The 1,153,433-nt window shown below is 33.3% G+C and overlaps 4 protein-coding genes, 1 long non-coding RNA gene and 1 other non-coding gene across 16 annotated transcripts; 3 read left to right on the top strand and 3 right to left on the bottom strand.

Annotated features, from left to right (window-relative positions):
• Positions 1-40,807: 40,807 nt before the first annotated feature.
• LOC118202737 (zinc finger and BTB domain-containing protein 8B-like) lies at positions 40,808-58,312 on the top strand. Its single transcript, XM_085810721.1, has 2 exons — positions 40,808-42,587; positions 51,940-58,312. Exons 1-2 carry the CDS (start codon positions 42,572-42,574, stop codon positions 52,224-52,226), a joined length of 303 nt encoding a protein of 100 aa, XP_085666847.1. The 5' UTR covers positions 40,808-42,571; the 3' UTR covers positions 52,227-58,312.
• A 5,018-nt stretch (positions 58,313-63,330) lies between these two features.
• On the bottom strand, positions 63,331-98,771 carry Tctp (translationally controlled tumor protein). The gene is made up of 6 exons (XM_085810720.1): positions 98,619-98,771; positions 98,466-98,536; positions 74,904-75,085; positions 68,650-68,771; positions 64,008-64,123; positions 63,331-63,893 (listed from the first exon to the last, which is right to left on the bottom strand). The coding sequence occupies exons 1-6, from the start codon at positions 98,644-98,646 to the stop codon at positions 63,891-63,893; spliced, it is 522 nt and encodes a 173-aa protein (XP_085666846.1). The 5' UTR covers positions 98,647-98,771; the 3' UTR covers positions 63,331-63,890.
• Positions 98,772-151,267: 52,496 nt separating this feature from the next.
• Positions 151,268-313,193, top strand: LOC118206113 (putative inorganic phosphate cotransporter). Of its 11 annotated transcripts, none has more exons than XM_085810711.1 (13): positions 151,282-151,417; positions 222,841-222,950; positions 238,384-238,412; positions 247,059-247,192; positions 253,310-253,509; positions 262,435-262,680; positions 267,757-267,940; positions 269,599-269,729; positions 283,996-284,145; positions 293,751-293,883; positions 299,275-299,430; positions 301,695-301,780; positions 312,708-312,977. In XM_085810711.1, the coding sequence occupies exons 4-13, from the start codon at positions 247,129-247,131 to the stop codon at positions 312,891-312,893; spliced, it is 1,536 nt and encodes a 511-aa protein (XP_085666837.1). In that variant the 5' UTR covers positions 151,282-151,417; positions 222,841-222,950; positions 238,384-238,412; positions 247,059-247,128; the 3' UTR covers positions 312,894-312,977. The 11 variants fall into 11 exon arrangements, with proteins under 11 accessions (XP_085666838.1, XP_085666845.1, XP_085666837.1 ...); XM_085810713.1 differs by lacking the exon at positions 151,282-151,417 and adding an exon at positions 203,042-203,171; XM_085810710.1 differs by lacking the exon at positions 238,384-238,412.
• A 30,136-nt stretch (positions 313,194-343,329) lies between these two features.
• Positions 343,330-353,016, top strand: LOC118188866 (uncharacterized). The gene is made up of 2 exons (XR_004758186.2): positions 343,330-343,389; positions 352,755-353,016. It is a non-coding gene; the product is annotated as an uncharacterized LOC118188866 (long non-coding RNA).
• Positions 353,017-502,476: 149,460 nt separating this feature from the next.
• LOC146998458 (Kv channel-interacting protein 4-like) lies at positions 502,477-1,092,245 on the bottom strand. Its single transcript, XM_085810305.1, has 6 exons — positions 1,091,887-1,092,245; positions 915,045-915,114; positions 810,734-810,804; positions 696,728-696,940; positions 608,895-608,957; positions 502,477-505,666 (listed from the first exon to the last, which is right to left on the bottom strand). Exons 1-6 carry the CDS (start codon positions 1,092,004-1,092,006, stop codon positions 505,619-505,621), a joined length of 585 nt encoding a protein of 194 aa, XP_085666431.1. The 5' UTR covers positions 1,092,007-1,092,245; the 3' UTR covers positions 502,477-505,618.
• TRNAR-CCU (transfer RNA arginine (anticodon CCU)) lies at positions 652,805-652,877 on the bottom strand. Its single transcript has one exon. It is a non-coding gene; the product is annotated as a tRNA-Arg (tRNA).
• Positions 1,092,246-1,153,433: the final 61,188 nt, after the last annotated feature.

Raw genomic sequence — 1,153,433 nt, 5'->3', positions numbered from 1 at the left:
GATCAAGACTGGATTTTTTTTTTGAAAAGAAAACATAATGTTATATATAGATAGCTAAATCTTTATCATAATATTCTTTAGGAATTTCTTAGCCATTTGTCAAAGAAGGGGACTATAATTGAAGAATTTATGAATTTGGGAACATGTCACCCATGACAAATCTAAAATCTTGGAAGTGGATACTGGAAAGCCCCGCTCTGATTATAATTCTGAGTTCTAGCATGGGACATTTTTTAGATCAATAAGCTAAACTATTTCTCTAGTCTCATATTCTCTCGTGACTAGGGTTTCAGATTTGGGTAGAGAAAGACACTGTTCTGAACAGAAACGTGGAATGCTTTTATAGAAAAGTGAAGAGTTGAAAGTGAAAAGGGAAAAACGAAAGGAGATCGGCTAGGAAAAATTTCTCAGAGCTCAGAAAAAAATTCTGAGATGTAAAAAAAAAAAAAAAAAAAAAAAAAAAAAAAAAAAAAAAAAAACTTTTTGTTAATTTTTATCATGTTTTCTAGACATGATAAAAATTAACTCACCCCCCTTTTGTCTGGGAATGTTGTCTCCCACTTTCTAAAAATAGACCATGACTCATCCTTTTAAAGAATAGAATTCCAAGAAAAGACTGGGTTCTGGTCTATTTTTAGAAACGGTGAGACAACATACCCAGACAAAAGGGGGATGAGTTAATTTTTATCATGTCTAGAAGACATGATAAAAATTAACAAAAAGTTTTTTTTTTTTTACATCTCAGAATTTTTTTCTGAGCTCTGAAAATATTTTGCCAGCCGATCTCATTTCGTTATCATTTTTTTTTATTTTAGAATTCATCCACCTTGTTCCTCCTCCTCCCCTCTCCCTCTCTCTCTCTCTCTCTCTCTCTCTGAGGAGTCTATATAAACGGATCGCCAGCGAGTTCTTGTTCATATCAGACGAGTATTTCGCCTTGAGAACGGAAAAAAAATACAAAAGCCATGCTGCTCAAACTGGAATATAACGATGACTATTACGTGCACGCGTATGTGGATCTAGGATTCCTGTACTGGAATGCAAAAGATATCTTGACTCTCTTGCCTACGAACGTCTCGCATACGACGAGTGTTCTCCAAGTCTTTTTTCCTAATCGACACCATTTTCTTCGACTAGGCGATTTGGACAACTACTCCAAAGAATGGGGTCAACCGAACCAGATTGTCCTCACTTCGAATGAAGCGGCCTTCGTCGCTTCGAAATTCCTGCATAACAAGTCGCTCTTCCCTTGGATGTGTAAAATATTCATGAGACCTCTGACGAAAATTGAGGAGGACGGGGAAACGTATATCACCCTCCGAGAGACTGTGCAAGACGAACAAGAAAGGAAAAAGAGTCCTCTTTTTTCATCACTCAATTCGGGATCCATCATCTCCCCAAAATCATCCAAAGACATCAAGCTTTCGTTGAAAAGTATCAGAAAGAGGATGATGGTGATGATGATGATGATGATGCGATATGGTCTCCAGTCGCTTAAGGAAGGTGAAACGTTCTCCGCTTTCCCTATTCCATAGACTGGAGAGTTGAATCAGGAGACCAAAAAAATGGGTCTTGGAAGGAATGAGTGCATTTCAAGATGCATTCGATTCCTTCCAAGACCTATTTTTTGGGCCACTCTCTCTCTCCTCCAAACTTGGGAGAGAGAGAAAAGAAATTTATCATCTCCTGTCCACCCAAAAAGAAATTATGTATTTTTGTTTTTCTGGATGCGGCCGAATTTGTAGATGAATCGTCCAGAAACCGGCCCTCAAGCCCATTTTCAGACTATTTCTATACATATTCGGTCATCAAGATGGTCCGGGGACGACTTTGTTTGGACATCATCTCTATATAGATGGTGAAATTTGTATAGCCATTTCTAAAGAATCTCAGAGAAAACTAAAAGCGAGATTGCAAAAAAAGAAATAGCTTCCAGTGAACACAATTCCAACGACAGTGGATAGGAAAAGTGAAGAGTTGAAAGTGAAAGTCGAAAAACGAAATGGGATCTGCTAGGAAAAATTTTTCAGAGCTTAGAAAAAAATTCTGAGATGTAAAAAAAAAAAAAAAAAAGTTTTGTTAATTTTTATCTTGTCTTCTAGACATGATAAAAATTAACTCACCCCCCTTTTGTCTGGGAATGTTGTCTCCCACTTTCTAAAAATAGACCATGACTCATCCTTTTAAAGAATAGAATTCCAAGAAAAGACTGGGTTCTGGTCTATTTTTAGAAACGGTGAGACAACATACCCAGACAAAAGGGGGATGAGTTAATTTTTATCATGTCTAGAAGACATGATAAAAATTAACAAAAAGTTTTTTGTTCATCAAAAAGACATTCTTTTTGTTTCTGAATGCAACCGAATGTATATAGGAATATACTAGAAAGCGCCCTCCCCTCCAAGCCCATTTTAAGTATATCTCTATACAAATTCGGTATAAAATTGTCCGGGGACGACTTTGTCCGGAGACGACTCTGTCCGGGGACGACTCTGTTTGGACTCAACCATGACGTCATTTTAATATAGTGGAATGTGTGTAGAAATAGTCGGAAAAAGGACTCGAACGCCCGTTTTCAGTATATTCCAATACAAAATTGATTGTCCACAACATAAAAAAGACATCATTATTTTCTTGGATCGAGCTCCACTTGTATTGTAATATACTGAAAACCGACGTGAACGCCCGTTTTCAGTATATTCCAATACAAAATTGGCTGTCCACAAAATAAAAAAAGAGATCATTTTTTTCTTGGATGGAGCTCCATTTGTATTGGAATATACTGAAAACCGACTCGAACGCCCGTTTTCAGTATATTCCAATACAAAATAGGGCAGTCCACAACATAAAAAAAGACATCATTTTTTTCTTGGATGGAGCTCCATTTGTATTGAAATATACTGAAAACCGACGTGAACGCCCGTTTTCAGTATATTCCAATACAAAATTGGCTGTCCACAAAATAAAAAAAAGACATCATTTTTTTCTTGGATGGAGCTCCACTTGTATTGTAATATACTGAAAACCGACGTGAACGCCCGTTTTCAGTATATTCCAATACAAAATTGGCTGTCCACAAAATAAAAAAAAGACATCATTTTTTTCTTGGATCGAGTTCCACTTGTATTGTAATATACTGAAAACCGACGTGAACGCCCGTTTTCAGTATATTCCAATACAAAATAGGGCAGTCCACAACATAAAAAAAGACATCATTTTTTTCTTGGATCCAGCTCCATTTGTATTGGAATATACTGAAAACCAACGTGAACGCCCGTTTTCAGTATATTCCAATACAAAATTGGCTGTCCACAAAATAAAAAAAAGACATCATTTTTTTCTTGGATCCAGCTCCACTTGTATTGTAATATACTGAAAACCAACGTGAGCGCCCGTTTTCAGTATATTCCAATACAAAATTGGCTGTCCACAACATAAAAAAAAGACATCATTTTTTTCTTGGATCCAGCTCCATTTGTATTGAAATATACTGAAAACCGACGTGAATGCCCGTTTTCAGTATATTCCAATACAAAATTGGCTGTCCACAACATAAAAAAAAGACATCATTTTTTTCTTGGATCCAGCTCCATTTGTATTGAAATATACTGAAAACCGACGTGAATGCCCGTTTTCAGTATATTCCAATACAAAATTGGTTGTCCACAAAATAAAAAAAGACATCATTTCATTCTTGGATCGAGCTCCATTTGTATTGTAATATACTGAAAACCAACGTGAGCGCCCGTTTTCAGTATATTCCAATACAAATTTGGCTGTCCACAACATAAAAAAAAGACATCATTTTTTTCTTGGATCCAGCTCCATTTGTACTGAAATATACTGAAAACCGACGTGAATGCCCGTTTTCAGTATATTCCAATACAAAATTGGCAGTCCACAAAATAAAAAAAAGACATCATTTTTTTCTTGGATCGAGCTTCACTTGTATTGAAATATACTGAAAACCGACTCAGACACCCGTTTTCAGTATATTCCAATACAAATTGGCAGTCCACAAGATAAAAAAAAGACATCATTTCTTTCTTGGATCGAGCTCTATTTGTATTGAAATATACTGAAAACCGACTCAAACACCCGTTTTCAGTATATTCCAATACAAATTGGCAGTCCACAAAATAAAAAAAAAAAGACATCATTTCTTTCTTGGATCGAGCTCTATTTGTTTTGAAATATACTGAAAACCGACTCAAACACCCGTTTTCAGTATATTCCAATACAAATTGGCAGTTCACAAAATAAAAAAAAAGACATCATTTCTTTCTTGGACCGAGCTCTATTTGTATTGAAATATACTGAAAACCGACTCAAATACCCGTTTTCAGTATATTCCAATACAAATTGGCAGTCCACAAAATAAAAAAAAAAGACATCATTTCTTTCTTGGATCGAGCTCCATTTGTATAGAAATAGCCTAGAAATCAGTTCGAACGCCCCTTTTCAGTATATTGTAATACAAATGAAATGACATGAAAAATGCAAAAAGAGGAAAAGTAGCCTACCTTGACGGAAATTCTATTCCAAAAGGGGAAAACTTGTATCCAGGTTTGCCCACAGCACGGCCGGAACTCAAGCGAAACTCGATAGGTTGAAATCGATACATTAAATAACATTCTTAACAAACAGTAAAGTTTTATTCACATCGAGTCGGCTGGGAAAAGTTTCTGAAAAATAAATTACCCCCCTTTTTAGTCTGAATATTTGAAAATTGATGTCTTCAATTTTTGAAAAATTGAAGACATCAATTTTCAGACTAAAAGGGTTTTTTTTTTTTTTTTTTTTTTTTTTCAGCCAGAGAAATTTTTCTCCGGCTCTCAGAAATTTTTCCGCACTCGACTGGATGAATAAAACATCCCCGTTTCTTTAAGAATGGGCTCACTGTTAACTATTTCAGCATTCGACGTTTCGCGTCCAATAATAACTGCCGGGTGTTCAAGAATGCAGATGCACCTACTAGATTTTCTACAGAGAAGCTTGACTGGATGGAGAGAGTGGATAACGTTTTCCAAGATTCTCGACTTTGGACCGTCAAGAGGTAATGGATCTTTTTGTTTTTCTTTCTTTTAGAAAATTTATGGATAGATTCATTTCTTTTTGAATGGACCTAGAAAAATAGGACAAAGTTCTTTTCCAAGATTGGATGAGAGAGGGACCCAAAAAAAATGGGTCTCGGAAGGAATCGAATGCATTTGCACTCATTCCTTCCAAGACCCATTTTTTTTGGTCTCCTGATTCGTCTCTCTCTCTCTCTCTTCTCAGTCCATTTCCATAAATATAGGGAAAGCGGAGAACCTTTCCCTACTTATTTCTAAAAATCTTTTCTTTATTTTTTTTCTCCTGAGTTTATGTATATATCAATTCAAATACTTTTGAGAACGGTCATCCCATTTCTCTGTCGTCTTTTCGGTTTCATCGTCCCAACACTCAGTGGACATAGTCTCAGTCGATTTTGGAGCATGGGTCGTCCGTTCATTGTCCCAACATTCAGTGGACATAGTCTCAATAGATTTTGGAGCATGAATCGTCTGTTCATTGTCCCAACACTCAGTGGACATAGTCTTAGTGGATTTTGGATCATGAGTCGTCCGTTCATTGTCCCAACACTCAGTGGATTTGTCTTTGGATCCTCTGAAGATATTTTGGGGGTCTCATGAGATTCTTTGGAAGGTTCGTCCCAACAGGCTGCTGGATAGTAATGGGTAATATTTTCAGGTATGTCTCCCCAACCCTCTGTCTTCCTCGAGTTATTGGAGGAAGTTGACGAAGTAGAAGAGCCCATCAAGTTTAAAGGCGTATGCTCATCCGGATGTTCCATCACTTGGAAACAGGACAGATTATCCCATTTCTGGATGAGGTTATCGTACGCTTTTGGGGACGGATCCTTCTCTAACTGATCGTAGGCCTTATCAAAAGCTTGCAGAGGATTGTCTGCTTCCTCCTGAATCCTCTCCTCTTTCTCCGTTCCGTCTGGATAGACGTGATTGATATGAAAATCTCCTTCCGTAATATGCCATCGATAGTTGCGCACTTTGTTTTCGGCACAATGAAATATTTCATCTTTTGATGATGTCGGGCACATTTTTCCCGATACTTCCAAATGATTCCATCTGGCACATAAATTTCCGTCACGGGTTTTTGATAATCCAAGGCTTTAGCAAAGAATTTAGCTTTCTGGCATCCCACCACATAAATCGTGGAGAAGCTGTGAGTGAGCGATTGGAGAATGCGTCCTAAATGGTTGTAGGGAATATGACCCTCGTTCCAACGAAGTCCGTGCCGGTTTCTCGTCAACCAGGCATTTGTCTTTTGGTTTTTTTCACTCAGTTGGTGGAAGGGGTGAGGAGGAGCAAACGACAACGATCCCACGGTCAAAAAATCTTTTGTCTCATAGCCCAATTCTTTTAAAACGTAGGTTGTAGGACTGGAAACCCTCTAGATCGAGCACGATAAAGTTTTCTGAACACGCCATGGCGATGAATACGGTGATGTCTTCCACAAACAGGAGCAAAAAAGAGAATCGAAAAGGTATATATGTATAACAGGGAAGATCTAGAAAGGGAAAAAAAATAATAAAACGTTTTAGAGTCGTCGTCTTGAAAGAGACATTTTTCTTTTCAAAGGGTTAAGAAGTTTCAAAGTTTCAATGGTCTTTTTAAATGAAGTTATGATTAAACCATATTCATAGGACCAAAGGGACTTACCAGCTCAGTTCACGTCTTCTTCTGTTCTCTGAAGAAACCTCGCGGAGGATACACACTTTTAAACTCGCGCGACATCTGTCGGGATCGCGAGCCCATCTAAATGTCAGGGTCATTCCAACCTCTTAAAAGGATCGGAATGAAAGAAACACTTTGATAAAAAATATATTTATGAAAAGATATCTGAGGGTCGTGAGAACATTTTCTCTCCCCACCCCCCGCCTATTTCAAAAAAAAATAATGAAAAGTCTTTCTTGGATTGCGTCAAGATTACAAAACAACTCACAAGACTTGTTTATCTCGATCTTGTCATTGTCACCGTTTCACATAAGAAGATGAATGGACCCTGAACTTTAGACATGATAAAAATTAACTCTACCCGCCTTTTGTCTGGGAATAGGGTCTCACCGTTTCTAAAAATAGACTAGATCCCATTCTTGGAATTCTATTCTTTAGGAAAGGAGGAGTGATGGTCTATTTTTAGAAAGTGTGAGACAACATTCCCAGACAAAAGGGGGGGTTAGAGTTAATTTTTATCATGTCTAAGACATGATAAAAATTGACAAAAAGTTTTTTTTTTTTCTTTTTTTTATTATTATTATTAAAAGGCTGAAAAATTTTTCTGCGAGAGCTGAGAAAGATTTTTCCTCCCAATCTTTTTCGACGATGAAAAGGAAAAAACTACTGATCCGATCTCCCTACGCTTTAGGGAAAAAAATACTTATGAAATATTCATGCGTTGAAATTGACTTTTCAAATAAGTGACATTTTGTTTCTCATTGGAACTGTTCAACGGCGAGTCCACTCGTCTCATTCTTTGGGGTAGGGGATGAAAGTACAGCGATTTGTTGAAATCGATGATAGTTTCCTCTTTAGTCGGCGGAACTGTAAATCTATCCCGTCTTAACTCTTCTAATCTCTTTGAAAGTCTTTCCACTTGCTCTGCTAAGGTTTCCTCGGTACTCATGATCTCTCTTAGTTTAGAGAAGTCTTGACGTATTGGCTAGAGAACAGAGGGTCTTTTTCTCTCTATACATATATCATGTGGGAGCGTGTGATTTATAAATCCTTGTGAAATCTTTCTACGTCTTGTGTAACTTGGAAGATTCGTCTTGTGTAACTTGGAAAATTCTTCTTCTTCTCGTCGATTGGGGTGGAGTTATGGAAAAGAAATGGGATTGGAAAGAAATCAACATATTACAAAAAAAAAGGAAATTTTTTTTTCTATTTTTTTTTCTCTGGGGATTTACATACCATTTCATTCATGAACATTCAAGGGTTCTCTCCAAGACCAAATTTTAGAAGATGACCACAAAGAGTACACTTGAGGATCCTCTTTCAGGTCTAGGTGAGATAAGGTTTGAGACCAATATTCTTGGGTCTCTAAAGCATCCCAACTTAGACATTTATTATTATTATTAGAAAGTTCATCCTCCTCCTCCTCCTCCTCCTCCTCATCGTCGCACGAGTTCTCCTGGGGAGATTCTTCCGCCTCCTCTTCGACAGCTTTTCTTTCGGAGGGGTAACAATGTAATTTCCGGAAAACGTAACTACCCTCCATCAAATGGTATCGAAAATTTCTCACCTTGTTCTCGGCACAATGAATCATCTTTTGGAAATATTGGTGTCGCGTGCATTTCGACTTGTTCCGCCACTCGGTTTTCGCTGGGATGTAAAACTCGTAAACGGATCGCTGGCAGAGCTTGCTGAAAAATTCGGCTTTATTGTATCCATTGACGTAGATCACCTACACATTTTCGGTCAGTATTTTCAGGATCGTAGGAAGATGCTCGTAGGAAAGACGACCCTCGGTCCATTGAAGGCCGTGTCGGTTATTTGTAGTCTGGTTGACCACAGCTTGATTGCGGGACGATAAGTCATCGTAATGGACAGGAGGGAGAAAAATCATGGATCCGCATAAGGTTAAATCGCAAGTGATGTAGCCCAGTTCTTTCAAGATGAAACATATATCTCCCGTCTTTGGATCATAACAGTGAAAGTATTCCATGTCCAGAACAATGTAGGAATTTTTGAGAGGTTTGGCACTCAAAATGTCCATCTTCTTCAATTGAGGAAAAAAAGAAAACAAAATTCTCTCTCTCTCTCGCTGTGTGTCCTGAAGGAAAAAATGGATAGCGTTCTCTCGCCGTCTCCTCTTTTATATATATATAGAGAGAGAAGGTTGCACGTGACAGGTCGTATGAATTCTGGGAAAGGTCACATTCGTATATATATTTGTTTTTTGAATAATATCGTGCGTATCTCAATACACATCCATCATCATAATAATAAAGGTCACCTTGGAAAGAAAAAGAAATAAAAAACATGGAACTCGTGCTCGACTTTGAAGGTTTCTACGATTCTCAAGGAGCCTTTATTGTGAAAGAATTGGCTTACGTCACATTGGACGGTACTTCTCGAGGGGTATTTGTCTTTAAAGCCCCGTTTCCATGGCAAATGCTCACCGAGAAAGAAAAACGAACCGCTGTGTGGGCGAGTGATTATTATCACAGCTTGTCGTGGTACGAAGGAGAAATTCCGTACAGTTCTTTTCCATGGGTGTTAACGATGTTGACGGAACCTTTTTCCATGATTTCGGTGCGAGGAGAAATGAAACGGCGGTTTTTAGAGAAATGGTTGCAAAGATCCATTTATTGCATTTCGGGATCGACGCAGGAGATTCTCAAATACAATGGGATCGAACACATGAATTGTCCTAACCATACAAAAGGTTTTTTCCATTGCGCTCTACAAAAAGCAGTTCGGTATCATTATTATTTAAAGACACAGAGAAGAAATTCGCAAGGTCGATCCTGCACAATTCAATCTTGACAGAACTCATTAAAAAAAAAATACATATATCACGTTACTTCTTCAACAGCACAGATGGTTCTGAAGCGAAACTTGGAATTTTGAAATAATAGATCAGGGAGAAATCATTCTTAAAAACAAATGGTAAAGTCTTTGGTTAATTTTTATCATGTCTTTAGACATGATAAAAATTAATGACCCTCCCTTTTTGTCTGGGAAGGATGTCTCACTCTTTCTAAAAATAGATCATGACTCATCCTTTCTCTAATGGCAATCATTCCATGAATGAATCACGATTTGTTTTTCAAAAGAGTGAGACAACATTCCCAGACGAAAAGGGAAGGGGGGTCGTTAATTTTTATCATGTCTAAGACATGATAAAAATTAACAAAAAGTTTTTTTTTTTTTTTTTGAGTTGTAGAATTTTTTTCAGCTCTGAAAATTTTTTTCCAGCCGACTCAAGACTCTACCATTTATATTTACGAATAGTCTTTGGATTATTTATTTATTTTCTTTTAAAAAGAAAAATTCTGAGCTAGACCTATCTATTGGCTTAACATTCTGGTCATAGAAACAGTCTAGAATCTCATTTTATTTTTCGAGGCTAATGCACGGGTTCTCCAATCAAAAGGGTTACTATAAAGGGATTGGTTTGAATGCATTTATCTGCAAATGTTGTAGGATTCTGTTGTTGAGAAGGGGGTATTTTATTATTATTATTATTATTATGATGATGATTGTGGCAGATTCGTTTTCTACATGGAAGTCTAATCTCCTCCGAAGACCTTTTCTGGGGATCGTCGATAGATGGTTTTTCAATAGGAATCGTTTCCCTCGGATCCTCAAGAGATAGAGGGGGGTCCTGTCTTGAGACATGAAGCGGTCTCTCCTCCTCCTCCTCCTCGAGAAGTCTTGAGAAAGGGAGAGGATTTTCGGTTCCCTTATTCTCGAGGGGTCTTGACAAATTGAGAGGTCCCTCCTCTTCGAAAGAGAGAGAAGTTTTGGTTCCCTTATCCTCGAGGGGTTTTGACAAATCGAGAGGTCCCTCATTTTCGAGGGGTCTTGATAAATGGAGAGGTTTTTCATCTTCGAGGGGTCTTGAGAAAGGGAGAGGTTTTTCATCTTCGAGGAGGTGTGACAATGGGAGAGATCTCTCCTTCTCGAGGGGTCTCTCTTCCTCAAGGGGTTTTGAGGAAGGGAGAGGTTTTTCATCCTCGACGGGTTTTGACAAACGGAGAGTAATCTGAACACACTTCTCCTCATCCCCATCATTATCGAGGAGGATGAGGATAGGCTTTTGGAAAGGTTTTTCTTTTTCTTCTGAACAGGCTCCTCTTGATGCTCGGGGAGAGGGATCGGGTACTTGTTCCACCATTCTATTTTTTCTTGCTGGAGGATTTTTTCAAAAGTCGTGGCCTCTCTATGATGAGACGAAGGAGGAGAGTCCTCGAGAAGAATATAATAGGTATTCTTCCCAGTCTTCTCGATCGAGAGAGGTTCGTGCAAACATTTGTGCAACCATTCACTAAAATGAACGAGAATCCTTTTTGTCTTCTCAAGACGATCCATAATCCTATTCATTTGCGAGACGGTTAGAAAGTGGGACGTGTAAAAATATTTGGTTCGTTTTATTAACAAATTTTGTGCATCCAAAGGTGGAATGTCACGAGCCATCAACACGTTTTCGTCGGACAAAAATTCGTCCCGCATCTTTTGATAACTCCCCACGGTATAATAACCCGCACATTTTGAAAAATCGGAGGCTTTCAGGTAAACGACTCCTTGGATGATATAAAAGGAAAGATCAACATATTTATATTTGAAAGGAATACACGTAGTGAGCTGGGGATGCCTCCTCATGATCCACTTGGACAAAAATACGACTTTGGGGCTCTCCCCTTTTATTTATAGAGAGAAAGAGAGTGTGACCTTCCCTTCCCTCCTCCTCCTCTCTCTCTGCTTCCTCTATCTCTGGACGTCCTTGGATTGGAAAGGGTGACTTTGAAAAAAAAAAGAAGGTCATGGTTGGATAATTTTTTGTTTATTAAATTATTACTTTCACTTCCTCATTCCCACACACATTCATCTTTTTAAGAAAAGAAAAAGAGGTCATGGAGATAAGATTTCTTGGAAAGAAGAGAGAGAGAAACAAAAAAAAAACAAATAAAACGGACGTCATAGAGCCTCTATGTGTGTCTGTGTGTGTCTATATAGATATATAAAAAGACGAGAGTACTGGGCGAGATCATTTCTTTTCCATTGGGAGCCATTTCGCTATTAGACGTTTTTCCAACTCAACGGATTTCGAACGGGGAGGATTTGAACACGCTAAAGCAAATCTCCAACTTGAAAATTTTTTGGCGTGTCATTGTGCGACATTTATTCCGCATTTACCACCTCATCAAGCGATCGTTTCTTTCAACCAAGATGTCGAATCCTCCAACCTGCTCGTTCAGAATATATACAGAAATTTATTCGAATCGCAACAAACGAAAGAGGAATCTCCCTTGTCTTGGAATCGGATGGATCGAGCTTTGAGACGGCCCATTCTAACAGACCGGCGATATACAGATCCGCGCACGAGTTTTCGGTGGAAGAATATTTTTCTCACGAAACGATATTTTACGTTTGGAGTGAGAACGACGGCTGAGGACGAAGTTCATATTGTTCAAACCACAGCCGCTCCTCTCGCCTATTACGAATCATCGTCCCCCAATCTGAAGGAAAGAAGTTTTAAAGTCAGCGACAGGATGAAATATAAGAAATATATTCTAAGACCTTTTCAAAACTATGTCGTTCCCCCGAAAACGCAATATCTCATCGTTACAACCCAGAAGAGTCTCTTTCTCGTCGATCGGTGCTCGTACTCGCTTTGGAAACAATTGAAAGAGGAGATTTCTTTCCAATCGCCGATGATGTTTCAAGAAAAAGAAGAAGAAAACCCTCCGCCACCTTTACCCATCCCTTCCTTAGATGATAAGAGGAGCTGGACCAAACCGTTATTTCCCGAAACAAAATCGACCCGGCAACGGAATGAAATTGAAGTCATCACAATTGAAGATGAGGAGGAAGAAAAAAAATTACCTCTTAAAAAACGGTCGACTTACCGGAACCTACCTGGCGTGCAAGATCCGCTTCAGAATCCAGAAGCTTCTTCTTCTTCTTCTTCTTCCCCGACTTGTTCAAACAGGCAACCTCTTTCGGACTCCTCACAGACAGAACCTCTTCCAGTATCCTCTTCTTCTTCTTCTTCTCTAACCTGTCCCGACATCGTAGAGGTAGAATGTCAGCCGGGTCCACAAGTTCCAACAGGTCCAGAAATCATGGAGGCAGAATCACAGCCCGGTCCACATGTTCCAACGGGTCCAGAAATCGTAGAGGTAGAATTTCAGCCGGGTAAACAAGTTCCAACGGGTCCAGAAATCATGGAGGTAGAATCGCAGCCGGGTCCAGACATCCTAGATCCCTTCACTCATCCCAAAGAGACTCCAAGTGTTTCAAGACAGCCTTGTGAGGATACAGCCCTTCCCGTATGGAATGATTATATGGACTTACAAAATTTGGTGCAACAGGAAGGAGAAGAAAATAATCATACGGATGGGTGGGTCAAAGACTGTTTAGATCATTTAACCTCGAATGAAATTGAACTGTTATGGAATTGCATTTCTGAAATCACATCGGAAATGGGATAAAAACCAAAACAAAAAAAAACATTTTTTTTAATAACAAATGGGAGGAGGGTCATGATGTCAATTAAAAAAAATATTATATAGAGTCCAATCTTGGTGGTTCACTTCAGTTTTCCAGCATGAGGTGATCCACGTTTCCCGAAATATGGATCCCATTCCAAGAGAGATTGTGTAGAGCCTTCACTTCAGTTCTTTTTTTTATATACCAAGAGGAGAGGGTCCCCAAAGGGTTACCCATGTCCAAAGAGAGAAAGTGTAGAGCATTCATTTCAGTTTTTTTTCAAGTTTAGGGGAGGGAGGTCTCAAAATGACACCCCCCCATTTTCAAAGAGAGATGGTGTAGAGCGTTCATTTCTGTTTTTTTTCCAAAGTTAGGGAGTTTTCAAATGGCTACCCATTTCAGAGAAAGAGAGAGAGAGAGAAAGAGAAGGTGTAGAGCGTTCATTTCAGTTTTCCAACATTAGAAGGTCCCAAAATACCTTCTGAATTCAAAGAGAGATCGTGTAGAGCGTTCATTTCCAGTTCTCCAAGATTAGAAGAAGAGGGTCCGCTTTTCCCAAAAGGGCTTTCCGCATTCAGAGACAGCGAAATGCAGACTTCAGTTTTCTCCCTCCCCAAGAATAGAGGGTCCCAAAATGGCTTCCCATTTCAAAGAGAGAGGGAGAGGCGTTCATTTCCATTCTCCAAGATAGGGTCGTCTGCTTTTTCCCAAAATGGCTTCCCAATTCAAAAAGAGAGAGAGAGAGAGTAAAAGGGTGTGTAGAGCAGTCATGTTCATTCTCCAAGATAGGGTCGTCAGCTTTTTCTCAAAATGGCATCTCCCCATTCAAAAAGAGATCGTAACCAATTTTTTCCAGTTTTTTCCAAGATGGGGGGGAGAAGAAAACCTAGGATGGAATAACACGACACACAGAGAGAAAGAGAAAAAAAAACGCCATCTTGTCATTTTCTGATAGGGTACCGGTGTTCGAAAACTTTTGTGACCGACTGTACTCAGTTTTACGCCTTCTGCGTCCTGCGAATTTACGCCGGAGTCAAAAAAGTTACGTCAACTACGTCGGGAGCGTCCTCGTGTGGACGGGCCTTAAGAGTTATCAACATTATCATTGAAGGCTACAACTGCGATATCAAGGAATATGACCGGGTCATATTCCTCGATATCGCGAAAGCTTTTGACAGGGTATGGCATCGCGGCCTTATTTACAAATTAATCACTCTCAATTTTCCAGATCATTTTATTCGCTTAATAGCCTCTTTTCTCAGCAACAGAACATTCAGAATCAAAATTGGTACTGCTTACTATACCACCAGAGTAATCAAAGCTGGTGTACCACAGGGGTCGACATTTTCACCGTATCTTTTTAATATCAAGACATCCCTAAAGACCCTTCTGTTCTTTTTGCACTCTTTACCCATGACACCGCCATACTTACTAAAGCCTGCCCAGCAATCGTCGTAAGAAACCAACTCCAAAACTATCTCATAAAATTGGAAAAATGGCTCACCCTTTGGAGGATTAAAATTAACAGTGATAAAACCAAGGCAATAATTTTCCGTAAGGGAAACATAAACTGCTATCTTCCATCCCTTGAAATATTGGACGAAGAAACAGACTGGATTAAGGAAACCAAGTACCTTGGAGTCACCCTGGATCAAAAACTTACCTTCAGAACGCACTTCCGCTCCGTAGCACAAAAATTTAAAATCACCTCAGCTACTATGCGACCTCTTCTTGGTAGAAGAAGCAACTTATCTGCTATAAACAAATTCATTTTATATCGCTCTATACTTCGTCCAGCCCTCCTTTATGCAGCTCCGGTCTGGGGACATGCAGCTAAAACCAATATTAAACAATTACAAGTACTGCAAAATAAAATTTTATGAGAAGTTATCAAAGTGCTCGTTGGTATATTCCAAACACCTACATTCACAGAGACCTTCAAATCGAACCTATTCAAGAGTATTGTTGAAACTCTCACCGACAACCACGTGATTTGAGCATGCGCGCAGCAAAAACTAAGTCAGAACTTTTTTGTTGAACTTTGAGAACTCGTGATGGACGTTTGATTGAAACATGTAATCCTTATCTTTCTGTATATATATATTTTAGTTTAGTACTGTGATGTAAATTAAATATCTTATTATCTTAGAAGCCTCCCTTTTTCTGTGAGTAGTGTGTAGATGTACTTAGGAAAAATACTCCCGGATATGCTTTGGAGAAGAAAGAAGATCGAATAAAAGGTAAGTCCTTTTTACCTTTTATATTCTAAGAAATTATTAGAATTATACATTTTTTGGCATCCCGTGCCGCGAATGAAGGCGAATTGCTGATACTTGTTGAATTATTGAATATATATTAAATAATGACGGAATTCATCGATACCTTGAAAAGAAAACGCGGCCACATAAGAGCTGCCGTTACAAAATTAATTGGCCGAATCGAAACTGAATTATCAAAAACAGAAGTGAATGCAGAGGAACTAGAAATTTCCTTAGAACTCTTAAATGAAAAATCGAACGTGTTAAAACAAATAGATGCCGATATAGAAAAATTAATAGACTTAAAGGATACAGAAAAGGAATTAAACGGTGTTGACGAATATCGTGAAAGAATAACTGCATTTAAATACAAAGCTTACAAAAAATTGAAATAAATTAATATAGAACAACAAAAATTTAGTGTGTTAAGAAGCACTGAACAGTTAAGTGAAAGTATAGAAAACGTTAAAATCGAAAATCATAATGTGAAGCTTCCTAAACTTGCGATTCCGAAGTTTTATGGCGAGAGCTGCGAATGGCTGACATTTTGAACACTTTTTCATCAGCCATACACCAAAATAAAACGCTTGACGCTATAAGCAAATTTAATTATTTGAAATCCTTTTTGGGAGGTACTGCTTATAACACCATTGACGGTTTCGATTTAACCGAAGAAAATTATGAAACTTCAGTTAAACTACTCGCAGAAAGATTTATAAATAAATAAAGATGGAAATAAAGATGTACTGATAAAAGCCCATATAGATAAATTACTGAAAATAAGACCTCTAAAGGATTCTAATGACATTCAAAATTTCCGTAAGTTATTCAATTACATACAAAAACATATTCGATGTCTTGAATCATTAAATATGACCTCAGAAACATATGGAGCTTTATTAACACCTATTTTGCTTAAAACATTGCCCGCAGATTTATTTTTGGAATATAATAAAACATTTCGAAAATCAAATTACGATTTAAATCACCTAGTGGAATTTCTTTCTCAGCAATTAATTGTACGGGAAAAAACAGCTTTGCAGTCGAAAGAAGCGGCGTCAATTTCTCCCCCCCCGACAAACAAAACGCGAAAGCAAACTGTCAAATTGGCATGATAAACGGGTACCAGATGTATCGTCTGCGTCGCAGTTGCTGTCTACAAATGAGAATCAAAATTATAAACATTCGAACTGCATATTTTGCGATTCACATCATGAAAGTTCTGAACGTTGGAATGCGAGTCGTTTAACCTTAGATGAAAACAAGCAAAAATTGCTGAATCACGGATTCTGTTTTAAATGTTTGAAACGGAGCAACCATATTTGCCGCTTTTGCAAGACCATAGTTAAATGTTCCGTATGCGTTAAAGCTCATTTATCAATAATGTGTAACTCTCACGGAAATAATTCGACAGACATTATTGGGGATGAAAATAATAAAAAAGACTGTGTTCTGACAAATAAATCTTGCATGCAGTTAGTAAATTTGCAAACTTTAGTAGTAAAACTTCGTGGGGATGGGATCGAAAGATATGTGAGAATTTTTTAATAGATAGTGGTTCCCAGCGATTCTACATTTCGAAGTATACAGTTAGTATAATGAATTATAAAACAAGTTGTAAAGAAGAATTAATCCATCGTTTGTTCGGAGGAATTGAAAAGAAACTCATAGTAAATATTTAATTAGATTGAGTAGTCTTAAAGGTGATTATCACTGTACTTTTAGGTTTCGGATCAGGATAAAATATGTACTGACATTCCTCAAATTCGCAGAGATACATATCTTACTGAACTGCGAAAACATGGAATTTATTTAACTGACATGTAGAATAAATCTGTGGATTTGATGTATGAAAAATCACCTTTAGAAATTCATGTTCTTTTAGGTGCAGATGTGGCAGGAAAGCTTCTAACAGGGAAGGTTAGACAACTAAAATGTGGGTTATCATGCCTATACACTAGATTAAGATGGACAATGATGGGGAAAACTGAAAAGCGTGAGTTCTCTAACAGTACGACAACTGTATTGTCACTTCATGTTAATGATGCTAAAATTTCGGATTTATGGTGTCTTGACTCGTTAGGAATAACGGATCCTGCTACAACCCACACAAGAAAGGAAATTAATGAAATCGCTAAAACATATTTTCGTCAGTCATTAAAGAGAGATACTGAGGGTAGATATCAGGTCTCACTTCCTTGGTTAGAAGGGCATGAGGTTTTACCTGACAACAGATTATTAGCAGAGAAAAGGTTAAAATCCTGAGTCAAAAATCCTCAGTCAAAAATCTGTCTGAAAGAGTATGAAAATATTTTTAACGAATGGGCTGAAGAAGGTATTATAGAATCTGTTGAAGATAAGAAAACCGAAAATTGTCATTACCTACCACATAGGGCTGTAATTAAGGAAAGTTCAACCACAAAGATTAGACCTGTGTTCGATGCCTCAGCGAAAGAAAGGAATGGTGTGTCCTTAAATGACTGTTTAGAAAAGGGCCCGAATTATTTGGAATTAATACCGAGTATTTTAAACAGATTTCGCCTAGGTAAATACGGGGTTATCTCAGATATACGTAAGGCCTTTTTGCAAATAGGTGTCTGTCCTCGAGACTTTATTAGATTTCTCTGTTGGGAAGAAGGAGATTCCGAAAAATTGAAAATATATCGACATAAGCGCGTTGTGTTTGGCGTTAATGCCAGTCCTTTTTTTCTCGACGCCACACTGAATTATCATCTCGAGAATGTTCCTGAACATCAACAAGAGGTAGCTAAGAAATTAAGTGAATCAATGTACGTTGACAATTGTGTGGCGAGCTTTGATACTATTGAAGAGCTAAACACTTTCATTAATGTGTCGAAGGAAATTAAGTCGACTGCTAAATTTGATTTAAGGGGATGGTGTTACAATGAACCTAGCGGTGAAACTTTAAAAGGAAATTCTTGCAATGAAGACTCCGATAAAACCGTATCAGTTCTGGGGTTGAAATGGAATTTATCAAATGACACTTTGTCCTGTGACTTTAACCCTTAGCCTGTCGAGTTATTTTCTACAAATACCTTTAAAACTGTCACTAATTTTGGACCGAGCTTCCCTTAAAATGTCGGGAAAATAACCCTAAACCTCTGAAAAATGCCAGCTACTGCTATTGTTATTTCTTTTCCCTCCCTGAATACTAGATCAAGGGTTTCGACTGTAAGTAAGATGGATTACTACCATAAATATTAGTACCTGTACATGTGAGTTGTTAAGAAAGTTGCAAATGACTATAATAGCTTCTCCGGGATGACCGTCCGAATGCCGCTGGGTACGGGTGCGAATACTATCTTAAAGGTTTTTCTTTCCAAAAAGACTCTTATTTTGAAATAACTTGATTTTAAAATTTACCCGCTTTTCTTTTATTATTATTTTTCATGTTTAATCTAAGTTACCTAAATCTCTGGGTCATTGATTATCATCAGAATTTCAATGCAGATTGGTTAAACTGCTATTAATAAAATCCATATTAAAAAGTATCTGGTGCAATATTCATTCCTTGTGTGAGATTGCTGAAATATTTGAAAAGCAATGTTTATAGTTCGATTGCATTTGATATTATTTCTGATTTTCCATGCTTTTGTCATAAATTAGAAATGCATTTACATGCAGATAATAATTATTTTAAATTTCTTTAATTTTCTTAATTTAAGGTATTCTCTTAAAACAGAAAGTGCAGGACTATTTTAACAACTGTAAAAAATAATCTATGGATATTTTTTGTTATACGACAGCACGAGCAAAATGATTTTCTCTGCAAAAACATATGCACCAGCACTGATTATCGGCCGCCGTTAAGTTAACTATATCTCTTATTCTTTGCAGTACTTTTATTTTTTTTTTCAAAGAAAGTTTTGTCAGTAAAATGCACTATTTATAATCTGTATTTTGTTCTTCTGTTATGTAAATAACCAACTTAAAATACATATTTCGTAAGCTGAGAAAGCCCAATAGCGCGCGAGCGGTTTCTTTCTATTCAAAACTGTTTAGCGCATGTTACCTTATTATAAAAATCTGATGTGTACACCACATGACTTCCTTGTACGGAATATTAAATTATACGCATTTTTTCTTGCATTTCGTTTAAACTTATTGGATTGAATTAAATCTACTTCGCCGACAGCGCATAAACCACAATAGAATAAATGCATTCTTTAAAATTCACTCTATTTGTTTACCATAGCGACACTCTGGCGCTAGATTCACTTAACAGTATTATATTTCGTTCACATTATAACACAGAATGCACAAAATTTATATCATTTAAAGAATTATCTAATTGTTGCCTCGTGTTCTATTCAAATCCTATAATGAAGCTAGAACGATGCATAAAAGCAATTAAGCAAACAAAACAAAAAAGAAACAGTTTTTCACAGACGATTGATTATTTCTCATTCAATTAATTCAGTTCTCACTTCGCGACAATGCAAAAATACATAAAAACTCAAAATATCTGTATTTTCTTCTTGATTACTTATTTCTTCGAAAAATTCCAGAAAGGAAAGCATGATTTAATTCGCAATAATAAATGAAGGCGTTATCTTTGTTGTTGAGAAGCTACGTTTCTCTAGATTGGTAACAAATCCACTACTCTGCTGTTTCAAACGTAAACAAGCAATGGTCGCCATCAAAAAATTATTAGGCTTAGCGGCACTTAAAAGAACTTTAAATTTGTTGATAATTCTAAAAACATTGCATGGAGATTGACTAAAGGCATAAAAACCTTAACCGGAAGATAAGAACAACATAAGTCAATCATTTTTAAAGCAAAAAATGTACAATTTACAAACATATAAGTGTAAAGAAACTGATTACTGGGGCCGGGTAACAGAGTGGATATATATATAAATATATAAAATATGTTACGGTGAAACACCGAAATCTGGAGAATGTCGACTTTCACCGGTGAATGTCAGCATTCACATAGTCTCTTGGTGTATGTCCGAAATATTTTCCAAATCCTCTTTTTTCTGACTTACACCGGTCAATGTCGACATTCACCATGTACTAATGGTGAATGTTGAACATATAACAATATTATATTTCCTTCTCCGTAATTCAGTCGCGAGTAAACGCACTTGAAACTTGAAATAATAATTTAAGAACATGAGAACCTAAAACACATAATACATTCAAAATGAGAAAGGAAAATAATAGAAGTTAAAAACTTACTTAATTATACAGTACGTTCTAAATGAGAAAATAAAATAATAGTAATAAAAATCTTACTAAATTATGTGATTCAAATCTTATTTATTGCAACAACTTAAACTATTATGGCACTTTATGATCTCTCTTTTCGACTTTCACCAGAGCATATCTGTGATTTTCGACATACACCGGTGAGGGTCCGAATATACAAGAATGTAGTGCAATATTCGATCTTTCACCGACGTATTTGGTGAATGTTAATATTCTCCGGTGAAAGTCGACATTCTCCAATTTCGGTCTTTCACGGTAACATATATACGTTTGGTGCGGCCGATTGCAGCCAAAATACGAGGTGCACATCTACATGTTATAGTAGTCCTATATACAAATTTCAACGTTCTGAGGTTACTCGTTTTTTGTTATGGATTTACATACGTACATACGTTCGTACAGATGCCACGAAAAATTCTCTTCAGAATTCATTTTAAAGCAGTTTTATAATTTTTTTCGGAGGAAAAGAGTCTTTTATTCTGTCCTTACGTACAGATATCACGCAAAAACATTGTTAAGTTGCATTCGAAAGCGGTCAAAATGGATATTTTCGTTGAAATATGTTGCCTGAAACTTTTCGCGATTACAATACTTCCTTTTTACTTCGCACAAGGAAGTAAAAAAGTGTTCAAATTGGTTTTTAGCTTTAACATTATTTTCAGTAGTAAACATAACATCAATTATGTCAGTAGTATTCAATATTAATCCTAGGTTTGTATTCATAAATATAATGTACACAAAAGTGGCAGTAGAATAAATTTATATGAAATTTTATATCATAAAAATTTAGTTTAGAATTGTTCACAGCACTTGAAGATCCTAAAAGGAGTTGCGTCTCGTAAAGGACGTTTAAAGGGAAAGAATTCGTATTCGTTCACATGAGGAAAAACGAAGAAACCTCCCCTGCAATAAACCCATTTGCTGAGATTTGAATTCCTTCAAATTACCAGTCTTTAACGAGCTTACGATCTTAGCGCTCAGGGGTCACGCATATTTAAAAAATTGCTTATGTATTATAAGAAAAGGGGAACAGAAAAATTTAGAAAATTGTAATAAGAGCACAATAAGAATTTAATTCACTTAAAAGAACATCCTTTTTGTTGGGGGGGGGGGAGAATTACAGAAAATAGTAGCGTGTTTTCTGCTGAGTTCATTCATCAGAGAAAAACTGTTTTTTTGCAGCTGTAAAGCTGTTTTTCGAAATGTTTCACTATACAAGTAATACAAAATGAAGCATAGAATTTTTTTTTCTCACATGCACCCAAATGCACGCATTACCCTTTCCTGGATTTGAAGAACTCACAGAGAGAGAGAGAGTAGAAATACGGACAACAGATTTTTATTGGTGTCTGACTAATAGCTTTGGGAATAAGTAGTCTTTCAGTCACTCAAGCTCGGACGCATTCAAATGCGAACGGTTCTCAGAAGCTATTCGAACAAACAGGGCCATACTACATTACAAAGAAGATAAAAGTGGCGTCCACTATGTTAGAGGAAAGGCCTTTTGGTGGTGAAATCTGTCAATGCGTACATCAAGGGTTGGCCTCTTATCTGTTGATCTACGTCTGTAAAGAAATACCGCAGAAACATGTGTTCAAAAAGACCACTTTTATACTTCTAAATACTTTCGTTCTGACAGCAAGATTTTTTTAAAAAATCAAGTTGTTTTCAATATAGAAAAAAAAAGTAATAAGCTAATTTAAATTGTTTTTCACAGAATCAAGTAGGAAGATAAAATATTATTATATTTTCGTAGAGATTATTTTGCAAGTAATGTTTTTCAAGTTACGAAAATCTCACCTAAATGCATGTATTTTCAAATTAGATTTATTTAATGCCTAATTTACTAAGTTGTCTTAATTTACCAAACAATCGCACTTTCGAACATATAAAATATACAGTAATCCATACATAAAAATGAAATAAAATTTGAAAATAATGCAATTTAGGAATTAGTGTATTAAAATAATTAAAAATTTGTTGTGATATCACTTTTTACGTTATATGCATTTATTTTATTTTTGTAATATGCGTTTAAATTTATTTTATTTCGGTATATGCATTTATTAGCCTTTGTTGTCAAATGTTGTCCGATTATTTGAATATGGCAAAGCAAACGGGATATGTCTGTCTAAGGATAGACAAGTCGCCGTGGTAGGCTTTCTAAGTAAAACTCACTCATATCCATGTGACTCATATCCATGGGAAAAACTATGAAACCCAACCATGCAGCCAATTTGTTCGTTTTGGTTTCAGTGCGAGTGGAATTAGTAGTAATCAGCGGTCTTAGCTAGGTGGGCCATTATTGGGCTCTGATAGAATTTGAAAACCTGATAAATCGTATTTAATAAACATAATATCAGTAAACGAACCAGATTTATAAAACAAAAATAAAATGCTTGTATCGGACATAACTAAATCTCGATATAACACATAATTACACTGATAAAGTGAGGTGTCATATCACTGAATTCTAATATTAAGCGGAATATGCATTAATTCTACATATAGAAAATTTTAGCAAATTTCGCGGGGAATGTCTGTCGGCAAAATCCTTATTATATACATCGTTATTTTAAATTCATTGCATATCTCCTATTTTTACTCTTGCCTCAAAACACATTTAATTTACAAATAACTTTATTTTTTATTTAAAATTAATAACTTTATTTCCCTATAGAAATTTCTCTTTATCTTTTCAGTTATAGGATAACATGCGCGAAACAATTTTCTCTTTTGAAAATGTTCGGAGTGACTTGGCCAGTGAACTTATCTGTTTTCGTGAAGTCCAGACTGCTGTTCTCTGCTTTTGTTCGCTTTATTTATGCATGTAATTTTTTTAATGTTTATTTATACATGTAACCTTTAATGTTCTAGTTAATAGCCCCGTGTTGTACATATGTGGTGCACGGGGAGTCTGTGTGTTCTCAAAGGAGAAAAAAAAATATATATATATATATGCGCTAGTAAGAAAATGCACTTCGACAGTAACTCATTTCGATAATGGTAAAATTTTTCTAAACATAAGAAATTTGTTACTTAAATTAATTTTTTCATTAAACAAAAAACAAAACAGAATGATACATTATTAAAAATGTTTCATTGACATTTCATATTCTGAAAACAAGAACATTGCTATAAAAGCAAAGAAAAAAAAAAAAAAAAAAAAAAAAAAAAAAAAACAGCATATTTCATTTAACGGGGACCAACTTTGTTGCATAAAATTTTCAATACAAAATATTTTAAGCATGTTATGCTGTAATCGTTTGGTTTATTTAATTATGGCAAAGCACTCGAGAGTTATTTACATAAGGGAAAGGATGCCTTCGTGGAGGACTTTCTAAGGGGAGCCGGCTTGTGTACACGTTACACATGAGAAAGACACGAAAGCATCCATGTAGCTAGCCTTTCGCCGGGATTCGAACCCCGGATAGAACTACCAGTATTCCATTGTGGGCTAGCTTGGATAACGGAAAAGATCAAAATCTCATAACAAAGGCAAAATGATAGCCTGTATAATACAAAGTTATTGCCATTTCAATAGCATAAAGTGACTTTTCTTATTTTATTTTATTTAGCTCATGACAAAATATACGAGGACTATTTGGTAGTTTGACCTGGATTGAAAGCTCTGTGAACTGGCTCACCACATCTGCGTTTTCGTGAAATTTACCTATATGTAACACCGGTACGAGATAGTTTCCCTTAGAAGGTCTTTCACGAAAGAATACCCTCTTTAAACAGATCGAACTTTGCGAGCTTTGTCATTAATCTAACAGTCCAAACGTAATCCCAAGCGAGGACTCACAGTCAGAGCACGTCTTCGTGAAGGACTTTTTAAATGAGATTGGCTTATATTTGCGTTAAATATAGGCAGCAAAAATCCACGAAAACTGCCATGTAGCTAGCATCGCGAACACATAGTTATTGGATTTTAATTTGGTTTGGTTTTATGTGATTACGGCAAAGCCTCGAGGGCTATCTGCCTAAGAGGAGGGATGCCTTCGTTGAGGACTTTCTAAGGGATACTGGCTCGTATACACGTTACACGTGGGGAAAATCGCGAAAACGCCCTAGCAGCCAGCCCGTTCGCGGAATTCGAACCTCGGACCGAACTACCAGTGTTCAGCGACGTTTACTGATCGGCCGCTGGTAGGTCACAATTATTGAGTACCAACGGATTAATTAAGTTAGGAATTTAATAATTTTCATTCGTAGTGCTGCTATCAGCACTGACATTTGGAGAGGTTATTTTCTAACAAAATTCTTTTAATGTAATTAATTTAATTCGTTAGCTAATTGTTCCTCTGACTAATTTTTGTGCTCAGTATATGTAACTCTTCTATAAACTAACTGTTTTACTTAACTTACACTCCATTAATTTTAAGCGATTTTATACCGGTAGATTTCTTTCCAAAAAAGTTCCAAGAATTGCATATTTTTTCCCTAGATTTTAAAACTAATTTGTATTTTAAATCTTAATAATAAAATTTTTAAAAACAAATATTTCTAGAAATTCCTGCGGCATATGAATTTATTCGATTTAATTGAAGTTTTCGAGTAGAATATCTTCCTTTCGACATCCAAGAAATTTTTATATGTCAGTTCGCGTTTACAAGGAACACACAGCCACATATTCGAATACAAAAATCAGGCACACTGAAAGCACATTTTTAACATTTCAAAATGTAAAAAGGAAAAATATACCATTAGAAACACCCGCACTTGAAATACGAGGGCAAACAAGATAGTTTGCAGAATTTTATATTTTATCCTGTTCTTGATGTTGTAGTCAACTTTTAATACATTGTATAATATATGGTTTATTAAAAAGTACGTCTTACGTTACAATTGTTACTTTTTCCTGTTTCTTCTAAATTTAGGTAATGTATTATAACAACGAGCGATTCTGTTTAACTTTCATTTGTATAAATAACCACAAGGCAAACTGTTGTAAAACGATTTATCTTCATTCAAAAGCTTGCAGTCGTTGGAAAGATAATGCACACCTGCTCTCTGACAATGATTCTTCATTCTCAGGACTTATCCGTAAAGTGTTCTTTTCAAACAGACTTCACACCCTATTAAGACTTTTGTGTCAACTGACAGCCGCCTGCAGAAAGGTAGGGGAAGGAAGACCAGATCGCGTCGTCTAAACACGTCTTAAGCAATCTTCGCGAAATTCGGGTTTCGTGTATACACGTCTTAAGCATTTTTCGTGCGATTTGAAATTCGTGTAAAGACGTCTTAAGCATTTTTAAAGAAACTCCAAAAACGTTTAAACACGTCTTAAGCAGTTAAAGGGTTAAAGATAGTTCTGTGAAACAGCCTGTCAGCAAAAGGAATATATTGTCAATAGTACACAGGATTTTTGACCCGATTGGGTTTACAGCTCCTGTTACTCTGATTCCTAAGCTAATGCTTCAAGAATGTTGGAAACAGAAGATTTCATGGGATAACAATTTACCTAAAAGCATTTCTGATAAATTCGAAAGCTGGAAAAATAAATTGCACAATGTGGAAAAAATAGCTATACCCAGAAGAATTTTTGCTGACTTCGAAAGAATTTCCGATGTATCTTTACACGTATTTTGTGACGCGAGTAAATCTGCTTATGCCACATGCATATTTATGCGAAACTGTAATGAAAATTCCATTACATGTCAGCTCATCTCAGCTCGATCCAGAGTGGCACTTATCAAGCCGATTTCCATACCACGACTAGAGCTCTTACCTTGTACGATTGGTGCTAGACTGGCACATCGTGTTAAGGAAGATTTGAGACTAAAAAGCTTGCCTATTTATTATTGGAGTGATTCTATGAATGCATTATTTTGGATAAAAAAGAATAAAAACTGGGCCGTTTTCGTTCACAATAGAGTGAAAGAAATCCGTACTCTAAGTAGTTCCAACGACTGGGATTATATTCCTGGAACGCTAAATCCAGCGGACCTCCCTTCCTGAGGATGCAGTCCGGAAACCTTAGTGAAATCGAAATGGTGGGAGGATCCCGATTGGTTGAGAAATGATCCAGAAAAATGGTCTACCTCTGAAATTGTTCCGAATTTTGACATTATAAATGCTGAAAGAAAGAAGACAATAATTTCTGCAGTTAATTCGAATGCTATGACTGAAGTTAATTTTGATAAGATTTCTTCGTACAATACCATTCTAAAGATAACATCTTGGATCTTCCGTTTTGTTAAAAATGTCAGACTAAGTCCTAATGAAAGAACTTTTGGAACAATTACAGCGGAAGAAATTAAAGGAGCCGAATTAACTCTTTTGAGATTAGTGCAGAGTGAATCATTTTCTGGATTAGATAACAAAAGATTACGTGTACTTCAACCAATGATTGATTCTAACGGAATCCTTAGGGTTAAAACCAGAATTCTGAGAAGAGATGATACAGAACATTTTCGATTTCCTATTATTCTTCCTTCAGATCATCCTATTGTAGTAAAATTAATTAGAGCTAAACATGAAATGAACAATCATGCAGGAGTACAATTTTTAATATCCGCTTTACCAGAACAATATTGGATTTTGAAAACACGAAAGACTGTCAAGAAAGTCATAAGAAGCTATGTTGTATGTCAGAGGTTCGATACTAGTTCTTCGAAAACACCCATTGCTCCTCTCCTTGAAGACCGAGTAAGAGAAGCAGCAGTCTTTGAGATTGTAGGTGTTGACTTGACTGGACCGTTGATATTGAAGGGAAATCAAAAATCATGGATAGTGATTTTTACCTGTGCTGCTTTTCGCGCAGTACATTTGGAATTGATTTTCTCGCTATCAACTGAAAGTTTTCTGCAAGCGCTGAGACGTTTCATTGCTCGACGTGGAAGACCCCACACCATCTATTCCAACAATGGAACGAATTTCAAAGGAAGTGATAGATTATTCAAAAGCTTAAATTGGGATAAAATCTTAGAACAAGCTAGTATCCACAGGATAACACGGAAATTTCTTCCGCCATCAGCTCCCTGGTGGGGAGGATGGTGGGAGCGATTAATAGGAGTCCTGAAAAGAATCCTTCGCAAAGTTTTAGGACTATCATCTCTGAATCATAGAGAAATTATAACAATTTTGTGTGACTGTGAAGCAATAATGAATAATCGTCCATTGACGTTACTCTCGGAAGATGTTGAAGATTTATCTCCGATCACACCTTCCATGTTTCTCCATGAGATTCGACAAATTGGAGTTCCTGATCTGGATAATATAGACGCGAAATCTTTAAACAAAAGGCTTATTTATCGACAAAAACTTTTACAAGATATACGTAAAAGATTTCGAATCGAATATCTCGGACAGTTACGGCAAAATTATGAACATGTAAAAGCTTCACAACCTTTGAAAATAGGAGATCTTGTTTTAGTGTCCGATGATAATAAGAAGCGAACAGACTGGTTATTGGCGAAAGTAACCGAGATTTTCAAATCTCGGGATAGACATGTGCGTTTAGTTAAGGTCAAGACTAAGCTTGAAGAAGTTTTGCGACCAACCAAGCGTTTGTATCCTTTGGAGATAACATCATCAGATGAACAGTCTAGATTTAGAAATGTGGCAAGCAGTTCTTCTGATTAAACAGAGACTTACTGCGATCCTGATATTCGTAACGACTTGCCTCAAGATCTTAATAGCGAAAAGATTCCATCGATGACTACAAGAAGTGGTCGAATGGTAAAGCCTGTTCAAAGGTTACAGTTTTAAATTTGATTTTTCAGCAAATTTAAAGGTGGGAGTATATTGAAACTCTCACCGACAACCACGTGATTTGCGCATGCGCACAGCAAAAACTAAATCAGAACTTTTTAGTTGAACTTTGAGAACTCGTGATGGACGTTTGAGTGAAACATGTAATCCTTATCTTTCTGTATATATATATATTTTAGTTTAGTGCTGTGATGTAAATTAAACATCTTATTATCTTAGAAGCCTCCCTTTCTCTGTGAGTAGTGTGTAGATGTACTTAGGAAAAATACTCCCGGATATCCTTTGGAGAAGAAAGATGATCGAATAAAAGGTAAGTCCTTTTTACCTTTTATATTCTAAGAAATTATTAGAATTATACAAGTATATTCAACTTCTTTCATTCAGTACAAACCCACAGTAATAGCCTTATTAGCACTTTCAGACATTCCCCGCATCCCCGTGGAAAACATCGGTACCTATGTGACATTCTACTCACATAAGAATTACAACCTAAATTAACTTATTCACGCCAAATTGACTCTGGGATCGTTCACTCGTTGCTATATCTTGTAATTACCCCCTGCTAGTGCGGACCTGACTCTCTTTCCTCTCCCCCTCCCACACCTCCTACTACATTCTTCTTCTTTCTTTTTCTTCCAGATTGCTATCAGAAGCCGAGTAAAAACATCTTGACACTTGGGAATAAAATACGATCTTATTGCCTCCTTGATTTCTAACCTTTGAATTTCATCCAACTATATTGAAAGTATGATGGCAACATGACTTTCGCGTGCCTAAAATTAATCTCGCGCGTTTGTGTATAAATGTTTTGTTTTTGTTTTGTAGAGAATTTTTGATATTATATTACGTTGAAGTAAAGTACTATGGGTGGTCGAAAATTTTGCAGACTGCTATTTTAATTAATAATTCTTGTCTTTTAATTTTAACGACATTTTTATGATTATTCTGTTTAAATTTAATACTTTTTGATATGTTTTTAAGTTTTGTTTTGTCAGTCCGAGGCCGGCTTCAGTTTACATTATGATTGTTTGATTTCGTGTATCGTGTGTGGTATATACTGTTTTGTAGCTATTATAAACAGATGTTATACTCTTCAGATAGTCATTTTTTAAAAAAAATATTTTTTGGATTTCTCTTATTAAGTGTTGGAACTTCGTTGTATTAAATAAGTATTAGAAATGTTTAGTATTATTTAGAAATAATGGTTAATTTTTATTATGGTTTATTTTCATAACTCTTTTCTTTAGATACAGTAGGTGTTTTCAGGGTGAATTAAGATTTTTAAAATAAAAGTTTTACATAATTTCATTTAAATTCAATGAAAAACTAAGTTAAACTAAGTTTCACATTTTTATGTAATATCATTTTTCCTGTGAAATTAATGTTGTTTTCTTACTGTTTATATAAATATTTCTGCAGTAAGTTGCAAATACCATTTCAAAGTTGAAATGCTGAGTAAACTTAAAAAACTTGTATGTTGATGTTTTACAAAATCTAGAATTTCTTTTCTTATGCTTGTATTTATATGTGGAGCAATTACAGTAAAATTAACTACAGTACATATACAATACAATTTAATAAAATTAAGTTACAGTTTTGTGTTAGGTAAGTTTATTTAATTGTATTTTAAATAAACTGCAAATATGAAAAGATTTGTTTTCCTTAATTGCAGTCTGCCATATTTTATATGCTGTGTATGTAAATATTGAATGCATTAAAGCACTATATTGTCTATTTTTTATATAAAAACATAGAAATATTTATGTTGATAATCAAATCATCAAATGATAAATGGTTTATAGGACTATTTTATGTAATTTTCTATCTGCTGAAGGTATCTGAACATTTTTAGTGTTGCACTGTGGCGTAGCTAGGGATGGGGCAAGAGGGGACATCTGTCACTGGGAGCAGCATTCAGGGGGGGGGGCAAAAGTGATGTTACAAAATTTTAAAATGAAATGTTTTCCATTCTTGGCACACAAAAAGGGGCGGAAATTCTTCAGCTGTCCCAGCACGCTACACCTCTGGTATTGCATGTGATCTAGGTAATATGACCATAATATTTTTCTGTTAAATTTAAGGTAAATTACAGATGTTAAAATGTATTAAAAAAGGTACTTTTCCATTATGCACCTGCCATGCATTTGAGGAGGTTTACTTATAAACTATTTTTAGCTATACGAATAATTTATACATACATACACAACAATAGCTCAGATGGCACTATCATTGGGTCTCAGCATGTGTTTGACTTCTCTTTCACATGCACAAAAAAAAAAAAAAGGCGTGGCTACTGCAAAACAGAAAAGTAGCTTAAATATATAGAATTCTTGAAAATAAATTTCATGCACAAAGAGCATATCGATATGATAAGATAACTATTTTAGAGTTATTGCGCATTTATTTGTTATTCTTCATATCTGAAATTTATTTAACTGGTATGATATATGTAAGTGATTTTTATCTGTGTTTTCTCATTCTGAAATTAAAGTATGGTGTAGATGATAGAAAGTTTAGTCAAAAATTCTGTGTCTAGTTATGCAGCATGTAATTAATGAATTGTGTGCAACTATTTTGTTCATTTTAAGTATATTTCAGTCAAGTATCTGATGTAGGTATTTATTAATTCAGTATGTGTAGACTTTTAAATGACCAGCATATTTTTGCAGTTGAACTTACAAAAGATAAATGTCATTAAAAAAAGAGTATTTACTTTTTAATTCTTTTCTTTTATAAATTGAACCTTTATATTTGGTGTATAGCCCACACTTTTGACTCATTTTATCATGTTTTGTGTAAATTTTTTACTCGTGTTACAGTATGTTTGTATAATACAGCATGTTCGTTAACTTAAGTATGTATTTGCAATTGGTGTGATGGCATCTATATTTTTCAAGAGCCATGTAGCATTTGTAAGTTAAGAAGCTAAACTATGTATGTGAAAAAATGATTGAGTCATATTTGATGTATGCAATATATAGAAATGGCTTATATTAATTACTGTATATTTTGATGGATAAGATCCATCGTATCGTAAGAGGCATTTTGAGTTTCTTAGGAAAATTTTAAGGAAAAGAAACTTTTGTTTTACAGAAATACCTGAAAATTTATTATGAATGACTTATGTACCTTTGGACCTAAGATACATTTTCAGTTTTAGTCTTTCTCAAAAGTCCCATGGTATCTCATTTAGTCCACAAAATAGAATAAATATAATTTTGTGTATATTAATAATATTGCACTAGTAAAATTTTATTAGAAGATTACTTGCATGATTTATTACAATGCAAGAAAAATACATACATTTATGCAGATTCTTTATTATTTAATTTCTTCAAATATAATACAAGGCAATAATATTTAGTGGCAGTAGTTTTAAAAGTGATACAGTCTTTTAAAGATTTCGGTTGATCTTTACATTATGGTAACTTGGCGATTTTGTGGCGAAAATTTGGCAACCAACTCTCCTACAGCAACCCTCTATTTTTTTTCCCCGCCGCCATTTTGTCTTCACGAAGTAAAGACATGTTTCTTTTCTTTTTATCTACTGAACACTTCTTCCAACAATCTACTAGCCGAATTACACTTATGCTAGAAATTTTATCAAACAAAACTGCTTAATCATGACAAATATTCACTGCAAAATTGGGAAAAAGTGCACAATACCATACTCCTTACGTGTTTTTCAAAATAACACATACACATAAACCATGTACACGCCGACTTATTTTTACTTAAAAAAACATCCCAGAATTGCACAAAAATGGCATTGCGCACACTCTTCACTATATCCATGTACACTGCTTTTTTCTCATAAATTAGAAAAATTTCACGAAAATACATGACAATTTTCTCAATCTTTAAACCCGGTAAAACGAACATATATGAAATTACATGATCGCGAAAAATATTTACCCTTTACAAATATCAACATTTCCACATATAAAATAAATAGAATATCCAAAAACTTTTACCTCTAAATCATCTATTACATTATACACATCACCAACGAATTCATACCTCAAGCATTACAAATACTTAATATCAAATATTTAAATTATTTCCATGCACGTTTATTTCAACTTAAACATATACCAAATTCCTACAAGCATAAAATTCACAAAATAACTATCATTTCATTAAAATATCACTAAACCATGTACACGTCGACTTATTTTTACTTAAAAAAACATCCCAGAATTGCACAAAAATGGCATTGCGCACACTCTTCACTATATCCATGTACACTGCTTTTTTCTCATAAATTAAAAAAATTTCACGAAAATACATGACAATTTTCTCAATCTTTAAACCCGGTAAAAAGAACATATATGAAATTACATGATCGCGAAAAAGTATTTACCCTTTACAAATATCAACATTTCCACATATAAAATAAATAGAATATCCAAAAACTTTTACCCCTAAATCATCTATTACATTATACACGTCACCAACGAATTCATACCTCAAGCATTACAAATACTTAATATCAAATATTTAAATTATTTCCATGCACTTCAACTAAAACGTATACCAAATTCCTACAAACATAAAATTCACAAAATAACTATCATTTCATTAAAATATAATTAAATTCAAAAACACTACTTAAAATATAAATGAGCACATACATTAAATTAATAAAAATTACCTTACAATCCTAATTACTTTAAACTAAATCATTGCTAATAACAATTTTCCCAATAATACCAAATTCCTTTCCACCTTACATTTAGAACAATGCAAAAAAATAATATCCTCAAATAATTAAAAATACTAACTTATCTAATCTTCTTCAGAATCTTGATTACGCGTCCGATAAACTTTCCTTCTTTCTGTTTCAGGATCTTTAAAATCATACTTATATTTCACAGCAAGGTACCAGGTAAAATAAATAACTTAATAAAACATCTTTATTTCTATCTCGCACAACCTTAAAGAAACATTTATTACTACCCTTTTCAATACCACTAAATACCCATTTCGAATTCACTTTAGTTACGGCCATGGGATCCAAAAATTCACAAACACTATTTCACACAACACAGAATAAAGCCAAATACAAAATTGCCAGATTTTTTCCCGATTAAAGAACAATAATTCGTCCATTAATATCACATAACATATCCCATGATCTCTCATTTCCCTCACACAAAATAATGCGTAATCAGAACTGAATACTACTCACATTCTTAACAAAGTCTAACTAACCGAATCTTCCTTACATGGTGGATACACTTTTATTATGGATTCAATGAAATTAATGAACGATTTTTTTTTCCGAATTTGATAAAAAAAAAATTCTCTTTATCACATCTACAATTCACTTTAGACAGCGCCATACAATCCCAAAATTATTCAACCCTACTTCACACAACACACAATGAAGCTTAATACAAAATAATATACATCCACAGATACTTGTCCAAATTCCCCCCTTTTCCGATTAAAGAACCGTAATTCGTCCATTAATATCACATGACATATCCCATGATCTCTCATTTCCCCCACACAAAATAATGCGTAATCGGAAGTAAGTACTGTTCACATTATTACCAAAGTCCCAGGTAGTAACCTTTATCGCCTCCAAAATGTCGCCAAACTACCAGTTACCATATTGTAAAGATCAACCAAGATTTCAATGCAAAATGCCAAAACGAAAACAGTAGTTCCTCAGGGACTAGGCATATTTGTTCTAATTAGCTGATATTTTTCTAGGTTAGTGAATTAGTTATATCATTGAGTTATGTATTGCTGTGATATGGAAGATTGATTAAAAGATTTTATATCTAGGAAATGCAACATTTTTCCGAACTTGTACTTTGCATATATATACCTGTTGCTGTATTATATTATTATAGTAACATAATGTAATGTGGTTTGATTAAACATGGAAAGATAAAATTATGTTACAGTATTTGAAAGATTAACTGAAAGATCGTATGAAAATAGCAATTGCTTTCCAAATTGGTAACTTGCATGTATATGATTACTGTTGTATTATATTATCATAATAGCATAATGTAATATAATCGAATGAAAAATGGAAAGGTAAAATTGTGCTATACAGTCAAAAGTCGTTAATTTGGACACCCATAATCCAGAATGATCTATAATCTGGACCTCAAAGCTACAAACGTTCTGCGCATAGGCCTTTACGGCTGAGAATATGCATGTGCGCATGTGCATAATACGTTTACGCATGCGCGTTTAATGTATAACGGACGGTATAAGCTAAGCTAAAATTATCTAATTCAGTTAATGTTGCAGGTTGCGTTGTTCCTTAATCTTCGAATTGGATCCGGCTTATTATTTTTTGCAGACTGTTAGAGCAATTTTATAAAAGTAAGCTTGAACTTTCGATTATGTCAAATAGAATTTCCGATATATATTTACTAATATGTAAAGGATCTACAAAGCGAAAGTATGTTTCGAAGTCCATTAAACAAAAAGTGGAATTGCTGCAAAAAATGGATAAAGGCATATCCTTTGTTTCTCTAAACATTCCGAAATCTGTTTATCAATTACACGCTGCTCTGCCATGGGGGGGGGGACAGCTGCGGCTCGCTTTGAATTGGAAGTTGATCTAGCACTATCCTTATCTTCAGGGCTGATGTTTTTATTTTATTTGGCTTATAATTCCTTACTAAATGTAGTATTTCATGTCGATGTACTCCGTCTTTGATATGATTTAAATCAAATTCCTCGTCATTATAAACTAAACTATTGATATTTAGTGCAAGTTGTCAAACATTATCAACATATCAAAAGAAACAAACTTTAGGAATTAAAAATTAATCATTAAATAGAGATTAAATGATGACTTAAAAAATAAAACTTAATATTTTCTCAGAAATCCATCTCTTAAAAATCAGCAAATTGGACAAACTTGGTTTTGAGCATCTGTTTTCTATCAAATGCATCTCATCATCATTCTCGTCAGCAATTTTGTGGCAAAATAATGTATTCCTGCAGAAATTTTAATGTAGTTTCTTCTATTGCTGGCAAATTTAACAAGCGATATTTTAACTTAGTTGAAGGCATAAAATATATGATTTGTCTACGAAAACCATTGGATCTTGGAATACAACAAAAAGAACGCATACAAAAATGACATCGTTGCTTGACTGAAGGATTGTTATGAACATGATTGTCTTAAGCATATTCATGTGCATTGCTGCCAGAGTTTGGTGCATTCTGTAATTTTTTTAATTTCTATCAAGGTGGTTGTGATAATACGGAAGTACCGAAAATTCTACTAATGACATGTTCTATTTTTTTTAGCAGTTTGAAATATTCAAAAGCCTCTGCTCTTTTATCAGTTAATTTGTGTGTAGAATTATTACCAAGAAATACTTATCTGGTATTTTTTTGTCAGTTTATGAACAGAATTAATTCATAGCTATACTATTGGCTTTTGTTCTAAGAACTGATGAGTGGACTTGTTTTTACTTTCGGATAACAATGATCAGATTTGGTCATATATAATTTCTAAAATGGGAGTGTTCCACTTTTTTGATTAAAAGCAAGGGTGTTTTAAATTTGCTTATTCATATGTTTATGTTCCTACCTCATCACTAATCCCCCCCCAAGGGCAAACTGTATTCTTCAAGATGACTCTCTTCTTAAAACTGCTATTATCAGAATTTGTGATCTTGTTCTTCACTAAAAGGTTAATGTTTTCTTAACTCTTTCATGCTGACTGTCACGTACGTATATGTGTCAGCAAGAAACGCACTCATTTCCCAGCTGACACGCTGGTGTGCCAGTGTTTTTTTGTTCACCCGCAACCATCACACATTTGTGCCAGTGTCTTGGAAAGCTTAAAAAACTATAACTTTTGGCTCAAGATTGCATTGCATGTCCGTATGGTTTCAGATACATGTAGATTTGACCTTCTACTCAAAATGAGAGTAGCATGATTTAGGTACACGTGGTTTTTGATCATATAAACATAAAGGGAAAAGGAATGTTTCGGAATGGCGGGCTTTGTGACAGCTATATAAGCTATCATATATATTAAAATTAGCATTTAAATATCTTTTTCCTTTACTTTACATGAAAATATATATATATAAAAAAAATTGCTCTCTTTGAGAAATAATTTTCAGAAGCACTATTCAAATTATTACAGTCAAAAGTCGTTAATCTGAACTCGTCGGGACTTCGGCCATTCCGGATTATCGATTTTTCCGGTTTATAGATCATCAGTTTAAATCTGTTAAGATGGCATGCAGAAATTATAAAATTAAAAATATGAAACCGTAATTTATGAAATAAAGAATAATTATGATCTAAAGGGTATCAAAATTTACACAAAAAAAAAGCTTAATATTTATTTGTTTACTTTATTAAACATTTCTTTCAATGTAAGTTGTTTTAAGTTGCTTCATTTTTTATGTGATAATACATTCTCTTTAATTCTATAAACAGACATAATTTCTTGTTCAGTTACAAAGTTCCGCTGTTCAAGTCCTAAAATTGCTGTGTCGAGAATACCGACTAATTTGTCAATTGAAATTTTTTCGTTTTCAATAACCTCTGTCACTCTTCGCTCTCGGAAGCAAATTATAATGACGAGGAATTTGATTTAATCATATCAAAGACGGAGTACATCGAGATGAAATACTACATTTAATAAGGATTTATAACCCAAATAAAATAAAAACATCTGCCCTGAAGATAAGGATAGTGCTGACAGATCAACTTCCAATTCATTGCGCACCCGCTGCGTTAAAGATAAACAAAGTTTAGATAAACAAACGTTAAAGTTTAGATAAACAAAGGATATGCCTTTATCCATTTTTTGCAGCAATTCCACTTTTTGTTTAAAGGACTTCGAAACATACTTTCGCTTTGTAGATCCTTTACATATTTTTAAATATATATCAGAAATTCTATTTGACATAATCGAAAGTTCAAGCTTACTTTTATAAAATTGCTCTAACAGTCTGCAGAAAATAATAAGCCAAATCCAATTTGAAGATTAAGGAACAATGCAATCTGCAACATAACTGAATTAGATAATTTTAGCTTAGCGACACATGCGCAGAAAGTTTGTAGCTTTGAGGTCCGGATTATGGGTGTCCGAATTAACGACTTTTGACTGTACAAAGTTTTGCGAATATGAAAATAAAATGTGTAAAATGTATATTTGAACAAGAAATAACTTAAGTAAATAAAGTATCTATAAAAATATAATATGAAGCATATGGCATTTAAATACTCTACAGAACATTATTAAACAATGCATTGATATTTTAGTAATTTAATGGATTTAGGCTTAATAGCAAAAAACCCTCCGGTCCTGGACAGACACTTATGAAAGAGACTACCGGCCACTGCGATAAGTGCGCATATGCGCTTCCCATCACGAAGGGGTTAAAGTCATTATATTCATAAGAGGAACCTCATATTTTGTAATTAAAGTTTAATTCCCTTTTTTAAGAATGGTTTTTTAAAAATAAATTCTAAAATCCATAATTGTAATGTGTGGCTAGATATGTAAATAAATTTAACTTATTCTGTCAAGTAGGAATGTAAGTTACTAGTTTTATAAAACTATTATTATTTGTTTTTTAATGTTTGAGCATCAGTAATTATAATATTTAATTTGCCTTATGACTGTTTATTTTCCAAGTGCATCCCAACAAAACAAAAAACAAAGCATAATTTTTAGTTTATATTGCTGCTTAAAATATATTAATTATGCATTACCACTGCTGTCAACATCTGTTTTATATTCATTAAATATGAAAGAACTGACCAATAACAATGTTCTAGAAGTTATATTTTTTATACAGCATATTTTATAGCAATGAGAAGGAAGTTGCATCATTAGGAATAAATACACTTTAGTGTTTTTCAAACTTTTGGAATACTTCACTTGTTTAAACTGATTTTTGTTAATATCCCTTACTCTTTTGTGTGTGCATAGCTACATTTATAATTTAATTAACATTATGTATCAGTGATGGCCATCTTGTGACCTACAGTAAAGTAACAAAATTTAGTATTATTGACTAAATTCTGTACTTTGTGTATGTTTTCATACTTCCAATGTCTTAAAACTACCTTTTTACAAATGTTATTTAAAATTAATATCAGAAGAACCTTGTAATAACTGATGTTTATTATTCCTAAATGTAATATATTGTACTGCTCATTTGAATTGGCTGTTAAGGATATAGAAGTTGTCTGCTACTGTTGTGTGCAGTAATTTAATGAATAAATTAATTATGCATTAAAATTAGTTTATTTCATGTTTATTATTTCTTAAGGTACTTTCTGATTACCCTATGGATTTCAGCATGGCAGTTTAATTGCTGTGTTTTTGGTATATTTTTTAATGTGTATGCGACAACAGACAACTTTTGCATGTACATATCCCACATGTGTTCGTACACGTGTATTTACATGCTTTGTATTTAATCATCGTTTCTCTGAATAGTAGCCACTGGCTGTAAAAATGTAAATATCAGTCATAAGGACTTAATTCGTACTAATTTTTTTTTACTTATAAATTGCTTTTTTTATTATTATTTACAAAGAGAACATTTATTTATAAGCCTTAAAGATAGCTAAGTTACTGTTTCCATGGATTCATAGTCGGCAATGAGTTGGCAATTTTGTGGAGATGTGTATAATCAGAAAGTATCTTTCTTCGTAATAAAAATGTGTGTACATGGGGTCATAAATAATAATACAGTACTATAGTAGTGGTGATATTTTGTGGAAATAGTATTTTTTTTAGCAAAATTAAGATGCTTCTTTTCTAAAAGGAAGCAATTTGGTGCTGTTGTTAACAGTTGTATAAAATAACCAAAATTAACATTTTTCTGTAAAACGTTTCAACGTATAAAAACATTTTCTAATATATGAATATTTTTATACTTATTGCATTTAAACTTGGTGATTGCACTTGTAGATATCAATTGGATGGTATTTATGGTTTTTCATTAAAAAAAAAAAACTTTTTTATGTATTTCTACTGCTTAGAAAGAGTTTTTGTTGATGGACAAGTTTTGATATTTTAAAAAATTAGATTTTTAAGTATGAGGATGCCACATCTGATATTTTGGTAGTATTTGCAGTATAGCTGTTCATTTGAAACTGAAATGTCCTGTTTACCCCTTAATATCTGTTTACCCCTTAATGCCCATATGGAGGCTCACTTTGAAAAACACATACGTCATATTCAACCAGTAAACGTTACTGTTTGTATCATTAACTTGTCAGATTTCACTTGATGTAAATGGATCATCTGCCTAATAGTTTTAACTTGATATGTTGTTATGTTTATTACTTTTCATTTTTGTTATGAATATATTTTAGTAAATCTGCCATTTCTTAATAAATAAACTGAATTTTATATTTATTCAAAAAGTGTGCTTAAAATGCTTTTGCATTTTAATGAGAATATTTTTAAAAAAGGTTTCAAAATATAATATAATGTACTGTCAGTTTTCATTATTTTCATAAATCTCTCATTTTTTAATAAATAACTGAACTTTAAATTATATTTATTCAAAAGGTGTGTTTTTTGCATTTTTGTTGAGATTTAAAAAAAAAAAAAATATGTATAGAGTACCAGATAAAACTTTTTAGCTCATTTATGAATTACATATAAAATATGTTTTTAAACTTTTATTTATGAATTAAAAATTTGTTATCTATTTATATTTTAAATAATATCAAAAGGTTTTTATTAATATATATATATTTTAAATATATAACTATTTTATTAATATAACTTTATACTGTTTAAGTAACCGCAAAATGTGCGTAGCATTGTTTGATTTAAAACTAAAAATAGGTAACAAAAACTTATTTAATTGCATTTAAAGTTTTATTCGCTCTGTTCATTACACATATGATATATACCCAAAGAGATGAATCGTATGAGTGTGATTTTTCTTTCTGCATAATTCTGAAGTGTGTTTTATTTCTTTAAAAAAGTATCTAATAATTTAATAAAAGTAATTTATGTCGATTAATTTTAATCATAAATGTTAGTTAAATTAAAAATTAAATATTATATTAATATATAATATTATTAATAATATATTATTGTCGAATTTAGGTCCAGGTTTAGAGTATTTTATTTCTGTAGAGGTAACATTTTATACCAGTATTTAAATTTTTAGTTGTTTATGGATATTTTAATTTTTTTAATACTTAATGTTTATACATACATATATGCTATTGGATGTTTAATCTTTAAATTTCATGTTTTAAAACTAGTAAGTAGTTTTGTCTTGCATAATTTTTTACATATTTTTAGCTAATAAAATTACATTGTTTACATAATAATTTATTTTATGTGTGCTTTTGAATTTGTTTCTTAAAGTTTTTACATGTTATATAGTTTACCTTCTCATGTTTCAGTTCAAAAGAGGTTTTTTCATCGATTCAGTGATATTGATGCAGAAGATCCTAAAAGACCATATAAGTGTCATTTATGCCCATATGCAGCTCATACAAGGAGTAATCTAAAGAACCATATAAATGCACACACAGGAGAACGTCCATATAAATGTCCTGTATGTGGTAGGGGCTTCACACAGAAAGGAAATATGCAAAAACATCAGCAGCAACACATTGAAAAGTATCCTTTGGATTGTAACATCTGTGGAAAATCATGTGAAAATAAAATAACAATGCAGCAGCATTTAGCCTTACATTTTCATTCAGACTAAAAATGTTTTGACCGTTAATTGTTACACGAGAAGGAAAATGCATGGGCTTGTGTGAAATATCAATGTCTCGTGCATATTTTGTAGTGTAGGATATTATGAATTTATAATTATATTACAGGCCTTATTTTTAATTGTATTGCCCAATGCATTTCTTTTTAATTTGATGAATATGTAGTGTATTCAGTCCATTACTAGTCTTGGCTTTGGAATGTTCACCCCTTCCCTTCTAAATTTAATTTTTAGCATTTACATATTTCTTGATATGTTATTCATTTATATATTTCTTGAGTATAAAATATTTTTAGTTTCTAAGATAAATATATATTTTTACTGATTTTAATATGCCTTATGTGTGTTCAGACAAAATTTGTTACATCAAAAAAATTATTTCAAATGAAGTTCAGCCAAGCAATTTTTTTTTTAAAGGTTAGACACATTTTTAAAACCGCAACAAATATATTAGCAAAATTATCTTATGTGCATAATTTATTTTAAAGTAAATTAAAACATTCTTGCTTGGTAATAAATGCAATTTTGCAATCGTAATCCTATTGCATTTGATTCTTTCAGAACTTTAAAGAAGTAAGTTAGAGAATTAGAGCATATTTAGAAAGAACATTTTTTTTTTTTTTTTCAGTTAGAGGGCTATCATTATTTATTAGGGCAAAATAATTTCTGATTTAGAAGTGTTAACAATGTGTGTAATGTAATAATTTTTACATTAAAATATATATATAAATATATTTGCCATTTTATTTAAATCTGTAAAATATTAATCTTCATTTTAGAAGATATGCAGTGATAATATGTTGAAAATAAGACATGCTGTGTCTTTTTGTGCGTAATTATAAAATGCAACAAGAAACAGTCATGCTATGCATTTAATTGTCATATTAATTTATAACGTATTGGCATGTGTATCTGTGTGTGTAAAATATATGTATTTTAATGCAAATTCTTTTATATTCCATTATTTTATTTAAATACAGTCTTGCAAAAGTTTTTTGTGCAATTGGAAATTCCTTTGAAAATTGTATAAACATACTAATTATCTTATGTAATGATGAATTATTTTATACAGTTAATTTAATAGGGTTTCAAACTTGATTCTTAAGACATCTCATCTGTGTTAATAGTTCTTTTTTTTTTTTTTTTTTTTAAATTTTAGGGCAAAATAAATACCCAGGACATTTACAAAGTTTTAAGACTGAATTCACAAAAATTTCAGATCTGATGAAAACAATTTAATTTTAATTCATATATATTCCTTCTTAAGTAGTACAGTTTTTCCACCTTCATGGAGCTTATGGATTTCTTCATAAAAGTCAGCTGTATGAAAATTATCCTGCCATTGCAGTTTTCTGAATTTTTTAAATTGCTTAAAAGGGGTGCTTTTTAAGGTGGCATTTCAGTTTGGGGAACAGAAGGCATTTCACAGATGTCAAATCTGGCAGGTAAGGTATTAAAAGTTACTCTTTTAATTTATTGTAAATTTCTTAACAATAGATGCATTTTGTGAAAAAAGACTTCCTTGCGTTGTGCTGTCACAGTCTGGTAATATGTGCATAAAATGAATAAGAAAACTCCATTCAGATTTTTTTCCAAGAGCAGATAATATTTTAATGAAGGCAAATTGAGATTTATTAGTAATTATTTAAAGCTTGGCATTTCATTGATAATTCATTGTAAAAATTCATTTCTAAAACTTTGTAGATGCATTGTGTATATCTTTTACCCAGTAAGTTTATATTTTGATGTTTTTCCTGAGAAAAGAGTGTTTCTTTTTATACAGTATAAAGTCTGAAATCCGGATGTCCATTATCCGGAATGATCTAAAATCCGGACCTCGAAGCCACAAATATTTCTTTTTTTTTTTTTTTTTCGGGGGGGGGGGGGAAGGTATGCTTAACGCATGCACATTTGATTTTTTCTTCTATAATAAAACGTGGAGATTTTCACTTAAAAATTCCGATTCTTAATTTCACTTAGGCACTAAATAAAATACCTTGTTATGAAAAAACAATCATGTAAGCATCAATTTGTGAGATTAATAATTTGGCTCCGTAGCTGAGTGTCTGCTTAGCATACATTTCAAACCTAAACATTTACTTATTTTATATACCTGGCGAGTCATTATTTATTATATTTTGCTTTCGTCACCGCGTGTTTATCAATACATGACAGCTTCAGTAATAACTCATGCAGTGATGTCTAAACTGTTTTTTATGTATTAGTAATTGAATAACAAGAGTATGGCAACTTTTATGCTAACATTACACTTGGCGATGATTATAGATTTTTAAATGCTCTAAGAAATTTTGACGAGGAAAAACTGAACAAAAAATTTTTTTCATATGCTAAAAAAAGATTTTGTTAATGAAACTCATAGGCTAAAAGATTACATTTAGTGCTATTTTAATGACGGATAACTGATATGTTATTCACCATAAACCCAGAAGCATCGGCAGAATTTGGGGAAGCACCAAGCGGCAAAATTAAGGATGAGAAGTTTTTTATAATGCAAACTTTTCGTAATCGAAAAACATGCACGACCTCGAGCATTTAAAGGAGTAACAAGCGTTAATGAATGATTAGTTTGAAAATCATTTTAGACCTGAAAGATGGCTCAAAAATAGTCTTGATTGTATAGAAAACTGTTCAGCTCATACTTCACTTAAAGTTTTAGTGAAAGATAATGTATCCGTATTATTCTTCCCTCCAAAATTGTGCATCTGTCTTTCAGTCTATGGATATTGGAATAGCGTGCTTGCTGAAATGCAAATGTAAATTAGCAGTTTTAAAAGCCTTCTTAAATTTCTTGAACATTGGCAAGACAAGAATTTTTGAAATATTTTAGCATAAAATCTGCTGTGTGGAGCATTGCAAGATTGTCGAAGAATGTGTCTCCAGATACGTTAAAAAGCGTTTGGCATAATATATGGCCAGCTACCATATTTCATGGTGAGGACGATGAAGATGATAGCCGTGAATTTGAAGGTTTTCAGATATCGCAAATAAAAGTGAAATTTTTCAGTTAATGGATTTTGTAAAGAAATGTGGAGAAGCGGTAATAAATGAAGATGATATAACAGAAGTTTTTCATTGCGATGACAATGCCCCAATCGTCAATCAATTAACGGACGGTGAAATCTGTAGTATGGTTCTAGATCCAGAAAATACTGCTACTGATAGTGCAGAAAGTGACAGAGAGGTTATTGAAAACGAAAAATTTTCGATTGACAAGTTAGTTGGTATTCTCAACACAGCAATTACAGGACTTGAACAGTGGAACTTTGTAACTGAACAAGAAATTATGTCTGTTTGTAGTATTAAAGAGAAAGCATTAGCACAAAAAATGAAGCAACTTAAACAACTTACATTGAAAGAAATGTTTAATAAAATAAACAAATAAATATTAAGCTTTTTTTTTTTAAATTTTGATATCCTTTAGATCATAATTGCTCTTTATTTCATAAATTATGATTTCATCTTTTTAAAGGTATAATTTCTGCATGCCATCTTACCAGATATAAATTGATGATCTAATATCCGGAAAAATCCCAAATCCAGAATCGCCGAAGTCCCGACAAGTCCGGATTTTGGACTTTGTACTGTATAAATTGCCATACCAAATGTATGTGACTCAGAATTTAACTGTTGATGGAAGTACTAGGATAATTACAGGTACTTTTCCATTAATCTATATCATGCATTTTTGGGGCCATATTGGCACATTTTGGCTTCTTTCTTTTCCATGCTTTTAGCTTGATATTAAACAAAAGGGGCTAGTGGGAAGAGCAATAAAGAGCATTATCTAATTTCATGACAAAATCCTTTAGAAACCCATTGTGGACCGAGAATTTGGCCTACATTTATTTATTATTTTTCTTCTGTGAACAAGTTTTCACATATTTATTGTATTCATTGATTTTAACATTGAGATGATTTTAACATAACTAAAAATTGGCACATACCTTCCTCATAGAATTATTTCCAGTCAATCATGTTGTCATTCATTTGAAGCAAGCTCTGGTTTTCAAAACTTAATAAATGTTTATTCTTAATAAGATACCATAAGTAAATAAATCATATGGTAGTAATGAAAGAAATGCATGATCCAATAAAATGTGTTTGTGTTCAGATATCTTTTCCTTCCTGGCATGAATAAAGGCTACATAGCCATCATTCATGCCATGCTTTAGTTACATTTTAATTTTATGATGTGGTTATTCAAGCACAATATTTTTCTAGTGAAGGTTTAGTTTACTTGATTATGGCAAAGCATTTGAATAAAAAGAGAGTTGTCTTCATGGAGAACTTTTTAAGGGAAACTGGCTGATATCCATCACAAAATTAAAGCCATGAAAAACACCCATGCAGCCAACCCGTTCACCTGGAGTCAAACCCAGGTTGAACTATCAGTTTCAGCAGTTTTACAGTTTGGCTGCTAATAGGCCTTTTTAAGTTAACAATAGCTCTTTCTTGGAGAAAGAGGATATTCTTTTGTCCTCTTATTAAGTACCAAGTCACAAAATCCATTGGAGTGGGAAAATGATTATTTAAACAGATAATATGGTTGTGTGAGTATTGCATATGAAGAGAATTATTGCAAGGAAAAGATTTCTGACACCAGGAAAATATGTCCAAACAAAAAAATAGTGCCAAACAATATGGTTTTAATGCAAAAGCACCCAACTGTAATTAAAGAAATGTTTCTAGATCTTTATTATAAAAATTGTGAACCAATGCATTGTAGCTATTTTCTGGCTGCTGTTTTGTGGCCTTTTTTAATATAATCACTGTTCATTTCTAATAATATTGTATTTTTGTCCCAGATTAACTTTTTATCAAATTTGAATAATATTTTTTTAATGTTATATTTGTAATATGCTTTTAGTCAGCCTATAGTTGATAAGCATTTTAAAGCATTAGTTAATTTTATTATAGGAACACAAAGGTGCATTTCTAATTTTGATAATTTTTTAGTCATTTATAACTAACCCTAGTCAAAATATGAAGAATAAATGAATCATTTTCCCACTTTACAACTGCAGTTAGGGAAGCTAATATCGAATGGTTACTTGAAATCCAATAATTTATTGAAAATTTTCTGTTTGTTAGGATGATTTATCAGAAAACCACATAATTCATTCAATTCATTATTAGTTTAATTTAATTTAAAGAAATTTGCTTTCATTCAGTTTGATTTTTAATGTTTATTTTTGTTATGACAAGGTTTCTCTCGTAAAAACTGAAACTTGAGATATTGAAAAATACTGATATGGTAAAAATAATATGTGCACTGTAAAATCAGCATTTTTGGGAGGGGGGGGGCTGAAGGTCTGACTAAAAGAAATTTTAATGCATTTTTTCAAGCCTTGCAGAACTTGAATTTCAGGTTTAATGGTAACTTTCTACTTTTTTCTAATAAAGCTGGAAAATGGTTTATTGTGCTTTAAAGTTTAGTTTTCACTCTGTTCAGTATGTTTTTAAAAAAACCTCAATCAGCAGTTAGTGTCCAGCTGCAATGCAGTGACATTTGATGAAATTATCCTGAACATCTCAACTGATGTACATGTATATGTATGCAGTAAAATGCCAGTTATCTGAGCACTCCAATATAAAGGTAAAAATGTTGATTCATAGTACTTTAGGAAGATGCACCTTTTTTTCCCCCCAGATGATTGTGGGGAAAGTGTCTATCACTGTAATTAGTGCTTGAATAATTAAGACACAATAACACGCTGAATAAATACGCAAATGAACCAGATAGGAAATAATTCATTGGCGGTTTTGCAGCTGAAGATGGTGGTTCGGTAAAACCATCGAAACTAGTTCTGTGAAAATTTTGTAAATATAACGCTGATTTTTGTTGTTTGACTTCTGAATTAGTGCTTGAATGTTGTTTTAAATGATCCTGGATATCACATTTTAAATGATTATTAGATAGTATAGTCTGTTTATAGGGTAACAGCAAAGTAGAAAGAACTGGTCCACTTTGACCTGCATGTCAAAAAAGATTGAGCAATATGGCCTTATGTAATAAAACCTTTTTTGAAAGAAAAGCTAGGATCTTTCATTAATAATTAAAAAGTATAATTATTTATGCTGCGGTTATTGTTAAAAATGTGTTGTGTAATTTAAAGGAGCTGAACTTGGCAAAAGTCATTATTTTTCTTGAGTGGTTAAAGAGATTGCCTAGTGTTGTTTTACACTAAATTTTACATTATCTGTCCAATTATGCATACATTTGCTTTTCAAAACTGGTTTGGATAACTGGTATTTTACTGTTATATCTGAAGGATTGAAGCGTTTCATATAAGCTGATTCATTAAAATTATTTCATAATTCCTGAGGATATCATCATTTAACCAGTAATAGGGTTTATATGTTATGCATTTTTCTTCATTGCTTGTATAAAAGTATTATTAATGGAAACTTTACTATTTCCATTTGTCAGATTAACTAAAATTAGTCGCAGAATTGAATCTCAGTTTTCAAAGCATTCCAACTATTTTCAGCTGGTTGCCAAAAAGTATACTGCTTTTCAGAATGGTGTTATTTCACTATGAAAACCTGTTTAATGATTTGGTTTGTCATAATTTCATACATCATTTGTGAATTACCAGTGGACATAATTTTTTGTGACAGGTTTAGTATTAAGTGCCACGTTGCATGTAAAATTAAGACTTTTGCTTTGTGTTTGATCTGATCCATTATTAATTTATTTTGTGTTATTTTATTTTGTTTTGTTTTAGAACTTAATATCATGTTATTTATTTTGTTCATTTTAACATTTTTTTATGTGCCATATTATACATTGACTTCTTTACTATTTTATTAGTTCCTTCTGTATATCACAAAAAACTTTCCTTTTAGAGATGATCTAGCATCCAGTTCCATACGCTTAATGTTTCATAGTGCCTCATCCAAAGCACGAAACAGTACAAATTTACTTTGCATACTACCATAAAATATATACTATTGTTGTTAACTCAAAAGTCAAGAGTGCCATATGCAGTAGCTTTTTATGTAAGAAAAAAGGAGTATAGTAGTACTACATAGTAGTATTTAGGTTTAGTATGAACCTCTGTCATGTAGTAGCGGTGAAAATTTTATACATTTGATTCATAAAGAAATATAATCACTGTTTGATTATAGTGCTGATGATTTGTGTATTGAAAAAGTTGTGGAAAAGTCATTTGTAAATACTTTCAGTATGTGATGATAACTTTTCTTCTCATTTTTGGAAAAAAGTTTAACAGACCATGTGGTTTAAATAAACCTTATGTGGTAGGTATGAAATAATATTTCATGTACCATATGACTTCTGTCAAGTTTCTTGTTCTTTTCAAAAATTATTTAATTAATTTGTATTAATAATTAATAGTCTTTCACCCTAAAAGGTCAAATTATGAAAACAGTTAAGAATAAATAAGTAAAATAATTTTAAAAAATAAAAATTCAGATGTAGAGTGTAAATTTAGACAGTTTTTTTAGATTTATATCTTATGGATTAAAAACTTTTAGTGCTATAGAAAAATTCATGTAATTTTTTAAATAATTTTAAGTACAAATGAATTTTTGTATTTGTACCTCCAAAGTTTTTTATTTGTTAGGTTTGTGAGTATCTTGCTTAATGCAAGATAATCTTAAGGTCTTGCTGAATGTAATATATATATTTTAGTGTATCCACTAAAATATTTGCAAGATCTTGCTTAATGTAATATATATATTTTAGTGTACCCAGAAAAGAAGGGGACAAACTAAGTTTTTTTCCCTTTATATTTTTAAAAAAGTAAAAATAACTTTTACCTTTGTTTCAAGAATTCTTGCAAAAATGTGCAATATTTGTTTTTAACAACACTGTGCTGAATATGTTGTTTTAGAAATACTTTGAGGGTCTCTTCAGCTCTCAGAAATGTCATATTATTTAGTTCTGTCAGCTATGTTATTTTGTAAATATTTTTTTTGAATAATTTATTTAATAGTAGGCTTATTGATATTTTATTATTAATAACATAAGTATTGCATTAGGCAGGAAATATTTTTCAAGATGAGTTATCTGTTAATTGTTGATATTTTCAGTCTAGTACAAAATATTTGTCTTAACTTTGCTGTTCCGTCCAGTATTGTGGATCAGAAATTATTCAATTAATTTTTATTGCATCTGAATTTCTGAGAGCATTTATTTTAATTTTGAACACCTCTTTGGCAGCTGGTAAAGAAATTGTGTGAAGAATAAAATATGAATTTTCTTAACTTGGTTAAATTTCTTCATTGAATACTAGTTTAATACTGTGGAATTTATATATTTTGTAGTCTTACTATGCAACAATTTCATCATTGTATCTTGTTATATTGAACTTTTAATCTCGCTAAGCTGATTTTATTTGTAAATTCTACATTTTATAGAACAAATGTGCTCTTCGTTACATATGAAGGTATAAAGGAATAGTGTAGAGAAATAACATAATTATCTTGGGATCTGATGTAAATATTAAAAAAAAAAAAAAAAAAAAAAAAAAGAGTTTGCTCCTCATTTGTTATGGCTGGGTCTTGTGCCGGAATAAAATTCCTTTTGTACTGAAAGCTTCTTCAGTGATGAAATGAAAACTTGCATAAGATGAAGAAATTATTTATGTCTTCAACCAGTGATCTTTGAAGACCAGTTTATTTAATTCAATCAATAGAAAGTAACAAACAAATTAGAAAAATGCAAGATGCAGCATAAAGTTAATAAATAAGTAAATATATGCTATCAGTTTTCAAATTAAATAAGATTATTTTAGCTTACGTGTTTATGTTATACAATATGTATTTTTTTAATAATGAAAACAAAATTCTTTAAATATGTATAAATGATTTTTTTTGGGGGGGTCACTGATTCAGTCGTAGTTCATTTCACTGTTTTGATTAAATTGCATTTTATTGTTTTTGAAATTCAGGACTAAATGATTATTAATTAGTTATGCTTAAATTGAACACATATATTACTAATGGAAAATTCTAAAATAGTGGAAGTTTTCTCTACATTGTTCTCACATTTTCGAATTATAATTTATTGCTCTTTATAGAAAGAGCACTACAAGTTTCTTCTTTCATGATTCCAAAGTACAAAACAGAGCATTTAATTATTATAAGGAATGTTGACTAGAAATTAGATAATAATTGAAAATATGCACACTCATAAAATAATTTCTATTGATGGTTGGTTTATACCATCATACTTTTTGTTTTTTCTTTTAAAGAAGTATGAAGATTATTACCACTGCCCATTTCAGAGTGCAAATATTGCCATGTTTTTCACAAATATTTTAAAATCTGTTGCAGCAGTGCCTCTTATAAAATGAAATGTGATTTAACAATTTTTGCTCTTTGATGTATTGTTTTAAGAATGTTAGGCATATCTCTTCCATTAAAATAGTACAAAACACATGAGCTTGTGCTTTTCTAGCAGAATACTTCTGTCGTAGGTTATGCAACCTTGTATATTTTTACCTACACAGATGAAATAATTTGCTGAATACTAGAAATTTTAATGTAGTTTTATCAATAATATTATGCAAAATTTTGCTACTTCAGAAAATTGTTTCTACTATTAGTTTTTTTTTTTTTTTTTTTTTTTTTTTTTGTGTGTGTGTGTGTGTGAAAGTTGTATGATGCATGATGCATTTCTTTTTTTATTGTGTAGTTTTTATTAAATACTTTGTCTGAATAAGCATGCATGTGTATGCATGAGTGGTGTATTGTATAATCAGTATCTTGTTTTGTATATATATTTTTATAGCTTATGTATTTATGTAAATACAGAAACGGGATTTCTTACTTAATGAGTTTATTGTTAATAAATTATACTCTAAAATTTGATTACTCAAGAAGAACTGAAATTAAAGACTTCAGCACTTAACCCTTTCCGGCACACTACCTTTTAAAGTCAGAGTTTTGATTTAAAAAAAAAAAAAAAAAAGAAGAAGAAGAAGGCAGTCTAATTAGGCCTAGAGGAGTACACAAGTAAAATTTTGTGAAGATAGATAGCACTTATCGTTTTCATTCTCTGGGTGTGCCCAGAGTGGCACACTGATTGAATAGAGCTTTGAAAAGAGTGCTGAAACGAGCATTGTTGTCAATGAACTGACCGATGAGATGCAGAGGAACAAAGAATACAGACTCTCAGTTGTCCTCAATGAGCCCGGTCTGGGCACACCTAGGGTTCGCCATTTGATTTTAGGCAAAATTTCTAGGTAAAAATTTAAAACTAAGGAGATTAGCATAGAGCCAAACAAATAACATAGAAATTTCTTTTCAAACAATTCCTTTTATACCCTAAAAAAATCTGAAGGATTTCTTTGAAAAATGAGGGTCTTAAAAAACTAAACATGGCTAAAATATATGGACTGGTTTGTGTTGAGCTGCCATCTACTATAAGTAAAGAAGGTTCAGAGTAACCTATAAATCCTTTTTCATTCAATTTTTCTGTGTGTATAGAAGGAAATTTTTAGGTGTGTCCAGACCGGACACACTGTGTCGCAAAGGGTTAATGAATACTTCTGGCATAATCAGGTATTTTTTTAGAGGATCAGTTATTCAAACAGTTAAACTAAAGAAAATATTCTTAAATCTTGCATAATTGTTTTTACAAGTCTGTGGAAATTTTGAATATGCTAAGTTCTAAATAAATAAACTATAATAAAATAAATAAGTTTTTAATAAATAAACTGAAAATAATTATAGCAGGAGATTTATGGATAAGAAAAATTTACTTATGGATAAGAAAAATTGAATTTGTCTTTGTTTCTTTTGCAGGATTTCAAATTTCAACACAATATTTTGTTCAAAATAATTTGCCCACTTGCTATTCAGGATTTAATATTAAGAAACACCAGTGTCCAAGTTGTAAATATGTTGCTGTCTCACGTAGCATTTTAAAGATTCATATGCGCATTCACACAGGAGAACGACCTTACATATGCCCATTTTGTGGTAAAAGGTTTAGGCAGAGTGGTACAATGTACAGGCATCAACAACATAACTGTTCTAGAGGACCAGCCAAGATTCAGGAATCGAACAGAAATTTTGCATTCAAGAATTAATATTAAAATTTATGGTGGCAGTTTCATTTTTTTTAAATAAGTTGGATATAATTAAAAAACATGTTGTAGAACATAAATGATTTATTTTTAGTGCTTAAATTTTAAATATTATTTAGATTCATTTGATCTGTTGCATGTCATAGTTTGTACACTTCTTGAAAAAAGGAATAATTTTCAGTGTACTTGAAAGTATCAGCAATCTATAAAAGTTCATCAGTGATTTTACTTTATTTTCAGACAGTTAAAGTAAAATCTTGATATCAGCATCACTTTTTCTTTTGAGGCCATTCAAATTTAAGCTTTCTGTTAATATGTTTTTAAATTTATTGCTTTAAATAATAGAGAAGGATGAAATAAATATATATATTTATTCACTTTAATATAATAACGTGTTACTCCTATCATTTGGGAATTACACAACTTGCAAACATCTATAGAAAAGTGGCTAAGTACCATATTACATGCCTACCATTCTTTAAGTCATTGCTTATTGTAACAAATGTCATTTTATCAGAAGGAAACGAAACTAGTATGGCCTTCATTCATCTTAATTTCATTTTGCTGAGTAGGTTAATGTATTTTATTTAATGCAAATAAAAAATTAATTTTTGTGTAGTAAAAATATCAAAACTATGCATTTTGTAGAATAAAATTAATATTTTTTGCTTGAATTAAAAATGGATTATTTGTTTAGACAGCTGAAAAATATTTACTATGGAAAAATTGTATTAATTTTAAACTGTAGTGTTTTTTGAAGTATGTTAAATGAGCAAATAAAATACAAAATTTTCTTGCATTATATGAGGGGTATTTTTTTAAGTAAGGGCTGTTTAAAAATAAAAAACAAATAAAAGAAAATTTTCAAACGCCAAATTTGTTTTCAGATTTTACATATGTTTCTCTATTTTTCAAAATAGTTGACAAGTTTGTTTAAATACTTATCATATATTAGAACTAGATTTTGAATACCCTCATCATAGAAACTTGTTGCCTGCTGCGATAACAAAGAGGTCACGGCCGTTTTCACGTTTTCGTCATCGTTGTAGTGGTTGCCATAGTGGAAAAGATGAAAGTCACTCAGTGTAAAGTCTGATTTGTAGGAGGGGTCCAAAACTTCCGAAAAAGTGTAATAAAGCTCGGGTCTGAGCTGTGGTGTGAAGCCTTGCATTGTCATGAAGAGCAAAATTCCCTCTGTCAGCATGCCGCATCTTTTGTTTTAAATCGCTCAGCATAGCTTTCATAGGGTTTGGCATTCGTAGGGTTTTGCATTTATGGTAATTCCACATTGCATGAAGTCGACCAACAAAACACCATGCCTATCCCAAAACATGGATGCCATGATCTTATGCTGGGACAGAGTCTGTTTGGCCTTGACCCTTACAGGAGAGTGTATATGTCTCCACTCCATGCTCTGTTGCTTCCATTCGGGCGTGACATGTGAAACCTGTGTTTTGTCTCCCACTATTATCCAACTCAATATGGCATCACCTGCTTCATTATAACAAGTAAAAAAATTCAGTGAACACTCAAATCTTTTGTTTTTGTGGTCCTCTGTTAGGAGTTTCGGGACCCAACAGGAGCACAGTTTCTTAAACCTTAACTATTCAGAAACAATTTTGTACAGCACTGACCTAGACACTTCAGAAAATTCATTTGAAAGAGTACTTATGGCGAAGCATATGTTCTCAAGAATTTTGACTTCAGTTGAAGCTACCATATCGTCCGTGATCACAGATGGGCGATCAAGCTCTCTTTGTAAAACTGCTCTGTAAGCTTTACAAATCTGCCAGTGAATTCCTGCAGCAGACAGGTTTCTTGCCGACAAAAAAATGTATCACTGACCAAACCTTGCATGGGGCGGGCCATTCGATAATCTTGAACATTTTACAGAAAATTGACCGCACAGGTTACCTACACACTGCAAACTGAGTACAGTCGTTTCCAAGGAATGGTGGGACATGATGCAAGCACATGTTGTGGTGTGCGCTACCTATTAGTGTATACAACAAAACGGCCCTTACTTAAAAAACGCTCAATGTAGTAAATATGTATTTAGCTAATTTATTTCAATTGGTTATAGTCCCAATTAATCCGGATGATTAGAGTTCTACTTAATAAGGGAAGGGAAAAGTCAACCCTGAAAAACAATTAAATTTTAATTGCATTCATAAATTGATGAAAATAATATTGGGAAAAGTTTGTTTTGGAGAAAGAGCAACAGCAGCATTTAATCTTTTATTTTGGACATACAGCATTTTTATGAGATATTCTTGTGTTAAAAATCTTGTACAAGGCAATTAAGAGCCAGATGAGGCTTTTTACTTCCTTGTATGAAGTATTGTAATCACAAAAAATTCCTGGTACCACATTTTAACAAAAATATCCATTTTGACCGCTATTGAATGCAATTTAACGATATTTTTGCATGATATTTGTCCATAAGGATAGAGTAAGACTCTTTTTCCCAAATTAAATTACAAAACTCATTTAAAATGAATTGAGAAGAGACTCTTTTTCATGGCATCTGTCGTTACGTATGTAACTCGCATAACTCAAAAACGAGTAGCCTCAGAACGTTGAAATTTTGTATGTAGGACAGCTGTAATATGTAGTGCACCTTGCATTTTGGTTGCAAATGGCTACACCAAAAGTATATAAATATATATACCCCCTCTGTTACTTGGCTCTGTGAGCTCAATTTTTTATTCTTATAATGTTGGTAAATTGTGCATTTTTTTCTTTAAAAATGATTTAATCATGTTCATATCTTCCGGTTAATCCACATGCAATATTTGTAGAATTATCAACAATTTAAAAGTGGCTAGCCTAATTTTTTTTAACCATATCAACCATATAGATTTACATTTGAAATTTAACAGAATAGTGAATTAATTCTTTCTGCACCTTTAGTGTCTTTTTGATGAGTGGGACCAAAAGGAAACTTTTTAGTTTTGTGCACCGAAAAATCTGCCTTCTTGGCTGCTGGCCGAATTGTTTGTTTTTGCTTGGAAACTGTAATTTTAATTGTAAAAATTGTTTTAACTGTATTTGGTGTTTTATGTTTATCTATATCTTTCAATTTTTAATGAAAATATATTGAGTTTTTACATATTTTTGTTTTGCCGTGAAGTGAGAACTGAATTAATTGAATGAGAAATCTATCTCTAATAAAATTCAAGGAAATAAGTTTTAATGAAATGCAGAAAAAGGCACATAATTTAATATTCTGTGCAAGGAAGTCATGTGGTGTACACATCAGCTTTTTTTACTCCTTGTCATGTACAAGTTTAGTTTACTTATTAATCCTGCTATCTAGATCACTTTGCCCCCTCCCCCCAAGTCCAATAACTAAAGCATTTTGCTTATTTATGAGTAATCATTTCATTAATTAATATGGTACAGATATGTATTTTAAAGAAGCTGTTAATTTAGGTGAATGTGTACAATATGTAGATTAGCCTAAATTTTCAATTCTATAAACAGTAATAGAAAAGCAATTATGTGCTGTATATGTATTGAAATTTATTAAACCCTGCAAGAGGAACAGAATGCTAATAGCAGGAATATTAATAACAATAAATATTAACCTTTTACTGGTAGTGTATATCTTGGTTATAAATGCTTAAAATAACAAACATTGGCACTAATACATTATCTGAAGTGCTGTAGATTAAATCAATAAAAGTGGATGTAGTTTCAATAAGATGGGAAGCTCGGTTGGTTCATGTCATTCAGTACATGTCTGTGGCATACTCACTGAAAGTTCCATCCATTGTTCTCTTGTAGTTCCATCAACCTTTTTTTTTTTTTTTTTTTTTTTTTTTCAGGTTATACAAAGTTCCTTCCTTCTCAGACTTTGTAGCTGAGAATTAAATTTTATTTATTATTTTTATCATTTCTTAGGAATGCATGAACTTACTTATTTGTTATTGTCAGAAATAAAAGGATAAGTACAGGGCAAGGCTTGTATATTGAATTAACTTTTTGATGAAAGAGTTAAAACACTTATGCCATTAGGCAATTATTTTAGGATAAAAATGCCTCAGGAAATCATGAAATCCCAGGGCTCTTACGTTTAAATCTAATCACATTCACAGATTAAAAGTAATGTTCACAAATTACTGGGGCAGGCAAATATGCTTTCTTTAAGTAAAGGGAGTGTTGTAATTGTTGAAAACTTCAGGTATTATATTTCAGTGAAAATATCCATTTTGACTGCTTTCTATTCCACTCGAACTATGTTTTTGTGTTACATGTATACTTACGGACAAAATAAAGGACAACAAACAGATTTCCAAAACAGATTGTGAAATAGATTTAAAATAAATTTAGAAGAGATTTCTTTCGTGATGTCCGTACATACGTATATATTATCTTGCATAGCTCAAATCAAGTAGCCTCAGAATGCTGAAATTTTGTATATGGTAGTGCTATAACATGTAGTTTTGCACTTCCCTTTTTGATTGCAATCGACCATTAAAAGTTGTGAAGTTCAACTAAGCATAACGCTTCTGCCATTTGTTTATATTTGAAACTTAGTAGTAGTATAATGAATTAAGTCAGTTTCAACACCCTTTTGCCAAGTGAGGCCAAAAGTTTTGTGTGCCAAAAAATCTGTCGCTTTGCCTAATTTTAGTTGTGAAAATATCCATGCATTATTTTATTTACAATATCCATGCAGGCAGCCCATTCAATAGCCAGGAATAAAATATGTAGCCTATAGTTTGCCCACACATTCTGTACATGCTATGATAAAATTTGTTCTGGCAATCCACTTAGATACAAAAACATTTATCATTTATTTTAACACTTTTATTTCAGATTCATTTGTGCATAATTTAGTTTTCCATTGCTTGTTTTTAAATTTTTTATACAACTTTAAAAAATGAGCAATTGATAAATGTATAATTTTGTTTATGAGTAACAATATTTATTTGAAAATAAAATTATGTACTAAAAATGGGGTGATTTCCTCAAATGTATACATTTTGTATTTGTAATAACAGTCTTTCAAAAAGTATGGAAGTTATTCAAGAGCTAATATATGGCCACTGACAGTAAAATATTCTATGCAAATGCCAACTTACTTAATACACTGCATTGAAAAGATGAATACTCAGATAATTTAATTGCATTAAAAGAGGGACACTCACTATGCCAATTAATATCGAAAAGCTTACTAAATCTAATTGGTTTCTTTTAAAACATGCCATTTATTAATTAGAATGCTCCAAGATTATACCAGCAGTAACAAATTAGCTACTTTACATAAAGATGCTTTTTTGAAGTACAAATTCCCTACTACTATGAACAAAACTGTCTCGAATTAACATTTGGTAAATAATAAACTGAAAGATTTCTTTATTAAATAAAATTTGTTTATATTCTGCTTATTTTATAAATTTTTTTTCCAAGTTTAACAAGCATCAGATTTGCATTTATTAACAGTTTTAAAAATTAATAATTGTCATTCCTGAATATTTCAAATTAGTGGTAAATTGGTGCACACTTACACGCAATTAAAAAGTTTAGTATTTGGGTAATTATTTTGTCCACAGTTCTATGATATATAAATATGCTTCGTTTTGTGTTATTAAAAGCAGATGCATAAAATGCGTTAATTTATTAGTACTATATGCCTTGTACTCCCAAGTACTGAAGTTTCAAAATATTCAATGAAAAAAAGTATGTTACTGTAAAACGATTCAACTGTTAGCATAAAAATGTATTAATTTTTTTGTTTCACAGCTTATGTAATTATATGCATAATATATATATATATATGAATATTTTAAATAACATTAATTATGATAGATTTTGAGTTGTATGTTAAGTTGAGTGCTAAATCTCTCATCATGGCATTTTATAGAAAATATATTTTAATTCTAGAAAATTTTCATATTTTGCTGTCTTAGCTGAAGTACTATGTCACAGTAAATGTATCTTATTTGCATGTGTATGATGGATGATCTGGAAAACAGTTTGTGAAGTACACTTTTTGTGTGTTGTGATTTATTTAAAATAGATATCACTGTACTGCATTTTTTAAAAGATATGCAAATTTATTAAACAATTTTATAAATTTTCTTGAAACTCATTTTCTTCTAATCTGGCATTAAATCATTTGTCTTTAATATAATTACATCTGCTTCTGCAGTTTTTTTTTAGTTACTACTTTTCATATTACACAATTCATTATTCTGTGTTATTATTACAAGTCTTAAAAATGTTTTTTTCAGACACTATAATCTCTTGCCCTCCATAAAATCAGATCAATCTTCAATACACATCTTTCCAAAGGAATGCAAATAGAAAAGGACAAAACTCTCTAACCAACCAAATACCCGGTATTAAAAGTTCTAAAATGGCCCTTTCACTTTGATTCTCCTCTTAAGCCCCTTTCACAAGAGCAGATTCGAGCAGTAGCGAAAACCGGTTCTTCCAATGTGTCTCATTCACATGGCAAACAAGCATTAACATTTATAATTAATGTAAATAATATTAATTTGCCATTTTATTAATTTTTTAAAAAAGCAAAGTTTGAAGTTTTAACTGCCAGAAAACATTTTATTTAAAATCGTTCAGCAATACACGTGATTTCTTTTCTTCTTTTAACCATTTGGTCTCGTATATAAATTGCAATTAAAATTAATTTAGGTGCATTTTAGTTAAATTCCGATACCAATAGTAAACAATGCCAAAAAAGGATGTGAGCAAACGTTAGAAATCCGCGAATCTGATATCATTCATTGCTCACAGTGGCTTACAGGTTACGGGATGGAAGACGATGTGTTTCTGAACCAGCCGTTAAGGCAGAACTGCTTCATGTCCCCATAATACAAACGGTGGCTGCACGAAAGAGTGTTGCATGTGAATGGGGCTTCAGCTGGCGAGATGTGTGTATATATATATATATGAAATAATAGTTTAAATTAGGAATAACCCCTTAATGCTTAATTTGGTATTTCCCCCCACTATATTCTAAAAATGCACTGCATCATTTCCTGATCATGCCATATGACTCTTACACAATACTGATGATGTAAATGGAACAAAAACGTTTAACAGCCAAAAAATTTTACAGCAGTATTATTAATTATTCAATTAAATGCATCAAGAACAAGAAAACTAATCTGAAGATTTCATCCTCAACACAACTGCACTTTGGCCTAGTTGGACTACTGTTTGTGTGTCACTTTTTGCTGCAAAGCTATTAGAAATGGGGCACAAGTAGCGTGGCAGGTTGTTTTTAGGCATATGTTTAAAATAAAGATGAATATTTTATCTGCCTCAGCTGCCAAGTTGTTGTTCATTATGGATTAACATTCAACACAATTGTTGAATTTTCTTGTGGGATGAGGTTACGATTAAAATAGAGGAAGGCAGTGGCATTTTAAAGGTATTTAATGATGAAAGAATACACATGATTATGATATGTACAGAGTGAAAGGAAGTAAGATAAAAAGTTCTATTCATCATGAAACGGAATTACATCATCAAGCAACATCGTCGAGCGGCATAGTTCAGTTACATCCATCACCACGTCATAACCTCATCGGAATGGAAGTCTCTTTTCATTTTCTCACGCAGCTTGAAGAAGTATCTTGCTGCTGTAGCCGTTGCCAGATTTAGGAAAAGGCGGATGAGTTGTAAAAGCAAATGGCCACATATATATGAAATAATAGTTTAAATTAGGAATAACCCCTTAATGCTTAATTTGGTATTCCCCCACTATATTCTAAAAATGCACTGCATCATTTCCTGATCATGCCATATGACTCTTACACAATACTGATGATGTAAATGGAACAAAAACGTTTAACAGCCAAATAATTTTACAGCAGTATTATTAATTATTCAATTAAATGCATCAAGAACAAGAAAACTAAGATTTCATCCTCAACACAACTGCACTTTGGCCTACTGTTTGTGTGTCACTTCTTGCAGCAAAGCTATTAGAAATGGGGCACAAGTAGCATGCCAGGTTGTTCTTAGGCATATGTTTTTTAAAATAAAGATGAATATTTTATCTGCCTCAGCTGCCAAGTTGTTGTTCATTATGGATTAACATTTAACACAATCGTTCATTACATGCATACAGGATTTTTCTGCCATCTGACAGAACTCTTGTTTTGAGAGAAAAAACGCAGACGAAGCAACCATGACAGAGGAAGAGATAATAGATGCATGTGTGTTAAAAAAATACTCATTACATCCAAGTATGCCCTATTGTAATGCTAGATTGTTTCATTACACATATACACCTGTCAGCAAAATTAACAGAATTTACTAATTATGTCAATTTTTATAAAAAAGTACTGACCCAAAGGTATTAACTATGCCCCCCCCCCAAAATTATGCAACACTACATGTGCATGTCTGCAGAGCTTTGATTGTGATAAGAACACAAGGGGTTTAATGAAATTTGTGCGCTCCTTCACAATATTCGATGCATTTCTAGTAAGACTTGGGTAAATTTTATAAGGTATTGGGTAAAATGAGTAGCTGCAAATGTATAGACAAAATGAGATATCAGCAGGTTGGAGACAGGCCAGTAATAAGGGCAGGTGGCTAGTGCTCAATGTAACACTCAGTGTCATCTGCAGTTCATAGAAATTTTTTCATGAACTGGATTCTTACTGAGTAGACCTGGACAAGATTAATAAAATTGTAAACAAATCAGGATTATTTGGCACCAAATATACTGCTATAGCTTCAAACGCAAGATGTATGTATACTGGCATTAGAACCAGAGTTTTATGTTCTAAAGTGGCTTGAGATAGGGCTGTATGCCTGAAGACCAGTTATTTGCTTCCCAGCAGAAAAGAAGACAGCATGTTTAGCATGGTGCAGAGAACATGCACAACTTGGACCAGACTTCAATGAAATACCATGCTTTTTACATACGAGTCGAGATTCAGCCTGGAATGATACTGATTCTTGGTGTAAGTGTATCTTAGAGAGAGCTTGGAATATTGATACCATCACTCCCTCATCAGGGAAAAGGATCATTACAGTGATGTAGGTTTAATGGGTTAGCATGCATTATGTTGGGTGACCAACCCTGTTTGTGTTTGACAACGGCTCCTTGAAAACAGAGACAGCAAAGCAAGGATATTTGCCAGCAAGATCTGATCCTAAGTATATCTGGGATGCTCTTGGGAAGGAAACTTCATCTCTCCATCCACCTCTGAGAAACAACCAGGACTCTTCAACTGCCTCCTCTCCAGTATGCCATTACATTGCACGACCCATCTGGCTGTGAAAGGGGTACCCCATATTAAGACTGATTTTCAGTTTGATATCAAAATGTGGATTTAGGACATCCCTGCATTATGAGCTTCACTGATGTTTGAATAGTACATCTCTTTCTCTGTACCAAATGTGTATTCATACCAAATTTTATTAAAAATCTATGCATTATTTTTTTTTGGAAATTCAACATAATGTGCAAATTCACCTATCTCATGCACTTGAGTGTAGTTCAGTTGACGGGAGGCATAAATAGGCATTTCGGTATTTGAAAATTTAATAATAGTGTTATGATTTATCAAGATAAATTATCAAATTTTTTACTTAAAGTATATACACTCATGTTCATTAATTAAGGATAATGCAAAATCAGGCAAAGGAAGAGTTAGAAGCAAAACAAATTTGACTTATTTGTAAAGCTTTTTTTATTAAACAAAAGGTAAGGAGCGAAAAAAAGATGCTATATGTTACATGGTTGGTATGATTGTTAATACATTGTACGTCTTCCAGACGATGCAATAGAGTCCGTACAACGCCTAAGCATGCTGAGTATCAAATTATCGATCTGATCTTGGGGGATATTACACCACTCAAAAAGCAATGCTCTCCGAAGTTCCGGTAGACATGTAGGAGGAGGTTGATGGGCTGCAACTCATCGGCCAAGCATGTCCCCACACACACTCTACTGGATTCAAGAGCGATGAGAATGCTGACTAGTCCATACGGGTGATATCCTCCGATTGAAGGCATTCACTTACGATGTTTGCACGGTGAGGACGGGCATTGTCATCCATAAACACAAATTGTGCGCCCCGAAACAAAAGTACATGTTGTTCCAGAATTACGTCCCGATAGATTTGGCTTGTCATGGTTCCAATTTGAACATGCAGGTCAGTTCTGGAAACCAGAATAATTCCACCCCAAACGAGCACTCCTGCACCACCGTAACAGTGTCGTTTAATGATGTTTTATTGGTGATAACGGGTACCTGGAGCTCTCCATATGAAAGTCCGGCGAGAATCAGACTGCAAGCTAAACCTGGATTCGTTGGAAAACATCACACATGCCCACTGTTGCGGTGTCCACAATGCATGCTCTCTACTCCAGGCTAACCGCAGGCGACAGTGAGTTGCAGTAAGTGGAATGCATCTGACAGGTCAGTGAGCATATAGACAATCTTCCCTAAGCGTCTGTACACGGTCTGCCTTGAAATTGTTGTATCAGTGGCTGAAGAGAGCTGACGAGACGGGTCTGAGGCTGTGCTTTGCCTGTTTCTTTTGGCAGTAACTGCCAAATACCAGTCCTCATTTGGCGTTGTAACTCTGGTGCGACCTGTGCTGTAATGTTTACTCACATTACCATCATCTTGGAATCGTTGCCAAAGCCTGGAGATGACACTCTGGGCAATTCCAAGTTCGTCTGATACTTCCAATTGGGTACGCCCACATTCCAGACGGTTGATAATTCTACCATGTAAAAAATCATCCAAATGCGTCCTTTGTCTCATAACTATTCGGTTATTGCACTGAAATGCTTATAAAGCGCCTGCGAAGAATTTTACTTCTTCGCCTGTATTCTTTATATATCACTCTCTTATACTCTCGTCATTGTGACGTACCATCGGTGTCATCTGGTTACTTCCTGAAATTTGCATATGATTCTTGAAGATGTGCATAGTGATTTTACAGGTGATATATTTATTTTAGAGTTCGATTTCCGCGTGACTCTGAATTATCCTTAATTTATGGACATGAGTGTATTCTACTAGTTTACATCTAAGTTTTGATAAAGTAGAACATTGATTCATGGTACGCCAATTTACTCAATCTGCAATGAAATAAAATTTACAGCATTTTGGTATGTTGAAATATTTTTATTTGGCTTGTAATTTAAAAATTATATTAATATATATAAAAAGTATAAAGTATCCATAGAAATAACACATAGTTTGTAATTTTTAATTTATTACATAAAGATGAACAATCTTTGCTATTTATAGATATTAATATGCAAGTGTTATTACACAGAATTTATAAATTTGAAATTTTGTGTATTACTTTTTCAGCTTCAAATCCAACTGTAAGTATTCTCCAGCAAAGCAGATAATTTAATTCCAAGAGAAAAAAATTGATTATACATGTTCTTTCCAGCAATTTTCTGATTTTACTTCTTTTTGGCAATTTAATGAGAATTACGCACAGTATGTATTTTTTAATTTATTCGAAACAGTTTCAAACTTTAGTCCTTTAGATTTAGCGTGCAATTCATACATCTTGTATAATTTTCACGTGTTAATCAAAAACAACATTAAGTTGTAATTTTAAAGAATATATTAAAGGCACAGCGCAGGTTTTTCCAACATCTTTATGTACAGCCAAAAATTAGAACTGATGAAATCTCTTCTAAAAAGATTTACTGTAAAGAAAGAAAAATGGAATTAGCAAATGAATGACATTTAAGGAACATAATATGAAAGAATTAAGAAAAATCCATCATAGCATTTTATTAAACATAAAAAATTCAACTTACAACTTTTTCTTCTTCCAAACCATGTTTGAAAAACATCATTATAGGGGTTTCCTGGCCTTCAGAATTTTCACGATAGTCTAAGAGGGCAACCAGGCCATCAGGATTTGAACTTTCACCTAAATGTATTTAAAATGAGCATGTAAGATAAATTTAGATTCATGGATGTTGGTGATATTTTAAGAGTTTTAGAATAGTACACATTTAACATTTCAATCACATTTTTAAAGTTGCATCACAATTAATAACATTGTATTAATGAGACAAAATTTTAATGTTTAAAGCAGTACCTTCATTTTTAGTTGTTAAAAAACTTAAATATCTCATTCTGTTTGCTTCTAGCAAAATTAATTATTTTGGATAAGTAATTTTGTTTTCCTTTAAGAATGTCTCCTTTTCCACTTTAATTTTTTTGAACTGCAACATCTACAATTCAGCTAGTTGTCTGATTTAAATTTTGAAGATCTCATTTTCGATTTGAGGACCTGGCACAAAATGCTTAGTTTTTATACTTCTCACCTACTGATGTCTTTCAAAGACAATTCTTTTTAATTTCGGTAGAAAGATGTGTAACTTCTGTTTACATGGAAAAACAAAAATTTTTTTGTTAATTAACTGATTATTAAAATGTATGGAAAGTTAAAGCCTAGGTAAAGGGGGGGGATTTAGCAGAGAGCTTTTAAGAGAAACTGAATATATTGTGAAGAGCTTAGTGGTAATAAAAGTAGTTTTAATTTACAAGCAGTACAATTACATGGTTTGCAGGAAATAAATTGATGAAAAAGATCCATAAATCTGAAATATATTTACTGCATTGTCGTTTATATGGCTGAAAAAGAGAACTGAAAGATTTTGTTCATTACAAAGACTGCTGCAGAGCAGGCTTGACTACTTTCTACTTGCATACCAAAATGAAGAAGATAGGACTAAGTCACAGTGATGTGTCACTGAGCTAAAAATCCGAGTGTTACATAGACAGAGCCAAAGCTGTAAATCATGCTTATATAGAGGTGTAAAAACCTTTTATATAGCTATGAAAACCTCAATTACACATGCTGATTTCAGATATACCTGTTGTTCTTTTCAATCAGTTCTTTACTGGACACCCTGAACATTATGCAAATGTTGCCAGAAATTTTTAAGCTAAAATAGCAAGAGAAGAATAGAAAAGTAGCACATCAGACAGTGTGCAATTTTTGTAACAATTTTTGTGGTATGCGAGGTCTTCATGACTTTTGATATCCCAAATTCAAATACTGATTCAGAAGTCAAACAACAAAAATCAGCGTTAATTCACAAAATTTTCACAGGACTAACACTGATTTTTGTTGTTTGACTTCTGAATCAGTATTTATTCGGCGTGTTATTGTGTCTTAATCCCAAATTCAGTTCCAAGGGGTTCTAATAAGTTAGAAAGAGTGTAATTCAATTCTTGTTAGTTTTATTACATATATTACAGTTTTGATGGAAATATTAAAACCAGGTTGCTAATTTCCATTGTCTGAATCACTTTCTTTTTAAATTAGTTCTAAGTTAATTTAGGTTTCTATTTTTCAGTTAGATTGTTTATATCTGTTCGGATCTTTCTTACGTTTGTATTGTTAACACTGTTGTATACTAACAGGGGGGAAAGGGGGGACTGTTTTATATCTCCCGTTCTACTGACGAAATTCAAATTGAGTTTTTCGTGTCTCGGAAGCGTGACTTAAGATATATATTAGATTTACATCCAGCAGCATTCTAAGATAGGCATTTCGACACAAAATCTTACGTTTTTCTGAAATGACATTTTGTAAAATTTGGTGCAAAATTTATGAAGAAATTAAAATATTTATCTTGCCACGTTTTTTTCAGTTTGCATCAAGAATTCACCAGATGAACTTAATTTATAGCAACCTATTTTCCTTTCCTTTTTTTCATTGTAAACGAGCAGAAAAAAGTCATCGTTCATTATTTCAAATAATTTTAACAAGGTGCGTAAACCACATTTGGTGTTACGCTTATAACAAATATACCAAATTTCAAAACGTGCTAATATGTAAATTCATTTATATCCTAGGACATTTTCAATAAAAACTAATATTTTGTAGGTATACTTAGAAATACATCTAATTTAGGATGATGCTAAAAATTTATAAAAATTATTTAAAAATAAATTGTAAAAAATGGATGAATTTTATTTTGAATGAACCTAAATTTTGAATTCTGGAAGAAGGAATTAAGTTTTAATAAAAAAGAGATATTAATAAATATATATCAAATTAAATTAACAATTAAGGAGCCTAAAATTTCAAGACTACTATATCAAATTAAATTAACAATTAAGGAGCCTAAAATTTCAAGACTACTCGTGCAATTTTTACGAAACTTGGCAGAATTTGAGCTGTAGAATTGAAATATGGAAAAAAATTGGCATGTCGTTTCAGAAAATGTCCGATTTTTTTGTCAAAATATGCATATTAGAACAATGCTGTATATAAATCTACTATAAGTCACGATTTCGAGATATGAAAAACGTCATGAAAATTGAATTTCGTCAATTGGCCCAGTAGAACTGGAGATATAAAACTGTTTGACTTTTTTTAATTCAATAAGGTTTTATATTTTTTTTTTTACAAAGATAGTTATTTCAATTATGAACAGACATTTCTGTTTTCTCGTCTACAATCTTAACTTTGTTTTATTTAGACTGCATATATAAGTATTCTAAAATTTTTTCATTTAAAAATAAATCAGGTAATGTTTGAAATAACACATAGAACAAACACACTGAACATTCTGTTTTCAAATGCAATATTTTCTTAATGCTAAAAAAAGTATCCCACTTAATTAAATCTATGCCTCCTTAGTTCACATCTACATAACTTGCAATAATATTTTGTCTTGTCTGTTTTCATTTATTTTAGAATTTGCAAAAATGGGTATTTTAAGCCAAGCATTTTGTAAGCTGACACTAAGTTTGTTTTTTTTTTTTTACATTTACACTTAACACAGCAGCTACAATTTGAATTAAAACTTTCACAAGCCTTCTCACAGATCCCCAAAATATTAAACATGGAGGACACTAGCAACTAGTGTTGAAAACTGAATGCACATATGATCACAGGCTACAACTGCAGGATTGCCAGGTTTTATTTAAGCTTAAATAAAAGGTTATATTTCATTATAAATTATTTTTAACTGATATGTTATATTAACATATTCACATTTTACAATACATTAAAATAATTTATAAGTAGTGGAAATTTGGAAAGGTTTTAAGACAAATTTTGGCAGTACAGGTTTATCAAAAGTAGCAAATTTATGAAAAACCATACAATCTAATAACACACTGACTGGCAAGGGTGCATACAACCTTTTTTGTTATGTCCTTATACATGCATCTTGAATTAAACCCAAGAACTATATTAAAAGTACATAATAAACACAGGTATAAAGTACCAGGGCCATTTTGGCAATAAAATCAAGAAAATACTTTTTTTTTTCCTCGTAAGTTTTAGGAAATTTCGACTGTTTTATAAAACCCTGTGTTGGTCATTCGTTCACCAAGATCCTACCTGCTTTTAATGTTTTTAAAATTTCTGTTCTTCTATTATTTAAAATAGATATAACAGATTATTTTTCACAGTAACTAAATTTGCACACATACTTGTAGGTGGCATATGAAATATTTTTGTGCTCCCTATGGCAACAGAGATAACTTAGAAATAGATAAACAATACTCATTCTTTCTGCACATTCATGCAAAATTCCTCAGGCACAATATGTTATTTTCTATTAGTCCTGCACGAGTCTCTGAATTTACTCAGTTTGCTCATAAGATTTCCCAGGTAAATTAAAAAGTGTGCCCTAAAACATTTATTTATAGTGTTGAGCAATAAATGATCTACACACTGAGAAATAAACAATTCATTTTAGTATGCCAACAGTATTTAGTCCTTTCCTGCAGGCTAAATGAATAAATACTGCATGCATTTACTATGGCAATAATTGTATTCGGTGATTTAGGCAAGGGGACCAACAATAGTTTTCTCATAGCTGGCAAGTAAATCTAGTTTGCAAACTATGAGTATTTTCGTACATGGCAGCAAACATATTAAGCTAATTTTAGTGAACTGAATAAACATAATAAAAAATTGGCACTGATTGACTGGCCTGATGTGTAACTGCTTCAAATCTTTGATATGTATGTGTAGTAAAATGAAGTACACCTGGAGTTGGGTTGATTTCAGCTTTCCTGTTTTAAATTATATGAAAATCAAATACACTGAAAATTATTTTAGTAGTTTTTAAGGAAGAGAAAAATGGCAATGCCGTTTGGCAAATGATGTGAAAAGTTATAACTGAAGGCTTTCATGCTGACTTAATATTTTTATTTTAATAGATACTGCCACTTCCCTTTTTGTACAAGATTTATTTTATAAATAAAATATTACTGCTTTTAATTTGTAAAATGAAGCTATTGGCATTGATTAAACTTAATTGTTAATTTTTTCTTAAAAATAACACCATTTATAAATAGATTCTATTTCACAGAAAATATTCTATTCTTAAATTAAAAAAAAATTATGAAACATCACTTTAAAACTTTACACATTATACAAAAAAATTTCACTCTAAAGTACCTACAGTAGATAAAACATACCCATGAAAAACTGTAGATCCCCAACCTTTGGAAGGACTTTTTTAACAGCTTCGGTGAATTTACTTTTGGCATCAGCAATTTCACTCTCACTTTTGCCCATTTCTTTCCATTTATCCTGCAACCTACAATAATTGTATTTTGTTACACATAAATATCTCAACAGAGTGTTCGTTATAAATACATCAGCTACTCAGCATGCAGTTGCTAGTCCAGCTACATTAAAAAAAAGATGCAAATTATATATTAATGTAACCACCCTTAGTAAGAGTCACTAAATTTTCATAATGTGCATAATAGTTAAATTTTAGCAAGACACACTGCCATTTTCATGTGATCTTTTAGTTCTATTCAAATGGTTTTTACAGAAAAATACTGGTAACTATTACCTTAAACTGAATTTTAAAATATACACCTGGATGATCTGTTTGACACAGAAGAAATTTGGGTACTTGCATATCAGCACAACCATCTCAATAGTCATGAAATTTCCAGAATGTGCTAAACTCTGTCAACCATGTGCATAATGGTTCTTCAGGCAACTGTGCTCATAACAATCTTCAGACAAGTAATATCACCATTTTCATGTGTCCTTTTTGTTGTATTCCTAGTTTTAGCATATATTAACAACAGTGATATTCTATGCCTTAAATTTTAAAACACGGGCTTTTAGAATTTAGCAACGGAAGAAACTGCAGTAATTGTCTTCAGGAACACAATAAATTTCTTGTTAGATTTTCATACTTAATAACCTATGACATTAAAAAATCAGGAGAATTTTCTCAATGACAATTTTTTTTAAATAAAAAATGTAGAGAGAAAAAATATTTTTTAATAATTAACTTAATAGTAACTGATTAATACCCAAACATTCATTTATTATTTCTTAAATGCAAATATACTTACATGTTAAAAAAAAGTTTCATTACTTGAGTCTTCTGATAATAGAAAAATAATCAGTTCCCCAATCATTAAATAACACTTTAACCAGATCACTAATAACTGACTACAAAACATGAATTAATGCAATTCTGCACAGTGGAATTGTGTTAGGTATATTGAATGATGGCAAAATGGAGCTTTTTAAAAAAAGCAAAAAGCTTTGTTAGGTTCGATGACAAAAACATAAAAATATTTGTTCTTCATAAGACAAACTTACAATAATCAGAAAATGCATTGCTTCCATGCACACAAGCTGAATACAACTGTTTTAATGCAATCAATAACTGAAAATGTATCTTTCATAGTAATTTCTTGAACCCATTTCTTCTACAATTGCAGCCGTATTTGTCCTTAGACTAGAGTATTTCTTAGCAATTTTATTGCAGGGAAACATTTTTCTAAAAAAGCTGCAGCATGATCCGATGCATTCAATGGCAGGTTGTGCTCAGGCAGAGAACAGACATTCTACATTAATAACTGTTGGAAATAAGAATTTGCACTTCTTTCTGTTCGTGATTGCGCTGGGCAGAAAAGGTGAACTATGTAACTGTGCAGAGGGTTCCTCCTGACGAAGAGAGAAAGGGTAGTGTGCCTTTCGATTCTGATGGTGTTTGCCGACGAGGCCAGCAGCTGCGATTCTCTCAAGCATGGTGCAGAAATGTGATGCATGGAGGTCCTAACAATGAACAGCACAGTGAAAATAGGAATCTACTCACGCATTTTGGATTATTTTTCTACATCGCCAAGTACCTGTCTATATGAATGAAATTAAGCAGGATCAAATCATGTTGTACCAATCATGTACATTCATACCTTATCTATTGTATAATTTCATTAATGTGTCATAGTCGGATAATAACTCGTGTGTGAAATAATAAATGATTCCAGTTAGAAAACGGCACAATGTCAGAAGATTAGTTTCCCACGGTTCTTTAAAGAACACAAATTTTCAAAAACAATAACCTTTTAGTCCTTTGCTTCTACAGAGAAATTTAATTTTTTTCTCAGTACAACCGACGTTGTTCTTAGCATCTTCCCCTCTGCGAAATAAAAAAAATGCAATGACAAACGATACACATTGCAATATTACATTTCCTTGACAAACTAATAGGAGGAAATCTGTGTATTTTTGAAAAGTACATGAGTATTTTATATTTCTTGTAGACATAATGAAGACTAAAAATTGCAGTTTCTTAAACTGTTTCTGTGAAGCACATGAAACTTATGCAGCCTCACTGGCAAGACGAATGAAATAAAAAAACTCAATCTTGCGTTGTGCTTAGCAGCGAATATATGCCAGATGATCCGCAGCAGCACTTCATTCTAAATGGAGAACTGTAATACTATGTTTTCGAATGCTCATACACAAAACAGAAACAGACACATGCCCTAGCTCAGTTATGAAATGACTATGGTCTTTTTTATATGCATCTAGAGAAGAAGCGGCGCTTTCGGATGGAGCAAATAATGAAGTATTAAGCTAAGCTACATAAAAATCATGAGAAATTTTAATAAAAGAAAGTCAGGAGACTCGCGCAGAATTTGGAAGACTTGGCAACTCTGGATTTTTGGTGATGTTGAGTGTATTTGCATAGTTTAAAACATGGTCGCTTACCAGAGAAGCATAGTTGGTGCTTTCTTTGAGTTTTACAAAATAGATGGACAGGGTATATCAACCTACGACTTGTGAAGGTAAACATGATGAATAACAGGTAATTATTGACTGGTACCTCGGCAGATACTTGGCTGTTATATATAAGATCTTCAGAAACTATACCTATTCTGTAAAATTCTCCATTCAATCTAGATAACAAAACAAGTCACAGGATTGAAGAAATTGTTTGCATTATTATTAATTTTTTTGGTTACATTAAAAAACATACATTTCTTTACTCTTACAGATTTAAAAAAAAAAAAGAAAAGAAACCTTTGAATGATTCTGATACAGCAAGATTTACTTATGTCCTCCCTCTGTCAGTATATGCCTTTTTTTAAACTACTGAGTAACATTTTAAGGCAAGAGACAATTTGTTTATCATGGGATTTTTCCCCTTCCATTATTCTACTTTATGTAATCTGTCAACTGTCTTTGACTCGCATCTATTTTTTTTAAAAAAAACTTTATAACAGTCAAAGCACAAGTGCCACAACAGATTTTTCTAGGATATTTAGATTATGAAAGCGCAACATGATTCACGGCTTTGTCCAAATGAAATTTATTTTTCTTTTAGTAAGGATTTATTTTGTAAATATGGAAATCAAAATACTTTCATATTTGCTTACTTTTAGTTTTCTACTGTATGGAAAACCAACTACAATCAAACTGGTTACTAAAATTTTCTTTAGATTTAATTCTTTTCTTTAAATCTTTCTTATGTTACAAGTAGAACATGAACATTATTTTTACTTTCTTGTACAAAGCAAAGGAAGTATTGCAATTATGAAAAAATTCATGTATAGTTCAACAGAAATATCCCAAATCTGTTCGGAAAATTTTTTCTTTTGCAGGTTGTCTGTACATCTAGACAGAATTATGAACTCTTCTTTTGAAAGGGATATCAAAATGGATTTAAAAAGAACATTTTTTGTGACATCTGTACATATCTTGCATAACTAAAAAACAGTAGAAGGTTGAAATTTCATATATGGGACTGCTATAACATCTAGTCGTGCCCCTTCTTTTTATCAATATTGGCAATATCAAACACCTGCCACCCAATCAGTATAGCATCGCTGATTGTCGCACCAAAGGGCCTGGACTTGAATATGGATAGTGTAGGTGCGGCATGGTGGCATTTTAAATATGCGACAAGTTGAAAGTATTTTTGTGTGGTTTGGTGGAGAGGGGGAGAAATCCTCGGACCCACCACCTTCGGATGTACTCCATCAAAACTTGGGGAGAGGGGGGGTGACTGATCAAGGCTGTTGCCAACGGCAGGTGTATACTAGTGCTTCTTGCCACGAGGAATTTTGCGGGCTTGGGCTGGCTATGCCAGACAAGTGAGCATAAGCAACAACATATCAAACACCTACATATATAATATTTCAGTTGTGTAAAAAGAGAGCTGACTACAGAAGGTATCAGTTATTTCAGTTATGCCTGGGATAGCAATAGAGATAGCTTAAAACTGCTGCCTAGATGACTGGTACTTAAGAAAAGCATAACCATCTTGAGAGTTAAACATTTTATTTTTGGATGACTTAATTTCATAACATATAATATCTTCTTGACCAGCACAGCACTATGGGTACAATCTCCACCCCACGGCATTATATAAAACAAATTACACTTTTAGACAACAGATTAAAGACTGCCAAGCAATTAATTACATGCTTGTGTAGCAAGAACAAGAAGTAAAATAAGTGCGTATGAAGCAGCTGAAGGTTTGATGAAGATTGAAATGATAGGTTTGGTTCCTTTATTAAGGTTTAAAATGGTAATTGGGTAAAAGCTCACAGCATTCCTTATAAAACTGATGACACAAATGGTGCAGTTTGGACTTTTAAAGGGTGATTTATTTAAATGAAAAAAATCAGAAATTAGAAGGTCTATTGTTAATTTAAAATAGTCATTTCCTTTCGTACAGGATGCGGCAGGGAAGCTACTATTTTAAAAATGAATAAAACAAATCGTATAATCGATAACAGTTCAATTTTTTCCCCAAGTTATAGAGAGACACTTGGTTTAAAAATATTGTTAAAGTGGCCTCCGTTCTGGTCAATGCATTGATAGAGTCGAATTTTGAACTTTCTTTCCACTTTTACCAGCATATCAATGGGTATGTTGATAGCAGCTTGAATATTGTTCTTCAGTTGAGTCAGGGTCTTTGGATATTAGAGATTTTAGATAGCTCGAGAAAAAGAAATCACACAGGGTTAAATCAGGTGAGTGCTCTGGCCACTATTCGTAAGGAGATAAGGCATCCAGGGAAATGTTCTCCAAAAAACAATGGTCCAATGATGTCTATTCTGGACATTCACATATTCTGTATGGAGGGGCTTCTCATGAAGTTCTCGGGGATTCACGCCACTCCAGTAGCACATGTTCTGCACTTATTCATGCAACTGGAAACATGAAAATAAGCCTCATCGCTAAAGAACACGAGGCATATTGTCAAGATAAGTATCGGATTTTTTTGTGAAAGAAAATCATGTAGATTAAGTTTTTGCACCACTATCAATTTATATGGATGAAAATGCAGTACTTTGAAAAGTACGACTCCATGTTTAACAAGCGCTTGTTTCTCCTTCACTGCATGATCGGTACTACACCTATACGACATAAAATGTTAAGACATAGCTCTTTTCAATGAGCACCACCTCACTCTTCTCGGAATAAATGTGACTAGATGGTGCACATTTCAAATAAGGAAGTTCCCTGCCATACCCTGTATTTTAAATCTTACATTATTTTTCCTTCAAAGAGGAAAAATAAAATAAAATAAATTGTATAAGTTGGGAGGCTGGATTAATTACAAGCAGCGTAGATTCAGCTGTTGATGATGAGATGCATATCTGCCTCATAGTTACTCGGAGAAACCTCAATGAGCAGACTTACAAAAAAGGAATTTAACACCACTGACAAAAAGATTACATTTATTTCTTTGCACTAACTGAAAAATTCTTGGGCATGTGATGCACCCAATGTTTATTGTATATCGCAATTTACATCTTAACATTGAAAAGCATGTTTGCTAGCAACAAGTTAAGCAGAGAGAAAAGGAATGCACAGTTAATTGCCATAGTATTTATAGTTAAACTTTATTTAATCTGATTGGCTGAGATTTCATCACATTGCAGGCATGACTACATAATTGGATTAATTTTGAAAGATGTACTTTGGGAAAAGTTATTACTACTTTAGTATAGAGGAGAAATACCCAAATAAAAAGAGAGGAAACTATTGCTTAATGTAAAGCAAAATTTATAGTTACATATTTTTTATCTTACACACACATCTCTCTTTCTGTATATATATCCATGAGTGTGTGCTCACCAACTTATTATTTTCACAATCAATGGTCATAGTCATATACTTCCAACTATGGAAATGTTTTAATAGATAAAAATATTAATGTTCACGAGGTTTCTTAATTCTTATATTTTATATTTGTATTGAAAAAAGTATCACTCAGTTCAAAACACAATTGTCTTGCGTGCAGTTTCTTTTATTTTTGACTTGAATGTATCATAACCATATATTATAATTGTTAGTTTAATTAAAATGAATGTTAGGTACCACTTAAATGTCTAAATTATGAAATAAAGAAAATGCTGCAAATTTCATAAGAACTGCAATTTGTATAAATACTTACGTTTTAGTATATGACTTGAGGTATGTTTTGTAATCATTTTTACTAAAACCAGTTTCTACAAGACGTTGGTTTAACACCAAATCTAATCCAGATTCTACAATTTCTTCTGTGCCTTCATCACCTTCTTCCTGAGATGGATTGGCACCTTCTAACTGAATATCTCCTTGTCGTCTTTGAACATACTAAAAAGTTGAAAGAATTTATGTTACTTACATTCTGATTTATGTTTAAAATATAAACCAATTAGCAGATACTGGAATTAAGTATGTATGTGTAAAATATATATAACACACACATATATATATATGCACATAATACAACATGGTTAATTTTTATGTATGTATAATGAAGTACGCCAGAAGCTTGCTTAATGCATATTTATGTAGCAAGCATAAAATAGCTATGTACTTTGTCTCACGTCATTCCCTTACCGAATTCACATTCATTGAATCGCTGAATTCATATTCTATTGGTGGCAGTGTCGTTTGACACTGCCACCAATAGAATTCTGAAATTAGCAATGGCCAATCGGAGAAAACTATTACGACACTGAAAATGGCCCAAAAATTACAATTCAGTTGGATGAAACAACTGGTACTTAAAAAAAAAAAAAAAAAACTCATTTGTCAGTGTAAATCAGATACATTTATAAACAAAACATTGACGAAGAAATGTTATTTTCTCATCCTTTGGAAGAACACACAAAAGGGGAAGACAATCATAGTAAAGTTGACAAAATATTAAAACTCAAAACTTAGCAAGGAAAAATTGCATTGGAATATGCACAGATGGAGTGAAAATGATAACGGTCGAGAATATTGGTTTTAAATCACTTGTGAAAGCTGTTGATAATGATCATGCAACTTTTATATACTGCCTGATCCACGAAGACCTTACAACTCATTAGTAATGTAACTGAACAATGTGCTTCAGGATGCTATCAAAATTATAAACTACTAAAAGCTTTAGACTTAATTGTTATAAACTCCTAATACAAGAATTGAATATTACACACTGAAATATGGTGGCTGTCAAATAAAGGCAAGTTTATTAAAAGAAATTATATTTTTAACTGAACAAAAATCTGATCTTACTTCAAAATGACTTATGGTTATCAAAGCTGGTTATTTGTCAGATATTTTTAAGAAATTAAATTATCTCCACTTGTGTATTTCAAGGAAAAATAGTAACATATTTAAATTACTACAGATACTCTAGAAACACAGGTCTACATATCTTTTGTACCAAATTATGATTCTAAAAAGTTATATTGGATTCAGAAACTATTTTTGATTGATAATAATGAGATTAATCATCTGTCATAAAATCATTTTGAGGAATTTGTTGAGCTATTAAGAAACAGAAACTTAAAACTTGAGTTTACACAAAATTATTGAATTAATTTTGGATCAGAGCTAGAACTGAACTTTCAACAATTTCAGAAATGTCATTAAATACTGTTCTGCCATGGAGCACCACATATGTAAAACAACATTTCCAGCTTCAACCGTTATTAAATCCAAGTATTGTTTAATGCTAAGATTTAAATTATTATGCAGAAAACAAACAACCCCATCTGTCTCATTAAAATAATTTTCTCTTATTAGTTCTTCTACAGTTGAAACAAATCCTATAACTAATGCTTTTTGGTAAAAGTATAGTTTAGGGTATCACTTGGCAAAACTTGGCGGTACATGGATACCGATTTTGTGCAATTCCTTGACTCGTTATTTTGGCTTCGAAGTGGCGATTTATGTGCCAAACATCGCCGCTACACAAAGCAAAACAATTGCACAAACTCGGTATCCATGTGGACATCGACTTATTTTAATTTTTAAAAAAAATCCCCGAAATGCACACTCCTTTGACTTTATCAATGTACACGTCGACCTAGTTTCACTTAAAACAAAAATCCCGAATTGCACAAAAATGGCATTGCGCACTCTTATCTTTATACATGTACACGTGGACCTATTTTCACTTAAAAAAAAAAAATCCTAGAATTGCACAAACTTGTATTGCGCACTTCCTTTACTTTCCCCCAGGGGGAATGCGATTTATACCAGTAGTCTTTTGTTTTTTGCATGCACGAGAGCCTTGTGAAATTCAGAGCGAGTTAGTTGATCCATCTCAGAAAGAACATCGGGTGCCATCCAGAATTATCTGAGTTTAAACGTGGTCAACTAGCGGTCATTTGCTGGTCGCATCCCGTGTGGAGTTGGACCTTGTCGTGGTCTGGGGGCTCCCTCGCAAGAGGGTCTAAAGCAACTCCACCCGCTAAGTAGCAGTTCCGGTGAGAACCCCAGGGTACCGGTTCTGTGAACAGCAGCCACCGTGTAAGTTGGGCCCATAACGGTTCATACGGTGGTCCCTGTGCTAGAACATATCCCCTACACGTCGTCTTGCGCCTAATTACAAGACAAGGCAAGATGGCACGACGAAAAGACACCGGGCTGGAAAGTCGGGCTGAAACCTCCAAAGAGCAAACGGAGGGTCCGGCGACGAAGGCTAGACAAACAGTGAGTGACAGTACCACAGATAGTGATAAACAGTTAGATCATACAGAAGTTAAAGAAGCTAATGATTTAACAGAAGAATTCATGGAGCAATCCGCAGAATGTTTAGAAGACCTAGAAGGTCTATTAAGCAAAGAGGACTTAAATAAAAGATTCTGTAAAAGTGTAAAGAAGTGCTTTAAAAAACTTTTAGATATAATAACAGCACAAAATCTAAAGATAGCTAACATGCAAGGACAGATAGAGCAAACCCAGAACGTTGAAGATTATCTTCAAGGGTTAGTCGAGACCAGAGAAACATACGCGGCAAAAGCTGCTAAAAATCTCAGACAAAGATCGAGAAGTAGGTCAAAATCAAAAAGACCACAAGGCACAGAGCATATTCTCTTGGTGTACCCTAAAGACAGTGAGTTAACCTCAGAACAAGTTAAAGAGGGCTTAACTAAGAATATCAATCCTAATCAATTAAAGATAGGAATAAAAAAACTTAGGAAAATCCGTAGAGGAGGAGTTCTAATAGAAACAAACAAACAAGAGGAATTAAAAATCCTAGAGGACGCTATAAAAGACAATACAAAACTTAGAAAAGTAATGGAGCCTAAAAGACCCGTTAAGCTCAACCCCAGGATAATTATATATAATGTCGATAAAGACATAACGCGAGAAGGACTAAGAGACCACCTAGTCAAACAAAACGTAGAATTAGAAGCAGCAGAAATAGATGTTAAATTTAACATGAAAGGAAAGTACGGACTTAATTGGGTTATAAGCATAGACCCCATAGCATTTCAAAAATTAATGAAAACGAAAAAAGTCAATATACAATGGTCACGAAAGAGTGTTAAGGAATACCTCAAAGTAACACAGTGCATAAATTGTCTAAAGCTCGGACACACAAAAAGAACATGTAATGCAGAAAAGTGTTGCACAAAATGCGGAAAGCAGGGACATATTAAAACAGAATGCAAGTCCGAAAGGACCAGATGTGTCAACTGTCATAACGCCAATGAAGAGTTTAACTTAAACCTCGATACAAAACATAATAGCTTAGCAAATGAATGCGCATGCAAAACAAGAGAACTAGAAATCCTCAGAAAAAGAATCAATTATGGGATCAATTAAGATCACGCAACTCAACGTACAGCACTCAAGGAGTGCAACACTTCAACTAAGACAGGACTTAGATACTGACAATAGATTCAAATTCGCATGCATACAAGAACCGTATGTATTAAAAAACAAAGTTAGTGGTTTCCCACTAAAACACAGAGCGTATTATGCAGATAAAAACGCAAAATCAGCAATCATAGCTACGGATAAGAATATTCCAATCCTAGAATAAAAGACAACTCCAGAAATAGTAATGATTAAAGTCGAGGGTACAGTATCATTCATACTAATATCGGTATATCGTCCCCCACATGACGACATGGAAGAAATAATGTCGGAATTAGATTACATAATGGAAGAAAGGGAACACGACAATATAATAATATGTGGCGATTTCAACGCCAAAAGTAGAGTTTGGGGCTCTCTGAATTCAGACCCCAGAGGTACCAGAGTAAACGATTTCATTGCGACACATAACATGTGCATCATAAACGAGGCAGACAGTCCCCCAACATTTATGGGGTCAAGAGGAAACTCGTGGATCGACCTGACAATAGTTAAATATAAAACGGGACTTAACATAGAGAACTGGAAAGTTGCAAAAAGAAATACGCTAAGTGACCACAATGCGATAAACTTCGAGGTTAACATTCACTTCAATAAAACGCCGATAGGCATGAGAATGAAGAGAGGACACACAGACTGGCTACTACTAAAAGAGAGGATAAATAAAGTAATGACAGCAGAGTATAAGTTAGAGTCAGAAGAGGATATAAATGACACAATAAAAACAATCTCGGAAAAATTAAAGGAAGAGTACGAAAGGGCTCTACTCCCAAATACACAAAAGAACAAGAACAGATACGAAGAGATCAAATCCATGGTGGACACACCACCTCACACAAGAGCGTAAAAATGTAAAAAAGCTCAGGTGGGACTACCAACATACTTACAATGAAGAAAGGCAAGACAAGAGGGCGCGCTATAAAAGAGCAGAGGTGCAGTACAAAAGGAACATTAATAAGGCGAAACAAAAGTCATGGGAAAACTACTGGAATAGATTGAAGATTAACTCACCCTTTGGAACATACCTTGATATTATCAAAGGGAGTCACTACCAACCGTTAAAAATAAGTAAATTTAAAAAGTCGAATGACGAATGGACAGATACCATAGAAGAAACACTACGACACATAATTCAGTATCACTTTCCCCAAGATGAGGATAGCCTAGATACAACAGAACATGGGATAATAAGACAAGGGGCCAGGATAAGCCTGAACACAGAAAATGATATCCCGTTCACAAAAGAAGAAATAAGAAATCTAATTAAAACAACGAAAAAGGGTAAAGCCCCAGGGTTAGATGAACTCTCAATAGAAATAGTAGAGGAAGCAATCATAGCTAATGAGGATCTCTTTTAAACCATACTAAACAAGTGTCTAGAAAAGGGGTATTTCCGAAACACATGGAAGGAAGGAAACCTAGTACTATTCCAAAAGGAGGGAAAGAACAAAACAACACCAGGAGCCTATCGCCCCATATGCTTATTATCAGCATGGGCGAAAGTACTGGATAAGCTGCTGGCCAAAAGGCTAACATATTTCCTAGTAAACACAAAAGCGCTGAATACAAAACAATATGGCTTCCTGCCCGATAGAAGTACAATAGATGCCCTAGAGGGGCTAATGCAGCAAATAGAAGAAAACAGAAGGGAAGGCATGCACACTTGTGTAATCTCATTAGATGTGGCCTCTGCCTTCAACAACCTATGGTGGCCAGGAGTGCTTAACAGGCTCAAAACACTTAAATGTCCTAAAAACATATATGAGCTAATAAGTAGCTACTTAAATGAAAGATCAATAACCTACAATAGAGACGGAACACAAATAAGACACGATTACCAGAAGGGTGCCCCTCAAGGCTCAAACCTGGGACCCACACTCTGGAATGTAATGGCAGATACAGCCCTGTCACTGGACTTAGGGGAAAATGTCAAAATTCAAGCATACACGGACGATTTCATCCTAATAATAAAAGGAGGGAACAGGCTGAGACTAGAGGAACATGCCCACCGGGCGCTACAACAAATAGAAGAATGGAGTCTAAAATATAAACTCCAATTCAGCATAGAGAAAACAAAACTAATATTATTTCCGAAAGGAACAAAACTTCATAGATCGCCACCCAGAATTAAATGGAAGGGTATTCTAATCCCGTGTAAAGATGTCCTAAATACTTAGGCTTTATGCTGGATTCCAAGACAACATGGATTCCACACCTAAGTACGATAAAAGATAGGACACAGATCATGATAAATAAACTCAACAACATAGTCTCAAGAACATGGAATATGAAAGGGCAGTTAATAAAGATCATATACAACAGAGCAATTGAAAGGATGATCCTTTATGGATGTCCGATGTGGCACACAGGGACGGCACGACAAAAGCAAAAACTACTCCAAATACAAAGAGGAGCACTCCTAAGTATTACGAAAGCTTATGCAACAACACCAACGTCAGCACTACAAGTCCTCTCAGGTATATTACCCTTGGACCTACGTGCAGAAATGGAAAAACAAGTTTACAGGCTCTTTCACTTTAAGGAAGACATCAGACTAGGGGACCTCACGATCCGGGCACATGAAGTAGAAGAAAGACTTCCCGCCCTTCACACACACCCGGCAAAAATCTCAACAATAAAATGGGAAAAAGATCCACCTTAGGGAAAAGACCTAGAGACGTACACAAACGGCTCCAAAATGGAAAACAAGGTCGGAGCGGCATTTGTAGCATATTTAAATAATGAGGAAATTATAAAGAACAATACAGGTTAAACGACGAAGCCACAGTGTTCCAGGCGGAAGTCTTAGCACTCAAAAGGACACTCCTTTGGATCGACCAAAGAACAGAGAACACATACAGGATCTTCACAGACAGCTTAAGCACACTTCAGAGCTTAAATAAAGGAGAACAAAGATCAAGAAGTATAATGAGCTTAAAAGAAATCATACACACAATAAAGGACAATAAAGATCTCAGAATAAACTGGATTAAAGCCCACGTTGGGAACAAAGGGAATGAGAGGGCGGATGAAGAAGCCAAAAGGGCCACACAAAGACCCAAAATAGATATCACAGTTCCCCTGTCGGAACAATCGGTAAAATCAAAGATCTTACTGGAAACCCTAAAGAGGTGGCAGGAAAGATGGGAGGAAGAGGAAACAGGCAGAGAAACACACAAGTACTATCCAAGAATCTCTCTTAAAAGGCTCAGGACTGACCATCTACTGGTCCAGCTCCTGACAAATCACGAAGATTCCCAAGCTACATGTCAAGATTCCATAAGAAACAAGTCAGGTGCGCATGCGGCACGAGTGGGTCTTTAGCGAATGCAGCCCACTACCTGTACAGATGTCCAAAACTCAGCAGCTTCAGAGCGAAGATACTTCCAAAAATCCCAAGACAGGAAATCCTGGCGACAAGTGAGCGACACCTAGCGGCGATGAGGGAACTCATGAGAGCTATTACAAATCCCTCGAATAACCTAATAGTGGCAATGTGAGACCACACAACCATAAAAGACCTTCAAAGGTCCCTGACGACTCTGTAAATATGTAAATAGCTAATTACTAACATTGTAACAATCTAAATGTACTAATGTAATTGTCAAACCGTGTATTGTAACATCGTCCAAAATATAATTGTCTAGTAACTCTTAATATGTATTAAGTAAATGTCAACATGTATTGTATAATCGTCTAAGTATTTTTGTCTTCTAACTTTTAACATTTGTAATGTAACATCTATTTAATAATATTTATAATAATAAAATAATTAAAGAAAAGATGGCCGAAGGGCCCAGATAAAACGATTTGTTGGGGACAAAACCTCGGCAGATCCTCCAGTCAGAGAGAGCGCAGTATGGTGCTTGCAAATCTATGAAACAAGCAGGAGAGATTTCGCCGAAAAGGCCCTCTCACATTCGCAGATTAGCCGAAAGGCTTCATAGGGACAAAGTCATGACACCAAAACAGACCAGGCTCCTCCCGCCTAATACGGAGTGAGCAAACCTAAAGCATGATGGATTGCCAAGGTACACAATGGTATCAAGCGGTGTCAGGTAGCTTAACCACCTTTCTCACTCCTGCCTGATATGGAGTGAAGAAACGCCAAGTGCCGACGTGGATTCAAACACCACATCTGGCAAAGCGAACGGTCATCAATATAAACAAAGCCACCCGCCTAATACAGTGAGCTTCCCACAGTTGTGTCACCTGACGCAGGAGTGGTGTAGAAAGGTTGATTGATTCCTTTACTTTGTCCATGTATACATCGATATATTTTCACTTAAAAAGTCAAAGGAGCACCACATTCTAAAATATAGGCAAACAAAAAATACATAATCTCAAAATAAATTTTAAACCAAACAATAAAATAATATAAAAAAGGAAAAACATGTTATACATTTAAGCACTACCAAATGCAAATATTCACTTGCCATGATTTTTCAATTCGCTTCGTACACCCAGAGCCATGTAAAAATCAAAATATCAATCATACTCAAATGACGTTTTTTCAAACCAGTACTCTTTCTGATCGAACGCTTTACATAGTGACCATCTAAACCTTTCTTCCGACAAACCCACTCAAATCCATCTAAACGGTTTTTACGTTTGACTAGACACATACCCTTCCTACATACAGGACACTTATAACGGCTACTAAGTAAACTTTCATTTACACAGCAGTCAATTAAAGCTCTTTTCCCCTTTCACTCCAAATCGTACAGAAAATTCAAATTAATCTTACTACATTCAGCCATTCTACAGTCTAAAGAATCAAACCGACACACACCACAAAAACGCTTACAAAACATCCCATGATTCAAAATTTCCCAGCACCCGATTACGTCACAATAGGGTTTCCATAACATTCAACTACTCAGGCTACCACAAATGAAACAACTTGGTGATAAATCAAAGAACAACTTCGCCTAACACAAGGGGTGCCTTAAAGTCTACTCTACCCTGCTTTTCATATGCATATTTTATATTAAAGAAATAAATTCTTTATGGAAAATATTCAATTTACACTTTTATTTTATAAACACCTGGAATCATGAATAAGGAAAGTTAAAGTGCCGACCTAGATTAACCAAATTACACTTATGTTACTAAAAAAGAAACAAGTACAACTTCTTAAGTTCTTTAAGCAGTTTAGTTTTGTTGTATTTAACCAAAACACGACATGGCATAGCTGCTAACTTTCAAATCCAAAAAATAAAAATTACGTTTTCATATTGTACAACAGTGCCATTCCAAAGCAGCTTTAAAATTATTTAAATTCACTTCATAATGTATTGTTCAGGTTACTGAACTATATGTGATAAAATTTGTATGTTAAATATATTAGTATTTAAATGTTATGCATTTAAGCTGATTTTATTGGTTAAAGTAGATTTAAGGGTGCCCCTTGGATTATCGCCAAGTTTTTATTTCATTTATGATAACCTGAGTAGAGGGAACTCTACTATGATGCAATTGGAATTGTGGGGAAAAGATTCGGAAAGTGTGCGCCAAAGTGGGTAATTTACATGGTAAAATGGGCGAATGTGGTAAGATTAATTTGAAGTTTCTGTACGATGCAGAACGAAAATGAAGGTTTACTTTGTAGCTATTATCAAATGTCCTGCTTGTAAGAAGGAAATGCATGTGGTCAAACGTCAGGATACCTGCAACTACGGAGGTTGACTCTTATTTTTGTGAATTTATGTGGCAACGTCAGTATACAGTTTCTAGTTCAGATAATTTTAGGAAGTTTTTGGATGCTGTTAGGGAATTTTGTTTGTCATTGTTTTATTTAAAATGTAGTTCGTTGAGACTATATATGTTTTTGTTGGCTGCTCCTTTGATTTTTTCAGCATACATTGACAAAGTCATGATAGTTCATGCAACTCTCTTTCTTCTTTAGGTGAAAATAGGTTGATGCATACCGAGTTTGTGCAATTCTCCGACTTGTTATTTTGGATTTGTGTAGCGGCACTACACAAAGCCAAAATAACAAGTCGAAGAATCGCCAAGGGGCACATTTTTACCATTTTATTTTGTAATTTTCTTGAACTAGTTTCTGCAATTCTCTGATTTTTTTTTTTTTTTTAATGTGAAAATGGGTCGATGTTTACATGGATAATGTTGTGCAATTTTCTGACTTACAAGAATTGCACAAACTCAGCATCCACGTACTGCCAAAAAATCACCCAGGGGCACCCATATATATATTTTTACCATTTTATTTTGTAATTTTCTTGGACTTATACTGAGAAAATACCACAAAAAGAAGAAATATTTTGAAATACATGAAAATGTAAATAATTAGCACAGATAATATTTATTTGCAATGTAACTTGGTAATGTACCATACAACGAAGTAAAATCAATATACTGTAATTTCCAGAAGAAACGCCGCGGCGTTTACGTGTTTAAAACTTAAATTTTCAGCGGGTGCGGCGTTTCTACCCATGCGGCGTTTAGGTGCACTAAAAATAAAATATTTCCTATGATGGTCATTGTACATAGACTGGTGCTGTTCCCACACAAATGACCACTTAGTTGCTTTTTGCGAACATTATTTTGTTTACATTCTTTCCCTTGAACGGACCTACATGCCTTATTCACCCTAAACGAGATCTCAGAACATTAACATTCTTCCCCCTTTCAAATCAACGTTCTCATCAGTTTGAATAGTCTCCCTCCTCTGCCATTCGATGAATCTTCCAGGACCCATCCTCTCCCCACCCCTGCCTTTTCTGCAAGTTTTTTCAAAGGCAGACACGTCTCCATCTGCCCCGAAATAACGAACTTTGACGTATTTCCCCTTCAGCATGAATGGATTTTTCTTGGCATTCTGCCAAATACAGATCCCATCAGTTTGGGTACAAGTACTTGTTGGATAGTTTTTAATTAGGGAGCGGAAAATTTTTGAAAATGTCTCTAAACGGCACATAATCTATACATTTTTTACCTTTAATTTATTTTTGAGTTATGGTTTCATTTCATGCATTTTTCTTAACTGGTATGTCATATATCAGGACTTAGGTTGAGTTTTTGCATCTATACGCCCACGACGATGTCACGCGCAATTTAATCTATTGCGGCGTTTACGCTGATGCAGCGTTTCTGTGCAATTTTAATTTTTTTCCCGCATTTTTCTCGAGTGCGGCGTTTACGCCGATGCGGCCTTTCTTCTGGAAATTACGGTACATGCTAACCGATTAAACACTGGATAAATCTTCAGTATATTAAGATAACTCAGATAAAATGAAAATTAAAAACAAAAAGGTTAATAAAATGTAGTAAGAAAAAAATAAAGTTCAGATAAAATGAATTTTAACAAGAAAAATTGGCTAATCTTTGGAATATGGTAATGGGCAGTTTGGTGACATTTTGGTAAGGCGATAAAGGTTACTATTATTACTTAGTAGTGTACATGGATAAAGTCAAGAGTGTGCGCAATGCCATTTTTGTGCAATTCTGGGATTTTTTTAAAGTGAAAATAGATCGACATGTACATGGATACCGTGTATGTGCAATTCTTAAAAACGCGGGAAGCAGTTTGCGATTCTGCACTTTCTCCCAATTTCGCACCTAATCTTTGTCATGATTAAGCATTTTTGTTCCATAAAAGTTCTAGTATAAGCGTAATTTGGCTAGCAGATTGTTGGAAAAAATTTTGAGAGGAAAAAAAAAACCTTTACTTTATGAAAACAAAATGGCGTCCAAAACAAAACTAGCAGGTTGCTGTAGCAGGGTTGGTCGCAAAGTTACCATAATCCAAAGATTAACCGAAAAATTATGTTCATCATTAGGGATGGAGGATTAGAATTTGCACAATTTGTTTCATTTATTCAATAAATTTCACCTATTGCTAGAAAACACCTTGTTTAATAAAGGCTAAAAATTAAAAACTGGGAGAACAGGAGATGTGATGAAAAACTGGGCCAGCTGACAGCTATACAACATCTTATTTGACCTCTTGCCATCGTGCATGTAGAGTCACAGCTGTAATGCTCACAAGCATTCATAACTTTGTACTATTTTCAGAAATAATCTGAAAAACAATGCTACATAGTGTCTCAGATATTGATTAAGTTATATTTCCTAAACAGATCACATTATCAAATGGACTGGCCTAGAACTGTGAACTGCTTTATACCTCTCAATTGTGGTTTCAAAATCCACAACGTCCGCAGCTACGTTGTTATAACCCAGAGGTCTTCAAACTACAGCACAAGGGCAGAAATCTGGCCTGCCAGGAATTTATTTAAAATAATTTTATAAAAATTAAAGTAACCAATAACATACATGTTAACTATTTTACAAAGCAACCAATCTTAAAATACTTTGCCTATAATGCAGATTCTTATAAAAAATATAAACATTATACAACCATTTCTAAATTCACAATGAGTGAAATACAGTAACACTGTATAGAAAATCCCATGTAGGCACACGACTTCCTTATAAGTCCTATTAAAATACATACATTTTTTGCCACGCTTCATTTAAATTTATTTCCTTAAATTTCATTAGGGATATATTACTTATTCAACAGTCGAGAGCAGTTTGAACAGTCTCATTTTGCAGCAAAGCAAAAATACATAAAAACTCAAATTTCAAACAAAACAAGAGTTTAAAATGTAAACAAATGGTGGCCTCATTAGGGGTGAATCTTCGGATTATGTTCGCGAGTTTATTGCGACCAACCCTGCTACAGCAACCTGCTAGTTTTTTTTTTTTTTGGACGCCATTTTGTTTTCACAAAGTAAAGGCAATTTTTTTCTTCTTTTTTTCTAACATTTTTTTTCAACAATCTGCTAGCCGAATTACGTTTATGCTAGAACTTTTATGGAACAAAAGTGCTTAGTGCAAAATCGCCCACTGCTTCTCGCGTTTTTTTAAGAATTGCACATACACGGTATCCATGTGCACGTCGACCTATTTTCACTTAAAAAAAATATCCCAGAATTGGAAAAAAAAAAAAAAAAAAAAGCACTTCGCACACTCTTGACTTTATCCATGTACACATCGACCTATTTTCACTTAAAAAGTCAAAGAAAATTGACAAAAATCCAATTCTTCTTACTCTTATAAAAAGCGCCAAACAAATAAGTGGCCGATTCTGCACTTTAGCAGCGAAATTGTTTATAAGTGCTTATTAGCTAAAATCACAATCGGAATTTTCCGGAAAATGTCACATGATCTCTCATTTCTCCGAGACAAAATAATCTGTGATTCGAACTGCATACTTCTCAGATTATTGCTAAAGACCTACCTAGTAACCTTTATCGCCTTACCAAAATGTCGCCAAACTACCTGTTACCATATTTCAAAGATTAGCCTCGTTAGGCTTAGTAGCACTTAAATTGTTGATAATTCTATAACTATTGCACGCAGATTAAAGTCATAAAAACCTTAACCAGCCTATAAAAACAACATGATTCAGTCACTTTTAAAGCAAAAAATGCACAATTTACCAACATATAAAAAATGAGCTCACTGAACCAGATAACAGATGGGTGTGTATATATACACTTTTGGTGTGGCTGACTGCAACCAAAAAGGGAAGTGCACAACTAAATGTTACAGCACAACTAAACGTTGTACAAAATTTCAATGGTTTGAAGCTAGTCTTTTTAAGTTACACGAGATACATATACACATACGTACAGACGTCCTGAAAAAATCTCTCCTAAATCCATTTTGGGAAAGAGTCCTGTATTCTTGCAGAAGATAAAATTCAATAGGAAAATCGCAAGATTGTCTGTAAGTACAGATGCCATGCAAGAAAAAAATCATTCAATGTTCATCATATTTGCTGTTGGTGCATTTTATGCCAACGAATCTCGCCAAATTATCGCCTCCTACGATTGAGGCAACAGACTTGAAGAAGAAATCTAACCGGTCTGACGTAATTACTTGTAACCGAAGCTCACAATTAAATTGTATTTTGCTTCACTGTAAATATTTGTATATGATGTTTTTCTAAATAAAATAATTAAAAACGAAGCAGTGAAGCTGGTCCGTCGATAAAAAATAACCTTTAAGAAAAATAAGTTTAATCATCTGGCTCCGTCGACCCTGGAGCCTACTTCAGCGGTATGGATATATTAATGAAAAGCAAAGCATCCCTAAAGGGGAAAATAACTAGATTCGAAACTTTTGTGCAAACTGCAAATAATGATGTGGACTTAGTTGAACTTAGAGTTAAACTAAAAAACATTCAAGTTCTTCAAAAGAAAGTTGATGAACTACGAAGTGCGTGCTACGCACAAAGTGAAATGAAAGATGATGATCTGACCAAAATTGATGACGACTTAAACCAATGTGATGATCCTCTGGAAAAATTGGAGGTAAGAATTGAAATTCTCATTAATTCTTACAATAAGTTAAATTCTGCAAAAGCAGTAAATGTTACTGAAAGTAATGTAGATGAAAATTTTCAAATCAAAACTAAAATCCCAGCGTTAGTTTTGCCTGAATTTTCAGGAAAATATGAAGAATTTAGTTCATTTAAAACTCAATTTGATGATTTAATTACAAATAATGTTCAGCTGAGTCATTCACAGAAATTGTATTATCTAAGATCTTGTCTTACTAATGATGCTAAGCATTTAGGTAGTAACTTTGATAATTTTGAATCTTTGTACAATGCTTTAGAATCTCGCTATGATAATGAACGTCTGATTGTTGACATTCATGTGCAGAATATTTTAAATTTTGAAAAGATTCAATCCGAAAGATATCAGAAGTATGATTGATTGTATACAAAATTTACGCGCTTTGAAAGTATTAAAATATGAACAGAACAAGTTATGTGATGTTTTTCTAATAAATATTCTTCTTCAAAAACTAGATAAAGAATCTAGAGAAAATTTTGAATTATCTCACAAATCGAAAGTAGTTCCAACATTTGACGAGTTTATTAGATTTTTGGAACAGGGTGAATCAGTTTTGTTATCTATAAATAGAAATATTACATCCAGAAGTAAGGTTAATATAAACAAGAATTCCACTCCTTCTCATAAATCAAAGGTTCTTTTGACAAATGAAAATAAAAATAAAAACTGTGTTGTGTGTAGGAGCTATCATCCTATTTTCCTTTGCGATACATTCTTAAAGTTAAGTGTTCATGAAAGATTAAAATTAATTCGTTCACATAAACTCTGCGAATTATGTCTAAAGCAAAATCATAAGAAAAGTCAGTGTCTCTCGAAATTTAAATGCGCTTGCGGGGAAAAACACAATAAATTATTATGCATTTATAATGAGGGTCATTCGAAGACTCCTTGTCGCTCGGTGACGCCACTTAGACAAAACAAAAGTGAGCTCGATGCGGCCGCTGGAAAAGGTGACTCAGAATTGAAAGCGTTGAGTGTTTTAAGTAACAAGAATAAACAAAAAAGAAAAAGTGTACTTTTTTCTACTGCAGAGATTTATGTCCGTGACGCCAATAATCGAAGAATAAAAATCCGTGCGATTTTAGGCAGCGCATCTAATATATGTGTTCTTACAGATAAAATAAGTGAATGCTTAGGAATGAAAAGGGAGAAAATTAAAATGCCTGTTACAGGTCTTAATGGATCAATTCAAAATATTAAATGGAAAGTGAATACATTTATTTCAAATGAAGAATGTACTTTTAACGAACCAGTTGAATTCTTGATTGTAAATAAGATAACAGGACTAACTCTGTGTACTACGTTAGATATTTCGAAAGTAGAAATTCCACAATTTTTAAATTTAGCTGATAAATCATTTTATGAAGCTTCAGAGGTACATGCCCTTATAAGTGCTGATTTATTGTTTAAAGAGTCTGAATTCGGATGGATCGCATGCGGGAAGCTTAACGAAATACAACCTTCTTATCAGGGACATTGTTTTCTTGTGCAAAATGACTCTCTTCAAAGTACTTAAAAATTTTTCTTTGATTTAGAGGGACTTGGTATTCGTGGTGATCCAGTTTTGCATGAGAAGGATCAGGCAATGGAAATTTTTAATGACACCGTTGAATTTAAAAATGGACGTTATGTAGTACAACTACCTTTTAGGAAACATTATGAAGAATTATCTGATAATTATTCCTTGGCGCGGCAGAGTTTTCAGAATTTGTGGAGAAGATTTAGTCATGATCCTGAGTTACATCAACAATACCGTGAAATTATTTGTGATTATTTAAAAGAAGGCATAATCAGCATTGTAAATCCTGATACAAAAGAAAATGCTTTAAATAGGCCTATATATTATTTGCCTCATCGGGCTGAAAGAAAGTAGTTTAACGCAGTAAACTAGGATCGTCTTTGATGCGGGTAGTCATCAAAATAATGAACTTTCTTTAAATAACTGCTTGTGGCCAGGGGTTAACTTAAATCCAAATCTTTTGGATTTACCAATAAATTTCAGATTGAACAATTTTGTTCAGATGTTAAACAAGCTTTTCTGCAGATATGCCTCTCTGATGAACATAAGGATGCAGTTCGTTTTCTTTGGAGTAGTGATGATCCAAGTGTTGATAAAAGGCCCAATTTACAGATTTACCGTTTCAATCGAGTAAATTTCGGGGTCAGTTCGAGCCCATTCCTGTTAGCAGCTACTATTAGACATCATATTAAAAAATACAAGGAAGATTTTCCCGAAACAGTTGAAATTTTAGACCAGTGTTTTTATGTAGATGATCTCATTTCTGGAAGCGAGGATTTTGAAGCACTTGAAGTATCTAAAAATGCCAAGAAAATTATGGAAGAGGCTGGAATGGTCCTCAGGAAGTGGATTAGCAATAATGCTGAATTAATGGAGCAATGGAAGAATGAAGAATTCGATACCTATCCTGCAGACGCTACTCTCAGCTTGGGCGCACACCAAACTAAAATTTTGGGACTTTCTTGGAAGACGCACGAAGATTATTTAACTATGGATACTAAAAATCTTTTGGAATTTCTTTCTATGGACAAAAATACGAAACGCTTCTTACTTCAAGCAATTGGGAAGATATTTGATCCTTTAGGATTAATTTCGCCTTTCACCATTCGAGTTAAATGCCTCATCCAAGATCTCTGGAATGAAAAAATTCAGTGGGATGAACCTTTACCAAAGGAAATTGAAAAGAAATGGAAGAAGTGGTGTGCTGAACTTCATCACTTAGAAAATTTGAAAATACCTAGGTTGGTTAATGATTCTGCATCAAAGGAAGATACTGTTGAAATACACAGTTTTTGCGACGCAAGTAAAAAGGCATATGGCACTGCCATATATTTGAAGGTGAAGACACTCAATGGAATATCGGTGAAACTCCTAACTTCAAAAAGTCGTGTGGCTCCATTAAACGGTGTAACCTTACCAAGATTAGAACTATTGGGTGCTCTAGTTGCACCTCGTCTTAGTTCTAAGGTAAAGAGAATCATGAATCTGAAAAGATCTTCTGTTGAATACCATTGGACAGATTCCAAGATTGCACTTTTTTGGATAAAGGGTGCAAAAACCTGATGGAAGCAATTTGTGGCAAACCGAGTGAACGAAATCACCAGCTTGACAGATCCCAACTCTTGGCATCATTGTGCAGGTAAAGAAAATCCTGCCGATCTTCTCTCACGTGGAATGAATGCTGATTCCTTGGTGACAGATTCTAGATGGTGGACAGGTCCAGAATTCTTGATGCAGCCTGACAGTTTCAAGAACTTGCAACCATTTATTCCTGAGATTGAAACCATCGAACAAGTCGAAAAAGAAACTTTGCGGCGAGAAAGGAAAATTCCTTTTGAAGATGAGACTTGTAAAGAGACAGCCCTGCTAAATGACAGCTCTCAACATTTTATTGTGGACGACCTCTTAGAACTTTCAAACAATTATTATAAAATTAACCATGTTTTGTCTTATATTTTCAGGTTTATTTCCAATTGCAGGAATAAGGTAAAAAACACAGGACCACTGTCAGTGGAGGAGGTAAGAGAAGCCGAAGAAGTGTTGATTAAGCATGAACAACGAGTTCTCCTTGAAGGAAAGAAACTGCCAAGTAATATTTCGAATTTATTTCCGTTTTTTGATGACAAAGGAATAGTACATGTAGGAGGAAGGCCGAAGAATGCTTCAGTGCCATATTCTCAAAGACATCCTCCTATTTTACCTAAGGGTTCAAGATTAAGTAAAATTTATTTTGAAAGTTTACACAGGAAATTATTTCATGTTGGACCACAAGGTCTGCTAAATGCAGTGCGCTTGAAATTTTGGCCTTTAGGTGGCCATAGTCTCGCACGTAAAACAGTACATCAATGTGTAACGTGCTTTAAATGTAAGTCCACTCTTTCTTCACAAATTATGGGTAATTTGCCTAGTGAAAGAGTTAATGTTTCAGCTCCATTTTCTATTACAGGTATTTATTTATGTGGCCCTTATTTAGTGAAATTTAAAAATCAACGTAAAGGTATTCTGAATAAATTGTATATTTGTATTTTTATATGTTTTGCAACAAAAGCCATCCATCTTGAAACATTAACATATTTGACTTCCGATGCTTTAATTGCAACACTTAAACGTTTTACAAGTAGATGTGGCAAATGTTTCAAAATTTATACCGACAATGCTACTAACTTTGTTGGAGCAAATTCAAAATTGAAAAAATTTTATAAGCTCATTAATTTCCCAGACAAAAAATTAGCTAATCATTTTTCGCAAGAAAATATAGATTGGAATTTTATTCCACCCAATCGCCTCACTTCGGTGGACTTTGGGAAGCTGGGATAAAACCGGTGAAGTACCATCTTAAACGTACGATTGGCAATTTTCATTTCACTTACGAAGAATTCGAAACGATTGTCATTCAGATAGAAGGAATATTAAATTCGCGACCGCTTTCTCCTCTTTCTAGTGATTCAGAAAGTTTTGAAGTTCTGACGCCAGGTCATTTCTTGATAGGGCGACCTATAGCAGCAATTTCTGAGCCGTTTTTAACGGATTTAAAGGAAAACTGCTTAAGTCGGCAAAAAACTACAAAAACTATACAACTTATTTGGAAAAGATGGAAGTCTGATTACTTGAATACTTTACAATCTAGATCAAAATGGATGGTTGAAAAAAATGATCTGATGATCGGCCAAATGGTTTTGATGAAAGAAGATTTTCTGCCAATTAAAAATTGGCTTTTAGGGCGAGTAACATCATTATACCACGGTTCTGATGGAAAAGTCCGTACCAAAACAGGGGACTTTCACTTATTTTATATTTTTCTATACATATTTTATACTTGTTTACATGAATAACTGAAACTTTAATACTGGTATTTCATAATTAAATTTATGTTAAGTTCTTGCATGTGAACATAGCAAGGCCGGACGGGATGTTGGCGCATTTTACGCCAACGAATCTCGCCAAATTATCGCCTCCTACGATTGAGGCAACAGACTTGAAGAAGAAATCTAACCGGTCTGACGTGAGTAATTACTTGTAACCGAAGCTCACAATTAAATTGTATTTTGCTTCACTGTAAATATTCGTATATGATGTTTTTCTAAATAAAATAATTAAAAACGAAGCAGTGAAGCTGGTCCGTCGATAAAAAATAACCTTTAAGAAAAATAAGTTTATTCATTTGCATTGCCATGGTATGATGAATTAACTCAATCTTAGCCCTCAAAGCTTCGTAAAAGACCCAATATGGCTCATGGGCTGAACAATTTGAAGATCCCTGTTCTAACCTAAACCTGCCACTATTTCAGGATGTTTTCACCAGCTATGAGAATGTTTTCAGAACCCACATGAATCTGATGCTATCATTACATGCCTGGTATTACATCTCTGACATAGAAAATAATAGAGATTTATTCAAAGTTGAAATGATACTAAGCGTGAAACATTTTTGGCTTTCATTATTTACCCAGAAACATTACATAAATGCAATCAGCCTTTCTCTGCTGTAACCATTCCCTGGAAAACAATATTGATTTCACCCTTAAGAGCCCATCCAACATCTTACTTTGACTAGAAGACATAACCCCATTGGCTTGAATACCATTTCGCTGTAATCAAACTCATCCAAGAAATTTTTGGCAACAAAATAGTTCCAAATTTTTAGCTAATCAATCGGCAACCAGTTTAAATGAAAAGTTCATTATGATACACAACCTGTTTGAACATGCCTGTAATTAATTATACACTAACTTTATACCATTCATCAGTATGGCTCTGAAAAGACTTCTCTTTTTTTTTAACTTGCATGTTTAACTTTTAATCAACACCTCTCCTGTAGCATTGCTTCCTCCTCCTCTCAACAAATTAAGAGTTCCAGTCGGAAGGCACAGTTTCTGCTCCAAACTATGAGTAGCTATCCAACAACGAGAAATGAAATCCACGTTTAATGGACTTTCATTGCTCTCGCACCATAAGATACTGTTCTTCAGAACTGCTTACCCTTGTACTTGCCCAGAATTGTTATTATTTCTCAGGGGAAAATTACCTAGATTGAATGATATGAATTTCATACCTGCTACAAAAAGGCAAATGTACTGACTATGTTACTATACATAGGACGAGACGGCAATCTTAAGAGGCTGCAACTAATGATCCAGTTTACCAATGAACCATAAGGCTTCAAGAACATTTTTCAGCTTTTAATTTCATTAGCCTACTTGGCTCAACATGTAGGTTAGTTTAGGTTAACTGGTTAAGAAAAAGTGACTCAAGTGCTACCTGCCTCAGCTCAGCATGAAATTCTCTATTTTTTTAGATTTCCGTACAGCATAATTCAAAACATACACCTTTCCTTGCTGTTTCCTAATGACTTTTCGTTCTTCTATGAACACGGTAAGATTCACATAGTTGTTAGATGTAGTTCTACGCACTTGTTACATAGCTGAATCTAATTTTTTTTGGAAGCACTTCTGCAGAGAACCCGGTAAATGTAAACATCACCAACTTTGGCGATAATAGTGCAAACCTGGTAACCTAGCTAATACATCATATTCGCTTGTGCGAAGGTTGTCGTAGTTCGCATTTGGAGATTTATATTATTCTTCTCTTATTATTATTTTTTCTGAATTTTTTAACAACGAATAGATAGAAATATTTTTGCATAATTAAAGAAGTTTTCGTCGAACGGTTCTCGGCTCGTCAGTTCGGGATCAAAGGAAGAAAATATGCCTGGAGGGATGAATGCTAATTTGTAACGTAGCTGTTCATGTTATGTTCTTAATTATTAACAGCTGTAAGCACGCAGAACCACGAGTTTTCCAAGCCCTATAATAATTTTAAAATGTATAAAGTTCTAGTTTTATCAACAATGCTAATGAAGAAAATTTGATTACTGTTGAAGGTTATTTGTATTGTGAAATATATTATGAAAAAGGACAGGTATTTGTTTCAACATAAAATGCCTTAAGCTGTATGCAAGTAACTTGAAAAAAAAAAAAAAATACTGAAAAGTATGTAAAATGGATGCATTAAAGGTCATGCATTCATTAATTTATTACATGGGCTCTTACCGAAATACATCAATCAACAGGCAAAGTACTTAATAATGAAAAAAGACAATTGTAATATAAATATTAGTATTCTATATGAATTAGAGAAAATACATATAAGAATACTAATATTTATTTTTTAAATGAATTTTTACTTCCCGTTATGTTTAATACATTGTTTTCTGTGCTAACTTGAATTTAATACAAATTTATTTTCGTATATCACGTTTAACCTGTTAATTTTACATCTACATACTTATTATCTGTGAATTTTTACTACCATTGTCTGCTAACTTGAATTTACATACACTAAAAACCATGTTTACGGCTCGGCTCATCAGCTTGGCGAGTAAAAATGCAACGGCGCCAATGGGTTCTTTCCCAAAGCGCCAACCGGTTCTCTGCGGATGAAAACCCTTTTTCTCCTTCAACTAACTTCCATGTAAAATTAGATAATTCAAATACACAAAGTTTATGTGGTTTGCAGTCAGGCAGAGTTTGAATTAACAGCATTCAGTGGTCCTAGCCACTCATGGTGCAATGGTTATAAAGAAATTGCTGTATACAGTCAAAAGTCGTTAATTCGGACACCCATAATCCGGACCTCAAAGCTAAAATCTTTCTGCGCATGCGCCGCGTTGACGCATGCGCATAGGCGTTTTACGCGTGCACGCAAGACATTTACGACTGTGCATATGTGTCTGCGCAAGCACAGAATACGTTTTCGCCTGCGCGTTTAATGTAAAACGGACGGTATTAGCTAAAATTATATAATTATCTATTTCAGTTAATGTTGATGATTGCGTTGTTCCTTAATCTTTGAATTGGATCCGGCTTATTATTTTTTGCAGACTGTAAGAGCAATTTTATAAAAGTAAGCTTGAACTTTCGATTATGTCAAATAGAATTTCCGATGCTGGAGCTCCCAAAGGATCTAAAAAACGAAAGTATGCTTCGATGTCCATCAAACAAAAAACGAATTGCTATAAAAAATGGATAAAGGCATATCCTTTGCTTATCTAACCGTTCCGACATCTGTTTATCAATTTCACGCTGCTCTGCGTGGGGGGGGGGGGAAGACGTCGCGGCGCGCTATGAACTGGAAGTTGATCTGTCAGCACTATCGTTATCTTTAGGGCAGATGTTTTTATTTTATTCGGCTTATAATTCCTTATTAAATGTAGTATTTAATCTCGATGTACTCTCGATTTAATCTCGATGTACTTATTAAATGTAGTATTTGATCCCGTCTTTGATATGATTTAAATCAAATTTCTGGTCATTATAAATATCACGAATACAAATCAAATAGTTTTCTGGTTGCAATTTTGTAATTCCGGCTATGCGCAGGGTATGCTTTACGCATACGCGCGTTTAAAGAAATGTTTAATAAAGTAAACAAATAAATATTAAGCTTCTTTTTTTGTAAATTTTGATACCCTTTAGATCATAATTGCTCATTATTTTATAAATTACGCTTTCATATTTTTAATTTTATAATTTCTGCATGCCATCTTACCAGATTTAAACTTATGATCTATAATCCGGAAAAATCGATAATTCGGAATCGTCGAAGTCCCGACGAGTCCGGATTAAAGACTTTTGACTGTATTCTCATTCCCTACAATTGTGCATTTCAGAAGATACAAACATTAAATACACTGTTCTCTCAAATTTAGACATTACAGAAAAAACTTATTCTACAAAGTTTCCATTATGGTGTATATGATCTTCAGAAACGCACATATTCTGTCTTATAAGACTGATGAATGCTTCTTTAAACACCAGCAATTAAATATTAAAAAATGTTCACCTCATATTCAAACTCTTTAACAGAATAAGGGGGAAAAATACTACCATGTACTTCACTAATAGATAATCACTCATTACAGTATAGAACATATGCGATAATATTCACAGTATTTTATTTTCCATCTGAAAGGTGTTACAGATATTATATTGTGTTTAATCAGTTGATAGCTTTGACTAAGCTACGCAAGAGACGATTAAACAAAAATTTAATATACCTTTACTGTGTATACTTTATTCTGCTGAGGAATATCAAATATTATAAAATTCAGACAGTGTGATCAAATTCTTTAGCTTTTCGAACGGTTTCTTAATTCTTTGAACTTAAAATTAGGTGAACAAAATCGGTCTTCATATACAACTGACTCTTACGTAATGAAAAACCTCATTAATAATTTTATAATTAAACCGCACTCGGATATCACAATTTAAGAAAAACGTAATGTTATGATTTTAAAAGGTCCAAAACGAGCCTCTTATAGCCTTTGTAGCATTACCATGTGTTTTAGCCCTACTTTCATGGGTCCCATAATCAAGTCAATATGCCACGTACGTCATGTCAGACATCTTACTATTTTTGAAGCACAATGAATTTAAGGACATTAATCAGCTTCACTTACTCTACATTCTACTTCATACAAGCAATCGTCCACAACCTTATATTTCGATGAATCTGTGAACATTTCATCACCTAAAATAAAATAAAGTTTTAAAAAATACACAATTTACTGTATCTACATGAAACATCTTTCTATTAAATAAGTGAAAATTACCAGTAATGAGATCTTTAAAGATAATCATGATGAATTTTAAATAAAATTAATCCGAGACTGCGGAATTAGACCTTAACACGCTGCACGCCTTATTGAAAGAGAAAGTAGAAGTAAAAGTTATTGCGCTTAAAGCAAACTATTTGACTAAAGGCTAGTGAGGCTAGTCAGCAGGCTGGTTACAGATAAAGTAATAAAACATAGGAGAATCTGCCAATCGTCATATCCAGCATAAATTGATCAGCTTTAAAAAGTGAGAAAGAAAAACATGCGACCATCAAAGTGAAACGTTACTCAAAAGCATTCATGTCTATGTGATTATGCACTGAACCACTGCTTACCCGCAGTTGCCTTACCAACCGCAGTCACATTCAGACGCAATGAACTCAAGCATTCGGCAAGGAGGTTAGAATAGAAGGAGGGAAGGTTCAACTCAAACGGTGAAGCTTGGCGGCCATCTTCCTGTTATCACCGTGACTTGTGCAAGGAAGTCTGTCATTGCAACATTTTTTTCTTTTCTTTTTGAAGCATGTCTGCTTGTATTGCATATGGATGCATAAATAGATTCTCGAAAAAAATTCCGGGCATTATTTTTCACACGTAAGTATTAATTTTCATTTTTTTATGTAATATGACAACTATGTCAAAAAATATCACAATGTCATGTGGTTTTCTTTCCAGATGTGAAAAAAAGGACTTAAAATAGGTTATTTAATATAACTATAATCAAAATATATTAAATACATTTTAATGTTTCTGTTTATAGCTGGTATCTTCGTTCCTTAAGATACAATGCTATATGGTAGGATTTAAATTGTATAATTTGAACGTTTTAGTTAATTCGTTTTATAACTTTCATGAAAAGTAAGAAATCAATTGTTACTATTTTTATTAATTGTAAAGGTGTTAAATAAAGCAATGTTTTTTTTTATATATTAATTATTATTCATTTTTTAAAGTTAAGATAAACTGTTCTGTTGTTAAAAATTTTTTGTATAAACTTACAAATTTCTGAGCAGTATAGTGATAAAATTAAGTAAAATATTTACGCAATTGAACATGTGGAAAGATGTATCCAAAAACTTATATAGGTGTATTTCTGTAATTCAACTTAATTAAAGGCAGTTTCTTTGAGATTAATAAATATGAAATCAATGAATTCTGTTTTATTTTATTAAGATTTATTTTCTAACCTAAGCGAATCCGTGAAATATGCAGAAACATCATTTTTTAAAGGCCTTAATGTTATGCGCATGCATTTAGATTTCGAACTATTTCTTAACAATTTGCTGTACATAGTAAATTATGGGTATCATCTTTATTACTTCAAAACAAAAATTCAACAATAGCGGGGGGATTTCATTATAAATTTAACATAATTTTACTGGAAAATAAATGCACGGAACAGCTTAGAAACACGTACATGTCACTGCCGTAATGCAATGTTTTGAAGTCACAAACATGGACGCCGCTTGTTCGGCGGAGTTTCATTCCCCGATAGTGGAGGAAACTGCGAACCCTCCCTCCTTTTATTCTAACCTCCTTGGCATTCGGGTCGTTGGCTGATTGCTTATGACGTTCTTCTGAATGTAGTGTGCTTTGATAGCTCACCACATATTATTTCATTTCTAATTTCGTATGTTTTGAAGTACCAAGCACTATTCAAAAATACACGTATTTATTTACTTATTTTTATAATATCTATAGATTTACTGAAAGTGACAGGCAGCCAAAGTAGGTCGGCTCTAAATCTCCAAATGCGCAGAGAGGTCACGTGACATTAAATCTGCATGTAAGATTATGTCACATCTAAGCTCTGTAAGTTTCTGGGCATAAACAGCCGAATCCTAGTGCGATTTGGGTTTCTGTAGTAGAGAAATTATTCATAGAAATGCTATCGCTTTTTTAAATATTAATATTTTAATATATATAGCTTTTCAATACACTCTTGTGTTTATTTTAAATCACTTAGAAATACATGAGATTTTTAAGTCTTAAATTAATTTTGTTACTATTTGCAGTACACTTCACCTAATAATTAACATTTTGAGCTTAGGGCCCTAGTCTCAACCACGCCGAGATGGAAAAACGGGTCGTTTTTTGCGATCTACTCGACAGAGAACGAGTCTGGTGCAACGACTTCATATTCCAGTATTTATCTCGTTGGTCTGGTGTCATAGTCCCGATCATTACAGAGATCGACGCGTCATAAATTTTTCCGTCAGCTGGATAGCTGCCGTTTAAGTTTCTACTAAGAACATACAGTGAATTTGAGTTTCAGAAAGCAGTGCCTCCTTTTACTCTGTATCACGTGAAGAACATCAGTAAAACAAAAAGACGAAAGTAAATGTCAGGTGGCCGCCATCAGTCCACGAAAAAGGTGACTTTCTGGTCGAAGGTCCAAATCAGTGAACTGAAGAATCTAGTATAAGTAAAAAATGTTAACGATGAAGAATGTCAGATGGATATTTGTGCTTTTCTCTGGGAAATGGAGAACATCTAAGAGAGTTGACGCAGTTGTTAGGATGAGTGAGAACTGAATAGAAGAAATTTCTTTTATGTTTTTGAATATAATTTTGAATTGTGTCTACTTTGATATCACGGTGGATATACGAATTTCGAATGTACCATGACGCATTGATAATCTCTCTAAGTCATTTATTTTGAAGAACTTGGGTGTGTTGAAGTTGAGTTTTGGCAGCGTGGCCCCAGGCAGGACTAGCACAGAGTAATGCTGGTAGAAATATAGATTTCTATAAGAGGAGTTTATTTGAAGCAGCCATATGACTTCTTCTGCCAACAAATGGGAGCTATTTTAGAAAGTTGACTGAGAAGGCTAATTGGGCGGTAGTTTTGTGTAAACATGTAATTTTGATGCGGTTTTGTGAACCATACCATTCGACGATGATGGTATGTTTCCATATATTAGGAAAGTAAGAGAACTTGATGATAGAGTTGCTTATCTTAGTAAGACACGTGATAGCATTGCTAAGAAGATGTTTGAGCGCTTTGATAGAAATACCACCCACACCTATAGCTTTTCCGGTTTTGAGGAGCTAATATAATCGGCAACCAGCTTAGGCGTGGCGAGGAATGTTAAGTTCAAAGGACATAGGATTTTTAAGAAGGTATTAACAGTATCATTAACTTAGTTGTAAGCGTGATATTAATTTTTTCACAGTTTCCCTGAGCTGTTTCTGAAAAGTTAATTTTTTTAAATCTAGAATGACTCCTATATGACTTCGTCAATCTAGTCAATTTGTTCACCAAACAGAAGAGGTCTTGGTGTTGTGAAATTTGTTTCCCCTTTCCGAAAAATTATTGCTTTTGATTTTTCAGTATTAACTGCAATCCTCCAAAGAGTGAGCCAATTTTCTAGATGATTGAGGTAATGTTGAAGAAGGAGCTGGACAACTGTAATTGTAGAAGCATGGGTCATAATTGCAGTATCATCTTCGAAAAGAGCAATGGTAATTTGTGGGTTTTTAGGAATATCGTAAGTGTAAATGTTATATAAATATGGTGAAAGTATTGATTCTCGGGGCACTACAGCGAAAATGTTTCTCGTGGTAGAAACAGTATTGCCAGTTTTCAATGCAAAGATTCTATCTTGGAGATAGGAAGCAATAAGTTAAACACAATGATAGGGGAAGTGGAAATTGATAAGTTTGTATATAAGTCCCCGGTGCCATACCATATCAAAAGCTTTCGCAATGTCAAGGAAAATGGTTCCAGTAAGGAACTCATAATTTTGAAACCGTAAATAATATAGTTGATGACACGAATCAGCTGGTGATTAGTACTGTGAAGGTCACGGAAGCCAAACTGTTCTTCTGGAATGTAGGAGCTCTGTGGAATAATTTGATTAAGATGATATAGAATAATATTTTCAGCTATTTTAGAAAGTTGACTGAGAAGGCTAATTGGGCGGTAGTTTTGTGTAAACATGTAATTTTGATGCGGTTTTGTGAACCATACCATTCGACGATGATGGTATGTTTCCATATATTAGGAAAGTAAGAGAACTTGATGATAGAGTTGCTTATCTTAGTAAGACACGTGATAGCATTGCTAAGAAGATGTTTGAGCGCTTTGATAGAAATACCACCCACACCTATAGCTTTTCCGGTTTTGAGGAGCTAATATAATCGGCAACCAGCTTAGGCGTGGCGAGGAATGTAAAGTTCAAAGGACATGGGATTTTTAAGAAGGTATTAACAGTATCATTAACTTTGGAGATATAATTGTTGTAAGGGGTAATATTGGGAGTAAACGTTTCTTCTAGTATATCTGCAAAGTTGTTAGCTTTATCTTCGTCTGAATCATTCCTTTGGTACCATGAAGTGGTGGAATTTGCTTGAAATGTTTCTTAAATTTCTTTGCAATGTCAAAAAGAGAATTATCTTCAGTTGCGAGAGAGTTGAGGAAGTTTCGCCAGCGTTGCGTGTTGAAGGTACTAATGTCCTTTCTGATGTCAATTTAAATAGTGTTTAGGTACGTTTTGAGCCTTGAGTCTAGTATTTTGCCAGTTTTTCCTAATACGATTTTAGCATTTGATTTTTTGTCTTATGCTGGCTGGAAGAGGAAGAAAAGGATGGGAACTGATGAACTTATTGGTAGAGAAATTGATAGCGTATTGAATATAGGTCGTAAACGTCTTGATTTCAGACTCAGTATCGTCTTCATTGATGATGTTGGGATTTCCAGCAATGGTATCTGAAATTATTTTTTCGAATTTTTTCCAGTCTGTGACGCAAAAGGTAAGTAACTATTCATGCTGATTTCAAGAAAGATGGGATTATGATCAGATGAGAGAGCTGGAATAACTGGAATTTAGCAATTACAGTCGAGGTTGTTGGATAGAAAAAGTCAACAATACAAGAGCTGTTATAGCCGTTATGCGTAAGTTGATCAGTGGCATGAATGGTATAATTTTTATTTTGAATCATGCTAAAAATTTCTCGTGCTCTTTTATTGCTAGCTCATTGATTCCAACATTGATGCCTAGCATTGAAATCTCTTCGAATTAAAGCAGATGAGTTAAAATCCAGTAGTTGTTCAGTTTCAGAAATGATGGGACTCTTATTAGGAGGTATATAGATATTAGAGATAATGGATTTTTTGTGCTCAATTTGAGTTTCGATAGTATTGCTTTCAAAAGAGGTAGAAAAATTTTGTTTTAGTTGATGTTGGACGCTCATTTTAGCAAAAATGATGATTCGACATTCGCATCCGGATCCTCACGGTAAGCAGAATACTCAGAATAGTTTGCGTAAAGCAGAAACTCAGAATAGTTTGCGTAAAGCACTTTCAGTGCATGTTTCAAATGCGTTTCCTGTATAAGAATTACGTCAGGTTCGAGTTCCAGAAGAAGACGGCCAAATTCGTCTTTTTTCTTAAATAGGCCATTAGCATTCCATGAAAACATTTTGATGTTTCTCAGATTAATACTGCCTGGCACGTTAAAGGCAATTACTAAATTTGTCAAGAATCTCCACAATTGCACCTATTTTGTCTATAGGTTAGGTTTGCTTCTTCATTGTTTTGAGGCCTTCTATAATAACAGTACATATTGTTTTTAATGAACCCAAATTAAATAATTACGAAAAAGTGGATCTTATGGTTGGAGTTTCAGATACGTTGGAGTTCTTAGTATTTTCAGGCTCCAGAGAATCCTTTCTTTGTTGAGAAGTGGAAAGTTGTTGTCTTGTAAATTCCAAGAGTTTTGGCTGGTGGATTGCTGGGTGTGAACTTTTGCCTGGTTTGTTGCGGTTTAGCTGAATACTAGGAGAAGTTAGCTGGATATGGCCCACTACAATGGCAGAAAGTAGCAGGCTTACTTTCGTCAATTGTGCAGTCAAATGGGAAGCAGCATTTTGGCAACTGGGCAGTCAACTGAGTAGCATTTTTGGTCACCGCTTTTTCGGATGGCCCAAACTTTCCTTTCTCCATCGATGGCGAATAGCTGATGCACTTTGTAATCGATTACGAAGTCTCGATACTTTGTTTACGTTTTATGCGGAATTGAGGAAGGTTGTATATGGAAAATCTTGCGGAATTAATAAGGGCCGCTCTTCATATTTATTTTTTTTTGCTGTATACGAGAGTGGACGCAACACGAATAAATCTCTATGCTACAGTAAATTATTTCCATTATTTGAATTAATTCATCGTGAGAACTTTAAAACAGAAACTTAATAAACAGAAACTTACTCATATTGCTGATACAAAAGTATTGGTATACTTTGTTTAGTTCTCTTGTTAATAGAAAACAGCAATTGTGCATGTAATGACAGTAAAAAATAGTGAAAATTTGTATATGTCTGTATTCTTGCCTAAGTAGTAATAATGCATGATTCTAAAATAAATATTAGAATCTACTGAAGTAATAATTACATATGTTAGAAAACAAGAAAAGAATCTGAATTTTTATTCATTTTAGTGACCCGTATTTTTTTTAAATATGTTCACAGATAATAAGACACAATAACACGCCGAATAAATACTAATTCAGAAGTCAAACAACTAAAATCAGCGTTATATTTACAAAATTTTCACAGGACTAGTTTCGATGGTTTTACCGAACCACCATCCTCAGCTGCAAAACCGCAAATGAAGAAGATAGGAAATAATGATTAGATAAGATAAGAAAGCCTGGACAAGAATAAGCAAGTGGCGCCATCTGCTGGTGAAATCAGAACTAAAACATAATTTCTTTAAAGGACGAAGGCAAATTTCGATTAGAATTAGGATCGTTAACTAGAGCAGAAAGATTTTTATGAATGTGAAATGCCTCTAGAAAATCCAGTTCTCCAATGGAAGATGTTTTTTGAATAATTTTGGCAACAGAAAAATTTAAAGTGTGATTTTCGGACCAACAATGTTGAGCAACAGAAGACTTCTGTGTTTCCTTTTTTCTAACATATGCCTCATGTTCCTTGACGCGAAATTTTAAGGCTCTCTTAGTTTGGCCAATGTAAATTAAACCACACTGGCAAGGAATCCTATAAATACCCCAGGAATTCATATCCGGAATGGGGTCCTTGAGTATGGAACTCGAAATTATATTGATGGGAGAATAAACAACCCGAAAGTTAAATTTCTCCAAAATATGTGCAACTTTATAGCTAATTGACGCAAAGAAGGGAATGACAACAGAATTTTTATAATCTCCTAAAACAAGAGTGTGCTTTTTAGTGTGTTGAGATCAGAATTTTTTAATTGCTTGATTAATGATGTTGGGTGAAAAGCCCCTGTCAATAGCTATTGCCTTTAAATAATTCAGTTCTTCCTCAAGGGCTAGTTTGGAGGAGCAAACTTGAAGAGCACGGAAAACATAGGAATAAAATGAAGCTAACTTTTGTTTAGTCGGATGACATGATTTAAAGTGTGGTGGAAGGCAAACCGATGAAGGTTTACGTAAACTGTAGTACTGAAGTTGAATGTGTTACGTGTGCCCAGAATGTCGAGAAATGGAAGAGAATTGCAAGTCTCAAGTTCAAAAGTGAACTGAATAGCAGGATCAATAAAATTCATTGTTGAAAGAACTTTATTTAAATCATCTTTATTACCTTCAAACAGGGTAAAAGTATCGTCTACGTAGCGGAACCATGCCGGGAAGTTTAAAGTTTCAAACAATTTTGATTCATAATAATGCATGCAGATATCAGCCAGGATAGGACTGAGGGGGCTTCCCATGGCTAATCCCTCAGTTTGTTTGTAATATTTATTTTGGAAAACAAAATGTGTTTGTTTCAAACAGAGTTGAGTGAGAGAAATTAGCTCATCAATTTCGATGCAAGAGAAATGAAATTCGCGAAGTCTGGTTTCTAGACATCTTAATGCACCCTCCACTGGGACATTGGTGAATAATGATTTTACATCAAAAGAAACCATGAGTAAATTACGAGGAGAAATGTTTTTAACCTTTTTTACAAACTCTATTGAATTTTTTATGGTGTAAATGTTATTGTCTAATAGAGTGGAAAATCTAGAAACTAAATATTTAGCTAATGGATACGAGGCAGTACCTAAATTTGATACAATAGGGCGGAAAGGAATACCAATTTTATGAATTTTGGGAAGAGCATATAATCTGGCACAATTCGCAACAGATGGGATAAGCGAATGTTTTAAGTTACTTGAAATGATTTGCGAAGATTTGATCGCAGTTTTTATTTTTGACAAGTCCGAAGGTGAAGGATCTTTAGGGATCGGATTATATGGTCCTTCGTTTAAGAGTTTAGTGACACCATCGATGTAAGTGTTCTTATCCACGACGACTATCTGGCCACCTTTGTCGGCCTTTGAAATGATAATATCCGGGTTAGAATGAATTTCGCGCATTGTAGCTCTTTCTCTCACAGTTAGATTTGGTTTCAAAGGTTTATTATTAAATTTCACATTATGAGCGATAAGATGATTAATCATTTCTTTCTGTGTATCTGAAACTTTACTGAACATGAAAGCTTTCTCGATAGAAGCCAAAATCTTTGGAATCGAGGGTTTATAGGTTTGTGAGAAGTTAAAATTATATTTTAGAATTCTCTCTTGTTCTTCTGAAAGACTAACATTAGAAATATTAACTATTGGCTTGATGTTTACAATGGGAAGATTTTTTGAACTACTTGAACCGGAAGACTGTAAAAGAAGTTTTTCGAATTTAACGGCAAGGGTGATTTTATGACGGTTAACTGCATTCTCCGTTCTAGACCAAGCCTTTTGTTCAAGGGCAGTGAATTTTGTATATGATTTAGCGAGTTCCAGATGAAGCTTATAGAGTTCACGGTCAACTTTGGACAATTGTTGACGTGTATCCCTTATGACGGACCGAAGTAAAGCAAACTTGCAATTTAACAAAATTCTTGAAACGCGACTCGAAGGTTTTTGATTAGATTTGATTTGAATAAGAGTGGGGATCAATTTTTTACATTTACATTTAAGTAAAAAGTCAAGATGATTCAATTTTTGCCGTTTCACGCTTAATTTAGTGAAACGATAAACGGATGAAGGCATGATAAACAATGCAGAAAATCAAACTAAATTAACTAAGCAATAATAAAGCACACACAAAACAGCAGAAAAATCCTCACTGAAATGAATAGAAAACAAAACATTTGTAAGCAAAATGCATGAAATCGGACAAGCAAAGCACAATATCCAAATATACAGAACATAAACAGAACTTGCAAATTGCAAAAAAGTACTTACCGAAACAAATGCAATTACAAAATGGCGGCCACACCAAGTGCAAAAAAGAAAGTAAAAAGTAAGCCTGTTTGGGGCTTCTATATTTAGGACACATTAACACGCCGAATAAATACTAATTCAGAAGTCAAACAACAAAAATCAGCGTTATATTTACAAAATTTTCACAGGACTAGTTTCGATGGTTTTACCGAACCACCATCCTCAGCTGCAAAACCGCAAATGAAGAAGATAGGAAATAATGATTAGATAAGATAAGAAATCCTGGACAAGAATAAGCAAGTGGTGCCATCTGCTGGTGAAACCAGAACTAAAACATAATTTCTTTAAAGGCCGAAGGCAAATTTCGATTGGAATTAGGATCGTTAACTAGAGCAGAAAGATTTTTATGAATGTGAAATGCCTCTAGAAAATCCAGTTCTCCAATGGAAGATGTTTTTTGAATAATTTTGGCAGCAGAAAAATTTAAAGTGTGATTTTCGGACCAACAATGTTGAGCAACAGAAGACTTCTGTGTTTCCTTTTTTCTAACATATGCCTCATGTTCCTTGACGCGAAATTTTAAGGCTCTCTTAGTTTGGCCACATTTTGTTTTCTAAAATAAATATTACAAACAAACTGAGGGATTAGCCATGGGAAGCCCCCTCAGTCCTATCCTGGCTGATATCTACATGCATTATTATGAATCAAAATTGTTTGAAACTTTAAACTTCCCGGCATGGTTTCACTACGTAGACGATACTTTTACCCTGTTTGAAGGTAATAAAGATGATTTAAATAAAGTTCTTTCAACAATGAATTCTATTGATCCTGCTATTCAGTTCACTTTTGAACTTGAGACTTGCAATTCTCTTCCATTTCTCGACATTCTGGGCACATGTAACTCATTCAACTTCAGTACTACGGTTTACCGTAAACCTTCATCGGTTTGCCTTCCACCACACTTTAAATCATGTCATCCGACTAAACAAAAGTTAGCTTCATTTTATTCCTATGTTTTCCGCGCTCTTCAAGTTTGCTCCTCCAAACTAGCCCTTGAGGAAGAACTAAATTATTTAAAAGCAATAGCTATTGACAGGGGCTTTTCACCCAACATCATTAATCAAGCAGTTAAAAAATTCTGATCTCATCACACTAAAAAGCACACTCTTGTTTTAGGAGATTATAAAAATTCTGTTGTCATTCCCTTCTTTGCGTCAATTAGCTATAGAGTTGCACATATTTTGGAGAAATTTAACTTTCGTGTTGTTTATTCTTCCATCAATAAAATTCCGAGTTCCATACTCAAGGACCCCATTCCGGATATGAATTCCTGGGGTATTTATAGGATTCCTTGCCAGTGTGGTTTAATTTACATTGGCCAAACTAAGAGAGCCTTAAAATTTCGCGTCAAGGAACATGAGGCATATGTTAGAAAAAAGGAAACACAGAATTCTTCTGTTACTCAACATTGTTGGTCCGAAAATCACACTTTCAATTTTTTTGCTGCCAAAATTATTCAAAAAACATCTTCCATTGGAGAACTGGATTTTCTAGAGGCATTTCACATTCATATAAATCTTTCTGTTCTAGTTAAAGATCCTAATTCCAATCCAAATTTTTCTTCGGCCTTTAAAGAAATTATCTTTTAGTTCTGGTTTCGCCAATAGATGGCGCCACTTGCTTATTCTTGTCCAGGCTTTCTTATCTTATCTAATCATTATTTTCTATCTTGTTCATTTGCTGTTTTGCAGCTGAGGATGGTGGTTCGGTAAAACCATCGAAGCTAGTCCTGTGAAAATTTTGTAAATATAACGCTGATTTTTGTTGTTTGACTTCTGAATTAGTATGTTCACAGAGTTCTATTTTAAGTTTCCTCCAAACAGCAGGAGATGCGTGTCCTACATTTTGTACTGAACAACACAAAATTATGCTCAATGAAAAGAAATTCATAAATTCTGCATTGCCTACGATTGCTAGTCAAAAAAATCATGTTTTCCCTTTCTCCGCATCGAAAAATTATACTGGGGGGGGGGAGATACTACTTTATTTGACATTTGATGTTTTTTATCAATAAAAATCCCATGGTTTTAACCATTGATTCTTATGTTAATCCCTCTTCATTGTTAGCTTTTAAGGAAATTTTCTTCTTATTTACATTTTGGTCCTTTCTGTCAATAGTGGTATTAAGGATTTGGTTTTTATCATTTAACCATACTCTCCAGTTTCTTTCTGTTGTTTCTCTTTCCTTACATCCAGTGTCCATGCCGTTTTGAATGCATTATTTCAGATTCAAAATGTATAGACAGAGAACAGTACCAGGACGACAAAATTGGTAATTTAACAACATAAATAACATTGGCATGAATTATCCCCTCACTAAGAGAAACACTTCCATAGAAAAATTTTTATAGCAGCTGTGTCTGACTGTCTTACAGAGGGTTCACTGTATTTTGCGATTTAAAATTTATTAGATCGTTATAATATTGATGCAATTTAAAGTTTTTTCTTAGTTAGTTCAAACAACCCATGTTACTGATCAAAAAGTAGAATCTTATAATTATTAGTCATATTATTAAAAATTTCAAAATGGCTTTTGGAAATTTTCCTCCTTACACAATGATTTGCAGTTTGGCAAAAAATCTTTCACAAGTTGGTCTTCTATGGGCAAGTATTGAATTTTGTTTCCGAAATGATAACCAATAATATTGTTTAGAGTTAAAAATCATTTCTATGGTATATGTACATCTTTTTAGTTTTTAATATACTTCAGATGTTCCTTTTCTTATGCCATAAGGCATGTGTAAAATAGCTTATTTCCTTGTATTATTATTAAGCCATCCAGAAGAAGCCTTTCTGACAAGTGATCACTGAAATTTACGCCGTACCTTTCTGTTAATTAGAAAATAATTTTGGATAATAAAATAAATATATCAGATAAGTATTATGTTTAAAATATTTTAAAAAATATATTAAATTAATGTATTAGAAATCTCTGTAATTTAAAGCAAGCTTTCATTCTTCAACTACATGTCCATTTCCGATACCCAAAGGCTAATTCCATCATAATAACTTATCTTTTATCCGGTCATTATTCAACGAAACCTTTCTATTTGAAAATTCTGTGATCATCCTTTGTAATAAAGGCCCAAGATACAACCTCTACCACCTGCAAAATGAATAGCTCTCTTTGCACAGGATCTCTGTGGCTGTTACTGGAAGGCACTAAATAGTATGTTCAAGCACTAAATAGGCTTCCTTATTCTCTGTTAGTTATTTAGTGTGTGATACATTTTTGTGTATGTGTATTTGATAGTGTGTACATATATATATATACTTTTGTCTATCATTGGAAATAAAAATATATGCATTAAAAATCTGAGTTATTAAGCATATTAAGGCTGTTTACACCTTTCGTTCCAAAACAGATATTCAAATTAAATATATTAGGCAATTTGTGTTTATCTACATTTATTTCTATAATAATCCTTTGTTGGCATTAATTTCTCTAAGTAATTTAAACATGAGGTTGTTTAAGGCCATTTTTTATCCATTCATTTATTGAAATATTTACATTTATTACTTCTTATATATTAATATTTACATTTATTACTTTTTTCCATTAGATAATCTAAGAATTTTATACATGTTACAATTTATGGTATAGGCTTGTATATATGCAATATGATTTTTTTTTTAAAATTTTCTAGAAGAAAAAAATTCTTATGTTCTATTTGTGATCTTATTATCGGATTGTGTTATAAGGTATTTCTCCTGCCTTCGTAGCATGCCTCGGCACATATTCGAGAGGTCCATGGTTCGAGTCGAGGGGAGGGCATTGCTCGTTTTTCACGTCTCTCAGCTTCCAAAAAAAATCCTAATGTCTCTACAGTTTCTTCTTCAAAATAAACAAATAATCTGATGGAATGAAAATATTTTGGTCATTAAAACTTTTTAATCACTGCTGTTTACATCTACATTTATTTTTTTCACATAATTTGAAGTTTTCAAGTAGTTTGAAGGTTTTCAAACTATGTTTCAGAGAAATTTTAGATCTCGTGCAACTCCTCTGTGGCATCTGCAAATCAAAATCAAAATTTAAAACTATTTTTAATATCACTAGACATACTTAAAATAAAGAAATATTTTTCATTCTATTGTTATTGTCACAAAAAATAATATTAAGCAGATCTGTTTTTATGATTAAAATTATAATGAAATAATGATTTTCTTTTCACTTTCTGCATAAAATGCACAAATTTTGTATTTCAATTCTTTTTTAACATTTATTTTTCTGAGGATAGAAATGCTTCTCTCTAAAAAATTACAATTTTAGAGTTGCTAATTTGAAAACAAGTTAACCTGTAAAACTACCCTTCATACTGGTTTGCTTTAGATTCATTTCGTAACAAATATGCCATTAAAGTATGTACCAATCAATCAATAAACCTTGTTACAAGCAAGTTTTTGTTTGCAGGATGCTGTTCATAATTGGTTTTCTTTTGGTGGTATAGCAACAACGAAGGGAAAAAGATTCCGAGTAATTTAAATTCAACTAACATAGCAAATTCCATTCTTCTGTAACTTTATAATTTGATACAGCTTTAAGTTTTCAGAATTTTATTCATACTACTATTTCATCCATTGCAGACAAATTCCACAAGTGCATATTTTAAAATTAATTCCAGATTAAAAAAGTATGATTTGTTTATAAATGATTTGTTATAAAAATAAAAATGAGTTATAAAAATCATTGTAACTTGGACAAATACACACAAAAAAGGGGAAAAAATATACAAAAATGGTGCTGCTGCTTATTAAAAACTGAAGAATTGTTATATGCACATACACATGGTTGACACAGTTTGGTGCATCCTGCGAAATTTGTGGTAATATGGTAGCAAAGAAATTTTTTTTTGTCATTTTGTATTAAAATTATTAAAGTGTTGATGGCTATGCTAAGTTACACAAAACAAGGTAACGTACAGTAAGAGCTATGTAAAGGTATTTCTATGAGAAATTGACTTGTATTCACATAATACATGAGGAGAAACAGGAAAATTCCCATGCAGCTATCCCATTCACCAGTATTTGTATCTGGATCAAACATCCAGTGTTCAGCTATCTTATCTGCTAGGCTACTGGTGCCAGTCAAAATATACAGTAATGTAATATTATACAAGTAATACTAAGTAGCATTGACTTATACATCACTAAAGAAATAAATACACTTCTGAAAACTTTCCTGTTTTCCGAAAGTGTCAATATCTTCATTATTATAACTTCCTGATATTTCAATGCATGTAATTTTATGGTGAACTATTAACTTAAAATAAAACACAATATTTTTTTGAATTGGTTGTGTTTATAAGATTATTTTAAAAAACGTTGTTCATGATAAAACTAAAGAATGAATTTTCTTTACACACTGACTGTTAAATTATTATATTTCAAATCAACAGATTGCATTTATACAATAAGACAGGATGAAAAATACAGTAGTTATTGAGGCAATTGTTGAGTTTCTGAAGAAAGAATAAAAATTTTCAAATCTAACACAGTATACCCTGTTTAATGTACACTCATGTCCATAAATTAAGGACAATGCAGAGTCAGGCAAATTAAGAGTTAGAAGCAAAACAAATTCGACTTATTTGAAAAGCTTATTTATTAAACAAAAGGTAAAGAGCAAAAAAAGATGCTATATGTTTGATATTATTAAAAATATTTGCGATTTTTTCTCCCTGGAGCAAATTACAAAAAAAAAAAAAAATTACAAAAACCAATATTACATAGTTGGTATGATTGTTAATACATTATATGTCTCCCAGACGATGCAATACAGTCCGTACAACGCCTAGGCATGCTGAGTATCAAATTATCGATCTGATCTTGGGGGGATATCACACCACTCAAAAAGCAATGCTCTCCGAAGTTCCGGTAGACATGTAGGAGGAGGTTGACGGGCTGCAACTCGTCGGCCAAGCATATCCCACACGTGCTCTACTGGATTCAAGTCCGGTGAGAATGCTGGCCAGTCCATACGGGTGATATCCTCCGATTGAAGGCATTCGCTTACGATGTTTGCATGGTGAGGACGGGCGTTGTCATTCATAAACACAAATTGTGCACCCATGGCGCCCCGAAACAAACGTACATGTTGTTCCAGAATGACGTCCCGATAGATTTAGCTTGTCATGGTTCCAATTTGGACATGCAGGTCAGTTCTGGAACCCAGAATAATTCCACCCCAAACGAGCACTCCTGCACCACCGTAACGGTGTCTTTCAATGATGTTTTCTTGGTGGTAACGGGTACCTGAAGCTCTCCATATGAAAGTCCGGTGAGAATCAGATTGCAAGTTAAACCTGGACTCGTCGGAAAACATCACACATGCCCACTGTTGCGGTGTCCACAATGCATGCTCTCTACTCCAGGCTAACCGCAGGCGACAGTGAGTTGCAGTAAGTGGAACGCATCTGACAGGTCAGCGAACATATAGACAATCTGCCCTAAGCGTCTGTACACGGTCTGCCTTGAAATTGTCGTACCAGTGGCTAAAGAGAGCTGACGAGACAGGTCTGAGGCTGTGCTCCGCCTGTTTCTTTTGGCAGTAACTGCCAAATACCGGTCCTCATTCGGCGTTGTAACTGTGGGGCGACCTGTGCTGTAGCGTCTACTCACATTACCATCATCTTGGAATCGTTGCCAAAGCCTGGAGATGACACTCTGGGCAATTCCAAGTTCGTCTGATACTTCCAATTGGGTACGCCCACATTCCAGACGGTCGATAATTCTACCACGTAAAAAATCATCCAAATGCGTCCTTTGTCTCATAACTATTCGGTTATTGCACTGAAATGCTTATAAAGCGCCTGCGAAGAGTTTTACTTCTTTGCCTGTATTCTTTATATATCACTCTCTTATACTCTCGTCATTGTGACGTACCATCGGTGTTATCTGATTACTTCCTGAAATTTGTACATGATTATTGAAGATGTGTGTAGTGATTTTACAGATGATATACTTATTTTAGAGTTCGATTTCCGCGTGACTGCGAATTATCCTTAATTTATGGACATGAGTGTAGTGTGGAAGATTTTGTAAAGCATCAGCTATTTTTTTTTAAAAAAAAAGCATGCAATAGCTGACAATGAAACCAAATAAAAATCAACAGAACTCTTATTACACGTTATGCAACAAAATTAATGAATACGAACGTCTATAAACATTTTTTTTTTAACTTGGACCAGATCTCGAAACATCAACTAGATCTTAGGTAATAAAATTAATTAAAATTTATGTTAATAAGTACTTAAGAACAAAATGGCCAAACTTTCAACTAGATAACCAAATAAAGTGTTTGCGTTCTAGAGGATTTTATTTACTTCACATACATTACATTTACTTTCATAACATTAAATTACAATACTTATCATACATAACATACTTCATAACATACTCTTATCATCGAATGATTATGATTTTCTATAGTAGTAAGTCCATTTTTTTAAGAGTTTCTACTTCGTGTCTGCAAAGTATTCCTTTAAATTGCAAGGTGTTGTGATATTAACTTTCCTTCTGACAAAGTTCATACACGAATCCAAAACATTAAAACCTTCGTAATCGATAAACAATGGCCATTTCATTATCGATAACAAAAGTCTGCCTATCGATAGTAAAAGTCTTTGTCATCTGAAAATGCGTCGACCAGCATTTTTATCTCCTGCGCGGAAGAGTGTTGCCACTCGAAAAAATTAGTACAAAAATTAGTAGTTTCAGGGTTTTTAATTAATATCTAAGCTGATTCAAGTCGTTTGAAGATGATAATGGTTGAAATGGCTGCCCACGAATTTTAGGACTTGGGAATAATATAGGTAATGCTTAGCAATGTTATTTTTATTACATATTTTGTAAATTTTTTTATTAAAAAAACCCTATAATCTGAAAGTGAGCAGCGACGACACTTTTTGAAATAAAGCATATTTTCATCTCCAGCGTGCGAAACAGTTGCGTCTCGGGAAAATGAGGGCAAAAATAAGCTTTTTTCAAAGTTTTTATTAATATCTCAGCTAATTAAAGTCGTACGAAGAGGAGAATAGTCGAATCGGCTTCCCACGAATTTTTGGAATCCCGGGGCAACTCCATCGAAGCTCAACTCCCTGCCGTTCAGGAGAAGATAATACCGAAAGCAAACAAACAGACAGACGGGCACAGATTTTAATAGTATAGATATTTTGAGGCTTTTATGTATTTTTGCCTTGCCGGGAAGTAAGAAGAGTTAATTCAATGAGAAATCTATCTCTAATGAAATTCGAGGAAATAAGTTTAAATGAAATGCAGCAAAAAGTGCGTATAAATTAATATTCCGTATAAGAAAGTCATGTGGTGTCCGCATGAGTTTTTTTCTTCTTCCTTGTACGAAATAAAGGAAGTATTGTAATCGCAAAAAATTTTGGGTATCATAATTGAACGAAAATATCCATTTTGACCACTCTCAAATCCATCTGAACGATGTTTTTACCTGACATCTGCATGTATGGAGAGAATAAAGGTCTCTTTTCCCAGAAACGAATTCAAAAATGGCTTGGGTGGATTAACAATCCAAATTTTGCATGTTCTGCTGAGCTCTTACGAAATTTCTTTTACAATGTGATGTTGGAACAGGCACAGGTAACTGTTTAATAATTTTAATTTTAATTTAATAATGACTGATGTTAGCAGATTTTGACCTGATTATGGATAGTCTTTGCATGGACCTTGGTTTACAAATATTCGTTCCTGAACACCGTTCGACATTCGAAATATTCGTAAACCAAAACTATATTTCTCATAGGCATTAATGTACAATAAAATACATAAATCTATTCTAAAACCACGGATTATTATTTATTTAAGCTATTATAAGAATATTTTGTTTATTACATTTACAATATAAAATCGAAGCAAATCATTCAGTCCAAGACAAAAAAATGCTAAAAAGATAAAAAAAAAAGTGAAAAATTTAATTTAATGTTATCATATCCGTACGGCATAAGTGGAAAAGTATAAAGAAGGCGCGGTAAGGTAGCTTCCCCGCAAAGCAGTTTTAGAGTTGCCATAAAATGGCAAGGGACAGCAGGGTTGCCACAGTTGGCAAAAAACCGCCCATTTGGCGACATTTGAAGACAAAATAGGCGATATGCCACGGACGGACGGAGAACCTTCTGGAACAAATCCTTACCGGTTTAGCCCAGAATGTTCTCGAACACAAACCAAAAGTTATATAAACCCTACTGGTACGCGGAGAGTCAGAGTGCGAGATAATTCGTCTCGAGTTAGTCAGTCCGTGCGGGCAGCGAGTCGTCGAGTGCATCGAAGAGTCTCTTAGTGTATCGCGGTTAGTGCATCGTCGAGAGAGTGTGTTAAGCTCCGGGAACGATTGAACCGAAGAGTCAGGAGCTGTGCTCTGTGTGTCGTCGAGTGCATCACGAGTTGTAGCGTGGAGAGTCTCGAGAGTACGCGGAGTTCCGAGAACGACCGAGCAGAGTCAGGAGCTGTACTCTGGTGTTTTGCAGTGAAGCTGTCTCCACCGTTATTGCCTGACAGTGTGAAGGCTGTGTCGCTGATTGTTCCAGCGTGTTTATAGTAGATCTTCGACGACTATAAAAGTGTTTTGGAGCTGTCCTGATTAATATTGGTAAATAAAGTGTGTTTCGATATTCCATCAAGTGCTGTCGTCGTTATTCACTCATCCACAGAAACCCCGTACGAACGTGAAGGAAGAAAATAACGTAACAACTGGTGTCAGAAAAAAAAGTAACAATATTATTGCATGGAATGAGGAGCCACTTTTCATAAAAGCATTAACAACTAGCCTTCCACGGCTTCTACTTTTACCTTTTCTTTACCTTTCTGCGTCACTCGATTCTGCTTGAGATTCACAGGGCCTATTTCACTCAAAAATTTTTTCCAGCGTGAGTTGTTATTGTCCGCGTTTTGAAACGCTTCTAAAATGAGACGAGACATCCTCGTTGAAAATGCATTGCTTTATCCGAATGAAATCATTACAGGAGACTTTGCACCTTATCCCATATTTTACAAATTTCGGAGGTGAAGAATTAGACTCTTTTTTCCCTTTCCTTTCCTCAGAAGACACTTCCTCCACAGTCGCCTTGTGATGCTACTTCTAAAGTTGTTCGATTTCTTTCTTGATGAGCTAATTTTTATGGTCCTCTAGTCACTCTTTCACATCTTCTTTTGTAACTTTCAAGCTTATGGTTTCACCTAGAGACACTATATCATAGATAAGAAAAAAGAATTGTCAAAATTCTCAAAATGTCTGCCTGCAACGTGATTTAATAATGATTTGACATTTCTTTCAAATAGAATGGTGCTGCCGGTCACTTGTTGCTAAGTTTTTGTTGATGAGAATTAAGCAATGGAAAACATTACAATGATGTCAAGATAAAATAGTTAAGATAATTAAGGTATCTGATTGACTTCTAAATTAATTACAATTAAGTCCCTGAATTTTGGACCAGAGTTATTCCAAAACATATTTGAAAATCATCTGTTAACAATCTCACCCAAGACATATTCAGTTCAGATAATTTATTCACAAGCCCATCGGTTCGTGATTAGAAGTGAACATAATCCGAGATTCTACTTTATAGGAAACTATAAAATCACTTACAGAATAAAGGATAAAATTCACTGAGCAGTAAGCTGCACAATGCATCAATTTAAAACAGATTTGGTCTCAACTAACTACTAAGTAACGGTCTTTCATAGATTTATACTTATACCACAGCCAAGAAGGAAAGCAGAACTAGAATTTTGTTGAAAAGTCTCCCATAGAATCATAAAATTGCATTTTGGAAAACTTTCAGAATATTGCCAAACTGGGGACAAAACTTGTTGCCATGACTGGGTATAAGCCAAAGCCTATACCTTCGGTTTATCTAAACTATATTTACACTTGCAACGTTAGTTCTTTTAAAATATATAAATATACATACAAATACAAATAAATATACACGAAGTTGCAATACGTTGATGCACAAAATCAATAATAAATAAATAAAAAATATATAAAAGTCAAATATATAAAAATAGTAGAATAGAATGGAAAATATGTACTACAAATATCTGTACAAATTTCAAAAATATTTATGCTAGTACTTTCAATTACGATCTTCTTTTGAGTTTGGAAATACGGTAGCCAAGTATGCAGAAGATAATAATAATTAAGCCAACGACTGTAAATAAGTTGCCGATCAAATTAGAAACTAACATAGAAACTTAGATCAATGGTGGGAATCTTAGGTAACGAAAAAGTCCAGTAAAGGGAATACGAAAAGAAAGAGAAGATAAAGAAAAATAAAGAAGAAATAGATTAAGAAATAAATCATCCGGTCTACATAAGCGAATCTAAAAATACAAATTCACATCTGAATTATTCAGGGGTTATTCTTGATTTCCTAGATTTTGTATACTAAGATGTAAGCACCATGGTTTGTAAAAAAACATACAAATTTCTCAAACGTAGGTTGCTGCATTTTTTTTTTTTGTAATCAAAAATTAAGAAGCTCGTTACAATATACTAATCCTGAACATTCAAAATATTGAGATTTGCGCAGTAGGAATCAAAGGCTTTAAAAAGATGGCCTAATATCGCACGGAACTTTTTTGTGTTAGATCTTGCCGGCGTCTAATCAAATATAAAGAGTACATAAACCGTCCTCTCGAGAGTACCCCATTCTGATAAGAGCGTTCTCTATCACATGTGATACTATTTTCCAGCATGAACTTTTTCCAGTGATTATGAAGATCAGATGATGAGATTCTAACCCATGTCAACAAACACAGACATGTTGAAACTCGTATGCGGCCTTGAACTGTGACATTACGTGACTTCAAAACCAAATTGCCTGATTGCTCCTTCAAATAATTGCTGAAAAAAAGATTGCAGGCGTGCATGAAAAAAATTATCAAGATTTCCTAAGCCATAGAAACCTCTCAGTTAGGTACTGGAGATATTTACAAGAAATATATTGTAACATCACGGCAAAAATAAAATTTCATATCCCATGATCGCATACTTACTGTCACATTTAAAACTATCCAGTAGAATTCATTTATAATAGTCAGAATTTCTTAGAAAATGCAATGTGGAGCCAAATAAAATATAATTTCATGGAAATTTAAATTTTCGAGAAATATTCTACCATATTCTATCTATAATCAGATAACCAAACCAAACCTCAGGCGGCCTTTGTATTTACAACCATTTCTTTAAACACATATTTTCAACTACAAAACTGTTTTAAATGACCCAAATAGTCATGTTTTGGAATTTTTTAATTTGAAAAAATTGGTTTTACAAAAATTATGAAATTTAACTTTTCATATGGTCTTTCATTGCATCCTCAGAATGAGAAATAAGAAACAAAAAATTTGACTCATAAACGACAAAAGCTGAACGAGGTATTGTATTTCAGAATTTGGGATATTTAGTCCAAAGGGGCTTTGTCCCTGAAGGACTATTGTTTTCGTTTTGCGATTTTGCGTCGGACTCCTATAAACGTCGGTTCACTTTTCAAACTGTTGCCACAAAATGTTAGAGTCCTGCATTATATTTGAAGAAATTAAATAATGAAAAATCTGCATAAATGATTGTCTATTTCTCGCATTGTGATAAAACAATGGTACATAGAGCCATCGAATTTTGAATGACGAAATCCTACTGCGAATATGGGCATCTGAAATCCCAAATTTGGAATTTGTTTTATTATAGATTTTATATTTTGTAAAACTTTAACGAATTTTTGATTTACAAACTCAATGCTTTAAAAGCGAGAAATGGCAACGTTATATAGAAAAAAAAAATACTTTTATCTCCAGCTCGCGAGACTGTGTATATCGGAAATTCTAAAGATATGCTTAATTTAACATTATTTTGCGATATTGATCTTGAACTGAATTTTATGGTTTAAGTGCAAAGAACATGATATTTAATAAATAAAGGTAACACTCAAAACGTTAAAAAAACGCCCCTTTGGACGTAATTTAAAATCTGAAAAATTTCATATTTTTTTTTTTTAACTTTTTTTAATATTTTTTTCCGCTTTTATTATGGCGTCAGTTAAAACTTAAATATAATAATTCGAGGTTGATTTTCCCTCTTTAATGTCACTGACATTTTATTTTAGTTACAAGAATATGACATTTTTCAGTTTATAGTTTTGTTACATGTAGTATGCCGAAAGAATTTTCTAAGTTTTCAAATGCTAAAAGTACTTTATTAATACTCTCATGCAATTTACTACTTTAAATTCATAGTCTAAAAAGCATAAAAAAAAATTCAAACTACATATATTTTTCATTCTTAATTTATGCAAACGGAAGTCTTATGAAAATTTTACGAGTTGCCGATGCGCCAATACTCTGCAGCTGCTTTCCAGAATACGAATTCTGTTTGATTCTCTGAAAAAGATATCCTTTTTGAAAAATTTATATCGATCTATACTTTTCACATTTTTCAAAAAAGTGATCGTATGTATCACTTTTGATACTTACGATCACTTTTTCTGTACAGCAGTGCTCGTCATTTAACTTATTAAAATCAGAATAAGTTTTCTAAACTGATATTTTATTCCGACTTACGTACAAACGCAAATTTTTCGCTGTGTAATTAAAAATCTAACTGCATATGCGACACCTGAACATGATTTCAAACTTTAAAGTTAAACTAGCAGGGAAGCCCGCTAGATAAGCGGGCTCAAGCGAAAGTAAAATTTATCAGTTCTATTTAAAACTGAAAAGAAAACGTATAAAACGTATCAGTATATATGAAATCAGTTTATTATTTCCAAGCAATAATCTATCCGTAAATAAATTTTTGTTGTCAAAACAGGGAACAAAAATTTTTGACACCTCAGCTATGTGTGTTTTTTATGACGTCATGATTTAAACTTAATATTATATAACAATTTTTCCTCAATATCAGTTAAAGAATTAACGTGGCAGTTATCCTAACCTGAAACAAAAAATCTGATGTGTACTCCACATGACTTCCTTGTATGGATACTTTCCATAGTAATACTTTCCATAGTTTCTAAAATTGAATTATTTTTATGATTTTTTTCCTTTGGCTAAAATCGGCTGAACTTTTCAAACTTCACTTTCATGTAACTAAGTCAACTTTTTATACAATTTTATATACATGAGGGAAGAAGTTTTCAAAACATTTGCAAGTTAAGGAACAAATTACGTCAGATTTTTCTGCTGTAGAGAACCCGCATAAAAATTTTCATTCATATATGTTTATTTAGGAAATCACGTGAAACAAATGTAATCTGAAAGTATACCTTATTTAATTAACTTCTTAAACTAGAAACACGTGTTTAACTCAATAGATAGATCTACATATCCATTATACTACTGAAAGAGAGACCTTGAGCAAAAAGTCCTGATTCTCTAAACGAAGATTTATAACACCATTTCTCGCGAAAGATGATTTATTAGAAGCTAAGAAACTGGTTTCCCCGAATACGATGATACTGATTATTTTGTAGTTCTCGATTTTACAAGAATAGATTTTATAACTATTTCATTCTTGTAACACAAATTTTACCGTCAGTAAATATGAACTTTGAGATTTTCTTTATTTCATGGTAATTTAATGAAATAAAGAATATTTCCATGTGGCATTAAAAGCAAAAGAGAGGGACAGAAGTATGCTTAATTTCTACGGGTTTGCTTTCGGATGACTAACTATCTATCCTTTCTAACTATCCTTCTAACTTCGTCTACCTGGGAAATGTTTTTTAATTCCTGTATCATACGTAATTGAATGAGCAAAAATTTCTCCTTATAAAGAAATTCAGTATGTATTTTTTATGCCACACTCAGATAATTAACGTAACCTGAAGAATCGGACTGCAATTTCTTTTAATAAAAGAAATAGAGGATGTCAGGAAAGGAAGTTGAAAGTACGCTTGGATAATCTTCGCATTGTGGTCCACCCCAAGAAATCGTAACTGGCAGAAGATAAAATTCTGAACGCTATTGGCTAATGAAAATGAATTTTCGTTTATGATTCTAATTAACTGCTTTATCTGAATTATGAGTTCTGATTCTGCTATTAATTTTAATTTTAATTTTATTTCCCTTGCATTCTAGGACCTATCGGTTTATTCGAACTTACAGCTTTCTTTTCATTCTATTTTATTCATGCAAGGTTAGTAGCATTGCTTTAATTTTTGTTCTGTTAATGAGTTAACACTGTTTCATCACTCTAAATTGAAATTCATATTCTTGTCACCAACTTTAAATATTATTGTTGTTTAGTTTTTGCCAATTAGCAGAATTCCCTACTATTGTCCTCTTTGAGAGATTCGCACTATTGACTCTAGACCCCTCAACGTTGTCATTCAGTGAGTCGGATAAAAAAGATTAGTATCATTAACTGCAAAACTCTAATTAATTGATTTGTGTTAATAAAATGGCTGCATCAACATAGTAAATAAATAAGAACAGACTCTCTGTAAAACCCTTAACTGTATTTATTTCTTAACTTGCAATACCTGAGATGTAAAATACATTGGTTAAACCAAAAGCTATCTAAATTTGAGAGTAAATAATCATAGGGCCTTAATAAAAAATAATTATAAAAGAACTTGCAATGTTAACTTCATTGCTGATCTAGAGCACTTTAAGAAATCTTTAGCGATATTAAAATTAAAATTTTGGAAATCATTCTCAATCTAAAACAGACGCTGTATAAAGAAATGCTTTTTATATTTAAACCATAACATTTTATCTCTTTTATACCCATCAATACCGATTTTCATGAGCAATAAAACATTCAAAACAGCTCCAGCATGTATAAAAATCTGTAATTTTTAAAAATAAATAAAAGAAAAGTAGTTAAAAATAAATAGCAATATCTACTGAAATCTCTGATTCAATTGTCAGTAAATTTAATAACAATAAAATTGCAGATAAAATTACAGAAATCATCTTGATCAGAAGAACAAGGAGCTAAAACACTAAACAGATTTTTAGAAAAAAGAGTTATCGATTTTGGTGGTGTGACCATGAACATTACGAGTAAATATAACATTAAAAGATGTAAAAAGCCTTTTTATGTAGTTGCTCGTCTTTAACGTTTAACATTCACATTCAGCTTTCGTCCGTCTTTCTCTTCCGATAGCTTCCTTCGTTTCTCCTTCCAGCTTAGTCTGTTTAACACGTTGAGCGCGGCGCGGGTCCCTGTAGACCGGCAGTGAACTTTCCGTGTGGCCGGCGTTGGTCTCTGGGGACCGGCAGTGAACTTTCCGTGTGGCCGGCGTCGGTCCCTGCGGACCGGCACTAGAATTTTCGTTTGGCTGGCGTCGGTCCGCGGGACCGACAGTATTAAAGTTAAAAAATAAATATAGTCTCAATGAAATATGATCAAATTTAGTTTTAATGAAATGTATTGAAACATTCTAAACAAAAATACGGCTTAGCTCGCTGCCGCCTGAACGGAAAGCAATTCAGCGCATTCCTGAACAGCAAATTCGGCGCCGCGCTCAACGTGTTAAGAATAGTCTCTTGTAGCAGGTGCCCGGACAAAGTCCAGTCCTGTGTATAGCAAAGCTGATGGTAAAGACAGCTTTCTCTTTGGTTATTAAGTCGATTCTGGTGTAGGAATGAAAAGCAATACTCGTTCAAAAGAGAAAACCTTAAACCAAGGTCTCTCAACTGGAGGATTTCATACTTTCAAAGGAGGGATGAGGTCAGACTTTTATTTATCTGTCAAGTATTTAGTTTTAATTTAAAAATATAAAAACTACTTTTATTCAAGTTTCGGTATTGATCAACATTTTCTAAACTTTTCTTGTTTTAATTTATAAAGCACATTGAATTATTTAAACAAATGTAGCCTGTTTTTTCGAATTTTTAAAGGAGGGAGGCATAATCGTTTAGCAGTGGTGAAAGATGTGCATATGGTAAAACGGTTGCGAACCGCTATCCTAGACTAAGTTGGTAATATCAAAATCAAAACTTACGGGAATTGGTATTTAGCTCACTAGGGGGAGGAGGTTAGGATGGGCGACAACACAACACTTTGGTGGCTCCATCTGCTGGTCGAAAGAATCAATATTCCTGAAAGCGGACGAGAATTTCAGTGACTCGATAACAAGATTTTTCTTTAACGTTTTACTGCACAGGCACGAGCTAGATTTTTCGACTGTTTTTTCTTCGAGTGTCTTACCAATAATAGATGGATTCTTCGCAGAATTGCAGCCGGAGGCAACTGAAAGTTTCGCGCCCCCTCCTATTTGCCAAGTATGAAAAACATTTAATTCTGAAATTTCGTCTTAATATGTCTTAATATGATTAGTCTCAATATGACGCGATGCAGGAAAAGGTTATTACTATTTTTGGATTAGAGAGGTGAAATACCCAAATTAAAATTAAGCATTAGGAAGGTACTGATAATTTAAATTATAATTTATATTTACTTATTTTTTATTTTAACGTATAGCGTATATTGAGGGAATACTGGTTTAGAAACTGAGGTCTACTATTACATCTGTACAATTGTTCCTTTTGCCCTCTTCATATAAGATAATGTTGAATGTTCTCATTTTATGATTAAGTGTAATTTTTTTTATAAATTATTATAATTGTATATATTTTTGTTATGGAATGTATTAATGCTGTTCACAAAAGGTCAGTTTCCTTATCCAAGGAATGGAGACCTTTTTAAGCAACTGCCATTACTCCTTGGCTACTGGTGCAGAACAAATACACCAATTAACTCAAGTGGCTATGTCATAGTGATGGAAATTTTTATTTATACTGCGGGGGTCTTCCATTATGGTAGAATAAGGAATTAAAAATGAAAGATTACAACAGTGAAACCATAATTTCTACAATATTATTCCTATTTTTTATGATGTTAAAATATAATTTATCAGCATGAAAGTTAGTGGCATCAATTTGTTTACGTATTACAATTAATTAGAATACACAATGGTTAAATTTTTATTTGTGATATTCGTGAGAATAAAATCCTTCCCTGAAGAATTATCATTACACGGTTTCTAAAACAGAAAGACATTTGGGCATAAATACTGAAAATATTAATGAGACTCTAAAATTACATTTATTTTTTAAAATCTTACATTAAAATATTATACTTTACAATTATTTAATTAATTATATTGATCAAAGTTTTTATGATTAACATTTCTCTTCATTTACTACTGCTTTAACGCCTTTTCTTAAAAAATATTTGGAAATTCTGACACTAAGCCTTTTTCTCCTTGAAGGGGTGGAATATGTAAATATAAATTATAACTTAAATTAGCAATAGCCTCTTAATGCTTATTTTTTTTTTTAATTTGGATATTTCACCTCTCTATACTAAAAACTGTAATAGCCTTTTTATTCACTGCGTCATTTCGAGACTAATACATGTCATACGATTTTCACATAAGGTTGGTGACGTAAATGGAATTAATACTCTAGGATCCGAAATAACAATTTTACAGGATTATTAATTATCCAATAAAATGCACTGAGGACCGAAACTAACTCATTCTGAATTAAAAATTCATCTTGTACACAAGTTACTTGCTTTCTGCACTTCAGCCTAGGTAGACTGCTGCTTGCTGCTGCTATTTTCGCTTCAAAGCTATACAGAATGTAAAGTTTGAAGTAGGCACGAATTAGAGTGACAATTTTTTGTGGCCGCAAGATGTTTACTGAAATAAAGAGGAATATCTAATCTGCCATGGCTGCTAAGTTGCTCTTCATTATAGACCAACATTCTACGCTGTTAGTGCTTTTTCCTGAATCATTACTTCTAAGTTTGTTTCGTTATACATGCACACCACACACACATATATATTAAACTTTCAATATTTTCTTTCATTAAATATAACTTTTAATTAACTTTTTTAGGAAATTTTTGGGAGATTTCTGGGAAATTTCTAGGACATTTCTGGGAATTTTTTTAGAGGTTTTTTAAGGAATTCATTAAAAAAAAAATTTTTACTTAAAAAATTTTGGGAATTTTTTTTAAGAATTTTTTAAGACATTTTAAGACTTTTTAAATTTTAAATTATACTTTAATTTACTTTAAAACTTATTTAAAAATTCTAAATTTTACTTTAAAACTTATTTAAAAATTTTTAAACATTTCAGTTTTACTTAATTACTTTTTAATTATTTGTAATTTTCACAAATTTTTTTTTTCACTTAACGTTATAATTTCCAATATTTACACAATTTTGCAACAGAACACACATTTCACATTACAAACAGTTTACATTTATTAATTCACAATAACCACTTAACTCTACTTTACTTCAATTAGTACTCTTTTTATGATATTTGCTAAGCAAACTTACATCTCTTGATTGGCTCAGCTACTTAACTCCCTACCATAAATAGATGATCAGTTAAAATTAAAACTTGAATTACATACTTTAAGGATATTTAATTTTTTCTAGATTTATATTTAAATATTTTAATATTAAAGTTTGCAAAAAATTTTTAATAAAACAAAGATAGCAGCTTGGCACTCTACTTTACTTACATAAGCGCCATCTATATAATTTGAAGAACACACTTACATCACTTTCGAAAAAGTTTTGCAGACCCCAACGCTAATATAGTAGGTAAGTTAGAATTAAAACTTACTATTTACTTGCTTTAAGTATTTTTTAAATATTTTTTATGTAGTATTTAAGTATTTTCTAGATATGAAATTATATTTTTAAGTATATATTTGTTTTTTTAAAAATTATAATTAGTTCTTTTTGTTTCTTATTGGTTTATATAAATTGTGTCTAGTTCCTTTTAAGTTTCTTTTTATTGATATGCATATTCGTGTCGGGGAGGTTTCTGTAGACAAGGGTTTCTAAAATGCATTGGTTTCTGAATTAATTTTTCTGAAAAATTAATTTTTAATTTTTTTAAAAGTTTAATTTAATACTTAACTTTACATTGCTTATTTCTCAAAAGGCTTCATTGATATTTTCCTTTTAGAACTTTAATTTTTAATTACTAATTTCTAAAGGTACCACTTTATTGCTATTTCTTTTTGAACATTCTTCACTCTTTACTTTTGGTTTGGACTTTTACCCTTGCCTGCATGATTGACGAAACACGAATTGAATGATTGGAGAGTTAGGTTTGGAGGCAACTTCCCCTTGATAAGTCTGTCTTCTGCCTGCTCAACAGTCATTCACTTATGCATTTAAAAAAATTTTTTTTGATTAATTTTAATTTGCTAAATTGGTGAATTTATTTTCATGGTTTGGTTTTGCACTTGATTTACTTATGCTATCTGAATTTAAATGATATTGTAGATTAGTTCGAAAATTAAATCTTTTATTGTTTGCACATTTTTAATTTTAACTTTAAATTGCTTTTTTACATATATACATGTTTGTTAAAATTTAAATTTATTTTAAATTTGTTTAAATTTAAATATATATATATACATATGTAAGATACTACACACTTTATGTTAGCCGCAAAGGATGAGAAGCGATATATATAAGATATAACAAAATACAATAGCTGCTTTAAAAACAATTGGCGACCTCAAAATTAACATTCTAGATTTGGTGATCTCCCCCTAAATTCATCCGTTCTCCCAAATTCGAGATTTTTCTACGTTATGTAACATTACTGGAAAAGGGCATCTAAAACTAATATTAACCAATCATAGCTTGTTTCTAGAATCGCACCTACTCTGGTATAAATATCTCTGACGAGCTAATTACGTCATTATCCTGCTAGCTTCCACGTTGCTAATATTTCTTCTCTTCGCTTCTGTAAAATGCCTGCATCATTCTTTTTAAAAAGGCCAATGTGTATAAGAAATTATTGTAATTGTTATAATTAAAGAGTATATTGTCTACGAGTTGTCTACGATTAAAAAGTATACTGTTTATATTATTCTAATGTTCCTGGAAATAAACATGATAATTGTCTGAACTTAGTTTGGTATCAGCTTCTTTCTCTCGCCCTATCACTCAGCAAGCGCGAATGTGCTTCGAAATCATGACATATATATATTTATATAATTTTGGTGCTGCCGATTGCCACCAAAAAGGAAGGTGTACAACTATATTCTACAGCAGTCCTGTATACAAAACTTCAACGTTCTAAACGAGATACATACATGCATACGTACGTATGTACAGACGCTACGGAAAAGAATCTCTCCTAAATCCATTCTAAATCAGTTTTATAATTCGTTTGGGGAAAAAGAATCCTTTATTCTGTCCTTACGTACACATGTCAAGCAAAAACATAGTTAAATTTCATTCGATAGCGGCAAAAATGGATATTTTTCGTTGAAATATGGTACCCGGAATTTTTCGTGATTACGATACTTCATTTACTTCCTACAAGGAAGTAAAAAGAGGTAATAAAACATTATTACTCTAACGCTACAGACACTCTCTGGTTTATTCCAGATTTCAGTTCACTTCAGTCCGTAAGGGACGAAAACTGCCGAGAGGCTGGCTCAGCAGCGAAAATTAATATTATAGTTTGCCAATTTTAATATTATTTGGCTTAAGTATTAGGCGAATATCTGCGTCATTAGTATTATATAAGAATCCTGTTGCAAGGATTAATTATGAAATGATACAGTTTAGAGAGATTTATTATAAGTATGATACTAATTTTAGAATAGAAAGTAACCACATTAAATAAGAGACTTAAGGGTTGTAAGGTTTTACTTTATTCTAACCAGTTATTTTTAGTTTGATTTTCCTGTTCCTCCTGGTTTCAGTTTCCTGCCGGAATGTAAATTTTGTAGCTGCGAGATTAAAATTAGCTCTCTAGTTTGGTGATCGGACACCTTTCACAGTTAATACTGATATTTCTCGACTCGGCTTTGCTGTGTGCAGTCGATTTAGCATTATTTAAGCTAAAGAGCTAGTCATTAGATTATCTTAATTTACTAGTGAATTGTTACATTCTTATTTTCTGTTAAGTAGCCACAAGTAGTCGTGATTTATCAGCACGAAATGCGTGCAGCTGTTTTAATTTAGATTTAAATAAGAAGGTTATTTAAACCTTTTGTCTGCAGTTATTTATTCTTAGAGACATAGCGATAATTCGCTACTTAGTCTTCGACATAAGTTTTAAAAGCGTATGCTCCCAAAGAATACACGAAGACTCTATAGGGTCTACTATCAAGTTAGAATTTTCTTTTGCATAATATTTTACCTTGCATGTATGTATATAAGATCATATGTAAAGCAGTCTTCTGATTTTAATTGAGATCAGCGACTTTTATCCTTCATTTGAATTTGGGCATTTCCCCTTTCTGTTCTAAAAATAGTAACTATTTACAATATATCAGTCTAGAACTGCGTCATTTCAAATTAAATCACATCCTGCCTTCACACATAACGTTGCAGTGACTAGCTGATACCGTTTAGCCAATCACTAAATAAGATTTCAGTTGAAACAAAATCTATTTAAACTCTCCCGCGCTTCTTCTGAATGCGTCGGCACTTTCCTCACTTGCTTGCCTAGTGCTAACGTTGCTTTTACAGGGGTTGGACAAAAATATGGAAACACCTTTAAAAAAACATGTTTCTTTGCTTAATATGGTGTAGGAAACCCGTTGGCATCCAAAACAGCTTGCAGTCTTCTCGGAATGGATAAATACAGTTCCTTAGGTCTTAGTCTTAGGTCCTCGCTTATTCAATAGGTATACGACCCTGAAGTCTGTGCGTTTGCCAAAGGAATATTATACCATTCTTCTTGCAAAACGGTGGCAAGTTCAGATAACGATGTTGGCGGTGGATAACGAGAACGCACTTTCCGTTCCAATGTAGACCACAAATTTTCGATAATATTCAGGTCTGGTGACTGTGGTGGCCAGGGGAGATGGGACAACTCATCCTCGTGCTCAGAAAACCAGTCCTGGACAATGTGAGCTGTGTGAACAGGGGCTTTGTCGTCTTGGAAGACACCATCACCATCGGGGAACAAAGTTTGTACCATGGGATGAACTTGATCGGCCAAAATGTTCACATAAGTCTTGGCAGTCATGTGCCCTGACACAGTTATCATGGGGCTAGCAGAGAACCACGATATAGCTGCCCAAACCATAACAGAACCCCCGCCATGTTTCACTCTTGGCAACAAGCAGTCTGTATTATAGGCTTGAAATGGCGTTCTCCAGACGTAAACTCGGCCAGAAGTGGGAAACAATGTGAAAAAAGACTCGTCAGACCATATTACTTGCTTCCACTGCTCTATAGTCCAGGCTTTATGACTTAAACACCACCTTTTCCTGTTAACCCTTTGAAGGGCACCGGTATATAATTATACCGGTTGTTTGTCAATTTTTTAACCTCCGAAAAAATGCTAATTTTTCTACACCTAAAGCTATAATCGTAAGTTTCTAGTGTTTCCTTTGAATTCTAAATGGTAGCATCACCCTATGAATGCTCAATATTTTGCAGTTATGAAATTAATATACCTCTTTGCAAGGTATCATGTTGGAAGATTGATAAATTCTATTGGAGGGAAAGAAAAGATTCAAAACCTGCAAATATATGACGTACACATGCTGAATCTTATATATTTACTTCATTTTTGTCAGAAATGATAATTAACAGAAGATTATTTATACGATTTTAAAACCGGTATATAATATATACCGGCGCCCACACTGAGGGTACCACGCCAATAGATGGCAGCACCATTCTTCTTTTATAATCTGTGACATGACAGAATTTCTTTATTATTATAACAGTTTATGATGTAATAATTTTTAATGATTAATTTATAAGTCGTTTAGGATTCAGTATTATGTTCATGGAGGAATGGGGAGTTTATTGACTCTGCGCTAGGACTGACTACAAGTATATTAGTTTCATTTATTCTTTGTGTACTCAGCTCGAGTTTCATTCGTCTCATCACTGATGAGTGGCTTCTCAATTGCAGCACGGCCAGCAATTCCCTATTTATGAAGCTCCCTTCTAATTGTTTTGGTACTCACAGGGTTCGGTAACACAACATTCATTTCAGCAATAACTTTTGCAGCTGTGGTCTTTTTATTTTTCGTCACAATTGCCCTTAATGATCGTCTGTCACGATCACTCAGGACACGCTTTCGTCCGCGCTGTGATTTAGCAGATGATGTTTTTCCGCTTTTCAAATATGCGGAATAAATCTTCGGTACAGTACCTCTTGAAACACTAAACACCTCGGCTACCTTGCTTACGGAAGCACCTACCATACGTGCTCCAACAATTTGCCCACGTTCGAAGTCTGTTAACTCTGACATAATGCAATGACAACCTCACATAACAGTACTCCGACAACAACTGAACTGTTTAGCACATTTACGAAGTTGTATAGGTGGCGTCAGTAGTCAAAAACGCCAGCGCCACCTACATATTTCATTAAAATCAATCTTTCTTTTCAAACATGCATTTCACAAGGTGTTTCCATATTTTTGTCCATCCACTGTAATTTCTCCCTGTGATCTATTGTATACCTTAAGATGAAAACTTCCGAAAATGTGAAGTGTAAATTGCACCCGTGATGATGTGTGAATTAAAATATGCGTCCCAAGAATTATTGTATCCAGTAATAAATTATATGGAATCTACGGCTATGTTTGTCTGCAAATTTCCTCCTTCTACTACGTAGTTACGACAGCACCATCTTATAACCATCGGCCATGATTAAAAAGTATTTGTGTCTTCTCTCTCCCGCGTCCCTAAATTATTACATGTGTATATTTCCTGAAAGAGTACACAGCTATTGTAAACACAGGATTCTAGTGTGGAAGAGAAGACATGTATGTATAAATGCGTTTTGATATTTACGAAAGACGAATAAAATATAAAGAAATCGATATCCACTTTATGGATTATTTGATGCTAGAAAATGAGTTCATTAAGCATAGTTGTTAGTATTCAATTCACGTAAACAATTCTTTTGATAACTATTGTAGTTCAGGAAACCGGCGTAGCAAACTGAATATGGTTTTAGTTCTCAATTATTTTCTAGCTGCAAGGTAAGGAGTAGCCAAATCAGTTACAAAATGTAAATTAAAATTTTATTTGTCATATGTAATAAGTTGCAAAATATCGGAACTTCACTGGACAGCAGACGAGTCGCATTTCGCACAACTATAGTTATGAAACATCGTGGCACAACTTTGGTGATATTTAAAGACAACGTAAACAAAAATGTTTTGATTCTGAGCACCTTATTTTCAAATGCAGTAGTAAAAGAGACTGACAAGCAACTTCCAGAGACTATAGAATTAGAAAATGGGATTTGGATGATTTAGACCAAGTGGGAAAAATATTGAGTAAAAGCTGTTTCTCAATTATTGCAGGTCCAGGTATTTTACAATACTTTCGATTTTACCGCAATAAATACATGGATTGTTTACAAGAAATTTATGCAAAGTAGAATCTGAAGCGGAAACTTCATGCAAAGAAGGGAGTAGTCGGCCTGAATTTGTTTTGGGGTGCGTCCATTTGTTGCAATAGAATTTTTCCAAAACAAGCTAAATTTTTGCGTAATAGACTACCTGATTCAAATTCAAAAGTTCGCAAAAAAAAAAAAAAAAAAAAAAAAAAAAAAAAAAAAAAAAATCAGCCTTTCTTTTTCATTTTTAAATTAAGATCAATTCATTAAATAATATTAAACTGGATTTGATTACTGAAAATTTTTTAATTTTATATTTTAACGCTTTGTAATATATAGAATTAATCTGTTCTTATATAAGTGTTTCCAATATGTAAATGTCCCTTCGAACTAATATCCTGGTGTTCGTATTCTGAGGGCAGATTATAAGCATTGCACATGTAAACATATTTTATGAATCTGAAGAGTTATTTGGACTTTTATTGAAGAAGGGAGAAAAACATATGCAATGCCTTTGCTGTGATTCGAACTCCGGACATTCTGTTTGCTAGCTGGAAGTGCAGATATACCAAAAAGGTCGCGGACAGGAGGAAGAAAAATCTTGCATTCTCCCCAACTTAAAGGACAAATGTAGAAGAGGGGACCAAATTGCCAAATTCTGGTAGCGACGAAGCATGGTCCACCATTTTTTAGTACGGGCGTCACACACAGGATCAAAACTATGTAATACAGCAAGATTTAGTGGTATTATTGGAAGCACGTCCAACTGGCAATCAGGAGATTCTTAGTTCGAATCTCAATGAAGTCATAGCTAAATGTTTCATGCTTCCTGCCTCCAAAAACATGATATATTCTAAAAATTTGATAGCAAGAATGGTGATATTTAGAACTAGTTCAGATACAAATTTTAAGTGACTTTTTCCCAACTTTTCAACTACATTAAAATTTCTCTTTAATAATATATTAAATTCAATTGTTGCTCTTGAATTACAGTAGCATGTACAAGAATTAAGGCATTCACAGCTCTCCTTGATTTCAAGCCTATTTTTGAATAAAAATCTATGCTTTTTTAAGAACTGCGCATAATACAGCCAATTATTCATTACTTAAATATTATGCATTTAAAGGCTGCGCGTCAGAATATACAAACAAATATTTTTTTGTTTTAGTATAATTAAGTTATGAACTGAAATTTGTCTTTATTGCAAATCAATGTTCAGTATGAAATGCTGAGAAGGAAACTGAGACGAACATAAGCGAAGTCTCAGCTTTATGGCGCTTTCCTATAGGATATTTTATCTTAACGCAGCGCTTCTCAAACGTTTTTCCATCTGAAGAGTACTAAATTAGAATGTCCTGCGTTTCACTTTATTCTTGCTTTCGAAACATCGCTTTTGAAGGCGACACTTACTCCCTCCGAAAGCATTTTTTGAACATACGTAACCCCCAGTATACATAAATTTTTTAAATACAATTAATGAAAATTCGGTACTTTCTGATCATCCGCACTACTTGCCACACTGAAAAGTTACAGTTCCGTTGGCGACTTTGGATAGCATTCGCGAACTTGTTGGTGACTTTGGAGAGAAACATTGTTGGCTATCTTTACGTTTATTTGGAACATGCATTCATTGCAGCCTTTCGGTTTTTGTTACAATCTTCGTTTTCCATAGAAGAATGTTCTCCATGTGGACACAGCGGTATATTTTCGCTAAAATATTCAGAGAAAGCACAAATTCTGCATCCCACCTAGACTCGGCTTTGAGCCCTTTTCATCGCCTAAAAACAGTTGAAACTTCAAGATACACCCCAATGTAATAAAAATTAAACAGGGTAATTTTAAATTTAAATAAAGGGATTCCTTTATGATTCGTTAGATCAAAATTAAATGTATTTGATACAAAAAGAGATACTAAAAAAAATGGTAGTTGAATTTCAAAAGTGCAAATCCACGAGTACTCAAACACACATGTGCTACGCATATGCATAGTTTACTACTTAAACACTTTTTAGCGATATCGGGGCTTGCCACATAAATGTTTTTAGTTACATCAAGGTAAGTTGCCTTATCAATACATTTTCGCAACTTTTCTATGGAGGCGCGGATAATGAGAATGTCCTTAAAATTCATTATATTTTATAATGATATTAAGAATTAAGTTAATAGAAAATATTTATACTTGCTTTTAATCATTGAAGGCTATTAGAATTTGGATATGTATTAGTAACTAAAAATCTAAAAATTAAATAAATGTTGGTGCTCACCTTAACAGAAATGATAAAACTACTGATTTTTGCATACCCAAACACACGTTTTTTTTTTTGTTTGGATGTATGCTCGTAAGAAGAACCACAGATATAGTGCTTTAAAAAATTCTTTCATTTACTCCTATGATTAGAGGAGGAAGACCGTAAGAAGGATAACAAGTAATAAATTTCATAAAATGTCAATCTTGGTAGAAAAAGTGTTAGACGATTGTCGTGTATAGTTTCCAAATTCTGATATTTTCAAGTATAGTTGTTAAATAGCTACTGCACCAATGTTCTGTTTCTTTACTTTGCCGAAAAATCATGGTCACCAATGGTGTGTTACAACTTCCTCTTAGGGAGGAAACTAATGCAGAAACAGACAGGTGAAACCGCAACTAACTAAATATCAACTGAGAAACTAAACTCTTAAGAGTTTGCTAATTACCAAACTTTTAGTGATCGTATAAGTGAATTTTTAATGCATTGCGTTGTAAAAATGCATCCGGGACCGCGCCGTGAGAGGATCGAATAAACAACATGTAAAATCAATAAATATATAAGAAAAACACATAAAAGATATAAAGAAAACATAAGTAATAGGTTTCCAGATTAATTACCAGTTTATTCAAATTCCTCACAATTAAAAATTAAATCTTATCCTCATCAGAGAGTCTAATTTCTTATTTGTGTTACCTTTCAATTTACTTAATTTAGACACAGGGGAATTCTTCAATTTGTCATTTACTTTTTGTTACATTTAAATTCATGATTTGCAAATCTATTTCATGACTATTTTAATTTAACGGGTAACCGTTCTACAATTTCTAAGAGGTTAAGGAAAACATATTAGTTGCAATTCACATCTGTTCTAAGGAAGATTACACAAACAACTTAAATTATTACATCCTAATTCATATAAAAACCTTAAGGTTTGTTTTGGTAATTTAGAAGGGGAAAGGGAAACAATTGAAAGCCTGAGAATTAATTTAAGATTCGAAGTTGTTATTTTACATCCCAAGGAAGTCGTTGAAACCTTACTTAAAGTTCAAACACAAAAAAATAGACTTATCTTGTAAGGACGTCTTGAAGTGGAGGACTCGTATCCTAATAAGAGTTGACGTCGGCGGGGTTCATTTTTACGGTCACAAATGGAAGTTTCAGAAGACATCGTCCTGTCCTGGCACTATTGGCGAAACACACACGCAGGTAACTGGTTTTCATAACGACGAAGCTATTTTCACTCTGGAAAACAGAAACAGGAGCACAGCTGTCCGCCTGGTCTTGAAAGTCTTAAGTAACTCGTTTGGTTCAATTTCGCCTTTTAACCAGAACGCGGCAGGGAACCATGTTTGCAGCTCCCGGCCAGAAACGTCTCTCTAGGCAATTACGGCTCGCCTGTTCTTGCTCATCCCAAGAGCAAGCTCGAAGTTACAGTCTTAGGCTAAAAGTAAGTAAGTCCACCCAGTAAGTGATTCCAAGAGTAAGAAGAGTAAGTGAGTAAAGTCTCTCCCCTCTTAGTCAAAACGTGGCCGGGGAGCATCTCTCTTCGTAAATTACATCGTTTAGAACGCTCAATCCCAGAGCAAGTTTCAAGAGTAACGTCCAAAGTAAGTTCCGCAAGCAAGTCTCGCCAACTCTCGCACGAAAAGAGATTCAAACTCGAATTTTCTTCGTCTCCTTCACAAACGCGGGCTCCCACTATGGCTTCAATTATCGCCCCCTTAATTTTGGCAAAATTTGCGTTTTCAACCCCTGAATGCGGAAATAAGGGTGATCGCGCATGCGCGCCCTTCTTCACTTAGCCAACAACCGGACCCTCACTCGCCAAAACCTGAATGACTTACATCGAAAGTCAAGTGCCAACCTCTGGCCCTTCTGTCACGTACTTTCTGTCCTAAGGTCAACTGCACAATGAAATTCCTTCTAGAACATTCTAAAGGACAAAGCGCGCGAAATCATGACTTAGCAAAATTGCCTCCCTTTCCCTGCTTCTTTTTACAATAAATCAAAGCTTGTACAAAAATTGCAAATAAAAGAAAAATAAATAATATTCTTTTAAACTAAATAATATTCCCAGAAGCATCTGTTTTTCCCCAAAATTAAAGCATTAAAATAAATAATTCAGAATCAAATAAAATTAAGATTTCCATAAATCAGAAAATCATTCACCTAGTTTTTATAACGCTATCAGACAAATTCTCTACACAACATTCCTTTTCTCTAAGGAATTAAATTTTGGTGTACCAAAATTTAGAAGACAGACACTTCTTGAAATACCATGACTCATAGTGTGCAATAAGGCTAAAAGATAACATAATGTTCCAATATTTCACACGACTCCTTGGTAACAGTGACGTTACTGACACATTAAATTTTAAGTCCAAAATGTGCAAGGAAAACAACAAGATTAATCAAAGTAATTACTAATTAAAATACTCAAGGAAGATCATCAAAAACAATTAATCAAAAACATCAATTAAATCACTTAATTAATTAAACCTAGAAATATTCAGAACACATACAAAAATAAAAATAAAAAAATAAGGTGTTAATCAGAAACAAAATATGTCTAAGATCAAGAATTCAAGAATTTTATGACAAAAAAAAATTCTTTTTTTTTTTTTTTTTTTTTTTTTCAGTTCATTACATCACACTAGTGTTGCAGTCTCTGTGTGGCCACATTTCTGAAAGTTTATTTATCCATTCATTTTTTTTTCAGTTCATTAATGTAAACAATTTCACCTGAGGTCGAGCACATTCTACTATTGTGACAATTTCTGAATTTCTGTAAATCAGAATTTAGCGGAATATAAATATATATATATATATATATATTTATATTCCGCTAAATTCTGATTTACTGAGCCCCCCCCAAAAAAAAGTGTTTGCAAAGCCCTACATTAGTAAGCAACAAAACCCTGCGAATCCCTACGTCTCAGGTTATAAGGAATATCAGCACATTGATTATGAATTCTCTCTGGAGCATCAGAGTTGCACGCCTGCAATGAAGGAAAGTTTATACGTTCAGGTACCTTTGTCAATCTATCCACATGTACTACCTGCGACTGCTGTGGGCTCGTAACTGAATTTTAAAATTCACTTTGGTGACCTGTTCGACCACTCTAAATGGACTCTTATTAAACTTCGCAAATTTCTTAGTCAATCCAGGCCGCAACACAGGAGTATAAAGATACACCATATCCCCTATTTTAATATTTTTTGAAAAAACAACCTTGTCTCTAATCTTTTCCTGTCTTTCAGCCGCCACCGTTAAGTTTTTATTTACTAAAGAGAAAACCCTGCGGAGTCTTAAAATTAAATCCCTTGAATAAGTGTCTGTGTCACGAGAAGTCTTAAAGTCTGTTTTTGTCAACAAATCAATAGGTAAATTTAAATCTCTTCCATAAAAAAAAAAAAATGCTGGGCAGTCCAGTAATGCGCTATGCCGTCCAGTTCTGTGCGCTAAAAGTGCGAAAGGCAAGTGTCTGTCCCAATCTTCCTGCGTCTCACTCACAAGGTGGCTGAGAGAATTTATTAGAGTAGCATTTAAGCGTTCAACGACTCCGTCAGACTGCGGGTGGTAACTGGTGGTGGTGTGCTTAGTGATGCCTAATTTCTGATATAATTCTTTTATTGCATGTGAAATAAAATTCGAGCCCCTGTCAGTAACTACGTGTAAAAGCACACCATGAGCCGAAATAAAAAGTTGTTCCAGTTTTTCTATGATAGATTCAGAAGTAAAGTCTTTCAAAGGATAAGCCTCGGGCCACCTCGTAAAATAATCAGTGATAACTAAGATGTATTTATTTCCCTGTAAAGTAATGGGTAAGGGACCAACAATGTCCATGGCTATTTTTTCTATCGGACGAGAAGCCACAGGCAATCTCAGAAGAGGAGCCTTGTGAAAAGGCCGGTGACCCCTCCTTCCGATACAGGAATGACAAGATTTTACATAATTATGAATGCATGCCTTTCCAATAAGCATATATTCCTATGCGCCTTTCCAACATTCCTATGCATGCCTTTCCAATAAAAGGATTTTTGAATACGTTGCAATGTGCGATGGAACCCGGAATGCCCCGCCACCGGCGAATCGTGGTGCTCTTGCAGAATATGTGAAACTAAAGATCGTGGAACAACCAACCTGTGCAGTTTTTGCCAACGGGTACGTTGCTTAGCATATTCACAATATAAAATGCCATTACGCATAAAAAATTTCAAAAAAACGAGGACTAGAAGTCAAATTTTTTTTTATATCTGAAATAATCTGCTTACACTGCATATCTGAACCCTGCTCTTCTTTGAACGTCTGTAATAAGTCTGGACTGACAGAATTTTGAACAAGATGCGTTACATTTACTGCTCTAGACAAGAAATCAGCTGTTACGTTCAATTTCCCTGGTTTATGTTTTATTGTATAGTCGAATTGGGACAAGCCCATAATCCACCTAGCTATCCGGGAAGTGGGATCCTTCAATTTTAGTACGTGGAACAGCGACGCTTCATCTGAATAAATTGTGAACCGTTTCCCTAAAAGGTACTGGCGAAAAAAGGCAGTTGCCCAAACTACTGCTAAAACTTCCCTTTCAACTGTACTGTATCTGGTCTCCGGATCTTTTAACTTCCCGCTTGCGTAACAAATTGGATGCAAGAACCCAGTATCATCCTCCTGACAAAGAACAGCTCCTAAGGCTAAATTGGAAGCGTCCGTACAAAGCGAAAACGGTTTGGAAAAATTGGGTAGAGTTAAAATAGGTTCCTTTAAAAGTTCATTTTTAAGAGTGTCAAAGGAATTTTGAGCTTTATTGGTCCATTTAAATACAACTTTTTCTTTTGTTAGCTGTGTAAGAGGAAGAGCCTTCTGTGCGAAATTAGGTATAAATCTTCCCTGTTAATTCCCTGTTAATCTTCTATAAAAACCTACAAGCCCGAGAAACCTTCTAACTTCTTTTCTATTCCGAGGAAGAACAAATGCTTGTATAACTTTTAAATTTCTGTCATCAGGTTGTAAGATACCTTTTGATACTTTAAATCCTAGATAAGTTATTTGGCTTTTGAGAAAATGACACTTGGACGGTTTTAACTTAAGATTATGATTTCTGAGTCTGTCAAAAACTATTTTAAGCTTTTCAAGGTGTTCGTCAAAAGTACTCGAAGCTATCACAATGTCATCTATGTATATGCCTATTTTTTAACGGGGACAGATTGGCTAAGACAACAGACATGAGCCTTTGGAAGGAACTGGGTGCATTGCGCATACCAAAATGTGTCCGAAGCCATTCGTAATGCCCGGAAGGGGTTGAAAAACCACTTTTAAATGTGTCATCCGGGTGGATCTTCATTTGGAAAACCCCGAAGTTAAGTACAACGTAGAAAACAAATTCGCATCACCCAATTGTTCCACAAGCTCGAGCATATTAGGAAGAGGAAATGAATCTTCAACAGTTTTTTCATTAAGTTTCCGAAAATCCGTCATTAGTCTATAAGTATTATCAGCTTTCTTTACAAAAAGAACCGGCGCACTATACGGACTATCGCTTTCTTGAATAATATTGGAATCCAATAATTCTGTTATTTGTCTATCTAATTCCTCGCGAAGATGAAAAGGCACTTTGTATGGCTTTTGTCGAACCGGAATACTATCCTTAAGGTTAATATTGTGTAGAATTGTATCGCACCCCGTTAGCTGAGTTAGAGAAGAAGCGAAAATGTCATTGTAATGGCCTAAAAGCTTAGTCAGGTGCTGCTGCTGATCCGGTGACAAGTGAGAAAGGTCAAATTCTCCCCTCCTCACGACTCAAAATCCTCTCCTTTCTCCATGGTCGTCGTGTTATTCACGCAAGCAGTTTCTATTGAAGACACAGTAACAGGAAGAATAGATGCTAACTTAGTTCTTTTGTTAATATGAATAGTCTGTGGAGTAAAATTTGCTATCTTAACGTTAAAAGTCTTAGAAGTCAATAATTCTTAGTCATTATTTAAATTAACTGATCTTGCCACAGAGAATTTACTATGAGAGTTTTTATCAATCGGCTCTAATAGGACTGTGTCATGCGAATCATTAAACGTAGGAGCAATTACCTTTACTATATTCTCAGAAAACGGCAAAAGTTTATGTTTACGAACTGCATAGCAATAATCCAAGGAATCTATCGGTTTTGGAAAGAGACAATTTGAACTGTCACACCAACGTAAAGCAAAATTTTGCCCAAGTAATTGTTTAGTGTTAAAATCCAGAATGAGTGCATTATCAAGTAAAAACTGTGTTCCTAAAATGGCACCATAGTGCAAAGAAAAATCCTTGTCCTTAATGAGAAATTCAACAGGAAACATCCTGCCTTGCAATACTACGGGAAGTGCAACTTTTCGTGTGATTAGAACATTCTGATTAGAAATTCCTTTTAAATAAAGTTTACAAGGAGAAAATGAAACTTTATCCCCTAACCCTGCAATAATTGTTTCCTCTATAATATTAACCGTTGCCCCCGAATCTATCAAAAATTTAATTTCTGTCTGTAACATAGAACCCTCTACTATTGGTAATGAAGATTCTCCTGTAGTGACTACAAAGACGGATGGCACCTCCAAAAGGGCATTCGAGGATGAAATGGAAGTGTGTTTCTCCCCACCCTTTTCTAGTTTAAATTAAATGTCTGAGCTTGGTGATTCAATTTGCTACCAGTTGCACCTCGATCCTGAGATGCTACCGCCAAATGTTCGGGTGCCATATGAGAATTAAGTCTATTCGCCGTTCCTGCCTCTTTTTGTCGAAATCTGTGATCTTATCTGCCCTGCTCGTTATTAGACCTGCCATTTACATAACAATTTCTGCTTATGTGTCCTACCCGGTTACAACGGAAACATCTAGGCTGTAAGGATCTTGACCGAGGATTATGCACCATCAAAGATTGCATTTGGCTCTGCAAAGTATTCATCATCTGTGTCAACTGGGTTAAGTTCTGTTGTTGCAATCTAATAGCCTCTACAAGCTCTACATTTTCACCTGAAACGCAAAGAGTGTTCTTGGAATTTACCGTACCCGTAGTATGGACCGCCTTAACTTCAGCTGACTGAAAATCTGCCTCAGCATGGTTTTTTATCCACATCTCTTCCTCCAAAACTGCGTGGTTTTTCGCTGATACAAATGATTTATGATTATGGGGCAAGAGCAGACGTCTAAGGTGCAAATGCAATCCTTCTAGAAAAACAGATAATAGCAATTCCTGTCTCTGAGTCTCTGCTGCTGGATCGCCCATCCTTTCTACTGGCACTGTTTTATAAGATAAAGCCTCGATACGCGCAGCGAATTGTCTGACTGACTCCCGAGGCTTTTGAAATGCCTGTATAAGGGAGCGAATATGAGAATGTAGACTTTGAACTGTTGTAAACCTGTCCTTCAAAGCACCTACCAGGTAGTAAAAACCAGCTTCGCTCCTCAAACGCGGATTATTCCTAACAAATTCCGCGGCTTCCCCCCCCCCCCAAGTTTAACCCGAATTACCGTAACTTTATCTGACTCCGTCCATCCTACATGTGATGCTATCAGTTCGAGTCTATCTAAAAAATCAGCTAGGCTAATGCTATTTTCTCCTCCCGTAAAAATAGGAACTGACTCCAGTGGGTCCAAGCCAAAAACTGAAGTACCCTTTACGCCCGGGGCTGTCTCTTCCAACATCTCTACTGATGGGTCAGGCTGTCTAGCAGAACGGCGCGTTTTCTTCGACATATCGCCCTCTAATAGTTTTGAATCATTCAAACAAGTTTCCAAATTGTCAAGCTAATTTAATCAGCTGCCAGTTACGCGCAAAACTTAAAAAAACCTCCACTCATTGACAACACCGGTACTTTTACAGAAAACATAAGTATCGATCCTTACATCTAAGAAACATACTGAGTATTTCGAAAGCCTCAAAATTTGAAATTCACAAACCTTCTTAAAACATAATACTTTTGTACTAGTAACCACCTAACATGCACAGTATGAAATCATCGAATCACACCTACTAAAACACTATGTTTTTAGTTAATTTTATACGAAAACAATTTATCTAACCTTAAATTCAATTCTTAAATTAAATTAGAGAATTAATATCCTGCAATAACCAGTAAGCAAACATAATTCAAATCAAAACCTTAATTAGTCCTCACACATAAAATTTAACACCTTCTTAAAACAGTAAGTTATACGAAATAAATAAATTAAAAAAATCAGGTTCTCATTCGATCCTTCACTAAGCAGAGGTCACGGCACCAATGTTAAACAGCTACTGCACCAATGTTCTGTTTCTTTACTTTGCCAAAAAATCATGGGCACCAATTTCCTCTTAGGGAGGAAACTAATGCAGAAACAGACAGGTGAAACCGCAACTAACTAAATATCAACTGAGAAACTAAACTCTTAAGAGTTTGCTAATTACCAAACTTTTAGTGATCGTATAAGTGAATTTTTAATGCATTGCGTTGTGAAAATGCATCCAGGACCGCGCCGTGAGAGGATCGAATAAACAACATGTAAAATCAATAAATATATAAGAAAAACACATAAAAGATATAAAGAAAACATAAGTAATAGGTTTCCAGATTAATTACCAGTTTATTCAAATTCCTCACAATTAAAAATTAAATCTTATCCTCATCAGAGAGTCTAATTTCTTATTTGTGTTACCTTTTAATTTACTTATTTTAGACACAGGGGAATTCTTCAATTTGTCATTTACTTTTTGTTACATTTAAATTCATGATTTGCAAATCTATTACATGACTATTTTAATTTAACGGGTAACCGTTCTACAATTTCTAAGAGGTTAAGGAAAACGTATTAGTTACAATTCACATCTGTTCTAAGGAAGATTACACAAACAACTTAAATTATTACATCCTAATTCATATAAAAAACCTTAAGGTTTGTCTCGGTAATTTAGAAGGGGAAAGGGAAACAATTGAAAGCCTGAGAATTAATTTAAGATTCGACGTTGTTATTTTACATTCCAAGGAAGTCGTTGAAACCTTTCTTAAAGTTCAAACACAAAAAAATAGACTTATCTTGTAAGGACGTCTTGAAGTGGAGGACTCGTATCCTAATAAGCGTTGACGTCCGCGGGGCTCATTTTTACGGTATCAAATGGAAGTTTCAGAAGACATCGTCCTGTCCTGGCACTATTGGCGAAACACACACGCAGTAACTGGTTTTCATAACGACGAAGCTATTTTCACTCTGGAAAACAGAAACAGGAGCACAGCTGTCCGCGTGGTCTTGAAAGTCTTAAGTCACTCGCCCGGTTCAATTTCGCCTTTTAACCACAACGCGGCAGGGAACCATGTTTGCAGCTCCCGGCCAGAAACGTCTCTCTAGGCAATTACGGCTCGCCTGTTCTTGCTCATCCCAAGAGTAAGCTCGAAGTTACAGTCTTAGGCTAAAAGTAAGTAAGTCCACCCAGTAAGTGATTCCAAGAGTAAGAAGAGTAAGTGAGTAAAGTCTCTCCCCTCTTAGTCAAAACGCGGCCGGGGAGCATCTCTCTTCGTAAATTACATCGTTTAGAACGTTCAATCCCAGAGCAAGTTTCAAGAGTAACGTCCAAAGTAAGTTCCGCAAGCAAGTCTTGCCAAGTCTCGCACGAAAAGAGATTCAAACTCGAATTTTCTTCGTCTCCTTCACAAACGCGGGCTCCCAGTATGGCTTCAATTATCGCCCCCTTAATTTTGGCAAAATTTGCGTTTTCAACCCCTGAATGCGGAAATAAGGGTGATCGCGCATGCGCGCCCTTCTTCACTTAGCCAACAACCGGACCCTCACTCGGCAAAACCTGAATGACTTACATCGAAAGTCAAGTGCCAACCTCTGGCCCTTCTGTCACGTACTTTCTGTCCTAAGGTCAACTGCACAATGAAATTCCTTCTAGAACATTCTAAAGGACAAAGCGCGCGAAATCATGACTTAGCAAAATTGCTTCCCTTTCCCTGCTTCTTTTCACAATGAATCAAAGCTTGTACAAAAATTGCAAATAAAAGAAAAATAAATAATATTCTTTTAAACTAAATAATATTCCCAGAAGCATCTGTTTTTCCCCAAAATTAAAGCATTAAAATAAATAATTCAGAATCAAATAAAATTAAGATTTCCATAAATCAGAAAATCATTCACCTAGTTTTTATAACGCTATCAGACAAATTCTCTACACAACATAGTGTGGTAAACACAATTAATTTAAATTTGATTTTAGAATTTTAAAGAAATTTCGGCATATTTCGGATTATTCTATAGGCGCGGTTTTGGTGCGGAATCATTAGCCCTTGACATATTTTTTAACACAGCGTTATTATACCGCAACGGAGAGAAAAACTTTGGCTATACTTTTAGCGGCGCAGAAATTTAGAGTCTATTTTGGTAATGCACTGATAGTCGTGTATTCAGATCACTGGGACGACTATAGTCAGGCAAAAATTTATTGTCACGATTGATGAGATGAACATTAAAATTACAAGAATTTAACTTAATAATTAAAAACACGCCATGTAAGGAGAATATCGTAGCAGACGCTTTATCCCGAATAAAATTAGACGAAGAAGGTAAAGAAATAAAATGCTCTATGTTAACCTCAAACATATTAGATACCCGTGAAACAATTATTGCAGAATTACAAACTGATCCAGAGTACACGCATATTTATGAATACTTGCAAGACCCGGAAAATTTTGAACATCCGGGTATAATGACCATTAGGAATAGAGCAGAAAATTACGAAATAATAGATAAATTCTTATTTTATATTAAAACTTCAAACAAGAATACTGAAGTAAGACCAATCATTCCAGCCGGGTTGCGATTCAGTTATTACAGGAATTATATGGGTGTCCGCCGATGACATCGCGGCAAAATCATCGCGGGCGAAAACGTCGCAGAGAAAACAACGCAAGGCGAAAACGTCGTGCTACAAAACATCGTGGGAGAAAACATCGCAAAGAGAAAACATCGCAGTTCTAAAACATCGTGGTACAAAATATCGTCGTCGAAAATAAAGCGGTTCAAAAACTTCACAGTTTAAAAACATCGTCGTCGAAAATATCGCGGCAAAAAATAATGTATCAACAAATCATCGCAGGACGATAACATCGCAGATCTGCTTTTTTCAGGCTTTAATAATTGTAAATGGATATTCCCATAATGATTTGTGAGCGCGAGATGGAAAGAAAGATAATTTTTACTTTCATATTTTTTATTAACTAATCAATTCTTGCTAAAAAAGTAAGAAGGAAACTTAATACTTAAGAATAAACTAAAGCAGAAGAAGAAATAATTTTCATTAAGAGTATTAGATTGACAAAAGTGAAGAAAATAATCTCATAATTAGCAATTTTTTATAGATAAGTTCATGCAGTTACGTAGCTTCCTTTTTCTAAACATTTTTAGATTATACTTTTAATGAAAAAATTACCAGTACAAACTTTATAAAAAATGATTTATTAATGACCTTTGTTAGTTAACTATGTCAGTTTAAAATTATATTAAGTGCTATAAGTTGCCTTAATTTTCTATGCTTAAATTTCCTTCTTACTTTTTCAGCAAAAAATATGAAAGTAAAGAATATCCTTCTTTCCATCTTGCGCTCACAAATCATTATGGAAATATCCATTTACAATTATTAAAGCCTGAAAAAAGCATGTCTGCGATGTTATCGTCATGCGATGATTTGTAGATACTTTATTTTTTACCGCGATATTTTCGACGACGATGTTTTTAAACTGCGAAATTTTTTAACGGCTTTATTTTGGACGACGATATTTTGTATCACGATGTTTTAGAACTGCGATGTTTTCTCTTTGCGATGTTTTCTCCCACGATGTTTTGTATCACGACGTTTTCGCCTTGCGTTGTTTTCTCCGCGACGTTTTTGTCCGCGATGTTTTTGCCGCGATATTTTCGGCTGTAACCAATTATATGATGTACCTACTGTTGGTAACCTAGGCATTCAGAAAACGTGCAAAGAGTGCGCGAAGCGGTTTTTTCCGCAACTTCAAAGAGTGGTAACGGATTATGTCAGACCCTGACATACATGCCAGTTAGTTAACGATGTAAATTACAGCCCGGCCGGGTATCTAAATAGTATAAGAGCTACTTTTTCAAATGAAATAATTGGGATAGATGTATTAGGTCCGTTTCCAAAAAGTGAAAGTAATAAAAATATACATTTACTAGTTATTGTCGATCATTTCTCGAGGTGGGTAAAAATAGTCCAAATAAAAGAGCCTCAGCGAAATTTGTATTTGTTTCATTTCTAAATAAATATATTCTAAAATATGGAGTACCACATAGGGTAATATTAGATAATGGCCCCCCATTTTTTAGAGAAATTTTTGAAGAGTTATATGGAGGGCTTGGCATCCGCCACTTAACATGGTCCCTTACAGACCACAGTCAAATATTGCCGACCGCATAAATATGTAAAAACGTATCACCGACGCTGGGATGACTGCGTAAGTGCCCTGAAAACGGCCAAACAGCATACCACGGGAAAAATTCCTTGTAAATTATTTTTGGGGAGAAAAATAATTACCCCCTTAGACAAACTGTTCTTTGTCCAGAAAAGGGAGGCAGAATTAAAACTAAATGATATTCAGAACATAATTAACGAGGCAATAAGAAACTTAGACATGCCCGAGAAAAACAAAAGTTATATTATGATAAAAAAGAAGAAATTTTGATCTAAAACTAGAAGATAAAGTCCTTACATTTATTTAAGCGTGTCTTGCTGCTTTAAGCGTGTCTTCCTAGACCGGTGTCTTGCGCCCCACTAGAAGAAGTGTCCAAATTTTACCCTTGATTTGAGGGCCCGTAACATAATTGAACGTATTTGTATGTCGGTCTTATATTTAAAAGGAGACAGAGCAGGCAGTATCACAGCCAATGTGGATCAAGTCAAGAAATACTATGATTGTAAACATAATGCCTATTTTTAAAGATATTTTAAAGGAAGCCCCAAACACAGGTGAACGGCCTTCAACTTCGAAAAGGGTTTTGCTAGGAACAAAAAGGAAAGAATGCATAGTGGTGAAGCCGGAAGCAAAGAAACGTCAACATGATGAGTCAAGACGTATTAACAAACGAAAACTGAATCAGCGCAGGAGAAGAGCAAGTCACTGAGAAAGGAAGGCGAAACAAGACCGTGTACAAGGTCTACCAACCGGCGAACGGGGAGAGAAAAGCAATTAAGACATCAGAATTCAGGAATCTAGCCATTAAGGAAAGAGGGCAAAGACAAGACGCCAATGCAAGTTCCACAACGGAAACATCGAAAAAAAGAGGAATATTTCAAGAGTAAGAAACTACTGAGAATCTAAAGAGCTCCGACGACTGACCAGCCAAGAGTTTACCGGCCAGACCAAGGAACTTCTTTGGCCACAGCTCGCAAGCGTTCAGCGCCAAAAGAAGGTGGTAAGTGAAAGTTTTGGTTTGTTTTATTTAATTATGGCAAAGCACACTAGGGCTATCTGCGAAAGGGGAGGGATGTCTTCGTGGAGGACTTTCTAAAGGAAACTGACTCGTATACGCGTTACACATGGGGAAAACCACGAAAACGCCTATGCAGTCAGCCCGTTCGCGGGATTCGAACCTCGGACCCAACTACCAGTGTTCAGCGACTTTACCGCTCGGCCGCTGCTGGGCCTGGTGTAAGTGAAAGGAGAACAGGTGTGAAACGCAAGCAGCCGGCGACGGGGAGCAATGGAAACGGCCAGCCATGGCAGAGAATCATGGTCCAACAAATGAGCCAAGTCCCGTCTTGGGAAGAAATTCTAAAGGAAAGGATATCTGAATTCGCCAAACAAAAGATAAGCCAAAATTATTCTATTTAAGTTTATTTTAAAGCTAGTACGAAGTTGTTGGTTGAAAATATTTATTTCAGTTTTGCTTCGTTAGAGGACAATGTTTATTTAATGAAGCAAGAAATTTTTTTTTTTTTTTTTTTTTTTTTTTTTTATTAAGCAAATTGCTTAAAAGTTTATATTAAGGAAACAGCTTTATGTTGTATCAATCAAGAAACTTTAGCAAATAATCATCGCTAATTTAGAACGAAATGTCAACTTTAGTCGTAGAAACTATTTTATGAAATATTTGTATGTTTTCAAGAAACAACTTCTATACTCAAAAACTTTAGAATATTGTTGCATATAATTAAATTGAGTTTGTTTTCAGCTAAGAAAGAAATTATTTATGTAAAAATGTTTGAATTGTTAAACACTTAAAGTATTCTTCTTTGCTTGAAAAATGTGCTTTGAATGAAAGAGTAGCATAAATTAGTTGTGAATTTTACTAAGATAAAGTCAAATAAATTTAGAATGAATGTGAAGTAAATATTGGGCTTTCCAGCAACACTAAGCTAATTTTCACTAGCGTTAGCACCTCAGGCCGAGAACTGGTTGTAGGGTGTTTCTCTCAGGTCTGGGTGGACTTATTTTAACTAGTAGATGTGACATAGTTGGTAGTGTTGTACGCATTCTACATAAAGCACCATGCTGGAGAGCGAGGAGGGTGTCTTAATTTGGGTAGAAAGAATGAAATGAGTAAATGCAACCCCATTAAAAAGAACTTGAAGGAATTTTTAAAGTTTCAAGAAATTACACTTATTTAAAAAAAACTGACGAAAAGATAGATAAATAATTAAAAACTTTTGTTATAAAATTAGATTAAAGGTGTTAAAATAATTGAAACTTACATTATTTGCATTACTGAAATGCAAACTTTCCGCTAAGTTTGTAATGCTTATTAGTATGATTGAAATCGAAAGATGATTTAATGCAACAAAAGGTAATTAACCAAGAGCTTATGCTAAATAACCTATTACTTCTAAAATATTCATTTAATTGCCAAATAATCAGACTAAATATCCAACGGCTAACCTTTCAAGATAACGAGGAGAGATGAGTGTCATTCTGCTTCCTTTTCTCAAGTTCAAATTTTTCTGACAAATTTTATAACTAAGAAAAAGGCTATTGAACATTAAATCCCTACTAATCAGTGGACATTTCGCTGAAACTAATATTTTCTTTGATTTATGCGAAAGTTTAAAAACTTCTGATAAAAGGATTTATAATTGTTATGTATAAAATTTTTTCTCTAGGTTATGCGCCTGCAGATGCTTCAGAAACAATGCTTTTTTTAAAACAAAGGGAAGTATGCAGTGTTTATGAAACAAAAATATGAAAAGAAAAGCCAAAAACAGGGCTGGAGGCAACCAAAGACATCATCAGAGTTATAAACAAAATTTCGAAACATCGAATATCTGTAAACAGCTTGACACTTGTGAACTGAGATAGCGTGTCAGATTATTAGACATTTTACTTGTGCAGATAACTGGAATTGTTTCTGTCATTATAAAGCACTTTTCAATATAGAATTGTTTATTAGATATCAAATGCTTCACTTTTTACAAATCTTTAGTTAAAACTTTTAACATATTAAAAAAAAAAAAAATATTGATAAAAATATCCGCTTCATATAGTAATATTAATAATTTTCATAAAATTCGATAAAAATTAAGTACCGGTCATTCCATATACAGTTCATTCATTTCTTGACGACTTGAATATGGAAAAACATAGAAAAAAGCGAATAAAATCAGTTTTGTTGAAACTAATTATATTGTACAGCTTTGAACTTTTTCACAGTGATAGCTAAGATCACGTGTCAGATTTTGAAAAATTTGTCACTTCATTGTTTTATTATATTTGCCGTCATTTTCAACAGCGATCAAGCAAGAGGGAAAACAACAGTCGGATGGGATGAAAATTCTTTTCTTCTCAAGGACGAAATCAGATACATGTCAGCAAACCTCCCCACCTCTCCCGCAATGGATAAAGGTCTTCAGAAGCGAGGCAATCTGCCCCGCGCGCCGCTTCATTTATGTTTTGACTACCGCCAGTGTAGAACTAAGTACTGTATTCTCAGTTGAAATATATGCAAAGTAAGTCATATTTGAAAATTTGCTCATTCTTTCCTAATACATTAAAAAAAAAAAACTTGCTAAAATAAGATGCTTTAGTAGTGTGGGTTTGAGTTGCGCATTTGGGAGTTCTACTAGTGTTATCAGTTTTGTATACTTAGAAATTTTATGAAAAATGTGATAGTTCAAACAATGGCAAAAGAACCGCTTTGCGTAGAAATGTCAAAGAAAATGGGAAAAAAAGTTTGGATGTGTCAACACGAATTCATGAAGTATATGTAGTCAATAGGTTGTTTTGTTATTTATTGCCGTAAAAAATATTTTCTGTTTCTATATCTAGTATGACTATAATATTTATCGCAATAAGAAATCAGAGATGCAGATGTAGACTGACGGACATTTTGTTTTAGAAACAGAAAACATAAACTTGGGTATTTATAAACACTGTCCAGTGCTGTTAAGTATGTTTTCACTTCCTTAAGTTTCTAAAATTGTTATTGTAAAGTTTAAGGTATCTAGTAAATACACGGACTATGCGTAATAAACTTAAATTGGCAAATTTCATATTTAATGATTATTTACTTTTTGAGTTAAAATTTTTTTCAGTTAATATTAAAATAAATAATTTATTATAATGAAATTTTACATAATTTAATTCCTGCAATTCACAGGATTATATTTCCTAAAATTCAATTCTTTCGACAGATTTTGTCATGTTTTGTAAATTTAAAGAAAAATTTGTAAATCGAAAACATCATTTTAATACACATGCAATTTTATCAGCTTTTAATAACTTTCTACTGGCAAATCTTTTTTTATTGTGTTTGTGTCATTGTGTTATTCTGATATGAAAACTTTTTTGACAATCGGAGTTTGTGGTTCTCCAGCATCATGCTAACAATCTGTGCAATGCGTAATCGGGAGGTCTGGAGTTCGAATCCCAGCCAGAGCATTGCGGATTTCTTCGATTTTCTTCCTTGGAAAATTTTTAAAAAGACTACAAGTGGTACCCCAACTAGAAGGTAGTGGACGATAATTCGTCACCATCAGGGTTTGGCGACTGGGTCTCTTCATCTTAAGTCGCTCTAGGGGGCAGTGGATAAGGTATTCTTTCTTTCTTTTTCGTGTTGCCTTCTTGGTATAAATGGAAGTACTTCCAGCGCGTATACAGTAAGTCCGGAGTTCGAATCAAAAGTGAGAAAAGCGCACTGCACATTTCTCACTTTTGCTGCATCGATAAAGATAATAACTTTACAACTTTTCTCCATCAAAATTCGGAGCTTCCCCTTTCTCACGGATGTAATTCAGTGTCATCCCCTGTGATGCACTCTGGGCAATGCTGTATATAACGAAACTCTAAGTGAACGATGTGTTCAGCACAGTAGGGAACACGAATGCACTGCAAGCACAGGGCTCGGATGTTGAGCCAAAAAATTTTGTAAGTTCCTTAAGTATTTCAAAATTTTCATTATAGTTGTACTCAGATTAGATGAAATAATACAATGGCTGTGGATTCATGCAATGGCTGCGATGTGTTCATTGATAATAACGCATTGATTATAATTTCACTCATCATAATTTATAAGTCTTCGAAACTCTTTCATGTGGCTGACTTATTCAGACCACGAATTTCGCACTTTAAGAAATTGTACAATATTAGAAAAACTCCTAACGTTCGGCGCATGGTATGTTAATTCTTGCAATATTTCAAACTTTTTTTACAATGTAGAATAATCTTAAAATTGCGCAATAAATAAAATGAAAATAGTATTGTAAAATTGCCCAGTGAAATGAAATACCGCGTTTTCTCATTTTAAATCGGAAATCTAGAAATTTCTAGTCATAGAGAAAGACATATCCTCAATCCTGCATGGTGGTTTGTCTTCTTGCCTTAAATACTTGGCCTAGTTGTGAATACAAATTATTTTGAAGGAAAGTTGTTTTTTCCAGAAATGACGCTAGTGATAAAGCAGAATACTTACTTTGCTTGATACATATTCTAAGTTCTAAAGGAATGTATTTGGCTCCAGTGACATCCGAACCGAGCTTTGGGTGAAAGTAGATGATTTGACATCTTCTGATTACGTTGTTTTACTAGCCGAAATATAATTTAAGATATATAGTTTATATTTCCGTTCCAAAAATATTCTAGAAATAAATTTCTAACAAAGAGTTTGCGTGTTCTTTTAATATCTGGATTTGTGGATGGAATGTAGATTTCTAATCTGCATAAATTTGTGAAAGTAATATATTATAAGTCACAAATTACGATTTAGAAGCGAAAAAAAGGCAGATTATTCATTGTTGTTTGGATGTTTAATTTCCTTTCTTGAACTTACTGTTATAACATTCATTGTAATGTAAACATGCAGTCACAAAGCATTCTTTATTACATCACTTACCTGTACTGTATATCTGGGTGTAATTAATTTTTAAATGGCCCTGATTTTTATGAGCAAATCATGATTTGTAAAATTGATGAAGAAAAAGAATAAATTAAGAAAAATAATATTAAAATATTAAAATAATATACTGTATAATAAAACTTTGTGCATTCATAATGTATGAGTATTAAATCTAAAATAACTACACGAGGAAAAATGGAGATATTTAGAATAAAACGTACACTGATGCATTAAATATAGCTGAGTATTTAAGGACAAATGTAGTAATAGCAATATAAGAAAATACAAAATTATAAAATTATTGAAAAATACTGCGTACTGACAGCTGTTTAATCGCAAGCACTTGAATGGAAAGAAGAAAAACACCAGTAATAAGGATTTGTGAGTATTAGTCTAGTAATACAAAATTGAGCAATTTGCTTTCAAATGAGTTATATACACAAGAGTCAATGTTTAGTAATTGCTCATGAACTCACTAAAATTTCATGCCCACTATACTTGTTAAAAAAGCATGAAATTAAATTTAAAGAGGTATTCAAAAGTTCATACTAAGGAAGTTATGTAACATACTAGGGATATAAGAGCTTAGATCCATGGACCTTATAAGAAATAGCCTAACCCAAATGGCTTTTCTCCCTCTTCTGACGCATTCCCGGCTGTCACCTTGATCACATCCGGAGGAGTAGGGACGACTTGCAGAAACTTACAATGGTTGGCTATTGCACAAGGTATAATTGTCAAGAAAAAGTTAATTGTAGCGCCTCATTTCACAAATTAGAATTTTTAGATATTTTTATTTTTGAAACTGAGATAAATTTTTAAAAATTTAGCATATTTATCAAGCATAATTAACGTTCCAAATAATTATAAAGCTGTTGCATGCTTTCAGGCCTAGCTATTTTTTTAGCTTTTCCTATGCTGTAAGGAAATTTGTAACTACTTCTTTTAGAAAATAATATTTTAAATCTGAACTAATAGAAAATTTCAAACAAGCAGTTTTCTCTTGCAATTTTTATGCTTTTTATTGGTGTAAATAAGTAAAAAATACTAAAATACCTAAAAATGAATTTTTTAGGTATTTTAGTTTTTTTTTTTTTTTTTTTTTTTTTTTGAAGTATTATTGAAGTTTTTGCTTAAAATTTTAAGTTGTGCTGCTTTTTTAAGATTATAGGCGAATATTATAGCATATTTTATATAAAGGAGTTTTATTTCAATTATATTTCACAATACATCATAGTGATAAACACTTTTAACACCTTAATAATTTTTATATTCTAATATCAAAATTGTAAACTGTAATAATTGATTGTGCTTCAAAATACATCATAGTGATAAACACTTTTAACACCTTGGTAATTTTTATACATTTATTCTAATGTCAAAATTGTAAACTGTAATAATTGATTGTGCTAACATTTTATAGTGATTATTTTTTTAATTTAATTCTAATTCTGCATAAGATTTTTTTTTATTTACTGTGAATTTAATTTATTAGCCCAAAGGGGTGTTAGTCGAGAAAGGCTATTAGTTTCGAAACGGCATTTTGCTCTGTTTCATTATAAATGTCCGTTTCATTTTGCAATTTGTTGCCACCAAATATTATCGCCTTGTGTTATATTTAAAGAAATTTAATAATAAATAATCTGCATGAATACATGTATGTTTCTCGTATTGTGAAAAAACGACGGTATTTAGAGCCATCAAATTTTGAACAACGTAATCCTCCATCCGAACAGCCGAATTTCGAATTTGTTTTAATCCATTTCATATTTTGTAAAACTTTAATGAATTGCTGATTAGGAAACTCAACGAGTTCAAAGCGAGCAATGGCAACACTGTGCGGAAAATAACATTTTTATCTCCAGCGCGGAAATTCTAAAGATATGCTGTTTTCAAATATTTTATGATACTGCTGTTGAATTTAATTTTGTGTTGTTTACGTGCAAAGAACATGATATTCAATAAATAGAGGTAACACACAAAGCGTTAAAAAACGACCCTTTGGGCCTGGCATAAAATCTGAGTGCTTCCAGATTTTATTTATTTATTTATTTTCATTACAATGAAAAAAGTTTATGCTCCGAATTTTATGAATTATTAAAATAAATAATCATCATATGATGTTAATAATTAATAATCATATGATCAAATAAATGATCGTCTTGTAATGTTATAATAATTTTATAAACCATTGCCTGAAAATGCTCATAAAATTTAAAAATATATATATCAGACCTTGTTTAATTTTACTTTATTTGTTTCAAAGCTTCATGTACTATCAATCTTATTTAATTTTACGTTATTTGCAGGCAAAATTAAGTTCATAAATTTTGTGCGTAGAGTTTTAACCGTTTTACCAAAGTAAAGATGTTTGTACACGAATTACGCGTGAAAAAGATGCGCGAAATACACTAAAAAGTGCTTTAATGATATATATTAAATCCTATTTGGAAAAAAACTGTAGCTTTTATAATCTCATCACTATACAACGTATCACATTTAATAATTAAAAAGAGTTATGTGATACAAACGCCATAGGTTTCAGTGTTAAAGTAAACTAGATCGTCCCTACTCTTTCTTGCCGACATGTCGGTGACGCACGCCCCGCCCACTGGGTTAGTCTATCTCTGATAAGGTCCATGCTTAGATCAGGTTTCGACTGGATAAATATAGCTCTTGAAAAGCTAGACTTTAGATCAGGTGCCGACTGAATAAATAAAGCCATTGAAACGCTAAACCTTATTTCAGGTGCGACTGAATAAATAAAGCCATTGAAAAAAAAAAAAAAAAAAAAAAAACTAAAATTTGAACAATTTTTATAAATAACAAATATTATACTTGCTAAATATCCTAGACTAACTTGCCTTTTCATTTTCTATGCAAATCATAAATTCAAACTCAGTACTAGATAAATAATGATGAAAATTGGTAATCTTGTATAAATAGTATAAAAATCTATTTTAAAAGATGTTTTCAAAATTCACCATCTGTCAATATGGATTAAATTACACTACTTGACATTGAAATTGTAACACCAAGAAGGAGTGGCCCGAAAATTATGCATATTTCAGGCACATCACCGAGTTATGTGAATGATGTGAAAAGCGCACGTTGAAAAAGATATAAGGGAAGGAACCTGCAGAATATACAGTTTTTGTGCCGTTATTTCTGCTAGGCAAATGATCATAGAAAATTTGTTCTTGTTCCAGAGGATGCGTGTAATAGCAGAGAATGGCAGACCGTCATCAACGGAGGTAGTTCCAACAGATAGACGATTTTACGAGAGGTATGATAATCGGACTGAAAAAAAGGTATGTTGGCCCTTACGGTAAATTTCAGCTGACACACACCTGGACCTGTCCATAGTGCACCGGCTGTGGCGATGATGGTTAAAACAAAGAAATGTGGCAAGCTGGAGAGGTGTCGGTGCAGCCAGAGTAATGTCAGCACGCATGGATTGACCATTGACTATCATAAACGTCATCGTCTGCAGTGGTGCCGGGCTCTAGCGATGTGGAAGACGGAATGGCACAAGGTCGTCATCTTAGATGAGTCAACCTTCTGTTTTCTCCAATAACAGTCGCCGTACGAGTGTGGCGTCGTTCAGAGAATAGGCCAGTGCCCTTTATCAGAAGTATAATGCCCGACCAGCCAATGCTCGCATAAGCCAAAGTGGTGTCCGAGATGTACAGATGCTTCCCTGTGTACTGTTCTTTCCTGATCTCTCACCAATCCAACACATTTGGGATGTAATTGGATGCCATTTGCAGACGTTGCCATTGGTGTCTGTGGCAAATGGTTTACAGCGAATGGAGAGCCATTCCTCAGGACGCCATCCCTAGTCCTATTGACTCTGTACCTAGAAGTGCTACTTCGTGCATCGCCGTTTAGTGTATCCTAATACCTTAGATCGGAAGCCTGAACAGTGGTGCCAAACCTACTGAGCGACACTGTTCTCGATCTTATTTCGAAATAAAAATTACTTATTGTTCGTTGCTGCCTCTCTGTGGCTGCCGAATTTCATCAATTTCTGGCCACCCCTTCTTGGTCTCGCATTTTCAAAGTCGGGTAGTGTATGTAAGCTGTATGCGAGAAATAGAACTGCAGTACATTAAAGAATGTAAATGCGATCTCTACACATACCTAATAAAGGAGAAAACTAGAATTTCTGTTTATCACATTATACCAATAAATAATGGGCATTATAAAACATTTACAATCATTAAAAAGAAATAAATGTATAATCAAGACACAATAACACGCCGAATAAATACTAATTCAGAAGTCAAACAGCAAAAATCAGCGTTATATTTACAAAATTTTCACAGGACTAGTTTCGATGGTTTTACCGAACCACCATCCTCAGCTGCAAAACCGAAATTGAACAAGATAGGAAATAATAATTAGATAAGATAAGAAAGCCTGGACAAGAATAAGCAAGTGGCGCCATCTGCTGGTGAAATCAGAACTAAAACATAATTTCTTTAAAGGCCGAAGGCAAATTTGGATTGGAATTAGGATCGTTAACTAGAGCAGAAAGATTTTTATGAATGTGAAATGCCTCTAGAAAATCCAGTTCTCCAATGGAAGATGTTTTTTGAATAATTTTGGCAACAGAAAAATTTAAAGTGTGATTTTCGGACCAACAATGTTGAGCAACAGAAGACTTCTGTGTTTCCTTTTTTCTAACATATGCTTCATGTTCCTTGACGCGAAATTTTAAGGCTCTCTTAGTTTGGCCAATGTAAATTAAACCACACTGGCAAGGAATCCTATAAATACCCCAGGAATTCATATCCGGAATGGGGTCCTTGAGTATGGAACTCGGAATTATATTGATGGGAGAATAAACAACCCGAAAGTTAAATTTCTCCAAAATATGTGCAACTTTATAGCTAATTGACGGAAAGAAGGGAATGACAACAGAATTTTTATAATCTCCTAAAACAAGAGTGTGCTTTTTAGTGTGTTGAGATGAGAATTTTTTAACTGATTGATTAATGATGTTGGGTGAAAAGTCCCTGTCAATAGCTATTGCTTTTAAATAATTTAGTTCTTTCTCGAGGGCTAGTTTGGAAGAGCAAACTTGAAGAGCGCGAAAACATAGGAATGAAATGAAGCTAACTTTTGTTTAGTCGGATGACATGATTTAAAGTGTGGTGGAAGGCAAACCAATGAAGGTTTACGGTAAACCGTAGTACTGAAGTTGGATGTATTACGTGTGACCAGAATGTCGAGAAACGGAAGAGAATTGCAAGTCTCAAGTTCAAAAGTGAACTGAATAGCAGGATCAATAGAATTCATTGTTGAAAGAACTTTATTTAAATCATATTTATTACCTTCAAACAGGGTAAAAGTATCGTCTACGTAGCGGAACCATGCCGGGAAGTTTAAAGTTTCAAACAATTTTGATTCATAATAATGCATGTAGATATCAGCCAGGATGGGACTGAGGGGGCTTCCCATGGCTAATCCCTCAGTTTGCTTGTAATATTTATTTTGGAAAACAAAATGTGTTTGTTTCAAACAGAGTTGAGTGAGAGAAATTAGCTCATCAATTTCGCTGCAAGGGAAATGAAATTCGCGAAGTCTGGTTTCTGGACATCTTAATGCACCCTCCATTGGGACATTGGTGAATAATGATTTTACATCAAAAGAAACCATGAGTAAATTACTAAGAGAAATGTTTTTAAAATTTTTTACAAACTCTATTGAATTTTTTATGGTATAAATGTTATTGTCTAATAGAGTTGAAAATCTAGAAACTAAATATTTAGCTAATGGGTACGAGGCAGTACCTAAATTTGATACAATAGGGCGGAAAGGAATACCACTTTTATGAATTTTGGGAAGAGCATAAAATCTGGCACAATTCGTAACAGATGGGATAAGCGAATGTTTAAAGTTGCTTGAAATGATTTGCGAAGATTTGATCGCAGTTTTTATTTTTGACAAGTCCGAAGGTGAAGGATCTTTAGGGATCGGATTATATGGTCCTTCGTTTAAGAATTTAGTGACACCATCGATGCAAGTGTTCTTATCCATGACGACCATCTGCACCCTTTTGTCGGCCTTTGAAATGATAATATACGGGTTAGAATGAATTTCGCGCATTGTAGCTCTTTCTCTCGCAGTTAGATTTGGTTTCAAAGGTTTATTATTGAATTTCACATTATGAGCGATAAGACTTTTTCAGTTTTGCAACTGAGGATGGTGGTTCGGTAAAACCATCGAAACTAGTCCTGTGAAAAGTTTGTAAATGTAACGCTGATTTTTGTTGTTTGACTTCTGAATTAGTAAAGAAATGTATATGTTAAATCAAATGACACTTAATTCGGAAAGGATTATTTTCATGAGTTAATTCATACCTCAGGCCCTATTTATGAGTATAAAAATGACGCGTCTTCTTTCTGACCGGTCTTCGAACGCAGTTTTTCAGCATCTTCACAAGAGTCAGAATCTTCATTCGTTTTCACAGGGTTTAAAATTGCATTCTTAAAGTAATGAAAAGCATAATGTTTAAATGGGTCAAATTCTCTCTCGAATAAATTAAGCGTGTAGGCTGTTTAGCGCAATACACTCTGGGAAATTAAGAATTCGTGTAAGTCTGTTTGTCATATTGCCTTCAACGAGAAACCTAAACAGCAGAATATTTCGGTCTACGTGTATATATTAGAATATGCTATTTTAACTTTTACAAATAAATACCACGGTTTATGGGCACTGTCTACAGTGCCCATAAACATCTTGAAGCGGCCTTTACTTTTGATATAGACTTTGGTAGACCTATAGTTTGAATTATAAAAATGTTTTAAATAAAGAAATACTCATGACATTTTAAAATTTAAACAAGTAAGATGTGGACACCAGATGACTTCTTTGTACCGCCTATTAATTTATACACATTTGCTGCTGCATTTCATTTAAACTTATGAACATCCAATTCTACTTATCTAAATGAATCGATCTCTCGATGCAAATTGAAAATGACATCAAAAATTGCAAATTTTGAAATTAAATATAACGGTCAATTTTTGTTTTACCATTGTTAAACTTCTAATAGTTTTATTTTTTATAACGACTATAAAGCTTTCCCGAATATAAGTACAGAAACAGGGAGACAGCATAAAAAGTTAGATTTCGTTATTTGTCGAAAATTAATTTTTTAAAATTTTGTTATTTGTCGAAAATTAATTTTTTTTAAGTTTCGTTATTTGTCGAAAATTACTTTTTTAAAAAATTTCACTTTCCGAAAACATAATAATTTCGTCATTTAAAACACTTATGTAATTGAAAGTATATGATTACGGCCAGCGAGTAGGGGTGGTACGTAGCAAGGTCAAGGTTAGTGGGCACCAAAAATGTTATGGTGTTTTTGAATTTTTACCTTCTAATTTTCCTACGTTACCAAAAGGTACCCTACTAATTGACCATAACACCAGAAGACTCTTACCACAGAAAAATACTAGTAACAGTAAAGTTGAGAATTTTGCGTTGTGTTTATTCCGGATTAACCCCAAAATCCATTTGAGTAAAGACTGGTAAAAATCATGAGCACACTAAATAAATTAACCATTGATTGATCTAGAAAAAAAATTTATTTATTTAACTCTTATTGCAATTTTTATATATATATATATTATCCATTACTTGGAAAATCAAAATATATTCAACAAATTTTGTACTATTGTTTTACAAATCAAACTGTTACTGAGTAATTATTTGCTTAACATTAGTCTTTAGAATCTCTATTATAGTTACTTTTGCAATCATGTAAACATACCAAAAATAAACTATAAATTATTGAACAGTACCCTCCCCGGGGAGAAAAAAAAATATAAATTTTAACAAGGTACACCTTCCACTTCACACAGAATAATCAATACAGAAGAAATATTATTGCACTCAATACCATCCAACAAAAATAAAATAGTTATTGCACATAATAATTTTCATTTTTTTTTCATTTGTTTATTAAAGTAGTGTTTAACCGGATAAATGTTAAGTAATTACGCTATTACGATCCTACCAAAAAAGTTAATCCCTGAGAGTAGCAGAGAGGCTCAAACAAAGATATTACAAATCAATCCTCACCAAGCAGGCACTCCAAAGTTGAATTACATAATTACAAGAACTTATTTTTCCTTTACAATTAAGTTAAGTTACTATAATAAAAAAAAATTAAATCCTTAGTCAATTTAATACTTTACATAATCGACACACAAAAAATGATTTCTATAGAGTTAGGTTAACTTGGTCTACTACAAAAAAAAATTTAATGCTCAACTCAACAATTAATTCAATCATTTAACTGCCGAACTCATTATCCTTTATCTAACCGGGAAAGAAAACATAAAAAATAAACTTATCTGAGGTAAGCAGTTGCTGAGTAGCAGGCAAAATCTAACTATACGAAACAAAATTGTCCCTTGAAGTTCAGGAGTAAAGCCGGCAGCAAGTTGCAGGAAATGAGTTCGTCGATTATATGGAGGTTATCACGGGAGCCGAGGAGGTTTTCTATTTGATACAGGATGAACAAGGAAGATCCCATCTTTAATGAAGTTTGAAATACAGTCCAGGACTTGGAGACGACAGCTGTCAGCAAGGAAAAAAAATTCAGCTCAGGAATCAGTCGGTAGAAAAGGCGATTCCGACTTCTAAGTTCAAAGAAGAAGCGGGTGTTGGAAGAAGCCAGAAGCAAATGAAGTATTTCTATGGTAGAGAACTAGGTAGAGACATCTTTCTAGACGACGATTTTCAGCATTAAATTTCTTGAGAACTTAAATGTAAACGCATACACCCAAAAAAAAATGATGAAGCAACGAAGGATTAGGTGGGGATAAAGATACCCGTAAACCAGGGACCGCGCTCAAGGCCCGTAACATTATCGGCTATGAAAATCATTTTCTCGGCAGAATCTGCTGCCGTTGCGCGCAGCACAGAAAGGAATTCAAAAGAAAGCAGAAGACGTGTCAAAAGTGTGCTCGTCCCCCAAAACAACCCGTTAAAAGGGAGGACGCCGGACTGCCAAGTTGGCACAACCCACTCTTCGCCAAAAGTTAAAATAGTTGCAACAACAGTATTCCCTCATGTTATCAAACTCGCCAAATCCACTACTTTGAAACCTGAACGGAAATTCTATGTCGCCAAACCCTCGCCAAATACACACCACCTGTGGCAGGGGGAAATTAGGAATTTCAACAACCCTGCAAGGGGTCCCAACGAAAGAACGCTGAAATTCGCAAAAAGTGACTTTTCAACCGGAAAGAGTGCATTTCATCCCCCTTTAACTAAGTCACAAGCAAACGAAGAAAAATCTAATTAAAGCTCATAACTGAAATGCAATTAAAGTTTGAAAAACGAAAGTTATGTCAAATTAAAGAGCTAATTTTTCTGCAACTAATGATATTAAATACTAAGAAATCAAATTAATTTTTGACATGAAAAACTGAGTTTATTACGTGAAAAAATTCACCTATCCATTGTTTGCGTGTACAAGATTAACGACGCAGTTCGCGTAAACTCGGAAAGAGAAAATATTTTACACTAGAATTAATAAGCCAAAAAAGAATATAACCAAACTTGTGTAGCTCAAATTTTGAATAATTACAAATTAAAATTTTGATTTTTATGAATCACTTAATTAAATTAAATTCGCTACACAACATCCCTCCTATGATCGGGAACAGACAATGGAAAAGGTTTACATAAGTTACTAAATACGAAGAGAAACAAAATCAGAGTACATAATGGTACCACATGTTAATCACAAAGAAGGATACATATACCTATTTACAATTAATCCTACCATGAGTCATGGTTAGCAAATATAAATCCTACCAAAATTGGTTAGCAAATCAAATCCTACCATCATTGTATGGTTAGCAAAAATCGATTAGTGAACCGAGTAAGAGGGTCAAGAAGTGTCCCTGGCACACAACAAGCATACATCAAAACAAAATAAAAGTGTCAAACAACACGTGACACGCCCTAAAATAAAATGTGAAAAGTAAAATGTAAAATCACGAAACCCCCCAAAGGCAAATCAAGTGAATAGTGTGTAAAACAAAATATATGTAAATAAACAAACACCACTGAGTATACGAGTGTTCAAAGCAAAACAATTCAAGAGCTACTGGCGCTTGACACAAAATGTAAACAAACTAGTTCTTGCAATCACCCAATGAAGTGACAATACCAACTCAAAAGTACGCTTAAGGAAAAATGTACCGTATAAATCCTAATTTTCCCTAACACACAGAATTTCATTTCCCTAAGAACTGACACCCCACCAATACGAGAGGGCAAACGAGTAAACACCGCGACTGTACAGCGCAGACTAAACTACTAATAAATCCTTGGCATGAGAAAACTAAAACGAGTTGCACTAAGAAGAACAGAAGACAAGCACCACGAAGTGTTGGCTGGAAAACTATGTAGTCAAAAACTCTAACCGAAACAAATCCCGACTACCATGGCTAAGGGATTTCAAGAGAGAGAGAAAAAAATTTTTGAATTTAAGAAGAGGAGAAAAGCGGGGACGAGCCCAGCAAAACCTCAAAAAAAAAAAAAAAACCGGGCTATTGAGACTAGAAAGTTCCAAGCCAAGACAACTTGATCACAACCTCTGCCAAAACATGTAAAATCCGAATGCAACACTCGACCAATGATAAGCCAAGAAGACTACACAACTATACTAATTTATTATAAAATTTAGCTACAAGAATACAATTACCAGAAACAAATAATAATTTAACCAAAATTGTATACAAAACACACTATTTCTCAAAATATTTCATTTCACTTTTTTGACACAAAACCATGTGTATCTCTAGGCCTTAGATGGTAAGGTGAATCGTGTGATGAGTTCTTTACATTATCTGTCAAAATTGAGTCATCCTTTTGAAGTGTGGGAAAAATAATTCTCTCTGATACCTTCGTGAGTCTGTCCACGTGTATCGTCTGAATCCGATCAGGATTTGTAATTGAAGAGATTTTATAGTTGACTTTAGTCACTTTCTCAATAACCCTGAAAGGTCCCTGATTCAATTTAGAGAGTTTTCTAGCCATACCTGGCTGAACTACTGGAGTGTATAAATACACCAAATCTTCCACTTTTATGTCCTTATCATGAGAATTCTTTCCACGTAAATTTTCTTGCTTATCAGCAGCCTCTGTTAAATTCTGATTGACTAATTTAAAAGCCTTTTGTAATCTCAAAACCAAATCTTTAGAATAGTTGTTTGTTTCATCATAAGTTCTAAAATTGGTTTGCAATAATAAATCAATTGGTAAGCACAAATCCCTGCCATATAAAATAAAAGCTAGACATTCCTGAAGTGCACTATGACGATCAGTTCTGTGTGCCAATAAGGCAAAAGGCAGATGTCTATCCCAATCCTCCTGAGTTTGAGAAACTAAGTGGCTAAGTGAATTAATTAAAGTGGCATTTAATCTTTCTACTACACCATCAGACTGTGGATGATAACTCGTAGTAGTATGTTTAGTAATCCCCAATTTCTTATAAACTTCCATTATAGCTTGAGAAATAAAATTAGTACCTTTATCTGTAACAATGTGTTGAGGTATACCATGAGTTGAAATAAGTTGTTCTAATTTCTCAATTATGGATATGGATGTAGTGTCCTGCAAAGGATAAGCTTCAGGCCATCGTGAAAAATAGTCAGTTACGACCAAAATATATCTGTTGCCTGCCAAAGTAACTGGAAGGGGACCCACTATATCCATCGCAATTCGCTCAATGGGACGGGTAGCCATAGGCATTCTCATAAGGGGAGCCTTATGAGCAGGTCTATGAGCCCTCCTCTGGATACAGGAGTGACAGGACTTAATGTAATTGTGTACCTGTTTATGCATACCCTTCCAGAAAAAAGACTTTTGAACCCTATGAAGTGTTCTGTGATAGCCTGAGTGTGCAGCAGTAGGAGACTCATGATGTTCCTGCAAAGTTCTTAATACTAGTGTTTTAGGAGCAACTAGCCTAATTTGTTTCTGCCAACGTGACTTGGGTTTCTTGTATTTGCAATACAAAACATCTTCCTTTACAAAAAATATCTGAGAATTAGGTGTAGGAGACTTATTATTCTTAAGATCATTTACAACCTGTTGGCAAGAAGGATAAGAAGCTTGTTCTTTTTTGAATAATTCCAACAATTCAGGAGTAATGGAAGTTTGAATTAATTGTGTAAGATTTACTGCTCTAGATAAATAGTCTGCTGTTAAATTTAATCTACCTGGTTTGTGAACAATCTTATAATCAAACTGGGATAAACCCATAATCCGACGTGCAATTCTAGAAGTGGGATCTTTAAGTTTTAAAACATGAGATAATGAAGCTTGATCAGAATATACTGTAAATGGTTTACCAAGAAGATATTGTCTAAAATGTGTTGTGGCCCAAACAACTGCCAAAATTTCCCTCTCTACAGTACTATAACGTGTTTCAGGACCTTTTAATTTTCTACTAGCATAACAAATTGGATGTTGGAAACCGTTAGAATCTTCTTGACACAAGACAGCACCCAGTGCATAATTAGAAGCATCTGTACACAAGGGAAAAGGTTTAAGAAAATTAGGTAAAGCCAAAATGGGTTCATTCAGAAGTTCAGCTTTTAGAATATCAAAGGCATGCTGAGCTTCATGTGACCAATAAAATGGAACTTTATCTTTAGTGAGCTGAGTTAAAGGAAGTGCCTTTTGGGCAAAATTTGGAATGAACCTTCTGTAAAAGCCAATAAGGCCTAAAAATCGTCTAACTTCTTTCCTATTTTTAGGTGCAATAAAACTCTGAATGGTCTTTAAATTTTTATCATCAGGCTGTATACCCTTGGTAACTTTATATCCTAAATACGTAATTTGTTCTTTCAGAAAATGACATTTAGAAGGTTTAAGTTTTAAATTATGCTGGTTTAGTCTATCAAAAACTAACTTCAATTTTTCCAAATGTTCATCAAAAGTTTTAGAAGCAATGACAATATCATCAATGTAAATCTCTATTTTTAATGGTGAAAGATTGGTCCAAACTATAGACATCAACCTTTGAAAGGAACTAGGAGCATTTCGCATGCCAAAAGGTGTTCGTAACCACTCATGGTGCCCAGAAGGAGTCGAGAAACCACTTTTGAAGGTGTCATCAAGATGAAATTTCATCTGGAAAAACCCTGAAGTTAAATCAAGCGTGGAAAAATAATTCGAATCTCCTAACTGTTCTATCAATTCAATCATGGAAGGCAGAGGAAAACTGTCTTCTATCGTTTTCTCATTCAACTTGCGGAAGTCAGTGACTAAACGGTAGATGTTATCCGCTTTCTTAACAAATAAAACAGGAGCACTGTAAGGGTTGTCACTTTCTTGAATGATGTTGGCTTCAAGCAGCTCTGCCACCTGTCTATCTAATTCATCCCTGAGATGGTAAGGTACTTTGTAAGGCTTTTGCCTAACAGGAATATTGTCACGCAAGTTGATATTGTGTAAGATGGTGTCACACCTGTTAACTCAGTGACTGAGGCAGCAAAGATGTTACTATACTGATTGAGAAGGTGTGATAAATGTTGTTGTTGCTGCTCAGGTAAATGTGTAAGATCAAATTCACCACCCCAAGACTCGAAATCCTCACCTGTTTCTATGGTGGTATTGTTTACAAGTTCAGAGTTATGTGTGATGACATTCACAGGTTGAGCACTGGCCAATTTCATTCCTTTATTGAAATGTAGTGTATTCGGTGAAAAATTTGCAATTTTGACATAAAATTCGTTAGATGAAGAAGTCTGATTAACTGACCTGGCTATGGAAAATTGACTTTGAGCATGTTCTATTAAAGGTTCAATTAAGACAGTATCAGTAGTAAAATTTTCAGAACGAGCAGTGAGCTTAATGATATTTTCAGAAAAAGGTGGTAATTTATGTTTGGTTACAGAGTAACAAAATGACTGAGAAACTGAAGTTGAGAAAACATTACTATTCATAGCACTAGGCTGACTTAGATTCCATTTGAGAATTACATTTGATCCTAAGAGTTGAGAAGTGGAGAAATCCAAATGCATATTGTTGTCTGCAAGAAATTTAGTTCCTAATAAAGCACCATACTGAGATGAAAGAGGTGTGTCAGTAATTAAAAATTCCGTTTCAAAATATTGTTGTTGAAATTCTATTGTTAAATTCATTTTCTTATTTATTTTTACTTTTTCTGCAGCAATACCCTTTAAATATATGTTACATGAATCCAATGAGATTTTATTTCCAAAACATTTAATGTATTTAGCTTCTATGATGTTTACAGTTGCCCCTGAGTCCAATAAAAACTTTACTTTATTCCCCAAAATAGATCCCTCAACAATAGGCAAAGACGCCTCACTTGTGGATACTGTAAAAACCGATGGAACCTCCGAAAGGGTTTTAGGAGACGAAACGGAGACTGGTTTCTCCCCACCCTGAATTAGTTTAAATTAAAACTTGGTGCTTGGGGATTCAAAGCATTTGTAGCCACACTTGTGGTATTTGGAGTATCCGAAACAGCTGGTGTGGTGTTATTAGGATGTCTCCTGGCTGTTTGGTTATTTCTAAATCTCTGGTGACCCTGTCTAGAGTGCTGATTAGGTACAATATTCGCATAGCAGTCCCTGCTAACATGCCCTATTCTGTTGCATCTGTAACAACGAGGCTGTATGGGTCTTGAACGAGTACCTTGTGATATCAAACTCTGGACCTGTGTTTGGAGAGAGCCCATCATTTTTGTAAGCTGAGCTATATTTTCCTGCTGCATCTTAATAGCTATAGTGAGCTCTGAGTTGGTTACTGATGGTGCTGTAACTGACTTATCGACTGCTGGCTTAGCAGCATTCACTGCTCTAACCTCAGCTGTTGCAAAATCACTACTAGCATAGCTCTTAGCCCACATGTCTTCCTCAATAATTGCATGCTGTTTAGCAGATGCAAAAGTTTTGTGATTCTGTGGCAGCAACAAGCGTCGCAAATGCAACTGCAATCCTTCGATGAACACTGACAGAAGTAAATCCTGCCTCTGTGCTTCTGCTGCAGGATCACTGCTTCTTTCCACTGGTAGTGTTTTGTACGAAAGAGCCTCTATACGTGCTGCAAATTGTCGCACTGACTCGTGTGGTTTCTGAAAAGCCTGAATAAGAGCACGGATGTTAGAGTGCAAATTGTGCACTGAACTGAACCTCTCTTTCAACGCTTTCACGACATAGTCAAGACTGGCTTCTTTCTTTAACCTAGGATTATTCCTAATTAATTCTGCAGCCTCACCTGCCACCTTGACTCTGATCACTGTTAACTTGTCTTCATCTGACCAACTCACATGAGTGGCAATGAGATCAATCCTATCTAAGAAGTCATTCAGACTAATTCCCTTGTCTGCTCCTGAGAACAGAGGAACAGAATCCAGAGGATCAGAACCAAAACCTGATAGAGCCATTACTTCTTGACTCTCCTCCCAGTCTATTGCACTATTACTAGCCGCTCTGGCTGCTCGTTTTGACACTTTCTTTGGCATTTTAAACTGCGATCAGCAATTGCCAGTACATAAAGTAGGGATGTATCCCAATGTGTGATTAACACGCGTGCCTTTTAACCTTATGTTGCAAACATACAGTTGCAAAAAGTGTGAAACAGTAATCCTCAAAATCAATATGTAAAAATGCAATACAAAATTTTGCACAAAAAGAAAATACTTAACTAAACAGGTACTGCGTGAAAATGTTTGTGTTTGGATACAATAGTTTTAAAGTCCAGATGTGTATCAGTAGTACATATCTGGTATGCAACCTCAAACAATAAGTATAAAATAAGCACAGTAATACGACCACTGTATAGGCCTGTCACTGTAACTAACTAACGAGTAGGGTTTCAGTAAAAAGCCTAGACATGTGGAAGAAAACTTTCACATAAATATGCAATAGTACACATGACAATCACCAGTCTCAAGTCAAAATTAAGTTCCACTATAAGCGCAAGCCAAAAGTGATGCAAAAATAAACAGCACAACAAAAATTGTTAAGTGCTAAAATTTGGTTCGAAGGGTCACGGCACCAATAATGTTATGGTGTAGGCTCACGGCACCAAAAATGTTATGGTGTTTTTGAATTTTTACCTTCTAATTTTCCTACGTTACCAAAAGGTACCCTACTAATTGACCATAACACCAGAAGACTCTTACCACAGAAAAATACTAGTAACAGTAAAGTTGAGAATTTTGCGTTGTGTTTATTCCGGATTAACCCCAAAATCCATTTGAGTAAAGACTGGTAAAAATCATGAGCACACTAAATAAATTAACCATTGATTGATCTAGAAAAAAAAATTTATTTATTTAACTCTTATTGCAATTTTTATATATATATATATTATCCATTACTTGGAAAATCAAAATATATTCAACAAATTTTGTACTATTGTTTTACAAATCAAACTGTTACTGAGTAATTATTTGCTTAACATTAGTCTTTAGAATCTCTATTATAGTTACTTTTGCAATCATGTAAACATACACAAAATAAACTATAAATTATTGAACAGTACCCTCCCCGGGGAGAAAAAAAAATATAAATTTTAACAAGGTACACCTTCCACTTCACACAGAATAATCAATACAGAAGAAATATTATTGCACTCAATACCATCCAACAAAAATAAAATAGTTATTGCACATAATAATTTTCATTTTTTTTTCATTTGTTTATTAAAGTAGTGTTTAACCGGATAAATGTTAAGTAATTACGCTATTACGATCCTACCAAAAAAGTTAATCCCTGAGAGTAGCAGAGAGGCTCAAACAAAGATATTACAAATCAATCCTCACCAAGCAGGCACTACAAAGTTGAATTACATAATTACAAGAAGAACTTATTTTTCCTTTACAATTAAGTTAAGTTACTATAATAAAAAGATTAAATCCTTAGTCAATTTAATACTTTACATAATCGACACACAAAAAATGATTTCTATTATAATAATCTGAGTTAATAATAATATATCTGAGTTATATCATAATTAATATATCATAATGATCTGAGTTAGGTTAACTTGGTCTACTACAAAAAAAATTTAATGCTCAACTCATCAATTAATTCAATCATTTAACTGCCGAACTCATTATCCTTTATCTAACCGGGAAAGAAAACATAAAAAAAATAAACTTATCTGAGGTAAGCACTTGCTGAGTAGCAGGCAAAATCTAACTATACGAAACAAAATTGTCCCTTGAAGTTCAGGAGTAAAGCCGGCAGCAAGTTGCAGGAAATGAGTTCGTCGATTATATGGAGGTTATCACGGGAGCCGAGGAGGTTTTCTATTTGATACAGGATGAACAAGGAAGATCCCATCTTTTAGGAAGTTTGAAATACAGTCCAGAACTTGGGGACGACAGCTGTCAGCAAGGAAAAAAATTCAGCTCAGGAATCAGTCGGTGGAAAAGGCGAGTCCGACTTCTAAGTTCAAAGAAGAAGCGGGTGTTGGAAGACGCCAGAAGCAAATGAAGCATTTCTATGGGAGAGAACTAGGTAGAGACATCTTTCTAGACGACGATTTTCAGCATTAAATTTCTTGAGAACTTAAATGTAAACGCATACACCAAAAAAATGATGAAGCAACGAAGAATTAGGTGGGGACAAAGATACCCGTAAACCAGGTCCCGCGCTCAAGGCGCGGAGGCACGAGGCCCGTAACATTATCGGTTATGAAAATCATTTTCTCGGCAGAATCTGCTGCCGTTGCGCGCAGCACAGAAAGGAATTCAAAAGAAAGCAGAAGACGTGTCAAAAGTGTGCTCGTCCCCGAAAACAACCCGTTAAAAGGGAGGACGCCGGACTGCCAAGTTGGCACAACCCACTCTTCGCCAAAAGTTAAAATAGTTGCAACAAGAGCATTCCCTCATGTTATCAAACTCGCCAAATCCACTACTTTGAAGCCTCAACGAAAATTCTATGTCGCCAAACCCTCGCCAAATACACACCACCTGTGGCAGGGGGAAATTAGGAATTTCAACAACCCTGCAAGGGGTCCCAACGAAAGAACGCTGAAACTCGCAAAAAGTGACTTTTCAACCGGAAAGAGGGCATTTCATCCCCCTTTAACTAAATCACAAGCAAACGAAGAAAAATCTAATTAAAGCTCATAACTGAAATGCAATTAAAGTTTGAAAAACGAAAGTTATGTCAAATTAAAGAGCTAATTTTTCTGCAACTAATGATATTAAATACTAAGAAATCAAATTAATTTTTGACATGAAAAACTGAGTTTATTACGTGAAAAAATTCACCTATCCATTGTTTGCGTGTACAAGATTAACGACGCAGTTCGCGTAAACTCGGAAACAGAAAATATTTTACACTAGAATTAATAAGCCAAAAAAGAATATAACCAAACTTGTGTAGCTCAAATTTTGAATAATTACAAATTAAAATTTTGATTTTTATTAATCACTTAATTAAATTAAATTCGCTACACAACATCACTGAAAATATCGGAGAGTTTACCTCGCCTGGCAATAAAGCTTTTAAGTGCTGCTATAAATGCTGCACTTGTTAAATCATTTACAATCTCAAAGTGCAAGGCTTTCGTAGTGAAACATACAAATACTTTTATTATCTGTTTACTTCTACCTACAAAATTTTTTACCACAAGTGGACCGCAGAAATCGAGTTCTGTTTTAGCAAAAAGTCTTGATAATGTCACTCTCGCAGCTGGTAAATCAGCCATCTGTTGCTGCGCAGACCTAGAATTTACCTTTTTACAAATCATACAATTAAATATAATTTTTCTAATTACATTTCTTGCAGAAACAATCCGAAATTTACTTCTTATAAGTGATATTATTGTTTCAGCACCTGCATGAAAATAAAGAACATGGAAATAATTAATCACAATTATAGTAAAATTATGTTTAGTTGGCAGATTCATAGGATGTTTTCTCATTTCACTTCAGTCACTGTTTTTCAGTCTGCCATCCACTCTGAGTACTCCATCATGATCTAAAAATGGACACAAATTCAATAGTTTACTACTATTAGGAATAGGAGCACTCTTTTCTAAGCACTGGATTTCTGTCACAAATGAAGTCCCTTGAACGTTTTTCACAATGCACAATAACGTACTAGAAAGTTCACTGGTTGTCAACGTTCCGCGTGTAGCATACAATGGATGCCTGGTGTTATGCAAGAATCTCTTGCACCAAGCCACTACTCTTAACAATTTGTTGTAATATAAACAATTATTGATGACATCTAATGGCTCAGAAGTGTTAATAAGTGCACATATTTCACTTACTACTGGTGGCTTTAATTCGCGAAGATACAGTTATTCGGACTTCTCAGGGATATCATCTTGGCACTTAGTCATCACAAGTTGAAGAAGAAATGGTGGACCACACCACCACAGTTCACACAGTTGAAGTTTGACCAGATCAGCACCTCTTGATATGAGATCGCAAGGTTCTGTTTAGATGGGACGTGATGCTACGGTCGCACCTCCGTCATTTCTTGAACCATTGCAACTCGATTAGCAACAAACGTTTTCATGCAACAGGGCTCATTTTGCAGCCAAGCCTTTTGCCTTTTGTAGACTATCATAGAGTCACTCCAGAAAAATACATTATTCACATTAACCATCTGGCTGCTCATCCGGAGAGCATGTGTTTTTTTTTCCTTTATTGAGGAGCGCATTCCGTTTTTTCTCCGTTTAACCACTGAAATAAATTATATACAGTGTTAGACGTTTAGTTTACGTTTTGGCCATAGTTGTCCACTAAATTGCGGCGTTTGAAGGCACGTGGTATTACCACTCAAACTCTACATTTTGCCGCTTTTTCTTACAGAAATGGCCGCTAGAAAACATTTAGCGATTATCTTGATTATTTAACTAAATTATTGAATTATTAATTAGTTTTTAGATTAAATTAATAATTAGATTGATTATTAATTAGATTTATTAAATCTGGTGCAAAGACTGTGAAGCTGGACTTTGCCTTAAACCCTGTTTTGAACTCTATGATACTAAACTGCATTTAAGGTATTTTTTCCTCAGTGCTTTATATTTTCTTAAATTTTATAATTTTACTTTTTTATATTATGCAATAAATAGAAATTATATGTAATTCGACTGAAATTTATTTAAAAAAATTTTTTTTGGGTGATAACATCGGAAATTTGTTTTTCTAGCAACTTAGCTTCTCATAAAAATCTATATAAAAATATTTTCTAGAAAGAAAAAAATGCATTTCTCAATTCTCCAATATATATAGATTTAAAATATGAAAAAAAATTACACAATTTTTGAAGCGATTTCGGTCCACACATTGAGCATAGTCAGAGGGTTAAGTTTCAGAGCAGATAATACTCGAGTCATTAACTTCGCAATCAATGCAGCTGCACATAACTCAAATCTTGGTATGGTAACTTGCTTTAAAGGAGAAACTTTTGATTTACTTGTTACCAGCCTTATCATCACTTCACCATATTGGGAGACGGATTTACAATAAACTACATCTCTATAAGCTAGTTCAGAAACGTCACAAAATCCGTGTAACTCAATAACAATTGCTTCTGCGACAAGAATGCATCTGTTAATTTATAATTTACATATATGTGGCAGTTCAGAGAAAAACCGTTGCCATTCTTTGGCTTCTTTTCAGGTAGAAGATCTTCCCAATTTAGCTTCAAAACCCATAGTCTCTGAAGAAATATTTTAGCTGTAGCTATCACGGGACCCAATAAACCACGTGGGTCAAAGATTCTCGCTATTGTTGACAAAACTTGCCTTTTAGTAATTTCACACTCATTTTCTAGTTTCACTTTAAAATTAAAACAATCTTTATCTGCTTTCGAGGAAACACCAGGGGCTGACACTTCATTCGCGCACTGAAATGTGTATTCAACATCAACATTAACTGCAAGCTCTGGATTGTTGCTACACCATTTGTGCAGAGTCATAGTTGCACGTTTTAAAATCTCAATTAATTCATGCTGTAGTTCTTTTGCCGAACTCAATGAACTGGACACTGTTAGCACATCATGCATGTAAAAATCACTCTGTAGAACTGCTGCTGCTAATGGAAAATTTGTGAACTCATCTATAGCATGCTGACGTAATGGCTAAAAAAGGTGCACTTACTGTGCCATAGGTGACCGTGTTCAACTCAAAAGTTTTAACTGAACCATTAATTGACTCTTTCCACAAAATTCTCTGTAGCTGCTGTTGAGTAGGATGAATCGATATCATTCGGTACATCTTTCTGATATCCGCTGTAAAAGCATAAATATGTTTTCGGAAACGTACCATAATTGAAAAAAAAGTCTTCTTGAATTACACCACCATTATACTGAACTGAATTCAGCGAATTACCTTTTGACGTTGCAGTCGAAGCATTGAACACTACTCTCAAAGGTGTCGAACTTTTCTCAGAGCGATAAATACCAAGGTGTGGAATATAATATATTCCCTTTTGCTCATCTTCATCTTTCACTTCAGTCATGTGACCTAGTTCACTATATTCATGTAGAAACTCAGAGTACAATAATAAGTAATTTCCATCCTTACTTAAACGAGTCCACAACGAGTTCAACCTGTTGTCTCTCTTTCTCGTTCGCGTACATCAGTCGCACGTGAAGGTTGTCTTAGCACGGCTCTCGGTTTTACCAAGTCGATTTGATTTTTCTTCTGCGATCAGTTATTAGCACATAAAAGGTTGCTCACCGGTCTTAAGTGACCAAAGAGTAGTAAAAAGGCCTTAGTGCGATTTTACTGATTCTTTGCATCTATTTTTCCCTGATGACTGAACTGGTTTAAGGACTTGATCAACATGTCACTGGTCAAACTAATTTTCGCTCGATATGCGGAATTAACTTCCAAAGAGAAGGATTTACCTTTGACTGAGGATGAAAGAATTGATCTGGATTTTCTATTAAAGCTTCTCCCTAATCTATCGGATAAAGTACGTGCAAGTCTGAACTCTGCACGTGGCTCTGAACTAGGCTTAGCGCAAGTCGGTTCTAACCGGTTAGCGTCTAATGAAATTGATTCCCATCATGCTGATGTCTCCCAACACGATATGCATTGGACTGCTGTTACCAAAAGTACGAAACGTACTCTGAGCGATACTGAATCGGACCCTCCTGAGGTGCAAAACAAATTTGATGTTCTTGCGAACATAGCTGATGATGACTCCGCACTTACTGTCGAACAGTACACGCACAGTACCAGACATGAAGGTGATGTTAGCTTGAAACGAAATCCCAAACCGAAGGCTCCCAAAAGTTTAAAAATCTCGCCTAGTCAGGACCAAGGAGGTTAGAATAGAAGGAGGGAGGGTTCGCAGTTTCCTCCACTATCGGGGAATGAAACTCCGCCGAACAAGCGGCGTCCATGTTTGTGACTTCAAAACATTGCATTACGGCAGTGACATGTACGTGTTTCTAAGCTGTTCCGTGCATTTATTTTCCAGTAAAAATATGTTAAATTTATAATGAAATCCCTCGCTATTGTTGAATTTTTGTTTTAAAGTAATATAGATGATATCCATAATTTACTATGTACAGCAAATTATTATAAATAGTTCGAAATCTAAATGCATGCGCATAACATTAAAGCCTTTAAAAATGATGTTTCGGCATATTTCACGAATTTGCTTAGGTTAGAAAATAAATCTTAATAAAATAAAACAGATTTATGTGAATTCATTGATTTCAGTTTATGCGCATTTCATATTTATTAATCTCAAAGAAACTGCCTTTCATTAAGTTGAATTACAGAAATACACCGATGTAAGTTTTTGGATACATCTTTTCACATGTTCAATTGTGTAAATATTTTACTTAATTTTATCACTATACTGCCCAGAAATTTGTAAGTTTATGCAAAAAATTTTTAACAGAACAGTTTATCTTAACTAAAAAAAATGAATAATAATTAATATATAAAGAAAAGCATTGCTTTATTTAACACCTTTAAAATTAATAAAAATAGTAACAATTGATTTCTTACTTTTCATGAAAGTTATAAAACGAATTAACTAAAACGTTCAAATTATACAATTTAAATCCTACCATATAGCATTGTATCTTAAGGAACGAAGGTACCAGCTATAAACAGAAACATTAAATTGTATTTAATATATTTTGATTATAGTTATATTAAATAACCTATTTTAAGTCCTTTTTTTTCATATCTGGAAAGAAAACCACATGACATTGTGATATTTTTGACATAGTTGTCATATTACATAAAAAAAGAAAATTAATACTTACGTGTGAAAAATAATGCCCGGAATTTTTTTCGAGAATCTATTTGTGCATTAATATGCAATACAAGCTGACATGCTTCAAAAAGAAGAGAAAAAAATGTTGCAATGACAGACTTCCTTGCACAAGTCACGGTGATAACAGGAAGATGGCCGCCAAGCTTCACCGTTTGAGTTGAACCTTCCCTCCTTCTATTCTAACCTCCTTGGTCAGGACATAGGTAGTAAAATTACACAAACACTGAGTTCTGAGTTTGCGGTCAGCAGCCACAATAATGTGGCGCCATCTCGTGAAGGAACTGAGAAACAGGCTGCAGCGAGTAGGTCTGGAACCGAAAACGCAGCGCGACCACTCAGTTATCCAGATGAGGTCACGTGCCCGACTGGGCGAACTGACGCTCATATTCCCCAGGCTGGCGCAACTCAAATGAACACCATGGAGGAGAGACTTAGTGAAAATGCCACTAATGGTGAGGATAACAATAGTATGGACACGGACGCTAGTACGTCTAAACAAAATACAAGTTCAGATGAAAACATAGAAACGGAATTTGTGAAAAAGTCACGGATACCACCCATAACTATTAAAGTAGATTACCCTACTTGGAAAAACATAGCTAGGGCACTTAAACAGAGAAACATTGAGTTTAACTCTAATAAGAATAATAAAGGGATTAAAATTTTCATCAGAAACCCTGAACATTACAGGCAGACTGTTACTTATTTAAAAGACACGAAAGTGGAACATCACTCTTTCACGCTTCCTGAGGATAAAGACATAAAAGTTGTGATAAGAGGTCTTTTAAGAGATACAGATACGGTAGAAATACAAGAGGAGTTAGAGGATTTAGGATACAAAGTTGAATCAGTTAAACAGCTTACGCGCAGAAGCAAAGGGGAGGTTATTAAACTTCCGCTATTTTTAGTTACTCTGCCTAAGAAACCCAAATCCAAAGATATACACAACGAAACTCACTTATGTGACCTAGGAATTAAAGTCGAAAATTATAAAGGTAGATCGGGCACGCTACAATGCTATAGGTGCCAAGGATTTCATCATACGCAAACTGGCTGTAACTATGCACCCAAGTGCGCGAGATGCGGAGAGGGACATTTGTCCTTTGAATGCCCTAATAAAAACTCTGACTTGCCACTATGTTGTGCGAACTGTAAACAATCTCACACCTCGAACTTTAGGGGTTGTGAGATGTTTCCTAAAAAGAAACAAGATAAGCCAAAAGTCTATACTAGTAGGGTTATAGAAAATAAATCATTTGCACAAGCCCTATCTACTGGTTTGTATGCAGACACGATCAAGGAAGCAAAAACTGTTTTTGCACACCTGGCCGAGCTTGTATCGGTCATTAAGAGCTCCGGCTTTCTTTTAACACAGCAAATAGGACAAAATGCACCTACTCATAAGGACAAAACTACCATAAATCAAGATCTTAATGGATAGGTACACCACACAAGGAGATCCCATAAAATTAGCATTCTGGAATGCTCATGCCATTCAGAACAAGTTGACGGAATTTTTAAACTTCCTTAACAATCACAATATTGATATTGCCCTTGTAACAGAGACTTTTGCCACGCCATGCGTGCGTATAAATTTGCCTAATTACCGCACATATAGGTGCGATCGTTTGAGTCACCGTGGTGGTGGGGGCCGCAATTTATGTGCGAAACTCGCTACAGTCCTGTTTGATTAGCCAAGATAGAAACGACGGACATGAGATGGTCGCAGTCTCAGTGTACTTACCGCAATATGGTAATTTGAATTTCATTTCATTTTATAATCCGCCCAGGAAACTACTGACGGAAAGTGTTCTTTCCAAACTTCTCTCTGACACTAATAAGTATATCCTAACGGGTGATCTCAACGCAAAGCACTCCGAGTGGGGGTGCCGTAAAACTAACCAAAATGGTAAGGTCCTCTATGAATTTATAAATAATCACCCAGTTGCCTTGCATGTTACTGAGGAGTATACGTATAGACCACAGAACCCAAGAAATGCAGACCTTCTTGATATTCTTCTGACAAATACTTCAATCCCTATTTATACTGAAGTAAAGCACGAATTAAGCTCTGACCATATACCGGTCATTGCTTACCTAGGCACTACTAAAGAGGCAGAAAATGAAATGATCCGCACGACTGACTGGAATAAGTTCCAGAAGTTTCTCAGTCAGAATCCGCCCATCTTTGATACTCTGAACTCGCGGAAAGATATAGATGATGCAGTTGATACCCTCACTGATTCAATCAATAATGCTATTGAAAATGCCTCTAGACACGTGAGAAGAAATAATAACGCTGGCATTCTGCCACAGGAAATTAGAGAGATGATTAAGGACCGGAATAGGATGAGGAAAGCGTGGCACCTTACATGGAGCCTTCACGTTAAAAGAGATATGAACAAACTAAATAAATTAATTAAAAAGAAAATAGATGAGCATAAGAGAGATGTATGGGAAGAAAAAATTCAGAATCTTAGTCCAAATGTTGGCAGTCTCTGGACGTTCATGCGCAACTTGAAAAGGCAGCGTACATGCAATAAGCCGATTTATACTGAAAACTCTGTTGCTCTCAACAATAAAGACAAATCGACGGTCCTTGCGGACCATTTAGAAGAGCAGTTCAGACCTAACATGACGCCCATGGACATTAATTTTGTCAATGAGGCATGCTACTTTGTTAGGGATTGGCTTAATGCCCACACTGCTAAGAGGTACATGGCCACTGCTACCCCCAGTGAGGTCAAAGAAATCACAAAGAAGCTTAAAGTAAAAAAGGCCCCTGGTATAGACGGTATTAATAATCACGCACTTAGAAATCTGCCCTGTAATGTTGTGACAAAATTCACGAGTATTATCAATGCGTGTCTTAGTCAATGCTATTTTCCCACAAAATGGAAAATCGCAAAAGTTATTTTATTGCCTAAGCCCGGCAAGGATAACACTAAGCCAGATGGGTACAGGCCCATTAGCTTGCTTCCGGGACGCGTATTTCCAAACCCTACCCCACTTTTCGAATTTTTGACGTCATGGACAAATCGACTAGTTTCTGGATGGTAATTCTTGAGCATGCGCTGAAGGGCGAGAAGTAACATAAACAGAACTTTGGCTTGCACTCGTAAACAGTATTAATTATATTGTCTGAAAGTGCATTCGTTTATGTAATTGCATAATTTGATTGTTTCTGTATAAGAAAATTTCATTCAGATAAAATTTATTTTAATGTTATTATTATCTGGTAATAGGATTATACGAAATGCTGAATACTCTTGGTACTATCATAATCTTCGCATAACCTTTCACATTGTATTTTGCGTTATCATTGTAAAATATATTGTATTATAAAGATTAAATTACTTTGTTAGAAATGTGAATGTTTTAATTTAATTTTCTTTTTATCACTTATTATTTATTTTCGCTTTGAAAACACATTCATATTTGACAAATAATTATCTCCTCTGAACATTTTTTGATTGTTTAAAAACCATATTTGTCAATAATGTAATAAAAACTCACTAATCTAGTGCTTCATAGATCAATATGACAACGAATTCGAAATGTTTTAAAAACAGTTCTTTAATCTTTAGTTTGTAGTAGATGCAACTAATGTCACAGAGAAAAAATATTTCAATAAAAAAGTTCTCCATGTTAATTCAATAGCACAATTATTTCTATTTCAGTGAGAAATCCACTTTCAGTGCTTATATAACAGAAAAATGTAACATAAGCATTTTAGAAGTTTTAAATATAAGCTAAAGGTTTGTTGTACAATTTTATGTAAGAAACGTAATAATTTACTTTCATTCCTTTTAAATCGGCATATTTGTTTCCAATAGATAACTGAAATTTTTGGCAAGTTAGAGACTTAACTTGAACACACAGTATGTCGTCACTTAAAATATCAATTAATTGTTCTTTTTCATTTAGAGATACATTGGAATTGAAAATACCAAAGGCAAAATGGGTCACCGATCCAACCTAATTCCTTATTTGGAAATTTTTCAAAAAAATTTCTGTCAGTATAATCATATGTTGTTTTAAACAAGAAATCTGTATTATTTTCTTTGGTAAATTCTGAAAAACATGTTTCTGTTGTTTTTGTTCAATTCTCCTTGCCAAAGTATTAGCTTAGTTTTAAAAGCTTCAATATTGGTGCTCATTATTAAAATGCTTAGGTTTTTAGAAAATGTCTACTATGTAACTGAGTTTTCCTAATTAATCATTATTAATGAATGAACTTGCTGACGTATGTTTCTTTTCTTCCGAAAATATGTAAACTGTATTTCTCAAATCGAAAATATGTCTCGCTATTTTTCTGTGTGAAAGCCAACTGACTTTGGTAATAATGTCTCATATACAGAACTTATCTAATTACATTGCATTAAAAAGAGACAGCTGTTTAGGATTTGTCCTTTTAATGTAATTAATTGCAGTAATAACCTTGCAATATCATGTGCAATTCTTCATCAGTTTGCAACAAGAGCTTTTCTATGTGTCATACAGTGATGGAATATTATATGGGGAGCAATTTTCATTATTAACCCTCTTAGTCCTTTATAATTACCTGTTAATGCTGCAGCATCATTGGTACAAACTGCGACACAGAGTGTCTAGGTTAGATTATTTGTTTCAAAATGTCTGTCAATAATTTCAAATATTTTCTCTCCAGTTGCTTTTCCTTTCCAAATATTACAACATAAAAAATATTCTACTGTGTCGTGTTCAAAAACGTATCTCAGATAAACGATGAATTGAGACATTTTTGTAATGTCGGTAGCTTCATCAAGTTTTTATAGTAAAGACTGGATTTTGTATTCTATAGTGTCTGATATTACAGAAATTTGGTGAGAAACGGTATCTTTTTTTAATGCTATTGTTTTTAAATCATTACTATATTTTTCTGCATGCATAAATGATGTTATTTTAATTGCTGAAGGAAGAATGAGCAATTCTCCAATTGTATGAGGTTTTAAATTTTTTGCAATTAAATATGAAACTTTTAAGATGCCTGTAAATCTTCTCAGGAACTGTTGTATATTTTCTCAAAAATACATTTTAATTTTTCATGCTCTTAGCTCATTCCTTAAAAAAATTCTTCAGATTTATTTACTTATAATCTTTATGTTTAGTTTCTGAGGTACTTTCCGTTTCACTGCCGCAAATCTCGCCAAGCAGACTTTGTTGTCCACAACATACAATATACACATAAAAAATTTTAACAAACGTTAGTTATAAGAATTTTTTATTTTGAAGGCATAAACATTTTAATACCTTTTAAATTTTGTAAAAAAGCCAATAAATGAAGACAATAAATTTGTGAAAAGACATAAAGAATTTACTATGTTTTCATGTTTCAACATCCTGATTTGTCGGTTCGCATCACGTGATTTCATCTCACGTAAACTACGCTACAAAAATCTAATTCTCTCAGTAATTATCTACATTAATGACAAGTTAAATCTTAATTTGGAGTGCAAGTTTAAATGCAAGACTTATTTCAATTTGTACAAATAGTTTATTCAGAAATTATGTAAAACTACAGTGCTTTACTTCGCTAGTCCATTCTCATTAGAATTGATGAATTTGTCTTTTCTATATTTTCGCCTTCGGATGAGCGGTGTGATTGCATTCTAATTGACTTAATTACCATGAATGGTCTTAGAGCATAAAATTTAACTATCTTGTACAAATTCTATGTAATTGTATGCCAGTACAGTCAATCTGATAAGAAATGGCTGCGACTTGTTTTGAAAATGAGGCATAAAAGGTTGCCAGTGAAGGTATTCTATTTGGCATCAGTTGTACCATTGTTGGCAACTTTATCGTTTGCACCGGCAAAACGGAAAAGTACCGTTTCTAAATGTGTTTTTAATTTCGCAGGTTCCATACTTTCCACGTGCCAAGTTTTCACTGCATTTAACACACAATGGATATTCATTTTCCATTAATAATGCAACATGTAAAATGGTATAAAATAAACTCTTCTTGATATTTACTCAATTTTTTTAGAAGTAGAAAGAGAGCCATTGGATTCATTATTGTTTGCATTTTCATTAATAGTTTTTCTCTAAGTTTATTTGATGTTGGTCCATCCATCCCATTTCTCATGTGAACATTGGGTATCTATTTTGGGCCATTTAACCATCATGAACAAAATTGCAGCTAAAACAAAATTGTTTTTATTATCCTTTGAGACACTACTGAATTTTCCAATACTTAGGAAATGTTATATGCTTACTTGACAACAAATTTGATTAGAATTAAGAAACATAGTTTATAAATGATGCATATTACAATTACATGCAAGACACTACTAACATAGTCGAAAAAACTACATCTTAGCTACGCGTATGCAATTGCATTGAAATGCAATTCAACCTGTTTGGAAATCATCAAGCATAACACACAAATCAAGTGGAAAGCAATAAATTCAAAATTAAAATATGGAAATGTTAAAAAAACATCCAAGGTTCTCTTCAAATTCCGTATACCTTTTATTGTCAAATAAATATCTTTGGATTTGGTGACCCCCCCACAAATTTGTCCATGACTCCCAGGTTTAAATTTTGTAAAATAACAATACAAGTTATCAATTGCATTTTGAAAAAAAAAAAAAAAAATTGATTTCGGGCTTGTCTTCAACTGAACAGCATGCAATAGAGTATTTTCAAAATTACGGGAAAGTACGACTTATGTGAATATTGATAAACATTGGCTGTCCAATGTGAAAAGTGAATTACGGTTTAATATGTTATGTTCATAGCTTGTGTATTTGTTTATCTAACTGAATACAGAATGATCCGTTTCTTCAAATTTCTGCTGGAATAACTGCTAGAGAAAATCTATCCCATTTCAGATGAACAGAAAGCGTTTTATTCTTATTCAAAAATTACAGTAATTTTATTCCGTATTTACATGAATTAGGTTAGTGCAATCAATTTTATTCCGTATTTACATGAATCGCGTATCGCACAATGCTGTGTAGGCTGGTGACCTAGCGATGATGACTCAAAATGCATCTCTGCATTCAGGCATACACTCCTTACAAGAATATAACCATGCACTGGAGTCCTAGCTTCAGCAGGTACATTTTTTTTGTGCTATGCCATCTCTGTGGGTCGTAAATTCTAAAAACTTTTCGACTCCTAAATTCCAAAAATTTTGCTACTTGATATTTCTGTAAATTCCAAAATTTTGCACACCTGCCATAACCGCACTGGCTGTGGCCTCAGTTAAAGTTCTAGCAAAATCAAATATTGTAACGTTATTTCAGACAACTTTCTTAAACTGTAGATCGCAACCCCCATCTACAGCAGGGAGTCGCAAAAAATTTTATTAGTTTTGATATTTCTTAAACTTAATATAATAATTTTACAATTAGCCAATATTTTTACACACTGTATCTGAAAATAGATGAAGATAAGACAATACAGACAAAGAGAAAAACAAAAATGTTTCAACGCATTCTTTTTATAATATAAATGTTCATTTTACTTGCTTTGCACATGACGCTGTCATTTCATCTGTTACTTAATTAAAATTTTCACATTGTTTTACGTCTTAAAATGAGAAATTAAAGATAATGACCTAAAGCTGCCATATTATCTTACAGTACAAGTGAAAAAATTGACAGTTTCACTCACGTGCGTGTCGGATTTTCACAATGCTTATGGGGTCCACACAAAATTTTCGTAAATATTTTGGGGTCGTGAAAAAAATCTATGATAAAAAAAGGTCACGACTGAAAAAAAGTTTAAGAAGCTCTGTTTTAAACCAATCAGTTTCCTTACACGAACCCATTTTTTTTTGCCTGTTTTGTTTCTCAGCCGAATTATGTTTTTGTGGGAATTTTTCTATATTTTTACTGTTTCAGCTGAATGGAAAAACACGCTAAAATGTTTCAAATGACTATTAGGGGAAGAGGATCAAATACCCCACATTATTATCTCCATTTATCTGTTTATCTGTATATCCATTTATCTGTTTCAATTCTGAGTAGAATTATGTTTTTTGATAGAATTTTTCCATATTACATATTTCAGTTCAACAAAAAATCAACTTTTAAATTATTGAGGAAAAGCATGTACTAAAATGTTTCAAAATGAAAGTGTGGGATAAATAAATACAGTACAAAGTCTTTAATCCGGGCGTCCATAATCTGGAATGATCTATAATCCGGACCTCAAAGCTACAAACTTTCTGCACATGCGTAGCGTTTACGCATGTGTGTGTTTAATGTATAACAGACGGTATAAGCTAGGCTAAAATTATCTAATTATCTATTTCAGTTAAAGTTGCAGATTGCGTTGTTCCTTAATCTTCTAATTGAATCAGGCATATTATTTTTTGCAGGCTGTTAGAGCAATTTTATAAAAAGTAAGCTTGAACTTTCGATTATGTCAAAAAGACTTTCCGATTCTGGAGGGATCTACAAAGCGAAAGCATGTTTCGATGTCCATCAAACAAACAGTGGAATTGCTGCAAAAAATGGATAAAGGCATGAAGAAAGTTAGAGAGGTTAGTGAAAACAAAAAAATTTCGATTGACAAGTTAGTCGGTATTCTCGGCACAGCAATTACGGGACTCGAACAGCGGAACTTTGTAACTGAACAAGATATTATGTCTGTTTATAGAATTAAAGAGAAAGTATTAGCACATAAAACGAAGCAACTTAAACAACTTACATTGAAAGAAATGTTTAATGAAGTAAATAAATAAATATTAAGCTTTTTTTTTGTTGTAAATTTTGATAACCTTTAGATCATAATTGCTCTTTATTTCATAAATTACTGTTTCATATTTTTAATTTTATAATTTCTGCATGCCATCTTACCAGATTTAAATTGACGATCTATAATCCGGAATCGCCGAAGTCCCGACGAGTCCGAATTAAAGACTTTGTACTGTATATAAATTACTTTTTTCTAGGAGTATAGGAGTTCTTATATATATATAAAGAAATTTACAACCAACTTTTCACAAAGACTTAAAAAATTGAAGTTCAAATGATCTTCATAAAATCCTAAAAATGAAGAATAAGAATACTTTAAAATGTAAAAATTAACACGTTGACTGCAGCGCGCATTTTACGTGATTTGCCCATGACACCAACTTGAAATTTTTATTATGTGATATATATTATGTTGAAATATTATCTGCAGAACATTATGTTATATATAATCGTGCTTAATGCATTTTTCATGCTGGTTGTCACCGGAGACCCCCAAACATCTGTAGACCATTTTTGCGATTTATAATTTAAATTTTTACAATTTATTATTCTTCAAATCATTATAGTAACAATGGTACTATTTAAAAATTTATCAGTATCGATATGTATTTTACTATTGGTCGCATCACCCACGGCGCTGTAGCCAAGTTGAGTGCTGGTCACCGGTGGCCCCCACAGCAGTCAATGTGTTAAAATACACCATCACAAGAAAAACCAAAAAATAGTATAAAAGAACAAGAAAGGCGAGGAATCCAACCAACTTCAACATAATATCGTCAAGACAAGGTATGTCAAATTTACCGTATTTGACGGCATATAAGACACACCCTTATTTAGAAGGCCACACACATGTAGATGTAGAAAAAGTTATGTGTGTCTAGACTTTTATCCGGGCTAAAAATAGCATTCAGTATTGAAAGTTAACCTGTGTCCTTCACATATAAGACACAGGTAACTATTTTTAGACCTAATTTAGGAAAAAAAGTGTGTCTTATATGCCGTCAAATACGGTAATTACATTTCCCCTGGTAAAACAAAATCCTTGCTTTTCTGTATCCAGAATCAGTTGATAAACCGTTTCAATATATTTTTTTATCTTAATAGTTCACCCGAAAATTCTAGTCCTCAAAGCGAAGGAAAATCATTAAAAATATCTTCCAATTTAAAAATATTTTTCTAATCTAAAAAGAATCTTAAAAAAAAAAAAAAATGGAAACATGCCTTTAAAAATGTAGAAAAAATTAAAATCCTGCAATAGAAAATCTTTGAAAGTTCAAAATAATCTTAACTCAAAACTTTACTAAAACCTCTTATCAAACAGCAGTAGCAAAGAAAAATGGGGGGGGGGCGAGTAAAATCATTAAAATTATCTTGCAATTTAAAAAGATTTTACTAGTCTAAATATTTGATATTCGACATTTACAGGATTTTATCAAGTTAATTTGAATTTCAATTTTTATTCTTTCTGAAAAATTGGTTCTAAATTTCTTTCTTTATATATTTACTGATCAATTTTTAACAGCATAATGCACGAAAAATTTTGGAAGGATTATAAATTTTCCTTTTAAAAAATTATTTGTATATATATAGTCCAAACGCATCTGTATATGGTGGAATACGTTTAACGCGAAATATCGGTATAAGGCGAAATATAATATGAAATAATGTAACGGTCCTGACAAACTACTATGTATTTTCATGCATTTTGTTTCTCTTAACACGACAAGATATCCTTTCTGGAAATGAACAAAATACAGAAAACACTGGCACCGCAGGTGAGATTTAAGCGGGATGTGAAATAAAAGAGAGGTGGTTTCACATATCTCGTAGAAAAGAGGCTAATTTGGTTTTGAAATACCCTCGGAATAGCCTGCGACACGAGCCAGTTTTGTTTATCTACGCTACTTTCGCCTTCCACCTCTACAAACGCCACACAAAAATCTCATCTCTCATCAGTTAGCTTTGGAATTCGGTGACGAGTACATGGCAGTGCGAGTAAAAATTAGTGAGTTTGGCTCATATGTTGCACTGCATGGAATTCAGCAACTCCAAGGATGAATGGAAATTATTTTCATTACACACAATTCTCAAAAGTATCAGATTCTTTGGCGGAAAAAAAAAAAAAAAAAAAAAAAAAAAAAAATAGAGAAGTAGGATAGTGAAACTGAGCTGACACTTAATAAAATGTTTGAGAAAGTTTCTGTATTAATGAACGGTTGTACTGTACTATCGGAAGAATTCGTTGCAGTAATTTATGATAACGTGTGTACAGCCCCAATTATGGCGGACAAAGTTATTTTGGAGTTTGTTCAAAGCTAAAAAAATATCATTGATGCAGATTCTGATGACGAAAATAAAATGAATAATGCAGTTCCTGTTCCCACGTCATCCGAAATGAGGAACATCATAAAAAGTATGGACAGTTATTCAGACGTACATTCCAATGGTGATATGAATAACAAAATGTTTGACATTGAACAATTTGATGCTAAAAAAAGACAATGCAAAGACAAATATCAGATTATTTTCCCAAAACTCAATAAATTTTTTGTTTTTCAAAAAACTTGAAAATTTTGTATTAAATTCTATCAAGTTCTTGTGGATGTTTTTGTTTCATTGATTTTTATTAAATACATGCATATACACATATCTATGTAAATAAAATGTACTCTAATAAGCTTAATTTTGTTTTTTGTTGACCATATATATATATATATATATATTAATATTCTTTAACACGAAAAAATATTTCAGTCCCCTCAGTTTTGTGTTAAATGATTTTCACTGTATATCTATTGCACATAAATCCCTTTCTTACATAAAATATAAATGTATGTATAAAATACCTAAATAAATTGTAAAGGAAGTTTAATTAGCAACTATGAAATCTTAAAAAAGCAGTATAAAATTTATAATGGCAAACATTAAAATAGATGAAAGTAAATAAAATTTAAATTATAGAATGTACTTTATAAAATTAATAACAAGTGGTTAAAAATATATATTTTAATTGCTTAAAATATGGAAGGTATTAGGCAGAGATTGTTGGATATAAAGTTACTACTACAAATTTTCGGATTACTATTCATATTTAAAGTCTCAACTTGCAGTCTTAATCCACATAACAACCATTGTAAAAATCACCCGTTATCATATTCCAAAGATCAGCAGCATACATTTTTTTCAAAATCGTGCATAATATTAAATAGTCAAGTTGATACAAATAAAATGAACTGTTTTTATGAGTTCAGACTAGTAGTTTATTCTTCCATTCACTTATTACAGTATTTCATTTTTTATATGCTTGACTATCCAAACTTTCAAGAGCTTTCCGGATATTTTTTTAGTTGAGTTTTTACTGTACAATCATTTCAGTATTTACATCGTCAAAATTGCATAGACACAAACTTGAAGTGAATTTACTTTTACAGCTAAACACAAGAACTGGAAAACGAAAAAGTACTTATTCGGAGATTGTATTTCTTTTTCATTCATGAAAATCAAAGTTCATTACACAAACATGCAATCACACTGCACAAGCATGTATGGAAATTCTTAACACATTTAGTAATCCTGATAATTGATTACACATTTAGTAAATAAATCAGAAAATATTTTAAAGTATAACGAATAAAGTATTTAAGCTTTTTTAAAACAGAGCATAATACTACAGTTATGAACAAATTTAATGTTATAAAAGTTAGTTAATTTAGTAAATTTCAGTTTTTCACCAAAGAAATGAAATATTTTGATAATTATGAAGTTCCTTGTATATCTTTATAAATGAACTTTATTGCTGTTTTAAACAATTAAACAACTGTCCAAGTTATTTTAATACTTTTGAAATATATACACTAAAAGAAACATTAAAATTTATTAATATATTTGTCAATCTTGATTTTGGCATAAAAGTCTGCAGAATGCTTCGTAGTTTTTAAGCATACAGAGACACTGCAATTCTTATTCCTTGATTTGAAGTTTTCTGCAAGTGTTTATTATTATTATTATTAAAATATCTGTGTTGGCACACATACAATTTTTTTATAGTGACTTCAGATGTGGATAAATTTTTCGAACACTCTCGTTTGTTTTACTGGCGTCGCTGAATTTTGCGATGAATGCATCACATTTATTGCCGAGTATCACCTTCCAAATTTTTCATACTGTTAATGTATACATTAGCAGTGAATTATTCTCATCTTTCCTCTGATATACTACGGCGATAAACAATAACCATTCACTAAAGATTTTGCGTAAATTTCCACTCATAATAATTTAAATTGCGAAAACCTCACAATTACCACCTAAACACTCTCTTCGGCACCACAATTCTTTCGAAAGCGCGCCGTACTCTTACACTAGCGTCTACATCCCAAAACGGCAGCCTATGAGAGAGACGATTCTATTATTTTCAACGGGGAGTAGGGAATTTAGAATGGTTTTCTGAGGAACGCCAGCGGCAGTGCGCGATGTTTGCTTACATTACGAAGTTCAGAAAATTGCAAAGGTGGATTGCCTTAGTTTCTGCGGTTACTTTCAGGGAAATATTAGGCAGTTTTTTTGGTTTGCTGATAGATGGCAAATAGATAATTTACCTTTATAAATCCGCGTTTATCTATTTAAACTTCAGAAGATTTAAGATGAAGTGAATATATTTAACACAACAGAACCAAGCTTAAGACTTGTAAATCTTTTAAAAAAACAATACATCGATAATTAAAAATATTATTTATAGTTCATCACTAAAAACTTTTTATAAATGCATAGTTATCATATAATTAACAACTCATCCATGCATTATCTCATTATTTATTATAATTAAAAGAGAAGATATTTTTTACAGTAATGTTTAAAAATTTGCTGTTGTCTTTTAAAAGATTTACAAGTCTTAAGATTGCGTTCTGTTGTGTTAAATATATTCTCTTCATCTTAAATCTTCTGAAGTTTAAATAGATAAAAGCGGATTATAAAGGAAAATTTTCTACTTGCCCTCTATCAGCAAACCGAAAAAACTGCCTAATATTTCCCTGTATGTTGTGAAACTGATTAGCTGTATCTAACAAATATTAAAAACAAATCTCTTCACTTTGATGTACGAGACACAGATGGCGTTGGCTGTCATTGAAGTAGGAAGAAAAAAAGAGTTTTCCCCTTTCGACCTCGTGACGTGAACTGATTAAGTGTGTAATAACTTTCGGGGCCAGAAAAATTTCCCGACAATTGTTAAAAAATGTATATATTTTGTAGCATAGAGAGAATATAATTAGATAAATCAACTTCTTAGAGTTTTTATTACAGATTCAACATCACACTACCCAGGTAAGTGAGCAAGTTTTGTCTTTAGTTTTTCTGGATTGCTCGGTATCTGGGATGAGTGAAGGAAGTATTTTTATTTTAATGATATTTAATGATAAGACTATGTTTTAGTAATAACAAAAACTGGCGTCCCGTGACAGGACTCTAAGAAATAAACATTTAAAAAAAATTATTTTAATGGTTATAGATAGTTTTTGATGTATTAAAGTATAATTAAGTTTAAATTCGAAACTATTTTTTGTAAAGCAGTTTGTTTTATTTTGAAAGTTAACTATGGAAGCTTTAAAGGCTCTGAAACGGGCAGGTTTACGCACTTCTTTTGCAAAAACTGCTAATATTTTAAAAACGGAGTTAGTAAAAGAAGATTTTTCTGTAGATTTAGTACGAGATAAACTTACTAAACTACAAAATGTATATTCAGATATAAAATATGTAGATGATAAAATTCTTGATTTGTTAGCTGAAGACGGGAAAACTTTAGAGGATGATGTTACTAAAGAAATCGGAAGTCGCGAGGTGTATTCTGATGATTTCATAACACTAACTCGGCAAATTAATGAAAAATTGCAATTTTCAGATGAAATCAATTTAGAAACAAGACCAAATGATGGTGCTGGTATTTGTTGTAGTAAGATTAAACAGTATAGACTTCCGAAAATCGAACTTAAGAAGTTTGATGGGGAATTGATAAATTGGTTACCGTTTTGGTCGCAGTTTGAGAAAATTCACACTGACCCTGATTTATATGAAAGTGACAAATTTTCCTATTTGATTCAGTGTATGAAGCCCGGATCACGTGCTAAAGAATTCATTGAAAGCTATCCGGTGACTTCGGAAAATTATGATAAAGCTGTTTTAGCTTTGAAGGAACGTTTTGGGAAACCTGAATTATTAGTAGAAGTGTATGTTAGGGAACTAATTAAATTAATCGTTTCTAATGTGAAGGCAGATCAAAAGGATAAATTACCTCTTGATAAACTGTATGATAAAATTGAAGCTCAGTTGAGAGCCTTAGAGTCTTTAGGTCTTAAATCGAGCGAAAACACGTCGTGGTTATTTCCGATGGTGGAATCGTGTCTCACAGAGGATGTTTTAAAGGCGTGGCAAAGGAGTTCGCTCTTTAACCAGCCTGAAGGAACTGATCTTTCTCGCCTTACCAACTTAATGAAATTTTTAAAGTCTGAAGTGGAGGGTGAGGAGAGATTAAAATTGGCGCGTAATGGACTCGATGGTGTTAGTCGTAAAGAAGGATATCATGATAAAGCAAAGAGGGAAACAAAAGGTAAATTTAAATTTAAGAAACAGGGAAATGTTCCCACTGCCACAGGTTTTCTAACAACCAGAGAACATGCATGTATTTTTTGTGGTAAAATGCATGATAGTAAAAATTGTTACGATGCGCGTTCATTATCTCTTAATGAAAGGATTTCTAAAGTTAAGGAGAAAAAATGCTGTTTAAAATGCTTGGTGTTTCAAAATATTCTAAGATCTATAAATCGACATCAATCACTTTTTAAATGTAACTTTTAATATGTACAATATTTACAGATCATAGATCAAACATGGTGGTTCAGTTGACAAATAAATCTATATGCTTTCTTCATAATCGAAAATCGAAATCAAATAGGAACCGAAGTGTTCCTAATCAAATAGTGTGCGAACCATCAGACATCCATCTATCGAGCTGCCGGTGGAGAGTCTATGGAAATTCAGAAGGCACGTCGCGTCGCGTTAACACGCAACGCTAGCGCCATCTATCAATTAATCAAAATAATTTCCACACACTCCCCACCTGAACTCTGTAAAGAGTTCACATTAATCTAACAACAATCAAATTTATACCAATAAGTATTTTAACATATAATTAAAAAACAATTGATAAGTATATTAAATGAATAGAAAATATATTCAAATTATAATCACTATACTAAATTCTAAAAAAGGTATGTTATCATCAAATATAATTTGACACTACTTTAGTAAATCTAAACTATTCTTAATCTAAGCATATGAAATTAAACTAGTAAAATAAACAATTGCATAAAAAACATATTCAATCTTATTCATATTATTAAACAATAAAAAATTTTTTAAAGTTCTAAAGGATATAATAATTGAACTGGTCGTTTTATTATTGTTCCATCAGCAGTTTTTAGTTCACAAGAACGAACTTTGTTGTCAGGACCACCAAAAACGTTTATCACTCTACCACAATTCCACAAAAGTTTGCACTTATTGTTGCCTTCAATTAATACAAGATCATCAACTTTTAGATCATCATAAACGTTAGGATTTTTTAATTGATGAGCTGTCTGAAGATCCATCAAATATTGTTTTTTCCATTTAGTCCACAATTGCCTAACCATTAAATCTTGATAAATCTTTCTTTTAGTCAGAGAGGACTTGGTAGAGCCATCTTTAACAATGGAATTAAAGTTGATAGGTAATGTAGAATCTTTGTTTCCAAAAATCAAAAAATTGACTGGCTTTAGTGGCAACGGTTCCTTGTGGTCATTGTACACATATGTCAAAGGACGAGAATTCAAAACAGCTTCCACTTGTGCTAAAACTGTTGACAATTCTTCAAACGTTAGTAAAGCTTTACCAAGAATTTTTCGTAAGCACTCTTTCACTGATTTTACTAATCTCTCGTAGAAGCCTCCCCACCAAGCCCCTCGTTCTATTATAAACTTCCAACTGATTCTTTCATTCGACAGAAAATCGTAGAATTTCTCATTCGACAATAGTTTAGAGAAATGTTCGAGTTCTTTTTTTCCCTTTTTAAAAGTTTTCGCGTTGTCCGAATAAATTACTCGACAATTGCCTCTCCTAGATGTGAATCTTTTGAATGCCATCAAGAAAGAATCTGTAGAGAGATTCGGTACAAGTTCCAGATGTATGGCTCTAGTGATAGCGCATGTAAATAATGTTACATAGGCTTTTTGACTTCCTTCAATGTTTTTTACGTAAATCGGTCCAGCAAAATCTATGCCAGATACGTAGAATGGTGGTGTCTCATTGATTCTGTCTTTTGGAAGTTGAGAAGTGGTCTGGTCAGCAGACTTCAATGAATATCTTTTACAAATAAGACACTTGTTTATTATTTTCTTGATAAATTGACGTCCTTTTGGAATCCAAAAGCGACTTCGAATTTCAGCTAAGGTCGTTGCTACTCCTCCATGCATCATTTTAACATGTGAACTTTCTACTATCAAATTTGTTAGCCAGGAGTCTCTTGAAAGAATTGCCGGATGTTTTTCATCATGTGACAAACTAGAATGTTCTAATTTTCCACCTGCTCTCAGTATCCCGTTCTGGTCTAAAAATGGGTTAAAAAGATATAAGGATGATTTCTTTTCGACTTTATTCGCTCTCTTCAGAGACTCAACTTCTTCGGGATAAAAACGTTCTTGTTCAGATCGAATCCAATAATTTTCGGCATCTACTATTTCTTCGGTCGTTAATGGACCTGTCAAATGGTTTGTTTTCCTAATTTTACCGATGAATCTTTTTATCCAACCAGTTATTCTCAACAATTTTCTTAAATTACTATATTTTGAGATGTCTATTACCCTTTCTTCAACTGCCGTGCATACAAATTCATAAATATCATTAATATTTTTGCGGTATTCTAATTCTTCTTCAGTGACAGGTTTCTCTTCATTCTATCGAGGCCACAACTCAGACGACATTCTAAGCCATTCTGGTCCTTGAAACCAGATAGGATTGTTTTTCAAATCTGGAAGTTTAGCTCCTCTCGAAGCCAAATCAGCGGGATTACATTTACCGGGGCAATAATGCCAATTTTCTGGGGATGTTAAATTTTGTATTTCCTGAATACGATTTTTAACGAAAAGCTTAAATTTCTTTGCACAGTCTTTTATCCAGAAAAGTGTGATTTTCGAATCAGTCCAGAAAAAACAAGAAAGTTGTAACTTCAACATTTTAGTGATGCTTGTGCCTAATTTGGCTGATAAAAGAGCTCCCATTAGTTCCAATCTAGGTAAGGTGAGTGGTTTTAAAGGCGCTACTCTAGTCTTTGAAGCAACAAAAACCGTAAATATTTGTTCATTGCTAGAAATTATACGCAGATACGCTACTGTACCATACGCCTTTTTACTAGCGTCAGAAAAACAATGCAGTTCAATTCTTTCCACATCACTATTACCGATTGCAGAAAAATATCGTGGAATACCGATTTCGTCCAAATTGGAAACTTCTTTGCACCATGTTTTCCATACAAAACATAAATTTTCTGGTAGTTCATCATCCCAATCTAAAGCAAGTGCCCAAATTTGCTGCAATAAGATTTTGACTCTAAGTACAAACGGTGATAATAGACCTACAGGATCAAAAATTCGTCCTATTGCTTGTAGGACGAAACGTTTAGTATTAACTTGTTTTGAGAGAAATGTTATCAAATTTTTTACATCAAAGTAAATTATGTCACCTTGGTTGTCCCAAGCGACTCCTAACACTTTCAATGGAGGATTTCCAGCTTCCGAAACATGACTAGATTCCTCGGATTCAATACCTTCTTTAATCCATAATTCGCGCAGTTCTTGAGAATTGGTGTGCCATTTATGTAGAATCATACTAGCATCTCTAAAAATGCTGACGCATTCTAAACTGGTATTGAAAGCAAGTTCAACGTTTTGGTGTCCTCCAATGATGTCATCTACATAAATGTGATCATTTAGAAATTCGCAAGTGGCAGGGTAGGTTTTCTCATATTGTTTCAAATGGTGTTTAATGGTTGCAGCCAGTAAAAATGGACTGCTGTTTACACCAAATAACACACGTGTGAACCGATAAGTTATAAAATTTTGTGGATCATCGAATGGGTTTTTAGTAAACAGAAAACGCGTTACATCTCTGTCCTTCTCATCTACTTCTATCTGAAGAAAAGCCTGCTTTATGTCACTTGTAAATGCTACAGGATGAAGCCTGAAGGCCAACAGAAGTTCAAGAATGTCAGGATACAAATTTGGACCAATATGCAAGCAGTCATTTAACGAGATTTCACCAGGTCCATGTGAAGACGCGTCGAATACGATACGTAGTTTACTAGTAGTTCGATCACTACGAACGATTTCTCTGTGAGGCAAATAAAATGTGATTTGAGATTCACTATCAACAGTGTCTGGAACTGGTTCAATGATGTTTTGTTGTAAATAATCTTGTAGAACTGTTTGATACGAATAAAAGAGTTCAGGGTTATTCTGAAATCGCTTTACAAGTTTCTCAAATCGTTTCAGCGCAATCGCTTTATTGTCATGTAACTCATATTTTCTATCGGACTTCCATGGCAGCCTAACCTTGTAACGAGAATTTCTGTATAAAATTTCCGATTCGAAATTTTCCATTATGGTATTGTCTAATGGGTCGGATAATTCATTTTCAGGTTTAATTCCTAAACTTTCAAGCTCCTAAAATTTCTTTATCTGATCAGATATTATATCTTCTTCAACTACGATATTAAAGGCTGTGCAAGTGTGTGTTGTACCTTTAGTGTAACCTAGCAGAGACCAACCGAATAACGTTTCAGCAGCTACTAAATGTTTGTTTAAATGCTTAAGTTTCCCAGTTACTACATCATAATAATGATCAGCTCCTATCAAAAGAGTATTTCTTTGCAATCCCAAGAATCTGCGAGTTGTAAACCTTCTAACTGTTTGCCTAAAATGTGTCTATCCAGATTAGGAGGTGGTAAATCAGAACTTGAAATTTGTTTAGTCACGAGAGCTTCAATTTCGATTTTCAAATTCGGTATTTCCTTGTTCTGTAATTTTATCTTAACTACGTCAAATGTTTTTCTAATGGGTGTTTTATTTCCAAACGTTAATACCGAAAGAGTCTCTGTTCGAATAACAGGAAGCTTCAATTTATCCGCGATTTCTTTTCTTAGGAAGGAACGCATACTACCTGAATCCAGTAGAGCTCTAATTAAAACCGACTGCGTAGTTGTTCGAAGTGTTACGCAACAAGTTTGAAGTGAAATAGTTTTAATTTTGCTGCGTGAGAATGCTGAAAGAACATGCGAATCTTCTATACTTTTATTTTTTTCATTTCGTTCTTTCTCAGCGCGAAAGCATATTGAACGGTTATGTCGACCTTTGCACTTGGAGCAGACGAGATCGCTTCGACACTGCTTTAGACGGTGGTTTAATTTCAGGCAAAGGTAACATCGGGAATGTTTACGTAATAAATTTCTCTTCTCATCAACTGTCAGTGATTCACAGTCTTCAGTAACATGTTTGGATGTATTACAAAACAGACAGCAATTAGTAGTTTTGTTTTCTTTAACCGGCGCCAGCAGCTGCTGAGTGGAATGGACGATACTCCCCTTCCCACCCTTCTCTTTATAAACACAGGAAGTGCTTTCTGATTTATGAGTGAAGAGCAAAAGATGGCTTCTCTCGCGACTTTCCAATTCTAAACGAACAAAGTGCAATAATTCGTCAACATTAAAAAAGGATGACGAATCCGTTTTACGATTGAATTCTAAGGTTATATCAGACGGCAGAGTTTTCATTATGGCTGGAATCAACATATAACTGTATTTATCCGGTGTGACTTCTAATGATTTCAAGCTGCGTATTTGAGTTTCGATAGTGTCACAAAGTTTGCGAAGTTTTAAAGTGTCACTGGATTTGGTTACTGGGGTAAGATTCAGGAGTTTTTGCATGTGTGAGTTTATAATTATATCTTTTCTGCCAAACCTGTTTTTAAGTATTTCGACAACTTCATCGTAATTTGGTTCCGAAATGCAAAAGCCTTCTATCGCGTTTGCGGCGTTGCCGCATAAGTACGATTTTAAATAATTAAAATTTTCGATCTTTGTTAAAGATTCATTATCATGGATTGCTACCTTGAAAGAGTTCCAAAAACTTGTCCACTGGGTGTAATCTCCATAGAATTTAGCGATGGTTAATTTTGGCAGACGCGTACATTTATTGCTTTCGATTTTAGAATTAGTTTCGTTAAGAGAATTTTCATTATCCGAATTTGTTACTTTATTCAATTCTTTCAATTTTTTATTTGCTCTGAATTGCCATAACTGAATTTTCTCTTCGTATTCGATACAAGATAGAATTTCTGTTTCAAACTCTTCTGCCTCTAATTTCAAGTCACGCTCTATCCGAGCATCTAACTCACTCAGAGCTTTTGATTTCGTGATTAATTGATCTAAATTTTCTTCTAATGTACTTGTATCAATTTCTTCTTTATTCAACTCCGATTCGATTTTTTTTAGAATCTTGGACACGGTGGTCCTGATAACTTTGCGTTTCGATTTTAATTTAACAACAGACTCTTCCGCCATAGTTACTCTACAAATCAGAAAGTTTAGTCTTACCTTTTTTGCCGACTTCGCACACTTGCAACGTGCTAAATCCAATTCTTGACGGCCTAATGCACCAGCTGTTTCAAAATATTCTAAGATCTATAAATCGACATCAATCACTTTTTAAATGTAACTTTTAATATGTACAATATTTACAGATCATAGATCAAACATGGTGGTTCAGTTGACAAATAAATCTATATGCTTTCATAATCGAAAATCGAAATCAAATAGGAACCGAAGTGTTCCTAATCAAATAGTGTGCGAACCATCAGACATCCATCTATCGAGCTGCCGGTGGAGAGTCTATGGAAATTCAGAAGGCACGTCGCGTCGCGTTAACACGCAACGCTAGCGCCATCTATCAATTAATCAAAATAATTTCCACACTTGGAACCAAATCATATGGCAAAGTTCTGTAAACAGTTTGTTAGGTGTTTTGCTTGTGGTAAATCACACTCAGTTATTTTGTGTCCGGACATTAATAATGAAACTGAACTTCCTACAGAAAAATCAGAAATAGACAACATACATACGGCTACAGCCAGGCAAACTTGTACCGCTGACGTAGCTTTAATGACTTTACGCGTAAGAGTAGCTGGTGTCAAAAAGCATAAAGATGTTAGAGTACTCCTAGATTGTGGTTCCCAGAAATCATATATTTTGAAGTCATTAGCCACTGAATTGGGGTTACCAATTATTTCCAAAGAAAATGTTGCTCTTACTTTATTTGGAGGTGCCAGAACAGAGGCAAAGATGCATAACAAATATTTGGTAAAATTATGTTCAGCCAGTCCGCGTAAGTATTCAGATCTAGAATTTGAATTTTTAGATCAAGACATAATATGTGGGGATATACCTCGGGTACCCAAGGGTCCAATATTAAAAGAATTAAAACGAAACAACATTTGGTTGTCGGATCTGGGAGCAGATTGTCCAAAAATAGAAATGCTCATCGGTAGTGATATTTATGGAAAAATTCTCACGGGATCAGTAAAACAATTAAAAGGAGGACTAACAGCAGTTTGTACGAAACTTGGTTGGACAGTTTGTGGTGTATCGGAGGAATTTGTTAATCACAAAGATAAAGATGCTTCCATTTTGTGTGCAAGTTTAGTGGGTCAGAACTTTAAAATCTCCGATCTTTGGAGCTTAGAAACGATCGGAATATTAGATGCTCATCAGAATTCAACTAACGCTGCTGAGGAAGAAATTGCCCACGAACAATTTTTAAACTCTCTTTCCAGAAACGAAGATGGTTGTTATTGTGTCGGATTACCTTGGTTAGTATATAACGCAGAATTGCCATCAAATCGTCATGTAGCAGAAAAAAGATTGTTCAGTGTCACCCGAAAACTCAAGTCTTTACATAAATATGAAGAATATGATAGAATTTTTAATGAATGGATGGAGGAGGGTGTAATTGAAATAGTACCAGACAATGAACTGAATTATAAAGGGCACTACTTACCGCATCACCCAGTATTTAAACCAGACAGTGTCTCAACTAAGATAAGACCTGTTTTTGACGCATCATGTTAAGTTAATAGATCGCCCTCCCTTAATGATTACTTAGTAAAAGGACCAAATTTAATAGAAGAAATCCCTTCAATTTTGTTAAGATTTAGAGAAAAATGCATTGGCGTAACCTCTGATATCCGGCGTGCATTTTTACAGATTGAATTACGGAAAGAAGATAGGGACTTTTTAAGATTTTTATGGTGGGAGAAAGATAATGTACTGAAGGTTTTCCGCCATACGAGGGTAGTTTTTGGAGTAAAGTCTAGCCCTTTTCTATTAGGAGCGAATATTTCAGTTCATTTGGCACAAGTACCAAAGGAACAAAGTTCTATTGCTCAGAAATTAAATAAATCCTTTTATATTGATAATTGTGTGACTTCTGTTGATAACGAAAAGGAGCTTGTGAATTTTGTGAAATCTTCTACTGAAATATTAGCTGAAGCAAAAATGGACTTACGTATGTGGACCTATAGCCCAGTAGAAAAAGATGTGGAACTAACCCAAAGTACTTTGTGCACTGAGTCCACAATGGAGAATTCTGTACCAGTTTTAGGAATTATGTGGGACAGAATAGAAGATAACCTTTATATTGAAATTAAGACTGTATTGGTTTCGGATAATTTGTCTAAAAGAGAGGTTTTGTCAGTAACGCAGACTATGTTTGATCCTTTGGGTTTCTTGACACCTGTTTTATTGCCTGCAAAGTTACTGCTACAGGAAGTTTGGGCGATGAAAGCAGACTGGGATACTCCATTACCAGATAGTATCAAAAGTAAATTTTCGAGGTGGTATAATAAATTACAAATTTTGAATAAGTTGAGAATACCGCGACGTATAGGTTTTGGAGATAGAAGTTCCTGGACACTTCATGTATTTTGTGATGCTAGCCAGCATGCTTATGCAACGGTAATATTTTTGAGATGCGAAACTAAAGAAGAAACATTAGTCAGTTTTGTAATGGCTAAGTCAAGAGTCGCACCCTTAAAAGAACTTACTATTCCCCGTCTAGAACTTATGGCCTGTCTTTTGGGCGTGCGTCTTTCCAAATATGTGACAGAAGCTCTTACATTGGATGACATCCCGAAATATTTTTGGACCGATTCCACCACGGCCATATCTTGGATTCAAAGAAATGATGCGTGGGGGACTTTTGTGGGCAATCGCGTGAAGGAAATTTGCGCTTTCACTAAAGCAAATCAGTGGTCATATGTACAGGGTCATTCTAACCCAGCTGATTTACCTTCTCGTGGTTGTTCCCCTCTTCAGTTTTTCGAATTAAATTGGTCGAGAGGGCCTGTTTGGCTCAAAGACCATAGAGATAGCTGGCCAAAATTAGAGGTTAAGCCAAATGAAACTTTAGTTTTTTCAGAGCGCAGGAAAGGCATAAATTTAAATGTAAATCTTAGTATAACTACAAAAGCGGATAAAGTTAAGTGGTGTGAGAAGTTCTCTAAATTTTCAAAAATGTTAAGAGTTTTAGGTTGGATAAAGAGATTTATCAAAAATTGTCAAAAGAAAATTGTAAATAAAGAGCCTTTTCTGTCTGCTTCCGAGATAAAGGAATCTAAAATTATACTTCTTTCACTTGTTCAGGGGGAGAGTTTTCCAGAGACTGGAGACTCCATCAATGGTCTTTTGACCGTACGAGATCAGAGTGGCTTAAGAAGAGTAAAAACAAAAATCACCGAACGAGATGATTCTTATGCATTCCGGTACCCGATTTTATTACCTTCTAAGCATTATATTGTTAACTGTTTAATTTGAGATTACCATTTAAAGCATTCTCATGCCGGCGTACAAGAATTAACTGTTATAATTAGAGAAGAATTCTGGATCATTGGTGCAAGACGCCGAATTAGATCGGTGGTGAAACAGTGCGTCCGTTGTAAACGATTTTCAGCAAAACCTCCAATTACTGCACCCATTCAATTACCATTAGACAGAGTTCGAGATGCTTTTGCATTTGAAGTTACCGGCATAGATTTATGTGGCCCTCTGATTCTCAAAAATAAAAACAAAACCTGGGTAGTACTGTTTACGTGTGCTGTATATAGATGTGTACATTTGGAACTAGTGACATCCGTAAGTACCGAATGCTTCATTCAAGCGTTTCGTCGGTTCATAGCCAGAAGAGGTCGGCCATCTACAGTTTATTCAGACAACGGCACAAATTTCGTCGGTACATCTGCATTGCTGAAAAAGGTTGACTGGGTAAAGGTAATTGCTCAGGAAACTTTGCATCCCATCACTTGGAAGTTCATTCCGCCCACTGCTGCTTGGTGGGGCGGATGGTGGGAGCGACTAATCCGCACAGCCAAGAATTTGATTGTGAGAGTCTTAGGACAAGCTGCAGTCAATTACGAAGAGTTACTCACCGTCATCTGTGATGTGGAAGCCGTAATAAACTGTCGACCACTTACTTATGTGTCAAATGACTCTGAGGATCTTCTACCATTAACGCCTTCCATGTTCTTACAGGACATTAAGGTTTCAGGTACAGCAGATTTGGATGCTTTAGATCGAAATAAACTCTTGGCTCGTCAGCGTTTCTGCCACGAACTTCGAGAACAATTTCGTAGCCGTTTCCGCAAGGAGTACCTTGGACAGTTAGTACAAAAGCATGGACAGACGGACTGTGAATTAAAAGTTGGAGACATCGTGCTAATAGGTTGTGAGAACCTTAAAAGAGTGAACTGGCCAATTGCTCGTGTCCAAGAACTTTGTACAAGCAGAGATGGACGTGTAAGAGTTGTAAAAGTGAAAACTAGAAATGGCATACTGATTCGTCCTGTACGTAAACTGTACCCTCTAGAAGTGTGTTCCTGTACTAAGGATACCATTATTTGATTTTTGATTTTCCTTCTGAAAATCAAAAAGGTGGGAGTGTTGTGAAACTGATTAGCTGTATCTAACAAATATTAAAAACAAATCTCTTCATTTTGATGTACGAGACACAGATGGCGTTGGCTGTCATTGAAGTAGGAAGAAAAAAAGGGTTTCTCCTTTCGACTTCGTGACGTGAACTGATTAAGTGTGTAATAACTTTCGGGGCCAGAAAAATTTCCCGACAATTGTTAAAAAATGTATATATTTTGTAGCATAGAGAGAATATAATTAGATAAATCAACTTCTTAGAGTTTTTATTACAGATTCAACATCACACTACCCAGGTAAGTGAGCAAGTTTTGTCTTTAGTTTTTCTGGATTGCTCGGTATCTGGGATGAGTGAAGGAAGTATTTTTATTTTAATGATATTTAATGATAAGACTATGTTTTAGTAATAACACTGTAAGTAACCGTAGAAACTAAGACAATCCAGTTTAGCAATTTTTTGAGCTTCCAAATGTAAGCAAACATATAGTCCACTGCCGTTGCATTCCTCAGAAAACCATTCTAACTCCCCTACTCCCCGATGAAAATTATAGAATCGCCTCTCTCATAGGCTGCCGTTTTGGGATGTAGACGCTAGTGTACTCTTACAGATTCTTTGCCGTAGTAGTCAAAAGTGGGGTACGCCGTTTTGCCTGGTGAAACTAGTCGATATTTCCGTGACGTCATAAATTCGAAAAGTAGGGTAGGTTTGGAAATACGCTTCCGGGACTAGGAAAGGTCTTTGAGAGATTAATCTATAGCAGATTGAAAAACTATATTGAATTAGTGCCTCCGGAACAATTTGGTTTCCGGAGAAAGCTTTCAACAACGAAGCAGCTGGTTCGGCTCGTCGAGTTTTGTGGGGATGCGCTTCACAAGAAACAAAATGTCGCCTTACTCATGCTAGACGTGGCGAAGGCATTCGACCGCGTCTGGCATGAGGGGCTTATTTATAAACTTATAAATCTCCCTATGGATAGAGAGCTGATTCAGCTAATTATGTCTTTCATCACTAATAGGAAATTCACTGTGGCTATTGGAAAGGACATCTCCAGTTTACGCACCATGAATGCATGCGTCCCACAGGGGCCATTTTAGGGCCCGTCCTGTATTTATTTTATGTTCATGACTTCCGTAGGGCTCACATTGGCAGAAATTACTTTCTTGGGTGCTATGCGGACGATACGGCATTAGCCGTAAAGTCCGCAAACGCACACCATGCAATCAAGAAATTACAGGAGCTTCTACCAGTGGTAGAAAAGTGGTGTAAGACTTGGAGAATTGCTATTAATGCCAGCAAGTCGCAATTATTATTGATAAAGAGGGAAAATACACAGTTGACTATTAACAGTAAGCTCTTCTTATTCTCTGAAGAGATTCCTAGAGTTAGTAAGGCGAAATATTTAGGAGTAATGCTAAATGAAAGATTAAAATGGAGAGATCATATAACAGAGGTCAGAAGAAAAATTTTCACTGTTGTAAATAGTCTCATCCCTATATTGGGTAATTATTCTAGCTTAGACCTCAGGAAAAAGAGGCTAGTTTATATCACGGCAATTAGGCCATTGATGACTTATGCGTCGCCGGGCTGGTGCACGGCTACCAAGGAGGATATAAAAAGACTTCAAATCATGCAAAACAAAGTCTTAAGGCTTATCACCCATGCTCACTTTTTTGTGAACAATGCTACACTGCACTGTGACTTAAAACTGGACACTCTAGAAGAGCACCTGAATAAGATCAACAGGAAATTCTTCACGAAAGCTCTGAACTGTGACCATATGAGAAATTTTGATATCTTTACCTACGAAATATTGAATGAGGACGCCAAACTGAGCCCACTTGCGGCCCACCTTATCAGGGATCCGAACTTTCCCACCTAGTGCCCACCTGTAAATGATGTACCCAATGTGTTTATTAGCATTCTTAATTTTGTATTTTACTCATTTATTGTACTGTGTATTTCTTAAATTCTCTAGTTTTATTCACATTCTACACTCATTTTATGACTCCCACTTAGTCACGCCTTTACCGGGCCGATTACGTGCTTGTGAGCTCTTGCGTTGCTGGTCTTTCTATTCTTTATCCGTCTTTCTCCTCCTTACTGCGGACATTATGTGAAGATAGTTCTATGTTATTGTGCCCATCCGGCATAAATTTGATTGAGCCAGATAAACTACTGATCTCAGTGGTATTCTGGCTATAAGTTATCAGTCAGTCAGTCAGTTCAACCTGTTAAGCGCGATTTGTTTCGAATTTCCTAAACACATTGGATCTTCCTTAAATGCTATCTTGACTACATATTTTGCGGTTTCAATCCTAGAATGGTTTTTGAGAAAATGCTGTTCACAAATTTCTGCTTCTTTACTCTTAGAAATCTCAGACTCTCTTTCTACGTTTTCGATTTCCCAAAACTCTCTTACTGCTCTTTCTAACTCCAAATTATCTGTAATAAGCCCACAATGTAATTTACTTTCTCCTTTAACAGGAAGAGTCCCACTTACAACATAGCCGAAAACACTATTTTGTATCTTAAATTTGAATTGTGAAGGGAAATTTGACCTGGTTTTAAAAGCTCATAGAAATGTTCTGCACCTATCAGAAATTCAATTGGGCCTGGCTGAAACATGATGTTGTTTTTATCAAAATTTATCAAATGTTTCATCTAAAGATGAAACATTAATTTCAAGAGGCCTAGAGGGCGTATATTCTGTTATTTTAGGAACCAGCAAAAATTTAAACCTAATTCAAAACTCTTGTCTCTAGTTAAAATAGTTGCACTAACTCTAGATTTTATATTCAAAGACAAACTATTTATTCCTGAAACAGAAATGTTAGTCTTTTGTCCCTTTAATTGAAGCAAATCTGATAACTATTTGCTCATAAAATTTGAATTGGCATCGACATCTAACAAACCTTTAAAAAAGTCACTCGATGCATTTTTATTTAAACAAACAAAAGTGCTGAGTAAGACAGCTTTTAATTCATTCGCAAGATTGCACGTTGTTGAGAATAAATTTTGATCAGTACTCGTTTTAGCTTGCAGAGGTTCAAATGATGGAGCCGAAGCGTCCGAATTCCAAAGAGTATTTTTATTTTCATGACTCATCACCTGCGCAACTATGTCTTTGTTTATTTTTTGTTCACGAGGGAAATGAAGAGTCAAGTGATGTTTCATTTTACAAATGCCGCAAGAGAATTTATTAATGAAATCAATCACCTTATGATTTCGTAAACAATTGAAACATAGATGTTTCGATTTCATTAGCCCAACTCTATCCGCTAACTGTCATGTTTTTATAAACAGGGCATTTGTACAAAGGATGAATTTCATGGCATGATAAAATACATTTCGAATTTTTTACCTCAGTTAGAAAAACCTTTGACATATTTTTAGGTTTTTATTACTCAACCTAGAATTATCCACTACAGGTTTTTCCTTTGATATATAATATAAATCTTTGACATGTTTTTAGGATAACTGTTTTTATTACTCATCCTAGAATTATCCACTACAGGTGTTCCCTTTGATGTATAATATAAATGTATCTCCTTCGCCAATTCTACAGGTTTAAACCAAGAATTTCCTTTACATTTATAAAACACATAACCTCTTTATCGAGTGTTTGACATTTTTTATCAGAAACCATTAATTGTTTTAATGTTTCAAAGTCATTTACCTTTCAGTGTCGAATAATAATCTCAACTCGTACTTAATCTAGACGCGAACCGCACATAAGTTTCATTCGTCATTCGTTGCGTCTTCCTAAAATTTTCTAAACAAATTTGGGGCGTTGGTTCGAATTCTCTTAGCACTATTTCTTTAATCTTCAAATAATCTCCTAATTCATCGTCTTTTATGTATTATACATTTGTGGCTTTTTCTCCCAACAAATTTAGAAAAGTTTCAGATTTATTCAGAAATGAACGCCCTTTCTAAAGATGAAATAACCCCAACCTTCCGGTCTAATTGGAATTTTAGTTGTTAATGTGAGTATACTTTTAATAAGAGAGTCAAGAGATTCTGCATTTTCCTTTTTCTCATATTCTATGAGGTTTTCACTCTTTGATTCTACTCGCAACTTCGCGAGTTCTAGTTTCGATTTCGCTCGTTCTGTCTCAAGTTCGAGAAATCGGCTCTCGTCGCTTTTCCTTTCGTCGACAATATTATTAGCTATATCTTCAACTAATACAGGATCCTTCTTATAGTTTTCACTGTTTCTAAATATATCAGTTAAATCTGATATAGTTTTCGCTTCTGAAGTGTCTAAATTCAGCTCTACAGCAATACGCTAATAATCTTCCTTTTTCGCACTTTTAAACATTTTGAAACTACGTTTACAACTACAATTATTACAACTAAGGCCGCGTACCTTCTGTTTAAGAGTAATCCACAAGTTTTCTTCCACAACGCTTGTCTTTCGAATTTGACACATTCTACACAATTTGGTACACACGTTTTCACTACCGGTATAACTCCGGCTGGGTAAGGACCAACAATGGATCCGCAATAGCACAATTATACAATTAAATAACTCGCTTTACACAAGAACTCAAAAAATGGACTGTGTACTAAAATTTATTAATTATTCAAAAAGCCGTATAGTTCACATCTTTCGGCGGCGTCTCAGAACACACCCAAACTCAATACAAGTGGCCGCAAGGTGGCGCTATAAACAAACATCAGCGACATCGTTTTAGAACACAAATATTACATATTTTTCACAGATGGCGCCTCTGGCGTCAACTGTTAGTAAAATCAACAAGGTGTGCGCACTGTGTTCAATCTCATCGTAACATCACACCTTTCGCTCATATTACGGGAATATAATCTATAATAGGGGTAAGCGCTTGAAACGAATTTGCCTTTTTTTGACCTATCTTATATGCTAGCTAGTTGTTTACATTAAAATGCTGGAGAAAGATATTAAATAAATCATAATTTCATATATATAAATAAATATCTCACATGCATTCATATCTTGAGTACACGCAACTATTGAAACATGGATTCAAAACTAAAGGAATGAAGAATAAATATTAAATAAATAAAAGCTGATATGAAAACTAAATTTCCATTATGCTTTTCCATATTCCTCCGGCATATTTTATGCTTAAGTATATGATATCTAAGATAGTATATAAATATATAAAAATGAATTTTGATGATTTAAAACGAAGCGCAAATTAAGCTCAAAACAAAACCCAAATTATACGTTGCACGTTCCATTAATTCAGTGGCAATATTTAATAAATTCAAAACGTACTCAAAGCTAGTAATTAAAATATCATATTGAGTTCTGAAATAGTGAACTGGCGCGCAAAAAATATGCAAATGCTATTGTGAAAAACAAAATATTTTTTTGCATCTGCAGATGTTTTATCTCCAAATTCGTTATTCCAGAACGGAATATATTTTTTTAGTTTAGTTTATATATATATATATATATATGTAGTATCCGTAAGTGCGACACAACCACCAGAGGGCTTCACCGATGCGCCAACAGCGAGGTGAAAGAGGAGTATGACAGAGACTCTTCTGCTATCCCACGCGAAGGTGGTGAGATGTCTGTCTACACGTGAAGGTGTAGAATAAGGAACTGTAGTTTTCCACACGAAGGTGGTAAATTGACTGTATAATACATCAGCAAGTGCGAGTAGGCACTAATCGGTTATGTGGTAAGACTGGTAAAACTATACAGAATCCTGTTTGTATCAAACGGCACTTCTATTTAATCTAATTTGTACCTATTTAATCTAATTTTCTGATTATCTTTATTAAATGTTCTGTGGTGTGGAAAACAACGTTGGAATTGTTATTTAGCATCTTAAACTCTCCCACTACATATATATATATATATAAAGCATTATATATATATATATTTATATTATATATATTTTATATAAAGCATTATACATGCATTTATATATATATATGTATACAAATATTCTGAGATGACTGTTTAAAAATAAAAATGTGTTTAAAAACTGTTTAAAAATAAAAATAACACATAATACAACCAAATATATTTTCTTTGCGAACGTAACCAGATATTTGTGCTGAAATGGATAGGTAATTTGAATAAGTTTTGTTTAGTTAAAAAGTACAATTTTCAACAGATATATGCTGGATATACTATATTTGCTGCAGCTAAACGTTTACTGAAGAAACATATTTAAGCATTTTTTACAATGCTTATGCTGAAATAGCGCACCTAAGATAATAAAATAAAAACTAGCTCGCTTTTCAGTCAGTTAAAACAATTATTTTGTAATATTAAGAAATTACTTTTCTCAATTTATTTTTTATTTTCCACGTTATATCGTAATTTTCGTCAACTGAATTTAGTATTCTTTTTTTATTTTTCGAATATTTTTAACTAAATTTTCATTTAAATACTTTAAACGTATGAAAGTTCGAATTCCAGCAAATATTGTAAGTAATTTTTCATCAGTGTCGGTAAACTGCTTCTTAAGAATTTTGACAAATTGCTTTATAATATTGTTGCGCTTTTCTTTTCTGACACCAGTTGTTACGTAATATTCTTCCTTCACGTTCGTACGGGATTCGTAGATTTGGAGTGAATAACGATGACGCTTGATGAAGTATCGAAAAACAGACTTTATTGGTCGGTATTAATCAGAATAGCTCCAAATTCACTTTTTACAGCCGTCGAAGATGTTCTATAAACACGCTGGAACAATCAGCGACACAGCCTTCACACTGTCAGGCAATAACGGTGGAGACAGCTTCACTGCAAAGCACCAGAGTACAGCTCCCTACTCTGCTTGGTCCACGTACTCTCGATACTCTCCACGTTACAACTCGCGATGCACTCTACACAGAGCAAAGCTCTCGAATCTTCGGTTCAGTCCTTCCCGGAGCTTAACACACTCTGTCGACGATGCACTAACCGGGACACACTAAGGGACTCTTCGATGCCCTCGAAGACCCATTCGTCACTCGCTGCCCGGCTGTTAACTCGATCGACTCCGCACGGACTGACTCGCTAGACGAGACACCAACTATCTCGCACTCTAGATGAGGCACATACACATTAACTGACTGCGAACCAGCAGGGTTTATATAGCTTTTGGCTTGTGTTCGAGAACATTCTGGGCTAAACCGGTAAGAATTCGTTCCAGAAGGTTCTCCATCCGTCCATGGAATATCGCCAATTTTGTCGCCAAATGTCGTCAAATGGGCGATTTCTTTCCAAATGTGGCAACTCTGCTGTCCCTTGCCATTTTATGGAAACTCTAAAACTGCTTTGCGGGGAAGCTATCTCACTGCGCCTGTACATTTCGTAACAATATTTTCTCCTTTTCTTGAAGTGAAATCTTTGGAGGTAAAAATTGTTCTTCCATTATATAAATCCGCATATTCCACTTTTCAGGTGGTTGAATTAGTCCTTGTGATGGTCCTTCAGATGGTTAAATTAGGCAAACACGGGTCAATAATTTTGTAATGTTTCGTATAATATAGGAACTGGAACTGTAACTGAGTAAGATTATGTAAAAGCGCCATCTAGATGATGGCGCGGAGAGACAGCTGAACGAGAGCAAGAACAGACGTGTCCAAATGTTTTGACGATTATTCCTTTTACTTTTCTTTTTTTCATTTTTATATAAATAAATAAACTATTCTACGTGAACTAATCTCTACCATTCTCTATATTAATTTTGGTGTCAGAAGTGGTTCAGTGATAGAATACTTGAAGATTGATAGTGAGTTAGTTCTACGTAGGATTACATATAAATAATATAAAAAATATATATGTAAAATAAAACAAATCGACGTTGCATTGAAGAATTGTAAGGCACATAAAATTAGAACTTTACATAGCTTTATTTTCAATACACACGGAGAGATAGCTGAAATCGAAACAGAATCAAAAACTTTTCTGGTTTTGACTTTGCTTTAGATAGTGACGAATTTCAAAAGAAATTAAAATATACAGAAGAAAGCTTTTCATTTAATGAACTAGTCACAATTTCTAATATTTCATTTGACGGCACTAAATCAGAAACAGCGAAAAGAATTTTATCTTTATTATGTGATATTGAGGCACTAGCTGAAAATGTAAATGAAACCGAAACGTCTGACATAGTGTGACTATGCTTGTAAAAATGTAACTGCTGGAAATTCTATAACTCAGAGTGTTAATATTAATTATTCTGATATCGAAAGTACTGTTACGAAGTTTAATGCAGAATCGCATGAAAATGTTGTTCGATGGGTAGAACATTTTGAGAATACTGCTACACTATCTAATTTGTTGAATTTAGAAAAAAATTATCTTCGCCCACCGATCGCTTGGCAGGAATGCAGCATCATTTGTTCGAATAGAACCGAAACTCAATTCGCGGCCAAAATTAAGGAAAACCTTAATTGAAGAATTCTCTTTTGAAATAAATTCTGCTAATTTACTTGAGCTATTAAGTCAAAGGAAAATGAAAAATACTGAATCAGCTCAAGAATATTTCTTTAAAATGAAAGAATTATGTAATTTTGGGAAATAGATGTCGCTGCTTTAATACATCATATTATAAAAGGAATAAATGATAGGCACGAAAACAAAATCGTACTGTACGGATGTAGAAATTTAATTGAACTTAATTAAAGAGAAACCCAAAGTGTACGAAATAATTAAGGGCGATTTTGTAAAAAGTAAAGGAGCTTTCGATAGAACGAAAACGAAACACGATTATAATGATAAAACTAACTCAAAAAACGAAAATGTGGTTGAAGTAAAAAAGTAAAATAAGAATGATGGTAAATTTGATATAAAATATACTGAAAGTCGTAAAAACAAAACTTGTTTTAACTATGGTTTGAAAAATCATATTTCTAAAAACTGTATTCATAAAGATAAGGGAATTAAATGTTTTATATGTAAAGCTTCTGGTCATAAAGCTTCGGAATGTCCTAAAACAAATTCGAAAACAGAAGTAGTCGCTTTGAATTTTAATGGTCAATCAAAATTGAACAAAATGATAATAATTGGTAATTTTACGGTAAAATCATTAATAGACACTGGATGTCATACGACATTGCTTAGAAAATCTGTTTTTGATAAATTAAATGTTGAAGAATTACGTCCTTCGAATTCCACTTTGATGGGGTTTGAAAAACCACTTTGATGGGGTTCGAGTAGAACCATTAGGCTGTTTTAAAGAAAAGGTACTATTCCGTTTTGAGGACCGTAAAAATTTGCAGCGAAAGTGTATGCGCAAAAGCGCAAAATCTAGCAAACGTGCCCATTTAAAACAGCGCGCCAAATCTAGCGTACTCACTGATTTCAGATTGCGTAAGTTTATATAGTTCTATATTTCTTAAGATGCCATTGAAATACTAGTTTAATTTTTAAATCCTTTTTTGATTTTAAATTCTTTTTTTTTTTGTATTCTATGGATTTAACAATTTGGGAATTGCCCATGACGAAAAATCTGCAATAGAATTTTGGATAAAGTGAAGAATCATCCACTGCTTGACGAGTTTTTAAGAAATGCACATACTCGGTATCCATGTACACATCGCCCTATTTTCACTTCAAAAAAAATAATACCAGAATTGCACAAAAATGGCACTGCGCGCACCCTTGACTTTATCTATGTACACATGGACGTATTTTCACTTGAAAAGTAAAAGAAAATTGACAAAAATCCAATTGTTTTTACCCTTGTAAAAAGCGGCAAACAAATAAGTGGGAGATTCTGCAATTTACCGAGAATTTTTCAAAGAAAAGGCATCATTCATTATAGAAAATTATGTTTGAACAACCAACGAGATGAAACTATGCTTTAGCGATAACTCGGTAGCGAAATAGCGACGCAGGCATCCATTCAGTTATGTTTAGCAATTTTTATATAAATTACAATTATGATCTAAAATAGTTTATTTACTCTTATGCTTCCATTCAGTCATGTTTACCCTTTTTTTATATAAATTATAATAATAAAAAAGTATTATATGAAATTAACCTTTCATCTAAATTAAAACATCAATCTTAGATAGTTATTTACTATTATACTTCCTTTCTTGCATTAGGGTTGCCGCAATTATTTTTGGCAGCACTGGCATCAACAATAGTTTGGCGATTTTTTACGGCCCTCAAAACCAAATAGTACCAAAGAAAATATTGAAACTGATGACTTTAAGTGTAATGCTGACATTTGTATAGTAGAAAATGATGTTATGTCTTGTGACGTCATAGTGACAAACGAACATCGCAGGTCCTAGATATTTATCTTGTGGAATTTTAGGTCATAAATCCATAAAAAGCAGAAACAAATTGCTGAAAAAGAACAATACTTAAACTCCTGAAGAAACGACGAATACGGTCACATCAATCAAATTTAATGCGTCAAACTTGCTACATAAAGTAATAAAAATTAATACTATATCACTTAAGCTGTCTTTCATACGGAAGTGAAGCAACGGTTTTATCTAACGATATTTATAAACAAATAGAAAATCCTTCTTTAGGTTGCGTTTCATAATATGTTGTAGACAGTAATGTAATGTCATTTGACGCTATAATCGGCATGGATATTCTTAAACAAGGTTGAAGTTAATGTAAACAAACACGGTGTTTGTATTTCTAAACACGTGATAAAACAACAGATACGGAAGATCTGGGCATCAAAAATATTTCGTTAGTCAAACATTTGAATTAGAAATAGGTCCTACTGCTACAAAAGAAAATCTTGTCGTCGATCGCAAACTTCTCGATTCTCAACCGGTAGTAAGCAAGAGAAAAATAGGTAGTACGAAAAGAAACAAATAACTATTTAAATTCAAAAATTAAATACCTGAACATCCAGTTTCTGTTCTTTCTCTAACACTTGTAAATTTATGCGATATGAGTTTTGGTCAGGGGCAATAGCTGCTCATAGACTTTGACAAAATAAACCGTTTTTATTTTCACAAATATTCTTTTAGCAATAGACATAACGAAATTTGTCATAAATTATGTTTTTAAAAGGAGTAATAGAAATGGATGTTGCATTTTTAATAGGAAATATAAAGTTCTTATAAAAGATAATGATTTCTCATTAATTATTTTAGGGTGGATCAATTTATTAGCAGGTTTACACTTTATGTCGCCACCATTTCTGGGCCCATATTGCTCATTTTCAATTAGAATAACTTTTTACGTCGATTTGCTGCCTCTGACTGTATTTTGTCTATTTTTTTCTAAGGTATTTTGTCTTCTTGTTGCTTTGTATTCCTAAATTTTCTGCGCGATTTGAGAACATCGTCGTTTGTTTTTGGAAGAACTGTGCATTTAAATAGCTGTGAAAAAATAAACCTAGATTTTCAAAATGGAAATATGGCTGGGATTGACTAAGCGGAAAAGCGACGATTCACAGGTGATGAATCCAGGACAATCTACTAGCACTAATAATACTGAAAAAAAAATGTTTATAGAAAATATAATGAAAGTTATTTATCTTTAGCTTTTACTTGGAATGGAGATGAAATGGACCTCCAATCTCAATGAGTTGTTTGGGGTGAACTATTATCAAATCAAAGTATGAACCGTCGTTTCTTAAAAGACATCTTGACTCTAAGCAAAACAATTTAAAAGATAAATCTGAAGATTTTTTTAAGAAGAAATTATCAGAGTTCAGAAATAGTAAACAAGTAATGAGAGGTTTTGTTACTTCATGTTGTTCAGAGGCCCATATTTAGAGTAAAGAAGCCATCGATTTAGGACAACACACTTTATTTACACGAATAATGAATAAAAAGATCACACAGAAAATCATATTGACCATCACACAGCATTTATCATCTCACCATCTCCGCACGCTCGAATGACGGATGTGTCGGGAGAAGAGACAGCTGCGCCACCATAATTAATACGCATGCGCATAAGAAAAAGGTTCGCTTGCCTTTACCCAACACACCCCTCCTGCGAGCAACAGTTTTTCAATACAAAAATGAAATACAAACAAACGATATATAACACATTACATTAAGAAATTAAGGAAATAATTTTCAATGTATACATTAATTTTTCTTCACTGACACTCTTAGTAAAAATTTCTGCAATCATATTATCAGTTTGTGAATATTCTAACTTAATCACATTGTCCTTTATGAAGTCCTTCATGAAATGGAAACGTAAGTTCATGTGTCTGGATTTCGTCGAAGATCTGGCACAGTTGATACACTGGATAGCTGCTTCACTGTCTGTATTCAAAACCACTGCACCATTCAAAAAATGTTTACATTTTAATTCTGATAATAAATTTAGAGTTCATTTAATATATTTACAAATTTCAGAAATAGAAAATAATTCTGCTTCACAAGTAGACAGACTAACAGTTCTTTGTTTACGACATTTCCAAGAAACCAACGAATCACCTAGTAAAATAGTACCACCAGAAAAATTACTTACCATTTTCTGCATTTCCCCAGCTAGCATCAGCATATGCATTTAAAACTCCAAAATCATTGCTATAGAAAAGTTTTTTATGTTTTAAATACTTTATTACCCTTTTAGCCAAAAGATAATGACTTTTTTCTGATACATGATTAAACTGTGACTAATAAGTAGTTACAAATGATATATCAGGACGCGTTCTATTCGCTAAATATAAAAGTTCACCAATTAATTCCTCATACAATGTTGTATCAATATTTTCATTTGTACATGAAAAACCTTTATCTACCCCTTTAACGATTAGCGTTTTTACTGCTTTACAATTTTCTAGATTGTGTTTAGTCAATAAAGATTCAATATATTCTGTTTGAAACAAACATATACCATTTTCATGTTTTTCTAATTGCATTCCCAAAAATTTGGAACTAATATTTTCATGCAACTCAAATACATTTTTAATTTAAAAACAGTATTTACAAGCATTTCTTTATTATTACATAATACAGCTAAATCAAGATACAAACACAATATAAAAATGTTTTTGGTATTATTATAAATGAATATACAACTATCAGATGCTAATTGTACCAGTCCAAGTTTTTCTAATTCAGTTTTTATTTTCATATACCAATTTCTACCCGATTGAGGCAACCCATAAATACTTTTGTTTAATTTACATATTTTCCCAAAATCACTTTTCCATAAACAGGTGGAGGAGTCATATACACATCCTCGTTTAAGTCACTGTACAAGTATGCTGTTTTTACATCATAAAATTTAACAGTGAAATTTAATTTAGCTGAAAGTGCAAGCAATAATCTAAAATATACTACTGGTGAATATGATTCGGTATAATCCTTATTTTTTATTTGATTAAACCCAGCCGCTACTAATCGCGTTTTATAGTTTACTTCAACAGAGTCTCCTTCCTTCAAAGTATACACCCACTTACGTTTTACTAATTTTTTTTCTTTTTTTTTTTTTTTTTTTTAGGCATCTCTACTATTTCCCACACTTCGTGTTTGGGTAATGAATCTAATTCGCTTTCCATCGCCGATTTCCAGTCATATCAATTAGCACTTTGTTTTGCTTCTAAAAAATTATTCGGAACATTACTGATTATATTGACGATAGTTGTTTTGATTTGAGCCTCTCGGATCGTCCTAATGGTATTTCATTTCCATATTTATTACTTTTTTCATAGCTATCAGATGTTTGGACTTTATTCCTCCTGTCATCACCCCCGCTACAACGGCTCATGTCGGTGATTTCGAAATTCTATGAGTCATCATATTCGCTTGCTTGAGTATTTTCCATAACAACCAATTCGAGGTGTGGTTTTTGATCTACTTCGTTTCCCCTTCCTTTTAATTCTTCAATATCCCAAGTTTCTAAGGTTTTATTTTACCCCTTATAATTACTACTTTTAAAGATTCGTTAAACTTAACTGACCGTTCTTCAATTATTTTATTACTTGCTATTTCAAAAATACGATATCCTATTCTTTCTCTAGCATATCCTAACATTATCCGTCTTTTTCCTGGTATGTCAAATTTGTTTCGCATTACTTTCGAAATGTGAAAGTATGCCACACTTCCAAACGTTTTTAGATAGTTTAATTTGGGTTTCTTACCAGTCCAAATTTCTAAAGGAATTTGTTCTTTTCCTTTCTTTGGTGTTAAATTTGATACTTGAGTACTAAAATTAATTTCTTCTGCCCAGAAATTTACCGGAAGCTCACTCTCATGTAGTAATTAATGTCCTAGCTCTTTCCAAAAGAACTCTGTTTGCCTGTTCAACTTTCCCATTACTTTCACTGTTATATGGAATTGTTTTTTCATGAAAAATACCAGAATTAGCAAGATAATTATCTAATTGTTCATTTACAAATTCTAAACCATTATCTGTTCTCAAACGTTTAATTCGTTTACCAGTTAAATTTTCATACTTAGCTTTAAATTTACAAAATGGGTCAAATACTTCGTTTTTACTTTTAAGAAAATAAGTAAAATACATTCCAGAAAAATCATCCACGAAGATCATAAAATATTTAGACTCACGAATTGATTCAGTTTGAACAGAACCACATAGATCCGAATGAGTTAATTCTAAAATTTCTGAACTCTGATTAATGTCAATATTTGGATGACTTTTTCTAGTTTTTCTAGTGTCACAAGTTTCACACTTAAAATCACTTACATCATTAATATCAATGTATTCTTTCATTTCAAGCTTGTTGTTACGTTATTTTCTTCCTTCACTTTCGTACGGGGTTCGTAAATTTGGAGTGAATTACGACAACACTTTATGAAGTATCAAAACACACTTTATTAGCCAATATTAATCAGGGCATCTCCAAAATCACTCAGTCGTCGAACTATTATAAATACAGTCGTCGAACTATTATAAACACGCTGACACGTTCGGCGACACAGCCTTCATACTGTCAGGCAATAGCGGTGGAGACAGCTTCCTGCAAAGCACCAGAGTATAGCTTCCGACTCTGCTTGGTCGTTCTCGGAACTCCACGTACTCTCGAGATTCTCCACGCTACAACTCGCGATGCACTGCTCCCGACTCTTCGGTTCAGTCGTTCCCGGAGATCAATACGCTCTCTCGACGATGCACTAACCACGATACACTAACAGACTCCTTCGGTGCACTCGACGAACCAGTCGGCACTCGTTGCCCGGCTGTTAACTCGATCGACTCTGCACGAGGCACACTCTCTGAGACACACTCTCAATACTACTGATTGCGGACCAGCAGGGTTTATATAGCTTTCGGCTTCTATTCGAGAACATTCGGGGCTAAATCGCTAAGAACTCGTCCCAGAAGGTTCTCCAACCGTCCATGGTATATCGCCAAATGGTAGATTTCTCGCCAAATGTGGCAACCCTGCCTTTCCTTGCCATTTTATGGCAACCCTCAAACTGCTTTGCGGGGAAGCCATCTTACCACGCTTGTACATTTCGTAACACTGCCCCCTCCCAAGGACTGCACGTCCCGGGGAGTACAACCCTTGGTCAGAAGCCAAGTCGATACACACAAAACATAATAAAACAAACAAATAACATACTTAAAAACACAAATATTTACACTATGTACAAGTTATATACACAAATTAAACACATAACAATTTTAAATTATACAAATTCAAGTTCTGAATGAATTTCAGTCTCAGTCTTTTCATTAAAATATACCGGGGTCAAATACTTTTCGACTGCAGTTCTCAGATGCATTTCTGTTGTGAATATCACAGTCTGAAAATTCAGTCCTTTCAGACTTGTCATCCACAGAAAGATCTGAAACAGTTTCTTCAACAGTCTGTAGTTCATTCGCAGCATTTCACCTCGGTATTTTTAGCAGCTCGTATGTGCTTGTTTTCCTCCGTTTCGTGGAAACTAGCTCCGAATTTTGCGTCAGAGTCATGAATGGAACCCGAGTCTTCACAAACACAAGCATCCAGGTTTAGAATCAAATCCTTGTCCGCACAATCAGCACTGTGGAGACGCACACATAATTCGCGGGATGAGTGAAATTTCTTGCAATACTGGAGTACACTGCTTAAGCTGTACATCAGCTTCTCCCATCTCTGCATCACATGCACGTTCAGATGGTTCGAGACTTGCTGAGTGCGTTTTCATAACTTCACTATCAGTTTCTAGGAACTTGACAGTCGCATTTTTACTTTCTTCTATTTCTACTTCAGGCATGTGAGAATCAAAATCTTCCTTCCCGTCTTTTATTTCTTCATGTTTTCACTCTTTTTCTTTAATCCCGTTAGATATTTCATCGATCATTTCTGGATCTTTCTCAGGCAGTTCGTTAGCTACTTCTTTCATTTCTTCATCCTTGGATTCTCCAGTTGCCACTACTGTTATTTTCACATCTTCTTTTATGGCTCCAGTTTCTTCTGCAAGCTCCACTTTCAGCGGTTGGAGTTGCTCTCGCACCTTTTCTTGGCGACATTTATTTCTTCCCCCTGGGCTTTCTTATCTTCCTGTCCGGCTTTCATCTCTTTCATTCCGGCATTGATCTCAGCTGTCATCTCTTTATATCCAGCTTTTATCTCTATATACAGCTTTTATCTCACATATCCGGCTTTTATCTCAGCATATCCGGCTTTTATCTCAGCTTTCATCTTTTCCTGTCCGGCTTTCAACTCGGCTAAAAGGTCCATCAAAATCTTCATTTCTTCCGCCATGGCTTTCCTGTGCAGGCGGGTCACTGGCATTCACTCGCAAATCCCACTTCTGACACCAGTTATTACGTTATTTTCTTCCTCACTCTCGTACGGGGTTCGTAGATTTGGCGTGAATAACGACGACACTTTATGAAGTATCGAAACACACTTTATTAGCCAATATTAATCAGGACAGCTCCAAAATCACATTTACAGTCATCGAACTGCTATAAACACGCTGACACGTTCAGCGACGCAGCCTTCACACTGTCAGCCAATAGCCGTGGAGACAGCTTCCTTCAAAACACCAGAGTATAGTTTCCGACTCTTCTTGGTCGTTCTCGGAACTCCACGTATCTCGAGACTCTCCACGCTACAACTCGCGATGCACTGCTCCCGACTCTTCGGTTCAGTCGTTCTCGGAGCTCAACACGCTCTCTCGACGATGCACTAACCGCGATACACTAACAGACTCCTTCGGTGCATTCGACGACCCACTCGGCACTCATTGCCTGGCTGTTAACTCGATCGACTCTGCACGAGGCACACTCTCTGAGACACACTCTCAATACTACTGACTGCGGACCAGTAGGGTTTATATAGCTTTCGGCTTGTGTTCGAGAACATTCTGGGCTAAACCGGTAAGAACCCGTTCCAGAAGGCTCTCCAACCGTCCATGGTATATGGTCAATTTTGTCGCCAAATGGGAGATTTCTCGCCAAATGTGGCAACCCTGCCTTTTCTTGCCTTTTTATGGCAAGCCTAAAACTGCTTTGCGGGGAAGCCATCTTACCACGCCTTTACATTTCCTAACAATATATTTTGGATTTAAATGGCACAATCTGTTATGTCAAAGTTCATAATTACACTCCTGGCCATTAAAATTGAAACACAAGGAAGGAATGATCTGACGAATGCCAAAGTCACATGAAAGGAAGAAGAGTTTGGCATATGCAAATAATTAGAATTTCAGAGCATTTGGACGACACAGTAGGGAGAAACTACATCTGTAGCACTGCATAAAAGAAAAATTGCGTAATGGATTTCTCATTTTTAAAGTGCTTTATAAGGTTGGAGTTTGCTCATAATATCGTGTTATGCCTCGAATAAGAAGAGGAAATGCTTACCAGGAATTCAATAGAGGCAGGATCGTTGCGAATCGAAAGTGCAGATTATCGTTCCGTGATATTGCCGGTCGCACTGGTCGACATCCAACCACGGTCATGCCAATATGGAATGAATGGATTGCTGAGGGTCATACTGAACGGCATGCAGGATCTCAACGCCCTCTCATGACTAACGCGAGAGAGGACAGACATATTCAGCCCTACAAAACAGTACGACCACATCACGGAGCATTATTCAGGAAATGGGCATGCTTGCAGCACTCCCAGTATCAGCTCACAAGATGCGTCGACGTTTGCAGCAGCGTGGACTATCATCAGGGTTACCATTACTTCGGCTTCCCTTGACAATGTAGCATAGAGAGAGACGGCGACTCTAATGCGCCAGACGACAAAGCTGGGTAGAGAAGTGGCACAATGTCGCCTTTTCAAACGAGTTCCGGTTCTACGTGCATATTTTGATGGCCGTATACGTGTGCGGAGTGTCCGAGGAGATCGCACGTAGCTTGCTTGCATTCGATATCGGCATAGGGTCCCTGCACCTGGTGTGATGGTTTGGGCAGCCGTTGGGTATATGACATGCATTTCTCTAGTTCGGATCGACGGTAATTTGAACGCAGATAGGTACATTTCTGAATGTTACGTCCAATGGTTGTGCCTTATCTTCAACGCTCCCAAACGCTATGTCCGAACAAAATAATGCAACACCACATGTTGCACGTCGTGTTCTGACCTTCCTAGATAGACAGGGTATTCACCGAGCTCGTGCCTTTGCATTTGCGCAGCATAAGGAAGTCCTGATCACTATGTCATGGAATGTCCACTAACCGAAAGGTTCCATATCAGAATGCTTTCCACCAATATCAACCCATTCAGACGGTTTATATTGAGAACTCCAGCCCTACGACAGAGAATCTACAACATCATTAATCTGCTAATGTCATCAGGACTGGATATTGTGGATCTAAGTAAGGGACTAAGTAAGGACTAAGTAAGATTTATGTCAATTTTCTCCTGAAACGTTTCCGTGGCGTTTGTAAGAGCAAATTTATGCTTTACTCCAGCAGCAACAGTGCCAACGTGTGCCACTGGTGCCAGAATAGCAGCAGTAAAAATAATTAATTAATGAAGTAATCAAGCAGCGAGGTATATAAATATTCAAACTTACATGAATTTATGTATTCAATGTAAACTACGATACATACGTACTTTATGTATCCAAGAGTTATTGTATATATATATAATGTATGTCAACAACCATACTCAAGTACTCCTAATGTATCTTCTCTACATATAATAAAAGAAAGAGTCTGTCTGTGTGTGTGTGTCTTTCCTTCGCGCTGCGCGTAAGCGAATAGACCCACGGTTACGAAATTTGGTACACAGGTGCATCTAGACAAGAGCCAGTGCACCTCGAAGCGATTTTTTCGAAATTCGAATTCGAATTTTTTTATTTTATGTTTTGTGACGAAATCGAGTCAATATGAGACATAATGGGCTATAGGAAAGCGAGATTTTACTCTACACACTCCATTTTTACATCGTCATGAAACGGAAGCACTTAGCTATTTTATGAACTTAAAATAAATTTCGTGTTTCAATAAATCGACTAAATACGAATTTATTTACCTAAGTGAGCTTAACACCTTTTCAACGGGATTTTTTTCTAAAAAAGTTTATTTTTAAAAATGTACAGTTTATTTTTCTTTGATTTATGGACACGTTAAACTTTTATCCTTGCGAATGCTTTTACAAAACGAATTTTGGAATATTTTGTATTTTTAAAAAAAATTTTAAATGAAGCTTCCGAGTACACTTCTCACATCTCACATCTTTAAAAATGTGATTTTGGCAACAATTTTCCTGTCTTATTGTTGTTGATAGATTTTTGCTGAAATCGCATCATTTTGAATAGTTTCATTCTCTTAGAAATATGGGTTTGGCGACAATTTTTCATCGTATTTCTTATGAATTCTGCGCGGAATTTTATGTTTTTTGAGTTGCTTTCATATTAGTTTTTGCTTATTTCACTGTTTGTAAGATATTCAAAAGTTTTGCATGATTTTTTTTCTTCAACGGAAAGTTGGTTAATTCTTTTTATTAGAATAATTAATATTTGTATTAAGGGATATAGCTTATTTCATTGTAATTTTTTTCTCTTGAAAATATAAGATAAAATATCATTAATTATACTTTGCTTTTCAGAATTTTTTGTTTTTTGTATTCTTTTATGTTATTTATTGCTCCTTTAACTATTTTTCAGATACTGAAAAGTTTTGAGTGATTTTTTTAGGAAACAAAGTTCTTAACCTCCTTTATACCATTTGAGTTCCTAAGATTTTGCAAAGGGAAGTTGGTTAATTTATTTATTAGGTAATTAAATATTTGTATTAAGGGATATTGCTTATTTCGTTGTAAGTTTTTTATTTATTAGTTGTAAGTTTTTTATTTATCCATTATTATTTATACGTAATAACATTTTTTTATGAAGTTGTTCTGCAGAGTAAAATTGTACGCAGTTTTTAAATTTAACGTTTGGTGTTCCCTTCAGCCATTTGGCCGGTACATTTAAAAGCCAGACGAAGGCTGCGCAGGATAATATAATCAGCTAATCAAATGTTTATTGCAATCAAGTATTCAAGTATATAACTAGTAATTAAATGTAAGAACGGTATTCATAACATAATTACGTATCTATTATGTTTTTATTGCAATCAAGTATTCAAGTATATAACTAATATTTAAATGTATAAACGGTATTCATAACATAATTATGTATCTATTATAACAACATGTATGTACTCAAATAACGCAAGCCCCAAATAATGAATGTAAACAGGTCTAATATATGCGACCGTAATCAAGCTGTCAAGTACATAACTAATGTATTCATGTAACTTTATCATGTATCCAATGTATTAATGTATTTTATTGATGGATCATATTTCATGCATTTGAGAATTATCATTATTATTATTGTTATTATTATTAGCATCAGTATGACTATTATTGATATTAATATTAGCATTTGATATATTATTATTATTTTGTATCTATATGCATTATTATCAGTATTTGTTAATGTATCTAAGAATTATGGCAACGTGAGCCCAAGAGCATCACCAACGCATTCTAACAGCTAATATATTCTAACAGCTTACATATTCATGCAGCTAACACATTCATGTAACATCATCCAGGTCCCTGTTCCTTCATGCGACTTCACAGAGAAGCAAATGCATTCCCGAGCCAGGCCTCCTGGGACTGTGGAGCTGCCGGTTCAAGATAGTGGAGGGCGTGGAACATATACCTGCTTTACCTTTGTTAGACATCAGGTGTCTCCGTCCTCCGTCACCTGTCACCTTCTCAGTGCAGTTGTAAAGGCTGCCTGGGCTCTGGTACCAACATCACACTCCTTTAATTTGTTGATGTTGTTAAAGTCTGCCTGATATTCGTTCATCGTATACGTCTGACATGTCTTTCACGAAAGTTTAGTTATTCAAAGTCGTACTGTAGTCCACAGCCTGAACATTAGAAATTTCACGCACTGTAATTTGAAGTTTTCTTGGAGTTTAACATCATAAATTTTCGAGTTTGAAGTTTTATCATTCATTTTCTAAAGTCACAATGCACTCCACACACTTACAGACCCTTTTTCAAACTCTATTTATTATTTATTTTATTTACATGAGTTCTGTAGCTATCATATTGATGGTTAAATAATAAAAAAAATTCAAAATTTAAGACAAAACGATAAGTCATTTTACTACCTGAACGAGTTCAGCCAGTTAACTATTAGAATAGGGCCGATCTGTATATCAGTGTTGCAAGAACTCAGGAATTAAACTATGGTGTAGACCTCTGACGTGTCACAAAAGGAGGCCACAACATACACCTGTGCATGTACATAGAAATTCGAAGAGTTTAATGTTATATGGGTATTTGTGAAATAATCTCCTTATAAAAGTCCCCAGGTATATTTTCTTTCTGTGCCATTAGTTTTGATTTAGCCAGTATTTGAAAAACAGCTCAAAATTAAATAGCCATGGCTGGAGTTCGACTCTATATAGTTCGAATATATGCCTCACGCATCCTTCATATATCGTGGGATGAGTTATTAGATTGACTAGTAATAGGTTACATGTACTCAGAATTATTTGGACGATTGAGAGGTAATTTGGAAATTTTTCAATAATGTGCAGTGTACTGATTACTTAACAATACTAGCAGATTTGACTGGACGCTATAGTGAAACAGAGTAGCACTTCAAGCCGTCATGAATGATAATACTGATACTGCAGTCGCTTTCTTTTTTTTATTGAATCCTTCTACACTGGGCATTAGGAAAACTAGTCGTTCCAAGGTTTTGACCTAAAACATGTAACGATTACTGAGGTTATGATTCAAAATATTCGAATAAAAAGAAAGCTGTAAGTTTACCAATTTGAAATTTAAAATCTTTCTGAAAATTCCTGAGATCTGAGAATTCAAATGCCTCAACGCTAGAAAAACCAAAATGTACTAATAATCCAGCTCGCATCTAATGAATGAATTCAGTTATTTAAAGTTGGATTTGATCTCAGTATGTTAGTCTTCAAGTAAATATATGCGAAAGCAAAATTATTATTTTGTGCAAAAGCCTGGAGAAATTAATAATTTATTTTAAAATAAGTTTTCCTTGTCGAATAACAGTTTCTCTGCAATATAGTTTCCCGAATGACAGTTTCTTTTCTTCTGCTGTCCTATATCCCTTATTTTATTCTTTGTAAAAAACTGCGTATGACTCGATATGAAATGAATGAATGAAAAAAAAACTTGATTTGATTTTAAAATTGATTTATTTTGCATTGAAATGAAAAGTTCTTCACAAAATTGTAATCACTAAGACCAGTACTTTCGATTCAGTGTACTTCTTCTGAGACCAAACAACAATTATAAACAATGGGTAGTAAAGGAAACAGAAGAAAATGTTTGTTTTTTCTACCTGAAACAAGAACGTTCAGTTGCCTAGTACAATAGTTTAAAATTTATATTTGGTTGGCACATACTTTTCTGAACTCAGAGCAAGAGATATAATATTTTTTTTATTTATTTTTATATCCAATTACCTTAATTACATAAAGAATGCGGGATTCCCGTTAATTTATTTGAAACGTTTCTAACGAACTTGCCAATCTTGCAAAATTCATTTGCGGTTGTCGAACTTTCATGAAATCCATCATGCAGCTTCTATCTTCATTTACACCCCTGATATATATATTTTAATAATTAAATTAAATTTGTTTATGTCCTATGTTCATAGAAAATATGAATTTGCAATTGAAAAACTATTGAAACGGGAGATTTTGAAAAGTGCAAAATTTATTCAAAGTAGTGCTTATTGTGGGCAGTAAAATTTGTAAAGGTTTAATAAAAAACTTTTAAATATAAAAATTTGAAATATATTTTACAAGAACATTGCTGCCAATTCCTTAGAAAGATCCTGACGTTTCAAGAGAAATTAGTATCTCTCCATAAAACCATTAACAATTCAACGGACCGTGAATCGTCTCTCTCGCATTTTTGAGCAATACTCTTATGCAAGAATGTGAAAAATGCAAGTAATATAAAGTAATTATAATTTTGAATTTAAATCTTTGATTTTTAATAAATGCGAAAGAAATTCCCCGACGCAGTGTAAGACAACATATGTAGACAGAAAATGCAGTCAAATGCAGAACAATATGTAAAAAGTAAAATAAGACTCAACACTTACAAAATAAAAGTTACTTATTAGATACAATATAGTAATACACTGAAAAAATATTTAAATTGCCTTATCAACATTTAGATTTTTACATCGGTCAAAACTAATTTTAATTATAACTTGCAGTTAAAATTTCTAAATATTGTAGTAGCTATCGTCCTATTTAATATGAAGGTAGTGTTTATGTACGCACTAATGTACGCTAATCGAATCACGAATCTCGCTGCCTACGCATCTAACTATCTAACGACGTATCTAAATGCCACATCTAAAATTTCTGCAAGCAGTGGTTCAGCTATAATTCTATGATCAAATACTCAATCTAGTTTTAAAAGGATTTATTAAATACTAAAATTAATCTAATCTAGAATCTAGAATCGAATCTAATGTTACATCTCAGGAGCAGCGTTGTAGCTGCGTCATAACAAATCGAAAGTCAAGTTCTCACTGTTGCCATTCTGAGGCAGACAAAAGTTTGTTTCTAATCAAACCAGAACATCGGCATAGTGAAAGTTTCTAGTCAAACCGGAATATCCCGGCCCCCGTTGGACGATTGTCCAACATCATTTGGAAATGGGAGTGGACTGATATTGGAGACGGCTCGGCAAAAGATTCCATCTGAAGTTCTGACGTCTACGACTCGTACTAGTCCATCTGGACCAGAAAAGGTTTCCTCGATGCGAGCTAGTGTCCACTTCACGGGTGTCTTGTTTTTATCCTTTAACAAGACTAGTTGTCCTGCCTTGAGATTGGATCTCACTTGATTCCATTTTGAGCGGTTCTGCAAATGATTAAGATATTCCACGTTCCAACGGTTCCAGAAATTAGCTCTAAGTTTTTGAATTAAGGTCCATCTAGAAGACAAGGTCAAAGAATCTAGAGAATCATTCGGTTCTGGTATCGACAAAAGTGGAGCTCCTATTTGGAAATGACCTGGAGTCAAAGGCTGAAGATCTGTTGGATCAGCCGAAATAGGTGATAGAGGTCGAGAGTTCAAGCAGGCTTCTATTTGTGTAATTAATGTATACAGCTCTTCAAAGTTTAAAATTGTCGTTTTCGCGACCTTTGTCAAAATTCTCTTCATTGATTTTATATTAGCCTCCCATAATCCGCCAAAATGCGGAGAAGAAGGAGGAATAAATCTTCATGTTATACCTTCTTCGGAACTAAAGTGCTGAATAGGACCCGATCTACAAATTCTAAAGAGTTTATCAAGAACATTCTTCGTTCCTTTGGAGTTCGTAGCGTTATCACTCCAAACAATGGATGGTTTAGATCGTCTGGCAATAAACCTTCTAAGACATGCTAGAAAGGCTTCAGTAGACAAATCCGATACTACTTCTAGATGAATAGCCTTTGTACTAAAGCAAATAAATATCGCTATGTATGATTTTAACGTAACTCTAGATCTTCTCAAATTAGGCTTGGTGATAACTGGACCTGCAAAGTCCAGTCCTATTTTATCGAATGGTCTAGTTATTACAACTCTATCTCTAGGTAAGTCTCCCATCATTTGGTTTATGGTTTGGTTGATTGTTCGAAAGCACGTCACGCATTTACTTATAACGCGTCTAACTCTATCTTGTCCGGAAAGTATCCAGTATAATTGTCTAATAAGAGAAAGTGTTGTTTGAACGCCCGAATGAAGATATTTTTTGTGATAATAATCTATGAGTAATTCAGTGAAATGATATCTTTATAAAAGAAGTTGATGTTTCTGGTCTTCTGAAAGATTGGAGAAACGTAGTCTCCCACCAACTCGTAAAAGATCATCTTCATCAAGAAATACATTTAAGGATAAAACCTTACTATTACTTGGAACTGATCGTTTCGAATGCAGGCACTTAATTTCAGGTTGAAATTCAGAATGTTGTACACATTTGACTAGCACTTTTGTTGCATTCTGTAGTTCAGAAGCACTCAAAAAACTTTCTTTTCTTAATGGTGGATTGGTTCTACAGTTGTTCGCAAACCTGAAACACCACGCAGTAGTTCTAATCAATTTGCTGAATGACGAATACCTCTTAATGAATTCGTTCTCAATGGAATTTTCACCTGTGACTGTTGAGTTCACTACAGCTCCCCTTCGAAGTTCAAGCTCTTCATGATCCTTGAAATCTATTACTGTTTCTGCAAGTTTAGGCCACGAATCGATGTTCTGTAATAGCCACTTAGTTCCATGCCACCACATGTCACTATTTCGTAGTTCAGACAACGTTATTCCTTTCGTGGAATTTGTCTTTGTTCCTCTGATCAGCATATCAGCCGGATTTTCATCCCCAGGGCAATAATTCCAGGACTCAGGTGATGTTTTCTTTCGTATTTCCATTACTCGATGCTGGATGAAAGGCTTCCATTTATTTGGATCGCCCTTTATCCAATGTAACGTAACAGAAGAGTCTGACCAAAAATGTACATTCATCTGGAGTCTTTTCTCTAACTGTTCTTTGACATTCGAGGCTAATCTTGCTCCGATGAGCGCCCCCATCAGCTCCAATCTTGGAAGGGACAGCTTCTTCAGTGGAGCTACTCTGGTTTTGAAAATGACAAAACTACTTCCTATTTCACTGTCCGTCGTGACGTATCGAAGGTATATCACAGCTCCATATGCCTTCTGACTTTCGTCGGTAAAGCAATGCATTTGAATATCTCTCAATTCAGACTTGTTAGTCTTTCGGAAGTAATGTCGCGGAATGTTTACATCCTGAATCGCTGACAGTTCATTAATCCATTTTTTCATTCTGTTTTCAAAGTCCAATGGTAACGGGTCATCCCAATCTACCCCAAATTGCCATATTTCCTGCATTAGTATTTTTGCCCTAATAGTGAATGGACTTATAAATCCAGTGGGATCGTAAAGCTTTCCAATAGTTTTAAGAACTTCTCTTTTTGTTATTAACTTTGTTTTCCCTTGATTAGTTAGATTTTGTGATTCTATCTTCAGAAGGTCTTCCTTGTAATTCCATTTATATTCCAATACCTTCTGTTCCAGAACTTTCTGGATTTCACCATTTTCGTATTCGTCAAAAACTTCCTGCAGATTCCCACAATTTGTTTTCCATTTTCGCATGTTGAAACCAGCAGCCTTCAATATATATCTAATATCTTCATTTATGAGTTTAGCTTCATTTTCGTCTTCATTCCCACCTATTAAATTGTCTACGTATAAACATTCGTTCAATAGTTTAACTGCTTTCTGATTTGTTTCTTTAAAGGTATTTATGTGATGTTTGATAGTAGCGGCAAGCAAAAATGGGCTGGATGTAGCTCCAAACAAAACGCGAGTCATCCTAAGTACGAGTATTTTCGTGTTAGGTTTCCCATCCTTATCTGTAAGGTTATTTGCCCACAAAAATCTTACAGCATCCCTATCTTCGGGTGACAGAGAAATCTGGAGAAAGGCTTGTTCAATGTCGGCAGTAAATGCTATGCTACGTGTACGAAATTGTATTAATATCTCTAACAATGGTGGATTTAAATTAGGACCGGAATAGAGACAATCGTTTAAAGAGTATTCATTTTTCGAATGGCTGGATGCATCAAATACAACTCTTACGGGTTTATCAGGTCGAATAACTGGCTGGTGAGGCATGTAATAAATTCTTCCTGTTTCTTCAGAACTTGGATCAATTTCCTCAGCTATACCCATTTTTAAATGTTGTTCTATAACTGAGTGATAATGCTGATGTAGCAGTGGATCATTTCTCAACCTTTTAACCAGTTTATTAAAGCGAACTTCTGCATTTACGTAATTCGTTTTTAATTCAGACGAATTTTCATTCCAAGGGAGTTTAACCTCATATCGCGTTTCTTTAAATTTGATAGTTGTGTTAAAATTCTCTAAAATGTCATTATCTATTTTACTAATTTCCTTCCCTTGTTCTATTCCCAATGTTTCTAATTCCCAAAACTGCTTTAACTGTGTTGAGACCAATTTGTCATCAACAATAATGTCCATGTTTAACAATTTACCGTTAGAATCAGTCCGGCCTTGAAGGCACCATCCAAATATTGTTTCAGAAGCTATAAGTTTATTTTTAAAACGTTTAAGTCTACTAGTTATTACTTCATGATAGTAATCTGCTCCGATCAAAACAGCAATATTTTTGTCACTGAATGCACAAGAATCAGCTAATTGTAGTCCTATTAACTCTTTGTTAATTTTGGAAACTGGGATATCAGGGAAAGGCAAATTAGTTGCACATATTTGGTTAGTTTCTAAAGCTTCAATTTCTATATTTAGGGATGGTTTACTTCTGTTTTCTAGTTTGACTTTAACATTATTGTAAGTTTGTTCTGTTGCCTGGTTAACCCCAAAGGCAAATACGGACAAAGTTTCCTTTCGAATAACAGGTAATTTACACTTCTCTGAAATGTCCCGAATTATAAAACTTCTCATCGATCCATTGTCTAATAGAATACGAACTGGTTCTAAATTATCCTTCTCAGAAAATGGACGTATCATCACAGTACACGTTTGTAGAAATGCACTGCGGAAAGTTTCTGTTTTTAATTGACTAATCTGAACATCTTCTTTACTGGATGGAATTGTCGACACGACCTTGTTTTTCTCCGAATTGGTTTCGAGTTGGAAACAAATAGACCTATTGTGTTTTTTATTACATATTTCGCACATTTTTCTTTCCTTACACTGCTTAATTTTATGCTGAGATTTTAAACACAAAAAACATCGAGCTTGAGATTTTAAAATATTTCTTTTCTCCTCCACGGTTTTAATTTCGCAGCGATCCGAATCGTGTAGTTCGTCACAATATATGCATTTACTGCTAGCGACTGGAGCAACATATTCATACATTTTAGGCAAACTTTTTTCAAACTGTTTACTGCGCTTGTTGTTTACATTATCGTGAGCGGAGTGGAGACGATCGTTTGATTTATGCCTCCAGTTATGAATCATTCCCGCACGTTGTTTTGTTTTTGTTTCTATACTTTCATTTAACTGCGTAGCTCTTTCGCGGCTTTCTATTTCTTTACGAATAAATTCCATTAATTCGTTAACGTTCTATGTTTGGTTACTGTTTCTACTGCGACTGTATGTTATCTCTGATGGAATTAATTTTAACAATATTGGGCAAAGTAAACTACCGTAAGTTTCTGATAGACGTTCATTGACTTTAAGCATCTAATTTGAGTTTCACACTGATCATATAAATTCCTAAGATTTTCTATATCCCATACATTTCTAACAACGGAAAGATTTAACAGTTTATTCATGTGAGCATTTATTACCAAATCTTTTCTCCCAAACCTGCTAATTAACAGTTCTATAGCTGAATCGTAGTTCTCATTTGTAAGCGAGAGTCCGGAAACGGCATTATAAGCTACTCCACCTAGTAATGACTTAATGACAGTAACTTTCGATAATGAGTTATTGTTATGGATAGCTGCCTCGAATTGACTCCAAAATTCCTGCCAGTTGCTAGAATCACCAAAAAATTTAGCGATAGTCAATTTTGGAAGGCGAATAATTTTATTATTTTCAAGTTTGGAATCTATAGCGGTTTCATTAGGATCCGAATTTTCGAGTTTGTTTAATTCTCTCAATTTGTTTCTTGCTCTAAATTGCCACAGTTGGATTTTTTCTTCATATTCTAGAGCGGATGAAACTTCAAGTTCAAATTCATCCTCTGGGACCTTCAAATCCTGTTCTATTTGAGTGTTTAAATCACTTAGAGTTTTTGCCTTTTCGTTTAATATGTCTAAAGTTTCTTCTATTACATTTATACTAACGTCATCTTTGCTTAATTCTGTCTCAATTTTCTTTAGTACCTTGGACACTGCGGCCCTTACTACTTTGCGTTTCGATTTAAGCTTAGCGACAGGATCTTCCATAATTACACTTCAAATGGAAAACTTATCCTACCTGTTTTTTGCAGGCTTCGCACACTTCACACCGTGCTAATCCATAGTTACGAATCCATATTTTCGAATATTGGCCGGCTTCCCGGCCGATGCACCAAAATGTTTATGTACGCACTAATGTACACTAATGTACACGAATGTCGCTGCCTACGCATCTAACTATCTAACGACGTATCTAAATGCCACACCTAAATTTCTGCAAGCGGTGGTTCAGCTATAATTTTATGATCAAATACTCAATCTAGTTTTAAAAGGATTTATTAAATACTAAAATTAATCTAATCTAGAATCTAGAATCGAATCTAATGTTACATCTCAGGAGCAGCGTTCTAGCTGCGTCATAACGAATCGAAAGTCAAGTTCTCACTGTTGCCATTCTGAGGCAGAGAAAAGTTTGTTTCTAATCAAACCGGAACATCGGCATAGTGAAAGTTTCTAGTCAAACCGGAATAGGTAGGTCATCCTAAGATCGCCTAGAGAAGCCGCATTAAAAGTGACAGAGTTCAAGTAACTGTTTCGCAATGAGCAGATTTTGAATTGGCGAGAAAATTAAAGAAAGAAGCTTACTGATTAACTAAGGAACAAGAAAATCTAAACTGAACTGGAAAAGTTGTAGCTGGAGAGAATTCATTTTGGCAAGATTCTGTATATTTAAATGATAAAAATGAGAATAAAATGAAGAAAGGCTCAGACTAAAAACTAATAAGTTTATAATTACTTCTGGTTAAAACTCAAGGAAAAGAAAATCGAGAGATTGACAAAAAAAAAAAAAAAGAGTTTTTACTTAAATGACTGCTTTAATTCTTTGAAAATAAGTGCGCCTTGTTATTAAAAGGATAGAAGCCAGACGTATATGCAGGAAAATTTACAGTTTAAATACAAAATATACAAATCTTTAATTGTAACATAACATCCCTTCTTAACTTTTTTTCGGTTTCAGACAAGCTTATCATAACTTGTTAGTTTAAAGATTAAATATGATACACACGTGCTCAAAACATAACCTAGTTCCATCTAATGAATGAATTCAGTTATTAAGAGTTAGATTTGATCTTAGTATTTTAGCCCTAATGTTAAACGTATGTGAAAACAAAATTATTATTTCTATGCAAAAGCCTGAAGAAGATAATAGCTTATTTTAAAATAATTTTTCTTTGTCGAGCAACAGTTTCTCTGCGGTGTAGTTCCCCGAAAAATAAACGCTGAAATAATCCTAAGCAACAAAGGCTAAAAGAAAAAATACAAATATAAAAAAAAGGAATTAAAACATACAATTGACACATGAGATAAAGTTTGCATCGCCGAATGCAAATAGACAACCGAAATTAGCCTAAAACGCAATCCCGCAGTCACACCACAGCGCCTTAGAAAGAGACATGCCGGATTTATGACTCAGTTTGCAAGCAGCGATAATTCTGTGTAATCCGAGGCAGCCAAAGCGGAAAGCATATGCCGAAGGATACATTTACACGATGAAATGCATTGAAGGGCGTTGGATGCTGCAAGCTGTTTCAAGAAAATCTGATGTTGCTGAGAGAGCTGAATGTGCATCGCAGTGTCATCAGTAGGCTGTGGAATCGTTATCAAAGGGATCAAAAACCCTGTAGAAGATGTGGGTTTGGGCGCCGGAAGATTACCACACCAGCGATCACTTCCTGATGCTATGTGCAAGACGCCATAGATCACTAATAGCACTACAACTGACATCACATCTTTGCTGCTGCATGACGGCCTATATCCAAGCAAACTGTGTCGCGTTGACTGCATGAAGGTGGAGTGTACCCCCGACGATCTGGTGTTTGCGTTCCTTTTTCCAAAGAACAATACATATTCTTTGCCTTTTTTTCCATCGTATGTCAGCGCGCCAGTGTTGCCAGAAATTTTTCATCGCAAAATGAGGTCTGAGATCACGGGATTTTTGTGACGTCATAGTTATGCATGCTCACATGACCTCTGATGTCGTCACAAATTTACTGCTAGTTGGTTCCGTAAGTTACTGTATTCGATTCTTAGTCTTTTTAATTACGTGTCTTAGCTTTAACGAAAATTTTAAAACTATATTGCTCATTTTCAACTATTTAAATATCTATTTCTTTTTTAATTAATTTTCATTTAATTTGGGTTTCTATTTTAAAATTAATTTGTGCATATTCATTCTTAAGTGATTCCTCAAATTCCTGTTAGCACTTTTGTACTAATTTTTTTAAAGTTGGCAAATAATTTTTTTATTGTTTTTTTCTCCCCTTAATTTTGAACATTTTAATTGAGGAATGCTTTTTAGTCAGATTTCCGTTCTGCGTGTGGTCGATTTATTTCAGATTCTGATTGCTTATGAAAGCCTTTTTCTTTCACCGTTAAATTTATTTGCGTTGCTATTTAGAAAATGGCGTTGCTTTGATGTTTAAGACATTTCTCTTGCTTAGTTCTTGGCAATATTATAATCAGGAGAATGAATTTCATTTCTTCCTCTGTTTGGGTATTTAATATATGGCGCGCAAGCTGCAAGTTTCTTTGGTTCGATTCTTTATCACCATAGTACTAGGGGCGACTGATCTAAAAACACACAGGGGACGAGGGAAGAGGTTTGAAAGGTCCTGAAGCAGTATTTTTCTTTCTTTGCCACTTTTTACCTTTTCTCCTACTCCCTTCTAGTTACACCGGCGTCAGGCTGTGCAGCTTTGAAAAGGAAAGCCTACGTGTAAACAAGACTGTCTGATGCCAACTTCCATTTAAGCCTAAATAAATTGTTTTTTTACATAAATTATTTTTAATTGATACATTATTTTAACATAAAAGCTTTTTACTATATATTAAAAAACTCTTTGAATTCGCAAAAAGTAGCATAAGAAAATGATGGATGTCGCAAAAATTTGGCAAATTCGCAAATACTAAAATTTTAGTAGCACAAGTTTGCCAAAAGTCGCAAATTTGCGAAAAATCGCACGATCTGGCAACATTGCAGCGCGCAGTTGAATTGAACCTGTGAATATCGCAGTTGGCCAACGAGCTGTAGAGCCGCGTATTCCTTAAAGATGAGCTTCGATTTAACATCTAGAACGATTTCTGAAGGGCAGTGATATGCTGAGAGCGAGGAACACGCTATCGGGCGCAAGACATCTTCGAAAGAGACCGTTACAGAGGAAAAGGCTTACTTGTATGAGCTGTGATAGCAACGAACGACTACGCAGACCTCTTCGTAATTCCTGTGGTTTCGTCACAGCCGTTCGATATCACGACGAAATTTTATATCCTTTTGTGCGTTCTTTTATGACTGAAATGGGTACCGACCCCCACGCATAGCCCTTCAGTGGTGCAGAATTATCTGAAGAGTAAAAACCACTCCACATTTACTTTGGCCTCCTGTATCACCGGTCCTGAATATCATAGAGCATGCGTAGGACATGTTGGGACGAGAGATAGCAGGTCACCAGTGTGCCGCCAGACACCCTCCACGAGCTTCAACATGTATTACAAGAAAGGGCGCTGCTGCCATAACAAGCGATCAACGACACTATCGCCATCTTGCCTTATCAAGCATTACGTTATCCTCCTTATCAAGCATTGCGTTATCAAGCATGCATTTCAGCTAGATGGTATCATACTCGTTATTAGCGTGATGTTTCCATTGCACATTCTTCCGACCCATTTGCTCTTTACGAGATGTGATGATTATAATAAATCTGTTTTCCTATGTCTTTGCTTGATTGCTTGCTATGTGGTGCCACACCAAACTCTTGGAACAAGTTCACCTCATGTCCATTAAATAGTTATTGTCTTACTTCGGGTTTTGCCTTTGTTGCGTATTTTTAAGCAGTTAAGCTAGCTTTTTTAAGAAAAAAAAATAATAAATTGTGAAGGAAGTTTATTTTCTTAAGTACTTGTATAAGTAAAATTATTTCATCTTTTAAGTAGTCATCAGTCTCTGTATAAATAATTTTACTTTATTTATTTAAGTATTGTGTTACTTGTAACTTGTTTTGGTATGTTGGAGCTCCAGTAAATTAATTTAATTTTTCTAAACTTAAAAAACCCTTCTTTTGACAAAAAGCTATAGTTTGTTGTAGTCAATGATTTAGAGATCAAGATGATATATTTCTTGTTGACTTGCATTAGTCTTCTCTCTCTCTCTCTCTCTATATATATATATGTAAGATATAACAAAGTATGATAACTGTTTTAAAAAAATAATTGGCGACCTCAAAATGAACATTCTAAATTTGGTGATCTGCCCCTAAATTCATCTTTTCTCACAGGTTCCCGACTTTTCTATCTTACGTAACGTTTTAATGCAATTGCTTCTTTTCCAATGAAATTAATTGTCAACTAAAACTCTGAACTTAAACTTTCCCACTCCCATCCTTCTTCCTCTGAAAGTACTATACTCTTCCCCTTTTCCGCATAAGCTCTCCTGCCGGCAAGATGCTTGTTATGTATGCTGCTGCGGCTTACTTGCTTAAAACGACGTCGTACTTCAAATTGCAACTTACTGTATTCAAATATAGTTAAGAAACATCTCGTCTGATAAAGGAGGATTTGATATGCGTAAAAAAATAAAGATTGTGATTTTTCAAGATACGTTGCGCTAAATTGCGTCATCATGCTTTCCACTTTGCCAGCTTCAACACTACTGTCTTCTCTGTCATCTACGCAGTATCATTAAACTCTTAAATTTCCAGTGCCTTCATCTACGCATTTTAAAATCATTACATATTTATAAAAAGTCAAGATAGGATTAACCTGGTGCAAGTTTTCCCCTATAGATTTCGAACTTTGCGGCCTCAAACTTCCAGTGAATCATCAAATTCGTTTCCAGTGTGTGATTTAACGATATATTCTGAAAGTGCTTTGAAATCATCGATTATCTGTAAGTTCAAAATCGAAAAGTATTTCGAATCAAGGTCAGTGCCGCCAACGTAGTGATATATGCTTACTGGTTCTCGCTCGCCTCGAATATTTGTAATGTTTATGCATTTCCGATCATCGCGTAAAAAGAAAAACATCCGAATTGCTTTGATGGTCAGTAACCTCATGAGTGAAATAGTGTTTGTGCACATTTTATTATTAACTCAGCGAATAAATCTGCATAATATGATTACGATATCAGTTAAAGAAAAATTTTGCGCAGCATTCGCGATAGCAGCTGATGATAATGCTGAGATAACAGATTAAGCACAACTTATTACTCCTGATGAATTTGAAGTAACTGTGCAGTTATTCGAAAGAACTGCCACGAAAGAATAAACTAGTGCACGGGATAATTTTCCTGAAATAAAAACTGATATAGATAAAAGCAAATAAAATTTGGGCGAAAAGGTTGGATTTGAAAATGATGTTGCAGCTGCTATGTTTGGTAAATAAAAATGAAGTAGAGGCAAAATTAAAAAATATAGTGAAAGAGGAAAAATTTCAGAAGTTTTGCGTTATACATTAACTATCTGTTAAGAAGAACTCTGTGCCAAGTGTTTGGCGATGGATAACGCCATGGAAAAAGAAGTAAACTTTGTTCATGGATGAGCTGTGAATCGTCGGGAATTTCTTGCATTGCTTGGAAAATTGAAAATGAGTATGAAGAAAGGATTTACCAAATGAGGTATTTGAAAAACGGAACATATTAAAAAACTTCAGTCACATATTATGTACGTCGAGCAGCTATTGTTTTAAAAAATAAAGGAGTGATTCCATGAAGTCTTATTGATCTAAGAGGTACCGATAACGAGGAGGAGAGTGACGGAAAAATTTCGTCTGTCACAACTTATTGCCAGACTTTTCCCCGAAATAAGGTATGACATTTTCCGAAGTAATAGTTTCTGTTTATACAGGTAATTGAAACTTCTCTGTATTTGAACTTAGGCAGCTCCGAAGTCTCTTTTTCTTCTCAGAGGGTGTTTTAATCTCGTATACACTACAGTCAACGTCACCCGTTGCGGACGGCCGCCAACTAAATATGGCAGAACATCACCACAGTTACGTAAGGAAACTCTTGGTTTTCAGAGAGATTGGATGTCATCTTAACAAAGCGTTTACTTCTTTTATACGTCAGTTTATCACATTTCCAAGGTAAGTTAGTTACTCAACTGTAAAATTTAATCCATTTTTCTATCTTTATTCAAGGAAGAAAATTCATTAGAGCATAATTTCGAACTTTCGTTTTTGATCCATAATTATTTTCCTTTTCAGCGAAACAGTTCAGAGCTAACCTACTATAGGTGAGATATTTGTTTTTAAAACAGAAGAGTTGCTTTACCTATAGATAATCTTTTCCCTCAACGGAAATGCTAATGTTTGATTAATCGAAATGGTTTGCAGACTGCCCAGTGTATTAACTATTCTGAAACCATTTGATCAAAATAGGATAATGAATTTTGTGCAAAATCCAAACTTTTTACTAAATATACAGGAAAATTAAAAATCTTCGATGAAATTAGAAAAATTTAATTTTTTTCCTGACATTATATTTGTTATAATCGTAAATGTAGGTATGATGTTTTACATCTTTTTCAAATCTATGAAAACCCTCAAGCACGCTTGCTTTCTAAAAGAAGAGGAATCAGAAAGGAAACAGCCAGCTTGAGGAATATTATGACGCATAATATTTCTTACTGCTTTATATCAAAAACTTAATAATGGGGTATATGAATTAAAAACTGAGAATTTTATTTGGTTTTTTAGCTGCAATCTGCATTGTATTAGCATTGTGAAATAGAAAACAAAAAGTTATAACCGATATTTTTACACAATTTTTGAGATCTTTGACATTGTTTAATTGTACTTTAATGCCATTTATATCTCAGGTTCTTCATTTCTAACGATGCTTCTTCTTCCGAGATTAATAGTGTTATGAATACTGAAATTTGTTATTATGGACATTGTTTCTCTTTTTATTATGAATAGTGATTTAATTTACGTAAACAAATGAACTTAGTTTCTGTATTAAACTGTTTTAAATTACGGGCAAAATTTTAAAAGAAATTTTTATTGATTAAAATATGGATTATTCTTTTCTTTTTTTCTTAATAGCCCTCAGATTAGCAGCGAAATTTCAATTAACCGGCTGTTGATTTTGGTAGTCTTTGGTAGCATAAACTAAGTCCAAACTCTTAACAGACTTGGGCTGAATTACCGCTTCGTCTGAAAAGTACTACAAAGTCTTAAGGTTTTAAAATAAACTTTTTTATTAAATCAGAATTGGAACATAAATGTATGTCTCGCTTGACAAATAAGCCAACCAACTGTGGCGATGTAACTTAGGATAAGGCCAATTTTAAGATATAAAATTAAGCGTAGAAGCCAAAGACTACACAAATTATTTAACGCGAAGTTAGGTCAAAAACATCTCAGTGGCGTAATAATTTAAATGCTGTCAACTATAATGCGAAGCCGAATTGTGCAATCTTATCTGAGCTAATGAAATCTAGTATCGTGACCTCGAGAGTCTTACAATTCATCAACCTCACCTTAAATACTGTGAAACTAAATTTGCGTTGTTATAGGAAAACGGAAGGGATAAGGTACAGTAAAGATCTAAGTCATAGTAATTGGTTATATAAGGATAATATAACGTTACACATCGTACTTCATCCTCTGTATTGTCTGTTAGCATTTAAGCAAATCTTACCACACAACGCCCACGGGGGAAAAAATCCCTACTCGTGATTGTTTGCGCTTTTCAGTGACATCACTCTTTCTGTGATAGAAAACGCCTTTAGCGTCGTTTGGTTTCGAGATTACACCTCTGTACTATTTGTTTACGTTTACTTTCAGCAAAGATTATAATTTCAGCCTACCCGTCTTAAAAAAAGAGAGAGAGAGAAGAAAAACGAAAGAAATTTGTTTGTAAATGCTTTAAAATTTGTTAATATAATTTAAAGAATATAACTTTATAAATTATTATTCAAACCATGCACGTGTAAACAGAAATGAAAAATTGCATATAATATACAATAACTTTTAAAAAATTTAAATATGTTCATAACTTAATGAAAAAATCGCATTTCGTTGGCAGAGGCCCAGCAGTGGCCCAGTGGGTAATACAAATGTACATTGACCTTTTCATTCCGGGTTTGTTTCCTATTCAGGGTTTGATTGGCTTCTTCCAACGTGAATCCATGTCAATTTGCTTAGAAATTTCTCTACAAAGGTGTTCATTCTAAGGCAGATATATATATCTCATAAGCTATGAATAAAATTTTGAATTTAATTTTTGATCCCCTTCTACCAATCCGATTTCGTGGAATGTTTCATACATGCATATTTATAGTGACAATACATGATTCAACAGTTCATTAAAACTTGTTATTTTTTAATCCTTAAGATGTGAAAATTAAATAAAGGAATAAGGATGAAACAATTAGTGCTCCTAGCTGCTTAATTTACAAAATTCTTTGCAGTTATATGCAATAAGCAAAAACGTCATCTCTCAAAAAGCACATGTTAGTTTTTTTAATTTAACATTATGACTCAAGCAAAAACAAACTGTAGAAAATACTGCGAAAATATCGCTGGTGCTATTGATTGCCCAGATGTCTCATTTGCATTGTGATCAATTTATTGTGTTCGCTTTGTACTACGGTTTGTTTAAATGTTGCAAGGTAAATCAGCATTTCACTGTAATTAAATACGTATATATTTATTTAATTACAGTAATATTAAATACGCATAATTAAATATATAAAAATATACAAGGGCTATCTGAATGAAGAAAAATTCTCAGTTCGTTTAAGTAAGTCGTCTTAAACATTAAAATCATTCAACCCGTTCTCATTTTTTAATTAACTTTCACATATACTCACTCTTTTGTTTAATTTTTGGTTATAAAACACGGGCAGCTGCCAGTCAATTGATTTACACAATTTCGTTTTGTATAAATTTTCATTTATTGTATTTGATTCGGCTTAATACTTAAACTGAATACGTAATTATAAACCTCATTTTATTTCTCGTATATTACTCATCACAGCTTACGAAAAGAATTTTGAATGCCAAAATCTAAGATGAAAAAGACTGGTATTAGTCAATTTAATAAATAATACATTTAAATCTTCTAATTATGTATAAATTTTAATGTTTTACTTATTTCTAAATGCTACTTTTTAAATTCAGTCTTTTTTTAGAGGCTTCAGTTCAAATCAAAACCTTTAAAAAGAAAATGAATAAGAAAGATTAACGAATAAATTTTACACGGTTTTATTTAGCTTTGTTTTTTTTGTTTGTTCGTTTATTTGTTTGATTCATATACTGAAATTAAACATGAATTCAGAATTTATTGACATTTTTCACACGTGTTTGCGATAACCACATGCATGTGTAAAATGCCATAGAAATCTTTCGGAATTCGATAAAGATTTTGTTTTTAGTTTATTGTAAAATTTTTATCACTTAATTATATTTAACGTTCAAACTAATGATGGTCTGATTTATATTTTTACATCATTGGATTAATCAAAATAGAATATTTCAAATGAAGCATTTGTTTCATAATTTATAACATAATTTGGCACATTTTGGAGGTTTTTAAAAAACTGTTTGATTTTTCAGTCATTTTGCAGTTCCTAGAAGTATATTAAGAGACTTAGTCCTTTATTGTTACCAGCCATGTAATTTTAAGTAATTATATGCTTAGATATTTCTAAATGAAACAGAAATTCAAATGAACTGAATATAAATTTATGCCGTCAGTTAAGGTCAAAATCTTTTGCGAGTAAAATAACGTCCTGCATATTCTGCTGTCACACTCAGGGCAAATAATTTTTCTACTTTCAGGAAAAAAATATGTTCTTTCTTTGTTATATTTTAGCGTTCTGTAGACTAAAAAACACTTTTTAAACTACAGATTTGAGTTCAATGCACTAAAATAAAAATCATTTTTATTGTTCTTATTCTTTCATAATATTCTCGGTCTTATATTAATAAAAACAAACTAGTGGGACACCCATATCAAGAATTAACATAATTCTAGGAGCCAACAAAAGTGATAGTATTAATATGCCAAGTATAAAAATGATTAAGCTGAATTCGTTAAAATTTCTCTTCCACATCTATGACTTAAAATTTGCCATTTTGAGCACTGTACAATTTTAAGTTGTAGATGGCAAAAATATGAAAAATGAGAAAATTTAATATATTTTACCTTTTAGCGCAATTAAACAAAGCCTTATTATCTAGAAAGCGTTTTTTTACACATACTGAGTTTTTATTTATCATGGAAAATTTTATAAATTTCTGAATCTGTTCTAATTAGCAGTTTTTATTTCTTCGTATGTATATGAAATTAAAATTATGAAGTCTACATTTTTTACTATTTATAAATTTATTGTCCTTTTGAATTAAATATGACACGTATAAGAATAAGTTTTCTTCAAATTAATAAAAAAACGTTATAAGCTGTAAGAAACTGATGTTTGGTTATTTAAATATTTATCCGAAACAAAATCAAACTTAATTTAACTGTTTAAAATTTTAATCATAAAATTATTTGAAAAATCTTTGAGAAAAACAGAAAAGAATTCCTTTTTTGGGGGGGGTATTTTAGAATGTACAAAAATATTAAAGCATTTCTCGAAAGAAAGAATATGTAAGTCTTCAATTATTCTAAGGTATGTAATCTACCTGTACGCAGATGCCATATTTGCATGTCGCAGTTTTAGAATTTTAATATAAACGCATGTGCACCTGTGTACATTCAGTAATAACTTTAATTGCGCTATCATACCAAACTGATTTCGCTTTGTACCAAACCAAAATTTTAAATGTATTAGCGCTATTAAAATGCGAAGAAAAGTCATACGTTTTATGATTATATACCTTATTTACCCTAAAAGAATAAAACATTTTCGAAAGCAATATCGAAAATGTTAACGAGAAAAGACATAACGATCGAAAAGGAGACTTCACAGCAGATATGCATACTTACCTCATAAATGAACAAGTCCATGAATAGCCTAGTAACCATTCATCGCTAACCAGGGAGGTAATTTAATATGAGGTATTGAAATATTCATAAAACATTTATGCAATTTTTAGCATTAGAAAAGTTTCTAAGGCAAAGAAAATTATGCCAAAACAGAATACTTACAAACGTAGAAGAGAAAAAGATTGTACTTTGACCTATGAAACGTTGTTCTGTACTTCATAATCTGTTTCATAAAGTGAGCGAGTAGAAAAGTCATGAACTGAAATTATAAATAACATAGTGAGATAAAATACTAGTGTAAAGACCGGTATACAAAACATTTATCCTCATTCTAAAAAACGAGAAAAGATTTTTATTAAATATTAAGTAAATATTCATCTGTTTCTCTGCTTATGGAGAACTGATGGCTCCTGTGATTGAATAATTCACCTTAACTGTAAAATCTTTAAATGTTATGGAATCTTTCTTCATGCTTATATGGATATGAAGTTCGGCTTTTGGTTTCTGCAAGATACTAGTCTTTAACTGTAGGATATGGTGAATAAATTGTGCGCTGAGAAATGAAGCCTTGCAGACTTCTAAATTCTTATAAAGTAACAAACTTCGAAATCAGTTATCATAGGAATGATTAGTAATTCAGTTTTTTAATAGTTTTACTGAGAAAGGTCCTGATATATTCTTAATATTCTCCAGGTAAGCAAAAAAGGTTTTATATAAAACATAATGCTGGGATTTTCGATTTAAGTACAGTACCAGCTGAAGATTCGGAGAGTTAATATGATGCAGTTTCTATTCGAATGGCTCAGGAAACAGAAGTAGCTTTTATCTACATGTTCTCACATATTCTCTAAAACTTTGTTGAATGCTTTTTGTATGTTTGTTTCCTGTTTGAAAAATTTATTTATGGAAATATTCATGGGAATGTCTGTTATCAAACTACGAATGTTAAAATTTGCTGCACAGCCAAATTTAAATGGATCATTTTGAGATTTAAAGAACATTCTTATGAAATAAAATATTTGAAAACATAATCATACAGTTTAAAAAAAAAGAAGGAATATACTAAGAAATTGCCAGAGTGAATAGACTAAGAAATACTTTTCTACTTGGTATGAAGCGAGAAGGGAAAGGTATAAATTGTGTATACCCAATGTGTACAAAAATATCGTCACATGTGAACAGTTCTCATGAATAAGCCAATTGAACGAAGAGTATAACTTTGCAGCTCCAAACTATAACAATTATCATTCGTAAATAAAATAATCAAGATGGTTTTACATTAGTGAAGGATATTTTAAAACGGAGGTAAATAGCGTATATTTAGTAGTAAAAGTACAGAAAAGTCATAGTTTCGGAGTTCTAAAAGGAACAATAAAATTTTGTAATCATTCATAGAGCAAAGCTTGAAATTATTGAGCCTTTAAATTTAACAGAACTCCAGACTTCGAACTGAGTAAATTGATCTTAACTGACTACGACCTTTCCATATTAGTACTCATGAAGTTTCTGAGGGGTTCATGACAGTTAAAAATATCCTTAAAAAATCGCTTCGAGCAGACATAAGCTCCCGCAAGGATGTTTCTCAAAATTTCTAACATGTTAACCAAATTTTGCAAAATCGCCAAGTGGTGTTAAATACCAAGTGGGATTTTAAGGACTATTTTCTGTTTTTTCTCCTATTTATCTAGTTCTTAGCATTCCTAGTGATAAATAATAATTGATGACAAATAAAATAAAAATGAATTTATAGTAAAATAAATTTTTAAAAAATGTGCACTTAAGATAGAAACAAAGAAATATAAATGTATACATATATTTGATTAAATTTATAACAAAATGCTTCGCAGAAATATTTTGGTCAATTAGGTAGCTGTTGCAAATACTTTAAACAAAATTTGATATACAAAGTGCAAAATAGAATTAATAAATCAACCACGAAAATTATATTTTCAAAACAAAGCATCATTTCCACTTTTCTCGTATTTTAGTTTCAGCATAGACTGCACAATAGAATTAACGCATTGATATTATATTTCCCCCAAAATGAAATTGAGACTTTATTAATTTTTGCTGAAATAGATTCATTAGATTTAAGGAATATCTTATTTTTTCGGGTGCAACAATCAACATTTACCACCTACAACAATAACACTTATTAATATAATCCGCACTATATTCATTCATTCTTTCATGTATAAAAATCTGCGTTTTTTCAAGTATAGTCAGATTATCTTCTTTTGAAACATCGGAAGAACTCCAAACCTTGAATACTATCATGGAAGTTCTTGCAATTGCGCTTCCTGTAGAACCATTGGCCCTAATCCGTTACGTCTAGCAGAGTACTTTTGGTCACTGTAAGTCATCTCATATAGCAGTGGCAACTTAGCTGTCAGTGAGTTTATCCCATGAGTTTTTGACTTAAGTTACGAAGTCTAGGCTAAGTTTCACAAATTGTCCACGCTGATTTCTTTCCATACTATGTTCAATGTAGTCACTGATTTTCTTACGTAAATGATCCTTGAATGGCTTGCTTATTCCAATAGGGTCATGGGATAGACAACCATTCCTGAGGAAATCAATATTTTATCTGGTCTTCATTTTACAAGGAAATTCTTCATGTTTTTAGTGCAATGAGTTCTGGCTAATTTTCAGACTAGAAAACCTGTTTGGCTAACTCGCAAAACAAGTTGTAGCATTAAATTGATCTACTTCCGTGTAGTTGCTTGTGTGTACCAGACTTTTAGGCTTCAAGAACATGAATGCCTGAAGCACGTTCAATCTAATCTTTCTTGACTTGAGAGATGAGGTTTTATGTACACCTAAATCCAATTGACAACATACTCGGGCCCATTCATAATCAGTAGAAAAAATGAAAGTCGACGAGGTTCTCATCTGATCAACAATTGTTTCAGATCTTTGATCCTTAAACTCAGCAGTTTCATCAATAACAATTATATTGGGGAGCTGATACTTAGAAAAGTAGATGCCATCAATACAAGTTGCACATTTAAATAATTTCAGCATCCTACTGCTAGCACAGGGTTATTCATCTGCTTAGGGACAGTTCATACTCCTGAAGGAAGTCACCCATCCGATATTGTGATCTTGGAATTTTCATAAGGATGCGTCTAATAGGGGTGACATTTGTAAGCGTAAACACTTGAAAAGAGCCCAAACCTGTGCTCTTTTATCAGCAATCAGTTTACAGATCATGGCTTTTTTTTTAAACCAATGGCGGCCCCTTAGCCGACTTCGGCTTGGCCACTACTAAGGCCAGAGGTGTTGGTCACTTTATTATGGAGTAAAGTAACTGTTTCATAGAAGTAGAAAGGTATTATATAATAATAATAGTTGAGCCACCTTTGTCTCCTAAAAAGGAACGGACCTTGCCTTAAAACCTTGCCTTCTCCAGAATTCAAACTTGGGCCCCTTAGTATCGCAGTCGCCTTCCCTAACCACTATACCGTCTGGGCGGCGGCACAGATCATGTCTTTGATCTCAAGAAATTCATTTGTGCTTCTCAGCGTTTCCCTCGTACATTTGATGACTGAAGTTATAGCACTCCGATCAGTCGCCATATTTGTAAATTTAAAAAAAAATCAAGTCATTTGAAATAGGATTAGTCAGGTTGTATAAATGTTTTTATACAACATTTTAGGGTGATCATGTTTCTTTTAAATAGGGGTACGAAAAATATCTTGTAATCTTAATATCTTTTATGCAATCTATGTCATCTTAATATCTTTAATGACAGATACTTTTTTATCCTTATGAGATATCTTGTTATTTTTTATTCTTTATCTTAATGGCTTTTCTGAAATCTGTGCTAATAATTTTGGAGCAGTATGTTATTATGTAATGTAAATTTCATTTATAGTACACGTTTTAAAATTCATGCAGGATATTGACATTTTTGATTATTCTTTTATTTTTTACATTGCAGAAACACGATGGTTGCTACTAGTTGGAGGTAATGTAAAGACATTTGAATTGGTAGCTTTTTATATTGAAAGATGAATGAATTAAAAGCAAATGAACCCATTCACGTTCACAAACTCATGTACATTTTGAGTTTGGGTAAGTATAGCACTGAAAATAAATAGATTATGAGTAATTAAAAAATTGATATTGGAACTTCGTTTGCGATTCCATTTTAATATCCGGAAAGAAATATTTTATATCAAAGAACGATAAAAAGCTAGATTTGCGATCCAAAAATCATTAGTAATTAGTTATCAATTTGCGTTATGTTTCGGGGAATAAATAAAAACTAAGCTTGGAGTCATTGAATAAAATGGTTCAAATTTGATACATTTTTATCCTAGCTAAAACCGATTGAAATGAAAAACTTTGTCATAAAAGTATTAAAATATTATTAAATGACATATTTTACTTTAATTACGCTGATCGGAAATATTGGGTAGGCAACTAAGTTCCCACCGTTTTTAATAATGTTTGTTAAAAGATTATTTTTCAATAAAAATACATGAGTAGTTAATTAAGAATGTATTTTCCTTTGCTGTCTACAACTTTTTCCCAACGTTTAACAAGTTTTTCAATACCTCGTTTGTAGAAATCGCCTATTTGAGACTCGAAAAAGTCATCCAACGAAGCTCTCATTTCCGCATCAGTATTGAAAGAAACTCCCCGCATAGCATTTGAAAGAGATCGAAAGAGGTGAAAATCCGTTGGTGCCAAATCGGGAGAGTATGGTGGGTGTGGCAGCACTTCCCAACCATGAGTTTGAATGGCTTCCTTCGTCATATTGGCGGCGTTGTCGTGCAGCAAAAGAACACCATGCTGCCGATTAGGTCCTTCTCTTGAATAGCCGTGTTGAGTCTGTCCATTTGTTGTATATAGAGCTCCGCGTTGATCGTTTGGTTCCTTTCAAGCAATTCGAAATGGAAAATCCCTTCCCAGTCCCACCACACGCACAACATCGTTTTACGCGGATGAACGTCCTGTTTCGCGCGTGGGGTTGCTTGTTTACCGGGGCTAGCCATTCCTTACGCTGCTTCACATTCATGTAGAGGCACCATTTTCCATCACCAGTAACGATTTGGTGAAAAAATCGTTCCTTTGTGTCCACAGGTTGTATGTTGACGAGCAAGCAAACCAGCGGAGATTGTGGCTCGTTGAGTTTTGGGTTGGTGACACTTAAAGTGTGAGGCATCCATGCTCCACATTTCTGAACTTTGCCCATCGAGTGAAGATGCTTCTGTGCAGTAGTGTGGGAGCAATCCATTGCCTCTTGCCAGTTCCCTTGTAGTTTGACGTGGATTTTCATGCAAAAGGTGGTTCAATCACTCTTCATCGAACACAACTGGACGGCCAGAACGAGGTCCGTCTTTGAGGTTAAAATTTTCTTTTTTGAACTTTGCATACCAATCACGGGCGGTTCTTTCAGCTATAGCACACACTCCATACACAGCACAAATGTTGCGAGCAGCTTCTGCGGCTTTAGAACCTTTATTAAAGGCAAAAAGAAGGAGGTGTCGAAAATTCTCATTCTTCTCAACTTGATATTCCATGTTAATGATCTGTAAATAACAAGAAAATGTATCTTAGTAACAACGAAACATATATTTAGGTAGAACAATATATTCTCTTTCGAATGAGATACAACTTCGCGCCAAAAGTATTTACATTCATACAGATTTTTCCACAAACCACAATATTATTTCTGTTAATGTTTTACTCATTCACTTGCGATGACACCTATAAAAAAGGTCTAGTAAAATTTAACTAAATGATATAAGCAAGAGTACAAAATGAAGGGCTGGCAAGGACCAATAGAAATGTAAACTATAATGCAAACGAAATCAATAAATGATTAATTACATATGCAGACAATCCATGATATCAGATGTCAGCTTATTAAATAAAGGCCACAATGCCTTTAAAAAATAAATCAAAAGGCTCTAAAATATACAGAAAGTGTGGCAGCCTTTATTTTGTGGTGGACTAGTTAGCTGAACGTTGAGGACTAATCACATTTCATTTGATAAGAAAGATTCTATTATGGAATGAAAGTTCTGTTGCAGTTCTTGAAGGAATGAGAAGTGCGACCCTTTTGTCTTCAGTATTCTTCACAATTATTAACCATTCTTATTGAGGTTCAATGATTCGGATTTGCGAATACCGTCAAGTAACACTGTGAGCCATGTGGGCTGTTGCTCCCCCTGTTTATATTTTGAAGCAAAAGAACGTAGCAAGAGCCGTTATTGTTTTGATTTTCTTGTGTGTTAGTGCAGAATTGGCTAGAATAAACTTCGCATTGCTACTCTATGCGCAGTTCTGTTCATATGAACTAGAGTAAGTTCCGATAATTGACGTTCTGTATTACATAAAAGTGATTAATTTGATTCGATGCTTATAATTATTTTCGGTTAGAAAGAATATTAATTTACTTTGTGCTATTTAATGAATTCTGTTGATTTGATAAATGGTATTTTATAATGAAATAGAGTCACTTAACTTTTAGTTGGGCGCGTGGGTCTTTCAGACACAAATATTTTAATTTCCTTCCACACTTTCTCTGAAGCGATTGAATTTCAAGCATCACGCACCTAATATTAATAAATTACTTGAAAATTATGCCTAAAAGTCAAACTTTGCTCTAAAACATAAATGCAGTAGATCTCAAGAGAGTATTAAATGTTTTTCTTTCTGTCTTTTTTTCTACTTGTGGGAACTTATATTTACACTTAATAAGTATGTCTTGGAAACTCACAAAATTGTCATGGGCATCGTTTATAGTCCATCATTTTTCTTTACAATTCTTTCTATTTACATGAAACAGTTACTAAGACTACTAAAAGCCGAGGTTCTTTATTTGAAATCTAAATTAAAATAGCAAAATAGTACTAAAGTTACATGTATGCTCATGCTCTAAAGATTAAAAGTATGTAAAATTTTGTTAGAATCTTGGGAATAGTTTTAGGAAAGTCATCAGAAAATTGACTTTAACACAAATCTTTCTACGAAAATTGTATTGTTTGAAATAAAATAGCGATACGGAAAATTCAACTATTGCAGAAAAAACCTGCATGTTTTTTGAAATTTTTATTCAAATAAATTATAGCTATAAATGTAATCTATTAAGTGAAAAGTTTTAAGTAGCTGAAAAATCTTCTATAAAGCAACATAATATGTGATTAAGGCATGAGTAGGAAAGTTATTCATTAATTATTGTGCAAACAGCAGGGATTTAGTTATTGAAAACTTCCATTTATTTAAAACGTTTATGAGATTAGTTTTTTTCCCCTGGTTATATCAGAGAGAAATCCCAACCGAAGTACTTTTTGAACCCTTTGCGATTAATCACGCAACTAACATGATTGACTAAGATTAAGTGCAAGAAATTACTTTCAAAAAAGAGCTCTATTTATTTCTATGTGAACTGCATAGGCTGCTAAATCTCTGCGATACTAGTGTATTATCTGCTGCCAATGTTTTCTGTCAACTCCTGGATTGACAATCTGCCTAATTTTGCTGTGCCATGGCGCTTGGTTAACGACTTCTCTTCAGTGTCAAAAATGAACTCAGTTCTAACTATTCCTCTGTTTATTCTTTTTTTAGATTTTAAAACTATTTGTTCCGATCTCTCACAGTTTTCAGATCTATTATCTGCTATATACAGTTCTTCGAGGTAAAATTTGTTTTTGTTGACGTTTGTTAGGTAAATCTTGGAAAATGATGGTTGTATTTAGAATTCGTTAAACTGTCTGCCTGACTGAACTTTCACTGGTGCCGGAAAGCAAAAACCCCCAAAAGTGTCTACTCAACTTATAATCTGAAAATTCTGAATCTTAAGCTGTGTAGAGGAACTGGGTCATTGATGTAACCCGCTTTACATTTAATCAATAAACTATTTCTTAGAATCAAATAACTCAATCAGTGCAAATTAACACTTAATAAACTTAACCTGAAAAACAAAGAGGAATAAGTCTTTGCTGGTGCTCGGGTAAAATAGAATACTACCTCTGTAGCACAACCCTAGAGATTCACATAAGCTACATATTCAATCAGTTTCTAAATTAACTCTAGAATCAGCAACATTATTCAGTTCTACAAATTCAAAACCTCACAAACACCTGAGAAGAAATATTCATACAATAATCAATCCGTTCCCCATAAATAATAAATTCTAGAAGTTTAAGTACATTCCTGGCGCCTACTAATTCATTTCAGTTTACCCTAAATACGTTCAAATAATTTTAATAAGTGGATAGTATATTAAAATGGGTGGGTTGTGAAATCAATAAAAATATTGACAGTACCCCAAGTTGAGTCACCATGTTTCTTAAAAGCCTTACGGCTGAAACAAATGGAGTGACTGGACTGACCAAGAATTAAATTAACTCAGAATAAACAAATGAAACAAAGTATACAAATCGAACACATTTCATTAAATTCCTAGACTATCATAAATTCAGATAGTTGGAATAACTGATCAGTTCTCTTACATGCAATAGTAACTAACATTCTAATTCATATTTTTTTGAAGCATCATATGTCAAAATTAGATTACCAAATTAACATAATAAACAATTATTTTGATTAGTATAGAACATTAAATTAGCTATTTAAAATAGATCTCACATAAACTAATGTAGGAAATTACAATTAACAGAATTACGCATTTTACAAACACAAATGTATTTAAAGTCTCTTTACGGCACAATGCATTTTTACTATTATCAAATTAGAAATACACTTCTACCAGTTATGAAAGATGAATTAAAATTACTCCCACTTGACAAATATCTACAATGATACACATAAAAATATAAGATAATTAACAGTTGGACTTCCGGAATCATCATCACAGGGAGCTCCTACTTCTACGACTCCCTCCGTTGTAGCTCCGGAATAGTCTTTCTAAATTAGTCAATAGGACTCCGTTGTAACTCCGGAAATAGTCTTTCGCCAAATTCATACACTATACCAGACAGATGACATCTTTCAGAAAACATAAAGGAAGAATCCGGAATAACAATAATTTTGAAGGTAGATGAATGGAAGACAGATGAATGGAGAAACCGAAGTGAAAACAGGAACCGGAAGACAGAAAAAGACGCAATAATGAGGTGTTGATATCGATACGAGGTCACAATGATGAATTCCTCATCCCACGACAGAAAAGCTCGCTGTAAAGCTGCCTTTAACTACGTGGTGCCACGGCAAGGAAACGCCCATTCCTTTTTTCCCACAAACAACCAATTTCAGGGAACGTCCGTTTTCCATGGGAACAGCCACTTTGGGAAAGTCTGTTTTTCGAGTTCGGAAGAGATTAATGGGAGATTCGGGTGAAAAGGGAAAATCTGCGGTAATCTGGGTAAAGTGCTCTTTACATCCCGCACTAAATTTTTAATCATCTTGCAGTAAAATGCTTCTTCACCTTCGGCAGAAAAGAAAAAACGCAACGCGCAGCAAGACGAGCTGGCCCCAGAATCTATTTGTCAGACAACTCCAAAAACTCAAATCTCACTTACTTAAACATCCGTACAAGCTTCGAAGAAAACTCTGTTTTTTCAACCACTAAATTCTACAGGCTGAAAAATTACGCATAAAATTAAACTTGACCAACCCGAGAATTTCCCTTTTTATTTGATTGTTTATATTTCCCTTCGATAAATAGAAATAGAGATACTGCACAAAGACCTCAGCTGAAACCAGTGAATCACCCAATGCGTCAAAAACAAACTTCGACCCCAGCTAACACATGGAGAACAACAAAGATGAGAATCACTGCTATCCTTAAACGAAGAAATTTACAGACGCCCTTCCGTACGGAAGAAACCATTTATTCAACACTTGCAGCATTCACAAAGAAAAGCGAAGCAAAACACCAATTAAATCTTCTTTTACAACCCAGTAAACAAAACCCTGCATCGTGGAGAAAAGCAGCTCTCTGTTATCGTAAATGCTATTCACGATCAGTTGGGGAACATCAAAGACGCCCGTTTCCATCCATATGTTCCAAAAAAAACGCTTCCTGTCATTGGTATAACGTCTGAACACTGAAAAATAAATACGACTAAAGATTTAAACTGTTAAAAAATGTATATCCACTACAGTCTAAGATTCTTGTTCACTTATGACCGTAACATTACTTCTTTAATTACTATGTAAATGATATGCCACTGTCATTGCAGTATTCATTAATTTGAATGATCATTCTGTATTTAGGTTTCATTCCAAAGAGGTTTATTCTCTGCATTGTTGGAATCTTAGCAGTGACTTTAGCTATTTCACTGAATGCAAATCTCAGTATCGCAATTATCTCTATGGTTGACAGAAGAAACGAATCATCTGCTAATGTAATAGCGTCGAATGAATGCAAGTCAGAAGAAAATATAAACGTTAGTTGGAATGATGTGCAATTAAAAGTAAGTAATTCCGAAAAAACTACTTTGTACCTGAACAAGAGGGCAAAATTTTACGGGGTGATCTTAGAACGCAGCTATACAAGCAATATTCGTCATACGAGTAGAATGTATAATCGAAACGCAGACGGTGAGAAGTTAAAATTTAGTTTTTCACTGAAACATTTAATGGATTAAGAATGAGAGGATATACTTCAGAAAACATTTTATAAACAGGAACGTAATTGATGTACATGTTTAAAGAAATTGCTCAAAAGACCTTCCGCTAGCTGTAATGCAGGCTTCATACTTGCGCCATAGAGACTGAGGTACATTTGCGAAGACACCAGGCATATCGCCGGCAACAACGGCGAACCTGACGACTAGATCGCTGTTGCAATTATAGCTAGATCGCTATACACAAGAGATCCGGTAATCTTCGAGACCGAGCTACGGGACCACGTCCAATCCATCGCCCTGAAAATTTCGTCGTTCGTATAACCAGTCATAGTCTCGGCAGTCTACGGTAGAAAATACCGTTTGGTGCGAGGACCGATCCTTTTTATACTGTTTATAATGCCACCTAGCAGCTCGCCGTTTTCGTTCCGTTCAGACTTTATATGACGAATATTGCTCGTATAGCTGCTTTCTATCTAAAGTTTTGCCCTTATTTAGATTCACCCTGTATTTAAAATGTGAATTATAATTTTGTGTTTTAGTCATAAAAAGTAAAGTTTGAAGTAAAAAAAAAATTTCATGAAATTTGCGCAACTGTGGGAAGTATTTAAAGGAAGTAGGGTAGGGTATTCTGCAAATGTAAAAAACAAAATTTTTTCTGCAGAATACGTAAATAAATTCGACTATGTAAGATTTCTTCGTCTTAAATAAATTGATTGGACTTATAAAACTGAATGCAGTAAAAGTCGAAGGTTATCTGTTCTAGAAGAGAGGACATTGTAAATGAAACTAGCTAGCGTTGTCGTTATAGACGAGAAAACTTTCATGCAAGTCCATGAAGCACATTCAGCCTTCTGAAACTGAAACATTTAACCTTAAATTATTTTCGTACAAACCTTTGCAAAACGTTATAGTATGAGACTATATGCCTGTACGAGTCAACGACTTAACACGTAATAATCATACTTAAAATATAATAGTTAAAATTTAAAAGTTAAAATATAAAAGAACTTCAATAATACCTGAATTAAAACTTTATTTAAATTTTAAAACTTTATTTAACTTAAAGAAATTGCGTTTGCTACATCAAATGTACAATTAGAACAGTGCATTAATACAACAAATCAGATTATTTGATATGAATACCTGGAGCTATTTTATAGCGTGGCAAAACAAATTATGACTTAATACTTTGCAAACCTAAGCAGGCACTAAGCATGTGAAGCAGTATAATTTCATTCAATCCATTAAACTATACAATTATTAGTTGCCATTAAAGCTCGCTAAATATTTATATGGATCTTTAAACTCTTTCTTCTGCGAGCAGTTAACGTCTTCTTAAGTAAAGTTTTATGCATACAAAGCCAGAGAGATTGGGCAGAGCAGAAACTTTAAATGATGGCTTAAGAACTTTTACAATAAAAACTGGTCTTATCCACACGACCTTTCATTGGTCATCATGAGTCATGTTTATAAGACTTTTAAAATGGCTTTCAAGAGAAGGATTTTATACTTTGTTGATTTTTGACATGTCTATTAACATCAAAAAATTTTAAATAATCAGTTTTTTTTATACTTAAAATTTTAAACAATCGAGGTTTTCATGTTTTTAAGCTTTAAACAGTAATTTGAAATCTGCTTACTAACAACTGAATTAAACACATTTGCTGTTTATACAAGTGTTTTACTTCAAGATGAACAAGTTACTTTTACTTTGGAGATTGTTCGTAATACGGAACTGTCCTTGTTATACGACATGACCTTTTATATCGTAAAAGACGAAATCTTTGAAGGTTTTAAATAAATGATTTTATTTAAAGCATGAAAATGAAGTTTACGTATATGTCCCAAAGATGAGCACTAGAAATCAGTATTCAGAATCCATATCAGTAAGAGAATATAGAATATTTTATGTCAGGGGTGGCCAAACTTTAAGAAGATAGAAGCCGGGTTCTAGACTTATAGCGTTTCAAAAATAATGATAAGAATTTAAATATAAAGAGACTTTTGAAGAAAATTAATGAGAATTTCGGATTTTATATGTGATTAACATGGTTATATATAAATATGAATACGTACATCTTATATCTCATGCTTTGTATTTAGAAAAGTTAAGTCTCAAGAAAATATAAATTTGTAACTCTTATAATATGCAACTGAGTCTTCTTCCTTCAGGTAGAGAAACCAAATATTTCTTCTGATTTCCTTATCACCCTCTGTATATAATAATTATTATTTGAGTTTAGTAGATATAAACTGAAATCGGAAACATATGCACTAGTTTACAATTATGTAAAAAACTATTTTAGTGAATTATAAATCATCATTTAAAAGAAATCGAGTGTTTATTTCTTTTTTTTTTTTTCTTCAACTCAGGCAGTCTTTTAGAAGAGATTGAGTTAAATGATACAGTTCAATGCTCATTGCAGAAAATCTGTTATTAGAGAAAGGAAATTTATTCAAAATTAAGCTATTAACTTTTCTAGGCTTTAGCATAAAAATTAATTTTGCTTTTCCACACAATTAGCATGAGGATCAACATACCGAGGTCATTCAAATATTTGGATCTTAACCTAAGAAATCGTTCAACATGTACTATTTTTTTACATTATCAAAACTTTGCAATGACTACTTTTGCTGGCGCTCAATGTAGAAGAATTCACTAAAAAAGGACATGATTGCAATTGCAATGGTAACTAAATCATCAGTATCACTCATGACGTGATACGCTATTTCATTGTGGCATTCAGCGAAATCTGCCATAATTTTTAAGTAATCAGTGCATTGTGCATCACTGGTATTTCTCGAAAAGGTATCGAATCATTTGGGTAATTCTGGACATAGATAATTATTGCTAATAAATCTCCCACTTCATGCTGGGTTATATAAACTCTTCATCGAGCACATATTCCAGCTATCTACCAGACGAACTCTTCAGCCATAATATGAATTAATAATAAATGCAGCCATAATTGAATTTTGAACTGTTTCTCAAATACATGGTATATCAAAACTAATGGTATAGAAAAAAAATCGAATGTGTACACCACATGACTTCCTTGTACGGAATATTAAATTATACGCAATTTTCCTGCGTTTCATTGAAACTTATTGAATTAATAGTGAATGAATTTTGAATTAAATCTACTTCATCGATAGCGCATAAACCACACTAGAATAAATGCACTCCTTAAAGTTCACTGTATTTATTTACCATAGCGACATTTCGGCGTTAAGTTCAATTAACAACATTACATCTCATTCATTTTATAACTCAGAAGATTCATTTTATAACTCATCTTATTCATTTTATATCATCTGAAGAATTACCACATGTTCTATTCAAATACTAAAATAAATCTAAAACTATGCAATGGTAACCAAAAATTAGGCTTAGCTGCACTTTAGAAACTTTTAAATTGTTTATAATTCCACAATTATTACATGCAGGTTAACTAAAGGTATAAAAACCTTAACCGGAAAATAAGAACAACACAATTCAATCATTTTTAAAGCAAAAAATGCACTTTACAAACACATAACAATAAAAAAACTGAGCTCACTGAGCCGAGTAACAGAGTGCATATATATATATATATACATATATTTATATACATTTGGGCGGCCGATTGCAAACAAAAAGGAAGATGCAGATCTATATGTTGTACCAGTCCCGCATACCAAATTTCGCAAATACGCAAAAAGTCCTGAGGCTACTCGTTTTTGAGTTATGCGAGATACATACATACCTACATAGGTACAGACGCCACGAAAAAAATCTCTTCTGAATCCATTTTAAATTAGTTTTATAATTCGTTTGAGATAAAAGAGTTTTTTATTCTGTCCTTATGTAATATACACGCAAAAACATCGTTAAATTGCATTCGATAGCGGTCAAAATGACATTTTCGTTGAAATATGATACCCGAAAGTTTTCGCGATTACAATACTTACTTTTTACTTCGTACAAGGAAGTAAAAAACATACTTGTAACTACTATAATGAGCTTATTTCACAAATACAAACATAACATATTTCTGTGACATGCACACATATTCATTAAGGAGGTTTTCTGTGACTCGGCAGACGACTGCAGGCTAGTTTAGTTCCTGACTTCTTGTCGAACAGGTGTACGGATCCACTCTATTCGAACTATTAACTATTGGGCCTATAAAGATGGTTAAATGACTTGCGGTCTTGTCTTAAATTTCTAAGTAAAATAACTCTGAAAAGAAGTTAAAATACACACTTTCTTATTTTATTTTTAGCTCAACCGAACATAACCTGTGCATAGAAAATAAATATGAAATAGAGTTTGAAATGTGAGGCATGTGAGGATTAGGAAATAAAAAATCAGACTTAAAAATTTAAACTCCAGCAAAATTTCGCATTGCGTGATAAGTGCATTATTGCATGCACAGTAATTAGGCAGTGTGAGTTATTGTACAATATTCCATTGGGCTACTAAGTTTTTGTGAAGGATGTGTCAAACGTACATGATGATCGAAAATTAGAATGGCAAAAAATATCCCTAGATTAAGCAGTAATGCTGGCATCAGAGCCTGGGCAGTCAGTGCAGCTGTAGTGAGCGGCAGTGCTAAGGGACGAAAATCTTTAGAAATACTGGGCAGAAAAAAGGCTATTCCCGGCTCTACCCTAGTGCGATATTTGTGTCAAGTTAGAAAGAAAGCCATCAAACAGTGTAAGAGAAAATATCAAAAGCGATTTTACTGACTAAAACTGAAATTATTGTAAATCCAGTGATTCTCCCCGCTATCCCAAATATTTCATCTTGCACAACCATTGATGAAATAAATTACGATCTCTGCTTATGATTACCAAAAAATTATTACTAAAGATAGAATTTCGTGTAGGAAAAGAATTTATTGTAGCATATCACTGTCAGTGATTACGAAAACTGAGAAGGAATTGCATAAAAATTCTTCCCGACTTGCTTAGAAATGGGGAATTAACTCTGAAGGACGTTTTGAATACTCAGGCTGAAAGAGGCCTACGTGGACTGCAGGCCGAAAGAGCAGTTACTGAAGCCATTTCAAGGACTAAATAAAAGTAGTATCCTACAGCGAACAATACATCTTCCAAGTGGATCATAACTTTTGGGAACAATGGGATCACACGAAATGTAAGCAGAAACTACCTGAAATAAAATTAACTTCAGAGAAAAAATATTAGAGAGCGATAAACTTCGTATTTGTATATTTTGTGCTATTCTGGTGATCCATTACTTGCTCAAAAAGTAACATGATCGAAATAGTAGCTTTCCCAGAAATGGAAGAATTTGTAATTTTATTTATTACAACAATTCTGACAATAAGTCTGCGGTGGGCAGTTTGAAATTGATTCAATTATTGCATACATAATATAAGAAATTAAATTAGCGAATAATAAAGAAATGCGTCATTTATTTCTAATATATTCTATTTCTATTCTATTTTCTTGAGAGATTAAACCATTATTTATTGATAAAAGCCGTATTTCAGAGTGAAAAGGGCCGCAAGTAGCTTGCGAGCCGCAGTTAAGGTGTCGGAGAGATACAGTTTGGCCATGCCTATTACATGTAATTAGTAACAGAATATATAATTATAGTCCTTTGAACATGTTTAGGAATCTTTAACTCAGTCATTGCATTATTCTTTATATGAATCTTTTCAGACTTCAATTTCCAAGTCATAAATTTGCCAGTCTGTTAACGAAAGGCTGTAATTATTCATTAGGCATAATTAACACATTTAATTGTGTTTTAATATGACCAGGCTATCAGATCCATAGTACGAAACTTATCTTTCTCTTTTTACTGACAAATATCCTCATGCTTTTTTTTTTTCTAATACGACTACTGTTCTGTGCCGTTTCCATGCCGTGCGATATTTGCCAAGTATTCGAATGACTCAGCATCATACAGCTGTCACGAATAGTTTTAGAATTTCACCTTTTCGTCCGTAAAAGACCTTCCTCCCTTTTTTCAACACTTGAATCATGCTGATTTCTTAAGATGATTTTCATTTTCATCTTCCCTCTCTTGAATTGGATCTTCTTCGTTAAATGCATCCATAATTGCTTCGTCGTGTGACGTCTACTTCTTAGTGGTTTCATTGTGAGTGTTTCAATCCTCGTTTTGTAGCCTCCATTTTCAAATCTTTGTATACGAGAAATCACTTCAGTGATGTCTAATGTTATTATCACTACACTGGAAAACCTACTTTTCTTACGATAACATTATTCAAAATCATCTTTAACCTAACCTGTAGCAAAACAGTGCATTTCGGAAATGAATGATTTCCTTGAAATAATTAAATGACTGAGAAAGAACAAATAAAGGGACGCTTGTTGCCTATGATACTTACTATTTTGTTTCTTTCTTATGGAAGCTACAAGAATAATCCTTTCACAAACAATCAAGACTTATTATATTTCCTACCTCATAATCCCAACTTCTCATGTTCTGTAACGTTTTATAAAAATCCTGTCAATTTATATGGAGAAATTAAAAATACTGGTTACTTCAGCTACTTCGAAACTGAATAAGCTCTATATATTTCTTTGCTCTGTTAGCTTGGAATATTATCTCTCTAAGAAGTACTTCACAAATTGTTGAGCTCGAAGAGCATCTATTAAGTTATTAATTCAGTAAGAGTTACCTCTTACCGAAACTCTTACTCTTACAGATCAGAAACATATTATTAGAAATTATTTTTATATTAATTAAACATTTCTCTAGTCTAGGATCGACTTTCTAATAAATCGATATTATACTGAAAGCTCTGTAAGTCAAAAAACGCATTTGACACTCTTTATATATCGAATAATGTAGATTAGCGTAGTTTGCCTTATATTTGCTCAAAAGACTTACCTAATTAATCTACACAGTGGTGAAACTTGTTAATATGAAACCTGTTTTATAATTTTTATGTTGAATATTATACCACTTTTAGTATAATATTTAAGGACATTGCAAAAGTACTTACGATATCATTTATTTTAATGGAAACAAATATTGGTATTCTCCGTTATAATGTTATATACCAGAAAGTATATATGCAGCCATAAAGAATATTCGTAGCATTGAATTTAAATTAATTAAAGGATATCGAGAATACACAAAATTGTAAATTTAATTTTTTTTTTCTATTGAAGCTTAGAATTTGCGAGAAGGCACTAGCACATAGTTAATGGTATAGCTTGACTTTGGTATCGTTAGGAAGATATCAATTTTTAAATGAATAAGCTATTTTTGAATTTTTTTTATGCATTTCTCTATAACAAATGGTCCATCTTATATCTGTCTGTATACAAACAACTCTGCGAATGTAAAAGCTCCAGACATCACATATTGCTATTTAAGGCCAGATGGTTATAATTGAAAAGAAAATGTTGATGAGAAATTGACAAAAATATAGAGTTCAATATATAATTCTCAATGTAAAATAGTAATAACAAAGACTACAGAGATAAAACGTGTAGTATTTTTAATGCACTGAAAAGGGGATTCATTATGCCAAATGACAAAATATTATCATCACATCAATACAGAACTGTTTATTATCTCTCGATTCAAATAATCCAATGTTATCATAATACATGAACATTAGATTCGCACTGGAATTGAAACATATAATTTTCTATAATAATAACATTATCCAAATAACTGATAACAAGCCGTAATGATTTCTGAAATCTAACCTTAAAATTGCGCAAATGTATCTTTGTCGTTTCCCTTGATCTTGTTGTAATTCCGTCCTGGACAGAGTCAGGAATTCATCAGTGCACCTCGTTGCATAGGTTTGAAGAATTCCACATTCAAGCAGAAAGGAACCTAACTCCTTTAAATGTTCTCTGGGGTTCCAGATAGTTACACGACGTGTTGCCTCGTCTTGATCTTCTAGTGAAGTAATACTGGAAACAGATGATGATTTAAAAGAAACTTCTTTATTAGATCTTCAGCCTAACAATTTACACAGCTAGTGTAATAAGAGAAGACTCCGCTGCTTGCGGTAACTGCGGAACACAAAGTTAAAGTAAAACGTGAGTATTTAAAATATGATATATTCAGAAGGCAAAATACGCTTATAAATTTTGTCTCAAGACTTACGGAAGCAAACACGGCTAGCAAAGGATAAAGCCGATTCAAGTAAATTTAGAAGCTGAGCGAAAACGGAATTGAGACGGCCAGCGGTCACTGACAAAAGTTCTAAATTCAAGAACTCTATTCTTATACACATTATTTAATTTGCTTTTTGGTACAAGCCGACAAAAACAAAAGGGAAAGTAAAGGTAAAATGATATGATGAATGGTTAATAAACAGGAACTCCTACGGAGTGACCGCAGTGGAAAAAATCATAAACTGGGAGTTCTGAAAATTGTGCTAGTCATGGGATTTCGATGTATGCTAACATAATGAAAAGGGAAGTCAGTCTTGAATGAATGATCTTAATGTGTAATGTCCTAAATAGCTTGAAATCGAACAGGGGCTTACCGTGTCTTTTTCTTTTACTTCTTTACATTACACAGCAGTGCATCACTAGAACACAGTGGTCACAAAAAATTGTGTATATTGTTAACGAGAAATGGCATACTTTACACCTTTTCTTTATGCAATCAATGTGTATCATAGGATTCTTATTGTTTTACTTATTTCCATTCCTTATAATGGTGACTTTTGTCGGTCTCTATATTTCTTGTGTTTTTATCTTTTAAATGTATAATCAGTTTCATTCTTTATAATCTTTTTTGAAATTATGATTTCCTTCTAGCCCTTAGAACATCATGGTGATTTACAGTGGAGCGCAGAAACGGAAGGCTATGCTTTGAGTTCACTCTACTACGGACAGCTACTTGGGTTCATTCCTGGAGGTCGTATGGCAGAAGTCTACGGAGGCAAGAAGACTCTTATATTTGCTTTAGCCTTTGCATCGTTGCTCACTGCTGCATTACCCTGGATGGCCCGTGCTTCTGCATATGCATTCTTTGCAGGCAGATTTGTAATAGGAATTATGACGGTGAGTTACAAAGTTTGTGTTTTTACTTATTGTTCCGTTTTAAGCGAATTTCCTGTTGCTTGATGTTTTTAAGGTCAAGTTCATTTTCTTCAACACATAGAATGTTAAAATCGAAAAAAAAGGAAACATCAGATGCTAAAATGCCATGCAATGTATTCATATCCTCTTCCGCAAAAGTCTTCACTTTAATTTTAAAATAAAAAGGAAGGGTTCCCATTGATATTATGTAATTTTAGTTCATATGATGAAAATGGTTCTGTCTGATTTTGGAAACAAAATAAGGGGGGGGGACTTAGATTGAAAATTTTATTTTTAGGCAATTTGCGCATTATATTTAAAATATATATAGACTTTATAATGAAACAAAGACTCGCTAGTTGAGGAAATTGAATAATACTTTATTTTAAAAATAGGGAAATTTCCTTACCCTTTGTCCACTTACAATATTTTGCAAATTATGATTTAAATTCAATGGTCTAACATTTATCAGTTAAAACATTTGTTCAGAATATCTCATCGAGGAGGAGACTGCCAAGATACACACAAAATATGACTGATTTTACAATTACAAAAAAGAGAGAAAAACAATTACTTGCATCCATGCCTTCTTTGGGATTCGAGCCAGAGATTCTTAGGGATTCGAGACATTCATTTCTTTTTTGATGTATTTTCATTTCCCCTCTGTATGAAAAAAAAAAGGACACACAAACGAAAAAAAGTTAAAATATCGCTCAAGAATGAAATTCTAACAGCTTCTCACTAGAGTTAGTACTAGTACTCCAAAATGTCGTTTTTGCTTCTTTTACTTCTGCTTTTCAATTCAATTCTGTTTTCTAATTTTTTTTCCAAGTTTGGAAAACAGAATTTGACTGCACATCTTTGCCTGAGTTAAAGATCACTCAAATAAATCATAGTAAAAAGAAAACTATGTGGTAGTACTTTGCTGCGTGAAACTACCTGATTTCTTAATGTGACTTTGCACCATTTACACTTCTACAGTTCCTATCCAATAGCAAAAGCGAGTGATTGCATCATACAAAAAGGAAAGGAATTTGTGTTTCTTTTCCATGGTTCGCAATTATAAATTATTAATCTATTTTATTTCACAGCTGTTACTATTGTCATCGAGGCATTTTCGAATCTTAATTTTTTATTTATTTATTTATATTTGTTAATAATCTTAATTTTTTATTTATTTATTTATATTTGTGTTAAAGTAATACGTCGGATACGATTATTACTCTGCAAAATTTATGAATAATAGTTTGATGAGATTGATGTTGTTGGAGGTATCTTGAAAATACTGCATCGATTGTAGCTGGTCCCCTAGTTGTTTCATTAGGACTGTTATTAACTTATAGCAGAATTGGTACTGAAACCATCACCAACACTCACTAGAACGTTTTCTAAATCCTTGCCGACCATTAACTGTCTATGCTAAGAATATTCTTTGGAGTAAATGTTATCTCGAACAGCGGTAATAGGGGGCATATAAATTACTACCAATATAACTTGCAAATTAACTTCAACTAAACTGCGCAGAACATATTTCCTCGATTGGTGATAAATACTTTCTATTTCAATGTTGATGATATAGTATCGCATTTACAGTATTCTTGAAGTTTTTACAATTAGCTACTCCAGCGGCTGTGATCTCCGAATGCTTAAATTTATCAATAGAATTAAAATTTCGAACATCTCTACTGTGTTCATTATTAAGCAAAGTTTAAGAAAGCAATAAAATATTAGATCTTTGAAGAACAGAGTTTATAAGTCCTCTAAGCTTTGGCCCTTAAAAACTTTGGCAATTCAGAAATGTTATTGATAATTCTTTCTCATTGGAACGTTTATCCTTGTGATTTATGGATTATTAAGGTGCAAGCAGAGAGAGAGAGATAAATAGAAAATGATTCCTATAGTAGCAATATGTGTATTATTGTTGTGCTGATATCTTTTGTTCTATTGCAAATGGTTCATTTAGTAACAGTTGTTTTATTATTGTTTTGTTGATGTCTTTTGTTGTAATGAAATTACATACAGATGATATATTATTTTCCCGCATGTACATAGCAACTCTCGTTTCAATTTGGTTTCAAAAGCGCGAAAACTCTAGTCACACGCGACTGACTTAGTTTATTAAACTTTCCTACAACACAATTATCAAAAACTTTAAAAACAGCGATATCAGTTTTATTCGAAACAAACGTTTTTCTTCTTGTACGAAGTAAAAAGGAAGTATTGTAATCACGAAAAATTTCGGGTTTCATATTTCAACGAAAATATCCATTTCGACCGCTATCGAATGCAATTTAACGATGTTTTTGAGTGACATCTGTTCGTAAGGACAGAATAAAGGACTCTTTTTCCCCAAACGAATTATAAACTGATTTAAAATCCATCATTTTACTCTGGGACTAGGCCAGCGCTCCACTCAGCTATGAGATCAGTCATCGTTCAAAATGAGAATTCTAACCAAATCATACAATATTACACAAATTGCTATCTTAAATCCTAATTTTATGCTAAGTTAGATACAACTTTACACTATATAGGGCAGTTAGCCCAGGGGCACAAAACCGAAGTTGTTAGTTCAAACGATAGTTAACTGCTATAGCCACTTCAGAAACACAGTTCATGACAATAATTTAGAATTCTCATAAAGTGGAACTTACCTTCGTAGCTTTTACTAGACTGTTATTTCTGCTCATCTCGTTCGTTATTACACATTTCGTTTGCAATGTCGTCAAACTGATTTGCATTCACTATAGAAGTTTCACTTCAGAAAGCAATTAAGCTGTACTTAGTAAGTGATATCGTGATTGATCGTATTTAGAATTAACTGCTAAGTGCACTTCATTGAGCATAAGAAGTCCGAAGTATATAAATAGTCGGTATGAAATGCTCAGAAAAGACAATTTCAAACTTTACTTCTTTAAGTATTGATTCTAGATATGTGCTTCTAGTTATCAAGTTTCTTAAAGTATTAAACTTTATAAAATCGTTTCAATTGTTTGGCAGATTTTTGTACGTAGCGTATTCGGAAACTAAGTACCGTTTCATTATAACGCCGTCGCAGCGCTGTGGTAGGCGTCCGGCGCATGCGCACTAGTCTTTCTTGTTCACTGACTTTCAATTGTCGCCATTTTGGTTGCTCTAAATTGTGTTTTCAGTTTGCTGTGCACATTCAAAATGTTTAAGACAATTAGTTCTCCCGCTGACTGTGAGATTCGTGCCGTGATTAAATTTTTGAACGCGAGAAATGTTAAACCGGCCGAAATTTATCGTCAAGTGACAGAAGTTTACGGTGAATACACGATAAGTGATGGAATGGTGAGAAAGTGGGTAAGAATGTTTAATGCAGGTCAAACAAATGTCCACGCCGAGGGTCGGAGTGATTGGCCTTCTGTTGTCACCGATGATTTGGTAAGGAAAGTTGATGAAGCAATTCATGAGAACAGACGCTTCACAATGAGAACTCTTTCAGACGCATTTCCACAAATTTCACGTACTGTTTTGTTCGAAATTGCGTCTGACCGCTTGAATTATCGCCCCATACTGCTAGTGTCACTCAATCGTTAATTCGACAGTTTCATTGGGAGCAGTTCGATCACCCGCCGTACAGCCCGGACTTGGCGCCGTCCGACTATCACTTGTTCCTGCACATGAAGCGCGAGCTTGGTGGCAAGCGCTTTGGATCTGACGATGACACGAAAAATGCTGTGGGTCGTGGTTATCGAAACTGGTGGGAAGTTTCTTTGACGATGGTATACAAAAACTGGTCACCCGCTATGACAAGTGTTTGATCATTGGCGGAAACTATGTTGAAAAATAGTTTAAGACATGTATTTTCATGTAAAAATAAAATTGGATTCAAAAAAATTGTTCTACTATTTTTTTTTTCGAAACGGTATTTAGTTTCCGAATACGCCTAGTAAAACATCATTTTATGTAATTCGCATAGAGCAATAAGTGTGATTTATTGTTATTATTTTTTTAATGGCGAGCACTAGCCATTTTAGGCTTTGGGCACTTTTGCTACCGGAGCGGTGGTCATTTTATTACGGAGGCAGCCAACTGACGGCCACCGTTACCTCATATAAAGGGACAAACAATTTATATCCTTGCCTTATCCGAGATTCAAACACGGGACCTTCGGTACGGCACTCAGATTCAGGAACCACTTTCCTGTTTGTGTGGCAGAATTAATGTATTTATTACATTTTAATGAGTTGAAAGGGACATAGTTCTAAAGTTTTACTAAACATATTTTGGGAGATATTTTAAAATGTATTCGGCGAGTTCATTTTTCCATACTTTTCACACATTTAATTTAAGAGCTTTAAAAACAAAACATGCTTGTTTGACAATTAATGCCGGCATCTAGCGAAAACAATGCTTGGTATTAAACTTGAACCTAGCCGTTTAAAATTACACGCTAATTATTTCTGCAAATTTTAGGCGCAGTTTTATGAAGCATATTGCGCTTTATGATGCATATTGCATATTGGGGACTGAAGCATAATGAGAATTTTGTTAACTAAAAAGTTTGCCCTGTGAGAAATTACGTAAAAAGTTATTTTTTATACTAAAATATTCTCTTCTGTGCAGTAATAAAACAATTTTCATAAAGTTCATTCCTTCTTTTACAAGTACTTATCGCATTCTCTTACGCCTGCTGTCATAACAGCGATCGCATGTACAGCTGGCAGTCTGAAAACAGGTAGTTCGACTTCCGGAAAGTCACAGTTGATTATTCATATTTTGTGCTCTGTAAAATATAACCAGCAATGTACAATGGCACCCGAACTAAAACGTAGTGCACAATAACTTGTCATCTAGATTAACCATCTAGATTTGGCTGACTGTGCTTGATGCCTCTTCCTAATCGTCTTGTAACTGGGTACAGGTCTGGGCTACTAGTAGTTTAAGAAAGAGCCTATAATTATCTTTCGAGAACACCTTACGTGTCATACAAGAAACAGATGATACTTAAATTAATAAGTTACTTTCCTATTAATACACTGAGAAAAATGTATTAAAATAATATTTGTTACAAAAGTGTATTTTGACTTGTAGGCTCCAACGGTACCAGTGTTGTTTTACCTGATATCTCGGTGGATACCTGTGCCTGAACGCAGCTTCAGCACCGCATTTGTATTCTCTGGATTAGGCTTGGGATCCTTTGTTTCGTTTCTATACAGCGGCGTTTTATGTGCAAGCGAGATTCTGGGAGGCTGGCCTCTTGTGTTCTACGTTGGAGGTAATACATATTATTTAATTTTAAGGGCTCAAAAATGCTTTGCTTTCTGACCTCATCTTTTTGTTTTGTTTTTTAGTTTAGAACTTAAATAAATGAATACTTCTAAGTCATTGCCGTATCGCTTTTCTAAATAGTTCATTTACTCATTACTATATTTTAATTCATTTTTCACATCTTTCATTTTGGGCTTAATTATTTTAATCTGCTGTTTCTTTTTTGTCAGCAAACATAATTTAATGTGTGAAAAAAATTCATTCGATATATTTTGACAAGATACTAGAGAATAAGTTTGAGAAAAATTCGGTTGTAAGTGGGTAGTAGTTTAAGAAATAAAAAATAAATCTTTATCTTACATTTGCACCATTTATTAACCCGTATTTTATTTTCTCTTAAATAATCAAATTTTTGGACAATTAATAAATTAGATTTCTATGAAGTTTTACTTAGTTCACTTACACCTGAGTGTCCATCACCCTTTCGAATGCTTAAAGACACTTATTTTATTGTAAATTAGGCATTATAAACACTTCGTTGAACGTGAAGACACCCGGTTTATATGTGCACTCATTTTTGAGGTTAAGATTTTCTGGATTTATGAATAACTCACATAAAATGAACACATTCTGAGAGGTACTAGGTTTATATAAAGCGGTATATGCTCCAAGATAAACAGTTTTTTTAAAGATAGCGTTCAGAAAAATTCAAGTTACATCTTGACATACAGCTTGCGACGTAATTGTGTCTTTATTTTATTCGCATTCATTCTGAACTGAAATTTGTGTCGAGATTTGCATTTTGAATCAAATTGTTGACAAATTCTGGCAATAAATTATCTGAGGATGTGCATTTTTTAAAACACTTACATCTGTGTCTGTCAGCCTGAAGCTACCTTCTATCATTCATTAAAATTGTAAGGTCACAGTCATCTACTGTACTCTGTTGCTTTAAAACACACACTTCAAGTTCGTACCGACCTTCCTCGTTCCTCTCACGTTACGGTCGTAAAGTGTATCGTCATAATCATAGAGAGAGGATTAGGAAGTTATGGTAAATTAGAGGACTCGACCATCTGACACAGCAGTCATTACCATCGTTACATGGCAAGCCAGAAGCAGCACAAAAAAACCTGGAAGTGCTTATTCTGAGGTAACAAACGATAGTATTGTAAGGTAACCAGACATCTGGCGGCGGTACGGAGTTGTTTAAAGACATTTTATATTTGTTTGTTTGTTTTCAATCTGAAGTTTAATAATATTCGAAAAATTATCGAGAAAAAATATACTACTATTATAGTAGATATATCTACTGTAAAGTTTATTATAACTGCTAAAAAAATTCAGCTAAATCTTCATAACATGCAAATTAGAGTATTACACTATCTATTTTTTTGTCGCATCCCGACTTCGATGTTTGATTTTACAGCAGACTGTTTAAAACTATTTTATGGCTAAAAAATTGAAGTCAATATCATATCATTAAAATAAACATAAAAATCAAAATTTAGGCGAAAATATTTCGAATCAGGAAGAGGAGAAAATTCCCATTAATTATAGAGCCCCGTTTTATCCACATAATGAAGATACGACAATGTTTACTTGCATTACATTCAACAATGGAATATTCTTGTTGTTAAAACAGTACGCTTATTTTTTCTTAAGGTTTAAGTGGATTTGTTTGGTGCATACTTTGCTCTCTGCTTGTGTTCGAGACGCCGGAAAATCATCCTACAATTTCGAAAAAGGAATTACAGTTCATTACTAACAACCTTGGCCCTGCACCTCCCAAAATGGTAAAAGTCCATTTTAATTTATTCTGAACAAATGTTGTATGATGAAACACACTTTTGTGTACATATTAAGCATTAATTGTTATAAAGAGTTATTAAAAATTATTCACGTCCTCATTATATACATAATGGCCAGAAACTTATGTCGGCTTTACTTTTTAATAAACAGACCTCAGTTGAAAATACTGCCAAGTCGTAAATGCATGTAATACACCTAACGTCTTAATTATATTGTTACTTACATCTTATTATTTTTGAACCAGAATTGCTACTTCCAAATTTAGCTGTTTAGAATATGGACATTAGCTTTGTCTGACAATAGATAATCCTTTTACTGTATTAATACCACATTTCAGTCGCTCTAGTTATCTTCATTGGAATGGTCTTAGGGTACCCTATGATATAATATGAGGGAACCAGCCCGACCCTCCTGGCAGACTTTACGTCTTCCTATGGCCTTTTTGCGGGCTGCGCCAGAGCAAGCTAAAAACAACACCTTCAACAAACAGGCATAAAGAACATAACTAAAAAACAAAATTAAAATTAAAATACCTACTGCAAGCTTATCATGATTAATCTTCTCTATCATTTTCCTGGCAAATTTTTTCAGTCTTTTAAAATCATTCAAAATATCATATATATTAAAACATAATTTTTTTTAAACTCGTTCCTGAAATCAGCAAAACATTTACATGTTTCCATATAATTTGCTACGCAGTGCCCGGTTCTTTACAGATATCACAGAGGTCAGACTCTTGTAATTTAAACCTTTTAAAATAGAAAGGAAAACGACTATGCCCTGTAATGATTTGGTTAACGTCAGTGTCTGAGTAACATAAACCTTTTATAAGTTTAACAAATTTCATATAACCTTTATTTCGATCAGAACTTCCCCACTGCTCCCTCCATTTATCATAAATATAATTTTTCATAATAATCACAGCTTTCCTTGTTGATCCCTGTACATCAATATCACGAGCATTAACATCGGTAATTGCCTCCTTGTCCAGTGCATCCGCCCTCTCATTTCCAAAATGTCCAGTGTATGCCTTCACCCAATTAAACACAATATTTTGATCTTCTCTAAAGTCTTTATATAATTCTCTAATATCTGCCATTAAAGGGTTGTCTTAATCAGATCGTGAAAGAGCTTCAAGAACGGTCAAACAGTCAGAATAAATATGTATATCATATTTCCCTTTATGAGTCTTCTTAATCCATTTAAGTGAATGAAAAATAGTTATAGCTTCCACTTGATAAACTGAGTTATAAATATTGAGTTTAAATTTATTATTCTCAGTCTCTGTTCCATAATAATATATAACACATGCGAAAGCAATGGCGTCTCCCAGACCTGACCCGTTTGTATAAATGTCAATTTCTCCTATTTTTGGAGCATCCAAATAATACGAAATAAAAATTCTTTCAGCAGGGTGAATCAAATTTAAATCAATTTTTTCAAAAGCACACCGTGTTACAATAGAATCTCCATATAATTTAAAATCAATATTTCCTGTTCTTAAACGAAATTTATCATAATAAAAAACAAATAGTTTGGAGAAAGGGGGCACATTGGCCAGGATACAAACAACCTCAGTAGAGGTCGTTCTGAAACATCTCGTAAGCATTAGTAACCAAGCTCTCTGCATTGTGTCCAGTTTCATACGAAGTGTAACCAGCTCCTCTGCCCGGCAACCCCATGCGCCTATGCCATACATAATTCGAGGAATCACAACAGTCTCATAGATTGACCTTATTATGGCATTTTTCATAGACAGAATTTCACTGGGAAGTTCCTCCTGTAATAATTTAAAATATATTCTGCTTTTTTATGAACCATAACAAAATTTAAATTATCATCCACAATTACACCAAGATATTTAATTTTTCTAAACTTTATTCTCTGATACTTATCTTTCAATCTTGATTCTCGTGTCTGCTTTCCTGCAAGGGGAGAAACACAGCATCTATCTTTTGAATATCGAACTTTAATCCTTCTTTTTCTACCCAATCCTCTAATTCCAGAACTAATTCATTAAAATATTCTTCGATTATTTGCAAAGATTTACCTTTTATAAGCACTAGAAGCTTATCAGGATAGGCTACCAAACGTATATATTCAGGTAAATGTCATTTCAGTAAATCATTTGCAATGAGGTTCCAGTACAGAGGAGCACTAGAAGACCCTGAGGGCAACCCTTACTAGAATCAATAATTATAGATTGACCATCTTCGTTCTTATTCACAATCTATTTTTTATTAAAATAGTCTATAATGATGTTTAAAATAATACATCCTGTGTGCTCCGCCCGGCACAAAAGCCATATTGATTAGATGACATAAATTTCTTCGTTTTTATATAATATTGTAAGCGATTTGCAATCAATTTGTCCAGCACCTTTCCCATCACCTTTAAGAGACATATTGGCCTCATTCTATCATTGCTTTTAAATATGAGAATTAGTTTTGCAATTTTCTAAACCTCAGGAAAGAGACCATGTAACAAAAACTTATTGTATAAATGACCGAAAAAGCTAGGATAAAACTCAAACAACATCTTTACTATGCCCGCATGTATACAGTCCAACCAGAGGAGCTTCTTGTACGAAGCTGTGTAATAACCGTCCGAATCTCATTCAGCATGAATTCTTTATCATCGGCATTACATTCATTTATTATTTCTAAGATTAAATCAAAATTATTTCGTATAGGGATAACAGTTACCAAGATCTCATCTAAAATTTCCCTTTTCACATGCTTTATATTTTCTTCTGGATTACCATCAGGCCTTTTAACATTATTCCTCTTTTTACCTTTTGAGTTGTGTGTTTAAAAAACCCATCATAATAACAATTACTTTTCAAAAAGTAATTTAATTTACTTTCATATTTTGATTTCTTAATTAATTTTTTATACATTGCTAATTCTCTCTTATAGCAGATCCCTCTATGAATTCTAATTTCTTCCGAAATGCATCTCACCTGATAAGATTTTCTTAATGACCGAACCTTTCTCTTCAACTTAGTTAACTCCGGCGACCACCAAGAGATTTTATTATCCTGTCTTTTCTAATACGAAGAAATTTATTTGTATGCAATACAAGTTCTTTCTCCATCTCCAAAATAATTTTATCCAACTGGGACTTAGTACCAGCCCTTATAATTCTCTCCCGATAACTCGTAATCTTACTTTTCATTTTTACACAAAATCTCTTGATATGAATTGGATTCCTCGTAATAGTATCAGGTTCAATGTTTCTTCTTACCTTCTTCGGAAACATACAATGACCTGACTAGAACAGAGAGCTTACTAAAGCTATGTTCACTAATTGTAGTAAGTAGACAGGATACAGACGAAGGGTATACAAAACCCTTTATTTTTTCTTTATATACAATGACTTCCGTACTTCGGAATACAATGACCCTCCACTCGGGGTCTAACTTAAAAGATATCAAAATAAAACTAAACTCTAATTTAACTTTAGAATAAGATTGGCCTTATAATAACAGAAAGCGTATGTAGCACAGAGACTGTGAACACTACAATACGTTTAATTTATCAAGAGGATTAAAACCTCTGGCCTGGAAGGCAAAGTAGCAACTGCGTAACTTCTAAGGTAAGCGGCCTGCTTCGAACTCACGGCTTCCTCTCTTCTGCTTGGCAAAAAGGCCACACTTAAATACTTGGCGTTCGCCAGACAACTTTGCATAAACTCCTTCACGCTTATAATTCTGGCCGGAAGTAGAAAATAAGAAGTGATAGTAAAGATTTAAAATAAAATAAACGTTAGTAAAACTTAAGATCCTTACATACTTCCCGCCAGAGTTAATTAGTTTGAAACTGAGGTCTAAAACGACCTTGTTGAAAACTTTTAGCTCTAGAAACTAACGCGAGGCCAAACTTTTACAATCATAACTTAGCTAGAAACTAGAAAATTTTAAAAGAAAGAAATTTGTTACAATAGCAGCTCCCGGAATATACAACAATCTTTTTTCTTTTTCATCTGTACTGCATCAAAACAGGAGCTTTATTCAATTCTGGTTCCTTCCAGAGATCTGGAAGGAAAACTAGTTTAATGAAATGTTACAGAATGACATTGCAAATAACATATAGAATATACTTTTCTTAACATTCTTATTTCATTCATGACTATTTTAATTATCTCTCCCCGTGCTCTCTGACATGTGTTGTAAAAACACCAAACACGAATGTGTTTCTGTCTATGTGTTCAACACTTCCTCCTACAATCAAAACACTAACGTGTTAAAATTCAACATACGAGACCTCTTAACACACCCTAATTTCAACTCTAGACCCTGAGGTACTATTCTGAAAGTGGCTAACTCTAAAGTGTAGCGTCAGAGAGCCTAACTACATCATTCAACCTTTAACACATATTCACCATGATTTAATCTTTACAGTCACACGAATAACAAATTTTTTAACATTACTTTCACTTTTACCATATCACGTTATTTCTAAACATTCAAAATAACAGTTCACATGTATACAAGAACATATCAAGATGCCGTTAATTTTACACATTTGAAAACATACATTAGTAGTACATTGTTAACTTCTATTCTTTTCAAAGCAAGTGCCAATTCTTTCTACATTGAAATAATACTACATTTCAAAAAGTCTTTCAGACTAAAACTTCTTTCTTGTTAGAATGTTTTAAATAAAATTTATACAATAACTTTTTACAATATTTAAGTCTTTATACAACGCTATTATACATCAACTTTAGTTTTACGCGCGAGTAATTGAAAAACATAATAAGAAAATCGGTCACAACTCATTTCTCGCCCTTTTGGCGATAAAGGTAGACCTCGCATGAGGTAAAACTTCTTGAAATCTGCCACTTGCAGTAAGAATGAAAGATTAACTTAAGTTTGTAAAGTAACATAAAATTTTACTTATCTTTGTAATATTCAGACATCCTTTTCTGGGCCCAGTCTTTAAAGGTGCTGCAGACCGTAGCTTGGTTGATCCTCCTTCTTGTACGGGCTCGCCCTTCAGTTCTTTCCTCTGGAAGCTTCCGTTTTTCACCACTACGGCCACCCTTGAACATCTTCCTTCTGTCCTCTGCTTGTGGTCTTGGCCGTTTGAAGGCAGCTGGTCTTGGTGGAACCGGGAAACTTCTGTCGTGATCCTGCTTGGACCTCGTTGTTGGCCGTTCAAATTTTTCTTGTACTTTTTCCTCCGCCGCTGATGGCCCTTCCGAAGTTCGGCGACTTTTGCTGCGGAGAGTTCTGTCGGATGAGTCAATCTTCCGTTTCACAGCCGGGTTATAGTTGCCGTCCTTTCTCCCGGTCTTTTCCACATACGTCGTCCTTCTCCCTTCTTCATTCTGGGGGTGTTCGTGAACTCTGTTTTTTGGACGGTGGAACGGCTTCTTTTTCTTTGTACCTTCAATTTTTCCGCGGGGCAATTTTCTTTTCACTTGCTTCTGTCTCTCATTGGCTTGCCCTTGTACTTGTCGTTTTCCCACATCTGGAACTTTTACCTGCGGTGTCTGCCGTACCGGATCCTGCAAAAGATCTGAAAAGATTTGCATTTTATTACGGTCATAGAATGGTTTTATCTGGTCAATGTTTGCGGAACAGGTTTCACCATTTCTTGCCTTTAACACTACAACAGCGTGAGTTATTTTTTCTATAACATATGGTCCTTCAAAGCGTGGAAAAAATTTGGCAGTTTTAACTTCTGGTGCTGAAGAAAGTGAATGCTTAATTTTTAGTACTTCATCCCCTACTTTATAAGTTACTCCCCGTCGTTTCAAGTCATAATACAATTTTTGTTTTCTTTGTGCTACTTCCGTATTCTTTTTTGCTTCTTTTATTAGTTTTTCTATATCACCCATTTTAAATTCTGGGGCTCTTTGTTGCACATAAAATAGTTTATCTAACGGTGTTATAACCTTTCTACCTAGAAATAACTCAGCAGGAGTTTTGCCCGTTGTATCATGTTTTGCGGTCCTAAGGGCGAAAGCAAATTCATTGACACAGTTATCCCAGCTTTTATGAAAATTTTTAACATAACTACGGATAATTTTCACTATATTTCTGTTGACCCGTTCCGCTATATTTGATTGCGGCCGATACGGGACCATTTTTAAATGACGTATGCCCAGTTTTTGGCACATGTCTTCAAATATATTACTTACAAATTGAGGACCATTATCCGATATAACTTTTAGGGGCGCCCCGTATTTTAAAATATATTTATTTAAAATAGAATCGGTAACTAATTTCGCGGAGGCTCGTTTTAAGGGAACAATTTCGGTCCATTTACTAAAATGATCAACTATAACAAGGAGATAGCGACTTTTGTTTAACTGACTTTTTGGGAAAGGGCCCAATAAATCGATGCCGATTATTTCATTTGAAAATTCGGATTTAATACTATTTAGAAACCCGGCCGGGCGGAAATTAATATAATTAACGGCTTGACATGTTGGGCAGGACTGGACATACGCCCTTGTTAACTTTTGCAGTTCAGGAAAGTAGACTGCCTCGCGTACGCGTTGAGTAGTTTTTCGAATACCAGCATGAGAAGCTAAAGGGCTGTCATGGAGCTCTTGCAGGATATTTAATCTAAGACTAGCTGGGATAACAGGTCGAAATTCGTTGTTGGAATTCGTAGTTTTTGTATAAAATAATAGACCATCTATTAGTTCGTAATGGGCCGCCCTATTTCTTATCGCCACAATATCTTGGTGGCTAAAATTTTCAGGATCCTTCAAATACTCATAAATACTTCCAAACTCAGGATCCTTACCCAGTTCGGTTATTACAGTTTCTCGGGAATTTATTGTACACGCTGTCAGCATTGCAACTTTTACGGTATTACCCTGTTCGTCTAATTTAATTCGTGACAGGGCATCTGCTACGATATTTTCCTTTCCGGGGGTATGCTTGATTACCAGATTATATTCTTGCAGCTTGAGTGCCCATCTTATTAACCTTGGGGATAAATTTTTTCCAGAGTACAATCTAGTTACCGCCGCATGATCAGAATATACTGTTATCGGCGCCTTTCCAAAATAGACTCGGAACTTTTGCACTGCTAACAGAACTGCAAGTGCCTCTCTCTCGGTCGCGGAATAGTTTCTTTGTGTTTGATTTAAAGTTCGGCTAAAAAATGCTACTGGCTGCTGATTTTGCGAAAGTACCGCTCCTACCGCATAATCCGAAGCATCCGCTGAAATTTCTAAATTTTCATCCTTTTCAGGAAATTTCAACACAGGGGCTTGCGTTAATGCTTGTTTTAATTTTTCGAAAGCACTATTGGCTTCGGCCGTCCACGAGAATCTTGCCTTTTTCCTTTTTAATTTTAACAATGGCTCAGCGATAGCCGCAAAATCTTTTATAAAGGACCTATAATATGAACAAAGTCCTAGAAAAGAAGAGAGCTTCTTTGCCGTGTTTGGAGTCGGATACTTTTGTACAGCGATTATTTTTGATTCATCTGTCTCGATCCCTTTTTGCGATATTTTGTAACCTAAATATTTTAATTCAGGGGCTGCAAATTTGCATTTTTCGACATTAACTTTTAGACCGGCCTCATTTAATAAAGAAAACACCTGTCTTAAATCCTGTACATGTTGGTCTAGATTATCACTAGTAATAATGATATCGTCTAAATAGATAAATGTGGACTTTCCGAGAACAGGTCTTAACACAATGTCCATGCATCGCTGAAATGTTGCTGGGGCGCCTGAAAGGCCAAACGGCATTCGCAAAAATGCATAAGTGCCAGACTTGGTTATAAAAGCAGTCTTAGGCACGTCCTCAGGCCTGATGCCTATTTGAAAATAACCATTCGTTAAGTCTAAAGTTGTCATAAATTTGGTTGATTTTATGTTCCTTAAAATTTCTTCTATAATCGGTAACGGATATACCGGATATTTCGTTATGGAATTTAATTTACGGTAATCAATAGCGAATCTCCACCTTTTTGGATGCTCCAAAGGATAATCATTATTTTTCTTACATAAAACCACCGGACTAGCATAACTACTTGAGATAGGCGTTACGATCTTTTTACGTAGCATATCGGTAATATGCCATTCTATAATTTTTTCCTTATTCTTATCATACCGGTATGGTTTTTGACGAACCGGCAATGCATCTCCGGTGTCAATACTATGGTTAGTAACCTGGGTAAATCCTGGAATATCACTAAATAAGGAAGCAAATTCACTTACCACTTGTCGGATTCTATCTTGCTCGTCATTAGGCAGGTGGTCGAGATTTAACCTTGGCGGTTCAACCTTTTCTACACGCACTGGTTTCATCGTCAGCTTAAGAGACGCTTCATTAAAATCCAGTGTAGCTTGTGCGTCTGAAAGAAAGTCTATTCCTAGTATTAAGTGTGCTTGCAAATTCTTTACTATAAAAAACATCACCTTTACTTGTTCGTCCTTGATACGGATGTACAAAGGTACTTTACCTACGCACTTACATTGTTCTCCTTGCGCCGCTAATACTGTTGTATTATCCGCATTATATATGCGGTATTTGCGAAAATACTTTCTAAAAAAGACTTCTGCCACACAGGAACACTGCGCGCCGGTATCCAGGAGTGCGGTGGCCGGGATATTATTTACCAAGACTTCAATCTTCGGAAAAGTTAAATTTTTCACCATTACTGTATTTAACTTGTAGGAAGAGGGGTTTTCGTGGCCTTCGAATTTCTGCACCCTCTCGTCAGCAGAAATCCGTTTTAGTTTAAATTATTTTCCCTTTCGGTGCTTTCCTTCTTTCTCCACTGGCCTTGAGACTTTTTTCCTGGGTTACTATTGAACTGTCGACGTTCGCCGGCTGTTTTTGAATGCTCGGGTTTCCTTGCCCACTGATTCGCTTTTTCTCCGTAGCCATGTGCTTGAGTTTGCTGTAGTCTTGGCGTACCAAATTGGTTTCGCTGTTGATATTGGCGTCTTCTTTCGACGTCCGCCGTTCTTCTACTTTCAAACTGGACTGCTAGCTCAAATAATTTTTCCAGTGTAGTCGGATTTCTCAATTCAATAAAGTCTTGCACTTGGGGTAGTAACCTCGGCAAAATCACTTGAATTATTTCAGGATCCGGACAGTTTCCATACAAGAGCTTGAAAACGTGAATTTTTCTTAAAATAAAACTCGACATGTTTTCCATTCTTTGTTGATATATACTGAAAAGTTCTGTTTCTAATTTCGCACGATCCCTTACAACAGGGAAGGCTTTTAGTAGGGCAGTCTTGAAATTTTCGTAGGTATAGGTGGGACTTCCTGCTTGACCCAAGAGACTTCTGCCGATACATTTGAACCAGTTAAGCGCTTGGCCCCTCAAAGCGCTGGTAGCTAAGGTAACTTTTTGAAACTCGTGCACGGGGTAGAGCATGAAGTGGTCATCCAATTTTTCCAAAAAACTGGTTACCTGTGAGTTTCCATTAAACGTTGCTTCTGGTTTCATCGAAGCGCGCATGGTCTGGACAATATACCCAAATCCTTCCAGGGCGGCAGCTGGCATTTCTGGATTCTGAGCTGTTTCTGCAGGCAGCACAGGTTCTTCTTGAAACTCGGCCATGGTTATTCTTCGTCGGGCGCCACTATCAGGTTCAATGTTTCTTCTTACCTTCTTCGGAAACATACAATGACCTGACTAGAACAGAGAGCTTACTAAAGCTATGTTCACTAATTGTAGTAAGTAGACAGGATACAGACGAAGGGTATACAAAACCCTTTATTTTTTCTTTATATACAATGACTTCCGTACTTCGGAATACAATGACCCTCCACTCGGGTCATAACTTAAAAGATATCAAAATAAAACTAAACTCTAATTTAACTTTAGAATAAGATTGGCCTTATAATAACAGAAAGCGTATGTAGCACAGAGACTGTGAACACTACAATACGTTTAATTTATCAAGAGGATTAAAACCTCTGGCCTGGAAGGCAAAGTAGCAACTGCGTAACTTCTAAGGTAAGCGGCCTGCTTCGAACTCACGGCTTCCTCTCTTCTGCTTGGCAAAAAGGCCACACTTAAATACTTGGCGTTCGCCAGACAACTTTGCATAAACTCCTTCACGCTTATAATTCTGGCCGGAAGTAGAAAATAAGAAGTGATAGTAAAGATTTAAAATAAAATAAACGTTAGTAAAACTTAAGATCCTTACAATAGTACAGGAACTAGTTTCTCTATATACATTTCCATCCGCATCTGATATCAAATATTTGTGGTCACTGAGAGTGAATGCATCTGAAATAATAAAATTATAATCTGGAATACTTATATTTGAAGAGCCAATCAACAAGTCAGTATATCTAACTCTGTAGATAAAAAAGTGGGGGCAGAATCAAAATTATTGAATAATGAAACATTTCTATAGAAAATAAAGTCATGCACCAAAACTCCTATCACATCAACCGATGCAGCTCCACAAGTAAAATGTTTTGCATTAAGATCTCCAAAAATTAAAAATTTTGTATATAAATTTAAAATATCATCCAATTTAAAGAGATATAAATTTATATCTTCTGCTGGGGAAAATAAACACACACAACTCCATATAAACCTTTAGCAGTATTAATTGTTATAGAGGTGATAACATCTAAAGAATAATCCGCAGTAAAATCAATATCCGGATTAACGACAGTAATGGCAATTCTCCCACCATTTTGATGAACAACTCTCCAATTTCTATTACTATATGCAGTATGTTTGTTGAATCAAACTAACGTCTGGGGTCTTGGTCAAAATTTCATCAATCGCAGACAGCTGTATGGCAGCTGCTTGACAGTGATTAAAATTAATGCTTAAAATCCACATTAAATAAGGTACAATAAAATCTGTATCCAATAAAAATTCTAAAAGTTTAATTTAATTTAAAAATCATGTAATGGTAAAATCTCTCTTAAAACCAATATAAATTAAAATTAATTAAACCAGGAAAAGTTAAAGCAGAAACAAATACGCAGTAGAATTTGTACGGCGAAACTCAAGTATGCATACTGCGGTGAGATATTAAATCAGTAAAACTAACATATCAGGACCCATAGTTAAAAACTCATAAGTTTGTAGCGTTGCGCGCCTCCAACTTGCACGCAACCAAGAGGTGACTGTGAAAACTGGATAAAAGACAGAGTCTTGTTAAGGGTTTAAGTCCCTTTTTATTCAACGTAATAAATTACAAGTGCGTGCTCTTGACGCTCACAAACTGCGCCAACTCGGCGGTCAAATAAAAATAATAACCTGAAAAGAAACTAAAGACAAGACTCTAACTACGAGGCTCTCTAAAAGTAACTAACCTCACCGCGTTTTACAATACCGCTGCTAATTCAGCAAACTTGAAGATCACGTTGAACGATTAACAATACTTCCAGGCAAGCACACAGGCCGAAACGCGGGGTTTTTCAATTTCTGGCTAACTACCTCCGCGCTCGTGAAGTAAGAACAGCACACCTTGAACTCGTTTCCTTTCTATTTAACTCAGAATACTTCCGCTGATAATTTGAATCCTTGCACGTTCTACTAAAATTTACATACTCTGGCATTGGCAGTTCCAAGGGAAAGTAAGGCTTGACAGGAAAGATAGTTTAAACTTAAAATAAATGTTAGTTAAAATAAATATAAACCCTACAAGTTCATAAATTCATATGTTCCGTAATATATTTTATTTCTCTCGTAAAAACTGGAAATTCCTTAGAAATAGCTTCGTGCCCATCATCTATATTCATTTTATTTCTTGATTTAAAATTTTTAAAATTAATACATTTCTTAAATTTACTTTTACAGTCTTTAGCTAAATGAGGACCTGAACAGGTGTTACAAACAGTTTCATTTTTGCGTTTAATATGACCAAAACGAAGGCAATTTGTACATCTCTTCGGTTGAACAAACAATCTGGCAGGGTACCATAACTCTCTCATTTTGCAAAATCTGGGCTTCACAGATTTTGTCTACATGAAAGACTCGATGAGAAGTAAGCTCTTTTCCATTTTTACCTGCATAAAAAACAAATCTAACACATCCTCCATCACAGGAGCAGTCTTGTTTCAAACTTTCTAAAAGTTTTCATTTTCAACCTCCTGCGAAACATTATAAATAATAATTTTTGGTTTTATGAACTTACTTGTCCGAATTTCTACTAGTCTGCTAAACGATGATTTGTTCTCAATAGCTCTTTCTAATTTCTTTGATTCCAACACATCTTTTAATCTAACAACAAATTTTCCATTCTTTTTTTGAAAGGAATCCACCATTTTAATGCAAAGATCCGTTGGCCTAATATAGCTTGAGATTTCATCAAAGACATCAATATCAGGAGTTTTTGCCTTAATAATGAACTCTGCGTCTCTATTTATATCATCATTATCTTTTTTTAACAATTTCGCCTTTCGACCTAAGTACGTTTTTCCTTATTCTCTTAATATCAAGAGAATCCGTAATATATCTCCCTTCCTCTTTAATATCTTCAATACGAACTTGATAAGTCATAGTAATATCTGTCTCTATAAGTCTAAGATTTTGTTCCATGGCCAATTCAACGATCTTGTCCAGACCCTCAACAATTTTGTCTGATATCTCTTTGCTGATTCTGGTCTTCCTCATTCTTTCAACTACTTGATACATGGTTTTAGTTACGGCCTATATACTTTTTAAGGATCTAATGGTTTCTTCAACTTCTGGATTCTGCAGCCTTCTATCATTATCATTTTCAACTTCATTCATATTTTCCATTCCTTTTCCACTTTTATCTTCCTTTACTGTAATATCTTTGACTGTTTGATAATTCTTCTCAATTTCATTATTTTTACAATATCAGTATCATATATCTCATTTATATCTTCAACACTTAAATCGCGATTCGTTACGTAGTTTTGAGCCAATTTCATAATTTCACCCTCTCTTTTATTCAGTAGTAAAGCAAAATCAATAATCACTATATATGGGCCTTTAATATTCAAAATTCTTACAGAAAATTCATTATATCAAATCAATTCTCCTCTCACCGCGAAAAGCAAAATTTAAGCACTCATTATTTAAGTATGCAGATAAAAAAAATGTTCATAGTCTAAATTAAAACAATATTCACAGATTCACAAAGACTATATAACATGAATTCCTTTTCATAAATATAGAATTCTGCGCAAAATATTAATAATAGTCAACAGGCCAAACGATAAGACCAAGGTGCAAAATACTGTTCGATAGTAAATAAGTTAAATCTTGACTCGCACGAAATCTAAAAAAATATAAAAACAGTTCAAAAATACCATATTGAGTCAATTATAAGTATGAAAGCTCATAAGTAATATAAAGCAGATGTTTAAGTAATCATACACGGTGTTAAAATTCAAAACACACAGAATTTTTAAATAAGCTTCATGCAAATCAGGGAATTGTCAAAAACCTCAAAAGTCATAAACAGTACATGAAACAAGTTAAATATAAGTGTGAAAATACGTAAGCAATATTAAATATGTGTTCAATTTAATTTACGCCACATTAAAATTCAATGCACACCAATTTTATAGATAGGCTATATGCAAATAGAGTTGATTCTTAAAAACATTAAGAATGGAAGAAAATACTTAAAATAAGTTCAAGATATATGTGAAGTCTTAAGCAATATTAATAAAATATTCAATTAACCTCATACAGCGTGAAATTCCACTAAACACCATTTCTCAAACAATAAGAAAATAACAGGCATAAACAAACTCGCAGCTTAGGCTTAGCGTGCTCCGGAACTTCAGATTATCCAAATAGCTTGAAAAGACTTGCATCCACTGATTTATTTCAACGTCCGAACACAAATATTTAAATACTTTCTTTAAATGCATATTTATATATAGGCATTTAACGTTATCAGACACTAAAGGTTTAAAAAGGGGGAATTTGAACTAAAGTTTTACCCTAAATTTGTGGAACTGAAATCTGATTTAAGGATAAAGGAAAATAGACACATTTTTATTATTTCTATTTTTGAATTTTTCATTTTAAGTTTAATTTTTCAGCAATCCACAACATAATTGCATTTTAATGCTTGTGTATGATTTTTTAATTGACTCATGTATGTAATATATAGCATTTTTATTACATCATATAATAAAAAATATCTGCACTGAATAAGATAGTTTTAAATCTCGAGATTAAAAAAAAAAGCTTATTTTAAAATAATCTACTATAATTAAAAGTTATAATAATTATAATTTAAAATAATGAACTTAAAAATAATAACTATGGATGAAATAAGTAATGCTATTTTTTTCTGCTTCAGATTAAGAAGGTTCCTGTCAAATCTATAATGTTATCAATACCTTTCTGGGCTCTAGCTATTGGATATTTTGGACAGTTTTGGATCCTAGGACTATATAATGTAACACCATCTTTGTACATGGGTACCATTCTTAACGTCGACAGTGAAACAGTAAGTTCGAAACGGATAATGTTTCATTAACATAAAGGTCATTCACAGGACCAAATTTTGTTTGAATGTGGTCAGCGTTTCATTGTTTCACTTTAAAAAATGAATTAAATAACGTAGACAGTCAGAGTAAAAAGCTCTGGTCACGAGATATTCTTTAGAAAAATAAAATTAAGTTTTATACGAGTTCCTCACAAAGAATATTTCAGTTACTGAATTATCCCTTACATCATTATAGATCTTTTAAAACAATTCTAACACACAAAACTGAATTGGAAAAAAAGGCCAAAATTACATGACTTAAGCCAAACCAATGAAAAGTGACAAAAATGTCAATTTCTGAGATTAAACAATACCTTGCCTTAAATGTTGCGACAAACATCTGGGGAAGGTAGGGCACATCATAAAGATTAAGAATTGCACAGTACAGTGAAACGTCACTGTACGCCGCCAAGGGGTGCTGTACAGGGAAGTGAGAATTGCCTCATTCGAGCGGTAGGCGTCATACGAAGAACTATATGAACGGAGAGCTTGCAGACATGCACTTTGTGTATGGAATAGCTGAAAGCAATGGACGAGCCGCTGCATGCATTTATCGAGAACGCTTCTCCCACAAACATCAACCACACTGCAGTTTGCTGCACGTCTGCATCAAAATTTGTGCGACTACGGGTCATTAAAAAGTGGCAGGACAAGTGAGGGCAGGCCACAATCGACTCGCTCGGTCGTTAAGGAAAATCCGTGGTGTTTACGGTGGAGAGTAATCCAAGACAAGCATATGTGCCATTGCCTCTCAATAAGAATGTCTCGTACTAGTGTCCAGCGTGTCTTGAACGCCGAGTCTTTCCACGCCTTTCGTCTCCAAAAGAGTTCAGTTACTGCTCGCTGATGGCCATCCTGAACGTGTGCATTTTGCACTGTAGTTTCTGCAAGAAAGTGCTCCTGATGTTGATTTCCCAGCTTATCTGTTGTTCACGGATGAAGCCACATTCAATAGGGATGGGGTATTCAATAACTACAATCAACATTTGTGCTCTCAAGAAACCCCCACGATGTGCGGCACCACGCGGCACAACAACACTTCAAAGTTAATGCGTGGGCGGGTTTGGTCGGCGACTGCTAAGTTGGTCCATATCTTTCACCATCCAGGTTGAATGCCGCGAATTATCTGATCTTTCTGGAGCAGGTTTTACTTGGCTTGCTTGGCTATGTTTCACCAAACGTGAGGCGCAACATGTGGTTCCAACATGATACGGTGCCTGCTGATTTTGGACTGGCTGATCGTAGGTATTTGAACAGATCATTCCCGCATCGATGGATTGGGCGTGGTGGACCGGTTCCCAGGCCCCCACGCTAACCGGATTTATCGAGCCTTGATTTCATTTTGTGGTGAGCCATCAAAAGCATCACGTATCACGACTCTGTTGTCTCTGAAATGGATCTCGTGGCAAGACTCGCCTGTGCAGCTGCTACAATCAAAGAAACTCCCGGTGTGCTTAAACATGTCTAATCTTCTCTGTTCATTTCACTCGTGCATCTTCTGATTCTGTAATGTATTCGTTCAGCTCGTGCATCTTCTGATTCTGCTTGACGCAATTGCGCCATGCTCACACGCACATCAGTATTATCTTGCTGGATTTGTTCTTCTGTTTTTTGGGTTCTTCTTTCTCACATGTCTGCAGCTCTACTTGTTTGACGGCCCAAATTAGTCCCTTTGCGTCTTGTTGGCATTGTTCACTGTACAAAACACGTATAAATAGAACAAACTAAATTACTTAATGATGAAAAACATTAAGCAATTTAGTAATAATGCATTTTTTCTTTGATATATACTGTATTTGGTTTTCACAATATTTCTCTTTTAAAATGATTCTCACAAAATTTTGCACGCACTAATATTTTTATTATAGTGTCGTTTAATAATGATTAAAAACTAATAAACGTATAAGAATAATTTATACGTGTAACAAAATAGCCGTTGTTGGCAGGAGCTCGTGACACGTATTGAGTACTTTTGAGGTTATATGGAATCGCTTAATTAACTAAACGTGAGAACTACACTCAAAATTAATAATTTTATTAATTATTAATGAAATAGGAATAAATAATTATAGTCCTGCAAATTAATAATAAATTTACTTGAGAATATAATTAAAGTGAGAGTTACACTGAGATAGTAAAATGATAATTGTAAACGTCACTACTACGATAGATGCACAAACAATAATAATAGCCGAAAACTGTGCAGGGGGTGAGAGAAGGTTTATTGTGTGAGAGAGACAAGAGAGCGGCTTCGGTCTCATTATTACTCCGTGCCATTTACTGGGTGAGAAGTGACACCGATAGACGCCTGGCGGGGATAACTGATCAAGTGATAATTGATCAGTTACCGACCAGGGTTAAAAATTATTAAATTACTAATATCGCTATTAAGAAATAGGGTTTGGTGGTAGAAGGGTGAAAATTTAGTGTTGTATGTATTTTTTAATGACACATCATAAAAAAAATAAAAATACAAAATTTTGTCCAAAAAAAATTGGGGGGTTGGACCACCCTTATCACTTAGAGGTATGAAAAATAGATTACGACCGATTCTCAGACCTACCGAATATACATATAAAATTTCATAAAAATGGGTCAAGCCGTTTCGGAGGAGTATTGTTACAAACACTGTGACACGAGAATTTTATATATTAGATATAAAAATGGGAATCAATATTTATTTCTTTGCAATTTATATAACTATAGTTTCATTTATTATAACTAAAAACTCAAGTTTACTCTAGTGTTCCTTAAAAATTTTAGAACTTAAAAAGTGTTCAATGATTATAAAAGTTTGGGAAACACACTGATCTAAAGAATGTGCGAAAGTCAGTATCAGACCACTAAAGCCTCATTTCCATTAATGCGGACTGTATGCTCTGCATGATTATGTAATGAGGTAACTCTGTGTTAGAGAGGTGCGTCTCTAAATCATGGCCATGCTCGGAATTTATTTGCATTTACTCCCACCAGGTGCCCTTTTATTGATTGATATGCTTGAGTTATTTAAATTCGACTTCTGAAAAGTTTTTATCCTTGTTATGAAATGTGAAAATAACAGTGAGTGTGTGTGTGATTATGGCAAAGCCTCGAGGGCTATCTGCCTAATGGGAAGAATGCCGTCGTGGAGGCTTTTCTAAGGCAAACCGGCTCGTATACACGTTACACACGGGGAAAAACCACGAATACGCCCATGCAGCCAGCCCGTTCGCGGGATTCGAACCTCGGACAGAACTACAAGTGTTCAGTGACTTTACCGCTTGGCCTATCGGCTCAACCAGTCGAAACATGCTAATTAATGCCTTATCCCATTGCCATATCAGTTTAAGATGATCAACTCCCCTTTTAAAAGTGTGCAGAAATAGGATTGCAAAATAACCGTCAGCAAAATTTTGCTAATTTGTGAACATGAGTCACACTTCTTTTTAATATTTGAATATCTTAATATTGATAACTGCTATGTGTGAATAAGTAGCCTTATAGAGGTTTTTTAATTACATCCAACTGACTGCTACCTTTTTCAATACGTAGATTTCTCGTTATAATGTCGATATTTCTGATATTCATAAAAAATACTATATAGAAATGTATTGTTTCTTTGAAGCCGACCGTTTTTTTTTGCCTTTTTTTCACTAGATCCTCTAATTGCTCTTCTTTCACCATGTGACCCCAAAGCTTTCGTAAGACATAGACTGAAGTAGAATAACATGATCTAGCTGCAAGTGTCTGTCATTCTGAGCCGCATCACAGAGATTAATCAATCAAAGAGTTAATTCCATCGCTGGCAGGCGAACCACCATTCACTAAGCGCTTATAACCTCTCTAATGGAAACGGCGTTCAACGTTTGCAAACTCCACTCATAGCGAGACGACGGTTTGATGGCTTAGACAACGATTTCTGATGCAGACACATTTATCTCCAGAACATCAATGGCGGTATTATGATCAATGGTTGCCGCCAGGGATGTTCGATACAGAAATTACATTCTTTCTCAGTAAATTGGCTCATTTCTTGCGGCCATGATTCTTGATATCATTTTAAAGATTGATAACGTGCCAGTTCACAAAGTGTGTGCTAGAATTGCAAACACTACTTTGTATGGAACGGCTGTCGAGGTCACGAGACTGAAATTCCGTCGAACATGTATGGAAATTGCTTAGATGTTTAATTTCACTCCATGACCTTCACGTAACTTCTGCGAGCTAAGAACATAGCGGTTCCGTGAATGGACATAGATGTCACAAATGCCCCAAATGAAGACTAACTGACGTATGTAAACTAACTGGTATGTGTTTTGAACTAACTGACTATTCTTGACTAATTGTGACTAATTCTTCACTAATTTGACTTCGTCGGTTAGTGCCAAAAATAGTCAGTAACTTACTGACTATTCTTGCCACTAACTGACGTCGTCTAGTATGTGTTTCAAACTGAGATCATAATGTTATGTATTACTAACCTCCAATAACAAATTCATTTGCCGTCATATCCGTTAATTTTGTTTACTTCATAATTATTTTTAATTTTCTTGGCCTTCATCAATTAATTGTAACTCAATATATGCAGAATCTCAATGAATTAAAATACATATTTTTATCCACTTATTCCTTTTCGTTACTAAACTTTCGGGCATGAATGTAGTTCTCAATAAATACGTGCAAGAGTTGTTTATATAGTAAATGAATTTTAGGTTAAGTTACGAGATATTTGCCAAAAGCTGCAAAGAAGTCTGCATCTGAATAAACAAACTGATAGAATTCTGTGTTTGCTCTTCGCAAGCTTTCGACTCATTGGCAATATGCTTTGCTTGAATTATTTGAAGAAGTCTTGAGAGTAAACGCTTTTCAGCGTTATTCAAGACGTGCAAGATTTTTTTTTTCTTTTCTTACTCGGCTGAGTAAAAGTATTTCTATGTTTGTTCTGTCAATTTTCTTATGCTTCTTTAGAAACAGAAATTATGTGTGATAGATATGAAGGGAAAGACGTGGCATAATGGAAGTGATCAAATACCTGTAGCATTATTGCAAATCGTATTGGAAGAAACATTAAAATCTTTAATTAATTAAAATTCTCCTAAATTAATTGAAAATGCAATTTATATACGAGGAAAAAAGGTCGAAAAGAAAAGAAAATTCACGCATGCTGTTAGGACTTTAAAAAAAAAGTTTTATATATGTTCAAATTTCAAATTTTACTTTTTGAAAAAATGAATGAATTGACAAATTAAAATTGTTAACATTAACTATACATGTTTTAAAATTATGCATTTTAGGACTTTTCTTGCAATATTCCGGCTCTGATAACGTTTCAAATAAAAGTTTGTAATGTATGGTCATCAACTGAACAGTAATTGGTTTTATTTTATGTATATATATTAAAATTCTATACACGGAAAATATTTAAGAAACGAGTTATAATTTAATGGCCATTTAGAGAGTTTACTTTCTTTAAACTGCGTTTTCATAGTTTTTTCGAGTATGTTTTCCGATAAATACGTACTTTTACTTAAAATGCTAAAACTCATACAGATATGCATTCAATTAATTAAGACATAATAACACGCCGAATAAATACTAATTCAGAAGTCAAACAACAAAAATAACGTTAAACTGTGAAAATTTTGTAAATATAACGCTGATTTTTGTTGTTTGACTTCTGAATTATGCATTCAATTATTTAATATTTTTACTGCTTGTTTATAATTATATACGTGATAGAAATAAGGACGGATTTTACTAAATATTGAAAAGGGAAATTATTGGAAGTGAAAATGTAATTGAAATCGTATCTTTTTCGAAGTTCTTGCACATGAATAGATATTAATTTTTTCATCCAAAATTAATTAATTGATTCGTAAAGTTATTAAGAACCTTCTAATTAATGCACTAAAAATGGGATAAAAGCATTGAAAACTTCAAAAGAAGAAAATATTTTAGATATTAAATTTTCCTTCTAAAATTTAAGTTAAATCAAATTGCTGGCAAAAATTTTTTTCTGCGTGTTTTTCAATTGAAAGTCATTTTGCTTAACAAAATCATTTAATAATATTCATGTTAAATAGATAAAAGTTCTTAAATAAAAAATCATTCAAAAGATACAGAGTCTCATTAAAGAAACATACGAGAACGCGAAATAAATTTTCCTGTAGCTAGAATATAATAGATTTCGAGCAAATGTTCTGTAATTTTAAACTTATCGCAATTTTGGTGGGTTTAGAGCGTTGTACAAAATACTGTTATTTCGTATGGTAATAGGGCCAGGGATTTACATTGCGAAATGAAAGACTGTTCTCCACTAGTATCTTTCACGTCTGATATGAACGATGTTACTTTACAGCCTCTTGTAAATCTAAACAAGGTTTAGCTTCCACTTTATATCAAATCTCGATTTGATAAAATTTTTTTTGAAAGCATTACAGAAAGATGATCCGTCGTTTGCACACTAACCTTCAAATTTCCATACCTAATTTTGGATAAAATAAAAAGAATTTATCTTTATTGGGCTTCACACGCGTAATTTGTAACGTGTAATCAGTGTGAGCAGAAACGCAGTGATGGTGAATAAATAGTATTTAAAAATAAATCGGGGAAAATCTTGCGACACTGGTAGAAAGATTGGTCCCAAATATTGTTGAAGACTAATGTCATCATTCTCATTTGAACTGCTTTCTTGACAATTGTGGTAATGTGAGAAATGAACAGGGAGAATTTTTTATCCGAAAATAGGTGCAATAGAAGAAAGATGCAAAGAGAAATAATTTGTGGTTATGGTCAGCCGATTTCTGTTGGAATATATAGGAATGATATGGCGCAAGCTGTAAACAAGAAGCTGAAATACGCAGGCAGCTTCAAACCTTTCAACATTTATAGTATTTTGTTCAACATTCATCGGAATTTAAGTATTGTGTGCTGCGTTTTCCTGTGCAAGAGGATTTCATAGGCGAACAGTTATTAATTACTCTAACAAGAAAAGAGGATGATTTCGAAATTTTGTCAATACTTGTAAACAAAAGCTAGTTTTAGAAAATAAAGAGCATTTTTTACGTTCAGGAGGTGGTATTTATTGAGAAATTATTTCATCTATTGAGTCTCGTATTCTTTGGTAACATAAACTAATAGCTCTAGGAAGAGTATAGAGGAATTATCCTCAGGTCTTGTGACAGCATATAAGGTCAGAAGGAAGCGTGTAAATGGCCCTTTATTTAATTTTATATAGTTGCACAAACGGCCCCACTTGGGTTTTCATAAGCCAACACTCATGGCTTAACTTCAACAAGTAATGCTGAATTTAAAATAAAATGTAATTAAAGTTGCCTAATGGTTCACAGGAAAATTTAAACTGTCAGGCAAGATCTGGCTGATAGAAACGGCTGGAAGAGGCCTAATGGCTAGAAGCACTCAACGCCATAATCATATTTGATTATGTGGCTCAAAGTAACAATGTGGTCTTCAAACAGGCATAACACGCTCTAAACACACCTTCCGAAACTTAAATAGCACTTCTTTCTCCCTAATTTGAGTAAACACGCGCTAACTGATAACATTCTGGCAGGAAAGCGTGGGTGAAATGGAGAATCAAAGGAAATTTCCTTTAACTAAAAATGAACTATTAGTAAAAATAAATGAATCTCTACACATATCTGTAACGGAAAAATGTAAAAAATAGTAGAACAACATAATTGTTTTACTTCTCATTTTCTATACGATAAATTGTTGTAATGAAGTTGTCTTTGGCTTTATAAAGGCATGCATATATTATTACACGCATTTTGCCTCCATGTATATTAGCATCCATGAATACTTTTGACATTGTTAAGATTAAAGTAATTTTAGGTATCATCACCGACCAATAATTTGACTTGGTGGCGGACGACACAAAGATATGGAATTCATATCTGCAGTCTCTTAACAAGCCGCATTCTCTGAGCTGTTACGAGGATATTGCAGGAACAATAACTCGTTCGGTCACGAGGCTTAAGAGTCATAACTTAACGACAGATCAGGGGATTTTAGCGATTTTCACTGTGATTGTCATTAAGGCCTCTCTAATTCAAGGAACTTACCGGTCAGTGGTCTTATTTCTCATCCGATGTCGTCTTCAACTATTACAAATCAGAGGACGTAAAATGCAACCGAAAAGGGCGCGACTAATTCAGCCTGCAAACTGTTCCAGACATAGCAAGTGCGCCAGGACTCTCGACTAGGAAGACTCTTGCCGCTAAGAAGATACCTTAAATTCCAAGTAATTTGTTTCTATGTATTTAATATTAATTATTATTTGCCGTTATTATATTCATAAGAGAGTTCTTCGTAGATTTGTAAAAGTGTTTTTAGTTCAATGTGCCGTTTAAACTTACCTAAACGCAACTAACTGCTACAAATGAGTCGAAGCATTAGCGCACCAGCGCCCCAGCATTCCAAAATGATTTGATATTACACTCAATGCTTTTACACTATGCTTTTATGTGGGGAAATGTTAAGGATATTTGTTATGCTGGTACCAGTTCTAGATTAAAGTCGAAACCACAATTTTAGACTTGCTGCAACTTGCATGAGAAGAACTCGAACTGGATATAAAGCGGTTAATGGCTAGAAAGTTGGACGGAAAGTTTTTGATACGCAAGTAAAATTTGATATTTTTTTCCTATAGCCACAATGGCTCCTTTTTCATAAATACAGGATGATTCAAATAAACGGATAATTTTGAAAGTTGCGTCGGCAACAGTGAGCGTTTGGTAGCATTGAATAACGTACGACAGCCTGTCAACGACACCTTGGCATTTTAGTTATAATGAATGCGTGGAGTGGTGCGCAACTTGCTTTCGCGATTAGTGTTGTACATAAACAATGACAGTGTGGAGGGGCCACGTAGAGAATTCCGCCGTCATTTTAATTCAGGACGCTATGATTGTATTCCATCAGTGCATGCAGTTAAAACGTGGACATGTAATTTTGAGGAAACTGGTTCGGTAATGAAAAAAAAATAACCTTCAGGTTGTATGCAAACCGTTCGTGCACCAGACAATATTCAGGCTGTTCTAGATGTTGTCATAAGAAGTCAATCAATTCGTCGTTACTCAGCACCTTTACATAAATGCGAGGCAATATCCGAGAAGCGATTGCAGAAATTCCAGTTGAGATGGTAGGTCAAACCATGAACAATGCAACGGAAGAGACTGCAGGAATGTTAGCGTAGAGAAAGAGCTCACCTGCAGATGTCATTTTAAAAAATAAATTGTACTGTATGTATTCTAAAATGGCATTATTTTTGTTATTAAATGAGATAAATAATTTGTTTTCATTAAATTATTTAATTTTCAAAATTTCCCGTTTTTTTTAATCACCCTGTAGTTAATTTTTTTTAAATGCGAAAAGTGCAATCCAACTACGAGAAAAATCTACGATCACAAAAACGCATGCAATTTTCAAACCGATTTATTTGAAAAACACAGCGCATGGTCACGGTGTTTCACACGTCTGATGCTGACTGAATGAATATGATCTGTGGATTTTCTCTCATTATTTTTAAAGCACCTTTAGTATACAATAATGTTTAAACTTTTCAGAATGGTGAACTTTCGTCTCTACCACCTCTCACCCGTGCTTTGTTTGCTTGTTTATGCAGTACTCCTGTGGACTGGGCTATTAAGAAAGGATACCTAGAAGCAAGTTATACCAGAAAAGGCACAACACTTGTCAGTAAGTTGAAAAGAATAAAATTCATAATTGTTGCCGAATACGAAAATATAAAATTAACACATTTACATTAAATCTTTTCCTCGAAATAATTGATGCACGCTATAAAAGCATTTTGAACAGTTATTACAACAAATCCTTGACTGGCTAGTTTGGAAAACTCATCTTTGACTAAAAATATTGAAACTGAGGATTTATTGATATACTTTACGTAAATAACTTTGTTGTGCAGTCTGTTTAAATGTATTTAGAATACCCAAACGATGTTTAAGCTAGCTTTACACTCGGGCAGAATTCAATGAAGCAAAAATTTATTTTAAAGTAAAATGCTGAATATATCATTTAACTTATCGAATATTGCGCAAAAATAGTAAAATAGGACCAGTCTATTAGCATTCACCGTTAATATACTCGGATGAAAACTTTGTATGCCTAAAGAATGAATTACTAAATTGCTGGATGGAAAGGGTGCCCCATCAACATTGTCAGATATCTTTCTTTCTTGATGAATCTCGGGAATATTTGTGTTAGGTTGCGATTTAATTCCCTTGTCGAAATTTTTAGTAGTGCAGTTAGTTTATTTTAACTCATTTATTTTAAGTTGCTTAATGGATAATTTCTTGTAAGTCGTGTTTAAAGTATTTGTATTTTACTTGTTAAACTAGCGTAAATATGAATTAATGCATCCTGAAAGAATATCTAGTGTTTCAAAGACTTTAGTACTTAGTGTTTCAGAGACCTGTCGCTTGTGAGTATTTAACAGTAAGTATTCATTTTTAGGATGTTTCGACTATTATTGCTATTAAAAATTCTACTTGTTAATTTAGCTTTTTCAGACTTTTTTATATTTTAAAAACTCTGGTGTTGGTTATTTTTAGTTTTGTGACAAACATTTGTAGTAAGAAGCGTTAAAAATGAAGATATTTGAATTTTTGTTGTAATTCTACCTTTTTTAAAAATCATTTCGTAACTTCTTAAAGTAAAAATATATTAAAATTTTAAGAGGAAACAAACAAGTGCCTTTAAATTTCTCGCTTCATCTATTTCCTGCGGCTGCGAGTTGAGGAGAAGTTGTTAGCTTCTTTTCTTTTAAGAAGGGGAGACATATCTGTTGTCATAGGTGTCTTGTACTGTTTCGGAAGTAAAAGGATAAGCTAATTTTAGGGACTTACTTTTCTCTCGCTGTGGGTGAGATTTGAGTTTTCCTGGATGTCAGTGTTGTACGACACGGAAGCCGCAGAAGTTGTCGTCCATCTTTTTTGAGATTTTCGGCTCTTATTTTTTTATTAGAATATTTTCCATTAAATCTATGTAATGAAGGCATCCTTTTTCAATACATATAGCGGTAAAAGCTCCAAATATATTGCATTAACAAAACTTCGAAGGCGGATCTTAGTGACATCATAAATTGGTGATATTAAGCTTGTGACATCACAATATATTATTGCATTTTATAACGTGAAATTTACTTTTTTTCTACTGAAAATAACAATAACAAGTTATTTATTATCTTTAACATTAAATCCTTTTTTTAACTTACGTTTTTAAAAGTTAATTCTGAATTAAGATGATAGAACAATTCAATTCTAACATTTATTAAAACGGTAAATAATATTGCAATCTCACATACTTGTATTTTATGCAACTGCAATATTTTCAAAGATGTTAATCTTTTACATCAACAAAAATTAGAAAAAATCATTTTAAATTTAAATTCATATCATGGAACGTTTTTTGTACTATTTAGACAAATGACGTTATTTCTAAAATGTGACTTTTTATGGTTTATTTATTCTCGCAATCCTTTATATACTATTAAGTAAAAAATTTAAACTTCAGCACCAATGAAAAAAGATAATTTTTTTTTGGAGAATATAACATTATAAACAGTTTTCATTTCTTTGTTTCTTAAATCTCTTAATAACGTCATATTCTCCTTATGTATATCACTATTCATATATCAGTAACTGAAAAATATAATTTCTCGCAGTAAGAAAAATAACACAAGAAAATCAAACTAGAAATTTGGAATAAGCAATGTTTCGAGTAGAAAATGTACTAGCAAAAGCAAATGCAGTAGCGATCAATCGCTATGTATTAAAATAATAAGGTAAAAATTACTTATAGGGTGCAGTTTTGCTAGTCATTGTAAAAAGATCGTCAATCTATCCACATTTATCGTAAGTCGGAAAACATTATCAACGTATCAAAAGAACACAATTAAAAATACAATTTAGAATACAAAAATTATGATTAAAATTGTAATTTAAAATGCAGAATACATGGTTAAAAGTACAATTTACATTAAACACTGCTGTACTAATTAAAAATACACAAACGATAGAGTAAGTATTGCACATAATGTACGATACATTACTGTCGCTCTCCCAATTGTACACAGCGATATGTTTTCACTAAAAATATGAGAGAATTGCACAAATTCGGCTTCGCGCTCAGCTTCGACTTTGCTCATCAGCGATAACCATGATTTTTGTAGAACAACTGAAACTTCAACGTACACTTCAAAGTAATGAAAATAAAAGAAATATTCTGTTTTTCACCGTTTAAAATTGAGGTGTTTAAAAAATAACAGGTAGCAGTGAAACACAGAACAAGTGAATGTGGAAGAATTATTTACACTCCATTGATTGGTAAAAAATAAGGTTTCCAGAATAATGAATGATCCAAGAACAAATATAAGGTTACCGGAATAAAGTTATAAACTAACAATGAAATCACCAAATGTAGCGCAGTCGATGTGTGTTTTAGCTAATAAATAATAATACTACATGAAACTTTCCTCGAGTCGTCTCTTTTCCCTCCAAATGGTAAAAACATCTAAATATAAATTTTTATTCATACTGTAGGAAGCACCGACATCGGCATACTAATCAGTGATAAAAAATGTTTTTGCACTTAAAAATGTTTTGCGCTAAAAGCCTTTTTTTTAATTTGAGCAGTTACGGTTAAAATGTTTAAATCATTCAGTATTTTGAATCGCTTGGTAAATTTTATACTAATGATATTTTACGCGTTATCTCACTGTGTTAAGTGGTTACAATTGTACACAACGCACAAAAAATAAATTTATAGTTGAAATAATTATTTTTATCATAAATTTATTTTTTTGAGTGCGTTACTTTGAGTGTGTTGTTTGTGTTACTTTGTGTGTGTGTTTTTGTGTTATGTTTGCTTGTGTTTATAATGTTACTGCAGGAGATGAGTAACAACATAAACTTAAACCTAATATTTCAACTTAAACTTTCTTCAAATTTGAAGTTATATATATTTAAAATAATCTGCCATTAGGAGGGAAAAAACAACTCTTTATTTATTTATTTATTTTATTCTAATGGCAGATTACAAAGACAACTGCACACAGAACAAGCAATTCATCTTTGCTTGTTCTGTCTAAAGCTGTTTTTGTAATCTGGCATTAGATATAAAAATATTTCAAACAATAACCATATAAATATGCCATTTTCAATCAGTTAAAGCTCAGCTGCAACCTGCTTTTCGGAAGAGGCTGAGCCATTAATGCGTTAGAAAAAGGTGTGCCCAAGCTTAAGGCAACTAAACATCATCTTTAATCTGAGCAACGTCTTCTAGAATTCAACCTAGATGGCCTTTCAGTCGATATTTTTAGAGAAAGCCCTTTGAGTCTTGAAAACTGAACTTCTTTCATTACGCTAAGAAACAATTTTTTAGTTTTTATACCAACTTTGATTCTTCTGTCGAGATGAGTTGAAATGTTAGCATATATGTATTTATATTTCAGTATTTAAGTATCTAATAATTACTAACAAACTAACACAACTATTCTTATATATACTTTAATAATAAATTATATTATCTATACCAAAATATTTACACAAATCATCGAATTCTTTGGGCATTTAATATCCCATATTTTCTCAATCTAATTTTGCTATATGCTCTCAATCTGCTATGAGGATAGCACACGGAAAAATCATAATCAGGTTCTTCTTTTTGAGTTTAATAATTAGCTACTTTTGAAAGCAAATAAAGTGTGTGCTTGAAAGATCGAAGGTGAGTCTGAATACGGAACTGGGGAATATTGTTTCAAAACGGCCTTGAAACATTTTGCTACATCTCGTTTTATTGCTGTACAGTATAGGGTGCTTGTTATTGCAATAGCATACTAAAAATGCCGATTTTAAATTAAGATTGATATAAAGTAAAGATACGAGGGCCATCCAGGAAGTAGATTACGTTTCCGTCTGTGTCCGCTAGGGGCGGGGCTAGCGCGGCCATCTTGGGGTCAGAGCGTTGCGCAGCTCAGTCTGCATCTAGCCGTGCTAGTGAGAGGTTCGTGCTGTGCTCCGTTCAGATACTGTGACGGTTTGAAATGTCTGCGTTAATTGAAAATCCCGCAAGCTGCGAGGTGCGCTCAGTAATAAGGTTTCTGACTGCAAAAAACTGTAAACCGATAGAAATCTATCGGCAGCTTCGTGAAGTGTATGGGGACAACATTATCACTGAAGGTGGAGTGCGTCAGTGGGTCATAAGATTTCAAAATGGCCGAACCAATGTTCACGACGAAGATCGAAGTGGGAGACCCAGCATAGTGACCGCCGAACTTCTCGAAAAAGTCGATGCTAAAGTCCGTGAAAATCGAAATTTCACAATAACGGAACTTTCTTTGAGTTTTCCACAAATTTCGCGAAGTTTGTTGCACGAAATCATCAGCGAAAAGCTTGGTTACCACAAGTTTTGTGCAAGATGGAAGGCAAGAAGAGGTAACGAAGTGGTTGAAGGCGCAGGCGGCCGAATTTTTCGACGAAGGAATTTCCAAGCTCGTACATCGCTACGATAAATGCCTTAATTTGTATGGTGACTATGTAGAAAAGTAGTATTTGAGTGTGGCTTTCATCTGTATATAATAAAATTTGTTTCCTATACTTTGTTTATTTTTTTATTCCAAAACGTAATCTACTTTCTGGATAGCCCTCGTATTTTATACCTTGCGAAACTTCGAATGGGGCAAGAAAGTTAGAACTAACGTGAATATATTCAAGGTACCTGTCGTGAAATTAAAACCCTTTAAATCCATTTCACATTTTCGTACATCCTGACAACTTACTTTTTTGTTATACAGTTATTATAATACTGATGATAGAAGAGATTTTCATAACCTAAACATCAAAATTTTTCCAATATTAAAATCTGCTCCTGGAAATATTTTCTCTTTACATTTTCTAGTCCAAATGAATTTTACTCTTAATGAAAAATTAATTAACAGACCACTAATTAAATAATTCCAGAAATGTTTCATGAAAAATATGTTTATAAAGCTACGCATTTAATATCAAAACATTAAAAATGGTTCTGTTGTAGAAGCGAATTAAAAAAAACTGACTTCTTTTCTTTCAGATTCGATATTATTCTGCGTCGGTATGATTGGTGTACTCTTGGCCAAGTGCAACCTACTTCTGACAATTACATCCTTCACTGTTGGAGGTATTCTTGGCAATTGCGTCACATTTGGAGTTTGTATGGCTGCCATCGATATAGCTCCAAATCTCTCAGGTGCGTATGAAAGTTTCTTACTGCTAAAGAAATATTTTGCTTTATTTTATTTGTAAGTTATAAGGGTGGATTAATTTTGATTTCGAAATTTTTTGTTTGCCTTGCTTTTTCCTCGAAAGGCAATTAACTCATTTTTAAACTCCATACTTCTTATGTAATTTGAATATGAGTATTTTAGACAAGTAAGTCTAATTTTATTCTAAAATATTTTTGAGCTCTAAAAACGTTCTAGGAGTCCTCCTAATTACTTGTGCAAGTTTCATGTATCTTTTTAAATTAATATCACTGAGTGCTGTCTGAAATATAAATACCATTCAAAACTCATTAAACTGTCAAACACAATTTTTATAATTAATAGCCATTTTCGTTTACATATTTTGAGATCAAATGAAACAATTATCGAGGTTATTAAAACGAAACTATTGTCTGAAAGAGATAACCTTTCTAACGTTAAAATTAACACGTTCGCTGCCATTTGCGAGAATACTCATAGGTGGCAAACTGAGTTTACTTTCCAGCTACGAGATAATTTGTTACTGAACGCGTAACCTGAATCACCCAATACGAATATTGCCGTAGCGAAGAGAAATGCATGCAATGTTTAGATGTTTGGCGTGCAGGAAGGGACTAAATGAAATATTTGCCATACTAAGATGGATAATTTATTTTTCAAAGCGTAAATACAATAAATACATGTTTTAAACGGGGGGGGGGGTTGTGGCTTACTCACTTGGGAAATGTTACAAACGGACTGCTCAAATTCTTTCTCGGTGACGTGTGCAAATTTAAAGGAAAATTACGTACCTCATGTGACAGAAGTTTTATGTGAATTCTCAGAACGGGTGAGTATTTTTTATCTATTTCCAAGTGTTATCTCGTCGTTTGCATAGGGAGGAAAACTACTGGTCAATTACAAGTATATTCGTATGAATTAATTTATTGCTAAAAGTATTCTGTTTTATCTATAATTTAAATAACAAGACAACAGAAAATAATTCAAAAGCATAATATGGATAGGATTTTAGCGTGTATGAACGGAAACACAACATCAGCTATGGCAGAGAGTGTTAAGAATGCAGGCTAAAAAAATCGATATTGCGTATGCGCACGCTTTAAAAATAAAACCTGCAATATGTAAAATAACTAATGACTAATAGTAAGGATAATAAAGTAGCCATATCTTTATGAAAATTGCATTGATCAAAATAAAATACTGATTATAAATTTCAACTATTATTGCTATAAAAATTGCCTATTTAGTGAGAGAGTTAATAAAATATATAATGGAGGTAAAACTTACTGATTTGGTGGTAAAGATTCAGAAATAAATTTTTATTAAATAGATATTACATAAATAACTTTTATAATAATATAGAAACGTTTAATAAAATTAATAATACAAAAACTTAAAAAAATTATATTTTAAAACTACGCAATTTCAATTATTTTGTTTATTAAAAATTTCATTTACAAAAGATTTTATTCCACGAACTCATTTTGAAAGAATGATAAAGGAATCTCAACAATATATCATTTTGAATATTATGAAGCAATGATTCCTTTTGCGACTAAACTAAAGCTTAGGTCAAAGGTATGTGAGCAGTCTGATGAACAGCAAGAAATTTTTACGTTTCGGAAATTCTTTAAAGCTTTTGACAAACAAGGAAGGAAAATATTATCCTGAATATTATTAGAAGTAATATGATATTATCATCTCTGCATATACCGCAAATATGGGGCTTAACTCGATATTAGAATGGAATTTCCCTCGGGAGATTAGAACAGTTCTCCCTCATAGTAAGGAAGAATTAAGACCAAGTTTAAATACACTTTATATTTTGCACATTATAAAAAAGTTATCATGCTAAAAATTAAAAGAACTTAATAAAGCAGTCATAAGAGATCATAATTTAGCTTAGCTTCTATTGCGCTGCTCGGAAATTTTTTAATTGTTCTAAAAGCCACTGAGAAAATTCTTATTTTCTGTAACTATTATTTGAACGCATATGGCATTTCATGTATTCGATAGTACTAAACAGTATTCGTTATTATATTACTTATTTGATGCCTTTTCTAAAATCTCGTTTATGTCAGAAAAAACAGCTATTGTGGCTCTCATGACTATCACATTTTCTGCGTCGTTGTCAAACTTCTCAATGCATTTGAAATAATCTTTCAGTAAGAGTTCGAAAAAACCATTACAGCCGGTTTGATTTCTTTTAAAGCTCTGCAATCTGAAAAATATTTTTATGTTTTCTTTTCAGGCACTTTATCTGGTATATTAGGAACTATTGGAGTGATACCATTCTTCGCCGTGCCAACCTTCATCGGATGGTTAACAAAATATGAGGTACAGAGTATTTTTTATTGAATTCATTAGACATTGTAGAAGAGCCGATTAGAGAAACAGTTTTCTTCACATCACAATGTATATAAATCATTATTCGAATATATCATTATAGATATGATCTTTATTCTCTCACATGTCTTGTTTAGTTACTAAGATAAGATAAAATACTCTTTTTCATGCCATTTATGATTTGCAACAAAAGAGGATAACTTAAAGCAGCAGAAAGTGGTCAGAGAAATGGGATAACATCACGTAATTACCCAGAACACAAAATAAATCTTCTTTTATTAGACGGATGGATCGTAATAAATTGTGTGTGTAACCGGAAGGGATTTGGGCTAATTTTAGTTGAGATGATGTATGTTAATTCATATCATTTCAAAATTGAAATAATACATAGAAAATTTATCAGAGTAGACCCTGTAATAATCAACAACCATGAACGTATCCTTCGGGATATACTGCGCAATAAACGAAATTATTTGGATTACAAAATTCTGCATTAGCACCTGTTCACGGAAGTTTTGCTTGTGGATTCCCACTTACTTTGGAATTTAGAAGACTACAAAGTAAACAAAGGTGCTAGGTGCTCTTTTACATTATATTTCTGAAAATTTGATGCAAGCTGAAATATATGTTCAAAACATTCAACATTTAAAACTTTTTTTTTGATCAATTCATTTTATTGTTTCATTATAGAAAACAACGTAACTAAAAAGGAGTGAGAGCCATGTGTTACTTCATATGCATACATTTCAGTATTGACAAAAAATGAGATAAATTAACGTGCTGATTCGTTTAAAAATCCTCCCAGCAATATGTGTAACTGCTCCAGAAATAATTATATACTGCGTAGTACTGGTGCGAATCAAATAGCGGCAATAAAACAAATCTTTGAACCATGCTTCGCATTTAAAGGCAAATTCTATTATCAAAAGCATGCAAAAGGCTGATATTTCATTTTGGAACATTCATGTTTAGTCTGCTTGTGTTTATTCCAATGAACGTTTATGCTTTAATACTACTGCAACAAACTTATCTGTAGGCAATTACGTCACTGTCTTGCGTCACTTTGTATAGCTTGTAATGGCGAAGAGCTGTAGGGTGTAGAGTAGACAGTATAAAGGACAGTTAGAGAGGAGACAGTAGAAACGTACTAATGGATCAGTAAATGAATTTCAGTTAGATAATTCGAAAAATAAATTAAAATTTTACAAAATCGTATGTATAGCATTGTGAAATCTCAGCGTTTTCGAGAATAAATTAATATTATGAATACTTCTCTTAATTCAGTTAGATTCGGTAGAGCACAAAATTCATTTGATACGTCTTAATGTGTTCCAAAGTTGAAACTTAACAATAATTTCCTTTTTAAAATTAATTTCTGAATGTTCATAACTAACTTGGGGCCCCTTCTATTTGTTCAGGGGTTCCTTAGCCTAGTCCCCTGTCTTCACCTTTTGCCGGGTTCTGTCATCACGATAGACTGATCCGTTGTGATGAGAAATGATTAGCTCTCATGCATAAGGCTGAGATATGCGGAATACTGCAGGAGAGATTCACAGTACTTGATATTTGTATTGATGAGTAGATAGACTGCAGACATGTAGTAATCATTCAGTAGACATCAGGCCATATAGAAGCAGAGAGTTTTATCCTTGGAGAATTAATGCCAACTTATTCCCAGTGCATTTGTCCGCTTTTGTTCCTAACTGAAACTACGCAGTTCTCATAAAGTTAGGAAGCTATTACTCTGGAACAGTATATTTCAGCTAGGTTTAGTAAAGTCTGTAGTTTAATAAAGTCTGTTTTCGAAGCTAATAGACATCAATATCCTCGCCATGAAATAAAACCTGCAATGGTTCAGTCAGAATTTGAATTACGGAGCTTCCGATGCTAGCCGAACGTGCTACTTACTACTTAAACCACGAAAGCATGCAGTGAGAAAGCCGAAAAAAATCCTTTAAATTTAGTGAACGTTAGTTTCGAAATGATTTCTTAATGGGAGAAGGAAAAAAAAAAAAAAAACGTTTTGAGTTGAAAAATTAATGTAAGTTATGGTTTTAAGTAATTCTTGTGCAAATATTCACCTCTTTACGGGTCTTCTGTAAGAAATTGCAGGTTTACGAAAAAACTACATTATTACCTTCTTTTGGTTACGAAAAGAGTTCGAAGAAAATTTTCGCTTTTACAAAGAAAAGCGAAAAATAGTTCAGTATCTGTTTTATGCAGTGATTACAGAAAATAAGACTAGTTATGTCATACCATATGGTATCAAAGAAACATTTACAAGATATTACGGTTGTCTGTAAAGAAACATACAGTAGAGAAATTTTTGTCAGTTTTTCCACTTATACATACCATTTTACATATAGTTAATGAAAGTGTTCATTGCCACATGTACCTCTTCCACTGAATTCATTCTTTTTTCAAGATTTTACAAATTTGCGACCATATAAATTGTCACACCTCGCGCCCGTTCAGACACGAGGCGGGTTCGTTCGTACACTCACCATAACAGGAAAATAATCTTCATCAGCTTTGAAATTTTATCCACTAATTTATTACACATAACGGTACACAATATTCTTTAAAATGAAATCACTGTTATCCATAAGAAAAAAAAAATACTATATACAATATAAAGCGCGCAAAAACATGTTTCAGTTATCTCCTTTCAAACGGCATGGTTGCCGGTCCACTCCAAAAGTTCTCAAGTCCCTTCTTCACCCCACCAGTCTGACTCGACCGGTTTTTTCAGTTAGCCACGTCACTTCCCTTAATTGCCTTTCAGCCTCGCGGAGAAAAAGTCTTCCGCTAGGGAAAGGAATTTTACATAAATAGAAGTAACAAATTGTACATGTATATTTTTATCTCTGTTTAAACGCTTCATTTATTTATTACGGCATTATTCCTTTTATTGCTCTCTCAAGATTTGAGAGATGTTGGATATGATTTAGCAATTTTCTTTGAAGACATGGGAAAGTTGAAACCCTTTTTTTATGAAAATTAATGTTAATTTCTTCACTTTACCCCATTTTTGGCTTATGAAAAGCTTTACTGAAACGTTGTATTTTCATAAAGCAGAGAAAAACTGTATAATAATTTAACATCTGCTGTCTGATATTTTACTTCATTTGCATTTGTAAATCATTTCATTTATAAATGAATGGGAATTTTTTATGTTTCTTCTTAGCGGTCCATGACACAATGGAGTTACTTTTATTACTCGACCATTGGAGTTGTCATTATAACAACAATTGTTTTCCTTGTTTTTGGGTCATCAAAACCTCAGTCTTGGGGCGTCAATGGCACAGAAAGCACTGAAGAAGGCAAAGCAGAAGATGTGCAAGAACCTGTTCCAGCCAATTAATTTCAAAACTGAATTTAGCAAATCATTCATTTCGTTGCTGTATTGTTTTCATTGTTGAACAGAAATGAACGATACACTTTTTTCCTCCAGTAAAATCAGGCAAGAGCAAATTGAAGAACCTTCAAGTCATTCTAGCAAACTTATATATTATTTCAGAGTGATTTGAGTTGTGAATCTTTCTCAGAATGTATTATCGAATACAAAATTTTAATAAAGCAATTCAGCACTGTCGTGTTCTTGATTTGATTTTTCATAGAAACGAAATTGCACATTGCTATAGTTTTGTTTACTACTATTTAGTAATTCAGAAGTCAAACAACAAAAACCAGCGTTATATTTTCAAAATTTTCACAGGACTAGTTTCGATGGTTTTACCGAACCACCATCCTCAGCTGCAAAACCGCAAATGAACAAGATAGGAAATAATGATTAGATAAGATAAGAAAGCCTGGACAAGAATAAGCAAGTGGCGCCATCTGTTGGTGAAACCAGAACTAAAACATAATTTGTTTAAAGGCCGAAGGCAACGATGGATTGGAATTAGGATCGTTAACTAGAACAGAAAGATTTTTTTTAATGTGAAATGCCTCTAGAAAATCCAGTTCTCCAATGGAAAATGTTTTTTGAATACTTTTGGCAGAAAAATTGAAAGTGTGCTTTTCGGACTATCTAACATATGCATCATGTCCCTTAACGCGAAATTTAAAGGCTCTCTTAGTTTGGCCAATGTAAATTAAGCCACACTGGCAAGGAATCCTGTAAATACCCCAGGAATTCCTATCCGGAATGGGGTCCTTGAGTATGGAACTCGGAATTTTATTGATGGGAGAATAAACGACCCGAAAGTTGTAAATGTACATTTACATTGGCCAAACTAGGAGAGCCTTAAAATTTCGCGTCAAGGAACATGAGGCATATGTTAGAAAAAAGGAAACACAGAAGTCTTCCGTTGTTGGTCCGAAAATAACACTTTCAATTTTTCTGGTGTCGGTACAACTCTGACGTTAGTTTCCCCCCCTCACCCTCGCTAACTGTGATTGGACTTGATAAAAAAAAAAAAAAAAAAAAAAAAAAAAAAGAAGGAGAAACATTTTCTCCTTGTATGACTCACTTCTCGCGTTATGCAATGGACAGTAAACAACGCTTGTAATCATCGCTATATTTTTTTCTTCATATACCTAATAAATTTGTTATTTTGTGTTTGCTAATATAATGATCGTGTTCCTTACCTCCGCAGCTTGGATTACACTTTATTAAGGTAAGAACTTTAATTTTGTTTTATTCATCTGCTCGTCTCGATTTAGCGAAGTTGTAACAGTAAACAAAAATGAACCACGAATACCTTCAACAAAAGATTACGAGACCGAAAATATGTTTACTTCAACTAAACGCATAAAATATATCGAGATAAGCCATTAAGAATAAAAAACATAAAAGATACTTTACCATAAATTATCGCTGGATAATCCGAAAAAGGAAAACCCAAGCCTGTCTTGAAAAGCGAAACAAAACTGCATAGTTGCGTACTGCGCATTCGAAATACAGAAGCAGAAATGGCTACTAGCTGCGAAAATAAATATTCGATCATGAAACTAAACAATAACAACTATCAAGTATGGAAATACAAACTTGAAATGATCCTGAAAAAGGAAAATTTATGGGATTTAATAGCAGATGATACACCAAAAGAAATAAACGTCGAATGGAGAAAACGAGATGAACAAGCACAAGCTACCATTAGTTTACTCGTAGAAGACAACCAAATCGTACACATAAGAAATAAAACGACAGCCAAAGAAATATGGAATGAATTAAAGAAAATACATGAAAGAAAGAATCTTTCCAGTAAACTTTACCTCTGAGAAAGCTGTATACGTTAAAAGCAGAAAACGAATACAAACACGAAGAACGCGTCAACAAAATGCTCGAAATCGTAGACGAACTGCGAGGAATCGTTGAAGAAATAAAGGACAGTCACATTGCAGCGCTCTTACTAAGTGGCTTACCAAAAAGCTACGAAAATCTCATTACAGCTTTAGAAGCACGCCCAGAAGAAGAACTAATGCTGGAATACGTAAAAACGAAACTCATCGACGAATGCCTGAGAAGAAAAGAAGTCACGCGAACAGAAGAAACGACTGCCTTCAAAACGAATTTTAGCACAACATTCAAGCATTTCAATCAACGAAGATGCAATTATTGCAAAAGAATAGGACACTCAGAAAAAGAATGTAGATTTTTAAATAACCACAAAGAAAAAGATAAAAATGAAAGTAACTCATTTTTCAAGAACGAAAAGCAAACAAATAAAGAAAATTATGGAAATAAACAGAAAACGAAAATTGCTGTAAACGAGGATTCACATGAAGATGAAAACGAAAATAAGAATCATGAGAAGACTGAGAATTACACGTTCGAAGTCACCAGAGAAAGAAAATCTCAAAACTCAAACTGGTCAGTTGACTCAGGTGCTACTTGTCATATGACCGATAACATAAACTTTTTCACCAAATTGGATAGAAGCAAAACTGAGCAGATAACAATTGCTAACGGCACGCAGATGAAGTCCGAAGGTATAGGAGAAGGATACTTATACTGTACAGACGACAAAGATAACGAAATAGAAGTGAGACTCGTAGATGTTCTGTACGTTCCTGACTTAGAAGGAGGATTGATATCCGTAAGAAAAATTACAAAGAAAGGATTCACAGTTGAATTTGAAGAAGATATTTGCAGAATAAAGAAGAAAAATAAAACCATAGGAATTGCTAAAGCAGAAGGAAATTTATACACCATAGTTAAATCGCAAAGAAGAAAAGCCAAAATTGCAACTGCAGAAAGAAGAGAAAATAGTATAGATCTTTGGCATAGAAGGCTAGGACATAGAAATTATGAAGCAATCAAGAGGTTAAAGAACGACGACCTGGCAACGGGAATAAGGATTGACGGAGAAGCCAAAAAGGAAAAAGAATGCGAATGCTGTATCAGAGGCAAAATGACTGAATTGCCGTATCCCAAGCTAAACAACTATAGAGCAAAATCAGTTCTAGACTTGATACATTCAGATATCTGTGGACCAATCGGTACAACATCACTAGGAGGAAAGAAATACTTCATAACATTCATCGACGATCATTCGAGATACACAACGATCGATCTGCTAGCTACAAAAGATGAAGCTATCTCCAAGTTAAAACAATTTGTAACCATGACGAAGAACAAATTTGGAAAGAAGCCAAAGTCTTAAGAACAGACAATGGAGGAGAATATACAAGCAAAGAGATTGAAGACTATCTAAAGGAAGAGGGAATCGAACATCAAACCTCCGTAGCATATTCACCGCAACAGAACGGTAGAGCAGAAAGAAAAAATCGATACTTAATGGAAATGACAAGATGCCTGCTACTCGATTCAGAACTCAAAAGAGAATTTTGGGGTGAAGCCGTAATGACAGCCACCTATCTACAAAACAGGCTACCATCAAGATCAGTCGAAAAAACACCGTATGAACTATGGAATAATAAGAAGCCGAATCTAAGCCATATCAGAGTTTTCGGCAGCACAGCTTATTGTCGAGTTCCAAAGCAGAAAAGAAGCAAACTAGACGAAAGAGCAGAAAAAGGAGTTCTTTTCGGATATAGTGACCGTACTAAAGGATATAGAATTTACATGCCACATGCAAACAACGTCGTGATCAGAAGAAGCGTAATATTCGATGAAAACAAAAAAGAAGAAATGCCTTGTCAATTAAATGATCAGCATGAGGAAATAAAATGGCCTTTTAAAGAAAATAAATTGACAGAACCACGTCCAAATGATATTACAGAGGAAGTAATTGAAACAGAAGAAATTTCCCCATTACCGAGAAGATCCCACAGAACGACTAAAGGAATCCCACCAAACAGATTCTCATACATGGCTAAGAATGAAGAAATCAAAGTTCCTAAAGACTGGGAAGAACTTTAAACTTTTCCTACCAAAGAAAAGGAACTGTGGTTAAAATCTACGAAAGAAGAAATGGAAGCACTGAAGAGGAACAAAACATGGGAACTAGTCGATCTTCCAAAAGGAAAGAAAGCAATTGGAAACAAATGGACATTTAAAACAAAATCCGACGCTTCAGGAAATATTATCAGATATAAAGCTCGTTTAGTAGCTAAAGGATATTGCCAAAAATTTGGGCACGACTACGACGAAACGTTCGCTCCAGTCGTAAAGTATACAACAATAAGGACTATTTTGGCAATAGCAGCTCAAAAGAAAATGCACGTAAATCACTTCGATGTAAAAACAGCTTTTCTATATGGAGATCTGAAAGAAGATATATATATGAAGCAACCAGAAGGCTATATCTCTGCTTCAGAAGCAAATAAAGTCTGTAAACTGAATAAAAGTATCTACGGACTAAAACAGGCAGCCAGAAACTGGAATCACAAGATAGCTGAAATCCTGCGCAAACAAGGATACGTTCAAGGAAAGGCTGATCCATGTTCCTTCACACTAATCGAGAAAAACGCAAGAACTTACATAATCGTTTACGTTGATGACATATTAGTCGCGAGCGACAAGTGTGAATCAATTCAAGAAGTTAACGAATTCTCAAAGAATATTTCGACATTCGATTTCTTGGAGAAGTGTCTACATATCTAGGAATTGAAATCGAAAGAGAAAAAGACGGAAGCTTTAAACTTCATCAAGCTAACAAGATTAATAGTATGATTGAAAAATTCGACGGAGAGTCACGAAAGAAACTAAGCTATACACCCATGACTACGAATTTTACGAAGAACCAAAACAACCAGGATGACGTTTTTCCCGATAATCGGAAGTATAGGGAAGCAGTGGGAGCACTTTTATATTTAGCAACAGTATCAAGACCTGACATAGCAAATTCTGTTGGAATACTTAGCAGAAAAGTAGAAAATCCATCAACATCGGACTGGAACGGTATCATTAAAATCATACGATATTTGAGAGCGACAATTAATTACAAATTACATCTAAAATCCAATGGTGTACCAGTCATCAAAGCTTACAGTGACGCTGATTGGGCAGGAGATACCTCTGACAGAAAATCCACATCCGGATATATATTTCAAATAGGAAACAGTACGGTATCATGGGGAAGCAAGAAACAAAATTGTGTCGCCCTATCTTCGACAGAAGCCGAATACATCGCTCTAGCCTTAACATTGCAGGAGCTACAATGGATTAGACAACTGATGGGAGACTTAGGTTTCGCTCAACAGGAAGTTAACATCGTATTCGAGGACAATATATCATGCGTAAATCTTTCCAGAAAAGAGAAAGGAAGCAGTTACACCAAACACATCGATGTGAAATATCACTACGTATGTGATCTACGTGTGAAGGGATTGTTAAATTAATACACTGCAACAGTAAAATGATGCATGCAGACATGTTCACAAAACCTTTGCCCAGACAACAGCTGGAGTTTTTATTAAAAGGTATCGGGCTTACTCGACACCACCGAGACTTAAGAAGGCCGTATCACTGAAAAGTGACGTCACGGCAAGGAGACTCCGTACCTTCGAGCGCCAGGAGGAAAGTGATCATTGCTGTTGAGTAGAAAGATACAACTTCCTTTGCGTCAGATCTGAAAGCGGCGTTTTGGCTAGTGTTTATATATTTTGTGCTTTTAATAATGAATGTTATTTTTTCCTAGAGAATTGCAGAAAACCATATAGATAAAAGGAAACTATTATTAATTTTTATATTCAGATGGATAATATCATATCTTGTTTAGTCATGTTTACGTCGACCCAAAATTAATATATTAATTTTCTAGATTTTTTTTAATTTTCCAAAAAATTTCTATTCAGTATTTTAAAACTTTATATAATAATTATCTTCTAGCATCTAACTAGAAAGCAAAGTTAACAAAGTAATATTCAGTAGCATACTACTGGCTAAAAATATATTTACAAAAATTACCATTAGTTTCGTTAATCCAAAAAAAACCAGTTCCATGTAAAGAAAAGAATGCAAAAAGTTTTGCGTCAAAAAACAAATTTTTATTAGCATTTCAAAGATTATAAAATATTAAAAATTCACAAGGAAAAAAAAACAGACTCCATGTAGCAGATAAGTGACATAAACATGCTTTTCTTTAATACTCTTATTTTAATGCAATTATTTATTTAGTATTACTGCAGTTTTTAATTCCAAGAATAAATGAGCAATTAATAGCATTATCCCATTTCTCAAAGCTCAAAACATTATAGAGCTTTAAAAAAGCATGAAAATGCCTTTTCAGTTGAGTATATAAAGTAAATTACAGGTAAAAAGCTAAAACAAAACTCAAATTTTAAAAACACTATGCATTATTCAAACAAATTACTGCACCACTGTAGCAAGTGAATTCCTTTCCATATAAATTTAAATGCTAGCAGCAAAAATTATAATAACAATAAAATTAGCTTTATATGTGTATTTGCACATTATTTATGCCTGGAGTTTAAAAAAATCATCTAAATAAATCCGATTTTGCAATAAATGAAATTACATATTAGCACATTAGATGCAGCAAAACATTAAGGTTTCTACATTTAGAAAAATATACACATAAGAAATAAAGCATTGAAATAAAAGTAGTGCATTTCGTGCTTTATAAAATATATAAAGGAGTTTTGCTAAATCAAAAGCTTAATTTCGTATAAAAAGAATAAACTGCTACTTTGACCTTTCTATAGAATTCATTTTCACACATCTATAATAAATTCGCATGGTATCATAAGTATTGTTGATCATCATACATAATGCAAATAGCATATTATTTATATTAGTAGAACTGAAATTAAACTAACTCTATAAATATTTCTTTGCAAATTGTTTATGCTTATTTTTCTAGAAAAACGCCTAAAACTTAATTAGTATAAAAATGAAATAAATGTATACATTTGCATATTAATATTGCAAATATTATGGGTACACAAGTACTACCTCATACATCTTTATCTATCATTCTTAATCACACTAATCAAAACTAATAACACTACTTTCTCTTTTCAATTGTAACCAGAAATCGTTAAATACAATTAAAATATATTTAAGTCATCTAAATGTTTAATTAACGATTAGATTTCCATTAAATCAAGAAGTTTGCATATAATACAACAAAATAAATAATTCATTCAAATTGCCATAAAAATATATGTATATGTTTCATTAATATTTAAAACATTTTATACAAGCATAAATAAAACTTACAGTTACATAAACTTAAGGCCTTATTTAAACTGAACACAAATTATCTATTTTACTAGAGTTTGAAGCTTTCGTTTCCTTAAAGTACTTCTCAGCACATCATTCTTTTGATTACAGTAATTTTTAAGAAAAGTATTGCATGATGCTTTTATAACAAAATTTAGAATATTTTCTAAGGTTATTACATTGGTCATAGGTTATGCATTCACCGTCTATTAAAATTTGATACGTTAATGCCCATGCAAGAGATCGCTGATTGCGTACCTTTAAAAAATTGTCTTCATGTTCTTCAGATACTAATTTTTTTTTTTTTTTACTACAATATAGGTATATGATACGACAGTTATTACATCTGGTTGTGGACATAGCAATCCGTCTCGGTCCATATTCAGTATGAAACGATATTCTTCATCCAATTCCAAAGTTTTGTCTAAAGTTAGGTTTCCCGACAATACTCACATTTCACAGTCTTCAGAAATCTATATACGCAATATCCAGCGAGATATGTTATGAGTGGCATTACATTAATAGAATCCAGTTCATTTTGAGTTACTTGTAACGTACAGAAGGCACTAATAAAATTCTTGTCAGTATTAATGAGGTCAATATTATCTGTATCAAAACTTCTGATTTCAATTTTTCCAGGAACAGCATTGCATGCTAGACGAGGATGCTGTAAAACTGCTGTCACTTTTCTGCCAGTTCATCGTAGATTTCTGAAACTCTTTCGATGTCACATGCAGCAAAATGAAGCTCACACACCTAATGAAATAAAAGAGACAATTAGAATCCTCATAAAAATTCTATAAGGAAAAAAATTCTTTTTTTAAAACTTTCTAAAATGTTGTAATAGGTGTATTTAAGTAAAAAATATTAGCTTAATTGAAAATCAAGAATTTTCATTAATCAGTAAGTTAAAAAAAATTACTTCTTATGACAAGAAAACAAAATATGGTTATTTTAAAATTTGATGGTTTTGCCAGATTCTTTATTAGCTTAAATTCGAAGCTAAATTTTAGGGAACATATACTTTTAAAATATTTATCATTATAGTTCAAGAATATATTTAATGGAAATTTTCTTCTTTTGTTTACCTTTTTAAAATTATAAATACAGTTTTGACTAATGTACTTCATAATGTTTTACAATTGGTCTCTTTTAACTATTACTGAATTTGAGAACGGACGTCAATTGTTCAGTTTTTATGTGAACTAAGTATTAAAATATTTTGGGCCTAAAATGCTACATTTTTAATACATATTATAATTAATATTGGAGTTATGTCAATATCACTCTAGATTGCTATGGCATGTTCTAAATATTTGTTAGTTACAATACTTAAATTATTTAACCATTTAATTAACATTTTCTAAAATTAACGATTCGTAAAAAGATTAGAATTATAACTAGGATAATCATGAATTTTTTCATTACAAATTTATGTTAACCAAAAAGTATTTTATTATTCAGTTGTGAAAGGTAACAACTGAAATTTTCAAATCATCTGACATTTTGCATACAAAAATATATAGCTAATTTTTTTTACTCTTAATTCTTTTGAAAATATTTCTTACCTAGACCAAAAAATTCAGTTGTATAAATACAGTGAACGATAAAATATATAGTGAATGATATAGAATACATTAAAATATATAATGAGCAGATTGATATTTAGTATGATAGACAGTAATCAGTAATCAAGGAAACATATGTTTCTTACCCTAGAAGCTTTCGTAGGCTGGAAGTTTTTCGATGGATCGCCATTATCCATTTCTTTCGAAGATCTGGATCCCTCGGGAAACAAAAAATTGACACTTTGGGCTGTCCTTTGTAGTTTCCTTTACATCCAGGGACGCAACATCTAGCTGGCATGATGTGTGTTTAATCCAAAACGTAAGCGTAAAACAAAAGGAAGAGAAAAACGTTTTCTACAGGAGATACAAAAATACAGCAATGGCGAACAGTCACACCAAGACTACTGAGAGCTCGTGAACATATCAGTCAAAGGTCAAGGCTACGAGTCGCAAGAGGTCTCCTCATCGTGACGTAAGATGACGTAGCGAGGGGAGTAATACGGCCTTCTAAGTCTCGGTGGTGTCGCAAGAGGTCTCCTCATCGTGACGTAAGATGACGTAGCGAGGGGAGTAATACGGCCTTCTAAGTCTCGGTGGTGTCGGCTTACTGTGGACATTATCCTTCAAATAGTCGCACGTGAAGGTTGTCTTAGCACGGCTCTCGGTTTTACCAAGTCGATTTGATTTTTCTTCTGCGATCAGTTGTTAGCCCATAAAAGGTTGCTCACCGGTCTTAAGTGACCAAAGAGTAGTAAAAAGGCCTTAGTGCGATTTTACTGATTCTTTGCATCTATTTTTCCCTGATGACTGAACTGGTTTAAGGACTTGATCAACATGTCACTGGTCAAACTAATTTTCGCTCGATATGCGGAATTAACTTCAAAAGAGAAGGATTTACCTTTGACTGAGGATGAAAAAATTGATCTGGATTTTCTATTAAAGCTTCTCCCTAACCTATCGGATAAAGTACGTGCAAGTCTGAACTCTGCACGTGGCTCTGAACTAGGCTTAGCGCAAGTCGGTTCTAACCGGTTAGCGTCTAATGAAATTGATTCCCATCATGCTGATGTCTCCCAACACGATATGCATTGGACTGCTGTTACCAAAAGTACGAAACGTACTCTGAGCGATACTGAATCGGACCCTCCTGAGGTGCAAAACAAATTTGATGTTCTTGCGAACATAGCTGATGATGACTCTGCACTTACTGTCGAACAGTACACGCGCAATACCAGACATGAAGGTGATGTTAGCTTGAAACGAAATCCCAAACCGAAGGCTCCCAAAAGTTTAAAAATCTCAGCCTAGTCAGGACATAGGTAGTAAAATTACACAAACACTAAGTTCTGAGTTTGCGGTCAGCAGCCACAATAATGTGGCGCCATCTCGTGAAGGAACTGAGAAACAGGCCGCAGCGAGTAGGTCTGGAACCGAAAACGCAGCGCGACCACTCAGTTATCCAGATGAGGTCACGTGCCCGACTGGGCGAACTGACGCTCATATTCCCCAGGCTGGCGCAACTCAAATGAACACCATGGAGGAGAGACTTAGTGAAATGCCACTAATGGTGAGGATAACAATAGTATGGACACGGACGCTAGTACGTCTAAACAAAATACAACCTCAGATGAAAAACATAGAAACGGAATTTGTGAAAAAGTCACGGATACCACCCATAACTATTAAAGTAGATTACCCTACTTGGAAAAACATTGCTAGGCACTTAAACAGAGAAACATTGAGTTTAACTCTAATAAGAATAATAAAGGGATTAAAATTTCATCAGAAACCCTGAACATTACAGGCAGACTGTTACTTATTTAAAAGACACGAAAGTGGAACATCACTCTTTCACGCTTCCTGAGGATAAAGACATAAAAGTTGTGATAAGAGGTCTTTTAAGAGATACAGATACGGTAGAAATACAAGAGGAGTTAGAGGATTTAGGATACAAAGTTGAATCAGTTAAACAACTTACGCGCAGAAGAAAAGGGGAGGTTATTAAACTTCCGCTATTTTTAGTTACTCTGCCTAAGAAACCCAAATCCAAAGATATACACAACGAAACTCACTTATGTGACCTAGGAATTAAAGTCGAAAATTATAAAGGTAGATCGGGCACGCTACAATGCTATAGGTGCCAAGGATTTCATCATACGCAAACTGGCTGTAACTATGCACCCAAGTGCGTTAGATGCAGAGAGGGACATTTATCCTTTGAATGCCCTAATAAAAACTCTGACTTGCCACCATGTTGTGCGAACTGTAAACAATCTCACACCTCGAACTTTAGGGGTTGTGAGATGTTCCCTAAAAAGAAACAAGATAAGCCAAAAGTCTATACTAGTAGGGTTATAGAAAAATCATTTGCACAAGCCCTGTCTACTAGTTTGTATGCAGACACGATCAAGGAAGCAAAAACTGTTTTTGCACACTTGGCCGAGCTTGTATCGGTCATTAAGAGCTCCGGCTTTCTTTTAACACCGCAAATACGACAAAATGCACCTACTCATAAGGACAAAACTACCATAAATCAAGATCTTAATGGATAGGTACACCACACAAGGAGATCCCATAAAATTAGCATTCTGGAATGCTCATGCCATTCAGAACAAGTTGACGGAATTTTTAAACTTCCTTAACAATCACAATATTGATATTGCCCTTGTAACAGAGACTTTTGCCACGCCATGCGTGCGTATAAATTTGCCTAATTACCGCACATATAGGTGCGATCGTTTGAGTCACCGTGGTGGGGGGGGGCCGCAATTTATGTGCGAAACTTGCTACAATCCTGTTTGATTAGCCAAGATAGAAACGACGGACATGAGATGGTCGCAGTCTCAGTGTACTTACCGCAATATGGTAATTTGAATTTCATTTCATTTTATAATCCGCCCAGGAAACTACTGACGGAAAGTGTTCTTTCCAAACTTCTCTCTGACACTAATAAGTATATCCTAACGGGTGATCTCAACGCAAAGCACTCCGAGTGGGGGTGCCGTAAAACTAACCAAAATGGTAAGGTCCTCTATGAATTTATAAATAATCACCCAGTTGCCTTGCATGTTACTGAGGAGTATACGTATAGACCACAGAACCCAAGAAATGCAGACCTTCTTGATATTCTTCTGAAAAATACTTCAATCCCTATTTATACTGAAGTAAAGCACGAATTGAGCTGTGACCATATACCGGTCATTGCTTACCTAGGCACTACTAAAGAGGCAGAAAATGAAATGATCCGCACGACTGACTGGAATAAGTTCCAGAAGTTTCTCAGTCAGAATCCGCCCATCTTTGATACTCTGAACTCGCGGAAAGATATAGATGATGCAGTTGATACCCTCACTGATTCAATCAATAATGCTATTGAAAATGCCTCTAGACACGTGAGAAGAAATAATAACGCTGACATTCTGCCACAGGAAATTAGAGAGATGATTAAGGACCGGAATAGGATGAGGAAAGCGTGGCACCTTACATGGAGCCCTCACGTTAAAAGAGATATGAACAAATTAAATAAATTAATTAAAAAGAAAATAGATGAGCATAAGAGAAATGTATCGGAAGAAAAAATTCAGAATCTTAGTCCGAATGATGGCAGTCTCTGGACGTTCATGCGTAACTTGAAAATGCAGCGTACATGCAATAAGCCGATTTATTTCCTGAAAACTCTGTTGCTCTCAACAATAAAGACAAATCGACGGTCCTTGCGGACCATTTAGAAGAGCAGTTCAGACCTAACATGACGCCCATAGACATTAATTTTGTCAATGAGGCATGCTACTTTGTTAGGGATTGGCTTAATGCCCACACTGCTAAGAGGTACATGGCCACTGCTACCCCCAGTGAGATCAAAGAAATCACAAAGAAGCTTAAAGTCAAAAAGCCCCTGGCATAGACGGTATTAATAATCACGCACTTAGAAATTTGCCCTGCAATGTTGTGACAAAATTCACGAGTATTATCAATGCGTGTCTTAGTCAATGCTATTTTCCCACAAAATGGAAAATCGCAAAATTTATTTTATTGCCTAAGCCCGGCAAGGATAACACTAAGCCAGATGGGTACAGGCCCATTAGCTTGCTTTCGGGACTAGGAAAGGTCTTTGAGAGATTAATCTACAGCAGATTGAAAAACTATATTGAATTACTGCCTCCGGAACAATTTGGTTTCCGGAGAAAGCTTTCAACAACGAAGCAGCTGGTTCGGCTCGTCGAGTTTTGTGGGGATGCGCTTCACAAGAAACAAAATGTCGCCTTACTCATGCTAGACGTGGCGAAGGCATTCGACCGCGTCTGGCATGAGGGGCTTATTTATAAACTTATAAATCTCCCTATGGATAGAGAGCTGATTCAGCTAATTATGTCTTTCATCACTAATAGGAAATTCACTGTGGCTATTGGAAAAGACATCTCCAGTTTACGCACCATGAATGCAGGCGTCCCACAGGGGTCCATTTTAGGGCCCGTCCTGTATTTATTTTATGTTCATGACTTCCCTAGGGCTCACATTAGCAGAAATTACTTTCTTGGGTGCTATGCGGACGATACGGCATTAGCCGTAAAGTCCGCAAACGCACACCATGCAATCAAGAAATTACAGGAGCTTCTACCAGTGGTAGAAAAGTGGTGTAAGACTTGGAGAATTGCTATTAATGCCAGCAAGTCGCAATTATTATTGATAAGGAGGAAAAATACACAGTTGACTATTAACAGTAAGCTCTTCTTATTCTCTGAAGAGATTCCTAGAGTTAGTAAGGCGAAATATTTAGGAGTAATGCTAAATGAAAGATTAAAATGGGGAGATCATATAACAGAGGTCAGAAGAAAAATTTTCACTGTTGTAAATAGTCTCATCCCTATATTGGGTAATTATTCTAGCTTAGACCTCAGGAAAAAGAGGCTAGTTTATATCACGGCAATTAGGCCATTGATGACTTATGCGTCGCCGGGCTGGTGCACGGCTACCAAGGAGGATATAAAAAGACTTCAAATCATGCAAAACAAAGTCTTAAGGCTTATCACCCATGCTCACTTTTTTGTGAACAATGCTACACTGCACTGTGACTTAAAACTGGACACTCTAGAAGAGCACCTGAATAAGATCAACAGGAAATTCTTCACGAAAGCTCTGAACTGTGACCATATGAGAAATTTTGATATCTTTACCTACGAAATATTGAATGAGGACGCCAAACTGAGCCCACTTGCGGCCCACCTTATCAGGGATCCGAACTTTCCCACCTAGTGCCCACCTGTAAATGATGTACCCAATGTGTTTATTAGCATTCTTAATTTTGTATTTTACTCATTTATTGTACTGTGTATTTCTTAAATTCTCTAGTTTTATTCACATTCTACACTCATTTTATGACTCCCACTTAGTCACGCCTTTACCGGGCCGATTACGTGCTTGTGAGCTCTTGCGTTGCTGGTCTTTCTATTCTTTATCCGTCTTTCTCCTCCTTACTGCGGACATTATGTGAAGATAGTTCTATGTTATTGTGCCCATCCGGCATAAATTTGATTGAGCCAGATAAACTACTGATCTCAATGGTATTCTGGCTATAAGTTATCAGTCAGTTAGTTACTGTGGACAGAACAGCTCATCGAGTGGGAGATTGTGGAGCAATTCATAACGACAGCGATGAGGCTGTGCAACTCCGACGTTAGTTTCCCCCCCCCCCCCACCCCCGCTAACTGTGATTGGACTTGATCCAAAAAAAAAAAAAAAAAAAAAAAAGAAGGAGAAACATTCTCTCCTTGTATGACTCACTTCTCGCGTTATGCAATGGACAGTAAACAAAGCTTGTAATCACCGCTATATTTTTTTCTTCATATACCTAATAAATTTGTTATTTTGTGTTTGCTAATATAATGATCGTGTTCCTTACCTCCGCAGCTTGGATTACACTTTATTAAGGTAAGAACTTTAATTCCGTTTCATTCATCTGCTCGTCTCGATTTAGCGAAGTTGTAACAGTAAACAAAAATGAACCACGAATACCTTCAACAAAAACGACGGTACCTAGAGCCATCAAAATTTGAATAACGTAATCTTCCATAGAATATCGGCGTGTGGAAGCCCTAACTTGAATTTAAAATTTGTTTTATTATCGATTTCATATTTTATAACACTTCAACGAATTTTTTATTAACAAACTCAGCGATTTCAAAGCGAGCAATGGCAACACTGTACGAAAAAAAACATTTTTATCTCCAGCGCGCGATATATATTCCTGATATACTGATACTGAATGAGATCTAAAAACACTTTTCTTTTAAAATATATCTCCCCTTATGATCCCTGACACAGCCGTTTACTTTCCCCTTACGTAATTAACGTCAGTCTCCTGCTCTTGACCGCATTTGCAAAGCTACCGCCAGAATACCTTTTAATCATAAGACTTAGAAGTGGGCCACCTGGTCTATCAACAAACGATGTTTACAAAATATTTTCATACAGATTAGCTCTATAGAAATTCTTATGGAACTTTGTAGATAATTCTATATGGATACGTGTCTCTATTAAATTCTAAAGTAATTTCAAAAACTTTTACAGAACAGAATTCTATAAAAATGTTGCTTTGCAAAATCGTTTCGAAATGAAATTTTATAGAAAATTGTAAACTTCAAACCTTAATCAAAGCAAATTTTACATTTCTGATGTAATATATAGGATATCGAATAGGGAAAAAGAAAAAAAAAATATTTATTCATTCGTGTTTAATCATTTTTGAATGGAAATCATTTTTGAATTTTGCAGTTCCCTTTCTCAGCTTAAAATTTTAGCTTCTAATTTTATGAAACACTTTATGCATTTCATTGCACATGTTGCTTACATAATATAAAAATGAAATCTTGTAAAAGAGTAAAATGTTTAAATTTATGCTATTAATTATAAAATTTGAATCCCTGAAATGGAATATATTAATTATTGTATATTGTAGTCTTGGCTACTGATGTTCAAACTAAATTAGAATTAGGAACAGGAAAAATTACAAAGAGCGACTGCTTTATTTTTCAGCTATCAGAAATGAGCAGCTACTAGAATAACAACATTCGGAAACCAAAGTAATTATGAATTACTCGTTGCCGTTCAGCGTAAAAAATATAAATATGAATAATTACTTGTTGCCATTCAGCATAAAAGAAATATAAATAATAACAAACGCTAAGGTAATTTTATGAAATATTGCACATGCAAAAATGTAAAATACTTAAATAAAAAATAATTATTACTCATGCAATAACTGGGTCATTAAAATATGCACCTAACGTTAGTCTTCATTAGAGTAACGGTTTCTTAATTACAGTTAAACTTAATTATTATTTTACATATATTTATTTAAATATTTTTTTAATCAGAACGATATTGAAATTTTATCAGTTGCATATAATTTTACTTAAATGTATTCGTCTTAAATGGGATCGAACGCAAAAACAGTTATTTAATATTCAGTTTCAAAGATAGCGATACAAAAAAGTACCAAGTACGGAAAAAGATTTGTAAGAGCATATAGTGTCGCCATCTAGTACAGAAGAAGGAATTTAAAATCATATTTCAGATGCAGTTTGATTCTGCTTGATGAAAGACGTTGAAAATTAACTGAATTGTTCTGTTTGAACAACTTCTTCGCAAATCATTTCAGGCAAGTTAAAACATTCGCTTATCCCATCTGTTGCGAATTGTGCCAGATTATATGCTCTTCCCAAAATTCATAAAAGTGGTATTCCTTTCCGCCCTATTGTATCAAATTTAGGTACTGCCTCGTATCCATTAGCTAAATATTTAGTTTGTAGATTTTCAACTCTATTAGACAATAACTTTTACATCATAAAAAATTCAATAGAGATTGTAAAAACATTTCTCCTAGTAATTTACTCATGGTTTCTTTTGATGTAAGATCATTATTTACCAATGTCCCAGTGGAGGGTGCATTAAGATGTCTAGAAAACAGACTTCGCGAATTTCATTTCTCTTGCAGCGAAATTGATGAGCTAATTTCTCTCACTCAACTCTGTTTGAAACAAACACCTTTTGTTTTCCAAAATAAATATTACAAGCAAACTGAGGGATTAGCCATGGGAAGCCCCCTCAGTCCCATCCTGGCTGATATCTACATGCATTATTATGAATCAAAATTGTTTGAAACTTTAAACTTCCCTGGCATGGTTCCACTACGTAGACGATACTTTTACCCTGTTTGAAGGTAAGAAAGATGATTTAAATAAAGTTCTTTCAACAATGAATTCTATTGATCCTTCTATTCAGTTCACTTTTGAACTTGAGACTTGCAGTTCTCTTCCGTTTCTCGACATTCTGGTCACACGTAACACATCCAACTTCAGTACTACGGTTTACCGTAAACCTTCATCGGTTTGCCTTCCACCGCACTTTAAATCATGTCATCCGACTAAACAAAAGTTAGCTTCATTTTATTCCTATGTTTTCCGTGCTCTTCAAGTTTGCTTCTCCAAACCAGCCTTTGATGAAGAAGTAAATTATTTAAAAGCAATAGCTATTGACAGGGGCTTTTCACCCAACATTATTAATCAAGCAGTTAAAAAATTCTCATCTCAACACACTAAAAGGCACACTCTTGTTTTAGGAGATTATAAAAATTCTGTTGTCATTCCCTTCTTTCCATCAATTAGCTATAATGTTGCACATATTTTGCAGAAGTTTAACTTTCGGGTTGTTTATTCTCCCATCAATATAATTCCGAGTTCCATACTCAAGGACCCCATTCCGGATATGAATTCCTGGGGTATTTCTAGGATTCCTTGCCAGTGTGGTTTAATTTACATTGACCAAACTAACAGAGCCTTAAAATTTCGCGTCAAGGAACATGAGGCATATGTTAGAGGAAAGGAAACACAGAAGTCTTCTGTTGCTCAACATTGTTGGTCGAAAACCACACTTTCAATTTTTCTGCTGCCAAAATTATTCAAAAAACATGTTCCATTGGAGAACTGGATTTTCTAGAGGCATTTCACATTCATAAAAATCTTTCTGTTCTAGTTAAAGATCCTAATTCCAATCCAAATTTGCCTTCGGCCTTTAAAGAAATTATGTTTTAGTTCTGGTTTCACCAACAGATGGCGCCACTTGCTTATCTTATCTAATCATTAATTCCTATCTTGTTCATTTGCGATTTTGCAGCTGAGGATGGTGGTTCGGTAAAACCTTCGAAACTAGTCCTGTGAAAGTTTTGTAAATATAACGCTGATTTTTGTTGTTTGACTTCTGAATAACTACTTCTTCTTTATGAGAATATAATAAGTTTTCCTCCTCTACGCAATTATGCAGTAAAACCATAATTCTGCGAATAATGAAACAATTATCTATAATCTAAACTAAATGACACCACTACGCACACATACAAAAAAAAAAAAAAAAAAAAAAAAAAAAAATCTGAAAGGGTTCAGGCAATAGCAGTTCTTTAAATGCTTAATTTGGTTTATCAGTACGGATTATAGATATAGATTGCCCAGGTGGAATAGCGAAGCATTTTATAGGATGTTAAATGAATATTCATTTAGACTAAAATGGGAACGCTATAAATTTTCTGTGTGCTTAAAAAGGGAAAAAATGTGTAATGCAGTTCTATGAAAATATTAAATGTTTTTAATTGGATATATCATGAATTAAATACATTTTTATTTTAAATCAATCATGAATAGATATATCATGAAGTTAAAAGTAAAAGTTTATTGTTTTTAAATAGTTTAGGTTGTTCATTAAAAAAAGACGAATTAACTATGAAAGAATAAATCTTACGTTTTTCCAAATGGCAATACACTCGAATGGAAACTGAAACAGCGCAGAATTGAGTTCCCAGACTAATAGCTCTTTTAGGTTAAAAAGAAAATAAATAAAGAAAGGAAATCTATTTCAAATAATATTTATGTACATTATTTTTGTTTGAGAAATAGAAATTTAATATTATTTAGCTAAGTAGAAATTTATTTTCATTTTATATTGGTCTTCAATTACAACTAGCGGGAAAGCCCGCCAGATGAGCGGGTTACAGGCAAAATTTAAAAGTTCTATATACACCTGAAAAATATATATAAAAACATTTCAGTATGAATGAATTTATTTCAGATTTTCCGAGCAACAAGCAATTCGTGAACAACTTTTTTATTGCCATTCCAAAAAACAAAAATCTTTCGACAGTTTAAGTTTATACATATACGTGATGTCATGATTTAAATTTAATGTAATATAACAACTTTTTTGTGTTGTGCCAGCATATAATGTGCTCTCCACGAGACATGGGTTGCTGGTCCTAAGCTCTATCCCAGATTAATAAATATAAATAACCTAACTTATTATTAAGATATCTGTAGGTGTAAATAATAGTTCAGATAATAAAATAAGGCCACAGTAGTGAGGATTAAGGCGAATAATGTCCATCGGGTAAAAAGTGGAATCGACGAATGAAATGCTGAGTAGTCGATTACGTGGGAGCCAGATTTGGGAAAACGAGTGATTGACTGAAATGGAGGTTAGCAGCAGAGCAAAGAAAAACCCACGGGCTTTGTTGGTAGAATAAGTAATAAAAAGAGAGCAGACGAAACAGCAATATAAATAACAAAAATGAGCAGATACATACATGTAATAAAAGGAATTAAATGCAACCAGGCCAGAAAATGAACGTTATAAGTTCATAAGTACGGCTCCTGGTAGTCTGCGATTATCCACTTTAAGTGAGCCATAATTAAATGCAGGTACAGAAATATTCTGAACAAGCACAATACTGTTGAAACATTTTTTGACAATTTTTTTCATCAATTGAGCAATTGGCGTAGGTAATAATGGGCCGCTACAAGAATCTTATAGATGAGTAATTTGTTATCTAAGGAAAGAACAGAGTTCCGGCGAATTAGGTGGTAGAGAATAGCTTTAGACTTCCGAAGTATATAGATTATGTGCATAATATGGGGCTTCCATGTTAATCGTTGGTTAAAATGACCCCAAGATAGGTTACTTGCGTGGCCCAAGGTATGACAGCATTATACATACTGATGCTGACGATGATAGTCCATCGATGTGTTAACATCACAGCCACAGTTTTGTTCACATGAATTTTAATCTTCCATTTTTAAGCCAGGATTCTAATGCGCGTATGTGGTTTTGTAGTGCATGCGTAACTGAAAACAGAGATGCATTTCTAGCAAGGATCGCTATATCAACTGCATATATGGCTAGTGTACTGTTGGTAGGGTAGGGTATATCATTCACTCAAAGTAAGAAAATTTATTGGGACAATTATTGAAACTTGTACACTAGCATTAATAAGCTGGCTTTTGGAGTGTGTGTAACTTAAATGAACGAAAAAGTGTCTATATGTAAGATACAACTTGATCATGTGTATGATGTAGCCACCCAGGCGATAAGTTGGTAAAACAACTTTTTCTCAATACAAATAAAGGAATTAAACGTGGCTAAAATATACCGTGGCAGTTGTCTTAATCTGAAACAAAAAAGTTGCCAAGAGCGGCTTATTTAAAATGCTGACATTAACGAATAATTTTCGACATACAATGACGTCACATGCAATCGCGGGCTTTCTTCAAAGTCAGAACATGCCCTTATATAATAATAGTTTAATGTTTGACAATGCTACTTTTATTTCATATTTTATAAAACATACAATTTTTTTTTATTAACAAATTTTAGTATTTGAAAGCGAGCCGTGGCAACACTTTTGGAAATAAAGCAGATTTTTATCTCCAGAAAGCGAGACTATTGCTGTCGGAAAAATGAGGGAGAGCGTTTTTAGAATTTTTAATTAATATTACGGCTAACTAAAGTCGTACGAAGATGAGAACGGTCAAAATGGCTTTCCACGAATTTTTGGAATCCGTGGGTTGTTCCTCTCTTTAAACTCAACTTCTCGTCATTCCGGAGAAAATGATGCCCGCCCCACACATACAACATAACTTTTTTGTTTCTCACACTGCAAAATCCACAAGTACTACACTCGCTCTTTTCTTTCTAAAAGACTGATGATAAGTGTTAACTTCTCGTTAATGAAAGGAAGAAGCTTTTGCATTTTAAGAGACATAAATATACACTCATAAAATAGGTTTCTTTTCGGCCAGATTCAAAGACCAACTAAAGGGAACAAAAGCGCCAGTTGAGTTGAAAAAACAGATAAAGAAACGAGAGGTTAAGCAGGATTAGAAATTATGAGACGCCTTAGAGGTCCTCCCCAAATAAATACAAGAACAAAGGTATTGATGCTACCCAGAATTCTAGTCAGATTATTTGTTCTTGTTTTGAGGCCATTTAAAATTAAGTTTGCTCTTAATTAAGTCTTTTTAACTTTTTATTTAATTAACATGAAATGTATTGCATACTTATCGCCCTCCAAGGACTCAATTCATATTTATCCGTTACAATACTGCAAAAATAAACGATTAAAAATACCAAGTAAAGTTTAATTAAAATAAATAATAAATATATGCAACAAAAAGAACCTCTGTTTGTTTAGAAAATGTTGACATGTAAGTATAAATACAGAGTGGTATCAGAAGGCTTCAGATATACAAAACAATGAATTTCAGAGAAGCTTTTATATTTGTTGAAAGTGTGAATATTCCAAATATTTGCACATAGGAAAATGCCGGCTTGTTTCGCTGAAATAATAAGCGATCAGCTAGATGGAAATGTACCTATTACAGAATAAAAATGGTCCGCAAAATCCATGTAATCACAAAATGAATAGTAGGCTTGCTGCTATTCATTTTGTGATTACATAGAAAATATTTACATCAGTTGTAGGAAGAAGACAGCCTACCCATGGACTGTTTGCTAGAAAACTTCATATTTCACATGATCCAGCTTGCAATGGACGCGAGTTAGTTTCTCATCTTTGGGGAGAGTACATGTGTAGGCCAGGTGACACTGACCAGAGTTCAGGCATTTAGGGGGGCTGTTGCAGAAAATCTGACCGTGTTCCTATCTCTGACAACGGAAGCAAAATCATGGCATTTCACCCGCTCTCTATCATTTAATTCTGACTGTAAAACTGTCTTCCACGAGTAGATGCTTATCAGTTCTTTTCACGAAGCGAAAAATACAGGAAGCTCCGTCACTATGCCTTGAGTTTTTTACATGAAGTGAGTACTCTATGTTCAGAGGATGTACTTCGTGTCACCTTCCAAATGACTTCTGGTCTCGGACAAATTAGCAGAGATAATCTTTCTTTTTCCAGATTTGACATGATGTCAGAAGTGATAGGCAAGAGTATAATTTCGGAGTTCTCATTTTCATCTTGGTAAGCATCTAAGTGAACCTAAATGTATATGTAATATACCTAATGTATATTACATATACATTTGTATATGTAATATACTAATATACTGTCTAATGTATTGGTGGGCAAACTTATTAGTCAATAGAGCCAACGATCTGCCGTACAAAGATTAAGATTTCTTTTGGGAGCAAAATTTCTTCTCAAGACCATGTTTTTAAGAATTGATTTAAACTGGCCAATAATATTAAATAAAACCAGATATAATATTACTACTAATTATAATAATTTTTATTTATTGACAAAGAACATCTTTTACATTAAAATAAACATATAACAAAACACGCATTTAATATTAACAATGACACTGTATTTACTTTGAAAGTTTGAATAAGTCAGGCTTTTATATAATTTTTTTTTTAATTTCAAGGATACCAGGTTCTCATCAATAAGAATATTTCTTAATTTACTTTTGATAAGGTTCATACTTGCAAAAGTTTTTCCGAATGAATATGTAGAGCCAAGAGTGAAAGAATGCTAGTTTGCTTTTAAGTAATGCTAGTTTTTCTTGACTGATCATGTGAGTTAGGAATACGATCCCAGATATTGAAAATTATCATGTCTTTCTTCTCCAGGTCTTCCAAAGTAGATCACCTTATAAATTAAATTTACATTTATTCTTTTTCCATATCAGCATTACGGCAAGCTCCATTGTTCTTGTTTTTAACTCAAGTAATTTCATTTCAAAAGCGTCAATGCTAGTATTAATCGGAGAAAAATTCAATTCCGTTACTTCAGCACTGAGAGGATATTTAACTACTGCTAACGTCATTATGTTATTTCTAAATTCCTGAAATCTACATAGAAAAAATTTCCTCATTATTAAAATTATTGTTTTAAAATTGTAATTATCAATTATCGAGTTATATTCTTGGAGATGTTTCAACAGGATTTGAAAATGAATGAATTAATGTTTCTTTTCCAAAATCTTGAAGAAAAGGGGATAATATGATTTCGAATGAAATGACTTTCTACCTCTATCAACATCGAAACGATTGTGTTTCCTTTCCACATTAGCTTGTGTTTATTATTATTTAGATGAGATATTACTTCTCCCATTAAGTTAGATTTTTGGACTCACTGATCGTCCTTTAGTTTAAGATAGTCAAACTCTTTTGAAGGAGAAATATTCTAACACTTTAACACGTTTGTGACCTCATGATGATAATCTTTTCTGAACTGTTATTTGAGAGTATAAATTTCTTCGGCCTCCGAATCATTCTGCTCAAATTGGTCCGTATGCAGGTGGGTTGTCAACTTGTTAATACTAAAGAAGCGAAAAGTTCTAAAACGTTTTCTTTTGAAAGCCAAAGCCTTTTATACAGCAGAAGATTCAAGTATTCACTCTGAAGTTCAGCTAAAAATGCTTTAAACTGGATAGGATAAAAAGCTTTAGCTACAATACGTGGACGAGTTTGATCACCAGTTCTACAATACTGCAAATTTCTTTTAGAAATATCTGTGCACACAGCGCATCTTGATGAATGATGCAATGGTAAATTATCTCTTAATACATTTTTTCCTTCAAAATAGAAATAAATCCTTTTGCTTTTACTCCGATGATGCTTTTTGCCTTATCTGTTGGAAATGAAACCATTTTATCGAATGGAATGTGATGGTTTTCCATGCGTTGAATGACACCATTTGTAGCATCTTACGCTTACTTGACTTTTCAGTGTCAACACTCCTAAAAGCTCTTCTTTAGTACCCATAGACGAAAAAAAATCGAACAAAAAGTGAAACTGCTGTGTCATTTATATCACAACATTCGTCGACAATTAGAGATAAAGTTCAAACCAGTTTAAGACCTTCGATTTGCTAATTGGTTATATTGGAAGACATTTTGAGTGTTCTATCTTTTACTGTTTTAGCAGACAATGGTAATTTTTAAATTTTTTCTGCATTTTCTTAAAGTCCTAGAATAGCTCTTCGGACGCATTTGTAAAATAACGTTTAATGTATTCACCGTCTGTGTATGGTTTGCTTCTCCTAACAATAATGCTTGCAATATTATGATTGTTGTAATTGCTGTCAATAATTAAATACAGAACTTGATTTTTTTTAAATCATTATAAGTTTCTCAACTGTTTTCTTCCTCGCATCATCGGCGAGATATTTACTGCTAAATGACGCGTGTTTAGTTGCAAAGCGTGCTTTGAAATTTGATTTTTTAATGTGTTCCAATTTTTCTTGACAAATAAGACACATAGGAAGGCCACTCGAGTTTTGAATAAATACGAACGTTTCGGTCAATTCAACTTTAAATGCCCGGTTTCCGCCTTCCGCTTTTCTTTGCTTGTTTGTAGTCACGTCAGATTGGTGGCACCTAAAAGCATTCTTCGTTTTAGAACAATAAAAGTGGCAACAGAAAGTTGTAACAACTTATTAAACTGACGCCAAAAATACCTGTGAGATCTCCACTCTGGTTGAAAGATGAAAGTAGTTTAATGTGCCAAGTAGGTGTAGGTACTCTCGTAACTCGTGTGAGGTTTTTCGGCGCGTCATGACAAAGTGTTTAAGAAGGTGTTAGTCATAAACAGACCACCGTATGCACTGATCGACAAGCTGTGATTGGTTGGCTGTCGCTCAATTCTACGTTAGCCGCATAACCCCTCCCGCTTACGCTACGTCAACTTGACAAACACATGGACCTTATAAGAAACAGGCCAACCCAAATGTGTTTTCTCCATGGAGGTAGGAAGTAAGATGGAGTCGCCCTAAACAAGTTTCTCCGTACCCTGCTCTGAAGCACCGGCGATCCCTACGTGGTGACCAAAACATTGGGTCATTTACCATTGAGTTCTATGGGATTTGACGCGTTCGGGTGTAAATATTTTGTAATTACGTCGCAAATATACATATAAATGTATATATTTTCTTTTTCTACAACACCTCAGAGTCCTAAGTATGTGAAAAAAACATATTTTTAAACAACATTTCATTCTGAACGGAATTAAATGCTATACTTTTCACAGGACAGTTTGCTCAGAATGGTTTAATTTGAATGAAATATTTTCACAAGTTTTCGTTAATTACCTTAGAAAAAAAATTAAGGTAATTCGATTTTATTCGGTTAAGGTACAAAAATTAAGATCAAAGTTTATTGTATTATTAATATTAAAATTATGCATTATTTCTTTTCTATTTATAGAGCTTCTTCCTAAAATACTTTCTTAAATACGACATGATTTTTTGGCTTCTTTTAAATCGAAAAATGTAAGTCGATTTATAATTAATGCTCTATTCGGTTCATGTTAAAATGTTAAAATAGAGAATTATTAGGAATTAGCGAAATACTTTAAATAAGTATTTCGCTAATTCCTAATAATTAATAGGTATTAAATAGTATTTGACTTTCTCTGAACATTTCTGAAAGGGAATAAAATAAGTTTTTTTTTTTTTTTTTTTTATTTTTTTTTTTAAAGTATTATTTAAAACTTGTAACTGAGTTATTATAAAATGTAAAGAGAATAATTCTTTTAATTATACTTATCAGATTTTTTTTTTTACCCTTCATTTCAACAATACATATTCCAAAACTCTTTATTACGTTCTTAAGTGCGCATCTCATAGCATTTGCGTTACAATACCTTTTAACAGATTGCTTTACAATACGAACAATTCTTGCTTAAATAGTTTTATAACGTATTTGTCAACAGTATTTCAATTTATGTTTACAATTCAATATTAAGGTTATTATATATTTAGATAACATTTATAATCATTATAAATTAGATACATTTAATCATTACATTTCTTCACAGTACTTTCACAGTTGTTTATAAGTGAATAAATTCTTCATTTCAAATACATTTATAAATAATTTAATGAATATTTAAGTATTTTGTCAAAGGCAGATACATGCTTTTTGCAAGCACATGCATAAATACCCATACATATTTCCTATTTATCATTTCCGGCATGTGTAAATCTTTAATTTCTGTGCATTCACTATATTTTTCGTGTAAACCCGAAAGTTTTACATAAAAAATATATATGAATATAATTTGAATGAAAATTATAAGTATTATTTTTAATACCCACTCAAAGGTCAGTTTTTCTTCAAAATTCCTCCACGATGGCATCTCTCTCTTTAGGCAGATAGCCCTTGCATGCGTTACTCTATTTAATAAAAACTTAATCTGACTTATGTGCCTAATTACAAATATTTTAACATACATAATTTTATATTTACATTTAGCCATCAAGTTTCAAACTTTTCAAATCTTCTAGAAAATAAATTTTGGCAGATCTCTTTTAGCAATTTTCTTAAAATCTATATTTTTGTAGTGCAACAGCTTAGAATTTTATAAAACAAATTCATAATCAAAATCGCTGTTGTTAGTTATCGAAAAATAACCAAGATGTGATTTTTGCGTAAATGTCAGTAAACTATACAAATTGCTAAAACCATTACACTATGAATGTTTTTTTCATGCGAGAGTGTCCCTTTTTCGATTTCTATGGAACTGTCGTGTGTCGAAATACTATCAGAATCTTGTCAAGCGAGCTTCTGAATGTAAACAAAGAACACCCCGTCTGATGACCCAAGCCAAAGAATCTCTAAGGAGAAGAAGTAAAGGTTCTTCGGGGCAAATGTGGCTCCGTCAGACTGAAGGGACACATTATGTATATCCCTGAAGCTTACTTTAAAGGGACAAACCATTCCAAAGCTATCCACCCTCCGTACCTCACTGCGCATGTGCGAAATAACATCAGGAGTCAACAAAGCAGCATCAAAGAATGTAGCATGCCGTCGGCCATGTTAGCAATCTTTGTTCGTTCGTTGTTTGTTCTTGGTTCGTTCAATCGTTGTTCGAAAACTTTCTTTGTTGTTGTAGTCAGAGGTACTTGGTTTTAGCTATCTGAAATTCTTTTAAAGACTTTTTAAATGTAATGCTGTAAGTGAGATGGTTTTGGCTATTGGGTGAAAACTTTGCTCTTGGTTTTCACAATGGTCATTCCAAATAATTGTCTAAACGTTTTCATGGTAATTTGTTTTTAAAGTTGTTGTCGGATAATTATAATGTATTTCAGTGTTTTCAATTTATTTAGGGGTGCCTTTAATTGTCTTTAAATATTTTTTTCTGTTTCAGTTAGTTATTGCAAATTTTGCTTTTAAAATTTCACTGTAAAATTTTAACTATGGATCCATAAAAATTTATTACGTTTTGTATGGCATGTGTTTTCCCCCCTTTTTAAGTTTACAGAAGAAAAGAATTAAGAAATTTATTTCATTTAAATTTTGTCTTCGTACGGCTTGCTGTTTAAATTGAAAGTAAAAATTGGACAGGATTTCTATAATTCGCCCCAAAATTCCAACTAACATCCTTTTGCTCATAAAACTCCAGAAATGTATGAAAATAAAACATTTTGAGTTATTTCAAAGTAAAAAATTTACAATCTCCTCGAACTGCGCTGTTTAAATTTCACCCTGCGCTGGTGTTTCACTGCATAGCCGTGGCTCTTCGGTACAGCGGCGCAGAGGCGAAACAGGTTTACATTGCGTCTATGGAAGCTTTCATTCTTCTCCTTTTCTTTGCCCAAGCTTCAAAGCAGTGCTTCACTTCTAGCGCGGAATGGCCCCTCCTCCCTTTAATACCTCCATGGTTTTCTCCCTTGTCTGACGCATCCCCGACTGCCTCCTTGACCACATCCGGAGGCGTAATGGCAAACCGCACATTGAGTTGAACAGTGTTAAATGAATGTCGCATACTGCGCATGCTCAGAAAAAAATTTGGCGTAGTTACTATGCTGGCGCGATTTGAAAAGAAGATAAGTACGGTATATGGTAGATGTACCGCCATCTGATTGTAAACAAATCTGGCGTTTAAATCTTCCTGCAGTGTAATCTAAATGTATAATGTTTTATTGTGTAAAACGCGATTTTTTTTTTTCTGTACTGCTCCAACAACTGGAAACCTGAATGATACGATCAAGTATAAATTCGATTGAAGAGTGCAAAAAATGGGTAAAGGAAGTCAGCATAAATACAAATGCCCCAGTGGATAGCGCAAGAGCTTAAAACCAAATGCTATAGCAAGATTGCTTTCAGGTATGTATATATATTCCCATTTCAGTAAATTTGATATGTTATTTATAAGCGTAAGTATGTTTATGTATTATGTCACAGTATCATCTTTCTTAACACACATACAGTTCATTAACTTTTTTTTTAACATTTCCTAAATTTCTATATAAAGTAACATTAAGAAAAAGGTTTTAAGGAATGATTTGTTTCCTTATTGTTCTAATTCTTTCGAAAAGAAACATCATTTTCAAGAAACTTCAAAAAGAAAACTATTAGTATTTACAGCGTAATTTTCTAAGTCAACTGTGGTGGAACGGGCCTGACTTCTTAATGAAGGATGAGTGCCCTATAAGAGTTATACCTGCAGCAATTACTGAAAGGAACAGTAATGAACTTAAAAACTTTGATGATTCTGAACTATCTACATGTTTAAATCTGAATGTAAAAAATTTTGTTAATGATTTATTGAATTGCAGTAATAAGTATTTAAAATTAATTCGTATTATAAGTTTTTGTTTTAGGTTTTACAAGAATTGTAAGCAAGAACAAAAGCAGGTAGGTAATTTACAAGTGGGAGAATTGAGAGCAGCTGAAGAAACTTTAATAAAATTAGTACAGGGTGAGTATTTTATAAATGAGATAAATGATCTTAAAAAATCAGGTATTGTTCCAAGAAATAGTTCTATAAAAAGTCTTAACCCTTTCATTGACAGTAATGGACTGTTGAGAGTTGGAGGTAGATTAAAAAATAGCAATTTAACTTATGAGAAAAAATTTCCTATTATTCTGCCTTCTAAACATAAATTAACAGAGTTAATAGTTAATTACTATCATTTAAAATATTTGCATGTGAGTCGTCAATCTTTGTTATATCATATAAGACAAAATTTTTGGATTGTAAGTAGTAGAAATGTTTGTAGAAAAATTGTAAAAAATTGCATAACATGTTTTAAAGCTAATCCCATTGTAGCTCAGCAAATCATGGGTGATTTACCCAAGGAAAGAATCACAGCTAATCTTACATTCAATTGTACTGGAGTTGACCTCTGTGGCCCATTCTTAATTAAGTACAAAAACCAGAGAAAAGGTATATATCAAAAAGTTTATGTGTGTATATTCATTTGTATGGTTACTAAGGCCATTCATTTAGAGCTGATAACTGACCTAACATCTGAAGCATTAATGGCTACCTTGAAACGTTTCTTTGCACGAAGAGGTAAAAGTTTAACACTATTTAGTGATAACGCTACGAATTTTGTATGTGCAAATGCAGAATTAAAGAGGTTAAACAAACTAGTGAACGAACAAGATGAGCTTTTAGCTGGTTATTTCAGTTCTGAGAATATCGAATGGAAATTTCTCCCTCCCAGAGCACCTAATTTTGGAGGCCTTTGGGAAGCTGGAGTTAAATCTTTTAAGTACCATTTCAAACGTGTCGTAGGTAATGCAAAATTGACATTTGAACAATTTTTAACAATTATGATTCAGATTGAAGGAATTTTAAATTCCCGACCATTGACACCCTTGTCTTCGGACATTGATGATTTAGAGGTTCTAACACCTGGGCATTTTTTAATTGGTAGAGCAATTAATTCGATCCCTGAGCCAGATATCACGGAAGTTAACATTAACAGGTTAAAATTGTGGCAACAGATCACAAGATTAGTACAAATTATCTGGAAAAAATGGAACTCCAATTATTTAAGTCATTTACAAAATCGATCTAAATAACAAAGTTCTAAAAACAATATACAAGTTGGAGACATGGTCTTAATTAAAGATAATTTGCCTTGTTGTAATTGGGCGGTTGGTCGTATAATAGAAGTATTTTATGGTAAAGATGGAAAAGTTCGCGTGTGTAATGTAAAAACTCAAACTGGAACTTTCAAACGACCAATTACCAAATTATGTGTCTTACCAATACAAAAATGAGTATTGTCCTTATAGTTATTGTACAGTATTGAATGTGTTTCACATAAAATGTCATTATGTAACTGAAATGTTATATTGTATTGCTTTGAGTTGTACGCTAATGTATATGGTAAATGTCTAATTATAATAATGATTTTTATGTAATAGTACTTATTCAAAATTGTTTATGATATACTTGTTTAATTTTTTTATGCTATATCTTAATTACAATAGTTGAATGCTAAGCATTGCAACGCGGGGCGGCATGTTCGCGCCTGCGCATCTGTAATGTAATCCACGCATGCGCATCTGTAATGTGATGATCTAACGAGTTTGAGAATCGCCATCGACGGTGAAAGAGGGCTGGTCACAGCTATGAGTTAATGAGTGATTGTAATTAATTATGAGAATTAATAAAGAATCGAACCAGCGAATTTATTTAGTGTGTGTTATTTGGGACGAGACCCAAACAATAGCTACAGAAAATCGTCTTAAAATGGGCTTTCCTTAATATCTTAGGCAAACAAGATTTATAGCTACGAAATACCATGTTACTGATAAACTAGAACGGTATTTATAATAAATTTTTGTCACTTAAATTAAGGGTGTCTCCTGTAAAAGCTTAAAAGCATAAAACTTCTTTTAATGTGCATTTACCAATAACCAGCTTTGCTTTAAATTCAGTATTAACCTCTTTGCCCACAGCTGTTCAAAATGATCTTCAGTCTACGCGTAATGACTGTGTTGTAGTTGGAGCACCAGACACCAGATGGCGCTAAGTAAAACGCAAACTACTTAATTCAAGGTTAGACTCCATAAATTTAATCTAGACATAGTAAATAGAAGCTTGTCGAAGCGTATAAGTTAAGAGTTTAGGAAATTTTCCCCATTTTAGCCCTATTTCTTTGCTTTGTTAAAGTTAAGCGATATATCACACCTGTTTAAATCCGAGTTTTGAGATATTTACGGTAGAATAAAGTCTTCTAATCCAAAGCTATTTTTGTTACATCACGAAAGCACCGTAAATTATGCTTGACTTTTATTGAAGGTAACGCTCGAGAAATCAGCAAGAAAATTATTTCATAGCTGTTCAGTGTTCAGTAGAATTATGTTTGGGTGTTTTGAAGGCTAGTGAATGCCCGAAATCAATAATATTTTAAGATTCTTAGCTTTTGATTTCTTAAAAGACATAACATTTGACGATTTTCTAAAGGTTTAGCACGTTAAATAGTTTTAAAAGATAAAAGTTAAAATGTCAAACAGTACTGTTTTGTGCAATTCTAATTGAAAAAATAAAATGTATTCGTAAAACAGATTAAAATGTTTTTCAAGGTAAATTTTTGAATGGTCACAAAAGAAAGATGACGGCTGCTTATGGAGACGAATTAATGTTTCAGTAACTCATGAGAAGAAATCAGCTCTCACGTTTATAGACCTTACAAATTTTTCGACAACTATCTTATGTTATGTTACACTATTCCAAGTTGGAATTATTCACTGGAAGACATTTTATTGTTAGGAAGATTAAAGATCAGTCACTTAATCAAATTACTTATATAAAGTTTTAAGCAACAACTGGTGTAGCATTCGAAATTGCAATACAGTTATGCTTCAGAAAACGAATGCCTGTTTTAACGAACACCCTGCCTAACGACTGCGTGTTCGAAGAGAAACAAATATCTCGCAAAACAACTTGGGCCAGCTTAAAAAAATCACATACGAATTTCGTCTCACATTAAATGGAGTTAATTTTATTTTATTTCCTTCTGTACCGTCGAGAGAATACAAAACACTGTCTTGCATAAATGGAGATAATAAGAATATTAGGTTAATTGGAAAAGCCGGAGAGATGAAAAATTAGCAACCGCCTTCGCCGGGAATCGAGCCACGGACATCTGGAATACCGTCCCAGCGTGTAGAACCACTACACCACGAAGACACGCTAGGAAAGCGGGAGAAATACCTTATAAAGCCTATAGATAAGTTTCTTCCAGTGAACAGAAGGAGATCATAAATAAGCCATCTATACCGTCGAGGATCTACCGAAGAAGCGAAAATTAAACCGATACCATATTTTAAAAAAAAAAAATATATATTTAATTAGAAATGGGAAGAGATCCAAGTCATAGTAAGCAAATAAACATAACACAGTAAGTAAGAATAACAAAATAGCTGACTTGTTTAACTACAAAATACCATGCACTTTTTCAAAGTCATTTCTGAGGAAGGGGCCGTGTTAGATAGCTTTTAAGGTAATTTAGATAAATTTTTGAAATTTAAAACTCTTAACACACACACACACACACAAAATAAAATAAAATAAAATAAATAAATAAATAAATAAATAAATAAATAAAGACAAATGTGCAAGATGGTTTAGACTGCTGCGTCTTCTACTTTCAATAGAATATTGGGAAATGTTAGACTAAACTGAATTAAAAAATTGACAGATTTTGTACCTGCGCAACATATGTAAATATTTTTAAAATTAATAAATTAGTTACATTTTGTAATAGTATTTAGTAATCAAATTGGAAAAGAAACAAAGGGGGTGTAAAATTTAAAAATAAAACAAAAGCACAACCTTACTTTCGCGTAGATTTTGAATAAAACTTGATCTATCTGTTTTGAGGGCGATCATATACAGGTCCCTCTTCTTCAGGAGGAAAAAATAAAGTAGCCTTCTTGCTTAATTTTGTATAGTGCACACTGTTTCAAATACTAATGGGGTTATCAATATTAATGTGAACTTTTTAGAGTACTCGCAAAACGGATAACTTTCGATATGCGAGGTCCCATTTTGTACTGCGAAGTTTTGTAACCAAACAGAATCACATTTAACAAAGATTTGAAAAAAAAAATTCTTTAAGAATTGTGACTAATCAATTCTACTACAGTTTTTGATATACGCATCTAGGTAATGCTTTAGCAGTTTAGTTAAAATTTACTAGTTTTATGCAAAATAGATGAATTATAATACAAATATTTTTTTAAATACTTATGTATGAATTATTTTGTTAAACACTAATGCTTGATTAAAATAAGTTCCTGAAAAATGTTAACAACAATATAAAACCTTACGAAAGTACGAATGTATGCAATAATCATTGAAAACTCTTATCCCTTTCATTGTATCTTTTTGGAAATAATTTTCGACTTACAAAAGGAAAATATTGAAATGAGTTCGGAAAAAATAAAGTTGTAGCTTTAAGGAGCATATCTGAAAATTTTTGCAACAAAATGTTAATGAATTAAGCAAATAATCCTTGATTTTTATAAAATAGGGAATTATCACCTGCGTCCTTTAATTTTCAAAACTTTTATAAAGCTAACTAATTCGAATATTTCAAACATAAATAAAAGTGAGAAGTTTAACTATTAACATTTTATGATTTCTTACTCGGTGACCAGTAGTTTTATTTTTCACAAATGCTCTTTTCTGATAACTGCTGAAGTTCTACGTAATAATATTAATTGAAAAATAATGCATGAAAATAAATAAGGCATTTTTCAATTGCTGTTACTTTGATTTATATTATATAACGCCGTATTGTATAAAGTCGTAGCTCTTTTCACTGCGCAAAATATTTCAGTAATGCGTTAGTGCTTTAATATTTAGTACCAGAGGCTGTATCATTCATAACTCTAGTTTCCTGCGAACAGTGAAGAAACCTTAGAAGCTGTTCCGGATTTTCTAAAAAAATACGATTATTTATTTATTTGTTGGTTTTTGGTTAGAAAAGTCAGAGATAGCTTTTTCCATAAGTTTTTTATTTAGTTCACTCACGGTGCTTTTCACCCTGGTCAAAAGTTGCCCGTTGCTTTTTAAACTACTTCCTGATAAGTTATCTACTTCAAATTTTGTATACCTAACTGTTTGCGAATGGCAATAAAACATGGTGAAGCGATGTTTTCCAAATTCGATTTAAATTCTTTAAAAGGAATGTTGAAATGATTTTTCGCACATATTAGCACACATTTAGCAAACAAACTGAAACATTCATAATTTTATTATTTCCACCTTCTGTTAGAACCGAAAAGAAAACATTTTAAATAAAATTTGTATGATATTTTAAACGTAATTTCTTATTTTTCTGGTGAAATTTCGAAAATCATTTGATTGTTTCAGCTTTTTGATGAGCATTAATTTAAAATTTCAACATCTGAAAATTCATCCTTTACAATGTAAATTTCTACAGATTATGAAGAAATTCTTCGTCCTCTTTTAAAAGAAGTATCATAAAAAGATATCATTTGACACTTCTCCAGCTTTTATTTTGAAATAAAACACATACTGAAACAATCGGTTGTTCCAGCATCGCTCGGAAAATATAATTTTAAGGTTCAAAACATTTGACGTGAACCAAATTCTTGAAATTGAAAGATTGATTACTCATTGTTGAAAAATTATTTTTCATTAGAATAATTTCATTAATAACGCACCATTCAGCTTAAAAAGATGAAAATCAGGTAAAATAAAAAACTTTTTTTTATAAAATAAGCTTTTATTTAAAATACATAAAAGAATTAATGAACTAATAGAAGAAAAATAATTTATCATACATTTTCATTGAAATAAAGGATTAAATTATTTTTTTTACAAAATTCTTCTACAACAGTGATGCCAGTTTTGTAGTCTACTTATTGTGAGTTTTTAAAATGTTTTACGACACTGTAGAGATATTAGGTTATTTTTAAAACAAAAACGTGAAATGTGAGCAAGGCCCTCGTCAGGACTTGAATCATCGACCTCTCTATTCCTCGCCGAGCGTGCTAACCATTACACCACGAAGGCATGCTATGAAGACGGGAGAAATACATTATAACATCATGAATAACCCTCGAAATGCGTTATAAAATGGTAACGCTATAAAAAATTCTGAAGATATTTAAAAAAGTTAAAACGTAAATGAAGTTATATTGCAAGAAAAAATAGCATTCTGGAGATTTCAAATGATGAGAATGTGGTGCAAATATCCAATATTTTTATCCGTTTCCTTTGAATAAAAGATTAAGTTTCTTCGGTTTTGAATCTAACCAGACTTATAGCTCTTCAGGGTATTTCAAATTAATTAATTTTTACCTCCTTGTACGAAGTGAAGGAAGTATTGTAATCATGGAAAGTTCCGCCTATCATATTTCTATGAAAATATGAATTTTCACCGCTATCGAATGCAATCTAACGATGTGTTTGCGTGACATCTGTACGTAAGGACAGAATAAACGACTCTTTTACCCCAAACGAATTATAAAATTAATTTAAAATCGATTCAGAAGAAACTTTTTTCGTGGCATTTGTACGTATGTATGTATCTCGCGTAACTCAAATGCGAGTAGCCTCCGAACGTTGAAATTTTGTATATAGGACTATTGTAACATTACGCCTTTAGTTGATCTGCATGCAATCTTTTTAAAATTATCAATAATCTTAAAGTTGTGTGCGGCTAAGACTACTTTTTTTTTTTTTTTTTTTTGAACCATAGCAGCCGTATTCGTTTACATTTGAAACTTAGCAGAATAGTGAATTAAGTTCGTTTCTGCACTTTCAGTGTCTTTTTGACGAGTAGAACCAAAAGGAAAATTTTAGTTTTGTGCACCGAAAAATCTGCTTCTTGCCTGCTGGCCAAATAGCTTGTTTTTGCGTATAAACTCTAATTTAAATTGTAGAAATTGTTTTTTTAATTGTTTTAAGTGTATTTGGTGTTTTACGTTTTTCTATATCTTTCAAATTTTAATGAAGATATTTTGACGTTTCATGTATTTTTGCTTTGTTGATACCTCTAATAAAATTGGAGGAAATAAGTTTAAATGAAGTCAGCAAAAAATGCACATAATTTAATATTCCATGCAAGTCATGTGGTGTCCGCATCAGATTTCTTTAGTAAGACACCAGAGAAGGAGCATTTCACTTTATTTTCAAGAAAATGACTTTTTACCCTTTATTTTCAAGATAGTAATTTAATGAGATGAATTTAATTCAATTTTCTTACAAAGGTATATATTTAATTAACCGGTTTAAATCACTCATCAGATTTACCAGTAGATAATTGCTTGCGTTTTATTTTACTTCGAAACGTGTATTTGGTTTCCTACGTAACGATACTAGGTGGGCCAAGAAATGTGTACATGCCTTTTTTCCTTTGATTCTAGACATGTACTTCCAAATGGAAAAAATTGAATGAAATTATAAAATTATATAAAATTTTTTATTACGAAAAGAAACTTCTTTACAGATTAATTTTTATTCATACTGTACTTTTATATTTAGTATGAATACAATAACATGTTATTATGTTCTTATAGTGCAGAGGCCTACCAGCGGGCCAGCAGTAAAATCCCTGAGCACTAGTAATTTTGCTCGAAGTTCGAATTCCGCGAACGGACTGGCTGCATGGGCTTTTTTGTGGTTTTCCCCGTGTGTCGAATTTATACGAGCCAGTTTTCACTAGAAAGTCCTTCACGAAGGCATCTTTTCTCTTAGGCGGATAGCCGTCGATGCTCTGACATAACTAAAATAGGTGTCTCTGGCTATTAATGTTACGATGTAAAAAAATAAAAGGCACTGAAAATGAATATTTGGATTACTATCGATAGTTAACGCTCAGATTTTATTTTAAGGTACACTTAACGTTTGTAATAATTTAATTTGCTGTAACGAGTTTCAAAGGTACATAAACGGTAATATTATGTTTAAATTAAATTATTGTTATGAAATTTAATGCATTTTTGGGGGCATGAAAAGGAAAAAAGAAGTTTTAAATAATTTTGCTGAAGTTAGAAAAAAATTGCACTTACATGAAAAAATATTGCAGTCCCTAAGTACACATTTTAAGCCACAGAAGCTTGTAGAGACATTGATTTTTGGAAGTCGGAGAGAAGAAAAATTAGCAGTCGCCTTCGTCAGGAATCGGACCACGGACTTCTGAAATATCGGCTCAGTGTACTGAACACTACACCACGAAGGCAGGCTAGGAAGGCGGGCGAAATACTTTATAAGCTTTTTCAACAATGTTTAAAATAACAGGAAAAAAATTGCGATAAATACAAAATTTTAAAAACTAGTTTGAAATAAAATAATCTAGTTATGTAAATTTGATTTTTAGAAATGCAAATTCAGCATCCATTAAAGTAATTTTGTAAGTTAGTGTAAGGCAACAGAATTAAAAAATTTATCATAAGATCTAAATTTCATTTATTAAAATTTGACTTCTAATATTAAAGCAACTACTTTTACAATTGTGGAAAAATGGTAATAAAGAATTCTTCTGACTTATACTTTTAATCCGTTTTCGCTCATCATTCATTACTTAAAGGAAATTTATTTTTATAAAATGTTTAAAATAAAAGAAGATTTTTATATTTAAAACGTATGGAATAATGAATTATGCAATAATTATACGTGTTTCAAAACTTATTAGCATCAGATGAACTTAAAAAAGCAAGCTTTTTTTGTTTTGTTGTTGAAGGTTAAAATTAATTAATTCTGTTGTTAATATTTATAAGTATTTATCTGTAGTATTAATAAGAAATGAAAAATTGCATAAAGGACTTTTCTTTTTAAATTTTCTCCTATTAAAATGATTTATAATATTCTTGAAACCGCAGAATCTTTTTCTTTGTTCATCTAGAACTCTTTATACATTTTATTTAAATAATTATTTTGCAGCTCGATTATGATATTCAAAATTAATCGATATCATTATACTCAAACTCAATTATTTAACTTAAATTATTAATGAATTGTTGTATTAATGGACTGAGGTGTTAAGGCAACAGGAACTGATGCCATCTATTGATGAAAAATGGAAACAGCTATGAAATAATTACATTAAAAGCTAAGGGTAAACAACGATTGGAATTAGGATTACTAACAAGAACTGAAAAATCTTTATGTGTGTGAAAAGCTTCTGAAAATCTAATTCGGCAATGTTACTTCAATAATTTTAGCTGCTGAAGAATGGAAAATGGGATTTTCTGACCAACAGTGTTGGTCAACAGCAGGTATATGTGCATCCATTTATATGTTTCTATTTTTCATCAGCAGATGGCGCTAGTAACTTGACGTCCTTCTTAATACTGCAGCCTGAGAAAAGGCCACTATTTCGTTACTTGCTCTTCTGTAGCCGAAGGATTAGGTTCTATGTTTAAACCTTAGGCCAGGTAATTTACGAATTTACGTTGATTTTTGTTGCCTTAATATCTCTAATAATCGTTATTCGGAGTATTATTTTAACTCAGATTCTGAATGAATGTTGGTATGTGCTGGTATGTGAGGATCTACCTTTATTGCGATAACTAGTAAGAAGTTACAAAATCTATACCAAATAGCATTGTGACATTTAAGCGCATTATTTTAGAACTGCTATTAGATGTTAGGGCTTATATTTATTTCATACTTCTCTTCTTCAGAACTACAAGCAACAAATAAGCCTGCTATTAGTCTATTTAGGCCAATAACCCTAATATTCCACATAAGTCGTAACGAAAGTAATATCTGTTACTTAACAACATTAGACAAAAAGTTTAATTTATGCAGAAACATTTATCACTTTTCAAATAGATTTACAAAGAAGTATGAGATAAACAAATTATTTATTTTTACATGTAGCTTTAATTCATATTAATAGGTGTACTTAATTCCTAACTAAAGAAATCATATAGTTGCTTGTATTTAATTAATGAAATGTCTGGCTTTGTTTCTTATCCATAAGTTTTTAAATGTTAGGAATTATTTGAAACTGTTAATCTTAACACTGTTTTAGGCTTTCGTCATCAAGAAGTTTTTGACAGTAAAAATGTAAAATTTTCATTTTCGAAAATCTTTACTAATTTAATATAAGCATGTATTAAAAAGTGTTGTTATTAAATTGCAGGAATTAACAGCTCATTTGTAACGTATTTGAAATTTATGGAAAATCTTTAATAGTCTGAGAGTAAAAAAAAATAACGTAATTTGCAAAATTAATCGTATGAATAACTGATCAAATACATTGAACACTATCTGGAGCAAACAGCCAGTAAACAAAATTTAAGCGGTCGGAAAATAATAAGAAAATACATATATTAGGTATAAAAGTCCTGTAACCTATAATATCGCTTAAAAGCTTTTAAGCCAATGTTATGAAATTTATTTTTTCTTCTGTGAAATTTCTACAGTGAGGTGCCACTAAATTAAGGATAGCAAGTTAATAACAAGTTGGGCCTCCTCTAGCCTTGATAATGGCTACCACACGACGAGGCATAGATTCAATTAGCTTGCGGAAACATTTTACGGGAATGGCTTGCCGAACATCGGATAAAGCTCATCGGATAATTCATCATTCAAAAACATCGGATAATTCAGGAAAGGTCGCCAGTGTTCTGTGATGCTGTTTGATACCTTTCTCTAAAACATACAAAAGGCATTCAGTAGGATTTAAGTTAGGGCTTCAAGGTCTCCAATTCATGAACGAGAAATTATAGCAATGAATGCTTATCCAAGCGGAACTGAGACCTGTGAGCAGCCTCCAATCGGAACCTGTGAGAGGTGCAATTATCTAGAATACTCCATTTCTGTTTGAATGACAGGACAAAATGGTTGGAGATGATCGCGCAGCAACTCTACTTACCGAATCATATTGAGCGAGGTTGGTACAAAAAACAAATATTTCAAACCTTCAAGGAGAAAATACCACAGACCATGTTTAAACTGTCATCGCCTAAAGTTTAAACCTGGCATGCAGGATCCATGGCTTCATGAGCTTGACGCCATAGTCTAAGGTTCGCGTCGGTATTAAGTAACTGGAATCGAGACTTATGACTCTATGCAACTCGTTTTCAGTCCTGTCTGTGTCTTTTTTCTGTGTTTGAACATAGAATCCATTCTCTGTGATATCTTGCCTATTCAAGACGTCCAGCTATATAGCATGCATTCAGCAATGATACTCTCGTGGGCTATGGTTCCCGGCGCCCGTATAGTGAAGCGAGCGTTTCACGATGCTTTTATTGACTATGCGACTGGCACCCTGATTCAGCTGGGTGGTAATTTGACTAATGTTTGGCTTCGTTGGCTATGTACAATACGGCTGAGCCGTCTCACGCTACGCTCGTTCAAGGCTAATTGTCCTTTGTAATTTGCCAGATAGCTAGTTTTTCCCCCACCCTGCGTGTATTCTCAGTTTTCCCTTGGACATTTTCGACTTTGACAGGGCCTAGTTCTCTGACGATTTCGGGAACTAAATGGCCTATTCGTCGAATACCTAATATCTGTCCGCGATCAAAAGTGTCTAAATCAGAAGTTTTACCCATACATACGACTGATTAACAACAACCATAGTACTAGCTATATATGCAGTTACCACAACGCTCTCACGTGAGCACAAATACGGAGCAGCTCTACAATATTTTCATAGTCGTCTATCTCTAATTCAATGGCACTTCAGTATATATCCGTTCGTAATTTAGCGGAAACACTAGAAATACACTATACAAAAATGAGAAAGTGATAATAGTCGGCTGCTCTGGCTCTGGGTGACTTGTTAAATTTAATTGTTCTTGTAATCTTTGTGTTTTCTATGCATATTCACATTTTAGATAGATTTTCTTACTGAAAACTGGAAAATAAGGTACATTGCCACTTGCTATGTGCTAATAATTGTTTTATTTTTAATATCTCTTATTTTATCTAACATTTAATTAATAAGCTTGTTCTGTCCTCGAAAACTTATCTTTTATTTTTTTCAAATGTATGTAAATTTATTCATAAATTAATATACTCATACGAGGCATGTTTTTTAAGTATCATTTTGATATAAAAAACACAAGTGCAATTTTTATAAAAAGTTTTATTTTTACAAGAAACCTACTATCTACTTTTCAACATAATTACCATCATTATCAAGGCTCTTCTCATATAGTGCAAACAGTATTTTAATTCCATCCTCCTAGAAATCTGCCGCCTTATTTGCTAACCATTTAAGCACGGCCGTTTTGATGTTGAATACTTCCATTACATGGATTGCTATTTTGATTCCAATATAACATGAGCCAACCAAGTTCATCATGTCGCCTGGGACAATTTGACTCTAAAAACTGATAACCTTTATTACCGATGAAGGAAAATCAAAGCACTGGCTACACGATGGGTTTTGACCAACTCATAAGCATTTTCGCTCCCCAGCTTGAACAATAACTTTGATCACTTAAGCATTCTTCCACAGTTTTATAAGAAACCTCTTCGAGACTTGATGAAACTCATCACATAATGATGAAATCTTAAGCGTCTGTTTGTTCGAACTTTTGCATCAATTTATGTACCAAGTCTTTAGTAATGACAGACGGTTGGCCACTGCGCATCATGAAAAACCCAATTTTTTTACCATTCCAGCGTTTGCAATGTTTTCTGCATACACTTCACTAATCTGTCGATAAATTTCGGTCCCTGTTATGCCTTTTGCGTTCAGTAGACGAATCACATAAATTATTTCACGATAGGAGGGCTTTTCAATTGTATGACACATTTTAAATGCGCAAAAAGAAATACAAACACAAATGAATGCTTTAGTACTGGCATCTGTGACTACCAAGAGGTATTCAGCGCACCTGCGCGGAACAGCGTCTGCAGCGCTATAATGGCCATATTTAAAAATGTTTACTCTCTTAAATCCGCTTTGTACAATTAATTTATTCAAATTATTACAAAAGCAAAATAGGGCATTTAATCCTCTTTATTATAATTCTAAAAATATATTTAAAAAATGAATTGTATTTCAACAATCATCTGAATTTTGTTTCAAATCACGCTTAACCGCTCAGCCTGCAAGGCATTTCTCCCGTCTTCCTAGCGTGCATTCGTGGTGTAGTGGTCAGCACACTGAGCCGGTATTTCAGAGTTCCGCGGTTCGATTCCCGGCGAAGGCGTTGCTAATTTTTCATCTCTCTGGCTTTTCCAATTAACCAAATGTCTCTACAAGCCTAACTATTAAAAGGATATCACCACATTTTCGCTTTACTTAACCTTAAAAATTATTGAGTTGGCTATCATTCAGTGCTCAAAATCTAATAAAATAAAAAATTTTACTAAGATTAGTGCAGAAAACCCTGGACTTTTGCTCTCAGTTTATCTTGAGAAAAATAGATTGAGAAGTAATTATTTCTTTTCCTTTTAATATTTACATGTTTCTGGACAACGATTCGAGCCATCTTACACATCCATCATCCATCTTACACATGCCTCAAACTTCCCGTGTTATGTTTCCATGGTTTTTCTATATTGGTATATTTTACTGATTTCAAGCACTTTTGTAATTTCTCTGTATAACTCTTTCGGAAGAAACTCATTTGTGTTGAGCTGAAGATGTAATTCTTTGGTGACACTGAAACTACTGGAATCTACTTCCTGTCAAAAAAGAGAACACATTTACTGTCTCTTTAATATCATAATTTACTTTATATGACATTTGTTATAACTTGTGAATAAGTCTTTCGAAAATTTTATCTGGATTTTGTGGAAACTTGTCAATCATTCTAGAGGCATTAGAATGAAATAAGTTGACTTCTGGAAGTAATATATATTTTTTCGTTTTTTGAAAAGCGTTATTGTCGTTCTGCTACCGAAGGACAATAAAAGTAAGATAAAGGAGGAGTAAAAGGAGTAAAAGGAAGGAAAGTAAAAACAAGCTAATAAATTTATTTTTACTATTTTGGGATCACGTAATAGTTTCATTGTTTTTATGAAAATTTGATTAACAATGTAGCTTCCACAAACTGTCGCATTCAGCGTTAATGAAGGAGTTAGTAGACCATTAAGCTGCTGCTTAAATTTTGTTTCCTTAAAAAGATCATTCCTTTTGTTTTTTCACTGCTGACCTTGCAAGTTATCAATTTCGAAGAATGTTTGTTGCCAAATTTCCTCTTAATTTCATATTACTTCCAAAGAAATTTTAATGTTTAAAGTGCTACGAAGGTATGCTAAGAAGGCGGGAGAAATACCTTATAATTACGATTGAGGTTATTAAATTCTCATATGATACCGCTCAAGAAGGTTAAAAGACCAACACCTTTGACTTTTAAGTTTACTACGCAGTTTATTGTTTTCTTGCGATTTAACTGTAAAATAAATTTTTTTCGTAAAGGGGGGGGGGAATTCAGAAATTTTTCTTTACTTAAGCATGGCTCTGAGTTATGCAAAAAACGCTGCATTAATTACTGTTAATTTCTTCTAACAATTTTTGAACTTTCTGTGGTTAAGATTTCGTGAACAGGTTAAACTCTCTATATTTATTACAGTTTTAATATAAAATTCTACAAGAATAATTTTGAAATTAAAATAACCAAAAATCAAAACTGCCACGGATTGTTACGTAGAAAAAGCAATACAAATTGAACCTTTAAAAAACTGACTTCTTTTGGTGGCGCGACAAAAAAAAAAAAAAAAAAAAAAAAAAAAAAAAAAATCTGAAATGTTTCAGATTTTATATTACGTCCAAAGGGGCGTCTTTTAACATTTTGTGTGTTACCTTTCTTTATTAAATATCATGTTCCTCGCACTTAAACCATAAGATCCAGTGCAACAGCAATATCGCAAAATAGTTTTAAAACGAGCATATGTTTAGAATTTCCGATACAGAGACTCACGCGCTGGAGATAAAAATGTTTTTTCTGCACAATGTTGCCATTGCTCGCTTTGAAATCCTTGAGTTTGTTAATCAAAAATTCGTCAAAGTTTTAAAAAATAGGAAATCGATCATAAAACAAATTTCAAATTTCAAATTTGGTCTTCCACATGCTCATATTCGTTGGAGGATTACGTTATTCAAAATTCGATGACTCTATGTACCGTTATTTTATGACAATGTGAGAAATATACATACATTTACGCAGATTTTCATTATTTAATTTCTTCAAATATAATGCAGGACTCTAACATTTTATGGCAACAGTTTGAAAAGTGAACCGACATTTATCCGTCCGACGCAAAATGCCAAAACGAAACTAATAGTCCTTCGGGATTCAAATCCCTTTGGACTAAAAAAAAAAAAAAAAAAAAAAAAAAAAAACTAAGTACTTACATAATCAAAACTTTTAAATCTAGAGAAATCAAAGAAAGATATCCTCCCTGGTGTTTTGGTAGAATCACGATTATTTGTCAAAACCAAAATTGCGAAAATGCATTTCCACAACAAAATCATTAATCTGCTACCTCTCACTAAAATATAACTAATTCAGATCTCTAACCTGAAAACACATAAATTTCAATACAAAATCTAGAGATAGCCTTAAACCCTTAACATTTAAAATACCACATAGATCTCTCCAAAACTCCAGGGAAAGATAAATCTCACAATTAAGAAGTTTGTTCATCAAAATCAAAATAAATTCAGTAAACCGATCGTATAGTCACCAACACTAAACTGATTTTTTTTTCTACTACCGCAATATAATTACCCAGGTTCGAATAAAATAACCATGTTTCCGTAATCTTATAATTCAAGATAGCTGGCCAGACTACCCCTACACAATCTTTTTAAAAGATACTCATAGTTTTTTTACATATCAATCTCATTTTAAACATTCATTAATACAGAAATCATAGTGACACACTTCATAGTTTTTTAATCATTTTAAACAGGAACTCATGAAGTTTAAGCTCATTTATAAAAGCTGATTTAGAATGAATCATATTTCTTCAACTGTGACACATCAGCATGTTCATTTTCGGCCAAATGAAATTACATGAACATAGCACTTAAACATTAAAACAAAGATTCACTCCCTCCAATTAGTTCAATTAACTTCTGACAATTAAACATTAATAAAAAAATTACCTTCTCAGCTAGAAATTTAGTAACAATAAATATTCAATTTTCATCTACTTAAACATGACAGCTATTGCTTTAGTATTAAACATTTCTAAATTTATAAAAATTAATTAACAAAAGAAAAGCACCAATGAAAATATAAAGTCACTCACGAATTCTACGTACACACATCTGAGGGACTCAAGGAGCTGTCCGGATCCAGTCGCAAAACGTCGAAAACATAACAGCCAAGCATCATTGTCCGGAAAACCGATACTGATGTGTGTTCATAGCATAACGGGAATCCTCTAATAACACCCGCACTACTCGGTCCAGCAGCATTTAACTCCAAAAAATTAATAATAATCAGCCTTCCCTTTTATTTCGAAGACCCTCTGAAGATAACGGAAGGAGATTGACAGCAGGAGATGACGACTTTCCTCCTTTTCCATATTTTCCAAAGCAAACTGGAACTTCAGCGCGAGCAATTCAGACAGCTCTTCCACACATGGAAAACGTCAGAGACATGAATAGAACACTGGACCTAGCTCCAGATCTTTTGCCAATTACGCCGAAATTTAACCGCAAGAAGCTCGCGACGAGCTGGGACCGGTCGCCGCAACCAGTGCCTCGGAGATCATCAATTTTAAACGTAACCGCGGTCGCCCCCAAGGGTTCGCCGGGTAACGCTCCTCTCAAAGTCGATCAAACTGGACCAAATCTCACAAAACCCTCGCAAAAATCTTCTCTTCTCCCTTGCAACGGCTTAAAACTCGGTTTACACTCACCAAGACTTCCTCTAGCCAACTAGAAAAAAAGTAATAAATAGCCTCTAAAATTCTCAGAAATTCAGAACTTTCTACAAGATGACAGTTCCTTTCTTTCTCACGCAACAGAAGAATGTTTCCAACCTATAACTCTGTCAAAAAATCGCCGCCCCTTAGAACTATTCACCTCTTAACGAGCAAAACACGTGTTTTCAACCCCTGCGAAAAGAGGAAAATGCAGCTGGGCAGTCTGACCCCTAACCTCCAAAAGAAGCCGACTCGTGAGAAACGGAAATATACTCGCGCCCTTTTAACTGTAACACATATTCTGCCAAACTTAAAGAGCTTTGCCGTAAAGTTTAACAATATTAAATATTATACATTAATTTTTAAATAAGCACAATACAGATTCATTAAACACAGTAAAATAATACGCAATAATTATACACAACAAAAAATACATAAGAATTTTCCATAAATACGCAATAATCATACACAACAAAAAATACATAAGAATTTTCCATAACAAATTATTAATTGCTATTATTTTCAAGCTTAAGTTTTGCTTAATATTTCAGTTTTGATCTGTAATTGAATTTCTAAAATTTTTTTGCTTTAGTTGTTTAAAGTTGGTGTAAGTTTAAACTGTAACTTTTGTAAACTTTAAAATTAAGGTTTGGTTGCTTTAAAAGTTTTCTTAAGTTGAAGTTGTTTAGTTTGTTTGTTGTTTTGTTTAATTTGAGTTTAGGGACTTAAGTTTACTTGGTTTTTGTACTTTTGTTATAACCCCTTATGGTTGTTTAACTTTAATTATTATTTTTAAAGTTTTGTTGCTGCACTTTTAGTGTGTTAATTTTTTTAACTTAATTTTGTTACCCCTCTTTCTATTAAAGTTGTCGAATACATATTTTATGACTGACGGTAAGGTAAATCAATAGTAATTGTAATTCAATCTGGGTTATGAGTATTTATACTTGAAATATGCTATATGTATAAATGCTGCTGAAGAAACAATTTATATAGCGCTGATATTTTTTTAATGAATTATATTGTTATGTAATAGTTTAATTTTTAATGTCCCAAAGTCGTTTGTGTTGACTTGGTTGTGAAAATTTTCACACCCTAACCGTTGGCTTGGAATTCTTTCTCAGAATCCCTTATCAGAGGATTACTGCACCCCGAAATTCTTTCGCCCAAACGAAAAAAACCACATGTCGGATGACGTGTTGGATGTATACACCATCTGAAGTTTCCCTAAAAGAGGACCCCGTTTTGTTGGACAAGCAAGCAGGGAAAGGTTCTACAGCGTATTTTGAGGACGGGGAAATAATCGTTGGGTTGGGTAAAAAGCTCTACATGGTCGAATTGGACCTCGATGCGAGGCTAGATATCCCCCCCCTTGTTTTCGTCTGCGGAGATTGTTGACACATTGGTGTGGCCTAACTGGCTTTTCTGGTAGTCGGGAAACCCCTTCCCGTGAAGATTTCTCTGTTTGGGTTGCAGGACTTGGCTGGTTGCTGTTCACCTTCTACGCGAAATTTTCAAAAAACGCGACAGCTATTAAAGTGGATGCGCGGTGTTTTCGAGAAGGGAGACGAAGAAAGGATTTTCGATGACACTTTTTTTCTGACGAAGGAGGAGACGGAGTGAAGATTTTCGATTACATCCTTTTTTTCTGACAGAGCCAAGGAGACGCAGGAAGAAATTTTCTCGAAGAAAAAGGAACGAGAGATGACTTCTAAGATGCAAAGCGGAGACCAGCCGTCCGGAGTCCCTGGTATGATGAACGATTAAACAACCTACACAGAAGGAAGGCTTACTAAATCAAGAATTCCTGAGTATTTACTGACTTCAGTATGGCCGGTGTTTTGGGGGAGTCCTACCGGTTGGAAGCGGCTGTGTGTGTGTGGGGGGGGAAGCAGGGCCTCCGAAAGAGTTGTCCATTATTAATTTTCATATTGTTTTTTTTTCTTTCTTGCAGATTGCAGATGTATCTTCAGACGTTTAATTATTGTTACCTGCATCGTGACAGTATCTGTCTGAGTTTTTCGCCTGTATCAAGTACCCAAAAGTTTGTATGATGCCCCCCAAACGGCAACGGTGAATTGTTAAATATGTAAAGAAGGTGTGTAAAATTTCAGTTGTTTCTTCAGATATAAGGATGACCAGTCACCACCATTTTAAAATGTAACTGTATTCTTACTATTATCTCCATAAATAAACGTTAGATTGATTTTACCTACCTAGCTTTGTAATTATTTTAAATATTTGACTTTGCTCTGGACCATAGCATTTGAACTGGTTGCTGCCCGACATTATGTCTCACAACGCAACTTCCTGAAATTTAGAATTTTTTATGTTACACTATGATAATTACTCGAACTCTTATGTCATGTGATTGATACAGAATTGGTTGAAAGTTTTTTGTTATGTTACCAATATACATACATTTACCTACCACAAAATTTGGTATGAACGTTGATTATAGAAATTACACAGAAATGATGTTAAGTAGTAAATAATACATTTGAAATTATATTGTTTATGTTTATTGTTTATGTATATTGTTTATGTAACAGGATTGATGTAAGTACACAAACATAATATTTCGATGAAGAGAAAACAAGATTGTTAGATTGTTTCAAAGTTGTGCATATAATAGTTCTATACTTACGATTGCGCATTTAACAGCTGACATTATGTATTACTACCACGAAAATTATATTTCATTAAATTACGAATTCTGTATCCAGATGTGTAAGTTTATTTTTAAGATTATATTCTGTTAATTTTTAAAGGTATCTCTCGATAAAATATTGAGGATAAATATTTTTAAGTGAATGTAAATATTTATAAGACGGCTTAAAATATTTATTTTATAATTTTCGATAAAATGATTATATGAACTGAGACCTACGAGCTAAAGAATAAATTGAAAGAAAATACACATATCTGAAAGTTTATACTTAGAGAAGGTTCTGCTCCAAATAAGAGTCTCGGAAATATTTATAAATGCAGATGAGGATAGATTTATTCAACGATTCATAAAATCTTTTCTGAATAGCTATCCCATTTCAACAATAGCTGCAGAAGTTTGGAAATTTCATGGAAGTTGTATTAATACTAACAAACAGTTTATTGTGTTTGTTTTCATAGATTATGTAACGCTCATTGAAGTTACCGTAACAGGAAAAAAAAAAAAAAAAAAAAAAAAATTAGGCACATAAGCACAAGGGTCTAAGCTTTGAGGCTGTCTCTGCCTCAGCACCCCCCCCCATATTAGGAAAAAAGGTCTTATGCACCACAACCAAGACTCGGGAGGGCTGGACAGGCAACCTGTTCTAAACCTGTTCTGTTGAGTTACATGGGTATAGAAAGACCTTGAAAGAAATACATTGGAATCCTGTGTTATTACAACTGAAAAGCAAATTATAAGCTTAAAATTTGCATAGCATGAATTATAGGATTATTTTCATCAATTTAATAGAAACATATACTGTGCCAGATATTATAGAAACGTTTTTGCTGAATATATGCAAGTATTAAAAATCAAAAAAATATTTATATACGCATTATAGATTAAATGTTATGTGAGACGGGAATGTAGTTCACAGTAAACAGTTTTAAGTTAGGAGTAATGTGTTATGCGAAAGACCTAAATATTACCAGCATTAACATATATGTATGTATGCAATTATCTTGATAGTTTTTCTAAGCTTTGAGACTAAGAAAACATCCTTTTCGTAAATGTATTTTTATATCTATAATTTGACTCAGAACTTCCCAATTCAAGTATATCACAGAGCAGTTTTATATTTTGTATGCGATAACGAAATTCCTTAAAATTCTTTAGAGCTACTAATACAAAATAAATGTACTGGGGGCAAAATTGCTCCTTGGTGCAAGCTTGTGTGATTGATTTTAATATAAGAGAGAAATTTACCCATAATCAAAATTAAAATTAGTCTAATAATGACCCTTAAATTGCCTTTGGTTAAACCATAACAATACTGAATGAGTTAGCAATGTAAGCAGTTTTTAGTCCAAAGAGGCTTTGTCCCTGAAGGACTATTATTTTCATTTTGCTATTTTCCGTTGAATCACTATAAATGTCCGTTTCAGTTTTCAAACTGTTGCCACCGAATGTTAGAGTCCTGCATTATATTTGAAGAAATTAAATACAGAAAATCTGCATAACTGTATGTATATTTCTCGCATTGTGATAAAACAACGGTACCTAGAGCCATCCAATTTTGAATGACGTAATCCTCCTGAGAATATGGGCATGTAGAAGCCCAAATTTGAAATTTGGAATTTGTTTTATTATCGATTTCATATTTTGTAAACCTTTAACGAATTTTTGATTAACAAACTCAACGATTTGAAAGCGAGCAATGGCAACAATCTACGGTGGGAAAAAAAAACCTTTCTATCTCCAGAGCGCGGAACTGTGTATCGGAAATTCTAATGATAGGCTCATTTTGCGACATTGCTATTGAACTGAAATTTATGGTTTAAGTGCGAAGAACATGTTTTTTAATAAATAAAGGTAACACACAAAACGCTAAAGAAACGCCCGTTTGGACGTAATTTAAAATCTGAAATTTTTCAGATTAAAAAAAAAATTTTTTTTCAGAAATAAAAGCATTCTACTCAGCAAAACAATTTTGATCCAAGGTTAAATTTTTGCTTAAGCTTTTTAGTTCTCTCGTGGTGTTTGTTGCTGTGATTAAAAGTTTAATGTGATTAAAATTTAAAGTGTTTTTGTGAATGACAGTGCAATGAAGCGATGTTTATAAAATTCGATTTAATTTAACGTTTAAACGATTTTTTACATATATCTTCGTTTAATAAACAAACTAAAAATATCGCAAATTTACTGTTTGCACCGTGAGGTACAGAAGAGAAAAATCTTTAAAATTAGTATCAAATTTTTAACATCATTTCTGATATTTGCCGAATGTTCGAAAATCCCTCGATTCCTTCCATTGTTTGATGTGCATGCTTTTAAAAGTTCAATATCTGTAAAGGTTTTTTTTTGAACAAAATTTTGAACTTTTCACAGATTAGAAAACAAATTCTTCATCTTTTAAAACAAGGATCGTAAAAAGCAGTAACTGTGGCAGTCCACGTTTAAAAAAATATGCTACAATGTCAAGCGGAAGGGGAAATTTTGTTTCTTTCTTCGGCAGTGTTGACAAGAGCAGTTTGAGGGTTATGACGTTACTGAATCATCATGAAATTTATCCCGTTATGTTAATTCTTTTCTATTTTATAAATTTATATGCATTTTTCTCAGTATTTCATTTTAAGAGATTTTCTTAATTTTATTGCTGTACGTAACATCATATTATTTTATGGGATTCTGAAATTCCAACATCCAGAAATGTATCTGTTATAAAGATATGAAATTTTCAAATGCTACGAAAGAGACTCTTCACAAGCTTTTAATACAAGATTATTAACAAATATTAACTAAACGACTAGAACTTGTTTTTTACGCTAGCTGCGTTTTTATGAACTTGTGTTTAATTTGATTTTGTCACTATGGTCAAAACATGGCTATCCACTTTTAAATTATTCTGTGATAAACTATGAAGGTCAAATTCTGTACACACACACTGATTGTAAATGGCCAAACAATGTGTTGAAGAGATTTTTTATTTAATATTTTTCTCATATTTTTTCTCATAGATTTTTTTAAATTTAATATTTTTTTCATATATCTTCATTTGATGAACAAGCTAAGACGTCTCAGAACTTTGCTGTTTACACCACTAGACGCAGAGAAAAAGATCTTTTCTCTCAATATGTAAATTTTACTGCATTTTCTGATTTTTTGTAAAATCGCTGAAAATTTTCTATTACTTCACGAGACAGATTTAATGGAATAAAAGAGATACTTTTTTATTTCCTTTTTAACTGAATAATTTGATTGATAACGTATCATTCAGACTAAGAACATGAAAATAAAAAAATGAAAAATATATATATATATAATGAAAGAACAGTGAAAACTAAAAGAAGATCACCGAGGAAGCAGACGATTCTTTTCTACTCTTGCCATGCAAACTATGCTACAAAAAAAGAAGAAAAAATCTGAAAGCTTTCAGATTTTACAATTACACCCAAAGGGGTGCTTTTTTTAAATGTTTTGTGTGCTACCTTTATTTATTAAATGTCATGTTTTTCGCACTTAAACCATAAAATTCAATTCAATAGCAATATCGCATGAGCATATCTCTAGAATTTCCAATATACAGTCTCGCGTGCTAGAGATAAATTTTTTCCCCCGTACAGTATTGCCATTGCTCGCTTTGAAATCTTTCAGTATAAAAAATTCTTTAAAGGGTTAAAAAATATGAAATAGATAATAAAACAAAGTTAAAATTCCAAATTCGGTCTTCCAGATGCCCACATTCAGTGGAAGACTACATTATTCAAAATTTTATGGCTCTAGGTACCGTTATTTTATTACAATATGAGAAGCATACATACATTTATGCAGATTCTTCATTGTTTAGTTTCTTTAAATATAACACAGGGCTCTAATATTTGGTGGCAATAATTTGAAAAGTGAACCGGCATTTATAGTGAACTAACGCAAAATGCCAAAACGAAATTAATAGTCCTTCTGGGAAAATTGTCCCTTTTGACTAAAACGTTTTATAAAATATTTTTTATTTAGAATACATAAAACAATTAATGGAAAATAATTTATTACATAGTTCAATGGAGAAAATATTATATAGATTGATGGAAGTAAGAGATTAAATAAATGTCTTCACAAGATTAGTTACAATTTTTCACAAAATCATTACAGTTTTACAAGTTATGAATTATAAAAGTATAGACGTTTAATTAACGAAATCGAATAATATTGTCAAAAGATAAGCCATTAATTATCTTTATAAACTTATCAAGGACGTCTCACGCATTTACTATTCATGATATATAAAACTGCAGATGAATTTTGTAAAGAATCTCATTTTTATTAAACTATACTAAAAATCGTTTTTCTAGTTTTAGTTCATTAATTTTTGTGAATTTTAAATAAAAGCTAATTTTATATAAACTTTTTATTTTTCATTTTGTTATGAAGTATTGTTAAATTAAAAGTTATTCTTTCAGAGAGAAGAATGTTTTGTGTCTCTTTCAGTATCAAATATAATCATCGAACACACAAACTTCTCAAGTAGTTGGGGCTAATATTCCATTTTTAAAAAAAGTCATAATTCTGGTATTAGAGCTTCGGGCTGGGCGTGCAATTTAACAAAGATTTTTAATAATAATAACTTAAGATTCAAAGTAAAAATGAACTTTTTAACAAAGCGGATAGCATACATGCACAGATGGATAAAGCTATCGAACCGATTAATGCAATTAATCTTTCTGGGAGCTACTTTTGCACAGCAAAGTTTTCATCTTAAATCGATGGGGTAATTTGGATCGCAAATAGAAAAACACTAAAATCCTTCCTTCGATGTTCTGTCTTTCTCCTTGTCAACTGAAATACCAGAAAATTTCCCTGAGGGATAGGTTTATGCTATTATGGAACATTTGCATTTAGAAATAAATTTTTAGAACTGGTTTCAGAAAAAAAGTGTTTCTGCGAGAAGCTTTACTTCTTTTAAAGTCACCCGAAATCTTATCCACTACTTATCGCAGGAACTCATTCATTACATCATTTTCATCTAAGTGTAGTACTACACAATTTGAAAGCCTCTAGTAAGTATTGGAGGACAATTACAAATGTAGTTTATTATAGCAACTATTCAAAGAAAGCAACTAGTAGTAGCAGAGATTGTTGTAATGCTCAGGAGATGCATGGAAAAGCGCAGATTTCTTTTTAAAGACCAATATGCTATATTGAAAATAAGCACATATACTTAACATTTGTAGAAGTATTAAAAATGTAAAACTAAACATTGAAACATGTTCTGTCTGGAACGTGCTTTTATACTCCTAGCGATCTTTGTCAGTTCATAACTGAACGGATTTTACATGAAAATACAGTAGTCCGAAACTATTCTGGAACTTTCCATGGCAGTGCCAAGTAACATATACGTGAAGGCATGCAAATCACCGCACATATGTATTAGTAACCTAATCGTCCTGTTGCAGTAACTACGCTTGAGACGTTAATAGAAAGATCACCTTCATTTGACAGCTAAAATATCAACCTCTGAATACCTGAACATTCGAAGGCTAAATTACATCTAAATCATCAGTGCTCGATCATTGTTTTCTTGATCCTAAATAATGAATTTAAACTGCTTGCTTTATATATTGATCAAAATACTATTTCGTTCCCCAGTTTATAAGGTATTTCTCCCAGTTCCTTAGGGTGCCTTCGTGGTGTAGTGGTTCTGCATGCTGGGTCGGTATTCCAGAGGTCCATGGTTCAATTTCCGGCGAAGGCGTTGCTAATTTTTCATCTCTCCGGCCTCAAAATACCTAATGTCTCTTACAAGCTACAAATATATCTGCAATATTTCTAATTTGCAAAAGTTTTATTCCTTTTGCGGACTCTTAATTTCATCACATGTGGACTGGGAAACTTTAAATGTTGAAAGCTATTACTGATTTTTAAGTATTTAGTTTAGTTAACAAATTAAGAATTCTGAGAACTGCAACTAGCCTTGCAGCAGATCTTTTAGTTATTTTTAAAATCCTAAACCCGTATTGTATAACAAACTAAGAGTATAACACACTAAGTAACTGTAAGAATAACAAACTAAGAGTATAAAACACTAAGTAACTGTAAGAATAACAAACTAAGAGTTCTGCAGTTTCCGTTTGCGGAAAGAGGGAGATAAATGATAAAAAGGAGGTTTAGTAAAGAAAATTAGAAAGCCTGAGTTATTTCAGAAAAAGAAATAATTTACAAAGTAAAAACTCCATTCTCGAAGAAAGAAAAGGTTTACATTAAAACTCTTTTTATCACCTTGAATAAATTAAAAGCTCGCAAAAATTTCAAAAGCAGTCAAAGTTGCTATACCTATATATAATCTTCTCCTCGAAACAATCGTTTTTGTTCATGGGTTTGAAAAACGATCTTATCAATAACAATTCTCGTATGGGTTGTTAGCCTCTTTAAGATACCGATTTGAACAGTGTGCAAACTTTACTATTCTTCTATCCCTTTGAGAGATTCCTTCTTAACTTGGAAGAAAAATAAAAGCAACTTTTTCTTTTCTTTTCATGGCTTTATGTTTTATCCCCTTCTCAGTCAAGATAAAGAGAATACTTTGATCCCTTTGTGGCGAAGCTAGTTTATTTCAAGTGCTTGGAGCTATAGGAAATTTCTTTCGGATCTACTCGTATTTTAAGCTGTTAGGTTACAGTAATATGAACTCTGAGACACAGTTTATTTGCTTCTAACTAATGAAAGACGAGTATAGCAACTTTACTGCCTTCAGATCTTCTCCGTTGGGTCCAACTATCTGGAAAAAGAAGCTCGCGGACTGAGTGGTGTGTAACTAAATAATTTTGTCTTCAGAAGAGCAATATAAGTTTGTTACAAATCGTCTGAAAATAATCAGTAATTTGACGCGTTCATTCTAAAATAAAATAAATTAAAACTAGAAAGTTCTGTAAAATGCTTTGTAAATAATTTGTACAATTTTTTTTTCCTGTTATTTTTACTTTCAGTGCGATTCTAGTCAGAAAACGAGCTCAAATTAATTGAAAATTTAATGAGATACATAACACCACTTCAGAAAATTTCTTTTACGTCATTACGCTGTAAAAAATCTAATGTATACACCACATGACTTCCTTGTACGGAATATTAAATTAGACGCATTTTTTGCTGCATTTCATTTAAACTTATTTCCTCGAATTTCATTAGAGATAGATTTCTCATCACTTCGCGACAAGGCAAAAATACATAAAAACTCAAAATATTTTCATCAAAAATTGAAAGATGTTGTAAAACATAAAACACCAAATACAGTGAAACAGATATAGATGCTATGGTAAAACAAATTAGACTTAGCTGCACAAACAACTTTTAAATTGTTGATAATTCTACAACTATTGTATGCAGATTAACTAAAGTAATAAAATCCTTAACCGGAACATAAGAACAACATAACAATTTTTAAAGCAAAATACGCACAATTTACCAACATAAAATAACAATAATAATAATAATAATAAAACTGAGCTCACTTAGCCGAGTAACAGAGTGGGTATATATATAGATATTGTTGTCTTCTGTACGGGTTCATGAATTTGGAGCAATTAACGATGACACTTGATGAAGCATCAAAACACCAGTATTTACTCAGCCAGTATTACTCAGGACAGCTCCAGAAACACGTTAACAGTTGTCGAAAAATTACGACAAACACACTGAAACAATCGGCAACACAGGCTTCAGGCTATCAGGTTATAACGCTGAAGGCAGCTTTACGGCAAAGCATTAGAGTACAGCTCCCGACTCAGTTCGTCGTTTTCTGAACTCAACGTACTGTCGAGACTCTCCTGGTTACAACTCGCGATGTACTTGATACTCGGTGCACCAACTCGCGATACACTCGACGACTAACTCGACACTAGACTAGACCTTCCTTCGAGAACATTCTGGGCCAAACCGGTAAGAATTCGTTCTAGAAGATTTTCCATCCATCTATGCCATATCACCAATTGTGTCGCCAAATGGACGACTTTGCGCCAAATATGGCAATCCTAAACCTGCTTTGCAGGGAAGCTATCTTACCACGTGGTGGACATTTCGTAAAAATATTTATATACCTTTGGTGCGGCCGATTGAAACCAAAAAGAGAGGTTCACAACTACATATTATAGCAGTCCTACATACAAAATTTCAACATTCTGAGACTAATTGTTTTTGAGTTATGCGAGATACATACATCAAGTGCAGACGCCACGAAAAAATCGCTTCTGAAACTATTTTAAATCAGTTTTATAATTCATTTGGTGAAAAGGAGTTTTTAATTATGTCCTTACGTATAGACGTCACTCAAAAACATCGTTAAATTGCATTCGATGGCGGTCAAAATGGATATTTTCGTTGAAATATGATACCGGATATTTTCCTTCACTACACTTCGTACAAGGAAGTAAAAAGGCTTATACCAGTACCTATTTTCGTTACACAAAGGCAATCCGAGGAGCGTTTTAGCTTATAAATTAAGACGAAAAATAAAAATAACGTTCCACGTTTGCTTTCTGCAATGTAATTTACAAAAATATGCAATTTTGAAGCAACGTATAAGTTTAGGGCAACTTCGTAAGCTTCGATTGAGTGGACAATGGTAGAAAAATGTTCTAAGCAATGATTCTCTTTTTTAAATTTTCATATCAAATATAAAAAATCCTGATTTTCAGATAGCAAGCAGATAGAAAAAAAATTAAAGAATTTGAACTACGGAAAAACACGTAAGGGTATTACGTAGATTAGTAAGTTACTTATCTATTTGGATTAAACTGCGTTGAGATATTAATACATGAGTGTCTTCATCAGTCAACTACATCTCGACCATCCCGACTTCTCAGCACCCTTATAAATTTAAGCCTCATCTTATAAAGTATTTCTCCCACCTTCTTGGCGTGCCTTCGTGGTATAGTGGTTCTGCACGCTGGGCCCGTATCCAGAGGTCCGTGTTTTGATTCCCGGCGAAGGCGTTGTTAATTTTTCATCTTTTCTGCTTCCAAAAGAATATCTAATGTCTCTACAATCTAACCCATGAGTGCCTGCTCATAATATTCTCGATTCTAACTGGTGAAATTATACTATGTATAAATTATTTTTTACGTAATGTGTTTATCAAGTTACACATACAAGTTTTGCTATGTGGTTATTATTACTTTATAGTATATGCATTTTTTGGCATAATTACTGCTGCTTGATATATAACCCTGATTTACTGAAGAACGTTGGAAGAAAATAGCTCACTTTTGTTTACGATAATTAGAAACTCATTCTGTTTGGAGAAGCAGGATCTTTTGAAAATTTTACAAGTTTTTAGAAATATTGTTAATGGCTCTGCTTTGAGGTTTGATAATATTTTCGATCACTCTGATTTTCTTGACGGCTAAGAATCTGAAGGTGTTGACTGGTAAAGTCTGTGTCTGTGACAGCTTGAGGTAGAAAACAATGAATTTTTGGCTCCGGATGTGACAGCTTGAGATAGAAAGCCATGAAATTTTCGGCTTGACTTGATTAACATTTTAAAGCTATTCTAAATAGACTTTTTGGTTACATAAGTCTGTATGTATTTATAAATGTACTCAGAATCTGGAACTTGCCCTTTGCAAAAATTAATCTGGGTCCTCTGTTTTAGGTATCTGCACTTTTCTGTGCCTTACCATTAGACAAATTGTATTTTCACCAAGCCACGTTTTTATTCTTAAATAACACGAGACATGACTGCTGTTGCTGAAAACGTCTTTCGTGTTCTTCATATAACAAGCGTTTACCCATAAGTTAGGTCGTCGTCATGATACTGAAAAGACAGCTCTGTATCATTTTATAATTTCAGAATTCTTATTTTTTTGTGTTGTCAATAACATCTGACATGATATCTTTCGCTGAAGCCTTCAAAACGAGTTTCTTTCAAACAAATTTCAAATATATTTCTTTAACTTACTTTTATTTACTTCCATTTAGTTTAATTATACTGAAAATAATACGGTTTTAACCAAATTCGGAATCGACGAAATATGATTAAATAAGTCAAAATCTAATCAGAGAACCAGATTTTTCACTCTTCAGCATCAAGGATGTATGATTAAATAGACAAAAGTCTAACCAGAGAACCAGTTTTTAAGACATTACCAAATAAGCTGAAAGTGAGTGTGGAAAGATCAGGTCTTGTTTATTGCTAAACTGTGCTGGTGGAGCGGATCGCTGAAAATTTGATTTTCGAACTTGTCTTACAGTACCATAATTAGTTTGGTCGCAAGTAAAGTGTCGGTCTGAAATTTTCTCTCAAGAGGGTATAGAATATTCATTCAGTTTAAATGTAATCTCGTTCTTACTAGAAGTAACAGTAGAGAAACAAATTTGTACTTCAGACAGCGAGGTATGACCTTGTGCAATAGTGAGGTGTATAGCATTGATTGGACTCCAATCTAATGACAGATTCTTTTAACAAATGTGTGGCTTGAATGTGGATTTTCAACTGTGAAATCCACCTAATGATCCATCTTCACATATTTATGCAGTTGTTTCACGAGTTCAAGTGTAACGATTATATTATTTGATTAGTCAGGTCTTGTTCAACAGGTTGTTTCAACCTAAAAGGTTAACGTGAATTTACGTTTATATGCAGTGTTTCCATATACGGCAACCATGTTGCTACAAATGTCAACTGGCTTGGTGCCTTTGATTGTTAAAAACAGCTTTTGACCATATGTTATTAACCTACTGAAGAATTTAATAATTGAAATACTATGTTCAAGCGTCTCCAAAACCGCATGCCATGTCGGCAAATACACATGTACCCCGACTGGAAGCAAATCATTACGCTTCTCCACATGGATGTTCCTCCACTCTACTAAATCCTTTCCCTTAACATCTGAAAAAGTTAAGATTACATGTAAATGAACTGTTATTTTATATACTCTAGAATATGGTTTTAGTGAAGTTGGTAGCATTTCAGTTGATAAAACATGTTCTTACAAGAGACAAATGACAAGGAGTACAAAGAACGAGTCACTTTTTAAAGTAGTGTTGCAAAATGTACCTATAATCTTATTTCTCTTAAATAATACTGTAATTTATTGCTTACAATAGTTTCATTTTAATTTTTGCCCTTTATCTTCTGTAGTCAAACATATAAATTTGTATTTCTTTAATAATACTCAAGATTATTTTCTTTAATAATAATGAAGATTGCTAAAGAAGAGAAAAATCCATGGAGGAAAAAAATATACGAAGGCTCTAAAAAACGATTATTAGTCACTTACATAATTTTTCAAGTTATACTAAAGTATGAAATGAGACCTAATGCGAAAATAATTGATTACTATTCATGCAGTCTGCGACACTGCAAACACAAAAACTAAATAAATAAAAGAAAAAATTAAAACACAAAAAAACATAAAATCTAAAAAGTATTAAAAAAGGTTAAAAATCAGCAGGACAAGACGAAGAAATAAATAATTTTATGTACTTTGGAAGACTATCACTTTGTAAACACTTCGGCAATTTTCATTTAAATAATATTATTTATGCATTTGGTGAATTGTTCCGTGTAAGTGGCTTTATCACTTGTTTAACAGTAAATGAAGTCACATAACATTTAAAGCTACATTTGAAATTCTTAACGTTATAAGAATGCATAAATCCCTTAACTTATAAAGATTAAGCTTTTGAACAAAAAAGCTGAAGCCGTTGAAGGAAAAAATTCGACAAAATTTCTGAGAATCATTAAATGAGGGAAAAAATTTATTCTTTTGAAAGGAGAAATATAAACTTTTTGTGATAAGAATTTACCAATCTAAGCATTGATTGAAGATGACATTATGTCTGAAATGCGATCAGAAAAAAGAACAGACTAATAATGAGAAATCTAAGCTTTGATCAGTACTGCTACTGCTTAGGGTTGCACTATTCTTGTCTAAAAGGATACTTAAGAACTGTTTCTGATTCACCTTATCAGGTTCAATGTTCCTTCTTACTTTCTTCGGGAACATGCAAGGACCTGACTCGGAACAGAGAGCTTACTAAAGCTATGTTCAATAACTGTGGGAAGTAGACAGGATACACAAGAAGGGTATACAAAACCCTTTATTTTTCTCTATTTACAATAATTTCCGTACTTCGGAATACAAAGACCCACTACTTGTGGTCTAAACGTAAGAATACAAAAATATAACTAAACGCTAACTTAACTTTGAAATAATAAACGTGGAAGATTGGCCTTATATTAACAGGAAGCCGTATGTAGTACAGAGAACTGTTAACACTACAATACGTTTAAAATTATCAAGAGGATTAAACCTCTGGCCTGGAAGGCAACCAGCAACTGAGTAAAACTTCTAAGGTAAGCAGCCTGCTTCGATTAACTGCTTCCTCTCTCTCGCTTGGCAAAAAGCCACAACTTAAATACAGACAAACTTTGCATAAATACGTTAACGCTTATAATTCTGGCCGGAAGTAGAAAATAAGAAGTGATAGTAAAGATTTAAAATAAAATAAACGTTAGTAAAACTTAAGATCCTTACATACTTCCCGCCAGAGTTAATTAGTTTGAAACTGAGGTCTAAAACGACCTTGTTGAAAACTTTTAGCTCTAGAATCTAACGCGAGGCCAATCTTTTACAAACATTTTTCACTAGAAACAAGAAATTTAAAAGAAAGAAATTTGTTTTTACAATAGCAGCTCCCAGGACACGCAGTTTTTTCATCTGTACTGCATCTAAACAGGAGCTTTTATTCAAATCTGGTTCCTCCCAGAGATCTGGAAGGAAAACTAGTTTAATGAAATGTTACACAATGAAATGGCAAGTAACATGTATAATTATATTTCTCTTAACATTCTTATTTCATTCATGACTATTTTAATTATCTCTCCCCGTGCTCTCTGACATGTGTTGTAAAAGAACACCAAACACGAATGTGTTTATGTCTACGTGTTCAACACTTCCTCCTACAATCAAAGCACTAACGTGTTAAAAATTCAACATACCAAGACCCGTAACACACCCTAACTTCAACTCTAAACCCTGAGGTACTATTCTGAAAGTGGCTAACTCTGAAGTGTAGCGTCAGAGAGCCTAACTACATTCATTCAACCTTTAACACATATTCACCATGATTTGGTCTTTTTACAGTCACACGAATAACAAATTTTTAACATTACTTTCACTTTTACCATATCACGGTATTTCTTAACATTTGAAATAACAGTTCACATTGTATATAAGAACATATTAACATGCCGTTAATTTTACGCATTTGACAACATACATTAGTGGTACATTGTTAACTTCTATTCTTTTCAAAGCAAGTGCCAATTCTTTCTACATTGAAATACTAAATTTCAAAAAGTCTTTCAGGCTAAAACTTCTTTCTTGCCAGAAAGTTTTAAATAAAATTTATACAATAACTTTTACAATATTTAAGTCTTTATACATCGCTATTATACATCAACTTTAGTTTTACACGCGAATAACTGAAAAACATAATACCAAAATCGGTAACAACTCATTTCTCGCCCTTTTGGCGATAAAGGTAGACCTCGCATGAGGTAAAACTTCTTGAAATCTGCCACTTGCAGTAAGAATGAAAGATTAACTTAAGTTTGCAAAGTAACATAAAATTTTACTTATCTTTGTGATATTCGGACATTCTTTTCTGAGCCCAGTCCTGGAAAGTAGCGTAGATTCTTGTTTGATTTATCCTCCTTCGTGTGCGGGCTCGCCCTTCAGTGCCTTCCTCTAGAAGCTTTCTTTTTATTCCAGTTCGGTCACCCTTGAATACCTTCTTTTTCGCCTCTGCCTGTGGTCTTGGCCGTTTGATGGCAGCTGGTCTTGGCGGAACCGGGAAACTTCTTTCGTGTTCCTGCTTGGACCTCGTTGCTGACCGTTCAAATTTTCCTTGTAACTTTTCTTCCGCCGCTGGTGGCCCTTCCGCAGTTCGGCGACATTTGCTGCGGAGAGTCCTGTCGGATGAGTAGATCTTCCGTTTTAGAGCCGGGTTATAGTTGCCGTCATTTCTCCTGGCTCTCTTTGCATACGTCGTCCTTCTCCCTTCTTCATTCTGGGGGTGTTCGTGAGCTCTCTTTTCCGGACGGTGGAACGGCTTCTTTTTCTTGCTACCTTCAATTTTCCAGCGGGGAAACTTTCTTTTCACTTGCTCCTGCCTCTTAATGGCTTGTCCTTGTACTTGACGTTGTTCCACCTCTGGAGCTTGTGCCTGCGGTGTCTGCCGTGCCGGATCCTGCAAAAGATCTGTAAATATTTGCATTTTATTACGATCATAGTAGGGTTTGATTTGATCAATGTTTGCGGAGCAGGTTTCACCATTTCTGGCTTTTAACACTACTACAGCGTGAGTTATTTTTTCTATGACATATGGTCCTTCAAATCGTGGAAAAAATTTGGCAGTTTTATCTTCTGGTGCTGAAGAAAGTGAATGCTTAATTTTTAATAATTCATCCCCTACTTTATAAGTTACTCCCCGTCGTTTCAAGTCGTAATACAGCTTTTGTTTTCTCTGTGCTACTTCCATATTCTTTTTTGCTTCTTTAATTATTTTTTCTATATCACCCATTTTAAATTTTGGCGCTCTTTGTTGCACATAAAATAATTTATCTAACGGCGTTATAATCTTTCTGCCTAAAAATAACTCAGCAGGAGTTTTGCCCGTTGTATCATGTTTTGCGGTCCTAAGGGCGAAAGCAAATTCATTGACATAGTTATCCCAGCTTTTATGAAAATTTTTAACATAACTACGGATAATTTTCACTATATTTCTATTGACCCGTTCCGCTATATTTGATTGCGGCCGATACGGGACCATTTTTAACGTATGCCCAGTTGTTGGCACATGTCTTCAAATATAATACTTACAAATTGAGGACCATTATCCGATATAACTTTTAGGGGCGCTCCGTATTTTAAAATATATTTATTTAAAATAGAATCAGTAACTAATTTTGCGGAGGCTCGTTTTAAGGGAATAATTTTGAACCACTTACTAAAATGATCAACCATAACAAGGAGATACCGACTTTTATTTAACTGACTTTTTGGGAAAGGGCCCAATAAATCGATGCCAATTATTTCATTTGGAAATTCGGATTTAATACTATTTAGAAACCCGGCCGGGCGGAAATTAATATAATTAACTGCTTGACATGTTGGGCAGGACTGGACATACGCCCTTGTTAACATTTGCAGTTCAGGAAAATAGACTGCCTCGCGTACGCGTTGGATAGTTTTTCGAATACCAGCATGAGAAGCTAAAGGGCTGTCATCGAGCTCCTGCAGGATATTTAATCTAAGACTAGCTGGGATAACAGGTCGAAATTCGTTGTTGGAATTCGTAGTTTTTGTATAGAATAATAGACCATCTATTAGTTCGTAATGGGCCGCCCTATTTCTTATCGCCACAATATCTTGGTGGCTAAAATTTTCAGGATCCTTTAAATACTCATAAATGCTTCCAAACTCAGGATCCTTACCCAGTTCGGTTATTAGTTTATCGGGAATTTATTGTACATGCTGTGAGCATTGCCACCTTTACGGTATTACCTTCTTCATCTATTTTAATTCTGGATAGGGCATCTGCTACGATATTTTCCTTTCCGGGGGTATGCTTGATTACCAGATTATATTCTTGCAGCTTGAGTGCCCATCTTATTAACATTGGGGATAAGTTTTTCCCTGAGTACAATCTAGTTACCGCCGCATGATCAGAGTACACTGTTATTGCCGCCTTTCCAAAATAGACTCGGAACTTTTGCACTGCTAACAGAACTGCAAGTGCCTCTCTCTCGGTCGCGGAATAGTTTCTTTGTGTTTGATTTAAAGTTCGGCTAAAAAATGCCACGGGCTGTTGATTTTGCTAAAGTACCGCTCCTACCGCATAATCCGAAGCATCCGCTGAAATTTCTAAATTTTCATCCTTTTCAGGAAATTTCAACACAGGGGCTTGCGTTAATGCTTGTTTTAATTTTTCGAAAGCACTATTGGCTTCGGCCGTCCACGAGAATCTTGCCTTTTTCCTTTTTAATTTTAACAATGGCTCAGCAATAGCTGCAAAATCTTTTATAAAGGACCTATAATATGAACAAAGTCCTAGAAAAGAAGAGAGCTTCTTCGCTGTGTTTGGAGTCGGATACTTTTGTACAGCGATTATTTTTGATTCGTCTGTCTCGATTCCTTTCTGAGATATTTTGTAACCTAAATATTTTAATTCAGGGGCTGCAAATTTGCACTTTTCGACATTAACTTTTAGACCGGCCTCATTTAATAAAGAAAACACCTGTCTTAAATCCTGTACATGTTGGTCGAGATTATCACTAGTAATAATGATATCGTCTAAATAGATAAATGTGGACTTTCCAAGAACAGGCCTTAACACAATGTCCATACATCGCTGAAATGTTGCCGGTGCCCCTGAAAGGCCAAACGGCATACGCAAAAATGCATAAGTGCCAGACTTGGTTATAAAAGCAGTCTTAGGCACGTCCTCAGGCCTAACCCCTATTTGAAAATAACCAGTCGTTAAGTCTAAAGTCGTCATATATTTGGTGGATGTTATGTTCCTTAGAATTTCTTCAATAATAAGTAACGGATATACCGGATATTTAGTTATGGAGTTTAATTTACGGTAGTCAATTGCGAATCTCCACCTTTTTGGATGTGTCAAAGGATAGTCATTATTTTTCTTACATAAAACCACCGGGCTAGCATAACTGCTTGAGATGGGCGTTATGATCTTTTTACGTAGCATATCGGTGATATGCCATTCTATAATTTTTTCCTTATTCTTATCATACCGGTATGCTTTGTGGCGAACTGGCATTGAATCTTCGGTGTCAATAGTATGGTTAGTAACCTGAGTAAATCCTGGAATATCACGAAATAACGAAGCAAATTCACTTACCACTTGTCGGATTCTTCGTTGCTCGTCATTAGGCAGGTGGTCAAGATTTAACATCGGCGGTTCAGCCTTTTCACCACGAACTGGTTTCATCGTCAGCTTAAGGGACGCTTCATTAAAATCCAGCGTTGCTTGTGCCTCTGAAAGAAAATCTATCCCTAAGATAATATGTGCTTGCAGATTCTTTACTATGAAAAACATAACCTTTACTTGTTCGTCCTTGATACGGACATACAGCAGTAATTTACCTATACACTTACATTTTTCTCCTTGCGCCACTAACACTGTCCTATTATCCGAATTATATATGCGGTATTTCCGAAAATACTTCCTAAAAAATCTTCTGCTACACAGGAACACTGCGCGCCTGTATCCAGGAGTGCGGTGGCTGGGAGTGCGGTGGCTGGGTTGGATTCACCAACACTTCAATCTTCGGAAGAGTCAAATTTTTCACCATTACTGTATTTAACTTGAAGGAAGAGGGGTTTTCGTGGCCTTCGGATTTCCGCACCCTCCCGTCAGCAGAAATCCGTTTTAGTTTAAATTATTTTTCATTTCCGTGCTTTCCTTCTTTTTCCACTGGCCTTGAGACTTTTTTCGTGGATTGCTATTGAACTGTCGACGTTCGCCGGCTGTTTTTGAATGCTCGGGTTTCCTTGCCCACTGATTCGCTTTGCTTCCGTAGCCGTGTGCTTGAGTTTGCTGTAGTCTTGGCGCACCAAATTGGTTTCGCTGTTGATATTGACGTCTTCTTTCAATGTCCGCCGTTCTTCTACTTTCAAACTGGATTGCTAGCTCAAATAACTTTTCCAGTGTAGTCGGATTTCTTAATTCAATAAAGTCTTGCACTTGGGGCAGTAACCTCGGCAAAATCACTTGAGTTATCTCAGGATCCGGACGGTTTCCATACAAGAGTTTGAAGACGTGAATTTTTCTTAAAATAAAGCTTGAGAGATTTTCAATTGGTTTCTGGTATATGCTGAAAAGTTCCGCTTCTAATTTCGCACGATCCCTTACAACAGGGAAGGCTTTTACTAGGGCAGTCTTGAAATTCTCGTAAGTATAGGTGGGACTTCCTGCTTGCCCCAAGAGACTTCTGCCTATACACTTGAACCAGTTAAGCGCTTGGCCCCTCAAAGCGCTGGTAGCTAAGGTAACTTTTTGAAATTCGTGCACGGGGAGAGCATGAAGTGGTCATCCAATTTTTCCAAAAAACTGGTTACCGGTGAGTTTCCATTAAATGTTGCTTCTGGTTTCATCGAAGCGCGCATGGTCTGGACGATGTAACCAAATCCTTCCAGGGCGGCAGCTGGCATTTCTGGATTCTGAGCCACTTCTGCAGGCAGCACAGGTTCTTCTTGAAACTCGGCCATGGTTATTCTTCTTCGTTGGGCGCCACTATCAGGTTCAATGTTCCTTCTTACTTTCTTCGGGAACATGCAAGGACCTGACTCGGAACAGAGAGCTTACTAAAGCTATGTTAAATAACTGTGGGAAGTAGACAGGATACACAAGAAGGGTATAGAAAACCCTTTATTTTTCTCTATTTACAATAATTTCCGTACTTCGGAATACAAAGACCCACTACTTGTGGTCTAAACGTAAGAATATAAAAATATAACTAAACGCTAACTTAACTTTGAAATAATAAACGTGGAAGATTGGCCTTATATTAACAGGAAGCCGTATGTAGTACAGAGAACTGTTAACACTACAATACGTTTAAAATTATCAAGAGGATTAAACCTCTGGCCTGGAAGGCAACCAGCAACTGAGTAAAACTTCTAAGGTAAGCGGCCTGCTTCGATTAACTGCTTCCTCTCTCTCGCTTGGCAAAAAGCCACAACTTAAATACAGACAAACTTTGCATAAATACGTTAACGCTTATAATTCTGGCCGGAAGTAGAAAATAAGAAGTGATAGTAAAGATTTAAAATAAAATAAACGTTAGTAAAACTTAAGATCCTTACAACCTGACTTTATCAGAATTAGACATCAGGGAAGATTTACTGAGAACGGAATAACTATAAAGGACATTTGAAGAAAGTTGCTAGACTGAATATCTTTCGAACGCTTGGTTACAGATTAGTGATTTAAGAAAGAAATCAAATATGATATGATTTCAGACTGAAGAAACTTTCAGACTCTGTGACGCCTTTTAGTGAAAAGCATTTAAATTTATGTTTTTAGGTGTATCTCATGGAAAAAGATGTTAATGAGAATGTAGAGAATTTTTGTAACCGAATCAAAGAAAAAGAAGACACTCATTCGCACGAGATCAAAATTAGCCAAGATGATTTTAATTAAACATTTTCAGGATCATGGGAAATTATTGCTAGAGATTAACGTATTATTGCGTGCGTACGGGTTCGTAATGAACTGAATGCACAAGTCCGATGAAAAGTGAATAAAATTTATTCTTATCCCGAGACATTAAAACAAAATGGTGAAATTTCTTCAGAGATATTCGTACAATATCGCAATATCTCACAGTTACATTTTAAAGTACTAAAACGTTTTACAGAACATTATTCAAAACAGTGCGATACGAAGCTTGACATTTACACGTTTCGTTCTTAATATCCAAGTTTCTTAATAAGTTCCTTAATTCCAGCCCTCTCAGAAATAAATGATATTCAATAGAGAGAGCGTGGTAGACGGCAAGCAGGAAGTCAGTCGAATTCCGATGGCATTTTTCCTTCATCGAGCGGGAGAAATACATTCCCTTCCACTGCACACAAAAAGGACACTAGCCATTTTCTTGATTTTATGCTTTATATCGGATAGCTTAGAATTCTCGATAAAGTTCTGAATGCTGCTAAAGTGCCATGCATTTTTTAAAGTTCGCTGTATTATTTCTTTAAAAATCTGTATTATTGAAATGATTTTGAAAATATGTATCGCCATATATTATTTATTTGAAAATAATACATAGCGATAACATTTAGTGTCAACATCCTTTTATTTGTGTTGCCATGTTCTTTTTAATATTCGCTATATTTTTAATATTCGCTATATATGTTCATAAAATTTGGTGGCAACATCTGAAATTTACTTGTATAGTTCAAGTCAGAAAACAAAAGTTCTCTAAGTTCACATTCATTCCGTTTCGTAGCTTCTTAGCTGAGTTGATACTTTGGCTGTTAAATTAATTAAACTTCGCAATTGAATCGAACAAAAATACTTCTAAGTCTACATTTTGCATGAAGTTTATAGCATAAAATGTTCTGTAACATTAATTTACTTATCTTTTTTAAGTCAAAACTGATACTGAAAAAGAAGATTACAATTATATCTTTCCCATTAATTTTATCCTTTATATTTTATTTTAATAGGAAGAAAAGCTTATATTTCAAGCACGATATAGTGTTCAACAGTTGATGCAAATTAGATTATTTTCCTAGCTCATTAAAGTAATGAGCTTTGTGTGCATTTAATGCATACTAGTAAAATAACACATTTTCCTTTCACAAACATAGCAAATAAGGACCAAGATTACTTAGAGATCACTCGCAGAAGCGATGATGGTTGTTCTCGTCACATGCTTTGTTAGACTTCTAGTTCCTTCACTTTAATGCTTCTTATCTCAGCAACAATAGTCTAGCTTTTATTAGGCTTAGCTATATATGCGTACACTGAACATGATCAATAATTCCTCTTGATATACAATCGTTTACATTAAACTAAGCAGATTAAACTGCCGGAACTATATTTAGTTGAGCCGATAAGGGATAACTATGAGCCGCAGGCGTTTATATTGCTGGGTTACAGAATTTAATAATAATCTAGTCTCCTTCGAGATACTAGAGATTTGCAAGTTGATTTGATCGAACAGTACTCAAGTCCTCAAAGCAGCTTCAACCGACATTTATAATGAATGCTATGAAAAAGTTATTGTTTAAAGAAAGTGTTTTTTTTCTATAGTCTCTTGTTCAAAACATAGCGTTTATTCTCGTATATCGCTTAGTTTCTCTTTCTTTATTTATTTAGATTAATTTCAAAGTTTTATGAAATACGAACAAATATATAAAACAGAAGGACAGAAACAGAACATAACATAAATTATTAACAGAAATTGAAGCAATTTTCATGGCTGTTATTGCTTGGAAATATGTAAACAATACAATGCTACAAAATGCTTATTGAAAATTGTGGCCAGACGCTGTGAAGCAACATGCTGTGAAACAAGTGAAAATTTTGATCATGAAATCACCAACTGATCTAAGTTAATGAAAGCAGTGAAAGAATTTTTTCTAACAGTCAGTAATCATAGTTTTAAAATCAAAATTCTTGGAAATACTGAAAGTGAAAAATGAAAAAATCTTCGGAGAGTTAATTGATGACGTCACAAATCAAAGTACATTGAATTTTCAGCGAAGAAAATAAATGGAAAGTGACGATGATGGTACAATAAAGTTAACTTGGCATGAAACTATTGAAGCATGAAATACATTTATGAAATTCGTGAAAAAGCTAAATGCAAAACATTGGAGAAATAATTTATATTCGTATTCTACAGGATGATTTAAAAATAAAAATGAATCTATGAAATGAATGGACATTCTTTTTTAATATTGATGGCTTTAAAGCTAAAACTGATTGAATTTAATTTTAATTAAATTTATTTATTAAAAGCCTTTACTCATTAACTATGTTTTCAGAATTACTACATGCAATTTTTGTTTATTCCACAATGTATTTTCACTAAATGAAAAAATAGATATTATATAACTTTAGATTAATAATCCGGTACCTCTAAAGTCTTGAATTTACCAGATTATCGAGCATTTCCTGCATAAAAGGTTTTACTGTCTACAGGTATCTTTTCAAATTCGAAGTTTTGCATCTTCATACGTTACAAGACATTAAGCAAACGAATTACAGTTTATCATTAAAACATGACTGATGTAGACGAATTTACAGGTTGTAAAGGTAATTTTAATTTTCTAAACCGCTATTTTAAGTTGAATGACTTTCCTATCAAGCCTTATTTCATTTCCCTCCCAGAATGCAAATTTACTGCACTCGCGATATTCAACTTAGGTAAAAAGAAGGAAATATTTAAAGGAAGGTTTCTGGAGGGCGTGCTTTGCCTTCTGGAATCAGAGCGTGTTTTGCCTGCCTGAAAGCTCCGTTGATTCTCTAGCGATTAGAATTCTGCGGCGTTGAGTTATTATTCTTGTCATTAGACCTGTTTACATCGAATACGGTCAGAACCAACTTAAGCGATAGTTGAACTGTAAAGCCGTTAGGCTATACTTATAAACTTTACTAATTTTAAATTTATCCATTACCTTTTGGTTGAAGCCAAAAGGTAATGTAAGCATTGGATGGTGCCGACTATTAAACTTTTGAGCTTGTAACGTTGCGCGCCTCCAACTTGCACGCAACCAAGGGGTGACTGTGAAAACTGGATAAAAGACAGAGTCTTGTAAAGGGTTTCAGTCCCTTTTTATTCAACGTAATAAATTACAATTGCGTGCTCTTGACGCTCACAGACTGCGCCAACTCGGCGGTCAAATAAAAATAAGAACCTGAAAAGAAACTAAAGACAAGACTCTAACTACGAGGTTCTCTAAAATAACTAACTCACCGCGTTTTACAATACCGCTGCTAATTCAGCAGACTTGAAGCTCACTTGAACGATTAACACTACTTCCCGCCAAGCACATAGGCCGAAACGCGGGGTTCTTCAATTTCTCGCTAACTACCTCCGCGCTCGTGAAGTAAGAATATCACACACCGAACTCGTTTCCTTCCTATTTAAATCATAATACTTCCGCTGATAATTTGAATCCTTGCGCGTTCTACTAAAATTTACATATTCTGGCATTGGCAGTTCCAGGGGAAAGTAAGGCTTGACAGGAAAGATAGTTTAAACTTAAAATAAATGTTAGTAAAAATAAATATAAACCCTACAAGCTAATGAAGGGTTTTATACATCCTTCATCTGATTTTATGATTTTGTAGTACTTTAAAAGGTTAGTGATAATTACCTAAACAGTCTTTCAACGTCGCATACATATTTTACTAGCAAAGAATACACGATGTTACAAGCTAATACATTTCATATTCTGGAATTGTTTCAGCTCATCACTGGTCGATAAAACCATATTATTATAAGCACATTGCACCGATGACAGAATACTCAATCCTTATATTATTTTACAGCGTGATAAGAATTCGACTGACTGTAAAATATGAGTGTCAGTGATGTTTTTTGTCTCTCAAGGAAACCTCAAGGTATTATTATTCCTACACAGCTCTGCTTGCTTGATCTCCAAGACGCAAGTAAAAAGAAAATGATTAAGTATATCAATAAACTTACTCGTAAAATGCAAAATTAAGGACATTTGCAAATTATGTCTATTTGCAAATTATGTCTAAACGTATTGAACCAAAGGTACTAATTATGCTGCCGAAGAATTATGAAAATATTCTGAGTCGAATAAGTCGAATGCATAAATGTAAACATGAGTGTCTGTGGAGCTGTTATTGTTGTGAGTATATAAGCTCACGAGGAGTTTTCGGCGATTAGAATTATTTTCGGCGATTTCGGCGATCTGAGTCGAATAAGTCGAATGCATAAATGTAAACATGAGTGTCTGTGGAGCTGTTATTGTTGTGAGTATATAAGCTCACGAGGAGTTTTCGGCGATTTGTGTGCTCCTACTCCTTCACGATATTCGCCGTCTAATCACGATATTCACGATATTCTTTCTAATCGCTAGAGAATACACGTCACGATATTCGAGTCAGCCAATTCTCGCAAGAATTGGGTAAATTTTATAGGGTATCAGGTAAAATGAGTAGCAATGAAAGTATGGATGACGGAATGAAATGGAGAATCATCCTTAGATGAGAGGTAAGCCATTCACAAGCGCAGGCGGTTAGAGAGCTCACTGTAAAACCCAGCGTTTTCTGCAGTTGTGGAGAGAGTCTTAAGACGCTGAATCCATATCGAATAACCTAAACAAGGTAGACCAAGATACACAATGATGAATGAGGATCGTTATTTGTCACTTTCAGAGGGGCTACAGAGGACTGCTACAGCTTCGCAGCTCTCACGTGACCTGTGTGCTGCTACTGGAACCTTAATTTCACAGTCTACATTTGCTCCAAGGCATTATAAGATAGGGCGTATGCCAAATACTTATAATCATGACTACATAAAGTGACTTTTGTATGAAACATCTCTTTCTCTGCTATAAAGGCATATTCATACCAAATTTCATTCAAATCTGTTCATTCGTGTTTTTAAGGAATTCGACATAATGTCCAATTTCTCTTAAATTTGCACGCGAGTGTAGTAGCACATAATTAGTATTAGACCTCAAAAAAGAGATAACACTAGTCAAATGCACAAAATTTCTAGTAAAGTTCTACCCATTGTGGCTAAACAAGTAGCATAATAATTTCATATCGAGTTTCACTGAGAAAGATGGCATGTTCCGTGCTATGGAGCTAAGAGGTAGCTTTGCTTTACATCTCAATAGTAGTTTATGCTTTATCCCGTGGTTCCGCATTACCCTTGCATAATGAGCTAATTTACTAGTGAAGTACTAGTAAGCAGGTTTTTAATCCTGGTTGGTTTTTATTAAAGTTTTGCAAGCTGTATGTCATGTGCAATGTAAATACAAGTTATGATTTACTAAATAATATTTCATGGGTTTACTTAAAACTTAGATATTAACAAATCGTACAAAGTATCACATTTAGTACCTCATTCATAATATAACTGGTCGGGAGAAAAAAGGAATGCTTAAAAAATGTTTTGGAAAATCAAATATCATTATTATCTAAATTCAGATTGTAAACAGGGAAGGGAAAGCTTTTTAATTAATTTTACAACTTTTTATTCAACAATCATTATTTTGTAATATTAGAAATATCTACAAGCAGAAACTTCTGTTCCTTTTTGAGTCATATAAAGTTATCAAACCTTATGCATTTCCTTTAATGTTTTTAGTTAAACAAAGGTCCAAAGGTCAGGTTGATTAGTAACTCTACGTGCTGTTACTTAGCCTAGGACTTTTCATCTGTATTTCAAAAGTAGTAGGATAGTGGATATCAGTATTACATACTTTCAATTTACTAGTAAAAACAATGAAAAAATCTTTCATAATTTTCTTAGCATTTATCCATTAAGTTATTCTAACGCCTTACGTCATGCATTTTCATTTCAGAATTTAAATTTTTACTTTTTATCTCACACTAAGATCCAAAAAGATCTATGTCAATTTTTTTATCATTGGAGAGACATTAGGTCTATATTTTTGGAAGCCGGAAATTTGAAAAATAGCAACCGCCTTCGCCGGGAATCGAACCACGGACCTTTGGAATGCCGGCACTACACCACGAAGGCACGCTATGAAAGTGGGAGAAATACCTTAAATCATAAGATATCTTATTTTCATAATTGCTAATTCAAAGCTTTGCTGTTTTCAATTGCTGTACACTTAAAATAAATTTCTTACTTGTTAAATGAAACAGAAATTTGCAAATGGAATTTTCCTATTTGATTGATCAATCAATAATTGATTAAATTAATTTGAATTACTTTATTGTTTATTCTAAATTAAGTAACTTTATTTAATACATTCCGAATCAATTCAAATTATAAAAGTGTTTTTGAGAACATTGTGCAGGTAAGAAGGAAGTGAATAAAATTTTGAATCTGTCTCAGTTACACAGCACGTTGTTGATATAAGAATTTTGTCTAAAATCATTTAGCGAAAGAATTTTAGCAAAGCTATTTTTTACTGAATAGAAGAATGACTGAGACTGTTTAATTTTAGTCAAATATATTTTCTTATAAAATAAAACATTGGCAAATATTAATGGCAACCAATTTTAAATAAGTCGTTATCATGAGAAAGAACGTATTCTGAAGTAAAAACATCGAAAGTGTGGTATAAATAACAGGAAAAAATCCATTTTAATATAGCGGGGTGGCATTATTTCGCATGAAGAGGCAAGCAACTAGAGAAGAAATAAAATGTATTGCAGATAATTAAAATGCCAAGGAAATGAAATAAGTTGTCTGATTCAATTTCAACAGTTAACTGAATGGCTCAGTCACATTCGTAGCAGTAAAATGCTTACTTACTTCTTCTTTACTAGTTTTAACAACAAAAACATATATATGGGCAACATGGCGAATCCAGAGTGGAAAAGGTAGTTCTGTAAATAAGGTGATCTCAAAAGAGTGAATCTAAATGTTGGCAAGTACTGAACTGAGATACCTAAAACTATACCTTCAATTTAGCGGTAGTAATTATTTTAGAAAACGAAACAAGGCTCACTGAGAAAAATGCAAATGGGAGCAGATGATTTGAGTCTCAATATGAGAGAAATATGTTATAAAGTCTGTTTCGTCTTATTTTGATGCTGCATCAATTGAAACAATAGTAAGGTATATGTTCTTACGTTTATGAACAAATTCCAAAGAATATTTTTGCAGTGCACATTAAATCAAAAAGTAATAGAGGAATTATAGAAATATAATGCTTGGATAGTCTTAAATATCTGACATCTTCTTTCAAGGACAGTCTCTCATTTGAGATAATAGATTAAACAAGCAATAAATATAAGATAATTTTTCTCAGTTCAGAATCAATTCACACATCAATGTGAAAGTAATATTAGTAATTTAATCTGTAAAGATTTCCCTTCGTTCTTTACACAGAATAATGTTTAAAGTATTCATAAGATTAAAAATGTAGCAAAATTACGAAAGATACATTTTCTATTCGAAAATTCTGCAACATATTTCCCGGGACATTATTACAGACGTTGCTGCTACGTACGCATTTCAAAACAATTGTTTAAAAGTATGTTAGGCTTCGTATCATTACTGTTTCATCGAATAGTATCTGTGTTATATATTCAGTTAATAATCATATTCATTCCCATGAAACATGGCTTTATCGCGAGACCATAAATGCAATATGAAACATTTTGTGACAGTAGAGTGATTTAAATTTTTTTCTGTTTTGGGGAAACCATTTTCAAATATTAAATTTCCTTCATTTCGTTTTACATATTAATTTATTATGACGTGACAATAAGAGAATATCAATTTCGTTCTAATATATATGAACTCAGTATTTTATGTTCTAACTGAGGTAATCATTCATTTAGGCGCTTGTGACAATAGTAAAGACGATTTTGAATTTTAGAAAGTCCCAAAATAGCATTCTATCACCAAATTTCTTTAACGTATGCATTTTAAGTATTTATATACTGCAAGTTAAGTGATTAGTTTTTCTAAAAAATGTTAATCATTGTGCGTTTATAGATGACCAAAATTAATTATCATTTTTTTGGAAATAATACAGGTTAAAAGGCTTTCTTCATTAGAAGAATTTTTTGTTTTCGTAGTACCTGCTAATCATTATCTACTGTAAGTCTACATTACGTGTTGAAAGTTTGCTCTTAAAATGAACATTTGATGTTTATAAATTATAGTGCAATCAAATATAAGATAATTTGAATTTTCTTCAGGTTTATATGCTCGAAATAGGCTTTTAATTTAATTTTCATATTTTCTAGTCAGATAAATTGCCAGATAGATTGGTAGGACTTCGATGATTTATGTTAAAAGATAATTCCGCTTTAATTATTTTCGAAAGACAGTATGATTATGTGAATTATCTTGAAATCTTGAAAAATAAAATTTTATATTTATTTTCTGATCTCAAAAATAAAAAAAAGAATATTACCAAGGAAAAACAAATTAGGATTTTATGCGAACGTCATACAAATGTTCGATACGGCAAATTTGAATATTCTTTAAAGCGTATATCAATATCCCAAGGTCCCTAAATTTATGCAATTCTTCATCGAAAAGATTTCCCTTTATCACAGATTTTAGAATATATTTATTTAAATAAAAACAGCGAAAAGATTAAGGAAAGTCGTTTCGTTATTTTTGTTCTTATTTCTTCATCTTTCTATAAAGCAGCTTTTTCCTGTCATGAGAAAATTTTCGCAGGAACGGGGGAACGAATTTTCGTTATTTTTGGAAACGCAATTTTCGTGTCGATAATAACGACGAAAATAAATATTGGACGGAGAGGAAAGTTTCGAGTCACGGTTTGTGAATCTTTGCGACATAATTCTCAGTTAGAGTGCGTTCTGAATTCTCAAAATGGGCTCTTATCGATTTTCTGTCAATCTATGAAATTTAACTACCCATCTCGGAATTCTGTATAGTTTCAAATCGGAGTAAAGAATTCGAACTGTTTGTTTCATACATTTTCGGCTATTTTATCTGTGAGTTATTTGTACATTTATATCATTTTGCTTCAAACCAACGGAAAAAACAATCTTCGTTTAGCGAAAGTGTATTAAAGGGACGCTGAATTTTCTATTAATAATTTTGTCTTTAATACACATTTTTTGTTATACAGAATTTCGCAATTTTTCTGCTAAATGTAACTACTACGGACGATTACATTATGAATGTCTATCAAAAACATACATTTAATTTGAATTTTTAGCCCAAAGGGGCAAATTTCCCAGAACAGCAATTAATTTCCTTTAGGTATTCGGCGTTGGTTCAGTATAAACGATGTTTCACTTTCCAACTTACTACCAGCAAATATTAGAGCCCTGCATTATATTTAAAGAAATTTAATAATAGAGCATGAATGTATGTATGTTTCTCACAATGTGAAAAATCAACGGTAGCTAGAGACATCAAATTTTGAATAACGTAGTTCTCCACTCGAATAAGGGCATCTGGAAGCCCAAATTTGAAATTTGGAATTCGTTTTACTATCTATTTCATATTTTGTGAAACTGAACAACAACGAATGCTGTTGAAAAACTCAGCAATTTCAAAACGAGCAATGGGAACACTGTACACACACACACAATATATATATATATATATATATATATATTTATTTCAGAGCGCGAGATTGTGTATCGGAAATTCTAAAAATATGCTCTTTTAAAATTATTTTAAGATAATTTTGTTCAATTTAATTTTATATGATAGTGCTGTTGAATTTGATTTTATGGTTTAAGTGTGAACAACATGATATTTAATAAATTAAGGTAACACACAAAACGTTATAAAATCAGAAAGCTTTCAGATTTTTTAAAATTAATTTCCTTATTTACATAGTCGCTCGGGGTATCAAAAGTAACACACTCTCTTCGGAAAAGTAAGTGGAAAACGCAAATTCTCTGAAAGCTAGCACGTTAACTGAATTTAATATATAAAAGTGGTGTATTTGTGACTGAAAATATTGTATATTTGACAAAACTATATTCGGGCTGCTGTCAGACATGCAATTATTAATTAGAATATTCAGTATAAGTATGTTATGTGCTGAATAGCCAAATGAGTCTGCTAATTTTAATCTCGATTATCTTCGGCAGCTGTACTGCAATATGACGATGCAACAATATCTTGACAAAATCTAATGCCCACTTGTTAGACATATTAATGAATGACAATTTGAGTTGCGCTAGATCCAAATGCAAAAATTACACTAAAGAGTTCCAAAATAGACATTTATTTTCTATATTCAAAAATGACATATAGGTAGGTGATGGTTTTATATATATGTAATAAAACTACTCCATTATTGTGATAAGATTGGGTTATTATTGAAATAAAATGACTTGATGAGAACTGCAACGGATTGGCGGCGATTTTCTGCAAGATTTTGCTGCGTAGTTAGAACGATGGATGCATAAACTAAAAAACTTGCACACATCGCCTTAATTCCCCAAATAATTTTATTTCTTCGATAATGCTCATTATTGCTGTGGGTGCGCTATGCTCACATTTTAAACAGTGCGCGAATTTAGAAAAGTAACCTTTGCGTGGCTAGAGACACAGCGTAAAGCAGCAGAAGAGACGAGCGAAGAGACGAAGAGAGAGATGAGACGTAATTTCCCTTTTTATACCAAATTCCATTTCAGTTTGCATGATAGTTTAATGTAGAAGATTTTGGGTTTAGATTTCATCGGTACTTGCGCATCAGAACTGCTGGGAGAAAAATTTATTACTGTTATTTTTAGAATGAAACGGAAGTTAAAGGGCTATTAATTTATTTGAAAGACAGATTTTATATTTTACATTATATATATATAATACACAGTAGCAAGCAATAGATAGGTTTAAATCTGCGCAATCCTTTAAAACAGATTTATGTACTATTTTAGTTTGCCACTCTGTGATTTCTTTGCTACAGTCTAAATTTCAAAGCAATGACATTATTAAATAAAGTTGACGTTCATGTCGTCCTTTAATTTAAAGTGACTGCCGATGATCCGCTGTATGCATTTACTAGACAGAAGCCAGAGGCGAGTAGAAGTACTTACTGCATGGTTTAAATCAAGTGCACTTTCAAAAAGACCTATATCCTCTAATAAAATTAGGCTTGCTTTATTAAAAGCGGTGCGTTTCATTTTCCCATAAGTGTTCGAAATTATGTGAATTGTCACATTTGTTCGAATATCTCCAGAGCTGATGCACAAATTTTGATGAAGTTTGATGTGAGCATAGCTTGGTATAATACCAAAAAAATATACCATATAATAATTATATTAAACACACATGATCGCGTATAAAGCTCATCGGAGCAAGAAGGTCTAAACAGAGGTTATGAGATCAGACAAAAAAAAAGGAAGATAATAAAGGGCATGGTTCCACCTAACACTTTTGCAATTTCACACCTGAAAGGAGCAATTTTATGAGTCCATATGGCAGCCGATCCCACATAAGAAGCAAAGTTTCCTTTTTTTACTGTTTTGTTTATTGCATCATACTTGTTGTTTTCAGGCGGTTTAATGATAATATCGCCAGCAATATTAAGTATGTCTAAATCAATGCCAGCTATCATGTGGTACAATTCTGTCTCATCGATAATCACATGGGCCATCAAAAACTAAGCGAATAAACCAAAGAGAAGAATTAGTTTCCCAAAATGGTGGTGGCTTAACCGCAACGTGCAAAATTTGATACTCGTTTATCATACGACATAACGGTTGTTTACGCTATTGGCACGCTCGATATTTAAATAAAATACAACCAGTCTTAAGAAAAATATTAAATTTTAATTAAAAGACGCTAAGATAATAAAAGAAATCTGAAAAGCTTTCAAATTTTATAATTACGTCCAAAGGGGCGTTTTTATAAAAGTATTGTGTTTTACCTTTATTTATTAAATATCATGTTCTTCCCACTTAAACCATAAAATTCAATTCAACAGCAATATCTCACGAATTTTCGATAAACAGTCTCGCTCGCTGGAGATAAAAGTGTTTTTTTCCCGGTACAGTGTTGCCATTGCTCGTTTTGAAATCGTTGAGTTTGTTAATCACAAATTCATTAAAGGTTCACAAAATATAAAATAGATAATAAAACAAATTCCAAATTTCAAGTTCGAGATTCCAGATCCCCATATTCTAATGGAGGACAACTTAAAAAAAATTTGATGTCTTTAGATACGGTTGCTTTTTCGCAGCGCGAGAAACATACATACATTCATGCAGATTCTTCATTATTTAATTTCTTTAAATATAATGCGGGGCTCTAATATTTGGTGGCAACAATCTGAAAAGTGAACCTACATTTATAGTAAACCAACGCAAAATGCCAAAACGAAATTAATAGCCTCTCTGGACTAATACTCTTTGGGCTAACAAGACGTGATTGACATTACGAATTAAGCTAACGCTTTGGACAATGCCCGGTAAATGAGTAACGTAAAACGTACCCTAAAAATAATAATTCTTGATCAAAAAACTTACCAAATCCAGGTAAGTTCTTTATAGCCCGATATTTATGTTTTGATAAATGAGTAATCATGTTGTAAAATACATTTCTGGCATGAGTAGTAAATAATGCACAATTTCAGTTTAAGTAAAGTTTCACTAAACACTGTAGAAACATCAGATTATTTCGATGCAGGAGGGGTGAAAAAGGAGCAATGACCTTGCCGAGACTCGAACCTGGACCTCTCGAATACGCACCGAGTGTGCTACCGTTACACTACGAAGGCATACAGAAAGGAAGGAGACAATATCTTATATACTCCTCCAATTAAAGAGCAACTGGTGATTAGGGGACCCAGTCACCAAACCTTGGTGAAGAATCATCATCCACCACCTTTTAGTTCGGGCGCCACTAAGCAGGAGACATGAAAACTGTACAATGCCCTCGTCGGGACTCGAACCTGGACCTCTCGAATACGTGCAGAGTGTGCTACTGTTACACTACGAAGTCATGCAGAACGGAAGAAGAAGACACCTTATAACACGAATTCTTGATAGGAATTTTAGGAAGCACGGACTATTTCGATAGATATTCGAAAGCGTCTATGGTTACCTTTTGCTGAGTTGTAATTCCTATCCTATAGTGAGTGAGTGAATGCACCACTATGATGGCTTCCGACCACGGACATGAACCAAACGGAATTATATACCATCACGGCAAGGAAGACTCCAAAGTAACAAGGTTGAATATTACAATCTAATAACAGATTTTACATATTGATAACTGCAGGCACTATTGAGATTTTCTCTATTTTATCAAGGGCTATTCTGTTTTTGAGTGTGTTAGACGTCCACATTGCCACCAAAGGGAGTCAAAGGCTCCCTTGATGTCAATGGCTATTGCCAGTGAGTGCAAATTGTTATCCTTGTTCTGTTTAATAGTGGCTATTAAGTCTTTTATGGCATGCTCAGTTGAGTTGCCTTTTCGGAATCCATATTGGTTGGGATGCAGGGCGTTGTTCCTTTGCAGGAAGAAGTCCATTCTGTAAAGAATTACTCTTTCCAATACCTTAGTGGCAGTAGACAGACTGGCCTGTAAGATGAAGGTTCTGCCGGAGTTTTGCCTGATTTTCGGAATAACGCCACTTCTGCCAACTTCATATATTTAGGAAAGTGCTGATGTTTCCAGCAAGCTGAAATGACCAGATTTGGTGTACAAAAATTGCAGTTTCAGTTCTGAGTGTGTATCCGTTCATAGTGAAAATGCGAGCAGTAAGGTGAAAAATGTCCATTCGAAGGGAGTAAGGAGTTTAGAATAAATGGAGTAAGTATGTTCTGTGCAATAGAAACGTCGTCACGACTTATGATGACTACTGCCATATCGGACTTCACAGACGGACATCTAGCTGGGTTTTCTTTACATGTTAGCTACTCATAATTAAATGTTTATAGATCTCCCATTATAATTTTAATACTAAAAATAAGTGTTTTCTTTTTAGTATACAGAAAAATCACAATCAACGGCGGCTCATCACCATCTGATTGTGATGGAGGAATACTACCGTCTAGAGGAGATAACTCTAGTTAGAGTACATCATACGTATAAGAAATGTTTGTCTTCATCACTGCGTGCCTTCGTAATAGTGTGATTGTTAGTACGTCCGGATAGTATTGGAAAGTTCGTAATTAGAATCTTGGTGAGAACATAGCTGATTTTCTCAGGTTTCCTGTTCCGATAAATATCTAACTTCTCTACAATCGCGCCCGGCTATAATTTGTAACTTTAGAATGGATACTTCAAGGTCATTTTACTCTCTCCGATTCTGTTTCGTTAACAGGGTAATGACAGCTGCTAAAGCTGCTTGAATCTCCTAATTTTGTTTTTTCACTTCATTTCCGCTTAGCGTGTTTCGCTTTAAGAAAAGCGCATGAACAAAATTTCACTTAGATTATAGTATCAAGTGAAGTGCAGAAATTACACGCTGGGTGGTGATGATGCGACGCATAACAGTCGTAAAGCAGGAAAGATGGTAAAGACTTTGGAGGGGCTATTTTAAAGCAAAACAATATAAAAATGGGATGGATGATAATTTATATAACGCCTTCTCCTTGCCCAGCTGCTCTTTAGGTGGGAAAGAATATAAGGAATTTCATCTTTCTTCATACTTACCTTCATGCCTTGAGTGGTAGCAAGTCTGGCTAGCATCGGAAGGAGCCGAGTCCGAAACCCGCGAGGGCACAGCTGATTTTCTTATGTTTTGCTCTCTAAAAAATTCTAAAAAGACTCTGTAACTTTATTTGATTGATTTCTTAAACTAGAATCACAGGTCTACAACCATAAGTACAATAATCATACATTACAGATCTTCAGATGAGTATCCTTTTAAAATAACCTTTATGTTGCGTAGATTGAAGGCATTACTATGGTATACTAACCATTTGAAGACTCCTTTTTTGTTGCATCTCAGTCAAGTTTTTTTTTATCAGCTCCTATTATTTCTGTCTTCTCTTTATCTGGAATGTCCAAAATATGTTCATTTTTTTGAATTGGTGTTATTTTCAGTTGTGTTTTTTGAGGAAGAAATTCCAATATTGGATTTCATTACTAGGAAGCTGTCAACAAAAATATACCGATATTTGAAATAATATCCAAGTCAAAGGATTCTATCGCAGACTTTTGTTACGTTGACTGAAAAACGTTTACTCCATGTTTGCAAAATTCAATAATAAGTTCAAGCAGTTAAAGCTTTTTTTCACCTTTTTTATATATGCGTTAGGATGTATTAACGCAAACTCATCTGAATCCAGCTGACATTTCTTAGGCAGATAGCGCTAGTGTGCTTTGCCATAATTAAATACACCCCCAGCTGACATTTTTAGATGCTACTATGAAAAATCAACATAATGTATATTTTATATTCACTGAATCGAAAAATCTCGAAGTATAACTAATATTAATAACTGTTAAAAAGAATGAAAATAATTTTATTATTATTTAAAAAATGGGTTTAAACTGATATGGCAACTTGAAATGAAATTTCAGATTAAATATAATTTATTAGTTATCAATTCTCAGTCGCATCGAACCTGACAATTAGTGTTACTTCTTATTACATTCTATAATTAATCTAAACTGTAAATTAAAGCCTATAGTCCAACAATACTGTAATAATACATTCTAGATACTGCCGTTGTAGATGGTATAAAATTTAACCAAGATTTACTGATTAACACATGATTGAGTTGGTGGTTTTTTTTTTTTTATCTGCGTTGTCCTTTTTATCATTTATTGTACTGAGGAAGTCTTCTTCGGTTCTTGGCAGCATAGAGGTGCTTAAAATTTATCGAACCAAAAGTCCATTTGAGAGGTTGGTGTAGGAACAAAGGGATCTTTTTGTCTGATAAGGCTCAAAAGTAGCTGATGAAAGGCACTAAAACTTCCCCATTTATTAAGATTTGCTTAGAATTAAGTTACTTTATTTGAAATTTGTTTAGTGAGAACTATGAATTAGAAGTTTATTTCTGGGTTTAAATTAGTGATTGATTTATTACATGTGCTTGCGTCAACTCTGCTCTTTGTTTTTCTCAGGTTTGCAGGTAGTAGTTGTGATTTTGTATCATTTTAACTGCTTATGGAATCCGAGTTGTATGTTATTAAACTTTACTTCTTGATATTACTTTGATATATTTCAAGTTTGCTACAGTGATTATTTAAATTTAAAATTTGGTTGAAGAAACAGCCAGTAACTATTGCTCGTTAAAAGACTGAAAGGTTGGTTACTAAGTAAATGATAATTACTAGATTTATTGCTGGTTTGACGAATCGTTTTAAATCACCTACGCAATTATAGGATGCTCATAACTATTATATATTTTCTCCTTTTCTATACCCCCCGAAAAAATACCCGAGTGGGAAAGATTTCAGATTTTATTAATTACACCCAGAGGAGCATTTTTTTCATTTACACATACATACACATTTCTAGAGCATTTGGGCTAATGTCCCTTTGGGCTAAAAGTATTTAAAAATAGCATGTTTTTAGAATTTCCGATAGACAATCTTGAGCGCTGGAGATAAAATATTTTTTTCTCCGTACAGTGTTGCCATTTTTCTCTATGAAATCGATTAGATTTTTAATAAAAAATTCGCTAAAGTCTTTCAATATATAAAATAGACAATAACAGAAATTAGAAATTCCGCCTCTCCATGTGCCCCATATTCGAGTGGATGACTACGTTATTCAAAATTTGATGGCTCTAGGTACCGTTGCTTTTTCATAATGCTGAAAACATACATACACTCATATAGGTTCTTTATTATTGAATTTCTTTAAATATAATATAATGCAATAATATTTGGTGGCAACAGTTTGAAAAGTTAAACGGATATTTATAGTTAACCGACTCGAGACTCATTTCGGGACAAACAGCCCGTCTGCGCTAACGCCCTTCGGGCTAAATCAAATAAATAAAATAAAAATCCCGCCAGGAATTTAAAAAGCAAAATTATTTATAAAAACCTAACTTTTCAAATAAACGTCTAATTGTTGAAACTGTATTTCTAATATTAATCTATATAATTAAGGTTTTTCAACGTAGATAATTACTCAGATAACATTTAAAGTGCGTACTTTTTAAAACGAACCTGTTTTTGAATTTTTATTTGACAGACAGTATTATTTGAAGATCGAATTATTCACAAGAGGAGACTTCATTTCAAAAGATATGATTTTATCACAGGCTGAGGGATTTAAAGACTTCATTATTTACTTGAAGCAACACCTTTATTCTTCTAACCTTAATTGGAAGATATGGTTTCGTAAATAGTTCCCGAGAATTCAGAAACAGATTTAGTCTACAAAACAACTAGATTTTCCTAGAGAAATCCACAGAATATTCGTAAACTAAGTAGTCATAAATACGATTTTAAACCTGATATCAAATAAAACTACAGAAGTGCTCTTCGAAATCGTATTAATGCTTGCCAACGACCTCTATGAGGTAGTTTTCCAATATTTAGGAGATGGCAATTGCTATCGTTTTCAAAACCTAACCTAAGACTTCCATTTCTAACAGAGTTACCAATAAATCAGTTTTATGCTCTGTACTGGAAAGATATTTAGAAGATTCATATGTTATCATATAAATAACTGTCTTAAAAATTACGATCTTATTTATTGCATACAACTCGACGTCTAAATCTGTTTATCAAGATATCTGTTTATAAATTGTAAATATAGTAGAGGTTTTAAGAGCAAAGTCACTTCTTGCTTTCTTGATATTGAGAAAAATTTTGATAATTTCTGTCGTGAAAGTTGTGTTTCCAGAACATCAGAGCTGCACATCTTAGAATGCTTACTGATCATCATTCTGCATTGACTACTGCTGTTTGCCTTTGCACATAATAAATATATATATATATTCTTTCTGAGAAATCAGTTACACGATATCGTTTTATTTATCTTGGTTATTTTTAACAAAATTTCTGCATATGATTTAATCTTAAAAGTATATTGCAACTAGATTCATAGTTTTTTGGAAGAGGAACGGATAACAATTTTTATAAATCGAGAAATCCTTTAGTGAACAGACAAGGCTATCCTTCTTAAGTGGTGTTCATTTTACCTATAAAGCTGTTAATGCTTGTGAGCGTATAATAAAATTAGGTTCTTCTTAATTGTTAATTATGCATTAATTCAGGAAATTCTATGGTATTTTAACGAATCTGAAAGAAAAATATAAATGAAGCTGTTGAAGAAACTGCAAAGATTAGCCAAAATTTTCCGTGCTAAGAGGCAAGCCAGCGATTTTTTCTTGACCATTTAAAAAATGGTCAAATTATACTTGGTAATTATCGTAACTCGGCAAATAATGTCAACATATTTCAAAGGAAATACCTAAGATACAATTTGGAATACAAATTTGAAATTTTAAACATGGATCATATAATACATTATGCATTATACATATTACATAATATGATACATTGATGTTTTTCTTCCCATGCACACAGAGATCTGTTTTCACTTGAAAAAATCAGAGAATTGATCAAATTCGGCACTGCCCAGCTGTAAGTAAGGCTACGAGATTAAAATATGATCTAACAAGGAAATGGCCAGATTTGGTATGCCCCTTATGTTTCAGCCACTTCTATCTTTAATCAGTAATATTATTTTTAATTAACTACTAAAAATTATTCTAAATATTACGTATCTGATTACAGTAAAAATAAGCGAACAATTTCTTGAAAAAAAAAATCTAAAAGGTTTCAGATTTTAAATTACGTCCAAAGGGGCGTTTTTTTAATGTTTTGTGTTACCTTTATTTATTAAATATCATGTTCTTCGCACATAAACCATAAATTTCAGTTCAATAGCAATCTTGCAAAATAATTTTAAAATGAGCCTATGTTTAGAATTTACGATACACAGTTCCGCGCGCTGGAGATAAAAAGGTTCCCCCATCCGTAGATTGTTACCATTGCTCGCTTTCAAATCGTTGAGATTGTTATTCAAAAATTCGGTAAAGTTTTACAAAATACGAAATTGATAATAAAACAATTTCCAAATTTCAAATTTGGGCTTCCACATGCCCATATTCGCAGTAGGATTACATCATTCAAAATTCGATGGCCGCATGTACCGTTGTTTTATCACAATGCGAGAAATACATACATTTATGCAGAATTTTCATTATTTAATTTCTTCAAATATAATGCAGGACTCTAGCATTTGGTGGCAACAGTTTGAAATGTGAAACAGACATTTATAGTGATTCAACGCAAAATCGCAAAACGAAAACAATAGTCCTTCAGCGACAAAGCCCCTATGGACTAATAAAATGATTATTATTTAATAACATTAAATTTTGCATTTAAACTGTTAATGTGTGCTTAATTTTGATATACTGATAACTTGTATCAATTTAGGATCTTTTTAAAAAATAGACAGAGTCACTAACCTGCTTCCAATAAGTAATTTTTACTAATTTAAGATTCTACCTCTCCTATGTTGATTGTGGCAAAGCATACGAAGGCTGTTTAATTATGAGTAAAGATACCTTTCGAAGAACATTATCTAAACAAAATGCGATGTTATTCATGTTATGCATGGGATAAAGCTCGAAATTCAATGAAATGAATTCTTTTCCCGAAAGATGAATTTGGGGCAAATACTAATGTTCAGCAGACTGATCACTCTGCCACTCTTCGTGCATCACTCTGTCAAACCAATAAGCAGTCGTTTAGTTTTAATAACCGGTTGTTTTACGTTAAATTAATCTGCTCTTTTTCTCGCCTCTCATTTTTCTGCCAGAACTCAAATTTCTAGTTTGCACCCATTCAAATAAGGTAGAAAGGAAATAGTACTTAAAAAAGATTTTAAAGGGTAGCATCAGAGCGTGTTCTACCCTCTAAACCTTCCTTTAAATACTCTCTCCTTTCTACCCTCTAAAAGCCACATTTGCTAATTGATTCGCTTGAGAGCAGTATTCTGCAGCGTTGATTTATTCCCAAAACTAGCCGAATTAAGAATAGAGCCAGCTTGCATGCTTCGCTGTCTATGTAGCCTTTGGCGTAACTTACATTTAAGTCAAATGCACTACTTTTGCTTTAAGCCATGAATGCTGGCTGTTCTGTAAGCACGAGCAGTGTCTTCTGTTAAACGTTTGTTTGAGTTAAATAAAAGGGTCTCTTACACCCTTTCTCAGTCTCTGTGGTACTTTACAAAACATAGTGATCGGCCAATTAAGGTCTCAGATATTTGATACATTTGATGCTTTCAAAGAACACGAAACTTCATAAACTTAAATCCTTAAATTAAGAGAGAAGTTAGTTAAATTATTGATTAAACTCTTTAGATCGCTGATGTTTTTGTTGACACCGCACATTTTTCATGACCAAAACATAAACACCAAAATGAGTTGTATTTAACTGCTTGCATAAAAGCAAAACAACACAAATTCGCAGCTCAAACATCCGCTGCAATTCGCAGAGGCACAATTCAAGACCATCTAATATTTTGTGTAGCTTGCTGTACTATACAAAAATATAGCTGCATCGAGATTATCGTTAATATTTTATATGTTTATGCTCTGAATTTGACTTTATGTGAGGAAATTAAAAACTAATACATTTACTAATACATTTTTCCTTCAACTTCTCAGTTAACCTAGAACAAACAGTAATATGTTAATCTTCTAATCAGATGAGGAATTTTGGTTGTTAAAAGACTAAGAAATTAGCAATTTTGCACTAAGTGGCACTTTGAAAGAAAATACAACAAATTAAAAAATACTAAAAATTTTATAAAATGAACTTCTTCAAGCAGATTTAAAGCATAATTAAAGCGAAACTAACATTACATAATGTTTTGTTTTTTCCTACTGTTTTTGTTATGAGCTGAAAACATGAAAAATGGTGTTCTTGTTTAAATGACACGAATAAAAATATTTCTTAATGATTGCATGTATTTTTATTTATTATTTATACAATGGCAAGTTATGGGAACAATTTATTTATTTTTCCATAGCCTTTTATGAAAAATACAGTCAAAATAAAATTTACAAAGAAATACATAAAACAGTGCAAACTCAATTCTGTTATTACTATATTTAGTAATAGTACAATTTTATAATTTGAAAGTTTGAAAGATTAATTACAGAATTTCTGTACCACAAGATTTGCAACAGCACTTGGAATCGGGGAGTCCGCCGAAAACATCGCGGACAAAAACGTAGTACTCAGGCAAGCGGTGAATTGTCGTTGGTTTATTAGAAACTCGGCAATTCACCGTGAGCTTGATGTCCCTGAAATACATCTGCACATAGCTGAACTTGCAGAAAATTTCTTTGACAAAATCCTGATGTCAGAAATAGCACAATTCCAGGGCTGGGTTATGATTACGACTCTGAAGTCAACCGCAAAAGACCGCTAGCGGTCCTTAGATACCTTGCTACCTAATTTATGTAACTTGTGTATAATTTTTATCATCTCAATTCTCTTTAGTCCTGTTGCATAATCCTTTAGTGAACTGCTTTTCTTGTACTCTTTAATTGTATGTATATAGATTGTGAATACTATGTATATTCAATATATTGTGATATTACTTGCAAAATTAGTTTTTTTTACTTATTTATTTCCACTGTATAATGTAAACTTGAGTGTGTCACACTAACTCTGCAACCTAGGGTATTTGTTTTTACTACCTGCCATGTACATGCTTATCTTGCTTGCGCACTACCTTCGCCTTAGGCCTGCGCCGCAGGCGAGTGTCGTTTGGACTCTCCATCACGTCTTTACCCATACTGTAGACTTTGATTACCCGTGGACATTTAATTCCGTTTTGTTTGTTTACAATTTTTCGCAACATTCAAGGACTCGAAAATCTTCATAATTATGCCGAGTTAGCGATCACACGCGGGTAGCCAATCTGCGAACTTTTTCTAGTTTACCTGAGCCAACGAAAATGTCGCGGAGAAAACAACGCAAGGCGAAAACGTTATGGTACAAAACATCATAGGAGAAAATAAAGAAAAGAGAAAACATCGCAGTTCTAAAACATTGTGGTATACAAAAGATCGTCGTCGAAAATAAAGCGGTTAAAAAATTCGCAGTTTAAAAACATCGTCGTTGAAAATATCGTGGCAAAAAATAAAGTATCTACAAATCATTGCATGACGATAACATCGCAGATATGCGTTTTTAAGACATGCTTTAATGTAAAAGTATACTCGCATAATGATTTGTGAGCGCAAGATGGAAAGAAGGATAATTTTTACTTTAGTATTTTTTATTAACTAATAAATATTTACTCAAAATGTAATATGGAAACTTAAGCATAGAAAATTATAGCCTTAATAAAATTTTAAACTGACATAGTTAACTAACAAAGGTCAATAATAAATTACTTTTTATAAAGTTTTACTGGTATATTTCATGAAAAGTATAATATAAAAAAAGAATAGAAAAAGAAAGATAAGTAGTTTCATTACCTTATCTATAAAAATTTGCTAATTTAATTATGAGATTATTTTCTTCACTTTTGTTAATCTAATAGTCTTATAGTGAAAATTATTTCTTGTTTTGTTTAAATTTCTTGCTATTTTTTAAAAATTTATTAGTTAATAAAAAATATGTTTATTTCCACCTTGCGCTCACAAATCATTATGCGAATATCCATTTATAATTAAAGCCTTAAAAACGCCTGTCTGCGATGTTATCGTCATGCGATGATTTGTAGGAACTTTATTTTTTACCACGATATTTCCGACGACGATGTTTTCAAATTGCGAAGTTTTTGAACCGCTTTATCTTCGATAACGGTATTTTGTACCATGACGTTTTCGCCTTCCGTTGTTTTCTCCCGCGATGTTTTCGGCTGTAACCCGGCTATTTTCCAAGCATTCTTAACCTGTAAATTCGATGCCAGGTCAAATGGATCACATAGAGTGATAGTGGAATGTAGTGTCACATAAAGTAACGTAACAATAACGACTAAACTGATAGACTTCTGATTTCACTTGTAAAAGTAAATTTTGGCTTTCGATTACTAAGAAGCCCTCAACTGTTAGGACATATAAGTTTTAGCGAGAGGGAAAAACCGATGTTAAGAAAATAAATGAAATGAAGTTCCAAAAAAACTTAACCTAATGCTTTTATAATTTATTTAAAATTATTAATCCGCGACTGATACGTCTGTAGATATTCATGTTATTCATGGCTTACTTCAAAATAAATGTTAGAATCTTACGTCGAGTCTATAATATACGAAACGTAATTTCAGAAATAACACTTTACATTTAGAACTCGTTCTGTGCAGACTATTAAATATTTCTATTACACAGAAATACTACAAACTTTTTTTCAAGTTTGTAGTATTTCTGTGTAATACATTTTACTTTAATTGCTGCAACATGATCAGCCATTCGTGCCGCATCTGATTACATTATTTGCTCATTCATATCATTCATATTACTCACTGGGCTACTTGTGTCAAATCTGACTATTCTAGTCACTTCTGACTAATATCCTGTAATATCCTGCATAGCGACCATTAGACATTACAGATAACCTAAAAATGAAGAAATCGACCGTGTCTTCACTGGCATTCCAAACACAGATCTCTCACTTGTTATAGTTTTTTACTTATACGAGAGTAAGTTTACAGATCTTTTACTTGTTTTAAAAACAGAAATATTAGGATAATTTTTTCTCATTCACATTTCTTCGCAACCATGAGAACGATAGTTGCAGAGGATGATTTGAGTCACTTAATGTTTTTTCCATTCCATTTCCGTTTAGCGTTTTTTGCTTTATGAAAAGTGGGCGAATGATGCGTGGCTTGCATTTCAAGTCTTAATAGCCCTAATTCAGTCTTGAGTAAGGTGGGGAAATGTGATGATGACAAGCGTTACCACAGCAAGTGGGAAGAGCTGATTACGGCTTTGAAATGCCCATTTTAAAGAAATATAGTATACCAACTTATACGAGAGTAAAGTGGAGAGTGAAGTGGGAGTAAAGTAAGTTTATTACCTTAACATTTCCTGCTCTTAAGGAGTGAATGGAGAAAGGCACAAAACTGAAGAAAAAATTCAAGAAATGTAAAACGAAAATAGCAGTACCTCCGCGGGGTTTCGAACTACAGTTCTTGTGATATCAGTTGGACGTGCCAATCACTTACACCGCTAGAACATGCACGAGGAAGTGAGATAATTTCTTACAGTTTTTCTGAATCACGCTGATTTAAATATCTCATCAGCTTATTTAATAATTCTATTTTAAGGTAAGCAGAAATATGGTGATGCAATTAGTTTTGAATGAATTTAAATTGAAAAAAATCCTCTTGAAACGGAGAACTGGGTGCCTTGTGCATAGTGTGGGAATCGAAAAAAACGCAATTCTTCTACACATCCTATATTTAGAGGTATTTACAAGCGAAAATTTGGAACTTAGCATCGGGGAAAAAAAAAAAAACAAAGCTTCGCAATGAAAAATCATCGTTGTGCTTGTTATTAATTAGGAAGAAGGAATTTAACCCATAACTAAATTCAATCAGTAAATACATTCTACCCTATATTGAAACTACTGTACAAAGAATTAAGTATCGAAAACAGTGCTGATAATATACGTTTGACTAGCCATCATATCTTTACGTAACAGACTTGTTTACGAAACTATTGTCTGCAGAATTGTGACTTGTGATGAATCTTTTATACCTGTGATGTAGAAACTAGCTGGCGGAGGAAAAGGAGAGTTAAAATGGGATGAAATTAGTGCTATCAGTCATAACTGAATCCGAGGTATGAATCCAAGGTCTAAATAATCGAGAGAGGTGATAGTAAATTAACAATGCCGTCATATCATCGAAGGTTTTTATGAAACATTATAAAATATTAAAGAGCCTGCATATCTGGTGGTGCAGGTATATCGATGCGACATATTGAAGTAGTCCGTTAATTTGTAATACAAGCCTTTTTAGGCATGAACATAGACAAAGCAAAACAGTAAGTTCGTAGACAGGTTAAGGAGACTATTGAAGTAGTGCTTTTTTGAAAGTGGAGTTCTGAGGACCAGAATTGTATACACATTAATTAGAGGATTATCAAAGGAAAAAAAGATATTTAACAGTGTAAAAATAATTTATAAAAATAATTTATGCATGTTCTTTAACAGTGAGTTTCGAAAACCGCAATTCTGTAAACGTGTTGCGTTAGTAAAAATTAAAAAATAGAAAACCGTGAAATGTTCAGATAATTAACAATACAGAGCGATATTTTATATCTAAATCGAAATCACATCATACAGATATAGACATATATTTATTTATTTGACATGTTTATAGCGTACACATATTTTATAAAATTACATTTTAAAAATCATATTGAAAATTTTCAGGTGGGATTTTTTTTGGTTTTATTTCGGTAGAATTAACGGTTTGTTTGCGAAATGAGATTGGGTTTTGACTTGCATTTAAGATACTCTATCAGCTTTCTTTAGAGTTCAAAATTTATTGAAAAAAATCACTGTTTTACAACTAGGCATGTTATACCAATACAACGTCATCTGTAGATCAATGTCATTTCAAGAAGAAAAAAATCCATGTAATATCCAAAACTGCAGCGTTATAAGAAACATCATAATACTAAAGTACTGTGCACACTAAAAAGTTATCTTTTATCTGGCGACAACTGTAACAAGGCAAAATTAAAGTGACTTTGTCGGTTTCCGATTGCAGTTGCCTGTAAGAATAATGAAAATAATACATAATTATGCAACACGGTTCAAATATTTATTTCAGAAGTCTGATATCATCGCATTTATTAACATGAAACCTTTTTATTATTTTTAATGCAATTAACTTCCATGCAGGAATATTAAATGTTGTTGAGCTCTTGAAATAGCATTACTACAAATACTTAGTTAAAGTAATTATTTAATAAACCTTTCTGCGGAATTTATTCTATACATTTTTAGCAGTAGTTTCACGCTTTTATACCTTTCAAGCATTTACAAATGCGAGTGAAAGAAATAAGAGTAAACTTTAGATATATATCATTTTTGGAAAAAAAAATGAGGAAATACTATACTTTCAAAAAGTTTTCAGAAAACATATAAACGCTTTTCCGAGTTTTATTCGGAAATCTTCTTCCTTTAAAACTTCATCGAAATTTTTCTAGAATAAGAAATAGTGCGTAACTCAAAAAATGCTTCAATCCATTTAAAAGCTGAGCGCTTTCTTTACACTTTCTCTGTATTTTAAAATAGTGAAAATCGTCAACAAGAACTTTCTAGGTAGCTATTCTCTGTAACATATGAAATTGGTTATGGACATCGTTTCTCACGTTCGGGAATTTACAGAAAAATCGTGGTTAGAATTCCAATGTAACCAGTAGAGTCCTTTAAATCCTGGATCTGAGATTCCTCCGCATTTTTACTTTATTTGCTGATCTAAAGCTTTTTTGGAGTTTTTTATTTTCAATCTATAAATTTAGCAAAGTGAAAGTTAAGCTCATTTTTCTATTCTGCAAATGTGACCTGAAAATTCTGCACTTATTGCTTAGAAATTTCTTAAATCTTGGATGCCTAAAAATATTTTTTCAGGAATTGTGACAATACATCCAATTTTTAATTTCGCATAGTTTGCAACTTATGTAAACTGATGTAAACAGCCAGTTCAAAGAAAAGTTGGTTTCAAAGAAATCACATTAAATTTTCTTAGTAAAACTTAATGCAATCGTAATTTTAATCATTTAAATGCATTTTGTAGTTTATACGCTTACAAAGATAATTAAACGTATTTATATCAAGAACATTATCCCTCAGAAACGTATACTGTGTCACTGATTCTAATATACAGAAGATTTATAATGGCATTATACTTATGCTTATTAATTAAATTTTATTTTTGCAGTTCCATTTGCTTCAAACCGTCAAATTAAGGAATAGGGCTGATATGTCAGATTTAATCCAATTTTGAGAAGTAAACTACACTATTAGTTATATATTTAACTGGTACAGGTTTTGATTTGAGAATTTTAGCGCTTAAAATGTGCATTTTAAAAGTAAAAAACTTTCACCGCGTGAGATGTTTTTAAACGCAAATCCTACGGATTATTCCTTTAACAGAAATATTATTTAAGCACTAATACTACGAGGTATTTCTCCCGCCTTCTTAGCGGTCCTTCGTGGTGTAGTGGTTTGTACGCTCAGCGCGTAATTGAGAGGTCCTCGGTTCGATTCTTGGCCAAAGCGTTGCTAATGTTTCATCTTGCCTGCCACCAAAAATGCCTAATATCTCTACAGTAGCTCCCGACCTAAAAAGGTGTTGGATGATGATTCTCTTAACACAGGATTTGGTGATTGGATCCTCTAAAAACGCCAGCTGCCCTTTAAAAGGGGGAGTATATATGGTATTTCTCCTACCTTCTTGGCATAACCTTCGAGGTGTGGTGGTCTGCACGCTCAGCGCGTAATTGAGAGATCCGTGGTTCGATTCTCGGCGAAAGCGTTGCATATTTTTCCTCTTTCCGGCCTCAAAATAACCTAATGACTCTACAATACGTTTTAAAAGGTATTATTTGTGCTTCTTTACATCAGTACAAATCTTATTAAAAATTGTCTGACTGAACCTTTGCAGCCGTGTCTGTTCAAAAACCATGTAAAAGAACTGGACATTTTGAAACAGAGTTTACTCAAAAGGTGTCCGCTGAAAACGTCATGGCAAAAACATCGCGGACGGAAACGTCGCGGCCAGAACTTCGTGGCACAAGACATCGTGACAGAAAGTATCGCAAAGAGAAAACATCGCAGTTCTAAAACATCGTGGTACAAAATATCGTGGCCGAAAATAAAGCGGTTCAAAAACTTCGTAGTTTAAAAACATCGTCGTCAAAAATATGGTGGTAAAAAATAAAGTACCTGCAAATCATGACATGGCGATAACAGCGCACATATGCGTTTTCAGGTTTTGAAAGTTGTAAATGCATGTTCGTATAAAGATCGTATAATAGAGCGCAAGAAGAAAAGAAGGATTCTCTTACTTCTATAATTCATATATTTGAACGAACTAATAAATTTTTACTGAAAAAAGTAAGAAGGAAACTTAAGCATTTTAAAATTGAAAATGAGTAGAAAATTAATGCAACTTAAAAAGCAAATTTATATAGTTAATTAACAATGGTCATTAATAAATTAAGCTTTTTTATAAAGTTTAGTTGATAGTTTTTCATGAAAAATACAGTCTAAAAATGCTCAGAAAATGGAGGATAAATATCTGCATGAGGTTAGCTCTATAAAAATTGCTTAGTTAATGATCAAATGAGTTTTTTCACATTTCGTAGCCTGTTATTGTTTTAATGAAAATTACACGTTGTTTTGTTTCCGTGTATTCTTAAAGTGTCTTTGACATTTTCACGTATAGCGCGCAATCAATTTTTTGGATGTCGATTTGTTGTTATGTCGATTTGTTGTTATATCGAAAGTCAATTGCATAATATATCACTATGCAATTTTAAAACGCATGTATGCTAAGTTATCGTCATTCGATGATTTGTAAGTACTTTACTCTTTATCATGATATTTTCGATGAAGATGTTTTTAAAATGCGAAGTTTTTGAACCGCTTTATTTTCGACCACGATATTTTGTACCATGATATTTTAGAACTGCGATGTTTTCTCCGGTGATGTTTTGTCACTACGACGTTTTCCCCTTACGTTGTTTTCTCTGCGATGTTTTCGCCTGCGATGTCTTTGCCACAATGTTTTCGGCTGTAACCCACTCAAAATTATGGAAGATGAGAAAGTACGTCAAAAACTCCATCACGTTACATTAATTTATGCTACTAAAAGTGATGCTAATCTAATAGGAACATTAAATTTTTGTCATCTGCACAACCTTTCATCTTGTTAGTTCTATGAAATACTGCCATTCCATGCGGCATGAAATTTTTAATTTGCCCTTTCAACTAAAACTCTTTATTGCTTAACACACCTCTCAGTTTAAAAATAGTGTGCACATGCATTAAGAGCTTATTTATTTACTTTACTTTTTCATTGACCCAGGATGATCAAAAGCATTCGTGCACAATAAAAGCTTATTTATTTCTGCACGAAGTGATACACTACAACCACATTTACAGGAAATTGAAAAAAAAAAAAAAAAAAAAAAAAAAAAAAAAACCCACCCTGATACCTAATTTTTGTCATCTTTACAAGAAATTAACGAAGACATCTCGGAAGGAAAGGGACCGATTTCTAAGGATATGATGGAATGTATCGGGGCAGAACTTGAACACAGTGCTGATGACCGCCATGAAGTCAAAAACGCCCTCAACGAACTCTTGAAGGAAGAATCTAGAATAGATGATTTTCAAGTCAAAATTGCTGCACTGTACCATGTACCATTCCATACAGAAATAAATAAGATATTATTTTGCACTAATACTTTTGAATATAATTTATGCAGAATATTCCAAAACTTTGTATACAAACTTGGAGGCGAGTTGCGAACACTTTTAGGAAACATAATCACATAGAAAAGCATGGGAGAAAATAACACGTAGACATGATAAATAAAGACATAGAAATGACAATAACAGAAAGTGGTGTAAAAAATTATTACAAAGGAGTACAACATTACTTACAATTATAACAGGAGGGGTTCGAAATTACGCCTATTGGCACTGACACACGCATGGCACCTTTCGCGACGTAGATTGGAAAACATCATAGCTGCAGCGATGCTGATTCGTGAGGTGCATTTCAGCAGTTATTGGCATATAATAAAGAATGATCTTCATAGAAACCCACTGAAAATAATCAGAAGGAGATAAATAAGGTGATCTGTAGAGTCATGCAGAGTCGCCAAGCCCAGTCCAGAGGTTTCCAAAGATCCGGTCCAAGTGCTCATGAACTTACATGGGGTAGTGCGCTTACGCTCCGTCATATTGAAACAGATTCGGTAACGACATAACTTGCGTCAAGATATTCTAGAAGAACCTCCTGAAGGAAGATCAAATACTTGTGACTTCCCAGTGGTTTTAAAGAGGTATGGACCGATGACAAAGGCGGCCACGATACCCGCCCACATGTTAACATTGAAGCTATGTGTTGCATGCGGTCGGGTTCCGTGTAGGTTGTCTAGGACCCCATGTGCTCGTTGCTCGTATTAAAAAACCATAACGTGAAATGATAGCTTCATCGCAAAACTAACAGAAGTGGGAAACTGTGGGCAGGCCTAAGTTTGGTGAAGAAACTATTGTGCAAACGCACACAAGCCATGGATGATCGTCCGGCTGCAATAATTGAACCCTTTTGAGGATTATATGGATGTGTACCCTCGCTGTTCAGAACGATGCATGCAGTCGAGCGAGATGATTCGATGGCAGCGGTTAGCACCCTCACACAGTTTCTGCAATTTTATTCCACAGCACGCAACTCTTGCTCTTCCACTACGGGTGTCTGGCCTGTTTGCGGCCGCCCTTTATACTGTATCTTTCCTGCAAGACATCAACGTTCCACAAGTTTATGATGTATTCGAGCGAACATCAGATGGCTCCTATTTACATACCTTTCTCGATACAACCGTGTAGCAGCTCTTCCATTTTCGTTAGCAAGGTGATAGACGAAATACATATCCGTCAACTTGGCGATCGTGAAACGATTCGTAGTCACGCAGTCGCACTGCACGCACCACATGCATTTGGGGTCTGAAATGAAGAAGCCACACGTTCCGACCTTCAGAGTCGTGTATAGCGCACGTATCCGTTTTTGCAAGTGCTTTCCTACGTGATTATGATTTCTAAACATGATCACTAACTCCCCTTCAAGTCTGAACACGAAGTTTTGGAACACCTTGTACAATTTCTAATTGGTCAGTTTGATATATGATATAATTTTGCTAACCGATAATATTTACTACATACTTGATTAGAATTTAAAATTAACTTTAACAGTTACTGTCATTAATAATAAAATGATTCCTATGTCGTATATTTTGTACTTCGGGGCAGAATAAACGCTTGAGCCGCAGCCTAACAATGAGTTTCGCTTGCCTTGTATAATACAAATAACAGGTGCATCTAGGTACTTTCATCATTTTGACTAAAAATATTGAAGATATTTTATTTCGATACAAAATTATTAATCATGTTTAAGGGTATCTGATTTTATATGTGTCTTCAAAATTCAATTAAAAAGTGCTAGATAGATTTGCTGCTAGCTAAGGCAAATAATATGTGTCATAAACGTATAGAGGGAAATACATACTTTTTCCACGGTTACTATATGTTGAATATGAATACAACATGGTAGAGAAACAGCAGCTAGCTTGATGGAGAAACGACGACGGGTAACAAGACAATATGAAGTGCTTCGATTTCAACGAACATATCGCTACGGATTAGAAGTGATTTGGTGACACCACAGAAGTCTTTGTAGGAGAGACATCAAGCATGAAAGCTTGTTGCCAGAGGCGCTGTGTAGGATATTTCTAGTTAGGAGTAAAAGATGAAAACGGTGCACTGACAACAGTTGATATCCCCATGAGTATTAGTTAAACGGGAACTAGGCAGATGTGCATTTCGTTTAGGATTGATCGGAATGATAAAATAAACATAATTTTTTTTCCTGAGCTATAGTATTACTATAAAGCGGTATTTTAAGCGCTTTACAGCTTGTTATGAAAGATGGTTTTTCCCCCCGCCATTATAAAAAAAGAGCATTGCGCTTCCATCTTGATATAAGAATGCAGTTCTTAGAATAGAGGAAAGGGATCAGGATCTCAGTACAACCATGAGACAAGAACCAGACTATTAATTTTCATATCTCTGACGCGTTTATGGAGCAGAGCAACTGTATCTATCGCACACACAGCGCATGCGATTTCGGAGACTTTGAATTGGTTGTTTACTCAGCGATGGCAAGAGGATGCTACTAAATAAAAAAAAAGAAGGCTGAGGAAAATGACAAAATATACTGCCTCTGTTGCTATTTATAGGTGAAGTTCAGAAATAACGGAATGGTTATGTTAACTTTCATCCCTGGGCCAAAAGGCAATCTCCATGTGGTTGTGCAGAGTTGGAAACAGGTATGCTTGTGCTGCGAGAATCATCATAAAATGCTTTAACGGGACCTCGCACCCTGCCTTTAATGCCCCACGGCAAGAAGGGCTGAGACTTCCTGGATCAAGAATTACCCACTCAATTGAAAGTTGTGCTTATCTACACGTCAGAGCATATAATTTATACATAATTAATCACCTCCACATATTGAAGTAAATGTTCTGTCACATTTTAGTAGGACGTATGCAATAGATGGATGGTTAGAGATGGCTATATCCATGATCTTCCCGATTATGAGAGGGAATCCTTTGGATGTTTTATAGGGAGAGTTGAATGCTAAATTTTAATTCATGCTGTTTCTACACCAGACTAATTCTGGAAGCGAAAACGGAACCGCGTCTTACGTATATACAAAACTTCTGAATTCTCTGACCACGTCTATTAGTCTATAAAGTGACTGCTTGTATCAATACTGGTAACATGCATCTGGAACACATGCTCTAATGTCGAATTTAGTCTTTTTTTATTATATTGTGATCCGTGATATCTTAGCTGTTGCATGGTTGTTTTCTTGATCCTACACCGGTTATCATTATTTAAAGAAAAATAAAAAAAATGATGATTACTCAAAAAAAGGTTACATATAGAATTTAATGAAACTGACCCACAATATACAATACATAGTAAAGTATAAAATAACACGAAAAGAGATTACCAGAACAATAATGATGTTATAGAAAAACGATGTATCAGTTTATTATAAGAAAACCATCTACAGTATGTAGTATGATCTCCAGTAGAAGCAATACAACACATAACATGATGCTGTCAGTTTGGCGGTCTATCTGTTCCGTAGAAAGTGACAGCCGTTGCTCTTGCAAAGTAGTGGCAAGCGTGGCAAGTGTCTGAAGAGAAGGATTGAGAGCAGCTATCCGTCTTCCTAAAGCATACCATACATGTTTCAGAGAATTCAGGTTCGATGATCGAACTGGCCACTCCATGGGCTGAATTGTTTGCTTCTGAAGATAATACACAATGCGAGCCCTGTGCGGTCTAGAGTTGTCGTCCAGTAGCAGGAAATCATCATTTATTGCACGGCAGCAGGGCGCACATCAAGGATCTCTATATGTCTGAGCATTCATATTTCCAAGTGGAAAGAAATGGAGGTCTGTGAGTCCACTCAGAGATACCACCTCAAACACAGACACTGCCTTCTTCGTATGCATTTATTTCACGGATGTTTGATGGATGATAATGGGTTCCCGTTCTCTCCAAATTAAATAACGCATTCTATCGCTTTGAAGGCTGTACCTGGACTTATCCGTGAAGAGAACATTGATCAGATATCCTGTGGACATGTTGACGTGCCCACCTTAAACGTTCGTTTCTATGACGTGACGCTTACCAGCTGCCGAGCGGTAAAGACACTGAACACTGGTAGTTCAGTTTGAGGTTTGAACCCCGCGAACAGGCTAGCTGCATGAGCACTTTCGTGGTTTTCCCCATGTGTAACGTGTATACGAGCCAGTTTCCCGTAGAAAGTTCTCTACGAAGGCATCCCTCCCTTTAGGCAGATAACGCTCGTGTGCTTTGCCATAATTGAATAATCCAATCCAATCTATGACATGATGTGAGCAGCAAGCAAATCGCTAGACGCTACGTTTACAGACCTCCTTCGTAATGCTTTTCAGCACGGTTGATATTTACACCACCTTCCAGTGGCTGCAAAAAGGGAGGATCTCAGTTGAGTAGTGGTTGATTTCAGTTGAGTCTCAGTTGATCATACTTTCGTGCGCATAACAACAAATATTGGTCATCGGGGCTCATCGCAGGGGTTGGCTGTCCTTGGCTGAAACTCCTGAATGCCAAATCTGTCATTAGAAATTATTGCCAAAATCTATGAACCACAAATGGACTCACATTTAACCATCTGACCACTTCTGTCTGACTTTGTCCTGCCTCTAGTCTCCCAATAACTCTCTATCACAGTGTTTCGGGTAAGTGCTAAAAGGATGTTTCGGGTAAGTGATAAAAGGAGTTTATTTACGAATTGGTTATTCGAGATTTCTTATCTCAATATCACAGCGAACTGCAGGTTTGCTCTCAAATATGCAGTTTTATTCCTCTCGCAGATGACGTATTACGATTGCAGTGTCGCTAATTTGCATACTGCAGTTTTATATAGAAACTCTTATTTGATAACATATTTAAATTTTATACGAATTGGCTTATTTATTATTGGCTTATTAGTTATCGCTATTTTTTATTTTTCCTTAATTTTTGGAAACCATTGTATAACTCATAAAACACTTGCTTTTCCTTAAAATTATCACAGATTATGTTTTGCTTAATTTGCTTCTCGGGGTATTCTCCAGGTATCTGTTGAATAAATCCATGGACATTCAGTATGATAAATTTACATATTTGTTTAATATCGGATTGTGGATTTTTCAATTTTTGTGGATTTTCAAAACAATCAAAATTTTATTACTTACAAATTTTATTCTGCAAGGATTCAAATTTACGTCAGCTTCCAACAACAACTGCAACACAATATCCCAAGATGTTTCTCTTACCTTTTTGTCATTTTACACACCTAAGCATTTCGAAGAGGTGTTATGATCTTCAGTTGAAGATGAAATTAAGCCCATCAAGTATAACGATCAGAAATGCGATAGACAATGCCGCCAGTTGACAGTGCATAAAATGTTTTATTTATCTTTGATATTATAAAAATGAGTTGCTCATCAGTGTAAAAAGTGAATAATTTAAAAAAACCTATTTCTGTACACCTTGAATTTTACAACAAATGTAATAAGTATGTTCCTAAAATCTTTTATCACACTGATCGCAAAATGTCTTATTTTTCTTTTGTGCATCATCATCTGCTTCCAAAATTAAATCGAAGGACGATGATAGAGCTATATTTTGATGAAAGAATTGAAATTTTTTCTCTGCATATTCCTTACACCATTTTTCAATCAAATAAGAATTGAATAGACAATTAAAATTCTTTCGAAACGGAACTTTAATTAAATTCGACAATAAAGATTTAATTAACGAGAGTGCAGTAGCCGATGCTACTTCTTACTCAAACCGAGAAGTAAAACTTTGTGACTTTTTTATCATTCATAATTTTTTTACTTTATTTTTTAATTGAAGGAAATGAAAAATAAATGATTCACAGTATTAAACTATAAGCTAAAATTTTCTTACTGAAAATTCGTTTGTTTTTTGGTAGTCAGGAATTAATTTTCCAGTTGAAAAATACAAGATTAATTACGTGGAAGTATACTAACTAAATTAATCAAAGCTCTCTGGTTAAATAAATGAAAGCTAACGCAAAGAAACGCTTTGAATAGCTAATAATTAGTATCAGTTTTGCATTTAGAATATTGTATCAGGAACCAGTCATGCAGCAAGTTCAATTACGTCAAAGATTTCGGGGAGAAACTAAACGCTTCCTACCAAGAAATTAAAAATTTCTAAAATACCAATTAAGGAATCGGAAAACTCTTTTTCAGTCTCTTCAAGTCATATTTTTTGTGCATAATTTCCTCAGGGGCGAGAAAAGTTAGAAATTTAACTTTTGTATTAGCTTATAACACTTATTAACCTGGATCGCTGGTTCATTTCATTCATTGTAAATTAATTTATATGCTATCTCTTATTATAGATTGTAATTAAATGAAATTTAAGGCAGTATATTAAAGCCATTAGATTAACTTAGAAAGACACAATCATTTAAAAAATTATGATATATTTTGCATGCGCAGTCATCGGTCAGCCACAGTGCACTTTATATAAAAAATTGACCTAAAAACCTGATGAATTTACAAAGTTCCTTTTCTATGCAAGGAATACTTAGTGTATGATAATCAGTATAGTTGCGATCACTTACTTTTTATCACATTTTTGATGAACGTCGTGCTGGTTTTTGCTTGGAAAATTCATTCTTGAATGTAAAGGTAATTTTAATTTATCCTCATATATAAAATTCACTTACTTGTATCATTATTATACTTAAAATATTACATACATAAATATAAACTATCATATTTTTTGTCACTTGACCTCCTTCTGAAAATGAACCATGTTTGTGAAGTTCATTTTAGTTTTTATTTTAATTAGGATAGAAATATACTTTGTGTTTAGGCCAATAAACTGTATTTATATTTTTTAATTTCTATGAAAAAATGTGCTTCATTTTGCACTTTAAGAGAATAAAAATAATTCTATTTTTAGATGTATAACCTGTATTGAAACACAAAATGTAAACGAAAAAAAAAATCCTTTTCCTTGCTTTACAGTAAATACGTTAAAATAAATTTAGTTTTATTTAAAAAATATATTTAAAAATACTTAATTAATTTATTTATTTAAAAAAATTCCTCTCCCTTGCTGTACAGTAAATACGTTTATATTTAGTTACTCGGATCTTTCGTATACATGAACAAATGCGAGTCAGTTTTTTTTAATATCCTCCTCACATTCTTCCTTTTAATACTGATAATCAACCACGAAACTACGGATGGGTTTTGTGAAAGGTACTTGAATTTCTGCTGTAGTTAAAAAAATATACTTTTTAACACCTCAACTGGTTTTCTAGCTAAAAGTTAGAATTCTTTCTTAGCTAAGAAACAGAATTATAATATTGTTGTGCAGGAGTATTTATATAATAATTTACCGCGTAGGGATTTGTCACTTAGTTTAGTCTCTAGACTGGAATTATGTTGAATTTAAGCGCTGAGTGAATTCAGCCTTTCCCTCCGTGAGCTGTTTTTTCAAAATACTGTATACGTACATTCAGATATTACAAGTATAAATCTACCACTACTAGTTACCTTAAATTGTAAGATAACTGGTGACGATAAATTCATAATTTCAACTCTAATGTTTCCTTCCTTTCTCCAGGGGATTTAGGGACATCTAAAGGCTTTACTGAGCTAATTTTGTTCTCTTTCGCATTATATAAAATCAGCTCAATTTTTTAATCAGATCTATTGATTCAGGAGATCTTCATCAATCATTAATACGCAAGAAACTATTTCCATACTTTCAGTAAATGTATCATATTACACAAATTTGCGATAATGATCAGAGGTTCGGGAAATTTCTTATCTTTTACAACACAGTAGATCTTAAATATCTGGAATAACTCGAACAATGAAATTGAATTTTCAAATTTCTAATCATTAGGCACTTTTCCTTCTGCAAACATATACGTATTTACTGCGGAAGCCAAAAGAAAGAACGTTTTTTCTTTAGTTACGGGTGTTATTTAAACAAAGCAACTTTTATGAAATGAGACAGAAAAAAATTCATTCTCTTTAAATAGTAGAAACATATTTTTTTATAATCCTAATTGAAAAGTAAAGTGAGTTTGTATTAACTTTAAAATACGGTACTCTTCTACTCAATCCAAAAAACAAGTAACTTTTATTTGCATAGACTATAAAACAAAACAAAGAGCGATAAACCTAGAAAGTATACACCGTACTTTTTTATTAGTGCTTATAGAATAATTGTTTTTCAAACACTGTAGGTTAATTTACACGTATGCGTGTTTATCTAAACTAATTTAACAGCTTCTCACAATATACGTATTATGCTGCATTAGAATTTGAAATACATCCTTTGTCATAAAAGTTCCGGAAATATTTTTTTATTTCTGAGTTTGCAATATTAAAAAGGAGCAAATGTTGTTTTTATGTTACCTGGTATGTATTCGTGCTTCACATGACCTTGGCCACCTTTCCCCACAGACTTACTAGGTGGCAGGGCTATGCTTAGCAACACACTGTTCGGATTGTTGTCACATTTGTTAAGGTGACACAATGGATGCTGAGTGTGAGCAAAGAGTGAACATTAAGTTTCGCGTTAAGTTCTGGAAAAACCGTAGTGGAACATGATTAAGCAAGCATATAGAGGCACTTTCAAGAAATCGTGTTTTCAAGTGGTATAAAAGGTTTCGTGTAGGCAGCGATTCAGTGCAAGACGATTTCAGAGCTGGTCACCCGTCTATAGCACAGACCGATGCAAACATATGTTACTCGTCCCAATGCTTTGGTTTCTCTGCGGCCTTATAAATTAACGTAATATCTATTTGCCTGGCTATTGTGGGGGCGCTGGCTGCCATCGTTTGTGGCAGCAAGGAGAGGACCTTAAATGACCAAAAGGCAGAAAAGAATCGTCCCTCACTCACTAGCAGTGAAATATTGGATGGAGCCAGACGTGACCCAACATTTGTGTCAAGATTATTGTGATTTTTTCTAGTTTCCGTATGTGAAAAGGAGACCGAAAGGAAAGCTAACGGGTTGTGACAAGTTAGCTTGCAAGCAACGCAGTTGAAGTTTCCCCTGCTTGCTTCCAAGACCTCCAGACACGTTGGTAGTTCTGTATAGATAGCCAAGGGGACCGCTTTGATAGCAGCTAGGATCACATTTTGGTAGATGCAATTTTTCTATTTTTACGACCTCTGTCCGGGAACTTTTCTGACAAAGGATGTACTTAGATTAATAAAAATATGAAATCAAATGAATATATTAACAACAAACTTAACTTCACTTCCCTGAAAAATAGCAAAGAATTATCCGCACAACAGGAGGTTGTGCGGATAATTCTTTGCTATTTTTATTATTTCTTCATCGTTTGCTCTCTTAATTGGGAAAATATTAAGCTCATATGACATTAAAGAAAGCGATGTTCAATGGGTAACTTTTCCTGGAAATGCCATGCCCCAAATCTACTTTAAGGACATATTTCTAACTTCAGTGAAATATGTCCTTAAAGTAGTTACAGTGACGTCAAAGTACTTATGTTCGATGCTATGACTCGCGTATTTCTACCAGTTAAAAAGAAGGAAGGATAATAGAACTTAACTACGTAATCTGACTGCATAAAATCCGTGGATGCAAAGATTTCTCAAAAATTTGTGTTGTTTGAGGGAAACGCGTTCCATCTGATAACAGTTGAAACAACATTAATAACAGCATAACAGTTTACAAGAGCATTCAAATATAATAACTGCAAAAATTCAATGCAGTAGTCATGAATAAGCCTTAAAATTTAATTGTAAAAAGCATACAGAAACCAAACTTATGCTAGTGTTTTATAAACTTGCAAAAGAATGGAACCGAACATACATAAAAAAGCAACAACAATTATATATGTAAGAAGGAAATAGAACTCTTTTAAAGAATGCTTTCATTTCTCCAATAAAATATATTTATTGCAGAGTTAGCAAAAATTCTATTCTGTAATTTAATTTATCCAGATTTTTAATATTCAGAACTTCAGTTATTTGGATTACTTGTTGTTTCTAGCCTGAATAAAACCAACTTTGATATTAATTTGCTTGTGGAATTTACGTACATTTTAATTTTATAATAATAATTAATTATTGTTTAAAAATTTTGTACATACGTAAATAATTTTAATGCAGTTATATGTAAATTGTAGTATATGTTGCATAATGTAACATGAAACGCTGCAAGAGTGTGAAGATCGCCGAGAAAATAAGGTTACAGGGGCAGGTCATTTAAACATTGACATAAATGGCTAGCTCACCAAACTGACGAAATAGCGCTAAGCTGGCGGTGGTTTTGGCGACTAATGTTGCCAAATTTGGCGAAAATGCGCCTGGTGGTGGTATTTTGGTCTAATCCCTGTATAACTATAACTGGTTCGATCTCTGCGTGACTGTCATTGTATTTGGTCTACGTAACTGTAACTGTTTGTGTCTTCCAGCAATTTCGAGAAATCGAAGGCAATGGAAATTTCTGGGCGGACGGAGGAAAACTATATAAGAGCGGAGAAAGCATCAGTTCTAGTTTAGTACAGTTTGGTTTGGTTTATTTAATTATGGCAAAGCACACTAGGGCTATCTGTCTAAGGGGAGGGAGGCCTTCGAGGAGGACTTTCTAAGGGAAACTGACTTGTATACATGTTACACATAGAGTAAACCCCGAAAACGCCCATGCAGCCAGCCATTTTGTGGGATTCGAAGCTCGGACCGAACTACCAGTGTTCAGCGAGTTTACCTCTCGGCCGCTGGCTCTAGTTTAGTACAGAATTTAGCTAAAAATATTGAGAGATTTTCACTTTGCGAGCTTACGCACTTAAGTTTTTATATTGTTTTGTGTTTAACGTTCTTAGTAGTTAACTTAGACTGAATAGAAAACTCATTGTGATTATTATACTGGAAAGAGCTGTACGAGAACTTTTGTGAAAAGTTCCATAACCGTAGAAGAGTGTTTCTTATGGGAAAATAAAAACTATTTAGCTATCATCGGTACACCGAGCATTAAGTCCATTACGAACCCATACGCACATAAGATTATTATATTACTATTCGTCGTTAAATGATGTTATAGTTTAATTTAAATCGAACGGAAATAGTTTACGCCACCGAAATAGTTTACCACGAAATTCCACCGCCTGTATTGCGGTAAATACGTACTTGACCTAAAGAGCCGGATTACTTGATTACTGGATTACTTGATTACTTGATTACTGGATTACTTGATTACTGGTTTCGGTTTGCAAAGTAAAAAAGTAAATAATAATAAATAAAAAAAGATCTGAAAGTTTTCAGATTTTAAATTACGTCCAAAGGAGCATTTTTTAACGTTTTGTGTGTTACCTTTATTTATTAAATATCATGTTCTTCGCACTTAAACCATAAAATTCAGTTCAACAACAACATCGAAAACAATTTTAAAATGAGCATATCTTTAGAATTTCTGACGCACAGTCTTGCGCGCTGGAAATAATAATTTTTTCCATACTGTGTTGCCATTCCTCGCTTTGAAATCGTTGAGTTTGTTAATCAAAAATTCTTTAATGTATGACAAAATATGAAATAGATAATAAAACAAATTCAAAATTAGGGTTTCCAGATGCCCATATTTGGTGGAGCATTACGTTATTCAAGAATCTGATGGCTCTAGGTAGCGTTGTTTTATCACAATGCGAGGAACAGGCATACATTTATGCATATTCTTCATTATTTAATTTCTTTGAATGTAATACGGGGCGATATATTTGGAGGCAACAATTTGAAAAGTGAAACAACGCAGAAAGCGAATCAACGCAAAGTGTCAAAACGAAAGTAATAGTCCTAATGGCCAAATTGCTCCTTTGGACTGATAATAATAAAATCTGAAAGATTTAAAATTACGTTCAAAGGGGTGTTTTTTTAACGTTTTGTGTGTTACCTGTATTTATTAAATATTATGTTCTACGTACTGAAAACCATAAAATTCAGTTCAACAGCAATATCACAAAATAATTTTAAGATGAGCAAATCCTTTAGAATTTTCGATACAGAGTCTAGAGCCCTGGAGATAAAATTTTTTTTCGTACATTGCTGCAATTGCTCGCTTTGAAATTGTTTAGTTTGTTAATCAAAAATTCGTTGAAGGTTACAAATGTGAAATCGACAATAAAACAAGTTTCAAATTCCAAATTAGTGCTTTCACTTGCGCATATTCTGTGGAAGATTACGCTATTCAAATTTTGATGGCTATAGGTACCGTCGTTTTCTCACAATGCGGGGAACGTACATACATTTATGCAGATTCTTCATTATTTAATTTCTTTAAATATAATACAGGGCTCTTATATTTGGTGGGAACAATTTGAAAACTTATTCGCAGTTTATAGTTTTCAACACAAAATGCCTAAACGAAATTAATAGTTCTTCAGGGCAAATTTCCCCTTTAGACTAACTATAATAAAAGATTTTGTGTAAATTTTAAGACTACATTAATAAATATTATATTAATTGTTTTACTGTAGTTTAAATAGGAATGTTAGTGTAATTATTATGGCTATTGTATTGTAATATAGAAACACAATTATTTCATTATCCCTACGAAAATTTCCCATAATTACTTTACAGAAATAAAAGGATTTTAATTTTTAAACGTTAACCGTAATTAATAACCGTAATTTAAATAAGATAATATGAAATAAAAAAAATTCCACCGCCTGTATTGCGGTAAATACGTACTTGACCTAAAGAGCCGGATTACTTGATTACTGGATTATTCTAATGATCCGAATATTGAATGAGTTAAAGTCCCCGCAGGTTGGACATTTGGAAGATGGGTTATAGTCATACTCTACGGCTCTGATTTCAGAAGACCTTAGCTTTTCGATTTACGTACATGTAGTAGCGAATTATCACCTTTATTCTAAAAAGAAAAAGATTATTGTTCTTAAAAGAAAAAGAAAAGAAATAAAAAAGAAAATCTTGAAATAATGGAATAACATTAATTAAAGGTACGTTGTTATTAACTAATATATTTTAATTAGCAATAAGAGAAACATTCATAAGTATGAAACTTCCAAAAAAAATCCTCTTGAGAATATTTTTGATTTTTCAAAATTTGCGTAGGAATTTCGCTGTGGGAAGCTTTGTTTTAAAGTATCAAAAGAAAAAAAAGCAAGTTTACTTTTGAAGGCAAGTCATGTACGAAATGCAATAAGTAACTTCTAAAAATTGCCCATTTCCACTTCCTTACGAATATTTTTGTGTGATGCTGCATTGTAAAGGAAACGATTTTCCCTTTTAGTATTCATTAATAAAATGAAAGATGGTATTTTAGCTTTCCGAATTCAGCTTTCCGAGTTCTCTTAAGAAGAAAGAATTTAGCGCAAAAATGTCAGGCAACGAATAAGCGTAAACCGTATTACAAGATTGAAAGGAGATGCTTTTATGAAAGTGTATCGATAAAGGAATGTTACTATAAGCAGTTATGAGTGTTCTACTAATATGACATTTACTATAACTCAATGTATGTTTAACTATTTTATCGACAGACCTTTGGTTTATTATATTGAGATGATTAATAACCTCTTATTTCTTTAACAGACACAATAACCTTTCAAGATTAAATGATTAAATAGGAGTTGTGCATTGGAGCTATCGAAGTTATAGTTGTTTTGAGTGAATGTCTCTTAGCAAGATTTTTTTGTGCAATTTCAAATGTTACATTCTGTTAGAAATTAGTTACATTGATAAGTTTCCACGATGGATACCGACACTATACAGGGTGATTCAGAATTCATCATCAATATTTGGTGGGGAGGTAGGGAGTAGGAAAAGAAAGAGATTTCACATAGGAAAGTATGGGCTCAGACGAACGCATGGTGGTGTAGAGGGCGCTGTGTGTACACAACTTCCATACATAAGCACAACTGTTTGACGTGTGCAGCCAGTCGTCATTCGACTAGGTGACTTTGCAGAAGTAACATGAACCGGTATACGCAGAATGAACTTGCAGATATGCATGTAAATGCAAGGCATATTCCAGAAGGTCCGATTCTCCATGCAACGCCGTTGTGAGTCATGCATCCTAGCACATGGTCAGCAGTTTGAGCACCTCTTGTAAGTCTGTAAAACCGATGCAAAGGAATGTTACATGTAAGATAATAAACTATTTTTTCCTTACTACTTCCTTCTTATGTGTTCTTTCCATAATTGAACTGCTGTCATTTTTGCTACTACATAGCATATGGGCCCATGTAATTCCTATGTAAAATCTCATTCTTTTCCTATTCCCCTACCTCCCCACCAAATATTGATGATGAATTCTGAATCACCCTATATATAAACACAGGTTGTGGCTTTGTATCTGCATGTATTAAACCTAGGCTTTGCAGAAGCAGATTTTCTGAAAATAGCCGCCCAGACCGTATAGTAGTTAGGGGACTTTACTGTGGTACCAAAGAGCTCGGTTTCGAATCCCGTAGAAGGCATATAGTTGTAACTGTCCGTCCCTTCATAGAAGGAAACGGTGAAATGGCCTCCACGGTAAAATGGCCACCATTTCTGGCCTTATGAATGGGCAGTATGTTAAATAGGCAAGTGCTCGTCATTGGATAAAAAAAAAAAAGAAAAAAGATGACAAAATAAAAAATCTGAAAGATTTCAGATTTTAAATTATGTCCAAAGAAGCATTTTCTTAACGTTTTGTATGTTACCTTTATTTATTAAATATCATGTTCTTTGCACTTAAACCTTACAATTCAATTCAACAGTAATGTAGCAAAATAATTTTAAAATGAACGTATCTTTATAATTTCCGATACACAGCCTCGCGCGCTGGAGATAAAAATGTTTTTATCTGTACAGCGTTGCCATTGCTTGCTTTGAAATCGCTGAGTTTGTTAATCAAAAATTCGTTCAATTTTTACAAAATATGACATCGATAATAAAACAAATTTCAAATTTGGGCTTTCAAATGCCCATATTCGCAGTGGGATTACGTCATTTAAAATTAGATTACTCTAGGTACCGTTGTTTTATCACAATGCGAGAAGCATTGGTACATTTATGCAGATTCTTCATTATTTAATGTCTTCAAATATAATAGAGGGCGACAGTATTTGGTGGCAACGATTTGAAACGTGATACAGCAGTTTAATGTTTTCAACGCAGAATCGCAAAACGAGAACAATAGTCCTTCTGGGACAAAGCCCCTTAGGATTAAAAATATGGTAGTATGCTGTGCGCGTAGAGAATAATTTTCAGTTAGTAAAATGCGCATTGCGATAGAATAAAATTCTAACAAGAAATCCAGTTATTTGGATTGTTTCTTCTCACTAGGCTGAATAAAATTAAGCATATTATTAATTTAATTACATAATTTTGATTTAATAATTATACATGATTATTATATCCCTTAGTTGTTATTTATCATAGAAAATACTACTTTCATTTAATTTCGTTTGAATAAAATAAAATAAAAAGAAATTTCTGTGTAATTTTACTTGACTATCAATAAAACTGAATTTCAATTAAAAGGTTCCATATCATTAATAACAAAAATCAGGGAAAACCAATTCCTAATAACCAATTTCAAGATGATAGCTATAAATTAGAAAAGGTTTGCTCTCTTAACCAAAGCTAAACATTAAAAATTAAAACCAGTAATTTTTATTTTGAAGCTACTTTCTGGGTTTATTCAAAAGGTTCTGCATTATATATATATTATAGTATACTGAGGTAAAATGTCCTATGCTAATGACATCCTTCTAAAAAGTCTTTGTAAAAAGTCTTCGTTACTTTGAATGATAGTAATCTTGCTCTTTTCGGGCATACGTAGTCTTACAACTTTGATACTCATTCACGAAATACAAAAAGTTTTTACATGTCTTAATTCTTAATATATAACCTAATTAACTAAGAAAGCCGTTTTTTTCGACGCTTCAGCTATGCGACATCCAACATATCGAAAAAAAGTTTCTCACTTTCGCTTCGTACACCTCGTAATACGATCTGAGTTCGATTTTAGGCGAAGGTCTGGCTGCACGAGCGGTTTCACGGTTTTTGCAATGGGTAACGTGGTGGATATGAGCCTTAAAATCATACACAAAGTATCTCTGCCATTAAGCCTCTATTATTTTGACATAACCAAATAAACCAAACCAAGTCAATTTCGCCTCGTGCCGCTGTTTGCAAAATTGTCAGATGCTCGTCAGATCTTACTAGTATTCTATAATAAGGCAAAACGAGCTTGTATGATTCATACTATGATATTCTGTGCTGTGAAACAAATAAATATGTCAACTGTTAACCGCAGGCAATTTCATTGGTCATTGTAGATATTTTAAATGCAGATTAAGTGCGAGGAGAGTAATATAGGATACTAAGCTAAATAAGTTCTTGGATGTCATTCTTCATTTTTAATATTTATTTGGTCCATATACACGTATAATAATGTGTATATGAGCCCCTTTTCCTTAGAAAGTGTTCCACTGATGTATCCGAATTGGTGGGCAGATAGCAGAATTGTGCTTTGCTATAATTCAGTGATCTATCCAAATTTCTTCGTTAATCCTTAATTTGTCAAATCTTATTCACATTAAAAAATTTTTGTTGTTATAAAATCTATTTACTCGAAATAGGCTATTTTCTCTCTTACGAATCTCTGAAAAAAAAGTCAAGTCTTATAAAGAACAGTCTGGGATGTTACTTCACTGTAAGCTCGAGAAAGAATCAATATAGAATTTGTTGGAATGCTCTGCAAGTTACGGATATTGAGATATCTTAAAAACCCTTTTTTGGATATAGTGTACTGGAAGTTTTCGAAGTATTATATCTGCTATTCAAGATAAAAGAGAGCCTGACGTTTCTCGATAAAATTTCTTCCCGACAGTTGGAATTCTATTATATGCTAAAGCAGTGGTCAGCAAACTGCGGTACTTTTAGCTTCGTGAGTGCAGCTTTGCCACAACCTGATTTTGACTACGTGCGGGCGAACGATTTGTCGGTCGGTTTAACGTACATAGGCGAGCAGGAGGCACACGAACCAAACGCATGAGCGAGAGCGAACAGAGCCAGGCACTAGTATCACGCGAGCGACGGCTGTACCTACTCGGGACATTAAGCTACTTGCATCTTCAACCAGCTGCAGATGTCACATGTATTTTTGGCATCATTTTAAGAAGTTGTGATTTTCTGTTGCCGCTTTTATATTATAAAACTATGTATGATTTTAGGTGCCACTTATTTGGCATGGCTAAAAAAAAAAAAAAAAAAAAAAAAAAAAAAAAAAAAAAAACGGAAGACGAAATCGTGAGGTCATCGAATCGTTCGCGTTAGCCGAAAAATTAAGTGGCCTTCCCACCTGTCTTATTTGTCAAACAAATTGTCGCATTACAAGAATTAAATTTAACTTTACAATTAAACAAGCGTTATTTGACAGTAAATGTCTTGCCACTGATGCGAGGAAGAAAGCCGTTGAAGAAGGCCAGAAGAGTCGACAAAATTAAGTTTTGCATTTAACTATTATTTACAATTTTTCAACCATGTTAATATTGCAAGCTTTATTGTTATTGTTAGTGAAGAGACTTCTAAGAAAGGCAAACCAAAACAGACGATGAATATATGTTAAAAATTGTTTTACGAATGTACCTAAGTGCTATTTCAGGATATTAAGAACAAGGCAGAAATCCTTGAAAAAAGTTAAAGAGTTACCATTGTCTGCTGAAACAGTAAGAAAGTTAATATGGCTTCGAATATAACCAGTCAGCAAATGAAAGATCTGAAACTGTTTTAAGCTTTATCAATAACTGTTGACAAATCTTGTGACATAAATGACACAGCGCAAGTTTCATTTTTGTTCGATTTTTTTTGTCTACGGCTACTAAAGAAGAAAATTTAGGATTAGTGCCACTGAAAGGTTAAACAACTAGTGAAGAAACTGCAAATGCTGTCATTGAATGCATGGACAAACATCATATCCCATTCGATAAAAGTTTTTTATTTCCAACAGATGAGATGAGACAAAAAAAGACAGGAGTGAAAAAAAGATTTTGTTTCTATTTTGATGGGCAAATGAAAGCGTTTAAAATATATAAATTTCTGTCTGGTATATTTCGAAAAATCCTGGAGAGGAACTGCATATATTAATTCAAAATATTTAATTTATATTTCCCAATATACTAATGCAATCTGCTTACATACATTTCAGCTTGAAAACCGGAATCGCTGCTTATTTATTCATGATAAGACCGTCATTGTAATCAAAACAGTACTATTGTTTGCATGAGAACAGATATGGCTTCTTTATAAAAATAAGTCAGACTTGCCAAACAAACACAAAGTTATTTCGCTTTTGTTTTGCGATTTCAGTCGACTATGATTATTAAAATTTCAAGCTTGAGCTTGATTAGTTTCTGAATCATGATACCGATGGGAAAAGAATGGAATACCGTTCGCTGTTTACTCTTTGAAATAATAATTCTTGATTATTAATTATGCAATATTCTTGCGATTGAGAATTCTCCTAGGAATTATATTCATAGTTTGAACTTTCCATCATGGCATGAGGAATCACAGGTACACTTTTGTGGATTCTCGTAAATTTTTACATTTTCGTGCATCCTGACTTTGATGACAGAACAACTTTTAAATGCGAAAAATGTTTCCAAATGTTAGAATCGTTATTGAATTTACTGTATGTATTCAGAAAATCCTATTGTGCATGCTTAGTTTACCAGAAGTATTATTTACTTGCACTGTTCCTAATTTAATAGATTATTATATTGTATTCTGCCAGATTGATATAAATAGTAGGCAGAGAGAAAACGCAAGTACTCTAAATATTTTCAACAAATTTCTTTTAAATTTTACTTAGCCTTAATGTTAAAAAAACTATTAAAATTATTGCTAGAGATATAGAAGTAATAAATTTACCATCTATTGAATATTTTGTGTGATTCGCAACATTCTGCATGTAATAAAAGCAAACAACTCGAGAAATTCGAAAAACATATAATAAATATCAATTAAAAATAAATTAATGTACATTTGAAAATCTCGGTCTATAATATGCATTTTATAAAGGTAAGGCATTTTTCAGGCTACACAAGAGCGTTCTGGACACTCAATACTCGCGTTTGATAAGAACTATTCGAAAAGTAGCCTATGAGAATACTCTGATTTATGGGTATAATTTTAAAACTGCCTTTGGAAAAGAAAAGATTTTCTGTCAACACTTTGTCAAAAGGTTTTCGTATACTCTTTGATTCCAGAAATTTTACAGAATTTAGCGTTGTGAATTTGATTTCCTTCTCACAGTGGTTGATATATGCAAAACACAGAGTCGAACGACGCTTTTCACAGTCATTTTAAAAATTTCATTTGAAACCTTGCACTTGGAGTAGAAAACTGGGAAAGAATTTCTAGGAAACGTTGTCTATTATGTTTTGCTTTCGTGATTGTGATACTTGTTTTATAATGATATGGCTTGCAGTCATAGGACGTGATGTGAAATACTTGTATTAGTAACAATTTTGCTGAACATATATACATTTTATAGCACCCATTTCCAGTTTTCAGTCACCATCTTTTGCGATCTTTACTGGTTGTAGGATGGAAGTAACCAAGCCAAGCATGACTAGTGATTGAACTCGGGACTTTGAAACCGGAACCGGGAAGGCAAGTGCCGATTCGTTTCTTTGAAACAAATCACAGTCCTTTTATTGTAATCCAGCTTAAAGAGTTTATTTATTTTATCTATTTTGAAGTAAAGGCAGTAAACCATATATTGTACGTATTTATGCAAAATATTGTTAAATATCTTCGAGAATGCAGTTTAAAGGGAATGTGAGTAGCATAAAATTTTATTTAATAAACACATAATTTAAAATAAGTTGAAATAAAATGGCGAGTAACAAATGTTTGAGATATTGAAGGAACAGATATCAACATAATTTTCAAAATTTGCTAGACTGGTTTCGAAGGTTTGAATCTAACCTTCTAAAGCTGCACGAGGAAAACTAACGAAATAGAAGCCTATACTTAGGAATAATAATAATAAAGACCAAGAAATTCCACTAAGAAAAGAAGTAAACTATTGGCTCCATATATTGATAAAAATGAAATAATTTCTTTAAAACCCTGAAGGTAAAGATGCTACTATCTCTGCTTCTTTTTCTTAATGAAGCTTTCTCGTATTTTATGATCTATTGTTATCGCTTGAGTATAGACACTTTCTTCTTCAGTTTCACTCCTGTAGCTAAAGAAGAGAGTAAAATTGCAACCTCCGGAAATTAGTCCTGCGGATTTTGAAAATCACGTTGATTCTTGTCTTAGTATCCCAGATAAACACGTTGTTTACTCATCACTTATCTGCAATAACAGTCTTGCTTTAATGTATGTGATAAGTGAAGATGATTTTTTGAGCGTTATTGCTGTTTTGAATTAAGTGTTTTGATAACCGTGATATGCTACATATATTTTTACTTTCATTTTCTTAATATATTATAGGAATTCATCCCATTTTTCCTATTAGAATAAGGAAAACATTTTTGAAATAAATTTTCAGAAAATATTTTTCGTATTTTATAAAATTATGAAGAAAGGAGTTTCTGTTATATTACGTATAAATGCTATAATTTAAACTCTTGATCCTGGGAATAATGTTTAAAATATTTTAAATTACTTGATAATATTTTTTAAAAAATTTTTCAAACATTTTTAAACATTGTTGGAAAATTTAATATTTTAATATGTCAATATATTATTTATATACATTGGAACCTCGGTACATGCCTGCTTTAAAATACGTCCAACCTGGTGCGCTCTGTTTGTACTCGAAGGTTATTTTTTGGTGTATGGTATTTGTTTGATATACGATTCAAACTCGAGAAGCTGCAACTGTGCTTCAGAACAACGCTGCCACTGGCCGTGAACGACTTGCCATGCCTGTTGGCTTTGAGTAAATAACCCGCGCTATAATTCTGAAGTTTCACATGATTTTGTGTTTTGCGCTTTTTCGCTAATAAGTTTGTAAATTGGTTGACAGTGAGATAAGGAATTTAAGGGCAAGATTCCAGCAAGGAAGAAAATGATTAGAACTATATCATGATGGAGGGAAAAAAAGGGATTGTTGAAAAACGATGATGACTTCTGTATTCGGACTAACATTCTTTATAATACCGTGATCGAAAAAATAATCCTCTACGGGGCATCAGCATGGGCTCACCCTATGACAGTGAAAACGAAAAGACTTTTAGCTTCGATCCAACGCCCCTTCCTCTTACAAATAGCAATAGCATATATAACTACTTCAAAGGCAGCACTATGTGTATTAACAGGAATCCCACCCCTTCATTTGAAAGCAAAAGAAGATACAGACTTAGCCACGTTATTCCACCTAAAAAAACATAGAGGTAGAAGATCAAGACCTGTGCCCCCTTGATTTCGAACAGCCTCAAAATCCTTACCTAAGACACCTTGCAGTACACGCAAAACTCAGAATATCTACAAAAGAAGACACCCTCAGTGTACCTTCATTTGCAGTTGTGTACACAGATGGGTCAAAGATAAACGAAGAAGTAGGATGCGCATTCTTAGCACTCCTCTCAGAACAAGAAACAACAGAATGGAAAGGACACCTAAGAAACAACAACAGCGTTTTCCAAGCTGAGCTTTCAGCCATAAAACACGCTATTCTATGGTCTCATCAAAAGCATCTAACATATGTTACCATCCACAGTGATAGCCAAGCGGCAATTAAAGCTGTTGATGATGCAAGAAACAAATCATCGATAGTACAAGATATCTACGATTTAATATCACAGCACAACAGGACATCTATAAAAATAAAGTGGGTAAAAGCGTATGTAGGACAAGCCCAAAATGAAAGGGCAGATGCGCTTGCGAAGAATGCAGCTCAAGACCTATCTCTACCTTCAATCAATGTCCCATTTCCTAAATCGTATGCGAAACATATGTTGAAAAAAATTACATTAAAGAAATGGCAAGCTGAATGGGAAAATGCAGAAGTAGGTAGAAGGCATTTTAACTTCTACAAGAAATCCTCATATGATCCAATCTCTTATAACCCTTCATTAACATCTTCTTATCTGGACATGGTCCTTTCCCCACGTACTACTTTGCACGAAAGTTGAGCGATTCAGACAAATGCGTATGTGGGGAAAAGGGAGACCCAGAGCACTATATTTTCAAGTTCCAGCTCACAAAAGAACTACACTGCAAAGAAAGGTCACAAATTACGCCTGAGTACATTAAGTGCTTACTAACGATCCCTCAATTACAACAAAAGGTTTCCTTGATTATGAAGAAACTTTTCTTATAAAAAAGAGAAGACAAGTGGCAAGATGTTATCACATCTGCATAAATACCTCTTATTCCATAACTTACAAAAAATAATGCAAGATTTCAGAAATATTGCAAATGTCTGAAACAGGCTAAATATGGTATGAATTGTTTTTACACAATAATTACATTAAGAATTTGGACTGTATTAGGAGGTAAGGGGGAAAAATCTTGTAATTAAAATCATTAATTAAAAAAACTAATATACACTTTATTAGATATATTAGTGTAAATGTAAGTATTATGTGATTTTCTAATGTATATTTTCTGTGGTTATGATACATAAATTTACAAAAAAACATAATGTAAGACTTCAGTGCTGAAGCAATTGTGTGTAACAAGTTAAAAAATGAAAGGAAGTGTATTAACACGATAATTTGCCTTAGGAATACAACTAAGTACTATGAGACGCACAAAAAATTCTTCACCAATTAGTTCCTTAAAGAGATGTCTAATGTAATTCGATGCAATTAGATATACTAATGTAAATATATTATTTGTAGGAAGTACAATGTACAATGTTCGATGAACAATGAAAGTTTGCATTATGTATGTTTGAAGTAATTATGCTATATTAATCTGCCATAATCCTTTTGTTAATAGTTCAATTTCTTTGTAGTAATTGTATACTGTGTCTTTGTAATTGCATATTCAATACGCAAGTCTAGCATTAATGTAAAGTTTCTATGTAAATGTGTTGTTAGGCTGGCATCCGATGCGGGCCAACCGAATGCCCAGCGGGTACAGTAGTGCGGCGGAGCAATACTTGTAAAAGTCATTGTCGAAGTTCTGGTGCTCCGTCCACTTTACCCTGTCCCTGTGTTCGGGATTTGGCTATTGTATACAGTATTCCGAAGACAAAATGTTTATTATTGTGAAACCAAAGTCACTATTAAATAGGTTAACATTGTGAAGCGATTGAAGTCGATTACTAAATAAAGATCAGAGTCATTCGTGTATGTTGAGAAATTGCCTTTGATCTGGATAATAGAAAAACGTTTATGTGCAGTATTTTATTCATGAATTTTAATATTAAAGTACTACAATAATAACTATATGATTTTTTAAGAGAAGAGAATAATTGTTTTAATTTTATTTCGTACTAGAAGTGTCTGTTTGGTATACTTCGAGTTTTGTCCAAGGGACGGAAACAGATTATTGACGTATATGCCAAGTATCACTGTACGATCATTAAACCGTTTATATTGTAATACAAGGGTATTTTTTATTATTAGAGTAATTTTTATTACAAACTGCTTCCTAACTTGACGGTATCTCGATTTTTCAATTTCCGCCTTTGGTGATAGGGAGAAAAAATGACTGAGATATTTATTTTAGAGCAAGCGATTAAAATTATATTCTTGTGTGTCAGATATAAAGCATGCGGTTTCATAAAACATTAATTAAAAGTGTTTGCTGAAGATAATTTTATAGTTTCCCACTGCATAAAACAGAAGTCTTGGCTTGGGAAGAGGTGGAAACTCTAGAATACTCTTATTAGAGTAGAAGGCCTGAAAATACGTAACATGAAACTACACCGAAGAAGAGGTAAATCTTATTCTCCTATATTTCTTAATCTTCTGTTTCTGCGTTTAATTAAAGCTAAAGTTTCTTCTTATATATCACAAATTTCTACACTGGTGTGCAAAAAATAAGGACGCGACGGTTTTTTCAATATAACTTTGTACAAAAGCTTTCCAAATCAACACATTTAATACCGTAAGATCCCCAATACGTAAGGACATGAGTAATGTAAGCAACACTTACTAAAAGAGAAATCAGAGGGATAAAAAGAAGCTTTATTGAAAAAGTAGCATGGAGCGCAATGCGACTGAAAGCCGAAACATCCCTGTGATGGGTGTCCAGCAAGAAACATCCGGTCTTTAATAGGGGATATGATCTCCCCTGACTGCTAGGCAGGTTTCACAGCGTCTGCCCATGCTGAGAATGAGGGTGTCAATGAGTTGTTGAGGCATTGCTGCCCATTCGTCTTGCAGCGCCAATCGAAGCTCCGGAATCGTTACTGGTGGTAAGGTACGAGCTGCCAAGCGTCTGCCTAGAAAATCCCATACATGCTCGATGAGACTGAGATCCGGAGATCGTGCCGACCAATTCATACGTTCAATATCCTCACTCTCTAAGAGCTGTTCGGCAGCTACTGTGCGATGACATGGTGCATTGTCGTCCATGAAAAGGAACTGCGGACCCATAGCGCCTCTAAAAAGACGCACATATGGAAGAAGACTCTCGTTACAATAACGGGTCCCGTTGACTGAACCTGCGTCGAAGATGTGAAGGTCTGTACGACTACCAACATGATGCCTTCCCAAACGAGAACACCGCCACCTCCATACCTGTCCCTTTCAATGATGTTCGAGGGATGATTGCGGCTTCCCCGCTGTTTCCAGATGAGTATGCGATGAGAATCACTACTCAGACTGAATCTGCTCTCATCTGTAAAGAGTACTGTCTCTCCAATTCCGGTGTTCCCGGCACCACAGAGAACGCCTTCTCCGATGGGCAGGCGTTAGAGGTACACACCGAACAGGGCGTCGTGCAAACAGACCACCACCGTGCAGTCTTCTGGCCACGGTAAAACGCGATATCGGTCGTCCAGTCGCCTGTGTTGTGTGTCTAGCGATTTCTCCCGCTGTCTTCCGCCTGTTTCTTCTGGCCTGTAAGGCAATATACCGGTCATCTGCGGGTGTGGTTCCTCGTGGACGACCACTATTAAACCCCGGATAGCTGTTCCTGTAGTTTGAAATTGTCTCTAAAGTCGTGAAACGATGCTGTGAGCAATTCCGAACTCTGCAGCCACACTTGTCACACTGCGGCCTTCCTCCAACTTCCCAATGATTCGACCTCGGGTAAAAGCATCCAGATGTCGTCTAACAGATTGATTATTCGCCATTTCTCGCTGAGGCAGCGACTCGGTGTGATTTTAACTGCTATACAGCGTGTAATCTCTTTGCCAGAAATACTGATCTTACACCGACAACATGCTTTATACTACTCAAACACTCCCCCATTACGTCTACCTGCATATCTGCGCATGTGCTACCGTACATCACCTTACTTAATCTCCTGATTGGTCTTTCTGTCCGCTCTGCCTCTTCGTTCAGCTGATAAGCTAATTTTTCGACTTCGTCCTTAATTTTTGCACGCCAGTGTATTTGAAATCTTTATTTGGGTATTAAACTACAGCTCCCACATTTACTAGGTTAAAATAACTCATGTATCTAAAAATAATGAGAACTTAATTATAATTCGTTAAATCAAATATCGTCAGTTTTTGAATTTATGCATCATAAGGAAACGAAAAAAAAAAAAAAAAGTCCCGAATTTTAATCAGACCTGACAAAAGTGAACTAAGCCATTAAAAATCAGGAACGTACTTACTTACGAACTCATGTTATTACATTTCTCTCTTTATTAACCTTGGCTCTCTTTATTTTCATTCCTTGTGGGATATTTTAATAAGATCAAATTAAAGCTTATTTTTAATTATGAACTACAATTTTTTATGCATCTGGGGAAATAGATCCGTTGCCGAATAGTAATTTAATCTTGCGTAAGTGAAATGAAAGAGAAAATATTTACCTAAACATATGTCTTTCATAAATTATTTATAAGCTAACGTATTTTCCGTTTTGTTACTTTCCGAAGCAGAGTCGAAAATAAACAAGTGTAAGGAAAATAATGGTAGTGTTTGCAGCATTTGCTTAATGAATTCAGATTTTGATATTATAGATTTTGAACATAGATTTTGATTTGTCTTATGATAGTACGAGCAGTCGAAGAAAATAAAAACTCTCGTTATAAAGTTAACGACTTAATACTGAAAGTGAATCCTTGCTGATAAATAAGTAATATTTTTACCGTGTACGGAAAATATATGCACGTATACATTTAATCAAGAACTTTATGTATGAAGTTTTTATGTTTTTCAGCCAATGAATCATGCGAATAAAAGCAACAGCTAGAAAAGTAACTATGAAATGCCATTTATAAAATAAGAGATCCTCCCAGCCAGTATAGTGATTAATGACGCTGACTTCTACACTGATGGACTCAGGTTCGAATCTCGGAGAAGACATGGATGTTTGTACTCGTATAGGGTCTTATTGGGCAAGGGGTGCTTAAAATACATGGCCGAAAGGCCTCGCGAGAGGGTGGTGATAAACGAAGAAGAGGGCGTGGACTGTTCTTCCTCAAAACTTGGTCGAACTGCACAGTCAGTGCAGCACGTCTACACCTGTAAGACCAATGGAGATGTTCTGGGGGGCCCATCCACTTCAACTTCTGCATTGGTAATTCAAGACAACACCTTATATTTTAAATGAAAAATTGATTGGTACTTTCTTATTATTATGGTCACCCTTATTTAAGCGACAGAAGAGTCCTTTTGTTAAAGACTGCCATAAAGCGAACATTTTGCTCAGAGCTGATATCGTTATGTGTGGATTACAAACGATTGCAGGTAAAATTGCCACTTATTTAGTGATAGTCTGAAAAATGTTTTGTGTTTAACAAGATTGCTTTTTGTGCTGTTTAAATAAAGAAGCATTAAGCTTGGGAAAATGAGATAGTTATTCTAAAACTAATCTATAATATTCGATAAATTAGTTAATTTTCTTCTCTAATGTTGAACATAAAGTTGATTAAATTTCAACCCTATGGATGATTTTCAGGTATAAGAGAGTATTAAGAAGTGATTTTTATAGCAAATTTTCATGAGATGAAATATATTCGTTGTTTACGCATTGTATGCAGTCTTAGTCAAATAAAAAAACTAAACGCACGTGATGAAAAATGACACCACTTAGTATACTTGGTAACACACGTAACAAATATTTCAATCGGTTTTAATAAAGTGGTCGGTAGATTATCAAAAGTAATTTACTATGTGCCCACAACATAATAGTATTTAATCAAACATAAAGTAAATGAATTGTGATAATAAAGGAGGATAATGGTTCTCCTTTAAAATGAAACTATGACGTACCGAGAAATTTGCACAAGCTCTGAAAAGAAATATCGTCTTTTGAAATAAGAATCTTAGATAAACTACAGCTATCTAATCCTTAAATTCACTATAAATTTAAAATATAAAAGTTTGAAAAATATCATTAACCTAGTTTGAAAAGCACAATAGCTTAAATTAATTTACTTTAATTTGCTTTGGAGATTGTGAGGCTCTAGAGTTTGCTAAGTGTAACACAAGCTCCTTTCGTAACAAGAAAATTGCAATTTGAAGACTTGATACTGCAGTTACGAAGATGAATTTAGCATTAAAAATTTAATAAATAAAAGCAACATTTTAAAAATAAAAATGTTGTAATATTTATTAAATAATTTTAAAAAATGCATACAATTTTTTAATTAAATCAAATGCATTTAATTAAATAAACTGAAAAATTTTAAAAAATAACATGTAGAGACGGTAATATTCCTAGCCATATGTGACTAAAAATGTAATCATGGGATTATAAACAATGACTGGTTTGAAAGCGAAATTGTTAAAGAAAACTTTAAGCGTACTGAATATTATAATTATTTTAATTATCAATTTATTATTGTTTCTGGATATTATATCAATATCCTAACACATTTCGCATATGGAAGCCCAATGGATTTTACATATGATCAAAAATATAATGATAGCTAAAAGTTATATTTTATATTTAAGTACATTTAATTAAAACTGTGATTTAAAAGACATTTTTCTGTATTTTATTGTATACGTTTTAGTGTACAGAATGTGTGAAAGTAATAAAGAAAAAATCTTAGTTTCTAAATGTTGCGAAAATTATTTCATCTACTATGGCGCAAGATCATAGAAAATTCAATTAAACTTATCTTTATTTTATAAATACAAGTCTCACTATGATTTAAAATCTTGAGGATTTGGCTCAGTATGCCTGAAGGCCATTCTAGTATTTTTCATTTTCCCTTTATTAGTATAACAAAGTTAGTCTGAGTAATAGTACTACAATGTCCTTCAAATACAGCGATTATTTGGCGCTTATTATTAAATTATTTCAAAGACTGTGCTGCAGACTTTTCTCTTTAAAATTATTTTGAATAGTATTTTGAAATTAATATAATTGATTTAAATGAAATGAGGAATTATACAAATTTCTTTTAAGTGTTAAAATGCTTAATATTAAGGAGAAAATATTTTGGACATTGAAGCAAAGCGCAAACCAGTCGTGTCGAGTCGAAGCAAAAGAACGCACCGAGCTGTGAACGTAAAACTTAATTGTGAACAAACATAAAGCAACTAATCCGAAAAAAATTAAAAGTTCGTTCTAACAAAAACACCAATTATAAGGAAGTGAAATATTTTTATTGCATTATTTACTTTAATTTGTTCATTGGAAACTTAACATTTACAGGAGCTAGGAAATAAAATCCCATATAAATCATGCTTTTATTCGATATTTGTGGCACTAGAGTAGAATAGAAGCTGAAACAGGTCAAGGTATGCTTGTATTATTTTGAATGGAAGATTCTTATATAACTAACTAAAATCTTATTTTCATTAATAAAACTATTGAGATTTATACAAAATCTCAAGGAAAAAATTGCTTTTATTAAAGTGCCTCTGCAAACTTTCATAACCTAAGTTAATATTAACACAAGTAATGAAATTGTTTTGGGAAAACAAAAGTTCATTCGTTTGATTTTATTGTGAAAGGATTTATTCATATATAAACATGTTATTATGCTTATTAAGTTTTACTTATATTTTCACTTTTGCTACATTAATGTGACACTGTTTTTTATTCGCGACTATTTCTTTCAATGTATTTTGAAAAGATCCTCTTATCTTTCTAAGTGCATCTTTAAGCTTAAGAAATCTTGTTTCAAACTTGCTTTTGTAAAGCGTTGGAGATGTAATGGATGATGAAGATTTCAGACAGGAATAATTCACAAACAAATGGAAAATAACGAATAGCAAACAAATATAACCTTCACATTTTCTTTTCTTTTATAAGTATTGTTTTACCAGATCATTCTACAGAGTTCTATACCTTTTTTAAAAGAAGTCTTCCTCTTAGTAGTGAGAAACATGCTAAAATTTAGTTATTTCCCAGCTCAAACTAATCAACTCACTTAAAATTAGGCAAAAATGCAATTTTAGAGTGATGAAGATCGCACTTTAGATTGACCCAAATCTAAGGTTGTTATTTGGGGTAATCTAAACTGGTTCTTTACTTAATTTTACGGTTTATATTCTCATGTTTCTTTTCAGTTCATTAATGCATTTATATATTCAAGAATATAAGATAAAAACTGGAATATCTGCTAGATTTAAAGAACTGCTTAATATTAGCAAAATATATTACTTTTTATATGGAAGATTGTTTAAGAAACGCTGTTCAGCCTTCGTATATAGTTACAGTCCGTATGAAAAATCGAAGATAGTTAACTGTACCTAATATTATATGTCAGTAATAAATATTTTAAGATACTTATTAATCGTTGTTATATAATTTTCTTCATTCAAGCTTATATATTTTTTAATGTGTCTTTGAACCGAAGTAAATCGTATATAAAGAGAATTGAATTTTTCCTTAAAAATGCGTTAAATTAAAATGCGTGTAAAAACGGATCTGGAGAGTACATCCAATTACTTTTCAAATGAAAATTTAGAGTATTTCACATGCTGTCGAACGGGCCATCTTTAATGCTAATTTCTGAATTTTTTGTTTGCATGATAAGTGTTAAGAATTTGTTATGGAAAATTGTTATGCATTATTTTGTTGTTTACAATTATTACATATTATTTTACTGTGTATAAGGTATTCTTAGTAAATATATTATTTTACTGTGAACAATGAATTTGTAATGTTCGTATTTAAGAATATTTAGTATTGTTTAAACTTTTCATTCAAGTTTTTGTTCAAACGTTTCTTTGTTTAAACTTTCGGCAAAGCTCTTTTAGGTTTGGCTGAAGATGTGTTACAATTAAAAGGGCGGGGGTGTATTTCCGTTTCTCACGAGTCGGCTTCATGTCGGGGTCAGGGGTCGGACTGCCCAGCCGCATTTTCCTCGTTTAACGGGCTTTACCACATGTTTAGGGTGTAGAGGCGAGAAAGTATTTCCGCCTTTCTGTAGTAGAGATATGGATGACGTATTTATTATCTACGGATGTCGCAAGTTTAACTGAATTACGATTGAAAACATTCTTCTGTTGCGCGGGAAAGAAAGGGCTGTTCATCTTGTAGAGAGTTTTGAATTTCTTCGAATTGTAGAGGCTATTTATTGCCTCTGTTCTAGTTGGATAGAGGGAGTTCAAGTTTTGTTTAAGATTGGTTAAATTTTAATTTTAGTGTTGTTTGAGCCAATAGTGAATTAGAGGAGTTACATATTGAGCGTTTTTCCAAGCTTTCGTTTGTATGAAAAAAGAAAAAAAAATGGTGAGATTTGGTCCAGTTTTGATCTACTTTTCAGGGGAGCGTAGCCCGGCGACCCTTTGTGGGCGACAGCGCTTACGGTTAATATTGTTTATCTTCGAGGTACTGGCTGCGTGGACCGGTCCGAGCTCGTCGCGGGCTTCCTTCGGATAGACTTCGGCCAAAATTGAAGGAAGATTTTGAGCCCTGACCGGCAACTTTTGTTTGAGAATCATGTCTCTGACATTTTCCATTTGTGGAAGAGTTCAGTCTGAATTGCTCAAGCTGAAGTTCAGTTTACTTTGGAAACTATGGAAAGAGCGAAGTCGTCATCTACAGTTGTCTGTTTGCCAACCTGAGTGTCTTGAATCTTCTTCAGACTGTGGTTTTATCAACTATTACGCATCGATTGAACATTATTTTTGACTGCATGAGTCTACTGACTTGTTTTTGGACAGTGATGAAATAGCACACCACGAGTGTCGCGAACAATTGCCAGATTGCTTGTGGTTATGTCAACTAATTAAGTATCAACTGAATATTGTTTCTACGGGACAGCCTTCAGATTTTGGGTTTTAGAGAGAGATGATCCAACAGTGAGTGAAATTTTTGTTATTTTTATTTTTGACTTTTCTTTTAATAAGTAATTTTTAAGATTTTGGAAGTTTTCAATTCGATAGCTTTTGCTGAAATTTTTATGTAGATTAAAATTCGAATATTTTGCTATTACTCAATCAATTAATAGTTGATAAAGTGTTATGAGTAATCAAAAGTTCAGAAAGTGTTAGTTTCTTTTTAATGTTTAATTGTCATGAGTTTATATTGAGTACATGTTTAAAAGATTAAAATGAGGTGTTTCACTATGATTTTGTATGATATGAATAGTGTTAAAAATAAGATTGAAATAATGAGTAAATTTTAAGATTATGTTTTGTAGGGGTAGTCTGGCCAGCTGTTTTAAATTATAATGTGTGGGAATATTCAATAAATGTATTATTAATTTAATTATTGTATGTTTTATTTGGTGGTCTATTGTAGGTCACCCATATGATCCTTGCGGAAAATATGGTTTTTTCGAACCTGGGTAGTAGAAAAATCAGTCTTAAGTGTTCGTGACTATACGATCGGCTTATTTAATTAATTTTGATTTTGTGTTTAGACTTCTTTGGTGTGAGGTTTATTTTTCTCTGGTGTTTTGAAGAGTTCTGTGCTGTATTTTAAAGGCACAGGGTTTATAACTATCTCTAGAGTTGTAATGAAATTTAAGTGTTTTCAGGTTGGAGATCTGAATTAGTTTTATTTTGATGAGAGATAGCGTGCTACGGAAATGTATTTTTGCATTTTGTTTTGATAAATAATCTTTGATTCTAACAAAACACCAGGGATGAATCTTTCACTGTCTTGATATAAAGTGTTAAGATTTTGATTCTGAGAATAGTAAATATATATATATATTTGTCGCGGCTCTAAAGAGAAAGAAGTCAGTTTAAAAGTTAAATAAAAAAAAGTAATTTTAACATTTTTTTCTACGTAACATAAGTATTATACTCTGAAAGATAATCTTTGAGTTCGAAGTTTCTTCTGTGTGTAGAAATTCTTTGGAAAAAAAGTTGCACATTTTTTCTAACATTTCTCGGAAATTCCTTTTCTTTTCTCGAAAATAAAGAAACATCATTTTGTTACCAGAATGATAAAAAACTAAAATGTCTGCATTTTATCACATTTTAACCACGTGCAGTAAAAATCCCAATTAACGAAACCAGCAGCAAACTTGTTGTCTGACAACAGGTTGAATACGGGTATGGGTGGCATTTTCTAATTATTACTTAACCCAATCTTTAGTCTCTGTTCCTGCCATGGCTTAAGAATTCCAGAATGTTTCTAGTTTATTAAAATTCGGTACGTTGGAAAGACACCTCAAAAAAGGTATCTTGATATTTTAGAAACAAGATTATCTGAAAAAAATTACTTACAATAAAATTTTTGCAATTTTATTGATTCGATGCGTATGATCAAAAACCGTTGAATACCGGTAGTTCGGTCCGGCGTTCGAGTCCTGGCGAACGGGCTAGCTGCACATGCGTATTTATGATTTTCCTCGTGTGTAACGTTGATACGAGCCAGTTTCTCTTAAAAATTTCTCCACGGGGCATCCCTCCCTTTTCCCGTGTAGTGCCTAATGATGGAGCACGTACAAAATAATAATAATTAAAAAAATAAGGTGTATGATCATACGTAATTTGAGAATTTTTTCTCTTGAACGGAGTATGAAAAGTATGCTAATGCGTCATGCTTTCGTGACTTTCTGGTTGCAAACTCTGGCTGGTTTTAAAGAATTAAGTTTAAGCCTGACAAATTTGGTATTTTTACGCCAGAATCTATTTTATGATTCAGAATCACTTAAAAATGGTTAGAATGTGACTGATCTGTTTTATTGGTTTCTTTGGTAGCTGCAGCGCTTTTCGGAAATTAATACCTGTCCATAGTACTGCAAATGAAAGCAGCTATAAGGAAAATCTGAAACTTAAAAGGTTTACATACAGCATTATTTGGGTCTATTAATTAGCCTTTTTCTTTGTATTAGAACTGCAGAAAATTTAATTTGAACTCTTTAAGACCAAAATCATGGTTGGAAAATGGTTAGGTTTAAGCAGTTTTGGAAATGTAATACTTGTGGTCAATCATTTGTAGTACGTATAGCTTCAAACCTACGTCCAGAGTAATAAATAACTCCCAAATAAAGGGTAGCTTGATGGAGGTTGTGTAGTTTGATGTTTTAAAAGTGAATGAAGAATATTTAGGTATCCATGAAAGAAATTGTAGTAAAATCATCCTAGGCGAATGCGCAAGGAAAAAACATCAAAACATCATTATATAAAATATCGTGGTGGGAAGAAAAAGCAAGAAATATATATCGAAGTTATTTTTCAAATCGTGGATGAAAATAAAGCAGTGGCAAAGCATTGCAATTCTAAGAAGTCATACAACATAAAGTACTTTATTGATGACGATTATATTGCAAACATGCCCACTAAACATCAGAGTGGTAAGCACTGAACTTGAACTTAGTTCAGCTCCCAGCAAATGGGCTAGCTACATGAGAGTTTTCGTAGTTTTTGTCATGTGCAAAGTGAACAGTTCTCTATAAAAACATATCTTCCCTTAGTAAGATAGCTCTCATGTACTTTGTCGTAATCTAAGCTACCTAATCCAACATAGCAGACATGAGTTTGCAAATTTTAAAAGTTCAGATGTGTTCAGATGTATGTTCGCTGTTGCAACATTAATTATTTGAAAGCCCCATAAGAACTGACGAACATTTTTACTCATATTACTTCAGTTTCTTGTTTAACTCCCATATGGTTTTTAACTTGTAGGATTCCGCTGTATCTAGAAGCTTGTGGGAATGTTCCTGTATCTCCAACTAGACTTTAAGCGAGTTATTGCGTAGTTTGAAATAGGCATAAGGTCCAAAGAAAGGTTACAATAACCTTTTTACATCCTTGTAGGAAGTGAAGGAAGTTGTTGTAATCACGAAAAATTCTGGGTTTCATATTTCAACGATAATAGCCATTTTGACGGCTATCGAATGCAATTTAACTTTGCTTTTGTGTGACATCTGTACGTAAGGACAGAATAAAGGACTCTTTTTCCCTAAACGAATTATGACACTGATTTAAAATGGATTCAGAAGAGATTTTTTTTTGAGGCGTCTGTACGTACGAGTAGCTTCAGAACGTTGGAATTTTGTATATAGACTGATATAACACGTAGTTGTGCACCTTGCATTTTGGTTGCAATTGGCTACAGCAAAAGTATATAAATATATATACGCCCTCTTTTACTTGGCTCTGTAAGCTCAGTTTCTTTATTTTTATATGTCGGTAAATTGTGAATTTTTTGCTTTAAAAATGATTGAATTATGTTGTTCTTATCTTCCGGTTAAGGTTTCTATGCCTTTAGTTAATCTGCATACAATAATTGTAGAATATTATCAACAATTTAAAAGTATTTTTAAGTGCGGCTAAGCAGCCATATTTTTTTACATTTGAAACTTAGAATAGTGAATTAAATCTTTCTGCACCTTCAGTGTTTTTTTGCCGAGTGGGACCAAAACGAAACTTTTAGTTCTGTGCACCGAAATTTCTGCCTTCTTGCCTGCTGGTCGAATTGCTTGATTTTGCGTAGAAACTGTAATTTTAATTGCAATTTTTTAAAAAAATTATTTTATTATTTTATGTGTGTCTATAGCCTTCAATTTTTAATGAAGATATTTTATGGATTTTTGTGTTGCTGTGAAGTGAGAACTGAATTAATTGAATGAGAAATGTATCTCTAATGAAATTCAAGGAAATAAGTTTACATGAAATGGGGAAAAAATTGCGTATAATTTAATAATCCTTACAAGGAAGTCATGTGGTGTGCACATGAGATTTTGTTTTGTTTAAGTCTTAAATGAACAGAAAGCATCACATGCGCGATATTCTGCTGCTTGCAAATATTTAACTTAACATAAATGAAAATTAAATTCAGATGTAGATAACGTAGTATGAGAATAAAATACAGAATAATCTCACACAGTTAAGTCTTCTTAGATGTTTAACTAAGGTTCTCAGACGTATTTTAAATGTTGGTTAGAAAGATACAAAAGCCGAAGTAGTTTATGTTGAGCTCGGTATAGTTAAGTAGCCGCAAGATTACTGCTGCCAAAAGTTTTAAATCTAAACATTCGGAACTCTCAGCTTAAATACGCGAAACAACTAGGTTGCAGTCTGGTGAGGAATGCGAAAAGAAAAAGTTTATAGTAGAGGCCTTAATCACAATAATTGATTAATTCATAGAAAATAACTTATAAATTGAAAGATCAAGAAGCAAAGTTAGAATTTCAAAATCTGGGTATGGATTGACATTACACTGACGTTATAGCAGCAGATAATTCGAGAATAAAAGTACTCATGAAACACAAACACTAAGATTTAACGGACTGTAGCTTTATTCCTGTTTGGATGGACACTCTTGCCATCGCATACGTGCACCTCCCCGCACGCAATCAAGCACAATAATGGCCGCTACCTAACCACGTTGTCGTTTTCTTTCATCGTGGTTGCCAGATCACTTCTGCCTTAACATACCGCCAGGGTTGGGCATTTGTTACATAGTTAACAATGACCAAAATTAAACAGTTTTAACTCACCATATAGTCCAAATCATATATCACAAAATTTAAATTGATACACATGAACAAAAGCAATAAACATAATTAACCACAGAACATGAAATGCACAACATCTAAATTAAAATGCAAAGCATATATAATAATTTTTTGAACTCAGGAAATATACATGAAATTATGTAACATCTACTGGTAGTGCAGCTAGTTTAGTTATTGGTCTTTTTAAAGAACCTGACTTGGTTTTCACAATACAAACTCTAACCTTTTTATCCTTACCATAAATTACCTCTTCTATTTTACCCAGTAACCAAGTCGAAATGGGCATGTTGTCTTCCTTTACTAAAACTATAGTGCCCTTTTAAACGTTATCCTTAGAGAAATACCACTTAAATCGTTGCTGTAAATGACTGATGTAATCATTTTGCCACCTTTTCCACAAATATTGCGTTACTTTAGCAGTGCGCTGCCAGCGCTTTAAAGAACTATCAGAAAAATCTGTTAAATCAGGCTCTGTTATTGATGTTAAAGGTCGCCCGACTAGAAAGTGTGCGGGTGTAAGAGCTTCTAAATCATTGGTGTCACTTGACGAAGGGAATATTGGACGTGAATTTAAAATTTCTTCAATCTGGTTCAAAATTGTAAGAAACTCCTCAAATGTAAAATCAATCTCCCAACTGCACGCTTAAGATAAAACTTAAACGACTTTACACCTGCCTCCCAGATACTTCCAAAGTGAGGAGCCCTGGGAGGGATAAACTTCCGATGAATTCTTTCAGATGTCAGATATTTGGTTAAGAATTCATCAGGGTATTTCAACAAATTGTAGAACGCTTCAGTTCATTGCTAGCCCCAACAAAATTTCGAGCGTTATCGCTAAATAAGGACGCTCATTTACCCCTTCTAGAAATAAATCGCTTCAAAGCTGCAATAAATGGTTCTGTAGACAAATTTGAAACAATCTCGAGGTGGACTGCACGAGTCAAGAGGCAAACAAAAATTGAAACATAAATCTTGTGCACTACGCTCTTCTTCTGAGTTGTATACTTTATACCGAAAGGACCACAAAAGTCAACATCAGTATGGTTAAAGGGAAAGGATGGATTTAGTCTCTCTGATGGTAAATTTCCCATCTTTTGATCCAGCAATACTGGTTTTACCTTGGCACATGTAACACATGTGCCAAGTTCTCTTATTATCTTTCTAGCAAGTTTTAGTTCTCTTACTATCTTTCTAGCAAGATTACGTCCACTTATCGGCCAAAAGTTTTGTCTAAAACTATGCAAGAGCGCTTGTGCTCCAGTATGGAAGTTTCGAATATAGTAGTGTAACATAATTAAATGAGTCAGTTTATGATTTTTTGGCAGGACAGCAGGGTGCTTTGTGTTAAAGGGCAAGTTAGCTTCCTGCAGTCTACCACCTACTCTAATAACTTGAGATTCATCTAAAAAGTGACATAAAAATTTTAACTGACTATTTTTACATACTTCCCTTTTCTTACTTAAGTTCTTGAATTCTTCAGGAAAACTTTGATATTGGACTAAGGAAAGTAATTTATTTTCGCTTAACGAAACCTCATCTACTGTGAGATGACCTAATTGTTTTTCCTTGGATCTAAATTTCTTATAAATCTTAAAACATAAGCAAAAACATTAATTGATTTAGCATAACAATTAGTAATACTAAAAACATAATCCAAAAGAGAATTTTTAACAGTTACTGTCAAATTTACATTAGAAATAAGTTTCAGTTCGCGCACATAGTTCTCATTTGAATTTTCAAAGTTATTATTAACACTATTATAATTGATGACCTCTTGATGCAGAAAATTTGGTCCTTGAAACCACAAAGAGTTATCAGCAATAATTTCCGGGCTCAGACCGCGAGAAATTAGGTCAGCGGGAATGTTTGCGGTTCTGACATGTTGCCAGCAGAAATCCTTAGTTAGCTCTTAGATACGAGCTACTCTATTTGACACAAACACTTTTAGAAGATGAGGAGATGTAGCAATCCAGGCTAACACAATTGTTGAATCTGTGTACAGAATAACTTTGTCAAAATATAAACTCAAAGATGTTATTACCTTACACACAAGTTTGGAAAGGTGCTCTGCTGCACACAACTCCAGACGAGGAATGGTTATTACTTTGATAGGCGATACTCGAGATTTGCTGCAAAATAAAGTCACTTTAACTTCGCCAATTTTAGAGACACAGCGTAAGTAAATTACTCCACCATATGCAAACTTTGAAGCATCAGCAAAACAGTGGAGCTCAGTTTCTTTAATTGATTCTATTAGAGCGTAACGAGGGACTTTGATTTGTTTCAACTCTGGTAGGTCCTTTTTAAATGTCTCCCATTCTTGTCGCTCTTTGAAAGGAAGTGGATCATCCCACTCTAAATGTAAAAGCCACAGCCTTTGCAGGAATATCTTAGCACGCATGATTACAGGCCCTAGGAAACCTAAAGGATCAAACAGTTAAGCAATATCTGCCAAAACCGTGCGTTTTGTACAGATTTTTGACGAACTAGACACAGTAAAACTAAAAGAGTCTTCTTCTGGATTCCATCTTAAATCCAGAGTCTTTATGGTGCTTTGTGAAGATTCTCCAAAATGATACTCTTGTTTTTCGAATGGAACTTGTTCTAAAAGAATTTTTTCGTTTGAGCACCACTTGTGCAATTCCATTTTCGCAGATTGCAGCATGTTTATTAACTGCCGCTGCAATTCTACAGCAGAGGTGACATCTTCTGCACCAGAAAAAATGTCATCAACATAAAAATCGTTGAGTGTCGTTTTAGAAGCCAATGGATACTTATCCTTTTCATCTAAGGCTAACTGCTTCAACACTCTTGTTGCTAAAAGAGGCGCTGATTTTGTTCCATATGTTACCGTAAGTAATTGATAAAGTTTAGATGCATCATTCAACGTATTTTTCCAAAGTATGCATTGAAGTTTGCGTTGCTCAGGATCTATACGAATCTGCCGATACATTTTACATATATCAGCAGTGAAAGCCACCTTGTGTTTTCTAAATCGTAGCAAGATAGAAAACAGGTCATCTTAAACTACACCTCCATTCATCAAACAGTCGTTTTAATGAAAAGCCAGACGATGAAGGAGCCGATGCGTCGAATACCACTCGTAACTTAGTTGTACTGCTCTCTGCTTTAAAAATACCATGATGAGGCATTACGTATTTAGGTGTTTCCGATACACTTTGCATTTTTTGCATGTGCCCTAACGCTTCATATTCACTCATGAACTCACAATACATCCTAGACATGTCAGGGGTTTTGTCTAGTCTCTTCTACAAATTATTTAACTGTTGGGTGGCTAATTGCGAAGAATCACCCAAATGAACATCTTGCCTTAATGGTAGAGTCACTACATATCTACCCTCAATATCCCTCTGATGGGTTTTCATAAAATGCTCCTCACATTCTACTTCTTCTTTATTTTTTATTTTGAGAGATTCTGTAACAGCCTCAATTTCCTAAAAGGACTTGATTAGTGAATTTAAGTCTTCTTCGACTTTCATAAATCCGCACTTAATCGTATTGCCTGAATTTGAACCAACATTTACACCGGTAGCAATGTATCCAAATACGGAATTTTGAAGAGTTAAATTAGAATATCGTGGATGAATTTGATCAGCCTTCAATAGTTCATAAAAGCATTCTGCACCTAACAAGGCATCTATTTTCTGGGGCTTGTTAAAATGAGGATCCGCTAGTTTGATCTTTTGCGGAAGCTGTGAAAATGAAAATTTAAAATAATTCACTGGTACTAAATCATTAATTTTAGGTACAACAAAGAATTCAAGAGCACGGTGGTAATCACGCTTGTTTGATATCACAGCAGTAAGCTTGGATTTTACCGTTAGAGCTATTCCATTTAAACATGAAATTGATATGTTAATTTTATTCCCTTTTATTCCAAGCCTATTAGCGAAATCATAGGTGAAACACGAACACTGACTTCCGCAGTCAAGTAAAGCTCGACAAGCAATAAATTTCCCGAAAGAATCTTTAACATAAATAATAACAGTAGATAGTAATTCCTCCTTCGAAATCACTTGTGAAGCAGTTACAGACGAATAAATTCCGAATTTTTTATTTGGTTGCAATTAAATAACATTTCAAAACATCTTGGCTTTTCAGCGTTCAGCTCCGAGTTGTCTACTAAAGGCGAGTCAGAATTATTAGCCGGTGCTTCCTCCTTCCCCACACAACTCGCTATAGTAGCAGGTGAATGCGAAATGTCTTGATTAGGAAAATGCAGTAAACTATGGTGTTTTTTCATGCATTTTGAACAGCTGAGTCGGATTGAGAATTGCAGAATGAGTCGGATTAAAACCCAAGCAATTAAAGCATAATTTATGTTTCTTAACAAATTCAAGACATTCACTTACAGTCATTTTCAAGAAAGAATTACATTTATACAGCTTGTGAAAATTGTTACGTTTACAACAAATACATTTAAAATCTTGACCTTTAACATTTGACACCAAGGCAGTCACCTTTTGAATAGGTTGACCCTTTTTCGCACTAAGCACATTAGATGACTTTGACGACTGCAAAGTTCTAGCATGATTTTTTAGAAATGTAATAAGCTCAGATAATTTAGGTAACTCACTTGTTTTTGAATCTCTTTCCCACCAAAGACGAGTGGAAACATCCAATTTTTGCAGCAAAATATATGCAAGAAATGTTTCTGCGAATCTGTCTATTTTTTGGTCTAATATTTCCAGAGACCTTACACTTTCATTCACTGTGTCTAACCTTACACTTTCATTCACTGTGTCTACTAATTTCAAAATAGAAGACGGGCTTTCATTTTGTATGGGAGAAATTGACATGAAACGCTTTATCTGAGCGAAGGAGTATCTCTCTTCTAAAAAATCCCAAGCAATTTTATAGTTATTATCACAAATTGTGACTGATTGAATAATCCTCGCTGGTTCGCCATGAAGTGATAACTTCAAATACGAGAGCTTTTGCGAATCCGATAATACTTTATTATTATGAATGCTTGAAATGAAAATATCCCGAAAGCTTAACCAATCTTGAATATTTTCAAGATTTTATATCAAGAAGATCCCAAGAAGATCATTTATTTCAAGAAGATCCCAAGCAATTTTATAGTTATTATCACAAATTGTGACTGATTGAATAATCCTCGCTGGTTCGCCATGAAGTGATAACTTCAAATACGAGAGCTTTTGCGAATCCGATAATACTTTATTATTATGAATGCTTGAAATGAAAATATCCCGAAAGCTTAACCAATCTTGAATATTTTCACTAAAAGACGGCAAGTTTAATTTAGGTAATTTCATACCTTGTGCACTGGTATTTTCAATCTTTACATTACTTGCATCTTTAGCACTAAATTTTGACATTTGCCGTTTAACCTTAACCCACAAAGTATCAATGCTCTTTTGAACAGTTTGCTGTTCAGTTACATATTTGTCAAACTCTTTTTCATCTACTACTACAAATAATTTATTAAAAATCTCTGAACACTCATTATTAAATTTTGCACATTTATTTTCAAAAAGTTGTAACTGAAATTCATAACAAGTATATTTTTCGAAATCTGAAGTTGCTTTTGTTACACTTTAAAATTCTTTTCTTAATTAAAAATGCTTCCATAATTAACATTAATAGTACCGAACATATATGAGCAAATTCACTTACCTCCGTTTGAGGTAATCCAAATGAACCCGAAATTTCTAAGTCCAGTCACACACTAGTTTTTAATTATCTTGTCGAATGCGAAGTAACATATCACACTTTTTTATCAATTTAACACTTCACCTTTAAGCTTTTTAACTAGCACTTTATCCACAGGCACTAATCTTCCTACCGGGTTGCACGGACTACAATGTGTTCGAGAATAAAAGTACTCATGAAACACAAACACTAAGATTTAATGGACTGTATCTTTATTCCTGTTTGGATGGACACTCTTGCTATCGCATACGTGCACCTCCCCGCACGCAATCAAGCACAATAATGGCCGCTAGCTAACCACGTTGTCGTTTTCTCTCATCGTGGTTGCCAGATCACTTCTGCCTTAACAGTTTGCAACTTACATTAAGTCATTATTTTATTTATCCCTTTATATACCGGGTGATCAAAAAGTCAGTATAAATTTGAAAACTTAATAAATCACGGAATAATGTAGATAGAGAGGTAAAAATTGACACACATACTTAGAATGACATGGGGTTTTATTAGAACCAAAAAAAAGTTCACAAAATTACTGTTATCGGGCCTTTTTTCTTCGAGGAAATGCGTGATTCTGGTTTTGTAACTGCTACCGTGACGGGTGAGAGGTACGCCGATATGTTACAGAATCGCATCGTCCCCAGCCTGGCTGATAAACACCTACTGGAAAGTACGATTTTTATGCAGGATGGCGCTCCAGCCCATATTGCTAGACGCGTGAAAGATCTCTTGCGCGCCTCGTTTGGTGATGATCGTGTGCTCAGCCGCCACTTTCGTCATGCTTGGCCTCCCAGGTCCCCAGACCTCAGTCCGTGCGATTATTGGCTTTGGGGTTACCTGAAGTCGCAAGTGCATCGTGATCGACCGACATCTCTAGGGATTCTGAAAGACAACATCCGACGCCAATGCCTCACCATAACTCCGGACATGCTTTACAGTGCTGTTCACAACATTATTCCTCGACTACAGCTATTGTTGAGGAATGATGGTGAACATATTGAGCATTTCCTGTAAAGAACATCATCTTTGCTTTGTCTTAGATTGTTATGCTAATTATTGCTTTTCTGATTAGATTATTGCTTTTCTAATAAAACCCCATGTCATTCTAAGTATGTGTGTCAATTTTTACCTCTCTATCTATACATTATTCCGTAATTTATTAAGTTTTCAAATTTATACTGACTTTTTGATCACCCGGTACATTTTTGTATTAGGTTTTCCTTAATAATATAAAAAGTTGAGAAAAAAGGAAAATGAATTCTTGAGGTCACCTTGTGTTGAGTTACATTAAAAATAAAAAATATATAATGTCATTTTCTTTGCTTTTGTTAATTTAATATTTTTTTCAGCAAAGCTTGCATTACATTTTGCTTTAGTTTATTTACATTATCAGTGTCTAATTTCAAATGTTTTCATGCAGTTAATCGTTTTATAGTTGACCCGTTCTTATAGCAAATCATATCTAGTACTTCAGTGCACTATGATTAAAGTTTTAATGTTCATATTATGTATTAAGACGGCAGAAATTTAAAAAACAAATCTTACCATTTAAATGCATATTCCTACAGAAATAAAAGAATGTATTCAATTTTCACTTTAACATGACTTTTTATACAAGTACTTTGAAAATATTACCGTATTTACTTGCGTATTGTTCCATCTAGTATCCACCCTAGCTTGATAGTTACCAGTAGTCCATTCATAATACATTTCATTTGTTACGCACAATAAGAAAAGAACAAAAGAACAAATTAAAAGTATTTATAAATTAACTATTGATAATTATCAAACTAAAGGGGAGATACGCGAGTAACTATCGCATTTTAGGTTTTTCAAAATACTCTTTACCAAAAAATCTTGAATCTTAATCATTTGTAATATTATTTCTTATTTTAATTCGCGATTACAATACTTCCTTGTTACTTCGTACAAGGAAGTAAAAACGTATATAAGTCTACCTTTTAATCATTTTTAGCGTGCTTTGTTTTTCATAAAAAAAGTACGAATGCGTTTCTATAAAAGAATTAATTAAACAATGACTGTTAGCAGTTCACTAAAAATACTTAAAATTAGTTGATTTCCTGTTCATTTATATGTTCTTTTTCAAGATTTCTTTCTGAATTTTCCATTAAAATTATTAATCAGTTCAAGAAGTCTAAAGTAATGTGAGTAAAAATATACCTCATCTCTTCCACCACCCACAAATCATTACATATTGCAATACATAATCATTACATATTGCATGCATTTGATAGTTTTAAAAACTTGAAAAGTCATGCGAAGTTTGTAGAGGTTTTAATTTTAACACGATATTCTGCATGAACGTTTACCACTCCCGGTATACTAATTCCTATCACGATGTTTTCTCATTGCTTTATTTTCAACCGTGCAGTACAACGAGATTTTCCATCGCAATGTTTTTTATTGTGAAGGTGTTGTCCGATATATTTTTGCAAGATATATGCTGAACAGCATAGCTTTAGTAATTTTAAAGGTGATAGAATTAGTATATTACATTATGCCTCAACGAATCTTGTTGAAAGTGGACTTTATCCGCCAACTTTCCGAACCCATAGTAATGTGAATGCGCATGCCTTATAATTCTCTGCCCTTGAAAATTTAAGTTTACATTGTATAAATTGTGTCAAAGTGTCTGCGTTGTGTACCTAAATTCCAAAATATTTAAATTTCCGTGAAATATCTTCAGTGATAAAACTGTGAGATTTACTTATTTCTTCTACTTAAAAGTTTTAGTATCTTGAGATTTAATGGATATCTTGAATCGATTTTTTTTTTTATTTTCCCTCACCATTTTACTGAGTGTTGCATTATGCTCACAAAATATATTAAATAGGAGCTTGAGAAATACAATTTTTCTTCTGTTGAAGAGAGATTCGTATGATTGGTTTTCGACGGCCATTTTATTATTTTGAAAGTTGTACGTCTGAACAATGTTTGAAATACCAAGCAACTTCTAATTTATTTTTACAAAGGCGTTATATAAAATTTTAGGCAAGTTTATGATATGATTTATAGTATTTTAAACAAGTTTAAAGAAAGTCAATATGTATGCATATATTTTAAGAGAGAGGATATAGTTTAAAATAGATAAATTTAAAAAATTTAGAAATGAGAAATAACAAATTTGTTATATAGTCTATAAATAATATTTTGTTAGAGAAAGCAACATGAGTAACATACAGTATAATTGATACCCCAGAAATCTTTGCATATTCTATAAATAAAAAGATACTATTTCTTTGTGTTATGCTTAGTTTCGCAAAAATGTGATTCTTTACAATTATTTTTTGTAATTTATCGTAACTGTTCTTACTGAAAGAAAAATAAGCACTTAATGTTATAAGTCAAGATAAAATGAAGAAGAACTTAATGAAAGTCTATATTTCATGCCTTCTTAAAAATGACCAAATTTAAGTTTACAGAATGTCAGGGAAAGTAATTTTAACCATCACATATTTTGATAACGTATGCATATTGAATTTAAAGAAAAATATTCCTGTTGCTAGTTATTTCCTTACGTGTGGAGGGGAATATTTTTTATAATAATGCCCATATGACAATTAATAATATTATTATAGCCCTAATTATTTACATATTTGTACTAACTTGATCACTTGAGAGAATTTATTGCAGTTCTGTTGAAAGGACATCTGTTCACTTTCCTGTGAAACAGTTTTTGATTTTGATACGAATATTTTAAACACGATCTTTCACGCCATGCTGCTTTTTCCTCGTATAAACTATCAAACTCAGCTATCTTTTGAACGGTCACATGCCAACAAACTCAGTTTCATTTCTTTTCTAAATTTTTGATGTACTATGATCCAAAACGAAAAACAGAATAAATACGCTTAAATTAATATTATCGAGTTCGACTTCTCAACAGTAATCCAAACCCAAACAAGCAAAACGCAGTCTTTTAAATTTAGTTCTCTTTCTTCAACAACAATCTGTGCTAGATTTCTACTGATTCAACGAACAATAATAATAAAAATGACAGAGAAGCTTTGCTGAGATTTTATGGAGCATTAATGAAATTATTCGACAAGTTTATGCTCAGAGTTGACAGATAATTGGTAAATACATTTTTTAATTTTCTGGAAACCACCAAACGTGCGATAAAATTCTTTCAAGTGATTTCAGTACTTCTTTTTATGCCACCAGTTGAAAAGATTGTATTTTTTTTCTGTTGTGGTACAGATGTCACTTCAAGAGAAACATAATACTAAAGCAAATATAATTAGTTTAGGTACTCTTCTGTTATTGGTACCGGATACAGAAATGTATGTGAGTATCCATATATGTATGGATGTATGTGTTCATGTATGAATGTATATATGTACATACATATGCATATGTGTTTAGACACACCTATAACGCACATAGACATATATACACGTGCATACATGCGTACATTTCTGAACCCAGTTCCGTTAACAAAAGAGTACCATAATTTAATCTAAAAGAGAATAAAGAACAATCAAAGTCCTATGAATTTATTCGGCGTAAATGTCAAAACAATGAACAAAATTTATAGAATTCGTTTTTTTTTTGCTTTCTTTTTTGTCGTAGATGCTCTGTTTATTAATTAGCAGTTAATTTTGGATGTAATTATCTTTATTTCGAACTTCCGTTACCAAATTTAAAGTTATTTGTCAGTCTGTAACTGTATTCACAAATAAAAGTAATGCTATTATTTCGGCTTTGGAAATCCAAACTAGCAAGGAGAAAAAAGTTGAAGTATGCTTAATTATCTTTTGAGTCATATTTCACCTTGAATTGTTGTGTTTTTCCTCACAATATTTTTTGTTTGATAATTAGGAAATGAAAAGTACTAAAAGAAAAATAGTTAATGAGATAATAACATCATTAATGATCAGAAGCTTTTCAAATTAATCTTTTTACTCAACCTTTCTCAGTCTTTATATTAGCAATCTCAACGAAAGGTGCTAAGGATCTCTTTTCTAATATTCTAATGGCTTTTTGAGAGTATATAATAAATGTAATTCAATTCGAAACAGTAACAATGATACAAATTTTATTGGAATTTGCATTTAATACCATTTTAGTTTCAAAGTACCATTCCAAAGAATACATTCGTCCAATAGGTCAAATTGAGTTTCTATTGCCGTAAAATACAGTGTAAGAGAAAAACAATGGCGGTAGCTTGATTTAATTGTAGTTGTTTGATTCTCAGATTAAACTTTAGGCACTATATTCCAGAACAATTATTTACTTTTAATAGCTGTTAAGTTTCTGAACAGCATTACAGGTTAGAACGACGCATGTGACAGGTTGATAGACCAACCGAATCGCCCTGTTTATCATTATTTAAACGAACTTTTGTAAAATTTTGAGGAATGTAAGATTTTTTTAAAACCCTAATTAGGAATATGCTGTGTTTGCTGAAAAGCTTTACGGATGAAAGTTGTAGACCATTAATAATTTTTGCATTTTATATATTTTATACATTAATCGCGCTCTTGCAATTTTACTCATTAAATCTGAGATCAAACCCTGTCTGTTACTTCGTACATCATCAGTGTAGGTTAAAAGTTATACATGACTAAATTCGAAAGTAAAAAACTTTTTTTATAGCCATGTGCATTATCTTATAATAATAAATCACCGAATTAACTAATATATTAAGGTACAGTTCAGAAACTTGTAATTTAGAAATTTCAATATTTTTTCCGAAGCATGAACACGAACACGCGTACGTTTACATAATTTTACATATTTTTATATAAAATTTAATAGATCAATACTTCATGCCGTAAAATGTGTACGTTATGTAACATGCCGTCGATTCATCATATACCGAAATGGAATCTTTACAGTAATTTTAACGAAATTATTAAACATTCAGTTACACCCCATAGGACTGACAACTACATTTTTTAGACGAATTAATCTGAGGATGGTTCAGAGAAGGTCTGCACGTTGTAACTGTATTTACTAAAATACGTCAGCTTTATGAAACAAAACAGAATTGAAAAAATTTAGCCGAATGTTAGCTTTACTTTCAAGATATTTTTCCACGAATGAGATAATCAAGGAGCTCAAACTTACAGAACATCTGTGATTAAATATCCTGTTCGGTGGCTCTATTTAATGCAATATCTGTTCAGACGAAGAAACAAATGCATTGAAACTACTAACTAAATTTTAACTAAGTATTAAATATTTCTCGAATATTTTGTGAAAGGTTACACTATATCAATACTATACTATTATTACTATATAAACTGAATCTAAAACTGAGCAAAAGTTTTTTTTCTCCTGTTGAAGAATGACTTGTCCTCAAATTCGGTAAAGTTTCTTAAAACTATACGCTATTTATGTTTCAGATTTTGCCTAATTTTAAATTCGGCATCAAGGTGTTCCTCTTTCAATAAGTGTGTAAGTTATGTTTTAACTTTATAATAATTATTTTAATTTCAAAGTGCTTTCATATCAGTTCTTGTTTCCACTTATAACTCCCTACCAGAATGAGTTTTTAGAATTGCATTGAATGCAAATAAGTTAGAAGAGTATGTAAGGAAGGCTCAACTTAATTCGTGAGAAAGCGCTAGGACTCCCGAGGAGCGCGTATATGCCTTCGGGCTAAGACTCACTTGAAGTTGTTATGCTCGGCCGTATTATTACGTGCCTTTTGATATTCGCCGTCTAATACAAATTAAAGGCCAACTACGTTAGATGCTTGTTTTAGCTTCGGCTAAGTCTCTTTTAGTTAGTTTAGTTCTTATTTTTTATTCTGAGTTTAATCCCGAGTGGAGCTTTGTTGTAAACCTGAAAAAGGGGTCAACTGTTCATCTTATATTGTGTGAAATATAGGATACCTGACCTTTCTTAAGTCTACATCTTTAGTTACTTTATCTCAGCGATAAGTCGCTGAAAAGTTTACTGGGTTCCTCCAAGTTTACTTTAGACAAAAAGCGGGAAGAACCCTACAAGTTCATAGCAAATTCTTTTTCAGTCTAACTTGGAAAAGAGTTTGGTGTGACCTAATGACAACTGTGAGCCTACTTCAATGTTTGGCTAACTTTCCTTTTGAAAAAGAATAAGTTAAAAATAAAAATGAAAGAAAAGGGGTATCAGTTATCCATTAACTGATTGATGAAACATAAACCTTAAATATGCAGCAGAATAGTTCGAACTTTAAAATTACGGGCATGTTTCAAATTATAGCAGGTCCTGTTCCAGTATACTTCAGAAACGTAAATACCGCAATAAAAAAGGCTGTTTATTTTTTTATTTCTCCAATGTGTATAAAAATTACATTTGTTACATACAAATTGTCGTACATTAAGAAATAATGATTTTCCTTCTTACCTTTTATATGCTTTTAACACTCTGAGCAGCATGCCTTTTTGAATCTGCTCGTGAAGATCGGTATTCCTGGATTCAAGTGTTCTTTGGTCCAGCTAAATACAGAAGAGCGAGTTCTCCATCCCAAGTTATCCTAATCGGAGACCATCATCCATGGGTAATTGGAACCACTGAGTACCTAAACAATACTTTTTACATTTTTTCAAAAATATATTTTACTAATTAGAATGTGCGTTCTTCGGAAATAAAGAATAGAGATATATTTTGATTTTATAGAACCCTATAACTCACAAACCATCTAAAATTAAAATCTAAATCTAAAATTCTAATAACCATCTAAATCTAAAATTCTCCATCTTAGTTAAAGCAATTTTGTAACTGAAGAGATGTGTGTGTAAGATAAACAAGGAAGAAAAGTCTTCGGCCGCACCCTGTGCATAAAATCCCACCAGTGGTCGAATGGATACTGGTACATCGACTCTGGTTAAAATCCTAATGAACGGGTTGGCTTCATGGGCGTTCTCGTGGATTTTTCCATGTGTGATGTGAATATGAGTAGTTTTTCCTTGGAAGGTCCTCCACGAAGGTCTCCTGAACTTGAGCAGCTCTGACTGGGTGGCGGTCTCGACGAGTGGCTGGCTGTCCCACCTCGCCTTTACGGAGTGCCCGAGAGAAACGATGGAAATTCTGTCGCTGCAATATTTCATCGATGGCATCCCGGACCCTGAAATACAGAAGGCTCTACAAATGGCGGATGTTAAAGATTTAAAAAGCGCTTTAGTGTGCGCCATGAAATTCGAGGCAGCCCAGCAAGCCACTCGTCGAGACCGCCACCCAGTCAGAGCTGCTTAAGTTCAGGAGAAAGAATGCCTTCGTGGAGGACCTTCCAAGGAAAAACTACTCATATTCACATCACACATGGAAAAATCCACGAGAACATCTTTTATTGCTTTTAAGTTATAGGCTTTTTTCATCTGATGACACATTTCTGAAATGAGAGCAAATTCTTTTCATACTTGTATTTGTCAACTGTGTCAGGTTTGTTCTAAAACCAATTACTGGTACTTTCTTGAGAAATTTTAAGTCCATAAAAAAGCTAAATGAAATTTTTTAGAGATCAATCCTCCTAAGTCAATATTTCTAAGTATGTTCTTTTGTTTCTGGTTATGTTTTCTGGTTCCATAATATTATGTTTAATATTTAAATAATTAATAAAATTAAGTTAATGTATTCAAAAATTGAGTTTGATGCGAAAACTCAGTGGTATCATACTTGGATTATACAGCTAGAAATACAAAGGTTGTTTACACATTTTTAGGATGATTTGGATAAATATTTTAAAAAATCGAATATTTTGAAATACAAATTTTTGACAACTGATTATTATTTAAATGAGAACTATCATGTGCTACTTTTAAGTTTATTCTTCCTTCAGAATATCGTATGCAAACAAGCTGAGAATTAAAGGATTAAATTTTCGCATTTTCAAACGAGAAATATTCATATTCTATAATTCAAAAACTGTGTAAAATACATGCTATTAAAATTTCCAAGTGAAACTAAGCAGCATTATTAATCAGAAAGAGAAAAAACGCCAGTCATTACTTCTACAAAGAAAGAAGTGTGCAAACGAATTCCTGAAAAAAGCTGCGTATTATTCCTAATGTTTCTAAAGTTAAATCTTTGGTAAGAAGGCAAAATTCGCCGACGCTGAAATCAGTTGTAGTCTTTATTTGTAAATACAATAAATAAAATACTAAACCAAGGTTTACAAGTTAAAAAAGCTAAAAAGTAAAATGTTCATCAGTTTTTGTCGAGGAATGTGACTCAAGGCAGAAGAATTTATAGAAGCTTGTATGAAAACTATTTAGCAAACGATAAATGGAAATATATCGTGATTCTTGATGAAACGTGAATTTACAAAAAACGGTCTATTTATTATCGAAAACCAAGGGAAAAAGTATACAAAACTGTTTTCATCAATGCGAGGAAAGTTTCTGTAAGGAGTTTAAAATTGTTGTAGGATTCTCTTACAACGAGAAACTAAAAATATGAAAAATGGAATAAAATGTTAAAATCGAATCAACTTAATATTAAGAGAAAGTTATGTCCAATATTTTTAGAAGAAATTCCATTCTTTTACCTCAAAGGCTTTCAAAGGTTGGAACTTGAAAAGAGTAGAATATCTTCTTTCAACAGTGGAAAAAGTCATACTGCAAATCAATTAAAAAACTACCACTGCATTCCTAAAAAAATAAAGATTGATAAAGGTACTGCAAATACTTTTCCAACGTATTTTTGAGTCCCCTGAGGTTAGACTATTGTACCTTTGGTCTCCGGAATCGAGCTCTAAGCACAAAATCACCATTATTGATGGATTCTGGAAAGCAATGGAAAGCGTTACACATGGAAATTTTATAAAAAGACTTTCTGTCATGGAAATCACTACACAATGAAATAGTCTGAAAAACAGGTATCAGATCGAACATTTAAAAATACACTCTACATTTTAAACTGAAATTAAAAAGCTCCAAAATCATTCTAAAAGTGTGTAAACACTATGCAAGCATAAATAAAGTTTAGAATAGGTTAATAGTTATTATTTATTTGACTAACTCTGACGTACGAGCCCAACGCAAGAGATTTTTTGTTTCTTTTACTTAATTTTATTTTAAAATAAAATTCCCGTTTGTAATTTAAAACGGCACACAGTACGTTTTGTTTTGTAAAGTAAAATATAATTTCTGCAACATGTATTACAACCAGGCACAATAAAAATAGGTGCTATAATATGTTTCATAGAAATCATCCACGAGGGAAAACAATATTTGTATTTTCGGAATTGAAGCTTTCCGTTATTCGAAACAGAAAAATAATATTCTTAAGAAATAAGATTATAAAGCTAAGAGACAAAAATGAATAAACTGATTCGAAATTATCTAAGAAAGTGGTAATACATACATTTAAAAATTTCGTTTGAAATACCTGAGCCCCTTGTAAAGCTAGCTGAGCCAGAATTCTTTGAAAACTATGCAAATTCCTTTTAGATACCTGCTATTATGTATAATGTAATATTTCATGCTACGGATTTTACCCTAAAGATATTAAAATACGTTTATGCATAGAAAAGTTGAAAAGTGTCCAAAATATCTCAAATTTAAAAGCACAAGATTATTTTAAAATTATTATTTGATCTATCAAAATAACTGAAGTAGAGAATCTTTTAGATCACATAAAAATGTATAAGAAAAAATTCTCATTAAAATCATTCAACCATGAAAAAGATTCTTCTGGATTTGTTTCATACATCTCTAGCTTCCCTATCATCACCACCAGCAAAAAAGAAAGCTCCACATGAATTATATATACTGCCATCTTTCAGAAAATTTTGGGTAAAAGAAGATACACATAAAAAATAAGTGAAAAAATAGAGGGAAGAAAAAATATAGTTTGAGATGTTCATCTATGGAATGTTCTTAGTAAGAACCTGAAATCTTCCACACATGAATTTCAGTACAAAATCGTTGTCAATAACAACTGTTGAATTAATTTATTATTTTAATATTTTTTGTTTGGTGAATATTTTTTCATAAATGTGTCAGTTTTTACTTCGATACATGGAAAGTGCAGCATTGAAGGGAGAGGAAAAAATAGGAAATAAAAGAAAAATGTCGCGTTCTGTATGATTCTCATTGAAAGTACTTTGCTTAGAAAAAATTTCATTTTTGTTCAGTATGAATTGTCTCAAGTATTTATTGTTTTCATTTATATTTTTTTCATATACTGCCAGGGACAAAAACTTAAAGTTATTATCTTACCCCGAGAGAATAAAAGTACTATTTATAATTTAAATTTGTATTCTAGTGATAACGAAGTGCAATTTAAGAAGATCAGCTGTTAAAATGCATTTTACAATAAAAGTTGAGTGACGAGAATGAAAACACTGTGCAACCGCTTAAGTTGCACAATGCAAACGTTTTAGTAATTAAAAATAAAATTTGTCATGGCGATTAATATAAAGCACTACCTATTGGGAACATTAGCATCAGGACTATCTTTTCAAAGCCTAAAGTCGGCCGCCTAGAACATTGTAGTGGGTACCGTAGTCAGTTGTAATATCGTTCGTCTCGAGTCAGAAACTTAGAGAAAGCACTGATGCATGTAAATGTGTTACATATTGGTCTCATGGAGGCTGCCAGGATAACCGTACTTTCAAGATTATAATCTTATTAAAATACTGCCAGGATAAATGTACTCTCGAGAGATTTATTAATAGGTAAACAGGTATAAGGAGACCCTTGAATTGAGTGCAGAGATACTTCGTTTTCAAAATATGATACGCATGTCATACGAAATCATCATCCGTACTAGGTACAAGTGATATCTGAGTTTCCGCCACTAGATCATATTATCACATGAGCACTTGAACGGATGCTCCCATCAACTGTTTACTTGAATTTAGAATTTCTATTACCATTTTGGAAAACGTTCTGGCTATTCGATAATTCTTAAAATATATTCAGCATTCTGCTTAAAATCTTCATGCATATAATTAAACAATGCAGAAGTATTCATGAAATGCTGTCCATTTCGCCAGTTGCCTCAAACTTTAGAATTTGCGTATATAATAAAATAATACACGAGTACATTAAGAACTATTAAGTACATTAATAATCATTAAGTTTATTAATAATCATTAAGTATATTAATAATCATTAAGTAATGCACAAGTAATGAAATAAAAGTAGGTGTGTAATTAGTTAATGGCTTAGCAGCGGCCGAGCGGTAAAGTCGCTGAACAGTGGTAGTTCGGTCCGAGGTTCGAATCCCGAGAACGGGCTACGTGCATGGGTCGTGGTTTTCCCCATGTCCCTTAGAAAGTCCTCCACGAAGGCTTCCCTCCCCTTAGGCAGATAGCCCTCGAGGCTTTGCCGTAATTAAACAACCTAACTTAACCTAACATTAGTTAATGCACATGTCTCTGCGCAATGTTGTTTATTTTTGCAGTTGCTGGAAGGTTAGAGTCTTGGAGCTCGTATTTTTGTAAGGAAGGAAATCTGCCGGGAACCGTCAAATGGTGATTGCTATCAAAATACCTTTTTGTCGGTTTTATACAGTTCATATTTCCTTTGTCCTTTTCTGAAACTTCCAAGTTGTGTTAGGAATATAGTGTTTCATTAGGGTCACGGTTTTCTTTGTTGATCTCTGCAGCTCAATAATGTCAATATCTGTCTATGCTGTAGCTTATTTTGCAAGCGTGTATATCCTTTCATTGCCAACGTGACCTGAGTGTGCCTTTTCCCTGTTAAATATATTTTCGTATTTTTAAAAGATACGAAAAGATTAAAATAAATAAATAATAAAGATTCTTAATCTGTATTATTAGCTCATTTCATGGAGCAGGGTGAGAGATAGCTTATAAAGCAGAGAAACAGTCTGAGTATATAGCAATTTTATGTCTACTGTGGGGGATCCTTTCAATCCATTTCAATCATGTTAGTAGAATAATAGCTTTTGATTGAAATTTAAACACTATGCAAATTATACGAGTTTGATTTATATTTTTCACTGATAGTTTCCACTTCATAGTAATAAGCGACAAATGAAAGCGTAGTATTAACCTCAGTACCTGTCTCTCACTCAGTACCTGTCTCTCTCTCTCTCTATATATATATATATGCCGAACAGTCCGTTTGGGAACAGTTTTTCGAAATGATATTGCAATCCTGTTAGCTTGAGGTATTTTACTCTCTTCAAATTTTTGGAAGGTACAACGGGTCACGATATTACAATATATCATAGGTCTTAAAATCAGCAATTCCTGATCTTAATAAACGTTACTTAACTGAATACCAGTTCTGGCATCATCCTATCTGTGTGCACAAAACAAGTTTGGCATACCCCACTCCTCAGTGAAGCAGAATTTCCGTCGGAGCTCTTTTTGCTCATTCGTTAGCAGATAGATGGAGGTCAACGTAAGGAACAGACGTACCCACGAATCGGTGAAAGGAAATTCACTGTTTTGTTCTTTGTAGCCGTTTTAGGCTCTATGATACGCATCTTCGAGGTTCCGTGAGAGATTAAACCTATGATTGCGATGATATTCATGAAGAGAGTTACAATGAGTGGATATTTGAAAACGTAGTTCAAGATCTCATGATCGTTTCACTCTATGATTATACTGATGGAATAGATATTTGGCCAAGTAAGGTGAAAAAGATATAGATTTGTATGGGTAATGCTGTAGTAGTAACTTGGAAAAAGTGAAGTATCATTCAGTCTTGATCTCATTTATATTTTCTGTCTTTCTTGTAATTTTTCAGCACTTTATTTTTTCAGTAAACTTTCAGACCAGAGTAATATGCTGCAGTTCCGTTCTTTCTAGATGGAACTCAATTTTACACAACCCTTTATAATCTCAGCGGATATTATCATTTACTTCGCCTGCAATTGTACACGTCGAAACGTTTTATGGTAGCAAGGAAAGTGAACTTCTTCATTAAATTGATAGTGATTTCAGCTCCTGTTAAAAGTATACTGTTCTAATTTCTTCAATAACAATTGTCCGAGGCAGAAATCTTTCACTTGCATTATGAAATCTTTGTTTCGATAAGGTTGTATCAAACAGCGAGAGAGTACATTGATGATGATGCAACCCCTGAGTTTGTGATATTTAATCTTACGTTACTCAATTGAGTTTCTTCCTTTCCAGCCCGCTTCAACTATTATGCTTCTTTCACCTTTTTGATTCTTTTTGCCTTCGGTCATCATTACTTCTGACACGTATTTAGAAGAAATGAAAGGAGCTAAACGAAAGATCTTACTGCGATCCGCTGCGTGATCAAGATAAATTTAAAGCAAAGCACTGTAAAATAACGTTGGAATCTTTCCATATAAATTTCAAACTCTGAATTCATATGGTATTTAATTTTCTGCAGTTAAAGTACTCTAGACGTGTCCTGTTTTCATTTTTAGACATTCACTACTTCAAAATGTCGCACTTTGGAGAATTCAAATGGACGCTTTTAACGAACGCTTGCCTAACCATTTCACTTTCAAATAATATGAATGAATATAGCCTGTTTAACCTTATTCTGAAGACTACCAGAGATTAATATAGATCTTTAGATGGGAAAGCGACACAATACACAGTTTACATATATACATATATATAACACACACACACACACACACATATATATATATATATATAAGTTTTATCAGTCATGCATGAAACCATTCAAGAAGCGTTAAGATTTCATATAGGCATTACTGGAATTCTAGTCAAGGCAATAAAGATGATTTAAATAATGTTCTTTCAACAATGAATTCTATTGATCCTGCTATTCAGTTCACTTATGAACTTGAGACTTGCAATTCTCTTCCGTCTAATTGAAGTGTTTCAGCAGATTCAGGGGAATCCCCGAGTGAGCAACGTGGCTACAATATCGTAGCATTTATTGTTGGACCCTGTTTCGAATTCCTTCGTATAGTCTGCCTATATTTAGTAATTTCCTTATTTGAAAAATATATTTGAGCCTGTTCCTTTTATGAAGTCTGCTACAAAGTCTTTTTCCGTAGGCAAATAACTGTTGTGTACTTTGCTGTATTTAACGAAACAAACTGGGCCGAAACCGTAAGATTAAAATTTAAGATATTTTTTCTCTTCCTTAATCATAACGGCTTTCAAACTATTTATTTTACTTAACTTAGAAAATTATCCGTAATGCTTTGTTTCAAATTAAAAATAAAACTTTAATTTTCTTAAAATGGCTCAAAAATTCCATCTTTAGATTATCTACTGCATTTACGTTTAGAATTTAAACATTATTGATTACGTTTCCCTAACAGCCTCTTATCTAAATAATTTAATTCATTTTTGTAAATTAATACTTTTTTGAGTGCTAGATGTTTAATAACATTTATAATGAATATCGGCACACATGAGAATTGCTTTATCAAGTTGCAACAAACATTATCAAAATCTTAACTTTCTAAAAGATGAAAAGGATGTTAATTTAGCGTTTAAATAATAGAAGAAAAAAAATTAAATCTAAGCTTAAGAAATCTAAGAATTAATCTAAGAAAATCTAAGAATCTAAGAAAGAAATTAAGAACTGTAATCTAAGAAAGAAAGTATTATTGGGAAACTTCAGGGAAAATTGTGGCTCTATTTAGGAGAGAATGGTGTGATAATTATCATTTCTGGTATTATTTAAGGAACAGAGAAATTGCGTTGCTTTATATTATGTGTTTTTTTTAACTTTAAATTACCATTAATTTCAGAGTGTTACCATTAAACTGAAACTTTTATTAAGTGATGGAACGCAGGTCTTGAATTTTAGATTAATCTTTAAGCTAACCACGAGTTCCTTGCTTTTAGAAGTAGCACGTCCTTTATAATAACTAGCAAACAGCACTTCTTAATAACTACGTTTTCTTTTAACATTAGGGAAAATGCATCTATTATCATCGCACTTGTAAAACGGAGTTCATGAGCTCAGAACAAAATCTATGATATCCAGAATTGTAATGAAAGTAAGCTGTCTTTCTACCTAAAAGGGAGCATTTTTTCATAAGAATATATTAAGCAAATACAACTTTTTATCAGTTTTAATACGCAAATTTAAGCGTAATATTAAATAAATATGAATTGAAATGAATAAACATTCATTCCAAATCATAACAATAAAACATGATGGAGATCCACCGTTTCAAATGCAAAGTATGTTTTTGGTGTGCATTTGCCATAAGTTTGTCTAATTTATCTTTCATCTGAAACAACACTTTTTTTACGTAGCAGTCTGATAGTAGGGAAGATCAAATTATTCCGAAATTAATATGTGTTCTGTTTTTGATTCTTTGGGAGGGAAGAGGGAAACTCTATATCGTCTAGGTCTAGTAGAAGACAATTTTCTGAGAAGTTAGGTCTTCGTTTTATTCTAACTCCGATGGACCTATAATATGTGTTTTATCAATTAGGGAAGAGGGGAAAATCTATATCATCTAGGTCTAGTAGAAGACATTGATGTTAGGTTAAGTTAGGTCTTCGTTTTATTCTCCCATGGATCTATAATATGTGTTTTATCAATTAGAGAAGAGGGGAAAATCTATATCATCTAAGTCTAGCATCTATGTGAGAAGTTAGGTCTTCGTTTTATTCTAATTCCTGTGGATCTATAATATGTATTTTATCGATTAGAGAGGAGGGACAATTCTATATCATCTAGGTCTAGTAGAAGACAATTTTGTGAGAAGTTAGGTCTTCGTTTTATGCTAATTCCTGTGGACCTATAATATGTGTTTTATCGATTAGAGAAGAGAGAAAACTCTATATCATCTAGGTCTAGTAGAAGACAATTTTGTCAGAAGTTAGGTATTCGTTTTATTCTAACTCCTATGGGCCTATATTATGTGTTTTATTAATTAATATTGTTTAATCTTAGCTCTGATGGATCTGCGATGCCCTTTTCTTTGATTCCTGCTGTGGTGGTATGTTACATATGGCTCAAAGTACCTTTTTTGATTCTGCGCCCCCCCCCGTATAGTTCTGTGTCGTGGACGCTTACCTATAATAGAATTCAGGATATTGAAATCAACTGCTTTGAAAGATGTGTGTCTGACTAACACTGAAAATTATTATCTTCTCAGAACATACTCAGTGTGTGGTATAGAAGATTACCCACAAGGAATTTGTTTCCTCTTCTAACTGAAATTTGTAGATAATTGATTTAAATAGCTCTTTGTATCTGCTGACTGCTTTACATGTGCTAAATTTAAATATGCCACTGTTAAGCAGTCTAATAAACTGTGTTATGCAGTCTTATAAAAACCGAGAATTAAGGATAAGCCCACGTTTCCTTTGAAAACTGTTAATAATTACTTACAATTCCTAACGTATTTAGCATCGTACTAGAGGTTGGCTTGTTTATCATTATACGCTAAGGTATGAGAATTATTCTAAGTAATTGTAACTAGAATGAAAATCAGAAAGAAAACATTAAAAGATTCATTTTGAATTGCATGAGCTTTGCATATTTTATCAATCTGCTGAATAAGCAGCTTAAAAATAAACGAGTTTTTATCATCCAAAATTAGTTGTAACGATTGCGGATCTACTTAAGTAGAAATTTAAGAAACAAAAATTATTTATCGTTTAGAACAAAGCACTACACTTTAAAAACAACAATTGTTTACAGGAAATTGAGGGAATGCAATCAAAAGAAATATTTAGTATTCTTAACAATAATAATAGCTTTTAGGCATTGTAAAATAAATAGTAATATTCTAATATTATACATTTTTACTTCTGCCACAGAATTTTAGTTTTGTTTTGTGAAACGTTCTTTGTAGGTCTTATGGTAAAAAAGTGTTGTGTTGATTTTGATTGTCTATATACTATGCATATATTTCTATTTCGTAAGCAAATACCTTGTATTATACTGCGTGTACTCATTTTTATGTTAATGGTAAGCTTATACTCGTATTTGTAATTTTTGAAATTTTTATTGCATATATACACCAGTGTTCGTTATATAAAATTTTCGTATCTTAACTATATGTACGTATCAGTGTTTGTTATATAACATTTTCGTATCTTAACTATATGTACGTATCAGTGTTTGTTATATAACATTTTCGTATCTTAACTATATGTACGTATCAGTGTTTGTTATATAACATTTTCGTCTCTTTATTGTATGTATTTGCATTGCATACAAATACATTAAATTGTGTTGTACGTATTTTATTATACGTTTCGTATATTAATTGCCTTAGTATACTATATTTGTATGCATTGCATTCTATATATTTGATTCTACATTTTGTATTTTCGCATTAAAAATGTGTATAAAAATAATAATAACTTGCGTATTCATTTTAGTGATACACCTTTTTTAGTTCAGGCGCCACTGTAGAGACATGAAAATTTTTTGAACCTGAAGAAGTGAAAAATGAGCAGTGCCCTCAGCGGCACTCGAACCACTGACCCCTCGAATACGAGCCGAGTGTGCTGACCGCTAAGAAGGTGCATAGTAAGAAGGCGGGAGAAATGCCTTACAGTTTATTCTGATGTTTCACAGGAATTTATTCTACTCTCATCAGAGCCCAACGGAATCCTGTTACGTAAAAATTAAATTTTAAGAAGTTTTGAATATATTACATTTGAACCCTACTGTTGAGTAACTCTTAACAACTACTGCGGGACTACTATATTAAAGTAAATTCCCATAATATCTGAAATCTAGAAACAGGTGATTGAAGTTAAACTTAATCATATAAATCATTACCTTTGTAAAGCAAATTATATTACATCAAAACTCAAAATCTTTAAGGAAATATCGTTGAGACTGTAATGTGATAATATCCTCACTGGTGTTTTGATATAAAATCCAAAAAGATTATTTATCAATAACATGTGAAAACATAATTCATTTTCCATTTTTAAAAACAAAATCTCTCTTTAAATCTTTTAAAATAAAATTATATTCTCTGCCTTTCCTGAAAACTTGTAACTCGCAATATAATAATTTCTAAACTAGAGAGAGTTTATACAAATATTAAATTCATTATACAGTATGAAGTAATACACAACAATCCCAAGAAAGACCATACCTTTGAAAGTTCATTATATATGAATCATCTTTGATGATGGGAACTAATATTATCTATAAATATTAGTATGAATAATATACGTAACCTGTGTACTATAATTTAGTTAATTTCTTCACAAACGGAGATATTGTATTACATCAAAAGAGTTCATTGTTCTATTTCTTCTTCCTCTTTTTTTTTTTTTTTTTTTTTTTAGTACTAACGGGCAATTAGCCCAGATATACCCATTAATTTCGTTGTGGCATTTTGCGTTTGTTCACTTTGTTTTATTATCTATTTCATATTTAGTAACACTTTAAAGAATTCTTAATCAACAAACTGAACGATTTCAAAGCCGCAATGGCAACACTGTATGAAAAAAAATTATCACCAGCGCGCGATACTGTTTATCGGAAATTCTAAAAGGTATGCTCATTTTAAAATTATTTTGCGATATTGCTGTTGAATTGAATTTTATGGTTTGAGTGCGAAGAATATGATATTTAATAAATGAAAGTGACACACAAAACTTGAAAAACGCCTCTTTGGGCGTAATGTAAAATTTGAAAGCTTTTAGAATTTTTTCTTTTTATTTTTTCTTCTTTCTTTTCTTTTTCTTTTCTTTTCTTTTTTTTCCCCTTCTTTTCTCTCTTTTTTTTTTTTTTTTTTTTTTTGTTGTAAAATTTCATAGTTTTAAATAAATAGGCAAGCGCGACCGATTTGGGCTTTGTGTGTTTTATACACTTAACATTATTACATAAAATTTTTGCATGTCCGGAAATATATGGGAAAAACTGAGAGGAAAAAGGTTCATAAGCAAACTTAGGATATACTAATCTGGCGAAGATCATAGATTCTAATACCCTAATTAGGGAATTAGAGTCTAATTAGGGAAGTCTTTAGTCTGTAAATTAAGCAGCAAATAATTTGAATGTTAAAAATAATAAAACCTGCTGTTTATTTTAATAGCTAATTCAAGTTTACAGGTGCTGGGCTTAATTTTGTTCCTTTGCGAAACGAATTTATGATTATTTTTAAGATTTTAAACTCTATATTTTAGTCACTTGATAATAAGCTGCCATTGAAACATTTAATTCTTAACTACACAGAAAGTATCGCAAGCATTTTAATTAGGTTGACTATTGATGATAAAGTAAAAATGCTGATGTCGGAACTTCCTTTCCTGTGATAGCCAATTAGTGGAAGTAGTTTCATTGCAAAATATACCTAAGTGAATTATTAAGCGATGCGTAGTCATTAGTTAAAAGACTTGGGAGAATAAACGAGTTAAAATGACAAGCTCGGGTTGCTGCTTTTGGAAAGAATGTGAAATGTATTGAATGTTAAGAACCTGCTCTGAATTTAAAGTGAAAAATTATGTTGCCATTAAAATTTTCTGAATGCTTAGTTAATTCGCTAACGCCACGAAATGTTTTCGGGATGTGCACAACATAATATTACAGAAACTGTTTATAAATTTTTAGAAAACTTTTCTGCATTATAATTAGTGATTTACATAAAAATATTCAATTCTTATATATTATGTGAAATTCGTTGTTTTTTTCTGGACTATAAACCTACACTTCAGTTTCCCAAACAAGCCCTTCTTTCAGTTAACAATTCTAGTTTGCTTTGAATTATTTTCTTGCACTTCTTTCCATAGGCTATCCAGTGTGTTACGCCTGCGTTTAGACAGCACTTGTTACAGAAAAGCTAGGTATTTTTAATAACCATGCTACACATGTAATATAAATTATTGAAAAATAGTATTTTGCATGCACCTTGTATTGAGTAAGATAACAACTATTGCTATGTTAAAATACTTCGCATAGCATATCCGTATGCGTAATTTCATATTAAAGATTACATGCATAAATTGCGTAAAACAGCGCATCCTAACTACGATGTACGTAAATAACTCAACTTACCAGTTTGCTCAAACGTATATAAGTTTAATTATACAGTTCTGCTATACAAGATTTATTCATTTTCCAAGCGCTATACCTTCAAAATACATGATATAAATGATATACGAAAATAACAGCAAACTCACCAGGTTTTCGGCGCATTCTAAAAATGTTCTATGTGCGCCACCTGGGTCATATGACACACGTTCAGTCGATAGTTAAACTCCTTTCAAACATTTTGTAGCCTCATCTTGTCAATCACTGTAGAATTGATCCGTTCCCGAGATTTTCTAATGTGTTTGGTAGTTGGCGGTATAAAAATAATGTCCTTAATGTGCACCCAGAGGAACAAGCCACAAGGTGTGTGGGTTTTCAGTTTAAATAACCTGTACGAGTTTTCGATATCATTTAATTAGACAGATAAAAATGATTTTTAAAAATACGATCAACGGACTTCGCATACTTCAATTTCTATACACTGAGTTACAAAATATAAACAGGTAAGCTCTAGAAATATATATATATATATATACCGGGTGATCAAAAAGTCAGTATAAATTTGAAAACTTAATAAATCACGGAATAATGTAGATAGAGAGGTAAAAATTGACACACATACTTAGAATGACATGGGGTTTTATTAGAACAAAAAAAAGTAAAAAAAAAGTATGATTTTATGCAGGATGGCGCTCCACCCCATATTGCTAGACGCGTGAAAGATCTTTTGCGCGCGTCGTTTGGTGATGATCGTGTGCTCAGCCGCCACTTTCGCCATGCTTGGCCTCCCAGGTCCCCAGACCTCAGTCCGTGCGATTATTGGCTTTGGGGTTACCTGAAGTCGCAAGTGCATCGTGATCGACCGACATCTCTAGGGATTCTGAAAGACAACATCCGACGCCAATGCCTCACCATAACTCCGGACATGCTTTACAGTGCTGTTCACAACATTATTCCTCGACTACAGCTATTGTTGAGGAATGATGGTGAACATATTGAGCATTTCCTGTAAAGAACATCATCTTTGCTTTGTCTTAATTTGTTATGCTAATTATTGCTTTTCTGATCAGATTATTGCTTTTCTAATAAAACCCCATGTCATTCTAAGTATGTGTGTCAATTTTTACCTCTCTATCTACAATATTCCGTGATTTATTAAGTTTTCAAATTTATACTGACTTTTTGATCACCCTGTATATATATATACACACATATATATAAGCGGAAACCTGTTTCATTTGCTAAATTGTTTCTGACAAAATTATTTAACATCTTTAGAATTCTTAGAGTAAATGCATTCTGAGAATGTATGTATGTATGTTAAAACCAATGGCATGCATAGATGTAATGTTAGATGCAATGTGTAGTTAGCAAATTTTCTAAATTATAGAATGACGTTCTAAGATTAATTTTTGTGTTATCATTTTAAGAACCACCATTCTTAGAGTGATAAGTGCAAAAATTAGTACATTAAAAACGCTTTAATTCCTACTCTCAGTACATACTAAACTAATAAGTAATATAGATGACTGAAAGAGAAAGAAAGAAATTTACTTTTTAAGAAAAACGTAGCAGAACGCAGGAAATTCTGAAAAATCATTCTTACAGTCTTAAACTAAAGCATTTATTTATACTATATCCTGATAATAATTTTACATTTGAAATCCATTATCTCTGCAGCTATAACAACTGTATGCAACAGAATAGAGCAATGATTTTGAGAACATTTTTCACAAAAAGCAAACATGGAATTTAACAGGTTGTATTGCAAATGCACTTTAGTGTTACGTTAAAACGCATGAGTCATTAAAATGTTTATTTTATTTGAAGCAATGCATTATATGAAACAATATAATATTTTTCTAAAATACATATCTACATGATGAATTTTAAGAAAGTAAATATGTTAGTTTCTCGCAATATGCATTAATAATTTGTAAAGGACATTCTATTGCAATTAAGCCTCAAAACGATATCCAATAAAGTAAATTAATAATTTTATTTTGCCAGTAGTCATAATTTGATATCCCGACTTTACACTTGCTTTTACAGTTTATACTTTTTTCCTACAGTATCTTTGACTAATAAGCTTCTTTTAATGACTTCAAAGGTTCTCATTTGAACATAGGACGTAGCTATTCCCTCTTCATCTTTTAATGCAACTCTATTTTGTTGTACGACGTTTTGCAATGACAGTGAACACGACAAAGCACGGAACCCTTCGGATATATATACAACCTTCATTATCTCAGAAGAAGACTGATGATATTAACTGTCATTTTTGTATAACATTGATGTATTTTCAGATATTTAAAATGCCATAAACAGCACCAGTTCATTCCACAAATTTTTGTTATCATACATCCTCATATCATAGAAACTAATTAATTGTTTTAAAATAGTGTAAATTGTGCATTCTGGAGTAAATCTTCTCCTTTACTCTGATCGTTATATTTCGTCGCACTAAAATATGGAGGTTTTGGTTTCGTTACTTTAAATGAAGCTGTTGGACTGTTCGTTTGACCAATAAGTGCGCCTAATAGGCTATTGTAATTAGATATTTCGTCTTTATGTGATGTATAGAAGCGTATTTTCTCTTATGAAATCTCTGTTTCATTCGAAATTTTAATGGCTGCATTTAACAGCGCTGTCGCTTGCTGTTACACTGTATTTACGTACAACAGTTTCAAATACCTTTTTCTGTTCCTCATGTATATATTTTTAACTCTTTTAATAAAGCATTTTGTTCTAGGTCTTTTCAGCTTTAACAGTTTGATTTTTAACTGAGTCGGTTGGCACTTATTCCTCTAATAGAAATTAATTCTTTGGTTATGATTCCGTTTGAAATGTAAAATAAGCTATGAGTTCTAAATAAGTTAGATAGGTCAGTACAGTAATAATAAGGTGTTTCATCACAGCAAACAAAGAGACCCAGAATTAAAATACTTCAAATTTATTCTACCTGACTACTCATGAGTGATTAAATTAAATTACATGAACATAAAATTACCAGCCAACCTAGACCTGATTTCAACGCAAGCTGCTTTTTCCCATTTCCTATTAGTTCAACAATTTTAATCTATAACTAGACAGAGAGTACAAGCTTTGCCTGCACCGTGACAGAAATCCACACACACACTTACCAAAACAGTATCTAGCCTCAATCTACATTACTTACAGAAAGACAAGTATTAGCGTCGTCGTCAGACTTTTAACCAGCAAGGCCAAACCCTTACACTGTTATTGGTAATTAGACATTAAAGTAATTCTGCAGTGATTGAACGTCGTGGCAAAGAGAAGAAGAAAGAAGATAAGTAAATTAAATAATATTTCGTTTGTAAAACGTAAATGTAAATGCCAATAAACACATAATAATTTCATTGTAAGAACTGCAATTTTCAGTTTAATAAATTATGCTAAACTTCTTTCTGGGAGACTAATACGTTTTAAGGGTTTACGCCGTTCTTAAACAAGATACGCAGCTTTCTTAAAGAAACGGCAGTATACAAAGCGCAAAATAATCGGCTCCTAAATTACACATATTCAGGTAAAATGATATGATGATACTGGAACCAATAGTAGAGGATACGAACTTTCTCTTGATAATATCTTGTTTCATCTACTGTGGCACTTCAACTCGTTATTGAATTTTAGTGTTGAATTATAAAAATCCTCTTTGTATTCTTGTTTTAATTTACTTTTAACGTTTTTGATCTTTTACGTAAAAAAAGATAATTTGTTGCTGTAAATTGCGCAATATATCGCATACAATTTTCTTCCCGGTGACGCAGATCTTGAAAGGACACTTTTCTAAAAACGAAATCTTTAATATATGCGTCTTTCAAAGCATTGCCACGGTTATGTCCACTAGATTATGAAACAGGATAATCAAAAATGGTTCAGAGTTTTACGCTCAATTGATAGCCTTGTAACTTAGAGTTTTCACATATTTTGTAATATGACCTTCACTTTTATTCTATCTAATTTTCATCTCAGATAACTGGGGAAAATTACGTTTAAGAGGGCTGCTCTAGTATGCATGACCAAATTTGAAATATTTGCCCATTATAATATAATTTAAACCACTTTCACAGGATGAAGAGAAGCTAAAGTCTGTAAACTGTTTGCTTTAAAAACTTTCATTTAAAAATTTATTTGAATAGTTGTCTTAGCACTATTAGTATACCCAGAATACGATCTCCTAGAAATATAAAGTTATATTAGATAAGCAACCTATCTGCGAATAATTCTGAGACTTTATAATTTTTGCATTATCTTACTAATCTCACCCGAAATATAGTTAAACGACCTCTGTCATTAAAACTCAATAGCTTGCAACAACTGATCTTAAATGTCTGGCAAAGGAAGCCAGACATTTAAGAAAACAGAATAAGAACAGATATTGAAAAGGACAGCCTTTGGAAGTGGTATGTCGTTATTCTGCCCGACAGGCAATCTTTAGCTAGGAATGGAACAAGTATCGCTTCACAATTCACGCATTAAAGTTTTTTTTCTTTTTATTAATAATGCATTCCTTTCTCTGATGATACTGGCATCTGGAAATCAATAACTGAGTAGAGGAAAGTGTAGCACCAATTTGTACGAAACTATCGCCTTTCCCCGTACTCTGGACTAACTAGTAGAAAGTTCAGCTGTCAGTTACACCACGAGAATCCCCTTGGTTTGAATGCTGGGGATTAAACAGAAGAAAGATTTGCAGTTGTCATTCCACAAAACTTTTACTGGCTCTGGAGTGGCTCCCGATATAAATGAGGGAATGATAATTCGTCACCACCTGGATTTGGCCGACTGGGTTTCATCTGGCCTCTTTCCAGTCGCTTTTTAAGTTTCTAGAATATAAGGAATTATTGCCTTATCTCATGTGTGCTGTCATGGTGTTTGGCTGGCAACAGAAAGACTCGTCGTTCAAATCCTGGCGAGGAAATAGCTAATTTCATATATTTCCGACTTTTTAAGGAAGTTTGATAGTTCTGTAACTTGGCCAAAATCTTTCACAGAGAAAATAATTCGCAGAAATATTGATTAAAGCTATTTATCATTAGCTAAGGAGTAATTTTATTTTGTTGTGTGAAGTGGATTGGCTTCACTTATCTGATTTGGCGAGTTGCTGGTGGCCGTTCTGGAGAGCCGAATACAAATATAATTATGATACCTTTTTAACTAACAGCTGTAAAATGAGTCAAAGTAGCATTTCCAATTGCACTTTTAATTCATAAACCTAACACTTCTTCTTTCATTCAGTAAACTGGAATCATAGGTCTACCACCAATTGTTCAAAGTCTGTTTGGCTGTAAAACACTCTGAAAATGCTAAATGTATTTATACACGAGTGCATTAGTCATTGATATTTATGCATCTCTCCTTATCAGTAAATAATTGTACTTATGTATTAGTCTTAAGTTTATTTTCGTTCATCATCAAATAGTAAGAAACTTATAGAGTAAGCTTATATTGTAAGCAATAATCCGTTAATCTTCCCGTAACAATGCAATTTCAAATATGGCAACAGAATCATAATATTATTAAAATATTTATGTTCGTAATACTTTAAAATTGTTTTTTAACTGCTATACCATTAAAAATTAGATGTGTATTTTAGCTAATCTATTATGTGGCCCAATGAACAAATTATTATATTTTCTCAGGTGTCGGGATCTTCAGATTAAGGGAAAGTTTCCACCGATGATTGCTTTTAATCACGTGAATCCACACCGGATATAATCCTTCCGTACACGGTGTAATTATTTTCGCGGATAAAAGACTTCCAGCGTTTGATCTTTCCATGATATGTTTCATCTCATAATTAATTATTCGACCGATGCCCTTTTATCAGCTACAGGTACCAGATAATAACAACGCTCAAATAAATCGGGTTTTACTGTCGCGATAATAGCAACTCCTTCAATTAAAATGCATCTGCAGATAGCTCTGCCGTAAAAGAGATGTGAAGTTGATTATGGAAAGTGCGCTAGAATTACCTGTCTTCTATAAAAAGCTTAATTATGGAACTTAATGGAAATAAAAAATTCTGTTTGCTATTGGAAAATATCAATCCTGAAAAAATTAGGATTCCGCGAATGGAAATTTTATGTATTTCTGTTTTATATTTTATAGTTGTACATGTGTTTTATAAAAAAAAATCTTGTGTATGCACTTTCTTAGACGCACTGCCACTCTTCTCTAATGCCAGTTTGGCCCAAATTAACTGAACATTTTTTGCATTTTGTTTCGGGAACTCGGTTGCTTTTGGAAAAAGTATTTCTTTTAATATTTAATCCGTAATTTTCTATTCCGTACAATTTAACTACAGCAGCCACATTTAATCATCTTACAATATTTAACTACTAAGCAAGTTTCATGAAAGCGATATTCGACACCTAGAATCGGCAGTATTTCAATATTTAGTCTAAACTCAACAAAAGTTTTAACGGTGAAATCAGTCTATCTGATTTATTATCTGAGATTTTTAAATTGGAAGGTTTTCTTTTCTTTCATTCATATAGTTTGGATTGGCGAATTTCCCAGAATAACGCCTCAAATTTGCGCTTGATAATCGACCTGGATGCTTCTAAAATTTCAGTACATCAAAAATAGACAAACTTCAAAGCACTTCTGGTTAGGGCCGTTGAAGTCGAGCCCTAATGCTTTGCACTCGGATATCGTAACTTTAAACTTTCAACAGCTCTCAGCATTGTTATTGTTTTCTCTAAAAACTTATAGAAACGATTCGATGTTTTTATGACGCCTCAAAACATAAAACGCTTCACAGTATCAACAGTGTAGGGCTCGATTTTGCTCAAATTATCTAAGTTTCAGGGGCACAATATTTAGTTCATTTCAGAACTGTAACTTGTCTTAAAATAATTTCTACTGAAATATGTTTTCTGTCTAAGATTTAAGGAATAAACTAAAATTGTAGTTCTGTGCTACTGGGAAGTGTTCTATTATAAAATTGTGGTTGATCCGAATTTCGATTAAAATGATCCTGGTGCAATGTGCACTAAGTAATAATGTGAAAATAAAAAACAGGAAAAGCAAAAAGATAGAACTTGTAATAAAAATGCAATATTAGATACATTTAGATTCATTTAATATTAGATACTCTTATATTAGTTACATTTATTGCTGATTAAAATTTTTTTGTTAAGCGTAATTTGAATGATCTTTTAAAATAGAGCTTTTACATTTATAATAATAAATTATAGTTTCTTTGTCCTTAGCTTGAGCACAAATTATGCACCATGTTTTACTAATCTTTATTCTTCTTTTCAATCCTTTTTTATGCATCTCTGCCAATTTACCTTTTCCATTGGAACTAAACTCCTTACCATCAACAGAAAGTATTTCAACGTAAAACTTAGCACAAATAAAACTGAAAATATCGCTCGAACTTGGACCTCTCAAATACGCGTCAATTATGCTTCCACTTAAACCCCGAAAGGATGCGGAAAGGAGGGAGAAAGTACATTATGACATAATTTGAGCTTTCAATTTACATCGTAAAAATTTTAATGTAAAACTATACTTTGAGATATAAGAATATATTTGGAAATTCTGATATTAAACGTTTTTTTTCCTTAATGTAGTTCGTTCTACAACGAGGAGATAATTTTGAATGTTTTTAGGTTTAAGAATCGAAAACTGTAACTTTTCTAGGAATATTTCAAATGCGTAAAAATTTCTTTTCCAAGTTAGCCTTTTTAAGCAAACCAGAAACCTAAGTCTTCCATACTCCATCAGACAACAAACTTTGAATCAGTTGGTAATAGTTGCATTATACCTGAGGTACCTCGTATCATTATACTTCATATTTACATTATACCTAAGAAACGTTATTTTCTCAGGTATGATGTTAATATGAGGCAGATACGTTTAGACTACCCGGCCAGAAGCCATCTTTTCCCTAGGAAGGTGCCTTTCACGTACATTTCTACGCTTGAAAAAGCAAGCACTTCTTTCTTATAATAGCTTTTGTTGTTTGCATGCGGTTTCCTAGTAGGATGAATGCACATAGATCCTCTGATAAGAAAATAAAATTTATTATTCACCGACCAGACATGATCATTGGAAGACATAGTAGGAGACGGGCGGACTGAGACAGCAGAACTGTATTTAGCTGATGGTCTGCAAAGAACTATTGAACTTCGCATATCAAATGATGTCGTCGATTGCTCTGTTAGAGCAAAGCCATAAGAAAGCCTTAAATCAAAGGATAACACAGAGCTCCGAAACTTTAGATATGTCTCGATGGCTGTTGGGTGAGACAACTATATATATTAAGTGGTTGCAGGAGTGACTTGTAATGGCATCTCAAACAATAACTATTACAGTTACAGACCAGTATATTGAATTATAATGCCAAGATCATGATATCGATCCGCTTCGTGCCGCAAAAAAAGAGATACCGTTTTCATTATTGTGGTCCGTAATGATAATTCGGTGCATTTAATTCCAAATAAAGTGACTCTTTGGTAAGAGAAGAAATTCTTTATTATCCAATGTGAGTAGCTTTTTTATTTCCCAGTAACATGGAATAAAGTAAATTATTAAAAACGGGATTAAAGGCATAGTGGCAATATTTCAATTACTCAGTAGACAGTAGCAATTTCAAGAATATAAATAATTTTTAAAATCTTTAAGGTGTGCAAAGCACATGGTCTTATTATTTCAAACTGGCAATGATATTTACATATATATTTCATTACGGAGAAGAAAGATTTGTCTGACAAGGCAATGTTTTCATTTATTTGCACACTAGCAGCTTCGCTGCCAGCCTTCGTCTGGCTTTCAAATGTACCGAAAACATGGCTAAAGGGAACACCAAACGTTAAATTTAAAAACTGCTAAAATTTTACTCTGCAGAACAACTTCATAAAAAAGTTATTACGTATAACAAAATTACAATGAAATAAGCAATATCCCTTAATAAAAATATTAATTATCGTAATAAATAAATTAACCAACTTCCCTTCTCAAAATCTTAAGAACTCAAATGGTATAAAGGAGGTTAAGGTCGTTGTTTCCTAAAAAAATCACTCAAAACATTCCAATATCTTAAAGGCAGTGGAATGAGCAATAAATAACATAAAAGAATACAAAAAACAAAAAATTCTGAAAAGCAAAGTATAGTTAATGATATTTTGTCTTATATTTTCAAGAGAAAAAAATTACAATGAAATAAGCTATATCCCTTAATACAAATATTAATTATCCTAATAAAAAATTAACCAACTTTCCGTTGAAGAAAAAAAATTATTCAAAACTTTTCAATATCTTACAAATAGTGAATTAAGCAAAAAATAACATGAAAGAAATTCAAAACCAAAAATTCCACGCAGAATTTTACTCTGCAGAACAACTTTATCAAAAAAATCTGATGTGGGCACCACATGACTTCTTTGTATGGAATATTAAATTATACGCATTTTTCTTGCATTTAATTTAAACTTATTGAATTGAATTAAATCTATTACGCCGACAGCGCACAAACCAGAATAGAATAAATGCATTCTTTAAAATTCGCTCTAATATTTGTTTACCATAGCGACACTCTGGCGCTATATTCACTTAACAGTATCACATTTCGTTCATATTATAACTCAGAATCCACAAAATTTATATCATTTAAAGAATAGAATTATCTAAACGTTGCCACATGTTCTATTCAAATACTATAATAAAGGTAGAATAATGTATAAAAGAAATTAAGAAAACAAAACGAAAAAGAAACAGTTTCTCACAGACGATTGAGTATTTCTCATTCAATTAATTCAGTTCTCAGTTCGCGAGAAGGCAAAAATACATAAAAACTCAAAATATCTATATTAAAAATTACGAACTAAATCTTAAACACTTATTTCCTCGAAAAAATTCCAGAAAGGATTAAGCATGATTTAATTGGCAATAATAAATGAAGGAATTATCTTTGTTGTTGCAAAGCTAAGTTTCTCTAGATTGGCAACAAATCCACTAGTCTGCTGTTTCAAATTGCTGTTTCAATTAGCAAGCAATGGCCGCCATAAAAAGAAAATATTAGGCTTAGCGGCACTTAAACAGCTTTAAAATTGTTGATACTTCAAAAAATATATCGTACAGATTTACTAAAGGCATAAATATCTTAACCGAAAGAATGAAACAACATAATTCAATCATTTTTAAAGCAAAGAATGTACAATTTACAAACATATAAGAGTAAAGAAACTGAGATCACTGAGCCGGGTAACAGAGAGGATATATATATATATATAAATATATTTATATACGTTTGGTGCGGCCGATTGCAACCAAAATACGAGGTGCACATCTAAATGTTATAGCAGTCCTATATACAAAATTTCAACGTTCTGAGGCTACTCGTTTTTGAGTTATGCGAGATACTTACGTACATACGTTCGTACAGACGCCACGAAAAATTCTCTTCAGAATTTATTTTAAAGCAGTTTTATAATTTTTTTTGGAGGAAAAGAGTCTTTTATTCTGTCCTTACGTACAGATATCAAGCAAAAACATCTTTAAATTGCATTCGATAGCGGTCAAAATGGATATTTTCGTTGAAATATGCTGCCTGAAACTTTTCGCGATTACAATACTTCATTTTCACTTCGTACAAGGAAGTAAAAATGACAATGAAATATGCCAATCTCTTAAAAGCAGTGACATAAGAAATACGACGAAAAATTGTTGCCAAACGCATATTTCTAAAAGAATGAAACTATTCAAAATGGTGCGATTTCATCAAAAATCTATCAACAGCAATAAGAAAGGAAAATTGTAGCCAAAATCACATTTTTAAAGATGTGAGATGTAAGAAGTGTACTCGGAAGCTTGATTTAAATTGTTTTTTTAAAATACAAAATATTATCATTTTTCCAAAATTCTTTTTTTTTTTTTTTAAAGCAGTCGCAAGGATGAAAGTTTAACGTGTCCAAAAATCGAAGAAAATAAACTGTACATTTTTTAAAATGAACTTTTTTAGAAAAAATCCCGTTGAAAAGGTGTTAAGCTCACTTTGTTAAATAAATTCGTGTTTAATCGAGTTATTGAAACACGAAATTTATTTTCATGACGATGTGAAAATAGAGTGTGTAGAGTAAAATCTCGCTTTCCTATAGCCCATTATGTCTCAAAATGGCGCGATTTCGTCACAAAACATAAAATAAAAAAAATTCGAATTTCGAAAAACTCGCTTCGAGGTGCAGTGGCTCTTGTCTAGATGCGCCTATGTACCAAATTTCGTAGCCGTGGGTCGATTAGCTTACGCGCAACGCGAACGAAAGACACACTGACACACACACAGACAGACTCTCTCTTTTATTATATGTAGAGATATTCAGCATTCAATGCACCATTGCAGCCTCGGGTATCTGTGGTGTAGAGTCGATGAGAATTGTAGCAGTGGGTGTCTTTGTAGAGATTTCCTGCTAACTGGACGATGTTGAATTGCTGACACAAGTTGCTACTCATCATACTCTAATTCATGCACTAAGATTCTTGAAATTCTTCTGTGATCTATCACTACTAATCCCATAACATGTTTGTTCTCTCTTCAGGTGGTGTGACGAGGTTGCTGTGAACGTTCTTATCCTACGATCGATCTCTTCTGGATCCATTGATTTCTCATTCACATGACTATAGCCTATTTCTCCTAAAATGAATATCGATTATTTGGAAATGTAATTCGCCGTTTCTATAAATCGTAATTCTTCCTTTGTCAAACTCATAAATTTGCACAAATTATTGTCTTTTTTTCGATGAAGTACAATAAAATTTCTCTCTAAAGAACAATGTGAAGGCACCCAATTCTGGTACTTAAAGCAGCTTATTGTTCTTTCTTCTTATAGTGCTTCTGGGTGACTATATTGACAAACATAATTTGCATATGCGTTGTAATGCTTGCCGTTTGCATGTGGTATGAAGATACACGCGTGGTGTAAAATTTTCGCTTATTGGATGCTTCTTTCGTGGTGCTGAATTTTGGATAACCAGTAAAACTCACAAGCGTCTGCACTACGTAAATACTGGATTTCGTCCATTAGATTTTCCATAATATCCGAGCAATTTAAACATGATTCAAGTACTTGGATACAAAAATATTATGTTTCGCAGGAAGATTTACTTATGAACCAAACATTATGTTTCACATATAGATGACATATTATTAAATTTTATAATTGCTCATGACAAAATGTATGAGAAGTATCTGCTTTTGGAGAAATATCTCCGTTAAAGACGTTTTATCTTGCGTTTTGGGTAGTATTCACGTCGCATGCAGAGCAAAACACGTAGGCCATAGGCTATGTGCAGCTAGTCCGTTCTCCTAGAACCAAACGCAAAACTGACAGCTGGTTTTAGCGTTCGTCCCTATTTAATTGCTGCTAGACTATAAATGAAACAAGGAAGTTTGCAATGAAGCGTACAATACAGCAGAATATAAACACGTAGTACGGTTTCCTAGCCTTATCCTAACAACCATTTAACGGCAGGACTCTAAAACTTGCTACATTTTAAGTTACTTTGGATTAAAGCTTTTAATTGTAGTTTACATTTGAGGTAATATATGATGAATTCTTTGGGTACGCACAAAATAAACATAAATTGTTTCTGTTAACAATTATATATTTCATCACCTAAGGTAAGTAATGGAACGGACTATAAAAGTCTTTTAGCACATACATTAGTGGCGTAAGCCTGTGATTACCAAATTATGGGAATGGAAGGCAAACTTACTTATATATATATATATATATACAGACCAGAAATTAAAAAAAAATATTAATTAATGAGTAGTAATTATTATTAATGTATAAAATGCTGCTTTATTGTGCCATTCGGTAGTTTCAGTTTTTTTATGTTAAATGCAAACGAAGCAGAAAAATAAAACATGTTCAAATTTCATTGCAGCACATAAGCCCTATTTTGTTCCATGACGTTATGTTATGTCGCTAGTAGATTCCTTTCTTAAGAAAAGTCTTAGATTTCGTTTGTAAAGAGGTTATAGTGGTGCTGTTTGATACTCTCAAAAACGTGAATTACAGGCCATTAAGAGAACTTTGAAGTACCCTGACGAAATCAAAATCCGACAGGGCAAAACATCTAGTGAATATGCGAGGTGTCGTAAAACATCTGAAAAATACTGGGTAGTGGAGTCGAGCACTGTCATGTTGGATGAGAGCACCTCGATTTATGCTTTTTAAACTGCTATTTGTGAACAGTATTTTCTCAAATTTGTTGTCTAATTTGGTGGCAAAACTTCTTAATTTTCGGTTTCTTTATAATCCCCGTCATACGTAAAACATTACTTTTTGGGGGATGCAACCGTTTCTGGATGGTATTAAAGGAGGTTCTCTTGCTTACCCCATAATTGTTTTCTTGTAGCATTATTATATAGTATAAACTTCTCATCTCCAATAATGAGACGTTTAAAAAATTAGCTTCTTTATGTTTTTTCAAGCAAGGAATCGCATTCCAAACTCGAGCAAGCATATTTTGTCCTGTTAAAGTATAAGATGCCCATATATTATAGCAGCGTACGTACCAAATCTTCTCCAAATGATTACGTACTGTACATTTCGAAAATTAAGACTGTTTGATAGTTCCTGAAGTGCATAACGTGGATTGTCGGCGATAATAGGTCTACACTGAATGGCCATCGAGAATGGGTATTATCTTCGACGCTGAAATTTCCACATTTAAGATTCTGAAACAGTATTCAATCTGTGTCATCAGAAACAACATTTTAACCATAGCTGTTTTTACTTATTAAACTGCTAAATAATATGTTACATATGATGAAACTTGAAATGGAAATAGAATGCAGATCGAATGCTCAGGAAATAGAAATGGATGTCAGCACCTGGATTTAAAGATCCTGAGAAAATATTTAATGGTGTGTGGTACGTACCGCAAAATGAAAAGCAAATGAAAAGGCTAAATTACAGATATTGTATCATGGTAATAGAGTAGACTCCGGATGAATAGGTTTCATAAAGAAAACAACATTCACGGTTATACGAAAACAGCAGTTGATCCGGTAGCAGTTAAAAAAGAACAGGAAGTTTGAATGATGTACATAATAATTAACGGAAAATATTATTAATAGTTTGATTGTATTTTCAAGCAGTTTGATTTTGAGAGTCATTCCATTTGCTTATGCAAATTAAATAAGCTTTCAAAACAAGAAAAATAATATACTTTAATACAGAAAGATGTTACGTTTTAGTTTATATTACTCTTCTTTTGCGATAAAAGATTAATTGTATACTTCTGAAGATAAAAAAAATTCCTAAGTACTGCCAAATTATCTGCTAATTCTATTATCCTATGAAATTTCTTTATTGTATATTACCCGCTGAAATTTTGTTTTATGCTAATGTTTTGTTACATTAAGTGTTTAGTTACGTTTTGTTATAGTATAGTGTTTTTTCTATGATTTCATAACAAACTAAATTAATATGTTTTACAGAAAAGCTAGTTAATCCAAATCTGTTTAATCGAAAATCTATTTAACCGTAGCCATCAAATTAATTTGAATTTTTGTTGATTCCATTCGTTTTGTTTTTGAAAAAAGGGAAATGTTTTAGTATAAATGAAGATTTTCATAAAAATATATTTAAAATTTACGGTTGTTTTAAGACTATGTATATTTCTGTAAATTAATCCATCAGTTGAGGAAAACTGTATGATAATATCTATCGTGCGTTGTTTTAAGACCAAGGTTTAACACAAATGAATATTAATATCACACCTCCTTTAAGACTTTTAGGCCTGAGGTCAAATTTTCGTTTTCGCTTTAATTAGAAGCCTGGAACTGTAATATTGTAGGCAAAAGATAAAACTTAACTGTAAATTTATTATCATTATATTTTACAGATACAACTAAAATTTAATAAAATTTAACGACCACTACTTGCAGGATTTGGGGTATAAAAATGTTTACGCATGCACAACACATGCAAATAGATTAATAAGTTATTCTCGAGTTCTAAGAATAAACGCTGAGGAATACACAGAACCACTCAAGAGCTCAAATAAAAGACTCAGAGGTAGATCACGAGAGAAAGTTTCTTTTGTGTTGCATAAGATCTCTCTTTCTAAATTTTTGATTTGATCGCTAATTGCATCCTAATAAATTTGCATTCTTGTGATATTACACACAAAAAATAAATAAATAAATAAATAAATAAATAAATTTGTATGAAAAATTTGAAAAAATTTGAAAGATTTTATATTACGCCCAAAGGGGGCATGTTGTCATTTACACATACATACACATTTTGAGAATATTTAGGTTAACGCCTCTTTGGGATAAAATTATGTAAAATCAGCATATATTTAGAATTTCCGAAAAAAGTGTCGCGCTCTGGAGATAAAAATATTTTATTCTGTACAGTGCGTTGCTGTGCTTTGAAATCGTTTAGTTTCTTAATAAAAAATTCGTTTAAAAAATTTTAAATAGATGATAAAACGAATTCGAAATTCGGGCTTCCAGGCGGCCATATTTGGGTGGAGGACTACGTTATTCAAAACTTGTTGATTTACGTATCATGTTTTTTTATACGAGAAACATACACACATTCATGCAGATTCTTCATTTCAAAATTTCTTTAAATATAATACAGGGTGATAATATTTGGTGGCAACAGTTTGAAAAGTGAAACGGACAATTATTGTGAATTGATACAAAATCCCGTTTTGAGCCTAATAGCCCTTCTTTGGGCTAATAAAAATAACCCGTTAGTTAAAATATATCGCACAGCCAAAGGCTCTTAAATAGCTGAAGAAATTTTGTCTTGTGTCTGCGTATTATACAGGAACGGGATTGTAGGATACATTTAAGCAGTAGCAGCATAATAACCAAAATCATTGCGTACTAAAGAGAGTATTATAATAACCAAAATTATTGCAAACTAAAGAGAGCATTATAACAGGAGAAACATTAATTTACATTCACATTTGTGGAGATCACTATACATTTGTTTTAATATAGATGTGTAAACATGAAAGAATAACAAAGTACATTTTAATACTAAAAGCAGGCAAAGGAATTTTTTAAATACTAAGGGAAGGGAACTCTTCACATTATAATATGCTGTTACTTTTTTAATGCTTAAGAACAGCAACTACTTCTAGTGAAAATTCAGAGAAGAGGCTTCTAATGCTTTTCAAACAGCACGTTAAGACGTATACGATGTTAAGGGAAACTAAAAACGAAATGAAAGTACCGTTATTTACTTGAAGATTTAGACTTAACGCTATAAAATGAAGTAAAAATGGCGAGCTAAATGGCCTATGAAAGGAAGATTGCGTAAATGATAGAAAATCTGTCAAAAATTCCTGTTTCCACTGGCTAACTTTCCAACGAAATGTACCGTGAAACGTAGTTTACGTTTCTAAAGCAAATGTTGAACGTTTCTCCCTAGAGCTTTACACGCGCGTGCTGAAATATTACGAACTAGAATGTATCAGAAGTTTCTTCAAACCGGAAATTTTGTTTTCTTTTAAAGTTCGGAGAATTTAGTCTTTCGTTTTGAACTCAAGTTAGGGAGCTGAAAAACAAATTTTTTTTCTGACGTTTCTTTCTGTTGGTTTAGGCCTCTGCGCATTCCGATTGGCGAAATAAGAATATTTTTCACTTTTTCATATTTTCTTTAACCCATTTTTATAAAAATTTAGAGATTAGTCCATGAACTTCGAAAGAATCGTTAAATGTCTTTATACTTGGCAAACCAAATAAGCCAAAAAAATATAGGAAAAAAATCATCAGAAAAAACGAAGTAGCAAAAACAGTAGAGAAAACATATTTTACAATGAATCTCCCAATTAAAATCCTTTACTTTTTAAAGTAGGATTTATAGAAAAAATTTATTGCTCAGCAGTAAAAGAAGTTCACAAAATCGGGTAAAGGAAGTTTACTGAGAACTATGCGCATGGTTTTGGAATGATAGTTAATCTTCCACGAAGAAAAGACAATTTCTACGTGGACAATTTCCACAACAATTTTTAAAATTATAACAGTTTTTACCAATTGGCTCACTTTACAATATAAAAATAAAACATGCGGGAGGTTTCTACAAAATTTCACTTTTGAATATATCTGGTATTGTTAGGAAAAACAAATGGTTCCATAGTGTAAAAAGGAATTTAAAAAAGCAGATTTTGTTTTCATGCAGTTTGAGGAATGAAAAAACGTTTGGTAAAAATATGGGAAATAAAAATTTAGATACAGATCCCTTAGAAAGGTTGTAGAGTTATTATTATTTTAATTATGATTTAGACTTTTGTTATCACTTCTCTTCTTTTTATTTTCTTAACCAGAATACAAATCAGTATAAGAGTATTGAAGTCTAGCTTTTGGAGTATTTTAAAACTTTGCTATTATCTCTTATTTTCCATTTCCAGCCAGGCCAGAACTAGCGAGAGTGGGAATTGTTTATGCTAATGAAGTTGCAAACTGTATAGGTATTTACGAAGTGACTTTTAACCAAGAGAAGAGAGAGCCTTCTTGCTACCCTGCCACGCGTGTGCTTTTCAGTCAGTTCATGTCTGCCTGCCAGAACTTAGTCCTTGCTGTTATACTATAACGTAATGTAGTATTTGCATTTCGATCAATACATACATTGTGCGAAAAGGCCAGTCTTCGCATTAATAGTCCCAGTAAAGCATTTAACTTTAGTTCTTATTTAGTTAAGTTAGTTTATTTCTTATTTTCTACGTTTTAGACCAAAAGTGCTGGTCTCTGTATCCCGAAGTGCAGGAGCTGCTCGCTGTGAGAAATAAAGGGTAAAATTAACCCTTCTTTTTGGTGTTGTTTGTCCTATACACCAGTGGTGCGCAAACGTTTTTCGACTGCGACCCCTTTTGTAGAGAGAAATTTTTGGCGACCCCTAGAGATAAATGTTCACAAATACGATGTATATTTCGCGCATTTCTTTCGTTTCGAATAAAAACATCATCATATCTGACTCATATTAATTTTATTTATAATTTTAAGAAAATACTTTTTGTATAACACAAAAATCAGTAAATTGCCCTTTAATGAGACGTATGTGGCTGCAAGTTTCTAATTATCTCATCGATGTTTGGATGTATGTTGCTAATTGCAATTCGCATATCATCTTCAGGGTTTAAACGCGAGCGGTATTTAGTTTTTATTGAAACTAGTTTGCTAATTCCAGTTTCACATAAATACGTTGATGCAATTTGTATTAACACTCTGATGGCATTCTTGCATGAAACGGGATATTGTTTTTCCACGGATAGCCAACATTTTTGGCAAGGCTGAGTTTTAAATTGATTTCGAAGAGTATAATCACTAATTAGATCTATCAATTGCTCTTTCTCACTAATTTGAAGAGTTGAACTGCATATGTCAAAGGAAAATGGATCACGAATCCAATCAAGATCGTTTTCAGGAAAATCCTCGAATCTTCTCGAAAAATTTTCCTTTAACTTTTCAATGTGATTGGACACGATGTTTTTAAATGTAAATATATCTATATTATTTTCCTTGATAAAATCGTTAAAGCAAGGGAACATGTCGGTGTTGTTTTTATTCAGTTCAGTTTGCCAGAGACTAAGCTTATTCTTAAAAGCTTGAATTTTACTGGCTTAAGTTATGATAGTTGAATTCTCACCCTGCAAGCTCAAATTTAAGTCGTTAAGTTTTTCGAAAATATCAACTAAATAGCTCAGCTTCCCTAGCCAAACTTCATTCATATAATAACTTGCCAATCTATGTTTCTTTTCGATTAAAAACATATACACTTCATTTCTCAAATATCCGTCGTAGTATTTTCCCACGTGAAAGCCATCTGACTTCGGTGTGTAACAGTAATCTCTCATACGTTGAGCTCATCTCATTGCAAAGTATTGAAAAGAGACGGCTGTTGTGGCTGTTGCATTTAATGTAGTTAATTGAACTAACACCGTTTTATTATATGTTGTGCAACTCTTCATCCATATCTTTTGCAACAAGAGCTTGCCGATGAATCATACAGTGATTAAATACCATATGAGGCGCCACCTTCTGAATTAAGCCTCTGAGCCCTTTATTCGAACTTGTTAATGCTGCAGCACCATCGGTGCAAATCGCAAAACAGTTTGCCCAGGTAAGGGACTTTGTTTCAAAATATTCATTTATTACTTCGAATATTTTTTCTCCAGTTGTTTTTCCCTTCCAAACTTTTGCAACATAAAAACGTTTCTGTTATATCTTCATTAAAAATAAAGCTAACGTAAATAATTAGTTGTGACATGACATTTTAGTAATATCGGTAGTCTCGTCCAGTTGTAAATCAAATACAGATGAATTTTGCATGCGTTTTATAACTTCTGAGTCGTTATTTCGTGACATTTCGGAAATCCGCCGAGACACGGTATCTCTTGATCATGGTATTGTTTTTAGTTCATTTCCATATTTATTGCCATGCATAATTGATGTCATCTTAGTTGCTGCAGGAAGGATAGGGGATTCTCCAATTGTATGGGGTTTCATTGTTTTTCCTATTAGATAAGAAACTTCTAAAGAAGCTCGTAATGCTTTCTGAGGTATTGTTGTAAATTTCTTTAAATGTGCACTTTGAATTTTCAGATTTTCAGCTCGTCTTTGAAAAAAATCGGCATGTTTATTTTGAAGTTCTTAATGTTTAATTTCCAGGTGCCTTTTTAATTTAGCTGGTTTCATGCTCTCATTTGCTAATTTTTCGTTGCAAATGACACATATCGGGCAAATGACACATAACAAATAATATATAAAATTTTATAATTTTTTTTCGAGAAATTCAATAAAATTAACAGAGATCTTTTTCTAATGATAGTACATACCTGATAACAAAGAGTAGCAAAGCCCGATAAAAATATAAAAAATCATAATTACACAACATCACACGATAAAACTTGAGAATAAACTAAAAAAATTGCAGGCCAACAGCTACATGCTACAACTTCATGCGAACACTTCACGTCTTCTTTCTGACTATCAGATACACCGCGTACCTCGCCATCTGATTGTCTGATCACGGAAGCGAATTTTTTCCCTTTCCCAGCGGTTAACGTCTAGTCAAATAGGCGCTTTACAGTAAAACTGGCAAATTATCGCGAAGAGGGCGCTATCTACCGGAGTGAAAAACTTGCGTCTTCACACTTTACATACATTACGCATTACGGTCAAAGAAAGAGCGGACAGCATGAAATTGCAATTAAACAGTGAGTGACGGCGCTTCACTCTTTATATGTACACTGTATGGTATGCAGCATGCAGGCATAATGCATTTCATAAAAATTTGGTGACCCCCCAAAAAACTTCTGGCGACCCCTAGTTTGCGCACCACTGCTATACACGCACGAGCATAGTTTGAGTAAGTTCAATGCTCCCATTCAGGGTTACGAAATGTACCTAAAGGCAACTAGAAGGAATAGCAGAACTGACAATATAACTACTTAAATATAATTAAGAAAAAGAATTGTATATAGTAGTGCATCATCATCATCTTATTCTATTCTGGCTAGAGGCGATAATATAAAGAATAAGTTTTTAAATCGATATTTTATAAAAAATTAGAACCATATTTCATTAATAATATTTCACGTATCAAATTACTCTTATTGCAGAATAATATTAAGAATTACAGCTAAACTAATTTTTAAAATTATTTGCTGTCTTATGGTCACGAGCAATGCAAGTTTACAAAATCGAGAAAGAATGAAATAATCTATGAATTTCCGATTGGCAATAATATGCAGTTTTTATTTTTAAATGTGAGGCTTTAAAAGCAATCGATTTCCATGTGACTAAAAGTATCCTCAGTATCCCTAATTTAGAATTTTCGGAAACTCATATAAATGTTTTTAAATATTATCGTAAATTTCTCAAAGATAATTTTGATGCATGGTAAATACGATGATGGGGAATACGATGAACAGCAAATTTCTCTTTTGAAGAAATGCTAAAATTCAAATATTTTAATTCTAACATAATTTTTTGCATGGATGCAACAGAAGCATATCGAGTTTCTCTTCTTCACGAAAATGGTTTAAGTCACATAATTACGAAAGCATTTCGGGGTTAATTTAGCATACATCATGGTTTTGCGCACATGTAGCCTAAATGACTTCCATTATGCACTAATCTTTGTGGCACTCTGGGCTTTTACTGAGGTTAAAATCTAGACATTCCGGTGCTTTGTCTTTGGATTTATGTATGGCATGTTTGCACAAATCAGCATTTAATGCAATGAAAAAGAACATTGTAAACAAAACGCTGGCTACTTTTTCTTGAAGTACATTTACAGTTTTGGTCAGTTAATTACAAAACTGTGTCTTGATAAACTATACAGAATATCCTAAGCAAAGATTCATTACTCTTTTGGTGGTCATCGACGAGCTCAGCTCGCATCCCAATTAAGCACATCAGTGGTCGTAAACGAATACAACTCGCACTACATATTCACGACTGATAGATATTGCGCTTATTTGTGAAGAAAGAATTGCTTAACCTGACAACCGCCGAAGGGTTAATAGGTAAGGTTTAGTTGTATAGGATGGGCCAGGGAATCTAACTTCTTTGAGATAGGAACTAATTTCATTATTTTTGAAACAAGAGTCCGGTGTCCTTTATTATAATACTGTCATCGCTGTATTCAGCTTCTTATTCTAGCAGCAAGTATGTAATATTTGTTTAGAGGGAATATGACAATTATTTCCGCAATATAAATTAACAGAACTGTGGATCTTGACACGGTATAGCTCCAGAAAATAATATAATATCCATCCCCCGTGCCTAAGCAAAATCTTTGCACTGTTATTAGAAATGAAATTTCTGCTCATGTGTTTTTAAATGACGGTTTGCATTACCGACATGTTTAACAAACGTGTCCGTACGTGACTATAATTTATTTGGCTTTTGTAGTCTCAAATACACTTAGAATATACTTAGAAATATTCAAAAATCTCGGACAGTATTATTGGTAAAAATTGCAGTTGTACCAAAACGTTGCTCAAATGACAAAGAATAATTGAAAAAATGTTTTGTCTAAAATTTATCACATAAGGCGGTGTTCAGACGGCGGGGTAAAGGGCATAGAGGCGTAGTCGTAAGGGCATAAAATACGGGAATTCCATTCCCACTTGCGAGAACGGAGTGTAAGCAATGAGAGAAGCTAAATTTGCGCATGCGTGGATGTGTCTACAACTTTCAAGCGCTGTTCTCCTGCTCGGTTGATTTCCCGCGTTCCCTCTGCTTGGTTTGTTACAGCGAAATCTTCTGTAGAACGCCGCTTCGTTTTAGCTTCGCTCTAATTGGTCGACACTTATCCCAAACTCGGCGTAAAGTTGAAAGCTTTGAACCTTATGCCACGAGCCCTAAACCAGATTTTGTGACGTAGCACAGACTGATTGCCTTGGCAACGTAGCTCGGCTTTAACCACTTATGCCCTTTAGGCCCCCGTCTGAACGAAGCTTAAGAGGCCGAAGCGATAAATGGCATAGTTAGAGTAAATGCAATTGTGCTTCCTTCTTCCTTTTGCGAAATAAATTGATATTTGACTTACATTTTATAACTTTCAATCTCCTGTTCTTTAAATTACCTTAAGTTTCCCTCTGGCATTTAGAATACTTTTATTCATGCAGATGTTACTACAACTATCACTATTCGACTATCTAAATATGCGGCGCGCCGAAAGTTCTCTCGAGAAGTTGCTGGTAAGGAAAGAGAGGTGGAAGACCCTCGGGCCCGTCCCCCTTAGTGTTCTCCATCAAAATTGGGGGCAGAACTGAGCCAAATCGCATTGTCACCTGTGAGGTACTCAAGACTGGTTGCCAATGACAGGTGTAAATCTTGCGTTCCTTGCCACGGGGAATTTCGTGGATTTAGGTTCGTGGATTAAGGTCAAATAAAGTGAGTATTAGTCAACAACAACAACAAAAATAACAATAATTTAGAATTACTAAGCATATGTCGTAAATGGGAAAAGACTGTTAACCACTGCTCAGGTTACTGAAAAGTAATTTTATAAATAGCATTTGCCTTGGTATTCAGACAAAAGGTGCATTTTTACCAGAAAGCAACCACATTGCCGCTGCTTTATCGGGACGCAAATCGCGGTACCTTTAAATGACAAAAATGATTCACATTACGGATAAATTTCTGTTGTTAATAATATATGCAAAATATCTGCAGTCATTTTCATATTCTTATATTATTTGCATATTATAGTTAGCTAAAATATTTATCACTAAAGAAAATGAGAAAGATAGTCTCTCTGAAATGCGACGAGCCATTGCCAATAAAGCGCTACCTTTAGTACGTCTTTCAAACTGTGTCAGTGAGTTGCTTATCATCATCATAAAATTAGCCATACTATTTTGAAACCACATTAGCTTTCAGGGTTGAAGTTAAGTGATAGAAAGTCTTATCTTTGCTAGGGATTTTTGAGATTATTAAAAGCACAGGAAACTGTTATTTGCCTGAATCTCTTTGGTTACGTGATCTGAAGCTGACAAAATAACTCAGAGATTAAATAATGAATATTCATTTTCCTATTTCAAAGTAAAATTTTAATAATATCCTACCAAGTATTGGAAACTTTTACGTTAAGTTATATATTTATATTCGTTTACTATTAAGAAGTAATGAAGATTTAATCAACTTAAATGTCAAATATTTTAATTTTTGTCGCATTTAAACATGTATCTCTACATGTTTTAAAATAAAGCAGTCAGCAATTATAACTCTGGTTAATAAAAATCAAATTTTTGTTTCTTCATTAGAAATGAAGTTAAACTATCTAAAACTGTTATACTCTTTGCCCTAGAAAAACTGTTGATTTCTTTCATTTTAATTAAAAATTTTTTCGTATGTTAATAAAGAAGTAATATTATTAAAAAACATCTTAAGGATTTCATATTTTATACTACGCCCTAAGGGGCGTTTACTTAACATTTTGTTTGTTACCTTTTATTAAATATCATATTCTTCGTACTTAAACCATAAAATTCAATTCAAGAGCAATATCACAAAATATTTAAAAAGAGCTTATCCTCGGAATTTGTCCAAATTTGGGCTTCCAGACGCTTATATTCGTGTGATTTCAATCTCTGCCAATCATTGATATTAATATGTTTTAGATGTCACTTTAGTTATGCAGTTAATATCGTAATAAGTGAAAAATGTTTTTAACTCGTGTCGTTTAAAGGTTTAATAACAGCACCTGTTTATTATTTATCTAAACTTAATCATCGTAAGTTCCTTATAAGAATTTTAATTGTAAAAGCTCAGCTTTCTTTAATTACTTTTATAGAATGAAATTTTAATTTAGTTTAATACAGGAAATTTCTTTTTATCTTAAGCAAGCTTTTAGTTGATTGCTGCTGAAGTATAGCACAAATTTTTTATAAAATAAAGTGAAAAATCCTGTTTCTTTTAAAACAATTACTTCAAACTAACTTCATACACTATTCCTTTGTTATAAAAGCGTAATAATATTTTATTTTACGTGAAATTATAGATGAAATTCACTGTTTGCCAAAATATTGAAAATATACGTGATTTGTCTTTGCGTTTAATGTTTTACTATTATTCTAAACAGTCTTTATTTTAAGCGAAAATATATTAAAAAGAAATCTAGAAGCTATGAACGCATGCAAAATTATATTCTCCAAAATAACTGAATCGCATTTCTCATATTATATATTTATTTTGGATATGCAAATCGTTTTGCTAAAAAGGCATTGTGAGCAGTCACACGGATGACAAGAAAAAAAAAAAAAAAAAAAAAAAACAGCATAAAATACGTTTCAGTGATATTTAGCAAATTATTCTCCTCATTGTCTTTGGAAATGCGAAATTTCTGAATGGACTGTACAGAATAATAACTCTGCTGTCTCTAATGGTAAGGTAGCCAGCAGATGATGATTACCATGCCGACGGACGTAAACTCAAATTCTGAATTAAGAGGAGATGTTTGTAATGTCTCCAATTGTGATGCAATCTGAGAGGATATGCAGTGATGAGATTGTTAAATTATAAGGTGTTTCTCTCTCCTTCTTAGATGCCTTCGTGGTGTACTGATCAGCCCACTTGGCGTGAATTCTAGAGATCCGAGGTTCGAGCCCCGGCGAAGACATTGCTTATTTTTTGGGTCTCCTGCTGCGAAATAACCTAATGTCTCTACAGTAGCGTCCGAACTAAAAAAATATGGTGAATGATGATTCTCTACCACCAGAATTTGGCGATTGGGTCCCCTGATCTCTAGTCGCCCTTTAAAATGGGTGGCATATAAGGTATTTCTCCCGCCTTCTTAGTATGCCTTCGTTGTGTAATGGTCAGTACACTCGGCGCGTATTCGAGAGGTCCGAGGTTCTAGTCCTGGCTAGGGCACTGCTCATTTTTTAAGTTGTATGCTTCGAAATAACCTAATTTCTCTACAAAATGATTACTGATTTAAGAGTATTCCGCAAAAGAGCGGTCTTTGTAAATACAGAGTGTTTATTAAGTCCCGGACCCATTTTGATGTTTAATAGCTCATAAAATAATGAAGATATAAACAAACGTATGGCATTTATTGATGGAATAACTTATATATTTTCCTTTTCAAGTTTGAATATCTTTACTTTTGTAAACATCGTCTGCGCTTGTGGTTAATTTCAGATAATTTCATTTTCCGGTCTAAATATTTGTACTTTTCTAAATATCGTCTGCTTATTAATTCCAGTTTTTTCTCTTTTGTTTTCTGGCATTGTTAATCACCATAATGTGCGCATATGGGGATCTGAAAACCCCCATGAATACCGTGAGGCACAAAGGGATTCCCCAAAGGTAAATGTGTTGTGTATACTAATGCACGACCGAGTCATCGGGCCTTTCTTTTTTACAGAAAAGACGGTCTCATCAGTCGCATACTTAGCCATGTTGGAAAACTTCGTATTTCTACAACTAGGAAAGCTTCAGCCACATGTCTTTTTGCAACAAGATGATGCACAACCTTCATTGGGATACCATCGTTCGTAGTTCTTTGAATGACCATTTTACAGGAAGATGGATTGGGTGAGGAGGTCCAATTTCTTGGCCACCCAGATCACCTGATGTAACGCCGCTGGACGTTTTCCTTTGGGGATTTGTAAAGTACAACGTTTACAGGAGGAGAGTGTCGGACATTGATGACCTAAAAGCCAGAATTACAATCGCAATAGCCTCTGTGGATGCCGACATGCTTGCCGGTACCTGGCGTGAAATTGAATATCGACTTGATATTCTCCGTGCGATAAGGGGGGAACACGTGGAAGTTCATTGACAAGGGTCATGAAACGTTTTGAGTCTATCTAACCATTTATGTTACTAATTTTAATCTATCTTTATTATTTTATGAGTTATTAAACATCAAAATGGGTCCGGGACTTTATAAACACCCTGTATATTAACGAAATCTTGGTTTGAAATTTTAATGAAATGAAATATCCAAAAAGTATTTTTGTCAAAATCTATTTGCTAAATATCAAAATTACATTTTAAATTAATTATTAAATGTTATTATAAATGCATTTGAAAAACTGATGGGATTTTAAAGCAGCATGACGTATTTAGTTTTAATAAAAAAGGGCAATGGTGAAGTGAAGAAAGGTACCTTTCAGACTTATAACACACATCCAGAAAGGTTTAATTGCGTAAATGTATCGTTATAATACACATAGATAATTAAGTTCGTGATTAACTTTTTAATCGATAGTTCCCGCAATATTTTAGTCGATATGACCAGTGGAACGGACTCCATAGCAGCATTGGCCTGTTTTGTATCTCATATGTACTGGCAGGTGACACTTTGAACAGATTATGAGTCCTCAAACTTTACAACAGACTACATATCATCTACTCCAATTACTGCGGTTTCTCCATAGTTTCTACAGAAATTCCTAAAACACTATGAGCTACGGTAAATATGAGTAAACTATGGATTTTACAGAAGGTGGGTTGGGAAACTAATACGCAAGGTGGAATCAAATAATTCATCCGATGATGATTAGCTGAATACTCGTGTCATCATGTATCACGTGTTCAGTGCGTTGTTGGTTTTGAAACAGTCGCCAATCGTATCAGTAAACTTCCAACCATTGATCTCTATGAGCTAGCTCCCTGCACTACCAGATTCTTTAGTGCAGTAAAGACTTGTTTAGCCTGCCTCGACTTTATGTGTTTAGATTACGGCGTAGTATAGCATATGTATCTAGTGAATTGTAATTCAGCTGAACGTTTTTTTGTTAATTATGCTGCTTCGAATGAAGAAGGTAAAATTATCGAAGCAGAAATTTAAAGATGCATATTCTTTAGAATTTCCACGCATTAAAACATCCGAAATTTCTGGGAATGCAGAAACAATTAATGATTAATTAAAAATTAATAAATGATTAATTAAAGAATATGCCGTAGGTGCGCATTTTCAAAGTTGTAAAAATGCCATTAGCGTGTTGACTTCTGAACTCTCTGTGAGTAAGTTTTATTTAAGTAACCATTAACAGACTTTTATAGCTTCTTTCTGTGTGAATGACGAATTATGACGTTTACACAGAGAGTAGCATTATAATTCGTCATTCACACAGTCATAAGTCGACGTAATTTAATTAGTGACGTTTTGTCAAATTAAATATTATAATTAGAAGTAAAGTAATAAATAAGAATAAGAAAGCAAAATACAATTTTAAACACAAAATTTTATTCTTATTTGATACAGTTTTTATAAATAGGGTCATATGTAACATTCAATACAAGTGTATAAACAATGCAGTAACGCTTAACAACATGGAATGTTTTCGGGCAACCACGTGGGATACTTGGTTAAACCCTACATGACTGAAACAACAAAGATCTTTCTGGAAGTTAAAATGTGTTTTCTTCATACTGAAACCGAATATGATATGAAACAAAAAACTATGATAACTTTATTTCTACTAACGATATATAAGCAAGCATTTAGTAGAACTATGGTGGAAATGATGGAAGGACTGAACGAGATTTATTAAGAATATTATTACTTTCTCTTTTCAAATAAGAATTGTGTTTTCTTCCATTACAAAATATGTTTCTTATAATGTTTATAATTTAGAGGATAGCTCTGTTTTCGTTCTATCTAAGGTTTTTGGAGTTTAGAAATTACAAGCAGTCTCCGTATAACATGGTATTACTACAACAAAATTTCTCTCAAAAGAATTCCGAAAATAAAACTGCCGGATTAAAATTAAAATTTCAAACACAATGCTATGAGTATTAAAACAAAAGAATTTAACATTTATAGAGTTAAAGTCATTCATATTAAATTAGAATTAAACGTGTCTACATGGTGACACCATCGTTCGAAAATATACTGGCAAAAGGACCGATCGAAATTGAATGTACTGTAGGAATAATATGAAAAACAGGAATGTAAGTTTCACATAAATAATTTCAGTATGGAAATATATCAGGAAAAGTCAAAACGCCAAATGATTTTTCAGATGTAAATAGATTCAAAATTGTATTCTGAAAAAAATGTAAAAACACAAATACTTTCCCGAACAAATAGAGTTATTTTTATCTAAATAAAGATTCCTTCAAGAAGCTCAGTATTCGAGAAGATAGATTAGAGATTCTTAGCTGCATATTGCAAAATTTATGGAGATGTGTTCAAAACGTAAACAGATATAAATAATAGTCTATGAAAAGGGAAGAGTAAAGAATCAAGGAGAAAAATTAAAGGCTGTTTTACAACACAGAAAAAGACATTTTATGAAATGATACGGGGCAACGGCTAAGATGCAAAAACATACAGCTTTAAACTTTAATATTATATTATGTGAATCCACATTGATACTTACAATAAATGCATATGTCAAAGTTTTAAGCATAATATTACACTCGGAGGTTCGTGGAAATATAATAGTAATGTTATATTAATACCTCCATTCTAAAACTAAATAATATGGATTAATATAATAAATAGCTTTCACTTCAAAAATTATTCTGTGATATGTCCGCCTCACTTATTTCTTGTTTGATTTACGGTTTTAGCAACAAAGAAAAAATCTGTGAAATAAAATTTGGGATGTGAATATACAGTGTGAGTTTTAATCACATTATTAAATTTGTCATAAGTAATAGCAAGCGCAAGTAGCATACATTAAAAAGCAATGAAGATCTTAATTAATCACTGAAGTTAAACAGCTCTTAATTAAAATGAATGATTTTAAGATCTGAAGAAAAGCTTTACTGATTACTTAAAAAATGAAATCTTTTAATTTTGTTAATCTAAATATAATATTATCCACCCAACATTGCTGCCCAGAAAATTTTCAGATTTACAGGATAACTGTAACAACTAATGCAGGTGTATTATTATCAAATACCCACAACGCAGTGGCGAGCGAGGGGAGCTGCTTTTTAGCGCAATAACAAAAGCACGGTAGAAAGGCAAATAAGTCACTTTAAATATACTAACAGATTACTATTCGACTTTTCTAAGAACAACTTAATATACTTTCTACAAGAAGAAATCTACAGAGACAAAATGTGTTTCAGAAAAGAAAAAGGTTTTTTCTCTTAAAATGTAAATTGCATTAGAATTGCCGCTGTATATTGTTGAATGCTGTTGGGATAGTTCTAACAGCACTGAATACATGGTTTGTAAATAAAATGCTGGATATTTTCAGAATCTGGTGGTAATGTAAAAATGTTAGTTTTTAAATCTTATTTAGCATTTAATGAAATGTAACAAGACTATTTGATTTATGACATTTGCAAAAAACATAAGACAGTGTAAGAAGTTTACTCAACTGGAATTGAATATTATTACTGGTTTGCATTGATTAAAACTGGGTAGAATAACAGATTATTGTATGAAGAGCTACCATCCAAAGCAATGAAGCATATGATTTATATCAAGACAGCAGTATGCGCTTGTTTTGAAGATGCAATTACACCTTTTAGCACTTTCACCAACTTATGTAAATATTCAAGTAAAGAAAACATGGAGGTAGTTTCAGTCATGTGGAGAATTTCCAAGTAAAGAAAATCCATTGCATATAACATATTTACTGCTGTGGAAGCATACAAACATTTATAACAGTAATATCAAATATTCAAAGCTCTTTGACGTACAAGAATATACAGACACTTTGTAAGGTATCACATTGAACCTGTTGCACTTCACTTTGAGAACATATATCGGCTGTACGCAACCAATAAGCAAGGGAACGAAGTGAGGATAACTGAGACATTTTATGTTCATATATCGATAATGTATTTTACAGTAAAATGTAAACAATAGTTGCAGTTATTACATCCTTCTCTTTATTCTAATGATCATACGACGTTAGATTTTTGAAAAATGGAACTAACTTTGAACTCAAAGCTGAAGGAAAGTTAGAAAGGTTATTTAACCGATTTTGCTGATTCTCGCCAGAAACGTTCATGAGGGAAAAATGCATGGCATGTTATAATTTCAGTGAATCGCAATCACCATAATTCTCCAAAGCTACTTTCTTCATTTCCTCTTGCTAATTTAGTATATCCATATTTAGCGTTTATCTGTGTAAACCAGAAACAGGAAAAATGAGAAAAGTTTGAATTCTATACATGCCTTCTTTATTAAACTCTCCTGAGAAAGTTAAATCCAAGGTTTAATTATTACCTTCATTTATTAAGTTATATTTGTATGTTCTTCATATATAGAAGGGTATTATTTTAAAACTCATACTTTAAATTGTTTTCAGCAAATGAGGATATGAGTTTCTTCTTTAATTAAAAGTTTTTAGTAAGTACATCCCCACACAGTACAAGATTTACGTAAAAGCTACACAAGCTATAGCTTAAAGCCTCCAAAAGCCCATTTTCTACGGGGCCCCTCAAAAATTTAAAATACAGTATTATAAGTATACAGACTTATAAAGGGCTCATATCTCAAATAGCTTAGGGCCTCATCAAGTCTAAATCCGTCCCTGCCCCCACCATCTATTATTATTATCACATAATTTTATAATTTAGTTCTATTTAGAAATTATTTACCTTTGAAACGTTTCGCATAAATCATAAAATGTTATCTAATATAGAGACACCATTCTAGGTGATAACGTATAAATCAAAATTTCTCACTAAACATTAGAATTTTAGACTTCGTTATTACATGTTCTTTTGCTACAAAAAGAAGGTAGTTTCATAGGGTAATTTTGCCTTTTTAACACGATGATTTGGAGTTAATCTAAATACAAAGATAGGCTCGTCGGGTACTTTTGTCGTTGTTAACCTGATGATTTTGATGTTAATCTAAATAAACTATTTTGTAAGTAAGAAATTTAAAAAGAATTTTTTTTTAATTTATTAAAACACTTTAATAAAATAAAATAACTTGAGTACATACATATATAGTATATATAAAACAATTTTGAAATTTATTAATTATGAATTTTAATTTTTAGTTTTTGTGAAAACTTAGTTCTAAATTTCTTACTTTATATATATATATAATATCATTTTTAGTTTTAACATTTAGTTCATGTACAAAGAAAGTTTTACATGATAAATGCGATAAGGAAAAATTATAAAAAGTTATGACGTCTAATTTTGAAATGCAATACTATTCACTATTATAAAATCAAACAATATACACACGTCTAAATACAGTAACATAGCAAGCGGAAACAGAAGAAATGAAGAAATCATTTTACACATTTTTAATTAATTCTTTCATTTAGAAAAGAATTGTTATTGTATCAAGACTTTGGGGAACAGGTGCTATTCTCTCATAGTCTTAGTACCTGGAAACTTTCAAACTAATAATTGCGTAAAATCATCAATCAGTTCTGCAAAGAAATACAAAAAGTTAACATTTTATGTAAGTTCATTTGATTTCTTTGTTACATTTTTAGATATATATATCATAATAGACTCCTGGCCATTAAAATACCTACCCTATGAAGGTTACAAATAAACTTGAAATATGTACGCAATTTTGAACCCAATATGTGATAAACTCACATTGCATTTTTGATTTTGAATATAATGCTGCCGCTTCACAATACTGGAATCTATAAATGGTCAGCATTTCACGACGTGTGGGCATTACACAAAAGAGTATTAATACATTGGCACAATATAAAACAACAGACTGATACATCGATTTCTCATTTAATCGCGTTTATTCATTATCGTTCTTTTGCAGATTGAATTGCTTGTCTGTAGAAAGGAACTCATATCAACTCGTCTCGAATTCAAAGTGATAAAATCGAAGCCTACCGAGAATGGATGATTATTATGATGCAGCTGCTTCTGGCGTTGTTTGAGATCCTGGAGTCGATTAGTGCAGAATGGTCCATAGAGCTTGAGAAATCTCAGTGTGTAGCACTCATCATTTTCCGAGACGACAGACATCTTGTCAGCATAGTTTTTGAGGACTGTACATTAATATCAGAAGCTGTAGACTAGGCAGATGCCTGGCCCAGGGCACCATTATCCGCATGTACGTGCAATGACATCTGCAAAGCTATTATTGCTTCGGCTTTCTTTAACACGGCAACAAAAGAATCAGCGTTTACATTGGTGTAAAGACACAAATGGGAGCATTATTGGTTTGGTGACATCTTTTTTGATGAATCTCGCGTTCCCTTACATCATCATGATAACCGTATACGTGTTGGATGCACCGAGGGAGGCGAACATTAGAAGCTTGCAGCTTGCTTTCTTCTTCGTCATAATGGCCAAGTACTTAGCATGTTGGTATACGGTGTCATTAGATGCTTATTAAATTTACCTATAGTCTGCATATTATCTTTATATTTCTGAGGTTTTGACCCCCGTGGTCGTGCCATGGAGTGTTCGGGGCCTCTATAGCTTCATATTTCACCAGCGTAACGACAGTATCAATAAGACATGTTGCTTTGCTGTCCAGTATTTTCTTATTATGCAGTGTTGGATTCCTACTTTGCCAGAGTATACTTCAGCACTCTCACAAATTAGAAACACCTGTTCAATAACTATAAAGACGTTAGTACGGAAAATAAACTCTGGCACAGACCGAAGCAAAGAAGGTTGTAATATCCTAAAATACCACCGAAAGTCCATTGAATTCTACGTTCAGCCACACAAACGTTACTCTATTGCTAGAAGAAGATGCTCGAGACACTGATTTCTGTATGTTCAATAATCTGAGAATGAATCATTTTGTCTTTCCATATATCTATGTAATACATTTGGAAAATAAATAGAATTCTTTTAACTGCTTTCCTTCATTGTGAAGCAAATATAATGCCAAGAAGTGTATAAAAAAAGAACCGAAACATACCGATATGTGACTGAAATATGGACATGAAATGATTTTCATGCTCCTACACTCAGAGTTGTGTTAATTAAAACTTTCATACACTAAATTACTTTCTAGATAGGAGGTAAGCTATAAAACATTCTGCATCAAAGTTTTAGTAAATTTTAGAAACGTTTCCGGCTCATTTCAAGAGAAGTTTCGCATACTGTAAAAAAATCATCAGCTGACATCTACCGATATTCGTGACATTTTAAAGCAAGGCTGCAGAAAGTGGAACCTTATGGTTGTTTATGCCATATTATAATTTTTATTTAGTTTCACAATTCTATATGTTGCGTATTTTTGATGACATACATGTAGTTTAAACTGTTAAAACTTCATTGTGCATTTTTTATTTTCACATGGGACATTAATATGATTTGATAGTATTCGTTACATATAGCACAATGTAGTTCAGTGTGGCCATAGACGTCCATCTTATTTTATTCATTACTGATTTCTCATTTCTCAAGGGAAAAAATAATTTAAGAGAAAATTTACTACTCAATTGTAAAGCGAACTGCTTTACAATTCAGTATAGAATATTACTCAACATAAGTATATTACTCAATGTTTTGATAAAGAATGTATTGTTTCGATATAGTCCGTACTAAACAAGACAAGTTTTGCATTGAAAGCTTTTAAAAACTGCGTTAAAGAGATTTATACTCCACAGTTTAGCAAGTATTTTTTGCACTATTTCACATGAAAGACTTCTAAATAACCTGCAACTATTTGTTTCTCAATGATGAGTAAAATTTAAATAACTTGTTAACATATTTCATTTTTAAAGTTTTTCATCAAACAGATCTTTCTACTAACATACATCGAACAATAATTCATTACATACATTTATAATGATACACTTACGTACTTAATTTTATATTAAAACATATTAGTTAAGCTTACATATTTAATCCATCAAAACAACATTCTCAAGTATACACACAAACACATTTCTTACAACATTGTGTTATTTACATTATTTATTTTGAAATTAATTCTGATTTCTGAAAATTTGTTTTCAAAATAAAAAAAAAGTTACATTGAGTTTAGGAAAGTGATAGTTGAAAAGTAGTAAAATACGTTTTAGCACCGAAATAACGTTAAAATATACAATAATACGAATTTTATTGACTTTAATTTTTAACTTATTTATTAAAAAACTAAATTCTCTTACATGATCAATTACCATCATTATTATTATATTATAACAACAAGCACCAGTAATAAAGTAGTGCTCATGAACTAATGCAACACACTATTATTACAAACAGCGAAATTTCAAATATTATAGGGAATATCTTTCACTTTAAAAACATCGAAACTTTGATCAACAATATCAATTCATATTGAGGAAAGGAAACTTCTTTGCCGAGATATGTTCACCGACAGTCATCAAACTGACGTTTTGTTAAATTATTCTTACATTACATTTACATAAAATTAGAAAAGGTTACAATGCTTTTACGATAACTTAATTAGCAGAAATACGGCAAGTAAGTAAATAAAATTTCTATCTGACCACAGCCAGCGAGACCATATATTGCACACTGTAAAAATATTTAGAGTAGAAAAATTAAAAGCATAAAATACTTCATCCAAACAAATCAAAACCGTTAACCTTCTTGTGATACCGCTACCCGTGATCAGACTCTGCAATACATTTTATAACAGAAACATCATTAATGCAAAAAGAACTCAAATAAGATTAATCACATTTTCCTCAGCTCTGGTTACATTTATTATTCACAAATCTACTTTAAAAGAAATTAACTCTTCTAGTCCTTCTGTCCTTTTCTAAAATAATAAGAGTAAGCATGTTATATAAAACTATTATTTTGCTGAAAATTAAAAAAACGAATCTGTTGTTTCGACAAAATTTCATTAGCATGTTATAAAATTCAAATGGTTCCTCTTTAACCAAGCAATATTAAATCAAAGCAAGCGGAAATAACTATTTCTATATGGGCATGCTAAATCATTATTTCGAGGAACAGACAAAAAATAACCTTAACTTTCGAAAATGATATAATCAATAGAACAGAAATTTCATTCCTTCTCAATGTTATTCTCACTATATTCAATTGCTGCCAATGCTTCAATAATGCCTGGATTTCACGAGAAAAGTACTTTGATTTTTGGCACAGTAAAACATTTCTGCCTCTTTTAGTTCAGTATCAATAATGAACTTGCCGACAGCGTATTTTTAAGGTTGCTTTCAAGAACCTTGTAGGTACATAACCCTATCACAAAGTATATTTTTTTCCATCACTTAATGAATATTCACTAATTTCTCAATCAAACTATTCATAAGACTTCTCATTCAGAAGTATGTTGGTTAGCAAAGTTGTTCGTAATTGAGGTCATTCACAAAGTCTGGAGTCATAGGCGCAAAGTTGTTCAGAGACTTGAACATCCATTTTTTGTGATCATGAGAAGAGAGCAAATATAAAGAATTATATAATTTAGGAGCTCTCTAAAAATGCCGCCTAAGACCATAGCATTGTGGACATAGGCAGTCATTAGGGCCTAGCCATCGCTGGGTTTAGGTATCACAACAGACAGTAAGTACAGATGTTTACAAATTCGTCGAGACTTTGTGGCATGTTGGCTCTTCAAAACCTGTAGAGTGGAAAGAGCAGGTTTGTAGTAGACAAAGAAAAGTAATGGACCACCGAATTTTCCAAAGCACGGAGAGCAATTGTGTTCTCACCTGACCCATGAAAATTAATGAGACCTGTTTTGTGGTTACACTCTGGACGATGGGAATACGTAACAACAAACACATCTATTGTATAACTGCACATTTCTAGATTAAGCAGGTTCTAAGGGATGGCTATTGACGGTGACATTGTATTTTCATTCGGATTAATGATATTGTACGTTACCCTAGATGCAACGCATTCCAATTTCGAAATAGATAAAATCACGGAATGCTGGTAATTCGAACCGGCTTTGGATTAACAAAGGAAACACAGGCAGCATAGATTCTTCGTAATTTTCTTTGCGATGTTAAGATTATCTTTTGATTTTTCCTCGTATAAATTTCAGTTTTAGATCCTCTGCGTGCAAAACATTGCGAATTTTAGTTTTCTGTTATCATGTGAAATATCCTTTGATAGGAAATTAAAAAATAAAATGAATGATGAAAAAGTGAAGATAATGCATTAATTATTTAAGTATAAATGTAAAACTTTGTATTATTAAATCCAGAATAAGATAAGTATATTATTCATGAAAACTTGCATGGCACAAGTACATATATAAACAGTAATAAATTTGTTTTGCTTCGTTACTGAAAGTTTTAACGAATATAACATACAATAAAACTTAATTCAATACGAGTAAAATGCAATAAACTAGGAACCACAGTTTTTTTATTCTGCTGCATATCAAGTGAAGAAAATAATCCAACCGTATCATATTTATTAGTACCTCTTATTACATCTTTCTTTAAATTTTCAGAGATGTTGTTAAAGTACATTCTTATTTCGACATTTTAACTTGATATGAAATACAGGCACAACATTCTAAAATGTTACAAGTCTACTACATGAGGACTGCACAACTACATTAGCATACGGCACATTACAAATGCACAAGCATAAATTCGTTGCAACACTGGAAGGACAACACTTCACAAAAGTTACGGAAGCCTGTACAGAGAAGATGTAGCTACGATAGATTATAAAGTGATGCTCCTAAGCATTTCTAAAATTTGCTTTTACATGTTTACAAATGTAACGATAATATAGTTTTGGATATTAAAACTTCGATAAACTAAAAGAATAAATAGACTGAAATACTAAAATATTCTGTATTTTATAGCATAGTAACTACATTTTAGATTTATTTTAATGTAAAGTTTTCTTCGTATATGGAATATAAACATATTATTTTGAAATTAAAATTAACCTTACTTTAAAAGTGGTCTACAGTAATACTTACGTATATGAAAGATGACTGGCACGCGTCTTTCTGCTCTGAAGAACAAAGTATTCTACACCACGTGGCAGTTATAGTTATGTCATTGAAACAAAAACGCTAATACGAAATATGTAAATATTTAAAAAAAATCTATCTCATTATAATATCGAAAATTCTGGCTCAAGAAACAAAATGTGTTTGATCCTTATAAAAGGAGGACCGCCGTCAACTTCTCCGAAACGCACAGAACTTTTATTTAAAACCAACATATAACGGTAAAATTTGCGCGACGTTAATTAATAAAACTTAAATAAATTTTGTTAAAGTTTGAATGCGTATGTTATATGATTTGAAAGAAGAAAATTTTTTTATTAACAGATTTTCTTGAAAGTGTAAATACAAAATCGAATTTTGTTTTCAAATAAGAAAGAAAGAAAGAATAAGAAAAGAAATAATGAGAGAGAAATAATAAGAAAAGAAATAATAACTGAGAAATAATAAGAACGAAAAATGCAGTTTTCACATAATGTAAGAAAATACACGTCTTTACAATATTAAATCTTTGCATTATTAAAGTTTCAATGCGTAAATAATTTGATTTACAGAAGAAAAATTTATCGAATAACAGATTTTCTTAAATACAAGTGAAAATACAAAATACAAAATCCAATTTCGAATTTTGTTTTAAAATTAGATATAAAATGTAAGAATTTACATGTTTTTGCATTATTAAAGTTTGAATGCGTAAATTATTTTATTTGACAGAAGAAAAATTTATTAAATAACATATTTTATTAATTACAAGTGAAAATACAAAATCCAATTTCGAATTTTGTTTTCAAATAAGATATAAAATGTAAGAAATTACACATCTTTGCATTTTTAAGAGTTTTCTTGCAAATGAAGATACTTTTTAGTAAGAACTATTTAATAAATTTAGAACTGTGAATGGAAGAAATTTGAAAGCTTGATTTTTAACGCGGAACTCTTTAATGTCATCCGAAGTTGAAATCGGTAACCTTCCTTCAAAATATGATAGCAAATGAAAATACGTAGACATTTGTCTCTCTGTGTTTTGCGTATTACGCTTTTAGAAAAAATGCGCTAAAAATAACTTAGGTTGAAATGCTATTTTTGATTGCTTGAAAAAGAAAAAAAATATTTCTTCTAATAAACTGCTAAAAAATTCTATGGTTTTGCAGTAAATTGCCAGAATAAAAGTATATGATTTAGACAGATTAGCGTTGCATGAAAAAAATATGTATCGAATTTAAGTGTTATCTGTTAAAATATTCATTGAAATAAAATATTAGGCAATTTACTGAAATCTGAAAATGAATAATTTACAATACTAATAGATTACTTAATGTCTAATTCTTTACTTCAAAAAACTATTAAAACTGAAAACCAAGCAACTTTAGTCATGGCTGATAATTAGTTATATTTATGTAATGTTTTATTAATATATAAATAATTTAGTATAACCTTTTACCAAATTCAAGTACGTTTTACACCACAAAATTTAGACACAAAATGTAGAATGTATGAATGTTTTATGCAATTTCTCTAGCGATATTTTATCTATAATTTACATATATTCCGAATGATATGAAAAAACACTTTTTGTCAATTTTTAAATTACGAAAAGATACTTAATAACTATTTTACTTCACATATCAGTGCTTATATCATGGTCGTGCGTAGCTTTAACGTCATCATGAGTTGCAGAATAAAGCTTTGTAATGGATAAATTTTCTTCAACATTTTATGTTAGTTTTCTATGAGAAACATTTTCAAGACACTAATTTAGAAGCTAAGGAACTGCATCTGTGCTGCGAAAGTTTCTTCATTTGATTTAGTTAATTTCATTTAATTTAGATGTTAATTTGATTGTTATTTTATTTCAAAGACTGAGAAAAATGTGTAATAAAATTCGTGCCTGATTTAGTGATTTAGTGTTAAAAATTAATGCTTTTTTAAAATTTAAAGGATTTGTGGGAATATTTATGTATGGTCATTGATATAGGCCTTAATTTGATTTGTTTGAGGTTCAATGACTTTCAGACGGGATTTGGTTTTTCGAAAATCTGTTGAAATTCTCTGCTGTAAAATGTTATACCAAAATATGCATGTTTAAATTTTAGTAAATTGCTGATTTTATTAAATTCATTTTATAGATCAAAGAACACAAAAATGTCCTTTTAATAGAAAGGGATACGCCTATTCTTCATTCTACAAGTCATTAGTAGAAATTTACTGCATGATATATAGTTTAATAGTGACTCAATTCATCTCTCGTAATACATTGGTATACAGTTTTTTCGCCTAGAGGTGACAGCAGAATAGCACTGATTTTCAAAAGAATAGAAAATGTTTTAGTAGAAGGGATATTTCACGTTTGCATCTACAAGTCTTTTTCGTCAAATAATCTTTCATTATCTATTAGTGGAGTTTTAATATAAACTTTATTTAGTGACAACTGAACTATATCAATGTTTTACGGACGACATAACAAAAGAATTACATTTTCTTAACTGAGAAACTGTAATTGGTTCTTTAATATTGCAGATCAGTTTTAATATTGCATGAAAACATAACATGTTCGTTCCACGTACAATTGTACGTCGGAAATGAATGAGATGGTGAATATTTTATGGAATATATTAGACGATGTTTTAACATGTTATTTTACTGTAGCGAAAGGAGGGCGTAATATTATTTTAGTATGGCCAAATTCGGACATCTCAGAAGACTTCTACCAGATCATTCTACGAAATGTTTTCGATTTCATATTGCTTTATTAAATAATTGTCTCAGTGGTGAATACTCTTCTTTCGGTTATTCATTATTCCATAAAGTAAAAAAGGAAATTTTTACTCAAAAATTTCTTCGATTATTAGAAAATCTTATTTTAATTAATTGAATTTACCAACGAGTGTCTAATTAAAACTTACGGATAAAGTTGTGATGTCTTTAGTCTTCTCATGATTTTAATATTTAGAAGATAAATTCTAATATAAAGTAATTTAGAGGCTTATATTCAGCAAAAACAGCGAATGAAGGTTATATATATGCAATATTAGCCTTTTAAGATACTGAAAAATCACAAAACATTAGAAAACATAGGATGGATATTTTCATAAAATTTGATTAAATTAGGCACGCATGCACTTTAAATTATTTGAATAGTACAAATGAGTAGAGATTATTGTATACTCATGTCAGGTATGTGAATTATATATGAGCTACCTCACATGTTGTTATATATTTTATACAGGGGAATATAAAAGACTTGGAACATCTCTTTTAATCTATGAATTAGACAAACATTCTAGTGTAGTGAAAATAATTCATTAAATATTAAAACACTTCAAACAGACATAATTGTTACGAAATCGGTTACAAATAGATAGTATTATGACGAAATGGACATCTAAATATATATTGTAAAATAAATTATTCAGCATGATATCTTCCGTATTTTTGCCCTTCTTTCAATAAAATACATCTCTTAAAAATAATATTTTTAGCTACAAAATATCATATTAGTTTATCTTCAGATATATGTAATAATAACTCGGTACTTAAAAACTATGCATATAGATATATAATTGACACATTTTCTATTTGTCTCTTGTAGTTATGCAATAGTATTCGAACTATAGTCTAAGTTCACAGCATTTGTTATGCACCCTGTAAAAATACTAATGCTTATACCAATCACAGTTATAAGACAATTCAAATATTTTCCGAGTTTGCGTTTAGTCTTGTAATATTTGATAAAATTCCATATAATGTTTAGTTAGTGTACACCAGGGACTTGATGACTTCAGTAAAACTGCTCACTGTACCTTCTTTTCTACGAGAACTGGAGGAGTCTATTTAAACAGAGGACGAATTCACAAGACGGTGTCGAATAATGTCAAAGACTTCGCTATTGTCTCATCCTGAAAATAGATAAAAATTATTAGTTTAATTCTTTCAAACAAAACAATAATACTGATAACTTTTAGAACATAAGAAAGTATAAATCGTGAGAAAAGTTAAATTTCAAACTGCATCAGGAAACAAAACGAAGAGGTTAATCGAAAATCTCTAGGATTGTTACCGGATATTTTTAATACTGTTTTGAAGATGTCGTTGCTTATATAAATTCATATGATGATATGGTCACTTTATTTAATCTGTTCCGCCAAACTAAGTTAACGGTCCTACAGGGTTAAGAAGCCATTCTAGTCGTTGTTAGTAATCTGACGGTTAGGCCTCCTTTCTACATTAACCTTCAGTTTCTTAGATATAATTCTTTTCATTCACTTGCTTCATTACCTCTAAGATGCCCTTGTTGCAGTAATAGTTCGTAGGATATGTAATGTAGTCGGAAGGAAAGAACTGCTGTCGAAGGTGCTCTGTCAGAAGGCAAGAGAGCAGGTAATGAAGTGCGTCCGTGCCTTCCCCATTTGATGATATTCTGGATTTAATGGTGGATTTGATTCATTTGATGATATTAAACAAAGCTATTCTACTTTCTTTAGAGCTACAAGATAATACTTGAGTTTCTTAAAGCCAGGGAACATATGCCTGGCGTTGTGTATTAAGACTATAGTTAGAGGTGAAAAATTAAAATAGAGTTTTTATCGGCATAAACACACAAGAAGAGATATCACACTATATAATCTTTAAGGCTGACCTGTTTTGTTCCAAATAAATTAGCCTAGAAGCAACACAGAAAAAGGCTGCTAAAGGAGTAAAATAACTGCATATTTAAAATTTTAAATTTCCTTTTTCGATTTTCTTCAGTTCAGTTCTCGAACACCATAACGAGTATTGTTTTGAAGTCATAAGCAATATAAAACGCAAAACATTATCAGCAAGCAGAAAAACATTTTCACCGTCTCATATTATTAATTAAGTTTCGAAGATTTTGAAACGGTATTGCTGAGTTAACGGAATGTATACTCCTAGTTGACAAGTAATGATTCTTCATTTGCAGGCCTATACAAGTACCTAAATTTTTATGACAGCATTACAGATTACTTATATAGACAAAGACTAATCGGTGGTCACGATGAATATTGGTATTTCATAGTTACTGTAACACATAGATATGATGTATGAAATCAAGGTATAAAATTTTATTCTCTATGTGAATTGCTGTCTGCTTAGAGATATGACATTGTCAACAAACATACATGATGAAACTGCTTTTCATTCCTGTTGGTATATTTCATTCTTTTGTTGACAGACAACAGCATTATCTATCGTATCTTATAAATGGTTTTATTTCCAAATTGCTACATTATGTAATAAAGGATTATAGATAAAATATACGACTGAATATATGAAGTGTGTGGTAAGAATCGCGTTAATTAAAAATATTTTACTAATTGCTTTAAAATGAGGACAGCAAGAGACGTACTGCGACTGTTAAAATAATAAATATAAATGTCGTTCAGCTCTGAAAGCGATCTCTTCTGTATTTGCGTACTTGTATAAAAATGTACAAAAGTGTTTTTTTTTTTCAATCCAAACTTCACTCGTTAATGCGGCAAAAGTTTACGAGACGAGAAATAGGAAAGAAATCCTTAACCGATTTTTCTTTCGCACATTCATCATAATGTCATTAGTAAAAGGGGAAATGTTTTCTTCATTCTACAGAAGCTTAAATGCCCGTTGTTGAATACTCCCTTTTCAAAAAATAAATGTTAACTATAAAAACAACTGAAGTTTCAACTTGCTCTTAGCAGTAAACCTTCGCAACAATAAACGTCACAGAAAAGTTATCAAGCTGCGCAAAACAAAACTAATATAAGAGTAATATATGAAATGAAACTTTTCTCCTGATTCTTTTCAGTTTTACGTAGGCAAAGTGTTTTTATTAATGTTTCAGTGCCTGCTTAAGATAAAAGCTATAACGTATTTTTAAAGTATGATAGGAAAGTGATTCTAAATGGCAAAGGATAAAGGTGTGTTTTACAAATAAGATGACTCCAAACATTTTTTTTTTTCATTGGTGAGTATTTCGTCGAATTAGAGGTTTGTCCCCTACTAAGGAGTAAGTGGTGGCCACTTTACTGTGGAAGCAAATAATAGGTGGGCCACCATTACCTCCTATGAAGGGACGGACGATTACAGCCACGCCTCGGTTCGAACTCTGGCCTTTGAGTATCACAGTAGGCTCCCCTAACCACTGTACCGTCTGGCCAACATAATTTCAAATAAGATCGTGTCATTACATTAGTTGGATAACTCCTTAAATATGAAATCGTTATTCTAATAAAGTTTACCGGTTCCTTTCTTCTACTACTCTCCTTTACAAGGTTCCGAGGAATAGCGTAAGCGAAGCACATTAATTTTACCAATCCCAGAAAGAATACATCAATTCTGGATCTAGTAAATTATAAATCAACGCGATTGGTTCAGATAATATGAAACGATATGAACCGATACTAAATTAAAAACGTTTTTACTGTTTGAAATCCTTGATTAATATTGAACCAGGAGAAGTTTAGAAAACTTTAGACCATTAGCTTCCAAATTATATTATCACCAAGCGCAACCAAAAATGCCTTCAATAAGAGTCAACATCATAGAAATGTTTTATAACTTTGACGCTATTTAAAAATGTCAGGTTAAGTGATATCTTGTATAATTGTTATAAGAATAAAGTTACGACAAATATTAAGCAACATAAAACTTACGAATAACATGTGTCATTTTCTAGCGAAAGTTTCTCTCTTGCTTATAAAGCTTTGTTGTACAGAACGTCTGAGTACAGACGAAACATGCCGCGAATAGAAACTTGGGAAAACATGAATTAAAACTTCTATCTAAGACTGCCACACAAATGGGACTTAAACTATTTCTAAGAGCAGGATTTAGCAAAGAAAGACATTTTTATTTTATTTGTCTTTTCTCTTTGTTTACACAAAGACTAAAGGTTAAGCTAACGAAGTAAGCATTTGGTAATTTTATTAGTTAGCTAATTTATTTTGCTTTCTCTCCTTTCTCTTCTAACATATTGGTGTTTGCATTTCTGTCTATGGAAATCCCATCTATTGGAAACGGTGAATTTTCGTGTTTTCAGTGAAGAAAATAATGGAGGTTGCCTGGTTACTAGAGTGGTCATGGAATACTACTTTCATTTAGTAATTTATTTTCAGTTTCTGTTTCTCATAATGGTTTCAACCTCAGCATGAAAGCTAAAAACTGTATTTTCAAAGGGACATTAAATAGGATCAAAATGCATTTATTACATTGTCATTTTGTATCACAAGGAGGGCAAAATGCATTTATTACTGTCATTTTGCATCACAAGGAGGGCAAAATGCATTTATTACTGTCATTTTGCATCACAAGGAGGGCTAGTTATCTCTGTAGCCCTCCGTGTGATAAGCACATTTATCATCATTAGTTTAGTTATTTATTTTAACGTAAATAACTTAGTAGTAATTGCTTCGTCAGGGAGCATTAATATTGTAACGACATTAGAATTGTTCAAAACAAGTAACGTGAAAATCTAAACTGTACCTACGCTGAGATTAGAACCATAGATTTCCTAACTGCTAACTAGATGTGCAACAATTTTCACAAATGGTACACGTAAAGGTATGCTAATCTCTATTATTAAGAGCGATTGATAAATGGTATTCAAAATCGTATTCAAACGATGAAGTCCAGGAGATAACAAATTATCGTCTATAATGTTTAAATTTTCGACGCTAGTATAAACACAGTAGACTTTTTCAGAAACGTGAAAAGTTAACTGCAAAAGGAAACGTGAACAGTTAACTGCGCCTTTGCTGTGATTCGAACCATGGTTTTCTACCATGCAGACCACATAAGCACGTAGAGGAGATTCCTTGTAATTCCTTGTAATCTTATAGTGGGCTATAATTAGATGCTCTTCTGCTACAATATGAAGGAAATTACAGATAATCCTCACAAATGCTGTTACGATAAAGTAAGCAGCGCATACAGATAGTATTTGGAAAATTCGCGTTTCTTTCCATATGGCCCATGCTGATGTTTTAACTAGGTTGCTATCAAACATTAATTGCTTGCTGCTTGTAAGTAAATTTATTTGAAGTTGTACATTTTATAAAACGCATATTATTTTTACGCATATTTTCTTACAAATATTACGCATATATCCTTCATATTTTTATTTTATTTAAACACACATTTTCTTTTATATTTATGTAATTATATCTGCTGTAAATAGTTCAATTTACAACAGACACATTTACACAATAATAGCCATTTGAAATAGATTATTTGAAAAAAAAAAAAAAAAAAAAACCAGAAAAAATGCTACATGGAATGTCTTGATTCCACTATTATGAGAATGAGAACGTAAATTAGCTATGAATATGAAATGAATTTCGTATTTTAGTTCTGAAATATTTTCGTGCTGCAATTTATGGTTATAGTTTTGTATTTTTATATTTACTCAGAGTTAAGATATGTTATCCGTTTCGAAAATTCTCTCTTCCATTTTTAATGAAATCGTAAGATCCCATATGAACCATATTTGCTTGAATGTAAAGTATCAATGGAATTATTGATTTTAGTCAACGATGATTAATTTCAGATAAGATAGAAACATGGCTGTATGCCTTCGCAGAAGCTAGCGAAAATCTTATAAACTAGACTATAACTTCAAAGCCTGACTTATCTCTCCTTTTATAAAATAAATCTGGAATGGAAGCAGATATTCTAGTAGTCAGCAGAAAACTTCTATCCTCTTTGTGTAACGATCTTTAATGGAAATCACGACGATAGAAGATAAGAAAGTTTATTAAAAGTGTCACTTGAAATCGGAATAAATATTCTATGGAATCGTACCGTTAAAAGTTTTAAATGCAGGCAAAGAAAAAATCGTGTATCTGTATGACTAGTTTATAATTAGATGAGTGATTTTATTTTTATTATAATCGATAACAATGAAATTCACTAATATAATGAGAAAATTTAATTTAGTTATCTGGGTGTCTTTGCAGTTGTTTAAGGATGCAGCAAAGCGTAGTTTAGGAAAACTTTACAATTACTTATACATTTTTAGAAAACTGAAAATAATAACTAAAAATGGAAGTAAAATAGATAAAAACGTACTCTGCTTCGAATAGGCTACTTTATTTGAAACGTAAAATGCATTGAATTATTTTGAGTGTAAAGTATTAATGTTGTTGTTGCTTATAATATGTATTAAAGAGTTGTTTTAAGCATAGATTTAAAATCCTAAAAGTTTGTTACACAATTTTAATTTTCAGATATTGCAAAATATTTAAAAACCTCGTTCCCAATTACATAAAATTTATAGCGAATAATATTCGATTTAGAATGGAATACACTATATTTAGAATTTGTTAGTTACATAATAAAATTATTGTAACAGCCAATTGGGTAGCACTATAAAACAGTATCAGTTTTAAAAATTACAATTTGTATATTAATTTCCGTGAATTAAAATTCAAACTGTACTGAAAATTAAGAAACTAAAAACTCAGTGGTAAATTTTAATATAATAGGTGCTTTTAATATAATTTAAAATTTAGTGATGAACTTTATTTTTTTTTCTAAAGTTTTCATCAATTTGGAACAGTTTCATTACAGAAGAAAGTTCGCCTTTCAGCATTATAATTGCCTGTATTCTAATTACCTCATAGACATTTGGAAAGTGATACACTATTAATAAATAAAAACAATAAAATTGATAAATCATTCATGAATTTATTAGATTGATCAAGATTCTCAACAGTGAATGCTTATCTTTCACATTTTTTTCTGTGATTTGTTACTTGATCAATTTTTACAATCTGTATCTTTTCTCAAATTATAACTATACAAGATCTTCAAGAATAAATGGTGTGATCGATATGCAATGTGAAATGTATTAAAAGTGCTTTTCTGTAATTCAGTTTATAAGGTATTTCTCCCTACTTCTTAGCGTGCCTTCGCGGTGTAATGATCACACTCGCGTATTCGAGAGGTCCGTGGTTCGAGTCCTGGCGAGGGCATCGTTGATTTTTTAGGTCTCCTACTTCGAAATAACCTAATGTCTCTACATAATAACCTGGATTTAATGTCTTACCCTGCCTTCGTGGTGTAATGGTCAGCACACTAGGCACGTACTCGAGGGGTCCGAGGTTCGAATACATACCGGCTGGGGCATTGCTGACTTTTTACATTTCCTGCTTCGAAATAATCTACTGTTACAAGTTAATATATGGTGTCCACAAAGCGCGAGTGGAGCAAGCAGAAATGAAAGAAGCTGTATTGCAGATCTTCTTCCAACAAGACGGAGAACACGAATTATGTGCGTGGAAATTTGGAACTGTTGGTGCTGAACACTGTCCATGGCCCTCAATAAGTGCTAAACCTGCCTTGATAGCGCAACAAAAACAACTGCAAGCTCTATACCGGGAAATCTTGCTGGAGTATGAATCACAACCGATATCCCTGTGACGTCTATTAAACTGCTAACGGTGGATATATTGAAACTAAAATCATCTTAACCATCCAGAAAATTAGTGGGCTGTTTGTGTCAAGAATTACTAAGACATTTCAACAGGTTGTTTCGAAAATGGTCGAAAACGGTGAAACACGGATTACTTTAACGAACCAATGTGCGAATAGGTCACCCTAAATTACTTATGATCATCAATATATTACTAAAATTGCACCATTCACTTTATTTTTATCATGAACGGCTATTATGGAGCTCAGCAAAACTATCCTTATACATTAACTAAAAATATATAAAAATGCTAAATACTTTTATTATTTAAAAGCTTTTAAACTAATTGTTGAAAGATTTGAATGAAGTGGAAAATGCGAAGTGTTGTCTTTTTCTAATTTTGAATCTTTTACAAAATTTGTGGGATTCAAGAGTTTTGAATCTGTATATCCCAATTGCAGGTTTTAACATTATTCTGAAATCTTTTGTTAAGTACAAATAAATTAGGGTTGCATCGAAAAATACTGCAAATTAATTACGTTATATATATCTATGTATATTTCCCCTTTCTATTCTAAAAATAGTAATTGGTTTTTATTGTAAACTTTTCTGGCCTACTTCTATTCTAGGTTAATCCATATCACCTGAATTTTATATAACGCTCCAATGAAAGTACTTACATAAGCTTTCTATCGTAATAATTTTAGAGCTTTATTAATTATCCATTCAAAATGATATCGAAATGAAACCGAGAATTAAGCCACCGGGAATTAAGAATTCGTCCTGCACATCGCACATATTTCAAATTCTATCCACTAACTAAAATATGTCAGGAATCCTGACTCTGTAGATGCTGATCTATACTCAGAAATACGAGTACTTGAAGTCAAGTAGAGGCGATAAGAAGCAACTTCAGCCGTGTCACAGTTAAATACTCATTTTTATTTTAATTAAAATTTGCGATCAGAAATAACTCGACACACTAATCTGCCTATTTGAAAACATTTTTATTTTTGATAGCTTTTCGGTAAATAGAGGAGCAGAAGCAGCAGTCTAGCTTGGCCGAGGAGAGAAAGCAAAGTCGATATGTTCAGGACCCCTTTTTACTTCCTTGTACGAAGTAAAAGGGAAATATTGTAATGGCGAAAAATTTCAAGTATCATATTTGAACGAAAATATTGATTTTTAACCGCTATCCAATGCAATTTAACGATGTTTTTGCGTGAGATCTGTACGTAAGAATAGAATAAAGGACTCTTTACCCCCCAAAAAATTTGTAAAACTGATTTTAAATAAATTCTGAAGAGAATTTTTCGTGGCGTCTTGTGCGTACGTACGTACGTATGTATGTATGTATCTCGCATAACTCAAAAACGAGTAACCTCAGAACGTTTAACTTTGTATATAGGACTGCTGTAGCATGAAGGTGTTCACCTCGTATTTTGGTTGCAATCGGCTGCACCAAAAGTATATAAATATATGTTATATATATAGTATATATATCCACTCTGTTATTCTACTCAGTGATCTGTTTCTTTATTCTTACATTTTTTGATTTAGAAATGATTGAATTATGTTGTTCTTATCTTCCAGTTAAGGGTTTTATGCCTTTAGTAAATCTGCATGCAATATTTGTAGAATATTGTTAGTAGTTCCCAGTTAGCTGGGTCATTAGCTTATGTAAATGAAGGAAAGAAGAAATATCCACATTAAACTAGAAATTTAATAGACTACTGCAAATTAAAGTTATAATTTTGAATCAGATATTTCTAATGACACATATATAGAGTCAAGGGTTAATATTTTGTTAGTTCCCACTAAAAGCAATTTTGTACAATACATAAATTCCATAACGAATAAGGGCGATGTTTTCCATAGAAATATTAATTATGCTTGATGAATTTTGGTCAATATTTGGTGGGAAGATCGGATACAGAAGCATCGCTTCGTTGCCAGAAAGAAGCAGATAGTGATTAAAAATAACACCATATCAAAAATATTGGAGTGATAAAAATGTTAATGACAAAATTATTACATAGTCATGATCTAAAGGATTTTAGAGACCAAAAGAAAAAGTCATTAAATTTTTTTCTTTCATCCGTATTATCTGAAGTGGATAAAATAAGGCCATGTTTATTAACATTTCTTCTTAATTAAGTATCTCACTACTTTAGATTATATAGCAATTATCATAAATTTTGAATTATCGGATTTTGAATGAACAAGAAATCAATGTAAATGCATAAATGAACACAACAGTACACAAATAATTATCTACTCTAGGTACCGTCTCTGTCACTGAAAACAAACGCGACAACGAAGGTATGATACAATGAAGTATCATCCACATGCTAATTAATGACAGTGAGCAATAACCAACACTTCTAACTCTAAAATCACTGAACTCGATTCTGAAGGCAGACAAAATATCGATAACAAAATTAGGGCGAAAAGCCACAATTAGTTGAGTCATTTGTTAAGAATATGCCACCTAAATACTTGCTGTTATTGGTAGTAATAGAAGAGCAGCATTATCGTTTCCAGAATGACGAAGCATATATATATATATATAAAGGAACGTAAAAAATGGCATGCAGTCACAAAACTGTGAACGCGAAGAGAAAGCTGGCCGCTAAATAATTGATTCTTTGAGATCAATATCGATTTCTTAACTTAAATCTAGAGATCGGTATCGGATTTTACTCTCAATCTCGGAATCTCGGAATAAAGTTGGGTTCATACTCGAAGTCCTTCTGCGCGATATCTATAATTTCATGACATGACTGCCATAAAAAGGGCTTAACTCACCGGAGAAGTGTTGCTTTTTCTACGGCTATAAATATATCTGTGATATGGATTATTGTCTGTGAAAGAAATTCTATAGAGTAGTTTAATTCAGCTGATGTTCCATTTACTCTTCTGCATGGGAAATTTGATGTCATTCTTTAAAGCTTCGAAAACTAGACATGCTGATGATATGATTCTATACTAACAAAATAACTATGTTTTAAACAGAAACTGCACATTATTTTGCTACATAGAGATTCGTTAATAAAAGTTTCATAAGGCTTTTGCAATCTGAAGAACTCTAGTCGCCCAGACCCAATCTAATTATCTGGATCTCTTGTTCTCTTTTCTGATGTGTTCCACTGAGTAAAATCTAGTTTGTTATTAGGTTATTTACATATCATACTGCTGTTCATATCATACTGCTTTACATATCATACTGCTGTTCATGTAATTAATATAAAATTACACTAGAGATAAAGCTTTAAATTCATTTTGATGAAATATACGAAAAATAATAGTTTGGTTTACATTGGTTTGCAATATTGGGCAAATACCAACACTATAAACACTTACGCAAATAGTTACGATTTGCAAGAAGGATTCCGATTTATTATTTACTTCATGAATCATTGATGAATCATACAAGGCGTACCTTCTGTAATGGAATAAACATGCACACTGACGTTCGGTCCGTTTCCTTTTCATAGAAAGAATTTTGGCCATATAAATTCTATTAATAATAAGAAATGGGCAAAAAAAGAAGAAAATATTAATGGTGTGGTGTGGTGGTGTATTTAATTATGGCAAAGCACACTAGGGCTATCTGCCTAAGGGAAGGGATGCCTTCGTGGAGGACTTTCTAAGGGAAACTGGCTCGTATACACGTTACACATGAGGAAAACAACGAAAACACCCATGCAGCCAGCCCGTTCGCGGGATTCGAACCTCGGACCGAACTACCAGTGTTCAGCGACTTTACCGCTCGGCCGCTGGTGGGCAGAAAATATTAATGAGTTTTGACAAAACAGTGTATTTTATATTCTACTTCATAGATATAAAAGTATTTTTCTCTTTAAGTAGAATATATTTAATTCCACTTACCGGTGAATTGTATATAAGTTTCTTAATATTTTATCTCTCAGTAAAGTTTACGTTTTAGTAACACAGATAAAAGTTCTTTCGTTCGATCTTGGGACAACGAAATATTCATTTTACTGAGTTCTTTCACTGATTAGTTTTCGTTAGTAATATTGTCCTTTAGAAAATTTGTGTTGCAGGTTTATACGTGCATACATAGGGCAGACTGTCAGAAAACCTTGTGGGCCAAAGAAAAATACATAATCCGAACTGGTTATAATAATACTGAATTAGAATTCCCTCATAAAAGTACATCTTCAGTTTTATCCATTTTGAGGTAATTCTGGTTATAAAAATTTCCGTTTTTGAGTAAATACATACTAATTTCCCTTGAAATTTCTTGCATTGAAAGTTTATTGCAGTACACAAATTAGTTTATCGAGTAATTTTGTATCCTTTTAATATTTTCGCAGACATCAGAGCATATTTCTTTAAAAATTAGACAAATATTTGGTTTAACAGTATTTAAATCAGTTTATTATTTCATTAAGACAGCAAAAAATAAATGAAAAATAAATTGTATTGAATTAACTTGAATGCGTTTAAAAAATTGTTTCGAAAGTAAAAGAGGTATTTTCGCAGTGATGATAAGAACAAAACTAAGAAGCCTGCAAAATATATTGTCAATAAGAAAAAAGTAAGAGTACTTAACTCAAATATAGAAAACATTGTTCAGCATTTGAAGTTATTTCTTTCGAAGAAATAAATCACTGTAGTTGCTTGCAGCTTGCATCGATTTAAGGTCTACTTTAGCTCCATAACAGCTGCTAATTTTTGTTATAAGTAAAGTAGATGATAATTATTCAGCCATGAACTCAGTGACTGAAACTGTTAACCTTTCTATAGATGTTAAACAATTGACCTAACTGTCGTACCACATAGCCAGACAGTGAATAAATAGTCTCATGTCGGTCTAGTGCATGATGTTATTGGCTAATGTTAGCAGTTATCAAGTTGAATATTTGTAGCACAAGGCAAATGAACCAGTTTCTTTAGAATATTTTCGTTCAAAGCATATGTTTTTCTTGCTTTGAGAACATTATAATGTTCCTGTAAATTTATGTAAACCGAAATTAAGTAAAATGACGTAACAATTGAAATTAACTAGCATAGGAAGATTTTGTCGCATTTCGGAGCTGAAAATTTAAGAAACATAATCATGCCAAGTAACACAAATAGAAAATGAAAATTTTTTGTGGGCTGCTTAAGTTAACATATAACATGAGCAGCCCACAAAAAGTTTTCAGATGACTTTATAGCCTCCGCCACATTAAAATATATAAAGGAATACAAAATTGGAATCTGTTATCTTCAGGTTACACATAGAAAAGTTTACCATCACAATGTGATCTTTATTTTTTTGAATATAAAATGGATTTCAGCTAGATATTTAAAAATAGTTTAGGAATTAATTCTAGAAAATTAAAGATACATAACAATATATTAAGTAATTAAAGTTAGTGTTTTAAACCAGCATTCCAAACGGTATAAAACAATATGTCATAATGTTATTTAATCAAAACTTAACACCATGGAAAGATTTAGGCTTTTTTTCTTTCATTGAAGCTTGGGGTAATAATTTTCACAATTAATGTGATAGAAATGGTAAACCTTACAGTACAAAAATTTCCAGTAATGAAGCGGTAACAACTTTCTAAAGGTGTTTAAAAGTAGTTATGTTACGCTAATTGTAAAAATTGCGGATATATGATGCTAAATGTAAAAAAAGCTAATGTGATATTAAGTGAATGTCTGTATAAAGTATGAATAATTTATGTAATAATGTCTAAATTTGACATCTACTTATTTGATATGAAGGGTTATATTTGATATGAACGGTTTAACGTTTAGATTTAAAATTTCTCAATGCTAAACTTCGGAAAATATCACAGAGTGCTGCCACCTGAGCTAAGTTTAAACACATGCTTTCACACTTAAAATCACATTTTTCGCACTAAATAAGCACTGAGCCTATTTTAGTTATTCTTCTTTTATTGTAAAATTGTAAAATATTTATCGAACTAAATCGTCTTGCGAAAAGATGTACTATTATACATCTTTGATTCTTATTATAGTAAACACTTTACTATAAAATTCAAAATTAGGAAAAAAGAACATTTTCAAAAACTCTTATTTTACCAAAACACGCTTTACTCCTGAAAAAGAACACCCAATGTTTGACCAAGCCTCGAAATACATAGAGTTTTATTCAAAATATACTCCAGTTTAATTAGTTCAATCTACGTCAGGATAAGTGTTTTGCCTAACTAAATCGCTTGCTGTTTTAACACGGAAATCTGTTCTAAACCTTAAGAATGTGATTTGGCAGATATGGATTTCCTTAAAATAGGACGTTTAATGTTTAATATATTACTATTTCTTCAAACTATAACTTTATTGAAAATATATTGATGTTACACACAATTACAGCTATGTTTAAATAATCAAATGAACATAGGTGCATAAGATTATACCATTTTGCTAAAGATATAAACGTAAGCTTATATACCATTTTGCTTAGTCATTTTCTTCTTATTTTCAGGTCTCTTCCCTAAATTTTTTGAGAATTTGAATGAGAGCTGAATATAAGAGATAAATATTAATTTGAATATAAGAGCTGTTAAAGAAATTTAAACGACTGAAGGTGAAAGTAGATTAAAAGACTGACTAATGTGAAAGATACAGACTGAGAGTTCTGACTTGTTTGTTGACGTTATTTTATTGATGATAGCAGCTACGCGGCCAGCCTTCGTCTGGCTTTTCAATGTGCCGGAAAAATGCCTGAAGGGAACACTAAACGTTAAATTAAAAAACTGCACAGAATTTTACTCTGCAGAATAACTTCATCAAGAAAAATGTATTACATATAACAAAATTACAATGAAAGCAATATCAATTAATAGAAATATCACTTAATAGAGCAATATAACTTAAAAGAAATATTAATTATCCTAATAAATAAATTAACTAACTTTTCGTTGCGTTCTCTCAACAAACATGCAGTAAAGAGAAACATTAAATTTAAAAACTACACAGAATTATCGCCCAAGTGACAACAGTGCTGATTTTCAACAGTGATTAGTCCAGTCACAGAGTAGAAGTCACGGAGTCAGTCCAGTATACAACTGAACGAAAAACTGTTGCCAAAACCACATTTCTAAAATAATGAAAATAATCAAAATGCGATAAAATCGGAAAGATAAAATTAAAAAAAAATCTGATTTGAATTTTGAAAAAAAATCGCTTCGAGGTGCACTGGCTCTTGTCTACATGCACCTATATACCAAATTTCGTAGTACCTGGGTCTATTAGCTATAAAAAATACCTGGGTCTATTAGCTTAGGCGCAGTACGAACGAAAGACACACAGACTCTTTCTTTTATTATATGTAGAGATTGCAGGAGTTGCTGATTTGCTGAGAAACCGATTTCCCATGGATAATTTGTGCGGGAAATGAATCTAATTAACAAGATAGAGAAACCTAAAGCTGATGTTTTCTTCCAAATTTTTATGAACAATGTGTACGTGTGCTTTATGTAGTGTTATTAGATTTAGGTTTATGGGGCTGTTCCAAACATTAACTTAAACAGAAGATCTAAGCTTGGATAAATGTTACAGGTTAAGGTTTTCTTTTGCACAATTTTATAATCTAATGTTGCATTATTCTGTCATTGCTGTACATTAGAAATTGTAGTAAAGTTTTTATTGTGCTAATTTTTGTTATTATAACTGTTTTGCCAAAATAACTGCTTTCGCACTTTAATAGATATATTAAGCAGAGTACTTTAATATAATATATAGTTTTGCTTAAGAAAATAAATGGCTATTGCTTGAAAAGAATCAAATAAAATTTAAAATTAAAGAATAGCAAAAAGTAATAAAGCGTAAAAAATTTGAAATGAAATGGCATAAAAAAGTAATAAAATCTGGTATAAAAAGGTGGTAAAATGGCAATAAAAGGCGAAAGCTTCCCTACTGAAATAAATGTTTCAAGCATCTAGTGGTTTATTTTTAACAGCAGTTTATGCCTTTCATTTATAAGTTGGGACTAACAGATGTAAAGGTTTCTTTGTTCTTTATTGAAATTTTGAGATAGTTTAGTAATCGAAAGTACCAACTCAAAATGTATTATTTAGGGAAATTTCGCGTCATTTATAGTTTTCCATTTTATTTATTACGGGTTTTACGAGCTTTTCGACTTTCTTCGTCCACCTGGGAAAGAAAGTTTGGAGGTGGCTTAGAGATAAATGCACAGAATAAAGAGTATACCGAGTGTTTCATTTCAGTTTACAAGCACATCTCCGAAATGGAGTTTTGAGCTCTCCGAATAGCTGCACTTTTTGCATCTAAACAGAAGGAACTGGGTAGAAAGTACAGAAAAGTCACTGCGGTGAAAAAAATCTTTCAGAGTTAAAGATCGTCATGAATCTACCATCATACTCAGATTTTCATTTAATTCATAGAAGTGAAGATGGATGTGACATTTATTTTCTTTCTTAGACTCAAGACATTGTTGAAAAGTAACTGCTTTCTGTAGCAGCTTCTATATAACTTGAAATTTAAATTGGCGGTCCTGAGTATAATACTTGGCAATAAGAATTACAATACTTGTTTTCTACAGTAATGTTTTCTGTATTCAGTTAAAAAATGAAATAAAAGTCCAGCTACTAAATTTTATATTAAACATAATAGTGTTACGGATTTGGTATCTAAATAGCTAATGTTAGTTGAATTATAAATTAAATTGTTTTATTCCCCGTGCACTGCAGCATGTAACGAATATTAAAAGAAAGCTAAGCCCGAAAGTTAAAAATACAAGAGCACGTGCATTTAATAAATAAATATCTCTTTTTCATTTCGAGAAAGTTCCAGAAAATTCTCGCGCGCGATTTAAAAACTTATAAAAAGGAGGAAAACCTCTCAATGTAGTCAGCCAGCAGCTAAGATCCCTACGCCGGCAGATTTTCCGAAATTCATCGAAACAGAGGAAGACAGCAGTAAAACCCAGATGAACCTCTCTACAGTGAGAAAAAATTGGAAAACCCACCCACAGCGTACAAGGATATCACAAACTGGATCCAAGATCCTAAAATCAAAAAATTTCTGAACAGTATGGTTGAGCACGTTGAGAAGATCCGCGCTGCAAAAACCACGGCTGAGAAGTTTACTGCTTGGTTTAAAGCAGCCATGACACTGATGAGATTTGCTGAAAGTGAAGAGTAATCACCAGTTTAGAAGCATTTGAAGGAATTTCACTATGTTTACGATTTCTTTTCACTTTTTCAACACACAGGTTCCCCTGTTTACAGCAGCAGAGCTCGGGGTCAGTACTTGGGTGGGTGATCACCCCCGTGACTGGCCTCGACGTATCATCTTTCTTCAACTAGTGAAGATACATCACAGCTTGTACGGCGGCCAGATGTTTGAACCCTCCTTCTCCAAAGTCTACTTGACCAACTCACGTGCATTAGAACATGTTCCTGCTTCACCTTTGTCGGTGCGGTGTAAATCACCTTAATTTTTAATTCTTCCCAACGCCTTAGGGCATATCTCCAACAGAGACGGTTAAAGTAGCAGAGGCTACTAAATGCCGCCTAACCATTCACTCGATTTCGATTTCAATGTAGTCAGTTAGTTAGTTTGTTGTTGTTTTAAGAGTTTATTGAGAAAACTGCTCTTGTTGATTGTAGCGAATTCGCAGATTAGCTTTCTTTAGCTGTTTTGAATTAACTGTTGAACGTTTGAGTAACTACTGTGAACTACTGCAACTACGTTTGAGTAACTACAGTAGTTAAGATAACTACTGTGAGATATTGTAATACTGAAAGAATATCTGAGGAAATTTTTGTTGTGATAGTAATAAATTTTGTTCATTTTTCATCGGACTTGTGCATTCAATTCAAACGAACTCGTACGCACATAACAATATTTAATATAATCATTAGAAAGTATTATAAGGACCTTACATTATTCTAACCAATTATTTTTAGTTTTACTTTCCTTTAACGGATTTCATTTTCCTGCCGGAATATAAATTTTATTTACGTAGTATGCAAAATCTAAGTGTGTTCAGAAGCAGTATTTAAGCTGCAGTTTCAAGAGTCGTGAGGAGTAGTAGCACAGTTAGTTCCTAATTTAACTTTGGTAGACCGGTTGCATGGATTTTGGCGATTTTTCTTTTGGCGAGTAATACAACTTATGGTAAACCCATTGCTGGATAAGTTATTTATGGTAATCGATACTTTGTTGTCATTTTATTAAAAAAATAATGCGTTTTATTATGCAAAACTTCCGTGTTTTAAATATTATTCATTGTTTATAATACTTTATATAATTTTATGTTGTGGATGATGTAATCAATGACGTTACCTTACTTAAAAAGTAATTGGTTTTATTAATATCTATAAATTTAATCTAATGTTTTAAACATTATTTATGGCTGTTAAATATTAAAATGCAATTTAATTTTGCTTTTCTTTTAAAATGATTTTATTATGAATGATTATTTAAATAATTTCAATTCTATGCGTGATGTAAACAGCTCCCTGATTGGTTAGTGAATATTTGTGCATTACCGCGCCATTTTAAAATTTTATTATTCATCTCTTGGAATTCCTCAGATTTCAAATGGAATGGATATCTCCATTTCGAAGATGAATATTGTTATTGGTAATTACCAAGAATTATTGGTATTGGAATAAAAAAATTTCCCTTTGAGACCTTATTTTGCCCAACCTGTCTTTCCTAATCAAAGATTTATTTATAAATTGTTAATAGCGTCAGAGGAAATTTATTTTAAATTTTTGGAGGAAACCTCGCTAATTGCTTCTTCAATGAAGTGCGAGATCTGTGGATAACAGATGTAGATGGTTAAAAGAGCCGATTCAATTATGATTTCGGTTTTTTTGTGGTACTTATCAATAAATAAGAGGTTAAATTACTCAAAAAAATGTAAGTACATATTTTTCTTTTATTTTATAATTGTATACTTAAATTTTTGTTAAAAAATTAATACACTATTTTCAAAAATTGCTGAGATAATTATTGTCACATATGTTTTAATGGTAATTATATTTTATATAACGTATTTTAAAGTATTTGAATTTAATACTATTCTAATTCTTTTAAATGTTGGTAGGATGGTTTTTAATTCGATATTCAATTTCAGTAATATTTTAATCTAATTAAACGTTGGCACAATGTTTTTATAGCGGTGTTTTTATTCTCTTTTTTGCTATATGAAAGTAATAATAGCCTTACTTTAGTATTTTATACTCATAGTAAATATATTTATTTACACTTGCCTGCCATCTTAAAAAACGACATTTTCAACAAAAAATTAATCCATTACTTTTAACGATATTTATTTTTTTAAAGTTTCGAATACTTTACTATGCGTAAAAACAGCCTTTTTCAAGATGGCTGACGATTGTAAAAATCGCGCCAACAATTGTGCCAACGTAAATCGCCAAAAATCCGTGCAACCGTCTGCCAAAGTAGTACCGAAAGTATTATAAGGACCTTACTTTATTCTAACCAATTATTTTTAGTTTGACTTTCCTTTAACGGATTTTATTTTCCTGCCGGAATATAAATTTTAATTACGTAGTATGCAAAATCTAAGTGTGTTCAGAAGCAGTATTTAAGCTGCAGTTTCAAGAGTCGTGAGGAGTAGTAGCGCAGTTAGTTCCTAATTTATTCTGTGTTGTTTGAAATAGCTCTCTTAGTTTGAGTTAGACACCCTCTTTAGACTTTAGTGATATTCTAGGCTCGGGCTTGCTGTGTGCAGCCGATTTAGTGGTTTAGGTAAGTAAGAAACATGCCATTTAGCCATCATAATTTATTGTGATTTTACATTTTATTTTCTGTTCAAGTTATTTGGCCTCAAATGGTGGTAACTGTGAACACCGAATGAGTGCAAACTTTGTTTAGTTCAAATAAAAAGTTATTTAAACCTTCTTCTGTTATATCTGTTCTTCAAGACATAGCAAGAATTTGCTACGCTGTCTTTCATGTAGAGTCTACTGTAAATGCTGCCGAAAGGAAAGCACAGAATCCACAGTATACTCAAAATAATTAGAATTGAGCTAACTTTCAGAAATGTTAATAATTTTAAAATATCTAACATATGCAACGTGATTAAAAAATTTTAGAATGAATTATTTTTAATAAATTTCAGCAAATATTTTAAAGTACAACTGATAGCATATATTGGTATAGCATCACAAATTATCTTCCTAAATTATCGTACGTGAGCGGACAGAAATTTTCAGAACGTGAATCGTTTACTTTGATGCAGTGAACGTCTGCTGTAATCGATTCGAAGATTGACTAAAAACTAGCAATAAATTTATTCGTAAAACTTAGAAAATCAGAAATTGAGATATTTTGTAGAATAAAGAATAAGGTTATCAACAACTGAACATACACAATGTTTGTTGCTGGCACCAACGATCACGATTTCTTGATGGACACGATTGTATAAATGATCAACTCAGGAGTGATGGAGTGATTGCTTTTGCAGTCTCGAACAAATAAGAACATCGAAAAGAATTAAAAGTTACTGTAAAAAATCGTCAAACATCTCTTCGAATGATAACTAATGAACTTTAGATAAATAAGGATTCTTGTTCATAAGAACTGTTGTGAAAGATCTTGAAAAAGTTAAAATATTTCTATTTTATCTCTTACGCAAAATGTCAGCGTAGAAAGAGGATCAAACTTTTACATGTTATGATTTGATGTTAATGACAAAGTTAATCCACATCCTTAAGCAAATGATTATTAATAATAAAACATTCAACTTTGCATATAATTCTAAATCAAAGCAGCAATTATTTGCTTGGGTTGGCAGAGTTTTATTTTATCTACATAAATTTCAATTTCAGAAATCAAAGTACGTGTTGGAGCATTTTTGATTGGAAAGAGATAATTCGAGAGGTTTCGTTTTGTTTATTTTATTATGGTAAAGCAGGCTTAATGTGAGGGATGCCTTCGTGGAGGATTTGGCTCCACTGGCTCGTATACACATTCCACGGAGGGATAACCACAAAAACGCCCATGTAGCCAGCCCATTCGACTAGAACAAAACCAGGTCTAATTCGGAAAGAAGTTGGTCTAGAGGTACAAAGGTTGACTCCATATTTTATGAAAGAAAATCAGCAAGTTGTGTCCAAAAAAGTGCAATCTAGTAATTGTACATTCAAAATAATGCGTTCTAGGAAGGAATCTAGCGGCTGTATGAACATCCCAAGACCTACACGGATTGTATATTGAATATTAAGAATTAAAGATGTTATCTTCTTTATCTTGTGATCCTGCGTGAATTTACTCTTAAAACTCTGTAGACGTAAAGTATCCTTCCTACATAAAACTTTGCAACTGACAAGGAAAACTCTTCATTCATTTAAAGTGATTAATGAAATTTTTTTGCAATACTACATTAATTAAGCTAATATGAATGTAGAGTTTCAGGAAGTAAAAGAAAACTGCATTCTTGTAATAATTTAATTTAGAGAAGCCAAAAGAAAGAAATAATCATAATCAAGAAAATATACATCTATATAACTTGTTACATTAATCGATAATATAAGTTTACATCTTCGTTTTACAATTTAAATCATCTGCTTATCAATAACGGTGTAAATATCCATATAAACCATTTGAAAACAAAAACTGTTGAGCATATTATTAATGCTAGAACTCAAATATAAGAAAACGATAATATAAAAATTATTTATAAGTACAAAGATTTATGCAGTGATGGCAAGTGTCTTTGTTTTATATCAACAAACTATATATACTAGATATAATTGTTTCATGGATTCGTGCATTAATGTTTTGTTTCCTTTTCCCTAATAGTTGGAAGCTTGCTGGAAGCATTCGTTGTGAACGGCCAAACCCATCAGTTATTAAAATCATCACATCACCGAGAACATTGTTCAAGCTGCATTAATGTATGAATCGCCATAATGAAATATCAAAAAGAATTGTTGCATTAAAAGCATCTGCAGCGCATATATAGCAGTTAGACGTTATATTCAAATGCCATGATTTTCCTTTATTTCATGGCAGCAGTTCTGGAATAATTAATGGTACTTGTTTATGAGACCTATGATTTCATATAAATATTATATTTTGTATTAGGCACAGTAAAACTTCCCTATAATCACCAAGATTTCAAGTTTCTTTTTAGTACTCAATTCTCCGAATGGACGAGCAGTTTACGCTGAGATGACCGTATCTTATAACATTTGCAGCAGAAGCTCGCAACCCGTGAGCTTGCTAGCGACACTACTGGGAAAATATTAAGAAAAACGCTATGCAGTGCAGTTTATTAATGAATAACAATACTCAGTGCTGCAATTTTACATTCTTTTACATTCTTTCCATAGCAACTGATGCCGCGCGCAGCCTGTAAATACGGTGCAAAAGCATTTTATCAAAATGTAGGCGTCGAAACAAATTTGTTTCTATGCCATGGAAGTAAATAATAAAATAAACTGATATCTATAAATATGTTTCTCGATATAGCTATGGATTTATTATGTTTATATTTCTATTCTATATGTTCGTGAGCTAGTTCCTCTCCCCAAATTACTGTAAATCTTCAACAATTTTCCAACAGAAAACAAATATCATACGTATAAGCGGATAACACATATAATATTCCTTTTCAAACATTTTATTCTATGCATTTTTTTATTTCTTTATAAATGTAATTCTTCTAAATAAAAAATTTAAGCCAAACAGTTTAAAAAAATAGGAAAAATAATGCACGGTCATGTAATTGTATTCTCATAACAGTTTCTAGAAAGAAAAGTGTCACACTTTTAGATGCCCTCATTCTTATACACCAGATGTGACGCCTGTGCACTACCTTCTTTTCCAAAATGAAAGTATTGCCGCATTAATTATTTTAATAGCACATTTTAATAGTACAATAGTACATTAATTATTTTAATAGCACTGAAAAGATTCTTACATAAGATTTGTATTTCATTTTCGCAAAGTGTATGAAAAATGTTAGATTACAGTTTTACAAAATTTTTAAAAAAGACTGGAATATGAAAAAAAAACATATTCACGGAATAATGCTTACTCAAAAAAAAAAAAATTCTGATTCAATAGATTTATTTACCTTTATTTGTAGTTCACTACTATAAATGAAAAGTTAGTGTAAACTAATCATGGGTATTTCGAGACTAATGTGGTTCTAAAATGTATTTGTTTTCACAATAATTTATGCCTTCAAGTTACATTTATTTCCTTTTCAGTCTGGCTTACAGGTTTCGTAAAAGGTTATGGAAAGTTTGATGAAAACTATTTACATCAAGTTTCCAATTTAGGCAAGGTGGAGCATCTGCAGACAAAGCATCCACGACTTCCGGTTTATTTTGCGAAAATTACTTCGTAAAATATTATTATTATTGGAAATAATGCTTATAAAAATGAGCTACTTCCTTTCATGAAAACAAGTTTGACAATGGGTTATCGGGGAGGAAGTAAAAGAACGTTATTCGAACGATACCTACCCATTATTGCGGATAAATGGGATTTCACTGTACTTGATTATCCAAATTAGTATAAAAACGTGAAACAGGATTAAAGGAAACATTTTATTATGCCCAATAGCGTGTTCGTTTAACCTTATTGACTACGCATTGAGATGACGTAATTTAAAGCTGTTTTCTTTAGAATTTTGTTTTCTAGAAAAGCATCCTATGTATTAAAGTTGCTTTATTGTATCATTAAGCCATAAATAGAGAAAGCATTTAGACGAGTTTTGGAATATCAGCTTTATCGTTATCTTAAAGTACGCAGATTACGGCTCATTTCATGATATTAAAGACAGAAATGGTGAGAGGCATTCCATCCATCAAACTGTTAATGTTTCATTTATCTTCAAGCATCCGAATTAGAATTTACATTTGTTTAATTTCGGTGATTAATGTGTCATAGGATATGATGTATTATCTTAATAATGATTCGTATTATTCATATTTGTAGAGTTCTGTGTCTGTGTTGATGCTATTTCTTTTATCATAATTTACCCTTTCTATTATAATATCGTAAAAATAAGAAATATGTGTATTTATCTAGATTTTTATGAGATCAAATAGCGAAAGTGAGAAGCAACAGAAAGAAAATTAGGAAACTTGTAATTGACATGTACCGGAATTTACGCTGTATAATGTTTAGCGGCCATATATCGAAAGAAGATTATATAATTTTGAATTAATCTTCTCTACATATAATAAAAGAAAGAGTCTGTCTGTGTGTGTGTGTTTTTCGTTAGAGCTGCGCGTAAGCTAACAGACCCACGGCTACGAAATTTGGTACATAGGTGCATCTAGACAAGAGCCAGTGCACCTCAAAGCGAGTTTTTCGAAACTCGAATTTTTTTTATGTTTTGGGACGAAATCGCGTCATTTTGAGACATAATGGGCTATAGGAAAGCGAGATTTTACTCTACACACTCCATTTTCACATCGTCATGAAACGTAGGCACTTAGCTATTTTACGAACTTAAAATAAATTTCGTGTTTCAATAAATCGATTAAATATGAATTTATTTAACAAAGTGAGCTTAACACTTTTTCAACAGGATTTTTTCTAAAAAAGTTTATTTTTAAAAATGTACAGTTTATTTTTCTTTGATTTTTGGACACGTTAAACTTTTATTCTTGCGACTGCTTTTACAGAAAGAATTTTGGAAAAATGATATTTTGTATTTTTTAAAAAAAATTTAAATGAAGCTTTCGAGTACACTTCTCACATCTTACATCTTTAAAAATGTGATTTTGGCCACAATTTTCCTTTCCTATCGTTGTTGATAGATTTTTGATGAAATCGCATCATTTTCAATAGTTTCACTCTTTTATAAATATGGGTTTGGCAACAATTTTTCATCGTATTTCTTATGAATAGTTTTTAAGAGATTGGCATATTTCATTGTTATTTTTATATATATATATAATGCATTTTTATTGATTTTTTTTGATAAAGTTGTTCTGCAGAGTAAAATTCTGCTCGGAATTTTTTGTTTTTTGAGTTTCTTTCATGTTATTTTTTGCTTATTTCACTGCTTATAAGATATTGAAAAGTTTTGCATGATTCTTTTTCTTCAACGGAAAGTTGGTTAATATTTTTATTAGGATAATTAATATTTGTATTAAGGGATATAGCCTTTTTCATTATAATTTTTTTCTCTTGAAAATATAAGATAAAATATCATTAATTATACCTTGCTTTTCAGAATATTTTGTTTTTTGTATTCTTTTATGTTATTTATTGCTCATTTCACTGTTTTTAAGATATTGAAAAGTTTTGAGTGAATTTTTTAGGAAACAAAGTTCTTAACCCCCTTTATACCGTTTGAGTTCTTAAGATTTTCAAAGGGATTTGTTTTGCACAGGCACTACACTATAATTCAATAAACTCAGGAACAATGGACTGTATTATATCTCACTTTTATTCTCATTAATTTACATCGTTCATGGCCACTCTATGCCACGAATTCTCTCACACGCTCTTCGCTCACAATCTCATGTCACAAACTCCAAGAGCTCAAGGGCGTGCGCCGACGCTAGTAATGAAATGCGCGCGCAGGCGCAACATACCGCCCGTCTTGACATTACGTAATCATTCAAAATTAGATCTTACAATAAAACATTACACAGAGTGACAATATGAAATACGGGTAAATAATTATAAACATCAAATAATGACATCAACAAAATCAAACTATTATAATTGTTCATGCGATGCGTGCGTTGTTATACAACAATTTCAAATTAACTAGAAGTGGACTGTACTAAATATTTTATTCAACAACTTTAATCAAATGCGTGCCATCTTTCAAGCGATGACTTACTACTAACAACAACAGCAATAAAAAAAAAACTGAGTAAGCGTTTACAGGGTTGCTGTAATGAACATCTGCGCCGTGCAAGGCGCCAAGAAGAGAAAAAATGACGTAATCTTACAGTTAAATAGTCTTAATGACTTAACATACCCCCCGGCATTGAAGGGTTACTTCAATAATTTCGTGCGATAATACTCATAATAACCCACAAAATTGTACAATTACTACCTTATACAATAAAGCAATACGAATAACATCTCTTAATTCAATATAATAATATTCAATTTTCAATACAAATTTTTGTGAACAATACAATGTACAATACAAGTTTTATAATAATAAGCTAACACTTAACTAACTTAGGAAGCTTCTTCTTGGGGTAAAATTGCAATTTTTGTAATTCCACGCTTAATGATGCCCTTTGCTGTCTGTATTTCTACTACTCTAACCTTACCGTCAACTTCAGGAAAAAGTCTTGTAATGCGCCCTAACACCCATCTACAAACAGGAAGCTCATCCTCCTTAACTAGTACTAGCATACCTATTTTAATATTCGTTTGTTCTACCTTCCATTTTGAACGCTGTTGTAGTGTGTTTAAGTAGTCCCTATGCCAACGATTCCATATCAACTGGACAAATCTGGTAGTTCGTTTCCATCTTGAGAGTCTGTTTTCAGGTATATCAATTAATTCGGGTTCTACTATAGCATTCAAGGGTCTTCCAATGAGAAAATGACCTGGTGTTAATGCCTCTAAATCATTTACATCGGAAGATAAGGGAGTAATAGGGCGAGAATTTAAAACAGACTCTATCTGAGTTACTACAGTTAATAACTCCTCGAAAGTCAACCTTGCATTACCTACAATCCGCTTTAAGTGATATTTCACGGATTTTATTCCAGATTCCCATAGTCCACCAAAATTAGGTGTCCGTGGGGGAATAAACTTCCATACTATTCCTTCTTTACCTAAATAATCTGCTAATTTTTTGTCAGGATTTCTAATTAAATTGTTAATTCTTTGCAATTCGGCATTTGCGCCAACGAAGTTTTTTGCGTTGTCTGAGAAAATGATTGAACATTTTCCGTGCCTAGCAATAAATCTCTTTAAGGTGGCAATAAATGCGTCAGTGGTGAGATCACTCACTAGTTCGAGATGCACTGCCTTTGTTATAAGGCAAATGAAAAGAGCTAAATATACCTTATGAAGAGTTCCTTTCCTCTGTCCCTTGTACCTAATAAAAAATGGACCGCAAAAATCGGTGCCGACATGATTAAAGGGTGAGCTTGGATTTACGCGTTCTGCAGGTAATGACCCCATAATTTGTTCGATAGTGACTGGTTCATTTTTACTACAAATTATACATTCATGGGTAATCTTTCTAGTTAAATTCCTACCTTATAATGGCCAAAATTTCTGTCTCATAAAACACAATAATGCTTGCGAACCTACGTGTAAATATTTCTGATGATAATGCTCAGCAATCAGCTTAGTTAGTTTGCATTTAACAGGCAAAATTATTTGATGTTTTTGTGAAAACATTACATTGGCCCCTTGTAATCGGCCTCCTATTCTCATTACATTATTTGCATCCAAAAAAAGGGTTCAAAGAAAGTAAATTACTTTTATTATTAATGGGTTTACCTTGTGCGAAGGAGTTGTATTCTGAATAAAAACTACATTTTTGAACCTCTCTTACTAAAAAGGATTCTGCCTCATTTAAATCCTTTGAACTTACTCCTCCTGTTCTTCTCTGTGCTCCTTTCTGTTTTGAACACCTAGAGTTCCAAATGAACCTGAAAATATAACTAACAATACGTAATAATTTTAAATAATTGTTAGTGATATCTAGGACATTATCAATAAATTTTGAAGGCAAAGTGCATAAACAAGCAATGTCAGTTCTTTTTCTCAGTTCATTAGAAAATGTCTCTGTTTTTTTTAATTATTCAAAGTCAATGTTCTTGTTAGGTATGACACCTTCACTCAAGAATGGAGGACCTTTCCACCACAGATCAGCATCATGCAGCTTGTCAAAATTCAGTCCTCGGGAAATAAGGTCTGCCGGGTTCTCCTCTGAACGCACATAATTCCACTGGCATGTCTGTGTTAGGTCTTGGATCTCCAACACTCGATTAGCAACAAAAGTTTTTAGTACGTGCGAAGGATTCTGAAGCCATGCTAACACTATGGTTGAGTCACACCACAGACATATTTTACTGATGTCCAATTTCAATAAAGGCACCACCTTTGCAACAAGCTGTGCTAGCAGTACAGCTGCGCAGAGTTCCAGTCGAGGTACTGTCAGCGGTTTTAGTGGAGCTACTCTGGACTTGCTGCAAAGCAAATGTGAAGATAAATTATTGTCACTCCTACAGCGTAAATAGATGGCTACTCCGTATGCGTGTTCTGATGCATCTGAGAATCCATGAACTTGTATATCAGAAAAACTATCCTGTAAAACATATCTACTGACTTTCAAATTGTTGATAGATTGCATTGAATCAATAAAAAGTTGCCAATCCTTAATTATCCTTTCGGGTAGCGGATCGTTCCAATCAAGCTTCAATAACCAAAGTCTTTGGATGAAGATTTTTGCTTTTGTTATCCCTGGACCAAGCAGTCCTAATGGATCATAAATGCGAGCAATATCAGACAACACTGTTCTCTTTGTGTAAGTAGTTGTTTTCTTGATGGTTGATTTGTACGAAAAACAATCTATCTTTGGATTCCATAATAATCCTAAAGTTTTGATGCTCTGATCGTCATCGAAATTACTGAAAGAATATTCCTCTTGTCCATCCGGAAACTGCAAAAGATCAGGATGATTAGCACACCATCTGTGCAGACGCATTCCTCCACGTGATAATAAGTTAATCAATTGCGACTGTGATTCTTTAGCCTCTATTAGAGTATGGGCTCCTGTGAGTACGTCATCGACATAAAAATCCCTTTGTACTATTGGCGCTGCTAACGAAAAATAGTTTTTCTCGTCTTCTGCTAATTGATTAAGTGTGCGTGTTGCTAGATATGGTGCGTTGGAAGTACCGTAAGTTATAGTCTTCACTCTATAGACCTTAACTGGTTCTTCTTCACTACTCTTCCATAAGATGCGTAATAAATCTCTTTGATGTTCTTTAATCAAAATCTGACGATACATTTTACAATGTCTGCTGTGAAGGCAATTTTATGAGTTCGAAATCTGCAAATAATATCAAATAGTTCGTCTTGAACTAACCCTCCATTCAGCAGAATATCGTTTAACGAAATTCCAGTAGTCGTAGGAGCAGTGGCATCGAACACTACCCTAAGTTTAGTGCTAGGTTTCTCGGGCCTGAAAATCCCATGGTGAGGAAGATAATATGAGAAACTAGAGCTATCCCCTTCATCAATTTCTTCGGAATGGTCTAATTCATTATATTCCTTAATGAAATCTTCGTATAAGTGTTTCATTGCGGGATTGCGAGTGAAGCGTTTAAGTAGATAATTCAGTCTTTTGCTAGCGTTTTCTCTCGATTCCCCTAAAAGGCTAAGTCCTTCCTCCTTAATTGGCATTTCCACTACATATCTGCCATCATCTTGCCTCGCGTGTGTACGAAGAAAGTGCTGTTCACAAAATTCCTCTTCCTGACTTTTCACTTTTTTTGCTTCATTAATACCTTCAATCTCCCAAAACCTTCTCATGTTGTTAGATAAATTATCCCCATTTTCCACAAACCCACAAAAATTATCAACACTGCCTTGCTGCGGCATGCGCACTGACCCGCTAACGATGTATCCAAAAACTGACTAATGGAGAATCAGGTCTTGCATATTTATTCTGTTTGTTCCCAGTAAATCAAAAAATATTTCGTTAGATAATAAAACATGTATTTGACCAGGTTTATAAAACTCTGGGTCAGCTAAACCAATGAGTTGCAACTGCTTAACATCAGGAATGTTTATATATCTAGCAGGCGTTACGCGAGTTATTTTTGGAACAACAAAAAATTGTAAGGTACGAATAAAATCTCTAGTAGCGTTAGCGATGGTTGCTATAGCTTTTTCCTTAACACTCATAACTGTACCATTGATACCTGAAATAGAAGCGTTTATTTTTCTTTTCTTCAAATTCAATAACTCAGCACCTTCTTTAGTAATGAAATTATTTTGAGAACCGGAATCCAGCAAGGCTCTCAGCGAGATAAATTTTCCATCATTACCCTTAACGAAAATAATTGCAGTTGAAAGTAGAACTTGTTTATTAAAAGAACTGGAAATATTCAACGCAGTACCGTTAATGAACTTTGCTTGGTTGGTTTCATTAGTGTCACTAACCTTTTGGCTGCTTGCCATTGGAGTAAATGTATCAGCATTTGGAGAAAGATTACTGCTTAATTTATTAGTCTTGTTTGTGATTTGATTCGATGTGCCATTTGCTTTATCGAAATTTTCTTCATTTCGATCAAAATGTAAGAGCGAATTGTGAAATTTCTGACATTTTCTGCATGTATTAGAACTTTTACAGTCCTTGACTGTGTGGACCGAAGATAAACAATTGAAACATAGTTTTTTTGTCTTTACAAATTCCAATCGTTTCTTGACTGTTAGATTTAAGAATTGCGCACATTTCAACAATAAATGATCAGCTTTACAATAAGGACAATTTTTTGAATTTTTCGAAAGTGATGTAAGAGCTTTGGTATTAAATGAACGTTTCGATTCCCCATGCGGAGGTTTGTAATGTGATAGGGTGCGAGCGTGTTCCTTCAAAAAACATGTCAGTTGTTTAACCGTTCCCATCTCGTCTTTTTTAAGTGACCTTTCCCACCAACACCGAGTATTTCTATCCAACGTTTCAACTAATAAATAAACAATTAACGTGTCTGAAAATTCTTCCACCTTTTGCTCCAATGCTTCCAAGGATCGTAAACATTCATGCACCTTATCGATAAATTTTAAAAGTGACGAAGTAGAATCACTCGTTTTAGGTATAGAAATTAATTTCTTTATGATAGAATTGATCAAATCTTTTTTGTTGCAATAGCGCTCAACCAACAGATTCCATGCTACGTCATAATTCGAATCTGAAATTGGAATGGACTGAATAATATTTAAAGCGTCTGCCTTACACGAACTCTTTAAATATTGCAATTTTTGCGCATTTGTTAATTTGCTATTTTTATGCACAGCTGCGGAAAATAAATCCTCAAATTCAATCCATTCTTCGATTTTCCCACTAAATATTGGAAGAGACAATTTAGGCAATTTTATATCCGAAACAATTATGTTTTTACTCGAACCGTTTTCATTTGAACAGCTGTTCCTTTGAGAACTGATCTCAGAAATTTTTCTTTTAATTTTCAAATGAATTTCATCGAGATTATCTACTACATTTTCCTTTTCCTTAATGAATTCGTCAGTGTCCTTTTCTTCACAATGTGCAAATAAAGAATCGAAAATGTTACTTAATTCCTTTTTAAATTCTAATATTTTTGATTCGTATAACTCCAATAAGGAAATATCTGCTTCATCCACTGTAGAATTTACCTTATTTTCAAACTTTCTGATACTGCATTTTAAACTTTTTTTGTTAGCTTTAATCGCTTTCAATTCACTCATCATGAACAAATAAATAATTTATCACTTACCGTGATTGCAGATTTCTCGACAGCAACACCGGAAATGAACGATGACACAGTATCCAATCTTAATTGCGTAATCCACACGAAAACGAAAGCATTCCAAACACTCTATATGAAGTTATGCGTAATACAACCAAACGAAAGTATTCCAAATGTTCTAAAAAGTTAATTTTAGCAACGATATCTTTTACCTGTGGCTCGACGGGATAAAGTGTTCATGCGATGCGTGCGTTGTTATACAACAATTTCAAATTAACTAGAAGTGGACTGTACTAAATATTTTATTCAACAACTTTAATCAAATGCGTGCCATCTTTCAAGCGATGACTTACTACTAACAACAACAGCAATAAAAAAAACTGAGTAAGCGTTTACAGGGTTGCTGTAATGAACATCTGCGCCATGCAAGGCGCCAAGAAGAGAAAAAATGACGTAATCTTACAGTTAAATAGTCTTAATGACTTAACAGTAATAAGAAAATACAATAATTAATTACAAACATACTTTTTGTTTAATTTGTCATAGGTAAAAGACAAATTTTATTAATTGATCTCTTAAAAATACCTCATTTCGTTTTCACTGAAACTACTCTAACCTTATTGTCTTTACCTAAGAATATCTCTACGATTCTGCCAAGAGGCCAGTTACATACAGGAACATTATCAGTCTTTAAAATTACCATAGTTCCAACCTTGACATTGTCTTTTTCAAAGAACCATTTAGTTCTTCCTTGCATTGCACTCAAATAGTTATTTCTCCAATACTTCCAAATTGTTTGTACTATTTTAGTCAATTTTTGCCAGCTCTTTAATCTATTATCGTTAACGTTTAAAATATTAGTTTCTGCAATAGCCGTGATAGGTCTGCCTATCAGGAAGTGGCCTGGTGTCAAGATATCAAAATCCTCTGGATCGGATGATAAAGATTGCAAGGGCCTAGAATTAAAAATGCCTTCAATTTTAGCAATTACTGTAAGAAACTCCTCATAGGTTAGTTTCAAATTGCCTACTTGGCGTTTCAAATGAAACTTAACAGATTTCACACCTGCCTCCCAAAGACCTCCGTGATTAGGAGCTCTAGGGGGAATGAACGACCGATCAATACTCTCACTCGATAAATAATTACCTAATTCATCATCTGGTTTGCTGACTAGCTTATTCAATTTCTTTAATTCTGCGTTACTACCAACAAAATTGGTTGCGTTATCTGAAAATATGCGTGCACACTTGCCTCTCCTGCTGAAAAAACGCTTTAAGGTTGCAATAAATGCTTGACTAGAGAGGTCCGTTACCAACTCAAGATGGCAAGCTTTGGTAACAAAACAAACGAAAATACACACATACACCTTGTTAAGGCGACCGTTTCTCTGATGTGGGTATTTTATAAAATAAGGACCAAAACATTTTTCTCCAACACAATTGAATGGTAAATTCGGGCTGACCCTTTCTTGAGGGAGTTGACCCATAAGTTGTTGACAGGGCACTGGTTTTGCTTTGAAACATACGACACACTCATGTACTATTTTTCTACAAGTGTTACGCCCGTTTAAGGGCCAAAACCCTTGTCTAACAATAGACAGTAAGCCTTGTGGACCAATATGCATGTATTTCTTATGAAACATCACAATAATTAGATTAGTCAACTTATGATTCTTTGGTAAGATTATAGGAAATTTTCTGTCAAAATTCAACTTACAATTAGCTAATCTGCCTCCAACTCGTAAAATTCCATATTGATCTAAAAATGGAAAAACACTTCTTACCTTGTTATCTGGAGGTACCTTACCCTCCTTTTCAAGGCTTGAGATTTCGTTTTTAAATTCACTATCTTGAATTAGCTTAATCAGTTTAAGTTCAGCTAATTTTAATTCTGAGCCCTGAAGAGGACCTGAAACCTTGTTCTTCCCCTTGCAGTTGTTTACAAACCTAAAAATAAAACTTAAAACACGAATAATTTTAGTGTAATTGTTACTTAAATTTAAGAAATTCTCAATGAAAGTGTTTGCTTTTATATTAAGAAAAATATTAGAGTCACTAAGGATTTTAAGCTCGTCTGGAAAGTCCTTCACAATGACTTCCACCGGAATCTCTCTATTTGGATAGTCGTCGTATCTCAGGAACAAAGGGCCTTTCCACCACATATCATTTTGTAGAAGTTTACTGGGATCCAAACCTCGGGATATAAGATCACTCGGATTCTCCTTTGATGACACATGACGCCATTGATGACCATTAGTCAACTCTTGAATTGTTGCCACTCGATTTGCAACAAATATCTTCAACTGGTAAGGCTTCTTTTGTATCCATGAAAGTACGATCATGGAGGCACTCCACAGATAAACTTTGTTCACAGGAATCTCTAATGCAGATATTACTCTAACCATCAACCTTGCAAGTAGGACTGCCGCACAAAGCTCCATTCTCGGGATAGTAACTCGTTTAATAGGCGAGACTCTGGATTTACTCGTCACTAGCCTTGTCTTCACTTCTCCATCTCTCGAACGGCACTTGCAATATATGGTTGCTCCGTATGCTACCTCAGAGGCATATGCAAATCCATGAAGTTCCACATAGTCTACTTCTGCAATAAGAATAAACCTTTCAATTTCTATTTTACTTAAAACTTCCAGTTCAGTAGAGAACTTCTTCCATTCATCAGCTTCCTTTTTTGGTAGTGGTTCATCCCAATTCAGCTTTAACAACCACAACCGTTGGAGGAATATTTTGGCTTTACTTATGATTGGCCCTAGTAAACCAATCGGGTCAAACAATCTTGCAATTTTGGACAATATTTGTCGTTTGGTAACAACTATGTCATTATCGAGTTTCACTCTAAAACAGAAACAGTCTCTTCTAGACCTCCAAGACACTCCAAGTGTTGTAGATTCTGCTTCATTAGGAAAGGAATAGGAGTGATCTTCTTCCGCAAGTTCAGTATGATTACTGCACCACTTGTGCAGTGTCATTCCTGCACTTTTCAGTATTGCAGTTAACTGAGATTTAAGCTCCTTAGCTGTACTCAAAGATTCCGCTCCACTAAGCACATCATCCATATAAAAGTTTTTAAGTAAGACTGGCGCAGCTAATGGAAATTTTGGACCTTCATCAATCGACAATTGTTTAAGAGTTCTCATAGTTAAGTATGGCGCTCTAACTGTACCTTAAGTCACAGTATTAAGCTCGTAGATTTTCACAGGTGCATCACTTTCCTTTTTCCACAGGATTCGCTGCAAGCATCTCTGTTCAGAGTTTACTTTAATTATTCTATACATTCTTCTAATATCCGCCGTAAATGCGAATGGGTACTTTCTAAATCTAAGCATGATTGAAAAGAGATCATCTTGAATAACCCCTCCATTACGTTGTAAAGAATTTAGCGAAATTCCATTTGATGTTAAACATGATGCATTAAACACTGTTCTCAATTTAGTAGTTGTTTTTTGAGGTCGGTATATCTCATGATGTGGCATATAGTACACTACCCTAGGCTCATTTTTCTCTTCAACCTCAGTCATATGCCCAAGCTCTTCATACTCTTTTAAAAAATCCTGATACAGACTCAAATATTCAGGGTCTTTAACTAATCTTTTCCATAGGGAATTTAATCTCTCAAGGGCAAAATTTTTTGAATTTCCTAAGCAAATAAGATCTTCCTTTAGTGGCACTGTTACAATGTAACTCTTTTCTTCATTCCGCTTATGAGTTTGCACATAATGTTCTTCACATATTGCTGTTTCTTTATTTTTTGGAAAGGCTATTTCAACATTCTCTATTTCCCAAAATATTCTCATTGTTTTTTCTAAGTCATTAGATGTTTTCATTAACCCACAATGTACGCGGCTCTGTTCTTCTGATGTAACGCTTCCCGACACTATAAACCCGAACACGCTATTTTGTAAAATAAGACTCGAGTTTTCATATCGAATTTGTTCAGATTTTAATATCTCAAAGAAAACCTCAGCTCTTAAAAGCATCTCTATACGTTCTGGAACATTAAAATTCTCATCAGCTAATTTTATGTTACAAAAATCCTGCGTTTTAATATAAATTTTCCTTGAAGGAATCAAATCTTGCGTGATTTTTGGTACTACTAATAAGTCTAAACGTCTTATGTAACTTTTATCTGTATTGCTAATGCATGCCGAAACTCTTTTCCGAATTGTAAACAAGCAATCATTTAATCCGGAAATCGCAATGTTTACCTTCTCAGAATCAAAGTTGAATTTATTCGCACAGTCTCTGCTTATAAACGATGAAGTACTGCCGCCATCAAGTAATGTTTTGACTGGATGTAGCTTACCCATACCATCACTAATAAAGCAAATAGCCGTGCTCAGAAGAACACTTTTTTTGGATCTGTTTACACTAGTCGCTGTAAGTAGAGTATTACCGCTGTTTGGCAGAAAGTCTAGCGCTAGGGGGGGAAAGCACACTGGAACTACTCGCTGTTTCGTTTTTATTTTTTTCCTTCTCTTTCGATGATTTATTTTCTACTGGAAAATGTAGTGTCATGTGGTGTCTTTTCCCACAAACGGAACACGAAAACTTTGATTTGCAGTTTTTGACGGAATGGTTTAATGCTAGGCAATTAAAGCATAATTTATGACTTTTGATGATTTCAACCCGATCATTCACCGGTTGTTTCAAGAAATTCGGGCATTTTGCTAAAAAATGATTTTCCTTACAAAGAATACACTTTAAACCTTTTACATCGGCAAGGAATACCTTTGAAACATTTTTCGACGTTTTGTAATTGTTGCGAGATTTTTGAAAACTGTCCACACTTGCGGCAAGGGACTTTCCGCGAGATGTGAAAAATAAATCTGCTTCCTTCGCCATTTGTTGAGGCGGAAACCAACTTTCAGCTTGCCTTACAGAAATATGGGCTGACGTTTCACGATCTAATGTCTCAAACAATTTGTCTGATATTATTAACTGCTTCAGAGTTTCAAATTCAGACACTTTCCTCAATTTTAAGTAATATTCAAAATTTGTGGTTAATCGCGACACGAACTGCACATGGGACTCATTTAGGCGTTGAGCCTTTTTAAAATTTTCTAAAACAATTTGTGGTGTAGGTTCGAATTCTTTTAGAATAATCGCTTTTATTTTTTCATAGTCACTTAGCTCCTCATCTCTAATATACACGATAATGTTCGAAGCCCGTTCCCCTAACAAGTTTAACAATATTTCCGCTTTAGATTTCTTAAGCACATTTTTTGTCGCGAAAGCTCTTTCTAAAGACGACAAAAAATAACTCCAGTTTTCAGGTTTACTCGAAACCTTCAATGTTAGTGTTCTTATACTTTTAATAAGAGAATCTAAGGAATCGGAACTTTCTACTTTAGTTTCGTTTTGATTGTTATTATGTTTTGATTATTGCTTTAGGTTTCAGCTCGCAATCGAGCAATTTCCAGTTCTGTTTTACATCTCTCTAATTTAATTTGTTCTAACTGTAATACTTTAGCTTCTTCAGATTTACGATGCTCTACTATGGAATTACCCAACTCTATTACCGAATTTGGATCGGATTTAAAAGCTTCACTACTTTTAATCGCTAAATTTAAATCTGTAACAGTTATCTTTTCACTTAATTCTATATTCAGTTCTAAAGCCAATAGCTTTAAATCCTCTTTAAGTGCACCTTTTACAACATTGTACTCTTAATGAAATAACACAAGATAATAAGTAATTCTTCTCAATTACTTACACAGTATATAAATACTATAAATTTTCTCAAAACTCTTACATAGTATCTCAAAATAATAAAATGGCACTTTATTCTTAAATCGAAACTGCTAACTTACTTGTTACTTGTAAATAACTCATAATCCATAGATCTCTGGCCCATGACGGACCACGATGTTTTGCACAGGCACTACACTATAATTCAATAAACTCAGGAACAATGGACTGTATTATATCTCACTTTTATTCTCATTAATTTACATCGTTCATGGCCACTCTAAGCCACGAATTCTCTCACACGCTCTTCGCTCACAATCTCATGTCACAAACTCCAAGAGCTCAAGGCGCATGCGCCGACGCTAGTAATGAAATGCGCGCGCAGGCGCAACAGGATTCAAAGGGAAGTTGGTTAATTTATTTATTAGGATAATTAATATTTGTATTAGGGGATACTGCTTAGTTCATTGTAATTTTTTTATATGTGTAATACTTTTTTTAATAAAGTTGTTCTGCAGAGCGAAATTATGCGCAGTTTTAAATTTAATATTTTTCTCGGGTACTGGATGTTTGTCGAGAGAAAAGTCATAAAATTGCACTAATTATTATTTGCGTTTTCAGAATATTTTCTAGAAGATTCTTGAAAGTATGCCTTAGCCACCAAGAAAAAAGAAATGTTTGCGTCCAAGACAAGCAAGTAATAGAGAACGTGGAGAATTATCCCGGGCAAATGAAATATCCGAAGAATGATAATCGAGACGAGAGAGGGATAGAACATTTAGAACAGCAGCAAGGGCAAGGGAAAGGTCCGAAGAAACAAACATAAGGCAAGAAAATAATAGGAGGGCTACAACACTAGCGAAGTCAAGGGAAACGCGCGAAGAAAGAGAATCAAGACAAGATAATAATAAGAATACTACAGCAGTAGCAAGGGCAATGGAAACGCCCGAAGAAAGAGAATCAAGACAATAAAATAATAGGAATACTACAGTAATAGCAAGGGCAATGGAAACGCCCGACGAAAGAGAAAGAAGGCAAGAAAATAATAGGACTACTACAGCGGCAGCGAGGGCAAGGGAAATGACTGAAGAAAGAGAAACAAGAAAAGAAAGGGATAGGACGTTTAGAGCAACAGCAAGGGCAAGGGAAACATCTGAAGAAAGAGAAGGAAGACTACAACAGGATCGATTTGCTACTGCTTCTGCTCGGTTGCAGATATAGAGCGAAAACGAAAATGCAGCATTCTTTTATAATCCAGCAGTGGATTATGCTTCTGATCCAGCATGTGACATTGTATCTATGTCAAAAAGATGCCAGTACTGTGCTGCTATGAAGTGGAAAAGTGAAACTCAAGGTATGTGTTGAAGTGCTGGAAAAATTCACCTGCCTTTATTGATGGATCCTCCAGATATATTATGCAGGTTGTTGACCTCAGACTCCAGAGAAGCCAAACATTTTCAAGACAACATCCGACATTACAATTCCTGATTCAAAATTACCTCTTTTTGAAACATTTTCTCGGAAGATTACCTAAAGTACCATAAATTTAATTTCAAAATTTCAGAAAAAGAATCATTCAAACTGTCGAGTAAGAAACACTTTATAAAATGCTTGCTTAAAATCATCCTATGCCTGAAACGAAGCTCAAAGACTTTGCTTTACAAGTTAAATGGCTGCGATGTGACTGCTGACACATTTTCTCAGAAGATTCCTAAAGTATCATAACATTTCAATATTTCAGAAAAAGAATCATTCAAACTATCGAGTAAGAAACTGATTAAAAATTTTAATTTTATTGAAGAATTTTTATATATTTTTATGTAGTTATAGTGGTGGTTAAGAAGACGGATATAAATTATGTTTTAACAAATGTTTAATGCACATCTCATGCAATCAGTTTGCTAAAAATTCAAGATGTCAGGGCCGTATGAAAGGGAGGGTTGGAATTTTAGCAAAGAGAAAAAAGTTGGAAGAACTTACGCGGTCATCGGTCCCAGGTGTGTCTTTTAAGACTTTTTCTGGTACGTTTAAAAGCCAGACGAAGGCTGGCCGCATAGCGGCTAGTCAATAAATAAAAGTAACTGTCAATTGTTTTTTTAATTCTCTCAAGTTTTAAAACATTCACTTAAATCAAAAGCTAATCAATAGAAACAAGATTGAAACACTATACGTGTTTTGAGACTAACGCGATAGTCCTTAAAAGTGTTAAATTCTTAAATTTGGAATTTCATAAAAACTTGACTCTTGCATGAAAGATCCATTTATTTTAATCTTCAATATCACATATATATAGTAGAAATGTTTGCTGCTCTTAAATCGCAACTACAAAAACCCAAATTTGACGCTTGCAGTTCGAGGATAATTGCATAAGAAGATTATATACAGCACTACTGCTATTTCAAAAACTCTTGTTTTATAAATAAATGCAAAATGGGAACTAAGGGTACTAGAATCACAAAAATGTGAAATTTGGATCAATGAATGGAATTAACATTTTCTAACTCATTCTTCACATCGCTTAGCACATCAAGGTGGCTTTTACATGTGTGGAACGATAACAGGATTTTATGATCCATATATCACATATATATAGTAGAAATGTTTGCTGCTCTTAAATCGCAACTACAAAAACCCAAATTTGACGCTTGCAGTTCGAGGATAATTGCATAAGAAGATTATATACAGCACTACTGCTATTTCAAAAACTCTTGTTTTATAAATAAATTCAAAATGGGAACTAAGGGTACTAGAATCATAAAAATGTGAAATTTGGATCAGTGAATAGAATTAACATTTTCTAACCAAGTCATTCTTCACATCGTTTAGCACATCAAGGTGGCTTTTACATGTGTGGAACGATAACAGGATTTTATGATCCATACTATTTGCTTTACTAAGTAAAACATTGTGGCAGTTTATGCTTTCAAATAGTTATGTCGTAGTTTGCAGTAAATCTAAATATCATAGTACCGGAAAGAATAAATAACAGTTACTCTGTAACCATTTTAAGCGATCCTATTCTTTCAATGCCGCAGATACTGTTTTTTACGAGTAACTGCATCTTTCAAGATATGTCTCCGTTCGATTGTTCAGTCCTGATCTGAAGAACCTGAATTACATATCTTCCCTGGACTGCGCAATCATCAGATTTAAGCATCATTTAACCTTGTCTCTTGTCAGAGTGAGATCTCGGTTATCTCCACGAGCATCCCTCTAGGAACTGGAGCAACTTCGGGTAAAGGAATGGTATCAATAACTATTATTAGCATTCAGACGTTATATGCCTCCACTTCAGGACGTCACAGTGGTTTAGATGCTAAAAGCTCTACATTATATCGAGGACACAGATCTTCACTTTTTGGGTGTTTGCGTTACTTTTGACAAACCCTGTATGATGTGACTTATTGAAATCATATTGGTGAATTTTCTAAATATTTAAAATGTGGCTACTATTTCATTAGTGAGTTAAATCTTGAAAGAAGAAAAAACATCCAGTCGATCAGAAAAAAACAGTATTCGACTGTGTTTCATTTATAAAAAGAATTAAACTAGACATATCGCTTTTGCTATCAAAAAATATTTATATTTGTAATATAAAATACAATAACACTTAGCAGTATAAAGTATGCTTTACATATTTTTCACTAAACATTGACACGTTAAATAAAAATCGAGTAATGCATCAATTATGTTTCATCATTAGAAAGCCACTGAAAAGCCTTAATACTAGACCCATTGATAAATCAAGCTTAAAAAACTAATAAGTTTATAATTAAAAACGGCGGAACCGTTGTTTCTAAATAAAAGTGCTCTGCAAACAAGTTTATTTCATCGTTTTTGCTACAAATTTTCTTTTAGTGCTCAATTTGCTGTTGCACGAAAGAAATGTTTTCCTTAATTGGTATTTTTAAAGTAGAATTAGGACAGAACTAATTAAACCTGATATTGATTTTAAACTGAATTTTCTCATCAAAAGCATTCTTGTTCTATTATTTTTTCGGGTAGTATTTTTCCCCTTTAGACAGGACCTATATTAAAACTATCAACTAATGCGAAAAATAAAAAGACGTTTGATGGAATGCCTTTGATTAAACTATTGTTAACAGAGCAGAAGGTAAAAAGAAGGTACGACGTATATATTGAGAATTTAATTAGATTTGTTCTTTCTTTTTATGAACAATTCTACTATAGCAAATTTTTTCTTTGCTTTTTCGCTTAACGCATTACGTAAAGAATTTTCATGTTTGATCAAAACGTTATAGGTTTAGCATAAATTTTTTATTTGAGTAAGAAATGAAGGATAATTATAAAAGTTGAAAATGTTTTCGACTTCAAAAAAAATTCTAACGTAGAATATAAGACCAGAATTTAACCTTCATCAGAAGACATTTTTATACATGTAAGAAAACAGCCCTTTATTCTATATATGTAATTGATAAAAAGTAAGAAAGAAAAGTTTAGAAAGTTGAAACTATGTTGTCGTTGGTACATATCCTTACTGTTTTCACCTGTCTCTCAACAGAACATTCGGCGTGATAGTATTTTAAGTGCCGCTATACCGAAAAGGTAATATATATTCACAAGCATTCTTGCTTTCGTTGGAGTTCTAAGTGGACCGGCAATATATGAGCTGACACCTTTAACTACTTTACTGGTTAGAACGGGAAGAAGTATATGCCAAGCACTATGTTGATGTAATGGAAACCAGAAAAGATTCAAACTACCAAATGAAAATGTTTTTGAATCCATTCCAGTCTGTATACATTTGGTAATCCTATTTTTTCTATATTTAGCAATAAAGGCATATATTATATTCTTTAGAAGACATGGAAATGGAATGTCTGTTAGCATTTTATGACATCCAGGTTAAAATTCTTAAGAATCTTAATAGTTTTTGTTGAGCTATTTGTAATCGCATTCGTACTGGTTAAAAGGAAGTATAGCTTTCTGTCAAGTCCGAAATATTCATTAGCTTTCAGCCAGGTCCGAGTTATTCTGAAACTTAAATCTCATTCTGTATGTTACTTTTGATTGGTTAGTTATTGTGTCTTGTTTATGATTTGTTAAACCATGATCTGTTATGAAGTTATATATATGACCTCTGTAACCGCTTATCGCTGCTTAGTATTATTCTGTTATTCTGCTTGCTTAGTATTATTCTGCCTGTACTTATTTATCTGTGCTATTGCTTGTACTTAGTATTATTCTGCTTGCATGTAACTCTGCGTATTACTCTGCATATCTCAGTAATAAATATTTGTTTTGCGAACCACGGCATTTTCTATGTTTAACAGCAGAGCGTGGTTCCTTCAAAAGTTATAATTCGCTGATAGTTTCCCTAATTGAACCTTCAGTGTAATAATTTCTCGTTCGCGTGATTTTGATTTGGTATATTGTGAATGATGGCTTTTTCCGGAGGTGAAAGGGAAGCTTTTGGTGTAGCGCCATTTGACGGTGTTAATAACTTTACTGTTTGGTGTCGAAGAGTTCGAGCAGTATTTACGGCAAGAGAATTGGATACGTTTTTGGAAACAGAAGCAGTTGCGGACAGAGTTGCAGATGTTTTGAAATCAAAAAAGGCTTATGCCTTAATACTTGCCCTTCTAAGTGACAATGTTATTGCTTCTCTTCAACGTGAAGACACTGCATGTAAAATATGGAAGAAACTACAAGCTACGTATAGCGCTAAAGGTGCAGTGAGTCAAATTTTAACGCGTAAACGTCTAGCTACCATAAGGAAATCCAAGGATGTGTCAATGAGACAGCATATCGACAGCATAATGAACCTGGTGAGTAGTTTACGCGTCTCTGGCTCTGAAGTAAGCGATTTTGATATTATTATTTACATTTTAATGTCTTTGCCAAAAGAATATGAAAATATTAAGGCATCTCTAGAGAATCAACCAAGCAATAATTTGAGTTTAGATTTTGTTACAAGTAGACTTATTGATTGTGAATCTCTTATGTTTGATTATAAAAATGAAAATAAGTATTCTAAACCAAATACAGATAACTCTGTTTTTATTAGTGCTCGTAAAGAATTGTTTTGTACTTATTGTAAAAGAAAAGGACATTCTGTTAAATTTTGTAGGAAAAAGAACTGCGTCTGTCATAACTGTGGGAAAACTGGTCATTTTAAAAATGAATGTTTTGATAATTCTAAAAAGCAGGCAAATTCAAATAGTAATAAGTATGCTTCCCCTGCAATATCTTTTATGGCTGGAAATCTTGTTCATGATCAATTTATTATTGATTCTGGTGCAACTTCTCATATGTCTTCTCACAAGGAATGGTTTACCTCAATTAAGCCTAAGACTGGAACTGTTAAGTGCGCGTCTAAGTCGGCGGTTTTAGAAGTGGAAGGAATTGGTGATATTTGCGGTAAAACTAAGAATGGTGTTGAAATAATGTTAAAAGATGTTCTTTACGTTCCAAAATTAAACGGACAATTAATTTCTGTTAAAAATATTAAAGCAGCAGGTTTGAGCGTAATTTTTAAAAATGAAATAGTTTATATTGAAAACAAAAACAAGCGTTTTAGATTTGGATACTTGGATAAATGCGGACAATATTTTAGTGATTTTTCACCAAATTTATTTACAGCTTTAGCAGTAAAGAATGATGATTTATGGCACAGAAGGTTAGGACACTGCTGTGATCAAAAATTAAAACTGATGAATCTTCCTGCAAAAGAATCCGTTTGTGAAGTATGTGTTCGTGCCAAACAAAGTGCTTTGCCTATAGGAAAGGGTCCTCGCATAAAAGAATCCAAACCGCTTATAACTATACACACTGATATATGTGGTCCAATAGAACCTCAAACACTCCATGGGGAAAGGTATTTCATGACTATAATTGATGACTATTCGAGATTTATGGAAATCAGACTGCTCAAAGGAAAAAGTGACATTGCTGATGAACTCAAGCTATTCTTTAAATTGAATCCAACTGTTGCAAAACTGCGCTGTGACAATGCCAAAGAATATGTCAGTGGAGAATTGCATGAAATTGCTAAAAGAGCAAGTGTAAAAATAGATCCTGCACCTCCCTATACACCTTTTCTAAATGGTGTTGCTGAACGAGCAAATAGAACTGTGCTGGAAAAAGCTAGAGCAATGATACTTGAGGCAAAATTACCAAAATTTCTTTGGGGTGAAGCAGTACTTACGGCTGCTTACATAAATAATCGACTCCCAAATAGTTCAATTGACAATCATGTTCCTTATTTTCTGAAGTATGGTGAAAATCCTGATTTAAAAAACATGCGTGTATTTGGCTGTGATGCTTATACTCTAGTGCCACCATCGCAAAGAAAGAAACTAGATGAAAATTCTGTCAGAATGATATTTGTAGGTTATTCCACAATGGGATATCGTTTAATGATTCCAGAAACAAGACGCATCGTTTCCAGAAATGTTAAATTTAATGAAGAAAAGAAGAAAGTAGAAAATCAAAAATATATTTGCGATAGTTCTGATTTGAGTGAAAATGACAATGATGACATTAAAAATGAAGACAAATCAATTTCAGACACTGATAACGGCGAATTAAATGCTGCAAATAAGAAGCAGGAACAAAGAAAATCCTCAAGAGAAAAGAAACAGCCAGTTAGGTATCCTGATCCTGAGATTTACCAAGTAATGTTTGCACAAGACACTCTGACATTTGAAGATATTGCAAATCTACCACAAGTAGAACAAGAACCATGGAAAAGAGCTATGGACGAGGAAATGAAATCTATGGAAGATAACGACGTCTGGGACCTACAAAGTTTACCCCCTGAAAAAAGAGCCATTTCCTGCAAATGGGTTCTACGTAAAAAACGAGATGCAACTTACAAAGCGAGGCTTGTTGCTCGTGGCTTTATGCAAAAAGAAGGCATAGATTATACAGAAACGTTTTCTCCAGTGATTAGTATGTGCTCTTTACGTTTTATCCTGGTAATTATCAATAATGAAGGTCCGCAAACTTTTACTTTAGATGTCAAGACAGCTTTCTTGAACGGTAAGTTAGATGAAATCCTCTAGATGGACCAGCGAAAAGGATATGATGATATGAGTGGTAAGAAATGTAAACTTAAAAAGAGTTTATATGGTCTTAAACAGTCTCCTCGACAATGGTATTAGAAATTTCTTAATTTTGTTATTAAATTAGATTTTAAGCAATCGGACTCTGAACCATGTATTTTTATCAGAAATTTAAATTGTAAGAAAGTAATTATGGCTCTTTATGTAGATGACTTATTAATTGCAGGTTCAGATGTAAAAGAAACAAATATTACAATATCATTGTTATCAAATGAATTTAAAATGTCAAAATCTGAAAGTGTCTCGGAATTTTTGGGTATTAGACTTAAATTTGAGTCTGGTTGTTTGTATTTAGATCAGAAACCATATATTGAAAAATTACTTGATAAATTTAAAATGTCTGATTGTAAAACAGCCCAAACTCCCATTCAACCAAAATCTACAGCAGCTGATTTTCAGAAAGGAAATGCATTTCATGGCCCATACAAAGAATTAATTGGATCTTTACTTTACTTAGCATATATCACAAGGCCAGATATTGTGCTTGCAGTAAATTGCTTAAGCCAACTGCAGGAGCATCCTACTGATGTTGCCTGGTGTGCTCTAATAAGAATTCTTAGGTACTTGAAAAACAACTTAAATTTAAAATTGATATACAAAAAGGGTGATTTGGAAAGGGCAAACTTGTGTTTGTATGTAGATGCAGATTGGGGGGAAGATACTCAAGATAGGAAATCAATTACTGGTTATTTTGTAATGTTTTCAAACTGTCCTATTATGTGGTGCTGTAATAAGCAAAAGTGTACTGCACTTTCATCAACAGAAGCTGAAATAATTGCTTTATGTAAAGGTATTCAAGATGTTTTATGGATAAAAAATGAAGTAAATGAAATTTCCAGTGTTAAAAATGTTTATATTTTTGAGGATAACCAGTCATGTATCAAAAGTATTGTTAATGAAAACTTTTCAGGTAGGTTGAAACATATAGATATAAAATTAAAGTTCACTCGTAAGACTGTTAAGGAAAATAATATTAGAATTGAATATGTACAATCAGGTTTACAAATTGCAGATATCTTAACTAAGGCTTTGTCCAAAACAAAATTCTATGAACTGTTATCTTTGAGCTGTTTAAAAATTGTGTAATTCTTTTATGTTTTGTATAATGTGCGATTAAGGGGGAGTGTTGAGATATTTGTAATCGCATTCGTACTGGTTAAAAGGAAGTATAGCTTTCTGTCAAGTCCGAAACATTCATTAGCTTTCAGCCAGGTCCGAGTTATTCTGAAACTTAAATCTCATTCTGTATGTTACTTTTGATTGGTTAGTTATTGTGTCTTGTTTATGATTTGTTAAACCATGATCTGTTATGAAGTTATATATATGACCAGGGGGGGCCCAAGAGCGATGCGCAGTGCAGGGAGAAAGTTATGCCACATACGCATGACGTCATGTGGGTGACAGCGTTAGTTCTTGGCGTTTGTTTACTTTCGTTGCATCAACAGTTTGATTTGATTTCTGTTGTTAATTTGCTATTATACCTAGGCGAAAGTGGCAAATTGTGCTATAGCGTTGTGTCAGAATTATACACGTTAATACGTTATATGGCGGAAAACACTCTTTACAACCAGATAAAATAACTATTTTTTTAATGAATTTATGTAGTTTTCATACAAAACTGTGATGTAATTTTACATTTATTTTTCATTTTACTGCTATTTTACATTTAAATTGAAAAATTTCTCATTTTAAATCATTTTTTATCATAATCTTCATTTTGTGTATGAGACTTACATCGTAGTGAGATATTTAAACTCAATGTCATGTTTACCATTACTGAGTACCTGAATGATTAGTTAATAAATTCGCGTACCCAACTTCATTCACATGTTTTGGTTACTTTCTTTACATCCCAAACGTAATTCTATGTATTGAAGCAGCGTCTGGGTTAAGCTTTGCGAACTAAGTAAACTGATACATGCCTCACCGTGAGGAAAGAACAATTTCTCGACCACACTATGATGCAAACATCGAATGAGTGAGTGACATATTTCCTTCAGTGTTATTTAACTGATGCATACAGGTATGTGTGATGTAATTTAATTGATATAACTTACACATGCTTGAACCTGAAGGAAAACAAATCTATGTATAATGCTAGAATACAAATAGCGAAAGAGTAAGATATTCTGTTTAGTGTTATTTAACTGCTGCATATGTTTTAATTTTGATTCCTTATAACTTGTTTTTAATTATAAGAGAAAGAAAAATAATTCAATATTGAACACATATTTCGAGTATAACAAAAGTATTTTAAGAAACAACCTGATAAAAATACATTAGTAATTAAAAATATTTAATTTGTGTACAGGCTGAATTGAAATTAAGATGTGGTGGTGTATTTAATTATGGCAAAGTACACTAGGGTTATCTGCGTAATAGGTGTGATGTCTTCGTGGAGGACTTTCTCAGGGAAACTGGCTCGTATACACGTTACGCATGTGGAAAACCACGAAAACACACATGCAGCCAGCCCGTTCGCGGGATTCGGACCGAACTACCAGTGTTCAGCGACTTTACCGCTCAGCCGCTGGTGGGCCGAAACTAAGATGTAGGGCAAGTTTATTATTATTATTATTGTGCGTATATGTGTAAGAAAATGTATTTTAATTGTTCCATTTTTAATGTATGGAAGGAAGAATAGGATACCAATATCGAAGATTATTTACTATAGCAAATAATCACGTCAGGATAAATGTTATATAGAAATCTTGGCAGTGTAAGGGATTATAAGAGTACTTCTAGATTATACTGAAAATATACGCACTTCCGCTAAAATCTGAAGTGAATCAGTATGAAGTGACTTTTCACTTTATAATGAATGCGATAAGTATACTATTTAAATGTATAAATGACGGATATTAAGAAATTTGTAGAATTTTATGGTATTTAAATATGAATTTGTTAAGTCAAATCTTTTTATATATACTTTTGCTTGAGATATGTAATTTAAACTGAAAATGACGATCATATATTTCTCATGGAATGTCAAAGTTCATTTGTATTAAAAGAAGTGCATGAGCAATGAAAATAAATAGAATAATACTTTTTGATTATGTTTTTACCATGGTCTTAGCAGTTATGCCATCATGTGTTCTGTTCAACAAGATTTATTTAGTGCAAACAATACTACGAAAAAATATTGAAAAATACCTTGTTTTACAATATTTATTTCCCTTAACTTAAATATCGTTTTTCATTTTCTAATACTTTCCTTTACGAAAAGAATTTAATGTTTACAATTATTTTCAGCATTCGTACGAATTCTGTGCATAAAATAAACATTTTCTTTAACAAAATACTTAATCGGATAAGTATTTTGTTAAAGTATATACCCGGTATTTCCGGTATATACCCGTATATACCCGGTATTTCCGGTGTATCTACCACATATAAAATGATCATTTTGCTTTAGTTTACATTTTTTCCATTACCAAAATCATGTAGCAGACGCGTCGGCCGATGTTTCTTGTCTCCCGGGTGACGTCACTACCAGCAACCAATGGCACGCTTTTTCCGTTCCTGGCCTAACCTTAGTATATTAAAGAACCTTGATATATGACCTCTGTAACCGCTTATCGCTGCTTAGTATTATTCTGTTATTCTGCTTGCTTAGTATTATTCTGCCTGTACTTATTTATCTGTGCTATTGCTTGTACTTAGTATTATTCTGCTTTCATGTAACTCTGCGTATTACTCTGCATATCTCAGTAATAAATATTTGTTTTGCAAACCACGGCATTTTCTATGTTTAACAGTTTTTGATATAATTGATTTTTTAAATGCAAATGTAACGGAAATTACAGTAATTGTTTCCTAAAAAAGCAACAGAATATATCCATAAACCAGAAATAAAATTTAAAAAAAAAAAATAAATAAATAAATAAAATAAAAAAAAAAAAAACACACACAAAATAAACTGCAAAGGGTCAAAGATAACAGAATATCTAAGAGGAATGCAGAAGTCTAAGAGAATGCAGAATATCTAAGAGCAATGCACTAAGAGCAAGAATATCTAAGATAATGCAATGCAGAAAGCTCACAACGGTGAAACGTAAATTTTACATTAGGGTTTGAGGCTATTTGATATTTTTAGCATCCTGTGGATTAAATTTCCTTCTCTTTTATCTAAATATCACATATCCCCCTACTCCTTAATTGTGTGTTCAGAGATTAATTATTAGGAGACTGATTAAATTTACATGCACATTTGCACATCAACAAATACCAATGAAAGCTGCGCATTAATTTTGAGAATTCGCTTTGGCTTTTATAAGAAAATCCGTGCGACATTTCTGAAGACTCCTTACTTAATACACTTTTCTTAAAAACCGATATTTGAAATTTTTAAGAATTTTCTGTGATTTCTCGCAGCTTTCTCCATAGTGACATTACACTTTCAAAAAGAGTTTGATTGTGATTATTATGAAAAAAATCTTTTTGAATTAAAACATAAAATAATAAATAGTAATTCTATTCATATCCGTATCTTCTGCAGATGGAATATTGTCTGTGTAATATCAAAACATGTAAGTAGCGTTGATGAGATTTCAGCTGTTCTACCAACCGAAATCTAGTAGAGGATCCGCTTAAACTAGGCTTACAAGTGACTAGCTAAAAGGAAATATACATTTTTCAAGTTCAATAGAAGCAGTAATTTTATATAGCTAAGTTAGGTCTATCTATGGAGATCGTTTGCTTAGTCCCTTTTATTTCGAGATCAAACGTTTTATCTCGTCTTTCTAGCACATTAAATGGTCCATCATAAGGAGTTTGAAGTGGTTTTCTAACTCCGTCGTGTCGAACAAACACATATGTGGACTTGTGAGGGCGTGGATGAATGAAACATGTTCGCTGACCGTAGCTAGAAGTCGTGGTCGGGCGGACAAAGATGAAATAGAAGATAGAGTGTCGGCTGTGGAGCAACGAGTCGAAGGAAGAGTTTCGGCCTTCCAACAAAATTGAAGAAAGAGTTTCTGCCGTCCAAGGACATATTGAACAACAAATCAAAGACAGAATTTCTGCTGTCGTCGCCAAAGAAGTTGACACTTTAAAGAAATTCGTAGCGATGGCAGGGAGCACTTCGGATGGTTTAAAATTTCTACCCATGTCTGCTCGTCCCTCTCTGAAGCTATCGACATATGATGGAAGACCTCCTGGCAGGTGTATAAGACACAATTTTCGATCGTGGCAGATGCAAATGGATGGGATTCCCAAGCTAAGGCCTGTCATCTCGCCACTTCTTTAAGAGCCGACGCAGCGGATATCCATTAGACTCTTCCCGAAAACAAAAGGTTACATTTTGAAGCTCTGTCCTGCGTCTTGGAGCTGAGCTTTGGGGAAAACTGTTTAAAAGACTACAGTAGGCTTCAATTAAAATCCCACCAACAGAAAACCACGGAAACACTTCAGGAGCTCGCCACAGATGTTGAAAAGCTGTCCCACCTCGCCTTTTCGGAGTGCCCGACAGAAACAAGGGAAATCCTGCCTCTGGAATACTTCATCGACAGCATCCAGGATCCTGAAATACAGAAAGCTATATGAATTGCGGATGTGAAGGATATAAAAAGGGCTCTGTTGTACGCCATGAAATTCGAGGCAGCCCAGCAAGCAACTCATAGAGACCACTACTCAGTCAGAGCTATGTGAGTCCACGAGCCAGTGGATCAACTGATGGCTCATTTAGATGATTTATCCAGACAAGTCGACGCTTTGATACAGAGTAGCAGTGAGAACAAAGTCGCTCGAAGGTGTTGGAGATGTGGTTCTAAAAGTCACCTATGACGGCATTGCAGAACACCCCAGGGCACGGATAATAAAGCGGATGAGTTGACAAGACCAGTGAATGCCTTGAGAAGAAATGTTGGTGAAAAGAAACCGACCCTAAATTTATATAGCTAAGTTAGTTCTTATGTGAGACTGTTTTATAGCAAGCCAGATATCAATGCAACTGTCATATTCTTCTCAAACACGATTTAACAGGCCCATGCCAAACATGCAACAACTGCTGTGATGACAGCTGTTGCATGACAGTTTCAGGTTTTGGAATGACAATGGACAATTCCATGACCGTTTAAACTTTTTGGAAGGAGAAGACAAAATTATTCTATGATTCGTCCCCACAAGAAAAAGATACACAAATATTCGAATCGGACTTCTTGGAGGCTAATACGCCGGATTCTTACTCTGAATTGCTGAACTACCAATCCAAGTTCGAGACAGATTTTGGACCACATATTCTAAAACAATGCTGTACAACATTTAAAGATTTGGTTCCTTATACTCAAGCGCACAAAAAGCTTCTTCTACTTAGTCGAAGTTCTTATTATTCTACTCATTTTACTCTTGAAGGAAAGGTCCCTAATAGACAAAATTAAAATTTCAGATTGGCATGTTCCTATTCCATTTGAGCCTTAACTTTTTTTTGAGAGACTGCTCCTCGTACGTTGATTATAAAATGCTTGGCATCTAGATATCGATTTCATTATTCGCTTTCTTTACAAAAGGAAAAATGTTGTATATAGTTTCTGAATGTTATGACATTTGAAGGATTTCATTCCCCAACAGCAGGATGACGTTCCCAAGACATTGCAAACATGTCTCAGTGGGACAATCGCAACGTCACAGCTATGTTGTAGATATGGACTAATGTCCGCTTTTTTTGACGTCACACTGCGACGTATATCTGAGATCGTACTGTGACATTAATGAGAGAGCACATTGTGATGTTTATGTGGAGTTACATTGTGGCGTTGTTGTGAAGTCACCCTGACGCTGATGAATGGTTACGCTTCGGCTTTATTATGAAGTTACACTGTGATGTTGTGAAGTCACCTTGCGGCTTTGATACGTCATAGAGTGACATAAATGTAACATAAAGAGGCATGAATGTAATGTCAGTAAAGATGTTAATAGATGTCATTCAAGATTTCATTACTCTTTAAATGCCAAGTGTAATGCAGCTGTACCCCTATTTTAGAGAGTTCATTCAGTAAAAAAGAGAAGTAAAACGATGTTTTAGTAATATTATTAGAAATTATACTGTTTAAGGTACTAAAATATTTTCATAATATTCGAAAATATTAAATTATTGAAAAAAATCCAATATAATCATCTAAAATTTTCTCACGTACCCAAGTTCTTATCTCATCCTATTAAAGTCATATGACTGCAATCCACTTATGATTCATTACATATCTATATAAAACAGTGTATTTGCAAATGCAGATCGTATTATATATGATATGATCGTATTATACATGATTGCAAATACATTTGAGTATTACCTGTCCAGAAGCAACATAATTTTGCTTTCTTTACGGATAATTTTATATTTAAAGACATTTCATATTTTCAAAATTTTTATATTGTATTAAAACTCTGAGTTCTTATTATTACACACTTAACTGTATTTCTTAATCTAACACGTTTTTTTCTTCTCTCTCTCTTTCTAAATAGAAATATTTTTTCAGAAAAAATTCTATTCAGTTTGCTTTTTCATTGTTTGTTTTTTAATGCTATTTTTCTTCTGCACTTCTCTCTTTCTTAATTTCTTTTCCTTCCAGACAAAGAACTGAATTATTAGATTTGACAATTAGATGAAAGAAAAATGTTTTAGACTGTATTTATAGGCATTTATCTACTTGCATATTTTCTTGTATAACGAAATGTTTCGTTTCGAATAAACCCTTTGCAAATCAATTCAGTCTTTCACAATGAGTTCAGTTTTCAAATTAGTGATTTGTTGCTTAATCCGTAGTTCTAGTTATGGGCACAAAAATTAGTGATTCGAAGACATGGCTCTGTAAATTAAATTACATAAAATTTATACTTAGTTATATAAAACGTGCATTTTCTTTCGCCATTATTTTTCCATTGACAAATTACAATATTACGCAGCATTCCAACTATGAATTTAAAATATCTTTCTTACACTGTAGAACATCAACATATTTAAGTAATTTTATTATGTAAAATGTATAATTTACTTCATTAACTGAAAAATGTGAATCATTTATTTCAAATTATTCTGAATTTCCTAAGCGCATTTTGCTGTTCTCTTAACAGTTAAAGTTTAAATTCAATACAGTTTTACACAGTTTTTTGCAGTAAAATAATAATCCCAGTTTATAAAACAATTATTGTTACCCAAGACGATTTGCGGCAAATCTGTATTACTCGCTTCTGAGAACACACGTTGTATTATAACCTTCATAGCAATGATTAAATACCATTAGTAGCTCATAGGGTAAATTTAATGAAACGTAACTATTTATATGATAAACTTCATAAATTCTATATTTTAATCAACACATACGGTTAGTGCCTTAATTATATACTGACGTTAATGATAGGTAATATAATAAAATATAATATAATAATTAATATAATAATTAATATACAATAATTAAAGCGAAATTTAAAAACTGTTACTAAACATGCATCAATAATAAAATGTTTAGCGTAAAAAAAAATACCAGAAATTCTTGAATTAGTAGATACACGAAAAAATTAAGGAAGATTCTTATCCACAAATATTTGCAAATATAGAATGAAATCAGAAACATTTTTTAACTTAAGCATTTTTATTGAAATTCGACTTTGAAATGTAGCGTAGCAGTGTAGTACTATTGTCAAAGTAGTACTTATGTGATAACTGCTGAACCTGTCGCGTAGGTTTTTCATATTCTATTCTTTAGTGGATTGTGTTGCAACTACGAATTTTTTAGCGCCTTGAAACCGTTGTTGGTCATTTGATCTGAATTCCCGTTCATTGTCAGTCGGTACTGAATCTACTGTTATCTCCTTGGATAAGGTAAAGCCTGCTGTCAGGATTCACACATGAACAACATTTATTACAGTAACAATTAAATTTTATTCTTTACGATTTACGTTTTCATAAATAAAATTCCTCTAAAGATATCTCTGATCTCATTTGCAATGATTTTAGCAAATTTAACATTTTCTGTTGTTAAATTTTAAATTTATGATTATTTTATAAAACCCTTATTTTTAACTTTCCTTCACTATATTGCTCACATCCCATGCTCTGCTAAGATTTATCAACAATTGCTTACTCTTTGTATTATAGAATTATTCACTTCCCCCCCCCCTTTAAATCGGAGAGCTTTAAATGTGAGGTTACAAATCTAGTGATCATGGAAAAAGCAGTGAAATTAAGAAAGCTTCGGAGATGGAAAGATCAATAGAACCTGGAACAGATGATGGTTTCAAAGGTTTCGTTATTTAATGTTCTTAATGGACGTTGGTGCGAGAAGAAATGTAGGTGAGGTGGCTACTAAAGCATAAAACGTGAATTATGAACGGCCAAAAAAAAAAAAAAAAGGTTACTGAAGGTCACCCATAAAATAATTATAGCAGTTTCCCAGGGAATTCAGAATTTGAAGGCAAAATTCTTCTTTTATTCAAGCACACCTTGCTAATAATTATGTTTTAAAAATAGCCCATGGACCTCCTTTCCGTTTCCTTATGTAAGATAAAAACGAATAAAAAAGCTTTTAAAAGGACTTTCGACTTTGAATTATTGCATAAATTAACATTCTTTAATCTATAATGGGACTTAATGAGTCTATGGATTTGGAAGAAATTTTAATTTTACAACGTTGATGTATTTTAGGTACTGGTATCACGATTTTCTCTTTCGAGCTCCCAGCTACATAAATATTTTTATTTACCATTATATCATCAAAACCTTTTACGCATTCATTGAAATTTGTATTACAAAGTTATATTTGCCCGTATCACATTCAAATATGAATAACATGTGAATCAGAAGCTTACATAAATATAACAGAAAATGTATTTAAAGCTATTCAGATTCTAATTTTTTTTAAATTGCATGCTATTGTTCATATCTAACAGACATTTAATCTTTTCATGTTTAGAAAAGTATTTTCAATTAGCTTCGCTTTTACCTTTTCCTATAATCAGCATAATATAATTTTTTGCACATTTTGTTAGGTGCATTTCAATTATCATTAATTCAATCCCTCTTTGAGTATTAATAAAAACAAATACAGGGGTTGGACAAAAATATGGAAACACCTTTAAAAAAACACGTTTCTTCGCTTAATATGGTGTAGGAAACCCGATGGCATCCAAAACAGCTTGCAGTCTTCTCGGAATGGATAAATACAGTTCCTGTATGTTTGCCAAGGGAATATTATACCATTCTTCCTGCAAAACGGTGGCAAGTTCAGATAACGATGTTGGCGGTGGATAACGAGAACGCACTTTCCGTTCCAATGTAGACCACAAAGGTTCGATAATATTCAGGTCTGGTGACTGTGGTGGCCAGGGGAGATGGGACAACTCATCCTCGTGCTCAGAAAACCAGTCCTGGACAATGTGAGCTGTGTGAACAGGGGCTTTGTCGTCTTGGAAGACACCATCATCATCGGGGAACAAAGTTTGTACCATGGGATGAACTTGATCGGCCAAAATGTTCACATAAGTCTTGGCAGTCATGTGCCCTGACACAGTTATCATGGGGCTAGCAGAGAACCACGATATGGCTGCCCAAACCATAACAGAACCCCTGCCATGTTTCACTCTTGGCAACAAGCAGTCTGTATTATAGGCTTGAAATGGCGTTCTCCAGACGTAAACTCGGCCAGAAGTGGGAAACAATGCGAAAGAAGACTCGTCAGACCATATTACTCGCTTCCACTGGTCTATAGTCCAGGCTTTATGACTTAAACACCACCTTTTCCTGTTACGGGCATTAGCATCACTGATGAGTGGCTTCTCAATTGCAGCACGGCCATCAATTCCCTGTTTATGAAGCTCCCTTCTAATTGTTTTGGTACTCACAGGGTTCGGTAACACAACATTCATTTCAGCAGTAACTTTTGCAGCTGTGGTCTTTTTATTTTTCGTCACAATTGCCCTTAATGATCGTCTGTCACGATCACTCAGGACACGCTTTCGTCCGCGCTGTGATTTAGCAGATGATGTTTTTCCGCTTTTCAAATATACGGAATAAATCTTCGATACAGTACCTCTTGAAACACTAAACACCTCGGCTACCTTGCTTACGGAAGCACCTACCATACGTGCTCTAACAATTTGCCCACGTTCGAAGTCTTTTAACTCTGACATAATGCAATGACAACCTCACATAACAGTACTCCGACAACAACTGAACTGTTTAGCACATTTACAAAGTTGTATAGGTGGCGTCAGTACTCAAAAACGCCAGCGCCACCTACATATTTCATTAAAATCACTCTTTCTTTTCAAACATGCATTTCACAAGGTGTTTCCATATTTTTGTCCATCCACTGTATCTTCCTCCTTTTTTGTTTGATTAGGATGGATGTCTTTTTGAATCATTTGCAGTCCGCTATTTTTTTAAGAATCAATAAGAGTTTTAAATCTCATGAATTTTTTATTTTATTTTTTTAATTATCTGTATTTTTTGTATTCAATGAGAAGATTCAGATTCTTTTTCATTTTGGCATTATTATTGAAATCTTTTAAATGTATTTATCTTCATCTGTAAATCGCATCTGTATGCATATTTTGCAACATTACAACGCTTTGGCATTTGCTTCTGAATTATTTTCAATTAATTCCTTCACTGAGAATCAATACAAAATATCCTTACTCGTTTATATACGTAATAAATATATTAACCATAAAAAATATATAAACAAAGAAAAATTTCAGTTCTTATTTCTAAATATTAGTTCGAAATTTTTGTTTTTGAAAGTTGCTAAATCTATTGCTTCACACTTGGAGAGATTACTGACAATTGCTAAACTTGAGAAATTATCGTTTTTTATAAGACTGTTATATAATGAGACTACCGCATGTACTATGAATGAACCTATTTTTTGGATAAGAGTGTTATATAATGAGACTACCGCATGTGTTATGAATGAACCTATTTTTGTATTATAAATTGATATGTAGTGTGCGTTGTCCTATATAGAACGATTTGGGATATCTTTCTTCGAGAGATATTTGGAAAAACCTTTAATATCATCAGGTGGCACAATGAGATGATACCAGTAATCGAAATGAAAAGAAAGAACTTAGATTTCTTTGCAGATGCAGAAGTTTGTGATTAATACTTCAACTACGATTAAATTATATAATAAAAAGTTAGTACAGTAAATAGTTTTTAATTTTTGAGCAGACGGAGTTTTAATTCTTGTTAACAGTAATGAAACTAAGACCGTTTCTAGAACTTTTTAATACTTTAATAAATTTGCAGTTTAATAATGCCCATTTTCATGAAGATTTATATGCATTTACAAAATAATAACTTTGAAATATTAAGATGCAGAATTTAGTACAATTTTGTCATTTCCGAAAGCGCTGCATTTCCGAAAGCTGTTCGTAAAATAGAGAAAAATATTATCCGAAAGCGCTGATAATATTTTTCTCTATTTTACGAAGCCTCTGCTTTCTTATCCATGAAAGTTAGGCAAAGTGTTCATATTTAGTGCGATGTAGAAAAATTAATTGCATATAATTCATTATATTAGCTAAGTTAAAAAAAGAGAGAATATGACATCATGTAAACTGTAAATTCCTTTTAGATCAATATGAAAAGAAAGATCATTAGATCAACATGAAAAGAAATTTTAGATCAATATGAAAAGAAAGATCATTAGCTGTTTTGAGATCGTGAATAGGTTGAAGTTTAACTAATCACTCGAAACGCTATCATAACTGTAACTTCTTAACTTTTACATATTTAATTCTTATTTGTTTCTCTAGAAAGTGCAAAACTTAAGATATTAAAAATTTATTTCTCTTGTGCTTAAAAGTACAAGAGGTTTCCAACCAGCAATTTAAATAATTTAGAAATGGCAAATTTGAGAAGCTATTGCATGATTTTGTAAGGGTTTTACACTAATTAAACAGTTATTATGATTATGATCTATGCATTATACTTCCCGTAATTCTAACCAGAATGCAAATTAGCGTTTAGAATATATAAGCAGAGGATTTGAATGTTAGACAGATAGAGAGCTTCTGACACTCACGTCGCGCTATTAGAATTCCTAGCTAGCTCTATCTGAAAGCGATTATTCCGACATTTGTATTCTCTGGCTAACCAATGTTTAGACTTGCGCATTGTAAAAACATTCAGCCAGTTTATAGCTTATTTTAAATGTAACTAATTGGTATTGCTTCAATTACATCGCCACAAATGGTGGTTTATCTGTAGCACAAGTCGTCAAGGTTCAGAATAAATAAAATGGTTATTTAAACCTTTACCTGTATTTATGTGTTTTAAGATACAGCGATAACTCGTTAATTTGTCTAGTAGGGTCTGCAGGCCTTAACGTCAGTTTCAAGATCAATAGCAAACATACACACTTCATAGAGGAACGACTGAATACAAAAGAGTAATTTACCATACAAATTGTTATGCAGAGGTTCTGGCTTCAAGGTTAATTTTAAATGTTGTTCGATTCCTATCAGGTATGTCGAGAAAATAGGACTGAACGGTAAAATGCAGGCGCCAATAAGAGCTATCGAGGTTCGAGTGAATTAGCAAAAGTTATCGAAATTCAAGTAATCTAGTAAAAGCTAACCCCCAGTAAAAGATATCTGTTTTAAGATCATGAATAAAAGATTCTTTCGTCTTCAGTGTATGTTGCAGAGAAAGCCAATGCCCTGTGGACGGCAGGGAGGGTGTCTAGAAGCACTGATGTGCACTGTGAAAGAAATCTTCTTACGCGTATATAATTCGGAGGCTTCAAAAAAGGAAAGTTACTAATTATTATTCATCCGTTACAAATTCGTTTCTCTCAATCGTAGATGCCGTAACTTTGGAGGGGGAAAGCGTTACTTAAAGCATGGCTCCATTTATTATTTAAATGGTTCACGAATTGTAAAGGACACACAAGGGTAGAAAAACAACTACTAAAAACTTACTAATTTTTTTTTTCAAAGACATTATGTAGGTGCCTGAAAATGCCATTTGTAAGGAAAAAAACCTTCTATAGCAAATGAGTAGGGAAAAATACCTTATTCGCCTTTTTCTTGGGGTAGTGTAGAAAAATATGTCAGCAGCATAATTTTAATTGCTACCTGGCTATAACTGGTCCAAAACATTTTTGGTGTGACGGACTTTTGACCAGTTGAGATCAAGTGAGGCGTGGTTGTGTCAAGAGATGGATTTTAATTATTAATTTGCCCAGGAGTTAAAAAGGAAGGAGAGTGTGGAGAATAAAGATCTTTTTTTCGTGTTTAGCTTTCGTTTCGAGTAAAATCAGAGTTTAGCATATGAAGTAGATAAAGAGGGAAACGGAAGAAATTTGCAAATGAGAACAAGTAGAATGTCGTGAAAATGAAGTAGACAGATAATAGTAATTCGGGGATGATTTCCGAGCACGTGTAAGAGAAATTACTGAAGACGTATCGGCCTCGTGCAAAATGATCAGCTGTATTGAGTGATTTAGAGCACGAGCAAGAAGAATGACGTGAATGAAAATTCCTCTGAGGAAAAAAATGCGAGGATCTGTGTGGAGTTCTTGTCGCGATGTGTGGAAGGCATACCGATTTAATGATTCCAAAAGTGATCGGAATATTGCTTAATGAGCGAAGAAAGTACAAAGATGCGTGAATTTTCAAATTTCTGATTTAGCGACTTAGCTTATCGGCTTCTGGCTCCGACTGATGATATGCGATTATCCGGGCGTCGGGTTTCTGTTTAAGAAATATTGAAAAGCGACTGTTAAGAATTAATATTAGCGTGATGGAGAGGACGACTCTCCCTATAACGAAGAGTATTAAGAAATATAAGTGACTATGCGAAAGCCAGGCTATATTAGTTCATTTGCAGTCTGACCCTCATTTGCAGTCTGACCTTCATTTGCAGTATGTTACCCATCAGCATTATGTAAGTTTTGTTAGATTCCAGATTCCCGAAGCCTGCTCATGCGAGTATCCTTTACCTCCTCTTAGTTTGTTGAGCTGATTATGTGAATATGAATTTTTCGAATGTCAATATGAATTAAGGAATTTAGTCCCAAGATTAGCACTAAGTAATTATTGGCGAGCTTATAATGAATTTAATATATTAATGTGGTACTTAGGGACATAAAAATGAATATTTCTGTAGCCTTGGTTCTGTACATGTATGTGTTACCTGTCTACGATAGTACGGTATATAAATTCAAGGAAATACGGTTCAAGACTGTATATAAATCTAGTCGGAAGTGAATTAATTGTGGCTGGACTTAACTGCGAGAAAGTTCTTTTGGAAGAACGATTAAAATATTGTGTTCATCGAATTTTTGCAGATGATTATTCATCAAATTTCCCCTTCATTACAAAATAGATTTCACGCAAAAACGTTTTTCTACGGTTATTACGTTATTTATTTTTGCGGCATGAAAGTAACACTTAATATTGTCATAATAATAAAGTTGCTTTGATAATCCTTTCTCTATTGTTTTAGAAATGTTATCTAATATTGCTTCTTAATTTTAATTTATCAGTTATTTGCTGCTTCTTAATTCACTTTTTTTTTCAGTAACTCAATTTTATTAATTTGATTTTATTCGTTCAGTTTAAAGTAATTGTTGAAAGTTAATTTTTTTCGTTAGCTGTAATTGTTAACTTTAAATTTAAGTTTGGTAGTGTTAATCATTTTATTCTTTAAAGTGAAAGTTTGGTTCTAAACTTTTAATTTTTTTCCTTGCTTAAATATTTAAATTAGTTATCTGGTTTTATTTGCACTGTTTTGTTTGAGGTTGTTTAGGTTATTTAACTTTATTAACCTTAAGGTTATTTAACTCATAAATTTTAAAGTTTTCTGTTAATTACACTAGCTTGGTCAGTAAATTTAATTAATTTTTGTTTAATGTTTACCCCTCTTTCTGGTAAAGTTATGAATCCATATTTTCTGACTCTGGTGGTAATGTCGACTAAGGTGTGGAATAAACGTAATTTTTAGAAATGATTACTCATCCGAATAACTGTGTAAGTATAGTATTTCGAAAGTAAAAACATTTTTGTATTCCATTGGATTGAAAGTCAGGTACTAGATTTAATAATCAGTACCTATAAATTGTTTAATTGTGATGAAAAATATATTATAGAATTTAGTGCTTTGTGTTAACACTAATTTTCCGACAAACTGAGTTAAAGAAAACATTCCTATTATCAGAAATTTGTGAGAAACTATTTTCTTATCTCTGGCAGTCAGCGTCCCTGATTTTTTTTTTTTTTTTTTTTTTTTTTTTTTTTTTTTGTCAAACGTTTGACCATCTGTAAAAATTTTGGATATTTTGCACCTTCCTCTCGCTGGGTGCTTTACATGCAATTGTTCTACGAGGGTATGCTTATAGGGGTGAAACGTTTGGTCGTTAAGCATATCCCTATGTTAAAGTTGGACCCTGGGCGAGGCTAGCTTGTTGACGTCTCTATTCGGCGGAGGGGGTGTTTGACCTCTCAGAATAGTATTTTATTTTATTTGAAGTATCTAATTTGAATTAAGATGAGAAATGCCAACTTACTTCTGGAAGCTGGACAGTCCTTTTTCCCCGGTGAATCTTTGGTTCGCACCGAGAGGGCTGTTGGAATTGGGCGACCGTTCCTTCCTCAGTCATCGCCAAGTTCAATATTTCCGCCAAACGAAGCAAGTGAGACTGTGTAGCTTGTTCGACAGATACTCAGAGACAGAGCGGCAGGCTGCTGTAATCGAAGAAGGTTCATACTTCCCTGCCCTGAACGAGTGACGACATCACCTTTGTACCGCAGAATTTTTCTCTCGGTACTTCTGGATCCTCCCGAAGAACCCAGGAGAACAAGCGGACCAGGAGCGACTACAGTGCTTCCTTAAGTTTATAAAACTAACCTACTATTTTATTTTCGTTCTTCTAGGTATAGGCTCTGCTTGGAATGGCTTTATTTCCTGTGTGTGTGGACTTCTTCCTTTGCACCCCTCCGGGTTATAACTGCGTTCTCCAGGTTTTTCTTGTGAACAGTTTAAAGTTCTTTGTATCTAATTTGCTGTGTCAGATAAAATGAATGATAAAGATCTAGCTCTTGGTGTAAACTAGTTCTTTGTTAATCTATTGCTAACCTGTTCAGTACTTAAAGAGTTGCTAATACCTACAAAATTGCTTTTTAATGTGTCCCAGTGTCCACTGTCTGCAATGTGTAATTTCAAAAATTTGATTTTCCTTGTTTTATTTTACAGTTGTGTGAGAAAGTAAATTATTGAGTTAAAGAAAACAGATGAGGTGGGACCACATCACTCTTGTTGAATTATAAATAATTTAGTCAGCTATGATTTTTTTTTGTTGTTGTTGTTTCTTCAGTTCTAATACTTAGTCAAGTGACAATATGTTGTAAATTACAATGTAACTTTTGTAACAACTAGTATGTCTTATTCACAATAAAAATTAGATATTTTACTTTAACTTTATCTGTTTGTTTTAGTTTTTACTATCAATACACTGGACTACTTAAACTGAGTTTATATTGTTACTACACAACGCAAAGTAGATAATAATTTTTCAGTCAAACGTTTTACAATGTTGCCTCTATATTTTGAAATGATATATTCTGTATACACATTTCATTTTGTTATTCAATGTGTATTGCATTTGACCACATAAACTCTAGTTATGTTCAATGAGTAGTATTTACATTTATTGATAGCGCCTGTAATTATCATAACTTAATATTTAACAGAAACAATGGCTTTTAATTTCTGAGAATTAAACACACATTTAAATAAAGCTTTAAAGCTTTCATACTCAGCTAGTAATAGACCAAAATACAAATAGTTCGTAGAGTAATACACTTTAAAGCTCTGACTGGAAAATCTTATTTAAAACGTCAAAGCAAAACGATTTAAATGAACATACTTATAATTTGCAGAATTAACTTAATATTTTTCCTATTTAAATATTACACAATATTCCTTAAAATTCAGAACGCAATCATTAATATGTTTTGAAAAGAAATGACTATTGTCGTATTAATATTTACTTATTGGCTACATTTTTTAAATCGAAACGACTGAAATAAAATTGAAACGACTTTGCATATTATAACTTCTTCCGAGGTTTGAAAGCTATGAGACTTTTTAAATATGCATATTTGATGAAGAATAATAAAATAAGCACTTTTTGCTTTTTGGATAAATCAGCAGAAGGACAGACCATTAGATGTGCTATTATGCTGGCAATTACATTCGAAAAATCTCCGAATGCATTCGAAATTTACGAAATTCGGATACATTCGAAAAAAAGGCTTTCTTAATTTAATTTTGCGAGTGACTTTGAATGAATAAATAATCATTAACCGCTGTCTTGAAAGCTTTATCGAAAGAAACGTTTTAAGTGTTTTTTAGATATACGCATTTGTTTTAATGAGATACTACAGGAAACTGTGATACTTGTAGAGAAAAGCAGTAATTAGGACGCTCCAATATATTTTAAAAGATGGGATAATCGATGACAGCTATTGGGACTTGGAACAAGAGAACTCCAATTAATTTTTAAAAATTTCTTGTTATAATATGCGTTAGAGCATAATCAAACCTGCAATTTAAGATTAACCGAATTGCAATAAAAGCGAATAGTAAATGAAAAAAATATTTAAGCGGAATAAGAAAATAACATTATACTATTATGTTTTAATCTGAAAAATTATTCTTGTATAATGAATCAATTAATTAGATAAGCAATAAAATGTAATTAATTCAGTGGAGTCTCTTTCCATCTTTCTGTCTCATTCTATGCGTACTTTAGTAATCCAATATTCGATGAATCGGCACATCCAATGGTTTGGCTCATAATCTGGCAAATGTTTTCCAGATTTGCATTCTATCCGTCTATATGCGTTACAAACATATCATTCAGGCAGGATATACAGAAAATGTTTAGCGCGAATATAAGCGTTCTTTAGATAAAATTTATTGAACTATGTTTCAGTGTGAATATATATAAATTTAATTCATATAAATGCAATATCCACTAATTCTACTGCTTGGAGATATGTGAAGAGATTAACTTCGTAGATACTTTGAAAACAGTTGACAAATGTTATTTAAAAAGTCCTTGAAAAAGGCAAGCACTTAATATCCCTATTATACATCATTCTCAAATGCTGAATACAATTTAGAATATCCGTTCTAACAATCACTAATCACAGTTTTAAGAAACGAAATTAGCCATTAGGGCACTGTGTAATTACGACAACAATATGGGAAATAATGGATGTAACATGTAAGCATTTGAATTTTGTTTTATTTTCTAGTACGTGCAAGACCAGTACACACATTTATTGTATTAATGCCCCTACATTTGTTTTAAATTTTCATTTTTATAACATATTAAATAATGTTTATGAAATCACTTCTATAGCATTAACAAGTTAAATAATTCAACAAGTTTGATAATCTAAAATTGTCAACGGCCCCAACGTGCTACGTTAACAGATTTTCACAGGAGAGAAAGAGAGAGAAACAAAATACCACACACAAATTTTAAAATATAACTAACTTCCAAACATAAATAAGTCTGCAAAAATATGAATGTTAAGCTTGTTTATGAAAGCCAAATGAAGTAGTTAATAATGAGAGTTATCTTCAAGCATAGCCAGACATCAACTCGTAAAAATGGGCAAGTGTAAAAAGGAAAACAGTAATAACCTTGAAATATGAAAGTTTAAGTTCCCGTATATAACAAATTAGAACAAATATAACGAAATTCCTAGCATAGGTAAATGTTAAAAAAATGCTCTGATCGGTATAGCGGTTAGCGTTATTTGTTGCCATATTGTTGAAGAAGACTTGGATATCTGCAATCATATAGTGTCTCTACTGTATGATGGTAGTTAAAATATACGGTGATTCGGAAGTCTATGTTATGGAACAGGAAGAAGGATTGGGGACCTTTGGACCCGTCTACTGGGAAGATTATCTTTCAAAATTGAAAAGGAGTAAAAAAGGCCGTATTAGAACCCAAGGCCTGAGACAACGACAAACACAAGCTTGCCTTACCTGTCACAATAACTATTCGTAGACATGTTCTTATATGAAAGTAAGATAGGAGAGATAAGTCACAAAAACAACAATAAACCAAATCAACATATTTCCCCCTTAAGTTTTTGTGGCTTATCCCACTTAATCGACAGCAACATCAGATTAACCCGTGGACTTCAAAACCCAGAAGAACAATTCCAGGACTCACGAGCAGTTGTCTTGTAAGGCAACTAATGAAAGACAAGTAATTGGCTTGGGTCAAGTTGCGTTTCGGGCCAAAGGGATAAACTTTATTACCCGACGTCAAACGTTGAGCACGTAGATGGCCAGTGTGCAGCCTAGCTAGGGCCGTTTGCTCAGATCTATTGCTTCCCTTTTTTAGGGTAGTACCAGGACGGTTATTATCGTACCACTCGCGTGGGGGGCCTTTCTCCAAGGTAAGTTGATTTCTAACTTGACCCGCAAAGCCAATTCCGAGAAAGAATGACAGCCACGATCAGGATAATCCTTAAAGCTGCCCTTCCTGGCCACTCAATCTGCTAGCTCGAAATGTTGAAATGTGCGCATGTGCACCATTAAGAAAATACACCCCCCAAAAGTTAAGCACGGAGAGGAAAATGCTAATTTCCGGAAGCCAATCAGAATTGAAGAGGATGCAATTCGCTGCAGAGGTAGTTGGAAGTATGCAAATATGTTAGGTAACAGCCAATTGCGCTTTCATGTCAAGAAATATGCAAAAAAGGCTGCCTTATAAGAAGCCAGCTTTATGAAGGGTTACAGAATAGTTGATTGTAAGTGCAGATAGAAGGTGTTTAAAACTTTCGTACAATTTGTGCTCAAGACATACGTGTTTCTATGACTTCCAGAAGACGAATGGAAGATTCTGAGCGCTGGCGTGCTGTGGGGCGCAATGAAGCAGAATCGTCGATCACAGATGTTGCTATTTTCTTCGGCGTTCATCATTCTGTAATTTCACGTTTATGGAATCAATTCCAAACCACACAGACAGTTGTCCGAAGGCCCGAAGCCGGTCGCCCAAGAGTTACAACCCCCCGCGGAAGATCGATATATTGCTATTGTAGCCAAGCAAATCGCAGAGCGACCTCCACACATGTGACATATATGGTTACAGCGTCCATTGGTAAGGCGATATCTGCAACTACTGTACGCCGAAGATTACATATGAGTGGACTGTACGCCCGAGTACCTCGAGTTTGTGTTCCTCTATCCGTCCAATCAAGAGGGACACGCTTACAGTGGTGCCGGGAACATGTCAATTGGAATGTGTCTGACTGGGGCAATGTCATGTTAACTGATGTGTCAAGATTTGCTCTGAAGCCAGATGACAAGCGTATGAGGATATGGCGTGAACAACGAACACGCAATCAGTCCCAAAGCATCCCCGAACATTACGCATTCCGAGGCGGAAGCATTATGGTGTGGGCAGGGATTTCATTAGGATACCGCACAGACCTGCACATTTTTAAACGGTGTTCTTTGACGGCTGTCCGGTATCGAAATGAAGTCCTAGAACCCATTGTGAGATTGTAAGCTGCAGCAGTTGTCCCTACTTTTGTTTTAATGGACGATAACGCACGTCCCCATAACGCTGACATCGTCGGTGACTACCTGGAGAGTGAAGGGATTGCGTTTATGGCGTAGCCAGTATATTCGCCCGACCTTAATCCCATTGAAAATCTTTGAGATGCTCTCGGCCATGCTGTATCCTCACCTTTCCCACCTCCAGCCACTCTTATTGAGCTGGAAACTGCTCTACAAAATGAATGGCGATTGCTTAGTTCTGAGGTGGTTGACCACCTAATTGAAAGCATGGTCACAAGGTGTAAACTTTGTATACAGAGGAGGGGGGATCACAAACCTTATTAATATCTTTTTTTTTCATTTTATGCTGTTTATTTTTACTTTATACATAATTCTGTTGAAGTCTTCAGTATGTCATTATCTGATAACTTACAAAAATTTAACATTGTTTTCATTTCTGTATATAATTATTGATTTTGTTTTATGCATAAACATATATGCTACTTTCCTGACGAATTTTGTGTCAATCAAAGCAGTATTTGTTGATTTTGTTGCATTTTACATCTTCGTGCTTAACTTTTGGAAGTGAGTGTACCTTATTATGGGAACCTAAAGCAACCCAAGAATGTGAAGTAGTTCTGTCTCCATGTTTCCACCACTCAGCCAAGTGATGGATAGGGCTGCCGACTATCGCTCAGAATCCAGATGTCAGTATTGACTCCCTCATTTACACAATAACTCAAGGCCTCCTCAATAGCGATACTCCCCAAATGTCCTGCTTTATTGCCTCATCGCGGCAGGGCAGTGTTCCTAGGCGGAATGGGTGAAACATGTAGGGAGTGTCTACATGTTTCACCTGCTAGGGCCACCCAAAATATGAAGGCCATTCCATTATGCCCTGCTAAAGCACTACAAGCAAAGACAGACTTCAGCCTTTTGGTTCCTCATGGTTTTTAAAATTTTGGATCTGCACTTTATAGCCATCTTCATTACTCGTCGATTTACCCTCAAATTAAAATCCTTAATGCAGAAGTGATATGAAGAATAAAAAGAAAAATAAACATAATTAACAAAAAATTAAATTATACATATTTTCAAGAAGAAGGCATGCATGTACAATCTTTAGCTGCGTTATGCTAAGAGTAAAAATTCCAAGGTGAAATAATATAAAAAATGATTCAGATGAATCAAGTTATCAATGAACAAAATACCGAATTGATAAATTTAACGTTAAAAAAAATATGCTGCATGGCAGAAAGGACGTGGATTGCTAATAATGTATCCCACTGAGGAATACTTTATAGGTATTATTTTCCATATTACATGTGAAGACATTAAATTTCAAAATCCTAAAAATTTTACTGAGGTTGAGAATTTAATAATAATTCTATTTTCAGAAGTTTCAGAAGTCTATTTCAGAATTGCTTTATAAGTGAGATTTGACGATTGGAATATCTAACTTAACAATGTACGAAAACTCCAAGCGTTTGGATGATATGTGGATGCTCAAATATAACGTTTCCGTAGTGCAAAAACTCAATTAAAAATATATGGATATTTTAACAAGTTATATATAAATATTTATATCTTTTCTCAAAACTCAGTTAGACATTCTCAGTTAACATTTTGATAGAAAAATAGCTTGTGTTTGTGTATGTGTGTTATCAAAATGTACTCTAAACCAAATACTATACTAATAATCTCTGAACAAGACACTCATCTTCTTCTTGCTTTATTCGTTGCAAGCATAGTGAATATTTTAGAGGAATTTTTTATTTTAGTCGAAAATATTCGTTGGCGACAGAGTTAAAAAGTATTATCCTTTCTATAAAATTATTTTTCTTGCTGAATCAAATTAGCACAATGGTAAGGCGAGTAACTATATTTTCTTTAAAATGCTATTTAACTATTAAAAATTATTAAAACTGTCAAAAACTTCACTACTTTTATTTCATTTAAATTCATTTAAAACAAAAATTAGCAGCAAAGCAATATGCAAACATAATTCATTTCATTCACATGCAAATAAAAATAAAAACTTAAGAGATCAGCTTCGTAAAACTTTCTTAGTTAATTTTAGAGAACAAAATGCAATGAAACTTTCTATTTCAGATGTGATTATTTATACATAAGCATTTTAAAGAATGATTCACATAGTAAATTTAACTTTGCTGCACACTGTAGTTATAGCCATTATGATATCATTAAGTGTATCAGACAGTCAGTTTAGATAAGGTATAAGTACGCATTAAAAATCTAAATATAATATCTGAAATGCAAATAACAGAAGACTATTTTAGTTAAAACTTTATTAAAACTATTTTAGAAATAGCGTAACATATGGTGTCTTAAACATCTTTCTTTAATTACCTTTATAATAATAGCGCTTGGAATGACATAAACTGGGAAAATACGTGAAGTTCTTTAAAAAAAGTCCGAAATACATCTTGAGGTTTATTTGTAAATATGATATATAAATAATTTTTATATTTAACCGTCAGAAAGAAATTCTTAGTTTCCGAATAACCTAACATTTTATGTGTTTGACCTGGAATCAAATTTCTTAAAAAGAATATTTGTTTCTTTCTAACTAAGAAAAGTATCTGAAAGGAAGACTTAATGCGACATTATTAGGTGCGTTTTTGACGCACTGAAAACAAAATAAGAGAAAATCTTTATGATGGAAATAAGTTTATAAATAATTTATATTAGCAAAATGTAAGCATAAATCATAAAAATCACAAATGAATGTGATTGCATAGATTTTAAGCAAAACATTATTTTAAAAAGTTTTATGAATATTTTTTGGTTATTTGATAGCAGAAAACACTGGGTCTCATTAGAATTTTATTATCAATTCAGATTTCTTCTACGATGAAAGTTTAGAACTGTATAAAAATCTTTGCTTCGTCATTTATTTATTTATTTTTAGCTTACAATAACATTCAGAGTTAAAAAATACAGCTGAAGGAAAAAGAATTTTATTCGCTGTTCACATTTTTCCGTTATTTATATGCATTTTTAACTTTTGGCATTTGTGGAATTTGCATTCATGTCAACTTGCATTAAACAAATAGTTTTGAAAATATTCAGAACGCAAAAAAAGGAGACGTTTTTAAAAATGCAGTTTTATCGAAGATTTATGTTTGATTTCATACTCAATTTGGCTTCCTTGACAAAAGTGACAAAATTCGGCTTTTTTCCTCTGTTCATGTCACACGAACGCTCATTGATGAACAGCTTCGTAGAAAAAGGTAACTACAGATCGAATTTCAGAAATTAGTTTGAGATTTTTATATGTTTAATTTTGCATAGTTCTTATTCATTAATGTTTCTTTTGATATAATTTTCATTACGAATGAAGATTACCTAAACATTCATTTATCTAAATACGTTCAAACTCTTTGGCAGATTTGAATAAGCTCCGACACATTTGTGATGAGTTTAACTTTGCCAGAATCTTTCTCAAACATTTTAATGAATATTCTCTTAATATAAGGTAATTTAGTTTAGCCTTTGACCTTATAAACTCAACGCTATCTTTAATTACTTTTGAAACTGAATTTGAAATACTCACCATTGAAAACAAGGTGTTTAGCTGTTTTAAATTATAGGTATTTGAATTAATACAAATCACATGAGGTCTACCTAACTAATAAAACGCCTCGTCGAGGGCTTGCTAATAGAAATTGGGTCGTATTAACGGAAGGCGGAGACACTATTAATTTTATCAAAGTGTTGGATGATTTCCCTTCCTCATATATCAAATTCCGAAAACACTCTACAGGAGTCGGGACTTCCACCTGTGGCAGTTCTTAAGTCATAGACATTAGTAAAACTAGTATAGTTGATGTGGCTATCAAAACACTTCGGAGAACTCTTCCTTATGGTTCGGCGATAAAACTTAAGCTATAAATAAAATCCAATGTACACACAATAAAGAAAAATACACATATAAACAACAGCATGCAAAAAAAAAACATATGTGATGTTTATGATGTTCTATATGTGATAGATAAAGTAATATATTCAGTAAGAAACATAAATACAAGGGTTTTTCTGTGGATGTACACGAATATCTACTTATGTTTAGGACATTAGAGTCACATCATAGTTGAACATCATTTAGGTTCTGGAATGTAAAATACACATATAAATACTTAAAGGACACTAGTCTGGCACTTGTCAAGTTGAAACTATTCTAAATTTGTCTATCTTATTCGTAGCACTGTCTATGTTTTTTAATGTAAAAATGCGTTGGAGATAATAAAAATACAGTAGAACATTTGCATACTGATACATAGAAAAAAGGCATTTGTCTGTTTTTGTACGTAGGCATATTCACATACTTTAACGCCTTTCGCATACTTACACTTGAGAGCCTTACTTAAAGTATATCGATTATGCATTCGCACGCTTATACTTTTAATCCCTTACTTGAATGTATATCGATTATGCCACAAAGCATATTACTAGAAAAACCTCCCATACAACTTACATTTATGACGGGATCGAACTGTAATGCGTTCATCTATTTTACAGTTCGGATCAAGGAACAAAGCATTTTTTACGGAGTACCTTTGCAAATAAATGCAACTAACTCCACATCATCGCATTTATTTGCAAAAGTACTCCGTAACAAACGCCTTGGTCCGAGCTGTAAAATGGATGAGCACTACTAGCTCAAATCGCGTTCATATCCTGTTAGACAGATAAGTTGTATGGAAGTTTTTGTAATAATATGCTTTGTTTTTAATATGCTTAGTTCGGCCTCTGGGAAGGAAATCCATCAGCGAAGTTTGATTATGAGTTGATGATGATGGCACAGGTTCGATTCCCATGTAGTGTTTACTTAAATAAAGCCCCCTAGGCTATATTCTAATCAACGTTGACTGATGATACGATAATAAAAATGTTTGGCCACAATTCTTGGCATGTGTGGAAGTAAGGAAGTTTTATGAAGTAAGAAAATTTATGGTCCTGTTTATAAATTAATATTTACAGTTGCCTATGAGAAAATAAATTTAAATTTCAAAGGTCAAAAAGGGTAGAATTCATTAGCTAACAAATAAATAGTATAGTGTGCGCTACAACCTGCAGACTTTGCGAGAATAACTCGTAGAGTCATTAGGAATTTTGTGGAAGAAAGATGAAAAAGTAACAACGCCTTCGCCGGGAATTGAACTGCGGACCTCTGGATACCGGCCCAGCGTGCAGAACCACCAAACCACGAAGGCATGCTAGGAAGGGGGGAGAAATACCTTATATACCCCCCTTTTAAAAGGCGACTGGGGTTTTTAGGGGACCTAATCGCCAAATTTTGAGACATAATGGGCTATAGGTAAGCGAGATTTTACTCTAAACACTCCATTTTCACATCGTCATGAAACGTAGGCACGAACTTAACGAACTTAAAATAAATTTCGTATTTCAATAAATCGATTAAATACGAATTTATTTAACAAAGTGAGCTTAATAGCTTTTCAACGGGATTTTTTCTAAAAAAGTTTATTTTTAAAAATGTACAGTTTATTTTTCTTTGATTTTTAGACACGTTAAACTTTCATCCTTGCGACTGCTTTTATTAGAAAGAATTTTGGAAAAATGATAATAATTTTGTATTTAAAAAAAAAAAAAAAAAAAAAAAAAACTTTAAATGAAGCTTTCGAGTACACTTCTCACATCTCACATCTTTAAAAATGTGATTTTGGCAACAAATTTCCTTTACTATTGTTGTTGACGTATTTTTGATGAAATCGCATCATATTGAATAGTTTCATTCTTTTAGAAATATGGGTTTGGCAACAATTTTTCATCGTATTTCTTATGTCACTGTTTTTAAGAGTTTGCCATATTTCATTGTCATTTTTTACTTCCTTGTACGAAGTAAAAAGGAAGTATTGTAATCGCGAAAAGTTTCAGGCAGCATATTTCAACGAAAATATCCATTTTGACCGCTTTCGAATGCAATTTAACGATGTTTTTGCGTGATATCTGTACGTAAGGACAGAATAAAAGACTCGTTTTCTAAAAAAAAAAAAAAAAAAAAAAAAAAAAAAAAAAAAAAAAAATTACAAAACTGCTTTAAAATGAATTCTGAAGACAATTTCTCGTGGAATCTGTACGAACGTATGTAGGTACGTACGTAGGTACGTATCTCGCATAACTGAAAAACGAGTAGCCTCAGAATGTTGAAATTTTGTATGTAGGACTACTATATCATGTAGATGTGCACCTCGTATTTTGGTTGCAATCGGCCCACCAAACGTATATAAATATATTTATATATATATCCTTTCTATTACCCGGCTGAGTGATCACAGTTTCTTTACTCTTATATGTTTGTAAATTGCACATTTTTTGCTTTAAAAATGATTGAATTATGTTCTTCGTATCTTCCGGTTAATGTTTTTATGCGTTTAGTATATCTGTATGCAAGATTTTATAGAATTATCAACAATTTTAAAGTTGTTTAAGTACCGCTAAGCCTAATAATTTTTTTGATGGTAGCCATTGCTTGTTTACTTTTGAAACAGCAGAACAGTGGATTTGTTGCCAATCTGGAGAATCCTAGCTTCGCAACAACAAAGATAACGCCTTCATTTATTATTGCGAGTTAAATCACGCTTAATCCTTTGTTGAATCTTTTCGAGGAAATAAGTGTTTAAGATTTACTTCAATTTTTAATACAGATATTTTGAGTTTTTATGTATTTTTGCCTTGTCGCGAAGTGAAAACTGAATTAATTGAATGAGAAATACTCAATTGTCTGTGAAAAACTGTTTCTTTTTCGTTTTGTTTGCTTAATTTCTTTTATACATTGTTCTAGCTTTATTATAGTATTTGAGTAGAACATGTGGCAACGATTAGATAATTCTTTAAATGATATAAATTTGTGCATTCTGAGTTATAATATGAACGAAATATAATACTGTTAAGTGAACCTAGCGCCAGAGTGTCGCTATGGTAAGCAAATAGAGTGAATTTTAAAGAATGCATTTATTCTATTGTGGCTTATGCGCTGTCGGCGAAGTAGATTTAATTCCATCCAATAAGTTTAAACGAAATACAAGAAAAATGCGTATAATTTAATATTCCGTACAAGGATGTCATGTGGTGTACACATCATATTTTTTATATATATAATACATTTTATAAAGGCGTTCTGCGGAGTAAACTTCTGCGCGGAATTTTTTGTTTTTTGAATTTCTTTCATGTTATTTTTTACTTATTTCACTGTTGGTAAGATATTGAAAAGTTTTGCATGATTCTTTTTCTTCAACGGAAAGTTGGTTAATATTTTTATTAGGATAATTAATATTTGTATTAAGGGATATAGCCTTTTTCATTATAATTTTTTTCTCTTGAAAATATAAGATTAAATATCATTAATTATACTTTACTTTTCAGAATTTTTTTGTTTTTTGCATTCTTTTATGTTATTTATTGCTCATTTCACTGTTTTTAAGATATTGAGTTTGAGTTCACTGTTTTTAAGATATTGAGTTTGAGTTCACTGTTTTTAAGATATTAAGTTTTGAGTGATTTTTGTTTTAGGAAACAAAGTTCTTAATATCCTTTATACCATTTGAGTTTTTAAGATTTTGCAAAGGGAAGTTGGTTAATTTATTTATTAGCTCATCAGCGGCCGAGCGGTAAAGTCGCTGAACACTGGTAGTTCGGTCTGAGGTTCGAATCCCGCGAACGGGCTGGCTGCATGGGCGTTTTCGTGGTTTTCCCCATGTGTAACGTGTATACGAGCCAGTTCCCCTTAGAAAGTCCTCCACGAAGGCATCCCTCCCCTTAGGCAGATAGCCCTAGTGTGCTTTGCCGTATTCTCAATACACACACATAATTTATTTATTAGGATAATTAATATTTGTATTAAGGGATACTGATTAGTTCATTGTAATTCGGTCCAGGTGTGTCTTTTAGGCATTTTGCCGGTACGTTTAAAAGCCAGACGAAAGTTGGCTGCATAGCGACTAGTATTTCATAAATGGTGCTTTATGGCATTATAACTTTTTCATTTCTCACATTAAAATATTGTATAATTAGGGGACAAAATGGAACTTTATAATATGAGAGCGAAAAATAAAAATGATTTATTTTAATGTTATTTCATAAATATAATTCCAAAATATTACCATTATTTAAATGAATTTTATCAATGTTACAATGTTCGAAAAAAATTATTCTCATATCTCAGAAATAAAAATTTTCTACAGAAACTGATCTTAAAATCGCCAAAATTTTGATAAGTCGCGAAATTTAGAACCGTTTAATAAAAGAATTCACATCCGCAAAAGTTGTTTAAGAGCTCTTCATTAGAAAAAAATGAAAATAATCTCGAAATGCTTATTTTATGCTTCACTTCTTGCTCATAAACTCGAGTATCCTACCATTTATATTAGAAATAGGAACAAAGTATATAACTCCTGAACTCATTCAAAAGATAACCGTATTTGTCAGCGATTCGCCAAAAAATTCCTCTGAATGTAAATTCACACACAAAACGGCAGTCGTAAAAACAGACAGAAATTTCAGATGATTAAAATTAAGGACCTTCTGCTGATTTTTGCGGAAATTAAGGACTTTTAAGAACCAAAAATCGATTCCAAAAAACTTAAGGATACTTTTAAGGACTCTTAAGGACCATACGAACCCTGTTAAATTATACACATGCATGCTAACAAAATTAAGATTAAGTATTATTATATTCGCACAATATGCTGCGACATTAATTAAACAATCAAGATATAATAATTAAATTATTAAATCAAAATTTGGTGATTAACAGTCTAACAGGGAGAATATGCATCAAAACCGGAACAAACATCAAGCACTTCAATTGAATACATAAAAAAATTTATAATCAAATAACTTAATAACACAATAAATGAAAATTTGGTCTTTTTCAGAGAGCAGCCGAAAAAGGTTCAAGACCCACGTCTCTGAATCATATTTAGATTATTATAAATGAAATAAATCATTGTAAGGGTTATGTTAATTTTATTAACAGTTAAATTTCGAGTTCAAGTTCCTTTCCTGTCGATTCTAAACTTACTACCTCCGGCCAAAACGTAGTTTTAGAATCACGTCTGGACGCATAATGAGGAAGAGCGGTATTTAACCGCGAAGTTCTTCGGTCTTAGTGAGAGAGATACCAGGTATTCTGCCTGCACGCGTCCACCTTTTCAGGCTACTGTCTCGTAAGCTATTATTAAGCTTGGCCGTACTTTAGCCTTGATAGCTTCGCAGTCTATTGATGTTAAGGGGCCAACTCGGTTAGAACCTTGATAGCTTCGGCTATAACTATTTAGTTTAGATTAGTTTAGTCTCTTAAGTTCAAAGCCCAAGTGTCGGCTTTATTGTACACTCCAAAGTGTTTTAAGTTTGTTAAACTTTAGTTGGAATAATAAAGGGCTAGTTTACCCTTCTGTCTTGTTGTTTCCTGTCACACGAACTCAAACGATTATTCGCTTATCAGTTCTTAAGATTCTTCGCGTTCAACAGTAACTCAGTATTACACTGTGAGGAATCCTACATCATATTTAGACTATTATAAATTAAACCAAATTATAACAAATGTTAAAAACAAATTAAATAATTAAAATAAAGCAAGTCCATTAAATAATTACGAGTTATTTCAAGAAATTAATGAGTAGGAAAATGTTTAGCAAGAACTCAGAATCCGTTCGCATGGCATTGGACAAATTAAATTCAATAAGCTAAATTAATATTTTTTTATATATGTAGAACCTAAAAAATGGCATAATTACTAAAAGACTACGACAAAATAAAGTAATTAAGTCAAAAACCTATGAAATCGAAGCTAAGTAACTTTCATTGAGAACAGATGGCTGCGGTCAAAAATTGGAAATATTTCCAAAGGCAAAAGCCCTAAAATTAGGATAAAGTTAAATTTAATGTTAAATTGATTTAATTAAATATGAAATTGAGAAGGAAAATAAAAACCTGTCCTAAAGATGGTCCCTATATTTATTGTACGTAAGCCATGTGACTTAAGAGAAATAAAATAAATCGCGTTGAGTAGTAATATGATAGTCTGGATAAAATGGAGGAAAAAAATTGAGATTCGTGTTGAAGAAATGTCGCCTGCAAAAGAGAAAAATAAAATGGTGAGGGTATAAATGCAGTGAAGAAAATTCAAATTTTAATTCCAAATTTTTATTTTTCGTTTTATCAGACTACCAAATTCTACTACTCCGTACAAAATAATTATTTGGGAGTCGTTTATCAAAACATTTTTGTAGCTTTTATCAAAGATAAATTGTAATATTTGATGCTTTGGGCATAAACAGACCTGAAGTATTTTTCTATGAATATATAGGATTCTTGTAAATAAAATAAAATAAAAAATAAGCACAATAAATAGATTAAAAAATAATAATTTAATACATATTAAGTAATTAAAAAAATTCGATTCCTAAAATCCCGAACGTTGCACATTTGCATAACTCTACAAACTGTCTTCATCGTTATCAAATGAATCTCTTCAACAACAACAACAACAGCAAAATCTTTGAATAGTTTTAATAAGGAAGTTAAAATTTTCCACAAAGCAAGCGTAATATTTTAGTTTTATTCTAACTCCCTAAGTTACCTTTTTTCAGTTATCGATGTGCATATGCGTAGTTCGAAATCATTTAAGACCTTACGCAACTCACACTTGGTATGAAACCAGCGTATAATTCTTTCAGTTTAGTTATATTTCACGTTATATGAGATCGTCTTCCGTTGTAGCAATAAGTTCCACAAAGAAAATGAGTAAAACGTTATTTAGGTTAACTATTCTGTCTTAATGGTTCTTGCGAAAATATATTCTTCATTCATCATTATTGGCATATATGATTGATAACTAATCCTACAACTTACGAGTTTCCGCAAACGTCACAAAGTTAAATTAAAAAGGTTGTAGAAAATGTTTCGTACCTTAAATGAAGCACAAAAGACGACATGAAAATTTAATGGCTAAATTTAGTAGTCGATAAAGAAAAGAAGTCTGATATTGGATTCTCAGGCAGAGTTTTCTCAATTTATATTACGATCTTATTTTTAAACCTTAATGATCTTCATTTATTGCATTTCTCAACTTTTACTTAAATTTCAAAGACGTTTCTGATGGCTCATACATTAACTTACTTTAAAAAATGCAAGTAACTTTCAGCGAATGTTTTAATATATTTTTAACAAAGGATGCTCTGTCACATTTTATTACTGAATACTTTTAATAAATCTACGGTAGCTAACTAACATAGATTCCGCTGAGGTTTTTTAAATGAAATTATTTATTTTTATTTGCTATAAAACTTTTATACGGATTAAGATTCTTAAATATCATATAAATCATTCGTAACTGCGGCGTTAATTCTTATTTATCTTCTTTCTAAAACAGAAAACCATAACCACGACAAAATGTCAATTGCTTTATGCAAAAAGACTAAACAGAGGTGCCTTTTTTTGGTGTTTCGTTTTAAACTGTAATATTCTTAGTAAACAGATTGAAAATTTCACGTTGACAATAGTCTTTTAAATACCAAAGTAGTTTACAAATTATTTCACGAACGTTTTGTGATTTTATTTGGAAATGAATCATAAATGATGGTAAACAAATGTGTCTTATTTTCTTGTAAAGTCATAGTATCAACATGTAGAATTAATTTTAGTAATTAATAAATTTTTGCATTAATAAAGGGTTATTTACATTCTCCTTCTACGTTGGAAGTTATTCAAGGCTGTGCGAGAACTCACCAAGTCATTGTAGGAGTTAATTTATTTAATGTGGAACAAGACAGAACGACCCTACAATGTTGTTCAGTGATGTGTCACATACTCAGTTAATGTTCGTTTTTCAAGCATTTTTTAAGGGGACAGGTACAAATATATACGCTTCTTTTAAAACTTTTTACTCCCAGAGGAAATACTATACTAACACATGGAATTACACCTTTCCTTTTTAATTAAAATTCTGTTTTTAATGGTTTAATTAAGATAAATATTTGGCTGAGTAAAGACGAAATGAAATACTTTTATTAGCATCCATATAAAAAGATGGTTTTCATTCATTTAAAATTAATACTCTATATAATAACAAATCAGTTAACTTGTAGAGACATTAGGTATTTTTTGGAAGCAGGAGAAATGAAACATTAGCAAAGCCTTCGCCGGCAATCGAAACGTGAACCTCTCAATTACGCGCTGAGCGTGCAGAGCACTACGCCACGAAGGCTCGTTAAGAAGGCGGGAGAAATACCTTATATACTCTCCTCTTTAAAGGGCAACTGAGATTTTTAGGAGACCCAATCGCCAAATCCTGGGTGAGGAGAAGCATCATCCAACACCCTTTCAGTTCGGGCGCCACTGTAGAGACATTAGGTATTTTTTGGAAGAAGGAGAAATGAAAAATTAGCAACGCCTTCGCCGGCAATCGAAACGTGAACCTCTCAATTACGCGCTGAGCGTGCAGAGCACTACGCCACGAAGGCTCGTTAAGAAGGCGGGAGAAATACCTTATATACTCTCCTCTTTAAAGGGCAAGTGGGATTTTTAGGAGACCCAATCGCCAAATCCTGGGTGAGGAGAAGCATCATCCAACACCCTTTCAGTTCGGGCGCCACTGTAGAGACATTACGTATTTTTTGGAAGAAGGAGAAATGAAAAATTAGCAACGCCTTCGCCGGGAATCGAACCAAGGAACTCTCAATTACGCGCTCAGCCTACAAACAACTAGCTAACTTCGAGGAAATTTTAAAATTTTAATTTCGAGTAATTAACGCTACAGATACCTTTTCTCTAAAAACCATATATGAAGCTTTCAAGTTACCTATTTGAATATCCAGAAAATTAAATTTTTAATTAATGAATAAATGAGTTGCCAAACAAAATTAGTCCGTTAACTCTGTGTCTAATCTGCTTCTAACATTGTTGGGGAATGAGCTAAACAATAATGTCAAATACCCTAGTGTAATGCACCCTGGGTAATGTTTTCGGTGATGTGATGGCCAAATGGCTGATGGATTCGGACTTTCCTGTCGAATATGGAACTTCCGAAATGTCCAACCACTATATATATGTTTATTAGAACAGCGTTTTTAAGATTTTAAGCATGTCTTATATTAGGTCAATACGGTGTCCAGAAACTTGCAAACATATTCGTTATTACCCATACTGAATTCGACAGCACGGAAATTCATATTAGTAGATTAAATACTTCTTTACTTCTAAGTAATTACAAAGACCTATATTCTTTCGAAACTTAAATCATTTCAGGTGATAGTTATGTGTTTCATAAAAAACACATCTATCGATGCAACAAAAACGAATGTGTATGTACATTAAGAAATTGAGAAGAAAATTTCGATTACTATTAAAATTAAAGAACAAAAGTAAACTGACAAAATAAAAAATAAAAAACAGATTTTGTTTTAGGACCTGAAAAAGTTTTCTTGTTTTCTGCATAAATCTTTCTACAACAAGTAGATAACAGTCCGAAATAAGGAATGACAAAACACGTTTCGCTTTCATTGAATAGATAGTGTTATCGTTTAAATTCTAATTTATTATTTCTCTGTCATAAACTCATGAATATTTATTTCTCTTGAACTGGAGAAATGTCATTAACAAGCTTTCAGTTTTTAAACATATCGCATCATTTACTTTTGGAATCCTGCAAGTTCGCTTGTTTTTTTTTATTTCATTCCTTTATTCCTTCTTCTTTCTCAATTTTTTTTTCCCGAGAGCTAAAATTTTTATTATTGCCTCCACGTTTAATAGGTAAAATATTTTAAAATATACTAAATACTAATATATAATGCAAAAATAATAATTTTCCTCTTCATTCATGTTATAATTACTACAGATAAATTCTGTTAGACGGTAATAATGCAATTTATAGAACATAGTGGAAAATATTCAGATGCCTTCTCACAAATTAAAAAAAAAACATGGTAGGAAGTAGGAGATTTTATGTAAGACGACATTACAAAAAGAACAATTTATATAAAATATTCAGTTAACCACTCATTTCCAATTTCATTACTATCTGCAAAATCCGAAGCACCATTATTCATATTTTTTCGAAGGTACTAATTTGCATAGTAATTAAGAAATGGATATTTGTGTTTATAAGCTTATGAGGTATATATAAATATCAGAAAGAGTACGGTATGTGATGGTCTTTATCATTTCAACAGCAATTTAAAGTGTGTTGCTCAATTACTACTGCAGGCAAATATTTACATCAGTCACCGGCAAAAATGTTTATTATAAATGTTTCATTATAAAGGATATCAGAATCTTGAATTCATTGGTTTTTTGAAAAAATTACATTTTAATTTTTATTATTTGTGTATTACAATTTTTACTTTAGAAACAGAACTAATTATTTTTCTTTTTTCAGTTTCTGAAACAAAAGATAAATAAAATTTACAGTAAATTAAATGAAATCGGAAAAACTTAAAAAAACGTTTTAATATCAACCATGGTCTGTTTACTTGTATTTTATGTCTCTTTATGATATTTTCTATAACAATACTTCGTTTTGCAGTGAATTAAAAATGTTTCTAGGATTATATGTATTTCCTGAGATGTTGATTGCAGACTGTGTTCCAATACCACAAATTGGGCCATTGTAAACGTAAAATCTTTTAATAAAAATTTAATTAAAATTTTTAGGTACTTAAGTACTATTATCGTAACCACTTTGGCGCAGTTTGCGAATTTTAAGGAAGAAAAAGAACAATTACTTTTATTGTAAAGAAATATATGTTACTTGTATACATATTTTGCGTTTCAACTATATATTTATTTCAAAGAAACAATCAGCAAACCCAAAAAGATTTTTGTTTTAGTCAGTGAAATGGGTTTTTGTTACGCTGAAAATCGCTTTGCGATTGCTTTGAAAAAGCATTCGAAGAATTGTTTCTTAGCCAATGTTCTGAAAAATACTCTATTCCAGCAGAAATTCCATCTCTGTTTCTTCTATCTTCCGAAACTCTCACAAGCGCAAATTTTAAAATTGAGTTTAAGATAAAAGATAATTAGAATTGTTTTACAAAAGCCGTGGGAACTTGGACTACAACAAAAAGATCGCATACAAAAATGGCGAAGTCGGACACTGAATAGTTGTCATGCGTATGGTTGCCTGAACTATTATTATGCAACTGGTTAGCAAGCAGAATTTGGCGAACTCTTGCACCTTGGTGACTTCTACAAAGATACTTGCGATAACAGACAAGTGCCAATTTTTAAGCGTGTCTGCCTGAGAAAATCTTCTAGTTAGCATCTCGTTTTTAATCAGTCAAAACAACTTTTTAATTAACCGTTTCTGTGTTCGCAAAATTAGTCTTGGAAAAAATTAAATGTCAAAATTATTTGAATTTCATCCCTATTTAAAATATCGATTTTCCAGGCTATATATAAATCTATAAATTAAATAAAAATTTTCAAATTTTAGTGCATAAATAATTCGAAATGGCTAGTCACATGCAGATTAATGTTCGACTAGAAAAGCCAGGATTCATTGGTCATTTAGCCGTCTCATCGTCTAGAACATTTCTCATATCTCATGTCGCAAGACGGAGTTACAAGAATTCTCCTCCAGATTTTGATCGTGAACACCTCAACAAAGTAGCCCAAGGGTCTCTTTTCGTTGCCTTCATCGTCAACCACTCGATCCAGTATCGAAAGGACTTTCGCATTGACAGTAATTTGAATATTACAAGCTCAATGAATGCTTAACAACCCTTATTTACAACGATATGTCTCACATTTTAGTTATGCTGAACAGTTGGTTACTGAGCTACTGTGCACGCTTCACAGTGCCCATCAGTACAACTATTCACATGCTTGATGTACCATAAATCAGGTGAATATATGACAAATGAAGGATATTATTTCATTATGGACTATAAGTATGCTTACATTGCTCGTTTTTACTTTGTTTGAAGAAATCTCACAAAATTCACTTTAATATTTTCATTTAAGGTGACTCATACACCTTAAAAGCCATAAGATCTTCGAATATGTGACTGTTGCAAGAATTAGGATAACTCATTTATTTTAAAAGAAATTACTTCCAACTTTTTACAGCTGACTACATAATATAGCGGTTTCTGAAATAGTAATCAGAAAGTTTGTGTTGCCACAAATATTTTTATAAATCTGCTTTGTGACAAAATTTTTCGGCATGTTTCCGACTTGCGCGCACAGTTTAAAACAGTCTGTTGCATAATTTAATTCAATATTTAATATATAGCTTTTATAACATTTGGAAACTACTAAGAACCAAATTTTCTAAGAATTTCATGTTAAATTTTTATTATATTTGGAGTTGAGTTTATAAAATATATTTTATTAAAAAAATCTGTAATGTTTTCGTCCATGAATTTTTTTAATATTATAATATTCATCAGATTTTTGGTTCAGTTAGAAAATAGTGCCCATATAAAGAATTCCATTAAATTTCAAGTATGAACCATTAGCCATTTTTAAAATATCATGCGCGCAAGGTGGAAACATGACGAAATATTTTGTCACAAAGCGGCTTAAATTGCAAAAATATTTGTGGCAACACAAACTTTATGGTGACTAGTTTCCAAAGCAGCTATATTATGTAGTCAGCTGTAAAAAGTTGGAACTAATTGCTTTTAAAATAAATAAAATATCCCAATTCTTGCAACAGTTACATATTCTAAGACCATAAGGGGTTTAAGGTGTATGAGCCCTTTCAGATCTCAAATTACAAACTCAACAAACATTAACTGAGCTAGTCATCCTGAAATTACAAACATTAAATAACTAGATAAGTATCTATTTGATGCATACTACCAGATAAGTTTCCCTAACGATGCACGGGCGTTAGTAATTAAACACGGGCGTTGGTAATTAAACTGCAGCAGCAACTGTTTGCTTCCACCCTCTTCTTAGCGAAAATTATGCCCTTTTATTTCCCACTAGAACGGGTTTATTTAGAGCCAACAACGGCTATTATGTGAGCCAAATATGATAAGGACTTCATCGTTAATCATCCAAACGGGTTCCATGTTTCCAGAAAATATACCTACAGGGCAACCATGATCTCTCGCAAAATTCTCAATCTTTTTATTCCATGCGCGAGTTTTCCAGTGGCTGTTGAATTCTGCAACAATTTATGCTCTGACCCGTTTCTAGCCATAGCTAGGCTTGAAAGGGAAAAACCCAGAAATAAGTTGCTAATTCAGAAGTCAAACAACAAAAATCAGCGTTATATTTTCAAATTTTCACAGGAGTAGTTTCGATGGCTTTACCGAACCACCATCCTCAGCTGCAAAAGCGCAAATGAACGAGATGGGATATAATGATTAGATAAGAAAGCCTGGATAGAAAATAAGCTAGTGGCGCCATCTGTTGATGAAACCAGAACTAAAACATAATTTCTTTAAAGGCCGAAGGCAAAGATGGATTGAATTTAGGATCGTTAACTAGAACAGAAAGATTTTTTTGAATGGGAAACGCCTCTAGAAAATCCAGTTCTCCAATAGAAGACGCTTTTTGAATAATTTTGGCAGCAGAAAAATTGAAAGTGTGATTTTCGGACCAACAATGTTGGACAACTTCTGTGTTTCCTTTTTTGTAATATAAGCCTCATGTTCCTTGACGCGAAATTTTAAGGCTCTCTTAATTTGGCCAATGTCAATTAAACCACACTGGCAAGGAATCCTATAAATACCCCAGGAATTCATATCCGGAGTGTGGTCCTTGAGTATGGAACTCGGAATTTTATTGATAGGAGAATAAACGACCCTAAAGATAAATTTCTGAAATATGTGCAACTTTATAGCTAATTGATGGAAAGAAGGGTTTTTTTAATCTCCTAAAACAAGAGTGTGCCTTTTAGTGTGTTGAAATGAGAATTTATTAACTGCTTGATTAATAATTTCGGGTGAAAAGCCCCTGTCAATAGTTTGGAGGAGCAAACTATCCCTTGATGTACAGTATATGAATTCAGCCAACGATCGACAATATACTATTTGACTTCTTGATGTCCTTCAAGAAGTCAAATAATATATTGTCGATCGTTGGTTGAATTCATCTACTATGCTTAAAATCTATGGATTAAAAATATCGGTGAAATCTCTCAAATTATAACCAAGCTGAGATTACGTAAGTCCTCTGGGCACGAGAGTGTCGTAAATAAAATGATTAAAAAACCTTCCTTATGAAACCTGCAATTATGTTCAAGATATGCTTGTGCCAATTCTATTTTCCTAAGAATTCTATGAGAGCTAGTTCACTGGCCACATCAGAGCGTTATGCGTTTACCTGTTAAATTACGAATCGTTTTAATTTGAATTTCTAGATTCTTTAAATGAGCAACAATATCTGAATAACTATCTTAACTTTATTTACACTGCATAAAGCATTTCCAATTGCTTCTCATTGATAATCATGCGTACAATGACTTCCAAACGGTGTATATCTTTTTGCGCTATAAACGTATATTCATAACACATTTCATTAAAATATGTCAAATAGGTTTTCATAAATTTGACATAATGTAAAAATTCTTCTAATTTTGCATAAAAGTGTATAAATACAATACTTCAGTAAAGTTTAGTAGAATAATAATTTTGGCCTAGGATATATCGAATGTATGTTCTGATAGAATGAATATAAGTACTGTTTGAGGCTTCTTAAAAATGTAGCTAGTACAAAATGCGCAGAATCACATCCCTTAAAAACTGCAAATCAGCAACTGAAATATAATCAGGCTTTAGTCCGTAAATAAATCAAATAGTTTTATATGAATATTATGCATGCAAAGTGTTTTTTAAGAGACTTGTTTGAACTTAAGTGTTAGAACAGGCTTTAAATTTAAACAATGTTGACTTCATGAGATATTTTCCTAAGGATCATTTGCTTTTGAATATTGCTTACATTGTTTTTATCCACATCGTTCTATAAAGTATTTATTTTTTCTTCTCTACTTCCGAAAGAGATAATTAGGAGTGGGATGATTGATAGAGCTTTGAAAGTATTAAAATTCATCCGCCTCCAAAAAAATAAGTAAAATGAACATAAAAAGATAAATTACGGCGTTTGTTTACAGTTGCGATATTAAAGAAATATTTATTTATCGATAACTACATCAATGTCTCGACTTTAAAGTAAATATCCGTGTTAGCAAATTAAATTTAGTAGAATTAATCTTTCAGATTATTAACAATCGTTTATTCATAAATTAAGCTGGTACGCCTGCCAAATCATGTAAACGAAGTCTACGGTTTAGATACGTCTTTTATGAAGTATTATGTACTCCTTTCTCTAGAAGCATACTATAGTTACGCATGAACTGATTTAATGAAGAATGTTTATATAGTTATTGTTTGAAATAAATAACTTCATATTAGAAAGAAATTTAAGTTGTATTTTAAATGAATTGAAAGATTTCCCAAGCAACTGAAAGTATTGAATAAATGATTTAAAATTTATAACCGTAACTGCCCCAAAAGAATTCTTCGATCAGTGATCATGCATACATTTTTCAATATTTTTAGTCAGCATATCTAGTGCAGTATAGGTGAAAATTTGAACTTCAGTTTTGTTTTACCAGTTAGAGAGAAAGGAAAAAAAAGCGTAATTGAGTAGTGTATGAAGAAAATGCTGGTTTCCAGGTGGTATAAATGTCCGATTTATGAAACGAATATGGAACTGGTAGTGAAAGGATGTTTTATGGATAATTTTGAGTGAATGTGTAGAGTTAAGAGAGATGTATGTAAGCATCGAATTACATGGTCTGTTCTAAAGAATTCATGGTTTGCAAAGAGTGAATTTAGTATGTGTGGGGTTTTGCGAATTGCTATTATATGGCAGGGTAAATGTTGCATTCTAAACGGTCTGAGTTAGATATGGCTAAAAAAGACTGCGACTGATTGTAAGAAATTTCGCAGGGAAGTACGCATAATACGTTTGAATGGGAATGTAATGTTAGGCGGAGAAGGAGGTGTCATTGTGGAAATTGACGAAAGTAAATTTTGCTATCAAAAATAACCATAGAGGGAAAAGTGTCGAAGAGAAGCGGTTGTTTGCTCTGCTTGAGAGAGAGACGGATAACTGTGTGTCTACAATGGCTGAAAGATGAGTGCTGGATCATTGTTAGAAATAATTAAAGACAATGCTCTGCCTGGATCATGTGTGATGTAAAAAAGCATTACCATTTAAAAGTAGAAAACAGTTTATACTTATAAAACCGTTGAAACTACTGGGAGCCATTTAAATCTTGTTAAACGTTGGAAGGCCGAAGGGTACAAGCATTAGTATTTGAAAGTGAAAACAGTTTATGCGTTTAAAATTCGAACACAGCTATATTCTGCTAATGCCGAGGAGTAGGGGTAGGATTCATTTTATTTTAATAGGTAACGCTAAATTTACAAAACCTGGCTTCAAACTACAAATTTACAAAACCTGACGACAAATTTACAAAACCTGACGACAAATTTACAAAACCTGACGTCAAAACAAATTTACAAAATACAAACAAATTTACAAAATGAAACAAATTTACAAAACCTGACGTCGGGTCATTCTAGATGATTATAATGATTTTGTAACTCGAAAATAAATGGAGTTATCAGATATTTCTCTCTTTGATAGCAGTTTAGTTTTTAAATGACTCACCTTTAAATGGCGAATATAGAGAACATCTTTTATTTTCTTGACGTAAAAGTTTCATCTATTGTTGAAAGAACAGATGAAACTTCAACGTCAGTTATGGCTGGGGCGTTATGCCGAGGTTGTACGCGATGACGAATTTGTGCAACTGTCTGAGTATTTTAATGAAAACCTTTTGCTGTGTACATAAGGAAAACAAAAGTAATGCATTGTATGTTATGCGTAACGTTTAATGTACCCTTTTAGTATTTTTAATTTGCATTGTAGTATTATTTAAAAATTGCTTTTTAATCATCATTTTTGTACTTTAAACTTAATTGTTTTAATACGTTGATAACGTTTTTCGTCTTACGATAAATAACGATAATTTGCATGATCTTCATTGCATATTGTTCCAAATAAGTTGATTATATTTTCGTACCTTATTTCTCTTATTATCAGAAATCAGATATTTTCCGATTTTTGATCTATCAAATACTAATATGCCTAAAGAGAGTCATCAGTGGTTTCTAAGAGATTGTGACTTTGTGCAGCAAAAAAATCATTTGTGAAAATGATAGAATTATTGAGGGGTAAATTTAAGTATAAAAAAGTAAGTTTTTTTAAAAAGATTTTGTAGTAATGTTCAAAACTTAAAAATCGTTAGTAATATTAAAGCTGTATGAACTAGAAGTATGAGAGACTGCGTCGCTGTTTATGGTTTTAATAAAATGTAGAAATGAATTATTCTATGATGTTAGGTTTAAACAAACAATTTGTTATACTTGTTTTAGTAAACCCGAAGCTTATACTATATTAGAAATGGAAATTTAAAATAAATAATTAAATGTTAATTTATGATAATAAACTACTGATTATTGTTATTTTCAGTAGAAAATAATAAATTACATGTAATATGAAATGCTAAAATACACTGTGACGACACAAGCTTAGTCTCATCTTTTTATGACGTCATGAAGCTTAGCTTTCTCTTCGTAATTTTATTTATTCAACATATCTGAGCTTTTAAAAATATTTGAAAGTAATGTTAAAACGTTGCCAACTTTTTTCAGAAAATTTATGATTTGAAAAGCTGTGGCTTTAAATTATTTTCAAAAGTCTTTCAATTATTTTTATAAAATTCTTACATATATAAAATGTGCTATATCTAGATCAACTGATTAATCTACAGTGAAACTTTCTATCATGACCTCTAGTTTTATCCTGATAGAGCGCGCGAAAAATAGAAAACCTTAAGACTTATTAGAAAAGTCAGATATGAAAATTCCTTTCTTTATGCGGCAACTTCCCTTCTCACAAATAGCTATAATATGTATCTACTATTTTTGTATCCAGGCTCTGTCTTAGGCAGCTTGCTACACTCGATACTCTATTCGCTTTCAATTCGTTATTTAAATTCTGAGGTTATTTTGAATGTTCAGTATGATCAGTTTACGCAACCTAATTTGCCATTGTTATTGGTTTCTCATCCACGCAAATATTATTGAGACTCTTTTAACTTTCAAACTTTACTTCTTCGGATTTATATAATGTAAACTTTAACTGTAAATTACTCATATCTTTTAAAAATCACCTATTTTGAGAATAGGAACGCTTCCTCTTTTTTTAAACGAGCTTTCCATGACATCATCTGCGTTTTGGTTGCCAAACTTCCTTAAGATGACTAACCTCAATCTCAAATAATGCCATTCTCTCGTGGATGTGGCTGATCAGGGTTGTCAAGTTTTGGTATTTAATTACATTCCAGAAATGCATGTCAATGTCAGCGATGGTCTTGAGGAAGTAACCAGTAAATGATATTCCATTTCATGTAAATAATTATTTATGATTTTGGAAAGCAAATTGTTCTCGTTTTTAGCAAATACAAGATAAGCGCATTCAGTATTTCAAAAATAATATTAAATATTCATAGTACTATTTTAAAATAGATAAATAAATAAAAAATATACCTAGATTTATGAAAAATCGTAAGAAATTTTATTCCTCCTATTTTAATAATGATGAAAAATTAAATGTTCATATAATTGTTTGATTATATAAAATATATCGTAATAAAACTATACAAAATACTAAATACACTAGTGAAATTTTAATATCATAACAGTAGAAACAAATAGATAGAACAGAACTACCATAATAAAATCTACTATATTGAAGAGCAAATTATAATCATCTAAAATTTCATACAATTATGTGTACAAATGAGATTTCTTGGTGTCATGGCATGGATACATCATTCAATAACTAGTACACATACTGCTTGATAAAATTGGCACGTTTTTTACAAACACATCACACTAGCAATAACCGCAAAATACAAAAATTAATTATGTGAGAACTTTTTAACTTTTTCCATTAGCTTGGTATTCAAACTTAGCACATAGTAAAGACATCTACATGAACTGAGGCAAAATTAAAAATCTAAATTTCAAATTAATAAGAAATGAAACACTCAAAAACACAGCGTGAATAAAACAGGAAACGTAAGTTTGTCTACTTGGTTTACGAATGATTTAAAATTGTTTGTATGTTTTACTTGTGGAAACTTCAAGCACTAAGTTTAACACACAACGTTTTCAAAGGTAAATAAATAGCTGTAGCGTTACTAATACCAGCACTAATTTGTAAGGTTTATTTATGTTACTTAACCAATTATTTTATGTTTTGGATCTTTACTGTCATTTCTCCCTTCAGTTTTCCAGCCAGAATGCAAATTTAGTTCGCATGTATATAAAATGAGGTTTTTAGCTTGTAAGACAAAGTATGTTCTGCCTCTCGAGAGCATATTACTAATTTGCTAGATCTGACAAGATTTGTAGACTTAGGCCTCCGATTATAATTGCCGATAGTTGAATATCCACACCAATTAAGTTTTGAGCCAATTTGAGCGCGCGAGCGTTAACTGATCCATGTAGCCTTCTGCTCCTAGCTTATTTAAATTAAATTTTACATTTCACACATTGTTACTTACGTGTTCTAGCCACAAATGGTTGAATGAGTTGAAAGCATCTTTCTGGTTGGCTGAATTGAAAGCTTTCTGTTCTCATTTAGTTTTAAATAAAGAATATTTTAAACCCTTCTCAAGTTTCAGTTGTTACTTTAAAATTAGCAATACTTATAGTTATATTTAAGTTTAGTTATATTATTTTATACCAAAGAAAATTACTAAACTTTATAAATTTCTATCAACTTTCATTTGTGAGCTTTACCACTGTGTATTTGCAGTCAAAAGGGAAGAACTAGTTAGCGAATAACCACTTAATTTCGTGTGACAAGAAACAACAAGATGGAAAGGTAACTAACCCTTTATTATTCTAATAAGATTTAACAAAACTCCGTCTTGGAATGTACAATAAAGCCCGACACTTGGGCTTGAACTTAGAAATAAACTAAAACTAAAGAGATATAGCCGAAGCTATCAAGATTCTAATCGAGTTGGCTCCTTAACTCTATTTGACTACGAAGCTTATCAAGAGCCTGAGTACGGCCGAGCGTAATAACAGCTTTGAGAGAGAGTAGCCAAAAAGACAGACGCGCGCAAATCAGAGACTCTGATTCTCTCTAACTCAACAAGTAGAACTTTGCGGTTTAAATACCGCTCCTCCTCATTAAGTATTCAGAGTGATTCCAAAACTACGTTCTGGCCGCATGTAGTAAGTTAAGAATTTGACAGAAAAGAAACTTGAACTTACAGTTTAACTGTTAATAAAATTAACATAATCCTTACACATTGTTTACGGCCCCTTCGTTTGAGCTATGAGGACACTAGTGTCCAGGTGGGCTGAAGGGAGGCTCCAATTCGTACATTGTTTACGGAAGAATTATGCTGGTGTCCGTAAAAAACAAAATACCTGCATAAACACCTATAACTGCTGACATTCGTTTAGATTGTATTGGGGGTAGTAAAAAGCCCAGAAAAGGTTTATATAAACTAAAATAAGCCAGCAGAAAATTCTCTTAACATTGAATTTAGTTGTAGGGGTGACCATAAGATTTATAATGATGACAGTAAAAACGTCAGTGGGACCAATAAACACTAATAGGATGATTTATTGGTATTAGTTTCCATGTAGCATTTTCTTGATATTCCTGCCAATCTCTTTTGAAATACGAAAATACATCCTATAAAATTACTCTTCATCTGAGATGAAATTTTATTAGTATTAATTTAAAATTTAATTAAAAATTTCAAAGGGCATTCATTTTTCTCATTTCAAAATTCATAATTTGAATTTTGGATTTATTCTCAAATTTAAGTAACTCTTGTATTAGAAAAAAATATTTTTATAATTTCTGCAGAACTACAGGCCTTTTGATCTTCATTATATGCTGGGAAAAGCAAGAGAATAAAACAAGAAAGAGAATATGATCCAAGAAATTTCCGCATACAGACTCAACTTGTTTCTCATCAGGGAAACAAGAAAGTAAATATACCGTCATGCAGATAAAAAGAAAGTTATGATAACAAACTAGGTTGAGTAGGTCTGAGAAGTCTCCTTGATTTTGAGTTTGTTAACATAAGAACTACAACGTCCTCAGAACTTCAGATTTATGCATATGCTTGCCATACCATAACTTTTCATAAGATTATTTTTATAAGCTTCGCTTCTCATAAGCCAAACAGAAAGTCATTTTGGCCGAGGACTTTAATGCAGCAAAACAGTTTCAAAGCAGAAATTCGAAAGCACCTTCATGTGGCTGAGATAAGAAATTTTAAGTATGTAGAAGTTACATTTTTTATGTTATACATTCTTTCACTATTAAAAATTATTGAATCATAAAATCACTTTTGCTGTTTAAAATTTTAATTTGTATATACCCTAATTAAAAAAGTTAAACAAGTTTCATGCCACGTGAAACCAGACATTTCACTTTAATTAAATTGACTTTCCTGAAGATGAAAATAACAAAAGTGACATATCACGTAGCATTTGGTTGACAGAAGTGATATAAGTTCTGACAAAAGAAATAGGGTATTTTGTTCTTATTTACTATTTGTTATTTTGCTACAATTAATATATTTGTTCTTACATCAGAACTATGAGTTATTAACTCTCATTAGATAACGTATTTATTAAGCCCATAAGATAACAGAAAAGGTGGAAAAATGATTTGACTTTTGAGAAAGACTTATTTTAACACCGATTATAATGATGAGCATTTCTAAATTTTTAAACTTTAATTAATATACAATTTAAGAGCGGTAAATGTTAATTTATTCTATAAAATGCGCAACATTACTAGGGTGTCGTGTATGTACTGATGCACACAATACTAAAAGAAAATATATTTACAGTTTTTTTCTTTTTCTTGAAAAGGGTGTCTTGCTCTAAACAGAATCGAGCAATAGTTGTCTCTGCGTTAGGGTTCCACCTACCTTGATATCGCTGCTCTGTATTTACGCATGTCCTAATGCAATCTTCTGTGATATTGGTCGCTCTCATCTCTCGTAGTTCTCCAGTGTAAAAGTCCAAAGGGAATGCAGAAAGCGAAATTTCAGAGATATTTTGAATTGCACGGTACAGTAGCTGACCAAGAATTTTTAAACAAAACAAAACAAAAACTGATTTTTTGATGGTAATTTTATTTTTTTACCCAGAAATCGATGCGTAACTTCTCTAAAAGACTTGCAGAGTGCTCGTGCATTATCGTTCAACCTTTTGGCTAGTTTTCATTTTCTAGTGTCCTCACACTTAGGACTGGATTCCCACTATTGATATTTCGCATTATTGATAGTTTTGGAGATTGATATCTAGGCTACACACAAATTTTTGAATTGTTTCCTGTGGCCTTAACAAAGTTTTTCATTTGGGTTCAATTTATCCGGATCAATTGCTTTACTCTCTCACATATAAACAAAGCAATGTATATGATTTGTGTTATTTGCTTTAAAGTTTATTTAAAAATCATCTTTGGTTTAGTGATATTTATAGATAAAATGCAATGATCTTTAAATGTCCACATATCTGCCTGCCACAATGGGCAAGTGCAATACGCATTTGGAGCTTTTCATATGGTACATCTGCCGGTAAAAAAATATTTTTATTCTTTTACTGGAAGAGAATATGTGGATAGTTACGTTTGTATATGTGTTGAAAAAACGGATTAGTGTTCCTATCACAAAATCTCTTTTCTTCGATATGGGTTTTCTTCTGACTCATCCCTTGAATGTGTATGAATCTTTCGACATTTGTTGGTCACCAAAATAGAGTTGCTTTAAACCCAGTGAAATATCTGCGGGTGATCGAAAGCGATGGGAATGAAATCCCAAGAAAGGAACACTTGATGTAAATATTACAGTTCATTAAATTAGAGCAAAGCACGCTGGGGGTGGTGTTCGTGCCTATAAAAATTATCTTTATGGATGACTTTTTAAGAGAAATTGGTTCGTATGATATTATTACCTATTTTCTTGGAGAAAAAAACCGTAAAATTCAATGTATGCCTACTTGCTCACCAGAATTCGAATCCTGGGCAAAATGTCAATATTTAATAACTTTATCCAATCGATCATATCCTGACTTTAAAAGCAGGATTTAAAGATATAACGACTCGATGATCGAAAACGATAGGAGCTTTATTCTCCCTGAAATATTATTTTGATGTTAATATGATCTTTACATATAATAAAACAAAGAGTCTCTCTGTGTGTGTGTCTTTCGTTCGCGCTGCGCGTAAGCTAATAGACCCACGGCTACGAAATGTGGTACATAGGTGCATCTAGACAAGAGCCAGTGCACCTCGAAGCGATTTTTTCGAAATTCGAGTTAGAATTTTCTTATTTTATGTTTTGTGACGAAATCGCGCCATTTTGAGACATAATGGGCTATAGGAAAGCGAGATTTTACTCTACACACTCCATTTTCACATCGTCATGAAACGTAGGCACTTAGCTATTTTACGAACTTAAAATAAATTTCGCTTTTCAATAAATCGATTAAATACGAATTTATTTAACAAAGTGAGCTTAACACCTTTTCAACGGGATTTTTTATAAAAAAGTTTATTTTTTAAAATGTACCGTTTATTTTTCTTTGATTTTTGGACACGTTAAACTTTCATCCCTACGACTGCTTTTAAAAAAAGAATTTTGGAAAAATGATAATATTTTGTATTTAAAAAAATTTAAATGAAGCTTCCGAATACACTTCTCACATCTCACATCTTTAAAAATGTGGTTTTGGCAACAATTTTCCTTTCTCATTGTTGTTGATAGATTTTTGATGAAATCGCATCATTTTGAATCGTTTCATTCTTTGAGAAATATAGATTTGGCAACAATTTTTCATCGTATTTCTTATGTCACTGTTTTTAAGAGATTGGCATATTTCTATGTCATTTTTTTATATATATAATACATTTTTATTGATATTTTTTGATAAAGTAGCCTTGCAGAGTAAATTTCTGCGTGGAATATTTTTTTTTTTTTTTGTTTTTTGAGTTTCTTTCATGTTATTTTTTGCTTATTTCACTATTTGTAAGATATTGAAAAGTTTTGCATGATTTTTTTTCTTCAACAGAAAGTTAGTTAATTTTTTTATTATGATATATTTGCATTAAGGGATATAGCTTATTTCACTGTAATTTTTTCTCTTGAAAATGTAAGAAATAATATCATTAATTATACTTTGATTTTCAGAATTTTTTGTTTTTTGTATTCTTTTATGTTATTTATTTCTCATTTCACTGTCTTTAAGATATTGAAAAGTTTTGAGTGATTTTTTTAGGAAACAAAGTTCTTAACCTCCTTTATACCATTTGAGTTAAGATTTTGCAAAGGGAAGTTGGTTAATTTATTTATTAGGATAATTAATATTTGTATTAAGGGATAGCGCTTATTTCATTGTAATTTTGTGATACTTTTTTTATGAAGTTGTTCTGCAGAGTAAAATTGTACGCAGCTTTTAAATTTACCGCTTGGTTTTACCCTTCAGCCATTTTTCCAGTACATTTAAAAGCTAGACGAAGGCTGGCAGCGAAGCTGTTAGTATGTAATATTGTAATACACTTTTTACTTTTGTTTCAGGCTTTATTTATGTAATTTTTGTTCCACATATTGTTAATCATTATGTAATAAAGAAAATAATTTGAAATCACGGTGAAACAAATTTTGTAGTCAACCAGCATTTCTTAACCTCTACCTTAAGGACATTGCCAAATGTAAAAGGATATATTTATATTTTTGACTCGGTGTATTTGTTGTGGACGAAGTCAGCTGAAATTTTTTTAACACTCAATACTTAAATTTTTGCAATTTTCTTTTTGTAGTTTTCATAACTATGCTAAATTGCTATAGTTTCCTGTAACATTCCGATAATACTGCTACATTTCTGTAAGTTTTTGTAATATTTCTGTAACATTCCATAACAATTACATTATATTCCCTGCAACATTTATATTATCTTCTATAACTTTTCATTTTTCAACCTTCATCTGTAATTATCATAAGTACTTTTAATTGCTAATATTTCTCTAATAACTGCATTATATACTGTATAAAAATTTTGTACTTCTAGAAAACATTTTTCATCACGTCTGTTACATTTCTCTAATATCTCTGCAAAATTTCTGTAAGCTTCTGTAACATCTTCGTAACATTCCGAAACTGTTATATTACATTCTGACCAACAACATGTTACATTCTATAATTTCTCATTTTGTAACTTTCATCTGTAATTTTTATAACTTTGTTTAATTGTTAATACTTTTTGTAACATTAATATTATATACTGTAAATAATAGTGTGTCAAAATAATTTTTTCCTAACACTTCTGTAACATTTTTCTAAGTTTCTGTAATATTTATATTAAATCTTGTTACAAAATTTTGTACTTCACAGAAAATTTTCTGTTAACATGTAAATTTCTCTGTAACTTTGTAAAATACCCTCTCTAACATCTATAAAACTGTACTAAAACTTTGTAAACACAGAAAATATTTTCAATAAAATTTCCCATTAACGAGATATAAAAGTCTCCCAGACGGTACAGCAGCTCATTTGGTGAGGTTGAATTGAGTCCCAACTCAACTCGAATATATTGGGATATATATCAAGAGATATACATAAAATTATCAACAATATTTACTGACAGAACAACCTTATAAGTGATTATCATCATGCTCTGTGCGTGCTCTCGTGGTGTACCTGGCCGTACATCTAACTAGCAATGTGATGATCTGAAGTTCGGAACCAGGCAGGGGCAGAGATTCTTTTTCTCGTCTCCCACACCCAAAACAAAATCCATGTCTAAGCGGCTTCCGTCTAAAATGTGATGGTAGATAATCTGTTACTTCACAGATTGAGCTCAAAAGGTCTAATTTCTCTCTTTACCGTTGGTTTTTAATGGAGGGGATATGAAGAATTATCACATTGTCTTGTTTCTGTTCGCTTGGTGTAACTAGTAGTATGTCTGGTTAGCAGTCGAAAGACCGGAGGTTCGAATCACAGTCAAGGTGTTCTTGAATTTCCACGTATTGAAGTTAAAACGTTGGATAGCTTGCACAAACTCAAAAGAAATAATGCTAACAAAATGCAAGACGTGCATCAAAGATAAATTGTTATCCTTTAACAAGAAAGGTTTTATAATCTGATGTGTTTAATTAGTGAGTAAAATAAGGCCTATTAATTCGTTTTTAAGAAAGTATTTAGAAGGACCAAAAAAATTAAAAAAATCCGTCAAAATTTGTTGCTAAATTCCTGCAGGTAATCCAGAGAAACATTAATAAACATTAAGCCCCAAATCCCAAACCTAATTTTCTGACAATGTTTGATCCCCAATATGTGCTGCTTGTTAAACAAAATATCTACATTTTACTTATCAATTGCATTTGTTTATTAGCTACATATACTTTTAATATGAGTTAATTTGCTTGCATAATAGCTAATTACTGTTTCATTTGATTTTAAATTCAATGCACCAGCTGGAGTTTTTTTCCTTCACGTTTTAGTTACTGATTCAGTTTGGATGAATGCAAATGATATGTTACTGTTTTGTTCATCTTGTTACTGCGTATCTATGTGACGCTTTTGGTCTGTAGTCATTTTAATGTTCTTGTTCTTGTAGTCATTTTAATGTGTTGTCATTTTGTGCGAGTGATGGGAATGTGATTTTGATAAAGACCCATCATTCAAGATAAGATGATTAAATTCCTTATATTTTAATATCATTCTATCATATTCACAGTTGAATCTAGTTCCCCCCCCCCCCCCAAATAAAATTTTCTTTATTTCCATTCAGCATTTCATATATTTCTAATAAAATAGTATAATTTGATAATAATAATATATAATATATATGTGATGAAACTGTGGTTGGATGACACGACATGAATGATTTGATCGTGAATGCGGCACAAACTCGCATTAAAATTTCCGATAAAACAGGACTTTTCCCTTGATTCGCTGTGAACACAGAATGTTAAACCTATGCAGATTTCTCCATAATTCGAATCGGCCGAAGAATGTAATGGCAGAACAATTTTGGATTCACTGATATAAGAACAGTGCAAATGCGCAAAAATACTGATGGCGTAGATACTTGATGCGTAGAGCGTCTATCCATTCTTGAAGAAGAAAGTAGTCGAGCCGGATTAAATTTCTTTTACTTATTTAAATTCTCATTTTGTGGCCACAATTCACTTGGCATTCTACTTATGCCTATTAAAGAACATTTAAAATTTTGATATTATTGCCATAGAAGCGAAACACATGATTGCAGAAAGGCGTCTGTCCAAGAGGAAAACACGAGCAAAAGTGCAGGGAACGATTTCCAAAACTTTTTGCACACAAGATCACAATAATAAAAGTAAAAAGTTCTTGTTTTTGGCACATTCATATCATAATTTTGACATTTCAGGGAAAGATTTCCAAAAGTTTTTCCACACAAGATTACAATTATAAAGATTTTATATGCCAATTAGTTATTACGAATGTTCATAAATCTTAAAATTTACACCAATGTTCACATTTATAAGTAATACTTATCATTCGAAATAGTATAATTGAAATTATGGTGTTTACATTTAATACTTCATTTTACAATTTTTGTATTTTACACCAACTAGAAGACCCCACAGCATATTCCTAGTACATACATTCAGCTATTTGGTCAAATCCACTTTAAACAGACTCATGTATTAAATTTTCATGAGTGGTTAGTGAACTGCGCTAAAACATTCCATTACATTAAAAATTCATCACACTCCATCATATAAAAAATTCTATACAATAAATTAAATAAAGTGGGAGCCAATAGTTTCAGTTTCCAGTTTTGGTTTGCAATTTGGTGGTTGGTCAAGAGGTATCTGTCTGCATTAAGGATTACGTAAGATCGCATGATTAATTTGAATGACCAAGTTTAGATTTACAGCGCTATTTTTAGGACATTTAAATTTAGAAGTTTGCTTTCATATTTTTTTATCTTACACATATACATATATATTAGATCATTAATGATGATATGTTCCAAGATCCTAGAACCACCCTGTATATATATATATATATATATATATATTAGTTCGAAGCAATAATAATTTTTATTTTTATTTCTTTGCAATTAAAATTTCTTAATTAAATTTTACATTTTCATTTTATATTTTCTTTATACGAATAGAGAATATTTGTTATATATATATATATCTGTAAAATATAAAAAATAGGACGGCTTTGCTTTATGCGAACCAGCAACCTTTAATTAACTTTCTGCAATTTAGGATCTTCCGCCTAGACCAGTACTTTCGAGAACAGTCCATTACGTAACCGCTTTTATAAATAACGAATTCGCGCCATTTTGCGTCAGAAGTTCCTCTCTCCCTCTGCTGTTAAGGTCTATGCTACTGCGTTTCTCATCTTTCCTCCCTTTGTTAGAATAGTTATGACGTAAAAAGCCTAGATTTCATCATATCTAGTTTAAAACACTATTTGATATGTAATTAGGCGAATTTCATCTAAAAGAAAAATTATCGGCTCTTTGAATTGAATAAAGATGTGTAATTAAAAGCAAAATCCTTCTGTGTCATCATTCTGTTATATTCCACTCAGCCAAACAACGCTGGACTCTGATGCCAAGCTTCGTCACTCATGTGCCCGACTCTAAAATGTCACATATATATATATACAGGGTGTTTCTATGATCATGCGATAAACTTGGAAGGGTGACTGAGCATACTAAAACATGTATTTTTTATCTAGGAATGTAGGGTCTAAAGTGACATGTTATGCACAAACACGAGAGGAAAAATGAGTTTATTTACAAAATCAACGCCAAGCGCTTCTTTGCAGCAATACAGTATTAACAAGAAATGCTCAAAAATGCGACCACCAGCAGTAATAGCTGCTTGATAACGTCATTGAAGAGTTCGTCGAACACTTTGAAACATGTTAGGCATTTCGCGTGCGCTTGCAGACGCAATAGATATTTGTGCAACGAGGTGCTCCAGGGAGTCAACGGGAGTCTGATAAACGATACCCTTCATATGCTCCATAAAAAGAAATCCACGCTGGATAAATCTGGCGAACGGGGTGGCCATCGGACTGGTCCACCACGCCCAATCCATCGCCCCGCAGAATTTGCATCCAAGTAATTCTTCCGCTGCTGCATTCGGATCGCGATTTGCCCAGCTCAAATTCCCTCCTTGCTTCCCGCCCACTACCGTCCTCACTGCCAATCAGTCGCAGCCTGTAGTTCGTATTACTGTTGGTGGTCGTACTTTGAACATTCCTTATGAATACTGTATTGCTGCAAAGAAGCTTTGATTTCGTAAATAAATTCATTTTTCCTCCCGTGTCATTTTTTGCATTCGTCCCTTTGTCACTTTAGACCCGACATTCGTATACACAAAATGCATGTTTCAGTATGCTCAACCACCTCTCCAAGTTTGTCCCATGATCATAAAATTACCCTGTATATATATATTATTTTTGCTTATTCATTTATGTTTTATACTTCTATTTCTAGAATGAATCAGCTTCTCAAGCAGTATTTTAAAATCTTAGAAAGTGTCAAAATATATGTGCTTTTCTAAATAACGTTAAGATTTACATCTTAGCCTCATATTACAGCGATTCAGCAACTACGCCATGAGTTTACGTTGTGCCTAGCTTTTTGAAATAGATGGAAATAGGAAACAAATAGTTATTTTACGTTTTTCAAAATTAATTTTTAGCTTAAATCTTTCAAAATTATTTTTAGAAATTTCTCAATAGATTTTTGTGGCAAAGTAAATCAAGATACTGAATGATTAGGTAAAAAATATTATTTTGTGGCGAAATGAAACAAGAATTGCAGTAAACTTTAAATAAAAAGTCAAAGACACTAGTAACAGAAATGTTATGTTAGGTTAGGTTATTTAATTACGGCAAAGCCTCGAGGGCTATCTGCCTAAGGGGAGGAATGCCTTCGTGGAGAACTTTCTAAGGGAAACTGGCTCGTATACACGTTACACACGGGGAAAACCACGAAAACACCCATGCAGCCGGCCCATTCGCGAGATTCGAACCTAACTACCAGTGTTCAGCGATTTTACCGCTCGGCCGCTGCTGGGCCCTGTAACAGAAATGACAGGTATGATTGAAAAGTTTTGATTAAAATTTTAGATACATGTTACCTTATAAACCTTTTAAAGGAAGAATAAACACTGTAATAACAAAAGAATCTTCTGCATCCAAAATAAGTATTCTGTTTTTTTTTAATATTCCAGATTATAATTATTAACTACACTGGTTTGGGGACTAAACGTTACTTCAGTGTTCTTATTCTACGCCTCCGTGATTAAGGCAAACTTTTATACTACACTTCTATTGTGAGAAGCATTGAAAGTATAAACTAGTCTTCTAGAAAACTAGTCTTCGTTAAGAAAGCTTTTTATTAGAAGTAAAAGAACGTATTTTGCAAGAAAACTGTTTGAAACAGAAAATGTTTCGAACTTTGTTCTCTTTTTTTCGTAATTAAAGTTTCCATCTTTGTAATTGTTTTTCTTTCCGTTAGGAATCTAAAAGATATTTCTGCATCGAATCATTTTGTGTGTTTCATTTCGAGAAATGCTGTTAAGCAAAATCCTGATGTAAAATTTGCTTCTTTTTCTTTTTTTTAACCCTACATACATTCAGTTAATTTAATTTTACGAAAGACTGATTGGGATTTGTACAAAAAGAATTCTTCGCAATTTTTTTTACCTTCGAAATTTTAATATATGGCTTGTATGTTAATGCTTTTACTTCATTTTAAATGCCTTAATTTTTAATAATGTAAATTGTTTAGTGTTTTTGCCCAAATTATTTCGTTAATTTTTCATGTCAGTAATTTAAACGTTTTCTAGTCCAAGAGAATAATTATATTTTCAATGCATTTTTCTATTTTAAGGATTTAAAAACTTCTTTAACAATTTAAATACAATAATCAACTCATTACTTTGGCAACATACATTATAGTATTTTATAAGGTATTTCTCCCGCCTTCTTAGCGAGCCTTCGTGGTGTAGCGGTCTGCACGCTCAGCGCGTAATTAAGAGGTCCGCGGTTGGATTCCCGGCGAAGGAATTGCTAATTTTTCCTCTTGCCTGCTTCCAAAAATACCTGATGTCTCTACCGGGGCGTCCGAAATAAAAGGGTGTTCGATGATGATTCTCCACACCCGGGATTTGACGACTGGGTACCCTAAAAAAAACCCAGTCGCCCTTCAAAAGATGCGTATGTACATAATGTATTTCTCCCGCCTTTTTAACGTGCCTTCGTGGTGTTGTGGTCTGCAAGCTTAGTGCGTAATTGAGAGGTCCACGGTTCGATTCCCGGCGAAGGCGTTGCTAATTTTTCCTCTTGCCTGCTTCCAAAAATACCTAATGTCTCTACTGGGGCGTCCGAAATAAAAGGGTGTTGGATGATGATTCTCCACATCCGGGATTTGACGACTGGGTACCCTAAAGAAAACCCAGTCGCCCTTCAAAAGCGGCGTATGTACATAATGTATTTCTCCCGCCTTTTTAACGTGCCTTCGTGGTGTAGTGGTCTGCAAGCTTAGCACGTAATTGAGAGGTCCACGGTTCGATTCCCGGCGAAGGCGTTGCTAATTTTTCATCTTGCCTGCTTCCAAAAATACCTCTACAACTTCAGACCCTTGAAAATCCTTATCCTCTTCCTAATGATTTTGTTTGAATAATTTAGAAAAATTTATATGCCTTATTAAAGAAATAAAACAAATTTCACGTATAAAGAATATTCACAGAATCCATTTTCTGATTTATAAAACATTTAATAAAAGTTCTTCTGATAGCAATGATATCTTGGTTAAAGGAAACATATTTAGTGAGTGATCTTGACTGCACTGACAGATATTTGTTGCCAGTCCTACATTTTTCGCGCTTGGAATGACAGTATGACCTTTTCCAACAGTGCACCTATTTTGACCAAGGATGTCCTAGAAGTACAGTTAAAAAGGCTTTTATTCTTCTTAAAATTAATTAACTTCTTGAGAAGTGTTTTAAGCTATGGCTTTTAAGTAACATACCCCCAAAATACAACAGACATGAGCATCCATGCCTTATCTGAGTCAAGATAACTTAAGGTAAAGTCTTAATTTGGGTCTTTTGACTTTCACGTAGCGTCTTAGATTATTTGTTAAATAATCTGTTAAAGACCGTTAAATACAAACAATAAAAATAGCTTCTAAATTACCAGAGTTTGCAAGGTGTTACTTTGAAGATCAACAAACTATGGGTATAAATATTGAAAGTACACATCTTAGTGGGACTTACAGGATGAACTGTTTGTTGATCAGATTTGCTTCAAAAGTTTTGCGGCAAGGAAATTTTTTGACGGATATAAAAATATCGCTTCGAAAACGAGCAACTAGAAGAACGATATTTTATTGTGTTAAAGATTGCACAAAATGTAACCACTCAGTGCTTTTGCAAAGGTTACAAAAATCATAGTAAATGAAATTGGAAAAAGTCTATTTTTAACAGTAGACACCAGTTGTTTTAACAGTATCTTTCGAGTTGTTTTCAGGTTGATGTATAATGCTTGCATTTGAAATTCAGTTTCTGAAGACAGTAATTTGAGTGGTTTCAAATTCAAAATTTACAAGGATTTATGATCGTCGTGGCTATGTTTTGGGAAAAATGTCTGCTAATTATTCGTCCGTTTCTGAGGCAACACCTTCATTGTGATGTTTCCTGCAGAAGAATGCCATGATGCAAGAAACCTCAGACATTGTCATTTTAAATACTCTTTAAATACTCGATTCCCGAGGCACTGAAAAATAGCTTTATATTTATATCAAATCGAACATTGCCGAAACAGGTAATGAGTCCTTTAAGTATCAGGTTGTTCGGAAAAGGAATGGTCCAGTCATGAATGCAGCTGTAAACTGGAACCATACAGATTATACCGAGAAATGTAGATGCATGTCTCTCAAAGTATATAGGTTTCCAATTTCCCACACTCTGCAGTTTGAATGTTAACTGCATCATGAAGATAAAAATGGGGTTCCTCCTTCATAAGATGCTTCAGGGGCAGGTGCTCTCGACTTCTAATCACAAAAGAAAATATATCCGTACATTTCTTACGCATTCTGACTAGAAGGAAACAAATATTCTACAGTGATAATTTTGTAAGTATGTAAAATTTATTAGGTCTCTCAAAGCATTAAAAGAGAGAAATTGGCGACGACCTCATCGGGATTCGATCTCCGGACCTTCAGATTGCTCACATGGCACGCTTTCAGGGATTCGATCTCCAGACCTTCCGATTGCTCACACGGCACGCTTTCAGTTAAAGCATGAAAGCACGCAGTGAGGAAGTAGATGATTCTTTATGATGATAAGATTGGGTACTTTGAAATTTCTAATACTGTACTTAATAGATGACTAAAAATACCGGACAATTCAGCCTGAGATTTTTCTGCTGGCCAAACTGGCGTTCTGCAAACAGTTCTGCATTGTTCTAATATGACATATTAAAACTAAATAGCGGATTTACGGTTTTAAAGTTACATATGTAAATAAGTTTGTTTCCTGATTTTAGAAGCTTCGACTAAATAACCTAAATTTTATAACCTTTAGTTATGTATCTTAGAACTCAACTACGGGAAAACTAAAGGACAGAAATCAGTGTGTCATTCGGGAAGGATGATGAATGAGTTTTGCTGTAGTTTGATCGATTCGAAATCTTTTGGAAAAGCTGAAATGTATCCTAATGCTTCTTATGACAGGACAATAAATCACTGTAGCATCTTCTAAAGGAAAGCCTTTGACATATAGTTATATAATATTCGAACATTAGAAAGTATTATCTTACGCTTTTAGTTGAAAGTAAAAGAAAGTTTGAAAGACTTACCTTCGAACATATTTCCATAAATTCATCTAGTGTCACTACGCCATCTTTATTAATGTCCATTTTCTGAAATTAAAAAATAAACTTGATCAGTGGGAGCGTATAAACTTTTCATCAATTTAATAATATGAAATTCACGGCTGATTAAGCTTATATAAAAACAGTTTAATTAAAAGGGTAAGAAAGAGAGCTTTTGATGAGATATTTTAAAACACTGCTTTTCTCAATTTCGAATCACCGTGTTGCTCTTAAATTAACAAATATTATTTTGTAAATTTCCAGTGACTATCATAATCGTAACATGAATTAGAAATGTTTTTGAATGTCGTCTGCATTTAAAAGGATGCCGAGCTGAAAACATTCAAATGCTTTTCCTCAGTTACATATTTTATTTTTCTTAACTATTTAAATTGTTCAAAGAAAGAAAAATTCTACTGGTAATAGGGAAAAAAAGTTTTGCTAATACCATACACTAAACGGTATTTGGGTGGATAAGAGCCAGTTTCCCTTAGAAAGTCCTCCACGAAGGCATCCCTTCCCTTAGGCAGATAGCCCTCGAAGCTTTGCCGTAATTAAATAACCTAACCTAACCTAAATGTTATTTAGATCTGTTCACTAAATTATTAAAAATACTTTTATATAATACTAAAATTTCATGTATATCGAAATACGTTAAAAACATTTACATTAGAATTAAGTTAAACAAAATTGCTATTTTTAAAGTATTATTTAACACTGAAGTAACATGACTGCATAATGAAAAAAACAAAACAAAACAAACAAACAAAAAAAAAAAAAAAAAAAAAAAAAAAAAAGGTATCTATTGATAAATATCAATTTAAAATGTATTATTGTTAGCTTGAAAATAATTAGTATTTTCGCAGTTTAAAATTTCTGTTTATGATAACGCCCTGAACAGAAGCTTCACTCATCAAAAAAATAACTTTGAACTGTCAGTGCAGAAGCAACGAAGACTAGAAATATTTACCTACCATATAAGTGTCGCTAATTACGACTGTTACAAAAGCTGGTCAGATATGATGATTTTTTCTTTAATGGCCTGTTAATGTCTCTAACAGACATTAGACCAGTCTCTGACTATCACGGGTCCTGAGACAGAAGCGAAGCTCATTGCAGAATAAGATAGTCCTCCATTTTAGCATCGATTGTCGCCTGGATCTGCATCCTTGAAAACAATGTTTTTGGGTCACTGCAGGACTTTTCATTGGCGGTCTGGCTCGTAACCCTGTACCGAGAAAGCGACTTCTGATGGTTTTTGCGAATGCTGCGGAACATACTGAGCTTCGTATGTGACGTCCTTGTTCATTAGTAGCAGAGTAAGAATCATTATGCTCCATTCGTTATCCGAGGAGAAGCTCGTTTATCGTCACAATTTGCAACAATTTGTGACCACAAGTTGTACAAAGAGATGGTATTATCAACTACTGAAAAATGCTTTTCTTAGAAATGTATAACGTAGCCGTTCTGATGCGTATCTAAAGATCTATTGGTGAGGTAAACCGACATCTTTCAAAGATACCTTCCTTCTCCATTTAAGATGAATAATGGTACATCGAAGAACTTGAGGCATTTTTCGACCCATATAAGGCATAATAGAATTCAAAAGTTTCATATGGCAGAAGAACTGACATTTGACCCGGATTTTACGCACTTGTACCCCTTTTACATGTCACGGATTAAGCTAAGCATCACGCATTTGATCACTAAGATATACTGAAGGGGTTTTCACACTTTTAGAATAGCTTTGATAATGAGTTAAAAAGCAAATGTTTAGAAGTACACATTTCTGACAACAGCTTATTATTTAAAATGCTAAATACCATCTGCTACTTTTAAATTTATTTTCCTTTCAAAATATCACATAAAAACACGCTGTGGTTGGAAAGATATATTTTTGCCCTATTCCATCACTCAAAAATGTTGTAAAATGCATAATGTTAAATTGATAAGTGCAATATAAACAAATTATTAATCGGAGAGCAAAAAACCATCAATCATTATAGCTAGAGGAAAAGATAATTCCAAACGAATACCCGAGGATGATATGTACTGTTTTTAATATTGCTAAAGTTAAATTGCTGGAAGCAAGAGAAAATGCGCCGAAAATTTTAAAATAAATCTGAAAATACACCTGAAATGGCTTTACATACGACTATAGCAACAATAAATAAAATAACAAATCAAGATTTACAACTTAAAAACTTAAGGCACATAATATTCACCAGGTTTTCCCGAGGCATGTGGTTCAACGGAGAACAATGTGTAGAACCCTTAATCAAAAATATTCAGCAAGAGATAAATAGAAATAAATTGTGACCCTGAAAGAAGCATGGTTTTATTTAAATGACTGCCACAAAATAGAATCTATTTTCTCTTCGTTTGGAGAGAAAAAGCGTGAAACCTGGTTCCATCATGAAAAGAATGTTTCGCTACGGGTTTACAATTGTCTCAGGATTCTCTTGCAGCAGGAAATCAATAAAAGGAAGGGTGGAAAAAATGTTAATATTGACTTTACTTTGAAGAGAAAGTTTCACGTACATTATTTACTAAAGAAATTACAATTCTGTATGACAATGACTTTCCAAGATTGAAACTTCATCAAGCAACAAGTCATATTTCGAAACGTAGCACTGCATTCCTTGAAAAAAGGTAGATTGATAAAGGGATTGCATATATATCTTTTAAAAATATTCTTGCAAAGTGTCTTGGCATTTCACCTATGGAGTATTGTGTATCTGGTCTCTTGGAGACAGCTCTTTCTAAGCGCAAACCTACCACGATTATTAGACTCTGGAAAGCAGAGGAAGAGCAATTGAAATTAATATCCCTGGAAATTATAAGAAAACCCCTTATATCACAGAAATCGCGACGGACACATATAGTCTAGAAGAAAGGCTCTCAGGTTGAACATTACAATTTTTTTTACAATTTAAATTAATTACTTTGCCAGGAAAGTTTTCTAAAAATGTGTAAACACCTTCTGTGTTCAGTTCTCTCAATTTTCATATCTTGCAGTTTTAATTTTTTGTGCAGTAATTTAAATGTAAAGCAGGGTATAAAAATTATGCTCTTTTGGGAGTTCAACCGTTGAGCAAGAACATTAATGAATAATTTTAAAAAGTATTAAAAAAGAACTAACAAATCAGAAAAAAAGTATCAAAATGTAAATGCTAACATAGTATTAAATATTTAAAAGAAAGAACAGTAAAAAATTAACTGCTCTGACGTGTTAGAATCTTAAAGTACAGTATAAGCCATTCTTTTTTAAATTAACCGGATAAACCTTTTTTTCTTAATTTTTATTTGCGCTTTTTCTGTTGGAGATAAGAGTAATGGAGAATTAAAATACTGGCTTCTCCGAAACTTTTTCAGACGACAGGATAATTTCATATCTCTTTAGGAAAGAAATAATTTATTAAAATTGCTATATCAGAGCTATATATTATTATTAATTTTATTATATTATATCAAATTATGCATTTAAAATTTTTGTTCTCGACAGAAGTCAGAAAAAAAAACTCTGCTGATCTATATATATTTAATAACTAAAAAGGAAATGCAGGGGAATAAATACGACAGTGATTACTTTTAAAAGTTTTAATGTTTTAATTGTACTTATAGATTTATTTTCAAAACAGGACATAAAATCTTTAAAGATAAAGTATGAAATGTATCAAATTCTCTATTAGCGGAAGCGCAATTTATTCTGCGGCTAGATATGGCGTTAAAGTTCTTTATTAATTATACTTGTTGGAATTTGCCTTTGCTTTTATCGATTTTACATCTGTATAGTGCTGAAAATGTGAGACGAAAAAAATGAAGATGACGTAAAGAAAATGCACTTAAACTCGCAATGAAAATACGGCTACTGGTGGGTGCGGAATACTGGTGTGGTTAAGACATCAGTGACCACAGAAAACTACTAAAGTGAGGAGATGCGATACCAGCTAGTGTTCATTATGTACCTGTGGCAGTAGAATATATTAGCGACTGGTTAAAAATGAGTGGCGTGAGAAAATGTCATATTGGCTAGAGTTCTCTATATACCAGGCGCTTCAGAAGATATTAGAGACTTTAAAATTTAAGTGGAGTGAGATGATGTGATACCGACTAGTGTTCACTATGCATGAGCGGCAGTTGAAAATGAAAACACCAAAAAGGACTGGCCAGAAAATGACGAACAAATAGAGGGAAACAGCAACGAACAGTAAGTGATCTTTGTTTTGAAATGATATGCATGATACAGAACGTGAACAGCGTCGGCTCAGTAGGTTGGTTGGTTGGTTGAAATGAAAGGGCCACCCCAATGATTCCTATAAATAAAATAGGTATTGTCCCTTTGCACCTCCAATTAGAGTTAACCTCCCTACTGCACCGTGCGGCATTTATTGAAATTTGGTAATATATATAAAGTGTACATAAGAATGTAGCATACATAAGAATATGCATAAAATTTGTATGAATAATTTAAACATATATACATAGTAACATAAACTTAGATTGTACGGATATTGCCTTGCGTATTATGTCGGTTTCAAATTTTGATAAGTACTTAATTAAATTTATTGGTATAAGTTCGTTGATATAAGTTCATTGTTCTAGTTCTAATTCCAGTTCATGTTGAGTTCACATGTTTTAGTTCATAGGTTCAGGTTTGTAGCTTCATAAGTTTACAAGGTCATTATTGAATTTTGCATTCGAAGAATTATTCAAATTGATCACAGAACTGGAACTAATCTTACGATCGACTGTTTCCTTTTTGGGAATAACAACAGCAGAATTATCAGCATTTAATACTGGCATATTATCTTCATTTTGTAATGGTTCTTCTGAAGTGAAACTACATTCAGAGGATACTTTGTGATTATCTAGCGACTTCCGGTTGTCAGTCTAGATGAACTCATTTAACGGTTTCAGATTAGACGCATTTGTGTTACTCTGAGACTTTTCTGGAATAATAAAAAGTGGTAAATGCGTGGCTTCAGTATTTTGTTTATTTGTTGTTACTGATTCTTCAAGTATTGAGTCAAATTTAGATTCATTATTTGAACTGATAGTTTTGATTTCAAGTTTCTTAGTTTCACTGCACTTAATACCGTCTGCTTTATTATATGTAGAATCTACATCTCTTGTTTCTTCAGGTAATGAAATGACAGTAACAATATGAAAGCGGAACTGGAACTAATTTCATTATTAACTATGGCTCAGTAGGTTGTAGGACCAACTTGGATGGCGATACACAAAGCAACACTTCTAGGTACAGAGACAGACTACGGATGATATCCTGAGCAATGGTTCCACATTCCCTATCAACCATTTGCTACAGTCCGTCTTCTGAATGCGGGAACAGTAAGGTTTGCAAATGGCGTCCAATTACATCCCAAATGTGTTCGATTTGGTGAGCGATCAGGAGAGAAGAGTAGCCAGGGAAATATCGGTTCACCTTGCAGAGAACCCTCGTTGATGCGAGCAGTTTGTGGTCGGGCGTTATCCTGAAACATCAAAAAGGAGTGGCCAGAAAGTAATGAACAAGCAGAGAGAAACAACAATGAACAATAAGTGATCTTTGTTTCGAAATGATATGCATAATACAGAGCGACAACGGCGTCGGCTCAGTAAATTGTAGGACCATCTTGGACGGCGATATACGAAGCAATACGTCTAGGTACAGAGTCAGTGAGACTACGGATGGTGTCCTTAGGAATGGCTCTGCATTCCTTGTCCGTCTTCTGAACCCGGCTATGGCTATGTATGCAAATGGCGTCCAATCACATCCCAAATGTGTTAGATTGGTGAGAGATCAGGAGAGAACAGTGGCCAGGGAAGCATCTATGCACCTTGCAGAGCACGTTGGATGATGCGAACAGTTTGTGGTCGAGCGTTATTCCGCTGACAAAGGACACTGGACACTTCCTGAATGTAGAGGATTGTCACGGACCGCAGGATATCATTTACATTTAGTTGAGCCGTCATAGTGCTCTTAATATGAACTAGAAGTGACCTGGAATCATATGCAGTTGCTCTCCAAACTATGATGCCGTGCTGTCATGCGGTGTGGCGTTTTATAGTTGCTGCCCCATTGAACCTGTTTATACATCGACGCCACATTCGTACGCGGCGACTATCATTGGAGAAGCAGAAGCATGTCTCCTCTGAGAACAAGACCTGTGTTTTTCCGCCGTCCACATCGCTCGAGCCCAGCACCACTGCAGAGCAGACTTTGGCCGTCTATAATGTGAGAACAATTGACAGTCTTCTTAACGAGCGCCACGAGTGCAGGCTAGCCGCCAATCGACAGTAAGTCGTTCTTGTCTGTATGGGAACATCCAGTGTGCTTTGAAGATGCTGCAGAATGGAGGTGCCGCCGCTTGCCGGCGAATGCGTCTATCCACGCGTGCTGACATCACTCTGGCTACACCGGCACTCCTGGAACTTACCACATTTCCTTGTTCGAAGCATCGTCGCTACAGCCGGTGTACTGTGGATGCGTCCAGGTGTGTGACAGCTGAAATTTTCCGTATATGGACTAACCTGCCTTTAGTCCAATCACTATGGCCTCGTAAAATCGTCCGTCCTCTGGAATTGTCTCCCCTGACGACAGCTTGGCATTCTCTGTTATAACACGCGTCCACTGAGACAAGAAAACATTTTCTACGATGATATCCCTAGCAGAAATAATGGCATGAAAATTGAACATTCTCCAAATTGCTTCCTTTTAATCTTCTGCAGCATGCTTTGAAGATCTTTGTTATCATTTGCACAACGCGTTGACGTGACCCTGAAGTTTGCATAATTTTCGGGCCACTCCCTCTTGGTGTTGCATTTGCAAAGTCGCGTAGTGTATACTGCTATGCTGCTTTTAAAATTTTTTCTAATTTTGCTGTTTAATTGTGTATGACGTAACTGCTAAGAAAATGATGCTTAATAATAAACTTGAAAGATGAAAAATATGTGTTAGTATGTGTGAGTGTAGTAGACTGTTAGATTGCGAGAGCGTCAAAAAAACTTAACAAATCCTTTTGGCAACCTTTTTAACAAGTTTTACAAAAAACAGCCTTTTAACAAGGTTTATGACAAGTTGTTCAACGAAGATTGCATCGAAGATTGCTCTGTTTCATACTTTCGGATGATAAAAGTGATTTTCCATCAAAAAATGTTTCTTACTTGAAAAAAATCATGTAGATTGAAATTAAACGCACTAAATTTATTTATATTTGCTTTCTTTCATCTCGTTAGATAATTTTATAATATTACTGTCTTTAAACCAACTTAAAACAGATTTGCTAAATTATCATACATATGACTGCGGAAAGGAAAATGTTAAAGATCACATTTCTATAGTAATAAGCTCTATTATAAAATTTAAATGTTTAGTTTGTAGGGTTTATATTTATTTTAACTAACATTTATTTTAAGTTTAAACTATCTTTCCTGTCAAGCCTTACTTTCCCCTGGAACTGCCAATGCCAGAATATGTAAATTTGAGTAGAACGCGCAAGGATTCAAATTATCAGCGGAAGTATTCTGATTTAAATAGAAGGAAACGAGTTCGGTAGGTGATATTCTTACTTAGCGAGCGCGGAGGTAGTTAGCGAGAATTGAAGAACCCCGCGTTGCGGCCTATGTGCTTGGCGGGAAGTAGTGGTAATTGTTCCAGTGAGCTTCAAGTCTGCTGAATTAGCAGCGGTATTGTAAAACACGGTGAGTTAATTATTTTAGAGAGCCTCGTAGTTAGAATCTTGTCTTTACTTTCTTTTCAGGTTATTATTTTTATTTGACTGCCAAGTTGGCACAGTCTGTAAGCGTCAAGAGGACGCAATTGTAATTTATTACGTTGAATAAAAAGGGACTTAAACCCTTCACAAGGCTCTATCTTTTATACAAGCTTTCACAGTCACCTCTTGGTTGCGTGCAAGTTAGAGGCGCGCAACGTTATATTGGCGCCCGAACACTTATCGAACTGAAATGGCCGAAAACTGGATGGAAGCCGCTGGACAACACCAAGAAATGACAACTCAGTTAGAAGGATTTGGATTCCTGGTCCAGACTTTGAGAGCATCAATCAAGCCAAACGTCTATTTCGACGGAAAAAATTCGGTGTCCGTATTTTTAGAAGGTATAGAAAACCACTTTCAGCTCTACCCTGTGCCTGAAAGACAAAAAGTTGCCATCGCCACATCAGCACTAAGAGGACAGGCCGCGCTATGGTGGAAAAATATAGGCAAATTTCTTCTAGGTGAATTTGGAAGCCCGACGTATACATTTGAAAATTTCAAAAAATCGTTAGTAAAGGCCTTCCCCATAGTGAAAGATCGCGCACGGCTGGAAGCCGAGCTATATAGTTTCTATCAACGGGATACAGCAGATTTGACGGACTTTATTTTACGAAAAATCAAGCTAACGGATATGCTGTATGGGAAAAAACCCGATGCGGAGATTATTGAAATAATATTACCAAGATTGTTACCCGCTGTCCAAGACTACTTTGAAATTAGAAACCCAAGCACATTGCAGGAACTTTTCGAATTGGCGGTGAAGTTTCAAAATCGCAGAATAGCGGAAAAAGCGAGAGGGGAAACATATTCTCAACATACCCGAAGGAAGGAGGAAACCAGAAATGGAAATCGCTCGTATGGGGGAAAGAACTATCAAGCTAACGCATCGAAACTCGAAGGTCAAGGCCCAAAAAGAAAATTTGAAAATAAACATCCGCGTACCCAGAAGACACAGATTGAAAGGAAAGCTTTAAACGACTAGAGGGGCCTGTGAAAGGGAGGGTACAGACCCCGGAAGTTTTAAAAAAACCCTCAAATAGACATTTAAACACGGTCATCGTAAAAAACTCACAGCTACCAATTATACAAGTCCTGGTTGGCGATGTACCAGTAGAAGCCCTCATCGATACAGGGGCAGAAGGAAATTTCATGAGTGAAAAGTTCTTCAAAAAGAATTTTTATAGGATACGACTATTTAAAACCAGAAATACGGAAATTATAGCGGCGCAAGGAAAAACATGTCACTGCCTCGGGAAAGTATCATTAAACGTACAGGTAAAAGAGGAAAATCTCAAAGTATTAATTTTTGTGGTGAAACACCTGCAACACTCTCTTATTTTAGGTATGGACTTTTTAAGGGCCGCGAGGGCCAAATTAAATTTTCAAGATAGTTCCGTGGTGTTGGAGATGGACCAGAGGGTGGTGGAACCTGTGGAGACACCTGAATTGGACCTTAGCCATCTGAATGACCAGGAAAGTAAAGCAATACAGCAAGTGGTGAGTAATTTTTCTCATTTATTTTCAGAAAAACCAGGAAACTGTCAAATCGTGACGCACAAGATTCAATTAAATGCCGAAAAACCTTGAAGGACTAAACCTTACCGCTATGACAAACAAAAAGACGTAATCATCGAGGAACATATTCAGGAGATGTTAAAGAATAAAATAATAACGCCCATAAATAGTGAGTACGCGAGTCCAGTCGTACTATGTAGGAAAAAGAACGAGTTTCCTCCTTCGGATAAAAGGGCTTGGAGGTTTGCTATCGATTACAGAAAACTAAATAGTATTACTAAATTTCCAGTTTACCCTTTGCCGGTTATAGACGAGATCATTAGACAGATCAAATCGACAAGATATATGTCTACTTTGGACTTAACGTCTGGCTACTATCAAATAGCTATGAGACCCGAAGATATACACAAAACCGCGTTTATAACAAAATCGGGCACTTATGCATTTTTACGCATGCCCTTTGGGTTGTGTGGGGCCCCATCAACATTCCAGAGAGCTATGGACATTGTTCTAAAGCCTGTCCTAGGAAAATCAACTTTAATTTATCTAGATGATATAATAATAACGAGTAGTACGTTGGAACAACACATTAATGACCTCGAACAAGTTTTTAAATTATTAAAAGAGGCCGGTTTTTCAATTAACGCCTCAAAATGCAAGTTCGCAACTAAAGAACTTACATATCTCGGTTATAAAATTTCGCAAAAGGGTATAGAAACGCAAGATTCAAAAATAAAAGCTATTAAGAATTTCCCACCGCCCAACACCGCCAAGAAACTTTCGTCTTTCCTAGGATTATGTTCTTGCTATCGATCTTTCATAAAAGATTTCGCTAATATTGTTGAACCATTCTTAGTAATCAAAAGAAAAAAGAGTAAATTTACGTGGACAGCGGAAGCTAACACAGCTTTTGAAAGATTAAAAGAAGCGCTTATTAATGCCCCTGTTTTAAAATTCCCTGAGGGGGACGAAAACCTGGAAATTGCAGCAGATGCGTCAGACTATGCGGTGGTTGCGATTCTTATGCAAAAATTTTTTAGTAAAACATTGAATCAGACACAAAGGAATTATACAGCTACAGAAAGAGAAACATTAGCCGTATTAATGGCTGTACACAAATTTCGAGTTTATTTCGGCAAATCGCCAGTAACAGTCTTTTCGGATCATGCGGCTGTTGGTAGACTTTACTCGGGAAAAACCCTAACGCCCAGGTTAATAAGATGGGCTTTAAAACCCCAAGAATATAATATCACAATAAAATATAAACCGGGTAAGGAAAACAATGTAGCTGACGCACTTTCTCCTATAAAACTGGACGAGGAAGGTAATGAACTTAAATGCGCTGTGTTGACTTCAAAAATTTTAGATTCTAGAGATACGGTTATTACTGAACTGAAAGCTGATCCTGAATTTGGAAATATCTATGCTTATTTGAAAGACCCCGAAAGCTTTGAGCATACAGATATCGATGCGATAAGAAATAGAGCAAAAAACTATGAAATAATAGATAATTTATTATTCTATACGAAAACAACAAACGAAAATCTTGAGTATAAGCCAGTCATCCCAGCCTCGCTTCGATTAAGCATTTTGAAGGAGTTGCACGAAAAAAAAACAGAGGGCCACCTAGGGGTCAGAAAGACTTTAAAAAGGGTACGCGAGGCGGTATATTTCCCGCAATTATACAAAATAGTAACGGCGTATGTCAGGTCCTGCAATCAATGTCAGTTAATAAATGATATTAATTACAGCCCGGCCGGGTACTTAAATAGCATTCGCGCTCATTTCCGAATGAAATTTTAGGCATAGATCTCCTTGGTCCCTTCCCCCAGAGCGAGTTAAATAAAAATCGTTTTCTTTTAGTAATAGTAGATCATTTTTCAAAATGGATAGAAATTGTTCCACTTAAACGCGCGTCAGCCAAAACAGTCGCAGATGCATTCTTACACAGATACATTTTAAAATACGGTGCACCGATAAAAGTCATTAGCGATAACGGAAAACAATTCATTAGTCAAATATTCGAAAACATATGCAATGGACTTGGCATACGCCATATCAAAATGGTTCCGTATAGACCACATAACATAGCAGAAAGCAGAAAGAATAGGCTAACATAGCAGAAAGAGTTAATAAAAATATAGTAAAAATAATTCGCAGTTACGTGAGCACACATCACAAGCGCTGGGATGGCTACATAAATGAATTAGCTTATGCTTTAAGAACGGCACATCATGATACTACGGGAAAAACTCCAGCAGAATTATTTTTAGGCAGAAAGTTAATTACGCCTTTAGATAAATTATTCTTTGTGCAACAAAGAGAGCAGGAGTTTAAACAACAAGATGTGCAAAAGTTGATTGATCAGGCGCTTAAAACCTCGGCCCAAGGCCCAAGGCGTTTGACTTCCGGAGTACCTTTGCAACTTAATGCAATTACCTCCACAACATCGATAAGGAAACTGAGTTGGAAAAGAAAAAGCAATGGCTAAAGGAGAGATGAACAAACCATTAAGGGTTTATATAGAAAGAAATGAATAAGGAGTCCGCATATGGGACGAGCAATTCTCTCTGCTTTCAACTTGTAATTTAAGATTGAAAGAGAGAAAGGAGTTAGTTGAGGTGAATTCCGGAACGCATTGCGTTTAACGCAATTGTGAACGCATTGCCCGTGGCGAGAGGAGAATAGGAGCAGCTACTGAAGCGGAAAAGAACCGTGAGGAGGGTTAACTGTGAAAAAGACGGAGAAATTATTCGAGGAGAATTTAAAGGGACAGAAATAGAGCAAAGTAAGAAAGTAGGAGGAATTAAAGGAAGCAGGATTAAATTTAATTATTGCTGAAGGTCTTGAAGTGATGAAATGCAAGCTTGTGATACCTGTGCAAAAATAAAGAATTGATAAGTTGTCATTAGGTAGAATAAGCACTGCAGGAATGTTTATAGAGTGGATTAATTATTGCTGTGTTATTTAAGTCTAAATTTCAATGCATTTAATAGTTGTTAATTAAGTTTGACTAGGTTGATATTAATTATTGTAGATTTTTTTAAAATTTACTTTAATGTTATAAGTCTGGTCCGTGATATATGAAAAGGTGAGGTCCTGATAAATGGGGAGAGGTCATGTTTAGTGGTACAGATGTGGGTCGCGATAAACGAGGCCAGATTAGGTCTAGCGGGCAGTGATGTAAAAAAGAGAGTTAATTAAGGGTCGCCGGGTTAGGCCCGTGAAGTGCTGGTTAGAGTTTAGCTTTAAAAATTAGAAAGAATTCCTAGTCAAGCAGGCACCTCCGCTTTGGCTTCCTAGGAAAGATGTTAAATGTTCTATCAAGAACGCTCCTAGGTCGCTTAGCAGAGCTAGGCTCTGCTGGATTATAAGCAGGCAGTGAGTGCAAGACTGGGTTTTCAATCTGAGATAGTCTATTGAAAAACTTTGCCGAATTTTGCCGAAAAAAGGCATCCAGGGGTAGAATTTTGAGATCATTATGTAGCACTTCATTCCGGACGAAATAATGAGCATTGGTGAGTATGCGAAGCGTAACACTCTGGAATACTTGGAGTTTCTTTAGGTGACTGTTGACTGCGGTAGACCAGATGATAGCTGCATAGGTGAGGATGGGGAAGATGGTGCTGCGATAAAGTAGGATCTTGTTGCTGAGGGAGAGGTTTCTGGTACGGTTGATAAGTGACATTAGTTGAGTTCTGACAGTTCTGGCTTTGGCTATTGTATAGTTGATATGAGTACTCCAGAGTAGCTTCGCATCTAGATAAACTCCTAGATATTTATAGGATTCCACCCAGGGTATCTCCTCATCAAATAACCTGAGTGGTTGGAGTTGACTATGGACATTCCTCTTTCTGGAAAAGAAAACGGTGGCGGCACTTTTCGCGACGTTAATTTTGATTTTCCAGGTAATGAGCCAGGACTCCAAGTCTGTTAAATAAAGTTGTAGGTGATTTAGAGTGGCGTTAAGTGTTGGGTGCTGAGAAATGATGGCTGTGTCGTCTGCATAAAGGGCTAGATCGACACTTGGTGATTGTAGTATGTCATTTACATACAAGTTGAAGAGCGTAGCGCTAAGAATTCCTCCCTGAGGCACCCCCGCCAGGATAGGGCGAGGAGAAGAGACAGAATATTTGACTTTTACAGAAAAGGTACGATTATTGAGGTAAGTGTGCATTATGTGCACAAAATTAGCCGAAATTTCAAGTCGCATGAGCTTGAATAAAATTCCGATATGCCAACACCTGTCGAAAGCCTTTGCAACGTCTAAATAGACTATGGTTGTAGGCTTTCCACTGCGAGATCCTGTGTGAATGATTTCTACTACCCTCAGTAGCTGGGTCTGAGTTGAGTGTTTTGCGCGAAAACCGAATTGTTGAGGAATAATGATATTTCGGCTTCGGCAGAAATCATTCAGGTATCTAAGCAGTATAGCTTCGTAGATTTTACTAAGTGAAGACAAGAGGCTGATCGGTCTATAATTTTGAGGGACCTTGGGTCCATGCCAGGTTTTAGAATAGGAATGACCAAAGCATTCTTCCAGCTAGTGGGAAAATATTTTAACCTTAGCATTGAGTTAATCAAAACTGCTAGGTAAAATATGAATTTAATAGGCAATTCGGATACGGCAAGAAATAGGCAGAAACTTTATTTTGATAGAAAACGCCGTGAAGTAGATTTTAAAGTTGGGGATAAAGTATTGAAGCGGAAATTTTCCTTATCAAGTGCTCCAGACAATTTTATGGCAAAGCTAGCTCCAAAGTTTGAAGGCCCCTATGTAATTCAGGAAATCAAAGGGGTAGTATTATATCTTAAGAACGACAGAGGGGAAATCTGTAAAGCAAGTCCCGACCAGGTGAAAAAATACTATAATCCAAATGATTTTGAAATCCTTAAAAGTTTCTTGCAGGACTCAAGTCTAAACGAAATAGAAGATCCAGAGACTACAACAACTATTCCACCACCCAAGAAACAGAGAACTGAAGAGAGACCTAGCACTTCTACAACCCGGACATCGGTATCAAAAAGAAAAAAATGATTTTCAAACTCCGGCGTTTAAGAAAAACAAAAATACAGATGAACCGGGTAAAGAAACCGTGGTAAAGAGAAAAACACCACCTACAAAGGATGGCAGGAGAAATTACACATCAAGGAGAACGCGCACACGGCCACAGAGTCAGGTGCCAGCAAGGCCGCCGTTCCGGAAACTGAAACGCCAACAGGAGGCACAAAAATACGAGGAACATAAGAAATTCAAGAAGGACTCCAGACCGGAGGACGTCAAGACCAGCCGTCCCAGGGAGAAACGTAAAGGCCAACAACCATACGATTACTCCGTCAAGAGGCCAGCATGTAGAGGACGCAAAAGAAAAAGCAACGTGGACGACACTCGGAGATCAATAAGGAGAAGATTGATATCCATGAAACCTCTAACTTGGGATCAATTTTGCCAAAAACGGATGACGGAGTTTCAAGCATCGAAAACTCAAAGATAAGTTAAAACCTTCTATAAATTTTTTCTCTCTCTTTTGTTTCGAAATGTTATGCATAAGTACGAAGTTCTATGTTTTGACGAAAGTCAATATGTCTCGGTTGAGACTTAGTTTTGTTTTACTTTATTTAGCTAAGGCAAAAGTATTATTTTCTTTAAGTGTAAAAGCTAAAAACAAGCATTTTCTGTTGGTCGAAAGACTAATTCTGTTATGTTAAAGCCAAAATTTGGCCGGAGATAAAAATAACTTCGTATTCTTGTATTAATAAGAATTTTACTTTCAGTGCCGCCAGCTTGGCGAAGAATGAGTAAAGTAAAAATTTATTTTCTCTTATTCATTTTATGGTAAATTGTAAAAAGCATATGTATTAAAATTTTGTCAATGTATGTAAATACTTGCATGTTATGTAAAAGTAGAATTTAGTCTAGAAGCATAAAATTGTAGATGCTAAAAGTGAATGCTTAAAAGCAATGAAGTCAAAATTTAAGTAGTAAATTGTAGATAAAGTCATGCTTTAGAGCGAAAGCTTGCATGCTTAAAGATGAATGAGGGGGAAGTTAGAATGAATGTGTTTGGTAGGGTTCTCCACCTACATTTGAATTTTTAAAACTATTAAAGTAGCTCATTGAGTTGTAGAATGTCGAGTAAGGTGTGTCTATTTGGTCGTTGAATTCTAACAAATCATGGTGGTTAGGGGAAGTGTTGTAAGACTAAAACACGAATATTCCCGTTTGACACCACACACGGTGGAGAGCCAGGGTAAAGTTAAATTAATGCTTGAAAAATTGAATGAATGTGAAGTAAGCAATAACTAAGAAAAACGAATCGTTTAAAAACAAAAATTTATTGTGTCAAGAAAGTGTAAATTATAATGTATGTAGAAAGATACTGATACTTATTCCTTCCAGATGCTGGAAGGAAAGACCAAGATTGATTGATGAAGTCCAGGAAAAGTTGCTGTAAGAAGAAAGCTTTGTAACGATCAACAGAATTTTAGTATACAAATGGTTATATAAGATATTTTTTTTGTGTAAACGAGGTTCTCGCCAATTAGTTCAGAATTAGAGAAACTTACAACAGGTCGTTTGTAGGACCTGCTTCCAAGTTTTCCAAATTCTGGCAGCGGCAAATGTAGGGTTTATATTTATTTTAACTAACATTTATTTTAAGTTTAAACTATCTTTCCTGTTAAGCCTTACTTTCCCCTGGAATTGCCAATGCCAGAATATGTAAATTTGAGTAGAACGCGCAAGGATTCAAATTACCAGCGGAAGTAGTATTCTGATTTAAATAGAAGGAAACGAGTTCGGTGATATTCTTACTTAGCGAGCGCGGAGGTAGTTAGCGAGAATTGAAGAACCCCGCTTTGCGGCGTATGTGCTTGGCGGGAAGTAGTGGTAATTGTTCCAGTGAGCTTCAAGTCTGCTGAATTAGCAGCGGTATTGTAAAACACGGTGAGTTAGTTATTTTAGAGAGCCTCGTAGTTAGAATCTTGTCTTTACTTTCTTTTCAGGTTATTATTTTTATTTGACTGCCAAGTTGGCACAGTCTGTAAGCGTCAAGAGGACGCAATTGTAATTTATTACGTTGAATAAAAAGGGACTTAAACCCTTCACAAGGCTCTATCTTTTATACAAGCTTTCACAGTCACCTCTTGGTTGCGTGCAAGTTAGAGGCGCGCAACGTTATAAGTTATTTAACACTTCTATTTACATGTCTCAAGAACTATCTATCGCCTTCTCTCGTGGATGCTCTATCGGTGTAATTTCTAACAAATCCGGTGAGCAATCTAGAGATCCATAGTTCAAGAATGTAGCTAAATTATTCACTCTACTTCAAAAAATTTAATTGGTCTACACGTATATACAAGTTTCAGTTGTTTCCATATACTATTTGCCCACCAGCGGCCGAGCGGTAAAGACGCTGAACACTGGTAGTTCGGTCTGAGGTTCGAATCCCGCGAACGGGCTGGCTGCATGGGCGTTTTCGTGGTTTTCCCCATGTGTAACGTGTATACGAGCCAGTTTCCCTTAGAAAGTCCTCCACGAAAGGCATCCCTCCCTTTAGGCAGATAGCCCTCGTGTGCTTTGCCATAATTAAATACACCACACCACACCATCCATATACTATTTAGGTATAGGTATTTCATTTTATTTAAATACGCTAATCACTGTTATATGCAAGAAATTTCAGGATAAATCTTTTCAATATTTTTATCAGATTTTGTCAATTAAGTTAACTTTTAAGAAATAATAAAATCTATAATTTAATTTTTTTTCCTTTCTCGATTGCAGTCATTAAGGAAGTTTGATATTTAATTTCATTCCTATACACTATCATTGCCGGGAATATTATTCCAGTTGCTGTTGATAAATGAGGGGTATAATTTCTCTTAGAGTAATGTTCATTTAAAAAATCTATTCTCAGAGATCAATAGTTATTGATCTTTTCCCAGTTCTTCTACAGTCCTCAACAGATGGCATTCTCTATAAAAATATTCACAACTGTTATCTTCAAAGCAAAATTAAGATTATTTAGTGCAAGTGACGTTATAGTTAAAAAGAGTCTGAATTGCTCATTTAAGGGTCGTAATTGTTTTAAATATCAGTTGGATCTTTAATATCATTTGAAATTTTTCCTTTGAAAACTTGGTTAGACATTCAAAAAGGACGGAAGAGCATTTCATCGAAAAGACTTAAAGTTATTTTCTATCACGCCGTGTTTAATTTAAGTTAATCTCAAAACGGTTCCGAATCCTGTCTTCAGATTCACATTTTCTGCATCTGAAAAATTAGCATTGTTTACTGGACAGCATTGTTGATATATTTTCAGTTGGTATTGTTTGTAACACATTTTGATTTTATAAAACATTTTATAAAACAAGATCATTTTCATTTTATTTTCTCTTATTAAATTAATAGTTGACAATATTCATTGCGTTATTCATAAAAATTTACAATTACTTCTTTTGTAAGTTGTACATTAAGAGGAGAAAATGCAGTAAAAAGTTTTAAATACCATCTTCTCCTACACACAAGGTGAGGGATAAATTCATAGGTATAATTCTTGTTTTAATTTTAATGTTATTACAGAAGAAATAAAGTACTAGATCTTACAAAAAAGCATCAGAATACTAATGATTTATAACATAGTAAAAACATTAGATTTAATTCTTGAAGTAATAGTAAGTGTCAGCTTGCCGGAGATTCTTTTGTCAACGTTGGAACACAGCCGATAAGGGCAATGTAATTATTAGAGAGCTTTAGTCCTACCGAAATATCAGATATCAGTCTATAAAAGACTAATCTGTATGATAGTTTTTATACGCACACATGTGTATTTATACCTATGTGTATATATATATAAGTATTAAATATAAGAGTAAATAAAAGGAAATTAAGAAATATATTTGAAGCAAAAAAGAGTCAAGAAAGAAAGCTTACACTAAAAAACCGTTTTCTTTACCAAATTTGCAACACATTGTTGGTATTAATTGCGTTTGTTTTATATTTATTTTATGTATCTCTAAAATGTTAATCTCTCAAATCTTAAGCTCTCATTATGTATGAAAAATACCATAAATATACTTTTATTCGTTCTTTTTATATATTTCACTTTTATTTACTCATTTTCTTCCCTTGCATATTATTTTGCCTTAGAATATTCGTGCAATTTTCTCATTCTTTCAAGACGATCAGAAAGCGAGCTGCCATAAACCTTAAGACGTATTCATTCAAGTAATGATTGTTTTCGTCTTTTTATTTAATTTGCTAGCGGAATTTGGGCGCATGGGTACTGATGTTTGAGCAATAGTAGTAATGATCTTCAAATCGCTGATATACAACGTTCCTGATGGTTCTGAAGATCACTCTACAATAGTACGATAACAACTGTGATGATGGCGATGACTTGCAAGCTGTAGAAGACGACAAAGACAGCATTTTGAAAGTTAAATTAGCAGTGGACTATTATAACTGTGGGCATACGGGGAACAAGATGCAGAAAATTCAAAATAAAAATATCTTATTAAACATGGTAATACTAATATTATTATATCATATTCTTGTTAAAAAATGTAGGTTTCTTTTAAATAAATTGTGACAGGTTACCTTTATTTGTTCATAAATTCTTTTCATTTGTTTCGTTCTTATTGTAACCGCGTCCTTCGGAAATTAAATTATTGACATAATTTTCCCCTCTCGATTTCTGTATGACAAAACTAGCAAAGAAGAAGGAAAATCCTTGAATAAATACAGTATATAAAAGCAGAAAGTATTTCCTGTTTACTTTATGTTCGAAATTCATAAACTTTAGCAGATTCTGGTAATTTGCCTTGAGGGCAATTTTAAGGTAAAAAATTATTAATTTAATAATCTTATTCTCTCATACAATCGCGTGTCTACCAGATCATCAGGAAGATTCGTCTCAATAGGAAAATGCTACAGTCAATTTAATATTTTCAAAAGGACCATTTTATGATATTACGCGAAAGATGTTTTCTTATTATGACTAAAATAACAGATAAAACATTTAACTATAAATAAAAATAACATCTTTTACCTTTCTTCTGTCGACTAAATTTGAAATACTTTAATAGGACTTAAGTGGGAATACATGGAAATCAAACAGATTTATTTGCTGAGACTGCGGTTTCAATTAAAGAATTCAAACTCACAATTATTTATACACTGTTTAAATTATTTAAGCATACATAATGCAAATATAATAAGCTAAGGATATTGTAAACAATACTTGGAAAGGCTTGCATATCTAAATAACTCTTGAATAGCTTGTCATAGGTTCATAATTTGAATTTAAAGAATGATACTCACAAGGGAGGCTTAAAGCAAATATGTTTTAAAAGGTTTTTAGCATCCTTTAGAAAATGAATTTAGATGAAAATAACGTTCTCATTTCCAAATTAATGATACAAAATCTATTCTATTGTCAAATTTATTGCAGAAATATTAAAAATGTCAATATCATTTGTCAACATTTCTGCAGAGAAATAATACAAGCTACATTATTTAATACTAATTTCGGAAATGTATTTGTCACATTAAAAAGACCTTTTTTTAGAAGCAGTGGTTTTTAATTTATGTAGAAAGGCTAATATTTCACACCTTTTATGTAATAATCTAAAATTTCATAAAATACTTAAAGGGAAGCGTTCTGCTGGGATAAATATGGTAGATATCATAAAGGTTTGATAAACGTTTTCAATTTTGCATAGTAACAAAGAATTATTTATATAGTAGTAGTTTTATTACCTTAAGATATAGTAGTAGCACGGGGAATGGCTTAGTCATTGTAATAATGTTTTATACAGGATTCTACATTAAAATATAAAGTGGACATATTTTACGAAATTAGTCACATGGTTAAAATTCAATACTTTGAATATGTAACTATTTTAACATACGTTGAGTCTTGTATTTGCGACCAAACTTTCAATAAATATTTATTAATAAATTTAAATATTTACCAATATTTATACATATTTATTATACAAGTTACATTAACACTACGAAAAATAAATTTTCTGAATTTTTATTCTAGAAATTTATTTATTTACGTTTCTTTACTAGAATTAAGTTTTATATGTTTTGTAAAAGTCATAAAAGAGACTTGTAATTAAACTGACATATTTTATTCATATACTTTCAGTACCTCTGATGTTTTACTAACGGGTATACTTTAGGAACGATAAAAAGAATGCTTTCTAAACTCAGATATAAAATACAATTTACGGAAAGAAGAAGAAGGATTCGAAAGAATACCTCTACTTAATCCATGATATGCTTTTTCTTATTGAAAATCAAGATAAAAATGGTACTGCGTATTATTTAAAGAAGTATGACTTTAAAATATACCAGCGGGGACCATGAATTTGAAATTACTTCCCTCTTGCACCTACACACTGAGTTGGGTGTTGCTGTTTCTAAAAGGCAGTTTGAGACTTTTTCGAATGCTGTTAAGAACCCGTCTTGCATTCTGATGAATGTTAGTTAAGTCAGAAAACCTTTCTCCTTTTAGCACATTTTTAAACTTTGAATATAGTCAGAAATAGGAGTCAAGTCGAGTGAATGAATAGGACGGGGTAAAAGGATAATCGACTTTTTGGCCAGACGGTCTTTCACAAGGAAATCACTGTCCGTGTGAATTAGAAGGAAATATTTGGTAGAAATATTTTTCTCTGCAAATTTTTCATTTTAATTTAACATCGCATTTAGCATTCTGAACCCCCAATTGTTGAACCGCCAATGCATCCGCCATTTGTTGCATCCGGATTGTTGCATCCGCCAATTGTTGAACCTGTCTGTACGTTGTTGTGTTCATCCACGATATCTAGAGAAATGTCTTTGAATGTCAAATGCGACTTAACGTTTTTTCATGGCACCTTAACATGTATAACCTTAAGCAGCTCTAACGTTTTATTTATAAACATAAGATACTAATACCACATTTCCCAATGAAAATATATATGCGAATTGGCTATTTTGAAACTGATTTCTCACTTTAGGATGAAGTGTACCTATTATGTTTTCAGTTACTTATAAATACCTTCAACTGTGAGCATGAAATTTATATAGCATTAGCTGAGACATAAATATATGTATGCTTCTCAAAGAAACTACTACGTTGACAACTACGTAGTCAATCCGAAACTAAGATGTTGTTTCTCTCAAACATTAAAAATTTACGGTCGCCATGCAGAAAAAAGAAAAATAATTTTGTAATTAAAATGGCAATTGCAATAGATCTAATTTATTCAAAAATGTTTAAACAGAACTTGTATATAACTATAAATTACTGTAACTAAATATGTAAATTACGTTTTTTAAACTGGTATTAAATTTACCTAAAGCAAACTGACAGAAGCCGAGAATATTTGTATTACTGAAAGTGTAAGCTAATACGTTTAGCAGAAACCAAGTGTTTGAATAAATCTCTACATATAATAAAAGAATCTGTCTGTGTGTGTGTCTTTCGTTCGCGCTGCGCGTAAGCTAATAGACCCACCACCAGCTAATAGACCACCTATGTACCAAATTTCGTAGGTACGAAATTTGGTACATAGGTGCATCTAGACAAGAGCTAGTGCACCTCGAAGCGATTTTTTCGAAATTCGAATTCGAATTTTTTTTTATTTTATGTTTGTGACGAAATCGCGTCATTTTGAGACATAATGGGGTATAGGAAAGCGAGATTTTACTCCATTTTCACATCACATACGCACTCCATTTTCACATTTCACATAGTCATGAAATGTAGGCACATAGCTATTTTACGAACTTAAAATAAATTTCGTGTTTCAATAAATCGATTAAATACGAATTTATTTAACAAAGTGAGCTTAACACTTTTTCAACGGGATTTTTTCTAAAAAAGTTTATGTTTAAAAAGGTACAGTTTATTTTTCTTTGATTTTTGGACACGTTAAACTTTCATCCTTGCGACTGCTTTTACAAAAAGTGTGTGTGTGATTAGGGCAAAGCCTCGAGGGCTATCTGCCTAAGGGAAGGGATGCCTTCGTGGAGGACTTTCTAAGGGAAACTGGCTCGTATACGCGTTACACATGGGGAAAACCACGAAAACGCCCATGCAGCCAGCCCGTTTGCGGGATTCGAACCTAGGACTGAACTACCAGTGTTCAGCGACTTTACCGCTCGGCCGCTGGTGGGCCCACTTTTACAAAAAGAATTTTGGAAAAATGATAATATTTTGTATTTAATTTTTTTTAAATGAAGCTTCCGAGTACACTTCTCACATCTTTAAAAATGTGATTTTGGCAACAATTTTCCTTTCTTATTGTTGTTGATAGATTTTTGATGAAATTGCATTATTTTAAATAGTTTCATTCTTTTAGAAATATGGGTTTGGCAACAATTTTTCATCGTATTTCTTATGTTAGTGTTTTTAAGAGATTGGCATATTTCATTGTCATTTTTTATATATATAATACATTTTTATTGATGTTTTTTATGAAGTTGTTCTGCAGAGTAAAATTGTGCACGGAATTTTTTTTTTTTGAATTTCTTTCATGTTATTTTTTGCTTATTTCACTGTTTGTAAGATATTGAAAAGTTTTGCATGATTTTTTTCCTTCAACGGAAAGTTAGTTATATTTTTATTAGGATAATTAATATCTGTATTAAGGAATGTAGCTTCTTTCATTGTAATTTTTTTCTCTTGAAAATATAAGATAAAATATCATTAATTATACTTTGCTCTTCAGAATTTTTTGTTTTTTAAGTTCTTAAAGAACTTTATACCATTTGAGTTCTTAAAAGTTTGGAAAGGGAAGTTGGTTAATTTATTTATTAGGATAATTAATATTTGTATTAAGGGATATTGCTTATTTTGTTATATGTAATAACTTTTTTTATGAAGTTTTTCTGCAGAGTAAAATTCTATGCAGTTTTTAAATTTAACGTTTGGTGTTCCCTTCATCCATTTTTCCGGTACATTTAAAAGCCAGACGAAGGCTGGCAGCGAAGCTGTTGTATACTTATAAAAACTAGAAACAACAATTCGAAAAATAGGGTTAAGAAATTTATTATTACTTCAATTCCTGTAGATTGTTAAAATTCACAATATGAATGAAATTCTGGCAGAGTTTAAGTACATATTCTGGATAAAAATTAAATTTTCGGGATAATTATTGATTTTAAAATTTTAGAAAAAAAATATTTCTAATTCCCTTTCCCATCTCGTTTCAGGAGAACTTGCTATGGGAAGGTAACAGTTAAACAATTAAAAAAGTCATTTATAATTTTAGGAAATAAGTTTGTTGAGTAACATCAGAGCATTATAGGATGTAAAGACAAATATCCGAAATGCTGTTTCGAATTTATTCTTCATAAAAGAACAGATTCACTAGGATTAACCAAAACTACGAGTAACTGCACTCTTTTTTGCTGCAGATATTGCATAAATAGAGGGCTAAACGGAAAAAAAAATATAGAGTGTTACGAATTCGGTACTTAAAAAGCTAATGTTAGATCAATTATAAATTAATTGGTTTTATTTCCCGCGCAGTGCAGCGCGTGACGAATATTAAAAGAAGAAAGCTAAGCCGGAAAATTAAAAATACAAGAGCGCGTGCATTAAATAAATAAATATCTCTTTTTGATTTCGAGAAAGTACTGGAAAATTCTAGCGCGTGATTTTAAAAGCTTATAAAAGGAGGAAAACATCTCAGTTTGTAGTAGTTTCTGCTTAGTTTGTTGTTGTTTAGAAAACTGCTCTTGTTGATTGTAGCGAATTCGTGGATTAGCGTTCTTTAGCTGTTTTGAATTACGTTCTATTGGATATTTGAGTAGTTAAAAGATAACTACTGTGAGATATTGTAATATTGCATGATAATTTGAGAAAATGTAAGCATTTTTGTTGTGATAATAATAAATTTTTGTTCATTTTTCATCGGACTTGTGCATTCATTTCATAATGAACCCGTACGCACGCAACAATTTTTTGGCGTCCAACGTGGGGCGGAGGTTGCCAGATAATGAAAAGCCCCAGTTTAAAGCGCTTTAAACTGGGGCTTTTCATTATCTGGCAACCTCCGCCCCGCGAGATGGCCACTAATTCGTTTCCCTGCTGTTTGTTAGGAACGGTCTTAACATCCGTACCCTGGGGTGTTCTGCAGTTTCGTCGTATGTGTCCTTCAGCACCGCAGTTCCAGGACTTAGCGGTCGGTTTCTTCTCACCAATATTCCGTCTCAAGCCGTTCAGTTGTCTAGTTAAATCGTCTAGACGAGCGGTGATTTGATCCCCTGGCTCCTGGACTTGAGCAGCTCTGACTGGGTGGCGGTCTCGATGAGTGGCTTGCTGGGCTGCCTCGAATTTCATGGCGTACACTAGAGCGCTTTTTAAATCTTTTACATCCGCCATTCGTACAGCTTTCTGTATTTCAGTATCCCGGATGCCGTCGATAAAGTATTGCAAGGACAGGATTTCCCTTGTTTCTGTCGGGCATTCTGAAAAGGCGAGATGGGACCACCGAGATAGTATACTGGTAGAGAGCGTATTGCAACCTTCAACCGGTTCCAACATTAGTGTCATGTGACTGCTGCGCGAATTCCGAAAGTCCGGAAATACTTTACATTGCTTTCTATGGGACGAAAGACTGCTGCTCTGCTTGGTCACATAAAATTTAAGTAAAAATGGTTATTCGCCGCAGCGCCTACGGATGTAAAGAAAGTTTCGTGAAAGGAGGACTTGTAACCTTTCATAGGTAAGTTAAAACTGTATGATTTATTATTTTATTTTCAGTATTTTTGTCATTTTACTATCTCTGTTGAATTGGTTGGAAAGTTTCAGCCATATTGTATAAGAAAATTGCCGCCGTATATGACATTTTCAGCATGTATTATTAGCATCAAAATGTATTAAATACTGTGACACTATTTACTGGAATCACCCTTTACAAATAATTGAGTTTTACATGTTTTTTCCGTGTATTCCGTTGAAATAGAAAGCTGCGCCAATTGGCGTTAACCTTTTTTCGCCAAGTCGTACGCGTTTTGATTTCACAAACAATTACTGCCTGCGATAAAAAAAAAAGAAAAATGCTATTATTAGCATTAAATTATTGAGAAAAGATTGTGCGATATATTTACTTTGTTAAAAAAAAAGCTGAAAATCTTGATTCATGCAACATTGAACATAAACAGTTAAACAGCATTATTTTAAAAATCAGATTACTTTTATATGCTCAATGCTTTATCATTATTTTCTATAAAATCAATTAAAATAAAAATAATCTGGATTATAATTCTGTCTCATCTACGATGCTGTTAGAAATTTATTATAATTGAAAAAATGTGATGTGAAAAACTTACCATATTTTAAATAGTATTTAAAAAAAAAAAAAAAAAAAGGAGAGTGAGAGAATTTTTAACTGTAATATCGTTTTGATCCTAATAATAAATACTGAGTTGAAGTTTGTTAACGTTTGATACATATTCAATATAAAATATTTGTTATAGTTAATAAGATGTATTGATCCCCGCCATGACATACACATGAGTGTGGAAATCAGTAATTAAGATTGCATTTTTTTTGTCTCAGTAATATAATCTTAAGAAAAGAGAGTGCATTATTTTGTTCCAGTAATATAATCTCAAGAAAAGAGAGACAATCAATGGCATAAATACATATAATACAATGTGATTTTCTTTTTCTCTTTAGGATGCAATGCATTAAAATTAAACGAGATTTTTTTACCTTCTCAAATATTACAACAGTAGTGCAATTAATTTTTTAACGTTATTCGGAATTAAAGTTTCCATCTCAATTTTTTATTATTTATTTTAGATTTTCTTCCTAAAATTATTTAACCTAAACATCTTAAACAATGGTGCAAATAATTTAAAGCGATTATTAAAAATACAGATAAAATATTCAGGAAAAAAGGGGTTAAGTTATATCTAAATATAATTGTAAAAAATCGAACAACCTAATTCGAGGCCGTTGTCTGCAGACTGCTAGCAGACGGAAATAAAAAGCAATACCTGCCATATCAAAAGCGGGCCAAACTGGCGATGAACAGCCTAAGCTATCACTCCCCAAGAGCGCCAAGAGCATTAGTCACGTGGTATATGTTGGAGACACCCTAACAGACGAATTCTCTTTGGGTGAGCTGTCTACCTGTTATATGAAGTCGTTGGATGGGACAGCCTTTCAACATCCGTGGCGAGCTCCTGAAGTGTTTCGGTAGGCTTCTGTTATTGGAGCCTGCTGAAACACTTCAGGAGCTCGCCACGGATGTTGAAAGGCTGTCCCATCTCGCCTTTTCAGAATGCCTGACAGAAACAAGGGAAATCCTGTCCTTGCAATACTTTATCGACGGCATCCGGGATACTGAAATACAGAAAGCTCTACGAATGGCGGATGTAAAAGATTTAAAAAGCGCTCTAGTGTGCGCCATGAAATTCGTGGCAGCCCAGCAAGCCACTCATCGAGACCGCCACCCAGTCAGAGCTGCTCAAGTCCAGGAGCCAGGGGATCAAATCACCGCTTGTCTAGACGATTTAACTAGACAACTGAATGGCTTGAGACGGAATATTGGTGAGAAGAAACCGACCGCTAAGTGCTGGAACTGCGGTGCTGAAGGACACATACGACGAAACTGCAGAACACCCCAGGGTACGGATGTTAAGACCGTTCCTAACAAACAGCAGGGAAACGAATTAGTGGCCATCTCGCGGGGCGGAGGTTGCCAGATAATGAAAAGCCCCAGTTTAAAGCGCTTTAAACTGGGGCTTTTCATTATCTGGCAACCTCCGCCCCACGTTGGACGCCAAAAAATTGTTGCGTGCGTACGGGTTCATTATGAAATGAATGCACAAGTCCGATGAAAAATGAACAAAAATTTATTATTATCACAACAAAAATGCTTACATTTTCTCAAATTATCATGCAGTATTACAATATCTCACAGTAGTTATCTTTTAACTATTCAAATATCCAATAGAACGTAATTCAAAACAGCTAAAGAACGCTAATCCACGAATTCGCTACAATCAACAAGAGCAGTTTTCTAAACAACAACAAACTAAGCAGCAACTTCTACAAACTGAGATGTTTTCCTCCTATTATAAGCTTTTAAAATCACGCGATAGAATTTTCCAGTACTTTCTCGAAATCAAAAAGAGATATTTATTTATTTAATGCACGCGCTCTTGTATTTTTAATTTTCCGGCTTAGCTTTCTTCTTTTAATATTCGTCACGCGCTGCACTGCGCGGGAAATAAAACCATTTAATTTATAATTGAACTAGCATTAGCTTTTTAAGTACCGAATTCGTAACAATATAATAAGTGATTGTTTAAAGTCAAATGATTCAGTCGTGCACCAGACATGCACAATTTACAGTGTTTACAAATTGGTTAAAGTTAAATTAATGATTACTAATTTAACGCACGCATTTACACAGAAATTTCTAAATCTGAATCTGAACAAGAAGAATATTTTTCAAATATTATACATTTAAATAGCATCAAATATACTCCTTTATGTATTACTATATAGTTTAAAATCCCTTTCTTAAATATTAATGAAATAAATATTACATGTTAAGCAAAAATACATACGATTGAACCTCAGCTTATAACATAAAATATTGTTAAACATTTAAAAATGTTAGAAATAAATCAGTTACATATTATACCATAAAAATTTCAACTAAAGAGTTAACTACATGATTACACATCCATAAGGAGATCTAGACGTTTTGAAAGATAATTCACATTACCCATTAATTTTCAATTACTCAAAATGTTTTTTTCTCTTTTCAGTTAGATTTATTGAAGTTTAACAAAAATAAATTTTGTATTGTGTGTGTAATGTACAAAAATACATTATGTGCATTTTGTAATGTTAATAACGAAGGAATGTAATGTTATAATTTTAAAGTTAGAAATAAGGTAACGATAAACTCTTGTGAAAATATATGTACGTATATTTCTTTTTAACGCTTCAGCTATATTTATTTGTAATATGATATTAAAATTAAAAAGATAAATTATATATTTGTGCTGCTTATATCACAATGCTTATATTAAAGCAGCTTTCAGAACTGATGGTTTCTAAGACCATAAGCCTAATAATGAGCTAGTAGTATCACATAATATAATGTGACACACACACACACACAAAAAAAAAAAAAAAAAAAAAAAAAAAGAAAAGAAATTTGAAATGTTTCAGATCTTAAATTACGTGCAAAGAGGCGGTCTTTCTAATATTTTATCTGTTACCTTTATTTATTAAATATCATGTTCTTCGCACGTAAACCATAAAATTCAGTTCAAGAGCAATATCGCAAAATAGTTTTAAAATGAACGTATCTTCAGAATTTCCGATACAGAGATTCACGCGCTGGAGATAAAAATGTTTTTCCTGTACAATGTTGCCGTGCTCTCTTTGAAATTCTTCAATTCGTTAATCAGAAATTCGTTAAAGTTTTACAAAATAGGAAATCGATAATAAAACAAATTCCAAATTTCAAATTTGGTCTTCCACATGCCCATGTGCGTAAGAGGATTACGTCATTCAAAATTCGATGGCTCTATGTACCGTTGTTTTATCACAATGCGAGAAATATACCCACATTTATACAGGTTTTTCGTTATTTAATTTCTTCAAATATAATGGATGACTCTAACATTTGATAGCAAGAGTTTGAAAAGTGATTCACCGTTTATAGTGAATCGACGCAAAATCGGAAAACGAAAACAATAGTCTTTCAGGGACAAAACCCCTTTGGACTAAAAACCAGATGGGTTAAAAACGTTTTGGATATTTCTTGCATCAATTTGATAAATTTTACATAGTTCATTGGAATGTACATCATAGGACATAAAGCGTCTTCTACTAATACATTCGATGCAAACTTTATGCCAAATTGGTTAAAATTACAAAACGAATTTTGAATTCTGTTTAGTTTTTTTAAACGGGTATATTATTATTCTAGTGTAACCATTAAGTTATCAATTCATAATACTAACTTAAGAGAACTTATGATGTTCTATTTAAAATTAATTCGTATCAACCAAATACTATTATATATCCTGTAGCAAGTTTTTGCCTTTTCCTATAATAAGGAAAGTGAAACTCAAATATTAATTAATTTGAAATTATGGATCAAAACTTAGAAGTCAAACTGTAGAGACATTAGTATTTTTTTAGGAAGCAGGAGTTGTGAAAAAAGACAATGCTTTCGCCTGGAATCGAACCACGTACCTCTGGAATACGCGCCTAGCGCGCAGACCACCACACCACGAAGGTATGTCAAGAAGGCGGAAGAAATACCTTATAAAACATGTTCAATCTAGCATTAAACTGTAGTTTAACTAGGTTATGCAGTTAATCTAGCATTAAACTGTAGTTTAACTAGAAAATGCAAAATTAATCACCTTTTCTTAATGGAGCAAATTCAAAGTAACTAAGGGGGCCATCTTAGTTAATGCAATTTAATTAAATTTAAAGGTTTAGAAATCATTCATCAAAATTTGAACTAAATTCACAAATGTGTACCTTCTGTCTTTAATTACATAAACGAATTACACATACGAAATTACACATACGAAACTATTGTGTAACGAATCGCTTCCCAAATGTCGGGTCGTGATCGGACACTGGGTCACGAAAGCAAAACGTCGGATCGCAGATAAACTTGAGGAATTTGACTAAAGTTAGATAATACTCTAACATGATACTGTAGCATACTTTGTCACTAGATGACATCGTTGATAGCGATAAAGCTTAATAATTTAATATCTTCATAGATAACACTTGATGTTGAAACTTTAGGCATATTAGCCCAGTAGGGCTATCAGTCTCGAAGCAGCACATTGCGTTGAATCACTAACATATGATGTATCACGTTTTAAATTGTTGCCGCCAAATATTACCGCCCTGTATTATATTTAAAGAAACTAAATATTGAACAATCTACATGAATATATGTATGTTTCTCAAATTATGAAAAAACCCCTGTACCTAGAGTCATACAATTTTGAATTACTCATTCCTCCACTCGAACATGGGAACCTAGAAGCCAAAATTTGGAATTTGTTTTATTGTCTGTTTCTTATTTTGTAAAACCTTAACGAATTTTTTATTAAAAACACAAAACACACACACACACACACACACACCAAAAAAAAAAAAAAAAAAAAAAAAAAAAAAAAAAAAAATTCAAAACGAGCAGTGGCAACACAGTGGAGAATAAAACATTTATATCTCCAGTGCGCGAAACTGTTTATTGGAAATTCTAAAAATATGCTGTTTTTCAATATTTTTTAATGACGTTAGCGCAAATGCTCTCTAAACTAGTATAGGTCTGTCCCATTCGGGCGTAATATAAAATCTTAAAGGTTTCAGATATGATTTATTCTTTTGTTAAATTTATTTCTTAGTTTTTGTTCCTATTTTCTTGTTATCTGCGGGGCCAACAAAACTTGATTAGGTTTGACTAGAGTACGCCCGAAGATCTAAAAAATGTTCCTGTATGAGAGTGATTACATCTCATCTAGTCAAGTGTAGGAAAACATTGCTAAAGTCTATGGCATTCCAGTCAACGTTTGGTAGTGGTAAAGCTTTGTTTTCATATTCACCGATTAACTGTTAATTATTTATACAGATACAGTGTAAAGCTTGTTACACTTACAAATAAATTTAATACTATTTATTATAATATTATACCAAATCTATTATAAATGGATAAATGGTTAATAAAGTAACAAAAACATGTGCTGGTTCTAACCGATAAGCAATCAAATAATATCCAGACAGGAACAATTTTTGTTGATATCAATAACAATAAACATTTAACTGGCATTGAACCAAGCAGGAGTTCTAGGAATCGTACTAATAAGCAGCCACGTGAGGCGTTGTCCAGTACACAAACAAAAGATAAGAAAAATCCTGGATTCAACAGTATTCTTGCGATTATATAAAATTTGGTTTCATGAAAGGTGCTAATGGAGAAACATTGTATATGATTTGTTATACTCCTTAACAAATGTGTTTATGAGATCTTCAGAATTGAAACGGTATTTGGAATTAAAACAACAATCCGGTAGATTTCTTTTCATATATGTAAGATTATAAAATATGTAAATCTAAATTATAATTTAAACTAACCCCTTAATTCCTCTTATTTCTCCTTCCCTATTCTAAAAATTGTAATAACTTCTCTGGATTGCGTCATTTTTAGATCAATCCATCTCGCATGGTTTGCGTAACGCTATAACGTAACTAATTCGGAACCTAAACTCACTATTTTGAGAACTGAAACTGTTATATACTAAACCAAAACTTTCCACTTGGCGAGCTTATGTATTGGATAAATGCGCCACTTTTAGATGTAACTTCTGTGCTGTTTCGACGCTATATTCATCGCTCTCTTCCTATTGCAGCAGTATTCAAAAATGTAAATGTTTTGGAAAGGTAGTATTAGAGTTCCAAGTAAGTTGTGGCACAAATGTGGATTAAAAAAATAATGGAATTAAAACAACTTCGACTGCCAAGTTTCTAAGTCTTTATACGAATGTTGCGTTTCAAGTATCAAGTATTTTCGTAATCAGCATTTCTATGCTTCTACGTCTGTGTTCCTACATCAATACTTCTCTGAAATGTGCTTTTATTACATATATTTTTCTCAGACATAATTTTATTCATTGATAATGCACATCATCACTATGGATCTGCTATGCACCCCACAATTTTATACAGCTTACATTTCTTAAATAATGACGAAAATTAGAAAATTAAACTATGCTAGCTAACGGCAAACTACACAGTGAGAAGCAGAAGAGAAAAGAGGGGGAGTTGCTTCGTAATTACCTTTTATACCAGATTATATTTCATATCAAATGAGAGATTAATGTCCAGATTTCATTGATAAGTGTGCATCAGAACTGCAGGGAGTTTAGTTAGAAAAATTTTTGCTTTGTTATTTTTAGAATGAAAGCTGAATTTAAAGGACTATTATTAATTTATTATTTGAAAGATAAGTATTTTATATTTTGCATATAAAAAGAATGCATTAATAGCTAGCGAATAGACTACATTTTTGAACTTCAAGTGGCTTTGGCTGAAAATCGAGTTGTGGCTTCCAATAAAATATTCGATTTAATTGCTGAAATTGGATATCCTCTTATACTTTCAAAAAATTGTATGTTCCTGTAAAATATTGGGGGTCTCGGTATATATGATAAAAAGAGCAAAACTAGACAAATATATCCCCCCTTTCAATAACGCAGTGAAGCGCTTATTCTTGGAAATAGCGGATAGTATCGAAGGAACTGCTGCAGGTCGCTTAAAACTATGCAATTGTTTTTCTTTTTAAATTAAAGAAACTGAATGCCTATCTGAAAATGCCAATTTATTGCGTTTTGTAAGATATAATGTTGCGAATTCATCTAATAAAGAATTTCTATTTTGCAAACCATTGAATACTAGCACAACAGCAGAAGAAATTTTTAACTTCATTGATACTTACATTAGTCGAAATAACATTGACTAGGTGTACATTTCTGGGGACTCAGCAGTGATGATGCTCGCGCAATGTCACGCGTTAGTGGAAGGCGTTTCCCAAACGTAAAAACCATGGCACGAGAATGGGTATGACTCTATTGCTACATGCTCAGAGACCATAAAAAATTCCATTGCTTATTAGCCAACTGCTAATGAAGAGAGTCTAAATTCTGATGCTTATACACAGGGAATACTTTGAAGAGACTTCTAGTAATGAGAAAAGAAGTTTTAATGTTTCTAAACCAACGCATGCAACAGCTGAGAAGGCAATATTTGAATTTTAAGATAGTTTGGTGATGTTACTTGGCTGGCGATGTTAACTTACCTCTCTGATATTTTGGATTTTATAGATAAATTAAATGCTTCGTTACACGGCAACATTTTAATTCTTTTTAAAGTGCAAAAAAAGATGGAACTGCAAAAGAAAAGCTCAGTATGTAGACGTTTTTAATGAGAGCAGAAAAATATAGTGCTTTTATGAAGTTAACTAAACTGCAAAAAGAATACAATGTAAGTTCCATGCTTGATGAAATTTCACTTGCTATCGAAGAACCCTGATTGCAAACAAATCCAAAAGATAATTTTCCTCCAATTCATCGCAACAAAGAAAGGATAAAAAAAACTATTCACAATTAGTGTAGAATCAGAGATGGAATTATTGAATTCAGATATTGGATCAATAACTGGCTGTCTTGTGATGTAATGATTAAAATCACTGTCGGCGAAGCACCATTGATAGTTGTTTGGGTATCCTATCTTCAAAGGTATCCATTTTTCGCAGAAAAGGCAATAAATTTACATTCTTTTTTCTTACAAAATACAAATGTGAAGTAGTGTACTCGACACATGTTTTTCTAAATGCAGAAACCGATTAGATGTCGAACAAGTTTAAGAATAAAGTCGCCATCTTTTCCTTGAAGTTGATTTGAAAAATCTAGTTAGCGAGAAATAGCATCCACACGGCTCATTAAAACTTGTTTATTGTTTTACAGTATTGAATGTACTTTTTTTTTACTTTCAAAATAAGAAAAACATTTATTATTATATTTTAATATTAAAATTTGTTTGCATAAACATTTTTACTAAGTCACGAAGAAAAATATTAAAGCAGTCGGGTGACAAAGAAACGTGTTAGTGAAACTCTGAAATAGTGTGTTAGCCAAACTGGCTAAACTTTGGATCTCATAAAAAAAAAAAAAAAAAAAAAAAAAAAAAAAAAAAGTTATACTTAAATATCTTGACAAACAAAAATATGCGTTTTCTAGAAGAATATGGGAAATCAAAAGAAATGAAGTGCAAAAATAGTTGAAGTAAAGCTGTATATTTAAATCAAAAGCTTTATAAAATGCTTAAAATTCCTCAGCAAGTTAATCTAAGTGAAAGTGCATCAAAACCTTTACTGCATAAATTACGAAAACAGGAAGAGATCCATAATAAGCATTCAGCTTAGAAGGAAAGTTTAGTTTCAGAACAATTGCAATTTTATACGAAATTTCTGAGTACAAATTTTTTTAATATTCATTCATACCTAATGGATGTTATATGTTAATAACTAGAGGACTCCTATGGTCTCAGAACATGTTCTTATTCTTCGTTTAGAAGCTAAAGTGAACGTATTTCAAATACTATGCATATATAGTTTCAAATTCGGACAGCTGAAAACTCAGAGAAACTAATTCCCAAGTCATGCATACGTGAATCTCTTATGTGAATATTTACACTGGTCGTGAAGTTTAAGTTACATTGTGGCACTTTTCGTAGCAATACCTTTTACGTGTATTTCAACGTGTTACTTAAACGTGTATTTTATAGCAATACACGTTTGAGATTTTTAAGGTCTTAAAGAAAGCAATGGATGAAACTTTAAGGAACTAAGTTTTACTTTAGAAACATTCTTCATCACATATTTAGTAATACTGCTTTTGAAGATTTATATCTAGAAACTCTGATTTAAAAACTGATATACGAAGAAATGGTAATTTCAACTCAGAGCTAAGTTACAATATTTGCATATCTCAGAACTCAGAAATGAATGAGAAAATGGCATGAAATTAAAGTTTTATTTCATGAATTTTGTTTTATTTCCTGTTTATTGCACTACACGGCTCTGTTAATAGCAGCAAATACTCTTGGCAATGAATTTACACGAACCAGGGAAAAGCAAGTTAGAGATTTACAAATTTGAATTTGCTGAGTCTGCTACGGGTTTTTTCCAGATCGAGCAATTTTCGTTGCTTGTGTCTTCAAGACAATTTTGAATAATTAGCTAAATGACATATTATTCTAATTCAATCTTGTGCTCTAGTCTGGCACACGATTGCTGGAGAAATCTTGGTGATAACTTCTATAAGGCAGCTGGTGCAAATTAACTTTTACAAGATACCCGAGAAAACTGGAGTAATTATGTGTTTTACACCAAGACACTGGATGGTTATCAAAACTCAAAATTTATATCGAAATTAGAGACACTGAAAAGGAATAAAAAACTACGAATAAAGTAATAAATCCTTTTTTTTTACTTACGCAAATAAACGCAACCTTATTTTGCATAAAATTTTATATGAAACTTTACCGATTTCTAGGGTGATCACACAAAAATCCTTCTTCCGCACCAGCATATTCCTCTTCTTCAGAAAAGGGATTTGTGTGGGATCGCCTTAGAAATCAATAGAGTTTTATTCAAAATCTACGTCAAGCTAATGCAGCGTGCCGTATTCAATAAGCGGTTCATTTCTGTATTTATTGGTTAAAATGCGGAAACCTGAATTGCTGCTTACTCCAGTAATTCAGAATCTGACTTTTATCTGACGCACAGTTATAGTTATACAGATACATAAGGCAAAAAGATTTAATGTTCTTCAAAATATAATTAAAAAAGTTTCTTCTTATTAGCATTTCGCGCTTTCTCACAATCTTTCCAGTCATTTGAATGTTGCGTCAGTTTCTAGATTTATCAAATTATGTACATGATTAATTTTTAACTGAAATATTTAAATCCAGCTGTTTTTACTTGTGGCATGCAATATGTTTCTCATGTAATCTAATAACATTGACTAAAATTTGAGTAATTTAAAGTAGTTTTATTTTATCAATGGAAGAGTTTCTTTTTTTTTTGGAACATGTTTACAAGAGTTTGTTGAGAAAACTATGGGTGTGGTCAACACATATGCTCCCACCATTTCCTTGTTTTAAATAATAACGAGCTTTAAGTATCGCATATGATTGTTCGTTTACAAACAAAATCTAATTTTTTAAATTTTAAAATTTTAAAATGCTTATGCTTTGATAGGATTGCAAAGATGGCAAGTTTTAATCTTTTGCCATATGATAGTCACGGGGACGTAAATCGTCCTTTATGGTTTTGCATCTTGTTAATAAATAAGGCCAATTTATAAATAAATAAATCTCTTAAGCATGTTAAAACATGTTACATTCTCCTTTTCTCTTTCTAACTCATACATAAACACATGTCTTCAAAAATCTGAAACAAAAGCATCTTTAGATTTATTTCTTCTTCTTGCTATTTCTGGTCATTGATAACTTAATGTTCGAGTAATATTTTGACCTTTGAAACGTCTTTAGCTTAGTCTATTGAATTTTTGAACCGTTACTTTACGATAATACATATTACAAGGACGTTTACGAAACATGCAGTTTACATTGTATTGCCATTTCACTAAAAATAAAGCTCTTCATTTATCACGAAAGTGAGAAAATTGCCCTTGACGAATATGTTTCCAGACTCAGCAAGAAGGGATGGGACGAAAATCGGTAGAAGTGATGCACATGTAAAGAAAAACAAATGATTACAGTTTGAGAAAAATTGGATGATTTATTGAAGTGATAGAGCTTCAAAAAGTGAAAAAGTCAGTAACGCGTTTTTCTACCTCTGGCCCTTATGCAAGCAGTTATTCGGGTTGGCATCGATTGATAGAGATTGCGAACGTCCTCCTGAGGGATATCTTGCCAAATTCTGACCAACTGAAGCGTTAGATCGTCAACATCCTGAGCTGGTTGGAGGGCCCTGCCCATAATGCTCTAAACGTGCTCAATAGGGAAGAGATCCGCCGATCTTGCTGACCAAGCACTAAGGCAAGCAGTAGAAACATGTGCAATGTGGAGGCGGGCATTATCTTGCTGAAATGTAAGCCCAGGGTGGCGTGACATTAAGGGCAACACAACGGATCTTAGAACTTCGTCGACGTGCTGTAAGGCTGCCACGTGTGACAACCGAAGGGCTCTGAAATGAAATGGCATCCCCAGACCATGACTCCTGATTGTCGGCCTGTGTCTGACCGGAAGACAGTCAGGTTGGTATCACACTGCTGTCCGGGGCGTCTCTAGACTCGCCTTCGCTGGTCATCGGGACTCACTTCAAAGCGGAACTCATCACTGAAGACTATTCTACTCCAGTCAGTGACATTCCAGTGCGAATGAGCCCGACACCACTGCAAACGGGCTTGACGTTGTACAGAGGTCAATGGTAGTCGGCGCAAGGGGCACCGTGATCTCAGCCCCTTTTCTGTGAGCAGTCTATGACGGTCACTGAAGCACTAGTTGCACGTACAATCGGTGATAATGATGCATCTGGGGCTGTGATTGCCGCTCTGACGATGGCTCGGTCTTCATGTTCTGTCGTTTGTCTAGACCAGTGCTCCGCAACCTTTTCTCACCTGCGACGCACAAAAAATCTTTCTGGAATTTCGTGGCACACCAAAGAGTTCCGAGTTATCAAGGAAGTGCCGAAAAAATTCAAATGCTCACACACTTACAATCACACACACAACCACACAACAGTGAAATATATAAAAACATTTAAAATAAGACATTATTAAGGAAAAAATTTCCATTGTGTATTAAATACATGATAAAAAATTGCAAAATGTCAAATACACGTATTTGATTGCGGCACACCTATATCCTACTCATGGCACACCAGTGTGCCGCGGCACACCGGTTGCGGAACACTGGTCTATACCTACCGCTTCCTTCTTGGCGCAGTGTGAGGCCATGGTTCACCCATCCCTGACAACATCGTCTAAAAGTGGCATCGCTCCTGCTCAAATGTCGAGCTATTCGCCGATAAGACCAACGGGCTTCTTTGTCCCCCAACTACACGACCTCTCTCAAATTCTAACATCTGCGCATATCGTTCGCGCACATATATGCTAGGCATAGTTACTGTCTACAAGAGTACACGGAATGAAATTCGTGAAGAATTTATGACCTGGAATCGTAATTTCTTCTCTTAAATATCCTGCCAGTTGCGCAGATCAAATGCGCTGTAGCGAAAACCGTTCATTCATCGGCAGCCAAAATGTAAAATTTTGCATTTTCCGTTGAAACCTGTATGCATGTCAATTTGTGTCCAATTTGCTTTATATCTTTTCGGGTGCGTCGTTTTTGTTTGTCTAAGAGTGTATAAGACATGAAATTTCCAGAAATGATGGAATTTTAAATTGGTACTTATGTAAACTCCAGAAAGTAAAAATAGAATCTTGCCAAGTTTTAATGCTAGTCTTTCAACATAAATCTAAATCCCAGGCCTTTGCAATCAGCTTCAGAAATCCTTATTACTGCTTCATTAATTCTTCTCTCGTATCGATCGTAATATCTAAACGTGAAAGGAGCCTATTAAAATAATGCCATTTTAATTCAAATTTCAGTCATTCGCAGAGGCCTATAAATATGCACATAGAGACATAATTTGAATCTGTATTTTAGAACAGTAAATGTAAAGATTTGAAAAAAAAAAAAAAAAAAAAAAAAAAAAAAAAAAACTTGAAATCGTAAAGCAAATCATGCCGACAACATAATTATCGAATTACAGGAATATTCTTGCTTCGAAAGTGTTTTAGTTTATTATGTTTTCTAAATCTTCAATGGCTCTTGCACTATGAACTCTGGCTAGTGGTTTCTTATTTAGGTATATAGTAAGAACATGGAGAATTAGTTAGCTGATGTAAGACTTTCTTGCTAATCGAAATTTGATTATTTCTATGACACAAATTTGATTATTTCTACGACCTAAGCCAAAATGGCGCAAAGCGATTAATAAATTATTATAAATTTTTACTAAGAAATTTTTTAGCAGTTTATAGCTCGAACAATAATCTACCAAATTATGGAAACGATGTATAAAATTTTCAAAAGCACTAACATATAGAAATTAGGAATTGTAAAATTTAGAACAAGTATAAAATAATATGTTTTATGTATGTAATAAAGTAGATTGGGCTGAAATGAGTTATTAGGTTCACAGAAAAGTACACGAAAGCTATCAACCTAAGAAGTGGGATAATTTTGTATAAGATTTTCTCAAAGAAATCGGTTTTTATTCGTATTACAAATAAGGAAGGTCACGAACAACCGGTTCGCTGACATTTGAATCGGGGTTAAACTGCCAGCATTTAGTAATCTTACCACTGTACTGCTACTGCTCCTGGAATAAAGTAGACGTATAAATAACAGTTTTCTACAATTATCATGGTATTTTCTGTAACATTATGTGTTTTTATCGTAGCCTACGTAAACAATTATATCATTCTAAGTATTTCTATCATAATATACTTCAACAACTATATTCCGGTCAAAATGCACAGTTAAAAGAATGATCAATAAAACCACGCATTATGAAAAGTTTAGGAACATTAATGGATTCTTTTAATCACAAATATTTATAACATTTTTTTCGTTGTATCAAGGAAGAGAAAGAGATATATCTTTAGTAGAAACTGTAAAATTTTAAAAAATTAGCCGCATTTTGTAGCAGGTTTAATTTAGTTGACAGGTCCCTGGATTATAGTACTAGATTTCTACCATTTTTGTTGACATATATTTGAGATCCAACAAAGAGAACTCCATTTAAGCATTCGCAAGCTGTTGCGGAGATTCACGAACACAGCAAAAATGCTCTGTTAAGAGTTTAGACAGGAGAAACTTCATCGAAAACATGTAAAAAATTTTATGTTTTTCATAAAGCATGATGAGAGTAATAATTAAAAAAATCAGCTGCTTGATAAAAATAAGATTAATAGAATGTATATTCCAATTTCAGCCCTTTTTTTCCCTGTCACGTTATATCTTGGATGAATGCCTTCGGGAAATGAAATCAATGAACTTGCTTAGTTTTATCACTTAAAACAGAAAATTTCGGAAACATTCAAAGAGGAGTACTTCTCAAAATAATTTCACAGGTGATTATCATTAATTTTAAAATGTTTTGTACTTTCGTTTGATGAAAGCAATGATATCCCAGCAGAACTATTACAATTATTCATCATTTTTAAAATAACACTACATTATCTACTAATGCAGCAAAGTAGTTCTTAAAAATATATGTATTGTGAATCTCCAATGTGATATTATTAAATAAAACGTTAATTTTACGTGAAGACATTTTACTTACATACAGGGATCATTTTTAGAACGCTATACATTCAGAAGTATTACACATACCAATGTGAGTTATATTTGAAAATAACCGCAAACTCACCAAGTTTGTACACCAAGATTGTGACTGATGCAAAAGTTGCTTGAATATGTTGCAGTTGTGATTATTTCTGCAACTGGCTGCTGTTTCCAGAGATTTTGTCTTTCAACAGGATGGTGCAGTCCATCATTGTAACATTTAATTTCATCAATACCTGAACCATGAATTTCTGCATCTCTGGAATAGGCGTGTTGGCAAAAGGGTGATCTAGCTTTTCCCCTTAACTCCTAGTGTCACTTGATTTAACGCCTTGTGACTTCTCCCTCTGAGAGCACATTAAGGACTTTGCTTATGTACCCGCGCTACCAAAAACATTAGAAAAGTTCAGGAAACAGATCAATACTATGGTGATGACTATTTACAGGATGACGCTATAAAATGTATGATACGAGTTCAACTACCGCCTGTACTGTGTCGCGTGACCCAAAAGGAACACATAGAACATTTCTAGAGAGTGAAGAATACTTGATGAGTTTGCAGTTATTTACATAGATCACTTATACATGTAATATTTTTGAATATATAGCGTTCTGAAAATGATTGAATCGTTCATAGTAGTCCTGTATTATTAATACACATCTCTGCTATTATATGATTAAGAATTTTATGTGTGTACAATTGTTCCTTGCACTGTAAAAATACGGCGACACCTAGAACCACAAAAGTTTCAACGAACATAGTCCTTCAGTCGAACATTTACATTCCGAAGCCCGAATTTTTAATTTTTAATTTTTAATTTATTCCAGATTTTATACAAATTTAATGAATTTTGGATAATAAAATTTACGATTTAAACGCAGTATGTTTCCAATACAGAAAATTAAGCATTTTTAACATCCGTGCCCAGATAGTCGCCAGTAGGCAAAGTTTAAGATATTTTATCTTTTAACCAAGAAGCTTAGCGTTGCTTAAGTTTAAGAATTCATTCTCTGAAGCGCAAGATATTTAATATTCAGGTTAATCCGTCTGAGATTAACTGACGAACTAAAGGAATTTAAAAGCAGTTCTTAGCAATGTATTTTGTATTTTTAATCTGATTAATTTAAATAAAAATGCATTTAATATTCATGATATATCTAATCAAAGACATTAAATATTTTTATATTCCTGAGGAAAATGGTCTGCCAATTTTGCGAATTGCGGTGACATTTTAGCAGAAGCATAGGACATGTTTCACATTACGTGTATTTCAGACTCTTTCTCATCTTAAAGATTCTAACTTTATATACGTTTATTGATATCCAATAGAATTTTTTGTATGCATTTATATTGTTTGTAATTATTATTGAATTTTTTGAATGTATTATTATTGTTTGTATGTATATTATTTAATAATAATACACATGCAGCCTCCTACGTACATATAAGCTGTCTTACGTTTATGCAGTTTTAGGATAAACGAAACGAATATTAATGCAACGAAAAGCGAGCTTTAGATTTATAATTTTGATCATTTCCGGAGTAACAACAAGCCTGTACAGAACATATGAGCAGTAATGCTGATAATCAAACATTAAACGCTCTTTTTTCGAAAATTTTCATTTAAATCATAGTAGATCTCTGAATAACACCTAAAGAAATCTAGTGCATTCATTCTATCAGCAGCTTTCGAGCCTTGTTAGAGAAAAACTGTCCTATGATTCTTTTTTTTAACATGCCAGCATTCGCAATTAGTTAAGGCAAAGCAAGCATTTAGCATTTAGGCCCAGAGTACTTAAGCTATGTCTTTAAATACCCACAAATGCTTATGCTTAATAAATTAAATGAGATACTCAGCATTTAGTTGTCATATAAAAGGCTTTGCGTAGAAGAGTTTTCCTGGCGGTAATCTAATTCAAATCTTTCAAACACTCTGAGCACGTTCCAGGTAGATGAGTAATCAATAATATCGGATAGATTAGAAGTCTCAGACGCACGTTCGGTTTAGGATATTTTCAGCTTAAATTGGCTAAAAAACCAGGTAAACCAGCGATGGTGTGAGCTCGGACCAATCTACCAATGCTTAACAAACTTTAATCAGAGAAACAGATACAGCATATTCTTGATGATTTCTATGCATTTTTGATAGAACAACAATCAGCTTTTGAGAAATCTAGTTATCTTTTATAAATATGCGAAGGGAACTCGATAAAATCTTTTTTTTCAACAATTTTTCTCTCTGTAGCCCAGAACAGATAATAATATTCTTACGGTTTTTGTATTTATTTAGCTATATTTAATAGAATTTATAATTAAAATTGTTTTATATTACCGTTCAATTCAGCACGAGACTCATTTGAAGAGGAAGTTAGGCCGGAAAAATTAAAATATAGGGTTACGCGAGTTTAACATTTTAATAAATAGATATATCGTAATTGTACTCTTTGGCTATCCAGCAAAATCGAGAAAGTAGTAGCTTTCTCTCTCTTCTCCTTTTGAATTGTGTTCTGTTAAACATTTTAGCAGTTTAAAATATAACTACTGTGAGATATTCCGGTATTGAACGAATATCTCTGAGGAAATGTCAGCATTTTTTTTTTTTTTTTTTTTGTTGATAAGAATAAATTTTATTCACTTTTCATCGGACTAGTGCATTCAGTTTATTACGAACCCGTACGCACGCAACAATATTATCTTCTTAAATTACATTATATGCAATGAAGTTTACTGTTTTCCTTCTTTCCGCTTAACATATAAATATAAATTCCTTATATAATGAAATCAAAATTAACCACATGGAAAATAAGAAAGAACGTTTCAGATTTTCTAGATATTCTTTTATTTGTTGTATTTTATGCTTCATAAAACTTAATTTAATTTTTTAAGTTTATTTTGTCAATAAAATTATCCTTTCCAGATCATGGGATGTACATTCGTGATATCATATGTATTAGCAAATGGTTAGTTTGATAGCATTTCATGTTTTTAAAAGGGACTAATCTACTTTAACTAAGAAATATAAATTCCTTTCTGCCTTGAAACATGCACTTATAGGCGCAGCTACGAATATATGTTTAGAATAAAATCCTTTCGAAAACTGTTCGTTAGATTTTATTTACGTAAGAAGGAAAATCCTCAGTTCTTGTGATATTTATTGCATGAGATTTGCATTTTAAATTTATATTCTTTGTTACTTTCTTTAGCTAATGTCAGCCCTTGCAATTCTGCCATTTTAAAAATTAGTTTCTGTCACATTTTACTTTAAATATTTAATGACTGTTTGCGTTAAAAGAAATGTCTCTATAGAGCGCTTTCGAAGCGATATACACCCATTTTCGGGCTTAAATAGGGTAAAACCGCTGGAAACCTATGCAGGTAATACCACGAAACTTCAAGATAAACGAATCGTGGAGGGACGGATTAGTGTTTAGTGCCTTTAATGCACTCTATTATTTATACCTTACTGCATTTAAAATGCTCAAATAAATTTTTAGAAAAAAAGTCAACAGAATAAAACTTCACTTATGAAAATTAAAGGGAAAATTGTTTATAAATTATTTTACCTAACATAATGAGACTATGTTCAGTTTAAAAATTCATATTGTAGAGACATTAGGTTATTTCGAAGCAGGAGAGATATGAAAGGAACAATGCCCTCGCCGGGACTCGAACCACGGACCTCTCGAACAGGCGTCGAGCATGCTGACCACTACACCACGAAGGCATACTAAGAAGGCCAGAGAAATACCTTATATAGCCCCTTTTAAAGAGCGACTGAGGTTTTTAGGGGCCTAATCGCCAAATTGTGGTAGTGAAGAATCATCAAATCAAACTTTTTAGTTCCGGCGTCACTGAAGAGACATTGGGTTATTTCAACAAAAAAGGCCTCAGTATTGGTCGAATATACCTGTTTGTTTTTTATAAGGCATTATCCTCGGGGGAGTTTCCTTCAGACCTAGAAACAGGAGTCCGTGGAAGACGGCTTACTGCAAGATGAAACTTAAAAGTTTACTTCAGAATTTTTCGCCTTTATGCTTCAACCGCTGAACCTACAGACGACTTGAAGTTACTAGCCGAATATGCTATAGAAGTTTATGTGCCATACTGGTTTGAAATAAAGAAAATCCCGAGAGCAACACATGGAGCACGTATGGAGCACGTCTTGTTTACGGAATGATCAAGAAAAAAAAACATTCTTGCCAGAAAGTTTTAAAGCAGTCGTTCACAAATGTATTCAGAGGAAGAGTTATTTTGCGTACTCCGAAAACATCCTGTTGGCGATTCTACAAGATGAACGAGTATATATTCGTGTACTTGGCCTGAAAAAAATACTGAAAACAAGAAAATGGACTGGATGCGGGAAATACGACAATTTGGCTTCCCAGGTTGAATTTCAAAGCAGAGGAGTATTTTGAGTTGATTAGCTGAGACAAGCCCTGGGAACCAGCGGCTACCTTGAACGTCAGCGACGTAAGCATAACATTCATTAGAAACGGTTCTCAGTTTGAAATAAGAAAGCTCCTTTGTCATGCTCAAGTAGTAGAGAATCATGTGAGACTGGTGACAGGAGCATTGGTAACATGTGGTGCAGAAGCTAGGGATGGATTCATACGGAGTCGAATTATGTCCTGGAACGAATTTAACGAATTTGAACACCAAGATGTATTTCTTCGGTTCTCTTGTGGAACATAAAGATGAAGAGTGATTAAACTAAAACGTTTTACTGGCACTCTTTAACCAATTACAACCATTTTTGTTGAGTCAGAAAACAAAAATGTTACACAAAATCATTAAAAATAATTAAAAAAATAGTTTGATGTTTTCATTAACTTTAAGATTTATTTTTAGTTTACCTCATGTGGAACAGGAAGATGACGAGCGATTTAACTGCAGGTTTTTGCTGTATTTTTTCATCGAACTGAGCCATTTGTTGGTCCGGAAACAATAAAATTTGAAAACAAAATTTATCTTTTTCACTCGACTTTCATTTGAGACTGGTGACAGGAGCATCATTGGTAACATATGGTGCGTTTAGTCCACCTTCATATAGTCGACGAGACGCAGTTTGGCGGGATATAGGCCGTCTTGCATGAGCAGAGACATGCTATACCAGCTGTAGTGTTTTGCACACAGAAAAAGAAGCCATCGTCTGCCGTTATGGTAATCCTCTGGCTTCCAGACCCACGTTTTCTACAGGAGATTTGATACCTTTGGTAAAAATTCCGCAACCTGCTGATCATACTACGATGCATAGTCATCAGCTCTTTCGCTCGTTCTTGCACCAGCTTGCAACATCCCGACAGCTCTTTAACGTATTTTAAGGTGCAAATGTGATCTTGGGTCATACTTTCTGCTATGGCTATATCGGACTAGACGGAACTATCGCTGCTTGCAAAATGATGCATATGTCAGACATGTCCCTTATTTAGTCGTTGTGGTGTTACTACGGAATTGCGTTTTATGCGTTTTTTTTTTTTTTTTAAAGTTTTATCCATTTGCATTCGGCGCTGCAAACTCTACCTTGTATGTTTCAGTTCCCCTTTTTACATTCGTACATTTTCTTTTAGAGTTTGTTGCTTAGTTTTTGAGCACACAGGTATTTTAATCTATGAAATCCAAAATATTTTTCCGGAAAGCAAAGTATTTTTTTTTGCCTCAATTACTTATTGCGCCGAAATTAAAAAGTTTTAATTTATAAATTTGTCGGTACTATGACAAATATTATAAATTTATAAATTTTTTTACTTGCAAATTTACGTTTTTTGGATCTCTTTAATTTTGGGGATTATGGGGGCATTTATAGTGCGATGTATTATTTCTTTTCAAAGCGGAGTGGCACCGACACTTGAAGGCAGTTGTGTCCTATAGAAATAAACAAACTTGAGTTTAAAGCTTTCTGGAGAGCATTTCAATCAAAGCAAAATCTCCAGAGTGGATTCAAAAACTTAGTTACTGTTTAGTTGTCTCTATTAAATCTTCGTTATCCTTATAAGGAGTTTTCTTGATTTCCTCATTTTGAAAAACATCAGTGGGTACAAACATTAATCGAATGAAAGCCCAAACACCTAGAATTTGATAATCAAACTGAGAAACAGAAGTGAAAAATTTTTAACGAACGGCAGCAAACAGGAAATCATTTCTGTTTTATGAGAAAGCACAATACTGATAAAATATTCAAAAAAATATTACTTAAACGTAACGCAAAATATAAGGGAAAATATTGTCTTTTCTGATTTACTTTAGATCGCATAACAATGGATTTTTATTACCAGATACATTTTAAGAGATTAACAATAGAAGGGACTAAGTACAACGCAGAATAGGAAATATAGCAGTTTTGTTTACTTTATTAATTTAAGCATATTTTTATGTATAATTGTGAGAAAATTCTGTTGATAAGTAAAAACATTTAAAGCTATTTTAAATCATTTGTTTCTTGGAAAGCACTTTAGAAATTGCTTGCATGCTAGGTTGCAAATAAAAAAAAAAAAAAAAAAAAAAAAAAAAAAAAAAAAAAAACGGATAAGTGTACGAGAAAGAAACAGAAAGAGAATTAATAAAGCTTTGAGAGTTAAATGTAATTAAAACGCCCGGAAAAAATTCTACCCTCTGATTAAAGACAATTAATAATAAGAAAGGTGGTAATAAGTTGAACAAAAAAGCTTTTAACAATTTCATTAGTAAAAATAGTTTTTAAAAAGTAACAAAATCTTCTAATGACACTTTTTGCGTTCCTGAACTGTTTTCAGGAACTATAACTCACTTTTGTTGGTCACGAGATAGTTATACGTTTATTTTAATGAAGGTAAATGCATGGGAAAACTTGAAGGTGCATTTATAAATATAGGAAACTTTGCTAATCATTTCTAATAAATCACTGGGGAATACTTTTGAAAAAACAGTTTGCATTTACTACAGTTTATATTTTTGTTTGTTAAACTTTTAATGAATAATTTACTGTTGAAGCAAATTTAAGGTATATAAATTAATATTAATATAGACATTCAGTTCTTCATTCACAAGTATGATTAGAAAGTGATGCATTAAATGCAGTGACTATGAATGAAGGTTAAAAATATGACTATGAATGAAGATTAAAAATAGATTAAAATGCATCTCTGAAAATGTTCTCAAATTAAAGATTATATAAAATTAAATTTTTTATTCCATTACATATTTTCGACTTGGTAAATCAAAAATATATAAAATCATAAAATAATCTTTACTGTAATAAAATAATCCTTACTGTAATGAAATTATCGTTACTATAAAGTAATCGTCCTAAAATAATCGTTACTCTGAATTTTATAGAAAAAGAAAAACCTTTTACCTTGAATATATACAATATATCCTTATCCTAAACCGCTGTTGCTTTCATAGATGTAATGTATATTTTTAGAATAGGGTAAAAATCTGCAAGTCATACCACCGCTTAGGTCGTGCCTATTAAATATTAGGAGTAATATCATGCCAACTGTGCTTCTTCTGGCAAAAAGAGTTACCCTTCTTCAAACAGTGCTGCAGTTGAGAAGTAAATGAAAAATATCATTGTAAAGATTAGACTTCTGTGGCGTTGAGCGCTTCTTGTTTACGCCTACATTTACGAGTCAGCCTGTGCATTAATTAACCTGTAAAGCCGTTGGATATGTTAAGTTTCATTACGTTTAAGTTCATCGTTACCTTTTTGAGTTAAGCCAAAATTGTTGGCTTTTGTAAGCACGAGTTGGTGCCGTCTGTGAAATTTATCTGGTTTAATAAAGTTTCTTTGTACCCTTCTACTGAGTTTGTCGTAATTTAAGACTTGAGAATAGTTCTTAAAAAGTCTTCTAACGTGTAGTTTAGCTTATGACACAAAGCATACGAGGTGTTATATCCTTCTAAGTTCTTCATTATAACTGTATTTGCGATTATAACTAACTCTGTAACTGATTTGTAATCAACAGAGATGTTACACTAGAAGACAAACAGCACAGTTTAACTGGTCTATACCCTTTTCATTTCGGTGCAGATAGGATTTGCATTATTTGACAATGGCAGATCACACTAGAAATATTTGCCTAAGGGATGGATACTTTGATGGACAAGACTTTAAAGAAAACTGGCTCGTATTAAGAATATAGACGAAGAATCCACAGAAGAATCTATGCAGCCAGTCCGTTTGCCCAGTGAGAACCCGGATCAAAACGGGTAAGTACAAATTCTGAAAACAAAATTATTTAACCAAAAATTAAAATAGAAACAGATTAAAGGCAAAAATCGAAATGACACAGTAAGCTCGTTCATATGGAGTTAGGAAGGAAAAATTAAGTTATATTCATATATAATTAATTTTGGCACCGTATGAAAAAAGAATGATAAATCCATTTGCATGTTAACCAGACGATGACGTTTAGATCTTTCATTATATTAATGTTACACTACTGTATATGAGCATTTCATTTTATTCCAAAAGTGCATTTCAGAAATAATGATATTGTTTTGCTTATTTGGTACAAAGTAACTTTCCGTAATAGCTGACCTTAACTCTTTTGCATCGAAGTCGCCTCAAACGCTCGAGCATTCAGACATCGTCTGAACGCCCGAAACGCCTGAATAATTTCCTACCTAGTGCTTTCCCCTATCACGTTACTGCATTACTTATTGCTTTCAGGTGTTGTTAAATGACATGTAAATTATTCTTTTGAAGCTACTAAAAGTAGTTCTATTATTTTAATGCTCCTTCTGTTTCCTTTGTTTACTGTCAGTGTTTAGCTTTTGATGTCCGAAGTTGCAATCCCGTCCCAAAGAGGAACTTCACACAGGATGAAGGTGTCACTAAGTAGGTTATTGTTAGCGCTGTAGTATTCAATTTGTCATGGGGAAAGGAAAAACATTCCAGGAGAAATTCTTAGACACGGGCGTTTTCGATGTTTGGGGAAAGAAGATTTTGCCCTCTCTTGATGCGAAAGAGTTAATTACAAAATTTACAAATTAAGATTCACACATTTTCGTTGTTCCCAATCACGGGGCATAAATCTGCCAGGATTCTAGTTCTTATCACCTGCTGAAACAAGTAAGAGTCCTATTTTACTGTAGATCTTTGAATACACTTAGATCCACCTTGTGAAGTCCGCGTTCGAATTCTGGAGGAAACATGGATGCTTGTATAGTGTCGGTGTGGCATGGAGACACCAAAAAATGCGAGCAATTCGAAAGCTTGTGACAATGAGTTGGTGACAGGAAAGTGGGATGGAAGGCCCTCGGATCGTTGTCTGTGGTGTTCGGCATCAAAAGTGGGAAGGGATGCATAGTCAGTATGGTGGTACTACTCGTATATCTGTGCATTCAATGGTGAAATTCTTGCGTCTCGCCCACTTGTACCTGTACCCGTGGAAACTCTAGAGGTCGCATTCACAGAGCATCTTTGCTATGCCTCAACATAAAATTCACATATAGTATACTGATGCAGATTTCCTGTAAAGTCAAACAAATATTTGTTAACAGTGTAGGGGCACGTGATGCATAAATGGCTATGCAAACATAGAAAATGTTTGTAGCTTTGTATAATATGCTAAAACTTTTTTGATACATCTATTACCTTAGAGATGGCTAGTTTTCTTTTATAATAAATAGTTAATATTTTATTACAAAAATTTAAAGCATTCGATTTTTTTTGCATATTATCTGTATTTTACATCGTACTTCTTCATTTTAAATGTATGTTGATATTTTTATAGTTAATTTTCATGTACAGTATTTTTAAGAAAAGAACGTAAACTACGTAATAACTGTAGCAGAATGAACAAAACATAGTTTAAAATATCTTTTAATTGTTAAATATATTCTTTAACCTTAATCATGAAATCTTAAGAATCTTAAGAATATGTGTCTTCTTTCCAAACCTTTAAAAAGAAAGCAACTGTTTAAATTTAAGGCAACTGTCGTTAAGCGTGGAAAAATTCTTTCCATTTCGATGGCTAGTCCTCTTATTCAGGAATAAAAAAAATGTTTACCCAGAATTTTTCTTAGCACTGTTCACAGAAAACTACTTACTTATTTCTTTTAAAGGTTTCTAAGATCGCTGTCTAAATCAATGGAATTTTATTCAAAAGGGATGCCAATTAAAAGTTCCTTGTCTACCCAGTTTTAGATCGTACTTTAGCTTTTTTTTCTAGACGGAAAAAGCATCTGCTTACAACTAAATCAAAGTTTCCTTGAAAATGCAGTAAGATTAAATTGAAAGATTACAGCTGAAAAAGAAAGTAAGACATTATAACAATGAACAATAAAAAAAAATTCAGTAAATTCTGAGCGATGCAGATCTTTAATTAATTGATAAAATTTCAGAGAAAATTCGGAGAGTGAAAGCTTATTTATATCCGACAGAAAATGGGAGATGCCTACTGAAACTTTAATTAATGAAGCTAGTGTCAAATGCAGACATGCATATTAAAGACATGTCATTTCTCTACAAGATGTGAGATGTTCTTTAATGAAAAAATTTATACGCGGTAAGACGAAATTAAAAAATGAGCGCGTGGCATGCTCTGTTGTAAGAAATAAGTGTCACAAATTCAGTGCTTTGAAGAAACATGTTGAGATAACAGAACTTTAAGTGCATTGACTCTTCACTCTTAAGAGTTTCAAGTTGTTGTTTAAGTTTGATAAATGCCAGGTTGATTTTCGTTAAACATGTTCGAGTTTTTCGAGTGAAGTTTGCATGTTCAAAACTTAGATAAAACTGTAGAAAAAAATGGACGAATTCAGATTTATTACTGCTATTTTCGTTATAAATAATGTTCGGTTCTGAAATTAGAACTAGAGGACAAGTCCTGTAGCACATTTATACGTCAATGCAACATTTTATACAAAAATCTTTAATTCCCTCATATGTTGCTTTTAAACACCTTATTCTTAACTTTGCAAATACGTTTTTACCTACCTTTTACCCTAAAATAATGAAGTACACTGAACGTGTACTTCATTAGTTAAGGGTAATTGCTTACACGTTGGAGAACATGTGATTTGAATAGGTATTTAAAAAAATGCTACCGAGAACAGGAGAGAGAATGATCAGCTGAACCTGATGGCCAGGCTTGATTCCCAGATTATAGTCTCAGTTCAAACGTTTGTTTGTGCTGTTGCTCCTCCTTTTGGGTATACAATATCGATCTTTCCGTTGTGGAGTACCGTTGGCCGGGTATCGGTTATAAACTGGTAAATTGACAAATCAGCTTAGACCATCTTGCGATTCAGTGTTCCACTACATGGAACACCCAAATTCAATCGCTTCTGGAACCGTTAAATTCAACCGTAAATGGATAAAAGTGCCTTTATAATATACTTCAAACTTCTCTTTTTAAATAGTAGATGGAAGCATATCGCAAGGTGACCCAGAATTTTCATTTATGATGTGTTATTAAAATCCACTTATTTTCTAGTAATGTTCTATATTTTTTTGTGACGCAAAAAAAAAAAAAAAAAAATTGTTTGCAAAAAACATTTCGTATAATTTTGATGGCTGTACTCTATATTATTTGTTATATATATATTTTTTTACTATTTCATACAAAAAGCATGCGCAGAATCATTAAGTAAAACGGGGTGTTCCATTAGCGGGAACACTACGCCTTTAGCGATCTCGTGCTATTACGCATCAGGACATCTGTCTTTGGAGAAAACATCTGTTGTATATGTTTTCTATTTACGTTGTTTTGGGGGAATGAATTCAAGCAAATCAGTCTTGAGGAGGGGTGGTTTGTGTTATGAAAGCTCTAATATGGGCATCTTGAAATTTTCGTGAGTAGTTTTCAGGCGGGAATTTTATCAGTTGCTTGAGTCATCTTTACTCAGGAGAGCTGCGCAAATTATTTTGCTATCGCCTTTTAGTTTCATTCCCGTTTATTTACAATAATTGTATAGATATTTTTATGTATGTATATCTTGTAGCTTATTTTTCTTTATTGTTAATATTAATCAGTTAATTTTTTAGTATTAATTTTCCATAAATGGCAGGAAAACTCTTTCCGAAGATGAAAGAGTTTCTTTTTCTCTTTTGTCTTTCTTTTTACTTGGAATTCTAAACATATTGTTGCACGGAACAAAACCCGCACAAAACAAGTTTTTTGTTCAAAACCTGCAAAGTGGTTTGTACTTCTATCAAAAAGATGTGACATGCTTTGAAAATTTCAAGAAGCTATGAAATCGAAAAATTTGCAAATATTTTTGTATATAGGATTTGTGTATATACATATATTTATCTCATTTATCCATATATATTCAAGAATATTGTATATATCCAGAAAACCATGTATACAGCCATAATAATTGTTTTTTCATTACCAAACATAAGCTTCTACTAATTTCCGTGCTTCACTGCAATGCTCGCTTAGTCGCACTTTTAAGAGCTCTACTGGTGCAGTGTTCCACCTCATGGAACACCCACATAATTGAAACGGTAAGTGCAATTTTTACAAAAATTTATCTGTATACTCCTTTAGGCCTAGATAGACTGCATACAACTTTTCTTGTTGAAATACCGACTTTAAAATGTAGTGCACCACAAGGGGTTAATACACTGGTTATCGAAATTTAAAGGATCATGAGAAAAAAATATGCTCAGTTAAATTAATGTTGCAACCAGTGCCCAATGCTGTAATTTTTTATGTTAACTGCAAGTGAACACAAAATTGCACTTCTGCGCATACGTTAGCGCCAGAAATATGCAAATGTGGTGTGACAATGTGGTACGCAATGGATGCGTGTTGGAATTCCAGTTTGTAGTGTTATTTTAAGTGAATGTAATTTATGAGAGCGATCAATATTCAGTACTTATGATTAAAACTGTTATTAGATATGGATCAAAAGTTGTGTAGTAAGTAAAAGTAGTTATAGCTCAAAAGCATCATTTACGTGAAGGTCATCGAGCATATGTGGTGTCAGAACTCTTGAAGATAAAATATATTTCTCCAACGGTTTGGCCAGGTTACTCATCCGACTTGATTAAGCATATGCGGGATGCCCTAGGGCGCTAGATTCCTTCCTGGATCCAGGAGCTGAAAAGTGCACTTTTAGAAGAGTCGCTTGCAATTCCAAAAGACTTGATTAACTCTTTAACAAAGTCTATGAAATCAAGATACGAAGTAACCATATCTGTCCTAGGTGAACATACACCATGTTAAAGAAATGTTTTTCCTCAACAGGTGACATAAGTTTGTCTTTTGTTTCGATTTTCCACAAATTTGCTTTTTATTTCATTATTTTGCGAACAAATAAGTGCCAAACACTGTAATTTATGTTACCTAATGATTTTTTACAAATTTCTATTAATAATTTATCTCTAAATTTCAGATACGTTTTATTTTGTCATTATCCTTAAAGTTTGATGAGCAGGATATATTATGGTGTGAAACACTTGGGTCTTTGAGAAAAAGAATGTATAAAACCGAAGGAAAAGTAAATGAAATACAACATAGATAATTAATGAAAAGGTAAATATAACATTTGATTTTTTTGGCTTAAAAATCACGTATATGTCATAATGATTTCTTTTTCATAATACTATTTGGGTTTAATATTTCCCAAATAGTACCATGTTACAATAGTAAACATAAGAGTTGGACGACCCCAATTTCTTTAGCCTAAAGAGCGTTAGCCAGAATGGCTATTAATTTCGTTTTGGCATTTTGCGTTGAAAAGTTTAAATGTTGTTTCACTTTTCAAATTGTTGCTAACAAATATTAGAGCCCTGAATTATATATAAAGAAATTAAATAATGAAGAATCTGCATAAATGTATATATGTTTCTCGCATTGTGATAAAATAAAATCACATCAAATTTTGAATAACGTATGTTTCCGCCCGAATATAGATACCTGGAAGCCAAAATTTGGAATCTGGAATTTGTTTTACTAGCTATTTCATATTTTGTAAAACTTTAACAAATTTTTGAATAACAAGCTCAACGATTTCAAAGCGAGCAATGGCAACACTGTTTAAAAAAAAAAAAAAAAAAAAAAAAAAAAATTATCTCCAATGCGAGACTGTGTATTGGAAATTCTAAAGATATGCTCATTTAAAAAATATTTTGGAATATTTTTGTTGAACTGAATTTTATGGTTTAAGTGCGAAGAACATAATAGTTAATAAATAAAGGTAGAACACAAAACGTTAAAAGAACCGTCTTTGGGCGTAATGTAAAATCTGAAAGCTTTCAGTTATTTTTTTTTTTATTAAAACAATATTCTATTAGAAACACCTATGTTAAACGAAATGAAAATCCCTTTCATATAATAATTTATGTTTCAGGTATGCGGATTTATTTAACTTTGAAAATAATATAAATAGATCCACATATAAAAAGAGATGAAAATACAGTAATGTTTATTTTTACCAATTGCTCTGAGCAAATGCTTTTGTCATGGATATAAGCATTTATCTTTTGTAAAGAAGTCGTATTTCAAATGATTACATTCAAAGCATTAGAAGTTTATTTATTAAAAATAAAATTTAATATCTTGAATAACTTTCGCTTTGCAAAGTGTTTATAAAAACACATGGATTTAGTAGAAATAACATCTTTTCAAAATCTCTTTCAATTATTATTGGATAAAGTTTCCTCTACTTTACCATATTAAACTTATATTTCTTCACGCATCGCATTTTTTTAGCTATAAACAGAAGAGCATACTTAAACATAAAAAAGCATAGGTTTTTTATACTATATTTCACATTCTATACTATATTTCACATCTACGTTTGACTTAACTAAGTACATTTATTCATCCATGCTGCTTCAGAAATATTCCTATAGGCTTTATTAACTTAAATATTGACTCTATACATACGCTTGCTCAATAAAATTTCTCAAAAATATTTTCTTGAATAACAAGGTTTTATTTCTGGAGTAGAAATTGTTTTCACAAAACTGGGTTTCTGTAAACATAGGACTTAATGTTCCATCAGGTCTTTGGTAAAAATGGAGAATTAATAAGATATCTTTAATATTTCAATGAATAAAATACGAAATGTACCGTATTTTCTTTAAGATCAGAATTCCGGACAGATTCAGGAACGAATTTATTTATTTTGATCATATTTTAAAACCTTATTGAAAAAAATTTAAGATTTCTCAGTTGCATTTAAGGAATTTATACAAAACAAGAAATTCTTAATTTGATAATGAATGGTTCCGAATTGGATAAGACAGCGGATATTACTGAATTTTTCCTTGGACCAAATAAACATAAACAATTCATATTTGGTTTGAATAATTTAGACTTATCCACAACTACAAATATTAGAGAATATTTCCACAATGCATATTTCCACAATGGTTACTTTTAAAAAGTGGAATCATTTTATTTAATTTGTTAAACCATGATAATCATTTTATAATTCGGAAATGGTGCTGTCTAACAACTAACGGGCAGTAATTAACTAAAGTTACCATACTTAGACCTATGAAAAGCCCGTTCTGGTATATCTATTTCGTTGAAACTTGTTAATATTGCGTTACATATGATCATGGTAAATCGTAGTAAGTACTACCAGTCATAGCAGAAACTACATAGAAAAAATAAATCTGAAATAAAATTAAAAATTAAAATTTCGATCGACCGATTGGTAATTTTGGTGCAAATTTCGAGTTTTATAAAACGCTAGTATTCAATGTCATAAAATAATTCTTTACCTAACCTTTAGAGAAGAAAGATCGAGCTATACTGATTAAGTTGTTTTATTAGTATGGCAGTAATTTTTCGCCTGCACTACGAGAATATCGAAGCTTGAAATGTTCACAAAAAAGTCCTAGACTCAAGAATATGTGGTTCTAATCTCTTCGGCAAAAGGCAATAATTTGCAAGTTGTCTTAATTATCCACAGAACTGTATTTGGCAGGTAAACATTAAGAATCAATTTTTATAGATATTATAATACTGCATTATTGTGCTAGTTAGGCAGAGTTGGGAAAGACAGTGCTATTCGGTTTAAGCCAGCTGTTGTAATCGTACACAAGGTAATATTGAGGCAGAGTTTGAAAAGGATGATTACGAAATTTGAACGAATTGGAGAGCTGTGTATGCTACAAGGAAGAGCATGAAAACAGATTTCAAATGAAGTCGCTCTTCACGTGGTCGAAAGAGCTTCGGGTTCCCAGTATTCTAAAAACGTGATACAGCAAAGTCACGTGATTTGTCTCTCTCTTGGTCAACAGCACGAAAGATTCTGCGATCCTTGTATGGACAGTGATGTCCATACAAGATACAAGTTCTGAAAACCGGAATACTGCAGACTCGGACAAACGCACTGGTTCTGCTAGCTTTCATTTGTCTACGATAGTCGTTGGCAATCCATGGCCTTGGTATATTTTGTGGTTGAACGAGTTACATTTTATCCTAGACAAACTGTCGCATACTGGAGTACTGAAAGTCCTAATGTTGCATATGAGTGGCCTTTGCATCCTGATTTTATATTACTGAATTGTGTGTGTTTTCTATTGATTCTATTCTTGGGCTGTCTTTCTATGATGAGAACTCGCCTCGGGTTCTCAGAAGTGTTTCATCACGGGGGGGAGGGGCGTTACTGTGAACTCCTTCAGTAACAAGTCATTTCTGCCTTACAAGAATAAGAATATTTAGATGCATTCTCATTTTGTCTTCATGCAAGTTGTGGCGCCACCCGTCTTTGACGGACTAGTGAAGGCACTGCTTCGTGCCCACTTTTGAAATCATCGGTTAATTTTGAGAAGTTTCCCGACTGTCTGACCTCCTCGTTCACTTGACTTCCGGTTGTGGGGATTACTGAAATATCGTATGTATGGAGGAAGCATATGGACTATGCCGGAACTGAAAGCAAGCATAAGATATCATGTTGCAGCAACTAATCCAGAAAGGCCTTAGCATTGTGGCTGAACACGCTATAAAAAGCTTTGAAGGCGTGATTGACGCAAACAGAATGAATATGGATAAAATACTGTGATTGAATAAAGTTTTTTGTTTCCAATCTGTGGTTTTTGTTCTTCATGCGCTCCCTTCTCAGCTGGAGGTCAAAATTTAAGCTGCCATTTTTCATTGAAGTTTCCCTTTCCCCATGTTCTATACAGGTATAGCAAGTTTCAAGGAAATGGATCTACCAGAACGGTCTCTACGTAGGTCTAAATAGGGTACTTTAATCATAACCGCCCTGTATATACAAGAATATGTTTTATACTTGCAAAATTTTCCTATTTGCAGTCTCAAATTTGATTTTACAAAATTTTGCATCATATTTTGACAGACTCTGCAAGTGGAAGCATATATCTAAAATCAGTATTTAAGAAAATAAAGTCAGAATCCACTCTTTTAATCACATTGCAGAATAAATTCAATCTATGTCATTTTAATGAAGTTCCTATAATTCCACCTTGCTTAGCAATTGTTCAGAAGTTTCATTTGAAACCCAAATTTACCTCAGCCTTTTGAAGTATACTCTGATGCAATAGTTTCTGTAATGAAGTTAGTTGTGTGATTCATCTACTCAGTTTAATGAATAATTATAAAATACAAACTTCAATTTACAAATCAGTATATAATGACATTTCAATAAATTAAACGATTATTGAACTAAGTTTGCCAGTTAACCAACAAGGCAATTATTTCGAATTCCGGCTTGTTGTTTTTAATGTTGCAGAAACGGAAATGGATAGAATTAGTTGTCGCTTATATTAATATTGAAACTAATAAACCTTCTAATATAATATCGTAAGTTAATTTACGAAATTTAATACTTCATGTAAGCGACAAATACAAATTAAAAACATGAATAAATATATATAATTAATGATGAAATGAAAGATTTGTTTAATATATATAATAAGTTCACAAAAATACTTTTATTGGTAGGTGAAGTATTTTGTATAAGCTGTATTATCTTGTAGAGTCATTAGGTAAATTGGAAGCAGAAAAGATGAAAAATATGCAACCGCTTTCGCCGGAAATCGAACCACGGACCTCTGGAATACCGGCCCAGCGTGCTACCGTTACATCACGAAGGCACGCTAGGGAAGTGGGAGAAATACCTTATATACTCCCCTTTTTAAAAGCCGACTAGGGTTTTAGGGGACTTAGGCGCCGCGCCAAATTCTGGGTGCGGAGAATCATCATCTACAACTCTTTTAGTTCGGGCGCCACTTGTAGAGTCATTAGGTTAATTGGAAGCAGAAAAAATGAAAAATATGCAACCACCTTAGCCGGGAATCGAACCACGGAACTCTGGAATACCAGCCCAGCGTGCTACCGTTACACCACGAAGGCACGCTAGGGAAGTGGGAGAAATACCTTATAATCTTAATAACTTTTTAAAAAATGATTTTTAAGGAAACTGCAGTTACGGTTAGAATTAGGAAAGCAATATTGATCTTTCGTCTATTTTGTTACTCTTCCCTGATGACAAGTACACGAACATAACCAAATCCTCTATTTATTTGTCAGTCTACATACATTATTTGAATTATTAAGAGATTTTTATTCGTATTTCCTTCGAGGAAAAAAGTAATTTTTATTTTCTCTCCATGAACCGCCCAGTCGGTATAGTGGTCAAGGAAGCTGATTGCAATGCCGAAGAGCCTGAATTCGAATCCAGGAGAAGGCATGATTGTAACTGTCCGTCCCTTCATAGGAAAGGCAATGGTGGCCCACCTATTAAGTGCCTCTATAATAAAGAGACCACCACATCCGGCCTTGTGTAGATTAATGGACTGGGTTACGTTTGTAGTTGTTCATAATCTGCCATTGGAAAAAATACTCTCTCCATGAGATAACGAAAATGATCAAATGCGTTACACATTTCTTTCTGATTAAATTACCTTACGTCTCTATGTACAAATTGGCAGATTGGTGAGTTTCATGTGTGTACATTCATCGGAATTTTATGCTTAAAGTTTTTAGTTATGCTTAAAGTTTTTAGTTCCAAACCGAAAATTATGATAATTTATTTAAGCAGATGCAAATCTTCAAGACCTAATTTGCTTCCAAAAAAAAAAAAAAAAAAAAAAAAAGAGAAAAAAGTTTTTCAAGTTCATTTTTAATAGAATCTCCTTATAGCTGGATGAACTTCGCTTAATAAGCAGTTCTATGCTTCTGTAAATATAATCGAAGATTTGTCCTCAAAATGCTCCAAAACTTATCTTTTGTTGGCCATCAACATGGCGTGATGATAGAGTCTCATTTATTCGTTTTCCACGAAAGTCAGATTTCTATTTGAAGAACAGGCAGTAATCAGTTACAGCTAAATCTGGGTTGTAAAGAGAAAAAGGGGTTCAAGCAGTGAATCTCCTTCAACCCAAATTACTGTGTTTAAATTGTTTTGACACGCAATGTGTCAATGTTTCAAATGTCTTTGAAATGCTGAAAAAAAAATGGAGGTACCCATCTTTTAGGGATTTTGTTGATGTGAAGATGTTCATGTCGAATGCAGAAAACAGTTGTTTTAGACAGAACCAATTTTGCTGTTGTTTCCTGTACTTTTAACCTCTTCTCACTCAATATTGCCTCTTGGAAATGAGCAATAATATTTTTTAATCTCAGTATCTCCAATTGTCTAAATTTACGAGAACCATTATTTTTTTATTCTAAGCTCCGGTGAAATGGTTTTTGCTGGTACATTCTCGGTAAAATACGAAGGAAACCAATCACTATGTATATGATCCAAGCTTTTTTTATTTCTTTAGTATAAATACATTCCTTAATGAAAATTTAATAACAAGAAATGATACTCAAAACGATGCTTGCAAATTTACAGAATAAACTAGCACATCAGTTCACTCAGTAAACAGTCAAAAATGAACCTCTAATTAAACTCAAATTTATGCGATTAGTATTGTCATTACGTGCTTTCAAAGGGAATTTATTACCAAACAATTTTTATATGTGAGGGGAGAAAACGTGTGGTTCAATCAACCTACGTAATGTTTATTTTATACGGGTATAATTTTTATGATGGTGTACATTAAGCGTTATTAAACTAACTTTCATGTAGCTCTCCAGTCAAAATAAAATTTAAAGAATGGGATATTTAAATTATTAAGCGTCCTTTTCTTTAATGGTAATCCCGTTTGATTGAAATAAATTAATTGAACATTCGCAGTTTTCAGAAAACATCTGAAATAAATACTTCTATGCGAAATGGAACCTTATAAAAGTGTGGTGGAATACTTTTGTGCAGTTAGCTTACGTTATGCTTGCCAAGCTATTTAGCTTTAAGTTAGAACAGTTTGAAGGATAATTTTGATCAAATCCTCAACCCTGCCTAAACAAATGCAAAGTTCAATAATTAATATTATACTTCTGCTTATTTACAAAGCAGTGAAAACCCAGGTTAAATAATGAACATGAATTAATATTTAATGTAGCAAGATTGCTAAAAGATAAATGATAAATTCTTAAAAAATGAATCTTTAGGATTCAGCAAAATTTCCATATACACACACATATATTCCCATCTATATTTTATAGCAATATTCTCTTTCTATGTATATATATATATATATATATATATATATATATATTATACATAGAGAGAGAATATTGTTATAATATATACATGGAAGATATACCATAAACTGCTGTCGTTACTATGACTTGCAACGAAATGTAAAGCCACCTTTAAACTAGTAAAGAATGGGGGCTGTGAAAAAGTAGAAAATATAGCTTGAGCTCTAGGTAAGGATTGCTTTGAAACTATGCTGATAATATTATGCATTATAATATTGAGTCCAGGTCATTATAATATTCATTTATATTGAGGTCATTATATTATTATAATATTGAGGTCAGAATTTGAACGAAATCCACTTAAATGTCGATAAATTTCAGAAGTGATTTTGGAAAATGTGTTTTTGTAAAATATATATTCAAGATATATTTATTTAAATATGCATTAAGCTCTGTCATGGATGCCACTTCTCATTAAAGACCACTTTTGATAATAACCAGTATGCTTGAGAAGATAATTAAACATCCATATATATCCATATATTAGAATAGCCTTTTTTAAATAATCATTTTTACAAGAGCTCAAATTTAGTGAAATCGTAGGGGATTTTCTTAGCAAAATGAGTTTTAAATTAAATTATAAACAATATGTTAATGTTCGACCTTTTTTATTCAAGAATGTTTCACTCCTAATATTAAAATTTAGTTTTGGAAGCTTTTTACTTAAACTTTAATTCTGGAACCAACTCTAAGTTATAAATACGCTCAAACTCGTTTTTGTGCGGTCTTCTTTTGGGTGATTACGTGGTTCCTATTCATCGATTAAAACAGGTTTGAGTGTAGCTATAAAAATAGTTTTCCCAACACAGTTAAAAAGTATTTTTATGTGGTGAATAGGGACCACATAATCGCACAAAAACAGGTTCCGATTTACAGAAACCTAAAATGTCAAAATGCAAGTACGTATTTATTTAAAAGAATTCTCGAATGCTATGTAAACGATTGCTTGTCAGTTACATAGCATTCGTTTTAACAAATACGCACTTATATTTTGACATTCTCAAAAATAGTTTTGCAGTTTCAGATGATATACTAATCAAAACGTCAGCATATCATGATTTTATCTTCAGCCTAGAAAGAATATTGTACTCTCCTTTAAAGATGAACGCCACTGATGACAGCACTTTCTCCTTATAGTAAAGTGATGGCATATAGACAGCGTAAAGCTAGCTGATACTTGAAGTATAACAAGCTATAAAGATCAGGTTTCTGTCGTAAAGGAAATACAGAAAACGAGACTTGGATGTCAGTCCGAGCATGTGCCTAGACGTTTAGAGGGACAGAAAAATCCATAAAATGCACTCTTTCAACCTGACACTCATGATACTCAGGATTTTTCATTATAAACCACCAGGAGAAGTACTAAAGCTTTTTCATTTTGTTGAAGAGTCTCATCATTCTTGAAACTGAATGAAGGCGAAATTTTTTTTCTCTTTTAACTTCATCCAGTACGTATCGTTCGATGCGACAGCCTTGACTACTTTTACCATTTTGTTTTTCCGCTTTTCTTTGGCTAGACAATCTACAAAATGTTTCATTTCATATTCTTAAAGCAAAGCGAATGTAGATCTTTAAACAGCTGAAATCAGGTGACACTATATTCACAATGCAAAGTCTAAAAATTCCTATTTAAATAAAATATTCATTGTGGCTAAACCACCATTTATCTTTTACATTGTAAAGTGTGTTATTCAAACAGTGTAATAAATGCAGTCTGTACTTTTTTAATTATATTTTGTAACAAGTGTTACTGAAGTTTATACAAGTAGGGTAATTAATAGGATTTAATGGCAATGATTAAACCTTAGTAAAGTATAGATTCCAATCGCTTATACAATTATTTCATAAGTTGATTAAGTTGCTAACATGGGAATGAACAGTATTTCGATATGCATATTTACTCTCTTACACACAAAGAATGAAAACAGAAAGAAAGTTTAAGTTTTATCATATATGTTACCGCTAAAGTGCGGCAATCAGTTATTCTGCAAATTACCTAGCTAATCTGCAGATTAACTACGATGATCTGTTAAAGAACGGAAAATTGTTTCATTTCTCAAATTACCTAGATAATCGCACATTACTTATTAGGCACTCATCACCGTGAAAATAAGATCTTTCCTGGAACACAAGCAACGCTTCTGTACGCTAAAACAGCTGCCACATTTAAATTGTTGATCGGGCAAGGTTTCAGAATATGTTACTGCAAATCAAATGTATCACAAATAAGGTGCAAAATTTAAATGCTAAGTAATTCAAAGTGTCACCAGTCTTCAGACTGCACTAATAAGTGAGCATAATTTTATAATATACATAGCAAATTCATTTCCATAACTGTAATAATACTTTAAACCGTTTTGTTCTTTCTATTATAGTTTTTTAATCGATTGATGATTGATTCTATCAACTGATTTATTGACTGTTTAATTGCATTAACTTGATATTTTGGAAATCGAAAAATAAATAACTAACATTATATGTTAATTTAAGCGTATAGAAAAGTTGCTGTCGTTTCAGAAAAGATCTTATTTTCAGTTTAACAAGCGCCTAGTAAGCAGCAATGTGCAGATTAGCAAGTGCCTACTAGCTAATATGTAAAGTGGAGGGGGAAGGAAAGGAAATGACAGAAACAAACTTTTGAACTTTAACGATACGATAGAGTTTGATGTGAACATTACCTAGGTAAAGTGCTGGAAACTCTTGATAAACTTTAAAGGAGCAAATCAGTTAATCTGCAGATTAGCTAGGTAATGTGCGCATTTAACGCTTTTTGCACTTTAGGAATAATATATAATATAGGAATAATATATAATATAGGAATAATATATAATATAGGATGGAATTCAATTTTTGAGCTGAGTTGCAAATTTATTTATTTGTAAATATTTGGCTTCATCAGAGGGAATATTTAGTACTTTATTTATTTGTTTATTTATTATTTAAGAAATGAAGTATATTATTTTATGGAAATGAAGTATATTATTTATTTTCTTTTGGACTGTATTTCAAAAAAGTTCGTTTTCAGTTAATAGATTTTAAGAACTTGAAAATACTTGTTGGGTTTCATTTCATCAATATATAACAATAATAATCTAGCACTATGAAAGTAATTGATTGCAGTGTTTTAGTTTCCGATATCAGACACATATAAGAATAATTATTTCATATTGTTAAAAATTCAGTTTTCCATCGACTTCCAAAAGTTTAATGTTATAGTAAAAATGTTGGTGACAGTTTCTAAAAGTTACTTTAGAATTTGATTGGAAGACATGACGCAAATTTCCTTGTTATTCTCTAGAATTCGCAGAGCCGTCATCACATGGAATATGAACGAATAAATTCCATTTAAGATAACGTCAAAGATACTGTATTACAGCATTATTATCAGTAAAAGCAGTTAACTTACAGGAAATAGAACTGATGTTAACATATTTGGTGCTATGTTATTCAGTTCTGCTTGTTTCATTCAATGCACAGAATGTTTGCAATGCTAAAAAATAGCCATTATTTCCTGAAAGAGTTAACTAGTATTTTAACGTTTTAACGTTAAATTTTTAGTATGAGAAAAGTTCTAAATCATCGTTAATTTAATCTTAGATCCTTTTAGCCATAATCTGTCATAGTTTAGACATAGTCTGTCTTACTGTTCACGAGGTAAGCTTCAAGTAATTGCCGTTATCACAGTTAAATGTCTTTGAAAATAAAGGAATAAGGTTCTCTGGATAAACGTAACTTGAATTAACGTCTATGAAAATTACACAAATTAAGCTCTTTTCACTCTTATCGATGTTTAAGGATTCTGAAAACATTAAATGTGATTAGATATAAATTTTGGAATTTTAGCACTTATATTTATTGGAATATGAAATCAATACTAATAGTTAGTGTTCCTACTTCACATTTCTTTTAAATATTCCTCATTAAAAATTATTATTTAATTTTCTTTAATAAAAGCTTACGGCACATGGACACCTTCAAATGTACAGAAATGAAGGAACTTAAAAGTCTATTATATTTTATTCATTTTTCAAACTGTATTTATGCATTTTCTATCAACGTTCCAGATATATTCGTAAATCAGTTTGAAACACCCTGCATGTGATACTATACGTAAGCTAAATTCTCTAGAACAGAAAACTAAAATTAAAGATCTTCATGTGGATTCGCATATTCGGGTTTGTCCTAGTTACGTCTGGAATCCGCAAATTTCTTTAGCAAGTTGCCAAATAAAAATTTGTATTAAACACTTAGTGAAATGTTTTGACAGAATTCATTTGCCCTTTGCCCTTTTGTTACCCTAAAGTGCTATTTTATGCTGCCGAAGTGTCTGGTGTATATTTTTCCAGCCGTGATTTCCGGCATTCTAAAGACAAATACAGTTGTCTTTTCTAAATAATTTACAATAGATGCAGAACCCAGCTTCAGCAGTCTGCAAATACCCTAACATTGCGTCCTAACCTCGCAAACCAGCTTGTGGAGATAAAGCGATTGCTTTTATCTCTTGGATATGAATTAAATGTTCCACTGTTTTGGAGCTGATATTGTAAGACTAATCTGGAGCTCTAATGTTTATTTGTAAGAGCTATGTTTTGTTACGCGATAAATCGTTTTCAAGCTTTCTATGCAAAAATCATTACATTAAGATTTCTGACGGATTTAGGTTTTAAGCAAACGTCAGATTTAACCACTTACATCAGGGGCTATCAAAGCTTCTTCAAATTGTTTTCGCAGTGGTCTATTCTTATTATCAACACTTAAACCCTAGGTTTGACGAAAGGAAAAACATAAAAAAATTTTCAGTACCCTCGCCAGTATTCGAACCCTAAACATCCACACTGCCAGTCGGATATGCTTCCAATTATACCACAAAATCACGCGGTAATATGAGAGAAAATACCATTAAACACCATTCACTTCTCCTCGAGAGGAAGTTCTTACAAACACATTTTCCTAATCGTTAGCTTCTGCAAGATTTTCAAATTTTAAAAACCTACTATGGGTACCGACTAATTTTCTAATTTCCTCTTGCACCTTAGGATTTTTTCTTTCGCTATATTCATATCCATATGACTTTATGTTTTTAATTTTATAATTAATTTTGCTAACGGTGAACAGAAAGAGAATTTTTAATGATAATACAGAAATAAAAGTGTAACTGTTTTTACCAAGTGTTCAAGTGTAACCACTTGAAGTGTAACTGTTTTTATTGTTTTAAAATAATTGGAAAAGGATTCGATGGTAGTTGGTATTTCTAACTAATATTGTACAAAAGCAAAATTACTAGAGCAACATGAAGACGCAAAGCCCTATTAAAAGTCCAAATACGAAAATGAATTATTATAAGTCCTATTAAAAGTCTTTTAGAAGAGCAAATAAAAAATATAAGAAAAGGTTAATCAAATTGGTAAATATATAATGATAAAATATAAGCCTCTGTCTCCTAATTAAAAAAAGAAATAAGTAATTCCTTATTCATTTGCTATAATTCTTATACCTCACGCCACGCCACGCCGTATATAGTTAATTCTCGAAGTTTGTAAAGAAAGGCGCCCTTCTACAACATTTTTAAATATATTACCTCTGCCTTTCGGAACATTGCTGGCTGTGAAAACAACTAAATTCTCTCTCTTCGACAATTTTAAGCCGAAAATATTTAGGCCTGGTTTAAGCACAGGCAACCTAGGCCTAGGCTGTGCTTGAGCCGGGCCTAAACGCGTCATTCAATTTATTATTAAATTTTTATTAAAACATTACTAAACTAGAAATAACTAAAACGAGAAATTTTATTTCTCGTTTTAGTTAACTACCAGTATATATAATGTTTAATTTAGTTTAATTTTTACTACCAGTATATATAATGTTTATTGAAAATGAGATAATTTTTCTTTATATAGCATATACTTTATTTATTTTGAGCTTATATGATAAGCGTTTATCAACCCACTAATATTACGTTAGAATATCTTATGTCATACTTGAAATATGGGAGAAGAAGATGTATAAATCATATAACTGTAAAGTCAAGGAATGTTTCTTCCGAATCTTAATCCGTAAGTAGTAGTTAACGGAATTTAACTACCAGTTTCTTGAAGCATGGGCTTTCCAAACTGGGTATTTGTGGTCGGAATCCTAGCTTTAAGATATCTTTATGTGAAAACTTGGACACATATAGGCGAATGTCTAGGAAGAATAAAGTAAGTTACATTTTGATTATTCGTCAGTTTCTCAGTGCCGATTGAATGCATAGAAAGTAGTCCTACCACAATAGTTTCCCTTCGTATCTTCATAATCAGAAATATAAACAAAAATCAAATTCGAAATGGAAGCATATATCCTTTTATAGTTTAAAAATTTAAAATTTTTGTCATTAATGATGTTTTCCTAAAAAGAAAAACAAAATGTATCTCAGAAATGAAATATGCTATTTAACTTCAACAAAATATTTCCAAATAAAATATTATTAAAAAGAAAATTCCAGTGTGCAAGTGAAGTTAACACTGAAGTCGTCTTTTTTTAAACTAAAAACGATCAAGCTGCCGTAGGCAATATGAGTATAATAACAAGAGTATTTTTATTGATTTCCTGAAGAAAAAGTTTAAAAATAACAATGAAAAAGCCTGAAAGAGTAATAGTAAAAATCCGCAACGGAAGGCCATCAGCTTTAATTTATTTCTTTGTGCATAACCAGAAGAGAATAAAAACTGAGAAATGTTTCTTAGTATTTATATAAAATAACCATACATCCTGACAGCAAGAACTATTATAAGAGAAATAACTTGCGCGGTATACCAATGTGCTTCCGTTTTTTCCGGAAAGTTTTCTCTTTCATTAAAGGAGGGGGAAAGGGGAAGAATACTTTTGGGAAACAGCAGGGACTTTGAAGTGAAGTAATTTAAAAGCAGGAAAAATTGGAAATTTTTTTTAACCTTTTCTCATTTAATGCTTTCATGACCACAAAGGGGACGTGAATTTAAACAAAGAAGAACCACATGTCATTTTTAATCTTGTAATTGAGAAAACAAAAAAGGGAAGCTTTTGTGTTTTTGATTTGAAACTTTCTATTTTTCCCAAAATAAGACATTAAAATACTAGAGTTAAAGATATACGCAGTCTGTAATAGAATACAGGCTGTTAAGTACCCACCTGCTTATCGCTTAGAAAACTAAACAAAACAATCAAAGTTTTCAAGATTTTGCTAGTGAGGTCACTTCTCCATTTTTATAAGAAAATTTACTCTGAACTCTTATAAAAGTGTAATAAAATATAATATTGTAGTGATCTATTTATCAAAACTAATTTGATTGAACCATATATATATATATACCCACTCTGTTACCCGGCTAGTTGAGCTCAGTCTTATATCTTGGCAAATTGTGCATTTTTTGCTTTAAAATTTATTAAATTATGTTGTTCTTATGTTTCGGTTAAGAATTTTATGCTTTTAATAATTCTGCATACAACACTTGTAGAATTATCAACAATTTAAAATTTGTTTAAGTGTTATTAAGCCGAAAGAAGCAGCCGTTTGTTTATATTTGAAACTCTTAGTAGAATAGTAAATTGAGTTAGTTTCTACATAAACTTCAGCGTCTTTTTGCCGAATGGATCCGAAAGTAAACTTTCAGTTTTGTGCATCAAAAAAACTGTCTTCCTTCCCGCTGGCCTAATTGTTTGTCTTGCGCAGAAACACTAACGTTAATTGCGTAAACTACTACTTTAACTGTTTTTAATTGCATTTAGTGTTTTATGTTTTTCTGCATTTTACAACTGTTAATGATGATGTTTTGAGTTTTATGTATTTTTTCCTTGCCGCAATTTGATAACTGAATAGGAAATTAGATCTCTATCGAAATTGGAGGAAATGACTTTAAATAAAATGCAGCAAAAAATGTGTATAATTTAGTAGGCCGTACAAGGAAGTCATGCAGTGTCCACATAAGATGTTTTGTATTTGCACTGTACGTTCAAAATTAAATCACGGAAATATTAAATTTAAAATTCCTTTTTTAGTTTTAATCAATGGAAAGAATTTAGAATTAAATATTTTAATATACACTTATTTCTGTTTTTTCAAAGTTTTGCAAAACTCTATTTCGAGTTTTCATTATGAAATTTCTCGAAGAATAATCTGAAGTTATCAGATAGTTCAGATAAAATTATTTTCTATGCTTTGAATACTGTTAAGCTTCTACCTTTACTCTAAACCTTATAAATGAATTTTCTCCATAAAAACTACGAATTTACTTCATTTTTGAAAATCGTTTTTAAGTGCAGAGTTCAAATGTATTTTATGAACTAGCTACGGCTATGCTGTAAAACGGATAACTCATGCTGATCGTAATTTTATAGGGTTCCAGTCTTGAGAACGGATGGAATTGGTGAATATTGCTGCACATATTTTTAATAGGAATACAAAGGTAATTAACTATTTAAGAAATAAATTTACTTATTATACAGCTAAGTAATTGAGCAAAAATTAAACCTTTACTAAAGATCTGAAAGAAAATATTTCTTTTCGTTTGTTCTTGATCAAATTATAAACTGCTGATGTTACTATTCAACAATTAGATAGTTTAATTTAGTTGAATTTTTCTGAAGAATATGTAAATCATTCATTTTGATCAACGTAATACGATGCAAGTTTTTTTGTCTAATTTATATTAAATTTATTTCCATTGATATCTAACTCAATAAATACGTTTTCGCTTAAATATAAATAAAAAAGAAGCATATTTAATTATATAAAAACCTTGAAATTTTTAATATAATATACTGAAAAAGAGATAGAAAAGCTATACAATAAAGTCTGATTAAATAAAAATAAATACTCAAGAGGGAAACAATTACAGTTAATAATCGAAACACGGTTGCCTTTATTTACTTCCAGACCGTTACAAGGTAGAAATGTTTCTTAAAAATTTTTCATACTTTAAACCAACTACGAATAAAAGCTGAGAAGTTAAGTTTCAACCTGTCACTGAATCTAATTTATTAAAAGTTCGCATTTGTCAGAGAACATTATCAAGGATTTGAAATATTGCCTCATTCATAAAGGAAGAAAAATGCCTCCTGAATTCGGGGGGGGGGCGAGGCATTTTACCCCAGACATAGAAAGCTCATGAAAAATCTCTGCGATGTTTTTGAATCTTCACGACTGTAGCACGTAGATCGAAGTACATGGCGAAGTTATTACTTTAATAACGGCAAGAATTATTTACGGGTCTCAGATATTTCCATGATTGATTTTTGAATCTAACGCCATCTAACGGCAAAGTAACCGATTGGGGCATGCAATTCTAATCGGTGCTTCGCCGTACGCTACGCTTGAGTGCACCGAAAAGTTTCAGTGTTTTTTCGAGTACACGAGGCACAGCCAGTCCTGCAGAATCGCAAATACGGTATTAACGTTAAAAAAAGGAAATTCTTCGAAAGTTTGAGTAGTTGGAAGATCAGAAAATGTATTGATTTTATTGAACAGTTCATATTTTACACTGCTGTGAGTTTTTGTAAGCGTGTGCTTTATGCTATACTTCCTTCCCCTCGCCAATATATAACCTTCAAGCTATGTATGATATAATATATTAGTATTTTAGGACATGGATCTAATTTTGTTTTGAGATTACGTTCCGTCCGTCCGAAGATATATTTAGCAAAGTGTTAGCTGTTCAATAAAAATATTCAAAGGCCGCAAACATTATTTCGTATTTGTTAATTTATTATATAGATTATTTTATTTATATTTTTAAATATTTTAAATTTATTATTAATTATAAATTTTATAATTATTACAATATAAACCATTCTTATAATGCTCCTAATAAGTTTATATTTCCAATTTAAGGCAAAAGATATTTACTAGGAAAAAATATAAATGCAAAATTTTGTGTGCCTATATTCAAAATAGTATTTTATCTCTTTTCATTTAATTAAATATGGTACATTCTAGGCAGCTGCATATTTCATTTTTGCAATTAACTGTTTTATGAAAAGTGACAGAAGTCACCAACAGCCCTTTACCAGAATTCTTTGTACTTTTTCCGATAAATGGATTTATTGCTAGAATATATAGTATTCAAAACATAATTTCAGATTCGCTCATTTGAATTCCCGAAAATCCGTTTTTACAGCTATTTGAAAAAATATAAATATAATTTAGATTTCTAAGATCGATAGAAAAAGCATTTAAAAGAGAAAAAAGGAAACCAAAAAATTTTTAATGATAACTATTTCGATATTTTTTCTTTTTGCAATAGCGGGCACTCTCCTATAACGGCATAGGCCACTACTAAGGCAAGAAGTGGTGACCATTTTATTGTGGGGGCACCTAATCGGTGGCCACTGTTACCTCCTATGAGAGGACAGACAATTTTCCATACGTGCTTTCTCCAGGATTTGAGACCGGGCCTTTTGGTATCGCAGTCCTTCCCTAATCACAATACCGTCTGAACGGCTCAATTTCGATATAAAAAAATATTAATATTTTAAAATGAGACAAAGAAGGAATTATTTAATGGGTAATAATGAAGTATTGATTCTTTTTTTCTTCATTTAGTTTCTGTTTTAGTTAATATGCTAAGGTAAGTTCAAAGATATTTTAATTCATCTCAAAGGAGTCTACATTTAATTTTAGGTTTTAATTAAATTAGTTTAGATAAATGTGTTCTAATTGATTTAAAGTAAACCAATGCTTAAAAAGTTCAGAATATATTGCTTTTGTTTCAAGCAGAAAGTAGGATTTTATATTTTGTAACAATGATTTTAAAGGGGGAATCGCATTATTACGATATATTTTCTGATGCTATTGATTTTCTTTAGATTTACATTTCATTACTGTTATTTTTTTATCATCATCATATATTATTGTTTATTTCTTAGTTTTATATTACATTCTTATTACATTTTAATCGTATTGTAAAACCTACATTTTGAGAGTAGTTACTGAAATAAAATTTCATAAAAATAAATTTAAAGCATTTCATAAATCGTAAATTCATTAGAATATGTATTATTTAAAGACCTTGTGAATTACTCTTACATATAAGAAAAATCCTATTTCCTTTTCAGAAATTCTTTAAGGATTAATAGGATCTACCAACATTTTAATATTTAAATTACTTAATACGTTTATTTTATTAAATTCCTAATCATTTGAAAGCTTTTCTTATTCATAAACGCTTGTTCATTTTGTGTTTCTGATCCAGATGGATATAAAAAAATAGAACAGATGGACAGTACATTAATTTAATCTCTTTGAGATCGCCAATTTTAAATATTTATTAATAGACGCATTCGCAGCCTTTCAAATAAATTCTAGTAAATATTACTCACCATCTAAAATTGAATAAACTTCTAACAAATGCAAATGCTTTAAAATAGTTTTAAAAAAAGAAAGAAAATCTGAGAGTATTCAGACTTGAACGTCGCATCAAATGGTTTGCTAAGGTTGTTAAGCTCTCGCTAAGCATCGCAGGTTATTTGCCTGCTCTTGGACTCAGCACTAACCCACTAATACCACCATACAAACACCACTAACTTTACTAATACTTTGGACTAATACCACTTTTTCTTGTCATTTTAGTTTTATTATTAAACAACGTTCTCTTCTTAGTTACGCCACTTACAATTCAACAGCAAAATTGCAAAATTTTTAACAGCAGCATATATTTAGAATTTAACTTTAAATTGCTGTTTCACAGTTATATACATATATCCATTAACATTCATACTTAAACACATACGTGTTTTAATAGGTGTCTGATGTTCCATGTCCAGTTAAATATCCGGAACTGGCATAGCTGGACTTTTTTGTGTGCATTACTTTGACATGAAGGAACTGAAAGCGTTTAGCAAGACAAACAAGTTCTTTTTCAGAGCAATCATTCTATGTCTGAAGTGTATTTTAAAGCCATAAAATTTAACATATCTACAGACTGGAATATGTTTAACACAAAGCTTGATATAATAAAAGATTAAAGTTATTAATATTGTATTATACTTGTTTCGACAATATGAATATGATCCTAATCGTCTTAGAATATTTAATAAAAAATTGACGTGATTAACACTAAGCTTTAGGTAATTAAGGAATACTTTTTAATATTCGTTTATACAGGCATCGCTAACTTGATTTGAATAGTATTAGGATATTTAATAAATGAAATTAGATTTTGCTACTAGAGAGTTTACCTTTTACATATTAATTCATTCCCAAAGGGTGGAAAATGTTTAAACACATTTTTATGCATATTTCTCAAAATTCCGATTAACGCTTCATGAAATTTCTGAAAAGCTGAATTAATATTTCTAAGACATACTTTCTTAGGCGCTGAAATGTTTACAGTTAGTTACAATTTGAATCTTTCTTGAAATCCTCAGTTTGCAAAGGTACAAAAACGTTTTTTAGAAATACTTCATAATTAAACTTATACACGAAGCTTTATGTCGTGAAGACTGTAGGTTTTAGGGGTTTTACTTCAATAAAAGTAGATTCCTCGAAGCTGAATGTCGACCAAGCAGAATATAATTATGAATTGACGATCAGTTGTTATGAGATCATAGCAAATTGCTCCATACAGGGAAATTGGCCCAAAGTGTTAAGAAGTTCTAATAGATGAAATGTACCTAATTTTCCCTTCTTTTGCATATAACTGATACGTAATACAAGGTGAACTTAGCTTGAGTTTGAGCAAAGAAAATGTATCTTAAAAGTTACTGGAAATTTGAAAATGCGCTTAAAGTACAAAAATGATTTAGGTGAGAATTTCAAACAGATCCATTATGCGACTTCAATACCATCAGATTTAAGGATAAATTTCCACGGTTTAGAACAGCAAAACGCGCGCATCAATAAACCAATAAACCTACAAAGCCAGAATCTTTCATGGAGACATTCTATAAATTTGAAGAAAATGTGTCAGACAAGTCGGTCCTGAGATAGGAATTTCAAAGTCACAACTACAACACATTTCCCAGGACTACCATTGGAAATGTTGCCATTTTCTGAATAGTTCGTGGTGTTAATGAGGGTAATTCGAACCCAAGAGTACATGCTTTGGAAATGGAACTGGGTTAAGTGAAAAATCAATTATCATTTTAAATGTATTTCAAAAGTAATTTTACTCAAACTTCTAAATCTAATTTCCATATATTTGTTTAGAAAACATTTTTATGCATTATCTAAAAATACAATTTCAGTCCTTAATGGTTCCTACTAATTTAGTTCGGATAATTCAATTCTTAATGTAAATTGATAATTCCTTCTTCATACCCGTAAAAATTAAACTGCTTCTTGGAAGGAATGGAGATACTCAGGGAAGGGCGTTGAAAGAAGAGGAATTTATGTTAAATAAACTATTATTTAAGAAAAAGGGGAAAAATATGACTTACGCATATTAAAATATGTTAAAAAGTATAGGATTGAATTAAAAAAAATTTAGGTTCAAGCGTAGCTTTTTCTCAGTATAAGTAAATTTTACCACAATTTTAGCATTTACATGTGACTTTCATATGTCGTATATGATTACAGCGTGTTTAAACTAATTCGATATATTAAAGCAAATTTTCTACAGCTTTTTATCACATTAAATTAAAATTCTTTGCATCAGTAACGAATAGAGTGTAACGGTTTTAAAAATTGAATTATTAGTCCAAAGGGACTTGAGTCCCGAAGGACTATTACTTTCGTTTTGGCATTTTGCGTCGGACGGATAAATGTCGGTTCACTTTTCAAACTGTTGCTATAAAATGTTAGAGTCCTGCATTATATTTGAAGAAATTAAATAATGAAAATCTGCGTAAATGTATGTATATTTCTCACATTGTCATAAAATAACGGTACATAGAGTCATCGAATTTTGAATAACGTAATCCTCCAACGAATATGAGCATGTGGAAGACCAAATTTGAAATTTGAAATTTGTTTTATGATCGATTTCCTATTTTTTAAAACTTTGACGAATTTTTGATTAACAAACTCAAGGATTTCAAAGCGAGCAATGGCAACGTTGTGCAGAAAAAACATTTTTATCTCCAGCGCGTGAGTCTCTGTATCGGAAATTCTAAACATATGCTCGTTTTAAAACTATTTTGCGATATTGCTGTTGCACTGGATCTTATGGTTTAAGTGCGAGGAACATGATATTTAATAAAGAAAGGTAACACACAAAATGTTAAAAAACGCCCCTTTGGACGTAATTTAAAATCTGAAACATTTCCGATTTTTTTTTTGTTAGAATTTTTTAAATATATTTTTTATTAATGATATTACAGTGGAACCTTGTGATACGAGAACCCCTATATATCGACATACGATGAAAGTATGAGGGAAAAATTTGTCTCTAAATACAAGCATTGATTCGAGTAACGAGCAATGAGCCAGGATGTTGGTATGCGTGGCGCCATTTCCCTATCCGGTTCAACTCAGGGAATCCCCTCGTCAGGTCACTCAGTGTTCTTTTATATACGTGTTTGTGCGCTTGTAAGTTAATTGTTTTTACATTTAACGTGAAAATAATTATTTCACGATGCCTTTCAAGAAGATTCTTGCCTCAGATAGTGCTGCAAAGAAAAATAAGGAAGCCATGGCCGTTGAAATTAAGAAAGAAATCAAAGATAAACAAAGTTTAAGAGTGACAGAATTGTCGAAGACTTACGGCCATTCGACATCGACGATTTGCACTATTCTGAAGAATCAGGAAAAATTTAAGAAACTTGACGTAGCCAAAGGAGTTACCGTTACTTCCAAGCACCGTCCAAAACTTCTAAAAGATGTTGAGAAGCTGTTGTAGGACAAGAAGGGTCAGAGGTTGCCACTTAAACTTCGATGTAAGTCATTCTGGTATTGGCGATCGGGGTCCGGTCGTTGGCTAGGTGAAGAGGAGCGCGCATGTGTTATCACCCTAGTTCTGTCATTGGGGGGAAGAAACGCAAATTTTGTCCAAATTAAGGGGGGATAAATGAAGCCATTGTGTGAGCCCGTGTATGTGAAGGAGACGAAGAAAATTCGAGTTTGAATCACTTTTTAACTAAGACTTGGACTTCAAACTTGCTCTTGGGATGAGCGGTAGAAAGGAGGAGATGTAATTCGTCTTGAGATGTGTTTCCGACGGGGAGCGGCAAATATGCTCCCCGGCCGCGTTCTGGGTAAGAGGCGAGATTGAAGTGTGGGCGAGTTGGCGGAAATATCTAAAAAGATTTTGGTCATAGTCGTCAGGTGATAAGTTGGTTTTAACTTACGCGACGTTTTGTTCGGATAGTTTTTGCTGATGTTGCCTTTCTTGCCTTGAGTTGAAAAGGCAGGGAGCTGCCAAGATGTTCCTGGGTGCTTTCGACGTAAAACGAAAAAGAAAATGGAACTATGATTTTTAACATCCGGAATAATTGAGGATTTTTTTCAAGTAAATAAGCTTTCTTAAAAATAAGAAAGTTTGCTCCAGCGCTTTGTTAAATTCCTAACATTTATCGGCCAAGTCTCCCACGTCAGTGTGAGATTCTATCCTCGACAGCTGGTCAGCGAATTTTGAAGGCTCTTCTTTGGTGACTGGCAATTTTTCTTCGATGTTGAGCGTGCGGATGTGTTAATCGTTTTTCAATATTTCGGTCGGTGTTCCTGAAAGCGTGAGGCACATTGGTCGTCAGTGTCCCTCTTGTGTATTGTATTTCTCCTAGAATGCAAGCCCTGGCCGAGACATTTCCGGGTGCGCTGCAAGTCGTCTACATAATAGATAAGTTTTCTTTAGTTATCAATTTTTCCTATGAACATTTTAGGAATCGGGACTTTACACTTAAATTGAATCTCTGAATTAATTCTAAATGGCTAAAATTGTCTCTCACATTTCCTACTTCTTAATTTACCGAGACAAACACGAAAATCTTAATAAGTTAATTGTGATGTAAAAATATAGTTTGTTTTTGTGAAATCATCCTTAGTATAGATGCTGAATTTCAGATAATGTGTTTTTTTTTTTTACCATCCTAGGATGTACTGCAGTAGTTCTGGTTAAGGTTAAACTAAATGGGCCATAAAGTGAATTCTGAGACTAATTTCATTAATTGAAAAAAATGAAATTTCTAAATACTTGATTTAAATGTGTAAATGATATAAATTGATTAGTTCACATGTGTAACTGAAATAAGAAAATCGAGTATCGATTACCTAGGATATAAAAATTAAATTTAATTGTTGAGGAATTGGTATAAACTTATATTTTAATCAGGAAACCTATTTCTTATGTTTTCTTTATATCTATTTATGCGTTTATTAATATGTATATTGCATTTACCTCTTGTTTGTCCGATCCTCTCACGGCACGGTCCCGGATGCATTTACACAACGCAATGCAGACTATTTCACTTGTACGATCGCGAAAGATGTTGAAATTAGCTAGCTTTTAAGAATTTATTTTCAATTTGGTAGTCAGTTAGTTAGGTTTTCACCAAGTATCTGTTTCTTGTTTCTGTATCGGTGGTTACCCTTAAATGGTGACCCGATGTGGACCAAAAAAAAAAAAAAAAAAAAAAAAAAATCTGAAATGTTTCAGATTTTAAATTACGTCCAAAGGGGCGTTTTTTAACATTTTGTGTGTTACCTTTCTTTATTAAATGTCATGTTCCTCGCACTTAAACCATAAGATCCAGTGCAAAAGCAATATCGCAAAATAGTTTTAAAACGAGCATATCTTTAGAATTTCCGATACAGAGACTCACGCGCTGGAGATAAAAATGTTTTTGCTGCACAACGTTGCCATTGCTCGCTTTGAAATCCTTGAGTTTGTTAATCAAAAATTCGTCAAAGTTTTAAAAAATAGGAAATCGATCATAAAACAAATTTCAAATTTCAAATTTGGTCTTCCACATGCTCATATTCGTTGGAGGATTACGTTATTCAAAATTCGATGACTCTATGTACCGTTGTTTTATCGCAATACGAGAAATATACATACATTTATGCAGATTTTTCATTATTTAATTTCTTCAAATAAAATGCAGGACTCTAACATTTTGTGGCAACAGTTTGAAAAGTGAACCGACATTTATGAGTCCGACGCAAAATGCCAAAACGAAAATAGTCCTTCGGGATTCAAATCCCTTTGGACTTTAAAAAAAAAAAAAAAAACAATACTCATAGCTTATTCTGTCTTCTATCTGCAAAAATTTATAAAATATCCCAAATGTAAAATTATTTGTTAATTATACAACAGAACTTTATGTATGTAAATTAGAAGAAACAGGTTACGATCAAAACCATTGAATTAATGATTTGTTCCACTTAGGAAATCTTATCAATTTCGTAATGGAAGGCAATGAAAATTATTCAAAGGTAGCACTTAAATGCATAATTTTAACAGCCTTTGTAAATAGTTAATCGCTTATTAACTTCTTAAATAATTCAGGTAATAGTCGTTTTCTAACACAATTAACTTTTTAATTTCTTTTAATAATTCACTTAGCTAAGGTCGTAAACTTAATTTTAATGCCCCTAAGAGAAAATTAATTTTACTTATCTTACAAATTTTATTACAACGCGATTTCCTTTCCCAGAGAGCTGCTAAAACTTTCAAGCAAATATTTTTCATTAGCCGCCGATGGTAGTTTTGTATTGAGCGTTTGTAATTCCGCTAATCTCTTTGGTATTATATTTGCAAGGATTGTTTGATGTTGAAAGAAACGTAATCTTTAAAACGGGAAACTTTGCGATATGGCACCCAAAAATAAAGTATAAAATATTCCTTTTGTCAAATGCTTTGAAAAAAATTAATTTCGGAAAAGAAGTTTCTCTTACGTTTTTTAGTATTCTGAAAGTAAAATTCATACACGTAATACCTCCTTTTAAGAGTATAGTGTGAGAAAAGATAGATTAAATTTTTCGAAGCGAACATTTTAATTTTCATTTAAATCCACTTGCGTGAAATTCCAATAATTAATTCTTAAAAATGTCACTCAAAGTTAATTCAATCATCAGTTCCCATTAACATTCTTACAAAATATTCTTTGAGAATATTATTTGAGACTGATTATTATTCTTTGGGAATATTATGCGGAAGAATATATTTAAAACATTAAAACATTTTAATTTTATATGAATATAATTTTTTCAGGCAGGGGGTCTTCCTGTACTTAGTTTCTAATTATGTTTTATCTTATAATATTAGCTTTTTAACAAAAGAAATAATATGTCGTAGTAGTATCATTACATTTTAAAAGAAAATATCAACGCTCTTTTCAGTATTTATTCAAAACAATTTAGCAGATTTTTACGAAAAGGTTTTAATATTAAAAAAATGGAACGTATTATAAAGGTAAACAATATGAGTTTAATTATAGTTCCGAACTCTTTATAGCCAGATCTCATTTAAACTAAAATAACGATAAATAATAATTGCGCTTATAGCAGTCAATGAGAATTAAGAGCAAATGATGTTCCGTTATTTTGGATAAGCTTTATAATTAACCCTCCAATAAATAAGAAGAATAGCATTAATATATTTTATAACTAACTTCATAAAATATATTAATAATAATGCTATTCCTCTTACTAAAGTTATGCACTTCGATTTTATCAAATACACTCCAAAGAAATCAATCATCCTTAAAAATGTAATACTTTCATTTCAATAATGTTAAACTGAATTTTTATTAAATTTGGAAAAAAAGACTCATTTTTGGGCGGTATAAAAGAAATTATTATATTCTTAGGATTTTGTTGAGGTACGTAATAACGGTTGTTTATTATAAAGTGACATTACTCAAAACTATATAGAGCCTGTTTCCTTGACGGATTTCGTTGAAAATTTGTAGGCACAATATATGGAGCATGAGACAAAAAAATTTCAATAAAAAATAATAATTAAGATTTCGACCAATAGGTAAAAGCAATGTGCATAAATAACGCAAAACACAATTTGGAAACATAGAATGTTTTTTAATCACAGTATTTTTTAAATATGCATTCCATTTACGAGAATCAACGTTCGAAGCAAGTTACAGTATGTTCAGCTGCAGCGTGTTATGCTTGCTTTCAATTCAGGCAGAGTCCATATGTATCCCCCACAGACACACTCTTTCAATGCTGAATAGAAGTCGCATTGTTTCAAAACCAGAGAAACTGGGGGTGAGGCATTCGAAAAACATCTCGAAATTACCGGATCATCTCAAAAGTGGGTAAAAAGCAATTCTTTCACTCATCGGCTAACATGGGGTGTTTCACTATCTTGCATGAAGACTAAATATCTCTAAAATTTCTCAATCTTTTACGGCACAGATGGTTTAGTGCTGCAGAAGTTCGCAGTAACGAATTTGTGACAGTAAACATTTAGGTAAGTGAGGAATATTCTTTAGTGCAATTGATGCCAGGCATGAATGTGCGGTTTCTGAATTTTGCCGATCTTGTATAGATACTACTTTAGAAATGATCATAGAACCTGTCGTACGATAAAAAATCAAAGGATAGACAAATGACGTGACTTCAGTACGCAAATCTGCCATTTGTAGTAGTAACAGCGCCTGTAATCAGTTGAGCGGATCTTGGATAACAGATATGGGTATTTCATTCCATGCGACTTTATATCACAATGCCTAGAGAGTAGTAGCCTATCAGTGTTTTGCCAACTCATGACCAGATGTTCTAAATGGGTTGTTGTATAGAAAAAAATTCTAACACCGTCTATATCGAGAAAGCTCAGGGCAGCACGGAGAACATGTGGTCGTGCATTATCTTGTCACTCAGACTCAAGATGGGGTGCAGCCACTGACTTTAGTACGCCAGAAATATAATGTCGCTTGCCCTTTTTCATGGCTATGCGAACAGAAGCTGTCCAGGATATTGCGTATTAGTATGTCTAGTGAGCGGCTCTTATGACGATGACAGATGCAATTTGGTCTTGTGTTTTCTCCTCGTTGCTCCAGATATGGATACATCCATCATGATGTTGTACGCAGAATTGTGATTTACCTGAAAAGACGACGTGGTACCATTCCTGTACACAGATTCATCATACGTCGTATCACTAAAGGCGCGCTAATGTCAGTTGCACAATCAAGGGAAGCCGCAAGAATGGTGTTGACAATTTGTTGCGCAGGAGGCATTATCGCCCTGTCCATGCGTAGAAACGATGGTCTTGGTTTTGAATCCAGGAGAAGGGATGAATGCTATAAAGCATTTACTCCCTCCTCACAGCATGCCTTCGTGGTGTAATGGTAATACAATCGACGCGTATTTCAGAAGTCCAGGTACGAGGGGAGTATATAAAGTATTTTCTTCCTCTTTCCAGCATGTCTTCACGGCGTAACGTTCATTCTCGAGAGGTCCATGTTCGGGTCCTGGCGAGAGCAATGCTCACTTTTCAATATTCCTCCTTCAAAAGAAACCTAATGATTGTATAAAGTTTATACGTTTATAGTGTCTGTGCGACAATAGAGCACTTAAAATACAAGCCGAGCCGAAAATCCTCTCGAGCAACTGTGGTAGGAAAAGAGGAGTAGGGTGCATTCCGAGTGTATTCTCCATAAAATAGGGCGGAGCATAGTTGTTAGCAAGACTCGGTGATACCTAAATGTATTTTTGAAAGTGCACAGGAGCAGGCTTTGCTGCAACCTGTACCTTTCTATAGTGGCACTTGCCCTTTCTTACATGAAATAAGTTTTTGACTCATATGTGACAAAGCTAGGAAATCCTACAAGGCAGAGACTATCCTTTCGGTCCATAGACGCTGAGATCTTGCATGGTTTTAGTATGGCCCATCCTTGATTCCATATTCGCCTGACAATGATGAAATCCTGAGCAGCACGATAAGCGTTTTCGCAGAACGATATAAGGCAGTCCTGATAGGCCACAATTATGTCGTGGTTGAATTACGACACTCGTTGGTAAGAGTTTCTCCTTGCACGAAGCATAACAGGACGTTTACACAAACCAAAATTCAAATGCGATTTTTAACTGAGAAAAACACTGTGCAATCTTCCCAATTATGCGCAATGTAAATGACGTTATTCATACTTGCTTGCGCATTTGCTAGAATGCTCACCATTTACATAGACAGTATATAATTCCCGCAAATTTGACGATTGTTTAATTCCGCCTTCATGGTGTAGCAATTCAAGTGGTCAACAGGGTATTATTAGGAAATAAAATAACGATATAAATTATTTAGTAACTAAGTTGTTTCTTAATCGTTCAGTTAGTTTAAATACTCTCTCGTGAAAATTTTTGAGAATTTGAAAATTATTTCCTATTTCTTGAAAACTAATGAAAAGATTTTCAATGAAATTAGGTATGAATATACAATTACCTCAGAAAAAGAGATGTACCATTCAGAAATCGTTTATGTACGCATGACTATCAGTAATGCTCAAAGTGCAGGGATGTCCAAAATCCGAGTTGTGATATGGAACCGAAAATGAATCTAATATAAGTATGGTCCGCTCTAACATCCAGACAGGTCGCACAATGTCATGGCATACTGGCCAGTTGAGGAGTCCCCGTTGCAGCCAATTCCACTCTTGCAGCAAAGGTGTTTTCAACTCCGGGATAATTCTCGGAGCGGTATAGTTAGTTCAATTTGCCTTTCCAAAAGCGTCCCAGACTTGCTTCATGGAGGTTAAAGACAGTAGGTCGGATTGGCCAATCCATTCGGCGAATATCCTCACTTTCCAAGTAATCGTTTACCCGCTGAGTTCCATGAGAAGGAACGTTGACGTGCATTAAGAGAAACCCAGGACCAACTGTCCCCTGAAAATTCGAATATAGGGCTCGAATATAGGAAGATGTGGCTATACTTCATAGCACTTAGGAAGCCTTTGTCAAACATATGCAAGTGTGTGCAGTCATTGATCCTTTTTGCTTGATAAAGAAAGAAGGATGGTATAGTGTTGCAGGCTCTCTCCAGAAACAGGTATATCAAGAATCAGTGTCCAGGCTGACTCTCGTCTCATCTGTAAAATGTACGGTGCTTCACTGATGTCGGATCCAAGTCGCATGCTGTCTTCACAATTCTAAACGCGCTCTCTTGTATACTGCAGTGAGAGAAGCGCCAACAACGGATCTTCTGGCTTATAGTCCTAACTCTTGAAGTCTTCGTGACACTGTAGACCGTGGGGCTCGGGTTACAATGGCACCATACACTTCACGTTGGAGCAGGGAATTTATAGCACTCCTGTGCTGTCCAACTTAAATTGCCAAATAATGATCTTCATTCGTCGTTGTCGATCTGAGTCGTTGTGGATTGATCTGAGTCCAAGATTTGTTGATATGGATCCAGTGTCCTGGAATTATTTCCAGAAATCGCGACTGATACTGGGCGTTACGCTGAGCTCTGTATCCACCTGCTTTTGCGATTAGCCTGCTTTTTTGCATCTCATTCCTTCATTCGTAGGTTTGTAGCTACTTATTTTACCAGATACTTGAAAAGTTTACCAAGGTCTTTCCAGAAACCCGGCGAATGTCTTGAAGGAATACGAGCACAAAAGTCATTGAAACCCCGTCGTGGGCTTGTACACTTCTACAATTACAGCTCCACAAACACGCATGTGTAAGCTTACGTACGTACTCGACTGTGAATATTTGCATAATTCTTCGGTGGCATAATTAGTACCTTTCGATCAGTAAGTTTCGCAATAATAGACATAATTTGCAAATGTTTTTAATTTTGCACACGAATGTATATATAGTGCGTGTGTCACATGTAATGTTTTTGCATAATGCAGATTAGTACGTTATTGTAATTTATAAATAATATGTATGTGTTATATATATATTAATTACTACTATTAATAATGTCTTTTAATATAAATTACTGGAAAGCCTTATAGTTGCATATTTGTTAAAACTAAAAACATCGCAAACTTAAAGTAAATTAAAATAATTTAGCTATTTAACTCAAAAAAACATGAAATTCGAAACCGAGAATATCCGAAACTGCTCTGTTTACTGCTCTGTTTCTAAATATATAAAATACAATCAGTTTTATGCAAATAAGAAATAATTTCTTGGCTTAAATTAAAACATGAACAATATATGTGTTTAGTTTCAGAGCTGAAGTAAACAAATTTTAATTTTATTATTTCATTTTAATTGAATTGTGTTGTGTGTTTAGAAAAACTTACAAACAATTTTAACATTTAATTTTGTCTAAAATACTGTGGTTGCTTTTTCTTAGAGAACTTAAAATATGTTTCTTTTTTATTTTGACTGCATATCTTCATTGAAATAAAATACACGAAATCAATTACATAAAATTTCCCTCATTTGTATTAAAATATGCAAACGGTCTGCATAAAAATGACCAGCTTATATCGAAAAACATTGGCCATTTGTCATATTATTGTAGTATTAAATTTGAAGTAAACTATAATTTCTTGTAGGATTGCCAAAGATAAGTATAATTCACAGTATGAATTGCAGCGTTTAATAACTGAATGTTTCGAACCCTGTCAAACATTTGAGTAATAATTCCATCGGTTTGGCTCTGTAACTAGTTAATTTAAAATAACTTATCACTATAGGCACAGTGCACTCTTCTGCAAAATAACTCGATCAACTAATCGATAAGCACAGGAAAAAAATATTGCCAGGAATTCCATACTTCGCTTATTCCGTATTTTCCCCTAGGTCTCAAGTACTGCTGTATTATATATAGCCTCTTTAAATTTACGCATTTCCCAATGGTGATAAATTGAGAGGGAGGTACAAGGATAAGCAAAACGAAATAATAATCAGCTTGTTAAAGCAAAAGATTTACAAGGCGAAGCCGCGCTATTATTTTAGCTGCTTTTCGATTATTTCTTCCTCCACAGTTTCCATATGAAGATACTTTTTGTAATTGCGAATTTTAAAATCAAATCTGAATGACCGCGAAAATGAGTTTCTTCTGCATCTTAAATGAAAAAACACTAGGCTTACAAAATTTTGTTATTCTTCTAAGGTTCAGATGCAACAATTACATATGCTTCGGTGTTCCTGCTTGAAAAAAAAATAGTGATTCATGTTCTCAGTTTTGGAGTAATTGTCTACATTGATGTTAACTTTGTAGATACATTAGGTATTTTTTGGAGGCCGAAGAGATGAAAAATTAGCAACCGCCTTCGCCGTGAATCGAACCACGGACCTCTGTAATACCGGCACAGCGTGCAGAACCACTACACCACGAAGGCACGCTAGGAAAGGGGGAGAATTATCTTATATACTCCCCTTTTCAAAGAGCGACTGGGGTTTTTAGGGGACCCAATCACCAAATCCTGGGTGTGGAGAATCCTTATCCAACATCCCTGTAGTTCGGGCGCCACTGTAGAGATTTTAAGTAATTTTTTGGAGACCGGAGAAATGAAAAATTAGCACCCACCTTCGCCGGGAATCGAACGACGGACCTCTGGAATACCGCCCCATCGTGCAGAACCGCTACACCACGAAGGCACGCTAGGAAAGTGAGAGAAATACCTTATAACTTTTTAAACACGAGTAGTACGGTTGACTTATGGTAAGGAAATTTAAAGTAATAAAATCTGACTAAATTTAATTAAATTAGTTATGCGATTTATAATATAAACTTAATTTTGTTTTTAAAATTATTTCCGGTTACATTATAGAAAATATATTATAATATTTTGAAAAAAATACAGATATTAAGTTATCAGACAAAAGGAGTTCCTGAACATAGGCAACGAATTAGAATGGAATGTTACTCCAGAATTTAGTTATTAATCGAGTTTTATACATACACAGAAAACAGATTTCACGTGATTTCTGAGATCCTTTTCACGTGATTTGCAGTCTTTCATGCGTTAAATTGCACTAGGGATTAGAAACCGTCCAGAATTCCCTTCGGATAAACAATGTCTGTCTCATTCGAAATATTTACCCCTTCCTTCAAGTATCGTCTCCTTCAATGAGGAATTACAGGAAGCTTTCTTAATTTTTAAAGATAACTAGAACAAACATTTGAGACAAAGAGAATATTTACGACATCGTTTGTCTACAATTAATCTAAACTACTTGAATCTAAACTTGTTGCTTTGAATAAGTGACAGGTTGAATACGTTAGACGTCTGCTGAGCAAGAAAACAATTGTTTTATGTAGTTTAAATCTTTCTAATATCTGCCTGATGTTTGTTCTTCTTTCGCGTAATATTTCCTTGAAGACACAAATTATATTTTCTGATATCAATGCCTTCAAAGGTCGAACCTGACAGGAATGTTTCACCACTGATTCCAGGTTCACACAAAATTGTTTTACTAGTATTTTCACTGCAAAATAGGAAACAGATCACTAGATAATAGGCAAAAAATTAAAAATAGTCTAATAATACTTTACCTATCAACTGATGTTTGTTAAGCAAACATTAGTTGATAGGTAAAGTATTGACAGTACTGATTGTTAGTCTTGGAAAGTGAACATGCTGTTGGCCAATGAGCTCCCCTGATTTAAATTCATTGAACAGTGTGTGAAATACCTTAGGAAGACGTCTGTCGACACGATCTTACCCTTCGAAGAACGCCCACAGCTGAAACAAATGTTCCTTGAAGAATAGGAACTCTTATCCCAAGAACATCTAGATAATTTGGTGTTGAATATCAGCACACAGTGAAACGCAACCATTGTTTTAATTAGGAAGGTCATATCTCTTACTAAGGCTGTATGATTTGTTGTTCTCCCTCTTGGTTAGACAATTTCTTTACTAACGTCCTTCTGTCAATAAAGCCTTTTCCTGTTCTTTCCGAATTGTATGCGTCCTATTAGTTTTATTTATTTTCTTTTTGGTGCTACGATACTCTCCTAATCCTTTATATACTATAATGTGCCTCCTGTAGTATGAATTTCATATTTCCCAGTTGACTTTTGCGGAATTATGGTCAAAATCTGAAAAGTTGCTTAAATTTTGCACATTAGTGTTGGCATGTGCACATTGTATATACATATTTACCGAACGCTGTCTATTTAAACGTCCTCAGGTACTTATCTCTATGAAGAATTTTCTTTATGGTCGCATTGCAGTTCAGGCCATAGTGGGACTCCCTCAATAACTGGCAAGAGCAGAGAAAACTGCCACCTGCTGCAGGCCAGTATACCGACCAAGTAACAAAGTATCTACCTAAACGTAATATACTTTAAGTCCATATATGTATTCTGTCATAGCAGAGTAAACCTCATACGGTTTCATTTTAATCCGTACTCTTCAGCCACACAGGTCACACTACGCCCTCCTCCAGCTTTCCGATCATTCTTCCACGTGTGGAGTCATCCAGGTGATTTCTTGTAGCCATATTTCACGAAAGAACTCACTTGCACTTGCAACGAATGTCTTTAATTGCGACCCCGTCTTTCTTTTATTGTAGTCTTGAGTTGAGCGCCCCGACCGCACGAGTTTTGCGTTACGCTCACGTCGCCTGTGACGTTTTGTTCCTGACATTTGCGTACGCATGACTTTACTGAATTGCGTGTTCATTGTACTGATCACAAGAACCTCTTTTCTGCAATTTCATGGCTTTTTGATTAAAATTTACATTGTTGCTTAAGTTTCATTAAAATAAATTAATATTTAAATTCAAGCTTAGATTTTGGGGAAAAGCTAATTAAAAAATAGCTAGTTGGTTTTAATTTTAAAATGGAAAACTTTAGTGCGTCAGTCCTACCTAAAACTAAGTAAAGCCACATCTGTTATTTTACAAGTATAAATTACCGCATGTTTACATTTGCACGCATTTTAAAGGGCAGAATCTAAGATAAAAACCTTAAAATCACAATGTTAGTCCTAATGTTGGGAACTCAAATTTCTCCATATGTTGCATTCAGTCATTCTTTTATCAACATTAACACTACGATATAGCTTTCCTTTAGGATTGTCATATGAATCAGAAAACTGATTTTAGCTGTTGTTCTTGACGATGATAATGAGATATTAGAAATTGAATGATGATTTATTGACATACATAATCTGCGATATTTTAGTTTATGAAAAATTCGAAGACACGGGACTTTCTTTGGTGGTGCACCTGATAACAAAGTTATTTTAAACAGGTGGTTGTTTCTGATGGTTTCTCCGTGCATATACATTCTAGTTTTAAGTAAAAAAAACTCACCTGAAAGGTCTTGTCGACGTGGTCGCGTAAGGCTTTCTCCTCTAAGTGGGAGTGCGACCTGCGTCCCATGAGTGCGTAGACAGCGCACACGATGTCCATGAGCTCTTTCTTGGTGATTCTTCCGTCACCATTGATATCGTACAATTTAAAAGCCCACTCAAGTTTTTCTTGAATCGTTCCCCTACACATCAGCGACAGGCACTGGATGAAGTCCTAGAAAATCAAAAGGCAACCTCTTTATTTATTTCAGGTTTATCTGCTAGATATCTAAGATATAAACATACATCGGTCATAAAAATTAATTTTAAAAATGAAGCATGCTTGCGGAATAATACGTTGTATATAATAATATAAGGAACAACCATTTACATATCACTTTCTTCAAATATGTTGATTCAATCTTTGTGAATCACAGAAAACTGCTTTTAAACACAAATAATTTCCTAGGCTTTCATTTCCCAAATTTCTTGGGTAAAACAGGTGAATTGCCTAAAACGTTAAAATACGCCTTTCTTGTCGTAACATAATAATCGATTCAAATTCTCTGAAGTGCTTAAAATATTCCAATTTTTTTAATTATTCGCACCGGAAATGAAAATATCACTCAACGTGACCGGTTAGAAAGTACAATAATTTTCGGTAACTACGTTAACTACACTGGTGTGCAAAACTTAAGCAACAATGTAAATTTTAATCAAAAAGCCATGAAATTGCAGAAAAGAGGTTCTTGTGATCAGTACAATGAACACGCAATTCAGTAAGGTCATGCGTACGCAAATGTCAGGAACAAAACGTCACAGGCGACGTGAGCGTAACGCAAAACTCGTGCAGTCGGGGCGCTCAACTCAAGACTACAATAAAAGAAAGACGGGGTCGCAATTAAAGACATTCGTTGCAAGTGCAAGTGAGTTCTTTCGTGAAATATGGCTACAAGAAATCACCTGGATGACTCCACACGTGGAAGAATGATCGGAAAGCTGGAGGAGGGCGTAGTGTGACCTGTGTGGCTGAAGAGTACGGAATCAACAAAAGTGTCGTTTCGCGCGCTTGGGAAGCCTTCCAAACCATAGCTACAGCAATTAAAAAGGTTGGTGTTGGCTGTTCCAAAAAACAAAACTTCAGTGGAGGGCCGATATATTGTCCTGCAGGCGAAAAGAGACCAAAACCAGTCAGCAAGCGCCACAGCTTAGCAACTGTGTACAGCAACGGGGCGACTTGTGTCGCGGTTTACTGTCCGGATACCTTCACAAAGGTGGCCTATTCGCCCGCCGTCCTGAGCGCTGCATTCCTTTGAAAGTTAGCCATCAGCGTCACTGTTTAGAGAGGTGCAAGGAGCAACTTAAATAATAATAAATAAAATAATAAAATAAGAATAAAAACTAGACATCTCATCGATGGAGTCTTGTCCTCCTTACGGATGAGAGTCGTTTTAGTCCCACAAGCGATTCTCAACGCCAGTTGATTTGGAGAGAGGTCGGGACACGATTTCATCTCAGTAACATCACGGAAAGAGACCGTTATAGCGGTCCTGGAGTTCTCGTCTGGAGAGGCATCATGCTGCACTAGAGGACAGAGCTCACAGCTGTTTTCGAAAGAGGTTCTGTAACCGGAGATCGCTGTTGCCAGCAGGTGATCCTTCCCCATGTGCATCTGTTCCGAGGGGCCACTGGAGCAGACTTTGTTTTTATGAATGACAATGCGCGACCACACCTAACTCCTGCTGTTCGGAAACTACTGAAAAGTGAAGCTATCACTCGAATGGCTTGGCCAGCGTACTCCTCTGATTTAAATCCCATAGAAAATGTGTGGAATGCTTTGGGAAGACGCCTTGCGGCACGATTACATCTTCCGGGAAACAACCAACAACTGAAATAGATGCTGATTGAGGAATGGGAACTCTTACCTCATGATCTGTTGGACAATCTGGTGCTGAGTATGGAGAGACTGTGCGAAAGGGAAGGTATATCCCATACCAATTAACATGTGCTTGTTGGTGTTTCTCTTGTACAGACAGTCATGTCTAACGATACCATGAGTTCAATGAAGCCTTTTTTTGTCTGATTCCATACTGTATGCATTGTATTCATTCCGCTTTCATCATCGCTTAAACACAGAATGTTGTCTCTCATTTCTGAATTTCATGTCTCTCAGATAATTTCTCGTGGAGTTATGGCAAAAGGAACAGCTGTTACTTAAGTTTTGCACACCAGCGTAGTTAATTGTGAAAATAATTTATTTGAGCTAAATTGTAAGGAAAATTTCGCAGTCGATAAACTGAGATTGGATTTGATTTGCATGAGATTTAATTTATTAACTACATTCAGAGAACAGTATATCATTTGAAAGGAAACTCAGCTAACACATGAAACGTTTGATTGAGTTCTAATTCAATTAGAGAATTTCAATGGGGAGAATAATAATAATACCTGTCTATAGGTGTCAACAAATGCTATACAGTGTTTATATATATTAATAAAAAGACACGTAGCTCTTTGGTGTATACGGGACAATTTTACACCTCATATTATTATGCATGCTCAGAGCTTATTTACGGCCATAATAATGCAACGTACTAGTACGTAGAGAATTTAACAGATGTCATGCAGCTATAAAAGTTAATTTATGGATTTGAACCTCTAATTTGTGTATAAGTTATACTACTCAATATGGTGCATTATTAATCTATGTGTATGGTACTACCAAATCGGAATAAATAAATTTTATTAGGCTGTCTGCATGAATGTTTTCCCAAAATATGTCACCTAACATGCACTTTTTTGTCTTCGTCAAAGGGCTAAGTTTTCCTATCAGAAAAACTTATTTTAGCTCATCATTAAGATTACAAGCATTTGTTTTACTGTTCTCCATAAAAATGCTAAATGATTGTAAATGTCCTAATAATATAGCAAAATAATTTTAGTAAATGCTTATGATCCAAGACACTACATTCTAGAGTTTAAATTGTTGGAATTAAGTATAAGACAGTTGAATCTTCAAATTCTCGAATACCGCAGATTTTGAAAAGATCCGAGTTTTGAAATTTCGCAACTTAGCACTTTTTTTCTATAGTAATCTCTCAAATTTTACATAAAAACTTATTAAAACTTTTGCCTTGAAAATCTGAAAATATTAACTTTAACTGATGTCAAACGTAACTGTAATCAGCATCCCAATCAATTCTCATCATTCGAAATTCAAACAATTCGAAAGATTCGAGGAATATTTTAATATTCGAACTTGAAATGATTCATGTTTCGTACCATCGCTAGCTGAAATGTAAAAACCTGCAGTTGAAATTATACAGCTTTTTTCTTTTGTTTTTATTATGAATAGGAAAATATCCTTAGTAGAACGATATAAAAAACGACGTAATACGTAAACTGTAATTTACTGTATATCTACGATTGCTATACCAAGAAGATAAATTGAGAAAATAATTTCATGTTCTGATGAAGAAACAGGGTAGGAAATCGGTTATGTTGGGGCGGGGGGGGGTCCCGAGTCAAGAAATCGTAGCAGCATGAGTAGGAATACCCGCTGATGCACCGAACTACGTTGCTCAAACAACAGCTCACCGTTGTGCTATATGTCTGGCCGCTAACCGCCAGCACTCTGACATTATGAACATTCTACGCAACTACACAAGCACAGGTGCAGGACGATTGCATTAAGGGGACAGTACACCTTTAACTGAGAGAAAAATACGAAATATTTAACATATGCTACACAATTTTTAAAAAAACTAACTGTTGTGCCTAGTTTCATAATTTTTTCAGGGCTATTAGATGAGACATTCATATGCCTGGGAAAAAATATCTAGTGGATTTGAAATAAAGTTTAATAATTAAAAAAATGTTTTTCTAAGACTCCAACAATTGAAGTCTTGAATTAGACTGCTTCCTTGCGCGCAGGATAACTCGCATAAATTCACCATAATCTGCAGAAACGTAATGCCAAATTAAAGCTACTGATCTAATTATTCATTTGAAGTAAAATCTTTTAATTAGTTTAACTTCTAAATACGAAATTGAGCTTTAATTTTTAAAAAATAATTTTTTCTTAATTTTTACGTACAATTTTACTGAATTTTTTTTAAATTTAACGTATTTTTATAATTAGAGTCTATTTTAATTACTGTCTTGATATTTATTTGTGCTATAAATTTCAATGCTGTATCTTAATCGGTTTCATAGATATTCTGCGCGCAAATCTGAAAAAACAGCGTTTTGAGAAAAAGCTCTTTAAAGTTAATTTTTACTTTTGGAACACAAATTTCAATCATATAGCTATAAAATCACTTTTGGCATGATAACTTAATACTTAAAATAGTATCTTTTGATAGTCATGTAGGTGAAAATAAAATAATTAATAAAATAGCATAAAATACACAACCAAACAGCAAAAATCATTAAACATAGTCTTAAATACAGTGGAACCTCGAGATACGAGCACCTTTATATACGAGAAAAAAGAGATACGAGGCAGGTATAAGGGAAAATTTTGTCACTAAATACGAGCATTGACTCGAGTAACGAGAAGTGAGCAAGGCTGTTGGCATGCGTGGCGCTATTTCCCGATCCGGCTCGACTCGGGGAATCCCCTCGTCAAATCACTCAGTGTTCTTTGATCTACGTGTTAGTGTGTTTGTAAGTTGTTTTTTACATTTAATGTGAAGATTATTTTCATGATGGCTCACAAAAAGACCGTTGCCTAGCAAGCCATGGCCGTTGAAATTAAGAAAGAAATCATAGATAAACAGAAGCATGGTGACGAAATTCGCGAAAACTTACCGACGATCTGCACTATTCCAAAAGCGAAGGAAGAATTTAAGAAACTTGATGTGGCCAAAGAAGTTATCGTTACTTCCAAGCACCGTCCAAAACTCCTAGAAGATGTTGAGGAGCTATAATATTGTTGGCGTGCATTAACGAGAAGCAGTTAAAAGGCGATTCGGTGTCGGAAGCTATCATAAAGATAAAATACGATTATATTACTATTTCCCAGTGTTACTTATAAGAAAAAATGATTTTTATGTTGATATTTTTGGGGTTGCGGAAGAGATTACTGGATTTCCATTATTTTCAGTGGGAAATTTTGTTTCTAGATACGAGAAATTCGCTATAATAGCTCAATGCTAGAAAGAGTTAAAGTTGTATCTCAATGTTCCGCTGTACTGGCAAATCATCACAAAAATTAAGAAAATGTGTAAAATATGCTTTTTCTTTGTTTGTTTTCTGTGTTTTCTGAAGCCACGTCCCAGCATTATTTGCTCATGCGCCATGATTTCAGTTTTAATTATAATCTCTTTCAGCATTTTTACACGGATTATAAAAATCCATCCATGCAGTACTCCTTTTATAAAATTCAGTACTGCTCACCAACAATATTGATATTTTTTAGTATATACAATTCGTTTCGATGTATCGTGATTATTGTTAACATATGATTATTGACGGACCGCACTTGTAAGCACATGGTTCTTGAATAATGGAAAATATAATTCTTCACTCTTCATTGTCTTTCCCTGTTAAAAGAGATGTTTCAAGTAACTTGCTTTACTAACTACAATTCCTAAATTTTAGTTCCATTCACATATTTTAGTTAAATATTTCTGAAAATTTTCTTGAAAATTCGAAAGAGAAAACAACAAATAGAAGTGCCAGAAATAGTTTTAAAAATATTTTTATACAATGCGTATTAAGTAAGTAAGCGTGTGTACACATATGTACATCATCAAATTTAGATTTAAACATACGGATCTACATATTGACTTGACGTGTGTTTGTTTCGTTTTTACTTGTATAATTTATTAACACAAATGCGCAAAATGTTTACTATTAAATTTAAGCAAATTGTTTCTTTTATAATGCAAATACCTTATACTTTTTATATAATATTACATATAATATAAACCTTTCATAAGAGGAATCCTCTCTTTCAATATAAACAAAGTGGGCTTATGAAGTCAGTTTAAATTTTGCATTTCTTCTCGTGTATAACACAAGAGAATTGAATCCTGTAAAAATTAATTATCTGAATTTTTTAAAAAAATTAATTTAATTTCAAAGCTTTTTCTTGAAAGCGGCATTCCTCTGATGTACAGTGAAGGAAATAATTATTTATTTCTAAGATAAGAACAAAAAACGTTGTGAAAAACCTTCCTCGGGGAAAATTTCAAGTCTTACAATTTACTTCATTGCATGGCTTTACGTAGTACGTAATTGAAATATTAATTATTAAAGTGTGTAATGTATTTCCAAGCTCTCAGTTCGAAACTGTAAATAATAACAGGTCTTAAAAAATTAAATCTGTGAAAAGCTACTTCGCTTTTTGCTAATTAAAATTCTTGACGTTAGTGTAGCCTGTTTTTAGACTACTTATTTAAAATTAATATGTATTTATGAATAACTTCTTCTTAATCAGCAAAACTTTCTGTTATGCAGCGATACATTGGGACATTTGCATCTTTATTTTGTCAAGTAACTTTAATTAAATGAACGAATATTGTGTCTTCCTACGTTTTATTTTATTATTTTGTGAACTGAAAGCACATTTAATGTTTGTAGAGTTTAATATTCATGCTAACTCATTTTCACTTATTAGCTCTTTTCTTTCTAGTGTGAATATTTGATTAATTTAACGTAATTTTAAAGTTTTTTTCATTAAAATGCATTTTATATTAAATTATATTGAACTTCATCTTATTAAGCATTACATTGCTCAATAAATTATGAAAAACATTTGTATATTATTTTTCCTTTAAATTCTAACTTAATTTTAAACTAAAATATCACTAGAAGTTTAGAAAAATATATAAATATGTTCCAAATAAATCTAACTAAGATATTCTTTATACGTATATTTTAAGAAAGGATGCTAAATATTTAATGAACTCAGACATAGTGTAATGATATAATGTAAAAAACCATATTTTGATACTGCCAAACGTATTTGTTTTATGCAAACATATTCATCATTTGATTTTAATTCTTAATATGTTTAACACTAACATTTCCTTAATGTGAAATTATATTTCAGGTTTTCACTACTTGTTATTAATATTTCTGCATAAACGTTCAGATAAGTACTTTAACTCCTATTACCTCCTTAAAAAGGAAACGATATTTTATTTCAACCTTTATCTAACTGACTTTAAGGATTCAACTAAGTTACTTGCACTTGAACTAAAAGAATACCTGAAATTTAACAAATATTCATAATAAAAATCTGATGTGTACACCACATGACTTCCTTGTACGGAATATTAAATTATACGCATTTTTTCTTGCATTTCATTTAAACTTATTGGATTGAATTAAATCTACTTCGCCGACAGCGCATAAACCACAATAGAATAAATGCATTCTTTAAAATTCAGTTTAGTATTTGTTTACCATAGCGACACTCTGGCGCTAGATTCATTTAACAGTGTTATATTTCGTTCATATTATAACTCATAATGCACAAAATTTATATCATTTAAATAATAGAATTATCTAATCGTTGCGACATGTTCTATTCAAATACTATAATAAAGCTAGAATGATGTATAAAAGCAAACAAAACAAAAAAGAAACAGTTTTTCACAGACGATTGAGTATTTCTCATTCCATTAATTCAGTTCTCACTTCGCGAGAAAGCAAAAATACGTAAAACTCAAAATATCTATATTAAAAATTACGAAGTAAATCTTAAACATTTATTTCGTCGAAAAAATTCCAGAAAGGATTAAGCATGATTTAATTGGCAATAATAAATGAAGGCGTTATCTTTGTTGCTGCGAAGCTAAGTTTCTCTAGATTGGCAACAAAACCACTAGTCTGCTGTTTCAAATGTAAACAATCAATGGCCTAAAGACATAAAAACCTTAACCGGAAGATAAAAAAACATAATTCAATCATTTGTAAAGCTAAAAATGTACAATTTACAAACATATAAGAGTAAAGAAACTGAGATCACTGAGCCGGGTAACAGAGTGGATATATATATATATATATATATATATATACGTTTGGTGCGGCCGATTGCAACCAAAATAGAGGTGCACATCTACATATTATAGCAGTCCAATATACAAAAATTTCAACGTTCTGAGGCTACTCGTTTTTGAGGTATGCGAGATACGTATGTACGTACATACGTTCGTACAGACGCCACGAAAAATTCTCTTCAGAATTAATTTGAAAGCAGTTTTATAATTTTTTTGGAGGAAATGAGTCTTTTATTCTGTCCTTACGTACAGAGATCACGCAAAAACATCGTTAAATTGCATTCGATAGCGGTCAAAATGGATATTTTCGTTGAAATATGCTGCCTGAAACTTTTCGCGATTACAATACTTCCTTTTTACTTCGTACAAGGAAGTAATAATCATAATTGAAAAAACAAATCTGACAGATTTTCGACTTTAACGTTCGCCCGAAAGGGCTTTTAAAGTTTACTATGGTTTACCAGCAAGAGATTATCAGTGAAGATGGTCCAAGTGGAATAGAGAAGCATTTTATGGTAAATTAGATGAATACGACGAATATTTAGACTAACATGGGAACTATCTTGTACATAGTTGAAAATTGAAAAAAATATATAACACAATTCCCTGAAAATATTTAATGCTTTTAATTAGCTATATCACGAATTAGATTTACCTTTGAATCAGATTTAAAAGTAAAAGAAATATTATACTTATCAAAAGAAAATGAAATAATATACTTAACAAGAGCATCTGTTGCTTTCATATAACTTAGTTTACTCTTCCGTAACAGGCAGATTAAATTTGGAAGGTAAATATCTTGCGTTTTTACGGATGGCAGCAGAATGGAATGAAACATGAAAGAATGCAACATGTCGTTTCGAGATTAATAGCCTTTTGTGCTAAAAATGAAAATAAATATAAAAACAAATTTAGAAGTTTTCTTTGTTTTTGCTGCTTCGCAGTAATTACGTTAATAAAAATTTCTACTGTTTCCAATTACGTTAAATTTAGCGACCACTGTTATTATATTTTAATACCAGACTGCTGTAGTAAGAGTTTGAAATTGTGATTCAGAGGTATTATAATGCGTTAAATTATAATACATCTGCCAGTTGAATGCTTTTGATTTTAGAAAAAAAGTAATAAATTTGGAACAAAAACAACAAAGCCATGAAAGAAGTCAAAGATAAAACTAGTACAACTCCAAATTTTCCAATAAAAATGTAAAAACGCCGAACAACTCATTGTATTGAAACCAGAAGAAATCCCGATAACTGTAAAAATACATAAAAATACTAGGTGTGACACACACACACACATACACACGAAAAAAAAAGCCACTGGCCCAATAAATTATTGTACTTACAAAATAATCAGTTCTCCGTGACATTATCACCTTCAAAGTAGTTCCCTTCAGCATTCACACACTTCTGCATTCGGTGCTGCCATTGCTGGTAACAGTCCTGAAACGAGGTTTTTGGAAGGCCCTTAAGGAATTCTCCGTTTCTGCCTGAACCTCTTCAGCTGAGGTAAAGTGGGTTCCGTTTAAGTAAGATTTAACGTTAGGAAACGACAAAAAATCGCATGGAGCCAAATCGGGTAAATAAGGAGGATGCCCCATCACAGTAAAGTTTTGCTGGTCAGAAACTGCTTGACACATAGGGCCGTGTGAGCGGAAGCATTGTCCTGGTGCAACAGCCATCCATCACTCCACAACTGTGGCCTTTAATTTTCCTAATTTTTCACGAATTCATTTTAGTACTTCAATGTAGTAATAGGGATTAACGTTCTGACCACTGTGATCCCATTTAATCATGATGAACGCGTTGGGCGATCTCTTGTCCCTTCCCCATGAAAACCGCATATGCCATTCAAACACACGTCCGTGAAATGAAATAAAGTTTCATCTCCAGCAGCCTCGGTTAACATTTGAAATGTTTTCTCCATGGATGATTCCCTAAGTTTCACAAGAAACTTCATGTTGATTCGCTCTTCGGTTTTTACATTAGACATTTTTACGGCAGAATGCAGTTGCAGGTCTTCACTCAATGACGCAGTACTTCCCACTGGCTTGGTCGGTTAAGTCAAAACTGGCCGCATGGATAGAGGAGGTGTGTGGCATGACGTCACCAAAACAGTTATTGCCAATTCCAATCCGTTTTCATGCTACACACTTAGTCTCCTTTTTTGTGTCACACCTCGTACAGGGTTAGAATAAATGATTTCGTTTTGAAAAGGCTATATTTTGAAAAGTGTTTTACCTATAGAAATGAAAGATTTGTGAACAGAACCACAAAATCACCAAATTTATACAACATCTACAAATATTCAGTATATGCCCCATTGGTAGCACGTCACACGTCGAGGCGATAATCGAGCTCATTCTATATATTTTGTAGAACTGTTTGTTTGATGTCCATCCTGTGAATTGACCAGATGTTCGGAATACCGCAAAAACTGTGTAGAAGATTTTGCGTCAACAGTTCCATTTCAAACCGTACCACATGTAGCTCCTGCAACAATTAAAGCGGGAGGATTACTCCGGTCGACTAAATTTTTGCGTCAACAGTGGAGGACGAAGATTTCGCCACCAAGATGATATTCAGCGATGAAGCAGCATTCAACTTTTCCGAGAAACTTGGTGAAATAGTGAAAAAACCTCGGTGAGCTTGTTGTTCTTTTCATATATTGTTCATGTGTGTACCCGTAATACGTTTGAAAATATAGCCCTTTCAAAATGAATGTATCATTTATGTTAACTCTGTGCATAAAGGAAGAAGAATGCAACTAAAATCTGACTTAACGGTTATCAGAAGGACGGCGATCAGATCCCAAATGAGCCGGCTTCATAGGAAATCAACTGTGTTTTCGCTCACCCAATCTTAGCGAAAATAATTTGGGATATTTTTTATTGCAAAGAAACTCAGTAATTCTGTCTTTCTAAAGTGCGATCAAACCTGAGATATATCCTAAAATTTAATGTAACTGAAGCAATTCATGAAACAATCCTATAACTTAGGATTAATACGTAATTTAGACAGCAATAAACCAAACGTTAGCCTATTTCTGTGTTATTAGATAAATATTTCCTTTATAAAAAAAGTCGCACGTGCCAAGTTTTTAATATATTCCTATCTTTTCATACAGTAATGCATTGAAAATTTTGCAATTATTTTGAATTACCCAGTACATTAATAAAATCTAGTTACGAATATTATATATTCTATTGGATCATTATCATAAATGTATTTTCGTAGAATTCTGTACGTCTTTTCGCATACCCTCTACTCCCCCCCCCCAAATCGCGCTCTTTGCAATATACTTATTAATATATTTCCTCATTATTGCTAACTGAAGTTATTTTTAGACTTTCAAAAGAAAGGCGCGTACTGCTTACATCATTCAGTTACAAAAGAGCTTCATATTCAAGGCAAAAGAAAGCGTACCTCCCACTTACGACTTGTTTACCTTGAGTTTTAATTTCACGAAAGATAATTTAAAATTGAAATTTACACATCTGTCTCTCTTTTTAACATCTCAAAGAGATGTTATTGATTCAGCTAGAGATAAATTCAGTTTCGTTACAAATAAAAGATCAGAAACACGCGGAAGCAATTTTGTCAAAACATGAGAAGTGAAAACTTTCATTAATCTTAGATATTAAATAAAATGAAATAAAAGAAGTTTCTATAAAATAAGCTTTTATTTGAATCTCATTAAATAATTAATTATCTAAAAGGAGAAAAATAACATATAGTTTAATAGGAACAAGAGATAAAATAATTCTCTTTAAAAATTCACCTAAAATTTGGTATCATAAATAATAAAAGAGTGGGGGATCCTTCATAAATATATAATGAACATGGCTTATACTATTGACAAGGCAAATGGATTAATATATTTCGTTATTCAGACACCCACGCTTTTATTATTCCTAATACAAAACCGCACAAAATAATTTGATCTTGAATTGAGAATTATTAAATTATTTGATACATTATTTTTATAAACTAAGCTATATGATACATTATTTCTTTCATTTTAGTTTATAATGTCTCGTTTACTTTGGTATCAGAAACTAGCTGGACATTAGAGGACTGTGTAGGGAATTATCCCTAAGCCTTAAGTAAGAAAACGTCCAGAGATGGGTAAAAATAACTCTTTATTAAAAGTGTCTCAGTTTTTATCTGGTCACGGTAAATTTGCAAGTTATCTGTTTCGTTTTAATCTACGATCAAATAATTTATGTGAATGTTCAAAAACAGTTCCTGAGGATGTGGAACATTTGATTTTCTCGTGCCCTACATTTGATGGCCCTAGCTTATGCTTACAGAACGATTTGAAAATGTTCGGAATGACTTGGCCAGTGAACTTATCTGTTTTCGTGAAGTCCAGTCTGCTGTTCTCTGCTTTTGTTCGCTTTATTTATGCATGTAATTTTTAATGTTTATTTATACATGTAACCTTTAATGTTCTAGTTAACTTACTTCTGTAAGCCCCGTGTTGTACATATGTGGTGCACGGGGTGTCTGTATGTTCTCAAAGGAGGAAGGGGAAAAAAAAAATAAATTTACAGATGGTACCGAGTCGTCCTACAAAAGTCAACACTTTTGGCTTAACTCAAAAAGGTAACGAATAACTTAAAATCAAATGGAGTTAAGTCTAGCCTAACGGCTTCACAGGCTACTTGATGCGCAAGGTGGCTCTGAAGCGTAAGAGTCGGCGTAAACAAGCTTAATGGAAAGAACCCACAGAAATATACACCACAGAAATATAATCGCTAGTAAATTAAAGATGCAGCGTGGTCATCAGGCAGACAGAACACGCTCTAACTTCACCTTCCAAAATCATCCCTTAAATACTAACTTCTTTCTACCTCATTTGAATACACGCTGCTAGATTATTTACATTCTGGCAAGACAGTGGGAGTTGAAAGCAAGGGCGATAGGAAAGGTTGATTCCAAATAAAATTAATTGTTAAGCAAATTAAATAAATCCCCTCCAAGTTCATCAGTTATTTTATGCGTTTTAAAAAAAGGCTTACAGAAAGTTATTTAAATTTCACTTTTTTAGTCTTAATGACATGCTATCAATCAAAATATCTAATTGAAAATTCATTTTTGAATAATGAATAATTCCTGTTTTAATTCCAGCAATTATACTGTAACAAATGGTCGAAAACTTCAGTAATTTTGCCAGAAATCAGAAATTAAGTTAAAAGTATTATTTAAATATCTCTGAAACGATATTTTGCTCTGTTCATGGTGCAAACATCGAAAAATTCTAAGAGAGTTTTCCTTTGTTCATTAAACAAACATATATGCAAAAATCCCCACATATAATTAAAACATTCTACATTTAATTAACAAAAATCGAAATAAAAGTTTTAAACAATTGCTTCACCACACTGTTATCTTCAAAGACAGTGGGTTGAATTATGAACTCGATAGATTATCAGTAAATTATATAAATATCGTTGGCAAAATATTGACCACAGTGACAAACACCATAAAAGAGTTAGATAAAAGAATTAGAAATTCAACTTATAAATATCGTTCCTGTTTTAAGAGAAGGTTATGTGTTTGTTTTATAAAATTCGAAAATGTCGAATCTTCATAAGAGATACAATTTTGGATGTTAGAATTTTAAACTCCATTAAAACATAATATTAAATACTAGAACAAAATTAAGAAAATCAACATTTAAAATAGAAAGCATACAAATTTATGAAATGGAAAAAAATTAAAAATAACGTAGCAGATTTCATTGCAATTTTAAGCGCTGACCAATCCTTGAACTCCCTTTTATTTTTAGATAAAAAAATGTAATTTGTTTTAAAATCTATCTAAGTAAGTGACTTAATGAAAAAATAACCATGAAACTATGTTTCTATGCAAGGGTAAAAAAGGAACTGGTACTTCGTTTTTTGCTTTATAGCGTAAGATTTTAAGGTGGCCCATTTAATCTAAATTCATTTAATGTAAATATTGTTATTACTCTTGCTTTAAAATAGGGTTGTTTTATAACTGTGAAAATTTCAAAACTTTCTAACCGATACATTTTTAGATTTTAAAATTTTAATATAATAAACATGAATTAGTTGAAAAAGTCTTGACATTTTCGAAAATTTACAACAAAATTAGAAATTATTTCATACAAATTTTATACAAACATAATTTGAAAATGTTTCTGTGCTATATCTGATGGTTTAAATAATAAAATTTTGAGAATTTTAATTCATTCGTTTACGAAAATATGTGAAAAAATTTTAATATTAAATTTTAAAATTCTATATCGATTTTTGAAAAATTCGCTACACTACAGTGTACTGTAATCCTCGCACAATAAGTTGCAAAAACGTGAATTCGATAGCTTATGGTGAAATAATTTAAAAACAGAGGACACATTTTCGACCAAAGTGACAAACACACCGTGAGTGAGCTGATTAAATGTTTATGAAAGAGCTTTGCTCATCAGCATACTAAAATCGATTTTTTAACTTGTTATTTTACAAAAGGAGATACTTTCTGTCATAAATGTGATTATTAATTCACATTTCTAGCAACTATAGTATGTCAGTAAGTGTCCCACAATTTTTGACAACTCCGTGCCATCCAACCTGTAGCATCAATTTAGAATTGGCCTTTATAATTTTCGGTATGACGGTTCAGCCAGCTATGAAGTGAAAACCACAATTAAAACGTCCGTACAAACGAGTGTGAATGAATCCGATGAGCTAATCTAAAATCCTGATCTTAACCCAATCGATTATCTCAGCGGCGAGTCACAGCGCTGGTTGAAAGTTTTACCAGACCGCTTTAAAACTACCATAAAACTGGTCACCATCTGTCAGAAGAAATGGAAGAAAATATCTTCAAACATGTACCGAAACATGGCGTAAAGACTTTGTATGTGCTGTAATAATAGCGAAGGACAAACAATGCTTATTTTATATCTATATAATTTCCATTATCTATACTTTCTGTACTATTAACAACATACCAGCGCCAATTAAACAATTTTATGAGAATATTTGATCATTAATTTTAGAATAATATACCTGAAAATGTACCTTTTATATGTATGGCTGTATAGTGTTTAATGTTCTTTGCAGTCATCTAAAGCAGGGGTTCTCAACCGGAAGTACGCGTACCACTGGTGGTACGCAAAGAAGCAAAGTATTTTTAACTATTGAATTAAAACAATAAAACCCCAACATCCTGATTGAGTTAATTCTCTAACACTCGTAAATTTATGCAATCTGAGCTTTATTCAAGATTGTTGGTGGTACTAGTACTTTGTAGTGGTAGCACTAAAGGTTTTCAAGTTTTGCTTAGATGGTACACGTCAAGTCTTGGTAGATGTTAAGCGGTTTAAAAGACCCTTCCTTAAAAACTAAATAGAAAACGAAGTCACTCTTCGTACTTACAACTCAACCAAACACTTGTGCCTAGAAAACTTAAGAGTAACAGTAAGTCAAAAGTCAAATAAACTTGTAGGCTACGGCAATCAACATAGCGAAGTTGGCGCAAAACTTAACCGGCGAGGAATTCAGCTGTCAGCAATTATAATGCAAAGCCGAAACAGAAACTTTTATCTAAGATATCCATTTAGTAATGTGACCACAAGAGGAGGGAGATGTTCAGTCTTACTTCAAAATCCTAGCCTTAAATACACGCGAGCTAATTTTGAATTCTGGTATGGAAATAGATAGAAGAAGTGACAGTAACGATGCAAAACATAAAGTAACTGGCTAATAAACATAAAGGAATCTATCAGAGTGTGTAACGTAGATTTAGGTTACAATTTAGCAAATTAAGGGGCTGCATACCTTCGAAATCTTTTTTTTTAAATTTTTAATATTGTGCATTTAATTATGGCTCTTAAGTAATTAATGATAAAAAAATGAAGAAGCTGAGTTATTTAATGACCATTAATTTTGTATTTTTGGAGTAAAGTTAGAAAACAAGCACAAAAAAAAAAAAAAAAAAAAAAAAAAAAAAAAAAGCAATATTTACAGTAAATTAGAAACACTGTGTTAAAAAAAGTGTTATACATTTTCACGTTTTGTAAAATGCAAACTCATCATAATGATATTCTCAAGGAGGCAGACTATTATTTTAAAGCTAGGAAGTTATTAAAAATTTTTTTAAGCTAGAATGTTTAATATAACAAAGAAAAAGCATATTGTTACGAATTTGGTATTTAAAAAGCTAATGTTAGTTCAATTACAAATTAAATGGTTTTATTTCTCGCGCAGTGCAGCGCGTGACGAATATTAAAAGAAAGCTAAGCCGTAAAATTGAAATTACAAGAGCGCGCGCATTAAATAAATAAATATCTCTTTTTGATTTCGAGAAAGTACTGGAAAATTCTAGCGCGTGATTTTAAAATCTTATAAAAGGAGGAAAACATCTCAGTTTGTAGTAGTTGCTTAGTTTGTTGTTGTTTAGAAAACTGCCGTTGTTGATTATAGCGAATTCGCGGATTAGCGTTCTTTAGCTGTTTTGAATTACGTTCTATTGTACATTTAAGTAGATAAAAGATAACTACTGTGAGATATTGTGATACTGCATGATAATTTGAGAAAATTTAAGCATTTCTGTTGTGATAATAATAAATTTTTGTTCATTTTTCATCGGACTTGTGCATTCATTTCATAACGAACCCGTACGCACGCAACAATTTTTGGTGTCACCAGGAAAGAGTTGCTCGCCATAGTCAAAGCTGTAGAATAGTTCCATCACTATCTATACGGCAGAAAATTCCTGCTCCGCACCGATCATGCATCATTGACCTGGCTTTTAAATTTCAAGAATCCTGAGGGTCAAATAGCCAGGTGGATACAGAGACTCCAAGAATATGACATCACTATCCGTCATCGTAAGGGATCATCACACGGAAACGTCGACGCCCTGTCTAGAAGACCTTGCCAAGAAAACTGTCGATATTGTTCCAGGGTGGAAGCGAAATACGAGCTGCTGACTCCGGTCGCAAGACAAATTACAACATCAACATCGGCTGATCGAGAACCGTGGAGTGATGATGAAGTCAGCAAAGACCAGCTGGAAAACCGCGACATTAAACCCATAATTGATCTAATGGAGTCGTCAAACAGAAAACCTACCTGGCAGGACATTTCTATCTGTAGTCCTACAACCAAACAGTATTTTGAGCACGGAAAATAAGGCATACGATTTAAACAGGCAATTAAATGCCACGGGAAGGAAAAGGACTGACAAGAAACCAAAGTACTGGAACTGTGGAGATGAAGGCCACGCACGAAAGAATTGCAGAACACCCCAGGGTACGAAAATTGAGACAATTTCTGAGCAACGACGCAGGAAACAAATTAATGACCATATCAAGGAACGGAGGTTGCCAGATAATGAAAAACCCTGTTTTAAAGCGCTTAAGATCTCTATAGTGAGTTGCAACAATAACGGACTGTCCATCAATGGGAATATCGATGGAGTTCCTTGCAATATGATCATTGACACAGGAGCTAATGTTACCATCATTAGGAAAGATTTAGCTGAACAGTTTAAAGATAAACTTATTTGGACGCCATCCTGTGTTACCCTTCAGTCTGCGTCTGGTGACAAGATCGACATAACTGGGAAGTTAAACGTAAACATCACGTTTGGAAGTGCCGCCTACCATCACACGGCATATGTGGCGGATATTATAGATCCATGCATACTCGGATTGGACTTTTTAAGGAAATACAATTTTTCCTTAGATTTCAAAAACAATAAGCTGCTTTCAGCATCTGATGGCATGACTATCCATCCTCAAAAGGGATCCTCGCCTGGAAATGTCGACGCCTTGTCCGAAAGATCGAGCTCGGGAAGCTGCCGAAATCATACCAGGGTCGAAAAGAAACTCAAGACTACCAGCTATTCTCCATCCCAGAAGCTCTTCGGTCGAGACCTTCGTCTGCCTTGTGACTGCCTGTTTAGTCGCCCTACGGATGCGCCTTCATCGCTGAGGAACACATCCAAGATGCCCAGGCCTGGTTTGAGGGGATGCACTGTTCTGCACGAAAGCGAGTCAACTTGGCGACGGAAAAAATGAAGACCAGATGCGACACAAGAGCTACTAGACAGAGATCCAACAAAGGAGACAAGGTGTGGTTGTGGAACCCAATTCAACGAAAAGGACTGAGTCCTAAATTACAGTCACCTTGGGATGGCCCGTATACAGTCCTAAAAAGGCTGAATGACGTCGTGGTTCGGATTCGTAAGTCTTCGAACTCTAAACCTAAAGTCGTTCATTACGACAGGTTAGCTCATTACTATGGCCATAGTACGTAATGTAAATAATTGTAAATAGTATCAGACCATGGTCCTTTATGTTTTTAAATGTGTATTTTGTATTTGATTTGTATTTGATAGCATTTGATTTGTTTAAGTTAGTTATTGCATTTATTGTTCATGTTGTTTGATATTGTAATGTAATGTTTATGCCTCAGTTGCATTTATGCCACAGTTGTAAGTTTAGCTTCCTGTCCAGGGATTGTACTGCCCGGGACGTGCAGTCCTTGGGAAGGGGGCAGTGTTACGAATTTGGTATTTAAAAAGCTAATGTTAGTTCAATTACAAATTAAATGGTTTTATTTCTCGTGCAGTGCAGCGCGTGACGAATATTAAAAGAAAGCTAAGCCGGAAAATTGAAAATACAAGAGCGCGTGCATTAAATAAATAAATATCTCTTTTTGATTTCGAGAAGGTACTGGAAAATTCTAGCGCGTGATTTTAAAATCTTATAAAAGGAGGAAAACATCTCAGTTTGTAGTAGTTGCTTAGTTTGTTGTTGTTTAGAAAACTGCTGTTGATGATTATAGCGAATTCGCGGATTAGCGTTCTTTAGCTGTTTTGAATTACGTTCTATTGTACATTTAAGTAGTTAAAAGATAACTACTGTGAGATATTGTGATACTGCATGATAATTTGAGAAAATTTAAGCATTTCTGTTGTGATAATAATAAATTTTTGTTCATTTTTCATCGGACTTGTGCATTCATTTCATAACGAACCCGTACGCACGCAACAATATTTTCTCATTAAAATTCATGTTTAACACATAACTTTATAAAAATTGCATTTATCAATTATTAAATAGTCTGTGTCTAAACATGTATATTAAATTGCATAATAGATTTCAATGATAATTTTTAAAGATATTGTGTTTCTTGTTAGCATTAAAACACGAAAACTGAAAAACGAGATAAACGCATTTAAAGAATTCAAACACTCGATTATCAACTTTTAATCAATTTGTAAACTTAAAATTCCATTGATTTATAACTGCTGCCCTCTTGGTTTTCAGAAATTACATTTTTTTTCTTTCTCGCAGCTTTTAAAATTTTTCTCTGCTTTTTAAAGCCAAATCAGGGAATGTTGTTTTGCATTGCCGATATGGTTAACATCAAACCTTTCATACTCGTTTGCACTGTAGTAACCAATATCTATACCTAATTTACCATACCTATTCCAATATCTATCTATACCTATAAAATTAATGAATATTACTCAGTAACAAATAAAAAAAACGCTTATCAGCAATGTAAACACAGAATCAAAACACAAACGAAAATGTATTAGTGAATTCATAACATACAGCTTGAAAATATGCCAGAACTTTGTTTAGTTGCTATTATAAAAATACTTTTTGGTCTTTAAAATGCAATTAAATAAAGTTTTAAGAGCCGAAAATAAAAGTAAACAACTCTGACACACCCACTTCGGCCTTTTTAATATTTACGTCTTGTGCACTTCCGGTATGCTTTTCAAGGACAAAGTGTCAAATAAAGTATCATAACTCCAGGTTAAATGAACGTAGGAACAAAATTCAAACGGTTTTGGAAACATAAGAAATAATACTTTCATCGAGCTTAAGAACAAAAAAGGAGTTTTTTGATCAAAATCTCGGTTCCTAATTTTGAAAACAAACTTTGTCACTTTGTCAAAACAAATTAGATGTTAATATTTAAATATCAAATTTTACTTGAAAATGGAAAACATATATTTTAGTCTCAATTTCGCGTTTTTGTAATGTATATGCACTGAGGTTACTTTTATACGTAAATACATTTTAAAACATATGATATGAAGGAGCAGCCGAACCACCATTATCTACTTACGTTGAAAATTTGCAATAACCTTTTTAGCGCTCTAATAAATGGGAACGCATTGGTATACAATAATTACACCACGTCGACTGAAGCGTTACTAAATCTTCTTTCATATGGTGTCAGGTAAGTAAATATCCTTTTCGGATTTTGTAAAGGCATCGTGATAGTCAAGATGAATTCTCAGAGCGAAGAATTTGGAACAGATATCTAAAAAGAGAAAAAAAAGAGCTTGAAGAGGAAACCTGAAACGATACGAGTATCTGGTATTTGACGATACTGGTGTAACCTACAGTATTGTTTAAAACTTTCCCCTTTTTTATATCTTGCATATTACTATCCATTCTTTCTGTGAGTATTGTTTTGCTCAAGTTAAATTTAGGAACAGTTGCGTTATGATTGACGATATTCATACTTATTTATGGCACTGACTGTAAAATAATTTTTTAAATTGTGAGCTTTCAGTTTTTCAGTTTAAAATTTATACCTCTGAAAATAATTTTCAAAACATTCATTTACATGAATTTAAACTGATTATTTAAAATGGTGTTTTTAGTTTAATGATAATAACATAAACTCTTGAGAATGAACTCATATTCAAACGATATCTCAGTTATAAGCTCGGGAAAAAGCTTAAAACTTTACTGTTGTACAAGCTCTGGTTTTATTGAAATTAATGGCAATGTTTAGTGTGTGATATTTTGAACATTTATACTTAATTAGGACCATTTTCAACAATTATACAAAATTAATTCGTTTCCCAAGCTAATTATTCGAGTCATTGATTTCCAATTGTTTAAACAATGAAGTTATTTAATCAAAGTATATAACGGCAGCATCTGAATGCAGAATAAAACATTTAAATGGAACATTTCTCCACCTTTGAAACTGCTCTTAACTTTCTGCATCTAATTGCTTTCCGACTGTCATTTAATCATATGAGATTACAGCAAAGGGACTTTAATGCAACAAAGGAATTGTAATAAGGCTTCCTCTGGCAGAATGACTTGTCTCAGTAAACACAGTTATGTATGGGATTTTTTCCCTCCTCCTTCTTTATCGCGGCATTAAATGAAGGAAATCAGTCGGTTGTGAAGTAAAGAGGAACTAGGCTGTGAGCTGTAAGATAAATTCGCCACGTGGTTTTTCTTTCTTCTTTTAGACGAGATTGGATTTCGTGCTATCACCCAATGTAAGGTGAGAGTAACTTAAATTCGTTTTCTGGAAATGAGCAGACTGGGAAACGTAAATTGTAGCTGAAGACTTGCTGGATAAAATACTTTCAGAAGATGCACAGTATAAATGGCATCTTCGTTGGCGTCTTAGTTTGAATGATAAACATCCATGGGCATCCATTGTAACCTTGTACCAAAAATTACTATACTAAGGATAAATTCACTTGAACGTTAAGATATTTACTGAACGAATTTTTGCAAGGAGAATTTATTTTCATGATAATTTTTGGGAGAGATACGAGTTACTATCTGTCAAATATGTGACTGCCAATTTCTGTTTTAAATGACATCTGTATTAAACTAATTTAAGGACTATGCTGTTATCCTTATGAAAGAGAATATCAATAATCTTTTTAAGAAGTATATTAAACATGCAATGCAGGACAAATGATTAGCATTGCGAAACAATGCATATTATACTCTTTGATGCAATTAGTATTTTGAATTCGATCTCTGCCTTGCTTTCCTTGCTTAACACTCTTCTATTAAATTAAACACACACACTTGTATTAAATTAAATGAAGTTTCAATGGCAACTTGTGGAACTACTTTTCAAATTACATTGATCTCGAGCCAATTTTTATCAAAATTTGATGAAGGACTACCATAACGCATCACCCTTCATTATATCCCATGCAGTTTTGGTAGGAGATAAATCAGGTGATTTAGAGGACCAAAGAAAAATCGAGGCATTAGTAATTCTGAAGAATGTTTCTTTTTTTCTAATGTAGGCATTACCTCGCTGGACAATTGTCCCAGAGAGACATTTGCAAGTATATAATTTCATCTGATCACAGAATATCTTTTACCAGTTCAGTCCTCATCGTAGTATCATCTTCTGAAATTTTATGTGATTTATAATTTCGTAAATTCAATAGCATCCTATACAACAGTCTCACTATTGGAGTGCTATGCCGCTTACTATTGCTATCTACATGGCATCCGTCATCATATTCGAGGGTGGATACATATACACTCATCAGTTTCAGATACAAAGCCCCTGACTTGTCAGTGGAGACGAAAACTTGCAACTCGGTCTGCCAATACATTATCTTTTGCCTAATACATTATCTTTTGCCATTATTGAGCCATTGCTATAAGTCACTTTAACGGTCAGCGAAAAATAACCGGATCAGATAAGGATTTGTAGGGTCTCGAAATTTGAAATCGTGTGGTTTTTTACGGGTTCCGATTACATAAATACGTCCCTGATTCTGAGGATCTTTTTGGGCGCTGTCTACCTACGACATGCAAAACCTTTGCTTAGAGACCTAAGTCACCTTCTAAATAGTCACAGCTAACTTGTTCATCGGTAGAACACCCTGCCGCGTTTTCTTGGCAGTATCGCAAAGAGATATATCGAATTATCTAATGCAAAAAATGTACTTTTTCAAAGACCTAATGCAATTCTATGGTTTTCTCGTACGACGCAAAGGTATTCTTACTCCCTTCTGAACAACAACGACGTAATTATAAAAGAATTAAAGCAAATTTATTGCTATGATTTGAATTGTTACTTGCAAATTTTTGTCAATCCATCAATGAGGCTCATGTGGTAATCATTTTATTTGTATTGTCGGATAATACGTCCTGAAAAAATTAAATTTCTTGTTGTATTCCCTGTAGAGATGTCCTAATTGTTAAGAACGTTACAGTCTAATAACGTTTACGCCGCATATGTAAAACGATAAAAAGATGATTGCTAGACTATGCGCATCATATGTGACGCTATATTTATGGTGTATTTTAAGAACATTTTTTTAAAAAAATCAGAATTTATATTTTCCTGTTAAATTTGTATTCAGTTTTTCAGCATTTAGAAGTACAATTGAATAAAAAATAGAGACACCATAAGTTTCTATATAATATTTTTATACTCGAAATTTTAGATATTTTCTCCTGTCAAATGAAGAAATCGATGTCAGAAGTATTATACTTTCGAGGATTATTTGCAATTGTTTTGGTAACGTACTCTGTACTAGATGACTGGCTTTGTGAGGCAATTAGTCAAAATAGTTAAGCTGTGATGCCATATGTAATAATACAATTAAGAACAGCATGCAGATTGTTGAAAATCTTTAATGTACTTAGGAGAGAAAAAGGAGGCACACTGAAAGAAAATAGGTGTAGGAATAAATATAGACAAAGAAAGTGAAAGTACATAGTCACAATATAAAATAACCAAACAGGAATAAAACATTAGGAATAACATATACAGAGGTTAGAAACAGTTAGCATTAAGTAAAATAAAACTGCAAATATTCATATAAATTACACATGGCAATATAATAAGCAAAATTCATTTTAATTTGTATTATTTATATAGATCACTGTAACTTAGAAATGTCAGTTTTAAAAAACATGTTCTTTACATTTAATTTACCGAGTTTTTTAAAAATTACAGATGGAGTCAATCTGAATTTTAAAAGTGGCAGTTTTCTAAGTAATGGTAAACTATTTTAAAGAGCTCGTATTTCGTGCAGTGGCAGTATTCGCCTAGGTACATCGATGATAAATGCATGGAAGTTTAGTGGCCCGGAATTCTTAAAAACTCTTGACTAAAGATGCTCGTAATATCAAAATGGAAAGAATATTCTATCCGACATTATGAAGACAATTACTATATGTGAAATAATTAGTACAAGTCCAAATTAATATAAATTATTATCAGTCTGATCAGAATACGTATAAGTTGAACAGATACACAATATACAAATATTTTAGCCTTCGTTACATTGTAGCAAATAAGTAAATTGTATCAAGATACTATTTATTCGTTTAAGACCAGAAATTCGTTTGATGCTAAAACTTTTTCTGCTGACTGACTTATTTCCCCACTTATTGCCTACATCAGTTTCTGACGTTAATACGAGCCAGGTTACCTTAGAATGTACTCCACTAAAGCATTCCTTCTCATGCTTAAATAGTCCTGGTCTATTTTGCAATAATCTAAATATTCCAAATGATAGGACACTTTTTGCTTTGTGAGCTAATTGTAACACAAACCGCGAGAGGTAGTCTGCCTTTAGAGTGATGTTGTTGTGGAAGATTTTCATTTAGTAGTAGAAAAAAAGCCATAAAATCTTACCAGCCATTGCATTTTCTTACACCTTAACCCAGGATTATTTATAAATGTTTAACCTTTATTTTGCCTTAAACGGTTTTAAAATATTGGATTTATTTTCGTGATCTCTGTTATCTATAATTTAAAAAATAAAATTAATTTTCCTTGCATCGGATGCGATATTATAAGTTTTTATTAAGCTTTTTCTACAAATATATATATATATATAGCAAATGCGCACTTTTTATGTCTTTCTTCATTCTCTCAAAGCAATGACTAACGCTCTGTAGAGTTTACGAGGAATTTTATGTAATATCTTTTAATGTAAATTTGAAAATAAAATTTGTAAGAGTATTAATTTTTTAAATGTAATGTAAGAACCATATATTTGGTTAACAATTAATATTTGCCGATTAATAACTATATTCCAGACTCTAGCTCGAGTAAATGCATACCTCACATATGCACTACAAGGAGATTGTCCCATTTCGGCTGCAACTGTTGAAGGACGAGGTACTTCGAATGATATGTTCATTTTCTGTGAATTGCTTACCCGTGACCGGAAGCTTAACAGTGTTTCAATAAATGAGATGGAATGTGCAACGCATGCGTCACAATGAGTTTCAACGTTCAACTCCGTGTATGGACGTAAGCTGACTGGACTCCAATTAAGGTATCTGATTTAACGGCTGTTCGTGATACTGAGCGGATTACTCAGTGTCGCTGATTTACACGGCAACATATACATTTTAACGTGACTGTAACTAGGATTAAAGCAAAGGTTTTACTATGACGACAATCCAAGCTGAATGAACAGGATTCCCTTGCTATGATGCTGTATGTTGATATTTGTGCGCCTTAATAGTAACATACTACTTCTTGGACGAATAAAATGAAATGTATGTTGATAATGATAATAGAGAAATCGCAAAGAATTATTACACGTGGATATTGTACATTTTCAAAAGGTTGATTTACCGCTCTATCACAAAGATTGAAATCAATGTTAATTGTTTTAGTTAGTCTTACATCAAAATAGTTTCACACTATGTTGGTCTGAACATTATCCGCTTCTAATAAGGGCATTCCTCGCGTTTTAAAAACATTTCTTCAGTAATTTATAAAAATCATATCATGTTATTTTCATATCATATCATATCATGTTATTTAAATTAAATGTTTAATGGTGCTTAACTTTATCAAACATCCATCTATAAATCTAATCAAATAAAGTAAATATTTAATTATTGCTTGAATAATTAATATAATAGAAACAGCTTAATGAGCAGAATATGAGACAGTTTCTGATGTAGTGCATTTTGGGTACTTTTGAAAGCGTTTTTGTAGGGAAAGGAAAGCTTGCTTTTAAACCACCAATCACACAAAAAGCTAAAATATTGAAAATATTTTACAACATCGAAACTAAACGCTATTTTGAAGTAAGATGTTTTTATAATAATATTTAAGAAATAAATAACCAACTCTTTGTCTCTCCTAAAGTTAAGATACTCATATGGGCCAAGCATGGCTTTCGAAAAGGCGGCAAAAAAAATCATATAACATTCTAACCAAATGTGTAACCCTTGGAGTCGCTTTCTACTCCAAGGGCATTTAATATACAAGGTGTAGCTATTAATTTCCAAGACTGATCTAATATCTGCAGAAAATGTTTTATAAAATACTTACACATTTAATGTGTTTGGAAGTAATTCCTGCCTGACATAATGTACTGTGCTCGGCTATATAAGCTTAGGAAACAACTTTTAAAGTCCTCTTTCGGAATTCTCTTTAATGTGAATGACACCTTGCTGGCTTCGATATCCTCAAACCTTATTATCTTCAGCAAATGTTTCAGGAATAAGAAAAAAGTTTGCCTTGTTCTCTTCAGCAAATGTTTCAGGAATAAGAAAAAAGTGTGCCTTGTTCTCTTCAGCAAATGTTTCAGGAATAAGAAAAAAGTTTGCCGAAGCTAAGTCCGGAGAGTATGGAGGATGTTGGATCTCCACGACCTCATGCTCGGCGAAAAACCGCTTCATAGGCCACGCATTGTCGTGTAAATGTATCCAACTCCAATTCTGTTGAAAAAGAAACCTTACTCTGCGAACTCTCTTTGTCTAATTTTGGAAAGAACGTCTGTGTAAAACTGTCCAGTGACATCAGGGGGAACAAATTCACGATGAATTAGTCCTTTGCTATTGAAGAAAGCGATTAACATTACCTTGATTTTGAACTTTTTGGAATAGAAATTTTTTGGTCTTGGTGAGCTTGGAGATTGCAATTCGAAACTCTGTCATTTGCTTTCTGGGTCATATTGGTAACACCAAGCAAGACTCATCTTCCGTTACTATCGAATTGAAGAATGCATGACTAGCATCAGCATTGTTGATGAGTTCACCGGATGACCGCATTCTGAATTGCTTTTGAGAATTCTGAATTGAGAAACAAATCTGGGACAACCCTTGCGTTTCCCGAAGTCTTGCGTCAAAATTTGCCGAACCACCTCGTTGGAAATGTTCAGTTAATTGACGAGTACTTGAATACATAACTCGAATAGTCGGCGATTCGAAGTCAGAAAGCTCATGAGCTTTCTCAATTGTTTAGGGCACGCGCACGTAATGCAGCCTTTCAGTGTGTGCGTATGTTAGATACTGCTCCATATGGACTTCAACAATAAAAATTTAACAGCCACGTTTTAATGCGTGTTTTAAGGACGATCACTTCCCGAATGGCGCCGAATTCGCTCGATATGAGCAAATAAAGATACGTTCAAATACGAGCACTGTAGTGTTTTGATAATTAACGGTTCTCGCACAGTTACGTTAGTTCTTGAAATTAATGGCCGCGCCTTGTATTTTGCAAGCGTATTTAACGAATGAATAACAGAATTTTGATATTATATTTAACATTAAGTACGAAATATTTATGGTAATATGACTTCGAGTAACAGATCCGGTTCGATACAAGTTAGAATAATTTAAAAAAGAAAGATCTCTTTCCATATCAGTTTTAAAAGTATATCAAAATACAACTTTAAGGATAACATACATTCTGTTTTGTGTAGCTATTCAGACACTGTAGCTTTCTAGTAAAATTGATATATGCAAAGAGTCTAGTAATAAGGGCTACCATTTTACCCTCTTTTTACACAAATTATTTCAGCAGTCGCGTATCCAAGCTACCAATAGAAGTAAGTAATTGCATAAAAGATCTCTAAAGAAACCTAAAAATCTCTAAAGAAATCTTGCTATGGCTGGGCAAACATATTTAGAGCAATTAACTTCAATTTATCTCGATTCCCACATGATATATCCGAGTTTTTATCTTTTCGAGAGTTTTGTCAGCAGCCAAAACCCATTGATGATTGGTGAGATTAAAGTCTAGACTATTCTTGGTCATACTTCTATGAAGAAAAATGGAGACCTGGACATCACTGAGAATTGCTATTACAAATATATTAAGTTCTACAGAAAAAATTAAACTGTGTTCCATAAAGTTTTATCCTCTGGAGAAAATACAAATCAAATTGTTTTTCATGTGTTTCCTATATAATCAATTTTTAACGCGGGAAGGAGGTTACCTTACACAAAAGCATGTGGAGCAGAGAGTAACTATCTGTCACTTTAAATGAGTTGCAAAGAAAAATCAAGCAAAACAATAACTTGCATTAAGTGAGAAAGAGATCATAGTTCCACAGGTTTAAATTGAAGCTTATTTTGATGTTATTGATAATGATGCTACCGTAATTTACCATGAGGATTTAGAGCTATGATTACGAATTATTAGGATTTTCTGAGCAAGGAACATCATCATGTTCTTGTCAGGATTTGAATCACAGATAGTTCATTTGTAAGGTTACTGTGCTAATTGACTAGTTATTATGATTTTGATCTTTACTTTAACTTCTTTCTGTGTCTTTCCCCAGAATGCAAATTAACTTTAAGCGTATTTAAGGTGAACGTTTTGTATCTCAGAGAGAGAGACAGCACCTGGAACTCTCATATCTCTGTTGGACTTTTGCCAGCACTATCTAAAATATTTAGTATATAAGCCTGACTTTTGTATGCTCTCGCAGCCGATTGGTTTTAGCTTACGTGCTGGTATAGTTGATTGAACCAGCCTATAGCTTATTTATTTGACTCTTATCGACCGACTACTTTATCAATGTTTAAATTCAAATGTATGTTATTGAATAATTTACATCGCCACACGTATTGGTTAATTTGTATCACAAATCTTGCCTTTTATGTTGGAATTTCAGTTTAATATAAAAGCTGTTTAAACCTTTGCAAATAATTGCCATAGTATTTCAGACATACCGATAACCCCCTACATGTCTAGTAGGGTTGTAGGACTCAAATTCAGATATCAGCTCTACTGTAACCTTACACACTGCTATCTGAATAGGCTGCACTTATATCACAAGAACACGCACGAGACAAAGCGATTATTGCTTACATATACCTTACGGAACAAACGACTGGAAGTAAGTTCGAAATCGAATCGATCATATACAGGTAGAGATTAAAATTACGAATTTTTCAGTGCTAATGGAACGTGCTATTTATACTTACACCAAGAAGAAAATGTGCTAAATGGAAGCAGTCAGATAATGAATGCTACTTGAGTTTTCTAAGAAAACACAAGGATTAATGAATATGGAAATTATAAGCGCATAATCTCGTTGTACCTAAGACATAATAATACTTAAGCTAAGACAAAAACAAAAAGCATAATTGGTAGGCATCTGTGAAAGACAAGATTAAAATGAACATCATCAGAAATCGGATGCATTCATCATATTATGGAATTCAAGTCTGGGAAATTATAATTGTTTACCAGCATAAGAAAGCTATTTGTAGTGTAACATATTATAATGTGTACTCTTTGCTAGCAACTTTGAGTATCAAAATTCAATAAAAATTTAATTTCAGATAATTAAATATCATGCTGACAGAACAGCGGAAAAGTAGCATTAATATAAAAAAAGGTCTACCTCGAATTTCTGCTTAATTACAATCGCATTAAAGTTGATGAAAGACCTTTCTCGGTGATTAGTCAAAGCTATCAAATGGATTTGTGTGAATAACATACAAGATACAAGTCTATGAAATGAGTTAAGCGATAGTTTAATCTAGTAAAAATAAGAAAAAAAATGGTTTCAGTATTTTGAATTTTGTTGCAATATGAGATTAGTCAAAAAATTAAAACTTAAGTTTAATAATTATACTCGCTTTCTTTACGCAAAATTTAGGATATCATATTTTAAGGGATTTATTTGAAAAAACTAAAAGCTGCCTTTTTTTATTTGCTCTATTTTCCTCCATCTTAACGAAATGTCCGTCGGAAAAATGCGAAGTCCTGCCAATGTCATAGCAACGGTATTTTACTCTGTAATGTTAAAGTCAAAAATCGATAGAGATTTGAGTGACAGTTTTTTCCGTTATTTTGAAGATGTCGTAATTAAGAAAAGAATTTTTTTGGTATATTATACCACGCTTGATGAAGTAACAGACATTCTTGATTTTTTAAATTAAGTTAATGGACAAACCAAACTTTTCTAAATTTATTTAAAGACGGAAAATTGTTTGCTAACAATATTTTAAGCAAATATACAATTTGAAATTTTTATTGTCACGAATATAAAAATTTAAGGTAAAATTTATTCGAGTAAAATTTCCAGGTATCGCCTAAACATTCAATCATATTTTCTTCGAGATCATTAAGTACATATAGACGTTTGACATTTTAAAAATTTTGCATATATGTATGCAAAATTTGCATATATGTTTTAACATTTTGCATATATTTATGCAGTTGTTTCGCTACGTAGTTTAAATGATGTATAACGAAGGAGAGAATTGTCCCTAATTGTCGAAACATATTCTTCTTTACACATCATTATGGGCGCAATAAGCATCCACAATTTTATATAGGGCATCACATTTCAGATAGCGGCGTAAAGCAAGACAGCAAGCAAGACAAAGTAAACAGAGTGACGAGCCAAAGAACAGGTAGGAAGAAGAGTCGAAGCAAAACAGAGCGAGATTGCGCAGCAAAGACCTTATTTACCAGATTACCCTTCGGATCACAAAACACATTAATATCCAGATGTTAGATTAGGATTTAATAGATAAGTACGCAACAGAGATCAACTGAAGGATTACTTTTCAGAATTACAGGAAGTAAAGATTATATTAGAAAAGCTATTGCTTTGTTACTTTTAAAATGAAAAGAAGAGCACAGTTAAGAGCTATTGTTAATGTATTATTAAAAAGTCAATATTTTATGTTTTATATGTAGTATATATAGATAAGATCTGAAAACGATTACAGATCAAAACGTTTGAGGGTTTCAGAATTATATACCAGAAATTACCTCAATAACACTTTCTCGTAGTAGTTTGGGATCTTTATGGTTCGGAAGGCAAAACACCTTTAGTTAAACCTTCATTTGGTCAAGCTTTGAAAGGTTTTCTAAACAGCATAATTAAAGGAATAATATTAAACACAGAAATACCTACATTTCGATGTTCAGTGCTACAAAGATATGGAATAGGGTACTTTACATTAAAATCCTCACTCTATGTCTATAAAGTGTCATCTTAAGACAATGGGGGCGAAATTTAGCACTGGTAATATTTGCTAATGAGCCATCAATTGAACACGTTATGTATCTCTAACAGTGAGATGGAGTCAAAATGCACTAATCATCATAAGTCATATTTGATGTCTCAACAACTACAGATATAAGAAAAAGTAGGGCTAATGTTCACTGATGATTTTAACCATTTCAGAAAGGGCTAATTGAGCTTACGTTGTGTACACTACCAGTGAACTCTAAAATACGAGTAATAGAGCTTGACTCCTTTTCACTAAACATACCAGTTTAAATTTGAATACTAACTATCAACATATGTATTATATATTATGTATTGACACATATACACTGCTCTCCAAAAGTTAAGGAACAGCATGCTTTTCAAATCTCACCAATTCTATAATGTCAGTAAAGTTTAACTTCAGAGCTCATATACATGACAGGACGAAAGTTTAAGAATGCAAAAATAATAGCTACCACTTTTATTTTATAAAAATGAATACTTATATAGGAGTTGGAGAAAAATGCAAAAATTGTGAATTTATTTACTAGCCTTGATCTTCATCTGTTATTACAGTTTCGTGGATATCCAGGAGAATCTATCAATGTCCAGGAGCAGTCGTTTACCCGATTCGTTGAGGTGGCGGGGTACCGGATGGATGGAAATGGGGATGTCACAAGCTGATGTTGGTAGACGTCTCAGTGTGTCTCGTAGCAGACTGATTCCACCGACAACGGAATCAGTCTGAACCCAAAGATTCTGTGTCTAGAAGACATATTCTAGGCAGACCTAGAGTTATAACACCTGCGGAAAACCGTTATTTAGCTCTTTCGACCCGAAGAAGGAGTAACATTTCTGCGTCTCAGCTCATAGCAGATCATTTAGTGGCAACTGGTACAAGAATCTCAGCTACTACAATGCGCAGACGCCTGCTCAATATAGGTCTGTATGCAAGACGACCAGTTCTTTGTGTCCCCATGACCCGACGACACAGAGATGCCCATTTACAGGGGTTGGACAAAAATATGGAAACACCTTTAAAAAAACATGTTTCTTTGCTTAATATCGGTTAGGAAACCCGTTGGCATCCAAAACAGCTTGCAGTCTTCTCGGAATGGATTAATACAGTTCCTGCATGTTTGCCAGGGGAATGTTATACCATTCTTCCTGCAAAATGGTGGCAAGTTCAGATAACAATGTTGACGGTGGATAACGAGAACGCACTTTCCGTTCCAATGTAGACCACAAAGGTTAGATAATATTCAGGTCTGGTGACTGTAGTGGCCTGGGGAGATGGGACAACTCATCCTCGTGCTCAGAAAACCAGTCCTGGACAACGTGAGCTGTGTGAACAGGGGCTTTTTCGTCTTGGAAGACACCATCACCATCGGGGAACAAAGTTTGTACCATGGGATGAAATTGATCGGCCAAAATGTTCACATAAGTCTTGGCAGTTATGTGCCCTGACACAGTTATCATGGGGCTAGCAGAGAACCCCGATATGGCTGCCCAAACCATAAAAGAACCCCCGCCATGTTTCACTCTTGGCAACAAGCAGTCTGTATTATAGGCTTGAGATGGCGTTCTCCAAACGTAAACTCGGCCAGAAGTGGGAAACAATGTGAAAGAAGACTCGTCAGACCATATTACTCGCTTCCACTGCTCTATAGTCCAGGCCTTTATGACTTAAACACCACCTTTTCCTGTTACGGGCATTAGCATCACTGATGAGTGGCTTCTCAATTGCAGCACGGCCAGCAATTCCCTGTTTATGAAGCTCCCTTCTAATTGTTTTGGTACTAACAGGGTTCGGTAGCACAACATTCATTTCAGCAGTAACTTTTGCAGCTGTGGTCTTCTTATGTTTCGACACAATTGCCCTTAATGATCGTCTGTCACGATCACTCAGGACACACTTTCGTCCGCGCTGTGATTTAGCAGATGATGTTTTTCCGCTTTTCAAATATGCGGAATAAATCTTCGATACAGTACCTCTTGAAACGCTAAACACTTCGGCTACCTTGCTTACGGAAGCACCTACCATACGTGCTCCAACAATTTGCCCACGTTCGAAGTCTGTTAACTCTGACATAATGCAATGACAACCTTACATAACAGTACTCCGACAACAACTGAACTGTTTAGCACATTTACGAAGTTGTATAGGTGGCGTCAGTAGTCAAAAACGCCAGCGCCACCTACATATTTCATTAAAATCAATCTTTCTTTTCAAACATGCACTTCACAAGGTGTTTCCATATTTTTGTCCATCCACTGTATGTTGGGTTTATACTTTTTTTTAACTTGTAAAACAACATACACGCTTTCCGATTTTCACTATTCATTTGTTACATAAATTTCTCATACTTGAATGTTAAAAAATATAGAAATGTAATTTAGAAATATAACAAAATACTGTATAAGTTGAGCATGGAATGGAGAAATAGACTTAAAGTTGAACTGGAAAGTCTCTAAGTGAAAGGTTTGTAAAGTTCTTGAAATACTGTTGAAATATTAACTTCAAATGTCCTGAATCTGCAGTTCATTATTATTCATTTGAAATTAATGTAACATATAAAGTACGTAACTTAAAATTATTAACTTTCATCCGGCAGTAGTCCATTTTTATTCCTCATTAGCCGCTATGCGGCCAGCTTTCGTCTGGCTTTTAAATGGCAAAACCAACTTTTGTAGCCCTGGGTCTATTAGCTTAAGCGCAGTACAAACGAAAGACACACACACAGAGAGCCTCTTTCTTTTATTAAATGTAGAGATTTTAATTTGGCTATCAGCTCTTTCTTTTCTATAATTTTTGCTATAATTTTTGGACTGTGCATTTCCACTTTACCCGAAAACAAACGCTCTCTCGATAAACTCGACAAACGTCGTGTCCAAGTACCTCTGGGCAAGCATCCAGTATTAAAAGAAACATTAAATTTAAAAACTGCACAGAATTATCGCCCTCATGTTTTCGAGAGGGCAACATTGGTGGTATCAGCAACAATGGCAACAGTAATAGTATATCAGCAACCATGGCTGCGTGGCATTGTTGCTGCGTGCCATCCATCTGATTAGATTTCATAAAAAAACAGAAACAAAATCTCATTAGAATTTTGAAAAACTCGCTTCAATGTGCACTGGCTCTTGTCTAGATGCACCTATGTACCAAATTTCGTAGCCGTGGGTCTATAATAACACGGCCCGTCTTCGTCTGACTTTTAAATGTACGGGAAAAATGCCGAAAATACCAAGTATTACATTTAAAAACTGCACAGTTATACTCTGCAGAACAACTTTATCAATAAGCAAACAAACAAACAAAGAACACGAATTTCAATAAAAACTGTATTGAATATATAAACGTTACAATGAAATAAACAGTATCCCTTAATATAAATATTAGTTATCCCAATAAATAAATTAACCAACTTCCCGTTGCAAAATCTTTAGAATTCAAATGGTATAAAGGAAGCTAAAAACTATGTTTCCTAAAAAACTCATGCACAATTTTTCCGTACCTTAAAAAAACGAACTAAGCAATAAATAACATGAAAGACACAAAAACAGTCTGAAAAGGGAAGTATAATTAATAATATTTTATCTCATATTTTCAACAGTCATCAGTCCAGTATACAAAGTACTGAATAAAAAACTATTGCCAAAATCACATTTCTAAAAGAATGTCACTATTAAAAATGATGCGATTTTAGCAAAAAAGATAAAATTAAAATAAAAAAAAGATTCGAATTTTGAAAAACAGCGCTTCAAGGTGAACTGATCTTTGTCTAGACGCACCTATGTACCAAATTTTGTAGCCCTGGGTCTATTAGCTTAAGCGCAGTACAAATGAAAGACACACACACACAGAGAGACTCTTTCTTTTATTAAATGTAGAGATTTTAATTTGGCTATCAGCTCTTTCTTTTCTATAATTTTTGCTATAATTTTTGGACTGTGCATTTCCACTTTATGCTTACTTATGTATCGCAGATCCAGAATTTAAGAAAAGAAATCGAGTTTATAAATACCATTGCTATTATTGCAGAGCCTCATGTTTTCGACTTCCTTTGCTAGTGCTAATATGTATTGCGTAGCTGCTCTGCATCGTCCTTTATCTAAGAAGATATAAACTCTATAATATCGTGGGTCGTACCTCGAACCTATAAATGATGCTATGCGAGTATGCTTTTGCATATCAAGGCTTGTTCTATTACGGAAACAAAATTATCTGTCTCATTATCTACGCCAACGCCCGCAAGTTTCTATTATGCATTCCATCTGTATGCAAGCTAAATCGATAAACTTCTCGATTATCACGAAAAAAGTAATTTGTGTCTTGTCTCCCACGCATCTTAAATTTATAAAAAAATTATAGAAGTCCTCTACAGAGTTGTTACTTTATTAAATAGTCGACAGAATAATTAAAACCTATGATTTCGATGGATTGCCAGTAAAAGTATTCGTAAGTTCCCGAAAGTTTACCATCCCGGATGTGTTGATTGCCTGCGCAGTACACTATCGGCGATTGAGTGCGTGATTCAAAAGGAAAACTCGGTCAACGTTTTTATGTTTCTCAAGTTTTGTATGAGAATAGAGGGCTGTGTAATATTAGCAGTGGTATTTATACACTTGATTCCTTTGTTTAAATTCTGGATCTGCGGATGGATACGAATTGTCGCAATGCAGGACTACGTAAGCTAGCATGAAATGGAAATACGCAGTCCAGAAAAATTATTATAAACAATTTAAAACAGGAAAAGGAGATAGCAAAATTAAAATGGGAAATAAAAATGACTATTGCCATATTAAAGTTAATATATCTATTCATATATGTGCGTAGAGAGAGGGGGGAAGACAGAAAGGTGTAGTATGTGTACCATACAATTTCATTGTCGGTATTCGATTGCATTCTGGATACTCTGGTGCAGAGAAGACGTAAGCTTAAAATTTTTGAAATCGATATGAAGCTTTAAGAAATGGAATTCATTTACCACACATTCGGTAAATAATAAGAACTATAGCAAAATGTCCAAAAAACTGTTTAAATAAATGTCATTTAACTTGTCTTTAATTTAACTGTGTAAATGTAATTTAACAGTTTTAAATGTAAATAAATTGTGTAAATGTAATTTAACTGTTTTAAATGTACATTAACTATAATTTAATTTCTTTTGTTAACCAGAAAACATATTTATAACGCTGAAGAAAAATAAAATATCTTATGCATCGTCGAATAGCAATATTATTCGATCATGGATTAGCAGTTCGTTTGAGTTTTTAAGCTACATTTTAAACACACAGAATTTTATTGAGAATTGAAAACAATACTATAAATTAAACGAGTTGATAATAAAAAAAACTATTTATTGGGTCGCAGTTGTGAAACGTTCTTTATTATCCATTAACAGAAATAAAAACATGTACATAAATTCATGTATATGTTCAGAACTGAAATGTTAATAATTTTATATCAACATATATGTAGAACTGTAATATAGACCTGAATTCGCAGAAAATCTAGCACCAGATGAAATGTTAATTAAGCCAGAAAATAGCTGTACGGCATGCGCAAGATAGTAACACAGCTGATATCTAATTTGGAATATCTCTAATAGTTTCCGGTCTAACTACCTTCACGAAATTAATTTCATTACAGATTAAGCTGCTGTTGCGAAATATGACTGACATAAAAGCATGGTCCATTTAAAGCAATGTGAAGTTCTAGGTATAGCAAACTTTGAGAAATTGGGAGATATAATTCTTGATTTTTACGAATGAAATGAATTCCTCATTTTTCCTCATTTACACTGCACTCGTTCTGCTTCTTTTATTTCATAACTATTATTTAGCATACTTATTATCGTTTTTAAGCTTAATTCGTACACTTTGTTTCAGTCTTTTTTTCAGATTTTTTTCGCTTGGTAAACGTATTATGTTATTTGATGCAAATTGCTGTTTCGAGTTTAGCTAATTATTGCATCCTAAAATTAAAGAATTGTTTTGTAAATTAAAAGCAAGTTAATTAGCAGTTCTTAAAAATCTGTTAAAGACACATACATTACCTACGGATTATGATGTGAAAAAAACTAAAAATGACAGATATTTTTGATGAACTGCTCTTGCTAAACTTCTGCTAAAACGCACAGTTCAGTTTTAAGTAAAATACTAATTCTTGAAAACAAATTCCCGATTGGTTAAAAGAAAAATGCAATATAACAAACCAAGAGCGCTTCAAACAGTAATTTACTTAGAGAAATCGACTAACAGGAAAAATCTACATTAAGTAATCATTTAATTTCACCTAACGGCACTGCGTTTGGATCATTATACGAAGTCAGCCGAAAATGTTTCCGAAAAATGTTTTTAATTTTTGGAATAATATTTTTTAAATATCTGTTAAAAAGGTTCGAGAACTTCTTTTACCAGTCTGCGTACTGTAAAATGAACTATCTCTGGAAAACATTTGCCTTCACAATATATCTTTATGTGAAGAAATATAAAAGATGTTTAAGAAAGTGCTTTTAACAAGCTAGTGTGTGTATGTGGTTATGGCAAAGCCTCGAGGGCTATCTGCCTAAGAGGAGGGATGCCTTCGTGGAGGACTTTCTAAGGAAAACTGGCTCGTATACACGTTACACATGGGGAAAACCACGAAAACGCCCATGCAGCCAGCCCGTTCGCGGGATTTGAACCTCGGACCGAACTACCAGTGTTCAGCGACTTTACCGCTCGGCCGCTGGTGGGCTTTTAACAAGCTAGAGTTTGAGTGTCATAATAACGTTTCTCAGCTGCGAATAGGCAGACAGTGACGCAAAAATTCATTACTCGTTTCGACCATTAATAGTTCAGGTTTCTAGAATGATTTCAAAAGTGTCCCAGTAATGCTTCTGGTAATACCATGTTGCTTTCTTTACGATCAAAACAAATTTAATGTCAAGAATATTTAACTTGCATAAAAGAGAAAAACACAACATGACTATGAGAACAAGAAAAGCAAAATATAAAGAAAAGTATTTTGAGATACGCTAGACTTTTATCCACTTAAATCCTGAAACAAAAGTGTCACACCATATGGATTTATGTGTAAAGTAGGATATTTATAACTTTTCTACTTTTTTAAAGATACATACCACACATTCTTCGTCGTAAGATAAACAGTTTTTTTCCTCAACGTTGTTATGAAATTATTTGTTAGGATTTTCTTTTAGATAGAAGATGCTGGGAAATCGCTTCACTTAAATTATTCGCTCGAACAATTGCTGTTTAATTAGAAATCTGTTTATGCAGGTTTTTAAAATCAACAAGGAGTTAAAGGTCTACATTCCAATGAAATGTCATTGTTATATTACCTTACTAAGAGAAAAATATAAAATGATGTCCTTATTTTAAAATTTTATTAATTTATTTTTCATTTGCATTTATATATAACAAATGATATAAAATCTGTACCGGAACAAACGTTACTCGTGATAAAATATGAAATACTGCTTAATGACGACATAAGATGTTATGATTTGCATAATACAGCTCGTCTGCACTGACCCATGGATTTCGGTAGTATTTGAAAATTTTGTGTAAGTTTTGATGTCTGTGCAGAATCATGATAAGTTATAATCGAATAATTCATAATCCCCAGATAACGCACAACCAAAAGTCATAGACTTTTAGATTGTAGATAATGGGTGGAGATGACGGCTGGCTTATAAAGGAAGTGATTACTTTCAGCTTGATTCTTCCTAAAAGTCCAAAAGTGCGAGTTGATTATTTAAAAACATCGTTTGGAGAAATATTTTTGCTTCATTCTGTAAGAATATTACAGATTTCAAATCTTACCTTTTCTGAAAGCTTGACTAAATATTATTTCATACTTTATCAGCACATACAAGATTTTTGACAGTTATAGTTAAAACATATGATCATATTTTCGTTTGAATGTACATGGTGGAATACTGGGACGTAAATACAACTACGAAATTTTATAATAAAATTATCTTTCAGAAAACACTAAGTTTGCATCTTTATAATAAATGAGTTAACATTAAAGATGTATCAGGACTACTATTTCTTCTGATCTGTTTGGCAAACATGTGGGTGTCCTGAGTAGAACAGTGAGTTTACTTCAAACTATGTCCTTTGAAATTTTAGAAGACATGGCAAAAAAGGAAAAGGTTTAATTGCCATTTATTCTTCACAGTTTACAGCCGCTCCTGCACTTCGGGATACAAAGACCAATACTTGTGGCCTGAAGGTAAAAATAAGAACTACAAACTAACTAAATTTAAATAAAAGCTAAACTCAAATACTTTACAAAGACTAGTAACACAAAGATTGGCCTTTTACATCGTTACCGTATGTAGTACGCAGAATTCGGGAAAATTACAATACCTCTTTAATATCAAGAGGACTAAATTTCTGGCTTTAAAGGTGGACAGCAACTGACTGAAAAGCGTACGTGAAATAAGGTGGCGAGAAATCTCTTTCTTTTCTTGGCTAAAAGCCACAACTTAAATACTTAACAGTTTGAAAGCTCCATTTGGGTACTAAAACTAAGCGCGTTTATTCTTTCCGGAAACAGAAAATAAGAGGGAACAGTAAAGTTTTAAAATAAAATAAATGTTAGTAAAACTTAAAATCCTTATAGATATGCCAAGTAAAACAGTACATCAAATGAAACTGAATACCAAAACTACAAACGGTTAAATGAAAATTTTCTCTGTTGTGTTTTTCGTACATATCCCCTTTTTAATATTTTATATCATTAATGACATATAATTTAGCGTTATAACTGCAAACACTAATATATTCCCGAACTAAAATTTATTTCTCTGCTTAAATGCGTGGCCTAAGACAGCTAAAATTCCGTTAAATATAGAGAACTGGGAATTTTCTCAAGCATTTCAGAGATTTATCACCTTTCTTAACAAGTGACTACGCATAAAAATAATAATGATATTGCTCTGAAAGGCCTTTGTTGTACAGAAATTATTAACGCATATTTTCGCACGTTTGAACAACAGAAAAGGTTTCTCTAGGCAATGGTATTTCTTTATATGACAGTTACATTCTAGAAAGTAGAAACTTTTTATTTCTTTCCCTTTGTGAAACTTTCTTTATTTCTCTCCCTCTGTGTGTAGAAAAGAATAAGGTATTTTTATTCGTGTGTCCAGAATATGTAGCTTTCATTAAGCGCTCGTGGAAATGTTGACTTTGTGTCTCAGATGCGAAATTACCCCACTCAATTTATTAAATATATAACACCTTCACAGAAATATATCCTATATACGCACAGAATATTAGGTATCCTGCTTATGCAAAAAGAAAAAGTAAAGAGATAAATATATTTTTTCTCATGGCTTTCAGTATATGTGTAGGTTTTAGGTTTAAGAAGCATTTCCTTATTTCCTTTTCTTTTGTTTTTATTTTCACTTCAACTTTCCTCCTCTCTCACTAGAATTTAAATTAGTTATGTATTTAAACACAGAATTCTTGAGTTCGAAAGAGAGCTTTCGGCAGCTATCGCTGATCGTCTCACTATTGCATCTCCCAGCGAGTGAATTACTTGCAATAGCTAGGCCTAGTTGCTCAGAGAAGCTGAGGGCCTCAGAAAAAGTTTTTAGGATGGTTTTGTCATGTAAATTTAATATTTAAAATTTAACTTTTGTTTCTATTTTCCCGCGAACTTGGGAAATTGTTTTCTGTTATTACAATGATTATTTAATCGTCAGGTTAATAATTCAATAAATTATTTAGAGTTTATTTTAAATCTTTCTCTGATTTATGTTTAATTTATATATAAATTTATGATCAGGCGATAGGTCATCTTCACGGATCCAAATACTAGCATTCAGAAAATTAGGAATCTTTTCAGGGGCACCCAACTTTCATGAGTTAGGTAATTTTGCAAATTTAACTCTGACAGGTTTCAAGTTGGACGAATACTGTAAAACTGACGGAGGAGTTCGGGTATATCGTAGATTCCATGAGAACTTCAATGAAGCCAGGCGTTAGTTTTGGCGGTAGGAGATCAGTATAAGATTTCTGGAAGGAGGTGAAAACAAATTCATATTCCTTACAGATGAAAAGCAGCAGAAGATACTAGTAATACTAACGGCAAGTTTTGAAAGGCAAGCGAAGAGTTGGACTGAAGCCATCAGGAGATTCTTACGAGAAACATGAAGCAAGAGCATAAAGCTTTTCTTTTTAAAGTACGCTCTAGTTAAAGAATCTCTACTCGGTAAGGAATATGATTCAGTTTGAGTCGGAATGATTCGGAAAATATCAAGTGGTAGGGTAAGGTATTTTAAGATAATTATTCGAGCTAGCGGATATGTTCGAAAGTCGTAGGTGAGCCGATAATAGGTTTACAGATAAATATTGAGATAAGTTTGCATGTAGTCACCATAATAGATTTTGTGCGAGAGATGACAAAAGATTCAGTAATAGAACTGAGGGCATTCACTAGCAGAATACCTAGTCGAATAAGAGAACTGACCATCGCCATGTGGATATATGGTCACTTTACTTAACCTGTTCCGCCAAACTGAGTTAATGGCACTACAGGGTTAGGAAGTTATCCTATTCATTGCTAGCAATCTGACGGTTAGGCCGCCTTTCTACATTTTACTTTAATCTGTAGTTTCTTGGATATAATTATTTTCATTCACTTGCTTCATTATCTCTAAGATGCCCTTGTTGCAGTAATAGTCCGTGAACAGTCTATTCACAGGATATGTGATGTAGTCGGAAGGAAAGAACTGCTGTCGAAGGTGCTCTGTCAGAGGGCAGGAGAGCAGGTAATGAAGTGCGTCCGCGTCTTCCCCGCGAAAACCGCAAGAACAGTTGACGTCCCGTCTGAGGAAACGTCTGTAATACGCTGGGAATTTCCCGTGGTTGGTACAGGCTTGGAGGAAGAGTCGGTTGCATTTCAGCCTCTTGAGAGAAGGTATTGGGAAGATGTTGTAAGTAAATCTTCCTGTCTCTTCTTCCTGCCATCGTGATGCCCATGTTTCTTGAAATGCTGTCTTGAGGAGCCTTTTTGCAACTTCTGCGGAAAGCGGAACTTCCTTGTCAATTTCTGGTTTAAGAGCTGCAGTCTTAGCTAGTTCATCCGCTCGTTCGTTGCCTTTCTGCCCGGTATGTCCTTTTATCCAGTTGATCTTTAAAGGTATGGAAGAGCCTAACGTCAAGAAGATCTCTCTAAGTGCTGCCGTGTGTGGATGTTTTGGAGGAAAGGAATTCAGCGCATTCAGAACGCTCATGCTATCTGTGAAGAATGAAGTGTGAGCTGCTGGTTGTGTACCTAACCATAGTGCTGCTTCTTTGAGTGCTAGGGACTCGGCTTGGAAGACTGAAGCATGATCGCTTAGACGGAATTGTGCTTGATAAATTTCTTCATTGTTCGAAAAGACCGTGAACGCTGCCCCTACTCGTCCTGAAATTTTTGAACCGTCAGAAAAAATCTCTCTTTGTTGTCCTGAGGGTGGCGATTTGCACCAGGAAAGGATGGGTAGATCTCCTGGGTGTAAGTTAGGGGAATCTTGGAAGCTTTCTATGCTGGCATATGATAGATGTAAATCTTTTTTAGTGTGAAGGTCCTCTTTGTAATGTAGAAGTCGATAGATTGATCTTTCTAATTCTGCTTTTAGGTCGAGTGGGAGCGTGCCAGCTAAGACCTGAAGTGCTGCGGTTGATGTGGTGCTATACGCACTGGTGATTTTTAACAGGATTACTCGCTGTATTTGATGTAGTTTTTGACATATTCTTGCTGTGCCATTCATCCAGACTGGGCAGCCGTAGAGGATCATGCGTTCAATTGCATTAAGGTATAGATGTTTTAACAGGCGCCCCTTTTGGCTCCACTTGTCTGTGATTATCCTGTTTAGTTTATTGATGATTCGATGCGTCTTATCTCGGACTTCCGTAAGATGTGATACCCACGTGAGCTTCTTATCAAGCGTGAATCCGAGGTATTTAATGGTATTCTGGCGTCGCAATGGATGCCCTTCCCACTTTATGCGTGGTGGATTCGCGTCTATTTTTGAACTTTTTGGAAAGACTATCATCTGTGTCTTTTCAATACTGAAACACAGTTTGTTGTCTTGACTCCATTTTGCAAGCAATTTGAGTGCTGCGTCTGCTTTACGCTCTATTGTTGTCCTATTGCCACCGTCTATTATGAGTATAATATCGTCGGCGTAAGCTTGTATCTTGGCATTGTCTCCAAAGTTGATGTTCAGCGCTGAGTCTGCAATTATGTTCCACAAGATGGGTCCGATATTAGACCCCTGTGGGGCTCCTTTGTGGTAATTCATCGTGATATTTAAGCCATCTCTTTTGTAGGTCACTTGACGTTCTGTGAGGTAGCTTGCGATCAGTTGGTAAAGATTCTTTGGACATCGCAGGTCTTTTAGTTTTGTTTTGAGCGCTGGCCACCATAGTTTATTGAATGCGGAAGCTACGTCAAGCGATATTATACACGTATGGAGGTTATTTTGTCTGTTATTTAAGATGATGTCTTAAACACGGTTGAGGGCGTCGGTGGTGCTCCGCCCTTTAGTAAACCCGAATTGGGCGGGGTTTAGTAGTTTGTTTTTGACCAGGTAATACGTTAATCTCTGCGTAAGCATCTTGTCAAGGACCTTGCCCCACGCTGAGAGTAAGCAGATAGGTCTGTAAGAACTGGGCATGGACTTTGGTTTTCCCTCTTTCTGGAACAATACTAGCTCTGCGTTTTTCCATTCCTTTGGAAAATAACCTAATTCAAGGCACTTGTTAAAGAGTGCTAGAATTTGTTTGTCGTCCGCGAGCCTAAGCTCTTCAATGGTTTCAATCGTGAGGCCATCCAGCCCAGGAGCTTTACCTCGGCGTGTTGAGTTTATCGTACGTTGCATTTCTTCGAGTGTGAACGGCTGATCGTCTTCCGAGTTTGGAATCTCGGTTGATTGGGAACGAATATCTGCATGGTATGTAGAGTCCTCGTTGGGGTCGTCTTCTGGAAAATGGAACCTCATGATTTCTCTAATTGTATCCTCAATTGTGTTCGTCATTGTGCCATCTTCTTTTTGAACTGAACCTATCTGTAATGGATCCATGCTCTTCCCTTTAGCTAGATCGAAGTATGTTCCGAACGGAGAGCTAACAGTGATTTTGTTCCATGTCATGTCCCATGCTTTTTTCTTTTCTTTATACATCTTTTGCCGGTACTGTGCACGTACCCTCTGGTAAAGCAGCCTGTTATGGGTCCTTTCCTCTCCAGTTGTTTTTTGGAATCTTTTCCTTGTTGCTCTGACCTTTTTCCTGAGAATAGTGAGATCTTTTGTCCACCATGGACAGGTGCGCGATCTTGGTTTCGAGTTATGTGAGAGAACTGTTCTTTGATAGATCTCGTGAAGACTAGTGGTAACTTCTCTTACATATTTATCGATTTCTTCGATAGTTGTCAGATTTCTAGGGTCTGCTAAAGATTTTGAGATATACCTTTTGAAACTTAGCCAGTCGGTATGTCGTACATTGATTTTCGATCTTCTCCATGTTGGGTAATGAATGCTGGAGACGTCAAAATAGATATTATTATGATCGCTATTGTTTGCTTCGTCCGTTACCTTCCAATTATCGATCCGGATTCTGTCTCTGCTTATGATAAGTGTGAGGTCAATCCAGCTGTTACCACTTACTCCTGCGAAGGTTGGCGTATCCCCTATTTCATTGACTATCGATAGTCCAGTGCTGGCAATGAATTCGCATACTTTGAGGCCTCGTGTGTCCGTATTATGTGAGCCCCATAGGGGACTTTTGGCATTGAAATCTCCGGTAATTATTGTAGTCATGTTGTTATTGTCCTGCATAAACCTTTCTAGGGTTGTCAGGATTGGTGCAATATCTCGCGATGGAGGACAGTATACCGTGATTAGTATAAATCTTGAGTCACTGCCTATTGCAAGCGCTATAATCTCCGGAGAGCTGAAAAGTTCCAGAACTGGGAGATTTGAGTCCGCTATAATCACTGCAGTTATTGCGTCTGTTCGAGAGTAGAACTTCCTATATTTTGTGGGGAATCCGTACAGTTTGTTCTGTACTGTGTACGGTTCCTGGATACATGCTACTTTGAGTTTGTCGTTTTGTTCAAAATTTATCTTTAAGTTTTCTGTTGCACTCCTGGAGTGCTTAAGATTAATCTGGATTATTTGGATACTATCCATAATTTGTTCGTTGTTTTAATCTTTCGAGCTCTTTTAGGTAGCATGGGCATTTCTTATCTCGGCTATCATGTTGGGCATCGAGGCCTGTATTATATCGTTTATTCACCTTTGTGCAGTTGACACAGCTGACTGCTTTTTGGTCACAGTTGGTCTTCTCGTGGTGTGTGGAGCCGCATCCGGCACAGACTTTATCTTCCTTGCAATATTTTGCTGGGTGGTTATACCCAAGGCATTTGACACATTGCGAAACCTTTATAAACTCCCTTACGTTATATCTTGACCATTGTATGTTCAACTTCTTCGTTTTCATAAGGATCTTGAAAGCTACTGGGTCTATAGATAGAACCCAGTGCTGTCCAAAGCGGGCCTTCATGGCGAACAGAATCTCTATTTCACTTTCTGCTAGGTCGGTGTTCTGTATTTTAATGAAGTTTACTATCTCGTCTTTATTAATGTTCTCGTTGACATTGTAGACTATTATTCTGGGGTTTCTTTTTTGTGGATGTTTCGTCTCCACTACGTCCTTCAGCTTCCGATTTTCATTTATGGCCTCTTCAAGTATTGCCAGTTCTTCCTTTTTCGTAACTTCTACTAGGAGCCCTCCTTTGTTAACTCTCTTTATATTCTTGACGCCTACTTTGAGTTTTCCTGGATCTATGTACTTCACCAGCTTCTCCTTTACCTCGTCGGATGTACTACCCTCAGTCTTAGGATAGACTAGTAATACATGCTCTGTCTCTTGCCGTGATCTTGATTGTGATCGTCTAGATCTAGAACTACTTCTGGATGGCCGTCGAGATCTTGCAACTTCTGCAAAAGACAGCTTTTGAGTGGCGACTATTCCTTGGATGTATGTCTCTATATTCTTAGTTTGTTCAATTTGTCCTTCCAAATTGGCAATTTTGTAACTCTGCTTCGAGACTATTCTTAACATTTGGTCAAAGAAACCTCGTATCTTTTTGTTTGCTTTTGTGGAAATGTCGTCTCTATTTAAATATCCAATTAGATTAGTATAGCACTCTGAAGCCTCTTGATACTCTGTACTGGCATCTACCAAAGTTATATCAACGTCTAGCTGTCGTGTACTGCTCTGTTTCTGTGTCTTATCTATTATTGGAGCACTGGCCGACTGCGTCTCATTGTCGGGGCGTTGCCCCTTAGGCTCTTTATTTTTTGGACGAACCATCTCACTTTGTGTTTAGCAGAATTTTTTAAGCAGAAATTTGAATTATCTGACGAAAATTAAACAAATTGACCAACGTGCATGAAGACTTCAAAAATCGATGCACCAAAAAGTTTGATCTACCCCTCTCGACAGGCAGAAAGTCTTTTGTAGATGGTGCACCAAATTCGTGGTGTCAACATATATCCGCCACACTAAGCCTAACGCTTACTCAGAATTACAAATGCATATAACATTTTTCATACATGTACCAAAATCATAATTTTCAAAAAATAGGTAGAGAAACAGATATAAAATCCTATTTTGTACTCAAAAGTTATTAGCACAGTATATAAAAGCCTTGAGAGACAATGCTTACTCAGGATATGCAAATGAGGGCGGCGGACAGCAACAATTTTAAAAGTCTTCCTATCCTCGGAGATTTCCCTTCTTCGCAGAGGAACACCACAAATATCGCAACCGGAACTAGTAATCCATGGAAGAATCACATTTTCACAAACACAAGTGGTATAATTACCAAGATTTTAGCACTTTTAACGGAGCACACAAAAACACAACCAATATGGCCGCTGACATGCGCAGAAACCATCGCCATGTGGATGTGGAACATATTTTTGATGCTTAGTTTAAACTAGGAAAGTGCGCTAAAAGTCAGACTGTTCACTCATACCAGGTTCCGCAGAAAGCCTATCAAATACAGTTAACCACTCTATTGCTGAAAAAGGGGGAACTTTGTCTATATGTAGGTAGTTTTGAATGGAAACGTTGTTAGATACATATAGTCGCATAACTGTTCAAAACATTTTAAGAGGCATAGTTCGTTTGATGATGTTAAAACAAAAGTCGTAACAGCATAGCCGTAACGGAATTATGATAGCATAGGCACTGTCACATTGTTATCCAGGTAAGACATGGAAGTTATCCTACTTTATTTTATGTAAGCCAGCGAATATAATATTGATCTTTAATATTTTTTTAGTACAGATAGATTCTCAGGCAGAAACGGTGGAGAGATGGATGTAGAGGAAAGGCAAGAAAAAGAAGCAATGCCATCAGCTGTGGCCCTGTAATACCTGTATGCGTAAGAAAGGAAAATCTTCAGAAATCGGTAAGTACATTTTTGCTACTGTTTGATGAGACCGCGGGATTAACAGACATAGTTAGTTGCACATCCAAAAGGTACATGGGATAATCATCCTTATAAAGCAAAACACTCCAAGTATGAAAAATGAAGAAATAATAGAAAAGAATATCACGAATATAATAAATAAATATTATGCGATTATTTCGACAAACAGTCTTTATGCTAAGCCAGTGGTTTCTGCAGAAAAAGACAAGTTCTAAAGACAGATTCCGAAAGCTCTCCCTGATCGTTTCTAGATTTCCTTTCTCAGACTGAATTAGTTGAATTGACTTTCAACCTTGCTAGTCCTAAATGTTTCGGGAAGTTTAGGACCTATGAAAATTTCAATTTAACTTTGGTTTCTGCTTTTCCGCAAATTGCAGAGATTGCTTTCTGTTAGTACACATATATTGTAACTATCAGGCTAATGATTTCATAAAAATTATTTTAACTATTTTGAGATTGAATTAGATTTACCCTGTGCTGATTTATATTACTCTTCTAAGTTCGAGATAGTTTACTTAGAAGTTTAAGACAAGACGATAAGTTGTCTGATTGTCTTCACGGATTTAAGAACGGCATTCAGAGTATTTGGCGGCCGTACCCAGGAAAGTGGAACTAATTCAAGGACTATGAAACGTTTTCATCTTTTCATATATGTAACAAGATATGTAATGCAAGTGGCGTTGTCGACTTGTGTGGAATTACGTCTTAATAAGAACTCTGAGTGTAAAACTACTGTACTAAAATATGCATATAATAAATATAAACAACCACCACTGAAACTTAGATTAATTTTCTTAAAATTCTACTCAGAAGACAAAGGATAGATGAAAAAGTAATTTAAATTGAAAAGCTTGCAATAAAGTGCGAATTATTTCATATACATCAATTTAAACTGAAACGCATCTCGGCCACATCTATACACTTAAAGTATATAAAGAAATCAGATTTAAAATCACTCTGAACTACATTTGGATTACAGGAGTTTCCTAACAATGAAATAAATATTAATTTAGAGTTTTATGCGAAGAAGAAATGAAAGCAGACCAAATTTTGCTGTAGTTCAAGCTCAGTTTTTACAGAAATATTCTTTGCATTTTCGAAAAAATGTTACATGCGTGTCTTTTTAAATCAGCAAAAGCATTTTGATGATAAACGCAAATATTATTTCATCACAAAGAAACATAAAGTGTGTCATGTTTTCTCAAATGTATAGTAGAACTTTATTCAGATTAACTTGAGTATCTGTTTGAAGTTTTGAAATTAGGAATTTGACATGATTCTTTAATGCCCTACGAGATATATATTGAAGCTTCTTTTTTGTAATGAAGTTTGTGGTTTCTTACTTCATAATGAAGATATTAGGATAAGAACAATAAAATTAGAATTTTATTGTAATGATATAAGCATTGTATAGCACTGAAAATTTTCTAAAGAAGAAAAACGAAAAAGCCTAAAATTTTGCATAGAATGAAAAAGGACTACAGTAAATTCTTGATGAATACGAGGCTTACTTGACTAACACATCACTCGCACGCCAAAATCCCGCTCCGCAAAGTTAACGTTTTATGCAGAAAAACTGGTTAGGGATTGCTTCCAGTTAAAGAAGTACTATGTATAATTTAACACAAACCTAAATCTATGTTTGCATTAAATAATGAGCAATTGTTATTCCAAAGGATATGTATCACTGCTTACTAAGTAAGTGCATGATACAATTATTTTTTTAAATAGCTGGTAATTTATGCTTACGATAATGTCTGATACAATTCTTTAAATATTTCGCGGAAAGGAGTGCAAAATGTTTTAATACCTGTCATAAAATATCCTCTTCTTTCTTTATCTCGGTCAATCTCCGTTACAAAAATGACGCAGTTTCTGCGTCCTTTTTCAGCAATTTCTTTAACCTTCTTGTACGTTAATGGTTATCTTTTTTCTTCACTATACCTGCTTTCACCGTCTGCTACTGTTGTAAGATCATGTAGTTATTTTTCCTTTCACGGTTGCCATTCGCAATTAATTCTTTGATTCCACCTTTTGCCATATCTGAAAACCCTTCGCCGCCTATTGCTTTTGCAGTTTCTATGCTACCTTTCCTTCATTTTCAAGCGATGGAAGCCGTTTAAAGTTGTTGACGACTTTTGGTTAGAGTTAATACCAGCAAGCGTTCATTGTTGAAGAATTCACTTGTTACCATGCGAATTAATCAATTCTATGCAGTTTCTTGTTGAACTGCTTCCAAACTGACGTTGGCGAATCTAGTGCTATATTTGCAGAGATGTAAAATGCCTGAGATCTGAATGTTTTTTTGATTTCTTGATCCATTGGTTGGATTAAGGAAGTGGTATTCAATGGAAGGAACGAAATCTCTACATTTGAATGCACTGTTGTGAGGTCTTCAGCACTGTGTTCTACATGCAGCATTATCTAGAATAAGGAGACGTTTTAAGCTCAGATTTTTCTATTTTAAGCAAAGCTTGATTTTTTTATAAAGAAATTTTTAAACCACCCATACAAAATGGCAATCGCAAAGCGTCCGGCGGGTTGCAGCATACGGCATATAACTGAAATTCTCCAGTTGGACAAATTAAATGGAGACAATTATGTTAACTCGTATAAGCAAAATTGCGTTAGCCAAGTTCTCATTCAGGAAAGGTTTTATTTTTATAAAAATCTCCTCGTTAAAACAAAAATTATTTAATAGCTATATGCAGTTTAATGGGAATTTGTTGCTGTTAAAAGGTTAAAAAAAGAAGTATCGGAAATTAGCTATTCAATTAGAAATGATTCAAATAAATATTTATGAAAGGTGTACTTCATCTGATTCACAGTATCGTATGAGAAGCGTAAGAATGCGCATTTAAAAAAATACAATAATAATAATAATGATAATAATCTGAAAGGATTCATATTTCAGTATCTGACCAAAGAGTTTGCTAAGGTTTCTTATGCTCTCGATGTGTTCGCAGTTTACCAATCTGCTTTTGTCCGAACTTAACCCTGCTATAAGCCACATAAAATTAATCATTAAATTCTCAATCAATCAGCCAATCATCAACAAGTCAAATCTCAAAGATTTAAAGTAACATATTTTTAGAATCTCTAATATAATGTTAAGTGCTGTGTGTGATAATTTAAATGTTAAATTTTTCTATTTTTTTCAGTCTTTTCGAAGCTCATCATATTAATGTTCAGTTTTATTAAGTTGGATTTAACAAGTTTTTTTTACGTTAATTTATTAACAGACATAACTTTCTTCACAATTGCGCAACATAAAATTCAACAGCAAAATCACAAAATTTTTAAAAGCTGCATATGCTTAGACATACATTTTTAAATGTTGCCGTTATTTTTTTTGTCCTTTTTTAGTTCACCATGTCAATGATGAGTTTCCTTAATAAGATGGTTTAAAGAATCATTTTATCCTCCTTTTACCATTAAATGCTTGCCTTTTTAATTTTATATGTTTTCTTTATTTGTTAACATCAATTTCATCTCAATTAATCATTATCATAAATTCATCAATTATCATAAATTCATCAATTATCATAAAATGGTTTCACAAAAATCACAAAATACATAAAAAAGAGCATATCTTTAGAATTGCCGATAATGAATTAAGTGTTGCTAAACTTTTTTATATGTTCGCTATATTATTTCTTTAAAAATAAAAACATGGCAATAATATTTGATTGCCACATTCTTCTATTTGAAAAGTGAAATGATTGCGAGAGCGATACGGACATAGAATTAGGATCAAGACTAATCACACAATTTGGGTGCTAATAATAATAGTGATTATATCTTGCCAAATTACTAACTAGCAACAAATATCTCGTTTATTTTAAAGTTCCAAAGACCTACGTACGTTTTTAGGTACACGTTACTAACAGCGTTATTTCGAAAACATCACACTGCTGAAGGAAGTAAACTGCACGCTTCAAAAATCATTATTTTGCTGTTAAACACGTAATTCTGGAACAGCGTTAAGAGATGTAATTTTAGCTAATATTTGGCGTAAGATGTGAAGCCGTGGTATACCAGAAAATTTGCAACAGTAGAAGATCTTATGTTTGCTCATCTCTCTGTAGAAGACATAGTTCATTCAATTAGCAAATCGATTAATAGATGCATACAAATTTGCTAAAAATAGAATTGAATCGCTTCCAAAAGTATTTTACCTTCGTTTAGAATTTCGCTTAAGGTTAACCATTAAAAAAATTCGTATACGTTACGAAAGATATTCATAATAAGAAAGGAAGCTAACTTTCGACATAGCTTTCTTAAGACAGTTAAATTCATAATCATGGAGCCAAGCCTCCAAATATTTCCACGGAAAACAGATTTTAAATATTTAATTCCTTTCTGCTAATTCATAGCTATGTATCAAGTAATCAAGTAAACTTTCTTTGCATTTTTACACTCATTAAAGATTTTTAAAAGTAATAGTTACATTAATTACGTTGGAATAATAATTATTCCGTTTTACTAATTATGTCTTTTGGCATATTTTAATGTATGAAACTGTAGTGATTTCGAAATCTTACTGTAATGAGAATTTATTGGCACAGTAGTTTTATACAAATATTATTTAGTTAAATGCAGTAAGTAATTAGATCTTTTTTTTTCACTTGATCTATATAGGTACTCATTGACATACATATGTGGTGGAAAATTTATGTCATAATTATTTTAGTGTTTTATTTCTATAATTTTTATTTTACAATATATATATATATATATATATATATATATATATATATATACATATATATATATGTGCTGTAATTTAATCGCGTAGGAGGAATCCGGTACTTTTAGCAGCTTCCGATATTCGTCATGCTGTGAAGACAGTAGTAGCTGAGGGTAAAGGTATGATGACGAAGTTTAACACAGCTGAGCTTGAAGTATCACAATCTTTATTTTCACGCATATCAAACCAACCTCGTAGACATTTATTCAGTCATAGTTAAATACGATACTTTTTATTTACCCTAGTTTTAAAAGTAAGACGTAAGCATCTCAGACTGAGAAGCAAAGCAGCTTGAATGTTGGCATGGCGGAAAGTAGGAAAAGGAATGGCGTAAGTTGTTTTGCAAAGCAGTATTTACGCCGAGTAGAAGCATAAGAAAATCTAAGCTCGATTGCTTAATTTTAGGTTGTTATGTAGCTTGGGAAAAACTCGAATTTGAGTTAATAGATGAATTTAAGGGGGAGAAAAAAATCTAAAATACCTAATTTTGAGGTCGCCAATCTTACCCTAAAGCAGCCATCGTATTTTGTTATATTTTGCAGAATATATATATATATATATATGTGTGTGTGTGTGTGCGGGTGTGTGAAAAATATAAAATATCTGTCTTCTTTCAAATAATAAATTAATAACAGCATTTTATCTCCCGTCTTTGTTCTAAAAATAACCAGGGTAATATTTTTTCTAACTAAACTCCCTGCAGTTCTGATTCGCACTTACCTGAAATCTGAATCCAACATATGGACATTAATTTATCATGTGATCTAAAATGGTATTATAGGTCTTCTGCTTCATTTCGCTGCATCGCTTTGCCGTTAGCCGTGTAGAATTTACGTTTCTAATTTTCGTCCATTAAGAAATGTAAGCTGTATAAAACTGAGAGGTGCATAGCGTACCCATAGTGATGATGTGCATTATCAAGAAATAAAATTATGTGTAGAATTTACGTAATGTTTCTTCGAGTATCATCTTTCTAATTACGCAGTTACGCCTCTCCAAAGCCAATCCGTTGCAGCTTTCTTTCACCAAGTCATCTTATTACAATATATATATATATGTGTGTGTGTGTATAATGAATGTAATGTTCCCAATATCTTTTGTTAAATAAAACATTAATGTATGAACTTCGTGTCACTTACTAATTCAAAGAAGCTCAGAAGATTTCAAGAACTAGGTAGGAGCAATTTTATTTATATTTTAATAAGACATTTAAATATTAAATTAATTTTATCTTTAAAAATATAAGGTATTGCCATTTATCGACGGACGTTACATAAATGTTTTATTATTTTTCCATACATATAATATATCACATAAATTTTTTAAAACTAAAATTGGTTTTCATTTCTTTCATGTCTTTGCCATTTGGGTTCTAAATTTCTTACTATTTTATCTACATACATAGATATATATATCTTTCATTAGAAAATATTTTTAAAATGCTTTCTTGAACTTTCGACTAATGTTTGGCATATAATCGTTTTGTCTAAAATTAAACCTTTGCTCACGTAGTTCGATATTTTAAGTTCTTGGACTATCAACAGTTAAAAGCGTTATTTCGGAATCGCGATTTTCAAACAGAGAAAATATTTGTCGCTTATGCTAGATGTTATTTCAAGTCTTCATTCTTTACATTGTCTCTTAGCGATCAAGCAAAAAATGTAATTGAACATGGATGATTTATACGAATTCCAGGCATATCGTTTATCTTATAAGCATCAAATTGCTTAAATTTCTCTATGTGTGTGTAACGTAAGTATCAGATAGTTATCTTCAGAAAGTATTATTATCCAAGTGCTTGTACTAATTAATTCGACAAGTTATCTCATGTACGAAATTTGTACCCAGTGTACTAAGACTTAAAGCTTCATAGGACGTTAACAACCTTATAATGTATTAGTTTATTGAAGCAATAATGTTTACAATGACAATGCCATCTATTGCTTCATAAAAATTTTAAAACATAGACAGAAATAAATCACAGTGAAAAAAGTTTTAATATAACCGAGGCTCAGCAATTCTGAATTAAAGGAATGCTGTAACGAAAGAACGAAAGAAGAAAGTAAAAATAGAAAAAGAAAGCAGCTACCTGATAGTTTCTGGGGATAGGATTTGCCTTTCAAACAATAAAGTTTTGCATCTTTGGCTTCTTTACCGTTTTCTCCTTAAGACACAAATTTACCTTTATAGAGATTAATGCAAAATTTAATCAGGCTTTTATACTTTTTAAATGTGTTGTATTGTGTTAATGAATTCCATTGGTTTTGTGCTACAAACTGATATACATTGTATTCTTGGGATCCAAGAACGGATTAATTCCTTTTAATTCCTACAGTGAAAATGCTTTCGCTTTAGAAATACTCTGGATGACATAATTTTAAACTGATAACACAAAGCCTATCAGGTAATGGAGATAGCAAATAACAACTGATTTTGAGGTGCATCGGAAACTCCAATGAACGGACATAGTGTAGGAATGGTATTTCTTGTCAAAAAACAGCACAAAACCGGCTGATGTTCATCGCTTACTGAAGTATGTTCGGAGAACAAATGACAGCACATCAATCAGTTTTTAATGGCGCAAAAACCTTCTATGAGAAGCCGGATCTTCACCGCACCGTCAAAAAAGGCTTTATTTCCAGATGTAAGTTAGGGAGTGATTCTTAAAACTCCATTTCCACTAGTAATTTTAACATTTTCAATTCAGACTACTTTTATTTCATCTTTTTTACATACCTACCTATAAGAACATACACTTAACAATTAATGTTCTTCGGAGTCGTCGACTGATCAGAGACCAGGGGCAGTCCACCTTCTCTCTTCATTGGCACGCCCTTGCATGCACTGGAGTATTGCACATATACAGTCTTGACTCTGCTAGAAATTATTTTTGTCTTTATGGTCTTGAAGTTACATCTCTGGGAATAAAATGTTTCACGCAACTAACGACGCGATTCAACTCTTACTAAATATTGCAACTATGGGAATGGTACTGACGGTTATAAAGAGCTGCCAAAATGATTTCTAACTGCATGAATGCAAAGGATAATGAGAAAAATATATTACGGTGACAAGGACTTCGTCGAAATGTAATATAGAGAGTTTAAAATTATTTTTAACGCTTATCTAGAAAGGAAGTTATACCAGATATTTTTGATTCTGTTTGAACAGTCGCGTCTGTTCAATTACGCCTTAATAACTAATAGCTAGAAAAGTATGCATTAATAACTAAAAAAATAAAAACATAACCTTAAAATGATAACAAAAATCAAAATCACATAAAAATAGGCGATCATATTATTTATATTTATGTTTTGACCTTCTGCATGAGTTGTTCATACGTTGTTTGTCCTTTATGGAAAATATCGCATTAAGAAACAACGAGAAAGAAATTTACTTTGCCTTAACATATACTAAGAGCATAGTGGAAAATTTCCTTAAATTTTTCGATTAAAATGAGAAACTAATATACATTAATCGGAGACTAAGAGGCAGTAGCAGGAATATCTACCCTCATGACATCATAATTATAAGTGATGCTCAGAACAAAGAATTTGCTTGTAAGAAAGGTTAGTGCAAAAAATTATATAAAATAGGCAGCGTATAAATGGCGTAGAATTTCTTCAAGAATTCACATACATTGTTACATCTTTAATACATTCGCAAAGAAGTATGAAGAAAGATGCAAATGAATGAGAAAGTATAGTACTGAAGATTTTCTTAATCATATTCATCTGTTACTCTAAAGAGAAGTATAGGTTACTTTACGACTTTCCGAGTGTTCATATTTTCAGTATAAATATGAAGACATATTTATACTGTAAATAAGTATATGAAGAAATTCAAAAATCAAAACAGGTAAGCATAATGCTTTACTCATTTCAGTTTCATTGATATTCAGTCATATTTTATCAACTGCTATGCTTTGTTAGAATATAATAGATCGAATCCATTTATTATAACTTTTTCAAAGCCCAGATATTACTGCTGATAGATTCTGCCAAAGTTATAGAACTATATTCGGAGATTGGAATGCTTGTACGTTGCGGAAAATAAAATTTTGTATTAAAATTAGAGAAAACAGCAACCAGGTGTAGTTGTTATTTATTAAGTCATTCTTCGCTGGGCGGGCAATAATTTAACGTAATTTATCGTAATAGTAGCTTATCTAAGCTGTTTAAGCTTGATTTAGATTGACTCGAATGTTTGGTTTGGGTAATGGACATTTGTACATTTGTTTCTCCTCCTCATGGAGATGGAAAATCAGTGCATAGTTTGTAGTGCATTGTATTTAGTATATTTGATGCTAAAATGGTAAAGTGTGTTATAAACCTAGTTATCCTCAGGCAAATACTTGATTGCAAATAAAAAGCCTAATTAGTAAGCATGAATGCTTAAAGTAAGAAATATGCTCTCCCTCCACGCACAAACAATTATTCGACCCACGATGCAAAAAGAAATTCTTTAATGGCCGTACATTTGCTTCTTAATCTTTTGTTAGGAATTACTAACCCAACAATCATTCAAGAGTCCTATAACCAAGAACTTTGTTCAAAACGCTTCATAACGGGTAAGACACATTAGCTGAGGAGATCGTGGAAAGAATAGCAATCCTTATCTTAAGAGTTGAATTCCACGCAAGTAGTTTTGGCCTAGTAGTCAGCTTCCGCTAACCAATATACCATCTATAACAACGCTTTATATAATATAAGCCTTTAGTAAAATCTTATGGTATTACTGTAATAGTTTAAATACGAAATTAGGCATTTCTGTAATACAGCGCATACAATCACGTATTTTGAATATTCACTTGGGATAATTTAAATAAACTTACCTTCGTTTTATATTTACAAATACTGTAATGTGGCAATTTTAAAAACAAGTATAAAATGCAGATAAAATATTAAGAACTGCTCATGCACTTTTTAATCCATCAGCTTCAATCATAAATATATGCTTTTATCATGTGAAGACTAATGTCTTAGAAATTTACCAGATCAAAGCTAGGGTTTAAACCTGTGTGAAATGACCGCATCTCTCTCTGAAAGTGATCTGTCAAATCATATGGTGTTGCCGTGGCAATATGGTCAAAATTCCGTTTTTTAAAATTAATTTATCATATTAAAGTGAATTTAATTCTCTGAGGTACCACCGTTTGCGTGATGAATACAAAGCATATTTTCTCTTTATCATTACCAAAGAATATATTCAAAATCCAGTATCCATTACTTCCCTCCTTAGCGAACTCAAAAGGCCATCGCATTTTATAATGAGCTACATAATTTAAGCGACGGAAAAGAAGGGAGTATTGAATAGCTTCCAGCTTGTCTCGCATAATAAATTTTCCTTCTCGTCTTTTTGCTTATTCTTTTTTATTTTTTAAACTTCACCTTAAATAAGATGAGGTAAGGAACAAAAGCTGTTGCTCGGTTACACAGATTGAAAAAAAGGAGTATTGTAGAAGATATCAGTGTCATAATGTTTAGAAAATTATACTTGTAGTACTTAAGAAAGAGGAGAAAAACTTATTAGATTTTATTAAAATGAACAGGAGCTTTCTTAATTTTTTATTTATTTATTTTAATTTTTTTACTTAAGTTACCTACGTTCTAAGACAGGCCATCCTAAGTAGACGTATTACTCTTAACAAAGCAGAAAAATAATTCTGGCGTAAATATGAATTATTTTAAATAGTCGGGAAGTAAAATTAATAAATGGAAGACGTCATAGTTACCTTAGAGTAAAAAAGAAACATTCAAAACAATTAACACTGCAGTAAAATGTTGTACAATTTAGGACATAATATGTATACATTTTTGGAAACCAAATACAAAAAGGGTGTGGTAAAATTATCTTATCGAACTTTTATTTAATAGAACAAACATGTCCAGGAATTTACTATTTAGAACTTGAGTTATCCCCTTTCATAGCTTTAGCATTCTTGCAAACCTTCATTAAGGTAATACATTCATTGGAGAATAGTATTTAATCGCGTGTTAGACAGGTTTCAGATATGAAAATGTGGTACTATTTTCCTCCATTTTGTCACAGCCTTTAAATTTTTACAACTAATGAAATACAGAATTCTAAATTTTCCTTATAAATTATTTAATGTCGTGCACATTATGTTTGCTTCGTTAAGAGCATAGCTGCCCTGCTTTACTCATTTATAATGGATCAGTTTCTTTCAGTTTGAACTCATGCATTAATTAAATTAATACCGAAGCGCTAAAGTATAATGCAGAAATCTTAGCGTATTTTATACCGCTGAACAGCTACATATGAATTGTTATTTTATAAAATATTGTTTACACATAAAGCACGTTGTTCACTAGTGACAACAAAAAGTTTTCCTTAGTCATTTAGATTCTCAGAAGTAAATGCATCACTAGCTACTAAAAAGGCATCCCTTTCCCAACATATTTTAAAGAAAAAGCTATTTGCAAACCAGTTATAGTCCATCCCAGGAATGAGCAAAATTTTTCGGTTGTTAGATGATTGTTATATTGCAATTTAATTAATTCAAGCTGCAAATCTGACCTCACTGCATCACAATTTACTTTGAAAAGCATGATGAAAATATCCATTTCTGTTTGAATGGCACTGAAATCATGAAATATTCATTCGAACTCAAAATGCAGTTTTTTCCAGCCATCTTCACAATTCTTAAGCTTCTCTTCCTTTACTGAGGGTATTGAATTTAAGCCCGGAAAATGAGATAAGTCGTACTTATCTAGTTGCCCAGCAAACAGATTAAGTTTTAGTTTAAAAGCTTTGAGATGGGCCCAGATATCGTGGATAAATTGATTTTTCCCCTGCATCTTGACATTCAAATTGCTCATATGACAAAGAGGATCTGTAAAAATGCAAAGTATCTTCTAACATTTCACACTCCGCAGAACATTGTTTTTCATGAAAGAACGACATAATGTCGTCTTTCAGCTCCCAAACTTGCTCGAAAACACATCCTGTACTAAACCACCTTACTTTCATGTAATACATTACATATGAATATTCAGATTGCAGGGACTGAATAAAATCTCGAAATTGCCTGTGAGTAAGCCCACGAGATCGAATAGTATTTACAAGCTTCATGACTGCATCAAGCACGGGTTTCATATTCAATGCAGATTTACACAAAACATCTTGATGTATAATACAGTGCGGAAAAACATTGTTCGCGGGAAAGTTTTGATTAAGGTGTTCAAAAAATCCAGATTTTTTTCATGTCATATTTGGTGCTCCATCGGTCCTAATATTACGTATATTTGCCATTGGCATTATCAAAGTTAAAAGTCCTTCCTGAAATTCACGAAAAATATCACATCCCACTGTGGTTCCCTTTAAACAACGCATGCACACCAGTTCCTAGGTAATTTCAAAGTTCTCATCAACATCTCTTATAAATAATACTAACTGAGCAGTATCATTCATATCAGTGCTTTCATCCATAGCTATGGAGCAAAATTTAAACTGGCCAATCTTTGACTTATTGAAGTCGTCGATTCTAGAAGTAAACATTTTTCGAGATAAGCTTGCAGTCTCAAAATTATTTTTCTTGTCTGGACATAAAACATCACAAACTTGGAGCATGCATTGTTTAACGAACTCCTCATCACTGAGAGCTTTATTATTTTTAGTAATATTGTATGCTTCAATGTAAGTTGTAGCCTGCTTCTTGAATACTGTTTACCTTTTTGAAAACATTTTGTCGGCCTGATAATTTTTTACAAAGACTTTCTGCATTTTGTTTTCTTTCTGACTCGGACATTGTTTCGTAATTAGAATTCTAATGCTTAGATATGAAATGACGAGAAAGGTTATATTCATTGAAGACTTCTACAGCTCCCGTTTACTTTTTACAACTGAAAAAAATATTTCCAGGTCCATTCATCATCAGCATGACACCCTGAATCAACTTTACGTTTTTAGTAGCCATTTTGGGGTTGAAATTCTTCATCAATAACCAAACAAGCACTATCTACGCTACACTTTTAATAATTTTACCACTATTCACAATGATGTTAAATGTCCAAAAGCTTTCCATACGCAATCAATAGTATTAGAACTTGCGCCAAAAGAGAAAAAGGCCGCTGGCTGGAGCTTAAAATGCGCAGTCTATCACATGTGAGGTCTAATGCATCTATATTGGATTATCATATGCCTGCTCCCCGAAAAAGAGTTAACGCTTGTTGCGCCAATCTACAGCTACAACTAACAAAGAACTTCCGCTTTTAAACAGCACAGACAGCTTCACCGATTGAAAGCTGTCTGTGCTTGCTATTTCCGTCGATTTATGTTTTATAGAATAAAAATAGAGAAAGTAAAAAGATCACTAGTCCTTTGAAAGAAAGGAAGGAAAAAATAATATTTAAACAAAGGAGATGGATATATAATATATAATTATATATTTCTTTCAATTGTCCTCGAACCGGCAAATAAAAATTCTATCCGCAGGCCGTATATAACCTTCAGGGGGCTGGAGGTGGCCGGAGGGCTGTAGTTTGCCCATCCATGGCCCATTCTATTTATGAAAGTTGTTCATGTCTCGTCCTCGAATTTACGAACTTTATACACTAGTATTTACCTTTAATGGAGGCAAACACATTCGTTTTCAACGCTAAATAGTTTAATCTTGACTAAATGTTCAAATACAAAGGCACCCATATCATAAACTATGCCATATTTCTTTAAATTATCCCGAATTAATAAAAGACTCAAAGAGTTTCCTTGGTTTATTGGCAACAAAGAGAACGCTTTAAACGCATTTCATGTATTAACCATGTGTGTATTATAAACAAAGGTAATGATGTACATACATAATATATATATAACATGAATTTTTAAACAACATTTCAAAAATTTGTAACTACATTAAAAATCCAATATTTCGCTCTAAAGCTGTATAAGCATAACGATAAGTCGGTACCTGCCAAGTAAGGTTGTAGGACTAACGTTCCACTAATAGGCAAAGAATAACTTTATAAGGTTGTAAGATTCTAGTTAAAATAAAGTTCCTTTTGCTGCCTATATCTTTACTTGAACCATGAAGCAACTATTCGCCAAGTTCAACCGCGCTAATTATCAATTCTATGAAGGGTGAAAAGGTTCTTTTCTTCAAGAAAAGTACGGAAAGTAGGCTGGTGCTTACAAAACTCAGCCAATACTTTTGGCTGTAACTCAAAACAGAAATGTAGAATTAAAATGAAGTCAAATAATCAGTTGATAGTTGAAAGCAGAGTTTGAACACCCTTGCGGCTTACTTAGACTATTCTGGTCTAGTGTAGGCTCCGCAACTATCCGGGGCAACACTTCATGGTCCCCATAAGGGCATACATTGATCTTATATCATAATACATGCTTACATAGTTCATACATACACATGCTTACATAGTTCATAATATATGCTTACAAATTTACATAGTTCATGACAGACGTAGTTCATAATATATGCTTACATAGTTACATAGTTCATGACAGACGTAGTTCATAGTACATGCTTATATAATACATAGATCCTGTTTCATAATACACGCTTACATATTTTATACATACACATGCTTCAGACGAAATTGCGCAGAGATATTTAACGCGTAGTTGACTCTTCGCTGTACGACCGACGTAGACTAACCGGAAATTAATATGCACGGCCGTAAAATAGCTGAGAAACAGCGTGGTCGGAAGGCAGAACACACTCCGTCTTAAATAACTCACACACCAACTTAAATAGTAGCTTTCTAAAATCTCCACAAGGTCCACGGTGTCCCATCCATTCAAGTTTTTCAGTGCTATTGGACTGACACCTAGTGCACGATAATTAGAAGACACTATGTTACGGCAAATATATGGTGATATTTTCAACTATTTGACACGCAGAATGATTCATTGAGCACTATATAGTTTTCTATCTCATTCCTAACGAACACCGCGATCGAAAGCATCCATGTGCCAAGACGTCCGCTGTCTTTTTTTTTGTAACTAATAATTATCGGAAACTATGAATATTGTTTTTTTTTATTTATAAAATGGCATATCTTTTAATTTTATCATGCTGTGGCTCGTGATTCGAATGAAACGCACGCCATGATTTGCAGCATCATTTCAGATACGTTGCTTCTTAAAATTCATTGTAAGTTGAAAATAAGTGTGCATTTAAGGCCCTCTCTCACTAACAGGAATAAAATTTATCGTGTTACAGAGGAACTCGGATGGGAATAGTCTATGTCCAATCCAGATTATTATCAAACGATATGTGAAATTTCGAATCGATTCCTTAACAGGTACTTTCAAGATTGCGTAACAATTATATATATAATTTAAATTTCATTCCTTGCAGCAATGGCGCAAAGAATATTTAATTAAATATGTATTTAAATATAATATTTTAAATTAAACTCAATTTATACATATATACATACACACACACACATATATATATATACAATGTTTCGCTTTTATAAATAGTGCAGATTTACGAATGTTTGGATTATTTTAAAAAGGTGCATATTTTGTAGGCTTCTTATGTGAGAAATTAAAAGTTAGATTTGCCAGAATTACTAAATTCATGATTTAGAGTTAAATTAAATATCCTGTGTTAGAAAAAGCGAACAGAAAGAAATTAGTGTAGTGTGGACAGACTCAGATGATTTTACAGGGGTCAAACGGCAGTTTGAAAAAGACATTCAATTTTCCCTATCCGCATACAGCGAAGTAAAAAGTGCAATCTTTAGCATTAACTTTCGCCCAGTTTATTACTACCTTTAAGGTGTCATTACTGATGTTAACCCTTTTTAACCCTGAGAGAATTTTATATGCGCTTTGGAAGAGAGCAATTTATGCAATATTTTTAGCCGAAACATTATGTACAACGAAGTTTTTGATTAATTTTATGAATTGATTTATTTTGTTAACTTTATTGCTCAAAGTTTGAGTTACGTTGTAAAACAATGCAATAGAATAATTAATCCACCATCGTTTATCTTTGTTTAACGTTATCTAATCATTATTTAACCACATTAATTTATTTTTAAGTCTCAAATTGCATCTGTCTACAACTTTAAAGTTGGATTTAATCTCTACTTCTTAAAGTCTTTTAATTCTCTCATACAATATATACCGTAGCGAGTTTCCCGCTTTCGATTCTTCGATTAGAGTTTGGGCTCATTAGTATAAATATGATGGACCAAGATAATCTTAATGAACATTTATTTGATTCATTGTAAGATGAATCAGAAAACTATGTTTTTAAATGTTGGAAAGCTGTTAGAGAACGTACACCTCAACAGAGCTTGAGTTATTAGTTTTACAGGAGTTTTGAATCATTTTATTACGTTTGAAAGAAAACAGACTAAACGATATTTATAAATAATATCAGTGCTTAAGTTATTAATAGTTTATTATTTTTCTCTGCTTTAAAGTTTCGAAGTTCATTTCAAAATATTCCATTCAAAGGATTGTGTTAAAAAAAACCGCTACAAAACGGTAATTGATATCAAGATTTCTTCAGTGGTGCATAATGACTTGTTATTTATTTTAGATGTACATTATTGCAATCCTTTTTGTGTATATACACACAATAAATATAAAATGGTGTTACCTTAAATAAAGAGCTCATAGCGTATCTAAATATGAGCTCATTGTTTTCGAGTCAGATCTGAATTTAAAGAAACAAACATTACGAATACAAATATTGACAGTGGATTACTTAGTATGTAGATCGAATAAGATGGCATACTTTTCTGAAATTGGTTATCGTATGAGATCCCCTTCAAAATATTATCTTCTGAGATTTAAAAAAAAGTAAACTTTACAGAAAATCAATTCCAGATATCTAGGATTTAAAAATTTGACAAGCTGTCACTTTTGATCCATCCTACAGACAACTCGTGGCTGGAGATTGAGAATTGACTAAAAGTTTTCCTTTTTGACAAAGGCAAAGTGTCTAAATTTCTACTAATGAATGTGGCGAATTACTCTTTTTAACAATTAATATGTGCATTTTGAAGTTGGCTAAAGAACTCCTGTAATACATACTTCGATGCAATCATGTACGAGGGCCATCCAGGAAGTAGATTACGTTTCCGTCTGTGTCCGCTAGGGGCGGGGCTAGCGCGGCCATCTTGGGGTCAGAGCGTTGCGCAGCTCAGTCTGCATCTAGCCGTGCTAGTGAGAGGTTCGTGCTGTGCTCCGTTCAGATACTGTGACGGTTTGAAATGTCTGCGTTAATTGAAAATCCCGCGAGCTGCGAGGTGCGCTCAGTAATAAGGTTTCTGACTGCAAAAAACTGTAAACCGATAGAAATCTATCGGCAGCTTCGTGAAGTGTATGGGGACAACATTATCACTGAAGGTGGAGTGCGTCAGTGGGTCATAAGATTTCAAAATGGCCGAACCAATGTTCACGACGAAGATCGAAGTGGGAGAGCCAGCATAGTGACCGCCGAACTTCTCGAAAAAGTCGATGCTAAAGTCCGTGAAAATCGAAATCGTACAGTCCCGACCTGGCAACGAGCGACTTCCACCTATTCCCAGCAATGAAGAAGTGGCTGGCTATGCAGCGTTTTGATGACGACGCACAGCTGCAAGAAGAGGTAACGAAGTGGTTGAAGGCGCAGGCGGCCGAATTTTTCGACGAAGGAATTTCCAAGCTCGTACATCGCTACGATAAATGCCTTAATTTGTATGGTGACTATGTAGAAAAGTAGTATTTGAGTGTGGCTTTCGTATTAACAAATGTACATCTAAATACACTTTGTAATACTGTGCTCATTTATATATATATATATATATATTGCAGACATTTTCCATTTTTTTAACTAGATACTTTGTAGTAATCGTTTTTCCAGCCAATCTACTGAACACATTTCGTTTTTGTAGAATTCTTTTCTACTTTTGTGTTGTATTCTGGTAATTGTCGGGACATTTCAAGCATATTATTTTTCGAAACGTATGTTAAATATTAGTCGTAAAAAGTCATTTAAGTGTCTAGTGATGTTATTTAATTATATAAATATCAAATAGCGTTACTCAAAAGTAACGTTAGCCCAGCATGGAATAGTTATCTTGAATTAAATATTTTCGTCGAAATACTTAAATGCTTGCGTCATTTTTCACATTATTGCCAACAAATATTATTGCATTAAATTATATTTAAAAATTAAATAATGAAGAATCTGAATGAATGTACATAAGTTTTCCTCACTGTGAAAACAATAACGCTACCTACAGCCATCAAATTCTGAATAACGTAGTCCTCCACCCGAACATGGGCACCTGGAAGACCGAATTTCAAATTCCGAATTTTTTATTACCTATTTCGTGCTTTCTAAGACTTTACTATAGACTATTTCATACTTTAAGAAAATAAATTTTAATTAAGAAAATCAACGGTTTCAAATCGAGCTGTGGCAACACTATACAGAATAAAACACTTTTTCTCCAGCACGAGAGACGGTCTATCTATGCTATTTTTAGAAAAATTGTGATTTTGCTGTTGAATCGAATTTTGTGTCGCGTAAGCACCAATATTTAGTAAATAAAGTAAACAAAAGTTTTGTGAAGTCATCTTAATAAGAAAACTGAACACTTACATGATGAACTGAGAAAAGATGCGAGAAACAGAAAAATGTTTATGCCAACACTTGACTCTGCCTTGGGAATTCTAAACGCAACTGTTACACAATTTATAAAATTTTTATAATTTTGCTGTTGAACTGTATTTGGCGTAAATTCGAGGAAAATGATACGTAATAAAGCTAAAAATGCAAAAATATGGGTTACTAGAAGTGAGTGTAACAGCAGACTGGTACATTGCGAGCTCGGCAAGAGCATAAAGAAACCTTACCAAATCCCTCTGTTTGACTATTAAAATCAGATAACTTTTAGAATTTTTTAGTTTTTTTTTCCTAAAGCTTAAACAGTATTTCTTTCCGAATATTACACTCTTTCTAAGATTTCGTACCTTTGTCATATTAACTTAATTATTCCAATATTTCAAACTTACTTTCGACAACTATTAGTGAAATTGAGACTGTTAATAATTACTATTCATAAATTTTAAATAAAAGGTAGAATCATATATTTTCCCCTGTCTAAATCTAGAAATGATTAATCATGTAGTGGAAAGCATTATTGAAAGCTGAGATAGGTTTTCGTAGACTAAAATTTACGCTTCGTTTAGCTTATCTGTAGCCTGATAATTACAAATTCAAAGCAAAAGTGCTTGAAAGAAACTATCAGTGCTGATCTAGCGAAGATGTAAATGTTTTTATAGATGTGAAAGCTGTTTGTAAATTAAAATACATGTAACGAAATATTATTTATGTATACTCTAATGTATGAGAAAGCAAGTATTTCATGTAACTGATTTTGTAACTACATTTATTGCGCTGAATTGGAACTGAATGTGATATGATATATTATAGATACATAAATGTAATTTGGTACCTTGAAAATTATCTTAACTCTCACTGAAATTCGAACCCAAGATATCGCAGCTGATAACTACGTCCTCATAAGTTTTCTTTAATGATTGTTTAATTAATTAAGGATATCTGGATTAAGGACCGTGGACGAGGCTTTGCAAGGAAAGTGTCTGTCCATGACATAATGGTCATTAAATACTTCTTCACGAGGTAAGGGATGTTTTCTATGGAAAACTTGTTTTTATAATGCACTAGCAGATTCGTACATGTGAAATCAATTTTTAGCTTGTCATTGCTTTGTTCAACAGCTATACCTTATATTTATGTCACAATTTTCCAACTACATATAGTTACATAAATAATATTCTTAATATTCTTTTGGCAAAGAAAAAACAGCAAAATTGTCAGTCTTCCGCTTGAAATTAAATGTATCTCCGACTGTGCCTTTTATATGGCAGACATTTTAATTCGCTGGTTATTCTTCTTTCTGTATCATATTCACTTGCAACCGGTATATAAACATTTCTATAGTGAGAACCATACCATTTACCTGCAAGTAAAATTTCAGTATATGAATACTTCAAAACGCATGTCCATCTTTGTTCATTATATTGCATTAATGTTAACACTGTTCCCGTATCTATAAGAAAACGGTAATTTAGACAGATGTCATATTTATACTAATTTTGGTATTACAGCTGTTAGAAAATGCATATATAATAAAGTAAATTTTACAAATTATTCTAACATGAAATAATATGTAGCTATAATTATGTCCATGTCTCAATTGATTCAATGCATTTTCTTACTCCACCGTGCAATTACTAAAGATAACGTGCTCTCACAGATTTAAATCAACCCCTCAGACAAGATAATGAACATCGTAATTCTGTTACATGCGCTAATTTCAAGCAGTTTGAAATTACTCGTTGAAAAGTATTAGCATAGCTGTATAATTAAGTCTTAAATCTGTGTAAATGACTTATTTCCCAAAACATATACAAGGAATATTGTGCTAAGACTAGACTTCTCCTAAACCACAAATGCGTTCCCTTGTTCAGACATAAGGTTTATTTGAAGAGGTTATTTACAAAATTTATTTTGAGTTTAGAAAATTATTTTGCAAAAAAGGTTTATTTCTCAGAATGATTTTCTAAAACACGGAATAGTGTACATATCGATGTCCTCTACGTCCTTCTAAAATTTTACTCTTACATGAAGTTACCAGTGTTACGCAAAGTCTCATTACATTCATCACAGAATAGGAATGTGGCTACCAATGCAGTTTCAATATCTTTGAAAAATTAAATCTTTTTAGTTTTGTCTCCGCTTTGAAATTAATACAATTTTCCCTCTTTATAAATTCATTTATGTCAATATATTACCTGAACATATATGACTACTCTTAGACTTGTAAACTAGTTGAAAATTATCAAAACTGAATAATTTCATCATCTTTAAATCTAAAACACTGAACTTTTCTTTGCAATTCTCCGAAATACACTTTTCTCGCCCTATAAATTATATTCTTCTTCCTTCCAAAGGTTCAGTGTACATGCGCACGGTGTGTAAAAGAAAAAATATCTTTACATTTATCTGCAATATATTATGTTTGATGTGATGTTTTGCAACTTGTTATTATTTATATTACTTTGATTGTAAGTGTCTATGAATACCTACCATATTAACCATTATTCTAAGTTCTTTAGATGTTAGATTTATCTTTATGTTTTTATACAGGAAAACTTCCTTTAACGCAAAGTTTTCTCATTTTTCTTACGCATTCCCGTAACAAAGTAATGACTAGATTTATTAATCAAAAGTACAACCCTTACTTTCTAATAATTTAAATTTGGATATTTTTTCTACTCCATTTAACCTCGAGAAATTGGACTGTATTATACTTTAATATAATTTAAGGAAACGCAAAATGAAGGTAGCATAACTGCTTTTGTTGTTTCTAAAACGTTACCTGAAACGATCACTGAAAGTAAGCTGCAATTTCCCTGATTGGAGCTCTAAGTCTTTCTGTCGGTTAAGTGCTCATACGTGGAATCTTCAATGTTGTTTTTCACTCAGTTTCTTTTCCGAAAGAATAGTGTGTTCTTATATTCGTCCCTCTATACTATGAGCAGCGTCAGCTGAAAGTTAAAAGCCATTCCTCCAGTTTCTATTGTGCTGAGTGGATAACATTTTTCTGCATTTAGTGATGATCGAAAGTTGGATTTTAAGATCTGTGGACAGGTTTTTCCCCATTAAGATGAAATTTCCTAATTTGTTTCTGAGCTATGCAGATATATATTCATTATTCATAACTCAAAAGATCTTAGTTTTATGTTAATATATATTTTGAAATTTCACATATCGTAATAAATGAGCCTAAACATTTGCTTTCTTTTAACGAATGCATCTACTATTATGTACTGCATCAAAATCTTTATAAGAAATAAAGTACATATTTTTATAGAAATTCGATTACTTTGCGTTCAGAAAACTTTTGGGGGATACTTCTTGTTTGTATCGCAGTCATGTTCATTCAATTATTTCTTGTTTACTTCTCTGTTATTACTCACTCCAATTTTAAACATCCGCAATTAAAACTCAAAATTAAATTGCCATCATCATTCATAAACAAGTTTAATTCTTACGTAGAAATTGTACGTTACATGTATCGGATATTTGCCGATTTGGATGTTATCAGACGGATTTTGGAATGTTAAGAATGACCCAATAATTAATATTAATTAAAAAATACATTTTAAAAACAAACTTTTATTACAAGCTGAAAACTTACTAATTGCTAGTTAGTTTTCAGCTTGTAAGGCTTTTGAAAACGAGTCAATGTTATCCTTATCTCGTAAAGGATATTGTTACGAATTTGGTATTTAAAAAGCTAATGTTAGTTCAATTACAAATTAAATGATTTTATTTCTCGCGCAGTGCAGCGCGTGACGAATATTAAAAGAAAGCTAAGCCGTAAAATTGAAATTACAAGAGCGCGTGCATTAAATAAATAAATATCTCTTTTTGATTTCGAGAAAGTACTGGAAAATTCTAGCGCGTGATTTTAAAATCTTATAAAAGGAGGAAAACATCTCAGTTTGTAGTAGTTGCTTAGTTTGTTGTTGTTTAGAAAACTGCTCTTGTTGATTGTAGCGAATTCGCGGATTAGCGTTCTTTAGCTGTTTTTAATTGCGTTCTATTGGACATTTGAGAAGTTAAAAGATAACTACTGTGAGATATTGTAATACTGCATGATAATTTGAGAAAATTTAAGCATTTTTGTTGTGATAATAATAAATTTTTTTTTGTTCATTTTTCATCGGACTTGTGCATTCATTTCATAACGAACCCGTACGCACGCAACAATTTTTGGTGTCAGAAGTGGGATTTGAATGCCAATAACAAGAGCGATGGAAGAGCAATTAAGGCAGTTAATATCAGCCTTTGCCTCATTTAAAAAAAGAAATTAAAGAGGAAATGAAATTGGGCCAGGAATCCGTTAAGGAAGAAATGAAATTGGGCCAGGAATCCGTTAAGGAAGAAATGAAATTGGGCCAGGAATCCGTTAAGGAAGAAATGAAATTGGGCCAGGAATCCGTTAAGGACGAAATGAAAGCCGTTCAAGCTGGTCAAGAAGAAATGAAAAGAGAAATTACTTGCATAATAGAAAATAAATTTGAAGCTATGGAAGGCAGAATTGACGCAGTTGAAAATAAAGTTGGAATAGAAGAAAGAGTTTCTTCTGTAAAAGAACATATAGAAGGGAGAGTTTCTGCTGTGGAGGAACGAATTGAAGGAAGAGTTTGTGCCGTCCAACACCAAATCGAACAACAAATTGATGAGAGAGTTTCTGCAGTTGCCAAAGAAATGGATACTTTAAAGAAATTCGTAGCGTCGGCAGGGAGCAGGAGTGATGATTTTAAATTCTTACCAATGCCTGCTCGTCCACCTCTGAAGCTATCCACATATGATGGGAAGACCTCCTGGCAGGTGTATAAGACACAATTTTCTATCGTGGCGGATGCGAATGGATGGGATTCCCAAGCTAAGGCCTGTCATCTCGCCGCTTCTCTAAGAGCCGACGCAGCGGATATCCTTCAGACTCTTCCCGAAAAAAGGTTAGATTTCGAAGCTCTGTTCGGCGCCTTGGAGTTGCGCTTTGGGGAGAAGTGTTTAAAAGACTACAGCAGGCTCCAATTAAAATCTCGTCAACAGAAGCCTACCGAAACACTTCAGGAGCTCGCCGCGGATGTTGAAAGGCTGTCCCATCTCGCCTTTTCGGAATGCCCGACAGAAACAAGGGATCATCCTGTCCTTGCAATACTTTATCGACGGTATCCGAGATACTGAAATACAGAAAGCTCTACGAATGGCGGATGTAAAAGATTTAAAAAGTGCTCTAGTGTACGCCATGAAATTTGAGGCAGCCCAGTAAGCCACTCGTCGAGACCGCCACCCAGTCAGAGCTGCTCAAGTCCAGGAGCCAGGGGATCAAGTCACCGCTCGACTTGACGATTTAACTAGACAACTGAACGCCTTGAGACGGAATATTGGTGAGAAGAAACCGACCGTTAAGTGCTGGAACTGCGGTGCTGAGGGACACATACGACGAAACTGCAAAACACCCCAGGGTACTGATGTTAAGACCGCTTCTAACAAGCAGCAGGGAAACTAATTAGTGGCCATCTCGCGGGGCGGAGGTTGCCAGATAATGAAAAGCCCCCGTTTAAAGCGCTTCAGGTTTCTGCAGTGAGAGGCGGCAGTAATGGACTTTTCATAATAGGACATATTAATGGAGTTCCGTGCAATATGACTATAGATACAGGAGCCAACGTCACCATCATCCGAAAAGATTTGGCTCAACAACTAGGAAACAAACTTATCTGGACGCCGCCCTGCGTTACCCTCCAGACTGTGTCCGGTGAGAAGATCGACATCGACGGAAAAGTAAATGTTAACATCACGTTTGGAAGTGCCGCTTAGCATCACACGGCATATGTAGCAGAGATCACTGATTCTTGCATACTCGGATTGGACTTTCTAAGGAAATACAATTTTTACTTGGATTTTAAAAATAACGAATTGCATTCTACATCTGAGGACATAGCGTTATTTCTCGTTAATGATGAAGAAGTTAAATCTGTCCATAAAATCATAGCACAAGACCATATCACAATACCGGCAAGAACAGAAATTTTACTTCCTGGATCCATAGCCGAAAATAGAAATTTCCGCTACGGCATCATAGAATATCCCAATAACTGTAATATCCCAAAAGGAGTACTAGTAGCCTCAACACTCGTCGACCTATCCAGAACGGTTATCCCGGTGAGAGTCGCCAATGTAACTGAAAAGTCGAGAGTTATTAAGAAAGGTGAAGTGGTTGCAACATGTACTCCAGTAACCAGCGTTGAAAGAAAGAGTAACATCCCAGAATCCGTGTCCTCAGAGAGCATTACATCGGAGTTATTGCAGAATGCACAATTAAACGATAAAGAGAAAAATGCTGCCGATCGCGTCATTAAAGATCTTCAAGTCATCTTTTCTCCCGCTCGTCTTCTGACGTGGGTCGAACTAGTTTGAAACAACATAGAATAGATACTGGCGATCATCCCCCAATCAAGCAACATCCAAGACGTCTACCGTTTGCTAAACAGGAAGCGGTGCGAACACTGTTAAAAGATATGGAAGAAGGCGATGTCATCGAGCCTTCAGCGAGTCCATGGGCATCTCCCATCGTTCTCGTCAGAAAGAAAGACGGCTCAACAAGATTTTGCGTTGACTATCGCCGGTTGAATGAGGTTACGAAGAAAGACAGTTACCCTCTTCCTAGAATTGATGACATTCTAGACACTCTTTCTGGAAGCAAGTGGTTCTCAACACTTGATTTAAAGAGTGGGTATTGGCAGGTAGAAATCCATCCTGAAGACCGAGAAAAGACGGCATTTACTACGGGACAAGGACTTTGTTGGCAGTTCAAAGTGATGCCGTTTGGACTGTGTAATGCGCCGGCAACATTCGAACGTCTTATGGAGACTGTTTTGAAAGGCCTTTCCTACGAAGCCTGTCTGATATAACTGGACGATATCATCATCGTCGGAAAGAGTTTTGAAGAGCATCTAGAAAATCTTAGAAAGGTGCTTCAGAAACTGAAAGAAGCCAATCTGAAGCTGAGTCCCGCTAAATGCAAATTGTTCCGAAAGGAAGTGACTTACCTGGGACATGTCATCTCTGCAGAAGGTGTGCGCACGGATCCTGAAAAGGTATCAGCGGTTAAATCCTGGACGCGTCCCGAAAATGTCCATCAGCTGAGAAGCTTCCTAGGGCTTTGCACATACTATAGGATATTCGTGAAGAACTTTTCTTCCATCGCAAGACCACTTCACAAGCTGACAGAGAGCAAGCAAAGATTCTTGTGGACAAAGGAATGCAAGGATGCATTTAACAACTTAAAGGAAGCTTTAACATCTGCTCCAATCCTGACGTATCCTCAGCTCGACAGACCATTTATTCTCGACACCGACGCGAGCAATGAAAGTGTCGCTGCTGTTTTGTCCCAAGAAATAGACGGCCAAGAACGTGTAGTAGCTTACTGGAGCAAGTGCCTGTCTAAACCGGAGAGGAATTACTGTGTCACAAGGAAAGAGTTGCCCGCCATAGTCAAAGCTGTAGAACATTTCCATCATTATCTATACGGGAGAAAATTCCTGCTCCGCACCGATCATGCCTCATTGGCCTGGCTTTTAAATTTCAAAAATCCTGAGGGTCAAATAGCCAGGTGGATACAGAGACTCCAAGAATATGACATCACTATCCGTCATCGTAAGGGATCATCACACGGAAACGCCGATGCCCTGTCTAGAAGACCTTGCCAAGAAAGCTGCCGATATTGTTCCAGGGTGGAAGCGAAATACGAGCTGCTGACTTCGGTCGCAAGACAAATTACAACATCAACATCGGCTGATCGAGACCCGTGGAGTGATGATGAAGTCAGGAAAGACCAGCTGGAAGACCGCGACATTAAACCCATACTTGATTTAATAGTCATCAAACAGAAAACCTACATGGCAGGACATTTCTATCTGTAGTCCTACAACAAAACAATACTGGGCACTCTGGGATTCACTTCACATTCGAAACGGCGTCTTATACCGGAAATTCGAGTCGGATGATGGGAAGACGTTCCGATGGCAACTGATACTTCCAAGATCCCGGATTCCTGATGTCCTCAAAGAACTACATAACAGCCCTACAGGAGGTCACTTTGGAATTATGAAGACCTTACAGAGAGTTCGTGAGCGCTTTTACTGGAATAATGCAAAGAATGACGTGCAAAAGTGGTGCCGATCTTGCGATGCCTGTGCAGGTCGGAAAGGACCGAGGAAACGCAGCCGAGGCAGATTGCAACGTTACAACGCAGGTGCGCCTTTTGAACGTATCGCCTTTGACATCCTGGGACCTCTGCCACGAACTGCTGATGGCAACAAATACATACTCGTTGTCATTGATTACTTCACCAAGTGGCCTGAAGCTTATCCTATTCCTGATCAAGAGGCAGTCACAGTAGCTGAGGTAATGATACAGCACTGGATTTCCAGATTCGGAGTGCCTCTTCAGTTACATTCCGATCAGGGAAGGAATTTTGCCTCGGCAGTAATCAAAGAACTATGCAAACTACTTGGCATTGACAAAACTCAAACGACGCCATTGCATCCCCAGTCGGACGGAATGGTAGAGAGGTTCAATCGAACCATCCTTAATAACCTCTCATTAGTGGTTTCCAGAAACCAACAGGACTGGGACAAGAAATTACCACTCTTTTTACTGGCTTATCGCAGTGCTGTCCACGAGACTACCGGCTATTCTCCATCACAGATGCTCTTCGGTCGTGACCTTCGTCTGCCTTGTGATCTATTGTTTGGCCGCCCTCCGGATGCTCCATCATCGTCTGAGGAATATATTCAAGATCTCCAGGCCCGGTTTGAAGTGATGCACAATTTTGCACGAGAGCGAGTCAACTTGGCGACGGAGAAGATGAAGACCCGATACGACACAAGAGCTACTGAACATCAATTCCACGAAGGAGACAAGGTGTGGTTGTGGAATCCGACTCGACGGAAAGGACTTTGTCCGAAATTACAGTCACCTTGGGATGGGCCGTATACAGTCCTAAACAGGCTGAATGACGTCGTGGTTCGGATTCGTAAGTCTTCGAACTCTAAACCTAAAGTCGTTCATTACGACAGGTTAGCTCATTACTATGGCCATAGTACATAATGTAAATAATTGTAAATAGTATAAGACCATGGTCCGTTTTGTTTTTAAATGTGTATTTGATTTGTTTTATGTATTGCATTTATTGTTCATGTTGTTTATTATTGTAATGTAATGCTTATTAATGCATTTATGCCACAGTTGTAAGTTTAGCTTCCTGTCCAGGGATTGTACTGCCCGGGACGTGCAGTCCTTGGGAAGGGCGCAGTGTTACGAATTTGGTATTTAAAAAGCTAATGTTAGTTCAATTACAAATTAAATGATTTTATTTCTCGCGCAGTGCAGCGCGTGACGAATATTAAAAGAAAGCTAAGCCGTAAAATTGAAATTACAAGAGCGCGTGCATTAAATAAATAAATATCTCTTTTTGATTTCGAGAAAGTACTGGAAAATTCTAGCGCGTGATTTTAAAATCTTATAAAAGGAGGAAAACATCTCAGTTTGTAGTAGTTGCTTAGTTTGTTGTTGTTTAGAAAACTGCTCTTGTTGATTGTAGCGAATTCGCGGATTAGCGTTCTTTAGCTGTTTTTAATTGCGTTCTATTGGACATTTGAGTAGTTAAAAGATAACTACTGTGAGATATTGTAATACTGCATGATAATTTGAGAAAATTTAAGCATTTTTGTTGTGATAATAATAAATTTTTTTTTGTTCATTTTTCATCGGACTTATGCATTCATTTCATAACGAACCCGTACGCACGCAACAATATATATGCATCTGAAATATTTTTGTTTCTTTATATATACATAATTTGACTTGACGAACTTGACGAACATACTATACTTTACTTTTGAACTTTACATACTTGACGAAGTATTAAAGTGTTGACAGTATCTGCATTATAATAAGGCCCACCACTGCTCGAGAGTTGTTAAATACTGGTACTTTGATCAGGATTCAATTCCAGAGGATTGGGCTGGCTGCATCAGTGTTATTTTCTTCATGTGTAATGTCGATGTAAGCCGACCTTTCTCAGGAAGTCTACAATGAAGGCATGTCTTTCCTCAGGCAAATAGACTTACCGTGCTTTGTTATAATTAAATAAACTAAACCACATTGTTAAAACTACTTTTGATAGTAAAGTTGCTTTCTTGTGATAAAAAGAGTATACTTCGCAAATGACTATAACAGAAAGGAATAACTTAAAATTATCTTTCGGATAAAACATAAAATTGGCTTTATCAGTTTTGAAAAAATGGTTTGCTGTAACTGTGTTTATATGAAATTATTAAACTCCTTTTATTTATTTTTTTTTTGCATTGATTCGTCTGCACATATTAGGCTCCAATTTAAATGGTACATTTATGCGTTTAGAGTAGTTTCTATTTATCAGCATCAAATTTTTCTGTGGTATTATAGAAAAATGATGCGGCCTACCATTACAAAGATAAGCAACCTACCGCTGATATAAACACTATCACAACTGCTTGAAATCACGCCACGCACAGATGATTGATAAATCAGAATTAAGACTTCCATCTACTTCCATCTACTTCTGCTATTTCAGCATAGCATGGAATATGCAGACATGTTTCTGTAATGTAGTTTTAATGTAAGTAGTAAATTTGAGACATATTTTACTTCAGAAAAAGCTGTCCAATTTAAGAAATAAATACAAGAAATTAATTCACCTCTAGTTCCAATTAAAAAAAACTATTACTATGGACATGGCAATGGTTTAAAAATATGCAAGCACATAAACAGATACAAGAATTTTTCATAATCCTTGTCCTGAAATAAGCATTTAATTAAATGATTCAATGCATGCTTAGTTGCACAGACATTTGCACAAGCTAATATGAAATGATAAAATGAATTGTGTTTCGAAAAGTACGTGATTAAACTTTACTTATCTGCTGACTCATTTTCAGAAAGTAAAAGGAGTATTAATGAGCATTTTTGTTTGGAATGTTAACATCATGGATAATTAAGTAATTATATATAGGATGTAAAACATTCATGAAACAATACTACTACCGTAAGTTCCAGGTAAGTTACTAATTAATTATATTAAAAATGCTTGAAAAGCTGCGTAAATTAAATCGAAATAAAATTTATATTCTCCAGATCTGTTGAATTATTTCCCCCTTCATAATTAGTTTAGAAACCAAAATTGCCAGTATTTATCATTGTTACTCTTTACTATATAAAAACAATAAAAACTATAGCTTTCCTCTTTTTCGCTGTCCTTCTAAAAAGGGCACATTTTACGTCGTAGTTACTCTATAAGGGATAATAAATGAAAGCTAGACAGTTTTGACAAGCTATTATTTAAGCTATTGGTAAAATTATGATCTCTAGTCGCTTCGAATTGTTTGAAGTTAATATAAAGTACATGGATTTGAAATTTTAATTTGTTTTCAATATACTTATTCAATTCGCAGAATTTTCTTACGTACTGAAAATATAACACTTTCTAATGTTTACATAATTCTTCCCAGCTTTTTCTTATATTTTACGTATAAAATAATGAAGTTTCATACATTACATAAAAAATCACCTTTTCTTCACAAATTATATTAACTGATTAACAATTTTGATTTACACAAATATGGAAGATATATTGAGTTATAGCCGAATAAAATGTGATCAAAAGAAGAATGCTTGTATTTTAAACAGCATGAAGTATAACAGTGATGAAAGGCAATAGGAAATGCAAAAAGTGCTTGAAGTAGTCTTTAAATCAAAAATATTTGATTCTGATGGTAGAAGTACTGTAAGGAATAGTGGAACAGTGTTAAATGCTTTACCAAGGATATGCATTAATATGAAAAATGGGAATTTTGTTTGATCAAACATGCCTTTTTAAAATTCGGAAGTCTGAAACAAAATAGGGATATGATCATTTCGACATTCTTTCATCTTATTCAAACAAGAATTCTTGCAAAGGAAAAGACAGTTGTCATATGGTTTACTACTGCAACATAACTTCCCTTCAAACGACATAATCCGTCTTAGATTTATGTTGTATGGCTGCTGTGTTAGGGTGTGCAGTAACTCAGCAGTAAGTAGTAGTACTCTACAATACTTAGTAGATTAAAACATAATATCTATATTAGTAGATGATATGAATTTGGGTTACGAAATTCTTAAGCAGAGAGCTACATTTACGCAAAGATGAAGTTACATTCTACTCGTACTACTAGCAGGTATTATTATAACTCAATGCTGAGTTGACTCAAAGACCATTTATTAAATCTACTTAAAAAGACAATTCATCGTGCAGTTACAGAAATTGAAATAGTTTAAACAAACATTTCTGCAGATTTTACTGGGAATTTATTGTGCAATAGTAACTGGTAACTACCCTTACAGCTTAGACACAATTCCAGTATTTGTCATTACATTAAAAAGATACCTATTTAATTCTTACTTTCGTAACTAAAAGCTAGTTTTAGCAAAATAGTATTTTTCTTCCAAGCGTGTTAACTATAAACACCGGATCAATTTCTAAAGATAAGTTTATGTGAAAGTACCATTTATTACTACATTACGTGTTTTTGTATAAAACGTCAGAGAATTTAGTTCTAAGAATACGATATCTTGAATTTTCGTTAAAATTCTTAAAATATGCTGCCTGTTTTCGTAAAATATGCTAAAATAAGCAACATTTGTTAATATTTAATACCATAATAACCATTCATACTGAGCAAACTTGGAATAAGAAATGATTAAAGACTTACTTGCTGAATTAGAATTTACCTACATCGCCAAGTTTACTTCATTTATTAACTTTAAAGAGCAGATCTCATATAGAATTTCTTTGTAATATTTATTAGGGGATTCTCATTAGATCTGTTAAAAACTTACAAAACACAACATTTTTAATACTTGAAAATTAGTGGCAATTCTGCAACAATATATTTGATTAGAGCCACGTTTTTTCTTTGTTTTTTTGTTTTTCATTTTGTTATTTCTAATACTATTTCAAATTGTCTTATGGGTCTTACACTGAAATACAGTAAGCTTTCAAACAGCTATTTATTTTGTATGTATTGTTATAACACCTCATCTTCCGAATTTCACTTAAACGTTCACAAATGTTCCAAAATTGTTTTCTGACACAAAAGTGAAGCACAATAATTAATAGTAATTGTTTATCTGACTCAACTGAGACAAAGATGTTTATGTCTCCAGTTTTAAACAGGCTGGTTAGAAATGCATTAGTCTTCCAATTAATCGCGGGCGGTTTAATCGAGATTTAAAGCAAGAGTTTGTTTATTGCGATGATTAGAGCGATTGCTATCAGAACTCTTTACGGTAGTGAAAACTGCTAAAAAATACAAAAATAAAATGAACAATGTGGAAAATAACCATAATGAAAAACAGAAGAATTGGGAGTTGGCTGTTCGTAATCCGTAATACAAGCATTGATGCATCATCCGTTAAAAATAAACTGCGTCTTTCATATTTACTCTAATCATAAACATTCCTGCATAAAAGTAAAAATGAAACCATTTCTTGTTTAGGAAATGGGCATGATTTACCATTAGGAGGGACAGAAAAAAAAGTTTGTAATAAACATTTCTGTTGAAATCAAATTCCTTGCAGATAATTAGGATTTGTCCCATCGCACTCAGAACCAATAAAGTTTTATCACGACATAGAAGCCATTTTTAACCTTATTTTATTAAACACGTACTTCTATCTAAAGAAGTATATGGTGGAGCAACGCCGTTTAAATAAACTGGAATGGTACACAAAAAAGTGATATATTGCATTCATATCTACTTCACATTTACTTATCAACGGACGTATTTCTTCAGGTCATTAAACATTTGTATAATAATAGTAATGTTACACAAAACCAAATGCAAGCATTTAATAGTAAAATTATAAAAAAGATATATTTATCAGTATAACAGTAACATTAGGCATCAGTTATTGAATCCATGCACTTCTGGTAATAGTAAGTTTTACAGTTCGAAAAAAATCTTGTCATCTGCTCTTTCCTTCGGATACATACTATGTGGTGAAACAGAACCCTTTAAAAGCCAACTGGAATACTTGTAGTTTTAATCATTTTGAAAGCAACTGCAGTTTTTTTCTTATACTATTCAGCCAATCTAAATATGGGCACCATAAGAGAAATATTGTTAGCAGTTTTCCGACAAAAGCTTTATTTTTGCTATAAATAATTAATGTGAAGTCGCCAAACGAAATAGATGGAATCTCTTAGCTATTTTTACACGATTGTAATAATTCCAAAGATAAATGCAATGTGACCTCGTCACAAACATAACTATACAAAATATAAACAGTAAATTAAACTCCTTCGATATGAAAGTTCTGAAAAATGTGACCATTGCCTAAGATAACGAATATCCCTTAAAGACACGATTAATAGTTTGTATTTCCTTTTCGGGAAGGCCCTTTGTCACATGATGCTTATGCTGCTGAAAAAGCTTTTGTATAAATAAACCTGGTATATCCCGACTGTGTATCTTGGAAAGTCTACAGTAGAGCGACCATTCGCATTTGTTATAATAGCATGCTCTAGATAGTTTATATCTGGACATTGACCTAGCAAGTGTGCGAAACCAATTACACTAAGAGAAGGTCTCACACGATCAAAATTCTGTATTTCATATCCAGAAAGATACCATTGCCTACACTACCAGCGTAGTCATTTTTCTTACACTTTACTATACTTTTATGTATTCTATGTTTCTATGTCCACTTCTATGTATACTTTCAACTTCTTTCTTACTACTTTCTATTCATGCCTTAACTACTTTCTGTGTAAATAGACAATAAAGCTGGGGATGCAATACTGATTGGAAAGACAGCTACCAGAGATTTTTTGCTCTAGCAAAACGTATACGCATATTTTGTTTCGATACTGTTTATTCATAAAATAGAGGCAAGCTCAAGACGGAACTAGATCACAGATACCGACTATAGATTTGCACCTTTTCCACACTGTATATACCGTCAGTTGCTGGTAAATACGAATAATAAATTTATTAGTCTTATCATGCAAATTAATACGAATAATGTTCTGTTAATACTTGCAGAGTTCTACATAAAATACAATCTGTATTATAATTTAATTTACAAAACCGACTGCTTTTTCTTGAGATATTTACAGTCTGGTAATATAGAGTAGAACACGAATTGTAGAAGTTCCCAAGCTCTTATCTGACTTTACTTTATAGGGTATTTCTCCCGCCTTCTTAGCGAGCCTTCGTGGCGTAGTGGTCTGCACCCTCAGCGCGTAATTGAGAGGTCTAGGTTCTATTCCCGGCGAAGGCGGTGCATATTTTTCATCTTGCCTGATCCCCCAAAAATATACCTAATGTCTCTACAGTAGCGCCGGAACTAAATGCGTGTTGGATGACGATTTTCCTTACCCAGGATTTGGCGATTGGGACCCCTAAAGAACCCCAGTCGCCCTTTAAAAAGGGGAGTATATAAGGTATTTCTCCTGCCTTCTTAGCGAGCCTTCGTGGTGTACGCTCAGCGCGTAACTGAGAGGTCCGCCGTTCGATTCCCGGCGAAGGTGTTTCATATTTGTCATCTTGCTTGCTACTAAAATAATACCTAATGTCTCTACATCTTTTACCTAGTCAACAATTTCGATGACACTATTGTAATTTCTTACGGCGTCACTTATTTCTCAGAACTATTTTCACAGTATGAACTACCTCTTAGATTAACGCATGGGCTAAAATATACTGCATTAGGATTTTCCATTGAAAACATTTTTCAATTTCAGCTCGAAAACATCGTAGTGCAAAACATCTTCGTCGAAAATAAAGCTTTCAAAAAAAATTTTTTTTTCTCTGTTTGAAAATATCGTCCTCGAAAATATTGTGGTAAAATATAAGCACCCGAAAATTATTGCATGATGATGATGACATCGCAGACATGCGTGTTTCAGGCTTCAAATGTTGTAAACGTATATTCGCGTAATTTGTAAGCGCTAGAATGAATCAGGGATATTTTTATTTTTATATTTTTGAATTAACTAATAAATTAAAAAGGGTATATAAGTATTTAAAAACTAAAAATAAGTACGATATTAATGCTACTTATAGCACTTAACAGAATTTTGTACTTTAAAAATTTATTTAAAATTTTAATTGAGATAATATCACAAGCAGTTACTCCTCTTCCTTTTTCTAGTCTTTTGTATACTACATATTTCATGAAAAATTACCAATAAAACTTTATAAAAATGATTCATTAATTAATTACCTTTACTATTGCTATACCTAGCATTATTTTTGTACTTGGTTTCAGTTTTTGAATGCATAAATTTTCTTCAGCAAAAACTTGCTAGTTAATTCAAAAATAGGAAGTATAAAATTTAAAATATTTCTCAATTTCTTCTTTCGCTCACAAATCATTATGCGAATATGTAATGCAATATATGGTATACATGTAGTTAGAAATTGCAAATTGCATTATAAACACAGTAATATAACATGTTAAACAAATTACTTATTTGGGCTTTAGTGCTTATATTTGCTTATTTCAACTCACCCTTGTGACTCGCTATGGCTTGGCTTTCCATGAACAGTTTTGGGTCACATTTCATTAATTCTTCTTTAATTCCCAGCTATTGACAGTTAGCAGAATGCACGGTGCTCTAAATCTTTCGCATACGTCCAACAGATAATAAGATAATAAGGAACGTCCTTGACTTGAACTTCCACGGTTGGTTTTGAATGCTCTGAATTGAATGAATGGTCCTGACAAACCATTATAAAATTATTTTCCATCCGCATATGATCTCATTGACGTCAATTTCATACTCCGAAATTAATTCAAGTCTTATAATTAGTTTAACAAGGTCTTTCGTTTGAACTCTTTGCTTGTTTTGACAAGGTTATTAGAGATTTAAATAAATTATTACAATTTCGTGCGTAGTCAGTATCTGTCTGAAATGGCTTCGATTTTTTTATAAAATTTGGTATTCATGCCTAACTTGTAGCTTAAAGTTGATCTATGCGAAAGCAAGATATGCCATTTCAGAAAAAGTTCGATTTTATCAAAATTTGTATGCAGTATTGATTTAAATAAAATTAATGTATATTTAAAGTCCAGCTTTCTTAACATAAAAAAAAGAATTTTATAATTTGTCAACTGGCCAACTACCACCCAAGTTATTGAATTATGTTTTCTTTTTTTTAATGCTTTGAACATAGTGGCTGAAAACTGATTTTATGTAGACAATAAAGAAAATATAACAAAGTAGTAATAAGTAGGAAACAGAATAGTAGACTTTATTTTATTTTATTTGATTTATCTGAATATGTCAAAGCACACCAGGGCTATCAACCTGTGGTAAGAAATGCTTTCATTATGGAATTTCTAAAGGCAACTGGCTCGTATTTTCTTACAGAAAAGTAGGATGGGCAAAATATATTCCTAAAAATTAAGCACGTAATGATGGTATATATGTTCATATCAAATCATGTCAAAAACATCTTAATGTGCATTAATCTATTTGGTACTGATTACTATCCCATAGACCGAGAATTGCGAAAAGTTTATGTAGCGAAATGTAGCGAAAAGTTTAAGCAGAGCGTGATTTCGCTCCTGTGGACACACGCTGCTATTTCTTCCTGCCTTTAACACTGGATATCGGCTGCCTATTCTTGCAGCCGAATTATTCTGCCGATGTAGGATGGGAGTCAACCTTTTAGATTAGATTGAATTGTGGGGTCTTGTACTTACCCCACAATTTAAGGTAATTAATGTACTAAATTACCTTAAATTTAGTATTACGTATCTTTTGAGTTCTCTCGCAGGTGGTCGGGGTTTGTCAGCACGTAAGCCCGCGCCGTTGGTAAACTATATTGTTTTCAATAAAACGTATAACTATATTGTTTTCAATATTGTTTCAATAACTATATTGTTTTTAATCGACCTTTTCCCTGGTTGTGCTCATCTTCATACCTGTGCGAGAAGTTCCAAGGTTTAACACATAAGTATATCTAATTAAATTTTAATGATAGCGAAAAAAAGTAAGTCCTTCGCAACAAGCAGTGGTTTATTTTCAACGTTGTGACATCCTACAATCAAATAAAGTATGTATTAATGGATATGTTATTGTCAGCTGAATATGACCGACCTAATTTGAAAAATTACTTGCGGAAAGTTTTATTCAAATTGTTGATAAAATAGTTGTGCCTAACAAAATATTAGAAATCGACGAAAACCTTTTTATGGAGGTCAGCAATGAAAGAAGCGGGTTCAATACTGTTTTTTTATTATTATTTAAAGAGAACCCAGTTTCTTCAGAATTCAGCAGGAACAACCGGCGCATCTTTGGAAGGATTTCTGATAATTATGATAGTTCGACGGTAACCAACATTCACGGTCGACGGGATAATATGTAAGTGCTATTTATCAAAGATGCGTATAATGTTACTTAATACAATAATTACCGAATCACGTAGGTGCTTTACTGCGGAACAGAGTTATTTTCATTTTTATTCCCATAATTCCCGCTGGATATCCGAAACTCGATGAATTGTAAAGCTTTACGATAGTAGGATATTATGCAAGAATAAAACTTAGCAAAAATAAAACTTTAAATTTACAAATATGACGACCCGTTTCAAAATGTCAAAATGACAAATATTCCAGAAAAAAATTGTTTTGATAAGCATAATATTCAAAAGAAAATGAAAGCTGCTTTTAAGTTTAAAAACATATTAAACATTTTTTTAAAGAAGCTTGAATCAAATAGTATTCCTTTCAGTATCATAATAACAAAAGCAAAGTCTTGGAAGACCTCAATGTTTATTCGTAATCCAATTTATCTGCTAAAAGTTAAACTGGGGTATTTTCGGTGAGACTTAACTATTTGTTGCTCCATTTTATTAGCTTTGTTGCGGATTGATGCCAGTAAAAAATTAAAGAAATTTCCTTTCACTAAGTCACTTGAAAGGAAATAAATGCGGACAGTTTCCCGATTGACTTCCCCCTTTGTTACAGGTCAGTGGCTTATGCTCAATGGGCAGAAGCTAATGGATAGACAAGAATAAACTCCGTATGCAAATTGTATGCATTTTTGTTGTGAGTTTGTGAACTTTAAAGTGATTTATAGTTATTACAAAATATATTAAACTGATAATACCAATAATATGTTAAAAACAATGAAAGATGTGTAATTAAATTTTAAAAATATCGAATTTCTTTAACCTAAAGTAAATTTTTCTGCAGAAGAATAAATCTAATGTAATTTTTTTTGTATAAGTCAATATTTTTTACCATTAAAAATTCAGTAAGTCGAATTATTCTCAAACTAAGTTAAAATGGGGATGTTTTCTTACTCAGTATGCGTAAGTCATATTTTCTCCAAGATTGAATAAAATTGAGTTTGCCTTTAGTTTTGAGGGTTATATAATCATATCATGTTGTTTTCATTTTCCTAAGGTTGCCGATTCAAGTTCTCTAGTCAAAAATTCAAATGTGCAAGTGAAACCTCTGCATGTCTCACAAAGGATGATTGGAAGCATTATATCATCTTCAGATAATATCTTCACCTCTTTGGTTTTTGTTTTCAGATTTTCTTTTCTAAAACAACAGAAATACGAAAAGTAATGATACCAGATGATCACAATTATGATTTTGTTTTATTAGCTATTTTTTTATTTCTTTTATCTGACTCCAAGTCGTAATAGGAAGAGGTAAATAGCTAAACATAAAATAAATGCTCGAATACTTCATCAATACATTTCTTCTAAATCCGGTATTGTTATTAAAAAAAGGACCAGCTCCTATTGCAATATTTTTCTCCCAGCAAGCTAAATACTTATTTACTGTAATGCGAATGAGTGATGGAGTTTTATGCCCCCCATGATATTTTATTTCAGTAGAAATTGCTACAAAAAGAAATAAAATATTTTTAGTTTCATAAAATAAGATATAGAGCGTACTATTCTGAACAAAATTAAGCTATAAATTTATCTTTTATTTCCCTAAAACCGTAATCCATTTCTACTTCAGAAAGAACAAAATGAATAAAATCTATATTTACGTAGACCTTATTTTTAAAAATTTTTCATTCGAAGGCGACATTTATTAGTTAATCATTTGTAGGGAATGCTACAAATATCAATCTTTTATACTAGCAAAATGGTAGATAATTACATGCCTCCAAGCTTTAGGGATTCGATACCAGAGACAACGCAGTTGTAGACATAGATTAACCGCCAACCGTTATATTACAAGATATTTTTTCCTCCTTCTAGCATGCCTTCAAGCTGTAATGCTAGCACACTCGGTGTGTATTCGAGAGCTGCAGGTTCGAGTCCCGGGTAGGGCATTGCTCATTTTTTATGTACTCCTGCATCAAAAAACCTTAATGACTCTACAACTTTCTCAGTCGGGTAACCAATAGGTGACCCCTGCACTTATACCGAACATAACCTAATTTTCACACCGTTCAAAGATTAAGATCCACACCTGACACATTAAGGAGGCAGATAATTACTTTTAAGTAACCTAAGCAGATATGCTAATTACCGTTTGTAATTAAATTTGATTATATTGTGCTTTATTTTATGTACAATATTTTTCGTAATACATTTTTTATATTATTTTTCGTAAGAAATATCGTAGTTAAAACATACTCCATAATTATAGTGATCTTAATTTTTAAAGCGATGACATTTGCATTGATTATATACAATTATTAAATTTAAAAAAAATCCACTTTCTTAGTTTCCAAATTCCAAAACAGGGTGAATCTTAGCATGGACCAAAAGTGTGAAAGACAACTAACGATCTCTCGAATATATTGGGTCTTTCCCTCTCTTGGTTGTTAATATCTTTTTCCCGGGAAAAGCGAAATTTCAAGTGACCCTGCATACCACGGTGCGTGATTGACACCACATCTAGACTAGTCTAATATTTCTGACAAAATGCCAGGCAAGGTTGAGTTTGCGATGGTCACCTAACTAACATACTGAATAAGATTATGAACGATTACTTGCACCGCAATCCATTTAAGTTCGGACAGCAAGACTCGCGCATTTTCTACTCCCCATATCAACCAGGGGTTGTTGTGCTCGCACGTATCACGTAGGGCGCGGAGCGGAGAGCTGAAAAACTAGTTGCCGCGCAACCGACACGGAGCGCTGAAGCCACCTTCTTCCAGAATAGTACTGACTGCCCTTCCGGCACCAGAAACCAGATCCGAGTTTTTATCCCCTAAAGCCGAGACTGATCCAAGCCAGTGCAATAAATGACTGCCGGGGGAATACAATACTGAATATCATCGCTTTTATACATAAATTCCTAATCATTTTCTAGAGTATTAAATTTGCACACGAAAGTTAATTTTACTAGAGTAGCGGTCGGCTAACTTCAGTTCGCGGGCCGCAGTGTTCTACTACGGCCAGAGGAAGGGGGTGTCAGTCGGACTAAATCAGAAGAAGCGTCTGCGGGATATGCAGAGCGCGCAACTAAAAGATAAAAATAGATGGTGCACGCAACTAAACCACGAATTGAGCGACAGGGAGCCAGTTACGGCTTGCATAGAGGTCAGCGCCTGGCATACCGAAAAGTCTTACGCGAGTGACTTGACTACCTGCTTGGCACATTAAGCTGTTTTAATTTATTTAGAATATAACTTATTTAGATATTATTATATGTATTTATTTCAATCAGCTATGGATCTCTCAGGTATACTTTTGGCATCAGTTTCAGAAATCGTTATATCTCTATAGCTTCTTTTACTGTTATAAACTAAAACATGTTTTTAGGTACCACCTATATGACATGGTTACAAAGAAGAAGCATACATAAGCGGAACACAAATACCATGAATTTAAAGTCGACTGGACCGAATGGTTCATGTTTATACAAAACTCAAATGGCCTTAAAACCTATCTTATTTGTCAAGGAAAATTGGCTCATAACAAAAATTCGGATTAAAAAAGAGCCTTTACTACTAGATAGCGTCATTTGGCAGTAAATTTCCCACCGGTGATGCCAGGAATAAAGCACATGAGGAACATCATAAGAATCAAGAAAAATCAAGTTTTACATTTAATAATTGGGCGCAGTCTTCCGACAACGTTAATATTGCTAATTTTATTGTCAGTCAAAAGGTTACTAGACGAGGGAATCCATATACAAGGCGTAAAAACATCAGAAAAGTTGCCTTATAAGTGCATCCGGAAGAGATATTCCAGGATTTTAAGGACAAGGCATAATTTTTTTTATAAAATTGAAGAGTTCCCAAAATTTGTAAAACAGTAAAGTACAGAACATTGTGAAAATTTAACTTTTTGTTCGATTTATTTCACCTAAGGATCCTAAGGAAGAGCTTTTGCATAATCGCCACTTTATGGTCGAATATGTGGCGAGGATATTGCAAATGCCGTCACTGAATGCAGGGAGAAACATCACATTCCACTCGATAACACTATTTCTATTTCACTGGATGGAGGAGAAAGGTGAAGAAAAGTTTTTGTTTCTGTTTAGAAGAATAAAATTAAATACAAGAAATTTTTAACATTATTCATCGGAAAGAACTTTGTGCGCAAACATTTCCAGAAAAAAATTGCCATGTTGTGGAATTGGTGATCAATATTGTCAACACAATTTTAGCTAAAGAACTTTATCAGCACCAAATTAAAATTTTATTTGAAATGGGAACAGAATACTTAGATCTTCTGCTACATAATAAGGTACGTTAGCTTTCAAGAAGAAACGTTTTAGAACGCATCGCTTCCTTATTATTAAAGCATTTCTCCTTGAGGGTGTTGACTATCTTGAACTAACGGACGATCAGTGGATCCAAACATTTTATTTTATGGTAGATGTTACATTTCATCTAAAGAATAATAACAGTAAACTACAAGGAAAAGGATACACTATTATTCCGCAACACAAAGAGTAAGAATATTATTTCAATGGAAACAAATCATACCTTTTCGTTCAAGATTTTGAAAGAGAAACATTAATTCATTTTCCAAGCCTGTTGAAACATCTTCAAGAAGATAACTGAGTAAATGACATACTATTTCAGAACAACACTTTTAAACATAACGAAAGCTTTCCTGCAGAGGTTTCAAGAATTCAGAAATAGTTTCGCGATTTTATAAGCCTTTGATGTAATATAATAGAATTTTTCTCCCTTTGATATTGACATTGGCCCTTTTGAAAATTTAAAAAACTGGAGTTAAAAAGCAAAGAATTATGGAGCTCCAAATTTGAACACTATACGCTTATAAAAAACTGGAGAAAAATAAATGTTGAATTTAGTTCACAGAAAAGTAGTCTGATATGAAAGACCTTGAAAAAGGAAGACATGATAATTATAAACACCTGGAATAGTATTCCTGACTTTTTCGATCAGTTATCATTTGCTGTTCTTTCATTCTTTGGATCTGATATTAGTACGAACAATTGCTTTCAAGCCCGAACCTTATTAAAATTAAATTGAGAAATTGTCTTCTTGATAAGAAGCTCGAATCCTGCTTGAAATTAGAAACAACGACATACAAACCTTATCTGAACTTTCAAGAAAACGTAACCAAGTTTTCCAGCGAAATGCAAGATTGTTCACATTAGATGCATGTTTTGTTATATTTTTACTTTAATTTAAATTTTTGTCATTAAATAAAATTACTATTATTATGATACTTGGCTTAATTTAATGTTAGTGCCTAGTTTAAGCCGACTCTTAGAAACATGGTTCTGGATAAGAACTTTTTATCTTAAAAGAAATCTGAGTCGTTATACTGCTTATCTTTCGCTCTTATGACTAGTTAGCTCTTATGAGTTCGTTGACTATTGTACTAATGTTATAAAGTATTTCTCCCGCCTTCTTAGCATGCCTTCGTAGTGTAGTGGTCAGCACGGTTGTTGCGTATTCGAGAGATCCGTAGTTCAAGTCCCGGCGAGGGCATTGCTCATTTTTCTCAGCTCCTGCTTTAAAAAAAAATACCTTATGTCTCGACAATGTAAGATGAAATACGCAATCCGGATGTTTCGACTGTCCGGGGAGATCGTAGTTCTAATTAATCCACATGTTTGGAATTTTACTGTAAAAAATAAAAAGAAAAACTATGAAATTACATAGTAGTATATGAAAGTTACAAAATGATGCATTTTATTAACTTTCTAATGACTGAATATTACTTCCATTATATTATTAAGAGCGCAATATTCCAGATATTACTTCTCTTAGTCCTTCTTAATGCTTTTCTTCCTGTCTCTCGAAAATACCGCAAACAACAGTCCATCATCTCTTTATGTACCTGATTCCTTTGTGCTATTTGAAAGCAACAAAGGAGAATAGCTCTGTTCACTGCAATGTATCTATTCTTTGCAAGGAATTTGTCTAATATGAAGTAATGAAAGAATCTTTCAATAATTACAGGTAGAAGCATATGAAAGAGAAGCGAAAAATTATAACTCATTACTCCACACAGTATTTTCTCTTGTAACATTTCAAGAGATGAAAGAAGGGTAACAATTTGTAAGGACAGACGTCTCGGTTTTTGTTGAGCAGAATGAGACCTGAAAACTCCTTCACCTCCTCCCAATTTATAGACAATTGTTATTGCTACGTATCTCACTTGTCTGACAGTAACATTATAAGGTATTTCTCCCGCCATCTTGGCGTGCTTTCGTGGTGTGGTGGTCTGCACGCTGGGCGCGTATTCCAGGGGTCCGTGCTTCTATTCCCGGCAAAGGCGTTGCATATTTTTCATATTTCCGGCCTCAAAATAGCCTAATGACTCTACAACATCAGAACAAGCCCACGATATTTATCCTGGCAAAGGAGTGCAAGATTGTGTCTGTCTTTTGGCAAGAGTGTATTAACATTTGTTGAAATAGCAAGAAATCAGAATACAAGATCACTCAAACTATACTCGCCTATATTTCTCTTACCAAACTATAATATATACGCAAATTTTTCAGTAACTTTGTATAACGTGTTTTTCCTCGAATCTCGAAGCGTCTCGTGCGTCTGCTCTGATTTATTCTTACAACCAGTGTCAGATAATTTCAGCTACTAATATAATGTACTATATCTATAGATAATAACTATAATATCCGAGTGATTTAAAATAAGGATTGATTTCGCTCGATTAGACAATAACAGATTTTTCAAAAGATTTTATATGTATATATACAGATATTGGGAAGGTTTTGACAAGTGCGGATTTTGTATCGTACTATAAATATTCTTAAAAAAAGATAAAGAAAGTCATGTAAGATACTAAAAATACGGGGTACAAGCATTATCTTACAAAGTATTTCATTTGAGTCGCTTCCAAAATAAGGAAAATTGGGAATCTGTTTTTGAAAAATGATCTAGATATTGACAGAGGCTCGAAATAAAGACAAATGTGTGTTTTTATGTAGTTTGTGCTGTTGTGCTATCCAGGATCTTTTTATAAGAGAATCGAAGATGACAGTTAATGTTTTCAATACAGCCAAGACTGAAAGAAGGTACTAAAAATAAAGCAAAATATGCATTTTTGTGTATGCAACCCAATTTACTATGAAAGCAGAATTGAAGTGAACCTAATTAATGCTGTTATATTTAGCTCTTCGTATTCTAAGAACGCACCCCAAGCGCAAACTATGTATTACCTTGGTATAATTAATTTTATTTTTAGCTTAGAATAATATATCAATTTTAACATTTACCTCTAGAAACAGTTTTCATCAGAATCTTATTATATTACGTATAATTTAAAGAGGAAATTTCCATTGATGCATCTTGTTTTTCGTACGACTGTCACAATAATTGGCCATCTTATTACGGAAAATAGTAAAATATGTATCTACTACTCGGAGAACAGGAGGATAAACTTTAAAACGCAGTACCTGATGGAAAATATTCCTGCTTATTAGTGTGATTGAACATTATATTCAGAAAAGGGATCGGGAAAAGTCTGAGATGCTGTTTCGACGTATCTAATTATCCATATTTCCTGCTCGTATAAAGAGGACCAATTTCAGCACTATTGTCATGTCTGACGTTTATGAAGAACACAAACAAAATATATAGGATCTATTTCAAGTTTCTCTGGAAATGCTTATTTATTACTATTCTGAGATTTATTTTTCCTCTTTATTCTGCATTCTTTTAGAGAACATATTGTTCTTTCTTACATTCTTGCTTTCAAGACAGAAACAATTATTCAAATGCGCCGATATTTCCAGTAATAAGGCGCTTCTTTGAAGATACAAATCTATATTTAACCAAAAACATTTAGGTTTCGATTTTGCAATGTAAAACCAACAATTAAGCTGATCTGATTCCTGAGTATAAAATATCATAATTCGCTTTAACGTACTGCTATTCTTAAAGATGCCTACCAAAATTCTGCAGACCATATTGACACAATTTTAAATGAATCCCATGAATAAAATCTTAAAAGGTTGGATATATAAGAATAAAAGTATATATAGGAATTATAAGTGATTCATTTAATATTTGCTTACAAAGAAAGTAATTCCTTTAAAGCAGTAAAGTAAAGCAGGGAAAATAAATATTTAGGGAGGGAACGTAATGAATTAATATGACGTACAATCTTATAATAAAGTTACATGTTAATGAATAATCAAAATTCAAAATATTTCAAGTCGAAAATGCTTCTAATGCGTCTAAATTACGAATATTATAGCTTAGAGAAATGCGTTCAAAAGATGCACATTTTCCTACAAGTGGCAAAGTTATTGCACGTTTAGATTAATTCATAATACATTGTTGAATATTTCATGTAAATGCACTGGAGATCGTACTTAAGTAAATATGACTGTACATCTTTTCTCATCATTAATGTACAAAGTTGAAATTATTATTCCTTTAACGCAAGTTTTGAGACACCACATGAATTAATTGTTTGAAGATGAACGATGCTAATATGACATAGGTAGTAAATACCTGTGAAAAATGTGTTGCGCTGTTGACTGACTGAAATTTTTTGACTGGGCGATTTGGTCCTTTTTTTTTTTCAATGCATATCTCTATGCAGTAGCAGAAATTCCTAGGGTCAGTTTTCTTGTTTGAGGCTTTCATCACGAATGTATTGCACGTGATATACCTAACTCATACTGCTGGCACGGAAAATAATCTGTATTTAAATATGTTCTTGCCGAAATAGTTTAAATTATTTCGAGGTTTTAATTTCTTTCTACTGAGTTAGTTAAATTTTTCAACCTTTTCCATTACAAGAAGAGCCCTTAGCAAGAAAGGTAAACTTAAATAATGTTAAGTCAGCATATATTTACAAAATGATTTGGGACTGTATTGCGGTTAATGAAATCCTGAACTATCAAAAATAATTTTAAAAAACATTTCAAATTATATTTTTTTCCCTGTGCTTAAAAATTACAGACCTTTCTCGGATAACAGCTTACTACAATATGAAGAAGCGTTACTTAAATGATGTGCCACTGTATACTTGTGTATCACAAGACCATCACGTAGTACAAAACTTTCAATTTAATATATGATTCAATACTTTATACTTCATGCATGTAAGATTAAGTGCTTTCTTCAATGAAAATGGATACATTTGAAACGAACATTAAAATCACGCACATTTAAAATGGTTTGATTATTGGTTTTGTAAGCCAAAACTGCGTTTTCCAAGAAAGGATCATTTTGGAACACATACCATGCATAGACTTCAAATTAATAGCTAACGTACAATAGTCATAATATTTTAATAATAATAATATACAAATCACGTTATTGGTAAGATCACGGAGTATCAGTTAGGGAAATATTTTTAAGAATGTGTTACTTTCGGAATGCGTAGCAAAAACTGCTTTCGAGTTTGCAAGAGTGATTTTTCATTAAATGAAGACTAAATATAATATAAATCTTCATAACAAAAATATTTTGAAAATGTGTTATTTGATGAAAAAATTTTATCTACTTTTACAATAATTAATTTTCCTTCACAATTATTTTAATATGATAAATCAACGTAAACTCTATTTGAGAAAAAGAATAGGAAATAAGAAGAAATTATTTCTTTAACTTGATTAAAGCTGATCGAAATATACATTTAGTGAAAAAAAGTACCAATTTATAAATCATTCGATTGCCGGCAAAACAACATTTTCATTCTTCTGAAGCGCATTAAGATATTTTTTCGGAATAAATAATTTCGATTTTTTATTCATTCCTTAGATAAGGAGATGTGCCATAAACTTTTCGAATTGCTTAGAATTATTTATTTGTTTCTTCGTTGTTATCATTATAAATGAGGGCCTAGATGCGGTACCTTTCGAGGTAGCTTTTTTCATTTTGTTAGTTTCTTTACGCTTACTTTAAAATAAATGGAAAGGAGTTCTTTGCTTGTACAAAAATAATTTATTTTTGAAAGGAATGTAGGCAAGTTCTTAGAAGCTCATGTATATTAAGATTGAAAAAAAAATCAGGATTTATTAGATACATACATGGAAAGCATTTCATTTATATTTTTCAATTTATTTATTTGTTTACTTTTAAATCATACATGAAAGATTATTCTTTTAATAAACTATTAATTTCCTACTTTCAAGAAGAAAGAGAAAAGTGACATATTTTGACTTCAGCATGCTCCTACTAAATTTTACAGATAAAACATTTTTCGATAATATTTTAATTAATACTTAATATGTGATCTGTTTTGATCAAACACCACTTGAATTAATACTGCAGATATTCTCGGAACGAAAACCATACATATACACCTGACAGCACCCCAACGCAAATGCGCATTTGTCAAGTATAGATCGATGCCTGTGGCGTTTATCTTGTACGCATGCTTCGTTTCAATGTCTTCGAAGTGTATTTACGGGTCTACTTGAAATATATTAATCGAAATAACGCAATAGAAACTCAGAAATTTCTTTACCATCAAATGTTACGTGAAAATTGTTAAGAAAATAGTGCACGAGTAAAGAGTAGGCCATACGAAAGCAGAATGAGCCTAAAAGTACAACGCGAAGTATAAATTTTCAGCACATTTTCTACATGCAAAGTAAACATTTTCTGACAGCACCAGGGTTCACCATATTAGCATAAAAACATGGAACAAGAAATTCTGCTCTAGAAGACTTTTGACAGACAAAGTAATAAGAAATGCCAGAAAAGCATTAAACATCAACATCGTGAGAATACATGAAATACCACAGAAAATTTTGTATCGTGTTCGAAAATGTCTTGGCTGTTTCAAAATGAAAGTGCATATTTTACTTCTTCGCAAAATAATAGTTTCTCTTGCAATATGGATACAGCAATACTAAAATAATACGTCAAAAGTGAAAGTTTCCATGTAAGCCTTCTAAGCGTTATTTATCTTTCACAAGCCTAAAAGCGTAAACTTGATTGTCAGTTTTGCATTATATTGTCTCTGTGTAAATGGAAGTTTCGAATTCTATGGAACAATTCGTTGAGATCTTTTAACGTTTGGCAACGTAAGCCTTTAACAAATCCTCAAGAAAAATATACGAACATCAATATTTACTTTCAGGTAATGTAAATTTAAATAAAAGCGGATGGAGGGGCGTAGTTTTCCAGGTGATACGTGACATATTTTTGCATTTAAAGAAACAAAATTTCTTTCGCTCTTTCGAATGCGCTGTAAGTGCACCATCATGACGAAATCTCTATAATATCAGTCTCAAAGTTTTAAATTGAACAATCATGCACTCCCTACTGCTTATATCGTGATGTTTGCTATTATGGAAATATAGACGTTATGGCACAGTATCATGGCAGTATTCCCATACAAAAGTGAGCGCAAACCCGTTAATTGCTGCATTTTGCTCAAAATTTCATCGGCCATCGGCATGCCAAGCATGCCAATGTGAACAGCATCCCCACCATGAAAAATTGTTTCAAGGATCTCAAATCAATATGATAAGAGTAGAACACTACTTGGAAACGTGTAGACAGACTTTTGTTTCTTTAAATACAGCTTTTAAAGAATCCCCTATATTCGACAATTTTGGAATCAATTTTAGAAAATTTAAATTCTCCTTTTGGGCAATTTTATAGTGTGTGTGATAATGTTGAATATATCAATGAAACAAGGCATATTATATTTTTCATTTGTTTTTCTTTTCCTTCCACTTCCGTCATTTTTATTTTTCACCCTAGGATAAATACATCAGATACTCTCTCTTCCACTGCTTATATTAATTTTGGTGATCTAGATATTTAAGTCATACAACATGACCCACATTAAAGAAAAAGCCCTGTCCTTCTCTGGATAAATTTACATTAACCAGTAACAGAAAAAAAATATTGAGAAAGAGAAGTGAGTGTTCCCTTTTTCAAAAGAATGTTTACTTTGAACTCATATTGAATGTATTACGTTGAAAGAGGCAATACGAATTTTAACATCTCTGACAAATACAAGAGTTTCCTAGTAACTGTTTCACTACCTTTTTGTTGTACCTAACACATTCAACATGCAGTTTCTCCATGAGTCTTCTTTTTATGCATTTCATTGAATATTTTTCATGCTCTTTACTGCATAAGTGCTTATCAATAAGTGTTATCAATATATAAATATATTTAAATGCTTGTATTTACAAATGATTATTTAGCATATATTTATTACGCATTATTTTCTTTTATTATTCATCTTTCCATTTTATTTCTATTACATATTTTATACCGGATTATGGATATTAAACTGTCCAAATCCTCCCATTTTTTCCTTATCCTAATATCAGAAATTAAAATATTTCTTGAACTGCTTACTCGTTCAACTCCATAAATGATATTTCCAAATTTTTTAATGATTTAAATTCTGAAACTATCATTTACTATTCAATTTTAAAGTAATTTGTATGATCGTTTGTAATACAGAACGGAATATTGTTGAATAAAAGTTCTGGAAATACCGCTTCCCTTGAAAAGCAATACGAATCTCCCAAAGTGGCATTGCAGTTCAGCAATGAATAGCAGACCTATAAATTTGTAAATCATTGCATAATATTTGATAGTTTTGACACAGAATAACCTGGCGCTGATTCTGACCTCAGCTGTATTTATATAACGAAGGTAATTTTCGAAGCAACCAGGCCGAGCATTTATTAATCTGCCGTATAAATGTTCTTTTCAAGCAGCTATTGCCAAAACTTGAGTTTAATGTTAAGTATCTAATGCTTAGGTAATATATTTCTGTATTACAATTTATATTTAAACAGGGTAAACCTTCTACCTAACATTTAAAAATTACATTAAGAACACGACGTTTCGCCATTCTATTATCCACATCGCTCCAGTCCGGCACCATTCTAAACGTTGGCGTCTATGCTGTGGGGGTAAATGGCAGTCTTCTTAACGGACGCCGTGAATACAGGCCACGTTCAACCAATTGACGGGAAATGGTTCTGGTCGACACGGGAACATCCAGGGTATCTTGCACATGCTGCAGAATTGCGGTAGAAGCGACTTGCGGGACCGCCACAGCTTGTCGGCAGATGCGTCGATCCACGCGTGCTGCGTCACTCTGCCTGCAGCTGCACCGCTGTTTCTTCCCACATTTCCTTTTCCAACCATGTTCACCATAGCCGATGCACCGTGCTCGCATCCATGTGCGTATCAGCTTCGATTTGACGTAAGGACAAACCCGTCCTTCGCAGTCCGATCACCATACCCCTAGTAAAATCGTCTATCTGCTTGAAGTGCCTTCGTTGATGGCGGCCTGGCATTCTGTCCTATTACACGTATCCTTCGGTACAAAATCCATCTTTCTTCGATAATTCGTCTGACAGAAATAACGAAACGAATATTGCACATTCTGCACGTTTCTTCCCTTATATCTTACTTCACGTGCGTCGGAGAGCTGGGCATTTCACATCATTCGCATAACTCAGTAACGTGCGTCTACTCTAAAATTTGCATAAATTTCTGACCACTCCTTCTTGGTGTTGTATTTTCAATGTCGAGCGGTGTATTTAAATAGCTTGAATTTTTCTCTTTTGAACCATACAGGTTTTATAATTAATAGGTAAGGACAACATGTGAAGGCAATAATTATATTTAGTTAAAAATTATTAATTTTACGCTTCAGTAATATCAATAGACATAAAATGTCTAACTTCCCTCCTAATTAAGCTAAGTAGAACCAACGCCATTGCATCTGAAATCAAACTGTGAATCGAAAGAATGGTCACACCATAATAATCCACTAATTAATAAAGAAGATATCAATATATTATTTTGTTAGTACTTAAAACTTTTACCGTCTATTACATTGCTGAACAATTCTTATTACTATACTCAGGACTTTAACAATACTTAGGACTTCTCAGTACTTTACTAGTACTTGGGACATTATTAGTATATAGGACGAACTTTATCGGTATTGAGAGAATTTTTAAATAGGACTATTCTTAGTATATACAGTACTTATTAAATCAACCGCTAAAGTGCAGAATCCCCCACGTATTTGTTTGGCGCTTTTTACAAGGGGAATTGGATTTTTGTCAATTTTCTTTGACTTTTTAAGTGAAAATAGGTCGATTTGTACATGGATAAAGTCAAGGGAGTGCACAATGCCATTTTTGTGCAATTCTGGAATGTTTTTTAAAGTGAAAATAGGTCGATGTGTACATGGAAACAGAGTATGTGCAATTCTTAAAAACGCGCCAAGGAATGGCCGATTCTGCACTTTCTCCAAATCAGCTTTCGAAAATGCATCATGACTGATGCCGAAACTTCAATTCGTCAAGACTATCTAGACGTAGCACGCGTATTAGAGTCCGATAGTATCTCGTATGAAAACAAAATAAATACCCTTTTCGAAGAAGCTAAGTGTATAAGCACAAGTATTCGGAGTAACAGATTTCGTCTACCATCAGACTACCATAGAAGCATCTATGTTAGTCATGAAACATGAAAGACGCTTCCATTAGTGTGCAACCGTTTGTGTAAAGAATGATCATCCAGCCTCGAATTTACACCAATCGAAAGCCCTCGACGAGATACACATTTTGATAGAGAACAACTCATAGTGATTTTCGAAGCTTGTCGCACATTAGCCCTTAGAGGACCTGAGCACATAACTTCGCAACAAACCACGGATACAGGAATTAATATAGAATTGAATCACCAATATCATCTTCACCAGCATCGACAATTCCAACAAATCACCAATCCAACACTCAAGCAGTTACTCGACCAACCTACGCTCAAGCAGATACACAAACAACCATGCGCACGCTGCTTGTATATCCTAAAAATAACTCAAACGCAACCAGGAAAGAGCTCAAAGAGAATCTTAGTACAGAATTTCCTCTTCATTCAATAGGAGTCAAATTTGCTACCATAAGACATATCCAAAAGGAAGGATTAGCAGTTGACTGCTATACTAATGAAGATATAACGAAATTAGCTAAAGCATTACAAAGTCAGAAAAGAACAGAAATATTGCAAACAAAATTACCCTCCAACAGATTTTCACGAGTGGCTATTCAAAATATTTCACCAAACACACCTCAAGCAGAAATCAAAAGAGTTCTCAGCTCAGACTTTAATAGCATCAAAAACAATGGCAAAGTCCTGTACCTACTTAGAGACAGAAATCAAGAAGTCAAATGGATTGGGGAATGCCAACCGACAGCTTTCAGGCGACTCATGCAAACTTCAAAATTATACCACAGTTGGCAAATTATACCTACTTACAGAAGTGGGAGAAACGAAGACGCAAAGGGAGTAGCGAAGCAATTCCTTTTGAGCACACTTGGGAGCCAGTCACATCATATAAGAGCAAATCTTGTAGTAAGTAACCTTATTTTATTCTATCTTGAATCAGAAGAATTTAAATCAATGAGAGAAATAATTGTAGATAGTGATATCATCATAAAATTGAAATGATAGAAACAAAAGTTTAAATTTTGGTATCCCACACATTTCTACCTGAATCCAAACTGAGTTAATTAAAAACAATGTACGCAGTTCTCGGTAATTTTAATCTCTATTTAATTTGTGACCTAACAACTTCTGTAACTTAGTCTTTTTCCTAACGAGTACATTACATTACGCTCAGCACAAAATATCCAGCATGTCTAGCAAATTACTTATTCCGCATTGTATAAGAAATGTAATTTAGTTTTCAAGAACATGACTCATGCTGTTCATGAAGTTTGCAAGAAACTGAGAGTTTGAAAAAAGAGAAACCTTTACTTAATAATTTATTTAAGCTACTAATAGCATACTTAATAGAATATCATCCTATTGTCATATAGTATACTTTCAGCTACAGCACTTTAAGGATTTTAAGGAGTTTAAATTAATTTCCGATCATTATTTTTTTAAATAATATTCTCCAGAATATATGTTTTTGTTTGCTTTTTAATTTAAGTGAACGGATAAAGTCTACTAATCAATTTACTGTATATCTTATAGACTTTATTAAGCAATTTATTTTACCATCGTTTTTAATTAAAAAAGGTCTAAGCTTGTTTAAAATTTTAATGAGGTTTCTGTGGTAACTTTTATTAATTGAGCAAAATATTTTCCGGCTATTAATCAGAGCTTTTTTAGTAAAGTAAATGATGCATTGTACAATCACATTTTGGTCATAGTAGTTCTTTGTAAAAAGGATATTCCTTCAAAAATATATAATACTTTGCATTATTAACGAAAGATCCAATTAAATATTTATTTTTAATATACTTATTTTCCATTTTTGGCAATCTATTTTATGCACATTACGCCATTCTAAGCAATATATAACATACTAGGTACAATTGTAAGGATCCTAAGTTTTACTAACGTTTATTTTGTTTTAAATCTTTACTATCACTTCTTATTTTCTACTTCCGGCTAGAATTAAAAGCTTTAACTTATTTATGCAAATTTGTCTTGCTAACGCCAAGTACTTAAGTTGTGGCTTTTTGCCAAGCAAGAGAGAGGAAGGAGTTATTAGAAGCAGGCCGCTTGCCATAGTAGTTTTACTCGGTTGCTGGTTGCCTTCAAGGCCAGAGGTATAACTCTCTTGATAATTTAAACGTATCGTAGTTTTAGCAGCTCTCTGTACTACATACGGATTTTTGTTAAATAACGGCCAATCTTGAAGTAGGCACTTGTATATTAATCCAAAGTTAGTTTTAGTTAGAGTTTTAATTAGTATTTTTATATTCTTACGTTCAGATCCCAAGTGGTTGGTCTCTGTATTCCGAAGTCCGGAAATCTCTGTAAAGATAGAAAAATAAAGGGTTTCGTATACCCTTCCTGTGTGTATTGTCTATTTCACAATTTATTGAACATAGCTTTAGTAAGCTCCCTGTTCCGGGTCAGGACAGTTCATGTTTCAAAAGCAAGTAAAGAGGAACACAAGTCCTGATAGTGGCGTCCAACGAAGAAAAATAACCATGGCCGAGTTTCAAGAAGAACCTGTGCTGCCTGCAGAAGCGGCTCAGAATCCAGAAATGCCAGTTGCCGCCCTGGAAGGATTTGGTTACATCTTCCAGACCATGCGCGCATCGATGAAAGCAGAAGCAACATTTAATGGAAACTCACTGGTAACCAGTTTTTTGGAAAAATTGGATGACCACCCCATGCTGTACCCAGTCCATGAATTCCAGAAAGTCACCTTAGCTACCAGCGCTTTGAGGGGCCAAGCGCTTAATTGGTTCAAATGTATAGGCAGAAACCTCTTGGGTCAAGCGGGAAGCCCCACCTATACTTACGAAAATTTCAAGACTGCCTTAGTAAAAGCCTTCCCTGTCGTAGGAAATCGTTCAAAATTAGAAGCGGAACTCTTCAGCATATACCAGCAACGAATTGAAAATCTCTCTAGCTTTATTTTAAGAAAAATTCACGTCTTTAAACCCTTGTATGGAAGCCGTCCGGATCCTGAGATAATCCAAGTGATTTTGCCGAGGTTACTACCCCAAGTACAAGACTTTATTGAATTAAGGAATCCGACTACACTGGAAAAGTTATTTGAGCTAGCAGTCCAATTTGAAAGTAGAAGAACGGCGGACATTGAAAGAAGACGCCAGTATGAGCAACGAAGCTAATTTGGTGCGCCAAGTCCACAGCAAAGGCAAGAACACGGCTACGGAATCAAATCGAATCAGTGGGCAAGGAAACCTGAGTATCCAAAAACAACCGGCGAACGTCGACAGTTCAATAGTATGCCAGAAAAAAAGTCTGAAGGCCAGCAGAAAAAGAAAGAAGGCATGGAAAGGAAGAAACAAAATTTAAACTAAAACGGATTTCTGCTGACGGGAGGGTGCGGAAATACGAAGGTCAAGAAAACCCCTCTTCCTTCAAGTTAAATACAGTTATTGTGAAAAATTTGACTCTTCCAAAGATTGAAGTTCTGGTGAACAATATTCCAGCCACCGCACTCCTGGATACAGGGGCGCAGTGTTCCTGTGTGGCAGAAGATTTTTTTAGGAAGTATTTCCGTAGATACCGCATATATAATTCGGATAATACGACAGTGTTAGCTGCGCAGGGAGGAAGATTCAAATGCATATGTAAAATACCACTATATATTCGTATCAAGGACGAGCAAGTAAAGATCATGTTTTTTATCGTAGAAAATTTACAAGCACATGTCATTTTAGGGATAGATTTTCTTTCAGATGCAGGAGCAACGCTGGATTTTAACGAAGCGTCCCTTAAGCTGACGATGAAACCAGTTCGAGAAGAAAAAAAGAGAACCACCGACGTTAAACCTCGACCACCTGCCTAAGGGAGAGCAACAAAAAATTCGCCAAGTGGTAAGTGAATTTGCTTCGTTATTTAGTGATATTCCAGGATTTACTCAAGTTACTAACCATAGTATCGACACCGGAGATTCACTGCCAGTTCGCCACAAACCATACCGACATGATAAGAATAAAGAAAAAATTATAGAGTGGCACATTAGAGATATGTTACGTAAAAAGATCATAACGCCCAACCGGGCTAGCATAAAGTAGTTATGCTAGCCCGGTTGTTTTATGTAAGAAAAACAATGACTATCCAGTAACACATCCAAAAAGGTGGCGTTTTGCGATTGACTATCGTAAATTAAACTCCATGACTAAATATCCGGTATATCCGTTACCTATTATTGAAGAAATTCTAAGGAACATACCCTCTACCAAATACATGACTACTTTAGACTTAACGACTGGTTATTTTCAAATAGGGGATAGACCGGAAGATGTGTCTAAGACTGCTTTTATAACCAAGTCTGGCACTTATGCATTCTTGCGTATGCCGTTTGGCCTTTCAGGGGCACCGGCAACATTTCAGCGATGTATGGACATTGTGCTAAGGCCTGTTCTAGAAAAGACCACATTTATCTATTTAGACGATATCATTATTACTAGTGATAATCTGGACCAACATGTACAGGATTTAAGACAGGTGTTTTCATTATTAAATGAGGCCGGCCTAAAAGTTAATGTCGAAAAGTGCAAATTTGCAGACCCTGAATTAAAATACTTAGGTTACAAAATATCTCAGAAAGGAATCGAGACGGACGAATCAAAAATAATCGCTGTGCAAAAGAATCCGCCGCCAAATACGGCGAAGAAGCTCTCTTCTTTTCTAGGACTTTGTTCATATTATAGGCCCTTTATAAAAGATTTTGCAGCTATTGCTGAACCATTGTTAAAATTAAAAAGGAAAAAGGCAAGATTCTCGTGGACGGCCGAAGCCAATAGTGCTTTCGAAAAATTAAAGCAAGCATTAACGCAAGCCCCTGTTTTGAAATTTCCTGAAAACGATGAGAATTTAGAAATTTCAGAGGATGCTTCGGATTATGCGGTAGGAGCGGTACTTTCATAAAGTCAGCAGCCCGTGGCATTTTTTAGTAGAACTTTAAATCAAACACAAAGAAATTGTTCCGCGACTGAGAGAGAGGCACTTGCAGTTCTGTTAGCAGTGCAAAAGTTCCGAGTCTATTTTGGAAGGGTGCCAATAGCATTGTATTCTGATCATGCGGCGGTAACAAGATTGTACTCAGGGTAAAACTTATCCCCAAGGTTAAGAAGATGGGCACTCAAGTTACAAGAGTATAATCTGGTAATCAAGCACACCCCCGGAAAGGAAAATATCGTAGCAGATGCCTTATCCAGAATAAAAATAGATGAAGAAGGTAATACTGTAAAGGTGGCAATGCTCACAGCATGTACGATACATTCCCGAGAAACTGTAATAACCGAATTGGGTAGGGATCCTGAATTTAAAAACATTTATGAGTATTTAAAGGATCCTGAAAATTTTAGCCACCAAGATATTGTGACGATAAGAAATAGGGCGGCCCATTACGAACTAATAGATGGTCTATTATTTTATACAAAAACTACGAATTCCAACAACGAATTTCGACCTGTTATCCCAGCTAGTCTTAGATTAAATATACTGCAGGAGTTACACGACTTCCCTTTACCTTCTCATGCTGGTATTCGAAAAACCATTCAACGCGAACGCAAAGCAATTTATTTTCCTGAGCTGCAAAAGTTAACAAGGGCGTATGTCCAGTCCTGCCCAACATGTCAAGCAGTTAATTATATTAATTTCCGTCCGGCCGGGTTTCTAAATAGCATTAAATCCGAATTTCCAAATGAAATAATTGGCATCGATTTATTGGGCCCTTTCCCAAAAAGTCAGTTAAATAAAAGTTGGTATCTTCTTGTTATGGTTGATCATTTTAGTAAGTGGACCGAAATTGTTCCCTTAAAACGAGCCTCCGCGAAATTAGTTACTGATTCTATTTTAAATAAATATATTTTAAAATACGGGGCGCCCCTAAAAGTTATATCGGATAACGGTCCTCAATTCGTAAGTAATATATTTGAAGACATGTGCCAAAAACTGGGCATACGTCATTTAAAAATGGTCCCGTATCGGCCGCAATCAAATATAGCGGAACGTGTAAATAGAAATATATTGAAAATTATCCGTAGTTATGTTAAAAATTTTCATAAAACCTGGGATAACTATGTCAATGAATTAGCTTTCGCCCTTAGGACCGCAAAACATGATACGACGGGCAAAACTCCTGCTGAGTTATTTTTAGGCAGAAAGATTATAACGCCGTTAGATAAATTATTTTATGTTCAACAAAGAGCCCCAGAATTTAAAATGGGCGATATAGAAAAATTAATTAAAGAAGCAAAAAAGAACACTGAAGTAGCACAAAGAAAACAGTAGCTCTATTACGATATGAAACGACGGGGAGTAACTTATAAAGTAGGGGATGAAGTGTTAAAAATTAAGCATTCACTTTCTTCAGCACTAGAAGATAAAACTGCCAAATTTTATCCACGATTTGAAGGACTATATGTCATAGAAAAAATAACTCAGGCTGTAGTGGTGTTAAAAGCCAGGAATGGTGATACCTGCACCGCAAACTTTGACCAGATAAAACCATTTTATAATCGTAATAAAATGCCAATATTTCAAGATCTTTTGCAGGATCCGGCACGGCAGGCACAAGCTCCAGAGGTGGAACAACGACAATCACAAGGGCAAGCCATGAGTAGACAGGAGCAATTGAAAAGAAAGTTCCCCCGTTGGAAAACTGAAGGTAACAAGAAAAAGAAGCCGTTCCACCGACCAGAAAAGAGAGGGCACGACCACCCCGAGAATGAAGAAGGGAGAAGTACGACTAAAGTAAAGAGAGCCAGGAGAAATGACAGCAACTATAACCCGGCTCCAAAACGGAAGATCTACCCATCGGATAGATGTCTACGCAGCAAATATCGACGAATTGATGAAGGAAGACCAGCTGCAGATGCAAAGAAGCAAGAAAAATTTGAACAGCCAGCAACGAGATCCAAGCAGGAACGTGAGACAGTTGTCCCGGTTCCGCCAAGACCAGCTGCCACCAAACGGCCGAGACCACAAGCAGATGCTAAAAAGAAGGTCTTCAAGGGTGACCGAACTGGAAGGAAAAGAAAGCTCATGTAGGAAGGAACCGAAGGGCGTACCCGCACAAGACGGAAGATCAATCAGACTTTAGTCTTCGCCACTTTCCAAGCCTGGGCAGAAAAAAAGGATGTCGGAATATCACAAAGATAAGTAAAACTTTATGTTACTTTGAAACCTTAAGTTAATTTTTCATTCTTGCTGCAAGTGGCAGAATTCAAGAAGTTTTACCTCATGTGAGGCCTACCTTTATCGCCAAAGAGGCGAGAAATGAGTTGTTACCTATTTTGGTATTGTTTTTCAATTACTCGCGAGTAAAACTAAAATTAATGTATAATAAGAATGTGTAAAAACTTGAATATTGTAAAAGCATTGATAATCTTTGTGAAAGGTACCTTAAGAAAATTTTAAAAATTATTGTATAAAATTTTATTTAAAAGTTTCTGGCAAGAAAGAACTTTTAGTCTGAATAACTTTTGAAATGTAGTATTTCAATGTAGAAGAATTGGCACTTGCTTGGAAAAGAACAGAAGTTAACAATGTACTACTAATGTATGTTTTAAAATGCGTAAAATTAACAGCATGTTAATATGTTCTTGTATACAATGTGAACTGTTATTTTAAAAAATTAAGAAATACTGTGATACGTTAAAAGTGAAAATATTAGAGTAATGCTAAAAATTTTTACTTATTCGTCTGACTGTAAAAGAGCAAATTATTGTGAATATGTGTTAAAGGTTGAATGAATGTAGTTGGCTCTCTGACGCTACACTTCAGAGTTAGCCACTTTTCAGAATAGTACCTCAGGGTTTAGAGATGAGTATAAGGTGTGTTCTGAGGTCTTGTTATGTTGAATTTTAACACGTTAGTGTTTTGATTGTAGGCGGTAGCGTTGAACACTTGTACATAGACACTCTCGTGTTTTGTGTTTTCCTTTACAACACATGTCAGAGAGCACGGGGAGATAATTAAATAACGTCATGAATGAAATAAGAATGTTAAAAGAGAAATATAAGTATTCATGTTACTTGCCATTTAATTGTGTAACATTTCATTAAACTAGTTTTCCTTCCAGATCTCTGGAAGGAACCAGATATCAACTAAGAAACGCATGTTTATAGATGCAGTACAGATAAAAATCGTGTCCATGGAGTTGATAATGTAAAAAAACAACTTTTTTTAAATTTCTAGTTTCTAGTAAGAAATGCATGTAAAAGATTGGCCTCGCGTTAGATTCTAGAGCTAAAAGTTTTCAACAAGGTCGTTTTAGACCTCAGTTTCAAACTAATTAACTCTGGCGAGAAGTATGTATAGATCCTAAGTTTTACTAACGTTTATTTTGTTTTAAATCTTTACTATCACTTCTTATTTTCTACTTCCGGCCAGAATTAAAAGCTTTATTATGCAAATTTGTCTTGCTAACGCCAAGTACTTAAGTTGTGGCTTTTTGCCAAGCAATAGAGAGGAAGGAGTTATTAGAAGCAGGCCGCTTGCCATAGTAGTTTTACTCGTATGCTGGTTGCCTTCAAGGCCAGAGGTTTAACCCTCTTGTTCAATAAATTGTGATAATTTAAACGTATCGTATTGTGATAATTTAAACTCTTGATAATTTAAACGTATCGTAGTTTTAGCAGCTCTCTGTACTACATACGGATTTTTGTTAAATAACGGCCAATCTTGAAGTAGGCACTTGTATATTAATCCAAAGTTAGTTTTAGTTAGAGTTTTTAGTTAGTGTTTTTATATTCTTACGTTCAGATCCCAAGTGGTTGGTCTCTGTATTCCGAAGTCCGGAAATCTCTGTAAAGATAGAAAAATAAAGGGTTTCGTATACCCTTCCTATGTGTATTGTCTACTTCACAATTTACTGAACATAGCTTTAGTAAGCTCCCTGTTTCGAGTCAGAACAGTTCATGTTTCAAAAGCAAGTAAAGAGGAACACAAGTCGTGATACCATAATTAGTAATTTCAAGGGAATAGCATGAATTGCTTAACATTCTTCACCATTATTCAATGAAGTTTTCCAATTTTTTAAAACTAATCTAATTAATCTTGGTTTAATTGTGTTTCCTTCGCTATTAATATATTGCATCATTTAGGTGAATATCTTTCAAATTTTAAATTTATAAATTAAGGCTTAGTTTTGAAGCGTTTCATAAATTCATTTTTTTGTAAAATGTTTTATTTTACAAAAACAAAATAGCTGCAGGTGCATATCACATGACAGACAGGCATGTGAAATTTTAAGGGAGGGGGTTGAATAAATGTTTCAAACATTAACTCATGTAATCTGTTTGTATTCTGAAATTCGTTGATGTAGACTAAATTTCTTTCATTTTTGCATGCTTAAATCTTGGGAAGAATAAAAATCCAAAGACACAAAAAGAAGAAACCAACTAAGAAAATCGTGAATGAGTCATTATCTAATACAGTTGTCCAGAATTTGCTGTCAATAATTACAAACCCTGAGATACATAAAATTTATCTGGATAATTTCTTTACTTCGCATGAATTAGTATCCGTTCTTGCAAATAAAACCTTCTTCGCTACAGGTACTGTTAAAAAACATATAATATCTAAATGCCCACTTATAACCTCTAAAACAATGTCACAAATGGAACATGGCAGTTCATATAGCAGTTTTGATTAAAAAAATAATCAGATAACAGTTTTGATTCCAAAAACAAAGTTGGCATGAAATGACAGTCGTGTTGTTACAGTAATGTCCAATTTCCAAGAAATAAAACGTGTGTCAACCGTAGAAAGAAGTGTAAAAGTTGGCAGAAAATTGGTAACGATAACCAATGTTCATCGCATCCTACAATAAATATAAAAGCGGGGTTGACCTATTTAATAATCATGCAGCAGCTTAGTTACTTCAATTCAAGCAAAGAAAGGGTACCGGCCTACATTTGGTAATGCATTTGAAACAGTTATTTGTTGCTTCATTGAAGTTCAAACAGTTATTTAGTAATGATAGTCTGAGCCTACTTGATTTTCGAAAACACATAACAGTTGTCTGTTTGGGACTTTCTATTCCAATAAAATCATCTTGCAGAAAACTGAGTGTTCAATAGGTTAATGAAGATTTTCTAAAGCTTCAAAATGAACATGTTATTGTGAAAATCACATAAAATAGACAAAGAAGATACCAGCTAAAAACATGAGCAACAAATCCAGCAACTATCTATAAAAAATGTAACGTTGGACTATGCTTAAGATGCTTTCTTCCATTCCACTTAAGTAAGAATGATGAGCAGTGGATTGTACCGTTGTCCTGTTTTTTGATTTTATATGTATACATAGAGAAAAACGTATTCAAGAATTTATAAAAAAAGTATTAATTTTTTCAATGCTTGGTGTGCTATAGGTTAAACTTCTTTAAATAAAGACTGAAACCAAACGGCATGTTACTTTTGATATTTAAATTCAGATTTTGCTTGAAATATATGGAAGAAAATGTAACATCGAAGAATCATCTGCATTGCTATGGTATGCGAATTTCGTGTTCTTTGTTTTCATATTCTGCTTTCTAATTATTGTACTTCATTTCGAGTGACAGAGTAGTTAATATGAGTAATTATTAGTAATTAATGAGTGACAGAGTAGTTAATAAAGCTGAATATTTGGAGGAGACCCGGTTTTGATATCGGCCGAAGGGGCTGACTGCAGTTTGGTTCATGGTGTTTCCTATGTGTTACTTGAATACAAGCCAGTTTCTCTTAGAAAGTCCTTCCGAAGACAATAGCTCCTTTAAAATTACCTCCTCCTCTCGTATGCTTTGCCAAATTCAAATAGGCTAACCTTTTGCAATCCTTTCTCCTTACACTACACCGATAAATGTTTCCGTAACCGTTTGTGATGGAGTAAAGTAGCATTTAGTTCTTCATATCATTTCTTATTTCGCATTATGGATGCACCGAATCAGTTATCAATATTATGGAAATACACGTTTCTTTCAAAACATCTTCTCATATTTAAATTCTTATAACTTTATAAAGATCAAAGATACTTCAGTGCAATTTATGCTTGCATTTCGCAACAAACTTTAAAGTTTTACCTGGAATCATGGCATCATGTGACTATAAAACATCATTTGATATCACCTGGATAAGTTCAGAAAAAACGTGTGCCTCTTCGCAGAGCTTAAATCGTACAATGCTATGTCAGACACTCAATAGCCATCAAAATAGGTTTGGTATTTAAAAAGATCACGAATTCTCATACCAAATTTCTGAACACAGAAAATATGTCTGATTTACGTTGAAGTGGCTGGTTGAGGACAAACGAAGAGAGAATTGGCCAGGTGAGGGAAAGAACTGCGAAGAGGTAAAAAAGAAAGTTGATTCCACGAGCGTTCTTGGAGTTCCATGTACTAAATGCTAATAAGCACATAACAGGTGGCATAGCAACTCAGCTGTTGGTAAGTAAGTAAGTAAGTTCCATGTTCTGCAATTCAGGTTGCTTAGAATTTTATGCAGTCGCATTCATTTGAAACCATGAAAGATGATTATGCGCCATTTGTGTGCTTCATTGTAATATTCTCCTCCTTTTGGTCAACGGTCTCTTCACTTGTCCTCATACGGTCATTACGAGGCAATGCGCAACACTCATCTCTCCAGAAGCTTTGCATTTCACGTTTTGGTGCATTTATTTTAAAGCAAATGTCTCGCAGTTTTGGACATATTAGCGAGTGATTTCTGAAACGAATTTTCACTCCTCTGAATTAAGTGTTCATTCTCAATCACATGATTTTTTTCAAAATGTAGAAATCCGAGATAAAACTTCAAAGATTACTGTGCAATAAAAATATTGTCTGATGTAAATACCTATGTTAATTTCAAAATTACATTGAATTTAAATGTGTGAAGTACTTAGGAAAAACCTTGTACATCCTTTATTCAAGTTTCATGATTCAAGTGCAGGTGTTTTTAAAACATATTCCTTGTGGACCGAGAATTGTCTGAGATACAGAAAGGAAAGAGAGCATCTATTAAATTTCATGTCCTTTGCCTTTCGTTGTCAATTATTGTTCAGAAATATGCTTTTGTAATGTATATGTAATAAGAAAATTCAGGTGGTAAGTTATATAAAAGGCTAGAGCGATTTACAAATCATTTCGACCTATCATTGTAGAGCAAGGCCACCTTTTAACGTTGCACTCGTTTTACAGTCCTTTCCAGTTCATTGTTATCCAGAGGTATGCAGAGAAAACTCCCAAAAATCTAAAGAGCGAAGTCCAGTTAGTCCGCTTACTAGTTGAGGTCTTTCAAATATCTTGGGGTTTTGTCTCTGACACTGAAGCACCACACATACACGCAGTATCAGATTATTAATTTATCTATTCAGTTTCATATCGAGCATATTAGCCGTAACTACATTTAAATGCTATTAGAAGTAAAAGACCGAATTATTAAGAAAGATTAATTACCCCAAATAGCACATGACGTAGCAAAGACGTTGCAAAGTGGTCGTGGTAACGTCTTTGCGACGTCATGCGCCACGCGTAGATTTTGAAAGTAAATACCTAAAAGACTATATTTTCTAAAAAGTACTGCTACTTATTGATGAAACTGTGTTCAGTGTTTTCAAAAGCTATAGTCGTGAAAAGATCTGGCGGCAGAAAAATGTAGAAATGAAACCAAATAATTTGATAGCAACTGTTTAAACATGATGAAGAGAGGGTAATTTTTCTAGGACCATTGTATGGAGGTAAATTAATTTGCATTTGTTACTAGGATTATTTCGTGTATCTGAAACTCTTAGAAAGTAACCTGTTGAAAAGTTGGAAGACACTGGGTCTTTCAAAAAGACAATGACCTAAAACATGCTGCTAAGCTTGCTACAGAATAGCTCCAGTGTAAATCTCCCAATAACCTGTATTCACCACTTCAGTCCCCAGTTTCAAATACTATAGCACACTGTTTCATAATCCGATTTATTTGTAGGACTGGTAAAATATTTCAGTGTTTTATCGCGGACCGATAAGGCTAGTAATTTGGAGTATTGGCACAATCTTTACATATACAAAAGTGTTGAAATTAAACAATTGGAGGGACCCGCACCTGTCCGCGGATTGTCAGTTGAGAAACACTGCTATAGAAGAAATGTGGGATTTTAATCACAGAAACTCTGAAGGCAGCAAATGAACGAGTAGGGGTTGATATTATACCAGATTCGACAACAAATCTGATTCTGTCGATGCCAGACAGATTACGGGCAGAGGAAAATGTAAAAAGATGGAGCCAAAAGGTATAAACTTTACTTTTTTATTGATTTGACCGGAGTAAATGAAGTACTTCTCTCTCTGTATTTAGACGTTTTGACATCCAAAATATCAGTTTTTGTAATAATTGTTGAAATTCAACGATCTATGGTTTATTTTCTTGATTAGACATAAATTTATGTCTCGAAAGTTTATTACGATTTATTTATTTATTTATTTATTTATCTTTTAAATATCAGTATAAATACAAATAAATGTATTTTTGATTGCATGTAAACTTTTGCTACTCTATGCATGTCAGTATACTTAGTGTGCAAGATATTCAATTATGCTGATTAAATTCAAGCTATTTTATTGCTATTTTAAACGTAAGTAGAAATGGAGGAATCCTTTAAAATTTTTCTGAAACCATTATTATCATTTCTGAAAACTGCATTTTCAGAAACTGTTTATTACGCCATTATTTTTTATCATTTTTTATCATTTTGCTTTTCAAACATGTATCTGCGTCTCAAAACTCTTGAACACTGGCTTTTCATATAGCATAAAAATTGAATTTTGAACATTATTCTATCATTATTAATTTTTGTTCATAGTTATGCCATTAATTAAAATGATTTTATATAAAAGATGTCGTTTCTTTGTTCTAGTTCTCCAAATATGCATGTTTTAAAATAAAAACAAGAATAATAAAGGTAATATATTTTGTGGAATGATGATTATAACTTTGCATTTTACTTATTTACAGCGAAATTATAATATTGTCGTATAATAATAAGTAACAGGGAGTTTCATTATCCAACTATCACATTTAAATGCGTCCTTTAACTAACAAATGACCGTCCATTGCAAAAAAGTAACTTAGTAAAATTGTTCTTCCTGTATTTTGGTGGTAAAATCTGTCTCATGTGTGTAAAACACAAAGCAACAAGAATTCGCCATGTGAGCTTTATTTTTAAAAGAATGTCTCCAAAATTTGCTATCTTATTTTTCATAAAAATAAAGGAGTGATATTAAGTTTGCTTACAGGAAAGGCACACATGCTCTGTTTGCTTATGGAAAGGGATATTTTCTTGGAAGACGTTTGAAGGGGAATCGGAACGTAGTTGCTTTACAAATGAGGAAAACCCATTGAAGTTTCATGTCGCTGGGAAAAAACGAATCGAATTAACACTGCGTCGCTACTTTTGTCCCGAATAATCGACCACGGAAAAATAAAGAAAATGAACAAACACAGTTTTCAAGGTTAAACTTTATGTATTTATTTATTTTTGCATAACAGTATTTATCGAACATATATTCTTTACTTAAAAAGTGAAAGAATGTTCTAGACAGAGAAAATTGTCGTATGCTTCACATACTTTACAGAAAATGTTTCTCATCATAACACTAAAACGTATTTAATTACTGTTAAGCATATCCTACCAATAACAAGTATATACAGTGGGTGCAAGATTTAATTTTGAAATTGAAAAATATAAAGCAGCGGAACATAGAAGCAAATTTGACCGTGTTATTCATTTAAAACGAAATACTTGAAATTTAAATGCATTAATTAAACTGTTATAATACTTAGGCGTTTTAAAGAAAATATTAGTATATGCTTTTAAGAATTCGTTTATCCTACCAAACCGTCAACAAGGGATATTGTTGCTCTGTTGAAATCAATCGAAAGGACTTTTGGCGATATTTCTTTTTCTGCAGTAGGAAAAAACCTTCGGGGTTCTTCGCATTTTGGCAACAAAGATTTCTACGGTGATGTTGCAAGTAGGAAAGTACCCCCTGGTTTAAAATAAATACTGTTTTTTCAGATTCCATTATTTAATAGTAGGGATAGAGCAGACTTGCTGAATTTCAGTCGCAATATCTGTTCAACAAATCTTTTTAAATACATGGAATAACGGCTTTTAAGTATAACAGAACCACCAGAAAATTTAAAGATTTATATCTCAAACATATACAGAGTCTCAAATATTAAGTAATTTCCACTTACTTTAAATGTAATGGCACCGTTTTTGTTCGGATCAAAAGTTTTGAAAACGTAATGGGCATAAAGACTCGCATCTGAAAGAAAGAAAAGGGAAATTTAAATTCATAATAGGAATATTTCAGTAATAAATCTTGCATAAAATACTTACAAGAGAAATAAATAAACAATCAAAATACAATTATCAATTCAGATGGCTAATGTTCCGTTTCAAATTCTCGAAGACCACAGAAAGACTAAGGTTGTCAGAATATTTTTCTCTGATGAATATTGCATGATGTACATGCGTATATGAAGGAATATATTGGCGTTTGAAATTTTCTTATATTGAAAACAGGGATCTGCATTTTTATCAAAAGAATTAATGATTCAAAACAGTTGCTCGACGACTGACAGATTTCGTTCAACATAAGCATAATGTAGTTAGCCACACGAAATATTTTACTGGTAGATTACACAGCATAGTTGTACGTGATATTCATTCACAGCTATCTGTGTGTACATAAAATAGTATGCAGCTCAATCAAATACTATGTTAATATTCTAGAAAGAAGATATGTTGTCAAACATAAAGCTCAATTTTCTATTTTGTTGCACCTGTTGGGCCACGGTCAAATTTAAAATTAATTGATTAATTGAATTTAGGTTTTCATAAAAATAAGATTCAGTGTCAAATTTTTATTTAAAATATTCCTGTAAAGGGGATTAGTCTCAATATGAAAGCGTATGCATGTTCTTACGTCCCAGATTTTCATTCAGATTCGACGATTCCTTTCTCCTGAACTGCTTATTGGACTTGCTGAATTTTTGCGGATTCGTGCTCAAAGCGGATGCTAGATACTCATATTTTTGTTCTAGTATTACTCTATCTCTCAACTGGGTACGTCATGAGTTCTCACTTCAATATATCCGTCACATGTCATTTGAAGAATGTTTATTATTACACATAATACGTATTCTCTCTTATGACACTGATACCCAATTTTTAATTTAATCGATGCTTTAAAAAATATCAGTTTCTGAGCATTAATAAGAAAGAAATTCATTAATTACTATCAAGACTGATGATAAAAGAAAATGTTTTGATTAGTATTTTCACGAATGAAAGTCTGTCTATTGAATCAAAAAAAAAAAAAAAAATTAGACGTGTTATTTTTTGAATGAAAACAGCCACATGAGTAAGAGTCTACGTAAACTGGATTTTAATTGGGAATTTCAGATTAAAACAATATATCCGGGAATTTTTATTAATTATCAAACTTTTGAAACAATATCATTTGAGTAATATAGTAAATATTTCGGATAATGCATAATGCAGCACTTTTGAATAACCACTGAGGCATGAGACTCACACTCCCTCTTCACTCACAAAGAAGACAGCTTTCTGGTAAGCTATCAACTGTTGCCACTATAAATTTATCGTATGCCAATTATACGAGTATAATAATGTTCATTTTTCGCACAGTCTTTAATGTTTCTAAAACTAAATTCAAAGAAATTTTGGAGGGAATTTCCTCCTTACCATGGGCCTTCGTGGTGTAATTGGAAGTACGTGTGGCTAGCATTGAGAATTTCAGAATTAGAATCCCAAGGAGGTCTCGCTGAATTGTCAAGTTTTCCGGTTTTTAAAAAGGGATTCTGAATTGCTCTACAAGTTACGCTGGAACTGAAATATGGTGGATTCATCAGTATAAAAATTTGGCGTCTGTTTCCCCTTTTCCTAAAATGTCACTTAAAAGTGTGGAAGAATGTAAGAAATTTTCTCCTTATGCGCGGATGTGCAATATTGAATTTAGTTGTATTTAATTACCAAAAATAATTACAGCATTGGACATTTGTTGCAACATTAACTTAGTCAGAATAATGTTTCTCATTATCCTTTGATTTTGATGACCAGTATATATATATATAGTAAAGGACTTAATGTCAGACTATAATTTAGCAATATCGAGAAATTTTCCGGGCTATAGTCATGATTAATTGACACAGTTCTGATACGAAATTTGTAAAGAAACAAAATATGACTGTGATCTTATCAGAAGTTTTAGCAGGCATGACGAAGACGAACAGCCGAATCATAATTTCAACTCCAAATTGATATTATGTAAGATAACTAATGAAACAACTTTCACTACTAATATACGAGTATACCTCAAATCCTTCTTTAAACAGTAAGAACATATCGCAGATTCAGTCGAAAATATAAAATCAACCAAAATTTATACATTCATTCATACAAATTGATGCAACTAAGGGAGACAGTTCCCAACTGAAGATACTCCATATTAGGGAGGAGGTGGAAGCTAGTCATAAATTACTCGAGAATAGAACAAAATCCTTGCTACGAAGCGGGGTATTCCATCCTGGAAAGCAGAATTAGTGAAAAGGAACTCTCCCGGAATGCCATCACGCACCGGGCACTCGTCAAGCCTCAAGTGCCGAGGACCACAACAAGGTGAGGCAACAAAGACCGTAACACTGTATTCATGGCCGTCTCGTTACCTACTCGGATGGCCAAAGCCACCATCATTCGGCAGTAGGAATCAGATTCGTATTACTGCGTCCCAGAGTTGTTACTCCCATAGTATATGATACTAAGCAAATGTAATTTCGCGACTCAACAACTCACAACTCAAACTCAAACATAGTGTGAGTATGTAATAATAGCAATCACTTGTACACAACCTAATGAACTCATGGCTGAAATGACTGCTTTTATGTAATTTCGCCGCAAAGCAAACTGGAAGAAATTTCTTTTCAAAATCCCTTAAAACGACCTTTAACCAAAGAAACTTTATTTAAGATTCCAAAATTTATCCGTTCTTGGCAAAATTATATAACATGCTGATAACTTTATTCCAGAATTCTGAGCGAAAGCTTGGTATATTGAATACCTGATACTTCAAGCTGTATCTGAGCTAGCTCAAAATTTCAACGCTTATGTATATGGAATTTAATACTTACACGCATAAATTAAGTGAACACTTAAACACACATTCTTTCGCCATGTGTCACTAAAGATGCAAAATGCAAAAATATTTGAAAACAAAATGTAATACAATCATGTAATAATTGATAAAAGCAGATAGGGAAAAATAAACACGAGAGAACAACAATATGATATAAACAAACATTAAAATGCAATTAAATACTAAAATAGGTTTAGAGTATCATGCAATTTTGAATTCATTTAAAGAGAAAATTAATTTTCTTTGTGCAAAAAAAAGATTACTTTTCTTATAAAAGGTTTATTGGTGCAACAAATCAAAGATTTATTCATAAATGCTAAATTTCATACTTTGATTGCATATTTCAAGTCAAAATGAATTTTAGTCATAAAGTACATTTGAAACTTAACATTTATTATATCCTGCATAGAACTAGCCGTGTATGATAGCCAAATAGTAATAGGAAACACGTTTAAGTAAATGCTTTTGAAATACATTTTTAGCCTCCAAAAAATGTCCTTCACATTTCATACACAGATTTTGAAAGAAATTTTACATAGTATAATATCTCTTCATACATGTTGACTCATTTATAGATCCAGCTACTGATTTGCGGCTGTTAGTCTTGAGTTAAACGAAATTCAAGTGAACAAAAAATGTTTCTATTTGCAAATTTTTCAAAATAAGAAGAAGGCTTTTTGAAAATTAAGTCACGAAGCACGCACTGAATTCTATAAACAACATATATATATAGTTTGTGAAGAAACTGATAGTCACATTTAAAGGTGTGAATTGCGGTTTGTGGTAACTAATTTGAACAATTCTTATATATATAAAAAATTATGTCTTTTAAATATCTTTGGTGAAACGGTTTTTCTTCTCCATGTTCTTTGAACTGAGTATACTTCCGCGTTCATATTTTACATTCCATCACACTGTATTCTTACACCTGCCATACGGTATTACCCGTTCTGACCATCAATTCTGTTACGCGCAGTATGTAATAATATTAAATAATAATAATTAAATGTATATTTATATATCTTTTGCTGCATACCATCTTTTATTATATAGTAAAAAGCAGGCACGTCAAATTTCTAGCTTTAATTTGCTGTAGTCTCTTCAATACTTAAACTGGTAAATGCTGATAATGAATCTCTTTACACTACGTCATTTAAAAATTGATCCATATCCTATGATTGTTACATAACGCTAATGATGCAAGGTATTACATAAACATTTCAGCCTTGATGACATAATTTTAGAGCAGACAGACTTAATTTCGAAAATAATTATTAAATAATAGGAATTAAATGGAAACTGAAACGGGATTACTCTGAACCAACGTTCATCTTACTATAAAGATCAAGCAGCATGATCTGATGAATATGTAATTATCTAAATCTTAAATAAATGTCTATGTCAAATTCAATAGTGGCTTATCTTATTCATTGCTTCAATGAGATAACCAGATTACGTAATCAAGTTTAGGTACTCATATCGTTAATTAGTTGCTTATCGATTAGCCCTTGTAAAACTAGAATTAAGTAACTACAGACAGAATTTAAGCATTGTTTATTCAGTGCTTGATTTCTCGTATGCAAGAGCCTTTGCACGAGGAAACATGAAAGTGCCGATAATTAATTCAAGCATACGGACAGAGAAGTGTTTGAATCAATGCCGTATGTTATTTAATTCTATACGTTATTCCATTAAACCAGAATAATGACCCAGTCATCTAGATTTTCAGATATCATGCCCGATATTGATTAGGATCGTTCTTTCTTCTTTCTACGCCAAGGGAATATGCAATTGTTGTTAAATTTACATATTTTTATTATATTACTATTTATATATATTTGGTCATTTACACAACTTATTGGTCATTTGTATTAAATATGCCCTATAAAAATATTAGATAAAAAACTGGTTACCATTTTAATTATTAAAATTTAAATTATAATAGTTTAATTCTGAAATTTTGTGTGAAATTTGGGCCTGTTTAAGAGAGACAAATTTCTTTATGTCTGATCTTATTTCACATAGTTTTAACCGTAAATTAGGAGCCACCACTACCACCATTTTGTTCTGTATTTAGTTTTCAAATATAACATGGAAGAAACTTCTTGTTCACACTAATAGTTTGTGCAAAAAGGCAAACAAAATGTAATAGCTTTATTCGGAATGCGTTTAAATTCTTTCTCTCGGTTAAGCCAGAAGCTAACACGTGTGTTATGTTTTCAATCAGATTTCGATAACAGGTAATTCCTATCAATTATTTGTTTTCAGGAGATAAGATTTCAGATACATTTGAACAAGACCGATTTCGAATCCAATTCTCTTTTTTATAATACTAGGGGAAATGCATGTAGAAATAATTTACCAATGATTTTTAATGTTGGATGTTAATTCTTTTATTTTTTAATTATTTTCGGTAAAAAAAGTTTCTAAAAACGGTAAAAAGCCTAAAATATTATTATCCAGTGTTTTCATTATTAGATCGAGTTTTTTCGTCATTGCATTTATTTTATCTCTAATGGTAAACAAATTAACACTTTATTATTGTAATCCTAAATTTAATTCATTTAACTTTCCAAAACTATCTGCTAAATATACTAAACGCGCCAACCATTATTCACTAAATGAACAAGATTGCAATTCAAATTTTGGATCAAAAATGAAAATTTGAATTTCTGATCGAAGTTCAAAACGACGATTTGAAACTTTTCCTCTGGATTTCCATCTTACTTCGGAATATAACAAAAGCGTTTCATGTTCATTGCCGATCTCTTGGCATTAAGCTATAAATATTCTTGAATTTAAAGCTCGGCTTTTAATAAAATTAACAATTTTCACAGCTTGATTCAAAACGAGTTTCAGGTTTTGGGGACTGTTTCAGCTACTAAAACTTCACGATGAATAGAGCGGTGAGTGATTTTAATTTTCAGGTGCGACTTTCGTTATTTGAGAAATGCCAAAGAATGATTTTTCTGTTAAAGCCCGAGCCAGAACTCCGTCACTACATAGGGCAACGCACTTATTCCAAGGAATATCATTCTGAATCATAAAATTGTCAATTACTTTGAAAATTTCATTTGCATTTTCTCTATTATGAAGAGATTCACAAAATAAATACTCTTTGGCAATTTGTTTATCTACTTCTAAATGTATGTAAACTAATAATTGAACAAAGTTATTTATAACAATACATACATCCAATTAGAGTGCGAAATACTCACTGTGTTTTATTTTTTGAATAACTGCTAACTAGCTTCCAAAACTTTTCATTACTTGTTTACTGTTTTGAACTTCGATAATTTCTTCTTGAGTATTCTTCAAATTTATCTTTTAAATTGGCAAAATGTCTTTTAAGAAACAATAGTTTCATACTTTGATTGTATAATAGTTCTCCGCAAACAACACATTGAGGTTGAGATTCCATTTCATCGCCTAGTAATTCCAAATGATAAATAACTTTCATTATATTTTCCACAAACAATTTTCTTTTTCTTTTCAATATTCTTAGTGCTAATAGATTGTTTTGGACCCATCACCTACGAATCATCACTTTTTTGCTTAGTCAATCGTAGCCGTTTTACCACTTAAAAAATTTAGGGTTTTTTTTATTATATTTTCACAAACATTTAAATGCAAAATGTATTACGAGTTCTTCAAAAACAAACATCAATATTTTCAAATCGCGTAGAAAACTAAGGAAAACAAAGCAACAAGAAGACAAAATACTAGCTGTTAGAGACAACAAATTGGCGCAAAAAATTACTGCAATTGAAAAAAGAGAAAGATGAGCCCGAAAATGGGGCGATATAAAATTATAAAGTTAAGACACACTAATAAATCGATCAACTTTAAAAGAAGTAATGAGATGCTATTATATTTTTATAGGAACTTATTTTTATTTCCTATTAAATACAGTATCCATTTGTATTACCCCTTTTAAAAACAACATTTTTCACAAATTTTGTTGTGGCATTTGTTACAGCATGTTATTTTGCTAAAAGAATATTTGTGAAAATAAAAACGGATTATTTTGCTATGGTCCATGACTTTAACAAAGCTAATATCGCATAAATGTATGAGTGTTCGAGAAAAAAGTTAAACAGGATGTTGGGATAGTTAAATTTGAGTTTAATCGTTAAAAATACTTTGCTAAAGGGAGTGTGCACTGAAATCTCCAATGAAGACAGATCTGCTTGAAACATTAAGAAAAGAAAAGTTTCGTTTGCTTTCCGAAGGAGGGTAAATTAAAAAGAAAATTTAAATACTTATCAAATTTCCAGATTTTATGATGAGCGACCTCGCTTTTAAATTTCATTAATGATTAGCTGAAAGTTTACTGTGCGACAGAAATAGAATCAAAAGGCCACTGGCGATTTGCGTAGCCTTGGGAACAATCTAGTTTGTGTAACCATTGAATGGAACATATTTGGGAACTTCGGCCAAAAGATTAGCTTCTGTGATTGTAAAAACGTCAGTGACGTAAGTCTTTAATGAATGGAGATGTTTCTGTCTCTATTCTTGCCATAAGGCGTCAGCATTTTACTAAAAAATTCTAAAAATTCGAAATGAGAGCCGCATCTCTTGCTAGAGCTGTAGATCATTATGCCGTACAAGACTTTGTTTGGGGTTAAATATGGAGTTACATTAACTTTGTACCTCCATTTATTCTATCCATATAATAAAAAAAGTTTAAATTCAATATTCATTTATTTATTCTACCCACATATTTATTAATTGTACTCAAATTTATTTATTATGCCTACATTTCCAATGATTCCAATTTTCTACATACATAAACAAATAATTCTTTTCTTTATTATTATTCAATTTAAATACAATTTCGGTTACATGTTTTGACTTAAGCTACATATGATTTGATTGTTTTATTTTAACATAAGACAATAGAGTTATATGTTTAGTTTAATAAAGCTCAGTTTCTTACATAAAATGAACGAATAAATTAAATTTTCTTTTTCAGTTTGTTGAAATAAAATTCGAAAAAGTTTATATCTCCCACTTTCAGTATATTAAATATATGTTAACTTTCCAGTCAGTCACGTGATTCTTCTGCGCGGCTACTGAAACATTATCTGTAATGTTACACGCAAATCAGCTGTTACCCCTACAGTTTGCTTTCAACCTGTTACCATTACAGAAAATTCTTCTGTAACTTTTTGATTTCTGTAACTTTACAAAACTTGTGCCTGTAAAGAGCGAACTTTTTTTTACAGTGTAGTATAAAGTTACGTGCTTTGGAAATGATGACACAACTAATGGAAACACAATTAATCTGGATACTGGAAAAACCAGAATAATTGAGCTGCTTCTTTTAACATAAGCAGCTCAATTATTCTGGTTTTTCCAGTATCCAGATTAATTGTGTTTCCATTAGTTGTGTCATCATTTCCAAAGCACGTAACTTTATACTACACTGTAAAAAAAAAGTTCGCTCTTTACAGGCAAAAGTTTTGTAAAGTTACAGAAGAATTTTCTGTAATGGTAACAGGTTGAAAGCAAACTGTAGGGGTAACAGCTGATTTGCTTGTAACATTACAGATAATGTTTCAGTAGCCGCGCAGAAGAATCACGTGACTGACTGGAAATTAGCCAATCAGGAGAAAAGTGTTTGAAAGCTAGTTGCAGAAAAAAACATGGCTGAATGCATGTTGGTTGTATAGCGCAGGTAAGTAAGAAAATGTTTACAATTACTACTTGAAATATTTTTTGTTCATTTTATGCAGATTATTCTCATGCACTTTGCACTGTTATATGTAGTGAGTAAGTATTTAAACGTTTAAGCTTTGCGATTAATTAATATCAGTGTTCGTAATGTCTAATGAGTTGAAAGAGTGCAAAATATTTATTCCAAATGCAGATCTAATAGTAGTATTTTGTCATTGTGCATCCGATAAATTACGCCTTCAACTGCCCTTATTATTATTTAAAACTAATTATTCCAAAATTTAATCACTGTTTGTGGTATATAATTGAAATGGTAATGTGGTTGTTGAAAACAAAACTAATCATTTTAACGTTCTTTTCCAATCGTCTGACCAAAGAACGTTTGACATCTTTTTCCCGGCAGGCCTTGCGAGAAACGTTTATATAAACATTTAGAATTCTGAATGTAATGTATATATTATTTTGCTTACTAGGTTTAGTTTATTCTTTTTCTAGGATTATCTAATTAGTTATACCTGGTTTATAATTCAGTCTAATATGTTTATGTACGAGTGTGTTATGAAGTAAAATAACAAAAACGTGAACAACGCGGTCGAGAATCTCGTTTATTCCTTTAGTGTAATAATATTTTTTCAGTGGTATTAATTTCTTACGAAAATATTATAATTCCAAAATGAAGTAATTATACTGATTAAAAATATGCCGTATCATACTTTTCGTAATGTTTTGTTTTACTAACTAGATGCAACTTAATTATTCCATATATTTTAATATACCAATATCAACAGGGGAAAAATGGAAATGACCTAAAATATTTTTCTAACAATTCGTTAAACTAATTATAAAGCAAAACTAAAATTTTGTGCATTATTTCCAAAAATATCATTTCATTAATATTTTATAAATGACAACATATATTATATTGTATATATAACTACCATTGCATACTTATAAGTTTTTAAACATTTAATGTAGAATTTATGTTGATTTTATTTTGCCCAGTTTTAATACAGTTTTGAAGTATGATAGTCTTGTTACTAGGATAGCATGAATCTGCTAATACAAGTTTAATACATTTCTTGACAAATGTTTCTCTTATTCATGTAATATAATATATAAATCATAAAATAAGTTTTCTTAAAAATAAATTATTATTGTTTATTGGAATTTAAAACAATTCTGTATCTGTATGTTGTATTAAAAATAAAATAATAATGAATTTTTAATGAAGCATTGATTTTAGCATTAACAATGTATATATATATATATATATATACACATGAATAAATGGAAATGCAAGCTACTTTTCCTTACAAAACCGCCTATGAATATATACTTTCCTTTAGGCTGATAGCCTTTGCATGCTTTGCCATATTCTATCAATCCAAATGATGCAAATATGCAGAAAACTTTACTTTCTTTGAAAGTTAATACCGGAAATAAAATTCAGTGCATTTGTAAACTACGTTAGTTCTCTTATAGCTTGGCATTTAATTACCCAATGATTTACTAGTCCAAACTAAGGCAGAATTCAGATATCGTTCAAATAAAAGAAAATTAATAAGGTCTGATTTTTAGACGTATATATGAAGATTTATTTTTTTAAATATTATTTTAAGTCAACCAAATTAATTTCAAATTTAAGTAAGTATTCATGCCTTTCAGTAGCATTATTTTTGATATCTTAAAGCAATGTTATGAAAGACTAGCGAAGTGGATTTGCAAGTTCTAATTACGCAAGGTCCCATGCTTTAAGGGGTCATTTTTAAAAATACTTAATTAAAAAAATATTTAACGTAAAACTTCCAAACTTCACACATGTGGAATATTAATTCTATATATTTTATCTCATTCTTATTTTATTAATTAATTTCATAGCATTTTGTGTGACACTAGTAGTAATTATTAATAAAATTTTATGCTGTTTCTGATCTATGTTTTGATTTTGTTATTAATTACGTTAGTTTACATAAGATTTAAAATTATGTAAGGTACAGAAACCTTCTGCATCTATTAATATATGCTGAAGTGAATGAAATTATGCCAGTGAAATTTTTTAAAATCAAAAACAAATTTCTGTGGAAAATTAAAGTTATAAATTCTAAATGCAAACAAAGGAGTGAATTTGAAAGTTATCAAATAAGCCAAAGTGTTGGTCATTTTTTCAGTTTTCCAGAAGAATTTTTATACTTTGCAGAATGGGAATATGATGTTTGGTTTTGTTAGTATTAATTATTACAACTGAATTATTGCAACTTACATTGCAACACGTAATTTAGCTTAAAATTTATTTGAACTTAATTTTCTAATTTATTTTGATCATGTATATTTCATGTGTCATAAGTCTTTGAAATGAACTTAATTCTATTTATTTACACAATTTTTTTAAAGAACAAAAAGTCACATTTGGTTTGCTTAGTTGCACACGAAGATACATACCTATATATAGAGAGAGAGAGAGGGAGAAAGAGGAGTTATGTTTACTTGCAGACTTTTTTATTCCTTTTTACTAATATTATAGTATGAAAATCAAGGGGGAAATTAAGCAATCAATTTAATTTTGAAGGATGTGATTACAATAAGATCATAAACAATCAAAAATATTCATGAATGAACTACTGGTAACTATCATAGTATTATTATTTAAAAGAAACCTACATTCCAATAAGAACACTTAGTAACATAACCATTTAAGTTATCTGATAAAAGTAATTTTCATTCCTACTTCCCTATACCTTGAATTTCACTCTTAGTATTGCCCACTGCTACTCCCTAGACCTCAAAGCATTTAATGCATCTGGAGCTGCAATTTGTGTCTTCTTTTACAGCATGCAAGTTATCACCGTTTAGTTTGTACTGCCACGAGCAATGATCTTCAGGATTACCGTATTGCGTTGCATATTCCACCCCACCCAGCTTTAGAACCAGATTCTGAAAATTAAAAAAATATTTACATAATTTTCCCCCTTTTAATGCATTCAGAAAATGAATATCCCAAGATTTTAAAATGGATTTATCAACATAATGATTGTTTTCGTCATACTAACAAAGGCAAACTTTTGCACACTTAAGGCCCCGTTGAATCTTTCTCTTCTAACTGTTGAATATTATGTCAGCCTAATACAAACAATGATCTATGATAGTGAAAGCAAATACCAACTGCCATTCTCTGTGCAATTTTGCCATATCAGCTGAATGTTCCCCCTAGCAAGCATCGGACCACAACCTTCTCTAATTATTTATGTATGATCTGAGGCCTAAGGATTTGCAAGAACAACAATGAGAATGACAGAAGTTCAAATTATAAAGAAGAAATAACTTATTAGATATTGCAATTATGTGTATTCTTATTGAAATAGAGGTTTCTTTTAAATAAATAATATTGTGATAGTAGTAGTTTATCCATGATTACTTTTCCTTTGTTATATTCCTACTGTGACTGTGTCCTTTGGAAATTAAATTATTCGTTTAATTTTTCCCTCTTAATTTTCGGAAGATAAAATTAGTAAAAATAAGTGGGAATATGGCATCAAGAGCATTAGATATCCCCATTTTCTTGAAGCTGTTCACTATTATTGTTTCATCAATGATAGGCCATGCACCCAAAATCCACTAGCAAATCAGTTAGTAAGATGAAAATGACCACTATGCGGACAAAACATTTAGGGTAACTTGTTTTGTGAGCGCCTTAAGGAAGACAAACATTACCTAAATCTTTAAAACATATTCAGAATCTTGTGCTAAAAGAAAGCTAGGGGGAAAATGTTGTCCGAGTCCCAGTGATTCCTTTGGACGAATATGTAATATTGTTTTAGAAATTTAAGGTAATAAATATAATATTTTTCGAATGCTAAAACAGTTCGAGAAATTTATTCAAGTTCTGAATTCTGAATATAAGTATACTGTATATTATATTTAATAACTATGGTGGCTTCATTTATGAAAATATTTGAATATTGGCTGTTTTTCTACAATGAACCTTCTCTAAGCTAGCTAGCTATACGTGATTCCTGAAAATTTTGATCTTTAAATGATAGTGGGCATCCTAGAGAAGTTATGTTTACTAATTAGTTATTTTATGAGCAATGCTGGTTAAATTTAAAAAGTGATTGACTGAGGTAGCTTGTCGTAATGAGACGGTTCACTGTAATCCAATTTTTTAAAGAATTTAAGCTGTTCTTAATTAATTAAGATATTATAAAGAAATATGATTAAAAGTGAGCACATGTTTAAAACATCTATTAAAATAATTTTATAAGCTTTTTAAGAGCATGATTATGATTTTAAAAGAAATGTTTTTTTCTTTATTTAGGAGACATGGTTTACAAAGAGGAGAAAAACCATTCATTTTTTCCAAGCAGTCGAAACGAATTTTTATGAAATGTTTATTAAATTATATTATGTTATTTTTTAATTATTCTTTTTTTTCAGGTTTTATGTAAAGTTTATGAATTAAGTAATACATTATTTTTACTTCTGTATTTTAATTAGCATATTATTTGCTTCATAGTGTTTCACAATAAAATTATAAATTCAATAAACTTCTTAATTAACATGCTGTAATATAGAGAGAGCATAAAGTTTGTTTTCTGTTGTCACATGTTTATTTCACAATTTTGTATGCGAATCTCGAAATTTATAATAACTAGGAATACTTTTTTCGTATCACTTTCGAAATGGTAAATATTAAGCTTAGATTTATTACATATTATGTTTGTAAAAAATTATAGGTAAAATTAAAATGCATTAAATTTTAAGCTAAATTGAAGTATTAATTTTAGAAATAAATTTCTTAAAGGCATAATTGTATTAAGAATTTTAAGGGAAACAAGGCTTTAAAAATTAAGGTCAGTTGGCAAAGTTTTATGCTTATTCAAAAAGCATGACATTAGGCTTTTAATGAAAGACCTAATGTCATGCTCGTAAAGTTAATTCAAAGGAAATTATTTGAAGGTAAGTAAAAAAGTTATGCATTATTTCAAACAATAGCAGACTGTTGACAAACACTGAGTGCAGATAAGAATAAAAAAATTAGTTAGACGTTGTAATTCAAGCGTATGAACAAAATTTGAATTCCTTGTAGTAACAAAATGAAGTTCATTGCTATGTTGAATTCTTTAATTTACTGAAAATGTCATTTTTTAGAAGGAGAGAATATATTTTTGAAATATGAAGAACAGCTGTTCTGAGTTCTTCATAGATATATTTCACAAAATGTCTTTTACTGTAATAATATGATCATATCAACATGCAACACGTTTACTCATATAAGTTAAATCTAAAGCAACATGTGTCTATTTTAGCTAAAATTACTAAAAAGAAAGTTCTAGAACATATCTTATTAACTGACAATAAAACATGCAAATAAAACGTACTGTTTTTTTCAGCTATTTTACAGGGCAAATATAAGGAGTAGCATATCAATTTGAACTTTTAAATTAATCAAAATGATAATATGAAAGGCCTTTCAATAATATCAGACATAAGTTTCTCTTCATAAAACAAAAATACTCTGCAACAGACTAATGTTACTTTTTGAAAAAAAGAACATTGCTGTTGAAAGCGCATCTTTTAAATTAATGCTATTCTGAGGTCAAATTGACTAATTTAAAAAGCCAAACTATTATGCTTCACTTGCATATATCTGTATAATGATATACACATGCAGATTTTGTTTTACTCAAAACATCTTGATTTCAATATATTTTATTATAATAAGCATAATTTTAGACAAAAAAATCTATTACTTTTATAGACATATACTTTAGTATTATCTATGAAAAATATATTTTACACACATAATTACTTAATGGGATATTAGAAGGAAATAATCTGAAACCTTTACAGATACAACCATTGGAATTTTACTTAAGAAAAGTATTTTCTACTCACATAATAACTTGCTATAATAATACAAGCAAATAACCTGTAACGGTTACAGATATATCTGTTGAGATTTTACATGAGCAAAACATGTTCTTTTTACATAATTATTTGCTGTAATATTACACGCAAATAATCTGTAACCATTACAGATATATCGTTTGGGAATTTACATGAGAAAAATATGTTCTACTTACATAACTATATGCTGTGATATTACAAGAAAAAGATCTGTAACCATTACAGGCAAAACTCTTGTAATGTTACAAAGAAAACACCTGTTTCTGTTACTCAAATAACCCATGGCATCCCAGTTTCCATGAGTTTTCTTAGTAACCTTACAGATTTTTTTACAGTGTAGTGGGTAGAATAAAGACTGAAAAATAAAATTTAATTTTTTTTCTACTCCTTGATGCTAAACGCATTTCTTTATAAAATGTGTAATACTCACGATAAAAATTAAAATGGAATTGAAATATTTCTAATAGTTCTGCTATCAATCAAAATCAATTCATCAAAACGTAATACACAATTATTTGCGAAACATTTTGTGGGAGAAATAAATTCTGTCAAAGTCAAGTTTATTTGATATAGTTAGGCAAAATTGTTAGGATTATTTTAGTAAAAGCTACTTTATATTAATTCTTTTCTATAGCTTATGTTTTCCTTCTCCCTAAATGCAAATTAAGTTAAATAGAAAGAGAACGCAGTATCTTTACAGTGTTTTTCATGACAAAATTCCTGTTAAATGTTTCATCATCACTTAAGAACATGGTGATGGCAGTTTATGTAGAAAAGCGCGCCACTGTCAGTCTTTATCTCGTTGGGTATTCTGAGAGACTTATCTTACAGTCAGAGACTAAGAAATTGTCTGAAACTATTTTTAAGTCAATTTTACTTTTGATCTTATCGCTTTAATGCTTATTTTACTTAAAAACAATTAGCTGAGGATATTTCAACTTTAAATGTTCCATTACAAGTATCAGCAGATATCATTTAAAAATGGACCATACAGTTGCATTTAATACGCTATGCGAAATCTATTTCTCTAAAATGTTTATTTACGCGAGAATTAATAAGAATTTACAACATTATTTACATTACAACGTCTCGTAGACTTGCTTAGCATAACATAACCTAATGAGACCCCGAAGATTGTGTGAAGGATTATGCTCAAGTCTTAAGGATGACAAGTCCAAAGAAGGGTGTGAATGACCTTTTATTCACATAATATAAGTTTACAGATAGCCGCACTTGGGCGTACATGGAAGCCAACACTTCTGGCTTAACTTAACAGCCAGAAGTAATAACTGGAATAAGCCAGAAAACAGGTAACGATGAACTCAAAATTAAATGTGGTAAGTTTAACGGCTCGGGGGGTAATTTAACTGGCTCTGACTCGTGGACGTTAGTGTTAACAAGTCTAACTACTAGAACAGCTCAAATCTACAGAAATCTAATCGCTGGTAATTCAAAACAGCAACGTGGTTTTTCAAGCAGGCATAACACTCTCTAAAATCATCTTCCAAAACCTTCCCCTTAACACGTTGGCGTCGGCTCGGATATTCATTGTTCTTTTCGTGCGGCGTTTGAATTAGTGGTCCGTTTTGTGAATCCCCTTAGTGAAGTAATAATAACAAAAAAATAATAATAAATAGATTCGTACGAAGGATGCGAGAGGAAGACGAGAAAGCGATGCAAAGAATGCTATAAATGCTTAGCAAGCCTAAAAAGTACTCAGTACGCCACGAATAGAGCAAAAAAAGTAACAACATATTGCGATAAATTGTAAGGGCAAGCCGGCACTTTCTTTAGCCTGCATTAAAAATGCATAGAAAAAAATTAATCATTATATTTAATTTATAAGTTACATTTAAAGTTATTTGTTTTGTATTGAATGTTTGATTATAATATTGGAATGTTAATGTATACTATTGAATAATTAAAATAAAATAAATTTTTGTACTACATATTTGTTGATATACAAGCATGACCCATTGGTGAGCCCTGCCGGCCCGGGGAATAATCAAGAACAGACAAGTATGGCCCACCGGTTGGTCTGGCCGGCATCAATGTGTTAAATACTACTTCTTTCTACGTCATGTGAATACACGCGCGCTAGCTTATTATCATGCTAGAAGAAAGTGTGGGTGAAAACGAGAATCAATAGAAAGTTGATTTAAAAAATTAACTGTTAGATAAATTAAATGAATCTGAATATTTACCATAAATTTATGAATGAATGAATAAATGAATGAATAAAATAAAATAAAAGAATATTTATTTATTAATTTCAAGTAATTATTTTATTACCATAATTAGATTAACATTATTCCTATTATTTAAACGAAAACTGTATTAAATCGACATTTCAAGAATGAGGAAACGTTTCCATGTCTTTCCCGCAACAATATTGGCCACTTAAACATTTTCTTTATACATTCTAAAATTTCTTTTAATTCTGCATTTTCTATTCGAACTTGTTTTTGCGTACATATTGTGTAGACACATTAGGCTAATTGGAAACAGAAAAGATGAAAAACATGCAAACGCCTTCGCCGGGAATCGCACCACGGACCTCTGAAATACCGGCTGAGTGCGCAGAACCACTACACCACGAAGGCTCGCTAGGGAAGTGGGAAAAATACCTTATATACTCCCCTTTTTAAAGGGCGACTAGGGAATAATCTTTGAATAAATGGACTCCCAGGATTCCTCAGATTTTGATCTACAAGTAACCTAACATTGCCTACGGCGACTAACATTGTCATCACCTTCTTAGAATAAATGTCAAACATTACACTCATATTGCGAATAATTATGAGTGTTTATTAACCCCAAAAGGCGTTAGCCTAAATGCGCTCTTTATCTCGAAAAGAGATTTTGCATCATATTCTATAGTGGGCTCTATCACTTTTTAAAGTTTTGCCACTAAATATTATCGCCCTATATTTAAAGAAATTAAGTAACGAAGAATGTGCATTTCTGCATTTATGGTCCTCGCATTAGGAAAAAACGACATTACCTAAGCTATCACATTCAGCACGTGACCATGTGCACCTGGAAATAAGAATTTTGGATCACGATTTTTATATTTCATACTCTGTAAAACTTTAATAAATTTTTATTAACAAATTTAGGGATTTGAAAGCGAGCAATGGCAACAGTATACACAATAAAACATTTTTATCGTCAGCGAGGAAGGCTGTCATCGGAAATTCTTAAAATATGCTGTTTTTAAATAATTTGTGATTTTTCTGTTGAATTGTATTTTATGTTACGTAAGTTCGAAGAACGTGAAACTTAATTAATAAATTTAATACACACAATGTTAATAATAAAAAGAGAAAAAACTTTTTGCAAGCCATTGTGCTATGAAAATTGAACATTGATAGATGAACTGAGAAAAGACTGAAAATAATAGAAAAGCGTATGCCAACACTTAACAGTAGCCAACTCTAACAATTCTTAACAGTATGACAATACCAATAATTCTAAACATATGCTGCTATGATATTTTTAAAAATGTTTTAATTTTGATGCTGATCTCTATATGGCATAAGTGGGAAGAAGACAATGCTGAATAATAAAGTTAAAAGAACAAAAAGAAATAGATTGGGTTAGCAGGAGTGACTGCAACAACAGACTCGTAGACTGGGAGCTCCGAGCGTAAAAAAACCTTAACAAACCCTTTTGGGCGACAGTTAAAACTAGAACTCTTTCAGATTTCTTTAAAATTTTAATTTGGCTTTAAGTAAAGTATTATATTTTGAGTCATAAATAAGGGAAATTTCTGGAAACGGGGGAAGCCATTTCATAAGAACCAAGGAAGATAAAAGCCGCATGGCGAAGTTATATTATAAGGTATTTCTCCCACTTCCCCGGCGAGCCTTCGTGGTGTAATGATTCTGCACACTGAGCCGGTATTTCAGAGGCCCGTGGTTCGATTCCCGGCGAAGGCGGTTGCATATTTTTTATCTTTTCTGCTTCCAATTAACCTAGTGTTTGTACAAGTGGCGCCCGAACTAAAAAAGGGTTGTGGATGATGATTCTCCGCACCCAGGATTTGGCGACTAGGTCCCCTAAAACCCTAGTCGCCCTTTAAAAAGGGGAGTATATAAGGTATTTCTCCCACTTCCCTAGCAAGCCTTTGTGGTGTAGTGGTTCTGCACACTGAACTGGTATTTCAGAGGTCCGTGGTTCGATTCCCGGCGAAGGCGGTTGCATGTTTTTCATCTTTTCTGCTTCCAATTAACCTAATGTGTTTACACATTATGTACGCAAAAACAAGTTCGAATAGAAAAGGCAGAATTTAAAAGAAATTTCAGGATGTATAAAGAAAATATTTAAGTGGCCAATATTCTAATAAGTACAAATACTTTCTTTCCTTAATTCGAAATTTCAAAACGTCTTTATATAAATAAATGGAGGTGCTCTGATATGAGAGCATGTCTTATCCGGGTGGATACAATACACGTATATATTTCATTACTTTTCTAAGCTCTTTGAAATAATTAAATATCGGAAACAACAATATCGTACAGAAAATGAACGTTCTGAATTTAGATGATGTGTGTTGTTCAAGACAATTAAGTAAAATTCAGTCTCTCGACTGTAAAATGCTGCCATTTTCTCGTATTTTAAAGGAGATGACTTCTTAAATTGATACCCTACCATATCAATATGCTTCTTTGTGTCGGGAATCTGTGTGACATTTCCTCCAAACTTTTAATCTCAAAAGTCACGAAACACTTGTCTTCAGAAAACTTTTACAGCTGCTCGTAGCGTTTTCTATCAGGTACTTGACATTTCAGCAACGAAAAGATAAATAAATTTAGGAAAAAGAGAAATGACGAATATTCTCAGATCAATCTTCCTCAAAGGCATTAAAAATTCACAAGTGAAGGAAATTTAAGACTGCAGTTTCTTCATTTCTTTCGATGGAAACAAATGAAAATTTCAATATTAATTACATTATGTCGTCTGCATTGTAAAATATGCTCATATATTACAGTAGAAAATATTTTAGGATTTGTAGCGTTAGCGTCCTTTTCTTCCAGACTCCATTAAAAGGCAGGAAAAAAAAATGTTTTTGCAAAGTAATATTTTTTAGAGTTTGTTTATTCAGTTTTTTTTACAGTATTGCAAAGAATATAAGTACTGATTTCTGCAAGCTCGGAAGTAAAGTACCTTAATCCCAAAATGCAAAATCAAGATATCAATCTACCAATACAAAGATCAGATCCGTAAAATCAGCCAATAAATTCAATAACTAGAGGGCAATTTTACTTAATTAACTGCAGCCTCTATATTTGTATAGTAATTCCACAAAAACTGGTGGCAATAAATTTGCATAGTAACTGCTCAAAAACTGTGATCTGTGAATTACAAAGGAATACATTCCTATATTCTTCAAAATTCGGTAATAAAAAAGTAGCAGTCATTTGTAAATGTACAACAAAACTGGAAGAAATAAGCCAATATAAATCCAGAGACGTATACGTTAAGTTCCTCGTAACATAACATACCGTTTATGTTTTCTCAGATTCTAGTTTTTCAAAATAGGCCACAAATACATATAGAAATACATACCGATGTGCTCTTTGGAATTAAGTATTAAATTTCCTAGAAGTTTCTAATTATAAATCAACTCTATCTACATATCTAAACCTCTGTTTACAGATTATTTTGAATCTCAAAATGTAAACACGTATTTATAAAATTATGAAACATACATGTCACGCCACCATCATGTGTGTCAAAGTAAATTTTAACAGTTTTGCTATGAGGAGTTAAAGATCGTATCAATAATTAAAATAGGGAATAATAATTTCAAAGCTTATGGTTTACTGAAAAGCATTAAGCTACTTAAAATCGGTTCTTTTTTAAACCATTCACTCCAGTTTAGGTCTAAAATGCTAAGAGTGTAATTTTTTTTTTGTTTTCAAATACCTATCAGTTTTAAATATCTGAGTTCATTCCGCTGTTTGCAGAATTTCGGTAACCGTGCGCAAATAACCATTATTTAGCGCAAATGAAATTTGAAAAATACCGCATCCTAAACTTCTAGAATCATTGATCTTCAACCTGTTTTACCCAATGTCCCCTTTCATTACTGCTAGAAGATCATGCCACACGCCCTTCATATCCAAAACTCAAAAAATACATATACAATTACTTAGATTCAGATAATTTTTAAATTGTTTATAAATTAAACAACAAAAAGTATCGAAAATATTGATAAATACCAAAACTTGTATGAAAGTAGATTTTTTATTCATAAACTAAAGCAAAAATACTTAACAGCTGAAAGAACTTTTTACATTACCCCCCTTGAACCTATAAAAATCCCGGATGGGATTATGCCATGGCTGAAACCCCTATGGTCTAGATCTTAACATGTATACTAGGCCCACTACTGACTGATTGGGTGAGACTACTAAACTGACCGAGTAGATAAAACTGCTAAACAATGGAGATTATATCTACCCACATATTTTACAAAATCGACTTGCTCTTAGTACTCCTCTTTTCACTCCTCCACAGTCCTCGCGAAATTTACCATTCAATTAAGAAAAGAGATCGTTTTATTAACTTTATTTTTAATTCTTATTGCATCGATCTGATATAAGATCTCGCGATCTAGTCTCGACCACGTTATTTGAAGGCCAATCCTAAGATTTCTCTAGAAAAAAATTATATTCAAAATTTTCTAAAACTGTTGATCTGTTATTTCGCTGCCTCTTTCCTGAACTCAGCTCCATTAGTTCCAAAGTTATAAGCTGAGAAATGTAAAGTGCCCTACATGCTTTTACATCCTGAATTGCTCCCTCAAATAAAACTTTGAAATGGCCAGAAATCATTTTCTCATTTCAAGAAATTAATTCTTCTACTCTAAACTTAGTTATATTATTGCTAAAATGTAGAAGATACCAAATGTAGTAATGTAGTAATTGTGTAGAAGATACATATAAGGAAATAGTTATATTACAGAAAGTAATAATGTACTAATAAAAGCGATCGTACACCTACGAATATACAGTTTTTTTAAAAACTGAAAAGAGAAACATTGTGTATTGCCTTTATTTATCGATGATATAAATAGTAATGCTTCTTAACAATAACCCTTTAGAATTTATTTTCGTAATACTTTAACAAATCAGATGATAGAAAATTCTTTTTTTAATGCTTCCTTTAGCAACATTGTAAGGTTTTAATTCTGTTTATATTAACCAATTCAAACTTCAGTTTAGACAAAGCGAGAAAGAAAATGCAAGGAAAATCTACTAAACAAGGAACGTGTCAGTTTTTTTCTTACGTGACTGATTCATAAACTATTATTACCTTGTCAACTGGCAAATTAATAAACGTCTGGCTGCCGTATTCTGGATATGACAATCTGCGATTCAAACTTTACCATTATGCAAATTAAATTATTGCGTAAATTCTAGGAAACGTCTCAGCTATTTAACTCACTTATGAAAAGCTGTCAATGCTTATTCTGAAATTTCCTTAATTTAAATATATTCCTGCTGTCAGCTTCTTTTACACTCATAAATATGTAATTAATATTTTAAAAATTTAATAAATTAACATGGCTTTAAGCATTTTTACGTACTGCTGCAATTGAATTGAGACATGTGAAGATAGAAATCGATTTGCGATCTATATAAATATATTATCTGCTAAATATTAATTGTTGAAAGTTTACAAAGCGTTGATTCTGATGATTGGGTCCATGGTGCATATTTTTGACCTAAAAGCAGTTTTTGTACAATCAGAGTTTAGAATATAATTCTTTTTTTCTGTTTCGAATAAGAACCTAAGTAGCACTTAGTGAGTATTGCATTATATTCATAAGCCATTACTCATCTTTAGTTTGAAAAAAATATGCATTTATAACTAATAGTTATAAATATTCAGACAGCATGGCTCAAGGTGTGTACGAACTGTATTACTGTATTAGTTTGCGTATTAAGTCTCTCTATTATTCAAGTTGAAGACCACACACCAACACACGCACAGATACACATACGCATACACACCCAGGTATGTATATATTATATAGAGTTTCGGTAATAGATTGAATGCACACAGGTTCAGTGATAAGTTAATAAAGTTTATTTTTTATCAAATGTTCAAAGTTCTGGAATTTTGCACAGAAATACTCGTACAAGTGTTCATAGTATTACAGAGTACAATCAGTAGTTACACTTCAAACTAATAAGAACGTTAAACACAACGCAATGTAAAGTGCACCTAAAGAGGAAGCTAACCGGGAGATAATCTCAGTTCTCGCTGAACTAACAACTTGCAACAACAATAACTGAGAGCAAGTGCTCTTTTAGGCCTTATATTGTTTTCAACAGGCCGCCAAGATATTTCCAGTACTCTCTGGTTCTCGAAATTACTGGAAAACAACATGAGAGTCGAATTATGGTTACAGCTGCTAGAGTCATCAATTACATTTATTCAATTACAAAACCTATTATGGTGATACAGTGGCCACACTAAAATGTCGTCAAATTGTCCACACGTTTGGCTACTTTTGGTGATTTCTCAGCTCTAGTAGATCTGCATACCAAACTTTGGCGACAAAATAAGTCACCAAAAACGTTGCTAGCTGGATGATATCTTGCCAAATTACCGAGATACCCATATAATATATATATATATATATAATACATTTTACAAGTAGTGAAATAGTGCTATTTGCCAATCGATCAGTTTGTTATCTTTCATTGCATCACAGTGTTTGTCATATTTCTAATTTTACCTCAAGCTGTTATATCTCTAAATAACATATATTAGTAAACGCTTGATCATATGTAAATTTATGAGAAAAATCAGTTATAATCCTCATAATTTTCTGTTAGAGAGCAAAATGGTTACAAAGCATTATAATTAAGGAACTGACTGACGTTTAGTTGTTAATATGAGCATATTTAATACTGAGTTTATATTTTAAGCAATGAATGCAGCTAGTGCAAACACTAAGCACTGGAAACATCAGTCACAGCCAGTCTGCGAAAAGCCTAAATTCAAATGCATTAATTTCCTACACAGTAATTGCCTTACTTTAAAACTACGGATTTCCAGTATTTGGTTCCATTGCAAAGATTGTAAACAGCAATCACAAAGATCAGTACGGATAAGTAATTTTAATTTGACTCGTAAAGGTGGTATATTAATTCGATGAAAGTCGCTACATTGTTTATGAATAAATCTCGTAGCCACATTAATTTTGAATACTTCTACAACCACTGTCACTAATTCCCAAGTCCGACCATAGTGATACAGCAGCGAACTACGGTGCTTACGCTGATTGATCTGCATACCTTTCTTCTTATGGATTGTTGCGTAACTTTAAAATCGTTTATGCCTTAGCCATTTCTCTTCAAGTTGCTATTTAACACCTTAAAATTAGGTCTAAAAAATGTTGTGGGTATACCACAATATTCAATCATGAGTAAGGTGTGAATGCAATATTATGAAATTCTGAAATCAAACATTCATGCACCTGAGATATCTTTAATTTCGAATTCAGTTTAGCACTTTGTATTCTGTATGTAAGTATAATCCTTATATATAAAGAATATAAAGAATGAAGGTCATAAAAATACATTCAATATAAATTCTCAGAATCCGACACTTACCCTAATTTTCAGTTCCATCATTATAGTGCTGTATTAATTTTTAGATTTTTCGGTGCAAAAAATTTGAAAAATCAACGTTGGGATTCAAATTACAAAGTTTCCGATTGCTAGATGGACGTGCCACCGCTTGCATTGCAAATGCATGGATGGGTTAATACAATAATTCCCATACTTAAAGAATAACCCATACTTAAATTTATTTTCCATAACTCATACTTAAATTTATTTTCCCATACTTTAAAGAATAACTGGGGAAAGAACGAGGCCTAGTCGGGAAAATCCAGGTAGTCATGAGTCTTCCTAAATCCTACGTTTTATCGGACACCTCCGCATAGCTATATTAGGTTTTTCAGGGTAGCAGGAGCGTCAAATTCATAGGGATTAGAACCATAGATCCTCCGTTTCCCAACCTAGCATAATTTAACATGAAGAAAGCACACACAAGGGAATGACACTATTCTTTAGAGTGTTTCCTTTGCAGTATAAATTTAGGAAACGTACCTATCAATGTCTTAGCATACAAAAACTATTCACATCATGGTATAAGTCTACGTCAGTTGTGGAAAGATTAAGCCCAACCTATAAAATTGCCCTTACCTAGCCTGCCAATATATCTTAGGGATTATCACAGAAACATATTATGCCATGAAAAATTAACAGATTTTAGAAAAGTAAGGTAGTTAAAATTAATAAATTTGCATATATATTCAATTTGAGTTCCTAAAGTTTGTTTTATTTTGCTGGCATAAATCAGTATCCAACTCCTAACAGAACTTAAGTAAATTATCGCTATGTCTGGACAGGACTACAGAGTCAGCAGAAGGCTTCACGAAATTTTTTATTAAATCTGAACTGTGAAGACAAATGCAAGATTCGCTCTTTTAAGTCAGACAACAATTTGCAGTGGTGTAACTCAAAGTAATAATAAATTCAGATTTCAAATTAAAATTAAATTTAAGTCCAATAGTCAAAGGCTATACAATTGCTTCAACGCGAAGTTGGCTCAACTTTTCACCATCCTAATAATTTAATTGTCGGCAACTATAATGCGAGCCGAAGGATACAATCCTATCTCAGCTAGATAGCCTAGCAACGTGACTTCGACAGGCAGAAACACGCTCTATCTTACAATCTGAAAATCTCACGTTAAATAACTCTCGATTTAATTTAATTTGTGGTAAGGAAACGGAAGAAAGAAATGAAAATACAAATCTAAATCATAAATAAGTGGTTACTTAAAATAATAGGAACATTATAGGGTTTACAAAACTGTAATTCCTGTAAAGTCTGTAATTCCTTTGCAGATTGCCATGATGTAGAAACATATTCGGAAACATTCATCGCCATTTTTTCCATTGATAACTGAGAAATACTGAAGCAGATTTTTCGGCTTATCTAGCAAGCAATTTTGCTTTCATGCTGAAGAATAAGTTAGAGATTATAATAAAAGAAAAATATTTATACCAAACTCATTTCAAATGTTAATATAATTGCGTTCATAAAAGCTTGCGTGAATTTTCTAATACACCAGAGATAGAATTTTCAAGACATGATTATAAAAAATTCTATGCTTACGTAACATCAGAAAGCGAAATTTAAGCCTTTTGTTCAATTATAATTAAAATAAAAGTCTAATTAAATCATGAGCAATAAAAACATACTGAGCCCCTCAATCAAAAAATTAATTAAGTAATTTATTTTTAATCTCATGTCAACAACAGAGACCTCATTTCTCACGATGGCCCCTGTACAGCTAATTACGTACTACATCTAGTTATCATCTAGTTATAATGTCATGAATATGTGTACTCATACTTATAATCACTCATCATCAGCCGAGAAAAACAAGATCATCAATCAGGTATGATTGCATATTTCTTGAAATATCCAGATATTTTCTTCATCATCATCATCTATGACAGTCTCGAAATTTCATCCCATTCAGCTATACATGAACATATAAATAGGTGTACGATAAAACATAAGAGAGTTCCGAGGATTCACAAGGTACTGGGAAGAGAAAATAGTTTATTTTAACTATAAAAAGTGTGCTCCACATCAGATATTTACCTGGAATTATAATTTAACAAGTTATTAAAAATTCTAAAATGTTATATTCTAGAATATTAAGAGGCAGGTATGCTGTATTAGAGAAAATATATTATAATCAAAACGAAGTTTAGGAGTGAACTTTACATTCATATTAATATTATCGCAATTTCAGATATGCTCACTTTCTAAAAAAAATCATTTTTTTATAGCCGCATGTTAAATTGATTAGAGCGCTTACAATATCAGCGGAGTGCAAATTCAACATTAAGTCTTTTGACACAATACAATTATTTTTGCCACATTAAGCTAAGATTTTATGAAATATTTTTTGACTAAGATTTTTGTACCTTATTACCACTTTCAAATATTAGTTACCTTCTCTATTAAGAAAGAGCTAATGATTTAAACCAGGGCCCAAAAATGATGTCAGTGATGAAGTAATACACTATTTGTTCAAGTATCAATAAGAATCCTAAATATGTAAAAAATGCAAAAAATATAAAGAAATGTAAGACAAATGTAAATAATAAAAATATAAGTAATAAACATTCTATAATATTCAACGTTTAAAAACTCCTTCATAAAACCACATATAGGTTTTCGAGATAATTTTATAGTGAGGATTTTATTTAATTATTTACGTTATTTATGCTTTACTACTTAAGGGGACTCATACACCTTAAAACCCATGAAATTTTCGAATATGTGACTGTTGCAAGAATCGGGATAACTTATTTATTTTAAAGGCAATTACTTCCAACGTTTTACAGCTGACTGCATAGCATGGCTGCTTTCTAAAATAGCCATCAGAAAGTTTGTGTTGCCACAAATATTTTTATAATTTAATCCGCTTTGTGACAAAATCTTTCGTCATGTTTCCACCTTGCGCGCACAGTTTAAAACATTCTGTTGCATAATTTAATTCCATATTTAATATATAGCTTTAATAACATTTGGAAACTACCGTGAAACAAAAATTCTAAGAATTTCATGTTAAATTTTTATTTGATTTGGAGCTGAGTTTATAAAATGTATTTTATTAAAAATATTCTGTAGTATTTTCGTGCCCAAAATTTGTTAATATTAAAATATTTATCAGATTTTTGGTTCAGTTGGAAAATAGTGCCCATATAAAGAATTCCATCCAATTTCAAGTATGTACCGTTAGCCATTTTTAAAATATTATGCGCGCAAAGTGGAAACGTGACGAAAAATTTTGTCACAAAGGGGATTAAATAACAAAAACATGTGTGGCAACACAAACTTTTTGATTACTAGTTTCCAAAGCAGCTATACTATGTAGTCAGCTTTGAAAAGTTGGTAGTAATTGCTTTTAAAATAAATAAAATAGCCCAATTCTGGCAACAGTCACATATTCGAAGAGCATAAGGGGTTTAAGGTGTATGAGCCCCCTTAAGTGCCATTATTTTGACCAAAATACGTTGGCTGCGTGTGCTTTAGTTACAATCATAACTATTCATTTTAAAATGAGTTATTTTCTTCAAGGAAATTAGTTACATTCTTTTTATACAAGTTAAAACTAAATTTTCTGCCTCATTTTATATAAACCGTTTCTTAAATTTAATAAAAACGTTTTATGAATATGCGAATACGAAAAGATTTACTTGATATAGTAAAATAGTAAACGCATATTTTGGTTCGAAGCTTTTACTGCTAGCTATGAACAATTCAATTTGATGACAAACAACTAAATCTTGGTAATATTATATGTCTAACGCATTTACAGTTTTGGAAGTTTATTTTAAGTTTTTACTAAATTGATAAAATTATACTAATGATGCTATTAAAATTTGAACTTGCGGGTAGCCAAAAAAAATAAAATAAAATAAATAAATAAATAAATAAATAAATAAATAGATAAATAAAAAATAAATAAAAAATAAAAAATAAAAAAAAAAAAAAAAACTAAACTATATTATTAATATCTAAATTGCTACAAAATTTAATGGTTTTCGGTCAGTTTTCTATTGCATTTGTCCCAAATTTTGAGTTTTATTTGTAACTTTTAGAAAAATGTCGAAAAGTACCAAAGAGAAACACTTCAAAATTTGCAAAATAATAAGTATTATAAATACTTAAACGCTCCTGTATAGGAAACATATGCGAAGAGAAAGTTTATTCTTTGGAATTTTGTATATCTATTTCCTTATGAAATTTCTATTTCATTTCTTAAAGAAGGCTTAATCTCCACAAAACACCCAGTCAAGATAAATACACTTCTCGTGTGTCGTAATATTTGAGATGATGATGTATACACATCGGTTAAAAAGTTGGCTAGACAGGTACTTTACAAAGTCTGAAAATAAATTTGTTTGAACATTCTGCAGTCGTAATTTCACAGCGCTGAAAATAAAGTAAGCTAAGTTTTAAACAAAAACAATATTTCAAATAAGAAAATTATTCGCTATGCTTTATCTACTAACAAAACAGTTCATAACCGTCCATGCAAAATTCTTCAAACATGCTTATTAATATATATTTCGAGAAGAAAACTTCCAAAGTAAATAGTGAATGCTATTTCAGACAAGGGCAATTGCGTTTGAGTAATTTTTTGTTTTGGAGTTGGCCCGGAAATTTAATTTAGTCTTAAATTTAAGTTAACAATAGATATGGAAAGAGTGACTTGAAAAAGACTGATACATGAAAAAAAAAAAAAAAAAAAAAAAAAAAAAGAAATTCATTTTCGAATAACTCAGAGAGTTTTGAATCTATAGGCATGAAATGTTTCAACTCAAAATATCGTGGTTAGAATGTCTACTCTGTGAGGACTATATAGAAAGTTATATGATAATAGTATCGTCTCCCCAGCACAATCTTGAAATATTTTTCTTAAAATCTTGCTTTAAGAACTTGTAAGGTATTTATACTAATTAACTAGCTATTTTAGGTTACGAATCTATACTGTCACTTCTCTCTTTCCATTTTCCTTCCAGAATGCATGCGTATTACCTTGCGTGTATTTAAGTGAGGGTTTGAATTTGTTTTAATCAGGCGTGTTCTGCTTGCTGAAGGTCACGTTACTAGCTGTTATTCTAAGATAAAAATTACGAATCTATACTGTATTAAAATAGTAAATGTATATTAATACATCTACATAATAGTAAATGTATATTAACCTCTCTCCTTCTATTTTCCTTCCAGAATGCAAACTAGTTCGCTTGTATTTAAGTGAGGGTTTGAATTTATTTTAATCAGAGCATGTTCTGCTTTCTGAAGGTCACGTTCCTAGCTGTTATTCTAAAATAAAAATTCTTGCCTTTTTTCTTGCAGATTATGCTCTTACGCCAGTGTAGGTTAAGAGTCAAGTTACGTAATTAAATATCTCTGCGTAGCCTTTGGCTAATAAAGACTTAGATTTTGTTTTATTTAAAATTCTACTTGCAACATAAATGCTGGCTGATTTGCAAGCACATGTGCGCTTTCTGTCTAGCTTATTGAGTTCTAATAAAGGTGTCTTTTACACCCTTAGCACGTTATGCGTTTGAAGTACAATGCACGTTATGCTTTTACACCCTTAGCACGTTATGCCTTAGCATGTTATGCTTTTGAAGACTTAGCGATAAGTCGCTGACAGCCTTAATTAGGAGTCTTGATTTTGTGTATGTTGCTAAAACAAGTGAGACTCTACAACCGTTTGTAGGAGAAAATTTTTCTGAAGTTGGAGGGCGATTTCATTAATTTAATTATTCAGTGAGGGTTATTTATGACAATATATTATTTATCGTGATTTACACTACTCAACGAATTATGAAAGTGTTTACGAAACAAATAATCTAAAGCAAAGGTTGGGAAATTACGGCCCGCGGGTTAAATCAGGTCCGCCTCTTGTTTTAATCCGGCTCGCAGCTTTACAGTGTTCTTTAAACGAAAAAAGTTTCGAGTATATAAAATTATGCTCTGCAATTCAATTACCTATAATCAAGTTGTTAATAATGGCTGCATGTCAGGCTGCTGGGTCACATATTCACGTTTTGTTATTTGACATTTTCGTAGGATAAGCATTGCTATTTTTCTCGCTCTTACTTTAGCGACGCACGTGGTATTTATTGTCTGTCACTGTCTATTGATGCTCTCTATTCTGTTCCTGTTATTTATTACCCACTCGTTGCTATGTCGAATATTGAAGGCTTAACGGAGAATGGAATGTGAGTTTTTTATTTCAGAATTAAATGGCAAATTATTGAATAGGCCAAGATAAACCGAACCCAAACCAAATGAAGGCTCCCATGTCCAGTTTGGTTTATCATTTAGTATCGCCTTATAGGTCATGTGTTCTTCACTTCCTTTGGGTTTGGTTTATCTTGGGTCACCCTATATTATGTCTATTATGCAATGACATAATAGCTATGCGGAGAAGAACAATGTATTTTGACCTGATCAAAATAATCACGCGATAAAAGACTAAAGAAAGTTGCAGAAAATGAACGATCGCTATAACTGCAAAGTTTAAAGCGGGCTCCACTTGAGATCCTTGTGGAAGATCGTGTTCTCTTTGGTAACATAAATTTCTCTAGATTCTACAAAGGAACCTGGGGATTTCGCCCACAGGCGTAAAGAACACTAGCACAGTAGAAGAGTAAAAAGCACCTTTTATTATTCGTCAAACGCTGAACAGTAAAGCGTAACGTTATCCAATAAATTCAAATATGAAGAGTAGTGCTGAACTAACACTCTAAGTTAAGGCTAACTAGGTTGACTCAACAACCTACCCGGAGTGATAAACTTATTTAAATGGTCAAAACGGCGTAAAAGGAACTCCGCGTAGCAGCAAGAAAAGACTCGTATCATGCGCTGGCTAGCGAAAAACGCTCTGAATATACTTAAACACTCACATGTTTAAATCCTCACATCGTTAAACACTCATTTTGAATCTGGTGAGGAAATGTGAATCTGTTGAGGAGTTCAGGAAATATAACAAAAATTTGCATAATTGGTTAATTGAACTAGAGGAAACCCTATAACATTACAAAAAGTTAATTTATTAGCCTATAAAGAAACCATTCACCAAAGGTGAATTAATTAAATCATGTCTGAATTAAATCTGTCTGGTGCATTAATTAAATCATCGAAGAAATGTGCCCAAAGAAACCGAATTTGTTATGATTTATCAATATTTCTTTGAGAATAGTTATTAGAAGAGCTGAGGAAATCAGAAATCACATCAAGAGATAACTAAAAAACAAGGCAAGAAATTTGAAGTGATTTTTATTTGCTATTGCTTTATCAACAGACATTTTTGTTACTGCCCAACTTCTGCTTTTTGTTAGATGAATATTGAGTTTGCTTCTGTGATAATTGAAGAATAGCTTCTGTGAATAAATGTGCATATAACAACTACAGGTGAAGATATCTTCAAGAAAGTCGAGAAAACGACGCAGCAAAACTTGCAATGGAATCAGTTTAAATGTGTCATAACTGATGGTGGTAAAATTATGTGTGGAACAGAGAAAGGATAATATTTTAAGACTTGTGTAGAAGTTATAAGGTATTTCTCCCGCCTTCTTAGCGTGACTTCGTGGTGTAGTGGTTCAGCACACTGAGTCGGTATTCCAGAGGTCCGTGTTTCGATTCCCGGCGAAGGCGATTACTAATTTTTCATCTTTCTTGCTTCCAAAAAATACCTAATGTCTGTAATACGCTGTTGGAACGAGACGGCTCCCGACCTAATGCAACCTAAGAGTCTTTCCTTATGGGGCCACAGGGAGTTGTTGCATCTGGATAGGGGAGGGTGTGGGACATATGCCTGTTTACCTCTGTTAGACGCCAGGCGTCCCCGTCCTCCGTCACCTGTCACCTGCAACCTAAGAGTCGCGAAACAGGATTAATGCCGCCCCGCCCTTGATCAATCAACCATGTTGCGACCCCATAGAGCAAGGGCAGACAAGGCAGTACCAGTACGATCCCTGCCGAGCCTTACTCTGTCCTGAGAGCTCCCAGGCCTTCTGTGAAGTCTGTTATTATTCCCCCGTGGTTGAGACTGACTAGGTACAAATCCTAACCAGTACTTCCCAGGCATTCGCCTGAGTCAACCCCCGGTGGGGGGGGCTAATGTCTCTACAGTGGCTCACGAACTAAAAGGATGGTGGATGATGATTTCTCCCCACCCAGGATTTGGCGATTGGCTTCCCTAAAATCCAAATCCTTTTAAAAAAGGGAGTATATAAGGTATTTCTCCCGCCTTCTTAGCGTGCCTTCGTAGTGTAGTGGTTCAGCACACTGGACCAGTATTCCAGAGGTTCGTGGTTCGATTCCCGGCGAAGAAGATTGCTAATTTTTCAACTTTCCTGCTTCCAAAAAATACCTAATGTCTCTACAAAGTTAAACTTCAAAACCGCTGGTAATTCATTGTGTTATTCACAAGCAGGTTCTTTCTGGAAAACACCTCGTTACGTGTTACTGGGCTAGCTGTTTCAGAAGTTAATTTCGTTACCTATCGTGGACGTAAAGGTTTTCACTTTCATGATTTTATTTAGAGTTCAATTCCAAATATCCGACATTGCCCTACTAGATAACAATTCAATGGGTAAGAAATGAATAAGCTTTATAATGATAACCAGACAAATAATGGAAATTTTCTTAGATGAGAAAAACTGCCCACAGCTGCTTTATCGAACAATAAATGGTTATTGAAATAAGCATTTCCTAGAGACATCGTGGGATATGTTAACGAATTTAACTTAAAATTTCAGAAAATAGTGGTCACAAGTTAAATGTATTCCATCGTAAAGCAATAGCCAAAAAAACATGTATTTTTAGAAACACAAAGCAGATTACATTTAATCATTTTCCGTGCAAAACAAAATTTCAAATATCAGCAAAATCCACATTTCCCATAATATTTGCTGTGAATATATTTTCTGAGCTTAAATTACAATTACAACAGCGTCTTTAATCTTGAAGCAAATGCAAAGGCATTTTCTTATTTCAAAATCCATTTGACTGTACAACTGAGGAGTTTCTATCAAAACCTTCAGATCAAACTGATTAATTTGAAAAATGAGATACTTAAAATAGTATTTAAAGAAATTGGTCTAGTCACAATTCTATAAATTCTTCCGGAATATAGACATAATCAGTTAAAATAATACGTGCAGCGATTTATATCTGTATTTTCAAATATTTACCAATATGAAAAGACATTTTCGGAAAAAAAGTAAGTAAAGCTGCAAAACAGATTATTATTCACTGATGGATATTTACTTTTATGGTAGAAGCTACTAACGTGAATGCTATTATGACGAAATATTTTTTCAAGGAAAAAAACAATTACATTCATCACAATTTAATACAAAACTAACTTGCTCAATAATACAAAAATATACAAGATATATTTATATATAAACTAAAATACTAAACTCAGTGGCGTAACAGCCCTAACGGACCAATGCCTGCAGTGCCCTGAAATCTGCTTTCTTGACCGTGGGCCCCGGGGTGCGTAACCATATGCTCTGAACAAGCGTTCAACTTGTCGCAAGACCCCCAGTGTTTAGTCCCCAAGCTAACTTGGTAATCATTTTATTGACCCAAAGGATCGAAATCAAGGAAATGAAAGGCTGAATCGACCTTACCCGGCCCGGGGAGCGAACCACGGCCCGGTGAAGCCCGATTGTGGCCCGGTGGTGCAGTGGCTAGCACATCGCGCAGCAGCACCACAGATCCGTGGTTCGATCCCCGGGCTGGGCAAGGTCGACTCAGCCTTTCATTATACATATATATATATAGAGAGAGAGAGATAGATAGATAGACATATATCTAGATAGATAGATAGATAGATATAGGTATATACTATTTTTCATACCTATATATATATGTAAACTCTATAAAACATGATGGCTTTGCTCTATGCGAACAAGCAACCTCCGCAATTAACTTTCATCAATATATATATATACACATATATATATGCTTGTTCGCATAGAGCAAAGCCATCGTGTTTTTAATATTTTACATATATATATATATATATATATAAGCCATCGTGTTTTTAATATTTTACATGTATATATATATAAATGTGGTGTTGCTGGCCGTGATCTTATTAAGGTAATTATACTAAGAGTATCAAATGCGAATTAATTCCGCGTAAAAGTTAAACTAAAAATTTAGTGGTTAGTACATTGCATGATCTTTACTAAATAGAATAACATGACTTACCCAATAATGCATGCATGAACCGAATCTCTCTTTTAAATATACGTTTATTAAATCACAAAAACACACATTTCTTGATTAGCCTAGATAAATCACAAAGACACACTTTTCTTGATTAGCCTATATTCGATATGTTATAAGAAAAAAAAAAAACACATTCATGAATGCCTTTTGGCATGTCCTACTCGTTAGTCCTACGGGACTGTCACAGCGTTCATTTTTTACGGTATATTGCAATTCCTAATCCTGATGAATCGCTGGCACATTACTTATCAGCATCTTGCAAGAAGCTTAATTAATATGCAGTGCAATTACTCCTGATAGAAGAGATCAAATTTCTGGTAGATAGGCTTGAAATTGGCGCACATGGTCGTCACTTCGAAACATTCAATTGTCAGGATTATACACGTTGAGTCACAGCACAGGAACAATTTTTTATCTCGCAGCCTAATCAGTAAAGTTTACCTGAATTCTTATATTCTTCGTACAAGAACATATTTTCTCCTCCATCTTATGAAAATGGACATCAGATTCGAGTACCGTGGACGATGGCAAGAGCTGTATGTGTGTGTGTGTGGCCCGAAGGCCCACACACTCGTTAACACGACGACAGGCAGAAAGAGGAAGACAAAACCAGTCCTTCCAGTTTTTATCCACTGCGATCCACGTGGCAGGGCGCGATAACGATTTAAGAATCGATACAGCCACCGTGTTCACTGTGAGAATTCTGTGTTCTCACATTCCCTCCGGTCGAAGAAAAAAAAAATTTGTCCGAACACTGGACAAATGCAATCCGTCTCTGCTGGATACACTTGAACTTTCGTCAGCATCACATACACATTTCACACCAATCTTTATATCACTTGCAAAGGCACTTTATCACTTCGTTGGCACTATATAGACATTCCACATTACATGCACACAGTTGAGCTCTCATATGCACTATACACACATAATTCACATTAATTTTTCACATTGCTTGGGAAAAAAAAACACAGCACTTTAAATGCTTTGTGATACACATTTTTTTACATTCTTAAATTAGTATTATTTTTTACATACTCATGCATGTCTACTCTTACCTAAAATATCACCACAGATGTGATTCCATAAAGGAAATTTTGACATATATAATTTATAACTCACATGTGATAAAATCAATTTATCAATTACTAATGATATTGCATTATCAATTTGATGTTACTCCTCTTAACCATTGTTTACCTTTGTTTACATTATCTCATTCTTTACATTTTAGAATCACATTCACTATTTTATTACTTAGCTACTTTTATCATTTGATCATATTCATTTCACATATACATTTCATACACCAATGTATCATGACATTGTTACAAGCTACATTTGTATTAGATCCACTACTAAATTACATACCTTCAATTTGATTCAGCAGTAAGACAAGGAGATTAGCACCAAACTCTTTCTTTCTTTTTTAATCTGATACCTAATAATCAATGAGACCCTGCATAATACAATTCAATTCTTCTGGTATATGGACCAGCCAACTCTACCAAAAATCGTGCAATTAGCGCTTTATTACACTAAATTGACCCATACCACACATGATCATCATTCATTATCTAGCTTGTACACCTGCTACATTCTTATCATAATCACAACTTCTTTACACTTTTTTTTTTTTTTTTGATTTGCTGATCTACAATTTACAATTGTGTTACACTCCTAATCCTCATTTTGTGTTGAATCTATTCTTGAAGGCTTTTGTAAAAACAATTTACTTACGTGAACTTTAGTGGTTTTATTCTCTAACTGTATTATATAATTATCATTTCGTAGCTTTTTAATGATCTCATATGGCCCCTTGTATTTTGGATGTAACACCCTTCTATCAGTAAATTCCTGCATAAAAACTTTATCCCCTGATTTCAATTCTGGAATTTGTCTCCCTTTCAAATATTTTTTTGCACAATTAAAGTATTCATCCTCATTTAATTTTACTTGTTGCTTATCTCTACTCAATTGTTCCTTTATTCTTTTGGAATATTCCTGAAAATCTTCTGCTAATTTAAGAGGATCATTGCTATCTATGGGAGTATTTAATGTCCTACCAAAAAATAATTCTGCTGGTGAAAATTGAATTACAGAATGTTTCGCATTATTATAATACAGTTTAAACATCAGTACTTTTTGTGGCCATTCAAATATTTTGTTTGTTTTTGCTGCAATTGATTCTTTCATTACCCTGTGAACTCTTTCAATCAACCCATTGGATTGTGGATAATAAATTGAATTTTTTCTGTGTTCTATTTTAAGCGATTTTAAAAATTGATTAAATTCTGTGGAACAAAAATAGGAACCGTTGTCTGATAACAAAATTTCTGGAATGCCAAATCTGGCAAAATAATCATTTAAAGATTTTATGATGGATTGAGAAGTGCAGTTGTTTAACGGAACTGTTTCCAAATATCTGGAATAATGATCAATGATAGTGAGTACATAAAACTTATTATCTATGGATCTTGGCAGTTTACCAACTATGTCTATAGCTATCATCTCTCCAGGAGCAAGATCTTTCTTAGGAATTAGACGTGGCAGAGTGTTGTGAGGTCTAGACTTATTTTGTAAGCAATCTGAACAATTTTCTACAAAACTTTTCGTATCGCTGTACATACCTTTCCAATAATACTTTACCTTTACAAACTCATATGTCTTTTGAATACCAAAGTGAGGCGCATGCACTGTCTGTAATACATCTTTAATTAATGCCTTAGGAATTAGAATTTTATTCTGGATACTTCTGTCTTTCTTTCTAACATTTACAGGTTTTAATTTTATTATTACTACATCTGTATGACTATCAATAAAATATTGTTCTACACTTTCTTTGTGGTTATCCTGTAATTTTTTTATAATTGATTTTATGTCTGGATCACTTTGCTGTTTACTAATTATGTTTTGAATAGACAAATTATCATTGGTCCTAAATATATTTACATTGTTTACCACTACATCCTCTGAAACTCTTGACAAGTAGTCCGCTGGGTTTTTTAAACCAGGAATATGCTCCATCGTGTATTGAAATTCCTGTAAATATAACAACCAGCGTGCTACAATATCTGGCTGTTTGTCAAGACTAATATGGAAAGTCAGAGGTTTAGCATCCGTTAATATTATAAATTTTTTCCCATACAAATGTTCGTGAAATTGCTTTACTGATCCGAAGATTGCATAAAGTTCTCTCCTAATTGAAGGATATCTAGCCTCAGCAGGTGTTAAAATGTTTGAGTAAAATTGTACTGGGAAAAACTTATCATCATTTTTTTTGCATTTATATGCCACAAATGACTGATCTAGAAGCATCGGTTACTAAATATAAAGTTTTATCATTTTCTATGTTTTTTATTGTGGGTTTTTCTAAAATTAATTCTTGTATTTTATCTAATGCATTTTGGCATCTCTCGTTCCACACGAATGGTATATTCTTTCTTGTTAAATTTACTATTGGCTTGGCAGTTTCTGCATAATTAAAAATTAAGTGTCGAAAATAATTTACCATGCCTATGAATGTTTGAACCTCTTTCACATTTCTTGGCCTAGGAAATTTGGCTACTTTCTGAATATTTTCCTCTGAAGGAGCAAAACCATTCTTATTAACCGAAAAACCTAAATACGTAATCTCTTGTTTACATAACTGCAATTTGGCTGGGTCTAGCGTTAAATTAAATTTTTTTAACTTGTCAAACACCTTTTGTAAAATAATTACTATTTCATTTATACTGTTAGCTGCAACAATTATGTCATCTAGAAACTATTGTAAATTTGGACCCTGCAATTCACCTAAACATTTTGATATTAGAGTATGGAAATAAGCAGATGAATTTTTTGCACCAAAAGGTAACCGAGTTGGTTGAAAATTGCCAAGTTCCATGCAAAAGGCTAATTTTTCTTTATCTTTCTGATCTAACTTTATTTGAAAAAATGCTGACTTAAGATCTAGCACACAATAATAACTTTTACCTGCTATATTATGCAAAATGTCTGAAATCTTAGGTAGACATATTTGATATGATTCAGTTATGCAATTTAGCAATCTATAATCTACTGCCATTCTAAATTTAAATTTGCTAGGATCAGTATTAGGTGGTGCTTTCTTTTTGACAAAAATTACTGGAAAACTGTAACTCGAGGTCGATGGCTCTATAATACCTGCTTCTAACAATTTGGCTATCTCCTCTTGAGCATATTTTTTAGCAATGCGAGGAATAGTGTATGGTCTAGTTTGAATTGGAAAGTTATGTAATAAATTAAATTGTGGCACGACAGCATCAGTCTCACCCAGAGTGGTGTAAGATTTTGAAAACACAGCTGAATTTCTCATGAGCATTTCAATCATCTTATTTTTTTGTTCTGCTTCTAAATGACTTAAATCAAAATCATCTGGGCTTAATTCCTCCTTTCTTAATTTTTTAAATTCTTTTAAAGTTATATGGTTAATCTGAAAATTTTGTTGCTCTCTAGGTTTTTCAAATTGTTTTTCTTTGACTTTATATACCTTACCAATCTTTTCACCCTTTCTTAGAATAACTGTGGAATTGGAATTGTTTTCAATTATGGTGAATATATATTGCCTGTCACTTATCTCATGAATTGAATCAGTCATACCTATCTTGCCCACTTTTCGCCTGTCTGGTGAGAACATTATTTGCTTTTCTTTCTGCATATTAATTGGAATGCTTAACTTTACTATCTCTGCTGCATTTGGCGCAATTCTGGTATTTAATACTACTCTTACAATACCCGACTCCTCTGGTCTACTATTCTTGTCTACCTTTTTTGCATTAATGTTAATACAATTTTTTCTTTTGTCCATAAGATCAAAATATGTGTTATCAATGATTAACTGACTTTTATCTGCATCTATAAGTATCTTATTTTTTTGAATGAAATCATACCCTAAAATCATGTTGTGTAACAAAATCATGTTGTGTAACAAAATCATGTTGTGTAACAACAATTATGTTGTGTAACAAAAAATTGGTTGGGAAGCCATTTATTTCCTAAACGAAATTTTAAGTTTACAGCAGATAAATATGGGATAGTAGCATTATTTAGTGTATGTATTCTTACAGATCTGCTTAAGTAATGAATCTTTGTATAATTTTTTATTACTTGCAAGGTGTCTGGCTGTATTAAGCTTAAATTTGCACATGTATCGAGTAATGCTTCTACCACAAAGTCGCCAAATTTGATTTCTATTACTGGTAATTCTGTGATACTATTAGTCTGGCAAGAAGCTACTAATTTTTGTTCATTACTTTCTTTAATTTTGTGTCGGAATCTTTCATGTGTATTTGGCCTATTTGAGTTCCTTATTTTCTTAATTTTGTCTTGTTTCCCCCAATTTTTTTATGGGCACTTGAGTAATACTTTGTGTATCTGGGAGATCTGCAAGTACCCTTCATTAATTTAAATTATTTCTATGAGTATTTCTGTATTGTGGCCTATTTCTATTACTGTTCTGTGGTCTATTACCTCGCGTGAAAGTATACTGACTATTATATCTATTCTTTCTATTGATAAAGTTACCCCTATAAAAATTTCTTCTGTGGTTGTTTCTAGCCTGTCTATAATATTGAAAATTATTGTTTGATAGAAAATAAAGACACTCTGTAGTCCAATGATTCTGTTGGCAGATATGAGAAGATTCTCTATTATTACTACTTTGTGTAGCATTATTTTCTAGTCTAGTTACATTGTTTACACTACCATTAAGTAAAATTTCATTAAATTTTGTTAACAAATCCTCAATGGCTCTATTATTTTGCATTTGTTGCATAATTAATGTATTTAGTTCAGGTGAAAAATCACGTGTCTGTGAGCTATTACCAGAATCCTCCAATGCTTTTTCTATGTTCTTTGCCTGTTTAACAGCAGTAGCAAAATCAACAGGTCCTAATTTTTTAACCTCCAGTCTTAAATCTGGTCTGAGAGCTTCTAAGAATTTTGAAAGCATTGCTTTTTGAGTGAGGTTATGAACCTCTTCACTCGAACTAGGATAGCACCCAAAATATTTTGTGGCATAAGTATTCACTTTTTCCGCTAAGTCCTCGACTGACTGATCTGGGGTCTGTCTAATTGAGTTAAAGTTATTTTGAATTGTGTCAAATGACTGAGATTTTGCAAATGTTTTACTTAGTAATGCTTTTAAATCCTCAAATGACATATCTTTACACGATTCATTATCAATTACAAATTTTAATGCTTTACCCCTCAATTGAATTTTTAACACCGAAATTTTTCTGTTCTCATTCCAGTTCTCTAAATTTGCCATTTGGCATAACTGATCTAAAAAAAATTTTATATTTTCGTCATGCTCCCCTGAAAAAGTAGGCAGAGCAGTAGCCAGACTCATGTTCATTACATTATTTTTCTTAGCCATTCTAAATCAATTTACTATCCTTTAGTACCACTATAAAGTACTATTATTATTACTCCTAATATATAGTACATTCATAAATACACTTTTGTAACTTATCGAAATTTTTTCACATGGATACAAGTTATTACATACTCATTACCACACAATATGATATACATTCAGGAATAATTTCTTAAATACTGACCAATTTTGAATTGACATTACCATTTTCACATATCTATTTTTTTATCATTAAATTATTTCACGTTAGTAGAAAACATAGTCATATAGAATTCTATTTTACATATGCAATTTTCAACTTAATCTTTCTTAATGATTCATATCAGATAATCACAAAATTTAAAATTTTATCCAATCACTGCTAATATTCACCTATTTGATATCAGACATAATCACAAAATTCAAAATATTTAAGCAATTATCAAACGGGAATCACATGTGTAGTTATATTTTTAGGCATAAGCATAAAATGGTACTCTACCTGAAATCAAACAGTTAAAACTTAAATTCTTTTTTTTTTTTTTTTTTTTTTTTTTTTTTTTGTCACGGCACCATAAAGTGGTGCCTTAATTATTATCATCCTGGTCGCGGCACCATAAATGTGGTGTTGCTGGCCGTGATCGTATTAAGGTAATTATACTAAGAGTATCAAATGCGAATTAATTCCGCGTAAAGGTTAAACTAAAAATTTAGTGGTTAGTACATTGCATGATCTTTACTAAATAGAATAACATGACTTACCCAATAATGCATGCATGAGCCGAATCTCTCTTTTAAATATACATTTATTAAATCACAAAAACACACATTTCTTGATTAGCCTAGATAAATCCCAGACACACTTTTCTTGATTAGCCTATATTCGATATGTTATAAGAAAAAAAAAACACTTTCATGAATGCCTTTTGGCATGTCCTACTCGTTAGTCCTACGGGACTGTCACAGCGTTCATTTTTTACGGTATATTGCAATTCCTAATCCTGATGAATCGCTGGCACATTACTTATCAGCATCTTGCAAGAAGCTTAATTAATATGCAGTGCAATTACTCCCGATAGAAGAGATCAAATTTCTGGTAGATAGGCTTGAAATTGGCGCACATGGTCGTCACTTCGAAACATTCAATTGTCAGGATTATACACGTTAAGTCACAGCACAGGAACAATTTTTTACCTCGCAGCCTAATCAGTAAAGTTTACCTGAATTCTTATATTTTACATATATACATATATATGTGTAGAATATAAAAAACACGATGGTTTTGCTCTATGCAAACAAGCAACCTCTAATTAACTTTCCGCAATTTCAGAATCTTCCTCTAGACAAGTACTTTCGAGAACATTCGATCTTATTACGTAACCGCAACTTTAAATATAGAACTCGCGCCATTTTGCATCGGAAACCGCTTTCTGCCTCTACTGCTGTTAAGACCTATGCTGCTGCTCTCCTCTGCCTCCCTTTGTTCGAATACTATGACGCAGTGAATTTAATCTTATTTAGTAACGAATGATGATCTGCATTTTGAATTGAATAAAGATATGCAACTATAAATTTAAATCCTTCTATGTAGTCATTGGAATGCCGCCTTACACTCAGCCACTACAATGTCCAGTATTCTGATGTGACCAGATTGCCAAGCTTCACTCTTGTGTCCGACCCCCAAAATATTATATATATATACAATACAGTGATATATATCTTTTAAGTGTTAGCAAAATGTGTATAAATGTGTAAATATTAGGGAAATATACCACTTCGTAAAAGAACTTTGAAACGTTTTTGTTATTCTTGGCTAGCCGTGTTTAAAATGTTTACGGTCTGGACCGTTCTAATAAATGTTTTCCCACCCATATTTATGCTTATTTCTTAAATTATTGTTCAATGATTTTCAAATGAATTTTATGGATTTAGCACAAGAATACTTAAAATCATTTAAGGTTTTAAAAAGCACTTTAGTAGGCAAATTTTTAATTACAATTAAATTTTACAAAAGCCTGCACCAATGAAAGAACAAAAATACTTCAAAAACGCACACTTCAAGAGGTTGGCAGCACTAGCAAAAAATAATTAAGAAATAAGCAAAAAATAAAATAAACATTTCTGTAGACATTATTGGTACTTATCCTTCCGAAGTGTCGTTAGTTAAAATAATGCTGCATGAGTTCTGTAGAGCTGTAACTTCAGATGGCACATAAATAAAATTCTTACGACTCTCAATATGCATAATTTTGAACAAATAAACTTACATACGCATTTTCGCAAATAATATAGGTATATATTCAAAAACATGCTGCTTGGGTGAAATATGTAGTCTGAAGGCTTATTATGCTACTAATCAGAAATTGAAAAATAGGCAACAATAGTATGTATAAGTTATTGCTGTAAAGCTCTTACGTTGTTCGGACCAGAAATACGGAAAATCAGTGTTTTCTCTGGGATTCGAAATATGTCTCTTCCGAATGCTAGTTGGCCCTATTACCAGTTACATATAACCGCTTAAAAGGCGACTGTGTACATGTGAATGAGATGAAATCCGGCAAATCTCGATGGTTATGAAACATCATTTTTCATTCTTTATTTAGACGGCACGGTAAAGTTACTGTACACAAAGGCAGGAAACGTCAAAAATCATCTATGCTTTCGCCGGAAATCGAACCACGGATTCTCCAATTCCTACCTAGATGAGTTACCAGCTACACTTCGAAAGCACGCTTATCGAAAATCAGACATTTCAGAATTAGTTCTTACCTTCCCTTCCAATTAAAAAGCGACTGGGAAGAGGATGCGACCCATTTAATCAAATCTATGTGGTAATGAATTATCGCCCGCAACATTTTAGTTCTGAGCATGTTATAGAGGCATTATTAGTTTTCAAAGCGAGAAACATGAGAAATCAAATATGCCCTTGCCGGGATTCGATACACGAATCTTCCAATTAGTAGTCAAACGTGATACAAGTTACACCACAAAAATCTGCGCGGAGAAGAGGGGGTAATTCCTTATAACGTTACATCCTGTATTTGCGTCAGGAAGCCTAAATAGAGTGCTTCTTCTGGTTTCGAAAAAAAAATAATATATCATATAATTTCGGGACAAAGTTGATACGTGATAACAACACAATGCAGAAATATATCGTTTCAGGGTTAGCATTCTGGTGGACATAAATTTTTGGTAATAAAAAATTAAAAGGATTTGCAAAATGAAATTATAAAATAAATAATTAATACCTTGAATACACTATAAATTCACTGAAATACATTTTCTATGGTCTATCAACGTTTGAATTCAGTCGTAATAGGTAAAATATATTACAATGAAGAGAAATATCCGAGCAATAAAACATATATATATATAGTTTTAAGATTCTACAGTGATTGATTCTTGTAATCAGTTAAAAATTTACTATTTTCTATATGAATTCCTTCCATTTTTTCGCAATATCTTTGATATCAACCCTTTTATTCAGTATAGCCTTTACAACAAAAGATATTATCATCTCAATAATTTGAATGTCCTTACAGTGTAAGTCAACTCGAACTCTGTTTCAGGTTCATGAGAGTGAGTGAGTGGAAGGTTTAAGACAGTACATTTCAAGACCTGATGCACAATTACTGGAAATGATTACGAATTTCTCATTAGAGGTCACGAAGGACGCAATGACATCCTTAATCTGGGTCGAATTTCTGGACCTGTTTACCGAAGGGAACGGTCAGATACGATGCTCATGTTTATTGACCATGCTCTGCTGGCCTTTGAACGTATGCATTTGTCTCTTCCACTTCTGTTCAAAGTTAGATAGAAATTAAATTCTACCCTACTCATAAATGCTCTGAATCGATATTATATTTCCTTTAAGTTAATACTTGGTGCCCTCATAATTTAAATTTTATCGGAGGATTGAATTGGAAGTAAAATTTTCGAAATCTTACCTCGTTTAAAGTACAATTTGGATATTTGTAACATTGTAATACAAGAGTGATTGTATGTATATTAATTAAAATTTTCCCAGATATTTAGGAAATTGTCATTTTGAATCTTAAAAATTCTTTGCGAGGCAAATATGATTTTTTTAACCGGATGAAACTAAGAACAATGATCAAAGAAAATGTCTTCATTAAAATCAGAAAACGATTTTTAACATCACGATAATATCATTAGGCTAAAGCAAAAAAGTATCAGAGATAAAAATCAACTATTAATTTTATCTACTATTAATCTAATTAATTTTTATCTACTATTAATCTAATCATCTATTAATTTTATCTATTAATTTTATCTGCTGAACAGTAAAATTATTGTTAAAATTGCTTACTAGTTTAAGTTTCGAAGATCTATGAACCAGCACTTATGCGCCTACTAAAATATCCCCGACATATGAATATATGAACATATGAACGCATCCCACCGATGTTACTCTCAAAGCATGATGCAGTCGGCACAAAATGTTGCATAGTACTTCTTTAGTCAGATGTAGACAGCGTTTACGTAAAGTGCCTCGTAAATGTGTTAATAACGTGGACAGTTTTTGTTATATTTATGGTGGACTTTTGAGTATTTTGTGGTATTTATTGACTTTTGAGTCACAGAGATGAAACCTGACTCCCATGGTTAAAAAACGGCTTATAATTCCTATTTTGGCTGCAAAATGGGAGATCAACACATGCCCCGGTTCTCAAACATCTGGTGCAATTCCTTCGTTTCTGGTCTGCGAAACTGGTTAAATCACAAAAATATATGGATATTTTGATGTCCCAATGATGTGGAGAAAGCCATAAGATCAAGTGGGCGACTACTCTTTGCGCATGGTGCCTTCTGCAAGACAGCGAACGTGTAGAAAAAAATGTCCTTTATAATGCAGTCAAATATACTCTCAGCTATACGACTAATATAGTAATGATTTGATAATTTCTAAACCACCGGAAAACTATAACTCGGAATCGGAAAAAAATATTGAGATGCATCATTTTCTAAACATGCCATCAACGTGTTTGGGTTCTGATTACGCACTTAGTGTTTTAGCTCGATAAGTTAAGGCGAATAGACTTAGATTTACCTAAATAAGGCGAAAATATTAGGGTCAAGATTAAAGCAGTGGCATATTTTAGAAAATGGTGTGGTGATAACTCATTTTTGCATTTGTGAGAACGATTTGACGCCATTCTTCCACACTGACATAGACATAAATTTTTGCAAGGACGTAAATGGTTTATTCGGAGCTCTTAATAAAATCATAAACCCGAAGAATAGAGATTCTTCATAGATGGTTCAACATTAAGCTTAAAAGCTGTTCTGATACACATCGGAAACCATTTACCGTTCATTTCTCTTAGCCACGATGTTCCTCTGAAGGAATCGCATGAAAATTTGTAGAATCTCTTAAAATGCATCAAATACCAGGACTATAAATGACAAGTTGTGCGCAGATTTAAAAGTAGTTGATCTTTTATTAGGGTTGCAGCAAGAATACACAACATTATGTTGTTTGTTCGAATGAGATAATCGAGCAAGGGCAAATAATTTAAAAAAGAAAGGTTGGCCTACTAGAAAGTCTTTGCAACAAAGAAAAAAGAATGTGTAGCATGCGCCATCGATTGATCCAACGAAGATATTACTATTACCACTACACATAATATAATTACGAATTTTGTGAAAGCGATGGATTAAAATGACCAAGCATTTCAATATCTTCGAAATAAATTCCTTGGGCTAAGCGAATCAAAAATGAAGGAAGGCATTTTTTGGGGGGGCCATAAATCTGAAATTTCTTCGAGAATGAAAATTTTGAAAATATCTTGAAAGGGAGAATGCCTCGATGAATTTTCGGCTACTAGCTACTAACTTCTAAGAAAAAAAGACGTCTGAAAACTATACTTAATTTGTGGAGGAACTGTTCTTATCCTATAAGAAACTAGTTTGTAACATTATAAGGTATTTCTCCCGCCTTCTTAGCATGTTTTCGTAGTGTAGTGGTCAGCACGCTGAGCGCGCATTCCAGAGGTCCGTGGCACGATTCCCGGCGAAGGTGTAGCTCATTTTTCATCTCTCCTGCTTCGAAATAACCTAATGTCTCTACACTGGCGCCCGAACTAAAACGGGAGGTGGATGATGATTCTCCACACCCAGGCTTTGGCGATTTGGCGTCTTAAACCACAGTCGCCATTTGAAAGGGGGAGTATATAAGGTATTTCTCCCGCCTTCTTAGCATGCCTTAGTAGTGTAGTGGTCAGCCCGCTGGGCGCTTATTCCAGAGGTTCGTGGTTCAATTCCCGGCGAAGGCTTTGCTCAGTTTTCATCTCTCCTGCTTCGAAATGTCTCTACAACATGCAGCAGAACATTGCAGAAATGGAGCATTGCAGAAAAAACAATGGAGCATTGCAAAAAACATTGCAGAAACTTCAGCAGAACATTGCAGAAATGGAGAAACGATATCAGGAAAAATAGAGACATTCCATGCTAAGTGATTATTGCCGAACACTTGTTAGATTTAGGGCATAGCGGGTAGCAAAATGAAAATGTATTTGTGTTAGAAACGCTCTTTCAAAAAATTTTTATATTTAAAGTACATTTAGAAATGTATTTAAAAATTAATTAAAAACCGTAAATTAACTTTTGAATTTCATTGCTGTTTTCCTATTAGCATCATAATTTCCATATCAAAATGTCTTTATTTTTGTCTGTATCTAGATACAGACAAAAATTTCGAACTTGTTGTCCAATGTAATTTTAGTGGAACTGCACATTTTTAATATTCATTTTCAATTTATTACTAAAAACAAATCTTAAGTTCTTCATGACGTTCCATATAAAATAATATCCATTGATTGGTGTTTCATAAAATTTGATTTTCCAGCACGCTTAACCCTTTCCGGCACGCTACCTCTTAAAGTCGGAGTTTTGATTAAAAAAAAAAGGGTAATCAGTATAATTAGGCCTAGAGGAGTACACAATTAAAATTTTGTGAAGATAGCACTTATCGTTTTAATTCTGTGGGTGTGCCCAAAGTGGCACACTGATTGAATAGAGCTTCGAGAAGGGTGCTGAAACGAGCATTGTTGTCAATGAACTGAAAGATGGAATGCGGAGAAACAAAGAATATAGACTCTGAGTTGTCCTAGATTATCGGTGAGCCCAGGCTGGGCACACCTAGGGTTCGCCGTTTGATTTTAGGCAAGATTTCAAGGTAAAAATTTAAAACTAATATAGAGAAAGGAGTATAGCATACAGCCAAAAAAATAACATACAAATTTCTTTTCAAACAATCCTTTTTATACCCTAAAAAATTCTGGAAGATTTCTTTGAAAAATGAGTTTCTTAAAAAACTAAACATGGCTAAAATATATGGACTGGTTTGTGTTGAGCTGCCATCTACCATAAATAAAGAAGGTTCAGAGTAACCTATAGTAACCTATATATCCTTTTTCATTCAATTTTTCTGTGCATACAGAAGGAAATTTTTAGGTGTGTCCAGATCGGACACACTGTGCCGCAAAGTGTTAATCCTACAATTCAATAGAATCTATTTTTCGTTAATAGTATAGACATACTAGCTTTATATATGACGTTTGATTCCATTTCGACGACTTTGCATATAAAAACAGCAGGAACGAACGTAAGTTCAGAAAATTTCTTACTGTGTCGTGAAATGTCGGTCACAGAATCTGAACTTCGCTGTCACCACGAAAGATAGGTCATTTGTCTTCTCCTTTGATAAAAACATGAAAGCAGAGGATGTTGTTTATATAATCAACTACTGTGAAACACACGAGGGTTTTCTTTAAGAGAAAGTATTCCTCCGAAGAAGACTTCAAATAAGCTCAGACAATTATACCCATCCGTAAATTATAAAAGCTCGTCAAAGCAATGCTGCTCGTCAGAATTCGAGTCTAGTTCGTGTAACGTATAAACAGCTATCTATTCTTCCATTGTTAAACTCGTAATTTAGTATGATGGTAACTAAAACTCAAACAGTATGGTGAAGCAATCTCAGGCTGCGAAAGCAAAAGCGAATTTTTCATCTATGAAATTGGCGGTGTATAATCGATTTTAATTTAGCGCTTGCAAAATGTGCCGACATTTTTAAACCTAGATCGTTACTTATGGTGTTAAATTTAGGGTGTTAAATTAAAAAATATAAAAGAATAATCGTAAACATTCCATAGCAAGTCCTGAAACCTGTGCAAATGAAAGTCAGCATTGAACCATCTATGAAAACCTTCAACGACAAACACAACAAAAATAGCTGTTCACTTCCACGCCTATCGAATTAATTTCCACCTTTTCGTTGCCCTGTGTTGGCAACACGCTTTTGAGATTTTTCGTTCGTAGAATTCGGTCGCTAGAAGCGTAGCTGACCTGTAACGGTTGTAATTCTTATTCTAAAGCTTATCTGTATTGCTGAATTATTACTAGATGTTTACGTATAATGTTTTATTATTAAATGCATTCAGTTTGGTTTAAATAGACCGCGAGTAATTGAATTTATTAATTATATTTAAAATCGAAACTACGTAATCCATTTCGGCGCCATTCTAACACAGGAACGTAAACAATAGCCATAAATACCCTTTATTTACTCTTTGTGTTTATTCATGTATATTTCTCTTTCGAATGTGTGTAATCGTAAAGTATAAGTTTTACCCTCGCGTACAAAATTAAGAGAAGTTGCAAATTATTTCTATTTTTATGAAAAGTGTCGAACTGAAAGTACTAAGTATGCCACCGAAGAATTATGCAAATATTCAAAGTCGAATACATAAACGTACACGTGTGTCTGCGGAGTTGTGATTGGAAAGGGGATACAAGCGCACGTAGAATTTTCGGCGATTTGTGTGCTCGCATCTCTTCACGATATCCGCCGTGTTTCTTACAAGAGTTGGGTAAATTTTATAAGATATCAAGGAATATTTTAATTTATCACGTTTGATATTCTCTTAGGAGGGCAATTTTATCTTGCCATACGTCTCCGAGAACCGTCACATGGAGCTGAAAACTGCCTTGCTGTAGAAGTGAGATAGACTGCTACAAGGATTCCTCAACCGCCTCCTGTCCAGTGTGCCGTCACGCTGTATAACCTGTCTGAGGGGACCATACCCTTTATTAGACTCATTTTCCTTTCTATATCACAACATGGATTTTGGAAATCCCGACACCATAAGCTTTAGTGATAACCATGCTTATAAAACATTACTTGAATGGAACACCTCTTTCTCTGTCATAAAGTTGCATTATTACCGAATTTCATTAAAATCAGTCCATTAGTTTTTCAGAAATTCGATATAATATCTACATTTCCTTAATTCTGCCCGCAAGTGTATTTTATAGGAAGGAAATTTTAATTCCAGTCTGCATAATATTAAATTATACTCAAGAGCAGCGGGTCTCAAATTCTTTTCTTTCTCACACCCCTTAAAAAGATTTAATTATCTCGCATACCGCTTAATGAGATTTAATTATTTAGCATACACCTTAATGAGAGAGTCTTTAACTACAAATTATAAATAAACTTCCTCAAGATCCTATGACTCCCTGATCCTCCTTCAGTATTCTCACAATAAATCTTACAATGATCTTATTTTAAATACCATGAATTTAATAACCTGCAATAAATAACATTCAGAAAATTATAAGTTATTCTTTCTGAAGGAATGTTAATGTAGAGTCTGCTTTAAAGGAATTTTCGTTGAGAGGATTTTAAATCCAATTGTCGTTTTCCTTTCGTTTGTTCAAGTAATGAACGTGAATGAATTAATGGATGTTAAATATTTGCATAATCGTCTGTAGTAACGGCAACCGCCGTCAATAAAATGTGGTGCTTTTCTTGGTAGCGGCGCAGCTCATTTTCAGTTCGAAGCAGAGCAGACCTGCCCAGATGAGATTTGAGGCGATGATGGTTCCGGTCCAGTCCAGCATGGGTTCCAGTTCCAGTCCAGTCCAGTTCCAGTCAGGTGTTTTTAAGTTCAGTTCAACTGTAAATGGGGAGTTATGCCAGAAGGACCAGACGGACTTTTATCCCTATAAGACGTGTTCTTTTTCTCAGTCGCGGAATAGCTGACATTTCAAGGCATTTCTAGGAATTTGATTATGCTGGTATTTTTCCATCAAAGATGTTCAGTTTGTTAATGATGTTAAATTTTCATCATTTTACAAATTTTAGTTGAATAAACCTTTAAGTTTGGACAAGGTTTGTGTTCTTCAGAAAATCAAGATTCGAAATCAGATATATAAAATAACATTAACATAGGTTTTAACGTGAAAAACAACATATATGATATATGAAGAACACAGAACTTGTAAGTGGGTTCTTATGCTTCTTTTTTTTTTCAACTGAAAATTTTAATTCCTTGTGCACCACATAGTATTACATAAGACTTACAGAGGTAAGTAAAAAAAAAAAAAACAAATACAACAACACAACACAAAATAAAATAAACTTACAAATTCACAGATGACACGTAAGAGATAAATTTACAGAAGAAAGAGAAAGCCATTTTATGTTGGACAAATACGTGAAGAGGGGGAGGAAATGTAATATTCACAGAGTTTAACCTAGAAATGAATTCCTTTCGTCCTTGGCTTCGTTTGTAAACTGGAGCTAATTTTTCTGACCAGAGTTTGTAAAGTGTCTGGAATATTCCAGTCTAATTTATAGTCAGTGCATAATTCTCAGAAGTCTAATGGTTTCAGTGTACTGAGCACAGAATCATATTTAGTCTCAGAAGTCTAATGGTTTCAGTGTACTGAGCACAGAATCATATTTAGTCAAACGCTTTGAAAACAGTTATGGAACTCAAATAAAAGTTCTAAACTCAGTTCATATACTTTTGAAACCAAATATGGCATATTTATGCAAGTCTTTGAATGCATTCATCATTATAATATTTTAGGCTCATTTGAAATGATTGGTCTCCCAAAACTTGCTTGACGCAGATGCCAGATCGGAATTAGTTGCAAAAAGTAGTTTCTATTATGTGCAAAGACTTACTTCCTAACAATTGATCCACTTTCATATAAACTGCACTTTAAGGTTAGTATCTTTAAAAGAAACAGGAATTTAAAACAAAACTCCACACTCAATCTGGTTTGCATATCATAATTTAAAGAAAGATAATTACATAAGTGACTAATTATTCACTCAATGCTGAACACACAATCGCCAAGTACGATACGCTACGATATAGAAGTGAATCACTAAATATTCTGAGTACAGAACTGAATAATATGACAAGTGTCGGTAGTTGTAGGATTATCTACAACTTATAACATTCCTTTTAAATAAATTTTGCATAGTAACATTCACATGGAAATAAGTCAAACTGATGTTTTGTTTAATCGATGTCAAATTTTAATTTTCCAAATATTTTTTTATCAATATTTATTAGAACTTTTTATTTTCCGCCATTAGTACTATTTTTTTCACATACCCACTATGCTATCACAAACCTTCAGAAGTGTGCGTACCAAAGCTCAGCCTTTCTATTCTGTTGGAATAAAAATATTTATTAAAGAAATTTGCCTTTCCTTTCATTCAAATATAAAGATACCACCTAAGAAACTGTATGAAATTCGTCAGATCAATTGAAATAAAGCGCTAAAGGAAATTGTCAAGTAAAATGTGGAAAACATTTTATGTCACTATTAAGCTTATAAAATGCTTATTTAGAAATAAACTTTCAGCATAAGGGTTGTAGAATAAACATGATTAATGAGAACACACTTAGGATATGAAAATCATTTTCCAATCAATTTTCAGGAGATGTATCCTAAATTCTCATAAAATATTTCATGTCGCATTTGGGAAACAGCAAAGTGCATGCAACTAAATAAGGCATGAGATATTTATTAAAAATTTATTTCCAACTTTAAGGAAATGTTAGAGTTAATCATTTGATATAAAAATTTACTTCATTGTTAAATTTAAATCTCAATTTGAAATGTAATATGCATCCTTAAAAAATTTAAAACATTGAAGTTTTGCAGATAATTAGGTAACTAAATCCGAATATACAACCACTTAAATACTTCCTAATTCGATTGGTAATTTTAGATCATGATTCCAAATATCTGAGAAATTTTGGTTTTTTAATAGTTAACGATTCATTTTCTAAGCAAGTTAAATATTTACATTTTTCGCGTAATCTTCCATGACGCTTTCTGCGTGGTGTGGTGGTGGTGTATTTAATTATGGCAAAGCACACGAGGGCTATCTGTCTAAGGGGAGGGATGCCTTCGTGGAGGACTTTCTAAGGAAAATTGACTCGCATACACGTTACGCATGGGGAAAACAACGAAAACGCCCATGCAGCCAGACCGTTCGCGGGATTCGAACCTCGGACCGAACTACCAGTGTTCAGCGACTTTACCGCTCGGCCGCTGGTGAGCCGCTTTCTGCATATACGTGATAATCAAGACACATATACTTTCCTTCGTGTTTTCGAAAAGCCGAAGCAACGCATCGCAGCTTTTTGCTTTTGTTTTTAATAGTTTAAGTTAGGTTTTCAGAAACTTGATAGTTGTAATCACTTTGACAAATGATACGAACGAAATAATATTTTTAAATAAAACATTCTGTTATAACGCTTATGTTATTCAACATTTTTAAATTGCTTGAATAAATTTGCGACCTCCCAGTAAAGACTAATAAATAGTAACATTCAATGCTTATTAACAGTGAAATATTATAAATTATTCACAGTGCATAAGTCTTTTGTAAAAACAACGTATTATATTGAAATATTGATAATTAATAATTTTGCAATCACATTAATTAAAAGGAAGAATATACAGTATATCACTTATAAATAAATGGTAGAAAATAATTATCGTACGTAGAAAGTCAGGACAATCTTCCCAAACAGACAGTAAATATTCATAACACGTATCCCCTTAGATCAAAACTTAGGCGAGTCGCCAGCACAAAGGAAAAGATCCTTGAAGGAATTCGAAAGTACGGATCTTCACGGGCGCATAAAATTTATTTTTATTCCATACATCCGATTATATAAAGTAATGAGATATTTGTGCTAAAATAACGAAAACAACTCTCTCATGAAAATAATATAATAAATATAGCTTGCGTATGCCATGAGAAATCAAAACATTTGAGTAATTCGTTTTATTGCAATAATAATTTTATTATGCTGGTGGCAATTATTCCGATAGTATTCCAATCGATGATGCTAAAGATATTCTTATATAGTATGTGTAACTTCACTTTGGACACCAATCTCAGCAGCAAATATAAATTCTCCACCCACTAAAAGATCAACTTAAGATATAAATTCTGCAGTATTAATTTTAAGAATGAATAAAAATCACCTTTGCTATTATTTCACTGTTAACAGTTTCCTCCAACCATTCTTAAATTTTCATAAAGCGCTAATTTTATTTAAAAATACCTATGAAAATGGTATGATATTTCAAGAAAATGAGAATATAGAAACAATACAATACAGGTCATGTGATATATTTGTTTCTTACTGTGTCTAAAAGATGTTCGCTTCCTTATTCCTAGTCAATTGCTAGAATAACCTTTGTTTCTTTCACCAACAGAATAGCAGTGCAGAGCTTCTATTGCGCACCGAAATTTTGCCTTTATCTTTGGGTCATAACATTTTATACATTATAAATTTATATCATAATTTATAATGAAAGATATACATTCATTTATAGCGATAACTTATACCTTAATTTATTTATAGCATATAACTTGATTTATAATGAGAGAAAGTGTGCCTTTTCCATCCAGTGGTTTTACAAATATAACGCATAATTATATTTTAATTCCTACTGTATAAAATTTAAACAAACAAACAAACAAAAAAAAACTAATTTTTATTCTGGTAACATGAGAGATATGACTCATTTCCAGTCAACGGAATGTTAAATACAATATTTACATGTAATGCTCAGTCATTGAAGTTATTTTAGTTACCACTTAAGCTCTCTACTGTACTCCTTTATCACATTTTAACCAAAGAATGATTAAAATACATAAATGTTAACAATAAGGTTAATTAAAGCTTGGCGTCGAAAGAGAAACAGTCTTGTCAGATAACTGATGTTCTGCATATCTTGAGCTGGAATAATTGGTAATCTATTGTGCACCGAAATTTTGTCTTTGTCTTTGGGTCATAATATTTCATACATTATAAAAATATCTCTTCTGACCGTGCATTGGTCTTACAAAATATCTTAAAGGAATTCTGGATAACATGTCTTGGAAGTAATAAACTGTGCTGTTACACGTAGAAGATTATTTAGTGAACCGTAATTTCCATCAACTGGAAATTGGACAGCTTAATTAGATATCTCACACGCTATACTAGTCAAATTGATTGTGATTATTCTTTCTTGCACTCGGTTTTTTGACTGCATATCAAGAGGAGAAAATAAGTTAACTATGCACGGAGGAGCATTTTACTAGCTTGAGTAATGGCTATAGAAAGACTGAATCCCGCTTAACGAAAGACTTGTCGCGTCTTTTAAGAGTCACGTCTCTTACCTGGGATTTGCAGTATTCTCTATAGGGGATATCCATTGCCTTTCAATGTCTCTTATTTAGCCAGAGACATCAAGACCACCTAACAACGCAAAAGAGGGTCAAGTATAGCGTACTTTCGAAAGTATTGAGAAGGTAATAAAGATTGGTGATCCGATAAATTTTCTCAGACAGGATAATCTTAGGGATCTGGGTGGTTGTTATCTAGACGTAAATGTCAGCACAAATTCATTAAAAGTTAAGAAAGTTTCGGAATTAGATTAAAAGAAGTTCGAAAATTATTAAAACACTTCTAAATATGATATAACAGAGTAAAATAACTGCACTAAAATAAAAAAAATGTAAAAGTAAATTAATTTTAATGCAAACGTTTTTATGCTTTAAGGAGAAAAAAAATCCTATCCATTAAATAATTAAGAATATAATTTTGCTTACACTTAACTTTTGCTTATACTAAATACCTCTGCAACTACAGGAAAATCTTGGTTCATAGCTTAATTCGTTCCTGAAGATAGTGCGTTACCTGAAATTTGCGTAATCCGAAACAATTTTTCCCATCGATTTAATGTAAAATGAATTAATCCGTTTCCAGATCCCATATGATTACTTATTAATTTTGTATCTAAATTCATAATGCAAAACTGATGTTAATTCATTAAATCTAACGCTTAAAAATATTAACATATACGCAATATAAAAATAGCATAACTTGAAGTAAATCTTACCGATCTCTTCGAAGGGAAGTTGACGGCATAAGTAGAAAAGGTGAAGAACCCAAGGGTGCAAAATATTATTATTCGAAATAAAACTCAGAATTTAACTATTTTGTAAAACTAAGAGACAGACATTTCTAACCTCTACTTCAGTATCTCTGATATTTTTTCCATTAAAAATTTACTTGTGATTTGTTTCTGTCTGCATTTTACAATGTTTCTAAAGCAAGACATTACATTTTCATTGCTAATATTTATGCTACTGTTTTATCAAGGTTAAAGCTTTCTATGAACCATTGAACCTTACTCCATTTTACACAAATTTCGTGGATAAAAACCTAGGAATATCCCATTTTTGTCGTCGTTTTCTGAAAAACCTTTATCTACTGCATTAACTACATTTTAGAATATAATTTCTTGCTGGTTTATTTGTTACTAAATCAAGACTTCGTTCATCATCCAAGACATATTTTGTTCGAAAAATTTCTTTTTGACCTAAGGCATTTCGTATCCAAGGTTCTCCTGTATATTAAAAAATTCAACTAAAGAAAAAAATTATTTAGATATCTTATATTAGGTTTTTTTGATGCGGAAGTCGAGACAAATGTGCCATGCCCTCGTCTGGACTCGAACCTCTCGAATATGCGCCGAGTGTGCTAACCGTTACCCTACGAAGGCATGCTAGAAGAAAGGAAAAATACCTTATATACTCACCCTTTTAAATGGCGAGTGGAGATTAGGGAACTTAATCGCTAAATCCTGGTGGTGAAGAATCATCATTCTCCACCTTTTAGTTTGGGCGCCACTGCAGAGTCATTAAGTAATTTTGAAGCAGGGGACATGAAAAATGAGCAATGACCTCGCAAGGACTCGAACCTGGACCTCTCTCGGATACGCACCAAGTGTGCTACCGTTACACCACGAAGGCATGCAGAAAGGAGAGTAGAAATACCTTGTAGACTCTAATATAACTATTGCATGGATAAGCATTAATTGACTGAAAGAGAAATGTTCATTTTTAAGGAATTGTTGTTAATTAACAGATTTTCTTATGATATAGAACTGTACTGTCACGTCTACTTTTCCTTAGTTAAGACCAGAATGTAGATGAGATAACAGCATTTGAGAAGAGTTCTTGAAACTTTAGACAGAGAGCTTTCAGCTGCGAAACAATTTCGGTAGAACTATTCTATCGCCCAGCTCTGCGAGTAATACTCTGTTAGCCATTCTGCTAGATGAAAACAGTCGCGCTGTTAATAAATTTGAGCCAGCCAATGCTCATTAGGATGTCTGCATTGTAGTCTTCAGCATCTAATTATTAAATTTTAAGTTTGCATTCCTGTTAACTGATATCTTCCAAGCCGCGGAGATTTAAATTGTAATTACAAGTTGTGCATTCGTTCAGTTTCATATTTTAAATAAAAAATGTTGTTTAAATCTTCTACGGACTCAGTTGTTATGTAACACATAGAAGGGGCGATAACTTGACTAGGTGTATTGACAAGGATTAAGGACAGAAAGTGAATTAAGCAGAAAAAACCTGGATATTATTTAGTTGTATAAAATTCTATCTTTCTACACGAAAAGTTAATTATATTTAAAACACGTCAAGCAGCGCATACAATAAGAATAAATAATGGAAGTAAGACCGCCGTTTTTCTCAGCAAGTATAACAAACTTATTTTAAATAACGTTTGACAGAAAAGGATAATTTTTCCAAGTTACTGAGAAAAGAGAATGTTTTCTTAACTCTCCAGCTGGAGGTCCAAAGGTCTTCAAACATAAATGTATTTAATCTTTTGCATTTGGGAAGACTATGTTCGTGATACATACAGAGAGTTAAGCATTTTGGATAGGCTTGCAAAAAGTCCAGTTTTTAAGCGCGTTCTTAATTCGATTTGTTGTTGTTCGAATACTCCACTTCTAAAGTTATTTCACAAAATTATTCCTCACTTCCTAGATTTACCATTGCGTTGTTTCCTGAATGCTGTAGGAAGATTGTGTTACCACTTGAATACTGACGGGACATATTTGTTCCACTAAAACTTTAAAAAGAAGAAGGACAGAATCGAAATTCTTTCAAGAGAGAGAAAGGATACTATCCTGAATGTTGGGGATCATATTCCAATAGTTGGAAACTCAACACACCACGTTGCTGAATGTACACAAATAAACATAAAGAACAAATACGATCTGCATAATGTGTAATAGTGGATTGTGCAAAGAATGCTTTACCATGATACGATATAAATTTATTTCATAAGTTTTCCAGAAAAATAGGTGGGCTTATAGTAAGTCAATCGCTACGTGTGAGACATATGTATCCCACTATTAACTATGGCTGAGGCTCGTATGTCCCAGCCTTTGGCTTGAAACCCAAATCCCGAACACCAAATGCACCTTATCTATGACATATTTTGTTCACTTGGATAGAAAACGGGGTAAAATTTTTTTTAAATGCGTAGTCAATGTTTTAAAGATATTTTTACATGAGGATGTTTGAGGATATAACAGTAGTTCAATTATTTGCAAAGCAAATATTGAATTGAACATTATGGACTCGCTTTCTACCCGCCGGAGAGGTCTGCTGATTTTTTGCGAGTGTAGTTTGAAATTAAAATTAATTAAAGTAATAATTCACCAAAAATTAGCGAAGCATTCTGGGAAATAAAAGTACTACACTTTTGGTTTTAATTTTCAATATTCTCTCACTTAACTGACATTCTCATTCTTTTCAGAAAATCCCTTAATTTACATTTCTCCTGGAGTTGACGGTAAGCAGAAGTACAAGCGAGATTAAGCATAAAAAATACGTAATCAGAATAAACCTCACAAGGCTCAGTTTCACATAAATGATGTTACGTGAAACGAACTTTTATAAAAGATGATTGAAATTTTTCATTCTAGATACACGTCCAAAAACTTTTTTTCAAAGCCCTAATTGATATGAATTTCAACAAAACAATTAACAGTGGTATTAAGCATTTTCAATTCAAAATTCATAAACTGTTTCAACCTACATAAATGCAAAAAAAAATTCTCCTTTACTTAAACTTTTAAAGGATATTTAAGATGCATTAATTTTTCATCTATTAAAATCATCTGAAGAATATTTAACATATGTAAACTGATTGACAAATAGCATTAATTCTTCTTCATTCTTTAATTCTAAAAGCATGTTCACGTTCAAACAGGTAGAGAAATATTGTAAAAATACCAACCTTAAAATATATATATGTAAGATAGAACAAAATACGATGGCAGCTTTAAGAAAGAGTTGGCGACGTCAAAATTAACTATTCTAGATTTGGTGTTCTCCCTCCTAAATTCATCTGTTCTCCCAAATTTGAGATCTTTCCATGTTACATAACAACCTAAAATTAACCAATCACAGCTTTCAGTACTTTCTGCACCTACTTAGTATAAATAATCTTTGTAAAAAACTACGTCATTCCTTTTCCTAGTTTCTACCCTGCAAACAACTCTGCGCCGCTTATGCTGTCCTTTCCAAAATGCTTATGTCGTAATTTTAAAACCCATGTATATGGAAACTACTGGGTTCTCATTATGATTAAAAAAATCTTGTCTGCAAAAAGATAATTTTTGGTATGCGCAAAAATGAAGATTGGGGATATGTCGAAATCCAGTTTTGTTGTCTTCATCTGTATGCCTTAACCATCAGCTATGACATATATCGAAGGCTGTTAAAAGTCCCAGTGTCGTCTACGCACTTAAATTATTAGACACGCACACACACACACATCATATATATATATATGTAAAATATAAAAAAATACGATGGCTTTGCTCTTCGCGAACACGCAACCTTTAATTAACTTTCTGCAATTCAGGACCTTTTCCCTAGACCAGTACCTTATTCTTCTGTACCTATACCTTCTAAAAATAGTAACCGCTTTCTTCAGTGCGTCATTTCGAGAAAAATCTATGTCATATGACTCTTACGTAATTATTATGATGTAAATGAAACTAAAACTCTTAACAGTCAATAATAAGTTTACTGAACATTATGCACTTACTTTCCACGCTTTGGCCAAGTTACACTGCTGTGTGTCTGCCTCTTCTTTTTTGCTACAAAGTTATCGAAAATGTAAGCCTTTTGGAACAGGCACATTTAATGTACCAACTTGTGTGTAACCGCAACATGTTGCTAAAAATAAAACTGAGGATTTAATCTGCCTTCGTCTCCAATTTTCCTGGTCATTGATTCTGAGTTTGAATATATTAAAATCCTGCTCCTGAATATATATATTATATATATATATATATAACGTATTACTCATTTTTGCAAGATCATATTTAATTTTACATTGGAAGTTTTTCTAACTTTTTTTATTATTATTAATCAGTTTAAAAATTGTAGTTTATCTTATTTCATTACTTAGAATATGTTAGGCATAATACAGGTAATTTGCTACTGCACATGTAAAATTAATAATTTTTCATTTCAAAATTTTTATTTTCTGATGATACAGATTTTAAGAACTTTCTTGTTTTTATTTTTATGTTTTTTGGAAAAAATGTTCCTTTGTTTGCTTGTTTTTGTTTACATAGTTTGTTTTTTGGACTCGATCCACTTTAACACAGAATAAGTTTATTAAATTTTTAAGCTTTCGTGTTTGTTTCTGATTTTGATATTAAAATATTGAAAAACAAAATTAATTTCCCTATATTATTCCAAGTTTTCATATGTTATTAAACTTTTTCATATGTTGGATTGCTAATATCTACACGGTTTGTTTTTTAATTCGGCATCCTCAAATCAAATTTTTTTTCAAAATACCATTTAAGATTTTTTAGGCTTGTTTATGATTTTGATGCTATAATTTTGCGATTTTTTAACAACTTAGTTCGGCCTATAGAGGCTGGAGTGATAAAGGCACAAATTTCTATGATTAATTTTTCTCAGATAACTTTTTATGTATTAAAATTAAATTTGTGTCTTTGTTGGTTTAGAAAGCGAAGTTTTATTAGTTTTCTACACACCAAAGAAAACAAATGAATTGTTCTGTTGTCCATTATGCATAATGACAGCATCATCGGTTTTTTCGACTGAAGAAGCAAACAAAAAAAAATATCTTTTTACAATTTAACACAGGGTGTTGTAGATGTAGTGGATGGAATGTCATCCACTTACACTACTGCTAGAATTAGCAACATATGGCCAATGACAATATTCTTCAGTATGTTAAACATTGCAGCTATAAATGCTAGAATATTATTGTTATCTGCTAAAACGCCAGCAATGCAATGTGGGAAACGAAGTTTATTTGTCAAAGAACTTGCATTAGAACTTTTGAAGGATCACATTCAAGAAAGAAGTTCGCAGCAAAACCGTCTCCGAGAATTGAGCAAAAAATTAAATTTCAGGTATAGGGAGGACTATGACGGGCACCTATCAAAAAAAAAAAAAAAAAAAAAAAAAAAAAAAAAAAACGGAAGTGTTCCAGTAAAAGGTGCTATATACAGAGGCTGTTCGCACATTTTTTAGACGATTTTGGTAAGCGGTAATAAAACCTCGTTTGGTGCAAAAGAAGTAATTGCAATTGTACTATGTTTTTATTATCAAAGTAAAAATTATAGTCAAAATTATCATCTGTGGCTTGAAAGTTTTGTTTTTATTCAAAATGACGAATTTAACAAAGCAGTGGTTCGAAGGTTACATTTACGCTCTTTCCGAAAAGAAATATGCATACTCCGTTATCCAAACACGATGTGAGAGTCATGGTTTTGTGATATCCTAAGCGTCGATAGGTAATATCATCAACAAGAAAGGAAAAAAAAAAAAAAAAAAAAAAAAAAACGTCAAATTGGAGCCTGAAGTGGGACAAAAATTCCAAACAAGTATCCAAGGAAAAAACGGACATCTTCGACTATTGCAAAGGTACGTTGTTTAATGTTAAAAGAAAATCGCCCTAGTCAAAGAACAGTTGCAAAATCATTAAAATGCTCGGTGTCCACTGTAAAAAAATGATAAACATTGATTTAAATCTTAAGAAAGCGAAAAAACGCAATGTGCATCGTCTTCTTCCAAAGCATATAGCTCAACGCAGGACACGCTGCAGAGTTCTATATAAGAAACACTTATCCAAAGAAAAATGGAAAACAATTGTCACAATAGATGAAGCATGGGTGTATTTAAATGATTGTAACAATAAAAGAGCCATTTAGTGTCATAAAAGGGGAGAAAAAAATTTACGTACATGGTTCAAAGAATCGAAAGAAAGTTTTTCTAAGGGATTCGTGATTGTTGCTGGTTTTTCTTATAATGGCAAGTTAAAAATAAAGAGAGTGTAAAAAAATGTCAAGATTAACTCCAATTACTATCAGGAATATATTTTATCGCCAATTTTTCTGAATGAAATACCATCGCTTTACCCACAGTGCCATCAATCTGTGAGACTCCATCAGGACAAAGCTAGCAGTTCACACATCAAAATCCACTGTAAATTTCCTAAAAGAAATGGAACAAAAAACTGGTATCAAAGGCCATACCCTTCACTGATATCCCTACTAAATCTCCCGATGTGTCACCTATGGAGTTTTGGGCTTTCGAACTTTTAAAAACTGCATTATCCAAACGTTGTCCCAAAAACCTAACAGGACTCTGGAAAGCTGTTCGGGAGGAATGGGATAGAATACCTCTTCTGCCACTTCAAAAGGCATTATTATCCTGGAAATTGCGGTGTAGAAAGATAGTTCAGAATAAGGGATTGATGTCAAATTGAACATTTAAAACACAAGAATTTTATGTAATTTATAAAATTATTGATTGATAAAATGATTGATAATTTAGTTTTGTGAATACAATATACATCGTCTAAAAAATGTGTGAACAGCTTCTGTATGTTATAGTGTAAGCGACCGAAAGTCACAAAAGTGCGAGAAAAATGTCTGTTATTTGCAAAAAAAATGTGAAATGTAAGTTTTAATTTTAACTTATTTCAGTAAAAATTTAATACTGCATAAATGTTATTTGCGCTCAAAAAGAATTCAGTTTGATTTTTGTTGTTAATGATAAATAATTTCAATCTTAAAATTGTTTTAAAATACAATTTTATTAGACTTATTTAACTTAAAAGTATAATTTTAAATTTTATACTTGCTTTTATTACTTAAATGCTTTTCTTCAATTGCACAAGCACTTTTCTTTTGTTAAAACAATGCTTTGGGCCTACGGAGCACGACGCACGCCTTCGCGTAGTTACAATTATCAGGTTCAATGTTTCTTCTTACCTTCTTCGGAAACACACAATGACCTGACTAGAACAGAGAGCTTACTAAAGCTATGTTCACTAATTGTAGTAAGTAGACAGGATACAGACGAAGGGTATACAAAACCCTTTATTTTTTTCTTTATATACAATGACTTCCGTACTTCGGAATACAATGACCCTCCACTCGGGGTCTAACTTAAAAGATATCAAAATAAAACTAAACTCTAATTTAACTTTAGAATAAGATTGGCCTTATAATAACAGAAAGCGTATGTAGCACAGAGACTGTGAACACTACAATACGTTTAATTTATCAAGAGGATTAAAACCTCTGGCCTGGAAGGCAAAGTAGCAACTGCGTAACTTCTAAGGTAAGCGGCCTGCTTCGAACTCACGGCTTCCTCTCCTCTGCTTGGCAAAAAGGCCACACTTAAATACTTGGCGTTCGCCAGACAACTTTGCATAAACTCCTTCACGCTTATAATTCTGGCCGGAAGTAGAAAATAAGAAGTGATAGTAAAGATTTAAAATAAAATAAACGTTAGTAAAACTTAAGATCCTTACATACTTCCCGCCAGAGTTAATTAGTTTGAAACTGAGGTCTAAAACGACCTTGTTGAAAACTTTTAGCTCTAGAAACTAACGCGAGGCCAACCTTTAACAATCATAACTTAGCTAGAAACTAGAAAATTTTAAAAGAAAGAAATTTGTTACAATAGCAGCTCCCGGAATATACAACAATCTTTTTTCTTTTTCATCTGTACTGCATCAAAACAGGAGCTTTATTCAATTCTGGTTCCTTCCAGAGATCTGGAAGGAAAACTAGTTTAATGAAATGTTACAGAATGACATTGAAAATAACGTAGAATATACTTTTCTTAACATTCTTATTTCATTCATGACTATTTTAATTATCTCTCCCCGTGCTCTCTGACATGTGTTGTAAAAACACCAAACACGAATGTGTTTCTGTCTATGTGTTCAACACTTCCTCCTACAATCAAAACACTAACGTGTTAAAATTCAACATACGAGACCTCTTAACACACCCTAATTTCAACTCTAGACCCTGAGGTACTATTCTGAAAGTGGCTAACTCTAAAGTGTAGCGTCAGAGAGCCTAACTACATCATTCAACCTTTAACACATATTCACCATGATTTAATCTTTACAGTCACACGAATAACAATTTTTTAACATTACTTTCACTTTTACCATATCACGGTATTTCTAAACATTCAAAATAACAGTTCACATGTATACAAGAACATATCAAGATGCCGTTAATTTTACACATTTGAAAACATACATTAGTAGTACATTGTTAACTTCTATTCTTTTCAAAGCAAGTGCCAATTCTTTCTACATTGAAATAATACTACATTTCAAAAAGTCTTTCAGACTAAAACTTCTTTCTTGTTAGAATGTTTTAAATAAAATTTATACAATAACTTTTTACAATATTTAAGTCTTTATACAACGCTATTATACATCAACTTTAGTTTTACGCGCGAGTAATTGAAAAACATAATAAGAAAATCGGTCACAACTCATTTCTCGCCCTTTTGGCGATAAAGGTAGACCTCGCATGAGGTAAAACTTCTTGAAATATTATACTTGCAGTAAGAATGAAAGATTAACTTAAGTTTGTAAAGTAACATAAAATTTTACTTATCTTTGTAATATTCAGACATCCTTTTCTGGGCCCAGTCTTTAAAGGTGCTGCAGACCGTAGCTTGGTTGATCCTCCTTCTTGTACGGGCTCGCCCTTCAGTGCTTTCCTCTGGAAGCTTCCGTTTTTCACCACTACGGCCACCCTTGAACATCTTCCTTCTGTCCTCTGCTTGTGGTCTTGGCCGTTTGAAGGCAGCTGGTCTTGGTGGAACCGGGAAACTTCTGTCGTGATCCTGCTTGGACCTCGTTGTTGGCCGTTCAAATTTTTCTTGTACTTTTTCCTCCGCCGCTGATGGCCCTTCCGCAGTTCGGCGACTTTTGCTGCGGAGAGTTCTGTCGGATGAGTCAATCTTCCGTTTCACAGCCGGGTTATAGTTGCCGTCCTTTCTCCCGGTCTTTTCCACATACGTCGTCCTTCTCCCTTCTTCATTCTGGGGGTGTTCGTGAACTCTGTTTTTTGGACGGTGGAACAGCTTCTTTTTCTTTGTACCTTCAATTTTTCCGCGGGGCAATTTTCTTTTCACTTGCTTCTGTCTCTCATTGGCTTGCCCTTGTACTTGTCGTTTTCCCACCTCTGGAACTTGTACCTGCGGTGTCTGCCGTACCGGATCCTGCAAAAGATCTGAAAAGATTTGCATTTTATTACGGTCATAGAATGGTTTTATCTGGTCAATGTTTGCGGAACAGGTTTCACCATTTCTTGCCTTTAATACTACAACAGCGTGAGTTATTTTTTCTATAACATATGGTCCTTCAAAGCGTGGGAAAAATTTGGCAGTTTTATCTTCTGGTGCTGAAGAAAGTGAATGCTTAATTTTTAGTACTTCATCCCCTACTTTATAAGTTACTCCCCGTCGTTTCAAGTCATAATACAATTTTTGTTTTCTTTGTGCTACTTCTGTATTCTTTTTTGCTTCTTTTATTAGTTTTTCTATATCACCCATTTTAAATTCTGGGGCTCTTTGTTGCACATAAAATAGTTTATCTAACGGTGTTATAATCTTTCTGCCTAGAAATAACTCAGCAGGAGTTTTTCCCGTTGTATCATGTTTTGCGGTCCTAAGGGCGAAAGCAAATTCATTGACATAGTTATCCCAGCTTTTATGAAAATTTTTAACATAACTACGGATAATTTTCACTATATTTCTGTTGACCCGTTCCGCTATATTTGATTGCGGCCGATACGGGACCATTTTTAAATGACGTATGCCCAGTTTTTGGCACATGTCTTCAAATATATTACTTACAAATTGAGGACCATTATCCGATATAACTTTTAGGGGCGCCCCGTATTTTAAAATATATTTATTTAAAATAGAATCGGTAACTAATTTCGCGGAGGCTCGTTTTAAGGGAACAATTTCGGTCCATTTACTAAAATGATCAACTATAACAAGGAGATAGCGACTTTTGTTTAACTGACTTTTTGGGAAAGGGCCCAATAAATCGATGCCGATTATTTCATTTGGAAATTCGGATTTAATACTATTTAGAAACCCGGCCGGGCGGAAATTAATATAATTAACGGCTTGACATGTTGGGCAGGACTGGACATACGCCCTTGTTAACTTTTGCAGTTCAGGAAAGTAGACTGCCTCGCGTACGCGTTGAGTAGTTTTTCGAATACCAGCATGAGAAGCTAAAGGGCTGTCATGGAGCTCTTGCAGGATATTTAATCTAAGACTAGCTGGGATAACAGGTCGAAATTCGTTGTTGGAATTCGTAGCTTTTGTATAAAATAATAGACCATCTATTAGTTCGTAATGGGCCGCCCTATTTCTTATCGCCACAATATCTTGGTGGCTAAAATTTTCAGGATCCTTCAAATACTCATAAATACTTCCAAACTCAGGATCCTTACCCAGTTCGGTTATTACAGTTTCTCGGGAATTTATTGTACACGCTGTCAGCATTGCAACTTTTACGGTATTACCCTGTTCGTCTAATTTAATTCGTGACAGGGCATCTGCTACGATATTTTCCTTTCCGGGGGTATGCTTGATTACCAGATTATATTCTTGCAGCTTGAGTGCCCATCTTATTAACCTTGGGGATAAATTTTTTCCAGAGTACAATCTAGTTACCGCCGCATGATCAGAATATACTGTTATCGGCGCCTTTCCAAAATAGACTCGGAACTTTTGCACTGCTAACAGAACTGCAAGTGCCTCTCTCTCGGTCGCGGAATAGTTTCTTTGTGTTTGATTTAAAGTTCGGCTAAAAAATGCTACTGGCTGCTGATTTTGCGAAAGTACCGCTCCTACCGCATAATCCGAAGCATCCGCTGAAATTTCTAAATTTTCATCCTTTTCAGGAAATTTCAACACAGGGGCTTGCGTTAATGCTTGTTTTAATTTTTCGAAAGCACTATTGGCTTCGGCCGTCCACGAGAATCTTGCCTTTTTCCTTTTTAATTTTAACAATGGCTCAGCGATAGCCGCAAAATCTTTTATAAAGGACCTATAATATGAACAAAGTCCTAGAAAAGAAGAGAGCTTCTTTGCCGTGTTTGGAGTCGGATACTTTTGTACAGCGATTATTTTTGATTCATCTGTCTCGATCCCTTTTTGCGATATTTTGTAACCTAAATATTTTAATTCAGGGGCTGCAAATTTGCATTTTTCGACATTAACTTTTAGACCGGCCTCATTTAATAAAGAAAACACCTGTCTTAAATCCTGTACATGTTGGTCTAGATTATCACTAGTAATAATGATATCGTCTAAATAGATAAATGTGGACTTTCCGAGAACAGGTCTTAACACAATGTCCATGCATCGCTGAAATGTTGCTGGGGCGCCTGAAAGGCCAAACGGCATTCGCAAAAATGCATAAGTGCCAGACTTGGTTATAAAAGCAGTCTTAGGCACGTCCTCAGGCCTGATCCCTATTTGAAAATAACCATTCGTTAAGTCTACAGTTGTCATAAATTTGTTTGATTTTATGTTCCTTAAAATTTCTTCTATAATCGGTAACGGATATACCGGATATTTCGTTATGGAATTTAATTTACGGTAATCAATAGCGAATCTCCACCTTTTTGGATGCTCCAAAGGATAATCATTATTTTTCTTACATAAAACCACCGGACTAGCATAACTACTTGAGATAGGCGTTACGATCTTTTTACGTAGCATATCGGTAATTTTGCCATTCTATAATTTTTTCCTTATTCTTATCATACCGGTATGGTTTTTGACGAACCGGCAATGCATCTCCGGTGTCAATACTATGGTTAGTAACCTGGGTAAATCCTGGAATATCACTAAATAAGGAAGCAAATTCACTTACCACTTGTCGGATTCTATCTTGCTCATCATTAGGCAGGTGGTCGAGATTTACCCTTGGCGGTTCAACCTTTTCTACACGCACTGGTTTCATCGTCAGTTTAAGAGACGCTTCATTAAAATCCAGTGTAGCTTGTGCGTCTGAAAGAAAGTCTATTCCTAGTATTAAGTGTGCTTGCAAATTCTTTACTATAAAAAACATCACCTTTACTTGTTCGTCCTTGATACGGATGTACAAAGGTACTTTACCTACGCACTTACATTGTTCTCCTTGCGCCGCTAATACTGTTGTATTATCCGCATTATATATGCGGTATTTGCGAAAATACTTTCTAAAAAAGACTTCTGCCACACAGGAACACTGCGCGCCGGTATCCAGGAGTGCGGTGGCCGGGATATTATTTACCAAGACTTCAATCTTCGGAAGAGTTAAATTTTTCACCATTACTGTATTTAACTTGTAGGAAGAGGGGTTTTCGTGGCCTTCGGATTTCCGCACCCTCTCGTCAGCAGAAATCCGTTTTAGTTTAAATTATTTTTCCTTTCGGTGCTTTCCTTCTTTCTCCACTGGCCTTGAGACTTTTTTCCTGGGTTGCTATTGAACTGTCGACGTTCGCCGGCTGTTTTTGAATGCTCGGGTTTCCTTGCCCACTGATTCGCTTTTTCTCCGTAGCCATGTGCTTGAGTTTGCTGTAGTCTTGGCGTACCAAATTGGTTTCGCTGTTGATATTGGCGTCTTCTTTCGACGTCCGCCGTTCTTCTACTTTCAAACTGGATTGCTAGCTCAAATAATTTTTCCAGTGTAGTCGGATTTCTCAATTCAATAAAGTCTTGCACTTGGGGTAGTAACCTCGGCAAAATCACTTGAATTATTTCAGGATCCGGACGGTTTCCATACAAGAGCTTGAAAACGTGAATTTTTCTTAAAATAAAGCTCGAGAGGTTTTCGATTCTTTGTTGATATATACTGAAAAGTTCTGTTTCTAATTTCGCACGATCCCTTACAACAGGGAAGGCTTTTAGTAGGGCAGTCTTGAAATTTTCGTAGGTATAGGTGTGACTTCCTGCTTGACCCAAGAGACTTCTGCCGATACATTTGAACCAGTTAAGCGCTTGGCCCCTCAAAGCGCTGGTAGCTAAGGTAACTTTTTGAAACTCGTGCACGGGGTAGAGCATGAAGTGGTCATCCAATTTTTCCAAAAAACTGGTTACCTGTGAGTTTCCATTAAACGTTGCTTCTGGTTTCATCGAAGCGCGCATGGTCTGGACAATATACCCAAATCCTTCCAGGGCGGCAGCTGGCATTTCTGGATTCTGAGCTGTTTCTGCAGGCAGCACAGGTTCTTCTTGAAACTCGGCCATGGTTATTCTTCGTCGGGCGCCGCTATCAGGTTCAATGTTTCTTCTTACCTTCTTCGGAAACACACAATGACCTGACTAGAACAGAGAGCTTACTAAAGCTATGTTCACTAATTGTAGTAAGTAGACAGGATACAGACGAAGGGTATACAAAACCCTTTATTTTTTTCTTTATATACAATGACTTCCGTACTTCGGAATACAATGACCCTCCACTCGGGGTCTAACTTAAAAGATATCAAAATAAAACTAAACTCTAATTTAACTTTAGAATAAGATTGGCCTTATAATAACAGAAAGCGTATGTAGCACAGAGACTGTGAACACTACAATACGTTTAATTTATCAAGAGGATTAAAACCTCTGGCCTGGAAGGCAAAGTAGCAACTGCGTAACTTCTAAGGTAAGCGGCCTGCTTCGAACTCACGGCTTCCTCTCCTCTGCTTGGCAAAAAGGCCACACTTAAATACTTGGCGTTCGCCAGACAACTTTGCATAAACTCCTTCACGCTTATAATTCTGGCCGGAAGTAGAAAATAAGAAGTGATAGTAAAGATTTAAAATAAAATAAACGTTAGTAAAACTTAAGATCCTTACACAATGAGCGCGCATCTTCGCAGTTAGCATTATGCATGCATTTATCTAATTTCGCTTTAAGGGTTAAGCAAACATGTGATTCAAGCAAGCATGTTTAATCAATAATTTGGGAGCTTGTAATGACTTGTTTAGAGATCAAGTACACATACATCTCAAACAGGCAAAGGCATACAAGTTGATGATTTCAAGAAGACAGTTCTATAAATGGCAGGGGTAGCTCGACCTAGGCCCATAAGGTAGCCAAGAAGAATTCCAGCTCCCCTCTGATCTAACATCAAAAATGAACTAGCTTCTTTAACAAACATCCAAATAGGCTTCCTAGAGTACGTGGCTACCTCAGATCATCTCAGAACGTCATGCCTAAAGAAGTATATCCATTCCTTTAAGATGGCACACAATTCAAAGGAAGAGGACTCGAACCATTTCTTTTGCAGAGCCTTGATGCAAGTGATAAACAACCATCACATTTTAAACCATTGCCCAACACTGCATCCACGAAGGAAGGAATAGAAGGAGACACCTTCCTTCCATTCCGACTGAGTACTACCGGGCATGGCACTTTATTTTACATTCAGAGTAGTTTGTTTTACATTCAGAGTACTTTATTTTACATTCAGAGTACTTTAGTTTACATTCACAGAACAGTATCTTTACTGAGCTTTAGTGGTACTCGCAGATCTAAGAGCAGGGACACTTCAATTCACAGAAACATTCATTCCTTCCTAATTGCGTCCGTTCATACGGAGGCTCCATGACAGAATAATTCATTTTATATGCCCTTTGCTGCAGTATCTAACCAGAGCTGGGAAATGCGATAGTTTAGCTATTATGTATAATATCTGTCTCGGTATATATAGGAATGTCTTATTATTTATGTTGTCTCGTTACTTTTATAACTATCTATAAATTGGAAAGTTAATTTATTAAATGGTTGCAAGATTTCATAACATCTGCATGTAAGAAGAAATACCGATAGTACAGTATTAAGTATATAAAATACGGATTTACGCACTTTCCTACTGACCAATTTTTACCTATGTATGTTGAATTTGAAAAAAAAAAAAAAAAGATTTTTTAAATGAAATAATGAAGCCTTCGAGGCTACAAGAACATTTGAATAAAATGCATGCTGATAAAAAGGACAAAGATTTACCCTGTTTTCGAGGACTGGAAAAGAAATATTTGAAACAGCCAAATATATCAAACCATTTTGCGTCGTCTTCTAGACAAGGAGATGATGACTGAAAGCCTCACATAATATTTCATTGTTAATCCCAAAGCCAAGAACACACTCACAACTGGCGGGGAATTAATCTTACCGGCAGTTAGAAAGTTTAAAAGGAAAAAAAGTTTTTGATCGTAAGCCGCCTTTAGATATCATCAGAAAATTCCTTTCATTAATAGTTCCGCACAAAAAGAATGGATGAAGCGGCTAAAGGCGTTGAAATTATATTATCAGATTATCTCCAAGTTTTCCATTCAATTTAAGGAATGAACTCCAACTCGATGAACTAACAAATAAGGAAGCACTTTTTTTTGTCATGCGTGCGATTCATAAAAGGAGCATAGCATTATCAAGCGTTATCATTTGCCGAAACTGTTTGCACCCATACAAACAGTTTAAATACAAAGAGAGAATTAATATATAATATCATGAACAAGTTTTTTTCAAAAGAAATAAATTCCTACTTGCAATATTTTGTCAGCTGCTATTGATGGTGGTTCATAACTGACGAGGTGTTATAACGGTTTTAGAGAGCGTTTGAAGTACGCAATACCAAAGCCAAGAACACACACCCAAAGTGGCTGCACATTGTGCGTTTCATATGACAGCCTGAATACCCTGCTTCATTAGCAGGGTTATAAGAGCAGTTAATAAGATTAGAAGCAGTTCATCGCATGACAGATTATATTTGGCCAGCTTTGTAGGGAAAATAATAAGGATTACGACTGCTTGCTGCTAATTCAAGAAATTTATTGGTTGTCTAAATGTGTTTATCTGAATCGGATTTTCAATCTGTTTGGCTTAGTAACTGAACTTTCATGGACTAGATGAAACACTGCGCAAAAACCTGATCACAACCTAAAATTGCATTGTTTATTCAATAGATATGTTTAAAATTAATGAATTTAAAATTAATAAGTGATGAGCTGAAGTTAATTAAAAGAAAAAAAAAGTCGTATAAGGATTTTGTGGGAAAAATTCTGCTTCGACGAAGTCTATGTAGAAGTGAATACAATCACTTTTCTACTTTATCAGCAGTCTTTTCAAAAAAGGCAATTTTACCTACTTACTGCCAAATCTTGGATGATCTTCATGCTGATTTTAAGGAGCGAATACGGGATGTTTTAAAAGAATATACGGAGTTTGTGTTTTTCATCTTTTTAAAATTCAGATACCGCAGAATCATTAAGCTTAGAAGAGAAACTAGTTGAACATAGAACTAACGAAGAACTAAAATTTAAATACAGGTACCAAAAGTTGTGGCTTCAAAAATTAAATCCAGCTCTGGATTGTAGGCAAGAGTAAAGAAATTTTTAAATGTTTTTCTTCCATCGTATTTGGCTAAATATACGATTAATGTTAACGAAACTGAAACCCGATATTAACAGAATCATATCATCAATTAAAAAAAAAAATTCTACTTGATTTCTTGTTTATTTTGAAATTTTAATAGGGTTTTTACTGCATCTGATGTTTACTTTAATTAATTTCTACTTAGTAATTATTAATTTATAGACAGACAGGTGATATTCGGTGCAGTATCTAATTTACTGTCTAAGGAAAAGAACACACTGCATATTACTGAACTTGGTAATATTCTTCTAATGTTAAAGAAATTGAAAGCCGACATACGTACAGATATTAAACTTCATATAAATAGTAATATACACTGGTGTGCAAAAATTAAGGAGGAAGTCGAAAAATTAGCATATCAGCTGAACGAAGAGGCAGAGCGGACAGAAAGACCAATCAGGAGATTAAGTAAGGTGATGTACGGTAGCACATGCGCAGATATGCAGGTAGACATAATGGGGGAGTGTCTGAGTAGTATAAAGCATGTGGTCGGTGTAAGATCAGTATTTCTGACAAAGAGATTGCACGCCGTATAGCAATTAAAATCACACGGAGTTGCTGCTTCAGCGAGAAATGGCGAATAATCAATCTGTTAGACGACATCTGGATGCTTTTACCCGAGGTCGAATCATTGGGAAGTTGGAGGAAGGCCGCAGTGTGACAAGTGTGGCTGCAGAGTTCGGAATTGCTCACAGCATCGTTTCACGACTTTGGAGACAATTTCAAACTACAGGAACAGCTATCCGGGGGTTTAGTAGTGGTCGTCCACGAGGAACCACACCCGCAGATGACCGGTATATTGCCTTACAGGGCAGAAGAAACAGGCGGCAGACAGCGGGAGAAATCGCTAGACCCACGACACAGGCAACTGGACGACCGATATCACGTTTTACCGTGGCCAGAAGACAGCACGGTGGTCGTCTGTTTGCACGACGCCCTGTACGGTGTGTACCTCTAACGCCTGCCCATCGGAGAAGCCGTTCTCTGTGGTGCCGCGAACACCGGACATGGAGAGACAATGAATGGGGACGAGTACTCTTTACAGATGAGAGCAGATTCAGTCTGAGTAGCGATTCTCATCGCATACTCATCTGGAGAGACTGGGGAAGCCACAATCATCCCTCGAACATCATTGAAAGGGACAGGTATGGAGGTGGCGGTGTTCTCGTTTGGGGAGGCATTATGCTTGGTATTCGTACAGACCTTCACATCTTCGACGCAGGTTCAGTCAACGGGACCCGTTATTGTAACGAGATTCTTCTTCCATATGTGCGTCTTTTCAGAGGCGCTATGGGTCCGCAGTTCCTTTTGATGGACGACAATGCACCATGTCATCGCACAGTAGCTGCCGAACAGCTCTTAGAGAGTGAGGATATTGAACGTATGGATTGGCCGGCACGATCTCCGGATCTCAATCCCATCGAGCATGTATGGGATTTTCTAGGCAGACGCTTGGCAGCTCGTACCTTACCACCAGAAACGATTCCGGAGCTTCGATTGGCGCTGCAAGACGAATGGGCAGCAATGCCTCAACAACTCATTGACACCCTCATTCTCAGCATGGGCAGACGCTGTGAAACCTGCCTAGCAGTCAGGAGAGATCATATTCCCTATTAAAAACCGGATGTTTCTTGCTAGACACCCATCACAGGGATGTTTCGGCCTTCAGTCGCATTGCGCTCCATGCTACTTTTTCAATAAAGCTTCTTTTTATCCCTCTGATTTCTCTTTTAGTAAGTGTTGCTTACATTACTCATGTCCTTACGTATTGGGGATCTTACGGTATTAAATGCGTTGATTTGGAAAGATTTTGTACAAAGTTATATTGAAAAAACCGTCTCGTCCTTAATTTTTTCACACCAGTGTACATGAAATGTCAAACTCTACTGCTGCATCTAACACGTCATTAACGAATTTCTTCAAACAGGAGAAAATAAGTGATAAGGAAAACGAACTACTGAAGAAGAAGGTACTTTATCATGCAATACAAATTTGCCACAACCGTAGATTCAGATCTATGGATCGTACGTCCAATCTGTTTCAAGTGACATTTGTGCCGAAATTTACAGGTGCGTGAACCAAGGCTGAAACAATAATACTAAATGTTTTTATGCCTTACGCTTTAAGAGCTTTGCGCAATGATTTGGAAAAATGTTCATTTGTTACATTAACTACATTTCTGAATTTTCGACCGCACTTTATAAACACTTTATGAGTTAGATACATCTTTGAATAAAACCAAATATGTTAAAATACGCAAACGGCTTGAAATAAATTTTTATGTAGCTCCAGAACAATTAGAACGATTTCAAATTTGTCTGTCATTTCTTTACTTGATGTAAAGAAAGTGAAGGTATAAGGACTCTCATCTTCAAGGATCAAAGTTTTTCCAAAAATGTGCATTATGGCATAAAATTTACATCCGGTGCTGAAGGTTTCCTCTTTGTGCATTTCTTTAGTCAGCATTATAGCTAATAAGGGAATATATTTAGCCAACAACAAAAGAAAAAAGGATTATTTCAATTCCCGTGTGAGCTCTTATCCCTAATCAGTCACGATAGCTGTAGATTTGATGCATTTGGAAATAAAATGGTAGAAAGTCTCCACCAGAATCTGTTAAGTAATGATAGAGGATACTGAACTGAATTTAGTTCTAAGCAAAAATTTTTTTCTAAACTTTACACTAACAATGTCAAATACCATGGCCTCTTCATAGTAAGTATTACTTCAAAGGACATTTTGCGTAGGTAATACGGGAAGACAAATTCAGATAAATCATCGCCAATTTATAAAGAAGTGCTGTTAAAATTCTTAAAATAAATAAATTTTTGTTGATTTCAGGTGGTTTAAGGATACTTTTATAACATCATTTTAAAGTTACAACTGTAGGAATGCAAATCATGCAATGCAAATGAATTGGTGCTGTTGGCATCTAATTATAAATGTTCAATATATCTTATCAAGGAGGTTCGAGAAATTATTAGAACTCAATGACTTCAGAAGTGTCCTTTAGTTTCATCGGGTTACAACTAGATACTTAAGCACGATTATTAGTTCGTACTCTCTTTAACAGAGTGTAACATCCTTCTAGTTAGATGAAAACGATAATTCCAATTAAAATAGGTAATAAGTGCATCATTAATTTACATTCACAAAGCATGACATTCATGAGTTATTACTGTTTTGTATCGATACTGTATTCTATATTGCTTAGTATATTTGTTCGGATAGACGTTCATTTCATTTGATAATATAATCGTGATTGTTGCGCCATTCGCATATATATTAACATAGCAGTATTATATATTTTACATATTAGTATTGCCAAAATTGTGTGCTCGACAGTTTATGTATTTTGAAATATTACTTATAAATCAGAACAAAATCTGAAAAGTTTTGACTCAGAACAAAATAAAGAATAAAATCTTTTAGAATCTGATGTTGAAAGACAACTTTAAATTGTAATATATTGCATTACTTGAAATAAAAAATATACATTTCTTTAAATTAAGAAAATAAGGGACTGTTGCGAAAGAATTTGGCGAAAATAATTTTAAAAATATGCCAGTGACAATTAGCAGATCAAGCAACGCAAAAGAGAAAACTGAAACTTCGGAATAAAATGGAGAATGTTTCTGGTATATAGGGTGTATCAGTATAGTTTTGACAAAATTTCAGGAGAGATAGAGTAAACCTAGACGATGGGAAATCACATAGGAATGTATGGTCAGAAACGCTTTCCTAGTGCAGTAGTGATGACACAAAAGTCAAGAAAGAAGGAGTGAGAAAACATATTTATTTATATTATACATGTTTATTTATGAGTACAACATAAACAACATAAAGAGCGAAAGATCAGCCTCAAAGAATGTGTTCGAAATTATAACACGGATCGTGATGCTGGCCTCACAACTCCGCATGGAAGATGCAGATCTTCCATGCGGAGATATGAAGCCTGCATCACGGTCCGGGGTCGTAATTTCGAGCACCTTCTTTAATGACGATCGCTGTTTGCTTTTGTTCTTATTTGTAGGTTTCTGCTGTACTAAACATAATTAAGTACGTTTTGTGTTATTGTTTGTGTCCTTTCTTTTTTGCTTTTTGTGTTGTCACTACCGCGAAGGCAGGAAAGCGTTTCCGACCATGGATTCCTATGAGATTTCCCATCGTCTAGTTGTACTCTATCTCTCCTAAAAGTTTGTCAACGCTGTACGTACACACCCTGTATGTAGTATACGTAGAGAGTTGTATATAGTATACGCAGTGAGAGTGTTAGAGCATTTTTGTCACTCCCTGAATTAGATTTACTTAACTCGTTGAGCGCCACGCGTATTTCTTAGGCAATCCCGTTCAGGCCGCGTGCACCGTTTAAAAGCGCTGGTATTGTAGGGCCAGTGATTTTTATAGCAGTAAAAGATAGTTTACGTTTGGAAAGTGATTCCTATAGGCATTTGTTCAACACGTTATGCGCCAAATCTGTTTTGTTTTCTTTGTTTGTTTTGTTTGGCCAACTAGATAACATTTTATCGAAATAAATTCGTGGCAGGTGTTCCCTTTGCAACAAACCAGTTCATTGCAGTTCTTGGCCCCGTGCAGACAAAAATTTTCTTTAACCCTAAGCGTCAAAATGTCAGTTCGACGACAGTGTGAAACCGATAGCAGCAGTGAAATTATTCTTGCTAAAAAACTACCCAGAGTAAATGAATTTTTATCATCTTCTGACGACGAGGAGGAAACTGTTGGAGAATGGAATGACCCGAAAATGGCAGCCTAAACGGAAAGTCTAGTGTCAGTCACAGATGACTAACGCGGCCTAAACAGAAAGTCTAGTGTCAACCACAGATGGCTGACGCGGCTTAAATGGAAAGTCTAGTGTCAGCTACAAATGGCTGACGTGGCGCTCAACGTGTTAAGCAAACATTTGTAAAACTTTAATCCAGACATTCAACCAGCTGCTGGAGAACCTCCTGTAACTCTTAGAAACAGCCAATACAGCAATATATAGTATTAACAGAAAGACAGTTAGAAACAAGATCTGTATGAAGGATGTTTTGTGAGTATGACAGCTTATTTAAATAAACTGAACACGAGCATTTAAGACCACAATCAGGTAATAGATGATGTTTGAAATAATGACAGCATTTGATATTAAATCAAAATGGCTAAATGTTTGTTTACATACAACTATGCCTACAATCTCTGTGTAATTTGTATGTCTCCAATCTATGAATCAATCTACACTTTGAAAGATTCTGGACAGAATTCTTGAATTCATATAAGCTCAGGAAATATAGGCCATCGATTATTATTTCATGAAAAATCTTAAAAAATAGGTTCACGACTTTAAAAAATATCCATTTTTGTGAAATATGTTTGTTTACTCCCTTCACAGTTACTTTAGCTTACAGGGAATTCATAAATGAGATTTATAGAAATGAAATTAAATGCATAAATTCAAATCAAATTTATTTATTTATTAAAAATATCAGATTCGCGTACTAATTTTTCATAAGCTGTATTTACTTAAATTTACAATGCTTCACTGGAACGCTATGTTCCTAGTGTATCTTTTCAAAAGTACGTATATTTGCGAGTTTGTTTTTCATCTAAAGCATTCATAAAATGAGAAAAGCGTATATACTTAATCCTTTCGTCGAATATACCGAATATACTTAATCCTTTCGTAGCAGTTTCTAGATCATTACATTAGATTAGATAGAAATGTATTCTTAAATTTTTTATTAAAAATATTATATTCTAATATATTTTTTGTGAATATATTCTTCGCGATGCGTAACTTTTGAATTTAAACTAAATCTAATTTTAACAGATGCAGTAAGAATGCAAGATATATTATGATTCGTGGAAAAAAGATAATTATGTTTTAAGATATATTTTATTTTTACAACAGTTATTTTAGTTTCAAAGTACTTTACTATCAATTCTTGTTTCCACTAACAACTTATTCCAGAATGAGGTTTTAGAATAGCGTTGAATGCAAATGAGTCACGAGTAGTATTTAAGGAAGTTCCAACTTTCTTCGTGAGAGAGAGCTAGGAAGCCAGAGCAGCGCGTGTTTGCCTTTAGGTTAAATCTCTCTTAAAGCTGTTACTCTCGGCAGTATATTACGTGCCTTTTGATATTCTCCGGCTAGTTTAAATTAACGGCTAGCTACGCTATATATTTTTGTTAGCTTCGGCTAAGGCTCTAAGTTAGTAATAGTTTAGTTTTTATTTTGTATTTTGAGTTAAAGCCCGAGTAGAGTCTTTGTTGTAAGAATGAGAAAGGGGCCAATTGTTATTCGTCTTTGAGTAAAGTAAAGGGTAGTTTAACACTTCTTGAGTCTATATCTTTAGTTATTTGATCTCAGCGATAATTCGCTAACATTTCATTATGTTCCTCAACGTTCATTTTGTAAAATAAGCGTGAGGAACTCTACAATGTATATGACATTTGGCAGATATTTTATCGAATGTTGTGGAATACCGCAAACCTAGAAAATGAATTGTCAGTTAAACGTACCCAGATAAAAAAGAGCACATTAAAATATCAGTGTAAAATTAAATCATGCAAACATTTCGTCCAGAAGTACAGTAGTTTTAAGCAAACATGACTTAACCTATTAGTCTGGCGCCGAAAATCCTCAAATGATGGTCATGGGAAGCAAAAAGTTAATTAAAAATAAAGCATCTTTCCACTTTAAATAACAGTAATTTTTCTTTAATTTTTCTAATTTGTTTTAATAGGCTTTCCTTGAAGCTATGTCACGTCATTTATTTTAATTAACCCAATAATTAATACTTTTTATTATGACGAGAATTTTCAATAATAAGATAAATAAATGTATTATTATTTTTGCTCGTTTTAGGTTTTCTTCTATATTACGCTTATTTACCTTCCTCAATTAATTTAAAGTTCGAGTATATGATATTATTTTTCATAAAATATTATCATAAGTTTAACTAGAAAATTAGTAAACTATTGCATATATAATGCTCTGAGTTTCAGAAAATGTAGCTGGTTATAAAGTTTTTTTTTTTTTTTAAATATTTCTGTCGAAAGCTTTAAAAAATTCCCTCTTATACTTGATATTGTGTACATAGTCAAACACAAATCAACTACCAGCTTCAGTTCTTTTCTTGGAATCATTTCTGACATTTTTATATATCTTATGGAGCTCAATTCTGAAAGTAAGAATATTGTGAAATGAAAATTATTTAATTTGATACATCATCATAGTAAATCTGAATAATTCCTCCAGACATTTTTTCTTAATTTTTAATAGGCTTTAAATATGTCAACTGTTCGAATCAAAGCACTATTAAATTGTCGTTAGGTTTAGTAGTTTTTGATGACTTATTAATTTCCACATAGCTTCTAAAATTTTGTTCCTTAAGTTGTAGAGACATTAGAAATTTTTTGAAAGCAGGAGAAGCGAAAAATGAGCAATGCCCTCGCCGGAACCTTGGACCTCTCGAATACACGCCGAATGTGTATACACGCCATTACACTACAAAGGCATGCTTATTATAAAATATTATTTAGTATTATAAAATATAATAATAATAAATAATATTATTAAGAAGTATTGTAAAATATTATTTAGTATTAAGAACTCCGACGCAATAAAAATCGTATTGTGCTCAGGAAACAGATGATTCACTTATTTAACATCGCATGCCATTGATACGAGAATGATTTATCAACACTTTGTGACGTACAGCATTGTTTCTAATTGTGCTTTAAATGAAAGAGTTTCTGGATTGTAGTTATGGGCGCTAGTGGGAAATTCACCTGGTAATTGGGCCCTGGAGTATTCTCATATCAGATGGAAAGTCGATTCCTTCCATCCGTCTCTATAAAAATGCTCAAGGGAAATTGAAGTAATGGGTATTTATTTAAACTAATTTCCATGGGTTGTTTGTTACACAATGACTGAGTAGAAATATATTAACTGTGAATTATTAAATTCTTATCTACAAAATACCCGACTTTCTATCTTTTCAAATAAAGCGACCGTTAGCAAATTTGTACCGTTATAAATTTATAAAGATATTTCTATTTTTTGTGTGATGGCTTTTATGTATTTTTTAACCAATTTACATATGTTAAAAGTTGTTTAGTAGATGATTTTAATACATGGAAAATTACTAAGTATTAAATATTCTTTAAAAATTTCAGTAAATGAGAATTTTTGATGCTTTCACGTAGGTTTCAAAATATCTGCGAAGACCAAAGTGGAAATATTTAATATCATGGTAGAATTATTTGTTGAAACTATTTGTTCAAGAAAATATTCTGTTTCTTAATTAAGTTGTATGTGTTAAATATTCTTTGGTGGGGAAATTATATGTCAATTGTATATTCAGGAAAGGCTGTTACTCTTCTTACGCTTGAGTAAACGCAAACATTCTCCTTAATTATTTTATGTAGTTATACACACTTAAACTATTTTCTTAAACTTTAAAATGAAATATTTAATACCATGGTGTAATAATTTGTTATATCCTTTTATTAGTAATTTTTATACTTCTTATTTATCGTATTAGTATGTGTTATTATTGTGTAACATTCGAGTAAACTTTCCGCATTTATGTAGTTAGTCGGATTATTATTTTGAAACATATACCGTGTAAGTAAATGCTAAAATTGTGTAATAAGTAGCAAGAGCTGATCCCGAGGTATAGCCTAATGAGATCCGCAACAAATTGTGTTGCCATGTTAAATATGGATATTTTCAGTAACGGTTTCTTGTGAATCTAGAGTCACATAGAAAAATGTCTTAGAGTATTACAGTTGTAGTATTCTTCACCTTCCATTTGTCGGAAGCAAATGGAAAAAATTTTGGAAGACGCGCAATCATTTACCTAATTTGTAGTTATGAGTTTTGTTGAGTTCTACTACTCAGCGACTTCAGTATTTTTAAATGAGTGATAATACAATCTATTGCATCTTTTAAGCTACGAAGCTAAAAATTTCGTACGGATTACAAATAATCATTCAACAGATTGAGTCATACAATAAGTTACAAATTTCGGATAAACTTAAAGCAACTAAAGTTAAAAGTAACTTGGAAAAAAGCAAAGCCATTCCTCAATAATATTAATAATTGCATCCTTGTTAAGGGGTTAACCATGAAATCAAAAATAAAGCAAACGAAACATTATCCTTGAATATATTTTCCCTTTTGCATTTTTAGTTTTCGAGTTTGTTTTATTATTATAAAGTATTTTTCCCGCCTTCTTAGCATGCCTTTGTGGAGTAGTGGTCAGCACGATCGACGCGAAGTCGAGAGATCCGTTGCTCGAGTCCCAGCAAGGGCATTGCTCATTTTTCATCTCTCTTGCTTTCAAAATAATAACTCTATACTATGATCATTTTTATTTTGAATTGTTTTGGTTTTATGTTTAACACAAGGATGCAATTATTAATATTGTTGCGATTTTTTATTCTTCTGACAGCAGTTGTTACGTTATTTTCTTCCTTCACGTTTGTACAGGGTTCGTAGATTAGGGTTGAATAACGGCGACACTTGATGAAGTATCGAAACAGACTTTATTTAGTCAACATTAATCAGGACAGCTCTAATAACACTTTTTACAGCTCCCGACTCTACTCGGTCTTTCTCGGAACTTCACGTACTCTCGAGACTCTCCACTCTACAACTCGCGATGCACTCGACGACACAAGAGCACAGCTCCCGACTCTTCGGTTCAGTCGTTCCCGGAGCTCAACACGTTCTTGACGATGCGCTAACCGCGATATACTACGAGATTCTTGCGGTGCACTCGACGACCCACTAAGCACTCGCTGCCCGGCTGTCAACTCGATCCACTCCGCAGGGACTGACTCGCTAGACGAGACACACACTCGATAAGAGACGCACACTCTCGATACACACTAACTGACTGTGGACCAGCACGGTTTATATGGCTTTCGGCTTGTGTTCGAGAACATTCTGGGCTAAACCGGTAAGAATTCGTTTCCAGAAGGTTCTCCATCCGTCCATGGTATATCGCCAATTTTGTCGCCAAATATCGCCAAACGGATGATTTCTCGAAAATTGTGGCAACACCGCCTTCCTTTGCCATTTTATGGCAACCATAAAGCTGCTTTGCGAAGCCCTATTACCGCGCTTGGACATTTCGTAATGCTTTGAGTCCAATTTACTTTTAACTTAAGGTGCTTTAAGTTTATTTTATCTTGCAGCTATAGCGCAGGACGGTTTAAAAAATGTGTTTATAATTTTTGCCTTTTATTAAATTTATTTATGTATATATATATATATATATATATCGCCTATGCACTTAAATTATAACATATATATATATACGTATATATATATATGTATGTGATAAGTTTAATAATAACAGCTTTCGAAGCTTCTTTATGTATGCATATATACGTATATCGTCTACGCACTTAAATTATTATTATTATTATTATTATATATATATATATATATATATATATATATATGTGTGTGTGTGTGTGTGTGTGTGTGTGTGTGTTTCTAAGCATTTGTATGTGTAAGATAAAATACTAGCATTAGTTTAAATAGCTCTTTGATTTTTTTTCCTAATTTTGTTACTTTCCCTTTCTATCCTAAAAATAGTAGCTGCTTGTCAACTATAACTGCTGAATTATTAAGAAGAATAAAGTGACAAGCTTTTCTCTTTTTCTCCTCGAATATGTTAAACATAAAGGAAAAGAATCAGAAATATAATTATCTAAAACGAACGCTCATTTAGCGCCTTTCCTGAGCCGTTCGTTTCTCCTAAGCCTGTGACAAGAAATAGAAATTGTCTACCGGACAAGATAACAGCTTCCTGTTTCCACATCTAACACCATACATATTATACATATAAACCTGCACATTGAAGATTATTTATTTTATCAATAGACAGGACACATTAATGTTCGACCTCACCTATAAATTAAAATTAAGTATAGGTTCCGTACAAGCAGACAACAACATTCACTAAAGCAAATTCATCACGCAATACTCTTTCCTAAAACCTGAGAAATCAGTTAATTCCGCATCTCTCTCCTTACTTACACAACTATTTCTACAAAGCTAATGTATTGCCTTTCCGACCATAAAGCATAATGTTTAGAGAGTTTAAAGGAACGTAGACGTAAAATCTTGGCCAGATGAAATAGCGAACTGTTATAGAGTTCCACAGAGAAATTTAACTTGTTTTGTTTTTTCCTATCACAAGGAAAACAATATTTTTTTCATCTGGAACACACTGCACATGGTCCTACAGCATCAGGATAATGATTTGTTTTCTGCAGAAAGAACGTTATGGCTTGACATAAACATTTAAGCTGTTTAATAAAGAACATATGATTCTTTATCTTTTCCAAAAATAAAATTAAACAATTTATTAAAAAATAGAGTTTTTTTTTTTTTTTTTTATTTCATTAAGCAGAGCATTTTATTATTATACTCGGTTCTTCCATTCGGGTCACAGGAAATTTATTCTTTTAAACTACATTATTTCATGATCTGATATTTCATTAATCGAGTTCGATTATATAGCGTTTAGAGCTGCACTATTACCCGAATATATGGCGTGTAAATGCTTACTAACAAGAGAAAACACTTTTTTCAAATTGCCGAATTCTTCGAAATATGTTTATATATATATATTGTTTCAATATATATATATTGTTGAAATATTAGTGAATGAAAATTAATTAATTTCTAGCTAATTGTCGTGTCGGAAAGAAGAAGAAATTGAGAAAAGGGAAAAAAAAAAAAAGGAACTTTCAGTGTCAAAGAGCTATTTGACAGACTTAAAGATAATGAAATAGGTCCATTTTTCTAGTAACAGCATAAGTCTGAAGACAATTAGCTTTTTACATTATATACAACTTTGTAATTACACTATGTGCAAATCCTTCAACTGATAGTCATCCAACTTATATCGCCTTCTCAAGTTTAGGAATAAATTATCATATCTTTATCAGTTAAATGATTTAGAGTGAGTATTTAACGTCTGCTCTTTTAAGGCAATGGTTAATAAATTGATTAGGTATTAGATTATTTTTGAGAATTTTAATAAGGAGCAAAATTTCGCGTTGTAGATCTATCGTATCTGTGCAGATATTTTTAATACGTTGTATTTGATTTGTTATTGTATTGTTAATTACTTTTTTGGATATGTTGAAATTCCAATTTATTAATTTTGGTATTGAAACTGAAGTTTCTTGTTTTGTCAAAAAGTAAATTTTTTTTTTGTAGTTAATGATTTGAAGATCGAGATAGTCTATGCTATTTTGTGAATTATTAGTTTTATTAAGTGTAAGGCAATTGGGATAAATCTCGGAGCATTCAATCTTATTTTAATTGTAATAAGATCATCTATATATCTGTAAGTGTGCTTGTAGTAATTTAATTCTTGTGGTTGTGGATTTTTTTTTAATTCTTTGATAAATAAAAAGATATTACAGAGCGAGGTACTGGAATGGGACCCCATTGGAAGACCTCTGACGTGTTTAAAAAGTTGATTTTGAAATTTAATGTAGTTATGAAAATTGTGCATTTTAGGTAGGTTTTCCATCTATTAAGATTTATAATCGTGATCATATCAGGGAAGAGTTTAGGCAGATCTATTAGACTAGTATAAATTTCTTTTAAAGAAAGTGAGGTATATAAGTTTTCAAAGTCATAGCAGTTAATATTCTGTATGTTAATTGTTGCCATTAATGCCATTCAAACAATTGATCCCTTCGATTCACGGAGATATTTGGCCTAGCTGGATTGCCAGTTTGGCATCGCCTTATTACTTGAGCAAAGGACGAAACACCTTCCTATTTATTTCTTAATTATTGTTCATTGAGCGGGAGTTCGTTTGTTCCCCTTGAAAAATCAACTAATTTCTGATAAATGGCAATGATTAATTGCTTTTAATTTAATTACTTGCTTTTAATTTGATTTCTTTTTACAATTGGAATTTTGTTGTTCATGATTTAATTCAAGTTCCCGTTAAACATTTTTAACAATTTACATTCAAGTTATTTTAAAACAATTTTCGGAAATAAACTTAGTAACCATGGATTCACTCTTTTTAGCTAATTCTACTGAAATTAATCTTAGGAGATAATATAATCAATATTTCTTTAGCAAATAATTTATATATATATATAGAGAGAGATAGATATAGATATAGACAGATATATAGATACATATATATATTTGACAAATATTCTCTGTTATATAAAGTTAAGATATAGATATATAGAAACATATTTATCCTTTCAAATGGATAATCAAATACTGAAAGAACTAGTTAAAATTGAAATTTCACAAAATTACTTCATTCCTATAACGTATTGTATCTAGCCAACTCGCATCTTCCATTTATCTTAATATGATGCTCAGTAAGTCTAATTAAATATTAGCATAATTAACATCTTTTAGGAAAGCTGAACTGTGAAGAGAAGCAAACGAAAGAGTAAAAGCAACTAGTTAAATAAACTAAACCTTTAAATCGTAACACTGAGCTGTTATTAATTGATAATTATATATACAGCAACAGTAATACTAAAATCCACAACGTTTGGATTTTTGTGAACATTTCTCAAACGTAGGAGTTGGTAAGACATATTGAATATATTTTCCTTTATTATAAAAATATCGTTGAGCTTTTGAAATAAAATTCAGTTTCCATTCAATAAGTTCTGCTCGTAGTATACCTTGGAATTCGATTGGCAGTAGTACTTCATTTTACCATGGAATGTCACTGCTTATTCGTTCCTATCGACGTATTGATGCATTGGAAAATGCCACGAGGAAATTCATTCAAGAATCGAAAATAGGATTGCGTTCGACATTGCATTGAAAGACCAAATTGGGCTTTTAAAGTAAAAAGCAAGATTGCAAGTGTAATTCTGGAAAACGTAGGCAATTGCGAAACATGCATATAGCAATTTATAAGTTTGAAAACATTCTACGCTTCTTCTTAAATAAAAGATGCTTTGCATTTCTGAAAATTTTTCTTATTTAAATTACTCTCTGTGTAATGAAGAGATAATTTAGGATCATTAAAAATTATATATTATCTGTTTAAAATGGAAAACTGAGCATATGTATGCAATGACATGAAGATGCAAGAAAATGTTTGTTGCAAAATAATAAGACCTTAGTAATCTGTACCCGACAGTTACTGTATGCATATAGAAGCAATTTTAAAACTGGGCGAAGTTTGGTTTAATACTTTATTTTGAAAATTGTGTATTGCTTCCGATCATCATATTTGCTTCAACTGATTTGATAAATGGAATTAAGTACGAATCGAAATAACATTTCAAGGAAAGGCTACTAATATTATGTAGTTTCCATTTCATATACAGTACTTAGAGCTTGTCATGTAACAATAAAAAAGTGTTTTAATAAAAATTAAAGACGCCGAAACAGATCTCGAAAGCTTCGGCAGCAGAAGAAAGATTAAATGTCACAAGCAAATGTATTCATCTCAAAAGGGCCTCCGAGTTTCACATAGCTGTTATTTTAACAATTGGAATTAAGCACAATGAAAACTTTACGGTTATGTTCTGAAGCGAAGTATGATATATGACAACCCCTCCCCCCAAAAAAGTATTATTAATTATATTCGCCGATTTCTATTAAATATGCTTTACACATTTCACAGAAAAATGAACAACATTATAATAAAGGAAAGCATATTCAAGCATGTGTGAAACTCGGTTTGGTATTGCTTCTTAAAATTAATAGAATTCAAATTCAAATTTTAGTTTAAAAAGCAAAACATTTGATCAAAACTTGCAGCTTGAGAAGCACTAAATATAAAATAGTTTATAACAAACAAACACAAAAATTTAAACAAAAGTACTGCTTAGTGTGGCAAGTAATCATTATATCAATAGCAGCTTAACACAGCTACTGTTTGATTTATCATGTCTCATGAATAGCCATGGCATTAGTTAGCACTATCTGTGAAATAAATTAATATTTATAAATAAAATTGCAATATTCATCTTTAGACGCTGTTCAGAAACTCCGGTGTTCACAAAAGATACGAATATATTCTTGTTTAACCAAGGGATAAATGCTTACACATCAAGTTTATTTGTGATAACTGGCAAGAAATACAGTTTCTTATAACAGTCTTATGAATATCATCGACTTTATTTTCCTTTGATATGATGCAAGCTTGCTGATACAGCATAAATCTTTTATGGGATGAAATGGCAGGATGTGTATATAATTTTTCTGCATGCATTCATGAAAGACGTATTTGCATTTTCAAATATCTTTCCTCGAAAGTGAGTTTTAACAGAACGTTAAATGAAATAATTCATTTATAATTAATGCACATTTGTTTCATTCAAAGTGTTCATGCTAAATATTTTGTTTCAGCACAAACTGAACATTTAGTATGCATACTAAAATGAATTTTGAATTTTGTTAAAATATGTTCATGTTACTCCCAATCGTTTAAAGTTAATTGCGTATATGACCCACCAGCGACCGAGTAGCTAAGATACCTGTACAATTCTAGTTCGGTTGGCCCGCATGCTGTTAGTTTGACTGGGTTTTTATGAGTCTTTGTGGTTGTTTTCTCATGCACAACATAAATACGAGCCATTTTCCTTATGAAATCCCTTCATAGAAGGCATTCCTTCTATGAAGTAGGTAGCCTCCACATGTTTTGCGCTAATCAATAAAATTAAACATTCTGTATATAAAAAATATAATGTTGTTAGATATGAGTTAAAAAGAACGTTATCATTTATTGAGTTAATGTTGTTAGATATGAGTTAAAAAGAACGTTATCATTTATTGAGTTATTGTAATAACTGAACGAAAGTTCATTTGAAGATTATCTTTCAAGTGAATTAAAATACAGCATGCATTGCTGAATCACAGTTTCTGAATCAGGGAAAGGTGTACTAGTTTAAGCTTATTCTAAAAATTAGAGAAAATAACTTCTTACAAGTTTTCAATCAACTTAAATGTTAAATAGATATCCAAAGTATTGTAGAATCATTAGGTATTTCTGAAGCAGGAGACGTGAAAAATGTGCAATGCAGTCGCCAGTATTTTAACCCTGGACCTCTCGAATGCGCTTCGAGTATGCTTCCATTTGTACCACGAAGGCATGCGGAAAGGAGAGAGCGACTACCTTATAGTATTAATTCGTATAAAACAAAATAATTACAAAAATACGTTTTCAGTAAAAAAGTGAATTATTATGTATGTAATATTTCATCCCTCAACTCGTGAGAATATGTGTCATGTATGTCATAACCACACTCTAGTTCCTTGTATCATTTATCTTGAATAATAATATAGAAATAGGCAAAACCATTTGTAGTTAATTTAGGTTACACGCTTTGACAGGGATAAACTCTCTGAAGGCAGACAGTTCTGGTATAATATACACTCACGTTTATTTAAAATTTACTGTTTATTAAAATTTACTGCTTGTTCTGTGTCTGCCAAATTGAGTACAACATAACAATACTTACTTTCATCAATTCCAGACTGATTTCATAAATTCCAGTCAATTTCATACGAAATGGTAATTTATGAAAGATGCAGCTCAGTAACCAACGTGAAAAGAAAATTCGAACCATTGTAAAATCATAAAAGATTATTGTGAAAGAACACAAATTTTTCCTGAAATCTAAATTTATCACATCAAAGAAAAGGTCAATGTGTTCTTTTTCCTTTTATCAATTTTGTTTTGCAGAGTTAAAAAAATACTCCCGTTTAACATATCAAGAGGAATACAATGTTATTATTTGTTACAAAAGGAATACAATGCACAAAAGGAATACATTACAAAGAGGAACACAATATCATTATTTGATGTTATTGTTGATGTGGTGCAATAACAGCAGTGTTATTGTTGATGTAGTGCGGTATCCTCTGCTTATCTGCAGGAGATGTTACCTTTGGATAGATGACAGAATACGTTGGTCGGTATTGACTCTCTTGGTTCATATAGGATAATTCGTTCACTTGACTCTCTTGGTTCATATAGGATAATTCGTTCACTTGACTCTCTTGGTTCATATAGGATAATTCGTTCAATTGACTTTCTTGGTTCATATAGGATAATTCGTTCAGTGACTGTAAGATATCACCTTTTCAGTATTGGGCAGGAAACGCCCCAATTCTTCCCCGTGACTCTTTTCATGTGATTGTTTAGTATCCCTGTCTGATTTTTAAAATATTTCAGGTGGGGGAACCACGAAAATTTTGTGTCTAAGAACTAGACTCAAGTATTTAAGTTGGTCTACGACTTTGATGGTGTTTCCTAATAATTTTACTACAGATTTCCTTCGAAGTAGTGAGCGTTTAGCCCCTATGTACATTGTGATGGTTATATGGTCGATATTGTGAGATCTTGCCCAGTTGCGGAAGACGTTTAGCACTAATTGCGCGGTAGACTCCAGTTTTAATCGGCCATTTCTGACTAACAGGAAATGGTTCGCGTATGCGATGATGCTGCAAATTGAGAAGTTCATGAGTGTTTTTAGGATGGTGTTTGCCAAGATTGTCCAGAGAACAGGTCCCAAGCAGGTCCTTGTGGGCACCCCCGCTGGATCTTCTGTTCGACGATTTCGAAATTGCTTACACAGTACGATCTTGCAGATAACTTATTATATCTAAAAGGTCGGCCGGGCACCCCATAGTGACCACAGCATCTAGAGAAGAGGGGGTAAGACCCTTTAACTCGTTCCCTGGGCTGGTCTCCATCAAAATTGTGGGGCGGAACTGATCGAAGTCCTACTCTTAACTGTATGGTGCTCAAGGTTCTTGCCAAGGACAGGCCCATTCCTGCTGTTCTTGCCATGACGAATTTCGTGGACTTGTTCTGATGTTACTGTCAGACAAATCAGATTAGTCACAAAACATAAACAACAGACTTAATATGTGACTAGGAAATTTATTAGGTGATTCTTCGTTAGAGGTTTACATTGGAGATGACGATAAAGCGACCCTTTCCTAGCAATTTTAGGCTGGAAATACTTGAAGAATAGAACTAGATAAGTTAGTTTCAATTACATCTTGCTTGCCACATACATATAATTTGCTTTTCGAGATTGGTTTCACAACAGTTTTCCAAAGTGGTAAAACTATATAAATTTCATCTTTTAATATTATTGTCAAGGATTTGCATTACCCTCAAAGGTTTACTAGTCATTTAAATAAATAAATGAACGCAATCATCACGTAATTGAAATTCAAACTTTTCTCCTAATTCTAGAATACACGTTTCAGTCTCAAAAGTACAGTGGATACTCAGATCACGAACGCCCCACCTCACGGACAATTCGAGCGAACTGTTTGAACGCTTCGGATCATCTTGGATAATTAAGGAGTTTCGACCCGAAAATATTCCGGTCGGCAATTTATAATTATCAAAGGTGTTTCCAAGTAACCTGACCCACGAAAATAACGTTCAGGGATTTTAGAAAACACGATTTTAATATTTCCCATTGCTAGGCTCTCATTAATAAAGCCTGGCAACAAATGACTCACAGGACCATGAATTTTGACTGGAGTAAGTTATGTCCAGCTTAGGTCGAAAGCAGAGACTTTGAAGACTTTGACACTTAGGATCTCTCTTTTCCTCTCTCTCTTCCTTTTTTGTTTATTTTTTACTTATAATGTGTCTCTTTGCAAAAGCATGGGCTATGAAGATAACAATGGAGACGAAGAGAAGCTGCTAGAAGATTATCAAGAAGAGCTTCACATGAAAGAACTGTAACATCTTTAGAAGAAGCAACAAAGGGTGATTAGAAGAAATAATTTCAGAAGGAAACGAAGATAGGGAAATGATCCTAGTTTTCTGATTCACAACATTTGTGCAAAGTGTGGTAATATATAAAATTTTAAATAAATCGTTCGCTTTGTAAAAACAGTTGCTACCTGCGGCATAAGAACTTTCAGTGACAATTAGTTTTACGTTAGAAACAATTTAGAACATAGGCAATAACAAATCCCACAGGGCAAATTTTGAGCGAAACAGAGGTCCAATGAGTCTCAAGCACAGCCGACTGACACGTAGAGACGAAAAAAAAAAAGAGAAAGGAAATGTCTTTATAAACACTTATGCGACGCTTTTATGAAATTGAATTTCATTACAAACAATAACATTTTCCTCATCAATTTCTACTCAAGCATTCCGCTCTTATTTGTGAAGGTACAGTAAAATTAAATTAAGCTTTCGTCTGTTTTATCATTTTTGTTTTACATTTCATGAATTCCATTGGTATGTGGTTAGGAATGCAAAGTACTTTTTCAAAGTTTAAATGAGCTGTCAGATCTGTTCCAGGTAACCAATCAATCCATTTTACTTTCTTTCCTAATGGAATCCGATTTACGAATACTTTCGTTCCCTAAAAGCCTTCAGGAATGAATTAAACTCGTGAACAGAGGTTTCGATGTATTATGAACTAAATTCTTTATCAAATACGTAAATGACAAACTAGAAAAAGTATGGCTTTATCTGAACAGGCAACTACACCTAAATTACGAGCCTAAGGATAAAAATATAAAATCCTACCATCGGTACACAGGTTAGCTTGTATTTATAAATATAAGTACCGCATTTGCTTGGCGCACATATTATATTACACTTCCTGTAATTAAATTAATTGTGAAAATACTTTTAAAAATAAAAAAATACAATCATTCTTTGTGTTCAGCAGTAGGGTATAAATGAAATAAAATTACTAATAAATTTTATCGAATCACCAAGGAGAAATGTGGGAGCAAGAAAAAATGGTAAAATTTTCGTATAGCAATAAATACCCGATGTTTCTTCTTGTAGCAAATCTATCTTACTTAAAAAAGCATTTCAACTTATTTGTTCTTAGATTAAAAATTCAACTCCGAAGTAAAGTATGAAATATATATAAAGCGAAGTATAAAATACAACAAAAATTTTAATGAGAACTGAGAACATAATCACTGCTGCTGCAGTGATTTTTCTGATTACTTTTTTATTTATCTTAGTAAGGTAACCAAATTTTTTAGTCAATCATTGAATCAGTATGTTTGAAGCAACTTTCTGGTAAAGCAGAGAAAATTTGCGAGAGAGTCTCATTTAAGATTTGTCACATGGTAAAGATTATGTTAATTTTTCTAACAGTAACTTTTGATTTAAAGTTCCTTTCCTATCGTTTCTTAATTTCAACTTACCACTTCCGGCCAGAACGTATTTTTAGAATCAAGTTTGAATGTAAATTTGAGTAGTAGTATTTAATCGCGAAGTTCTACTGTTTTAGTTAGAGAGATCCAGTGATTCTAGCTAGCATACTTCCGCCTTTTTAGGCTATCTCTCGGAAGCTATTACTACGCTCGGCCGTACTTTAGGCCCTTGATAGCTTCGCACTCATTTAGCGTTAAGGGGACAATTCTGTTAGAATCTTGATAGCTTCGACTTATATCTTTAGTTAAGATTAGTTTAATTTAATTCTTAGTCTAAGTTGAAGTCCGAATGTTGGCTTTATTGTGCAACTCCAAGACGGAGTTATGTTAAATCTTATTTGAATAATAAAGGGTCTTTTAACCCTTTCCAAGTTTATTTACTGTCTCACGAACTCAAGCAATTATTCACTTACTAGTTCTTAAGATTCTTCACTTTCAAATGTAACTGAGAATTACACAGTGGAAAATCCTACAACATAGGTGGGTAGGACGCACAGGAGGAGCAGTTGACGCTTTGATGTGGTGCCACATCGATCTTCAGATTTAATCCAATGTCATATCTTTTGGATGACACCAAGGCCATTGTCGTTGTGACCCCATTTCTTCCTAACAGCTAGCATCTTCTTAAATGTATAAAAAATTCTGTAGCCGTAATCTACCATGATCAATCGGCACGCAAGTAGACAAAACAGATTACCTAGCAACCCTCTATAATGTCAAGAAATGTAAGCTCATTCAGTATTTAGGAACTATATCTAGAAAATCTGAATTATGAATTCAAATCAGTGTAAACATAAGTTTCATCTGGAAGAATGTAGAGGTTGTTTAGTCGAAACTTTCCCAAACTGGAAATGTAGAAAGATCCAATTTGTTTTCATTAAATTCTGCCTACAAGTTTATGCCTTATTTATTAAATGAGTCAATATTACATTCTTTGTTTGATTTATCTTAATTCCGCAGTTTCATGTGACGGAATAAATGATCTTTATCTACAAACAACATATTTAATTTGCAATATTTCTCTGAGCAAACAGAAGCACAATATAAAGTTATGTAACAAAAGAAAATTTCTTTAAATAAGATATTAAAAGATGGCTTTTTAATAAAGCATACACTGCTAGAAAACAGTCAGTTAAATGAATTTATTGAATACCAATGGAAATAATGTCAAGAAAGTTAAGGACCCCTTTATAAAAAAATCTGGTATGCATTTAAATACAGCTAGGTACGCTGGGTAAAATAAATATTAATGTTTCTATAAAATTATTATGCTTATAACAGACTAAAATGTGCTTTAGAAATTACAATTCGTGCATTTGTTTAGCTTAAATTATGCGTTTAAAGAATAATGTCTGCTCACCTGAAAGAATAAAATTAATATATAGCTTGAATACAATAGAAAATGTGTCTCGAGTCCACTTTAGAACCTTCTTCTAAGTACATATTTATCTCTTTTTTTCTCAATTCAGCATTAATTTACAGTCACCTATTCAACGATTTTTCAAAAAATCTAATTATTAATGGTAAAATCTCTTGTTCACTTCCTAAATTTTCCGATGGTGTGATACCGTGAATGCCTTCTTTAAACTTTGAAGGAGGTTTAGCGACAATAATTCAAGGATTAAACCTTAGTTTGTGTTTAAATTTGTCAACTAAAATAAATATTAAACTGAGAAGACTGAAGAGATAATTATCCATTATGCATTAGATTTAATAGTTTTTAATGTATAAGATTTACACAGATGATATTAAAAAAAAGCTTCGCTTCAACATCTCTAGGTGTTGCTGAAGAACGGTTATTATTTTTTTCTATATATACTATCGAACAAAGATATGAACTAGTGGAAAAGTGGGCAAGACCAATGATCAGTTGTAGTTCGATTTATGTTCAAATCTTTAGCGAATGAGTTGGTTACAGGGGCATTACTGACCTGGGGATCCTTAATCAGTTTAAATTTAATTTTTATTACAAAATTTAACTTGATGCCCGTTTGTTTAAATTCATGACAATGGTATGAAATAGCTCACAGTTGATAAAATTAAACATTAATTTTTATAGAATCATATCTTATCTCACAAATAATATCAAATCTAATTTTCTCTAAAATTCTCTACATAAATTAAAATTCAAGGATATTCAAAGATTGTAAAGATAAAATTGTTTACATTTCCATATTCTCGCTAAAATAATTTTATGTTTTTTAAAATTAATGTTTCCTTTTATTTTATTAATACTGATTCGAACTCATCCGAATACTGAAATACTTAAACTATATCATTTATTCAGAGATGAAAGTCAAAACAAGAAGATAATGTTTAAAATGAAATGATTTTAAATAATGTTTAAAATGAAACATCTTTTTATTTTTTTAATTTTAAATCAAGTGCTAAGTTTAAACAACTTGTTCAATCATTTGATATTAGGTTTGGTTTAGTTTGGTTTGGTTTATTTAATTATGGCAAAACACACTAGGGCTATCTGCTTAAGGGAAGGGGTGCCTTTGTGGAGGACTTTCTAAGGGAAACTGGATCGTATACACGTCACGCATGGGGAAAGCCACGAAAACGCCCATCCAGCCAGCCCGTTCGCGAGATTCGAACCTCGGACCGAGCTACCAGTGTTCAGCGACTTTACCACTCGGCCGCTGGTGGGCCCCCATTTGATATTAGGAAGATTTGTATTTTGAGATTATAAACAAGAGAAAAGGCAATCTTATTTAGAATATATCAATCATTATCATTACTGAGAATCTTACATGTTTACAATAGACAGTTGAAATAAGTTTGACCTTGTATTTAAACCTAAGTGCCTACTAAATATTCTATTATTTATATTATTTTAAAGGAAACGAACAAGGAAAAAAATAGTTTAACAACTTGTTTTTTCTTCCAAATCAAATTTCTTTGCAGACGTTCTGAGTAAGAAATTAATAATATAGTTGAATTCTATAAAAGAAAACGTGCTGTTCCATGAGGTCAAATGCAAATATCGTAAAACTAACGAATAAATTAACAGACTTGTAAAAACATCATGCCAATTTGTTGTTTTCATTGCACCACTTTCTATGGGTAATAAAATATCTACTAGATATCAAAGGTTCATGTTTTTAAACTGAATAAAGTTGTAGCAGGGCTAGAAGAGGCAAAATATAATTTTAACTCAGATGTAAGAATACATCATTTAGTTCTGAAAGAATACCATGATTAGATAATACATATTGCCAGTCACATGGATTTATAATCTGGTATATTCTTTCTCAACCAGGCACTAATATAAAATACACGTATATTACACATATCCATTACAAATCAGCAATAACATTTGAATTTCTAATGCTCTGCATAATAAGATGGAATTAGGTCAAGAAATGCTGTGCCTGAATTTGCATCAACATTACATGATAGATTTAACTTACCCATACATATTAGGTCCAGCATTCAATCTTTGACATAGGATTGGTGGTTTACATGTAGTTTCATTTTAAATCACGGATATTTATTAGCTGAACGTTATCTGTAAACAGCATAGAATAGTATGAAAACTGAACATTCTTGAAATTAAATTGAAGATGTCCACGATAAATTTAATATCTTTTATGTTTTCCTTAGAAAGGAGTCTATTCTATTTCAAATCAAATCGATATTCAAAATTTCGTTTATTCTGAAGAATAATGCTTTACTTTTATATAAATATTTATTTTAATTTCATCAAATATTGCTTTTTTGTTTATAGTGTATACTTTTATGTTTATTTTTACCTATTTCATATTAAATTTTATTTCTTTATTGCACTTTATTATGGGGTCATTTTGTATATATTTCTTTAGAATCTTTGTTTTTTCATTTTAAATTTAATTATTGCACTTAGATGATCAGTTAATATTTTACATGATAATATAGGACAAAAACTGTTAAAAGTTTATAAATAGCCCTAGATATCATTTTATCTACTATTTAGTAATAAATTTTATCAATTTATTGGTTATGCTAAGTGAAATCTTGTTAAAGCTAAGTCAATAAGAAAATTTTCAAAAACAAATGTCATTGCGTGAAGAAATAGTATTCTGTAAACTTTTCGCAGACGATTTCGGTATTCAATGTCCTCTCTATTTTTCAGGGAAACACCAGAATTAGCTTAATTTAGAGTTTAGTGCAGAATTTTTTTTTATGTAGTGAATTTTAATATTCAGTATTTTTGCTATTTCCTCAATGGCCACGAATGCAACTGCATAGCATATTTTGAATTTCAATACCGCAAATTTCTGACAGTAAATTATGTGTTTTCAAGTTTTTTTAAACAAAAATTAATATGTTTTATTTTATGAAGTAAGATGGATTGCATTATTGTTGGACTACGGAAATGAACAGAAGGCAATTAGGAACAGAGCTGAGACGGTATTTTGTATAGGGTAGAGATCAGAATATTTAAGTTAAAAACTTCTTGATAGCCGAAATTATACAAGATGCGTCAGAAAAAAAAAATACATACACACTTTGAACTGTCATAGAAAATTTATTTTCAAACCTAGAAGGCTAAAGTTCTTGAAATAGTAAGGTTATACTCCAATTTGAAACATAAGTGTACTTTCTCGTCAAATTGAATATTCCAAATGGCGTTTAAAGTAAATGTTCAAACGGTAAATCTTCAGCATCGATACTTTTCTGAGTAGGAGTCAGGACTGATTCGAATTTTGCACCAAAATGTCCATTGCGATCGCTTGAATTTCATCCCAAAGTCTGCCAAGGTTACGTAGTATACGACACTTAACGATGGTGTTCGAGTCCAATTTTGTGAATGGGTTCAGAAGATGGTTACACATGAACCGAGATTTATGGGTAACATTGTTTCGGTAGATGAAGCGCTATTTAAACTTAATGGAATTGTCAATAGCCATAATTGTGTGCACTGGATTGAAGATAATCCTCACATTACTGTGTGTTAAAAAGGCTGTGATTTTGAATGGTTCAAAAGTTATCGTGTGGTTTGTCTCATAGGGTAATCATTGGACTTTTTCGTTTTAAAGTAAATTGGAGCAAAGTACCTAACAATGCTTGCTAATTCCATTTTCCACATATTCTGTAATGTACGGTAATGCCATGTTTTATTACCAACAATATGGCTCCTCTTCTCACTATCACAGGGATGCAAAAAAAATAGTGATACTTATCTGTGATATCTATATTTGTGATAGTGTACAGTGGATAGGACCAGTGGATCAAGCCAGTGGCTAAGACGCATGGGACCAACCGAGTTTCGTGCATGCCCTCCAGACCTTAGGCTGCTCGATTTTTTATGTGGCACAGTCAAAGATGAAGTGTACCATCGTAGACCATGTAACCTTGACACACATTGGAATCAGATTCAAGTGGTGTGCGCAGAAATTCCCATTGAACAATTTCGTGCGAAGTACTAATCGGTCGTGACTCGTACTCAAACTGCTTGATACTAAGTGCTCGATGCTTAAGACCACTATTCTGAACATTTACTTAAACACCATTTATAACATTGTTACACCATTCAGAACACAATTTTGAACAAGAAAATATACTTATTTTTCAGATTGGACTGCAGCCGTACTTTTCCCAAAAATTCAACTTTGTCGGTTGGAAACTAAATTGTTTTCTAACGCACCCTGTAAAAAGGAATATGAATGCCGCAGAGAATATTTTTGCAATAAAATTTGTCTTTTTTTTGGATTTGTAGATATTTTGTATGGTGTACAAAAATATGCTACATTAGGGTTGCGAGTGAAAATTATTACATACAAGCAAGAAAAAATACAAATAATTATAGTAAACACTGTGACTGACACATGCTGTAACTGAAATATATTTCTGTGATACATTAAAATAAAGTATCCAAATTTCTTGTCTCAAATTACAAATCATTTACAGGGCCTGAAATTTGTAATAAGACACATATTTAAAACAAGCTAATGCAATATGTTCTTCAGATAGCTTTTAAATTCGCCAGAAATCGCTTCTTAGCGACATTTCTTCTTTCGTTGTTTTGTGGAAAGCAGTATAGCTAAAGATATTGCTTTAGTGCCAGCACTGCCATCCAACCTTGATGAATTTATTATATTTATCATCAATCGCACTACGTAAAATTTCGAAATTTAAACGCTAATATAATGCAGTACAGATAAATATTTTATTATTTAATTATTTCCTATATTGCTGGTAATTATTATTATTATTATTATTTACGTGTTCCACCCTAAGACACTACACGGAAGGGAGGAATGCCTTTGTGGAGGATTTTATAAGGAAAACTGCTTGTATTAATACGTTACACATGAGAATAACCACGAAAACGCCCATGCAGCACCCCCCCCCCCGTTCTCGGTATTCACACCTCGGACCGAGCTTCCAGTGTTCAGGAATTTTACCGTTCGGCCGCTGGTGGGTCCAAGTTCTGGTAATGAGATGATTTTTGTTTACTTATTCATTCCTTTTTCTAACTCTATAAAAATCGGTATACATTCGAGAAAATGGTTTTGCATTTTTACGAATTCATTAAATTAGAAAATAAAACACAACTTTAACCATTTTAAAAATTTAAATTTAATATATTTTAAAGATTTTACGTTTCTACTCTTATGACATCCATAAAGAATCACATGATGTGCGTTCTACCATAAAATCCCATAGTGATCTTTTATGAATGTGCAACTTTATGCAATTTTAATGCCGTGAGTTTCTCCAGGAATTGAAATTCTTGGGAGAGGGTGTCACAAACTAAATGATCAGGAACGTCTACGAAAGTTATTACTTTATTTATTTGCAGTTGCGGCTAATTAATTAATTAATTTAATACCTACAAAGGCCTTTCATTACATATTACTAAATTTACGATTTTAGCGTGCATCATTTATAATCTACTCGAATAAATAATAATCACATTTTGATTGTTGAAATATAACTTTTTATCAGGACATACTCTGAAGTAACTTCGTATCAGTACATACAAAGATGTAGCTCCATATCAGTAAGTTATCTGTGAGTTTTGATCAAATATTTACCGATATACAATGAATGTGCCCATGAATACTGAAACCAAATAATCGAAGCGACTAGCGACTATCGAAAAAATAGTTCTTCTCTATCTCTGGCATAACAACAGTTGAATCGTCAATGAAATCCCGTTCACTGACAGTTCGTTTTATATGTGCCGGAAGCATTATGGATAAGTTCCTAGAAAATATTTTATGATATGCGAATCTTTGCGTATATTTGGTGATGTGATGCAAAAGAAAACGAAAGAAAACATAGCTGGAGGTGTTAAGTAACTTTTGAAGCGATATAACTTACTTATAAATGTCTTATTTTTAGAATGTCTTTTACCTTGCAGTGAATATGTTTGCATTAATATGGCGTAAATACCGCTTTGCACAGATGCTGAAGAACATCTCGTAATAAAAATAAAAGTAGAATAAAAATGAGTCAAACAATAGCTAGAAAAAAAAATAACGATTAAATAAGTAGGTGATATTTTAAATGCAATAATTTACCGACAGCATAATAATCATTTTTATGTCATATCAGTTGCTAATCTCGATATCGGAATTGAACTAAGAAATGGTCACACTTCTTTCAACCGTTTTATGATAACTCGTCACTCTTTTAAAGATAAAGAATAATTAGAATACATTACTTACAGCTTAAATTTATTGACGGGTTTTCGGTAGTATTCTTAAGAAAATATTCGCTTACTACGTCATTTTCATTCTACGATTTAGCAAAATTTACCAAAAAGATTTATTCAAGATGCGAAATAATGCTTTAATTTCAATTAATGTTAACTTTTCAGAGCCCATTCGTGGCTGTATAGATACGATCACTATACACAGGTAGTTTGACTCCGACTCAAAAGACGGGAAATAGGCTGGTTGCATAGCTATTTTAGTATTTTTCTCATTTTGGTAAAATGAATGAGAGCTACTTTGTGTGACAAAAATCCTCCATAAAGGCTTCTCTTAAAGAGATAACCCTCAATCGCTTTACCCCAATCAGCTAACATCATCTTCAACTCTCTCTTCACCATTCATAAAACGTCTGCAGACAATTCTAAATACGAAAACTGCATTTCAAAAATAGATGTATAGTTTTTACATTCTTAGAAGTGTAATCTTTTTCTAGATTATTTAGGGAATGATACCCATATTTTTATAATTACTGCTCTTCTAAGTGAAGTGTTGTTAATTAGATCACTTCAAAAGGAGACTTGCTAGCTGTTAGTTGGTAAACCTTAAATATGTTTTTGGTGGGATTTTTCTCTCTTTTCTGGATTTTTATGAAGGAAATGTTGAATCAATTACAGTTTCTAGAAGATTAATGCTTTTAACTTCAAAAAAAAATTCAAAACGCCATAAGAGTTTAATTATTTCTGTAAAAACTACGTATAATAATAAAGGACGAATGCTTTTCTCTAGCAATTTTTTTAATTTTAAGTCAGATAACTAATGTGAAAAGATCAGCTAATATTCTAAATTTAAGAAAAAATTTTAGAATGCAGAAATATATTTAAGCGTTACTCGTCATCTATGAATGAAACAAGAAGTAATGATTATACACCCATTGCACTGTGAAGTAAAAGGTTTCTTAAATCTACGTGCTATTAATCGACAGTTATGTTAAAAGAAAATAAAAATATTATGTAAATTTAATTCCCTTTGTTTATTACATTTTAAAGTAAAAAAAATAAATAAACCCATAAAATCATTTTAAATAAATTTAAATTTCTCTTTAATAATTACTTAGTTTAATATGCCTCTTTTAATTTAATCTAAAAGTTGGCGTTCTTTTCAGATCTGATTCCATAATATCATGTTTTTGAATGAAACGTTATACATTATAAATTAACAACAATGTCTGAGGAATAGAATAACAAGATTTTTTGAGAATTCGAAATAGTCTCTTCGTGAAAAGTTTGATTTTCTTTAAATAAAAGTTACTTATATTGTCATAACATCACTCATGCCGATTTATTGCTTTCTAAAAAAGTATAAATTTGTAGAACATAATTTTAATGCTGTTTGATTATTTCGATTTTCCCGAATAATGTATCATTAAAAGTCGTATTGAACATTTTGCCTGCTTCAGGAAGTTATTACACAAAGTGAATAGGTGTCGCATACTTGGAGATTTAAGCTTGTTTCAACAAATTTTAATACTGAAAGAACATAAAATTACGAAAAAGTAGTATTCAGAGAGTACTAAATTAAGGAATTACATTAAAGTGCAATAACAGTCCATGTAACTCAGTTCATTTAATGTTAAAGCATTATATAAACGTGTACGCCTGAATGTTTGTTAATCATGAACAAAAATAAAGATAGAGAGATCCCAAGGAAATAGCCTCATCTAGATCAATATTTCACACACTCCCAGAAATTCCTATTATCAGAACTCTTTGAAAACCGAATTAGACAAGGAACTAAATACATAAACAAAATTATAATTGATTCAAAGAATGACTCATTCCTTCTTTTAAACAAACAAAACGCAATTAATAAATTAAAAAGTGTTTAAAATTTTTAAATGACCTTTTCTTTAATTAATTTTCATTCCAAAAATCTCTCTGCACGTTTCTATCCTTTGAACTTTTGTATTAATACTTTTATTTGTAGTACGAATGGCATTTTAATGATTCTTTGAATTGGGGATTTAAGCTAAATATCGAGTTCAACTTCCATAACATGCTTTGACAAGATATCAAGCATTCCACTACTTTTTAATAATTGTTTAGCTATTAATTCTCAAGCGAGTACTTCAACACACTCATTGTTGTCCAATTTTTCTTCCCGTTCATCACAAACCCGTTGTTTATATATGTTAATAAATGTTCCATTATCTAGTATATTAGTGTTTGATTTCATGCCAGACGGTGCCGAACTAGCGAAGTATTCCTGTATATAAACAGGGTATATATATAGATATAAATACCGTATTTTCAATTTAAGTACCATAATTAGTCTAAATACAGAATTTTTATATTAAAATAAACTAAGTACGCTGTTTTAGTGTAGATTTGAGGAATAAGTAGCAAGTAATACTAGGATATACTTGAAGGGCAGATTTCATTTTTCAAAGAGCATTTTCAATGCAAAATATTTTCATATATTCCTGTAAATGTGAGTGAAATACAATATTTTAATTAAATATATAAAATGCCTGTTTGAATATTTCAAGCAGAAATATGTGTTAACATTTTTAAGATGAGATTTAAATTATAAGAATTTGTAATAGGAGCGTATTTATGAAATGAGCTTGTACTCCGTTGAGCTTTCTCATTGGAACACACAGACGCCCATGAGACGCGCAGTTCCTGGCGATTTGCAACTTGCACGAACTTTTGATTCGTCCACTGACTAGTAATTTTGGTGCTGTTAATGGTGATTCAGTGTAATTTATAATACAAACCAAAATCAAGTTCACTTGAATTTCCTACTGAGAAAATTATTTAAAAATCATAAGCAAATATGGTAAAATATAAAATTTATTATCATTTAAAATAATTTATTATGTATATGAGTTCACTAGTAATAGCCCACTGTTTAAGAAATTATATTTTAGATAAAGCTATACAAGAGTAAGCTAGTCCTATGGCTGGAATTTAATACTTAATTAATAACGTGTTACAAGTCAGTAATGACAAAGAAGCATTTACCAATACCTTTCATATATTTTAGACACTTGGATAGCCGAAACAATATTTTACATAAATTTGTATTAACAGCGACTGGTAGGTAAAATTTTACATAGCTCAGATTTCAAGTTCAGAAAATTTTCAAATTATAACAAAAACTGTAATATATAACAATCGATGTTTTTCAGTTTAAGAAAACATTTATGCTCTTATGTAACAATACGAATTATCAAACATGTAAATATACATGTTACAATTCACATTATGAATACGTATAAAACAAATACTATCAGTTCCAAGCCAAGGATTACTAATCTCCAAATTGTTGGTTTCGGGGAAAACATACGTTTTAAGGAGGAAACCCTTGAAATTTTTGGAGTGATAGAGGCAAAACTTCTACATGATAATCCAAAAGCGTCATTCTCTGCAATAAATGTTTTACAGGAATTTTATAAAAGGACAAAATTCTTTGTTCATGTCACAGTAAAAACATCGAAAAAATACTCCTGAAAGCAGATAAAACCACGAATATGGATTTTTACCTTTTAACATATATTCAGCATAGAAATCTTAAAAAATAAATCTTAAAGCCATGTTTCAGATTCTCGGTTTTGAAATCTTAAAAAGCATATACTCTTGCTAAATAAGCTTAAGAAATTACTCTAAATAAACTAAACACTGAAAATAATATTACTTACTACCGTAAGGAAAGAAATGTGAAAATATGAATCGGAATGTATCTTCTTCAACATAACCGTTCGGACATTCCTGAAATATTGAAAGAAATATTTATTAATATATATGTCATTTCACCATATTAAAAACATGAAAAATAATTTAGGATATGTAACTAGTCCGGATAATTTTTCCGAGAAAATATTTCAGTACTTCTTTAAAAAAAAACTTTAAAAATAATCAAATTCTCTCAGCAATCACATTCATGGCTCTGTATTAGTATATTTTCAATACTTTTATAATCCTGTATCATATTTATAAGGCAAGGCATGCATATGTTTCGTACATTCATATTCTTGCATTGATTCTTTAAAGTGTCATTTAGACATTCTTCATTTTGTATCAAATTAAGAATCCCGTTTATCCGAGCTAATTATAACTTAGCCATTTGGTGCAACACATGTTCGCATGACCGAGCGTAGGAAAAGTACAGACGTAATGTTTTGCATGTATCGTTTAAGTGAAACATGTTTCAATACACATAAAACTTCATAGAATTCTTTAATTTTTGGTTCACCAGAGGCCGAGACGAAAAGACCACTAAACTCTTAAACTTACGTTGACCAGACATTAAATTTATGTGACGAAGATTATGATTTAGCTACATGGGGAGTTTGTGTGATTTTTTATGCGTAACTTGAATTCAAGTCAGATTGTTTTTAGAAGTCTCGCAGAAAATTATCCAACTGTTTAGTCAGACATTCTTCTGTTGCTTTGTCATAATCTACATTCAAATATTTTTTACTTTCATGCAATTCACATAAAAGGAAAAATATGTGTGTTCAGTTACATATTGTTAAATTTATATTTATATTTTGTTTCATCAGCATTTCAGAGTATTAAAAGGCGTCCTATAAATAAGTATTTAAATTAATAGTTATGTTATAGAAAATTTATAGTTAGTAATAGAAAATTAATAGTTATGTAGATTACAAAGAATTATTTAAAAATCAAAGCAGTAGATAATAGATTTTTGTGAAGAAATACTTAAAAACTTCTAAACAAGCTAATAACTAAGAGTTCTCAGGTTCATACATATTTTTAGAACATTGTAATTTTTATAGCTATGCCACTCACAAGTTTCCTCATAGAACTGCAAATACTTACTTGAGAGTTACCATAAAACAAATTATCAGAACACTTGGAATTTTACTTTATCTCTAATATTTTAAGCTTACTAAAATTTTATACAGCTTTAAGTACGTTATTCATTTATTTTTAATGAAACAGTGGGCGAAATATTTAGGACGTAGCAAATTTTTAATGTAGTGCATAAATGAACACAAATGCTTCAAATTTAGGAATGAAAATGCTTAATAATCTTCTGCCTGAATACTTACCTATGTCTGTTTCTCATTTGCCGCTGCATTGAATTCACTTACTTTATAAACATCTATTAATTTCCCAGTTTTTAAACCGATTAAAAAAATTTTCTTTTAAAAACTGGTAATATTTTTAAGCTCATAAATTGATTATTTGTTCTCTCAGTAGCTTTCTATTAAATAAAATAAAATGCTATTTAAATTTGCATTGATTACACAAGATGAATAATGCGACTAAGATCAATGAGATCATTTAGAATTTTAAAATTAAATAAGCTCACAGTAAAAATTCATTTTATACAAAATACACACTCAGAAAGATTTTGTTTAAAGAGAATTCGAAAAATGCTAATGTTTTGACAAGATTTTGTTTAATTAAGCTGAATTCATAATATTTGTGTTTTGAAATTTAAAGCCCATTTATTTGAAATTCTAAATGATAGGTACAACAGCATGAAATAACAAATAATATTCGGGATGTAAGATTCTAGGCTATTCTAAATAAATATAATGAACTACGGCTCAATTGTTTACATAGTTGAAGTTTGATGTATTTTGCGTAAGCGTTCGTTAAATAGAATATGAAACCTAAAAACACTGCGTTCAAGTAGATTTTTTTGGTCTTATTATTTTCAATAGTACAGAAGCACTATTAATCACAACCCAAGGTTAACTTCAGCTTTCACGGATGAAACTCAGAAATATAAGATAGTAAAGATTAAGTTTAAATTCTCAGTATTCAAATCGAGTATTTTATGTCAAGTGAGTATTATTTAATTCTCTTCAAAGCTTTTAATCTACAGTTATTGAATAAGATGTATGACTTGCGGGCGTGGACTTCTTACTTTGTTTTAATTGTGCACAAATAGTAGACTAGAAGGTATTTTGTCGTCAAAAGAATTGGCATTCGAGTTTGTCTCAAATTCTCCTGTACCGACGCCTGAATTCAAGCAAGAAAAAAGGGATAATATAAACAAATGAATGGAAACTGGTTACATATAAGCTCCAAATGTAAAAGCCAAATATTATATTCCTTCTAATTTAAGAATACATCTATCGTAAAAAATACCCATCAGTTTCAATAACGACAAAGAGGGGTTTTTGATTCTCAGAAAATAAATGAAATAAAACGCTAAATTAAATCTAGCAAATATGCTTGTCAATACTCAGTTTTGTTTCATGTACAACAATATTCAAGAATCTTGGAAATATTTACTTTCTCTGAATACTTCATTACTTGAAAAACTAAGATACTATCGCTTCTAAGGCACGCACTCTTTTCGAGCTACCTAGGTAAGGAAAGCGTGTAGCTTAGAATAGAAAAATGCGATATATATTTGTTTCAAGGCTTTTAATAAAAGCGCTTACTGAATGCAAGCAAACAAATTATACTTGGTGTAGATATTACTTTGCCAGAAAGATCCTTCTGTGATTCAACAGTGGTAGCTATTTTCAGCTGCAACTGACTAAGAGATAAGTACGGCAAATCGAAAAAGAAATTCAGCCGAATCTCCATTTGATATACACTCTGTTTTAGGAGTTTATCTATTTAATGAAGCGTTTTTCTGGACTGTATCCGCGGTGTTAAATTTCTTGTATAAAACTTTCAAATAGAAAAATATACTTTCTATTTAAATAAGTTTTTTAATGGATGGATTTTCGAGACTTCTTTCTGTTTAAGGTTAATTAATAGCTTCCCTTTACTTTTATATTCGCTTTTTGTGATTTTATATTGCAGTTCCTTCTTATGTATTGAATAATACAAGTGCCGAAACGAAAATGTCTAAAACATAATGAACATATGCTGATTTTTGACGAAGTGAACAAAGGTATAAAAAAGAAGGACATTTGCATAAAATTCGACATTTTGTAAAATAGTTGTTGATAATCCTTAAAAATAAATTTTGCCAAGCTTTGAGTCCATCGATCCAAGTGCCAAACGTAAGAAAGCATGCGTTCATGAAAACGATGAAGCAACTTTAAAATGTAGCGCACAATGAGAAAAAGATGACATTAGAGACATTGACACTGGGAAAATTTAAGAAGTTTACCAAAGCTTTAGGATAAAGTATATTTTAAGCGAGCAATAGTTGTCCGAATATATTTAAAACAATACATGGAATAGTTGCAAAAATACTATGTAGCGAAAGCAAAGATGTTAAGGAAGGTGACCGTGTCGTATAGAAGGTCGAAAACTAAAGGAAATCACAGATATGTGCAAGTCAAAAGATATCTTCAATGCCGATGAAACATGCTTATGTAATTCATGCTTATCGCATAGAAAAAGTGAAAAGTTTAGGAAACAAACTCAGCTGAGTTAAAGTTACCGCCCTGCTATGTACTACAAATACTGCTTTTTTGAAATGAACTTATGTACTCTTCATAAGTACCTTTAATAGAATGGGTATATTAACATATTTACTTTTGCATTTATGTTTCATTTTGCTAGTATTTTATATTTAAAGTTTTAAAAATCTTCTCCTATTAAACCGTATTTTATTATAACCTCTATTTGGAAATTCCTCCATCTAGCGAAGTTTTTCACGGGATTCAGTATATCGTTAAAAAGTGGTTTGACTACAAGCGAAATTTCGTGTACATGCTGAACAAGAAACTGAACAAGAGGCATTCTATAATGGAGGGGACAGAAAAATAATGGAAAAAAATGACAGAAATGATATTTTGTAAGTCAATGACTTAATATTTAACCTCTTTTCCCCAATCCATCTCTAAATAGATAATTTTTTATTCCATTTTTCATCTCTAAATGGCATTCATTTTCCTTTTTTCTGTAATTTTGTACCCTTCACTGTAGAGGATAGCAAGGTTAGCCACCAGTACGTCCTCGAAAATTCATCAATTTCTCTTTGTGCTTGAGGTAGCTGCCTTTTATTTAGTTTCAGACAATGACGGCTATAGTGCTTATCACTGAACAAGTTCCTAGTATAATGATGCCTGTGCCATTTATCTGTGGTTTCTTACATTGCGTTTCACTTTGCTTGTCTTTCTTTCCAATCTTGTTTTTAACTAGGCTGTAAGAATTTTATAACGCGTCAGTTTATTTGTTCTTTAATTATTAAACAAATTTACAAAAAAGTAACAATTTAATATACATTTTAAGTACCGCAGCTAATATTTAAATTAAAATTATTCATGGCAGGTAATTGCTAACTCATATTAAACTCTAATTGGTAGAAACTTGCGCAACTAATATTTTCTTCAGAACGAACACAGTTAAATTTTCCTTTTGTTAAAACAATCTATAAAACAGAAATCCGTCAATTAGCAAATGAATATCCTTTCTAGCGAGTTTAGAGGAATTAAGCTAATCTACAGCCAAACATATCATACCCGTAACACTAATCCAACTGTTTTTCATATCTTTTTGTTAAATATTTCGCATAGTTACTCTTCTAGAGTTGGTATTTGTGCGCATGAAAGTAGGACGTATGGAAACAAAATCTACTTTAAACAGGATAAACCTTGCTAGTAGCTTAAAATAAACTAATAAATATTTATTCTAAATTGGCATAACGCTTAGTCTAAGCTACTGAGACAATGTTTATTTTAAGCTGCTGAACAAAGTCAAAAATAAAATGTATCCTGCTTTCTAATTTAAAAAAAAAAAAAAAAAAAAAAAAAAAAAAAAAAAAAAGAAAACAGAAAGTAGTTAAAGTTATTTAAGTACGTTTTCTGATGTATAAATATACTCGCAGAATAACAGATATTGTTTTCAAGGTGAACTTAGCTTTAAGTTTAAAAAAATAAATAAATTCTGAAACATTCGGATCTACATTACAGATGAAATTTTCCATTTGCCATTCTGACCCCTTTCTCATATAACATGTAAAATGATTTATAGGCCATTCGATTCCTCGCGAAAACTATTTAAAGGCCACAATGAATATTTATTAATAGCATCTCAGAAAATTGTGAAAGAGCGTTCATTTTCTCACAAATCTTCAGAAATTAAAGGGAAATGTAAATTATTTTAAATCCCGAATAAATATTAATAAAGATACGCTTTCATTGCGATTTTAAGAAATATATATTATCAAAGGATCTATTTTCTAAATCTTGATATCTTTAGTCAGAAAATTAATGTTCTTTACTAAAATCCTTACATTCAAGCAACCAATCGTTTGTTTAAAAAATCTGAACTCCTAGTCTCTAAAATCTAAAAATTAACTCTAAACTCTAGTAATATATAATATGCGCATTACGAACTTGTAAAACGATTTATTAATATTTTTAACTGGGAAGGAATAGAACTGCTTTTGATGCTGAGATTACGGCCATACGCATAACCTTACCCAACCCCAATGTCAACTTGAAAATTTTTCAAAGGCTGTCATACTGTCTGATTCTAAAGATGCTCTTCTAGCCATTTCGTCCTTTGAATCATCCATGTCTATTGACGTGTTAAAACATGAACAGTTTCTAAAATCCTTAGCTCAAAAAGAAAAGACGTTGCCATGCATTGGATACCATCCCATTATGATCTTCACGGAAATGAAAAGAGAGATTTGTTGGAAAAGAAAGGGGCCAATATTCTCCAGATAATTAACAACCACATCTCATTTTACACTGCCAAAAGAGTAATAAAAAATTCCTACAGAGAAATGTTTTGGAAAAACGTTACTGAATGGAACAGTTATAAAGTATGGATTAATAGAATTTTTGACATTCCTTTATGGCCCACAAATAAATCTGTTACTACCATTTGTCTTCTCACTGGCCATGATTCTCGTTTAAAACTCTGCATCGAATGAACATTATCCCAACCCCAATTTTTAAATTGTGCAACCTTCATGAGGAAATGGTTGCCTCACATCTGAGTTGCAGCCGTGCACTTAACGCTTATTCATTTTGGGAGCGATATTGGGAGGGGACACACAGAACAGATGTAGATTATACTATGAACTTTTTTTTAGATTTGCTGTTCTCTTTCACCTTTGATTACTCTATCTACAGTTGTCTTTGTAATCCGCTATTATAAATAAAAAAATATTTTCAACCTATTCTTTTGTGCAAAAGAATGAGAGAGTTATAGATTACCTTTGCATCTAAAATAAGAATATGGCATTATTATTATTTAAAGCATATTCTGTCTAATTATGGGAATTATTCGTTACATTTCCTAAAATCGATCTTGATCGTTTTCTAAAACTGTACCATAGGTATTGTTTAAGTGTGCTAATTTGTTTTTTAATAATTTTTTCAATGAATTTTTCAGTCAAACGTTTTGTTATATTTTTCTAACTACAATCAGTTTATTTATTTTATGAAATTTAAACGAAGAATATAGTATTATTATTCTTTATGTCATTTATATGCACATCTTTTGTCGAAGAAAATGTTTTGTTTAACGCAATAGTAAATCTCTTCATTTTGATTTTACACAGCAAAGCGCAATAGGTATGGATGAATAGTTAGGGAAAGAATCCGTAAAAAAAAAAAAAAAAAAAAAAAAAAAAAAAAATCGTTATGCAAAAATATAGAAATATCTCAAACAGTTTTGAAATCATTTCCTTTATTTTTCACGGAGCATTAGAATACAAAATGCAAAAGTAATTGCTGTAATTCAACACTCAAGACTCATAACTATCTCTCGGTTATTTACAACAAAATATTTGGTTGATTATACTACACAGAATTTTGGGTTCCTTAAAATTTTTTAAAAAATTATTTTCGCAGAATTTTTTCGCTTTCTAATTAATTTTGTTTTTTATTATTTTCCTGAGTGTGTCAGTGACGTATAGTGAGTTATGTACAAGCCATCAATGTGCACATTTTGCATGTTGCACAAACAACGAAAGAAATTCAACGAAGACAACAAGCAAAGGGGATGCAATTCTATCTTACTCATTTTCGGACGGCTTTTGTATGACATTAACGATCTGATTACGAATCTGTGTTTACTTAGCATCTCTTTAATAATAGTGGCATTTAATAGAGGACTAGGAGCTCTTGAACACATGTGTGATCCTAATGAATGTTTAAAGATACACTGCGCAGAATAGCTCCTTCAGTATACAATACGCAAAGTTCGCTGGAAGCTAGAGTCCTTTCATAAGAATATTTAAAAATAAGATCATATCCTATAATGAAAGATTTAAGCAAAAAAATGTATATTTCAGCTCATTTTTGCACCTTAAGAAAAAGTATAACCATGCTTCATCCTTGGCTGACAGCATTGAACGGATATATAATTGCTTAAACTGAGCGATTTAAAAATAGCAGAGGTATTATTTAGTTGTCAAAACTTTGTTTTTTAATAATGCATATAGTTAATATCTATTAAAATATGTATAATTTATAACATATTCAACTAATAAAGATGTGAGCATTTGCAGCATTACTTTAATTAATAACAAATATATCTACGGACAACGTGCACAAACATGCGATACTGCAATACACATAACATGATTTTACACTGCGACTTCAATGAAATAATCTACATCGCACAGCGCGAGAGTATCAAGTCTGACCGAAACGGTTTTGTGACGCATTATTCCACCCCACGCTGCAAGGGACGAGGCTCCTTGCGCCACTACTTTTCGCACGTTGTGAGCAGTTAATTGTGTCGCCAAAATCTTCAAATTCCAACTTTTCTACAACATTATGTATATGTAAAACTGAAACTTTATAGAACTGCCAGCGAGAACTATACAGCTTTAATTTCGTGGAAATATAATGTGTTTCTAACGACGTCTTTGACCAGCATCATCTATCGTTCACCACGTGCTCTGAGTGAAATACTTCAGTTGTGATGGCGAGCAAATTCTTCATGCTTCCCGAAAGAGTGCTTTAAAGAACATATCCTTCTACGTAACTTGGCAATATATTTTAATATCATCGTAATTGTTTATTAAAGATGAGGTAAAATTATTTGGTGTGCACGTGCTTAGCTTTGTCCAGATGCGAGATAAAGAACGATTAAGATGTGTTCTTTTCCTCTTCTGTTATGAATGGCAATTTTGGTGTAATGATGGTAATATATATACAATCAAGAATTAGCAAATTATTTTTAGTTACTAAGAAATAAAATTAACAAAATGTATAAAAGTATGCTTATTCTGTGTTCATGAGCGAAGTAAAATGACAATATACAGATACGAAAAACTGTTTTAATATTATTGAATCTTAAAATCATATGTTAAATAATTTTTTTAACAATTGCGTTATTGCCTTGTACTTATTTCTAGTTGGAATTCATTTGCTTATTGGACACACTCAATAAACTTAAATAATTAATCTCGGAGATAGTATCTTATATATTAACTTTCGCCGTAATATTTGGCCCATCTCCAGAATACATGAGCAGATATACATAGAATGCAGATTATTTTATATCTACTGCACATATACTTTCGAATAGTATGCCAAATGAAGTTAATGTTTTCTAATAAATTGAAATGCATTATAGAAAATAATCGAAACAATAACAGTATTATAGAATACGAAGATTACTGTGCCCATCGTTATTCATCATGTGACAGATTTATGTTGCTGTTTCCAGGCCCTGAAAATTAATCGGTATCTACGCAAAAAGTTCCCTTTATCATGGAAACTAAAGTAAAGGGGATGACACGAACAATTCTGGATGCATTTTCTCTATCAATAATACCCAGCGGCGGGCTCGTAAAAGGGTATGTTCAAAAATATTTCTGAGTACGGAACTGCTGATTGACTAATGCATCCCACTCTAGGCATTATAACTCCAGTTATCTGAGACCGGAGTTATACGGATCTCTTGTTCTTTCCAGATTAAGTAACAGTGAGTTCTTTGTAATTTATTTGGTGCTGTTATTCTCTATTGAGTTATAAATGAAAAAATAGTATAATACAACATATGTTTTAAGAAAATACTTTTAATAGAATGTAAACATACAGTATGGGCTAATACATAGCTTATGAACCTGAAGGAGAAAGAATAAACTTGTTCTATATATCAATATTATTTATTCAATGACTTACAAGCTAAACAAGATGATGCAAAGGCAGCCTTTTTCTGTAATAGCTCAAACAAATTTGGTAACATGGTTTAAAATGTCTATCCACTCAGTAAGTTTTAGCTTAAAGCATGGATTGTTACTACACAGTTACTATTTTGTACCTTCGCATTCGTTTTGCGTACGAAAAAGCGTTTTAACCTATGAACCTTATAATGAACAAATATTCCGCTATGTGGAATGGAGACATCCTTGAAAAGTAGAATATATTTTGTTACATCCCCCTATATAAGGGTATCCGCCGAAAACATCGTGGAAAAAACGTCGCGGAGAAAACACTACAAAGCGAAAACGTCGTTGTACAAAACATCGTGGGGCAAAAGAAAGCAAAGAGAAAATATCGCAGTTCTAAAACATCGTGGTACAAAATATCGTCACCGAAAACAAAGCGGTTTAAAAAATTTGCAGTTTAAAAACATCGTCGTCAAAAAAATCATGGTAAAAAGTAAAGTACTTGCAAATCATCGCATGACGATAACATCGCACATATACGTTTTTCAGGTTTTAAAAGTTATAAATGCATTTTCGCAAAATGATTTGTGAGTGCAAGAAGATAATTTTACTTTTATATTTCATATTTTTGAAGGAACTAATAAATTTTTGCTGAAAAACTAAGAAGGAAACTTAAGCATTTAAAAATTGAAAATGAGTATAATATTAACGCAACTTATCGCACTTAATAAAATTTTAAATTTACATAGTTAATTAACAAAATTCATTAATCTTCTTATGAAATTTTACTCATAATTTTTCATGAAAAATGCAGCCTAAAAATATTTAGGAAAAGGAAGATAAATAACTGCATTGAGGTTACCTCTATGAAAATTGCTTGATTAATTATCAAATTACTATCTTTCACGTTTGTTAATCTGATATTCGTTTGGTGAAAGTTATATATCGTTTTGTTCCCTTTTATTCTTAAAGAGCAGTTAGCATTTCTTGCGCTTCCAAGTCTTTATGCAAATATGCATTTACAACTTTTAAAATCTGAAAAACTCATGCGTGCTATGTTTTAGATATGCGATGATTAAAAATGTCTGCAGCCACTTTTCTGAATGATATGCGTAACGTTTCTGGCACACCAATTTCTGTAATCTACTAACAACTGAGTTTTTGTTTTATGTAATCATGCTAAATATTAGATTTTTTATTTGCAGAACTCTTCCATCATTTATTTGAAACAGTTCTCATAAAATCCTTACTTTGAGAAATTCTGGAATTAGAAACAATAATCAATGGTCAACATTTAACGAAAATGTCTTCAGGCATTTTTATAAACAACATGCATAACTTTTCTTGTTACCTCTGTTCCCGGAATACTTTACTTACGTAGGTTCTTACGCACGTTTTTGTACTTATATCGCATTCAAAATAGGTTATATTTTATGTAATTAAAATCTCAGAGTATTTTTGAAGTATTTTTTGTCATTTTTTGTTCGGCAAAAAATGACAAAAAATACTTAAATAGCATATACACATTTTTGATGAAAATACGTTGCAGTATACTGAATTATTTGCTATCATTTAACATGTAAAATTATATAATGGCAATATAAGGTAAGTAAAAGTGCTAATGTCCTTGAAATTGATAGACAAAAATTAGAAAGCGTATATAGAAACTGCATTTACCGTATATGTACTTTGGAAAAATATTTTCTTGCGCGAAACAAGACTTTATTTTCCACCTGTTCTCACACTTAGACTATTTTCAGAATACTGCCATTCAGCGGTTCTGCAAAACATAACACCTTTCAGATTTAATCAGTCTGTTACTGATTATTTAACCAAACAGTTTAAAAGCAATAAATGCTTTCCTTCTTAGTTTAAATCTTTATGTTTCGATAATACATTTAATTTACATAAATTAAAATAATGCTTCTAATATATTCAAGTAATAATTCTAAGGTTTCTAATATATCTAAATTATAATTCTAATTTTCAGCTTGATTGTAACAAAGAAAAGATGTTTCTAATGCTTTATATTATGCAACTAGCACAAAGAATGTGTTTTTTAAACTCATCTATATTTAAAAATAATTGAAGTTTTCTATTGCATTTTATTATTTTTAATTATTATTTTAAAAATGTTTTATAAAAATTCTTCTATAGTAATTTGTAAACTTAAGTAAGAAGGTTTCTACACTATAATAACTCTAACACTTTTTAATTTCACTGATTTAGTATTGACGAGATAGGTTTCGAAGTTCCATAAAATGACAGATTTTCATGCATACATTTAATAAACCACTCTCACATATTTCGTAGTTTTCAATGCAATTTACAGGCAATGAAATGACAAGTTAAACCTCCCTTACTCGAGCAGTCCAAAAGTCAACTGATTTTATAGATCTGAATCCATTTATCTAGGTCTATATTCTGGGTTAGTTTAATTATTTTAAAGATTTTTACTAATAAATATGAATCATACAAATTTGCTGTGGTTAACATTTGAGAGCTCAGCGTAATTACATTCTTAATTACATAATTACCTCCATAAGATTCGACACCGTTGTGAATTAAAACTTACTAGTTCGAATTCCCAACGATGACAGGTAATCCGGATAATTGGGTCCCGTCTTTTTTCTCATAGGCCAAATCGGTATTTACTAGACAGCAAGAAGGAAATTATATTTATTTTCTTACTGATCTTCGCATTTTATGTCCACAAAATAAAAATAAAAATATACACATAAATTATTCTTCACATTCCCCTAAAAATAAACAATAAATTCCATTTTCTTTAAAATCATGATATAAGATTTTTTTAAATTTACCTGCGCCGAATAATAGTACAAGTAGTACAGAGTTTATATTGACCTTGCTCTGTACAGATGCTATTCCATTGCATTTACATAAGACGATTTCCATTGCATTTACTGAAATATTTTACATAAATGTTTTGTGTTTTAAATGATTTACTTCATAACCCTTATTTTTCACTATTTTTCTACACTGTAATGTCTAAGACAATAAAGCTTTTTGTAGTATCGGAAGAGGTATTTTATCTCATCTTTCTTGAACAGCTTTCCAAAATGCACGTTGAAGTTTGGACAATCCGATTTTTAAAAGCCCGAAAGTGCAAAATCCATAGTCGCAACGCTATAGGTGAATGCAGAGAATGGCTTCGACACAGAAAAATTCTCTTGGCCAAATTACAAGGACTTGTGGATTGAAAATATCCCAAAACATTGCTTATAGGCGAATCAAGGAATCTAGTTACATGATTCACATAAAAATGGCTCGATCAGTTTCGCGCCTAAAGCTTCACAAACGAATAAGACTGCAATGGGCCTGTAAGCACGTGGCATATGGTGACAAATGGATCACTGTAATTTTTAGTGATAAAAAATGGAATCTAGATGATCCCTCACGGGTATTGATATTACTGGCTTTAACTATGAAATAGGCCTCGGAGCTATTTTTGTAGGAACACTGGAGGTGAATCTGTTGCTATTTGGGTAGCTTTCAATTTCATCTGGCATATGGGTTTTACTTTTGTGGATGGTCGACACGATTCGCCTAAATACTACATCGAAAGACTAAGACACCATCATATACCATTTGCAGAAAACACTGGAGGATAGAACTCGATTTTCCAGCATGACAATGCTCCCATTCATACCTTTAATGACTCTGACGAAAAATTACTCTGACGTGGAAAATGTCACTGTGTTTGAGTCTCCACCAATGAGTCCTGGCTTGACGATCGAGAATGTGTGAATTATTATGTCTCAAAGAGTTTAATAGAGAAGAGTTTGAAGAGAATGGAAGGCAATTTTCCGTAAATGCCTTAAAAGCAGCCATTCAGGAGAGTGCATGGTACAATGTGGAACAGAAGATTGAGGTTTTACAATGGGGAAACTTTGAAGTATTAAATAATTTGAAATTGATCCCAAGCTGTTAAAATGTTAGTATTTATAAACTTTTAGGATGCATATTCCTATATGTTTTTTAAACACAAATTACTATTTTAGTTTTATTGGAATGCAAGTCGCATGTGAGGTAAGTAAACAAATTTTTATCTAGTGTCTGTGTTCCCTTCTATTTTTCTAAAACAATTTTCTAAAGTACTTGAATTTATGAACTTTTGGGACAGAGTGTATAAACACATTGTATATACACACAAACATTTAAACATCTAACCTGGTAATTAGTTTTCTGATGGCTTGTGCGTTATATCATTCCGGTTTTCTTGGTTACTAGATCAAAATTTGAAATTAACAAATTGTCTTCCTGTTATTGAAAACACTTTTGACGTTTAGTCTATTTCATATATTACGTACATAATTTCAAGTCACGTCGGAGCAGGTTATATCTTGAAAACTGATTTCAGATAATAGCAGATTTATCAATTAAATATCTACTTTAAATTTTTATTAATATATTCTCATTTAATTATTTCAAATTTATTAATACTTTGATTTGTTTTGCATTCATCCAAATATTATAATTCAGAAACGTGGCTCTGTTTATAGTTCTTTCAGTTGCTCCTCGACAAAGACCAAGGGATTATCAAATGTAATTCAATACTACATAAATTTTGTTTTATTTTTGTATAAATTTATTTTTATATCAGCTTTGGCTTCTACGAGTTTAATTCAATTGTGATAATTTGTGCCTTCCTTTTAGAACATTCATCACTTTAGATAAACTTCAATTTTATCAATTCCTTTCTTAATTTATTCATGTATATACATACAATTGGTACCTATAAATATAAAAAGTATTTGCTCTTTTATTATTCTTTACGGTTTACGTATTTCCTGAAAATTGTAGGATAATTAAATGTATTGCACATTCACTTAAAGTTAGGTTTATATCTTCTTAAAATGATGCACTCTCCTCCAATATAATTCTGCCTGTGTATATGTGTTATTTATATCAAAGATAACAGTTCAAAGAAAGTAAATAATTAATAACTAGTTTTATTTTATTCGGCCTAGAAAGGAACAAAACTACCTGAATAATTGGGGTTCATGGTATCTTGAATCTGGATGCTTTGATTTCTACTGCAGTTGCAAGACACCTTTTAATTCCTTCAATATTATAGCAGTATAACATGAAATTAAATTCCTGGTGATTGTGATATTAAATCTATAAAAGGCTATGACATACAATTATTATAAAATATATTGACATGATTAGGAAATTTTCATATGCTGACAATCAAGAATTCTTTGCTTGAACAGAAAAGTAGGCCGAAGATTTCAGCAATTATATTTGACTTAACACTATGAGTAATTGCTTGGCATCTTAGAAAGCTTCCATATTTAATTAAATGCTAGAATATTTGAGATTCCGCTCGAAAATGACTAAAACGCAATTAACCTATACGTTCTTCAAATTCTCATGGTTAATTCTTTAATTATCAGTAAGCGAGCTTAACAAGTTATTTACATAAGTTCTAATTAAGTTTTGAAATACGTCTAACATTCTTTGCATTGAAAGACTGGATTTTGAAGCGCTCTGAATATCTCTTGATATTTTTGGCATAAAATTATTTTTAATACATACAGTCAGTGATATGCTTTATCTTCTTAGAGAATATGAAGTATATTAACAAATCTAAGAGAGGAATATAAAAATATTGAATAAAAGATGATAAAACTGAAGTATTTTTACCTGCTTGATATTTTAAAATTTTATAAATGTTTTAAATAATTTTTTTCTACATTCATAATACAAAAATTATACTAATGAACACTAAAACATATTAGAAAAACAACATTTAAAAACACTTCAAAAATTATAAAATTTACTAATACTATAGATTTTTATAAATAATCTTTAATGAAATTAGTAGCGATAGCCATAGCATATGAATATTAAAAATTCTTTGCAGTACTGCTTCAGATAAAATTCTCTTAATGATATAATTTAGTTAAAAATAACAAGACAGAATTAAATTTTTAAGAAAAGACTGCAAATTAAATTTTTTTCCTATGAGCCCGTGATCCTTTGCCGCGGGACTTTTGTTATATTCTTATTGGTTTCTTACTCTGGAGATATTAAAATATTTTCTAAGACCTATATTTGTTGCTCTAAACATTTTCTTAGAGCAGCTCTAAACATTTCTCTAAACATAATCTATTTAAAACCAGGTGGCCTTGTACAGGCTGAGAAGATGGTCGGCAGCAAAAGTGCTATAATTTACAAAAAAACTTCAAAACCAATGAAAGCAAACAGGAAAAATTACCAGCGGCATGCAAATCGCTTAGAAACAAAGAAAACCTTATATATCATAATTCCTACGTAAGAATGAGAACAATTTGAATGTTTTGTCGAGTAATTAAAAGTTTGTGTATCCTTTTAGATATTGCAAAACCTGGAATGACCATAAACGAAAACAGAAAAAAGCAACAAATACGATTTGACTTTTAACAAATTAGCATAGGTTTCACAAATAAAATCAACCTGATCTGTTTTGTAAATACTGAAATACAATAATTATTGCCAAAGAATGAGACTGGGTAAAATTTCAATATTTTTAGTTGGTGTATGGTGGTGTATTTAATTATGGCAAAGCACACTAGGGCTATCTACCTAAGGAGACGGATAGCTGCGTGGAGGACCTTCTAAGGAAAACTGGCTCGTATACACGCTACACATGGTAAAAACCAAGAAAACGCCCATGCAGCCAGCCCGTTCGCGGGATTCCAACCTCGGACCGAACTACTAGTGTTCAGCGACTTTACCGCTCGGCCGCCGGGGGACCCTATTTTTAGTTGTATAAAAATTCAAAAAGCGATTCATTGCTACAAAATCACATAAAATGTTTTGCATACAATGAAAAGTAAGTTTCGAATAGCTGGTGAACTAGGACAATGTAACGAGTTTTAAACTGGAATCATTCTACGGTTAAGAAGGTTGCATATGCTCATATCGTTGCTGAAAATGTTGGGGCTAGTTTGGGTAAAAGAAAAATTACATGTAACATTTTGCTCTTTGTGAAAACAGGTAGAAATGTTATCAATATATTTTTCAAAGGAAACGAATTACATGCTAGACGAAATTGTATCAATTTTATTGCACACAGTTTTATAGTAATCGTGTAAACAATTTGGTTCATACATATTGCTTTCATATGCTACAAGGTAAAATATTAGTATAAACGTTTCGAAAATGTAAAAAAAAAATATATTTCCATAAATATGTGATTTAAGGCACGCAGAAGAACGTACCACCAAATTTCCAAATTCATACAACATTCCTGGAATTCAGGCGAAGACGTCCGGCTTCACAAATTTTTGGGAATATTCTCGAATGCTGATTACATAATTGAGAAAACCTTTGGAAAATTATGTTGCCTTAACATATCTCACCTGTGTGATGTAACCAGAATAAGTCTATGAATTTTATCGCTGCAGGGAGCTTAATATTGCACCTGTCGTTACAGCATGAGCCTTGAGTATGACTTTGCCCAACCCTGTCCAAATTTTGAAACAGAACGTCCCGAGGGACGGATACGAAGGTCTCCCACTCCTATTCCCTACCACTAAGCCACTACAAAAATATATAGGATTTTCATGTATTTTGATTGCTCCATGCCACGCAGGCATTATATATTTATAAACACCCATGCATTCTTCGGAATACGAAACCTAGCGCCCCCTCCCCCAAAAAATTGATATAGCAGCCAGGATCACTAATCACTATACAGATTCGCAAACTATAAAATTAAAAACAAGTTTCTCAAAATTTTCCGTATACGTTAAAAATCCTTCGAAACACGTCGATTACAAATGTAGCAGGGCAGTGTCTTGAATAAAATAGAAATAAAAGTATACAGACTATACGTGATTACAGCTTATCCATAAATTCGCAAAATGCGGATACGTGAATTTGCCTTTCCAGAGAGCTAAATTCGTATGCATTGTAATGCAAACAGGAGCATTTTATTTTTTCGTTATTCCATCAAATTTCTGCAAGAAACTTGCATGTCAAAATATATGTATTGTTATTTCAGAAAAGTAAAATGTAAAAACCACTTTTTCTAGCAAAATAAACAGTGGTAGCAATTTTATGTTCTTGAACGAGAATCCAAACAACCATTAAACTAAAATAAAATCTCGAAGCCGATTTTTGTGTAATTAAGTTTAAAAATTAAACACTTAAGCAAACTAAGCCTTGTTTCATTTCATTACAATATTGAAACAAACTATTTTCCCTAAACTGAATGGGAGAACACATTTTTATTTAAGGCATTATTTTAATGCATAAATAGTAGACTAATAAAATTAATCTCGAAGTCAACTCAAACAATAAATCTATGCATAGTACGTATATGATTTTCCTCTAATGATTATTGGCTATATATTTGGCAAATATTAAACTGTAATCTACATCTCAAAATATTCATTAAGTTAATAGCGTTTTTGAAAATAAAATATCCTCTTTTATATAATTTAAACGGACGGAAAAATTGCAAGCAAATTAACATCAATCTCAATTTGACTTGGCCTAGCAAGAGCAAAAACCTGACTTGGATAATTAAATTCTGGATAACTAGAGAACGGACAGTCGAAAATCTTTTATTTTTGAATTTGGGCATATAGTTCATTGTAGAAGATCAATCACTTTCTGTTTGAACTCCACCTCAGTGCTGTCTTTTTAATGCAAAGAAAGGCCGTTAACGCCCTCGGATGGCTTAAAAGAGATTAATGTCTCTGCGCTTTAGCCTGTTGCTTATGCTCTACTTGTTTGTATCGTTTCGCATAGGGAGAGGACTTCTGACTAAAGTTAAGGAAAAGAACTAAAGATAGATTGCCTTAGAAACCAGAATGTCGTCGTGGCAGGCTCTAACCTCCTCTACTTCTGCTTACTGATAGCGTTTCCATGACGACAGCATGGTGAAATAATATATTGCACTGCTGGATTTTTCCGCCCTATCCACCTTTTAGCATGTCCTGAATATATAAACACGAAGAAAAACATACATTCCACGCTTCTTTACGCATTGCAAACAGAAATGGATTTCTAAAGTCAGTCGACTTTTCAGTAGGACGCAGGGAATAATAAACTGGTTCTTGTTTTGCGATCTGCTATAAACAGATCGTTTTTACATCTTAGGGAATATCAGTATAAACATTTCGTAAACAATATATTTCGTAAATATACGTATGTTAGACAAAAATATATAAATCAAAATTATATGATAAAAAATTAAACTAGCAATTAAAATAACATATTTAAATCCCCCTTCTATTCTCAAAATAATAATGCCTTTTCCCAAACTGTTTTAGATTAATCCATATCATGTGATTTGCGTAATGCTGATGACATTCGGAAGTTGAACTCAAAATTTCCAGAACTGATTCTATTATAAGGTATTTATCCCGCCTTCTTAGTATGCCTTCGTGGCGTGGTAGTCTGCACGATAAGCGCGTATTCCAGAGGTCCGTGGTTCGATTCCTGGCGAAGGCGTTGCACAATTTTCATCTCTCCTGCTTCCAAAAAAAAAAAAAAAAAAAAAAATACCTAATGTCTCTACAGTGGCGCACGAACTAAAAAGGGTGGTGGATGCTGATTCTCCACATCCAGTATTTGGCGATTGGGTCTCTTAAAAACCCCAGTCGCCCTTTAAAAAGGAGAGTATATAAGGTATTTCCCCCACCTTCTTAACGGGCCTTCTTGGTGTGGTGTCTGCACGCTGAGCGTGTGTTACAGAGGTCTGTGATTCGATTCCTGGCGAACGCGTTGCTCATTTTTCATCTTGCTTGCTTCTAAAAAAAATACTAATGTCCCTGTAGTGGCACCCGAACTAAAGGGGTGAAGGATGGATGATGATTTTCCACACAATAGTTAGCGATTGGGGTTCGCTAAAAACCCCAGTCGCTCTTTAAAAGGGCGAATATATAAGGTATTTCTCCCATCTTCTTAGCATGCCCTCGTGGTGTGGTGGTCTGCACGCTGGGCGCGAATTCCAGAGGTCCGTGGTTCGATTCCCGGCGAAGGCATTGCTCATTTTTGATCTCTCCTGCTTCCCGCCCCCATAAAAATACCTAATGTCTCTACAAGACTTTCTCTTAATAAGCAGCTTAAATCGAAACTTTCTCTTGGTGAACTCTCATGTTCTCATGTTGGATTTTGCTTCAACTCTCTTACTTTTATGACGCTAGTTTACTCGCTTTACATCTGCCAGCTATTGTCATTGTTCTAAAAATATAATCTGTATAAAATTTTGGGGATCATAGCACACCCAAAATGATGATGTCAAAGGAAAAAGAATATGTATCGAAATTATTAATTATCCAGGAATAAAATTATGTGAGGAACTTACGCTTACGTGTGTCTTCGCGTTTCATCTTTCTAACTACGAAGTAAAGCCTCTTCAAGTTATTATAATGCAGGGAACCATAGCCAATCCATTGCAGCATTCTGCAAATCATCCCATTATGATTATATATATATCGATACATACACTAGTTATTGGATTGTTGGATTGAACGCATGGACTGGGCGGCAAGGTCCCCGGATCTAAATCTCATAGAGAATGAATGGGACTTTTTGGCAGACGCGTGGCAGCATTTACCTTATCGCCAGTAATGATTCCGAAGCTGGCTAAAAAGAGGCTGCAGTGGCTCAACATGTCATTGACAACCCCATACTCAGCATGGAGAAACGACGTGAAACCTGCACAGCAGTCAGGGGAGATCGTATCCCCTACTAAAGGCTGGATGTTTTTTTCTGGAGACCTATCACATAGATGTTTCGGCTTTCTGTCGCATTGTGCTTCATGTTACTTTTTCAATTAAAAGTTCCTATTTTTTTTTTTTTTTTTTTTTTTTTTTTTTTTTTTTACGTTTTGCTTACAATAGTCATGTTCTTGCGTCTTAGGGATATTATGGTATTATTTGCCTTGGTTTGGAAAGCTTTGTTACAGAAATGTCTCCTCCTTAGATTTTGCTCACCAGTGCACTTGCAATATAGACTAGATCTCTACTAGAAGCAATACAACACATACAGCGATGTGCGATGCTGTCAGTTATGCACTTTATCAGTTCCGTAAGAAGTGAAAAACATTGTTCTTTCAAAAGCAGTTGCAAGCATGGCAAGGATCTGAAGAGGAGGGTTGAAAGCATCTATACGTCTTCTTAAAGCAAAGCAAACAGGCTGGATAGGATTCAGATTCAGTGATTGAGATTGCCACACCACGCGCTGAATTGTTTGCTGCTGAAGATAATCATCCAAAGTGCGAGACTGTGCGGTCTAGCGCTGTCTTCCTGTAGCAAGAAATTATAACCTACTACACATAAACATCAAGGATGTCATCTCTGTAGGCCTGAGCATTCATGGTTCCACGCGAAAATCATGAATGTCTGTGCGACCATACAAAGAGACACCACACCAAACACAGACGCTGCCTTCCCCTTATGCATCTCTTTCACAGATGCTTCATGGATGATAACGAGTTGAAAGTTTTCTCCAAATCAAATAACTCTTACTAACGCTTTGAAAGTTAAACCTGGACTCATCCGTAAAGAGAACAGTCCTCCACTGATCATCGGTGTCCAGTGGACATATTAATGTGCCCACCTCAACGTTCCGTTTTATGACGGGACGTAGGATGCACGCAAATGGCTGGACGCCTCGCGTACAGACCTCCTTCGTGATCCTACGCTTGGTTGACTTTGACACCAACAAGGGCTACAGCAAGGAAGGATCAGGGTTGAGGTTCTGTTCTTTCGAGTGCATAAAAACAAGTATCGGTCATAAGCACTCATCGTAGCGGTTGACCATCCTTGACTGAACACCTAGATACAGAATCTACGGTTAGAAATTGTCACCAAAGTCTATCAACCAGATGACTTACATTTAGACATCTAGCCCCTTCTGTCTGATTTTGCCGTGCCTCCAGTCTCATAGCAGCTCTCCATCTTCAGCCAAATGAAGCCTAAAGATCATTCTTACAAACTGGCTATCCCAGATTTCTTATCTCAGTATCACAGCGAAATTTGCTGGCTTTCTCTGACACATGCAATTTTATGCTCCTCGCAGATGAAGTATTTCGATTGCAGGGCCACTAATGTGCATATTCAAGCTTTATTCAGCAATCCTTATTTGACAACATATGCAAAATGTTTACGGATTGACTTATGTCTGAAAAATGTATCGCTATTTCTGTGATTTTTCCTTAATTTGTGGAAACCAGGTTATTGCGCATCTACATATTGATAGAGAAATAAATTTGTAATGTTACATATTTCTTCGCGGATGCATAATAATTTTGATCTATGTATATAGGGCTAATGGAATAGAAATTATCCAGCTTCCGCGACTATGAATCGTAATACTGTACAATGAAGCATTGCGATTACAGTATTTTCCAGATAAACCTAATGTAATGCATATAACACCATGCATATAGAAGTAAATGTTATAAATGTACTAAATAAGACATATAAATATTCGTATTCAAATATACCTAATAATACGATACAAATATTAACACGTGTTACAATATATAATTTTGTCTTAAGTTGAGCGGTAAAATCGCCGAACACTGGTTATTCGAAATGGGTTTAAATCCTGGCGAACGGGTTGAAAGAATGAGAGCTTCCGTGGTTTTCTTCAAGCGTAAACCAAATTTGAGCCATTAACTCTTAAGGGCAATTCCCAATGAGGTTTATCTGACTTAGCGGAGTTAGTTTCCTGTGTCAACTAGCTCCGCTATGCCTGAAATTCAGATTTTTCAACTTGCTGCCCTATGGGGACAAAATGGTTATGGAGATGGGTCGGCTACGTTAGTTGGCTCCATTAGCTCAGATAAACAGTGAGGACGGCCCTTTAGAAAGTTCTCGGCGAAGGCTTTTCTTCTCATGTTGGGATATCTCTCGCTTTGATTCGCAATAACTGATTACCCTAAACTAGTATAAGACGAGAAGCACTGTTGTACTCATTCAGAACATCTGGAAAAGAAGCGCGCTAATATAAAATTTTAAATGAACTTTAAAAAGTTATCTCACATTAGTATGCATTTTCAGTAAAACTCAATGACTTTCGAAGGCGATCTGCCATGGGTCTTTTTCTTTAGGATAAAAAAAAAAAAAAAAAAAAAAACATTCGTAAAGGAGGAAAAGAACAAACATCTAAATGTACACAAAAATTAATAAACAGAGCAGAAAGAGAGTTAATGTAATGCCATACTTCAGGAAAAGCAGCCATGAAATGAAAAATGTTAAGATATTGGAAATCTGAAAGCACTGCCAAGAACTATATTAAAATTAGTATAATTAACTAAAGATTAAAAAAATTTGGAACTACTCTGATATGCGCCCTCAAGTCACCAAATTTCTCGCCAAACAAACTTCACGTTGGCATATTACTATCTAAATTTTTTGTCTTTCGAACTTTAAGACTAAAATGTCTCCAAAAACGTGATTTTCGCACATGCAAAAACTACGTTTTGAACACACGACTTAAACTAAAAATCCGAAATAAAAACAAAAAATTTAGATAGCAAAAACGTAAAGTTTCTAACCAAAACTATTTGACAAGAATCCATGTATACAGCGACATGTTTTAACTTAAAAAAACATCTACGTACGGCACAATGTAGACAACGAACGAATCTAGGAACTACGCACACGTTGCTTTAATAAATTTAACATAACAACAATAAATTTCAAAGAATACCATGTACACAGCATCCTGTTTAAACTTAAAAAAAAACATCTACGAATTGCACAATTTAGGCAACAAACAAATCTACGAACTACGCACTCCTCGCTTTAATAAATTAACATAACAACAATAAATTTCAAAAATACCATGTACACATCATCCTGTTTAAACTTAAAAAAACATCTACGAATTGCAGAATTTAGGCAAGGAACGAATCTACGATCTACGCACACCTCGCTTTAATAAAATAACATAACAACAATAAATTTCAAATAATACCATGTACACAGCGTTCTGTTTCAAAAACAACAATAACGACAGAAATTCATACTAAAGAACTAAGGAACATAACATTCTACAAAATAAGAACAAGAATAAAATAAATTTCATTTACCATGAAGTAATGCTTTTTTGAACAGCAGAAATACCAATTTCATACCGCCTTTAACATGCTGCCACGTAATCACTATCGTATTTACATGACAGCCAGACACACTCCAGAAAATTCATACTATGGTTCACAAATAAATAAAATCACAAATCCCTACTTCTATCATACACAGCCATTAAAAATAATCTTTCAGACCCTCTTTGCACACCTCCAAATACCCACTACCCCTTAAAAGGATTGCCACAATGATATTTCCTTTTGCCGAACTTCAATTCAACAACTACCATTTTATCTTTCCTTCCCATCTTCTCAGACACAGACGCGAATCAACGAGTTCCAGCGAAAGATGTTTCAACTTCAACAGGGTTGCCATAGAACACGCAATCGCGCCAAAAACCAGCGCAGAACACATATCGCCACATTTGGTGAAATTAGGGCGTATATCAGAGTTGTACCAAAAATTTGTGTGTATGATGAGTTTTGCAATTTCAAACATAATACACTATTTTCTCTTTTCAAACACAAAATTCGGTTTCCATGAAGTGATATTTTATTGCTTGTTAAATTGTAACAATGTCCATAAAACTGCATTGTGTTATGTTAAGTTTGTGACGGCACCAATGTTATGAAGAAAATACCGTGAAAATTCAAACACAAAAAAAAAAAAATTACTTATCTGGTAAAGACATCTTGACCAATGTTATATCTTAAATTCATATAAAAAAATGTTAAATATGAAACTACTTGCCGTTAAAGGGAGTGATCGTATAGTGAAACGTGTACAGCATTTTTGCGTTGTGAAAAAAATGCATTCCGGGACCGCGCCGTGAGAGGATCGAAAACATAAAACATATACAAGATATAAAGGAAAAGTTCATATTAAATATATAAAGAAAACATACTGTAAGAGGTTCCAGATTAAATATCAGTTTATTCAATTACAACACAATAAGAAAAATCTTAACCTCATCTGAGAGTCTGCTCATTTAAATTCATAAAAAAAACTTAAGGTTTGTCTGGTGATTTAAAAGAAAGGGAAGGGAAACAATTTATGGCCTCAGAGTTAAATTTTAGATTCGACGTTGTTTTTACTGCTAAGGACGTTTTTGAAAAAACTTGCCTAAAGTTCCAACACACCAAAAAAAATAATACTTATCTTGAGTGGACATCTTGAAGTGGAGGAGAGCTCATATCTTAGCTCTATCCTTACGTCACTGGGCAAATCCGCAAGACAGAGACTCGAACGGCACGACAATAAATTACATCAGCTATACCGTCAAATCTTACGCCTGCTACTGGTTTCCATAGAAGAAAATTATTCCCACTGGAAGCAAGAGAACAGCTTACACCGCACGGCTGTCTGCCTAGACTCTCAGCTCCACCAAGGAAAACGTAGACAATTAAGCTAGGCATTTTAGAGAACGGCTAAACGCAGGCTTCCAGTTGACTAAGGTGACATAATTCCTTCTGTTTTCAAGTCGGAGTTCAGAGGACATCGTCCTGACTTTTGCCGATACAGATAGAGACCCAAGTCTCTGTTAATTTTTTTGTTATTCGCTCAACAGTTTTTTTTTTTTCTTCGCATTTTTGAGAAAACCCGCGGCCGGGGAGCATAATTGCCGCTCCCCGCCGGAAGCACAGCTCGATGCCGACTAAATCTTTTCCTTTCTCCTTCGCAACACCCACAAGTTTTTTCTCAGTCTCCGTCAACAAGTCCGTCAAGCCCGAAAGTCAGCGAATCCAAGCAGTGAGTGCCTCAGCGAGTCCAGAGTAAGTGTGTCTCGCCTCTTAACCAAAACGCGGCCGGGGAGCATATTTGCCGCTCCCCGCCGGAAAACACCTCTCGGAGTCACTTACATTTTGTCCAGCAAGCCCAAAAATCAGCGAGTCAGTCCGAGAGTCGGCCCAAAGTAAGTGTGTATCCAACTCGAATTTCCTTCGTCTCCTTCCCAAAACGGGCTCCCACTATGGCTTCACTTATCGCCCCCTTAATTATGGCAAAATCTTCGTTTTCAACTCCAGAATGCGGAAAAAAGGGTGATCGCGCATGCGCGCCCTTCTTCACTTAGCCAACAACCGGACACTCAATCGCCAAAAACCTGAATGACTTACATTGAAAGACAAGTAGCAACCTTTGACCTTTCCGTCACGTACTTTCCTCTCTTAAGGTCAACTAACAATGAAAATTCTTTCTCGAACATTCTAAAGCGCGCGAAATCATGACTTGGCGAAAATTGCCTCCCTTTCCCTGCTTCTTTCACAATGAATAAAAGTTTGTACAAGATTTACAAATAAAAGAAAATAAATAATATTCATTTATACTAAATAATATTTCCCGAAGCATCTGTTTTTCCCCAAAATTAAAGCCTTAAATTAAATAATTCACAATCAAATAGAAATTAAGATTTCCATAAATCAGAAAATCATTCACATAATTTTTATAACGCTATCCGGTAATTTCTCTACATAACAATTGGCAGGAAACGCTATGAATTACTGAAAATGAAATATCGGGTATATAAACCTTTAAGAATCGAATAAAGAATTTTACTGATACGTGAAAACCATGCTGAACTCATATAAGAATGAAATGGGACGCTACGATCGTTTTTATGGTTATTTCCAGTGGAAAAACGTCTTTTGTGAGGGAAAATACAAAATAATTTAAGAACATGAATAAAAGCAGTGCGGGAAATGTCTTCTATCAATACCACATTCTCAGGGATTGCATACAAAGATACGATGGAGAAAACAACGGATAACGGATACAACGCAAACAGAGAGTAAATACCTTGTTTAGCGCTTTTTCCAATCGGACATATGTGGGATGCTGAAAATTTCAAAATTCAACACCGGAAGCATCAACGCCACATAGTGGAGTTTAGTAGAAACATGTACCACTCATACGTTGACTCTTTTTATCAGCCGCTCTAGGAATCTTCGAGTCATGCAGATATTTCTTACTACATCTTGCACGCGTAAAGAAAGAAAACAAAAGCATCAAGAAACTTCAAATGACATGTAGGCAAAGAAACCTGGGTTCCGATGATAGAAAAAAAATGGAAGAACCCTTTTATGCAGTGATGTTACTGTATTTTTTATCTCGAACAGTTAAGCAGTAGTCTGCACATTTTTAACATCATACTGACAAAGAATATTCATAGAGGGATAACTTCACTGTACACATACATTCTAAGGTAAACATGGGTAAACTGCAATTTTTGGTACTTTCCTGTTAAAGGTGTCATTCGCCAAGTGTGTGACCCATTGATTTCGCATCATGAACAACTATTGAATAATGATACGAGTACATTTTTTGTGCTCAATATATAAGGTTTTTCTCCCGCTTTCCTAGCATGCCTTCGTGGTGTAGTGGTTCTGCACGCTGAGCTGGTATCCCAGGGGCCCGTGCTTCGATTCCCGGCGATGGCGGTTGCTCATTTTTCATCTTGCCTGCTTCCGCATTAAACCTAATGTCTCTACAAATACAGAAGTTGTGCGTGATGCTGAATTTATGAAAGATACCAAGACCTTTTTTAAGGGAAAGCGGATGGTGTGTACATAGGGAGAACAAAACTTTTGTTATCTTTTCTGAACTTGCTTCGTTTAAAAAAAAAAAAAAAAAAAGCCAGAGGACTGAAGCAATTCGGCATCGCGCACAGCCTTGGTTTTACATACATGGAAGATCATACATATTATAGTGATGTAGAAAATAGTTATTCTCCTTATGGGGCTTTATGTGTCGTTAAGGTTACAACCATCTATTCAGAGTGCAATCCAACATTTATGTTAGAAGTTTAGTGGCGTCTCATTAACAATAAAGTACCCATTACAAAGTAGTACCAACCATATACAGCAAGCAATGAGAACCATATACATTTCTGTATATGGTTCGCATTGCCACGAAGAATAGATATATTTTTTAAGATAATTAAAACTAAAACAGGGTAAGCCTACTTTTTAAAGTTTTGCAATTTCATTTTTTGAATTACATTACATGTAGAAAAAAAAAATTAAACAATCTCAGCTTTTACATCATGCGTAAGTTTTTAAAGAAATAACAACACTCCCTTAATGGATTTACTACTGTGACAGGTTAACTTTATTGTAGTTTGAAGCTATCATAACATCATTAAAGATAAATGCACAGAGGAAGCACTCTGTGTTATGTTAATGATATATCTCAAATGTTACTGAACAGTGCAAAGATTATGTTACAGCTAAGCTATAAAAACATAACTGAAGATCTAGTACACTTAGTGAATCAAGTAAATCACACTGGTTACCATTAATTAAAAATCACAGAAATGATGAGTATTCGAAACGTATATGTAACTCTAATGAACTTTAATGTTTTCCTTAGAAAGTCCTCCACAAAGGCATCCCTTTCCATAGGCAGATAGCCCTCGAGGCTTTGCCATAATCACACACACAAACACACACTCAACCTAGAAAATTATGGTGTTATACAAATTAGGATATGTACAAAATGAAATAAATAGGATGTGTCACTTTGGTGTAGGGAAATTGCCTTCTGTTCCCTCACGTGTATGAAAACAAATATCGGTCATCAGCAATTGTTACATTGGTTAGCCGTCCTTGGCTAAACCTCCTGGCTGCCGAATCGGTGGTTAGAACTTGTTTCCAAAGTCTATAAATCGCAGAAGGGTCATATTTAGTCCTGGCTATTTCTGTCTGATTTTGTCCTGCCTTAAGTCTCCCAATAGCTGTCTACCATAATTCTTCGTGAAAGGGGTCGTGAAAAGGGTGTCCGGAGGTCATTGTTACAAATTCGCTCTCCCAGATTTCTTATCTCCGTATCACAGGGAAATTTGTAAGCTTGCTCTGAAACATGCAATTTTATACTCTTCGCAGATAACCGATTCGATTGCAGTGCGACTAATTTGCATACTGCAGTTTTACTCAAAATCTTATTTGAAAATATATTCAAATTTTATATGGACTGGCTTATTTTTTAAAGAGTTACCGCTATTTTTGTGATTTTTACTTAATTTTTGGGAAACCAATGTATCCCTTATGTTAAGTTAACATGTTAAATAGTGTAAATCTCGCAGGATAATTTCAATGCGCGGCTTTGCATGTTCAGTGAAAAAGATCAACAAATACCATGACTTTAAATTTGTCATTAGTTGTAATCTACGCATGCCATTGTGTTTCTTTAGTTTCATTATTCCTTTTCGTGTTATATGGCCTTTGTTAATATAAAGATTTACCTCTTTTTTTCTAGGTGTTACCTAAGCCTTTTCTTTATAGCAAGAAATATTCTTCTCCAGATTTGAATTTATCTAACGTATGCGTTACTCGTATGCATATTTTTGAGGTTGCTAGTTATTCATTGATAAATAGTTTAACTGATGCTCAGAAATTCTCGACATTCGAAATATTTCATCAGTTTTTATACATTTGTTTTGTGATTTGGGCCTTTGATCTTCTTTCCCTTAACGGAAATTTGAGGATTCGGTTCTTTACAGACACAATCTGGTGCTTTTCCTTCCAAGCTGATTTTTCTGATTTTTTTCACCTTCTTTCTTTACGTAAGACATCCGCTAAATAAGTACTAAGTAACTATGAACGTAAGACATCCGCTAAACAAGACCGTATCAGTATCTAAGAATTTTTCGTATATGTTTTTCTTTCTATTTTAAAAGAGCATTATCTTTAGTTTTACCGTGCCTAAAGCGCTGATAACTGAAGCTAACTGCTAACTCCACTTGGGGCGATAATAGCCAGTGTCTTTTAGGAATTGTAGCATATGTGTATCATTGTATATTGTTTTCGTTGCAGCCTTGGTAAGTTCAGAGACAATTATATAAATATTTTAATGTTTTCTCTGGAAATAGTGATAAACTACCATAATTTAAAAATTAGCAGCCCGAGATAACTGATTTTTTTCATCATTCCTGAAGAGTGTTGTTAGAAAGTCATTTTAATACTTCACTAGTGTTTTCTGCTCAGTTCGTTAGAAAAGGTTTTTAAGGAATTTTATGGGGGCATTTTTTGTCATCACTGCTCTTGAATGAAACTCGAACTGAGTTGGCTTTGAACGCCCTAGAAAAGAGTACCTATCTGAGTTTCATTCTCATCAGAGAAAAAAGTTCATATCAACGCTGGAAATAATAATAAATAGGAATTGTTATTTCTTTTTCTCCTGACATGGAGGCTGCGGAAGTTCCTTCCGCTCCATTTCGTCATCCTCTGTAAGTACCAGATATCGGTTAATAGTCTGACGTTTTCGCTTTCAGAGTTGTTAACTCTCTTTTCCTGGTTTTTCAAGAATTGTATAATATTTTTTTTTTGTTCTACCTTCATAGAAGCAATTTCCTTTTCCACCTAAGCAGTACTCAGAACTGTAATGGCAGAATTTTATATATGAAACATATTTTAGTTAAAAATATCATTTTGCGAGAAAATTACTAATATAACGACGCATTTCTCTTCAATAGAAAAGCAACTGTATGAGACAAGATAAATACAGGAATAAAATTACAAAACAACGCAAAGTAAAAAGCAAACTGCAGAAAATGCAGAAATGAGAGTAAACATATGTGCAACAAAGGTATAGCATCCATAGTAAAAAAAAATAAGAATCAATGTAGTATACATGTAATGTAAAAGTTATGATATAAACTGCATCTTACGCAGAGTTTAATAATGATGGATAAAGAATGTTAACGCAAAATTAAGCAATGTGTACAGGTAAAAAAATCTGTAGTCTTAACATTTTACAATAATAGTACTATGCAAAGAATTTTAAAGTAGGATACTAATACTATGCGACATCATTGCACTGCAAAATACGATAATGATAAGCAAGCTAATAATATGTAAATGCAAAAGAAGAGCAAGTATAATTGCCATACTTCTCCATGCATTATATAAACAATTCAAAGTGTCTAGTAATATTTCGAGGAAGTTTGATTAGCTGGCCGAGTTGTCAAAGAAGTGAACGTAAGAAAACGAGCTATTGCTATGGCTTTCGTAACTAGTTCACCACGAATGAAACATTTCATCTGATCTAGACATTTAGTGGATGGGAAAATTACTTAATTTCCAATGACACTTTATAAGTGATTTATGTATTTCTACCGAAAACTCTACCTGGTGCTACCTTTTAGGGAATATTAGTACTGGATTTTTTCTCTGGCGAGTGTTTTTTTTTTTCATCAGATTTTGCTAAATTTACTCCAATGAATCTTACGCGTATTTTAAGAAAGTCATTAGCATAAGCCTTTCCATTTATAACTTTAGCAGCAGGCCTGCACTCTTCAACTTTAGAAATTTCGGTTAATATATATATATATATTCGGTTAATATAATCCTTTCTAGTTCTTCTTACTTAACCTGAATTTTCTGCTAAAGGATGCCACCTAATCATTATCCTTACCATCATACAAAAAGCTCACAATATTATTTATAGTAGTCTAACTGATAAATAAATATTCTTGAAAAACAGGGGACGTGTACAAACTAACTAAAATGCTAACAGAACAGGAAGAAACTTGCGAGACATCAAAACGTCACCAAGTAGAGTTCAACGCTCCACCCCAAATTATATTACTCCGCCCCAGCTTTCATCGAAACATCCGGTAGATGAATGGGAAGATCTCATTCCCTACACCCTCCAATAAAATCTATTCGAGATAACTTTCAGCTTGCCAGCTTTTAAAGTGGCACCATACGTCACAGACAATATACTACCATAAACGTTCAAGACTATTTTCGAGATTACAACTTGCGCCATAGTTTTATTCATTTAATTTTTAATTCGGGACCTGGTTCTGGCTTCTTTTTTCAGAAAATGCTCGGATGTTTGTGAATGCTCAGCGTCTATGTGGCATGAGCCAAAAGATAATGGCGAGCCAAAAGTACTTTCGAGGGGTTTGGTTGCAATGGAAAAGCTGTTCCTCATGTGAAAAATAATATAACTAAATTAAAAACATAATAATTTTAGTTGATGCAGTCGTCGCTTGTGATGACAGACGTTAGAATGACAAAGAGGTTTTGAAATTAATAAAGAGAAAGGAGGGAACGTTTTTCTTACACATCGTAGGTATCTACATAAAACGACCTTTTGGAATGTTTACATGACTATGTTTCGTAGTATAAAATACATTCTTTTATTAATATGTCAATATTTTTAAATATATATTTTATTTGTAATCTGCTATTAGCTCAAAGAAAGAAACAAATGCTAGCCAGTTTGTTATTCAAACCATTAACTGGTTTAAATAACAAATTTATTATTCTCGAGATTAAGTTGCTAAAACCGATTGCTTTCAAGTTTGAAAGAGAAGGGAGTCATTGTATTGAAATTATGCATTAAAAACTTTCAGGCGAGAAAACGGAGAGTTTGTTTCCCTGTAAAAATACAATTTTGGATTCAAAATCTTCTTCGGACGGGCGATGCATATATACTCTTAACAAAAGAATGGAGTGACTGCCTGAAAGGAAGTTTTCCTCTTTCACAAATTCCTTTTCTGCTTAGGCTGAAATTTTCTGCATGCCTTGCATTCTATAAGTATCTTTTCTTAAGAACATGAGTCATTTTATAGTAGCGCATAAAATTCAATTATATTTCACATACTTACGCAGCATATTTTATGATGAATAAGCAATACGATCAGAAAAACGTCAGTAATCATAGAAGTGAGCAATCCATTTGTAAGGCTGTTCCGCAGGTTCCAGGTTTTTGAATAGCTAAGAAATGTATTTAATAAATCTGGAATTACATACATTAACTATCCATAAGGGGTACTTTAGTTTTGCCTTGAAGTTGACATAAATTTTAATTGGTCGTTCGGCAACTTTACGCCGAAGGACAAGCTTAAAAATATTTTCATAAACAAAGATTTACTTGGAAAAATGCTTTACGTTTTTCATAATGATAAAAATTTAATGGTATTTGGAAAACATTTAGTTGCAAATATAATAATTCCTTAATAAATATTCTTGGTAGGTAGCCGAGAATAACTGAATCATATAATAGATTTTAAATTCTTCTAGAATGTCTTAAAGTATTAAAACTTTGTTTCTTGCAATAAGAAATGTCATTTACTTTCCAGAAGATCATCAAGATAAATGGGACAAATATTCTATGAAATTTTAAATAACTGTCTTTGAAATTTAAGACAAAAATGTTACAGATCAAATAATTTTAAAATCAGTTCAACCAATGAATGTCGATTCTGTTTCCAATCAGCGAAATTTATTCTAATAGCATTTCCTTTTTATTTCAGCATAAGAAACGAACTATAGTTTTACTAGTAGATGAAATTTTTGAACACTGAAACTACACTACACGACATAAAATGGGTACAACTTTACACATTTGCATTTAATTACAATTCTTATACCATTGCTTTATTTACAAGGGGCGTTATGTCTCCAAAGTAAACCAATCCTTTAAAGAAGTCATTCTCAGAAAAATTCTATTACTGCATCAAATGAAGTACTAGAAAAGTATTAAATTTTGCTATTTTTGTTAGGAAAAAAAAGATTCAAAACGTCCTATAAAATCATATTAGTTAAAGTTACCTTTAAACTAGATATTTTTGAATCATGAGGATCAAAGAAACTGTTACTTTGTGAGTGGGAATTTAAACTACATTTCTTTATCCTGCTGACAGCACAAAAGTTGCTTCGTTACTATGTGCATTAAAATGTTCTTAGTGTTAATATATTATACTTCTCAAGACTTGAGTACATTTCTGATATAATAAATTTTAATCAGGGTGAAGGAACAGCGTAGAAATATCTTATTTGTAAACAGCTAAATCCCAAGTTGTAACGCAAGCAATTAAATTTTAAAACTTGTTTCACTGTCTCCCTGTTCCCAGGCATACATTGAAATAAATGCATTTGAAATATTGTACATTTTGTCAGCTCCTTTTTAAACGTTGCTTCATAATATTTTAGTATCAATTACATTGCAATGCAGCTACGTAAGAGAGAAAAATGTTTTTATAATCAACATGATATTAGAAAAATATTAGAAAAACATAAAGTCAAGTTTAATATGAAATTTTCTCATTCATATCCTTGTTCAACGTTTTGAAATAAACTTCTCCAACTTAAGAGTCTTTTTATATGAACGCCTATGGATTCAAAATTTAAATAAATGGAACATTTCCATCACTTGTGTCGATAAAATGAGTACCATGTTCGCTTGGGAACTAAACACTGGGGGTCCTGCGATAAACTGACCCAAAACATGAATTCCATATTTGGTCCAAAACACGACTGGTCCAAAACATGAATTCCATATTTGGTCGAATTGTAAAAATTAATACATTCCAGTGCCTTTCTCTCGTCAGATGCGACTTCCAGTGTTGGCTGCATGGTACTTTTGAGCAGTACATTCGTTTTTTTCCTTGATAAGACGTAAGCGTTATATTGTCATACTTAACAATTTACTAGGAGAGAGCTCATTCCTCGTATTTTTAAAGAACAAGGTACTTCTCTTTTTGATCGATTTATTGTGCTCCTAATTTCTTTTACTAATTTCAGCGAAGTAAAAAAATGTCCGTTATCAGCACTACTCGCATAGACTACTTGAGTTATCATCAATTATTTTTCTCCTTGCGTACGAAGTTGGCCCAACTGTTTCTCGTAAAATGTTCTGAAGTGGTCAACTATATAAGACTTGTTGAAATATTTCCTAAACTGAACATTCATTCGCTGTTTCTCCATCGTTTTGATTTTCCGTACTTTGGATACATCTTCGTGGTTTCCAGTTCTGTTTTGTTGCCTTTCACTACTTTCTCGAGCTCTATTACTGCCATTAATTTCACTTCTGGAAACTATACTATTAGAAGGCAATGTAACATTTTTTTGGTATAAATTTTTACTTTTCTTTGGATTCACGTGTTTCAATAGGAATAATCTAGTCCTCGTCGAATAATTTGGATATAGTTTGGGTATAAAATTCTTCATCAGGTTCAATTTCTGAAGCGGAATTATCATCAGAAAAGCTTTCAAAAGCTTTCATCATCTCTTCCTTCGTTAGATATTTTCTACCAACGCTTCTACGCGACATGATAAACAGGTCAGAACAAAAAAACTATTAAGATGAAGTAAAGTGCATTTGTATCTACTTGATAATAATCTTTCTAAGACAAAGGGCGCAAAAATTCCAGGCTGGTGTTCTTATTCCCCTCCTCCTCCCCTTCCAATTCACTTCTGTGAAATATGCAATCTGCCTTACCAAACATATACTTTTTTAGTTATCAGAAAACCTGAAATAGCTAAAAAGGCCTTAAAATATATAATTATTTTGGATGCGGTCTAAATGACCGATAGCCGTAATTCTTTATATATATTGGCGAAAATAATTAGTTAAAATGTATAACAAAAGTATCAGGTAATATTCGTAAGATTTTAGAAAAAGTCAAAAAATATCTATAAGTCTAATATCTATAAGCTATAATAAAGAATTAACAAAGTTATGTCCAATTAAAATGCAGATACGGTTAAAATGACCGCTGCAGTAATTCTACTGTTGAACTATCCTACTATTATACTCATTCATTGGAATTCCAATATTCCCATAAAAATGTAATTGCTAACACCATTACCAACCATATTCTCAGAATTAAAAATATTTGCACTACAGTTGAGAATATTAACAAATTTAATATCTAAAATTTACACTTAAAAGTAATCGAATTCTACTTAGTTTCACTAATTCTTTTCTTTATAAAATACATATAAGTTTAAGTTTGATTTCTTGTTATTTATGACAGAATTTACTTAAACCAGGTTTGGAGGTATTTACGGGATGTTTAACAGTTGTAAATATACTTGTAAATTTGTAAATAGCCCCTCTATCTCTGTTACTAAAAATGTCCATTTCTGTTTCAGCCCTACTATACTCTAAACAGGTAAAGACCTTTTAATGTTAATTCACCTTTTTCTTCTTTCCCAATTTTATCTAGCCATGTTCTCACCCATGCAGTCATTTACTATGCTGGCTCGGATCTGTACATTGGCAGTCTCATCATCACGGAACAATATGAGAGAGTCTGTCGGTTCCAAAACGAAGGGAAGATCGTTTCAGACGCTTCAAGAGAGATTGGAGATCTCCACTTACGTGGAGAGGGATAATTGCTCATTATTTCGCCCGACGTTTGGTGTACTTTCAGTAGACCCAAAGTGTTTCCCGAAGTGTTCCCCAGTGTTTCCCAAAGTGTGGTACGCGTACCTTCAGGGGTACGGGAAGAGTTTGGTGGGGGTACGCGTTGCCCCAGAGTTTGGTGGGGATATGCACTGCATCGTGCTTAGTTGCGCCTAATTCTACTTTCTCATGAGCCAAGTTAAGACAATCTTGTAAGGCGTGAGATGGTCCGATGTGACACAACGGGAATATACAACATTTGGTTGTAGAGACAGCGTACTTCATTAATACTTACTGGCTTCTCCAGGCACCTAGTTTTAGCTTTTGTGCAATTTTTCTTATAAGAAATATTTGTTATGTGCTTTAGTAATTCCCATTGTTTTTAATTATTTTCATAAAATATAATTTTTATCCCTAACGTAGGTTATGAATCGCTGGTTGAAATCTAAAACTACTACATCGAAAGAAAATAATGATTATAATAGCAAACAACTAACAGGAAATAATGACATTAACGAAGAATCAACTTCAATGCTGAAAAGAACCCGTTAAGAGAAAGGCAAGGAAAACTGGCAAGAATGTCAAAAAATGTCTTAAATTTGGATTCTCATGAACTGGAAATGAGTCTATTAAACTTTGCGTCAGTTGTTTTGAAAATCTAACAAACGAAAGTATGGAACCATCCAACTTATAGCGCTATTTTGAGACAAAGCATAATCAGTACAAAGATAAACCCACAGATTTCTTAAAAAATAAACTTAATGATTTAAATCAATCTCGAAACGTAATGCAAAGTTTGACAGGAGGTGACAATCAAAAATATTAGAAACATCGTGTGGCTTTTAATTGCGAAATGTAATGCAGCGGAAACGACTGGCGAAATTTTAATCAAGTCTGCAGCCAAGATAATGGCAGACGTACTGATAGGAGACAGAGCTAAACAAACTTTCGACAGAGTTTCTCTATAAATTAATACAGTTCATTGACGAATCATTGATATGTCTAATAATGTGAAACTGTTATTATCTGATATTTATTTAAAGTCATTATTATGCATTGCAAGTCAATGAGTCCACTGATATTGCGAATTTTGCAAATCTTAGGGCGTTTGTTAGATACAAAAAAAAAAAAAAAAAAAAAAAAAAAAAAAAATCAAAGAATTCATGACGACTTTTTACTCGTATTTTACCAGCCTTTATTAGGTCACAAAATACGAGAAGATAAAACGTAGTTCTGTTACAAATTCTTTGGCTGCTCCTTAAAAAACACCAAAGACATTTCAACAAATATGTATTTTATGCAAATTTATCATTTTTTATTTATTTTATTTTATTAAATTGATTTTGTTTCAGTGCTGAATTGTTTTTATTTTAATTTTGATTTGAGTGCTTCTTATCGAAAAGTTAGGGATTTCATTATTAACTTTTGATTTATATAAATGCACACTTAAATACGTTATTAAAATATCCTACGGTATACATGTATTTAAGCATAGGTCGTTATAAGATCAGGATTCAACTTTCTTTAATATGAAGTGATACAATGAACTGCAAGAACTTATTCGAAAACATTATACCTTCTGTGCTTTTACTAACAAAAGGGGACCATTTCGAATTTCTGAGTCTACTTAGCAGCTCTTAAGTAGTGAAGATTTCTTTTACTTTCCTGTTATTCGTTTTCAAAGCAGACAATTAGAAAGAACTTAACTGAAATTAATTCATTTATTTCTAATTGTCTGAAAGAAAGTCTGTAGAAATTCATTAATTTCTTTCATTTGTTCAGTTTAAAAACAAATTTTACCAGAAGACTATTTCACTCAATATCTTTCAGATTAATCACACGCCACTTCTTTTTTCCGCCTTCTAAAAATAGCATCCAACACGTCCCCGCCTACGCTCTCTTTCTCTCGCTATGCCTAAAATCTACATCCCGATTCGAATTCCGAACTCCATTCCGAGTGTGAAGAAAGTAACAGACATATTATATAAATTTCACAGCTAGCAAGCACGTCGTAAGTTATATAAATCCATTTCTTAGTTTAATTAAATTATGTGTTTATTAAATACAGAAATTTTGTTTCTGGTTCATACATTTCATTTCTGGCTTTTAAGTTATGTTATGTAAATTTTCTTTTTTTTTTCATACATTTTTAATGTGTCATTTTTTTCCTATGAGAATATATTTCTGTACACTTGTTTTTGTTTAATTGCTTTAACAAAGTTTGGATTGTTTTAATATGATCAAAGGCAAAAGTGTCGGGGAGCAATTTCTTTAAGTAAGAAAATAAAACTCACTTTTATAATAATTATATATTCCGATTAGAAGATTGTATTCCAAGTTAAACAGAACCTCCACTTTCTTACTGCTTCTTAGTTAGCAATTTGAATAACTTCTTACTAAAACTTCTTACTAAAACTTCTTACTAAAATAAATAATCTTACTAAAACGTTTCATCATGTTTCTTACTTGAGAAAAAGAAGAAACACTTTTAAATCTATTAATTATTATTAATTGATTGGAAATAAATTTGCTTCGCTTGAAAAATCAACTAATTTCCGGTCAATGACGATAATTACTAAGTTTGTTCGTTGAATTTTCACTTTTAATTATTCTATTTTAATAGTTCAGTTTTAAATATGCTAATGAGTAAATTCATTTCAATTGATCTCCAACTACTTTATTTTCAAAAAAGATAATATATTCAATAATCTAATAGAAAATTATATATATACGTATATGTACTACAATGAATATTTGAAGAAACTTTGAAAGTTAAAGAAAGGTATAATGTTTTGAAATAGTTCATAGTGTTACCTTATTTTAAAGAAAATTGAATCGTAACCCTTTTGTAATCACCTGCAATTAAATATATTTCACTTAAAGGAGGCAGACGTAAATTTCTAAAATTACCCAAAGAAGTTTTCTGGTAACTTTAGAAATGCAATCTGGACAGAAAACTGGAAACGCAGATATTTTTTATAATGAGAGCTTTTAAGTTGTCTTTAAATCTTTTTCATTATTTCTCAATACGATATTTGTTTATAATGGGCAATTTAAATTCAGAGGAAAATTTAAAAACTTTTATCAAAGCAGTTTGCTAAACTCAAGTAATCATTTCTTTGGGGTAAGGAAAGCATTTTTTTATATACTGTTTCTTTCTTTGTCCTATTTCTAATCAAGCGGTAACATTCAATAGAAAAAAATATCTAGAATTTAATTCTGTTCTTGTTCTATAGATTAAATATTTGAAAAAATATCGTAGAGCAAAGAACTATTACGACAGAAAAAAAAAGCTTATCTTCATTTTTAAGTGGAATTGTTTTAAAAAAAGCCTTTGTTATTATTATAAACAAAATCTCTTTTTTTTCAAAATCTCTGTTTATGTATTTGAAAATTCATTACATTATTCTAAATCTTGTTGCGGGATAAATTACAAAATATTTCTTCCTGAGCTTGAATAGCTTGGAAGAATACCTAAGATGTCCAATATTGGAAAAAATCCAATAATTTCAAGGCCATGTTCGATTGAATTAAGTTACTGGCCTATTTTTAACATTGCTATAAAATCTGATTTATTGGAAGCAGGAAGCATTTTTTCTTGCAATCGATTGCTTTGATAGCATCTACAAATCATCACTGGTTGTTAATTTATATAGATGAAAAACTCTTGCAAGGCTGAAATTCTTGGGATTATATTATTTTTTAAAAGACATGAATTATTAACGTTCATTTATCTTCAAGGATTTGCAAATTGTACTTTGTAAATTAAACAAAAATTGCTGTTTTTTCACAAATTCAGGAAAAGCAATGAAATAACAATACTCAGTCTGATGTAAAGATAGCATGTTAAGAAAACCTTCCTTTATTACGTAGAACCGCACACATTAAAGAACTTTTTTTATGCAGATTATTTCATAAAATTACAAAGGAAAGAACAATGTTTGAAAACTTTAGTATAAATTTCCTCAAGACAATAAAACGTATTTCTGGCTTCAGGTATACGTTAGTAAACATTGGTTGCAAAACTGTTTTAATTTCATAAATAAATGTAAATAAGGACACGAAAAATTTTTATTAAAGTTATTTCGATTAATTTTGATCAATAAAATGAATGGATTATATTAATTTGCTTCAAACGCATTCTTTTTAATTGAATAGGTTTTCATACTAAATCAAGATGGCCATATTTCGAACTCTTTAAGGGCATAAAACTGAATTCGAAGAATTATTCTGCTGCTCCAGTCACGTTATGCTTAGCAATTGAACGCTTCAGAAAAGAAACTGCAATATCATGACAATATTCTTCCTATTTTTATTTCTTTGTTTATTCAGAACATACGAGATGAATTTCAATTTTCCTATTCAGGAACATTTGCATGAACAATTAGCAACCGATTAATTTCATAATCATAATAATATAAATTTCTAAATCTCCGTTTCAAATTTCTAAAACTCTGTTTTATACAACTCATTCTGTATCCTAAAATCCAAACGATTTTTTTTTTTTTCAGTTTCATTGTCACTGCCTTTTTTTTTTTTTTTTTTTATTTTGCTTTGCTTAAATCTTAATCATGGTATTAAATAAATTAAAAAAAAATATTACATTCATTGAAATAGGCAAGCATTCACTCATTACCTGTGCTTATGCACAAAATGCTTTGTATCGCTGGATACCCCACAACATTCGGCCTAAGTCAGATGGCTGAAGAAAAATTGATAAGTATGCCAAATATGTGTGTATCCTGTAAGAACTTATTTACATCTATATCCCTATCATTTTCTTTACTTCCATTTAGTTTTAAAGGCAAAATACAATGTATCATCTTATCCAAGCCCATAGAATAGGCACACAGAGTTTCACACAGCTTCTGTATTATAAATATTATGCACCATTCTTTCGCAACAGAATTTAAATTTTGTGATTTTATAGGAAATATTAGAATAAAAAATAGGGGAAACAAACGTTTTATAAAAACTGAGTTCAGCTTCTCTTTCGGTTAACGTTTTTGAAGTTCATACCTTCCTTTTTAAAACTTCCACAAATCTTGCCCGAAAATTTTCGACCAAAAGAATGCAGATAATTCTTGAATCAGTAAAGGAATGTTTTTTGTGATAATGACTATATTTCCTTCTGTTAGGAAATAAACATAAAGCTGAATTTCATTGAATTTTTTGGAACACGCTGTAGAATAGCCAATGCACTAATTATTTTTTGGGCTGACTAGAACAGACAGAAGAGAACATACAATCATGAACGAAGAGATCAATTTAGGGTATTCCTGTATTTGATCTGGCTAAGAACATGAACTTTTCTTTCGGTTTAAAAAGCAGTGGGACAGTCGAGGGATTTCCTTCTCAATATCGTCTAGAAAATGAGAAAGGAAATCAAGAGATATTGATGAACCTTTGTGGCAGCGGAAAATGGAACGTTGTAATATGTCATGAACTGGATACGATAGAACGTTATTACTTCCCGCTGCCTAGAGAGAGAAAAGTGTACTAGCGGATTGGGAAACTTCCTATCCTTCCGGTTAAGTTATTCTCCTAAGAACGTAAAGGAAGAGAGGACCGTTATGAAGGCTTTAGGTCCTCAGATGGCCAAGAAAGAAAACAGACACTGGATGAAAAGATGATGGGGTAGTCAGAGCCCTCAGTAGCTGATGAGACTTCCTCAGAGCAATGACGCAGCTGCACCTGAGGCAAGCGTAAGATTTGCTGATAAGATTTGCTTCTTTTGTCAGGCATGTGGCAGGGTTTACAACTGGTACTAGATGTAAGTTTCTTCCAGGTGCTCTCTTATCAATGAGAAGAAAGACGAACTTTATTACTAAAAAATATGTCAAGATATAATTATACTTCCTTTCTGTTTTGAAGATACGTGTCTAGTTTACGTTCTGTTTTAAGTATATAAATTGAGAAGTATTTTACCTACCTTTAGGTAATTACAGCTGAATATTTTTGAAGCTCTTTCTAACCACTTTAAATTTTATCACTGTGCTTATTAACTAGCTATTTGCCACGCAGCTAGTCTTTTTTAGGCCAAATGGCCATTAGCTCAGAATGGCTAATGGTTTCTGAACGACATTTCATCAAATCTCTTTAAATCTCTGAAACATATTTAAAAATTTTTGCCACCGAACACGGGGACCTCGTAGCCCGAATCTGGAATTTCTAATTCGTTTTATTATTTATTCCCTACTTTTTTAAACTTTAACGAATTAAAATGGCTTGCGATATGCCTTGCTATGAAATATAGAGAATAAAACATTTTTATCCCCAGCGCACGAGACTGTCTATCTAATTCTAAAGATATGCTGTTTTTTAAATAATTTAGCACAATTGTTATGTATAATTTGTTATTATTTTTCAAGTTTGGCTTACTTAATTCAGTTTTGTTCAGTAATTGATGTTTCTAGTTTTTGCTTTAGATGTTTAAAGTTGGTTGTAAGTTTAAACTATAACTTTTGTAAACATAAAATTTAGGGCTGGTTGCTTTAAAAGTTTCCTTGTGTTGAAGTTGTTTAATTTTATAATTTGAGTTTAGGGATTTAAGTTTACTTGGTTTTTGTACTTTTTGTTTTGACCCTTAAGGCTGTTTAACCTTTAATTACTTTAAAGTTTTGTTGCTGCACTTTTGGTGTGTTAATTGTTTTTTTAAATTTAACTTAAGGTAACTTAATTTTTACCCCTCTTTCTATTAAAGTTATCGAATACATATTTTCTGACTGGTGGTAAGGTAAATGAATAGTAATTGAAACTCAATCTGGATAATGAGTGTGTATACGTAATTTTCTGCTGAAGAAACAACTTATATTGTGCTGAAATTTTTTAATGAATTTAATTGTTATGTAATAGTTTAAATTATAATGCCCTAAATTCGTTTATTGTGTGGAAAAGTATTCAATGCTTCTGAAAAATTTTCTCATCCCAACCGTCGGCTTGGAATTCATTCTCAGAATTCCTTGTCAGGGGATTACTGCAACCCGAAGTTCTTTCGCCGAAGCGTTAGAATACATGTAATATTTCTACCACATTTTATAATAACGACGCCACGTGCAGTTTTTTTTTTTTGAATAGCCAGGACTCCGGTTGCTGAAACATCTCTAGCGGGAAAATGTTCTACAGAGAGTTGTTTATGAGAGGGAAAAAATCGTTAGATAGGAAGCTCGCAATGTTGGATCTGCGCATCGAGGAGAGGCTAATTCCCCCCTCTTTTTTCATCAGCAGAGAGAATGTTGACCCAGTGAAGTGGCCTTGGAGGCCGAATGGTTGAACCGCGAGAATTGGCTTCTTCTGGTTGTCGGAAACCCCTTCCCGTGAAGATTTCTCTGCTTGGGTTGCAGTGCTTGGCATCCTTCTGATCACCTTCTTCCCCAAACTTTTCAAAAGCGCGCTAGCTATTAAAGTGGCTGCGCGTGAATTGACGACAGTCTGAGACGGAGAAAAGAAATTCATTATACGTTCGATGCACGAAAAAGGTGTCCACTTTACCGTTCAGCTTGGAGTACAGCCGCTTCGTAGACGAGGAGAACAGCGTTTAAATAACCTGCGCCGAAGAAAGGCGTCCTACATCTATAATTCTTGCCGATTTCCTGATTCAATAATGGCCTGTGGTGGGAAGACCTGCGTCCTACCCGATGGAATTGCGTGTCGAAGCATGAACTTGGAGTATGTAGTGCCTGTATACACTATGAAGGTCCCAGCACGGAATACACATGGAAAGGACATCTGAATCTGGAAAATAGCGTCTTCCAGGCGGAAGTTACTGCTCTCACAGGAGCGGTACAGCATATACTCAAAAAAAAAAAAAATACAGGCAGCTACCATATACACGGACAGCCTTTCAGCAATAAATGCAATAGAGAATCAACACCATGTATCGCCGAGCATCATTAACTTGCAAGACATCCTGCAGCATAATCGTCACACTAAAATTACCATGGTCTGGGTCAAAGCCCGCGATGGCGACCAGGGAAATGAAGCAGTTGACCGTTTGGCTAAGTATGCTGCAAGCAATCTCGAAGCACAAGAAAAAAAATATTCCTGCCCACCATCCTATCTAAAGCGTCATTTGCAGGAACAAGCAATGCGACAATGGCAAGAAGAATGGACTAACGCGGAAACAGGGAGGCGCACCTATGAACGTATTCCATAGGTATCAACTGACCGCCTTATCGCCATTGCTCCTTTGGCAAACTACATAACAGGTCACGGGCCGTGTCCGTCTTATTTTCATCGACATGGGATATCAAATACAGACATCTGTGTCTGTGGAGAAGACGGAACACCAGACCACTATCTAGTCAGGTGCCCTCTGACAGATACCATGCATCTTTTCATGCCAACGAGCAACATAACTGCCTACCACTGACTGATAATTAGGCACAAGGGAAGCATTAATGCAATATGTAAAATTATAAAATTTATCACAGCACTAGGTCAGGATATTTGCCAGCCCATTTATTCAACAAAAGGTTTTCCACTGCATTTAGCCAGGAAACTGCAATTTACATATGCATACCTTATAGGATATCTGATACCTATACAGAACTTAAACTGGTTTGAGAACTCTTGCACAATAGCAAATATTTAATGAACTTTAATGTTGTCATGTGTCCTTATTAGTTTTATACAAGTACTGTATTATGTTCTTCTGTCAGTATTATAACTACTCTGCAGCATGTCTTTCTATTAGCATCATATCAGCTCTCTGTATCATATTGTTACGTTTTTCTCGTCCCACTTCTGACACCAGTTGTTGCGTTTTTTTTTCTGACACCAGTTGTTACGTAAATTTTTCCCTTTACGTTCGTACGGGGTTCGTGTGGATTTGGAGTGAATAACGACGACATGAAGTATCGACTTGATGAAGTATCGAAACACACATTATTTAGCCAATATTTAATCAGGACAGCTCCAATAACATTTTTTACAGTAGTCGAAGATCTACTATAAACACGCTGGAACAATCAGCGACACAGATGTCAGGTTATCAGGCTATCACGGTGGAGACAGCTTCCTGCAAAGCAACAGACTCTGCTTTCCGGAGTACAGCTCCCGACTCTGCTTGGTCGTTCTCGGAACTCCACGTACTCTCGAGACTCTCCACGCTACAACTCGCGATGCATTCGATGACACAGAGCACAGCTTCCGACTCTTCGGTTCAGTCGTTCCTGGAGCTCAACACGCTCTCTTGACGATGTACTAACCACGATACACTAACAGACTCCTTCGGTGCACTCGACGACCCAATCGGCACTCGCTGTCCAGCTGTCAACTCGATCGACTCCGCAGAGATTAACTCGCTAGACAAGACACCTACTCGATACTCACTATCTCGCACTCTAGACGAGACACTCTCACTCGCCCTCTCGACGAAGCACACTCTGAGACACTAACTGAGTACAGACCAGTAGGGTTTATATAGCTTTCGGCTTGTGTTCGAGAAAATTCTGGGCTAAACCGGTAAGAATTCGTTCCAGAAGGTTCTCCATCCGTCCATGGTATATCGCCAATTGTGTCGCCAAATGGCCGATTTCTCACCAAATGTGGCAAACCTGCCTTATTTTGCCATTTTATGGCAACTCTAAAACTGCTTTGCGGGGAAGCCATCTTATCATGTACAGCCGCGGGCCTGTACATTTCGTAACAATATGTTTCTTTTAGCACTTATTACTCATATACTATCATATGTATCTCTAATATTTATTTGCACAATGTGTTTTATTCGTATTATATCTGCTTTGCTATTAGTATCATATCATCTCTGCACCATGTGTATTTATTGGCATCATATTTACTCTGTACCAAGTGTATTTACTCGTTCCTTACCTGTACTGCATCTGCTCAGGACCATGTCGTTTAATTAGCTCTATATTTTTTCTGCATCATGTATATATATTAATCTCATATTTGCACTGCATCATGTGTTCTAATCGTATGACAGCCTAAGTTCGTGCACTATGAGTTTTCTCATCATAAGTATTTTTACACATATACTATCATGTGTATTATCTAAAACATCAACTGTTTACCCCAAATATTTATCTGCATTATATATTTTCATTTGTATTACATCTACTTTACATCATGCGTTCCTATTAGTATAATATATGCTCTGTACCATGTGAGCCTATAAGCTATTTATCTGTTCTGTATCATGTATATTCATTAGTATTATATCTGTCCTGCATCAAAGGATTTTAATAGCATTATACCTGCTCAGCGGCATGTGGTGTTTTTTTTTCATATCTGATCTGCATCATACGTGTTCATTAGAACTTAACCTGCACTGCATAATGTATTTTCACGTATCTTTATTAGTAGCATATCTGCCCTTTTTCACGTTTCTCTGCATCATATGTAGATATCAGCATCATACTTGCTCTGCATAAAGTGTTTCTATCGCGTGTTCGCCTAGGCTCGTGCACTATGAGTTGTCTCATTAAAATATTACTACACACATACTATCATATGTTCTAACACCAATTGTTTACCTTACTATTTATTTGCATCATATGCTTCCATTTGTATTATATCTGCTTTGTATTATGCGTTTCTATTAGTATAACATATGTCCTGTACCATGTGTGCCAATAAGCTATTTATCTGTTCTGCATCATGTGTTTTTCATTAGTATCATCTCTGTCCTGCATCATGCGCTTTTAAACAGCATCATATCTGCCCAAAGTCATGTGTTTTTATCAGTATTATAGTTGCCCTGAATCATGTCTTTTAATTAGCTCTATATGTGTTCTGTATCATGTGTATATACTATTAAAACACTTGCTCTGCATCACGTACTCCTATCATGTGTTAGCCTAGGTTCGCGCACAATGAGTTCTCTCACCATAAGTATTATTACTCATATACTACCATCTGTTTCATATGTAACACCAAGAGTTCATTGCTAATAATTATTTACAACTTATGTTAGTATCTGTCTTATAACTGCCCTGCATCATGTGTTTCAATTACTATAACATATGCAATGTTACACGCGTGCTTTATATCTGGTATGCACCATGTGTTTTCACTAGTATCACTGCTTTACAGAGGCTGTTCGCACACTTTTAGACGATTTTGGTAAGCAGTAATAAAAATTCGTTTGCTGCAAAAGAAGTAACTGCAATTATACTATGTTTTTAAAAGTCAAAATTATCGTCTGTGGCTTGAAAGTTTTGTTTTTATTCAAAATGGCGAATCCAACAAACGAGTGGTTCGAAGGCTACATTTACGCTCTTTCCGATGAAAAACATGCATACTCCGTTACCCAAAAATGATGTGAGAGTCGTGTTTTTGTGATATCTAAAGCGTTGATAGGTAATATCATCAACAAGAAAGGAAAGAAACGTCAAATTGGAGCCTCAAGTGGGACAAAAATTCCAAACAAGTATCCAAGGAAAAAACGGACATCTTCGACTATTGCAAAGGTACGTTGTTTAATGTTGAAAGAAAATCTCCCTAGTCAAAGGACAGTTGCAAAATCATTAAAATGCTCGGTGTCCACTGTAAACAAAATGATAAACGTTGATTTAAATCTTAAGAAAGCGAAAAAACGCTATGTGCATCGTCTTCTTCTAAAGCATATCGCTCAACGCAGGACACGCTGCAGAATTCTATATGAGAAACACTTATCCAAAAAAAAAAAAAAAAAAAAAAGGAAAAAAATTGTCACAATAGATGAAGCATGGGTGTATTTAAATGATTATAACAAAAAAAGAGCCATTTATTATCATAAAAGGGGAGAAACAAATTTAAGTAAATGGTTCAAAGAATTGAAAGAAAGTTTTTCTAAGGGATTTATGATTGTTGCTGGTTTTTCTTATAATGGCAAGTTAAAAACAAAGAGAGTACAAAAACAAAATGCCAAGATTAACTCCAAATACTATCAGGAACATATTTTATCGCCAATTTTTCTGAATGAAATACCATCGCTTTACCCACAGTGCCATCAATCTGTGAGACTCCATCAGGACAAAGTTATCAGTCACACATCAAAATCCAGTGTAAATTTCCTAAAAGAAATGGAACAAGAAACTGGTATCAAGGCCATACCCTTCACTGATACCCCTACTAAATCTCCCGATGTGTCACCTATGGAGTTTTGGGCTTTCGAACTTTTAAAAACTGCATTATCCAAACGTTGTCCCAAAACCCTAACAGGACTCTGGAAAGCTGTTCGGGAGGAATGGGATAGACTATCTCTTCTGCCACTTCAAAAGGCATTATTATCCTGGAAATTGGGGTGTCGAAAAATAGTTCAGAATAAGGGATGTCTCATAGAACATTTAAAACACAAGAAAGTTATGCAATTTAGTTAATACAGTATACATCGTCTAAAAATGTGTGAACAGCCTCTGTATCTCTGCTCTGCATCCTGTGATCTAATCAGTATTATTACACGTTTTTAATATCATACACATCACTCGTAATGTAGACAATGTCAACCGCCCTTGTAGGGCCCTGTAACTTTCTCATTAAGATCCAAATTTACTCCCGAGGCAGCCTCATGGGGCTCCAGGGAATTGTTGCCAGTACATAGTGGAGGACGCGAGGCATATGCCTGTTTACCTATGTTAAACATCAGGCGCATTCGTCCTCCGTCACCTATCACCTGCCTTGGACGGAAAATTGGAGCCAGACCTCTTCGTTGATGTTATCTTTTATTGATTTTATTTTTTCGCTTACCTCTTTCTTTTTCTTTTCAACAGATGTGCTGAAAGCCTTCGTAAGGAAGCCGATAAATCTCTGCTTAGAACTAACTACGATGTATTTTCAAGATTTTGTGTGAATAGTTTCATTTTGCTTAATGTTGTGGGGTCCCCCATTGGCAATGTTGTTAAAGGTATGTTTTATATTTTGTGTTCTTCAGCTAGAGTTATTAACCAGCCACCTCTTAATAATTGTAGTGAAAATTGTGATTATCATGACTCTATCAGCAATGTAACCGAATCTCTTTATCACCTCAAATAAACGTTAGTTTGACTTTACTTACCTTGTATTGTATTTAATTTTAGTTAATTTTTACACTGGACCTTAGTCATAGAATGGTTTTTTTTAATGAACACAACGCAACACTTATTTGTAATTTAGAATTGTTTTATTGTTTATGTTTCACTCTGATAATTACACGTATTGCTATTTCTTGTGATTGATACAGAATTGGTTAAAAAAATGTTTCTTATGTATGTACATATTCACACATTTGCCTATTACAATATAGGTATTAATATGAATTTTCAGTTGCACAGTGATGATATTTGGTAGTAACATTTGTAATATCTTATGTTATATTGTTTTATACTTAACATACAACACAATGTGGCGTTAGCCCAAATGCTCTCGAAACGGGTGTGTGTCTGTAAATGAAAAATTAAATAAATAAAATGCCCGTTTGGGCGTGATATAGAATCTGAAAGCCGTCATATTTTTACTTAATTTTTTACCCTTTCTTTAAATTCTCGATATTTCTTTACTGTATTTTGTAAATTGATTTTTTAAATAAAATGTGTTACTGCAATTTAAGTATTGTTTTTATTCATGAAAAAGCTGCTAGTCACCAATGATTTTTCCTTAGTTTAAGATCACGTTTTAGTTAAATGTTTTAAAAACAATACTCCATTTCACAATCCCTGTACATAAAAAAGGAAATTCTGTTCTTCCTTACACAACGCAATTTATATAAGTAGATAGTTTTAAGGATATTATACATCTAAGAAATAATTAATAGAATGAATAGAATAAAAAATTATGGAATTTCATTTAAATATTTTGTTCAATTATTTGAGACTTTAACATTTAATATTATTATTCGAAAAACTGGCACCATATAGAATCAACGTAACACCTAGAATTTTAAACTGATCTGATTCACGTCTGATGCTAGTATGATCTGTAAAACCAATTGGCGATTCTTATGAAAGTGCCCTTTTTCAAAGAAATTAGGAAGTAAGCTAAGTTTCTTCTAAATAAAGCCACTTATTTTTTACAATAGAATATATGTAGAGTGTGCCGAATCTACTTTCGTTTGAATGTTTCATTTTATTTTCCTAGAAATGAAAAATACATATATTTATATTTTCCTACAATGTACAAAAAATGAATTTATATACGAATTTTAAGATGCTAAAACCTAGAAGTTTTGTGTTTTCTTTCACAAATATTGCGTCGTTCGGGAACTCATATTCGAAATTAGGATTAAATTACCTGAATCCTATAATAAAGGGGGAAAAACTTCGAATTTTTCTGAATCAAAACGTGCATCCACAAAATTTAAAATTATTCTTTCAGTTATATTCAGGAATTAAATTGCAGAAGGGAAGTTTTTCCCTCAAAAGCCATTCTAATCTTAATAACTTTAAAAAGGTGCCGGCGAAAATTGAGAGGGTGCTTATTATCGAAGTTTAATTTTCCACTTCAGGGAAAGAATTAATTTAATTTTCACTCTATTCTTGAGAGAGGATTACTTTATTCAATTAGCAGTTGAAGCGCTCAGGTTTAGCTTGAATAAGGTAGTTTTATTTTTAATTCGCTTCATTGCATTATCTTTTCTTTCGAACAAGGCTTAGCATTCAATTTTAAACTTCTGTTATTTGTTTAATCTTTCAAACCATATGGAGAATTATTTTATAGCTAACCTGTTTTAGTAGAGACGTTTCTGTTTGCTGTAATTAAATATTTCTTTTCGAGAATGTACTTTATTTTAAAAGACAGTCTTTGTGCTTGTTATTTGTTTTCGGTTTCTAGTTTTTACAATAAAAGTAATCGTGGCAAGCTAGAGATATCAGGAACTCAATTTCTGAGAAGTGAATGCTGAAGCGTCTACATATTTAAAACGTGATAAAATACGGCTTAATCGAATTTCGCTTAACAGAGCCAAACGGACGAGAAATATAAAATTTAGATAACATTACTGCATTTTACGGACTATAAGAGTCGCCTTAAATTTTAAGTAAGTTTTTTAAAAAATAACATTTTTACCATATTTATTATTAGATTGCAGAGTCAGACAAAAAAGTTAAACATCAATTAAAACAATAAATAAAAACCAAATTGACCTTTAAAATCCTAGAACCTCGTCATCTGCACTTTCTTCTTCTTCTAACGATAACATAAATCACTTTCAATTCATGTTCACTGCCACAGTAGACTGTAATGACGCATCATAAGCTAGATAATGTTGTGGGTTTGTGATGGCGGAACCGGAGGGAGACAGTGCTGCTAGCTTATTCACAAAGCCTACAGACCGTTTCTTCTGCTGTTTGCTCCGATTGGTTAAAAGAGGTAGGGTTACAGAATCTAGTGCTTGGCGACTTTTGGTTCATCGCCTTTACAATTTGTATCTGAGCGTCGTGTACCAAAAAGTGAGCATAACCCACCGGAGAAACCGCAGCCCAGTGGTAACGAGCGCCAGAATAATTATCAGACTTCTAGGTTGCCGGTTCTATCCCCGCTCGTAAACTCTGCTTTATACGGATTTATTTTTATTTTAACTTTATTCAATGACTTTGCCATTATTTGTCTTTTCGCCTTCGGGTGCGGTGTTAAAAATTAAACGCCTTTATTTTCTCTATTTTTGTTAATGTTAATTTTTCTTATTTTTATTTACTGGTTTGTACTCTTTGTAGTAGGTACCAGTAAGCAAGATTACGATCCAAGATCCCGAAAAGCGTTTCAATAGATATAGCGCATAATGGAATAAAATATAATTTTAGTTATACTTACTCGTAAAAAGAATAGGTATCCGACACCCTTAAATGTTTACTGAATGTTTTCATTAGGTTAATTTTTTAATATTCCTTTATTTGTATAAATTAATGCGCTATGAAAATTTACACAAGACTCTTCCTAAGTCAAATAACGAAAAAGTGCATATGCTGTCTCGATATAAACACCTTTTCTTGTAAAACAATTACGTACTTTTAAAAGTTTAAATTCAAATACAAATAAACTATTAATAAGATCAGTAGGTTATTTAAGATATATTCCACACAATTCCTCTAAGCTTTCATTCATAAACTAAAAAAAATATTGAATGAAATAAACGCTGTTTCCGTTTGTTTGCTGTTAATTACCACTCCTACAGGGCGATAACTCGCCATTCCAAATATGACCGCCAAGCAGATGTTTCCTCCAATGAGAGCAGCCCGTAGCGAAATTGTCTGTAGGCTTTGTGAATATGCGTGCTGCTAGTTGCTGCTAGTTGAATCCAGTGTTGCCAGATACATATATCGAACATATGGCCATTTTTTAAGATTGGCGGGAATTTTAAATCAAACACTGGACATTTTTATATTAATTTCGAGTATAAGACTCACCTGAATTTCAGAGGCAGTTTTTTTGAAGATAATAGGGCGTTGTATAGTTCGTAAAATACGGTATTTTCCCCCCGAAACTAGGAATCTAGAGATGTTTTAAGTAGTCTTCCTTATTGTTTCATTATTTTGAGGTAAATTGTTTCATAATGTCAAGAACCAACCTCAGCAAATTAATTGAAAAAACTAATATGCAATTAATAAACTAAAACAATTGGGCGCAATTTATAGAATTGGGCGGGCCACCAGAATTATATCTTTCATTATATAGGTATAATCCCGCAGCAATAACTGTACAGTTCCACTCCAGTTTTAAGGAATAAGTCTCGTTTTTTTTAGGTGGTCCGAAATTTTCAAACCATTCTTCCTCTACCACAAATCTCTCAAAAGGGCTTTCGGATTTCCGTGCATTTTGAATGCCCCTTTGTCGCATAGAAAGTTTACAAACATTCATGTCGTTTAAGGAATTTGAATTCGGACCCATCGATACGGCGGTCAATGTCACTAACCACTATACCACCTGGTGAATTAGCAATATTAATCGTGATAAGGTCAGGTTCCATTTACGAAATTTTGTTACAGTTTAACAGATCGTTAATTACAGGATGCCTATATCCAAATCGTGAAAATGGTGTAAATAATGAAGCAAGTAGTTTTTGCTGTAGAGTCGAATGCAAAGCTTGGCCTTTTTAAAATTTGCCAAAAACTAATTATAAATAAACTTTTACGTTATAGCAACCAACTAAGGCTCTTAAAAGAAAGCGCCCTACAAGTGACCGATTGGTTATGCGTACATATTTCTACTTTTAATTCCAGAAAATATTTACCTTGAGGATAATTTTCATCACCATCAGTTTAGTTAACCACTAATCTCCACTATTACACTGTTTAACTGATCTAAAGGTAGCGGAGTAAATTAGGATAACACATTTTACATGTTAAGCCATTAATCACTATCCTTTTCATTTAAATAAATAGCTCAGTTTGGTTCTCATTTTGGACCATAATACTATTTTTGAATAATGTTTGCGCATCCTCTAATAGCAGCAGCGTCCCCGAACGGAGAGCGGCAGAGATGAGATGGAGAGAATGGCTGAGAGCCGCTGCGTGAGAGATATGAGAACTCAGTTTGAAGTTATCAATAAACAATTATAACTGTGAAAGCGTAAATAGGATTATTTTGTCTAAGAGTATTCCTAACAAATACATTTCGCATAACTACTCAATTTTTCTTTTTTGCTACTTATTTTCCTGAAAATTACTTGCATCTTAAACTGCTATAAGGTTTTTCTCCCACATTCTTGCCATGCCTTCTTGGTGTGGTGGACTGCAAGCTCAGCGCGTAATTGAGAAGTCTGTGGTTCGATTCCCGGCGAAGGCGTTGCTAATTTTTCATTTTCCTGCTTCCAGAAAAATACGTAATGTCTCTACAGTGGCACCCGAACTAAAACGGTGTTGGATGATGATTCTCTTCACTCAGGATTTGGCGATTAGGTCCCCTAAAAACCACACTCGCCCTTTAAAAGGAGGAGTACATAAGGTATTTCTCCCACCTTCTTGGCATGTCTTCGTGGTGTGGTGGTCTGCACACTTAGCGCGTAATTGAGAGAGAGTGTTTCGATTCCCGGCCAAGGCGTTGCTAATTTTTCATCTTTCCTGCTTCCAAAAAATACCTAATGTCTATACGCTGCAAACATACAAATCAAATTTGAGAACACGGCTAAGATTTATGTATATGTAACACAGACTTACGAGTATGTTGAGATGCAAAGTATGGCTTCAAATGGTACTGAAACTAACTTCCTGCTTTCTGCCTATAGGTAAGAGTTAGTTGTTTCCCTACAGTCTAAAGCTAACTTTTGACATGTTAAGTTAGATTCGTTATTTGAATAAGACAAACACAAGAGTTATTTTCTAAAAGGACAGATGCCTTCGTGGGATACCTCTCTAAGCAAAACCTGCTCGTATTCACCTTAAAAAATGGAAAACCACAAAAACGATTATGCAGCCACATTGTTTGCCTGGAATCGAACCTATACGAATCCCCTATTTTCAGATATTTTATAAAACAGCTAAAACTTACAACATAAATGTTATAGCATTTATGTAATTAAGGATATTTGCATACCACTATTGTACTTCGTTTACATATCAGCAATATTTAAAATTATGAATGATCTTATTTTGAGATTTCTACTCCCAATGCTCCCAAGTAACTATGTTTTGCGACAACTTTAAAAGCAAAATATGTAGACTCATCTCAATGACAAAACCATCAGAGTTTAATGCGAAATAATATTTTTCAAATAATATTGTTTTGCATTAAAGATGCGTTCAGATCTCCTGAAATAACCTGATGAATCGAAAAATTGAAGACTACCTCCGACCTGAGACGAATAACAAATATATCTTGCAGAGAAGATAAATATATTAAAATAGTTCAAAGACAATACATATATAAACTGAAATTCCCCGTAACACACAAGAAATCTCACAAATTACTAAAACTATACGCAGAGCAGTGTCTTTAGCATTAATATGGAGAGAAATTTCAGTGGTATCATTACTGAATTCAAGGTATCCTGGACAGGCTCCAATGCAGTCTCATGCTTTTATTCTCAAAGGAGGATAAACATTTGTGTTAACTTTAAAATCGCTACTATAGATTTAGAAACGCTTTTTTCCTAAAATTTCCCGATTGTCGTTAGTTTGGCAAGGGATTGCAAAATGTTGCCAGTCTAGCCATTTAAGTGCTGTCAAGACCCGATGGGTGAAGATTCTGCTCATACACTCGGTTGTACAAGACTTATCCTTACAATTCCAACATCAATATAATCAGTACTAAAAGCTTTAAAATGAATGTATAAACGAGACATATATAGGCATAATAACAGGCCGAAAAATCAAAATTAATGTGCTACGCAGCGAATACATTTAAAATCACAGTGCAAAATGTACTAAATAAATAAATAAAAATAATGCACAACAAAATAAAAATATAAAGAAAACAGATCAGATGCATATAACCACAAATATATATTTACTTAATTTAGAAACTCATACGATACGATTTCCCTTTAGTTTAGAATACAAGCTATAACTAGAGAATAAAACAAAGAAATGTGTTGATATGAAACATGGAGAGGTCTTTGAACACTTGTAGATTGTTCTTTTCGTATAATGTTTTTATTATGTCAGATTTTATTTCATTACCTTGTACGGATTTATATTTATTTTAAATAACCAATTAGTTTTATGTTCTTTCATAGAAGCCTTCATTCCCCTAATTGTCAGTGCCAGAATATTTAAATCTGGTAGCGCGCGTGAAGTAACGCAGATTCTACTTTGAGAGGAAAAGGGTTTAAATGCTGAGTTCTAGAAGGGAAATGAGAGAGTTTGGGCAATCGATGTCACCTCTGTAGCGTGAGCTTCTATTTCTGCATTTATTGCTGGTTTACGTGGCATAACAGCTATTTCTTTGTTTCCACTAGTTTTCGACGTGGTTTTAAGTAATAGGAGTATCTGAGCCCTGTAGCGAATTATAGATTAGTGCTTCTTATTTGAGTTATCGCCCGAGTGAGGCGTAGTGTGTTAGCCTGAAGTCGACGCATTGTGAATTTTTAAAAGTTTAATAATGGGTACTTTAACTCTTTTCCTGAGTAGTTCCTACACGCACTTACTACACGTGCAGTTGTCACTTAAAAGATAGACAAGTGGTTCTTACAAGTTTTTTTTAACAGGATTTTATTGCAAAGCAATAATTTGGCCAAGTTATTTCTAAATGAACAAATTAATCCCATAGCAAATAAGGTTTCTGAAAAATCACTGTTTTCTAAAATAAAAACAACAGATTCTATTATATATATTGAAAATCGTGAATTAAACAAAATATTAAAACTCTATTTTCTTTCACACCTATTAATGTAAAAAACTATGCGGAAAAAATTGGATATCTGTATAGTTTTGAATTCTAACTGATATGGATGTTTATAATTCCGTTATACTTTCAATTTCGTATTCTGTTCATAACTTTTCAGAATTTAAATCTCAATGTATACAATAAAATACCGGAAACAATATTTCAAAGGAATTTGAAAATGATTTATAATCCAAAAATTCAATCACCTCCGTAAAATAGATAAATTCTCGAAAGGAAAGCAAATAGAGCAATTTTGAAAACAAATACATTTTCAGGAAGAAAGAAAATGGATAAAATAGCCATATATATAAACATTCTACTGCAAGAAAAACGCACCTATTTTTAGTTTCATTTACAGAAAATATTTCCGATTTCCTTATTTTTCTGCTCCTTATAAAATATAAAGCAACAGGTAACATAAAAGAATCCCGAAATTGAATGTTCAGGTTTGGAGTGTAGGAATTGAAAGTAATTCACTCATAGCAAAAGTACCTTTAAGCACAGAAACAGAGATATAAAAAGATGTGTCCAGTTCCGCGAAGCAATACATTTACAATACATATATCAGCAAACACATATGAAATATCCAATAGTATTGCATTTTACACAAAATATAAAACACAATTCTGAATACAAAACGGTCAATGAGGTGTGATTTTATTCCATATGTTTCACATAATACTCTTTAAACTTGAAGCAAACATTTCTAAAAATATATAAAATGCTCTGGCTCACCAGATTGATTGCAAAAGTGTTCACATTTGGATCTAAGGAAGGTTTTTGCATATTGGGTTTTATTTTTTTCTGTCTCTTTTTCTATATCTGTATATTATTGTCGTACTGGAAGCAAATTTACTTCAAAAATATTTAGTAGCGTTTGAGGAAAGCTACGTGACTTTTATTTAGTGAATTATATAAAACATTTAGAAACAGCTGTTAAAATTACAAAAGCCCATTCAACATTCCGTTTACATTTCTTTGAATCTCATTACTTAATTTATAATTAATAAAAAATTTGAAAAGAAATACTGATACTTGTGGATATCGCAATATCCTTGCGATTATTATTTCATGTGAAGAATACAGCATAACTTTTTAACATTAACAATATATCTCAAGAAGTGATATACTATTTTTAAATAGCAAATACCGTGTGTTTGAAATAATATGTTGCGTAATTTAAAATATACAGATAAAAGGAACTGAAACCATGAAGAAGTTATGAGTTAAGTTCTTCAGACGTAAAAAGTAACTTTTTTAAATCTAACATTCGGAAACTCCCACAAATAGCTGCACTTTACAGTATTTGTATATACTCCTTAAAAAAATCAATTATTGGCACAAAGAATATTTTAAATAATGCGAGAGCGATTTTCAATTGTTTACGGTTTTATTTATTTTTGTTTCACTCGGTTATCAACTACATTTTCGTATCAGATAATTGTTCTTGCTTATATGCATTGATATTTATATTTCTTATGTATACAAAACTAATTTTAACTGAAGTTTGCTTCATTTGAGTACCTTTCAAATCTTCAAACATGGATCTAAGTGCATTCATTACCTGGTTCAGTCAACCAACATTTTTTAAAAACATTCTCTATGTATATAAGGTATGCATTGACTTCAATTACCGAATAGGATTTCATAAAACTTTCCTCCGAAAACCAAATATCTTCATTAATAGAATTTATAAAATAAAAACTCCAACTTCGAAGAAACTAGAATAGGAATAGATAGTGTAGCTCAAATCAATACTTCACTTATCGGCATTATCTAGCAAATGTTCACGAACATGCAATTATAGAACGATCGATTTAAAATAAAATTGCTGAAACAGGAGCGTCTCTCACTGGAAACTATTACACGCAAAAAATGAAAACTTAGGAAATTTATGAAGCTTAGTTTACGAATTATTAAATAAAAATTTCCTTTATAACATTTTATATAACCCTTCATAATATAGAAAATAATTTATTAGATTTAAGCTGACGTAAAAGTATTGAGCCCATTATTGAAACGAAAACGACAAATGCCTATTTAAACAGTTTACGAAAAAGTCGAACTTATTCTACAGTCCAACTCCTAAAATAGTCACTCAGATAAACAAACGTGCAATGTTTTCGTTTCAGTTATTATTTTATTTATTTATTTATTTATTTATTTATTTTTTTTTGAAAAATTCTAATGTTTCTATTTATAGCTACAAACGATCTCTGAATATTTGAATTGACTGGGAACAACATCTACTACGGGTATTCCAGAAAATTCGAATAATTGTAATGTTGCTTCTTACTGTAGGCCAGTTACATACAAAATATGACAATAACGTTCGGTGAGTTGTATTGTGAAATGCACATTGTTGGTCATGGGCGAACGACGAACTGTGATATAGATATTCCATAACGTGTTTGAATACGTCTGAGTGCACTGTAGCTACAGGCTTCACAGACTGCTGTCAGGGACACTCTAGCACGCAAAGATGTAGTAACGGATGAAACAAAGCAGAGAACTACTTTAAAGCTCTGTTCCAAGTTTCGTTATCTGCGAAAGACAGTCACGGCATGTTATAAAAGTTTGCAATGATGAAGTCATATCGTTAAAATGCGTTTATGAATGGTCTTACATGTTTGGGTGACGGAGTGAATTCCATTAAAACTGCTACTGGAAATAGTAGGCCTATGATTTTCGTATATTCGAAGTTATTGAAAATGTGAAGAACATGTTAACCAGAAAAACCAATAACCAGTAACATACATGAATATTCTGGGAACCCTGAATATGGTGTGGATGCTTGTGTTAATGTCTTTGCGAAAAGTGCTCAGCTAAAATTAGTTGAAATGAAAGTCCTATTGAGGAATTGCTAAGAATGGAAAATGATGTACGGATACATCGGATTCTACTGGATTGTTCCTTATCAGAGTTTGGACTAGGCAAAGCTGCTGGTCACTTCTGTCCCTCAGTGCGACTTAGTTTACCGACTGATGGCCATGAATGAGCAATAATTATTTAAGCGTTTTCAAGCGTGCTTATTATTGGAGGTTAACGCAGTTATATAAAATCCGCAGCAGGAATAAAATATAAATACTCAATTTATATAAATATTTATCTCCTTATTTTGGTATAATATAGAAGCATCTAGTAATGACCCAGCATTGGGCATGCACTCAGTATTTGGCATACCCAGCATAAAAAATATATGTGATAACAAAACAAATCTATTCGCAATTTTGGCTTAACATCGACGATATGTAAATTATAAACACAGTCCTAATAAGAAAAAGTGTCAGCAGTTTTTCATTGAAGATTGAAAACGTGAAAAGAAAAATACAAATGTGTGTTTAACTTCGAAAACATTATGTATTAACGAAAATATGCATTTTTAGACAAGAGATGCTTTGACCCTCAAAATAATGAATAAGTAAAAGAAAAGAAAGATGTCTTCTGAATATATGACTTTATACAGTATTGCGGTCTAAACTAGTAATTATAAATTAAACATGGAAAAACAAGTTAATTTTACAAAGATCTTCTTTATAATGCTTTGACTGTTTTTCACCTGAAAGCATTTTTCAAAATCATAAATTCTAAATTTTATAGAATGAAACATATGCAAAGGAAAAAAAAATACTTATTAATATAGTTCTATAAGTTTTAAGCGGGAGAAAATTATTGAAGAAAGCAGGAGGTATAATACCAGTTATCTTTCCTTACAAATCACCAGGTTTAAATTATTAAAAAAATTCACATATGATATAGAGACGAAAATATGGGAATATATACTAAGCATTAATTTGAAAACGACTTTATACAACATCGTAATTATCTCATGCTTTACTTATAAAGTTAAAGCTTTGCTCACTCACAGTTAATTATCTACTTTTGAAAGAGTTTAAAAGATCTCGAAGCGAATAAGTTTGAAAGTCAAGCTGAACAACGTTTTCAGGAAAGCGACAAGAAACTAATTTGAGTTAACAACGTTGTGCAGCTTAAAAATCTGTAAATATGTAATTAATGCAACGAACGTTAAGCGGAATGCAAGTAAAATAGAACTGAATTTGACCTGCGCGGGACTACTATCATCTTTAGTAATGGATGTGTTTTGAAAACTGACTTTCCAAATTTTACGTCCGTTCTTTCACGAACTCTTGAACAGGTAACATAAAGTTGACCGTGTCCAAATGCAGGCTCAGGTAAAAAAATGCCAACGCGCTTAAGCGTTTGACCGTGAGATTTATTGATGATCATAGCAAAGGCAAGTTTTAGAGGAAATTGTCTACGTCTCAACTGAAATGGCAATCCTGTGCCATGGCAACTTCACCCCATTGGCTAGTACAGTTACGCAACCAACCAATAAACTATCGGCGACAAACAGACACTTGAGCTGCATATATATATATATATATATATGGGGTGAAGTAACATTATCTCCTCCGAAACGGCCGGCTCCCGGGCTTAGCGAAGCACACCGTTGGATTCCGCCGGTCCGTGGCACGCCATTTTGACCATTCGCGTTTTCTTAGCACTTTAATTAGCCGAGATATTAATTAAAAACTAATTTTCTCCTATGTTTTCCCTACATTTTCCATTTTCTTTCTTGGGTTTTCCCTATTAGAGGGATTTGGCTACGTGCCAAATTCTTTTTTCTCGGATATCTACGGAACGGTGCCGAGTTGAAATTCGAGACGCGTATGCTCGGAATCCAAAAAATTCTCCGAATGCATCGATACCGTTCTCACCTTCGTACGACTTTAATCGGTTGAGATATTAATTAAAAACTGCGGAAACGTTAATTTCCGCGCTCATTTTTCCGAGTGGCAACAATAAACTATCGGCGACACACACTTTAGCCGCTTAGATATATATAAAGATAAGAAAATAGATATTTTTATATAAAACTATAATAAAATACTAGAATATATATTAAATAAAATTAACCGAGAGAACCAACATCTGGGAGAGAGAACAGCTGTACTACGTTCGCGCATGCTGTAGATGTAGTACCAAAATGGGAAAATCTGTTGAGCAGAACAAAATTTCCATTATGAGAGTTTCTGTATTGATTATGCATTTCTTAGAAAAGAAGAACGAGACATACACAGAAACAAAATATTAAGTATGCAAACATATATTATCAGGTTCAATGTTCCGTCTTACTTTCTTTGGGAACATGCACAGACCTGACTCGGAACAGGGAGCTTACTAAAGCTATGTTCCATAACTGTGGGAAGTAGACAAGATACACAGGAAGGGTATACAAAACCCTTTATTTTTCACTCTTTACAATAATTTCCGTACTCCGGAATACAGAGACCAACTACTTGTGGTCTGAACGTAGGAATATAAAATATAACTAAACTCTAACTTAAATTTGGAATAATCAACAAGGGCCTACGTGTAAGATTGGCCGGATATTAACAGGAAGCCGTATGTAGTACAGAGAACTGTTAACACTACAATACGTTTAAAATTATCACGAGGATTAAACCTCTGGCCTGGAAGGCAAACAGCAACCGAGTAAAACTTCTAAGGCAAGCGGCCTGCTTCGACTAACTCCTTCCTCTCTCTCGCTTGGCAAAAAGCCACAACTTAAGTACTTGGCGTTCGCCAGATAAACTTTGCATAAATAAGTTAACGCTTTTAATTCTGGCCGGAAGTAGAAAATAAGAAGTGATAGTAAAGATTTAAAATAAAATAAACGTTAGTAAAACTTAAGATCCTTACCTACTTCTCGCCAGAGTTAATTAGTTTGAAACTGAGGTCTAAAACGACCTTGTTGAAAACTTTTAGCTCTAGAATCTAACGCGAAGCCAATCTTTTACAAACATTTCTCACTAGAAACTAGAAATTTAAAAAATATTTGTTTTTACAATAGCAGCTCCATGGACACCCAATTTTTCATCTGTACTGCATCTAAACACGAGCTTTTATTCAAATCTGGTTCCTTCCAGAGATTTATGTTTGTGATATTCGGACATTCTTTTCTGAGCCCAGTCCTGGAAGGTAGCGCAGATTCTGGTTTCATTTATCCTCCTTCTTGTGCGAGCTCGCCCCTCAGTTTCTTCCTCTAGAAGCTTTCTTTTTCCTCCAGTTCGGTCACCCTTGAATACCTTCTTTTTCGCCTCTGCCTGTGGTCTTGGCCGTTTGATGGCAGCTGGTCTTGGTGGAACCGGGACAATTCTTTCTCGTTCCTGCTTGGACCTCGTTGCTGGCCGTTAAAATTTTTCTTGTATCTTTTCCTCCGCCGCTAGTGGCCCTTCCGCAGTTCGGCGACATTTGCTGCGGAGAGTCCTGTCCGATGAGTTGATCTTCCGTTTGGGAGCCGGGTTATAGTTGCCGTTATTTCTCCTGGCTTTCTTTGGATTCGTCGTACTTCTCCCTTCTTCATTCTGAGGGTGTTCGTGAGCTCTCTTTTCTGGACGGTGGAACGGCTTCTTTTTCTTGTTACCTTCAATTTTCCAACGGGGAAACTTTCTTTTCGATTGCTTCTGCCTCCTAATGGCTTTTCCTTATGCTTGACGTTGTTCCACCTCTGGAGCTTGTGCCTGCCGTGTCTGCCGTGCCAGATCCTGCAAAAGATCTTTGAAAATTTGCATTTTATTACGATTATAGTAGGGTTTTATTTGATCAATGTTTGTGGAGCATGGTTCACCATTTCTGGCTTTTAACACCACTACAGCGTGAGTTATTTTTTCTATGACATATGGTCCTTCAAATCGTGGAAAAAATTTGGCACTTTTATCTTCTGCTGCTGAAGAAGGTGAATGCTTAATTTTTAACACTTCATCCCCTACTTTATAGGTTACTCCCCGTCGTTTCATATCATAATAAACCTTCTGTTTTCTCTGTGCTACTTCAGTATTCTTTTTTGCTTCTTTAATTAATTTTTCTATATCACCCATTTTAAATTCTGGGTCTCTTTGTTGCACATCAAATAATTTATCTAACGGCGTTATAATCTTTCTGCCTAAAAATAACTCAGCAGGAGTTTTGCCCGTTGTATCATGTTTTGCGGTCCTAAGGGCGAAAGCAAATACATTGACATAGTTATCCCAGCTTTTATGAAAATTTTTAACATAACTACGCATAATTTTCACTATATTTCTATTGACCCGTTCCGCTGTATTTGATTGCGGCCGATACGGGACCATTTTTAAATGACGTATGCACAGTTTTTGGCACATGTCTTCAAATATATTACTTACAAATTGAGGACCATTATCCGATATAAATTTTAGGGGCGCCCCGTATTTTAAAATATATTTATTTAAAATAGAATCAGTAACTAATTTCGCAGAGGCTCGTTTTAAGGGAACAATTTCGGTCCACTTACTAAAATGATCAACCATAACAAGGAGATAGCGACTTTTATTTAACTGACTTTTTGGGAAAGGGCCCAATAAATCGATGCCAATTGTTCAATTTGGAAATTCGGTTTTAATACTATTTAGAAACCCGGCAGGGCGGAAATTAATATAATTAACTGCTTGACATATTGGGCAGGACTGGACATACGCCCTTGTTAACTTTTGCAGTTCAGGAAAGTAGACTGCCTCGCGTACGCGTTGGATAGTTTTTCGAATACCAGCATGAGAAGCTAAAGGGCTGTCATGGAGCTCCTGCAGGATATTTAACCTAAGACTAGCTGGGATAACAGGTCGAAATTCGTTGTTGGAATTCGTAGTTTTTGTATAGAATAAGAGACCATCTATTAGTTCGTAATGGGCCGCCCTATTTCTTATCGCCACAATATCTTGGTGGCTAAAATTTTCAGGATCCTTTAAATACTCATAAATGCTTCCAAACTCAGGATCCTTACCCAGTTCGGTTATTACAGTTTCTCGGGAATTTATTGTACATGCTGTGAGCATTGCCACCTTTACAGTATTACCTTCTTCATCTATTTTAATTCTGGATAGGGCATCTGCTACGATATTTTCCTTTCCGGGGGTATGCTTGATTATCAGATTATATTCTTGTAGCTTGAGTGCCCATCTTATTAACCTTGGGGATAAGTTTTTCCCTGAGTACAATCTAGCTACCGCCGCATGATCATAGTACACTGTTATTGGCGCCTTTCCAAAATAGACTCGGAACTTTTGCACTGCTAACAGAACTGCAAGTGCCTCTCTCTCGGTCGCGGAATAGTTTCTTTGTGTTTGGTTTAAGGTTCGGCTAAAAAATGCCACGGGCTGTTGATTTTGTGAAAGTACCGTTCCTACCGCATAATCCGAAGCATCCGCTGAAATTTCTACATTCTCATCCTTTTCAGGAAATTTCAGCACAGGGGCTTGCGTTAATGCTTGCTTTAATTTTTCGAACGCACTATTGGCTTCGGCCGTCCACGAGAATCTTGCCTTTTTCCTTTTTAATTTTAACAATGGTTCAGCAATAGCTGCAAAATCTTTTATAAAGGACCTATAATATGAACAAAGTCCTAGAAAAGAAGAGAGCTTCTTCGCGGTGTTTGGAGTCGGATACTTTTGTACAACGATTATTTTTGATTCGTCTGTCTCGATTCTTTCTGAGATATTTTGTAACTTAAATATTTTAATTCAGGGACTGCAAATTTGCACTTTTCGACATTAACATTTAGACCGGCCTCATTTAATAAAGAAAACACCTGTCTTAAATCCTGTACATGTTGGTCGAGATTATCACTAGTAATAATGATATCGTCTAAATAGATAAATGTGGACTTTCCAAGAACAGGCCTTAACACAATGTCCAAACATCGCTGAAATGTTGCCGGTGCCCCTGAAAGTCGAAACGGCACACGCAGAAATGCATATGTGCTAGACGTGGTTATAAAAGCAGTCTTAGGCACGTCTTTAGGCCTAACCCCTATTTGAAAATAACCAGTCGTTAAGTCTAAAGTCGTCATATATTTGGTCGATGTTATGTTCCTTAGAATTTCTTCAATAATAGGTAACGGATATACCGGATATTTAGTTATGGAGTTTAATTTACGGTAGTCAATAGCGAATCGCCACCTTTTTGGATGTGTCAATGGATAGTCATTATTTTTCTTACATAAAACCACCGGGCTAGCATAACTACTTGAGATGGGCGTTATGATCTTTTTACGTAGCATATCGGTGATATGCCATTCTATAATTTTTTCCTTATTCTTATCCTACCTGTATGCTTTGTGGCGAACTGGCATTGAATCTCCGGTGTCAATACTATGGTTAGTAACCTGAGTAAATCCTGGAATATCACTAAATAACGAAGCAAATTCACTTACCACTTGTCGGATTCTTCGTTGCTCTTCATTAGGCCGGTGGTCAAGGTTTAACATCGGCGGTTCAGCCTTTTCTTCTCGAACTGGTTTCATCGTCAGCTTAAGGGACGCTTCATTAAAATCCAGCTTTGCTTGTGCCTCTGAAAGAAAATCTATTCCTAAGATAATATGTGCTTGCAGATTCTTTACTATGAAAAACATAACCTTTACTTGTTCGTCCTTGATACGGATGTATAGCGGTAATTTACCTATACACTTACATCTTTCTCCTTGCGCAGCTAACACTGTCGTATTATCCGAATTATATATGCGATATTTCCGAAAATACTTCCTAAAAAAATCTTCTGCCACACAGGAACACTGCGCACCTGTATCCAGGAGTGCGGTGGCTGGGATATTATTCACCAACACTTCAATCTTCGGAAGAGTCAAATTTTTCACCATTACTGTATTTAACTTGAAGGAAGAGGGGTTTTCTTGGCCTTCGGATTTCCGCACCCTCTCGTCAGCAGAAATCCGTTTTAGTTTAAATCATTTTTCATTTCCATGCTTTCCTTCTTTTTCCACTGGTCTTGAGACTTTTTTCCTGGATTGCTATTGAACTGTCGACGTTCGCCGGCTGTTTTTGAATTCTCGGGTTTCCTTGCCCACTGATTCGCTTTGCTTCCGTAGCCGTGTGCTTGACTTTGCTGTGGTCTTGGCGCACCAAATTGGTTTCGTTGTTGATATTGGAGTCTTCTTTCAATGTCCTCCGTTCTTCTACTTTCAAACTGGATTGCTAGCTCAAATAACATTTCCAGTGTAGTCGGATTCCTTAATTCAATAATGTCTTGCACTTGGGATAGTAACCTCGGCAAAATCACTTGAATTATCTCAGGATCCGGACGGTTTCCATACAAGAGTTTGAAGACGTGAATTTTTCTTAAAATAAAGCTTGAGAGATTTTCAATTCTTTGCTGATATATGCTGAAAAGTTCCGTTTCTAATTTCGCACCATCGCTTACGACAGGGAAGGCTTTTACTAGGGCAGTCTTGAAATTTTCGTAAGTATAGGTGTGACTTCCTGTCTGACCCAAGAGACTTCTGCCTATACATTTGAACCAATTAAGCGCTTGGCCCCTAAAGCGCTGGTAGCTAAGGTAACTTTTGAAATTCGTGCACTGGGTAGAGCATGAAGTGGTCATCCAATTTTTCCAACAAACTGGTTACTGGTGAGTTTCCATTAAATGTTGCTTCTGGTTTCATCGAAGCGCGCATGGTCAGGACGATGTAACGAAATCCTTCCAGGGCGGCAGCTGGCATTTCTGGATTCTGAGCCGCTTCTGCAGGCAGCACAGGTTCTTCTTGAAACTCGGCCATGGTTATTCTTCTTCGTTGGGCGCCACTATCAGGTTCAATGTTCCGTCTTACTTTCTTTGGGAACATGCACAGACCTGACTCGGAACAGGGAGCTTACTAAAGCTATGTTCCATAACTGTGGGAAGTAGACAAGATACACAGGAAGGGTATACAAAACCCTTTATTTTTCACTCTTTACAATAATTTCCGTACTCCGGAATACAGAGACCAACTACTTGTGGTCTGAACGTAGGAATATAAAATATAACTAAACTCTAACTTAAATTTGGAATAATCAACAAGGGCCTACGTGTAAGATTGGCCGGATATTAACAGGAAGCCGTATGTAGTACAGAGAACTGTTAACACTACAATACGTTTAAAATTATCACGAGGATTAAACCTCTGGCCTGGAAGGCAAACAGCAACCGAGTAAAACTTCTAAGGCAAGCGGCCTGCTTCGACTAACTCCTTCCTCTCTCTCGCTTGGCAAAAAGCCACAACTTAAGTACTTGGCGTTCGCCAGATAAACTTTGCATAAATAAGTTAACGCTTTTAATTCTGGCCGGAAGTAGAAAATAAGAAGTGATAGTAAAGATTTAAAATAAAATAAACGTTAGTAAAACTTAAGATCCTTACAATATAACATAAATTATTGAAATGCTGTAGTGTAGAGGTCTTCAAAGCGTGTCCCATTTTAGAAATTTTATTTCGTTTTGCGACATGCAGCTTTTCTTCTGATGAAGAGTGCGTAACTGAAAATATACGTAATTATTCATTTGATGAATAGGTAACGTTTCTTCCAGCAGTAAACCCGTTTCAAAACCACAGACGAATACTTTAACATCAGCTTTCTGCTCATTTCGAGGATAGTTTGAGGACTTCTGAAACCTAGTCAGTTGACACATACTATATCATCGCATTTGAATTTTCTTCAGAAGGTAAAAAATTAACCTTACTAAATTCTTTACTTTTATAAGTCATGCGTAGGGTTTTATGACTTTATCTAATTATCTAAGTATTCTGCCTATCATTGCCGTTTGCTGATCGTCTACTATTTCTTCCAATTCGGCTTTAGCCTTGCTTGCGAGAATTTAAGGATCTGAGCCAAAGTTTGAAGGCGCGTTTTGTATTGTTATTATAACGTTTAAATTTTACATTCACTTTGTTTCTGCTATTACTGCAAACTACGGAATTTGTTTTCTGCTATTATACAAGTTGTATAACTGTTAGACCGACAAATAAATAAGGTTTAGTTTAACCTTCTTCTGCGTTCAAGTTGTTTTACTGAGAAATTCAGACGAGGTGATAAATCGCCTAATTGTCCTCTGATTCAAAAATTAATATTTAAAGTTGTTAAGAGCTATATGTGCACATGCATGCCATAGAAACGGAAATGAATCGGGCATGACGAAAGCAATTAATAGTGTGCATGTTTCGCATTCCATCTGCAACACAAAAATTATTATCAGCCGATAGTAAAATTATGCCCAAATTTGAATTATATCCAATGAAATTAAACCTTGTGAGGAGAATGTACAAATTAAATAATACGAATACTTACAATGGTACAAAATTAAATTTTGATTTGTGTGTTGGCTCGTCGGATGCAGATTTTCGTACACATAGTTTTCAATTCCTGTGTTTTATTGTAATTTGGTGCGTTTTTCTAATAGTATTAAAATTATCTTCGTTCGGTAGGGAAATATCATAATCATTCGTTTAACTATCGGATGTAGGTTTTGCGCGATAAGGTCTTATTATTCGGTCCGTAATCAACAGGCAATATTTTTATGTCTTTAAAGCACCATGCATTCTTTATCGATAATTAACAAAATTTCAGCTTTTATTTCTGTATTGTTTGGGAATGGTAATTACGCTCATGTTTTCTACCTTTAGCGTTTATAAAAATTTTTCTTTCACAAAGCACCTTGTTATTAATGCAGATGAAATAATTTTGTTTCGTCTGCGTTAAACATATTCTTTACGGAATCAAAAATGAATTTGAATCGATTTTTACTGAATTCATTTTCCAAGGTTACTGTATGTATTATCACTTTCACCACGCACAGTTTTGTATACAGCATTATGCTGGAGCTTAAAATCCATAGCCCTTCCGTTACTATATATGGAATCGTTAATATTCATTACCTGTGCAAATTCACGGATATATGCAAATACACAGCTTAGGGAAACCTTGCTTATTTCAAAGTTGCCTGAAGTATTACTGAATGGGAAGGTCCAAAAAGATACAGATAATGAAAAGAATAAACTAGCTAGCCATGTTATCCAAGCACGTGATATTAAAGATTGACGGTCGTGAAAATAAATTGACAATTAAAACTTAAGGATCTGTAAACACTGTCTTACGAAAAATCGCATTTATTTTCAGTTTGCCCGTAGTTAGCAGTTCGAATAAACAAAATGTTCTAACATTACTTTTGAATTTATATTTCATGATTTAGATTTCCGTTTGAATTATTTGAAACAGCAAATTATTCGATTTCAAAGCAACGAAACTTCAACTTTATTAACCAGAAATCTTCAAAGCGTTCAAAGGCTCTTAATTCTAGTTCAGCTGCTTGACATGTACAAATACTTATGTACTTTAAACTCAAACGAGACTGAACAGTAATGAAATTAAAGAAAATCTTACAGACAACTTATTATAACCAATAAGTACATGAATCTTGCGGTTTTATAACAAAATAAATAGATACCACTAAATACTTATCCGTATTTTTATTTCATAATAGATGAGATATAATTTTTCATAACAGGAATATTTATTATAGATACCAAATTTGACTAGAGGCTTGAATAAAACCTTTTTGATTTTACATAGTCTTCTAATTTATTGAATCAATTTGATTTTAAATTGTAATTTGTGACAGTTGTAGCAGCTTACGCATGTATGTTAAATTATTTACACAAGCTATAAATGCGCGAAACAATACATCTCTCTCCCTACCCTGTAGTCACACTAAAATCTTCTTATCTCTCCTATCTCCCTGTCGTGTCCTATGTCCCTAATTTCCTATCTCTCCTGTCGATTCTTTGTCTTTAAGACTTACAGTTGTGTCAGAAATATGCAGATTAGTTTATAACAAGAAGAAAAAAGAATACAAAGAGTTTGGATGATTTTTGTTACTGATCACACCAATTACTATAATGACTTGATTTAGATATTGTCTGAAATACATTCTCTTTACACGCTAATTTATGAATGATTAATTGCAAATTAATAAATGTAGTGATATGAATACATTTTTATCTTAAAAGGATTCGGTATTCATTTAAATGTTATATTGACGAATGTGGGAAACTTTTATGTTCAATTAAATTGCAGCATGAAATAGCCTTCAATTATATTAATTTCGTTTATCATTCATTACTTTGAATTCAATTTTGATATATTGTTTTTCAATTTTATGTTCTTCAATACAGATGAAGTTATTTTTGTGAGTTTTACTTTAAATTCTAAATATCAGTCTCTCGACTAGAAATTTCATACATTGAGCCTTCGGCTCTTAGACAAGAGCCTTAGCAAATGAATCGCGTAACTGATAACCAGACCCGGATGATTTACTGATATATTTACGAATGTGTGCGATTTTTATGTGCACCTGATCTGGAGCATTAATTAAATTTCAATTAAAATTTCATTTAATGCAGAATCCTTCAATACCTTTGTTACTGAACCCTTTCCTGTCTGGGCCACGAGATAAGTGCATCTGGAAGCTATACCATGATTAAATCTCTCACTAAACAGAAATTCTGCAAATCTTCATCATGAAATGACGTAAAGTTAGTTTTCGTAATACCGTAAAAAGCACTGTGATATTTCTAACAAAGAAGCAAAAATACTTTCTGCAAGATTTTACATAATATTTCCAAAACTAAATAGTATTTTAGCTATTCATTACATCCCTTCTTCCAGGAGAGAGTAACTTTTCGGAAATTAGCTCCAAAGCACTATCTTCTGTCAAACTTTTCCCATCAGTTACTAATCTCCGCTTGAACACTGCAGGAAATTTCCGTCCTTGACCCGAATAGAGGCCTGAAGCAATCTCCATCTAAACTTCTCTCCATTAAATTGCTTATATAGAGAGCAATCCCAGATGGCTTCCGTTCTTGTAGCAATTACAGAAGGCGACATATTTTTCCGCAATTAAGATTAGGCCCATGAGTTGCGACAACGGATTACTCGAGGGGTACGAGGAAGACGTTCTTAATTTTATTGTGGGTTGTTTCAAGCAGAGTTACTATGGAAACCAGGGATAATTTTTTAGTTCTGGTTTCATGTTTCTGAATTTTAATCAGCAAATGCAATTTTAATTTCCATTCTTTAATTATGAAGTACTCGAAATAGTAGATTAACAGAATCAGCCAATTAAGCCTTTTTTGATTATTTGTTAATTATTATTAATTTTGATTATATGTTAATTATTATTTTTGATTATTTGTATTTTTTGATTAAATGTTAGTTATCTTTTTATATAGGAGTGCAAAATCTTTAAAAATAGTATATAATAGTAATTATTTTACAAGTTGTGTGATGTTCAAAACTTTAGCATTCATATGAAACATTTTTGAAAAAAATGGAGTACAAAGAAGAAACAGTTTCTAATATTTGTGCGGAAATTTCGAGTGGTCTTTAAAAATAAACATTAAGGGGTCTCATACACCTTAAAATCTCAAAAAAAGTGATTTTTAAAATTTTGGCTCATTTTAAAGCTAATTTTTTTCTGCTTATTTTGACACCACTCCCAACGATATAACTGCAGTAGTTTTTTCCCTATGACCAAATATAAAAAATCAGTCAGGCGCCATTTTGATTTAAAGGGGCCATTTTGTTGATTTAAAGGGCTGGCGCAGCTGGCGTCAGCAATGAGGCTGTCTGTTTGGGTTTCAAGGGCTATCAACACGGATTTTTTGTAAACATTTTTTGCACAACTTAACTCGTTTTATAATTTGTATTTTTGCTTGAGTTTTTTCTAAGCTGTATGTTGAAATCTTACTCCAGCTTTGGATTAGCGTGAAGCGTGATTGTTTACAAGCTCTTTTGCGATTTCTAAATTTCTTTATTATAACATTGCAGTTTTTGTTTAGTATTTTTATCACCTGATAATTATGGAAAATTGTGAGGAAGATGTAAAAAATAAAAGATCTTCTGGTACTCGACCAAAGAAAAGAAAGTTCCAGGGAAATCAGCATAATGTTACAATGAATAAGAAGTGTGGTGTCAGTTCTTCGTTTAAAAAATTAAATAGTGACACTGTTTTGCCACCAAGAGATAAAGATAATTTAGAGCCTAATTTTAGTGGTTATAGACTATTTGATTTGGATATCCTATTTCAATTTATTGAAAATAATTTATGTTGTAAAATTTGTAAAGGTAATGTTCATTTAAGAAGTATTTCATCATGGTTTAAGCTCAAAATTTGAGTTACTATGCTCAAAGTGTTCATGTAAAAGAACTTTCAGAAACTCTAATATGTTGGGTGTCCGAAAAAATATATCAGAGCTAAACAGAAGATTTACGTATGCAATGCCAACTCTTGGTCAAGGGAAAGCTGCTATGCAGAAATTCTGCTGCGTTATGGATCTCCCTCCTGTAATTGCACATCGTTCCTATAATATGCATGTAAAGCATATTCTGTCTGCGACAACACATGCTGCGGAAAGATCAATGAAGAAAGCTGCGCAAACAGAAGCAGTTCTTTCAAATTCGTCGTTAAATGTGACTGTAAGTGGAGACGGTACGTGGAAGACTCGAGGACATACGTCTTTGGTTGGAGTCTGTTCCGTAATAGGGTCAGAAAGCAACAAAGTAATCGATACAGAAGTACTGTCTTTATAATGCAAAGGTTGCGAGTCATTTCAAGGAAATGAAGTAAGTGAACACAAGGCCTGTTTGAAGAATCATGTTGGTTCTTCAGGAAAAATGGAAGTGAATGGAATGATAAACATTTTTTCTTGTTCCATGGAAAAAAGAGGTGTAAAATATACTTCTTATATTGGTGACGGTGATGCAAAACCTATTGCAGGTATAACTGACGCCAAACCATATGGTTCATTAAATATAGAAAAAATTGAGTGTGTTGGGCATATTCAAAAACGAATGGGAACAAGGCTACGCAAATTAAAACTTGAAAGAAAAAAAGTAAAATTAAATGACGGTAAACCTCTTTCTGGGAAAGGAAGACTAACAGATAAGTTAATAAATGAAATAACTTCGCATTATGGTAATGCGATTAGAGAATATAATGCGTCTGTTAGTGATATGAGAAAAGGCATTTGGGCAATTTACTACCGCAAAATATCGAGTGATGAAAAGCCGATTCAGGACTTTTGTCCTACAAATGAAACCACATGGTGCAAATACAATAAAGCTAAGCAAAATAAAACTGATTATAAGCATATAAATTCTGTACCAGTCGCTGTAATGGAGGCAATAAAGCCAGTTTTTATAGATTTGTCACAACCTTCGTTATTGAGACGTTGCCTTGGCGGCAAAACACAAAATAATAATGAATCATTTAATTCTTTAATTTGGAAATTTTGTCCAAAGACATGTGGTGCTGGTAGTAGGATAGTTCAAATTGCTGTAAATGAAGCAGTAATTGCTTTTAACGAAGGGTCTGTTGTGTTGTGTTTTAACGAAGGGTTGTAACATTCTGTAATGAATGAGCTACAGCTTTTTAGAAGTAAGTTTTCTATTGAAGGATTTTTACAAATTGATAACAAGAGAATAGATAATGCAGAAAAGAAATGCTTGTCAGAAACAAAAGAACAGCGTAAACTTAAAAGGCAGCAAAAAATGTCAGAAGTGCAGGCCTCCATAAAAAAGGATGGGGATGTTTATTGTGCTGGTGGGTTTTAATTTGTATATAAAATTTTAGCAGTTTAGCGTGCAATTTGAAGTAAGTCGTAAAAGGTTTTTTCACCCATGTTAAATAATATATATATTATACAATATAATACAAATCATATGCTTAAATGATTGAGTTTATTTAACTAAAGTGGTTATATAAAAATAAATTATTTGTGCAAATATGCTACATGTATTTTAATATACGGCTATCATTCTGTCATGGTAATGTATATAGTAAGGTAAATTTAACGTGTTTCATACTAACAGAAGCTTATGCAATTTATTAGGATTTATACTTTTTAAATATATTTTAAAAATAAATATACTATGCACTTTATTATTAGAAAGTTATATACTGAAGTAGTTGCATTAAAACTCAAATTTCTAAAATACGGTTTTTCGCAGTTGTATACATAGCATTTAAAGTATGCTAAAGTTACCCTGTGGAAGAACTATTAAATGTTTTATATGTTTGATATACAGTAATATATTACAGAGAACTTTAGCTAAGACATTTGGCTATAAGTAAATCCTAATTTGTAAGGAAGTTTTAGTTGTATCATTCTTAGTCGATATGTTATACTTCGATGAATGTAGCAGTTTAGCATACAATTTCAAATAAGTCGTAAAGGGTTTTTTTCCCACCTATGTTTAAATAATATTGCATAATATGATACATATCATATGCTTAAATGCTTGAAAGTATTTAACTGAAGTGGTTATGTAAAAATAAATTATTTGTGCAAATATGCTACACGTATTTTAATACACGGCTATCATTCTGTCATGGTATTGTATATAGTATGGTAATTTTAACGTGTTTCATATTGACAAAAGCTTATGCAATTTATTAGGATTTATACTTTTTAAATATATCATTTTGAAAATAAATATACTATGCATTTTACTATTAGAAAGTTTTATACTGAAGTATTTGCATCAAAACTCGATTTTCTTAAAATACGTTTTTTCGCAGTTGTATACATAGCATTTAAAGTATGCTAAAGTTACCCTGTGGAAGAACTATTAAATGATTTATATGTTTGATATACAATAATACATTACAGAGAACTTTACCTGAAACATTTGCCTATAAGTAAGTTCCAATTTGTAAGAAAAATTTTAGTTGTATCATTGATTGCGTAAAAGTTTCAAATCATTTTTAGTTGATATGTTATACTTTGATGAATGTAGCTTATTTTACATTAATTATGCTTATACTAACTATTGGAAATTGTATAATATTACAATATCACTCAGAAAATAAGCATTTTATTCATTTCATAACAAGAAAAGTATTTTTAAAAAAATATTTACATTAAAACTTGATTATCTCAAAACATGAATTTTCATTGTTGCGCGCATGATATTTTAAAAACGGTTCTTGGTACACACTTGAAATTTGATGGACTTCTTTATATGAGTATTATCATCTAACTGAACCAAAAATATATTGAATATTTTAATAGTCAAAAATTTTATGCATGGAAATATTAAAATTTTTTTTATTAAAATGCATTGTATAAATTGAGTTCTAAATAAAATGAGAATTTAACATGAAATTCTTAAGATTTTTGGTTCACAGTAGTCTTTAGATACTATACAAGCTATATATTAACTATGAAGTTAAAATATATAACAGAATGTTTTAAATTGTGCGCGCAAGGTGGGAGTATTACGTGAACATATAAAAAATTACCTCACAAAGAAGATAAAATTATAAAAATATTTATGGCAACACAAACTATTTGCTTACTAATTCACAAAGCAGCTGTGCTATATAGTCAGTTGTAAAAAACTGGAAGTAATTGCTTTAAAAATAAATAAGCTATCCCAATTCTTACAACAGTATCATATTCAGAGATTTTGAGGGTTTTAAGGTGTACAAGCCCCCTTAAAAATCATGGGAATAAAATGCGAAAACATAAAAGGAGGAAAACCGACTAAAAGCAAAAATGTTATGCCATTAAATAACTGAAGCATGCAGAAAACTACGATATTTGAAGGACCTTCCTGTACTTGTGTTCCATTAGGTTATTATGTATACAGTTTCTCTATATGCATGCTTAAATGTTAAAATACCTTCGTCAACTCGATAATATAAGTGGATTATTAAAACATATAATAGTATTTGTAATATTTAGACTGATCAGCACATTTTATATCATAGGGTTTCTTATATACAATCGAAATACTCTGAGACACTTTTCTAATACTACAGCAAACAGGTATATTTTCTTAAGCCGTTATGTAAAACAATACCTAAATAATATTTTCACTTATCACAATTTTTCGTAAATGCGAAAACTGACTTTAGATTTCTTGCGTAACGCATAAAAATGTTCTTGGGCAGGTTGAAGAGAGATATTAGGTTATTTCGAAACAGAAGAGATGAAAAAAGAGCAATGCCCTCGCCGGGACTCGAACCACAGACCTCTTGAATACGCGTCGAGCTTGCTGACCACTACACCACGAAGGCATGCAAAGAAGGCGGGAGAAATACCTTATAAGGTCCTTTTGTTAAAATCATGCTGCGATTTGCGAACTTTCGTAAAGCGATAGGTGTATTAGTAAGTTATTTTTAATAATCCGCCAATTTAATATTGCCAAGCGAAAAAATGATAAAATATTATTTCACAGTTTAAACGCAGGTATATACTCTTTCCACCACATGGTGATTGGAAAAATTTTAATTTGCATCTTAAGTCATACAAACTGAACTCAGAATGACTTAACAAAACAAATAAATAAATAAAAATTATCAAATCAATCAAATAATATCTAAATTCCAAGAAGAAATCTTTGAAATATGATCATAAAATAAAGCTGCACATCTAAATTGATAACATACTTAGATTATACGTATTAGGACTTCTTACCTATAGGGGTAGAATGCAACCAGACGACTCAGTATCCCATAAATGTGTGGAGTAGGGAATGACAAGTGCATGTGACTAGCGCACTCAGAAAAACCTAAAGTTAAAGACACCGAGTAAATGAATATGGCTTTCAGAAATAAATGAGCATTCAATAAAATAAAGTTCAAAGAAGGTGGTTGAAGTTTATCCAGAAGCTAGAATACAGGCCTTAGATCTCCGGCGCATAAAATTTCGTATCCTTTAGAAGATTCTGGGCATATTTTGGTCTTTATCGGCGGTTACTGCAAAGCATCCAATCATTCAACATCGTCAACAAGGGTGTCATAAAACAGTTTTTTTCATATGCCATTGGATGAACTAATCAGAATCCAGCGATTGAGCCAGTCAATGCATCGTGCTGGTGCAACAGTTCTTGTTCAGCATCTGTTTGAGTTGTTGCGGTTCTCCGGAGGATGCAAGCGTGCTCCAATGGGTCTCCCCAAAGCATCCCACACATGTTCGATGGGATTTAAATCTGGGGAGTACGCTGGCCATTCCATTCGAGTGATATCTTCACTTTCCAGTAGCCCCTCAAAAGCAAGAGTCCGTTGTGGCCGTGCATTGTCATCCATAAATATAAAGTCTTGGCCAATGGCACCTCGGAACAGACGCACATGGGGAAGGAGTGCCTCCTCGCAATAGCGATCCCCGGTTACAGACCCTCTGCCGAAAACGTGGAGCTCAGTTTGCCCGTTCAGCATAATGCCTCCCCAGACAAGAACTCCAGGACCACCGTTACGGTGTCTTCCCTTGATGTTACTGGGATAAAACCGGGTCTCGACCTCTCTCCAAATCAAAGCGCGTTGAGAATCGCTTCTGGTACTGAACCGACTCTCATCCGTAAAGAGGACACGACTCCATTGATCAGTTGTCCAGTTTTTGTGCTCTCTGCACCACTGTAAACGGTGGTCAACTTTCAACGGGAGGCAGCGTTCAGGACGGCGGGCGAATAGGACCCCTTCGTGAAGGCGTCTGGCCACAGTGAACCGCGACACTTGTCGCCCCGTTGCTGTGCAGAGTTGCTGAGCAATGGCGCTTGCTGACTGCTGCCGGCCTCTTTTCGCCTGCAGGACGATATATCGGTCATCTCCTGCCGTTGTCGTTCTCGGGCGGTCACCATCAACCTTTTTAACAGCTGTACCTGTGGTTTGAATCGCTTTCCAAGTGCGCGAAACGACACTTTTGTTGATTCCGAACTCTGCAGCTACACTAGTGACAGTACGCCCCTCCTCTAGCTTTCCGATCATTCTTCCACGTGTGAAGTCGTCCAGGTGATTTCTTCTAGCCATATTTCACGAACTGACTCACTGGCACTTGCAGCGAATATGTTGAATTGCGTCTCCGTCCTTCCTTTTATTCTACTGTTGAGCTGCGTGCGCCGACATACGCGTTTTGTGTACGCCCACGTCGTCTCTGACGTTTCGTTCCTGATATTTGCATACGCATAACGCTTCTGCTGACTTACGTGTTCATTGTACTGATCTCCAGACCTCGTTTTCTGCAATTTCATGGCTATCTGTTAACTTTTTACATTGTTGCTTAAGTTTTGCACACCAGTTTATATAAACACACACAACCATATATTATACACATATATATGTAAAATATAAAAAATACGATGTCTTTGCTCTTCAATGCTTTGCTCACCCGACCTCTTTTTTTCGAGAGGCGGGAAAGTGTAAAATATAAAAAAATACGATGGCTTTGCTCTTCGCGAACACGCAACCTTCAATTAATTTTCTGCAATTCAGTATTTTCCCCCTAAACCAGTACCTTCTAGAATTTGCTAGCCTATTACGTAACCGCTACTATAAATACTGAATGTGCACCATTTTGCGTCAGAAGCTCGCCTCTCCTCCTGTGCTATACCACGCGCTGCTCTGTCCATCCTTCTTTTCTTTGTTAGAATGTTATGACGCAGAAAGTGAAAATTTAATCGTAGTTAGTAACTCTATTGAATATGTAATTTGGAGAACTTCGTCGGAAAAGGAAATTGATTTGCTATTTGAATTAAATAAATATGTGAAATTAAAAGTGAACTTCCTCTGTGTGTCTTCTTTGGATATCGCCTTACCACTCTGCTAAAACCATGCCTGAACTCTGATGCCAAGCTTCCCAACTGCCAAAATATCACATATATATGAACACAAAAAATGGGACTGGCCATAATATACATGGAGTTGTGCCCCTATAATAATAATATATATTCATGTATAAGTGAAAAGAGAATGAGGAAATTAATAAAATCAAAGACTTGTCTTGTGACACTAATCCTCTCTATAAAACCCTGTTTTACTTTTTGAATTCTTTTGTTTATTCTGTGCTTATTCTAATACATCCTGTGCGCCTATTGGAACTTGCTACAAGATGTGAAACATTGATTCGTGAACAACAAAGCTGTTTTCATCTTATATATGCAAATGGGCTTCGTGCTCGACATCTAAAAGATGAGTATGATTTTCACAAGGTCTGCGTGAGTGGCAAGAAGGCGCGATTGGAAAGTTGGATAAAGACTTGACATCTTTTTGACGAATCCAATATCTGCCTTTGTACAAATGATGGACAAATTCACATGAGACGGTATTCAGGTGAAGAAACCTCATAAGATTCAACGTAAAAAGAAGCCTTCACTTGGTATTATGGTGTGATATCAGATTACTCTATGTTTATAGATGCAATCTGGCAGGTGACGAAGAAAGGGATTAAGCCTATTGTTAATCCTAAGGCGTTAATATACCTTATCTTTTAAGCTAAAATATTACAGCAGGACAATCCGAACGTAAGCACCAACCGTAAAACTCCACCTTTTGTGAAAAATGTGAATGTCTTATCTTAGTGCTCAGTTCATAGGATCTATCTCTAATCGTGCATGTGTGAAACTGTATCGGTGGTAGGTTTGTCATCTTCAGCGAGTATCAAACATATTATCATCCTATGCCAGTGAATTGAAGAATCGTGTTGAGACATACAACACTGTCTTAGTCAGAGAGAACCAGAGATCCTGGTTAGCACGCGTCCGCCTTTCAAAGCTGCTCTCTCTATAGCTATTATTATGCTCAGCCGTACTTTAGGCCCTTAATAGCTTCGCAGTCAATTAGAGTTAAGGGGCCAACTCCGTTATAATCTTGATAGCTTCGGCTATATCTTTTTAATTAAGATTAGTTAAGTTTTAATTCTCAGTTTCCTAAGTTCAAACCCGAGTGTCGGCTTTATTGTAAATTCCAAAGGCGAAATTCTGTTAAACGTTAGTTGGAATAATAAACTGTTATTTCATCCTCCTCACTTGTTGTTTTCTACCTCACGAACTCAAGCGATTATTCGCTTACTTGTTCTTAAGATTCTTCAATTACACAGAGCAGAATCTTTACACTATAAATAAATTTTGTTGACTTCCGTGCTTTTCCTGTACATAACAAATCTTTCTGGAGTTACGTTACTTTTGATAATGTGCATATAATTAGATATCTATAACTTGGTGGCACTGGCCTGTATGACAGATGACCAATATTTCATCAACATACAATTCCAAGCAATGGATTAACTCAATTATGGTTGTTTGTTTTTTACTGCATTATGTACAGCGAAGAAAAATTTTGCAAGGTTTCCCACATTGAAAGGAAGAAGTATATATAAGAAAAATATGTATCACAAACGTAACAATACTGAATTTATTGAGCTGGAGATAATGTTTCATAGATATTTGCGTATAGCTATACGTTTATGAGAAACTGTATACAATTAGATCTCTGAAATCCACTTTGCATTCTTTCGTCAAAACTAAATTTTGGACTTATTATTTTACAGATTCAAATGAAAATATTAAATGAGAGATTATTCATGAAGATATAATGAACTCGCACGATCAAATATATGGATAAATTACGTACTATAACTAAAGTTTCCAAAGAAATAGGATTAAAATTCAAAATGAAGCAATATCATCGTATTATTTGTATAGTCACAATTATATCACCTCTTGTAAATTTATAAATTACTCCATGCAGGCAGTCAAAACCTATATTTTAAAACCAAAATATCAGCAAATTGCATGAATCTGTAATATAATTTACAGTTTATATTTCTTCTAATAACTGAGAGCAACAACTCGAGGAGTGAAAAACATTGTACATGCTTAATACATTACGGAAATGCATTACTTTAACAGATTTAGTCCCCACCATTATAAAATCAATGGTGATAAAATTTTGTCATTTGTGCTTTCATTCTTCGACGTTACCTTTAAAAGTAAATAGCTTTATTCGCATTCGCTTGATCATTCTACCCACTTCCATAGCCGCCATTAACGTCCAAAGAAAGTCCTTAATCTGGATTTAACGACGCTGAGGCTTTGCCGGAGTCATCTCCAAACAAGTTCCCTTCGTAAACAATGGAGCTCCATTCTTTTTCTTGGCTTTTGTGCTTGAGAAAGCAAAGAACAGATTTCTGTGAAGGATTTCGTAATTAATCCGGAGATTAGAGAGAATTGGGAAACTTTCTGAAATGGAATTAATCGCAACGATCAAAAGTGCTTCGGAATACAGATGTTTCGTTATTTTCTGAAGATACTTTTAATAAAATTAGGAATTATATTTACAATAGAAATCCAATAATGCGGTTTTAAGGTATCCACAGCTTTATGTTTGGTAGCATACGCTTTTTTCTCTCTAGCAAAATTAAAAATTTTAGTAATTTATTTACGTGTTTTTAAATTTTGTCTTTCATTTAAATATTATGGAAACATAACACCGCACACTACTGTATTAAGTATTAGTCAAGTTTATTTTGCTGAAAATTTACATTCATATCAAAGTTACGTTATTAGGAAGTAAACAATACTACGCTATTTAGTCGGCTACGAAAACGAACGGAAATTTAGTACATACATATAGATCTTATGTTTCTTAATATAGTGCGCTACTGCACAGTATCAGAAGTTGCCCATTTCAAAAATAGTCTTAAAGCAGTATGACATTATTATTTTAGTTACACTATCGTTTTTTTAATTATACGACTTAATTTATAGTTGCATGTTTTGATGAAATAACATGGATTCAAAAAATACGAAACTGGTTTATTCCTGTACATATGCCTTTAGCTAAAGTGTAACCCAATTATCCGGATTTCTGGGATTCGGACTAATCCAGAAAAACAATAGTATGATAGTGCCTGAAACTTAAAGGTATAATTATGTTTAATTAACTTTTTATTCTTGTAGATTTCTTTAAAATATTAACATTTATAATTTGACAGCTAATCTAAGCTATGTGCAAAGCATCAAAATTGGAAAGCTAATCTAAGCTATGTGCAAAGCATCAAAATTGGAAAGCTAATCTAAGCTATGTGCAAAGCATCAAAATTGGAAAGCTATGGTACAAATTTCGCCAAGCGTCTGATGTTATGTCTGTTTCAGGAATGCGTACCGAAAATATTGTTTTTTAAGACATTTATCTCAAGAAATATGTGGATGATCTTAGTTCTAATCAAACGAAGAGGAAATGGGAGTTTGCCTACCAACTCTTTGGCCCATTTATGTGAAAAAGTGAACTCAAATATTCTGGCATAATAGTTTTTTGCAACGTCTGCCGCATTGTTTGAAAAAGCATCAGTAGGATTATCACATAAATAAATAATATATAAAAAAACAACACTAAAATAAATAATATATAAAAAACAACACAAAAAACCTTTTAGGTGAGTCACATAAAAATCTATTTAATTCAGATGCAATTTTACATCAACTTTACTTCAAAAAGCACATAAGTGGTTTAAATACTCAAAAAGCACATAAGTGGAAATCACTGAAGTGTTCATATTTTATACTCTCTGCACATGATTACAGTTTTACAGGAGAAATTTTAAATTACTGTTTCACTGTTATTAAGGCACACTGCTGAATTAACATGAAAAATCCGGAGTTCGGGATTTCAGTGCAATACTGACACTTCAGCCATTTGTATTCTGTCATTTGCAAACTTAAAGATGCGCTTTAAATTTTCTATTTTATTTTTCCCGCTTGCAGAAAAAAATATTTTGTAGAAGGCCGGTAACCTGAAACTATAAAATACTGGATTGAGATTGCATATTTGAAGCTGAGAAAGAGGAATATCTAATCCATTGAGAACTTGTAAGAATACCTTTACTTTCGATTTGAAATGCACGTCCGAATTTTCTTACATTTGCTTTTATCATTTATTATTTGAAATACCTTAGTGTTCAGAAAAGTTAAATAAATATTTGCGTAATTTATTAAGTATAGCTTTCAGTTTTTAAAAAGGTAAAAAGTAGTAATGCAAATGATATAGAATAGCATCAGCATGCACTTTCAATCTTTTTACATGCTTAACTAAAAACAAACTACTTTTATTGTGTCATAGACTAAACATACACATGTTATGTAACACTGTTTCCTAATTTGTATTATCAGTAACTTAATTTTGATTAATGTTAATTTTATGAATTTTTCAGTTTTAAAGTAGTTGTTTTAAGTTAATTTTTTGAGCTGTAATTGTTCATTTTAAATTAAGTTTCGCAATTTTAATCTTATTATCCTTTAAAGATGAAGTTTGGTTTTAACATTTTAATTTTTGCTTGAAAAACGTATATTAGTTTTAATTGGTTTTATTATTGTGTTTTGTTTATGGTTGTTTTTGTTTGACCTTTAAAGTTATTTAACTTTTAAAATTTTTTGTTTTTTCTGTTTTGTCACACTATTTTGGTGTAATTACTTTTGCTTGTTATTTCTGTTTAATATTTACCCCTCTTCTCGTTAAGTTATGCATCCGTATTTTCTAGTCAGGTGGTATAATTTCGACTGATGTAATGTAAGAAACTCAATTAATAGAACTGAATACTTTTACGGAGTATCTGTGCAACTATAGCATTCGAAATGTTTGCGTAAAACTGCTTGGAGAGTTCCAAGAATTCGGTCTGAAATATTTAGCTTATCTAAGCTAAATAGCGTCCCTTCCCTTTCAAGATGATTTTATTAGTCAATCGGTTTGCCATATGTTTTTTAACTATTTTGCGCCCTTCTCTGGCTAGTCCTTCTGTATGTAAATGTGCAAGTTGGTTATAATTAAAGTTCCACTTTGAAATGGTCATAAAAGAAAGCCTACTGGGCCATATGTTGTCAAATTTGGTAATCATGTAAAGAAGGTCATGGGAATTTATTTTCCACGAAAAAGAAAAATTCAAAATCTTACCACCAGGGAGAAAATGTCGCTCTATGCAATATTGTTAAACGAAATAAGACATGAAGACATTGGTTTAAAATGTGTTTAATGGTGTCTAAAGCGTGTTACAAAGCATGTTCAATGTGGCGTCCACCATTTTCCGAAAGCAAGTTAAATCGTATTACTGCATTCTAAACAGCAGCTATGAGCATATCAGAAGGAATGTTAAGGACATGTCAGTGTATCGTATCTTTCAATTACGCCAAATTGTTTAGATTATTTGCATAAATCATTTGTTTCTTCCTGCCGTAAGCCAATTACTAGCCATTGCGGTTTTGCCTCACCACACAAACAGTTTCGTTTTAGAAAAGATTTAAAACATTTTAAACCGGTATCTTCCTGTCTTAGGGAGGAATTCAGGCTTCAAAAATCACAAATTAGCGATCTGCAAGAAAAGGAGTTCCGGGATATGCGCACTTTAGGGAAATGATTTGTTCTGTCATATTTTCTAAACGCTAATTTGTGATTTTCACAGACGAATTTCTCCGTTACACGGATGGCGCACTCGACTTTCATCCCCTTTAAGTGGTAATTTTCTTTGTTAATAGTAATTAAGTCAATGTTTCTTAAGATTATGCAACGTGTTAAACTCGTGCAGCAAAAGGTTAAGTTAGATATGTAATATTGTTAAACGAAAAATCCCTTATTTCGTTTAACAATATTACAAACAGCCCCTTTTACCCCTGGTGGTGAGCTTTTTTTACTCGAGAAATAAATTCCCATGACCTCCATTACACGATTACCAAATTTGATAACATTGGGTCCAGTAGCCTTCCTTTTATGACCATTTAAAAGTAGAACTTTAATTATAACCACCCTAAATTACTAGGTACGCTGGTGAGGGATGGAATTATCGGGCGTTAACGTCGCACGGGGTCTTCGAACAGAGTGAGACGGAGAGCCACGACGGAGCAACAGATAGTGAGAGACCGATTGAGAAAGACCCAAACGTGCTTCTAACCTTACTATAGCTGGCAGCGTCGAACTATCCGGTCTGCTCGAGGAGAAAGCTGTCGTGCATCACATAGAGTATCAAATCTCATCATCATATTTTTCTTCGTTTCTTTCTAGTAACCACGAATCTCCATCAAGGAATGGCTTTGTTCCTGTCCCTTCCTCGTCTCGGCGTTGTTATCAACTCCCTCCCATTACTCGCCCTCCAAGCTGTAGCTGGGTATAATTACATCTTTTGCCTAGTGCGAACACTTAGAAAATGTAACTTTACCCGGCTAGTAAAAATTTGACGTGTTTAGTTATGCTAATTAGTTTATGTTGAGTAAAATCGTATTTCTTAACAGTTACCGGTAATCTTTATCATAGTAATGCCACTTTTGTTCCTTAGAAATTTCCTAAATTAAATTGCCGTTGAAATTATAAATGGTTCTAGTTCTCTTTTATCTTGCCGTGGTGTCAGCTGGACCTTTTTATTTATGTTACTCAAAAATTCAGTAATTTAGGTTAAAATAACACGCCGAACAAATTTTAATTTAGAAGTCAAACAACAAAAATCAGCGTTATAATTACAAATTTTCACAGGACTAGTTTCGATGGTTTTATCGAACCATCATCATCAGACAGTTCAAACTGCAAATGAACGAGATAAGATATAGTGAAGAGATACAATAAGATAGAAATGGCAGGACAGGAGTTAAACTACTGGCGCCATCTATTGATGAAACAAGAAAACTAAAATATAACTTCTTGAAAAGGTAAAGATGGATTGGAATTAGAGTCGTTATGTAGAGTAGAAGGATTTTTTAAATTTGAGATTGCCTCTAGAAATCTGAAAAATTGCCTCTAGAAAATCTAATTCACCAATGGAAGATGTTTTTTGAATAATTTTTGTTGTTAAATTTATGTGGCAAAAGGACATCAAACGTTTCACGGAGGATATAATGTTCATTTCAAAGTTATAGTACTTCTCCATTTAATAAATAACCGAAAATGTTATATACAAAATAGAAAACTTCGACAAATTTTGTACTTCTTTGTCATTTTTTGGTGATGTCGTAGAACTATTATCAGATGTGCCTGGCACGCCTGCCTCGTGAACGGGTTGCTGGGAATCAGCGATAAAAGATGGCGGCCTCCTTGTAGGTTAACATCAAAGCGGAGCTTTATGTTACCTGAACGTTTGAAACCAATCGAAATTCAACGTCGGATTGCGAGAGCTGATGCGTTACGAGAAAGCGAGAGTATTATGGTGAGTGATATTGAGCAAAGATGCCCATTAGTATCGGCTTAGGCCCCCATATTGTTCATGGCGTACTGATTTTCAAGAAAATGTGTGCGAGTAATTTCCAAAATATTTCACATCAAAAATAAAAAGAATGGCGCATGAATGCGCCTAGGAACTTTTGCGACAGTACGAGGATGAAGGGGAGGCATTTCTGCACCGCATTCTAATGGGAGATGAAAGTTGGGTGCATTTTTATGAACCTGAATTAAAGCTGGCTTCGGTATAGTGCTGCATCTCGGAGCTCGAAGAGGGTGCGAACTGACAGAAGTGCTGGCAAGGTCATGTTGACTGTGTTTTGGTACCATAAGGGAGTTGAGTTGAGAGCAGAATCTGGACACCCGTGCGGCTTACTAAGACTATTCGGGTCTAGTCGAGGTTCCACAACTATCCGGGGCAACACCTCATGGGGCCTATAAGGGCATACATTGGTCCTGTATACATGCTTACATAGTTCATAATATATGCTTACATAGTTACATAGTTCATAGTACATGCTTATATACAAATAGTTCATAATACATAGATCTTTCATAATACGTGCTTACATAGTTCATACATATACATGCTTACATACGTAGTTCATACATATACATGCTTACATAGTGCATAATATATTGAGCCTGTAACATAATACATACATATAGTTCATAATAATTTTCATTGGCCATAGTACATACATGTTTCATAATATATTGAGCCTGTTACATAATACATACATAGTAGTTCATAATAATTTTCATTGGTCATAGTACATACATGTTTCAGAATATATACAGTAGGCCGTAATACATACATGTTTCATAACATATACAATAAAAATAAAAATAATAATAATAATAAATAAATAAAAAGATAGAAGAGAGAGAGAGAGAAGAGAGATTGACAGGAAACTACTCCACACTGCACAAATCTGTTCCCAATTCCTCCAGTTTCTGCATTATCTTGCATATTTTGATGCGAAATGCTGGCTGTTTGATCAGATAACGCTTATGAGAAGTTGCCTGTTCTGGAAGCTGCACATGCCACTGTGAGGTTAGAGAGCATTGGGTCAAGTAATGGTCTGGTTTACCAATGCCTCCACAGACACAACTTTCGGTATTTGCAATTCCTCTCTCATAGTAATAGGAGGGGAAAGGCCCGTGGCCCGTCACAAATCTCGTTATTTGTGGGGATGACTCGAGACGATCGAGCGAAACTTTGTGGTAATATTCATAGGTCTTCCTGCTTTGTTCGGTAGAGTCCCATTCCCATTGCCACTGGTGCTGAGCTGCTGTCCTTGTCACTTTTTTAAGGTGAGACCACGGGAGTTTGGTAATTACGCATTGTGCATCTATATTGTGAGGGGATCAGTTCTTGAACATTACATGCCGAGAGGCCAAAATGTAAACAATGCGACACACGCAAACTTTATGCCTAAAAATTTGAAACCAGCGGTTTTGAGAAAGTGGCTTGGACTGGTGTCCAATGGTCTTCCTGCTTTGTTCGGTAGAGTCCCATTCCCATTGCCACTGGTGCTGAGCTGCTGTCCTTGTCACTTTTTTAAGGTGAGACCACGGGAGTTTGGTAATTACGCATTGTGCATCTATATTGTGAGGGGATCAGTTCTTGAACATTACATGCCGAGAGGCCAAAATGTAAACAATGCGACACACGCAAACTTTATGCCTAAAAATTTGAAACCAGCGGTTTTGAGAAAGTGGCTTGGACTGGTGTCCAATGGCGTTCTGTTACTGCATGACGAGGCCAAATCACATTAAATACTATCAAAGTCCTAAAGTTCGTCTGTTTGACCCACCCTCCGCATTTCCCGAAGCTGGCACTTTCAGATTAGCGCAAGTTTGAGCCACTGAAAGAAGCTATTAGTGACTGAATGTTCGCTGATAATGAGGACGTCCAGGCAGCAGTGTATAACTGATTACGCACACGTTCCCAAAAAATTTGCAAGTGGATTTGAGAAGCTTGTCCAAAGCTGGCATATGGGCATAGAATTTGGCAGGAATTACGGTGAAACATAAATGAATGTTGTATTCAATACTCGTAATAAATTCTTCTAAAAATGTCCTGCTTTTTATTGAATAGCCCTTTAATATATATATATATATATATATATATCTAGAGAGTGAAAGAAACAAAAAGTAAGAAATTTAGAACGAATTCCACAAAGACTCAAAACAAGTGAAATTCAATACCAGTAAATTTCAAAAATTACTATAAAATACAAAATTAACTAAAAGTCAAAAGAATAAAATAAATGTCAATTACTAAACCTCAAAAATTACAAAAATCACAAAAATAAATACATTTTAAATTGTAGGGAATTTTGAAATTTACTGGAATTGAATTTCACTTCTTTTGGGTGTTCGTGAATTGATTCGACATTGTTTACTTGTAGTCTATACTGGTTCATTTTCAGCACCATATAGTGCGAAAATAACTTGGGATACTTTTGTTTTTAAATAAAAATTAGCGATACTATATATATGTTGTAAGAGAAGTAACGTGTGAGCCATAATAGGTTTTAAGAATCTATATAAGTGTTGCCAAAATTTAAATAAAGAAATTCTAAAATGCTAATTGTTAATATGTGTAAATTTAAGCTATTGATTCAATAATTTGTAGGATTTGGTTTTAAAACCATTGCTCAGTGAAGTAAGAAACGTTTTTAGTAAAGGGTTATTAACTATTTTTAAATTTTTAAAAGTATTTGGATGTAACTGGATAACTTTTAAAGAATTCGAATTTATCTTTTTTGTAAGCGATATGTACCACATTACATGTAGTTTAGAAGTGTATATATACTTAAAAATAAAATGTATCATGTAGTTTGCATCATTCTATCGAAGAATAAATAAAATTCCTCTTCGAGAAATAAATGTAAGGGAAAAAATCAAGGAAACAGTGTTTTTGCTTTTGAAGGGGAGAGCCACTTGCCACTGAAATTGCTAGAAGCTTTGTACAAAATCTATGCCGGTTTCATTACATATTATTTTCATGTCTAATTTTAAATTTTGCATTCATCTTTTTCTCTTCTAAACAGGTACAAAAATGACGTTTGGAGGAATCCTCCAATCTTAAAAAGTCCTCCACGAAGGCATCTCTCCCTTAATGCAGATAGCCCTCGATTGCTTTGCCGTAATCTAATAAACCAAACCAACCTTCTTCCAATGCCATTTTTCTACCACTAGCCGCTTTTTCATGCTAAGTTAAATAACCTTCTGATCCCAAGTTAATCAGTACAAGTAACTTAAAGTACGGATACCGTAAAAATAAGTACGGATAATTTAAAAGTAAAAATAATAGAATAGAATCAAACTTAAGGAATACAAGTTAATAACGTACAATTAAAATTACAAATTGAGCTATTTTAATATGCATCAGTTACCTTTCATTATTTTGATAATAAGTTCCATTTTGACAGAAATTAAAGAGAAAAGGAATTAAATTATCATTTCAAATAATTATTTTTAATACACAGTATTCCATTTTTTCAATAAACATAAATACGATGTTTAATCTTATGCTTGATAATTATTCCGTCTATGAATGGAACTACAGTTAGCAATTCAATACCAAAATATCACAAAAACTCATTGAACGCTTTGTTTTAAATTCAGAAAACTGTGAGAAGAGAGACAAAAATTTTGAGAGTCAAAGAAAAGGATTATCAACATTTTCTACAGTACCTGCTACCAAAAATACACAAACCACTCAGTTACTTCCTCAGTAAATCTAAATAGTGGCTTCGGGGAGGCAATACTCAATTGTCGACGTCGTTGCGTTACTCAATCTACTCTTACAATAGATTACAGTCAAGTAGTTATTTTATACCCTCCAGCAACGCGTCCTTTCTAGTCTCAGTTATATTTCCTAACTTTCTCATAGATTTGAATTCTGAAGTACTTTTATTTTGAAATCAAATTGGAAGGCCGGACTCACGAAATATTCCTTATAACTTAAACATTACTCAGTATAAAACATTCAGATGTTTTTCTATAAACTAGGTTAACGAAACCATTGAAGTAAAACTGAAACGTACTGTCCACGAATCAGAAGATGAAAAGGAAAATTCATTCAGTATCGATGTAAAATTCTTTTGATGATTTTTCTCTTTCAATAGAATTAATTTAATGCCAGCACGAAGGAAAACGTTTTGCATGAACGAATCTTGAGATATGGAGCGAAGATCAACTCAGTGGTTTTAATTAAAGAACAGAGGATTTAGTCGATAACATCACGACTATGCAAACTTAGGATAGCGCAAAATGAATATCGACCAATGCTTTATAAACTGAAAAAAAAAAAAATCTTGCAGCAAAAGATTTCATTTTGAATTTCCTACAAAGGCAGGTAACTTCTTGTATCTATCAGACCAAAATAACATTTCTCGAATTTTTATAAGTATTATATATTCATAGATATAGTTAAACGTCTTAGAATTATTCTCTATAACTATATTCATTTTTCGGTAAGAAATTTCGGCAAAGAACTGTGAGAACAATAATTTTATTACAATTCACAAGGAACACTAATTTTAATGCAATTGAGTAGTAATCTAAAAACAAGGGTTCTCATCAATACATTTCAAAACATGTCAAGTTAATTTAACGTTTCTACGTTACCAAATTTGGCTTATCCGGAGAAATAGCAAAGTGAATTGGAAAACGATTTGAAAGGCTGTAAATATAAGTAAAAACTGCTGCAATCGACAAGCATCCAAAATGCATATCACAGTGTTGGAAACGCATTTATTAAATATACTAATAGCTTAAATTTCTACTCTAACCGCATGTGCAAAATTCATAAAAACAAAGGCTTACTTTCTTACTTCCTTGTACAAAGTAAAAAGGAAGTATTGTAATCGCGAAAAGTTTCAGGCAGCATATTTCAACGAAAATATCCATTTTGACCGCTATCGAATGCAATTTAACGATTTTTTTGCGTGATATCTGTACGTAAGGACAGAATAAAATACACTTTTCCTCAAAAAAAAAATTATAAAACTGCTTTAAAATGAATTTTTCGTGGCGTCTGTACGAACGTATGTACGTACATACGTATCTCGCATAACTCAAAAACGAGTAGCCTCAGAAAGTTGAAATTTTGTATATAGGACTGCTATACCAGGTAGCTGGGCACCTCGTATTTTGGTTGCAATCGGCCGGGCCAAACGTACATAAATATATTTATATATATATCCACTCGGTTACCCGGCTCTGTGATCTCTGTTTCTTTACTCTTATATGTTTGTAAATTGTACATTTTTTGCTTTTAAAATGATTGAATTATGTTGTTCTTATCTTCTAATTAAGGTTTTTATGGTTTTAGTAAATCTCTATGCAATATATGTAGAATTATCAACAATTTTAAAGTTGTTTAAGTGCCGCTGAGCCTAATAATTTTTTTCATGGCGGCCATTTCTTGTTTACATTTTAAACAGCAGGATAGTGAATTTGTTGCCAATTTGGGAAAAATTTAGCTTCAACAAAGATAACGCCTTCATTTATTACTGCGAATTAAATCATGCTTAATCCTTTCTGGAATTTTTTCGAGGAAATAAATGTTTAAGATTTACTTCGTAATTTTTAATACACATATTTTGAGTTCTTTTGTATTTTTGCCTTGTCACGAAGTGAGAACTGAAATAATTGAATGAGAATACTCAATCGTCTGTGAAAAACCGTTTCTTTTTTGTTTTGCTTGCTTAATTTCTTTTATACATCGTTCTAGCTTTATTATAGTATTTGAATAGAACATGTGGCAACGATTAGATAATTCTTTAAAAGATATCAATTTTGTGCATTCTGAGTTATATAATATGAACGAAACATAATACTGTTAACTGAACGTAGCCAGAGTATCGCTATGGTAAACAAATATAGTGAATTTTAAAGAGTGCGTTTATTCTATTGTGGTTTATGCGCTGTCGACGAAGTAGATATAATTTAATCCAATAAGTAGAAAATATACGTATAATTTAATATTCCAAGTTCACCACATGGTGTACACATTTTGCTTGTTTCGCAGCTAAAATTGTAGTTTCTGTGTAGCAATCTCAGTTTTCTGTGAAACTAATATCGAAATTGATATGCGAAATTTAGTTTTCCTCACATATTTAGAATGCATGATGAATCGGCTATTCGCGGATTAAGAAGTACGTACATTATTTATGAAAAACGTGAGTTTCCAAAAGCAATGCAAAATTCTAATTCATAAATCTCCTATAACAATGTAAAAGCAACAATGCACAGAATAATCAGTCGCATCTGTTGTAAGAAATACCTTACCACCAATAACAGTTGTTTTATCCAGATTAAAGAGAATTTCTTTGTTAAGTATAATGCTTCCATTGTTAAATATAATATTTCTGTTGTTATGTTTGATAACAAACTAATTACAGCTATCGGCATAATGTATCAGAAATATATAACAATGATTTAAGTTTGCTTTGTGTGTAGCCTAATTTTCCCTATCTCCCTTTAGACATTTGTTTTATTTTCTTTTATCAGGCACAAACGTTTTGATGATAATTTCTGTTCTCCGTTGCCTGAAATTAAACAGCCGATTTATATCCTTTTCTTTTCTTCCGTTTCTAGAAACGTTCATAAAGATTTCCCCTTTCACTTTTCAGTTACAACATTTGTCCTTCGGTAAGAAAAGTATTGGAAAAGTTTGAAATTTTCCCAAAGCGTATTTTGCACGACAGCTTGCATCTGACTGGAATGAAAGCTTTATTCTTTTATTCTATTTGAATTTGTCCTTTCCTTAGCAGTTTATAATTATTTGTTTCTATGATTTCCTTAAGTACTGTATGTATAACCAAAAAGAAGTAGACAGATTACACAGATAATGCCCGAATTAAAAGAATTTGAAAATATACTGATTCTGGGACACTGAATAGAGCCACACATAGAAATGCCTAGTCCACGGATTAATAATGTATATGTACGACTCATAAAACTAACCTCTGATTAACTGTAATGTGTGCCCGATACGAATTCCTCATGATAACACTTGATATATATTTCATATTTAGATTTCAAACTACAAATCAAAATATATTTAAGCAACCTCTTTTACATAAAAATAGAAATGAAATTGATTTTATTTTAAATTTTGGCTGAAATTTGTAAGTAAATCTTCAAAGTTTTTACCCCGTATTAACTCAAAGCTCAATAAATTGTTTAAGACTAACAATCATATACTAATATAAATTTATAATTCAAACATGGCAATGCATAAACTATTAATATTATGATATTTTGCTTAAATTCCGGGTTTAATACATACTTAATATTCAGCAATCTGATGGAAGTTATGATAAAACTAATATACATTTTAAAAATCATTGTTTTAGGAATTCAAGCTGTAATGAAGAAAATAAGAATACTTAAAAATAAACAGACATTTTTTTGTTTCATACTATTTATCTTTATAGGTTTGTGAATGATTTGTAAAAGGAAATTTCTAATATTCCAAAAATCTTAACATGAGACGAGCAGAATGCTTTTAAATATTTAATTAAAACCTTTACACTTTATAGTCACAAATTTAAAAAAAACTGTTTTTGTAACAAATTAATATTACAGGAATTAAGTACTAAAAACATTTTGGAAATTAAAATACTATTATTTAATCAGTTATTTTGCCCTGAAGGGGGAACCAAAAAATCGCCTTATCGTAAGCCCAGTTAAATTTGTTAAATTGTTTATCACAACAAATTACTCTATGATTATCTGTCATAGAAGAAAGAAATTCGTGGAGTAAAATCTCAGGTAAATTGCGTCGTATTCTTATTACACCTAGAGAAAAGCATAAAATCTTCAGGGAAAAAATACAACAATAAAAACAGCATTATCCGAAATAAGCAAGCCTTCTTGCAACATTATAACTTTAAGCAGGTAGTTTTCGTTGTCCGTAATAGTTCAGAACTCACCTTCTGTATGTAGCTACTTTTGAGTCATGTTTTTTGTATACCCCTTGAAGACACTTGGCAAATTGATACTGATCTATTCTTTCCGCTATGCTGGATTGCCACGATATCCTGATTTGTAAAAGAAAATATAATATTTGGAAAAGCAATAAAACAAAGTGTGAGCTAAGAACACGGTTGTTTGCATTAATGCTCATTAAGCATTATTACATTAATAAAACTGATCTGGAGTTCAGTATTAACATATTACAAGTTAATAGTGGTACTTTTTTTTTTTCAAAAACTACAAAAGAAGAAATTAATTATGGTATAAAAGTCTTTGCAGTTACGTATCTTGTAAAATAACCGAAATTATAATCCTCTATTTATTCTCGACCTTCAATTTAAAAGACTTCCTTCATTATTCTCACACTTTCAAACAAATGGTAATCATACTGGGATCTAGCACCTTCTATATTAGGATAGTGGCTTTATCCTATATTCCGAATTTAAGAAATCTTCTTTTAGAAAGACTTAAAATCCTTAGCTAGATAATCCAATTATAACTCCCTAATGGCAGTTAAATAGCATAAAATATTCTGGATGAATGCTTTTCTTTCACGAATTCTTTCAGAATAAAATGTTTTTCTCTTCCAAGAGCTTCAATCTGCATTTTTTCCTAAACGCCTAAGTTATTAAAGCAATTTCAAGCATTTCTTAACGTATTCAGATTGAAATTCAAATTTATTGAATGAATCTGCTTGATGACAAGATTTAGATTAATCCTTGAAGAAAAATGAAGACAGCAAACAATGTGCTTTATCAGAATATAACACACTGAAGGTTTTATCCAGATTATCGTTTAAACGTAGAGAAGATAAATCATTTTAAACTGTTCTTAAAACTTAGTCATGATTTAGCTATTCTCAAAATTTGGAATAACATCAAGAGATTGATTACTGATTGTGTCAAAGCATGCGTCAGCTATTAATTTTACGCTGCTTCAAAGTAAAATATAAAATTATTTTGTACTAGCATTCAATCATTAACGTATATTATGCGTTCACTTGACTTGAAGTTAGAATCTAAGCAGACTTAAGCAATTTATATTCTAAGAAAGCAATTTATATTCACTTGACTTAAAACAATTTATATTCTAACTAAATGATTCTTCTAGTGCAGATGAACTAATCAAAATGCATTTATTGTTAGTGTAAGGTTAATTTATAAATTAGCTAATTAATTTTGTAATCAATGGACAATTAAAAAATAGAAAGTTATATTTTAGAGCATTTCCTGATATTGAAATAACTATATTACAGATTTACAGTTTTTTTTTATTTAGTTTGAATTAATTAATTAAATTCCCTTACATTAAAAATAATGATACAAAAGGATACAAATTTCAGTAGATATTTATCGCAAAACTTATTTAATCGAGCTTCAATGAGCCTAGAATAAGCTAATAAATTTGGCTTAATAACTGTAATTTATATTCAAATAAGGCTATTTAAAGTAAAGTGTTTCATCTCAATTACAAATTTGAATTATTATAATTCAATCAAAATTTATTTTTATGTATTTTACTTATAATTTAAATTATGCTTTTCATAATATAAACCACAATAAAATGTTAATACTCGAAAATGAATATATGAAATTTTTTCTTCTTCATAATTCTCATCCAGAGCATTTGTTTTTCCACTCATTTCTAAACAATTTCTTAACTAAATTTTAAATTACAGTTTTCTATCGCTTTCTTATTTAAGGTGTCGTTATCATAAATAAAACATTTAGCTTCCTCCAACCACCAAAACTAAAGTAGTAAGAAAAAAAAAAAATCAGAAACAGGTCTGGAATAAAAAAGGCTTGGGAGGAGTAGTTAGTTAAAAGAAATACATATTTAATTCTGCAATATGTAAATTAATTCTGGCAGATGTCCTGAAATAATGCGTGTAAATGTCGTTCACTAGATAAAAACGTCGATCACATTTTCCAGTTTAAAAGAAGAACGTATACTGTAGTTTATCAGGGTCAATGTTCCTTCTTACCTTCTTCGGGAACATACAAGGACCTGACTCGGAACAGAGAGCTTACTAAAGCTATGTTCACTAATTGTGGTAAGTAGACAGGATACACATGAAGGGTATACAAAACCCTTTATTTTTCTCTATATACAATAACTTCCGTACTTCGGAATACACTGACCCGCTACTTGGGGTCTAACGTAAAATTATAAAAATAAAACTAAACTCTAATTTAACTTTAGAATAATAAACGTGGAAGATTGCGCTTATATTAACAGGAAGGCGTATGTAGTACAGATAACTGAGAACACTACAATACGTGTAAAGTTATCAAGAGGATTAAAACCTCTGGCCTGGAAGGCAACAAGCAACTGCGTAACTTCAAAGGTAAGCGGCCTGCTTCGAACTCACTGCTTCCTCTCTCTCGCTTGGCAAAAAGCCACAACTTAAATACTTGGCGTTCGCCAGACAACTTTGCATAAAAACCTTAACGCTTATAATTCTGGCCGGAAGTAGAAAATAAGAAGTGATAGTAAAGATTCAAAATAAAAATAAACGTTAGTAAAACTTAAGATCCTTACATACTTCCCGCCAGAGTTAATTAGTTTGAAACTGAGGTCTAAAACGACCTTGTTGAAAACTTTTAGCTCTAGAATCTAACGCGAGGCCAATCTTTTACAAACATACTTCGCTAGAAACTAGAAATTTAAAAGAAAGAAATTTGTTTTTTTTTACAATAGCAGCTCCCAGGATATACAACAATTTTTTTTCATCTGTATTGCATCTAAACAGGAGCTTTTATTCAATTCTGGTTCCTTCCAGAGATCTGGAAGGAAAACTAGTTTAATGAAATGTTACACAATGAAATGGCAAGTAACATATACAATTATACTTCTCTTAACATTCTTATTTCATTCATGACTATTTTAATTATCTCTCCCCGTGCTCTCTGACATGTCTTGTAAAAGAACACCAAACATGAATGTGTTTCTGTCTACGTGTTCCACACTTCCTCCTACAATCAAAACACTAACGTGTTAAAATTCAACATAACAAGACCTCTTAACACACCCTAATTTCAACTCTAAACCCTGAGGTACTATTCTAAAAGTGGCTAACTCCAAAGTGTAGCGTCAGAGAGCCTAACTACATCATTCAACCTTTAACACATATTCGCCATGCTTTAGTCTTTTTACAGTCACACGAATAAAAAAAAATTTAACATTACTTTCACTTTTACCATTTCACGGAATTTCTTAACATTTAAAATAACAGTTCACATTGTATATAAGAACATATTAACATGCCGTTAATTTTACACATTTGGAAACATACATTAGTAGTACATTGTTAACTTCTATTCTTTTCAAAGCAAGTGCCAATTCTTTCTACATTGAAATAATACACTTCAAAAAGTCTTTCAGACTAAAACTTCTTTCTTGCTAGAATGTTTTAAATAAAATTTATACAATAACTTTTTACAATATTTAAGTCTTTACACAACGCTATTATACATCAACTTTTAATTTTACGCACGAGTAATTGAAAAACATAATATCAAAATCGGTAACAACTCATTTCTCGTCCTTTTGGGGATAAAGGTAGACCTCGCATGAGGTAAAACTTCTTGAAATCTGCCACTTGCAGTAAGAATGAAAGATTAACTTAAGTTTGCAAAGTAACATAAAATTTTACTTATCTTTGTGATATTCGGACATCCTTTTCTGGGCCCAGTCTTTAAAGGTATTGCAGATAGTTGTGTGATTTATCCTCCTCCTTGTACGGGCTCGCCCTTCAGTACTTTCCTCTGGAAGCTTCCTTTTTTCACCAGTTCGGTCACGCTTGAATACCTTCTTTTTCTCCTCTGCTTGTGGTCTTGGCCGTTTGATGGCAGCTGGTCTTGGCGGAAACGGGAAACTTCTGTCGTGTTCCTGCTTGGACCTCGTTGTTGGCCGTTCAAATTTTCCTTGTAACTTTTCCTCCGCCGCTGATGGCCCTTCCGCAGTTCGGCTACATTTACTGCTGAGAGTCCTGTCGAATGAGTCGATCTTCCGTTTTAAAGCCGGGTTATAGTTGCCGTCATTTCTCCTGGTTCTCTTCACATACGTCGTCCTTCTCCCTTCTTCATTCTGGGGGTGTTCGTGAACTCTCTTTTCGGGACGGTGGAACGGCTTCTTTTTCTTGCTACCTTCAAATTTCCGCGGGGCAATTTTCTTTTCACTTGCTCCTGCCTCTTATTGGTTTGCCCTTGTACTTGTCGTTTTTCCACCTCTGAAGCTTGTGCCTGCGGTGTCTGCCGTGCCGGATCCTGCAAAAGATCTGAAAATATTTGCATTTTATTACGATCGATGTAGGGCTTGATTTGATCAATGTTTGCGGAACAAATTTCACCATTTCTGGCTTTTAACACTACTACAGCGTGAGTTATTTTTTCTATAACATATGGTCCTTCAAATCGTGGAAAAAATTTGGCAGTTTTATCTTCTGGTGATGAACAAAGTGAATGCTTAATTTTTAAAACTTCATCCCCTACTTTATAAGTTACTCCCCGTCGTTTCAAATCATAATAGAGCTTCTGTTTTCTTTGTGCTACTTCCGTATTCTTTTTTGCTTCTTTTATTAGTTTTTCTATATCTCCCATTTTAAATTCTGGGTCTCTTTGTTGCACATAAAATAATTTACCTAACGGTGTTATAATCTTTCTGCCTAGAAATAACTCAGCAGGAGTTTTGCCCGTTGTATCATGTTTTGCGGTCCTAAGGGCGAAAGCAAATTCATTGACATAGTTATCCCAGCTTTTATGAAAATTTTTAACATAACTACGGATAATTTTCACTATATTTCTATTGACCCGTTCCGCTATATTTGATTGCGGCCGATTCGGGACCATTTTTAAATGACGTATGCCCAGTTTTTGGCACATGTCTTCAAATATATTACTTACAAATTGAGGAGCATTATCCGATATAACTTTTAGGGGCGCCCCGTATTTTAAAATATATTTATTTAAAATAGAATCAGTAACTAATTTCGCGGAGGCTCGTTTTAAGGGAACAAATTCGGTCCATTTACTAAAATGATCAACCATAACAAGGAGATAGCGATTTTTATTTAACTGACTTTTTGGGAAAGGGCCCAATAAATCGATGCCAAATTATTTCATTTGGAAATTCGGATTTAATACTATTTAGAAACCCGGCCGGGCGGAAATTAATATAATTAACTGCTTGACATGTTGGGCAGGACTGGACATAGGCCCTTGTTAACTTTTGCAGTTCAGAAAAGTAGACTGCCTCGCGTACGCGTTGGATAGTTTTTCGAATACCAGCATGAGAAGCTAAAGGGCTGTCATGGAGCTCCTGCAGGATATTTAATCTAAGACTAGCTGGGATAACAGGTCGAAATTCGTTGTTGGCATTCGTAGTTTTTGTATAGAATAATAGACCATCTATTAATTCGTAATGGGCCGCCCTATTTCTTATCGCCACAATATCTTGGTGGCTAAAATTTCAGGATCCTTTAAATACTCATAAATGCTTCTAAACTCAGGATCCTTACCCAGTTCAGTTATTACAGTTTCTCGGGAATTTATTGTACATGCTGTAAGCATTGCCACCTTTACGGTATTTCCTTGTTCGTCTATTTCAATTCTTGATAGGGCATCTGCTACGATATTTTCCTTTCCAGGGGTATGCTTGATTACCAGATTATATTCTTGCAGCTTGAGTGCCCATCTTATTAACCTGGGGGATAAATTTTTCCCTGAGTACAATGTAGTTACCGCCGCATGATCAGGGTACACTGTTATCGGCGCCTTTCCAAAATAGACTCGGAACTTTTGCACTGCTAACAGAACTGCAAGTGGCTCTCTCTCGGTCGCGGAATAGTTTCTTTGTGTTTGATTTAAAGTTCGGCTAAAAAATGCCACGGGCTGCTGATTTTGCGAAAGTACCGCTCCTACCGCATAATCCGAAGCATCCGCTGAAATTTCTACATTCTCATCCTTTTCAGGAAATTTCAACACAGGGGCTTGCGTTAATGCTTGTTTTAATTTTTCGAAAGCACTATTGGCTTCGGCCGTCCATGAGAATCTTGCCTTTTTCCTTTTTAATTTTAACAATGGTTCAGCAATAGCTGCAAAATTTTTATAAAGGACCTGTAATATGAACAAAGTCCTAGCAAAGAAGAGAGCTTCTTTGCCGTGTTTGGAGTCGGAAACTTTTGTACAGCGATTATTTTTGATTCATCTGTCTCGATCCCTTTTTGAGATATTTTGTAACCTAAATATTTTAATTCAGGGGCTGCAAATTTGCACTTTTCGACATTAACTTTTAGACCGGCCTCATTTAATAAAGAAAACACCTGTCTTAAATCCTGTACATGTTGGTCGAGATTATCACTAGTAATAATGATATCGTCTAAATAGATAAATGTGTACTTTCCAAGAACAGGTCTTAACACAATGTCCATACATCGCTGAAATATTGCCCGGACCCCTGAAAGGCCAAACGGCATACGCAAAAATGCATAAGTGCCAGACTTAGTTATAAAAGCAGTCTTAGGCACGTCCTCAGACCTCATCCCTATTTGAAAATAACCAGTCGTTAAGTCTAAAGTCGTCATAAATTTGGTTGATTTTATGTTCCTTAGAATTTCTTCTATAATCGGTAACGGATATACCGGATATTTAGTTATGGAGTTTAATTTACGGTAATCAATAGCGAATCTCCATCTTTTTGGATGCGTCAAAGGATAGTCATTATTTTTCTTACATAAAACCACCGGGCTAGCATAACTACTTGAGATGGGCGTAATGATCTTTTTACGTAGCATATCGGTAATATGCCATTCTATAATTTTTTCCTTATTCTTATCATACCGGTATGGATTTTGACGAACTGGCATTGCATCTCCGGTGTCAATACTATGGTTAGTAACCTGAGTAAATCCTGGAATATCACTAAATAACGAAGCAAATTCAATTACCACTTGTCGGATTCTTCCTTGCTCGTCATTAGGGAGGTGGTCAAGTTTTAACATCGGCGGTTCAGCGTTTTCTGTACGAACTGGTTTCATTGTCAGCTTAAGGGACGCTTCATTAAAATCCAGCGTAGCTTGCGCTTCTGAAAGAAAATCTATTCCTAAAATTAAATGTGCTTGCAGATTCTTTACTATAAAAAACATCACCTTTACTTGTTCGTCCTTGATACGGATATACAAAGGTTCTTTACCTACGCACTTACATTTTTCTCCTTGCGCCGCTAACACTGTCGTATTATCCGCATTATATATGAGGTATTTGCGAAAATACTTCCTAAAAAACTCTTCTGCCACACAGGAACACTGCGCGCCGGTATCCAGGAGTGCGGTGGCTGGGATATTATTCACCAAGACTTCAATCTTCGGAAGAGTCAAATTTTTCACCATTACTGTATTTAACTTATAGGAAGAGGGGTTTTCTTGGCCTTCGGATTTCCGCACCCTCTCGTCAGCAGAAATCCGTTTTAGTTTAAATTATTTTTCCTTTCCGTGCTTTCCTTCTTTTTCCACTGGCCTTGAGACTTTTTTCCTGGGTTGCTATTGAACTGTCGACGTTCGCCGGCTGTTTTTGAATGCTCGGGTTTCCTTGCCCACTGATTCGCTTTTTCTCCGTAGCCATGTGCTTGAGTTTGCTGTAGTCTTGGCGTACTAAATTGGTTTCGCTGTTGATACTGGCGTCTTCTTTCGACGTCCGCCGTTCTTCTTCTTTCAAACTGGATTGCTAGCTCAAATAACTTTTCCAGTGTAGTCGGATTTCTTAATTCAATAAAGTCTTGCACTTGGGGCAGTAACCTCGGCAAAATCACTTGAATTATTTCAGGATCCGGACGGTTTCCATACAAGAGTTTGAAAATGTGAATTTTTCTTAAAATAAAGCTCGAGAGGTTTTCGATTCTTTGTTGATATATACTGAAAAGTTCCGTTTTTAATTTCGCACGATCCCTTACAACAGGGAAGGATTTTAGTAGGGCAGTCTTGAAATTTTCGTAAGTATAGGTGGGACTTCCTGCTTGACCCAAGAGACTTCTGCCTATACATTTGAACCAGTTAAGCGCTTGGCCCCTCAAAGCGCTGGTAGCTAAGGTAACTTTTTGAAATTCGTGCACGGGGTAGAGCATGAAGTGGTCATCCAAGTTTTCCAAAAAACTGGTTACCGGTGAATTTCCATTAAATGTTGCTTCTGGTTTCATCGAAGCGCGCATGGTCTGGACGATGTAACCAAATCCTTCCAGGGCGGCAGCTGGCATTTCTGGATTCTGAGCCGTTTCTGCAGGCAGCACAGGTTCTTCTTGAAACTCGGCCATGGTTATTCTTCTTCGTTGGGCGCCACTATCAGGGTCAATGTTCCTTCTTACCTTCTTCGGGAACATACAAGGACCTGACTCGGAACAGAGAGCTTACTAAAGCTATGTTCACTAATTGTGGTAAGTAGACAGGATACACATGAAGGGTATACAAAAGCCTTTATTTTTCTCTATATACAATAACTTCCGTACTTCGGAATACACCGACCCGCTACTTGGGGTCTAACGTAAAAGTATAAAAATAAAACTAAACTCTAATTTAACTTTAGAATAATAAACGTGGAAGATTGCGCTTATATTAACAGGAAGGCGTATGTAGTACAGATAACTGAGAACACTACAATACGTGTAAAGTTATCAAGAGGATTAAAACCTCTGGCCTGGAAGGCAACAAGCAACTGCGTAACTTCTAAGGTAAGCGGCCTGCTTCGAACTCACTGCTTCCTCTCTCTCGCTTGGCAAAAAGCCACAACTTAAATACTTGGCGTTCGCCAGACAACTTTGCATAAAAACCTTAACGCTTATAATTCTGGCCGGAAGTAGAAAATAAGAAGTGATAGTAAAGATTCAAAATAAAAATAAACGTTAGTAAAACTTAAGATCCTTACAAGTTGACTGCCGTAGTCGTGCCGATGGAGATAAGAATCATTGTATTATACCGTAGCGTGGGGTTCATTTGCTTCACACATGTTACTGTCGATCGACGCATAGATGACAACCTTTTATTGTTTGTTTAACAATAAACTTTAATAAGTAAACAATTCTTGATTATATTATATTATAGGTGCAAGCATGAATAGGTAAGTCCGGCCTTGTCTCCGCCGGATAAGAAAAACAATCTCTGTATTACAAAAGAAATGGCGACCGCCCTTCCACCAAAAAAAGATCGGACCCTCCCGTCGGCTCAAGCAATTTGTGTATTGCTAGTAGGTGCCCGCGCGCGGAGAGCTACCCTGATCGAAAAATAGTCGATTTTCGATTACGTAGAGATCCAAAAAATATGCATGGCATAGCAATTAGATGAAGTAGGCAAAAAAGATGCATAGATCTGACAGTATGGCATGATAGAACAACGTAAACGAGACCGAGATGAGACTAGGCACTACGGCTGTAGCTGAAACGACGTAGAGGCGAAGATAAAATGAATAGGCAGTGCGGAGTTTAAAAGAAACACCAGTGATCGCAGGAGAGTCCAAGAGTCCATATGTCTGACACAGTTAAAAATGCTATTGATACAAATGGCAGCATGACAACAACAATACATAGCGAAAGGTAATTAAATTATATACATGTGAACAAATGAAAGAAGGGGTATGACATATATGCACGAATAAAATATAAATACATGAGATCAAACATACATGTAGCAATTACAAAAACATGGAATAACAGGTTGTTAAAAGGTTTTTTTTATGTTGTTGTTATTATTCCTTCCGTCCAACAAACCACCTGGTGTTAGGCAGGGATGGCTCTGTCGGACTAATTATTCCGCTGGCTAGGCTTTTCCTTCTCCTTTTCGGGTTATGAGCATTACATATACTGAATTATAGAGATTAAAAATCTTACAATTTGTAATTCTGCCAATAAAAATTTGAAACAAGTAGTTTCCTTTTTAATAAATTTTTGCAGCTGATGCAAAAGGAGTCTTTTAATTCATGCAATTAACAACTGTTTTTCAGAATAACTGGAATACGATCCCTCCAAATATTTATTATTTTTATCTTTATTAATTTAGATGTTCACATAAAAAATTCATTCTGTGAATTCGGGTGCAGTAAACAATTTTATTTCGGGTACAGAAAATATTTTTATTACTTTTTTACTTGACTGTTACTCAAAGACGTTATGAATAAAATTATGCACCATAAGTGAATCATCTTCCGTATATTTCTTGGATATTTTTTGCCAGGATATAAGACCTGTCATTCAAGACGTATCTAATTATGAAATCTTTCTAAAGCATCCCCAAAATTTAATTCAATCACAAAACCATTTCTTAAAGAGAAAATAGTGCTATATTGCTTTCTTAAGTAGAACCTTTATTATCAATTTAAGCCAGAGTGGATGAAGATTTGAAAACAAATAAAAATACTTCTTTCTGCCCATCCATCAAATGTTTAAAGCACTTTTTATGGAAGCTGAGAATTTAGAAATAATCTCTCTAGGCTTTTATGAATAAATGGCGAACACCTTCGTAGCTTGGTAGTCTCGATTTACGCTCTTCGACAAAATTTATATGTGAGATTTTTTGCCTCCTAATCTGGCATAGAATCCATCTTATTTCAGAGCAAATCTTGCAAATTTCAAGCAGTACAATTTTCTTTTGTTTTGTTTTTTGAATATTTTAGTTAACATAAAGAAAATCTCATATTTTCAAGTAAATGTCGGATTATGGTGTGATTCATATTCATTAAATATAATTCAAAAACACTAGTTATATATTTTGCCGGAATTTAAATCACCGTACAGTGCAATTAAGGTAAAATATCGTCATATGTAATTTTTTGTTATTTTATTAATCTCTTTTTCTATTGGATCACATTTTAGCGGTTAAAATAGAATTGTAGAAAAAAGATAAAGTGAAACTTTATTCAGAATTTTAGTCAGTGTCACAAGTCATTCACGGTTTAATAATTAAAATAAACAAGCGGACTCCAGGATAAACCCTAGGATAACATGACAAAACATTTCTTAAACAATTAGTCAAAGCGGTGTTGCTACGAACATGTCGAACGGTGTTATTTAAATTAAATTAGCAAGCTAATAAGATGTTCAAATTTTATTAAACTAAGCAGAGTATTTTTACATTTTAAAAATAAGGCAATTTTCTCGTAGTATTATAGAAACGTTAGTATTCTTTACGACTGCTCAATAATAAGCAAATATAAGTTACATAAAAGCAACGAAACCATTTGACGTTTACAAATTAAGCGCAGTTCGGTGTTAGATTGACAATTTAAGCGCAATTCCGTGCTTTTATAGTGAAGCTCTATACATTTAAAGGTAACTGCCACGGATTTTTCAAGTAACAAACAGAATTTTTTTTTCCATAGCTGAACACGATAGGCACATATTAGTCTTACACTAAAGAAAAATGCTATTTCTTTAAAACCGTCATTAAACACAATTAGGAGTGTTTTTTTAAGCAATAAAAATATTACTTGAATTTTTTTTACATAACGTTTTATAGCGGCTATTTACAAATGATTACCTACGATTTGGTAAAAATAACCTTTTCCCCGGCCTCTCGATAGTCAGTGCTTCTATGACGTCAGTCACGATTTTCTAACGCGTGGAGTTTGATTTAGTTTTTGAATCTGGCAACACAAAATTGTAAGAATTGATTTAATTTTTTAATAGTGCAATACAAATTATAAGAAAGAGATTTTATATTTAGGACACTTGCATGCGTAACAATGAAAACAAAATGTGTATGTAAAACAATATTTTGATGCCGAAACTTACAGATGCAGGAGTTGGAACAATTACGCTCCTATTATTTCTAATTAAAGGTAAGCGTGTTTGTAGTTTAATTATATTTTTTAGAATTTTGCAACAATATTACTCGTGTTATTACGAAGTTGACAGATGCTAACAATGGTAGTAGTTCCAAAGAGGAAGTGAATAATAATGATTTAGTATCGCTTTCAGATTAGTTGAATGAAATGAAATTATTGGACAATTCATATTTCATTCTTCGATGCTGAATATGAATGCGATGTTTTGTATGGGGAAGAATATACAGGCAATGTCGAATTTGTTATTTTCAAAGCATGCAAATCTATTCAAAATGTCATATCTAACGCTGTTAATAACTTTCCAGTTTCTAATGTGCTTTTAAGTATTTCTATGGCCATTTCTCATTCCGGCACTGTTCTATTATCCCAAATTTTCATATCCAAGGTAAATAGAACAACAGTAAAAACAGAAGGCACCCTTACATCATTAAAACTTTTATTCTTGTTGTCAATCTTGAAAAGTCGTACTTTAAAAAAAGAACATTATAACGAATATAAAAGTAAATATTGATAACTTCATGCGAAACGATTTCTTGGCAAATTTAGCAAAACATCTGGTGACGACTGCACCACCGATAACAGAGAATTATTCTCATTCATACACTGTAAGGTTACCGACAGTTAAGCTTAACCATTTCGTAAGGATGGAGAACAGTTTCAAAGTTTATGAGAACAATTCAAATCTGTTTTTTGTGTTGTGATTTATCTCATTTCTCTGACAGTAACATCAGAACAAGCGCAAGACATTCATCATTTTAAAGAGTGCAAGTTTGCGTCTGTCGTTGGCAATAGCCTTGAACACCATACAGGTGTTTTTAAGACTTTGCTCAGTTTCGCCACAAATTTTGATGGAGAACAGTCCGGAGAGACGGGTCCGAGGGCCTCCCTCCTCTTCCCCTACCTCCAACATTTCAAGAGGACTTTCGGCTTGTCACTTATTTAGAGTGCCCCAATGGCACACCGACACCATACCTTCTCGGGGATTCGGACTCGGGCCCTTTGGTATCGCAGTCAGAGTCGTTAACTACTATCTCGTTTGGGCGGCACAATTTATAACTTCTGTCAATGATAATTTAAAACTTTCAGTCATTCATATACGCGTATGTTTGCTTTGTTATTTAGCAGATGAACTGAAGCGATTGGTTTATGGGATAAGTATTATCGTAGTAACTTACGAAATTACAAAAAAAACTTCATATTAACAAGTATGGTGATAAAAGTAAAATAACTCAAACTCACCTCAATTATTTGGAAAATATTGCGCTAAAACACTAACACCATCACCTACAGCCTTATATGATATTTTCATTGAGTACAACTGAAAACTTTAGAAGAAAATTCGAAGCATAGGGTCGTGTCTTACACCCCAAACTATTATGTGCGTTTCTTTAGGGCATTATATGTTTTGCGATGCTTCCGAACGAGTATATGAAACAGGGCTGTACGTACGTTTTACAGAACAATATTTTACATAGTTTCGGTTAGTATGCAATTACAGACACTCTTTTCTGAAAAGAATAATTCTCGCTGGATTGGAGCTTTTGAAAACTGTGAACGGAGCTCGTTTTCTCCACTACAGGACGCTATAGAGTAACTTCACGGTAGCTCTAAGTTGGATTCGAGGAGATCCTAACTATTACGAATTGTTTGTCAGCAATCGGATTACTGAAATCCAAAAATGCACTTCTCCAACACAGTGTCGTGATTGCTCAGTTAATCAAAATCCAGCAAATCATTGTTCACATGGTATTTCAGCAGCAGAGCTCTCCATCGTAGCATTGTGGCGGGAAAGACTATCGTGTCTAATGTAACCTCAAGATGTTTGGCCTACGAAACCTGTACGGATGAAACACTGTTACCGATGAACTACAGGGAAAACGGAATTCCAATTTCTGTGTTCGACTACGTTTAATCTGGTCGTAGATAATCACTCGATTCAGTGGTTACACCAAACCAATTTGTGAGACGGCCTCGGTACTCCGCTTCATTCACAGATGAAAATTGCAGCAGTGTTCAATCTTTGGTCTCTCTGTAGCTGAACTAAAAAAAGCAAAAGAATATTGGAAATATGGCGTGCAAAAAGAATGTTTTCCATTTGAAATGGAAGATCTATGAAATAATTTACCATTACATACAAAATCAAAAACTGTTCATTTTAAATCATTCCTGAAAAACAATCTTTTACGGCTCGAACATACTTCATCCTCTGTTGCTTGATTGTTCTCAACTCTTTGTTTGCCTTCTGATTCACTACAGGCATATTCTTCTACATCACTTAAATATTCGAATAGTTCTTTTCGAACTACGCTCTAATTATTGGATCTTGCGAGGTCAAGATACCATTTAATGGATACTTCGCACTTGCTTACTTTGTAAACTCTCACAAGCGCTACTGGCTAGTCAAACAGAAGCTTCACTTCCGCCAGAAGTGACACTCTACACACAGTTTACTATAACTGGAATAGATTTTGCTGGTCCTTTCGTTTTCCGTAATACGCAACCCTTGAATACAGCGTATATTGTGCTATTCATGCGTTTAACTACTCAAACCTTTCATCTGGATCTCATTTCAGACCTGACAACTGATAAGTTCATGATGACACATCAGAGATTTACCTGTCGACGAGGGCTCTCTCACACCATCTACACCGACAAAGCCACCACCTTCAACGCCGCAAAGAAAGAATTGGCCTCTCTTTGGAATAACACAACTGATAATACAGTTCTAAATTTTTTATACTACAAACGGCATTTAAAGGAAATTTATTGCGCTTACCCTAGGCAGCTTAGGGGAAGTTTGTGAGAACATTTAATAGGATTAGCTAAAGTATGTCTTAGGTGGCTCGCTGCCTGATGAGGAATCATCCTTTATTGCATAAGCAAGGGTAGAAGCCACCCTGAACAGCAGACCATTAGTGTATGACCGAAGAAAAATTACGATTTCGAAGAAGCTGTGACTCCAGGTCATTTTCTAACTGGTCAGTAACAATATTGCGATCGAAACCTGAATGTGAAAATGCGAAAGTTACAAGATGCAGCAAGATTTGTTGGATATATTTTGGAAGAGATGGTCTAGAGAAAATTTCCTGGAACGTATACACCCTTAGTAGATTTTTTTTACAGCAGGGAAAATTGCACAAGAGTATATGTCTTGTACAGTTCTACTTTCATGCATCATAAAATGGCGTCTATATAGTTGGTAAAACTATTTTAAAAAAGGAAAAAGTGAGAAAGTAAAAAAAAAAAAAAAAAAAAACTTTGGTTTTTCTTTATTCTGTGCATAGAAGGTGTGTTCCAGGCTTACTACTGGCAGATATGCTTTGTCATTCTGAAACACCGACAGTTAACTTCTAGAATTTTCTACTTTGTGTTTTTTAATAATAAATTATGAATTGACTTCTTAAACATATATCCATCCTATTCAGTCTATTAGTTATTTGACAACAACGTGTGACTGCATGAGATATAATTTATTAAAATTGAATACAAGTTGCAGGAATTAACTTAGGAAGTTAAAACAGAGCTCTGTTTAGAAGCAAATGGGAATAATTAGTACCAGCAGGCGCTATTAGAATTAATGAATGTATATACATACAATTCTCTATGCCATATGATTGCATAATAAATGTTAGGTTTTGCGAACGTAAAGTTTAATGCTGGGAATATCACCTTCAAAAATTGCTTAAAAATTAAGATCAGAAATTTAACATAAAAACTTATTTATGTTAAATTAACGTTATTTAATGCATCGTTTTGCACGTTCATTTGAAATACATTAAATTTTTGCAATACACTTACAGCATAGAATTTAATGTTTATTAATCAGTTATACTATTCTTCGTGGTTTACTGTCACGCCTCCTTTCCTCAACTTCTACCAAAATACAAATTCTTACGTAGCGACGGTGATTTAAAGTGAAAGAACACTAAATGTTCCGAATGGATGGTAGCGTAAAGCAAGATGTGAAAAATGATATTATAAATATAAAACGTCCTGATATCAAAAAGGTACAAAAATCTTCATTTCCTAAAAATTCCCAAATGAAATATTAATAAACCTCAAAAACTGCTTGAAACTACATTAACAAATTGATATGAATGCCTAGAATGTTAACTGAATTTTAGAAATTACGCAACGACACTAATCTTGCTTTTGAAAGTTTAGTTCGCCTAATAACCATTTATTTGAACAAAAAAAGGATTCAGAACGTAACTTTCAGAGAAATTTCTCTTGCTTAAACAAATGGAAATTATTGATTAAGTTTATTTGAAAATAAAAATGCTTAAAATCTGAAGGCCAGTATTTGTCCTGGAATTCTTCAGATTCAGAATTTTAAACAAAACTTTATCCAACGAGTTGCGATGTTTTCCTTTTTTAAAACCGAAGTCTAGCACTTCTTGAAGTAAAGTACTTCTTGAAATGGAAAACACGAAACGCAAACTTCTAAGACTGGATGTAAGCAAGTCCGATAAAAAGGTTTCTTCATTCATTTTAACGGATAATATGGGAAGAAAAATTTAATTCAGGACTTTTAGGAAACTTCAATTGAGATTCGTTTAGAATAAGCAAATACTTCCGCCATTAGACTTTTTCTTTATTATAATTTGTTTATGCTCTTTGGTAAGTACCTTTAGAACAATTCAAACATATCTTCTTTGTTTTTATAACTATAAAAAAACGTGTGCAACTCGAAAGAAAAACTAGTTTTATTATAATAAAAGATTTAGAGCAATAGTGAATCCGATTAAATAAAGCATCTCAACGTTTCCGGAACACTCTGTGAATAAGTAAGTGATGAAAATAGGTTGAGTATAAAATTCCGAGATTATGTAAATAATATTAATGTCAAGTTCAAAACTTAGAATTTAACTGTGCATTTGTAGCTTGAATTTAATTTGGAGTAACATAAAATGAAATTTTATAATTTATTTTCGAAAATGAAAATAAAACAATGCTAGATATACATTGTAGAATTTAAATAATGGGGGCGGGGTTTACTTAATTTTCTCTACGAAAATCTGAATAGCATTTACATCATTCATGAAAACACAGCTACTCGGAGATTCATGAGTACCAGTCACCCAGATCCGGATCAAATTACCAGTATTCAGCAGTCTTAACTACTCGTCTACTTGCGGACCATTAATGTACGAATATCCCGAATCCCGAATATCTTTTCTATTAATTTATTAAACCCTATTTTGTAATTGTTTTATTTTAGAGACGTTTAGAGCATATATTAATTCAGAAACTGGCCAATGGCCAAGCAAAATGTTTAACGGAAAAGTAACAAAAAAAATTTAGAAAATCAGCTATTTATACAAAATGCATAAAAAAGTTTTTTCTCCGGTTTCGGAGATTAATTACGTATTATATTTTCAGTTACACACTGCGCAAAAAAATGGGACAGTTCTATAGCCCCCGTTCTACTTGGCCGATTGACGAAATTCAAATTGCGTTTTCCATGTCCCGAAAGCGCGACTTAGGATTTGTATTAGATTTATATATAGCGTTGTTCTAGTATAGGTATTTTGACACATAATCGGAGTTTTTCTGAAATGACATGCCAATTTTTATTTATTTCGATTCTACTACTCAAATTATGCCAAACTGCCAAGTTTTGTAAAAATCGCACGAGTAGTTTTTAAAAAATTAGCTCCAAAATTTTAGCTCCTCAATGTTTATTGGATTTGATATATATTTACTAATATCTCTTTTCTGATTAAACTTACTTGATTCCTTATTCCAGAATTTGAAGTTTCGGCTAAATCGAAGTATAAATAGCACATTTTTTATGATTTATTTTTAAACAATTTTTATAAAATTTTCGAAAACACTTTTGTATTATAAACTATAAAATTCTTAACATCATCTTAAAGTAGATGCATTTCTAGTCACACCTGCAAAAAATTAGAGTTTTTTATTCAAAATTTTCTAAGATGTACATGAATTTACATATTGGAGAGTTTTGAAATTTGGCATCTTTTTTCTGAGCGATAAATACGCCGAACGATATGCACTTCTAAAATTGTTTGAAAGTATGAATGATGACTTTTTTTACGCTCGGCTACAGTAAAAAAAGAAAAGGAAAATAGGTTGCTATTAATTAATAAGTTTGCCAAGTAAATTATACTTGGCGAAAACTGAAAAAAAAAATAAGCCAGTATAATTTTTTTAATTTCTCCATAAATTTCTCTCCAAATTTCATCAAATTGAATATTTAAGCATAATTTGAGTCGTAATTTCGAAATATGGAAAACCATTGGCATGTGATTTCAGAAAAAATCCGGTTTTGTGTCAAAATACCTACGTTAGAATGAAGCTATACATAAATGTGATATAGTCGTGCTTTCTAGGCATGAAAAACGCAATTTGAATTTCGTCAATTGGCCGAGATGGGAATGTAGAACTGTCCCTTTTATTTATTTATTTATTTTTTGCAGTGTGCACGTTAAGACTTAATTTTAATATAAGCATGATAATATAACAGGATTTATAATTTTAATTCATCAAAGTCTCCTGACACTGGAATTAATAAACTCAAGCTTGACAAGAGATAGTAGAAAGAAAATTACCGTTGTCTTTATAATGAAATTCATATTTCTTATGTGACTGGTGCAAAAATGACAAACACGGTCATTTGAAACATTAGCCTTTTATCTAAGAGAATATTTACAAAATTAGAAAAGTTTCGAAACAGTTTTTGCAATGATTTAATGGCTGTATGTTGAAAAATAAACTTTTTGCTAAAGTTTTGTACACTAGCGCATACATTTACTATTCAACACTCGCAGTGCACCTGATTGGTATTCTCTGTTAACTCTTCTTTTTTGCATCTATGTAAGTAGCCGAAAAATACTAAAAGCTCAAAGGTATTTTCAATTACTTCCCAAATACACATTTTTTCATCAATATGCTCATAACTGCCGTGATTTAATTGGAAGGTTTTCAGATACTTTTCAAACAACAGCGAAATATCTCGTTTATTTGCTTTTCCTTTTATTCTATACGCAAGTACGACTAAAAACCAGTATTTATATTACTTCACAGATCCTGATAACAGAGAGGAAATGCAGAATATATTAATATTTAGAGACAATGATATAAAACAGCAAATGGATGGGGTGTTGCAAATTATGATCTTTTTGTTATTCTTATTATTTACATTTTAATAATATCGATAAGTGAAATTTTGCTTACCTTACTTAATAAATATCCACAGAAACGCTTGGAATTCCTTTTCATTTTTATCACACAGAAGCTTTATTTACATCTATGTACAAGAATTGTATGCTTACATTAGAACATTCATCATGTTTTTTTTTTCTTTTTTTTTGGTTGCCACTACATCTATCTCAAAAATCCGCACTGCGGTAAGAAAAATATAACAAGCTAAAAGTAAAAAACCCTGCGCCCTCTCGTGGCCAGCTACATAAACTGTAACATCCTCCCCCTCGATGAACTCTTGGTTCATCAAAGGATTGGATTCTGAAGTTATCTTAAACACTGAATGTTTTTTAATGTTCTACAAGTTTAAATGTTCATAGATGCAGTGTTCGCAATTTAAGTTCATTGTATTCAGTTCAAAGAGTTCAAGTCATTTCTATAATGGGTACAATAACTGCACAGGACGACGAAGATGAGTTCTATTAGCTAAACGGACAGTGCAAGCCCTTATTTTCCCATCTCGTCCTGGATGACACTCCTGTACAACTCCCATCTTCCATAATAATCTTGGTAATTTTTCTTCATGTACTAGAACTACACAGCCTTTCAAAAGATCTGTTACGGCATTACCTCTCTGAATTTGTTTTACGTTTCTAATTTCAAGTAAGTATTCTCTTTTCCATCTTTTCCAAAACTCTTCTAATAACCTTAGCCGGTATTTATATCGCCTTGTTAAATTTTCTTTAGTTGAATCAGGTTCAAGAATTTTTCCAGATGGTAAGGATGTCAGTCTTCGTCCAACTAGAAAATGAGCTGGCGTCATCGGTTCTGGTTCTCCAACTTCACTATAAACATACGTCAGTGGACGCGAATTCAATATCGCCTCAATTTCAATTAAAACTGTTTCCAGCTCTTCAAATTTAAGTGAAGCCTTTATGAGTATTTTCTTCAAACATGACTTGATAGATCCAATAAGCCTTTCCCAGAAACCGCCCCACCAAGCCGCCTTCTCGACATTGAATTTCCACTCAATACCTTTATTACCAAAATAATTTTGAACTTCTGTGTCCTTGATGGTATTCCATAGTTTTTGTAAATTCTTGTCTGCTCTTTTGAAGGTTTTTGCATTGTCTGAATATATTGTTCGACATACTCCTCTTCTTGAAATAAATCTTCTAAAGGACAGAAAATTGTTTGCTGTTTGACTAGACACAAGTTCCAGATGCACTGCTCTGGTTACAGCGCATGTATACAGAGCAATATAAGCTTTCCCAGTTTCATCCTTTGTACTCATAGGACCAGCAAAATCAAGTCCTACAACTTAGAAGGGATTTGCCTCTGTTATTCTTTCGATTGGTAAAGGAGCGATATCCTGACTTAGTGGCTTAGCTTTAAATCTGTAGCAAATCACACACTTGTTAATATTACTCTTTACACGCTGTCGACCCTTAAGTATCCAAAATTTTTCCCTAATTTGAGTTAAAGTTTCAGCTACACCACCGTGTGCTTGCGTTTCGTGACAATCTTTAATGATATGATCTGTGAAATGAGACTTCTCAGGTAGTACTGCTGGGTATGTTTGATTATAGCTTAACCCAGCATTTTGAAGCCTTCCTCCTACTCTGAGTATTCCATTTGAGTCTACAAATGGATTTAATGTAAATATTTTCGAACTATGTATGCTTTGTTTCATCTTTAATTTCCTTATTTCTTCTCTAAAATTTTCTTCTTGAGTTTTCTTGATCCAGAAATTCTCTGCTTCATTCATCTCTTCAGCCTTAACAGGTCCAATTCTTCTTAGTTTTAGGTTTTTCAAATTATTGATAAATCTGAAAACATAAGATGTTATTCTATATACCTTTTTTATGTCACTAAAGTTCTCGATAGGAATGATATTTTCAACAATACAGTTTGCTGTTAAAATTTCTTGCTTCTTTCCTTTTCGTTTCTCAGAATTTGTTATTTTATCATCTTCCTTAAAATTTCTCGAAGATCTGGGCCAAACGCTGCTATCTTTGACAAGCCAAGGTGGGCCATACCACCACAGTTCATTTTTTGAAAGGGTTTCTACCTTTTGTCCTCTCGTCAATAAGTCCGAAGGATTCTCATGGCTGGGACAATAATTCCGCCAATCTGGATCAGTTTTCTCTTGGATTTCTAGACACCTATTTCGTACAAATTGTTTCCATTTTGTCGAATCAGCCTTGACCCAATGTAATACAATTTCTGAATCTGTCCACATATAAATTTTCATTTCTATGTTTTTCAACGAATGTCGGATGTATGTGATGAGTCGAGCTCCTATGACTGCTCCTAAAAGCTCCAGTCGAGGTAACGTAACCCTTTTTATGGGAGCAACTCTTGCTTTGGACATAACAAATGATGTTTTTGTTAACTCATTTTCATTGTATCTCAAATATACAACGGCACCATATCCCTTTTGGCTACTATCTGTAAAACAGTGCAATTGAATATTCGACAGATTTCCTTTTGACAGATTGTTGAAATAATGTCTTGGAATTTCAACATTTTTTAATTTAGGAATTTCCTTATACCAGGTTTTAAATCGATTCTGCAATTCTTGATCAAGTGGTGCATCCCATTGGTAACCTCTTTGCCAACATTCTTGCATCATCATTTTAGCTGCAACAACAAAGGGAGATATGAAACCGATAGGATCGTATAGTTCGCCCGCAACTTGAAGAATCTTCCGTTTTGTTATTTCCTCAGCCGGATCCTTGAGTAATTCATCTTTGATTCGAAATTTCAGTTAATTATCTTCATGATTCCAAATATATCCTAACAAAGTGCTATTCATTCCGTCTCCATTAAACTTCGTATTTTCAGCTGCATTCCAAATCGCATGTAATTGGGCGTTATTGCTCCTCCACTTTCTCATATTGAAACTAGCAAGCATCATAATTCTTTTCACATCTTCATAAATTTCTGCAGCTTCTTCTTCATCATCTGTACCATGAATCAAATCATCTACGTAAAAAGTTTCTTCAAGAAGCTGACAGATCTTCGAATATTGTGCTTTCAACTTTCCTGCGTGATGCTTTATAGTTGCTGCTAGTAAAAATGGGCTACAGGTTGCTCCGAATATTACACGCGTCATTCTTAAAATCGTCGGTTGCTCCTTTTCCTTCGAAGTACAAAGAAATCTTACTGCATTTCTGTCCTCAGGCTTCAACAGAATTTGTAGAAAAGCAGCTTCGATATCTGCAGCAAATGCTATTTTGTGTTGACGAAATTTAATTAGCAAATCTAATAATTCAGGGTTTAAATTTGGTCCTGAATGTAAGCAATCATTTAAAGATAGACTGTCATGAGTATGCGAGGAAGCATCAAATACGACCCTTAATTTTGTAGAATCGTGATCTGCTCTGATTACACAATGGTGTGGCAAATAATAGATGTTTTCTTCAGAATTCTTCGGAGCCTTTTCAGCTATTCCTTTATTTAGATAATCTTCAATTACCCTTGAATACTTGTCATAAATTTCAGGATTTTTCTTAAACCTTCTAAGTAAACTGTTCCATCTGTTTAAGGCGATGTTATAATTAGTACCCATTTTGTTCATATTGTCCTTCCAAGGTAATGAAACTTCATAACGATTGGTTTTATATTCAATAGTTTCTTCAAATCTACGCATAACTTCAGTGTCATTTTCATTTGCTGAATAGTCATGTATTCCAATTGCATCTAAATCCCATAGCCTTTTTAGAGCTGCACTAATTTCAAATCATGTGGATGTGAAGTATTCTCAACAACATTCATTACCGTAATTCCGGAATGAAGTGTAGAAACATTACTTAATGCTTCAGTTCCGCTTATAGTGTAACCAAATAAGGTTTCAGAGGCAACAAGACACTTTGATAATCTTTTAACCTTCCCAGTGACTATTTTCCAGTAATAATCATTACCAATTCATACTGATATTTGAGAGTTATGGACACCTATATCTGTAGCATCAGCAAGTCTTATCGAATTTTCTTACAATAATTAAGTATTTCCTTTCCTGGTATACCAATAAGAGCTTGATTAATTTCTGGAGTTTCAAGAGCTTCAATTATTATTTTCCCAGGTCCACATATATCTTTAAGAATAACCTTAACCTTTTTTAGCCTTTTAACTGTAGGCTCAGTAGAGCCGAAGGTGTAAATCTGAAGTTCTTCTTCCCCCACAGCACTTAGTTTTAATTGTTTTGATACTTCTGTCAGGATGAAAGATTTATGAGGGGCAGAATCGAAAATGAGTCTTACATTTTTTCTTCCATTCTGACCTAAAGCTATTGCATTTGCAGTTTGTAAATAAACCCTATTTTTGTTATCTCTTTCCGAAATTGACGCCACCACTGTGTCTGTTTTAAGCTCACCTTTACTTTCCCGTTTATTTTCAAATTTATTATCATGTAAAATAGTATTATGCCTTAATGAGCATAAATCACAGCGTATATTCGAGCTGCAACGGGCAGATGTATGAGACTTACGAAAGCATAAATAGCATCTGTTAGCCAATTTTAATTTTTTTCTTTTTTCCTCAATTGGAATTGCGCAATTTGAAGTAGAATGTTTCAAAGATTAATTTTCTATCTTCCCACAAAATATACAATCGGCTGTTGATGTATTCGTATTCAACGACGCAACTGCTGGAACAAAATGTTTGTTTTTGAAGGCAATATGATATTTCTCACTTTTAATAAGGTCTCGCGATTGATGTTTATGTTGTTCGGTTCTAATGTTAAACTCGGAATAGTTTGGCGATGTTTGGAAAAACGTACGCTCTCTGCTTTCAACTTCCTTCTTCAGAAATTCCAAAATGTTAGTCACTGTGGTTTCTGTGTCACGGGTTAAAGATCGATTAAACTCTAAAACCAATTCGCTAGGAAGTATCCTCATTAACAGTGGGCATAATAAATAGCTGTAAGAATTTGAAGTAATGTTAAGGGAATCAAGGCTTCTAATTTCAATTTCTAAGCTATCATATAAGTTACGTAATGTTTTAATATCATCTATTTTTTTAACTGGCTTTAAATTCAGCAGACGATTCATATATGCATTTATTAAAATGTCCTTTCTACCAAACCTTTCTTTCAGAATATTTATTGCCTTAGCATAATTTTCGGCAACTAACGGTAATCCCTTTATTGACATTAAAGCTGCGTCCGTTAGTAAAGATGTGAGGTAATTAAATTTGTCTACATCCTTTAAAGCAGAGTTATTATGTATAGCAGATTCGTATTGAGCCCAAAAACTTTGAAATTCATATATTTCGCCTTTAAATTTATTTATGGTTAGTTTCGGAAGTTTAGCGCCATTTGTATTTGTGTTCTCTATCGTATCTATAGTAGCAGAATTAGATGGCAGCTCATTTAATTTAACACATTTTCTATTTCTAAATATTCTACTGATCTTCGATTTACACAAGGTAATTTTATTTTTATATTCCAAGCTATCCTGTATTTCAGTTTCGTACTCTTTTTCATCTGTTAGGATAGATTCGATTTCAGAGTTCAATATTAGTATATCGTTTTCATTTTCATTTAAGATGGATAAATCATCTTCTAATAAATCAAATTTAATATTATCCGATTCTATTTCCTTTTCCATTTTAGCTATCAGTCTTGTTACTGATGCTCTTAACATTCCTCGTTTCTTTTTTAGTGCTTTTAACTTATCCATCTTAATAATCAATATTCAATCATTAATCGAACAATAATAAATACTTAAATCACAATATATCTAAAGATCACTGCTATCTTGGAATTTCGGCACCATGTTGCAACTTATGATCTTTTTTCTTATTCTTATTATTTACATTTTAATAACATCGATAAGTGAAATTTTGCTTAACTTTCTTAATAAATATCCACAGGAACGCTTGGAATTCCTTTTCATTTTTATCACACAGAAGCTTTATTTACATCTATGTACAAGAATTGTATGCTTACATTAGAACATTCATCATGTTTTTTTTTTTTTTTTTTTTTTTTTGGTTGCCACTACATCTATCTCAAAAATCCGCAATGCGGTAAGAAAAATATAACAAGCTAAAAGTAAAAAACGCTGCGCCCTCTCGTGGCCAGCTACATAAACTGTAACATGGGGATTTACACATAAGAATTAAAAAAAAATTATCAAGTTTAGGAAGTTAGAAACAAAGATAACAAAATAAATACAGCATAAAATAAAGACTATAACAGGATGTGAGAAACAACGAATGGAGAATGTTGATGAAAGTGAAACACATAACTACTTTAATCAGACAAAAATAAAACAACGATACATAAAAACGGCTGTCTGTTCTATAGAAACAGTAAAATTCAGAAATCAGCAAACACGTTGATTCTCACCAAGTTGGAATGAAGTACCCGAGTTTAATGTAGTATATTTTATTACAGCATTGTTGATTCATTACTATAATTTCTTAGTTTTAAATTGTTACATATCTATCTATGCTTTTTTGGCTTATTATTCCATAAAATTACTATTTCAATAACGAACAATATGAATGCGTACTCTTTATGCATCAGACAACTGCACTGCGAGCGACCATGTCTCAATTTCGGTTGAACTTCGGGAAGGTGTCGAAGTCTTTCGATAAATTTTGTATAAACTCAAACGTAATTTGAGAAGTTTCTGGTCCGTTACTACTGTTATTTTATTTTCTGCATAACATTTCTCTAATTAGTCCAAACGTGATTTTTTTTACGATGATGTTAAAATTAAATTGCATTTTTAACAACCTAATTCAAATTTATACATTATCGAAGAAATTTTGTTCTCGAAGCTTTTGCTGATATAAAATAAATTTAATAAAATGAGTTTTAATATTCTGTTTCCCTTTCCGATTTATTAACTCATAATAATCTTAAATGAGAATATTAGTACTAATTATGAAGCTGCCGAAAAAATGTATTCCTTGAAATCAATCAATAAATAAATTATTCAAACAAGAACAATATAATGCTAATACGTTCTATCAGAAATTTCAAATATGAACACAAATAAGCATTTTATACAATTATAGAGACTCTAATTTTACTTAAATTCGAGTACTATATTACTCTTCATTTGAATGGTGAATTAATCTTATCACCTTTTTTTGCTTTAGTTCAAAAATTGCGTATCTTAATTTAACAGAAACTCGAATATTTTATAAAAGTTAATGCAGAAAATTCCTGTGTATTGTAATGTAATAAGCTTCACATTCCAGAATGAATTCCCTTTCCTCTTAATTCTTTTATTATTTTACATTTTAGAAAAAAAATTCCACCTTTTCTCTACTTTTCATTGAAATACAACAAAGGAGCATCATGAATGAAAACGCTGTGTAAATTTCATATTATAGTTTACACTCAATTTATTATTGTTTTGCATGTCTGTAAGTTTTGTAACACAAATTTTTCCCTGCCCTACTTTACATCAGATTTCCCAAGTTAATTAGTTTTTACAGAAATTAGACAGTTCTGAACATTCTTCGCTGCAAAATTATTTTTAATTTATATGATCTTTCATTTTTTTCAATTTTGCCAGCCAATGTGTATAGCTTTAACAGTCTTCGGTATCATCGCAGCCAATTGGGATTCCATTCTATATTGTTCTCCCCTTACAAACATGTATACACACAAATACAGCTATATAAATATGTATAGCTGTATTTAACATAATACCTTTATTTACAAAGAGTAATTGAATATTCATGTCACAGGCAACACCTAGTAAGTATATCCTTTTTGCACATCATATTATTTAGTACACTGGGCAATTTCCAAAGACCTTTTAAAAACGCATCAAAAATGTTCATATGATACTTTGCACAATATTCATGTTTCACGCAGCACCTGTGGTATAGATATCCCCGCGTCATTATCTTAATTTTATTTTGTACAATTTCATTATCTCAAATGTATCCAAATGATCTTTTTATAAATATCCATGCTCTTAGCATAAGCAAAATACATTTCGAAAGCCATACATTGCATCTTCAGTTAGAGAATGGTAAATTGAGAATAATGTAGCAATGACGTTGTTACATATTTTCTAAACTTTATATAAAGCGATTATGCTTATTTGGAAACAAGAAATAATGGGTAAAGCAGCTAAGCTGTCACCAGAACTCGAGCTTTTGATTTTTAGCCTAACGTGCTTCTATTTACAGCACGAAGGCACATAACGAAGAGAAAGAGAATTTTCTTCACAGTTTTCCCAGTTTAAAAGGCAAATAGTTAGGCGAGGACTCACTCGCTTAATTCTGGTAGTGACGAACTATCGACCTTCAAATTTAGCGCGGGCACTTTTTCTGAAGCTAGGGCACGACTCATTTTGTAATACTTTACGGTTTTATTTTCAAAGCTGCAACTCGTGTCCAAAGAAATTTCAAATTCAATGTCAGACGAATAAAAACATCAAAATTCATTGTAATGTTTCTAAAGGCTAGAATTGTAACATTTAAATAATATATGTTACTTATTAAATAATATATGTTACTTATTATTTAAATAATATATGTTAAGTAATATATGTTATTTTAGATTATTGAAAAATGACTTGTCAACTTAAACAAGTCCAAAGAATTCGTACTGTTAAACATCTCTTCATTTGGAAACAAATTAAAGGATCTAGTTTAAAAAAATCCGTTCAAAAGACAGGATTTCAGACTCTGACATCTCTGATCACGTCACACAATTTAACAAATAATAAACAAAATTTTAATTTTTATACGCAAATTGTACAAAGAACGTTATAACACTAAATTGTCTTTCACCATATTAAAGACTTTGGAGAAGTAGCTCATGATTCTGAAATATTGAAATTTGCTTTAATAATTATTTTAAAATCGGACAGCTTGAGAAACTCTAACTTGACAAAGGGAAAGTGGAAAAACTTCTCTTTTAGTGATCTCATAAAATTAAAATGTTATCGGATGATAAAATTATAACTTTATATTTGTATAAATGGGAATTTTTAACATGCGTTTATATTTTCAAGGTCATTTGAATGTATCTTTTATAAATTAATATTCGAAAGTTCCCTTTTACGATAAACATGTGAGTTTACTTTTAAAGGTTTTAATTAAACATACTTCGAAAAGTTAGAAAAGAATGGCCAGTGTGTTCCATTAAAAATAATCCCCTCTTTCTACTATTTTAGGTTTAATAAACAACTTTATTTTTTCGCAGCAAAATCCTATTTTTTTTTGTTGTTGTTTTGTTTTGTTGTTGTTGTCTATAACCTCAAATTTTGTACATATTTACAAAACAACCAAGACCGTCACTACGCTGTGTCGTAGAATTCTTAAACTAGAAGAGCGAATCTAAGACAAAACATTTAAGAGATATTTATTTCACCATGAAGTATTTTAAACATCCTGTAAAATTTATTATGAAACAATGGACTCATTCCAGAATCATACGACATGTACACTGCGGGAAAAGAAAATGCGACAGTTCTATATCTCCCATTCTGCTGGGCTGTTTAGGAAATAATTTATTTCCTAAACAGTTAATAATAATTTATTTCCTCAAAACCATAATCTCTATAGATGTTGGATACATTTTTAACTCAATTGTTTACAATCTAAGAAACTATCAACGTTGCCAAAACAATAAAATTTAAAATTATACTTTATAAACAAATACTAATAAATTACTATTCTAATATAGGTATTTTGACACAAAATTGGACTTTTTCTGAAATAACATACCAAATTTTTTCCATATTTCGATTCTACGACTCCAACTATGCCTCAATAATAAATCGTGTAAATTTACGGAGAAATTCAAAAATTTATTTTGGCGCGTTTTTCTTTCAGTTTGCGACAAGAATAATCTATTTGGCGAACTTCTTAATATATGGCAACCAATTTTCCATTCCCTTCCATTATGCAAGACCAGAAAAAAAGGCAACCTCATCCCTAGCTTTTTACATTGTTCCTGAGCGGGAAAAAAAGTCACTTCGTTTTACTTCTAAATAATTTTAGGAAAATGTCTAAACCACATTTGATGTTTTATCGCTTTCAACAAATATGCCAAATTTCAAAACGCCCCAATATATAAATTCACGTATATCCTCGGAAATTTTGAATAAAAAACTGTAATTTGTTGCAGGCATGCTTAGAAATACGTCTACTTGAAGATGATGGTAAAACGTTTATAGATCATAATTCACAAATCGTTTTGAAAAATGTACAAAAATTGTTTAAAAATACAAGTTTTAAAATAAATCATCAAAAATGGTGAATTTTATTTGGAATGAACCTACATTTCGAAATGTGAAAGAAGAATCAAATAAGTTAAATAAAAAAAAGAGAGATTAAAAAATTAATACCAAACTCAATTAACATTGAGGAGCTAAAATTTTGAGAGTTCATTTTTTAAAAACCGCTCGTGCGATTTTTACAGAACTTGGTAGCTTGGCGTAATTTGAGTCGCAGAATCGAAATATGGAAAAACTTTGGTATGTTATTTCAGAAAAAGTCAGATTTTGTGTCAAAATACCTATATTAGAACATTGCTATATATAAATCTAATACATATCCTAATTCGCGCTTTCGAGACATAAAAAACGCAAGTTTAATTTCGTCAATCGGCCCAGTAAAACGAGAGATATAGAATGTTTTTTTTTCTTTTATGCAGTGTATCATTGATTCTCTCTGACAAAGTCACCTTTTGGTATTTTAATCACAGATCAAAATATTGTTTGCTGATTTCGTGTACAAACATTATCGAAGCAATGACGAATCACGGTTTCGAAAACGAAACATGCGATCTTGAGATAAATCTTTTATTTGATCGAAAAATGTTTGACTGATCTTAGCACGCAATTCATCTTTACCGTGATCTCTTATTTTCCAGTGCAAACAAGAATTTCTAGTATATTGCTTACAAAAAAAGTACACTGCGAAATCTTAATAAAGGAGATGACGAGCAAGTATCTAATTTCCGCTAACAGATTTTACCCGTTTAAAGTTCATATATACTGACAAATGTTTCTGAAAGTGTGTAAACGATGAGAAGCTAAATTATAAAACCTTCAAAAAAGCCTGAAGAGTATTTTTAGAAATGAACTCGAAGTTTTTTCCCAAGATTCTCCCTAGTTGTTTACTGAATCAGTTAAAACAAAATAATCAAAGCTTATGTTAATTATGCTTTCATGGATGAATTTCAAAGGAAAATTGCTTCGTACTCAAGGTGCACATACGGAAAGGCATGAAAGCGCTCATGTAGCCTAGCTGAGTCACATTACTAACATTTAAAGTTAATAATACTCAGTGACCTTCGAGTCTTTGTTTCCCGCCGAGATTCTGAAAAAAGATTTGAAAAACTGAAAACTTACTGCTATGTCTAATTTTATAAGTATTTTTTATCATATTCTTTAATGAATAGTATTTTCTTGTAAATACACTTTTATTTAAATCATGATAATATCATCGTTTTCTTTGTGCTTTTCTCGAAGTCTATTTTTGAAAATTTGTGTTCGTAGCTTGAAAAGGAAAATTCTAATAAAATTCAGATAATTGAATTGTTTCGATAATTTAAAATGTTCATTATTTCTGATATGACTGATATGAAACTAAAGGTTTGAAATATTTTTTATGGTAAAGAATTCCTTACAGAGGGATTGTATTTTCAATTTCTTAATTATTTCCACATATTATCGAAGAATTCGTCTATTTCGTCTATTTAAATGGAAAAGAAAAAGTTCTGTGTTGTGAAATAACCCCTTTATGTCTAAGGTTTGAAATTTGAAATGTGTTTGTGTAATTCGGATATGTTAGTTAAAAAATGTAAAAGAAAATGTATTTCACCCTGTTAGCAAGTTATATGATGCTCCTAGTTACAGACATAGACCACAGATAAAAGGAAAATAAATGTATTGGATTAAATTTAAAAACATCCCTGTAACCCTGTGTCTGTAGTGATACATTCTGCTAATTTATATTTGATATTTCAAGGTTGCTTTTGCCTTTCTAGTTTGTCACGTACCAACACAATAACAGCTGGGAAAGGTAGTCGTAGCACTTTATTTACTAAGATCCCATATTTCGTCTGTGCAATGAGATGTTGACACAAGTTACGATCAGAAATTAGGGTGTTTATTTCCTCCTTTTAGCCCATAGGGCATTATCCCAAAAGGGCTATTAATTTCGTTTTGGCATTTTGCATTGATTCATTTTTCAGACTGTTGCCACCAAATATTACAGCCCTGTATTATATTTAAAGAAATTAAATAATGAAGAATCGACGGTACCTAGAGCCATCAAAATTTGGATAACGTAATCATCCATCTGAACATGGGCATCTGAAAGCACGAATTTGGAATTTGGAATTTTTTTATTATCTATTTCATATTTGTAAACCTTTAGTGACTTTTTGATTAAAAAATTTAACAATTTCAAAGCGAGAAGCGGCAACTCTAAAGGGAATATAACATTTTTATCTCCAGCGCTTGAGACTGTGCATCGAAAATTCTAAAGATGTGCTCGTTTTAAAATTATTTTGAGATATTGCTGTTGAACTTCATTTTATGGCTTAAGTGCGAAGAACATGCTATTTAATAAATAAAGGCAGCACAAAAAACCGTAAAAAAGTTCCTTTGGGAATAATGTAAAATCTGAAAGCCTTCAGAGTACCATCCTTTAAATATCATGTTCTTCCCATCCTAAGCAAAAAAGACTATTATTTTTAATACTTGTACACTATTTTATATGCATAATTTTGACTTTATATACACTGTTACTGGAAGAATAAACCTAAGGATTACACCGAAGGATACATATAACATGATCTATAATAAACATACCATGGTATTCAGATATATACAAACACATGCACGACATATATATGCTAATTAGTAGCAAAGGAACGATACAAAATTAAAAATAATAAATAATATTCTAAGCTATTTTCTTCATCTTTAGTGCATGCCTCCGTGGCGTAATTGAAAGCATCTCCGGCAGTCGAAAAGTTCGAGTTCTCGCGAGGGCAGCGCACATTTTTCATATATCCTGTCAAACGACCTTACCCTTTGCTCCGGGTAAGTATTGCTCCGGCCATCCAGAAATGATTCAGACCTTTTAGTTAAACTTCAAGAGAGGCAGGACATTGCGAATGTATTACTCAGAGTCCTATCACTTTCAATAACATAACTATGCAAATTTCTATCAAAGCACAATTTTAGCATTTTGTAGGACATAATGATTCATAATTTTTGGTTTAGTTGTTTTCGTGATAGCAAAGCACTCGAGAGCTATCTGAGAAAAAGAGGGATTCCTTCGTGGAGGACGGTCTGAATGAAACTGGCTCGTATGCACGTACGCATGGGAAAACTAGGAAACAGGGGAAAACCATGGCATTTTAATAAATTGTAATTTGAATACTTAAGGGAATTTTCTACACAACATACCCTTTCGCCAGGATTCGAATCCGGGACCAAGCTACCAGTATACAGCGACTTGCACCGATCAGCCTCTGATGGACTCCTATATTTTGGGATGTGTAAATTTTATTCAGACCAGTGTGGTGTTTAACGTTTGATATAATGTGTTACATTTATCTCATAATATAAGCTAAATGTTAACTCAAAAGCATTATCCTTTATATGTGTAAAAATATCTAGCAAAATATAATAATTCTGATTTTCCATGTTACTAGCTAGACTCGAAAATAAGTTACTCATAACACAATAACAATGAGATATAGAATATATAAGTATTTTCATTTATGTAACGTATGTATACAGAGATCAAATTGTGAGCTGCCAACTGAAGTGAACGTAATTTTGATATTCTCTAAAAATATTCTCAAATAGTCTAAGCCATATCGAAATAAAAGCAAAATATTACAAATATGGAACAAATATTTCATGCAGAAGAAGTAGTCTGCATGCTTCGGTGTCCTTCAAAAGCAGAAATCTCTGCCATTTGATGAATGGCGCTGTTCCATTGCATCATTTCTCCACAGTCATCTGTTTGTCGCAAGCACATTTACGTGTGATAGCAGCCATAAATGGCACATGCATGGTATGTTATCTGATCAATTCTGCAGCAGTATGAGAAAAAGCTTCTCTGAATGCATAAGCAAAGGTATAAAACTCGTGAAGTCACTAGAGTATAAAATAAAACTGAAGCTTTTCCAGAATTGGAAAAAGGAAATATTTCGTTTCATATACGATATTTTTAAGGTACAGATGAAACTTCAGGGTCACAGGTTTGGCTTGTGATGTAATGATTTAATGCCTGGAATACAGTACAAAGCTGAAATCACATTTTAAAAATGTATTGCTATACTGAGTCCCACATCCATGCATTTCCATAGTTGCAAATATCATGAAATATTACGAATTTCGATGCCTGGTTAAATTTTAAATTAGACGATACTGTCCTGTTACAACAGTACTCGTATACTGTTACATCACGGTGATATTTCTTGTTACGCGGCTTTTTCCCAAAACTAGCTTACCTGAAATAGCTCTTAACATCAATTCATGATTACATTGTTTCCTAAAGAATCCGTAGTATAAAAATTATGAACTCATAAGGCTGCATATCTGTAGCCTAGAGTAAAACTCAAAATTATCCACGAAGAAGCATTTAATTTTGCAAAAGGAAAAATATAGAAATCAGTAAGCTGAGGATTTCAATTTTTTTTTTAAATAATGATATCATTGCAAAGATAACTTTCCGATTTTGATTTGCTTTTGTATATATATATAGTAGGACAGCAAAAATTTATTTTTGCAAATGTTTCATTTCGAGTTGCTATTCCTTGATTTTTACTTGCATAATTACTAAACTGAAATGCATCCAATTGGTTTTTAAAATTCACTTTTAAATACACGTTTATAAATTTTTTGCTATATTATGTCTAAGACACGTTGTATATTTCCTCGGGGACTGATTTTCTGTGCGACTCTAATGGTTCCCTTGCACGTTATAAGAAATGAACACTAGAATTAGAGAAATATTTGGAGAATAAAAATTTCCTGTTTAAACGAAACAGAAAGCATAAGAATTACTTTATGGAATAATTATTATGCAAATATTCATCAACTTATTTAATCACTTTTCCCAAACGATTATTTTTAGAATAATAAATTTTATTTTCATGTTAGAATGTTTTCACAATAATCTGGATGTAAAAGTAACCCATTTCCTGATGTACTTATCTTTTTCTTTATGGAATATTTAATGAAATTGATAGTTGATGATATTGCATTTTAAATGAATTGTTTCTCCGCTTAATTAAACACTGAGCACTTATTAATTACTTTGTTCACAAGGGATTAAATGGTTAATTAGTCACACCGCCCCACTGCTCTTTGCGTAACGCTTATAACACGTCAGTTGAGCTATCTCTCCTGAATTTTCTTCTTCAGCAGTGCTTTAAATTTAATACTAAATTATAACAATATTCTATTACATGACGAATTCATTTAATATAGAAGTTACCTATCCCTTCAAAGTTAATGTTGCCTATATCTGAGGGGTGTGGTTTGAACTTTTGCAGATGCATTTCTCCAGGAGTCTTGCACTGTTGCGCCAAGTGCGAACTAGATCAAAGAAACGATGATCATGAGCTTCTTTTATTAACGGTTAGTTAATTAGTTACCTTTTCGATATATTAATGTGTTAAATCATATTTCTGATAGATATGTTCGATTGAAACCAAAGACATAAGTGAACTATTTGGAATAAGTCTGCAATTTGGGGCAATTTAATTCATTAGTTCCTATTACTCCATTTTAATACGAAATAGAGAAGGTAATTTTATAATATATTATCATCTATTCTCTTCATTTGTTTATTCTTTTTGGAGGAAACAATCAAATGCTGTATTTCCGTTTCATGGTCTAAAGAGATCAGAAACTTTCATTTTATGGAATTAGCTTAACATCTATTATGAAACAAATCCTTCTCAATAGTTTTAGGTTTCCCATTACTGTAAAAGGTTCGTACTTAGTAAGAAATATCTGAAGAGCAAGGATTTTTTATTTCTCTTTTATTATTACAATGGGCATTTTCTGATTTATTTCGACCCAGAGAGGGCAATTACGACTATTTTCATCTCGTTGCACAATTAGCGTACGGAGTTGAAATTCTCGAATATCTCTTTTTTTAATGAATCATTAAGAGAAGAAATTTCTGCATCACCTCACAGATAGAGAATCTTGATAGATCTCAGCAAAAAAAAGAAGGTATGAATTATTACTAATGACATTTTCACTATTACTATAAAAAGTACCTTTCTTAAGAAATACTTCTAAGGAACATTCGCGAAGTCAATACACAGCATAAAAAACTAATATGAACTGCATATGAGGTGTATGATAAGGAACCAATCGATATGGTAAGAATTCTGACTCTTTTTTATCCTTGATAAAAAGGGTACAAAACCTATTCGATGAAGTTTGGGTTATCAGAATTCTATGACGCATGAGAAAAGAAACTTGTTGTTGGGTATTATCACAAACAAACTGTTGTTGGCATGATATACAGTTATTGTGTTATACAAAATAAGTCTTTAATAAGTGTAGATTGAATACTGTACATATTTCTTTCCTAGAATAAAGCAATATCAATAAGCGCTTACTTGAAAACATTCTCCACTTGAAACTTTTCTAAAAAAGATACTTAAATTACTTTAACTATCGAACTTAATACTATTAACACCTGTGTTTCAAATATTAATTGATTGAACGTGATATTAGAAATAAATTTTTAACAATATACATATATATATATATATATATATTAAATGCCAGTGCAAATATTAAATTACTTTTAAGTTTATTACAAGTTTTTAATAGTTAATATAACAGTTCTCTTCAGTGTAACATTTCCTAATATCAACCAGCAATAGATTTACACTTCCTTCCTTATGTGATATATATATGTGTATGTAAATAAATTTAATTATTAATTTCTTATTTATAATCATATTTATTTATTTATGTATATACCGTGTGTATATACACTGCCAGTGATAATTTAAGAAAAATGTTCTTTAGTACAAATGTATTAGTAGTGTACTTAAAGCTGTTTACTAAATATTTAAGCTAGTTAAATTGTAAAAAGGTATGTTAAAAAAACGTCAATACACATCCTGTGATAACTACTGCAACGTGCTAGTAAAGCTTTATGAGAAACGTTCTTAGGTATAAATACATTGCAGCAGTTTGCGCAGGATGTTAGTTTCATTTTACATACCCTTTTTTACAATTTAACTTGTCATATATATACATATATATTGAATGAAGGTGATATGCGAAATATATTTTCATCAAATACCGTATCTATTAACGTCTTCCTCTCTTTTTATTCTATTTTTGTCGTAGGAAAATAAAGAGGGGAAGGTTATACGAATAATTTATTTTTAGAAGGATATGGTTACAATAAGCACATAACAAATGAAGAGTATTAATGAATAATCTACCATTAAGTATCTTAATATTATTTATTATTCCAATAAGACTACAGAGAAATACTAACATTACAATATCTAATAATTTAATTTCTATCCATTTATAGTTTGACTTTTGCAGCCGCGACCATGAGCACAAGCATGCATGCACCGTTCTAATTTTTCATGAAATAGAGAGCATGGACATGAGTCTAGTAGGCAATTATTTTCGTTCTTATTTTGTCCCTATGTATTTTTGCAACGTTCAAAGAGCACAGATTTGAGATAAAAAGTACTTTTAAATGATCTCATTTTAAATATGATCAGCAATTGTCATTATAGTGTGTTTAACACTGTGCATTTATTTATGAATTTATTTGCATATTGATAAAACTACGAGTATTTTCAAAACTGATTTTTCCTATATATATACATAAGTAATTTAATGATAGATTGTCAGAAATAATTGCTATAGTATAGTAACTTTTATTATAATTGCTTAATTGCTGCATTTTATTGTATAATTTTCATTATATTATTAATCAATAAATTTAAATAATTTAATTTTGTATTCTATATCTAATAACTTTATAATTTATATATAATAATTTCTAATAATATTATATTAGAATATTATTAATAATATTATATTAGAATATTATTAATAATATTATATTAGAATATTATTAATAATATTATATTAGAATATTATTAATAATATTATATTAGAATATTATTAGTTCAATTCACTATAATAATTTTACGATTAAATGATTATTATGTTTGATAATTATTATGCATGTATTTTTTAATTTAAATTTATGTATATTATTATACACCGAAAAAAAGAATTTTTGATAATTAATTATAATAATTATACAATTGTAAATAAATATTAATTATAATAATTATACTCTAATCATGACATTTATATTTGATTTTTGAGCTAATACATGTTCATAACAGCTGGAAAAAAATTTTAAAAAAGGAATTGTTTTAGGGAAAAAAGGAACATATTCTTGTAATATTGGTAAATATTACATAACAAACTGGTAAACGTTAATGTTGTAATAGTGGCAAGTTTCACGTTAAATGAACTATAATCTGGCCATATGCCGCTCAAATAAATGTAGAACTTCTTGACCATATTTTTCTATGCTCCAAAAAATATGCTTCTGCTGAAAATATAGTTCCAGAAATTTTAATGACCTTAGTTTTTAAACATATAAGATATTTTCTTCCTCCTTCACGCATGCCTTCGTGGTGTAACGGTAGAACACTCGGCGCGTCATCGAGAACTCCAGGTTTGAGTTCCGGGGAAAGCATTACTCATTTTTCCTCATCTCCTGCTTTAAAAAAAAAAAAAAAAAAAAAAAAAAAAAACTAATGACAGTACAGTGGTACTTGAACTAAAAGGTGGTGAACAATAGTTCTTTAACTCTAGGATTTGGCGATTGGGTCCCCTAATCCCTAGTTGCTCTTTAGATGGGGGAGTGTGTAATGTATTTTCTCTCTCCTTCCAGCATTCGTTCCCAATGTAACGACAGCACACACGGTGCGTACTCGAGCGGTCCAGGTTCGAGTCCTGGTCGCTTAATGTGAGTTTGTATAAGTGGGATTCTAATTGAACTTAAATTTTTGGCAATTAAATAAACTTCCGATTTGATACAGAAAATCCTTGGGCTTGGTATCGCTTATTACTCTTATTTCGTCTATCAGTTTCAGGCTTAAGCTCGTGATTATAACTCCTTCACATATTCAATTTAATCTTTAAACATGTTCTAAATATAGTATGTAAAAAAGAAAGAATTATAAAACCCGAGGTTGCTAATTACATGATTTAAAATTTTAATAACAGCCGGCCGTATGAAATTCAGATAATTATTGATAAGCTAAGAATTATAAAAAAATAAATTCCTTGAAATTCTTTCAATGTTTTTTCCAAGCACATGAACCAATCCAAGCACATATCCAAGCAATATTGCGTTGCTTGATGGTTTACTCTTCACATAACGAGACGAAGTAGAAAGTTTCAACCCGTTTTGCATGCTTATAATAATCAGTTTTGAACGATAAATTATGCAGCATTAATGCATACTTTAATAAACAACCGAGAAAGTTTATAAAATGTATTAAAAATAAGACAGAATTATAAAATAGAGAAATAAAATGTATTGAAAATAAGATAGAATTATAAAATAGAGAAGATGTAAGATATGCTTTCTGCTGGAGAAGTTAAAAATATGCTTTGTGTCTTTTGGTATTATATAAAATGCACACGCGTTTCTTCAGTGTGATAATACAGGTGTCTGTTTCACGAATTGCCTCCTGCCGTAATGGAAATGAATGATCAGTTTGGGGGGATAAACATTTTTAATATTTCGTGATTATTTCAAGTGAATTATTTAGTCTGGAGCATTACCTTATATATTTATATCCAAACATAAATTTATATTCAAGTTTTAAATATTCTTTCGGCATAAAATTACAATTTTTCAGTTTGAGAAGCAGAAAAATATGAAACACAATTTCACATCAACATCACGAAACTTCTGTTAGAAGAAATTAAACGAATAAATTTTTTTTTAGAATATTGTTAATCTTTAAACCAAACATTTGTTATTATTTCCACCAAATATTATTCAGATAATGGTGATCATAATGAACTAAGTTTCTTTGAGGCATTTTAACTATATGAAACTTTCTCTATGTTAATATATGTCATCTCTACATAATATATAAATTTATGTCATCGATTAATCAAATTAATTAATTAATGACACAAATTCTAATCCATATAACCCATTTATCTCTAAATTGATGATCTCTTTAATTCGATTTTTCAACCCTGGCGCTCCTTACTTTGCTTCCTTTTATCATTTTTATCTTTCGCCTAATTATAAGGGTGTCGTTTTTTAACAAAGTTCGTAAAAATGCTTTCGATTTTCTTTCTTTTTGTAGTGACTGTTTGTTGCACTTAAAAAAGGCGATAGATAGTGTAAGACCACTGAAATTTCTTTCTGGCATTTGCTAAAAAGGAAAATAAATAATAAAAAACAAATAATTGTATTTATCTATAATCTATTTTACCTGACGGATCTTTTTTTTTTTTTTTAATACATTAAATTTCCTTAAAACTTACTTCTGATCATTTTCTTAGAAACGATGTTTTTATGATTTAAAACCTATATAAATACAAGATAATAAACTGTTAACACACAAAATGAGCCTAACGAAAAAAAATTGTAAAATAAAGGTGCGTACAATTGTTTGCTCGCATACAGAAAGAAAATTGTGAATCAATTCTTAGAAATAAAAGATAAATCATTTTATAAAATATTAACATAAAAAGTGATCTTTTCTGTTGTTTGCTTAAGTTCATAACACATGGAATTAAATTGAGTTTAGGAAAGAGAAAATTTTATTTTAAACGTCTTTGACTTTGTAAAATGAACCAAATTAGGATGATGGTTCCCCCGAGGTTTCGACTTACAACTGGTTCTCTAATAGTACCAAAGCTAACTTTGTTTCTGAAGTCAAAAGTTAAATATCCTGGTTGATGTATAATTCGCAGAAATATGCATAATCTGCTCAGAGAGGTAAAAAAAGTATTTGTACAATTCACCAGAATGTTGTCGTACATGAAAAAAAATGGCTGCAATTCACAAAAGGTTTTTCAATTTAAATAGATAAATACAAAATTATTAGAAATAAAATTAGTTAACTTGTAATAATTTGCGTATTTTTACGTTACATTATTTGCTAATTTTATGCATTGTTAATATCTCTGATTCAAAGAAACTCAGTGTTTTCTTAAATGTTACAAGCTTTTACAATATTTTCGGAAAATGAACCACTAGTCGAATCAGTGACCCTTATTCGTAACATATGCAGTAAAATATAATGTCAAATTGCAAGTCATTCCTTAGTAGCCTTTTATCCTTGATATTTTTCCATAAATTGTCTCTCATGTGAATGTCCTTTCGTAAATTGCAATCCTTTTAACGTTACATCTGAGAACATAATACTACATGGCTTATGATTCGCAGCAATTTTAGTTTTTAATCACTTTCAAACTGTAACAAATTATGAAAGTAAAATCACCCGTTTTTACTTCTCAAGGGCTTGTTTGCAGAATTTGAAGTTATAGATTGTTCATGCAATACTGATTTAGAAAGAAACGCTCTGAATCTTATAAATTCCGGAAGAAAAATTCTTTTTGTGATTGAGGTATCAAAAGAGTATGAAAAGATAAAAAAGAGGTAAACAAGAGCGTAAAATTCCAATTAATTACGAAAGTACGTTAAGTACAAGTATCATCGATAAATTATGTACTTTTCAAGCATTACTTCAAAAACAATTCCTACGAGCTAATTTTTCTTTAAAAAGTCCTCGATGGAAATATTGTCCACTGAGATAGCGAAATTTGTCGTACTTTGTAATAATATAAATAATCCAAATCAGAAACATAAGCTTTCAGTTTATTAAAGAAGAATAAGAGTTCATTATATAGAAGGTAAATAATTTGTCAAAATACAAGTAGGCTTATCCATCAGTATCACAAACTATGGACATACGAATTACAAATTTTACTTTATCATAGCAAAATATGAATACTTTTTAAGCTGACAGAGAAATAAAAATTATTTTGCAGAAAAATAAAAAATCATATAACCGTCTACCGTTTTAAAATATTAAATCACTGCATATAAACTGTTTATACTTCAGAGAAGACAGAATATATTACCGAAGAATTTCCTGAATTTGTATTTATTATTTCTTAAAACAAGTATTGTAATATTTCTTTAATGTTTTACTCCTGAAGAAAAAGAAAAGAAAATTTAAGTTGAACGGGTGATTGTAACTCTACAATACTGCGTTAATAAACAACCTTAATAAAACATTCCCGAATTCCTTCTAGTATTGTATAAAAGTAATTCATGGTATGCATAAGAAATGATTTTCACTTTATTATTCCCAAAGCTTACAAAAATGCATTTTAAATGTGCAGTTATGTTTTTCTAACGGATTATGCATTGCGGAACTATGTCAAGAATGAAAGATTTTCAATTCTATTAACGGGTTATCTGCATGAAGGTTTTCGTAGTTTTTTCTATGTGTAACATAAACTGCCAATTTTCTTCAAAATTCCTCAGCAGCATCAATCTCTTCAGATTGTTTTGTCATAAACTAAATAATCCAATCCGTGCTTTTTTCCTATTATTTTTCACTTCCCTTTTCAGATTTCGCGTTGGACAAAAGGAATCTGATTTTAAATCAAACATTCAATATAAATATGTCATTTAAATGCAAAATAATTGTAATTTTCTGTACAGTTTTATAGTTTTGCATGGAATTTATTGCTGCAAAAATATTTTATACTTTGTTAAAGAAAACCCATTTTGATAAGGATAATTGACTTTCTTAAAAGACATTTTTTAAAAAGGAAAACTGAGAAATCCCGTCCTTTTGTAAAAATCATGATTTTATTGTAGTTTATACTGCTTTAACTGATTTAAATTTGAAAAAAAGAGGTCGTAGGTGATGAAAGCCAGGTTTATCTATGTTTTTCTCTCAAGATTTTATTTATTTTCATGGTGTTTAATGTATAATAAAAGCTTGTTAATCTCTAAACTAATATGATGTTTAGGAAGAGGGAAGAAACTTTCCCTCTTTAATATTCTTCTGGCGGAGAACAAACACTCCTCAAACTGCAACTCCAAGAGTGGAGCATTAGCCATTAATTCTACCTTGATGGACAGAGTATTCATATCCAAACATGTTTCCGTCATTAAAAGAGTGTCATAACACGCTCGAAACAATTCCTCGTGTGACCGTTCAATGCCATTAATGTGAACGTTCCTGTCTAAACACTTTCCCTCCTGCTGAGAAGGAGTTCACACACGATTGACACCGATCTCCCTCAACATAAAATGAAATGTAAGAGCAACGCCCTCCACCGAAATTGTTTACTGGGCGGAAATAATTTTGTGGATGGATGCTATTCGAGAAAGTGAAATATTTATGCTGAGCGCCAGAGAAAGCTCTATTGAGCTGCATTATGTTCTTTGGTGGGATTGCTACTTATGAAATGAAAGGGCGCGTTTAATGCCAGAGTTTATAACCAAGTCATAAATGAGCTGCGTAATAAAAATATATTTTATTCAGGGTGTGCTACATATTCATATACAGAAATCTGGATATCAAAAATACGTATAAACCTATTCTTTTTAAAACAATAAAAATTTTTAAATATATTTATTTTATATTATAATTATTAAATTTAATATAGTTAATTGATTAATTTGTTTTTAAATTTTATTTTCATTTAATTATTAAACCTAGATAATAAAGTACTATTAAAAATTAAATTAACAAGCCATTAAATTGGACAAATGTACTCTGGAATTAAGTAACTCAGAACGGTATGCAGACTAAACTATACAGTTGAGGCTTATTTTTCTTTGCTTACTCTGAGAAATCATTGTGCAACCACAGCAAATTTTCATTCCCAAAATAGATTAAACAAACATGGTAACTAAGCCACAATAACATGCCGAACAGATACTAATGAGCTCTGTAATAAAATTATTTTAAGTTAAACAACAAAAATCAGCGTTATATTATGTTAGAAAAAAGGAAACACAAAAGTCTTCTGTTGCCCAACATTGTTGGTCCAAAAATCACACTTTCAATTTTTCTGCTGCCAAAATTGTTCAAAAAACATCTTCCATTGGAGAACTGGATTTTCTAGAGGCATTTCACATTCAAACAAATCTTTCTGTTCTAGTTAACGATCCTAATTCCAATCCATCTTTGCCTTCGGCCTTTAAAGAAATTATGTTTTAGTTCTGGTTTTACCAATAGATGGCGCCACTAGCTTATTTTCTGTCCAGGCTTTCTTATCTTATCTAATCATTATACCCTATCTCGTTCCTTTGCACTTTTGCAGCTGAGAATGGTGGTTCGGTAAAACCATTGTAACTAGTCCTGTGAAAATTTGAAAATATAACGCTGATTTTTGTTGTTTAACTTCTGAAATATGGTAATGTAATATCAAATTCCATTTCAAACAAAAAGCTTCTGAATTTACATTTTAGGTATAAATGGAAAGAATTACAGACGGTTAGATTATTGCAAATTCTGTTATAGCTTTTGAGTGTGATTTTTTTTTTATTTTTAGGAAAACAGAATGCATATTAATCATAGCTGACGATAATTAAAAAATAAATGAAATGGCCTGACAGACTTTACTATAAATACTTATTTCTCTGCAAAAGGAAGAAAACAATCCATTTATCGGATATTTTGAATATCCGCCTAGCTAGAGTACAATATGGTGATATTTTAAAGCTATCTTTAATAGCCATAAAAACTACTTTAGCTCAAAGTCGGACAGCATCACTCAGCTCACAACCAATTCAATTTAAATTTTTGAACATCTTGACAGATTTATTGAATGTTGGTGCTCACACGTGACTGAAAGCTACTATCCAATGAGCCTAATTTAAATTAATCCCTGGATGAAAAGGATGTTAATGAAGTTGACAGTTCTTTTCTTTTATTCTTTTTTCTGATCAATTTTGATAAATCTAATAAGGCATCTACACTCATTTATGCTTTCTGAACTGTACATTAATTAGACCAGCTGAACATTCACATAGCTGGCATAGGGTACTATTTAGAAAGACAACAAGTTCTGAATGGAGTTTTTTGTCACATTTACCTTAAAACTAAAGAGGAATATCATATAGCTGGCGATCAACATCCTTGCTAATAAAATGTTGATCGTATCTGGTTAAAATCACATTACATAAGTAAGTATGACGCAGATATGTTCGAAGCATTATTGAGCATTTCTGTTGTACAACTACAAAGCCGCTTTAATGATATAGCTATTAGCGATGCTGACTATCGTATCGTTGTGCCCAAATTCAAATCCAGGAAAAGATATGGATGTGTCTGTGTGACACGGGGAAACAAATTACTGTTGAGCAGAAAGACCCGTCAAGTGCTTTGATACTAGGAGAAGAGGGGTGTAAGAACTTCAGATCTGTGGCTAGGATGTTCTCCATCAAAACTGGAGCATTGCTGCACAATTAGTACAGCGGAACGATACCTGTAAGATCAATAGTAAACTTCTGGTATCTCACTCACTTTGCTAGGATCTGTAAAAACATTAAATCTAAAAACTGTTATGTCGAGGACCATCTCTTTTTTAATCGAGTATATAAGAAATGAAAATTATTCTTGTTGTTTAAATTGCTATGTCAGTTTCTGATAATCAGTCAGGTTCCTACCTAACGTCGATCATCAAAAAACATATTCACTTCATTTTCTGTATTTCAGGAGAAATGTTCTTAAATATTAAAAATTATAGATTTCTGTGTCAGGAAGGTTGGAAAACGTTCTATAGAGCATTTATTCATATTTGTCTTACTGAAGGAAAGGAAACTAGAAAACATATTACCTCAACTCACTCTGTACATTAGAATGAAATTAGTGATGAAAAGACAGTTTCTTTTGCATGTTCTAAAGAAATCTCACAACTGAATGACTGGTTCATATAATCTAAAAGGTGATTTTAATCGGAAATTCATTAAAACATAGAACCGCATTTAGCTGAAAGTCTAACTGATGACCTTCAAAATATGTCCTGAATGTATGTCCTCTAATTTATTACTACAATAATAATAGAGTTGAACCCCGTTTAATCGAAATGTTTACTTCTTATTGCAAGATAACAAAATGTTCGAGGTCAACTTAAAACAGATGAATTGTAACAAAAAATGAAAATTAGAATTAGACAAACGCTAAAACAACTGAAAACTGACTTGACTGACATCTCGAAGTAATTAAAGTTTAAGGACAAGAGAATCAAATGTATCTCTATTAGTTTTATTTTAATGAAACGAAATATTTTTACTCTTTTATTCCTGCAAATATACCTTCATAATTGTAAAGAGATTTACAAAAGAGATAAACAAAAGCTACAATTTCTGAGCTTTTGTTTATCTCTTTTCTATCTCTTTATATTGTTTATCTCTTTATCAAAGATTGAGATAAACAAAAGCTACAATTTTCAACACTTAAGAGTCTGTATTGCTGTTAAGGGCAATTATAATTAACAATGGTCAGGAAAATTTTTTAATTTTTTATATGGTTTATTGTGATCTAATGTGAACCAAATGGCACATTTTTAAGTTCTCAGTTCGAATAAGGAATTATTTTCCTATTATTGGTATTAATAACAAAATGGTACTAGCTTGTCTTATTTTTGAAGTAAATTTCCAATTTTCAAAAGTAGGATTATAGAAACGACCATATGTTTGTTGTGTGTGTGTGTGTGATTATGGCAAAGCCTCGAGGACTATCTGCCTAAAAGGAGGGATGCCTTCGTGGAGGACTTTCTAAGGGAAACTGGCTCGTATATACGTTACACATGGGGAAAACCACGAAAACGCCCATGCAGCCAGCCCGTTCGTGGGATTCGAACCTCGGACCGAACTACCAGTGTTCTGCGACTTTACCGCTCGGCCGCTGGTAGGCCCCATATGTTTGTTAAATAAAATGATATTTCTTTAATTTCATCTTTAATATACATATTTCTGTTTTGATTTTTCAGTTTGGTTTAAATGTTATTAAAGTTTTCTGTTTAGTAATACATAATTTACAATTTTTGCATAACCACTATTCAAATACGTTTTATAAATTATACCAGAATGTCTAACAATGACAGAGCTACAGAACAATTAAAACAAAACAGTTTTTTCCGCGTTATGAGGTTTCATGTTTAGAATGATGCGTTAAATCAACAAAAATGACTTAAGCTACATTTAAAATTTTAAAGAGACCTGTTTAAAAATGCTTTTCACAGTAACACAGTTTCTCGTGTCCATTCAGTCTTCTGTTTTTTCCTTCATATTCACCCTACGTTTTTCTTTTACACGGTTTATATTTTGGCACGATATTTATAGAAACAAAAGCTATTGTGGAGGAATATATATAATATAGATGCGTAGATACACGTATATACTGGTGAATGCAGTTCTAAAAGAACAAAAGTAATTATTTTATCCCTGATTCGAAGTGTACAGTACGCTTCACTCATAAAGTATTTTGTTAGATTTATATATGATATATGCTCGCATAAAATGTATAAGAGCGAAACTAATTTCATATATCTTTGAAAGGCAGAAACTTTTTCTGCTGTAACTAATGACATTTGGAATAGAAAAGAAATCACTTTCGAACTGCTCTTCTCATTTATTTTTAATGCCAATTGATTATATTATCACTTCAGTGAGTCCAACACTGTCAGCACTATTAGATCAGAAGTATCTTTGTCTACTCAGGAGACAACGTTTGATTCTTATAAAATTAAATATAATTAATTGAATTTTAATACACTACTAATACTGAAGTGAAACAACATAAGCTATTTTTCCAACATAAATGAAGGTTCAGATGAATTACCAGAAAAGCATCATATAGACCATTTATAATGTAAATACTGTTACATCCAATTTCTTTGTGCTTAGGGATAAACGATCTGCCGTTGCGTTTTAATGCATTCAAACATTTTGTTTATATCTGGTATGTTTGTTGCTCTCTATGAACTAAACTACATTTATAGTCGTCATAAGAGTCAATTTTAAGATAATTAAATCAAACAGTGTTTTAGATTGCAAACTAGATATAATTCTTGTCGCATTTTTTTTAAATTGCTCAAAGTTTTAAAGTTTAATTAAGTATTAGCGTGTCATAAATTATATTCCCATTTAGTTGCGCTTTCAAATAATAAGAAGCTAAACAATTTCTTATTTAAATAGTCTTTTATCACTGACGGTTATAAACAGTGACGCTTAGCATTATTAAATATTCATCATTCTATTCAGCTTTTGTTTTGGAGCGTTATATGGATGCATTGTGGAACATGCATGAAGAATAAGTGGTTTAGAAAGCAATAATAGCATCACATCCTTCCCGTTTCCAGATGTGAACTTTCTAGAGTATTTATATAGGGGTATAAGACTAAAGTTATCAAAACTGCCTCGCTTAGTTTGTGTTAAACCTGGAGTAACGCCTAATTATTTTCAAAAAACTGATTATCATAGGAACCTCATCTCTCCCTCCCTTGTGTTTCACATTTAATTAAACAATACAAAGTTTATAATCTGTAAAATGTATTTTATGCTGTTTTTCCCCCTTAAAGAATTTTTAGCGTATCACCCTGTGTAGATGTTTTTTTTTTTTTTTTTTTTTTTTTTTTTTTAAGTCAGCTTAAAATGCTGTATATAAAGTTAAAAATAAACCCAATTCCAGTTTAATTTCTCAGCAGCTTCTCAAAATGAATTTACCTCGCTTTCACAGTAAAGATTCAATAGGATTTCATTTCTTGGAAGGAATTGGGCGTTAAATCAAACCAAAGAAGATTTGAAAGTTACTGTAATAGATATTACCTCATCTAAAGTTATTTAAAATGGTCGATGGAAGGAGGTTAGTACTTAAAAAATCGAACATAACCCAGACAGATTAAATCATTTGACTGGTAATAGGAACTCCTTCTGTGAAAAGAGAAAAACGGTAGATATCAATAAAAATGCTTATCGACTTTTATGTTTTCAAGTTAATGAGATAAAATAGATTCAAAATGAACTATGATCAAACTGGAAACATTTTCAATTAAAAACAAAATATCTATTATCGCATTATTTCCAGGAATGCATTCTGCCGTATTGCGTATTTTAATACATTTAGCATTTGGTCATTTAAAGGAAAACTCAAATTCAGTTTTTTTCTCCATTAAACTGAGAAATAAAAATCGCATTTTGCATTATTATATAATAGCGTATCTTTTAAATATTTTGATATGAAAAAAATTCTAAAATTATATAACATTTTATTGAACAGAAATTTTCTTAGCTTCGGCAATATGATTCTTGAAAGCAACAAAACGCTTTAATTATATTGAAAATAAATATTACTACACCACATAAGTGTAAATTCGGAAAGCTTGTATAATGTTTCTTTAATGCTATTAAACCCATTGTTACTAAATTTAAGCATTTGCAAATAACAAATTATATGAACAAAAGATTGTGGTACAGTTGTTTCTGCTTTATCAGATTATTTTACTTAAAGGCTAGAACACTTTCATGTACCAAGGAGTTTTATACATTCTTCATTTTACACCTGTTGGTAAAATGCTGAGTGATCAGAGATTCTGTAAACAAAGAATTAAAAAAATATTACTTCACTAAAACAACAGAAATACCTACTCCACTACTCCTTCATACATATTGTTGCGTGCGTACGGATTCGTTACGAAATGAATGCACAAGACCGATGTAAAATCAACAAAATTTATTATTATCACAACAAAAATGCTTAAATTTCCTAAAATATTCATGCAGTATTACAATATTTCACAGTAGTTATCTTTTAACTACTCAAACCTTCAAGAGAACTTCATTCAAAACAGCTACAGAAAGCTAATCTGTGAATTCGCTACAGTCAACAAGAGCAGTTTTCTAAACAAAAACAAACTAAGTAACTGCAACGAACTGAGAGGTTTTTCCTCCTTTTATAAGATTTTAAAATCGAGCACGATAATTTTCTAGTACTTTCTCGAAATCAAAAAGAGATATTTATTAAATGTTACATGCACGCACTCTTGTATTTTCAATTTTCCGGGTTAGCTTTTTTTTAATATTCGTCACGCGCTGCACTGCGCGGGAAATAAAACCATTGAATTTACAATTCAACTAATATAAGCTGTTTAAATACGAAATCCGTAACAAGGACTGCACGTCCCGGGCAGTTCAATCCCTGGACAGGAAGCCAAACTTACAAATGTGGCATAAATGCAATAATAAGCATTACATTACAATAATAAACAACATGAACAATAAATGCAATAAATGAAACAAATCAAATACTATCAAATACAAATCAAATACAAAATAGAAATCAAATGCTAAATACACATTTAGAAACAAAAAGGACCATGGTCTTACACTATTTACAATTATTTACACTACGTACTTACTATGGCCATAGTAATGAGCTAACCTGTCGTAATGAACGACTTTAAGTTTAGAGTTCGAAGACTTACGAATCCGAGCCATGACGTCATTCAGTCTGTTCAGCACTGTATATGGACCATCCGAAGGTGACTGTAATTTAGGACTGAGTCCTTTTCGTTGAATCGGGTTCCACAACCACACCTTGTCTCCTTTGTTGGATCTATGTCTAGTAACTCTCGTGTTGTATCTGGACTTCACTTTCTCCATCGCCAGGTTGACTCGCTTTCGTGCGGAACGGTGCACCACTTCAAAACGGGCTTGGACATCTTGGATTCCTCAGGCGATGAAGGCGCATCCGTATAGCGATCAAACAGGCGGTCACAAGGCAGACGAAGGTCTCGACCGCAGAGCTTCTGAGATTGAGAATAGCTGGTAGTCTTGCATTTGTTTTCGAACCTAGTATGATTTCGGCAGCTTCCCGAACTGGGTCTTTCGGACAACGCGTCGGCATTTCCAGGTGAGGATCCCTTCTGAGGATGGATAGTCATGTTTTCAGATGCTGAAAGCAGTTTGTTGTTTTTGAAGTCTAAGGAAAAATTGTATTTCCTTAAAAATTCCAGTCCGAGTATGCATGGATCTGTAATATCCGACACATATGCCGTGGATGGTAGGCGGCACTTCCAAACGTGATGTTCACGTTTAACTTCCCAGCTATCTCAATCTTGTCACCAGAAGCAGTCTGAAGGTTAACACAGGAGGGCGTTCTGGCAACCTCCGTTCCTTGATATGGTCATTAATTTGTTTCCTGAGTCGTTGCTGAGAAATGGTCTCAATTTCCGTACCCTGGGGTGTTCTGCAATTCTTTCGTACGTGGCCTTCAGTTCCACAGTTGCAGCACTTTGGTTTCTTGTCAATCCTTTTCAGTCCCATGGTATTTAATTGCCTATTTAACCCGCCTCTCTTATTTTCCGTGCTCTGGGGTGTTCTGCATTTCCTTTGTATGTGGCCTTCAACATCGCAGTTCCAGCACTTTATGGTTGGCTTCTTCTCACCAATATTTCGTCTAAAGGCATTCACTGGTCTTGTCAAATCATCCATTTTATTATTCGTGCCCTGGGGTGTTCTGCAATGCCGTCGTATGTGCCCTTCAATACCACATTTCCAACATCTTAGAGTCACTTTGTTCTCACTCCTACTCCGTATCAAAGCATTGATTTCTCTGGCTAAATCATCTAAACGAGCCATCAGTTGAACCATTGGCTCGTGGACTCGCACAGCTCTCACTGGGTAGCGATCTATACTGGTTGCTTCCTGGGCTGCCTCTAACTTCATAGCGTACAACAGAGCGCATTTTATGTCTCTCACATCTGCCATTCGAAGAGCTTTCTGTATTTCAGGATTCCGGATGCCGTCGATGAAATATTGCAGGGACATGATTTCCCTTGTTTCTGCCGGGCACTCCGAAAAGGCGAGATGGGACAACCTTTCAACATCTGTGGCGAGTTCCTGGAGTGTTTCCGTGGTTTACTGTTGGCGGGATTTTAATTGAAGCCTGCTGTAGTCTTTTAAACACTTTTCTCTGAAGCGCAGCTCCAATGCGCCAGATAGAGCTTCAAAGTCTAATCTGTGGTTTTCGGGAAGAGTCTGCAGGATATCCGCTGCGTCTGCTCTTAGGGAAGCGGCGAGATGACAGGACATAGCTTGGGAATACCATCCATTCGCATCGCCACTGTAGAAAACTGTGTTTATACACTTACCAAGAAGTCTTCCCATTATATGAAGATAACTTCAAAGAGGGACGAGCAGGCATGGGTAAAAATTTAAAACCATCACTATTGTTCCCTGCCGTCGCTACGATTTTCTTTAAAATATCCACTTCTTTGGCTACTGCAGAAACCCTATCATCAATTTGTTGTTCGATTTAGTGTTGGACGGCACAAACTCTTCCTTCAATTCGTTCCTCCACAGCAGAAACTCTCCCTTCTATTTGTTCTTTGATGGAGGAGACTCTTTCTTCAATTTCTCCAACCTTACTTTCGACAGAATCTATTCTACCTTCTATAGCCTCGAATTTGTTTTCTTTTACGCAATTAATTTCTCTTTTCATTTCCTCTTGACCTGCTTTCATCTCGTCTTTAAGAGATTTCATCTCCTCTTTAACGAATTCCTGTCCCGCTTTCATTTCTTCCTGTTCCGCTTCAATATTTTCCTGATCAGACTTCATCTCTTCTTTCATTTCTTCTTTAAACGAGGCAAAGGCTGATATAAACTGCCTTAATTGCTCTTCCATTGTTCTTGTTATTGGCATTCAAATCCCACTTCCGACACCAAAATTTGTTACGTGCGTACGGCTTCGATACAAAATGAATGCACAAGACCGATGTAAAATCAACAAAATGTATTATTATCACAACAAAAATGCTTAAATTTCCTAAAATATTCGTGCAGTATTACAATATCTCACAGTAGTTATCTTTTAACTACTTAAACGTTCAAGAGAACTTCATTCAAAACAGCTAGAGAATGTTAATCCGCGAATTGGCTACAGTCAACAAGAGCAGTTTTCTAAACAAGAACAAACTAAGTAACTACAACGAACTGAGAGGTTTTCCTCCTTTTATAAGATTTTAAAATCGCGCGCGAGAATTTTGTAGTACTTTCTCGAAATCAAAAAGAGATATTTATTAAATGTTACATGAACGCGCTCTTGTATTTTCAATTTTCCGGCTTAGCTTTCTTTTAATATTCGTCACGCGCTGCACTGCGCGGGAAACAAAACCATTTAATTTACAATTCAACTAACATAAGCTATTTAAATACCAAAGTCGTAACAATATTTAATATATACTTGAATACTTACGCTTACATATACATGAACACTTTTCGATTAGAATTATCATGCTTATGTTAGTAAACTCATTCACGCTGAAAATGATAAGCGAAGTTGAGAAATCATATAATGATAAAACCAATAATTTCATTAATACTTTTATCGCATTTCTTAGTGATAATAAATTGATTAACTCGCAATTACAAAAGTGGTATTTGAACACAAGCGCTATGTGGAAAGCATACACTTTCGGATTTATAACTAAAGATGAAAGCCTGAGAAGAAATCAATATATAATCGAGCTATGATCTTTTATATTTAGTTACTTTTATTTACTATTTAGTTACTTTCGAAGTAACAAATTATTCTAATCATTAATTTATGCTTTAAACTAATAACTTTATTTTAATCGATTTCATTTTACACTATAAGTGCAGCTGTGTTTAACTCCCTGAAAGATCCTTGAAAAGCATTTGATAATATTAAGTCGGTTATTCAGAACCATACATGATGTTTAGCAATCTCGGAGGAGCTCAAAAATGAGATCTTCATAGTACTCCTATTTCTTCATTATCCATGCACTTATAAGCAACATGCACAATCTTCAAACTATACCTTAACCGGTTTCTCTTAAACGTCCTTATCTAGGGCATCATTTCTAAGTAGGTCAACTCGAAAATAAAATAAACTAATTGAATCTTGGAAAAACGGAAACTATGTTCCGTTTCTTTAGAGAACGTAAAAGGAAAGGAAATATTATTCCAATTAATGTTGTTTTCCAAACCTTTTGAAAAACACAAAGCAGTTTTGCAATTGCAAAATGAGCAAAAAATATTTATTATTCAGTTCTTCTGATTCTGGCTGCTTTCCATTCATGGCAAAAAATACAACTAGACGTAAATTATTTATATATCTACACCACCTATCCAATATCATTTTTACAATTCTTATTTCTTGCAGGTTTTACTTCAAGAGATAATTTTTGTACAGTTGTTAGATAAATCTTTGTAAATGTAAACCCTGCATAATCTAACATAATCAAAGCGTAAAAAAATTATAATTTTCTCAGAGACAAAAATATTCTAATAAAAATATAATTCTTCTGTTTAGTTTCTATATGGATAAATGCAGTGCAAAAAATTACGTAAATACATATTTCTTAAACTTCAGTATCTCTTAATTGTCATACTTCGGACAAACAACTGGAATTTTCATCTTTATATTTTGAAACAATGTTTTTAAGAGGTATATTACACACTTAAACTGATGATTCTTTACAAATTCTTAATAATTCCAGGAGGAAGAATTATAAATAATCAAGTAAATAAAACCGTAATATAGTAATATAAACAACGTGGACATAGATGTGAATTCCAATACTAAAAGAACATACTTACTACAAATAATTGCTCTTTAATCATTTCACACAAAAATAACAGCACTTAAGTGAGTTTTCAATTTAAGGACGAAAAATGGGAATGCATTAAAACTTAATCAAATTTCAGGTGTTCTCGTGAGATTTTGTCGCCATTACTGCCTGAATTAAGTTACGAGTGCGAGTTTCGAGTAATGCTTCACGGCACAATTACATTGGATGAGAGGAAACTTGTTTTACAGGCAATTTGATGGCTCATTGGAGTAATGGAAATACTAATGTATACGAAAATTAACAAAAAGTAAACTTAAATGCTCGTAAATTAAATGCTGATTTCCCAAAGGATTATTCTAACGTAAAAGCTATTTCGGATAGTATTATCCGCAATACATTTATCATAAAGCGAGAAATCAGTAATTTACTGAATTGTAATTAAGTGCTGTTTCAATAAAATTTCTTTTATTTAGCACCTAAATGGAGAAATGATATTAATTTACATTTTTTGTAGTCTAGATTAGGTATAAATAAGATTTTCTAAATTTATCAATAATAAAATCAAAATTTCTTTTTATACAAGTCCCTTAACTCACCGTACACCTTTTAGCTGAAGAATTCTGGAACTTTAAATTTCGAGTCTGTTAATATAGAAGGGTAAATGGGATATAAATTTAGACATTTTTCAAACTTCCAGAGCCAATTTCCTTCTCAGAAACGAAGCAAAACAAACGAAAACTTCTAGAACATTATCTCTTTAGTATGCAAAAGACATTTTACACGCGTATAATAAGAAAGAAATGGCATAATTATGCAAACGCCTGGTTATTATTAACTTAAAAGTGCTTTAGAATGAAATAGCGGAAAAATAATAAGGAGGAGAAACGTAATAATGCGACAGCAACTATTATATCAAGAAAAGAGATAATCTGATTAAGAAGCAAAGTTTATTCATCTTAGGTGGTATTCGGCTCGTCGTTAATAAAATATAGAGCATAAAAATGCAGAGAAATGCAACTTAATTTCTTGTCGAAGCACTTTGAAATTATTAAACCTTATAAACGTAAAAAATATACAATGAGTACACATTATGAAACCTCTGATCACGCATGTCTTACCTCACGAACAATTCGGTTCATGGGAAATTATCCGATAACGAAAGTTTTCTTTAGTGGTGAAGAATAATGACCGCAACGTATAATTTTCAAACATGTTTTGAGTTAACCTGTGGCTCAAAACGTATATAGTTAATGCTTAGGAACCTTCTGAAAATTAAATTTAAAGTTTTTCATTGCTTACCTTTCATACAGGAAATTTATGCAAAATGAGATATTATAGAAGGCTTTAGTGTAAAGTTATCTCCCTGATAAAGCAGTAGCAAATTACAGAATATGAAGTTTTAATGATCATGTCTAGTCGTACTTCAGAAACATTTCATAACATAGGCAATAACAATTCACTTGTACAAATGTAAAATTAAAGAGGCACAGTGCGTCTTAAGCATAGTGACGCTTAGAGACAAAGAAAAGATGAAAGAAGGTGCCCCATAAAGAATGCTATCTGATGTTTCTATGGAAGAAAATTTCACATCAAAACACTAACATCTTTGTTATCATTTTCCACTTACGCTGTCTTCTTCGTACGCTCTCCCTTGTACAGGTACAGTAAAAATAAACTATGTTTTTGTCTATATTTATCTGTTCAAAATTGCCATTGTCCTTTTTTATGAGTTCCATCGTTTTTGGGCTACGAACTTGTGTACAAAGTACTGTTATAAAGTGTAAATAAGCAATTATCTATGGTCCAGGAACTAAGTAATCCGTTTTACATTAAATCGTATGGAGAAAAACGCTTCAGGATACGAATATTTAATTAACGCACAGCTTTTTGAAAAAAATTAAGCTCGTGAACTGAAGCTTTATAAGGTATTTCTCCCGCCTTCTTAGCATGTCTTCGTGGTGTAATGGTCAGCACGCTTATTGTGTAGAGAATTTGTCTGATAGCGTTATAAAAACTAGGTGAATGATTTTCTGATTTATGGAAATCTTAATTTTATTTGATTCTGAATTATTTATTTTAATGCTTTAATTTTGGGGAAAAACAGATGCTTCTGGGAATATTATTTAGTTTAAAAGAATATTATTTATCTTGTTTTGTTTGCAATTTTTGTACAAGCTTTGATTCATTGTAAAAAGAAGCAGGGAAAGGGAAGCAATTTTTGCTAAGTCATGATTTCGCGCGCTTTGTCCTTTAGAATGTTCTAGAAGGAATTTCATTGTGTAGTTGACCTTAAGAGAGGAAGTACGTGAGAGAAAGGTCAAAGCTTGCTACTTGACTTTCGATGTAAGTCATTCAGTTTTTTGGCGATTGAGGGTCCGGTTGTTGGCGAAGTGAAGAAGGGCGCGCATGCGCAATCATCCTTATTTCCGCATTCAGGGGTTGAAAACGCAAATTTTGTCAAAATTAAGGGGGCGATAATTGAAGCCATAGTGGGAGCCCACGTTTGTGAAGGAGACGAAGAAAATTTGAGTTGAATCACTCTCTGGCTGGCTGGACCCACTTTAGGACGTTACTCGAAAACTGGCTTGAAAGCGATAGACAAGATGTAATTTACGAAGAGAGATGTTTCCCGGCGGGGAGCGGCAAATATGCTCCCCGGCCGCGTTTTTGGTTAAGAGGCGAGGTTGAAGAGGTATGAATATTTGCTGAAAGATTTAAAGACTTTACTCACTTACTTTTGGAAAGACTTTTGGGTGTTTTTTTTCGTGCGAGACTTGGAGAGACTTACTGGTTTGCTGAACTTTTGGAGGTTACTCTTGAAACTTGCTTGAAAAAGATGTAATTTACGAAGAGAGATGCTCCCCTGCCGCGTTCTGGTTAAAAGGCGAAACTGAACCTGGCGAGTGACTTGAGATTTTCAAGACCAGGCGGATAGCCGTGCTGGGCAGTAGTGCTCCTGTTTCTGTTTTCTAGAGTTAAAATAGCTTCGTCGTTATGAAAACCGACTTAAGACTTTCAAGACCAGGCGGATAGCCGTGCTGGGCAGCAGTGCTCCTGTTTCTGTTTTCCAGAGTTAAAATAGCTTCGTCGTTATGAAAACCAGTTACCTGCGTGTTGACTTAAGACTTTCAAGACCAGGCGGATAGCCGTGCTGGGCAGCAGTGCTCCTGTTTCTGTTTTCCAGAGTTAAAATAGCTTCGTCGTTATGAAAACCAGTTACCTGCGTGTGTGTTTCGCCAATAGTGCCAGGACAGGACGATGTCTTCTGAAACTTTCATCTGTGACCGTAAAGATGAGCCCCGCCGACGTCAACGCTTATTAGGATACGAGTCCTCCACTTCAAGACGTCCTGACCAGATAAGTCTATTGTTTGTGTTTGAACTTTAAGTAAGGTTTCAACGATTTCCTTGGAATGTAAAATAACAACGTTGAATCTTAATTTAATTCTCAGGCTTTCAATTGTTTCCCTTTCCCCTTTTAAATTACCAAGACAAACCTTAAAGTTTTTTATATGAATTTAAATGTAAAAAAAAAAGTAAATGACAAATTGAAGAATTCCCCTTAGATTCTCTGATGAGGATAAGATTTTATTTTATTGCGATGAAATTGAATAAACTGATATTTAATCTGGAAACCAATTTCAGTATGTTTCTTTATATATTTAATATGTTTTTCCTATATATCTTGTATATGTTTTCTTATGTTTACGATCCTTTCACGGCGCGGTCCCGGGATGCAAAATTTTACAACGTAATGCATTAAAAATTTACTATACGATCACTAAAAGTTTGGTGATTAGCAAAATTCTTAAGAGTTTAGTTTCCTCCCTAAGAGGAAGTAGAAACCTCTCACGGCAAGTAGTTTCTTATTTAACAATGCCGTGAAAGTAGCTACATAACACGCTCAACTCGTATTCGAGAGGTTTGTGTTTCGTGTCCCGACGAGAGCATTGCCCATTTTTATCTCTCCTGCGTTCAAAAATGTCTCTACAGCTTTATTACAATATATTATTCAGCTGTTGCAGATTGTCACTACAATGATTTAAGGCTTCATGTCTTAAATCACCTTGCTAATATAATCCAACAGCACTAACGCGTAAACATTTTCAGAGCATTTGAATTACTGAAATGTTGCTTAAAAGCATCCTTTTATTATAGTGTGTCAATATAAAGTATCCTTTTAATATCCTTTAGTATCCTTAAACGTTTAGAATAATGTGAGATATCATTTCCTTCAAACGTGTGTTAAATTCATTCACGTAATTATCGCCTTAACCTTACTTCGTTTTATTTATCGCCGGCATTAACTAACCTTAGCTCTTTATATGCTGAACATGGAGTGTTCTAACACTTTCTAAAATTTGCGTGTGAAACGCTTTTGCTCCCTTACATTGCTTTCGAGAAAAGAGCCCTAGTTTCTTAAATTCGTCATTAGGAGCGCAGCAAGCGTAATTATCCTGCAGAGTATAACTGCTTTCAACATAAGTATTTTTTGTAAAATCTATTTTAGCCAGTTTAAAAATCTTAAAGTTAAAAGGACATAAGTAAACTTTTCTTATTAACCATAAGATTAATTGTGTATGTACGTGTACTGCATTGCGTGTATATTTTATGTATGTGCGACTGATTTAAAAAATAGGAATCAGATAAAAATACTTGAACTAAAGTAATATTTTAAGATTTGAAACCAATAGTGACAAATTTTATCATACATAAAGCGCATATGCAATGCACGTTTCAAAACAATCTCAGGGAAACTGAGATTAATATTGCTGATTATTATTTCGCTTTGCTAAACATTGCTTCGAAGACAAATTAATATTATTAAAAGGACAAATTAATAGTTAAATGAACTGTATTTCGGTGTACGTGTAAATTAGGGAAAACAGATTGTGCTTATTGATACTCTATTTATTATTCATGTACATGTACATGGCTAAACCTTTGCACTATTCAGAGATAAACGTCCGAACCTCGGACATTGATGAACACAACAACGAATTCCTCCAGTTAAACGGCGGGAATCCATTTATGTGCGCTGGAGATGTGTAAGCTCATCACTTAAATGTGGCGCTTGGGAAAGAGGTTCTATAGCGTCCAGTAATATTTAATTGCTGTAAATAATTCTGGGAAGAAAGAAACAGTGCAGCCAACTTGTCACATCTAAGCAGTGAAATCTAGATGAATGGATGAAAACGATGTGCGAAATTTAATGACATTCTGCAACGAAATCTTCAATAAATTGCTCGGTTGATTAATAATACGACTAGCACTAGTACGGAAAGTTTACATTATGTTACCAAAGAGAAACTGAGATATCGAAATTTGGCTGCGAGTTTTTCAATGTGTTTATTCTAGGCGCAAAAGCGTATACATGCATGGACGTATATTTTCAGAGTTCGTTGAATTATTAGCAGTCTTATGATGCATGCTTTGAAAAAAAAAACCATCGTACAAGACACGTCATCATGATTTGGTTCGAATATCTAGTGCATGAACCAACATAGTCTGCTTTCAACGTTTGCTTGCCGAAGTGCGTCACATCGAACGTTGTTGGCTATTAGGAAACACTAGAACACTTCAGAGAGAAGATTAAAGACAATAAAGATAAACGACTTGAATTATTCTCTTGGGGTATCGTTTCCTTTCTGAAAAATTCACAGCTACCTACACCAGTTCATACGGCAAAACGTCGACAATTCCGCTGCAATTTGCTACCTCACCTTTAATATATTCCATATTTATGGATTTGCAATTTTAGCCCAATCGAAAGATCCCACAAAGTGAACGCTTTTAGTCAGAGTATATTACATTTTCATAATGGCTTTACAACCAGTTCAAAGAGCTCTATAGGAAATGTACCAATATACTAATGCATTTCTGGGATTTTTTTAACAACCATGGTAAACATATCAAATTAAAACCATTTTTTGCATTCATAGTGAAGAAAGTCTATTTATTATTAAACAACTCATAAAACGGCTGATAAGTTACAGAAAAAGAAAAAAATTATCTAATTTATAAATAATAGAGAGTATAATGGCGCACATTTCAAAGAAATGCACGTAAAAGCATAGGAGCCTCCCCCCCCTTTAGCAGAAGCGTTTATTGCCAAAATAGGTCGATGTTCCACCAATAGATAGCGATATAACAAGTTTTGAGATCTAAAATTGTGTACAGATTCTACATTCCAGCTGGAGCACAACAACGACTGTTCCGATCGACATTTGTACAAGACCATGTTTTCCAGTCGCTCTTTCTCACACGAATGGTCTCCAAGTTTTCAGTCATTGTACCTTGGTGCTCATGATTATGGGGCTACCTGAAGTAAAAGATATACAGATGTTGACCGACGTTATTGGTCAACCGACTGAAGCCAATCTGTCGACCGACTGAAGCCAATTTTCATGTTTGACTGCCGTCATACTAATTTTATCATACAAATTTTATCATACAAATTTTTTGAGTTGCTTACATGTTATTATTTGCTTATTTTACTGTTTGTAAGATATTGAAAAGTTTTGCACCATTTTTTTTCTTCAACGGAAAGTTGGTTAATTGTTTTATTAGGATAATTAATATTTGTATTAAGGGATATAGCTTATTTCACTGTAATATTTTTCTCTTGAAAATATAAGATAAAATATCATTAATTATACTTTGCTTTTAAGAATGTTTTTTTTTTGTATTCTTTTATGTTATTTATTGCTCATTTCACTGTTTTTAAGATATTGAAAAGTTTTGAATGATTTTTTTAGGAAACAAAGTTCTTAACCTCCTTTATACCATTTGAGTTCTTCAGAGTTTGCAAAGGGAAGTTGGTTAATTTACTTATCAGGATAATTAATATTTGCATTAAGGGATATTGCTTATTTCGTTGTAATTTTGTTATACGTAGTAAATTGTTTTTATGAAGTTGTTCTGCAGAGTAAAATTCTGCGCAGGTTTTAAGTTTAACGTTTGGTGTTCCCTTCAGCCATTTTCCCGGTACATTTAAAAGCCAGACAAAGGCTGGCAGCGAAGCTGCTAGTAAGTAATAAAATATTGCATTATGAATTCTACTTATTGTACGTAGAATTCTTTATGATAAACTCATGACAATTGACACCCAGTATCCTTGGTTGATCACTCCCACACTTATTTAAGCAAAACCTCCTTTCTAGTTCGCAAAGATCTAAAAACGTGATATTTGAACAACGTTTAATTATAGCTCAAAATTGCTTTGCAACTTAGCACTCTAAGAATAATGGATGATTTCGTAAGAAAATATGATATTTCTCTCATGAGGACTCTTGTGGTATAATTTTTAGTGCATCCAGTTAGTAATAGAAAGATCCGTGCTTTGAATTCTGTCGAAGGTAAAGTTAATTTTAGCGTTTCTTATTCCGAATACCTAAATCTATCTACAGTAGATTCCTAATTAAAATGTGACGGATGATATAAGTTTTCAGCACATGGATCTGTATGACTGGGTTTCATGCTCTTTAAGTGAAGGAGAACTTCAGAAATTTCAGCTTCCTTCTCTTTCATGCCATTATGTTACTTAATGGTTAGCACATCTACTTAACAAATTACTACTTAACAATTCTGTGGGTCGATTTCCAGCCCATTAAAACAGTTACTTTCCTGCAGAAACATAACTGTATTAATAAACGCATACGAAAGTCTGAGAAAATGACTGAAAAATACCTTTCTTGCCATTTCTTTCAAATGGTTTTTGGGATGAATCCGTTTCATGCTATGATCCATTGCTTTTGTCTTTATCAAGCATGCACTCGAGTTATCTTGCTACTAAATCGAGATCACGTATAGGTGTTTTAACAGGACATCCGAATTTAAATACTATCAAAATCAGTTGCATGATTTCGTGTGCGTTGCTGTACTTATTAGAATTTTCATTCACAAGCCATGTTTATAGAAAGCACGGATACGTGTATATTATGTGAGGAATATACAGTATTGGTATTTGCCTGCAGATATACTGAAGATCGCCAGTGACAGTTATAAACAAACATTTGGAAGGTATTTCCTGAGTCCTTTTCGCACGGCTTCGTAGTGTAACTGGAAGCACTCTCGTCGCGTGTTCGGGATGTTGAACTACGGTATGGATATTCCGGATTTCTTTAGTTTCCTTGATTCGAAAAAATTGCAAATGATTCTACAAGTGGCCCTTGAAATAAATTGTAATGGATAATAATTCAACACCAACATGCTTTGGAGACTGATCCAATGATGGCGGTGACTTGGCGACTGACAAAGATTTGGCCCTACTCCCAAGTTGCCTTTCAAAGGGCGAGTTTATCAGTATTTTCTTCCTCCTTTCCGCATACATTTGTGGTGTAAATTGAAGCACGCTCACCGGGTATTCGGGAGGTCCGGAATTCCTGACTAGGGCACTACGTATTTTCTCAGTTTCCAAACATCGAAAAATTCTACTAGACGCTACACATTATTTTAATCTTATAATTTACTTGGGAATTCAGAAAAAAAGAACTATATGGAAAATTTTTTAATACATTAACACAGAAATGCTCCTAGCATTATTCGTCATTTAAAAAAAATTATTTGGACATATTACTGCGTTTTAGGAATCACACATTTGCTGTTTTTGTTAAATATATCTTAAGAATAAATTAGATTAAAACAGATAATTCAGTGATTTATGCATTATACTTAAACTCTATTTTAGAATGTAAGTGGATAAAAAAATCTTTAAAAATTCTTAACAACTGATAATTAATTATTAGCCTAAAAGGCGTTAGCCTAGAAGGGCTATTAATTTCGTTTTAGCATTTCGTGTAAAAAATTTAAACGTCTGAATCACTTTTCAAATTGTTGCCACCAAATATTATCGCACCGTCTCCACCGGAATATGGGCATCTGGAAGACCAAATTTGGAATTTGCTTCATTATCTATTTCATATTTTGTAAAGCATTTATGAGTTTTTGATTAAGTAACTGAACGATTTCAAAGAGAGCAATGGCAACGCTGTACGAAAAAGAACACTTCTTTATCTCCAGCGCGCAAGACTTACTGTATCGGAAATTCACAAGATATGCTCTTTTTCTTTTAAAATTATTTTGCTATATTGCTGTTGAATTGAGTTTTATGGTTTAAGTACGAAACACATGATATTTAATAAATTAAGGTAACACACAAAACGTTGAAAACATACCCACTTGGACTTAATATAAAATCTGAAAGATTTCAGATTATTTCTTAATTATAATTTTAAAGCTGTAGTATGAAAACAAATATTCATTTTTCTAAAATATGATTAATTTCTCAATAATTACTAGCATTGATAATTAACAGCAATAATAACTACTAGCAGTAATATTAGTAATTACTAGAATTTTGGTATTTGATTTTTTTTGGTTATTGTTTCCTTCATGTTATTTTAAACACAGTTTTGCAAATCTAGGATGAATAAATGGTTGGAAGTTTCAGATACATTTTACTCAATTTGGCGTATTGGCCAAACTTTAGAAAGAACTGCTATTTTGATCGCGATTTCAGGTAGTCATCATTGTTATGTCATGTTAGAGAACATTAAAAACAAACAAACATTATACAGAAAACAAACATGTAACCCTGAGGTTTGAAAAATAGTAGAGAATTCGTATTATTGACATTGAAGGAAGTCAAATGAACAGCATAGATTTTATTTAAACTTCAGTCTTTATTTTAATGGATTTTATTTTGAAAATAAGTATAATTTATATTACATCTGAACGATATGTCATTGTCCAATTAAAGAATTCTGTTAAACCTTGCTTTCTATTTTTTGGTTATTTTATTCTTATAACAAAATTGTTCTTTCATTCATTTATTGATTGTTAAGACTAACAGCTTTTCGAAACACAAGGAATACAAAGTATACCCTACCTTATAGTTTTATAAAACAAATATAATAAAAGTGAATTCACTTTCAGAAAATAGCATTAACTTCATGTTCCTGGCATCATTCGTTTCGTTTCAATGTTTAAACTGTTGCAATAATATTTGTTTTCTCAGGAAGAAATCTATTTATAGATATCTTTTATTTAGATACCTTATTTAATTTTGAATTGCATTTGCTCTATTGGAAGGGAAAATACTCATTTCAGATGGTTATATATTTGTTTTTTGCGTAAAAGTAAAAAAGTACCATAGCATTAAAGAATGCTGTTGGGCCCTAAATTTAATAATTTCAAAATACGTAATGGTAATATTAAATTTAATATATAATTCCGCTTCATTCCTTGTTGAAGCTAAGATATAAATAACTCAGTAAAGAGCATATTAGGCTTTAACCGCCGTAAAGAAAAGCAAGAACAAAAAGCAATTTTTTTTTATATTTTCATAGCTAGTAGTCAGAAGATTAAACTTAATTTATTAATTTGCGTATATTATGAATAATTGAGGGTTCTGTTCTTGTATTTGACTTCAATGGACTTATAGAATATATATCTATCCAATTAAAATGATGACAATGCCTGTAAGAAATTAAACTTCTTCGAAATTTTCATTTTCCTAAATAGTTATGTCACCTAAATTGTGCGCAGTTATTATTTAATAAATAGAGTTTAAAGAAGAACTATTTTTTAAGACCTTAATAAATATTTTTAGAAAATATTAGCAATATAGGCAACATAAATTACAACACCAGCATATGTAATTCAATAACACATTTAAAGTGTTATCAATGACTAAACTTAATTTAAATATAATATTTAAATGACTCCTTAATCAATTTATTAATGAAGAATTCTTTTTTGGAATCCCGTTAAAATTTTAATTATCAGATTATTGATTATCCGAATGATGTGCTATTTGAAATCACTTAAACGACTTTGGATAGATTTCAGTGAAAATGTTTTCAAAAGTCTGAAAACAAAATAAAATTCACTGAAATAATTATAAATTTTTATTATTTGCTCTTCCTTAATTCTCCACTCCTTGAATTTCTAGAAGTTATCGAATCCTGTTTTTGTATTTACTTTTCGTATTCAACCTTTATGTTTTATTCCATATTTGTCTGTTTTATTCACTTGGTTTGGGGATTCAGACTGAAAATTCTATTTAGTGAATGTACTATTTTTAAGTATAAAATCTAAGAAAAATTGAGGGATATAAAAATGCAAAAAACTGAGATTTTAATTGAAGACTTACTAATTATCAGTTGTTTAAAAAATATGAAATAAAAAGTACGCTAATTTAAAATCTTATTATGAGAAAATACGCAGTTAGAATATAAACATTGCACACGCTGTCTGGAAAAAAAATTGTACATGCAGTATCAGAAAGATATTGGTGAAAATTAGAAAATTGTTTCTATTCTCATTTTACTAAAACTTTCTGTATTATCAAATAAATATTTAAAATTTGAAATACAACTCGGATTTGATTAAAATGGTGTACGGAAATGTTTGGCAATATATGGTAAATGTCTAGTTATTATGTTTTATACGTGCTGGATAAAAAAAACATTTCGTATAATTAAGTAAAATTTATTGTTTTATTATTTGGCTCAGTTTGAAATAAAAACTTGATATAATTTTAATATAGTTACATAATTGTTGATTGGAAACCTTAAAGATTGCATGAATGTATTTATTGATCTAATTTTGCTAATTGGGTCGTTTTCTTTGAAAGTGATGTAAGTCCATTTTTGACAAATTTAATTAATGACAACAATGAATGCAATCTGCTATGAACTTTTTATATATAAACAGTCACCTTGCAAAAGAATCTTTATCATTTTGTGTAATGAAAATAAATCATTAAAAAACATTTTGTCAATATAAATCTACGTACTTAATGAAACTACATATATAATTACTTTAAAAGAGGTGTAAGTCCACTTTTCACAAAAACACAATATTTAGCTAAAAACCTTATACTACTTAATGTTAATCATACTACTTTAAAAACGATATCACATTATATATTTAAATCAGTTTAATATTTGAAAAACATAAAAATGAGCGTATTGACATATAACACGACTTTTCAGATCTTTCAACCTAAAACTCATGAATATCTCCATATAATAAAAAACGCACTTAAACATTTTTAAAGAAACCGGCTTAATTCATTTTAGGAAAGGGGTAAAGGTTTTGTTTATTTAGTCAAAAATAATGATTATATATGATTGTATGAAGCTGAATTTCTGTTTGATGAATTTGCAAATTTTCATCAGCTTATATAAATTCTTATTGATCTACTACCACATTACATTAAATATTTTTATGCTGAGTGAAATTATAACAATAATTTCAGTTATGTAAATCATTAAGACACTCATACACATGAAACAAACATCTAAGAACCAAAAATGTTCAGCATCTACTTTAAGAACAAACTTTATACCTTCTGAATGATGTTATCGAAAATTCTATAAAAGCTTTAAAGTTTGTCTTTAAGCACAATTTATTTTTTGACACTTACACAACTACTACTATTCGAAAATTTGAGACGTTATGGACAATGAATTTTTTCAAAATAGTATGTAATGTCCCAGACAGATATAAAGATGGCCAAGTATATGACTTTATTTCTATTCTCTTCTCGATAAAATAGAATGTTTCACAAAAATATAGTCAATGACTAGCGAGTGGAAGCAAAAATGAATTGAAAACCTTTTCTTTCCTGATACAATACCGAAAATTCTAATACTAAAACATGTAACTTGATTCAACTACCTTACAAGAAAATATATATCTTTTCTTGCATAGCTTTTACTTCACAATATTTCAAATATTTGCAAGAGCAGATTCAATTTTTTAAAATGTAAAAGAATATTATATATTTATAAAATTCATATATCTACAACATCCAATTTGGCAATTTTCAATAACAATTTTATGCTTAAAGACTATTTCTTTTCTCTTTATAATGCGTAACGTACCGCTAAAAGATTTTTGACGCATAACTATTTCTCTCCTTTGAAAGGTTAATTACACTTGCATGAAAATTGCTCCTGTATGAGCTAAATGAGGTGTACCTGAAGTTAGTAAAAGGCTGAAATTATTTATTAGGTACAGCAGAATTTAAATATCTAGGCTAACTGAGACAATACAACTTTAAATGATTTAAGAAATTTGGATAACTGAATTTTTTTTTTTTTTTTCATTTATGAAAAAACGTCTGACCTAGAATTTGTTTACTGCGAATTACCGGAGAAAACGTTTCTGTTCATTTCGCGTTTTAAGAATATATTATCAAAAACATCTTATGTGGACAACACATGACTAGCTTGTATGGCTTATTATATTTATACATATTTTTGATGCACATTATTTAAACTTTTTTCTTCGAATTATTCTAACTTACTTAACCGATCTCTCGAGGCAATTCAAAATGACATCAAAAACTGTGAAATTTAAAATTAAATATCCCGTTTAATTGTTTTCGTACCGAAGTTTCGTACAGACTTCTTCTAATTTTATATTTTCATAATGAGTATAAAATTTTCCAAAATATTAGAATAGGAACCAGAAGACCGCATTAAAAGATAGATCCCGTTAAATAACGGTAGAAAATTGAGATTCCGTTATTTGTACAAAATTAAGTATTTTTTTTTTAAATTTGGAATTGCAAAAACATGAATATTTTCGTCATTAAAAACATTTCTGTAACTAGAAGTATATGACTACTACCGACTGCGAACGTAAAGGCCAAGTAAGGACTTTTACGCCATGTAGGGGAATGGGTATATATATATATATAAATAATTGTATACCCATACTATGGTATGTTTTGCCAAAACATTCATATATATATATATATGCGTTTGGTTTTGTCGATTGGAAAAAAAAAGGAGGGGCACAACTAGATGTTATAGCAGTTTCATAAAAACAATTCTCGTCTAAATAGATTCGGCAATGATCAAATGAATATTTCTTTTAAGATATGATATCCGAAATTTTAGTGATTACAATGCTTGTTTTACTTCAACGAAGGAAGTGAAAATACTTTTATTTACTTGAACAAAGACGTAAAATATATCTTTCTTCACAAAATTACGCAGTAAGATAAGACGTTCGTTTATTCTACCATAATAGAAATTATTATACACGCATGTACTATTATAAAATGAACGCTAATTATACATAAAAAATAGAGCAGTGTGGGTGATATGATAGAGTTCTTTTCCATTACTACTGACGGGCTGCACAATTGTCGAAAATTATAATTCCTGTATTTGACATAAAATCATGTAAAATAATTTAATAACTTTTTGAAATATACAATGTATTTCTCACTCTTTAAATCAGCAAAATATATTGAACATGAGTAGATAAATTACCAACAAGCCTGCGTTTATAATACCTATAAAAAAAGGATTTTAATTACTGAATTTACGGATGACTGGGAATACGTTATATTCAGATAGTCAAACTCTTAAATAAAACTGCTATATTACCATTTCTGGAAATTTAAATCCATACAGTGCCGTATTCAAATTAATGTCATTATTATGCTTCAGCTTTACTTCATTAATTTACATCTGGGCAAGGTTTATCTATAACCACAGCGAAAGATGCTAGCGACATGTATTCGCTAAGTGAAATCTTCTAAACGACACTTAGCAGATGAAGGCAATGCATAAATTAGTTGGGTTCTATATTCGTTCGGTTTTATACAATTCCTTTATTAATTGGCATTTTGTCATCGGAACGGAATTTTCACCACTAAAATTTCTTTGAGCACTAATTTATTAGCCATACATGATCTGACTTCCACCCCTACAAAAAAAGTACAATTTCAGATTTTAAACTCTACATATTTTCCCACAATTGAAACTTAAATTTTCCTACATAATTCTTGAACCTTAGGTAACTGAGTATGTTTTGAAATCTACGAGCTACATACAGAATGCATGTGTTTCAACTACTTCCGGCTGTGAATAATCTTTTACCCAAATATTGTTGTTTTCAACGCTTTCAAAAGCTCAAAGTATGTATGAATTTCATTTTTAAAAAAATTGTAAAGCGATGGATGAAAAGAATGCAAAGCTTAATTTTCAAGGGTATAAATATCAAGCCATAATATATAGCTACGGTACGGGGTATGGAAAATGTGCTCATCGCAAAATACTAGTTATTAATAAGTTATTCACTTCAGCTTTCCACATGCACCAAGTTAGCATCTTATCCTGACATTATTTAACATTCTTGATTTGCGTTTTATATATCCGTAGTACAACATACGTCTTATCTCTATTTTAATGTAAATTTGTTTCAGTATTTCTCAGAATATTTTAGATGAACTTTCTAGAACAACACTGAATTTAAATTATTATCAGCAGAGGGCTTTACCTGCAGATCATTATATTAAAATTTAACTGAAAAAATTAAGACTAAAATTTATTTATGTAATTAAGTAGCTGAACGTTTTAAACTTTGAAATCAAATTTTTATGAAAACCATAATTTCATACTAATTAATTTACATAACTTATATACTAAAACTGTACAAAGCAATGTTATTCTACATTTTATAATAATTTTAGGGTAACATATTGTTAAACTTTATATGATGTTATAAGGTATTTCTCCAACTTCCCTAGCGTGCCTTCGTGGTGTAACGGTAGCACGCTGGCCCGGTATTCCAGAGGTCCGTGGTTCGATTCCCGGCGAAGGCGGTTGCATATTGTTCATCGTTTTTGCTTCCAATTAAACTAATGAGTCTACAATGTAAAGAGAAGCCATTTAGTCATGTCATATGCAAGTAATTACTTATTACAGAAAATTTTATTAGTGTAATAATAAATAACACCTAATTAAAAGAATAGATAAATAATATTTTAATAATTTCCATAAACTAGAAGCTATGAAAATTTTATAAAAGCATAAAAATTTCTATTACGGGAAACGGACTAAATAAAGCTCTATAGATATTAAGACACAATAATATATAAATATTCTAAAGATATATTCAGTAAGAGGCTTTTGGAACCGTAATTACAAAAACGAAGGAGAAGAATGACAACTAATGTTTTGTGATCGATTTAATTAAACAGCATACGTTTTGGTGCATTCATTTTTATTTTATAGAATTTCTTCTCAAAATTTCTAACATAAAAGTAAAAGAATGGATACTGAAGTAAATAAGTGTGATTTAAGCGCAAAATTTCCGGGAATAATACTGAAGAAAACTTTATGGTTGATTTATTTCAAACAAACTTTCATAATGAACTACGAAAAATATTTTTCCTTTTTATTCTCAACCGTACAAAGAGAAGCAAAGGAAAATAATTCGAAAATTTCCTAACGTTTAGAGTTTGAGAAATGCTTGAAACATCTTTAACCATTTCTAAGTTGAATCAGTAACATATACTTAAATCAAAAGTATTTTATTCCTCCAATGATTCTCCAATGATCACCTCTCTAGCGTACATCTTCACGTGATCAACATATACGCCCCCTCCTATGATGTGCGGCATGCAAATGGCTGGTCGCCTTGCGTACAGAACATGAAGTCTTCTACGTATTGTTTGATGTTGACACCATCGTTTCATGGCTGGAGGAAGAATCTGAGTTGAGTCGCAGTTGAGATTCTATTCTTTCGTGGGCATTACAACTAATATAGGTCATCAGCTTTCGTCGTAGTAGTTGGCGTCCTTAGCTGAAACTCCTGATACCGAATCTGTGATTAGAAATGTTTGCCAGAGTGTATAAAGCACTGAAAAACTCACATTTAGCAATATGACCACTTCTGTTTGACTTTGTCCTACCTCTAGTCTCCCAATAGCTGTCCGTTGTAGTTCTTCGGGAAAATGACGCCTAGAGGTCATTGTTACACATTGGTTATCCCAGATTTCTTATCTCAGTATCACAGACAAGTTTGGAGGCTAGTATTACGTAAGGAGTGTGTTTAAGCTTAAAATACTATTAATAAATATTTAATGCTTACGTGCAAAAAAAAAAATAATTTAAAAACTTGCACACACACACTCACACACACATATATATATATATATATACGTTTAGTGAGAAAGAACATTATAAGAATATATTGTTGCGTGCGTACGGGTTCGTTATGAAGTGAATGCACAAGTCCGATGAAAAATGAACAAAACTTTTTATTATCACAACAAAAATGCTTAAATTTTCTCAAATTATCATGCAGTATTACAATATCTCACAGTAGTTATCTTTTAACTACTCAAATGTACAATAGAACGTAATTCAAAACAGCTAAAGAACGCTAATCCGCGAATTCGCTATAATCATCAACAGCAGTTTTCTAAACAACAACAAACTAAGCAACTACTACAAACTGAGATGTTTTCCTCCTTTTATAAGATTTTAAAATCACGCGCTAGAATTTTCCAGTACTTTCTCGAAATCAAAAAGAGATATTTATTTATTTAATGCACGCGCTCTTGTATTTTCAATTTTCTGGCTTAGCTTTCTTTTAATATTCGTCACGCGCTGTACTGCGCGAGAAATAAAACCATTTAATTTATAATTGAACTAACATTAGCTTTTTAAATACCAAATTCGTAACACTGCCCCCTTCTCAAGGACTGCACGTCCCGGGCAGTACAATCCCTGGACAGGAAGCTAAACTTACAACTGTGGCATAAATGCATTAATAAGCATTTCATTACAATAATAAACAACATGAACAATAAATGCAATACAAAAAAACAAATCAAATGCTATCAAATACAAATCAAATACACATTTAAAAACAAAATGGACCATGGTCTTATACTATTTACAATTATTTACATTATGTACTATGGCCATAGTAATGAGCTAACCTGTCGTAATGAACGACTTTAGGTTTAGAGTTCGAAGACTTACGAATCCGAACCACGACGTCATTCAGCCTGTTTAGGACTGTGTACGGCCCATCCCAAGGTGACTGTAATTTCGGACAAAGTCCTTTCCGTCGAGTCGGATTCCACAACCACACCTTGTCTCCTTCGTGGAATTGATGTTCAGTAGCTCTTGTGTCGTATCGGGTCTTCATCTTGTCCGTCGCCAAGTTGACTCGCTCTCGTGCAAAATTGTGCATCACTTCAAACCGGGCCTGGAGATCTTGAATATATTCCTCAGACGATGAAGGAGCATCCGGAGGGCGGCCAAACAATAGATCACAAGGCAGACGAAGGTCACGACCGAAGAGCATCTGTGATGGAGAATAGCCGGTAGTCTCGTGGACAGCACTGCGGTAAGAAAGTAAAAAGAGTGGTAATTTCTTGTCCCAGTTCTGTTGGTTTCTGGAAACCACTAATGAGAGGTTATTAAGGATGGTTCGATTGAACCTCTCTACCATGCCGTCCGACTGGGGATGCAATGGCGTCGTTTGAGTTTTGTCAATGCCAAGTAGTTTGCATAGTTCTTTGATTACTGCCGAGGCAAAATTCCTTCCCTGATCGGAATGTAACTGAAGAGGCACTCCGAACCTGGAAATCCAGTGCTGTATCATTACCTCAGCTACTGTGACTGCCTCTTGATCAGGAATAGGATAAGCTTCAGGCCACTTGGTGAAGTAATCAATGACAACGAGTATGTATTTGTTGCCATCAGCAGTTCGTGGCAGAGGTCCCAGGATGTCAAAGGCGATACCTTCAAAAGGCGCACCTACGTTGTAACGTTGCAGTCTGCCTCGGCTGCGTTTCCTCTGTCCTTTTCGACCTGCACAGGCGTCGCATGATCGGCACCACTTTTGCACGTCATTCTTTGCATTATTCCAGTAAAAGCGCTCACGAACTCTCTGTAAGGTCTTCATAATTCCAAAGTGACCTCCTGTAGGGCTGTTATGTAGTTCTTTGAGGACATCAGGAATCCGGGATCTTGGAAGTATCAGTTGCCATCGGAACGTCTTCCCATCATCCGACTCGAATTTCCGGTATAAGACGCCGTTTCGAATGTGAAGTGAATCCCAGAGTGCCCAGTATTGTTTTGTTGTAGGACTACAGATAGAAATGTCCTGCCATGTAGGTTTTCTGTTTGATGACTCTATTAAATCAAGTATGGGTTTAATGTCGTGGTCTTCCAGCTGGTCTTTCCTGACTTCATCATCACTCCACGGGTCTCGATCAGCCGATGTTGATGTTGTAATTTGTCTTGCGACCGGAGTCAGCAGCTCGTATTTAGCTTCCACCCTGGAACAATATCGGCAGCTTTCTTGGCAAGGTCTTCTAGACAGGGCGTCGGCGTTTCCCTGTGATGATGCCTTACGATGACGGATAGTGATGTCATATTCTTGGAGTCTCTGTATCCAGCTGGCTATTTGACCCTCAGGATTTTTGAAATTTAAAAGCCAGGCCAATGAGGCATGGTCCCTGCGGAGGAGGAATTTTCTCCCGTATAGATAATGATGGAAATGTTCTACAGCTTTGACTATGGCGAGTAACTCTTTCCTTGTGACACAGTAATTCATCTCCGGTTTAGACAGGCACTTGCTCCAGTAAGCTACTACACGTTCTTGGCCGTCTATTTCTTGGGACAAAACAGCACCGACACTTTCATTGCTCGCGTCGGTGTCGAGAATAAATGGTCTGTCGAGCTGAGGATACGTCAGGATTGGAGCAGATGTTAAAGCTTCCTTTAAGTTGTTAAATGCATCCTCGCATTCCTTTGTCCACAAGAATCTTTGCTTGCTCTCTGTCAGCTTGTGAAGTGGTCTTGCGATGGAAGAGATGTTCTTCACGAATCTCCTATAGTAGGTGCAAAGCCCTAGGAAGCTTCTCAGCTGATGGACATTTTCGGGACGCGTCCAGGATTTAACCGCTGATACCTTTTCAGGATTCGTGCGCACACCTTCTGCAGAGATGACATGTCCCAGGTAAGTCACTTCCTTTCGAAACAATTTGCATTTAGCGGGAGTCAGCCTCAGATTGGCCTCTTTCAGTTTCTGAAGCACCTTTCAAAGATTTTCTAGATGCTCTTCAAAACTCTTTCCGACGATGATGATATCGTCCAGGTATATCAGACAGGCTTCGTAGGAAAGGCCTTTCAAAACAGTTTCCATAAGACGTTCGAATGTTGCCGGCGCATTACACAGTCCAAACGGCATCACTTTGAACTGCCAAAGTCCTTGTCCCGTAGTAAATGCCGTCTTTTCTCGGTCATCAGGATGGATTTCTACCTGCCAATACCCACTCTTTAAATCAAGTGTTGAGAACCACTTGCTTCCAGAAAGAGTGTCTAGAATGTCATCAATTCTAGGAAGAGGGTAACTGTCTTTCTTCGTAACCTCATTCAACGGGCGATAGTCAACGCAAAATCTTGTTGAGCCGTCTTTCTTTCTGACGAGAACGATGGGAGATGCCCATGGACTCGCTGAAGGCTCGATGACATCGCCTTCTTCCATATCTTTTAACAGTGTTCGCACCTCTTCCTGTTTAGCAAACGGTAGACGTCTTGGATGTTGCTTGATCGGGGGATGATCGCCAGTATCTATTCTATGTTGTGTCAAACTAGTTCGACCCACGTCAGAAGACGAGCGGGAGAAAACAACTTGAAGATCTTTAATGACGCGATCGGCAGTATTTTTCTCCTTATCCTTTAATTGTGCATTCTGCAATAACTTCGATGTAATGCTCTCTGAGGACACGGATTCTGGGATGTTACTCTTTCTTTCAACGCTGGTTACTGGAGTACATGTTGCAACCACTTCACCTTTCTTAATAACTCTCGACTTTTCAGTTACATTGGCGACTCTCACCGAGATAACCGTTCTGCATAGGTCGACTAGTGTTGAGGCTACTAATACTCCTTTTGGGATATTACAGTTATTGGGATATTCTATGATGCCGTAGCGGAAATTTCTATTTTCGCTACGGCATCATATTCTATTTTCGGCTGTGGATCCAGGAAGTAAAATTTCTGTTCTTGCCGGTATTGTAATATAGTCTTGTGCTATGATTTTATAGACAGATTTAACTTCTTCATCATTAACGAGAAATAACGCTATGTCCTCAGATGTAGAATGCAATTCGTTATTTTTAAAAGCCAAGGAAAAATTGTACGAGTATTTCCTTAGAAAGTCCAATCCGAGTATGCAAGAATCAGTGATCTCTGCTACATATGCCGCGTGATGGTAAGCGGCACTTCCAAACGTGATGTTAACATTTACTTTTCCATCGATGTCGATCTTCTCACCGGACACAGTCTGGAGGGTAACGCAGGGCGGCGTCCAGATAAGTTTGTTTCCTAGTTGTTGAGCCAAATCTTTTCTGATGATGGTGACGTTGGCTCCTGTATCTATAGTCATATTGCACGGAACTCCATTAATATGTCCTATTATGAAAAGTCCATTACTGCCGCCTCTCACTGCAGAAATCTGAAGCGCTTTAAACGGGGGCTTTTCATTATCTGGCAACCTCCGCCCCGCGAGATGGCCACTAATTAGTTTCCCTGCTGCTTGTTAGAAGCGGTCTTAACATCAGTACCCTGGGGTGTTTTGCAGTTTCGTCGTATGTGTAATTCAGCACCGCAGTTCCAGCACTTAACGGTCGGTTTCTTCTCACGAATATTCCGTCTCAAGGCGTTCAGTTGTCTAGTTAAATCGTCAAGTCGAGCGGTGACTTGATCCCCTGGCTCCTGGACTTGAGCAGCTCTGACTGGGTGGCGGTCTCGACGAGTGGCTTGCTGGGCTGCCTCAAATTTCATGGCGTACACTAGAGCACTTTTTAAATCTTTTACATCCGCCATTCGTAGAGCTTTCTGTATTTCAGTATCTCGGATGCCGTCGATAAAGAATTGCAAGGACAGGATTTCCCTTGTTTCTGTCGGGCATTCCGAAAAGGCGAGATGGGACAGCCTTTCAACATCCGCGGCGAGCTCCTGAAGTGATTCGTTAGGCTTCTGTTGACGAGATTTTAATTGGAGCCTGCTGTAGTCTTTTAAACACTTCTCCCCAAAGCGCAACTCTAAGGCGCCGGACAGAGCTTCGAAATCTAACCTTTTGTTTTCGGGAAGCGTCTGCAGAACATCCGCTGCGTCTGCTCTCAGAGAAGCGGCGAGATGACAGGCCTTGGCTTGGGAATCCCATCCATTTGCATCCGCCACGATAGAAAACTGGGTCTTATACACTTGCCAGGATGTCTTCCCATCATATGTGGATAGCTTCAGAGATGGACGAGCAGGCATCGGTAAGAGTTTAAAATCATCACTCTTACTCCCAGCCGTCGCTACGAATTCTTTAAAGTTTCCAGTTCTTTGGCAACCGCAGAAACCCGGTCATCAATTTGTTGTTCGATTTGTTTCTGAACGGAACAAACACTTTCTTCTATTTCTTCTTTAACAGAAGAAACATTTTCCTCAATTTGCCCCACTTTATTCTCAACCACATCTATTCTGCCTTCCATAGCATCGAATTTGGTTTCTATTATGCAGGCAATTTCTCTTTTCATTTCGCATTGACTTTCTTCAATCTTGACTTGAACAGCTTTTATTTCTTCTTTAACAGATTCCTTAACAACTTTTATTTCGTCTTTAAAAGTTAATTGACCAGTTTGAATGGCCTTCATTTCTTCCTTAACGGATTCTTGGCTCAATTTCATTTGTTCCTGTGCCGTTTTCATTTCTTCCTTAAGGGATTCCTGGCCCAATTTCATTTCTTCCTGTCCCGCTTCAATATTTTCCTGTACGGATTTTTGACCAGCATCCATTTTCTCCTTAATTTCTTCTTTAAAAGATGATTGGCCAGCTTCCATCTTTTCTTGGAAAGCAGCAAAAGCAGTAATGAGCTGTCTCAATTGTTCTTCCATCCCTCTCTTTATTGGCATTCAAATCCCACTTCTGACACCAAAAATTGTTGCGTGCGTACGGGTTCGTTATGAAGTGAATGCACAAGTCCGATGAAAAATGAACAAAACTTTTTATTATCACAACAAAAATGCTTAAATTTTCTCAAATTATCATGCAGTATTACAATATCTCACAGTAGTTATCTTTTAACTACTCAAATGTACAATAGAACGTAATTCAAAACAGCTAAAGAACGCTAATCCGCGAATTCGCTATAATCAACAACAGCAATTTTCTAAACAACAACAAACTAAGCAACTACTACAAACTGAGATGTTTTCCTCCTTTTATAAGATTTTAAAATCACGCGCTAGAATTTTCCAGTACTTTCTCGAAATCAAAAAGAGATATTTATTTATTTAAAGCACGCGCTCTTGTATTTTCAATTTTCTGGCTTAGCTTTCTTTTAATATTCGTCACGCGCTGCACTGCGCGAGAGATAAAACCATTTAATTTATAACTGAACTAACATTAGCTTTTTAAATACCAAATTCGTAACAATATTATTAAGAGGCTTACAAGGCAAAGAAACATACATTTTTTAAGCTTGCGAACTAAAGTTTGTATATTTAATGAAATTTTATTTTTTGTATGTCCTAGCCGTTGTTTTATTATATATATATATATATATATATATATAGAGAGAGAGAGAGAGAGAGAGAGAGAGATGTACACATATATATCGAAGTATATGATTGTTTAACACTAGCATTACGGCATTTTCCGTATACCTATAACTCCGATCAGCTGTCATTTTGACCGCTTGTTCCGAATAGAAGAAAAGGCTCGCTTGCTGCTAATATTATGTAACATTAATACTTAGAACGACATATTTTGCTTGTTTAATATGTAAGTAAATTGAGTAAATATATGCAACCAAAAGGTAATGTAATGTAACAAAGAGTAAAATAATTTGAGTAAATATATTTATCGCAGGATAATTTAATATTACAAAGAGCTAAAAGAGAAACAAAATCACTCTGGATATTTTTAAACTTCTTACCATTTAATAAATTGCGTCATAAAAATGATTAGTATACAATAAATATATTAAAAATACACATATTACTACTTAAATTACTTGGTTTTGCAGTGCATACAGATTACTAAATTTTTTTCTCCATTTTCCGTCGAGTTGTAAAAATTCACAACTTCCGATGTGGTTTTTTCATCAGATGCACTTTCCAGTGTTAGGTGCATGGTACTCAGAATCAGGACGTCCTTTACTCCCCCCCCCGTCGACGTAAGAGTTATATTGTCATGCTTATCAGTCTTACTAGAATAGAGCTCATCTCTCGTATTTTTGAAAGAATAAGGTACTTCTCTTTTTGTGCCAACGCAGCTTATCCTTGAACTCCTCATTTCTTTTACTAATTTAAGCGAAGTAAAAAAAATTTCATTGTTAGGTTTCTTTCAATACTGTATTAGGGTTCCATCAAGCGAAATTCTGCATGTTCACCTACTGTTTCTCCAGCTTGTCTTATTTCATCTTTTCCCAAATAGGGATATCCGTTCAGTAAATATATTGACTTCAAATCAGTAGCAAACCAAAATTGAATGCGAAATTCGTTCGGCTGAAAAACCTGGAGAAATTGGGCATTAAATGTTTTCATACACTGAATACATACTGGCATATACTGAATAAATCGGTATCGGGTCTTCATGGGATATAATTGTTCACCCACTGTTATATTTCTTTCCACATTCACGTTTAAGAAGTTTTCTATAAAAATCATTCGACATATCCGAAACAAGGGCAAACGGATCAGTATGCAGCCTTTGACAATCTAGTTGATTTTATTCGAAGAAAAAATATTTCATCATTTCCAGAAATCTGTCCCTCCCTACTGCTTCATTGAAAAATGCCAGGTCCCAAGATTTTGAGCATACACTCAAAATAGAAGGAAATTTTGCAGCCAACGTTCCACGAATATACAACAGTGAAATGAAAGCGTCTGATTTATCGAGTGGCAAACGCAATAATACTTGTGACGCAATTATTTTTTCGTTGATAATTACTTGAGTTATTATCAATTATTTTTCTTTTTTGCGTACGAAGTTGACCCAGCTACATTTCGTAAGGCATTCTTCTGAGAACATCTCCCTGTAACACTTTTCGAAACCCTGTTTTCCAAACTGAACCTACATTTGCTGTTTCTTCGTCGTTTTGAACTTCCTTATTTTGGATAAATCTTCCTCGTTCTCGAGTTATGTCTTGTTACCTTTCGCTACTTTCTCGAGGTAGACTACTACCGTTGATTTCACTTCCGAAAACTATACTAGTAGAAGGAAAAGTAGTATTTTCTTGATCTAAATTTTTATTATCCTTTTCTGTTTCGTGAATAGATTCTCCATCAAACACTCGGATACATACGTTTCAAATATGAACAATCCAGTCCTCGTAGGATAAACTGGATGTAGTTTCGGTATGAAATTCTTCATCAGGTTCAGTTTCTGAAGCAGAATGTTCTTCAGAAAGACTTTCAGGAACTTTCAGCATCTCGTACTTCGATAGATATTTTCTACCAACGGTTGTACGCGACGTGAGAAACTGGTCAGAATAACAAAACTATCCAAATGAAGTAATGTACATTGGTGTATACTGTAAAATAATATATCTAACACATTGTGCGCAAAATTTTCAATCAGGTGTTTTTATTCGCCCTACCCTACTCACTTCTGTGAAATATGCAGTCTTCCTTACCAAAAATACACTTGTTTATCTCTCAGTAAATCGGAAGTAGTCAAAAATGTCATAAAAATAACAAGAAATGCATAATTTTCTGGATACGGTCAAAATGTCTGATAGCTGTAATTCTAAGTATAAACAATAATGTTAGTGAAACTAATTAATTAAAATGGAGAAAAATGATAGAATTCGTAAGTTTTTAGAAAATGTCGAAAAATATCAGATATAAATAAAGAACTGAAAACGTTATGCCCAATTAAAATGGAGATATGGTAAAAATGACCGTTTCTGTATTTCTAGTGTTAATATTTTAGTATCTATTATTGGCTTAACTGTTTAAATAACCCAATTTTATATTTAATATAAAAACTCCTCAAAACAGCCGATTTAAATGAAATGTGACGTTACTGTCTTTCTTCTTGAAAGCTAATTAATGATTTGTAGAATGTCATACATTTTATATATGAACTATGTCTCGAACTGTATTTAAGCAAAAGGAAGGCCTTACGTTGTAAATTCTTGTATGCTCTTAATTGCTATCAACCATCGGCTATAAATTACCATGTAGCTTGCATATATTATATATGACCATTCTCTGTTTTTGTAATCAATTCCATGAACTTTTAGTTCTAAAATATTAACATTTGACCCCTAATTTCAATATGTGTCAAAATTAACCCTCATATTTATGAGGGTTAATTTTGATGTAAAATCTGTTTGTGAATACCATTTGAAATTTCTCAAATACGGGACTCCCTGGATTGCACAGGCTCCCTGGATTCTTTTCCCACTGTCTGACGCTCTTTGCATTCATGCAATCAAAATTTACGCTCCGTAGTGTAAGATTAAAATGTCTAGGAGAATCGAACGCTCTGTGAATTTCAAAATACGACCAATCATTCGATTCTTAGCAGTAAGAAACATGAAAGCTGTATAGTATTCATTGATAAATATATGAAACTTACTTTAACAAAGCAATGAGTGACAGTAAAGTGCGGAAATGTTCTTGAAAAACCTAACTTAAAAAACTTAAAAACTGAAAACTGAAAAAAACTGAAACTTAAAAAAAATCGGTTAAAAGTTCATGACAAATCCCATGTTGGATGGCTATCCGTAAGCACTAAGGTCTTGGTGTCCGCAATCGAGACCCATATTCACGCAAACAGATGTAAGCAAATTACATACAGAAAAGAAAAAAAATCATAAGGAAGTGAAAACAACGCTGAATAACTGAGTATTAACTGCAACTCAAACTCATTGTTTACTAACAACATTCACAAGGAAATTATGTAAAAAAGACTAGAAAATCTCGTGTTAATTACAAAAGCAGATTTGGTTTTGGAAATTTTTTGTCTCGTTATTACTGCAAAACAAATCTTACTTAAAAAAGAGCCTTCTTAGTTATTTCATTTAGCTTAATATAAGCACGTTGTATAAGAATAACATGCATTTTCAAACGTCATTTTCATGAAGATATTTACGAAAATAAGATGATATCTCATAAATTAATTTCTTACACTCCAAGATGACCTATGAAAAATACAAATAAACAGTATAAATGAGGTGTAAAGCTAAATACATATGCTCTTTTTTAACATGAAACTTGCATAAAAAATATAAAACCTTATATTTCAGAAATTACAGTAAGCAAGAAGTTAATTATGATGAAACAAAATTAGTCTATATATACGTGAAATTTTCCAGTATTAAGTTATGTAATTCTTTTATTTTTTTTCAAAATCTTATTTCTTTAACTTTAAGCATGGTTTCAATGTTTTCCTTCGGGAAATTTAAAATGTTTTCTAATTCCAAATTAAAAACTGGAAGTTCGTCTTTCTTCAGTTTTTAGCTATTGTTTGACATTTTCTTTTTCCCGTTGCTTACTTCACTCGCAGGAATTTTAATTTTCAGGTAAAGGTAGATATAATCTGATACCTATAAAAAATATGACTGTGGCTAATATGAATCTATTCTGGAGTCTCTAACGGACTGAATTTGTTTGAGTGTTTCGTTAACAGTACACTGAAGTTCAAAACAACGGATGTATATTATGAAGAAATACATTGACATTGGCTACAATTACATCGAAAATTGCTGAATAACTGAGATTCGTAGGGAAACCATTAATTGAGAATTTAATGATATCTGTTAAATTAAAAGTCACTTTGAACCTACCAGCGTCCTTGTTTCGATTTAAATTAAAACATTAACATTTGAATTACGTGCACTTCATGAATTGCAATTCTTTATGAATTATTATAAAACATAAATGTGTCAGTAAAAGGAAAACTTTTGTATTTTTCATTAAAAATTTAGAAAATTTCCTTTAAACAAGCAACGAAATCATATGTGTTACTTAATATATATTCGGTCTTATTTGCTTTCATATGCATATTTCCATAAATAAAGCATCATTGTCACAACTTTGTGGCAATCTGTCAATCAAATCGCTTTTATATATGAGTTTTATGCTATATTAAAAGCCAGAAAGCCGAAAGCAGAAATGTGCATAATCGATTTCGTAAAAAGCCCATTAAAATGTTTGATATGTAATTGGTTTATAGAGAAACGGGGTTGTAATTTCTATGAAGTCATTCTCATGTATTTACCTCGCAGCATATGCACTTTTTCGTTTTAACCCACAACATCACAAAGTAATATAAAAAATGAATTTATGTGAATACACTAAAACTGCAGTTTCGTTTTTACAGGGTGCATAGGATACATTTATTTATTTTATATCTACTCAGGCGAACCTCAATAAAACAAATATCCTCACCCAAAATTCTAGAAACATATAAAAATATATTTTAAAAGCTCAGTGAAAGATCTAATAAAATATTTTAATTTTAATTTTATTCAAAGTGAGCAAATTAAAAAACGAATATCATGAAATCATATTCTCAAAATACGTAATGACGTATTAATAAACAAATCAATTGCATTATCAATTATATCCAGCTATATAGCATGTTTTAATACACTATTATATTACTACCCCGTCTTGCGTTTTTTCTCTTGTTTTTTTAATAATTTAATTAATTTTTAAAACTTGTCTATATAATTAAATACAATTTTGAAAACTTACCCTAAATGAAAGAGGAAAACTAATAAGGTCTGTTATAAACTCAAAAACCAAATAAATATCAAAACTAAAATAGATTTTACATTTTTTCTTTTATAAGTACTTCACGCAAAGTGCAACCAAATAAATGTTAAAACTAAATATATTTTACATTTTTCTTTTATAAGTACTTCCTTTTATAAGTACGCAAAGTATAAGTTCTAAGACTTTACAACAGTTAATAACAACACTCCTTGAGTTGTTTAAAATACTTGCTCTACATCCCTACAGAAAAACAAGGCTTACCTAAAGTTTGAGATATACAAGTATCTACTTAGGCTTAATACTTTCATTCAGAAGTATTTTAAATCCGATTTAAAAATGTACTAGTCATCTTGATCATGTGTTCTTCTTTTCAGGAAAAGTCAATTTACTCTTATTATTCATTTTTTTTTTCAATTTTGTCTTTTATTTCCACATTTGATATGAATTAAAATCTTTAATTGCAAATTTAAGGAGGTGCTATTCTAATTTCAAGTATGTATTATAATGTATGTAAATGCAAAAAATTTCTTAGTTTAGTTACCGTTGATCAAAAATATTTCATGCACTTAACTGCACATAAATAAAACGAAGTGTTTGGTTTTAGAGTCGTGAAAATAAAATATATTTATTAGTTTTGGGGTTTCTCCATCTAAATGAAAATAAATTAACATGCTTTGATTTTAAATGAGAGACATTTTGTGTTTATCAAAGGGAAACATTATAATTTCATCATATAAAATATACCGAAAGTTAAATTACAACAGTTTTGCTTAGAAAAATTTGAGGATAAACTCTGTTTTTGTACATTTAGAATTGATTGATAATTTTATACAATTTCTTCAAATATATTTATTTGGAATGAAGCTCTTCTCATATGCTCTGATGTTTTTTGTTAAGTTTCATTTTTACTCCATTTTTGGATTGTTTTGACCAAGTTTTCGAGAACCAAATTCCTACGAAACAATAGATATGTGTAGTTATGTAAATTTATGTAGCTTTCTTATACTAAATTTATATTGCTTCAGTTTTATCAAAGTGGGGGCATCTAATCTATGTCAGAATACACTTTCCAAATTTCTTACCTGTTTAAAACTCCTGTACATCAGCTGAATCTCTTTTTTGGAAAACTTAGTTTTCCTGCACAGCTCCTCCAGATTATTGACGGGAGGAGCCGGATGCCGTGCGTAGTGACTAACATCCATGGACGGCGACTTCTCGGACTCCTTCGCGGCCCTTGAGCGCCGGTCCGGCGGCGTGAGTGCGCCCAGTTCTCCGCCACTATTTCCCCGGTCTCAACTTAAGCCTAATTCAAGTTGAGAGACAGAGAATATTGCTTTCAGCTGCGCCAGAAGAACATTCCATAACAAGTTTCGATTTTTATTAAAACAAGAGTGAGCTTTCTACACCTGAATCTAACTCAAAACTAGCGTGTTTCGTTATCATTTGCTTGCTGAGAAGTGAGTGATGTTAAGGGTTTCCTGGAAGAACGATGAATGCGCCAAGAGGAAGATATATGGCGCCAAGGATATTTTGCTCGAATCCTACTTTGATGAATTTAGAAAAACAATAGTCTTTTTGTCATTTCTCTGTAAATGGATTATATTAATTTTAAATTTATTTGGGTGACACTTTATACTCAAAGAAAAAAACTAAGCATAACTTCATAGCTACAAAAGCTGCATACGCAAGAATAACTAAATGTTATAAATGGGTCTAATTCCACATTAATTAATTAAATCAGAATAATTGATATATTAATATCTGAATTGTTAGCAATAACACACGAGATTAATTGCAGATTATTTCATTAGCTTACTAAGAAATATTTATATTTTAATAAGCTGAAAATTCTATTAAAGATTAAAAATTGTAATCAATAAAAATACAAAATTATCAACCCTATACGAGGTACCTGCAAGCCTGTTTATTTTTCGTAAAATACAATAAAGCATCAGAATCAGCTTATGCGTGAAACCGTTTTATGTTTGGACAAATATATATATATATATATAAAGTTTGATTGGTCTGGATCATTTACTCATGGCAAAGCATGCTGGTCTCAGAATAAGGTCGCGAAAAGCCTTCGTGGAAAATTTAGTAAGGCGATAAGCTCTTGTATACATTATAGATAAGGAAATCACGGAAAAAAAGATATTCAGCCAGCACGTTTGCCCTGATTCGAATCCAGGTTGCATTTCCAAATGTTTAGCAGTTTTATACTTTCGGCTATAGGTGTTCAGTGGATTAATAGTTATCATCTGTCTCCACTGCAAAACCTATAGCGCAATTTTACAATCCTGGGTGATTCTATATTTACAGAATATTTTGTAGGAAGATGTTACTAATTATTTATAATGATAAACTTAGCGGTAAAAGTTAAAAAACAAATATAAATGTATCATTTAAAATATATATCCGGTAAGATGCAAATAAAAATAACAGTGAAACCCCGTTCATGAACTTAATTTATTCCTGAAGACCATTCATCATCCAAAATGCACATAAACCGAATCACTGTTCCCACAGGAAGCAATGTTTTCCATAGGAATTAATGTAAATTTGATAAATTCGTTTCTGAGTCGCATACAATTGCTTATTTAAGCTTAGTAACAGTTCATGTTCACACGTCCATGAGCCAAAATCAATGCAAATCGTTAAATATGAAATACCAAATGATATCATTTAACAGATCATTTAACATTTATATTACATCATTTAACAGATATAAGAGACGGAATATTGATTTAATGTTGCCGTATTTGTAAAAAAGGGTTTTACCTGTGTTTTAAAGTCAGACATAGCATTGCCCCTTGACATGTAGCTGGCTACTGCTTGATTAAGAAATATAGTTACGTGAAAACATTGCATTTTCCACCATCTGGCACGAGTTTCATAAAATAAAAAGCTGGGATCATTTTTGTTATTTTTTTCTTCTGAGGGTGTTTTTTCTACAATCGTCTTTTGTTTCTGCGTCCGAAGTGATTGTAGTTCTTTTGAACCCATTTATGTTGTCCTTTAGAAACTTCTTCACTTCTTCATTGATAACTTCTTACCGTGCGATTTTACATAGAAACTGTAACAATATCATAGACAACAAAAACATCCATAAGGTTAAGGCACTCAAAGTCTCTGCCTGCATTCCAGTCCGGCCATAATTTCCTTCCTGCCGAATTTATGATTTTGTATGTAACTTTCTGCCAGGCTTTGTTAATCAGATTTAAGATAATTCAAAATAGTAAAATGTTAAATGTTGACAAATGAGTGTTAACTATGCGGCACAGGTTCCAAAAATTCCTTTGAAAGTGATATGTTGCTGACCTAAATATTTGTAATCCAAGACACTGTTCGTTATTCGAGGAGACTTTTGTGCAGATAATTTATTCGTGTACCCAATTATTAGTGAAGGGGGGCGAAGTATACTGTACTACTTAGAATGCAAATTCAGCAAGTCACAAGCGAAAACACGTTACTTATAATACACATCTAACATTATGCAAATGAACGTATTTGCATCCTGAGAAATGTAGAAACGTTTATTTGCAATTTATTAAAGTAATTTAAACTACGAATAAAAAACCGATAGAAAAATTCCCCCCATATTACGTAACTAAAATGTAACATTCTAGTTGTTTTAACAGTTGCAGAAACGAAGCGACCTTAGATTCATTGTTAGAAGTTAGAAGGCTTCCTGTTATTTTACTTCCACTTCATTTATAGTTATGTCTGTTTACACCACGACATCTATTTGACATACAAATTAACTAATTCTCAGAATTGTCACCTATATTAAGGCAAAAGAATTTTTCTTCAAATTATAAAAATACTTTTCACACCAGTGAAAAAATATCTACTTTTAAAACAATATGAATATTTGTTAAGATTTTTTATTCCCATTTAATTTTTCATAATATGACATAATCTTTGAACATCTTTATGCTATTAGTGGATATATGAAAGTATAATATTTATAAGATATTATCTCCCTCCTTTCCCCATGCCTTCATAGTGCATTTGGAAGCACACTTGACGTGTATTCGGGAGGTCTGGTGTTCGAATCCCATCGAAGGCATTACACATCCTTTACGTTCCAGTACCGATAAGACCTGATGATTCTACAATGGCGTTCGAACTAAAATGTGATAATTCGTCTCCACAAAGATATGGCGACTGGGTCTCATTATCCACAGTTATCCTTTAAAAAGGGGAGTGTATAAATTATTACCTCTCACCTTTCCACATGCCTTCTCAGTGTAATTGGAACTACCTTCGAGGTTGTTCTGGAAGTCCGAAAATCGAACCTCGGCGAGGACATTGCAGATTTTTCACGTTCCAGCTTCAATATAACCTATCTTTGCAGCGTTTTCGTTCTTCTTTTATTTCGGGGGGGGAGTAATTGTAAACATTGCATATATATCCGATACATAACGAATATTATTACATAAAGACCTTTAGAAATCTTAAAGTATAAAGTAATCATAGTCGGCAATAAAAGATAAAAGGAATTCGAGAATTAGTTTTAAGCATAAATACACAAATTCGACTGAATGCACAAGTTTTGCTTAAAGTATTATGAAAATTCGAAAATATTCTAAAGGAAAACTATGATTTTAAATTTTATGTGAAGCTTGCATTAAATGTTGTACAGAATTATTACGATACTTATTACCCATTATGCACAGAAAAATTATGATCTGAACAATTTAAAACTTACGAATAACCTCATAATGAAAGCAAACGTTTAAGAAAATTTATACAACGCAAAAGGGGAAATGTATGGAAATGTTAATCATTTTTGGACTTTGATGCATTTTTTATAATCCCACTAGTAACAAAATAAATCCATTCAATACCTTTTAAAAAATTAATAAGAGCAATGTTTCCCTCAATATTCGCCAGCGCCTTCCAGCGTTTTAAGGATAATGTGTTGTATATTTTAAAGAAGAAAAGAAAATAATCTTACAGCGATTAAATGAAATGAGGCAAAATCGATAACATACATAATACTTATAAAATAAATATATACAAATGGTTGCATAATGAAACCAAATTAAAAACTTCCAACTACCCATCTAAAACTGCTTTCTCTGCATAATTGTGGCGACTCACATTTCAAGAACTGAATATAAGGATAGAGGATAAAAATGAAAACTTAGTCTAAAACTGATTTAGCCAAAATTTAGATATGTCGCCAAATGCTGAACCCTTGCCGTTTCAGTGTTTTGTTTGGGTTAGCGCACGTGCAGCTGACGCAGAATCTTTTCATGTCTTTAGGACACTGAGCATGGGAAAAGATATTTTAGTAAGAATCACTTTTCCAAAAACTCGGTTCATATTTCTCCTTCCGTAAAGGTTTTTAAGAAGGAAGAAACTGGAAGGTTTCTCTCTAAAGATTAATATTTTTAATACGAAGCTTTAGTGTTCAATTCTAGCAGTATTATATAGAACGTTTTTGTCATTATTAATTGTTGCTATTATAATTATAATTATTATCAGTCATCTGTAATTTTAGAATTGTTTTGTACAGTTTTTAAGACGAAAATAAATTAGGATTAAATTAAAATTAGGAAAAAATTAAATTTTAGGACGAATGAAGCTGTACTTTTATAATTTTCACCTATGCGGTTTCTTTTGTTGCATGTGAGTTCATATGAATTGGCAACATGTTTACGCACTTCAATTTATAATTTAATTTCTGTTTCATCAATGTATATCTATTAGTGATAGATTCATTATTGACACATTATACGTTCATCAAGCCGTTGACATTTTAAATCATTACAACTGAATACTTAGGGCTCTCCTTGTTTTTAATGGACCTCATCCATTGCGTTTCAACAAAAAATGCGTCTTCTCACTTTGAAATCATGGGTGTTTAGCAATCTTGCTGTTTCATGCAACCTGTTGTTATTGTTATCTAAATCGTGCACTAGTTGTCTCAAATTTCAAATACTATTATTCCTATAATATTAATAGGACAAATAATAATTAGGCAGTAGGTTCTCATTGTTTAATTACCTAATATCGTATTTATTATTCCACTCTCCAAGAGGTATTTTTAATTTAATATACTATTAAAATTATAAATTTTTGAGCTCAAGATGTTTGCACATCCTGCACATCCTTATAGAGATTTTGGATTTACCGTATTTATGCGAATCTAATGCGCATCCCCATTTTAAAACGTTAAATAATAAAACAATTTTTTGTCGGCGAATGTAATGCGCATCAATGGTATGAGGAATTTATTGAATCTTATTTTATACAACAATGGATTTGTATATAAACTATCAATCAATGGTATGATAATTTTATTTAAATTTAGATACCATATTTTATACAACAATAGATTTATACATAAAGTAGCAGAACATAGAATTAACCTATTAGTGGGCTATTGTTATGTGAAACAATCATTGTTAATTACCACTACTGTATATACGGTACATATCGTAAAGTATGAACATGAAATAAATCGTAACATTTCTATTTAGCTAACAGTTTCTACAATCAGTGATTAATAGTAAACGTCTTTATTCACTATTTTGATGATAACTTCCTTAGTCCCCTTCTACGTAATGGTGTAGTTAGGAGGCATATCAAACCAAATTGGCGTCTCGTCAGCATTGCCAATTTGCCCCATTGAAAAATTCTTTTCCTTCCGAAGTGTGATGACATACCGCTAAAGTGTTAGTAGTTTTCCCTCAAAATCTGCAGGAAGCTTTTGGCATATTGTTGTACGGCGTCTTAGAGATAAGCCCATCCGCTTCATCAACCGATCCACCCATCCACGGCTAGCTTTAAACTCTGGTTTCGGTATTCCAAGAACTTCAGCCTCCTCTTTTGCTTTATTTCTTATAGTGTCGCTAGTCACAGGTTGTCCATTCTTCCTCCTTTCACGTACAAATTCGAAAACTTTTTCTTCAATTTTAGGGTGTCTTCCTTTGCGAGGGCCAGTGAATTTCTTTCTACTAGTTTTAGTTGCAAACAGTGCCAATTTCTGTTGCCGCCACAAGCGAACATTGCTCTCAGCTACGTTTAACTCTCTCCCAGCCTTTCTATTGCCATTTCTTTCAGGATAAAGAATTACTTTACGTTTGAAAGTAGCGTCATATGACATTCTTCTCTGCTTGCCCTCCATTTCGTGACTACGTACTCTACAGTTTGTATCCTCTATGCAATAATGTGTCAACCATAAATGTAACGGTAAATGTAGTCGAGAAATACAGTAATCCATTGTTACGATTTAAATTTGGTTGACGTCATCAGCGAACTTTGCACTCGAATCTAATGCGCCATCGAATCTAAGGCGCACCCCAATTTTGAGTACTACATTTGGCCAAAAACGATGCGCATTAGATTCGCGTAAATACGGTAATTAATCAAAACCGTGAAAAACAACCTTATATTTAGCGTAGGTATAATGAAACACTCAATCGATTTCGAGGGCAGCTAAAGGTCCCTCCTCATCAGGAGAAAGAAATACATAGAAAGAAGAAAATAGGAATCACAGAAACACGTGGTGCTTATCAGCACTGCACGTCGTTATAACTAGATTTTTAATCAGAGTTGCACTGGCCGCCTACTTTTACTGAGCCAGGCTGTCTGATCAAGCATAAAGAAATATTAGCGAAGTTAAAATAGGGAGCGAGGGGCAAATGCACATTACGCTCAAAATCTGAACTTCAAATAATGGAAAGCAACCACTGAACGGATTTTTATACCCTCTGGTAGTACCAAGTGCGAGGAGGTAACGCCATCTATCGGCAAAAATAATTGAATTAAGACAGTAGAATTTTAAAGGCATTAGGAAGGACTGGATTGGACTTCAAATCATTAACTAAACTTTCTAAATCTTTGTGAATGTGAAAAGCCTCAAGAAAATCCAATTCGCCTATGGAAGAAGCCTTTTGGATGATTTTTGCAGACCCAAAATCAAAATTATGGTTAAAAGTCCAGCTATGATACGCTATTGAAGACTTGTTAATTTCCCCTTTTTTGACATAAGATTCATGTTCCTTGATACGAAACTTCAACGCTGTTTTTGTTTGGCCAATATATCTTAAACCACACTGACATGATATACTATAAATTCCCCAAGAATTCAAGACAGAAACGCAATCTTTTAGAATCGAAGGGTGAATTTTATTAATAGGGGAGAAACCGACTTGAAAATTGAATTTCTGGAGAATCCGTGCAATTTTATAGCTAACAGAAGGATAAAATGGAAGCACGACAAGGTCATTGATATTATTTCTAACAGTGGAATGTCTTCTTTGATGGGAATCTGAAAATTTTTTGACGGCTTTATCAATAATCACGGGAGAAAATCCACGGTCAATCGCAACTGCTCTCAAATAATTAAGTTCATTGGTAAGTAAAGATTCAGAGGAACAAACTTTTAGCGCGCGGAAAACATAATAGTAAAAAGAAGCCATTTTTTGCTTAACAGGGTGGCATGACTTGGCATGGGGTGGTAAACAAACTGCAAAGGGTTTACGGTACACAGTGGTGCTAAAATCGGTTTCATTGCGGATTATAAGAATATCGAGGAAGGGGAGGGAATTGTTGGATTCAATTTCAAGAGTGAATTGGATGGCTGGATCAATTGAATTCATAATAGATAGAATCTCGGATAAATCCTCTTTATAACCGTCAAAAAGTGCAAAAGTGTCGTCAACATACCGAATCCAAAGACGAAAAGATAATTTATCAAATAATTTCATCTCAAAATAGTGCATATAAATGTCAGCAAGTACCGGACTGAGAGGATTACCCATAGCCAATCCTTCAACTTGACGAAAATATGCATTTTGGAAAACAAAGTGGGTTTGACTTAGAGAAACTTTAGTAAGCGAAACCAACTCATTAATTTCAGTATGTGTGAAGTGAAATTCCCGAAGCCTAGTTTCAAGACAATTTAGTGCTCCTTCGACCGGAACATTAGTAAACAATGATTTGACATCAAATGAAACCATAATGGAACGAAGTGGGGAAATATTTTTAAGTTTATCAATGACTTCAACAGAATTTTTTACAGTGTGAATATTGTTATCAAGTAGAGGAGAAAATATGGAAACTAAATATTTGGCCAAAGGATATGAATTAATGTTGTAATTAATGTTGTAATTAATGTAACGGTAATTAATGTTGAAAATGTAAAGAGTATTTTTTAAGCTTTTGATCTGATAGCCGTTTTCAGAATTATAAGTTGGCATCGTGACTGCCATGAAAAAAGGGTTTTCAAAAAATGTTCAGGGCACTGATTTCCGTTATATTCCGCTACTTTCCACAGTTAATCAATCGTGGTGGGTTTGCGCTTAAAACGTAAGCTGTTCCCAAGAGACCAAAGGCACAATAATCCATAGGTGAAACATCAGGGGCTGTACAGACCTGTTTCAGTCTTCATGTTTTCAAGAATTCCAGGGCTACGTTTCGAAGTAAGACTTATTGCTTTTTTCTTATTGAAGTTTCACTGTTGAGTCATTGGGATAACGGAATGGAATTTTTCTTGTAATTCTTTATCATAAAACTTTCTTTTGATAGTACGTTGATTTTAACATTTTTTCTACTCTTCTTATTTTTAATTTCACATTGTGAGAGAATTCTGTGACAACCATAACAAATCGACCTTTTTTGACTCGGTCATTAACGTAAACCTTGCTTTATCAAGGGTCACAAAGTATTTCCATTTGTTTCCTGCTAAATAGTTTTCATACATGGTTTTATAAATTGTTCTGAATTGAGCCATATGCATCGGCAAAAGATCGTGAATATTATATTTTTTAGCTTTTTAAAATTGTAACTTCTGGTTTACTATTTTATTTTTTGTTGCAATAGATGTATTTAAAGATCTTGTAATTGATTTCTACTTCGACGGAGTTTTCTCTTGTTACCAAAGATTTAGGTTTAGAAACATTAGGAACAGAACGTAACTTTATTCCTTTGGAGTCTTCTGTCGATGTATACGTAATGATGGATGATTTTTCCCTCTTCGATTAATAATTCTACATATTTTGAACTTAGAAATTTTAATATCAATTCGAATCATGGAATGTTGGATTGCATACCTTCGTAAATTCAAAAAAAAAAAAAAAACATATATCCACAACTTGTTTGCATAAGAAATTTTGAAGTATATGATATTTCTTGATTTCTAAGTTTTTGCCAGAAATTTTTAATCCGAATGATTTGATTTTTTTATTTTTACCGATATCATGCTAAAAGTGCGTAAAAATACTTTATAATACCCTTTATATTTCAAACGTTTTTAATACCAGTAATTATACCATGATTTGATAAAGAGCGTTAATAATTGTAATAACATTGCTAAGGATGCTAAGGAACTGTTTTACATCTCTTGTTTTAAATAAAAGCTAGAAATAATTACTTTTATAAAAGCATGCCATACACCGATAAAGCCAAAAACTAGACTTCATGCGTGACTATAAGAATCAGCCGCCTTACGAACGCAAAGGTATTATTTCCGAAGGAAATTAAAATTACCTCCTTAGCGAACACATTATGTAGTGCAAAAGCTTTAGGAAGTGAAACAGCTACATTGTTGCTATTCCAGCTTCAAACATAGTTTAAATATAACCGCAATAGGCATCAAGAAATAAAACATGCGTGCCCACTCCTTTTAATGTTATATTCGTTTCATTGTAGTAAGCTGGAACAGAAATCGTAGTAACTCGAGATGAAAGCAGTCCAAATAAAAGCAAACAATTTTCATTGTAGAATTTAATGAATGAATATTTTTAATGCGTGCTACTCCTACAAACAAATCTCAGAAACATAAAGAATAAGCAAATATATTAACAACTAATGAGGCACAAAATACAAGAATTAGTAACGCAAGAATATTTATAACAAATTTATGTAGTAAGAACGGACTAATATTTATCCATTTTTGTTTCAAGCGCAATAATGATTGTTTTTACTAGAATGAACATTAGTAATAAACGTTAGAATTTATTCGCTGTTGGTAATTTTTCAGCATATTCTGTCACTTGTGACTAATTCTGTCACTTGTGAGTGCGACTAATGTGCTACAGAAAAGTCTCCAATACCAAATTACAAATCCGGTTCAACAAACTGCTGTAATACACGCAGATTTTTAATACATTTTTTGAGAATTTTAGAATCATGACAATACTAAATCTTAGTTACTTAAGCACAGTACAGAAATTATAATGCATAAATAGTTTACAGAAATTTCGACTACAACTGAAGCTTAGAAATTTCGAAAGACAAACAAAATAGAGTATATATAGAAAGAACAAGTGCACAAATAAGCGTGTCAATTTCGACATCATTTGTATTCGCTTTTAACTTTCATACTAAAAAAAGGGTTATAAAGTCACATATATCTGAATATGCATTTTACTGTTTGTATTTTGTAATAAAGTATATAAAGTTTGTAATAATGTATAAAACGTAAAACGTAGCTAAATTGGATATGAAATTTTTGGTGAAAGAACATATTGAAATACCGCACAGCAAATGTTCGAATATACCAAAGATCTGGTGACACAAAACATTAATGGTTTTTTCTGCATTTCAATCAGTAGGGCTGCAGAATTCTAAGTAGAAGAATAGATATTCCATGATATAGCCATGATTCAAATTACTTGAAATATTTGTTTATGAAGGCATTCCATTTTGGGCAGGTAGCATTCTAACCCTTTGTCATAATTAAAAAGCTGGCACTCATACTAGGAATGGTTTCTGTGTCTCTGAGTTTTTTTAAAAAACTTATAAAACATTTTATCGTATTACTCAGAGTCCGAGATGAAAACTGTAATTCTATTGAAAGTAGCCGCATGTTTCAATTAAACCTTTAATTACCTCCTAAATCGTCATTTGAAATAGCAGCTGATATTTTAAACATTTTCCGATGTTAACCATTTTAATTTGAATAATATAGCATATAGATTGCGGTTTTTACAAATAAATATGTGCAACGCTAATATTTGACCTTAGCATTAATAATATGCATGTATTTCATTTCATGACATATTTGACATTTCATACAGTAAAAATAAAATTTTATTTTATTTTCAGTAAATTCTTAATTTTTTCGGTTGAATTTTATTTCACGAGAACAATGCAGATTGAATGTAATGTAATGGAAACAAAACAGTATTTGACAGGAATATTTAGGGCTTTTTGTAAGTAAAATTCTTCTTAATTTAAAAATGAAGCACAGCAGGTGATCAACCACAATTTACTTAAAGGAAGTAAATGTTTTGCTGCTCAGTAACAAATTACAGAATATTTTACTACAACATAACATTTCAGAGTGCAGAATATAACAGACATTGATTCGTAAATAACTTGGAAGTTGAATGTGACAAAATTATTGTCGCGCATCTGCTTCCTTAAACATTTCGTGTTCTGAAGTTTGGATTACGTCTGACACTAAGTGTTAAAACCGTATTTTTTCAAGCAAATTAATCTAATTTAAGTCCTTATCTAACAGTTTTGTAAATATCTATATTAAATATAAGTTTTGAAAGGAACTGTGTATGATTTGATTCATAGTTGCTTTTCATTAATGGCTTTTATAAATTTTTCTGTCACAAAAAGACAGAGGCTATATACATGTTATTTAACGTAACATAAATTTAAAGTTATTTTTATTTAGTGACAGCATGCTATAAATATAGCCTCTACAAAACAAAGAATATTCTATAATTTTCTTCAAACGCGTAGAATTTCAGACTTTTTATATGGCTGGAATTCTAACTGCGTAATGCTTTGTCGTAGATTGCACCGAGCGAACGGATTCTGCGATTTTTGTGTGTTAGAAGAGATGGTTATTCTTCGCCATTTGGTCATAATTTGGGGGAAAATAATAAATGTGATTATTCACTTCCAAGCATCTGTTAGTTATTCTGCTACAATTATTTCTATTTGTTCTCAAGCAGAATCCACTTAAGAAGAATAAAGCATACCAACTCACTTCTTAGAAATTCTACTATTTATTCCATTATCTTCATTGTGGGCTGAGATGTCACGTGTTTTATAAGCGATTCAGTACAGAAGTGCGAAACCTCTACATAAATGGAAGGAGATTCCATTCATATCTCTGCACGTACATTATGATTAAGATATGAAAATTCAACAATACTCCCCCCAAAAAAAGGTTTTCATTTAAATAGAACTTTGAGAGTTCTTTCCAAAGAACATTATTAATTTATTCTCATTTACAGTGTTTGCTGAAAGCGAGATCTACTTTTATTTTCAGAAATATTGTTCGATTCCTGTACTTCCGTTTAAAATGTCTTTTAAAGCAAGATAAAATATGTTATTAAAATAGATTTATAACTATCAGGGAAAGATGTCTAAGTAGAGTAAAAATTCCAGATCATAAAATATATTCATGCTAAATGTAGTACCAAACGTTTTGTGTAGATTGATCATGCAAAGGCAAGTGTAATTAATATTTGCAGAAAATAAGCCTCAGATTTAATAATGAGAGCTGTTTTACCCTATATAACTGACATATTAACCGCCAAAATAAACAACTAGATTTTTAGCTCAAATGTACTAATAATTTCTTAATTTCACCCATTGACAATCATAAAAAAAGATTTCATTCTATAAATTTGTTCTTGAATAATGCTCAGAGATCGACAGGTGTAAATGTAAAAATGCTGTTGCTTCTCGCTTATTAAATCGAAATTAACATTACAGTAAGCGGAATTTGTTTCAATACCATATCAGAAATACGTTTTTCAATTTAAATAATTCTTTTTAATATATAGAATAAAAAAAATATTTTCATATAATTACCTATGTTATTTTGAGAAATGCTGTAACTGGAAGCACGCACATACGATCAGGAATTAAAACTTGCAGCCAACATTTCGAGAACTTAAAATAGCAGAATGATACGTTATTACATTAAAAATCTCGAAAATATTTCAGCGAATCATAATTCTAATTAAATACGCATTTTAGCTACTATGTTATTGGTAATTTTAGCTAATTCTAAGAATGGAAGTTTTTTTTTTTTTGTCGGCAAACAGATAGCTAAACGAAATCAACATCGTTCATATCTACGTCACTGCGCGTATTTAACATTATATATTATTGTGCAGCCTTTTATGATGCAATAAAAATAAGTTATGTGAAACTCATGTGATGCTTTGTCACATCTGGCGACTGGCGCTCAGTTAATAGAAAAATAAAAATTGTTATACTAGGATTTGTCTTTTAAATTGACTAACTTGGACGTATAAAAGCTTTGTTACATAATAACACTTAGTGAAATACTAATCGGTTTTGGAACTGGCTTTATAGTAACAATGTTATGTAATAGGAGTGAGCTTCTGAAGTAATTTCAGTATACGGATTCTAATACAGGATTTCCGGCTAAAAAAAGTAAAATAATAATTCATGAGTGATAATCAATCATAAAGCAGTACTACTTGGAACAAAATAATCCTTAGATAGGAGGGTTAAAATTTTTTAAAAAGAAATCTCATTAGTTTTTTTGATTTCTTTCTTGAAAATTTTGAACGTAACATAAATTTAATAAATATTAATGCACATGAGATTTTTGCTCCATCTAGCCTTTGAAGTATTCTTACAGTTTTTATCGAATCTAGTTATAGACGATGCTTCTTTGTCATTTTCCTGTTTATTTAAAGTAATTTATGTTTCATTATTAACTAATTTTAAAGTATATTTTTCCTAACCAGGATGTCGGATAATTAAAATATAAACATGGCATAAGCAAAAAAGGATAAATATTTTATTATACACGTAGATACTATCTTGTGTATCCATATCATACAAAGATTTAATGATTTTTTAAAGTACCTATTTTTTATTTATCTAATATTCCTTATTTATCTAATATAACTTATTTATTTATTTATCTAATATTTCTTATTTATCTAATATAACCTATTTATTTATTTATCTAATATTTCTTATTTATCTAATATAACCTATTTATTTATTTATCTAATATTTCTTATTTATCTAATATAACCTATTTATTTATTTATCTAATATTTTTTATTTATCTAATAATTTGGGAAATATATTTGTTGTGTGAAAGATAAAACAAAATGTTTGCAATTTCTGAGAAAATACCTATTATGCTCCAAATATTCCAATATTTCTGAAGTGTCTTCTTTATCAAGAGCATGTCTTTAATCTTTGCTACTATTTATGATCCTTTTTGTCCCTTCCATCAGCCTAGTTTACTCCTTTTCATAATCTAAATGTGGCATTTATGACAAGCTAGACAGGAATTATGGGTGGATGGACACAGAAACTCTATACATTATGACAGACTGGACTATTACTGAAACCAGCGTATCGGTAGCAACATCCAGGCGGTAATTTCTGCTACTAAATTTGATACCAGCTTTAGTTATTTCATCAGAGTTTAACGCAATTAGAAGCAAAACCCAGAGAGCGAATAATTTCTAAGAGAGAATCAATTTTATTTAGGTTAGTATACAATTATTTACTTCTTACTTTGTGCAATTTTTTCATATTAAATTACGTGAGTTAATAATATTATTATTACTAAAGCGTTCTCCAATTATTTGTTTACGTGTTGTTTAAAATACATCATACGTAAACGAAAGTCACTAAAGGAATGAGCGGTAAACCACATTTTAGACCTTCTATTTGCTATTTCTTACATTTCTGCCGTTTTAGAGGCATGAAAATTTTAATTTATGCTTTAAATTATGAACATATTTTCCTTATAGCAAACTGAGCATATGTGAAAGCATATCTAGCTCTTAATTAATACGTGGAGCTACAACGTGGTTTGAAGCTAAAAATTTTTTCGCAAAGTTTAAAGTGTTTTATTTGGAGAGAAAGCTGCCCAGACAGGAGAGTGGTTAGTGACTCTCACTGTGCCTTAATGAAAGGCCTGGGTTCGAATCCCAGAAAAGACATGGATATAAATTCTTTGTTCCCTGAAAGAAGGTAACGATGGCTCCCTATTAAGTGCCTCCATAATAAAATGACCACCGCTTCTGGCCTTAATACCGGCTAAATCCTAAAATTGCTCGGCCGCTATTAATATATATGTATATATATATATGTGTGTGTGTGTTTGGAGAGAAAACGAACACTAATTTGTACCTGTATGCAGCTATTTTGTCAAGTGAATGGAAATGAGGACTACTTTTTTGTTATCGTTGGCTAGAGAATGCATGCTATTTTTGAAATCGTCTAGGTAATAGTTCAAGAGGATAAATGCCTGTCAATTAAAATAACTCTTGAAACGTTTCGATTTTTATCAAGAACCAAGTTGGGAAAATAAATATTTAATGCGAATAAAAAGAAACAATATTTTGATTAGTAAAATAACATGCTTTGACATGAGTGGAAAAACAATTAGTGTAATTATATGACTCAAATTCTAATGGGAATTGAACAGGTTATAGTATTTATTTTAAGAATGACAGACTTAAGTCAAATCTGACAAATAAAACAATGTGTGTGTGATTATGGCAAAGCCTCGAGGACTATCTGCCTAAGGGGAGGGATGCCTTCGTGGAGGATTTTCTAAGGGAAACTGGCTCGTATACACCAAACAAAACAAAAAAATATCATCAAAATAGTAACAGGAAAATGGAAATTATCATGTCACATAATTTGAATTCGCTATAACACACGTAACTAAACTTGTAACATTCTACTAATTTGTATAGTTCAGCGAGAAGGCTATTAAGGTAACTAATCTAGCAGTCTGGCAGAAAAAAAATAAAGTATGTATTTGGTTAAAAAAGAAATAATAACTCATAAGCTCGATAAATGAGAAATTAAATGCAGAGATATAGGATCACCAGATCATTATATAATGGAGCGTCGATTTAACTAACAGTATCATATTCATATTCTAGCAGCTAATGTCATATCTTTTGGAACATTCTTTATTATAAAAATAAAACCTGTTCTTAAAATGCGTAAAATCACGAATCAACTTTCTGCTTTGGGACAAGATATTTTCTTTAATGGGCATAAGGTATCAAGGTTCAACAATAAGACATTATGACTTTTCTATTTTATGTACACTTGATCGAACTTCATGGATTCCATGTTCATATATATAAGTAATGAAGCAAACTTAGATGTAATGATGTTGCAGAAATACTGATACCTCCAGACGTAGAAATGCTGCATTTTCGTAAATGTTGATCCATAATGATGAGCAACTTGGCAGCCGAGGCAAATGAAATATTCGTATACTTCAGAAAAATATGTTGCGATCACAAAAAACTTGGCATCAGAATTCGTTTCTATTTCAAAACATTTACATTTTTGAAAGCATTGCAGAAGGAGAGAAGCAACAGCGGTCTATCTAGGCCAAAGTGCAGAAAGCAATCAAGAAAGCGGTGACTTCCTAAAGTCTTTTTGTTCTTTTCGGGGCTATCCAAAGTAGACTCTACTGAAAAGACTGAGTAGCGAATTCTCACTATGTCTTCTTTGAAGACCAGATACTGCAGAAGAAGTTTTAAATAACCTCTTTATTTGAACTAAACTTAACAAAGATTGCACTCACTCGGTGCTTACAATTACCATCACTTGTATCTAAGTAACTCGAACAGAAAATTAAAATGTAAAATCACAACAAGTGAGATGTGCTACACTACTGGCACATCAATTATCCAACCGCTAAATCGGCTGCACACAGCAAAGCCGAACCTAGAAAATATGAATATGATCTAAAGCAAGTGGCTAAGCATCAACTTTTTCACTTACAAAGCTACTTCAACCACGTGGCTCCAATTCGAAACTAACACTCCTACTACTCCTTTTAAAACCATCACTTAAATACTGATTCCGAACTCACTTAGATTTGCATACTACATTGTTAAAATTTACCTTCTGGCAGGAAACTGAAATCACAAGAGCTTAACTAAAACAAAACTGATTACAATAAAATAATGTACTTACAATTTATGTTCAGGATAAAATCTTAACTCAGAATGAGTTAGTTTCGATTCTTAATGTATTCCATTGTATAATTAATTATGTTGTTAAATTATTATTGGGTGTTTGAGATTTAGTTCCATTTGCATGACCAGTATTATGTAAAAAATCATATGACATGGATTAGTCTCGAAATGACGCAGTGCAGAAAAAGGATGCTACTTTTTAAAATAGGGAGGTGAAATGTCCAAATTAAGATTAAGCATTAAGAGGCTATTGCTAATTAAAATTATATATTTTTATCTTTCTTATATATAAAATCTTTCATACTTAATTTTTTTACGTTTCAAAAAAATTTTAAAGTATGACCATTCTTTTAATATATAAAAGATTAAGTATTTACTGTTTAATTATTGCTGCAATTTCGCATGATTACAATTCATCTGAATGACTAAATTCTTTATTTTATAATAATAGTTTAGCTTGGTTTTGATATCCTCCTTATATATGTGTGTGTATGTATGTATTTCAAAATTTATGCATTTAAATTATATATTGAAATACAGAAAATATGAAAAGTGTTGCTATTATGATAGAAAACATCCAATTAAAGATGGATATGGGATATTATCTATTAACTTTTGGTAAAGACCAAGGGTTCTTATGCCTCGTTAACCGACCTAAACTGAGTTGAATGAAAATTGAAATTTAACAGAATATTTTCTGAACAATTCAGTGCACTTTCCAGTGGAACAACTGATAACGATTTTGCATCGAATAACACAAATTGTGGATAATCCAATCTTTGCTCATATTTATTTAATTATGAAACCAAATTAATGATGAGCTTGTGGTTAAGAACTCTGAACAATGATAGCTCAATCGGGATTCAAAGTTCGGCTAACGAGCTACCTGCATGAGTGTTTTTGTGGTTTTTCCCACCCGTATATAACACTCGTCACTTTCTTTTAGAAAATTCCTGACGAAGACAACTCTCCAATGACAGAACACAGCTGCATATTGTCATCGTTTGCTCTGTCATATTCAAATAAACACAGCTTAGTGTTAGGAATATTAAATCCATAACATTTTGGGAATAATAAAGCTTCACAAAACATTAAAATTTTAATAGACATTAATCCGCTGCTTTGTTAACGGGATTTACGGTAGTTCATTTAACCCCCTTTTTCAGAAAGTTGAGGTACACGAAGTCTCAGGAAAACATAATAGCATATTTCCGGAAACTGGAGGACGTTAGCGAAAAAAGAGCTGTTTTCCTTAGAGTTAACCATAACACGTAATGAAATTTAAATAAATAATGAATTTTAACATTTCGAAGTAAGTTCAAAGATGGTTTTATATATAATGAAATGAAATGATTTAGCGAAATGAAAGCATCATTCTTTGCAATACAAGAATACTTTTTTGTTGATGATATTCAACTTGTATATTACATCATATCTCACTAATGATTTAAAATAAATTTTAACAAATGACGACTATTAGTGATTCAAATTCAAACAAATATTTATTTATTTTTGCTAAAATATATTTTTTGTATAGCATTATTTTATCTCAGCAAATTTCATAAATTTAATGAACTAAAAATATCTAAAAATGCAATTTTTTACACATTTGCCTCAGGAAGTTTGTAATATCAAAGGAAAAAATATGATTTTCTACTATGATGAAGATCTCGCTTTAACCAATAAATGTCGCTTTAAGCATGGATATTTCATTGATATTGCTACTGAGGTTAGAAATGAAGACATAAATTTCTTATGCATAGCTCACTTAGTGAGAGGACATTTTGCCTTCAAACTAAAAGTTCAATTCAAATTAAAAAACTAATATAAGAAAAATTACATTACATCTCCTTATTAAATTACTGTTAGATATTACCGGAGATGATAAAGCGAAATATATAACAATAATAAAAAATTAATTAAATTCAAATTACTGAATTAAATTCATCTTTGTGTCAGCATTGTTGTTGTTGTCGAGCCCAAATTTTATGGAAGATTGGTGGCCAAAGAGTCGACGGAGATTGGACTCTTAATTCCACCCCAGTTTTGAGGAACAACGTGCTGGATGGGTCCAGGGATCTTCTAGGCCCACACGAGAGGAATTTTGGCTAGACATATATTTAGAGTGCCCTATGCCGCAAAGGCAGTATGCATTTATAACCATCCATGCCTTCATTCTCCGGGATTCGAACCCGGGCATTTTGGTTCATTAATTAATTATTATTATGCAGTAGGCTTCCCAAATCAATACATCGACTGGGCGGCGTCATCATTGTTCCTAGAGGCTTTTGGGAAGAAAGATACGAAACAGAGCACTTTTAAACATTCCTAAAACAGCAAATAACTTCAAGACCCCGTTTCACCTGTTTCAAATGATAGGCGTTGGAAGAAGTGTTGCATGCGATTGAAGCTATAAAATAAATGAGTAAAACCAATTAAGTAAAGTTTATCCTGTAACAAAATGTTCAAAACCTTACAGTTTATTTTTAAAAGTATTAGAGAAAGTTTTTAAATTAAAATCGTTTTATTTATTCTTTAACAAATTACTTTAGTTCAGACCGCCAAATATAGATAGAACGAGGATCATTAATTTTTTAATATAAACTTATATCTCGCCTGCCAGCGAACAGGTACACTACTCAAAAAAAAAAAAAAAATTGGACAGTGCTATAGATCTTCCGTTCTAGTAGGCCGATTGACAAACTTCAAACTGCGTTTTTCATGTCTCGAAAGCGCGACTTAGGATATATATTAGGTTTATATAGCACTATTCTAACATAGGTATTTTGACACAAAATCGGACTCTTTCTGAAATAACATACCAATTTTTTCAACATATTTCGATTCTACGACTCAAATTATGCCAGAATACCAAGTTTTGTAAAAATCGTACGAGTAGATTTTAAAATATTAGCTCTCAAAATTTTAGCTCCTCAATGTTAATTGAATTTGACACATATTTATTAATATCTCTTTTTTTATTAAACTTTTTGATTTTTCCTTTCACATTTCGAAATTTAAGTTTATTCCAAATAAAATTTACCCATTTTTTTAAATTTCAATTTTTAAATCATTTTTATAAATTTTTCGAAAAACATTTTGAACTATAAACTATAAAACTTTTACTATCACCTTAAAGTAGGTGTATTACTAAACATACCTGCAAAAAATTAGACTTTTTAATTCAAAAGTTTCTAAGATATACACGAATTTACATATTTTCGCGTTTTGAAATTTGGCATCTCTTTTGAGCGATAATAACGCCAAATGAGGTTTATGGATTTTTGTTGCAGTGAATTGCCACAGCTCTTTTTAACCTTCAATTTCAAGTAAAATTTTACAGAGAATTAATTATATAAAACTTTTTACCTGAATGATGCGTAATAAATATTTATTAATACTATATGAAAAGCTATTTTTTTAAATTATATATGATATTATTCAAATTTATTACTATTTTTTTAATTCCTCTCTTTTTTCCTTTTAAAAAAAATATTTGTAAGAGTAAATCTTTAAACATAAAAAATGAACTCATTTTTTATCTTAAAATGTATTTTTATGCGTAGCGTATTTTCATTATATATTTAAAATTCTAACTTAGAATGTAATTGTCAAGAACTAAATTCTAATCATCAGTAATATAATAAGTAATTATTACGGTTATTAATAAATTCTTCTTATAAAGAAATTTCAAATTTTGCAAAAACTTTCTGTCTGAATGCAAATATTTCTAATTTTATATTAATCAAGATTGCACATGTTATTATTTATTTGCACTTCAATTCTTACCGTCAGATCTAGTAGAAGTTAGAATTAAATTATATTTAATTAAGGAATGAACATTTAAGTTTAGAAACAACGTACCGTAACAGAAATGCAATTATTGGCGCCGTATCTTTCATGTTACTCCCGATTGGCAAGCTACATGATTTTTAATGAGTATTCGGGTTTTACTAGTAACTTCACTTGAAAATGGCGCTTAAACTAGGTTAGTTGGTTATTTGAACATAGAAAGAACATGGGAGCTATTTAAGATGCTTTTATAGAGAATCTTTGTAAAGAGAACCTAGAAAACTACGAAAACCAGCCATGCAGCCTGGGTTAGACTTCGCAACAAACAATTAGTATTTAACAAAATGTTCTCGGAAGATTAAAGAAGTGTTTAAATCCAGTGATATTAGGTTTTTCTTAAAGTTCAGAATCAAAACGATTCTGCAATTGCCCGAGTACTTCACTTGTAAATGGCTGTGAATTAAGCAGATGACTTTTAAACTTACGTTATTCAGTCAGAAAACGTATCCCAAATGTTTTGTATTGCATAACAATGCATCTTTTCGTTGTTCAATAACCAATCGGAGAACCTCTTATGTTCCGAAAATAAGTATGCGTACTCAATCGTCCTGCCTGTTCTTCAAATTTGTCTTCTTGCGATATTTTTTCTTTCCCAAAAACTAATGTTGCCTCTCAAAGGAAAGTTTTTTTGACATTGAAAAGATAAAAGGAGTATGACATCTACTTTTAAAGGCATGTCAAAAACAGATGTCTACAAGCCTTCTCTTCCATTACATATTGTGCATTCAAGACAAAAATTTGAATCAGCCTAAATTCTATAATATATTTTTATTACACTCTGATTACTTTATTGACATACAGTGAAATATACTAAACCTTTTACTTCAGCTTCTGTAATTCAGAATTTTTGATGGAATTGTTGTCGGAACTAGGACTTAAAAGAAAAGTCAAATTGAATATTTCGGGGATAATCCAATAAATTCAAGGTCGAAGTTTCAATATTTTATTTTCGAGGGGAGGGGAATTTTTTAAGTTTTGGTCCATTATCCTAAGTATATTTGCTTCGATTCTTTATTTTTTCCATAAAAGCTAAAATCTTACTGATGATATACATATAACGCATAGCTTCAAATTAAAATTTAATAATATACAGGGTGATTATAATTAAAGTTCCACTTTCAAACGGTGATAAAAGGAAAACTATTGGATCAAATATTATCAAACTTGGTAACCGTGTAAAGGAGGTCATGGGAATTTATTTTCCGCGAAAAAAAGAAAGTTCGAAACCTTACCAACAGGGGGAAAATGGCGCTGTATGCAATATTGTTAAACGAAATATGGGTGGAATCTAATTTAAACTTTTGTTACACGGATTTAATATGTTGTATACCCTTAAGAAACTTTGGAGTAAGCAAATTACCATTTAAAGGCGTTAAATTCGATAAAAGTCGAGTGCGCCCTCTGTGTAAGTGAGAAATTCGTCCGTGAAAACCACGAATTAGCGATTAGCAAATGTGAGATCGCAAATCACTCGCACAAGTGCGTACAATCTGGAAATCGTTTTCTTACAGATCGCTAATTTGTAATTTTTGAAGCCTGAATTCGGCACTAAAACATGAAGATACTGATTCAAAACGCTTTTAATCGATTTAGGCCAAAGAAATCCCTCATGTTATCTACCTAGTTCCATTGCATTCTCATACAGCATTCGATTGCATAGCAGTCATTCCACACCTTTTGATGTGGAATGACAGCTAGTTTCATAACTAAACCATTTTTCTCTGAATAGCAGTCGACAGCTGGACCACTGTGATTGCAGCTGGCTTAGAGTCAATGTTAAAATGTTTCGTGATACATGAACTGCAGTAACGTGGTATGTTAGATACTAAGATTTTTATGCAGGGTTGGGACCCACCTCACATGTGTCGCACAGTTACTTAGGAAACATTTCACGAATGAACGTCTTATAGGCCAACACTTGCCCTCTTCCCACCAGACCTCAACCTCTGTGACTTTCAGCAATGGAGTTTTCTCAAAAGCACTGTTTATGGTGATAATCTAAACAATTTAGCAGAAATGAGAAACGATACACCGACATGTCCGTAACATTCCTCCTGATATGCTAAGAGCTGCTGTTGAGAATGCAGTAACAGGATTTAACTTGCTTTCGGAAAATACTGGACGCTACATTGAACATGCTTTGTAACACGTTTCGGAAACGATTAAACACATTTTAAACCGATGTTTTCATGTCTTATTTCATTTAACAATATTGCATACAGCGCCATTTTCCCGCTGGTGGTGAGGTGAGTTTTTGAACTCTTTTTTTTTTTTTCCCGCGGGAAAAAAATTCCCATAACCTCCTTTACATGATTCCCAAGTGTGATAACATTTGATCCGGTAGGTTTCCTTTTCTGACCATTTCAAAGGGGAACTTTAATTATAACCACCATGTAAATTAAACTTTAAAATTTTGACAATTTGGCTCAAGTCCCAGCCTTAAAAATATATATATAAATATAAATATTTGTATTAATCCTCTTAGAAAGAATGTTTTAAGAAGCTAACTTTTCTCTCGTGTTATAGATTGTATAAAAAAACATGATCTTTAATATGATTTAGATTGTTTCAGCCGATATAAGAATCGGGTTACTCGGTGGTACAGAATGAACACTGCTGGACTGTTTTATTTCTTTGTCATTTAGCAAAAAAATCTTTTAATTAAAATATTTATGCTTTGGACTTCGCTATAAACTTTATTTATAGTTAAAATGACTAAAAAATGAAAAGCTGTCTTCAGCTGAAACGCAATTCATGTAAATGATATTTTTTTAAAAATGAAAAGACTGCAAAATTAATGGAAGTCTAGCAATCGAAAAATCTTAATTTTCTTGTATGAGCACTGAAAATAACTATAGAAAGAAAGAGGAAAATTAGGGAGAAAAGTAAGCAAAAATATGCAGGGAAATTTAGCTGTCAGACATACCAACATGTTTCAAAAAGTTGGACGCTTTTGAAGATACTTTCAGGATACTTCAAAGAATTCAGGTGTCCAAAGAGAAAACACTTGGACGTGTATACCAGCAAATACCATCAATTGAGCTTGTGTTAACAGAAAAGACAAAAACGATATCATTGCAGATTAAAGTGAAGAGCTACTGGCTTTAGACTATATGGTGGTATAAATTTAAACTACGTTATAGAACATCATATCGTATCATAAACGGAGAATCCCAGGATTTCTCAGTCGAATTATTTGAAGGTTCAGCAGTGTATCCAGTGATGTATGTGGATGTCACCTAAAGACGTTTTTTATCCCTCCTGATGAAACAGCGGCCTCTCTCTAAAGTCTCTGAACACTGGTAGTTCGGGCCGAGGTTCGAATCCCGCGAACGGGCTGGCTGCATGGGCGTTTTCGTGGTTTTCCCCATATGTAACGTGTATACGAGCCAGTTTTCCTTAGAAAGCCCTCCACGAAGGCATCCCTCCCTTTAGACAGATAGCCCTCGTGTGTTTTGTCACAATTAAATAAACCAAAACCTCTTGTTGAAAGCAATCTTTCCTTTTATCTCATACCTTCAAAATGCTTAGCCTCTAAAGACTGTTAAAGGCTCTGATAAAATAGATTGAATTGGATTATTAAGCTACGACAAAGCAGGGCTATCTGCCTAAAAGGAAGTATGCCTTCGGGAAGAAATTTCTAAGGGAAACCACCTGGCATACACGTTACACATGAGAAAATTCACAAAAACGCCCATGCAACCAGCCCGTTTACCAGGATTCAAACCCCGGAGTGAACTACCAGTGTTCAGCGACTTTACCGCTCGGCCGTTTGTGGGACTTTATGAAATGGAAGGCGATAACTTTATTTAAAATGATTGTCAGAAAAACCAAGATGTTTCGAAAAGTTGGATGTTTTTTAATATATTTGCAGAAAGCCTAAAGAAAAAGAGAAAGAATGAAGCAGAATGCCTGAAGAAAAAGAGAAGAAAAAATAAATTTTTGCGTAAAATTTAGTATTTGTACTTTTTTTAACTTAAAACTTTTTAATCCTATGATATTTGATTCTTGCAATTTCACAAATAAAATAGTTGACTAAAATATGAATAATATTTTAAAAAACCAAATGTGCGAATTTCGTGAATCGGCCCAGTAGAACGAGAGATATAGAACTGTCCCCCCCCCTTTTTTTTTTTTTTTTTTTTTTTTTTTGAGCAGTGTACATAATACCGCTGAAGAAAGGTCAGTCGACAACGGCTTAAAGTTAGTGAACAGACTCCTTATAAAACCGTTTTCATGATTTTCGCAATGTGTATGGTGAATACGAGTAACTAATCATTAGAAATGTCTTGACAAAGACAGCTCTTTTTTCAGAAAAGTATTCCTCATGTACTTTGCTCTAATTCCACTTCCAAAACATTTATCCCATAATACTTTGCTGCAATCGATGAATCATCGAACACTTAACTATTCTGAATAAATACTTCCACAAACTTTGGCAAACCACAGGACGACTTTGCATTGATTAAACTTCTAAAATAGCGAAGGTCTGTAAAATACTTTCTGAACTCACGAAACCTATTTTCTAATTCGCTCGTTAAAACGTAATGTGACTAGAATCTAGTAAACAATTTTAAAAGTTTATTAATCTGGGAAATGTTTTTGAGTTGAAATGGACATATTTCACATTAGCAATCATCAAATAATGCAGATTTGAGTCCTTTTGTCTGACTTATCAACTTTAATTAATCATTGCAATCTCAAGAAATATTTTTGAGCTACCATATATTTGCAACCTGAAGTATTCTTTCATGTCTCTTCTGCAATCATTTATCATCATTAATTTTTGTATGCGTCATATTGCATTTTTTACATTTTTAACAATATATTGTATATTGATGTTTATGTATCTTCTCTGTTTGTGTAAGTTGTAATTGATTCTGGTTCATTAATTAATTACTGTTGTCTTGATTTCATTTTTAAAACTAAATATCTGTATTTATGTTAATATACTTGGCTTTTTCATAAGCATTGATTCATGAACAGAAAGTAAACCGTAAATTCTTTTGGATTACTTTATCGCAGGAAATTGTGTGCTGTTACATTGCATAAGCTTTTATCTTAATATATTTATTTTTAATGTCATCCTTTCGTCTCCCTTTTTGAAATCCCATGGTGTTTTTGTAACGTAGGTACTTTTATGCAAGGGTGGAACAGTAATACTGGTAATTACTTGTCGATTTCCTGAACAAGTATATCCAGCACTTTTGTTTTGGTTATAAGGTGAGATGTCTGATGTAGCCAACAGCAAATACAGATTAAATTACTTTTTTTTTTTTTTTGCTTATTACGTACTTCGCCCTTAGGCACTGCACAGAAAGGGACGGGATGCCTTCGTGGAGGACTTTCTAATAGAAACTGTCTAATGGGGAAAACCACGAAACCCTCATGCAGCGAGCCCGTTCGCCGGATTCGGACCTCGGACCGAACTATAAGTGTTCAGCGACCAATCGGCCGCCATTATCTTTTAGTCATGATGTAAAAAAAAAGTGCGCAAATCACAAGAATTATAAATGATTTCAAATGTAGAGGAATATAAAAAAGATCCTCAACTTCTTTTCGAGAAAGGTTAGTACCTGAGGTACAATTTAAATACACTTCGTAGCGGTGCATCCTGGTAACGTAGAAATACGGTGATTTACAGATTCGGAATGTATCGCCTAGGGTTCTTCTGTACGGATTCTCTAGTGGAATGCAGATGGTTTTTCTCAGTCGAAGACGACAAATCTTAGCAGAATTTTAATTGTTACGCTACTGATGATTTTACAGTTATGGAAGGAAATTTAATTCCTGAGAAATTGAAATATTTTTCTTTCAAGGTTTTTTTTTACACATTTTATTAAAATCTAGACAAGTTACAATGGAAATTCTTAAATGTTTCAAAGAAAAAATAAATTTCGAGTTTATCTTTTTAAAGGCATGACCCATTTAAGGGGTAAAGGCATAAACCATCCAAGAGGTAAAAACAAAGTGATAAATATGGATATATGGAAAAATAAATCTTAACCTCTATGTTAAAATTATTGCTATATATAGTCCTTCTAGTAACAAATCCGATTTCACCTGTCTCAATACTCCAGCGAAATCTCTTTTAATCAGAACTTACATGCCCATTCACTGACATTGCATAAGCATATACAGCTATTCCATAGGAATTCCTTTGTTCACATCCACGGAAAATATCTGATAGTATGTATAAAAGAACTTTCTAGATATAAGGCTACTAGTGGGAATTAAAATTTGTGAACTTTGATCAAGGAGCAGTTAGTCATGAAAATGTTGGTCTTCAAAGTAAAACTTGACCGTCCAGTGATAACAGAAGAAAGAATGTATCGGAAAAATTCTACATTTATTAAGATTAAAGCATGGAGAACATGGTCATCTACTATACTCCTTGAATGGTTTAAACTTAATAAAGCATTATTTAAAAAGTTTACAGCTTTTGAAAAGATATTTGAAGTTTCTTCACTTCTTTCCAAAAATAGCCTATGAAGATGCTTCTTGTTATCAAGAGTCTACACACGCAACGCTTTCACAGAAAAGGGAGCTGCTGAACCATTTTAAAAAAAGAAGAGAAGAAATAAGTGGATATTTTTCAGTCGACAAAATGTTTTTGCGAGGAAAGAAGACGTTTCCTGCATGATAATGCTGTATTTTATAAAGTCACGAATAAAAGTTTCTCGAGTTGTAGCCAGAAGTAAGGAAATTTTCTGTTAAATTGAGAGTTTTAAAATTAAGCTTACATAACTTTATTATTTTAAATTACGAAGCAAAGCCATGTAACTGACATTTTCAAAATAATAGCGTCGGCACCACACCAAGAGCAAAAAACTGCAATTTTTGCTACTTTAACCTACGCCCATTTTCAGGCTAGTTTTCGATTTCTACGCAGCATCAAAAGTAAAGAAATTCCAAAACTTTGAAATATAAATGTAAAAGAAAATAATAATACACTAAATTATCGACTTGTAAGTCAGTTTGTTATCGTGTTCCAAGCACTTAACACACGGTTCTCCAAAGTAGCATTTGTTAGTGCTTTTGGCGTGTTGCTAGTAACGCATTTATTTAGATACTTCTGGTTTGAGCACTGTCTGTCTAAATAACGTATACTTAAGGCTTACTATCTTTACATTTTGTTGACATTTTTTAGTATTAATTGCATTAATTAACATAATCGAACCTTTGCTTTCAAATGTATCTTTTTTTATGCCATCATCATGAATAACGAAATCTGGAAAGAATTAACATTTTTGTATGTAAAGTTTCCAATTTCCAAACATTTATTGGTTTGGTTTGGGTTTATTAGATTACGGAAAAGCATTCGAGGGCTATCTGCCTTAAGGGAGGTATGCCTTCGTGGAGGACGTTTTAAGGAAAACTGGCTCGTATACACGTTACACATAGGGAAAACCACGAAAACACCTATGCAGCCAGCCCGTTCGTGGGATTCGAACCTCGGACCGAACTACCAGTGTTTAGCGACGGTACCGCTCAGCCGCTGGTTGGCCCCAAACATTTATTAAATTCAGAAACAAACTGCTTAATTTTTAGAATTAATAACTGTTTATAACCTTTTGATTTATAGAATAATATATTATCTGACGGTCTAATTTTAGCATAATTCTTAGCATTTGTTCATAATAATTACCTTTAATACAAGAACATTGTAAAAATATATGTTATTTCAAAAAACGATCTGAGTGTGATAAAATTGAGTAAAACACAAATTATAAAACAGTATAACAATAATATGTCACAGAAATATAAATTTGATCAGAATATTAATATGAACATATTGATCAAATCTTGAGTGTCAGAACGCACTGTGAAAATTTCATATACAATCATTCCGCTCACTCTTTCAGCATTCAAATTTGAAAATTCACTCTATGGTCTCCCGATGACAATAGCTTGGATAATACCTTTGTCTGAATCCTTCTCAGAGTAAAATATTCCCCTGGTTTTATCATTACTTTAAGCATTGTAGCTTAAAATGATGTTTATGTCTTTCATTTATTATTTTTGTTAATGCTTAATTACTTTTGCCGCGCTAGGGCTTAAGATCCAAATTAAACATGAAAATACCACGAAAGTGCCTATGCAGTTAGCATATCCTTTGGGATTCTATCTTGGAACTATCTACTCGTATTCAAAATCCGACCCATTCAGACATTGGTGGTTTAATTAAAACAATGCATAAAAATGTACATGAGTATTGTATATCAGTTTGGATTGTGAAATTAAGCAAAACCCAGTATTATGTTAGTCCTATTTATTAGTTTAATAAGAAAGCTGTATAGGTTTCGAGGTAAATCACACGGGTCGCTCGTTTTGCAGAGGTATAGATACCCCTCGAGCATTTTATTAAAATGATAATCTAAGGTCGGGTTTCATTTAATTTTGATAACAAACTAGCATGTTTTTCTTTTAAAGCATATGACTCGAACTTTCTTAATACTAATTATTATTTAACATTTTATCAATTTAAAGAATAGAAGTAAATGATAATTGTAAAATATAATATTATGTAAGTAGGATGTTAACACCACTTTCTTATAATTCAAAAATATGTTTAATATTTTTCTTGTATAAATGGCAGGTAAGCATACGGTTTTGAAAGCATAGTAATAAGCAATTTCCCATGCATATTTGCTCAACGATTTCTAATACTATTCTAAAACTTTGATTTCATTTCTATCGAAATAGAGAATCTGGGTATCTCTGAAACTTCTCATATTTCATTTCTATCGTAGAATGTGCAAAAGTTTACTGACGTAACTTATGGCTTATGAAACACTAGGTTCATTATAGAGAATCGGATACGAGCAAATAAATTAAACGTATCTTCGTGATTTTATCCTGACTTCCATCTTCTTCAAAGTTGTTTCCATCTACATTTCGGCACTGACGGCGGCACCATAAGTGATTTTTTTCATACCGATCTGCCTGATCTCCTCTATGATTTGGCTTTAATTCTTCAACTTCTCAGAGTAGTATAATTAATGTCATACATTATTTCAGGAAAAAAGCAAATTCTATCCATATACGCCTAAGGTACACATCTTCTTGATGATGTATGGAAATTTGCCATGCGTTTAAAAGCAAATTTTCATTCATCTAAGTAAATTTAAAATGAGACAAGGGGAGTAACAACATGCTACACGTTTTTGGCATTTTATGCAACTCATAATTTTTAGATAAAGGGTTTCTGAAAAATCTGTACTCTTTGACATATTACTTTGTAAAGCTATATTTTTTTTTCAAAGAAGAAAACGAAAAAATACATTCCTACAGCTTTTCATGCAAAAATGAGTGGACTTTTATCTAATAATGTCACAGCAGACTTACTGATTCACTACTGAAATTTTTAATATTATCATTGATTAACATCTCCTGCGCCTTAATTATGAATTATTTCACTATTTCTATATCGATTTTTGTTTAATTATGTTTTTTTCCAGTCATCTACCCTGGAATTCTCTCAATCAATGAGAATAATTTCCAGGCACACGTGGCAATGGTCACGCCCCTCTCCATCTCCAATACTGTCCTACTGGAACTCGTGTAAAACAGTTAGTCTACCTCAAGCGCCCGTAGTGGCAGAACTTTAATGATAGCCGGAAAACGATACGTCGTTTTACGCGACGAAACAGCGGAACTTGGAACTGTAAAAGTTGTTATTCATATCAACTACGTTTACGATCTTACTGCTCAAACTATTTAAATGTTTGAGCACAAAACAGTGTGAAATTTTTAAGACGCGTTTCAATCTAGAATTCCAACAATATTTTCGGAAATCAGTTTACTGCATTTCACATTTTAAGAAAATAATGCAAATTGATATATTTACGATGTAAGAGATACGTTATAATATATAAATTTCTTTACAATATTTGATCATATTCTGTGTAACATATGTATGCATTATACTTTTACCGATGCACTGAATACCTCGGAAGATTTTATACCGAATTATTGAGATATAAAGAGTAATTTCAAATCTAAAGCTAAGACTTTTTATCATTTATTAAGTAGGTGCCATAGGTAAAATCCAATTCTTTTACCTGTGTGTTATTTACCTAAGTTCCAAGAAGCAAGGAAATTTCTCATTCTAGATTTTATGCAAGCTCCTTTCGGTCTGAACTCACAGATGGAAAGAATATAATAAATTTAATAATTTTCGTATCCTACCTTTGAAAGTGATTTAATTAACTCTTAACTGCCTATTAAATCTCTTCACGATCTTTAAAGGAAGTCTTTTTAATTAAATTCACTCTTCGATGGAGAATAAAATAATAACAATAATGGGTCTGATTGCTGAGTTTGGATCTACTTTCGTCTCCTTCATTAATTTCAGAACACTATTGCGTCGTTCTGCATCAGTGAATTCATTTATTGAATTTAATATTCTCTTTTTCCTCCTTTTTATGAACTAAACGTTGAGTTTCAGTTTAACTTATTACTTTTCCTACGCAACTTCACTTGAAATAATACGAAGCTTAAGAAACTTAATGATACATTTATCAAAATATTTGGATACATTTCTTATCTTGCAACACAACCTAATGCAATTACTTGGATAGCATATACAAATACCACAATTTAAACGCTCAAAAAGATGCAGGTATTAAACTAATGTCATTTAAAGACTTTTTTTAAAAATTTCCTCAATAGAAGTTAAGCTCAAAACTCTAAGGAATTGCAAATTTTAAAGCTCTGTTTAATGAATTTAAGAAAAACGCTTTTAAAACGCCAAAACGTTACTTAAATTCTGCGTTTTTAAAGCAGCTAAATGAATATGACAGCTGAACACTGGTAGTTCGACACAGGTACAAATCCTTACAGGAAGACTAGCTGCAAAGAAGGTTTTGTCGTTTTCCCCAAGCGTAAAATGAATATGGGCCAGTTTCCTCTAGAATGGGGCTGTCCAACTGGTGCCCCGCGGGCCGCATATGGCCTACCAAATTATTTTTACGGCCCGCGAGTACATTTTACTATGAATAAATTTATGTTACTAAATTATTATTATTAATATTAAAATTATTTTACTATGTGAAAATTTAAATCCAATTTGAATTTAAAGTAGGTACTATTTAGTTTGCGTAACTTCACTTAACCTGACTGAATACAGCAGCAATCCGTTTAACATCTGATAATAGTTGACTCAACGTTGGCGCCACATATTATACAAGTATTTGTGGTTAGTTATTGTTTATCTATGGTTGGCGCACGTGATGCGCACACTACTCTGAGCTATTTGCTTGATTCATGCAATCGTGCGAGTGCAGTCTTGTCTAGAATTTGTTGAACGGTGACTGTGTTATAATATTATTAACTTAATTTCACATTTATTTATTAATTAAAATAATTATTGATAATGAGTGCTACTAATAAAAGAAAAATAGATCTCGAAAATCGAGAAATTCAAGATCGCTAGGAGATAGATTATTTATTTATTCTGAACAAGAATGGTAAACCACAGTGTTTGCAATGTTTACAAATCAGTAAAGAATATATAACTTGAAGCGCCATTATCTTTCCATGCATGAAAAAAGTATCATTCATGCACGCGAGATATGAAAATAGTACTATTGGAAAAAATGAAAAAGCAGTTGGATCATCCAACAATTTATTTTAATCAAGAACCAAAATTTCAAGAAGCATCTGTAGCTGCATCGTTTGAAGTTTGTTTAGATATAGTAAAGGCAAAGAAAGAAGCCATTTTTGGATGGAGAATTCATTAAAAAATGTGCCATAAAAATGGCTCAAGCATTTAATGACAACAAAATGGTAAGAAAATTTCAAACAGTATCACTTTCTCACCAGACTGTAAGCCGACGTGTAAACGAGATTAGCATGCATGTCACTAATAAATAAGAACACCTAATCAATAGTTGCTGCTGTTTTTCGGTAGCATTGGATGAAAGCACAGACATTTCCGATACAAGTCAAATGCTTATCTTTATAAGAACTGTAAATGAAAACTATAATTATTCAGAAGAACTTTTAAAATTACAATCATAACACGGAACAACAAAAGGTGAAGATATTTACAAACAATTAAAATGTTCAGTAGAGCAGTATCGCGGATTTGACAAGTGCACTGCTATTGTAACCGACGGTGCTATGACTGGCAAAAATATTGGGCTTGCGGGACTTTTGAGCGGGACTCATTTTTTACATCTCGTGGAGTAACTGGAATAGAAATATTCAAATTTTTAGATGAAGAGAACTATCCAAAATTGAGAAATTTAGGACTTCAAATTCTATTAATGTTCGCAAGTACATATATCTGCGAGCGTGCATACTCCAATATGAAATATATAAAGTCGAAATATAGAAACAGTTTGAAAGATTCCACTCTTGAAGGTATAATTAGACTTGCCACAACAAATATTGATGTGGACATAAGGGATAGTGTTGCTAAACAATTACGGCCACAATGTTCTCATTAATATATTATAAATATCTAATAATTTCTTTTTAGTATAAATAAAATATTTTTTTAATTAACATAAACTGACTTTTCATTTATCAACCTTCTTGGCCCCCGAAATGTTTGGTGAAGAAAATATGGCCGCGGGCTATGATAAGTTGGGCAGCGCTGCTCTGGAAGGCCATTCAATGAAGACACACCTTCCCGTAAGCAGGTAGCTCTAATATGCGTCCAGACCAAGAACGTTTCAAAAATATTTGCCTGAAAAATATGATCCAAGTTATAAATAATATGAATTTTGTCGGATGTTCACAAAATGAAATGATCTGAAACACTACCACTTCTTAAAAAAAAAAAAAAAAAAAAAAAAAAAAAAACTTACATTATACTCGTTACATGCACGGGATCACAATTGATGAGCTACCACAGGAAAATGTGTGCATATAATCTGGAAGAAGGAAAAAAAATTTCACAGACTTACTAGCGCTCATATTATGTATTTACCAAAATTAAATTAACATGTTTAATTTTAGGAGTACGATATTAAAGGTTTCGTGATAGAAAAGGTAGAGAAATGTAAATCTTTCTATTTTTACCAGATGCACCAAATTATTTAAATCGAGCTTAATTCAGCAGATCATCTCACCACCGTTTAGTAGAAAAGAGAAATGTGTGCCATAGCATGCCTTTTAGTATCCTTAATTAATATCTTTAATTCTTGAAAGAGTTTTAAATTAAAAATTCTCTCAAGAATGCTATCTTGAGCTTGGACAAAACGAGGCAGTCCATTAATTTTCCTTTGCCCTCCAAAAAATATAACCATTAAATTCACTAACTTTTTTTAACTTGCAAGTTAGTCATGTTAAATAAGCCTTTTACTTTATTAATTAACTTTGAGCTCTAAATCAAGTTTGTCTTAGTAAAGTAAAAGGAAGGTCAGAGTTTAGTTAGAACAAATTTATCATATTCGTTTTCTAATAATAAATTTTGTGTATTTTTTTTAATTTCATTGTTCTATGTAAAAAAAATCGTTCGTTTAGTCACTTTATTGAAACCTTTTTGCATTAAAAACAAATGAAAAGTCGATAAATGAAAGTTGATAAATGAAAAGTCAGTTGCAGAAATTAATACAAAAGTTTAAATAAAATCAAGTAAATTTATTTAAATTTTATATTAATTTCTGCATTTAAATTATTTTTTCCTGTACTTAAATTAAGAAGTAAATTTGTATTAGCACACTTCGTAGCATATTTCCTGTTGTAATGTCTACTACTTCAACCTTTATCTAGAATCAATAAATTTATTATAGATGGATGACTTAGAAATGCTAACTGGACTTTCCTTAACACATAATTAAATTTAAAACACCTAAATATTTCATGAAACGTTGTAACCAAGCACTAGCATGATCTGTGTAAAAAGGACAGATGTTTGGTGTGGCCACAATAAAGCCATATTAGCTGGCATGTATGTAAAGTATGTCCATAAACATTTTTTTTTGCCAGAATCTGTTTTATTAGCTGTTAAAAGTGTGTTTAGAAGTCTATCTGACAAACACCTATTGTAAAATGCATTAATGGAAGAGCTTAAAACTTGAATGAAAGTTTTAATGATAAATTGCATCCGGACGCTCATACCAAAAAGTGTTTTTGTGAGTGTCATCATATTAAAATTAGGTTTGTTAGATATGATAATATGTTTTAATGGTGGTATACAAGGCTGCATTAATAAAGTAATGGGATTATTAAGAATTCAACTCGGATTTTAGATGGTAAAGTCTTTGAGAAAAATAGATCGTGATAGAATTCTTGAGGCTCATCTCGCTTACCAAAAGCTTTCTAAAATGGCCAGAAAGAAACATAAATTAATGAAACAAAAACAGCATATTTTATGTTGAAAGAGTAATGGAACTCCCAAATTCGGCTAATTAACTTTCAATAAATAATTAACCACTATAATTGCAGAATATGCCGGATTCTTCAATAATACAAAGGTCACATTCCGCGTATGAAAATTATATTCATTTGCATCCGACAGTAACAAAATCTGATTGCTTTGCAAATCATTTAAATGCGGCCCCCCCCAAAAAAAAAACAGACTTCATATAAAAATTTAGCACAACATGAAGACATTATATTTCTAATATTGGAATGTAAAATAAGAACTCTATTAATAACACATTTCTTAAAAAACAAAAAGCTGTAATTCAAAGGAAAAGACAATTTCTAGCCAGAGCATCCCCGTAAAACAGAATAGCAAATCAGAAATAATGGTTTTTTTCTAGTGTGTTTGTATTTCTAGACCTTTTGTTTCTAGAAACAGAAAAATAAATGCATAAATTAAGAAAAATAATAAAATGCTGTAAAATAAAAGATTTTTTTTTTTTTTTTTTTGTAATCCCTGATATTCAGAATAACATGAATATAAAATTATGACGAAAAGCTGTGCTTGCTCGTTTTTTCCCAGAATTTTGAATTATGCGGACAGTTAAATTTAAGCAAATAAAGAAGGAAATATCTTATTATATATAATCATAAAAATTTTGATATTTTTATCTTATTATAGTTTGTTACAAATTAATGCTAGTTAATTCTTGGATGTACTCATATTTTTTAATCATTATTGTTGCTTTGAAACATATTTTCCTCGACCCCTTTCATTAAATAGACAATTAATGAAAATATAAATAAATAATTTCCAATTTTAAATAAGGGTAGAAGAGACTTTTAATTAAACTAGAAATTATTCTGTTCCAATCGTTTTAGTTTTGTACTACTGAAATTTTAAATGCTGATTTCCTTTCAGTGACAAGGGTTATTAAACAGTGGATATGTAATTACAATAAATTAAACTGCAGCTTCAAAATTTGTTGTTATTGTGACTTATCTCACTTGTCTGTGGTAACATCAGAACAAGCCCACTAAATTCATCTTGGCAAGAAGTTCAAGACTGTGCCTGTCATTGGCAACAGCCTTGAACATCACCAGGTAACATTACGACTTTGCTCAGTTCCGCGCCCAATTTTGATGGACAGCACCCCGTGGGACGGGTCCGAATATCTTTAACTCCTCATTCCCTTGCACCGGTCTTTCACGAGAACTTCGAATAGCCGCATTAGAGTGCCCCATGCCTCACAGACACTATATTACAAACATTCAGGTCTACTTTTACAAACATCTATGCCTTCTCCAGGATTCGAACACAGGCCTTTCGGTACGGCAGTTACAGTCGCTAAACACTATACCGTTTGAACGGCATCAAAGCTTGTCAAATGAGAAATGTTTACTTTAAAGGACTTTCTAAGAATTCCAAGCCAACAGCCAACTTAAAACAATTTCACTCAAAAAATATTCAATTGCTCGCAGTGATTTCTGGTTTACATTCAGTTTGTTTGCAAACAATCGCAAGTTTCTGCTCAAATGTTTATGTTTCAGTCTTTTAGTTTTGCTGTCATTAAAAACTGCATTACCAGCATTGCGCGAATCGCAAATCTTGTTCATAACAGTGCAATCTAATATCGTCTGGAGTATCTCTTTTGCCTTCAAAGACTTTAAATTGAGTTAAATTAGTCAGAACTGAAAAATATAGTCTGATTTACTACGAATTTCCAGAAATTCCTTTGTTGTCATTTTTAAATTTTAACAAGTTTGTTTGGTAAATAAATTATGTGTCTACATTAAAAGTAAATAAATTCATAGGAAAGAAAGGAATAACTATATAGTAAATTTATTTTGAATAAATTACTCAAAAATATGAAACCCACAAATATTCAAAAGTCAAATTAAAACGGAGAATTTGTAAAATTAACATAAAATGTTCACCTTATTTAAGTATAAAATATAATATGATTTTTATCACTGAGTGATGTGAATTGATTATAATCTTGGAGTGCAAAGTCCAATGTGGTACCGGTATATGTTTAATATAGTTCTCCAATTTTAATTATTCTAAAATAGAGAGAAAATCTGCATACGAAAGTCATACCGAAACAGATATACGTTACATTTTGGCTTAAAAACTAATATTATATAATGCAATAAGAGGGATGAGAGAATTTGATGTACACTGCTCAAAAAAAAAAAAAAAAAAAAAAAAAAATGGGACAGTGCTATATCTCCCGTTCTACTAGGGCGATTCACGAAATTCAAATTGCGTTCTTCATGTCTCGAAAGCGCGACTTAGGCTATATATTAGATTTATATATAGCTCTATTCTAACATAGCTATTTTGACACAAAATCGGACTTATTCTGAAATAACATACCAATTTTTTTACATATTTCGATTCTACGACTCCTAATATGAAATATATATGAAATTTTAAATATGAATTTTTGTAAAATTTGGAGCGAAATTTATGGAGAAATTCACAAATTTATGTTGGCACTTTTTTGTCAGTTTGCGCCAAGAATACTTCACTTGGCGAACTTCTTAATATATGGCAACCTAGTTTCCTTTCCCGTGAGAGGAAAAAAGTCATCATCGTTCCTTTTTTCAAAATAATATTTTTTATATTATATTTTTAATTATAACTTATTATTTTAAGTAATTTGTTTCCTTTTCGAATTCCATTTTAATTGTTTAAGTTGCACTTTTTTTTTCGAATAACTGTTTTAAAAATTTCTATTTACCTATTCGAACTGCGTAAATAAAGGTGCAGCGTTTATTTTTTTTCAAATAGTTTTCTTTATACATATATTTTCGTCATAGTTATTATTTTAGGTAATTTTTAAATTTTTATACTTTTATTTTAATTGTTTGTGTTGTATTGTCTCTTCAGATAATTGTTTTAAAATTTTCTGTTTATTCCTTCGAACTGAGCATTTTAAATATATTTATTAATATCAATTTTCCAGAATTGGATTTTATTTATTTGAACTGCGTTTCTTTCGGAACAATACTTTGTAACCCAGACTACGATGCGTTTGAAAACTGCATACTATATTAAAAGAGAAAACACTGTAAAGGACAGTTTTACACGCCTTTCAATGTTCCATTCAGAAAAGATATATATAAGTAATAAGAGAGATGTATAACCGACATTTTAACTTAGGATGACTTGCATACACTGCTTTAAACAGTTTTATCATTGTGCCCATTGCTTTACACAATTTTATCCTACATTTGGTTTCTTAAAATGTTATTCATATTTTAGTCAAATATTTTATTTTTGAAATCGCAAGAATCAAATATCATAAGATTGAAAAGTTTTAATATTTAAAAAAATACGAATACTAAATTTTACGAAAAAATTTATTTTTCTTCTCTTTTTCTTTAAGCATTCTGAAAGTATAATAAAAAGTATCCAACTTTTCGAAACATTTTGGTATTTCTGACAATCATTTTAAATAAAGTTATCGCTTTCCATTTCATAAAGGCCCACAAACAGCCGAGCGGTAAAGTCGCTGAACACTGGTAGTTCACTCCCGGGTTCGAACCCCGGTAAACGGGCTGGTTGCATGGGGGTTTTCGTGGATTTTCTCATGTGTACCGCGTATGACAGCTGGTTTCCCTTAGAAAGTTCTTCACGAAGTATTTCGTCAGAGCCTTTTTCAGTCTTTACAGGCTAAAAATTTTGAAGGTATGAGATGAAAGGAAAGACTGATTTCATCAAAAGGTTTCGGTTTATTTAATTACGACAAAGCACACTACGGCTATCTGCCTAAGGGGAGGGATGCTTTCGTGGAGGACTTTCTAAGGGAAACTGGCTCGCATACACGTTACACATTGGGAAAACCATGAAAACGCCCGTGCAGCCAGCCCGTTCGCGGGATTCGAACCTCGGACCAAACTACCAGTGTTCAGCGACTTTACCGCTCGGCCGCAGTTTCATCAGGAGGGGAAACATCTTTAGGTGACATCCACATACATCACTGGATAAAGTCCTTAATCTTCAAATAATTCGACTGAGAAAATCATGGGATTCTCCATTTATTATACCATATGACGTAATTTGACAAACATATAGTCTAAAACCAGTCTCTTCACTTTAATCTGCAATGATATCGTTTTTGTCTTTTCTGTTAACACAAGCTCAATTGATGGTATTTGCTGGTGTACACGTCCAAGTGTTTTCTCTTTGAACACCTAAATTCTTTGAAGTATCCTGAAAGTATATTCGAAAGTGTCCAACTTTTTGAAACATCTTGGTATGTTTGACAGCCAAATTTCCCTGCAAATTTTTGCTTACTTTTCACCCTAATTTTCTTCTTTCCTTCTACAGTTATTTTCAGTGCTCACACAAGAAAATTAAGATTTTTCGATTGCTAGACTTCCATAAATTTTGCATTCTTGTCAATTTTTTAAAATATCAATTATATGAATTGCGTTACAGCTAAAGACAGCTTTTCATTTTCTAATCATTTTAACTATAAATAAAGTTTAAAGCGAAGTCCAAAGGATAAATATTTTAATTAAAAGCTTTTTGCTAAATGACAAAGAAATAAAACAGTCCAGCAGGGTTTATTCTGTACCACCGAGTAACCCGATTCTTATTTCGGCTGAAACAATCTAAATCATATTAAAGACCATGTTTTTTATACAATCTATAAGAAAGAAAAATTAGCTTCTTAAAACATTCTTTCTAAGAGGACTAATATGAAAGATTATATTTATATATATATTTTTTAAGCTGGGACTTGAACCAAACTGTCAATCAGTTAAAGCTTTAAAATCTTTAATCTTTTAGAAACTTTAATCTTTTAAAGCTTTTTTACATGGTGGTTATAATTAAAGTTTCAATTTGAAATGGTCATAAAAGGAAAACTACCGGACCAAATGTTATCAAAACTTGGGAATCGTGTAAAGGATGTTATGGGGATTTATTTTCCGCGGAAAAAAAAAGTGTTCAAAAACTCACCACCAGGGGAAAAATGGCGCTGTATACAATATTGTTAAATGAAATAAGCCACGAAAACATCTGTTTAAAATGTGTTTAATATTTTTCGAAACGTGTTACAAAGCATGTTCAATGTAGCGTCCAGCATTTTCCGAAAGCAAGTTAAATCCTGTTACTGCATTCTCAACAGCAGCTCTTAGCATATCAGAAGGAATGTTTTACGGACATGTCAGTGTATCACATTTTTCATTTCTGCCAAATTGTTTAGATTATCACCATAAACAGTGCTTTTGAGATAACCCCATAGCCAAAAGTCACAGAGGATGAGGTCTGGTGGGAAGAGGGGAAGTGTCGGCTTATAAGACGTTCATTCGTCAAATGTTGCCTAAGTAACCGTGCGATACATGTGAGGTGGGGCCCAGCCCTGCATAAAAATCCTAGTATCTAAAATGCCACGTTAATGCAGTTCGTGTATCATGAAGCATTTTAACATTGACTCTAAGCGAGGTGCAATCACAGTGATCCAGCTGTCGACTTCTTTTCAGAGAAAAATGGTTCAGTTATGAAACCAGACGGTGTGGAATGACTGCTATGCAATCGAATGCAGTAGGAGAACGCAATGGAACTAGGTAGATAACATGAGGGATTTCTTTGGCACAAATCGATTAAAAGCGTTTTGAATCTTCATGATTTAGGGCCGAATTCAAGCTTCAAAAATTACAAATTAGCGATCTGTAAGAAAACGATTTCCAGATTGTACGCGCTTGTGCGAGTGATTTGCGACCTCACACTTTCTAATCGCTAATTCGTGGTTTTCACGGACGAATTTCTCAGTTACACGGATGGCGCACTCGACTTTTATCGAATTTAACGCTTTTAAATGGGAATTTGCCTACTTCAAACTTTCTTAAGGGTATACAACATATTAAACCCGTGTAACAAAAGGTTAAGTTAGATTCCGACCCATAATTCGTTTAACAATATTGCGTACAGCGCCATTTCGCCCCTAATGGTGAGGTTTCGAACTTCCTTTTTTTCGCGGATAATAAATTCCCATGACCTCCTTTATACCATTACCAAGTTTGATAACATTTGATCCAGTAGTTTTCCTTTTATGACCGTTTCAATGTGGAACTTTAATTATAACCACTCTGTATATTATTAAATTTTAATTTGAAGCTATGCGTTATATGTATACCAAGCGTAAATTTTTCGCTTTTATGGAAAATAAAGAATCGAAGCAAATATACTTAGGATAATGGACCAAAACTTAAAAAATTTTCCCACCGTTCGAAAATAAAATATTGAAACTCCGACCTTGAATTTATTGGATTATCCCCGAAATATTCAATTTGACTTTTCTTTTAGGTCCTTGTTCCGACAATAATTCCGTCAAAATTCCGAATTACTTAAGCTAAAGTAAAAGATTTAGTATATATTCACTGTATGTTAATAAAGTAATCAGAGTGTAATAAAAATAGATTATAGAATGTACGCTGATGCAACTTTTTGTCTGTCTGCACAACATGTAATGGAAGAGAAGGCTTGTAGAGATCTGTTTTTGACATCCCTCTAAAAGTAAATGTCATACTCCTTTTGTCTCTTCAATGTCAAAAAAACTTTCCTTTGAGAGGCAACTTTAGTTTTTGGGAAAGAAAAAAAAATGACAAGAAGACAAATTTGAAGAACATGCAGGACGACTGAGTACACATACTTATTTTCGGAACACAAGCGGTTCTCCGACTGGTTATTGAATAATGAAAAGATGCATTGCCATGCAATGCAAATTACTTTTTTTGGGGGGGGATACGTTTTCTGACTGAAAACGTAAGATTAAAAATCATCTGCTTAATTCACAGCCATTTACAAGTCAACTACTCGGGCAATTGCAGAATCGTTTTGATCCTGAGCTTGTAAGACAAACCTAATATCACTGGATTTAAACACTTCTTTAATCTTCCGAGAACGTTCCTTCTTTAGCTCATATTCCAAGAATATTAAGTGAATACAATTATTGCAAAAGAAATTGAATATTCATTTGCACTACGGCTTGGTAGTTTACTAACGAGTTAACAAAACTTAAATTCTTCTTTTTGTGTCTAAGAATACAACAATATTTTAAATATTTACAAATAAAATATTAAACTGGAGATTTAATTGGAGCCTCACCAGTTGCCTAGCATTTGAAGATTGTTAAATACTAATTGTTTATTGCGAAGTCTACCCCAGGCTGCATGGTTGGTTTTTGTAGTTTTCTAGGTTCTCTTTTCAAAGGTTCTCTATGAAAGCATCTTAATCAAATAGCTCCCATGTTCTTTCTATGTTCAAATCACCAACTAACCTAGTTTAAGCGCCATTTCCAAGTGAAGTTACTAGTAAAACCCGAATACTCATTAAAAATCATGTAGCTTGCCAATCGGGAGTAACATGAAAGATACGGCGCCAATAATTGAATTGCTGTTACGGTACGCTGTTTCTAAACTTATATGGTCATTCCTTAATTAAATAGCCCACCAGCGGCCGAGAGGTAAAGACGCTGATCACTGGTAGTTCGGTCCGAGGTTCGAATCCCACGAACGGGCTGGTTGCATGGGTGTTTTCGTGGTTTTCCCGATGTGTAACGTGTATACGAGCCAGTTGCCTTAGAAACTCCTCCACGAAGGCATCCCTCCCTTTAGGCAGGTAACCCTCCTGTGTTTTGCCATAATTAAATAATCCAATCCAATCCAATCCAATCCTTAATTAAATATAATTGATTTGTAACTTCTACTAGAACTGACGTTAAGAATTGAAGTGCAAATAAATAATATCGTGTGCAATCTTGATTAATATAAAATTAAAAATATTTGCACAGAAAAATATTTGCATTCAGACAGAAAGTTTTTTGAAATATTTGCAATTACTTTATAAGAAGGATTTATTAATAACCGTAATAATTACTTATTATATTACTGATGATTAGGATTCAGTTCTTGACAATTACATTCTAAATTAGAATTTTAAGAATTATTAGAATTTTAAATTAGAATAATGAAAATACGCTACGCACAAAAGTACATTTTAGGATAAAAAATGAGTTGATTTTTTATGTTTGGAATTTTCTTGAATTCATTTAATAAACATCGTTAATTGAATTCAGAATGTTGAGAGTCGTTTATATAATTATTCTTACTTGTTCACAGAATCTGCTGATTTATCCAGCGATTAAGTAGCTGCAGATCATTTCTACATAACCATTGAACTTCCATTAATTCATTCTCTAGAGGGTTGTATGTTTATATCATAATTTGACTTTTATAAAAATGATTATTCTAAATCTTATGTTTCTATAAAAATATACTGTGCTTTAAAAATATGGATGATAGCACCAGCCGCTCTTTCAGCCACTTCAAAAGCATCAGTTTGCTTAGAAATAAATTGTGCAGTTAATGTCATAAAATTCAAATAAACATCAAACGAAAATTCTCAGTTTTAGACAACTCGATTTAAACGAAGTAAAGTATCAGACGATAAAACGCCGAAGGTAAAAATTTACTCTTTAAAAAATTTACTCTTATTAAAAAAAAAGATACAGAGAAATAAAAAAAAAATATTAAAAAATTTATTTAAAAAAATAGCTTTTCATATAGTATTAACAAATATTTATTACGCATCCTTGAGGGAAAAAATGTCATATAATTAATTCTCCGTAAAATTTCACTTGAAATTTAAGGTTAAAAATAGTTGTGGCAATTCACTGTAACAAAAATCCATAGACCACATTTGGCGGTATTATCGCTCAAAAAAAAGATGCCAAATTTCAAAAGTCGAAAATATGTAATTTCGTGTATATCTTAGAAAATTTTGAATAAAAAAGTCTAATTTTTTGCAGATATGCTTAAAAATACACCTCCTTTAAGAAGATAATAAAAATTTTATAGGTTATAATTCAAAATTTTTTCCGAAAAATTTATAAAAATTATTTAAAAATAGAAATTTTAAAATGAAACACAAAAAATGGGTAAATTTTATTTGGAATGAACCTAAATTTCGAAATGTGAGAGAAAAAATCAAAAACATTTAATAAAAAAAGAGATATAAATAAATATTTGCCAAATTCAATTAACATTGAGGAGCTAAAATTTTGAGAGCTAATATTTTAAAAACTACTCGTACGATTTTTACAAAACTTGGTATTCTGGCATAATTTGAGTCGTAGTATCGAAATATGTAAAAAAATTAGTATGTTATTTCAGAAAAAGTCCGATTTTGTGTCAAAATACCTATGTTAGAAAAGTGCTATATATAAATCTAATATATATCCTAAGTCGCGCTTTCGAGACATGAAGAACGCAATTTGAATCTCGTGAATCGCCCCAGTAGAACGGGAGATATAGCACTGTCCCATTTTTTTTTTTTTTTTTTTTTTGAGCAGTGTACATACTATTTACGCTTCCTCACCTGTAATGCTATTTAATACTCAGTTTTCTATTGGTGATGCTGCTGTTTTTGCTTAATCTAGATCCTTAGAGGTTCGCCAGATACGAGGGGCTAGCAGCGAAGCAGTAAATCTCAGAGGCTGACAACCGTGCCTTAAATCTTTTAAGTTTTTTTTTTATGAATAATTTAATAGAATCGCTACAGCTTAGGAAAATTCCCAAGAAGATATTTCTCATGTTATTGCCATCATCTGCTGCTCTATCATGATTCAAAAATTTAACTTACCACAATTTTCGTAGGCAAACAAGCCATTAAAAACTCCCGTGAAAGGGACAGGGCCCATTTTTTGCCAGTTCTAAACCCAATAATTAAAAATATATCTCCAGCAGTGTAATAAAATCACTTCATTTTCTCCATTTCATTTCATTAAGGTTAATTGAGGAATAATGGTTGTTTACGTAAAAAAAAGAAGTATTTCTCTTTCCTCAGAGGATGCAGTAGTTAAAAAAAATTATATAAAATTCTAAATATTCACTTTACCATGCTGATAACTTATATCAACAAAAAGCTGATAACTTATATCTTAAAGATTTTTGAGGATGGAAAAGGAGTGCATACGTAGTTGTGCATAAATAAATATTTCCAACTGCCTTTTACGATTATTTTAACTGTCTATAACGAATGGCAGTTGCAAGTAAAAAATTTGAAAATCTAAAGAAGTCGGACAATAATATTCGCTTTTATGAAAAATTCTGCACAGCGAAAGCATATTCACAATTTTACAGCGCTTGTCAAAGTATATAATGTATGCAGTATTACTTTAATTTAGAAAACATGATCGCTTCTAAACATGTCTTGATTGCCTGTGAAGAGCTTTAAAATCGAAAATATACGTTGGTCCAGGCTATCGATCAAGCTTTCGTTCCAGCTCCTCACTTTGGTATACAGTGTCTTCATTAGTAGGTACACAAAGTAAATATAGACATAGTGACCTAATAGAAGATAACAATGGTACTTCCTTCTCTACGGCCTGATTTACTTACCGCTTTATGCTACCGAATCTCTAGCGACTCAGCTTTATGTGAATCGTCTCTATTACGACTTCCAAGCCAAGTGAAACTGTTGATATTTCTGTTTGAATGACTTTGCACTTAAATTATGATTCTTCTACTTAATTTTGTCGGATGTCTACCACATTATTTAGCATTGTTAAGACTTTCTCAAACATGAGAGCTCTCAAAACTTCTTATCATATAAGGTAATATTAAATTATCCTTTCATTTATGCCACGTAGCTGACGCGCAGCGATCACTCGAAGGAGATATAAGAAACAATTCCCGAATATTTGTATCGAGCATCTGCTCCTATTCCGCTGGCAAACCCCACAGATCCAGTATACTGTGTAAAGCTCTGATTTCTAGTAGCGAAGCATACAGTCAGAAATCCGCACGAGGAATGAAAATTTATGCCAGCTAAATGCTTTTATTTATCACTCTGTACTACGCCAATGCACCACATCTGCAGACATATTTCATTACAAAATCTGTTTAATTTGTTCCATTCTATCCGTTTTCATATTTTTGTAAGATTCTATATATAACCTTATATAAGTATGACATGAGAAAGAAAATATGATGCTGTAGATACTTCAGAAGAAAGTAGATGTGTAGAGATATGGTAATCAGGGCAGTTTTAACCCTTCTTTGAAAAAGTGTGCTGACATGTATAGGTATGGACAGTACAAGTAACAGTATGGAGATAAAAGCGATGTACCATGAGTCAACTGCTAATGACATCTTATACTAACACTTAAAAAAAGAAAAAAAGAAAAAGAAAAAAGAGGGAAGAAAAGAAAGAAAAAGAAATAGCATAAATGCATGCAATATGCACTCCTATTCTTCAGCTACATTTATACTTTGCACAAATTTATAATATATTTGAAGAAAGTAAGCAGCGGATTGCATGTTAATAGAATGAATAAGCTAAGACTAAATGCGTAAGTTTACAGATGATAGATGTCTATCAGTTACCTTTTAAATACCTGATAGATGTCTATCAGTTAATTAAGATTATGGTGTGCAAAAGTCAACATTAATTTTACAATATTTATACATGCGTAACACGCTTTGTATACGTATCATAAAATAAGGATAAATTTTGAATGATGCAGCTCAGAGATATTAATTATAAGCATATTACCACTTTTAGGATGGAAAGAGAACAAAATTAAAAATTAGAATTATTTTACATAATTTTTACTTTACATGTATACTTATGCTATTTTATCAATTACCCCCTACTGGTAAACATATTTATCATAATACGTCGAAGATTGTTATATACATTTGTTACTGAAGTCTGCTGCGCGCCAAATGAGTAGTGATATCATTTGAGGGAAAATCATCAGTACTCACAGACCTCTTACATTTATTCTTTCCAGAACGCATATCTATTTAATTAGCTTGAAATGTCTGGTACATTTAACATTACTATCGTTCATGCGGTTATTTCAGTGGCATTGCCCAGTATGCAACAAGCTTCAGCTGGACTTTTCGTCGGCCTGAAGTAGTCCAACGGTAGGGCAAATCTTTTCTTTGGAATCTATTCCATCAAGCATTGATTGCATCAAACGTCTCCATACCCACGCTACGCAAATACGGAAAAGAGCAACGTTTCTATGTTAAATGATATAACATAGTTCAGAGCTATTCTTAATTCCGTAAAGCATTTTATTGATTCAAAACAAACAAACTATACGATCAGTACCAAATTTTATTTCACTAAAATAGTGATAAATTCACAGAGGTATTTCTACTAATCTTACATAAGCTCAAATTTGTCAGGTTGCTAACACTATGAACATCTATGCAATCAGTGTCAAGATGCAAGTCATTTGGGACATTACATTTACAGATGTAATATTAAAATAACATCATTCACACAACAAATATAAAATATACCTTGGAAATTTTTCTTTAATTCAGTCGTTGCAAATATTTGAAAGGAATTGAGAGTAGTTAGAAAAACCTAAAGCAATTTAAAAGCTTTATCAATTAAACAATGTATGATTGGAATCCTAAAGATACTACAAATATAAGCAAAATTTGATTTTGTTTCTGCAACTTTCTCTTTGCCGAGCACATTAGAACTCCCTTGTTGGAATCAGATGGCACATATGTATTCTAAAGAAGATAGGTTCAAGAATCTAATAAAACAAATCGAGAATAAAACTTTATACCTACTGTTAACAATACAGACGAACCATTTAAAGTAATTTCTCAATTATCTTCGGAGTTATAAGAACCTAAATAATTTAACGTAAGGAAAATTACAAAACTTAGTAGAATTAGAATTGTTAAATCGTGACAAAGATTGGAGGTCCCGCTCTGATCGGTATAGTGGTTAATGTTTCTGCCTGCTGTATCTTTCAGCTCGGTTTTAAATTCGAGCTGAAAGCATGGTTGTTTTAAGTGTAGTGTCTTTTCCCATGGAGGCACTCAAAATAACCTCTTAGCCTAAAGTTCTGTTGAGTGTTTTGATAGTAGTCGAATGAATCAAATTTTTGTTGACCTGTATTGCAACTTAATGCAAGTAAGGTAGTAGGCCCTTGAACAGCTTTCCTATTATGTGGGAAGATCAGAATCTGTCAACAGATTTTCTGATTTAGCAGGATAATATAAACTCAGCTGCACAATGGTAGTCTTAATCTCGAAATACAAGAGGAATTAAAAAGAACTCTCCCTTCCATACACCCCGTACCTGAATGGGCACCTCGGGCGCTCGTCAAACGTCAGGCGCACAGAGAAAGCGAAGGGGAGAGGCATCTATTGAAACCTTGTTACTGACAGTTATGTTACTACTCAGATAGCTGAAGCCAATACCATCCGGGCAGCATAAGCTGCCTCTGTCTGACACTAGGAAATGTGCCCCGGGGGAGTGGAAGGGGAGGAGAGAAAGATTCTCGGACCTCTTCCTGGGGTTGCTTTCCTCTTCGCCTTTCTGCATTCTAATTGTAACTCCAGAATGTTTAGCAATATGTACAACATACTATATGCAACTGTCATTTACTTCAACATCAGAATGTTCTATTGCATTGCTTGTGTTACTTTCTGGATTACCCGACTGGTTTCCGACGTTGCAACAGAAGCCGGCAGCAGGTTAACTACCGTGTAAAAACAACACTTTTATCCAAAACCTGTAAACTGATTCTTTTTAAGAAATTCATCAAAATCTTCTGCGCAAGAAAGAATAAAACTAAATTCTAAATAAAATGTACTGTTTTACATTACTTGCGGTTCAAACTACGGGCAGTTGCGTCTTACTGACCTTTAGTGACCAAAAAAGAAAAGTTAAGTATACAACTAATTGAAGTTTTCAGTTCGCGGTATATTACTCAGGATTATCCCAGAGACCTTTCAAAAATCGTATAAAGAATGATAAGCTTGCTGAGTCTTAATGGAGGAAAAAAAATGGAAGCAAAGATATATATATATATATATATATATATATATCAGAGAACGAAACTTCTTGGCCAGGAGAAAATGACACTTTAAATTGCGTTCGAAAAACGATTTATGGAGATGTCTGGTGACTTGAATTACATCGGCGAAGCTCAAAAAGAGCTTTAGATGACTTTATAAATCGATACAGGTCAAAGTTCTCATCTGTTGATGCCTTCACAATTTTATTCTCATAAAAAAATAATGTTTATCGTCTTTCTGAAACCATTGTCTCAGCCTTAAATAATCACTTAATTAGAAATTAGAATTGTACGTAAGCTACTAAAGTGATTAATTAAGGTAGAAACTAAGATACATGCTGTAGAACAACCACAATTTAAAAATTAATTTAAACCTCCAAGTTAATAAATAATATATCAATTTAAAGATATTGTTACTAATAATTCTTGTGACTACTATATTTTTACTAATAATTCTTGTGACTAATAACTCTTGTGACTATTTGGCTTATAACAGCTTGCCGCAATAGTTCTGACACATTTTATGAAAGATGCAACCACAATTTAAAAATTAATGTAAACTCTCAAGTTAATAAATAATATATCAATTTAAAGATATTTTTACTGATAATTCTTGTGACTACTATATTTTTACTAATAATTCTTGTGACTAATAACTCTTGTGACTATTTTTACTAATAATTCTTGTGATACGATATTTTTACTAATAATTCTTGTGACTTTTATAATTTTAAATAACAGAATTATTATAAATTTATTTATTGGAAAACAGATATCAACTATAAAACTAATGTATGTATTATAAATAATTTTTAAATTCAGATGTTTATAATTAGATAAAATCACGAAACACCACACATTTTGCATTGATCAATGAATGTTAAACATATTTAAAATTACATGCATTATTAATATTTAATTCAAAACTTTTGTTTTCAATTTCCAAAGCACATCGCTTGGCATACACCTCATTGACTGTTAAGCTCAGTCATTGGAATCAGATGACAACAATATGAAACTACGGCTTTAATTAATTCTAGTTTATTGCTTGGATTCTTTAAACTGGTTTGGTTTGGTTTGGTTTATTTAATTATGGCAAAGCACGCTAGGACTATCTGCCTAAGGGGAGGAATGCCTTCGTGGAGGACTTTCTAAGGAAAAGTGACTCGTATAGAAGTTACACATGGGGAAAGAAAACGCCCCTGCAGCCAGCCCGTTCGCGGGATTCGAACCTCGAACCGAACTACCAGTGTTCAGCAATTTTACCGCTCCTATTAAGGCCATCTAAGTAATTTTAACTGAACTCAGATATAGGGATTAAGCAGACAATTAAAACAGGCTGTCAACAGTTTTCGCTTGATAATATACTGTGTTCTCATCTGGAAAATGTATTTCTTGTTTTGAAACATATTAAGAACTGAAGAAACAATTTTTCGTTCATGAAAATTAATATATTCAGCTGTATTCCTTTCTTCTTCGACGATGTGAGGTCAGTCCACCACATATGCTAACGTGCAACCCTATATCATAAATTACGATGAATGTTTTACGATTGCTACAGTATAATATGGTTTAAATCTTTTATTATGATGGCCTCCAACAAATGTTGCTCCATTATTGGCTCCAACAAACAAAGTGTTTTTTCATCACTCCGGTAACTTTGTCATATTGATCCACATACTTGCATTGTTACATGTACATTTTCTACTCGTTTAAGACATTTCCTATCATTAGTAAAAAATTTCTTCAGACACTTATGGGCCCTCATGCCAATTTTATTCAGTGCACAATTTAGAATCCATCTGAAACCGTTAATGGAAAAGCTTATCTGGCATATTTAATTATTGAACTACATTATACACAGTTATTATTTAACGAAGAAAACCCGTTTTCACAGAAAATTACACTAGATAACCAAAGTATACAAACATTCTTCAAAAATAGAGAACTTTGCGTATGACGTCTACATAGCATGAATTGCATATTGATGACAAAATTTAAAACACGGATTAAATTCACTGAGTTAAGATTGATCATTCTACTTGTCACTGTTCACTTTCTTTTAATATGTTTACAACGTATGCTACTTCTTACGGGTTTCTTCTTTTGTCGACATCTGTGCTTGTCACAATTTTGAAATTCGTTGATCATTGAAATACTGGAACATGATTGTATCTTTCAGTACCATGTGCGCATATTGTCACATTACAAGAGTTTCTGTATTGCTCTTGAAACGTTTAACAAGACATTCAATCCTACTATCTGCCGAAATTTTATCAAGACATCTACTCTCAACATTATCTACTCTTACTCTCCTCGGCAAAGCGTATTAGATGTTTCGACTCACCATCACAATGACTAAATAGTGAAGGTTATGTCCATTTAATTGCTGGTTAAAATATGTCAATATAAAATCCAACAAATTGTTGCCTGTGTATGGGTTCGTAAGGGATTGAATACGCACAAAATCAAAGATCGAATTTATGTTTTCCAAAAACTTCCCGCAAACAAACTCGTACAGCTCTTCTCAGAATAACAGAGCTCAATCAGTAGTTAATACCACTTCAAATTACTAAAATCGTTAGATATGACTCTATCTAAAAAGCAAAGCTCGGATTGAGATCTCTCAATACTCCGAACTGAAAAAAAATGAGAATTGATACTCTCTCCGGTCTTATATAGTTTCTCCCTTGCTGCCGAAAAATGTGTAGTATCTTCCATTTCTCAAAATTACTGGTAGGCGTATACGGCTAAAGTTTATCTGATTACTAATCGTCATTACTGCCCATCAGAATCAGATAGCATAGTTTTTCAATAGTGAAAAAGGTTTAACATTTAGCAGGTGAAAATATTAGCATATTTATTATCTTATAGATCAAAGGGCATATACTTTCAACAAAAGCCTCACAAGGACACAGAAACATCAAATATTCAAATACAATGTATACTAAGACGAAGAAGTAAAGTCAGTATAAGCTTAAAAGCATGGCCACAGGATTGGGATGTCATACAAAATGTTAGAACGATTTAAAATTGTATTTACAAATTATGTCAGTAAACTAATAGCTACTCTACGAATAAACTGGACTGTTTTAGACGAGCCATTTCCTTTACCTTTACTCCAGAAGATTTCGTCATTCCATTACTTTTATTCCAGGATCATTTCGTCAGTGTATATCTAAGCATCAGCTGTGAATCAGAAGCTAGTTTGCGTTATCTATTTAAATGTCCTCTAACAAAGATCTCCACATTCGTTAGCGGACACAAAAAACTGCAAAATATATAACTATTGTGGTAGTTACGTATTCTCTCGTCGACCATGAAATTGTGACCAAGCAGCGCGATTTAACGCCAGTTATGGATGAATGTGGCCTAAATGCATGCGCTTTCATTTGGTGTATCCCCTATTAAATCTAGATAAGCCACGTTTCGTTTTTATGAACAGATATAAATTAATTGTTATTCCTGTATTTTTTTCTTGCATTTAAAAAAAAAATTGGGATCCGTCTTCTAGAGAACAGCAAGCAATGAGTTATTTTCAAAGTTATAATATTCTTCCATAAAAACGTATCTATTAATGGGCATAATATGATCAGGTAAATTGTGATCCACAAAACAGTCATAGAGGGGAACAAGTACCTGTGAAACGTTTGTATTCATATCATTCTAAATAAAGCTTTCATTAGCACGGAAGAGACTAACAAAATAGTAGAAAGTGAAAAAAGCACTTTTACGAAGCTAAAAAACAGTAGGCCGAATACTAATTATTTACTAAATAAACTGATTGTGGAAGTGGGTTGAATACTCGTTGTGTATTTCATAATGAGGCTTAAAGTCGTTCAGAATTTCATAGGAATAATTAGCGAAACAGCGGGATCTCCGACACGACGAAATAATACGTAATCCATTTAGTCTTACGATTTTGTAATCCATTTAGTCTTACGATTTTGTAATCCATTTAGTCTTACGAAAAGGAAAGAATGCAAAAACAATCAGACTAAGGAATATAGTAGCAAATATAGGCACATATTTTTGCATATGGTGATCAATAATATTCTACAACAAATTCCAGTCAGCCTAAGACCTTTTCTTTTTATCACTCGTGTTCTCGTCACGTTTCCTGAGCACATGGAATTTATTAAACTATTAGCCACCATTTTATACATCACCCCTATACCCTATTCTGTAGGAAAGTAATCATCAAAATGACTCCTCACAGATGTTGTGCCGTCAAAAGTGCAATAGCCCTGCATATACAAGTTATTTGTTCTCATAAATCTGCTCAATCAGTATTGCTGAAAAACTATTACATTTTGAAAACTTGCTATATTCATTCAAAGTTTGCACTTGAAACGCAACAGTAAAGCACTGGTGCTTCCGTCTTTTCTCCACTATCAATTAATTACCATTTACTTTTGGCCAACATACATCTTTTGATGACGAATCGTTACGTCATCTATCAGAAACAGAGCAAAACTGAGATGTAAAATTTTTGGACCTTCGTATATTTTAATTCCTCGCCTACAGTTTAATTATTGAAAAAAAAAATCTTTTGCATATATGATTGATAAATAAATAATAGAAAATATGAAGTAAAAACTTCTAATTTAGTATGGTAATTAGGTTTCTTATTTATAATTATTTAATTTTCCAGGTAATTTTCATGAAGTAAGTTTTCATACATGTCACATTTTGTTACACACGTTTCGGTTATTCAATTTATTGTATTTCTACAATCAGAGAATTATAGCTGTATCTTTTGTATTGTTTTCGCTGTCTTTATGATATTTTCCTTGTATCTATTTTTCTTTTTAAATGGAATTATCTCATGATAATCAAAGGAGTTTTTAAAATTTTTGGTTAAATAACTTTATTTTCAATGAAAATTGTCCGTTACCTGAAGCTTATTGCAACAACACTTTGTTTCTTTAACTTGCCTGTTTTCAATTTTGATTTATTTCACTTCGGAGCTAATTTTTTTGTATCGTTTCAATATTGCTTATCAAAATTATTACATTATTACTTATTCAGAGGTCAAACAACAAAAATCAGCATTAATTTTTTCTTACCAAAATTACTTACCATTATTACTTACCAAAAATGCGATTCAGTGTCTTCACACGTGGTTACGTTCATCAGGATGTTGTATAGAACCGGCATTCTTCTAAATAGGCAACGTAGTAACACTTCTGTGTTCCAGTATTGTTACACCACTGTAGGGGTTCCTGTATTCAAGGGGAGTCGAAACAATGGCCGCCGAGTCGACAGTTCGTGGTTTTGAAGCCATGGTGGCGCGGTACATGTTGTCCTGCACACGAACCAAGTTCCTAATACAGGGTATGTGAAGTGAATGTATGTCCGCAAGATCGAGAGGGCATCAGGTGTGTCCTTTCAAACGTTCATGGCCCCAGTCCACTGAAATCCTGCATGGCGTTCAGTATGTTCGTCCTGAACCCACCGATTCCATATTCAACTGCAAATCATGGTATCTCAAACAGTCCTAGCAATAATATCGCGGAACAATTAAATGCAGTCCTGATAGACCATGATTGTGTTGCGAGCGAATTCTGATGCTTGCTGGTTCCTTCTTATATTAAACATAATTTTTAAACAACAAACAAATGTGCAAATGCAAACACAATTTTTAAACAAGAAACAAATGTGGAAATGCAATTTCCAAACGAGGAACCGCTGTGCTGTCTTATCATTTGTACACACTCTAGACGGCCTTACTTATACCTGCTATATATATATATATATATATATATTAGACTGTAAAATAAGGATTTAACCTAGCGGTATGTATGAAGCTGAAGAAAAAGAAGGAAAGAAAATCTCAATGAATTCAAGTTTTAACATCACACCATGTGGATTTTAACGTCGCACCATGTCTAGGTGTTTTATGCTCTTGTTGAGCATCGTAGATTATTAATCTGCTCTTGTACTAACTCTTGCAAACAAAATTGTCCCTTCGATATATAAAAAAACGTATCTTTAGAATCCTGATAGAATGTTTGGTGTGTACCATACATTTTTGTAAATTCACTACATTATTACTTTGAAAATTTGCCGTTCGAGCAGCGAGTCGTCTGAAAGAGTTCCATAAAAGAGAAAATGCATATAATGATTTTAATGGATCCTGCAAAGTCCTCCACTGTCTTCTATCCCTTTCCTTTGTGTAGGGCTTATTGGAAAATCACATAATAAAGGAAAAAATAAAGAGTCCAGCTAGTCTCATTTCATAAAAATATTTAATATTTCTAATTAAGACATCTCATAATTTAAATGCATTTTTAATCAATCAGATTAAATAGTAGAAAAAATACTTTACAGAACTGTTATTGCTTTTCAATCACTTTGTTTGCTATTCACTAACAGAAAGATTAAAATTGAAAGTTAAATATCTCACGCTTTACTGAATGCCAACACACTGATGCGTGTAGATAATAATTATTCTACTTGAAGAAATTACAAAAACATTGCTTTCAAATGGCCGAATTCATGGCTTGAAATTGAATGATAAATATCTTACACTTTACCGAATTGAAACAATCTGGCGCGCTAGAGAATTTTTGTTTCGAACAGTGTTGCTACTTTTCGCTGTCAAATCGTTTCCTAAACTTTAAAATTTCCTCTTGGTATTTTAGGTTACACATAGTTTATAATCCGACACCAGTATGCAAATATGATGTTTTAAGACATTCTTTAATTAAAGAATTTTAGTGAATCACCTTTCTGGTATTGATCATGATTTATGCTTGTGCTTATTAGTAGCTAATATTCTGTATTTTTGTTCACTTATTGATATCTAATATGTTATAATAGGGTTTAATATTACAAACTGACTTGACTGTCCAGCCCAAATATTCAACTCGAAATACGGGTCTAACCAGAAATGCAAACAGATTTTATAAGCGAATAGAGGTTCAGATATACTAGTGCGGCTATTTAATACATTAAAATTAAATTCAGCAATCGAACGAAACTAATACGTCTTGTAGAATGCCTTAGCAAAATTTGAAATCAGATAAAAAATACAGCTATGAATCTAAATATAAAATGTGTTTCCAAACATTTCTTTTCAGTTCCTGAAAGAAAAAAATACGAAACATGCAAGTTGACAGTTATAGCTTACGATGTAACCTAATCTTCAACCGGATATTGTGAATTTTATGTTTTAAATCTTATGGCTTCATATGCGTGAGTAAACTTTGATAGGATTTCCTTCACTATCAACGTCTAATGCAAGCAAAGGAATCAACAGTAAACACGTGCTTATTCGCCGTACGGGGGCTAACATTTGTGAAACCTTAGAAATATAAATAAAAGTTAGGAAATATTTCAGTATACATAGCAATAAAAAGGTGTTGTATTGCGTCCCTGAGAAACCTGTAAATACACCGGAGCGCTATTAAAGTCTTCTTTCTTCGCGCGTAAATAAAGAAGAAGGAATTCTTCATATGTGAGTCATAAAAGAGATCTTTTATAACAAGACACCCGAAATGTGTCTTAAATTTACCAATTTATATATTGAATATTCTCTTGAGGAAAGTTATGACAATCTCGAAAGATATATGATTTTCATTTTTTTTTTTTTTTTTTTTTCTTTCGCTGGAAAGTAAGGCCATCTAATCGTAAAACAAAATTTATTTCTTAAGAAAATTACAAGAAATTCTCTTAAAAGTTTTACTGCATAGTGATTTCGATTTGATATTTTTTTTTTCTTTTAAAAGTGTTTAACACTAATCAATTAAAGCACATGCATTATTTAGTGCCTTTAGAAAAGCTTATATTCAACTCTTTTTATATTCTGTACTATGGTGCGCTAATTCACACTGATTACGTTATGCTACTACAGTACTAATCAACTAAGTTAAGTGCTAATTTGGTAACTCAGGCAACCGCTGTCAAGAAATTGATTTATCTCTTAATTTGTTACACTACATATCATAACATATTTTAATAAACTAAGAATTTTAAAGTAAAGATAAAAATTAATTTTTAACTGCTTTTTGCGTTGTTTTAAACCAATCAATTAAAGTTAATCAAAAATGTTTTTAACACTTCGATTCTGACATGATCATTAGCATTTTAATTGTACAATACAGATCATAAAACACCTAGAACAGCATAATACTGGCCTTGCTTTCCGTAATAAAATTAGCATAAGCTGACCAATTTCTTTTTCTCCCTTATTTGTTCCAGTTTCATTTACTTTTGTTTTGCATATATATATATATATATCATGCTACCGTGCTTTTGTTGTGTAATTAGAAGCGTACTCGACGCGTATTTGAGGAGTCCCGGCGAGGGCATTGTACATTTTTCAACTCTCCCTCTTAAAAAAAAAAAAAAAAAAAAAAAAAAAAAAACACTAATGATTCTACGGTGTGTGTATAAGATACAAAAAAATATGTAAATCGTCTTTATAATTCTATTTAACATTTAGTATTTCCTCTATATTCTAAAAAGAAATTAATAACACTTCTGAACTGCGTCATTTCCAGGTCAATCCATCTTGCATGGCTTCCGAATCAGCTATTTAGGTCAAAATTCTATGATTTTTTCACAACTGTATTTACTTTGTTTCGCTACCGCTTTAATGCTTTTTTCTGAAAAGGGTTTTCTATCGCCAAAACTTTCTCTCGTTGAAGGGGGGGGGATATGTAAGAGAAAAAATATGTAAATATTCTTTATAATTCAATTCAGTAATAAGCTTGTAATTCCTCATTTTTAATTTATTATTTCCTCTTTACTCTAATAAATATTAATAACATATCTGGACTGCGTCATTTCCAGATCAATTCATCTTGCGTGGCTTGCGTAACTCTATGACGCAGCTGAATCGTAATCTTAACTCCAAATTTTGAAAACTGAAACTTTTCTAACCTAAATCTAAACCTTCCTCTTGGGGATCTTCCATATTAGATAAATGCGCACTTTTAGCTTGAAACTCTGTGCTGCTTGAACGCTATTTTCATTCTCTATTTTTCTATCTCCGCAGTGTTCAAAAATGTAAATGTTCTGCAGAAAAAGCACAATTAAACTGTGGCCACTGAATATCAATTGAATTGAAAATGTAATTTAATCTGCTTCTACTGCCAACTTCTTATTCATTATGGATTAGCATTTTACGCAATCAAAATTCCTCCTCTTCAGTATGCCATCTACGTTCTACGCTATCAACATTTGCTACACCTTTTTCTCTTTTTTATCACACATGCATATACGCACACACATATACCGGGTGGTTACAATTAAACTTTCCCTATAAGTTATTCCTTCCGCCTTCTTGACATGTCTTCGTGGTTTCGTGGTCTGCACGCTAGGCGCGTATTCCAGAGGTCCGCGGTTCGATTCCCGGTGAAGGCGTTGCTCATTTTTCAAATGTCCTGATTCCAAAAGCACCTGATGTCTCTACACCCCTATAGACAGCATCCTACAGCGCAATCGGGTGAACGGAATGCATCGAAGTTTTGTATATGGGCTATACACGAGATGCGCTCACAAAATTTCGAAAAAAAAAATTAGTTCCGAAATGTCCACCGGAGGGCGCCTTTTCGGGAAAAACGGGAAGTTTAACACAATACATAACCAAAACGGATTACAGAAACAATAATAACAATCCAGAACAAGAATTATGTGTAATAAAATACAAAACGGGGAAAAGCTGCCAGTTGTAGGAGAAGAATGTCGAGATTTCCATGCTTGAGAAGAAGAGGACGCTTTATACAAAACATGTTAGAGTATAAAAAGTTTGCAGACGTTGTCATTTGTTTAAGTCAATGTGTCCGGCTGTACTAGTGACGGTCTCTTTAGTTGTACGTGTGTTATTGGTTAAGCTGTTTTACGAAAACAAAGGGAATGATTCTGCCGTAGTTCGTGAATTTCGTCATAGAAAGAACCTACGGGATGGAACAATGTCTACTAAAGGTATCCGGGCCATGATTAAGAGGTCTGAAGTTTTATCTGATCGTAAACATGTTACATCGGTACTTGTTAATGCCGTCAAGAACTGCAGACATCAGGTTTAGGTTCAGGTGGAAATGTAGTGAGACACCCAATGTTTACTATAAGTAATGTAGGTATAGTCCCACTACACTTCGGTTTATTTTTAAAGTAATATTCAAAATAATACATAGTATAATATAAAACATATTATAACATAATATAACAGTATAAATAGTATGTCGATATTTTGATTGATATATCTATTAGATATAATTATAGTAGTTATAATAGGTATAATAATAGTAGGCTAACAGTCATAATTTATAACAGTTCATAATAGTTCCTTGAGATAAAGTTTATTATATGAATTTGTATCTTTTTCCTCTTCTTTTTCCTTTTTTTACAATATCATTATTATTGCAAGGGTTTGTTTTCAAGATAATTAGGTAATAAAAGTTTTAGATGAATTGCAGCTTCAAAAATAAATTTTGACATTAATTACATTAGTGCTCACATAAATTTTTGCCTATTGAAGATAGATATTTGATTGTATTTTCTATTTTATTTTTTAAATGTTTGTTGGTAATTGCAAAACGAAGGAAGGTATTGATATTTGAATTAGGCAATTTAATATGAGTTGACTTTGTTAAGGAACATTGAGTAATATAATGGATTGGATCACCTTTGTTTCCACAACTGCAGACATCAGAGTTTGGGTCAGCAGCGCGCGGGCAGTTTCTCGACAGAGAGGCTACAGCACCGTCCGAAAAGCACTCAAAAACATAATGCGCTACAGTACAACTGCAATTATTCGAACTCCAAATATCCTTATCACTGGTTATCCGAACCTCTTTCTGAATTTCTGAATTTTTCAGAATCAACTGAAGAAGAGAAGGAAAAGGAGAAAAAGGAAAAAGAAGCTCAAGAAAAGGAAAAGGAGGAGATAGAAGAAGATGAGGATGACTTGTTACTTGAGGAATTAAGATACATTCTTTTAAAAATTCTTGGATGTTCAGAAGTTAGTACTGAGAATACAGCAGAATGGATGGTTTGTGATTCGTCAGACACTGGGTTTCAAATTCTAAATGATGACGAACTTGTTGAAAGTGTGAGAGAAGATAACCTTAATGTTGAAGTTGAAGCAGATACGGAACACTCACCTAGTGAAGCGTTTTCGGGTCTTGAAATTGCGTTGAAGTGGATGGAGCGTCCGTCCGAGTGTAACCACATGCAACTTCTCATTGTCAAGTGGAGGTGCGACTTCGCTGCCCGAAAACGGATGAAGACAGTCAAACAGCTTACTTTGGCCGATATGTTCAACAAGCAATGACTTTCATCGTCCAGTACTGTACAGTACGCTATATAACATGTACGTAAAAGTGTTGCCTTTACATATTAATTAGTTAAAACCTCTTTTTCTTTAAAAAAGGTCTTCCCTCTAATTTTCAACATACAGTAATATACAGTAATTAATTAAAGTATACGTAGACCCTTTCTTCGAAAAATTCCAATTATCCGAATGGGGTCCTATCACAATTGATTCGGATAACTGGAGTTCTACTGTACTTCCCATACAAGATCCGCCATACCCAGGAGCTTCTCGGTAGGGACAAGAACGACAGAATTTTCTCAACAGAATGACTGTTGATCAGTCATGGCCTTGGAATATTCTGTGGAGTGACGAGGCTCATTTCTACCTCAAAAAAGGGCAGTCAACACACAAGAATTGCAGGATTTGGGCTAAGGAAAATCCGCAGAACCACACTGAAATTCCCCTGCATTCTCCAAAGGTCACTGTCTGTGTTCACGACGACATTATTGCTCCAACACTTCACAGACGAATGAGTTATAAGTCACTCCTTTCCTAATCCATGGCCACCAGGTTCGCCGGATCTAACTCCGTGCGATTTCTGGTTATGGGGCTCTTTATAAAGTCTGGTGTATAGTGGAGTTGTTGCGACGTTGAATGACTTAACCCTTTCCGGCACAGTGTGTCCGGTCTGGAGACACCTAAAAATTTCCTTCTGTACGCACAGAAAAATTGAATGAAAAAGGATTCATAGGTTACTATAGGTTACTCTGAACCTTCTTTATTTATAGTAGATGGCAGATCAACACAAACCAGTCTATATATTTTAGCCATGTTTACTTTTTAAGACCCTCATTTTTCTAAGAAATTTTCCAGATTCTTTTTAGGGTATAAAAGGAATTATTTGAAAAGAACTTTATATGTTATTTTTTTGCTGTATGCTAATCTCCTTATTCTATATTAGTTTTAAATTTTTGCCTTGAAATCTTGCCCAAAATCAAACGGCGAACCTTAGGTGTACCCAGACCGGACTCACCGATAATTTAGGACAACTGAGAGTCTGTATTCTTTGTTTCTCCGCATCTCATCGGTCAGTTTATTGACAACAATGCTCGTTTCAGCACTCTTTTCGAAACTCTATTGAATCAGTGTGACATTTCGGGCACACCCACAGAATTAAAACGATAAGTGCTATCTTCACAAAATTTTACTTGTGTACTCCTCTAGGCCTAATTAGGCTGCCTACCTTTTCTTTTCTTTTTTTTTTTTTTTTAATCAAAACTCCGATTTTAAAAGATAGCGTGCCGGAAAAGGTTAAGGAGCTGAATAACGCTTCATGTGCGAAGCCTCACAACTGATCAGTTACGATCTGCTGTTGAACGCACTGCCCATCAACCATCAACTTG

The sequence above is a fragment of the Stegodyphus dumicola genome, chromosome 2 (genome assembly GCF_044657685.1).
Source record: "Stegodyphus dumicola isolate Sdum_Otavi_A_Nest chromosome 2, ASM4465768v1".
Classification (NCBI taxonomy): domain Eukaryota; kingdom Metazoa; phylum Arthropoda; class Arachnida; order Araneae; family Eresidae; genus Stegodyphus; species Stegodyphus dumicola.
The sequence above is the reverse complement of the archived record's forward strand: the minus strand, read 5'-3'. Positions and strand labels throughout refer to the sequence as shown.

Bases quoted from the DNA above. Each gene is read 5' to 3' on its own strand.
- Tctp (XM_085810720.1), bottom strand. From the start codon at position 98,646: ATGATTATCTTTAAAGATCTCATTACTG. The intron at 68,772-74,903 runs GTAAGTATTTAT...CAATTATTGTAG, and splicing joins CTCAAGTCATATACTAAAAC to GTTGCAGGATAAATGGAAAG. The intron at 64,124-68,649 runs GTATGTTTTATC...AAATACATTTAG, and splicing joins GGATCTACAGTTTTTCATGG to GTGAAAGTTCAAATCCTGAT.
- LOC118206113 (XM_085810712.1), top strand. From the start codon at position 247,129: ATGAATGAATTAAAAGCAAATGAACCCATTCACGTTCACAAACTCATG. The intron at 293,884-299,274 runs GTAAGTTGAAAA...CTTTTCTTTCAG, and splicing joins AAAAGGCACAACACTTGTCA to ATTCGATATTATTCTGCGTC. The intron at 301,781-312,707 runs GTACAGAGTATT...ACTACAATATAG, and splicing joins GATGGTTAACAAAATATGAG to GTATATGATACGACAGTTAT.
- LOC146998458 (XM_085810305.1), bottom strand. From the start codon at position 1,092,006: ATGGATGTTAGTCACTACGCACGGCATCCGGCTCCTCCCGTCAATAAT. The intron at 810,805-915,044 runs GTAAGTAATATT...TCTTTCTTTCAG, and splicing joins ACATTTCTTTCCTTACGGTA to ATGCGAGTCTTTATGCCCAT. The intron at 696,941-810,733 runs GTAAGTGGAAAT...TTGATTTTCTAG, and splicing joins ACGGTGCCATTACATTTAAA to GACTTCATCCAGTGCCTGTC.